The sequence below is a fragment of the Meles meles genome, chromosome 1, assembly GCF_922984935.1.
Source record: "Meles meles chromosome 1, mMelMel3.1 paternal haplotype, whole genome shotgun sequence".
In the NCBI taxonomy this organism is placed as follows: domain Eukaryota; kingdom Metazoa; phylum Chordata; class Mammalia; order Carnivora; family Mustelidae; genus Meles; species Meles meles.
This window is the reverse complement of record NC_060066.1, coordinates 39,761,637-40,915,069: the sequence shown is the minus strand read 5'-3', so window position 1 is coordinate 40,915,069 and position 1,153,433 is coordinate 39,761,637. Positions and strand designations below refer to the sequence as shown.

The 1,153,433-nt window shown below is 41.9% G+C and overlaps 7 protein-coding genes and 1 pseudogene across 9 annotated transcripts; 3 read left to right on the top strand and 5 right to left on the bottom strand.

Moving 5' to 3' along the window:
* Positions 1-2,716: 2,716 nt before the first annotated feature.
* Positions 2,717-19,636, bottom strand: GDF6 (growth differentiation factor 6). Its single transcript, XM_046022084.1, has 2 exons — positions 19,094-19,636; positions 2,717-4,113 (listed from the first exon to the last, which is right to left on the bottom strand). Exons 1-2 carry the CDS (start codon positions 19,515-19,517, stop codon positions 3,149-3,151), a joined length of 1,389 nt encoding a protein of 462 aa, XP_045878040.1. The 5' UTR covers positions 19,518-19,636; the 3' UTR covers positions 2,717-3,148.
* A 64,049-nt stretch (positions 19,637-83,685) lies between these two features.
* Positions 83,686-88,343, bottom strand: LOC123940753 (cytochrome b-c1 complex subunit 7). The gene is made up of 4 exons (XM_046003694.1): positions 88,234-88,343; positions 85,976-86,047; positions 84,552-84,718; positions 83,686-83,900 (listed from the first exon to the last, which is right to left on the bottom strand). Exons 1-4 carry the CDS (start codon positions 88,250-88,252, stop codon positions 83,823-83,825), a joined length of 336 nt encoding a protein of 111 aa, XP_045859650.1. The 5' UTR covers positions 88,253-88,343; the 3' UTR covers positions 83,686-83,822.
* Positions 88,344-91,778: 3,435 nt separating this feature from the next.
* On the bottom strand, positions 91,779-115,458 carry MTERF3 (mitochondrial transcription termination factor 3). Of its 2 annotated transcripts, XM_046011725.1 has the most exons (8): positions 115,312-115,457; positions 112,240-112,588; positions 110,802-110,954; positions 101,836-102,025; positions 96,815-96,962; positions 96,362-96,433; positions 95,051-95,212; positions 91,779-92,067 (listed from the first exon to the last, which is right to left on the bottom strand). In XM_046011725.1, the coding sequence occupies exons 2-8, from the start codon at positions 112,571-112,573 to the stop codon at positions 91,873-91,875; spliced, it is 1,254 nt and encodes a 417-aa protein (XP_045867681.1). In that variant the 5' UTR covers positions 112,574-112,588; positions 115,312-115,457; the 3' UTR covers positions 91,779-91,872. The 2 variants fall into 2 exon arrangements, with proteins under 2 accessions (XP_045867681.1, XP_045867689.1); XM_046011733.1 differs by lacking the exon at positions 95,051-95,212 and having other exon boundaries at positions 115,312-115,458.
* A 256-nt stretch (positions 115,459-115,714) lies between these two features.
* On the top strand, positions 115,715-178,778 carry PTDSS1 (phosphatidylserine synthase 1). Its single transcript, XM_046011713.1, has 13 exons — positions 115,715-116,040; positions 127,614-127,705; positions 140,716-140,760; positions 143,386-143,510; positions 147,272-147,430; positions 151,080-151,231; positions 154,551-154,692; positions 156,601-156,713; positions 159,733-159,798; positions 167,014-167,113; positions 174,814-174,882; positions 175,630-175,699; positions 177,719-178,778. Exons 1-13 carry the CDS (start codon positions 115,862-115,864, stop codon positions 177,826-177,828), a joined length of 1,422 nt encoding a protein of 473 aa, XP_045867669.1. The 5' UTR covers positions 115,715-115,861; the 3' UTR covers positions 177,829-178,778.
* A 132,807-nt stretch (positions 178,779-311,585) lies between these two features.
* SDC2 (syndecan 2) lies at positions 311,586-415,641 on the top strand. Its single transcript, XM_046021159.1, has 5 exons — positions 311,586-312,156; positions 400,831-400,942; positions 406,982-407,115; positions 411,999-412,134; positions 413,043-415,641. The coding sequence occupies exons 1-5, from the start codon at positions 312,097-312,099 to the stop codon at positions 413,204-413,206; spliced, it is 606 nt and encodes a 201-aa protein (XP_045877115.1). The 5' UTR covers positions 311,586-312,096; the 3' UTR covers positions 413,207-415,641.
* A 36,437-nt stretch (positions 415,642-452,078) lies between these two features.
* CPQ (carboxypeptidase Q) lies at positions 452,079-954,489 on the top strand. 2 transcript variants are annotated; one of them, XM_046027451.1, is made up of 10 exons: positions 452,079-452,231; positions 469,175-469,291; positions 565,214-565,680; positions 617,942-618,149; positions 681,949-682,156; positions 765,339-765,450; positions 820,282-820,373; positions 861,108-861,309; positions 919,169-919,230; positions 954,011-954,164. In XM_046027451.1, the coding sequence occupies exons 3-10, from the start codon at positions 565,248-565,250 to the stop codon at positions 954,020-954,022; spliced, it is 1,329 nt and encodes a 442-aa protein (XP_045883407.1). In that variant the 5' UTR covers positions 452,079-452,231; positions 469,175-469,291; positions 565,214-565,247; the 3' UTR covers positions 954,023-954,164. The 2 variants fall into 2 exon arrangements, with proteins under 2 accessions (XP_045883407.1, XP_045883399.1); XM_046027443.1 differs by lacking the exon at positions 919,169-919,230 and having other exon boundaries at positions 452,080-452,231; positions 954,011-954,489.
* Positions 569,333-571,328, bottom strand: LOC123955426 (annotated as a pseudogene).
* Positions 954,490-1,056,508: 102,019 nt separating the features above from the next.
* On the bottom strand, positions 1,056,509-1,060,931 carry TSPYL5 (TSPY like 5). The gene is made up of 2 exons (XM_045997283.1): positions 1,058,681-1,060,931; positions 1,056,509-1,057,445 (listed from the first exon to the last, which is right to left on the bottom strand). The coding sequence occupies exon 1, from the start codon at positions 1,060,868-1,060,870 to the stop codon at positions 1,059,623-1,059,625; it is 1,248 nt and encodes a 415-aa protein (XP_045853239.1). The 5' UTR covers positions 1,060,871-1,060,931; the 3' UTR covers positions 1,056,509-1,057,445; positions 1,058,681-1,059,622.
* Positions 1,060,932-1,153,433: the final 92,502 nt, after the last annotated feature.

Below are 1,153,433 nucleotides of genomic sequence, written 5' to 3'. Positions count from 1 at the left end.
GAACTCACAAAACCACTCCCAGGCAGTTCCAGAAAACTGCAGAGACTCTACAGAGCTCCAGCAATGACCTAAAACTCTGGGTTTCCCGAGGCGAGCCTAAGGGAAGAACCCACTGAGCTTTGCAATCCGTACCTGTATTTCAGCCTCCCAGCTGTCATATATCCCAAAATCGTTAAGTGACACCGGTGGCCCCTATAACAGCTCACCCACCCCACCCCAACCTACCCCAACCCACCCCGTGATTGTGACTAACTGCGAATTCCCCATGCTGACATTTCAGCACCAGGTGGAGAGCAGGTAGATGATGTTGGGGCAAAACTGTGCAGTGGTTAACACCGCAAAAGGTCCAGAGTCTGAAAGAGATGGTTTAGAAGCTAAGCACCATACCCTGGCTGGCGGACCACCAACAGGTTACTTAAACTCTCCGTGCCTCAGTTTCTGCCTCCGCGAAGTGGACCTAAAAATAACACCTACTGCTTGGAGTTTCTGACGGGTTTGCATGAAATAATGCATGTACATCATTGGACCTGACATACAAGGAGGGCTCAGACTGTACAGCAAGTATAAGCCTAATTTACAGCAAGAACAGAGAAAGAGTGGATATCTTCTGCTTGCCCTATGCCATTCATGTGAACGGGAGTTCCTGGCAGCTTGGTAGGCTTAAGTGATTTACAGCTTTTTTTCAACATTAAAGAAACCAGGAAAATAATCCAATTCTTACTTGGGGTCTTGAGATGGTGGAATGAGTTACAGGCTTATCAGCACTGCTCTCGAATAGTTGGCAAGGATTTGGCTTTAATCTGGTGAGTGAAAATTTCATGAAGACTCATGCAAGAGTTATGAAGAAAAAGTGCAATGCTCTCAGGGATGGACATTTAAATCATGAGTGCCTTTCAGACATTCAGTCCCATACTGGACCAAAATACCATGGACAGTAGTTCCTCGAGAAAGGGATTCTTCTAAATAAATCCATATAAACCAGGCTGCGTGATTAAGGGGGAAAATGAGTTTAATAATACAGTATTAGATGGAGTATCATCCAGGAAAAGTGTACTGTAAAAAATGCTTTGAATATAAAATCGACCTCTGATAACTTTAGTGTTGTAATACTTGTATTATAGTGAGGTAGACAGTTTAAAAAAACTCTCCATTAGACAGACTTAAAATTTTGTAATAATATTTAAGAAAATGATAACATTATGAAAGAATGAAATATCTGATTAATGCTTAACTTTGTACAACTCGAATATAAACTTTAAAAATATTAGAAATTATAACATTTGAGTGCATATAACGTTTGTACATTAGGATGAATTGCATGCTATCCACTTTCTCTTTGCACTTTCAGTCACCTTAAATAAACAAATATATACAGCCTTAACAGAACAACAGTGCATCCAAAGCAAATGTGCATTTTAAATTATTTCTCCTGGCCAAGTCTTTTTTTTTTTTTACTTAGCATTTTATATTAGCCTTTATTATCATTCTCACCCATTCTTGGACAGTTTGTAGTTCTCTGAACCAAACAAGCAACAGGTTTAGATTGAGAGAGCAAAACCACTTGGGAAAAACAAAAATTTTCTTTAATGGTTGGTACAAGTTCCCTTGTGTACACCATTTCATGGTCAAAGATGAGAAGGAAACAAACTCTGCAAAGGGCCTACCTAGGGACAATGTTTGAAAATAATACTGGCGCAGGGGGTGGGGGGAGTTCATGGGTTTGACAATCTGGGAATGGGTATTTAATTGCATTGTGCTCTCTCCTGCTTCCTTCTAGAAGATGAATTCCACCCCTGCCTCCCTCCTCACTGTCCCTTCCCCATCTCCCACCCCGAGCTCAATGTAACACTTTGCTCTTTTCACAGTTTCTCATTACTAAGTTTTAAAAACATTGCCTAACTGGTAATTACAATCTGAAACAATTCTTTTGGGGGGAGCCCTGGGCTATTGCTGGTTGGTAATCTTTCAGGAATGTTAGAGAGAGGGGAGGGAACATAGATGTGAAAGAAATCTCTGGGCACAGGGACCAGAGTCCCCTTTCATCCTTCTCTTGCCTGCTTCTGGACTGGCCCCATCTCCCCATCCTTCCAAGGGGGCCATCACCTCCCTCCGGACTTCATCCTCTGCTTCTGGGCTCATTTCCCTTTCTCTGCACCTCTTATCTCAGTTATATAGCTTCCCATCCCTACTTGCTTTTTGTTTAACTGGAAAATCGCCTTCCCCTTAAAAGGGGATGTCTGAATTTTGGCAAACTCTGCTCAGAGAAATCAATTAGAAACAGACACCACAGAAGGGGTTTTCCTGGGTTACCTCCATCCTGGTTCATACACCTCAGTGTCAGGCCCCCTCAGAGGCAGGCCTTGTGGTTTCTCATTATCCTTCCGGGGGTTCCATTTGGACTCATTCTTGTCATTCCATCCATACCAGTTCCCCTTTCCCCTACCAGAAAAAGCAACAGTAAAGGCAGTGACCTGAGCCCCCTCCAGTGAGATGCCGGTTGCCAGCTTTCTGTACTGGGAGAGGCCAGGGCCCAGGCCATACAGGAGCAAGTTCTTGTAAAGGCAGGGCTCTTCCTGGCTTTCCTATTCCTGGTGCTAGTTCCTCTCTTTGAACACTCTCTGCTTGGGAGGTCACAAGGCACAGGCTATGACGTGGCCAGAAAAAAGAAAAAAAAAAAAAAAACCCACCTTCTTTACATGGGTAGAAAACAATCAAACCAAGACGCGGCCAAAGGTGATTCTTCCTCCCACACTGTTTCTCCTCTTAGCTATAAATTTTTCAATCCATGGAGCTGTTGAGAAACAGGTATGCGTCTCCCCACCCCCCACCTCCTATCAAAACCTGTGAGGCACACAAGGAAATCCAAAGCCACAATAATAAAGGGGGAAAAAAAAAAAAAAAAAAAAACTAAATAAATCCTCCTTGGCTTGTTTTTCCTGGGTGGCCAGGCAAGGTGTGAAAATCAGTATCTCCCTCTGGGCTGGCAGGTGGAAGGTTCCGGGAAGGCTGAGCTCCCTCCTCTCCCACCCGGCTGCCACGTCCAGGCTGCTCCCCCACTCCCGGCCCCCTCCGAGGCCAGCTCCTCCTCCACCTCGCTGCAGTCAGGTCTCCCCTGCGGTCAGGGGCCAAGGCGGCGGGGAAGGCGCCGCTACCTGCAGCCACAGGACTCCACCACCATGTCCTCGTACTGCTTGTAGACCACGTTATTGCCCGCGTCGATGTACAGGATGCTGATGGGAGTCAATTTGGTGGGCACACAGCAGCTGGGCGGGGTGGAGCCGGGATCCATGGAGTTCATCAACGTCTGGATGATGGCGTGGTTGGTGGGCTCCAGGTGCGAACGCAGCGGGAAGTCGCACACGCCTTCGCAGTGGTAGGCCTCGTACTCCAGGGGCGCGATAATCCAGTCGTCCCAGCCCAGCTCCTTGAAGTTGACGTGCAGGGGCTTCTTGCTGCAGCGCAGCCTCGACTTCTTGCCGTGCCGCTTACCGTGGCGGCTGGCGAAGGCCGTGCGCCGCCGCCGGCGGCCGGGCGAGGGCAGCCAAGGCCCGGCGTCCGGGGCGCCCGACGGCGGCGGCCACGACCCCTCGGCGCCAGCGGCGCCGGGGCCCGCGACCTCGGCCGAGCCCAGCTGTTCGCGCATCTCGGCGAACAGGTTCTTGCGCTGGGATCTGGTGAACACGACGAGCAGGGCGCGCTCCTGGGGGGGCCGCACCCTCCGGCCGAAGCCCAGACTCCGCAGGTCCGGGAGCGGCGGCTGCTGGGGCGCCGGCGCGCGTGCCTCGCCCTCCCCGGCTCCCGGCTCGCCCCACGCGACCCGCAGTTCCAAGCACAGCTGCTTCCAGGGCTGCTGGCGCAGGCCCTGCCACACGTCGAAGACTTCCCAGCCGGCCCGGGGCGCCCCCTGCGGGTCCAGGGTCCGCGCGTCCAGCAGCAGGGGCGACAAGCAGGGGAAGAGCTGCACGTGGAGCGGCCCTGCCGGTGGCCCCCAGGGCGCTGCGGGCGCCTGGCGAAAGAGCCGCAGCTCCGCGCCCACCAGCTCTTCTTTGTCTGAGAGCGTGGACACATCAAACAAATACTTCTGTCTCCGGAGAGGAGTGTGCGAGAGATCGTCTGCGAGATAAAAAATAATTACAGTCAGTTTCACTTAAGGGGGAGATCAGCCCGGTGCTCTGCGGCCGCCCCCGGGAGGAAAAGGGCGGGAGCGGGGCCGGCCGGCTGGGAGTCTAGCTCGGCCAGCCGGGGACCTGACCACACCGGCTCCCCGCCCGGCCGGTGTGCAGCTAGGAGAGGGGGAGCACGAGGACAGGGCCCTCCCCACCTCCACCCCGCCCTCCCCGTCAGCCCGGGACTCCGAGGGCGGAAGTCGGTGGCTGGTGGCTGCGGGAGAGGCGGCCGTGCCGGCAGCCTCCCGGGTTTTCCCCCAGGAGCCTGCGTAACCACTAATGTGCCCCTTGTGGTCGTGGGCCTGGGCCGCGCTTCCCCCGGCCCTCGTTCCGGCTGGCTGGCTCGCTCGTTCTCATCATTCACGTCTCAGTTCAAATGTCACCTTCTCCCAGAGGCCATCGTCGACCACCCTGATCTAAAGTAGCCTCCTCCGTCACTATCACAGGACCCGGGTTTATTATCTCACGGGCACTTAGCACTATCTACGATGACCTCGTTTATATTTGTCTCCTTAGTGGTCTGTCTTTCCCAGCAACACCCTGCCCCACTGCCCCATAGGAGCTAGGACCCTGCCCGGTCCTGTCCATCCTACCGCAGCCTGTACAGCTGTGCCTGACCTCGAGTACATGCTGGTCAGTAAGCTGGAAACTTCCAGAGTGGTTATTCTCACTCTGGGTGTCCCTTGTAATCATCCAGAGACTTGAAAAATGACCAGTGCCAGGGCTTGCTCTAACCAACGGAAACAAGGTCCCTGGACAGAGCCTGGGTACTGGGTTTTTGCTAGTGTTTTGTTTGTTCATTTGGGGTTTTGTTTTTGTTTTTAAGCTCCAAGATGACTGAAGATGCAGCCCTAATTTAGACTGGGGGAACGTTTCTGCCCACTAGACACTTTTGCTGAAGTATTTAGGCCCAGCACAAAGCTGGCAGAATGAGGGTCTTCTGTGGGATTGCTTGCTTCCCTGCTTTTTCAAATTCATCATTTTAATGACAAACAAAAGAGCAACAAAGCTTTCAGAAGTGGGGGGGGAGGGGTGGCAAATGAATAAACACACACACACCCCAAGCATCTATCCATTGAGAAGATCCTGCAATCAATGAGAAATACATCAGTTAGCAGAAAACCTCAAACACACACACAGTGACATTCTCCCGTCCACCCACCCACCCAACTTGAAATCTTGCTTTGGAACTCATCTTGAAGATTAAATTTTGGGTTACAAATAAGAAAAAGAAATTTAGGGAACATAATGGGGGGGGTGCAGGGAATAGTAGGCTTTTAAAACCCAAGACGAATTCTTTGGGACCAAGGCAAAACTTGACTTCTTTTTTGACGCATTTGTGCATGAAGCCAACCCCACTTCAATGTGCAAGGCGGAAAGCTAACCAGATTTTCCTGGGCTGCCTTCTCATAAAATATTTACAACCCAGCAAATACAAAAATCCCCAAAGCCCCCAGCTTTCCCCAGAAGCTAGTAAAGTTTGGTTCGATTTCAATAGTAAAAGTGTCACTGGGTCCTGGGTCCGAGACTCACTGCCTGTCCAGATGCAGCCCCAGGGCACTGGACCTGGAGCCTCAGCCACACCCAGTCCCCACTCTGGGCTGACTGCCGCGCTGGCTACCTCCCTCGAAGGCACATGTCCCAACCTGAGATCGAGCTATGGGAAGGGTTAGAGAGGTGAAGAGGGAAAAGCTGCTGGAGGCGGTTGATTTATGGAAGCCAAGACCTTCAAACCGACCAGGGTCACATTAAAATCAGTGGGAACTCAGCACACTTTCTTCTCCTCCTTTAAAGAAACCTTCGTCTGACAACCTTCAGCCACCACCCAGCTCTCTGGACCTATTGCCTTAGGCTTCATTTTCTTGCCTCTCATATTTCTCGCTCCCCAAACTAAGGATGTAATGAGAGGGACTGAAGGCATTTGCTGCACCAGCTAAGTACTGGGAGGGCTGACAGTTTTCACCCTTACTTTATCCACAAGCACAGACCAGTTCTGTAAGGTAGTTCCCATTTTGCAGGTGGGAAAACGGAGGTTTGAAGAAATGAAGCTAATTACCGAAGGCTGGCCGCTAGTAAGTGAAAAAAGTTGAGACCCAAACTTAAGTCTATTTAATTCCAGAGTTGGAGCATTTAGCCCCTAAGCCCCACTGCCCCATTGCCTCTCCAATAGAATGCAGGCACTAGAGTTTAAAAGCAACCGGCAATGGCTGGGGGTTGAGGGATGGGGGATACAGTCCAAACTGTATTTGTAGAGCTTGCTGGGAATCAAACATGGATGCCATAAGGAAATCATTTCCATCTCTGCTTACATAACTCTTGAGACAGTTTGTCACGAGCTGGAGAGCGTAAGAAGGAGTAATGGGTCATCTATTTATTTCTCCCTCATGAAACATGGAGCAATCCGCCTTCTTTGGTTTTTACTCTTTAAAAAAAAAAAAATGTGTGAACTAGTAATGGTTAGTCTCTACAGCTGAGTCACATTTCTCAGGTCCCCAAGAATGGTCAAAACAGAGGAAAGCCTCTGTAGAAAGAGGGCTCTACTGATTCTGCAGCCTTGGGATTTCTGATGATCTTTTTAGCAAGACCAGCCAGCCCGTAATTTCCAAGGCTCAAGCAAAGGATGCAAATAGGAACTTCAGGCAGTAACCTGCCCCCTTCTCTTTCCATACCAGCTCCAACCCACCACTTAGCAGCACCCACATGACTGTGGACAACCTCGACCCAGGTCCAGGCTTCCCAGGCATGTATCAGTGGTGTAGATACACTCTTAGGAGGACGGACCCAATGAAGCAGCTGTCCAGGCCCTGGAAGGGGACTATTTGGGCAAGGGCTCTATGGTTTGGGCACAACTGTAGAGTAGTAGCTCTCAAAGCCACTAAACCTAAAGGTCCCTAAATCTGCAAGATCAACATGACATCATCATACAGCATCACACTTGTTAGAAACAGAAATTCTCTCAGGACCCAGGGGTTTGTAGGAGCCCAGAATTTGCATTTGTCTTAGTTCCCGGGTAATGCTGATTCGCTGGTTTGGGATCCCACTTTAAGAACCACTAATCTGAGGGGTGCCTGGGTGGCTCAGTGGGTTAAGCCGCTGCCTTCTGCTCAGGTCATGATCTCAGGGTCCTGGGATCGGGTCCCGCATCGGGCTCTCTGCTCAGCAGCAAGCCTGCTTCCCTCTCTCTCTGCCTGCCTCTCTGTCTACTTGTGATCTCTCTCTGTCAAATAAGTAAATAAAAAAAATCTTTAAAAAAAAAAAAAAAAGAACCACTAATCTGAGATGAGCTTGTCCCCTTGGCTAGGGCACCATTGGAGCTGGGGCAAAACAGTGTCCTCCAAAACACAGGACCCAAGGCGGTACTCACCAGAACCAAGTCACTATTTCTCCCAGCTCCTTTTTGCACCCCGCCCCACAGCCACCCCACTTTTTTTTTTTTTTTTTTTACTCTTTCGGCCACGTGTACTCTCACTGGGTCTCTGCAAACTCTAATCCCTTAACAGAGGGTCCAAGAAAGTGGCTACTCTGCGTGGCTCTCCTACAGACCACATTCCCCACCTGTCTGAACCTGCTCTGGAGCCATGCATCACAGAAATAGCCCAGAGGAGGCATCCGACCTGGGGAGTGCAAACACCACCATCTCCTGTGACCCTGAAGACACTCTGCCTACTGACCTGGCATCAAAAAGCCTGGCTCTGCCGCCAAGGCCACCTGTAGGTAGGAAACCAGCCCTTCACATTCCCTTCCACAGGTCTCCTCTCCTATTAAGTCCGGTATAAATGAGGTCTGATAGCATCAGATGATCCTCTCTCCCATCACCCTCCCTAGAAACATGCACCTTTCATTGGGTCTGTGGCATTTTATTTACATCTTGGAAGTGAATCCTAAGCTTTAGGCCTTTATATTGAAATCAGTCAGTAATAAATTGTGGGAGATTTTTTTATTTTGGTCTTAATTTGCATGAACCTGGTTTGTTACCACTTGGCTCAAACCCAGTTACCTCAGGGCTTGTTGAATAGTAAAGGGAGGTACAGACCTTTCAAGTTACAATGGCTGGATTTGCCCTTATCAATTTTCCCAGGTAGGTGGATGCAAGAAGGAGTGGGGAGGAGAGAAGAAGGAAGAAGCTAACCATCTGCATATTTGAAGAAAAGTCTTCATAAATAGGTCAGCCTTTTTTGAAGTAAGAGCAAGTTGGCAAAAGGCTGAGGTGAGGACACCTCAAATATGCACATCTGGTATGGAATTTGATAAACAATTTTAAAAAAAGAAGCCAATGAGGACAGGAGAAAAAGAACGAGTCACTTGAGGGACTGTAACACCCATTTAAATGAGAAAACTGACCTAGGAAGGTAAAGTCATCAGCGCAGGTTAAAGCTACAGTGCTTGACTGGACGAAGCCAAGAAACAAACCCAGACAGGAAAGGAAAAGGATGCTCATGGCACCAAAGACCAGACACCAGAGAACCTGAGTCCCAGGAGGACAGCCTCAGCGAGGGACATTCAGCGGCTGGAAATGTGCCTGGGGGGGGGGGGGGGGGGCCAGGGCTATCCCTGCTGGGGCCACCCCTCCAGGATTTTCAAAAACCCTCAACTTCATTTGGTTTAAGGCGAGAAGGTCCTGCACTGCCTTTTTCCCAAGACATCTCTGAGATATGCCGGCAGTTTGAGGTCCCTCTTGAGAATCCTTGCGGGATTTTCTGTCACTCATCGCCCCTAGGGAGCCGCCGCGGCTCCAGATCTCTCAGAGAGCTCCTCCGTGCGCGTCAGGCTCCCGTCCTTTGAATTCTTGGTGACCCTGGACGGCCACTGGCCAAGCGTCTGGCAGGCCTGCGCCCGCACCCGCCCGCCACCTCTCCACGCGTCTCGCCCCACGTCCTCAGAAGACACAGATCCTGTGACAAGGCAGTGGCTCAGAGAGCCGAGATGAGAGTGGGCTTTCCCACGCCCACTTCCATAGGTGGAGGGAGGGCAGGGGCGGGATCTGCACCCGTCTTTCCAAAGAGAACTCCAGACGTCTTCGCAGTTAAGCCTTTCCCCCCAGCCCCCGTCATTTTTGAGCCAACAGCAGCACGGAAGCTTCTGGGACGCGTCTTTGCGGTAGGCACGTGCTCCGGGCGGGCTTTGATGGGCTCTGTCCCCAATCCTCACCGCGGGGTGTGAGGCCCGTACTAGCGTTGCACTCCTTTATAGATGAGGAAACACTGGGGTCCTGCGAGGTACCTTCACTTGCCCAATGTCTTGCAGCTACTGAAGAGCAGGATCTGAAGGTCTTTAGTTCCTGTGCCCTCCGACCCGCGGCCACACCCTCTTCCTCGGCTCTGATTGGGCGATGGTGCAAAGAGGGAGGCAGGACACGCGACACACATACGTCACCAATGCCATCAACTTCTGGCCAACTGGATTCCCGCAGGATCTTCTCTTTTTCTTCCTTTACTAGAAGGAAGAAGATTTCCACGCAGGGATTTCATAGCTAAATTTGGAGTCGCTTGTTCCCTAGGTCACCCAGCTTCAGCACTGCCTTGAGGTGGGAAAGTCTACAGGTTGGAAATAAAGTCGGATGTACAGGATGAGAAAAATGAGTCATCAGCCCTCTCCCCTGCAGTGCGAAAACCTAAGAGCAATCTGTGCTCCAACGATTACCCCCTCCTGGGCCACAGAAATAACCTGAGCACCCCCCCCCCCTGTATTTTTTCCCCCTGTATTCTTGTGCTGAGTCCTGCCTCTGTCGAGATGTGGTGCCAGCCGCTGAGCTTGCTAAGCATCCTCACTGAGGGGCAGATTCAGGAGGCAGTCCACCCAACTCAGCCTCTACACGATGCTCTGGCTTGACCATCCAGAATAAAAATCATAATAGCAAACACTGGTGTAGCGATTACCATCCACTGTGCATAAGCTGAATTCTGATAACTCATTTAAGCCTCGAAACTATGGAAAAGAAAAGGATATCACTACTACGCTCATGTTACAGGCCAGAAAGCTTAAAATACAGATTGCTGAATAGTAATTTACCCAAGATACTAAGAGGTAGACATGACAGTCCTGCTCTAGTATCTGTGCCGCACCCTGGACACCCTGGCCTTGAACTGTGTTTGGTACAAACCCTGAGAAGGTTCCTACTCTTTCAGGCCACCCATGCTTGGGGGAAAGGCATCGATCACTTCCTAAACAACAGAACTGAAGGGATGTTAACAGTCGGACTTTTGAAAGAGAACTTACAGGGAAACAATTCTTTCATTTACAAAATGAAGATAACAAATGAGCAGCAAATGAGAGAAAGAGTGGAAAAGACATTTATCTGAAGACGTGTGCAAATATTTGTTACTACTGACAACGTGGAATTAGCACAGGAATCTAGAGTCTAAGAGACATAGATTTGAATCCTGACCTGTGACTTATTGGCTGGGACCTTGGATACTCAAGGTCACATAATCTCTTCCAGCCTCCTTTGTAGAATGGGAGAGCCATCCCTCACTTTGCTGAGTCATTGGAAAGGTCAGAGTCAAGGCACCCAGGGCCGGTTGGACATGACACACAGAAGCACCCAATGAATGCAGTCACTATCAGCATAACTACCTACATCCAGGTAGGCAGAAGACGCACCTGTACTCCTCTTGGCCTGCTTTGAGGAGAGGCAACCCACTTATTTCTGCAGGATTTCCAGAAGTGAATGAAGGAAAGGTGCCGGGCCAAGGGGTAAAGAGAGAAACGAGGACCTCCAGTTCCTATTCATCTGAGGGTCAGTGAAGGGCAAGGCCCATAGGGGTTGTGGCCTCACCACCATCAAACTGATCCTTCTCCGTGCCTTATGTCATTACGTCACCCACTACTGAGGTCTCTCTCACAACTTCCAGGTGAACAAGCAAGCTCCAGCCAGAACCTTATTAAGGACAGGTCCCTCCCTGCAGTTGCCCTCCTCTGTGGGCTCAGGGCCAGCGCTTAGCCCAGAATGTCACCCTCATCCCCACCCCAGATTGGCTCTGTGGACAGATCATGCCTCCCTACCTCCTGCCCCAAAAGGGCTCCACAATGAGAGGTGAGGACTGGGGCAAGGAGACTAACCCCCAGGCCTCTCAGGGTTGCATCCCTGAGATGGTCAGGCACATTTGGCAGGGAGATGGGCTATAGGAATGAATGGCCCCTTAGGCTGAGCACAGGGCTCCATGCAGAGCAAGTCACCTGAGAAGACCCAATCAATCCATAGGTGTTTATGTGTGTCTCCTCACCACACACTCACCCACCCAACTTCTCTCTGGATCTGTTGGCTTCCCCAGTGTTTTCTCCAATAGCATGCCCTGGATTTCTCGGCTTCCTTCCTCCTTTCAAAAACCAGAGAGCCCCAAGGCGGTCCTCCACGGAACCTGGAGAGGCTTTTCTAGTTTCTCTCCCAAGCCTGGCAGACCGCACTGCCCTCCTTGCAAAGAGCCTGGGCCTTGTGAACCCCACATGATTAAGCAGGTTTGGTGGCCCGCCTGGATCCCACACAGAAGTCCCAGTGTTAATGCACCAAGCTCTGGCCCAGCCAGAGGCAAATGAGTGAGGGTGGCAGGGGAAGGAAGGAAAACCCCAGATGCCACCTGAGCGAAAGGCGAACTTCCCACGGCCTTGGAGCCTCAGCACAGCCTTCCACGGCAGTAAGGACCAGTTCTGGCAGGAGCTGAAGGCCAACCCTCTCTCCTGAACACTGTGCACTCCCAGAACAACTCCCAAGGTGCTTCAAGGAGATTCTTTCGTTTCCCTAAGATGAAATGGATTCATTTGAAAGTGGTGACCAAGAACTTAGTGCAAACACTCGTGGCCGCGCGTTCTTGGGTGTTCAAGAACCAGGGATTGGAGGCCAAGATCAAGAACTCTTAGTGGGAGTCTCTTTTCACTGAAGTCTTACCTTTGGGTATCCAGAATCTTAATTTGACACCACTGCAAGTGAAACCCAAATGGAATGGTACCATGGCCAAATGCTGCACCCGTCTCTCCCCACCTTTCCGCAGGGGGCCCATGTCCTCTGAAGGTCACTGCCTTTCCCTGGGAGCTGTGCGTGCAGGGCCCGGATGGGGTGACGTGCCAGTGCCGCTCTTGCTGCACTGCTCACCAGTAGGGTCACTGGGAGTCCACTGGAGCCGCACAGGCCCAGGGTTGGAGGGGAGCAGGACGCCTCGAAGCAGCCTTCAGGGTTGGAACAGGATCGGGCTTCTGACTAGAGAGAGTTTCTAGATCAAAAGTAGAAGAAAATGCTCCCATTTTATTTGATTTCTCCTCCCCGACCAGTTCTCAGGTCGCAGGTGCGGAGAGGGGATTCAAACTGGAGTGATGTGTGGACAGGAAAGGACTTCAGTGCCCAGGGGTCCTGCGCCAGAGAAACTTCAATGGTGAGTTCTTTCAAGTGTTGGGCCGGGCGCGGCTTCTGAAGAAGGGATAGAGGAAACTCCGCGCCGCTGCGCTCACCTTGGGCTGACTTCCGAATTAACGTCGCAGCAAAATGAGATTCGCGGTGGCAGCTGTGGACCGTCATCTAACATCATTCAGTTTCCCTCCCACGGGGCGTGGGACCAAGACTCGGCTGGGAAGTGGGATGAGGGCCTGGAAGACCGATTTGCAAAGCCGGCGCACGGATTTTCTTTGGTTCCTAGGTTCTTTCGGGAGGGCAGGGGGGCATGTGAACCGCCGGGATCCCAAACCCCTCCGCGCTGCTCCTGCCCCCACTTTCTGCTGGGCTCGGTAAGCTAAAGCCGCTTCAGACTGGGCCAGAAGCCCGCCGTTCTCCTCTCCAGCACGCCCACCACCGCGTCCCTAAGCCGAACTCCGCCCCCAGGCACCCGGGCCACTGGCGGTGCGGCGCGCGCATCTTCTGGAAAGCGGGCCAGCGCGGCCAGCCGCCCTTGGCCAGTCCCTCCCAGCGCTTGCAGCGGCTCACGCCACGCGCACCCACCCCTCCGCCCCCAGCAGCGCTAATGGACTGTCCTGGAAGGCGGAGAACAGCAACCCTGGAACCCATTAGGCCGAGGAGGACCTATTTAATTCCTGTAAACAGAAGACACCACTTAACCGACATTGAGCTTAAAAATAAACAGCCAGGGCTTTAAGAGGGGCGGGGGGGAGAGGGGGAAGGGGCAGGCAGGGAGGCTGTTGGTGCCAAGCAACGAAAGGACGCGGAGGATCCACATTCCCGCTGACCGCACCTCGCGGCCTCGGCTGGGATACGGTCCCCGGGTCCAGAGAGCATCGTTTGTCCAGGGTTAGTCCATACCCGACGATTTATTGAACTAAAGCCCCTCACTTTACTTAAAAGCCCCCAGGGATCATTGTTGGTGTGCTCTGCGCCGTTTACTGCACGCAGCAGTCCTGCCAGGAGACAGTTTTCGTTCTGTCCTGTCTCTATCATATCATCTGTCTCCCACGTCTGCGTCCCCTTCTTTTCACCTCCCCCACACGCCGCCCCAGGAAAACAGCACCCATTTCAAGGAGGTGTGCGGCGGAACCCGGAGAACTCCAACTGGGCAAAAAACCGGTAGCGTTCGGATCTCCTCCTGTGCAATGCCCGCGTTCCCCGCGGGTTCCGGCGGCGCACAAACTCGCAGGTCGTGGGGGCGGGGGAGGTTTCATGTCTTCATTCAGTTTGCGGAAGAAGGGATTCTCAAGGCCTGTCGTGGGCTGTGACTTAGGTGACTTTTTTTTTTTTTTTTTTTAATGTGGAGAAAAGACAAGGATGTTTGAGCTCGTTTTTCGATCCCCTCCCCCACCAGCAACTCTACAGCGCAAACTCCCAGAGCCCAAGTGTCTCCCGCGCTGGGGAAAACGTTCAGAGTCCTTTTCAAATTAGCCTCCCCTGCAGAGGAAGCTCGCCCTGAATTCCCGCCCCGCTTGCACTCTCGCTGCAGAACGCACTCGGTGTTCTTAGCTCACTTGCTAAGGTGGCCCTGGTACGAGTCTTGTAAGGCAACCCTTAAGGCCTTAGGGATGGGGTTGACAGTAACTGATATTGAACAAGACAATGGCTAAGGTGTTTCTGGTTTGTGGCCTTTAAAATGTTTTAGTCATTCCAACCCGAATAGAAGAACAAACTTCTTCCTTAAGGCTTCCTTCCCTCGCCCCAGGCCTTTTTCCAGGACCTTCTAGTCTACCCGCCCGATGGAAGATCATGAACCCGGACAGCACTGCAAACCCCACGCCGGCGCGGTCTCACACGCACACTTGAATGCTCAGCAATCCTTTTCCAAGGCTGTTCCCTCTTTCCGGGGAAATAAAGCCTAGATTGGAACCTTCTGCCGGCTTCCTCACTTGGCCGTCTGGTCTGCATTAGTGTTTTTATAAGGGACTCAAACAAATCGAATACAAGGTCACCAAATAATTAACAGTTGTGAATTCCCTCCGTCCCCATTAAAATACTTCCCTGCTTATATTTCATTTTCCGTTTGCCAACGACAACAGGGTCGGGGCAAAGCACTGCTGCATAGATTACGCCACTCTGCGGCCCAGGTCCACCCAGAAACTCGCTCTTTTGCATAAACATGCTATCCCAAACGAACTTCAATCGCGAGGGGACTCTGAGCTCTTAGAATATCCTTCCCACAGCAGGGCTAGCCCAACTGTCCTGCCCTGCTCCCAGATAATCAGGACCCAGAAGGTAAACCAAGAAGCCAACAATCAGCCATGGCAAACTTTCCAGTCATTCATTTCTAGGGTGTCAAGTTCCTCAAGGATGTTCCGATCTCGTTTTTGGTTTTTATCTCTTCCCTACTGTCTCCTTTCTGAGAAGGCTATTCTAACAACAACAGGAAACAAGAAAAAAAAAATAGGAGTCTTATTATTTCCAAATCATCTGAAAACTGAACTCAAAGCAGTATTCTTAGACTCATTTTGGTTTCTTCCAAAACCAAGGGGGAGGTTCCCCATCCCCCGCCTTGTTGGAATTATGTAGTATTTCTCACTCCATAAAGAGAAAGTCAGAGGTTTGTTTCTCTGAAGGGACTTTCTCGCCCCTTCTATCTCTCAGCCATGTTGAATTCACCGAAGTTCCAATTGTCTGCCTTTCCCAGGCCCCAGGGTTGGGGACCTAGGGTTCCAGTACTAGTGGCCTTTTGATGTGCTAACTGTAATTTCTCTATATCCAGCCTGATCTATTCTGATCTTATAACTGCACCAACACATACCTGCACATACTTTCCATCTCTATGGATTCAAAATCATTTGAAAAGCACAATATGGAGGAATATTTAAAGATCGGGGATAGCATGTGCCTTCACAGAGAGCACAAAGAGAAAGCAAAGCACAACATGGATTCTGACCCTCAAATCCAAAGTTCCGCTCCAACTCCAAACTGGGTCTTAAGAAAATATAGAAGAATATTAGACCGGGTGGGAAATCTGCCCTCCCCCTCCTTTTTTAAACTTCTGCTTCCTCGCCCTCTACCCTACCCATGTAGTGCCACAGTTAAGCATGCAAGATCTAGAACTGGATATGTGCTTTGCCCCTCTGTGTGATTTTCAGCAACTTGCTTATTAACCTCTTCGTCTTCCTTAATTCACCTGGAAAACAGTGCTTTCCCCGGGGGTGGTTGTTAGAATTAAATGAAATAATTCAGGTAACAGATTTTAGCACAGTGCTTGGTATGCAGTAAATGCTCAATATATGTTGGTTAGTATTACCCCTGGAGGTTTGAAGAGCAAATCGAAAGGAGGGACATTTGAAAACTAAAACTTGCAGTAAAGTCTCCTCAATGGCAGTGTGTTGGCGGGGGCGGGGCGGGGTGGGGAGGTGTCGGGCGGGGAGAAGGTGGCAAGGGTGAGGTTATAGAGGACGTGCTGCCTTTATAGACCCAAAGCGCTCTTCATTCACTTCCGACTGATTTTTAGCCCTGCTCGCCCACTCTTAATCGCAAGCCTGAGGGGCAACTTTTGAGGTTCCGGGATTCCCGGGGGAGGAAGGCTTTTTACAAATACTGTACGTGAGTACAGGAGTTCGTACCTCCTGAACCGGCTTCAGGATTCCTTCCATTTTCTTTGCTCCTCCCCCTTGAGGGTCCCCTGCTCCGCCAAGCCAAGCCTGCCGCACTCGACGGCGATTTAAACATCCCCGAGGCAAGGCGCCAAGTTAGTGCGGCTGGCCCAGCTCGCGGCTGACCCAGCTCTCGGCTGGCCTCTGCTCTTTCCTCCTTGCCCCGCCATCCGCAGGGTGGGGGAGGGGATGTAGGCGGGTTTGGCGCGGTTCAGAGTCCCCACGTGAGAGGGGCGGAAGTCCTCGCCAGGAGCCCGGGATGCGCGGCTGGCGGGTCCCTTCCATCACGGGAGACTAGACACCGTTTGATGTGTTATGACATGAACCCTCAATTAGATCGCTGAGTTGAAACACTCCAATCAGGGGCCCGATGCTAAGCAAGCCCCGGAAGGTCCAGCCCGAGGTCACCGCCGGTGACACATCAAATCAAAATCAGTGAGAGGGAAAGTGAGGCTTTCCCTTTATCAAGCTGGCGCTGTAGCCCGCAACACGACCCCCTCCTCTGCGCGCTCCCTCCTGCCCTGGGCTCCGCACTCCTTCACCCCCGAAACGGCGTGAGGCGAGCCGCACAGCCTTCCCAGTCAACTAACTGCCCTTCTTCGCGTTTTCTGGGAACCTGAGAGCGTGGAGGAGACCGTGCCTTCGAAGCTGCGGTCCAAGTGGTCACTCCGCGTCTCCTCCGGCTGGGGACCGCGTTCCAGAGTTGAAGTCGACGTCTGGTTCTTGGTCGGGCTAGCCTGGAAACCTTGGCTCGGGAACAGAGGCCCCCTGGGCCTGGGCTCGCAGCCAGTCCCTTTCCCCACCTCCGGCGCCGGGGATGCCCAGCGCGGTGCCCATGGAGAGGCTGCAGGGCCGACAAGGGTGAAGCGAGCCCGCGTCTGCTCAGGACCTGAACCCCCCAGAGACCTCCCTCTCCTGCCTGCACGCCTCAGGCTTCCGTAGACACCTCCGAACAGCCTGCAGGGTCTCTTGGTCCCGTGCCAAACTCGCTGGGCGAAGCTTACGAGTTAGGGGGTGCCTGCTTGGGGGGAGGGGCGGAGATTCTTGCCACTTCCTTTGGGGGAAAAGAAAACGCGCCCAACGGCCCACCAGCCTGGGCCTCCGGCATTTCTTCCCCTGGGAAAAGGCCTCTTGAGCAGTTTTCTCTGAGCTTCCTTAGTCCCTCCACTAGGGATGTGTAGGGTAGTCTTTGACTAGACTTTGACTATAAGGGGGACGGTAAACAGGATTTGGAGGGAGGGAGACAACCGAGGCAGGGCAGAGACTGTGCTTGGGGGGTGGGAAGGATGGGCGAGCTGCGCTGGCTGCATGGTGGTTGGGGGTGCAGCTGCAGCGCTACGAAGAAGCCACGAGTATCTGCAGAGGTGACTTTAGGAGTCCTAAAATCACCATAAAATAGCAGGCGTTAATTTGCCGCACGGACCTTTCAGCAGCTCATGAACCTCGCTGACCTCGGCTGCAGAGGCGAACCCAGCGTGGGCTGGAACCCTGGCTGGCAAGGAAGGTGGCTACAAGGGTGGAGGCTGGGGTCTGAAGCCCGGGAAGAGCCCGGAGTTTAGGGGCAGTTAGCGTCCTCCCAAGAGCTCCGAGGACGAGAGTGTACTCAAGGCAGGCTGGGAGGGACCAGCCCTGTCCTTCTGAACCCTGGAGCTCGCGGGTTTCCGAGAGACCCCACTTTCACCGACCTGGAAACGGGAGGCGGGGAACTGGTCAAAGCCGAGAGAAACTAAGTCTGGGCAGGATGGCGGATAGCTGCCTTATTATTATTATTATTATTATTATTAATCTCCTCCTTCCTTTCTTCACGTCCCCGTCCTCCCCTTTCCCGTTTCTTTCCCTTTTCTCCCTTCCTTTCCTGTCTCCTTCCACGTTATTGTCTCCCCTTTTTAGGAACGGAGTTCCTCGCGCCTGTACATCCCTCCTCAGTTTCAGGGACCAAGGGGAGCGCGAGGGTCTCTCGGAGGCATTCACCACGTGAACCAAGGCGGGTGGCAAGGAGCGAGCGCAGGAGTTTCCGCGGGCACCGAGGCTCGCACCCACGCGCACCAGGGAGAGGGGCCTGTGGGAGAAGCTCAGAGAGAGGGGCGATGCCTGGCTGGGAAAGGTGGATGAGCACATCCATGCACCCATATGGATTAAGTACCAACAAATCCTTAAACTTAGTTGCCCTGCCCCTGTCCCTGCCCAGCCCTGCCAGTGCTGCCGCTGCCTTAACAGAAATTACTCGGTTGCCTCCTCAGAGCGGCGGTGAGCGCGCTGCAGGAGCAAAAAGCGCCGGAGGGGCGCGGGACTCCGGCCCGGCTGACGATCCCACAACCAGCGCAGGGAGGAGCTGGGAACCAGTGCAGCGGCTGGGTCAGGGCATAGCCAGTTCGCGGACTCCTTCCTCAAACCGCCGGACTTCCAACTGCCGGCTTCCCCTCTTCTCCCACCCCCTCCCCCCGCCCCGAGCGGATGGGAACTCCGGGCTTTCAAAGGGTCACTCGCCCGGCGCGGTCCTGCCCCGGTCCGCCACTGTAACTCGGGCCTTGTACCGCGCACCGCACACAACCAGAGACCCCCGTGGCAAGTGTGCGGTCAGTCCCCGCCGCGGCCCCTCTCCAGACCCAGTCATTTGCCTGCCACCTCCCGTCCTCCACGCTTCCTCCACCAGCCACCAGACGAGCGGCCACCGCGCTGCTTTCTGCAAAAGACAAGAGAAAGAAGGAAGAGAGAAAGGAAGGAAGGAAGCGAGGAAGGGAGGATTGCAAACTGGAATAAAATGTGCAGCCGCATTCAGAAACTTACTGGGCTGGAGAAAAACAATTTAAGAAAAGAAAGGGTGAGGTGTCCAGAGCGGGATTGGAATTCTCAAATGTAGCCTCCTGCCAGAGCAGGAGCAGCGCCGCGGCTGCGGAGCTCCAGGGAGAGAGGAGTGGGGCATCTTCTTTGCCACTTACCTAGTCCCCTGTCTACAAAGCTAGTGATCGTATTAGCCGACTTGGAAGACTGGAAAAAGCTGGCGTTGATGCCCAGCTTCTCGGCGATGGAGTAAGTCCTGTAGATTGACAGCATGTACTCGTGGGGCACCACGCGCTGGCCCTTGCCGGGAGGCTCCTGAGCTTGGGGCTCCTGCGGCGGCCGCCGCCGGGGTTCATCCTGTGGCCGCGGTAGTGGCTCTTGGCGCTCCAGGGGCGCCCGGACCGTGGTACTGTCTCGTGGCGCCCGCGGCATCTTCCCTTCCTTGCGGCTTCTCATTCCCTTGGAGGAGCCCAGCTCCGCGGATGACGAGGAGGATGAGATGGAAGCCTGCTGGAAACCCGGCAAATCCCACAGGAAACTGATGAGGAAGACGGCCGACAGCAGGACTCTAGTAGTATCCATGGCGAGCGAGTGGCAGCGTCTCCCAGAGAAGCGGCAGCACAGGGCGCGAGGGGCGCGGAGCGGCTGGACAGCGGCCGGGGCCCGGCTCCTCGCGCGGACTCCGAGTGCAAGGAGCCGGGTCCCAGCCACACAAACTCCGGCCCTGCCACGCCCCCTCCCGCCCCTAGCCGGGAGGGGAGGGAAGGGGGGAGGGGAGGGGAGGGGAGAGGCGAGGAGAGGAGGGGAGCGGAGGGTGGGCGGAGAGGCGGGTGGTGCGGCCAGGAGGTGTAGGGGAGAGGGGCCGCGGTGTGTCGGTGTGGCTGGGAGACGCAGCGCCCCCGCGGGACGCGCGCGGGGTTGCCGGGCGGCGTGAGCACAGCGGGCCCGGAGCGCCGGGCGGGGGAAGGCGGGCGCGGCCGCGGGGCGGCGAGGAGGCCAGGAGCATCCACAGCGCCGGAGTCCCCCTAGCACTGTCCGAAGCTCGATCCCCCCCGAGACGCCGCGCGGGCCCTAGGTCCTCGCCGGTCGCCTCCCCTGTGCCGGGAGCGTGCGGCCCCGGGAGGAGGGAAGCGGCGGCGGTGTCCCCCCCCAGAGACGGCTCCCGGCGGGCGCCTCTGCAGCCGACTGCGCTCTGGCTCCGGGTGGTGGTGGTACCTTCTTTCCTCGGCCCCAGCCTCCAGGCCGGCCGTTCGCTGCCTTCAGGGGCCAGCCCGGGGCCCCCGAAGCCTCGCGGCGTCCCAGGCGCAGGGCCCAGCCCAGAACAGCCCCGTTCTCTCGGTGGGGTACCGGTCTCCACAAAGACAGGGCGTCTGTTCCCGACCCTCGAGGTCAGGCAAAGGCCACGAGTCTTTGGTATCTGGATGGATGCTAAAAGCTGCCGCACTCTACTGCAGGCCCCAGCCTCTCTTCTCGCGCAGTCCCCAGCCTCTTCTGACTCTGGCTTTAGCCGCTTTTCTCCTCGGTCGGCTCCCGGGGTCCCCTTTCCTCTCGCGGCCTGGTCCCCGCCTCCACGGCATCCCCATTTTCCCTCTCTTCTTTCCCTCCCGCCTTCAGTACTTTCTCCTTCCCAAGGTTCCTTCTGCATTCCAATCCTTCTTCCCCAGCCTGCTTTTCTTCTCGCACTGCCCTCCCATCTCTGCCTTCCCACCCTCTCCCTCCGCGGCCTCCCCCTCCTCTTTCGGTGGACCCCTCCCTTTGCAGCTCTTCCCCAATCTGTTTCTCTTCAGCCCAGCCTCGCCCCATCACGAGTTTCCTTTATCTGTCCCCAGATTCCCCGTGCGTGTCTTCCCCGCCCACTGCCTCGCTCATTCCTGGGCCTGAGCGCTGGAAGTCAAGGCGGGAGGGCTGCTTCTCTCCCACAGTGCTCTGTGCCCTGGAATGCTATGGACGTGGAGTCTCCTTGTTTATTGGGTGTCCAGCCACCTACCACAAAATGCTCTCCTTTCCTCTCCCTATAGCTCTGTGAAGTTGGCCTTACTGTTTTCACTTTCGCAGATTTAAAAAATGAGACAGACAGGGGATAGATGACTTTTCCAAGGACACTCAGCCAAGAGGATATTCAGCCAGGACAGAGCCCAGGGCTCTGCCCCGGAATAGAGGGTTCCCATTCCAGCATAGAAGAATCTATCACCCACCCAGTATCCCTCATTCTTGCCTTTTTTTTCTTTATGGTTTTATTTGATCTCAGATGATTTCCTCCCACACTGCTTTTCATGTGTGTGTGTGTTCCCAGTCTTCTACCCCCTCCCTCTTACTTTTGCTTTTCTCTGCCCTTTCCCTGTCCCTGCAGGGTCCACTCACCTGACTGCAAGGGAAGGAAGTCCCTGTCCCTGCTCTCTTCATGCCTTAACTTCCTTAATGTCTAGGCTATGCCTTCCGTCTTGGACACTAGGCCTCCACCAGGTCATGGCAAACGCCTAAGAGAACTTGTGTATTGGCAGGGTTGTAAGCCCTTTTCATACATTATTTCACTTAATCTTCAAAACAGTCTTAGAAGTGTTGTACTATCCCTATTTTACAGGTAGGGAAACAGAGGCCCAAGGTCACACTGCTCCAGAGTGTGTGCTGGCTGCTCTCTTCCTCCTTTCCTCCACGGATGCCCCTGTGGACCTATCCCAATCCCATGTATACCCCCTAGGTTTGATTTCATGATTGGCAGGTTCTGATCTTACACTCAAAGGTGCTCTTTTTTTTTCTGTGCTTTAAAATTGTTTATTATCTACTAAATTAACAACATAAAAGGAGATGGAACTGAAACGGGACAAAATTATTTTTCAGATTCTTACTACTCCAACAAGTCACCAAATCAAAATGTTTTGATCTTTATGGGTTTGCTTCCATTCCTTCTTTATTTGTCAAGCACATCACTTCCCTATCCTTGCTATCCAGGGATAGATACCATTCTGGGTCCTGCCCTTGTCACTTAATATGATGCCCAAAACATATCTGCTGGCCCTTCTTTTCTCTTTCTTCTTCTTCTTCTTTTTTTTTTTTTTTTTTTTGTTGTTGTTTTTGTTGTTGTTGTTTGGTTTTGTGTTACTGCCAAGTCCATTGTCCTTAACATCTCTCCACTGTGCCCTGTGCCCCTCTCTCTGAGTCTTCACCATCCCCTCTGGCCCAGCAGGCCATCTCTGCCTAACCACAGGCTCAGAACTCCTTGCTCACTAGCACAAGCAACATTTCCCCTTCGGTCTACCTGTCACCCCTGAGATGCACGTGGCCCAGCCTTCTGGCTCCGTTCATCTGCTTCCCCAATGTCATCCAGGAGAGCCTTCCTCCTTGTGGTCTCTCTCCATCCCTTCCCTCAGGGAAATGAACACTTGTGGTTTGTGTTATCAGTGTTTTAATTTCTATCAGGATGGAGTCTGGTTAATGATGATTCATGGTTTCAGAGCGTCTGTCCAATAAGAATGTTTCCTGCCTGCAGCTGCAGCCCAGCGTGTCCTCTCTTCATTTCGCTCGCAGCAATCATTATCAGCTACAAGTTATCGGTAAACAGGAAACAAAGTAATGAGCCCATTTGCTGTGGCTGGGGATCTCTGCACACTAGACAGAGCCATGTGCTAGCGTAAATGACACTGGGACAGGGACCACAAAGGATGTGGTCTGTCTTGGGGTCCAGGATGCCCCCAGGGCAGATACTCCTCCCTTTCATGGCTATCAGCCTCTGGTCTCTGCAAGGAAAGTGCGCTGCCCTTTGCCAGACGGGGCTGAGGCACTCGCTTTGCAGGTGAGCAAACAAACTTCAGCGGCTGGGCCCAAGGCCCAAATTCTGGTCAGTAGTCCAGTCGGGCCGGGCGGCAAGGCTTTCTGACTTAAATATTTCCAATATTGTGACAATGAGCCATAGCAATGTGTAAAGCCTCATCTCTTCCTCCCTCACGGAAATGTTTCAAATAGGAATTCACCGCAATGTTAATGAGGCCTTGCCATGCACTTTGCTCTGTGTGTGTGTGCGTATATGTGTGTGTGCGGGCGTGCACGCATGCCTGTGTTACAAATAAAGACACAGAGAAAAAACTATAAGTGAACATATGCTTTCAGATCTTCTCACACTTTGAGAATTTGAACTAGGATATAGAATTTAAGCTTTCAGTCCAGTCTTTGATTCTCTCATAAGTTCTTGAGTAGTTTTATCTACGAAGAACGTTTGAAAAAGGCTGAGAGGTTCTTGAGCTGAACTGAGGCCTGGCGTAGGCACCAGGACGGCTTCCCCTAGGCATTCTGTCCTCTGTTGGATCTTTCCCCCACATAGAAGGCAATAGGAACTGCTGAGCAGTATGGTATGTCCTGCCCCCCTGTGGACAACCAGGGAGTTAGCGGTGGAGAACCAAACCCCAAACCAGTTCTGGACTCAATGTTTACAGGAGCTTGCCAAGATGAGCAAGGCAGAGTGACATCCATTAGCGTGATTTTAAGAAAACAGAGAGTCTCTAGGAGATGTGTGGAGCAGTCAACCACAAAACAACTGTACATGAAAGACAAGCCTGCCCGAAATATTGGAGCCAAAGCAAAGAGCATTGCCTTGTTCTATCTGAAATCCATGCTCCTACTATCTTCAAGTTATTATTTCATAGTTACCCAGGGACAAAGATTCTCTTAAAGAAATAAAGGAGTTTATCTCTTTTATTATGTCATGTTTCATTCAAGTACCCCTCTAAAGGCAGCTTTTATAAAAGTGAATGAAGAGATCTGACTTTTTGTGTGTGCCCTACCTGTAGAGGAGGTGACCGTTCTTTAAAGGTTCTGGAAATACAGTCTAGCGAAATATTCGCACAAATGAAATGACTGCTTTTGTTTGAGGTACCATCTTTAGAAAGTCTTACTTAAAATACAAATGCTCTTTACTAGGATCCCCAGTCATGGTTTATGACCTCCATTACACTGTTCTGAATAAATTGATAATGTGGTGATCTGATAAGACAAGCGAATTGTCACCTATTGGACCAAGAAGAATGAGACTTAACACTGGTAGATGTTGATTAAGAGAAAGCAAATCACAGAAAGGACCCAAGCAGTAGGTTTAAAACTCTGAGGAGACCAATCAGCCAACCAGGCAGTGCTTACGATGCCCATCCTTACTCCAACCTGAGCAGCCCTGCTCTTATGGTTTTGACATTTTCCTAAAAATTCATCTGCAGACAAGGTCCCTCTAAAAGGAAAAAAGAAGCCATTGGCTTCTTGTATTGGGCCATGTTCCTCAAAGAGAGTGAAAAACCCAGCAGCAGGAAGAAAAGTTCAGGCCTCTGCCTCAGAAAAGCAGAGGAAGAGACAAAACGAAAACAAAGGAAACACTAAACAACAGCAAGAACAAAAAGCATCTCTGAGGGAAGGACGCCCAGAAGTTACCACTTCTCCTTCACAGCTCAGACTGGGAGAGCAGCTCTGTGATTCTTCCTGCTTTCCTCCATTTGTATGCAGACTGATAATTCCATTTCCTCTGTTTCTTTGCTTGTTGGTTTTGGCACTCCCATCCTTTCACAGAAGGACACACAGACAAATCAAATGAAATGGAATGAAGGGTAGTGCCTGATGATCTAATACTCACAAGCTCTCTGGGCCTCGGTGTCCCCACTCCATCAGCTCCCTCCGACTTGGTCGGTCCCATCCTGCCACCGCTGTGACAGTACTGAGACTGGCCGGGAATGTTGAGTTTCAGTTCTGAATATTGCAAGAAGCACAAAGACCCACTGGGGCATCCAATCAACCCAATCACTGCCCTCCTTTGTTGGTGGCACCACAGGGCATGTAGATGTCCAACTATGTTATAGTTTGCCAATACCAGTAGTTCTCCAGGGGACTCCCTGGACCAGCAGCATCAACATTACCCGGAAGCTCATTAGAAATGCAAATTCCTAGGCCTTTAGCCAGATCTACTGAATCAGAAACTCTGGGGCTGGGGTCCAGCCACCAACGTGTCCTCACGTCCTCAAGCCCTCAGGGAATTCTGATGCATGCTGGGCTTTGAGAACCTTTGGTCTGCACCCTGAGATAGGGGCAATCTACCTACCAAGAACTTTAAGAAATGCCTTGATTTTTAAGAGAAAGCTGTAAAGGAAATGCATAGTATGCAATTTTATTTTTAAATTAGTGATTCTTATTCCTAATGAGCAAATAATTTTCATTCCCCATGCAAACCAGGTGTATTTAATTGCCTACAGGCAAATGTGCCTCATCTGGTCAGATCTCTTTCGAAGTAGGGCTGGGCCTGTTTGGACCTGGAGGGGAGACAAAAAGCATCAGAATAAAAAGGGTGTGAAAGAAGGAGGAGGGGGTTGGAGCTATTGGTTCGGATCTCAGCTCTGTCTCAACCTCTAGCTACATGAAACCAAAATCTTCTAACTCAAATTTTGTCCCCTCAGATGGAGGTAAACACCCGTTTTTTAATGCAGGTCACACATACAACAGCATATGTATTTTTTATTACAGATATTTAGTAACTATAGTGGTCATTAATCATTGACAATTTGGATTTTTTAAGTATCAAAGAATTCTCTACCAATTTTAGTAGTTCTCAATCTTTATACATTTGCTCTGAAATTACATCTTAAAACTTCAGTCTAACTAGCTTTCCTACCCTCTTAAGAATTTCTTTTTGTTAAGTAACTCTTCTCCAAAGGCTAAATTTGTTTGACATAGTGAGCTTTTACTGTATCTCACTGTGAATTTGTGGCAACACTTTTCTTCTGTAATGATTCGACATGTTTTAACTTTGTCCAAATATTCTAGATTAAAAACACATTGCAGTTTGCTAATAGGTATGGGGATACTTAAATTGAGCAGACAAAGTGCCTTCTCAAATAAGCGTAGAGGGTGGTTATAAGAGTAGAGATGATTAAATTCTAGGACTGATTTGACCCTTGCCAAATCTTGCATAGAAAATTACAATTACGTAGGAAATTGTCTTTCCTGTTTAGGATCAGATTTGGTTTTAAAAATTACTACCAACTTTGTAAACATTAAAATAGAAGCAATAAAGATGTGAAATTTCACACAGGGGATCTACAATATTTGGATAATTATAAGCATATGGCTACTTTACATGAGATCTCTGTTAAAAGTGTATTTACTAGGGCTCTGGGAAAACAAAGGTTCTCAAATTCAGGGTTTATTTACATGCACTGAGAATGTCACATTTACTATCAATTTATCATAATCTATTTTTGCTTCAGTTCTCTAAATAGCATTAACTAAATGATTGCAGTATCTATTGTTTATTGCTCTCTTGTCAATTTGTTGATACACCAGGTTTAACTTGTAAAAGAAATTGCAAAGAACAGCTAACTATTCCATCAAAAGTGGTGGATGATTTCTCAAACATTTGAGAAACAATTTCATATATTTTATGTTAAAATTTAGGGCATGAACCTACACTGACTAGTTTCAACATATTCTAGTCAAATAGATGCAACTATTTACTTTCATGGACTTCTTAAAAATAATTCTCCAACGTCTCTGTTTCTAGGAATCAGTAAAAATAAAGACAAATAAAGAATTAATTCAGTGAACACTTTAAATCTGAGAAATGGTTGAAATTTCATTTTGAAATTGATAAATATGAGATTTAAGGTTTGAACAGGCAGTGTAAGACCTATCTTTCCTCAAAAAGCCTTCTCTCCATGATCTTGCTTCTAGATGCTGAGATGATGAAACGTCACAGCTACAAAAGAGAAAGAGAGAGAGAGAGAGATGTCACATTTATAATGAATTGGTCTTTAAAAAAAAAAAAGAGCACAGAGACAGAATGTAGAATAGTGGTTGCCAAAGGCTTGGGCAGGGTGAGGGCTGGGGTGGGAATAGGGAGTTAGTGTTTAATGCATACAAAGTTTCAATTTGGGAAGATGAGAACGTTCTGGAGTTGGACGGTAGTGATGATTGTGCGACATCTTGAATATCCTTAATGCCACTGAACTGTACACTTAAAAATGGCTAAAATGGCCAATTTTCTTGTTGTGTATATTTTACCACTGCAAAAAAAGTACAAAGATTTAATAAAAGAATTCAAGAAATGCCCATTTGTAAAATAATAATTTTAAAGACAGATACTTCTAGACAACTTTAGCTTTTTTTTTTTAAGATTTTATTTATTTATTTGCCAGAGAGAGAGAGAGAGTGAGTGAGCACAGGCAGGCAGAGAGGCAGCAGAGGCAGAGGGAGAAGCAGGCTCCCCGCTGAGCAAGGAGCCTGATGTGGACTTCATCCCAGGATGCTGGGATCATGACCTGAGCCAAAGGCAGCTGCTTAATCAACTGAGCCACCCAGGTGTCCCTAGCTTTTTTTTTTTTTTTTTAAGATCTTATTTATTTAACAGAGAGAGAAAAAGACAGTGAGAGCGGGAACACAGCAGGGGCAGTGGGAGAGAGAGAGAAGCAGGCTTCTCCCTGAGCAAGGAGCCCAATGTGGGGTTGGATTCGGGCTCGATCTCAGGACCCTGGGATCATGACCTGAGCTGAAGGCAGTCGCTTAACCAACTGAGCCACCCAGGTGCCCGGACAATTAGTTTTTTAGCCCCTTTGTACCATCTCTGTTAATAAGCATAACTGAGGGTTAACTTATACCTAACCACACGAATGTCAAATGGAAAACTCATATTAGTCCTTTGCGAATTAGAATCTATCTCTTCACCGCTCCAATGATAGCACGTGACTCATCCTCAGTTCTTCTTATTTTTTTTCCTCGTATAAGATCCCTTCAGTTCACCTTCAGTCATTCCCGCTCTCCTGGTTCCTTGAGACTGAGATCTCAGCGGCCTTCAGAGTTTATTCAGGGACTGGCTCTCATTGTCCCCAGACTTGGTCCCTTATCCTCTCTTTCCGGCCCCTCCCCCTCCCCCCACCTCATCCCACCTCTCTTCCTAGTCCTCTCCTTTAACCAGCTACAATTTGGGACTGAAGCACATTTAAAAACTTTGCTTTCATGTTGATCCTAATGCAAGCACCAAGTGAATTGAACCTTATATTTTCCTCCTTAAAAAACCCCAAACCCTACTACTTGAAACTACTCTACTTTTCTTTTTTTATTTAAATGTGTCCCTTCATAGATTTATTTTCCCACAGTGGCCCTGATAGAGGAGTATTTAAAAAAAAAACTATCTCCCCATAAGGATTTTATTATTTGATATTTGTTTAAATATAGCATCAAATAAATACTGATTCCTTCCCTGTGGGGGGGGCATTTTTACGATTGTGTGGAGCCCACATTATGATTCCCTTGCTGCGTTATTTCTGAAGGTTTAAAGGGCTTCATGGATTGTTTGACCCTCTCTTAGAAGTTAGTTCATATTTTAGCAATATTAGGCCGTACCCAGTGTGCCAAGAATATCACTGCAGGAGTGTGACACGATTGTACCTGGAAGGATCATTTTAATGTTAAAGGTCCTTTCAAGAGGCATGTCAGCTTCTCCTGGTGTTCGAGGCCTGTGACATTTCAGCCTTAACTTTGTCTTCCATCACTCCCGAGCGCATGCCTGGCAGCAGTGTTGATGTGTGCCCTGGATTCTTCTGGACCTTCTGGCTTCGTCCCTAACCTCTTAGCTGTAACAGGCAGGTTTGATGGTGCCGCCCCACCCCCCCCACAGCTCCTGATGTGTCCTGGGAGGGGAAAGCGGGGGGGGGGGGGGCACCTGCTATATGTAGGTGTGAAGGACAAAGGAAAAACCCTCCTTGGGTGATTTTATCAAGTTGCAGGCCTTCCATGTTCCCTGACCACACACAAACCTCTTGCTAGAGTAAGAAGCACTGGTTGGGGGTTGTCTTAGAGAAGCTGTGATTCTCTACAGCCATATAGCACAGAACTTTTCCTGAGAAGCCCCAGGGAGAATCGCGCAGCAAGACTCACTTTTGAGGTACTCAGAACCACCATGACAGGGAGACTCCTAGGAACTCAGATTTGAGAAAGATCTGGGAGATCACCCAGCATCTCTGGCCCTGGAGAGGTGGCATAGAAGAATGTCCGGGCTGCCCAGGCCCAGATCCTGGCTCTAGCATTGGAGGTCTACGGCCTTGGCATAGCATGTAACTTTCCAGGTCTTGACTTTGGGCTACAATGTGGAGTCAATGTAGCATCAAACTCACAGGTTTACAGGGACAATTAAGTGAATGAATTCATGTAAAATACTTAGAATAATGCCTGGTACATAGAAATACCTTAACTGTTAGTAGTAGTATTATTTTATAGACAAGAGAAAGGAGGGTGAGTTGGATCCTGTAAAGGGCTCTCACAGTTGGTAGCACAGCTGGGACAAGACCTGGGTTGAGAAACCTTGTCCTCCTGACCCCAGGTAACCAGGTGAGAGAAGGGCGGATGTCCCTTCATGAAGTTCATAGTGATTTTTTTTAAGGATGGTTAAATAGATCAGAAAGAGGACTGATCAGAGAGTGGAGATTCCTACTAATGCCTTCTTCTAATCATTTTCCAAGCATGCCATATTAAAAACAAATGAACAGTTTTACTATTGTGACCTATTAAGAAATGCTCTGGATTGCAGTATATTATTGTGGGTAGTGACATCAGAGCAATAAATAATGACCAGCAGTTTTTTAACTGAAAGAATGGAATGGAATGGAATGGAATGGAATGGAATAGAATAGAATAGAATAGAATAGAATAGAGGCATCTGGGTGGGTCAGTGGGTTCAGCATCTACCTTCAGCTCAAGTCATGATCCCAGGGTTCTGCGATCAAGAGCTCCACATTGGGCTCCCTGCTCAGTGGGGCGTCTCCTTCTCCCCCTGCCACTGCTTATGCTCTCTCTCCCTCTCACTCCAGCTCTCTCAAATAAACAAATAAAATCTTAGGGAAAAAACAATAGAATAGAATAGAATAGAATATCAGAATTCTGTACAAAAAAATCTCTTGGAAAACTTATTTGATGGGTGTGTACATATGTATGTGTTTGTACGTTGTGGGTTGCCCCCATAAACATACTAAGGGATGCCGCTAAGGTTTTTTAAAAAAATCCTCTTCTGTAGAAAGTTTCTCTCACACTGTTTAAGCTAGTCTATAAGAAATGTCTAGCTAGAAAATAAGAAACCAGTGAGGAATAGCAACCTCCTTAATTCTTTTGGAATAAATGGCTCCATCAGCAAAGGCCCTTTCTGTTCACCCCGCAACTGCGTGGCCACCTCCCGCAGTGACGTCAGTCCCTCCCGGCGGAAGAACCGGCAGAAAGCTGGAGCAAAGGAAGAATGGCTGCAGGACAGGCTGCACTGGCTACATAATTGATGGCTGAAGAAATATGAAATATCAGCTCAGATGGAAGAGAGATGAAAAGCTGAAGTCGGTGGTTCCGATGGCAGAGCTCACGCAAGGAAACCCGTCAAACAAGCGGATGCTCCCTGAAAAGTTGTCTGCAAAATGTGCAAAGTGACAAAGTGTTTACAGAATCCCTAGTACCACCAGCTCGGTTTATCTTTAACAAATCACTCCGATTAGTCTATAATTACCACAGTCCTGTGGTTTTCTTTCTTACATGGCTGGAGATTTAAAAAAAAAAAAACAACAAAAAACCCTGAAATGGACCACTTAATTTAAGCTGCCATTCTCCCCCACAAAGAGCACTTCATGGCCACTGTTCAGTGTGATTTTTCCATTTGAGAACTCTCTTTCATGAAACTCAAATACATAGAAAGCAAACTCAACTCGATTATTCCTCTCCCTCTCCCTCACTCCCGTCAGATCAGTTTTTGAAATTTATTAGTTTAGAAAAACTCAGTCCATGCCATTTATTCTCATGGGACACCAACGTGCTTCAGAAGCAAGTAGTTGAATATTTATAAGGAAATGAATTTAAAAGCCCATAGGAAACCCTAGCAGAGAGTCTGAGAGACTGTGGGGATGTGACTCACAGACCAGCCATCTGGGTGCTGGTTCACCTTGCAGCAGTATGAAGGCGTCCTTTCTTTTCTTTCTTTCTTTCTTTTTTTTTTTTAAGATCTTATTTTTTTGAGAATGAGAAGAGAGCGAGCACAATCTAGGGGAGCAGCAGAAGGAGAGGGAGAAGCAGACTCCTTGCTGAGCAGGGAGCCTGATGTGGGGCTCGATCCCAGGACCGTGGGATCATGACCGGAGCTGAAGGCAGACACTTAACCCACCGAGCCACCCAGGTGCCCCAGGCATCCTTTCTTTAGTAATTAACCTTAAAATATCTAGAACCTGCATCTTACATAGGAAAACCAGCACCATTCCTGTTCCTGACATTTCTGGGGGTCTTGGAGGAGTATTTTTCCTCCAGCTTCCTCTTGTTCCAATACCCTATTTATGCTGAGGTCTCAGTTTTCTGGTGTCCTGTGACTATCTCTTGCCATCTTGAGTTGAATAGTGTCCTGTGACCTCTGCTTCCCCATCGCACACAAGGATACTACATCTGGCAGCTGGTAATAAAGGTGCAGAGATGGCCCACAAGACGACCTATAAGGCATCAGATGTCTTTGTTCTTAAAGAGTCCTCTTTGGGGCTTACCTCAGAGACCTTCCTGTTGGCCCTCTCTCCTCGTCATCCCCCTGACTTCCTGCTACTTTCCTCACACACCTTCCCCCTTGCCCCACAGACTGTCTTGGGAATCTCAGGATCCCACTTTATTATATAAATCAAATCACCTCCTGTTTCTTCCCTTCCCGGTGCTTGAAAGACCTGAGGCCCATTACAATGCCTTGCAAACAAAGTCACCCGTGATGGTCAGCCTCCATCTGTTACACAGAGAAGCCTGCAGGCATGTGGATGCTGAAGCTTATGCTTTCTTTGAATCAGGCTACATTCCTGGGTGAGGCATCCTTACCCTGACCTGAAACATGCTGCCCAAACTTTAAAGGCAGAAATGATATAGATATCATATTGCAAAAATTGGCTTCTAATCGCATATTTCCTCTCCCTGCTACTATGCAAGAGGAGGAATAAATTTCATCTATTAAATTTTCTTGACTCAGAAACTGATTTTTTAGAAAGATGTATCTATTTATTTATTTACTTATTGGAGAAAATGAGACAAAGATAGCAACAGAGATATCGAGGGAGAGCACGAGTGGGGAGGAGAGGGGGAAGCAGACTCCCCGCTGAGCAGAGACTCCAATGAGGGGCTCCATCCCAGGACCCGAGATCATGACCTGAGCTGAAGGCAGACGCTTCACCCACTGAGCCACCCAGGTGCACCAGAAACCGGGTTTTAAAACACGTGATACTTAGAGTTTGTACAAACCGAACAGGCTGAAGGAGTTTGCTGAGCAAGGGAAGATGTGCTCAGATTTACAGGCCTCTTCTGAGCCACATTTTGTTGTTAATCCTATTGGTGATACATACAATCAGAGCGTGCCAGCTCCTGCAGGTGGGAAGAGCCCCCCAGAAGTTTCTCCTCGCGGTGAGCCTCATCCTACACGAGAGCCTTGGCTGCTTACGGTCCAGCTTTCAGACCCCAATTTCTCCAGGCTATGGGGACCTTGTACTGGAAGGCTTTGCATGAGCCTACAGTTCATCGCGGCCTCACGGTGCCTGTTCTGTCCCTGGACGCCTCGTGATGAACCCATGGGGAATGAACGGGTGCACGGCTAGGTACGGAACTATCGGGAACTATCGAAGGAGAAACCATCTTTAACCCTCCTTACGTTTGCTTCTTAGGTTCCTGGGACACTGTTAAATCCCATTATCCATTGGACAGCAATGATCTTCTACATGTATTTATCTCCCACAAGACAACAAACAGCCCCAGGGCAAAGGGCCACACTGAATTTATCTCCCTGTGGGGCACCTGTGGGACCCGGTGGCAAATAGCCTCCAGCGAGCCAAATGATGAACGAATACACAGAGTCTGAATTACGATTTTTGTCTTTTCTCTTAAGTTTTTTATTTTAGGTCCAGTTACTGAACGTACAGTGTGACATTAGTTTCAAGTGTCCAGTAGGGTGATTCAGCCCTTCCGTACATCACTCGGTGCTCATCGGGACAGGTGCATTTCTTACAATTCACACATTTTTGAAAATGCATTTTTATCATTTTCAAAACCATGACCACTACCAGTGTTCCCAAGTGAATGCCCTGCTCATTATAAATGAGACTCATTTATAAGTTTCGTCTATTTACACACAGCAAAAAAAAGCCATGGACCAAAAGCTTTGATCACCCCCTCCCCCCAAATCTTGAGTTTTCATTCGCTTATCAAGCCCTTTCTCCATAAGCCTACTCTGGCTCAGGCCAGATTCAAAAAAGGTGACAGACTGCCCATGGAAGACCCAGATGGCTGTATATTGTCCCCATATGATGGCTGCTTGCCAGTGAAAGCTCTGAGGAAAATACTGGACAAGGGGAGGCTTGATGGGAGCTGTGGCTCTACCGATGAGAAAGGAAGATCTACCACTTGGTTTTAAGATGAATGAGTGCAGAACCTGGAAATCTCACTGAAATTAGTTAAAATATTTCTTCTTAAAAAAAAATATTTCTTCTTATGCTGTCCACCTGCAGGTGTGCAGTGACATACGCCGTGCTCTATGTCAATTATATGGTAATAAAACCGGGGGGGGGGGGCGGGGGAAAGCCTTCTTCATCCTTCAGAGAACGTCCCATGCTTCTCATGCCCAGAATCACTATTACTTGCCCCTGTGCTGGGAATTATCATTCCCTCGGAAAACATTTAAACTGTAATTTACACCACAGTTACTCATCTTGAGGCTAGGCAGAAAGGAATGGAGGAGGTTCGGTCCTACTTTATTGTGGGTAACCTATTACTGGCTCTAAAATGGATCTAGAGTCGCCTGGGTGGCTCAGTTGGTGAAGGGTCTGCCTTCGCCTCAGGTCATGATCTCCAGGTCCTGGGAGCCAGGCCCGCGTCTGTCTCCCTGCTCAGCGAGGGAGTCCGCTTCCTCGTCTCCCTCTGCCCCCTCCTCCCGGCCTGGGCTCTCTCTCTTGCTCACTCTCGCAAATAAATAAAATCTTAAAAAACTGAGATGGAATCAAGTGGATCTAAAATACTGGGTGTTACTTTATCACCACACACCTGTCAGGTTCTTACTCGGGTCAGCGCAGCGACAGGAATCCAGAAACCGGGCTAATGGCGCCCTCTGGTGTTCAGACAGCATCGTGAGCCTTTTGCATCCCGGGAGCTCCAGGGAGGGGGCAAGGGCACGTTACCCCCCCCCCACCCCCCCCAGCAGAGCAACCCTCTTTGATCATTCTGTTCTGGCCTGGAGTGGGGAGGGCTCGCCCCACTGCTGACCTGGAAACCCGGCCCGGTAGCCGTGGGAATCTGCTGGCTGTGAGGAGTCTGGTCAAACCAGCCTCCCCTTGTGTTTAAAAACAGAGACTGTCCCCCTCTTCTTCCCACTGGGTAGGACAGGGCCGGCTGTCCCACACTCAGTGTGTCCCCGATACGTAGATGGAGCAGGAGGCGAAGAGAACGTGTGAGGGGGCGCCACTCTGTTGGGTAGAAGACGGCTGAACGTGGGAACACTGGGACCGGGGTGGGGTGGGGAGAGAAGAACGCACCACGGAGGTGCCACCACCGTGTTCCGGGCTCCGTGGGCTTGAACAGCCTGACTTCCTCCCACCCGGAGGGGATCCTCCTACCCTCAGATGGATGGAAGATACTTGTGCTTTCACCTCAGAGAGGCCCAGCTACCAACCAAGGTAGCCCAGGGGCTCGGCCCAGAGAGTGACTGTTAACAGGGAGAACCCCCACCCCAGTGAGCACAGAGGGACAAGGACATCTCCATGGCAACCACCAGGGTTCTCCCCAGAGAATGGATGCCACCCCCTCAGTTTTTCTGAGAATATGACTCCTGGGCTCTGGTGGTCCCAGAAATGAGAAAGGAGTCATGATCAGGAACTGACACTGAACTTCTCACAGACATTGGAGAATGGGGCCCCTGAGCAGGTTTTCATTTACAAAAGCAAGGAGGTGAAAGTCTTCTTTCGCCTGCTGGCCTGGATCAATTCACATCTGCTTTATGTATTTATTGATATCCTCCTATCCCACTTCATTCCACAAAGGTTTTGAAGTATATGAGAAAAAAAAATCATCCAAACAAAAACAAACTCTAGTGAATATTTATTTTGTGTGTGTGGGAGGGGTGGGGGGTGGAGGGTAGCTATCTAAGATCTGAACCCCTCTACCGTGTTTGAGGAATCCCCTACTGTTGGAGTCTGGCAGGGAGGTAGGACCATGCCTCATACAGAGACTCACTTAGCCCTGATCCCCACAGCCAAGGGATCTTGTTCAAGCAGGGGTTCCCACTCAGGACTCTGCATCCACAGTGGCGGAGACCCACGTCTGGGGGCTCTGGCAGCAGTGTCCTCCCCGAGTTGTCCCTTTCTTATGTTTAGGCTGTAGTTTTGACAGCTCAGCCTCATTGATACCTGCCTCTTTCTAAGCCAAATTTTTTCTCTTCTCAGAGATTAAACATAGCGAAGATGAATATAAAGCAAGAAGAAAAGACTGAGGAAAAAGAGAAAGGCAAATATGCAGACCCTGCTATAAAAGAGTTGAAAATTTGGTCCTGAGCTTCCTGGCAGCCGAAGTGAAAAGGGAAACCTGTCCTGCTACTCCACTCTTAAAGACAAAACACACACTAGTTCCCCAAAGGGTTGAAATTTGAAAGGGATTTCTCACACTGGGGTTTCTCATAGTGACTCCTAGGGCTGTAATGTATTATCGCTCTTGTATTATTCAAACAGCTGATGATTCTTAAGGTAGTTTCTCAAAGCATTCTTCAGTGGAAGCCCAGGGCAGAGCATAAACATTTAACCCAGTTTAAACCACTCTTTGGAGTGGGGCAAGTTTAGAGTTTTCCTGGGGGCGTAGCATCTGGAATATTTAGGAAAATGACAGAACAGCATGCCTCTAGAGGTAATTTTCATCCGAGATGGGTTTTTAGAAAGCGTACGTAGTTTGAAGTTATTGTCCACGATAAAAACCTAGAGAATTTTGATTGTCAGAAATAAAACCAGAGAACGGTAAAACTGACGCCTTTTCCTGGGAAAATCAAGATAACAGGAATAACATCAGAGTTTTAGGTTCTGGATATACAGGTGCTTATAATAAATGATTTACCAATCTGGTGCACCCAGCATGTGGCCCACGCCAGTGAGTGTGCATTTGTGGGACTTAACACGCTAGTCTGGGGAGGCAGCGGCTAGCCCAGGAAGCAAACAAATGTAAATAATAAAGTGAAGTCTGGATATGGTTGTCAGGGGTGGCTATTTTTGATCAGGTGGTGAGAAAAAAAACCTTTTGAGAAGATAACTTGCTTTGAGGCCGAAAAGCTAAAAAGAAAGTAGTCACAAAAGGTTGGGGGAGGGCCTTCCTGGGAGCAGATGCCCCGGGAACGAGCTTCTCACACCTAAGAAACAGAAAGAAGGCTGTTACTTGATGAATCCCTAAAACCACTCTTGTTCCTCTAGGTGGCCTTACTGTTCAGCATAGAAGAGGATCATGGATATCCTGAGTCTCCCAGCTTCCTATGTGTCTGGTTTCTTCTCTGCCCTTTTGCAAAATGTCCGCCTTCTCTCTTGAGATTCTAGCCCTGCGGCTCCTCTCTCCAAACCCAGGTCAGGTGGCAGGACTTGGGGGGAGTGGGGTGCTCCAGGAGACTGAGGACGCAATCCCACTCAACTGCAAAGCAGTTGAGATGAATGGGATGAAAGGTGGTTCTGGGTGGATAGCCAGGGAAATCTGACCTGGCCTTTTTAGAAAAAGAATCTTTAGGGCAGGAGGAGATCACGTAGCATATCCTTCTGCCTCCCAACAGAAGGGCGCTCCACTGGGATCAGGGCTGATGCGATGCAAGGAGTGGGGGCTTCCTATCTCTTCAGAGAGAAAGATGGTACAGGTGAGCATCTACGCACGCAGAAAGCGATGAACAAAGAAACGTGTCCAAAGTAAACTAGAAATACAACAAAGCAAGGCTCATGTGCACGGGAGGAAATGTCCTTTCCATCCACACCCTTACTTTGCCCCCTGCTTTTTCCCTGGGCTCAGGGCATCCATTAGAATACAAATAGTCACAGCCAACTTCACTGAGGGTTTGTTATGTTCCAGATGTTGCCCTAAATCCTTTAATGTTCATGATACATTTTGAAGTAGGTGCGATTATTATCATTTTGCATCTTTTAGCCAACAAAAGTCTTATTCAGCACCAGGTGCCAGAAACCATTCTAGTGCTTTCCACAGAGTGACTCATTTAATCCTCAAAGCCTTCTTATGTGGCAAGCATTCTCAGTAACCCCATTTCGTGGATGTGAAAACTGAGGCTGAAGTTGAGTAACTTGCCCTAGGCACAGGGCTCGTAATTAAGAGCAGCAGATTTAAGCCTAGGCCACCTCCCATGCCAATGTCATTCTCAGTCTGCTTGTAGCCATTCTGAGGAGTCTCCCATTCGAGAAACTGCATGGGGGGTGGTAGGGTCAGGCTGACTGGGGAGGATTCTCATCTGCCATTCCTGTGGCCTGCGGCAGTCACCACACACAGGCACAGGCAGGGCCTTGCCACAACCCTCCCATCTCCTCCCAGGGCAGGACAGCAAGAGGTCTCCCCCAGGGTCTCCCTTCCTCTGTCTCCCTTCCTCAGCCCAACCTTCCCGAAGCTTCCGGAGACCTTTTTCTGCTCTAACCTTCCAACCTTGTCACCTCCATGACTGACTCCCCTGATGCTCTGGGGGTAACCCACACCCCTCGGAGCACCCCCAGGGCTTGTCAAGGTCTGGCGTCACTTGTCTCCGCTGGCCGGTTCCCCACGCTCCCCTACACATCCCAGGTCCCCAACTGCTGCCATGTCCTTAAGACCCGATCCCAGACACCCCATTCCCTTTCTGTACTTTTGCCTTCCCTTCATCGATGCCTAGAATGCTGTCCCAGCCTCTCCTCTCTTTCTGGAAACCCTCTATCGTTTATTCAAGAATAAAAGATGAAGGCTGGCATTTCCTGTGTTCCGGGCACCATTCTGACCATATCGCCTGTATTATCTTACTTCTCACCTACGGGGGACGTACTGTCATCATCCCCGCTTGTCAAATGAAGTTCCAGTGCTCCAGGGCTCGTGAGGAGCAGAGCCTTGGTTCAGGCTATAGCTCTGCGACTCCAAAGCTCGTGGCTCCCAACGGCCAGACTGCACTGTCCCCACCGTCAGACTCTCCGGACGTCCCATAGCTTTGTTGCAGAGCAGGGCTCACCTCTGGGAGGCTTCCCGGCAGAGTTACACATTTCCTGCACTCCTCGCCTGGGCACCCTTTTGTGTGTACCTCTAGAAGAGCCTTGTGGCCGCCATTTGTCTCCCTCAGTAAATGCTCTTCTCGCAACCCTAAGCTTAGCTCCTCCTGCACTGGCACCGAGTGGGGGTTCTGTAAATGCTGGCCTTGCTGACTTCTCGAAGGCCTGGGAAGCTCAGGGGGATTGCCTCAATCCCACACTGCCAGTGCCCAAGTGTGAGCCCAGAATCACGTCGCCGATTCTCCGTAGTGTGTTTTTTCCACTTCCCTGGACCAGCGGCTCTCCCCTCCTGGACCTCTGTATAGACCCGCATGTGGGGGGAAGACGGTTCCTATCTCAGGGGCAGAGGGTAGTGTGCCCACAAGAATTTGTGAGATTCTAAAAAATCTTCTTTTCTTACAAAAGTATCTTCAATCGTTTGTGGTTGTCCTAATGACAGACACCTAAAATTCTATTTTAAAATGTCTTTCTCCCGGGGCTGCTGGGTGGCTCAGTGGGTTAAAGCCTCTGCCTTCAGCTCAGGTCATGGTCTCAGGGTCCTGGGATTGAGCCCTGCATCAGGCTCTCTGCTCAGCGGGGAGCCTGCTTCCTCCTCTCTCTGCCTGCCTCTCTGCCTACTTGTGATCTCCTTCTCTCTGTCAAATAAATAAATAAAATCTTTAAAAAAATTTCTTTCCCTGTAATATACTTCTACAAAATGCAAATGCCTTAAGGGGAAGAGGAACATGCTAAGCATTTCTAAGTTAGTTACACTGTGACGTAAACGAGTTTATCCACCCTTTCCCAACAGGAAACCTGGCTGACTACTTGTATTTAACGGGCTAGAGGAGGGAGCAGAGGGTCCTGAACAAGGGCACAGAGTGGACGGGGCAGCCTCTGGTCATGGGTCCTGACTGGAGTAAGGGCAAGAGTGGTTCATAAGAAGAAGGTACAACTGGGAAGGAAGAGAGGCGGGAAGTTGTAACTTAAACTCCAGAATGATCAAAAGTCCATTGGCCAGACCCCAAGAGATCGAAGGACTAATAAAATCACCAGCTTCAGGGCGCCTGGGTGGCTCAGTGGGTTAAGCCGCTGCCTTCGGCTCAGGTCATGATCTCAGGGTCCTGGGATCGAGTCCCGCATCGGGCTCTCTGCTCTGCAGCGAGCCTGCTTCCCTCTCTCTCTCTCTCTGCCTGCCTCTCTGTCTACTTGTGATCTCTCTCTGCCAAATAAATAGATAAAATCTTTAAAAAAAAAAAATCACCAGCTTCAGCTACCTGATGTGTCCAGGGTTTCAATGGGCAAATAATTTGTAACAGATACGCGGGCAATGATAATTGTCCACTTTCCTCTGGCCCCTGCTTCCCTTACAAACGAAGGCATGTTGACCCATTATATTAGAACTGCTCCAAGGCCCTTCCTGTTCTCCAGCTCCTCTGACCCCCTGATCCCTGCCTTTCTGGTATCAAATACCCTTTTTGGACTCCACACCTTGACTCTTGCTCTGGAACCTCGGACTTGTTCTGCTGCCCCAGCTTCAGCTCCCCACTCCTCAAGGACACAAGGCTGAGTCTCTTTTCCCCAGCTGGACACATCACTTTGAGACATCTGCTCAACCTTGTGAGGTCTGGTCAAGCCAGGCTGGCCCTACCCAGCCCATGCTGTGCACCTCCCAGTAGAAAGGAGATCATGTTTTGATAAATAATGGCCATAAATCCTGAGGTAGACTCCACCAGCACTCTCAGACAGAAGGCCATCATTAGCTAGACATGCAATGTGGGCCCCCTGGTGGCTCAGAACAACCTCAAGACTCTCTCAAGATCATGGTCATCTGGGGTGCCTGGGTGGCACAGTTGGTTAAGCGTCTGTCTTCAGGTCAGGTCATGATCTCAGGGTCCTGGGATTAAACCCATGTCAGGCTCCCTGCTCAGTAGGGGGTCTGCTTCTCCCTCTCCAGAGGCCCCTTTCCCCACTCATGTCCGTGCCCACTTGCACTCTCTCTCTCTCCCCCTCTAAAATAAATAAACGAAATTGCCCTAAAAAAAAAAAAAAGAGCATGATCATCCTCCTATACAATATTCAAATGTGTTGAATATAATTACATACAGGAGAATCTGACATTGATTGTAATGATTCCACTTACAAATACAGACACGCATGCATGCACACACACACATTTTGAGATCTCGTGGCTATTCTAGGATAACATGCTTCTACGCATACACGGACCCACATGTAGCACACTTTTTGCTTATGGGTTAACCTCCGACAGTTGGGTGCACGGAGAGGCCCCCACAGAGAGCACAAGTTTGGTGGCTCCCAAGTGAAGAGGTAGCCAGCTGCTTGTTTCCTTTCTAGATGCCCGGTAAGGGGAACTGAGCTCACATCCTCACAGTCTTGTTAACAGCAGGTAATTTGGGGGCCAGGTCTGCTGGCCTTCCTCTCTGGGGGCACCAGAGCCTGATCCTGGCTTGACCATTGCTACTGAAGTGCAAGCCACAAAAGGTTCCCCTGCACCAATGGTTCTTCACCCTGGTTATACACGAAAATTCCCAGGAAGGGTTATTAAAAATCCCATCACCCGGGCTGCACTCCAAACCATTTAAACCAGAATCTTTGGGAGTGAAATGCAGGTCTTTTCTAAACCACCCAGATGATTCCAGTATGTGACCTAGGAAGAGAACCACTACTCTAAAGAAAGCTGTGGTTCAAGTGACCACCGTCATTGCTAACATCATCATCATCATCATCATCTCCACCCTTGTTGAACTTCTTGCCCAATCTTTTCCCAAAGCTACATATTTTGACATAATAGAAAAAATCATTTGGCTGGAAATAAGGCAACTAGGGATTTTTAAGATTCCATAGCAAACTAGCTGGGTGATCTTAATACCACAATCACTAATGTTACCGATGGTGATGATGATAATGTTGACGACGTAACGGCTTCTATTTATTGCATGCCTGCTGTGTACCAGAAACTGTGCTAAGAGCTTAACACCCTTTATTTCACTTAATCATTGCAACCACCCAGTAAAACATTAGTTCACAGATGAAGAGACTGAGGTTCAGGGAGGTAAAGTCGGTTGTCCAAGATCAGAGAATAAGTAGCAGGAAAAAGATTTAAACTCAGGCTGTCAGACCTAGAAGCCCATCTTCGTAGCTCCTCTTCAATCCCACCTCTCTCAATAACTTACCCTGATGGTGGAACCAGTGCTGGAGAGAATACGAGATTCCTTTCCCTGCTGCCCAACTTCAAAGCTCACCCTTGGAAGTTGTATTGCCCTTGTCATCACCGCAAAAGTTATGTCAGGTTAGTATCCTTTCCTGACCTACTTGCTTTCCAGAAAGAAAACTGGAGGACCACGAAAAAATTTTTCAAGGCTACAGGGATTTAAACAATCTAATCCAGTGAAAAGGGTCTCTGCGTTGAACTGCAAGTCAAGACACAAGCAAGTGAGTCCTCTATTCAAATGTTCAGGGATTTCCATTTGTAAGAAGAAAAACACAATTCATAGGTAAGATTTAAGACCAGAAACTACAGGTTTGCAGGCTGGTAAATTTTTCTCGCACTATATTCCATATGGCAATCGCAAATGGAGTCTCTGATTTCCTCCATTTCTTTAGGGACTATAAAAAAGACTATGCATTTGCAAAATCAATATATGTTTCCTTTTCTGCCATTTCTTATGATAGACAAACACAATCCCCGTCCCATAATAGAAATTACATTGTGCTTTCAGATCACCCCCAGCAATATGTACATTGCAATGTCTAAATTCATCAGGCAGTTTAATTTCAAGGTTCTCTAGTGCCCTGGGCCAGAATCTCATGGGAATGCACGTTCAGAGGGTTCCTGCGAAGCATCGAGGACATCTACGGCAATGTCTGAAATTGATTAGAGCAATATATTCCAGGAGAAACGTTCTGCATAACCTTCCTGGAGGAGACTGTCATCACACGGGGATGAGACCTGTGAGCCCACAGTAACTCACACCTGACAGCCGGACCTGGTAGGCGGGAATGGGCGAGGGGCCCACCGTCATCCCAGTGGTGTGTGACCAAGTGATAAAACCATGTGAAGAAAGCGCTTTCAAAGGCTGTATGCATAAGGAAATTGCAGGAGGCTCATTCTGAGCAGGGAAGAGGGAGAGAAGAGGTAGGAGGGACTCTCTCTGGAGATTTACCCCCTCAGCGTCCTGGACCATATCGGTCGTTGGTAATGTGAAAAAAAGTGAAACAGAATGAGAGAGGGGAGGAGGAGAGGTAGGAAAACACACGGGAGAGAAATGTCTGTTACCTTTGGGTGCTTCACTACCCCTCACAGGTAGAAAGGTCGCCTAAAGCAGTGAATGAGACACGTTCAGACTGTGCTCCATCTAAGCCACGGCTCTGACTTGGGCTCTGGTTTATCCATGTGTTCAATTACACATTCAACAAAAACCGAGTCCTTGTTTTGGAGATAAAGTAGTAAACAAGAGCACGTTTACAATCTAATGAGGGAGAGGCACAGTAAACCGAGTAACCAAATAAACATATAATGTCGGGGCAGGAGGATAGGTATTACACATTAAAACAAAGGAAGAAGAGGGTTCAGAGTGTGGGGACGAACCTGGCGTGCACTCTGACGACATGAACTCTGAGCAGAGCCCGAACCAAAGGAGCGAAGGAGCCGGGTTCTTGCAGCCGGAGGGAACCGCGAGAGCAACAGCCTTGAGACGAGTAAGTGCTTGGCTTGTTGAGGAACATAAGAAATGTGGAAGCGAATCAGGGCCGTCAGGAACTCACGGGACCAGGTCACGAAAGCTGTGTCACCTGGATCTGAGAGCCAAGCTCTGCCTACAACTTCATACTCCCCCCATTGGTACCATGTGGTTCTGCTGACCACAGCGTAGACGTGGACCCAGTGTCACAACAACGTGACTAACTTGGGGCCATCCTTTATGACTGGCCTGTCCTGTGCACAATCAGAACGTGGTATTTCAACAACGCAGATACACCATTTATTTTCTGTATGTATATATTATACACAGTACACACATACTATAGCGTATATAGCATATAATGCCATGCGTACATTAAAAAAGTACAAACCTTTTTTTTATGGAATGCAAGCTTTAAGGGACTAAACAAATTGTTGAATTTTAAAGTGAAATTAAAAATTAAAGAGCTATTAATATTTGACATACCTACACTTGCTCAATAGCTTTTAATGTCATTTACTTAAGTAAACTGTAATGTATAAAATCACATATGTGAATCGGTGACTTATATAAATATATAAAAATAATAGCAATGTAATCAAATTTTTTAAAAAATTCCTCAATTATTCAAGATTCAGAAAAATTATTTTCCAGCAAAAGAAACAACTGGAAATTAAATTAATTTCTTTTTTTAAGACTTTGTTTATTTATTTATTTATTTTAGGGAGAGGGAAAGTGAGAGCAGGGTGAGGAGCAGAGGGGAGAGACTCTTAAGCAGACTCCGTGAGCTGAGCGCGGAGCTGGTTATGGAGCTCGACCCCATGATCCTGAGATCATAACCTTAGCAAAATCAAAGGTCAGACACTTAAATGACTGAGCCGCCCAGGCACCCCAGGAAATTCAATTAATTTCTTAAATTATTTCTAGTGAACTTAACTTTTCATTTTTTTTTCAAAGAAGTGTTTTTCTAAATACTCCAAAGTAAACATTGTAATGTTAACTTTTTTTTTAAGATTTTATTTATTTGACAGACAGAGATCACAAGTAGGCAGAGAGGCAGGCAGAGAGAGAGGAGGAAGTAGGCTCCCCACCAAGCAGAGAGCCCGATGTGGGGCTCGATCCTAGGACCCCGGGATCATGACCTGAGCCAAAGGCAGAGGCTTTAACCCACTGAGCCACCCAGGGGCCCCTTAACTTTTCATTTTAATTCAATCTGAGAAGGTAAGATTCGCTTTAACTAGGAGATGGATATTCATTTGATATTGTGGGCATTTTTTTTTCCAGCACTGGACACAATTATTGGTGGAATAGCTCTTGTAGAGTTTAACAGTAAACATACTTTTATTCTAGCAGTTATTTGTTAATTAACTAGTTTTACTTAATTCTCAAGGACGGAGGTTCTGAGGAGCAAATATAAACAGCTCACAGAGCAGCTAATGTTAGCCTCCTCTCCAGAGAGGACTCCAGGATTGCACAACCAATTGAGAGAAATACCTCTGATCACACTTATTACTGTAGTTTTGTAGCATTACAAATGTCAGTGGTGAGACTTAATGTCAGTGGTGAAATTATGGATAATGGTTAAATTTAGGGGAGGACGTGGGAGTAGGTGGCTAATAGGGCTGCAGGAAAGGGTCACCGGAAATGATGAGGTCAAGGGATTGAGTTCAGAGTGCTGGGGGAATTATCTGTGTGGCTGCTGAAGTCTCCACGTGTGGTGACGGGAGTGACAACTCACCAGCTTCAGAGCTGCTCTGAGCCATCTTCTGCCTTCGTGTTTGTGATCCCTAAGATGTGGAATTCTCATTTCTGGAGATGAACAGAGAGAGTTTCCACTCCTTGTAACTGTAAAGCCACAATCAGAGTTTACCAGAAGTTCTCCTATTTTCTATTTCAAAAATCAAGTTTCTATCTTATTTCCACTGAACTAGAATGAAAGACCCTGGGAGCTAGCAAGAGAGATGAGATGACTTTGGGTCCTGGGGCAGGTAAGACGAGGGAAGACCTCAAATACTTCGGTTGGTTTATTTTTGATAATAGACTGGCCAGGTTCCTCTAAAAGGGCCCTGGACTCTGCTGTTGCAGGATACATGAAACCTCCTTCTTTGCACCCTCTATCCATGGTGGGTGTTGGCCCTGCTCTCCACATGAGGCCAGCCTCCCTGTGCTTTGTAAATTCTACTTTTAAACTTTGATCCATGTCCCAGATTGCTAAACATCATCTTTTGCAGAGAAATGACAAAAAAATTTCCAATCAGATCATGCATTTTACTGGACTTTCTTGACTCTGGGACATGACTTATGGTGATTTAAAACTCAGTTGAATCACCTAGAAAGATTCATTTTTGACAGAGAGAAGAGAGAAAGAAAGAAGGAAAGAAAGAAAACGAGAGAGGGAGAGAGGAAGGATGGAAGGAGGAAGGGGTGGAAGGAAGGAAGGTAGGAAGGAGGGAAGGAAAAGGAGAGGAAAGAAAAGAAAACAGGGAGAGGAAGGAAGGAAGGGAGAAGGAACAAATGAAAAAATATACACAATGATACCACTGGACAGATCCTGCTTTATTAAAACTCATTGGCCCATCATTGAAAGTGATTGAAATTCTCAACATATCCCGAGTTTGGGCTGCCTTTAATAGACTCTAACTCGCAGGGAGACACAGCTCTAGCTGTCCTTCTAAAATAAAGAAAAATCATTCTCAGAAATGAGTCCCTAAAGTATATTTAATATGTGGCAGATGTGCCCCACAGTCTAGACTCTCATCAGAATGCTGGTTTTTTCCTTGTTTCTCTGCAGGAAAACGAGGTAACGCCAATGGATTTATCAGGTGTCTTATCACTAATGTCCTCTAGATACACAAGTGTCCCTGGGGATTGGCCCAGATAACTTACAAACAGCTGCTGCCTGACCGTGAGAACGCACGGAACAGATGAACGAGGATAGCACATCACAAGAAAGAAAAAATCCTAAGGGAATCCCGCACCCCATCGCAATCATCAAAAGGCACTTAGCATGTGGAATGTTCACCTCCCCAGTGACTACACCAGCCTTTGGGAGACCTATGAGAACCCGAGGTCCCTGTGAATTTGTCTGCCTTTTCCTCACCAAGGAGCTATAAGGGGATTCTGGACACAAGTCAGAAGACTTGCTTATGGATTTCTACTCCTCAGCTTAGCCATGCTCCGACCTATAACTCTGTGAGCTACTGCACCGCCAGCACCAGCCCAGCGCGAATCTGGACGTGAGGAGGTTTTGTTTGTTATTTCCAGACTGTGTGCTTAATACCACACCGTGTGTGTCTGCATGTGCGTGTGTTTAAGTTCTTTTAAGTCCAGAGACTTTCTATGAAGAAAGGAAGGAAGGCAAGAAAACTAACCTCATTTCCTGAGTGAGGAACTGAGACATGAAACTAGAAATTTCTATCTATAATTATCAGAAGCAACCTAGCACTTGGCAGAGAGTTCTTAAAGATGCAAACTGTGTCTTATTCATCTTTGAATTAGTGCTCTGAGGATTCCGAAACAGTATATGACTTGAATACAGATGGCACGTTTGAGAAATGTTCGTTAGAATGAAATGTGTTCTACCTGCAACACTCTGGGCACGTCTATAATCTTATGAGATCCTGGAAACTGGTCTGTTAAATAGATGTCATTGTCCCCATGTCCCAGATAGAAAAACGAACTTGGAGAGCGTCAATAACTTGTCAAGGTCACACAGAGCTCATAATACAGTGTATAAAAACAGGTCGTGGCTCCCCATGGCCTTGAGACCTCTTTTTCCATTGCAAATTAGTGGCCTCCCCACCACCCTGCTTCCTGCAAACCTTGATGACTGTGCTGAAACGTGTTTCCTCCTCAGTCATTGCCACCAGAGCATGAGTCACATGAGGCCAGGGACCCCTCTTCCACCAGACCTTTAGAAGAAAACACTCCGCACTTGGGCTGGTGTCTTATTTTTTTATCCTGAGTGTCTGGCTCAAGGCATGGCCCATTGTAGGTAATAATGAAAGGAAGAAAAACTGAGAAAATCAGTAAGCAAAGGGACAGTCCGTCTAAACTACACAGAAAACAAGCCCTTGCTATGAGCCGTGTTCAGGAACTTCATGTCCATTGTTTAATGACTCTGTGAGTCTTAACATGTAAATGATTTCTCGGTGATTCATTCCTCCATTCCTCCCACAGTGTATCGTTATGTAGCCAGGACTGGAAGGAAATAGACTCTCTTTTGGGCCCTTGTTCACTTCTCAACCCCATCTCCCCCACTGGCCGCCACCTACTTTGGCATTTCAGATACCCCAAAGGACCTGTAGCCCTCCACCCCACCCTCCAACCCCATAACATCATTATCCTACCTCCTGCCTCTTTACCTTTGCTCACAGTTGCCCTGGATTCCTTCTCCCCACTCCCCATTCTGCCTACCCACCCCTACTCCCAGTTGTATCTTAGGACTCAATTTCGATGCCACCTTTTTTGTGGGGGAGGCCTTCTGGGATTTCCTGCCAGGCTGAGATAGACCTTTATTTGGAGTTTCTGTGTATCTCTGAGCACCACGTTTCCACTTCCCACGGGCTGGGTTTCTCAAGGACAAAAACTGTGTCGTTCATCTTTGTGTCGCCATTTCCATGGGAGCTTAAAAAAGGGGGAAAAAGAGGGAGAGATGTTTTCCATAGATGGAAAAAGAGGTTGGGACAGCAAAACGTAAGGAAAGAGGGTAGCAGTTCCCAAAATTGGGGGACAGCTTAATGAAAGGCTAAGTTGGCTAGAACATTTTAAAATACCAGGGAAAAGGATATAATTACAATAGGACCAACAGAGGGGAAAAGCAGGAGAGGACAGAATGAACTTCTTGGTATTCACTGCCCACAGCAAGGGGACAGGCAACAGCAGAAGCAACCCGATTCTCTAGGTATATAGACATTTGTGTTCTCACTACTTAAGTGATGCTTACAGTATGTGCTGGACTTTTCTAAGCTTATATGCCTGGGCCAACTTTGCATAGTGTGCATATTCTGGAGAAATGAATATTTATGCTGAGTTAGTTGGACAAATACACAACTCATTGTAGATTCTTTCCACAAAAGCTATCAAACAGAAAGAAGAGTCGAACCCATGGTATAATGGGATTTGCTGAATGTTCATCCCAGGGCTGTGCCAGTGCAGGACTGGTAGGAAAGTAATTCTGGGTCTATTAGGTGGTTAAAAACCAGTTGCATAAAATCATTTACCAAGTATCATTTTCATAGGGCCCCAATTCACTCTCACCAAGTAATTCTAGAGTTAGGAACCTTTCCAAAGAATTCTTGCAGAGCTATACTGGGATAAAATCTGGCCCATTGTGAATATAAAATGGCAATTTTGATTTAAACAGTTGTAGCTCCTTGGGTCTCTTCTGGCTGACTCTAGTATTGTTCCTTGTCTATATACTTTGGACACATTTTCACTTTCTTCTAAAAAGAGTTTTACTGCTTCATCATCTTCCTCCTGACCCCCCCTCCCTTCTAGCGAGCTCTGTGTCGGGACAACGGAATAATTTGTACTTGGTGGCGGTCTGTGGATGAATTTCATAGGAAAGTTATCACTAGTGACCTTCCATACATGCATGTCCCTGAATCTGGCACCTGACGGGGCCACTTAACCTTGCTATGCCATCATTTTTCCAGCTGTAAAACTCAGCTGATGAGTCCTAATGCCTCCAGTTTCTCGGCAGCCAAGTGTTGCATAGCGTTCCTATGGTTTCTTTGCCAGCCTGAGTCATGACTTCCAATTTAAAAAGCTGACTTCCCTTATTATCCCCCCATGTCACTACTCTGGCAAAGAGGGGCCAGTAAAATGGATGTGACCTGGAAAAGCTTTAGTGGTTTTTTTGCAAGGTATTTCTAGTTTATGGCCATACAACGGAATTGACTGTGCATGGGCCCAAGAATCTCATCATCAGACTTAGCCCCCAGGATGGCTTCGATCTTCATCCAATAGATTATGATTTAATGTTGGATTTGAGGGAAGCACAGATTGGTTGATGCACTAGAAGGAGTTATTTGATATATAGTATGACCCAGGCATGGTGAAGGATGGGGAGGGGGTGGGTTTGTTGGTTGGTTGGTTGGTTTTTTACCCCCAGTGGTGGGAATGCGCTAACTGAAGAGTAAAAAGTCATATGCTTAGGGGTTATGGAAAGCAGTTTCCATGAGAACAGGGGTTGACAGAGGTGTTTATCAGTTCCTGACAGTGTCTGAGTAAGGGTTTTATCCTGGTTCCATTCTGCCCATACTACCTGGGTATGGCCATGACTTTACACTTTTCTCTACCAACCCGGTGACTGGAGTAAAGGAACACATCCACCTCCGTAGGAGTGAGTGATACCTTTGGTAGGGCGCAACCATCAGCTCTGAATTTGAGCCCTTCCCTAAAATCTGTCCTAAAACCTATCCCTTAAAGTTACCAGTTTTGCTTCCCTTTGCAACCCAATGTCTTGAAAGAGACCCATCTTTGCTGCCTTATTTTTTTTTAATCCCACGTTCTCCCCTCTCCAGTTAATCTTCAGTGCCACTGAAGATACAATTGTATGACAGCTTGAAGAGCTTTTCTGGCTCCCAGACTCATTTCTACCCTCTCATGAGATGTACTGCAATGAGAAAAATAGCTAACTCTTATTGGAAACCCAATAGGTGCCAGGCATTGTGCTAAAAGTTTAAGAACTCATTTTGTTATCACAGCAGTGTGAAACTGATGCAAGCATTAGCCCAGTTTACAGATGAGCAAAATAAAGCCCAGAGAGGGTTGGTGACCAGCCCAAAGTCAGCTGCTCAGGGTGGAAGAGACTATTGGACCCAGATCCACCTGATTCACCTGGAGCCATCGATGCCTGCTGCTTCTCGTGACTTTCCCAGAGGCCCATTAAGTAAGCCCTTCCTCCTCCCCATCTCCCATCTTCACAGGATGGCCCAGGGCAAGAGGACAAGTGGTCATCCCCTGAAACAATGTCCTTTTCCTTATATTTCCTTATAATTCTTGGGCCTGCCCACCAGCCTCCCAAGTGGAGGCCAGAATCACGAGTTAACGCAAGGGTGGTCTAGAAGAGGAAGCCCTGGGTTTCTGGAAGACACCAGCAGCCGCTCTCCTGCGACAAGACATGACCTATGTATATTGTGTCATGTTGGCAAAGACCTTCTTCAGACAGAGGAGAAGAAGTGTATCTTTGAATTAATTTCAGCAAATTCCCATATTTTTTACCCCACCTTGTCTTCTCTCCGTCTTCAACATCACTATGAGATCCAATCACGTTCCTGTTTCAAGAACCTTCTGGACTCTCGTAAGTCTGCCATCTGCTGTGATCCCATGCCCTACACATACAGCACACCACTGACCTCTCTTTCAGCAGGGCTCTAACGTGCCATGTGCAGACTTCCAGGTCAAGTGTTTGCTTGTTTATGTTTTTTTGATTTGAGTATAGTTGACAGACACCTGTCTGTCATTCGTTTCAGGTGTGCAACATAGTGATTCAACAAGTGTATATCTTATGCCCACTGCAAGTGTCACTACCATCTGTCCCCATCAAGTCAAGCATTTTGTTTCATCATCTCAGTAGATTGCAAATCCCTTAAGGACAAATACCTTGTCTTGTTGTCTTTATCGCTGGCATTCAGCAGATGCTGAGCATGTGTTGAGTGGCTCAGCTCCATTTCTGGCTCTCTGAGAAGTGTTCCCTCACACCGACCCAAGGCAATCTCTCATTCCTGAGCAGAATTAGCAGAGCCTTCTGTGTCCCCAAGGCACTATATTTGCACCCCCAACAAACCACTTGTGTTACAGAGTCACATGTCTATCTGTTCCCTGCCACCTGACCCCTGGTGATCTCTCCAACTTCACCCCCTTGCCCCTTGTTTTTCCTCCTCCTTCCAGACTGATCTTCTGCCCACTTCTCTGCTAAGGGCATTCCCACATCAGAGCTTTGTACTTTCTGGGAACTCACTCCCTCGCTTCTTCCAGGTCTCTTTTCAAGGGTCACCTTCTCAGAGAGGCTGTCCCCAAACACACTACCAAAATATCCACCCTACCGTCATTGTCTAGGCCACTCTTCTCAGGACACTGATGCCAACCTGGCTGATATCATCTACTTCTTCACGTGCGTGATTACAGTCACCTACAGTAAAATGTAAGCTCCCCAAAGACAGGGACTTTGTCTCTTCCCTCTTAGGACAGAGCCTGGCACATAATAACCCCTTAATGACTATCTGCTGAATACATACATTCCCTAAGGGACTGTGAGACATCCCTCCCCTCCCCACCCCCCATCCCCCACCCCCCACCCCCGCCCAGGAGCCAGGATTGTGTCATTCTTCAACCTCTAGCATCTGGTAATGGTGGGCCCAACAAAACATGAGCTTGTTACCTGATTTATAATACAAACAAGAGGTGTGTGCAGAAAAGCAACTACACAGTGTCTATCCAGGGACAGGTGTCTGCTGCGGGCTCAGGTGTATGTTTCATTCCATCCTCACAACTTTATGAGGTGGTTGCTACCGTCCCCACATAGGAGGGGAGGAGACTTGGCGTCAGAGAGCTGAGGTGACTTGTCCCAAGTCATGGATAGTGTAGGGCAGACTGGGATTCAAATCCACTTCTCCCACCAATGCCTGTTTCTCTATTCCACCTTGTTGACTCTCCTGATTCCCTACCTACACTTAAACAAGTAGATATTTGATTCGGATACAGTCCTGTAATCAATGAAGTAAATCAAGATAGAAAGTTTAGAAAAAAATTTTTCTAAGTAATCTAGTTTCCTTTCTGTGGTTTCTAAATTTCTTTTCCCCCTAGGTCAGTGATATTTTCAGCTTCCCTTTCCAGAGGAGGGAGAATGGGCCTGGATACAATAATGAACATGGCAGTCACTGAAACCCATTCCAAATACAAAGTGCTGTGTAAAGCATACCAGTTAGAAGGCTAATCATCATCACTTTCAAATGAGCCACATCTCTCTCAGAAAAATTAAATAACTCATTCTTGCAGCTCTTCCAATTTAACCTAAAGAAATGCATAAATTTTTCATTAAAAAAAATTCCAAGGGATTTGTAAATACACTCCACTCCCCGCGTCTCAAGAAAACACTCCCTTTTCTTATAGGTGAGCTGGCTGGGGGTCTGCCCTTCATCAGTGGGAGGGAGAACGCAGCACCAGGCAGAGGTCTTGTTCAAACTGTGTTCAGGGAGGACTGTCTGGAGACTGGGGGTGGGGGGATAGTATTTTGCAAGAGAACTGAAGCTTGGACTGATTTTATGAAATTACTGATTTTTAAATATTTTGCATTTTCCTAAGTCTGGAGGCAGTAGCTTTGCCAGATGACGCCATTATCCCGGTGTTGCGCTCCATGCACTCAGAGTCGATTAAGGACACATCAAAAGCAACCATTATGAGTTTAGACATCTAGAGGCAATCAAGGCTTTGCAGTGCGGGGGTCCTGTCCATTAAAACACAACAATACCAAATGGAACAAACACTTGCTCGCATTTGAACAGCGAACATGTCTTGGCTTTAACTACGTCCAGTGTGCTGTTGACGCCACGATTTACACAGCCAGCACAACCCCTCTCAGGGACTCTGTGCCACACAGTCCCCTGCTGGTCAGTGTCCACGTCTGCAGGTCTCATAGGCATCCCAGAGGTAACACTGAGTCCCAAACCAAGCCCTTCACTGGCCCTTCGCCTCACCCACCAAAACCAGGTCCTACTGCCAAGTGCCCATCAGAGCAGCAGCATCTCAACTCTTCGATCCTGTTGGCTTTACCTTTGAAATGTATCCAGAACCCGAGCCTTCTCACCACCTTCACTCTGCCTTCCTGGTCCTAGCCCCCATCTTTGCTCACTTGAATTCTAACAGAGGTCTCCTAACAGGGCCCCGACCTCTGCCCCCTTCGGCCCCGCACCCCAACACAGTCCCCAAGGCAATTTTTTAAAACAGAGTCAGATCATGCTGTTCCACCCCTCAGATACCTCCAGTGGTCCTGCTGACACTCAAAAGATATCTCAAGTTCCTTAATATCAGCTCTCAGGCCTGTATTACCTTCCTAAGCCTTCTGTAACAAATTATCACAATCTTAGTGGCTGAAAACAATAGAAATGTATTCTTTTGCAATTCTGGAGGTCAGATGTCTGAAATGAGGGTGTTGGCGGGGCCCCTCACCCTTTGGAAGCTCTGGGAGAGAAGGCATCCCTGGCCTCTTCCAGCTTCCGGTGCGGGCACTCTGGCTTATCGTGCATCTCTCTGTACCTCCCTGCTCCGTCTGCCCATCACCCTCCTCACTGTGTGTCTACCTTAGAAGGATACATGGGACTGCATTTAGGAACCATCTGGATCATCCTCGATAAGCTCCACCTCTCATGATCCTTAATCGTATTTTTTACCGTATGAAGTACTATTCACCATTTGCCATATAAGGGAACCTTCACAAATGCCAGGGATTAGGGCGTAGACATATATTTTAGGGGCTACCATTCCATCACTACAGGGCCCTCCACGATCTGCCCCTGTCACCTCTCTTGCCTTACCTCCTGCTCCTTTTACCTCTGTTCTGTTCATACTCACTGGCTTCCTTGCTGTGCCTTATGTAAACCAAGCTCATTCCTGCCACAGGGCCTTTGCATTTGCTGTTTCCTCTGTTAGAGTGCTGGCTCCTTCACTTCCTTCGGGTCTTAACTCAAAAGCTACCCACTCAGTGAGATTTTCCCTGGTCACCTTATTTGAAATTTCAGTACCTCCTAGCATTTCATTTATCCCTTCCATGTTTTACTTTTCTCCTTAGCCCTTATATTATAGACTTAACCATTTCATCTAACTTTCTGTAGATTTTACATAATTGTTTATTATCTGCCTTCCTCCACCAGAATAAAAGCCACCAGAGGGCAGGGGTTTTTGTCTAATTCACGGATATGTCCCCAGCACCTAGAACAATGCCTGGCACATAGTCTTTCAGTAAGTACTCATTGAAGGAATAAAGGCATCGAGCGCTTATCTCCTTGCTAGACACCGTGCTAAGGGTCTTATATGCATTGCCTCGCAATGATACAGGTGTAAACCATTATTCCTATTTGCAGAGGGGAAAACTGAGGCTTCCAGGTTTACTAAATCCATCAAGATCCCACAGCCGGAAAGAAGCCCAGCCAGGACTCAAGCCGACACCAGTGGGCCCCAAAGTCTGTACACGCAGTGATTACAAATACCCATTGCATTGGTTAGCTAGAGCTACTGTAACAAAGCACCACTGACCAGGGGGCTTGCACAGTAGAAATTTGTGTTCCCATAATTCTGAAGGCTACGAGTTGTCAGCAGAGGTGGCTTTTCCCGGGCCTCTCTCCTTGTCTTGTGGATGACTGTGTCCTTGCTCATCTTCCCATGGTCTTCCTGCTCTGCAGGCCTGTGCCAACCTTTCCTATAAAGACACCAGTCATATTGAACTAGGGCCCACTCACATGGCCTCATTTTTTTTTTCATTATTAAATTAATAAATATTTATTGGATCATTATTTCAACTCAAGCACCTGCTACTGCTTTAGAAGCAGATGGGTATAACGGTTAAGAGCATGGACTCTGAAGCCAAATTCCCAGGGTTCAAGACTCAGATACCCCACTTATTAGCTCTGTAACTATGGGCAGCTTATTTAACCTCTCCGTCCCTCAGTTTCTCCATTCGTCAAAGGAGCATAACAATGTCTTCTTCATGGTTGTTGCGAATATTAGGAGTTAACATCTGATGTATTTAGAACTGGTAATAATGCCTGCTGTTAGTTAGTATTACTACTGTGTCCCTAGACTTGAACAAGGCTTTGGAGACACAATGATGAATAAACTTGTTAAAGTTCTTGCTTAAGAGTCCAATGAGAGTAAAAATAATTATACTAATGATTGCATACAGTAATTACAAGTTTAGATAGGCATATGTTGGAGAGGATTGCAAGAAAGGAATGTGAGGGCATAATCACAAAAACACCTGCCCTAAACTTGAGTATTGGGTCTGTGTTCTACATAATCCCAAAGTATATACTGAGGTTGCATGAATGGAGAAAGATAGAGAGAGTGGTACATGGCCTCATTTTACCTTAATTACCTCTTCAAAGAGCCTGTCTCCAAATACCGCGGTGTTCGGAGTTACTTGTGGGTGATTCTGCCCATAACAGTGCTTCATCAGACACCTGGCAACAGAAAGAAAGGGATATCCCTATTAAATCTTTGGTTCATAGTTCCTATTCCTATCTTTAGTGGTTCCTTCTTTTCAGCCCACAAATACCTATAAATCTAGCCAATTAAAAAAAAAAAAAAGAAAACTCCTAAGTTTCCATCTCCTTCAGTTCCAGTACACTCTTTCCCTTTACGGCCAAATTCAACAGAACCTCTGCGGGTCTCATTCCATCCCTTGAAATCATTGTTCTCCAACATCTGCTGGCATCACTCTTCCAAAAGTCACAAAGCCAAAGCCTGTGCCTTCTTCACCATCTTCATCGTCTCTCTGCTCACCACTGCACGCCAACCACCATCCCTTTGGATCTCGCTCCACACCACACGTTTATCTCTGACAACTGTGACGCTCTCTACTTGACAAAAGGGAAAAGGAGATCAGTGGGTAATTTCTGCAGCTGATGTAAGAACAGAGATGTCTGTTTAGGGTCTCGGTATGTAGGATTGCCAAGTAAAAGGCAGGTTACCGTGTACCAGTTGGGATGTGCGCATATTAAAACATTCCCCATTGTTTATCTGAAATTCAGATTTAATTGAGAGTCTTCTATTTGCTAAATCTAGCAACCCTGTTGGTGTTCAGTTTTGGTGAATGGGTTCTCCTCGCTCTGAACTTTCAGTAAAGTCTGCTATTTCCGGTCAGGGTTGGTTTGGGAAGTAAGGGAACTAAGGTAGCATTCTAAAGAAGCAAAAGTTTGAGGAAGGGAGAACACTCACAGGAGACTGTAAATTCAGAGAGCAGGAGAGAGGTGAGCCCAGACATGTCCAGAGTCCTGGAAAGGTATACTAGATATCCACCTTACGTGAAAAAAAAAAACCTCAAACCAATTTTTCAACACTAAAGGAAACAACCATTCATATTGTCTATAATGTCACTTAGAATACTTCAGCACTGTGCACCTGGATGGCTCAGTCTGTTAAGTGTCTGCCTGTGGCTTGAGTCATGATCCCGGGGTCTGGGATCGAGGACCATGTACGGCTCCCTGCTCAGCGGGGAGCCTGTTTTTGTCTCTCCTCCCTGCTCATGCTCTCTCTCACTATCTCTGTCTCTGTCTCTGTCTCTCTCCTCTCAAATAAATAAATAAAATACTTTAAAAAAGAGAACACCTCAGCCTAAATAGAGTGGTACATGTGTCGTCCACACCCTCGGCATACCCTATCAGAAATAGAGTTAACATTTTGGAAGACACTATTAGGCATCCCTGCTCTAGAAACAGCTACTTCAAGAGTTTCAGTGCCACAATCGGTTCTGTCAACTAGCACTAAGAATGTTATAAAAATATCTTACAATTGAAGGTAGTGGTGCCAAAGGTATGGGGATTGGCTGGAAACGCTGTGTAGGTACTTTGCATGAACGGGATATTGGATCTGGTGAACCCGGCTACTTCCTGCCTTTGGAGAGGTCTATTTTAATCACCTCCTATTCACCTTATTGGTGAAGGAAACATTCCTGTCTTGGGGTTCTGGAGATGATCGAACACGTCTGTTCAGCATGGACAGGTAAATTGGACAGCCCTTGATATGTCATGTACACCCACAGCTTGAGGAAAGATGACCCAGAATGTCCCAGAGGGGCTGTCCTCAGGAACAGAGTACACAACCAGGGACTATGGGAGGCGGTCTTTGTAGTACCAAGAGGGGGAAGTGGCCCTTGGCTCTTTTGGCAAGATGTGATCAGCTTGTTTGAATAATTCCGTGCACCGGCGGGAACAGAAGACTGCTACTAGGGATAAGCAGGAACTCTGTCTGGTTCTTGTAATAAGGTTTGTTTGGCCAGACGACCTTATCTGCAGGAGCAGAGTGGGGAGCGAAATTTGTAGCTAGGCCATCTGTGGCCTTCCTGATGTTACAATATGTCAAGGGAGCTTAAAATATCAGGCCTTGATTCTAGACCACATAGCGCTTGGTTTCAGGTTCCACTTGGTCCTGTGTGTCCCTACTTCAGAGAGGATTCATGCCATCAGCCTAGGACAAAATCTCATCCTACCACTATTGTCACATATGTGCAGAATAGAACTTCAGATACAGAGAACAAACTGATGTTTGCCAGAGTGGAGGAGAGTAAGAACGGACAACATGGGTGAAGATGAGTGGGAGATACCAGCTTCTAGTTACGGAAGGAATAAGTCATGGGAGTAAAAGATACAGCATAAGGAATATAGTCAATTACATTGTAATGCGTTGTATGGTGACAGTTGGTAGCTCCAATTACTATGTTGTATACCTGAAATTGAGCTAACATTGTATGTCAACTAGACTTCAATAAAGAAAACCATATTTTTGGGGGCGCCTGGGTGGCTCAGTGGGTTAAAGTCTCTGCCTTCGGCTCAGGTCATGGTCCCAGAGTCCTGGGATCGAGCCCGGCATCGGGTTCTCTGCTCAGCAGGGAGCCTGCTTCCCTTCCTCTCTCTCTCTCTGCCTGCCTCTCTGCCTACTTGTGATCTCTATCTGTCAAATTAAAAAAAAAAACATATTTTTTTTAAAAAGAGAGAACATTGAATGCAAAGTGTTGCTGGACATCTAGGACCTCACCAAACCTAAAAGAAAAGGTTGGTGAACGCCCTTTGCTGCACCTGCTGATCAATGTGTGTGGCATAATTCCTGTAAGACTTGCTTTTTCCATTGCAACATACCTCCTGATGGAGATTTTGAGGGGGAGACCATATACTTCTCATGTCTGTCTAATCCTCAGGCTTCTGCTCAAACCAGTCTGGCAATTGTGACAAACCAACAGAGACCTAGTGGTCTGAAAGGCTGCGGGGATGCCCAGGGAAACACAGGCCACCCCCTGAACCTGCGTTCAGTGCCTTCTCTTCTCATTTGTACTCTCCACTGTGCCTGCTTCCAGAGCTTTCAATTACAGTCTCTGCAGATATTCCCAGGACAGTTAGACCCCGGTCTTCGCCGGAGCACTGGATTTACTTTCCCACAGTACACTGGACATCTCCATATGCTGCCATTAACTCATCAGGTCAAGCACTTATCAGTTATCCGTAGTAAGTGTTACCCATACAAAACACGTGACAGGTCCTGCTGTCTTCCTGGGGTTTATGGTTGGGTGGGAGATGTCATACAGGCCCATAAGCTCAACACACCCAAGATATTGTTACTTTCTTCTATCCCTTCCTTGACTCCTTCTTTTTCAGCTAAAGACATCACCATCCCACCCCCTGTTAAAATTCACAGCTCCTAAGTCATGCCTGTTTTCTCTCCCCCTCCCTCATCCCACGATTCCCTGTTACCTTTCTGCCTGTGACCTGATTCCCTGCCCACCCGCTAGGCAAGCGCATAGCAATATAATGGCCAGAAAGTTTGGTCAGGCCGAACCAAGTTTTATTGGGCCCCGAAGCCTCCACCTGCACACTTATTATGTTAATATTTTACGAAGTTATCACTCTTAAGGTCCCCCTTACCATAGACAGTTGCCTACAAAGAGTAGTGTTTTGTACATGGGTAGCACCTGCCTTATATCCTTACTTAAATCCTTATTTTTAAATCAAGGTTCTCATTACTTTTAAGGTAACATTTCTGAGACTCCAAAAAGTCTGAAAACTCCATTGTCTGAGCGACCCTAACCCACTAGCAGCCGCGGCCTGGTTTTTTAAGGCCAGATCCAAGGCAGGGAGAGAAACATCTTCACAGCTCGCAAAGATGCTGATGATGCTTTTCAGAAAAGGACCCCGAGGATTCCAGTTTTAAACAGACTCTAATAACAAAGCACTTCCAGCCAAAAGAGAAAGCTGAGCTCCTGACCCAAAGATGCCAGCAACACCACCTTCCCCCCTCGGTGGGGCCGCTGACGCATCTTCTATCCCGTTTGTGGGAGAGCCAATCAGTTCTCTTTGAATGAAATCTTTCTTCGGCTGTTGAAACAGTCCTGGGGGAAGGGAGGGAGAGGACAAGAGGAGCATTTCAGAAACAATCGGGGACCCAAACGCCAAGTTTCTGTTCTTGTTACTGTTCGGCTTTTGGCCCCGTCGAGACGGTCTCAATTCCATGTTTTTCGCTAAGCTGGTTTGTTTGGCAAAATCACTGATAAATACAGAACTCTGAGGTCAGTCTCACCTTACTCAGAAGGCTCGAGCTGGGAAGCTGAGCTTTCTGTGGTCGGGGGAACTTTGGAAGACGTGGATCTGCCGTTGACAACGGGAGGCCAAGATATGGGCCAGATAGTTTTTTCTTTACAAGTGTATGAATCTGGGACGTTTCCCTCTTAAAAACCCAGCAGACAAGCAGCCCTTTGTTGATAGTTCAGAACTAGTTGCTGGGTGGGGGGTGGGGGCGGGGAGAAGGCAAGGGTGGCTATTCGGATCCGGTGAGCACATGGCATTCGCAGATAGGCCCAAATCTGTTCTTCAGGGGTTCCAAAGCACCACAACCGACCCGTGCCTCTTCCCCTGTTTTCTTATCCTCAGCTACTCAGGGATAGTCATACCCCTACCAGGGCCAGACATTCAGGGTAAATGGGAGGGAGAGCAGGGCCTGGGCATGGACAGGCGAGCTGGTCCACTTGGAGGAGGTGATGCTGACTTTCCTGGGACCCTGCTCTGCTTCCCCAGGAATTTCCCTCAAGTTATGTGTCCCTAGGGGGCAGCTTTTCTCCAGGTTTGTTAAAGAAGCCCTGGGAAAGGGCAGCAAACTTAAAGAAGTTTAGGGGCACCTGGGTGGCTCAGTGGGTTAAGCCTCTGCCTTCGGCTGGGGTCATGATACTGGGGTCCTGGGATTGAGCCCCTCATTGGGCTCTCTGCTCAGCAGGGAGCCTGCTTCCCCCTCTCTCTCTGCCTGCCTCTCTGCCTACTTGTGATCTCTCTCTCTGTCAAATAAATAAATAAGAACTTTAAAAAAAATCCCTTTTTTTTTTAAAGATTTTTATTTATTTATTTGACAGAGAGAGATCACAAGTAGACAGAGAGGCAGGCAGAGAGAGCGAGAGAGGGAAGCAGGCTCCCTGCTGAGCAGAGAGCCCAATGCGGGACTCGATCCCAGGACCCTGAGATCATGACCTGAGCCGAAGGCAGCGGCTTAACCCACTGAGCCACCCAAGCGCCCAAAAAATCCCTTTTTATAAATTCCTGCCACATCAGCACCTCTCACTTAAAAACAAAGGAGTTTAAGCAGGAAGAAATAATCTGCTTTAGTGCTGGAAGTACGAAGACCAAGGCGAATGTTTCGACGTGTTCACAGCCTGTGAAATCATAATGGGCAGCAGGTAGTAAGTGCTTACTAAGTGCGAGGGGACGGGCTTCGTGCTGACCCCCTTCACCAAGCAATCTTGTGATCATCATCCCACTGTTTAGAGATGAGGGAATGGGGGCTCAGAGAGGCTAAGTCACTGGTCTAAGGTCACACAGCTGGGATTTGAACCCAGGCAGTCTGACTTCAGATCCGTAGCTTTTAACCACCCCCACATGAACCTGGCCTCTCCCCTAATTAAGTATGTGACCAACGGCCCAAGTGGCCAAGTGGCCTGGACAACACTTCTCTCCTGCATTTATTTCTATAGGGAAAGGGCAGCAAACGAGGGTTGCTTGGAAGGGCAGAGAGAACCACACAGGGACAGAGCAGCAGCATCGCGATTCCGTGCACTAGGCTCTACCAAGAAGGCAGGTCTCACAGCGCGGAGCCAAGCACGGCATCCCTGTGGGCCAGCACGCCAGCGGACCAGGCAGGGAGAACTGAGAGGGGCCTCACCACCTCCTTGGTGTGGGTGGGTGTACACCCTGATGGGAGAGAAGGCAGAGCCCGCAAACTGCCCCCTACTCTGGGGGAGACTGAAAAGCCAACTCTGGACATGTTATATATATCTACATATATATGTATTTTTATATTATATTCTATTATTATAGTAAGTATAGAATAGTATATTATGTATTAGTCATTCAGCGATCCACCAAAAGTACGTAGCTTGGATTCAGTTTGTGGACTAGAAAATAAACACCTCGGTGATCATAATACAACCAAAAGATCTCTTAGTTGATGCCTTGGACAGTTTGTGCCGCTGTAACAGAATATGGCAACCCAGACTCTGTGGCTTAGTCAACAACTGACTCCTCACAGTTCTAAGGAAGGGGACGTCCAAGATCAAGGAGGGGGCAGGATGGCGTCTGATGAGGGAACACTTCCTGGTTGATGGACAGTTGCTTTCTTGTACACTCACATGGTGGAGAGCAGAGAAAGAGGAGGCAAGCTCTCTCGGGTCTGTTCTTTTTCTTTTCTTTTCTTTACTTTTTTTAAGATTTTATTTATTTATTTGACACAGAGAGATCACAAGTAAGCAGAGAGGCAGGCAGAGAGAGAGGAGGATGCAGGCTCCCTGCTGAGCAGAGAGCTGGATATGGGGCTCAATCCCAGGACCCTGGGATCATGAACTGAGCTGAAGGCAGAGGCTTTAACCCACTGAGCCACCCAGGCGCCCCCTCGGGTCTATTCTTACCCCCAAAGGCTCCACCTTCATTACTGAATCACCTTCCAAAACTCTATCTCCAAATGCCATCACACTAGGGTTTCAACACACGAATTCGGGGGACACGTTCGGTCCACAGTGAATGCCATTCTATAAGACTTGGCAAACACCATAAAAAATCAGACGCTCATGCACACAGAAACTGTGCAGGCCTGGACCAAGCTCAGCGATTTAATTGCCCCATTGTTCCCAAATGGCTTATTTAATGTCACTGTGTCACGAGGGCAGAAAGCTTATCTGTTTTGTTCATCCCGTACACCCAACGTTCATTGCCTGGAACCCAGCTAGAATTGTTGAATTCAGTTACTGAGATTTTCCCATTCCTCCATGTCATCATTGTCTGTCTATACTTTTACACCTTCTTCCCGAAGCTTCAGTTTCTTAAGATTCTGATGAGGCTCATCTGTTGACTCACAGCAGAGATGGCCACACTTTGTAGTTATGGTCCGTGTTTTCATAACTAAAAGAAAGTAAAGATTCTAGGGTAAAGGAAATAGCGGGTCAAGATTAATTCGAAGATCTTCCAAACTATCAGAGAGAAACCTAAACACACTGGCTGTCTATTGTCACTGAACTCGTGTACCACCCCTACGCTTAAAGAACAGATCTGTTTGTCCAGTGACAGATTCTCTTCAGACATTTGAACAGCTGCTGTCATCAGTCCCTATCCTCTAAGATCCCTTATCTTAAATTTCTGAACCAAAGTCCATGGACCCTTCTCTCCCAGGAATGACGGAGTTATGGAATTGAGGTTATAAATTCAGTCAAGCCCCAAGACCAAGTTCCAAGTTGGAGTGTTAGGGTCTAATGTTGATATTTTGCTTTATTAAGTCAAAGTCATAATTCGAAACAGTTGTTCATCAGCAAATCAGTTTTCTTACTTTTTCCTGATCTTTAGATAACATTGCAACAGTTAAAAGATTATAATATGGGTCAGTGAGCTAAGCTTTGTTTTTAGCTTTCAATCCTCAAGTTAGTTATCTTACAACATCTTATACCAAAATTTCAATATGGATTGGAAAGAAAAGCAATTTGGTGAGAAAAAAGAAAAATGAACGATGGCCCCAAAATGTCTATTCCTTCTTTTGGCTCACCCATTTGTGCTGTAAATATTTGAGTAAGGTAAAGACATGAGCCACTCTCTTTAACCCCAAGGACAATTTCCAGCACATGGATCAGCGTGTTCTTTGCCTTCTCACTCGGTTTCCAGTAAGAAGTTCATCCCTGGGGGGGAGAAAAAAAAAAAGACATCATACTCTATTGTTTTTAAACAAAGTTTTGCTCACTGAGTTAAGTAAGTAAGTCTTGCAATTTTCCAGTTAAGGACATTAGGATTTGAGGGGCGCCTGGGTGGCTCAGTGGGTTAAAACCTCTGCCTTTGGCTCAGGTCATGATCCCAGGGTCCTGGGATTGAGCCCCACATCGGGCTCTCTGCTCAGCAGGGAGCCTGCTTCCCCCTCTCTCTCTGCCTGCCTCTCTATCTACTTGTGATCTCTCTCTGTCAAATAAATAAATAAATAAATCTTAAAAATAAATAAATAAAATCTTAAAAAAAAAAAAGGACATTAGGACTTGACCCTTGTTCTGTGGGCAATTTAGGACTTATTCTTTCTGCTGTCTGCAAACTGCAGTCCAACTTCAAAGGATGGGCTGGCAGCTGGGTATTTAACACAATTGAAATGGCAGCAAAGCAGCTGTGGCTTGCTATACCAGAGGGCTCTGCCAGCAAATTCAATCCACAACCCTTTATAGATGATAACAGAGACATGAGACGTATCAAAGGGGACGGCATTTCCAAGGAATAAGTTAGAATAGTGCTTTCTGGTAAGATACAAGCTATGAAGAAGAGAGAGGGGGACAAGTGAAGGAGGCTGGAGAAGCAGCAAACATCTTAGCAAGAAATTGAGAGAAAGAGAAGGCGTCCGTACCCATGAAGGCTGGAGTTTGTTTTTCCGTATGAGAAATGCATACATGTTTGGAATTGGAGATCCTTAACCAGGAACTTGATAGGTGTTTTTTTATTTCTTCTGCACACCGAATCAGGATCTCTGGGGGGAGTATATTATGGAAAAGGTCCCCAGGTGGTTCTAACATACACCCTGGCAGAGAAAATGTGTGTTGCGTGATATTTTTCTATTTTCTCATATCACAGCTTAATTTTTCAATGCCATTACTTTTTTAAAAATGCTCAGATGATAAAAACAATTCACTGAAAATCTGAAAAAAGTACACCTAAAAAGGCTAAAACCATCTCACAACCGATTAGCCAGACGTACCTTTCTTAGTCCAGGGAGTCTAAATAGAGAAGCCCTGGCTGGATCTCAAGGAGGGGCACAGCCTAAACCTCCGAAAACTTACAGAGAATTCCTGTTGCCTTTCCCCCCCTTTATAATATTAACATCATCTGCTTTCGTTTGAATCTGCTTTTGTTTCCTAGTTAACAAGACATATCTTTAATATCGCCATATTCTTTTTTTTTTATTTGTTTATTTACAGCATAACAGTGTTCATTGTTTTGGCATCACACCCAGTGCTCCATGTAGTACGTGCCCTCCCTATTACTCACCACCTGGTTCCTCAACCACCCAACCCCCGCCCCTTCAAAACCCTCTGGTTGTTTTTCAGAGTCCATAGTCTCTCATGGTTCATCTCCCCTTCCAGTTTCCCTCAACTCCCTCTCCTCTCCATCTCTCCATGTCCTCCATGTTATTTGTTATGCTCCACAAATAAGTGAGACCATATGATACTTGACTCTCTCTGCTTGACTTATTTCGCTCAGCATAATTTCTTCCAGTCCCGTCCACGTTGCTACAAAAGTTGGGTATTCATCCTTTCTGATGGAGGCATAATACTCCATTGTGTATATGGACCACATCTTCCTTATCCATTCATCCGTCGAAGGGCATCTTGGTTCTTTCCACAGTTTGGCGACCGTAGCCATTGCTGCAATAAACATTGGGATACAGATGGCCCTTCTTTTCACTACATCTGTATCTTTGGGATAAATACCCAGCAGTGCCATTGCAGGGTCATAGGGAAGCTCTATTCTTAATTTCTTCAGGAATCTCCACACTGTTCTCCAAAGTGGCTGCACTAACTTGCATTCCCACCAACAGTGTAAGAGGGTTCCCCTTTCTCCACATCCTCTCCAACACACGTTGTTTCCTGTCTTGCTAATTTTGGCCATTCTAACTGGTGTCAGGTGGTATCTCAATGTGGTTTTAATTTGAATCTCCCTGATGGCTAGTGATGATGAACATTTTTTCATGTGTCTGATAGCCATTTGTATGTCTTCGTTGGAGAAGTGTCTGTTCATATCTTCTGCCCATTTTTTGATATGATTATCTGTTTTGTGTGTGTTGAGTTTGAGAAGTTCTTTATAGATCCTGGATATCAACCTTTTGTCTGTACTGTCATTTGCAAATATCTTCTCCCATTCCGTGGGTTGCCTCTTTGTTTTGTTGACTGTTTCCTTTGCTGTGCAGAAGCTTTTGATCTTGATGAAGTCCCAAAAGTTCATTTTTGCTTTTGTTTCCTTGGCCTTTGGAGACATATCTTGAAAGAAGTTGCTGTGGCTGATATCGAAGAGGTTACTGCCTATGTTCTCCTCTAGGATTCTGCTAGATTCCTGTCTCACATTGAGGTCTTTTATCCATTTCGAGTTTATCTTTGTGTACGGTGTAAGAGAATGGTCGAGTTTCATTCTTCTACATATCGCTGTCCAGTTTCCCAGCACCATTTATTGAAGAGACTGTCTTTTTTCCATTGAATATTTTTTCCTGTTTTGTCGAAGATTATTTCACCATAGAGTTGAGGGTCCATATCTGGGCTCTCCACTCCGTTCCACTGGTCTATGTGTCTGTTTTTATGCCAGTACCACGCTGTTTTGGTGATCACAGCTTTGTAGTAAAGCTTGAAATGAGGTAACGTGATGCCGCCAGTTTTGTTTTTGTTTTTCAACACTTCCTTAGCAATTCAGGGTCTCTTCTTTTTTTTTTTAATATTTATTTTTATTTGTTTATTTACAGCATAACAGTGTTCATTGTTTTGGCATCACACCCAGTGCTCCATGCAGTACGTGCCCTCCCTATTACCCACCACCTGGTTCCTCAACCTCCCACCCCCCCCACCCCCCTGCCGCCCCTTCATAACCCTCTGGTTGTTTTTCAGAGTCCATAGTCTCTCATGGTTCATCTCCCCTTCCAGTTTCCCTCAACTCCCTCTCCTCTCCATCTCCCCATGTCCTCCATGTTATTTGTTATGCTCCACAAATAAGTGAGACCATATGATACTTGACTCTCTCTGCTTGACTTATTTCGCTCAGCATAATTTCTTCCAGTCCCGTCCACGTTGCTACAAAAGTTGGGTATTCATCCTTTCTGATGGAGGCATAATACTCCATTGTGTATATGGACCACATCTTCCTTATCCATTCATCCGTCGAAGGGCATCTTGGTTCTTTCCACAGTTTGGCGACCGTAGCCATTGCTGCAATAAACATTGGGATACAGATGGCCCTTCTTTTCACTACATCTGTATCTTTGGGATAAATACCCAGCAGTGCCATTGCAGGGTCATAGGGAAGCTCTATTCTTAATTTCTTCAGGAATCTCCACACTGTTCTCCAAAGTGGCTGCACTAACTTGCATTCCCACCAACAGTGTAAGAGGGTTCCCCTTTCTCCACATCCTCTCCAACACACGTTGTTTCCTGTCTTGCTAATTTTGGCCATTCTAACTGGTGTCAGGTGGTATCTCAATGTGGTTTTAATTTGAATCTCCCTGATGGCTAGTGATGATGAACATTTTTTCATGTGTCTGATAGCCATTTGTATGTCTTCGTTGGAGAAGTGTCTGTTCATATCTTCTGCCCATTTTTTGATATGATTATCTGTTTTGTGTGTGTTGAGTTTGAGAAGTTCTTTATAGATCCTGGATATCAACCTTTTGTCTGTACTGTCATTTGCAAATATCTTCTCCCATTCCGTGGGTTGCCTCTTTGTTTTGTTGACTGTTTCCTTTGCTGTGCAGAAGCTTTTGATCTTGATGAAGTCCCAAAAGTTCATTTTTGTTTTTGTTTCCTTGGCCTTTGGAGACATATCTTGAAAGAAGTTGCTGTGGCTGATATCGAAGAGGTTACTGCCTATGTTCTCCTCTAGGATTCTGCTAGATTCCTGTCTCACATTGAGGTCTTTTATCCATTTCGAGTTTATCTTTGTGTACGGTGTAAGAGAATGGTCGAGTTTCATTCTTCTACATATCGCTGTCCAGTTTCCCAGCACCATTTATTGAAGAGACTGTCTTTTTTCCATTGAATATTTTTTCCTGTTTTGTCGAAGATTATTTCACCATAGAGTTGAGGGTCCATATCTGGGCTCTCCACTCCGTTCCACTGGTCTATGTGTCTGTTTTTATGCCAGTACCACGCTGTTTTGGTGATCACAGCTTTGTAGTAAAGCTTGAAATGAGGTAACGTGATGCCGCCAGTTTTGTTTTTGTTTTTCAACACTTCCTTAGCAATTCAGGGTCTCTTCTTTTTTTTTTTTAATATTTATTTTTATTTGTTTATTTACAGCATCACAGTGTTCATTGTTTTGGCATCACACCCAGTGCTCCATGCAGTACGTGCCCTCCCTATTACCCACCACCTGGTTCCTCAACCTCCCACCCCCCCCACCCCCCTGCCGCCCCTTCATAACCCTCTGGTTGTTTTTCAGAGTCCATAGTCTCTCATGGTTCATCTCCCCTTCCAGTTTCCCTCAACTCCCTCTCCTCTCCATCTCCCCATGTCCTCCATGTTATTTGTTATGCTCCACAAATAAGTGAGACCATATGATACTTGACTCTCTCTGCTTGACTTATTTCGCTCAGCATAATTTCTTCCAGTCCCGTCCACGTTGCTACAAAAGTTGGGTATTCATCCTTTCTGATGGAGGCATAATACTCCATTGTGTATATGGACCACATCTTCCTTATCCATTCATCCGTCGAAGGGCATCTTGGTTCTTTCCACAGTTTGGCGACCGTAGCCATTGCTGCAATAAACATTGGGATACAGATGGCCCTTCTTTTCACTACATCTGTATCTTTGGGATAAATACCCAGCAGTGCCATTGCAGGGTCATAGGGAAGCTCTATTCTTAATTTCTTCAGGAATCTCCACACTGTTCTCCAAAGTGGCTGCACTAACTTGCATTCCCACCAACAGTGTAAGAGGGTTCCCCTTTCTCCACATCCTCTCCAACACACGTTGTTTCCTGTCTTGCTAATTTTGGCCATTCTAACTGGTGTCAGGTGGTATCTCAATGTGGTTTTAATTTGAATCTCCCTGATGGCTAGTGATGATGAACATTTTTTCATGTGTCTGATAGCCATTTGTATGTCTTCGTTGGAGAAGTGTCTGTTCATATCTTCTGCCCATTTTTTGATATGATTATCTGTTTTGTGTGTGTTGAGTTTGAGAAGTTCTTTATAGATCCTGGATATCAACCTTTTGTCTGTACTGTCATTTGCAAATATCTTCTCCCATTCCGTGGGTTGCCTCTTTGTTTTGTTGACTGTTTCCTTTGCTGTGCAGAAGCTTTTGATCTTGATGAAGTCCCAAAAGTTCATTTTTGCTTTTGTTTCCTTGGCCTTTGGAGACATATCTTGAAAGAAGTTGCTGTGGCTGATATCGAAGAGGTTACTGCCTATGTTCTCCTCTAGGATTCTGCTAGATTCCTGTCTCACATTGAGGTCTTTTATCCATTTCGAGTTTATCTTTGTGCACGGTGTAAGAGAATGGTCGAGTTTCATTCTTCTACATATCGCTGTCCAGTTTTCCCAGCACCATTTATTGAAGAGACTGTCTTTTTTCCATTGAATATTTTTTCCTGTTTTGTCGAAGATTATTTCACCATAAAGTTGAGGGTCCATATCTGGGCTCTCCACTCCGTTCCACTGGTCTATGTGTCTGTTTTTATGCCAGTACCACGCTGTCTTGGTGATCACAGCTTTGTAGTAAAGCTTGAAATCGGGTAACGTGATGCCGCCAGTTTTGTTTTTGTTTTTCAACATTTCCTTGGCAATTCGGGGTCTCTTCTGGCTCCATACAAATTTTAGGATTATTTGCTCCAGCTCTTTGAAAAATATCGGTGGAATTTTGATCGGAATGGCATTAAAAGTATAGATTGCTCTAGGCAGTATAGACATTTTAACAATGTTTATTCTTCCAATCCAAGAGCATGGAACAGTCTTCCATCTTTTTGTGTCTTCTTCAATTTCTTTCATGAGTGTTCTGTAATTCCTCGAGTACAGGTCCTTTACCTCTTTGGTTTATTCCCAGGTATCTTATGGTTCTTGGTGCTATAGTAAATGGAATCGATTCTCTAATTTCCCTTTCTGTATTTTCATTGTTAGTGTATAAGAAAGCCACTGATTTCTGTACATTGACTTGGTATCCTGCCACGTTACTGAATTGCTGTATGAGTTCTAGTAGTTTGGGGGTGGAGTCTTTGGGGTTTTCCATATAAAGAATCATGTCATCTGCGAAGAGAGAGAGTTTGACTTCTTCCTTGCCAATTTGGATACCTTTTCTTTCTCTTTGTTGTCTGATTGCCGTTGCTAGAACTTCTAATACTATGTTGAACAAGAGTGGTGAGAGTGGGCATCCTTGTCGTGTTCCTGATCTCAACGGGAAGGCTGCAAGCTTTCTCCCATTGAGGATGATATTTGCTGTGGGTCTTTCATAGATAGATTTTATGAAGTTCAGGAATGTTCCCTCTATCCCTATACTTTGAAGCATTTTCATCAGGAACGGATGCTGGATTTTGTCAAATGCTTTTTCTGCATCAATTGAGAGGACCATGTGGTTCTTCTCTCTTCTCTTATTGATTTGTTCTATCACATTGATTGATTTGCGAATGTTGAACCAACCTTGCAACCCAGGGATGAATCCTACCTGGTCATGGTGGATAATCTTTTGAATGTGCTGCTGGATCCTGTTTGCTAGGATCTTGTTGAGAATCTTTGCATCCATATTCATCAGTGATATTGGTCTGAAATTCTCCTTTTTGGTAGGGTCTTTGCCTGGTTTGGGGATCAGGGTAATGCTGGCTTCATAAAAAGAGTCTGGAAGTTTTCCATCTGCTTCAATTTTTTTGGAACAGCTTCAGGAGAATTGGTGTTATTTCTTCTTTGAAAGTTTGGTAGAATTCCCCAGGGAATCCATCAGGTCCTGGGCTCTTGTTTTTTGGGAGGTTTTTGATCACTGCTTCAATCTCGTTACTAGATATCGGTCTATTCAGGTTGTCAATTTCTTCCTGGTTCAATTTTGGGAGTTTGTAGTTTTCCAGGAATGCATCCATTTCATCTAGGTTGCTTAGCTTATTGACATATAACTTTTGGTAATAATTTCTGATGATTGTTTCTATTTCCTTGGTGTTAGTTGTGATCTCTCCCTTTTCATTCATAATTTTATTAATTTGGGCTTTCTCTCTTTTCTTTTGGATTAGTGTGGCCAATGGTTTATCGATCTTATTGATTCTTTCAAAAAACCAACTTCTAGTTTCATTGATATGTTCTACTGTATCTCTCGTTTCTACCTCATTGATCTCTAATATCGCCATATTCTTAAGTACCTCTCGCGAATATCACTTTTTAAGAGTGAGTATATTCCTAACTGCCACCACCCCCCATTAACAGCAAAATTACCCACTTGTGTCATAATAAACAATGCTGGGACAAACCACCACATACATAAATCTCTGCATTTTTGTTTGCTTTCTTCTTTCCCATTCTGACATGCAGAATTACTGGACCGGATGATACGTCGTTTTAAAGGCTCTTGGCATTTATTGCCTTTTTTTTTAAAGATTTTATTTATTTATTTATTTATTCATGAGAGATAGAGAGAGAGAGAGAAAGAGAGAGAGAAAGAGAGGAGGAGGCAGAGGGAGAAGCAGACTCCCCACTGAGCAGGGAGCCCGATGCAGGGCTTGATCCCAGGACCCTGAGATCATGACCCGAGCTGAAGACAGAGGCTTAACCGACTGAGCCACCCAGGCCTCCCCTATTCATTGCTTTTGAGAGAGATCTTGCCAATCTGCACACCCACCAGGGCCGTATTAAAGTGAGGGACTCCCGTGTTTTGTCTGTGGCTTTTAGAACAGACTCTGGGTCTCTGATTTCTTTGCAGATACCTTTTATTCATATTAGAATTGCCAGCCTGATACAGGGCCCAAGTGTCCTGAAACGAGCCACCCGAAGGAGGAGAGACGAGTTCTCGTGAGTTACTCTAACAGTCTTCTTCAGGCCGCTGGCCCCAGCAGCTCCGTCCAGGGCGATGCCCGTGGTGACTGTTCCTTCCTGGGACATAGATGTATTTGTGTGTCCACATCAGAGCTACCAGCATCTGGACGTGCTCCTGGCAAGGCATGGGAGGGAAGCCTCCAGTATGAGTCCTGCAGGGAGGCAATTGCTCGCCTCTTGTTACTGGACCTTACGGAGCAGGACACCTTCTCCCAGCAGTCAGCATGGGGTACCTGAGCCAGAGCCCCCACCTGGATGTTCCAGCTCACAAGTCTGTCTCGTGGGAACAACACAGGTGCAGAGAGAGCTGGGAAATGATGCGGGCCGGTAGTGGGAGCCGGTAGCGGGAGCCAGCAGCTACTGAGGCCAGGACAGGGCTTTAGTCCGTCAGTCCTGGGACAGGAACTTGGCAGGGCCTGAGCTTGTCCATCCCTTTCTGGGGGCCTCTCTTTTGCCTTCCGTGGTAGGTGGAATAACAGTCTCCCATCCCCAAAGAGGTCCTCGCTTTAATCCTTGGCACCTGTGAGTCTGTGACCTTACATGGCAAGAGGGACTTTGCAGATGGGACTTAGTGAAGAATCTTGAGATGGGGAGATAATCCTGGATCATCCGGGTGGACCCAACGTACTCACAAGGGTTCTTAGAAGAGGGAAGCCGGGAGGTCGAAGAGAACAGTAAGCCCTGTGCTAATAGCACCAGAAATCAGAGAGCTGTGGCCACAAGCCAGGTGATGCTGGCAGCCTCTAGAAGCTGGAGGAGCAGAGGAACAGATTCTCCCCCAGAGCCTCCAGAAGGAACCAGCACTGAAGACCCTTGGTTTTAGCTCCTTAAGACTTACTGTGGGTTTCTGACCTCCAGAATGGTCAGATAATAAATTTGCGTGGTTTTATGCTAAGTCTATGGTGACTTGTTACAGCAGCAATGCAAAATTAAAACAACTTCCACTGATTCCATGATAGTGTCCCAGTACAGATGCCTGCTTAATGTAGTCACAGTCCATTCCATTTGCTTATCACCAAATGAACATCACCCACCTCCAGCTCTCACCAAGAGTTGCTTGGTTCCTGTCCTCCATGCTCCCTCCCCATCCCCTGCAAAGAAACCCTGTGGATCCCAGGTTGTGGCTGCAGGTTCCCGGGACTAGCTCCTCTCCAGGCCACAGACCCAGGGAGGACAAGGATTCGGTGCAGCTCATCTTTGGAAGCCAGCTCACCTAGCACAATGCTAGAGTAAATATTAGTTAAATTACACATTAAAACTGACTTGTGCACACACAGACACAGAAGGTGGACGTGCCTTAAGAAAGAAAAAACTTTTGGATAGATGGAGAAACATTCACATTAGGCACCTTTTCTTTAGACAATGGGAATTATTTTTTTTTAAAGTACACTTACCTCCCTAAAAGGAAAATTCTGTCCTGATTTACGACAGGATTTTTAAAAGCTGACTTTTACGTGAACGTAAAATATTAAACATACGGTATGTTCACGAAATCGCTTGGATAGAACTGGAAGTGAGCAAATGTAATCAATTTATGATATTATTAAAACCCAAGGGGAAGTGCAGTGTCCATTTCAGTAACGCTGGGTGTGTCCATTTCCTCACACTTCAGTGTCATTGTAGGACACTCGCAAAATGCTGATGGTCTGCTAAACCCGGCTTTATCCTGGCTGGTGTGGAACACGCCTTTCAGACCCTGGGGCTTAAGAGATCTGTCTCTCTTGCATGATGGGGAGTTTTAAAGGATTTTCTCCCCTCCCCGCCAACCATGTCCCCTGTCTAAATTTTTTAAGCCTCTGGACTCTCTCCTACAAAAATGCGAAAGCACAAATGCAGAGGGATAGTCGCTGCTGCTCTCTGTTGTCATAGCATATTCTGCTGGAAGCAGCCCAAATGTCAATCAATGAGCAAGTGGCTGAATAAATTATTAGACACCCATAAGCTGGAGAGCTCTGCTTTCCTGAAAAAGGATGAGGTAGTTTTATACATACTGCTTAATTTCAAATCAGAGTTCACTGCTCTGCTTAAAACCCTCCAGGGCTTATGGTTGTGTTTACATAAAATTCAAACTCCTTCCCCTGGTCTAAAATGTCCTCCACTGGGTGATTGTGCCTGCCTCTCTGACTTCAGGTTTGCCTTCTCCCATCCTCTGTTCAGGGTCAGCAGGATGGCCTTCCCCATCAGCTCAGGGTCAGCAGGATGGCTTTCTCCATCAGCTTCTCCTCAGGGGCTCCCAGCCAGCTACTACCACAGGTCCTTTGCACTTGCTGTTTTCTCTGCCAGAAGTGTTCTTCCCCAAACTAGTGTTTCTCTGCCGTAGTTGTATATTAAACCCATCTGCATTACAGGCTGCATCCTAATCCAGTCAATTCAGAATCACAGGGGTAGTTCCCAGGCATCAGGTTGTTTTGGTTTGGGTTGCTTGTTTGTTTCTAGAGTTCCCTGGGGATTCTCTGCACAGCTCAAATTGAGAACCAGGGCAGCTTCCCATGGGGGTTCTTCTCCAACAGGACGTAGTTCAAATGTCACCTCCTCAGAGAGAGTATGGTTACGCTACTTTTAAAACTAAAGATTTCACTTGACAGGGAGGCTTTTTAAAAAGAAAAGCATAAGCAAAGAATGAAATAGAATTGAATTTGTAAATGTTGAGGTGGTAAACACAAGATGGCAGATATTGAAAAGACAGCATGCCATTTCAAGGCCTACAGAATTTAAATTTCAGTTTGCTCACTTGCCACGATCTTGGATCTGTTACCTAAGATCTCTGAGCACTTATGAAAATGTGCCCAGCTTGAAGTTTTCTTTTAAGGAATAAAAACACTGCTGTTAGCACATAGTGGACCCGAGGTAAATAGTATTAGCTAATTTTAAATAACAAATGATTGGCTGAAACAGTAAGTGCTTCAGAAATCAAAGAAAATAGACAGGTCGGGTGCCTTGGGATCAGTGAGGACTTCTCTGAGTAGGTAGAATTTCATTTTTGTCTGAAAATAAAGCTAGAACGTGGGCAGACGGAGACAATGGGGAGGGTTTCGAGTGGTATCCCAGGAGATGGAACACGAGAGACAAAGACTAGAGGCAGAATTTTAAAGTATGTTTGGGGAAGAGGGAGTTAAACAAGAAGAAAGAGCTTGCCCAGAAAGACAGCGCGGCAGTATGTCAGGTTGGGTGAACCTTCTGTTTTCTGTCACACAGCATCTTTTTAGCACTGGCATTTCCCTGAATTAAATTGTGTGGAAGAGTAAGTCTCTGATTGGAAGCAGATCCATCAGGCTTAGAGGCAGAGAGGTGGGAGTGGTAGGAGACAGGGTTTGGAAGGTCATTCCCTTCGACAGGAACTTGTGTGGTCTCTTGGAGGCTGACTCCGGGCCATGAGTTGGCCAACTTCAAAGAAGCAAGCTTGTAAAGTTTTCCAGTGATGGACCACAAACCAATTCCAAGGGGCAGCACTTGGTACTCTCATGGGGAAACCCAACAACTCTTGAGGGGAGCCCAACTCTGTATGAGTCAGGGTCCTTGGTTGCCAGTCAGATTCCCACAACCAAAGAACATCCAGTGAAGAAATCACTAACAAAGGGCAGGCAGGATTAAAGGAAACCAACAAAGGATGGGTGTGGAGAGGGAGAGAGCTGCAGGAACCCTGAGAGGGACTGCCAACCCATAGCCCAGCAGAAGGTGGACTGGGGAAGTACATCCTAGTCCGTCTTCTTGTCTGCCTTCTCCTACAGGTGACTTTCCATTGGCCAACCTCAAGCCAGAAGCCAGAGGTCAAGATGCCTATTGATGTAGTCCATGCCGGTCAGCCTCCCAGGTGCAAAGCAGGGTGGAGAAGTACAGAGAATAGATCTGGAATATCCAGCACAGCGAAAAATCCTACAGAATTATACGCTCATAGATGGGGCTGATTATCACCTGCCTCCCCCCTAAAGCATTCCCTTTAGTGGATCGCCTCTATGCCTCCCTCTCTACCTCCCACCTCCATACCCTGCACGTATAATTGATCATCCAGTCTTACCAACCGGACCTCCTAGTATCTCTCAAAAACATACTCGGCTCATACCATATACCTAAATTCCTTGGAGATTAAAGATTTATGGTTTTATTTCTTCCAGCTAAAAATACTGGATGAAAACCTCACTGGATATTTATATAACTTTGGAGTAAAGGGAGGACTTCTCAAAGCATGACCTCAAAGGCAAAACCACAGAGGAGAAGACTGATAGATTGTGCTACATAAAAATTGGAAACTTCCATTCAACAAAAACCACCATGAACAAAGTTGAAAAGGCATCAAAAATTACCAAAACAAAACTCAGACAATGAAATAAGATAATATTATCTCAGCAAATTTAAGTAAAAGGAGTACTGTCTAAATACATAAAGGTCTCATACAAATAGATAAGAAATGACCCAAATTTGGGGGGGGGGGTTACTAAGAAGAAAAAACAAAACAAAACAAAAACCCTGTAAAGATTAAAAAAAAATAGAGGCATAGGAAAAGGACACGAACAAGATTGACTAAGGAGAGGAAAATAACTTGGGGCACCTGGGTGGCTCAGTGGGTTAAGCCTCTGCCTTCCGCTCAGGTCGTGATCCCGAGATCCTGGGATTGAGCCCCACATTGGGCTCTCTGCTCAGCGGGGAGCCTGCTTCCCCCTCTCTCTGCCTGCCTCTCTGCCTGCCTCTCTGCCTACTTGTGATCTCTCTGTCAAATAAATAAAAAATGAAATCTTTTTTTTTAAAAAGGAGGAAAAACAACTTAATAACAGCTTATGGAAAAATGTTTAACTACTTAATCCAAGAAATGCAAATTTAAACAAGAAACTATCCAACCAAGTTCACAAAGATTGTTCTTTTTTTTTTTTAAGATTTTATTTATTTATTTGACACAGAGAGAGAGAGATATCACAAGTAAGCAGAGAGGCAGGCAGAGAGAGGGGGAAGCAGGCTCCCCGCTGAGCAGAGAGCCTGATTCGAGGCTCCATCCCAGGACCCGGGGATCATGACCTGAGCAGAAGGCAGAGGTTTTAACCCACTGAGCCACTCAGGTGCCCCCACAAAGACTGTTCTGAAGGGGAGCACACAGTGCAGGCAGGGGTGTTAATGGATTGCTTAGAGGCATATAAGCCATTACAAAGTTTTGAAAAGCAAATTGGCAGTTTGGCATTGAAAAACTTTAAAATTCATCCCCCTTGACCCAACGTGAAAATTCCAGGAATTCTGGGAGAATTCTGGGAAAGATTTTCAGAATCTTTTCAAAGACTTTTCCTGCTCACAAAGTCCAAGAAGGACAATATTGAAGTGCCCTTCCGAGTTTCATCTCGCACATCTCCCAGCTGACATCTGCCACTCCATTAAAGCAAGACTTTCTTCTTCTCAAGAGGTACGCCTTGCACTCTGATGCTTCTGAGTGCGTCCTTTTCGGTTCCCTCCGCTTACAAAGTCCTCCACCACCTTCTCGGCTTGGCTGATTTCACTTACTCTTCTGGAATCAGCTAAGTTGTCAGAGGGTCTTCCCTGAATATCCTCCAGGCTGAGTGAGTTTGCCTTTTCCATGTTTCCATAATACCCGGCATATACATTTTTTTACAGATAATTTACATATTCACAAATCTATTTACATATCTGTCTCCACCCTCTTGGGTTCTCTCTTTGTATCCCCATACTGAAGGTTTTCAGCTGGGGGCAGTTCTGTCTCCCATGGGACATTGGGCAAGGTGTGGGGACATTTTCGGTAGCCACAACTGGGGGGAAACCAGGGATGCTACTAAACATCCTACAATGTACAGGAAAGCCCCCATAATGAAGAATTATCCAGCCCAAAATGTCAGTAGTGCTGATATTGAGGAAACCCTGTCCTATCCCTAGCTCCCACCTAGTATAAAGCACAAGCATACACCAAAAAAAAATGTTTAACTATGTAATGAACAATAGTTAAATGACCTTCTCAAGCTCAATTCCTTCTTCCATACAATAGATGTAATAATATCCATCTCAGAGGGTTGAAGGGAGGATAAAGAGGCAACGTATGAACAATGCCTAGGACAAAGCTGGTGCTCCATCAGTGGTAGTTTATCCTAACAATAAAGTTCATAGATTAAATCACAGACCCAGATTGTGTTGGTGCTGAAATGAGTCTTAAAGACTTTGCAGCTAAGCCCCCTCATCTCATAGCTGAGAAACCCCAATCTATAAAGGCTAATAATGGCTTGCCTAAATTGTTGGCTTCAGATCTAAGTTTCCAGTTTAGTAGCAAACCACATTTTAAATGCATGCATAAGAAAGGAATTATAAACTGACTCTTTTGTAAACCAAACAATTATCTTTGGGGGGGGGGGTTGGCTTGTAAATATAGTTTTCATATATATGTATAAAACTTTCTTTAAGATAGTTAGAATACTAACAGAGCCATGACTCAACTGAATACTGTTACAGAAGTTTCACAGGGATTTATTTTGAAATTACATTTTTGGCATTTATGCAAAAATAGGCAAGTGTATTAAAATACAAAGTAAAACAAATAATACATACTTTTGACTGTAGGAGAGATATAGTCAGAATCCAGAATAACAATTTAAATAGTTTGTCATAATACATAAACCCCTCAAATATTAACAGACTTTCTGGAATCTATGCTAAAAATTAACTGCCTTGTAATGATTCCATTCTTCTTCCCTGCTCAATTGCTAGTACATACAATGACATTTCTTAGCAAAATATAATTCAGAGGCGCCGTCCAATCTGAGACCTCAGATTCTAACATGTTATGATTTTTAATATGAACACCAGTATAACCAGAATTTAAACAAATTATGGCAAATAAATTAAAACATTTATACTTTAACATCTATAGACTTTATTAGGTGTTCCTTATACAGTCATCTGGTATGTTTAAAGAGTGAGCAATCATATAAAAGGAAATATGGTCATAACTGATTGAAGTAATAAAATCCTGAAACTAAATAACATCTCATAATTCATTGCACAGCATATATTAGATTTCATTACATCAGTATATAGCTTAGTTGTAAATTCTCCTGATGGCCATAAACCTCTAAGGTGCTGTCATCCTGAAAAATGACGGGGAGGGAGTTGGTGGGGCACAGAATGGATAAATCTTCAATCCACTGGTGTGGTATACCTTGAAGTTGTAAAGTTGTAGTGCATCGCCACCTAGTGGCAGCATTTAGTACCTTATTCTAACAAGGGACCCTTGTATTTTCTAACATAACGTAGTTCAGTTCACCCTTCAACCCTGTTCATCGCTGATACGATGATTCCTAAAATTCCTGTCACCCATGCAGAGTAAACTCAACTCCCTCCATCCTCCAGGTTGTCCCGGGTTTGCTTCGTACAGTTTTTATGTTCGCCTAACTTTGAAATTCCAAGTATTTTGGTTATTTTCAAAGCCACACACAGGATGTCTGTAGTACCAAACCCCAACATGTTTGTGAATACAGGAGGATTATTATGGCTGTAGGAACTTTGGGCTTTGGCCCAGTTTTTATTCTTATCAATGAGTCTTTTAAAAAGTCAGAATTAGTAAAGAATTCATGCCTTAAAAGGGAGTCCTTAAAGTAAACATACAATCTTTATCAAAATCTACACTTGGAATTTTATTAAGATGCTAGAGTTTTGAAACAGGCAATGGTGCTGCTGGTGAAGCGTCCTTCACTAACATGTTGGCCGCATTCGTAGAGCATCACATAAACACTGAGGCTGTGAGAACTCCATTTGGGAACTTTATCAACATTGCTGCGCAGTTTGGGAATACCAGGATCAGAATATGGGGACCTAAGACCCCACCATACCTTACTCTGTTTCCTACACCTGGACACCATGAAGGCTGAGTGATCCATGACAACAGTGAGCATAAGCCAAGTGTTGGACGGAATTGCAAAGAAATGAAAAACAAAGTAGGCCACTTGAGAGTAAGCAAATCTATCTTTCTTCAAGGTCTAGGAAGCCATATACTCAAAACCTAAATCAACCTCAAACTTTGAACAATAAAATCTATCAAACATTTTACACAGTACAAAGTAAACTAGCAGGATGTGAAATATTAAAAGTTTAAAAAACACTGCCAATCCAAGAAGCAAAACAAGGAGACAGGAAAGTCTTGGCTAGGCTGCTTCCTAATTAAGCTATCATACAAGTCTGATTCCACCTGTCCTCATCTTGGGTAATGGGTAGTTCATTCAAGGCCAGACATCCCATGGAGGCAGATGGGCCAGAAATGAGAGTGTCACATAGGAGGTAGAAGACAGGAGCCCAGGACCTGGGCCTCCACTAGGCCACTACCAGACTTAATGGCCCTCAGCATTTCCCCAGAATATTTATTCTCCCTTCTATTCACGTAAAGGAGCACAGAAGCTGACTCTTCTAGTGTTTACCATGTGCCAGGAATTATTCTAGGTGTTTGGCATGTAATGAAGTCAGGCAATTTTCACAATAACCCTATAAAGTGGGTCCTATCATGACCCCCACTTTAGAGCTGAGAAAACCAAGGTATGGAGCAGTTAGATCAGAGTCCTATAGTCACAGAGTAACTGGATTCATATCTGGGCATCTCTGAATCTTACTATTCCATGAGCCTGTATTTCAGATTTTCCCATGCTGATTTTTCAAATTTTTCAAAATTTTCATAGTACGCTTTTGGTAACGAAATGACCCTCTTTTCAAATGAAAGGATTTCATTGGCCAATTAACAAAATTCTCACCTCTTCAACTATTCTTTCAGTGGGCCAAATACGGTTCCTATTTTCTGTCTTATTCCGTATAACAAGCAGAATAATACTGATAATTATAATTAAGCGTAAAAACATTGATACAGTGTGCTATGGTTCTCAAAGAACTTTTGAATACTTTTTCCATTTAGAAGAATAAGGTCATCAAGTGATGTGGAAAATCCTTACAGTTTGGCTAGAAAGAGCTCTCACAAAGTCACAGACCAGACTACCATCATGCCTCACTTTCTGCTTGGAGCAGGTGGATGACCCAGCTCGTCCCGTTACACCTTAACCTTGGTCAGCTGATTGCCTCATCTTTCAGTGGAGCCCTTAGGCTTGCTTTAAATGTCAACAGCATTTACAAGCATAGTTCCCAAGTTTAGTGCCCCAGCCTCCCTCCACCCCATCCTTCTTCCCACATACCTTTGTAGGAGTCCAGTTGGAGGTGCTTCAGCTCTCGTCTCCTTATAAAGATGCGCACTGGATGCTTAGTTGAATGACTATTGGACTCCTGCAAAAGTAATCTGGAAGTTAAAGGATCCTCTGGAGAAGCCTAGTCAAGGAAATTCTCTGAGGATATAAATGCTTTTTTTTCGGGGCACGTGCACCCGAATGTTTATAGCAGCAATGTCCACAATAGCCAAACTATGGAAAGAACCTAGATGTCCATCAAAAGATGAATGGATAAAGAAGATGTGGTATATATACACAATGGAATACTATGCAGCCATCAAAAGAAATGAAATCTTGCCATTTGCGATGACGTGGATGGAACTAGAGGGTATCAAGCTTAGCGAAATAAGTCAATCAGAGAAAGACAATTATCATATGATCTTCCTGATATGAGGAACTTGAGAGGCAATATGGGGGGCTTGGGGGGCAAGGAAGGAATAAATGAAACAAGATGGGATCGGGAGGGAGACAAACCATAAGTGACTCTTAATCTCACAAAACAAACTGAGGGTCGCTGGGGGGAGGGAGGTCGGGAGAGGGGGGTGAGGTTATGGACATTGGGGAAGGTATGTGCTTTGGTGAGTGCTGTGAAGTGTGTAAAGCTGGCAATTCACAGACCTTACCCTGGGGCTAATAATACATTATATGTTAATAAAAAATAAAAAAAATTAAAAATGGGGGTTCTGGACAGTCCATTTCCCAACCTTCTTCTGCCAAGCAGGTCTATGTTGAAACCTCCTCCCAGTGTGACCTGATCTTTTTCTTTTTTTTTTTTTTTAAGATTTTATTTATTTATTTGACACAGAGAGATCACAAGTAGACAGAGAGGCAGGCAGAGAGAGAGAGAGGGAAGCAGGCTCCCTGCTGAGCAGAGAGCCCAATGCGGGACTCGATCCCAGGACCCTGAGATCATGACCTGAGCCGAAGGCAGCGGCTTAACCCACTGAGCCACCCAGGTGCCCTGATCTTTTTCTTAAGAACCTCCAGGGAGCCTTGATCTTCCCTGGATGGTTTTCAGTCCTCACCATAGTAGTGAATTCACTGGTAACGAGGGAAACACCAGGGCACAGCCTCCTCACTGTCTGGTCTTCTTTATTTAGCCCGCACACATTTTAGAAAAATTGTTCATTCTTTTTTTTTTTTTTTTAATATTTTTTATTTATTTTGTCAGAGAGAAATCACAACTAGGCAGAGAGGCAGGCAGAGAGAGAGGAGGAAGCAGGCTCCCCGCAGAGCAGAGAGCCCGATGCGGGGCCCGATCCCAGGACTCCGGGATCATGACCTGAGCCGAAGGCAGAGGCTTTAACCCACTGAGCCAAAATTGTTCATTCTTATTGCTGGTTACCATTTCACCCATAAGAGCTCCTGGGGCAGGGGGCTCGGGCAAGGCAAGAGATCCTACGACCTACAGCTTTTGTGCCAAGAACACAAATATCTGCTATTGCCTTTTCTACTGTAAAAGAGATTGCTACTCAATTATGAAAAATTAACTGTCAGAGAAAGAAAGAATACTAAACCACCCTTACTCACAAAAGAGAACCTCCACTATCACTTACTGTTTCCCATCTTTCCTTAACAAACAGTTGGGGATTTTATTTCACCTGGTTACATCTGTCTTCATATCGCAAGAAGTTTCTGAGTTTTAAAACTATCTTCATGAATACACTTTTCCCACTCAGTACAGCTTACTTAAGCATGTCCTATTATTGAAAACTTACATTTGTTTGGTTTTTCACTCTGATAAGCAGCACCGCAGCACAGTTTTGGAGTCACACACTATTTCCTTGGATGCACGACTTTGGGCAAGGTGCTTGACCTCTGTAAAGTAAGCCTTAGTTTGCTTATTTGCAAAGGTATAATAATCCTACCTCATCACATTATTGTGAGACCAATGATTGTAAAGGACACAGTGCCTCATGTAAAACAATCATAATCAGTCAATATAATGATGACTGCTATTGGAATTATTTAGATTTTGTAATTCTTGATTCATATTGCCAAGATGCTATCCAAAGGGTCATAGGCTTATAACACCCATCCGCCACGTATGAGATTCAAATTTACTTGAAAAAGCATGAGAGGAAAGAAACTGAATCACTGAAACACTGGGTGGTTCTTGGTTGTCTGAGAATTTATCTTAGTTGCCTCATTATCCCTATATAAGGAAGCATCTTGACACAAAATATTTAATAATCAATTCACTAATGATATATAGTCCCTCACTAAACCATTCCCCAACACTAGCATCTACTGCCATCGTCATGTTTCCCTGTAACTTGTGATTCTGTCCCCAAAACATAAGTCAAGCGGACTGCAAAATCAAATCACAAATCTTATAAAATATTAAGTATGTTAAAGGAGAACTTTTATCATGACCAAGACCATTATCAAATGCCATTATCCAGGTAACTCGGACCAGACTAAAGAAAACTGGCAAGAATGATTAGGCATTTCAGAAAGTAACTCTGGGGGCACCTGGGTGGCTCAGTGGGTTAAAGCCTCTGCCTTTCGCTCAGGTCATGATCCCAGGGTCCTGGGATCGAGCCCCGCATCGGGCTCTCTGCTTGGCAGGGAGCCTGCTTCCTCCTCTCTCTCTCTCTCTCTGCCTGCCTCTCTCCCTACTTGTGATCTCTGTCAAATAAATAAATAAAATCTTTAAAAAAAAAAAAAAAAGAAAATAACTCTGTGAAAGAGAAGGCTCTTTGAGAATTTAATGAGGTTTTCTAATATTTTAGATATTTAAGCAAAAAATTTAAGACACTCATGTTCATGTTGTAGAAGTCAAACATAAATGACTATCAAACATCGTAACCCATTTTGTGAAAAAATATATACTTTGATCCTGCTTTAGGAATTTTAAATAGAACCCCAAACTTGCTTGTTACACTGTTGTTCTGTTCTCTGAGGGAAGATCCCACTCAGAGCCCTCTCTGCACACAGCAGAGACTCGTAGAACCCCACACAGGCTGCAGGTCCTACACAGCTCCTTCCACTGGAGCATTTTAGAATTCAGGGGTAGGAATGACATTATTGAATGGTTCTAATTTGTATTTAAAATTATAACCTTAACACTTTTACTTTGTATTTTTGTCCATTTTTTTACTGTCTAGTTTTTGTTTGCTAATACACCTATTAACACAAGATCACATATATGTATCCTACATAGAGCGATACTGCAACCATATACATAAGTTTTTTAAAAAGTATAGGATGTAACATCAGTAATATTCAGAGGCCAGTGGTTGGAGAGGGCTATTTACCAATCCTGCCCAAGGAGGGGGTAAATCCTCTCTTTTCATCGGGTAACTTGTGACGTCTGAGAGGCAATCAGTTAGAGTGCTATTTGTTTCACATACAGCAAAGTCACCAGCACTAGTTTCTTGCTCTACTCCATCCCAGCCAAGTGAGGCCCCGAGGGGGCTTCTACATACATATCTTGGTAATCTACAAAGGCAATATAAAGGTGATTACTCTACTTGAAAGAATGTTATATTCTTCAGTAAAATAAGATGTTGTCTAACCAGTGAGGAAAGTTGACTAAAGGGGCCTCTCTGGGCTCCAGGAAGCAGTAAAATCCTAACTAAAAAATATCTTAGAAGTCCAGAAAGAATCGTTAACAGGTAAGTAAATTCAGTAGTTATTCAGAGTAAGATTTAGAATGCAAACACTCCAATAGTAATCATAATAGATATTTATTTAAAGCAATAAGTACATTTGCAGCTCAGATAGTTCTAAATTGTACATTTCAGGTTTATTCAACTTCTTAAAAATACTTGAGGGCAGCTGCAACCACAGTTTCCAACTCCATTATTACTTCTTTGCCCATTCTTCTCTCTCTTTCCTTTCCCGAATAACTTCTTTCAGATATGGTTCAAGGTAGAATTTATCCTAAAGAACGAATAAAAGAAAAATATTATATATAGCCATCATATACTGATATATCCCAAACACTTCACAGGTCTTCAACAAAAGTCATTCATCAAAATTAATTTTATTTCCAACTTAAGAAAATGTATTTTCAAGCAGTCTAAGAACTGCTTTTCTAAAATGTAAAAACCCACAAAGATACTGTAAAAGTTGCTTTGATAGGTTGAAAGGGGAAAGTCTGCCAAAGAAGAAGTGAGGTTAGAAGCTTCTGCCTAGCTTCAGTATAGTTCAAGGGGTGGGGGTTATTTCAGAGTCCTTCCTGGGAGCCAGAGGGTTACCCCAAGAGCTGATCAGATACCACTATTTTTTCATCAAGCAGGAAACAGAGTGTAGAAGGAGAATGACCCAGAAGACAGTGGATCTGGACTGTAGCCCTGGATCTCTACATTAGAGACTTGCTTACTGATTTTAGAACAGTCACATCACTCTAAGTCACAAAGTATTTATCTCTAAAACGGAGTTAACATTTGCTCTATTAACCTCACTGGACTGCCATGAGAGTATTTATTTGACACAACTTTAAGAACTCTAAAGAATGGTACCAATGAATGTTTGTTTCTAATGCTCAATGCTTAGTGGCCAACGCTGTCCCATACATAAAAGCTGAGCTACCTCCTCGTATTTTGTCCATTGCTCTTTAGGCAAGATCTGATGCCTCATGGTCAGGTCCAGTGCCCTCTTAATGCGAAACATCCTGTCATTATAAAGGTTCTCAGGAAGCCTTCTTATGGCTTCTTTCACGTCATCATTCTCATGTATTGTATCATCTCGCATTAACCCTGTGACAGAAAACAAGAGTCAAACTGAATACACATCTCAAATATCAGATATTTTAAAAAATGAGTGAAACAGGTTTATGACATAACTTAAGACTCAGGTGAACCATGTATGCATTTCATACATAATAATGGGTTATTTCTTTTTTAATTTAAAAATCAATTAACATATAGTGTATTATTAGCTTCAGAAGTACAATTTAGTGATTTATGAGTTGTATATAACCTTCGGTGCTCGTTCCATCAAGTTCGCTCCTTAACATCCATCACCTGCTTACCCCACCCCCCCCACCTTCCCTCCAGGCACCCTCAGTTTTGTTTACTAGCATCTCCTATGGTTTGTCTCCCTCTCCAATTTTCTTATTTTATTTTTTTCTTTCCTTCATAATGGGTTATTTCTTAAATGGTACTCTAGAAACAATGAGTCTTTAAAACCCACCGTCACAAAATTCAAATTTTATCTAAAACAATTTTAAAAATATCTAAAATAACTACTTTGTTTTTAAACACACATCAGTAAATCACATCTCTATTTTCTTATACTTTGAATCTGAGATCAAGGTATTAAGGAACCTTAAGATAACAGTGTACTAAAGAACCAGTAACATTTAATGATGCTTCTGTCAAGCTCCAATTAAAAAAAGCTGAAATTCTAAGTGTTCAGATACCTGATGATTTAGGGGCGCCAGGGTGGCTCAGTGGGTTAAGGCCTCTGCCTTCGGCTCAAGTCATGATCCCAGGGTCCTGGGATCGAGCCGTGCATTGGGCTCTCTGCTCTGCTCGGCAGGAAGCCTGCTTCCCTTCCTCTCTCACTGCCTACCTGTGATCTCTGTCAAATAAATAAATAAAAATCTTTTAAAAAAAGGTATCTGATGATTTGGACATTTGGCAATTTTAACACCTGTGAAATCTCTTACTTTCAAAGTTCATATAACTTAAATTTTCAAATGCCAAATGGAGGAGTCAGGAGAGGGAGCATATAATAAGGATAATGTACTGCTACCATACTTTAAGAACATAACTTATATGCACCTCAAACATCCAAGATGACTGATTCTATTACTCTCTTCTCAAAGTAATAAAAAGGAAATGACTGAATAATAAAATGTTACCTAATTTTAAAATATTCTAATATACACAGGTACAATTAGTTAAGCTGTTTTTGGGAATCCTAACGACTCTTGCAAAAGCACTACTCTCAGAAAAAGCAAAAAAAAAAAAAAAAAGAAAGAAAGAAAGAAAGAAAAAACAGATACTCACCCAGTTTATTGAACCCTGCAGCATTGTAGTACCATTTTCGAATACCCTCCAGCCACTTGCTTGATGCTGCAACTAATATTGTCACACTGTTAGTTTCTCTGATACAATTATTACTTATTATACTATATGAACACCTGGAGAGATAAGCAACCAGTACTCTTAGAGTTACCTTGTTAGAGAATGCAAACATAGGAAGGAAATTTCCTTTTCAAACTGTATATTCTGTACAACTTAGATAAAAACTGCTTATTTTATCTATGAGCAAAAGTGATTACAGGTTCAAAAAAATTGGACAGGAGGTCATGGAAAAAAAGGGTAAACTCAAACACATGATGAACAAAAGATCTATAGCCTCTTCACATCAAGTACCCTATCTTTTATGTACCCCCTGCTACCATCAGAACTAAAGGGGTAGGGTGTGGGAATGAACTCTTTCATCTTCTGTAGTTTCAGAAATAAACTCCAGGAAATACGTGTAAACTTTTCTTATTAAGGGAACTGGACTTATATGTAAAGAAGGTAAGACTTCAGAACAGGCTGGAAGGTCTCAATGACCTTCTCTCTCCAAAATCTTAATTCTACATTACCTTTAATTCACTTGGCTACCCTCTTTAAAAATGTATGTATTTCTGGGAGGATTTTGACACTACAAGTCAATCATTTAATATTAATATGGATTAGCAGAAGCAGCCCATTTTCCCCCTCCCAAGTAGCTAACTTTTTAACAAGGAAATGGATATCTGAAAATGGATGAGGAGAAATAGCTAACTTAAAAGCTCTTTGGGGCGCAGGACTGAAACTGATGGGATAATTCAGTAGGGGCTAAGGGCAACATGAAAGTGCCTGATGTTCATAAGACAGATGTGGTTAAGAAGGGGAGATAGAGCAAATTTGAATTTTCTTTTTAAAATTTTGGCTGGGGCTAGCCTCTCACCAAGAGCAAACTCTTTTATTCCAACCCCTCCTCATCCCTTCTCCTCAGCATATCACAGATTACACAACTTTGGCAAAGCTCCTTGAAAATGAAGCACCATGTAAAAGATTGCTTCTAGAAAAACAAGTACCAAAGAGTCAACAATCTACAACCCTTATTTGTAGAAAACAAATGATCTCTCTATATATTTGTCATTGATGGTGATGATTAATATTTATTTAACACTTGTGTGCTAGAGGCTATCTTATCTGCTTTATCCACATTAGCTTGGTTTATTTACAACACTCCTGTCCTACCAGAAAAATAACGTTTAGGAACTTATCTCATCCAAGATCAGAGCCTTCCAGTGATAGGGCTGAGACCAGGTCTATTTAGTTGTCAAACACAGGACAGAGCACAGTGCCTTCTATATTTTTCAAGTTAACGAAACAATGAATTCTTAAATGTCCTCCCACCCCCAATGTCATTTAGAGTAATGTTCAATGTCATTTAGAGTAATGGATTTTTCCAGCAATCCGCTCTTTACTAATAGCTTCATCATTGCTGAGAGCGAGGAGAAAGAGACCAAAAGCATTTAAAGGTTACTCCAATTTATACCTCCAGAGGGCAGAGACCTGCAAAAAAGGTGCGGGGGAGGGAAAATCCTTGGTGTTCACCCTGTTTTAAATATTCCGGTAATCTGTATATTCTATATACAAACGTATGTTTGTTTTAATGCCTACAGCAAATACAAACTTCTCCAAATCTGCAGACGGAGCTGACGTTCCAGATAAGCCTAAATTAATCTGAAGCTTCGCAGGAACCCTGACTCAGCTGTCCCGAATACCGTTTGAGAAGCGCGAGGGGTGAAAGGAAATTTGCAGACCTATTTCCTCCAGTCATTTCCCCTCGGCTACCAGACCAGCGTTAAGAGGCAAACCATTATCGCCGTCGTCACACTGGCAGGAGAAGTGATCGTACATTACAGGGTTTGACTCACAGTAAGCACTCGGTTTTAGTTGAAAGTCATGCACTAATTATCTCTTTGTGCCCCTGAACACTTCAAGGCCGAGGTAAGGCGTACCGCGTACGGGCAGTTGGAATGGCAGGGCTATCGGAGCTACCGCGGGCACCTTCACCGACGGTAGATCCACCTTCAACCCTTCAGGTGAGCCCGGCCTGGGGACAGTAAGAGGGTCGGGGGGAAGGCGCCCTTTAGGCTGGAGCGGAGCCTCCACCTTCCCTGACGTCGCACACACTTAGGACAGAGGAAGCGGAGCAAATTGCTGCAAGAAGAAAAGGCTGAGTATGGCAATGCCTGTCTGAGAGGTCACCCGTAACTTACCGGCAGGCCTGCTCGCCATTTTGACCCGAGACTGCAGCGTTGCCTGCTGGGTAAGTCCTGGAGGACGCTCTAGGCCCAATGCGCAGGCGCCTCACGTCGCGTCGCCTGGCGAGGAAGGACGCCCGCGCAGGCGCAGTTTCTGGCAGCGGAGTTGGGGCACCTGCGGCTGCCGTTTTTTCCGCTTGGGTCATGCCAGTGCAGTCGGGTTGGCATCTTGCGCCACCTGTTCTATGAAACGTTTCATGTGACCTGATGGGAAGAACATTAGGCAAGGAATAAGGGGCTTCAGACTGGGTTCTGTGTTGGATGGGCTGTGAGAATTTAGGGAGTATTTATTGCGCCCTTTGTGCCAAGCAACGCGCTAAACCTTTTACTTTGTATTCTCATTTTAATGTTCTCATTTAGTTCTAAATCCAGGAGGTAAATACTGGGATTATCCCCATTGTAGAGAGGAAACAGGGGCTCAGAAATGTTGAATAAATTGTCAAAGGCTACACAGCTACGAAGAATCCAGATTTATCTTCCAGTATCAGAGGATCTGGGTAAAACTTTGGGACTCCTTAATTCTAGAGCCATATACCACACTACTAATCCAGGAGACACTAATCCTCTCTGACCTTACATTTTCCAGCTTGGCTACACCAAACTATTTTAGTGGAAGTTTAGATCAAAACAAAAACAAAAAAGTTTTTTTAATACTAAATCTAAGATTCATAGCAGAATTTGTGATTTTAAGATGAAAGTATACTCTTAAGGTCTCAGCCCCAACATGTTAAATCTCTAGGGACAGAAACGATTATAGTGTGACTGACTCATTCAGTTCCTAGTGACCTACCACCATTACTGTCATGGTCAGCTTGAATTGCCATAACAAAACACCACAGACTGGATAGTTTGAAAAACAAAATGTATTTCTCACTGTTCTGGAAGCTGGAATCCCTAGATCAGGTGCAAGAATGAGCACTTTCAGGTGATAGCTTTTCCTGTGCATTTTAGAGGGCTGCCTTCTCACTGTGTCTTCACATGGCAAAGACACAGCAGGCTCTTTTGTATCTTACAAGAACAGTATTCGTATTATGAGGGCCCTATCTCTAAATGCCATCACATTGGGGGTTAGGGTTTCAACAGGACTTCTGCAGAGACACAATGCAATCCATAACAAGTACCTACAGGTATCTACTTTTGTTTTCTTCGGGCTTAAGCAGAGAACTGGGACCATATAGAACTCCATCTCATGGTAAATTCAGAAGGTTAGATTCAGTGGTCTTAGTCACATTCAGTTCTAAACTTTTGTTGCCTTCCCCTTTTTTCTTCTTTGTGCCACCAGATTCTCACATTACCCAGTGCTGTGTGCAGCACGAAAAACTGATGAATGTCTGCTCCCAGACTACACTAGCCAAAGTGAAGTCTGAAAGATGTGAAGTGTGATACGTTTAAACACTGGCACATTGCTTTCCAAGAAGTACTCAGTAAACTCTTATTTCCTCATTACCCTTAAGTTTCAGCTTGCAGGTTACACAGTGAAGGTGGTAAGAGAGGGAAGACCTTGTCAAGAGATCAGATGCCCAATACTGTTCCAAACTCCAACTCCTAGTGGTATTGAGCCTATGGCTCCTGGATGTTTGCTGGCAGTCTTTAAGTTTGGTTCAAAATTCTGTTTTATTTCCCTCTGGGCACATGGGTAGGACTGCATTTCTCTGCTGCCCTAAGGCAGGCATGGTCATGTGATGCTTTGGTAAAGAAAAATGTGATTAGTTTTTAAGAGCAATTCACATTCCTTTCCCTTTCATAGACTGGCTACACTTAAGACACAGTAGAGGCTCTATCAACCTCTATCACTAAAGATGATATGGAGCCGAGCTTTTTTGGTCTCAAGTAAGACATGTATGAGATTAAAAATTTTAAACAAAAAATTCTGTGGTTTTAAACCATTTACGGTTTGGGGCGCCTGGGTGGCTCAGTCGCTGAAGCATCTGCCATGGGCTCAGGTCATGATTTGAGAGTCCTGGGGTGGAGTCCCGCACCAGGCTTGCTGGCCAGTGGGGAATCTGCTTCTCCTTATCTCTCTGCCCCTCCCCGCCAGCGTTAGTGCTAGCTCTCTCTCTAAATAAATACAATCTTTAGAAAACCACTTAAGAACTGTTCGTTATAGCCTATTCTGGCTGATATAAGTGGTTTGTTAATAAAGGCAAAATGAGGTTTGGAGCCATAAAAAGACCAGTTGGGATGGTTCCATGCTTTTTTAGCTGAATCTTGTTTCCTGTGTATTGATCTCATCCATTAGAGAACTCCATGAAGGCCCATACCTATGCCACACTCACCACTGCATTTTAGGAACTCAAATGTCTGTTGGGCAAATAAATAAAATACCTTACAGAAGACCCTGATCAATTACAGATTCAGTTTATGAGCCTTCCCAACCTACAGCACCACAGAACCCCAGTGTACAACAAACTACCTCCGGTTAGTGTTTTAAAACACTTTTTTATCCCAGTTCTGAATTCAGCTGGATAGCTCTGCTGCATGTTTTATCTGCTGAGGCTGAAATGTCTAAGATAGCTTCTTCCCCCACCTGTCTGGTGCTCCGTTGGGATGGCTGGAATAGCTGAGGTCTGGCCAGGCACCTCTTTCTCTCCACCTCATTTCTCCGAGGGTCACCTGACCTCTTTACGTAGTGGCTCAGGGTTCTGACAGCAAATGTTTCAAGAGGACAAGTCCCAATGTGCAAGAACGTATCTAGCCTCTACTTGATAACGTTTCAGGGACCAGATCCCATTGGCCCAGAGTCAGTGTGGAAGGGGACAAGGAGTACAAACACTGGGGTGGTTCATTGGAAGCCACCACTGTTAACTACCCACCCAAGCTTGTGATCCCAAGGCAGATAGCTGAAGTCACAAGGCCTTGTTTCACAAGTAAGGATCTGACGCAGAGGTTAAATTATTGGCCCAGGATTACCTGTCTAAATGGCCCAGGATTACAAGTCTATATCAGTTCATGCTGTATATCTTTGCATACTGGCAATAAGTCAGAGGTTTGTTATGACCTTTTGCTATATCTCATTGCCCTTTATTTGTCTTCACACTACTGCCCACCCCCCTATCCCCCCAATCCCTTTTCTTTTCCTGATTCTCAGTAGCCAACTGTGAGCAACTCTGAGTAAATCTCAGTAAGATACAGTGCAGATCATCCAAAATGGAATGCATTTTGTAGCATGATCTACATGGACAGTAACTATTAGGTAAATAATAATACAGCATGCTCCAGAAACTCATAAGCTTTCAAAGCAAATAAAGAGGTCTTGTGATGAAACCACTTTAGAAGGCCTGCAACTATAGAGGGAAACCTCTGTCCTCATCCTCACCAGCAGGATAGTGTGCCCACCCATAGGAAAGTGACTCCTTCTCTCACTTGCTGTGGTTTGTTTTGTCCTCCTTGAGAAGGAAGGAAATGGTCAAGCTGAAGAAAAATTAAGTCACTAGGAACTTGTAAGAAAGATCTGCCACAAGTGTACCCGAATTCACAATATTAAGAAATTGTTTCCAGGATCAGTGGAGGCCTGAGGCATTTATTTAAAAATATGTATCATTCATTCATATATACATTCATCTTACATTATTATATATTGACATTCATCAAAAACTAAAGAGTTTTTAAGAATTTTTCAAAGTCTTGTACTGAGGCTTTGGCAATCTCTTCACAAAATATCTCATCAGGTACAGACACTAACTTGTCCAAAGAGATGTAGTTAGGTTTTACTGGATCATATTGTGCTCTTCCTAAATAGGTAAGAAACAAATGCCTTTCTTTGACCTTAAACAACCTTGTATTAAATACCTAAAAAAGAAAAAAAAATTTTTTTAACAAAAACATTGTGCACTCAAAGATGAACTATTAAAATGTTTATTTGGCTAAAAATTTTAGTTAGGCTAACAATTATAAAGCACTGACCACATGCTCTGTAACTATGATAAAGCTTCTGCTAAGAAATTATGATTAGGGGCGCCTGGATGGCTCAGTGGGTTAAGCCTCTGCCTTTCGCTCAGGTCATGATCCCAGCGTCCTGGGATCGAGCCCCACATCGGGCTCTCTGCTTGGCGGGGAGCCTGCTTCCTCCTCTCTCTCTCTCTCTATGCCTGCCTCTCTCCCTACTTGTGATCTCTATCTGTCAAATAAATAAATAAAATCTTTAAAAAAAAAAAAAAGAAATTATGATTAAAAAGAACAGAACAATTATAAAGTAATTAAGGGATATACTGTAGGCAAAGAACATTGGCTAATCCAGATGGAGGAGATGTTAAGACAGCAAATCTCAGGCCCTGCCCCCAAAATACTTAATCGGAAATTTTGAATGGGGCCCACAGGTTCTCCAGGTGATTCTAATGACTGCCTTTGAGAACCAAAGTTAGAAATCAAGGTCTATTGGTACCAAAAAGTTTGCAAGATTTCACAATCTGTGAAGCTTCCTTATTTTGGTAAAATTAGCACCTGCTCCCTCTGACATTCATTTCAGAATGAAATAAACCAGGGCAGGCCCCTAGGGGAGCAACTAGGGAAAGCATGTCCTACCCGTCTTGGGGTTAAAACTCCTAAGGGCAGCATGAGTGGCAGCAACTTTAAAAAGGCCAACCAGAATTGTTATTTGCAAGAGAAAATTCATTTCACACCACTAAGTTTTTGAAGCACCAGCCAAAAATTTAAAGTCTATCAGTTGCCCCACAGTCCTGTCAGTTAATGTATTTTTCCATTAGTTGTTGTTTTTTGTTTGTTTGTTTTAATAATATTAGCCAGACCCCTTCAAGTCTGAGAATCCCAATAAGGAAGTCACAGTTCTATTACTGGGCTTCCCAGAAGCTAGGGTTTGGGGTGCCTAAGAGTGTGTTTTTTAAAGAAATGATTTTGATCCATCTGGTCAAGTTTGTAGTTTCCTCTATTTAGAAAGTTTCTGTCCATCTTTGAGACCCCACTCATTCTAATGCCCACTCCAATGTCGGTTCTTAGAGTGGCAGCATATCCTCGTTAAGAGCAGGATTTTTAAACTCAACTGACAAGAGTTCTAATCTTGGCTTTGCCTCTTGTTACCTGGGTAACCTTTGGACAATCCTTTTATGTTTTCTTCACTTGTAAAATCAGGATAATAAATCCCATCTCATATGGTGGTTGTGAGGATTAAATGAATTAATACAAGTAAAGCAGTAAAGGCAGAGCTAGTACACAGTGATCACTTAGTAGCTTCCATTATTCCTATGATTTTTCCTACCTCTTCTAATTAAATTAATAAGCTCTATAAGGTTAAGACTTACCTAAGTCTAGGTTAAGGTAGACTTAGACTTAACTAAGTCTATCTGGTTAAGACTCTAACATTATGTAAATCAATTACATTTTAGAAACTTGTCTCCCACACTAGATTACAAATCCCACAAGAATACAGACCATGTCTGATTGATTTTTGTATCCCCAAATCAGATTATTTTATCATGCTCTGTCACTGAATTAGCCCAGGGGAAAACTAATTGTTACTGCTTTTTAGTTGAAGACCACTTACTTTACCATTGTTCCAAAAAGCCACATCTGTACCACTGCACTTTTAGTAATGAATACATATACATTTAATGAAACAGAAAAACTCTCTATTAAGGGCCTATTCATAGTGAAGTATGATAGGTAAATAAACATTGCTATTATGAAGGAACTGTACCAAATTCAATCTAGTTCTGAGTTATATTAAAGTCGTATTTCTTTTGCCTATCTGTATATCAAGAACACATGTAGCAAACAGAGTAGGGCGATCACACTAATGAAATTCAATCTTTCATTTATCCAGTATATGAATATGAATATGGAATGTCTATTCACATGGCAAACAGGAAAGAAAGGATGACTTTGATGAAATTCAATCATTCATTTGTTCAGCAAATATCTACTAAATGTCCCAGTATAGTTCTAAGCACTGGAAATCCAGCAGTGTATAAATCAGACAGGATCTCTGCTTTCAAAGAATTAACATATTGTGAACAAGCGGATAATGTCACTTGCTAAAGAACAGCAAAGTCTGATGAGCTTGGAAAATATAAATGCGGCCTGGCACAATGGCAAACGAACTGTTTCATGCCTTTGTAGGAGATCATTACAATATGGCTCATTAACTCATGGTTTTATTTATTTATTTTAAAAGATTTATTTATTCATTTGAGAGACAGTGAGAGGACTATGATGGCGGGGGGGAACAGAAGGAGAGAATCCCAAGCAAACTCCCTGCTGATTGCAGAGCCCAGTGGGGCTCACTCTCAGGACCCATGAGATGATGACTTGAGCCAAAAACCAAGAGTCAAAAGGACACTTTAACCAACTGAGCCACCCAGGCAGCCCTAACTAATGGATATAGATAGACTGTGAATAAAAAGTACAAATAGAATTGAAAGGATCTTTAAGGGAAGTGATGTATTTCAAATTTAAACGGAGAAAAACACAATTGGGAATATGTTACATTCCAATAGGCAGGATGAGCAGTAGGTAACAACTATCGGGCAACAGACTTGTCACTTGTGTCTCCGACGGAGATGTACACATGTGCCCTAGAAGTTGTGAACTTTTCACAAGTGATCCCTCAACTTCGTCTGCTAGATGTGTTCTCGATTTAAAAGACGAGCAAAAGAAATACAACCTTACTACAACTGTCAGCCTCAGAACCAGACTATCTTTGGTCCAGTTCCTTCCCAAATAGCAAGTCATCTTCTCAGTGGAACAGCACGATTCCCACAGAGAGCAGATCTGGATGAAGGGCAATGAGAGCTCCCAGAGAGAGCCGTGCACCTGTTACCTGTGGGAACCTGACAATGAGGTGGTGGGGAATGCTCATCACATTGTGCACATAGTCAAAAGTCTCGGTCAGTTTCCTTTTATTTGCAGTCAACATCTTTGGGACTTTGGTGATCATATGTTGGATTTCATTACGTTTAAAACCTAGTTCAAGATGATAAACCTACAAGAAAGTAGAGTTATTTGAATCACGAATGGAAACAGTTATTTTGGTACTATGCCAGAGAACACACTGATTCTTTCAAAATTGGAATGAGGACTTTAAAATTTGGAGAGAGCTATGCCAGTGCCCTTAAGGGTCCCAATGGGCACCCCATTGCTTCTGGGGTAACCTAAATTTCAAGCCCCTCTCCTGAGATGAACTCTCATAGCATGGTGATCATCATGAAGATCACCAAAAGGAGCTATCATAACGATGAAACAGAATGATGGTGGACATGGAAGGCCTGGTAGGGCTATCTGTATGGGCCCTACACCACACACCAGCCGTGAAGACTGTCAGCGTGTTTTTTGAGCCTCTGCTCCCAAGAACACTCACATACATGTTATCTGGAAACACATGTCAAAATTCCAGACAGAGATGGCAAAACTAAACACCCAAATGTGTAGTTAGGTCCTCTGCTCCCCTACCAATCCACTGCTCTCACCACTCCACATGCTGTGCCCCCGCTGGATGATAAGACCCACAAGAGCACAGGGCAGGGCCAGATGCTCAACAAAAACTTCTTCAACAACTGGACATGAAATACTTCAAGCACCTCAGAAAAACAGACCTTCTATCATAATTTCAAATACCACTATAGCTTTGTATACTAACTAGTCAGCTGCCTTTGGCTTTATACTATTCTCTTGGAGGAAGGACAGTAAAAAGTGTCTGGTACATCCTGTGAGGGAACTAGAGTGGGCAGTGGGCACAGTTCTATGGAGAGCAATGTGCTGGCCACTAGTCTCTTTGCAGGTCTTCTGGATCCAGCCTCTAAATCTCCTCTCCCACCGAGGTGACATAAAGCTGGGATCTCACACTGGGTAACAGACGTGGTTCCCAGACATCGCCCAGATATCTAATGCATTACTCCAGGATTACTGGTATTGGTGTCTACAAGGTGATTTCTGCACCTAACACCTGCTCAACACGTGAACATACTAACTAAAATAAACTGCTTGCTTGATATTTATTTATTTCCTAGGTCCATCTTTCCAGAAATAATTTCTTTCACAATCTAGTGTTCTTTAAGAAGATAGTAGCAAGAATCTATCCTCTTAAGCACTTAAAGAAAGAAGCTGATTTCTGAAAATCTTAAAGCTGACCTACCTTCATGTTTTCTTTCACGGGCTCCAGACTTCCAGTTAGTAGCCTTGGGAGACGAACTACCAGGTCTCTAGTCTACAGTTATTTAAAAAAAAACCTATTATTACTATACATGCACATTCAACTAGTTTGGGAAAACAAGCCATTATTAGGAACACAAATCTAAAACTCAAAATATGAGCAATTCAGAAAGATGCTAGGAACCCTGAAAATACATAAACTTAAAACTGTTTGAGGAAAAAACAAATACTGAAAACAAAACTTAAGGCACCAATTTGATGGAATATTATAAAAATGATACAGTTATATATTTAACCTAGTAGGATAATTCATTCTTATACAAAAATACCAGGCATTTATAGAATTCATATGGGCCAGGGATCTGTGAGAAACATGAGATTTAAATTACTAAATGGAGCACACATGGAAAAATATAAATTCTCCTGTTTTCTTTACCTTCTTCACGCTAAGTTCAAGTTCTTTCTGAAAAAATCCCAATCTGTTATCCAATCTTTCCACTGAAAAACTCAGCAAAAACGGCGCATTTCTGACCATCTGTGCAATATGTGCCTTACTGAAATTTTTTGACTGCAGATAAGCCACTCTAGAGAAACAAACAAAAAGTACATGTACATATGATTAACATTTACTAAAGTCATGCTACTTTCCAAAGTAACAAACCAAAAAAAAGGGTAAGTAAAAACATTGTATAGTAATGGCCCAAATATGGTTAAAGCAAAACAAGCACCCAACCAACTCTAGAATGGTTCCCATTTCTACTTAGAAACCAAATAATTCTGAAATCTACTAACAGGTTCTCTTTTCAATTAATCTGACTTATTTTATTACTTGGTAGAAAAAAACCAATAGCTTCTGTTTAAGAATTTTTTGCTTAGAACCAAAAAATCCACAAATTAGAAAATAAGAGATTCCAAACTCTTTTTATAAACATCCTCAAGTGTGGCTGAAATGGAGAGGGGAATTTTTTAGTTTAGCAAATGTACTGAGTATGTATATTCGTCAATAATTTTTACTATGATTTTCAGTATGCCTTTTGTTAACAACTGAGAAATTTCCTGCTAAGTTTCTGGGAACCAAAATAAGGTAGTAAAATAGAAAGTTTGACTATGAAATAAAATTATTGGTTTTTAAAACCTTATAAACATAGTAAAAGGCAGTTTTATTAAATGCCTAAAATACACAAGGACATTATCTTGTTTAATTCTAACCAGAAAAACAAAAACAAAAACAATAACCTGTAAATCAGGTAAATTTTCTACATTATATATGAAAAAAATACAGATTCAGAGAAGTTAAATAACTCCTCTTAAACCACCAGCTAATTAACGACCAAGCTGAGATGTGAACTCAGGCATGCCTACACTGAAGGCCTATGATATTTCTATACCATGTACCACCAGAGCTTATATTTTATAAGTGACTACTACTCCTTTAAGGGACTCCCTTAGAGGACATGAGAGAAAAGACCAATAAATTTAACTATATAAAAATTTAAAATGCAAGGCAACCCCCTCCAACCACTGACAAAGTCAAAACAAGTATTGAGTATTTACAATATGTCACAGAGAAATAACTAATTTTGTTAAAATATATAAGAATGCTTACAAAAGAAAGAGAAAGACTTTAATTTTAAAATGGCAAAGGATAAAGGTGATTTCTAGAAAAGGCGATGTAGATAGAAATTCAGCATTGGAAAAGACCCTCCAAATGTTATTTCTAAAACAACACTGAGGCATTATGTTTTTCTTTGTTTGTTCCATTGGTTTTTGAGACATTGTTTTTAATCTATAAAGTGAACTGAAACCATAAATTCTGATGACTCTGTATTAGTAAGGGCAATAGAGAAACTGGCACTTCTGTAGATGCTGGTGGGAGCCTAAACTGGAAAACAACCTGATAAAGGACAACTTATTGGTATCTATTAAGATTGTAAATGCGCATACCCTTTCACCTAGCAATTCCACTCCTAGAAATATGTCCTACAGATACATAGCAGTATGTGAGATATATATGATAAATATATGTATATCATTCACATACATACACACACACACAAACACACACGGAGAGTCACTGCAGCCTCATTATGATAGTAGTGACTGGAAACACCTCAGCATGTTTGTCATGAGGGACTGGACAATCCACAGTATGGACTATACAAGCATTAAAAAGAAGAAGAAGTCCTAGTACAAAACTATCTCTCACATACAGATAAGGAAAGAAAGTGAAGAGCAGAATAGTATGTAAAATGCTACCAAGTTGTATGTACGTGTGTTCATGTGTATTTGTACACACATATATACACATGCTTGCATATGATAGGGCATTCTTAGGTCAAACAAAAAACCTGATCATAGTTGCTGCCTCCACAGATGGTCTCAGAAAGTTGATGAGGGGCAGGAATAAGTAGGTGGGAAAGAGTATTACTTTTTCTCCCCCAACCCTTTTTTTGGGTCACAGCAAAAATCAATATTTGACTAAAACTTTGTCAAAACTGTTGCTACCTTCTGATACTTTTTTTTTTTAAGATTTTATGTTTTTGACCAAGAAAATGAGACAGCAAGAGAGGGAACAAGCAGGGGGAGTGGGAGAGGGAGAGGCAGGCTTTTCCACGGAGCAGGGAGCCTGATGTGGGGCTTCATTCCAGGACCCTGGTATCATGACCTGAGCCGTAGGCAGATACTTAATGACTGAGCCACCCAGGTGCCCCTGTCATAATTTTTCTAATAAAAAATAAAGATATAAGGCCCAGTCAAAAAAATTTTAAATAATTAAATGCAGATTATTCTTTTGAATATCCTTACAAAGAACCACATAACTTTTTTATACATTTGAAATTTTCTTCATTCAAAGGAAAACAAGTATATGAAATCAATGCTATTACAGAAATCCTAGAAAATAAGACTACTGTACATACCAGAAGAAAAGCTAAATTCAATTAAGTAAAGATTATAATACTCTTGCCTCTTACAGTAGAAGCTTATTTTTTGCTGTATGTGGATAAACCTATTAAAAAATTGCAAGCAATTAAAATAATGTTCCAGAGTTTGAGTCGGCCAAGCTTAGGAACCATTAGACTATGCTGTCTATGAGGGAATATCCTTTCATTGTTAGGAGCCTAAGTGTGATTTTTTTTTTTAATTTGTTTATTTACAGCATAACAGTGTTCATTGTTTTGGCATCACACCCAGTGCTCCATGCAGTACGTGCCCTCCCTATTACCCACCACCTGGTTCCTCAACCTCCCACCCCCCACCCCCCCGCCCCTTCAAAACCCTCTGGTTGTTTTTCAGAGTCCATAGTCTCTCATGGTTCATCTCCCCTTCCAGTTTCCCTCAACTCCCTCTCTTCTCCATCTCCCCATGTCCTCCATGTTATTTGTTATGCTCCACAAATAAGTGAGACCATATGATACTTGACTCTCTCTGCTTGACTTATTTTGCTCAGCATAATCTCTTCCAGTCCCGTCCATGTTGCTACAAAAGTTGGGTATTCATCCTTTCTGATGGAGGCATAATACTCCATTGTGTATATGGACCACATCTTCCTTATCCATTCATCCGTTGAAGGGCATCTTGGTTCTTTCCACAGTTTGGCGACTGTAGCCATTGCTGCAATAAACATTGGGGTACAGATGGCCCTTCTTTTCACTACATCTGTATCTTTGGGGTAAATACCCAGCAGTGCAATTGCAGGGTCATAGGGAAGCTCTAAGTGTGATCTTGAGCAAGTAACTTCATCTTCCCTTCAACTTAGGTTTCCTTTACAGAATTAAGAGTAGGGAGACAGCGTGATGCAGTATCCCGAACTCTACAGTTAGACTAACTGAGCCTGAATCCCAGCTCCGTCGTGTACACCATCCACGTCATCTTGGGCAAATTATTACGCCTTTCTGTGCCTCCCCTGGAAAATGGGGATATTAATAATAGTAGTGAAGTAGTTAATGGTACTGAAATAGTGCCATATGGTGACAGATGGTACCTACACTTGTGGTGAGCGTAGCATAACAGATAGCCTTGCACAGACTTGTTCAATCACTCCTTTGTACACCTGGAACTAATGTAGCATTGCATGTCAACTATACTTCAATTAAAAAAAAATATTAGCAGAGTCAGCAGTCTCTGCAATGGCTCCCAATAATCCCCCACCTCCTGGTACGCACACTTCCTTTGAATAAATCTTGAACAATAGGGCAAACTGGCTTTTGAATGGAAAGGGATCAGTGTTCCAGACAGAAGAAGCAGAGCTGGATATGACAGACTGATTTCCCTGGAATCATTCGTTCTCTCCCCTGTAGAAGTCTGTCTATATTATACCAAAAGGTAAGTCCCATAAAGAGAGAGGGTGTGCGTATCTGTCTTTTGTGGTTCCAGTCTAGCTCAGTGCCTTGCATATACAGGAGTTCAAATTGTTCAACACAAGGAATCAGTTTCTCGTTTAGTTTTTTTTCACTAATTCAGACAAGGCATTGGGTTCTGATGTTGTTCGAGGAACTGTAAAGTTCTCTGAAATTCAGTAAGGCTCATCATCAGTGTAAGAATAATCTGGGGGTGAAGACTAGAGGCAGACCAGTTAGGAAACTGTTAAAGCCATCTTCTTGTGAAATGGGGACACAAGGTGATCATCACAGTGAAGATTAAGAGAAATGTGTTGACTGATGTGAGAAATAAAAAGAAAAATGATAGGTGATTTATTAGCTGTGGATACTAAAAGAAGAGAAGCTAAAGTTACTACCAACATCTCTGATTTGGTCAACAAGGTGAACCGTGCTCCCATTCAGTCAGTCTGGGAATAGAGGTGAGAAGTAGGGAGGATGATAAATTCAAAAGGTGAACTTAGGGACAGGGGCTCTGTCTTGTTCTCTTTGGTGTTCCCAATGCCTAGCAGGATTCTTATGTCACAGATCAATACTATCTCATCTCACTGTATTGATTCTCACAGATTAATAAATTCTTTGAATGCTGAATGAAGTACAAAGATGTTTATCAAAGTGCTTTTTAAAGAAGAAAAAAAAGGAACAACCAAAATGGCCAACTTACGGAAATGATTAAGCAAATTATAGAGTAATGAGCCAAGAGGATGTCAGATGTCTACCATCAAAAATTGCCCAGAAATTAAAACAAACCACAAAAGTTCAGGTTTTCATAACTCTAAGTGCACTCTCAGTAATCTAGCCATTTGTTAATGGATAAAAATTTTTTTTATTCGAGTTTCTGAAGAGAACCCTTTAAGTATTGACTCAGCAGTAAGTTGAACACATACAGTGAGAAGTCGAATAAAAGAACTGTTTTAGATACTTAATCTTGATCAAACAAAGTCCATGACAACAACAACAACAAACTTTCATATTCATTATCAGCAGATTCTTATGCAGCTAAGACTTAAAAATAACTTACACATACGTTTCCTTCATAACCACTTCTTGGGTTATGTGGAAATCACTGTAAAAGTCTTACCTGGTCTTAAGATTTTCAAGGTCTTCAGAGAAAATAGCATAGTTTTTAGTCAGGTATCTTCCCAGCTGGTTATCCTCTATACCCAAATCCTTAAGAAACATGAGTATTTGCTTAATGTCTTTTTCAAAATCCAGTCTCAGAAGGAGGTTGGCTGCATCGGGATGTTTTTCTATCTTCGAGAGATCCACTCCTATAATAAATTACAAATAGTGCTTGAAGATAACTGTTTAGCTAGCTTATTAAACTTCATACATAAAAATATAAGGAATTACTGGTGAAGATCACAACCTGTCCAAAAAGAGAACTGAGATAGGCCAACAGAAACTTCTAAACATATTTAAACTAAACTAGTTGCAGAAATAAAATTAAAATGAAAACGTAGTACTTCTGTCAAAGTCACATATAGAGGAAAACAATTCATTTGGGGCTAAATTTCTGCCCAAAACAAATTCACCAAGTCATACTAACCTAGCTAGGATCATCATTTTTATCTATGGTTTCTTGAATATTGTTTGAAGGATGCTTATGAGATCCAAGGGATCTCCACAGTAATTGCTTAACTGGTAATTCTACAGTGTAAAAAACCTCTTTAAATATATTGTTACTTTCTTTGACGTTTGTCATTTCCTTAGTTATAAGCATTATTTTCAAAATGTGTTTATGATCTCCTCCGTGTGGGGAAATAAAAATAACCCTATGTCTCACTCATTGTAATCTCCAGGTTTTCAGCGTGGAGACAGGTACCTTGAAGGACCTCAAGAAATGTGTGTGTGAGAACAGGTGAGCCTATACAGCCCTCAGATAGACAATAAAGCAGAAACTTTGACCTTCAGATAGTCTTATAATCTTAGGAAGTCTAAGTAAGTGAGACAAGGCACAGGAGAAAGAAAGAGGGAGAAAGCAAGTTGTTGAAGTATTCTCTGGTTATGGATATAATTAGATGGCGATGTTAATTAGGCAGGGAATCTGTAATTCAAAATTCTCATTAAAACTGAGCATTTTTTTAAAAAAAATATTTTATTTATTTGAGAGAGAGAGAATGAGAAAGTGAGCATGAGAAGGGAGAGGTCAGAGGGAGAAGCAGACTCCCTGCTGAGCAGGAAGCCTGATGCGGGACTCGATCCCTAGACTCCAAGATCATGACCTGAGCCGAAGGCAGTTGCTCAACCAACTGAGCCACCCAGGTGCCCCAAAACTGAGTGTTTTATTCTCTCACTTCCCCCCTTTCATCTGATTAAAAAAATAACCATGAATAGGAATGGCGTATTCTTTACCTTACAGTAAACATTTGAAGATAATCTAAAACCTAAAGGTTAGATTTAATTTTATATTCCTAAAAATATTTCTTCAGGTGAAAAATAACTCTCAAACTGATTTCCAGATGCAGCTTTTAAGTCTTAAGTATAAAAGCAATTAAATAAAAAAGTCTTTCTTTAATGGTATACCCAATGAGAAAAGTAAATTATAATTTCTTACATTATTATATCCATCTATTATTACCAAAACATAATTCTAAACCCAAATTTCTTTTTTTTTTTTTTTTAAGATTTTATTTACTTATTGGCAGACAGAGATCACAAGTAGGCAGAGAGGCAGGCAGAGAGAGAGGAGGAAACGGGCTCCCTGCTAAGCACACAGTCTGACATGGGGCTCTATCCCAGGGCGCTGGGATCATGACCTGAGCCGAAGGCAGAGGCTTTAACCCATTGACCCATCCAGGCGCCTCATAAACCCAAATTTCTTCATATTAAACAGGCACCGATTTAAGATGATTACGACTATAAAACCAGATTACACAAAGACACAGAATGAAGACCAGAAACAGATCCAGGATCAACTAAATGAATAAAATAAAAAATTAGCATATAATAGTAAAGGCATTTCAAATTAATGGTAAACAGATACACATTCATTACAATGTAAGAGGACCACTAGCTATACATTTGAAAAATAATTATTTCAATTACTACACTTATCATGGTGAGCATGATGTAATGTACAGAACTATTGAATCACTATGTTGTATACCTGAAACTATATAATATGTGTCAATTTTACTTAAATAAGAAAAATTCCTTCTATATCTGAAACAAAATTTCAGAAAGGTTAAGCCTCTAAATGTGTACTAACTCCAAAACTACTAGAAGAAAACTATGTGTCAATTATTAAGCTTGACTGCATACATATGTAAAAACCATGTATGGCTTTCTGTAATAAGAATATTTGCACAGAAAAAGGTGGGGAAAGCTATTCAACAAACTGGTGATAGGGTTACCTCTGGAAGGTGGAAAGGTGGAAATGGGAATGTAGAGAAGGTGAGCGTTCCTTCTCTTATAGTCCTTGATGGATAGATACATAAATCAGACAGAAACTAGTTCCCAATCTCTGTGATAAATGTGGGAAGGGGTGCTTTAAAAATAACACACAGGGGTCGGTGCGGTCAACATGGCGGAGAAGTAGCAGGCTGAGACTACATCAGGTAGCAGGAGATCAGCTCGATAGCTTATCTAAACATTGCAAACACCTACAAATCCAACGGGAGAACGAAGAGAAGAAGAACAGCAATTCTAGAAACAGAAAATCAACCACTTTCTGAAAGGTAGGACTGGCAGAGAAGTGAATCTAAAACGACCGGAAGATAGACCGCGGGGGGAGGGGCCGGCTCCCGGCAAGCGGCAGAGCAACGAGCACAAAATCAGGACTTTTAAAAGTCTGTTCCACTGAGGGACATTGCTCCAGAGGCTGAACCGGGGTGAAGCCCATGTGGGGTCAGCGTGGCCCCAGGTCCCGCAGGGTCACAGAAGGATCGGGGGTGTCGGAGTGTCGCAGAGCTCGCAGGTGTTAGAACGGAGAAGCCGGCTACAGAGACAGAGCCGAGGACTGAACGCTCAGCTCGGGGTTACCTTGAACTGGTCTCGGGCTGGGTGAGCTCGGAGCCGGGCGGGGGATACGGGAGTGATTGGGTGCTGTCCTCTGGGGGCGCACTGAGGAGTGGGGCCCCGGGCTCTCGGCTCCTCTGGGCGGGAGACTGGGAGGCCGCCATTTTCATTCCCATCCTCCGGAACTCTACGGAAAGCGTTCAGGGAACAGAAGCTCCCAAAAGCGAACCCGAGCGGATTACTTAGTCCAGCCCCGGTAAGCGCGGTGCAATTTTGCTTCGGGCAAAGACACTTGAGAGTCACTACAACAGGCCCCTCCCCCAGAAGATCAACAAAATACCCAGCCAGGACGAAGTTCATCTATCAAGGAAAGCAGGTTCAATACCTAAGACAGCAGTGGAATTCCAGAGGAGGAGAAAGCAAAGCACGGAACTCATGGCTTTCTCCCCATGATTCTTTAGTCCTGCGGTTAATTCAATTTTTTTTTCTTTCTTTTTTCTTCTTCTGCTAAATTTTTTAAAACTTTTACCCTTTTCTTTTTTAACGTTTTTTGACTAGTTTATCTAAAATATATATTTTTTTCTTTCTTTTTTATATTTTTTCTTTGTTTTATTTTTTAAAATTTTTTTCTTTTTTTTTCTGAACCTCTTTTTATCCCCTTTCTCCCCCCCTCCCCTCCACAATTTGGGGTCTCTTCTGATTTGGTTACAGCGCATTTTTCTGGGGTCTTTGCCACCCTTTTAGTATTTTATTTGATCCTTCATATCCTCTTATCTGGACAAAATGACAAAGCGGAAAAAATCACCACAAACAAAAGAACAAGAGGCAGTACCGAAGGCTAGGGACCTAATCAACACAGACATTGGTAATATGTCAGATCAAGAGTTCAGAATGACGATTCTGAACGTTCTAGCCGGGCTCGAAAAAGGCATGGAAGATATTAGAGAAACCCTCTCTGGAGATATAAAAGCCCTTTCTGGAGAAATTAAAGAACTAAAATCTAACCAAGTTGAAATCAAAAAAGCTATTAATGAGGTGCAATCAAAAATGGAGGCTCTCACTGCTAGGATAAATAAGGCAGAAGAAAGAATTAGTGATCTAAAAGACCAAATGACAGAGAATAAAGAAGCCGAGCAAAAGAAGGACAAACAGCTACTGGACCACAAGGGGAGAATTCGAGAGATAAGTGACACCATAAGACGAAACAATATTAGAATAATTGGGATTCCAGAAGAAGAAGAAAGAGAGAGGGGAGCAGAAGGTCTATTGGAGAGAATTATTGGAGAGAATTTCCCCAATATGGCAAAGGAAACAAGCATCAAAATCCAGGAGGTGCAGAGAACCCCCCTCAAAGTCAACAAGAATAGGTCCACACCCCGTCACCTTATAGTAAAATTTACAAGTCTTAGTGACAAAGAGAAAATCCTGAAAGCAGCCCGGGAAAAGAAGTCTGTAACATACAATGGTAAAAATATTAGATTGGCAGCAGACTTATCCACAGAGACCTGGCAGGCCAGAAAGAGCTGGCATGATATATTCAGAGCACTAAACGAGAAAAACATGCAGCCAAGAATACTCTATCCAGCTAGGCTATCATTGAAAATAGAAGGAGAGATAAAAAGCTTCCAGGACAAACAAAAACTGAAAGAATTTGCAAGCACCAAACCAGCTCTACAGGAAATATTGAAAGGGGTCCTCTAAGCAAAGAGAGAGCCTAAAAGTAGTAGATCAGAAAGGAACAGAGACAATATACAGTAACAGTCACCTTACAATATACAGTAACAGTCACCTTACCTTTAATGGCACTAAATTCATATCTCTCAATAGTTACCCTGAATGTTAACGGGCTAAATGCCCCAATCAAAAGCCACAGGGTATCAGAATGGGTAAAAAAACAAAACCCATCAGTATGTTGCCTACAAGAAACTCATTTTAGACACGAAGACACCTCCATATTTAAAGTGAGGGGGTGGAAAACAATTTACCATGCTAATGGGCATCAGAAGACAGCTGGGGTGGCAATCCTTATATCAGATCAATTAGATTTTAAGGCAAAGACTATAATAAGAGATGAGGAAGGACACTACATCATACTCAAAGGGTCTGTATAACAAGAAGATCTAACAATTTTAAATATCTATGCCCCTAACGTGGGAGCAGCCAACTTTATCAACCAATTAATAACAAAATCAAAGAAACACATCAATAATAATACAATAATAGTAGGGGACTTTAACACTCCCCTCACTGAAATGGACAGATCATCCAAGAAAAAGATCAACAAGGAAATAAAGGCCTTAAATGACACACTGGACCAGATGGACATCACAGATATATTCAGAACATTTCATCCAAAGCAACAGAATACACATTCTTCTCTAGTGCACATGGAACCTTCTCCAGAATAGATCACATCCTGGATCACAAATCAGGTCTCAACCGGTATCAAAAGATTAGGATCATTCCCTGCATATTTTCAGACCACAATGCTCTGAAGCTAGAACTCAATCACAAGAGGAAAGCTGGAAAGAACCCAAATACATGGAGACTAAACAGCATCCTTCTAAAGAATGAATGGGTCAACCAGGAAGTTAAAGAAGAATTGAAAAAATTCATGGAAACAAATGATAATGAAAACACAACAGTTCAAAATCTGTGGGACACAGCAAAGGCAGTCCTGAGAGGAAAATATATAGCGGTACAAGCCTTTCTCAAGAAACAAGAAAGGTCTCAAGTACACAAAAGAAATGAAATCTTGCAATTTGCGACGACGTGGATGGAACTAGAGGGTATCATGCTTAGTGAAATAAGTCAATCGGAGAAAGACAACTATCATATGATCTCCCTGAAATGAGGACGTGGAGATGCAACATGGGAGGTTAGGGGGATAGGAGAAGAATAAATGAAACAAGATGGGATTGGGAGGGAGAGAAACCATAAATGACTCTTAATCTCACAAAACAAGCTGGGAGTTGCTGGGGGGAGGTGGGGTTGGGAGAGGGGGAGGGGGTTATGGACATTGGGGAGGGTATGTGCTATCGTGAGTGCTGTGAAGTGTGTAAACCTGGTGATTCACAGACCTGTATCCCTGGGGATAAAAATACATCATATGTTTATAAAAAAAAAAAAAGAAAGGATGAATACCCAACTTTTATAGCAACATGGATGGGCCTGGAAGTGATTATGCTGAGTGAAATAAGTCAAGCAGAGAGAGTCAAGTATCATATGGTTTCACTTATTTGTGGCGCATAACAAATGACATGGAGGACATTGGGAGATGGAGAGGAGAAGGAAGTTGAGGGAAATTGGAAGGGGAGGCAAACCATAAGAGACTATGGACTCTGAAAAACAAACTGAGGGTTTTGAAGGGGCGGGGGTGGGAGGTTGGGGGAACCAGGTGGTGGGTAATAGGGAGGGCACGTATTGCATGGAGCACTGGGTGTTGTGCAAAAACAATGAATACTGTTACGCTGAAAAAAAATAAATAAATAAATTTAAAAAAGAAAAAAAAAATAACACACAGGGTCCGGACTTGGAATTTCACTTCCTGTTAAGCTGACATGTGCTGCAGTGCCCTGCTCGGCATGAGCCGTCACACCCCAACTGCGCTCAAACAGAAATCCTGAAAAGCTACCTTTTTAACAGCTATCGGAGAGCAGAATCTCATCAGGAGAGCGCACCGCTGCCAGCACAAATCACTTGGGCTTACTCAAGATTTCTTTAACTTGAAAAAAGAGTCCCCGAATTCCCAGTACGGACCAGGCACTTCTGTTAGGCTCTGGGGATATAAAAAATGAGTAATCCATGCCTCTAACTTCTGGGTGAACGCCGTCTGAGTTGCTTTCATCCGTTAAGTAACTACGATGATTACCACTGTATTCAGTTATGGTTACACATATTTCCGTCAAGGTCTGGCAGGCAGCAGATTGTGCCCTAGAAAGTGCGAACCAAAAGAACTTTAATGAAGGGACTTTACACAGTGGTGTGACAGCGTGAACAAGGGCTCCCCTAGTGATAAACAGACAAGGAGCAAAAAGTATTACCGGGGCCCAGAGGGAACCGCAAGCTATTAAGAAAGGGGTGCTCAGTAGGAGCCGTTGTCATGGAGTGAGGCAGTTACAGGGCCCAGTGCAGGGAGGGAATGGGAAAAAAATAAACTCCCACCTGCCTTCCCTCTCCTCCCGCAAGTGCCTCCCACTGTCTGAAGCTGCCCAGGAGCCAGCTGGCAAAGGAGCTCTAGTGCATGGAGGCTGGCCTCCTGGGAGAGAGAACAGGCAGAGAAAGGCGGAAAATAGATCAGAGAAGCAGACAGGCACCGGGACATGTGAATCCTCAAAAACACTATCTGACAAGGCAATCAGGCTCCTCCACGGTCCTGTCATTTAAGTTACTTCCAAGATGTGCTGCTGACTTATCAACATACAAAGAAGGAATGGCTCAAACATATATTCCAGAACTCTTAAGTATGCTGTAACTTATTTAAAGGCAGGGGCCATGTCTTCTGTTTATCTTGTATTTGCCATGGCACCTATTGCAAGGCTGGCAAAGCTGTTCCAGAAGGAAGGTGACTGGCTCTCTCCTCTTTGTAGCAGATATCATCTTTCTCTCCACTCTGAAGCCACAGAACACTTACTTGGATGTCTTATGTAGCACTTTTCACTTTCCCTTTCATCCCTGCCAACCAGCTATTCTTAATGTGTATTTAGATGCTTCTGAAGACTTGAAACTTCTTGAGAACAAAGGCCATTCCCTGCACATTTGGGTAACTTGCACAGGAATAGGGAAGTAGACAACTGTAATGTTATTAGCACTAGAATGGAACTAAGCTGTGGTGATTATGAGGGTCTAGAGGAGGGTCACCGAAGACATTTTAGAAGTTACTTGAACAAGTTTTCCAGTGGTCAGAGCTGGCCAAACCGAAGGAGGGAGGGGGCAAGCAGTAGAGCTGAAAAGGTAAGCAGGGGCCAGACTAGACAGAGCTCTTACATCCCAGGAAGGCTTTGAAGGATTTGCAGCAGGGCACTGACATTGTCAGATTGGCATTTTAGAAAGAGAACTGGTATTTGGAGATCATCAAGGCAAAACTGCTGATAAAACGACTATCAAGTTAGGACACTCCTAACCTTCCAGTGAAAAATGAGAGCCTAAAGTACAGCCGTGAGTGGAGAATGAGAGAAGCAGATGAATTTGAGAATCCCTCACCTACCCCTTTCCTCTCAATCCCCTGGGAGAAAGGAGGTTTATCATCTGGGAAAATGAAGTCAGAGATGTGCCAGACCTAGGGATGAGAGAAGCAGATGGCTGCAACGAGGTGTTGGACTAAACAGGACAGGACTAAGTAAAAAGTCTGCAGTGAGATCCCTTGGCTGTCTTCAACTATCCAGACCCAAGTGCATGCTCCTAGCCAACAAGCTAAAATAGTTATGGAGCAGGCCTAGATAGAAACCATCCACATTAGGGGGACGGTGGGCTCCAGGAGGAAGGGTGGCGGGTGGTAGCGAAAAGGAAGGAATTCCTCATCTGGCAGGGTTTGTTGCAGGAAACACTGTCCTGACAGGCTACTGGAAGATGTGGGAAAATTTGGCTCTAGAAATAAAGAAAACTAACCAAAGGAAAAACAAGAACTAACAACTGTGGAAAAATGAAAAGTTGTACAGGAAGGAAAACAATCCCAGAGAGCAACAAGCAATATTTACAGTCCTAATATCATCACTGCTGAGGATTTGTCTAAAAATTTTTTACTTCGCTATACTGGGCAAACTGAATAGGGGGAAAGTATGTGTGTACATACACAAGACCAAGCAATGTCTAAAACTGATGAACCAAGTTAACAGCACTATAAACAGTTACATAAACAGAGATGAACTGCAAACAGAAAGAGCTGTAAAAGTTAAGTAGATACCTCTGGGGAATAGCATGAAGGTCAGGAAGGATAAAGCAGAGAGGTTTTTCACTAGAAGCCTTTTCACACTATTTGACTTCTGTTCATCTTGATTAAAGTTTAGAAATGCTGATTTGAACAAAGCAAGGCAAAAAAGCGAATGAAGGGATACCCTCAAGAAGTCCTTGTAGGTTATTGAGACTTACCTAGCAGCACTAATTTCTGCAGAGTCTCAGAATGATCCACGTAGTCTCGGAGTGTGTACGTGTCTGGGGGCAGTGCCGGGTCTGCAATAATCTGAACGGCCTCCTCCTCGGAAACCGGCTGCAACGGAGACACTGGGGGCAGGTCGTCCAGCGCTTCCAGGCAGGCCATGTAGAAAGACAGTCAGTCAGCTCTCCAGTCTGTATGCCCAATGCTAAACCTCTTCCCTAGTTTGCTTCTTTTTAAGGCCTGGGATCACTGCAGAACTAAGTATCTGAGAAGTTCAAATATTTTCTGCCTCTGGAGAGGTAAGGCTAAGACTGTTTAGAGAAACTGCTCCTCCAAGATAACCTACCTGTTGGTACATTTCTATTCGTAAGGAGGAGGTCCTACACTAAATTCCTTTCCTTTATTTCACTTTTAATCAACAGGTAAGAACTCTAAAAAGATCAACTGACCTTCAAATACATTTTGAGATAGATTCTACCCCGGCCTGTTAAACTGGCCCAAAGTACAACATATTCTACCAGCCTGATTTGTTTGTATTATTAGAGTCATTATATCCTGAAATGTCTTTTGATGCAATCCCCTCTCCTCCAAGTTATTCTCAAGTATGCTTTAAGAGGACTTCTATAATTCTATTTCTACCACCTGTAGTCCTTTGCTATGGACATGACCCTCTCTAGCAGGGCCTTGATTCTGAGATTTTGTTTTGTTTAAACCAAACGTGGTATGGGAGACACTGGTAACTGTAACCTACCTTGAGCTAAAGAATCAAGACTATGATTTTTTTTTGTTCTACTTTTTGCTTCTAATTATTACCCTTTCTTATTTCTTAGAGCCAGTCTTTCCTCTCTGCCTTCCTTGACCCTGCTATCTTTTATATTCTACTTAACCTAATATTATCTCATTGTGGTCAAATATTCCTTGAATGGCAATAATCCTAGAATAGGAAGCATAGGAGAGAGAGGACTGACTAAAAAGTGACAAAGATTTTTGGGGTGCTCTATTTGTGTTCTTTCGGGTTTGTAAGCTGTGGAGGCTGTTACACTGCTAGATGTGTTTGTCAAAATTCGTAAGCTGTGCACTCAAAACTGATGAATTTTACTTGGATAAAATTATATCTTAATCAGGAGTATCATATTAGGATAAATTATACCCTAGTAAACCTAATTACCACCTGAAAAACTTTTTTATAAAGAATTTAAATAAAGTATTTAGAAAGCAACTGCTACATATATATCTAGAACACAGTATTTTATATAGTAATCTACAAACCTTTTTTTCTCAGTCAGATAAGTAAATGAATAGAACAGACATTGTTCTTTGTCTTACGTGGTACAAAGTTAGACCTGAAATGGGCTAACAGACTATCAACCATTGATCTGCTCAAACTACCAAAGTGGGGCAAGAGGGACTCTTCTAGATGCCCAGAATTACCTTCTAGAGACAGCTCAGAATCAAAACTGGGTATCTTTTCTGTCTTCTGTGTCTGTTCATTCATGGAAGGAAGCAGAGTACCTTGGGCAGAACCAATCTCTTGCCTACTTGAGTTGGTAGACTGGGAACTATTCCATAGGGAGGAAGTCCTGTAAGTCTTGAATCCCCACTGGAGAAAGTAATTGTCAGAGGACATCTGTGGCTGAGCAGAAAAGTCATGCAACAATGTTTTTCCTGGTCTCAGAAGATGTTTTCGAAGTTGTGTAGCTGTAATGAAGCTACTCAATTTAACTGAGTTGAACCATCTGGGTATCTGTTGGGCTGACAAAGCCATTTTTCTTAAAGTAGCCTACAAAGGAAATATATAACCATCAAAAAAGAGAAACTTATTTGACTTAAATGTTTAGAGACAGTATTCAAACAACAAAATAATAAACTGGAAAATCTTTTTTTCTGATTCAAAGATGTTTAATAGACTTAGATGACTGGAGAAGTCCCATGTTACTTAACCACAGGAAAAGCCAAAAACAAGGCAATCCTTGTTACAAACCAAAAGATGGGAACTTTTGAACTGGAAAAATAAAGATTCTTTACAATGAGAAAAAAAGCAAAACTAATGGTATAAGAAAACCATTTAAAACAAAAATCTGTTAATATTTAAATTACAACTGAACCCAATCATCTCTGTTAGTTTAGTATTTAAAGGAAATAAGGTGATGCAATTAAGTGTTCTTGAAGTTTGGTTTGTAGGACATTTAAGAAGCAAACTGTTGATCAAGACACTGAATTATGCAAATGAATTTTACGTTTATGCATTACTCACAAAATAACAAACAAGAAGAAATCTACTTTGTCCTAAGTGAAATATCACTGTCCTAAATATTATTATCACTGTTAATCTGGAAGATTGTTTCTTGGTAATCCTCAGGGCTGAACACTGCTGATTATTTCAGATAAAGCAGTTCCTCAAAAGGGAATTGAACAGGGGCACCTGGGTGGCTCAGTGGTTTAAGCCTCTGCCTTTGGCTCAGGTCATGATCTCAGGGTCCTGGGTTCGAGCCCCGCATCAGGCTCTCTGCTCAGTGGGGAGCCTGTTTCTCCCTCTCTCTCTGCCTGCTTCTCTGCCTACTTGTGACCTCTCTCTCTGTCAAATAAATAAATAAATAAATTTTTTAAAAAAGGGAACTGAACAAAACCAATTCTGTCAAATTCTATTTTTTGGCTGTAGAAAAAAAGAAAAAGAAAAAGCCTTCAAAAACTAAAGGTCAAAATTAGCACAGAAATACATAAGCAACCAGTAAAGAATACATGAATACTTTGACCAAAAATGCAGTTGTTTTTAAAAGGATTTTTATAAGGAAAGGCTGTTAATACTTTAAGCTTCAAGACTGTGAAGAAACTATATTTACACAGCTTAATTACAAGATTAGATTTGATGCATATAATTTTATGTTAAATAAGATAATCCATAAAACACAGAGCATGGAATCCAGCATATGGAAAATCCTCCACAAATGTTAGCCATTAGTAGTAATATTGCTTAGACATCCATATATAAATGAATTCTGCTGAATTAGTTGTAACATACAACTTTTTTATTTGTTTTTCTACAGATTTGAATTCAGCTTGTTTTATGCTCAGAATTAGACCAGATATCGAAGGTCTAACCTCCTCCTAGAGATTTGTAGTTTAGGGAAGCCTCCTGAAAGAGTTTATGAAAGTGAAAATCTCATCGTCATTCTGAAATGATTTCAGAAAGGAAATAGGTATGCACAACAGCCTTGTGGGATAGGTGCTTTTTGTTAAATTCTGGCAGGAAATGACCTGCCAAATCAGTCAGGTTTTCCCTCAAACCTGTAACATTCATTCTCTACACAAAGTCATAAGAGAGCAAACTGGAAGCTAGAAGACCTCAGTTGTAGTAGTTGACAAGACTATTTCTTGTGGTGGCGGGCAAACTGGCCCATGATGGGGGTTCAATAACTATTCTTTACATAATAATTTTTTGAAGAGGTTATGTATACAATAATACGACTCTTAAGGTCCCTATCAGCTTTAAAATATTTTGACTTCAAGTTTGTCTAGACATTGCATCCTACTTCAAAGCAAACTTCTGAAATCCCATTCACTGTGAAGCCTTTCCACACTCAAGTTAATACTCTTCCTATCATATAGTGGAAATTAACTTTTGAATTCTGCCGTATTCATTAAAAGACCTTTCTGCATTCAACTTATGTTTATCCTGTTTGTATTTACAAGGGCAGTATCCTCCCTACATCATCATTTCATTGCTGTATATACCTCTTAACAATTGATGAATTGTTCGTTCACGGGAGCAGGGCTGGGTCCTACCTTCGGACCCACCCTCCCAGGGGGCTATTTCCCAGTAGCCCAGGGATTTGCACTGCTCCAAAGTCTGTTGGATGGAAATAAATCAGTTGCAACTATGATTAAATCATTTGTCTACTCAGTATTCCAAAGCGGGTAAGGCATTTGCAGACGTGCACAAAAGCCCTGCGCAGTGGTCACAGTAAATCTAACACGGTTCCATCAGGAAGATTAAAGAAAAAAGTCCTAAAGGACCTGTCAAGTCCATTAAAATATCATATACTAGGTTCTTGCTCTAGTCCTTCGTTAGGTGTAGGAACTCTCACTTAAGTCCTGTTTTTCCAGAGTTCAAGATTTCTACCTCTGTAAGGCTGGTTAAGTGAAGTCAAGAGATGGGGGAGGGGTGGATGTGAAGATGGCTCCGTAATCAGGGGCCCCTCCAGAATGCCACACGCCCCTCCGAGGCCATTTTAACTAGTCCCCACAGCGAACTTCCGCAGGAAGCCGGCTGACACTCTAGGCTTCCTTCCGCGTCCTTCGCAAAAAGCGCTAACAAACAAGCATGGTTGCGTTTTCGTCTCCTCGGCCAGGGGAAAAAAAACAAAACTAAACTAATGTCTCCCGACTGGGCCGCGGAGACCCAAGGGCCATGAGGTCCTGGTGGCGGCCTGGACGCGGGTGGGTCCGGACCCGACCCCCCCCCCCCGGGAGTGCGCCCCGCGTGCTCCCGCGGCTCCGCTTTACCTGTGGCGAGGCCCACGCTCTCGGTTTGTTTGTGGGTGGCTGCCAAGCTGGCCCGGCACGGCGGACAGTCCTGCAACGTCTCACGCGAGTCGGTCGGCCGGCCCAGCTGGCCGCGCAGCCCCGCTCCCTCGCCCACGTGGACTGCGGCCGGAGTGGGCGAGACCATCTGCGAGGCTGCGCGGGGGGAGAGCGGGCGGCGTGCGGAGGGGAGGGAGCCGGCTAGGGGGGTCACAGCTTCCCTTCGGCCGCACGCTGCTTCCCTTAGACCTCGTCCACCGGGAATGTGAAGACACCGCGAGTCCGCAGAGATGCGGCTCCCGGAAGACCGGCGGCGGCAAGGCCGGCGGCGTCCCCCCTCCGCTCGAGGCCGCGTTGGCGGCGCCGCGACCCCGCCCTCTCGCGCCGGTCCTTCCCTCGGCTTCCAGCCTGTGCTCCGCGCCAGACCCGGCCCCGCCGTCCGGCCGCTCGCCCGCAGCGGCTTGCCACCTCTGGGGTCCCAGCCTCCACGGGCCGGGACCTCCGCCGCCGCCGCAGGACGGGGAGGCGGGCCATGGCGTCCTGCGTGGGGAGTCGGACCCTGAGCAAAGATGATGTGAACTACAAGATGCATTTCCGGATGATCAACGAGCAGCAAGTGGAGGACATCACCATCGACTTCTTCTACCGGCCGCACACCATCACCCTGCTCAGCTTCACCATCGTCAGCCTCATGTACTTCGCCTTCACCCGGTGAGACGGGCCGGGCCGCGTGGAGGGAGCGCCTTGGGCGAAGGGAAGGGGCTGGCGGGAGGCGGTGGTGAGGAGCGTGGGCCGGTGGAGCTCTGGATGAGGAATCGGGCTGGCTGTTCCACGCACACACTCGCAGACCCACCGCCCATCAGCTCCTCCACCGGCGCGGTGTCTCACAGCACACCTGGCTTCCTACCCTAGAGCTCTTCGGGACTGGCATTCGCCCCTACCCTCCAACCCCCACCCTCAACCCCCACCCTGTGCTACCTCCTCCCATACAGCGATTCGGGCCACACCAGGAGCACTCGAGGGTCACCTAGCGCGATGCCCACCTCTCCTGTCGTACTGAGCATCGCTCCCCAAACACATCACGACGCGGCCCCCTCCTCTCCAGCCCTCGTCCCTACCGAGCACACCGTATGAATCATCTCCTATGCACCACTTTCAGCACAGACTGCTACACGCTGAAAGCACCCCGGTCCACAGCGTTTTCACGCACCCTACACAGGCCCAGGCCACAACCAGCACCCTTCTTGTGGATCTCCTTTAGTATTCACTACCGGCCATGCCCAGAATGCACATGTGAGTTGCACTACACAGTCTCTCCCATGCAGCCCCTCCGGTATGCGTGGCACACAAACCATCTAGCATAACACTTCCCCCAGCCTCAAACAGGACCACAACCCAAATGATGTAGATAGATGTCAAAGCTGATCCTTCCCCTTCCAGCACAGCTACCTAACACATCTTGTGCACACTGCTGCACAATGAGATACTGTCAAGCAATTGTAGCAGTGCCTGGTGCATAGTATATGCTGTGGAAGTGATAAATAAAATACATAAACCTCAGCATAGCACAACTCTCTTTTTTTCCTGAACACACACACACACTCACACTCACTCAAAGCTCTTCTGATATATACTTGTGCACAGAAGCTGTCCAGCCCAACTCTTGATACCTGCATCATATAACTAGTCACTGAACATGTGGCCCCTCACCCCCTCACCCCCAACCCAGGGAAATATTCCAGCCCCGGTTCAGAATGACGGGCACACTATGGGTCCTACTTACAAGGATTCTTTTTTTTTTTTTTTTTTTTTTTATCTGAATAAACTTCTTTAAAGGAAAGGCATGCCTACCACACTCTTCTGGCTTAAAAGATTAACCCAGAGAGGTGTAGTTTTGGAGCCAGACTGTTGGCTTCAAATGGCTGTGTGCCCATGGTTGAGTTCCTTCCCCTTTCTCTGAGCCTCAGGATCCGCCCTTGTAAAATGGAGATAAAATATGTACTTACCTCATAACGGGTTTATGAGTAATAAATGAGTATGTGTGAATGCACTTAGCAGAGTACCTCATTCACAGTGCACAATTAATGTCAGTTACTTCTCTCCGTGTTTTTATCCAGCAATCAATCTCGTTCCAGGTCAGCAGAAAATGTGTAGAAGTATACTGAGTGGTCCCAAGCATTGGAACTTCTGGAATTTCATGGGTGGGGATTAAGGATGCTAGATGTGTTATGACACATGGGACAGCATTGTACAACAGAGAATGAACTGTCCCCTGTATAAATACTTGTGTGTGCACATTTCTTGCAAGAGATACACATAAGTACACGTGCCCACGTACACACACTGAAGTGACAGGGGTGCCTCCATTGGGAATCACTGCCATCTTTCAGATTTTTGTAAAACTAAGTATCTTCCCACAACACACTTGTTTCTTACCTCCACAATCTGTTTGACTCTTGGGTCTCATTTTGTGTTTATCTGTGTGCATAAACCTATCTTAAACTGTAAGGCACATGTAACAATTACTCGTAATGATTAAGGGATACAGCTACTATGATTGTGAAGTCTTCAGCTAATTCTATGCAGTGGGACTAGACCAGACCTTTCCATAGAATCTAACCAAGAACATATTTCTAGCCTGGGAGGAAAAGCATTCTTGTCTCTCTCTAATTATGGTTACTCTCAAAAACTTCATTTTTCATGTCATCTGATTTTACCACCTAATAGCAATGTGGCCACTTCATTTTGCTAAGCCTCAGTTTCCTTATTTATATGTAAAATGGAAATATTTATTAATACCCCATTGGATTATCTGTCAGGATTCAGTTCATTTTTTTTTAGATAATCTGTGTTTAGATCAGTTCATGCCAAATATTGAGTGCTCAGTAAACATTAGCCGTAACTATTACATCGTTTCATTGTATGCTAATGTATTCTAAATTATATTTGTGAAGGAGTGAGGATGAAGTGTGCTCTGTTATTGAGAAAAAGGATGAAGGCATTGAAATAGTAGACATTGCTTTGCTTGGGTAACATATATGTCTGTTTAGTATTAATTTCGGTTTAACTTCATCTCCCGTGTGGGTTGACAATGATGGAATTAGTGCAGGGAGTTTCTTTGGAAATAAGAAAAGTAATTATGGTATTTTATTCTAAATAATGAGAAAAAGAATGAGCCGTTTGTTTCAGTCTTTTATCTTTCATATTATCTAGACCCTCTAAGAATAGATCTCTCTTCCTCTTTTCTAATACAGAAATTCATTCTTTTGTAATTTCCCTTTTACAGCATGTTCTGCCAAAGCTGTCAATAAATTCTGCAGAGAATATGAATTTTAACAGCTTGTCAGAAGTAATAGAAAAGGCATAATCTGAACCTCAGTCTATGGCCTTTTCTAAAAATAATAATCATTTTATTTCTTCCAATAATCTCATAAAGAGAAACCATATGTCGAAGAACTCATAAATAACAAGTTTCACCTTTTATAAAATCATAAGCCCCATTAATGCAGATGGTATTTACTACCTCTTACTCATTTTGTAATGATTTGTGACCCTTTAAAGTGGGGCATTACAGTGATCGTTCTATCTTTCTCTGGAGATGGAAAGTATGACTTCTTAAATGAAAATTATTCATTCTGTGATCTTTTGTAATGATTGTCTCCAGCACTTTTTACTTATTTTATAACAGGATTTTAGTTGGATAACTATTCAGTACAGTTCCTTCAGGGAAAGCGGGAAAAAATGTGTTTTTCAAAGACACGTGATGTAAGAGAACAGGAAATTGAATACTTTTGGGGTGCCGATGACCAGGAGGTGAGCCACGGTAGCTGGGTCCTATCCTATGCTTCAGAGACACAGTGAGAATTTAGGATCGTGCAGGAATTGGTACCACACATGGAAGTTTGAGACGGGTTTGGATTTGTCAAGGAGTTCTTTTGTTAAATAGCAACTAGGCCAACTCACTTTTAAATCATAGTGTTTAAATCTCTTGTCTCTTTCACTATCATTAAAAGTAAACCCAGGGGCGCCTGGGTGGCTCAGTGGGTTAAGCCTCTGCCTTAGGCTCAGGTCAGGGTCTTGGGGTCCTGGGATCGATCCCCGCATTGGGTTCTCTGCTCAGCTGGGAGCCTGCTTCTTTGCTTACTTGTGATCTCTCTCTGTCAAATAAATAAATAAAATCTTAAAAAAACAAAACAAAACAGATAAAGCCAGATGCCATCAAGTCATTCTCCCCAAGCTCATTTTGCCACATTTGAGAAGTTTTCTTATACGATAAATTCTCTGGCATAGGTCTTGGAAGTTCGTTCAGCCAAAGTGGGGCACGGAGAACGTTTGTCTCAAGTTCAGAGTAGAATTACTGAGGTGCTTCGTGTTTATTCTGCTTGCAGAGATTGGCAAACTTGGACATAGTGCATGGCCCTCCTGGCAAAAGCTCGAACATCAGATCTGAAATCACCCAGATCTGCTAAGTCCCCTTCACAGCAGCCCACCCTCTCCTTAAGAGGCACTTGGCAGTAAGACTGTGGAATCTGTCTCTCTCATCCAGTTGTCACTTAACCCTGAAGAGACTGCCTCCCTGCAGTTTGCTGTCCCCAAGTCCTTCTCAGTCTATCGGTGCTGGCTCTTTCCTTGATGGAGATTCAGGAGACAGGAGGGCAGGGACGTGGACAGACTTTTGGTTGATTTGTTCTTATTTACTTGTTAAGAGTGGTTTTTATTTCATTTCCCTGAGTGGACTTGGAGCTCCCGTTCTTCCTCAGGTCCCCAAGCCTTACTTAGTTCTGCCTTCTTTGTCACCCCCCCCTCATGGAGACCTCCCAGCTTTCCCTTTCTTACCCCTTTGGCCCATATAAATCCCATTAGAAAATGTCTGCTGATACTGCTGATTCAGTTGTCTTGGTTCTGTTTCCTTTATGTACATCATGTTCTTTCTCTCCCATTAACAGAAGACCTGGATGTCCTTGTTCCCTGACACCAGCTCTGTTAAGTGATGGCCCACAGTGGCTGTGTGCTGGGGTTCAACCAGCCCTGGGGGGGGGAACAGAGCACACTGTCAGGAGGTGCCCTCTGATGAGGTCCAGTTACCAGAGATACCACGTTTCTCTTTCCTACTTCCTATTTGAATCATATTTCTCCTTGGATTTCAGTAAGCATCTTCTATATCCTTTCTTATATTTATATCTGCTGTCTTAGCTCCGTAATATGATTATAAGCTTATTGGAGGGGAAAATGTATCCTCTATTTCTTTGGGGTCTTCTTAGGAAATAGGTTCCTGGGTGACCTCAGATGTTTATTTGGTTTAAATGCTGCCTTACCTCAGAGGGATTGCATGCTACCAATTGTTACCTGGTGTTTAGCATTTTAGCTAAAATTCTGTTTCCGAGGATCATTCAATGAGTCTTATGATAATAATCCCCGTAGGCTCAGATTTTTGTAGGGAAGTTAGCAGTTTTTTTAGTCTCCTTGAATCCAGAAACCGGGCCTTATCTGGTCAGCCACGACTGCCTCCCAAGCCCTTGACCCTGGCATCCTGTTTAATTCAGTTCATCTATTCGAAAGTCCAGGTATGTGTTCACGTGGAACAGACCTGGTCTATCCTCACCAGGTCTCACTGGGCCTTCTCAGCTCTCAGAGCTGTTCTCCTCTCCCCAGGCCCAGGCCTTGGCTCAGCAATCCCCTTATCCTTTGGGGCAGTATGCTCCCAAACCTTTACTCTACCTCCCTTCCGTCCGTCTTCCACACTGCTGCCCTCATGACCTTCTAAGACAAAGTTATGACCCCATCTTTCCCTGCATACAGTCTGTCACTGCATCCACATCACCTGTAGGGGATGCTGGCTGGACTCTGAGGTCTTTCATTGCGGGGATTCTGCTTCTCTAGCCTTACCCTCCACCCCGACACCTGCACACAGGGCACACAACAGGCCCAGTTGGCTCACCAACCCCACACCCAGTGCCAGGCTGGTGGCTCTCTGCTCCTGGAGAACACCTCCTGGAGTCTTCTCTCTAACCACGAGCCCATGGCATCCTCCACAGTCACCTGGATGATGAGCTCCTTCCCAGACCATTCTCCGTTGTTTGAAGAAGACATGTTTATATACTTCCAAATATCTTTTATTCTTCTATGCCTCTTACTGGCATTATAATATTTGTTACTATATTGATTTCTTGAGGCCAAACACCTTAATCATCCCAAGATACACACCCAGTAAATGCTAAATGCATCAGATGCCAGAAATCATGTATCCAATAAAAACTTTAAAAAACCACTCTTCTCCTTTAGTTGACAGACCTAAGTTACAGTTCTCGACAATGACTGTAACTTACTGTAAAATGAAATGAATGTAGTGTTTAAAGAGAATACCAAAGCTTGTCAACACCGATCCACTTTGTAACCTGGGACTAGGTTTTCCATCGGGACAGAGGATCCTTATCAGGGACCTTATCAACGTGACCCTACCTGTGTGTCTCAATTTCAAGGACTCCTGTTAAAGGGACGGGAAGGAGAAGATTAGAGGAGGGAGGACAACCCATTGGCACCTTAGGTAAAAGGTTCCTGTCTGCCTGGCCCTGGGGAGGAAGGCTTGTGGAGGGGGCATGTGGGTATGTGAGCAAGTGCATGGAGTTTGCGTCAGTTTCCTGCAGTTGGCCTCCTCCACTGCCTATAGTCACACACTCAACTGACACAGAATCGGGGTCCAGAATTTTTTCCGGGTGCAAAGTTTTTTTTAGTTCAGGACTTTCCTTCCACTTTCCTGCTTTTAGGACATTCTCTGTTCTCTGGACAGTTAGTTCTTTATACTGGTTGGAACAGCATTTGACAGAAGGAGTTGAACTGTTAGACTATTTGACTAGCCATCCCCACTGGGACCAGAAAGCCACTGTCGGTGCCCTCCGTGGGCTCGGGCTGTGGTTCACCCTCACATGACCTCTGAGTCGCCACTCAGCCGTAGCATCTCGATCATTCCAGCACCCACCGTGTTGAGAAAGCCTGCTGTGTGCCAAGGATGGTGCTGGGTGCCAGAGGTAGCTCAGAGGAATGAGATGGGACCTGTGCCCTCTGGAGCTTAAATTACAATTTTATTGTCTGCCCATTCAGTATTTTCACTGTATGTAGTCACGGCTACCCCCACACACTTCCTGAGCACCTCCTGAATTTGGCAGAGAGGGAAAAGGACTTCGCCTGTCCCCCCCCACCCCACCCCCGGCTCGTCTGTCTGTAGCATTTTGTTAAATGTAGCAGTCTTGACCTAGAGCCGTGTTCCAGAAGCCTTGGCTCCTCCTTCCACTCAGCCTCTTATTTGTGTGTAACTGTGGGCCAGAGAAAGCCAAGAGCTTTATCTCCCTCATGCTTCATGGCAAGATAATCCTCCTCCACAGAACTGTGGGGCAGTTAAAATAAAATGCTGGCTGCGGAAGTTACTTGGCAAGTTCAGAGCACCAGAAGAGGAGACATTTGTGGCCATGGCTGCAGTAGACCTTGGGAGGAAGTCAGGGCTGTGGTCAAGGTTGTCAGAGCTGGGCGAGCTGGCGAGGTGGGGTGCGGGCAGGAGCGTTGGGCCATGCATTTCATTCTCTCCGTGCACCCAGCTCTTGTGAGGGACCTGTCTAGCTGTGGTGGGAACACCCTTGCCACTCTCAAGCCGTGTGCGGGGCTGGGTGCTGATAGTGCTCATGTTCCTTCTTTTGCTCACCTGCTCGCCCTCCCATCTTTGATCATAGAAGTCTGATCTTGACTGTGTATTTTCCATTTATCTAACAACACAGCTGCCTGTCTTTGATAGGCTTCCCCCACCCTCCAATTAGATAAAAAACTCCCAACTTTCAGACCCCACTGCTGCTTTTTTTCAGGTTTAGTCAGCCTTTTTTTTCCCCTACTGAAACTAAGCCATCCATTTGATCCTTTCTAATAAAAATCGGTCAAAATTTTTACAAAATTGCAGTTTCCTTGGTTTTATGTCTTTTTTTATAGCTGACCTGAAGTTTTTATACATATAATGTTGAGGTATATTTTCAAGCATTTTTGACTAGTGAGTGAATCTTAAATAGAGACTGGTTTGCTATTGCTCTTGGTTTAGGTCAAGTGTTAATTAACTGTTTTGAAAAGAGTTATGTATCACATTGCTTGAAAGCCAAGATATACCTAAGGGTATGGGGAGAAAAAGTATGGGGAGAGAAGTCTCGCACCCGATCACGCCACCCCACCCCTAGAGGAAACCAGTGTTGCTGCTTCTTGGGTAGATTTCCAGAAAGACAGTGTGCATACACATGCCTACTTTTTTGAGCAGAATATTTGCTTCCTATACGCACTGTTCTACAACTTGCTTTATCTCACCATGTCTCTTATTCTGTAGCAGTCAACTTAAAAATATCTTCTTCGTTCTTTTTCTGGTTGCCTAGTATTCTATTATGAATAAATAAACTGTAATTTATTTCATCAGTTCCCATCAGTGGACATTGATTTAGCTTGTTTCCGTCTTTTTTCTAATACATATAATGGCCCAGTGCACAACTTTGTACCCATGCGATTTTACATAAATGAGGGTATATTTGTGGCATAAGTTCCCATTCGTGGAATTGCTGAGTCACAGGGTATGCGCATTCATAAAGTTAATATTTTACCAAATTGCCCTACATTAAGGTGGTTTCAATTTATACTACCCCTGGCAATGTGAGAGACTACCTGTTTGCATTTTTCTTCATATCCTCTCCAGTTCAGTCATTCAATTTTTACCTTTGTCATAGGCACATTAAAAAAATGATCTCCCTGTGTTTTAATTTGTCTGTCTCTTACCACGGATGAGAGTGAGCATCTTTTCACTTGCCTGAGAGCCACCGGGTTTCCTGCCCTGAACTGTCTATTCATATCCTTCGACCATTTTTCTGTTTTTTTCTTTTCTGTTTGTTGTTCTTTCTATTAATTGATTTTGCGATGAATGCTTTATGTATTTGGGAAGTTAATTAACTCTTTCCCTTGATCTAAGTTCCAAGTTTATCACTTGTCCTTTACTGATTTCTTTGTTGTGCAGATTAACCAGCTTTTTTTCCTTAGTGATTTCTGGGTTATGTCATACTGTAGGAAGGTCCCTTCTCTGGAATTCGTGTGTTTTGGTTTTGGTTCTTTTTTTTTTTTTTTTTTTAAGATTTTAGTTATTTATATGACAGAGAGAGAGATCACAAGTAGGCAGAGAGAGAGAGAGGAGGAAGCAAGCTCCCTGCTGAGCAGAGAGCCCGATGGGGGGCTGATCCCAGGACCCGGGGATCATGACCTGAGCCAAAGGCAGAGGCTTAACCCACTGAGCTACTTAGGTGCCCCATGGTTTTGGTTCTTTAGCTCATTCATTGTTTCTTCCAGAACTTTTCTGGGTCTTTGTTTTAGGGTTTTTGTGTTTTAGGTTTGGGTGGTTGTTGTTGTTGTTGTTGTTGTTGTTGTTACTGGTTTTTTTTTTTACTTTTATTCTTCGAATCATCCAGAATATATTTTAATATAAAGTATGAGTTACAGAATCAACCTTCTTTTCCCAGGCAACAGTTAATTTATTTCAGCCTTGCTTTTATTTTTTTTGTAACGTACAGGTGTGTGCCCTCTCAAACTCCCTTACACCATCCCTGTACATCTAACATGAGTCAGATAGATTTAGGAGGACATTTTTTTAGGAGACAGCTTGGCATAGGGAAAGCTCATCATCTTCAGAGCCTAAGAGACCTAGTTTCAAATGGGAACTCTGCAACTTCTTAGGTATGTAGGCTTGGGCAAATTAAAATTACGTAACCTTTCTGAGCCTTTGTTACCTCATTTGTAAAATATGGTTGATAGTACCCCATTTCACAGATGGGTTGTGACAGTTAGAGATGATGTTTAGAAACTGCCTGTCCTGTGCCTGGTGCACAGTAAATACTTGATAATGGGGAGCTGTTATTATTGTCATTACTGCTACCAGTATGGGTAGTGTGATGTTGGCTTGAATGAGGACATTGTGTCCCTCCAGTCCCTGTGTGTAGCCATTCTTCAATAAAAGTGCATCCTGGGGGCGCCTGGGTGGCTTAATGGGTTAAAGCCTCTGCCTTCAGCTCGGGTCATGATCTTGGTGTCCTGGGATGGAGCCCTGCATCAGGCTCTCTGCTCAGCGGGGAGCCTGCTTCCCTCCTCTCTCTCTCTCTGCCTGCCTCTCTGCCTAGTTGTGATCTCTGTCTGTCAAATAAATAAACCTTAAAAAAAAAAAAGTACATCCTGGAAATTGGATATAGGGCTTCCCTGCCTAAGCCAAAAGCCATGGCACGTGCCCTAGTAAATGACTGGGCCAGCATTTTTAGGGCCGTGTTCATAACTTCTGGGCAGATATTAAATTGTTGGGGTGTACATTAAAATACAATTGCACTTTGCTGCAAGAGGAAGTCCGTCTGATTGTGTAGTTTGGTTTTATAGGCAGATCTATGAAGTTAACAGTGAAGCATTGTTTCCTCACCATTAGTGTTGGTGCTCGTGGGCCAGATGATGATTTAAAGAATGGGATCTATATGCTTTCTTACCTCGGAACCTTGCGTTCAGTCCTTTTATAAATTTGGAAATTACTTAATTGGGTGCAGTTACCTGAACAGAAGTTGTTATCTAAGTTAACTTGTCGTTTGAAGCCCAATACCCAAGGACCTAATCTTTAACTGAGTAATTGATTACTGTGTCATTCCACACCTCTTCATGTATGCCGATGCTGGAGATTTTTTAATATGTTAGCTTGATTTTCCTGTAAGGTTTTTTTTTTTTTAACCTCTTTCTTTTCCTTCACTAATATTTAATCTTATTTAATATCTGTCTTTGGAAAGACCTTTCGCTGCAGTCCTTGCACAGATGAAAACTCTAACTTCCAAAAATCAGTTTTTAAATTATTGCTACTAGTCTCATTATGTCTGAATATCTCCTTCCGTTCTGTTCTCCTGTTTTCTGTCTTCTCATCCTGCACCTTTTTAAGCTGAAACGCTGGACTTCTCTCTCTCAAGCGTCTTAATAATTATCAATAATTCAGAAAATCTTACTGTCTGAGACTTCTGTTTCCCCTCTTTTGCTTGCTTCTCTTGAGTCTCAAGGATGTTACTAGACTTTCCTCTTTTTTTTTTTTTTTTATTTAAACTCTCAGAACCTAATTTTTCTCTGCCATCAATGTTCAGAAAATTTCTGTTTGGGAAATTTTACATGGGTTTATACAATAGATTTTCTTCCTAATCAGTAATCAGTCCACAAATATCCATTGAGGGCTTATTGTGTGCCAGCCTTTGAGGATACCATGAGTGAATAATGCCCTGCCTTCAGGACTTTATTTTCTATATTTGCTTTATTTTGTTTTCGTGGGAGAGGGGGGCAGAAGGTGGGGTAGAGAATGAGTCCTAAGCAAGCCCATGCCCAACACGGAGCCCAACGTGGGGCTTGATCTCATAACCCTGAGATCATGACCTGGTCTGAAATCAAGAGTTGGGTACTTAACCGACTGAGCCACAGGAGTGTACCTTCTGTACTGAAGACAGACAACATATCAACGAACAGATGAGATCGTTTCAGTTATTAGGGTTATAAAGGAGATAAATAGAGCAATAGATTAGAAGTGACCAGGCACAGAGGGAGCAAACTCATCCCCTTTCTTTAGAGTTCTTTTGCTTCTGGTCTGACTGTAAATCTTGTATTCTGTTTTCTCATGTTTTGGTTTTTTTTTTTTTAATACTGTTTTCCTGTGCTTTCTTATTACCCAACATTTCACCCTTTTCATTCATCCCTTAGATGACCAACTTCCCGTTTTTAAGAATTGATAATCTCATTGCATTGTGCTTTTCTTCCTTATAGTCTTATGCTTTCTTTCTGACTTCTAAAAATTTCTTTGCCATGGTGTACATGATAAAGGTTATCTTTAGTCATTCTTGAAATCAAAAGACATTTCTCCAAAATAAACCTTACTTTTTGACACCTTGGGTATGTATATATATATATGTGTGTGTATATTATATAATATGTAGATATTTATGTATTTTTTTTAAAAGAAGAGTGATTCTCAAATGTTTGTCTCAGTGGAATGTGTGTCAGTATGTAAGGATGCCAGCTGCATTTCTCGTAAGACTGGATTTTACTATAAGATTGTTATTTTAGGAAAGGACAGTGAGGAGTAAGTAGCCTGTGTAAAGACTTTGCTTGCAAAATAAAGTTAACAATCTTTGGTTTTTAGAACATGGAACTCTTATGCCTTCTGGATTGACTATTTAGGTCTGAAAATGAATACTCAGTGTTTTCTTTTCTGTTTTCAGGGATGACTCTGTCCCAGAGGACAACATCTGGAGGGGCATCCTCTCTGTCATTTTCTTCTTCCTTATCATCAGTGTGTTAGCTTTTCCCAATGGTAAGTGATGTCACGCTTTACCACGTTTCTTCTGTGCATTGTGCCCTTTTGGTGTTTTTTGAGAGGCATGCCATCTAGAAGATGAAACCAGAAGATGGGAATAAAAACCTAATCTGTGGTGGTTAGGCTCTGCCTAACCCGGCTCTGCCACTGGCTAGCTCTGTGGCCCTGGGAAGACCCCCAGCTTCTTCCCGAGTGCTTGAGTCTCTCTCTCCTGTAAATGGAGATTGTCAGGTAGGTGCTCTTGAAAGGGTTAACTAAGTTCCTACAGGTTAAATTCTCTGAGTAGTGACTGACAGATTGTAAGCTCTCCGTAAATGTCAGCTGTTCTTACTGTTGCAATCTTTACTGTATCAGCTGAGTCATAAAATACTCAATTATTATTTAGTCCTTTTTGCTAAGGACAGGGTCTGTGCTATAATGAATATTACTTAAATAATGCATTGTCCCAGGAGATCTTTAATCATGGTAAACTTTGCTGATCATGCATTTAGGATATGAATTTTCGTCATCAGGTATAAAAAAAGACAATTATTGGGGCACCTGGGTGGCTCAGTGGGTTAAGCCTCTGCCTTCGGCTCGGGTCATGGTCCCAGGGTCCTGGGATCAAGCCCCACATCGGGCTCTCTGCTCAGCGGGAAGCCTGCTTCCTCCTCTCTCTCTCTCTGCCTGCCTCTCCAACTACTTGAGATCTCTATCAAATAAATAAAATAAAATAAAGACAATTATTACTGTGAATTTTATCCCCCATCATGATTATAGTGTGAGGAAAAATCTTTTGTTTTTTGTGTATTTTGGGGTTTTTGTTTGTTTGTTTGCTTGTTTTTTATTTTTATTTATTTGACAGACAGAGGTTACAAGTAGGCAGAGAGGCAGGCAGAGAGAGAAGGAGGGGAAGCAGGCTCCCAGCTAAGCAGAGAGCCCGATGCGGGGCTCGATCCCAGGACCCTGGGATCATGACCTGAGCTGAAGGCAGAGGCTTTAACCCACTGAGCCACCCAGGTGCCCCTGTTTGCTTGTTTTTTAAAGGGGGATACTTGTGTGGCTTAGTCAGTTAAGGATCTGCCTTCAGTTCAGGTCAAGATCCCAGGGTCATGGTTTCGAGCCCCAAGTCAGGTTCTTTGCTCAACAGGGGGCCTGCTTTCTCCTCTCTGCTAGTCCTCCTGCTTCTGCTCGCTCTCTCTTGCTCTCTCTCTCTCACTCTCTCTGTCAAATAAAATAAAATCTTTTTTAAAAAAGCTACCTTATTTAAGATTCATTCCTTTCCTCCGGATTGTCCCTTACTTTGTCTTTTCTTAATCCTCTTCAGTAACTCCCTAGAATATTCTGTACCTATTCCCTGTAACCATTTTTAAATGCTTCTTTATATATATATATATATATATCATGTGTCTTTTGCTCTTAAGATATTTTGAAATTGTTCAGTCTTACCTACGCATTATGCTCCATGGGTCCTCCTCACGTGTAAACCTCACACTTAAGGGTGTGTTTCTTCTCTGTCCTCCCATTTATTCAGTAGAATGTAATGTGTAATATAAGAAGCCCATTGTGAATGTTACTCATTGCTACTTGGAAATCTACCGCGGTGACAAAGTTCTAATACCAATTCCAAGTTATGTGTGTTGTGGGGAGCAGGTAGCAGCAGGGATGGGGTGTTCCCCCCATCAATAAGCAATTTTTAGATACCAGCTGGCAGCCCTCTAGTTCAACTCAGTTCTGACACCGTCTACCCAGAATTAGCATCAGATCCCACAGGTTAAGGGTTCTCAGAGGCCACTGCAGATGCCATTTGCAAGTCCGAGGTTTTCACCTGCGTTTCTGACCTAATGGTTATAAATCAGAGGTTCCCATGACCCCTCCTTGGGCTCGACTGATTTGCTAACATGGCTCACTGGATGCAGGAAATGTGTTCACTCACTAGCTAACGGTACCAGTTTATTACAAATGGTACTCATCAACAGATGAGAGATGAGTATAGGATAAGGTATGTGGGAAGGGTCTAGGAGCTTCCATGCACTCTCCACAGTGTGTCACTCTTCTGGTGTCAGAAAAGTGTTCAGCAACCCAGGAACTCTCCCAAACTCCCTCCTTTTGGGTTTTTTTGGAAGCCCCATTTACATAGGCATGATTGATCCATCATCGGCCATTGGGAACTCAACCTCCAGCCTCTCACCCTTCCCTGGAGGTCTTAGGGATGGGATTGAAAGTTCCAACTCTGTAATCATGTGTTTGGCTCCACTGGCAACCAGCCCCATCCTTAGGCACTTTGCTAAGGTCTCATTAACATAGCAAAAAATATTCATTATTCTCATCAGTTGAAATTGCAAGGGCTTTAGGAGCTCTGTGCCAGAAAAGGGCACAAAGACCAAATCTATAGTTCCTATTGTAAATCACAGTATCACACATGGCACCGCCTTCAGTATTTCCAAGATGATGGCAATGGCATTCTCTTCTGTATTTTTGCTTAATCTAATGCAGTGCTATGTGCTTTTTGCTGGGAGCATAGCAGTCCAGCCAGTAAAAAGCATGACTGAATCCTTACGAGAATGAATTGTTTTAGATAACCAAGTTCTTTGACGGCTGAGTTTAACTCTCCAACCACTCAAGCTTCTAGATTAAATGTTTAGTGGAAACCTTTCAAGATATGAAAACCTGCTCTCAGTCAGTGCAAGCTGCTGTTGCAGAATACAGGTACCGGGGGGTTTAAACAGCACAAGATTCATCCTGTGGCAGAATTCCTCTCCAGCTGGGAACCTATGAAACCAAACATGTGTTTACAAAGTCCGGTAGCGGGGCAGGCACAGGATATACACTCCCATTACAAAAGGGAGAAATGGGAAAGAAGGGAGGGTGACAAGTCCCAAGCAAGTTCAAAAAAGTTCAAAACCAGGAAGGCAAACTCAGTCAAACTTTAAGGGTCAAGAATAACCAATCCTGGGAGCACCTGACTGGCTCAGTCGGTAGAGCATGTGACTTGATCTCCATGTCGTGAGTTCCAGCCCCATGTGGGAGATAGTGTCAACTAAAAAAAAAAAGAAGAAGAAGAATCAGAGCTCTTTGGCTCAATGCTCTGCCTTCCAGATCCACTGGGGTAATAATAGTCTGCTTCCATAGCTCTGCCCAGCTAGGATTTGGCCAGCCTGCATGGCTCTGCTGGGTGTTGTCTTGCATTTTGAAACTCAGATGGACATATCTCCCCCCTTTACATCGCCCCAGTGGCCCATGCACTCTGAGGCCTATGGTGGAAATGACAGCCCAGATAATCTCCCAGTCACATTTAAGGTCCTTCATCCTGTGTCTTAAAGAACAGCAAATGTTCATAGCCAAGTAGCTCTGTGGTCCTTTAGGGTCCAAGAAATCCAACAGAAGTCCTCACTATAGTGGTTAGGATGATCACATCATGAATTTTGTCAGGGGACACAAACATCCAGTCTGTCACACCTGCATACCTTACGCAGATCTGACATAGTTTGGTCTTTCCGTGATGATTGAGAGTTCTGGAAATGCACAATTATGATGTAAGTATGAGTATGATGACTCGATGTCCGTGGTATGGCTAGGTCATGGAATGAAGGGGTACTGACTCTACTACAGAATTTTCTAGGAAAAGTTCCTGATGGCAAAGAGCTTTTTTGGCTAATTGCCAACTTCCTTTTCCCTTTGTCTTCCAACACACAGAACCTCAGAATTTGGAATTTTTGGTTAAGAGGAGAGCTTGGTTATTACGCAGCCCATCCATTCTTTCAACGGTCCTGCATTGTAGGACAGCTAAGTGGCCGCTTGCTGCATAAAACATTCTATTTTTTTTTTTTAAAGATTTTATTTATTTATTTGACACAGAGAGAGAGCACAAGTAGGCAGAGAGGCAGGCAGAGAGAGAGGAAGAAGCAGGCTCCCTGTGGAGCAGAGAGCCCGATGTGGGGCTCGATCCCAGAACCCTGAGATCATGACCCGAGCCGAAGGCAGCGGCTTAATCCACTGAGCCACCCAGGTGCCCCTGCATAAAACATTCTATACACACGAACCACCTACGACTCTGTAGGTGGTCCCCTAAGCTCGGGAACCTGGCCTTTTCCTCTAAACATGGCATAAAAATACAGCCCAAAGCAAAGGGATGCTGAGCCTGGAAGGAGGGTGAGCAGGTGACCATTAAAGTGGTGGTGACAGGACACCTGGGTGGCTCAGTCATTGAGCATTTGCCTTCAGCTCAGGTCGTCATCCTAGAGTCCCAGGATCGAGTCTCACATCGGGCTCCCAGCTCTGCGGGGAGTCTGCTTCTCCCTCTCACCTTCTCCCCCTCATGCTTTCTCTCATTCTTTCTCTCTCAAATAAATAAAATCTTTAAGAAAAAAAAAAGGGGTGGAGACAACCACTCCTCCTTTAGCCATCCTGCTGTTCCTATCCTGTGAGAGCCTGTGGTTACTCTGATGTCCTCAGGCAGTGGCATGACCATTACTGCTCTGTGTCCTTTATTCTTCCTTCTTATCTAGTCCCTACCTATCCTATTAGCTTTTTTTTTTTTTTTCAACATCAGTCAAGGCATGCTAGGCGCTCAGGGAACTGGTCAGTCCAGAGGGCTCGGGTCTGTTCTGCAAGCCTTCAGCTTTTCTTGGCTGCGTGTTCACTATTGCTGAATTCTTATAGGTAGCTTCTCCACAGTGCTGAAGATTTCTTTCTGCCTTTGTTTTTTTTGGGGTTTGTTTTTTTTTTTTTCTCTCTTCTTAAACTTGCCTTTTCTTTTTCCAGTGCCATTTTTGAAGTCTCAAAGATGAGTCACTCAGTAGCCATGATTCTGTGTTTTTCTAGCCATCCGTTCCATGAGGCTTTCCAAGAGAGGGCTTGGGGGTTCATTAGCAGATGGTTTTCTGTGAACACCCAGGGTGCCAAAGGTCGGGAGAGGAAGTCTATTGGATGTAACATTTTGCATGCTTTCCGCTGGTTTTTTCTTCTGTTCCCTAATGAAGTCCTCCAGTCTTCAAAGTCCACTTAACCCACTCAGTCTATCACTGTGGGACTGCGCTCTTGTTTGCCTTCTGGGAAGATAAAAATTAAGTTTGTTTTATGCTCTTCTTATCCTGGCTTGTGACTTCGTGACACATACAAAGTGGGGCGGATCCATAGGCCCGTGTGGTTCATTCAGCCTGCTCACTTTACAGCTGCGAAAGCTGAGACGCTCGGCCCTCACTGAGCCCTGAGAGGTCACCTGGCCACTCGATGTCAGCCTGGTGAGACGGCCTCTTCTCCTTTAGTCTGTCTTGTTCTGGTTAATTCTCTTACTAGGCCCACTGTGATGTGTTTTTATCTCTGTCATCCTATATGTTTTTGTTTCCTTTTTCTTCTGTTCCTTTCTATCAGTGTCTGGCTTTTCTTTTTTCCCAGGAATATAATCTCAGGGTCTTAGTTGGTCTGTACTGAGTGGGTGATTGTGTCCAGGATCCTCCATTGCCCACGTGTCACCTGTGACCAGAGGAGCTAGCAAATCACCCGGAGCCTGCCTTCTCTCTCTCAATCTCTCTCTCTCTCTCTCTTTATAAGATTTTTAAAATTTATTTGTCAGAGAGAGAGAGAGAGAGAGCGCACAGCATGGGGAGCGGAAGTCAGAGGGAGGAACAAACTCCCTGCTGAGCAGAGAGGCCAATTCGGGACTCGATCCCAGGACCCTGGGATCATGACCTGAGCTGAAGGCAGACGCTTAACCAACTGAGGCACCCAGGTGTGCCTCCTTCTCTCTCTTTTATCTCGTCTCTTCCCACCACATCCTTCCCCTGCCATCTCGTGTGTGCTTGCACGCATACCACTCCCCTGTAGGCAGAACATGCTAGAAAGAAGGTTTTTCAGTAGATACAGAAAAGGACAATAGCAGTTCAGTATTCTATGTAGGAAAAGATTAGACTGTTAGGACTGCACCTAGTGAGAGGGTTTCTCTTGAAGCTGTGTATGCATAACAAACACACTGTGTCTGCCTTGTTTTCTCAAGATTCCTTTGTCCACTCTTTACATAAGATCAGTAAAACTAAGTTTTCCACAGTGAAAAATGTTCTTATTGAATACTTTAAATATTATTGTTAGTATTTATTATATATTATATTAATAATAATTATTAATATTATTAATGTTACTATTATTGAATATTATTATTGAATATTTTAAAGTTAGGGGTGGCTTTAGAAGGTGCCAGTATGGATTATGGGGGAGCTGGCCAGGCCCTTGGGAAAGGGTGCTCCCAGGCTATGTGGTGGTCCTCTCCCAGAGCCAGCACTCAGACTTCAGGCCTTCCCAGGAGGCCCTGATGCTGGGGGGCTGCTTCTCTGAGCAGAGTGTACATACCTCTTCTTGTTCCAGTCTTGTCAGCTTACTTTCTCTTCTCCCCCACCCTTGGTATAGTCTCAGATTAAGTAATGAAAATGGACGGGAGAAACAGAGCCCAACATTAGCCTTCTCCTTGAAAGGCAGTTTTGGGGGAGTGCCTGCAGTGGATGGCATGCCCAGAATGGCTCTGTTCTGGCAACTTCGAATGCGTTTCTCCTTGACCTAGCAAAGGCTACCCTGCATGTTTGAGTGCACGCCTAGATTCAATTGTGTCCGTATGTCCTGTCTGTGTGAGCTCATCTATGCTGGGTGGTAGACTGAGTCTTCTCCTTCAGAAAGCTGGCGGGGGATGGGGGGGAACATGATGCTTTTTGTAGAGTCTAAATAACCAAGGAAGCCCTTAACTTTCTCCATAGGGTTTTATAACGGGATGCTTTTGGCCACAAGTAAGAGGAAACCCATTTCAAAATGGCTTGCAGCATCAAGGGAATGTTTGCTTTCCCAAATGTCAGGAAGTTCTGAGACCCAGTGGCTCCAAGGTTGGCTAATTGAGGCGCTTGGTGACATGCGAAGACCCAAGCTCCTTACCTTGTTCTGCTGCACCATCCTCAGCCCGTGGGTGCTGTGCTCAGCTTCCCTGAGGACCCCGGGAGAGCCGCTGCAGTGTGCATAGACAGCCTCCAGTGGCATCCAGCGAGGGAGAGGGCGCTTCTTCTGTCTGTCTCTTTAAGGGAGAAGAAACCCTTTCTAGAAACCCTCCAGCACACTTGTCCTCAATTCTCTTTGACTAGAATTGGGCCCTGTGCCTCTCCTCCATCCAGACCTGAGACAGGAACCAGGCCCTAAGGAGGAGGCATGTGATAGATCTGCCCTGACCAGAAGGAGGAAAGGGAAAAGGATGGCTTCCATGGGCTTAGAGTTTTACCACTGTGTTATCTGGGAGAGGAGTGGACTCTCAAACAGAATTTCATTCCCAGGGTGAGCGACTGGGGTAGGCGCTAGAATTGCTTCCTTCCGGCCTGTGAGCAGACGTGGAGGGAGAGACCCTGGGGCGAGGCCCGGGACAGAGGACCTGATAATCTACACCGTGCTGCTGCTTTCCTCTTCTCTCTCATTCTCTATCGCTTATCTTACTTTTTTTTTTTTTTTTTAAGATTTTATTTATTTGACAGAGAGAGAAATAGACCACACGCAGGGGGAGAGGCAGGCAGAGGGAGAGGGAGAAGCAGGCTCTCACTGAGCAGGGAACCCGATACAGGGCTCAATCCCAGCACTGTGGGATCATGACCTGAGCCGAAGGCAGATGCTTAACTGACTGAGCCACCCAGGTATCCCTCCCTTAAGATTTTTTAAAATGCTTCTTCCATTTCATTATAGCAACTGGCACTCAGGCAGAAGTGTAATTTTTAACTATACCACTGCATCATTAGGGTATAGTTACAATTGTATCACTCTATCACTGCAGTGAAATTTTAGAAACCTGTTTGGCTGTGAGATTTCTGTTCAACAGGTGACCTTCAGGTGTACTTGTCCAACCTCTGGGGGCTTCCTTGAACCGTTCCTTCCCCTTGCACCCTGCCCTCCCCACACCGCCCAAACCATTTCTGTACCCCCAGCACGTGGCTCACGGGAGCCTCTCAGTAACTATATGTGCGATAAAGACCGCCTGGAAGAAAATTCACAGAATCAGCCCTCCCTTTTCCATTCCTTGTCTGCAAGAGGAACACCATTCAGCACTTCTTTAAGGTATTTTGAGGAGAGTGAAATACTAGTATGTCTTGATTTTCCTGATATCATCCTTTGGTTTGTCCTTTGGCCTCATTTGACTCCTCTGATCTAAGATAGTGTTAGTCACATCTCCGGGAGGTTTGAAGGTGATCCAGAAGATTGCTGTTCCCCAAATTTGAAACAAAATGCCTGTCCTTCCCCCATCCTGTTTCCCACTCCACTACTTTTTCTTAAAAAAAAAAAAAAAAATCTTTCTTAGGTTTGAAATTTGCTTAAAGATCATTTTACCCACCTTTTCTAGGTTTTTCCTAGAGGAATTTAAACTTGCAAATAGTAATAATCATTGTTAATCACACCTCATCAAAGCTAAAAAAACAGTGACAATCAAGGGAAGAAGCAGACGAAAAGGGCACAGACCCGTAGTTTTTGGAAGTTCTGTCCCTTGAACTTAGTTGTTCATGGGAATCATGACAGGGTGCCGGCGAGTCAAGCTGTGATCTTATTTGCTTTTTAATTTTTTTTTATTCTTATTTTTTGTGTGTGATCTTATATTCTGATTTCTGAGGCAGTTTTTGAAGTGCTAGCTCTTGTCATGGCAAAGCCATTTGATTTCTGTTTCCTTTGAAATCAAACTCACTCTTAATATCTGATTGAAAGTTAACGTGTCCTAGATGGAGGGACTGATAAAGTAAACCGAGCCGTGTTTAAGCATGGTCCGGGAAGAAAACCCAGCCGGGAACAAACCAGCACTGGTTCTGCACGGCCACCTGGAGAAGCCCTTCCCTGTGCCTCCCATGGGATCAAGAAGAGCCATGCTTGCAGGCTGCTATTATCAAGTACGAAATAAAGCCTGGAGAAGCTGCAGACCCTGAGACAGAGTGCCCCTGACTTCTGGACCTGAACATGGGGCAGAGGAGGACAAGGCGCCCTGCCCTGGCCTGCCTGCTGAGAAAGTAGTCTGCTGGGAAGTGGGATCTGTTAATGTGAATGTTCGGGAAAGGCTGGACAGTGGGAACATGCCCAGGCAGATGAGTGCTGCGAGAAGCACAGCTCCAAAGGTGACCTGACCAGGGCAGTCAAGTGTGGGTGATCTGGCGAGCATCAGTGTCAGGGTTTATGACAGAGAAAAACACACCGGCCACCTCCCTCCATTTGTTCTAAAAGAGTTTATTTATTTATTTGACAGACAGAGATCACAAGTAGGCAGAGAGGCAGGCAGAGAGGGAAAGGGGGAAGCAGGCTCCCCGCTGAGCAGAGCGCCAAATGCGGGGCTCGATCCCAGGACCCTGGGACTATGACCCTAGCCAAAGGCAGAAGCTTTAACCCACTGAGCCACCCAGGCACCCGCCTCCATTTGTTTTAAAAAGCAAAATGATACAAGTAATATTTTTAGCCGTATTCCCTTCTTTGATGGTAAAGTTGGTAATCTTAGTGAGTAATGCTGCTAGAATGTACTCCTTGAAATACTGCACCAAAACATTTAGAGTGCCTTTTCAGGAAGAAGCAGGCAGAATGCGATGACGGAAATAAAGCCTGGAATGGTTTTGCAGGTAGCTGCTGAAAGTCTCACCTTACATTTCTGGGCCTTATCTACACCTTTTTTAACAAAAGGCACCAAGGCTTCCCACCTACCTGGTTCAGGGTAGAGCAGCTTGGTCTCTGAAACATACTATGTCAGATTGCTGAAGCCTTTCTTAGATCCATCCAGTACATTTCAATTTGCAAAGCTAAAGGACATTTTAATTTTTTTTTTAAGATTTTATTTATTTGAGAGGAAGAGAGAAAGAGCACAAGTAAGGGGAGGGATAGAAGGAGAGGGAGAAGCAGGCTCCTCGCTGAGTAGGGAGCCTGAGGTGGGGCTCGATCCCAAGACCCTAAGAGCATGACCTGAACTGAAACCCAAGATCAGATACTTAACTGACTGAGCCACTGAGGTGCCCCAAAGGACATTTTAAAAAACTGTATTCATTGAACACTACATCAGAAACTAATGAGGTACTGTATGTTGGCTAACTGAACATTAAAAGAAAAAAAAAAAAAACGGTATTTTTTCAGAACCATTGTGATGTGATGTTATGAAGTGTAAGTGGGAAATGTGGGGAAAAGAGGAGAAGATTCAATAGGGAAAAGTCAAGATAAGACTTAGAACCAACAACAGACTGCACTGTAGTAAGAGGAAAATTCTCCTCCTGAGTCTGGAACCACACGCATCTGTCGCAGGCATCACAGACGGATGGAGGGAAATACCCTGAAGCTGAAGCAGCCCCACGGCAGGCCAGGGAAGAGCCACAAGGCCCCATCAACACCAGATTCCTCGGCTACCCTATGCTCTTCTTTACTGGACACGCTGCACAGGGTTGGAAGAGAGGTCTGAGTTCTGTTTTCTGAAGGCCGCTCTTCAAGTCATCGTGGCCGAAGATGACCTTGGAGGCCCTTCTATTAGTTGATATGAGGGACCTTACATCAGTTCCCTGTCCTGCCTCTTGTCTTTCCTGACCTTGCTTACCAGTTCCACGTGGCAGCACCTCTAAACACCACTCACTAGCTTGCTTCTCTCCCCTTGTTCTCCTGACCTTGAGACAGTCCTGGTTAAGTCTTCGAGGTCTCCGCACCCACTGCCCCCACTCTGTCCTCCTGAGCTGGCCCAGGCATGACTGAATGGATCAGAAAGCACGAAGTCTTCTTAGACCAGAGGTGGGGGCCTGTGGGCCATGTGACCTTGCAAAGTACCTGTGCCTCAGTGTCCTGAGCAGTAAAAGAGATGCAGTGATACCCTCTCACCACCAATCTCTCACGACAACGGGGAGACATTGGCGGTGGGGGGGGGTGTCTGCCCCCCATCTGCCTCGTGCTAAGTACCCAACAAAGTAGCAAAGTACTATTATAATAGTGATTCCTCTTGAGAAGACCCCAACTTATGTGATTCTGAGTGTTGATTGGGCGTGGAATTGTGTTGCAAGCCAAAGAATCATACCGTTTTCGAGTTTCACCTCGTGAGAGGAAGCCTGGAGAAAGCTGGAGCCCCATGTTCTGTCTAAGAGGTGAATGCAGGGGTTTGGACGACGTGACACTTACATGCCGGGCAGCTACTGTAACACAGAAGCCATTCGTGGTGAGCACTGGGAAGAGGAAATTAAAAGACCATTGTAGCCATCCGTTTTCCAGTGACTTGAAGAGTTAGCTGTGTTGTTACCTGGAAGGGGACCCTGGTTTCTGTGCTTCACTGTGCCTTTCTGAGAAAAAAGCAGCCGGTTAAAGAGAAAACACGGATTCCTTGCTCTGTGAGCCTGCACTACCAGAACGTAGAAGTGGAACAGATTGGGAGATGCTTTATTTAAATCCCTCAATCTGAGCCCTCACTCCTTGCCATTCTACAACTCAGACACCATATAAATTCGGACAAAGCGGAGGCCCGCACGAACCACACTCACCTTCTGAACTGCCCCGTCTAGGCTCAAGAACTGACTAGATTTGGATGGCAGGGGATACTTGTAAGTGATTTCCCTAAAATGAACCTGATCCATCAAAAGAAAGCAGTTAAAATATGTTTCAAAGTCATGAGGTAGGTGATTGAGGATGCGTCTAGAATAAAAATTACAATGGAATGTTTCCTGCAGACAGGATTCCAGGTTGCCAGCCCCAGAAGCTGATTGCTGATTCAAAAGACTTGCAGGGTGTTGGCTGGAGGACTGGGAAGTGGGCGGGGTGGGGGGGTTGGTTAGGAGGCTGGGTCCCAGGCTAAGCTTCTAGGAACTGGCAGGTCACCCAGAACTGGTCTGTTGAGGGAACCCCAGTGAGCACTGGCTGTAGTCTGTCCCACGGTCCCCTCTGCAGGGAACTGCCCCGATCACCAGTGCCACCTCCCTGCTACCGTCCATGCTGGTCCAGGCAGAGGGAGAGAGGGAAGTGGAGGAGAGCTCTGCATTCTTAGGTCTGTGTTGGCAGTTTCTGAGATCAAGTCTGGCACAGGCCGAGCCCCGGTTGGGAAGGGGGCTGGGCAGCCAGCTCCGGCATCTCCCCAGGAGACATGGGATCCTGGATGTTGGAGATCCTCCAGGAGTGTGTAGGTAGCCTGTTGTCCCACAGGGGTGGGCGGCCCCAAATAGGTCAAGTGCCCGCGAGAGCAGTTGTCAGTATTCGGGAACTTAACTCTTCCCTTGATGGTGTGTCAGTTTAGTAGATGGAGGCCTGGCTTGCTTGCTTCCTTCTCCTTTGTTTTGTTTTGTTTGTTTTTAAAGAAATACAGGAGGAGAGAAAGTATTGATGGGTCACTTGTAGTCAGAGTGAGTTTTGTCCTGTGAAGCCTGTGTTTTCATGGTGTGGAAGCTGCATCTGGGCATCTGGGCATCTGGTCGGGGTTGCCATGTCAGAGGTATTTTGTTACCACGGTTCATGATCAAAAGCCACTACGCTAGCACGTTCCAGTGCTCAAAGGATTTATTTTCAGTTTCCTACCCCACCTCACGAGTTTGCAAAGCAGTGTTTCTCCTGTTTAATTTCCAGAGCGCCTACACCGCTGTCTCTCTCTCTCTCTCTCTCTCTCTCTCTCTCTCTCACACACACACACACACACACACACACACACACACACACACAGAGTGGCTGGGCTGGGAGATTTCACTTGTTAAACTTGTTAAACTTGGGTGTGTTTTAAGAACTCTTCACAGGCTGGCCTAGTAACCTGCTCACTGTTGTAACATCGTTTCCCTGGGAAACAAGGGTCTGAATCCTAAAGGTAAAGCTTGGAAAACAAAGGTCTGTTGTGGAGACTGGTGCCTTTTACAGTTGTGGTGACAGTTGCTACAATTTGAATAAAACATTTCAACCTAGACTTGATCTGAAAATATTTATGTGGAAAAAAATTTTGACAGTAGAGAACCTTTTTTTTTTTTAATCTCTGTAGAGATCAGCAATTTGCTTTTAGTTTTACTTTGAAACCAGTTTTTTTCTAACTGTACATTTTCTCTCTGCAGGCCCATTTACTCGACCTCATCCAGCCTTATGGAGAATGGTTTTTGGTGAGTTACCCATTAGTAGATTTAGAAATAGATTCTACTTAAAATCCCCTTTCTGTACATCATTATAGCAGTTTTACAGTAAAACTTAATAGCCTTTTACTTTTCGGTGTTCCTAATACAAATTTTTATGAAAATTCTTTGATGCAAAACAAACATACAGGTGATAACTTCAGATTCTCATGCCTGTGAGCTGTTCCAACTCCACTCACCCGCTGCCTATGCTGTTGTCTCTTAACGTGCACAGGGTCTGACATGAGGGCACGTGGCTTGTCCTTCTTGATGTATCTTGATGTTGCTCTTCACGGGGCCTGTGAGCATGTTTGCCTTGGCAACATCCAGAACTGACTGAAAACCCAGCAGTCTCCTGAATCATGGATGGGAAAGATCCTGGAAAGGGTGAAGCCTTTAGACAGAGAGCCCTGATTTGAAACAAGGGTTAGCGATAAGCATATCCATGAATATTGGATGTCTTGTCTTTAGGTGATTTTGAGTCCACAAATAGTCAAATCCCCTGCATGGACTTAAAACGCATCTTTCAAGTGTTGGCTCTTGGCTTTGTCTTGCCTAAGTAAGACATTAAGTCAATTATTTTAGGTTCAGAAAATACAATGTTACCAAAAGGACCCTAAAAATGGATATTTTGCTCAAGCTCACCTGTTCTTTTTTCAACTTTCAGAGATCATAGGTGAGTCCCTTTGAATGAACTGACTTCCTTCAGCAGGTGTTCACTGAGCACCCGTGTGTGGAGGGCTGTACCCCGAGGCTGCAGGGGAGGGCCAGACAGATAGGAGGCTCCCCCTGGGAGGGAGGACAGCTATCACAAACAATTAAACAAATCAATAATCAAAAATATCCCATGCTGTCGAGTGTTCAGAAGTTAAGTAAAACCATACGGGGTGATGTTGATCGAGTGACTGCTTTCACGTGCACAGGCAAGGAAGGATGCTTCCCGGAAATGTGCGTGCAAAGTAGGGTCTTGCAAAGATTGGGGTCACTGGAAGCCAAGCAAAGGGAAAGGCTACTAAAGTGGTCCCTAGCCAGAAAGAGCGTGGTGTGTTGCAGGCCCATGTGTGGAGCAGAGCAGGCCCTACGGGAGTAGTAAGAAAGAGGACAGAGTCAGAAGGGCCAGAGCCCCATGGGGCTTGCGGGCCAATAAAGATCACAGACAGGAAGGGCAGTGGGAAGTCCTGGGAGGATTTTTGGCAGAAAAGTGGCATGATTCGTTTCCATTTTTTTTTTTTAAGATTTTATTTATTTATTTGTTTGTTTATTTGACAGACAGAGATCACAAGTAGGCAGAGAAAGAGGGAGAAGCAGGCTCCCCGCTGAGCAGAGAGAGCCTGATGTAAGGCTCGATCCCAGGACCCTGGGACCATGACCTGAGCCAAGGCAGAGGCTTAATTAACCCTCTGAGCCACCCAGGTGCCCCTCGTTTCCATTTTTAAATAGGTTGTCCTGGTTGCATCATACTTACATCTCATGGACTTAATGTTGCTGCTTGAAATTATGAGTTATTTTCAGCTGGTTGGCTACATTTAAGTTTTTCCTATTTCAAATGATCCATTATTGGTCATTAGCAGCTGATTTCTTACTTGAAATCTCTTGGGGGTCACGGAGCCCTTTGAGGATCTGATGAGAGCTAACTCTTTCTCAGCGCACATGCACGTGCACACACACATTTGTGCATATTACGTCTGGAGCTTCACAGACTTTGAAGCTCAACCATGAAATCCAGAAGCCCTGCTCCACACAGATGGTTTCTTTCTGTCTTAAAATAATTATTTTGAAGGGATTATAATAAAAAGTTGTAGTGGGAGACATGTGAGATGAAAATGCATAAAAAACGTGAGGAGGTCCTTACACTAACAAAACATGTGGCCCTAGGGTGCACAACCAGGTCCACCCTGCTGTGCACAAGTCCCCTGAGCTCCCCAAGGACTGGGAGGGGCCCTTTTGGATAGGCTGGCGCTGTTGGTATTCCAAAGGATTTCATTCCAAACATGGACGTTGTCGCCTCTGGAACAGCTCATAGATTAGCACTGAGCCAAGTTCCCACAGAGTGCTGTGATCCAAGGTCATTTGTACCAAGTGTCTAGGTGACCTGCACCAGTGTTTTAATTCTAGCAGGTTCGAGAGAAAGAGTAGTGGTAGAGTCACCACCGGTGGTTGGTTTCCAAACCTTTCCAAAAGGCTTTTGCTTTTAAAAACAGACGGTTGTTTTTGTTTTGTTTTGTTTTGTTTTGTTTTGTTTTCAGACGATTGACTTTATTTTTAAACGGCATGGGGTGATTATTAGGATGCCAATTATGATGTGATGCAGTGGAAACATAATGCCCACAGGGCTGACATGGGATCTGAGACGTGGATGTGTGGCCCTGGGCCACCTCTGAGCCCTTCACACCTGTCTCTGCTGAATGTTGCCAGTTCTTCGAGACTCCATTCGAGCCTCGTTTTCTCAGACAGTATTACCGGCCCTCTCAGTGTGAGTTAGGACTCTGTATCAGACTCCCTCATCAGAGGAAGAGACAGACATTGCAATATCCATGTCTGACTTGAGTCTAACGTGTGTTGTGCGTCAGACCCCCAGATCTCTCCTAAATGTGAGAATGTTTCTGTTTCCCTCAGGACTCAGTGTGCTCTACTTCCTGTTCCTGGTGTTCCTCCTCTTCCTGAACTTCGATCAGGTTAAATCCCTGATGTACTGGCTGGATCCAAATCTTCGATATGCCACAAGGGAAGCTGACGTCATGGTATGGACTTGTCAGTGGTCTCTCAGAGAAATCGGTAGATTCGTGGGTATAAGAGACAGTCAGCTTCACTAACGTGAAGTTCTAAATTGTTACTTCCGAGTATTTTCCATGTAGATAACAGAAAAGCCAGGTCTCTGGGAAGGTGAGGTGTGTGGTTTCCATGAATGATAGAGTCTGGGGAAATGATAGCCCCTCTTGGAGCAAAGGGGGATAGTGGGAAGAGGGCGATCGGTTGTCAGCAGCCTTGGGTGTGAATTCTGCCTCTGTCATTTGTTAGCTGTATGACCTTGGGCAATGTACTTGTTAGCTAGCCTCTTCCTTTCTTTGTAAAGTGAAATAATAGTACTTATTTGGGGAGTTTTATTGTAAGCGAAAAGAGTAACCTTTTCTCCAAGGCCTAGATTGGTGCCTTGCACACAGCAGGTTCTCAGTGATGGGGGTGGCTGCCCTCTAACATTGTGACCCTCAACACTTCTGCTCCCCACTCTGGCCTCGAAGTCATGATCCTTCACTATAAAGGGGCCAAGGTGAATGACCCAGGCCACTTCGTTCATTATTTTTTTTAACCCACAAAAATCATTTTATTCTTGGGTTAAAACTACTCTGTACTTCAGTTTTTAGGGAAGAGACTATTTTATACTCTAATGCTGTTTCTTTCCTTTTTAATTTTGTTTTTCTTAAATAATACCTGACATGTGGTACAGACTGAAGGAAAAACCTAGTAATGCTCAGAAAAGGAGAACAAGCATCTGGGCCACAGGCAGGACCTTCCATAAGAAACAGTAGAAAGGGGTGCCTGGGTGGCTCAGTTGGTTAAGCTTCTGCCTTCGGCTCAGGTCATGATCCCAGGGTCCTGGGGTCGAGCCACACGTTGCGCTCCCTGCTCGGTGGGGAGTCTGCTTCTCCCTCTCTCTCTCTCTCTGCCTCTCCCCCTGCTCATGTTCTGGCTTTCTCTTTCTCTCTCTCAAAATAAATGAATAAAATCTTAAAAAAAAAAAAGAAAAGAAACAATACAGAGGGACCTAATAAAAGGTCCAAGGAGTGGTTGTTCTACTGGATTTGAGATTGGTCAGCTCCTTCTTCATTGGTGTTTCAACACTTTAACTTTTATAAAGGACCTGCTACAGGCAGAAATAAGAATGCCAAAGATTATTCAGAAGTCTCAGATAGAAAAGTCTGGAGGTTTCCTACTTTAGGGAACAGAGTGGCGTGGGGTGACTTGGAGCGTCTACTGCTGCTGAAGCAGTGACAGTGAGACAGTGAGAGGCGCGGTGAGGGTGGTGGCAGTTACCGACCGTGGGCGACTGTTCTTTCAGGCACTTCCATATATTCTGTGTAAGCCTCACACGTGCGTGCCAGGCATTAATATCCCCCATTTTGTCAAGGAGGAAATGGGAATTAAAAATGAATGAATATCTCATTCAAAGCACAAAGCTGGTGAGATCCCTCTGACTTCAGGACCTCTCCTTTTTCTCTGGACGATGCCTGAAGTATACAGTTATAATAATGACGGTGTTTTGACACTCACAGAAGCCTTATGAAACAGAGATCGGGAGAAAGGTAGTCTAGGTGTGATATTTTCCCCCACTATTTTCTTGGGTTTTTGAGCAACAGGGATTATATCACCAAGCAACCCGACCTGCAAAATGAATAGGACTTGGTATTTGGTTAAGTGATGGGCAAGGAAGAGAGAGGATGGGACTGCCAGGATCAGCCCTGTGACCGCATGGGAGGTGGGCACAGTTTGTCTTTACCGGCCGTTCACTCGTGTGCGCACACCTTCCCCGCCTTGCCCCTCTGGCTCCGGGATGCCCACATTTAATGCCCTTTTCCCCCTGCTGTCCAGAGTTGTGCCCACATCTGGCTCCCTAGCAGCTTTTAACTGCAGTGCCCCACATTCCTCCCATGACCAGGACCTCGAGGTCTTCCTGGTGTGACCATTGGCAAATGGCAGATATGTGCCTTAATGATTATAATGCTGAGTTGTAGTTGGCTCTTTGTGACTTTCAAAGGGCCTTTGCATGTGTTGAAACCCGAAATATTCTCACGGAGAGTTAGAAGGGCCTCCAAGGTCAACTTTAGTCCACGATGACCTGAAGAGCAGCCTTCGGAAAAACAGAACGCAGCCTCTCTCCTGACCCTGTGCAGCGTGTCCAGTGTAAAGAAGAGGATAGGGTGGCCGAGGAATCTGGAGTGGCCGAGGAATCTGGAGTTCATGGGCCTTGCGGCTCTTCCCTGACCTGCCATAGGGCTGCTTCAGCCTCGGGGTCTGTGATGCCTGTGACAGGTGCATCTGGTTCCAGACTCGAGAGAATTTTCCTCATACTACAGTGCAGTTTGTTGTTGGTTCTAAGTCTTGTCTTGACTTCTCCCTGCTGGATCCTTTCCTCTTTTCTCCACTTTCCCCACTTACACGTTGTAATATCTTATCATAACGTTTCTGGAAAAAAATGCAGTTTTTAAAAAACGTCCTTTCAGCTTTACAGACTGAAACATACTGGATGGATCTGAGAAAGGCTTCAGAAACCTGATGGTGGCAGGTTTTGGTAGAGAGAGAGGAATACCAAATTCCTCTTCTGCTCCCTTAGGAGACATCATTTCTAGAATTTAAAAATATTAATACTTTACAAGAATACTTTCAACTGCCTGATAATAGGTGGCTGTCTTCCAAATCTTACTCCATCCTGTCAGATTAGTTTTGGGAAGAAAGAATGTCAAATGTAGAGGGCCCTAGAAATGTTATATAGTCATATGATATAATTACTTTCATAATAAATACCAAAATATAAGGATGTTGATCTAAAATTTCTTTAAAATGTCATATTAAAAACAAAAAGATACTAGAAACAAAACCAAAAGTCTTAAAAGCATTGTCATTTTTATTATTTATTTATTTATTTTTAAAAGGTTTTATTTGTTTGAGAGAGAGAGAGATCACAAGCAGGGGAGCAGGGGGAGCGGCAGGCAGAGGGAGAAGCAGGCTCCCCACTGAGCAGAGAGCCAGATGAGCAGGGAGCTCAGTCCCAGGACTCTGGGATCATGACCTGAGCTGAAAGCAGACGCTCAAACAACTGAGACACCCAGGTGCCCAGCTTTGTCATTTTTAAATATTTAAATTGTGTAGCATGTGATAACATTTGGAGATGGGAGGTTTATTCTGTTTCCTTCTAATTTCTGAAATTGGATCCTTCAGCTTTTCCTCTTTTCTGACCTAAATATTTAAGGCTTTAGGTTTTCCTCTGAGTTCTACTTAGCTTCATCGCACCATTCTGATACATAGTATTTTCATTGCCATTTAATACTGAATATATTTTACATTTCTATTCTGATTCCTTCTCTACACAGTATTTAGATGTGTCTTTAAATTTATAAACCTATTGGGATTCTACTTAATTCTTTATTAATTGGGATTCTATTTATGTTCTCATCACTGGCTTTAAGATAGCTGCCCTACAGTCAGGTGACATGGGCTGTGTGCTTCCACTTCTTTAAGACAGGCTAATAAGCCTTTGTGGAATTATTTTGCTTCCCATTTTAATCAAACTTCTGCAATTCAGAGCAAAGCAATTCTGATTCATAAAGTTTAATATTTGTCTATTTTTCCTAAAGGGTGTTCCACTATTAAAGCTTTCGGGGGTTGGGGAGCAGGACTGGTATTAGTTGTCAAGGTCATATTGGTTCTTTTCATTTATTGTCAGGATCCTGGAAGGAGGTTGATTGTGAGAGTATCCATTCATTATTTCCGTTTTTATTTTGAACAGGAGTATGCTGTCAACTGCCACGTTATCACCTGGGAGAGGATTATCAGCCATTTTGATATATTTGCATTTGGACATTTCTGGGGCTGGGCGATGAAGGCCTTGTTGATCCGTAGTTATGGTCTCTGCTGGACAATCAGTATTACCTGGGAGCTAACGGAGGTAAGAAGGGGCTGTGATCAGATGGTTTACCTGTAGGAGGAAGACGGTTTGTCCATTAACAGGCAGTTCTTCGATTCTCTGCCTCTTGGTACAAACTGTGTTTAAACAATCCCCTAGGAATACTTTATACCTTTGGTGGGGGGCAGGGCACAAATTCCTCCTTAACTTAAAATGTGTCTCTTGCCTCACAAATCTTAAAGAGAAACAAATGAAATGAAGCAAAAAGAATGAAGTAAAACCCCCAGTGAGACAAATACAAGGTAATGAGGAGATCTACTTAGAAATAAATAGGTAGGTTACCCGCCAGCTGGTTTCCAGTTTGAGATAAATAGAATTTCGGTGTTTGGGAATTACAGGAGCCTCCAGGATATTTTGTAGCTGAAAAATGGGTTCCTAATATAGCTCTGATATCTCAGTAGTCAGCTTTGTCTCATTTAATGAATGAGAGAGTCTTTTTTTTTTTTTTTTTTAAGATTTTATTTAGTCATTTGACAGAGAGAACATAGACGGGGGGAGCAGCAGACAGAGGATGGAGAAGCAGACTTCCTGCTGAGCAGGGAGCCCGATGGGGGGCTGGATCCCAGGACCCTGGGACCATAACCTGAGCCAAAGGCAGATGCTTAACTGACTGAGCCGCCCAGGTGCTCCTGAAAGAGACATAGTCTTAAAAAACTATTAGGAAAATGAAATCTAGGGGAGCACTCCTGGCGAGTAAAATTTGGCCATGTGTACAGTATCTTTCTTGATACCAACTGTTGTCTTGACCCTAACTTAGGGAAGCCTGCCAGTCACATCAGGCTTCTGTTAATGTGCTTCTTATAGCCCCAGAGGCTAGACATCTGAGTTCTTGGTATTGGCAGGATTGGTGTCCTTTGAGGGCTGTGAAGGAGAATCTCGTGCAGGCCTCTCAGCTTCTAATGGCTTGCTGGCCATCTTCGGCATTTCTTGGCTTGTACACGCTTTACCATGATCTCTGCCTTCACCTCCAAGTGGGGCTTTCCCTGTGTGCATTCATGTGGCGTTCTTTTTGCAAGGACACCAGTCACCCTGGATTAGAAGCCAGGGTGACCTCATCTTTACTAATGACATCTGCAGCAACTCTCTCTCCAAATTGAATTCATGTCATGAAGAACGAGGTTAGGGGCTCAACGTATGGGTTTTGAGGGGACACAGTTCAACCCACAGTAGCACCCAGCCCTCTACATGCATTATCCTAAATCATCACCATGAGCTGAAAAGGCGGTGTCTATACCTGGTAGACAGACAAAGGAACCAGAGCCTTGCTTCATGAGTTGAGCCAGGAGCGGACTCCAGCTGTGCTTGATTCCAGGTGTGCAGCCCACGTTCCTGCTCTCCCACCACATTCCCCTTGGAATTCCAGGCATTTCCTAACCTCACCACTGTGGGACCCTGGGCCAGGCCCTGGGCCGTTCTTGACCTGACTCCTTCTCCTCCCTCACACTACAGATGGCCCCATGCCTTTCTTCCCTGCTCCTCAGCGTCCTCTCCGCTCTCGTAAGCAGAGCTGCTCTGTCCAAGTCTTTCACGCCACTGCTCGACGTGTCTCTAACCTCCTGTCTTCTCCCGGATGAACCACTCACCTCCTCCCTTCATTGCCTCCTCCCAAAGCGATATTTTTCACCCCTCGATCTGGTTATGTTCTTTTCCGACTGAAAACCCTTTAGTGGTTGTCCAAAATCCAAACTTCTGGACCAGCCTGTAAGGCCCGATATTAACCTGTCGCGGCCCACCTACCCCGGCTGCTGGAGACCCTCCCCACGCTTCTGTCTGTGCGGCAGCCATCTTCACTTTCTTCGTGTCAAAGATTCCATGTCTTTTCCTACCCCAGAGCACACCTGCAGGTTCTTCCCTCCTTTCCCAGCTCCCTGTGCTGGCCGTGTTCCACGTTTGTACACCCAGAAACGGAGCGCCTGGCCCTTCTCCTTTGAAACGCTCATCGTATTTTAGATGCTTATAGGGTCTCTTTGCTGCCAGGTATTAGGCTTCAAAAGGGCAGGGCCCGTGTCTGCATAGTCCCAGATACCATGTCTCACAAGTGGTGGTTGCTTCCCAGATTCCTAGTGAGTGAATGAATGAATCGCGCCCTCTCCAGCTCCTCCACTCAGGTCTGGACAGACGAGAGGACCAGAGCCCAGCACCTTGCTTCATTAGTTGAGCCCGGATTGGGTTCCAAATGTGCTCCGCCCTGGATGGGCAGCCCTCGTTCCTTCTGTTTTCCCATGTCCCTCTCCCTGAGCTCCAGCCTTTCCTCTGGACGGCCACCTCACCCCCAGGATCTGGCACTTTCTAGGAAAGCTCTTGAGGATGAAGCCTGTCCTCCACATCCTGGTCCCCTGCATAGTCTCATGTCAGCAAATATGTGTCATCGACTTCTGTTGACGTGACTCTTTTCCCTGTCGAAAGGGACAGTGAGTGCTGCCTCTCATGGCTGGGAACCTGGGATCACACATCAGGGGCTCTGCCTGGCTCGCCTCAGGGAGGGACACAGTCCACTGCATTTGCACACAGCAGCTGCGCTCTCGTCTCCTCACCGGCCGGTACACTAAGCAGGCAGACTCCTCAGATACTTGCACTGTTTACAGTCTCTGAAATGCTTCCATGAACAGTTTTACTTCATAGTATTGGTCATATTCCCTCAGAGGTTTGTAATTATGGGGTTGCCTCTTTCCAGAAGTGCCCAGGTGCTGTCTTTGTCATTTCAGACCTTCTTAAAATGGGCCTTCACAGCAGGGTGGGCTGCCCTGGACACGGCTGACCCACTCTTTGTTTTGGACAAAACTATTTCCATAGGTGATTTCTCCCCCCTCCTCCCCCATTCTGGTGTTCCCCCTTTCTGGAATGTCCTTGGTCTTCATCTCCTCTTGAAACCAGTCATTCCTGTCCTTAACGTTCCCAGTCCAGTACGTCATGCTCCGGGTGCCATCCGTCAGGAGGAATCTCCCTTTTGTCCCCACCATGCTCCCATTTATGTCGCCACGGAAACATTTGCTACAGCCTACCTTATTTTGTGGTTCTGGATAAGTGTCCGACTCCTGCCCTTGAGAGCAAGAATCTTGACTTCACTTTGCCTCCCCACTTGCACATCAGAAGCACTTAATAAGGTCATGATTATGAATCGGTTACCAAAATGCTTCCCATTAAGCTTTCAGTTTCCTAAAAGATGTCATCAAAACCTAAACTTTCTACTTTTGCAGTTCCCTTGCTGTTTTACCTAAATATTTACGGGATATTTCTAAAATGTGCAGCTTAAACTCTCAAGCTGCTAATTTTGAGGATTATGCCAGCGCTCTGTTGGCAGGTACGAAGACTTTTCTCCTTCTCCCTTCCTAGATCCTTGTCTCGTCCTTAGTCAAAGTCATTCATCAGTAGTATTTTTTTCTGGAGCAGTTACGTTTCTTTAAAGCCCTATGTTAAAAAAAAAAACAAAAACTGTTTGGTTCTTGATATTCATAGAGCGTCCACAGCATAAAACACAAACCTGATCATGGGCCTTGTTTTTATTTATTCTGTTCATACACTAGGAAGACCTGACACGTCAACAACCCTCCCTGACAGAATATGTTATTCATAGGAAATCTGTCGTTCTGCAGTTTTGTTTTTTAAAACCGTGGCCTCTTGTGTCTCTCAGCTGTTCTTCATGCACCTGCTGCCCAATTTCGCCGAGTGCTGGTGGGATCAGGTCATCCTGGACATCCTGCTCTGCAACGGCGGCGGCATCTGGCTGGGCATGGTCGTCTGCCGCTTCCTAGAGATGAGGACCTACCACTGGGCCAGCTTCAAGTGAGTGGCCTTCTTTCTGCACGGGAGTCACAGGGTTTCACAGTGTGTCCTTCACCACGTGAGAAGCACGCAACTTCAGTGTGGTCTTGGATGATAAGAAATTAATGACACGTTAGTAATTGAAACTCACGAGTGATTATAGACCTCATTTCAGGCATTCATCCAGAAAATGCTGAATCATTTATGATTTTCTCACATCCATTTTATTTTTATGCTTATGCCTCAGCCTGCATTCACCCTGCCGTCGCTGGATCAATTAGTCCCCCATTCCCTGGTTACCCATTCCGAGTGATCTTTTCGAGAATATCAGATCCATCCTGTCTTTCCTCTGTGATGTCTTCTCGTGGTCTTTAGGACAAAATGCACCGCGGGGGCTGGGCAGGTCCACTCCTTTTCTCCACACCCTCTGGGGCACCCGAGGTTCTGAGCCGAAGCATGTGTGCCCCTGGACTTGGGTTTGGCCCTTATCCCCATGTGCCAGGGTCACGGGTCCCCTCCTTGCCTGCCTCAACTCCCTCCATACCTCTCCAGGTGGTTGTCTCTGACTCTCTGATTCACGTCGTAGATCCCTCCTCTGTGCCTGGCCTACCTCCGTCATTGTTCATCCTACGCCCCTGAACTCACTCCTCAGTTTGACAGTCACAGGAACTGTGCCGCTGACAAGGACGGCAAGAACCGCAGTAGTGATCATGAAAGGGGTTGTTTTTATTGTGTTTACACCTTCATTTATTTATCAAACAAAACATGAGTATTTTCCCACATCATTAGTCTCCTAAACCATGATTTTAAGGGCTTCTTCATATCCCAACCTATGAATAAATCATGAGGTATTTAACCCGTTCCCTTCTGTGGTCATTTAGTTCTTTCAAAGTTTTCGGTTTTATGGAGAAAGTTAGAGCAGACATTTTTGAACATGCATCTGTGTGTAAATTTCTGATTTTTTTCCTGTAAATAAATTTATTTACACCCTTTTATATTCTCACCCGTGTTCACTAATGTATGTATGTGTCCATTTCAGTGTTCCTTTGAATTTCACCTTTAATCCTTTCCGAATGTTATCACACATAGAAATGTGTGATACTGAATTTCTTGGGTACTGACTTGATAACACACTCTTTAATATAGTTAAGACCATGTGGAACAGAGCAAAAACCATAGCTGTGCCAGGTGTTGGTGGAAGCAAGCTTTCTAAGCAGTAGCTCATTTGAGCCTGACCTCAATCCTAGGGATTGACTTTTCTCTTCCTTCTAGGGATGGCAACAGTGAGAACTAGGTTTAGTATTTTGCCCAAGGACACACAGGTCCTCAGCCACTGAGTCCAAATTTAGGGCGGGCTCTTACTGCCATAACACTTCCCCCTTTTCATATATTTATGCTTCCGATTCAACGTGAGAGTCATTTTGTCGGTTGACCAAAACACAAGCCCAGCTCATAAGCGGAAATCCCACTAGTGTATTTTTTATGTTACATCAAATATGTAAATGAATATAAAGTTGAATTAGCCTGTTTACAGTCCCGACTTACAGCGATGGTTTGACTTCATGATTTTTTGGCTTTGCAATAGTGTGAAAGTGATACGCATTCAGTAGAAATCATACTTTGAGTTTTGAATTTGGATCTTTTCCCAGGCTAGGGATGCATGTAGGACCCTGTCCTGCGATGCCAGGCAGTGGCCTTACAACTCCCAGTCAGCCACGTGATCATGAGTGTAAACAACCAGTATAGTCACAGCCCCTCTGCCCCCAGACAGCCCTGGTTTTTCTCTTTTTTTTTTAATTTTATTTTATTTATTTATTTGACAGAGAGAGAGGTCACAAGTAGACAGAGAGGCAGGCAGAGAGAGGGAGAAACAGGCTTCCCACTGAGCAGAGAGCCCGATGTGGGGCTCGATCCCAGGACCCTGAGATCATGACCTGAGCCGAAGGCAGAGGCTTAAACCACTGAGCCACCCAGGCGCCCCCAGCCCTGGTTTTTCACTTTCAGTGCAGTATTCCGTAAGTTACATGAGATACTCAGTTATCAAAGAAGCTTTGTGTTCGAAGATTTTGCCCAACCCCCATAGACAACTATAGGTGCTCAGAGCAAGTTTAAGGTGGGCTGAACTAAACTACGATGTTTGATGAGGTGTACTAAATGCATTGTCATCGTATGATATTTGCAATTTATGTCAGGACTATCAGGACGGGACCCCGTCATAAATTGAGGAAGATCTGTGTTAAATATTCCAATACTTAATCCCACTGTGTCACTCTCTTTATTCCCAGATTCCTCTTCCTCTTTCCATATAGTTGGCTATTTTTTTTTAAATACAGTTCCTTCATAGTTTTTGCTTATTTTTGGATAATCTCTAATTTTTTTGTTGTTGTTGCTCTTGTGCCTCAAATCTTTTGCTGTGAGATTTTCTTTTTCTTTCTTTCTTTTTTTTTTTTTTTTAAGATTTTATTTATTTATTTGTCAGAGAGAGAGGGGGCACAAGCAGGGGGAGCAGCAGGCAGAGGGAGAGGCAGGCTCCCCACTGAGCAGGGAGCCCCGATGCAGGGCTTAGTCCCAGGACCCTGAGGTCACGACCTGAGCTGAAGGCAGATGCTTAACCAACTGAGCCACTCAGGTGTCCCGAGATCTTCTCAATACATGCTTGTTGATGGGTTAGATGAATGAATGAAGGAACAAACCCTCCCCTTTTCCCCCGTAAGAATAAAAGGCCTGACCTGTTCTGTCATGGGAGTATGACATTTTTAACTGAGTGATTTCTAGGACATTTTTAACTGAGTGATTTCTAGGATTAAAACTAAGGAAGGTTAAAAATCACTGTGTTTCATCCCCAAGTGTTCACTTATCTTAGGAACACATAGGATGAAGAAACAGTGTGGGTGACCTCAAAGTCTGGAGCATGTTCTCTCTTTGACTAAAATGCCCTGACTTGGGAGATGCACAGCGGGTGGGATCATATCCTGGCCAGCGCCCTCATCCTCCCTGGTTTGGTTCCAGGTGGTTGTCGTTGATGTCTCAGGCTCTTTTGTCACCCATTCACAAGGGAAGGCCTCTCCTGGCTCTGCAGTGACCTGACCTCTGCCCTGTGCCTGTCATCACTGAAATGCCCCATCGAGCTTACAGCTCTCCACACTTCCTATGGGTAGAGAGATCCTTGTGGGAAAGACGGTTCGACTAGAAAGGATTCTTTTTGTTCTGAGCATGTGTATAAAATCGTCAGTGCAGATTTTGTTTGGGGTTGTTTTTTTTTTTTCTTGTCTTTTGTTTTTTTCTTCTTCCCCTTCTTTATCTCTCCAGATTTTCACTGGGGCCATTCTCTTCCTTACAGAGACATCCACACCACCACCGGGAAAATTAAAAGAGCTGTGCTCCAGTTCACTCCTGCTAGCTGGACCTACGTTCGATGGTTTGACCCCAAGTCGTCTTTTCAGAGAGTGGCTGGAATATACCTTTTCATGATCATCTGGCAGGTATTTTTCCGGATGCCCAGAATTCGGCGGGGGTGGGGAGGGAAGGGGGTAGTGGGAACGAAAGCAAAATAAGAACCGCCCAGAAATTTAGAGTTAATGCTAGTTGACACTGCTTAGCAGCTGGCTGGTTTGGAAGATAGAAGATTCTGCAGCTGACATATAAAATAATTAAACAGAACGGTGTTATCACATCTAAGGTCTTACTTCCTGGGGAAGACATTTTCAAGTATCTTTCTTTGAATTGCAAATTAGGAATAGCTTAAAATTCCCGAAAGAAGCTTTTGGTCAGCATCTGTCACCCAGGGAGTTAGGCATTGGATAGCTTTTCAGGGCAATCATTTTTGGGGACCAGAGGAACAAATGCAAAGGCTTTTTCTTATGTTCTAGGTTTAATGTTTGACTTTTAGTCGTGCCTCAGCTGTTACCACTCTTGGTGATTTGTAGAGAGCTGAATAAAGAAGTCCTCCCCGCGTGTGGGGCGCTGCCGCCCTTTGGGGACCTGGGTCCTCCAGGAGGGTGCCGTCGGTGGAGGGAAGGTCTCCTTCCATGCAGCCCACTACGTGACTGAAGTGATTCAGACAGCCGAGGGTCTTGGAAAAGGATGACCAAACATCTCTGTCTTCTAGAGATAGCCTCTTGTGTTGATCCTCCCGTCCCCAGGTTAATTATTTTACAACTTCGGGAGACTAGCTTTTGCCTGAAGAGTCTTTTAGAAGACTCTGTATTTTGAACACATGCAAGGAATACGCCCCGCATAAGGAAAAATAAGTGTGTGTCACCTTTAAGACCATGGTCCTGGTCCACACATGGAGAATACTGTTTATCTCAGTAAATGGACTTTCTCGAGAAACAGAAGTGTATATGAATGTTTAAAATTGTCACCATAGTTTGGGGAATCCGTATGTATAAAAATGGGAGTTTAAGTGGATGGGAATTAAGTTTTACTTCATGAGAGTAATATCTAAGACGGTATAGTTTTCCTTTAACCCAAGAACTGAGGAGGAGCTTTGATTTGCCTGGGAGAGATAGCAAGCTGTTCTAGAAGGGCCGCACTCCACGGAGCCCAGGTCTCCTGTGAGCGTGAGCACTGAGCTGTGGCCATCTTTTCACGTGTGGTGTTAACTAGTGGACCGTTTTTTAAATTTTATACCCTTGAGATCAGCGCTATGGGAAAGGACACAACGTCTTACGTCACTGAAATGAACCTGGTGATCCGTGGGTTTTCCAAGCGGTGACCTTCCCTGATCTCCACTCCTTGCTTAGTCTGGATGGGAAATGCAGGAGGCAGGCTCAGCAGGGAACACATCCCTGTGCTGCCTCATGTGATGAGCTGCCCTGGGACGCTAACCTCAGGGAAGAGGACCACGGCCTATAGATGAAACTTTGAACCAGTTCCTCACACCCACCTTTAAGAGCTGCCTGCTAGGTGCATTCCCAGTCATTTCTCATTCTCAAGTTGCTTTGGGCGATTAAATAGCTCACTTTCCTGCAGTCCTACATCTCAGACCTGGCCTGGTTTCTGTAAGACTGCGTAAGTGTTCCATGGCAAATACTTGTCTTCATGATTACCGCTGTTCTCAGAGCATCTCTCTCCCGACTCTTCCAGCACATCACTCGCATGACCCAGGTGACAGCCACGTCCCAGGAAACTTGATAGCCGATACCACCATGTACCCCTTTCCCGACCCCAGCACCTCTCCCGTAAACCCCGGTTGGTTGGTGTCAGTATTGTACTGGCTATTACTTAGTTTAAAAATAGCAACTATTCCACTAGTGACTTGGAAGACCCCCTGTATTTTCTGAAAATGCTTTGAACATACTATTTTTTTTAGAACATCCGTCATGAGGAATATATTATTATGGCTAAGCATACAGTATCAGGTTGACTAATGCTTCCTTCTCTTTCAGCTAACTGAGTTGAATACCTTCTTCTTGAAACATATCTTTGTGTTCCAAGCCAGTCATCCATTAAGTTGGTGTAGAATTCTCTTTATTGGTGGCATCACAGCTCCCACAGTGAGGTAATTCTATACAAGCGTGACTGTCATTTGAGCACGTTAGCCTGCTGTGTATTCTCCTGTTCAGCATAAGGAAAGTCATGTAAATGAGCAGATCTTCCATGAAAATATTAAAGGAATATACATTTGGATCTGAAGAAAATGTTTTGCTCTCAGACCTCAGTCACATGAAGTGAGAACACCACACACGCCCCATTATCTTTAAACATTTTTAGCGTCCTCCACTGCTGTTTCTTTTCTACCCCCCTTGAAGATCTTTTAAATTAAAAAAACAAAAAACAAAAAACTTTTTTCTAAAAGGAGGTGATCAAAAAAATACAAAAATTTTCATGGTTGATCAGAAGTCATAAATGACGTTACTTTAGAATGATACTTTACTCGCTCTTTTAGAGCAATTAATTTCCTTCTAGCAGTGTCCTTTCTGTCATCCTCCAGGACAACTCAGATAAGCTTGGATGTTCATGCTGTTCCCCTGATTCAGGTAGGGCCCCAGAGGTGAGGCGTTCTTTGGAAACTGCCCCTCGTATAGACTGATCCCCGTGAATATCAGACACACCTAGTTTCCTGTTTCATTCTGCCTACTTAGAGCTATTGGTATTTGGGTTTTACAGTTAACGTTGGAGCACTGGCATTGAGTAGTAAGGACACCAAAGAGATCTGCGCAGTCGATTCAAATATAAACTAAGCAGTTACAAGTGTTAGTTTTCCAGAAGCTGTGGGATAACTTAATTCACTATTTTCAGTATGCATACAAACCACACAAGCAGAGGGCCTCACTTGCCAAGAAGAGTGGGTGTTCTCCTCGGTCCAACAAACCTCCTTACTCTGTCCAGCACCTCTTCTGTTCCTCGTTAACTAGTACAAAAAGGAAGCAGATGTGCATAGATATAGATATATATTATATATAATCATTATAAACAATTATTTAAATTTTATTTTTTATTTTATATATCTTTATATATTTAGTTTATATATATTTAATATGAAAATATTTTATTTTTAAATACTTAAAAAATAATTATATATACTATATATCTATATAGATATTTATATATCTACATCTATCTATGTATAGTTCCCCCCAAATCCTGGATTGAGCAAACCAAGTAAGATACAACTGAGTCCTGCAGAATTAAGGGTCCAGAATTCCACCTCGGGCATTCATTGTGAACCACATGAGAAACCAGCAGTTGGCAGGCAGGCAACGTTCTGACGTGTCACAGACCAGTGGCCCATTGAAGTACTTTTCTTGTAAATACGCTATTTTCCCTTGATGGCTTGGAACCTCCATCTCTCACTTAAAATTTAATTTCATTTGAGGCTTACAATGATCTTCAAGAAAGATTCGCAGCAGCTCCTTCGTAAAATTAGGAATAATCGACGAAGCCAGTAAGTGGGGAAAAGAAATCTCTTATAAAAGAGAATCACAACCATATCTGATGGATCCTGAAATTTCAGTATCGTTAAACATCTCAAAACAAACACCAGACACTAAATGTCCAGTATTTTGAGGTTCTTTTTCTTGAGAGCATAACATTTTTGCCAAACCGTATGGATTTCTACATGATTCTTTTGTTGATGTTGTTTAAAAGTCAGCCACTTTTCCTATGCTTTTTACGAACCAGAGGCATTTCCTATGCAAGACGACGCTGTGACAAGCTGCTTGGAAAGGTGGAGGTGTTCCTAGTGGGTCTTAACACAGCCGCTCCAAGTAGCGAGTGCCAGGCCCCTAAAAGGAGAGGAAGCTTATAGGCTTCCGGATAAATCCTACATACAGACCACATTTCCTGTTTTCGTCCCTTTTGATTCAACTCTCTTGCTTTGAGAAGATGTTTGACTGAACATTCTTTGAATCTGGTAGTAGAAAGCACAGTCAAGGGGGCTGGATACCATTGGAGGGTAGAGTCACTAAACCGGTAAAGCATATCAGGTCATGAAGATGTAATGAGCCAGACCTGTATTCTTTATGACTAGAACTCTTCACTCAGGCCTCTGGGGTGAGGAGATGATAATTTGTGGATGACCTCCAGGTGTCCACGAATCCTCTGAGGCTTAATGCAAAATTGTGTGTGTGTGTGTGTGTGTGTGTGTTTATGTGCCTTTATCATAGGTTTCATTAAATCCTCAAAGGAGTCTGTGACCCCGAAAAGACAACGAGCTCCTGCTTCAGACGCTGCTTCTACAGGGATAGATTGAGTTTTGGGGGTAGTTATGAGGGTCTAAGCGTGTGCTGTCCTCAACAGCCACCCCTGGAAATGTCATTTGTCTGTGTTAAAATGTGCTCTCTGAGGAAAATACACATCTTATTTTGTAGACTTAGTGCAAAAACAATATAAAATACTTCATTATAGCCATTTTCCATATATTGGATTAAATAAAATAGCATCTGTTACTAGAACAAATGTTATCTATTCCTTTTTCTTTAACATGGCCGCTGGAAGATTTTAAATTACACTTGTGGCTTGTATTATATATCTAGTGGACAGTCCTGGCCTAAGCTTTTCAACTCCATATCATTGCCTCTTTTTTTCTGATCTCATCAGTAGCATTCAAAGTCATTGATATTCAGGGAACAGTGAGCCACAGCTGGGGTCCCATTCTAGTTCCTGAGAGCCAAAAACGTGTGTGTGTCCGGCCTGGGTTACAATCAGCAACCTTTGTCCTGGAGAGTGCCAGAGGAGACAATTACTGACAGTGTACGTGACCCTCTGGAATGACTTCCATGCAGAGAGACTCGAAGCGCCCATTCTGTCCCCAAATCAAAACCGCCTTTGATAATAATTGGCCCTTTACACCAGGCTCTCTCCTCCTTCCAAACCTAGCCCGAACTCTTAACCGTTTACCAGGAATGTTTCAGCAGGCACTGGCTTCCTGTTCCCTTGACTAGAGGTAGACCAGGCAGCTGGAGTATGTAGAACAAGGCAGAATATCTTTTATATTTACTGTGTCAAAGTGATTTAATTCTATACTGACCTCTTGGTCTTCCAGAAGCTCTCAATGAATGCCACCTTTGTTCTTTCAGGCAATACTATGCTTACCTCACTGACACACAGTGCAAACGCGTAGGAACACAGTGCTGGGTGTTTGGGTGAGTAATCTCTGGACATTTCAAAACATCTTGAGCCTTTAAGTTTCCTTGGTTATTTCTTGACCCTGAATTAAGTGTCTCTCGGTACAATTTTCCTGTGGAGGCTTAACTGTTGTTTTTATAGGCCTTTTCATTTTTTAACATTTCTCCTTTCTGATTTAAGTTTAGAATATTGTAGTTGAAAATATTATAGAAAATAATCATGGAAAAGATGATAGACAAACTGCTTTTTAAGAAAAATAGGAAATCAAAAGATATTTTCTGCATAGAACTTGGGAGACAGCATTCTTAACTATCGGGAACAAACTGAGGGTTTCTAGAGGGGAGGGGGCTGGGGGGCTGGGGTAGCTGGGTGATGGGCATTAAGGAGGCACTTGTTTTAATGAGCACTGGTATTATATGCAGCTGATGAGTCAATAAATTCTGTACCTGAAACTAATCCCACACCTTATGTTAATTAACTTGAATTTAAATAAAATCTTGAAAGAAAGAAAAAATGATTTGAAAGAGACCATAGGCTATCTAGTTTAGCCCCGCAGTGTCAAATGCGAGATCATCTTCAGTGTCTCAGGTAACGGTTCTTTCACGTAGATATCAACGACAGTTTATCCTTCCAGTTAGTAGCTGAGGTTCCGAAGACCCCCAGCAAACCTGTGTGTGCAGTTCCATCCCGAGGCAGCTGAGATCCAAGACCTAGTCTGGGTTCTAAACTGAGTGTGATGGCATAAAAAAAATCAATGAATACCCATAGTAGGGAAGAAATTACTACTTTCAACAGATTTTTAAACAGAGTTAACTTTCTTTTTCCCAGTTAAAAAGACAATACGTAGGTATAGATAAAAAAGTGGCAAAAGAAGAAGCTAAAGATGATCTAGAAAAGTCACCCGGCCAGAGAGAATTGTGGTTAACATTTCTGTCACTCCTTCTAAACATTTTTCTGTGTCTGTGTGTGTGTGCGCGCACACGCACTCGCACATGCCAGTGTCCAGCTGTCCTTTCAGACTCAAGTTAGCTGTAGGCAGGCTTTTCCTCCCTCCTAGAGCACAAAGGCTCGTTGTTCTTATATCTCGTACATTCTGTGGTATAAACTGATTTTCCTACCCTAAGAGTAGCTTACCGGGTGATTACATGGATTAGCTTTCCACCGTTGAGTGACGTGACAGGAGAGAGAACTACCATCCACCAAGCAGAGGCCACGTGAGGGCACATTTGTTGAGTTGTTTAAAAGAGGGACTGCCTGCCCCTCCCTGGCCTGCCCCAAGAGGACAAGAAGCATTGGTTTTGCATCTCCTTGTCCGCAGAGCTCCTCCACTGCTTCCGGGAACCTTCCATCCACATGCGGTTTTCTCTTTGTATTTGCAAGTCCTTGCCAGAGTCTTCACTCTGCTGCCAGAGGACGTATTTTCCACACAACCATCCCTGTTTACCTGTTGAGGGAAAGGGGATGCTGCTCTGAGAGAGAGGTAGTGTTACAGCAAAGTTGGTTTCTCATCAGGCAACCAAAAGATACAATCCCGGTGGTGGGAGAAAAGGCAAAATCAGCAGGGCCCGAGCTACAGAAAACAGTGCTACAGAAAGTCACATCTTGTTGAAGGGGACCAAATAAAATGATGCAAAATGCAAAGGAGCGCTCATGGGGCTTATTTACTATGCTTCTTGAAAATGGAGAGCTTCCAGAAGAGTGGTGTCAGGAGTCGGGAATCTTGAGAACTAGTGGGCCATGCTGAAAATACCACAGGGCTCTCCAACAATCACACACAGCCGTCTGCCTGGGCGTGTGGACGCTGGCAAGAGCCACCTCCCTTCAACTGGCGAAGGAGAAACAGCAGGGCCCACGCCTTGTCTCTTCGCTCTGCAGCTTTGCCCCTTGGAGGTGGTCATCCCTCCTCCTCCTGTCTCCTGCTGCCCTCATCTTGTGTTTTTCCATCCCCCATCACAACAGCAAATGTTGGGCCCCCTGAGTGGCTCCCTCCATTAAGCATCTGACTCTTGATTTCGGTTCAGGTCATGATCTCAGGGTTGTGAGCTCGAGCCCTGCACCTGGCTCAGCACCGAGCATGGAGCCACCTTGAGGACTGTCTCTCTCCCCCCTCTGCCCCTCCTCTCGCTCGCTCACACTCTGTCCCTCTCACAAAAACAAAAACAAAATGAGTGTTTAAATGTCTCATTTCTTTTAATAACTAGGAGCTGCTTTATAGCTTCCTTTTCACTAATTTTAGAGTCATCTCAGGCTTTAGCACAGGGCGAAGAGGTGGGGGAACAAAGTAGGAGCACCCCGTATTATAGTGACAGTGGAATTTGGCTCTGGTGGAGGTGGGCAGAGGAGGGGAAGAGGCAAACGGGACCACCTGAGGTGTCATTCCCACCATTCCACAATATTTTCTCCTGAAGAGAGCACTTTTTTCTTCTGTAAATGGTATACCCAGAAAAAGTTTGTCTTGTTGCTCGCTGATGTACCTAAATACAGACTTACAATGTGGTCTTCCACAGTTATGCCACAGACCTGAGCTTGTAAGCCTTTTATACTCAAATACACCGTGCCCAGCAGAGAGATAGGACTCCATCCAGCTCCGGAGGAGCTCCACCACAGGGAAAGCAGTAGTGCGAAAAAGCCGGCCCCTTCTCTCTTCAGAAAGTCCTGTTGTGCCATCTCCAGCTCTGTGGGGGCATTAGGGCCAGACCAATATGAACAGATTCCCCTTGGGATGCACTTTATACCATCTTTATCTTCATCTTTCTCCCCACTCAGCCCTCATCATAACTGAGTTTCCAAACAACAGAAAAGTAGCCTGATGTGTAAAGAAAAGATGTCTGATCACGTGGCCCTGAAGGAAGGTGTCCAACAAGCTTTTGGCTGTTGCAGGAGTGAGCCATCACTTTTCCTTCTGGAGAAAGTTCCAGGGTGGGGCCTTGGAGGGTTGGGTAAGAGTCTACAGAGCCCTGGGGGCCCCAGGACTGCATTCGTCTCAGTGTCAGAACTGCCCTTTGCTCTTTGTCACCCAAACGCTACTGGTGCCCCTTTGACAGTCAGCTGCCATCTCCGGTGCTCTGCTGAACTGTTCTGGCCAAGGCCGGTCCCAGATCAGCAGGTCCTTCCTCCATCTGCAGCTCTCCTGTCTTCTCCCCAGCACCTGCCATCTTGAAACTGCAGCGACTGGCCTGGTTTTCCTCCTACTTTTTTGTTCCTTCTCAGTTTCCTCTGCCGGCTGCCCATTCCACGTCACTCCACAGCTTCTTAAAATTGTGCTTGTTTATTTGTTTGGCAGAGAGACAGCAAGGGAGGGAGCACAAGCAGGGAAAGTGGGAGAGGGAGAAGCAGGTTTCTCGCAGAGCAGGGAACGTGATGCGGGCTCAATTCCAGGACTCTGGGATCATGACCTGAGCCGAAGAAGGCAGGTACTTAACCTACTGAGCCGCTCAGGCACCCCATCTTCCAGCCTCTTTTGGGTGTGTGCCCCCCCCCACCACCACCCACCTCCCCTGGAAAGATGGACAACAGCTGTGAGGCACAGGGCCCTTCCAGGAGGAGGGTGTGTGAGGGGAAAAAAGCAGACCTCTGCGGGAGGTCTCATCCCATTCTGACCTCTCCCAGCCCTGGGTCCCCACCCCTGCTGCCAACCTTCGTTCACAGCCTCCCGCATCCCTCACCTTCTTCCCCGTCCACCCACCTCCATTCACACTGTTAGGGTAGCTTCATAGCCAATTTCCCTTTCCCACTGTCTCTCCCTTCATCCCATCCTCCTTTATCCCGCCACTCCCTGCGTCCTTCCTCAAAAACACCTCCACTGACAGCCCAAAACCTCTGGCAGTAGGGACAAAAGTTTTTTTAGCAGCTGAATCCTGTTCCCCAAATGATATCTTGCCCCAAATCCTAACAGAGAGCAAAAACAGGTGAGCAGAACTATCGTGGGTATGCCACCCAGAACCCTTTGCCCCTCTTCCCACCCTTCCCACACTGACCTTGGAGTTCTTGGGAAGTCAGAAAGTTCCATGGAATACAGTGGAACATTGTGTTTCTATCTGGTAAAGCCTAGCGCAGCTATCACTTCTTCTAAGAAGGTGTCTTTTCTCACCCGAAGCAGAACCCGAACCCAGTTCCTGGGCACCTGAGTGGTTGTGTGGTAGATGTGTCCTGTGTGTACGTGTCTCCTTTCCACTGCGAGAGGGTCCCACCGTGAGCCACCGCAGCAGTGGATTCTCGTGCTGCCAGGGGGCAGGATGTGCGGTATATTCCATTTGCACCCAGGCCATGGCATTCTCAGAATCCTGAAGTGGGTTTTGTTGGCTAGCTGAAAACTTCTCTGCTTCTCCTGGTTGGCTCGTACGCCCAGTGCTTTTGTGTCTGAAGTTTCTGTAGTGTACCTGCGTCTGTTCTCGTCCCACTCACCGAGGAGCTCTTTACCCCAGACTCTACGTTACTGGCATCTTTACCATGTCTGGAAAGAACAGGTTCCACAGGGCAGGGGAGCTGAGAAGGTCCCAGTCAGCAGAACAGCCTCGTCCCCAGGCAGGAGCAGCTCCTGCAGCCCAGGTGTTTGGCTGCTTTCTAAGCTGGCTGATTAAAGATAAGGATGGGTGGAGGCATCAAAGGGAGCAGCCGCACCTAATCCCATCAAACCACAGTTTGGCCAAGGAGTTCATTCTGACGAAGATCAGAGAGATGGAATTTTGTGCCCCACCTGACCTCCTTGGGAGGAGGTTGTGCAATCTCAGCTGAGAGCTCAGCAACAGCGGCTCCCTGTGTGCCCAGGCCTTTGGACTCAGCTCTAAAGGAGCCACCACTTGGGTCTTCTACGAAGTAGTTAGCCTTCCAGAAGGACTCCTTCAGGATTCCCTCAGAGGGTCAGGGATAATGGGTGGGGGGCAATGACTGGTGGTAAAAGGGTCCATGTGATTATTGGGTCTAATGCATGCCATTTCCCACCACCCCTCACACCGCCACAGCGACTCCCCTGTCCCCAAATTGGAAGCCCCTCTGATCCTGCCCGCAGAATGATCATACTCAAATGGAATTGAGTCATTTTCGCTTTGCCTTTCATTTAAAACCCTTCCTCAGACTCAAAGCCAAGCCCTAGCGTGGTCCTCAAGACCCATGTTGCCCTGTGCCTCATCTCTGCCCCCTTCCCCTCACTTCCTGCCACGCCATTTTAGTCTGTGGTCACGCACTCACTGCAGGGACCACTGCTTAGCTAAGGTTCTTCAGCATGAAAGACCAACAAATCCCAACCCTGAAGTCATTGACTGAAACGCTCTGCTGTCTTTAACTTCGCATCATGATGAAGACCCATTCTGAGTGGGTCCTGTCAGCATTTTCTTAAAGTAAAGGAACAAATTATTCTGTGGAACTTCTGTTTCAGTTTCGTGTGTGTGTGTATGTACGTGCATACGGGGTTGCAAAGGAAAATGTGTTTCTTGCTGTGGGTCTTGGGTCATAAAAGCTTGAGAATCACAGCCCTAGTTATTGTGTTTTTGAAAGGTGACTCGATGGAGCTGAATACCCAGAATTCTCACAGTAAACTCGGGGTGTTCAGTCGGGCCTAAGGGCAGATGAGCACACTGACTATCTGGGCTAAGCACTTGCTCTCCTGATTCTTCAAGAAGCCCCAGCCAAAGGTTAAGTGTTCTTTCCAAGTCTCCCCCACCTGCTGCCCGGCACCTGCCTGCACTGTGCTGCCATCTAGCGTCACCTCACAGTCCAGACTTGAGCATCCTGGTGACACTCAGCCCTGCACTGGATCCCAGCTAGAATGTACTTCGCTGGGGGTGGCGTGGGGCGGAGATGGTCTTTAGAGACGCAGGCCAACCACTCCTAAACATGTTTGGTTGGGGCTAGGGGAGAAGAGCCCCAAACTCTATAACGATACATTAAGATTTTCTGCTCTGGCAGATTTGAGGCATTCCGTTGTTCAGAGCTATCTGTACATTTGCCCATGGCAGTGATCCGTGTGTCTGCCCATGGGTAGGGACACTGAGGATCTCCTGAGCCCCTTCTTGCCTTTTGAGAGAATATCTGGGTGACTGCACCCAGTCCCTGAATGACCGGATTCCACCTGGAGTGAGAGGGACGCCTAAAGTGGAGTCGTCCGAAATCAGCATTCTTGGGTCGTGTCTGGGCTCACACAGCCAGCTCCTCCGTTCTTACCTTCAAGCTCTGAACCTTAGTAAAGTTCTGATCTTTATATTCATAAGTGAATATGCAGAATGGAAGAGTGGCTTACCCCCACCCCCGCCTTTGCTCTTTTAACTAAGGAGTAAAACGAAATTGTTTTCTTTAAACTTTATGTATTTGGAGGATAAAGGATTATTTATATGGTCAGCAAGAACGGGGAATATTGGATCCGGAAATGGTTGGAAGTCTGGGAGGGGAATAGGATTGCTGTCTTCAAGTTACGGAAAGACAGCTCGGAAGGCTCGAACTTGCCCCGTATGACTAGAGGACATAGTTAGGATCCATGGGCAAAAGGGGGCAGATACCCGCCTGAGACAAGGCAAACTAGGCAACGGCTGAAGAGACTGAGTGGCAGAACAAGTGGGGTCCAACAGAGGCGGTGACAGTTCGCCCTGAGGTGATAGGCTGAGTTGGAGGCTTCCAGCTATTAAGATCCAGGAGCTGAGGTTTTGGTCTGGGAGAAAGGAAAATGTGAAAAATACTTCATTACATCTGGGGAGGTGTGGAGAGACGAATAGGCAGAGCACAGGGTTTTTAGGGCAGCCTGGCTCACCTGGAGGGTCCCGTAATGGTCCATGCACATCACTACACATTAGTTCAAACCCACAGAACGTACTATGCCAAGAGCGAACGCTTACGTGAATTGTGGTCTTCGGGTGATGGTGACATGTCCCTGTAGCCTCATCAGTTGTGACAAATGGACCCTTCCGGGGAGGGGTGGTGACCCTCGGGGGTGGGTAGATGGCAGATCTCTGTACTTTGCCCTCAGTTTTACTATGAACCTAAAGCTCCTCTAAAAAAATTAAGTCTTAAGAAAAATAACAATAAATAAACTTTGTATGCCATCTAAATATGTATGTTATTTCTGAAGAAATTGCTATGGAATAGAATGAGTATCGTTTGTGGGGAGCTGCTACGCACGTAGAATGATGGAATAATGTGTATTTCTGGTAATGCATATGCCCAGCCCTGCACTGTTGATATGCATATGTATAATGCATACAATAAGAAGAATTAATATTTTATCACTCATTCTGTCTGACTAGGGTCATCGGTTTCCTGGAAGCTATCGTGTGCATAAAATTTGGGCAAGATCTCTTCTCTAAGACCCAAATACTCTATGTTGTGCTCTGGCTTCTTTGTGTGGTAAGTCATTACTTTTTTACCCAAAAGTGACAGCAACGCTCCCCATGGTGTCTCTTTAAAAAAACAAAACAACAATGATGAAAACCTTTATACACCAAGTTCTTTTAGAAATATGCAGACAGGACCTTCTACTTGTAATAACCGGCCACCTGTCTAAAGGTCAAGTTAAACACATGAGACCACCCAGCATCCAAAACGGGTCACCTGGGCAGGTGCTAGTCAAATGGCTTTTGCAGGTGCACCGTACGTGCATTTATTCTGCTTTTGGAAGTTCAGCTTCATGAAGGGACAAGGACAGTTACCATGCCCTGTAGCATATGTATGGCTGTACAAGGGTTTATGTACAAGATAGTGGACTCTGGTTTGTAGGTCATGTGAGATGTTCTTGAAGGTAATCAGACCATGCAGTTTCTGCCTCACAGCCGGACTCTGAAGGGCCAAGCCCTGTGGGTTGAGCTTCCTCTCTGAAGGGAAAAGCCCTTGGGGGCCTCTAGCTCCACTGTCCTGGGACTTTGTCCTCTTCTTTAAAATGAAGTAAGATCTTTCCCCCTGAGCCTCTGTCTCATTTCTTGAATTCCACATATGAATGAAATCATAATTGTCTTTTTCTGATAAGGGAAGGGAGGGAAAAAGAAAATAAGACAAAACCAGAGAGGGAGACAAAGCATAGGAAACAATGGAAACAGAGTGTTGCTGGAGGGGAGGGGCGTGAAGGGATGGGGTTACTGGGGGATGGGCATTAAGGGGGGCACGTGATGTCATGAGCACTGGGTGTTATATGCAACTGACGAATCTCTGAACTTTACTTCTGAAACTAATAATACACTCTGTTAATTAATTGAATTTAAATTTAAACAGAAGTGAAAAAGTGAAGTAAGATCTTAACCTACCGTTCTGTGTCTACACTTCTTAATTTGTTTTATTATTTTGAGCAAAGTCTTATTTTACATTTAAGCTTAAGATTCTTCACTTTTCACTTACTTTGTCCAGAAAATGAACTCAGGCTTTCATTATAATCATAGAAAATTTCAAACATATGTGGAAGTAGGCAACCCGTCAGGCACCCATCCACTGTCCAGTTTTAACAGTGGTCACCTTATGGATTTCTTGTTTCCTTATATTCCCTACCCACCATCCCCACGCTGAATTATTTTGAAGCAGATCCACCTTTAATCGTACAGGATGCATCCCTAAAAGTAGGTCAGAATGTTTTTTTCTTTAATGCAACCACCATACCATTGTCACATCTGAAAAAGAATAATTTCATAATACTATCAAATATCTAATCAATGTTCAGACTTCTAATATTTTGTAAAATTTGGTATTTTTAGCAGTTTATTTGATAATCAACATCCGCTTGTTAGAATTGGCTGGCATGCCTTTTAAAGTCTCTTAATGTACGTTTTCCCTCTGTCTCTAGCTATCTTTTACAGTTTGTCGAAGGACCTAGCTTTGTTGTCCTGTAGATTGGCCCAGAGTCGGGATTTCACTGATTTTATAATGTACTCTGATTTAACACATGGCTTTGTCCTCTCTTGTTTTGTTGCTTTTTTTTTTCCCTTGCAAATTAGTAGTTGAATCTAGAGGCTTAATCAGATTTGGGTCTTTTTTTTTTTTTTTGGCATGACTAAACTTTGTATTTTTAAGGTTTTTTTTATTGACTTTCATTTCACAGCGTCTATTTTTAGGGTCACTTGTTAGAAATTTGTGCTGTACCAGAGCACCTTGAGCCTGTGCTGTCCTGTCTTATCTTGAACAATGAAAGGGAATGATGCTCTCCTTCGTACCTGTACTCCAGAATTCATGTTCAAATGTATTTTTCCATCCCAGTGAGACTAGATGTAAGAATCGGGAGAGCGTATCAGAGGAGCCTGGAGATTTTAACCATGTGCTTCTCACATGTCTCTCTGGCACGTGCCTCAGGTGCGTGAATTGTAGAATGACCGAGTGCAGTACGGCGGGCAGAGATGGGTGCTGCCCCCCACCTGGTGGCAGACCCCTGGGGACTACCGGGAGCTTGAGGCAGGAGGAGGACTCCCAGGACAGGGGCAGCACCCTTCTCACAGCACCCATGTACAGCCCCACCCTGGAGCACCAGTGGCCAGCAAGGCCTTCCCAAGGCCGTGTCTAGGAAGCCCTCTCTAGTCGCCTGCCCTGCAGGGGCTCCTCCAGCCTCTCTTTAAGTTTTAGACTTTTCTCTTTTTTACTTATTTGACACTTAGCCTGTGCTCCCTTACGTCGGTCACTTTTGGTTTGCCTTGGTGCCTGTGTGATTGTCACTTTAACGAGGACATGATGAACAACTTACTGTCCACGCATTGGTCTGTCCTTCACCTAGCATGGTCCTTGTAAGTCTGTCATTTGCTCACGTCTACTGAGTGTTCCTCAAAGCGGTCTCTGACACTACCCATAGACAGCTGGCGGATAAGATTGTATTAATGCTCGCTGGGTGCCATTCACTTCTCATGAATGGCACGTTTGAGGATTTCTTGGAGGGGAGGCACTTCATTAGCCCTCTTTTGTAGATGAAATAAAGACCCAGCAAGGTTCAAGAGCTGGCTCAAGGTCACACAGATGGTAAGGGGCAGAGCTAGGGCCAACATCCAGATGGTCTGGCAAGAGAGTTCCTGTCCCCCCTGCAAAGGCTCCCCTTTCCAAGGATCCCCAGGTCCAGATGGGAATGAGCTGTGCAAACGAACCATGTTCGTATGTGACAAACAGTACGAAGGGTGTGTGCCTAGAGCTGAGGGAGCACTGCAGGGAGAGCACCACACGAGCTGGGGAGCTGCCGAAGTCTCCCAGGACATACCATTCGAGCAGGGTTTTGAAGGGTTGCAGTGGATGCCCTCCCGGCCCTCAGGTGCCCCAGCTAAAAACCTCAGGGCTGCTTCCTCTCCTCTGCCCCTCTTGAAACCACCAAGACACCAGGTTCTGTCCACACAGCTCCCCCATCCCCGCTGTCCCTGCAGCTGTCTGGACATGCACTTCCTCCGCATTCTGCCCCTCGGCCCCATTCTCTACGCTGCCGCCCCACCAGCTTCCGGGGCTCAGACCTGACTCTCTTGCCCTCCTCAGAACCATTCCCTGTCATCGGGGGCTGGAGAAGGCCCAGTAATACAACATTTTTCAATTCAGAATAGTTCAAAGATAGGGTGAGAGAAGGCTGTGGAGATCAGCCTAGCATCTCTCTTACTGAGGATACACATTTTTCAGTATCAGCTTTCAAAGCACAGCGACAAGGGGCTTCTGAAGAGTGAAGCCCAGAATGAGACACACTCTCAGGCCCCAGGAAGCAGGTCCCCTAGCGCGGTGTGGGCGCCTAGCACCCATCGAAGGACAGGAAATGTCCAGCCTCCTTATCTCGGATTCAGCCGTCAGTGAAGAGACAACTCTTCTCCAGTGACAGGTGTCAGGGGTGGAGAGAGGCAGGAGGATTATACCAGCAAAGCTCCTCTGTATAGAAAGAAGGAAGAAGAATCCCAGTCTCAAGACCTACCAGGTGCAATGGGAACTCTTCCGTGTGTGTTTGGACGGTCGTCGTCGGGAGCCCTCATCATTCCCACCCTCTTGGACTTGATTCTCAGGCTACCCCAGACGACTCTTAGTCACCTCGAGTCACCCTTCCAGACTTCTCTTATCTTCACCCGGGGTGCTTTCTTGTCCTCATCTGAATGCTTTCCCCTGCTTTTTCTACCCAGCGACTAATGCCAAGATCAAACTTCAGTTCTGCCCTCCATGAAATGCACCCCTGCCAGCGGGCTGGTCAACTCCCCTTGGGGAACTGGTCACACCTGGCACATACTTCTTTGAGTTCGAAATTCAGTGTCACATAATTTTGGGTGCTTTACATCGTCTCCTCAACATTGTACCTCTTGCTTACAAAGACTGTTTTTGTTGTCCTGTTGTCCTCACTAACTCTGGTACCTGCAGCCTCTGGTGCATTGCACTGGGCAAATGCACGGAGAATGAAGGAGTGGGTTCGAGAGAGAGAGAGACCAGGAGAAACATCCAGACAGGCTGAGAAAGGGGCATGTGCAAAGACGTGCGTCTGCGCCTGTGCCCAGCATCTCAGGAAGACAGCTCCCCCGTGGGGGAGCAAGAGTGAGGAGAGTAAGGTGGGGGAAGGGGACAAGGGACTTCTGCCTCAGAAGGAGGCTTGTTTGTGTGTAGTTGGAGATCCAAGGACAGTCATTCAGTAGGAAGACACTGGTTCTCAGAGAAAGGCTGCATGGGGTGGGAGAGTCTGGAGGGAGGAGAGGTGCTGTCTGAGAGTACTGAGGGTCCCACGCAAGAAATGGCAGAGGGTTGGATTTGAGAGCTGTTGAAGAGTTAAGCTCCACAGGTCGCCACACTCCTTGTGATAGCATGAGAGCGACTCTAGGGTTTCTGGTTTGTGCCCCTGGGTGGCTTTGGGGGTTAGTCACAGATTGGGGGCTATCAGAGAAGCCCATTGAGGGAAAGATGAATTTGATGAGGGCTTTGGGGTTTGAGGGACCCTTAGAACTTACAGGCAAAAATGTCCTGTATCACTGGAAATTCCAGTCTGTCCAGTAGCACGGGAAGACTTCGTCAGCGCTGGAGGTGCAGGAGGTGAGGGCCACTGGTGCACAGGGCGAGGCTGGAACCACTGGATTAGGTCAGGGGAACAGAGCAGGGGCAGGAAAACTGGCCGAGGATGGGATTCTTTGGAGCAGCAGCAGCCGCATTTAGGAGGCCGGGCTGAGAAACAGCCCCAGGAGATCAGGCCTTTGAAGAGGAAGAAGACTGCCCTGATGAGTGTTAGCAGTGTTAGTGCCACAGGCGGACCTGGCCTGAACAGAGACCACTGGCTGTGTTGGTTAGGGGTCCCCACGGCCCATATTCAGGGCCTTTATTAACCATCAAGATGGATCTGAAACTCAGGAAGGAGGCGAGCCTTACTCAGTAAGAATGAAGTGTGGCCAGGCCTCCTTACTACTCAGAGAAACAAAGACCCTGATTATTACCCCTGCTTGGTGGGAGAACAGATCCAGACTTTGAGATGAAGGCAGACGCAGAGTTCACGTATGCTGCTCCTAGGCAGTTGTCTGATCAGTCGTGTCAGTTTGCCTGCTCACTACTCTAACCGGAAGCCAAGCCAGGTCTGACTCTGCCCTGATTGCCACCACACCCCCCCACCCCCCCCCCCCCCCCCCCCCCGGCTGTGTGCTGCTTTGGCCCTCATCCCACATGTTTTTGTCTTTTTTTCCTTGCCCTTTCTTTAAACAAAATCTGTACAGTTGCTATTTTAAATCCAGGCCTTGGCATTTTAAGTGGATACACACCTAGATTTTCACAGGTGTGATTGCAAACCTATAAATTACAAGCTTTGTCTCCTGAGACAAGTGTGAAGTGAGCCTCTAAGTACCCAGGCGAAGTGATATATTTGGCCACCACAGCAGGCCCTTTGTGTGGCGATTGTGACGATAAGCACCTGTCGCTCATCACCTGCGGGTGTTTGCCTGCCAGCAAATTGCTAAGCCCCAGCTGCCCCTCCTTGCCCGCCCACCAGCCCCGCCCCCCTACCAGGGACAAGGCTGGGGAAGGCGGAGCACCACATTCCTGCCCTCTAGTGGGCAGAATTTGCAATGACCGCCATCCCCGTGCTCACTGCCCTATAGGCTAGTGGAGGGAGGACAGCTATCTGGCCAAACTCCTGGTCTGGGGAGGTGGAACCTGCCCACCCCCCCCACTCCCCCCTCCCATCTCCAAACCTAGGACAGTCTGTTTTGCTCTTTGTAAAGGAGCAAACACATCCTTAAGCTTGACACTATGCAAATCCTCTAGGCTTCCGCACTCTTTCCATGCCCCCCAAATGGTACACTTAATGGTGGAGTATATTAGAAATCTTGAGCAAGGCCTAGAATATGCTAAAGCTTAGGAGTTATTTTCATTTTATCATCTTAATATATTCATTCATTGTCTAACTTTTTGATGGGGGAGGACATGAGCTTCCTTTTCTTTAAACCCCTCACCTGCGGACGTATGCCTTCTTGCATATGGCTTTAAAATAAAATGAACAGTGGGTCTTCCATTTCATGTTGTCTCCACCACACCAGTATTCCCACTTCACGGACATAGATGCAGGCCCTCCAGAGCCCTGGGACTCCTGTCTTTTTTGCACTTAAGGTGATGTTGTGTACCCAATAGATGCTCCATAAATGTGGTTGACTGACGGGATCTGGGCCAGAGCCAGACTGCTCACTGCGGTGATGAGAACTGATGAGAGCTCAAAGCCCCCGCCTTCCTAGAGGCTCAGCTCTGATCTGGAGTCCAGGCCGTGCAGTGGGATGCTGCTGGTCCTGGCTGTTCCCTTGATGCTCCAGGGGTGGATAAATGGATGGATGGGTGGATGGATGGATAGAGATGTGAGGATGTATAGACATAAAATCAATATAGGATCTAGGAATACCAAGAGACCTGTGTCCAGGCCCCAGTTCTCCACATATTAGCTGTGTGCCTTTGAAAAGGCCATTCGCCTCTCTGAACCTTCATTCCTCTTCTGTGAAATGAGAGGAGTGGAAATGAGTGCTATCTGAGGCAGCCCTTTGGTATCTAAAGTTACGATTCTCAGAAAGAATTAAACTTACTCAAGGAAGAGAATGTCCTACTCTGATTTTACAGCTGTTCTTATGGTTGGTTCAAGGTGACAGTCCCCAACAGGAAATGCAGGGGAAGAGACAGGGGTGAGATAATGAGGGTGCTCTGGTGTCAGTGAGTACCTAAGGCAAGGCATTCTGAAGAAACAGAACTGGGAGGGACAGTCATTTTGTTTTGGTGATTCACTTACAGTGGGAAGGTCAGGCCTTGCTGGAGGGCCTGGCGGGCACTCATCTGTCCTCACTCTCCCCGTCTCCTTCGGGTGCTCCCAACAAGACAACCAGAAAAGTTCTCCCTGGTTTTTAGTGGTTTGGCATATTTGAAGACGTTGGATTTCCATAGGTGCTATTCTTTGCTTAAATTAGAGTATAATTTAGGGTGTGGTGCAAGGTGGGTGGGGAATTGTCTGGGGAAGTAGAGGTTATCCCTGCCTCTGGGTACGGAAAGACCGAAGACCGCTCCCTTCCCATTTCACTCAGGGGGGCGCTTGCTCCTAAAGCGCTCTTGTTTTCTCCGTGTTTTCTATGGACTTACAGAAGAAAAACAAAAACATCCAGAACTGGGGGTGAGGCGGGGCCATGGAGACAAAAAAGGAGCTGAGAAAGCGGTGCAGAGCCACGGGCAGAGTGTCCCGCTGTGCCGGCCCCCAACTCAGACACTGCGGACTCCATGCCCTCCAGAGCCACTGTGATCCCAGACCGAGTGAAAGTCCTCTCTCATTTACAACTCCTCTTCCCCACAGAAGCCGACCAGCTGAGTCCTCGTAACTTCCCAGTGCTGGTGGCAGAGGAAGGGTCATGAGAACCAGACAAAGTATATAAAAGTATATAAAATCCTATATGCCCTCTCAAGGAGCACCTGCAAAGCGTGCAGAGAATGCTTCCCATCTTACCCGCCATCGAGAAATGATCTTGTATTCTGATTATCGGCATCATAAGTAGTCACTAGGATCTCTAGGAGAGACGGCAAAGCCACATCAAGCCATCTTGTATGTGTTACAAGTCGAAACCCTGAAATCCCGGGAAATGGGATTTATTTTGGTGCCACACTGTGTGTGAAATGTGCTTGTTTTTCTCTTCTAGGCTTTTACCACCTTCCTGTGTCTCTATGGCATGGTTTGGTACGCTGAGCACTATGGTCACCGAGAAAAGGTATGCAAAGGCCCCTCTTTAAAATGATCATGTCCTGCTTGGAGCTTTTGTGGGGGCAGGGGCGGCGTTCATCTGAGAACATGGCATGGCCATCATGGGGAACACGCGCCTTCTGTCCTGGCCACTGCAGAAACGTAACGGGTTCAGGATTCGTCCCCTATCAGTGGCTGCCCATGCTTGCGAGTGTTCTGCTCAGTTGGTCACTATTTCTATCCTCCTTTTGCAAGGGGTTTAAAATCCCATTAATGGGTCTGTTTAAAAATAAAATTACACAGAGAGCCCTGGACTGGTGTTTGGAAGACTGGGGTTTTCTTCCCAGCTCTTGGACGTCGTATGTGTCTCTCTGTGATCCAGCCTGGGGCTTCCCCTCCTCAAATGCCTGCCCTGCCTACCTCATAGAAGACACAGGGATTACAGTTAGCGGCCTGAAAACGCTGTGCTACGCTGATAATCTACTTCAAAGTGTCATATCTTCTTCAGTAAAATACGACTTTCATCCTTGACTTATACCCTAAGTCTGAGGAACTGACAGTACTTTCCAGAAGATTGACGCTGTAGCCCCTGGGAGACAGTCGTGGTTTCATAGCGAAGGAAAAGAAGCGTGAGGAGGTTCTGCTGCTTGCTGGGGATACAAGGGTGGAGCAGCCTGGCTTGCCGGCCCGCCCCCATTGCTCCCCCTCATCCGCTCACCCCCCCTACCCTGGGGAGTACTTGAAGCTCCATCACTAAGTCCACTTCTCTCCCTAGACGTACTCAGAGTGTGAAGATGGCACCTACAGTCCAGACATCTCCTGGTCTCATGGGAAAGGCTCAAAAGGTATCTCTCTCTTACTCATTGTTTAAAAATTGCATTGGGTTCTCTTCCTCCCCGAGGCCCCGTAAGGAGATTTGAAAGCAGTATTTATCCTCTGCATGTTGATAAATGTATGCCCCAAAGTCTCTCAGACCTGCCCATCACACGTCATCCATTACCTGTTCATGAAACCTGCAGGGTACCGGCGGGGTCTGCCCAAGAGACTGGCCTCCTGAGAAGAGGCGCCGTGTAGTTCTGCCTCTTCTGAGACGGGAAGATGTCATGGGGCCTGTCCCCGTCTCAGGCAGCCTGATGGGAATGTTCTTCCTCCTGGCTTTGGTCATGAGTGGAAAGGGTTAGGAAGAATTACGAACCAGGAGGTGAGGTCTCTCAGAAGAGGTGGATTGATTAAAGTGTATTTGTTCAAGAGGCACATGAGTATGAGAGAGATTTCAGGAGTGGAGACAGGGGTCTTCCACTGGCCTCTGTAGGGAGCCTTTGGGAAAGACTTGGGGCCACCTGGCTGTTTTAAAGAATGAGGTTTGTGGAAAGATGCCACTGGACAGTCATCTCTTGTCAGTTCTCAGCCGATTGGACGTCTTGGCCAAAGGGAGAGAACTATGCGTGCTGGAGATGATGGATTTGAGCTCACAGAACTGCTCAGAGGAACCATGGTCTCACAGAGAGGAAAGCACTGCCACTGGCATTGCTTTCCTGAGGTTTTTTGGGGCCAAGCTTTTCAGTTTTTTCCAGGAAAGAGGCGAGCATGCCCTCTGCTGAGTGGCCGGGCGCCCTTTCTGCAAGTCCTGAATCTGTGTCGATGGGTACCCTGTTCTGGAATGCTAATAGTAGTGGGCCAAGGGGCTCCCTCGGGCTCCCTCATTCAGAACCATCTCCTTACAGATCAATTCTTGGCACTTGGAAGCCCTTCTCTGTTGAAAAGAAGACTGCAGGAAGGCAGCTGTGGTAGAGATACGTTTCAGTGAAAGGTAGACAGAATAGTTCAAAAAAAAGAACTTGAGCGTGGTGAAAGAATCCCTTGGAAAAGCCAAACGACCCTTGCCATGGAGACCAAAATCTGGAAACTTGTTATGTTTTTAATGGCTGTGGTGGTGGAGGGCCTGGATCTGAGCCCTGGAGCAGAGAACTGTCTGCCTTGACTGCTGGGCTGGAGGGCGGCCATGTGCTCAGCCTTAGGACAGAGGCAGCCTGATGCCCGGCAGTTCTGCTTCTCTCCCAAGCCTCGCTCACACCCCACTCCCTGGGAGGATCACCCCCAGCCTGCTCCCCCGCTTCCACCCTCCACCTGGCTGACCCCTGCTGGCTGCTCAGGCATCCGGCTGATGTAGAAGTTTCTCTCTGAGGTCCCAGACAAACAGTAAACGTGCCAGAGATGGTGCTGACCCTACATCCCGAGAGCATCTCAAAGGTGTGTGGCATCTTCAGCGGGAGGCTCCAGAGGGATCCTGAGTGGCAGGGGCCCGGTTTTTAAAGCTGTTCAGTGGCTCAGACGATAGAGGGCATAAGAGCCTTAATTTTGTAGCAGCAGGAATCCTTTCGCCCGGGGGGGGGGGGGGGGGGGGGGGGGGGGGGGGGGGGGGAGGCAATGTAGAAACTCTAGTGCATCTACCGGTCAGGGCAAGGAACTCTGGGCGATGCCTCCCTTGGTTGTGAAAGTAGACTCGACACCCGTGTGGTGTCATTGTTCTTCCTTGTGCTTTGAGTTCATTTGTCTTCTCCCTTTGTCGTGAGTGCAATCCACCTTATACAGCGAGAATGTAAAAGTTCTTCAGGGACCCCCCCCCACCCCGCCCCAATCTCCTTGCACAGGCAGGCGGGTACCAGCCTGGTGCTGGGCTTCTGGGCCTTACCGTCCTGTGTTCACCAGGCCACTAGATGGAGTGCAAGTATCAGCAGAAGAGCCCGCACTTCGGGCAGGCCCCAGACGGCCAATGGCCAGAGCAGGGAAGACCGCATGTCTGAGGCGTGAGCCCCCAGCCCCCCACAGCCACAGTGACGGCGTGTTCTCTTTCCATTGGCCAGGTTCTGAAGACAGCCCACCCAAGCATCCAGGCAACAACGAGAGCCACTCTTCCAGAAGAAGGAATCGGCATTCCAAGTCAAAAGTCACCAACGGAGTGGGAAAGAAATGAAAAGAGCCCGGCTCATCGCAGATGTCCCAGAGAGTGCCTAGAACTGAGAGGGAAAGCGGGATGGTGTGGACCTCCCTGTGCGGAGGGCAAACACGCAGTGCGATCGGGACAAGGAGAGGGGGCTCGGGGGTCATTATTTGAGAGCGTGAGTCTTGTTTCCCATAGACCCGGCCACCCTGGGCAGCTCATTGCCCAGGATCCTTTGCCAATTCGGGGTCTCTTCCAACTTCAGCACTTGGCATGCAGTTACTGGGAGGCGTGCGGAGTGTTGGCGGGTGGGGGCCCCCTCCCCGCCACCCAGGGCAGCGCTGCGTTGGTGTGTCCTGTGGTCGCGGGGCCAGAGACGGGCGTTCGCGGCACGTGCGTACTGGTGACCGGTCTTTATTTTTACGAATCTGCCTCTCCCTTTGAACCGATGGGTCCAGGTTCAGGCCCCCATTCTGCCTTCTATTTTATCGCCATTAGTATTTGGTTTTAAGTTAGAAGCCACTGCTGAAGTTGAGTTGAGGAGGGCGCTTCCCTCCCCAGAGGAGGCCGTCTGTGTCGCTCTCTTGCAAACGCGTCCCCTCTTGAGGACCTTACACCAGGTGTGGTGGGAGGAAACCGGTCTGAGCAAAGGGTCGCTGCTCACAGAGGCTCCGGGGCTTCAGGTCAGAACCCGACCCGTTTGTTCCCAACGTCGTCTGTCCCGACTGGCCACAGTGCACAGAAGCGGGGCTGCTCCCGGGCCACGCACACCGGGCTTCTCTCCCAGCCAGGTGCCTTCTACATTGTATTGGTTTCCCCCCGTGCCGTGTGGCTGACATTGTCTTTTAGTCCCATGTGAGGTGCTGGTGAGTATTACCTTCCATCCGTGCCATGCTCTAGAACATTTACTTACCCTGATAGTTCACCACCTCTGATGGATTCCTGTTTTAAATAAAATAATTCACGTGAAAGTCCATCAAAGATGAGTCTCTGTAAAATGCTCGTTTCTTCGCATCGTGTTGGTATTTTTCACCATTTGTAAGCAATCACTGTATTCTTCAGGTGACTTTAGGGAGATAGGAGTGTGGACGTGCTTTCTGCAGTGACAAGAGAAGAGAGGAAAGATGGTATTTTAGAGGGTGTACAGACCCACGTTCTGTTTCCGCAGATCCCCGGATGCGCTATAGGAGACCAACGGGATCGTCATTGTGTGTGCACGTGGTGATTGTTACCCCCACCGAGCTAGTTTTTTTTTTTTTGCCTCTAACAAGGGGCTGGTACTCAGCTGATTGGCTTAGAGATCTAAATATTTGCCAGAAGAAATCCTCCTGTTCCTTCATTTCACAGAGCAGAGTTTTCAATGTCTTTTCCCCCTTGAAGGAAATCTTTCGCCCTAGAAGTGTCATGTTTTCCTTTTCTGCAAAGGAATTCTGGGGCAGGGGTGAGGCGGTGAGATGAATCATGCAAACCAGGGTCACATCCTGTGCTCTGGGCTGCCGGCAACCACTTGGTTGAGAGTGTCATCCAGGCTTGGCTGCAGCGGCCGGGCGCCTTGCTGGTGGAGGGCCACACCGGGACTGGGGGAGTCGGCTGTGATGGGCACCCCCGCCCTGCTCCATGTTCACATGGGGTCCACGCAGCAGCTCTGTCCTTCTCAGAAAGGGCTGAGACAACTGAGGTGCTCCTTGCAAAAACCGCCTACACTTTGAGAGCCCATCAAAGAGGCATTTTTAAAACACAGGTAGAGTGTACATGTTCTTTGAAGTAGGGAAGTTTGTTTCATTTCCCCATGTGTTTTGCTTTTCTGAGCACCAAGTGCCCAAGTATATCACAGTATCATAGACACAGTCTGCCTCAACTCTCCTTCCTGTGCACCTGGCCCACGTCGCGGAGTGTTTCCAAGTTCATTTTCTGGGAGAACTGGGCCTGGCCTTTGAACGCTCCTAACTCATAGCTCAGTCAGACGGTTGCAGCGTGTTCCTTTCTCCAAGGCCGGCTTAGAAGGAGGCACATATTAGCACGTGGCGGCTGACTGTCCTGTGGGACATCGAAAAGCATAGAGCACATGAGACCATTTTTCTTCTGTGCCTTTGTCTGAACTTCCAGCAAAGTCCTCAGATACTGTCTGTGCCTGCTCTTTGAGTTTAAACTTTCTTTTTTTTTTCCCCCTTTCAGTAAAAGCTCTGGACACGGTGGTACAAAACCAGTGCTTTCCGTAGCTGGCCAGAACCTCTGCTGCCTTTCCTCCTAGAAACCATACTGCTGGCTTTGGCCCACTTTTCCACTCATTTCTATGGAAATGGACCTCTCATTGGGTAGAAACAGATCTGAGGCATCATTTAATATCAGAAACGATTCATTTGCAAATCACCCTCTTAAAAGACACTGTTGTTTTGGACATAATGCACAAAGAATGTTTCCTGTCTTTTTCTCCATAAGTAGCACCGTATGGGGTATTCGATACCTTTCCTTTTTTGTCATTCTTGGTCTTCCATGGCCCTTCCCTGCTTTCCTTGTGTCTACTTTCACCGTTTGAAAAAGACTTGGCACAACCGCTCCCACAGCGACGCTAGAACATTTTATTGACCTGCTAAGCATTGTGATGATAAAAGACATCCCATAAATGCAGCCTTATTTTCACTAGAACTTCTTCTGTAGTGAGCTCATGAGTACAGTACTCACCCAAGAGAAAGAAAATAAAATTCCTTACCAAACAAATCAGGTTCTGCCCTAGAGGTCTTCCCTCTGAAGCTGCGTCTCTGAGCGATAGCTCTGATTGTTCAGGATCTCCCTTTGGACATGAACACTGGATTGTTTCATTTCTTTCTAGGAGTCCACTTGGCCAGGCCCTTACAGGAGGTGGGGGGACGCTAAATGCAGGAATAGAACCACCTGTTCACCACTGGACACTGGACTGAAGTGAGCACGTTAAACACAGGGGATCGGACTTGTGTGCTCTTTGAATCATGCTCAGCTCCTGCTGCAGAATTCCCAGGCCCACCACGGTGTTCACTAGCTGGGCTTCATTTGTAGTGTTCTTATTGTCAGAGAAAGCAGGAATCCCACAGGTAGGCCGTTGTCATCCTCCGTATATTCCCTACTTACATGATTAAAATCAAGACGCAAGGAGAGCCAAGACTTCTGTCTGTCAGGGAGTGTTTCATCAAAAATGCATGTCTTTCCTTCATATGTAGGTGTGCATTTGTAAGAGTCATGTTTGAGAGTTGGTGCTTCGCAAGGATCGGCATTGGCCATGGCTAAGACCGATGGGCTGCACTGTCTCGTTGCTAGCCCATAATAATTCAGTTTTTACAACATTTCCTTGATCCCATTTTATTCTAAACGTGATGCTAAGACTATCACAGGTGAAAGTCACAAAAAAATTTGAATTGGAGCTTTGGCATTATTTTTGGTGCAATACTTAGGCTTTTTTTACTTCCCTATCTTCTGTGAATTCAGAGGAATCATTTATGAATGTCAACTAAAGATGGAGAAAAATAGTTGCATGCGATTTGGTGGCAGGGGGATTGTTAGAATGCTGAATTGTAAAAATCTTCCTTGTCTCCTCTGTTGACCAAAGGCCGCCTTTAACCCATTTCAGAAATTCATCTGTGACTTTGTCTATCTTGACATTCCCTTGCTTGCAGCTTTGTTGGGTAGATTTTGGAGCTGCCTATTGTATAAGAAAATATTTGTTGTTAAAGTCTCACACAGTTCCAAATAGCTCCAAGGCCTCCCAGGGCTATGCTTAGTTTTCATTATACATCATGATACTGTGGTTGGAAATTGGACTCTATGTATAGCGCACCTGGCTGGGGCAGCGGGGGGGGAGTAACGGGGGGATAGCCAAGTTCCCTGCCTGTAGTGTTGGCAAAAGGGACTCCAAAGTCCCCAGCATTCTTGTCCTCCTGGAGCAAGGAGAAGAGCATTGGCAAATCCATCCCCTTCTCATAAATCTAGTGAGGACAGGAACATCATTCAAGAAAATAGAATTTGCCCAAGAGTTTTGCTTTCACATCTGATGCAGTCATGTGTGAAACTCTTGTGCCCCAGGTATTAATTATTTTTTTTCTTTGTTATCGGAAGGCTCTGAAAACATGTTCAAAGGGCCTGTAAGTTGTGGGCACCAATAATGTCCCACAGTTTCTGGAAGGTTTTCTTAGATCTGCATGACCCCCGGGCCTCAGGTGCCGGTGTTTCTATGTAGGCCAAGTCCCTGTTCTGGATGCTCAGGAAAGGCGACTCATGATTCTATCAACCACTGGAAATAAGGTTTGTTTGCTTTTTTTTTTTTTTTTTTTTGCCCCCTCCCCCCAGTTTGCTTTTAAAAGTAGACAAATTGGAGACTCAAGAACCAAAATACTGTATTTTCATATCTGAAGTATACAAAGAATAGCCTTAATGATGGTGTCAAATCGCAGGCAGGTTTATATAATAATCCGTACTGGAAAATCTGGACTGTAAACCTCAACTCTTCCCACTCACTTGATGAAGGGCTCCTTTGGCTCATTCTCGTCAATCGGACTGCATACATCAAGGTCAGGTGTTGGGAATTTTATGGCTGCAACCCAGGAAAGGCTTAAGAAAGATCTCCAGCTTTCAAAATGTTTAGAATCCTCTACCTTCTTTTGGAGTGGACAAAATCCAGACCAGGAGCAAGTGGATGGATTTAATGGGCCACTGCTAGGTTATCTTCCAGGCAGGCTTTTAGAGGACAGGGAACCATGGAAAGACCTCTAGGTGGGACTCTTAGGACCCCTCACTCCCCTGAATCTTCCTAGGGCAGCAGTCGCACTCAGCTGGCTTTGCTCGTGAGCCAGACCCCAGGATGGTGTTTTCAATTCCAGGAGGAAAGGGCCTCCTCGAAACCGCCCCTCACCCACCCCATGGGTCCAGGTATATTTATGTATGTGTGTTCTTCTTGAATCCAGTGAGTTTGGTGGTGTTATCAACATTTTCTGGGGTTATGGTGCTTAGGAAGGGTATTTGGCCCCAGAGCACACAGCCATTAGAGGCTGTCAGATCAGCCCAGAGCCTAATGCTCCTTTTTCCACTCCAGGCTCTTTGACTCGATTGCTGTGCACAGGTCTTAGGCCCCATTGCCAGACCAGAGCCTCCACAGACCTGCCCCCACCTTGCTTCCAGCCAGCACCCATGGCAGATGCATGGACAGTGAGAAGCTTGCTCAAATGGGGGAGCCCAGGCCCTTGTCTGCCCTCCCCCAGAAGGCGACAGTGTGACTCCTCTCAGGTACTCACTGTGTGAGGGATGGCCAAACCTCCAAGCCACTCTCCACATGTTGGCTCCCCATGTGATTTTCGCTGGTTGCGTGCTGGGTGGAAGAAATAACCAGTGCTGTGTGAGGAGATGGACTCTGACCTCATCTGCACTTTGTGTGGCCTCAGATGAGTCAAGATGTGATTCCTTAAAGCAGGTCCCATCTCTGGGTTCTCTTCCTCATGTTTTGACGCATTCTGCAAACTGTCAGAAGGCAGTTCCTCAGCCCTAGCCGCTCCCTCTACCCTCAGGAATCTGATTTATGATCTGGTGAGGCCATAAACCTCTGCTCTTCACTTCTGAAAAACAGCAAAGTATGGGAAAGAATGTAAATTATAAATACTGAATTCCTATGGTCGGCAATAATGGAATGGCCTGGGTTTTGTGTGTTTTTTTGTTGTTGTTGTGGTTGTTAATATGGTATGCATATGGCTTTGATTTCTAAGGGTCTGGGTTCCCCTGCCCCACCACCACCATATTTCTAGGGGGAATAGAGAGCCGTGAAATACCCCGCTGAGATATGAATGAGAGAGAGCAGTTTTCTGATGACTCACTGGCCAGAATACTTTGGAAGCCACTCTTCACAGAGGGACGGGATGGTAGGTGACTGTCACATACCCATCCTTTCCCTGCTGACCCGCTGTCACACAACCCCACACCAAACCCTCGTGTTCTCACTTAGCAAGCCCGTGTCTCCCCAGTTGTAACTCTCTAGAAAAAGGTTTTCCTGTAAGATTTTTGAAACTCTCCACCTGTGCCTGTTAACAGTCAAGGTTCTGTGCTCTCGCTGGGAACAGACTTCTTACTGCTGCCACTAGCAGTAAGGACAGCTACAGAGTCATGGTGAAGACCAAAGGGTGGCATGGGTTTGAATTTTCATTCAAAATAAAAATTTCAGGGGCACCTGGGTGGCTCAATGGGTTAAAGCCTCTGCCTTCGGCTCAGGTCATGATCCCAGGGTCCTGGGATCGAGCCCCGCATCGGGCTCTTTGCTCAGCGGGGAGTCTGCTTCCCTCTCTCTCTGCCTGCCTCTCTGCCTACTTGTGATCTCTGTCTGTCAAATAAATAAATAAAATCTTTAAAACAAACAAACAAAACAAAATAAAAATTTCATTCAAAAATAGGTCAGCTCCGGCTTCGATTTCACAAGCTGGGCCCCCACAGCTCCCCGCTCTGCTGAGGCGGAAAGAAACCTCTCGGTGACCGTGTGAATTCCCCTTACCCATCTCAGACCACAGATGACAGCGCCTGAGATTGCTGTGCTGCCCTTCAGCACTTTTCCCCTTAAACCTGACCTCATCCCAGCTCACAAGGCTGGGTAAAAGCAGAGTCTCAGAGTTCCCAAGCTACAGTTATCACAGCCTAAGTCTGCCAGGGTATCTATTAAAGTCCTGGTCAGCAAGGAAGCTGACAGCAGAGCAGTGTGTGTGAGCGTATGGCACTTAAACTCACAATCGTGTCCACCCACAGAAACATCCTCTCGCAAGTACCTATTTACCCCCACACTCGCCCTTCACGTCTTCTTTGGACCTCATTGGATTCACAGAACGCCAAGCTCAGCTCGAGGGTGGGACCAGCCAGACCACACATAGGACATGGACGAGAGGGCTAAGGTTCTCGAAAACACCCAAGTGGAAGTGTACATTTTGGCCCCTTGGATCACCTCCACTGTGGGTCTCAACCTTGTGTCTCTGCCGGAAGTTTCCGTTTATGGACATCTAAGTAATTTCAACAAAAACTGAAGATAAGCCCAGCAGTAGTGGCCAAAGAAAATGTCTAGGTCAGTGGGGTGGTTAGTTTAACGTGTCACCCCTGACTGAAGGCCCAGACGGCTGGTAAAATGTTATTTCTGGGTGTGTCAGTGAGAGTGTCTGGGGAAGAGATTAGCATTTGAATCTGCAGGCTAAGCAAAGCAGATGGCCCTTGGCTAACGTGGGTGGGCATCCTCCAATCCATTGATGGCCTCAATAGAACAAAAAGGTGAAGGAAGGGCGAATTTGCTCTCTCTGCCTGAGCTGAGACATCCATCTTCTCGGACATTATTGCTCCTAGTCCTCAGGCTTTTCAAACTCAGACCACGACCTCCCCACAACACCGTCCCCCCACACACGCACAGCTCTCAGGCCATTAGACTCAGACTGGATTATGCCATGCACCAGCTTTCATGGTTCTCTAGCTTGCAGACCGTGGATTGTGGGACTTCTTGGCCTCCATACTCACATAAGCCAATTCCTAGCAAGTCTCATGTAGATTGTTACAGATAGGGATAGAGATACCCTGTTGGTTCTAACACAGCCAGTCTTGTGTTTGGATTGATGTCTGAAAGTTAAACTTGCAAAAGGAAATGAGAAAATCAAAATGGAGCCCGGTTCACCAGGCAGGCACCTGCTTCCTTCAGGATGAGTCCTCCTCTGGGGCCTCAGGATCCATCACTGCAGGGGACCAGCTAATCCATCCAGGAGATGCCCCTAAGAACGACCACAAAAGGGAAGAATTAAGCTTTACCCCCCCCACCCCCAGCTCCTCGTGCCCTTTGGCCTCTCAGCAGTTCTGTCACCTGCCCAGAACAGCTTGATGCCAGGTTACAAAAGCAGAACGACACAGTTCTCCTGCCACAGATCCCCTATCTCCCAGGGTTCTGGTTCTTTCCCTGTAAGGAGCTGACTGGATGTGCTTCCTCACATCTGACAGTTTACAGAGGAGTTCCTGCTCCCATGTAAGCCACTTCCTTCCTGACGAGACCTGCAGCCCCTCTGGTTCTCAGATGGTGACAGCAGTGTTCGTGGGGGTTCTTTCTGGAGCCACAGAGGCCAGGTTGCCAGGGGCTATGGCTGCCGGGCGTCTAGGGAAGATGTTCTTTCCATATCTTGCCAGGCCTGGTTACTGCTTTAGTGAGAAAAGAGCCCCCCAAAGAAAGGCCCTTCCTTTGGTGGTTCTCCCCCAAGTGAAATAATTCTTTCATCCTGCTAACTTTATCCTGCTGTGACCGGTTTAGTGTGGGGAATTATTTTGGCTTTTGAATGTAAATGTTCTTCCCTCTCGCATCTGCTTACCACAAGCTTTCCAAACAGGCAGTGACAGACCATTGAGTAAAATGTTTTATCCCCTGGATAAAGCACTTATGTGTTTCCTCAAGAAAGCCACATGCAACATCCGCCCCTTCCGAGCAAGTATCTGTGCGAATCTGACTTCTCTCTGGGGTGAACTGAGCCAAAAATAAATCACTCCCTTGGCTGCAGGGAGAGGCCGACCTGCCATTCTGGAAGACTCCAATCCCATAATCAGCCTACCGATCCCTCCTGCTGACTGAAGCCAGAAGACTGGGCGGTATTAAAAGATGGCTAAGGAAATGACAGAGAATAGCACATTTTCACCTTTCCAATCCAAAGAGAGTTGCTCCCAGATGCTGTTTCTGCAGTCCAACTCTGCCTCACAAACGGTTCAAGAAGAAGGTTGTGGATGGCAAAGAGCCCGTGTGACCCAACCTTCATGTTGTCACACACACACACACACACACACACACAGATGGAGGAAACCAGGAGACATTCGGAGAAAGGGGCTCGGGGTCAGTCTGCGATTAAATCCCTGCGGTTCACAGGTCAAGACACTAAGGTGCCCCGCTCACCCATTAGGATGGATACTATCCAAAACAACAAACAAAAGAGCGGGTGTCAGCAAGGATGTGGAGAAATTGGAGCCCTTGTGTGATGTTGGGAAACGTGAAACCATGTGACTTCTGTGGAAAACAGTATGGTGGTTCTTCAGAAAGTTAAAAATAGAGCTACCAGATGATCCAGCAATTCCGCTGGGTTAGTCTGGGTATATGCCCAAAAGAACTGAAAGCAGACTCTTGGAGATTGGTACCTCCGTGTTCACAGCAGCACTAGTCACAATAGCTGAAGCGTGGAAGGAACCCAAGTGTATAGATGCACGGATAAAGAAAATGGTACAGACGTACAATGGAATATTGTTCAGCCTTAAAAAGGAAGAGAATGCTTACTATGTGGCCACATGGAAGAATCTTGAGGACATTTTGCTGAGTGAACTAAACCACTCAGAGAAGCACAAATATTGTAAGATTCCACTGCCAGGAAGCACTGTGGTCAAAATCACTAAGACAGAAAGCATAAGGGTGGTGGCTGGAGGCCGAGGGGAAGATGGAAATGGAGAGTTGCTATTTAATAGGTAGAGAGTTTCCGTTTTATAAAGTAAAACGTGTCCTGGAGAAGGATGGTGATATAACAGTGGCACAACATTTTGGATATATTTAAAAGCCACTGTACACTTAAAATGATAAATTTTATGTTATGTATGTTTCACCACAATGACAAAGAAATTGGAAAAAAGGAGGGAGGGAGGCAGGAACGAAAAGAAGGAAGGAAGGAAGAAAGGAAGGGAGGGAAAGGAAAGGAAAGGAGAAAGAAAGAAAAGACACAGAGGCCCAGAGTGGTCAAGTAACTTGGCCAGAGTTGCAGAGCTGGCTGCAGAGCTAGGGTTTGGGGGGCCTCTGACTCCATGCTCCTGTGCTCTTGCCCTCATCCACCACATCCTCCTCCAAGTTACTAAAGTGAGCCAGCTCCACCCTCAGAAGCCTTCCATCACTAATGAGTTCAGAATTTTAAAAGGCGCATACAAGAACAGAAAGCACATAGACAGCCAGAGATGCTTGTGAAAGAAAGACAGAACCCATGGAAAAGTTGCATATCCAAAGTGAACAAAGCCTGGGCTGCTATTTGGAAAGGGCTAGGACAACTTTTTAAAAGGTGGTAGGGCGAGTTTTTGCAAGTCATGTATAGGACCAGAAAGGAAAACAAAAGATTGATGTCCACCATTTGAAAAAAAGAGTTCAGTCTGACATTGTATTATGTCTTATTTCCCTGCTGCAGATCCTTCTGTGATTTCTCTTTGCTCTTTACTATGGCTCCTGAGGAATTTCTGGCCCTCCTGTGTACCGTGTCCCCCTCACCTCTGCCCTCCAGCATTCTGGCCTGTTTTTATCACTTGCAAATCCACCAGGGTCTTTCCCATCACATCCTGCCTCCCACTATTGCCCTAGTAAACTCACCCTCCTTTTGTTCTCAACTGACAACACTGCTTTGTAGGAAGACCTTCATCAACACCCAGACTAGCTGACCGCTCCCGCAGCACTGTCCACCTCCTCTTATAACTCTTACTTCCTGTGCAACATCTGTCTTCCCTGCAGATTATTGACTCCAAGACTGTTTTCCACTCTCCGATACCCAACACCTGACACAGTAGGTATATTTGTTGAATGAATTAGTTCTTGAATGAAAGGATGATAGAGGAAGCAAGGCAAGTCGATACATGCATAACACCGAAATACAGGAAGGGAGAGATGAGGTTGGTCAGGAAGGACCTAAATGATGTGAGAGCTCCTCCAGCAAGTTCCAGAAGGAAATGGCTATGAGTTAGCAAAAAGGAGGCAGAAGGTCCATGGGAAGCAGTGGAAGAAACAAGCAAGTCTGATGCAGAGTCAGTGAGGACTCGACCTTGAACACGATGGGGTTATTTTCAAGATTTCCTTTATATGTTTCCCAACAATAGTACGATATACAAACTGGTAAAAGGCAGGACATGCCTTGGTAGAAGGGAATCAGAGCCCAAGATAGCACCCACCTCTGCTAGAAATGTCAACTCCAGGTAAATATCATGTCAATGTGAGGCTGAATTTTAGAGCTGTTGTGGGTCAATGCTGAGAAACAAAATATCATTAGGAGAGAGAAGGATAGAGGTAGATTTTGAAAACTACAGATCAACACGCTTGGCATTAATCCACAGTAAATTTCCAGGACAAGTTATTAAAGATGGTCTGTGACCATCCTTATAGAAGAAAGCATTATCACTGACCATTAACACAGGTTCACTATAAACAAAGCATATAAGGCAAATGTGTCCCTTTTCACAGGATTACCAGACTGGGTATAAGTCAGAGTACAAATCCCATCTGAGCTAAAAAATAATTTTAGGTGATTAAAAAAATGACCCACCCCAACTTTGAGAAACCCAGTATGCTAATATACCTCCTCCTAGTCACAGTGTATATTAGTACATTAAAGGTCCTGAGAAATCCTGCACCCAAGAAACCTATTTAAAATATTGTACTGAGAAATGTTCCACAGAACACACTTGGAGAAAGGATGGTTTGGGCAAATTTCAGCAAGGTGTTTTACAAAGTCTTTTATTGTGTAAACTGTGAAGGAAGTGAAGAAATATAGGGTTAAAAATAGCTCACTGGACTCACAATTGGGTAGACAACTGTACAAAGAACCTTAGTCAATTAGTAGCCACTCTTTGGAAGTCTCTAATAGAATGTCTTGAGGCTTTGCCCTTGGTCTTGGTATGGTCAGCATTCTTACAGTGACTTGTATCACAACATTGAAGACTAGACCTACTTTTAAAATTTCCCATAACCTAAAGTGAGATAGGCAGCTAATAGGCTACATAACATATTGAAATACTGTCTCAAAACAAACCACGAGAGGAATCCAATAGAATGCCATCAAAATTTGTTAGAATCAGTAGTATAAGTAAAGCATAGATGAACTCTGACTTGAAACTAGCTAATAGGAAAAAGACATGGGGTTGTAGCTCTACGAAGCAAACATGTGATAGGGCTACCATGCTTCTGAAGTCAGTGAAGCCATCCTGGCAGGTAAGATGGCTTGCCAGGCAAGCAAGGCAGGCAAGATGGTCTGGCCCCTCTGGGAATGGTATTCCAGCCTTATATTGCATTTTGAGAGGGACACTGACAAGTTGGAGCATGGTTCGAGAGTGACCACCATCAGGAAAGGTTGAAGAGCATGTGCTCTAAGGAGAAAAGTCTGAAGAAAGCAGGGACATTAGGTGGTCTGTTGAAGAGATGATAAAGAGCATGTTGATAACTGACTTCGGGAGGCAATGTAGTAGAGTAGCAAAGAGGTGAGTTTGGGCTCAAATCTCTGCTCTAGTACTTGTAGGCTGTGTGTTCTTGGACAAGTTTCTTAACATCTCTGACCTTCTAAGCTCTTAAGTAAGAAATCATCATCCCTATTTAGTGGGGATATTGTCATGTCCTGGAGCAGAGTAGGTGATCAATGTGTACTTCTCTTTCCTTTCTCCATGTAAAGAAGGGCAATCATGACAGTCAGAAAGGTGATTTATTTAATGTAGATCAGAGAGTTGGAGAGTGGGACCAAAAGGAGAATTTCCTTAAGGAAGGTACATTTGGCTGATGGAAAAATAGGAACTTTGTACTAATCAAAACCTAGGAAACAAAGGAAGTGGCTTAGTTGCCTTTAAATTGACAGTGGATTTACCACCGATTCTGTAGCAGAGATCTCTGCTTTGGGTAAGAAGTGAGATTTGGATGACCCCAGATCTCTTCCAATTCTGAGATTCTGTGATTCAATGACTCATGAATCAAAGATTCGAACAGTCAGCTAGACAGTTTATTGTTCTCTTCCATATGTGGTCAACTCATACATGTTCAACTCCTATTCATATCTATTGAGAGATACTTAGGGAGACTTACTTTAAATTGTTCTTCAGCCATGTCCTATGTATGGATGCTTTCTCTCCAGTTTTGGGGCTCTGTTACAGCCTAGTTCAGGGATTTGTTCTCAATGAGCACTTAATGTTCATTTATTCAAATCTTGGTTCCACATCTTGGCCATATGACCTTGGGCAGGTTGCTTTTTGGGCCTTCGTTTCCCCATCTGTAAGGTAGAGGTAGAACTTACATTTTATGAGATAAAATAAATAGGATATTTTAAGTCCTTAGAAAAATAGTAGTTGTTGTCAATGAAATTAAATCTACTTAGTACTTATATAGGAGTTTTCTGATTACACAATAAGAGTCTTAAGGGTGATTTTTTTTCTTCCTGTACCATCTTTCCTGTACCAAATATTTCTCCCTACAGAGTGTTCTTGGTTATTATGCCCCAAAGCCTACTTAAGTCTATTACTCTAGTTCCTGCAGCATTCACAATGGGGACAAAGAGGAATGAACTGGAAATGAGCAAAAGTGGATACACTGAAGTGGAGACAATTTAGCTTTGGCCAGAAAATCTCTGACAAGGCCAGAGCTGGTCTGAAACATCCTCTGAAAGAAACGCCTGGCATGCAGTCAGTCCATGCTGGAGACTAAGCTAGCCTCTAGCTCTGGCCCTGCCTTTTGTTGGTGTGCTCTACAGAATAGGGAGCGCTCATCAGCATGTGGTGGGGGCCTGTGAGCATCTCCAGACAGAGCCTGCACCTTGGTTATTGCCTAGCCCAGCATGGGCCATGGCCTAGACCTAGAGATATTTAACCAGGAAGGGACAGAGAGAGGAAAGGAGGGAGAACGGGAAGGAGAATGAGTAGAAATGCTTTTTTTTCCCCCAAAGATTTTATTTATTTATTTGACAGAGAGAGATACAGTGAGAATAGGAACACAAGCAGGGATAATTGGGAGAAGGAAAGCAGGCTTCCTGCCAAGCAGGGAGCCCGATGCGGGACTCCATCCCAGGATCATGGGGTCGTGACCTGAGCTGAAGGCAGACGCTTAACAACGGAGCCACCCAAGCGTCCAGAAATGCTTTTTTAAAGAAAAATTTTTAATTGCAATAGAAAGAAACAAAAACATAAAATTTACCATCTCAGCCATTTTTAAGTGTATAATTGTGTAGCGTTAAGTATATTCACATCGTTGAACAACAGATCTCCAAAATTTTTTTCCTCTTGTAAAACTAAAACTCTCACAACTCCCTATTTACCCCTCACTCCAGCTCCTGGCAACCACCACCCTACTTTTTGTTTCTAAGAATTTAACTATTTTAAATACCTCCTTTCAGTGAGTCATACAGTATTTGTCTTTTTGTGACTGGCTTATTTTAATTGGCATAATGTCCTCAAAGTTCATACACATTGTAGCGTGTGACAGGACTTTCTTCCTTTATTTCCACTGGAAAGAGAGAGAGAGAGAGATCAGTCGATCACATTTTGTTTATCCATTCATCCATTGATGGTCACTTGGGTTGCTTACATTTCTTGGCTATTGTGAATAATGTTGCCATGAACAAGGCTGTGCAAATAGACATGATTTTAAAGGAATACGGAAGTGAAGGTTTGGAAAGTTAGGAGGGGAAATTTAGGGAAATAAATGCATAGAGACAAGGAAACTCAAAAAGCAACTCATGCCCAATAATGGCAATGTTGAAAGAATACTTGTGAGCAGTTGGCAAAAAAAAAAAAAAAAAAAAAAAGTCATTAGTCAAGGACCATTAGAATTGGAAGAAACAGAACCCACTTACATTAGCTCAAGGAAAGAGAAGTGCTTATCATAAGAACACAGGAGCATCTCATGGTACCTAAGGTGGGAACCCAGGAAGGACTAGATCCAGAAATTAGAGTAAAAAACCAAATTCCTCTCTTCATCTCACAGAACACGCATTTGTTCTTTCAACTGCAGACATTACTGTTCTAGAATTTGAGGATTCAATTGTAAATAAAACCAACTTTACACTGGGGAAGATGAGTAATACGTAACTATGTAAACAAGAAATTCCAAATTCTGTAAATTACGTGAAGAAAAAAGCAAATGCTGTGAGAAAGAATAGCAGGGAGGTGAGGGTGGTAGAGGGACCTGACTTTATCTTAGCTGATCATTGACTGCTGCTCTGAGGAGGCAACACTAAAGCTACAACTGGAAAGACAAGGAGGTGACAGCCACATGACAGGCAGAATAGATGTTGTGTTGATGAAGTGAGAGAAAGCCAGGAGCCAGGAGCAAGGTGAGCGAGGGATAGTGTAGCGGAATCTGAGAGGGAAAGGATTGTAATGGTGGGCACCAGATCACACAGAGCCTTGTTGACTATCGAATGAATTTCTTTTCTAGTTTCGTAGAAATTCACTGACAAGTTATAAGCTGGGAAGCAACAATATCTGATTTATGTTTCTAGATCCTTCTGGAAGTCAGATGGAGAGTGGATTTGAGAGGGGGGAAGTGGAAGAAGGAGGCAGGAATGGGAATCTCATAGACAGTGGCTTAGGCCCAGACTAGGGATGTAGAGAGAAGGGTCCAGGGTCAAGACATACTTGGGGTACATGAATGTTCATAGCAGCATTATTCATAATAGCCAAAAAGTAAAAACAGCCCAAATGCTCATCAACAGATGAATGGATAAACAAATAGTGGTATATCCATACAGTGGAATATTATTCACCTATAAAAAGGAAGTACTGACACATGGTACAGTGTGGATAAACCTTAAAAAAACTGTGCTAATTGAAAGAAGCCAGTCATAGGGGCACCTGGGTGGCTCAGTGGGTTAAGCCTCTGCCTTCAGCTCAGGTCATGATCTCAGGGTCCTGGGATCGAGCCCCGCATTGGGCTCTCTGCTCAGTAGGGAGCCTGCTTTTCCCCCTTTCTCTGCCTGCCTCTCTGCCTACTTGTGATCTTTCTCTCTCTCTGTCAAATAAATAAAATCTTTTTTTTTTTTAAAGAAACCAATCATAAAAACCACATTTTATTTGATCCCATCCTTATAGAAGTGCAGAAGAGGGATATCTATAGAGGTAAAAGGTAGATTAGTGGTTGCCTAGGACAAAGGGCTGGGGTGATGGGAGAGGAGGTGACAACTAAAGGGTAGGGGGTTCCTTTTTGAGGTAATGAAAATCTAAAATTGGCTGAGATGATGCTTGGAAATAACGATGAATATACTAAAACCACTGGATGATATACTTCCAATGGGACAATTGTGTGGTATGTGAATTATTTCTCTGTAAAACTGTAGAAAAGAGACTCACACCTGGGAGGCAGAACTGACAGGATGAGCTCCTGGCTTGGAAGAGGAGTGTGCAGCCTGTCATCTCTCTTCTCTCACTCTGCTTCTGTTTTGTTCCCCTTCCTCTCTGTGGCTGGGCTTTCTCTGTGCACAAGGAGAAAAGTGGTATCTGAGGGCTTACTCTACATTGCATCCAGCCTCCATGCTCGTACAATAGAAATCCCTGTAATAACGCAGCTTTAAGTACCCCTGGTTGAAGACCTGTTGCCCCAGCCAGGCCACCCCTTAGTAGGGCTGTGTGGTATGAGCAGTGCCCATCCGCAGAGACAGTAGGAGTCTATTTTCAGAGTTTTCGAAGAGAACCAACATATAATGAGCACCTTCCATGAGCCATACAGTGTCAACTCCTCTCACAGCCCTAATCCCATATAATCCCTTTTGGACACTATATGAAAGCATGTGCTGACTAAAAGAAACTTTCTCAGTTGGGTTCCACTTGTGGGGTGTGCATAATGTCCCATCAAGTCCACAACTGGTAAAATCTTCTACCTGAGGGTGGGAGGAGGCCTCCTTGAAATGGGATTACCAGCCACAGAGTCTGGTTCCCAGAGGGTAGTGTTTTCAGTTCACCAAAACACATGGCTTGGGGTTCCTTCTGGTTAGTTCTATTGGCCAGCAGAAACAGAGATGTTTCTGAAAAATGCTTCAGGACCAGCCTGATGGGAAGAGAATCTGTTACAAAAACTATTTGGATCTTAAATATTAGCGATCTATAAATTCCCCCATTTAAAAATCTTCCTGATCTGACATTACTCATTGGAAAGAATGACGACAAATGCCCAAGGCTGAAGGAGCAGAGCGAGACCTGAGGAAAATCCATATTCTTTAGCTTAATCCGTGTTTGTGGAGTAGGCAGAACCCAAATCCAAACCATATTTTCCAAAAAGATTTTCCCTCTTAATTCTTAAATCCATGTGTGTTATAGGAGAAATCTAATCCATATGTTTCTGACTCATTTACACTTAACTCATCAAAGCATTTCCTCTGAAGAGCTATTTGATGTCCAAGGAGACTTGAGAGACTTTTTTTCTTTTTAACAAGCCTTTGTTCTTAGAATAAAGAAGCTGCTGAAGTTGTTATATGCAAAGAATAAATGAACTTGAACCCCAGAAAGGTTAAACTCTGTTTCAAGGAGGTTCTCTATCGGGAAGAAACGACTTTAGGAATGAGCTCTTTTCCTTTTAAAATTTTTTTAGGAGGGGCCTTCAAATGGGTGCTTGGATTTTCATGCCCAAACAATTTGCTCTTCAGCTGTTGTTGGTAGGCACCATTAGATAGATGAAGTCCATCTTAGTCTTCAACTTTTTTGTTAGAAGAAACCACAGCTAATTTTGATCTGTCTGATCACTTGAAGCAAAATCTGCCCAAAGCAAGATGAATCCTTCTGAGAGTCCCAAGATGTGTGTTGTAAAGAACAAAGCTCCGTGATGAAAGAGGTGCCATGGATCCTGAGGGCTGAGAGGTTCATCCTTTCACTGAGAAACAAAGTAATCCAAGTGAGAAGTTTATCAGGCATGGACTTGATGGGTATTCCAGGACTTCCAAGAAGGGAAAGATGGTCAAGGACACACAGAGCAGGAAAACCTGGGGGCTGAGAAATAACACCCTGAGTATTGATGTGGCCATAGCCAGGTGAAGATGCAAGCACCCTGGGCCGGCGTCAATCGGACACTCCTTCAAACTGATGTATGAAAAATATTTGCTTGATGTTTATTGGAAGCAAAACTGAGGAGTCTGTAAAGCATACAGGGCCAAAGGTGGCAGGACTCACGGTCTCTATCGCCTTTGCAGTTCCACTCTACCCAAGCCTGTCCACCCAACCCAGCAAACCCAAGCCACGGGGTCTGCTACTGGCCTGTTGGGGACCATCAATTGTGACTTTTTAATGACCCTTCGGAATCTCACAGCCCACTGAAATTGCTCCCCTTGTGTTCTAGTAAGTACAGAATTCTTCACCTTGTACCATTTCTGATGATGCTTTGGCAACCCTTCTGGACTGTTCTTGGACAACTCTCTGCTTGCGATGGTATGAGATATAGGCAAATATTTACCTCAGTGCATAGAGAAAATGAATAAGATTGAATAAGAGAAAATAAGGTCTAGGGAACCAGCATTGTTTATTTTCTCGCATGTTCCAGGCTTGTGCTTGATGTCATACAAGCACGTTCTTCTTCATTCTATATAACAGCACTGCAAGACAGGAGTTGTGATCCCATTTAGTAGATGAGGAAGGAGATATATAGAGATTAATATGCTTGCCCATAGGCAACTAATAAGGAGAAATGCTTGGATACAAACCCAATATAGGGTCAGGATAGATTTGCAGTGGGGGAGGAGGGTGGTTGAATGAAAACCAGAGTCAGGAAGAGCAATGAGGAGCCACTGAGAAGCCTGAGGATAAAAGGAAGGGTTAGTGAGCTAGAAACAGGGCATATTCGTAGTAGGGACCACCACATTTGAGGGTTGGGATGGGTTTGGAGGGAGAGGAAAAGAAGCTTCTGGTCCTGAGAAAACACTGGTGACATTGAAACCTGGATGTCAAGGGAGGGCATGGGTTTGAAGGGAAAGATGCCGAGACTGTTGTGTTTGAGGTTCTGGAAGAACTGCAGTCTAGGCTTCTGATCTGTGCTGGAGAACAGTCAGGGCTGGACTGGAGGATTAGCCTCAGGTTGACATACTGAAGGACACAGATGGGATGCCAGGCAAGGTAACAGAGCAGCCCGCTGAACACAATTTTTGGGACCACCACACTGTTTTCTCATGATACAGTATCTCTGCTTCTCAGTGGGGACTCTGCTACCTCTGATGCAGAACACTGGAAAATGGAGGGGGTGTTTTTGGTTCTTGCAGTGGTTGGAGGATGGCGCTGGTCTTCAGTAGATATACAAGGTATATAGGATACAAGATGTCCTACAATGCATGGGACAATTTTGCACAGTGAAAAATCACTCTGGGGTCCTCTTCATTTCTAAATGTCCCATTGGACATTCATTTAGGTGAAAACTCTTTATAAGTCTCTCAGCCTGGACTCTTAAGTTTCCATATATACATATATATTGTGCTCCATTTGAATTTGTGCTCAGTTTCAAAAGAATGTAACCATGTAAATAAAAACTCATACTTTGATTTATTGGAACTTGACCAAGTTGTTGCATTTCAGAAAATCACATCTCTGATGGTAATATCCTTCCTAGGCTTAGAGTTACTACTCTGTATTAATACCTATTCCACTAATGATGGATATGCATATGGATTCAAGCATGATTATTTTGTCTTCAAGTACTCAATCTAATCATAAGTTGAAATACATTTTTCCTATGGATTCCTTTCTTTTTATTGATCCTTCACGTTATAGTTAGGCCATTATGTTGGCTTTTTTAAAGTTAGGCATTTGGTGAGTTATGTATTATTTTCATTTCAGGAGAGTGAAGGGGTTGTTACAAGTTGATGGTTTTATAAGGGAGGGTTGAGACTAATGGAGTTGAGAACTACTGGTTCTAGACTAGTACCATCCTATAGAAATATAATGCAAGCCACAAACAAAAATTTTAAGTTTTCTAGTAGCCACCTTAAAAAAATTAAGAGGATGGATTATTACTATGAGCCTTAAATAGGAAAGGAATCCTGTCACATGCTGTAGCATGGGTAAAACTTGAAGATACTGTGCTAAGTGAAATAACCCAGTCACAAAAAGACAAATACTGCATGATTCCACTTACATGAAGTATCTAAAGTAGTCAAATTCTTAGAAACAAAAAATAGAATGGGGGTTGCCAAGGGTTCAGGGGGGAGGAGGAAAAGGGGAATTATTTAATGAGTATAAAGTTGCATATTTTATGTAAGATGGAAAACTTCTCGAGATCTGTCTCACACAAAATGAATATACTTAACACTACTGAACTGTATACTTAAAAATGGTTAAAATGAGGAATTTGTGTTATGTGTTTTTTACTAAGTATTTTTTTAAAGGAGCAGGTGAAATTAACTTTAATACTATATATTTACTTAACTGGACATATCCAAAGTGCTATCACGATAACATATAATCAATATAGCAACTCTTGATGACATACTATATATTATTTTTCTTGTACAAAGTCATTGAAATCTGTGTATTTTATACCTATAGCTCCTGTCAGCCCAGACTGGACACATTTCTAGTGCTCAATACCCACATATGGTTAGTGGTTACTGTAGTAGACGGCCAAGTTCTAGAGAATAGAATCGTAACAATTGAACCCTTGTCGAGTAGGCTTTTAAGTGCCAACCACTGCTGTGACTCCTTCACATAGAATGACTCATTTAATCCTCATAACAGCCCTATGAGGTTGGCACAGTTATTGTTCCTGTCACACATGAAGAAATTGAAGCCCAGAAAACTTCAGTGGCTTGTCTGAGATCACACACCACTATGTCCCCAAGTGGAAAGCTGAACCCGGGTGTTCTGGCCCCAGAACCTTCCAGTAACCACTGTACACTGGGTGCCTTTGTAGGATTTTTCCCTAGGATTCCCTCACTGGCCCACTGGGGGTTCTGCACAGCCCTGACAGGCAGGAGGGTAGTAGGGACATGGCTGAGCCCCCAGGGAGCTGGTTCAGCTCATCTTTCCCTGCCCTTCCTGGGGAGCATGGCAGAGGCATGGGCTAGCCCTTCTGAGAAGCAGAAAGAAATCCTGTGCTTGCTTCACAGCCCCCAGCAACGTCCTCCGTTCTTCTCTGTATTTCTATTAATAGAGGTAGTGGTCTGGGCAAATCAAAATGAAACACAGAAGGGACAGAAAGTCTGTCCCAACTCATGCATCTAATAAGGACTTGCTACCAGGACCTTGCTGGCGAGTTGTCTGCATTCCAATAACTTTCTCCTGGCTTCTCCTTAATAAAGACAGATTTCTCATTTCCTGGGATGCCATCAAGATAACGCTGACAAGTTCCCCATTAATTATTAAATTATGCACTGTCACAAAATGATTGCACTTGCTTCCTATCTAAACACCACCCCTTACTGATGAAAAATCTCATTTAAACTAGTATGCTTTTAACTTGCTTCATTTCAACACCTCCGTGGAGGCTACTAGTGAGAGGACTTCTTGCTCAGCTGGTCCCTCGGTCCTTCTTTGTGTTCTGTTCCAAGACCAGTCTTGCTGAGCAGGAAAGGGGAGGACTCTCCATTTGAATAGGAGTCTTGGCTGGAGACTTCCTGAGCGGCGTGTATACTTACACGTGTGACTTTGAGTCTGAGCCCCCACAAAAGTGAAACACCACTTGCTGCTTCCAGAACCACAAAAATCGCCAAAGAGTGTGGCCACAGGAATAAAACAGCCTCCCAGTTTCAACTGGGCAGCTTCATAAGTCAGGTAATTATACCCAGATTCCCTTTACAGGGGCCTCCTAATTATTATTTAATAAAAAGATGATTCCAGGCTGTGACCCACAAGGCTGGCAGCATCATAACCACGGAGCGGGAGAAGGGCTTTCTCCCAGACGTTGTCCTCCTCTGGCAGGGAGACAAGGTGCTTTGAAAGGACCCCTCATTGTTGCTTTTGGATAATATCATTTGCCAAGCAACTCATCTTCCTGGCACTGTCTTCTCTGGGGTGTCAGATGGGTCACTTCACTGGAGTGCTGTGAATCAGGTCAGTCTGTTCCTCTGATTAACCCTGATCTCATTTTGTTGGCAGCAGGCAGTACCCTGAGGCCCTGCTGCCTTCTGAGGGCTGCCCACTCATGCCAAAGGTACTGGGAACAGGAAGGGCTGACTGAGCTCACGCCATGAACCAGGTCCGTTCTAAGAGCTCTTGAAACCTGTCTCCTTAAATTTTCACATAGGTATTATTTTACTTCCCACCCTGATTCACAGATCCAGAAACAGGCTCATTGGGGTTTTGCCCATTGCCCAAGACTACGCAACTAATGTAATTGGGAGAGCTGGGATTTGAACCTACATCTCTCTGGATCCATAGTCTAAGGGCTGAACTCCTATGCCATACTGTTAGCGGTGAGCTAGCCAGAAAGGGAATTATCTGGGCCATGTTTTTGTGGCCAGAACTTAGCTAGACTAAGGACACCCATTTTCATCAATATGGGTGGTACATCATGCTCTTGGCTTCTGATCAGGGGCATATACGATAATCATAGTTTTCCTTGCCCAAAGCAGCCATATTCATCAGACCAGAGATGGGCCCACTAGCCCAGCCAGAACAATAAGAGGTCTTCCCCAGGAATTTTCAAATTGAAATTGAAAAAAAAGAAAAGCCTTTCTTATACCAGTAGTGCAACTAGGTAGGCAAAAGCTCTAACTGGCCATGGATCATGGTCCAGGCTTGTGGAGAAGGGCAAGAAGATAATGCTTGATAATACACAGAGTAATGGGAAAAATTCCAATGGCATCTGAGCCCCTGATTCAAATTTCTGGGGGCACACCCTTATATTTCCTATAATTCAGCTATGTAAGCAAATAAATTTCTCCTTTTCACCCAAAATAGTCCTACTTGAGTTTCTATTACTTGTGATTAAACCACACTAAAACACCTTGCACTGGAATTTAGTCTACTAAGGACAATGCAGAGCTTCTAAAGAGCTTTAACATGCACTGGAGAGAGACAGGAGTGGAGGGGGACACTTTAAGCAGGAAGACCAGCAAGGAGCCTCTTGCTGTGTAAGCTGCATCAGTGGTCCCTCAAAGAGAGGATGAGGGCTAGAACCAAGGCAAAATTGGGGATGGAGTCAACTTGGGAGGACTTTTCTGATTTGGCAATTGATTAAAATTAGGGAGGTGGTATAGGTGATGCCCAGGATGATTCTCAAGAAGATGGTGATGCCATTAGCCCAACAGAAAAGCCCAGAAGGCAGAGCAGACTCAGAAGAGGTGAGTGGAGAAGCGGTAGGTAATAAGCTTGGCCATAGGTAGCTGACTGGTGTTCAGCTGTGTGCGACCGCTTTAAGCTGTCACAGTATCTTTTGGCACCATGACAAAGGTGTGATCTGGTCATCACCTGCTGGCAACAGCCTCAGTCCTGACTCATTCACCCTAACCTGTGCCTCATGCCTCTTCCCATCCTGCTTTCAGCTCTCCCAGTCACCAAGTGGCCTTATTTTGTCCTTGCATCACCCTGTGGATTTGTCAGAACTGGTATTGCCTTCCTGGTAGAACTTAGGCTCCTTTCCATGGAATTCTGTCCTTCCTGCTGCTCAGCTGAATTGAGCCACATTGGATAACTCCCTCCCTGGAGCGGTGGGGACGGATGGCTAGCACTGTTAAAAACAAACAAAGGAATCATGCTGTGGAAATCTGACTCCAGCCAATTTGGCTACTTATAATTGTTAGGTTCTTCATGCTGGGTTTCTTTAGCCAACCATAGTTTAAAAATGATAAGGATTATAGATCTCCTCTACTAAGACTGCCCAACTAAAGGGTAAGGGTAGGTTGCATTGAAAGCAAGACCCAAACCAAATTCTGTTATACACACATTTATTAATAAACAGGCCTTATAATCACAATCTTTTTTTCTAAGTTTATAAAATCTCTGTTCTGTGACATGCATTTTGCATGATGAGATAATATTCTAGGGGCAGAATTCTAGTCAAAATCAGGCAGTAGCCTCATCTGTTAGTTGCAGCACACAGATAAGGTGGAGTCTGTGGCTGGGCAGGCCATTATGAAGGGTGTAGGTTGTTGAACTTGAAAAATTCTTACACTGTGTTCATATAAGCATGGAAGTGTATTGTATTTCGGGCTATCCACATATCTTTTGCACCAGTTATTTCACCAACAAAAAATAATTTCTAAACCCATTACACAATGAGCAGACCCTCTAGGGCTGGTGGAAGATAAAGATTGCTGAAGTTCTATTCATAAATAAGCCCATGCATATATAAAGTCAACTAATACTTGACAAGGAAGCTAAGAAGACTCAACGGGGAAAGGATAGTCTCTTCAATAAGTGGTTTTGGGGAAAACTAATAACCATACACAGAAGAATAAAACTGTACCCCTATCTTATACTACTCACAAAAATTAATTCAAAGTAGGTTAGAGACTTGAATGTAAGATATAAAACTGTAGAACTACTAGAAGAAAATAAAGTGGAAAAGCTCCTTGACACTGTTTGTGGCAAAGATTTTTGGGGTATGACACCAAAAGCACAAACAACAAAAGCAAAAATAAACATGTGGGACTATATCAAACTAAAAAGCTTTTGCACAGCAAAAGAAATAATCAGCAAAATTAAAAGGCAACCTACCAAACGGAAGAAAATATTTGCAAATCATCTATCTGATAAGGTCTAAGGTATCCAAAATAAATAAGTAACTCAAACGATTCAGTTAGGAAGAAAATCCAATTTTCCAAAATTAAAAATGGGCAAAGGACTTGAAGAAACATTTTTCCAAAGAAGACATACAACTGGCCAACAGGTATGCAAAAAGATGCTCAATATCGTCGTTAATCATCAGAGAAATGCAAATCAAAGCACACACTTGTTAGAATGGCTAACATCAAAAAGACAAAAGATAGCAAGGGTTGGTGGGGAAGTAAAGAAAAGCAAACCCAGGGGCACCTGGGTGGCTCAGTGGATTAAGCCACTGCCTTCCGCTCAGGTCATGATCTCAGGGTCCTGGGATCGAGCCCTGCGTCGGGCTCTCTGCTCCGCAGGGAGCCTGCTTCCTCCTCTCTCTCTGCCTGCCTCTCTGCCTAGTTGTGATTTCTCTCTGTTAAATAAATAAAATATTTAAAAAAAAAAAAAAAAGCAAACCCATATATGCTGTTGGTGGGAATGCAAATTTAACAGCCACTATGGAAAGCAATATGGAGGTTCCTCAAAAAGATAAAAATAGAACTATGATATGATCCAGCAATCTCCCTTCTGGGTGCATATCTGAGGAAAATGAAATCACTATCTGGAAGAGAAATTTGTATGCCCATGTTCACTGCAGCATTATTCACAACAGCCAAGACATGGAAATAACCTAAGTTGACTAGATAGAGAAAATGAATATTTATGAATAGATAAAGAAAATGTGGTATATATGTACAATGGAATTTATTATTCAGCCATAAAATAGAAGGAAATCGTGTCTTTGTGACAAACAGATGGACCATGAGGGCATCATGCTAAGTGAACTAAGTCACTCATAGAACTCACAGAAATAGAGACTAGAATGGTGGCTGCCAGAGGCTGTGCAAGGGGAAAATGGAAGTTGTTGGTCAAAGGGTTTAAACTCCCAGACATAAGAAAAATAAATTCTGGGGATCTAATGTACAGCAAGGTGACTATAATTAATAATACTATATTATATATGTGAAAGTTGTTGATAGAGTAGACTTTAAGTTTTATCATCACAAAAAAAATGGTAATTATGTGAAGGGATGAGTTTACTGTGGTAACTGACTTTACTGTGGTAATCATTTTGCAATGTATATGTTTATCAAATCATCATATTGCACATCTTAAACTTGAATATAAATTAGTAATATCTCAATAAAGCTGGGGGTGGAGGGGAAAATTGCTGACACTCTTGTAGAAGCTACCCTAGAATGTAGATTTCCAGTTAGAGTCTATCAGAGCTTACAAAATATTCTGAAATGTGTATCACTGATTAGGGTACTTCAGATATTAACAAAGTACTCCTAGGATGTAGGTTAAAACTAACACATACACTCTTAATCTATAAATAAAATAAATGACATATAAAATACATATACAAATATATGTGCTTGCCTCAGAACCTTTGCATAAGCTGTTCTCTGCACACAATGTCTTCATCCCTTACTCGCGCATTTGCCTGAATGACTTCTATTCTATCTTCAGGACCTGAAATAGCTGTCACTTCATTCAGGAAGCCTTCCCTGATCCGCTACCATCCCCATCAAGGCCAAGTTGAGTGACTATCCCTTGTCTTGTATATCTTTGTAGCATCTTGTGCTAACTTCTTGTCGTTGAAAGTCAATCAACCAGTCTGTCCCTTCCCCTTCTCCGTAATACCAGCATATTGCCTGGCCATTAGTAGATACCCGGTTTGTTTGTAAAACTGAATTTAACTCAAAGGAGAAACTGATTTTTTTTCCTTCCTCCCTGCTTCCCTTCCATGTATTGGAAAAGGAATCACCAATGATTATTTGTTGACCAAATGTAGATTGCCAGTGATAAAGGGGCTGAATGGGACACTACACTGGATAGTTCACAAGCTTGAGAATAATTTCAAAGTGACTAAACATAGAAACGTTTTTAATTTGCTTTCACTTTATACGCTCCAAATATTCACTGATTTGCTCTCAGGTGCGCTCTGGAGCAGGAGTAGTGGTGAGTATCTTCTGTGCTGGCTGATCATTGGTATTTCTCCTGAGGAGAAGAAAGTGACCAGAGGCCTTATTCCTTTGATTCTTCCCTCTGGGTCATGCAATTCCTCATGGAATGAAGGTCAGTGAGGTCAGCCAGAGAGCCCATTGGGAGGCTGCTGACCTCATTTTGTCCACCACAGTCCAAATACACGGACTTGGACTTGACATTTGCCAAAGTACAGCTAAACAAATGGTGGTAAAGTGAAACTCATACATTCAGACCCACATCAAAGTAGCTAAGTAGGGTTTGAATATTAGAATATAGACTTGGCAGAAATATGGAGACACTGGTCATTTATTTGGAGGTACTCTTCCTTTTACAGTTCTGAATCTGTCATTTTAAATAAGACCAGGCCTGTATCTCATTGACCATTTCCTCTCATTTAAATAAATAGTGAAGAAGGAGGAAGGATGATGTGGACTTTATGCATTCAAAATATGTAGTTTATATTTGGGGATTATGTGGAAGATATGATGAGTGGATGATTGCTGTCCCCTGAGGTTCCAGGAAAGGAACTGGAGGCTGAGAAGGGCATAACACCTGTTTCTCTTCTGCACCTCTGCCCACAACCCCAACATTACCCCAGACCCTCAATGCTCTTAGCCCTACCAAATACCATAATGCCATAAAATCACTCCAGGATCAGCACTGTGGGCATGGAAAACAATGCAGGAGAATTCTACAATGCAGAGCTGAAAGCCATAGTTCTAGGAAAAAGACTCTAGCCAGCCACTAAGGATCCCCAGGCCTGCCTTCCGGTGGAGCTGGGCAGGTGTGGCTGGCCTGGGGCTTGTGGTAAGCAAAGAATCCTCTGAAGAGCTCTCAGATAAAGGTTCTCTGAACAAAAGGTCATTCTGTGAATGAAATCTGGTGTGTTTGTGTGCTTTGCTCTGTTAAGTAGCAAAAAATGGTCAGAGATGATTTACAATAGCCCCAGAGCCTTCATCCAAAATTCAGAATTTTTCCGGTTTTAGAAAGGAAACCTGGGAGTGGATGATAGACCTGTAATAAAATTCTCCTGAGGGGCTACTGCCCAGAGTAGCTCTCTGAGGAAGAGAAACTCGGATTTCCACTCCCTCACTTAGGAAACCACAAAGCAGCTCACAGGTTCAGGCTGGGAATCCTGACACCCTTCAGGTGAATCTGCACCAACCCACTCGCACCTGTGTTTTCTTCCCAGCGATTGGGAGACTGTGTGTGTTTTCTCATTCCTTCTCTCTTTCTGCGTTGTGCTTAAGGCCATGTTGTCTCCATCCCTCTTGTGGATACCCACCACGGTGAACTAAGACAGAATCACGGTTAAGGGCTAAGACTTGGGGTCAGAAGGAACACGGTTGAAATCCTAGCCCTGGCACTATTTGGCTGTTAGTTGGAGACTAAGTAGCTGCTTAACCTCTTTGAACCCCAGCTCATTCAGTGATAAGCGCTCTCGTAGGGTTGTCCTAGGAGTTAAATTGAGGTTATCACTGAAACTTAACAGAATGCTTGCGCTGTACCAAGTACACGTTAAGAGTTCTCCGGGAAGGGCTATTCTATCAAACAGAGGAAACTCAGGCTTATTTTATGAGGAAACAGACTCAGGAAAGCTAAGTCACCGGAGCCATCTTGCAATCAGTGGAGAAGCTGGCATTTAGTAAGTCATCTCACCCGTGGGACTCTTAACTCCTCTGCTAGGCTGTCTCGGTAGACGGTCAGGGAAATGTTTTTGCATGGTTTCTGACGGAACGAGCTCTCAGTGTAAGTATCTGTGATGTCATTGTGACGATGACGATAAGGGAGAACCAAACTTTAAAACAGGTGGAAACTGGAAGAGGACTATTGAGTGATGTGGTTGTCGGTGATGACCCGTGTGCTGCTCCTGACTTGGGCAGCCCAGAGTTAAACCCCACAGCTCTATCAATATCCTTTGAAGTAAAGTGTCAAGGAACAACCGGCTCAGAGATCTTCGAATGTTACCAGTGCATTCTCCACACCCTCTAATGCAGCAGTACAGTAGCACTCGGGTTTTAGGTCAGGTTCCTTGGGAAACAGACTCACAGATGGAGAGTTATGCTCAAAAATTTATTGGTAATCTTGAGATTATCATCTGTGGGACATAAAGGAAGTAGGAGTGGCAGAGGGGAGAACTGCAATGTTATGCAACTTAACGAGAGCCTCGGTTTTTCTATGCCACAGGGAATGCTGAGGCTGCTAGTCTGCAGTGGGCAGAATTCCAGGATAGCCTAAGATTCCTACCCTCAGGTACACACCTGTATAACTCCTTTACCTTCAGTGTAGGCAGAACATGGAAGTATGATGGGATATCACACCCATGATTAGATTGCTAATAGGTTGACTTGGAGTGAATCAAAAGAGAGATGTCCTGGGTGGGCCTGGCCTAATCAGATGAACCCCTAAATGAGCCTGTGTTTTTCCAGAAAATGAGATTCATTTAAACATAACTGAGAATAAGTGGCTGTTATAGATCTGCCTTCCCTGGACTGTATCTGAGTCATCCATCCCCATATTGCAGATCAGCACTCAGGGACTGCCACAGGATAGATGCTCACTATGTTTGTTGGATGAATAAATTTTGCTTGAGGATCATGGATGGCAAAAGCAAAAACAGACCCAGAAAACTAGTTCTGACTAAGGAATGGGGTCTACAAAGTGTAACTTACTCATCTCCGGCTTGTATTCCTCTCCAGGGTCTCCCTGCCCAGTTCCCAACACACCTCCACATCTTTTTTCCTTCCCACCTGGCATACTCCAGCAGAGCTAGACTTCTCAAGACAGACCCACGGTGTAAGAGAGAGACAGGAGATCCACCCCCTGGTGCTCGAAATCCACTCTCTAAGTTTTCCAGACTCTGACACGAAGGGCTGCATCTTTCCTGGTTAACAGATTCTGGGCTATCCTCTGTTTAGGGGCTTGCACTTAATCTAGATGGGAAGGGAAAATTGAGAATTAGCAAGAAGGAGTAAGTAATCAATTAATAGCGACTGGCTTGGGTCTGGTGAGCAGGAAGGAAAGCATTTATGAAGTGTATTTGCCTCTGGCCTCAGCAAGACAACCTGTCTTTATATAACAAAAAGTCTAAGATCCACACTCGGGGGATTTATGTCATAAGAACCATTTAAGGACTGAAGGTTTCCCTTGGTCGTCTTCACACATGGTCCTCCACTACCAAGACTTGAGGAATGGGAAATGTTAATAATTTGTATCCATGGGGTGCCTGGGTGGCTCAGTGAGTTAAAGCTTCTGCCTTCAGCTTAGGTCGTGATCCCAGGGTCCTGAGATCAAGCCCCGCATCAGGCTCTCTGCAGGGAGCCTGCTTCCTCCTCTCTCTCTGCCTGCCTCTCTGCCTAGTTGTGATTTCTCTCTGTCAAATAAATAAATAAAATATTTTAAAAAATTATTTGTATCCATTTCCGGTGATTTCTTTTCTTCTGAGATATAACAGAAGCTAAGCTGAAGGAAGCAACTGCAACAGGAAGGTATTTTCTCAATGACTCAATTTGTTCTTTTTTTTTTTTTTTTTTTTTTTTAATTTTAGAGTTTTATTGTGAGCCTGTCCTGGGATACTGTGCTGTCTGTTAAGCCTCATGCCCAAGCACTGGTAATGGGGACAAATAAACCAGGAACAGTCCAGATTGTTCCTCCCCACCTCTTGCCCCACCTGAGTCTGAAAAGTGCCCCAGAGGGAGTTTGGCCCAGCGGGGACACCCTCGATACTGGAGCTCTTGATGAGAAACCAAGAAGGCTCTTCAGAGCACCCACGAGGGTCATGGATGATGTAGCTGGGGAAGGGCCCAAGTGGATTTAGGTTGGTTCTGGGGATGTTTAGCAAAAAATCTAGACGATAATCCGATCCACTTTGCCTCACCAGTCCCTGAAAGGGAGCTGCAGATCTGGAGAGAAAATAACAAAATACCTGGAAAGCTAAAACGAAAGTTGGGGGATAACAATGTGGAGGGAGGCAAAGGAGTCATTGCCAGAGTGATATGGGAAAGGCACAAGGGCTGAGTACTCCCAGCGAAGTACAATATTGTCTCTGCCTGCTCAAATCACCCCAGGAATTCCCAGGCCTTTTCCAGAACTCTGAGACCGAACGGTGCATGTGACATTTCTAAACCTGTGATTTGTTTAAAAAGTGTTAGAAGCAGGAACAGATAGAGATGGGTTCTGACTTTCAAAAATGGAAAAGAGGGTGTCTCTCTGGCTCAGGACTGTGACCAGTAAACGGAAACAAAGCAAGCATCCGTGCGTTACCTCGCTCAGAATGTCTCAGCTCATCTTCCCACACTTCCAGCTGTTTCCCAGACTCGGAGCATCTAATCTCTCACTTGCTCAATGGGCAGCACATCACTTGAAGGTGAGGAGCACATCCTGTTTGATGGGCCGAAACTGGATATCTAGGAAGTGTTTGTTTTCCCACTGTTTAAAAAATTGTTTCACTAGAAGATAAACAAATGTAAGCCTCCACGGATGATTTAAGAAACGCGCTGACAGTGATTTGGGAAGAGGAGAACCCATTCTGCATCCTCTGTCACCCTCCTGATGCCTGAGACAGAAAAATACCATTTTCCACTCTCACCCTTGAACTTCTCATTCAATAAGTAGTGACAATAGCAGCAAAGAATATTCACGATGACCATGTAATTTATGACCCAAGCTGCAGCCCTCCTGAGAGTGAAAGGGGATGCTCATAATCATCACTCCTGGACAATAAGCTTCCACAGATGGTCACCCTCTATCAATGGAAAGAGGATTGATTCTCTAGTTGGGCCCAGATCTCAATCCTAGTTGCTCACACACTTAGTCACCACATGAAGGCAGGCACGTCATTTCACCTCCAAAGCTCCACTTTGTTCACGTTATATTAATACTGATCTTACAAGATGTTTATGGGGATTCAATGAAATAGCATATGTGAAGTCATCTAGCCAAGCACCAAGGTGGCGTTCCACATATTTCCACATCCTTTGCCTTACAGCCATAGGCCAGGCTTGGCGAATTTTGTTCATTTGTTCACGCATCTGTGAGTGAATTGGGTAAGCATTACTGAGTGGAAGAGGTCCTCAGTAGAAGCCGTACATCTGCACAGAGGATGCTTTAGAAAGTTATGAGGGTGTATTTGCTTGTCATAATGATTTTGGGAGGGTGCTACTGGCACCTAGTGGGAAGAGGTCAGGGATGTTGGACATTTGCAATAGACAGAGGAGTGTCCACCACGAAGAATGGTCCTTCATCTTTCATGGCCTCCTAGTGTCCCACTGGACTTTGACGTGGGTTAAAAAAAAATAATAACTCTTCATAATGATCTGAGCCTAGAGGCCATTTTTGTTTTACACGTAAAAGGAAAGCTTTTTTTTTTTTTTTTTTTTTTTGCAGAATTCTCATATGCACTGGATTTTCCAGGAATGTGTCAGCTGTATAAATTAAGAGAAACTCGCCCTTTGTTTGGACATCTATCAAGAGCTGCTCATCATTTCGTGAACTCTCATAACTAGTAGCAATACTACTGTTGGATTGTAATGGGAAAATGGGAAGGACACGTTAGTCACTAAGACGACATACCTGTCTCAAACTGCATTCCAGGCCTTCACAGTCACATGATTCACCATATGGAAAGACACATCTCACTTTCATGTTAGTGAGGCCATCCCTAAGGATTTGCATCATGAAAATCATATTATTTTCTTAACTTTTATTTTTCCTTTATTTCTCTATAATAACAGAGTATTGTATTCGTGGCAGAAACAGCTAGATGCCCACCAAAAGCTATGTTCTCCTTTCTCTTCTGGGCCCCCAGCTAGACTTGGTTTCCCAGCCACCCTTGCATATAGTATGGTCACGGCTGAGTTCCAGCCAATGACATGTGAGAAAAGCATGACCTGCCACTTCCGGGTCTGGCCCATGAAAACCTCCCACACACCACACTCCCTGTACCTTTCTCTTCCCCTCACATTACTTACCTGTCAGTCCCACGATAGGAGCTAGAAACAATTTCTATCACTGTAAGCCTTTAAATATAGGGCCCCTTTGTTTTAGCAATTAGTATACCGTAACTAATACAACATGGTCTTCTTTTTCTAATACTTATACTGAACCTTATTTTAAGATAGTAAAGAGGACATTTAAAATATTAGCTACAAAAGAGGCGTTAGGTCAGATAGGGTTGAGAGCTACTGGCCCAGACTGTGCAAGTTTTTGTAAGGACTATGAAGAAGAATGGTGCATTGTTGGTACTTCGTTAAGTGTATAATAAGAGTGTGTACAACTACACAGCCACACAAACGCATGAGTGAATCATTAATTTGAGGCAGTGTGTAACAAGAAACAATTGAGTTGTATAGATTGAGTGGCCTCCAAACTTTTATTCATCATTTTGCAATCCCATTAGTTAAAAACTTTCTTGAACAAGCACACCTGATATATGTATATTTCATAGAATTCAAGACACTATCAATTGTGTATGACATCATTATTTTATGTCTCATGAAGAAAGAAAAATATTGCTACCAACTCTATTGGGACATAAGGCTTTCTTCAGGCTTCTGCTGTAAAAAACTCTCAATATGAGAGACATCAAAACGTGAAGCAATGTACGTCTTAAAACTGATGAGAATTGGTCATGTCCTTTTAAATGAATATATTAGGTCTATTTAAAAACACACAAAGATGGAAGTTCTAAGAGGTTGAAATTTTATAAGCAAAATGTCTACTACTTTCTTGTTACACCTCAAAGGATCACCATATACTCCTACTTTGAAGACCACCAGCATAGACAAGTCCTCTGGGATCAGAAGAGCAAGGGTTACTATTAGCTGTGCCTGTAAAGCTCTGGGAAAGTGGAATAGCATTCCAGGTGAAAAGTGTTTCCAGAGTACAGAAACAGGAATGTCTGAACTGTGTTGGTGGACAGTGGACAAAACACGGGTTTAGAGGGGTGCCTGGGTGGCTCAGTGGCTTAAGCCTCTGCCTTCAGCTCAGGTCAAGATCTCAGGATGCTGGGATCAAACCCCGCATTGGGCCCTCTGCTCAGCGGGGAGCCTGCTTCCCCTCTCTCTCTCTGCCTGCCTCTCTGCCTACTTGTGATCTCTCTCCTCTGTCAAATAAATAAATAAAATGAATCTAAAAAAAAAAACAAACAAACACGGGTCTACAAGTGATCAAGATTCTGAGCCTCAGTGTTAGAGTCAATGACAGAAGTAGGGTAGCCAGGAGAGGAAGCCAGTCTTCAGGGAAAAGATAAAAAACATGAACAGAGGCCATTCTGAAGAGCTAACCTTGAACAGGGCAAGCAAATGATAGCTGGGCTCTGGATTTTCATCATCCTGGGGAAAGAACAACACAAGATCTGGGTAGGTGCCACTCAAGGCTGATGTCTGTAAGCCAGATGTAGTGTGGTTTGAAGAGAACAGGTCGGGTATTTCCTGGCATACAATATCTCCCTTACTGACTGTCACGGTGCCTGAAATTTCTCCTTTGAAATTAATCCCGGTTGGTTAAGGGACTAAAGACTCCAATTAAAATGCAGTTACCCCAACAGAAGCAAGGTCTTTGTTTCTTGTGAGTTAATACTTCAAAGAGGACGGGTTACTGAAAGGAAAACACTGTAGAAATATAGTGGGGAAGCTGGAGGTAAAAGAAAGTAAGAACCTGAAGAGGAGAAAAGGTTGTACCAACAGGAGATGTGGGAGAGCATAAAATCTACGGAAATGACTTCTGTGTTCATAATCTGCATATGAAGTCTTGGATTCTTCACTGAATTTCATATGAACATTTATGTATTATGTAATTACGTATATTAATCACCTTGTGAGTCACCTTAACATACATACATATATAGTGTAATTTACATATAATCCACATTATATAATATATGTATATATTTCTGAGTATGTATATAATACATTATCTGAGTTTTCTTGTGATTTTTCTCGTGTGAGAAAACATACACATAATATATGAGATATATGATTATGTATAATCAGATATGTATAATAAGTATATTGCATTGTATGTGTATATTGTATAATATATATTATGTATAACTAGGTATAATTATCATATATAATTAGTTTATTAAAAGAGTAACATAATTATATGTATCATATGTGTGTGTGTTTTCTCACAAGGTGGTTTCCAGCAAAAGAAAAATTGTTAAAAAACTCAGAAATGGGGCGCCTGGGTGGCTCAGCGGGTTAAAGCCTCTGCCTTCAGCTCAGGTCATGTTCTCAGGGTCCTGGGATCAAGCCCCGCATTGGGCTCTCTGCTTAGCGGGGAGCCTGCTTCCTCCTCTCTCTCTTTCTGTCTGCCTCTCTGCCTACTTGTGGTCTCTATCTATCAAATAAATAAATCTTAAAAAAAAAAACTCAGAAATAACCATTTTTAGCATTTTCTAAAGTCAGAAACAAGAGTAAAAATCATAAGGGAAAAGATCAGTAGATTTGAATGGACTATTTCAAAATTCTATAAAAAAAAGAAAGCAACACCAAATTTAAGATTAAAAGGGAAACTGCAGGAAACATTTGCGGCAAATACAACAAAGAACTTCTCTCTTTGCTGTAGAAAGACCTCAAGCGACCCAGTGAGAAAAATGCAAAGAATCCTCACCATACACACGGAAGAACGTACAGACAGGTCATGAAAGAGAAACCACCACCAGTCAACGACTATAAGGTCCGTGAGGAAGGGAACATGTCTGTGCATTTACCACTGTAGCCCTTTTGCCTGGGTCAATGCTGCTTGCCTATTAAGTACATATTTGTTGAATATTTGATTAAGTGAATGAATGAATGAATGAATGAATGAATACAAAAAGTCAACCAAATTAAATATTTTTGCCTATTGCTGTCAGAAAGATTTTTTATAAAGGAGTAACATCCAATGAGTATAGCACTATGTAGTGTAAAAGACTATGTACTATGTAGTGTGCTATGTAGTGAAAAAGACTTTCTCCTGTGAATTGATGGTCATGTAAACTGGTGTGACTCTTCAGAGAAACAGTTTGTTGATAATATTAACCTTGATGTAAGAGAGAATTTCAGGGCTCCCCTCCTTCCATTGTGTGGGAAGAAGATACCTCCAAGACCTCAGCTCCCTTGGAGTCAGACAAGGCCATGTAATTAGTTATGGCCAGTGGGTAGTGGGCAGGGTGTGCTATGGGTCACTTCTGCACTGAAGCATTGGAGAACCTTCCTCTGAGAATGTGAGTCAGAAAGGAGGCCTTGGCTGAGATGGTGAAGCCAAATACTGAACAGTCTGGACTGCTGAATCCCTATGGAGAAGACAACAACTTCAGAGATCATTTTATACCCCTAAGAAGACCTTATCAGGTCACTGAAATACTAGAGCCTTTTGTTACCAAGCACACCTAGGCTGTTCTGATTAATATACTTATGTCACTTTTTAAATGAACCTCTTTTGAGCTAAACACTTACTATAAGACAGACCCAGGCAATCCTTTTACGGGGAAGAAAATAATCCTAAAAATGGAAAAAGATATTTATACATGAAGATGCTCACTTAATGTTATTTTAAAACCAGCATTCCCATAATAGCATTGTTAGTTGCTGAGGAAAAACACATCACATGCACTTAGTAGATATTTATAAAGAAGATACAATCGCATGGGAAAATATTTGTGACCATCATCCTCATATGCTTCCTATACATATGAAAGGAAAACCACCAAAAATGGTAAAGACTTGTTCTGTGGGGTAGTGAAAATATCATTTTTCCTTCTTATTTTTCTCTACAGTTTGAAGTTTTCTAAATATTTAAAAATAAGTTAGCACCAATTTTCATAATAAATGTTTCCCAATTATTCAGTTTTTAGATTTATAACAAATACATCATTTTATTATCTCATTGATAAGATTTTTCTTAATCTTAATCCCAAGGTACACCAAAATCCGGATGGTGAATGATCTTTGTACTTTTTGCTAATTTTTTTTGTTTGCATACATGCAGAAAACGCAAATTTTAAAGAAAAAATTTCTATCCATACATCTCTTTTAAAGGCATTGCAGATGGCGTATTATTTTAAAATAGAGAAAATCTGACCTTGATCAAGACCCTCCTCCCCTCTGGAACCTATTGTCCTTGTCTGAACAATGGGAGGCTGGCCTGATGCCCTCTAAAACCACTGCCAGCTCTAACAGTCTGTGATTCTATGTACAAATGGCATAAGAAGTCAGTAATTTCATAGATCAAAGATGTCACTCAACGAGGTTTTGGGAAACACTCATCTCCTTAGTATTTATAAACAGATATCTATGGAAACTACTTATATTTTTACTCAAGAAAGATAATCATTTATGAATTTCTCTTCATGCAGTCTTCCCAAAGATAAGACTATGCCCAGGCTAAGCTTCTAACAATGTATACTAGAAAATAGTTTTATACTACTTTATATTTTGGTGGAATATACCACTTTTGGTAGAATCAAATAGAAATCATCCTGCCAACTTGAGGTACCATCGGAGTCCCAGAAACTGGATGGTTTCACCTGCAAATACACCATAGGAATCCTGAAAGTCACAGTACTGAAAGAAACAATTTCAGAAAAGTTGAGGAAAATACACTGGGCTGGTGAGCAGAAGAGAAAAGCTAATTATATGCAAGCAGCATCATTTTTCATCCAACCTGGGTCATTTTTATCCATATTCTAGAATGACCAGCTTGTTCACTAATTAGCTGTGCCTCTCTGGCACAGAGAGCTTTGGCATGTAGAAAATGAGGGACCTTAATCAGATGACATCTAAGGTCCCTTGCAGCTTTAATAATACGACAATTGAGCTAGCATTTAGTTTTGCTATCATTTGATGTCCTTCACTGATTAAAAAGAAAAAGAAAAAATCTAAACCCAGGTTATATGCAAAGAGGCTCATCTATGTTTGATATTTTCTGATAAGTAGAACTGGTGTCTTCCAGGTGATGGTTCTTTACTCCTCTCTGGCTGCATTGTTCAGGGCCCTGGATGCCAATGACAAAAGCTACACCTGACTTAGGTTAACTTGAAAGGTGTGCCTTGGCTCATGTGATGACATCATTGAAAGGACATGGGTCAGATGACCAAAGGACAATGGATTCAGGAATTCACTTCCCTACAGTTGAGGATCAGGAAGAAAACTAGCTCTCTTCTTCAAGTTCAAAAACTCACATGTAAAGATGTTGATTGCACAGCTCCGGTCATATGTCCAATGTCTGAACAAATTGCTAGCCCGGAGACAAGAGGGATGATGATTTGCCAGCCTGGTCACTTGCCCCGTCTTTTTCATCAGGAAGGGTAGAGTCTATTGTTAGAAGCAGTTGAAGGGAACGGTGCTGAGCAGGGAAAGAGAATAGTTGCCATATTAAGCTTGTATTCCTATGCAGGAAATTAAAAACTTATTGGCTTAAAACAGCACCCAGCTATTAGTTCATAGTACTCTGGGTCAGAAGGCTATCCAGGCGTGGCTGTGGTCTTGCTCAGGTGTTAGCAAGGTTTTGTTCTCCTTGGAAGCTCAAGGTCATCTTCCAAAGTCATGTGGTTGTGGCAATAATCAGTCTCATGTGGTTGTAGGACCGAGTTTCCCCTTTCCTTGATGACTGCTCTCAGCTCCTAAAGGCCACTTGCATTCCTTGCCACATGGCCCCCTCCATATTCAGAACCGGACAGTGTCAAATCTGGCTCTCTCTCCGCATCTTCTTCACCAGGAAGAACCCTGTGCCTTTTAAGGACTCGCATGATTAGATCAACCCTCTGCCCCAGGATAATCTCCCTATCTTAAAGTTGATTGATTTGACACCTTAATTACATCTGCAAAATCCCTTTGCAAGATTACCTAGCTTAGTGTTTGACTGAATAACTGGGAGAAGACATACACTGGGGATGAGGGCGATGTGATTACTGGGGCCATCTCAGAATTCTGCCCACCACAGCTGCTACAGGAGCTTGGAAGTTTAAGTCAATCTTGAGTAAATATATATCAAAAGGTCAGTCATCCCTAGAGGAAGTTTATTTAAATCTTGAGCAACTAACTCATTTATCAGACTGCTTGCTTGACTCATGTAATTAAAATCAAAATAATTTGGGGTGCCTGGGTGGCTCAGTGGTTTAGGCCACTGCCTTCGGCTCAGGTCATGATCTCAGGGTCCTGGGATCGAGTCCCGCATCGGGCTCTCTGCTCGGCAGGGAGCCTGCTTCCCTCTCACTCTCTCTGCTTGCCTCTCTGCCTACTTGTGATCTCTCTCTGTCAAATAAATAAATAAAATCTTAAAAAAAATCAAAATAATTTGATTGCATCGATTTTTTAATTATTAATCAAATTATCCTAATTTTAGGAAAATAGAATGTAAGCTAAAAACAGAGCTTACTTAGTGAGTAGCATGTCCTAACCACTTCTGGCATGCTCCTCTCCTGGAGCATGAACTGTATGATCCCATAGACCTGATACGCCCAATCTGGTGTCTCTGTTATACACCCTCATGGAACTCCATTCTTCTCACTCATGACCGTTGCAACACTCTTAATTGCTTAGTCAATATCATTCCTGCTAGACTCTATACAGATGACACAAAATCTGTGTTTCCTGTTTAATGTAGTGTCCCCATGACCTAGCATAGTGTGCATCACATACAATAGATATTTATAGAAAGAGGCCAGGTGCCGTCCCATGCCTTAGTCATTTATGTACTTCTGGGCTTAGGACAGTGCCCAGGGTGTTCAATCAAAGTGAAGGGGAGGGAAAGAGGGAGAAAGAGAGGGAAAGGACACAGTACTGGGCCTTTAAAAGAAAACAGCTAATTTGTGTCATTCTTATTGACCTTTAAACTATATCAACAATTTCTTAGCATTTCACTTCCCCTCCCCAACACTTAGGACAAAAAAATTGCGTAAGGTGATTTCAATTATGTTTGACACTCTCCAAGCCAATGAGGTACAACGTATGGAGGGTCCCATAGCAAAGGTTGGCACTGGGTGCCCCAGAGGATGTTTATGTGGCAGGGCTTCAGACTAAAACACCGGGGCTATTCTCTCAGTCTCTTTTGTCCTGAGCACAGTCACTTGCCTACTTCAGGACTATACAGATGAAGAACACCCAGAGTCAGTGACCCCTGTTGCAAAGCAGAAACACTCATCCCCCCAGCGACAGTAGACAGGCCAGAAGGCAAGCTGGACTCCAAGAACATGGTGCTGATTATATCGAAGGTCTCCTACCATGTCTGGGAGACCAACCTCACTTGTACGTTAAGCACCCTACTAGCTCTGGGGATCCAGGTTTGAAGAGGGTCTCAAGACTTCAGACATCTCAGAAAAAGTACTTTCTGGGTCCAGGAAAAATGTACCAGCAGCCCATCTTCACTGAAGGGAATTTGGAAAATCCCATCCAGGGTCATTGTTAATGACATTGTGTTGGTTTTCCACAAGCCCCTGCCTCAACCTCGGCCCCCATAACCCTGGCCTCCCCCACGACTCCACCCCCTTTTAGCCTTTCAGTCTGAAAGTCTGCCAGAGATCACAAACACATCCTACCTCTTCTCTTTGAAGCACCAGATGCTGCAGGAGGAAGCTATACATAGACCCAGGAACAAGTGAATGGAAAAGAGACCATTGGCAAAGATGTGTTTTTCAAATCTAATCCCACCTCAGTGCTGCCCGGTCTGGTCCATCTCCCTTCCTCCCTCACTTATTATGAAGAACTGAACGTTTGTATCCCCTGTGAACTCCTGTTGAAACCCTAACTTCCGATGTGATGGTATTTGGATGTGAGACCTTTGGGAGGCAATTAGGTTTAGATGAGATCAGTAGAGTAGGATCCTCAAGATGGGATTGGTGCCCCTTGAAGAAGCAGAAGAGCAAGGTCTCCATCTCTCTTCTCACACGTGTACAGGGAAAAGCAGTCTCTCACCAGGAACTGAATGAGCTGGCACCTTGATCTTGGACTTTCCAGGCCTATAAGCAATGAAAGTCTATATTTAAGATACCTGGTCTATAGTATTTTGTCCCAGCAGCCTGAGCTAAGATACTTATATTACTGCAAGTATTATCATTGTTATTATTAGTTATTTGTATCGTGCCAGGTTCCCTGGCTTATCCTTCAGTTTTGCAAGATTACCTCTTATTCACCTTTGCCCCCGGTGGTGCCTACCCACAGGTACCTGAGGATCTAAATGTTTATTAACAGTTACACCTTAAATTCTGTTTCCAAGGAAAGTTTGGACTAATGGGAGCCAGTGAGAGTTTTTGAATCAGGAGCAGTGTTAGCTGTGTATCCTCAAGCAAACAACTTGTCCTTTGGCACCTCAGGTAAGAGGAATTAATTGCAGGGCGGCAAAAAGATGTGACAGCTCTCTGAACTAACCACATAATTCACTGCATAAATGTAAGCCAGCCAGAGGGGCGCGTGCTCGGGGCCCCCCACACACTCCCTGCAAGGCGAGAGCATCTGCTCAAAGTCCACTCTACGCAGGGCTCCTCTTTGTCTGTTTATTTAAGCTGGACTAACCTTGTGACCAAGTAATTCTGTCTGCCCCTGTGCTGTTGCTGCCTAGCCCGAGAAAGTGCCCACACGTGGAGGGGATTTGAAATCCTTTGTTGTGGGGGAAATCTCCTATCATGCTACTTTGCTTCTAGGCAATATGTGGGCATGCCTTTCTTTTTCCTTTATTCATTTGTTTGACAGATAGAGAGAGCACATAAGCTGGCAGAGTGGCAGGCAGAGGAGAGGGAGAAGCACACTCACCGCTGAGCAGAGACTCACCACTGAGCAGAGAGCCGGACTCGGGGCTCGATCCCAGAACCCTGGGATCATGCCCAGAACCAAAGGCCAGTGCTTAACCGACTGAGCCACCCAGGTGCCCCATAGGCATGCCTTTCTAAATAGTTAAAATTCACTTTGCTATCCAACAACTACTGAAGGGGATGAAACCTCCAGCTTAAGTTTGATACATAAATTCTAGCAGCAAATAGGGCTCTTTAAACACACACACACACACACACACACACACACACACACGTTACTGCTGTTGCCATTCCACCCTTAGCATTACTTAGTTTGTAAAGCCCATAGCACACTGAACACTTCCTACAAAAATGTCCTAGCCAGGGAGTTAGCTCTGTGATAAGGATTTCCATATATGGGAGTGTGACTAAGCGCTGAGAGAAAATGTGGCAGAGTCTGTTGGCTACAAATCTTGGATAATTCCCTGAGAAGGGGGAAAAAAAAAGAAGAAGGCTCACAAAACCTGTGGCGCACAGGAAATGCCTGGCTCCCATAGGGCTGAGCACATTTGTGTGGGAAAGCGCACAGTCTCGCAGACACCAGCTCCTGGTGGAGATGGGAATGGACCCTGGCCCATTCAGACACCTAGGAGCTTCTTCAGAGACTCTTGAAAGAGACCTTGGCACTTGAGGCCAGGACCTTTGGAATAGCCTTTCTCACAGGCTTAGCTCTGTGTTCCTTGTAAACTGCCAAATCCTTCAACCTCTAAATTTTTGTTGGAAAGTCATAAATTTCTCTCCAGGCTTCCTGGTTTTCACAGACAAGCACAGCGTGTTTCCTTTGCGAACAACTGGAAGAAAGCAACTTTACTGCCAAACAAAAAAGAAATTTTTTTCTTACTTTTATTAGCTTTTAATTTTACATAAAGATATGCCCTGTCTGCCAGATGGAGGGAAGTCCGCGAGAATTAAAGCAGCTTAATCCTCAGAGTCGTACTGGTTTTGTAGTCTAAAAATATCTCTACAGGCTAACGTGTTGGGCTGAATTAAAATATGAACGAGGAGAGAATATAATATCTCTCATTTAGCTTCCAAAATTCAGCTGCACTGGCACACGCATGGGGCTATCCACCTGCCAGTCTGCTGGCCCTGGACCCCGTCTCTATCCTGCTGTCACTGGCGCATACCCAAACGGGGTCACAGGGTATGTGGAAGGATCCAGACTATGGACCCAGCCCAGCCCCTTACATAGGGCTGTGTTTGGGGGCAAGTCACTTCACTTCACTGAGCCTCACGGTTCTCACCTGAGAAGAGAGGAAAACAAGAAATCTCTCCCCAGAGATGGGCCAGGACTCAATGAGATGGCAAATGTGAAGCATTTATCACAGCGCTGGTCCCTCTCTAGCTGCCACTAAATAAAAGCCTGATGATCTTAGGATCGTCTGTCTCTGCCTAGGTACCTCTCTGGAGGAAAAATGGGTATTTCTTTTTATTTTTCTTTTTTTAATTTTACAAATAGGTATTTCTGATATAAACTAAATCTGTGTGGTCATTACACTGCAAATATTAAAGCCAAAATGAGTTTCTTCAGAATAACGAAAGACATCCAACCTGAAGAACTTTGAAACCATTCACAGGGTTTCAGTAACTGACTCACTCACACTCTCTCTCTCTCTCTCTATATATATATACGTACATAGTCGTATATATATATATTTAAGATTTTATTTACTTGTTTAGAGAGAGAGAGAGAGAGAGCACAGAGGCAGGGGCAGAGGAAGGAAGAGAGACTCCCAAGCAGATTGTGGGATGAGAGTAGAGCCCATGCATGGCTCGGTCCCAGGTCTCTGAGATCATGACCTGAGCCGAAATCAAGAGTCAGACCCTTAACCGACTGAGCCACCAGGCACCCCCTGACTACATATATTTTTAATGTATTGGTCTATATCCTCGAACCAGTCCTTTCCAGCAAGTGTCAGTTTGAGTGGCAGGATCTGCCCCTCCCCTTCCCCCATGCCAGGCATGTGGCTGGAAGCATCTCATGGCCCAGAGACAGCTACTATCAATCTTCTTCATATCTGCTTTCTCTTTCCTGCTCATGTTAATTCACATGTCTTCCCTTTTCTTCAGAGTTCTCCACGCCCCCCACTTCCTTTTACCATTCTCTCTCCCTCGTTGTACTACAGACATTAAGTGTTCAGATTGATGTTGCTACTGCTGTGTTTCTTCTTTATAGCGACTGCTTGGGTCCCAATCCTCTGTTCTGAAGTCTTGTAATCTCTCTGTGCCTCCATTTCCCCATCTGTAAGATGACTTGGAGCCAGAAAGTACCTGCTTCCTGACAGCATTAGGAAGGGACATCCATCTGTGGCATGTTCCAAGGTCACGCAACCCAGTAGAAAGAGCTAGAGCTTTAGACCTCAGGTTCTGTCTTTGAGTCTCCACTCAGCCGTCCTCTAACCGTCTGGCAGGTGGACACGAACGTGTTACTGTATGTCTCTGGGCCTGGTATTTCATTTGCAACACAGAGTAGCAGACTACTGTTGCTTATCCCACAGCCTTTTCCCATTTTTCTTTACCCTTCAAACCCTCCCAGATTTTGTTTGGAGCTGATATGTGTCCAGATAAATTTTTCATCGTCTTGCTCTCCCATTTGGTAAGTTCTGGACTGTGAGCTGTTAAGGAGGGATCAGTGAGTGTGTCTAAATTAGAAGGTTGTTTCTTAAAAGGACAGCCTGGGCCGGCATGAACTGCTCCCCTTGCCTTATTGACTTTTCTCCTCTTCCCCCCAGAATGTGGACATGATGCTGAAAGGGACAGCAGGCCTTCCTGTGTTTGTGAGGGGACACGTGAGGACAAAGGCTTCTCCTCTAAGGATGGCTGGTCTCTGATGGCCTCACAGGGTTCCCAGCAAGCCCTGGGCTGCCCACCCCAGACGTGCAAAATAAATCACAAGGCAAATAGATCCTTATCTCTTTAGGTTTCCTCCTCCAGTTTGTCTGTTATTTGTAGCCAAACTCTTTCCAAACAAATACACATAGGAAATAAAATGATACTTGCTTCCTAGGTTCCTTGTGACAGTAAAAAGAAGTTAGGTTTATGGAGGACAGAGCTCGATGCCCAGCGCTGAGCTGACTTCCCTTACATGTGTATCCCATCCCTCTCCCTTTCTGTCTTCCCATTACGAATTTGCCCGTTACCAGTAAAGATCAGGGGTGGTATGGCCATCGCGGACGTTTCACTTTTAATGTGTCCCTGAGTGTGGGTTGCCCAACCAAAGGTGATCTCGCGGTCATATGTGATTTCCCAAAGCAAATACGTTTCTCCTCTGCATCAGAGCAGAATCCCAGGAGAAAGGGAGCTAACAGCCAGCCAGCCCCTCCACTAGCCCAGTCCATTTCAAGCTTTATGATGAATTGAAAGCCCCACGTTTCAGGACTGACATCCCTATCTAGAGAAGGGTCTGAAAACCACCATCCTGTTGGCTCCCTTTAGATGTTTAGTTTAGAAAAAGCAAAGGTTTAAGGGGAGCATGGCAGCTTTCTTCAAATATCACTTGGGCCTCTGGGGAGCCCTGGCCAACTGTTAGCTGTGTGGACATGGAAATAGCAACTTCTAAAAACCTTTCCAGCTTTAGCTGAGATGTACTGCGGGTCATGGGCTTTGAAAGGATGACCATGATATGTTCTCGTAAATATTCAGTTAATTGATTAATTAATTTAAAACTTCGGTATTTGGCCCTTATACTTTTGGGGGGAAAATGCAGCCTGAGTCTCCAGTACCCAACTTATTAGTGAGAACATGCCTTTGTGTGAAATGGGGTCACCTGGCTTTAGGGTCATCCGAAATCCAGCTTCGGCTCTCTCTCCCTGATGAGTCCCTTTCTGGGAATCTCTGGGGAAGTTCACCTCCAAGGGCCAAGGCCCACAGCCTGCCCCAGCCCATTTTCCAAGGCAGTCAGTGGCTGGACAACTGGAATTGCTAAGGCCAGAAGGACTGGTTTAAGCAAAAATCATTTTTCTGAGCTTCTTGTTTTATTTCAACCAAATTAGCATCACACATGTCTGGCATCTCCTCCAAGATGTCTATTCAGTCTCCCTGAAGCATATGAAATGGAGCCCGAGCTCTCAGAAATGCTATGTTGACTGTGCTTAAAGTTATTAAATCTCGATCGTATGGAAAAGAAAATGTCGTAATGCTACCAGTGGAGAAGAGAAAGCACGCACAGCATCTACTAATGTGAGGACAGCGTGTTGGGAAATGAAGCCAAAGGGAATTTTTCATTACTTGTATCTGGGTTTTATGTTATGGAAAAGTATCTGGCTACTAGGGTTGGTTTTATGTACACCTCATCTATAACTACCTAAGCACCCCCATTGGGCTAAAATTTAATCAAATCTCTTGGTTTCTAGTTAGTAGGTTTGTGGCAAGCATCAGTGATAAACCGCCCCTGCCCCCCCGCCACACACACACACACAAAACAACCCACCTGAAGTATTCCCACCTTGGACATAATAAATGTTCTCTTCTCAAATTCAAATTGAAAAGAAGGAATTCCCTGATGGAGACAGGTGGAAATGCGTTCTCTCACTTTTTATTTTTCGACTTACTTAGACAACACATTCACTTTATCAAAGGCTCTTGGTATTAAGTTTGAAGTTTCAAAAGTGTCAGAACTCATTTTTTGAGGTGATATTGGAAAACAGCATCACATCATTTGAATGAACTTTTTTCCATGATCCACAAAAATCAGCAGAAACTCTTCCCGCCATCCTTCACTCCTCCACCTTGCCCCAAATTTACCTTTTTATTCAAACCTGTCAAATTTCAAGTAAAATCTCTCCCAAATTACGAGGCCTTTTTAAAAGTGAAATGAACCCATGCGACTTTGGCAGTGAGGGAAAGGTTCACTTGGGTACTTTTCACTACGACTTCTTTGAATCATCTAAAATGCCCTGGATTTTTTTATACATTTTGTTTTCTTCAAGTCCTGTAAGAGTAGGTAGCATGTATTCTTTTGGGAAGGCGGAGGAGGTCATGTTAAAGGAACTGGTTCCTCCAACGCACATCTGGGGCCCTCTGCCAGCCCAGCAGAGCATAGCCTGAACTGCAGGCAACTATGGGGAAATTGGGGTTAAGGACAAACCAGGTCTACTGTATTTAGAGCTTGTCACATGACACCTGGAGTCTTGAGTTGGGCTCCATGGGCCACATTTTAACCCAGCAACTGTCAATCCAGGCAACCTCCAGAAAGGCTGAAGGGCAGAATGCACACCAGCTGAGGAGTACTTAAAGGGGCTGGTGGTGTCCGGCATGGAGAGAAGCCCATGTGAGAACTGGAGAGCCATCCAGGATGCTTGAAGCTCTGTCATGGGAGAGAGAGCGAGCAACATGGTGAGGTTTAGTGTCCAACAGCTCTGATCAGAGTGGAAGGGAGATACAGGGAAGTCAATCTCAGATCAAAATGAAGAAACACCTTCTGACATGGAGAATTGCCCCAAATGAGTGGACTGCCTCATGAGAAGGTAATCACAGAGACAGCTGGTGTCTGTCAATCTATTTAAAGTTTGCAATACACTTCTGTAGGTATCACCTCAGTGAGAGGTATTATTCTGGTTTTACTGCGGAGAAAACAGAGATTCCGAGAAATCAAATGACTTTTCCAAAATCCTGTGTATAATCGTCCTAGAGTCTTGGAGGAGATGAAGGATGTCTTCCAAACAGAGAAGGTGAGCAGAAGATTTGAGATTGAAAGAAGACATGCCAGCCTCCTGGCTCAGCGCTCACAGCCCACATCCCACTTCCTGTTCCTTTTACTGGGATCTTCCACATTGTGGCTGGGAGACTCAACTCTCTTCTCCCACCCTCTTCCACAGCAGTAACACATGGTAGCTGCAACTTACACCAGCCAACCTGGAATCTCAGCTCTGCCACTGAACCAACTGTATAGGCTTGAGTGGGTTTCTTAACCTCTCCGACCCTCAGCTTCATGGGGCCCCCACCAGTGATGACAGTATCCTCGTGCTGCCAGGGTTCAGTGAGATGACTCCGGTGCATCTCAACACCGAATTAACTCCAGTGGGTTTCCAGCTTGATTTTATCTGGCCACAGCAGACTTTTTCCTTGCACCAAACAGGCTCTTTTCACCTCAGGGCCTAGAAATGTTCTGTCACCCACTCAGGAAGTCAGGTTGCCCCACTCCACCCTACATGCTCTCACAACCCCATTTATATCCTTTCATGACACTGTGCCCATTCACAATTATATATTTGTGTGATTATTCACTACATTCTGTCCCTGTAAAGTATAAAGGTCTTGAAGGGTTTGCTCACTGCTGTTTCGCAACATTCCGTATGGGGCCTGCCTTTTAGAAGGTGTTCAAAGAACATGTGTTGAATGGAGAAATGGCTTCATAGGGGACACTTTCAGAATAGACTTTTGTGATACTTAAGGTGGAGAGGACTAGATTTACTCCAAGGTTCCTTCCTTCTCTGGGATGAGTCCACGTTTCTTTGCATATACCCACTTCCTTCTCCAAACATTGCAGCACTTAGATGAGCCCACAGGAGTCTTTCAATGAATCCTTAAGGTCTTACAAACAAATGACTCAGAGAAGTAGAAAACTAAACTTGAACTAAATACCATATAAATTCTCATCTTGACATTATTTCTGAGCCCTCACAGAAAGATAGATGATTATTCACAGTCTGATTTGGGACAGATTAATTAACATCTGTGCCTTCATTATAAAAATTATTAGAGCTAGCAGAGTTCAGCTAGATTGCAGGATATAAGTCCAACCCACATAAAATCGCATTTCTTTGAGATATAACTTTAAAAAGATGTTATTTATGATAGCAATGTGAAATATAAAGTATCTATGAATAAATATAACAAAAGTTATATAAAAATTTGTCATAGAGCTTTATAGAAGAACATTAAAGAAGACCTAAATAATCAGAGAAATAGACCATATTCATGGATAAGAATACTTAATTTTCTTCAAATTAACCTTTGAATTCAATACAACTCAATCAAACTTCTGAGAGAAATTTTTATGGGTTTTGACAAGCTGGTTCTAGAATTTATGAAAAAGCAGTGAGCTAAGAATAACCAAGGCAATTTTGAAAAAGAATTAGATGGTGGAGTCATGGAGGAAAGAAGGTGCTTTTAATTATCTATAGCAAATAAGACAATGTGGTTTGGCACTGGGAGAGAAAAACAGACCAATAGAAAAGAATAAAGAGCTCAGAAATAGATCATTGCATATACAGAAATAATATTTGACAGAATTTAAATTGAAGATCAGAGAGGAAAAGATGGTCTAACCAATAAAATAATGCTGGAACTACTGGTTATCTGTGTGGAAAAAAAAAAACCCCAAATGGGAAATAGATCTCCACTTCTCCCAATTCTCTAAATTTAATTTCAGATGGATCAAGATATAAAAGTGAAGAGCAAATCTTTAAAACTTTTAGAAGGACATATAGGAGAATATTTTTATGAAGGATTTAGAAAACATGCACAAAGTTCAACCCAGAAAAGAAAAACCTGATAAATTTGAGTGCATCAAAATCACAAACATTATTAATGGGCACAGAGTTTCAGTTGGGAAAAATTCAAAAGCTCTGGAGGTCATGATGGTGATGACCCACAACAATGCCCCAGAACAGTCCTCTTCAACATGGTAAAAATAGTAAATTTTATGTTCTGTATATTTTAGCATGACTACACAAAATTCTCAAACATTATGAAAAAATTAAAAGACAAGTTAGAAACTGAAAAAAGGTATTTTCAAAACAGTCCACAATATATAGGAAGCCATACATATATTTACAGAAAGACAAATGAGGGAGTTAAAGAACAAGCAAGGTCAACGGACAGGCAATTCACAAAAGAGAAGATCCAAATGGTCAATAAGCATGTGAGAATATGCTCCTGTTTACCAGTCATTAGGGAAGTATAACTTCATGCTTCAGTAAGATACCAGTATCCAACCATCCTATCAGCAAAAATTAAAACACCGGACAAAATTGTATGTTGGCCAGAATATGAAAAATGCAAGTCCTTCCACTATCAGGAATTCCAACTGATATCAACCATGTTTGAGGTCACTCTGGCTCACGAAACTCAAGATGGCCCCCACCTTGTCACTCAGAGATTCTATTCCTTGTAGACACCCCCAGAGAAACCCTTGCCCCTCTGCCCAGCACAGATCAATGACTGGAAGAGCAAACAAAGAAAAACGTAATAACCTAACTACTGATCAATAGAAACATGAATAAATAAGTAGTATGGTCATCCAATGGGATACGCTATAGCAGTAAAAGAAGATAAATAAATGAACTGGAATTTCATGTGTTAGCATGTTAGGTCTTTTTTTTGAAGCTTAGTAATAAAAACAAGTCTCAGAAGGCTATACAATCCATAATTCCATTTGGATAATGTTTTTAAAATTATTTTAATTAACATATAATGTATTCTTTGCCCCAGGGGTACAGGTCTGTGAATTATCATATGATCTCTCTGATACAATGTTTTTAAATAAATGAAAGCACAAAATGTGTCATACAGGGATTCTTACAGGTGTAACAAAAATTTAAAGACATTGATGGACTAGACTAGTAAACACTAAAGCCAGCACAGGGCTGCCTCCACAATGGAATGAAGTCAATATCTTCTGAATATGGTACATAGAGGTGGCTTCAGCCATCTCAGAATATCTAATTATTAAAGATGGATAGTTGGTGAACTGCTATTCATGATAATCTCTCTGCCTTTTTACATATCTGAACTATTTCATAATTTTAAAAATTTATTATATATTTTTAAAAGATTTTTATTTATTTATTTGGAAGAGAGAGTGAGAGAAGGAACACAAGCAGGGGGAGCAGAAGAGGGAGAAGCAGGGAGCCTGCCAAGCAGGGAGCCTGAGGCAGGGCTTGATCCCAGGACCCTGGGATCATGACCTGAGCCGAAGGCAGATGCTTAACGACTGAGCCACCCAGGCGCCCCCAAAATTTACTCTATTTTGCAGCAAATGCTCTACCACTGAGCTATACCCCCAAATTTACTCTATTTTGGATGGTCGATCCAATTTAAAACAACAATAGCAGCCACACAGGACTTCATGTGACTCTTGAGTATGTCCCCCGCTCGTGTTCAATTGTGTTTCCTCTCCCCTTTCTGGGCGTAGAGGGGCCGGTGAATTCTGAGCATCTTTGCTGTGCCTCCAGGTCCCCCATCTCCCCTGGGCATATTCTCAGTGGACCCTAATGAGTACTTAGGCCAAAAAGTTTGAAAGGTGTCTTGCCTTCAGCTCTGGACTCCAGGAACAAGACACTTTACACTTCTACAGGTTGCTGGCAGGAGAAGGGGCTGAAAAGAGCAGATGGGGTGAACAGATCTGAAGTTCACTCAAAAGCAGGCCTTCTTGTGGATTAGCTTTCACTGTTCTGGCCAGGAGGAACACAGGGCTTTTAGTCTTCACATCAGCTATGCAAATAAAAGCAATTTACCCGAAGGCCCCCAGGCAAAAGCTGCATCACCTTCTATCTCCCCTCCACACCACACAATGCACCTGTCTTTCAGCAGCTGCCAAAGAGGGGGATGTCATCATAAATCAGCGGGGTGTTTTGTCTCTGACCATAAGCTTGGTAATAAGATGTCAACACAAGGTCTGCTTCTGAAATCTCCTTTCCCATCAGCCCTCTGCTCCTTCCAAGGAAGAACATAGAGATCACAGACATCAGACAAAATGAAACCGGGCCTAAGATGAGGGTAGGACAGGTCTGGAACCACCAAACTAGCTCCAGAGGATTGCTGCTAGTATGGAAATTTCTTGAACTTCTGTCAGCTTGAACCCCAGACCAAGCCAACATCTCTTGTGCATAAACCTCAGACCCTGCTCTCTGGTCTCCTTACCACCCTGCTCTCTGGTCTCCTTACCAACCTAACTTTAATGCCTAAAATAGAGCAAATCTACTACATTTTGGCAAAACACTTTATAATTAACCAAGCCCACAGCTTGGGAAAGATGCTCTTACCTTGGCTGGTTTATCCTCCCGTGGTAAGACTGCTGGGGCCCTCTGTAAGGGGTGAGCTGCCATCCCACGGTGTGGTGTGGGATCCACATCCTCCGCCCGCCTTCAGCCCTGAAGATACTGTGGCCAATAAAAAAAAAAAAATATATATATATATATACACACACACATATATATATATGTATATATGTGTGTGTGTGTATATATATATATATATGTGTGTGTGTGTGTGTGTATGTATATATATATATATATATATATATATATATATATATCTCAGTGAAAGTCACCAAAAGTTTGTGTAACATGAGCTTTCTGCTCCCTGTCCTGCCTCGGGGCAGCCCCAACTCCAAGGTGAGGATGTGGGGAAGGGTATGAAGGTCAAAGTGAAAAAGGAGGGGGTACATGGGTGGGGGAGAGAACAGTGGCTTTCCTGAGCTGTATGTAGGAGGCAGGGAGGGCCGCCAAGACTCAGTAGACAGGACCGGGCTGGGACGCCTGCCACAGCCACTCACACGCGATAGGCTTGTAATCTGCGGGACCCCAACGCAAGCACGCAGGCGCGCACGCACGCACGCACTCGCACACACGCACGCACGCATGCGCGCTCCTGGTGGGTAGGAACGCGGGCTCTGGCACCACTCTGCCTGGATTAGGATCCTAACTCTACCACTTCCTAACATGATGACCTCAGCCAAGTCATCAAGCCCACTGAGTGCCTCGGTTTCCTCCTTCTCCAAAAAGCACATTAATAGAAATGACGGTACCTGTTTCGCGCTCATAGCCTGGAGGATGAAATGAATACCATGAGTTACCTATTCACTGCTGGCATAGAATTAAGCCCCACCTCTGTTCCATCCATCCAGCTGCCGGGTGTCCCATTCTGAATCCTCTCCCCACTTGGTCTGCCTCAACCCAGCGCCAGTAAAACTTTCCCAACAGCTTGGCCGAAAGCCTAGAAGGGTGGGGCGGCCAGGGACTCAACCACCCCACCCACCCCACCATCACTCCAGGCTTGAGAAACAGTTGCCACCGGGCCAGAGGGGGAATATTCAAAAGCCCCCTTCTTCAGTCACCAGTTTTTCAGAATATTCTCAAGATCTCTGAGTAGGAGCAGATGCGTGACAGCTCTAGACTGCTCGTTGCTGGTTAACCTGCTCCCTCTTGTTCCATTAGTCTACACTTGGGGGAGGCTGGTTAGAATCCGTCCTGTACTCTTTTGCTGTTATTAGGATTGGAGATATGGCAGAGTCGCACACTCTTAATATCTCTGCCCCACAGCCCTGATGGGGGCCCTTGTCCCATTTCCCCAGAAATAGTGCTAGTGTTTGATTAACATGTGCCTGGTCCTGCGCTAAACAGTGAACATCTGTGTTATCTCTTTAATCCTCCCAAGAATCCCATGAGAGGGTAACTCACTAATACTATCCCTCTCTTACAAGTGAGGTTAAATATGGCTTAGGGAATTGAAGCGACACGGCAAGGTCGGAGCCCCTCCTCATAAGCTTCCCCTGTAGCCTGGGACCTGGCTAGAATCTGCTGTCCTTTAAGCGCTCTGCTGGCCTCTCCTGCAGGGGTGAAGGAAGAGAGGTGAGGGAAAATGTGACCCTTCTTCTGTTTGTCTTGGCTTCCTGAAAGCACATAAAATGCTTAGCACAAGGCTGAGGATATAGCAAGCTGTTAATAAACGTTAGCTCTCATTATTCTTCATTATTTATTGAATTCACTATACTAGGGCCTGGGAGTGAGCCAAGAATATAGGACACAATTCCTCCTGTCCTCTGAGCACTGACGTCCTCGTGTGAAGACACTTGTCCTGGAGTCCACTGCAAATGCATCCAATAACTGCGACACCAGAGCAGCAGGAGGAGAGCTACTCCTGAGCAGAGGTCATTCCAGACGTGTCCTGGAGGCAGAGGAAGGCTGGGGAAGATTTCAGAGAGAATGGAGATTGTACGACAGCATGGAAGGGAAGCAGGCATTGCCCATGGGGGCCTCTGTTCTCAGAATCTCAGCAAGACGAGGGGCGGAGTGGGGGAAGAGGAAGTCTCCCTGAAGGGAGTCCCTGTGGTGCTCAGCGCTGTCCCCGCGTGCACACGCCTGGCCTTGCAGGGGAGGCAGCGAATGGCCGTGCCAGCGGGCAGGGCTTTCCGGGCCACCAGGCCCAGTTTACAAATATGGCTTTTATTGCTGCATTTCATCATGCAGATGCACATAGTTTATTTAACCCTTCGGTCTTATTAGTCTTTTAGGTTGTTTCTCAATTTTCCGCTATTGTCAATGCAGCAAGGTAGAGCTGTCGTAGACGTGGTCTTGATGTCAAAAAGGCCGTTCTCACGGCTTACGGGCAGTGTCGCCCCCGTCTGGTTAGTTCCTCTCTTCAAGCCTCTGTTCTTATCTATAAAATTAGATTGATAATGTAGCCTAGCTCCTTCAGTGGTGACGAGGGTCCAGGGAACCCGTTTGGAAGTTAAAAAATATTATTCAGCTATATACAACTGCTTATTATGTGCTGATTAAGTGTCGGGCTCTAGCCTAAGTGCATTGTATTTTAACACCTATGAGCCTTGTGACTGCCTTATGAAGGAGATTTTGTTACTAATTGTCTCAAGTTCAAAGTGAGACCTGCAGGAACGTCTCAGAGGTCACTAGCCAGAATGAGGCTGGTGTTGAATGTGGGTAATAGGTCCCAGAGCCCACATTCTTCACCACCCCTCTGCTTTCCTGCTCAGTAAGTGCTCCCGGTTGCTGCATTATTATTATTTTCTACTGTTGGGGTTGGGACAGGGTCTTTTGGAGGCTGGGGGAGGCTCTAAGTCACTTTCTGTCTTTCAAGCTTCTGGTAGAAAGCAGGAAATGCCAAGAGGGTTTTTTAAAAAATGTAGTGTATTTTAAATGTTTTAATATTTGATTTAATATTTAAATGTTTTAAATATTTTAAATAAAGTCACACTAATAGATGTTTGTTTTATTTTATTTTTTGAAGATTTTTTAATGTATTCATTTGACACAGAGAGGGAGAGAGAGAGAGACATCACAAGTAGGCAGAGGGGCAGGGAGAGGGAGAAGCAGGCTCCCCACTGAGCAAGGAACCTGATGTGGGGCTTGATCCCAGGAGCCTGGGATCATGACCTGAGCCAAATGCAGACACTTAACCCACTGAGCCACCCAGTCGCCCCAGTAATTTAAAATACAAAAACGCAAAGCCCTCAGAACAATAGACACAGGAGATCAGCCCCCCCCTCAAGTTTCCCTCAGAGGCTGCTTGGTAGCTCCTGCCTCCCCCACACCCGCACCAGGACAGGACCTCCAGAAGCAGCTCTGGAGTCTCAGGCTGGAATGAGAGCGGTGGTTTGGAGAAAAGAGCATGAACGTGGCTTGTGGGGTCTTGGGACGCAAAGCAAATTCTGAACATTCACTGTGTAAATATTAGCATTTTAAGATCCTGGAGATAATGTCATCCATTTATTTGGAAATATACACTCCTGTAGCTTACTATTATTTTAGATTCCAGGCAGAACTTTGAAATTTTTTGAGCAGGTGCCATCCTATTTGAACCTGGGTATGAATGCTGAAATCATTACCACCTCTCCCCTCCCTCCCTCTTACCAAGTGAAAATATAGACTAGAATTCAGCAAGTATTTATTAGACAAATCCTCATGCAAAGTGCTGTGCTTGAGAACAGACGTCACCAACAGCCATTTGCTGCGTCAACAGCACAAGCTTGCTGCTTCCTGTACATTATTTATTCAAACCTCTTTACAACCCCGTGACATGGATGTATTGTTATCATCACCATTATCCCGAGGAGAACATTGAGGCTTGAAGTGCGGGTCTCTTCTGTTCCAGGTCTGTTGGTCCAGTGTTCAGACTCTGCTCTCACTGAAAGGCGCAAGTTGAAGTGACAGGTCAGATTGTCTCTTTATAATGCAGTTTTGTCATCTGTGAGACATGAAAATTGGACAAGATTATGTCGAAGGCTCCTTTAAAATTCTAATTTCCTCTCCCTCAGAAAGGGAGACATTTCATATAAACTGGAACTCTGTCTTTCAAATTGTATTTTCCTGGGGATTTTTACTTTTCTGCTTTTTTTTTCTTTTTTGAGGTCTATAACCTACATAGAGGAAAATGTATACATTTTGATGAATGAACTGAATGAACACCCACATGTAGCTAGCACCTAGAACAGAATCATAGGCTTCTAGTTTAATTTCAGAGATAAAGGGCTATTAACTGACTCATTCTTTAACTAATACCCATGAAACACTTACACCATGCTAAAAAAAGGATGCAGGTTCAAGAAAATGAGAAGGCACATCATAGACTGGGAGAAAATATTTGCCAAAGACATATCTGATAAAGGACCTGTATCCAAAATATACAAAGAACTCTTAAAACTCAACAATGAGAAAACAAACAACCTGATTAAAAGATAGGCCAGAGACCATTACAGACATCTCACCCAAGAATATATAGAGATGGCAAATGATCAGCGGTTGTCAAGGGTTAGGGGAGAGTTAGGGATGAATCTCTGGGACACAGAGGTTTTTTTTAGGGCAGTGAAACTACTCCAGATGATACTGTCATGGTGGGTGCCTGTCATTATATGTCTATCAAAAACTGTAGAATATATGTCACTCAAAGTGAACCCGAATATAAAGCAAGGGCTTTTGGGTAATACCATGTGCCAAGGTAGACTCATGGATTTTAACAAATGGACCCCTCTGGTGGGGGGTGTGAGTAAAGAGGGAGGATTGGGGCAGGGTCGATGTGAAATTCTGCACTTTCTGCTCATTTTGTCACGGACCTAAAACCGTTCTAAAACATAAAGTTTGTATTTTAAAATGATGCCTTGTGGAAACTGACATTAGGAGACCCTAGTTCTAGCTGTGCCGCTCTTAGACCTGGGACAATTTCTCTATCCTGTCTGGAAAATGCAAAAACGAGACCTGAGACGATGCCATACCCGTTTTAGCTCCAGATCCTGTGTACTAACAATTATATTCAGGAAGTCAGATCATTCCACAGAGCATTTTGCCTTTGCTGAACTGAATCCTCTTTGCGTTTGATTTTCTCCTGTGACTCTGTCAGGGAAAATTCATCTTTTTATAACCATATTTAAAACCTTTCTACAACTGTTCGTAGCACACAGAGTGTGGACTCCAAACAAAATTGTGAAGAAAGCAAACATGGCTATGTTCCCTTTTTTCTTTCTCTTCTCTTAGTACCACTTCTGTCTTTAGGAAACCCCACACCCCACGACTCTCCCTTTGCCTTCATAGGCACCTGCTGTCAGGAGAGAGCGCTGTCATTCTCCAGGACCTGCTTGCTTCCCCCAGTCCCAGAGGAATCCATATGGCTCCAGCTCCGAGAAACTCGAACTGGCTCTGAGACCTCATTGGAGGTACAGGCATCTGTTCCTCCTAACTGAACTCTAAGCTTCTTAAAAAACAACACCCACATCGTGCTCTGAGCACGGGCTCAGTTTACAATGTTGAATAAAGTCACTTCACACTTAACCATCCACTAATGGTAAAGCCTACTTCGTCAGCTTGCTAGGAAGGACATGCCATCCTTATTCACGGATTCTGTGTTTTGAATTTTCCTACCCACTGGAATTTATTTGCAACCTCACCAACACTTTCGAGTACCTTTGTAGATATGTACAGCATGACATAGAAGTTGAATCACTGAAACCCATCTCCCCAGCTGAGGTCAAGCAAACCAACCCCGTGTCTATTTGTTTCAGCTATGTTTCAGCTTGTTTCAGTATTGTAAGTAGTGTCTTTTTTGTGTGTGTGGTGTATGCAGCATCATGGGTTTTGTAGGGTGGTTTTTTTTTTTTTGCATTTTTGTACTTTTTGGTGATTTCATTTTATTATTATTTTAAAAAAGATTTTATTTTTTTTATTTGACAGACAGAGATCACAAGTAGGCAGAGAGGTAGGTGGGTGGTGAGGGGGAAGCAGTCTCCCTGCTGAGCAGAGAACTGGATGTGGGGCTCTATCGCAGGGCCCTGGGATCATGACCTGAGCCGAAGTTAGAGGCTTTGCTTTAACCCACTGAGCCACCCAGGTGCCCCTTTTATGGTGATTTTGAAAGGATCTTCAAGTATAGTGCTGAAGGGCTGTCTAGTGCTCTTCAGCGCAATAAGGCTGTGACGCACCTTATGGAGAAAACACGTGTGTTAGATAAGCTTCATTCAGGCACGAGTCATAGTGCTGTTGGCTGACTTCAGTATTAACAAATCAACAATATGTATTCAGTAAAGTGTCCTTAAATAGAATGCACATAGAACAAGGTTGTGTACTGATCAGTTGATGAAAATGTTGTGACCAGAGGCTTGCAGGAACCTAACCCTGCATTTCCCCTAGGAGCCAGGGTTCATTATTTGCTAATTCAGTGTTCGTGCTGATTTTATAGCATATAAATACTATGAATAATGAGAATCAATTGCACATCATTTTTACAAGGAGGAAAGGCCTAAGTATCTTACAGAAATCCCCTGACCATCACAAACTAGGGGGTTTACTTGGTGGACAAAGAAGATAGAGGGAGTGGCCAGTCCCAGGGTCTCTGGGCCCATGTTCCTGCCCTGAGTACACACAGTTTAAAACACTCTGCTCAAATGTCCCTAAAACCTTTTCCAGAAAAGTAAAAAGAGCAACAAGGGGTCTTCCTGCCTTCTAGCCAATGATTTTACTGTGGGAAATCTAAACTTCGTAGTAAAGTAAAAGCCAGTTGTTTTCAACACTTTATCAGACGTGTCAGTAATACGTAATTGGTTTTTCAAACAACGTATTCTGAGAAAAACAAAATAATTCTTACCTAACCCTCAGCTCTGCAATACTCGAAATTCAGATTCTTTATTAAAGACCAAAATACAAATTAAGTATTAAAATATAAATTGTACTGAAGCACCAAGGAACTCTTTGCAAGATTGATATTGAACAAAACAACATTTTACTGCGCAGTAAATGCAAAGAAAAAGGCACCAAAATTTGCTACTTGTAATCGGAATCTTGGGTTCATTAATTTTGCATGCTTTTCCCCCCAAAATGACATAAAAGATGAAGGCAATAACCTTAAAAAACAAGCAGCAAAAATAAAAATTATAAACAGCTGTTGTAATATTTGAACCAAATAGTTAAGATAAGTGGTGTATTAGTTTCCATGGCGACTGTAACAAATCACCACAACTTGGTGACTTAAAACAACAGAAATGTATTTGCTCACAGCTCTGGAGGCCAGGAGTCTCACATCAGTCTCCCTGGGCTGAAATCAAGGTGTCAGCTGGGCTGTGCTCTCTGCAGAGACTCCAAAGGAGAAACTATTCTTTGTCACCTCCAACTCCTGATGGCTGATGGCACTCCTTGGCTTGTCACCTCATCACTCTGTGGTCACATGGCTTTCTCTTCCATGTGTGCCAAATCTCCCTCCTCTGCTTATCATGGTACACATGATGCCATTTATGATCCCGAGGATACTCCAGGACAACCTCCCTATCGCAAGTTCCTTAACTTAATCACATCTACGAAGTCTTTTTTGCCATGTGAGGTGACATTTTCAGGTTCCAGGGATGAGGATGTGGATATCGTTGAGTGGAGGGGGAGTGGCAGACATTCTTCTGCCTACCGCAATTGGTGAGCTAGTCTTAACTCTAGCCATGCACCAGTGACCTATCATAATGAAAAACTCAGAGAGCTGCCTGCAAGAACATCTGCTTCTGTTTCTGGGCCTTCATACTTCATGGTCGGTTATGATTCTTGGATAACGATGAAGATGGTGACAAGAGATAACATTTCCTGAGCATCTGTCCTATGCCTGTCTCTGTTCTAAGTTCCCAGAGTACATTGCCTCACAAAATCCTCAAAACTACTGTATCAGGTAAGGCCATCCTATTTCTTTATTTTACAGCGTGGAAGTGGAGGATACTAAATCCATGTTAAGAGAGAGGCAGGGGGCGCCTGGGTGGCTCAGTGGGTTAAAGCCTCTGTCTTCAGCTCAGGTCATGGTCCTGGAGTCCTGGGATCAAGCCCCGCATCAGGCTGTCTGCTAGGCGGCGAGCCTGCTTCCTCCTCTCTCTCTGCCTGCCTCTCTGCCTACTTGTAAACTCTGTCAAATAAATAAATAAAGTCTTTTTAAAACATAAAAATTTAAAATAAATAAATAAATAAATAAAAATAAAAATTACATTAAAAAGAGAGAAGCAGAGCCAGAATCCAAAACTGCAGGTGTCCATTCCCTATGACCCTGGCTCTGGTCCATGGGGGGTACCCCCTGGCTCCCCGGAACAGAAACGTCTCACAGGCAGGAGCGTGTGCCCTGGGTGCAAGCATATGAAGGAGCCACTCCTCTGAACTGGTATGTGGACTCCAGCTTCAAGGGTTCCATATTCCCATAAAAGAAGAGACTGTGCTATGAGACTAAAACTCTTTTTCAGGTGCTAATGATGACATAGCCGTTCGGGAGATCGTTTTAGGTCTACATGAGCACTCAGGCAACCCTCCCCTTTCTGGAGGTGAATGAAGCCCATCTAACACACTAACTCCCTTCAATTTGGGATCCTAGGAGTTTCTGTGAATAGTTATTGATGAGCTTCAGTGCTGAGCCCCCGGGGATGACTGATGTTCACAGAATCGAGGGCTACAGAAGCTGCAGTTTCTTTTATATTTTGTTCTAACAGGGTAGGGGCAGGAGGGACTCAGTAAATGCCTATAATTGAGATGCCCAGTGATATAAGACAGACTTACTGCTCAAATGGAGTAAATGGCCCATAAAATTATTTTTCTTCTCAGCCAAATGGTCTACCCACTGTTCCGGAACCCACTATCTCCAGACCTGCACTCACACTGATCTCCCTCTCGCCATCCATCACCACATATTGAGCACCTAATATATGCAATGCACTGGGCTTGGTGCTGCCCAGACCAAGGCAATTAGGCAGGATCTCTTCCAATGGCAGAGCCTAGAGTTAAGTAACAGAAGAAGTCAAGTAGCCAGTTTGTCCTGACCCTCTTTCAGAGGGTCATTCATTTATTGATTCATTCAACAGATACTTATTGGGCATCTACTCTGTGCCAGGCACTAAGGAAGGAAAAAACAAAAAATAAAAAGTCATCTAGACCAGGGGCGCCTGAGTGGCTCAGTGGGTTAAGCCTCTGCCTTCAGTTCAGGTTATGGTCTCAGGGTCCTGGGATTGAGCCCCATATCGGGTTCTCTGCTCAGCAGGGAGCCTGCTTCCTCCTCTCTCTCTGCCTGCCTCTCTGCCTACTTGTGATCTCTATCTGTTAAATAAATAAAATCTTTAAAAAAAAAAAGTCATCTAGACCAGACTGAGAGAGAGAGAAGGTAGCTAATGCTTCTAGGAGGAGTTATAGACTTTGCTTAATTTGAAATATGTGTAGGAATTATTTTTATCTAGACCCGTTAGAACAAGGTTTCCAGGCAGGAGAGTCGCTCTAGGAGAACCAGGTGAGGAGTGGTGATAGATAAGGGTGGGGAGTTCGGGCCAGAGCTCGGAGCAGCTTGAAGGCCACGTAAACAATTCCAGACTTTATCCCAAGAAGGAAAGGGAGCTCTTGAAAAGTTTTTATCTTTTAAATAAAGAGAAAGTTTATTTTCATCACAAGGAGAACACAAAGTCTATACAATAGACACCATCAGAAGTAAAAAGAGTGCGATACACATCTTCTATGGCAAATTCACAGTACGAAGTTACTGCCTATTAAATAAGTATATGATGTGTCTAAAAAGAAGGAAAACAATAACTATTAAAAATATCGATGTCTGTTATATCGATGTCGATTTCCTGGGTTGTGATAGGCCAAGATGTTACAACCAGGGGAAGCTGGGTGAAGAGCAGGATAATGATAACTTTCCGCTGTTTGGGACTCCTTAATGACCTCCAAACAAAGGTTTTGTTTTTTTTTTTAAACAAATGTACATTAAAAAATGAAGCCAAAGAGATCTTCAAGGGGGAGAAATATTGTGATGGATATAATAAATAATGATACAGTAACACAATACTGTGGAACCCACTGGTAACTTCTGAAAACCAAAAAAACCCCCAACTTCTCCTGAGGCACTTCGGATGTGGCTGAAGGCTCATGGGTGCATCTCTAACCTGCATGTCACTGCAGAAAGTCACACATGCTCAGGGCAATCATAGAGGAAGGGACAAAGGAATAGCTCAGAGGACAATGAAATTCTTTTTTTTTTTAAAGATTTTATTTATTTATTTGACAGAGAGAAATCACAAGTAGGCAGAGAGGCAGGCAGAGAGAGAGAGGAGGAAGCAGGCTGTCCACAGAGCAGAGAGCCCGATGTGGGGACTCGATCCCAGAACCCTGGGATCATGACCTGAGCCAAGGCAGAGGCTTTAGCCCACTGAGCCACCCAGGCGCCCCCGACAATGAAATTCTATTAAAGGGCAAGACTGCGCTATTGGGAGAAGAGGGGGCGGCTGGATTATGGTGCAAAGGTAGGTCTAGGTGTGCCCAACTCCCAGCTTACTCACAAACTCATGTTCTCCCACTGGCTTGCAAGGGATCTTGTGCCAGCCAGTGCTTCCTCCCTGCGGGAACAGCCAGCGCTTCTCTTAGCAATGTTCTGGGGACACTGACAAACACACCATATAAACTGCATACCAAAATAAACACAAAGAGTGAGTAGGATGTGCTTAGGTCCTAATATTCAATTTGTAAGACGAGAGTATGCAATCACAAACAAATTAGACTTTACAGTGTCCTGAAACGTTTTTAACTATGGGACTGACAAAATCAAATGTGTCCCTCCCAAGATCATTCTGGGAGTAGTATAGACAATTTCTTGAAGGGGGTGAAGAGAGAATGGAGGAAAAATAAGGACTTCCACTAACATGGCAATGGCAATGGACAGGAGGTGGCTTCCAGAATTACGAAGGAAGCAAAAACTACCATTTTAATGGTAAGAAATCCCCCAAGAGAGCTTGACCTTTGAATCTGGTCGGTTCAAATTTGGCTGCAAAAACAGAAAACTCAAAATAACAGTGGTTTAAATAGGATAGACGTTTATTGTTCTATAAAAAGAAGTCCAGTTCAGGTATGGTATGACAGCTCCAGAGCGACTCAGGCTCCTTCTGTCCTTCTGATCTACTTTGCTAGGGCATAGCTCCCATTCTTAGAGCTACCTCATGGTCCGAGATGGCTGTCGGAGGTCATCTATCACATCCACATTACCGGTAACAGAACAGCAGAAAGGAGAAAGAAAGGAAGAAGGAGGAGTCAGAAACTTTAAAAAATTCTTCTCAGAACAGCCACACAACATTGTTGTTTTTTTCTAGTTTGGTCAAAGTACATGCCTACCATTGGTAACAAGGAAGAAAGGAAAATAATACATTGTAGCCAAGTACCTTGCTATCTTTACCCCAATATCTAGGATGGTTATCTGCAGGATAATTAGCCATCTCTGTCACAGCCATCAGTCAATCTCTGCAGCACAGAGAAGGTGAGAATGTTCCAGTCTTCCAGAATATGTGTCAAGGAGCACAGTGGGCACTTCAATGTGGCCCCCAGGGCTCCTTCAATGAAGGACTTGCTTCAGCTGAAGTGAGTGTGGTTGGCAGAGAGCCTTCCTCTGTCAGCACGTCCAGAAGAGCCTCTTCATCTAAGGAACCCAGACAATCTGTAGCCGATGACTCTTAGTGCAGGAATATAAAGGCACCTACATCTTGATCCGGCTGATGACAACTCAGAAGGACTAGCTCCAGCTTTCCCCATGGAGTTGGCCAAGTCTATGGTTGAATCACACTGTAGCCTCAATTTTCCCTCTGTCCACTCTGGTTTCCTTCTCTTCCACGATGTGGTGTTGTGATTATTTGTCTGCCAAACTCCATCTCAGAGGCTGCTTTCTGGGCAACCAAACCTGTGGCAAGGACAGAGGGTATATCTATCCTGAGCCAGGTGTCAGAAGCTGTGGGAGGCCAACCATTCCTATCTACTGAAAATAGAATGGGTTGAAAACTTGGAGAAATGCCACTGTATGCACATTTCCTTTATTCTGTCTCCTGCTTGCTTCTCGTGGCTGTCAGTACGCATGCCTGTAGCATCCTCTACTTCCCTTCCAACGTATCACTATCCACTTAGGTTTGGGTCACCAGTTTCTCCAACTGGCTGCAACTGTGTGTAAAGAAGAGAAAATGCTAGATGAAAGCTGGGTCTTCCCAGATACAAAACTCAAGAGTGTTCTCGTGGTGGAGCCCCACCATTACCAGCGATTTCTAGAGCACCTTTGGTTTCTTTCTTGGCTCTTGGCTAGGTTCCAGATAGGTGGGATGTGAATTTAAATGCAATTAAGTTGGGGGGCGGGGGAGAACGACTCTAACTTTGTGGCATGTGTTTTTCTAACTCAGAAGCCAATTTTCTTTGTTCTTTTTGGCACTTGTAGAATTTGGCTTCAAAGCAGCCTCTCTTCATAGACGACCCTTCCTCCGGCATTCCATTTGCAGGTTTTTGAGCCTCTGTCCACATAAATGCTCACAGAGGATGGACAGAGATCACCCGGGCTCCTTGTTGTGTGTGAGGGGAGCTCATGACACATGGAGAGAAATGTCGAAGAGATGCTGGAACTTCATCACCCAGTTCTCGGGCTGGTGGTCTTTCCCCTCACCATGGGACTGCCTCCTAACCAGTGTAGGCAGTGATCGGCACACAGGAGATAGAGCCAAAAACTTAGTCATTAGAAATGTGTTTTGTTTTTTGTTTTTTTTTCATTTCCATGACGCAGAGCAATCATTATTCATATAGTACCTATGACTATACCCAGTTCTGGAAAAAAAGAGAAACTGATGTCAAGAAAAGGGAGCTTTGCCATCCATTTCTTTGGGGAGTTTAAATTCTAGGTTAGTAAGCCACAGATGCTAGCGACGCAAGGCTGCCTGCTACGTGACTTTTGAGGCTTCCCTATTCACAGATCTTTCTGGCTTTTCCCATTTGTCTCTGTCAACAGTTGACACTGTGGTCTTTTTTCATCTGGATTTTTAGAAATTGGATTTGTGATAGCGCCTTCCCTCACAAAAGCCCTTTTCAGGGCAGGATATTTGAGCAGTCCACAGTAAGTTTTTCTCAGTTTATGTTAGAGAAAAGCATAAGGAAAAGACCATCTTCATTTGAAAAACATTCACTGAACTCACACAAATGTGTAAATATATTTATACAAAGACTTTAAGTCATCTTTGACTCTTCCAAAGCCTGCCCCCTGGAGTATGATAAACACTAAATGTTTGTTGAATGAATAAATGAAGGAGTGAATGAGTGAAGTGAGGAAGTGAATGACCGAACTATCGAGCAAATAAGTGAATGTGAGCTCAAGAAACTTACTGGTGGGAGGATGCAGGAATACACAAATGGAATGATACAGAAAAGATTGAATGCTGTCAGGAAGTGGGAGGGAACAATCACATCGGGTGAGGTCAGGTGTACCCAATCCTGGCTGCATGGTACAGTCTCCACAAGGTCTCGAAAGTTCTCAGAGCCCAGCCTGTTAAATCGGAGTCTTTGGGAATGGATCCAAATATTGGTAATTGTTAAAGCTCCTCAGGAGATTCTGAATTCATTCAGTTGAGACCCACTGGGACAGGGAGATCAGGAAGGGATTCATCAAGAAAGTGTTTTTTGTAACCACCCTTTCAAGGATGGATAGTGTTTTGACTTGCAGAAATGAGCAGGAATTGGGGAAGATGTCCTGACTTCTTTCCATTCCAGTCACAACTCCAGCTGGTCTATCTTACCTAATCTAGACAGATGTTAGTAACTGGCAGTTAAGTGGCTTTCTCCCCTCTGGGCCATATGAGAGCCCGGCCACTAGTGTCTGAGGGACTGAGTATCCTGGGAGAGCTAGCCCCAAGGGACTGTCCACCCTACGGGAATGTCTGTATCCACTGTCTATCCCAATTCAAAGGCTGGAAGGGGAGTTTGAAGCCATTCCAACTTTGAAGTTGGGAGTTCATGAGAAGATGTTAAACATGAAAGCTTCCTTCCTGTGGTGACTTCATAGGGATCTGACAAACTACATTTCCACGGCCAGCGCCTGGAATAGAGACCACAGGACCTTTTAGCGCTCTTGGAGATGATACTACAGAAGGTTCTCAGGAGCTATACCTGAGCTCCAATGAACAAAGAAAAATTATATGTCAGAGAAGCACAACAGCTAGAGAGAGAGAGAGAGGAATAACAAAGCAATCAGAACTTGAAAAATAAAGACGTAAAAAATTAGCACGACTGGAGGAGGTAGTCTATAACCTACACAAAATAATAATAATAATAATAATAGAAGCTAATGAGATTTAAGAAAAGCCTTCAAAAGACAGTCTGGAATTAAAACAAATGAATATGATTTTCAAATCGTAACAAATTGAATTAGGTGAAGATAGGATAGTCAGTGTTGAGACTCCAGCCAGGGCATGGACGATCAGAGGGAAGAAACAAAACCACAGAGCTGACACAAAGAGATAGCCACCATAAGGGAAAACAGAAATGTCAGAAGAAGAAAGAGAAACAGCTGGAAAATGAGCCATAATTAAACAATAAAGCAAGAAGACTTCCTACAGATAAAGAAAGATCAGTAACTGTCTTGCAAGTATTAACAAATTCTACACCCAAGCATATTTTGGTCAGCTTCTGAATTCCAGAGGCAAAGCAATGAATCTTTCCAGTTCACAGGTAAAAAGAACAAGGAAAGAGAATCAGATTGGCATTCAACTCTGCATATTGGAAGCTAGTGCCTAACATCTCTTCGGAGAACAAAGGACAGCAAGCTGAAATTCTTATTTTAAAGAATTCAAGAGTTCAACAAAATGGATAACCCCCTCTCAAGTCTGATTAAAGGAAAGAGAGAACAAAAAAGAAACAAGATAGGGAATGAAAAAGAGCCATCATCACAGATACAAAGAGATAAGAAAATAATTATAATAATTGATTATATGCTAATTCTATGACAATAAATTTGAAGATCTAGAGGAAATTACCAAAATCAATCCAAGAAGTGAAAACCTGAATAACTAATTAGAGAGAGAGAAGAAAGCTATTAAAGTTCTACCATTAAAAAGGACATCACGACAGATGGTTCTACAGCTCAGTTTTCTAATCTTCAAAGAACAGATAATTTCAATGTTAATTAACTTATTATAGGCCATGGAAAAAAATGAAAGCTTCCTGATTTATGTTATGAAACAGGCATAAGTTTAAGACTAAAATCTGATCAAGATAATATAAAAAAGCAAACAATGGGCTAATCTTACAGCTATAGATGCAAAAATTCTAAATAAAATATTAACAAATAAAATCTAGCTTTGTGGTAAAAGGATAATACGCTGTAATAATATATTGTAACAAAGCAGAATTTAGTATAGGATTACAAAGCACCGCATCAGGAAATCTGTCAACATAAATATTTCCATTAAATTAAAGGTGAAAAAGCTTATCATCCTATCAATAGTTCCTGAAAAGGCATTTGATAAAATTCAGCAGCATCTCTACTAAAGCTTTAAGGAAAATAAGAACAAAACAATAGTTGTTAGATATAATAAAGTCTCTGTCAAAAATCAATAGCTAGTATCATTCTAATCAGCAAAATACCAAAATCATTTCAATTAAAATAAAAAACCATGGGGCGCCGGCGGCGTGGTTCTGTCAATTAAGCATCTGACTTTGGGTCAGGTCATGATCCTGGGTTCCTGGGATCAAGTCCTGCCTTGGGGTCCTTGTTCAGCAGGGAGCCTGCTCCCTTGCTCCCTCTGCCTGCCATTCCCCCTACTTGGATTCTCCTCTCTGTCAAATAAATAAATAAAATCTAAAACAAAATCAGGAACCAGATAAGAATGTTATTGCCATTTTTAATTCAACATTTTTCTTAGAGGTTTAGAAACTCAGACAAATGTCATAGGGTAAGAAAATGAAGTGATTATATAAATATTTGAAAAAGAAGGTATTGGAGTATTTCTTTTCATTAACGGTTCTCTCTCTCTCTCTTTTTTTTTTTTTTCAATTTTAAACCTGCTATTAACATTACTGTTTAACATTGCCTTGGATGTTTTTAAGAAATACAGTAAGAACATAAAATTAAGTAACTGACATAAATATTTAACAATATTGGGGTGCCTGGGTGGCTTAAGTCTGTTACGTTTCCCTTCGGTTCAGGTCATGATCCCAGGGTCCTTGATTGAGCCTTGCACCTGTCACCTTGCTTGGCAGGGAATCTGCCTCTCCCTCTGCTACTCTCTCCCTCCTCACCCACTCTGTCGAATAAATAAAGAAAATCTTAAAAAAATATATTTGACAATGTTTTCTTCCACCAGTGACCTGACTGCATTATTAGAAAGCCTAGGAAGCAGTAGTTTAAAAAAAAAACAACTCAAATTAATGAAGAATTTGACAAGATAGCAAGACTTAAATAAATGAATACAAAATGAGTCACTTCTCTATACTATAGCATGTTCACCAAAAAACAGATAAGAGGAAAAATTTCAATTAATTTTAGTGGTAAAGTCTTTAAAATATTGAAGGACGAATATAAAAGAAATGTATAGAACTAGGTGAAAAAATTATATTAAAAAAGAAACAAAACCTGAATAAATTTCTAACACTATACAGTTTGTTCAGAAGAGTTAATATCATAAAAAATTATTTTCCCCCAAATATAAATATAATGCAATCCCAGTTATAATCCTAGGTTTTTTGATGTAAGCAAATTTTATTTTGAAGTATAGCATACATACAGAAAAGTGCTCAAATCATTAATGTGCCTGTGTAACTAACATCTCGGTAAAGAAAGACAACATATCCAGTCCCTCAGAACTCCACTATTCTGCCTCCTCCTGGTCCATATCTCCTGCCAAGCGGATCTCCCAACTTGACTTCTAATACCATAGACTTACTTTGCTTCCAACAGATTTAGTTAAAGAAGATGTGGTATATATATATACAATGGAATACTATGCAGCCATCAAAAGAAAAGGAACCTTGCCATTTGCGACAAGGTGGATGGAACTAGAGGGTATTACACTGAGTGAAATAAGTCAATCAGAGAAAGACAATTTATATGCTCTCCCTGATATGAGGAAGTTGAGAGGCAATGGTGGGGGGGGTAGGAAAGGAATAAATGAAACAAGATGGGATCGGGAGGGAGACAAACCATAAAAGACTCTTTATCTCACAAAACAAACTGAGGGTTGCCAGGGGGATGGGGGTAGGGAGAGGGTGGTTGGGTTATGGACATTGGGGAAGGTGTGTGCTATGATGAGTGTTGTGAAGTGTAAACCTGGCGATTCACAGACCTGTGAATAATACAAAAAAAAAATTATATGTTAATTAAAAAAAAAAAAGAATAACAGTTAAGGAGGCCTACCCTTATCAGACATGAAAAAAAACCTCTGTCATCAAATCACTGGGTATTAGTACAGGAAGAGAACAACCAGGAGAGGAACAGGATAGGGGATTGAAAAAAAAAATTCATCCCAGTATAGGCGAGCATTTAATACATAACAAAGTTGATAGTTTAAGTCAGCCGTGAAATAACAGTTTAAATGACATTAGCTCAACTTACCATTCTCTAATACAACAAATAACATCTCATCTTACGTCATATGCCAAAACAATTCTAGACACGGTAAGGACTTTTCACATGTATATAAAATAAAAGGATAAATAACTTAGAAGAAAATCTAAGGAAAGACATGGATCAGAGTTTTGCTTATCAAGACAGGAAACCCTTAACCTCTGAAAAAAGACATATTTGACCTATTGAGGTTAAAAATGCTTTGCAAAATACGATAGCCAGATGATAGGTTTGGGTGGGGGAGAAGATAAACAGATAACAGAGAAATGATAAATAACAATAAGATAAAAAGAGTTTACTTCGTTGGGGCGCCTGGGTGGCTCAGTGGGTTAAGGCCTCTGCCTTCGGCTCAGGTCATGATCTCAGGGTCCTGGGATCGAGCCCCACATTGGGCTCTCTGCTCAGTGGGGAGCCTGCTTCCTCCTCTCTCTCTGCCTGCCTCTCTGCCTACTTGTGATCTCTGTCAAATAAATAAATAAAATCTTAAAAAAAAAAAAAGAGTTTACTTCGCTTGTGTCTCTTGGAGAACAGTAAGGCTCCAATTCACAGCCCATGTCATCACATCTTAAACTCCCCTTCCTCGCGGTTTCACTTTGGAGAGATGAGGATGTTTAGGAAAGAGAGAGAGATGGTGGTTGCTCAACACTGTGAATGTAACTAAATGTCGCTGAATCATTCACTTTAAATAGTCAGTTTCATGTAATGTGAATTTCACCTCCATTAAGCATTCAGAAAAAAAAAATACCCTTTGTCTCCCAGCCTGAAACTTTTCTATCTCACTCTCAACTGTACCAGAGATCTTCCTCCCAGCGCAGCCCACATGCCCCTCCCATGCGTTCCCTTCTCTCTTCTTTCCCATGGTTCTGGTCCCCTGTCTTTGTAGACCGTCTCCCTGTCCCAGATCTCAGACTCCCGGACACGGGCTGGCAAAACATGGAGTCCTCCATGAGGGTGAGGAAAGAGGGACGCTCAGGAGGAAAAGACACATTTTCCCTTAAATGGTGGTGAGGACCAGCGAGGGAAGGCTGGAATTACTCACGAGTAAGTTCTGTCCCACTTCATATTATTCATCTGTGAGTCTAAGGTAATTTGGGGACGGGCTGCCTTCAGCAGTCTGTCTTCCCCCCACACCCTGAGCCGCTGCCCCCATCTGTCACTACAGCTGCTCTCAGCACCCCCAAAGTCAAGGTCCCGAGACTGGGAGGCCCCCGTGTATGACTTTGGATGGGTACAGGGTACCTCCAGCCCTTTCTGCGGGGCGGGGTGGGGGGGCGGTTGGTGGAGAGCTCACACTTGGCAGCACACAGGCTTACAGAACAGGTGGTTTTGTTTATTTTTTGCCATTTGAGATACAAAATTTCACCCTTTACTAAGAGAGCCTCAGAGCGCAAGCACAACAAGTACAGGCACAGTGAGGTGGCATTTAATTAAAACACAGACATATAAGTCGTAGACCTCATGAGGGAGCAGCAAATTGCCACAAAATGACATTCAAGCGGACACTGCCATTTGGCTGCTCAGCAACTGAGAGGACAAGGAGGCAGAAGTGTCCCCAGCTCAGCCCCTCACCCTGCTCTCCCACCACAGGGCAGGAAGGCAGGGCCAGGGCTGGTCCAAGGGTCTGGGCCCACCAAGGTTCCAGAATGTACAACTCCACCATTGCCTCTCTTCCTGCTGCCTTAAAGGTTATTTGTGAAGGTCAGCTGTGTTTTAGGGAATCACTCTCCTAGTACAGTATTACTAGTATCAGAGAAAACTCCTGAAAGCCATCATGGCACAGTAGAAAGCTCTTTCTACTAAAGAAAGAATTTCTGCTCCTTTTCATTGTTGTTGTTTAGTCAAATTGACTTAACTTCTGAGCCTGGCTCTCTCATCTACCAACCGTGCTGAATGTGCACAAATCACATAAGCTCTTCAGGCTTCTGTTTGTTCATCTCTGGGACAAGGTTCTTGGTTAGAATGATATGACTGGTTCATTGGGAGTCCTAATTCACTGGGGGCATAAATATGAAATGGCTGTATTTTTCCTTTAAAAGGCTCCCAAACTGTACTATGTCAACCCCACCCCCCCTTTTCTGACTGAGGAGCAGCTACTTTGACAGATCAGCCCAAATCCCTAATGTTTCAGTCACCTTTTTATTATTAAACAGTAACTTTCAGTCATTAAGATTCTGTCTCGTTCATTTTAAAATTTCAATCTGTCCATTTCAAATAGTTTTCTTCTTAGCATTGTCAGGCAAAATATGTAATGCCCAGTAAGTTATAATTTTATTTTTAAAAAATATTTTATTTATTTGAGAGAGAGAGCACAAGCAGGGAGAGAGGTGGAGGGAGAGGGTGAAGCAGACTTCTTGCTGAGCAGGGAGCCAGACGTGGGGCCTGATCCCAGGACCCTAGGATCATGACTTGAGCCAAAGACAAACATTCAACTGACTGAGCCACCCAGGCACCCCAAGCAGATTATAGTTTTAGACAAATAAATTTTTTTGTATAAAGATGTCTCATATAATACTTCTATTTTTCTTTGATAAATCTGACAACTCTACACTTTCCCTCAAGCACAGGTTATACTTCGAAATATATAAAATTTAAATTTATAATATAAAATATGAAATAGGTAATAATACAGATAATGTAATATATTATACTATAATAATATATAAAATATAAAAATATAAAATTTCAATGCCTATATGGAATATAGTCAATTATATTGTAATAGCATTGTATGGTGAGAGATGGGAGCTACATTTGTGGTGAGCAGAGCATAACATAGAGGAAGTTGAATCACGATGTTGTACACCTGAAATTCATGGAACGTTGTGCAACTATATTCAAATAAAATATTTTTAATGAAGGAAAATGAATGGGATGCCTGGGTGGCTCAGGCAGTTGAGTGACCCCATTCTTGGTTTTGGCTCAGGTCATGATCTCTGGGTCCTAAGGCTGAGCCCCTAGTTGGGTTCCATACTGGGGAAGGAGCCTGCTTGAGATTATCTCTCTTCCTCTCCCTCTACCCCTCCCCACTGTCCACACTCTAAATAAATAAATAAATAAATATTTTTTAAAAGTTATTAAAAAAAGAAAAAGAAAAAATGATCTTGCAAAAGAAGATAAGTATAGGACAGGTATTACTATACCCAAAGGGAGAAACTGGAAGAAATAAGTAATATACTGCTCCCAAGCAAGTTTTAAATTCAGCGGGGTGAATTCCATTCAAAGTCAAAGCCTGGAGATAAAAAGTAAAATATCAATACCTCTGTTCCCCTCCAGACCAGATCAGTCAAATCAGAATATCTTATATCTGATCAAGAATTTTATTTTAAATTCCACAAGTGCCTCTAAGGTGCAGCCAGGGTTGAAATTATTGCTAGATTAAGGGTGGTGGGCCTCCTCTTGCCCTACCTACACGTCTTCCTTCCCAGCACGCAGTGCTTTGGGTGTTGCAGGAGGAGAAAGGGGAGGCAGTTCCCGTGTTACCGGACTGCCTGGCATAAGCAGGCTTGGTCCTTTGGCGGGCCCTGGGAGGGTCTTTCTTCTGCCTGGTCTCTGGTGTGGAAATTGTAGGGGCCTGCTTGGCTAGAAGGAGCCCTTTTGTTGTGGGCTTGGATTGACCCTGCCCCTCCTGGAGGAACTTGCTTGCAGGCCCCGGATGCAGGGGCGGGCCAGCCAGATAGAGACCTCCAATCAGTGGGGCGCACATATACTTGCTATGGTGGATTGAAATTCAATTGGCCACTCGTATTGCTGACCGAGCATGACTGTGCAGTTTTCCCTGTGTGTTGCAGTCTCATTGGCCACCTGTGTGTGGGCCGGGCTCAACCACCTCTATAAAGGTTAGTCTGTGAGGCAGGGGAGTAGTAGTGTAGGAGTAATAGCATGGGGAGCAGCATCGTCATTGGGAGCAGCATCGTCATTGGGAGCAGCATCGTCATTGGGAGCAGCATCGTCATTGGGAGCAGCATCGTCATTGGGAGCAGCATCGTCATTGGGAGCAGCATCGTCATTGGGAGCAGCATCGTCATTGGGAGCAGCATCGTCATTGGGAGCAGCATCGTCATTGGGAGCGGCCTCGCTGGTGGGCGAGCAGCGCTGCTGGAGCGTCATCATCGGGAAGCGCCCTCCTTCGGGGAGCAGCGCTGCCAGGAATGTTGTCATAGGGTAGGGGAGCCATGGGATAACGGCCGTCGTCGGGTAGTGGCCGTCATTGGGTAGCAGGAATCGTTGAGTAAGGAAAGTAGTTGGGGTCGGTGTCCTGGTCGTCATGCCTGTAAGAGACAGCCCGACTGGTTGGTTTGATTTTCCATGCGTGGCGCGAAATAAAGCTTTGCTTGACTTTCGCTTTGTGTCGGTCTCGTTCCTTTGATCATGGACCCTAACAGAAATCAGATTTGAGTCTGCCCTCTCCAAATCAGCCTTCTGCTGCAAGTAAGTCCCCAACAGCCTCTTCCCATTGAGTCTCTTCCCCCAAACGGGGAACCTCCCAAGTGAATGGATACAGGCAAGATAACTAAAACCCCACTGTCTCGTGCAGCTCAGCAAACCTGCAGGGTCTCAGCTGACCTCAAATGCCGGAGTTCTCTGCACTTTGAGAAGTGGGGTACTTAGCACCCGTTGCCACCACGTTATGCTCATGATAACTAATATTTGTTGAGATTTTCCGTGTGCTAGGTGCTGCGCTCAGCTATTTCAAATGTCACCTCCTCTAATCCCTGAAAACAGGGCAGGGAGTTAGGAATCACACCCGCACTTTTCAGACAAGTAAATTTTGGGTAAAGAAGTTCAAGTAATTTGCTGAAGGTCATACAGCTAATAAGAATCAGAGCTCAAATTTGACTCCAAAGACGTTGCTTTTGCCAGTTATTTATAACACTTACCCCCACCGGGATATCATTTATGAACGGAACTTATCTCGCTGCCTAGTACACAGCAGGCACTTGGCAAATGTTCTCTTCCTAGATAACCCTCAAACTGGAACTCTCTCAAGTCCCATTTTATAATGTTCCATCCAAGTTACTAAAAAACAATTTAAAGCTTTGTTTCATCACCCCCATTTATTAATCTATTAATTAATTTGCTTTTAAAACATATCATATGGCCCAGGATCTGTCCTACTACTCAGATCAAGGATAATAATGTAGTATTTAGTTGGCTGCTGCAACAAGTTACCACAAACTCGGCCAGTTTGGTTTTTTGTTTTTGAACTTATTATTTAGATTCCAACTAGTTAACATGTAGTGTTATATTAGTTTCAGGTGTTCAGGATAATGATTCAACACTTCTGTACACAGCTGGTGCTTGTCACAAGCGTCCTCCTTAATCCCTATCACCTGTTTCACTCATTCCCCACCCACCTCCCCTCTGGTCACCATCAGTGTGTTCGCTATAGTTAAGAGTCTGTTTCTTGGTTTGCCTCTCACTCTCTCTTTCTCTTTCTCTTTTTTCCCCTTTGCTTGTTTGATTTGTTTCTTAAATTCCACACATGAGTGAAATCATATGGCATTTGTCTTTCTCTGACTGACTTATTTCACTTAGCATTATGCTCCCTAGTTCTAACCATGTTGCAAATGGCAAGATTTCATTCTTTTTTATGGCTGAGTAATATTCCTGTGTGTGTGTGTGTGTGTGTGTGTGTGTGTCCTCTCTATCCATTCATAAGTCAAAATCAGTCACTTTAGACAACAGAGATGTATTCTCTCACAGGACTGAGCCTGGAGGTCTGGTATCAAGATGTCAGGAAGGCTGTAATCCTTCCGAAGATTCTAGGGTGATATCTTTTCTTGTCCCTTCACACCGCCAGGGTGAGTAACGCACGGTTTCTGAGGGATTTGAAACCAGGAGGAGTAACATAAATAAGATGTTAGAAATACCAGTCTGGAGTGATGTTGGGGACACAAGAAGGGAAGCTAACAGGTAGCTTAGAACTTCTAAGATTTCACAGATTACTATTAATAGTAACATAACAATAATAGTATTATTGAAATTTGTCAACTTTATTGTTTTTGCCAAATAAGGATTAAAGGGAAAAAAGATTAAGATTTTGTTTTTAATGAAACACATTTTCAAACCAAAAAAGTATGAAGGACAATCAGATTAGAGGTGAGTTCTTTTTTTTTTTCTTTAATAGCTTTTTTTATTATGGTAAAGTATACATAGTAACATGTATATAGTAAAATACACATACCATAACATTTATAATTTAACCATTTCTGTGTGTACAGTTTTATGGCACTAAGTACATTCACACATTGTGCAACATTTATCACCATCCCTCTCCAGAACTTTTTTATCTTCCCCAACTGAAACTCCGTCACCCTCAAACGCTTTATCCAGCCCCCTGCTCCTGACTGCCGCCATTCCTCTCTGTCTCTATGAGTTTCACTGCTCTAAGTGCCTCATAGAAATGGAACCATATAACTTTTGTCCCTTTGGGTCTGGCATATTTCACTTAGCGCCATGTTTTAAAGGTCTATCCATGTTGTAGATTGTGTTAGGATTTCCTTCCGTTTTAAGGCTGAATGATGTCGTATGTTTTGTTTATCCATTCATCTGTAGATGGACAGTGAGTTCGTTTCCATCTTTTGGCTATTGTGAATAATGCTATTGTGAACACAGATGTACAAGTATCTACTTGAGTCCCTGCTCTCACTTCTTTGGGGTATATCCTCAGAAGTAGACTTGCTAGGTCATGTAGAAACTCAGTGTTTAATTTTCTGAGGAACCATCATCCTGTTTTCCACACTGGCTATGCTATTTTACATTCCTTCCAGGGATGCACAGGGTCTCAATTTCTCCATATCCTGACCAGCACTTGTTCTTCTTCTTCTTCTTTTTTTTTTTTTTTTTAAGTAATTGCCGTCAGAAGAGTGTGAAATGGTATCTCATTGTGGCTTTAATTTGTATCTTTCTAATGCGTCGTTATGCTGAACATCTTTTAATGTGTTTATTGGCCATTTGAACATCTTCAGAGAAATGACTGTTCAAGTTCTTTATCCATTTTAAAAAAGGATTTTATTTATTTATTTGAGAGAGAGAGTGCGCATGAGTGAAGGGGAGAAGCAGAGGGAGAGGGATAAGTGGACTCTGCACTGAGTTCAGGGCCCATGATGTGGGGCCCCATCTCAAAACCATGAGATCGTGACCTGAGCTGAAAACAAGAGTCAGACGTTTAACCCACTGAGCTACCCAGGCAGCCCTCTTTGTCCATTTTTTAATTGAGTTGTTTGTTTTGTTGTTGTTGAGTTACAGGACTTTTATATATATATATATATATATATATTCTGGATATTAATTTTTTATCAGAGAAATGACCTACAAGTATTTTCTTGTTCCATGGATTGCCTTTCACTCTGTTGGTAGCATCCTTTGATACACAGAAGTTTCTCATTTTGATGAAGTCCAATTTGTATCTATTTTTTTCCTTTGTTGCCTGTGCCTTTGGCATCATACTGAAAAAAAAATCTTTGTCAAATCTAATGTTGTGAAGATTTTCCTATTTTTTTAAAGATTTTTTATTTATTTGACAGAAAGGGATCACAAGTAGGCAGAGGGAGAGAGAATGGGGAAGCAGGCTCCCCACTGGGCAGAGAGCCCGATGCAGGGCTTGATCCCAGGACCCCGAGATCATGACCTGAGCCGAAGGCAGTGGCTTAACCCACTGAGCCACCCAGGCGCCCCATATGTTTTCTTCTAAGAGTTTTATAGTTTTATAGTTAGGTCCTCGATCCATTTTGAATTAATTTTGGTATATGGTGTAAGGTAAAGGTCCAACCTCATTCTTTTTTTTTTTTTTTAATTTATTTATTTGACAGACAGAGATCACAAGTAGGCAGAGAGGCAGGCAGAGAGAGGGGGAAGCAGGCTCCCTGCTGAGCAGAGAGCCCGATGTGCGGCTGGATCCCAGAACACTGGGATCATGACTGAACCGAAGGCAGCGCCTTAATCCACTGAGCCACCCAGGTCCCCCCAACCTCATTCTTTAACATGAAGATATTCAGTTTTGAATTCTCCATTATACATTAATTTTGACTTGGAGAAAAAATGACTGTATCGTCCTTAATTTTATTTTTGTCCCTTCAGACTGGTACAAATTTCACCAGAATCTATGGAATGACACTTGGAAAATCCAGTCTAGGAGAGAGACAACGATGGCCTGAACTAGACCTTTAGAGTGGCGTTGGGTAGGAGAGGTAGGGCTCAATGTGAGAACTTTCTCTGACGCAGAATCCACAGCATGTCCAGGCTGATGGGATATGGGATGTAGTAAAATGTAGGCTGCAGTTTATTTGAGTAATGGGGCAAATCATATGGCCTTTAATAGTTGAACTTAGAGAAAATAAATCTTAAAAGCTGAAAGGTATATTAGAATTCCTCTTGAAGAGCAAAGAAATTTCTGTTTAGGAAACATCTCCAGTCATTCATGGGGAGGTGGGGGTGGAGAGAATAAACATAGGCTTTGATATGAAGAAGACAGGGCAAGGAAAGGCTGAACTCATTTGCAAAGAAAATGAGAGTGTTTTAGTTTAACAGGACAGGCACAGAGGGAGACAAGAGGGACCCAGGAAGGTGAGGGAGAATAAAGAAATGCAAGGGAGTTGGGGCCAGAGGAAGGAGTTGAGTATGATGGTGGAAGTTGGTGACTAAGGGAAAAGAGAGCCAGGTTGGAGGGGCTGCACAGAGACTTTGAAGAACAGGTTAACATCTCATGTTGTTTCTTGTTCCGCGTGGTCTGTAACCATTCCCATTATCCTCAACTTCTAGTAGCCATCTGCACAAACTCTGCCTGTAGTGCTGGTTCCTTGGGAAGTAAGTCAAAGAAAAGGGGACTAGGTACATTTACAGATCCAAGGTAGAGAAAAGGTGAATGCGGTGCAAAACCACAGGTCTTTTCTTCCCCAACTATTAAATGAAATCTTGCACTTTGCAAGCCTGATCCAATCCCCACCATAATGGGAATGTGTAGCACTGATGAGATTACATTTGCTCCCTCCTCATCTCTGAAATAATCACTGAGGCAAAGAGATGACATTATGCTGACTGATGACCCAGCCTACCCCTGGGGTTAAGGTCAAGGCCAATGCTTCTGCCACACTAGCTGGGGAGTTGGAGTACATCTCTTTGCTCTTGGCATTTGCTTCCCCTACCAACCTGCCGAATAGTTGTTGGTTTACTCCAGTTGGTTCATGGATGTGAGCTCCCAGTTTCTGACTCCAGCCCCATGGTTTTGGTGCCTCCTAAGACAGCTCTCTCCTCCTGCCTACAGCACTCAGCTGCCTCCTGAATCTCCCGTCACACGGTCTGCAATGTGGAGCAGTATCAGGGAGCCAGGACCCATTATAAACATTCTGTAAAAAATGCATCCCGGTGGCTTATGGCACATTTCTTAATGTAGCAAAAAAATCAGTCTGAATCGTTTTCAAATTCTGTTCTTAAAAATCTCTCTTACCTTATGCAAGGCTGAACAACTCTTCAGGATGATGACGTGAGTTTTCCTTGAAGGAGCTCATGTGTAATGCTTCGAACATCTGTCTTGTGTTTGTGCGAACAAACCCTACTCTTCAGGTTCTTTTCTTCATTTTACATGTCTGTTTTACAGATCAAGACATGTCTAGATGCTGGAAGAGGCTCTCATTAGTTCTTGCTTTTCCTTTGTGATTAATAAGCTCCTGGCGTGTGGGACAATTCTTGAAAGCCCAGCATCTGAGCCCTGCTCCTGACCATCTATGAAACTCGGGAAACACAGCAGAAGAGAGAAGAGACAACAGTAGCCCCCACAAGCACTCCAAAAGAAGAAGAAGCAGAAGAAGAAGAAGGAGAAGGAGAAGAGAAGGAGAAGGAGAAGGAGAAGAAGAAGAAAAGAAGAAGAAGAAGAGGAAGAAGAAGAAGAAGAAGAAGAAAAGAAGAAGAAGAGGAAGAAGAGGAAGAAGAAGAAAAGGAAGAAGAAGAAGAAGAAGAAGAAGAAGAAGAAGGAGAAGGAGAAGGAGAAGGAGAAGGAGAAGAAGAAGAAGAAGAAGAAGAAGAAGAAGAAGAAGAAGAAGAAGAAGAAGAAGAAGAAGAAGAAAGAAAAGAAAAGAGCAAGAGACCAGGATGATAGTGAAGATTGGAAGTTATTTGTCAAAATGCTCAGCAAACAAAAGGAAATCATTCAGTGAGACATGTGCCTGGGCCACCAGCCTTTGAGGACAGGAAGGCTTCTGCAACACACAAAAGCCTTTGTTTCATCTGTGCATGTATGAACATCCTCAAACTTTCCCTTCCCCGATGAGGAGATCATCTCACACATTCCATGTTGTGACCTGCTTTTCTCACTTAAAAATAGGTAAAGATGTTGCTTCATATCAATACATACGTAGTTCGTATCACTTTTAATGACTAAATGGTTTTCAGTCATATGGATTTAAATTCTCTAATTCCCTCTGGGTTGGAAATTTGTCTTTTTGCATTTTTTAATCATTATAAACAATATTACAGTAAAGTCTTTGCTGGTAAAACTCAGGATACAGCCATGATGATTATTTTAGGATAAATTCCTGCAAGTAGAATGGCTAGAACAGAGGGCATGTATGTTTTTAAAGTTGAATGGTACTGCAAATTCCCTTTATAAAGGTTGTCCCAATTATACTCCTGGGTCCTGCCAGCAGTGCACATGCATCCCCATTTTCTTACATTCTTAATAAAGTGTGCCTCACAAGATGTTAACTTAGGAGAACACTCGCCCCACTAATTAGGCAGGTTTGAAGAGAAGCGCACATCAACACTTTATTATCGAATTTCTTCCCCATCAGCTCTCCACACCCCCTTGGCGCTCTCTCCTTGCTTTCTCCTTGGCCTTATTTGGGTACCCGTCTCTCTCTTGCATGAGGCTTAGCTCATGTGAGGGTGAGGAACGTGTCTGATTCGATTTATCGTCTAGAACCCCAAGGGCCTAGCCCAGAGTTTTGTTTGTGATTGAATTGTTCAATATTGGTTCAAGTAAATGAATAGAATTCAAATGTATAATTTAGATCCAAAGTAACTCAAGAGATAGAAAGTTACACAGTGTAGGGGGATAAAAAAAACCAGTAGCATTCTGTAAATTATGAAAAGAATGAAAAGGGTAGTTTTATTTCGAAGTCCAAATGTTGCTTAGCAAGAATCCTTCCCCTTGGGCTTCTAAGAAAATCCTTGCCAACGTTGCCCATGGTCCACATACTCATTCAGTTCTTAATTCACTTCTTCAGACCCTCATGAGCAGCATACTGAGCTTATCAGTAACACAGAACTCATCACTGCAAGAGTGGGTTTTACATAGGAGCTGGGGAGTGGAAACCTGCCTATTGATGTAACCACAGTTATCAACTGTTCAAGATGGGCTCATGGGCTACAGAAATAAATTATACCTAGTCTGTGACCTGTAATAGTTTATAATCCCATGGAGAAGAGAGACTGTAGACAACTTACTTCCCCACTGTGGAATTAGTGCTGTCTGTGTACCAGCATGGTGCCCGCAGAAGGCACCATGGTGTGTGTGTGTGTAGAGGGGCGGGGAAAGCATCAGCTTCAGAATCAGGCAGCCCTGCATCTGAATTTATGATTGTCTGCTTTCTAGCTCTGTGACCCAGGGCAAGCTGCTTCAAGCTTCTGTTTTCTTATGCCAGGCTTCCTGTGCATGTTGAATGAAATAATGTGTGTGAAGGGTCCTTGAAACCCGTAGATGGTAAATAATTGCTGTTAGCAGGAAGGTCAGGAAAGGATTCACAGAAGAGGAGGTGCCGAGACTGAACCAGGAAAGCAGATGGGACATTATTGTGCACAAGTCATGGAGAAAGGCATTCGGTCGAAGGAGACAGCATGTGCGAAGTGGGGGTGTGGAAACCACTGATCTGTTTGGAGAGTTATCATAGTTTCATGGTATTGTATCATAAAATAAAAAACAAGAAAGGGCAAGAAACGAGCAGCAAGATGTAGGCAAAAGACAGATTGGGGCAGAGGGGCGGCTTTGTACGTCATAGTGATAATGCGGATGTTTCCTTCTACCACTACTGTGTTGTCCCATACAGTAGCCACTAGCCACATGGGGCTATTTAAGTTTAAAGGAGCTATAATCAAATAAAATTTAAAATTCAGTTCCTCAGCCACACAAGCCACATTTCAATAACCACATTTCATTAGCCAGTCTCAATAGTCACATGAGACTAGTGGCTACCATATTGGACGGTCCAGGTAGAGAACATTTCCATCATTGTCAAAAGGTTGATTGGAGAGCACTTCTCTAGAATCTTGCTGTTCAAAGTGGCCAGCCAGCTAGAAGCACTGGCCTCCTGTGGAGCTTGTTAGAAATGCAGAGTCTCAGGCTCCACCCCAGACCTAGTGACTCAGAATCTTCACTTTAACAAGTTCTACACTCTCCTTCCCCACCCCACCTTCAGGGATTCACATGTACATGGAAGTTTGAGGCACACTTCTCTCTGGAATGGGGAGCCACTGAACAGTTTAAGCAGAAGCAGTCTGGTCAAACTCTCATCTTCCTCTTTATTCCTTCAACTTTTTTTTCTAAGTAGATTCCACGCCCAGCAGGGAGTGCAACATGGATCTTGAACTCACGACCCTGAAATCATGAGTTCAAGCCCCAAGCTGAGACCAAGAGTCAAACTCTTAACTGATGGAGCTACCCAAGCACGTCTTTCTTTATACTTTCTATTCAATATCTCCCCATTCTGCCCCCCAACCCCAACAACCACCAAACTACTCTCTGTCTCTGTGAGTAGAATAGAATTTTCTCTCTGTGCCTGTCTTACTTCACTTATGAGCATAATGTCCTCTGGGCTCATCCGTGTTGTTGCAAACGACAGGACTCCCTTCTTTTTTTAAAGGCTAAATAATATATACATCACATTTTCTTTATCTGTTCATCCATTGAGGGACACTTGGGTTGTTTTCATATAGTGGCTATTATGAATAATGCTGCAGTAAACATGGGAGTGCAGGTACCTCTTGGAAATACTGACTTTGTTTCCTTTGGATAAATACCCAGAAGTGGGATTGCTGGATCACAGGGTAGTTCTTTTTTTCATTTTTCAAGGAACCTCCCTACTATTTTCCATAATGGTTATATCAATTTACATTTCCTCCCACAGTGCACAAAGGTTCTCTTTTCTCCACATCCTTGCCAAGATTTACCTTTTGATAACAGCAACTCTAACAGGTGTGAGGTGATATCTCATTGTGGTTTTGATTTGCATTTCCCTGATGATCTGTGATGCTGACCATTTTTCATGTACTTCCGTATCTATTGGCCCTTCATATGTCTTCTTTTGAGAAATGTCTGTTTGGGTCCTTTCCCCATTTTTTTAAATGGGCTGTTTGTTTTTTATTGAGTTGAGGTCCTTACATATTTTTTAAGTGAGACCCTTATCAGATTTGCAGGCATTTTCTCTCATTCCATAGGTTGTTACTTCACTCTGTTGATGGTTTCCTTTGCTATGCAGACGCTTTTTAGTTTAACACAATCCCACTTGTCTATTTTTGGGTTTGTTCCCTGTGCTTTTGGGGTCATATCCAAAAAAATCATTGCTTAGCCCAAGATCAAGATTTTTCCATGTTTTTCTTCTAAGAGTTTTACATTTTCAGGTCTTATATTTAAGTCTTTGGTCCACTTGGACTTGACTTTGTGTATGGAGTGAGGTAAGGGTCCAGTTCCATTCTTCTGCATGTAGATATCATTTCCCCAGGATCATTTATTAAAGAAACTGTCCTTTTCACTTTGTGTGTTCTTGGCATCCTTGTTGAAGATCATTTGACCATTTATACAAGGTTTTGTTTCTGGGTTCTCTCTTCTGTTCCATTGGTCTCTATCTGTAGTTTTTATGCCAGTAACCACATTGTTTTGATTACTTTTTTTCCGTAATATAGTTTGCAATCGGGAAGTGTGATGTCTCCAGCTTTGTCCTTCTTTCACAACACTGCTTTGGCTATGTAGGGTCTTCTTTGATTCACTACGAATTTTAGGATTTTCTTTTCTATTTCTGTGACGAATGTTACAGAATTTAATAGGGATTGCATTAAATGTTTAGATCCCTTAAGTAGTATGGACATTTTAATAATAGTAATTCTTCCAATTCATGAACACAGGATATCTTTCCATTTATTTGTGTCTTCTTCAAATCCCTTCATCATGCTTTCAAAACATGCATTTTATTTTTTTATTTCTAATTATTTTTATTAGTTTCAAGCTTAGAATTTAGTGATTCATCAGTTGCATATAACACCCAGCACTCATTACATCAAGTGTCCTCCTTAATGCCCATCACCGGGTTACTCCATCCCCCCACCCACCTGTCATCCAGCAACCTTCACTTTGTTTCCTAGAGTTCATCATCCCTTATGGTTTGCCTCCCTGTCAATTTTCATGTTATTTTATTTTTCCTTCCCCTCCCCTATGTTTATCTGTTTTGTTTCTTAAATTGCACATATGAGTGAAATCATATGGTATTTGTCTTTCTCTGACTGACTTATTTCACTTAGCATAATTCCATCCACGTCATTGCACATAGCAAGAGTTCATTCTTGTTGATGGCTGAGTAATATTCCATAGTGTGTGTGTGTGTGTGTGTTACATCTTCTTTATCCATTCATCTGTTGATGGACATCTGAGCTCTTTCCATAGTTTGGTTATTGTGGACATTGCTGCTATAAACATTGGGGTGCAGGTGCCCCTTTGAATCACATTTATCCTTTGGATAAATACCTAGTAGTGCCATTGCTGGGTCATAGGGTAAGCTCTACTGTTAACTCTTTAAGGACCCTCCATACTGTTTTCCAGAGTACCTGTTCCAGTTTGCATTCCTATCAACAGTGCAAGAGGGTTCCCCCTTCTCTGCATCCTGGCCAACATCTGTCGTTTCCTGAGTTGTTCATTTTAGCCATTCTGACGAATGGGAGGTGGCATCCCATTGTGGTCAAAACCTGCATCTTAGAAGTTTATTCTAGTAGAAGGATAAATAAAAGGAGAGCAAGACCAGAGGAAGAGCATCCAGTTAGGAGACACTAGCAATTGGGCTGCTGTTGCCACTTTTGAGCAAATTAGAATAAGCCATGTCCTCTTTGTTGAAACAACTGAAACAGACTTGCTGAGCAGAGCGCAAGCTGGCTTTACGCCTTGCTTTGGCCCAGCACCCTCTGCTGTGACTACCATGCCTGAGAACACAAGGAACCATGGTGGCACCTGTCCAGGTGCACGATGGGGAAAGCCTGAACTACACAGCTTGAGGATGTCAATGAGCAGTAACAGGCACGGCTGTATGGGGCGTTGTTTTGTAAAGTGCCAAGTGCTGTGGGAAGAAAGGGCTACAGCAGTCCTGAGAAAGTAAGGCTCTATCCTGCAAGAACCAACAAGGAGGGCTGGCCTTTTCACAGTGTGCTACTGGGCAGCCCTGTTCCATAGCATCCCCATTCCATTTCACCTCAGGAAAATGATTACACTAATTGCCTTAAACCAGGGCTGTATTTCATGTGTATAATGTCCATAATTTGGTTTGAATATAATTGCAGTAAATTATAATAATCACAGGAAAACTTCATTAAACTAATATAGGTTTATTCAAAAGAGTGGGATTTTAAGCAATCAGTAGTCCCTAGTTGAAATGGTACCTTCATGTTTTATAATAAAAGATATTGAATACTTCAAAACTCTGTTAATTCAAAGTCCCCCCTTTTTTTCCCCAAAATCATGGGACTTTCAGAGAATGTTCACCCATTTGGAGTATAGTCACCTTTTAAACCATGAGACATGATAAAAAAAGATTAAAAACAAAACAAAACAAAAAACCAAAATCACGAAGAAGCAACTGTAAATGGAAAGAGTATTTAAAACTCAGTTCTTACTATTCCAAATTCTTCTGGATTCCTCAGACAGACAAATTTTGATTTATGCACTTCTAATGGCCTTAGATATTGAGTTGGGGCAGAGAAAATGTCTACCAAGTGCTACACACACACACATACACAGGCACACAAACACACACATATACGCACACACAAATGCTCACCCTCCCATATTGGCCAGAGCTCCGGCAGGAATCTGATGGCATACTCATTCATGGTAATTGAGGATTGCTTAATAAAAGGGTCATGTATTCCTGAAACTCTCTGAGGGTAGCTACAAGAGAAGGCTGACCAGAAGGGCGTTTGGCCTTTGGTAGAAGGATACAACCAATTGACAATGACCTGCCAGGAAGGGAGTTACATATGGACAGAGAGAAGTATATCCCAACCTCACACTCTGTCTTCCCTCTCTCCTTCCTCTGGCACCTTCCACTTGCCAAACCCAGTATAGGCTGCCAAATGGTAAAGAAATCCATCACTGCAGTTCCTTCAGAGGAAGCTCCCAAAACACAAAGCAAGGTGGAGAAAGGTGAACAGTGAATGGACAGTATCCAGTACTCATTCACAGACACATGCATTAGACGCAAACATAGCTTACATCTCCATAACATCCTACAGATAGCAAGTACTTTCATATAGTTCTTAATTTTTTAAAGATTTTTTTTTAATTTTTTGAGAGAAAGAGACAGAGAGAGAGAGAGGAAGAACACAAGCCAGGGGAAGGAGCAGAGACAGAAGCAGACTCCCCACTGAGCAGAGAGACGGATGTGGGGCTCAATCCCGGGACTCCAGGATCATGACCTGAGCTGAAGGCAGATGCTTCACAGACTGAGCCACCCAGGCACCTTCAAATATTTCTTTAAATATGCACCTGACTCATGGCAGGTGACTCCATATATATTTACTGAATAAATCAATGAAATACATTTTTTGCAACAGAACTAATTTTTTCTTATTTACAATAATTAGGCTTTATACATAAATTTTATTATGGAAAATGCACATAACATATAGTTTATCATTTTAGCCATTTCAAAGTGTATAATTCAGTGGCATTAAGCATTTCATGATGTTGTACAATCACCATTATCATCTAGTCCCAGAACTCTTCCATTACCTCAAATGGATACCCCATAACACAAATTTATTTTTTAAATGACAGAATTGTTTCGCATGCAAGCATTTGTGAAAAGCTAATGGTATATGCAATCTACTAAATAGTGTGACAATTCTCCCAGCAGTCAAGGATAAAAAGCCCAAAACTTCAAAATGATCTTGTCCATAGAAGCATATTGAATGCACAGAGTATTTACATAGTTACATAGAATTAACATACACACAGCAGTTACTTCAAATACAGAACCTGGATATGTGAGGAAGTAACTTCCTGTTGATTACCCCGATTGATCAAATTGGTCAGAAAGTCGATCCATTTTTCACTTCAGTTTGGCTATAGAGACACTGATGCCTTGATGGCGCAACCTTCTTTCCTCTCCAGTGATTTTCAGGTCCTGGACTTTGCTGATGAGCCCAAAAGAAATTCCCGAAGAGTTCGGAGCACACATAATTTCAGTCTTGGGTGGCCTGTTGATGGCAGATGGGATGGCTTGTCCTGGTTCTGCTATTTATTAGCTGTACGGATGCAGGCTGCTGGTGATCTGGCCTCCCTTATCTACTAAAATATATATATATTAATATATAGCCCTGGACTTTGATCCCTAACATCCCTTGTTACTCTAGGCTCTGCCTAAAAACCTCCAAAGCTTTCACTGGAAAACAGCCCCAGTCTAAGCACATCAAATATCTAAATATACAGTATTCACCCTTCTGATGAAACAGTCAGGATGGAATTTGACCCTGTCAGCAAATCATGGATCCTGAAAACCTCCAAAGCTTTCACTGGAAAACAGCCTCAGTCTAAGCACATCAAATATCTAAACATACAGTATTCACCCTTCTGGTGAAACAGTCAGGATGGAATTTGACCCTTTCAGCAAATCATGGATATGAAAACCAACGTTCTGTGCACCGAGAGCCAGGTGGGGACAGGTGTAGCACGTAGAGAAACGAGTAAGCCAAATTCATTGACTAAGAGAGGTCTGAATGGATATTTTAATGATACAGAGAAGCTAGCTCTGACCTTTTATCAGAAGCACAGTTTTCCCAGTGGACCTGGCCAGACTAGTACTGATCCATCCCCACCTGGTCTCCTTGGTAACCCAGGGCCTAGATCTGTGAGTGTTTGCAGGATACCTGGCCAGCTTTAAAGTGCAGACCACCCCTCTCCCGAGATGAAGCCCATAGCCTTGGCCTTTGAAGACCACAAGCTAATTAAGGAATTGGCAGCCACAGGTGGGAGATGTCTGGCGCCCAGTACTGCTGGTGAGTCCAGTTAGCAGAGGGGTGGAGGATGTGGGCTCTGCAACCAGACTGGTTGGGGCTAAATACCGACATGTCTCTCACCACATGGTGGAAACTTGCCCAAGTTTTCATTTGCCTTTCTGGGCCTCAGTTTCCTCATTTGTAAAATGAGTCTAATAAAAGTAACTTCTTCCTGTAGTTGTTGAAAGGATTAAAGACAATTTAAATACTAAAAGTGCCTAGGGACACATACATTAAGAGCTCAACTCAAGTCGGCCAGCAATAGTAATAATGCAATGATTATATAACATCAATTAAGAAAAAGAGATTTTCAAGATGATTGTATGCAGCATTGGTTTGGGGAGACTCATAGCAAAGATGGCAGGACTTCAAAACTGCAGCTGGAAAACCCTTTGCCATGTTTTCCTAACAACTATGCAAGCTCAGACAAGCAGGGGCAGATTTGAACAGTAGCGACAAACTGAGCAGGTCAACATCAATGGCTTTGGCATCAGGGAGATCTGAGCTGGGATCCTAGCTCTGTAGACTACTACCTGTGTGCACTTGAGTAGCTCAATCTAAGCTTTACTTTCCTTAAATTATAGTGGGGAGAGTAGCAGAACCACCCTATCGGGTTGTGCTAACGATTAAGGGAAATGTGTGAAGAGTGCTCAGCACACTTCCTGGAACGAAGCAGGTGGTCAGCAAACATTATGAAGTGCAATTGTACCCCCTTAGGCCCCAATTTCCTTCCATATCCCTCAGTTTATATCCTGATTCATTCATTTCATCTGGCAAACATTTGCCAGCAAACATTTGCCAGCACTGGCTTTGTGTCTATTACTAAATGGACACAGGAATTCGAAAAGATTTACAAGATGAAGTTCAATGTTGCCAGTCTAGTCTGGAGGTGATTTGTAGACCCATCCTGGAGGCCTCCTGGCCCAGGTGTGAGACTACAGAGAGGGGGGCATTGGGGACAGGATTGGGGTGAGCAGGGAGGCTGTTCAGGGCTAAAAGGGAATCTGGAAGGCAGCCCTATTGGCTGAGGAGGGGCAGAGGGGTCTAGCAGAGAGGAGCACAGGCTCTAGTCTCAGATGGCGGATGCTCTCAGTCCCAGATCTGCCTCCATGAGCTCATGGGACCTTGCCCTATTTACTCCATCCCTCTATGCCTAGCTTCCTTAGCTGGGAAATGGTGAAATAATAATACTCACAGAATTAAATGAGTTAAAAACCCATGAAGCCCTGAAGAGCACCCAACTTGTAGTAAAATTTACTGTTAGACCATGGGAAGAGAGAGAGTTTTGTTTTGTTTTGTTTTTGACAGATAAGATATCAAGACCTTTGCTTTTTGGCTTGTTTGGTTTGCTTTTTAACTAGATACGTTCAGGTAAGGCTGCCACTGGGCCCTTCAAAGTCTAGAAAAATGGATCCTCTTAGTCTATCCTCAGGAAGAACCCAGTCTTACTCACAGCTTATCAAAAACACATGTGGTTGCCAAAGACTGGTGTGAATATTTATTCACCTTTCCTCTGGGCCAGTTTTCAGCAAGGGCTGCCTCAGTACTACATGGCCACACAGAAGCCCCTTCTCCTCACCCACCTACCCACCCACTGTCTCCACGCTCATCTCCTGGGGTCCCAGCCCTATCCTTTCCTTGCCCCTGGAGCGGCGCTAGCGAAGTCCATCTCTCAGGGCTCCCACCGTTCCTTGCTGGGGCCCTGTTTGCCTGTGCTGATGTGACACCCACCACATAAGGCAGCCTCTTTCCATTTAAAACCAATCACCTCCCATAGAATAGTCTGTATTTTATCCTAAGAAACTTCCTCCCCATTAAGGGAGAGCAGGGAGGGACAATGGAGGTGGACACAGTGTAGAACATATAGAAAATATATTAAGGAATCTCCTACTCCATTTCTCACTCTCAAGTTTGTCATGAAGATCATTCCATAGCTTTCTTTATAAGGTCACCCAATGCCAAGCTTAAGCCCCGAAAGTAGAATTGAGGCGGGTTAAGGAGGATTCGCATTGCTGAAGAGTACCTGGATAGAAGTGTCACCCTCTGCCCCCATGGGATTCTGATTCCAGCAGCACCAAAAGTCCCATCATCCCAGCGACTCAGTGAGCAGCTCGGCACAGTGTGTCGCTGCGACGCTCGTTGCTGGATGCATTTGGCTTCGCCGGCCATATGGCCGTGCAGAAGAGCTCCTTTGTGGTTTGATGGTCTGGAAACAAGTAAGGCTCTCTTCATATTCTGTGCTGCTGGCTCATTTCTGTGGGAAGAGCTGATGCTGCTAGGGCTTACCTTGCCCTTGACACTCCCGAAGGAGCATTAGGAAGAGATCCTTTTCATTTCTCAGGCATAAATATCTCCACTTGTAAGGCAGATGCGTAAGGAGCAGTAGTTCAGAAGCACTTAACAATCAGCAAGTAGCATTTCTTGAACAACAAATATAAACTTACTCAGTGGCTCAGTCTAGTGGGGGCAAGAGAGGAAGAGAATGTCAATCACTGGGAAAATGGAAAAAGACAGAGTGGAGGGGTACCTGGGAGGCCAGAGGAGATAAAAGAACCAAAAAAAAACAGTTTCTAAAAGCAAGCTGAGTTGTAAAAGAGAAGCATAACTTACAGAGCACGTACTAAAGCCGGGTCCTCTCCTGGATAGCCTACTTATGTTTTTTCCAAGTAATTCTCTTACCAAAGTCACAAAGCTAATACTTATTGGAGCTGGGATTTGAATCTAGGTCAGCTTGAACCCCAAACTATCCCACTCCATCCCACCGCTGAGGAAGCAGGCAGGCCTGGGCGGCTGGCTGAAGTCTGGGATCCCACGCCAAGGAAATCACCTTCCCAAGGTGTGGAAATCCACCACAGACTTGACGTCCGACAGAAGGGCAAGTGTGGAAATCCCTTCCCACGTCTGAGGCAGGCCCACGGCATGGTTTGTTGCGGAACCCTGAAGTGGCCTTAAAATCCTTCTCACTCCAGCACTCCCGGACCGGCATGAATCACTGTGAAACCTATTTGCCACATAGAAGAAAAGAACAGATCTGGAAGAGCCACAGGGGTTTCTAAAAGGATCTCTCAGAGCCGGAGTTTCAGGAAGCATGATTTGAATTTTCTCAATTCCTCAGTCAGAGAACCTAGGGGAGGAAGTAATGAACCTGAAAATCTTACCACTGAAAAGCTGAAGCTAATGCTTCCCTGGGGGATAGGACCTGAGTTCCGGTCAGGGTGGCGTGGGGCGGAGGGTATGGTCTTGTGCTGGTATCTCACTGTTCATTGCTGGTAAACACTTGCTGACCACTCCAAATTCAAACTCCAGAATGATAACTGAAAACTGAGTAAGAAGCACCCCAAATTGTGCCTTGGCATTGAGAACTGAACAGCCGAACAGGTTCATACCAGCTGCTTGCTTTTTTTCCCTTTAATTAAAGCTCTCTGTAGTTAAGGAAAATGGTAGAGCCTGCCCAACTTGGGCTGGAGCATTAACGTGAGGCTGAACTAACCTGGAGCATCACTGCGACCCAGCCAGAACTTTGATTAAAAACCTGCAGCGACGGGGCGCCTGGGTGGCTCAGTGGATTGAGCCACTGCCTTCGGCTCAGGTCATGATCTCAGGGTCTTGGGATCGAGCCCCGCATCGGGCTCTCTGCTCCACGGGGAGCCTGCTTCCTCCTCTCTCTCTTCCTGCCTCTCTGCCTACTTGTGATCTCTCTCTGTCAAATAAATAAATAAAATCTTTAAAAAAAAAAAAAAAAACCTGCAGCGTTTCCTGCCTCAACGGTTTTTGAGCACTTGGCCAATGTCTGGCGCCCAGTTGGGATTAATCTCCACATCCTATTAAGAGGAACAACTATTTCTCAGGTAGTTGGGTTCTTTACATGGCTGCAATATCTTTGTAATATCTTTCCAGGGGCGCCTGTGAGCTTAAATATATGACATTCAAAAAATAATATGTAAATGAATTTCCGTCCATTTCATCGAGGGAGTTGTTTTCTCCATTTGTAATCTTTTTTTCCCATGATTTTATTCTTCTTGCAGGAAACAGAAGTAGAGGTGCATTCAGGCCATGTGTGTAATTTGGGGATCAGCTTTCTGTAATGAAACTGGAAGCAAATCCCAGATAAGAGCTCCAACTGTTTCAGAAGAACATTGCAGAGCCCAGTGGTCTTGACCAAGTTGTCACACACAGAGCTGAACTATCGATGAGAGCCATACAACATCTGTTGCCCAGGTAACCATCAATCCAGGAAGCCAGCTCTGAGTCATAAGTGGCGTGGGGAGGTCTGCTAGCATAGAGGGCAGTGCAAACTCTTCTGATCCTTTCCCCACCTACAATTATGGCCTAAGGCTGCCATACAAGGTACATAGAAACCTCCTGTCAGACCCCTAAAGACCGAAAAGACCTCTCTTTTCCTAGCCTTGTTCAAAGATTCTTGGACCTCCATCAGTCTTATCACAAAACCTCCCCAGACTCTTATCAGTGCTTAGCACATCAGCAGTGCTAAGCAAACACTGCTCAAAATGCCAGCCTGCTGAGTGGGGCTACATTGTTCACCCACTGGCAACTGGCCCCCAGTCCGCATTTTGAGTTGCACTGAACTAAAGCACCTACTTCTCAGGACCTCTGTGGCAGCCCACCAGGGCTCACACACTTACCATCACTTTCACCTGGGACCGTGGTGTGGGAGAACCAACCGTACGGGTCTCCTTTTCTGTGTTCCATAACATCCAAAATGCTGCACGCAAATTCAGAGAGAAAAATGAATAAATATGCCTTTGCCAAGTAACTAGGTCTGGCTTTCTAAAAACATTCCTAGGTATATTCCCCAAAGAATTGAGAATAAGTCTTCAAACAAAAACCTGTACACAAATGTTCATGGAAGCACCGTTTCCCGTAGCTGAAAGATAAAAACAACCCAAATGTCCATCAATGAAGGAAGGGGTTAACAAAGCATGGCATAGCCATACACTGGGATGTTATTCCATACTATGACACGGATGAACTTTGAAGGCATTATACTAAATGAAAAGCCAGACATAAAAGGACACATATTGCACGATTCCATGTATCTGAACTATCCAGAAAGGTCAGTATATAGAGACAGAAAGCAGATTAGTGGTTGCCCAGGCTGGGGGAAGGAGAGGGGGTGAGGAGTGCTGCTTACTGAGAACAGGGTTTCCTTTGGGGTGATGAAATGTTCTGGAATGACATAGAGGTGACAGATGCCTAACATTGTGAATGTGCTTAATGCCACCGAATTGCACACTTTAACAATGGTCAATTCTACATTATGTGAATTTTACTCAATTAGAAAAAGAAGGCTAGTATAAGAAAATGTATAAAAAAGAAAAGCAGGAAAGGGTATCACTTGTAGTCGCACCACCCCAAATATTTTTTTTTAAGATTTTATTTATTTATTTGACGGACAGAGATCACAAGTAGGCAGAGAGGCAGGCAGAGAGAGAGGAGGAAGCAGACTCCCCACTGAGCAGAGAGCCCGATGTGGGGCTCGATCCCAGGACCCTGAGATCATGACCTGAGACAAAGGCAGAGGCTTAACCCACTGAGCCACCCAGGCGCCCCCACCCCAAATATTTTGTTCCAGCTTATATTCCATAGTAATAATTCATATCTCATATATAATTTCTATTTTATTTTCAAATTCATGTTATTTCCAAAGTATATTACTGATAGTCTACGTGTCTCGTGAGCTTAAACTACTGGGTAAATTTCCTTAATACGTATTTCTAAGTTCCTTCATGATGTTATACCAATTGATACTGACACCTATAATATATGAAACGACCTACTTCCATGCATCCTAGCTAGCACTGACTAGCATTGATTAGTCTCCCAAAAAAGAGACTAATACACGGTTGTCTAACACTTTTTCATTTGATGAATAGTAAGATTGTCACCTTACAACTTTTTTCTGTCTTGAAATAATAAACACATGTTTAGTAGACACTTCCATATGCTTTGTCTTCATCAGAGTAAGGAGTAGCTAGTCATTGTTTGGGAGTGGGTGGGTAGAAAATCCAATGGTAATTCTTTCAAAGACTAGACTAGACTGGATACAGTTGTCCCTGAAGGAGGAACTAGAGAACTAGAGAATTGCTGAGACCCAGTTACCAGGAATGCAATACGGAGCAGAGAGAGAATATTTGAAATAAAAGAACATAAGAGATAAAATCGTTAAATTCTGACAAAAATCAAATAGGTTGTGTTGGTGAAGGAGTTGACCTCGCACATCAGTGGGAGCTGGTTAAGTACCCTCTAAGGCTCCTGTCTTCCTAGTTGATGCTGGAATAGGCACTAGTCTAGCCCCCACGGCTAGACTAGACTAGACTAGACTAGACCCAGAGAGGGTCACAGAAATAACAGACCAGCCCTGGTATCTATCCTAAGATGCAGGCTCTTTGAGCTCATGCTTGGATAAGCATCGAGCTCATTCCATCATTGTACATCAAGGTGTGGAGAGAGGTAGAGTGAAAGCAGGAGATGGGGCTGTGGAGGCCACTCAGTCTTTCTTCTCCAGGAACTAATAGAGATTGAATTTTAAATCTAAAACTTATAAATAATAGCACTGTGCATTTTAAAAAAATTAATCTGTACTATTCTTGCATTGAGATGTTACTCACACGGAAATGTGGCAGAAATCCATCAACGTCGGGGTGCCTGGGTGGCTCAGCTGGTTAAGCATCAGACTCTGATTTCTGCTCAGGTTATGATCTCAGGATTGTAAGGTTGAGCCCCACATCAGCCTCTGTGCTGGGCGTGGAGCCTGCTTAAGATTTTCGCTCTCCCTCTGCCCTTCCCTCTCACACACATGTGAACACATGCGTGCATGCTCTCTCTTTAAAAAAAAAAAAAAAAAGGCCACCAATGTCACACTAAAAAAGCAGAAACTTGGGGCGCCTGGGTGGCTCAGTGGATTAAAGCCTCTGCCTTCAGCTCAGGTCATGATTCCAGGGTCCTGGGATCGAGCCCCGCATCGGGCTCTCTGCTCAGTGGGGAGCCTGCTTCCTCCTCTCTCTCTGCCTGCCTCTCTGCCTAGTTGTGATTTCTCTCTGTCAAATAAATAAAATATTTAAAAAAAAAAAAAGCAGAAACTTGGCTTGTTAATGAGTTACTGGGGACAAGACATAGGACCACCGTATCACTGACTGGCTTGAAGCCCTCATCCACAGCCTTTCTGCTTCTCAACTTTGTCTCCCTGCTAAGCATCCTTTTTTTTAGGAATGCAAAGAATTGCTGAAAACAACAACAACAACAATGACACAGAGAAACCTTAGGATAACAACGAACATTGTCCAAGATTAATCTTGCCTCTGTTTTCTAGTAAATCCAGGTGAGACAAATTAACAAAGAAGATCAAGGGCAGTAGCCTGATGAGATGCAGGCCACCCCCCCATCTTTCCAATTTTAGACTAAAAATAACAGTCAAAAGGGGTTCAGCTTCAGTGCGCAGACAGAGAAACTGTGAATGAACTGTGACGAAATTTGCTGAACTAATGAATGCATGACAGATGGGCTTCACTTCTGGTGAGAAGAAACTGTGTCCTCAGTGGTGATTTTTCAGTCCTCCAATGTCTAATCATAATGCAAGGCAGTGGTTTTCATACTCAACCATTCAGAGCCTAAAGTCCTAGAGGCCAATCCTGCCCTTCAACCAGGGCAACTCTGTTCATATCTGTTTATATATTCGAGTTTTATTAAGAGGTTGCTTGAAAACAGTCTTAATTTTAAAGCTCGCTGGTAAAAGAAAGAACTAAGATACACATTCTACAATCAATTGGTTTGAGTCCTGATTTTAACTTCTACGAGTTCTGTTATCTTAGGTTAGCTACTTATTATTTTGCTTCTCAGACTCTGTGCCTGAAAAATTAGAATAATATATGGTTCTTCACCAAGGGCTACGGGGATCAATAATGTGTGAAAAGACATTTTGTAAACGGTGTCACCATATAAATGGTAAGAATTATCATCCAGTCTCTGATGGCAGGATTGTCAGGTGAGAAATGAAGCTAGTTTCACTGCTGCCACAACAGATGGTAAAGCAGGACAGTAAATGACTGAGTTAACCTTAGCACAGTTTTTCCATTGGGAAGGCTAATATTTCAGAAACTAGTCAATGAAACAGTAATGAGAGAAAATATTGAAAATAAAACGAACAGAAACTCAGGGATCTGTGGGACCATACCCAAAGGTCTGATATTTTTGTCATCAGAGTCTTAGAAAGGAAGGAGAATTATGTATACATTTTTAAAAATTGCTTTTTATCTTTTTTTAAATTTAAATTCAATTAGCCAACACATAGTACATCGAAAGATATATACATTTGAAATATATACACATTTGAAGACATAGTGGCTGAAAATTTCCCAAATTTGATTAAAAATATAAATTTAGAGATTCAAGAAGCCCCAAACAGGAGAAAACTCCAGGAAATACATGCTCACACTTAACACAGTCAAGCTGCAGAACACTGAAAATAGGAAAGAAAATATTGAAAGAAGCTTTTGAAGAAAGATTCTATTGAAAGAATCACAGAAAGATGATTCTTTACTTGTAGAGGAACAATTTGAATGACTATATGTTTTTCTCCAGAAACTGTAGAGACCTGGAGGAAGCCATACAACACATTTAAGGTGCTTAAAGAAAAGAACTGTCGACTTAGAATTCTGTATATGGTGAAAATACCCTTCAGGAATGAATGCAAAATAGACATGCAAATTAATAAAAGAAAACTTCATTTAAAATGGAGGCCAGCAGGGGGAGCTGTCATGCCTTACCCCTCTGTGTCAATTGCAGACCCCAGAAGGAGGAGACTGCTTTGTATTCTCAACAGGAAGAAGCCTATACTATAACTATTCCAGCAGGAGAAATTAAGATCTTCTCCTTGCCTGGCAACAGTCCAGCCAATGAGAGAGAGTCACAGTGCAGCTAATGAAAAGCCACCATACTTCAAAATCCTTGCTGACTCCAATGGACTTTTTGTTTACAAGAGCAGAGCCCCTCCCAAGTCCTCCTTTCCTCTATAAAAGAGCCCTCCTTTCCTTTGTTCTCTGAACTTACCTATATTTTTGCTGCAGATTGCATGTCCCAAATTGCGTTTGATGTCTATAGGAAACTCACTTTAAATATAATGTTATATTCCAATGAAAATTCCACCAGCATTTTTCAAAGAGCTGGAACAAACAATCCTAAAATTTGTATGGAACCAGAAGAGACCCTGCATTGCTAAGGAAATGTTGAAAATGGAAAACAAAACTGGGGGCATCACGTTGCCTGATTTCAAGCTTAACTACAAAGCTGTGATCACCAAAACAGCATGGTACTAGCACAAAATCAGACACAAAATCAGACACTGATTTTGGAACAGAGTAGAGAGCCCAGATAGGGACCCTCAACTCTATGGTCAACTAATCTTCGACAAAGCAGGAAAAATATACAGTGGCGGGGGGGACAGTCTCCTCAATAAATGGTGCTGGGAAAATTGGATAGCTATGTATAGAAGAATGAAACTCGACCATTCTCTTACACCATACACAAAGATAAACTGGAAATGGATAAAAGATCTCAACATGTGGCAGGAATCTATCAAAATCCTAGAGGAGAACATAGGCAGTAAACTCTTCAATATCAGCCATAGCAACCTCTTTCAAGACATGTCTCCAAAGGCAAAGGAAACAAAAGCAAAAACGAACTTTTGGGACTTCATCAAGATCAAAAGCTTCTGCACAGCAAAGGAAACAGTCAGAAAAACAAAGAGGCAACCCACAGAATGGGAGAAGATATTTGCAAATGACACTACAGACAAAGTACTGATAGCCAAGATCTATAAAGAACTCCTCAAACTCAACACACACAAAATAGATAATCATATCAAAAAATGGGCAAAAGACATGAACAGACACTTCTCCAAAGAAGGCACACAAATGGCTAACAGACACATGAAAAAAATGTTCATCATCATTAGCAATCAGGGAGATTCAAATCAAAACCACCTTGAGGTTCACCTTACACTAGTTAGAATGGCCAAAATTAACAAAACAGTAAACAGCATGTGTTGGAGAGGATGTGGAGAAAGGGAAACCCTCTTACACTGTTGGTGAGAATGCAAGTTGGTGCAGCCACTTTGGAAAACAGTGTGGAGATTCCTCAAAAAATTAAAAATAGAGTTACCCTATGACCCTGAAATTGCACTACTGGGTATTTACCCCAAAGATACAGATGTAGTGAAAAGAAGGACCACCAGTACCCCAATGTTCATAGCAGCAATGGCCACAGTCGCCAAACTGTGGAAAGAACCAAGATGCCCTTCAATGGACAAATGGATAAGGAAGATGTGGTCCATATATACTATGGAGTATTATGCCTCCATCAGAAAGGATAAATACCCAACATTTATGTCAACATGGACAGGACTGGAAGAGATTATGCTGAGTGAAATAAGTCAAGCAGAGAAAGTCAATTATCATATGGTTTCACTTACTTGTGGAACATAAGAAATAACATGGAGGACATTGGGAGATGAAGAGGAGAAGTGAGTTGGGGAAAATTGAAGGGAGAGACAAACCATGAGAGGCTGTGAACACTGAGAAAGAAACTGAGGGTTTTGGAGGGGAGGGGGATGGGGGCTGGGTGAGCCTGGTGGTGAAAATGAGATCGACTAGAAAATACATATAAAATATTATGTTAACAAGTAAAAACAAAAATCATATTATCAAAATGATATAAAACATATGTATTCATAATGATTAGAAGGAAAAAATAAATATTAAAATTTTGTTATAGAAAAAAATAAATATAATGTTATAGGTTAAAAGTAAAAGAATGAGAAAGATATAGGGCAAACACTAATGGAAAGGAGCTAGAATGGCTACTTTAATATCAGATGAAGTAAATTTCAGAGGAATGAAAGTTATCAGGGATAAAGATGGACATTACATGGCGATGAAGGGGTCAATTCACCAAGAAGATATAACAAGTTTCAATGTGTACACAACTCATGAAAATTTCAAAATATATGAAGCAAAACTGATAGTATAGAAGGGAGAAATGGGAAAAATGCATAAGTATAGCTGGAGACTTTAACATTCTTTTCTCAGTAATTGACAGAACAAGGAAACAGAGGAGCCATAAGGATATAGTAGAATTAACCACCACCATGAACCAACTACATCGAGTTGACATTTAGACATTCCACCCAACCACAGAAGCATGAAATAGTTTTCATGTGTGCACTGAACATTCAACAAAACAGATCATATTCTGCATTCTAACGCAAACTTTAACAAACTTAGAAGAATTTAAATCATACATTGTGAGTTCTCTGACCATACTGAAACTAGATGAGAGATCAATAAGAGAAATACAACTAAAAATACCCAGTACTTGGACATTACAGGATACACTTTGAAATAATCCATGGATCAAAGAGCAAGTTTCAGTAGGAATTTTGAAATATTTTGAACTGGATAAAAATGAAATGACAACGTTTCAAAATTTGTGGGACGAAGCTAAATAAGTACTAGGTAAGTGGTGATTCACAATCTTGATTCACATTTGAACCCCCTGGAAAACTTTTTAAAAATACTGATTGCCGGCCACCCCCCACCCCAGACCAATGACATCAGACTCTCCAAGAGCGAAGCCCCAGCAAGAGCATTTTTACAAAGCAGCCCCAGTTATTTTAATGCACACCCACAGTTGAGAACTGCTCTCCTCAGTGCTGCAAAAGTGACAGAAAATCCTCTGGAACACAGATGGGACAATTAAGACTGCCTGGGCCCTGAGGGGTGGCTTCACAGAGGGGCTGCTTGGTAGAGAATGAGCAAGAATTTTCAGTTTGGAAAGGCACAAGAGGAAAGGTATTCATGCATGGGAACGTTATGGCCCAAGCCACAGAGATATGAAAAGGTATTCAGGGAATAAAGATCAATGGGTAAGGGATATCTGTTGTGCTACCTTATACACATACACACTCACAAATGCTTGGATAGATACATACACATATTCCTAATTCAAATATAACCTTATCTCCTACTGTTAGGGTGAAACTTGCAAATGAGCTAATAAACTTAACTAAAATGCTCCATCAAGAAAGGACAGAAAATATTTGGAGATGGGTTTGTATTGGGGAGAAGAAAGTTTGGGAGTAAAAACTGTTGAAAAATGTTGCTTAAATCTCATTTTATAAAATCTGATTTATAAGATTTATAGGGATTTAAATACTGTACAAAACTGTGGCAAGCTGAAGCTGTCACTAGATCAATATAGCCCACTAGAATACGACATTTTGAATTCAGCCTGGACCAGTTTGGGTTTTTTTTTTTCCCCTCAGCCATTTGTCCTCTCCAAGCTTTCCAGTTCGATTTCTTGCCGTTCTCCCATCTCCTCACACCACCTTGTACTTAATTCTTTAATAGCAGAACACTGCACAGTTTCGCTTCCCGGCTTCTTGCTTCTGCCTTTGCCCACATCATACTTTTGGCCAAGACGATCCCATGCTTTGCTCCCACCTGACTCTGATTCCTACTCATTCTTCATGCCTTGGCTCAGATATCTCCTCCAAAAGAAAGCCTTCCCAGAAGGAGAATGATTGGCTTGGTCAATGAAGATCCTTTGATTCCTGTTTGTAAATTCAGGACACTTTGTATTTTTCTGCATTGTCTTTGGGTGTGTATTAAAGTTTTAAAATTTTATTCCTTCTTAATTCTGGAGCACAGGTCTGAATAAGATTGAAAAGGTTGATGTCATTTCTGAGACTCTGGGAAGCGGCTGAAATCTCCTATAAGCATTATTTCATAGGAAGCCAATCTGAAAGATTGTAGCAAATGGGTGTTTGTTTTTCTTGAGTATTCCAGGAAACACTGAGGCGGACTTTGGAAAACAAAGCTCCAAAGGGTGGCAGGTGCTGTTATTCCAGGGGAGAAATGCAACATAATAAGGGTGGTAACACTAGAATCAAATGTATATTCTTCTCTGTGTCCAGAGGTTGCTGGAAGGATGCCAGGGTGTTGCAAGGACAAATCTGAGATTCTTTTTTTTTTTTTAAGATTTTATTTATTTATTTGACAGAGAGAGAGATCACAAGTAGGCAGAGAGGCAGGCAGAGAGAGAGGAGGAAGCAGGCTCCCTGCAGAGCAGAGAGCCCGATGTGGGGCTCGATCCCAGGACCCTGAGATCATGACCTGAGCCGAAGGCAGCGGCTTAATCCACTGAGCCACCCAGGCACCCTCAAATCTGAGATTCTTAAGAAATACAGAATTGGATCCCAAGAGGTCCTTTCTGGGAAGGCGAGTGTTGTCAGCCATAAAGCTTTTAACGAGAAGTGAAAACCCCATGTAACCATTGATTTTCTCTCTCCTTGGAGTTCCCTGTGGCTGGGGACAGAGTGACAGAGAGAGAGAGCCCAAAAGTCTCAGCAGAATTAAGGAAATTAACCAGGCAGTGCGACAACCACAGTTGATGTGAATTTCTTATGATGAGGCATTTTAACTGTTGTTTGGGACAAGAGTTGTTGAACCGAGCACTGCCCTCCTTAAATGAAGTCAGTGTGTAGGTACAAGCAGGAGGCTGTGCTTGATAAGATGCTGTGTGAAGGGCACAAGAATGGCTCAGTCAGTTAAGCGTCTGCCTTCAGTTTAGGTCATGATCCCAGGATCCTGGGATATGGCCCCATGGCGGGCTTTGTGCTCAGCGAGGGGAGGGGAGTCTGCTTCTCCTCCTGCCCTTCTCCCCATTCATGCGCATCTGAGCTCACTCTCTCAAATAAATAAGCAAAATCTTTTAAAAAAAAATGTGTCAAAAGTGCAGTAAGCTATAGAATACTGTATGTAATGGCATTCTACCACCATTTTTTCTTTAAAGATTATTTATTTATTTGACAGACAGAGATCACAAGTAGGCAGAGAAGCAGGCAGAGAGAGAGGAGGAAGCAGGCTCCCTGCAGAGCAGAGAACCTGATGTGGGGCTCGAACCCAGGGTCCTGGGATCATGACCCAAGCTGAAGGCAGAGGCTTTAACCCACTGAGCCACCCAGGCGGCCCTCTACCTCCATTTAAAAATAGGATTAGATGCTGTTTATAAAACAAGTGAGGAATGTCATCAGCATTTCAACAGTGGTTGTTCATGGGTAATTGTTTTTGCTTGCTTGCCTTTTCTGGTATGTTCTAAATTTTCTGTACTGAGCAGAAAAGTAGCAAATTTCACTAAATAATAGCAAATAAAATAACTAAATGAAAACACGAGGCTGCATGTTGCAGGGAGAAGGCATTGGCTAGATGTGGGTGTTAGGCCAGTGAAGCCATGAACTTGAAGAATGAAAACCTAGGCAAGGGCATTTCTTATTCTGCCAATTTGACAAATCAAAAAGATAACTCAGTGTTGTTAATTTTTATTGCTACCAGTGTTGTTGGACATTTCTCTTTTGGAGAAAACACGGAGAAATCACTTCAGGGATCTGCCATTTGGTCTGCTGTCATCAAAGGGGACACTCATGGTATTCTCCGTGCACACAGAAATCACATTTTTACCTTGATGAACTTTCTTTCTTTAAAACTGGATGGACTTCCACCAAATGCGTGAATAATGTTTGTGGAGTTCTACATTTCCCTAGAGAGCCACTGGCCTTACCTGGAGCTTGAAACTCAGCATGGGCCTGTGGATGGCTGGTGGGGTGTGTGAGCTTGGGAGAAAAGATGGCCATCCAAAGGGAAGAAGATAGATGACTGTCTCCATTTGCCACCTACAGCTGGTATCCTTGCTATCCCCATTTCTGTCTTCATGGAGAGCAGTGGCTTGTCCACGAGGGCCAACCATCTGCCCTCCAGAGGCAGCTGAGAGACAGGAGTACCCAGTTCTCAGAAGCAGGGTCAGCCACCAAGAAAGAGCCAGGGCTTAGTTAGGAAATGACAAGCACAAAGGAACTGAATGAAGCCCCCCCCCCCCCCCGTTACTTGTGCCACACCCACTTTCTGGGTCCCACGAAGAGAGCTGTCCCACAAAGCCAGAAAAATCCTTCAGTACTTTGAAGTCACGCTGATGTGTCACCCTGGGGATCCCCCCAGAAGTCCTTACCACATCTCAAGCCAGAACTTGCTGACTCTCATGCCAGTGGGGAAGAGTTATTGTCGGTATCTGGTTTGCTCTTCCTACATCAATGAGCCATTGAGAAAATGCTCCAGTTTCAGGATCATCATCATCATCATGAGCTGCAGCATCACTGTCTTCATTACTAAGTTCGAGGAAATAGACTGAGCAAGCTTCACGGCGTTCTATAGCTATCCTTTGCTGAACCAATTTTCTAAACAAAATCTCCCCTAACTATAGGATTGGATGACATTTTAGAACACAGCACAGTGGGGCACCTGGGTGGTGGCTCAGTTGGTTAAGCCTCTGCCTTCGGCTGAGGTCATGATCTCAGGATCCTGGGATTGAGCCCCACATTGGGCTCCCTGCTTAGCCCAGAGTCTGCTTCTCCCTCTCTCTGTTCATGCTCTTTGTCTCTTTCAAATAAATAAAATCTTAAAAAAAAAAAATCCACACCCATCAAGAAGGCATTGGCATGAGCTTCATGGGAGGTCTCACAAGGTGTGGAAGGGAAAACTAGGAATACTTAAAACAGCAAGGTAGCAGTCAATGGCAACTATTACTTACAAAACTAGCCCTCAGTGATATCAATATTTATAACACCAATGACTAATTTTTAAATTAATTTTATTTTTTAAATTATCATGCCTTTTTTTTTTTGGTGTACAGTGTATATAGGGATTCATGTAATCACCACAATAATCAGGATACAGAACAACTCTATTGACCCTAGAAAACTCTCTCATGCTCCCCCTTTGTAGGTGTGCCCTCCCCCACCCTATCCCCTGGAAACTGATCAGTTCCATAGCACTATCTATAGTTTTGTGTCTTAGATACTGTCCTATAAACGGAATCATAAAGTACATAATCTTTTTTTTTTAAGATTTTTATTTATTCATTTGATAGAGATCACAAGTAGGCAGAGAGGCAGGCAGAGAGAGAGGGGGCAGGGAGCCTGCTGAGCAGAGAGCCCGAAGAGGGGCTTAATCCCAGGACCCTGAGATCATGACCTGAGCTGAAGGCAGAAGCTTAACCCACTGAGCCACTCAGGCGCCCTAGTACATAATCTTTTGAGACTGACTTCTTTTGCTCAGCATAATGCCTTTGAGATGCATCCAAGTTGTTGCATGTACTCATAGTTTGCTCCTTTACAGTGCTGAGTAGTGTTCTAGTCTATGCTTGTACCACAGTTTAATTGTCTTTGTTGGAGGACGTTAGAGTTGTTTTCAGTGTTTAGCAATTAAGAATAGTGCTATCAATATTTGCGTACAGATTTTGGTATAAATAGAAGTTTTCATCACCTTGTATTTATACAAATAATACTCAGGAATGGGATTGTTGGGTCATATGGCAAGTCTGTATTTAACTTTATAGGAAAGTTCCAGAGTGGCTGTACTATTTTGCATTCCCATTAGCTATGTATGAGAGCTCCGGTTGCTCCACATTCTTACCAGCACTCAGTATTGTCAATATTTTTTATATTAACCACTCTACTAAGTGTGTAATGATATCTTATTGTGACCTCCATTTGAATTTCCCTGATGGTCAGTGATATTGAATATCTTTTCTTATGCTTATTTGATATCATTATTTCCTCTTAGGTGAGCTATCTCTCTTTTGTATGTGATTTAACTGGTTTGTTTTCTTACTGTTAATTTTGCCGGCTTTTAAATATTCTGGTTAGAAGTCATTTGTGGAATATTTGTTAACATTTTTTCCCGCTCTGTAGCTTGTCCCTTCATTCTCACAACAGTATATTTCACAGAGAAAATGTTTCTAATTCTCATGAAGTCTAACTTATGATTGTGTTTTTTTATGAATCATGCTTTTGTGCCATGTCTAAGAACTAACCTCAAGTTACAAATACTTTCTCCTGTGTTTTCCTCTAAAAGTTTCATAGTTTGAGTTTTTACATAAAGACCTATGATCTATTTTGAGTTCAGTTAGGTATCAGGTGTGAAGTCAGATCAAGGTTCATTTTTTGCCTGTGAGTGTCCAATTGTCCCAACATCATTTGTTAAAAAGACCATCCTTTCTCCAATGAACTGCTTTACACCTTTGTCAAAAATCAGTTGGCTTTTGTATTTGTGTGGGTCTATTTCTGGGCTCTGTATTCTGTTTTATATTGATCTATGTGTCTATATCCCTTCACCAGTACCTCCACTGTCTTGGTAACTGTAGCTTTATATAAGTCTTAAAATCAAGTAGTGTGGTTTCTGCAACTTTATTCTTTTTTCTCAAAATTTCAATAACCGGTTTTCAGTGAGCTTTTGCTATGAATCCAATACATCAAGCACCTTACGTGAATCATCTCATTTAACTTTCACAACAAACCTGTGAGGATGTGTGGCAGTTCACGTTGCTAAGAAGCAGATGTTAAGGTGGATTTAGAAGTTCAGTGAAGGGGAAGGGAAGCAGGAGTGACAGGGAAAGCCTTCAGATCCTGATCTGGTCTCACACCTGTGCGATGAGGGGAGAAAGAAGGAGGGGGAGAAGGAAGGAGGATATAGCAGACTGTGGCACAGCTCTGGGAAAGTCTCAGCCAGGCTTATGGGGGGGAAGGAAGGAGGATACAAAACTTTCCCATTAGAGGAGTCCTTTTTCGGGTTCTTGCACCAATGGTACATGGTCTTTCACTGGGAACAGCCTGGGGGCAATTCTAGCCTTGGTGTGAATACTGCAGAGGAATTAAAGTCCAGAATGATCTGATCCTAACTCTAATTATTTCTCTAAATGCAAACTTCATTTTGTGGTTAAATTTAATTATAATATTATAAATGTGTAAAATAATTTGAACCCTTCCTTGCTCCAAAAAAAAAAAATCTAACAGTAAATAGAATTAGAAATTTTATAGAAATTTTCCACTTAGGCAAGATCTGAATATGAATAAAGCTTAATATAAGTGCTTTTTTGATGACATTTCGATCCATTTCCCTGGACACAGAGAAGAAGCTGGACTCAGAGTCTTTTTCTTGCCCTGACTCCTTATTAATTGATGTTTCTTTCCTTAATACTGTTGCTTCTTCCTCTTTGTCCTTTCTTAGTCCTCTGTATAAATTTCTTCAGAGATCAAAGTCACCATCCACTCACATCCTCCCGTCTGGTTAACAGAGGCCAGCTGTCTTCTGCTCTAAGAAAACACCACATTTAGAATCTCCCAAATCAATGCTCCCATTTAACATTAAAGTGCTAAAAATGATGTGGCCTCTATGCAATGTCTATTATTGACTGTCAAAACCATCACTGCACTTTGATATTCTACGTGCATCCCCTTGAACATTTTAGAGCATTTCAGTTTGTATAAGATATTTTTGGTGTGTTTTAGACAAGCATACTGACCAGCAGCTGGCAAGTCAAAACTCTCTTTCTGCTGATTTTTTTCCTGATCTCTCTATTCTTTAAGAAAAGAACCCATTATGAATGTAAAATTTCTTTTCTGTAACAGCAATGGTAATGTCAACTTAAGTATACATAATTCTCTTTATGTTGGAATGTGCTTCCTTTTGGTCCTGAAATGGATCTGTGAGGGCCAGTGTTATCATCCCCATTTTACAGATGAGGGAAGTGGGGCCTAGAAAGTTATTGTGACATCCGTATCTATGACAGAACTGTGAGGAAAATCCAAGTTCTAGGACTCAAATCATGGGCTCACTTCTCTATACATGAAAGCCTGTACGTAGCATCATAATAAGTAAACACAGAAGATATACAAACCTTGCACAAAGTAAATAGTTGACAGAAGGTTTTGAGTGTTTGTGAACATGGAACATGCTAGGCATATACATGTTTACATAGGAAACCAACCACCCACGCTAATGAGGGATCCACGTGGAGAAGGTTCACAAAGAGTTGAATGAATGAATAAATGAATGAATGCATGCCTGTGTGAGAGCTTGCCCCAGATCGGGGCAAAGCAGCCACCGCCAGCATAGGAAGTCAGAGGTAACCACAGCGTTCCATCTGTTCCAGAACATTTCTTCCTATGACATGATGTCACATTTTCTTCCCACTTGCCCTGAAAGCCTTTGCAGGCAGCCTCTGCTAAGAGGCAGGCAGACAGGGAAGGTAGCCTGCTTTCCCCAGCCCCAGACAAGATGCAATTAGATGATCTGGGGAGAAATGTCAATGATGGCTCAGCTTTTCCAGTGAGCACATCTATGCCCACTCCATTCATCCCAAAACATATCGATTTCCTTCTGTCCTCCTCCCTGCCATCACCCCCCACTCCATCACTGAACTCACCTCATTGTATGTTTGTCTCCTTCATCACCGAGTGAGCAACATGACTTCAGGAGCACACTCATCCATTTTTATGTTCTAAAGCATCCACCACAGTTCCCGGTAGAGTTGGCATTCATTGGGCAAGCGTCCACATGAAGGACTAAGAACCCACATGTTCAGTTTTAGGGTTGAGTTTTCTAGTATTCGGATGAGGAGAAGCAGAATGAAGAAGACGACGACACCAGCACTCACTGTACCCCAGGTTCTGCTACATCTTTTACCCACACAATTTTACTAAAGCCTCACATGAGCCTATGGGGTCGGAATTTCTACTAGTCACATGTCCTAGGAAGCTGAGGCTTATTGGGGTAAAATAATCTGCCGAATACTGCCCAATGAGTATCCAGAAGAAATACATCTGTTGGACTCCAGGCAACATAGTCTTAACTTCCAGAGTGTCCAAGCACTCTGGAAAGCAGATACATGGTCCAGGCCACGGTCTTTCAAAGGAGACAGGAAAGATTCCTTGAAAAATCTAGGGACCAGGTCACCTTAGCTATGGGGAAAAAGATATTTCATAGAAGACAGGGTCCCATCTTTAAGGAGGTTACAGTTACAATGAGACAGGACCCATATCCATAGTACTGAGCATGACCCAGACACATGATAGTGCCCCGCTAGATAGCCACTTACTTATCTAAATAGCCATAACTCCAACCAGTGGGTGAGTGTACTCTCCATGCCCCACACGGTGCTAAGTGTTTTACATCATTTTATTAACAGTCCTTCCAATGATCTTTTAAGAGTACATATCATTACATTTCTTCAATTACCTCAATTGGTAATTGAAGAAATTCTAACCAGAAGAAAGCAAGTAATTTGTGAGCTAAGAACAAATGGTGACTGGGGCTCTTTCAAGCCAGGTCACAGGGCTTCAGAACCCAGAACACAAACCCCATTCTCTATGTACTCTGAACCTGGGGTTGTCAAGATCTGGCATTTATGCCGTGAGTGGAGAGTGTTTCCAAAACGTACTAAAAGGAGACATCTTCACGGAAAATGAAAATCCCTAGCAAAGACTTGTCGATCTGGTGCCAACGAGCTCTTCCAGATTAATTATAATTCAGTTAGGATCTAGGAGCATGGGACACAGGACAGATAAATACTTTATGTTCTGCCCAAACATGGTAGGTGCGTATGAGGGCCGCGTAAGACGTCCTGTGTAGATGGGTGATGGGAAGTAAGGGGTTGGGAGTACTATGACCCAAGGACGCTGGAAATCTGCAGAATGGGTACGAGAATGCTGGAGATCAAGCCCACGATTTCACCAGGGACTGGCCCTGCTTAAGAAAGTGAAGAATTATGCGGTGCCTCGGCGACTCAGTCGGTTAACCGTCTGCCTTCAGCTCAGGTCATGGTCCCAGGGTCCTGGGATTGAACCTCGCACTGGGCTCCCTTCTCAGCTCAGAGCCCACTTCTCCCTCTCCCTCTGCTGCTCCCCCTGCTTGTGCTCTCTCACTCACTCTCTCTCAAATAAATAATAAATAAAAAATAAATTTTAAAACGGAAGTAAAGAATTATGTCTTGGAGACTTATTCTTGGAGGTTATTCTGGTTATCTTGTTACAGCAGTATAATAGCAAAATAGCTAACACTTTGGAGGACTGGATGCAAGTGTCAGGCTGCATTCTCAGTAAGTCCTCTTCAGGCCTCACAACTGGGTATGAGGTGGTTGGCTCGCAACAAAATGCACTGAGTAAATAAGTATCATCTATATTAATCTGTGGCATGCTTTTATTTTCGATAACAAGCCTGGGTGGCTCAGTGGGTTAAGCCTCCGCCTTTGCCTCAGGTCATGGTCTCAGGGTCCTGGGATAGAGACCCACATTGGGCTCTCTGCTCAGCAGGGAGCTTGCTTCCCCCACTCTCTCTGCCTACCTCTCTGCCTATTTGTGGTCTCTCTCTCTTTCTGTCAAATAAATAAATAAAATCTTAAAAAATAAAAAACATTATGTTTTGAGCTCTTTCTAGATAAGGATATTAGAATCTGCTGCATTTTTTAAATGGTCATACATATTTGTAGTATTGATGTACCCCTATGTATAGAACCAGTCTCCTATTTTGGGATATTTAGGACATTCCTATTGTCTTTCTACAAACAATAATCCAGTAAATATTTTTGTTCACAGACCCTGGGTACATCTGCCAATGTTACCAGAGGATGGGTATCAAAAGTGGAGTGTTGTCGTTTTAAAAAAATGAAACTAAAAATCCAAACTTTATTAATTGTTGGAGTTGACAAAACAACTCTAACTTCTGACCTAAATGGGCTTTGGGAACATTCTTTTTCTGTTTTTAATGTAAAGCTGAAAAACATCTTTTCTGAAGATAGGAGGTATAAATTATAGGCCTTCTATTTTAGATAATAGACCAAAAAGTTATGTATAATCATAACACAGCTATAAAATTCCGTTCTGTTCTTCAGCATGAGGCAAATAAAAATTTTCAGAGTAATGAATATAATTTGGGGTGTTTTGATGTCAAATTCAGGCTTTACATCTTCTAGTAATGCCTTTTATTACTTACATTTTCAACTGGTTTTTTGGGGGGTAGATTTGTTTTTAATACACAGAATACCAAAATATGGGGAGAAATGTACTTGTGAATCCTCGAGTGCTTTTATTCTTACTTTATTTTGCAACTGTATGTATTTTGCTTCAACTGTTTTGCAAGTATTTGAATGTGTCATTTCAGAATTAGAATGAGGTTGGTTGGGAGGGGTCAGTAGGAGGTGGGGAAATAAAGAGTTGAACTAAAACGTTAGCTCTGGGGCACACCTCCTGGAGACAAGACTCCTAGACTCTGAGAGAATTACAGATGAGCACCTCAAATGTTCATCAACAGGTGAATGTATAAACAAAATGTGGTCTCTACATACAACAGAATATTATTCAACTGTAAAGGGGAAGGGCATTCCAACACATGTTACAATGTGGATGAACACGAAGGATGTTAATGTTAAGTGAAATAAGCCATCACAAAAGGATAAATTCTGTATGATACCACTTGTATGAGGTATCTAGGGTAGGACAGTTGATAGAATCAGAATAGAGAACGGTGGTTGCCAGGGACTGAGGGGAAGAGGAAGTGGAGAGTTTTTGTTTAATAGATACAGAATTTGTTTTGCAAGATGAAAAAGTTCTGGAAATCTGTTTCACAACAATGTGGGTATACTCAACACTACTGAAGTGTACACATAAACTTGGCTAAGATGGTAAATATTATGTGTATTTCACCACAGTTTCAAAAAACTACAAATGATCTAACCCAAATAAGAAGGAATCTGCTAGACTTTGCCTAACCTTGATTTTGAGGAATCTGCCTTCTAGTGCTTACATTTAAAAATGCAATTTCACACTGAGTTGTTTTAGTTGGGTAGCCTAGACTGAACAAGTTTACTTCAAAATGTAAAACAGCTCATATATGATAGAAGTTCTTTACTTTCTCATGGAACAGTCCATGGCAGCTGGTAAATACATATTTGTTAAATGAATGAATAATTAAATGTGGGTTATAAAATACATATAGAAGCTATAGTACCAGATAGGAATCTCCGTTTACAAACTCCAATGTGAAAGAAATGTGATTTTATTCTTCCATAATTAGAATTAAGATATATTTTGGACCTCCCTTCTACTGGGTTAGGTGGCCAAAACTAAACCTGAGATACCTCCTTGTCATCCTTTTGTAGACAGAATAATGGTTCTCCAAAGATGATCAGATCCTAATCCTTAGAACCTACTACCTTACATGACAAAGGGACTTTGCAGAGGTTATTAGATTAAGAATCTTAAAATGAGGAGATTATCCTAGATTATCTGGGTGGCTCCATATAATTACTAAGGTCCTTAGAAGTGAAAGAGGGAGGCTGGAGAGTCCAAGGAAGAGAGAGATTTGCAGATGCTGCATTGATGATGGCTCTGAAGAAGGAAGTAGGGACCATGAATCAAGGAATGTGGGAGGTTTCTAGAAGCTGGAAAAGGCAAAGAAATAGATTATTCCCTAGACCTTCCAGAAGGAACCATGCCAAGCTAACACCTTGAGTTTAGCCCAAAGAAATGCATTTAGACTTCTGACATCCAAAACCATAAAGTCATAAATTTGTGTTGTTTTAAACCACAAAGTTTGTGGTAACTTGTTACAGCAGCAATAAGAAACCAATACATACCCCATTGTCACTTTGCTGACAGTGGTATCTAAATTCTGGATTAGGGAGACAATAGTGACACAGAGACTCAGAGTAGAGACCACCTGGATTTGCAACCCAGCTGTCACTTGCTTACTTTGTAACCTCAGTGAAGTTATGTCACCTGTCTATGAATGGCTGCCTCCTCATCTATAAATTTGTGTCCTCATCTGTAAATAAGGAATAAGAGCAATACCTACCTAATTGGGTTATTGTGAGCAATAAATATGTTCATATAAGTAAAGAGCTTGGAACAGAGCCTGGTATGCAATAAACACTATTTTTGTGGTTACTCTTATTATGTATCCTCTGGCCCTAGGCGTTGATTAGTCCATGCTGGTCTCCGCCAAGTAAGCCCTCACTGTTGACCATAGGCTGTCCCCGCTCTGCTTCTATTTGTTAATTCTGCTCCAGAATGCTCCCCACATCTGGAAGCATGATGCTGATTCCCATGCCGATCTGAAATGGAAGATGTGGGTGCCTCACCCAGATCCCTTGGAATCCTTTTTTTTGTTGTTGGTTGGTGTGTTTGTTCCCTCAGCTTTTGCTGGTGCTTTGGCTGAAGGCTCATCCCTGCAACCTTGCCCAGAGAATTGCCTTTGGGCAATGGAAACCACTTTACCCAGGGTTAAGATGCCCTCATTTGAGGTTGGGGACCCTGGGGAAGGGTATAAAAGTCTTCCTTGACAGACTCTGCAGAATCAAGGGAGACAGCCAACTCGAGCTCTGGACCATAATTTATGTATTATATATTTGTAAAAATAATTTATGCATAAATTATGGTCCAGAGCTTGAGAGTATCTGGTGGAAGCCACATTCTTGATCTTTCCGATTCCTTCCCTCACCACACGACCAATGCCTCCTGAGAGAATGCCCTCAATATATCACATGCACGCAAAGCTCTGTGGTGGACTCCATTTCCAGGGAACTTAACCTAACATGTGGTCTAAGGCCTTAAGCACTCAGTAGGGGTTGTTTACAGCACATGATAGGTGACCCAAGAGATGGTAAAAAGAGCTGCAGGATTGTAGGGGGAGCACAGTTTTGCACTGGAGGAGGAGGGAAGGTCTCACGGAATGAGCCAACACTGGGTCTGGACACACCGAATCCACAGAATATCCTCTCACATTAGACTTTGTTCTATGGGCCACCTTCAGATGTCGTTGTGTCCTGTGCATACAAAAGGTGTATTGCTATTTCCATTTTTTTTTTCAAAAGCAGTAACACTTCTACCCCTTAAGGCCTCTTTATATTATAGATGTTAAAAGTAATGCTTAAGAGCTCAAACTTTTTCTTGTACCTAGAAACCAAATAAAACTTGTCTAAGACAAGTAAAATTATGTTTATAGTTTTTCCTGAATAGATTAAAAAAAAAAAGAAAAAAGACCAAATAAGTCATTAAATTTTGAGACATCTCAGCAATTCATACTATTATCTTTTTGTTTTATTTCCCCTTTAGGTGATATACTGCTTAATATGTAAACATTTATTGCCATAGTGTCTCAGTACTTTATGATTTTACTTCATTACATTTTCTGTAGTTTACATGTTTATGTTCCTTCCTGACTTTCCCCACTATCCAAGACAACTCCTGCCCCCATTTAAACTCTTCTCTCCTACACCATCCATACAAACGCTTCTTGAATATATACCTTTAAAAAAATGAAAAGAACTATGGCCATTGGCAAGCTATTCTGGGAGTTGTAAGAAGATCCTCTGGATTCACTGAAAAAGGCACTCACTCTATGTTCCATGAGAGATGAAGACAACGCAGGTATTCCCTGGCTTTTTGAAAGTTCTTTTTACATCACTGCACTTTTAGGAAAGACCTACTTTAGAACCTCTTTTCACTAACTGAAGGAAATCCAAAGAAGATTTTTGCTTTGATGAAAAAAGGTGAAAAGCTGGGGCACCTGGGAGGCTCCGTCAGTTGAACGTCTGCCCTCCACTCAGGTCATGATCCCACGAGCCCTGGTGTCTGGCTCCTTGCTCAGTGGACAGCCTGCTTCTCCCTTTCTCTCTGCCCCTCCCTCCTCCACTCATGTTCTCTATTGCTTCCTCTCTTGAATAAAATTTTAAAAAAGAAAAAAGGTGAAAAGCGAAAGTAGCATTCAGCTGTTGTTTTGCAGGGAGCCCTTCTAGAGCAGTGTTCCTCCCTAGTGGTGAGAGCGGCCCCACCAAGCTCCTTCCCCAGGAACCATACATATTTGTTAAATGAATGAATAATTAAATGTGGGTTATAAAATACATATAGAAGCTATAGTACCAGATAAAAAACTGAGACAGGAATCTCAGTTTACAAACGCAGCATCTCAGCATCAAGCTGTCTTAGCCCTGACCCGTGTCTGTGAGCATCTGTACTTTCTCTTGATTTCTTCCATGCATCCACTAGCAAGATGTGTCCTAAAGTATCAGAAGAGCCTATGAGAGGTTATTTTTTGGGTCTGGGAATGCTAAAGAAGTGTTCCATATAAATTGATGGTCATTGTTTCTCCACTTTATGCCCATTTTGGCAGATGAAATTCCATTTCAAAGGAATGCTCTAGTTTTGGATAGCAGGGGAAACCTGTAAATCTAAAGGACAGTGTCTTCCCAGGACATGAAAGTGTTCAGTGAAAGGAGCATCCAGCAATGACCAATCATTTCTCACTGAATAGGACAAGAAAAATAGTAATTAGTGCCTCTCCATCACCCATCTGCTTTTGTTTTTCCTTCTTTCTTATCCACTGCCTTCTTAGCTTTTCTGGAGAGTCACCAGAAACCAAACAAACCAAACTTAACTGTGGGAACTCCCTCTAAGTTTACTCAGTGAGGACACAGGCCCCTCTAGTGCAACAGGGTGACTGGCTTGCGCAGGTTGATTGCCCATAGCTGCTAAGAGGCTGCACCCCTGGACCACAGGTGCTTGTGCAAGAGAAGGTGGGTCTGGGAAGGGCACAAGAGAAGGCTCTCCTTACTTGCCCCTCTCTGTCTACTTCTCCCTTAAAAACACTGGCATAGGGCGCCTGGGTGGCTCAGTGGGTTAAGCCGCTGCCTTCGGCTCAGGTCATGATCTCAGGGTCCTGGGATCGAGTCCCGCATCGGGCTCTCTGCTCGACAGGGAGCCTGCTTCCCTCTCTCTCTCTCTCTCTCTCTGCCTGCCTTTCTATCTACTAGAAAAAACAAAAACAAAACAAAAAAAAACACTGGCATACATGTTTTGATGCTTTCACATTGAAAGTCTCCAATGTAATCCTTTGATTTTTGCTTGTTTAGGGTTTAAGTTGAAACTTGAAAGGAAAGAACAGGAAAGATACTTTTACTCCTTCCTCTCATTTCTCGCTTAAAAATATACAGTAATATATGCTTTGGGACTTTTGTATGGCCTTTTCTATAATTTTCTGCTTTACCCTTTTTAGTTCTAAACCGAGAATGGATATAGACCAGAATCCAGATGCCTTACAAATTACTTCAAGGGGAAATGAGGAATTGTGCTGGTAAATACAGCATGTAGTAGTTAATCATACCGAACTATTTTTATTTCCAACAAAAGCCTTGTAAAATGTGCTGGTCATGTCCATTTAATATAGTAACGAAAACAGATGAAAAATGGAGTGATTTGTTCAAAACTCATCACATTCATGGCAGAGGCAAAGCAAGAAAGCAGTAAGTCTTTGATCTGAACCCAGAGAGCCTGTATAGCTTCCAGTTTAATGGGGGAAAAAGTTGTGAGTACACGTCTTTGAACATTAAATGAATACAAATATAACTTCCAGTGCATTTACTAATTCTCAGAGAATGCAGCCTCCAGTTCTAAAGTTGATTTCAACATTTGGATGGTTTTAGCACAGTCTCAAGTAAACCTTCATCTAGATTGTTACAAGCAACGTTACTATACAAGAGGTTGTTCTCACTAAAAAGAAATTAAATGCTTATAGATCTTTTCTCCGACCCCACTCCTTATGCACATTGGTGTTTCCTATTGTCCATTAAGGGAAGAAAGTCATCTTCAACTACTTCCACCTAATACTCCTGTGAGCCTTCATGACTCACTTCTTAGATACTTACTTTGGGAGCATGAAAGCTGTGCAGGAGAACTGTAACTCCAACCCTGTCCTTAAAGAGCAAGTATCCTTTAGCCTATGACAAAGGATCCATGGTGAGAATGTTAAAGGCAAGCAAATTGAGAGGTATCGAGCAGAAAATTTCATCAGAGAAGAGCATCAGAATATAGTAGGAAAAAAAAAAAAGAATATAGTAGGAATCAGTGAAACCGGTTATAATCTTTCTCAGAAATACCAAGTTTGGTTAGGTTTCCTGGCTCATTTTTATCCTAATTCTTTACAAATATGAAGACAATTATCACTTTTATTACTAGATAAAATATCTATCCAAGATGTGATCTTGCATTTGGATTACAGGTAGGGAGTTTTTGGTGGGCTATTCTTAGCTTGTAATTAGCTAAAACAGAACTACAGCCTATTTAATTGTTTTTGTCCCTTGTTTCCCTGTTATCTAAAGAAGTTCAAAAAAACCTGAGAATTAAATTTATAATTTGTAATTCATTCTTTGGTTGTCACTGCTGTTGTTATTATTTAAAACAATCACAATTCCTAACTTCATATATATATTTATTCCCTCCCCTAGGCTCATTAGGGACAAAAATAGATTGGGTTAAACTTAAATTAAATTGAATTAAATTAATGTAATAATTTTTCAGCAGAGAAAGAGAACCACCAATATTCTCTATGCTCTTAATGACCCCTGACATTACCACATCAGGGCTATGACATGGTCCAAAAGATAGGCAAATATTTTACAGGCTGATAAAACATTTCACAGACTCAGGTTCAAAACCTTGGTCTGGGGCGCCTGGGTGGTTCAGTGGGTTAAAGCCTCTGCCTTCAGCTCAGGTCATGATCTCAGGGTGCTGGGATCGAGCCCCGCATCAGGCTCTCCGCTCAGCGGAGAGCCTGTTTCCCCCTCTCTCTCTGCCTGCCTCTCTGCCTACTTGTGATCTCTGTCAAATAAACAAATAAAATATTAAAAAAAAAAAAACAACCTTGGTCTGCAACACTAATTTAAACTAATTTGAGTTTATGATCTTTGAGGAGACTTGCGATCCACGTGCAAATTATTATTACAATAAATTATTTCCTAGTAGGGGTGGATATAAAGGAAATAAGCATGAGTCCATGACCAGGTAGAGGGAAACTTTCTAACGAAAACAGTCGAGGGTTGGAATGAGAAATATTTTCCCAGAGATATCTTAAAATGAGTTGGATATTTATTTGTCCTGAGTGGTTTTGTTGGAACATCTCTAGACGCTGAGTGATGGGTTATATAACTCTGAAGGATTTTCCCTTTTCTGCGATCAGATGATAAATCTCAAAGCAGTATATTAGAGCTGTGTTCTCAAATGTGGGGTGAGGCCTTCTCCCCATTGACTCCAGTGAGAAAAAAATATATTTTCATAGTTTGTCTTCGTAAGTTTCTCTGTCACTACTCCTGCCTGAAAACAGTGAAGACAGGTACAGTTATCAATAAAGGGGGGAAAAAAAGAAATTGGATCCCTACCTCATACCAACACAAAAATCGATTTTATGTGGATTTAAGATTTATATGTCAAATGCAGAACTTTTAAAGCTTTTCGTGCTCTGTAGGCGAATATCTTTCTGACTATGGATCTTTTAAGCAATACTTAAAATTTTTTAATTTTAAATTACTATTATCACTTTTAAATTTTTTTGTATTTTTTAAATTTAAATTCAATTAGCCAACATGTAGTACATCATTAGTTTCAGATGTAGTGTTCAGTAATTCATCAGCTGCATATAATACCCAGTGCTCATCCCCTGCTTAATGCGAATTTCAATTACATTAAAATGAGGAACTTTTACTCATCAAAAGACACTTTCAAAATTAAAAAGATAGGACACATGAGGAAGAGAGGGTATTTGTAACACACAAAATAGAGAATATTATTACTAGAGCATATAAAGAACTCTTTGAAGTTGATAAGAAAGAGACAAATGGGGTGCCTGGGTAGCTCAGTGGGTTAAGCTTCTGCCTTTGGCTCAGGTCATGATCTCAGGGTCCTGGGATCGAGTCCCACATTGGGCTCTCTGCTCAGCGGGGAGCCTGCTTCCCCCTCTCTCTCTGCCTGCCTCTCTGCCTACTTGTGATCTCTCTCTCTGTCAAATAAATAAATAAAAACTTTATTAAAAAAGAAAATAATAACTCAATAAAATAATAAGCAAAAGAAATGAAGAGGCATTTCATGGAAGAGGTAACATACATAACCAAAAACATTTGAAGAGATAGAGCTCTTCAATTTATAAATCAAATTTGATTTATATTTAAATTTGATAAATCAAATTAAAAAGCTCAAGCTTTTTAGTAAGAAGGGAAATGCAAATCAAGACTAGGAAGTACCATTTTATACCCATTTAATCAACAAAAATTAAGAAATAAGACAATACCAAATATTGGAAAAGATGTGAGTCAATAGAATCACTTGTACATTTCAGGAAGGATTATAAATTGCTACTTTGGGAAAATAATTTGGCATTATCTTGTAAAGTCATATCTCATGACCTGGCAATTCTATTCCCAAGCATATACTGTGTACCAGCCAAATATTTTTATTTTTAAGAGTATCAATCCCCCCCAACCCCCCCCGAAACCAAACAACACAGATGTTTACATCAGCAAAGTAGATAAATTATTCTGTGGTATATTTATCCAATAGAATGAGTGAACTATACCCACAATATGGATGAATTTTAGTAATATAACACTGAGAAATCGCATGTCCAAGATATACAGTAAGCAAACTAAACAACATATAGTTTATGTGTATATAGAAGTTATACAGACAAAAGTGAAGATACTGAATGTTTCTGGAGTTGAGGTTGGTAGCACACTGGTCAGTTTAATTTGGGGGACAGGCGTTCTTAGATTGGATGGCAGAGTCAGAGGTTTTCGTTAAATAACTAAACAAAAACAAATTAAGACATAAATGAAAGAATGAAAAGAAAAGATTGCTACTCCCAGACCAAGGATGATAGTGTGTGTGAACCAAGGAGTATGATTAACCAGATATTGTATATATGAGGTCTCCCTAAGCCCTGAAAAGAGAATAAATAAACATAGAACTAGTGATTTCATCATTGGTTTCATTTGTGCTTTTATAGTATTTCAAAGATACAAAATACCTTACACGTTTCAACCCATAGATTCACCAGGATTTTTACCTAATTCTCCCCGACTTTGTCACTTCTTAGTGTTTCATTTTTGACTTCCAGCTGGAGAAATGTGCAAAAGAGAAAACACTTAAATGTTTTTCTCAAAAATCAGTAGTGAACCTAGAAAAATGACTTCCTAGGCTTTTATCTCTATATCCAGCAAAACACCAGTTCAGACTTCACCCTAATTAGCACCAACAACATGCACAGTTCTTTGAGTTTTTCATTTTTGCCTGTGGGGTTACTTTTTTTCTTAATCTTGCTAGGGGGTTAATACTTCCATTAATCTTTGCAAAGAACTGACTCTTTGCTTTGTTAGTTTTCTCTACTGTTTGTCTATTTTCTATATTATTAATCTTGACTTCACTATTTCTTTCTACCTATTTGAGTTTATTTTGCTTACCTTTTATACCTTTTTTTAAAAAAAGACTGTATTGGGGCACCTGGGTGGCTCAGTGGGTTAAGCCTCTGCGTTCGGCTCAGGTCATGGTCTCAGGGTCCTGGGATCGAGCCCTGCATCGGGCTCTCTGCTCAGCGGGGAGCCTGCTTCCCCCTCTCTCTCTGCCTGCCTCTCTGCCTACTTGTGACTCTGTCTGTCAAATAAATAAATAAAATCTTTAAAAAAAATAAAAAATAAATAAAAAAGACTGTATTTATTTGAGAGAGTGTGTGAGCATGAGCAAGGGGAGGGGCAGAAGGAGAAGCAGAAGGAGAAGCTGAAGGAGAAGCAGACTCGCGCACTTGGCATGGAGTCCGGTGAAGGGCTCCATGCCAGGACCCTGGGATTGTGACCTAAGCTGAAAGCAGACACTTAACCAATTGAGCCACCCAGGTGCCCCCCTTTTATACCTTTTTAAGTTGGAAATTTAGGGAGTTGGTTTTAAGCCTTTGCTTCTAATGCAATCATTTAAAGCCAGACATTTCTCTCTAAATACTGATTTAGTTATATTTCACAAAACTAAAACATTATTTTCATTTTAATTCAATTAAAAATCTTTATGAAATACCTTGTGATTTCTTCTTTGATCCACTGGTTATTTAAAAGCATGTTATTTAATTTTCAAATGTCTAGCCTTTTCTAAGTATCTTTTCTAAGATACTTATTCTAAGTATCTTATCTTATTTCTAAGTATCTAAGATACTTAGAACTTATTTGTTATTAGTTTTTAGTTCATTTCTGCTATAGACAGGAAACATATTCTGTAAGATTCAAATCTAAAATTTACAGAAACTTATTTTATGGCCTAGTTTATACATCCCTTGGTGAAGTATGATATACCTTGGCAATGTCCCGTGTGCACTTAAAAATAATGCATAGTCTGCGGTTGGTGGGTATAGTCCTCTGCCAATGCCCATAAGGTTAAGATTACTGGGTAGTTTTGTTTATATCCTCTATATCCTTATTGATTTTTAAATCTGTCGTATCAATTACTGAGAAAAGAGTATTAAAATATCCAGGTATGATTATCTCCCATACGTTCTGTCAGTTTTTGCTTTGTGTCTTTTGAAGCTCTGTTACTAGTTCACCTATACTTATGTATTCCTGAGGAAGTGACACTTTAACATTAGGAAATGTCTTTTTCAGTCTTTTGTAACAATGTCTGAAGTCCACTCAGTCTGATAGTTTCTTAGGTTTACTGTTTTCCAGGTGTATTTATTCTATTTCTTTATTTACAAACTATTTGAGTTTTTTTAAAATTAATTAATTTATTTTTTCAGCGTAACAGTATTCATTGTTTTTGCACAACACCCAGTGCTCCATGCAGTACGTGCCCTCCCTATTACCCACCACCTGGTTCCCCAACCTCCCACCCCTGCCCCTTCAAAACCCTCAGGTTGTTTTTCAGAGTCCATGGTCTCTTATGGTTCGCCTCCCCTTCCAATTTCCCTCAACTTCCTTCTCCTCTCCATCTCCCAATGTCCTCCATGTCATTTGTTATGCTCCACAAATAAGTGAAACCATATGATACTTGACTCTCTCTGCTTGACTCATTTCACTCAGCATAATCACTTCCAGTCCCGTCCATGTTGCTACAAAAGCTGGGTATTCATCCTTTCTTTCTTTCTTTTTTTTTTTTAAATAAACATATAATGTATTTTTATCCCCAGGGGGGCCTACTTGAGTTTTTATATATAAAAGTGCATTTCTTAAAAAGTACCTATAGTCCAGTCTTACTTTTTAAAATCCAGACTGATTTCTGCTTTTAATTGGTGTATGTAGTCCATTTGAATTTAATGTCAGTATTGCTATAATTGAGTTTAAGTCTATGATCTTGCCAATTTTATTTTATTTGCCACATATATGAAATAGGATGAGTAACCATCCCAGGAAACACATCAGTCCCAGGCATACCAGAAGACTTGGCCACCCTCAGAGCACAATATGCATCCTTACCTTATCAATTTCCTAATTCAAATTAATTTTGTACTTCTTCATATAAAATGTTAGAACCATAAGTATAATTCCACTTACTACCATGCCTCCATTCTTTTTGCTATTGCTGTCTTGGATTTCACTTACATATATATTACAAATTCCAAACTAAAAATATAATTACTTTTGTTATAAACAATCAAGTGTCTTTTAAAGAAATTAAGAGAAGAAAATTTTTAAAAATATTTACCATTTCTGGTGTTCTTCATTCCTGCCTATGGATTTAGTTTCCATTTGGTATCATTTCTCTTCAACCTGTAGAATGTCTTTTAGTATTTCTTATAGTGCATGTCTGCTGGCAGTGAATTCTCTCAGCCTTTGCTTGTCTGAAAATGTCTACTTCATTCTCATTTTTCAAAGGCAGTTTTACTAGATATTGAATTCTCTGTTGACAGTTGTCTTTTGTCCCCTCTAGCACATAATCTCCCACTGTTTTCCAGCCACCAAAGTTGCAGAAAAGAAGTCACCTGACATTCCTATAATTAGTTCTCTGTGTCTAATGTGTCTTTTATTTTTGACTTTTTAAAGATTTTCTCTTTATCTTTGTTTTCCTTCAACTTGGCCGTAAAACCACCGTGTGGTTTTTCTTTACATTCATCCCACATACTATCTGTTGAGTTTCTTGTATCTAAATTGGGGAAATTTCAACCAATATTTTCAAAGATTATTTTCTACACCCCTTGCTTCTCTCTCTCTATTTCTCTTTCTCTCTCCCTCCCCATCGCTTCCTCTTCCAACCAGTCTCTTCTCCTTCTCTTTTAGGGCACTAATAACTGTATGTTAGATCACTTGATATTGTCCCACAAGTTACTGAGGCTCTGGTCATTTTGATTTTTTTCCCCTGATGTTTTACTTTTCAATTCTAAGATATTCATGACTCTTTCTTATTATTTCAATTTATGTGCAAATATTCCTTATTTGTTTGTTCTTTATGTACATGTTTCTATTCCAGTCCTTGAAATATGTGTAATTGCTATTTTAAAGTCCTTATTGGCTAAATCTAAATGTTTTTTTTTAAATTTTATTTATTAATTTTGACAGACAGAGAGAGATCACAAGTAGGCAGAGAGGCAGGCAGAGAGAGTGAGAGGGAAGCAGGCTCCCTTCAGTGCAGAGAGCCCGACGTGGGACTCGATCCCAGGACCCTGAGATCATGACCTGAGCCGAAGGCAGCGGCTTAAACCACTGAGCCACCCAGGCAAGTCCTTATTGGCTAAATCTAACATCTTGGTCACCTCAAAGTCTATTTTTACTGACTACTTTTTTTTTTTTCTTAATTGTTGGTCACATTTTCCTATTTCTTTGCATGTCTAGTAATTATAGATGGCATTCTGGATATTATGGGTGATATGTCATAGGGAGGTTGGATTATTGTGCTTTCCTTCAAAGGGTGCTGAATTGGGGCACTTGGGTGGCTCAGTCCTTTGAGTGTCCAACTCTTGATCTCAGCTTCAGTCTTGATCTCTGAGTCATGAGTTTGGCCTTGCGTTGGGCTTCACGCTAGAGTCCACTTGAAAGAAAGAAAGGGAAGGAAGAAGGAAGGAGAGGAGGGAGGAAAGAAAGAGAAATAAAGAAAAAAACAGTAACAAAGGGTGCCGAACTTTGTTCTGGCAGGCAGTTACAATACTGCTAGATCTTTGTTTTCCTGTCAGGCTTGATTTTATGCTCCGTTAGAGTGATTCTATTTTGATTTTATCCTTAGTCCTAGGGAATGGCTAGAATTTACTCTGAAGATGTGATCTTTTTCTGATTTTAACTGAATGCAATGACATCTCTACTCTGGCTGGATCAGGACACCAACATCTACCAGCACTGTAGGATGTCTAGTATCTTTATTCTGCTTTTAGCCTCACAGTAGCTGTCTTCTATTAGGCTTCTAGCCCTCTCCAAGGATCCACACAGACTTCAGAGGTCACCCTCTGTCTAGCTAAAACCTTTCCGGTACCCTGCTCACACATTTCAGCATTCTACAGTCCCATCTCTCATCTCATCTCCTCAACAAAGCAAGACTGCTCTTTGGGCTTTCCCTCCCTGAGTCATGGTTCAGAAATCCCCCTCCCCCAAAAAACACACACAAAAAGTTAGGGTAGCCATGAGGGTCCCTTTGTTTGCTTCCTTTCTCCCAAGAATCACAATCCTGCACCACCTGTTGTGCAATACTTTAAAACAGCTAGTTACCTCATATATTTTGTCCAATTTTATAGTTGTTTATGATAGGTGGGCAAACTCAGTAACAATTACTCTAGTCTGGCCAGAAGAAGAAGTGACATTACTTGATTTTTATAAGCTTTCATTTTGTTTTAATAAAAACTTTGAATTTTTTATGGTGCTGCAAAGCAAATTGAATTATGACTAACATTCACAGTTCGGAGATCCAATTTCTCATGTTTTTGCAAGGCTGTCACATCCACAACGGCTACAAGTTTTTTCCCCCCTCACATGTCAGAACATTTCTCTGGGATATTTGTGCACCCCTCCACCACCCCACTCCCAGTGCTTCCCTTCTCATGTCCACTTAAGCAGCCTATCCCCAAGGTTTCCTTATCATCCACGTCTTCTAAAATATTCATCTCAAAACTCGAATCCCCCAAATCCTTATTAAGGGTTCTTAAAAGTCCAGTGTCCAGTCATCACTTGTGTGTTATGAAAATGCTTCTTGAATCTGTTTATATTTTCATTCTAAGCCATATTTGGGAAAAAGAGCTCCAGAATGTAATTCTTTTTACTTTTATGCATGTTTAGAATTTTTTTATAATAAAATATAGAAAAAAACAAAAAGAAGTTTCTAAGAGTTCATGATTAGTTCTCTCTTATTTGTCCTAAAACTATTTCCTCCAAGAGCTAAGTCATGCCCTTTGGATCCAAATCCAGAATTTCATGTACAAGTCTGAACTCTCTCCAAGATTACTTTCATGACTATATAAACATCAGTCACTGTCCTGCTATCCTTTATCTTGTCTGAACACTACTATTTCATTTAGCCTCTTCTCATTGGATAGCTCCTAAATCCATGGTCATTGTTTTTCTATAGAGTCTTCAAATCTCCTTTATCCCTCTTCCTGAAGCATAGTAAGTCCATCTGCTCCTGATATTCCAGGAGAGCCCCCATGATGGATATGTACAAGAAGGAAATAAGCATCATACAACAAGGAGGTTCTGAGTTTACCTTGAGGTCCTCTTTGACCTGAGACACACACTAGTGACAGAAAAAACATCCAAATTATGTTCTTTGATGACAACATGAGTCATTGGCACTTGATTATAAAAAGATAGATTAAAAACCTACATCTACGGAAACTAAAAACACATTAAAAACAAAACTGTAAACTCCCTCAGTGAAATATTTATGAATTTTGCTTAAATCTTTAAAAAGCTTGCAGGTAATTAATGCCTCAAATTTATGGAAGAGATTCCAGAAGACTTTTAAAACTTCCAGACACATTGGGCTGGGAATCCTGGCTCTAAAACTCACCAGTTGGATAAATAGGGGCAAATGATGGAAACTCCTAGACACAATTTCTAGTCTGTGACACAGACGTTCATTAGTTTGTATAACGTTTACCCTGAAAAGTTCACCTTGCAAATAACTCTTGCTCTTTAAACCTTTTCTGTACTCACTTAAATGGGCTTCAAAGCAAGATCTGTTGGTCCGATGCCACAGCTCCGTCCAGCCATTCTGCCATAATTTCAGTAGTTTATCTCCCGTTAGAAAAACATGAAAAATAGCTTAGGAGAGGCTGTGAAAGTGCCAGACCTTAACACACACTTCCATTTGTACCCTAATTCCCCATGGAGAATCCAAAAGAACAATGGGCCACAAAATGTCTGTAAGGCAGAAGACACTGTCTGCTCTATGTCCATTGCTAACTTTTTCTGATCCTTTCTGCAAAGGCCAAGGAAGACTATATCTTCCCTGCCCTTAAGGCTGAGAACCAGGGAAGAGAGGGACTTCCTCCAGGTGGCCTGGCAGGGAGGCAAGAGAAATGACAGCATGCCTGCCTATCTGTGCAGACGCATGAGCAAAACCCCTTTGCCTTCCCCCAACCGGTGGATCTCCATCACAAGGACACTCTGATCAGCGACATAGGAGAATAAACCAGCCAACAATGCAATATAATGCCCCATTGAAGCAGTAGGCATCCAGCAGCCTGAGAGAGGAAAAACTATTAGGTCATATACCTAAGGAAATAACACTGCTAGAGGAAACCCATGGAAACATTAGTTTTAAAAAATTACACTTAAAGAACACAGTTGCATTTGCAAATAAATAATATTAGTTGATAATAAAACATAAGATTTCCCAATAAAAAGTTCAGAAGGTAAGTTAAAGGAGAAATGCTCACTGCTGTTAAGACCTGAATTAGTGGTCTGGAAATTCATGTACATGAGCAAGCAAAAACGTGAGAAGAGTGCAAATGATGTCAGAAGAGATAAGAGATTTGGAGAATATATTTAGGACACTTAACAAGCAAGTAACAAGAGTAACAGGTAAATAATAGGAGTTCCAGAAAGAAAAAAAGTGAGGAACATTAAATAATAAAGCTAACAAAAGAAAACAAAAAACCTGCAATTAAAGAAACAAAGTAGGAAACTTTGACTTGAGCAGAAAGACCAGAGTCTGAAAACTGAAAGGTACATTGATAAGAAATCACAAGGTTTTAGTTATATCCTGGTAAAACCCCTCAATTCTAAGGATAACTTGAAAATCTTAAAAGCTCTTAAACTGAAAGAACAAATTACCTAAGGGGAAAATGCATAGCCTCGAGTGCTTTTATTATTTATTAAAAAAAAAAAAAAGATAAAAGAACCTAGAATCCATTTAGAAACTGAAAGAGATAAATTTTTAAGAACAACAACAAAAAAAAGGAATAAGAAAATGAACGTACAGAGCACAAAAAGAGTAAGGATAAGTAAATGTAAAAGTTGACCTAAAGAAGATGAGTAACAGGGGCACCTGAGTAGCTCAGTGGTTAAGTGTCTGTTTTTGGCTCAGGCCCCACATAGGGTTCTGTGCTCAGTGGGAAGTCTGCTTCTTCCTCTCCTGCTCCCCCTGCTTGTAGTCACTCTCTCACTGTCTTTCTCTATCTGTCAAATTAAAAAAGAAGAAGAAGAAGAAGAAGAAGAAGAAGAATAGCGAAAGAGATAAATCTCCAGAGCCAGATGAGAAAGAACTGTCAGAGACAAGGTAAGGAATGAGAGAAGAATGCAGGAGAAATTTTAAGAGTCATAAGAGAAGGCATAGCTCTCTAGAAGCAAATATATAGCAACAAATTTTAAAACCTCAAGGATAATAATGACATTCTGGTGAGATACAAATGACGAATTGACTCAAGAAGACATAGTAAGCTTAAATAGACCTAATTATGGCAGAAGAAATGGTGGTAAAAGAGCTACTACATAAACAGGTACCAAGGTTAAGTGTGTTTCCAGAATGGTACTATCCAATCTCTACAGAATGGATTCTTTTAATGCTGTTCCAACTAGTCCAGGCCAGAAAGGAAACACAGAAAGCTACCAATTCATTTTATGTCATCAGCCCAACTTTAATGCCATTGCCTGATCAAGTAAAAAATGGGGTGAAAAAATTATAGAGCTTTCAAATAAGATGCACAAAATTCTAAGCAAAATACAAGCAAATATTATCAACTTCTTAAGAACAGGTGCTCTTAGACCAAGCAAGTGTTACTAAAGGAACATGGAAGTGACTCACTATTAGAAAACCACCCTCGGGGAACATCAACATCAACGTCAGCCAACTAGGGGATAAAATGCATAGAATCATCTTAATAAATCTTAGAAAGGCTTTGGCCCAACAACCATTTCTAATAAAAATGCATAATAAGTAACAAAACTTTTTGATCTACTGAAGATTACCCCCAAACCAACCACAGCCATCATTCTAAATGATAAAACACAGGGCCCTAAGTTGTTTTCATTAAAATCAGAAGCTAGAGCAGAATACCTTGTTATCACCATTACTGTTTATAGCCCTTCTGTTGTTAAATAAGTGGCATAGGCCTTGGAGAAGGTACTAAACCAAAACTTTTGCTGATGATATCATTGTACACCTAGAAAGCCAAGAGACTCCAGGAAAAAAAATGAACAAGCTTAATTAAAGAATTTTTAAGATGGTAGCATACAGAGTAAATATTGAAAGATAAAACAGTTTTCCTCTAGCCAAAAGTTCCTAAATGAAAACAGGGGAAATCCTACTTATAATAGTGACAAAGTATATATAAATGATGGGAATGTATATAAAAAGAAATAAGAAACTATAAAACCTTATTAACTAATAGTTAAAGATCTGAACAAAGTTGAAGACAACACTTTCTGGCTTGAGAGGTCTTAATATCATGAAAAATGTGAATTGTTCCAAAACCAAAATATAAGCCTAGTTGAAAAATTTTTTACATATTTTATTTATTTATTTGAGAGAGAGAGTGAGCAAGCAAGAGAGAGAGAGCAACAGAGAGAGAAAGCACTAGCAGGGGGAGAAGCAGACTCCCCACTGAGCAGGGAGCCTGATGCAAGGCCATATCCCAGGAAATTGGACTCATGACCTGATCCAAAGGCAGATGCTTAACCAACTGAGCCACCCAGGTGCCCTTAGCCTAGCTGAATTTCAACTGGAATTCTAAAATGATTTATTTTGTCTAAAATATCCTAAAATTAACATGGATAAGCAGGTACCCCAAAATACCCAAGAAAAACCTGGAAAAGAGAAGAAAAAGCAAACAGTGTGTGGTAAGGAAGAATGGGGATATTGGAAACACCAGAAGGTCCTACATCGTCAAGGTAGTCAAATGAATATGGCATGATATGAGAATAGACACCCAGATCAATAGATAGAATAGAGATTTGGAAGTACATGGCTCCATGTATAAGAATACATGTAAGATGGATTAATACTATAGTTGTAGATGGATATATTAAGAGCAATCATACAAGAGCTCTTACAAGAAAAGAGGCATGTTGTCTTGTAGAAAAACGAGAGGATGTGAACAGACAGTTCACAGAAGACCAACTCCAAATATAACGGACACATGAAAAGATGCGCGAAAGCACTAGAAGGCAGGAAAACGCCCATAGCACGAGTAATGAGCTGTCACTTCATAGTCATCAAACTGGCCCAAAAGAAAACTAACACTGATTGCTGGCTAAGGCGTGGAAAAAAGAAAAAGATACTCTCAAACCTCACTGGTGGGAGTGTGAGAACTTTTTGTGTTGTTGTAAAACTGTCAAACAACATCTCATGAAATTAAACACATTTATACTCTCCAACTCTGCAAACCTACACTTGGGAATCTAGCCCACAGAAAGAAAAATCACCCATTCATTAAGGAAATACATAAAAGGTATTTCCTGTAAGACTGTTTGTAGGAAACAACTGGAAGCAGAAAGAATGTCTTTTACAGGGAAACAGCTGGAGGGAGTACGAAATACCCACACCAAAGGGAAATACGTGGCCATTAAAAAAATGAATAGAAGTTCCGTCAAGGGACTCTGAGGAATTTCTACAAGACGAAGAAAGTGTTTAACGGTAAAACACGTAAGAAGGAAACAAACGAAAACCCCTCCTGTGTGGGTCGTGGGTGTGTGTGCGTCCATTTGGGTTACACGAGAAAGAAGGGAAAGGGGATGCTTCATTCACAAAGGTCACGTGTGCCTGTGCGGCGTAGGGGCGGGGAAAGCAAGAACGACTTCCGGTGCTGCAGCACTGGGATGAATTCTGCAGAGAACTTCCTGTCCTTTGTCCTGGCATTACTATTAGCTATAAGAAGAGCAAAGGTAGGTATTTGGAGTTCTGACTCCATGATAGACAGTTTTGTTTTTTTTTTTTTTTCCATTCCAGAAGCATTTTTTTTTTAATTTCCATCTGAATTCAAAGGAATGGTTTCTTGTTTTCAACAATCCAATTCTCTTCGCTTTTATTTCAGAATTTGCCATGTTGAAATTTTATACTAGGTTTTTCTTTGGGTTTAAACTTGGAAGGGTGCACACGGTTTTTTAAAGAGAGAATGATGGGTGCTTTCGTTTCCTATGTCCTCCGAATGCTATTCAGTTTTGTTGTTGTTGTTGTTCATACTTTTAGCTACAACAGAACATGTTTCTACCAGAAAGTTTGAACAATACTCAAATATCCTATCCTAGATTATAATTAATAGGTGAGAACTGATTGTCTTAAAGGTCTGTTGTTCAGTGTCGGGAGACTCCGGGAAGGCGACCCGGAGGGGGTGTGTGACTCACAGTAGGCAACCAAATATTTGCTAGTGAGGACACTTCTAAACTGACACTGAAGGGGCAAGTGGGACTCAGCCAGGCAGAGAGCGGGGTGAACAGGTCATTCCAGGCAGAGGAAATACTACTCAGGACAACTGGGATTTGTAACAAGTGGCATTTATTGAGATAACTGGCATTGATACTGAGTTCACTAAAGTAACTCACTAAACAGTTTGCCTATGTTAGTTCAAAAAACTCCACACATTCACCCTGTTATGTCCAATCTACAGGCGAGGAAACTGAAGCTTAGATTCAGTGCCCTGCTCAGGGGTGAAGGCCTCTTAGAATACAGTGAGAGGTGGAACTGGGACTCAAGCCTGGATCTGTCTGTCAGCAAAGCCTGCGCTGTTATCCAGGGCAGTGTGGGGAATAGCAAGTGTAAGAGGATACATTATGTCTCCTTCATGTGTTGGATTACTTCACAGCTCGTCCAGGCATGACTGTCTTACCTGTTCACATTTCACTACCTGAAAGAATTTAATAACATTTTCACACCTGGACATTGTGCACTTTGCTTTCTAGATATTTTAGAAAAATGTTCAATGAAATAATTTCCTGCATTAACCTGTCATGATTCCAGCATCAATACTATACTAGTCAGAGAAATATCAATGTATTCTATTCTGCTTTTAGAGGTTTTAAGATACCTAGCTCTCCTGAACAAAGAAAGCATTTCCCCTAAGATAATTCAATAGTTAAACCATCTTCTTCTTTACATGTTTTTTTTCTCACAAATCTAAATAATTTTTAAAAATAATTTTTATAGTAGTTTGTCTTCATTAAGACTGTTCTCTACCTACATATACCTTATCCAGCACTAAATGGTGAGGATTTCATTTTACTCGGAGTGAAGATAGTCAAAACTCTGATTCATTTTCATCTCTGTCTTTGAGATCATTTGTTGACCAGGAATAGAAACCCTCTTATACCACCTAAAGAAGAAAAGAATTACCTTAAGGACAGTAAAATTTCTCACAGATCCTAATGGAACAGATTTTATCTGGGTCTCAAAAGAGCTAGAAAAGAAACAGAAAAAAAAAGTCAGGAATCTACAGTATTCTGGAATCATGTGTCCTCTATTTCTATTTCTTTCTGTTTACCTGCTTTATTTTTTCCCCTGTACGCCAGTCGTTTCTGTTTCATCACACGACGACCCCTTGGCAGTTCTGGATGACTCCCAGGTCAATGTACAGTTGAGCTCAGCTCTGAGCTCCTTAGCTGAAATGACCTGAAGGGTGGATCTAATTGGCCAGTGGCCACTAACAAATTGCCTCTCCCCACACCCAGCCCTCATCTACATAACTGTGATCAAGAGGGTGTGGGACCATTTAGTATACAGTATGTAGGGCTGTCCTTCAGGGCCCTGGAGAGAATAAATGTCTGAGAACTGTGAGCGGGATTAGAGCCAGCTGCCATCAAGGTCATAACCTACAGATAACAGTAACAAGAGCAGTACTATTTTACATAAAATCATCCAGGATTATATTTTCCCGTTCAAATGGATATATACAAATGCAATGCAAGTGACCTGAAGATACCTTTGTGGAACCTTGCTAAGTTCATATATCCAAGTATGACTCTTAGGTAAATGTTCGATGCCCCTAAATGAAATAGTCGATCCATAATGTTTTCTTTAAAATTTCCATTTCTGACTTTAGGATGAAATTTGAGATGGGCCTGAGTCACAGCCTTGCGATTGGAGGACGACTCTTAATTTAAAAGTTAGCCAGCTTCTCTGGCAAAGGATTGGTGGAGGTGAATGAAGAGAACAGTGGAAACACTGAGGCTAAGAATAGATTATTTTGGATGGCCTGTAGATTTTTGTCATGGCCTCAGCTCACTTGCCATTATTAGCATGGATAATTGAGAGTTGGCCGGCAGGATTTCCTCTTATTCTCAGGTTCTATCATCTTTCAAGTGAATTTAGTCAGGGCTGATTCTACTAAACAGATTTCTAGCTTGAGCCCCTGGTAACAGTCCAGGGAATGGCAAGTGGAGAACAACCAAAAACAACAAAGTGGCATCTTTGTCCCTTTGCAGTTTCCTACTGTGACAGCTCACCTTGGGCCACAGCACCTGCTTGTCCATGGTAATAATGTGATATCACTAGGTACCCTAATGACAGGGTCCAGTGCATCAGCTTGGATGAAAAATATGTCTCTAGTACCTTTTATTTCTATTTTCTCATGTGTTCTGTTCCTTCTAATTCACCCCCCCCCCTTTTATTTACAAGTCTGCATCTCTGTCTCTATATTCTGTTTGTCTTCTGTATTTTCCTCCTGGGTTCCTGAGGTAGGTTGTTTATTCCTTCAGCAATCAGTGAGCTATTTGAGGCGTGATTGATTTTGCTTGTTTACTTGCTGTGCCCCTTAAAGCACAGCCCTCAAACGGAGGATCTGAAAACAGACATTAAGGAGGAACCTTTGGCTTTAATCACTTACTACCTTTCATGTATTAGGTATATGCCTCAAAGTTCCACGGAATTTTATTCAGTTAAAAAAAGTTGCAGTTAGCGAAAGACACACACAGGCTGCTGCAGACTGAATGTTTGTGCCCCTGTATCTCCCTCCCCATCCACCCCCCCTTCATAGGTTGAAATCCTCATCTCCAAGATGATGGTATTCGGTGGTGGGGCCTTTGGGACAGAATTAGGTCATCAGAGTGCAGCCCTCATGGATCGCACTAGTGCTCTTATCCAAGAGGCTCCAGAGAACTCCCTTACCATGTGAGGACCGGGCAAAAAGAGAGTCATCTATGAAGCAGGAAGCCTGCCCTCACAGAATTTACCAGCACCTTGATCTTGGACTTCTCAGCGTCTGGAACTATGAGAAATAAATTTTTGTTTATAATCCATTCTATGATATTTTTCTTATAGTAGCCCAAACAGACTAAGACACAGACCTTTGTCATTTCCAAGTTGAGGCACATTCCTCGGATGTGGAACACCATGGAACATCCCTTGGCCCCTACCACCACCCCCACTCAGCATAGGCCACTTTTTGTACCCAGCTCTTGCGTGGGTACTTTTATTCTTAGTGTCTTTTATATCTCCTGGTTATCCTTCTGGTCGTACCTGTTATGCATTTGAACACAAGCTCTGAATATTTCTTTGTTTTCAAATACCTGATATTGTGTGACTTTCACAACAGTAGCATCCCCTTACTACATATACTCTCAATGCTGCATTATCATTTATAAAACACAAGTCACTGGGAGTCTTGAAAACACCAAGAGCTTGGGGGACATCTTCAGGTGCAATGACGTATATGTTCCTTGAACAGGTGCATGCACTTACTTAATTTTATTGCTGTTTCCCCAGACTGAAGCAGGGAGCAGCCACCATGCTTCTGTTTAAGTAGATGCCTCGATAAACAACAATAACTTAGAAAGGCAGCAAATGAGTGCATTTCCCCCCTCACTGGAGTTCTGATTTATTTGATGTTTGTAATTGTTAGGGAGAAGGAAGGTGCAGCCTTTCCCAAAGCCTGAGAAGCAGACTAGATCTCTATTGAAGGTAGAGGCAACATTTTACTTTACTCTTTGCATTTCTCTCACATTACTCATTTTCCTTTGGAAACTCCTTTTAGAAGACCCTCTCTCCCCAATCTCATGAAATTCTTCAAGGTGCAGAGAACCTATCTTAAAAATATGGCTTAAAAATATGTTGATCCTTCCAAAAACGAAGATAGACCCACATCGACCCACTGTTGCCAGCTCAGTTTCTGTAGAATTAGAAGGGTTTGATGATACAACTTCCAGTCCCTCCCTCCCTTCCTCCCTTCCTTTTTTTCCTCCTTTGCCCACTTTTCTATTTCTCCACATTACCTCTTGGACTGTCAATGCTTTAGATTTGCCCCGGGAGAGCTTAGTAGACAGCACCCAACACCAAAAAGCTGGATATCTCTGACTTTAACCTGTAACTTTCCAGGTCCCTAAATTTCTTTCTTTGAGATTTATTGCAGTGAAAACTTACTAAGACACTGTAATTCTCAGAGTATGACTGTATTTTAGTCTAAATTCAAAAATTACAATGGCCTAGTATCTATATATTTACATCTGTGCATCTTAGAGCTTTACAACTTGTATGCAGTACAGACTGAGTTTTAGATCAAAATTAATTTAATAAACATTTATTGTGTGTCCTCATGTACCAGGAATGAGAATACAGTGGTGAAAAAGAAAGGTGGTCTCCTGGAGTAGGCATTCTAGGAGCAGAATAGTTCCATGAATCATTTCCTCCATAAATCAGAGAGAAGAAAATAGTGTTAGAAACTGGAAGGGAATAGGTATTTGCCATGTTCTGTAGCATACATACCATAGACAGGGAACTGGAAAAAAAGTTTCCATCATAAAATATTTCTGATCAATTACTTCTATTCAGGAAACACATGCTCCTTATTTTCTTCAAACTAGAAATTACTTTCTCTTTTCTTTGAAGTTCTCTTATATCTGTTATTATTCAGGGTCTCAATTTCTCATCAAACCACCCTATTTGTAGTTTCCGAAATTTAACACCCTTATGCAGAAATGGAGCCTAGAAAATGATTTAGGGGCTTAAACTGTGTGTGAGGTAGAAATGGTATTTAAGTCCTTACTGAAATTACGAGCTTTGAAAGTGTTGCATTTTGGGTTTTTAGGGGTCTTCCTTCACTCTTATTTATTTATTTATTTATTTTGAAAGGGGTTTCAGGGAGGGTGGAAAATACTCTCACTGCACGTTTATTGTATTTATTGTCTTCTCTTTTAAAACACAATTTTCATGAAGTTGCGATTTATGACCAGTGCACAATGCGTGAAGGCATCTGTAAAGTTTGTGTGTGTTTTTCCAACTCTCAAAGCAGTTTCTTTCTACTGGTCTCATTCTCACGGGCAGAAAAGCTAAATTATGTGTGTCTCGTTGTTTCACCGATCTCTCACCAGAAAAGTGAGAACGGAGAGGCAAAATCGAGAAGAAAAGAGCGTGAAGGAGAGAGGAAAAGGGGAGAGGGAGGGAGAAAAATGAAGGAGCTTCGGAGCGCTGGAACTCTGACTGCGGACGAGCTGATCCTGAGCGGCCACAGAGCGGAGCCACCGGCGCCCACTGGTCCCCGAAGCTGCCAATCGGGGCGTAATCCTGTAGGAATTTCTCCCGGGTTTAGCTGGGAGTCACACTGCCGCCTCCTCTCCCCCAGACGCCCGGAGGAGCTGGGAGCAGCAGGCAAGGGAGGGAGGGAGCGGGAGGAGAAGAGGAGGTCGGGGGGAGGACCGGGGGAGGAGGATCGGGGGAAGGAGGCCGTGGCGGAGAGGAGGAGGGGCCGAGGCGCTGAGCCACTAGCCCGGCTCGGACGCGCTTCCCTCCAGATACTCCGGGAGCTCCAGCCGCGCGAGCCGCGCGCCCTCACCGCTCTGCCCCCAAACTTCAGCTGCAGCTACATTCCAAGCCATCTGATTTATTCCTCAAAACCAGCAACGAAACCGCGACACTGGGAAGGAGTCCGCGGAGGAGTAAAACAGCCGCAGAGCAAGAAGAGCTCGAGAGAGCAGCCTCCCCGGAGCACCAACTCGGCTTCGGGAGTGCAGAAACCAACAAGTGAGAAGGCGCCGCATTCCCGGGGCGCAGCCGCGGGCGGCGGGAGCAGGCGCAGGAGGAGCCAGCGAGCGCCCCCGAGCCGGGAGCCCTAGTGCCGGAGCCCCAGCCGCGGTCGTTGCGGCTGCTCTGGCTCGGATCTCTTCGCACCGGCTGCGCCGGGCGCTAGGCAGTAGGCTTCGTTTCCTCCTCCTTGCCAGCGGCGGCTGGGAGCAGCCGGTCTCCGGGGAATATGCGGCGCGCTTGGATCCTGCTCACCTTGGGCTTGGTGGCCTGCGTGTCGGCGGAGTCGGTGAGTGGACTCAGAGAGGGGGGAAGTGCGAGCCGTTTCGGGTGCTCGTACCCGAGGGGAGTCTGCAGCGCCCGCGGTGGAATCGGGGGGCGCCGCCTGGGGGATCCCCCCTCCCCCCCGACTTGACGTTGGGCCGCCGGGAATCGACTGGGACAAATGCGCTCGCTCCTCCACCCCTTTCCCCCTTGCCTTCCGTTCCCGCAGAAATGTGCCGCTCGCCTGAGTTGCCGCGAGGTCCCCGGGGATGAGGGCGCGAGAATCGCAGTTCGGTCCAACAGCAGAGGTCCCTGAAGTCACTCCCGACTTCTTTGCCTTCGCGGGGGTCTTGCAGCGTGGCCCGAGAAGGACCTAGGGAAAAGGGTGGCCAGAGCGCCCGGAGGAGGGCCAGCGAGGGAACCCGCCCCCTCCGCGCGCTCGGCGAGACCCCGGGACACCCTGGAAACTTTGGGGTCCCCCCCCGCCCCCGGCTAGCTAGCTTTCCGAGTCAGTTGACTAATCGGAGTGAGGAGATGGGGTCCCGATTTAAGAAATCTGAGAGTGACCGGAGAGGAAAGTTTGCAAAAGTTCTTTTGTTTGATGTTTTCGGTGGCTGGGGCGAGGTAGCAGACACTTCGTGGAAAGGCTGACTCCCCCCTGAGGCCCAGTGCGGGGTCCCGTGGGGGAGGGGGTGCACCGAACGCGCCGGAAAATGCTGGGACCCCGGCCGCTGCAACCCAGTCCTGCGGCGACCCCCTGCTCCCTGAGCCGCGGAGGGCAGCCCCGCGGGCCCTCGGGGGCAGGAGGACATGTTCACACGGGTTGCGTTGGAGTGGAGCGTGCAGGGCGAGGCGGGGTGCGGGTGACGCCAAGCTCGGCCGCGGGGCGCCTGCCTTCGGGGACCGAAGCTTCCAGCCTGCCACGCTTGCCCTCGCGGGCCCTGGCAGAGGTGCTTCCGAGGCCCGGAGGAGTCTTTTCTCCCGCGGGGCCGGGCTGCGGGCACCCAGCCTCCCTTCCCGGGATCTTGGGTTCTCCTCCTTTGGGTTGCGTTTGTGGGGCCAGAGCTGCTTTCCCTGCGTCACCCAATGAGCGCCCTCTGAAGGGAGCTGCCTCCTGAGCTTCTAGTCCGTGGCGGCCCCTACCTGGGCGCCCCGAGCTTTGCCCTGCTAGGTGGAAGCCCAGCATCCCCAATTCTGTCTGCAGCCTTGGCGCCTTCTGGGGCTTCGGTTAGGGAGCGCAGCTGTCTGGCCTTTCTAGTTGCCACATCTTCTCCCTTTGTCACCTCCTGACTTGCCCAGGGGTGGTTTTGTGAGTTCTTCCCCCTCGCCCTTGGAGTGTTACCCCCCCCCCCCCCAATTTTTGGAGTTGAAGCAGTTTAGGAGCGGAAAACCTCTTTGGCACTGAGCATTAGATCAGTGTGGGAGCTTGTCTGTGTGCTAGCAGGTCCCCCAAACGGTCCTTGAGGTTGAAAAGCGGGTAGAATTGGATACTGTACAGCATAGATGAATCTTTGGGTGCTTGGGCTGTAAAACAGAAGTCCGAACCTTATCGGTAGTTCTCTCTGGCAAATGATCGGTTCATCCGTTGGGACTGGTAATCTCCCAGCCAGTTACGAACTTTGGCTCATTGTACACAGAAAGGGAGAGATTCTCTGTTTATTTCAGAAAAACACGAGTGCTCATCTTGTTGCAAAACAGGGCAAAGGGAGAACTCTCGCTAAAGGTTTTCAAGAGAAGACTGTCGGAAAGGCTGTACAGGGTTAAGGAAGTCCTTTTTTCACGGAGCCCTGTTCAGGATTTGCTAGGAAGTGTTACTGTTTGGGAATTTTCCAGAAAGAATGTTTCTATCTTCTGGCTCTCCGGATTTTTGCATAAATCTGACAATGCTCTTTAAGGAAGCTTTTTGCCTGAACTGTCTCCCCCCACCCCCCCAACCTTTCCCCTGAGCTCTATCTTTGCGGTTCTAACATTTCTCATTTCTGACCAGGATTAGATGCTTTCCCAAAGACTTCCTTCACTGTGGTAGATACTCTCTTCAGTGATTGGGGTATCATCCTAAAGGGTGATCAGTTCTTTTTTAAAAAGTCATTTCGGACACTCTAACTGGGAATCTGTTAGGCTGTTTTAAAGCCCAGGGTGGCCACTAGTCCATTTTAACTACTTTTAGTCTCTGTTCGATGCCAAGCACCCTCAATGTATGTGAAGTTGAAAGACTTCATTTTTCGACATCAGTTGTTAACAGCACATTATTTCCAGGACCTCTTATTTTAATGTGAAAACGACAACTGTCTCCTGGGAGCTAGAAGTGGTGGTTGTCTGAGCCCAAAGTCTGTGTTTAGAAGGAGGAAAGGAAAAATGTCTGCAATTAGTGAATTTTTGAGTTTTCTACTAAGCACAAGGGAAGGTGGGGGAGGGTGGCACAGAGATTCTTGGAAACGAAGGTTCAAAGCTGTCTGTGAAGAGAAGCTGGTAGCCCTTTCTTTCTGGATGCAGGAGAAGTAGGGATTGCCTGTGGTCACCATTCAGACTCCGCCCCCCCCCCCAAGGCTTTCACTGCAGGAACACCATGTGAGGAGAAGGACTGACTGAGTGTGGCAGTAGTGATATGCTGCTGTTTTTCTATCCATTTTTTTTTAAAACGTGACTGTTTACCTTTAGAAATAATATATTGCACGCTGCTCTGAACACATAATTTGAACTGGAAATATGTTTAACAAAAGGAAGTGTTTTGGAACTAATGGAATTTTATACACATATTTCAGTGTGTGTAAATTAAAAGAAACTGTCAAGGCATTTGGACTCATGGGTTACCTCTCAGTGCATTATGAAAGGCAGACTTTGGAAAGTTTGCATTAGAAAGAAAAATCAGGGGCGCCTGGGTGGCTCAGTCAGTTAAGCAGTTGGGTTAAGCAGTTAAGCGTCTGCCTTTGGCTCAGGTCATGATCCTGGAGTTGCAGTATGGAGCCCCCAGGGCTGGCTTCCTGCTCAGCTGGGAGTCTGCTTCTCCTCCCCTCTGCCCCTACCCCTGCTCCTTTTCTTTCTCTCTAAAATACATACATAAACTCTTTTTTTAAAAAAGAAAGAAAAATAAAATTGGAACCATATAACCTTTTTCAGTTCTGTAAAAAAAATACATTTTGGCTTTGCTGGTAATGAAACAAATTACTTTTGCAGTAGGTAGACATCATTTAAGAAAGAAAGATCTTGTAAGGTTAGCTTTGCAAAAGTTGGTTGTCCTAAAAGGAATGAGAGTATGCCCACAGATTCCTCCTTCTGGGACCTGGTAGATCTAGTTTTGGAGGACTGTAAGATGCTTACTCAATGGTGCTTTGAATAATCATTAGTTTGGAAAGGATTTCAAAAGATCACCAAGTTTTTTCCTGGGCAGGACTAATTCTCAGCTCTCCAGAAGCGCCCAGAGACCTGACCGGTCAGCCACAGGTGGCCTGGAGTCTCCTCAGGGTGGCAAAGCCCCGAGGCTGAGCCAGCCACACAGAACACAGACAACTCTGTCATTAAGGTTTATAGGGAGTCTGGTCAGGCCACTATGTTATTGGCATGTCAGCTGGCACTGATCCAATAGACGGTGTGAGGAGTGTCACTGGAGTTTAGATTCTCACAACACTGTCCCTTTTCCATTGTGAAAGATCAGACTAAATCCTCTCACCCATCATTTCCTTCTCATCCTGAAAGAAGACCTGTCGTTTTTGGCACCGTCAGTGGTACCTTCCAGTATCTCAGAATCACCGGATTCTTTCATGGAGCAGAAGCCAAAATAAAGTTTTAGAGAAAAACAGAAATCGAAAACAAAAACAAGAAGTGTTGAAGAGCCTTTGCTGAAATAAGTGACTCTGATTTACCTTTTTTAGTCAGGTGGACCAGTACCATCATCTTAATTCTAGTTGTTTGGATCTGAATCTTGAAGGCATCCTTGACTCCTTCCACTTCGTTGACTTCCACATCCAGTGGATTGCTAACTCCACCTGTGTGTGGTTCATTCCGCAAGTACACATTGGCGCCTACTAAGTGCGGGGGAGAAAGCATTGAGCAGACTCGGCTACCTCCCGTGGGTTCTTGCAGCTCACATTCTGGTGATCCAGGTAGCTTTCCCCTTCAGTGTTGTCTTTCTTGGGACCTGGGCCTTTACATGGGCAGCCTTGAACCTATTCCGCTCGTGTAGATGCTCACCTGCTGTTTGATTTATCCTGTACCATTCCGATGGTTTTGCCATGGTCCATAAACCTCCCGTGTTTCTTGTTACATGGCGTGGAGTCTAAAAATTCACATTTATAAGATGCTCATAATATTGCTCCTTCCTCCTTATCCCCCCCTTGATCGCTCTCCGTCATGTCTCTTGCTGCTGGCCCGCTGGTCTCACTGTCATGAACACTCATGGGACCTAGCCTCGTCTTCAGTGTTTCTCCATTAACATTCTGTTGATCCAGACCCAAGCTCCAGATGGACTTTTGTGTTTGAGCCCTTGTTTTTTATCTTTCTGTAAATGGTACAGCAGACGAATGATGAGAATCATTGGAAGTCTGTGAAAATACAGATCTCAGGGCTTCATCTCGGACCAGCATAGCCAGTGCCCTGGAACGGGGTGGGGTGATCTGTATTTTTACGAAACATCTCAGATGGCTGTAATGAATCAACCACATTTGGGAGCCATTGGTGTGGGTCACATACTTTACCCCTTCTTCCTGTGCTGTTTTGTGCTGGTTGGTGGGCTCCCAGCAGTATGAAGCTGTGTGACCTTGGGGGCCCCATAGAGGGCAGAGGGCTTTGGCATGGGAGGCGGACAAGCTGGGTTCACACGCTGGTACTTTGCCGCTTAATGTGGTAGCACTTGGACGAGAAACTAAAACTCCACGTTACTTGAAAAAATACGTATGTATATGTGTATAATTTGGACCTGAATGCCTTCATAACATGATTATTGTGAGCATGTAATGAGGGAGCATAGGAATGGTGCTTGAGGCACAGAAGGTACTAAGTGGTTTTCCTCTTCTTTTCTTGGCCTCTCTTTTCTGGTCTATGAAATCAAAGAGCAGTGGAAAATGCCCTTAAGCCCTCTGACGTTCTAAGACGGCAATTTTCTCTTCTGTTGCGATTGGTGCCACGTGAGGGGAGGGCCCTTTTTGCTACACCTTTGACGCCTGTGCAGTGCTGAGCTTGGTAAACACCTGTTGAAGGTCCGTATTTAGGGACGGGTGCCAGTGGCTGGGGCAGTCTGGGTCCGTAGGACCTGCTGAAGCTCATCTTTGCACTGACCTCTGCAAGCAGTGTGCTCTGGGGCCCACGGACTCCACCCACCTGGGAGAGTACTTGGGCTGGTAGGCCAGTTTTGACTCGCTTTTGACCTCTGTTTCGACAACACTGCTGTGTTGGTGGGAAGAATAAACATGACATTTAAGTCAGGTCCTGCCATCATTGCTTACCTCCATGCTCCCTCCTGTGGGCTTCCACTGAGATCCCAGCACAGCTCGAGGAGAGATACTGCTGTATTGGGTGCTGGAGCGCCACAGGTCATCTAGAAGGAGGTGGCAGGGGTGGTGAGGGAATGTTGGGGAATTGGGGGGGTTGCAGAGAGAGAGAGTCTTCTTACTTTTTCAGGGGAGAAATGAGTGAAATTTCTCCTTTTAGCCATTTGAGCTTTGGCTCCTACTATTAAAAATCTCACAGCATTTGACAAATCTGTTTCTGGGGCCATGTTAGTTTTAGCAACAAGGCTAAAGAGGTGACTGGCTCTGATAGGAAAGAACACTGTCGAAATAGAATTGTGCTTGGGTATCTCAAAGAATTGGTAGGACTAGAAGGGGAGAAACCGTGAAGTCTTTGGAGATTTCCCATTTGAATTTCATATTAGCAGAGCGAGGCCAACTGGTATGTGAGAGCCTGCTCATGGTCTTGGACTCCAAGCTATGGAAAATGTTAAAGACAAGATATGTTTTCATATTTTTTTCCTCTACTGCTGAATCTGTTTTGTCAAAAATGTTACAAAGATACAGTAAATGTGCCCTTTACAAAGCAGTCAGATGTTTATTTTCTTTTATGATGACACAGGCATATTAAATACAAACAGTCCTGATATTTAAGGGGTATGTGCAGTTAATGGAGATTGGTCTCATGATAAGGACGACACGTGGAATGAGATATCCAATTATTAAGGGCAAATTGTTTTTTCAAGGTCTTACCACGAACAAGTAAAAGTTAAATATGTAGTTTCATATGATCTTTTATTAAATATAAAGGCAGTAAAAGTGAATACACAATATTTAGGGCACAAGTGAAGTTTTACACACATGTAGTTAATTATCTTAATCTTTCTGGGATGGCAGGTTCCCCATTTATAAAATCACGGGGTGAACTAGAAGAATTTTCTGTCTTTAATGTTTCATTTAATATTTCATTTTCTATATGCTTCAGGGTAAGATTGGAGAAATGTTAAGATTAACCCAATCAATAAGTAATTATTAAGCTCCCGCCAAATACTTACTATATTATGTACTGAACCAGGGAATTCATGCACATTACTGAGAGGTAAGTCATTTCTGCTGGCCAATGGTGATCTGTTCACTGGAATTGAGTATTCATCATGTACTGAGATTACATACGTTGCTCTGAATGTCCATGATCCAATGTCTAGTGTTTTCTCATATATTTGCAGATATAAGCTGGTGTAGCATCAAGACCAGCGGATGTGATAGAATTCACTTTCACTCTAGGCAAAGACAACAGGACTTGTTGATGTACTCTGAAGGGCTTTTTAAGGCTTAAGTCAAGGAGGGACCTCAGGCTCCTCATTTGTTTTCTGGCCTAGACATCCATTTGCAGAGAGGGGCCTTTCGCTGGTGCCTTCCCTCTGGCTCATGTCTCTTAAGCACTGGAGCCCAGTGTAAGTGCTGTGGACACCACAGGCAAGAGTCTGAATGAGTAGGCACTATGGTAAACTGGCTCAGAGTCTGGTCAGTGGAGGGGGGTTGAATCTCCTTTACTGTGTCACCTTGGGCAGGTCTCTTAATCCCTCTCTGCTCAGTTTTCTTCTCCGTAAAATGGAATATTCTAAAGGTTTTCAGGGTGATGTGAGACAGAATTGGTAGAAGCTTTTCGCACAGTGGTATATTCATGCTTTATGTCATGTGTCAGTTCCTATTATTCTGATCCATGGTTTTTTGCCTTCTTAAAGAGTGGGGCTCCATAGGGCTTATCTGATGAACTCCAACCCAGAGAGTGGCCCAGGATCTGCAGGACGGAGCCTGCCCTTTCCCAGCTGGTTTTCTATCCTGATTTGGGGAGGCCTAGCTCTATGTTGAGATAGTGGGGATATGTTTGTGTTCAGCTTGTCTTGAAATGTGGGTGATGCGAGAGGATATGTCTTTGGTTATTGCTGAAAGAGGTTCCTTACTGCGACCAGCCGGATCTGTGAGGGTTAAGATATGAAAAGCCCATTTTTTCCCCAGTAATTTTACCTCTTCAAATCTATCCAAAGGAAATTACCATAGCCGGATAAATGTGTTTATTGAATATTTACTTATAATAGTTTAAAAAAACGGAAAGAACTTGAATATACAATAAAAGAAAATTGGTTAAAGATTCTAAATTATACATTAAACAGCATATAACCATTAAAAATGTACTTGAAGAATGTTTATAATTTGGAAGCGTTATAATAGACAAAAAGTCTGATATGAAACTATATAGTGAAACTAAGGTTATATTAAAAATTTATATGTATAGGGACACCTGGGTGCCTCAGTTGATTGGGTGGCTGCCTTGGGCTCAGGCCATGATCTCGGCGTCCTGGGATCGAGTTCCACATCGGGCTCCTTGCTCGGCGGGGAGCCTGCTTCTCCCTCTGCCTCTGCCTGCCACTCTGTCTGCCTGTGCTCTGTCTCTCGTGTGCTCTCTCTCTGACAAATAAATAAGTAAAATCTTTTTTTTTTTTTTTAAAGATTTTATTTATTTATTTGACAGAGAGAGATCACAAGTAGGCAGAGAGGCAGGCAGAGAGAGAGAGAGGGAAGCAGGCTCCCTGCCGAGCAGAGAGCCCGATGCGGGACTCGATCCCAGGACCCTGAGATCATGACCTGAGCCGAAGGCAGCGGCTTAAACCACTGAGCCACCCAGGCGCCCAATAAGTAAAATCTTAAAAAAAAAATTTATGTATGTATACATAGAACTGCATGTGATAAAATTGTCTAGAACTATGTATACTCTTACACACAGACACAAGTAAAACTGAGTAACTGAGTAAGATTGGTGAATAGTACTGGTGTCAATATCCTTGTCGAGATATTTACTATCATTTTCTAAAATGTTACCATTGGGGGAAACTGAGTAAAGTGTAGAAGAGATCTCTTTGTATTATTCCTTACAGGTGCATGCGAATCTACAATTATATCAACAAAAAATTCAATTTAAAAAAATGGTACTGGATCTAGAGGGGTTTACACGTATGTTCTGCTGATCCTTGAAGGAACAATTATTGTAACAGAGCTTAGAGCATGATAGAATCTATTCTCTTTAATTTTATGAGGTTAACAGTACTCTGTGTCAAAAATCAGACAAAGAGGGTGTAGGAAACAAACCATAGGCCAGCTTCATTTATGATGCCAAAATTTTAAATTTAATATTCTCAAACTGAAAACAGCAGCTCATTAAAAGAATAACGGTGAATTCAAGAAGAGTTTATCCAAGGCATGCTTCAGCATCAGAAAAGCAGTGCAGATAAGTTTAAGGGAGATAATACGATCTTCTCAATAGATGCAGAAAATATATAATAAAAGATTATAAAAATGTTAATACAGGGGTCTCTAATTTCTGATTAACTCAATTTACTATGTAAGGGTTAGTACATCTGTGCTGATGGCTCAATTCACTTGACATGTTTAGGAACCAAAAGATCACTGTTTACTGAGTTGTTAGGCAACGGTCTCTAGTTGCCTGGGTGACAGGTGTGTGAGAGTGCAGGAAAGTAGGGGTCATAACATATATAGATTGTAATCCATAGGAACGTGTCGTTCTAGCATTGCCAGGACTCAGTGTTGTGCTCTCCCAAATTAAGATGACACAGGAGATGATCTTGAGGGTTTTGAAATCAGGTATATTGGGGTTTGGTTTTCATTATTAACCACCTGAAATCCATATGACCTTGGGGAAGTTTATTATCATTTCTGAGCTTGTGTTTTCGGTGTAACGCTGGGGGAATTATAATATTTTGCCTCTTTGGTTATTTTGAAGATTAGCTTCAATAACGACTGAAAACTTCTAACACAAAAACCTGACCCATAGTAGGTGTTTTAAACACATTTGATTCTCTTTCCTTTTAGCTTTCAATTTTGTGATTCTGGAATATATTATACATGCCTAAATATGTATGCATATTTTTTTTGTTTCTTATTTGTATTCTCACCCTTGACACCAAGGGACATATATTTTCACAAATTTATGACCAGTTTATTTTTTTACCAGGCAGGGTATGATGCTAAATTACACTTTTTCTTTCTGCCATCATCTGCTTCCTGAATTACATTCAGCTAAAACCAAAAATAGACTTGTACATGAGTTGGAAATTCAGTTAAGACTTGAAAATTTACCGTAGGACTTGGGATTATAATTGTAAAATCCTTAAAGAAGGTCAGCATTGCAATCTTATGTTGTAAACTTATCTGTTAGGTTTGCTGATGAATTAAAATCTTAACCTTACTTCTGTCCCACTTATGAACTCCTTTGGTTAAGAGTGGTGAATATTTTTATTTCGTTATTCAAGTATCCTCCTGCTTTTTTTAAGGTTTGCAGTAGGCCAGGGCACTTTTATGAAAGACGGACATTAGTACTTGTTCTCACTAACCGAAAGAAATCTGAAGAGAATTTTTGCTTTTATGAAGAAAAGGCAAGAAGTCAAAAGAGTGCTCAGTGTTTGTTTTGCAGTGAGCTGTAATGGGGGCAGCAGGCACCTGAAAAGAGCAGCGCCACCAAGCACTTTCCCCAGGAACCACACTCAGCATCTCAGCATCAAGCCACGATAGCTTTGACCTGTCTGTGAGCATCTGTGCTTTCTCTTGATTTCTTTCTTGATTTCTGTATCCATTAGCAAGATGTGTCCTAAGGTATCAGAAAAGCCTAACAGAGGGTATTTTTGGGGGTCTGAAAAGGCTCAAAAGTTTGTCTGTATAAATTACTGATAATGGCTTCTATGCGCTCTGCCATTTCGGTTTTTGAAAGGTTTCATGGGAACCCTCTCCTTTCGGATAGCAGGGGGAACCTGCATTAGATTTGATTCGATTTTGTCATTGTGCGGATTGGTTATTGAATGAGGCTTTATGTTTGGTAAGCCGGTCAGGTAAGACTTAACTCATGCAATGGCACATCCACCAAGGACAGAGCTCTTGGCTGGTCTTACAAGTTAAAAAAAGAAATTATGACATGATGCCTGCCTTCAAGCAGCTATCACCTACCTCTTGATTATTTAGGGTAGTTGAAGATGGGTTGGGCCCTTAAGTTATACATGCATTATATGTAAAATATGCGTCAGTTTGTTTTTATCTGAATCTAGTTAGACATACAACTAGAACTGCCAAAGACCTACATAGCTGCAGTTGAGAAGGATAAGAAGAACCCCTTGTAGAAGAAAAGTCACTGCTTTCCCAGCAGAACAAAGACAAACCTTTGAGGTAGCATGGTGTGTTGGAGAAAAAGCAGAATTCTGTTGATGACCTGAAGACACTTGACTTACAGATTTTTTTCTTTCCCCCACCTGTGCTCCAAGGAAAGACTTCTGAGTATTAAAACACAAGAAAGACACAAAGAGTGAGACATTGTTTAGAACTTCAAGAATTTATTGATGTTTACATCCGAGGAGAAAGAAACCTTACATTTCATCCAGTCTCATTCTCCATACTCTATAAACTTTGGGCTCTGAAAGGCGAGAACTGGACCTTATGTGTCTGGCTAAGATAATAGTCTTAGCTGATGAATGAAAGAGGTAGAAAAGTGTTGGGATGATTTTCCTTGTATTCTTTTGGGTTCTGCTTTTTCATTATGTAACAATGGATTTTAGAGCTGGAATTCACTTTTAGGGGGAAAACGCATCTAGAGAGGTTAAGTGATTTGTCCAGAATCACATAATTAATGAGAGAGTTACAACGTTGGGCTTAGGCCATCAGTGATTTGTTAGTAATTTTTTCTTACCATAAAACGTTCCCTTTCTGGGTCCTTCTTCCTCATTCCTCGCATTAATGATTAGCACCCAATACGCTTAATCCTGGCCTGTGCTTGATGTGTGAATGAAATAGCAAATGGAACATACATTTTATGTTATACGCTCTGCATCAGTGTGGTTAATGTGTTCTGTGCAAGGTGAGTAATTTAAAATGATGTTTAGATAATTTCTCAATTTGCGGCAAAAATTGTGCTCCGGCAGACTCTGTTATTATCTGCGGCCCTTTTGGCTAATTAGGGGAAGGGAGCAGAAAGCCCTGGGATTTGGAGAGACTAGGGGCTGAAGTCCAGTTGATTTGCAAATCCTAGGAAGATTGTGGAGACTTGCAAACAGAAAAGGAGATGAAAGGTTCTTATCTTACTGGAGATAAGAATCAAAACTGGAAGTAAAGTCCTCACGAATTAATACCACATTTTATGGGGTAAAAATACCTCATTTTATGAGGGAAGAAGAGCATTCCTTAGAGGTTTGTACTAAAAATAAACACGTCCCTGCATATCAGGAAAAGAGGGGTGGCGGCATGTCTAGTCCAGGTAAAATGGTTCCTTTTGCTGGTTTTGTGTGCGATGTGGGGTTGTCTTTCCTCCCAACATTTTCTCTTGAATACTTCTTTGGTAAATCTGAGCATAATAACGCAAATATATTTGCATCATAGTTTTTCAGAAGATAAGTCTGTGGGGTGATATTTTTAAGAAAGGAATTTTATTAAAGGACACTGACATTGAAAATTACTACGCAGATGTCCTACTGTGTACTTAGAACTGTGATGGGTACTTTCCATTCTTGTCTGTAATTGTCTCTCAACTGCCTAGCCAGATCACTGGCCACGACTGCATTTTAGGTGACCTAGCAGAAGTTAGATCCTTGGGTTTGTTTGTTTGCTTGTTTGTTTTAAGCTTTGAATAGCCCTGACCTGATACTATCATCTTTCAAGAGAGCAGTGAAAGTGTTTACATGTATAATGTGTTTAATGTATAAAGTGTTGAAATGTATAACGGGTGCAGGTCCCAACAGTGAAGTGTCAGAACCCTTCCTTTGCATTGGTTGGCCAGATATTCTAGGTCACCCATGTTCTGATTCCTTCACCAGCGTGGAGCCTGTTGCTTTGATGGCTTCTCACCACAAACTTATGTCTGGTAATGGGGGAACCAACTAGTGGAATTCATGGGGTCTCTTTACATTCCCAGCTCTGGACGTTTAGACACAGTGTCCAGCTGTGTAGGACCTTGGGCAGGTGTCTTAGTGTCTCTTGGCCTCAGTTTTCTCATCTGTAAGAAGGAGATTAGTCACAGTAGCCACCTCATGGTGATGCTGTGAGGATTAATGAGTTCCTGCATGTCTAGCGCTTAGAAGCATGCTGGGTGTAGAGTCAGCAGTGGTCTCCTGTTGATGCTGATTGAAATGGACGGCTGATGAGATGTGCTGATCAAGGAAGAAAGGATCCATTTTGGAGGTTTTGAACCCGAGACTGAGGAAAATGACCAGACGAGAAAAGACAGGCAATGGGAAAGAAAAGGGGAGGCTGAATTTTTGCCTCTTTCTTTCTTTCCTTGCTGTGGCTGTTGTGTGTTGGTGAAGAGAAGGTGTTTTAGCCTCTCTAGGGCTTAGTTCTGGAGAATGAGAGACATGTTCTAGATCACTGACTCTGACCCCTTCCTGCATATTAAATTCATCTGGGGAACTTCGAAAAGCTGTGGGCACCTGAGCCCCACCCAGACCAGTTAAATCAGACTCTATCCCGGTGGTGGTGGTGGTGGGGGGCAGCCCGCTATAAAAGCTCCCCAGGTGACTCTAGCTTCCAGAAGGTTTGAGAACCAGTGCTCTGGGTGCTTTCTGGTGTTCTCCAGCTTCAAGGGAAGTCTAGCAGGTAAGATTTTTGTCTCGTAAAGCCCCGTGTTCCCTACTGCTTGTGCCCAAACCTGGTGGAATGCAGTGACTTCCCCGGGACTGCCCTGCCCCCCACCTCAGTCCAGAGCTGGGTGGAAGAGGGCATGCTTGCTCCCAGCATCTTCCTTTTCCACCCTTCTCCTCTTTTTCTGTTGGCTCATACTTTCCTGATAATTACGTTGGTGGGTTACGATACATGGCTCTTTACACAAAAGATTATATATGTTTAAACGAAGCCTATCTGAGGAGGTCTTAGAAAAAAATGGAAACATTTCCCTTTCCTTTCAAAAACTTTCCTTAGTGGAACAAAGGATGCTTGTCCCCTTGGCCTGGTTGCAGAAAAGCACGTTTGGTCAGCTTATTAGATTTGCCTGAGTTCATGCTTTGAACAGAGAGATTGTGTTTTACTGATTGGGAATGTGTCCTAGAACTTGTCTGAAGTTACTGATCGTGTATAAACCCTACACACGTGTCTTAATGATGGTCCTTTTCTTCAGTTTATCCTTTATTACTGCACCTCAGCTACTTGGACCTTGTTCAAGTCGAATTAAATCCATGGAACTCTGTGTTTCCGGGGTTGAAGTAGGGAAGAGAGAGTGCTCTAGGCTATCCTGTGAATAAGACGTCTGAGTTGTCTTTGGTTCTTGCCTCCGAAAAGCAGCAGCCCCATTATCTAATCTGTTCATAGTTTACTTTGTTCAGATATCTAATTTGGGAGCATGTTTGACCTCACTCAGTTCTGAAACACAATTTTCCATCCCTCGAATAAAAGAGGCTATCTTTAATTGACTTGGGAGAAGAAGAAAAAACCTTGTTTAAGAATTCTGGAGTTTTCAAAGCTTCTAAAAATTGCTCTGCAGGATAACATTGAAGTGCTGACCCTTTAGAAACTGCGGCTGAACATGTATCTGTCCCACAATGGAGTTGGAAGGATTATTCTGAGCCCGCTGTTACAATGAACCGTTTGCTATGATTCATAACGCTTTTAAATCCAACGAGTCTGTAATATCCTAGAATAAAATTCAACATCGCTGTTTGTTTTTGTTTTGTTTTTTTTTTTAATTTGACAACAACAGGGTTAAACGTTAGAAATTAAGGGAGTGGAAATGCGAATCCTGCCCTCCCCCTCTTAGCGTGTCCCTCTGACCATACATGGATGTTCCAGAGCGTTGATTATAATACAGTTTGCGCACAGAAGTGTCTGTTCTCCGTGGAAATGACATCTGTTAGTTGTTAACCCCTAGCATTAGGTCAGGTCTCTCTGTAAGACTGGACCGGCAGTTCTGCATCACCTAGGATCTTGTTAGAGATGCAGCAGTTCTGAGCCTGACCCTAGACCAACGGAATCTGAAATGTGGGGGTAGGGCCCAGCAGTTGGCTTTAGAAAGCCCTCCAGGTGACTGTATTGTGTTCTAGATTCTGAGATGGTGAGAGGGGTTCTCGTCCCTGCTGTCGCAGATGCAATTGAATGGGAGCCCCGGTTATGGGGCCCAGGTAGCAGTGGGGTTTTGTTTTGTTTTGTTTTCAAGTTGCCTTGGTGATTCTGATGCTTGCAGGTCATTGCTTTGGGCCTCGATTCTCAAAATGCGGACAAGGGACCTGAATGAGCCTGGGAGCTGGTTAGAAATGCCTACTTTCAACCCTACCTGAGACTCCTGAACTGTGATCTACATTTTAGCAAGACTCCCAGTGACTCATAAACACATTAAAGTTGGTGAAGCAATAGAGAAATAGTGAGTTTCCTTTATAGAAGTCAGTTCTAGAATGCCCTTAATTTAAAAGTTTTGTGAGGAGGCCCCATAGCTGCTTTGTGTGACTTCTGCCTGGGGTTGACTCAGGGAAGCTGGCATTGATGGGGAGGAAAGGGTTGGCACGGTAGCTCCTGCTAGAAAGACCCGGGACGGGCAGGTGTGACAAGGCCCCGTAAGGCATCATCAAGTGAGTGATCCCAGTGAAGATAGTCCCAGGTGCTAGTAGCAAAAATCCCAACTCCGACTGGCATAAGAAACAAAAACGAAGGTTATGGGGAAAGTCCAGGAATATGAATAAAGGAGAAGCTAAACAAATTTTATCTTTACTTAATTGGTAAGTGCTTTTTTAAAAAATATTTTCCATGAAGTGGTTTGGATCTTTTAACTGCTAAAGATTGTATAAATAAATAGAAGCCTTTAGCACATCAAACAGTGATGAGTGTTACACAAATGATGAATTGCTCTGTTTACTCTCTCGTTCTCAAGGTTTTGGTTTCTTTAGTGTGTGTGTGTGTGTGTGTGTGTGTGTGTGTTTAATCTTACTCATTACACAGAAGATTTGAGATTTCCAAGACTGCATACCTTTCCCACAACCTTTAGAAGAAATTGTATAAATGGTCGAATTATACTCCTGCAACCAGAGCTTTCTAGTGCATACTATGTAATGTTTTTTTTAAAGTTTTACACAGTCTTAAATGATAGAAAAATAATACATGATATTCAAAATAACCTCCCATTTCCAGGCTTCTCAACTGAATGCTTATTGTCCTTTTAATAAAAATGTGGATTGCAGGCACATTTGATGTAAATGAATTAAAATTTCATTTGCCCAGAACTTTGTGTATGACGTTAATAAGATTTACCCAAAACACTATTGTTGGCTTAATAAATATTAAGAGCGCATTTGCGAGCTGCCTCCTGGTGTTCGCTGTTTCTCTCCTTGGGCATTAACTACTCTTGTGAGTCTTTACCAGGCTGCCTTTGTTGTTTTGTGCCCTGAGGTATAAATAGAGGCAGAGAACCCAGAAGATTCAAACAAATTCCATACCATAAACTGTTTGCAGATGTGTTTAGTATTCATTCAAGAGAGCCTTTAGTCTCTTTAACATAAAATTACTTTCTTCTAGCATCCTACATGTGCAAGAGGTTCGGTTTTTATTTGACTGGAAGTTTAAAAAACAATAATAAAAAGATTTTCTGGGAAGTACATCTGTGAAGCCCCGGGAAGATACAGTTTTGTTCTTTCGGACAATCAGGAATGAAAGGGATGGAAGTATCTAAGGGGACAGATTTTGACCGAATAAAAGGAAGACCTTTCTAGAAGGCGGTCACAGAAATGAATAGACCACGTCAGAAGTAGTGAGGCCCCACGCTTAGAGGTAAGCAAGCAGATGTTTGGCCATTTACTTGGCATCTTCAAAACATCCACTACCTGGGAGATTAGCAGACATTTACAGCTTCCTGCTAACCTCAGATTCTGTCATTCTTACTGTATTTTTGAAGTTGAATGCTGAGCAACAGAAATTATATTCGGTTTCCTCTCCTGAGAACCTGGTCCGACTGCAACTAGACATCGTTAATGGCCCTTGAGTATGGCATCCTCGGATGAACTTTCTGTTAAACTGATGGCAAAACCTCTATTTGCCAAATTCAAGGGACCGTGTAATGACTGAGGTTTGTTGTTGTAGTAAACTTCAGACTCTGATAGGTACTTAATCAGGTAGGATAGCCAGCTTGACTGGTATGAGCCAGAAAGGTTTGGGGGGGGGGGCGGGGGGGGGAGCTAAAGTCACAGTGCATGGCCTTGAGGGGGAAGGAAGAGCCTCTAGGGGTGGAGAGGGGTGGGAGCTCTAAGGTAGTGGGAAGAGTATCAGGGGAAGGGGGCCACAGTCAGGGGATTGGGAGATACCTTTGGGAGGTACTTTTAGCCTCCCAAGCATTCCCCTTCTGCCATTTTGCCATATGCTCTCCTTCGACTGGTCAAGGGCAGTCATGTTGTGCCATGATCACCTGAGACCCATGGGCCCCAGCACAAAGCTTTCCTTATGAGGCTTATACAACCCTGGTGAAAAATACCACTGAAACAAACGACGGGCACAAGCACCCGAGGTTAGAACTGTTCCTCTACTTCTTTACCCAAACAGCCCTTACTTTGCATTTCCTTTTTTATTCTGTGTGACCCAAGAGAAGGCTGGACAGGCAGCCAGAAGACGTGGGTTCTTGGAGCTAGCCTTCCTGTGCCAGAAGCCAGCTGTGACCTCTGGCAAATCATCCTGCCTCTTTTGCCTCAGTTTCCCCATTTGTAAAACTCCTTGAACTTTGTAGCCAAGCATACTACAGTTCTACACCGTGCCCCCCCCCCCCTTTTTTTTTAAGGAAATCATTTTCTTCTTTCTACCTACTGCCTTGGAATAAAGACTTAAAAATTCCAGCCTGGGTTTTTACATGGTGCTCTGGTTTCTTCTCTCCTCCTCTGCCAGCCAAGCAAATCAGTTAGTTGTCCTCTAGAATGCAGTCCTCTTTCCTGACTGACTGTTTCCTCTCAGAGATGCCACTCCAACTAGCTGCTGTAGCTCGGATTTCTTCCTCCCAGAGAGGAGGCTGGAAGCTGCTTTTGAATATGGGAAATATGGGAGTAGGTGTAGGAGGGGAAAATTCCCCCAGTAGGGGAAAATGTTGTCCACCTGTCAGGGACAGGAAACAACTGGGGTGTGAATGGCGGCTCTCCTTGTTCAGTGGATAATTCCCAGCAGATTTTCACACCCTCCCTCCTCCGCCCCCACGTTTTGGGCTCTGACTCTCAACACTTTGGATATGCGCTCTTACTGTCCTGGAATCTAGTAGTTCTCTTACAAACTGGGCAAATGAGTGTGCTCCAAAAAGCTCATGAGGCTGCAGATAGCCCAACTCTTGTATTCCGGGGACCCTGAGGCCTTGATGGACCTCCTCTTCCAAAGGCTAACATTTCACCCAGCGTGAACTAGTCACAAACTTTAAAATTTGAAAATCTCCCAAATGCCTCTAAAACTGACAGCCAGAGTTAGCATAGAGCAGGTGAAAAATGCTGTCCACCTGTGATCGTGGCACACCCACCAGTTTCCAGCTTCTGAGCCCCGGGGCTGCTTGAAGACCCCGGGGCTGTGGGGGGTAAGGAGCCTTTCCAGGCTGACAGGATTTGAATTTTCTGGGTGCTGGTGATAGTGGGAGGGGGCCGGATTTGTTAAAAATGCATATTCTGGGTTCCCACCTGAGTCCTTATATTTTAATGTGGTCAAAACTACTGGAATTACAGAATAACTGCTTTGGCAAGCTTGGGCTAAGTTTCTGTGGACCCTGCTTCTATGCTAACCTTTTTGGTGTCTTTAGTTCAAGCTCTGAGGTCCTCTACAAAATGCAAGACTTGACCCTGAGCTCAGGATCAAAACATACCTAGCAGTAGTAGGTTTATAATAAGTTAATAGCCTAGAGCAATAGTATTTTCCAGTAGGGAAACTCTTCATTTAAAGAAGTCGTTTTTCTGGCCATGCAGTAGGATAATGGTCAGACAGTATTTTTTTTTTTTTTATGCTACTTGCAGTAATATACACATGTATGACCATGACATTGAACAGCTTTCTTGATAGTGAACTCTCATGCTACAAATGTCACCCACTTAAAGTGTATATAGTTTAGTGGTTTTTAGTATTCTCCCAGAGGCTTCTGTCCCCCAAGTCTAACTTGATAGCATTTTCATCATCCCCCAAAGAAACCCTGTATTCATTAGCGTCACTTCTCCTTCTAGTCCCCAGCAGGTCCTAGGCAACTGCTGATCTCCCTTCTGTCTCTCTAGGTTTGCTTATGCTTGTCCTTTTCGTATAAGTGGGATCCTCCTATAGGATAGTAGTCTTTACGACTGACTCTTTTCACTTAGCGTCGTATTTTCAGGGTTCATCCAGGTCAGCATGTGTCCATACTGCATTGCTCATCATTGCTAAACAACCTCTCATTTTCTGGATATATCAGATTGTGTTCATCTGTTTGTCAGGTGATGGGCATTTTGGTTGTTTTAGCTTTTCGGCTATGACGAGTCATGCTGCCTTGATCATTCATGTACAAGTTTTTGAGCAGACCCATGTTTTCATTTCTTGTGGTATGTATCTAGGAGTGGAGTTGCTGGGTCCTATGGTAATTCTATGCTTAACATCTGGAAGCTCTGCCAAACTGTTTTCCAACGTGTCTATCATTTTTCTGCATCCTTGCCAACACTTGCTACTTTCTGACCTTTTGATTGTAGTCATTCTTAGTGGGCGCAAAGCAGTATCTCATTATGGTTTTGCATTTACCTAATGACTGATGATGTTGAGTCTCTTTTTGTGTTCCTGTGACCCATGTGTTTCTTCTTTGGAGAAATGTCTTAAGTCTTTTTTTTTTTTTTTTTTTTTAGATTTCATTTATTTATTTGACAGAGAGTTAGAGAGTATTAGTAGGCAAAGCAGCAGGGAGAGGGAGAAGGAGGCTCCCTGCGGAGTGGGTAGCCCGATGCAGGGCTCGATCCCAGGACCCCAGGATCATGACCTGAGCCGAAGGCAAGTGTTCAACCGACTGAGCCACCCAGGCGCCCATTAGTCCTTTATTTTAAAATTGGTTTATCTTCTTACTGAGTTTTAAGAGTTCTTTCTATACTCTTAATAGAAGCCCTTTATCAGATAATTCATAAATATTTTCTCCCATTCCATGGGTTGTATTTTTTCATTCTCTTGACAGTCTTTTGAAGCACAAAAGTTTTTAACTTTTATGAAATTCTGGTTTTTTTTCTTTTGTTGCTTTAGTGTCTTATGTAAGAAACCATTGCCTAACTGAAGATTGCAAAGGATTATCTCTGGGTGTTCTTCCAAGAGTTACATGGTTTTTAGCTGTTACATTTAGGGTTATAATTCATTTTGAATTAATTTTTGCATATGCTGTGGGGTAGGTATACTTTTTTTTTTTTTTTTTTTGGCATGGAGTCTTTAGTTGTCACAACACATTTCATTAAAAACACTGCTCTTTCCCCCTCAGTATTGTCTTGGCACCCTTGTTGAACATCAGTTGACCGTGAATGTAAGGATTTATTTCTGGATTCTCAATTTTATTCCACTTATATGATCTAAATGCAGTACTTTGTACACATACTTGGGTACATAAATGTGTGTGCATATATGTACACAAACATACCTAGAAGGGCATTTTCAACTTGGTTGCGTTGCGTGATCACATTGTGATCCTTTGGCTTTAATTTCGGTGGTTAGGAAACGGGACAAATTAAAAAGTAGGAATTTCAGACATGAATGACATCGGGAGATTTGGCCATGAGGTCTCTCAAGCTTCCATTGAGTTGAGGAGGTTGGTCTGCTCTTCATATTCCTTCCCCCTCCCTTCCCCTAAAGTGAAATACATTGGGGGATGTTTTGGAGTGGAGCGTATTTTAGATTTCTGGTCTTGGCTTAGCCCCACTGGTACAGACTTAGTTAAGTGACCTTCATGAGCTCTGCCTGCTCTTTACCCTGCATATAGATTCTTGGGCCTGAACTGTCATTGGCTATAAAATAAAGGAGCTTGACTAGATTCTAATGCTTCCTCCCAGTCAGCTGGAAATTCTGTGATCTGTGTGCATGACCATCCCTTAAAAAGTGGCACATTTTATCATTGTCATCTGTACAGAAAACCAAAAGAATAGAGACCTATTAATTTTGCGCCTATTTTCCTGCTGATGTCTGGTGAGAAGGGGCTGGGAAGCAAACAAATGGTGGAGATGAACTGACCAATTTTCTGTTACTTAGTTTAATGGTATAAAAAGCCTAGTCATGTGCTCTTAATGTTTCTTGGTTTTTTTAATACTTGTAAAGACCAAATACATGACAGAGAGAAAGGAAAACCCAAGATTTTGCTGTGACGCTGTGTGCTTCTGCCTTGTGGATATAGTTGGAGAGACTGCCTTACCTTGAGATCAGTTAACTACAGATCCAGAGCCGAAACTTCTTTCAGAAATGTCTTAATATTATTCTTGGGTTCCTGGGAATTTAGAAATACAGGCTTTTAATTATTCACAGCTGGTGCATGAATAGGGCAGTAATAATAATTAGGAATAATACGGTTCACCTCTTAAGCTGTTAGTTTTAATCCACTAATTTTTTTTTTTCATCTGAAGGCTGGCAGAGTCCTCAAGTGGAACATTTGGAGGAGGTCCATCCCAGTTTTCGGTTAGGAAGTGTGCGAATCTGCCTTGTCTTGCTGATTTGTTACAAGGGTTTTGATGGTTTGATTTTAATGCCTTCCACCTAAAAGCTCATGCATACTGAGCCAACCCACACTCAGCAGAGCTCATCTGGACATCCTCATGCAGAGCTGTTGGGCAGAAACGAGGAGTTCCATCAGCCTGCTTCAAAGTGCCTGGGGAACTTGCAGCTTCCAGTGTGGTCCTCTGCAGTTGGACCATACCTGCTGGAGGAGCTAAGGAGTATTGGCAGTGGAGAGTTTGCCCTAGAGGCTCTTAAGCATGGAGGCTGAACCAGGTGTGGCACTCACAACTTCCTTGGGATAAGAAGAATCCTTTCTGTTCTCCAGGTAGTAGTCTTAAAAATCATAAAGCTGATAGAGGATATTTACAACCCCCTGCTTTCTTGTAAAAGCCTCGGATTCCAAAGTATTAATACAGTTTATTGGTGGAAATTACTTTCCATGGTTTCTTAATGTTTCATCATAGAGAAACATTCAGAAATGTTTCACGATGATCAGTATTTATTAGAGAATAAGTGTAAAAAATGGGGATGGGTGACTTGGATTCAGGTTGTATTCTGAGAAACTTTAAAACAACAAAATAGATACCTTATGAGAACATGTAATTACACCAAATTATTAACTTGGATAACTTGGGGAGAGGGAAAAAATCTCAAATTTGTATTTCATAGGTCAAATTTTAAATCTCCATTAACTTTGTATTTTTAGAAGTAGTATAACCTTAGGTATCTGAATGCATTGGTAGCTTTCATAATTTATGCTGGCCACTAATTTGGCTGTGAGTAAATAGTTATTATCTGGAACTAAGTGATTGCCCTAACACATCCTCTTCCCCTTTCTCACCGGACTTTTGCCAGGTATGGTTGTTGATAGGATTCTGCCAAGAAGACTTTGCAGTGACAACCTTTTTACTTTTAAAAGTACACGTTGTAAAAAGCTTTCTTGAATCTACAAATGGAACCTATTTTATGAGGTTAAACTGTTGAGTCACGTTATATTTCCAGGAAAAGTAGAATTCCATCAAAATGTTTTGAGGGAGAGAGAGAGAGAGCCCATAAGTATGAGTGGGGTGGGGAGAGGGAGAGATTGACTCTTCTTTTTTTTTTTTAAGATTTTATTTATTTATTTGACAGAGATAGATGACAAGTAGGCAGAGAGGAAGGCAGAGAGAGGGGGATGCAGGCTACCTGCTGAGCGAGAGCCCAATGCGGGGCTCGATCCCAGGACCCTGAGATCCTGACCTGAAGTGAAATCAAGAGTCAGACACTTAATCCACTGAGTCACACAGGCACCCCCCCCCACCCCCCAGAATTATTCTTACTTTACGGCCATGGAACTTAAGTGGACAGAGGCTGTGACTTCATGGAAACACTGAGTATTAGAAATTGTTGGTGAGAGATCTGTAAACTCAGCAACATCCAAATGAGTGCTTTTTGCTGCTTTCCTCCCTTGTACTGTTACATGAAATCTTGTTTGTCCAAGTGAACAGAGAAGAAGTCCTAATTCCACTAACAGGGAGTCCTGTATCCCTGTCCCTCAAAGAGCCTTTTTTTCCATCCCAGACTGTTTATATATGATCAGCATGTGGACACCGTGCATGCTTATGTCTTAAGTATTTGCTTCTGGAGAGCCAGCTTGTAAAAGCAAAACAGAAAAATCCATTGGCATTTTGAGAGTTGAATCCACAGAAGATGTTGTTTGCAATGTGCCGAAAACATAAGGCCCCAACAGCCGGAACAGGCCTGGTGCCAGGCAATTTCACTGGGAGAGAAAGAGGAGGTCTGAAGCAGGCCTTTTAGGATTATCTCCAACTCAGCAGCTGCTGTCTGAGTTTGATTATGCTCTTCCTGCTGTGGGAGACCTGCATTAACCCTTGAGCCCTTGGGGAATGTCAGGGCTGTCTTTTCAACAAAAGACTCTTCCCTTGGACACCCAAGGGCAAAAGCCAAAATGGTCTGGAGGTGAAAAGAAGGTGGAGCTTCTGAAGACTGAATTTGAGAGAACCATCTAGGAAGGAGACCGCAGAATTTCGGTCCTGCGAGTAGTGCCCGTCAGGACCCTTGAGTTTCACCACTGAGGAAGCAGAGGCTTCGGAAAACTTGAGTGACTTGCCGGAAGGAAACCAGTCAGAACTAAAAATCAGGACCCCTCCTTCTCAGGTTAGAGCTGTTTTAGGTAGTACCACATTCCTGATGACCTAGTTCTCACGTCAGTACAAATCCTCTTCTTTTGAAAATTGAGACGAAAGAGAAGAAACTTTTCTTTTTTTTTTTTTTTTTAAAGATTTTATTTATTCACTTGACAGGTATCACAAGCAGGCAGGGGGAGGAGGAAGCAGGCTCCCTGCTGAGCAGAGAGCCCAATGGGGACTCCATCCCAGGACCCTGGGATCATGACCTGAGCCGAAGGCAGAGGCTATAACCCACTGAGCCACCCATTCGCTCCTGAGAAGAAACTTTTACAAAGCATTTTGGAATTATGTATTAACCACCTTTTATAGACTGTCCTGGCATATTCAGATTTTCCTTTCCAGTAGTTGTGTTTTATCAGTGTGTAATCCTAACAGAGCAGTAGATACGTTATTCCAGTAAATTCTGTGCATGATTCTCCAGGGCGGAACAAGCATATGGGAGAGGCGTTGGGAGGGAAAACTTGAATCTGGGAAGAAGGCTTTGAAAACTGGGAAGGATGTTGGTGTAATGAACCTTTTGTTCAACTATGGCGGGGTCTGGAGCCGGGCAGCACAGCCTCTGAGAATTTATGGCCTCCAGTCTGGAGAAGGTAGGTGGGCTTACATTATCTGTGTTGAGGAACATGTGTGGGGTCTTTGAGCCTAAGGTTGTCCAGGTAACAGAAGGCTTTGTCCAGGAAGATGGCAATCTAGCATTCTTTGAGAATAATATGTTGCTGTTTACTCCACATCTGTGTTGGAAATTGAGAATTTTCCCTGCTTTGTGGTTGTAATAGGATCCCCAGTTTTCTTCCTTTGAAAGGTTGGGAAACTAATTTCTCGTAGGAAAGACTGCATTAAATCCAAGGATATCACTAAAATGGGGGAGTTCTCTTTTCTTGCCATGTGAGCGGAGTTGTTTGATATAATGGTCCTATTTAACATTGTTGACCTAAAAGGTATTGATAAAACAAGAGAGAAAAATCAGGATGATCTTATTCACCAAAATTCCAAGTCAGTCTGGAATCTCTTTTACTTTTTAATAGTGGCCCCCCGCCCCCAATAGTGGTTTTTTTTTTTAATATTTTATTTATTTATTTGACAGAGAGAGAGGTCACAAGTAGGCAGAGAGGCAGGCAGAGAGAGAGGGAGAAACAGGCTCCCCACTGAGCAGAGAGCCTGATGCGGGGCTTGATCCCAGGACCCTGAGATCATGACCTGAGCCGAAGGCAGAGGCTTAAACCACTGAGCCACCCAGGCGCCCCAATAGTGGGGTTTTTAATTACTTTATTCTTTTAAAAAAAAAAAGTATTCGTTTTTAAAAGTGTGAGCCCAGTATCCTTCTGGGTCCCACATTCTTTCTGCAAAGCTCAAAAGCAAATGTTACATTTAGGATACTCCGTTGAGATATGGTGAATGTCTTTCTTTGCATTTCTTCTAAGATTCTGGTGACATTGCAACTGTAAATAAAGGGGGGAAAGGAGGTCTGGAGCACACAGTAGGATGAGATCTCCAATAGGCAGTTGTAAGTTTTCTTTCAGAAATGTGCTTGGGGTTATGTTTATTTGGTGGCCTAATTAGGGAACACCTATGTCTGCTTATTGGTTGAGCTTTTTGAAGTACCTGTTGCTTGCAAGTGCATTTTTCAGGTGGTTACCTGTTTGTGTGTGTGTGTGTGTGTGTGTGTGTCTGTGTCTGTGTCTGTGTCTGTGTCTGTGTCTGTGTGTATCCCGCCCTCCTCTAGCTAGGGAAAAGCTAGGACCAAAGGAAAAGCTACCTTTGTTTTTCTTGTTCTTCATCAACGATACCCTTTGGGATGCTTTTGAAAGAGAAGGTATCAAAAGGTGGTGAATCCCTTCCTCCTTTTTTCCCTGCATTGGTAGCCATTGAGAAACACTCACTTAATGTTGTACTATGCTCTCATTGAGAAAACACTCACTTAATGTTGTACTACGCTGTAATGATGGGAAAGGAGGTCACTAAAATGGTAAGTTGTTGGGGCGCCTGGGTGGCTCAATGGGTTAGGCCTCTGCCTTCAGCCCAGGTCATGATCTCAGGGTCCTGGGATCGAGTTCGCATCCGGCTCTCTGCTTGGCAGGGAGCCTGCTTCTTCCTCCTCTCTCTCTCTGCCTGCCTCTCTGCCTACTTCTGATCTCTCTCTGTCAAATAAATTAAAAGTTAGAAAAAAATTATAAAAAAAGAAATTAAAAAAACGATAAGAAGTTGTTGCAATTCATATGAGCTAATACGAAACTTTTTGGAGAATTGCTTGGACTACTATGGTTGGGAAAATAGCTTAAGGATCTATGATCTATATTTGAGACGGGGATTAAGCTATGCGGTTGGACACTTAGCAAAATGAGCGGTTTCAGGATGTAAGGTGTAAGATTAAGTCCTGTATATGTACTGCTTCCAAAGCCTCGCCTTGACCTGAAGGAACCTTCCTCAGGTGGTAGCTCTTTCTAGGAAGAGGATAGATAGGTCGGTTTCTGGATTAGTTTTACACAAACGAAGTGGATTTCCCTCCTGCTGCTCTTGCCTGGGGTTGGAATTTTTCCTTTTCACTGCTTGTCACTTGGCATTTGAATGGAAATATGTCCTTCCTTTGAGAGCCAGAAGATTCTGTGTAATTCATCAGGAAAAATTTCTCCGTGGAGTTATTAATTCAGCTGCCCCGTAGTGTATGGCTCACAGGACAGTGATAAACCGCTGAATTTGAAATCTCTTCTAAAAATCTTTTTCCCTTCAAAAAAAAAAAAAAAAAGCATACAATGGATTTCTGAGCCGCTAAAAATCCCGCATTGTATAGTGAGCCCGGCCATTCTCTGTAATCTCTCTTTAGAAGATTTGGGGATGTTTTGCTGTGGGAGTTCAGCCACCTTCACGGGAAGTTTAGGCTTTTGAAGTGGAGAAGTCGTCCAGGATTTTTTAACGGGAGATCCTTTCGATGCTCTTGAAGAAGAAAGATGAATGTCTGGTGAATATACATGAATCTCACTTATTTGCAAATGTTCCTTGTTAATGTGGGCTCTGAGTTAAGCTGGCCCGGGTGGGCTGGGCCTCTAACGGGAGGAGCACTAGGTGCTTTGAGAGAAGAGTCTTTCATTCTTGGCATTCTGGGAGAGATTTACGTCTGTAAGCCGGATAAAAATATGTGGAAAGGTGATTAGTTTAATTGGCCCACTGTTATAATTATTCGGTAGGAGGCGTCGGTGGGATGGCTGTTGGAGTCCAGAAGGCCTGCTAGGAAGGGGAGGAAACTCCTTGAGACCAGCAGCAACGTTATAAAACGTGGGTTTGAGCGTGCACTCGACGAACAAATGACCTTGGCACTTTAGAAGGATGGAGGAATTTCTGTTTGGGACAAGAATCCACCTCTGAAAAGAGATGGGCTCCCCCCCCAAGGATCTTTGTGGGGGATTCTCATGATTTCCCTTAACGTGAAAGAGTAACAGCATTCAGTGGGTGTACACTCACTCGGCGTGCTTCTGGCTGCACTCGTGGGGACCGGCACTCAGGGTGGCCTCGACGGTGGCGGTGTCTTAGCTTCTTTCCGAAAAAGCCCCAGTGCAGGGTCATGTTATAAAGTGGAGTATTTTTCTTGGACATCAAAGGGTGGGGGGAATGTTCTGCAGACAGTGAGCTAAGAGGCAGGGAGCAGGCATTTCAGGGCTTGTGTTGGGAAACTATGCGTGGAATGTCCTAGTTCATGGACCAGGGACCCTGAAGTGAATCCAGGTGCCTGCACGGTGCTGTTTTCCTGGAGCAGAGTGCCTGCGGGCAGAAATTGCAGCCAGATGAACCCCAACGAAAATTGATGGCTTTATTGGACATTCTTTTCAAGAAATCTAACTTTCTAATGTGCACATATATCACTCTGGGGATGTCATTCTAAATGGCTGACCTTTTGTTTGGGGGGAGCTGCTGTTCACTGTCTGCAACTCCACTCAGCTCGGCCTTGATTCTGGCCCACATCTGCTGAGCATGTGACATACATACGTACATATATATAAAATATATGTATTATATGTATGTGTATACATATACATATATGTATATACATATACATGTATGTATATGTAATTTCTTTCCACTTTGAAGCACACTCACAACTGGCTAAAAAGACTTAATGAAAACCAGTCAGAACTCCTGTCAGTTAGATATTCCAGTTTAAGCTGTTAGCTCCTTTGGTTTCAGATGTCAAAGTTACGGCTCCCTTAAACGTGGTGGTGGAAGGCAGCATCAGGAAGTCTGCTGGGCGGGGAACTGGGTCTCTTTGTCTTGCTTCCCAGCTTCCTCGGGTTAATGATTGCAGGGTGGCTGGGAATAATGAACCACGCTGCAAAGCTTGTTATCAGCATGCTTGAGTGATACTTAAAAATCTTTCCTCTTCCATCTTCTCCCATCCAGTAGAAGTCTGGGCACCGCTGTGGTCACACTTAATAAAGAGTAGACACTTCGTTGGGCTGTTTAATGGGACCTAATGTAGTGTCCTTTCTGCCCTGCAGTGGGTGGTTCTTATTTTTGTGTGGTTCGCTGCTCAGTCTTGCAATGATGTGATGTTTGAGAACTTTCTGATAATTATTGTCTTTCATGGAACCAGATTTCGAGTGAGATCAAGACTTTGACCATTATTTAACAGGTCACCTGGATTTCCATATGGACTTTAGGGGACTTGTCTAAGTCCATGCCTTATTGGTAAACTGGATTCCCAGATTATTATTATTATTTTTATTTTTATTTTTTTTTAATTTGAGGGTTACTCACATGCCTCCTGGATCTGCTGGGGGAGCTGTGGGCCTGGCAAACTGGCCTAAAGGGGAGAGGCTGGCATCCTCTGAGAAGGTGGTAGCTCCAGACAGTAGTCTTTTCCTGAAGTTTGGGTCACTACAGTTCCTAATACTTGGCTCGGTCTTTAGATGTCAGAGTCCTTGTCTTCATTTTTGGTAACTGCTGCGCTGTCTGGCACTGATCCAACCACAGTTTATTTCAGCAGCTAGTATGATGCCTGGCCGTAGTAGGTGCTCAGTAAATACTGGTTGAGTGAATGTAACCCCCAGAGGTAGAGACATGTGGGGGAAGGGACCATGCCTTGGGACAGGTTTATGAGCTTCGTCATTTCTGCTCCTGGAGTGCACAGCAAGAGAGGCAAGACTGCAATGGCATAACCCACTAGAGTCCTTTGCTGTCGTCCTTGTCACTACCTGTCTAGAACAGGGACCACAGAGGACTCCTGACTGCTTTAACACTAATCTAGCTGGTTGTCTTTATCCTTCTAAAACAGAAATCTGAGCAGGGCACTGTCCTACTTCAAGGCCCTTCAGTGGCTTCCCGCGCTTCTAGTACAGTCCATGCTGTGGGCTAGTGGAGCACACAGGACCCTCTGGGATCTGGCCCTGCATGCCCCCATCAAATCCTAGAGCCTCTGTGTGCCCTGCATGGTGCTGGGGACAGCTCTGCTGGCTCTCCAAGTGGGGGCTCGAATCCAGGTGGAACTAGAGTTCTGGGGTTTCAAAACCAGGGGGTTTCATGTACACATGGGTGTACATTATAATTTGGAAGAAGAATGAGGTTAAGATTGGTGCTAGAGATTAAAACATATTACAAAGCTATGATAATAAAAGCTGATGTGAGTGTAAAAAAATACGCGGTCAGACAAAATAGCGCCTCTCAAATCTCCAGTGTATAGAATAATAATTAGGTGATAAGTCATGGGAAGAAGGTACAGATTATCTGGTGAAGGAGGTTGTAAAATTGAATACCTGGGGAGGGGAAAGGCCTATATAGATCCTTGCCTCAGGTCACATACCAAAATATGTGTCAGGTGAATTGGAGTTAAATCTGTATGTTTAAAACGGTAAACTAAAAAAAAAATTGAAAGATATTTGATCTCCTGAAGGAGGTTATCTTTTTAAGCCTGGAAGCAAGAAGCGATCAGTGATTGCTCAACTTGAGTCCATAAAATTGTTCCTTTTATGGAAGAGTTACAAATGACTAATAATAATTACTAGGATCAGAACAATGCAAACAAGGATTCCTTTTTTTCATCGTACTAGGAAAGACTTAGAAAATGCAAATATGGTATATCTTGATACTCTCTCTAGAAAGAAATGTCATTTAAAATTTTAAAGTATTTAAAATGCTTTGGATTAAAAATGAAAAAGGTTTGAATTTTACATGTACGAGGAAATACTACTACTTAGAAACTAATATTTCTAATTTTAGTTTTTCATAACTTTGCTTTTTAATCTAGTTTTGTTGTTGTTTTAAACAACCTTCTGGCCTTTGGGTTGTGCAAAAGCTGAGCTGTATGTAATTTACCACTCCTCATTATACACTTCTCCATATACAGTGTGGCAAAGAGATAAACGATTGGGGGAAACAGGACTTATGAAGGAGATTTATGACCCTTAATATCCTAGACCATATGATGTACCCTGCGTAAGAGACAAGTCACATTAGACTCCAGTTTCTGAAATGCTGATATTATATCGTACATTGTGACTTTGAACAATATGACTTTGAACAAGGTAAGAACAAGACTCTCTCTCTTTGGGTCTTGATGTCCTCATCTGTAAAACGAGAGAGTTGAGTTACATCCTTGTACAGCTGGGCCAAGACTTGGGTGCTCCTTGGCCCTCCAGGGAGCTGGACCAGAGGGTGGGGTGGAGGTCTGTGGCCTCCAGCCAAGAGTAGCCATTTGTTTACCCAGGGAGTTGTGCAAATAGTACCACACGTCACACTTAATGCATGAAAGCTGCATGCAGTGAGTTGCTTTAAATTCAAGAGGTGAAAACTGGGTGAAAGAGGTAATTTCAGGTATAAGGGGCCATTCAACCTTCCCCTTAGTATTCAATGGCCATGTTAAAGAATGAACAGAAGAAAAAAACATCAAAATTTTGTCAGTAACTACCTCTTGTAATCTTTTTTTTTTTTTTTTAAGATTTTATTTATTTGACAGAGAGAAATCACAAGAGAGGCAGGCAGAGAGAGAGGAGGAAACAGGCTCTCTGCTGAGCAGAGAGCCCAATGCGGGGCTCGATCCCAGGACCCCGGGATCATGACCTGAGCCAAAGGCAAAGGCTTTAAACCACTGAGCCACCCAGGTGCCCCTACCTCTTGTAATCTTATGTGTAAGTTTTATTTTCTTATAATATTCTGTATCTTTCAGGTTTCCTTGGTTATGAGTGGGTTAAGCTTCAGGTAAGACTAGTTACTGGTAACCTCACTTGGAGCCATATCCCAAAACTTCATGAGTGGCCACTGTGACAGGCAATGTTGAGATTATGACAAAAATAAAACGCTAACCCTGGACTTGTTTCTCATTGTGGCAATACCCTGGAGCATTTTCATCCCATGGTCTCTTGCTCAGGGCTGCTTTTCAAGGCTGCTTTCAGGTGAGCAGTGACCTTGGAGCAGTAAGCCTGTGTGTAGAATGAGGCAGAAGCCTTTTCTTTACTCAGACTTTTGGCTTGTCCCCAAGGTCCCTTTGCTCCCCACTCTTCTCCCCAAATGTTTTCCTTTCTCTTTTTCCCTTCCCAGTGATCCTGGAATCAGGGAACAGTTCTTCTTTCTTTGTTCTTCTTGATCCCCGGTGTGTGTATATAGTTAGATGTCCCTTGTGTCCTCTTAGCTAAGCGACAGATATTGTTTTTCACTTGTCCCCGATATGCCAGCCCATCTGCTGGCTTCGCCCTTTCTGTTTTTCCTCTCCCAGGTCCCTCCTGCTTATTTACATCTTTCTGGTAGTAAGTTGCCTAGAACTTTCCAAATGGATGGTGGTGGGGTGGGGCAAGGAATGAGGGCTCCCCCCCCCCCGCCCTTTGTTGGTTTTGCTTTACTTTGAGGATGAACACATACACGTTAAGGGTGGTTAAACCCTATTTTTTTCCTGGCTTTTCAAACAGGTACTTTTCATTGACTCTGAACATTTCTTAAGTCTCTGGAAACAGTTTTGTCTAATTGATGGAGGTAGTGGACACCTGGGGAATTAGAAGCACCATTATAATTCTTTAACAAAATAGTAGAGTGATTTTTCTTTTAAAGATTTACTTATTTGACAGAGAGAGCACGCAAGCGGGGGGAACGGCAGGCAGAAGGGAGAGGAAGAAGCAGGCTCGCTGCTGAGCAGGGAGAGCAATGCGGGTCTTGATCCCAGGATCCCAGGATCCCAGGATCGTGACCTGAGCCCAAGGCAGATACTTAACCAACCGAACCCCCCAAGTGTCCCCAAAATATTAGAAAGATTAACAGTGAGGCTACCATGGCTTATAATAATTATTTATAAAAGGTAGAATATATTCTAACATTGTATTAAAACCATGCTAAATACGGCTTTTTTATAATACCTTAGGAACTTACAGTGTGCCTTGACCTACTGAATATAGATAATAAACTGAGATTTTAAGTAATAGAAATTTTCAATCGGTAGGATGCTAGTAAACAACACTGTAATCATATATTTAATCTTTATAGTAATGTTGATTTCTTAGAGTGATGCTAGGGCAGTTTGAGCCATTGTAACAAATTTGTTGAGTGCCTCCTAATTATAAAGCACTGTGCTTTGCCGTGTAGATGATGGAATCACATCGTTGGCTCTGGTAGTAGCTCAGACTGACAATTACAGACTTAGAAAATGCCCAGGTTCGCATGAACCTTGAGGCCATCTACTCCCATGGCTCCCGGCCGTTTTCCCATCATGGTGCATCTCGAGAAGGTTTGCACAGCTCACTGGAAAAACACATGGCCTCTCTTGGCTAATGGTGGTGGATTTGGGGCCTCCTTCCCTTGTGGGCTCTGTCCAGCTGCCCTGAGGGCCAAAGGGCATTAGAATCTTGGTGTGGTTGGGAAACTAATCTCACCCTCCCAGTTTATAAGGAAGACCCAGAGAGGTAAAGTAGCTTGTTCAAGGTTACACAATGAACCAGTGATGTTATAGTAGATACAATTTGAGCATTTCAGAAACTGGAATGTGCTAGGACTTTCTTTTACATAGGATGCCTCTTAATGGTATTCTTCCAGGACAGGAAGAACCATAAAAACATTTTATAGGGCATGTTTTCCCAGAAGGTTTACCTGTTTGCCATGTTTTATACAGAGAAGTATATGATTAAGAATAGTAAATTACATATTTCTTTTGCACAACCAAAAGAATAAAAGGTTGTTTTTAAAGAACAACAGAATTAAGGTCATGAAACTAAAAACAGCCTAGTATATGTAAAAACAACCAGATACTTCATTTACACAAATCAAGAACGTACTCAAGGTATCAAAACCTGTACGCTTGGGACTTGCTTTGCTTTTAAAACTGAAGAGATGAAAGCAAGTTGGAAAAGGAGACTAAAGTTTTAAATATCATAATGAACTACCACCATCTACATCTTTTTCTTTACTAGCCGTCAACTGTTTAAACTCCATAAGAACACAAGAAACTGTTGTCTGGCATGGTATTATAATTCAGTTCTGGTAAGTTCTCTGTCTGGCCCATGATGTGATTCCCCAGTTCACGTAAAATGGTAGCCTGGTTCAGCCTTACCTACATTCACGTGTTTGCCAGCCAAGATGTGAACTGGAACATGGCATCGTGTCTTGAGTGCCTTGACTGAACTATGAGCTCTACCAGTTAAGTATTGAGGCAGTTTTATGAAACCTAGAAGGGGCTTTTTAATGCAGCTTAGAGGCATGATGTTGAACGAAAACACAAACAGGAATGATTTGTGTTTGTCAACCAGGAACACTTCTAGAAAGGTCTGTGGAGAGTACTGATGATACGGATTTTGCCCCTCGAGGAATTTAATTTATGGGTGGGAAACTTGAAAATGGAAGGGCTTATTCCATCTTTTTCTTTTTTGTTTCTTCTTTTAATTTCCCTCTTTGAGATGCAGAACTGGGTCTGCCACAGCATGGGTGGAAATCCTCAGACGAAGGATAGTTATGGATGCTCCCAGGTACAGGTTGCGGTAATGGCTCAGCGCTATTTCTTGAGTACCTGCTGGACATGGGTCATCACCCTATTTGAGCACCTTGGGTATGCCGGCCAGGGCTTTGGGTGATGTGCGTACGGCAGCGGTCCATGGATAGTCCCGACTTCTTGGAGCTCGTGCTCTGTCATTGTGGGTACTTTGAGAAATACGAAGATGTACCAGGTCTGGACGGAGTCCTGGCCTCTGGAGCTTGCTTTAGGATTGATTACTTATGAACTTCCCCACTGTGGCATTTAGAGAAAATCTGCTCTTGGCCAGGATACTGGAAACCTGGCTGCACGTTGTGTTTCTGAAAAGCGCTTAAGAGCTCAGGTCCCTTGCTGGGGAATTTTCTACCAGAATCTTCAGTAGCCAGTCCAGGCTGAAAAATGGCAGGCTATAATAAAAGAGTTAGTTAGTCCGTCAGTCAATCAATCTATGATGCTTTATGAAATAATGAAGGTACCTTCCATCTTATGTCAGAATGCCCCCAAATATTGGTATGTTATTAGTACTTTTGTGGGGTTCCATTGTTTAAAAAAAAAGTAGAGCTTGATTAATTCTAATGACCTTTTGATGAATTTCAGGGGGTTGAAAGATTGTACTGTGACAGATTTTTCCTCCTTATCAAAGTGGTACAGAATAAGACAGCAAGTCGTCTGGCAGTTCTAATCTTTTTTTTTTTTTTAAGAGGAAAAAGTAAACCTGATTTTAAACCCCTTGGAATTTGAAATCTTGTCTGTGTTCTAGAAGCTTCATGGGTTGCTTGGGATCCCCAGCCTAAAGTTCATAGGATGTCAGTGTCTAGGTATCTCAGAGCTGTCACAAAGTTCTCAGAAAATTCTGAAAGCAGTATACTTAAGGAACAAATGCATACAGTGGATTACGGTTGAGGGCTAGCAGGGTTCTTTGTTGAGAGAAATAGCAAATCAGGCAGTTATAGGCTGTTATGTCAATAAAACTGCATTAGGAATCAGTGACTTCAGGTTCAGGGAAGCTAAAAAAAATTACTAAAAGATTTTTCTTTGGGATATTTTGGTTATTTATTTATTTTTTATTTTCAGTGCTTTTTAAATGAACCCAGTGCTTTTTAGTGGGGCTATAACCTACAGCCATGAATTTTAAGGATAACTTAGGGGGGGAAAAGTCCATCTCTCATTCCTTGATGAGGGCTAATGCACTTACAAATACCTGTCAGCTTTGTCATTAAACTCTCTTTATTTCAAGTGACCCCCAGACTTAAGGCCTAATTGGTTACTGAACATTTAGTCTTGAGGCATGGCCATAACACAAACTCTTATTTCCTGTTGGCTGTGTTAAATGTAAAGCTTGTGTTTTATATTGGGCTCCCTTTCCTGGAAGTTTGTTTTATGATATAAAAATATATATGAAAAATACAAATGTACTTTTTTGGGTAAATATTTATTAATTTGAAATATTAAGCATTTCAAGCCAACGATACTAAAGATAGTTTTAAAAAAAAAACTTCCTGTATATAAATTTTACTTTTGGGGAATTTTTTTCTGTTTAGGCTGAATTGACTGAAGTTGGTTAGAGTCCAATGTTAAATCTCTCTAAAGCAAATATGGGCAGTTTTCCATTGCTTCAAGGATCTTTAAATTTTGTCACATAATAGGGTTATCTGCCTCAAATTCTGTTGTACAAGAAAAATATAGAAATGTAGCTAAGTTTCTTAATTGCTGAAAGTTGGAGGGACAGTTGCCATGGCAATTTCTTCAGCCACCATGCTCTTGATATTTCAGAAGGATCTTCTTTGCTGAGCTGTGAATGAAATATTAGGAGTTCAATCAAGTCTTCAGAATGCAAAGAGCAGTTGCAGAAGAAATTAATTTGCCCTCAGTACAGTTCAGACAGCTGGGTCTTACTGTCCCTAGCTGAGTCAGCCTTTGCCAGTCCACTGACCAAAGCGTTGACTTTGGACATGGTCTTTCGTGGATGTTTGCCATCCGTTTTGGTTATCCCCGCGTGGCTTTCACGAGAAGCAGTTGCAAGTTGAGCTGTCTTTGGAATTTGCCGTCCAAACATCATTAGGATGTTCTCTTTTAATCTTCTATGTGTTTGTGTCTCAAAAAAGTACACAAAATATGAATTTTGGTTCAAAGACCATTTTCTGGTTTTCCTTTTAAATACGAGGACAAAGCAGGATCTGGCATTATCTAGTAATAACCAGTACCGACCATGTCTGTGTCTACATGAGCTGTTGGAGTTCCTGCAGAAATGACATTAAAGGAAGATCTTTTATCTTACATGTTTTCAAAGATGAAACACATCTAAGCATGAATGAGAGGATATGAAAGTATTTTCTTCAAACATTTTGGGGTACTTACTTTTGCTTGCCGATCTCCACTAGATTTTTTGCTTTCTAGGGTTGCACATATAGTAAAGTACATAAATATTTGTGGATTCATGCTATGTTGATGCTTTCTGATTCAATTTGTATTTTAAAAATTACTGAATTATGTTAAGGAAGAGAAACCACAATCTTGCATTATTACTCATTGTCCGATAAATATCACTCTATAAATCAGTGTGTATTAAGTAGAATAGATATTTACCCAGCATTATACTACAAGGATCAAAAGGACATGTGGGGAATGATCCCTGCTCCCTTTAGTTGCCTGGTCTGATTTCCTGGTCAGTTATTAGTGACTAAGAAGCAATATGACATGAATTAGATTTTCACTACAATGCATTCTACTTACATTTTTTTTCATTCGGTTTTCTTGTTAGATAACATTTCTGGAATTTTTAGTCCTGTGGTTCACTGTCGAAGTTTTCCATCTTTCTAAGGTGTCCTTTCTGGATCAAGGTATAATTTAACCCTTTCCTGCCCTTAGGACATCATATGATAGAAATTAACAGAAGTAGTTCTAACCAGTTAACTTGTTGGGGAACTGGGCCCATTTTGACAGAAAGAGTTGATAGAAGACACCCTTTCAAAACATATATTATATTTAGCTTTATTGAGGTCATTAGATCAAGCCCCTAAGAAGTTCTAGGGAGTAGGAAGAAAGAGTGTAGTGTTTATTATGAAAATTATGTGTGATGATGCATTTCTGATGTCGGTTCAGAATCTCAAGATGGCGAGAGGAAGGAAACTAGAAATCCCCACAGGTACACCAGTAATGTCTTCAAGACGATCAGAATTGTACACAGTGGTTTTGGTGGGGCCTCTTGTACCCATCTTCCCATCTTGGGAGGTCATCTTATGATGGTAGTTGCTGCCCAGAGGCCTCTTCCCCCTTCTTTTTTAAACTTCTGTGGCTTTGGAAGTCAGGATTTGAAAAGATTTAGCAATGTTTGTTCATTCTATACTGATTTTTCTCTTTCTAGAAAAAGAGGCTATTCTCCTAACCTTCATGAAAAAAGGTTTTACTCATGCATTGGAACTGGAGTGTTAAAAGATAAGCTGGTAAAAGCAAGGTAGGTAGTTCAGTGGAAAAATCTCAGTTCACCAAGTGAGTTATTAAGTCACGCTTTCTCTTTGAGTAGTAGAAAGAAGAGAGCCTTGAGAAGTGTTTTCTTACCTTAATTTTTTTTTTTTTAAGATTTTATTTATTTGAAAGAGAGAGAGCACTTGAGAGGGAGGAGGAACAGAGGGAGAGGGACAGGCAGACTCTGTAATGAACATGGAGCCCAACGTGGAACTCAACCTCATGACCCCGAGATCATGACCTGAGCCAGAAAATCAGGAGTTGGATCCTTAACCTACTGAACCACCCAGGCACCCCTGATCTTTTTTTTGCCAATTTATGTTTTCTTTTTAAGATTTTATTTATTTGACAGAGAGAGAGATCACAAGTAGGCAGAGAGGCAGACAGAGAGAGAGAGGGAAGCAGGCTCCCCGCTGAGCAGAGAGCCCGATGTGGGGCTCTATCCCAGGATGCTGAGATCATGACCTGAGCTGAAGGTAGAGGCTTTAACCCACTAAGCCACCCAGGCGACCCCCCAATTTGTGTTTTTCTTAAGAAATCTTAAATATTCCAACCCAGAAGACTTGAAATTCTCTCAGATTTGGAGACTGTTCACGTCTCCAGGGTATGTTTATTTCATTGGTTCAAAAGATATTAGGGAAAGACAATATGTAGTATATCCATACAATGGAATATTACAGGAAATTCTGACCAATGCTACAACATTGGGTGAAGCTTGAGGATATCGTGCTGAGTGAAATAGGCCAGTTGGAAAAAGACAAGTACTGCACAGTCCTACTTGTGGAAGGGTGGTTGCAAGGGGCGGAGGGGGAAGGAATGGGAAGTTGTTTAATGGGCGCAGATTTTCCGTTTTACTGGAGAGAGGTGGTGTTGATGGTTGTAGAACATCGTGAATGTGTGTAACAACACTACCGAACTGTGCCTGTAAAAATGGCTAAGCTGGCCAATGTTATGTGTATTTTACTACAATTATGAAGAGTTATTTATTTGGCACCTAATTTGAGGGGGTGCTGATTATACTCCAGGGACTGACATGAAAGCCCCCAGGCTTGACGGGGGGCTTATAGGTCCATGAAAGGTGAGGTTTGTGCAAAGCTGCTGAGATGGGGGAATCCAAGGTCATGTCATGGTTAAGAATGGCTTGGTCTGAAACTCAGGTGACCCAGAATCAAGCCATGAAAGAGGACCTGAAATGGTTCTCTGTAATTCCTCTCTCTGCCTAGCTTCCCTTCCCATCACGGAGTGCGCCTCCAGCCAGGGCTTTGGGTCATTGAATCAGCTTCTGCTTTAACTGCCTTGCGTTCTGCTCTCCTCTCAAATCCAGCTCTGCTATTCCTCATCATCCTGTACTTTTAAATCCCCTATTTGATGTCTGTGTATCTCCTGTTTACAGCCCCCATCGGTTTCCTTCGGGGACTATAAATTCAGAGAGGACGTGGGCTGTGCACTTTGACCTTCGCAACACCCAGCCCAGGAAACCATACTTAATGAATGTTTTGGATAAGGATGAGCCCCAGAAGTTGGAAGCCGATGTTGCTAATGCCTGTTTAATTGAAGGTTATTAATGCCTCTTTAGCACTGAAGGGTAGTTCTGTTTCCAGCAGAGAATACACGAGCCCTCCAGCTTTTTCCAGTGGTCCCAAAGAATTCACAGTCGGGTTACACACTGACCTGGACTCCCCGTCCCAGACAGGAGTGATGGGGTGTTGGGGCAGCTTCTGTTTCTTGTGTAGGGTTCAGGGATGGGAACTCAGGGCTGGGATAGGTCTGGGGTAGCGTTGTATACTCATTCAGCCTATTAGATAGGAGATTTTCCTTCTGTTCCTCAGTGAATAGGCTTTTCCTTCTCCCCACAATAATAGTGGTAAGTAGGGTCACCATATGTCCTAGTTTTTTATACCTTTTTTTTTTTTTAAGATTTTATTTATTTATTTGACAAGGAGAGACACAGCGAGAAAGGGAACACACACGCAGGGGAAGTGGGAGAGGGAGAAGCAGGCCTCCCGCGGAGCAGGGAGCCCGATGCAGGGCTGGATCCCAGAACTCCGGGATCATGACCCGAGCTGAAGGTAGACACTTAAGGACTGAACCACCCAGGCATCCCTATACCTGTTTTAATTATGAATACCTCCCCCACCCTGAAAAAAGTGCTCGGGTTTGGTTGATACATTCTGTTGCTACTGTGGTTATAAGAAGGAATAGGTAGAGAATTCTTTTTTAGGGGAAGGTGGGGGAGAAAGAAGAGAAACTTCGGCTGCTAGAGACTCAGGGAGTGAGGGGTTTAAGAAACAGGGTAGGAGAGCCTGGGTGGCATCTGATTCTTGGTTTTGGCTCAGGTCATGAGGTCGAGCCCTGAGCCCGGCTCTGCGCTCAGGGTGGAGTCAGCTTGAGATTTTCGCTCTCCCTGTCTCCTTCCTGTTCTTGTGCATTCTCTCTCTCTCTCTCTCTCAAATAAACAGATAAATCTTAAAAAAAAAAAGGGGGGGGTAGTATAGTCTGGCATGTCAGATATTCTTTGGATGGGAAAAATTATTTGGCTTTTAACCTATACCCATGCTAATGAAATATGTTAGAATTTGAAAGTCTTGAGGACTGCATGGGATCAAAGGAGGATTTATTATAATGAGTCATCCTATAGAATCCTTCAGTGCAGGTTAACAGGTTAATGTGTTTACTTAGAGCTACAAGTACTTCTATGGCTAATGGCAGGAGAGTTCACTGCCATGTACAGATGTGAGTATTAAAATTCTGTTTCATATGTGTATGTATTTAACTTCGATAATTTTACAGTGGATGTTCAGTATTGATTGACCTTAGCTATTAAGAAAAGCCAAGCTGTTAATGAGGGAAATAGGTGGGGCTATATTAATATCTTCATATTTGTTAAGGAGCCATCATATAAACTGAACAAGATAAGGGTTTGGGGTTTTTTTTTCCCCCTAAAGATTTATTTTACAGAACACAAGTGTACATGAGACGGGGTGGGAGGGGGGTGGACAGAGGGAGAGAGAGAATTTTTTTTTTTTTTTTAAAGATTTTATTTATTTGACAGAGATCACAAGTAGGCAGAGAGGCAGGCAGAGAGAGAGGAGGAAGCGGAAGCAGGCTCTCCACAGAGAAGAGAGCCCAATGCGGGCTTCCATCCCAGGACCCTGGGATCATGACCTGAGCCGAAGGCAGAGGCTTTAACCCACTGAGCCACCCAGGTGCCCCGGAGAGAGAGAATCTTAAACAGGCTCTGTGCTGAGCCCCACACAGGGCCCGATCTCAGGACCCTAGCATTATGGCCTGAGCGGAAACCTGGAGTCAGCTGCTTGACCATCTGACTGAGCCACCCAGGCATCCCCCAAATAAGTGTTTTGTTTTTTTTTTTCTTTAAACAGATATGATTTAGGAACCTTTTATGTTGCAAATTTCTGTTTAAATAGATTGGAGCAGATTTTCCATTAGATATAGCCCTTAAAGTAAATGGGAAGTCTAGCTGTGAGATGCACTCAGCACTGTCCCTCCAGCCGCCCAGCTATCCTAGCACCATCCTGTTGATTTCCTGGCTCTGCTCTAGCATCTTGGGCCTCTGCTGCAGCCTGAGCCTAGCATTCCCCTTGCTGTGGACTGGCATTGTACCGAATTTTATCTGATCATGACCACCGTGTGTACTTAAAATTAAAAAAAAAAAATTTTCAGCAGTTACCCAGCAATATTACCGTACATTTTCAAAGAGCTTTCTAATTTTACAAAGGACCTTCACACCCATTTTTTTGGATCAGCAAAAAGTCTCACTGGATGGAGGAATTGACATTTGTGTTTTGCATGTGAAGAAGCGGAAGTGTGTGAGTGACTTTCTGAAGGCGTTCTAGCTGGCAGGGTGAACTTGGACTTCCGCCCACATCTTCTGACTTCATCCATTGCCCTAACCATGATGTTCCTTCTTACTACTTCTTGCCCCATTGGTTTCAGAAAAGCTTGGTTTTCTTTCTAGTTTCCTTTCCATTTAGGCTTAGCTCGAGGTAATCCCACACTGTTCCTTGTCAGGAAAGAAATAACCTTTGGGCTAATTGGATGTGGTCGACCCATCAGCAAAATCACTTTACTAATGCCAAATTATCCCCATCATCCTTTGGGCTTGCCCAGGAGAGGCCATGGGGCCTCAGCTCGAGTATCTTCTTGACCATCCTCTCTCAGTGGCCATCCCATTCCCTCCTGAGCACAGGGATTTCTTTTTTTCAATCTATGTTCCTTTTTTTAAAAGATTTTATTTATTTGACAGACAGAGATCACAAGTAGGCAGAGAGGCAGGCAGAGAGAGAGGAGGAAGCAGGCTTCGCACTGAGCAGGAAGCCTGATGCAGGGCTCCATCCCAAGACCCTGGGATCATGATCTGAGCTGAGGGCAGAGGCTTTAACCCACTGAGCCACCCAGGCACCCCTCATCTATGTTCTTTAGCTCTTGCCCTTCCTGCTCGACATCTGTCCTGTCACTTCTAACCTCCACTTAACAGACTTACCCTCGTCCCCCAGGAGCCAAGCGAAATGCTGCCACCTGAATGCTGTTTTCTCTCTTCTGGTAATCACTCCCCAAAGCTGTGGTTCCTTGACTTCCTCTTGTGACACTTGGCACACAGCTGTTTTGCACTATAGCTGTTCGTCTTTATTATAGTCCTCCCTCAAGATTGTGCTGGGCTTCTCGAGGGCAGTGACCATTTCTCCCTCATCTTGGTGTCTGGGCAGCACGGAGCACGATGCCATACCCCTGGGAGACTTCGCACTGAGGTTTCTTTGAATGAGTAGTTTTAGAGATGGTTATGCCCTCGGAGAAGATTTGAGGACTGCAGAAATTTAAAACACAGGGCTATTATGTGGAACCTTATTATTGGTATAATTATCACTTAGTTTGTACATAATTTTAAAAAGTAATTGGGTGTTTTTTGTGTAGTAGGTTATCACGTACAGTTTTCAGTCTGCCCTCGTTTTTATGGGCCTATTATTTCATGAAATTGCATAGGTGTTTTTCAGAATACCACTGTGAAGGGGGCGAGGAGATTGCAGCTGAGGTCTCTTTCCGAAGCCCAAGGCCGAATATCCTGTCGGGCTAAGCCATGCAAGGCTGTCCCCACCTGACCAGCTGTTCTCTTAGAGCGGGCGTTCATTGCATTAGCTGAGAGGACAAGTTTGAAGACTTTAACTCCTCTCTGCCTGGCCTAGGATTCAGAAATGCATCCGTGGATTTTCAGAAAACTCAGTGGACAATCTTTGGATGGTTTGGGGAGTTCCTTCTGTTTTATGTATCCTTTTTCTTTTTTTTTTTTAAGATTTTATTTATTTGATACAGAGCGAGCAAGCCCAACTGGGGAGTGGGAGAGGGAGAAGCAGACTCCCCACCGAGGGGAGGGCCCAAAGTGGGGCTCGATCCCAGGATCCTGGGATCATGACCGTAGCCGGAGGCAGATGCTTAACCCACTGAGCCACCCCGGGCGCCCCATGAATGCTTTGTTTTTTTAATATTTACGTATTTGCATTTCATTCCATGTTCTTCTAATGCAGTAGAACTTGCATTCGTCTAATAATTGGCATACTTAAGAACTAGGTAATTCAGATCTGACGTCAGAGAAGAATTCACCTTGAGAGATCCCAGAACAGATCAGTATTAGGAGAGGAGGGACTTGGAGATAGACCTTTTAAAATGCGTAAGATTTAAGTAGGTAGAGAGGTGGGTGTTTCCACGAAGAGATAAGAAATAGAACAAAGTCTCAGGTGAGAATGAGCTTGTCCTGTTAGGAGGTGGGCAAAGAGGGTCCTTTTTTTTTTTTTTTTTTTTTTTATGATTCTCTTTATTTATTTGAGAGAGAGAGGGCAAGCCAGCATTGGGGAGGGAGAAGCAGACTCCCCACTAAGGAGGACGCCCGATGCAGGTCTCCACCCCAGGACCCTGGGAGCATGACCTGAGGGGAAGGCAGATGCTTAACCAGCTGAGTTACCCAGGCATCCTGTCAAGGACGATCCTAAACCAGGCTTCCATGGAAGACTACTTGAGAACAGTGGTTCTCAACGTGTCCAGTGAGCTTCTTAAATGTTCACAGTCCTGTGTTCCATCCCAGCCTGAAATTGTCAGTTTGGGCTATTCTGAGGGGTAGGACATGGCCTGGGCATCTACATTTTAGGCAAGCATCTAACTGACCTTGAATACCCCAAGGGATGGAGCCTCTGCTTTGCACCCAATAAGAGGATAAGCTGAGAGGGTGGTGGGGACTACATTTTGACAATCCTCCCATTTTCGGATGAAGTTTTTGGATTTATGGTGGAGAGACTAGTGCTCGAGCTGCAAGGTCAGTTCCAAGGTTGCTGGACTCCAGTGCTTCTGGTGAGGTGACGCATACGTGGGGAGTGGGAGAAGGGAGGACTAGGAATGAAAGGGTAGAACTTTTCCTCACAGGAAGGTATAGACTGCTGAAAAAGACTTAAGACATTGCAGAGAGATTTTCCATTTACATAATCCTTTGAAATGATTTAGAATTAGCTTTTTCCCTTCCTTTTTTTTTCCTTTTTTTTAGTGTTAGCCTTTTCACTCTACCCCTCGAAGTGGTTCCTTATAGTCCTCCAGACTAGCCCAAGGTCAAAGATTGGTTGTAGTCTTGGGGTTTGACTTGGAATCCATGAGCCCCAGGTGGCACTGAGGATTTTGTGAGTCAATCCCCATAAACCGTAGGGTTTTGTGTGGACGTACGTTTTCTGGGGAGAGTGTCCATAGTCTTGATCACATCTCAAAGGAGCCGTTACTGAGGTTTTGGGTAAGATAATTTAATAGTTGGCTGATTGGTTGGCTTGCTTTCTCTCTCCTGTCTCTTTTTTTAAAAAAATCTGAAATCAGTTCCTGGTAGTGGAAAGAAATTAGCCAGAAGAACAAAGAAGGCTCTAGTCCATTGGATGGAGGGGTAGTGGAGCCCTAGACCGACTTCCAGAAGCCCTTCCATTGGTTTCTGTGTGGGTGGGCATGCCATCATTAATAATAAATCAGAGGAAAAAGGGAACAGGGAGCTTTTTGTAGAATGTGTCATGAATTTTTCCTGTTCCTCATGGAGCAATTTCAGTGGTCTCTGCTGAAGTACAAAAGAAAGGCTATTTTAACAGCAAGGAGGTGAATTACTAGTTATTACTATCAAGTTTGGAGCTGAGGAAAAAAGCTAGTGTGTGAAACAGAGCTATGTGTGAATGGGTTTCTCAAATGTTTCATTAAAGATTCATCAGAGTGGTTAGCCCTCTAACCATCCTAGAGTCTCCTCTTCCTTCTGATTCCTTTGTGGAATTAAGAAATGCTGTTGGGAAGAGGGGATAAACAGGCCCTTTGTTTGAATTCTCATATATTGATTAATAGGCCCAGCAAAGCATCCTGCTGTGAATTCCCTCTGCTGACAGGAGCCATCACAATGAGCAACTGCCTTTTTCTGAATGGGCACTTTCCACACAGCCTGTAGGCTGCTGTATTGGGTGTGACCTTTTTTTTTTTTTTTTAAAGCCATAGTGCCAGGATGCAAACGGGCCAATCCTAAATGGTCTTTTGCTTTGCAAAACCTTTTTGTGTTAGATGGAGGGGAAGAATGTAGGCCATTTTCCATTTGTTATTGTGTAGAGGTTTGAGTTGACGATGTTTGGGTGGTGGTGCAAAGGTCTCCCAGCATCTCGTGCTTTGGTTAGACATGTGAAAATCTGGTTCACTAGCTTACTCTGTAAAAGACTTCTACAGCCCCACTTAAAGTGTGAGTCATCATCAGTAAATATGGATCTAGAAGGCCTAATTATGACTCAAGCTTGCCCATAAACTTGGGGACCACCTCCCCACCAACGCTCTCCACTGGGCTATTAATGGAAGAAGCCACTGGCAACTAACTGTTAGGTGTCAGCCCAGACAACAGGGTCTGGGTTCATTTGCCTCATCACAGTATCCCATCCTGAGGCGAGCCTGGGCTCTTCATTAAGAGTTGTAGATGGTGGGGTGCCTGGGTGGCTCAGTGGCTTAAGTCTCTGCCTTTGGCTCAGGTCATGATCTCAGGATCCTGGGATCAAGCCCCGCATCCGGCTCTCTGCTCCATAGGGAGCCTGCTTCCCCCACTCTCGTTGCCTGCTGCTCTGCCTACTTGGGCTCTCTCTCTCTGTCAAATAAATAAATAAAATCTTAAAAAAAAAAAAAGAGTCGTAGATGGTAATACACTGGAGAGTACCTGGGTAGAGTCTGGCTTTTGCCTTCTGATTCAGGGTATCAGCGTGAACTGTCATGCCAAAGTGTGGGGTCTGGGTTTAAACGAGGCTTTCTTAATTATCTTAGTGGACCTGGTGTGGGTCTTGGTTTGACTTTCTATGCAAACGTTTAATGCAGCTTTTATGGACGTTTATTATGAACAACGATAATAAAGGTAGTTGAGGTATATAGTATTTGGGTTTCCCCAAACATGAAGGGTCAAGGGGGAAGAAAGTTCCAGGAGTCCCAGGTGCTTTCTGTTGCAGATTTGTGACAGGATTCATCCCTGCTGAGGAATTCTTCTCGCCTTCAGGCAGTGTTCAGGCTGGAGCCCAGCGAGGTGCTGCCCTCCACCTGTTTTTTGTTTTGTTTTGTTTTGTTTTTAATTTATTTATTTGACAGAGAGAGAGATCACAAGTAGGCAGAGAGGCAGGCAGAGAGAGAGGAGGAAGCAGGCTCCCTGCGGAGCAGAGAGCCCGATGCGGGGGCTCGATCCCAGGACCCTGAGATCATGACCTGAGCCGAAGGCAGTGGCTTAATCCACTGAGCCACCCAGGCGCCCCCCTCCACCTGTTTTTTTTTTTTTTTTTTTTTTTTTTTAAAGATTTTATTTATTTGACAGAGAGAGATCACAAGTAGGCAAAGAGGCAGGCAGAGAGAGCGAGAGGGAAGCAGGCTCCCCGCAGAGCAGAGAGCCGGATGCGGGACCCGATCCAGGACCCCGAGATCATGACCTGAGCCGAAGGCAGCGGCCTAAACCACTGAGCCACCCAGGCGCCCCCCTCCACCTGTTTTTAACCTCTGTTTTAGCCTCTCCCTTTACAGCTTCCTTTGTGTCTTCTTGACGTGGCAGGAGTATTCCTGAATATTGCGCTGCTGGCAGTACATATGAGCAGAATTGGAAGAATATAATTCCCGGTTTGAGCCTTCTGTTTAAACGGCCAGGTTTAACATCAAGACTCTGCTTTGCCGGGAACACACAACAAGGGGTTTGCAGCTTTGAGAGCCTCAACTTTCACTGGCTTGATGTCAGTTTTGGTTGGTAAGTGTAGGACAATAGCGATAAGGGAGCTCTGACCCCAACTCTGCAGGGAGACAGAACTTCGTAGAAAACAGCGCGCACAAGAAGCCGGTGTCCTCTTTAAGGAGTTTTCGCAGCATGTTATGTTTGTGTAAAATTTTCTCTTATCAGCATTCTGGTAAATAGAAATCAGATGTGCCTGTGTACCTGTTATCTCATGTGTGACGAATTCTATCTGTCAGAAACATTTCTTGGGCAGAGTATAGGAATTGAAAAACTGAGTGTTTAACAGAACACCCTTATATTGAAATGGAGATACTTATTTTCTTAAGAAAACTTTAGGAAACTGCATTATTTAAAAACAATTTGGGGAATTCCAAACTTTTCCTCTGTTTTCCTCCTTTGCATCACCCACCCCTCTCCCCTACCCCAATGAGCAGACTTGACTTGGGCAGTGGAGGGTGGGGGGCACACACAAAACCTTTTTTCCCTTAGGTTTTTACCTATGTTTCCTACTCTTGAATTACAAGCCCCCAATATGCTCCTGTGGCTTTGAGGCTGTCTTGCAGGATGTGGGAGAGGGCGATGTGAATCACAAAAATTGTACCTGTCGGTAACTCTGAAAATGAGACCAAAGTCTTTCTGAGAACTGTCCAGGAGTGGCTGGTCAGCTGTTGAGAAAGGGGAAAAGTTCCTTCCTAGTAACAGTAGCACCGAGGAGCAGTAATGCAGCTTAATACAACTTAATAGAACCAATTATAGGTATGTAATATAGCCAATTATAGATATAAAACTAGTCTAGTTGGTAGATAGAACCTGTTGTCCTTTACCTAGTAGGTCATTGAAGCCAATAATTTGGGGGAATGTTTACTATTGGCCCTTTGTTTCTCCTTGTTTAGAGGATCCTTTTGGGTTGAGCTTTGTGCCTCGCATCAAAGGAAATACGGCTTTGGAAGTCTTTGTATCAGCTTCTCTTCTGAGGGCTGGAACAATAACTCCTATGTTTGCACACCCTGAAACGTCTTTGTGTAGGGATTCAAGAATATTATTGAACTTGATTTCTTTTTTAAAAATTTTTTATTTATTTTTTAAAATATATTTTTAAGGATTTTTATTTATTTGACAGAGAGAGAGCTCACAAGTAGGCATAGAGGCAGGCAGAGAGAAAGAGGGGCCAAGCAGCCCGATGTGGGGCTTGATCCCAGGACCCCGAGATCATGACCTGAGCCAAAGGCAGAGGCTTAACCCACTGAGCCACCCAGATGTCCCTGAACTTGATTTCTTAAAATTTAATGAGTGTTGTTTAAAATCTATTTCTTTACGTGGAACCAGAGCCTAGAAATTGTTATGTGGTGACATGTACACTCTTCCTTTAGCCAAGGATAGTCAGCTAAACTATAGTTAGAATAACCTTTCTAATTCAGCAGTTTTGAAATCCAGCTCCCTTTTTGAGACTGTTTTCTCTTTAAGGGTTGAAATTTTACACTTGGGGCTTTTGGGTCTCCCCAGTAGCACATAGTACTTCTAGATACAGGCAGCATAGTCTAGGGCCCTCTTGGGAACCCAAAAGATTTGTCAAAGACTGCATATTTCCGAGTATGTATGCTGTAAAATGTAAAAATTAAAATCAAAATGGAAGACTGGATGGTTATCTCAGTCTGACTCTGGGATTTTGGATGGAATATAGTTCTAACTGAAGCTCTTGATGGTAGATGCGGACAGTCCTTCCCAGAGAGAAATTCCACTGAAAATGGAATTTTTCTGGGAATGGCTGGCCATTCATCGTTAGTGGTACAACAGTTGTGTCAAAGGTGCTTGTGAGAAAGGAGTTTTGATACTTCGCTCCGTTATGTATGTAACACACGTCTACCAACTTGGGCTGTAACACCCAGACCCCAGGACCCTGGGGAAAGAAGTTAGTAAGACAACCTGAAACAAGCCCCCTGATGTCCCTTTTCTAAGCGTGTTTTATTAGAAAATAAAACCTGTTCTACTGACATATGCTACAATGATTCCTATTCAAATTGGCCAGTCGTGAGTCTGGTAGGTCCTGTTCTGTGATGAGTTCTCGTCAGCCCCTGGAGCCCCCAGGAGCCTATGGTGTAGGGCTCCCTCCTGGCGTAACAAGACTCCAGTTGCTTCCCATCGGTGGGTGCCCTCATCCTTTTTTCTAGTCCTAATTTTTTCAGCTCCTGGTTCCTACCCACAGTCTCCATGATCCTCTGTCCAACAAGGTCCCCAGGTGTACGCAGCGCAGGTGTCACTGTTGAAGAAGACTTGGGACTTCCCTCCTGCTCAGCCAGCAGTGAGCTTGCTCACCTGAGTTCTGCCAGTGAGCTGGGCTCCTGGAATAGTAGGTAACTCTCCCTTGGGGACCTTCCACTTGGTTCGAGCCCCTTCTCCTGGGGAGGGTTTCTTTGGCCATATCTAGCCTACACAGGTGATGTAGGTGCAAAGATGCCTGTCATCCTCTTGCCCTGGGGGGGGGGGGCGTACCTCCTTCCCCAAACCCCAAGAAATTCACACCTCCTCCACTAAATGGGATTTAGAAAAAAACCTGTCCGTGGTTATAATTTTCCTAAGCAAACCCATCTCTTCCTAGGACAGTATAAAACACTTCAAAACAGACCTCTTCCTCAGTAAGTAATCTTTAATAACTAACCTGATGTATTGCTTCCTTTGTGCCAGGCTGCTGTTCGAAGCGGTCTGTGTGTGTTAAGTCAGGGAGTCCTCCCAGCCGTCTTATGAGGCCGGGATACTATTATTAGCCCCGGTTTATGGATGAGTTAACCAGAGAGACAGAGAGTGGTTAAGTATCTTGCCCAGGGTCATTGGGGGCTGGTGGAAGCAGGGATTAACCCATCTAGCTCCAAAGTCTAGTCCTTAACCCACTGTATGCTCCTCACCAGGTGCAGGCTGGTTTCAGGGTCCAGTGTGGTTAGTTTCAGGGTGCTTAATTTTGGATTCTGGTGGGCTCTTCCAGTGATTGAGCTTGATCATTACTGAGAGCAGGCAGGTCATTTTCTGAATCTGCAGAGGAGACCTTCCAGGAAAGAGGTGATTTGCACCGTGTGATTGGCAGGCTCCTGGGGTCTGGGACTTTCTCTCCTTGCCCTCTGACTCCCAACATGGTGAACTTGGGTGCCAAGGCCCAAGTTTTTGTGCCCATTTCCTTTTTCTTGGAATAGATATCTCTGATATCTTCATCTTCCTTCAAATCTTTCTCCTCTCTTCCTCTTTCCTTTTTCTTGAACAAGATCAGCCTGTGTTCATTCTTGGGGTGGAGGGTCTGTGCCCCATGAGTCAGGACTTGATTGGCTGGGGGAGATGCCAGCTCTTGCTGCCTCTCTGGAGGGACTGAATGTCTCCTGATTTGGGGAAAGTAACAAATTACACACTGTATTTTTCAGTAGCTGGGACACATTTGTGTATATTTTTGGCCAGCTTCTGGATGGAGGCTACTCTTCTCCCACTAGGCTTGGCCAAAGACCCAGCTTTACCCAGACCTGTTCCAGTTAATGTTTCAGGCTCTAGGTGAAATGAGGAATGAAATATAGATTTACTATCTAATATATGACTCTAACTTTTTTTTTACTCTGAGTTCCATCTTGGGACTATATTCTATCCAGAAGCCCTAAGGAACTTCTTTCCCTCTTTTGTTTTGATATATTAAAGTTCTTGAATTATATCCCATGTTATTGATCTTGGCAAATGTGGGTTCAGAATTGAGAGAGAAGTAAAGGACGCTGTGTTGTTATCGTGCATTTGTTTGAATTCTAAACAGTGTCTCAAAGAAAATTCTGTCAAGCCAGTCTTTTGACCTAAAATCAGTTTGCACTTTGCCTTTTTAAAATTGATTCATTCAGTCCGTTTGGTGTTTGCCATATCTAAATTTATTCTGATTCAGTATCCTCATAAAGTCCTCAGTTTTACTTGGATAGAATTTACTTGGATAGATAGTGGATAGTAGTTCCACTGACATGGTCTTCCTCTGTATTCAAGACCAAAAAGGACAAAGGAGTTTTAAGGCTTTTTGTCACTAAATTCTAATGGGATTAAAAATAGTGTTACACTTTTTGGAACCCTCTCAATTTTGTGTGTTGTTTTCATTGTTCCTTAGAAGGGACACTTCACAGTTGCCTAGTGTATTTAGTGACCTTTTCATGGAGCGTCATCCCCTCTCCCTGCCATGTTCAAGGACCCACAATGATGAAATTCCTGTGGAGTCTGGAAGCATCTTGCCTTTGTTAGGGAGTAATGCTTCTCCAGTCATTAAGCTTGTAAGAATTTTCTGGTATTGAATGAAAAAGAATTGTAGGTATTTCAGGAATTCCTGATTAGCTATTTTTATAATCAGACTGATGAAAAGAAAGCAGTTTTCGTGTTGGGGTTGTGTGTAATACAAGTTTCAGATTTTAACATGATGCAAACATCTGATGGTCTTATTTTACAAAACTCTCTTTTAGGTTGAAGGGGAATTTGCCAAAAGACATAAAATTAGTTTCATTTGAATATTTGGAAGAAAAATGTGTTTTGTGAGGAAGTACTCAAGCCTTATAAACCAGTATTCAGAAAATACTGCAGGCATTCAAATTTGGTATAACTAAGCTATAAATATACTTAATCTACAGGTTGTATATAAGAATACATTTTTTAAAGACTGTATACTGTTTTATTATTTTGATTTTTAAAAAAAAAAATCTTGTAGATACCTGTAACAGTTGTAGCTATAAATGATCTAGAAGGTATACATTTTAAGATACAAACAGCCTAAACAGTTTTTCTGCGGAGTTGTTTTTGTTTTGTTTGTTTTGTTTGTCTGCTGAGTCATTACTCTTGCTAAGTTTGATTGTTATAGTAACTTCCTTTTCTGAAGAGATAAGGGTAATAGGAAGTTGTAGAGATAAGCTACACTTAGACCAACATCAGTTTTAAAGCACCTTCCTCTTTTTATTTTCTCCTTGGTTTTTTTTTTTTTTTTTTTTTTTTTTTGGGCAGCAAGAGCCATACACACCAATAACAGAGTCGATAATACAGTCATTTATCCATCATAAAGAATCACAAATGCTATTCTTTTCTTTATGCTTTACTGCTCTATTTCAGAATATTGCCTTCAGACTCTTCAGAGTCCCTTGTACCTTCAACTTATTTGTGTTTAATTTTATACAAAGATTCATCATCTGTCTGGTTTGACTCCAAGCTCTCTATATAATAAGGTGTAATTGATTGATGACATACAATTCTAGTTTTATACCGGGGATGTTATTTTCTGAGGAGCTTTACATGGTGTTTTTTGAAGATACCAGAGTCTGTGTATTGAAATACAATATGTAAGTATCCGAGCAGCCTGTCATCCACCTGTTAAAGGGTCAAAATGAGGGATATAATCCAAACTTTAATAAAGTCTTGAGTTTTGTGACTATTATTCCCTTCAGGGAAGCACACATATGAGGGTATTACTCTTAAAAGCGATAATCATCTTTAGGTAGATATTTCCCAATTAAAAGGAAAAGGTAGATTTTGTGCAGATCATGGTTTATGTTCCAGCGTTTAGTTAACAATCTTTATGATCTTACGATGCTGTTAATTTTCTGAAGGCTTCACAAAGCAGTTTCACATACTTTTACCTGTTCATTCCTCACAAGGGTGTTCAGAGATGGCTGTTAGTATTTTCAGCTGGTGCTTTGAGTGGGACAGAGGCCAGGTTCAAGGTTGAATGCCACTCAGATTGTTTTTGAACTGGAACTTGGGACTTGGGTTCACTTGTCTGACTTGAGATCCAGTCCACTTTGCACGGCACCGTACAAAGCTCTGTGGTTTTGATTTTCCTCTTTTTTACGTTAAGATAAAGACACCTTGTCAACAAGGCACCTCAGGTCTGGCCTCTGCCTTCCCATCCTGTGTTCCCTGCCCTCCCGGCCTTCAGAAGCTTGGCAGCTTTTCAGCCTCTCCTCTCAGAGGCTATTGCCTAAGTGGGTCTGTCTGCATGGAACTTTCTTCTCCCCCTTCACACATCCTTTTCCCCTCCCCCCTCCCCTCGTTAAGGCTGGTTGTCCTTCAGGCCTCTGCATACACTTCTTTGACCAACCCTTCCATCCCGCACCCCCACTCTACATCATCATAGCTCCGTTCATCTCTCTTGGAAGCATGCACTTCTGTGGGTTACTTTTGTGGCGCCTGGTGGTCTCCCTGACTAGAGCAAGCTTGAGAAGGATGGGCACTTTGTCAAGTTTTGCACCCTGTATTGTAAATGGGAAAATAAATCCCCTTTGTGAGATCTTTAAAGATTCCTTCCAACATGACTGCAGCAATTACACTCAGAGACGCATACGAAATTAAAGAGCTGTTACGCTCCTGGATCCTGGCAGAGGGAGGTCAGGTGTGCCACGTGGGGGGTGGGGGAGGCATGTGGGAAGGAGTGCCCAGCATGCATACTCACCCAAGGGGCTGGGGAGCTGGGAGAGGGAGAGGTCTCCTGGGCACCTGCCTTCACTGGGGTCAGGATGGAGTATACAAGTGAAAGGCTTGAGAGGATTTCATTGGTGCCTTTGAATGTCACTAGATCGCAGGGTAGTACAAGAAGAAGAAGTTGTGGCAGGGAGCAGCCTTGCAGCCTTATCACACTCTCCACTGGCTGCCAGAGCCAAGATGTCGACAGCCCATTTGTGGGGTTGCCGAAGCATGAGGAAAACAGACGTTCTCAAAATTTACAATATGCACCCATTATATTGTCAACCCTGCCTAAGAGTTCTTATGTGTCTGGATGAATGGATGGATGGTTGGAAGGAGGGATGGATGAATGATACAGACTTTATCTCCTTTCTTAAGCCATTGGAATAATGGGGAGCCTGTGAGATTCCCTTAACATCCATTAAGAGTAGCTGGTAGAACACTCAGTCATATTGCCCCAAATTAGGACTGCTGTGTTTTGTTTATTCCTAACTCCAATCAGTTACCCAATATTTATCGAGTGGGGGACAGGGCACAGAGTGCTGGGACTCTTCCTTCTCCATCTCAGCATTGCTTCATGTTTACAGAGCAATGAGAATGGCTCAATTAGTTACTGGAAGTTTCTAGGTAAAAGCACACAGATAACAAATATTAGTATTTACCTAGGGGAGCTGCATAAACATTTAAGCACAAATGTATGTCATTGATGGGATTTAATAAAGTAGGCTAAATTTAAAATTTTTATCTTTAGCTTATATACGTTACTGTCTTGGAAGTTTAAAAAAAAAAAATGAGGCTACTTCTCAGTTATTCCTAACAAAACTTTTCGGATTTAATAGCATTTTCTGCACCAGTCACCTTCCTTTGTTCCTCTTTCAAACTCTTTATTGACCCTACAAGTTGAGGCATCCATACAAATCCACGTACTTCTTTGCTGCAAAGAAGGCTTGAGATCGTATAAATTTTCTCTTGGTCTAAGAATATAGATTTCCAGCTTGAGCTATAATAAATTGTCAAACTTAGTGAAAGCTAGACCTTTCAACTTCCTCTTGGGCTTGATTGTTAAAATAGTTTGTTTGGAGAGAATTCTTAGAATATCACACACACATATTCAGATGTGATCAAGTGACACGTGTGGAAGTCAAACTTGAACTTAAAGCTTATGATGTGGGTTATTTTTGTGATGTTATTTCTGATTTCTCACCATTATGCGCGCCACTTCGGGGCTGATAATTTGAGAAGTTAACTATATATAAACCAGCTTTAGTAAGACATTTTATTATGTTTAGAATAAAAACGATCCTTCCTGTTTGGTTATGCAATGCCCCCTCCCCCCGCACACACACTTTTAACCAATTTTGGGATTATTTTGGTGTCAGTTTTGCCACGTGTCCGATCAGTTGATGTCTTCATGTAAGAATGGTGCCATTTCTTGCTGAATGGGAATTTTCTCTGTTCGATACATGCCCCAAACCCAAGGACGCGATAGCTGTGTTGTGTACTAGGAAGGTCCTAGAATGCCAGGCTGGAATTTTTTTTTTTTTTTTAAGAAGATACATAAATATAGGAGGAACACAAGTATATTAAACTGATCCTGAGGATAGATGTCGGGGCATGTCTAAACCTTGTCTACATTAAGTGTACTTTGTAAATAAAAGCCATAATTGGTATGCATGAGTAGTTAGAGCAGTTCTAATTGCACGAAACCCGTCTGAGAGAAGGATCCATTCTGTTCTTGGCGGTTGAAGAGATTCTAAGTGTAGGGTAGAGCTGTGTGTCATTTAGCAATGGTTTGCTAGGGTTTAGACAGGCTGCTTTTCTGGTGGGTGGAGATAGGGTTGAGAGGAAAATAACTAGATAGGCCCTGGTGCTTGGGAAGGGAGAAAGGGATCTGTGATTCCAGCTCAAGATTTGGGTGAGTAGGAACAGGTTTTGAACAAAAGAGATGGCTGGTGGTGGTCTGGTGTGGCCTGTTGTGTGTTGCCTGTTTGGGCACTTGTGTTGGTTGTGGTCTTCACTGACATCCTTGACGTGGAAGGGTTCTTGTCAAAGTACACATGACAGAACATTTTTGAAATTCATCTCCTGAGATTGGCTTAGGGTTTGTTCACGAAGTTCCTGACACACAGTGGGTGCTTTGAAACATTTAGTGAATGAATGACCGAATGTAATTTTTAAATGGGATAAGTCCATATAACTCACATATCCGTTTTTGAAGCTTTTTCCTAAGTCAGATGAAACTTGTGTGATAAACTAAGGTGATTAAGAGTTTTCCACTAATAATACATGGCCTTTAAAGTCCCATATAAAGATAATGTCCAGATTATTTAATAAATTGCTAGTGGAGGAAGTGGTTTATTTTTTAGACTGTTTTTGCACGCCTTATCAAACTGCAGAATAAATCTACTAATGGTAATTTAATAGCAAAAGTTATCCAGTCTGTGCTCAGTAAAGGACTGGGTGCTGCTGTGTGGGATCTCCCCAGGGAATAATGGTGGGAACAAGGTTTCAGTATTCGGCACAAGGGCCAGTAGGGATGAGGTGGGATGTGATGACAGGAGAGCAGAGTCAAGGCCTGAGTGGCCAAGGAGGAGGTGAAATTTGAGGGGGGGCTTAAGAGATCTAGGCCTCTTGACAGCTGGAGGAGAGGAAAGGAAGGACTCCTAGAGAATCTCCGTGAACTTGAAGATGGAGTGGAGTTTGGTCAGTGAGGAAGGGTGACCAACTCGTGGAGTTGTTGGTAAGAGGTAGGAAGTGAGGTGGGGTATGGGGCCAGACAGAAGGTTGTGGATTTAGTAAGTGAGAAGAGACCCCTGAAGATCTCTGGAGAGAGAAATGGAAGAATGAACCCATAGTTTAAAGATAAGCTTGATATGCGGTGTTCCTGAGAGCTTTCGTAAATTGCTCTCTGTAGCTGGACACCACGTCACGTATTGTCTGTGGTTGGTTTTGCCCTTACCTTTAAAGCCTAAAGAGAAGCAACGGTAATGATTTGGTGCTCAAAGCTTCATGTGTATTATGTTTTTGTCTCCATTTTCATCCGCTCTGAGTTAGAGTGCAAATAAGTAGTGCAGTCATCCCCGTTTTATAGGAAGGGAGATTGATGAAACTCGAGAGTTCTTCAGCTGAAGTCTAACCGAGTTGGCATTAATCCAGGAATACTGAGCCAACTTTTCTCTTCCAGTTACTACCAAACTTTCTCATGTGGAATGAATCTGATATTTGGGGGAAACAAAACACCTGGACCTCTCTGAAGCCCATATAGCTTCATATAGGACCAAATGTGAGTTTTTGAGTTGGTATTCATCCTGATCTTAAAGATGACTAAACATCATTCACTCCTCCCTTAATTTTCAGTTGGTTTAACAGCTTCCTCGAGATAGAATTCACATTATCATACAACTTAGCCATTCAAATAGTATACAACGCCATGGTTTTCATATATTCAGAGCTGTGCAGCCATCCCCACAACCTAATTTTAGAATTTTTCCATCAACGTTCTCCCCAACCCCCCTCCACACCCGTATCTATTGCAGTTTTCACATCTTTTCCCCCACCTCCACCCCACCCCTCCAGCTCTGGGCAACCACTAATACGATTTTGGTTTCTCCAGTCCAGTGGATTTTTTTTTAAACTAGTATTATACCAAATGTTACTGTGGATTTTGGCATCGGACAACCTAAGTTCAAATCCTGATTTACTAGTACTTACTGTGACCTTGAGAAATTTCTTAACTTTGTAAAGTCTGCTTCTATATTTTTAAAGATTTATATATTTTTAGAGAACGCACACAAAGGAGTCCGTCTGGGGGTGAGGGGCAGAGGCAGATGGAGAGGAAGAGAGGGAATCCTCAACCAGACCCCTGGCTGAATGTGGAGCCCAACCTGGGCCTCCCATCCCATGACCCCGAGATCATGACCTGAGCTGAAGGCCGAGGCTTTAACCCACTGAGCCACCCAGGCGCCCCATATGTAGAAGTATTTTGTTAAGCACTATATGAGTTAGTTGCTCCAGTTAATGAATTGTTCCACTGAATTATTAAAGAGTCTCCAATATTGTGGCACATGGGTGGTTCAGTCATTAAGCATCTGCCTTTAGCTCAGATCATGGTTCCAGGGTCCTGGGATCCAGCCCCGCATCAGGCTTCCTGCTGAGCAGGAAGCCTGCTTCTCCTTCTCCCACTCCCCCTGCTTGTGTTCTGTCTCTCGCTGTTTCTCTCTGTCAAATAAAATCTTTTAAAAGAGTCTCAAATATTAACCCTTTACAATAGTTGGTGGAACATGATAGAAGGCATAACAGATGTTTGGATATGACAGGACAGATGTTATGTTTTTAAAACTATGGATTTTTTGTTCACGTGACTTTCAGGTCTGCAGATCGAAGTGTTTGTGTTTCCCTGTGTAACCTAAGTATGGTAGTACTTAGACTATTTTTGGATCATAAGCCCCTTTGAGAATCTGATGAAAGCTATGCACTTACACTTGATTTTATTTTTAAAAAATCAGGAGGTTCATGGATCCTTTAAAACCATCCATACACTCCCTGCATACCAGGGTAAGAGCCCTGGGTCTTTTGAAAGAGGTAAAATAGCTCTTCAAAGCTGGAATGAGCAGTCCGACACATTGGCAGGAAAACACGGCCGTCATCCAGAAGTGGATCTGTTTACCCTCCAGTTTGCACTAGCCATGTAAAAGTGTGCCCAGCATGCGTTTGGCCAAGTAAGGTAGATCTTCCTGTAGGTACAGAAATCCACACACATCTCACATAGAGAAGAAATGAAGAGCAGTATCCTTGAACGAGCTAGGGAGGGGAAGAACAAGCAACGGGGGCCTCTTTCATGTTGTAAGCAGTGCCCCTCGGGCCTGTCCATTTTAGAACTGTTGTACACACTAGCATCAGATTCCCAAAGGACCAGTGGGAAGTGGGGATTCACAGCAGCCTTGCTGTGCGAGGGAGTGGGATGGCATCGAGTGCGGTTACTCTCCAGAGAGCTCTTACTCCCAGGCCACTTGATACCCCTGTTGTTTATTTCATCGCAGTTCAGTGGCCCAACCGGGCAGCATCCCCCAACAGATTTAACAAAGACGTTCTTGTCCCGTCTGCAAAGCAGATTTCTTCGTTACCAAATCTGGTTTCCTCCTTACTTTCCTTAATTTGAAACGCGTTATTGTGGGCATCTGTTATTGTTATACTTGGGTACCCGTGGTAAAAGGATCCAGCTAAGTAAGAATAGCTCTCAGAGGCTTGGGACAAGGAGAAAGGATGGGGGAGAAGCCAAAGAGGAGTCAGCTCAGAGTGGGCAGGGGGTCTCTGTCAAACAAGAAGGAAGACCACATGCTACACAACCTTCAGATAACAGTCCTGTATGAGGTATGACTTTTGCAAGTATTTCCTTCCAGCATGTGGCTTGGTTGCTTGTTTTGCTGGCAGTGCCTTTGGCAGAGCAGAAGTTTTTAATTTTGCTGAAGTCCAGCTTATCAATGATTTCTTCTGTGTATTGTGTTTTTGGTGTTTATCTAAAAAGTCATTGTTCTAGACCATGTGCATTCACTCATCTGGAATCTAAAAAAACAAACAAAAAGCAGAATCAGACCTATAAATACCGAGAACCATCAGTTGGTGGTTGCTAGAAGGAAGGGGGGCGGTGGTTGGTGGAGGGATGAGCACAATAACTGAAGGGGAGGGGTCGATACAGGCTCCCCGGTATGGAAGAACTAAGTCACAGGAAGAAGGGGCGCCACGCAGGGAATATGGTCCCTTGGTCCGTGGTGTTGTAATGGCATCGTATGGTGACAGGTGGGAGCTATGCCTGTGCCGAGCACAGCATAATGTTACAGATTTGTCAGATCTCTGGGTTTTACCACTGACACGAACGTACTATTGTTTGTCTACTGTGCTCAAATAAAAAAATGAAAACTAAAATGTCATTGTCATACCCAAGGTTACTTAGGGTCTCACCTGTGTTCTCTTGGAGTTTTATAGTTTTGTGTTTTACAGTTAGGTCTGTGATTCATTTTGAGTTAGTTTTTGTAAAGAGTATAAGGTCTATCTGGACTTCCTTTTGCGGGGGGGGGGGGGGGGAGCATGTGCCTGTCCAGCTGTTCCGGCACCATTTGTCAAAACGACTACTCTTTCTCCATTATATTGCCTTGACCCCTTTGACAGAGATCAGTTGACTGTATTTCTGTAGGTCTGCTCCTGGGCCTTAGCCTTGCAGGCATGTAACTGGACAGAGCCGGTGTCTCCACCAGAGCTGCTCCCTTGCTCGTCCTTGGCAGGGTTTCTGAAGGTGATGGGCAGCCTGCGGAGTCAGGATGCTGGGGGGAAGCATGCAGCGCGTTCCCTGTGGATCTCGGTCGCTCTGGGAGTTTGAGGAAGGGCCTCCTTGTCATCAGTGTGCAGGTGAGAGGCTCTGCATTACTGGAATTAGAGTGAGTCCAGTCCTCCTTACCGCCTCTTCTGCGGGCTCCATATCCCGAACCCACTCTAACTGATGGGCACAATTTTGCTCTCATTATCTTAATTACTGGAACCAGGGATTCCACTGAAAAGCATGTGATTGGTAAGCCTCACCTTCAATTCTTCTTCCTTAGAGAAACCTCAAATAAAATTAGGGGTGTTTTCAAGCAGAGCTTTGTGCTTAAATTACCCCATTCCTCTCACCATAGCTGCAGGCTAACCTAAATTCCCTCTTTCCCATTGAGGAACTTGGATGGGTCTCCTGTGGAGGCCAAGGTTAATTGAGTGACGCCTTAGTGACTGTGGGAGAGGGGACACACACGTTCACGGTCGGGTTTCATTCCTTTCTTTCTTTCTCTAGATTCCACCTGGCCCAGGCCTCCCCCTGGTGATATCACTCAACTTTGGCTTCAGTTGATTGTTTTTACATACTGCCACCCCTCATTTGTTTTTCTGGCTTTGCGTTCTTTCCTCTTGCACCATTCCAAATACCTGATTGACATCTTCTCTTGGACACTCTGTGAGTATCTCAAATACCAAAAGCAAAACCCATCTCTTCTCTGAAACTTCTCTTTTCCTTTGCTGTTTCTGTCACAGATGCCTCTGTTGCCAAGTGTTACGGGTATTTCCCCTTCTTGAAACCTTATAAGTCTCTCCCTTGTTCATAGTCGATTGCCTTGCTCTGGATTCGCCTTCTAGACAGTCTTCTATCTGGCCTTCCGAAGCCACCCACCTAGGATCTCCCTTCTCGACCCCCAAGTTTTCAAAAGCTCAAAATTTCCAGTCAGAGTTTGGGCTTCCCGGGCTGACACCCAGTCCTCCAGGCTTTCACCTGACCTTCGTCTTTTCTAGTACACCCCCTCGTGCTCTGGGCTTCCTAATTCTGCTGAGTGTTTTCTCAGGCCGTATATTTCCTGTAAATATCTTCTACATTTCCACTTTTTATCTTTGCTCTCCGATTTCTAAGCTAGTGGTCCTTCAGACCCACGTGGAAGGCTCGTGTCTGCGCAGGTCAGAGTTTGATTTGGCAGGTGTGGGGTGGGGTCTGAGAATTTACGGTCCTGGCAGGTGTCTGGGCGATGCTGATTCTGGTGCTCCAGGAACCCTACCTTCCTTCTTGAGAACCGCTCTTCTAAGCAATCTGCAAAGCTGAATGTAGCAGCTGGACAGTCCATATTTAATACATTTAGGCTAGGAGATTAATTCAGAAGGGGGCCATCAGTTATTTGGATCTGTGCATTGGAGTTTATGTATGAAAGTGCTAATAACTTTGTGTCTTGAACCTTAAAAATATATGTATGTATAATATACTTTAAGCTCTTAATCTATGCCAGGTGACAGGCCCTTTCCCTGTAAAAAGCACTGTTAAATTGAGGGTTATATTTCTGTTTTCCCTGTCCATACTGGATGAGGATGCTTGCCATATTTATCCATGAGCCACCGATGGCCACACTCTGTCATTACAGACCAATGGGCTGGACAGCCATTCAACTGCCAGTTACCAAACCACAGGCCTGGGTTCCAAGAGTGGTTTAGCCAACCTGTGCCAGCATCTCCGTTGTTCCTTTTGTGTCCAGCCTAGGCATAGTCTTGTAGCTTGTTGTAGCTTGATGACTTGGTAATTACAACCTTTTTGAAACACTCTGGTGTCCCTGGTTGTCCTGGAGAGAAGGTTTTACATTTGAGTTTATTATTAAATGTAGGGATCCTCTCCCTGTCTCATTCAAAATGGAAATATAGGTCCCTGGACCTCCAGTGGGGGTTAGGGAGGAGGAGGGCTTGGGAGGTGCTGTGGCCACAGGTCTGTGGCTTCTGCTCAGGCCTATAGGCCATTAGGGGCCTTTTAGTGCTTTTTAACTTTGCAAGGGCATGTTCAAGCACGAATGTGATTTGAGTAGGGCATTTGGGACTCCTCAGAAAGTAATCAGTACCTCGTAGAAGAAGAGTTTTCACTTCTGTTCTCATTATAGTTGCATTCTGCCGGCCTGGACTGCAGCCCCTTACGCACAGGGCCCTCCACGTTGGTTATATGGGGCCTGGCCTCACAGGGAGGCAAGGGACCTGTAAGTCATCGGGGCTGCTTGTGAGGGACTCTGAAGGGAGAGCCTGAAGCATGCTCTCTGACTGGTGATGTACCCTAAGCCGTTTCCCTTACACACCCAGACTTTTGATATCTAACTGAAATAAAAACTTCCCACGGAAATACTTTGAGATTCTACTTTTTCTTTTCTTTTCCTTATTTTTTTTTTTTTCCTTTTTTCTGTGGTTCATCTTTCAAGTTTTATTATCGGTAGTAGTTAAGTTCCAAAATTAGCCCTGCTGGGGCTTTGGGAAAAGTGCCTCGCCCCTTGCTTTTGGAGTTGAATTTTGTGGTCCTTTGGAACACTGACTTAATTGTATGGTGGTGTGTCTTAATTCATTCTCTGTACATTCTTCTCTCTGCTTCATAAGCTTTGGTAAGGGAGAAGTAGGATATTTTTTTTTCCCCAGATGTATTTATTTGTTCTTTTCAAATTGTACGTTGAGGAAGGGAATTTTTAGGAAAATTTTAATACATTAAGCATATGCATTAAAAGTATTAGATATATCAAGTATTTTAGTTATAAGTAATGAAATGCCATATGAGTGAATTACAGGAACGAATAGCATACACGAATACACTAAGTTCTTATTTCTGAAGTTTTAGAAATGAGATGTCCATTTAGTGTTAGTCTGGTTCAGTGAGTCTGTATTTGCCATTTGTGAATTACCAGTTTTTAAAAAATGTCTCCATTTTTTTTCTAGAGTTGAAAGTTTTATTAGAGATGTTAATAGTCCAATTTCTTACTTTATAGGTGAGCTCAAAGAGGTTCCGATAAATTATATCGACCACCAAAACCGCCTTGGATCTGACTTAATCTTTGGTTTAGAGATGATCTCAGGTCTTAGGGGACCATCAAATCTTCATTGTTTTTCTGTGTTGGAGAAATGAATTTACATTGTCTTAGTTTAATACGTTTTGGATAGATATACATATATGTATAAACATAACACGTAAGTCTTAAGTATCTGCATAAGCCGTCTTGTCTATGAGGGCAGGGACAAGGTGGGGAGTGCAGTGGGGAAGGTAGAGAGTTGAACATCTGTGAAACTGACATCAGTCTCTTCTGTGACTGGGGTGTTGAGTGGTGATTTGTGGCTGGCTGTGTCTCCGTTTTCCCTTACACCAGTCATACCTACATCACACAGAGATTGGGAAAGACTGCATTTCCCTCAACAAGCCCTAGAAATGTCTGATTGGAAAGGCCACATAGCCAACTGCCATGAAGAAATGGTCGACCTTGGGAATATAATGGTGCCTCCCCTGTGGGTGGGAGTTGAAGGGCCCAGGGATGGATAATTGAGGAACTGATAATCTGGAAGTTCTGCAACCAGTTGACATGCTTGAGGTATTACCCTAAGATTCCTGTTGTTAGTGGAAAGTACAGTGGGCCTGCCACCCACAAGACCTGGACTCGAGTCTTCTTTCCTGCCCCTGATGCCACTCCTTAGCTGTGTAATCGTGAGTAGGATCCTCAACTCACATCCTTTTTCCTGTTGATGATTCCTGCTGCCTGTTCTACCTTACCTGGGTGCAGTGAGCATCAGCTTTCACTAGAGGATGTGAAAGTGTGTCATAGACATAAAGCAGCAAAAGGAAATGTCTCATGTTTTATCATGATTATTATCATGGATATATTATTTTGACCATGATATTGGCCAACTTTATTGTGGGTGTCTTGGATACTTCTCTTAAATATGGAATTTTAACTTAAAAACGCATTTCGTAGAAGAACATTAGAGTTGACATTGGTAAATGAACTTAAACACTTACACTCTTCATAGTCTTTGAATATTACTTGATTAAGAGAATTTAATTTGTCCTAATGCTGTGGAGTTATGAAACCGTTAATGGTATTTAGCTCTGGAAGCAGAGGCTATAGCTAATTCACTAGAATGATAAGGAGTACTGTGAAGGGTTTTCAAGCGTTCTACTCACAACATTTCTGGGAAAATAATGAAATGGAAATCCATAACTGCTCTAATTGGGCATATTTTAGATGTCTAAAGAGGCTCTTATAATAACTATTGTACTCACTAGTTTTATGTGAAATACAACTAACAAGCATATATAGCATACCAAAAAGTATTTTTGCTGGCTGTTCTTAGTTTCCCTGAGATTGGTGGTCTTTTTTTTTTCTTTGTCATTCTGACCTTGCAGTATGAGAACATGCGCATTATTTTCATACTTTAATCCCATTGTAAGCATTTATATTTTGGGAGAGGGGTGTGTGTGTGTGTATGTGTGTGTGTGTGTGTGTATACACACGTGCTTAAGTATGTCTTTTTTTCTGAAGTTTACACAGGTGAAAATGTTTTAGTAAGATCTCATGACTATAACACTTCATATCGAATGTCCTCCAAGTCTGACTTCCAAGAATTCTGGTAGCAAAATCATAGGGAAGAATTCTTGTTTCTCAGTTGCAGTTTGAAGAGAAAATGCAATCTCATGAAAGTCTTGTGTTTTGGCATGTTCTGTCATCTTGAATCTAAGAGTATTCATGAGGATAATTTAGTTGTCTTAGAAATTTTTTTCCTAACCCTATTTTTACCATAAAGCCTCATTACCCAAATGCATTCTGATGAGTGGAGTGGGAATAAGCTCTGTTGAGCATCTACTGTGTGCCAGCTGTTAGACATTTTATGTGTGGTAGTCATTGTAATCACCAGAATGGTGGTATACTGTTCCCTCTTTAGAAGGAGAAACTCGTACTCAGTATTGTGGTTGTTCGAACCTAAATCTGCCGCCATATTGAAAAGTCCGTATTTTCCCCACCACTTCCTTGCAGAGGCATAATTACTGACTCTTATCTAACCCATAGGAGGAGAGCTTATTCTACCCACAAAGGCAAATTGCCTCCGTTTGCTTTGCTTTGTCTTTCGGAGTTACCGAGGTTGGAGCCAGGTAACCCTTCTGTGCGCAGGGAAACATATGGGTTTTTCCTCCCTTCCTCAGAAGTTCTTAATTACTCTTGGCACATCTTGTGGTGAAAGAATATACCTTGTGGGGGCGGAAAATGAAATGGTCACTGTAACGAATAAACTTGTTGGCCAGCCCAAAGAGTTGGTTTTAAAACGAGAGGTGGAGCAGGTCAAATGAATCTGTTTTTCATCATGTTCCTCCAAAACCTAACCAGAACCTGTTGGAGATACTAGACCATTGGCCAGTTTCTCAAGTGGTTGGATTCGTGCCTGGGGAAGGGGCCCAAGCTCTGCCTGTATTGGCTAGACAGGCCTGGTGGCTGGAGGGGGTAGATGACCTCTGTGGGTCAGAAAGGTTTAGTGACTTGCCTAAGGGGAAACCTGGAGGTGGGACTCCTACATGGAGTTCCTGGTTCTTAGGTGGGAAGTACATACCACAGAGACTGAGTTAGAGCCGTCTTTTCATGTCTGTAAGTTTATAGAAAGTGAGCTGGTCAGGGACGATCATGAGAGAAAGCAGAGGAAAAGTGAATTTATTAAGTGGGAACATTGAACATTTTCTGTGCTTTAGTAAAGAAACAGGTGACACCGTGAACTCTTCCTCTGTTTGGAGTAGACAGACCTAAGTCAGAGTGTAATATAAGTAAGGTGTAGGACGAGAAGTGAAAAGTCATGTGATCAGGGAAGAGTGAGAAATTTCATATGGCTGGTGCTTAGTGAACGGTAGAATGTTCTTTCGTGTCCACTCCCCCTTATAGTCTCAGCCTTGCTATTCTTTCTTCCACAAACCCTCCACCCCAAGACTGGGTAAAGTTCCCTGAGCATACAATATACCACCCTAAGCAGACCATCTACCCCTCCGAGATTATGACTGGCTTTCCTTGTCTCCTATGTGACTATATTCCCATGAGTGAAAGAGCCATGTTAACATTATACCCAGCATGTAGTAGATGCTTAAATGTTTTTAAAATGAAACAAAGCTATAAAGGGTGGAGTCTAGGGGCGCCTGGATGGCTCAGGTAGGTATCCGGCTGATCTCGGCTCAGGTCTCAATCTCTCAGTTGTGAGTTCAAGCCCCGTGTCCACACTGGGTGTGGACCCTACTTTTAAAAAATAAATAAATGAAAAGGGTGGAATCGAGCTGTGGAGGGCCCTATAATTATAATGGATATTGATTGACTGCTTACTTTGACCAGGCACTGTAAAAAGTGCTTGGCAGGTATTAACTAAAAAAAAAAAAAAGTTTTTTTTTTTTTTTTTTAAACAAACTGGAAAAGTAGGTGCTGTTATTCCATTTTATAGACAGAGAACTCGAGGCATGAAAAGCTGAATGTCTTCTCGAAGGTCACTCAGCTTTTTGAAGGATGGAGCCTGGCCTAGCCCTCCCCATTTGGATCTGGAGTCTGGAGCCCCGCTCTTCCTCACTTCGTGCTCTGCCTCCTGCTTGCCCTGCAGGGGAATTTAGATGGGCTCTGGGAGGCACCCGCCCTGTTAGTGCTGTAAGCAGGACGGTGGGTGAGCACCTGTGCCCTGTGGGAAAGTAATCTTTGTTCTGCTCAAAGAAGAGCGATGTCTGGAACAGGACTGTCACTCCTAAAATGACAAGGATGAGCCCCTTTAGCGTGATTTATTGACCTAAACCATGCCCAGAGCATTTAGTCTGCACCAGATGCTGTTCAAAGTACTTTACAAATATTAACTGGTCTGATGGCTGATCTCCGAGATAAGCACGATCACCATCACTTACATTTTGTAGATAAGGAACCTGAAGTTCAGAGACATCCCTGTGCCAGCAAGGTCCAGGCTTCTACACACTTGCTCACGCAGCCTCTCTGTCATCTTGTAAAAGGGAACGGTTACGAAGCAGTCCCTGGTGGTGTTTTCGTTCCTGGTGGTACAGGATCTCAGGGATGTTTTGGAGACCGATCTTTCCATTTCCAGAAGAATCTGCTCTAAAGACCTTTGTCTAGATATATTTATGTGATTATATTTTATTTAATCTCTGCTTCATTTGGAGGAAAGAAAACCACAGACAGGCCTTTCCCTTGAAGAACTTCTGTTCTGCTGAGGGGACACAGAAAAACACATGGGCATATAAAGAAAAAAAAATCCATCTAGAGAAAAAAAATAAAGTCCCATGATAGACTTGTGCTACCCACTGTGGTAGTCACTAGCCACACGTGTCCAGGGAATCCTGGAAATCTGGCCGGTCCAAATTGAAACTACTGTAAGTGTAAGAAAGACGCTGGAATTCAGAGACTTGGGATGAAAAGAAAACTATAATTCTCTGCATTTTTTCATGTATTACATGTTAAAATAAACTTTTATATATTGGATTAAATAAAACGTAAGAATGCTAAGTGAAGTTAGCTAGACATGGAGAGACACTAATAGGAGGAATCGTCCAATTCCTAGAGACAAAGGAGAATGGTGGTTATCAGGGGCTGGTTAGGTGGGGTGGAGGGAGGTGGGGGGAGTGGAGAGTTACTTTTTGGGTAAAGTTTCAGTTTGGGGAGATGAAAAAGGTCCCAGAGATGGATGGTAGTTACGGTTATTCAAGGATACAGAGGTACTTATTGCTATTGAACTGTGCCTGTTAAAAGGGTAAAATTAACATTATGTTTTATCCACAATTCTTAAATTCATTTTCTTGTTTTTTTTTTAATAACTTAAAATCTGACTACTAGAAAACTTAAAATTACGTATGTGGCTTGTGTTATGTTTTCATTAGACCGTGCTGGGATAGAGTGATGGGTAAGAGGGTCAGGAAAGGCTTTTTCGGGGATCTCTCCGAAAAGACAAATGAGTCCTCTGAAATGAGAAGGAATGGATCCAGCCCAGAGAAGCTCGAGGGAAGAGTGCGAGGTAGATGAAGGCCGTGCGGTGGGAACAAGTTTGCGTGTTTGAGGAGATGGGGTGAGATAAGGATGGAAAATGGGGAGGGCCAGATAATGCAGAGTCTACAGACCATGGTGAGGGGTTCAGATCAACTTGAGAACAGAAACAAAGCAGTAAAAGTCTACATAGACTCAACCATATGGAATTGCTGATGTTTCTGACCTACAAAATGGCCGTTTCCTCTGAACCTGATATCCTGTTCCTAGTTTGGGGATTTGATCTGTTCCCCAGTGATATGCCTGGTCTGCCAGCCTAGAACACACCTCATTGTTTTCTAGTAATTCGTGCATTGCTGGGCGCCTCGAGGACGGCACCCTGCCCGTTGGCTTGATATCACAATGCCTGGCAACATGCATTGAAATGGAAGAAAACCTTGTAGACCACAAACTAAAACTGTCAAAAATCATGAAAAAATTTTATAGTACCTTGAACATTTCCTACGTCATAAACCTTCCTCTTCGTCGGCATGGTGGTATTTGGATCCCAGAGGGAGAGAGAACAGTGTTGTTAGTACCTTTGGGACTTGGCTCTGTTGAGTCATGGGGGCCTTTAGGATTGCACAGGTAGACTTTGCCTTCTGGAAAGGTCTTGCCTCAGGACAAGCAAATTGAAGGGCTGGCCTTCTCAGCAGGGGAGGGTTGTTAGGAAGGTAAGTTGGGGGGTGTCCTTGTACTAAAGGCCACCGGTGCTGGCTCAGGTCGTCTTGTGACTGTGATCTGTTTCCTGGGGCCACCTTGGAGGCCTCATTGTGGGTTATTACTGCCCTTTGCAGAGCAGGGGGCCTGGGACAATGAGAGGTGACCCCATTGGAGGTGCTGCTGAATGAATCTTTTCCTTAATGGTCTTTGACTCCAGAGCCCCTGGTGGAAAATATTTCTTCATAGTAAAGGAGAAGGTGGTGAATGCCTCAAATCTTTCATGGAAACATTTTCTGGGCTTTGAAACCTCTCTGGCCACCTGCTGGGAAGTGAGTGCAGCCAGTGATAATGATTTATCACCTTGTGCTCTGTTCTTTGGTGGAGGCATTCTGTGCTGTGTTGGAACTCCTCAGTGAAATGGTTCTAGTGGCTCTGGGCATCTCAGGGGGGGCATGAGGTGCAGCGGCCGTGACTGTGGCTTCCTCAGGCTGTTCGGGGTTTAAAAATTGACTGAATACTTTTGTGCTCCCGTGGGATGACTAGACATTGTTTCCTGAGAGCCTAGGTGCTATGTAGGCTGATTTCCTAAAAACATGTATATTCCTAAAAACGGGTGTGTTCCATCCCCTTAGAGTGTACTGATTGGGTGTTCGAGCCCCAAACCAGAAATCTGTCTATTGCACATGGTGTGATCCATTTCTGTGGAGTTGCTTGTCGGGTTATCTGTGTTTACTGTCAAAAGGTCAGTCTAGGGGCGCCTGGGTGGCTCAGTGGATTAAGCCGCTGCCTTCGGCTCAGGTCAGGATCTCGGGGTCCTGGGATCGAGCCCCGCATCGGGCTCTCTGCTCCGCGGGGAGCCTGCTTCCTCCTCTCTCTCTCTGCCTGCCTCTCTGCCTACTTGTGATCTCTCTCTCTCTGTGAAATAATAAATAAATAAAATCTTAAAAAAAAAAAAAAAAAAAAAGGTCAGTCTAAGTGTTACCTACATTAATTCAGCACTTCCTAATCTCCTGAAGAACTCCTTATTCCGACAGGTTTGTGTGGAGGCGGGGTGAGGTGAAGGCTGAATGACAAATCTCTTGTTCATTCTTTTCTGACAAATCTCTTGTTCATTCATTTCTCGGCCCTGATCAGCTTCATTTGTGTGTGTTTGGTTGTGTTCGTGTCAAGGGTTGCCAGGTGGTGGTGACCAGTGGCTCATCTGTGAGGCGACTAACAAAGCTGTGTGACCTTCCTGCAAGTGCCTTGAGTTCGGGGGACCGTGGCTTTTTTCACATGGCTCCTGATGTGCCTCAGAGTGCGAGTACATCTACACAAATATAAACATTTGTGTTGGGTTTTTACTTGACAGCAGATACTGACTCTCAGAACATCTCCTTAGTCTTCTTGTGAAGACGGGCACTGTTGGCTGATTTTCTCCTTTGACTCCCGGGGAAACTCGCCTTCAGAGTTTAGTCCACATGGATTCTCCTCACGACACCTCCCAACTCCTACCATGTTGCCTGACTTTCTGGTATGGGGCCCAAAGGGTTACAAGAACCCCGTCATTCAGCAGCAGTAGAGATAACCATCATCTCCTCATAGCCTTTCCAGTTTCTTTAGGAACTCCTTCTGGCCCATCCTACTTGCTCATTCTCTAAACTTCTCATGTCTTAAGCACACCTTAACCTCTGACCCTGGTGCTGCTGCTTCCTACCTTCCTGAGTCCGTGAAGGACTTTAACCACTCGCTCAGGGGGCCCAAATCAGATCCCTGGGCGTCATTCTTAGACTAACCCTGTGGGTGATGGCGGGAAAGCATGTCATCACCAAGGCTCAGGTAGCTGGAGAGTGGGCGTAATATTTTGTACTGCCTTGTTGGGTGTCGAGAATATTTCAGGGTCTTGTCCCCATGCAAATACTGTAAGAGGACAGCAGCTTTTGTTGTCCTAAAAAGCCTTACATCCTCTCACTCACCCCTTACTCTGCCAGCTTGGAGGCCCACTTTAGTCCTGTTGACGTCATCCTCTCCTTCGCAGTCCCTCGGCCTTAGACTCTTACGTAATGATGGGCATAATCGGCTTCATCACCCTGACTGCAATCTAGGCCCTCAGTGCATCATCTACACTATACCCGGGTGGAGCTTTCTAGAAACACAAATTTGAACTTCTCCTCAAAGTCTCTCACTTGCTTTTATGGAATAAATATAAATTCCCTCGTTTGTCCGCCAGAGCCCTTCAGGATCTGACCCTTTTCACAGCCTCATCTCACACTGTCCTGTCTGTGTCCGGACCTCCACTGTGCAGGACCAGGACTCCTCTGAATTCCCCGTCCTGTCTTAGACCTCTCAATGCCAGTGTCTCCTGTGCCTGTTCCTCCTGTTCTCCTCCTTTCTCCTGCGCCTCCCCCCTTCTGCCAGGCTAGATCAGCTCACCTGCAGCTCTGTGGTCTTAGCACCTGGTACATCACGTGGTACGTGGCAGGTGTTCGGTGACTGAATGAGTTTTCAACCCTGGCCTTGAGCAGATACAGAGTGGCCAGCGTCTTTAGCCCCGGGGGCCTCTCAAGTCTCTAGCTCTTCTGGATGGTTGGCAGGCCTGGACACAGGCCGGATCTTGGGGTGAAGATCCTGGGTAGGTGGCTGAGCTGCCAGGAGCTGTGGAATCGTCACCTGGGAACTTGGGGTGAAGAGAAATGAGATCACTGTCACCACAGTTCCTCTGCTTTATTAGCAGCGGCTGTCCCCTCAGGAATTTATCTAGAGCTACCATTCGGCTCTTCAGAATTTTAAACCATATTAGCCTCTAAAGGCCCCCATGCAAAAGCAGCCGAACTCCCTGCCCCCACCCCCCCGGCCCCAAGCTGCAGCCAACTAAGAGGGGTTATCTGTGGTTACCGGGTGCAAAATCTCCATTAGCTGAAAAGTAGCAAAGCCCGATCTACTGTCCACACAGGCTGTAGCATCTTATCCCTTTGCGATAGGAGCCACACCTGTCTGTAGTCACCGGACAGCTTTCTGTGGAAGGTTTTGAGGCACTAGTCTGGTCTCAGCTCTTGTTCTGTGAGAAAGACATTTAACACCTGCCACCTTTATGCTTTACTTCTTTGGGAAACTCAAGAACCATGGGAAAATTACCGCAATACACGTATGTTCTAAACAACTAGAAATCCAAGCCTTTCTCCGTCTTGAAAACTGTGGGGATTTGCTCTGCTCCCCTCAGAAGCAGTGCCTGCCAAGTGCTTCCTGGGTGAGTGTCGAGGTGTCTCACGTCAGCACTCAGGTTGGTAGGTGTTCCTGAAAAAGAGCTGCATGATCCACCGGCTTTGTGTCTTGTAAATGTGTGTAAGTGCAAACCTGTCTTCTAGAAAATGCTGTGACCACGGAAAAGGGATCTAGGAGACTGTTTTAGTCAATTTTTTGCTGAAGTATAACACAGAAAAGTACACAGATCATGAGTGTGCAGCCTGAATTCTCAAGTTGCCCTTTTATTTATTTTTTAAGATTTTATTTATTTATTTTACGGGCATAGATCACAAGTAGGCAGAGAGGCAGGCAGAGAAAGGAGGAAGCAAGCTCCGTGCTGAGCAGAGAGCCCGACGTGGGGCTCGATCCCAGGACCCTGGGATCGTGACCTGAGCCGAAGTCAGAGGCTATAACCCACTGAGCCACCCAGGCGCCCCATCAAGTTGCCCTTTTAATAATGTATATCTATAATATGTTAATCATTTAGGTTTTGGTGCTACCACCAATTTCTTGTTTGAGGGGCTGGTGAGGGGTGGGCATAGGAGGGAAAGAAGATCAGAATGCTGTTCTCTTGACACAGCTGTTTGATAAGCATCCTGTTACTCATCTGCTCAGGGAGGCAAATTTTTGTTTGTATCTGAGCCTACTCACAGCTGTAATTTTTACTTCTAATTAGAGGTTGAATTCCATTAAAACCTTGCATGTAAAGGTGGCCTGCTCCCATGCCTGTGTGTCGGATATTTATTCATCCAGTGACAGATCACCTCAGAGTCTAGCTATGCATGCTGTTCTGGAAAGTTCCTTATCTTGACTGGTTTTGCTTTCTCCCCTGACATCTTCAAAGGTGGAAACCCTTTCTTTTGGGGGCTGTAGTTTGTCTTTCACGTTCATAGCTGCATTTTCTTCTACAAGATTGTCTGATCACCTCTCTCCCCTCCCATACCATCTTTTGTGGGTCCGGGTAGCTTAAAGCTTAAGGCTGGCTTGATTATTTCAGTGAAGCTCAGCTCCCTCCTCTCTCCAGTATGAAAACTTTGCTGTCTTGCCCCATTAGTGAGGAACTGTTTGCCTTATGACCTGCCTTGGTGTCTCCTGGAAGTTTTTTTGTTTGTTTTTTGTTTTGTTTTTTAAACTGGCGTTTCCTCTCTTCCCAACTTTTTCATTATGAAAATTCTCAAATATGCATAAAACCTGAAAGACTAGGACCGTCTCTTCACCTAAATTTAATAATTTGGTATTATTTTACTGTATTTGCTAGATTCTCTTACATAGATTCTTCTGAGCTGTGCTGTGGAAGGGAAGTTTTGGTCCTGAGGATACTTTAGCCCTAAATACTTAAGCACCCAGCCCCTCTAAGGATGATCTCCTAAGGTAATGTTCTGGGTTATTTTCTAGTATCCAGTTTGGATTCAGGTTTCCCCCATTGTCTTAAGAGAGAATGTCTATTTTAGTTCTCTCTTTTACACCAGAATGCACTAGAGTTTTTGATCTCCTGCCATTTATTAATACATCGGAGAATCTCCCGATGATGGTGACGACAAAGTGGGGGAGGAGGACATGAATGGTGCAGCTCATTACTTGATCTGTGTTAAGTACACACAAGCCATTTTCCCAGGAGAGGACTGCACTTGGCTGCTGTTAGCAGTTTCCTTCCTTGCTTGATGGAGCAGTGTAGGCAAGAATGAATGGGTGGGAATGAATTCATAACACCCTCACCATGGTGAATGGGCCATGTAGAACATCTAGAAATCTGGAACTGTATCATTTGTTTGGTGAAGCTAATTGAGTCTGATGCCATGGGGGTGAGGCAGCCAGGTACACACATTGTCGGCAACTAGGAACCATCTCTTCTGGACTCGTTTGCCAAAAACCTGTTGTCACTGTAGCAGGAGGCTTAGCTCAGGGCAGACTGTCTGGGCAGGCCTCAGGAGTTCTCCAGGGATTTGGAGTTCGTGATCATTAATAGACTCTCTTGTCTGGTGGGGATGGGGAGGACTCTTGAAAATTTATAGAATACATTTTACAGACCCCACCAGCCTCCCCTTTTACCTTATTATTGTTACATTTGTTTACACTGCGATTACTGAGCCAGAGTCGATAGGCTCTTATTAGCTGTCTTCCACAGCTCACAGGTTCATTCTTTTTGTTGTACAGTTCTGTGGGTTTTGACAAATGGGTAATCATTTGTCATGTATCTACCATTCCAGTTCCATACAGGATAGTTCCACTGCCCTAAAAATCCCCTGCGTTTCACCTGTTCACCCTCCCTCCTTGTCCCCTGAGCTCTTGGCAACTGTGATCATTTTCCTGTTTCCATCGTTTTGCCTTTTCTATAACGTCAGATAGTGGAATCTATAGTATGTCAGCCTTTCAGTCTGGCTTCTTTCACTTAATAAAATATGCATTTAAGTTTCCTCCATGTCTTTTGGTGGCTTCCTGGCTCACCTCGTTGTATTGGTAAATACTGTTTCATTGTTTGGCTGCACAATATTTTATCCATCCCCAAGCCTTGGTGTCTTATTTTTAAACAGACGATAAAACATTTCAGTGCATAGTAGGTGTTTGATAAATGGTCATTAAAGGACCTACTTAGATGGAATTCTTAATTTTTCTGACAGGTGTGTGGTGCCCAGGGAGCGTTGGGATGGAAAAGGTAATTATGTTGTTAGGCACCGGTTCCTGCTAATGTGCAGTGATTATTTAAGGAGAGCACTTGTCCCCGGGTGGCTTAGCCTGGCAGCGGTCGACGGCTTCCAGCAGCAGTTTAAAAATTCTCGCCAGATCCACACTCTCCAGTATGGTAGCCACATGTGGCTATTAGGATTTAAATGAATTAAAAGTAAATAGAATAAAAAACTCAGTGCCTCTGTTGCACGTGCCCTACTTCACCTGCTTGACAGCCCTGTGTGGCTGGTGGCTGCCATTTTGGACAAGACACACCTAGAACATTTCTGCTCCCTGTAGTAAATTTCCCCAGACAGCTCTGATCTAGAGCATCCAGCTAGAAGGATGGGATTGGCTTTGGCTGACCAGGCTGATCCTATTCTGGTTTCTATTTAATGCTTGTGTTTTGTGCTGCAACAGTTTTACAATGGAAGAGAGGAAAGCCAGAGGCTTGTTTGCTGGAGGAAAGTTGTTTTAAAGGACGTACTGGGGCTACAGAGGCAGCCCAGGCCAATGAAGCGGTGAGATCCTCCTTGTGTGGCGGCCCCAGGAGGTGGGGCTTGACAAAGATTCTGGCCCTTGATCAGCTACTGTTAAGGAGTTTTACAGAACCCTCAGCTCTTGCTTATTTAGTTTGGTGAAAAAGCCGGGGCCTTCTCTAATTTGAAGGGTTGGGGTGGGTGTGGAGAGGGAGTTAAACTTCTCAACTAACACATTTGCCAATCGTCTAGCCATCCCTTTAGTAAACTTCTGTGGTCTTTGGATGCTGGGAACAGGAAACCCGAATGAGGATCAGATCCTTACCACAGAAATCATAGCTCACTCCCTTGAAATTGAAATTATACTTACTTGGGAGCAAAGCAAAGGGCAGCTGAGTTTTCTTGTTTTTCTGCTGTTTTGCCAACTCTCAGATTTGACCAGATCTCCTTTCATGCACGTGGGAAATGCCACGCTGACAAAGTGGCAGGGGCTGTCTTTCTACTTAGGTTCCGGTTCTGTGTTCCTTTTATGTAAGGCATTTTAATAAAGTCTTAAGGTGTTTTTTTTCCCCCCTTCTAAACAGGAGTACAGATAACAGACATTACATTAAACCGTGATTTTCCTTAACGTCTAATCTGGAAATGGGCTGTTGAGGCTGGCGAGGATTTTTCATATAATTTTTTAGATGAAAATGCCAAATTGCGCCATCTGCACATTACAGTCTTAAACATGGGCTTTTTCCCTTTGGAAATGTTTGTGTTTCTGAGAAGCCTAATGCAGAGAGGCAGATTTGACAGAATAATGTATCTGCCATAATTCCTGGGAAACGACTTAAAATATTCTGGTATTTGGAAGTTCAGTCAGGATGTGACCACTTGGACTCATGACGATCTATAAACACAGGCTTAGAATGGATAGTTTTCTCCAAGAAAGGCACAGGGGAAAATAGCATATATTGTCTTGCAAATGAAGAATTGGAGAAGCCAGATCTCAAATGAAGACCGATTTCCCTTTATTCTTTGAGTGTTACCTGCTTAACAACTCTTAGTTCCTGAGGTTAAATCAGTGTTTAATAATTATCAAATTTGTTCTGGTGACTTTCCTTTCCAAAAACAAACATGTTTTCCCTAGAATGAAGGGCAGGGTCACAGATGGATTTCTTATATCGGCTATGGTTTTTATTGAATTAAAAAATAAATGTATCATAATTTAGATGGTGTTTCATGTTCGCGAAGTCTGGAGAAATTGATTATGGTTTCTTAGCATGGGATTGTTTTCTTAAAAGCCGTGAAAGGGGAAGGAATCAATATTAGGGCTTTCCAAGTGGCAGCTTTCTACGGAGCCCCCCACCTTCCCCTCCCCGGCACGATTGATTACAGCTGCTTTTGTAAGAGATTTAAAAAGAACAATCTGTATTAAAAACATCATCTTTGGTACGAGCTTGAACAGTTCCAAATGGGTTTCCATGGGGGCTGCGCTGCAATGCGGCCGCTTGAAGAGATTGTGGCCGTCCCCGGCGGGCCAGGGCAGCGAGGCAGGGGAAGGCTGTTAGGTGAGGAGTCGGCGGCTTGCATGCCAAAGAGGTTGCCCAGCAGCTGTGATCATTCAGCCCCGCATTCTTCAGCCTCCAAAGCAGGAGGGGCAAGAAGTGTGAGTAATTTTTCTACAAGCAGTGTGCAAGGTTAAACAGCAGGAAGAGAGTCGGAGGTCTTTTATTCGAGAGCATTGGCCAAAGGCAGGTATGTCCAGCTGACATGAGGGATCCTAGAGCTGAGAGCTCCCTAGCTGTTTGTCTGCGGCCCGGGGACAATTCTTCAGTGGGCATCTTACATACGTGTGCCGTGAATGAGTTGTTCTCAGGCTGCTCGCGGATCTCGGATTTATCCCAATTAAATAATAAACACTCTGTGGGCAGATGGGCTGGTCTGGGGATAGGATGCCTGGAATGGTGAAATCTACTGGACATTGGCCCCACGTTGGAAGGCGTGAGTTGGAACCCAAGTGAGAAACCATTACCGCGGCCCAGGCTCCCAGGGTTGCACATTGTCAATAAGACTCTGAGCTCCCCAGGAAATGAAGACAGACCGTAGCTCAGGGGGCTTGCATCCTAGAAGGGGTGGGAGGGGCTTTTAATGGAGACTTTGTCGTTGGTTATTTTACGGAGGCATTTGCAGGAATGCAGTGGTCCGTAACTTTGGGCAGAATTGAAGATCCTGGGGAATGTGGGAATTTTTAGAAAATAGTGTTAGGTTTAGCATCATCAAGTTTTATTTAGCACTCTTGAGTGCTAAATCACGGCAGGGGCCTTTGGTATGGCTTGCTTCGGAATGGATGGAATCAGCTGGCAAGCTGCTTTTATTACTGGATTCACTTGGAGAAAAAAAAAATTCCCTGAGATGGCCTGATATATTTTGACTCATAACGATTTGCTTTTCTTTTCCCATATTTTTAGAAGACTAAGTGCTATGTCTCTTATGAAATGGTGCTTATGAATGTGTGTTCCAACTGGGACTTTTAATTATCGCTAGTGAATTACTGTGAATCAGCCTTATGTGGGGGCAAAAAAGTAATGAAATGCTCTCTTTAAATAGATATTCCAGAGCACTCCTTAAATATTTTTTAATTGAGCCGGTAATTGAACCATCTTGCCGGCTCCCTCCTGCCTCTCATCCTCTACACCCTCGTATCATAACAGTATACAGTTCCCTCAGCAAGGTGTCCGAATGTCTCCACATCTAGATTCTGATAGACAGACATCTGATTCAGAAAGACAGAAGGCAATGCCAGGATGGGTTAGGTTACTACCTTTTGGAATTTGGAAGCTTTGGCCACGTGGCCGCTTACAACGCCAGTGACAAATGCATAAATGTTATCTTCACATAAATTAGTCAAATATAGCACTTTGGCCCTCCAGCAGGAGCACTTTTTTTTTTTTTTTAAGATTTTATTTATTTATTTGACAAAGAGAGATCACAAGTAGGCGGAGGGGCAGGCAGAGAGAGAGAGGGGAAGGAAGCAGGCTCCCTGCTGAACAGAGAGCCTGACATGGGGCTTGATCCCAGGACTCTGGGATCATGCCCTGAGCGGAAGGCAGAGGTTTTAGCCCACTGAGCCACCCAGGCGCCCCCAGGAGCACTTTCTAAAATGCATTTGCTTAAAGACGGCACAGGTCATGGGACACAGATAAACACCCTTTCTGTGAAGCATGTGGTTCTGTCCGGAAACTCGTGCTCCTGTCTCGAGTGTTGTGATGCAGCCTGGGGATGCTCCAGCTTTGGGAAATTTCATGCAGGGTCTGTGATGGATTTCGTAATAGATTTTAATGGTATCTTCAAATCTCGTCCTGGTTTCTCTATCAAGGAAACCATTTCTTTAAAAGCTGCTTAGCCCTCATTGTTTTGTTTTGTTTTGTTCCCACTTGGTTAAAAAGTTTAACCCCACTTGGTTAAAAAGTTTGCTCAAGAACAGTTCCTTTATATAACAAAAAGAAATACGGGGCCTGGGGCTATGAGTCTTGGGCAGAATCAGGGTGTTTTTTTCCAGCAGAGATCAGGAATGTGAATAATCACTTGGGCATACCTGGCACTAGGTCCTAAAGGCCCACTGTTCACACTGTTCAGAATGACTTGGCTTTTTTTCCCTCCCCAATCAGTGGTCTTATCACCTTCATATTTATCCCCTTCCTTCTTGCTTTGTTACTTTCATTTGGGTAAGTGCCAACACACTTTCAATCTTCCAGGATAAGGAATGACCCGCAAATGTCATCTTTGTTGAAAAAGCCCTCTTATATCAGATAGTCACTGGGTCAAGCCAAAGGCTTTCTGGAATCGGTAGGAGACGCAGAATGAGAGGCTCTCCTTTCAAAGAGATAAGTGTGTAGCAGAAGAGACTCTGAAAACCAGGAGCAGTGCTGAACATCTGGGGGCTCCCATGGCATGTCAGCCCTGTAGGCCTGTCGGGGCACGGTGTTCCAAGTTCAGGTTTTGCCCTTCAGAGGCAGAGCCTAAGCTGGAAGGGGAAACTTGTTCACTGAGAATCCAGGCAACCTGACTTGGACAGGGAGCAGCTTCCTTGCTTTAAATAACCCAGGAGCCAAGAGTAGCTAGTAAGATGGGTAATGAAACCCAGGAAATTTTAGAACCTGGAATCTTGTGATTTGAATACCCATTCTGCTAGACTGTTTTCTCTTGTGATCTCAGATGAAGTGAATCCAAGTGGCCCAAGCACTGGGGGGTCATTCTGTGGCACTCTGCTGAAGTGTGAGGTTATTTTGTTTCTAATGCTTGTCACTTACACACCTATATAATTGCATGTTGCCTCTTTAGATTCTCTCTCTCTGTCTCTCTGTAGGCACTTGTCCATGTTTGAAGCATGAGCTGTTGAACTTCTGAAAACTTACTTGTTTATACTGTTGATGTTAGAAGTTGGTCCCATGTGACTGTGTGACTCATTGGCTTTGTGCTTGCTATGCATTTAGCCCCATATATATGTGTACAAATGCAGTGATAGTATCAGTTAGGAAAGAAATCGCTCATAAGACACCATCCTTACCAGTGCACTCTCGTGTGTGTGTGTGTGTGTGTGTGTGTGTGTGTGTGTGTGTTTGTGTCTCACGACCCTGAGATCAAGACCTGAGCTGGGATCAAGAGTCAGACACTTAACCGACTGAGCCAGGCGTCTCAGAACTCTCTTCACTTTCCATCCCCCTATCTGCCTTTGGCCAAATGGTGTGAGATTTTAATAGAGTTGTCGTATTAGGAGAAAGTAAAACAATATATACTTTTTAAATTTAATGTGTTGTCTAAACACTTTTCTTTGTTGCTCCGTGGTTTATGATTTTTAATGTCTCCGTTGAGAAAGGTAACACATCCCATATAATTTACTGAGCACCCCCCGCCCCTGCCCATAGTTGGCATTTAGGTTGTTTCGGTGAGTTTGTTTCAGTGTGGTAGTAAAACCCTAACTCTTCCTCTGTTAGAATTTTTCCTTAGGATAATTCCTGAGAGTAAAACTATCTGATCAGATGGTATAAAAGATTTTGTATCTTCTTAAAACACCTTAGCAGTGTGCTTCCCTAAGGGCCTGAGCCAATTTCTGTTAGTTGCCATCTTTTAAATAGTCAAAGTGTCTCTTTACAGGCCAGTAGTAAAGTGTCCCATATTCCTGTTAACATTCAAGCTCAGTGCTAGACCTCCGAGTACAGTCTCCCCTAGAAATTGCATCCATCAGCCGCTGCTGGCCTCAGCCCGCAGGTCCCTTCTCTGGCACCCCTTGGAGCCTGGCAGGGTGTGGCCTGCCCTTTGGAAGTAAGGTCTTTCCCATTTGCCAGTCCCATAGGCTTCCCACGGCATTCTGTCGGCCCCCGTGTAGGGTGGAGAATATACATGTTTGTGTCATGGGGCCTGAAGTTGTCACAGTTGAAAACCCTTAGAGTGAATTATTAAATCTAAACCAGAGCCTGTTGGCTTCTTGTGCTTGACTTGGACTCTGTTCCATTATGGTAGTTTTTACAAAACACTTCTGAATAAGAAATAAATTCCAAATCTTCCCCTCCCACCCCCCACTCCTGCCAAACTCCACCAGGAAACAGAATCTCGTTATTTCAGTTAGACTCTATTAATACTGACCCTCTCCAGCACTTGGGACGTTTCAGGTTAGGCTCACACGGCTTCTATTTTTACTCTAGTCTAAACTGTGGTCATATGGATAACAAAATAAATACTGGAATATTCTAGTTTGGGAGGGGGAGAGGCAGCAATGCTTATAATAACATGGCTACAAACCTCTTGCCTTCCTCTGTTTGATACTCCAAAAAAGGAAAAAAGCACAACTTGGAGCACATCTGTAAGTAATGAACATTTTCCTTTTGTGTGTCATGCATATTCAACATTATCCCACTCAGAAGTCCCAGGCATTGCTTTAATGTACGTTGCTTCGCACAGTTGCCAACAAATATAATTCAGGACATAGGTTCTTCCCTTCTCTCTCCGGATTAGGAATCTGAACCTTTTACCACAAAAGAAGTGAGAACTGTTAGTGTGTGAATTAAAATAAAAACTTGAAAAAAAAAAATCAGTGTGTCCTGCTTCCCTCTGCCTTCCCCCCACCTTGATTTCCAAGTTGCTTAAGAGGAAGACTGGTTTTTGTTTAGCATTAGCAATAAACCAGTTTCAGGAAGAGTATTTCTTAAAAGACATATTGATTGAATTTTGTAATTTGAATGTTTCAAAATTCAAAAGCTAGGAAATCAACCCGCAGTGAACCACTTTTAGGTTTTTTTTGTTCTTTTGCTTTTTTTTTTTTTTTAAACAAAGAGGAACATTTCTGCCATTAAGTACAACTAACTCAGTGTTGCTTTTTAAATGTTCTTCAGCCATTTAAATGTTCTCCAAAGACTAACACTGTCTCTGGCTCATTGGAGGCATCCTTAATGAGTTGGCACTTTCTTCTAAGGTCAACACTTATCTTTATGGCTTCTCCTCCCAGTAGAAGGCAGAATTGCAGGTTGTCTTTTTTTTTTTTTTAAGATTTTATTTATTTATTAGAGAGATGGAGAGAGAGCACAAGCAGGCAGAGGGAGAGAGAGAAGCAGGCTCCCCGATAAGCAGGGAGCCCGAGGCGAGGCTCGATCCCAGGACCCCGGGATCATGACCCGAGCTGAAGGCAGCCACTTAACCGACAGAGCCACCCAGGCACCCCATTGCAGGTTATCTTTTTATTTATTTATTTATTTATTTTAAAAGATTTTATTTATTTATTTGACAGAGAGAAATCATAAGAGAGGCAGGCAGAGAGAGAAAAAGGGAAGCAGGCTCTCTGCTGAGCAGAGAGCCCGAAGTGGGACTTGATCCTAGGATCCTGAGATCATGACCTGAGCTGAAGGCAGCGGCTTAACCCACTGAGCCACCCAGGCGCCCCAGGTTGTCTTTTTAAAGAGACCAGATAAGAGAACACTGATCTGGTTTTCCCAAATGTGAGGTAACCAGGTAACTTCATTGGACAGGATGGTTCTTTCCTTTCCCCAAATGGCTTTAAGCTTGGGTTCACCCTTTCAGGGAAATGTGACCTCTTCCACTCTTTGTTGAACCTTTATCCTCTGCTGGCTCTTGGAGCACAGTGCTAGGTCTGATAGAGGATGCAGGAAAACATCAGCCCCATACTGATTCTTGGACCTCTTCAAGGAATGTGGATTCTGAGTGGTGAGATAAGATTCCCCCTCTGTATCCAACAGGAAAACCCCACCTGAGTGGTAATTATAAGAGTGGTTCAGACTTGAAGAACTGTAGGAATTCCCTCATTTGCCGTGCCTCAGTTTGTTGCAAAAGGTTCACGGAACAAGTTGGATTTCTCTATAGAGTCGCCTGTGATTTTACATTAAAAAATTTTTTTTGAGATTTTTTTTTTATTTACTTACTTGACAGGCAGAGATCACAAGTAGGCAGAGGCAGGCAGAGATAGAGGAAGGGAAGCAGGCTCCTTGCTGAGCAGAGAGCCTGATGCAGGGCTCTGTCCCAGGTCCCTGGGATTACGATCTGACTGGAGGCAGAGGCATTAAACCACAGAGCCACGCAGGCACCCCCCAATTTTTTTTTTTTTTTTTTTGCCATTTTTATGGACTGCCCTGACTAGTCCTCCTCCCTCACGCTTCATACCTACATGCGATTCTTCCTTCATGAAACCGAATGGTTTTTTTTTTCCGAATTTGAATTTATTTTTCCCAATATGTGCAAATAGATAATTTAGAGGCATACCTTGTTTCATTTTGCTTTTTGCAGGTACTGTGTTTTGGTTCTTGTTTTTTTTTTTTTTTTTTTTTTAACAAAGTGAAGGTTTGCAGCAACCCCGCATCAAGCAAGTTTGTCAGTGCCGTTTTTTCCAACAGCGTTTGCTCACTTTGTGTTCCTGTCATTTTGGTAATTCTTGGAGTCTTTCATACTTTTCATTATTATACTTGTTACAGTGATCAGTGATTACAACTCACTGAAAGCTTGCATGATGATTTGCATTTTTTAGCAATATTTTATAATTAAGTGTGACGTAGATTGGTTTTTTGGATATAATGCTATTGCCGCTGAAACCAAACCTGCCGTATTTCTGAGGCATGCCTGTAAATCCATTCCCCACTTTATGGAAGGTACCCTAAAGTATTTCTTAAAAGGCTTTAGGGGTACCTGGGTGGCTCACTTAAGCGTCTGATTCTTGATTTCAGATCAGGTTATGATTTCAGGGTTCTGAGAAATAGCCACGCATTGCCCTACTCAGCGGGGAGTCTGATTCTCTCCCTCTCTCTTTGCCCCTCTCCCGACTTGTGCACGCAAGCAGGTGCCCACTCTCTCAAATCTTTAAAAAAGAAAAAGTAAAACACTTTAGCTTTCTTAAGTAAAGAATTTATAAATTTTCTTTCATGTGTGACCTCACCTTTGACCTTGACTTTTGTATGCATTTTATACAGGATGTTAGAGTAAGCCTGGGGTTGTGATAAGGTACCAGGTAGTTAGTTGGCTGTAAACAAACCCTTAAAATACGTGCTTGTAAATACAACAGTATTTGCTTATAAGCTTACATAACCAGCAAAGGTCACCTACTCAAGGACAACAGTATCTTTTCCCAACAATAAACATAGGGCTCTTTTCTTCTGTTACCTCTTTGGTTTGGATGGATACTTGGTAGAGAGGGAGGTATTACTGAAATGAGTGGCAGTTGATGCTCATGACTTACCGGACATGAGGCAGAGAAGGAACTTTTAAGCTAGAACTCTAACTTTTTTTTTAAAAAATATTTTATTTATTTATTTGACAGACAGAGATCACAAGTAGGCAGAGAGGCAGGCAGAGAGAGAGGAGGAAGCAGGCTCCCTGCTGAGCAGAGAGCCCGATATGGGGCTCGATCCCAGGACCCTGGGATCATGACCTGAGCCACCCAGGCGCCCTAGAACTCTAACTCTTAACGTAGAATTTTGTTCCTATCTAAGATGCCAAGAATGCTAATTCTGAAGGATGTTAAATAGGTATCCTGGAGGGAGAATTTCCATGGCCAGAGTTTGTAAGTACTGGATCCAGCAGGTCAGTGTGACTCTATTGCAGTTCTTCTCGGGACCTTTATGATGATTAGGTGTGAATCACAGGAAGAGCAGGCAGGAAAGTAGTCACAGCGTGGCCAGCACTCTCAATGAGCGAACATTTTGAAGTTCAGACTTCGATAGGAATTCTGCTCCCCACTTCTGATCTGTATGTTTTTTGGGCAAGCCTCAGTTCCTTGGTCTGCATTGGAGATTGCTGAGATGACTAAATGTGCCAGTGCTTATAAAACACTTAGCACAAAATGCCTGGCACATAATAAACACTTAACAGTTAGCTACAGCTAATCCTTTAGAACCCCAGGCTGAATGGCTCTGATAGCTTCATGTTCTGGGGAATTACATTGTAACAGAAAGAGCCCAGAATTAAGTGTCCAGAGTCTTGGGCTCAAGTTTGAGCACCAACTCTGACAGGATGATTTTAAACTATTTTGCTGTTTCTTCACTTTTGAAATAAACAGGTGATCTTGATGGCTATAATGTCCACTCAAGCTTTAAGATTAATGTTCCTTTGGGCTTTACCTAAGCCAGAATTATCAAGTTCATCTGAAGGACACATGTGTCATCTCTGAATGACTATATGGGTGCAAATTATTTGTAGTGTATGTTAGCTAGTAACAAGATAGTTTACTAAGTCATCTCTGGAAAGATAAGCTAAAATTATAGCCAGTTTGGCTGACTGTTTGTAATCAACATAAAAATTAATAAACATTTGAGTCTAAATCAGGACTAGATGTGCCTTTATCCTAAAACTAAGAGCATTGTGTAGGTGTTTGTCTTCTGTGATGTGGTCCAGAATGTAATATTGGGCCACATGAATATTTTATTTTTATATCCAAAGGCTGATTTTCTGAAGGTCAGTTGCAGGGATGTCTGGTGTCCATAAATAGTTAGATTTTCTACTTTCTGACTTTGTTATTAACCTAAGTTGGAAGCGTAGAGTGAATTTAACACCTGCTGCTTTGAGCTTTAATTATCTCGACCACTGTTTATCGCTTGCACTAGTTTAAGGCAGTCACAGGACATTCATCTAGTAGATAAGGCAGTGTATCTTTCAAGGAAGACCTCAGATTCCTAAATAACTGATTTCCAAGACTGGTGCATGGGTCATGTATGCTGTTATATTGAATTAACATTCCTCTCTTCATTCGTATTACAGATACCGTACGAGTTCGAGCGAAATCATTCTCTTAAAATACTGGTTTTCATCATCCTCAAGTATGTAAAGCCTAGGTTATCGTTGGCTTTCCTCAATTTCCCATCCTGAAAGGAGTTTATTTCCATGCAGAGGTCTTACATAAAGGAAATCAGTGTGACCAGGTCTCTTCTTGAGTTTGTCGTAGAGGCCGGGGTTTGGGTAGAGGAAGTGGCAGCAGCTGACACCAGAAGTGCCGGTGAGACCCTTACGTGAAAGCACTTCTTTCAAAGCTGAGGACTTTTAATTCCATCCTGTAGGTGACAGAGAACCAACAGTAGGTTTTTAGCTGAGGTGATATGGTGGCATTTAAGAAGCATGGTCCCCCTGCAGAGAATGGATTCAAACATAAAGACTTAGCCAGTGCCTTGGGAATTCATGGTCCAGGCCCAGCATGGTGTGGTTGCTGCAGTTTGGGGGCTGGAGAAGGAGGGGAGCAGGCAGGGTAGAAGCAGGTATGTATCTTGCCTGCCTTGAGGCATTGTGGGATACCAGACTGAGACAGTGGTGTGATCTCTAGGAAGAACTGCTGCCTCCTGGGAGGCAATTTAGTGCTTTCCAGGTCCTGTGGCTGAAGGTGGCATGAAGCGTCAGCGTCTTATCTTGGTTTGCAGGAGATTTTTCCTCCTCGCTATACCTAGTAGCTTTCCACAACTTCCCTCTGCTCTCCTGGTTTCACATCTTGCATCAGCCAAGGGGGAAAAGGTCTGAAAAACCAGCTCTGTTTTTCTTCCAGCTCGTACTCAGCCCTGTTAGCTAACAGTATTGGCACAGCCTCACAGAAAGGGTCGGTCCCAAATTAAACAACATCGTTATGAAATCCTCTAGTTGGCCTGCTGCTCTGGGCTGCCGGGCTGCGCCTGTTTGAATGTTCTCCCCATTCCCTCAGTCTAGTGGCTCTGTCTCATTGAGCAAGAGGGTGCTCCGAGTGTGTCCTGGGGTTTTCTGCTTAGCGAGGCAGGCCACACTTGGCTAGGTGTAAAAGCAGGAGTCTTGAGTCCCCCCTTTCCATACGAGAGCTGCGTATCTTGCCCCAGGGGAGCGTTTGTGCGTTACCCATTTCTCTCTCCAGGCATGGCGAGTGCAGAAATTCAGCCGGAGTGTGGAACCCCCACCAAAGGCATTTGTCATATTTGGAAAGGTCTTTTTTTTTTATTTAAAGGAAAGAAAGTGGAGGTATTCTTGGAGCATTGTCTGCTACAGGGTGAAAAGGGCCCAGCTTGTTACGATATTAGACTCTGTGGAAGGATTTTGGTAATTGCTCCTCTGTGCTGGGTGCCCCTGACGTCAGAGCAGGAGATAACTGTGGGTTTGACGTCACAATTATTTGCATGACGCTGGAGGGTGGAGGAGCCAGGTACCTCCAGTCGCCCTCGAACCCGTGAAACGTCCTGTCCGCTCCGCAACCATGCTGAAGTCCTGTAGACCCCGAGTGGCTGAAGGCAAGCCAGCGTTTCCCGACACACCCGCGCTTCCTCCAGGAGTCCTGTAGCTGCTCAGGCCGGGCGGCTTCGTCAGAGGGTTGTCCTACGGAAGTCCGTTGCTTGTCAGGCTTACCCAGTGTGGTTGGACTTTGCGGTGGCCAGAATTCCCTGGGAGATGTGTTTGGCCCCTCTGTCTGTCTGTTGTGACAGATGTATCAGAACCGACAACGGACTCACCGAATGAAAAGAAACTCAGTTTACCCATAGGGATTAAATATCTTCGTGTTACCACGCCACCTCCAACGTCTTAGACAGAGCCAAGAGGAAAATGAAATCAATGTTAAGAAAAGACAAATAGGGGCGCCTGGGTGGCTCAGTGGGTTAAGCCGCTGCCTTCGGCTCAGGTCATGATCTCAGGGTCCTGGGATCGAGTCCCGCATTGGGCTCTCCGCTCAGCAGGGAGCCTGCTTCCCTCTCTCTCTCTCTCTCTGCCTGCCTCTCTGTCTACTTGTGATCTCTCTCTCTGTCAAATAAATAAATAAATAATCTTAAAAAAAAAAAAAAGACAAGACAAATAGGTTTCTCGTATGTTAAAAGATACTTTGACTTACGTCTTAGCCTCTAGGTTAAAGATGATGAGATGCAGGGGCACCTAGGTGGCTCAGTGGGTGAAAGCCTCTGCCTTCAGCTCAGGTCATGATCCCAGGGTCCTGGGATCGAGCCCCGCATTGGGCTCTCTGCTCTGCAGGGAGCCTGCTTCCTCCTCTCTGCCTGGTTGTGATTTCTCTCTGTCAAATAAATGAAATATTTTTTTAAAAATGCTTTAAGATGATGCGATGCAATGCGTAGGGAAGGTTTGGGACAGATAATCTCCCAGGCTTAGAATGGAGAGATCTCAACTGTAGGGATCCTGGAGGTCCCCTGCCATGTGTCGACTCTGAAACCCGAGTCAAAGGCCTGTTTGTTTTAGGCAATCTCAATCAGTTGACAAATATTTATTGAGTACCCATGCACTTTGAGAGAGGCAGGGAGCATGCTAGGTCACTGAAGACCGGCCTTCAGCAAGTTGTACCCAGCTGAGGGGCAAGAGAAAATACACATGAAACAATGAATAATAACAGTAGGTGTTTAGGGCTCAAACTGTTCATGTGCTATAAAGTCCAAAATCGCAGTGTACAACTACAGGACCTCCAGGGACTGGGGACGTCAGAGCCTATTTCCTAGGCAGGATTTGAGAGCAAGAATGAGACGGTCCCCCAGATGACTGTCATGGGACAGAGTGGAACATAAGCAGGACTGGTACTGCATTCCAGCGCGAGCCCCAACAGCCCAAACAGCATTTACTGAGCACCTACTATATATACACACTAGGTACTGTGATTGCGGGGAGTGGAGGTGGGTTAGAGGGGAGGTACAGTCCTCGCCCTCAGAGTGGCGGGGAGTCGGCGAGGGGTCGGTTAAGGTTACTGTTGAGCTGCGGAACCATCCTGATGTGGTTCATGGGCTTTGGGAATTACTGCCTGGAAGGGTGACGATAGCCTTGGAAACCAGTGTGATGCAGGATGGCCTCTGATCACAGAGGTCAGCTCTGACCATTCTAGCAGAAAACTGCCACCAGGCTCTTGGCTCAGGGTGGTCCCTCAATGCCTGCCAGCCAGCCCACTGGAGAACCAGCCCTGAGGGTCTCCGTGCTCAGTGTGCTGGTGTGGTAAGCTCACACAAAGGAAGCTTCCGTGCTTTTCTGCCGGTTGGCACCGAGGCCCTGTGGAGAACACGGGCTCAGGTTTACACGGCTTCACTTGTCTAAGCAGCTGCTGAAACCCGAGAGAATAAAGGAGTGCTGTTGGGGAGAGCTGGACCCGTCTGTCCTCCTAGGAAGGTTCCAGTCACGGCGACTGCTGGAACAGAGAGTTTTATTTTAAGAGGAAATCTAATGAGAACCAATGTAGTAAGGGAGACTTTTTATAATTCCTCTTAGGAGCAAACAGTCAGTTTAATATTTAAAAATAGGGCAATAATGAGTGTTGCCTGTTTTTGAACACAAATGTTTAGAATCTGACTGTCTGCTTTGTTTCTGGGTTTTCCTGAGATACTGGTGGGGAAAATACCAATTTACTAAAACCAGTTTTAAAAAAAAATGAGGGGCGCCTGGGTGGCTCAGTGGTTTAAGCCTCTGCCTTCAGCTCAGGTCATGATCCCAGGGTCCTGGGATTGAGCCCTGCATCAGCCTCTCTGCTTGGCAGGGAGCCTGCTTCCCCTTCTCTCTCTGCCTGCCTCTCTGCCTACTTGTGATCTCTCTCTGTCAAATAAATAAATAAAATCACTTAAAAAAAAAAAGGATACGTCTACTCTGCCTTCCATTCATGTGAGTTACTCTTGTGGCCAAGATGAGGTTGAATTTTAATACAGAAACGCTTACTGAAGAGCTTAGAAGCTATGAAGCTGGCCTACTTTGAGAATGATCCCTCTCCATATGAAGTGTGTGATTTGCTGGTTCCAAGTGCCAGTAATATAAAAAGAATGCGCTCATGTGGCTTTATCTGCGTTTGTCATTAAGGCTCTGCTAAGCCAGTGAACCCTAGACATGGACTCGGGGAGGGCTTTGGCTTTTGTCAGAGGAGCCCCCTGGGGACTGTTGCCTGCAGGATGCCCTCCCCGCCTGGCGTCTGCATGGTCCGGGCTGCCGGGACACCTGGGGAGCTCTTGGCCACAGTGACAAAGCCCTGAGCGTGGCCAGGCCTGCAGACGTTTGGTGGGCCTTGATGGCTCCCTGGGTGATTTGGCCTGAGTGTGGGTAATACCGTTGTATTCATCCCCAAGAAAGTCTTAAATAATCTGGGTGTTTGGTAGTTCTCCAGCAAGGGAGCCCCACAGTGACTTTGTGATAGAGAGAATGCCTGAGCTGGCTTATAACGAGCACTGGGACCACTGAAACTCAGACAGGTTTAGTGGAATATAACGAAATAAGCCCCTGATAGGTGCTTAGGTCTCTGAGCTGTTTCCTTCTCCTGGATTAGGCTATGAAAGCTTCCCTTGGGGGCGAGAGGTTTGCCTGTGGTCAGCCGGTGACTTGGTCTGCGTTATCAGGATGTCCTCAGGAAGCAGAGGGGCCGGAAATGTGGGTTCAGAGGGCTGGAGGAGAGGGGGGGTGGTCACTGTGGCATAAACCTGAACGGTAAGCTTAAATGAGCGTGTTTCTGGATCTCTCACCATCTTGAATCCCTTCTCATTCTTTTCTCAGAGAGTAGAGCTGACCTCTGATAAAGACATGTACCTCGACAACAGTTCCATCGAAGATGCTTCGGGAGTGTATCCTATTGATGATGACGACTATGCTTCTGCGTCAGGCTCGGGTAAGTCCGGCTCCTGCGGAGAGCGCCTCCATTCTTCATGCTGGCGTGTGTGCGTGCTCATGCACACACATGCACGCACACACACGCACATGCACAGGCACACGCACTCCTGGGGCTTATTTCAAGGAGACAGGCAGGATGCACAGTGGGTAAGGACTCACCTTGGGAGCCAGAATGCCTGGATGCGTAGTCTAGTATTCTAGCTGTCTGCCACTGAAGCTGTGAGGTCTCGGGACTGTGTTGGACTTGGCTGAGTCTCCGTTTCTGCCTTCATACAATGGAAAGTAGTGATAGTCTCTGTCACCTAGGTTGTTGCGAGGCTCAAAGGGGTTAACACCTCTTGAGCTCTTAAGAGTTTGGTGCTTGGCAGGTAGTCCTTGTTCTGTTAACATTAGTTTTAATTTTATTACAAAGGCTTTCAGAGCGATAAAAGTGGAAAGCCACCCTTAAAGAAATCCCTCAGACATGAGTTTCTTGAAGCCACCAACCCAGTGTTCCAGAGTATGCGTGGAACCAAAAAGAGTTGTGCCAGCTTACTCAAGAGGAGGAGGGAGAATGTATCAGCCCAGCACAAGAGGATACAGTGATATCCTCGGTCCCCTAGTATATCTGGAACCTATGAACTCAGTAATGCTGGATGACAAAACACTGCAAAGTGTAGTGGCTAAAAACAACAGCCGTTCGTTAGCTCATTATTCTGCAGGATGGCAATCTAGGCTGGGCTGACTGGACCCTCTTGCATGTTCATGGTCATCTGCAGGCTGGGTTTTCAGCTTTACTGATGTTGGTTGTGCTCTGTCCCAGCTCTGGGGCAGACTTGGCTTTGGTCTACACAGTCTCTTCCTCCTCCTCTAGCGGGCCAGCCATTTGTTGAAGGGAGGATGCAGAAATCATAAGAGAGCACACGGAAGTGTGCAAAGCCTCTTGCACACTAGGCTTAGAATTGGCACAGCAACCCTACCACATTTTATTAGTCAAGAGCAAGTCACAGGCAGCCCAGACTCCAAGTCTTTTTTAAGATTTTATTTATCCATTTGACGGAAGAGAGAGACAGGGAGAGGGAACACAAGCAGCGGGAGTGGGAGAGGGAAGGCAGGTTTCCTGCTAAGCAGGGAGCCCGATGCAGGGCTTAATCACAGGACCCTGGGATCATGACCTGAGCTGAAGGCAGATGCTTAATGACTGAGGCGGCCCAGGTGCCCCCCAGACTCTTAAGTCTTGATGAAAGGATGTACAAACTCACGTTACAGAGGATAGGGACACAAGGTGAGGGGAGTAAAGGATTCTGGCATTTCTGCAATCTACCACATGTGAAATATGTCACCTGTACCAGCATTGCCCGCTCTGCAACCCCCTCCCCAAAGAGGTGGAAGGGAAGAAAATCTTGTGCATATATTCAGCGAATAATCAAGTCAGAAATTTGAGGTCAGGAGTATGCTAGGAAAGTCTTCTCCAGGACCTTTCTTGCTTGGTTTTCACTGTAGATTCAACAGATGGTAAAAGTTATGCTGAACGTAGATGTCCGAAATCAGACTGGCCGGGGCTTCAGGCTGACCCAGAGCAGACTAAAATCAATTGTTGAGGTCTACCTATATAGGAGTGAGTGTTTTAAGTTGGAAACCAGCAAGTCTGAGAAAGACGAGAGAGGTACTGGCTGACCTAATAACAGTGATCTTACGGTGCAGTTTGAATGTAAAAATAGCCCTAGATATTCTTGGAGAAGTGATATATACCACACATGCAGAATGAGTGTGGAAGGTTGTTCTCCATAGCCCACAACGCTATTAATATCTTTCACGCTTGGAGCCTCTTTTTTTTCCCTTTAGCACTTCAAAAGTGCTTTGTAACTATCTTCAAAATGTCCCAAGAGATAATAAATATGGACCCCTTTTTTTTCCCCCATTTCGTAGATCTTAGAATCCAAGAGTTGTTAGATCTGTAGATGTTGTCCAAGTCCTTTTCCTGACTTCTGTCAGGGTTGTCCTGAAGTTTAATAGAAAGAAAGCAGGTGCATTGTCCCGCTTCTCTGCCACCCGTGCAGGTGAAAGGAGTTTGGAGTGGGTCATTTGAAATCAAGAATACACTAATCAGATAGAGCTAAGTCTTCACTGAGATCCACATTGCTTTTGCCTTGGCTCCAGCTCTGGGCAGAGCATTGCAGCAAAGAAGTGCATCATTCTAGACTTTGGAGACCCCCTGGCACTGCTTAAAGGTATACTGATTCACAGCTTAAAGGTAGTAGTTCTACTTGTAACTCGAATTTGTAAAGCCTGTACTGTGTCTGTTGCTATACTTCCAACATCTCTGTAAGGACATATTGTTACCCTCTTCAGTCTTCACGTGGGAAAGCCCAAGAAACAGAGAGACTGAGTAACTTGCCTCAGATCACACTATTGGAGAGTAATGGAGCTGGGCTAAGGGCTGGGGAGTCAGACTCGAGAGTTCCTTTTTCCTCCTTTGTTGACCTGCCTCGTATGTCATAATAAGTTATTCTAGAATTAAGGCACCCTGTCTAGCTGATGCCCAGTCCCAGCTGGAAACTGGGATTCCTCGGGGTTTTGGCTAGTGTGCCCTCTGTCTTCACTCCTATCTTAGCTATCTAATGGGAAAGCAGATGGATCAGAGGAAAATGGCCAGAGGCCTAGAGGGTACTTCCCAGGTGAGGAGATGGGCCATGATATTGGTGGATTCAAGAATGAGCATCAATGAATATGAACACTCCAGCCACTCATTGTATGCCAGGCTTCCCATCTTCTTGGGACATAGGGATGAGAAGGACTTTGGTCCCTGTCTTCAAGAACAGAGAGACTGAGACAAGAGACTGAGAGAAATGCAGAAATGAGAAAAAATAATTGTACCACCATGTCCTGAGTGACATAATATGGAGAGTGCTGTACAACAAAAAATTGAATCAAACATAGAGTTCTGGTTAAAAATGGTAGATGGAACACACATACTTTCCAATGCCCAACTAAGCTGCCCATAAAGGAATTGGTCCTAAACTCACAAGGACACATAAAACAAGAGAGGAGGCCAAAGCCATGATGTGTTGAAGGCTGGAAAGCAGATGGTCTTGTAATGGAGAGAGAGGGGATGATGTTGATTCTGGGCAAGATGGCGTCAGCAGCAGTTTCCCAGGTGGAAACGGGCTCCGGGATGGGATGTCTCAGGCCAGGGGAACAAGGAGAGCTTGCAAGTCAGGGATGATGGAGATACGATCCTGGGGGCTCCCAGGTCTCTGGTTTGGGCAGGGGGGCCATCTATTTGAATAAAGATGATAAATACAGTAGAAAAACTAGCCAAGGCAGATCGCTCCTCTGTCTCTGATGGAAGAAGGCTAGCTTGAGGGAACTGTCGACCTTACAAAAATCTCTTCTCTCTCACAACAGAGCCTCGTACATTGGTGATTCGTATTTGTAACTGTTATGAACAAAGGGCGTCTTGAAAGCCCTTAATGGAAATTTTTCATTTGGCATTGGCAAAAATCTTTTGTAAGGAAATGATTCATTACAGGAACAAATCAAGTGTATTATGTGTAAGACTTTGATAGAAAATCAGGTGGGCCGATAGAAGAGAGTGGTATGTTTCTGGAGCCGTCATTGTTAATGATGTATTTACATACTACTGTTCTAGGTGTACTGTGCTTTCTGGTATCTGTCACATGCAGACGTCTAAGAGTGAGTTATCCCCATTTTACACCTGAGGACACTAAGACTCCCAACATTCCTCACCCAAGGTCATACAGCTAAATATGTCGGAACCAGTACTGGACTTGTTTTTAATGCCAAATCCCGTGTTTATTTCAAGTATACCCTACCATTTCTTCTCTGTCTGAGGATGAATGTATGTGCTCAAGTTAAAGGAGATAGTTGATAGAATATTTTTAAAATGTGACGTTAAACAGAAATAAAAGCAACACAGTCACCACTCTTGCCCTGTTTCTAGCACATTACCTGTTCTGCACTGCTTATTTCGTTGCCTGATTCTGTGTGAGGAATTTGGAGGTATTCTTTACTCGTTCCTGTCTGAGGAAGCGGGTTAGTTTGGGGTACAGAGTTTTGAGTTTATCTGAGTTGTTACACGTTTGACAAATGATCACTTAAAAAGAATGTTGTATTTGAATGTGAGAAATTCTCAGATGCTATTCTGGTGGTCAAAAGGCCAAAAGAAAAATAGTGCCCAGGTGGCAGTTGGTGGTTAGTCACTCGTTGAACAAATGCTGGATTGGAGCCTGTATGTGCTGGGGAGTCTGTCAGGCACTCAGAGAGCAAACCAGAGTCTCTAGAGAGGCCAGAGCCTTAGGGACCTTCCAGTCTAGTTGTGGGTGGGGTATGATGACTTCAATCAGTAGCCTAGAAATAAACACATGATTACACATCTATGGTAAATGCACTTTGGCTAAGAAAAGTAGTACTAAAAAGCCATTTAACAGAGGACTCTGTAATATGGAAGGGAGAATGAAATGGGGAATGACTATTGTGCTGAAGTCTAGAGGTGAATGAGGAGTTGGTTGGGTGAGGGCTTCCAACAAGCCATCAGGGAACAGACGAGAGGGGGAAGTGATGCTCACGGAAGCTAAAAGTCAAACATAGGGTTCGGGTTAAAAATGGTAGATGGAACACACATACTTTCCAATGCCCAATCAGGTCCAACCAGGGCTGGACCATGCAGGGCTGGGCTGAGGCATTTTCTTTTCATCTCAGGAGCAGTGGGGTGCCGTTGTACTGGTTTTAAACAGAAGGGTGATGGGGTCACAGCTGGTCTGTGGGCAGTGGACTGAGAGGGGGCTCTTGGGAAGAAGGCAGGTCTGGTGGCTTGTGGACCGATGACAGTGAGTGGATCAGGCTGGTGGTTCTGGAACTGTGGAAAGGTGGTGGAATGAAGACCTATTAAAGTAAAATCTGAACTGAGGTGATCAGGTCAAGGTGGGGGTAAGGAAGAAGTCGGGGTTGTGATTTATAAGACTAGAGGGTTCTGTCCACTGCCAGGTAACACAGGACAACAACCAGGTTTGTGGGAGGACAGGGTGGGGGGTGGGGGGTGGGGAGAGGAGATTGTGAGCTCTGTTTTGAACATTGAGAGGTGGACAGTACCGTTGAGTCCTTTGAGTGAGAATGGTCAAGCAGGCCAGTGGCATATGTAGGTCTCCATTCCAGAGGAGTATTAATTAACTAATGATACAAACTTCGGTTTCCTTTGTATTTAGATAGTAATTGAAGCCATGAGTGTGAGTGATGGAGAAAAGGGTAGAGTAAGAAACAGAGTAAGGGCAGAACCTTATCAGAACCTCTGATATCTTGCATCCAGGTCAAAAGAGAATGAGACTGCAAAGGATATTAGAAGAGTAGCCCAAGACGTATAGGGGAAAACTGTGACTTCAAAGTTCTAGAAGCCCAAAGAACATATAAAGATGATGATCATTGACCAGTGTCCAGTGGTGCGAGGGGGGTTCCATTAGAGGAGGGTCACTCTGGAAAACGGCTTTGACTATGGCAGCACAAAGGGCATTGGTGACCTCATTGACAAATGTCACCAATAGCATGATGACATGGGAACTCTGACTAGAGGGAGGCCAGCAGAGTGGATTGCTGGTGAGGAAAGGAGCTCGTGAGGATCCACCATGCCACTGGAAAAGTCTGACTATAAAAAAGGGGAGAGAGAGTGCAGCTGTTCCCCTCAGAGAATAAAGGGTCTGCTACGGGAGAGTCAGCCTTTCTTATTGTTATGTCATGTTTGAAAATGGAAAATGTTTCAGCATAGGAAAGGAAGAAATCTTGTGGGCAGGAGAGATTTGAACATGGAAGTAAAAGAGCTCCTTGAGAGCATTGGGGATAGTATTACAGAAAAATACCAGGCTGCCCGCAGATCACTCTGAAATCACCTTGTCGCAATGGTAGCTGCGGGAAGGTTAGTGTGGGATTCTTGGGGAGTGAGTGGTTTGGAAGCACCTGATCCTGTCCGCGTCCACCCCGCACAACACGCTCAGCTCATGGGATTCCTGTGCTCAGCTCACCTTTACCTGTTTTTTTTTTTCCCCAGGAGCTGATGAGGATGTAGAGAGCCCAGAGCTGACAACATCCCGACCACTTCCAAAGATAGGGTTCACTAGTGCTGTTCCGAAAGTGGAAACCACGACACTGAAGGTACAGAACAAGATACCTGCTCAGACAAAGGTGTGTTTGTTTTGCATTGCGTTAGCAGGATCTTGTAAATGGTTTTTAAAATTGCCCAGAATGTTCCTTTTGAGATGCCCCATTTAAAATGATGTGAGGACGCATGGTCTTTTCATTATATTGCTGTGAATGGCTCTTCCTTACTCTCCATGATCGTTTTGCCATTTACCCACCTATTACTTTGTTGTTGTTGTTGTTAGAAACATACAATATGTAGCCTTTTGAGACTGGCTTCTTTCTCTGAGCGATACTCATTTAAGGTTTCTCCGTGTCTCTTCCTAGCTCCAGAGGTCCTTCTACCCACTACTTTTATCATCCAGGCCTAGCTTATATGCGGGTATCTTTTATAGGGTCCTCCTTCTAGGAGGATCTCACAGCCCAGTTAAGAAGCAAAATATTTTCTGTTTATTTGGGCTTCAGCCAAGAAAATTTGTTTTCATTTCATAAAGAATTTATTCTGAGTTAACTCAGAATAAATTGTGAACTTTTACGTATGCTAAAACAGGTTACGGAATAAGGACATTCCAGGTATCTGTCTCGTTATTTCTGAACGTCTCCCTTAGGCCTATCATCAGTGGCCTACGGAGTTTTCCCTCTTTCAGTGATAATGATGCCTGTGGTTACATCCCAGTATATTCATTTTGAGAGCTGAGTTATTAAGAAATAAGCTCTTTGGGTTTAGAACACAGCAAAATTACTAGCTAGTGAAAACTATGAGACAGGTGATTTTGGCTGTATAATCGTGATATTGTAATTAGTTGACCAGTCACTACCCTAGCTCACTAGGGTGAGCTATTGAAGTTGGAAAATGCAAGTGAAAGTCTGAAGAAGGAGTGCCTGGGTGGTTCAGTGGGTTAGGTGTCTGGCTCTTGATTTCAGCTGGTGATGTCAGGGTCCTAGGATCAAGCCCCGCGGCAGGCTCTGTGCTCATCATGTTGTCTGCTTATCTCTCTCCCCCTGTCCCTCCCCCTGCTCCGTGTGCTCTCCCCATGCATGCTCTCTCAGATAAATAAAATCTTTTTTAAAAAAATACCTGAGGAAGGCCTAAGCTTTAAATCCTGCATCTGGTCAAATTTCTTAGCTCTCTGAGCCATTCCTCATGGGTCCTTGAGAAGATTAATTGTGGGTGCATAGAGCATGTCACCTGAGACCCAATAAGCTGTAGGGACCAAAGCAGTTCACCAAATGAGTACCTGTAACTGCAGTAGTAGACTTTGTCGATGGTCCCAGGGTAGCAGGCTGGTTACGAAAGTCCAAAAACACAAGTGTCCCCTTTGAGAGCTCACTCATCCGTTAGTTGGAAGTGAGACGCTGCCAGGCTTTTGTAGGAGACAGGACATGGAAGGCCGTCTCCTGTCGGTAGCGACGTGTCTTCTCTGGAGGAAGAGGTGCCCCCCCGAAAAGGTAGGAACACATGGGGGGCATCGGACACTTTCATCTTCCTCCCTTTGTCAGAGTGCATTGGTTTTCCCTCCCAGCCCCAGTGCGCTCCCAGGGCCTGTGAACAGGAGAGTGAGGGACAGAACTGCATACGTTTCCACAGAAGGGAAGGAGCCATGTTCCGTCCTCTGCAGCCTGGAGTATGCTCTGCAGGGTTGGATGGGCCAGTTCCTGTTGGTGACAGACGAACTTCCGGGCCCGGTCATAGGGGAAAAGGAGAAGGTCTCTGAACCCTGAGGCAGATGTACCTCGCATGTTCTGGCTCCACTCATGGTAGCTGCTCCATAAACGTGTGAAGTTGAATGAATGAAAGAAGGATGGGAGAAGGGGAGAAATGAGAAGTAATGGGTGTTATTGATGGTTGGATGGAGAGAGGGTCCTCAAAAGTGTGTGGCAGTTATCCAGTGTGGCCATTGAAGGACGCATTTGGCATTAGCACAGTTTTATTTGACCACTTAATGACTGAATGTCTTGAAGTCGGTGATGGTCAGGACCCAGTAGCTTGAGGCAGGAAACTCCATTTTGGCTTTCAGGGGTCAAGAGTTGTATCCTAAGCAAAACCTAATACGACAGTAGCATTCTGGTCAGTTGACAGGAATGGATTGAAAATGGATTTAAATTTTTAAAAATTGTCTTTAAGGAAGTAATTGCGTGAGATCTAGATAAAGACGATAGATGTTTGGCAGATGAGCTCAGAAATTAAGAATCCCCAAACATTTTAACACATATTTATCTGCCTAGTATCATTTGTATTCAACGGAGTCATCATTCATCTCTTCATGAGAGGTTTATTAAATGCTGCTCATTATGGGTCAAACATTATTCTAGGTACTGATAATGATAATATTGATAGTGAATATCATTAAGTGATTTCATTTTCTGTCTTAAGGTTACATGGCAGTGCAACTAAATTAAACGTCGCCTCTAGGATGCCATGAACGCAGACTGCTTTCGAGTGGGTCTGACAGTGGCATCAGTGTCACTGTCACAGACACTCTGTCTACTTTGTTGTAAATTTACGTGACCGAAATAAAAAGAACACAGTTGTTTTTTGAAGCAGAGCCTTGCTTGCAGTCGTTTACTCCCGCTACATTCCACAGCATCAAAAGCACCAGACGTGGATGTGACAGATCTTTAATTGATTTCATTTAATTTTATTTTTTGTAACTTCATCTTGCACATACATACAAGAGCGAAGGTATTTCGGATTAGCTCTGTACTGTAGAAATAATTCTTCTTGGGCAAACCCCTGCTTCTGTACAATAGTGTTTCAGTGTAAAGAATGAATGTTGCATCCAGAGCACCTGGAAGCTTGTACACGGATGGACTGTCCCTATTAGTGCATGGTGACCCCAGCTCTGTGGAGACTGCCTGTCCCCACACCCACAGACCTCTGAAATGCAGATCAGAAGCAAAGTCAGAGGGAATTGTGTCAAGTCTCACAAATGATTGTAGAGACTCAGAAAATCTGAGGGGAATGCATGGGATTCATCATAGTAATGGGACACAAAGGATGTGGCTAAGTTAAACTCAGTCTCTCATATCACAGTAGCTGCTATGTCCGTCTTATTCACCACTGGAACTCGCTTACCCTTTTCCCTAGTGACAAGCCTGAGTAGCCACCTGGTTGAGTTTTTGCTTCCCTTTCCTAACCGCTGGGAGCAGTGCTACTGAGCATGGAAAAGGATGTTACGTGAGAACCTAGAGAATCCATTCACTCAGCTCTTGAGCTGTGTGTCCTCCCACTGTGCCAGTTAGTAACAAGTTTTCCATGGGAAGAATGAAGAAAATGCAGGCAAAATGCTGCCAGTGAGCTTCTCTTTTCTGCTGTACTTTGGTTCACGAAGACCTGGGAAGACCTTTCATATTTTCTTGTCTCAGTAATGTACATCGTAGTGAGTGGGTGCATGCTGGGTGCGTGTTACGCAGCAGTGAAATAATTCTCTGCGGCCTGTGCTTTCTCTAAGTCATGCCAGGTTGAGGTTTAAGGCAGTATAGGGTTTCCTGCAGCTTGGGGAAGCATTGACAGACTTCTTTATCCCACTTGATGATATGTATGCCATCTTCATTGGAAGCCTAGTGCTCTGCTCATAGAGGCAGGGACCCATGACCTAATGTACTCCAGAGTTCAGACAGAGCCACCTAGCCTACCTGGTCTAGTTAGTGATCCTTCCTGGGAATACTTTCAGGCCCTTCAGGAAGGTGAGGTCTTTTTATGTTTTTAACCCTCTAGGCTTGAGTAGCACGCTACCATTTTGGATGAACCCTGGCCTCCAGAAAGCAATCACTTGGCCACAGCATAGAGTCCTAATGAAAATGGACTTAGGTGTTTGTAGAAAGACTAGTAGAGCTGATAAGGGTTATTGTCTACACTAATAGCCAATGGAGTTGACAGTGTTTCCCTCAATAGTGTTGGTCAACAAGAACTTCAGCCTGATAGTTAAAGGTTGCTGTAAGAGGATGGGTGTGATGTAATAAACACCTGAACAAGGCTGTGAAAACAGGAATCCAAGGAAGGCACTTAATTTGAGAGACTGGTGGAAGGCAAGTTGATTAGGACTATGACATGGCAAAACATACAATTTGAAATGTGCTCAAATAACTTTGGGGGCCCAAAAGAATAGCTGGTACGATTAATGGAAATAGAAAAGAAGGTTGATATTATTCAGTGATAACAGCCAGGGGTTAGTGTCCTGCACACTGCTGGGTGTTTGGGGTTAATGCTGACTGGAGATGAGCTTCTGAGAGTTGCCATCTTGGATTTGTGCTTTAGAATTGTGGAAAAACCAAGAACCTCACAGTGCCCTTCGTTAAATGGAGGTAGACACCAAGGTGCAGGAAAGTGGTATGACTTGGTCAGGATCACGTGGGAGTTGCTTCTAGAGCCCAGACCCCTGAAGTTCTAGTTCAGTGAACTGAACTTACACTGAAGTTGTAAAAGTAAGTACGTGGAGGGGAGCATTGCCGAGTAAGTCTGGAGGGCTACTGCACAGAGTCGATAGCAGGAAGAGCCCTTGGAGAACACCTGGAGGGAAGTCCTGAAAGGAAGCCATTGTGTATCACAGTGCCCGGTGTAGCAACGAGATGAAGGAATAAGGAGAATTGGGACCATGTTCTTGGGTTGGCACAGCCAGAGAGAGCTGGAACCTGAAGTCAGAGGAGTGGTAAGAAAACAGATCTTACGAAATGTCAACTAAAACAACATAACCTTGCCATTTGGATTATCTTGAACTCACTAAGCGGCCATCTTGCCTCTACCTGTGATGGTGTTTTGCAGAACCATGGAGAGCATAGCTCTACGCCAGGACTCACCCGTTGGTATAAACATCATAATTATTTCCCAAATTCATTGTTGGAAAAAAAATAAACCTTGGAAATGTACTTCTGTTTTCTCTTCTTTCTAGCACATTAAAAATGATCTTTATAATCTTTTCCCATATCAGTCACCTGAAGAAATTGATAAGGAAAAAGTTCATCTCTCTGACTCAGAAAGGAAAATGGACCCCGCTGAAGATGATACAAATGTGTATACTGAGAAGCACTCAGACAATCTGTTTAAACGAACAGAAGTCCTGGCAGGTGAGTAGCCCCATAGGGGCCTGGTGGGAGGGTCCTTAAATAGGCCTATTTGGCTAAGTGATATTCAGAGGTGTAGGCCAAGCTTGCCAAATGTCACCTTCCTGCGGAGAGCAGTCTGAGGGCCTGTCTCATTCCAGAGTGAGAGACAAGAGTTAGGCAAATGTTCTTTTTTATTTCTCTCTGCTTCCTCATCGTACCACTTGGTGTAAGAAGAGGAAAGTTTGGACCTGAAGTGGTCCAGAACAACTGGGTGTGGAGGAGATGGTGGAGTGTGAAGCTCAATCCGTCCAGTTCCAGGTTCTCCTGATACCAAAATAAACTTGAGAAGAAAAAGTCTTTTGGGGAGGGGCGCAGTCGAGGCCAGTAACACCCAAGGCATTAAGGATGCTGTCTCTAACTGTAACTTAGCTGATGAAAGCAGTCTCCATTTGATTTTAAAGGAGAAGATTTGTGTGATTTAAGAACACGTAGTCCTTGAAAGATAGTCCCAAAGCCAGGACTAGAAAGGACATTTGCTTGCTTTTTTTTGCATTTACCCTTACAAAAAATGTAAGTCATTTATATCGTGTTTTGTGTCTTCACTGAAAAAGCAACTAAAAGATTAGATATGAAATGTGAGAAAACTGAAGAATTTTAAAGTATGGAATTAGTTAAGGCCCCAGTCAGATTTTTCTTACTGAGGCTTTTGGCTGATATGATTAATTCTAATCAAAGAAAGTATTGTCCCTTCTTGGGAATGTCAGATTTGGGTAATTTACCTGGTTGCCTCATCAAATCCAGTTTTTCAGCGTTTGGGGGTTTTTCAAATGGAGCCTTTTAAAAAGTGTAAATAGATTGGGCTTGACGAAGTTAATTTCTGCAACCCTTGAATCTCTCCTGAAAGTAATCTTCCTTTCTGCACGTTTCAGCGGTCATTGCTGGCGGAGTTATCGGCTTTCTCTTTGCGATTTTCCTTATCCTGCTGTTGGTGTATCGCATGAGAAAGAAGGATGAAGGAAGTTATGACCTTGGAGAGCGCAAACCATCCAGTGCTGCTTATCAGAAGGCACCGACTAAGGAGTTTTACGCCTGAAACTCCCACTTAGTGTCTCTATTTATGAGATCACTGAACTTTTAAAAATAAAGCTTTTGCATAGAATAATGAAGATCTTTGTTTTTTGTTTTTTGTTTTTTGTTTTCCATTAAAGAGCCATTCTGGCACTTTAATGATAAAATCCCATTGTATTTAAAACTTTTCATGTATTTCTTTAGAACGACATAAAATTAAAACTTAACATCTGCAGTGTTCTGTGAATAGCAGTGGCAAAATATTATGTTATGAAAACCCTCTATGTTCATGGAATCAGTTGAAACTTTTATGGGCAGATACAAAATGATTGTTTTTATCCTCTGGTTCGAAGATGAAAGCTGTTTAATTTGTGTCCGCATGTCTCTGATGGACCTTACCAAGTTGGTCTTAACTTTGTTAATTTATCTGTTGTTCCCCTCTCTCCTCTTCCCCTCTTGTCCCCTTGAACACAAAACAAAACTCTATGCCTTTTGTAGCTGTTACGGTGCAATTTGTCTTTGGATAATTCAGATAATGGTAATTTAGTGTATATGTGATTTTCAAATATGTAAACTTTAACTTCCACTTTGTATAAATTTTTAAGTGTCAGACTATCCATTTTACACTTGCTTTGTTTTTCATTACCTGTAGCTTCAGGCAGATTTGCAACAGCAAATTAATGTGTAAAATCGGACGATTACCACAAAACTGTTCAGTCATAGCTATGTAATCATATCTTCTTTTGGGAGGATTTGATGTGAGTTAACTGACAAGCCTCAGCAAACCCAAAGATGCTAACAGTATTTTGAGAAGTTGCTGCAGATTCCTTTGGCCACTGTATTTGTTAATTTCTTGCAATTTGAAGGTACGAGTAGGGGTTTAAGGAGAAATCAGTTTTTGTTCTTAAAAATGCATTTAAGTTGTACACGTCTTTTTAAGCCTTTGAAGTGCCTATGATTCTATGTAACTCGTTGCAGATTGGTGTTAATGAGTATATATAACAGTTTAAAAAAAAGTGGGTATTTTATAAGCACAGACAATTCTAATGGTAACTTTTGTAGTCTTATGAATAGACATCAGTTGTCATTTGGGAACATAAAAACTACTGAATAAATCATGTGGCCTAATATATAAATGTCACTGTTATAAATTTTGTACATTTTCGATCCAATGTACATCTCCCCTTTGCAAATGACCATCTGCTCTCGAGGATGATGGGGGTTTGATTTCTGAGCGTTCCGTAGTGTCCGTAAATCAAAACCAAAGAGCTCATCGATGAGACTGTTTATTACCAGACTTCCTTCTGAATTGGCCGAGAAAATCTGAATGTAGCCTCCTGCTTCTGTTTGGGTGTCGATATTGGAAGACCGCCAGGGAGGGAATTGTGAAGTTGGCAAGCTTTGTAGGCTAGCTGATGGCAGCATTGAGAGGGATGCCTGCTTTTGCAAATAACTCTTGAGAGGATAAATTCTAAAGAACTGAAGGGGACTTTCCTGATGTCAGTATCTAAGGTTTTGTCCTGTAGACCGATGAAGACTGATGTACCTTGGAAACTGTGCTCCAGATCTCTCCTGAAGCTTCACTAAAGAACCAGTACATGGAAATGCCATAGTTCACACCGTAGGGAAGGAAAGCGGGGCAGGGTGACTCTGTGCATTAAAAAGAGGGCCTCGCTGCTGAGGATTGAAATTGCTGGAAAGCGGGGGTGCCTAAGGAGGAGATGGAAGTCTGAGGGTACCCTGCCTGGGTATTTCCTTCTAACAACATTTCCTTTTCTGTTTTCACCATAAATTTTGTTTTAATATGTGAGCCGCCAAAGTAGGAAGAAGACTGCAAAAACAGCAACCCTTTCGATAATATAATGTACTTTTAATAAAGTATGAATACTTCATTTAGAGAACGTTCCCTGGAATTGCCACATAACTCATTAAAAAAAAATTTAAGCAGCATTCGGGACAGTGTTTACTTAAATTCTTAATGGCCTTAATTCTCAAATTCCTGTCCCATCACTTACAGAGTCAATCCACTTTGGGGTGGTTAAAAGAAAGTTCTAGCACCTTCTAAAGTTGCACAATATCCCTCGATTACAGAGGTAAAGAATGTAGTGGGTATACCTCTAACTGTGCAAAGCATAGTGAAATTCAGTTCATAGAATAACAACTGCTTGCAATAGAATGCCAAGAAAAGAAAGTTTCTGGCAAATATTTTGTCACTGCTGTAAAGCAAAATATTTGTTAAAGTGCCAAAATAAAGTCTGTCATGCTGAAAGTAAAAAAAAAAAAAAAAAAAAAAAATCATTGTATAGACTGACATCCAGTTTTTTTCAACTGTATGTTTTCTAAGTTTTTTTTTTTTTCTTTTTAAGATGCAGTAAATCGTGCTATATGAAGTGTTAGTAACGATTACCGAGTTCAGGAAAATTTTGGCAAAATATAAACATTAAAGCCAACATGAAAATTTCCTGTTTCCTTAGCCACATGTAAATGATTTCCTTTGTGCGAATATGGCTTTGTGTTTGGAAGACGTGCAGTATTCCAGCTGCCCCGTTCTCAGTGGATGGGGAAGGTGGGATGAGCTCATGGTGTGTTTCAGCTACAGTTTCAGCTACAGGTGCCTAGCACCTGAACTTCAGGATTGGGACCTGGTTAATAAAACTGAACTTAAGTTGGACAAGACAGCATAATTGCCATATTATTCACATTCAAAGTTGATAGTTTCGGATTGGATATTTAGTGAAATGGTATTTTGGTAATCCTTTCTGCAAAGGAGGCAAAAACCCCTTGCTTTTTGAGGGTATAGTGTATTTGTACAGGGTCTAAAAGACTAAGCTTAATAAGTAGAACATAGTTACCTTACTCTGGTTTCCCAAAGGAACTTGAATGTCCTGCAAAGGGTGCTGGGTCCTATAAAAACAGGGGCAATAACAACTTTCATGGTTTTTAGGAGATTGCTTCTTTGGTGACTTAGACATTTTGAAAACCTATGGAAAATTTTAAGTGAGGAGCAAAAATAGAAAAACTAAAAATATTGCAGGGTGAATTTTATGATCACAATCATCTTTACAACTTTATTATAATTATGTAATCGATGGTAGGAAAAAATTTTAATATGTTTGGTTTTAAAAGGCTATGACTTAAAGCAACATAACTTCTAACTTGAATTTCTGAAGTTCTAAACCTCTGGCAAACATCAGTGAGACCCGAAGAAGCTTTCAGTTAAAATTAACCAAGCCAGATGATAAATGTAGTCTGAATTGAGTAACCACAAAGGTGTTTTCAGTGCTGATATTTTATTACAATAGTGAAAGTTGAGATTTGGCTGTTTTGGGAGGGTCTGCTTTAGCAGACATGGGAAACTTTTTTTAAAAAAAGGTTTTACGTTTTAAAAAATTTATTAGAGTAAGTGAGAGAGCGCACAAGCCAGGGAGAGAGGCAGATGGAGCGGGGAGCCTAGAGGCAGGAACTCAATCCCAGGACCTTGTAGGTCATGACCTGAGCCAAAGGCAGACACTTAACTGACTGAGCCACCCGGGTACCCTGGCATGGGAAGCTTCAAAAAGAATTAAAAACCCTGCCATTTAATGGTAAAAATATCAAAATGAATTTCGTCCCACTCTTCTGATTTTGGGCAACTTCACTCTTACACTTATTCTAAGATTTCACTCCTTTTTGTTTATCTCTTGCATATGATTTCTGGCAAGGCATTTTCTGACCAAGGAATCATGGTGGCTTCAGGAGCAACTTGGTTTTCTGTGAGTTAGCTGGAAGGGTATATATGACCCAAGAAATAATTCTAACCCACAAATGGAGTGAAGCTATAGGCTTTGGTCTTTCCGGTGTATAAGCACAATAGTCATTCATTCTTGTTGCCTTGGCTAAGTAGCATTCAAGCAACAAATGGATGTATGTGCAAGGCGTTGGAGGTTTAATCAGCAGATACTTGCCTACTGAATATGCTCTGCGTACTCTTCTGAGGCCGGGGGTATAGTGATGAGATAGAGCTCCTGCTCTCATGGGGTTTGGAGAGGGGTGCATAGAGGAAACAAAACTAGCAAGGAGGACTTGCCAGTTGGTAGTAATTTCCATGATGGACATCATGCAGGCTGATGTAAGGGACTGAAGGACTCTATGGGCCCAGCTAGGCTAGGTGTGCTGCGGTAATGACCTCAAAATCTCAGCAACTTGCAATAGCAAGGATTTACTTGGATCTTAGTCATGCCATGTGTCCAGCAGTTGGCAATTGGCAGAGTTCTGCTGTGAATTGATATCCTCAGCCCCAGTGTCCGGTCATTGGAGTACCTGTTACTTGGAATACTGCCAGTCGCTGTGGGAGAAAGAAAAGCATGGTAACCAAACAGTGGCTCTTAAGCCTTCTACCCAGTAGTGACCTATGTTACTTCCCACCCACACTTCATTTGCCAGAGCAAGTCCTGTGGCCACACCTAACTTCCAGTGTGCAAAGAGGTACGATTCTACTTGTGCCTGTAGGGAGAGAGATGGTGTATTTGTGAACAGCTAGAATTACTACAGCCTGGTCAGGAAAGGTATCTGAGAGGGTAAGTCCTGAATGATGTAGAGCCAGTGTGCTAAAATCAAGATAAGTATTCCAGTGGGAAGCCCTAAACAGGCTTGGCCCCTTGGAAGAACTGTGACAAGGCAGGTGTTTGACCTTGGTAGTAGACCATGGTAGAAAAGGTAGGATAAGAATAGCTGAGAAGCGTTAATAGCCTCCTTACTGGTCTTCCGTCCTCTACTTTTGTTCATTTACATTTTATTCCCACAGTGAAGCGAGGCTGATCTGTTTATGATATCCATTATTTCATATTCTCTTCAATGGCTCCTATAGCACTTTGAACGAAGTCCTGCCTCCTTACACCTGCCCTCAAGATCTTCAGGATCTGACCCCTGGACAAGGCATTATAGGGAGACACAGCAGTGGGGGTAGTGTAGCCACTTAGGGATCATTATTGTTACCTAGAGGAGAAACGATGGTGGCTTGGCCTAAGGTGGTAATGGTGGAAACAGAAGACTGGAGAGGAATTGTTTGGGGAGGTGGAATCCACAGGGCTTGCTGAAAGGTTAGAAGGAGTAGGGAATAAGGAAAGAAAGGAATCAAAGACGAAATCGTATTTTTGGCTAAGCTGAGTGAGTCCCATTCTGAGAGGAGGAATATCAGGGCATTGGCTAGTAAGAGTTCCTTTTGAGACTCACAAGTGCAGATAACAACTGAATGTAAGAATCACAGAAGAGGTCTGAGCTGGAGATATTAACAGGAATACTGTCCCATCACTTGACTGTTGGCACTCTCATTTCCTTCTTTTCCCTGCTCTGCTCTGTAAGGAAGTGGGAAAGGGATGCCCCATGCAAACGATGCTTCCCAAGTTTCCTTGCCAACTGGCTTCTAGGAAAGTTTGGCCAGTGGAAGGTTATTGGCAGAAGACTAGAGGTCAGGTGGAAGAGAAAAGCCAGAGTACTTTCCCCTCCTCTCCCAACTTTGGGCAGCATCTCCAGCATTCACGTATCTGCCCAATGGCTTGAATTCCCACTAAACCATCTCTCCTTCAAGTTCCAGTTCCCACTGTTCCTTAACTCTCATGAGCCCCACTTTCCCCCTCTGTCTCCCCAGCCTTAGGGAGGGTAGTGGCTTTGTGCTATTACTGTTCTTTAGGTTATCTTGCCTTCCCCAGTTTGCCCTTGTAGCTTTTCCAACATCTTCATACCTAATTCCCTGGACTGAATTCCCTCTATTACATTATCAAGCATGGCTCTAGTATCCTTCCTGGACCCTGATCAATGACACAGGAGTGAACACAAGGTAGATAGTATTAAAAGTCATGGGTCCAGATGAGATCAGCTGGAGAGGTAAGTAGGTAAAGAAAGAGGATGGCCCCAGGTCTGCCTTCTAGCACAGTCTTTTTAGAGGAACTACTACCAGTTTCACTTTTCAGTACTGGTCACAGAATTGGGTTTTCATTTTCTCAGATACCTAGCAGGGAATACCATCTTTCACTACAAGGGGCGGGGAGGAATCCCCATAGTGCACCATAACTCATTTTCTATCAAATGAATAAGCATATTAAAGCATCTACTTCTACCAGGTCTCTTTAATAACAACACAGTAGAAACTTTTTAAAACTGAAAAAAGTAATTGGGCAGAGGAGTAAGTATTATTAGAATATTTGGGAAATATCTCTATTATCTGTGTTTGCAATAGGAAAATGTCAGCAAACAAAATGATAATCCTCCTGCTTGTAGCCTTGTCCTGGGGTCATTGAAAGCAGGATTTTTGCCTCCTTAATTACTTTCTGCTTAGGTAAATGCCAGAGTAAGCCTGCATTTCCTCTGTCTAGACCAATTGCAAGGAAAAGCAGGAAAGAGGATATAAAATGTCAGTGGACTTGACTCCGTGGCTGACCCAGAATTTGGGGATCATGAAATCCCCTCCTCTGATATCATGTATCTCAGTCGTGTCCTTTTCTAGTGTCTGTTACTTCCTTTTTTCCGCGTGTACAATAAAAACTTCCCATGCACTGGCTTGTGGGAATTGAGTGATGCACTTAGCACGTTACCTGGCATCTGGTAGAACCTCCATACAGATTATTTATACACTCCTCCCCAAGTGATTCCTGGGCACTCACTATGTACCAGGCACATTCAAGGTCTTCGGAATACAGGAACCAACAGAACAAAGTCCCAGCTCTCAAGGAACTTAAGTTCTAATGGGGAGAGACAGACAATTAATAGGTAATATGTTAACAAAAAGACGTGAGCAAAGGCTTGAAGGTGGTGAGGGAACTGAGCCATGGTAGCTGGGGAGGGAGATCTGAGGTGCTGGGGAGCATTCCTGGCAGAAGGAACAAGCGCCAAGACCTTGTGTGGCAGAGGGAGTAAATGAGCTAGAGAGTAGAGTGGTGGGTGGTCAGTGAAAGATCCATGGCCAGACGGTGGATGTGTGATCTTGCAGCTGTTGTGATGACCTTAGCTATTACAGGATTTTGAACTAAGGGTGATATTTTCTGGCCTATGCTTACAATTCCTTCTCAAACCTTAGTAGGCATCAGAATCACCAGGATCTCTTGTTAAACACAGATTTCTGGCGGTGCCTCGTTGGCTCAGTCAGTTGAGTGGCCGACTCTTGATCTGGGCTCAGGTCATGATCTCCATGTCCTGGGATCAAGCCCTGAGTTGAGCTCCATGCTCAGAGGGGAGTCTGCATGAGGATTCTCTCCCTCTTTCCCTGCTCCTCCCCCTGACTCACAGGCTCTCTTTTTCACTCTCTCTCTAAAATAAATAAATCAATCTTAAAAAAAAAAAAAAAAAAAGAGAGAGAGAGAGAGGAGGAAAAAAAGAACAGATTTCTGGGCTCCACCTCCAGCATTTCTGATTCTGTAGGTGGGTAGAACCCGAGAACTTGCATTTCCACAACTTTCCCAGGTGTAGCAGCTGCTGTTAGTCCAGGAACCCACTTGGAGAACGACTGCTTCAAAGGGATTGCCTTGATTATTGTGTTGAGGATAGACTGGTTATGGATGGTGGATGTGGACAAACATACGAGCAGGAGGACTCGTGAGGCTATTGCAGTACTCAAGGAGAGACCATCATCGTGGATGGAAGTGGCGAGAAGTGTTGGGAGTAATATAGCCAGCAGGAATTGCCCACAAACACTCTTCTCCCAGATGACCCCAAGCTCCAGACTCTTCCTGTAGGACACTGAAAACCACTGTCATTACCCAGTCCCCAGTGAACCTCACTTCTTTCGTAGCAGGCATTCTCTGCCTTTACTGCCTGTGATTCTTGGTCTTGCTACTTAGAAGAACGAAGAGGTAGACCAGACGAAGAGTGGTGGGCAGCAAAGCAAAGGTTATTGAGCATAAGTACAAAGCTCCTGGAGAGGGAGGGGGCCTGAGAGGGTTGCCATTGGAGTTTCTAAGTTTAGGGGGTTTTATGAGCTCTTTTGTAGAACTATCTTAAGTGATCAGGTGTGCTGAATCATGCCAGTCAAGGCTTTGGTCACGTATCTGTCTACCTATTAGGTTAACATCTATGTGCTGAGGGCCTTTTTTGCTGACATCTGGGGGCTGATGTCTTAACTGCCCCTTGCCCGTGATGGTGACACATGCTTTGTGCTTCATTGCCTTATTTTAGGACATTTTGCAGAAGTCATTTCTGCAAAGACTGCAAAGCAGAATGCTAGTGAGGTCCTGTCTAAGCAGCAAAACGGGATGTTGGTGCTGTTCGATCTTACCTGTCCTGACTCCATATTTTCTTGTTGGGGACCCTGGCCCTGACTCCCTGACTATCCCACTAACTCCCAACACTTTCTCTTCACTCCTGTGGAACCTTCAACATATGCCTTGTTCCAGCTTGCTTCGACTTTCAGTTCTAAGTTTGTTGAGGACCTAGATCAGGTTTGATTCATTTTGCCACTCCCCTGCTGCCCTTGGACCTAACCCAGTCCCTGGATGATGGACCCAAGCACACACAGACAGAGCTCTCTGACTAGCCTTTTACTCAATTTCTTTCCGAAATCTAGTAAGATTCCATATGTCAGGGACTTCCAACCAAACTAAACCAAACCAAACCAAACAATGTGTATCATGCCAAAAGCCTAAGTAAGCAGGCATTCACAGAATTTGTTAAAACCCTGGCCTTGAACTTTCACTTGCTTAAAACAAAGAAAGTGCTCTGATGGGTTAATGGTATTCTTGCAGATACATTTTATCATTTGGAGACAAATATTTAGCATGTATACAGGCCATTGATTAGTGTTTTCTTTCTTTCTTCTTTCAACATTTCCGTTATTGCTCCCCATAATCACCACGCTGGATCCATGCTGTCCCGAGATCAAAAACTACCCTTTTTATGACCCTCTCTCCCATTTATGTGAAGGAGGCTGGGCTGTAAACATGGTATGAGAAAAATTCTTATATGCCATCTTGATTGCTAACATCTGTTCAAATTTCCATTCATAAATTTAAAATTCAGGCTTCTGCAGCCATCTGTTTTCTTGCACTGATCTGAAAAGAAGAAAAGCCCAAGGCAGATGTGCAGGAGGGAACAGAGCTCCTGCCTGGCTTGGCCAACTTCTGAGTTTTTGCTTGGCTTCCTTTTTTCTCACTAGCAGAGTAGGCAGAACTTTCCTGACTGCAGGGTGACTTTAGTCCCTGTGCTACAGTTTCCTGTCCTCCTGGGAGAAGGGATTAGGAAGTGACCAGAGTCTTCTTTTCTTTTTTTTTTTTAAATTCCGCACCCCTCTTTTTAGTTCATTGAGTCCTGTGGACACTGCCTTCTGGACAATTTGGGAAAAAAAGCTTCATTGCTCATTGTATCATCATCTCCCAGTGCCCTCCCTGTCTCTCTTTGTTCTCCTCCTCTCTCCCTCTCTCTCTCTCTCTCTCACACACACACACACATGCTACGAGTGAAGTGCCCATTTTATGAACGAGAAGATGGGAGCAGAAATCTTTGTGAGGACTTGCTTCAAGTTGCCTGGCGATCTTGGCAGACACTGGAGAACTGGAACCCACCACTTGCCCGGATCGGGGCAGTTTTCTAGCGTGCTGGACCTCTGGGCCTCTCGCTGGGAATTTCTCCACGGATGACTTTGGCGTGGTTATTGGATATGATTTGGCAGCTGCAGGGCCCAGATGCCAAGCTAGGCAATGGCCCTTTTTTTTTTTCCTCTTGGCAGTGTCATCCATGTCTAAGAGACTGGGCTGCTTCTAAAGCTGCCTGGCTGGATTCCATCGGCACTCTTGCAAGCAACTGTGAAGGGCCTTTGAAAGCTGACATGACATTTTGTGGGTCTGCTGGACTGCAGTCTTCTCCCAAATGTGACTGAGCTTGGGATTCACTTTCAGCTTTAGGTAATTATTTTTTCCTCATTTATCTTGAGAAATAGGTCTTCGGCAAACCACATGCAAAATCGACTTCGCATTCCAGTGTCCCTTTCTGGAAACGTCTGCAGCAGGAGCGAGGATCCGCCCATTCCAAACCTTAGTGGAGAGTGCGCTCAAGTTTGGTGGTTTGTGGGATCATCCTGCTGGGTCATATGTACGTGTTTGCATTCTACTCTGACATTGCTTTTATATATAACTGGTGACAGATGTTCTGACCTCACTGTGTGACCCAGAATGAGTCATTTAACCATTCTGGCAACTTCTTGAAGTGCCACGGGACTATACAGTGTCCAGACCTTGCCTCCCTTATGCTTGCTGGTGTGGCTCACTGGGGTGACGCTTGCGACGTGAGGAAGGACTTGGGCTGACACAGGAATACTCAGCCTCCAAGTTACCCATCATTCTACTGTCGTCCCCATTAGAGTAGCTCCATCCTCGCCACTGATTTCACCAGGTCTTCCTACACTGTCACAGAAGCCCCGGGCACCTCGGCCTCATTGTCTGCTCTCAGAATCCCTGCCCGAACCCCTTCCCCCATCTTCTGGACTCCTCAGGACTCAAGACTGAGAAGCGTCCAGAGACCAGGTTGCAGGCCTTAGTTTACAGCATTGTGTGGGGGTTTAAAAGGATCTGAAGCAGGGATGGCAAATGGCCAGCTTTGGGGCCTCTCTTCCTATTTCTCCATTCACAGCAGATACCATTAATTGATCCCAGTATGCTCTCCTGCTAAGTCCAAGCCCAGAATTCTTGTCCAGACAGCACTCCCTGTAGCCACAGGTAATTGATCAAAACTGGGTCAGAAGATGAAATCTATTCACCATCCTCTACCCAGAGGGACACTGATCTTGAAGCCATAGTTGTTCTGAGTCAGCCATGGTGTGTGTTAAGTAAGTTTGGTCTATTTAAATAGGTTGGCTTAGGAACCAAACCTAATTTGTAATATTATTTGGGTGGAAGATGCATTAAAACTTGAAACAGTAGCTTACAAGTGAACTTCTGGAAACCAGTTGATCTATAAATAGGAGCCCTCTCCTGTACATGGCTATTTGCTTGTGAGAGCGGCAACATAGGTTGAGACTGAGAGTTTGGATTGCCTAGTTCTAAATCTGTCCCTGCCACTTACTGGCTGTGTGACTTTACAAAAGTTAATTAGCCTCTCTGTGGCTCACTTCCTTCACCTATAAAATGAGGAAGGTGATAGGAGTACCCTCCTCATAGGATTATTACGATGATTAAAAATGTATTATTTGTAAAGCACTTAGAATAGTGCCTAGCATATAGAAGATACAATATAAGAGTTCTTAAAACAAATACAGCAGTCCCCCTTTATTCATGGTTTCACTTCTCATGGTCAACCCTGGTCTGGAAGCGGGTGATCCTCCCCTGCTGTATCATTGGAAGGTTAACGGTACCCTAACGTGAGGTCATGATGCCTCTGTCACTCACCTCACTTCATCTCATCACTAGGCACTGTTATCATCTCACATGGTCAAAAGAAGGGTGAATACACTACAGGAAGATATTTTGAGAGAGATCACATCGACATAATGTTTATTACAGTCTACTGTAATTCTTCGATTTTAAAGATTCCTTATTGTTGCTCATTGCTTACTGTGCCTAATTTATAGTATATGTGCTGCCGAAGCGAGCACCTTACTGTGCCTAATTTATAAACTAAACCTTACCTCAGGTATGTATAGATAGGAAAAAAACACAATATATAAGATTTGGTACCATCTGTGGTTTCAGCATCCATGGTGGGGGGTGTTGGAAGATAGTTCCCGTACATAAGGGGGACTGCTGTACCAAGTTCCAGTAGGAACTGGGAGGCTATATCTTTATGAAGCAAAAAACAGAGATGGTCACAAATTTCGTATTTGTATAAGTGAGGTGTGTTGATATCTATTAATAATCTATTCAACATTTTACAAATATATTAACTCATGTAATACTCCCCAATAATCTTCTGAGGTAGCATATCAGTGCCCATTTTATAGGTGAGACAGCTGAGGCATTAAAATTATATTGCATTAAAATGAGGCATTAATTATATGGCATTAAAATGGATGGATATAGCCATGCACACCCATTTGGCTCCTCTCAGACACCTAGAGCAAGGTTAGGGACCCTAGGCTCCTGCTTCAAGGACTTTGTCCAAATGTTTTCTGTAACATTAACATGTCCCAGCTGATATATGAGTTATTCAAGGTTGTGAACACCAACTCCATTGACTCTTTCTCCAATTCTGCTATTTAAATTTTACTTTAAAAAATTATCTTGGGGCACCTGTGTGGCTCAGATGGTTAAACATCTGCCTTCGGCTCAGGTCATGGTCTCTAGGTCCTGGGATCAAGCCCCACATTGAGCTCCCTGCTCAATGGGGAGTCCACTTCTCCTTCTCCTTCTGCCTCTTCCCTGCTTGTGTGCTCTCTCTGTCTTTCTCTCTCTCAAATGAATAAATAAAATCTTAAAAAAAAAGGGGGATCTTTCACTACAGAATCAGGGCATGTACATTATCATATATTGGGAAATAAAGACCAGTGAAAATCACAAAATAAAAAAATATTCCCACCCTTCCGTGAGTACTAGTGTTAAGTACTCATCCTTCCAGAACTTTATTTGTATTTCTTTATTTATTGTATTTCTCTCTTTTCCCATAAAATGAGATCACGTGATACATACTACTGTTCTATTTTATTGCCTGCTTCCCCCCCCTTTTCTGATTGATGATCCATTTCAACACATTTCATCTTATCTAATAAACCATATTTACAAATTGCCCGACTGTCTCCAAAATGCGCTTTATCACTGTTTATCCAAACTTGAATCTCGTCCAGGACCATGTTTGCACCTGCCTCTTATGTCCCATAAGCTTCTTTTAATCTATCCCTTTTTTCATGACACAAATTTGTTAAAGAGACTGAGCTAGTTGTCTTGCATTCTTGAACTTTATTTGTTGTTTTTTTTTTAAATTTGGAAAAGATCCCAAATTTGCAGAAAATTTGCAGTACAAATAATTTGATTTTCTTTTCCAAAGTAGGTGAGAGTAAGCTGCTGACATGATTGATACCCCATCCCATCTGCTATTGTTATTTGCTATTTACTCATACCAGTATGGACTCATAGATCCTGTTTAACCAGCTACGATCTTTATCTCCATGCTTATATTATTCCCTATTTGGCTAGTGGGAGTCCCTTTAAGCTGGCTTCAGTATCCTTTGGATGTGACATGTCTCTACATTTTTTGATTGCTTTTGTAGTTTTTGGTACCAAAAGTAGTATCAGGCTTATCTGGCAGCCATTGATCTAAGAATACCTATGTCTGTTAGTGGAGAATAGTGTTTAGAAACCAAAATCTATGCACTCGGTATGCTTATTGCTGTTGGAGTGTCACTGCTCCCAGATCCTCTCCATGTATAGAGCTGGGGAATGTGCAGATGCGTGGGTGTACACTTTTACATTAAAAAAAAAAAACACACTAGGGGCGCCTGGGTGGCTCAGTGGATTAAGCCGCTGCCTTCGGCTCAGGTCATGATCTCAGGGTCCTGGAATCGAGCCCCGCGTCGGACTCTCTGCTCCGCAGGGAGCCTGCCTCCTCCTCTCTCTCTGCCTGCCTCTCTGCCTACTTGTGATCTCTCTCTCTGTCAAATAAATAAAATAAAATCTTAAAAAAAAAAACTAGCTATCTACCTATCTGTCTACAGTATCTGTTTATCTATCATCTTGAAACCCTTGTGTTCACATCATCATTTCCAATTTTAATCCAACGCCAGAGTTCTAGTTTTCTCCTTTTCATATTTGTAATTTCCTTCTCCAACAATGAGACACCTAGCTCTTAATACATGTATTTACTGAACCAATCCACCCCTACATAACCAGCCTCCTTCCTTCTAGCTTCCTTATACCACTTGGGCTCCAACACCTCACACTGAGCTGACCTACCACATGGATGCCCCATTCACTCAACTGAAGCCCTTCCACCTCACACCACCCCACCCTGTGTTGTGGGCATCCTCCTCACCCCATTGGTGCCCCAACAGATCATGTCAGTGCCCTCCTGCCCACCCCCATGCCTTTGTCATCCTTCCAGTCCTCTCACACTCTGAGCCACCCTGCCATATGGATGCCTTCCTCACTCTGCTCAGACTTCATTGTTTACACTGGGTTAAATCCCTGTGGAGAAGGGACACCTTCCTCACCTTGCTTTGGCTACCAACATGTCACCCACCCACATGGAGACACACCTTACCCTGCTCAGTGTCAACTCTTCACCCCAGGCAGCCCATCTACAAAAATGTTCTTTTCACTCTTCTTGGTCAGGCTACATTGTGCAAGGTTTAGTCCTGGTGTGGATACCTTACTGCTTCCACTCAGGCTCTAGCATGCTGCTCTGGGCCACCACAGCTTATTATTTCCCTAATCCCCAACATACACACTTTGTTTTCTCAGCTCCACCTAATAGTTTTGCACAAATTATTCAAGAAGAAGAGAGGAAGGGAAAGAAGCAGAGGAAGAGGGACCATCCTTGACTCTGGAGGGAAAGAATGCTTCCACTTTACCACTAGCTTCCTCCCTCACCAGTGACTGAGACCCCAGATCTATTCCTTAGATACTAGATAAATCCTAAGTGTTTAGTGGTAATTCACAGATACCATGGGTTTCTTTTTTGTGGGTATTTTGTCAAGAGAAAGAGCCAGAAAGAGATTCCTATTTTCCCTAAATTTCCCAAAGGATTTGATGAGGAGAGATGCCAGTTTACTATTAACTCGTAGGGGGATGTCATGGTTTGCAAGAGATACTACAACAAAGGGCTCACACTGAGTGTCTTAAACAACAATTTATTTTCTTACAGCTCTAGAGGCTAGGAGTTCAAGATCAAGGTGTCCCCGGGTCAAGTTTCACTTGAGACCTCTTTCTTTGGCTTGTAGGAAGCTGTCTTCTCTCTGTGTCTTCATATCTTCTTCTCTCTGTTTTTCTGTGTCCTACTTTCTTCTTCCAATAAGAATACTAGTCATACTGGATTGGGGCCCACCCTAATGACCTCATTTTAACTTAATTACCTCTTTAAATATCTTTATCTCCAAATATAGTCACATTCTGAGGCAATGGGGGTTAAGACTTCAACATATGAATTTTTGAGGGGACAAAATTGAGCCCATTACAGAGACATATTCCCATAAGGCTAAGTCTTACATTCTTTGTGTGGTCAGAGTGTTTTATGCAATGTAGACTTTTAGGGCTTCCTTATTTGAAGGACTAACTTCTTTACAAAAGCTTATTCTTATCATTTCCCATCAAAATTCCCTATTACCAAATATGAGGAAAATGTATGAATATTTTAGTGGGGGTGGAGAGGAGGTTTTGGTCTTTGGGTTTCCTGAATAGCAAATTAAAGCCAAGGGTACCAATATCAAAAGAAAGTGAACATATACTAAGGGGACCTGGAAGGTTCACTGCAGGATCTACTGAAGGAAACAAAATGATTCAGAGGCTCTGCTCTGGGAGAGATGTCTGGCCCAGGGTTCCTGGGTTAAATGTAGAGGTTGGAAACACTGGCCTATGGAATAAAAAGGGTGCAGTCCAGGATTTGGGGAGGAACTACTTTCAAGATGAGACTGAAATGGAAGATCAGGCTCCACTGTACCATGGAGTACTGGTACCAAGTAGTATTGATCCAAACAGATCGAGGTATTGGACACAGGATAAGAACAGACATAAGGAACCAGAATAAGAGGGTTTCGAGTAGAAGGTATAAAATGGAACATGGAGCAATTTTCTGAAATACTGGAACATAACTGTAGGAGCTGTTTATAGGTCCTCAGCAGTACTGTCATCCTAGAACTATAGGAACTGTTAGGGTAACCGAACCAAGTCAGGTACTTTGTAAATTAGAACTTTCTTGGAAGCAAATGACAGACATTCTAACTCAAATAAGCTTAAATAAAATATCGGAATGTATTGGTGCATGTAGCTGAAAGGGGCAAGCTAGCCTCAGGCACAGCTGGATCTTGGGGTTCAAATTTATCACTATTTCCCTCCTGGTGTGTGCTCAACTCTGCCTCCCTCTTTCATTTAGCTACATTTTTTTTTTTTTTTAAACCACATATGACCTTTCTAGGGCTAGGAGAAGCTAGGAAAAATGTTTTGAATAGGACAACTTCCTTTTTTTTTTTTTTTTTTTTAACTCTACCAATATGACTCATTATTTAATTTTTTCAAGCTCCTGCCCAATCTTTCTTTTTATTATTATTATGTTCAGTTAGCCAGCATATTGTATATCACAAGTTTTTGATGTAGTGTTCAAATGATTCATTAGTTGCATGTAACACCCAGTGCTCAAAGCAACAGTGCCCTCCTTAATACCTATCACAGTACCCCATCCCCCAAGTTCCCTCCTTTCTGTAACCCTCAGCTTGTTTCCGAGAGTCCAGAGTCTCTCATGGTTTGTCTCCCTCTCTGATTTCTTCCCATTCATTTCTCCTTCCCTTCACCTTTGCTCAATTCCTTATTTTCCATGTATGAGAGAAACTGTATGATAACTGTCTTTCTCTGCCTGACTTACTTCACTTAGCATAATCCCCTCCAGTTCCATCATGTCGATGCAAATGGTGGGTATTCATCCCTTCTGATGGCTGAGTAATATTCCATTGTATATACGTACCACATCTTCTTTATCCATTCCTCTGTTGAAGGGCATCTTGGTTCCTTCCACAGTTTGGCTATTGTGGACATGGCTGCTATGAACATTGGAGTGCATGTGTCTCTTCTTTTTACTACATCTGTATCTTTGGGGTAAATACCTGGTAGTGCAATCACTAGGTCATAGGGTAGCTCTATTTTTAACACCTTTAGGAACCTCCATACTGTTTTCCAGAGTGGCTGCACCAGCTTCATTCCATCAACAGTGTAAAAACGTTCCCCTTTCTCTACAATCTTGCCAACTCTCATTTCCTGTCTTGTTAATTTTGATCATTCTAACTGGTGTAAGGTGGTATCTCATTGTGGTTTTGATTTGTATTTCTCTGATGGCTAGTGATGTTGAACATTTTTTCATGTGTCTGTTAGCCATTTGTATGGCTTTTTTTGAGAAGTGTCTGTTCATGTCTTCTGCCCATTTCTTGACTGGATTGTTTTTGGTTGTTGATAAATTTTTTGGATGTTGATAAGGTCTTTATAGATCTTGAATACTAGCCCTTTATCCAAAATGTCATTTGCAAATATCTTCTCTCATCTGCTGATTGCCTCTCAGTTTTGTTGACTATTTCCTTTGCTATGCAAAATTTTTTTATCTTGATGAAGTCTCAAAGTTTTTTTTTTGTTTTTGTTTCCCTTTGCTTTGGAGACAAAAATTGAGAGAAGTTGCTGTTGCAAAGGTCAAAGAGGTTGTTGCCAGTGTTCTCCTTTAGGATTTTGATGAATTCCTGTCTCACATTGAGGTCTTCCATCCATTTTGAGTTTATCTTTGTGTATGGTGTAAGAGAATGGTCTAGTTTCATTCTTCTGCATGTGGTTGTCCAGTTTTCCCAGCACCATTTATTGAAGAGATTGTCTTTTTTTCCATTGGATGTTCTTTCCCACTTTGTGAAGATTTGTTAACTATAGAGTTGAGGGTCCACTTGTGAGGTCTCTATTCTGTTCCACTGAACACTGTACACTGTTCCAGTGAACAGGGCAACTTCCACTTTCCTTCATCTCTCCAGAAGAATCTTCCCTCTCTCTTCCATTGTCTCTACTAAATTTTAAGGATGACTCTAGAACACTTTGAGTCATATATCCATTCATAAATCAATCACATGGACAGGAAGATGGCATACTCTGAGTGGTTATTTTGGTTCTGGGAGGGGCTTAGCAAAACTGTATCAGAATCATGTGGAAAATATCCCTAGAAGGGCAGCAAAGTGCTATCACCAGAAAAAGGGAGAATGGATGCAAAACCACGCATCCATTACAGACACCTATACCAAAACCAGGGACTGGGCACATTTTACATGCCCCAGACAGCTGCTATCCTGATATATTCTGATCATCCCTAACCCTAACCCTAACCCTAGAAGGCAGGTCTGAGGACTTTTTTTTTTTTTTTTTTTTAAAGTAGGCTGCCTGCCCAAGGCAGAGCCCAAAGTAGGGCTTGAACTCAAGATCTTGAACTGAGATCATGACGGGAGCTGAGATCAAGAGTTGGATACTTAACCAACTAAGCCACACAGGGACCCCTGGGCTCAGGATTCTATAAGACATCCTAGAATTTCTTGCTGTGGCACTGGCTTTCTTCTGAGGCAAACCCTGATAAACCAGTGTCCTGTTAAACCAATGTCCACTCTGGCCCATTTTGCCTGTCATTTTAGTGTTCCCCTAAGAGATCAGTAAGCAATTAGCTCGGCCATAGCACATGTAGTAGGCAAAGTACATCCAAGGTCAGTCAAACAAAGAAATGAATCTTCAGGTCTCTGGTGAGATGTTTCTTATTATAGAGGCTTAGTGACTGTTTCTGCTTGTAGTAGAAAATGTTATAATCTATTCCAAAATATGGAGGAAATGTTGGCTTCTCTGTGCATTTCCTCCCTTTCTTCTGTCCTTCCTTCCATCCTTTTATCCATCTCTCTATCTTCTATCGTCTATGACACTTATACAGTATCCATTATGTCCAGACACCATTCCAATGTGCTTTTTATAAATATCAGCTCCTTTGTTCCACATAATCGTCATATCCTAACGGTATGCTTTGTGTCCCAGTTGAGGAGAAGTTTTCTACATCAGGCTTATGAAAGTCCACAAGTTGATCCCGAAGATTTGGAAAGTCAAAGTAATCAAAAATTAAAACTAACAAAGAGAAACTTAACTCAGAACAAATCAAGATCACCCTCATCCCTCACGTATTCATTGACATATTTAGTGTCTGGGTCTTTTAAAATTACACCTTAAGTATCTGGATTACCTTATTGTGATATAAGTAAATGGAATTCAGTCAAAATCATTAAGAGTCTTCTGTGTACTAGATACTATAATAAAAAATATACTTACTTATTTGTCCTTAGTGAATGAGACACAGTTCCTGCTCTCATGAAACTTACTGTCTAGAGAATAATAGTCAAATGTGGCCAAGGTTGATAATTATCTCCCTGTTTATTCCATCCTCCTTCCTATTAGTAATAGAATCCCCAACAGTTTTAGCTGAGCATATGGCTGCCAAGTTGGAAACTGATTTCCCCAGCACCTTTGTGATTAGATTTGGCCATGAAATTATATTTTGGCCCATCAGGTGTGGGTAGAAGTAATGTATGCAACTCCCAGGTGACATTGTTTAAAGAATCTCCTTTTTCACTTCTTTTGTTCCCCTTCCTATAGACTGGAATGTGCAGATATGGTGCTTCAACCACAGGATAAGCACCATACTTTAGTAGCCTATCTCAACTGGGTTCCTGTAAGGGAATTAAGCCTTACAGAACATAACTTAAGTAACTCTTATCTCCATTATTCCAAGGATAGTACAAAGCTATACTGTTCTGGATACATAGGGGGAAAGTTTTAACACAATGGATGCTTTAAAGGGTGAAAACTTAATTCTTTTGTGAAAACTCCATTGGGAAAGGCTGCTTGAGGATGCTGGAGCAAAAAAATGAGAAGGAACCTGGATTCTTGGAAGTCCGTAGGGACCACAGCCTCCAACCCATTCTAGACTGCCTGCCCATCTCTGGACTATATGAAAGAGAAATTAATGTCAGTATTATTGGAACCACTATATTTTATGGTGTCTTTTATACAGCAGCTTAGCTTTTTGCCTGTCTAGTTTATACCAACAGGAGAAAGAGCATCATTGTGGGACTCAAGAGGCTTGGATTCAAAGAGCTGTGTGATGTTGGGCTATTTTGTCTCAATCTGAGAAGATAAATAAGAGCACTTTGGATATTGTCTTTGGCACAATCCTTCAGCCAAGGGAGGCCATCTGGACAGGGCAGCAGCTGCAGACTCAGGGAGAACAACTCTAAAGCAATGCCAGGAGGTGCTTTTTCCATTTGTGTCCTCCTGCCCAGCTTGGTCCTTGACCCTTCTGGGGTAAATACCCTTCTTATTCATGAACCAAAAATTCACACTGCCAAAGAATGAAGTGGATATGTAAAAGAACCGTCAGACCAAACACATATTAGCGAATGGCTGGCCTTTGTTTTGGGAGATACATCTTTCCTCAAAGAAGAATAGCTAGAGTTGCCAGCAGAGGGGTGGTTAATATCTTGGGGCATGCATTCTGGGTTCTGCTGGACTTTTGTTTCTCTCCAGTATGGTGACTTTGCAGCACCAAAGTCCAACGGCTTACCTCCCTCTACATGGTTTTTACTAATAATCATGGCATACTGGCTGTAACTACCAGAGAGGTCCTAATTAGTACTGAAGCTTGAAATGCACACCCATGGACATTATTGCATGTGATACTTAGAATCAGTTAAAAGGTGAGAGAGTTATCAGTCTAGATTTTGTAGACGAGAAAACTGACGTCTGAAGAATTTTAAAGAACTCATGGAAAGCCTGTCTCTCTATATATAATTATACTTTTTTTTCCCCATTTTATTTATTTTTTCAGCGTAACAGTATTCATTCTTTTTGCACAACACCCAGTGCTCCATGCAAAACGTGCCCTCCCCATTACCCACCACCTGTTCCCCCAACCTCCCACCCCTGACCCTTCAAAACCCTCAGGTTGCCCCAACCTCCCACCCCTGACCCTTCAAAACCCTATACAGCTCCTCTCTGTATTGAGTAAAAATGGCCTCTATGGTAGATTGAAGTATTAACCCCACTTTCTCATCTCTCCCTTCAAAAGTGAGTTCATAGTTCCTCTCATTAGAAGCAAAAAGTACTTCCTGGTCTCTTGACTTTGGACTCAGCTCTCTGATCTGCTTTGGCCAGTAGAATGGGGGTAGATAATGTGCCTGTTCTGAGCCTCAGTCTTAAAAGACATCACAGTTTCTGCCTGCACTCTGAGGTTTCTGCCATTGGCATGGGAAGGAGATGCCCTGGATAGTCAACTATATCAAGGAGGATGAGAAGAAGCCCCACTCAGTAGTGCTTCCCCTTGAACCTGAGGCTCAGAATGAGCACAAGTGGAGAAAATCTGAGCCCACCCTATAGCAAGGCACTGAGCTCAGTTAAGTTTGCAGACTGAAGCTGAGCAGCCAGCCAACCTCAGCCTAGGATAGGCCTGGCCAACCTGCAGACATGTGAGCAAGAATAAATGAATATAGTTTTATGACACTGAGATGGCTTGTCACAGACTGAGATGATCTTTAGAACACTTCTTCAACTACTATGGAAACATGACAGGTACCATTATTTTGCTTATATAATTCCTTAATGGCTCCCTGTAGCTTTTATGATGGAAGTCCACACTCTAACTGACCTCTAAACAGTCTTGGATCTGATCCTTACCTGATGGTCCCCAGCGTCTCCTCCTCTATATACCCATTACATCGGGTCTCCACATGGGTCATGCTCTTTGACACCTCTACACCTTTGTGTACTCGTTCCCTCTTCCTAGAATGTCTGGTTTCCTTTTCTGCCCAATTAATTCAAGTCATTCTCTAGTATCCATTTCCTGGCAGTTTGTTGTATGCCTAGCATTGTGCCACAATTTCTACTTTGTGATGACTGTACGCACCTTCTTCTGACATTTAATCACTGCTGCCTGTCACTGATACCTTGGGTCTCTATCACCCTTCTTAGGAGCTCAATTCTCTAACAACTCTTCCTGCCTGGCCCACAGACAGTAGCCACTGCTAAGCTTCTCCTGAAAGAGTGCCCCTCTCATCAGCGCATCCTTAGTGCTGGGGTAAATGGTTGGTTGGTGGGCTTTCTTGCCTTTGGCAATTTATCTCGTATATCTGTCTGGTAATCTCTAGCATCTATTTGGTAATCTCTCTGGACTTTTAAGCCATTCCTCCGCCATCTGCCTTGGCAGCTATGGCATTTGTATTTCCTTTAGTGTGGAGCATCATTTTCCCCCAGATTCCTAAAAAGCTAACTTAGCTGCATGTTAGTATCATCTCCTGAGGTCATTGCCAGGTTTTAAATCCCGTGTCAATGGAAAGTGCTACCACATCAAACTCTCCCTTATTCATCTCTATGTTCCATTCTTCCTGATCCTGCATCTTTAGGGACAGTCTGATATTTTCTGAACTCCTGCTGGTACATATTAGCCAGATCCTGCATTGGCTTTGGGTTGTAATCCTTTATTCCCATACAAAGTCCAGCCCAGGGCATCTAGAGCCCTGATCTTTGCATAGCAGACCTGCCTCAGTTGAGAATTTTACTGGCTTTGAAGCTTTCCTGTAATGATTAAGGAGGGCCATCAGGCTTTTCTGCTCTCCTGTGTGGGAGATGAAAGCCTCTTTATATGATATCACAGTAGTGGGCTGGCTTCCACACTTAGCTTTTGATTATAAATTAATCACTCTTGACCACTGTCTATTGCCTGAGCACAACCACTCAATTCTAGTGTTCTTACAATTTCTTCCATATTTCTCTAATGCATCACACCCTCTTTTTGTGCTAAAAAAAATATGGCAGTACTCAATGAATAAGACCACCTGCAAGGAAGGAAATTCTGGAAGAGGGGTAATAGCTGCGGGCTGGTTGTCAGCCAGCAGTCCTCCCAGAAGTTAGGGAAGTGAAGGCACAGAGGCATGGAGCCCTGTGGTAGGGTAGAGGATGACAAACAGTTTAGAACTGGAGTTGGAGCTGGAACCACATAGTTATCAGTAGTGCATGTCTTCTGAGAGTTTGTTTAGTTGTTATTCTACCGTAACATCCAATCTTTGTGAAGTCAGATAAGGTAGCTAGATTCCTTGCTCACAATGAGGAAAAGGCAGGTGTTCTCCTTTTGTGCTTCTCAATTACCCCACCCCTTGTAACAGGAATAGGATAGAGAAGTATAGAAGGGGCCCTGGCAAAATGCTTACAGCTGAGGCTTTATTCCAATACTTGGGGGAATCTGTCAGCGCCAGTCATTGATGCTTCCCCATACAGCCATGTTCAAGGGTTCCTGTACCAGTCAGCCCTTTGGGGAGACAATGGCAATGACTAGTGATTGCCCCTTCGTCACCTCTTTCCTAAGGGGTAGAGGACACAGACGGCAGCTCTAACTTCCATTTCTAGGATTATCACCATCCACTTTCCAGCAGAGACTCGACTTTATTAAAGGATTTACTCTCACTTATCAGTCTGTTTGAGAAGGTAATTTTTTTCAATGTAAAAGTAATACAAGTTATTTCTAGAAAAAAAAGGAAATTTCATATACAGAAAAAGAAGAAATAAACACATTCAATCTCATCACACAAAGACAACCACTGTTGCATTTTGGTACATTTTAGTCCATGTTTTTCATAATTATATTTTACATGGTTATAATCACATAAAGCATTTTTTTCCTGCTTTAGGCTTTAATATTACAAAAGAAACATTTTTTCCATTGTAATACTTGTGAACATAATATTAAGAGGAATATTAACACAGCAATGAATGTATTGCCTACCTAATCATATCCTTGTTTAGGGGAAGATATAGGATTTATATGACATATATTTATATAATTGAAATGCTATAAATATGGCCTCTATTAAGGCTTTTAATTTGAAATTATATGCTGATATTTTCCATGTCATAAAAAATTATTTCGAAGTAAATTGCTGCATATTTCCCTAAGTAGATGTCCTGAAACTTACGAGCCATTTGGTATTATTAGTCATATGATTACTATAGTAAATTAACTGGCTGTGTTTTTGGTGATTAGAACAGACATCTAGAAGTACATTATTTAAGTAAAAGAGTGTGACAAAGACTTCTAGCTTTTCAACAGACCCATTGTCTCTTTTTCCTGGGCACATAACTAGACTACATTTCCCAGTGTCCTTGCAGTGAAATGTGCCCACATAGCTGAGTTCTATCCAGAGGGATGTGAGTTACTTCCAGGCATCCCCATAAAACATTACAGGCACACTTCTCTGTACTCTTTCTACTGCTGCAGAATGACCCCTGGACATCTTCATTGAAGCTGGCCAAGGATCCATTATTTCCAGATTCCTGAATGACTGTATAATTATGTAGAGTCCTTCCCAGTGTCCCTCCATCTCTCTCTTTCTCTTACACACACACACACACACACACACACCCAGGAGAACTGAAATAGTTCAGTCACATCACATGAACAAGAAATATAGTTCTATTTTGTTTGAGGAATTATACTACATTTTTGGGTCAATGTTTCAGCAGCTAGTGTTAATAAACAAATATACATTTTAAAATATCTTTGTACGTTGGGTTATTTTTGGCACTTATTTTTAAACCGCTATCTAGAAATGTACTGCGAATGCATATACTCTTCTGCAATGTATGCAAAAGCCCACATCAGTGTCAGCAGTAAAAATATATTTGGCACCTTGCATGAAAAGATTTATCATCACCCCAAAGATACAGATGTAGTGAAAAGAAGGGCCATCTGTACTCCAGTGTTCATAGCAGCAATGGCCATGGTCACCAAACTGTGGAAAGAATCAAGATGCCCTTCCACGGACGATTGGATAAGGAAGATGTGGTCCATATACACGACGGAGTATTGTGCCTCCATCAGAAAGGATGAATACCCAAGTTTTGTAGCAACATGGACGGGACTGGAAGAGATTATCCTGAGTGAAATAAGTCAAGCAGAGAGAGTCAATTATCATATGGTTTTACTTATTTGTGGAGCATAACAAAGAACATGGAGGACATGGGGAGATGGAGAGGAGAAGGGAGTTGAGGGAAATGGGAAGGGGAGGTGAACCATGAGAGACTAAGGACTCTGAAAAACAACCTGAGGGTTTTGAAGGGGCGGGGGGGGGTGGGAGGTTGGGGGAACCAGGTGGTGGGTAATAGGGAGGGCACGTATTGCATGGAGCACTGGGTGTGGTGCAAAAACAATGAATACTGTTACGCTGAAAAGAAATAAAAACAAAAAAAAAGAAAAAAAAGATTTATCATCATTAACTTTGCCTTTTTTGATTACTAGTGAAGTTGAATTTTTTTTGTTTATTAGTCATTTGTATTTCATGTTTGTTTCAAATATGGAACTGTATACTTTTTAAAAAAGCACTCAAATGTGTCTTTCTTCTCTGATGCCTTTTATTGTTCTAATATACATGTTTAATTGTAATAATTGTGATAATTTGAAATTCATACTCTACTGGCCTGAAGAGTCAAATTTACATTTTTTTGGCTAATATTTTAGAGGATCCCAAATGATAACTGTATTTTAAAGGTACAGTAAGTAATATTTCACAACCCATAAGACCAAGGGAAAAAACAACTGGATTTGGTCCTGTAATTCTGGGAAAATTAATTGTTAATCAGATAATTGCAGAACAGCACATTCAAAACAAATACCAGGCAGTTCATTTGAAACTCTGGTGTTGGAAAACAGGACCACCACCTGGTATGTTGTATATTTATTTAGTATTGGGGAGGGTAATTTGGCTGCAATTCCCTGTCATTAGGAACAGTATTATAATGGAGTTTAGCTCAACTCATACATTGGCTTTGACTTACATGACATGTTACCATCTTGGGTTTCTTACATGAGCTGAATGCTTTCTTCCAAATGCTGTTCTCTGCTAGAAATGGGGGAATGGGCGGTGACCAGGATTCCAGAAGTATAACCCATTCCCCTCTACTTATTTTTACCTATCTCTTCTTACATGGCTCTGCCAGTTACCTTTACCTCACCCTCATGGCTGTCTTGGTCAGCTCAGTCTCAGCTATTATTAGGACAAACAATACAAACATTTATTGAGTCTTACTCTGTGTCAGGTACTATTGTAGGTGATGGAAATATAGTAGTTGTAAAGGAGTAAAAGAAAACTCCCTGTCCTTGAGGAACTTTCAGACAGTATATGGTAACATAATAAATAACTAGTGTTACATACTATGTTAGAAAACAGGGGCATCTGAGTGGCTCAGTGGATTAAGCCACTGCCTTCGGCTCGGGTCATGATCTCAGGGTCCTGGGATCGAGCCCCGCATTGGGTTCTCTGCTCCGCAGGGAGCCTGCTTCCTCCTCTCTCTCTGCCTGCCTCTCTGCCTACTTGTGATCTCTCTCTCTGTCAAATAAATAAATAAAATCTTAAAAAAAAAAAAAAGAAAACAGTAAGTGCTATGAAAAAAAAAAGTAGAGCAGGGTAAGGGTAATTGGACTCTCTAGGGTGGGAAGGGGGGCTGGCTGCAGTATTAAACGGGTGGTCAGTGTTGGCCTCCTGGAGAAGATGAGTTCTGAGCAAAAACTTGAAGAAAGTGAAAGAGGAGAGTTGGTCAAGTAATGTCTAGGGAAGAGGAGCAGCCAGTGAAAAGTCCTAAAAGCAGGGGTGCTTGGGGAGTAGCAAGAGAGAAAGCAGGGGGGCTGGAGCCGAGTAAGCATGGAGAAGGGAGGCTGGGGTGGAGGCTACACCATGCAGTATCTTGCAGGCCATTAGAAGCACTTTGGCTCTTACTCTGGGCACAATGGGAAGCCACTGGAGGGTTTTGAGCAGATGAATGACATTACCTGACTTACAGTATAAAAAGTTCTGTTCCCATTATCTATTGCTGTGTAACAAACTGCCCCAAATCTTACTGACTTAAAACAATGTGTTATTATTTCTCATGGTTCTGTGAATTGACTGGGCACAGTTAGGCAACTCTTCCTTGTCTCCAGTCAGATGGCAGGTGTTTGGGTCCTCAGCTCAGGCATTAACTAGGACCCCCTCATAAAGGTTGGGCTTCTCAAACATGGATGTTGGGATGTTGGGGGAGCACTGCAAAGGCAAGCATCCCCAGAGGCCCAAGTGAAAGCTGTGAGGATTCTCAGAAACTAGCCATGGAAGTCCCAGAAGGTTACATCTGCCTCATTCTAGTGTTCAAGCACGTCTCAGAGGTCAGTCCAGATTAGTAAGAGGTGTTTTAGACTCTTCTAGCTGGGGGATGGTAATGTCACTTGCAAAAGAGTACGTGGGATGGGAGGTATTCTTCTGGCCAGCATGGGAAAATATAAAATGCCTCCTCTAGCTGTTATGATGAGAAGAGATTGGGTGGTGGGGGGCAGGATGGGAAGGGGCAGGTGCCAAATGCAGACTAAGATGGTTATTGCAATAATCTAAGTAAGAGATGATGGTGTTGTGATATGATAACAGTAGAGATAATATAAAGTCATCAGATTCTAGATTTATTCTGAATGTAGAGCCATCATTATTTACTGATACCTTGGATGTGGGTGTGAGAGAAAGGAGTCAAGATGTTACCAAACTTTGTTCTGGGCAACCAGAAGGATGGAGTTGCCAGCAGATATGAAGAACATCTCAGGTAAAGCAAATTTGGACATGATTAAGTTTGAAATGTCTGTTAGATAGCCAAAGGAAGAATTTAAGTTAGCAGTTGGCCATACAAGCTGAGAGCAAGGATGGAGAATACTTTAACACATTTAAAATCACTATGAGTGCTCTATGAATGCCTTCTAAACTCTAAAAATCTGATAGATTTTTATTTTTCTCATTTTAAAATGCTACGAATAGCACTAATTACAATAGCCACAAACTACACACCTTCCAGATGCCTACCAACGGTAGAATGGACAAATATATTGTGGAATATATAATGGAATATACAGAGCAATGAGAATGAACGAGTCATAGTTATGTACAATAATATGAGTGAGTCTCAAATATTTAAAAATTTTTAGATATTAAATTGTAGTAAAAGCATGGAACATAAAATTTATTAAGTGTACATTTTTAAGTACTATTCAGTAGTGTTACATGTATTCACATTGTTATGCAACAGATCTCCAGATCGTTTTCATCATGCAAAACTGAAAAACTATACATTTAAACACAACTCCCTATTTCCCCTTCAGCTAGCCCCAGGAAGTCACCATTTCTCCTTTTCTGCTTCTGTGACTGGTTTAGATACTTCATATAAGTGGACTCATACAGTATTTGTTTTTGATGACTTACTTATTTCGCTTAGCACAAGGTCCTCAAGGTTCATCCATGTTGTAACTTGTGACAGGATTTTCCTTCCCTTTAAGGGTAGCCCTTTCATGTATACACCACATTCTGTTTATTTATTCTTCCACTGATGGGACACTTGGGTTGCTTCCACCTCTTGGATCTTGTGAATAATGCCTCTATGAACATGGGTGTGCAAATAATCTTCTCAGGCTTCTACTTTCAATTCTTTTGGATGTATACCCAGGAGTGGGGTATCTGGCTCCTAGGTATTCTATTTTTACTTTTTTGAGGAACCATCATACTGTTTTCTCTAGTGGCTGCAGCATTTTTCATTCTTACCAGCAGTACACAAAAGTTCCAATTTTTCCATTCCCTTGCCAACATTTCTTATTCCCTGTTTTTTTAAATAGTAGCCATCTTAATGGGTGTGAGGTGGTATCTCATTGTGATTTTGATCTCTATTTCTCTAATAATTAGTGATGTGACCATCTTTTCATATGCTTATTGGCTGTTTGTTTATTATCTCTGGAGAAATGTCCAAGTCTTTTGCCCATTTTTAATCCATTGTTTTCTGTTGTTGTGATTTTTATATATTCTGAATATTGGCCCCTTACCAGATATATGATTTGCAAATATTTTCTCTGATTCTGCTGGGGGAAATTTTTACTCTGTTGATTATGTCCTTTGCTATACGGAAGTATTTAATTTTGATGAAGTCAAATTTATCTATTTTTGCTTTTGTTCTGTGTGCTTTCAGTGTCAGATCCAAGAAATCATTGCCAAACCTAATGCCATGAAATTTTTCCCCTATATTTTCTTCTACGAGTTTTATAGCTACAGATCTTATACTTCAGTTTTTAATTCATTTGAGTTGATTTTTGTATATGATATAGGCTTAGGGTTTATTCTTTTCATGTGTATCCTTTCCCATCACCTTTTGTTAAAGCCACTGTCCTTCCTCACTGAGTGGTCTTGGCACCCTTGTCAAAGATCATTTGGCCATTTACGTGAGGGCTTGCTTACTATTGAGCTCTCTATTATATGTTATTGGTCTATACATCTATCCTTATGCCATCAAACATATTTTTAAATGAAAGAAGCCAGGCACAAAATAACAGGAGCTATACGATTCCATTTATATAAAATTAAAAATGATTAAATCTAAACTATAGTGTTAGAAGTCAGTGTAAGGATATCCTTATGGGGGTGGGTGGCTGGAAGGGGATATGAGAAGGGCTTTTGATGGTATTGGTAATGTTGTTTCTTGATCTGTGTGCTGATTATACAGGTGTATTCACAAATAAAATTCACTGAGCTATGCACAGGTATTTAGCATTCATTTACTTTCAGAATTTTTATAACTATAATCATTTTTTTTTTTAAAGTAAGCTCTTCCCAGGGCACCTGCGTGGCTCGGTCATCAGGCTCATGATCCCGGGGTCCTGGGATCGAGGCCCTCATTGAGCCCCACATTGGGCTCCAACCCTAACTCGGACCCTAACCAGCTCCATGGGAGGCCTGTTCTTCCTCTCCCACTCCCCCTGCTTGTGTTCCCTTTCTCATTGTGTCTCTCTCTATTAAATAAATAAAATCTTAAAAAAAAAAAAAGTAAGCTCTTCCCCAAATGTGGGGCTCAATCTCATAACCCTCCAAATCAAGAGTTGCATGCTCTATTGACTGAGCCAGCCAGCTGGCCCTATACTATTTAACATAGTCTTAAAACTGTTACATGCAAATAGTGAAATATGATAAAAATCCATTGATTCTGTATTGATTTTAATTACTATGACATGTGTGTGTGTTTTTTCCTATTGGATTCCAACTTAGTAGACAAGAGTTTCAGTATTAAGTTTCAGCCATTCGCATTCAGGTAGGCTTCTTTAGTCACATACCTGGCAGAGTAGTTAGGAATGAGCCATGAAAGAGAATAAGCAATGCTTCATGTTGCATTCTTTGAAGGATCAGGGTGTTAAAAACAGAAAACAACTGAGTAAATTTGAAGACCTAATGGGGTTTATTAAGTGATTCATGAATCAGGCAGAATTTCCAATTCCCCCGCCCTCCTGTAGAGTGTTGTCTACAAAATGGACAGTTTTTTACAGGAAAGAGGGCGGGGTAAGCAAGGTATTAGCCAAAGAAAGGATTGTTTCAAGCAAGGTCACCTTTCCTTAAGGGGAAGGCAGGGAGTCTTATCATGCAGAATAATTCATCTTCCTTTTGAGTAGTGAGATAAAGAGCACTGGTGTGACAAATCACCTTATTGGTGCTCACCAGAAAATGCCTGACTGACTGCTCAAGACTACATTTCTAGGGGAGGGAGCACCTGCAGTTAGGTTAGGTATTAAGGCGGGGTTTGGTGACTGAGCCTAGCATAAAGAGACTCCATCTGGGCCCGTGCTTTTCTTGTGAACACAGGGAATGTTGACTTTTGCTAGTTGAGGAACAGCATCTGACTATAATACTCTCCTTTACTGTAATATTCTGGTAATGTCTATTCTGACAAAAGAAACGTTTTTCTATATTGCCAAGCTAATCAGGATAAATGGCAAAATAAAGACCCATCAGTTATTCCTGCAAGCCCATGTCAAAGGCAAAAGAGAGTGTAGACTTCAACTGTTACCTATATTAGAGCATCCGAACCTGTGTGGCTTGGCATCCTGCATGCCAGGAATGAATTGTAAGTGTGTGGAGGCCCAGATTCTACTCAACCCTCAGGGTGGTCAAGCCAGACATGGGGAAACTGAAACTACTTGAGGGGGCCCCCCTCCAGCAAGGATATGCCTCAATCCTTCAACCCAGTTTGTCTTAAAGATAACATTTTCTTTGTGTGCAGTGATATGCAAAGGGTCGGAAAGTCAGTAATGAGAAAACATGGTAAGAAGGGACCCTAGCACAGTGAACATTTCCATTTATAAACAGAGAATTACTCTTCAATCCTGGTAGTAACTCAGGTTACTGAGATAGGCAAGGGATCTCTAAGGAAGTAAGGGATAGTGGTTTGCTTAACAGTAAGGTAGAGTGGTTTCAAGGGAAGGCTCTAGAGTCAAACTACTTGATTTTGAGTGATGGCTCTACCACTAACCAGATGTTTTGTAAAGTACTTGAAAAACAAAAAGACACTGATCTGTGCCTCAGTCTATGCATCTATGATTTATAGAAATGTACCTCATAGAATCATGTGAGAATTAAACTGCATTGGCTCAGTGTTTATTATATAGTAAGTATCAAGAAGTATTAGCTATTATCAACACTGAGTACCACTGAGTAACATTTATTGAGTACCAAGATTGAGTGTCAGGTTTGCTATGAACTTTTACAAAATTTCACAAAAATTTTACAGTTTTTACAAGGTATATTCCATTAAACCTGCAATGTAAGTTTTATTATTTCCCATTTTATAGATAAGGAAACTAATGCTTAGATTAAATAACTAGCCCATGACTACACAGCTAATAAATGGCAGAGGTAGACTTTAACTTCTAGGTCATGTAAACCTATGATCTTCAAATGTTTTTGCTAATATACTCCCTGGCACAATTTAAAAAACAAAACATGTCTATGATTTTCATTGTAAGGTTAATAGTTGCAAAGAATAAAGTTTCCAGCATGTTGTAAATATTGATGTCTCAAAAACAAAACTGTTATATCACACTTCTGTCTTTGTTTTTTAGAGCAGGGGGCACGGAGAGGGAGAAAGCTTAAGCCTTGGTAGGGGGAGGAGCAGGAGGAGACCGACAGAGAGAATCTTAAGCAGGTTCCACGCTCAGCTCAGAGCCCTACACTGTGCTCAATCTCACGACCCTGACATCATGACTTGAGTCGAAATTAAGAGTTGGATGCTCAACGAAGTGAGCCACCCAGCCACCCTTATATCACTCCTCTAAATGTATCCCATGAATTTTAAGTTCTACAATGGCTGGATATTAACCATCACTCTTAAAAAATTCTTGAAAAACTTTTAAAAGGTCAAAATTTTGCATTGTTCCTTTCCTTCCATGAAGTTGTTTTTCCATCCTAATGACCCTCATCCAGAATTGTATCCCCCTATATTTTAGCTTCAAAATATTTTGTGGATTGCTCTAGCATACTTTTTATCCACAATAATAAAAAAAAAAAACACATGTAAATTTAATCTTAAAAAAGTTCCTGTGTTACAGAGCTAGAACTAATAATCCTAAAATTTGTATGGAACTCCAAAAGACCCCGAATACCCAAAGCAACTTCGTAAAACAAACCTGGAGGTTCACAGCCTTGACTTCAGGTTATGTTACAAAGCTTTAGTGATCAAACAGTATGGTACTGGCACAAAAATAGACATATAGATCAATGGAACAGAATAGAGAACCCAGAAATGAATTCACAAGCATATGATCAATTAATCTTTGATAAAGTAGCAAAGAATATCCAACGGGAAATAGACCATCTCTGCAACAAATGGTGCTGGAAAACTGGACAGCAACGTGCAAAAGAATGAAACTGGATCACTTTCTTACACCATCTACAAATATAAATTCAAAATGGATTAAAGACCTAAATGTGAGACATGAAACCATTAAAATCCTAGAGAAGAACACAGGCAGTAACCTCTCTGACATTGGCCTTAGCAATTTCTTTCTAGATATGCCTCCTGAGGCAAGAGAAACAAAAGCAAAAATAAACTATTGGGACTACATCAAAATAAAAATCTTCTGCCCAGCAAAGGAAATAATCAACAGAACTAAAGGCAACTTACAGAATGGGAGAAGATATTTGCAAATAATATATCAGATAAAGGGTTAGTATCTAAAATGGTTAGAGAACTTTTAAAACTCAACACCTTAAGAAACAAATAATCCAATTATAAAATGGACAGAAGACATGAACAGACATTTTTCCAAAGAAAACATACAGATGCAAACGATACATGAAAAGATCCTCAACGTCACTCATCATCAGGGAAATACAAATCAAAATGACCATGAAGTATCACCTCACACCTGTTAGAATGAGTAAAATCAACAATGTAGGAAACAATAGGTGTTGGGGAGGATATGGAAAAAGGGGAACCCTCCCACACTATTGGTGGGAATGCAAACTGGTGCAGCCACTCTGGAAAACGGTAAGGCGTTTACTAAAAAAGTTGAAAATAGAACTCCCCCTGATCCAGCAACTGTACTGCTATTTACCCAAATAATAAAAAAATACTAATTCAAAGGGATATATATACCCCAATGTTAATAGCAGCATTATCAACAATAGTTAAACTATGCAAACAGCCCAAGTGTCCATCGACTGACGCGTGGATAAAGAAGATGCGGCATACACACACACACATTTACACACACATACACACACACAGTGGACTATTATTCGGCCAAAAAAAGAGAAATCTTGTCATTTGCAATGATGTGAATGGAGCTAGAGAGTAGTATGCTAAGTGAAATAATTCAGTCAGAGAAAGACAAACACAGTATGATTTCACTCACATGTAGAATTTAAGAAACAAAACAAATGAGCAAAGGGGAAAAAAGGTCGGGAGAGAGAGGCAAATTAAGAAATAGACTCTTAACTATAGAGAGCAAACTGATGGTGACCAAAGGGGAGGAGGGTGGGGGGGATGGGTAAAATAGGTGATGGGAATTAAGGAGTGCGCTGGTGATGAGTACTGGCTGTGCCATGGAACACCACAGAAGTGTTGAATCACTAAATTGTAATTTAAATTGCAATATTTGTGTTACACTGTACATTATTACACTCTACATTATTATGCTGTATGCTAATTTACTGGATGTTATTATGCTATTTACTGTATGTTATTACACTGTATGTTAACTAACTGGAATTTAAATAAAAACTTAAAAAATTCCTGTCTTATAATTGAATTATTTTAATTTCTGATAGTACATCATTTACTAAAATATAAATATGTTACACATTTAATCAATAGTTATTGAACGTAAATGTAAGCTATTGGAAATGAACTTGCAGGGGACACATGGGAGTCACAGGTGTTTGTGCAACTTTGTTTAAAGGAATTATCAAAATGTCCCTTAGCTGGGCTTCTGGGACATCTTTTCCCTCAGGGCAATGCATTTTCGAGAGGCATGGGGTATTGGTTTGGAAAGCAGGAGAAAGGCAATTATAAAAGACACCTTTCAGGCAAATCAATGTCTGGAAGAGACAATATGATGTTTGAGGTTCTGATCTTGAAACTGGTGACTTAGAACTCTCCATGCCTGTCTGCCTCTTGGAAAGTCCGAATGCTAAGATAACCACACGCTCCTGTTCTGGTGTAATTACTGAAAACACCTCCTGTCACTCTCTAACTACCTCAGTTTGGATGATATTATTGGTCACCCCATCTAGTACCCGTTCAGCTTTCCCAAGGGAACACGTATTCACATGTGAAGACTGTTCATAAATGAGGGGATGCCTGACTTATTTCTTTCTTTCCTGCTAAATTTTAAAAAAATATTTGTTGCATACCTATTTTGTGCCATACACTGTAAGTTACCGTGACATCCATTTTCTCATTTTATCATCAGAATTGCCAGGCAAGGTGTTTTTATTGTATTCTTTTTTCCTTTCTTTCTTTCTTTTTTTTTTTTTTTGCAGAGAAGAAAGCTGAAAACCCAGAGTGTTTAAATGACTGGTCACAGCTAAAACATGGGTAAATCAGAATCCAAGCCCAGTCTCCCTGTCTTTAAAATCTATGATCAAGACCCACTCCTGGGTCTCCAGCACAGGGCACACTGGCTTCTGTTGTCAGATTCCCTTCCCTGGTGCGTGGGGTCCCACCTCCTGAAACTAGGGTGGCAGTTTTAGTCTTTTCACGACCAGACTGCGCTGTTGCCCATATTTCCTAGCAAAACACCCTCTCTCCAGCCCTCTTTCATAGCTATCCACACTTTCTCTTCATCTCTGTCTTAATTCTGTTCATCAGCATCTCTTTTCTGTGGCTATACTACACCCAAACCATTTGGGAGCTGCCCCCAGAGCGCTCTCTCCAGAATGCTAACTTCACCATGGCCCTGACCTGCTTACGCCAGTGTGGTGCTTCCCAGAAGGAAAAAGTCTGAACCTTACCAAGATTCATAGCACTCTTTTCCAACGTACAGGGCAGCCGCACTGAACTCTCCTTTCCTTCTCCAACCCCCATAGGTCTTGTCAATTGTTTGTGCCACACATATGTCTAGCTCCTAATCCTGTCTTCTACTCATGTGTCAAATCCCAGCTTCCATCCCTGAGCAGCTTTCCTGAGCTCTGTGGGCCTGTCGCTGCCCCACTACTTTGGTGCCCATCCAGTGATGGTGCTGGAGCCAAGGGGTACAACCCCTCAAAGTCAAGTGCTCACGTGACTTCCTATTTCCAGCGTCCAGCGTCGTGTGATATGCACTTGACCATGGAGGGAGTATTTATGCAATAGAAGCTGGCAAATGATACAAATCAGATCTTTTTTATTTATTTTTTTAATTGGTTGGTAAACATTTAGCAGCACAGTACTGTGATCCTCCTAAGTTTTCATGACACTCTGACTACTATTTATTTCTTCATTTATTCAGTGAATATTTACCCACTGCTTCCTCCGTGTCAGACACCACTGTAGTAGCTGAGGATATAAAGGTGGGGCAGTCGGATAGTTCTTGCATCATGGGGCTTATGGTGTTGAAAGGGGGGAGACAGACCTTAGTCAAATAGTCACATATAAAATATAAATAATTATGTCAAAAACAAAAAATGCTTTACTGTGTCAGAGGATATTTGACCTAGTCTAAGAAGATTTTTCCTGAGTTAAAATCAGAAGGATAACTTTGGGCTGAAGAAGGAACAAGGTGAGGGAACAGCATTCCAGGCCGAAGAAACAACATGTGCTGGATCAGAAAGAGTACAAGGGGCACCTGGGTGGCTCAGTGGGTTGGGCCGCTGCCTTCGGCTCAGATCATGATCTCAGGGTCCTGGGATCGAGTCCCGCATCGGGCTCTCTGCTCAGCGGGGAGCCTGCTTCCCTTCCTCTCTTTGCCTGCCTCTCTGCCTACTTGTGATCTCTCTCTCTCTCTGTCAAATAAATAAATAAAATCTTTAAAAAAAAAAAAAAGAAAGAGTACGAACCTCAGGAGCAAGGGAGAGTGGACAAGCGTGGCTAGAAGCAAGCTAGGAAGCCTGGCAGGAGAGGCAGGTGCAGAGCTAAGGCCACACTGAGTTTTGAAGACTCAGATGTTTCCCTTTTATCCTAAGAGGAGGGCAAGTAAACTGAAGTGTTTTCAGCAGGAAGACCACCTGGTGTAGTGGAAAATCAGTACAACATGATGGTTGAGAAATCAAGTCCAGAGCCAGGTTGCCTGGCTTAGAATGCTTCCTAGTATCTTACTAGTAATTTCTCTCTGCCTCAGTTTCCTCCTGGGTTAAATGGGCATTAAATAATACCTACCCTGTAGGGCTGTTTACGAGATTGTAAAGCTCTGAGAACAGTACTTGGCATATCATAAGTGCTATGAAATGCTTGTTTAATTAAATAAATAAAAACATATTTGATAAGATAGCTGAATGTCCTGAGTACCTATGGCCTACCAGGGATACTGACATAAATAATTATAACACAAGATATGCTAATATGAAGATAAGGAGGAGCTTATTTTCCAGTGGTTATTATGAGTAGAACTGAGGACATAAAGGGTGTTCCAGGTGGAGAAAGCAACCCTAAGAGCCATGGAGATACACAAATGTCACTGTAGTCAGAAGCTTAAAGCCTAGTGTAGGAAACAGATATGAAAGAAAACCAACGTGATAAAATATATAGTAGAAGTACAAGTAAGGAGTGATTAACTTTAACTCCAAAGCAAATGGGAGGTTTCCCGGAGGAGGGTCCAGCATTGTGGCTGACTGCCTGGGCTCTGGAATCAGTCTGGCTCAGTTTAGAATGCTGACTCTGCACCTTACTAGTTGTGTGATTTGACTTCTCTAATCCTCAATGTCCTGCTTGGTAAAGTGGGAATAATAATAATAATAATAATAATAATAATAATAATAATAATTCTAGCTTATAGGGTTGATAAAAATCATAGTTAATGCATGAAAAGTCTTAGTTAGCATATAGCACTCAATAAATATTAAGCTATTATTACTATAACATTACGAGATGAACTTTGAATGAGAAGGACTTTGATCAGCACTAAAGGAATAACATGAGAAAAGGCCCAGGAGTTGAAAAGCATCTGACACAGTTAAAGAAAAGCAAGTCAGTTAAAGTGTGATCATCACTTCCAGTCGGTGAACTATTCCACAATGAGATAAACATATTGAGAGTAAACATTCAGAAGTTAGAAGAAAACAAAAACAAATTGATGGAGGAATTTTATACTTGTATACTTGTTGTATACTCATAATGAAAACTGGGGCTTGCAGTTTTTGTGCCTTGTTTCTACTTTTTCTAGCAAGATTTTAAAGATTGATTGAGAGAGAGGGAGAGAATGTAAGCAAGCTGGGGGTGGGGAATGGTAGAGCAAGAGGGAGAGAATCCTCAAGCAGACTCCCTGCTGAGTGGGGAGCCCACGTTGGGGGGCAGATTCTCATGACCCCTGAGATCATGACCAGAGCCAGAATCAAGAGTCCACTCACTTAACCCACTGAGCCACCCAGGCGACCCTGTAGCAAGTTTTTAATGTATCTAACAAAAATAACAGTCTATGACTGAATGGAAGTAATAAAACTTGTCCTTTGCCCCAGATAGTTTGAGAAAAAAGTAATTCAGTGAGTCTGGATATAGCACCAAGAGATGAACCTGCAAGAGGGCCAGGATCACATTGGGGAACTTCTCGGAAACTTGAATGTCTCAAAGTTCATACTTTATTCCGTGGGCAACAGGGTTAACAAAAGTTTACAGAGATTATTAACTGAGGGTTATGCGTCTATAGGTAAATGGACATTGCACGTTTTATATTTTCTCCCCCAGGGAGTATGTGGTTTTCCTCTTTTTTTAATTAAAAGATTCTTTTTTTTCTGGTTAAGAGGAGAGACCTGAATTGCTCTGTGTTTCACAAAGATAACTTTGTATTTGATTAAGAGTGTGGTTAAACAAAGAAATTCAAATTTGTCAAAACATAAAATGTTGAAAATACTTGAGCACACACTCTGTGACCAGGAATGCATAGGACTTGTTGAGATAAGCTACACCAGGTGATCTGATGAGTGCCTTTTGGTCTGGGGCACTCTCCTACAAATAATGCATAAACTGATAGAATGGACTCTTCTGTGTTTCCCAGCTTGGGTCATGTCCTCCATGACCATGACCACCACCTCTCTAGCAATCCTGCACTGGGCCAAACGGGAAAATAACGTCTTTTTTTTTTTTTTTTTTTTAAAGATTTGATTAATTTATTTGCCAGAGAATAGAGGAGAAAGAGAGAGGGAGAGAGAGAACACAAGCAAAGGGAGTGGCAGGTGGAGGGAGAAGCAAGCTCCCTGCTGAGCAAGAAGCCCTGTGCAGGAGCTCCATCCCAGGACCCTGGGATCATGACCTGAGCCAAAGGCAGGTGCTTCACCACTGAGCCACCCAGGCCTCCGGAGAATAAATAACGGTTTAATAACCAGCGTCTGGCCTCAAAGCATGGGGTTTCCAGACTTCCGTTTGCCAGGCTCAGAGACAGGCCCTAACCTGTGAGGTTCTCCTTTCAGCCTCACTGCCCTGTCCTTCCCCTGTCTGCACAGCTACTCTTTCAAGCACAGGCCACCTCTGCCAAGTGCTTCCCCTTAACTGAGGCTACCCACTTTGAGAAACACTCTGCTGAGTCTCCCGCATCCCGCATGCCTCCGTAAACAAGCAAGGGCCAGGGGCCAAGGACCCAGCCAGTAACCCAATTTTCTGACGGGCGCCAGAACTCAGAAGGTAAGCCCTCCAGTCACCTGAGCCCCAGAGGCCCCCTAGCGAGCCCCCGTGACCCGCCCCCCTCGCAGTCCCCTGTAGCTCCGGCCCCCTTACCCCCCAGCCCCTACGGCCCGCCCCGCCTGGCCTGGGCGCCGAGGCGCTGTGGGGGCAGGGCCGCAGTCACCAGACGGCGCTGAGGGCTCCCTACGGGCGCGTCAGGAGTGTGGCCACCGCCACTTGAAAGCGGGGCCGCGAGTCTGGCCGGGAATACCGGGGTACCGCCGCCGCCACCCCCGAGGGGCCCCACAGGTGCGTTCGCCGCAGCCCCCACCCGTGCCCGCTCGTGGCGGGGTCGAGGCCTGGGCTCTTCCCGCGCGCGGGCTGAGCGGCTGCGGGCCGCAGGGATGGCTTTTTAAGTCGCTCCTGCGTGGGAGCGACTGGCGGGGGGGGGGGGGCGCGGGGGCTGGGATGCCACGGGAGACGGGCGGGCCCTGCGGCTTCCGTGACGAGGGAGGACCCGGCCCAGAAACGGGAAGCCGAGCGCAGGCGTCGGGAGCGGGGAGGACGCGACGGAACGGCCGGGAGGGCGACCTTGGCTGGGCCCGAGCGGCTCGCCCCTCTCCTCGGCCCTATGCATCGGGGCCCAGCCCCAGGCCGCGCGGCTCCCTCCCCCCACCTGGGGGCTCCCGGTTCCCCTAGGCCTCCGGGCCGCTTTATCCGAGCTCCTCTGAAGTATTTCTCCGCCTTTACCTTGTGCTTTCGCTTTTGGGGTGCACGCCTAAGCTCCGCTCAGACTCCCGGGTTCCAGGAAGGCAGAGACTGTCTGGTTGGGAAGGGACTCCCTAAGACTGAAGGGATGCGCCCGTGCCCAGGATAGAATTTCCTTGAGCAAGTGAATGAGTGCCCATGAAGGAAGGCAAATGCCTTGGGATTTCCCAAAAGTTGTGCTAGTGTTGCACTCATGTACAACGAGCCATTCACTTGCAAGGAGCTTTATTTTTTGCTGTTTTTAAAGAAAATAAGCACCAGAAGCGCCCCCTCATATTTCCAGTTTGGGTAGATTTTTGTAAATGTGTTGATTGAAATATGCCTAGGCTTTTTCTTGCTTGTGTTTTGTTTTCTGCAGCAGACTTTTGAAGAATCATTGTCACTATAATAGTATTTACTGTATTCCTGAAAGATAAGGGTAAAATCTAAAGGTAGAAATACATGACTCGGCTTTTAGTAACTTGTTTGTCAAATCAGACATTTCTCTTGAATTCAAGTTTGGGAAGAATCTTGTTTATTTTCCTGAGATAGGTACTAGCTGATTTGTGAGTGACTGAAGCAAGTTCAATGTAGCCCAGAGAGGAAAACGACTTTTATCCATGCAGATGCTTTGGAAGTAACATAGGCTGAGACCACTTTAATACTATTGGTCACCGCATCAGCTCTGCAGGTTCCCAGACTTGAGTTCCAGAAAAGCCAGATGACTTTGGACTTGGCATTTGATCTTTTTAGGTCTCAGTTTCTTAATCTCCCAAGATGAGGGAGGGTTGGCGGAATGCCTTCCTAAATTAGATTTCTAGGATTCTCTTTCATCAGCGGTTAAAGGTGAGATATATTCCATGACTTGATGGAATTCAACTCACTTCAGCCTATCTGTTTGGGATTCTGTAGAATCTTGGCCCTACTTTCTTCTCTGCAAATTACAGCTCATTCCTTATTCTTCTCCACATCTGCTGAAAAAGAATCTGGGAGCTCAAGAAGAGAATAATAGACTCCGGGCTGGTAGGGAGAACGAGAGGCAAGATTTTCCTTCGCATTGCCAGAGACTCCTGGGTCTGGGTCTAGCTTGTTTCCAATGCAGCCCAGCCTGACAGTGCCATATATCTCCAGCGTATCTGGGGAATTGTATCACTATTAATTTGCATACATTTGAAATTAGTTATTATAGATCACAACATTTTGGAGCTGGAAGGGCCTTAGAGATTTTTTTTAATGGCACTTAAAAAGTCATTTTACAAACATATTAAAATATTTTTTGCATGCTACATTTAATAAACACAACGTCCCAAAAGTGTTAAGTAAAATAAAATTAGTGTTACCTACTTCATTTATTTCAAGTCTGTTGGGAGAAGTGGGTCCAAAAGTGGTACTTGGTGAAAAAGACCAACTTTCTTGAACTCTTTTCCCAAAGAGCCATTTATGAGGTCCTGTATTGTTCAGGCATGACTGTAACAAAAGTTGATATTTATGGGGCACTGACCCTGCAGCAAGCACTGTTATATTTAATCTTTTTACTTATATTGCCCCATTTAATCCTTACTACAAAACGAAGAGCTAGGTACTATTGCCATCCCCATTCAACCTTCCTAAATACAAACTGCTTGGAAAATGGGAAAGTCAAGTAACTCAAATTATAGACAGTTGGAGGCACGGGTTTCTGCCAGAAGCATAGGCAATCTCTGCTAGGAGAGTCTGTGTGATGTTAGAGAATGAGGTCTCTGTGTATGTTTGGGATATGTATACATAAGTCTGGGGCATTATGGGTAAATGAATTTGGGATGGGAGCTTAGGGGTGGAATGATTAAGACTGAATTTAGAGAATCGGTTGTTATATCATTTTGAAAATTACTGAATTCCGTTGGGACTCTGGTAGACTCTGATACTTTGACCTAAATGCACATGCATCCTAGTTTTAAACATGTTCAGATTTAACCAATTTAGGGAGTATAAAATGGGTGACATCAAGAGCTAGCATCAGCTTAAGAGCTTTCAACTGTGAGTACAGAGATTATTATTTCCTGGGCTAGCTTTGTGTCCTTGTTAAGGCTTTGCCTCCCAGCCTCCTTTATAAGAACAACTCCTATTACAGAAAAAGTACAATGACTATATCCCTGTAATCTAGGGACAAGAACATAGCACCCTTATGAGTAATTGACGAGAGCAAAGGAGGAAAAGAAAGGCCTGTAAAATAAGTGGGAAATTGTTTTGTTTCGTCTTTGTCAGTCAAGTTTAGCTTCATGGAAGGCAGAGACCTATCATGGCTGCTTGAAAAACTGAGAGAAGATGCCAGTTTGATTTAGCTCAGGAGGCTGAAACTTTCTGCCCGGAAGGCTGGTGTGATAGAATAGACCTTCCCATTGCTCACAATATTATGAAAAAAACATTAAAGCAACAATTTTTATTACTTGCCCTGGAGCTACAGCTTTAAAATGTGCTTTCTTCTCCCCTTACCCTCCCTAAACCACTTAGCTTTTAAAAACAAACAACCCATTCATGTGTTTGATTCAGTCAGCTTATTAGTCCTTTCTCTTTATTCCTGGGCCCTGTTTCTTTAATGCAGCCAAGAAGTAGGACCCAATTGCTTCTAGGTGTCCGGAATATTTCTTTAGTTATTATTATTATTATTTTTTAGCACATGTTAATTTCAGTGGCCATTTATTGAGTGTGTACTATGTGCCAGATTAAGATGAATGACATACTGAGTTTAATTGGCAAAGTGACAATTCCACAAATAATTACATCACAGGGTGATATTATAGTGGGGGCATTCATTCTCCTAGTAAAGACATATGGTTAGAGCTGGGGAAGGCTTCAGAGGGCAGGTGAATTTTGAACTTGATTTTGAAGGCTGAGGGCCAAGAGGAGGGGAAAGGACATTCATTCCAAGGAGAGAGAACATTGTTGGTAAAGACTAGGAGGCAGCGAGTATGAGCGTGGCCCTCCCAGAAAGAGAGATGGGAGTTCTGTGTGGCCGCAGTAGAGAGGTCTTGTGAGAGTGGGGCCATGTTATCTTGACTTTTTCACAGCATGGATCATCTGTTTCAGAGTTTTTTCCAAGCAGAAATTTTATCAGAGGAGTTTTATGATTGGATTTTCTTTAGAGACTAGCTCTGGCAATAATGCTTTGGAGGACCTGGAGATGGAAAAGCCAGGAGCCCAGAAGACCATGAGGATGCCATTGTTATGAAATAGGGCAAGAGTCTAAACTAACACAGGTTTGAAGGATATTCAGGTAGTAAAGAAGGTGGGATTTAATGACCGGCTGGATATGGGAAATAAGGGCGAAAGTAACGCGGAGGTTTGGGATTTGCTTGGCTGGGAGAGTGGGGATGTCACTGAAGAGACTAATAAATATGAGATGAGAAAGACCGTGAGTGGAGGCAGCTGTGGAACAGCCAGGGGAGACTCCTGGCAAACAGCCTTGACTGTGGCTGTACTGCCACATCGTACAGTCGAAACCTGCCAAATGTCATCATGGGTCCTCAGTCTGAAAAGAAAAATCAGTTCGACGAATCTCTTAAAAAGAAGGATAAACAGGGGCGCCTGGGTGGCTCAGTGGGTTAAGCCGCTGCCTTCGGCTCAGGTCATGATCTCAGGGTCCTGGGATCGAGCCCCGCATCGGGCTCTCTGCTCAGCAGGAAGCCTGCTTCCTCCTCTCTCTCTCTCTGCCTGCCTCTCTGCCTACTTGTGATCTCTCTCTGTGTGTCAAATAAATAAAATCTTAAAAAAAAAAAAAAAGGATAAACAAAAACAAAAATGCACTGAACTTGGCTAATGACCCCTGCATCATATTCCATGTGTTTGTTGGAACTCCAATTCTTATGTAAGTTCCAGGGAAGGAAAAGAAGCTGGACACTCAGAGTGTAAGGGATTACTATGAGCCATCAGAAGAAACCCAAATAGAGCGACTAGACAGGAATGGCTCAGAGGAACAAAGATAAGCAAACGGCAGGAGTGTAGCCGGGATTACAGATCACTGTTCACACAGGTGTAGGGAGACTTGAAATACAGAGAAGAAATTTGAGCTGGCTCTTCCAAATAACGGTACTTCTTTAATGGTAAGAATATCACACGCTTTGGTTTCTTATCTTACTGAGCTTGTCAGGAAGAGACAAATAGGAGATTGTTCAGAGGTGCTGGGCAAAGGGTTTGATCTCACTTTGCAGAGAAAGTGTTGGGAGGCTTTGGACTAAGGGAAGAATAAAAGAGGTAGAGTCAGATAAAATGAGAAGGGTAGTGATTAGGAGGAACTCTCTGAACATTTAATGAGTTCTTTGACAAATAGTTGTGACCAAAGAAAAAGGTAGATTGATACAACATTCTCTTAGTGTTGTGGCATTAGACTTGCTTGGAAAAAAGAATATATTTGCATGGAACCTGATATTTAAGAAGAATTTTTACATTTTATTGTTATATGAACCCTCAGAAGTCGGTGCAGCCAGGCACAATTGCCTTTCTTTTAGAAACTACAAATCTGGGTATTAAGCAGAATGTAGTTTGCCCCGGCTCCCCTGGCTGGCAAGAGTGCCGAGCCTTCTGAATTCCACTCAGCTGCTCTGTGTATTGTATCAGAGCCTTGCTTTGCCTTGAAACTCTGACCTTTTGTAGTGTGTCCCCCCCACACCCCACTATGTTACATCATGTAAAAGTAAAGCAGATGATATTTGAAGGCCAAAAAGCCAAGATTTCTCAGGAGGGAGGCAGTGATAGGAAGCATCTTTAACACCAATTCTGCTGTATACTGTGGGGATAGTTGTGAATGGTTGTATAGAGAGACTATCTGTGGAAATCTAATGATACTTTCACTGCAGTAGGAGAATCTACAGTATGTCTTATGATTAAATCTTCCATGAGGCAAATAACCCCTTTATAAAGTGAACAATTAAGCACTACTTAATATATTGTCTAGAGAAATCCAGACTTTGAAATATGGGGTTTGCTTAAAGCAAGACACATCGATCAGCAGGATGCTATATCTACGTTGATTGTATTATATGTTGAAGACTTTCTAACTTGAGTATCATGTGTGGAAGAAATGGGGATCTGGAACTAGATCCCTTAATCACTAGAGGCCTTGCACATAATGATTTGCAGTTGAATCCTTTACTGCTTACAAAGCATGGACAAGTAGGACATTGGGTAGGGCAAAGCTCAACTGCCCAGCACTGGCATTGCCGTGGTCTGATGGGGGGATGCACAAGAGGCAGTCATAATTGTAAATGGAAACAGAGTGGGCCCAGTTAGGGAAACCAGAGACTCTTATGGGCCTTGAATTCTACATCATTATTAAGATGAAATCAGGTATAATTCCAAGGAAAGAGTATTATACTAGATCCAGGTTGTTTTATGTTGATGAAATATAAAAGCTGTAAGGAAGACAGAATAGTTGTGACTTTTTATGGGCCAGCATTTAGAGATACTTATTGTCAAAATATGTAAAGGAAATGGTCAGAAGTGTGAGAGGATGACCATTTTGTAGGAATATCTTAAGGTCGGGATGCCTGGGAGACTTAGATGGTTAAGGTTAAACGTGTGCCTTCAGCTCAGGTTGTGATCCCAGGGTCCTGAGATTGAGTTCCGCCTGCTTCTCTCTCTGCCTGCTGCTCTCCCTGCTTATGCGCTCTTTCTCTGACAAATAAATAAATAAAATCTTCAAAAAAAAAGGAATGCCTTAAGATCTGTTGTTAGACGGTAAATGAAGTAGACACATAAGACAAATGGTAAGATTTGAATAATGTAACTAATTAAGTTGAAGAATATAATTCATAAGGATGAACAGGGATATAAGAAGTTCCAATAATATGACTCACTTAATAAGATAATATAATTATTTATATGTGAATATTTATTTGTGTGATGTATATATATACACATTATATCTCTTATTTTTATTATATATGGATATACATATATTCTCTTATTTGTGGAAAATTCATTTCTTCCTTGGAACATTTATGAAAGGTTGTTGGAAAAAAGTCAAATGGAGATTGCAGTGAATTCTAGAGCCTTGCTGGCCTAGTGCCTCAGTCCTCTGGTTTAGCCCATGTTTTCAGTTAGCTTGGGAATAGGTTGAAATGACAAAAAGAAAATATCCTCTCTCTTTCATGATGCTGTCAAGGCACTCACATACTCATCTTCCACCTTTATATATATTCATCCTTTTCGTGCCCAGAACATCATTTTGAGATTCTGTTACCATGATCAAAATATATTGGGTCTGTGTTATCTATGACTAATCTGAAGATGCATTTGTTACATTTGATTAAGTACTGTTAATCATTAATGCCATGTGTATTATATTGAAAAGTTTACCATCTCAAACATCTGGCTGTTCTTTTATAGGGTTTTTCTTTTCATTAGCTTTTCTGGGCTAAAGTTTACAGAAAACCAGGGACTGTTGGAGTCACCAACCCCAGTTAAGTTCTTTGAGATGCAGAGGGCAAATCCTGGAAGTCTGCACTATTCTGACATTACATTACCTGCTCAGTCTAAATTTTATGGTACCACTTAAACAAATCACTCAGTAGCACCCATGTTCTCTGGAGTTTAATGGTTAAGCATATGGGTCAGTTTCCTGTGTTCAAATTACAGCTCTGCCACCAACACCTATATGACCTTGGACCAATTACGTAGGGTCTCTATGCCTCATTGTCTTCATTTGTAACATGAAGATAATAATTATAACTGCTTGTGTCCATGTCCTATTCCCTGGAAACTGTGAATGTGATAGATAATGTGTCAAAGGAGAAATAAGGTTGCAGATGGAATTAAGATCACTAATTATCTGACCTGACAGTAGGAAGATCATCCTGAAATGTCTGGGTGGGCCCAATTACCAGTGGAAGAAGGGGCAGAAGCAGAGTCAGAGAGTTAGGGAGATGGGACTGTGGAAAACTGGCTAGGGAGATGCAATGTTGTCTGCTTTGAAGATGGCTGAAGGAGGCCATGAGAAAAGGAATGTGGTGGCCACATGAAGCTGGGGAAGGACAAACGTTCCCTGCTAGAGCCACCAAAAGGAATGCAGCCCTCCCACCACTTTGATTTGTACCTGGTGGGTCCCATGTTGGACTTCTGACCTACAGAACTGTAGCTTAAAAATTTATGATGTTGAGGCGGAGTCAAGATGGCGGAGAAGTAGCAGGCTGAGACTACATCAGGTAGCAGGAGATCAGCTCGATAGCTTATCTAAACATTGCAAACACCTACAAATCCAACGGGAGTTTGAAGAGAAGAAGAACAGCAATTCTAGAAACAGAAAATCAACCACTTTCTGAAAGGTAGGACTGGCGGAGAAGTGAATCTAAAACGACAGGAAGATAGACCACGGGGGAGGGGCCGGCTCCTGGCAAGCGGCGGAGCAACGGAGAACAAAATCAGGACTTTTAAGTCTGTTCCACTGAGGGACATTGAACCAGAGGCTAAACCGGGGTGAAGCCCATGCAGGGTCAGCATGGCCCCAGGTCCCGCAGGGTCACAGAAGGATCAGGGGTGTCGGAGTGTCGCAGAGCTCACAGGTATTAGAACAGAGAAGCCGGCTACAGAGACAGAGCCGAGGACTGAACTCTCAGCTCGGGGTTACCTTGAACTGGTCGCGGGCTGGGTGAGCTCGGAGCGTGGCTGGAGGCTGGGGATACGGGAGTGATTGGGTGCTGTCCTCTGGGGCACACTGAGGAGTGGGGCCCCGGGCTCTCGGCTCCTTCGGGCCGAAGACTAGGAGGCTGCCATTTTCATTCCCGTCCTCCGGAACTCTACGGAAAGCGTTCAGGGAACAGAAGCTCCCAAAAGCGAACCCAAGCGGATTACTTAGTCCGGCCCCGGTAAGGGTGGTGCAATTCCGCTTCGGGCAAAGACACTTGAGAGTCACTACAACAGGCCCCTCCCCCCGAAGATCAACAAAATATCCAGCCAGGACGAAGTTCATCTATCAAGGAAAGCAGGTTCAATTCCTAAGACAGCAGCGGAATTCCAGAGGAGGAGAAAGCAAAGCACGGAATCATGGCTTTCTCCCCATGATTCTTTAGTCTTGCGGTTAATTCAATTTTTTTTCTTTCTTTTTTCATCTTCTGCTAAATTTTTTAAAACTTTTACCCTTTTCTTTTTTAATGTTTTTTGACTAGTTTATCTAAATATATATATTTTTTCTTTGTTTTATTTTTTTGAATTTTTTTCTTTTTTTTTTTCTGAACCTCTTTTTATCCCCTTTCTCCCCCACCACAATTTGGGGTCTCTTCTGATTTAGTTACAGCGCATTTTTCTGGGGTCTTTGCCACCCTTTTAGTATTTTATTTGATCCTTCATATCCTCTTATCTGGACAAAATGAAAAAAAATGAAAAAAATCACCACAAACAAAAGAACAAGAGGCAGTACCAAAGGCTAGGGACCTAATCAACACAGACATTGATAATATGTCAGATCAAGAGTTCAGAATGACGATTCTGAACGTTCTAGCCAGGCTCGAAAAAGGCATGGAAGATATTAGAGAAACCCTCTCTGGAGATATTAAAGCCCTTTCTGGAGAAATTAAAGAACTGAAATCTAACCAAGTTGAAATCAAAAAAGCTATTAATGAGGTGCAATCAAAAATGGAGGCTCTCACTGCTAGGATCAATGAGGCAGAAGAAAGAATTAGTGATTTAGAAGACCAAATGACAGAGAATAAAGAAGCTGAGCAAAAGAGGGACAAACAGCTACTGGACCACGAGGGGAGAATTCGAGAGATAAGGGACACCATAAAACGAAACAACATTAGAATAATTGGGATTCCAGAAGAAGAAGAAAGAGAGAGGGGAGCAGAAGGTCTATTGGAGAGAATTATTGGAGAGAATTTCCCTAATATGGCAAAGGGAACAAGCATCAAAATCCAGGAGATGCAGAGAACCCCCCTCAAAGTCAACAAGAATAGGTCCACACCCCGTCACCTCATAGTAAAATTTACAAGTCTTAGTGACAAAGAGAAAATCCTGAAAGCAGCCCGGGAAAAGAAGTCTGTAACATACAATGGTAAAAATATTAGATTGGCAGCAGACTTATCCACAGAGACCTGGCAGGCCAGAAAAAGCTGGCCTGATATATTCAGAGCACTAAATAAGAAAAACATGCAGCCAAGAATACTCTATCCAGCTAGGCTATCATTGAAAATAGAAGGGGAGATAAAAAGCTTCCAGGACAAACAAAAACTGAAAGAATTTGCAAATACCAAACCAGCTCTACAGGAAATATTGAAAGGGGCCCTCTAAGCAAAGAGAGAGCCTAAAAGTTGTAGATCAGAAAGATACAGAGACAATATACAGTAACAGTCACCTTACAGGCTAATAATGGCACTAAATTCATATCTCTCAATAGTTACCCTGAATGTTAATGGGCTAAATGCCCCAATCAAAAGACACAGGGTGTCAGAATGGATTAAAAAACAAAACCCATCAGTATGTTGCCTACAAGAAACTCATTTTAGATGCGAAGACACCTCCAGATTTAAAGTGAGGGGTGGAAAACAATTTACCATGCTAATGGGCATCAGAAAAAAGCTGGGGTGGCAATCCTTATATCAGATCAATTAGATTTTAAGCCAAAGACTCTAATAAAAGATGAGGAAGGACACTATATCCTACTCAAAGGGTCTGTCCAACAAGAAGATCTAACAATTTTAAATATCTATGCCCCTAACGTGGGAGCAGCCAACTTTATCAACCAATTAATAACAAAATCAAAGAAACACATCAATAATAATACAATAATAGTAGGGGACTTTAACACTCCCCTCACTGAAATGGACAGATCATCCAAGAAAAAGGTCAACAAGGAAATAAAGGCCTTAAATGACACACTGGACCAGATGGACATCACAGATATATTCAGAACATTTCATCCCAAAGCAACAGAATACACATTCTTCTCTAGTGCACATGGAACAGTCTCCAGAATAGATCACATCCTGGGTCACAAATCAGGTCTCAACCGGTATCAAAAGATTAGGATCATTCCCTGCATATTTTCAGACCACAACGCTCTGAAGCTAGAACTCAATCACAAGAGAAAAGCTGGAAAGAACCCAAATACATGGAGACTAAACAGCATCCTTCTAAAGAATGAATGGGTCAACCAGGAAATTAAAGAAGAATTGAAAAAATTCATGGAAACAAATGATAATGAAAACACAATGGTTCAAAATCTGTGGGACACAGCAAAGGCAGTCCTGAGAGGAAAATATATAGTGGTACAAGCCTTTCTCAAGAAACAAGAAAGGTCTCAAGTACACAACCTAACCCTACACCTAAAGGAGCTGGAGAAAGAACAAGAAAGAAACCCTAAACCCAGCAGGAGAAGAGAAATCATAAAGATCAGAGCAGAAATCAATGAAATAGAAACCAAAAAAACAATAGAACAAATCAATGAAACTAGGAGCTGGTTCTTTGAAAGAATCAATAAGATTGATAAACCCCTGGCCAGACTCATCAAAAAGAAAAGAGAAAGGACCCAAATAAATAAAATCATGAATGAAAGAGGAGAGATCACAACTAACATCAAAGAAATACAGACAATTATAAGAACATACTATGAGCAACTCTACACCAACAAATGTGACAATCTGGAAGAAATGGATGCATTCCTAGAGACATATAAACTACCACAGCTGAACCAGGAAGAAATAGAAAACCTGAACAGGCCCATAACCAGTAAGGAGATTGAAACAGTCATCAAAAATCTCCAAACAAAGAAAAGCCGAGGGCCAGATGGCTTCCCAGGGGAATTCTACCAAACATTTAAAGAAGAACTAATTCCTCTTCTCCTGAAACTGTTCCAAAAAATAGAAATGGAAGGAAAACTTCCAAACTCATTTTATGAGGCCAGCATCACCTTGATCCCAAAACCAGACAGGGATCCCACCAAAAAAGAGGACTACAGACCAATATCCTTGATGAACACAGATGCAAAAAATCTCACCAAAATACTAGCCAATAGGATTCAACAGTACATTAAAAGGATTATTCACCACAACCCAGTGGGATTTATTCCAGGGCTGCAAGGTTGGTTCAACATCCGCAAATCAATCAATGTGATAGAACACATTAATAAAAGAAAGAACAAGAACCATATGATACTCTCGATAGATGCTGAAAAAGCATTTGACAAAGTACAGCATCCCTTCCTGATCTAAACTCTTCAAAGTGTAGGGATAGAGGGCACATACCTCAATATTATCAAAGCCATCTATGAAAAACCCACAGCAAATATCATTCTCAATGGAGAAAAACTGAAAGCTTTTCCTCTAAGGTCAGGAACACGGCAGGGATGTCCATTATCACCACTGCTATTCAACATAGTACTAGAAATCCTAGCCTCAGCAATCAGACAGCAAAAAGAAATTAAAGGCATCCAAATCAGCAAAGAAGAAGTCAAACTATCACTCTTTGCAGATGATATGATACTATATGTGGAAAACCCAAAAGACTCCACTCCAAAACTGCTAGAACTTGTACAGGAATTCAGTAAAGTGTCAGGATATAAAATCAGTGCACAGAAATCAGTTGCATTTCTGTACACCAACAACAAGACAGAAGAAAGAGAAATTAAGGAGTCAATCCCATTTACAATTGCACCCAAAACTATAAGATACCTAGGAATAAACCTAACCAAAGAGGCTAAGAATTTATACACAGAAAACTATAAAGTACTCATGAAAGAAATTGAGGAAGACACCAAAAAATGGAAAAATGTTCCATGCTCCTGGATTGGAAGAATAAATATTGTGAAAATGTCTATGCTACCTAAAGCAATCTACACATTTAATGCAATCCCTATCAAAATACCATCCATTTTTTTCAAAGAAATGGAACAAATAATCCTAAAATTTATATGGAACCAGAAAAGACCTCGAATAGCCAAAGGAATATTGAAAAAGAAAGGCAAAGTTGGTGGCATCACAATTCCGGACTTCAAGCTCTATTACAAAGCTGTCATCATCAAGACAGCATGGTACTGGCACAAAAACAGACACATAGATCAATGGAACAGAATAGAGAGCCCAGAAATAGAACCTCAACTCTATGGTCAACTCATCTTTGACAAAGCGGGAAAGAATGTCCAATGGAAAAAGACAGCCTCTTCAATAAATGGTGCTGGGAAAATTGGACAGCCACATGCAGAAAAATGAAATTGGACCACTTCCTTACACCACACACGAAAATAGGCTCAAAATGGATGAAGGACCTCAATGTGAGAAAGGAATCCATCAAAATCCTTGGGGAGAACGCAAGCAGCAACCTCTTCGACCTCAGCCGCAGCAACATCTGCCTAAGAACATCGGCAAAGGCAAGGGAAGCAAGGGCAAAAATGAACTATTGGGATTTCATCAAGATCAAAAGCTTTTGCACAGCAAAGGAAACAGTTAACAAAACCAAAAGACAACTGACAGAATGGGAGAAGATATTTGCAAACGACATATCAGATAAAGGGCTAGTATCCAAAATCTGTAAGGAACTTAGCAAACTCAACACCCAAAGAACAAACAATCCAATCAAGAAATGGGCAGAGGACATGAACAGACATTTCTGCAAAGAAGACATCCAGATGGCCAATAGACACATGAAAAAGTGCTCCACATCACTCGGCATCAGAGAAATACAAATCAAAACCACAATGAGATATCACCTCACACCAGTCAGAATGGCTAAAATTAACAAGTCAGGAAATGACAGATGCTGGCGAGGATGCGGAGAAAGGGGAACCCTCCTCCACTGTTGGTGGGAATGCAAGCTGGTGCAACCACTCTGGAAAACAGCATGGAGGTTCCTCAAAATGTTGAAAATAGAACTACCCTATGACCCAGCAATTGCACTACTGGGTATTTATGCTAAAGATACAAACGCAGTGATCCGAAGGAGCACGTGTACCCGAATGTTTATAGCAGCAATGTCTACAATAGCCAAACTATGGAAAGAACCTAGATGTCCATCAACAGATGAATGGATCAAGAAGATGTGGTATATATACACAATGAAATACTATGCAACCATCAAAAGAAATGAAATCTTGCCATTTGCGACGACGTGGGTGGAACTAGAGGGTATCATGCTTAGTGAAATAAGTCAATCGGAGAAGGACAATTATCATATGATCTCCCTGATATGAGGACGTGGAGATGCAACATGGGGGGTTAGAGGGATAGGAGAAGAATAAATGAAACAAGATGGGATTGGGAGGGAGACAAACCATAAATGACTCTTAATCTCACAAAACAAACTGGGGGTTGCTGGGGGGAGGTGGGGTTGGGAGAGGGGGAGGGGGTTATGGATATTGGGGTGGGTATGTGCTATCGTGAGTGCTGTGAAGTATGTAAACCTGGCGATTCACAGACCTGTACCCCTGGGGATAAAAATACATTATATGTTTATAAAAAAAAAAAATTTAGAAGGGGAAGCGAACCATAAGAGACTATGGACTCTGAAAAACAACCTGAGGGTTTTGAAGGGGCTGGGGTGGGAGGTTGGGGGAACCAGATGGTGGGTTATAGGGAGGGCACATATTGCATGGAGCACTGGGTGTTGTGCAAAAACAATGAATACTGTTACGCTGAAAAAAATAAATTTATATAAAAAAATTTATGATGTTTAGGCCACCAGATTTGTGGCAATTTGTTACAGCAGCCCTAGAAAAATAATGCATTTTCCTACAGGCTTGTGGTAGGCTTAAGAAATGTAAACATTTAGGATAGGCCTGCCACATGGTAAGTGCTCAGTCAATATCAGCCACTGTTGTTATTTGTTTTATTAGTTATTAGTTGGTAGTTTAGTTTCCCTTCTGTCTTTGCTCCTTTGTCATACTCGTTTTATGATTATCCAAAAATGTTGGAATCCCCTGTGTCCTCAACCTGACCAGCACTGTGGCCTGACGTGTTTCTCGCTGTCACGGTAGTCCAGACTCAGTGTCCAGCAGTCTGTCCAAATGACCACATTGGTATCCTTACCAGTTTATGGCTCCAGTGGCTTCTGCTCTAGGTGAGTACATCAGATCTAGCCTTTACCTGTTTCTTCAGCATTTTACAGTGGTGGTTCACTCTGCATCTCTAGTTCCCTGCTAGGTCCCAGGAAAGTTGTTGGTTTTCAGTTTGTTCAGTTTCATTTGTTGTTGTGTAAGGACTGGAGTGACAACTTTCAAGCTCTTAAGTTTTGGGGCTGAAATCCGAAGCGAGGGCAATGCTGTCCTTAACCTGTGGCTTTAAGGAGCTCCTTTGTACTCAAGAGATCTTCATCTCCACACTTGAATTCTCTCTGATTTCTCTTCTCTGGTTTTTAACTCATCAGTAGCATCCCCAAATATGCTCTCTCTGTGTTTCGTCCTGTGGTTAATGGGACCTCCATCAGTGGGATTGTAGGTAATGCGATGTGTCTGAAATACAGGGTACAGAACAGCCTCAAAAGGGAGTTAACCCTTTTCCTCATCCTCCAAAATTAATAAGCCAGCAAAAACTGGCTACCAGTTATAGCTCCTAAATTTTTCTGTCTCCTCCTCTTACCATCCTTTCTGTCATTGCCCTAGTCATGCCCCATATTGTCTCTTGCCTTTCCCAGGCAGAATCTTTTAAATCTCTTTATCCTCCACGCTGCCTCAAGAGTTGGATCATAGGCTGAATCATATTACCTCCCTTTTCAAAAGGCCTCAGGTTAGAGAAATTGCCTATGGAATAAAGTCTAAACACCTAGTATGGCATTTAAGATTCTTAAAAATCTGGCATAAACTATATTTCTGGGTGCATTCATGGTGCATTCACTTCCTGTGTGAGGTTGCTAGGATTGTCATCACAAAATACACAGACTGGGGGACTTAGACAGCAGAAGGTTACTTTCTTGTGGTTCTGGAGGCTGGAGGTCTGGGATTAAGGTGCCGGTGGGTTTGGTTTCTTCCCAGGCCCCTCTCCTTGACTTGCAGATGGTTTCTTCTTGCTGTTTCCTCACAAAAGCTTTTTTCTGTTCAACATATCCCTGGTCTATCTGTGTGTCTGAATTTTCTCTTCTTATAAGGACTCCAGTCAGATTGTATCAGGGCCCACCTTTATGCCCCAATTTTAACTTAATGATCTCTTTAAAGGCCCTGCCTCCAAATATAGTTATTTTCTGGGGGTACTGAATTAGAACAGGACTTCAATGTATGCATTTTGGTGATGGAGGTGGGGAGGGCACAGTTCAGCCTGTAACACCTCCCGTATTTCTCCATGTATTCTGTATATATATATGTATCCAGTCTCATCATGAATGCACATCATGACCTGGGAAGAGTTTAAAAAATACTCATTCCTAGGTACCCCCTGACTGTAGGCCCTGAGTAAGTGTGAAAAGAGACTGGAAATATATTTGTTGTGTGCATGTGTGTGTACTTAAATTTCTTCCTAGTGCTTTATAACACCCCAGCTTCCCTAGACTTTTTACCGTTTCTGGGGAATATATTATAAATGTTCAGACCTTTGCTCATGGTTGTTCTTTAACGAGAAACACTCTTCCCATTATACAGCAATGAAAATGAATCTATCCTCTAAGGTTGAGCTGAAATACCATCTTCTCTGTTATTTCTTCCTTATTCTCTCCTGTGATAATCCTGCTGTACTTTATCATTACTTTATTGTAAATACATGAGAATTTATTTCCTTATGTATGACAGTCATTTGCCGTCCTCTTTCACTAGCTTCCTGAGGCCAAGGATGACATATTCCTTCTTTCTGTGTATCAGAAATATTTGCAGTTGCTGTAGGCATAGTAGGCAATTAATCAATGCTTGTAGTATGAATAAGTGAATGAACTCATTAATAAATGATCACAATTTTTATGGCTTTTATACAGTGAAGACCATTGCATAAGAAATGAACTTATCAAATGCAAAATAAGTGGCAGGATTTTAATTTTTGACTAATTCTCGAAATAATTGCATCACCTAAGACCTGATTTCTGGGCAGGGATCTAGAGTCTGGCATTTTCTTTTTGTTAGTTTTTCAACAATGACTAAAACTTCAACACTATACTTTCTAGAGCTGGAGTAATCACTTCACAAATCACTTCTCCAAAGCCTTTCTTAAACCAGAGCAGGCAGTTGCAGAGATTGGCAGGAGAAGGACCGACCAGGATGGAAGGGGGAAGAAGGACTCTGCTTTGGAAACAGAGATAAGTCTGTGGATGTGGAAATTTACAAGGCTCAGGGAGCCCTGAGACATCTTTAGAAGGCGAGCCCAGCAGAAGAATGGGAGGCTGTGTGCTGGCTTGGCATTGGAGCCTGTCTGGCACAAACGACACTGTAAACAACTCTTCAAACATTTACATCTGCATACATGACATTAGATTTTCAAAATGTCCAATTAAACACTTGTCAGTGGAAGAAATGTTTGTTTCTGCAGCTGACCTGGTGTCAGCTTGGCCTTTCTGATGGGGAAGCTCTTGAGCGGATAATGTTGCAAGCTCTTCCTTTCTGGACCTGATCTTGTCCCTCTTGTTTTGGACAGAATTCTTCTTGAACGCCATGGGACCTGTGCCAAACCGTGGACCAGGGGATTAGGTTAAGAAACTGAAGAAAAATATTGAGGCCGTGAGTGCTTCTCAAACCCAGGAAAACCTTCTCGGTACTTTCATTTCTTTTGCGTAATTCTAAACGCTTTGTGCTTGGAAATTTATAAAAGTGATGGCAGCTGAGAGAAAGAGAAAGGGCAATGCTGCTATGTAGTGTTTTGTTTTTTAAATATCATTCTCCTAAGGGCTGGATTAATTTTTTTTCAACACTTCAACAAGTGTATTTTGAAGGATTGTGGTAGTGGTATTGTATGCGTCTGTGTGTACACAATACAGATGGATGTTCTGTCCTTGTTGACAGAACAGAGACGCTCAGCTATAAGTTGCTGTGATTGGCCTGGCAGTGAAGGTTTTGCACCTATTATACAGAAACACAGGGCGAGAGAGGCAGGAAATAAGGGAGAAGAATTAAATTTAGAACACTTGTTAGAAAAGTTCGAGTTGTATACGGAGATAGAGAGCTCGGTGACCTTAAGCAAATTCCCAATACTGGCCTCAGTTTCTTAATCTGTAAAACAGGGGACATGCTACCCAAAACATCAAAGGTTATTGTCAAGATTAAATAAAATGATTGCTGTGAACTGCTTAACAGTGGCCCTGCCACATTGTAAATGCTCAACAAACATTAGGTAATAATGAAATATTAACTCTTTAGACAGAGGAAGTTTAAGCACTTCTGTGTGGTGAAGAGAAAGAACCAAAGAGTGGGAGAAAAATTAAATCATTAGTATAGTATGAATAGAGAATTTGGCTTTGCAAAGGAGGGTGTGCAGTTCTTTCACTGGAGCATGAGCTGAGAAGGGCTGTATAAAAGGATAGAAAAGTTTTGAGGTGAGGATGAAGAAAGCCTAGCCTCATCTCATGGTTGTAATATTGCATCCGGAGTTATGTGGAAGAGGAGATCTTTCACTGAGCATGTGGGGAATAAGGGTGGAATTTGGGGCTTAAGGAGAGTGGAAAAACTCTGTAGCAGCTGCAGTGGGGGAATTTGATAGGGGTCAGCTGAAGATAAATATGAGAGGTGCCAAGCAATGCCGAAGACCCGGCTGGGATCAGACAACCTTAGATTATAATGGAGACATATGGTATGATTAGGTAAATGTTGATGGTGGTATTATGGAGCAAGTAAGCACGGAGAAAATTCAAACTTAGTTTTGAGAAATAAGGTGGGTGAGGAAGAAAGGCAAAGGCAATCTAGGGTGCTATCGAAAGCATTTTTGGAATCACCACCAAGTAAGGTTGTGAGCCAAGATTCATCTTTAGGTGAGTTGAGGGTAGAATTATAGTCAGACTGGAGATGAGGAGGTGTCTTTTTTGTTTGGGCTGCTGTAATGAAGTGTCATAGCCTGGGTGGTTTATAAACAATAGAAATTTATTTCTCACAGTTCTGGAGACTAGAAGTCTGAGATCAGGGTGCAAGCATGGCTGGGATCTGATGAAGGACCTCTTCTGGGTTGCAGACTTCCAACCTCTCATTGTATCTTCAATATAACAAAAGAACTCTAGTATCACTTTTACAAGGGCACTAATCCCATTCATGAAGGCTCTAGCCTTATGACCTAATGACCTTGCAAATGCCCCACCTCCTAGTACCATCATGTTAGGGTTAGGATTTCAACATTTGAATTTCCTGGGGGCCACATTCAGCCTGTTGCAGAAGACTCTTCACGTAGCCAGCCAAAACCAAAATCTAGCTGCTACTCTGTGTTGCACATGTGCTGAATGATGGAGACACAAGGATGAAGGAAATACAATTTACGTTAAAAGCTCAAAAGCATTTATTGAGCTTCTACTACATACTGGACAGAAAATCCATTTAACATTGATCTTTCCCTTGAAAAACTTTTAAGACTAGTGACATAATTTGGTTAATTTTGACTTAGGCTGTGGTAAACTGTGAAGTAGGTAAGCATAGGGTGCAGGGATATCATTGAAGAGGACATTCAGCACCATCTGTGAGAAGAGAAGTCAAGTCAGCATCCTGGAAATGATTGTACCTGAGCTGACTCAAGATGGTTGTAGGAGAGTGGGGTGAAGAAAGGTAGAAAAGGAGAGGAAAAAGCAGAGTGAGGGGATTATTTTGGCCAGGGCAGATAAGAAAAGATTTCAAAGAGAAGGTGATAATTCAGATGTATTACATATAACATTATTGCTAAGTGAGAGAAATAAAGAAGATCAGAATTAAAGTGGTGAAAATGTTATTGGTAGGGACAAAAGGAAGAGATGTAAGAAGATAGAATAATGATATTAGTGGCTGACTGAATAAATAGATGCTTTAGTACTCTTGAGCCTGAATGGTAGGGACAATTATGGTTTCATTCACAGAAAGAGGGAAATCCTCTTTCTAACTTAGAGACTTTGGGGAAGTTGATAAGTTTGGTGATGTTGAATCAGAACATTTGGTTGTAAGTGAAAGCAATCTATCTATAACTTCTATAGATTATAAAAAAGAAACTTCAGGAATATAGCTGACTTTAGACATGGCTAGATCCAAGACACAAGTGATATAATATGGGCCCATATCTATCCCAAATTGTCTTTCAGCTTAGCTTGTCCTGTCCTGCTTGATTTCATTCTGCAGATAGGTTTTTTGTGTATACAGTAGGCAAAATGGGTGCCTAAAGCTCCAGATTCACATCCTGGCAATCTCAGTGGAAACATTTTTTCCCCACACATGAGCACTTTATTTTACCTTTTCTCAAGTATAATTTAAAAAACACAAGTTACTGCAAATGTTCAATCTTCAGTGTAGTCTGGTTGAGGGACAGAAATACTATAATTGACTTCCAATAATTTGAAGTTATGAATACATGTATTTTCTAAATTTATTTTATTTTCATCCATCTGGGAAAATACTAAGTTCCTCAGATTTTTATCCCTTCATATATTTATACCATTTTAATCAGCACCCCATTCATCAGATTTTTCTGTTATTTTGTACTATCAGAAGACTCAAGAAAATCCTGTTTTTAAAATTGTATTTGCTTTGTCTTCATTTACTTTCGTATTTACTGTAATTAGTGTAGTTAATACAAATAATTCAACCAGCATTTATTCCCGCATTATACCAAACACTGAAATATGGAGGAAATCAGAATACATAGAAACATAAAACAAAGCTCCTTTCAAGGCAATCATGATATACTGTCAGAGACAGAAATGCAGACATAAAATTAAAATAAACTACAGTGGCCCTCAGGAAGAAAATGAGCAGAAGGCTCTGAGAGCCGAGAAAGCAGAGACCCTTGCTCTTGCTTTCTTGGAGGGAGGCCTCAAGGGCTCCATGCAGAATTTTGGGGGAGAAAGAAGGGGAGTCAAGCTGCCTACCAAGTTTGGAGCATTTGTATTCCCTGTTTCAGAACTAGGGAACCTTCAAGGAAAGATCTTGGGGAGAAGAGATTATGTTAGTTAGGCTTTGAAATCATCCGTAGATGGAGATACCTAGCAGGCATTTAAGAATGTAGTTCTGGTTCTAGAAGACAAAAGCAGGGTTTAGGACTAGGTGCAAAGAGACACTGTATATGATTAAGTCGGGTAAGAAAAGCAACTGGGAAGTAGAATAATAACCAAAAAAATCTATTCTGGTAGATTTTAGAGGCATCTAATGTAAGCGTAATAGGAACATTTAAAAAAACAAATCCCAGTGATAGACACACATTTACCTCACATCCTTTAGCAAGGAGAGGTTCTTTTTTAAAAATATAGTTAAATTAATTTGTTGACTTTCATTTATTTAAAGTAAACAAACAAACAAGCAAACAAACAAAACCCAAAGAGTTCACACATTTCTCTCCCCCCCCTTTTCCACCCTTGCCTCTTGCAACCAACAGTCTGTTATCTGTATCTTTAATCTTGGTTTGATTGATTGATTGATTCTAAATAGAAGAGAGATCATATAGTATTTGTCTTTCTCTGTCTGACTTATTTCACTTGGCACAATGCCCTTGAGGTTTATTCATGCTGTTGCAAATGGCAAGATTTCATTCGTTTTTATGGCTGAATAATATTCTCTTCTGTATATGGACACCTTGATTTCTTTATCCATTCATCTCTCCATAGGCATTTAGGTTGTTTCCATATCTTGGCTATTGTAAACAAAGCTGCAGTGAACATGAGAGTGCATGTATCTTTTTGAGTTAGTTTTTTTTTTTTTTTTGATAAATACTCAGAAGAGGAATTGCTCAATCATATGGTAGTTCTCTTTTTAATTTTTCGAAGAACCTCTGTTTTCCATAGTGTTTGCACCAATTTGCTTTCTCATCAACAGTGCACCAGGGTTCCCTTGTCTCCATGTCCTCGCTAAGATTAATTATTTTTGTCTTTTTGATAGTAGCTATTCTAACAGGTATTAAGGCATATCTCATTGTGATTTTGAATTATATTTCTCTAATGATTAATGATGTAGAATACCTTTTTCTGTACCTCTTGGTCATCTGTATGTCTTCTTTAGAAAATGTCTACTGGGGTGCTTGGGTGGCACAGTGGGTTAAAGCCTCTGCCTTCGCCTCAGGTCATGATCCCAGGGTCCTGGGATCTGAGCCCCCAATCAGGCTCTCCGCTCAGCAGAGAGCCTGCTTCCTCCTCTCTCTCTGCCTGCCTCTCTGCCTACTTGAGATCTCTGTCTGTCAAATAAATAAATAAAATCTTAAAAAAAAAAAAAAAGAAAAGTGTCTACTTAGATCTTCTGCTCATTTTAAAATTAATTAAATTAATTTTTAATTGTTTTTTGGTATTGCATTATATGTGTTCTTTATGTATTTTGGATATTAGTCCTTTATTACATATATGGTTTGCAAATATTTTCTCCCATTTAGTAGGTTGCTTTTTCATTTTGTTGCTGGTGTCCTTTGCTGTGCAGAAACTTTTTAGTTTGATATATTCCTACTTGTTTATTTTTGTTTTGTTACTTTTCCTTTTGGTGTCAGATTCAAAAAAAATCATCGTCAAGACCTATGTCTAGGAGCTTATTGCCTGTTTTCTTCTAGGACTTCTATGGTTTCAGGTCTTCAAGTTCTTAAATTCATTTTGACTTAATTTTTGTGTGTGGTGTAGGATAGTGGGCCCAGTTTCATTCTTTTGCATATGGCTGTGCAGTTTTCCCAGCACAATTTATTGAAGAGACTATCCTTTCCCCGTGATATATTCTTGGCTTCTTTGTTGTAAATTAATTGACATTATATGTGTGATTTTATTTCTGGGCTTCTCATCTGTTTCTTCGATTTGTGTGTCTGTTTTCTTGCTAGTAACATACTATTTTAATTACTATTGGTTTGTAATTTAGTTTGAAATCAGGGAGTGCAATGCTTCTAGTTTTTTCTTCTTTTTTAAGATTGCTTTGGCTCTTTGGGGTCTTTTGTTTTTCCATGTATATTTTAGGATTGTTTGTTCTCTTTCTGTGAAAAATGCCATTGGAATTTTGAGAAGGATTGTATTGAATCTGTATATTGCTTTGGGTAGTATGGATATTTTAACAATATTAATTCTTGCAACCCATGGGCATGAAATATATTTCCACTTGTTTGTGTCTTTTTCAATTTCTTTCATGAATGTCTTGTAGTTTTCAATAGATAGGTCTTTTACCTTTGGCTAAATTGATTCCTAGATATTTTATTTTATTTTTGATGTAGTTGTAAATGGGATTGTTTTCTTAATTTCCCTTTCTGATATTTTGTTATTAGTGTATACAAATACAACAGGGTTTTGTGTATTGATTTTGTATCCTGCAACTTCACTGAATTCATTTATTCTAACAGGTTTTTGATAGAATCTTTAGAGTTTTCTATATATATTATCATGTCATCTGCCAATAGAGACAGTTTGACTTCCTCCTTTTCAGTTTGGATGCCTTTTATTTCTTTTTTTTAGGCTCTGGCTAGGACTTCCAGTACTGTGTTGAAACAACTTTTATTTGCAACATCCTTATATATATTTTTTTAATTTATTTATTTTTATTTGTTTATTTACAGCATAACAGTGTTCATTGTTTTGGCATCACACCCAGTGCTCCATGCAGTACGTGCCCTCCCTATTACCCACCACCTGGTTCCTCAACCTCCCACCCCCCCCACCCCCCCCGCCGCCCCTTCATAGACCTCTGATTGTTTTTCAGAGTCCATAGTCTCTCATGGTTCATCTCCCCTTCCAGTTTCCCTCAACTCCCTCTCCTCTCCATCTCCCCATGTCCTCCATGTTATTTGTTATGCTCCACAAATAAGTGAGACCATATGATACTTGACTCTCTCTGCTTGACTTATTTCGCTCAGCATAATTTCTTCCAGTCCCGTCCATGTTGCTACAAAAGTTGGGTATTCATCCTTTCTGATGGAGGCATAATACTCCATTGTGTATATGGACCACATCTTCCTTATCCATTCATCTGTTGAAGGGCATCTTGGTTCTTTCCACAGTTTGGCGACCGTAGCCATTGCTGCAATAAACATTGGGGTACAAATGGCCCTTCTTTTCACTATATCTGTATCTTTGGGGTAAATACCCAGCAGTGCAATTGCAGGGTCATAGGGAAGCTCTATTTTTAATTTCTTCAGGAATCTCCACACTGTTCTCCAAAGTGGCTGCACTAACTTGCATTCCCACCAACAGTGTAAGAGGGTTCCCCTTTCTCCACACCCTCTCCAACACACGTTGTTTCCTGTCTTGCTAATTTTGGCCATTCTAACTGGTGTCAGGTGGTATCTCAATGTTGTTTTAATTTGAATCTCCCTGAGCAACATCCTTATATTTTAAAATTTATTTTATTATTATTCAGATGTGAGGAGCCATCAGATCAGGAAATGATTGCCATTGGAAAGCTATTTTCTTATAGTTCTCAAGAGGAGGGGCATACCATGCCATGTGGTGCCACCTAAGGAAGCACCAGGGTCAGGTAGGAGGCAGAGAAGTGACAGGAAAGCATGTGCATAAGACTCTATTGTAGTTTTGGTGAGAAAGAATGGGTGAGACAAAGTAAACAGGCTTAGGATTGGTTTGAATAATTTTAGTGGGCTCTCAGGTATATGGACCATCTCAAGTTGTCTGGTCCCTGGCCCTGGGTTGATTACAGCAGGGAAATATTGGCTGAGCAAGTTTGGAGGTTGTAAATGTGATTTGGAGGATGGTTGGAGGGTATTGGTTTAGGTTGGTTGGTTTACATATGAAAGGAGTGTTCACAGGGAAGTCTGTGAATCAGCTAACCTTGGAAGGGGCAGTTGTAGTGAGGCTGAAGATGTGAGAGCATCAGGAATATAGAAAATAGGAAAATGTAGTTAATATACCATATATCATTGTTGGTGAAGATTCTGATTGGCCTTACTTGGACCAATCTGTCTCAGGAGTTTGGATGTAGAGTGATTGACAGTCAGCCTAGACCAGAGTGTGGGGGTCAGGGTGGATGAGCTTAAAGAAAAGAAAAGAGAAAATGGGGATGTATGCCAAGAAGTAAAAAACCATAGCTACCACAGTCTACCATGATATGACTGTAGCCATTTTGGTTGAGGTAACCAATTCAAATGTGGCTCTGGGCTTCTAGATTCCAGACAGGTTAGTTTTGTTTAACAGCTTTCAGTGAACAACATGCACTGCTCCTTGGCTTGATGTCCTTTTTGTTTTTTTTGTTTTTGTTTTTGTTTTAAGATATTATTTATTTATTTGAGAGAGAGAGAGCAAGTGAGAGGGCACATTAGTAGGGGTAAGGGGAGGGGCAGTGGATGAGGGAGAAGCAGGCTCCCTACTGAGCAGGGAGCCCCACATAGGGCTTCATCCCAGGACCCCAAGATCATGACCTAAGCCAAAGGCAGATGCTTAACTGACTGAGCCACCCAGGCACCGATTCATGTCTTTATTCTCCCTGCTTTTCTACAAACCTGTAAAGTTCTTGAAATTCAGTGTCTAAATATGAACTCATCATTCATGTTTTCTGATCCCCTTGACTAGGTACCAGTATTTTCCTCAATGCCTGAAACAGAAACCTTAGCTTTTTCTTTGACTCCCCACCTTCCCCTTCTGTCAAATCATCTATCTTCTTCTGAAATCTCTCCTAGATTTACTCCTTTCTTCCCCATGTTCGCCACTGCCTTTCTAGTTAGGATTTTTATCACCTTTCTAGTCTCTTCTTTTACATCTGTCTTTTAAAATATTGGCAGATTTATCTCACTGGGAAAAGATCACCCCCACCCCAATATAAACCCCCCAATTATTTGAACATTACACAGAGAGAATGGTGTGTACGTGGCACAAGGGTGAATGTCTAAAGATCTAAATTCAAGTCACTCCATGTTTCACTCTTCATTTCATCAAAGATGTTTGGTGGCTTAAATGAGGAAATGCATGTTTGAAGAATCTTTGTAAACTGTAATATAGTTGAGATGATGGTGATTTCTTTATTTCTTCTTCTATGCAGTGTGAATTTTGAGTCATTTTCAAATTCTGATTTTCAGCTTTATCCCCTTTAATGGAATTCCTCTCTGTCTGAATTCATTTCTATCTTTCTATTTTTTTTTTACTGTTTACAGACCTGAAATGCCCTTCTTTTTGCTTTCCTCTCAGTCAACTAAAACTTAATTATCTTTAAAAGCCTGACAGAAGTTCTGCCTCTCTTATGAAGTCCTTTTTATTTATTTATTTATTAATATTTTATTTATTTGACAGAGAGAAATCACAACTAGGCAGAGAGGCAGGCAGAGAGAGAGGAGGAAGCAGGCTCCCTACTAGGCAGAGAGCCCGATGCGGGGCTCAATCCCAGGACTCTGGGATCATGACCTGAGCCAAAGGCAGAGGCTTTAACCCACTGAGCCACCCAGGCGCCCCATGAAGTCCTTTTTAATGATACAGATCATCCATATCCTTTTTTTTTTCTTATACTTCATTTTCACTGATTTATTTACTCTTTGATTTTTGCTTATCTTTCAGTCTCTATAGTATACTTTATACTTCTGAGGGCAGGGATCTTGACTTTCACTTCTTCTGTACCATGTGTAGTTCTGGTTGTGTCATTTTTTTTTTTTTTTTAAATTTATTTATTTGACAGAGAGAGATCATGAGTAAGCAGAGAGGCAGGCAGAGAGAGAGGAGGAAGCAGGCTCCCCGCTGAGCAGAGAGCCCGATGTGGGGCTCAATCCCAGGACCCTGAGATCATGACCTGAGCTGAAGGCAGAGGCTTAACCCACTGTGCCACCCAGGTGCCCCTGGTTGTGTCGTTTTTTAAATAAATAGTTGCTAATTAATTAAATGTTGGTTGGGAAAAAGTACTAATCTGCAATAATTGCACCTTGGATATACTTTGTGAGCTTCTTTTTTCCTCTTGGGAAGAAATAATTGTGGATTGATTAGACTGACAGATGCAGAAACAATTTAGCCCAATTTAACAAACCCTTCTTGAGTTTCAGAGCATATGGGCAAGTGCTGAATAAATGTTCATTTGTTCACTTATTCAGTGAACAGATATTTATTGGATCTCCACTATTTTCCCCACACTGTGTGAGTTATTGTAATACATGTGTGCTCTTAGACATTCAGACATTGAGAATACAAACATGAATCTGCCATGGTCTTCATCTTCAGTTTGCTTTACTTATATGACCAATGGTGGTACCATTGGATTATTATAGGCTTTACAGAAAAGTAAATGCCATGCTGTGGATACACAAAGAAAGAAGTAATTAATTTTGACTTGGATAGTTTTAGAAAGGATTCACAGAGGAGGTAATATTCAGGGAAAAAATGAAGCATGCAGAGAAGTAGTATTGACACTCATGTTTGCTTTGTGAAAATTTTGTACTTTACACAGTGTGTTTTTAAAAAAATTGATATGCTGGGAAGTTTTCCACTTCTGGAAAGATGGAGTAGATGTACTTTTTCCTATTTATCCCCCTAAGTATAACTAAAAACAATTGAGAACTCTTGGGGAAAAATATATATAAAAAACATAAGAAGACTCTGAGAGGTGGGAAAAAGAAGGCAGACTGGCTAGGGACCATAGGACCTGAGTTCTTTGTTTTTTTTTTTTTTTTTTTTCATCATATACCCCAGACTTGGAGCTGAAAAAGCTGGCAATTTGAAAATGCCAATGAATATAGAAAAAAAAGAAAAAAAAAAACCCTAACAAAAGCCTGCTCGCTGTAGCCAATGGACCAGGAAGGGGATAGTCTGTCAAGACAGAAAACTTAGAAGGTAACCATTCTACTCTAGCCAGATACTACAGAAAAAAAAAAACCAAAAAAAACAAAAAAACAAAAAAACCTGTGCCTCCACTATAACCCATGCCAACAGGAACTGAGTGGGTAGCTTAGACTTTTGTCCTCACAAGGCTGTTGCAGGGTATCCCGAACCCTTGCCACGGTGGTGTCAGGGAAGATTAAGTAGGGAGCCAGGACTTTTCATATATCCAGTACCCATCAGTAAACCTCCCCACCCCCACCTTTGCAGTAAGTAGAAACCAGGTGGGGAGTTTGGACTTATGGCCCAGTTGAAAATAATGCACCCTCCCTCTTCCCTGATGGCATGGTCTTAGAAGAGATCTAGGGAAAGTCAGGACTGTCACCATTGCCAGCAGTAATGAGGTCATCCTACTGCATTGTCAGTGAAGACCATGTGGGGTGTCTGGAACTCCCACCCTCACTCAGAGTTTATAAGGAGATCCTCTCTTTGAATGTCAGTGGAAGCCAAGTGGGGAGCCCAGACTGCCACCTCCAATGGCAATGTTGAGGCAGCAGCACCCCTACCTGCTTTTACCACTGTGGTGTTGGAGAAAACCAGCTAAAATAGAAGGTTTAAATAATAATCCAGAATCTTAAAACATAATGTAAAAATGCCTATGTTTCAAATGAAAATCATAACAAAAGAAAATCAACAGTAAGATGATAGAAGTTTTAGAATTTAGAATTATCTGACAAAAAAATTTAAAACAGCCAAATAAAAACGCTTTCATGAGCAATTACAAACCGCTTGTAACAAATGAAAACATAGAAAGTCTCAGAAAAGAAATAGGAAATCTCAGCAAAGAAACAAAATATAAAAAAGAATCAAATGGAAATTCTACATCTGAAAAATAATACTATAAACAAAATGAGAATCTCAGTGAATGGGCTAAACAGTAAAATGGAAGGGACAGAAGGAAAAGCAGTAAACTAAATGATAGAGCAATCTGACCAAAAGAGAAAAAATAGATGGCAAAAAATTGAGCAGAACTACAGGGAGCTATGGTACTGTAAGAAAAGATATAACATTCATATCATTGGAGTCTCAGAAAGAAAAGAGAAAGAAATTAAGGTTGAAAATAACCCTCAAAGAAATAATGGCGGAAAAGTTCTCAACTTTGATAAAGACATAAACCTTGAGATTCAGGAAGCCGAGGGAACTCCCAGTAGGAGAGGAGAAACCCAAGGAGATTTCTGCCAATACACCGCATAATCAAATTTCTGAAAACTAAGGCAAAAATATTGAAAGCGGCCAGAGGAAAATGACACCTTACCTATAGGGGAAAAATAATTAGAATGAGAGTGGATTTCTCATCAAAAGCCATGGAGACTGGAAAATGGTAGCACAGTGTTTTTCCGGTGCTAAAAGAAAATAACTGTGAACTTAGAATCATATACCCCGTGAACATATCCTTGGGACAAGGGGAAATCAAGACATTCTCAGGTAAAAGAAAACAACCTTAAGCAGATCTGCCCTAAAAGAATGGCTAAAAGAATTTCTCTCAGCAGAAAGGAAATGATAGAAGGAGGAACCTTGGAATATAAGGAAAGAAAGAACCTGGTAAGCAAATAAACTGTTAAATTTGCTTTCCTTTTTTTCCTGAGTTTTCTGAATTGTGTTTGATGGTTGAGGTGAAAATTATAATACTTTTTAAATGTGATTCTAGATATGTGTGGATAAAATATTTAAGAAAATTACACTATAAACATGGAAGGGTAAAGGGATGTATGTAATAGGAGGTAAGTTTTCTATACTTAAAGTGGTAAAATGATGACACCAGTAGACTAAGGTGTTTTATATATGTAATGTGATACATAGAGCAGCAACTAAAAAGAGTTATGCAAAGGGATATACTCAAAAACACTACAGATAAATCAAAATGGCATTCTGAAAAAATGTTCAAGTAACCCACAGGCAAGTAGGAAAAAACAAATGAACACAAACAAGCAGCCCTAGAGAAACAAATAACAGAGAGGAAAAATAGAAAACCAGAAGACTTAAGATCTAATATATCAATAATTACATTAAGTAAATACTATAAAAACACCAATTAAAAAAACATATTGGCAGAGTGGATTAAGAACGTACCCAACTATATGCTGTTTGTAAGAAACTCATTTCAAATATATTAACATAGCAACTTGAAAATAAAAAGATGGGAAAACATACACAGTTGATTCTCCTTATTTGTGGTAGCTAATTAAATCACTGTGAACACTGCATTAGCAAACTCTGAACTGCTCCTAGGGCAAATGCAGAGTTATGCTCCTGTGAGCCTCTGCTCACATTTTTGTCAACTGGTCAATACATATTCTTGTTTCATATGCGTTTCTGTTTAAAGATAATTTATTGGGCGTGTGTTGTTGATTCATTAACTTTGAATTCAGTGCCAACAGCACTGTGAGTCCTGTCTGATTCTAGCACACATTTCTCTGTAAGTCACCACCAGCCTTCTTGCTCTTAGGAACCGGAAACGGTCCTTCAGTGCTATGCTCAAGGCTGGCCATGTTAAGCAGTGAAATAACCAACAAAGAGCAAAATATGGGGGAAAATGTGGTGCTAAGTAGATTGTGAAAAGCATATTTGTTTTTAGCTTAAGAATTGAAACAAGAAGGCAGAGTGATTGCCTTGTTTGATTTTAGCTGGGAATATGTGTGTCAGGCAACTCAAACTTTTTGCTGCTCTGTACATGTCCTTGAATGACATTAAAAATATTGCTAGTATTGATTTTTGGGATATAAATACATTTTAGTGAGTGAGTAATTTAGCAAATATGGAATCAATATATAATGAGAACTGGCTAGATCATTACAAAGATTAACCCAAAAAGGCAGAAAAAGCTATATTAATACCAGGTAAAGTAAACTTCAGGGCAAAGAAAATTATCAGAGACAGAGAGAAATGTTGTATGATAAAAGAATTAATCCACTAAGAAGATAGAGCAATGCTAAATGCGTAGGTACCAACAAAACAGCTGTAAAACCTGTGAAGCAAAAATTGGTAGAAATGAAAGGAGAAACAGACAAATTCAAAGGATACTTCTGTATTCTCTCAGCAATTAATAGAACTAGGCAGAAAATCAGCAAGTGTATCGTAAAACTTAGCAGCACCACCAACCACAATGATCTCATGGACATTTATAGAACACATTACTCCGTAACAGCAGAAAAATGTTCTTTTTAAGTGCCCATGGCGGGGGGAGGAGGGAAGTGCCCATGGAGGATTATACCAAGACCATATCTTAGGCCACAAGACAAACCTCAAAGTGTTTAAAATAGTTGAACTCCTACAGAACGTTTTTTTCTTTTTTTACCATAATGCCATCAAAATGAAAATGAACAGCAGAAAAATAACAGGTAGATCTACAAATACTTGGAAACCAAACAACACACTTTTAAATAATGTGTGGGTCGAAGAAGTCTCAAATAAAAAAAGGTATCAAAGAGTATAAAAATGAAAATATGTCAAAATTCATGGGACACAGCTAAGGCAGTGCTAAGAGGAAGATTTGTAGTGCTAAATGAATACATTAAGAAAGAGGCAAAGTTTCATATTAATATAAGCTCCCACATCAAGAACCTAGGAAAATAGAATAAAAGTAAACCCAAAGCAAGGAGAAAGAAGGACATAGGAGCAGAAATCAATGAAACTGAAAGCCGTAAAACAATAGAGAAAATTAAGGAAACAAAAAGTTGACTCTTTGAAAAGGTTAATAAAATTGACAATTCTCTAGCAAGTTGGACAGAGGAAAAAAAGACATAAATAGCTGTATCAGGAATGAAGCAGGAAATCACCAATTGCAGACACCAAGAGGATAATAAGGGACTACTACAAGCAATTCTATATACATAAATTTGACAGTGTAGTTGGAACAGACCAATTCCTCGAGAAACACAACTACTACAACTTACTCACCCTGAAATAAATAATTTGAATAGCCCTATAATGATTAAGGATATTGAATTTATAATTTAAAAACTGCCGAGAAAGAAATCTCTAGCTCCAGATGGTTTCACTAGAGAATTCTACCAAATAGTTAAAGAATTGACACCAATTCTATATAATCTAATCCAAAAAACAGAAAGGGGGAATGTTTCTCAATTCGCTTTGTGAAGCTAGTATTACTGTGATGCCATATGGCAAAAACAGTACAAAAAATAGAGCTATAGACCAGTGTCCCTCATGAATATAGGTACAAAAATTCTTTTTTTTTTAAAGATTTTATGTATTTATTTGACAGACAGAGATTACAAGTAGGCAGAGAGGCAGGCAGAGAGAGAGGAAGGGAAGCAGGCTCCCTGCTGAGCAGAGAGCCCGATGCAGGGCTTGATCCCAGGACTCTGGGATCATGACCTGAGCCGAAGGCAGAGGCTTTAACCCACTGAGCCACCCAGGTGCCCCTAGATACAAACATTCTTAACAAAATGTTAGCAAATATAATTGAGCAAAATAGAAAAAGAGCTATACATGATCACCAAGGGGGGTTTATTCCAGGAAAGCAAATCTGATTCAGTATTTGAAAATCAATGTAATCTACCATATTAATAGACTAAAGAAGAAACATCACATGATTCTATAAACTGATGCAAAAAAGCATTTGAGAAAATTCAGTACCCATTCATGATTAAAATTCTCAGTAAGATAGGAATAGAAGGGAGTTTCTTCAATTTGATTTAAAAAAAGAAAAACCAGCCACAGAAACCTATAGCTAACATTTTACTGAAATGAATTGATGCTGAAAAACTGAATGCTTTTTCCCAGAGATCAGAATAAAAGTGTGAAGAATCCCAGTCTATTTGATCTCAAGCCTTATTATAGAGTAATTGAGACTGTAGTGTTGGTAGAGGGATAGACACATAGATCAGCTGAGCAGAGCAGATCTTAGAAGCAGATCTATGTAAATGTGTCCAAATGATTTTCCAGAAATGTGCCAAAGCAGTGCCATGAAGGAAAGCTAGCCTTTTCAACATGTGGTGCTGGAGCATTTGGACACCATCAGCAAAAGATGAACCTTGACTTAAGTCTCACATGTTACGAAAATTAACTCAAAATGGATCATGGACTTAAATGTGAAATGTAAAACTATGAAACTTTTAGGAAAAGGCAAAAGAAAGTCATTAGGATCTAGGTCTAGGTGAGGAGTTCTTAGACTTGACACCGGGAGCACAACCCTTGAAAAGAAAAAAGTGATAAGTTGATTAAATAAAAATTTAAACCTTTGGCTCTGTGGAAGACCCTGTCAAGGGAATAAGAAGACAAGGTAGAGAATGAGAGAAAATGTTGCGAATCACCTATCTGACAAAGGACTAGTATCTAGAATATATAAACTCAAAAAAGTTAACAGTTAGAAAGCAAGCAGTCTAGTTTGAACTTGGACAAAGGAAGAAGCATGTTACTGGATAAGACATACAGAAGAGAAATAAGCACCTGGAAAGTCATGCATCATTTTCCATTAGGGAAATGCAAACTAAAACCAATGGGATAGCACCATACACCGATCACAATGAGTAAAATAAATAATAACACTAAATGCTGGCAAGGATGTAGAGAAGCTGGATCACTCATACATTGTTGGTGAGAATGTAATTTCCAGCCACTCCAGAAAAGGGTTTGATAATTTTTTTAAAAGATTTTATCTATTCATTTGACAGACAGAAATCACAAGTAGGCAGAGAAGCAGGCAGAGAGAGGAGGAAGCAGGCTCCCTGCTGAGCAAAGAGCCTGATGTGGGGCTCAATCCCAAGACCCTGGGATCATGACCTGAGCTGAAGACAGAGGCTTAACCTACTGAGACACCCAGGTGCCCCGGGTTTGATAATTTCTTTAAAAAAAACTAAACATGGGGGCTCCTGGATGGCTCAGGCAGTTAAGTGTGTGCCTTCTGCTCGGGTCATGGTCCCAAGGTCCTGGGGTGGAGCCTCTCAGCAGTCTCCCTGTTCAGTGGGGAGCTTGCTTCTCCCTCTGCCTGCCACTCCCCCTGCTTTTGCTCTCTTTCTTTGTCAAATAAATAAATAAGCTCTTAAAAAAACCCAAAAACTAAACATGTAAATATCAGGCAATCTAGCAGTTGTATTCCTGGGTATATATCCCAGAGAAATGAAGATTTGTGTTCATACAAACGCCTGTACACTAATGTTCATAGCACTTGTGGGTGTAATAGCCCCAAACTGGAAACAGCCCAGCTATCTTTTAATTGAGGAATGGCTGAACAAATTGTGATACGTCCTTGCAATGGGATACTACTCAGCAATAAAAAGGAACAGACCATTAATATAGGCAATGACTTGGATGAAAAAGCCAAGCCTGAAGTTATATACTGTATTATTTTTTATATAGCATTCTTAAAATGACAAATGATAGCAATGGGAGAGATAGTAGTGGATGCTAGGATTAAAGGAAAAAGTGGTAGTGGGGGGCCGTGGATATAGCCGTAACAGCAAAATGAGGATTGCTTGTGCTGATGGAAATGTTCTGTATCTCAACTCTTTTGGTGACAGTATTCTGGTTCTGACATTGTACCATAGTCTTGTAAGATGTCACATTGGGGGAAAATGGGTAAAGGGTACTGGGATCTCTCTGCACCTTTCTTATAATTGCTTGTGAATCTAAAATTATCTCCAAATAAAAAGTCTAATTAAAAAAACAGTATACCTTAGTTTCCTTTCCTCTTGTAGATAATCTTAAATCTTTATGTCAATCAATGACAGCCTGGTCTATGAATACTTAATCTGAATTTCTGCATTACATTCAGCATTGTGGTGACTAGAACTGTTAGGAATGTAGAATATTATATTATTAGGAATAGAGAAGCATAAGATTTACAGTACATACAAACTAAAGTGTGTGTGTGAAAAGCACGCGCAAGTATATTTTAGGGAGTGGACATGACTCTATTTATTTTTTTTAAAGATTTTATTTATTTATTTGACAGACAGAGATCACAAGTAGGCAGAGAGGCAGGCAGAGAGACAGGAGGAAGCAGGCTCCCTGCTGAGCAGAGAGCCCGGTTCGGGCTCGATCCCAGGATGCTGGGATCATGACCTGAGCCTAAGGCAGAGGCTTTAACCCACTGAGCCACTCAGGTGCCCTGGACAATAAATAAATAAATAAATAAATAAAATCTTTTAAAAAAAATGTTTCTAACATTCCACAATAAGTTGTAAGAGCTATAGCGTAAATGTGGTACTTGTAATCCTGTTCAACTCTTAACTTGCCAAGAAGAATGTCTTTTCTCAGATAGGTAACTTCAGTGCAGTACTAACCATTGTACTGTCAAAACAAAAGAAAAACACATGGCTTAGCTAAGGTTTGGCAGCTGCAATAAGGAACCTATCAATTTGAGGTTGGTTGTAATGGATTACATTTAAAAGAACATTCTTCCAAGTAATTCTAGTGCTTGGGATGAATGAAGAATCATATAAAGAATCTGCAACTCATCTCCAAAAGTTGAGAAAAAAAAGAAAATTCTTGCCAACTTTTCCTTGGCTCATGTTTATGGAATATATAAATATTTGACATTTTTAATTCTTTCCTAATTATCAGCTAATTTGCCTGTAGAATTTCTTTGAAGAATTATTTTCACAACTAAATTTTAACTAGAGTGACAATTCACTAATACAGTTTTCAGGGATGGGAAAGAAAAATAGATCCTATCAGATCTCATGGTTTAAAGGAATTCTTAGAGATTTAGGTGAAATAGATGAAGATTTCTGTTTTTATAGACACAGATAATTGTCTTTCTATGCAGTATCCAACATCAGCTTACTATGTAATAAAAACGAAACCATAGACGCAAAAAGAGGCAAAAATAAAGCTTCATGGGCATCTCAGACCATTTGTGAAAGCTGCTGTATTTTAGATCACAAAGCAGGTATTTTGCAAATACTAGGACTGCACCATTGCATCCCTCCTAGACTATCCAGTGTCCTCTGGGCTCCCGTGGTACTTAGCCAGGTTCTATGCAGCATCTCTGACACCTGCCACATGCTTGTCAGTGTTCTGGGTCCAAGGGATACAGCCGTGAACAAAACAAATGAAAACTCCTGCCCTCAGGGAGTTTCCATTCAAAGACTGGAAATATGGACAATAAGCAAATGGATAGGTTAACTTTATAGGATGTTTGGAAGTGACATGTTCTATGCAGACAGATAAAGCAAGGAAGGAGACAAGGACTGCTAGAATTGGGGGAGTCCTCGCCAGTTTGAATAGGGCTGTCAAGGAAAGATTCAGTGAGAAATGCATTTTGAGCAAAGCTTTTGAAGGCACTGTGTTCCCTCTGGGGAAGAGTGTACAAGCAGAGGGAACAGTTAGTACAGAGGTTCTGAGGTGGGAACATTGTAGAGGCCGGAGTGACTGGAGCAGAGGGAGGGAGAAGTAGATCTGAAGTCTGAATGTAGTAAGGACCTTGTGGGCCACTCGAAGGACTTAGGCTCTTACTCTGAGCAAGATGGGGAGCAGTGCGAGGGCTATCAGTAGGGGAACAACAGAATGTGACCAGACAGCTTCGGTATGAGCACAACTGTGCCTTGCTACTTAGGAAGCTCAAATACCATATTGAACCAATTCCAATAAAATGCTAAGTCAGGGTTGCTGCTGGGGGAAAGGGTGGTTAGAGAGAAAAAACCTACAACACCTTGACAAGAACCTTTCTCTTACCTTTTTTTTTTAAGGTTTTATTTATTTATTTGACACAGAGAGAGAGATCACAAGTAAGCATAGAGGCAGGCAGAGAGAGAGAGGAAGAAGCAAGCTCCCCGATGAGCAGAGAGCCCGATGCGGGGCTCTATCCCAGGATGCTGAGATCATGACCTGAGCCAAAGGCAGAGGCTTAACCCACTGAGCCACCCAGGCGCCTCACCTTTCTATTACTTTTAAGACAGTGGAGGTAGAGACACAGGAGATCTAGTCCTATAATAAAAACAGTCTTATTTCTAAAGTAATTGTTGGATAAAAACAATGAAACCTATCACAGGGCATCTGTTTTAGTAGCTAATGCAACATGTCAACCATTAGCATGATATCTTAAAATTTTGAGTATCGCAGAATAAGCAAAGATGCCATCACAGCTTGGATTCCTCCTGCTGGGAAAACCACCTGAAAACAGAAAAGGTTCTGAAGAGGAAAGGAGTCTGAGAAGGAAACAGGACTAAAATACATGTATTTTCTGCGTTTTTGGTCCTTTCCTTGATGACGTACTTTAAACACTTGTGGGTTTATTGAGATTTTAACAAACACACTTCTTTACATCTTATTGAAGTCAGATCTGCTGAGCTGAATAGTGTAGTTCTGTAGTCTGTCATGTGTAAGACTTCCTGACCTGAGTACACTTTTATATCACTCTGAATTGGTGTTACTAAGGGTATAAATTTCCTTAAGGAATGCTTGTGTAGACTTTAAAATAATGAATAAAATAACGCACCTGGCTAAGAATTATTGCATTAGATTCACATTTCTCTAGATAAAGGTCTGTCAGCACATTCATTACAGACACATATTTTCAGGTTGAAACTTGGCATAGCAGTTGTCAAGAAGAAAGAGATTCAAGCAAAATGGGAACAAAATCTTTCTTTTGTTTGAAGGAGATATTCCCTTCATACCCTGATACAACTGTACCCCACAAAACTTTGGGAATCTTGGTTTTTGTTTTGCTTTTAGTAAAATAAGAAGTGCCTTTGAAAAATAGTTTATCTCTGGATGTAAAGGTAGGGGAAAAAAAAAACAACCTTTTGATGTTTGGCAACCGATTGCTTAAAAACAGAAATGATTGAAAGGGCTTTTTATAAAAAGAGCCAGTGTTGTCTATTTTTTTTTCCTCCTAGAGATCGTAATCACACTGAAAATTGAAACACTGATACCTTTAAAGGTGGAATTTATCCTGCCTGCCCTTGAACAAAACAAGAATACCCACAAAGGGGACACCTTCTTCAGAAGAATAAACACTAAGGGTATATTTGTTGAGAATTTGAGAAGATGCTTGAGTCAGAGAAAAGAAAGTATATCAAAAAGCCTTTACAGTCTTTATAATTTTGAGGTCATATGTGCCAATGAGATACCATTCAAAAAGGGTGTATAGTAAAATCTAAGTTTCCCTCTTCCTCCTTGAGCCAAACCACTGGATTACTCTTCACCAAGTCCCTCCTATTCTCAGAGGCATCTCCTGTTCTCAGTGTCTTATGCATTCTTAAAGAAAGAGCATATTCTTGTTTTGTTGTAGTTAAAAGGTAGCTTACTGTACGGTTTGTTCTGCACCTTATTTTATTCTTCTGACATTTCCTCTTGGAGGCTGTTAATATTTGTTCATAGCACTTCATTTTTAATAGTTTCATGTTCTATCTTACGGATGTACCATTAGTCTATTCTAAGAGGGCAGTTAGGCTTTTTCAAACTTTTGCTATTGCAAACTATAACAATGAAAATCTTTGTAGGTAGATCATTCTGTCTGGGTGTATCTGTAGGAGAATTTCTAGAAGAGGGATTTTTGTCTTAAAAAGTCCATGTACAGGTGCCTGGGTGGCTCAGTCAGTTAAGCATCTGATTTCAGCTCCGGTCATGATCTTAGGGTCCTGGGATGGAGCCCCACATCGGGCTCCTTCCTCATGGGGGGGAGGCAGCTTGTCCTTCTGCCCCTCTCCCCACTCATGTTCTCTTTCTCTCTCTCTCTCAAATAAACAAATAAATAAATAAAATATATATTTTTTAAAGTTCATACATATATGTAGACTGCTCTACGTAGAAATGTGCACCACTCCCAGGCTCACCTAACACCCCATCCCCTCCCTTCCAAAACCCTCAGTTTTATTTCTCAGAGAGAGAGAATTTTAAGCAGGTTCTGCACTCAGCATGGAGCCCCACTTGGGGCTCGATCTCAGGATTCTGAGATCACGACCTGAGCTGAAATCAGGAGTCCAACATTTAACTGACTCAGCCACCCAGGCACCATGGCTGCTATTTTCAATGTAATCTACTAATCCTTTATATCTGCTCTCAATGTTGCTTGTATTTATATATAGTAGCAGTGCCATTATATTATGTTTATATTCACCTACTTTAATGTATTCTTTTACTGATTACGTTTTTCAGTTGATTCTCTTGTGTTGTCTAGGTAAATAATCATATTGTCTGAAAATAATGGTAATTTTACCAGATCCTTTTCAATTTTACACCTAATTATTTTTATTGTCTAATATTGCCAGGACCTCCAAAAAATTAATGGTAGTTATAGTGGACATCTTTATCTTAATAGTATTTTTATTGGGCATAATATGAGACTTTTGAGATGCAATGAGAGTATTTTATGCTAAAAGAGAATCCACTTATTCTTAGTATAGTATACAATAAAAATTTTTGTCACAAAGGATGATGAATTTTATCAAAAGCTTTTTCATAATCTATGGAGATAGTCATCTAATTTTCTTGGTTGTACTTTTCTCTGTGCTATCTTTACTGGGGTTTATATCTTCACAAAGATAATTTTGAGACTTTCCTTCTTTTTTCTATGCTCTGAAACACATCAAATGTCATTGGAGTTATCTGTTTTTTAAGAGTTTGGCAAGATTACCCTTGGGAAAACGACTCTGCTGTACTGTTTTGGTGGGAATAAATGTTTGACAATTTCTCCTCCTTTTCTTATGGACATTGGCCTGTTATATTTTCAGTTTCATCTGGGATGAGATTTCTTAGAAAATAATCCATTTCATCATAGTTCTCAAGTTTTCTAACAATGAATGAGCAAAGAGGTGTTTCAGGATTCTTTTAATTTTTTCTGTTTCTGTGATTCCCCCCTCCCCCCCATTTTCTTTCTTTCCTCCTTGAGAAATTAAGCAAGTTAAAGTGTTTCTTTTCTATTCCCCCCTCTCCCTCCATTCAAGAAACAGCTTTTAGGTTTATTTACTAGTTCTTGTATATTCTGGTTTTCTAATTAATTAATTACAAATTTATTTCTATTTCTCCTTTTTTATTTTTTAATTTAATTTTTAAATTCAAGTATAATTAACATTCAGTGTCATATTAGTTTCAGGTGTACAGTACAGTGATTCAGCAGTGCTTTATACATTTCTCAGTGCTCATCAAGATAAGTGTACTGTTAATCCCCTTTTATCTATTTTAACCCCACCCTCACCTCTAACAACTACCAGTTTGTTCTCTGTATTTAAGTGTTTGTTTTTTGTCCCTTTTTTCTTTTTTTGTTCATTTGTTTTTTTTCTTAAATTCCACATGCAACCGAATCATATGGTATTGATATTTGTGTGGTATATGTCTTTGTCTTAAATTTTTCACTGATGGTAAGTGATATTAAGGAAATTTTCGTGTGTCTGTTCGCCATCTGTATGTCTTTGAAAAAGTGTTTATTCTGCCAATTTTTAATTGGATTTTTTTTTAATGTTGAGTTGTGTAAGTTCTTTATATATTTTGGATATTAACTCCTTATCAGATGTATCATTTGCAAATATCTTCTCCCATTTAGTAGGTTACCTTTTTGTTGACGGTTTCCTTTGCTATGCAAAAGCTTTTTATTTTGATCTAATTCCCATAGTTTAATTTTGCTTTTGTTTCCCTTGTCAGAGGAGATATACCTAGAAAAATGTTTCTATGGCCAATGTCAAAGAATTTACTGCCTGTGCTTTCCTCTAGGAATTTTGTGGTTACAGGTCTCATATTTAGTTGTTTAATCCATTTTGAGTTTATTTTTGTATATGGTATAAGAAAGTAGCCGTTTCATTCTTTTACATGTGGTTGCCAGTTTTTTCCTGCACCATTATTAATTTTTTCTTTTTGTTATCCCTTTCTTTTTAACTTCTTGAGTTGAGTGCTTAAATCATATTTTTCATTCTTACTTTTTTTTTTTTTTAAAGATTTTATTTATTTGAGAGAGAGTGAGAGAGAGAGCATGAGAGCTGGTTGAGGGGCAGAGGGAGAAGCAGACCCCCCACTGAGTAGGGAGCCCCCTGAGCAGGGAGCCTGACAGGGGGCTGGATCCTTGGACACTAGGATCATGATCTGAGCCAAAGGCTGCCACTTAACCCACTGAGCCACCCAGGTGCTCCTCTTCCTTGTTTTTATATATTTTTAGCCATATCACTTAATAGCATAATTTTCTTGCTTTTCTATATAGTTAAAAAAATCAGTATATTACTTCTCTTTATCGTTATCTTATAGATAGCCTACATTTTCAGTTTTGATTTCTTTCCTCTTTGATGCAAAAGTGAACAGAACTTTAAAAATATCCTGGTGGTAGAGTTCTTTTGTTTTCTAGTTTTGTTATTATTTGTTTTATTGCATTATGATCACAGATGTCTATATTGCTTCTCCATTTTTGGAGCTTGTTTTCTTTGTTTCCAAATAATCAATTTTACGAATTTACCAGTGGATCTTAGAAAGAAGGTATATTCTCTATTTTCAGAGTGTATTGCTTAGAAATACCTTATTTTTATATTTTGTATATTCTGAGGTATTTTTTTGTCTACTTGTTCTGTCATCTGTTGGAAGAAAAGAATTAAAGTTTCCTATTGCTGAGATTTTATTCTCTAGTTTAAAACTTGTATTTTTAAAGCTTTTTTTAAAAATGGAGAATGATGCTGTATAATTAGGTATTTAGATATTCATAACAATCATCATTTTGGCTTGTATCCTTTAAGATTATAAGCTGTCTTTTTTCATTTAATGCATTTTGCTCTCCAATCAAACTCATCTGAAGTTAACATCATGAACCCTGATTTTGTGTGTGTGTTTTCTTCTTTCTTTTCTTTGGTATTTTCTGCTATATCCTTTGCCCTTCCTTTTATCTTTCAGCCTCCCTGAGTAACTGAATCTAAGATATTCCTCTTATATGCAGCAGGTAGTTGGATTTTGCTTTGAGATTCAGTCTAAGAGCCTTTTCTTTTAATAGGTTTGTTTAGGCCATGTGTACTTATGGCAATATATGGTTGTTTGTAGGTTTGTCATCATGACTTTGTTGTTAAATTCACAACATGAACTATATTTCTGCTTGGTGGGGTGTTTGTGTATTTTCCAATAATTCAGAAGATTTATATTTTTGTTTTAGCATTTATCTTTATAACTCTATCTTTACATAGAACTATGTAGTGCGGGGTGGGGGGGACTTGGAAAGTTCCACTTCTTCCTACAACCCCCCAAATTGATAATATTGTATTCCTCCTTATATCTCTTTACATTTTAAATATACATTTAAATATGTATTTTACATATTTACATTTATATCTTTACATTAAATATGTAATGCTAATACTTGATTTTTCAGTTTTAAGGTGTATCTTTTGACCTCAAGTATATTTTCATCAGTCAGTGACTGCAAACCCACCCAATGGTTGCTTAACCAATGAAGACATATGCTATCTCAGTATTAAGAAATCCAGAAGTAGGATAGTTCTGTTATCTCAACAATGTCAATCAGAGCCCAGGTTCCTTCATCTCATTATGTCTCTTTCACTTTGTTGTCTTCAGCAGGTAGGCTTTCTTTCTTTCTTTTTTTAAATTTAAATTCAACTAATTAACATGTAGTGTATAATTAGTTTCAGATGTAGAGTTCAGTGACTCATCAGTCTTATATAATACCCAGTGCTCATTAGGTCCTGTGCCCTCCTTAATGTCCATCACCCTGTTACCCCATCCCCCCACACCCTTCATCTAGCAAGGCTTTCATTCAGAATAGATAGTTTCCCAGAAAAACAAAAGTTAAAGGAATTCATGACCAGGAGCAAAACTAGCCACATCCCCAACACACATGACGCCATTGGCCTGTGGGTCCCAAATCCACAGTCCAGCCGCCCTCCTGCTCCAGTCAGCAGGCATGGCCTTGCCACCTGCTCAATGCCAAGTCAACACGACTTCACCTCAGATTGCCAAGGACTCAAATTGACATTCTTCTCAAATTCCAGCCCCTGTGCTCAAGTTTGTGCATGAAAATGGACATAATTATAACAGCTGAATGAAGCAACCCAAATAGTGACACTAATTCTGTGGACTATATAATGGATAAAAGGAGTGTGCTAGGCTGAGAACATTTCCAACAAGCACATCAATGAATTCTGGTTCCTAAAAGAAACAAACCTGGGAGAAATAAAACAAGTCGAAATCAGAGAGAGAGAGACAAACCATAAGAAACTCTTAATCAGAGGAAAAAAACTGAAGGTTGCTGGAGGGGAGTGGGGGCAGATAGACTTTTATCTTCATGGTTGTCTCTTCTTGGTTGCAGTTATAGGCATGAACTTGCTATAGTTTTGTGGCAAGGGATAGATAAGTGCTATTTTGTCTTATATTTCTTTTTTTTTTTCTGAGAAAATTGTAAAGCTTTTTGATAGAATTTAAGCCAAATAATCAATATAACAAAACACATGTGTGGCTTTGGCTTTTCTTCTTTTTAACTTATAACTGTCCATCACCTGCTTTGAAATTTTAGCAGGTGCAAGATTAGGTGGAGTCTTCCCTTTCACATCAAGGTCGTTTCCACACTCACCCAGTGTCTTCCAGACCTGTTTCCTGGCTTTTGCTTTCTAGTTCAGGAACTTGGACCACAGGTACTCCTCCTTCTCTCTCTTGTACAGGCTCATTGATTCTCAGTTGGTGGTTCCTCTTGTGATGTTTTTTTCATCCGGTTGGGGAGCAACCACAGGTTCGTCCAGCTTAGAAGACTCTTTTCCATCTCCCCTTCCTCAGGATCTTGATCTTCCTCACACACTCATATTTTGCAACTTAAACTCCTGGGAATATGATCAAGTCTCAGACAGTAAGCTGCAACCTGCTCATCTAGGCACCCAGAATCCATTCTGGGTATTTGCAAGGAAGCAAATACCCTCTCATGTGTGGAGTTGAATCACATGTTCATGCTTAAACCATTTATTTTATGGGAAATAGATTTACCAAGACGGACTTAGACTGATTGGGGATCATTCCCTGGACTTGGGGAAAGCTTCCTAGCTTTACCACCAAAGAAGCAGTGAAGGAGTTGTATAAGTCTCCATTGGTATCTGCTGCCTCTGCCTCTATATGATGAGGAAGTAAGCGGTAGTGTACTACTACCCGTTTTCCTAACCCTTTGCTCTCTTAACTTTTGTAAATTATACATTGCTATATATTAGGGCTTATAACATATCCAGTTCTTTTTTTTAAGAGGTATTCATTTATTAATTATTTTAATTTCTGTATAGTTAACATACATTGTTATATTAGTTTCAGATGTACAATGTAGTGATTCAACAATTCTATATATTACTCGGTGCTCATCAAGATTAAATGTACTCTTAATCCCCTTTACCTATTTTACCCATCCCCCCACCCACCTTCCTCTGGGAACCATCTGTTCTTTACAGTTCAGAGTCTGTTTTCTAGTTTGTGTGTGTATATGTGTGTTTATGTATGTGTGTATATATATATGTATATATATAATGTGTATATATCTATATCTATATGAATAAATTTGTCTCTTTTTTCCTTTTGTTCATTTGTTTTCTTAAATTCTACGTATGTGTGAAATCATATGGTATTTGTCTTTCTTTCACAGACTTATTTTGCTTAACATTATATTCTCTAGATCCATCTATGTAATTGCAAATGGCAAGATTTCATTCTTTTTTATGACTGAATAATATATGAATATTTTTCAGTCACGTGTTGTGATACATAGATAGATAGATATGTGTATGTGAAAGATGTTCAACATCGCTCATTGTCAGGGAAATGGAAATCAAAACTACAATGAGATACTGTCTCACACCTGTTAGAATGGTTAAAATAAAAAATACAAGAAACAAGAAGTGTTGGCAAAGATGTGCAGAAACTGTTGGTGGGAATGCAAACTGGTGTAGCCACCGTGGAAGACAGTAGAGAAGTTCCTCAAAAAATTAAAAATAGGGGGCGCCTGGGTGGCTCAGTGGTTTAAGCCGCTGCCTTCGGCTCAGGTCATGATCTGAGAGTCCTGGGATGGAGTCCCGCATCGGGCTCTCAGCTTGGCAGGGAGCCTGCTTCCCTCTCACACTCTCTGCCTGCCTCTCTGCCTACTTGTGATCTCTCTCTGTCAAATAAATAAATAAAATCTTTAAAAAAAATTAAAAATAGAACTACCCCATGATCCAGTAATCACACTACTGGCTATTTACCCTAAGAATATGAAAACACTAATTTGAAAGAATATATGCACTCCTATGTTTATTGTAGCATTATTGACAATAGCCAAATTATGGAAGCAATCCAAGTGTCCACTGATAGATGGATGGATAAAGAAGATGCATTATATATAACGTATTCAGTCTATCCTATAACCATAATCTCTATATTTGTTTTGGTGTAGGATTTACTATACTGTGAATTCAGTACTACTATTAATTATTTTAGCCAGAGTCTTCTCATTCATTTCTTGATTGGCTGAAGCTCATATACTAGCAGTTTCTTCCATGGATGGTAAAGGGGAGGAAGAGGATCAAGTTCTTTGGGTTGGTTCTTGCGTGCTCAAAAAATGTTTGTTCAGCTGTCATTATACTTGAACAAAGGTTTTATTGGATATAAAATACTTGGTCTCAATGTATTTCTTTGAGAATTTTTCCCTAGACAGGGGGAAATTATGGATTTTATCCTATTTCATTGTTTTGGTTATGCTGTTTGGAGATACTAGTTATACATATATTTGATTTCTAACATTCATGTGTATCATTTTGCTATAATTATTTGAAACATTTTATTTTTGCTGTAATCACTTTTAACTCAGTCATTTACATTTTATTCTGACTACTTTTGTCATTTGTGTCCTTCATGATTCTACTTTGTTTTCAGCAATATTTAGTCTTTCTGGGCTGTCTCTGATAAGATCTTCATTCTTTTCTATTTATGGACACTGCTGATCTGTAAGTCATCTCTTTCTATTGCTTCACTTTTTATTTGAGCTCTTGTATATTTACATAGATTTTTTGTTTCGTAGAGGCATATGCTTATTTTTTATTTCATGGCATTGTTTGGCAACAATTTTTATCTGTTCTCTGGCATTATTTTTTGCATGCCCCTCCTTTTTTTCCTGTGAATTTTATTCTCTTTTTGTGGCTTGTATATAATTTCCCCCCCCTTTTTAAGGGTTGCCGTAAATGAGACATGGTCTTTCTGGAACAGCTATTTGTGCAGGGTTTATAGGAGACAAGAATCAATGCTGTCTGTGTTCTGGACTTAAAGAGCAGGTTTCTTTATGACATGGGGTTTATGTGTGTGATTTTTTAGCTTTTACTCTCCTTCTCACTCCTCTGCCTTCAGCTTTCTGAAAATATGGCATGCGCATGTGATTTGTTATTCGTTTCCAGCTACCTGCTTTCTTTTGTGCCAGAGTTTGTCCAAGAAATCTCCTGCTGTCAGCTCATGCACCTGGAAGCATTATTCCAAAAAAGGGTTAGTTTTTCCTATCAGGGTGTGATAGTTTGGTGAATGGTCCTCTGCTGGTTTTGTCTCCGATCTGTAGCCGCAGGTGTTCTCCTTTGATATCTTCCTGCAGCCCTCTTTGAGCTATTTGAGCTGTTACACAAAGTTTACATGTCTAATGCAGGGGAAATGATGTGTGCCCTGCTCTTTCAGATGCGGCACTTGTTGACTTGTTCAGACTCTTATGGTCTCTCCTGATAATAATAAGAGTTAGGAAAGCCTGGCCTAGAGTCTTCTCTCCACCTGTGTTTCTACAGCCATATTATGGCATCCTGTTCTCATGACATAAAGGTATAACTGTATCTGTGGTCTTTTATGAAACACAAAATAAACTGTCCTGTTAACAACTGACACCCTAAATCCAGGAAGTAACCAGATTTGCTTAGGAATATATATTTTTCCAAGGCAAGATCCATGTAGAAAGCATCTTTATGTATCTAAAATGCTTAGCACAGTGTCCATTTTATATATAACAACCTCTAGGGGACTGTTTTCCTAGTGGAAGACTAGATACACAGAAGCAGCTTGTATTAGTTTCTTCCAGCTACTGTAATAATTTTTCAACTTATAATAACAAATTTATTCCTTCACAGTTCTGGAGGCAGAAGTTTGAAATTAAGGAATCGGCAGGGTTTTGCTCTGTTTGGAGACCCTAGGGAAGAATCATCCTGTCTATAGCAACTTCTTGTGGCTCTAGGTGTTCTTGGCTTGTGGCTGCGTGGCTAAGTCTTAGTCACTGTATTTGTCTTCACATGGCCTTCTCCTTTGCATTCTGTGTCTTCTCTTCTGTCTCTTATAAGGACACTTGTCATTAAATTTAGTGCCACCACATAATCCAATTTGACCTCATCTGAAGATCCTTAATTACATCTGCAAAGGCCCTTTCCTCAAAGAAGTTCCTACTCATAGGTTCTGGGGGTTAGGATGCATGCATAACTTTTTATGGACCACTATTCAAACTTAACTTCACTGGTGTTTCTTTCTGTGTCACCTCTCTTCATTTGTTCAACAGGTATTTACAAGCACTACCTTTGTGAATAGCACGGTTCTAGGGGTGTCAGAGTAGTGACTGGTATTACTACTAGTATTATTAGTATTTCTCTAGATGTTTAAAATTTAATTGAGGACTCAAGACCTGTATTTGAAGAATAATATAATTTAAACAAAAAACAAGGTAGAGTCATCTTGGTAACTAGTATGAGAATTCCTTTGCTGGGAAAAATGACTTTCTTGAGATGATGCTTTGATAAGTTTGTGTAGGAGTTAAACTTCAAGGCCTGGCTGGTCCTCAGGTTTCTGATAGAAAGATGGATCTTATAGGCAGGAAGGTCAAGAAGGCATTGATGGTGGCATGAGAAGTGGTTTTTAGGGAGAGGCAAGCCAAATGGGGATTTATCATGTGAAATGCTGTGTTCTTTGTAACATAACCCTTCCTCATTACAAATATCAGTGAAACCATAGAAATCACAATGAAAATTTGTTGAGTAGATTTCCTTTGGAAGCCAGTGAAAGAATTGGGTTTTATTAAGACCCACAATTATGTATGATTAAATGTGAGTGATACTATTGATGAGTGCTACAGTTTTGGAGAAGGGCAAGATTTCTGTGGCTGGAGTTGTCCCTGGGACGTGGATCTGGAGCTGAATCTTAAAGGTTGGGTGCAATGTGATTGAGAAGGAGGGCATTCTGGTGGTGAGAATGACACTGGTGAGGGCAGGGATGTACCTAGGGCAAGTTTCAAACACCAGGCGAATGGTCTGGTCTGGCTGGACTGTTGCATGCTTGTAAGTCAATAATAGGACTTTCCTAAATAGAGCTGTAGTCCTCAGCAAGGAGTGAGAATTCCATAGCCTGTGAATTTTTAGCATACTCCACAGTTAGGATCACCATTCATTTTGTAGTGAGATTTGGCCTTAACAACATTTAAAAAAAAAAAAAAGAAATGGACTGAGGGGATAAAGGAGACAGAGAAGAGCTGGTTAAGAATACAGAGAACAAGCCACCAGAGGTGGGAGACCTAGGACTGATTGGTGTCGTTGGGGCTAAAGTAGGAGCAAATTTTCAGAAGCATGGTTTGACCTATAAAACCACTGACTCAGAGAGGTGAAGAAGGCATTTTAGCAACTTGGAGTTGCTATATTTTGCTAACAGTTTCAGGCCCAGGGGTGTGTGATTGGCTGGAGAGCATTGCACATCATAGCACAGAGAATTAAGGAGCAGGAGTGTGGTGAGGAGATGGAGCCTACTGAAACGCATAGTAGTGAATGGAAGGAAGGCAGTGAATGGAAAGCCATGTAGGCGATCCAGAGAAGTAACTCTTCTTGCAGCAGAGAAGTTCTATACCCACCATTTGAGAGAGTGGGAGGAAGCAGTATAGGCACGTCGATGCAAGGGCAAGGAGTGCCAAGGTGGACAGGGACTGGGCCAACGGCACAAGTCAGGCTGAGTTTACTTGGCAGAGAAGGGACATTCGCCTTCTGAATAGCTCTTTCAGCAGGTGGTTCTGAGTGAGAATACCAGAGAAGGGGAGAGCGCAGCCTTAACCTCTGGAAACCAGCCAAGTGTGGAGTCAAGGTCTTCTGAGCTCTGATGTGTAGGAGAGGTTTAATCTTTTGAGAGATATGAATTCTGGCAGAGAATAGAGACTGAGGGGATATTGAGGGAAAATATGGGTTGAATTTATTTGATTGTTAAAATTTCGATGCAAGAATCATTCAGTTAAAACAAAACAACAAAACATTTGCAGAGGAGTGAGCAAAGGAGAGGCACTGTGACAGTGATAACACGCAAACATCTAGGGGCCTGGTAGTGAACAGATTCCCCCCTCACTTGGAAAATGAGCAGTGGGCACCATTGCATGCGTCCCGCCATGGTGACAGCCCCAGGAGAGTAGTGGCTTTCCCTTAAGGCAGGTATTAACAAAGAGGCATCAAGCACCCCCTATTTTAAAATGAGCTGCAAATAACTTGGGTCAGACACTCCTTCAGAGCTCAGTAAGAGTCATCGGTAATTCTCACTAACTACACTGACTCCAGCCTTCCCCATCCCTCCTCAACTGATAAAAGAAGATCTGGGGTAGGGAGGAGAAGGAAGACATTGTTACAGTTGTGAATTGCTGACCATCTGGCCAAATGTTACAGTGTTTCTGCCCCTTCCCAGTGGGGGCTTCTGGCCTGCTTCAAAGTCCTATGAAAGGTGGACTCTTGGACAAGAGCCTGGGGGTGTCACAGGAGATGGCCTTGCACTCCTGGCCAGATATTGGCTGAGGTGAAGTGTTGGGGGCCATGTTTGTTGTTATCATTGGCTCGGTATGGAGCTAAGTGTGGTGAAAGAAGGGGGGAGACAGGGGTTGTATGTGTCAGGGTGCATGGGAATGTGAATTGGTGCCTGTTCTTGACTTGGCTCTGATAGTCTGCCAAAGCTGACAGAGAAGGGACCCCAGGATGAGGTGTCTAGAAAGACAGAGGAAATGCCCCCACCCCACATGAAAGGCCTGGAAAAGGATTTTCATGGTTCCTATGCTCCATAAGAAAAGTTAAAAATTGCAAAATGGGAAGCCTGAGTTTTGGGTCTGATCAGGTGACATCTGGTAGGGGATGTCTCATTTAGCGAGATGGCTGAGGGCATGGGCCACTGACAGGGACAGCATGGAAACACAGCTGCCCCCTCTCTGAGGGCATTCTCAGTTATGGACAGAGAGGGAGTGAAGCACAACATTCCTGCAGGTAAACTGCATCCACTTTCTGTGTTCGTGAAGACCACCGGCTGCAGAGAGAACCAGATCCAGCCAGAGAGGGAGCAGGCAGGCCACCGGCATGCTATGTCAACCCTGCCACCTCTCAGCTCTCAGCCTCCCAACACACTGGAGGATTTTGGCCTGGAATATGGAGGACGGAGAAGACAGCCTGGACACTGAGCACATCTTCTTTCTCCCTGAAGGTTGGGGAGAAGAGCAAGAGCAGACCCGGTTTCCTGCTCCCTTGCAGCCCAACCCGAAGCTGGCCTGGCCCTGAGGACATGGAAGGAGAAGAGTTTTAAAGTAGATGCAGAACTGGAATTTACAAAAAATGGGTTTGAGTCTTTTAAATACTAGAATGGCACTCTTCTTCTTCTTCTTCTTCTTCTTCTTCTTCTTTTAAAGATTTTATTTGTTTATTTGACAGACAGAGATCACAAGGAGGCAGAGAGGCAGGCAGAGAGAGTGGGGGAGGCAGGGTCCCCACTGAGCAGGGAGCCCGACGCGGGGCTTGATCCCAGGACCCTGGGATCATGACCTGAGCTGAAGGCAGAGGCTTTAACCCACTGAGCCACCCAGGTGCCCCTAGAACGGCACTCTTCTAATAACTGAAAGTGATTAGAAAGCTGTAGACTCTGTCCACATGTTATTAAGGGATAGTCAAATATGATTCATTGTGGCAGGAGGGACCGGGAAAAATACATCCATTTCAAGTTTGTATCCCATTGACTGCAGACTGGACAATACCTGGTTATATGTAACATAGCAGGAAGAATATAGATACTAAAGTCAGACTGCCTTGGGTTTGGGTCCTTGCTCAGTCACTGAGTTTCCACATGATTTTTGGCAAATAATTTTTCACTTTTTCCTTAACTGTGAAATGGGGATATGGGTTGAAACAGCAACCTCTCAGGGATTTGGGGAGGATTAAATGAAATAAATTTTCAGAAGTGTCTGCTTTGTGTGTGATGCCTACAGCATAGATTCTTGAAAGGGGGAGTGACTTTCATTATAACTGGTGACAGAGCTGATAAATTAAGAACTAATGGACAGTGCAGCTATCAGATATAGTTTGCAGTAGTTAGATGTGTTGAATCGGATAAGTATTTGTATCTAAATCCCAAATAAGTATCTAAATCCCAAACTATCTCTCTTGATGAAGGCAATATATTTTCAAAGCATTTTTCTGCTTAACTTGGAAGTTTAAAAGTATCTAACTGGAAGTTAATACTATGAAAACCATGAAAAAGGGCCTCTTGTCCCAATCAGAATGATGAGGAAGCTCCAAAGACGAGATCTGAGGCAGGGATTCTGCCAGCTTCAGAATGAACCACACACATTTCACTGAGAAGATGCCCTGAAAAACATACTCTTGGCCTTCTGAGAGCGTTCCTTGGCAACCTTGGCAGGAGGGGATTTTCATGTTGCCAGCTAAAGCCCTGGCACTCAGGGCTAGTTTGGGTGTTAACTGCTCCCGGCCCCTTCTCCAACCCCAACCCAAGGAGATTTTGTTTGTGCAGTGGCTATTGTATCTCTTCCCTTCTACTCCTTGGCTCTGACCCAAACTTCCTCTCCACTGTCTCCAGCTGGGACATGCACATGGGAGGTTTGCTTTGAGAAGGTCCAGCTTTGGCATTGTCAGTTTCTTAGCTGGCTCCTCATCTCTCTCTTCACCGAAGTCATGCTGGCAAGATGGCGACTATCTAGTCCCTTGCTTGCATGGAAAGGCACAGTTGTTGCAGAGCTTTGGGGTTAACATGAAGGCTCCTTCTACCTGATGATGGTTGGTTTGTCCTGGGCAGCAGCCTTTGGGTGTCCAGCAGGGAGAGATGTTCATTCCAGAAGCTGTTGGGTCTGTACTTGAAGGAAGTGTCATCTTAATCCTGGAATGAAAGCTTCTTGCCTCTAGGTCAGCAAACTCTGTGAGGGAGGGGCACCTTCCAACATCCTGTGTGGGCCTCCATGGAGTCTGAGGCCAGCAAGAAGGATTCAGTGACAACAAAGAAAAGGTTTGGGGAAGGAGAGGGGGAAGAAGAAGGAAAAAGATGAATAATAGCTGTGGATATTGAACACCCATTCCATACTCATCACATACTGTGCTGAAGGTTAAGACGATCTCCCAGTACTTTATGCTTATTTATTTTGATAGCTAACACTTTATAATGTTTACTATGTGTCAGGTTCTGCACCAAATACCTTATTCTTTTTAACTCTTAATCTTCACTGTAAACCCACAACATAGGTAATATTATCTTCATTTCAGGGAAGGGGAAACTGAGACATGGAGCCATAAAGTAATTTTCGTAAGATCACACAGCTAGTAAATGGTGGAACCAGGTTTCAATCCCAGGGATTATATTTTCTTTTTCTCTTTTCTTCTTTCTCTCTTCACTCATACGGCAAACAAGTATCTTTTTACCTGATTTATTTACTGACATATTTTTGTGCCCTTTGGGGTGATTAGTGTTTAAAATGATGTTGAAATGTAGTGCTCAAGAGCTGTCCAGTGTTCCTAAGTGCAAGAAGGCCATGATGTGCCTGATACAGAAAATACATGTGTTAGATGAACTTTGGGCATGAATTATAGTGCTGTTGGCCGTGAGTTTGATGTTCATGAACAGAGATATATTGAATATGGTGTCTTTAAAGAAACACATAAAGCAAGGCTATATATTGACAGGTTGACAAAAATGTGATCAGAGGTTCACAGGAACCTCACCTTTTATTTCCCCAAAAGCCATGGTTTAATTTTCTCTAATTCATTGTTAGTGGTGACTTTAGAGAATGTAACTGCCATGAATAATAAGACACAGCTGTCTGTCTTTTTTCTAGCAAAGATGATAATAAGTATCTCCTGCCACCTAAGTTTGGCAAGATGTATAGTTATCTTTCCAAGCAGTGTGGTCATTTTGCTAAGCACTGTCACCACACAGATTTTCTTTCTTCAGTTCATAAAATCCCATACAGAGTATCTTACATGGTTCCTGGCAAGCAATTGGCACTCGGTAAATGCTGATTGAATGAATGAGTGAAGAAATGAATGAGCTAATGCATACTTCCAACCTACAAGATAGCCTTGTCTAATATTCTTTTTTTTTTAAGATTTTATTTATTTATCTGATAGAGAGAGAGATCACAAGTAGGCAGAGAGGCAGGCAGAGAGAGAGGCAGAGAGAGAGGGGGAAGCAGGCTCCCTGCGGAGCACAGAGCCCGATGCCGTGCTCGATCCCAGGACACTGAGATCATGACCCGAGCTGAAGGCAGCGGCTTAATCCACTGAGCCACCCAGGCACTCCAACCTTGTCTAATATTCTAAATCTTAAATGCTTGAATGGACCTGGGAATCAATAGTTTCTTTTTTCTTTTTTAAGTAAACCATAAAACTCTGGTAGCAAGCAGCTTTTCTCAAGCTGCCTTCTGGTTGATTATCTACTATTTATGGAGCACTGGCTGCCACATCACCTGTTTTATTGTCTTCATATTATCCACTATCTGAAATTATCTTGCCTTTTTGTCTAATTACTTATCTATCTCTCCTCATGTCAAGTATGTAGCCTCAAGAGAGTAGAGACCTTGTTTGTTTTTCCTGTTGCTGAATCTCCATCACCTATGATGTTTGGTCCAATAATGTGTGCTTAGTAAATGTTTGTTCTTATTTAATTATAATTATCATAATGCTATGAACTGTATTCTTAGAGATTTTGACTTAGTATGGGGAATCAGGATGTGTCTTTAATACTGATTGAGTCAAACTGTGAAGGAGTAGGACTTAAGTAAAGCTGGTAAGGAGGATGTATTCCAGGCCGAGAGATCAGGATAAAACATAGCCTGTTGCACTGTGTAAGATGAAGTCAGCGTATCTGGAGTTCAAGAGTCAGAGAGTACATGCAATGAACTGACAGAGGTGGGAGGGGACAGGGTATTCAGGGATCAGGAGGCTGTACGGGGATGTGGAGTTTTATCCTAAGAGCAGTGGGAAGCAACTAAGGAAACGTAAACAAGTATCAATCTTGCTGCTCTGCTGCCAGGAGTGGGGCGACTGAGCACGGGAATGATGTCATCATGGCATCATCATTCATCATCATGTCATCATTCGTGGTCTTGAAGATCAGGTGTTCAGTTTTGGAAACGTTGAATTCAGAGTATCTAATACCTTCAAGATTCACTTGAGGATGTCAAATAGACAGTGGGGATATACTTGTTTGGGGGGTCTGAGATGAATATACACATTTGGGTGTCAGTATTTGAAACAAGGGCACTGAAATGGTCTAAGGAGAGAGTATAGAGTTAAGAAAAATAGAGGGTTCAGTCTGAGCCTTGAGGAACTTCACCTTTTAAAGACTTGATAAAGAAGGAGGAATAGGGGAGAATGTTAATTAAAAGCAGAGTAGGCTAAATTATTTATGCTTGTTTCTGTGGCCTCTCTAAACAGTTTTGTTGGTGGTTGCCCAAAGATAATTTTATTCATCTTGAGCATATCTTTCTGTTAAGACTCAATTTAAGCTTGTTTTAATCATAAATTTTCTTGTCTATTTCTTTTATTGTCTGGGAGAAGAGACTTTGTCTTTTAAAATCATGCTTGAAACCCTGGCACCTAGAATACTGACTGCTTTGTGGGAATAGATATGTCTGTGTTTGAGTGGGAGAAGAGATCCTGTCTAGGAAAGATGAGCGGGAACAGAAAGCAGGGTTCTCCTCACATAGCTTCTCTGTGTGTGAGACCATAGACTCTTTAGCTTAAGCATTTTGGCAATACCAGTGAAATGGTGACTTCAGGTACCAGCAAGCAGTTGGGAAGTTTTCTGAGGGGCAGAGGAATCTCAGTTCTTTATTTGGGGTGTCTTTGAGTGGATTTGCTCCTGCTCTGACACTATGGCTGCCAGAAGTTGTTCCCAGAAGCTGCAACAGCAGAGACTTTGGTGTCTACCTCACCAGTTTGGAGCTTGGCCTGCTTAGGTCTACTAGTAAGCTCTTCCCTCTTTTCCCTCTCTCTCTTGACTGCCTACTCTCCCTTCCCCTAACTTTGTCTCAATCCCTCTTTTTCCCTTTGCCCAGAGAACTCCAGGGGCATGTTTCATAATTGCAGACGTGATTTTACTAGGATTTAATAATATTTCTATATTATTTGCAACTCTCCTCTCCCATTTTCCATTCTGAAGTTCATTATTGCTTCTCATATTATTTTTACTTTTGGTAAGGAGGTCTCTGTTTTCTCTTTGGTAATGGATCTAATGATAATGTGACCAGTGTGGGAAGATCAGTGGGCTTTCCTCTCCTCCAGCCACTACTCATTCCTGCGTTTGGGAACTGGTTCTTTTTCCCTGGGGTTAAAACAAACAGCTATCATATTGAAGCCTAGCTGTCACTGGTGATCCAGTCCTTGTTGCCTGGATTCTGCTTTAATTCATTATCTTTGCTGTCGGAATTTTCTTTTCTTGAGATATATTGTTTGTTCTTGACCTGCGGAACTTTATGCCTACTTGACCTGTGGAATTTTTCTTAAGTCCCTGCTTTTGAACCAATGACTCTGTTCTTTTAAGCCAGGTATGTGTTTTTCAGACTGTCTGTTATCTTTAGTGTTGCCTGTTACATTTCTCATCTCCAAGTGACTTGGATGACTGGACATTGTGTTAGCTTTAGGGAAAGCATGTGGCTAGAGAAGAGTAGGGCTTAGCTCTTAAGGGTTGGGGTGAGTGAATGGAGGGTATCAGGGTGGAAAGCCTAGGCGAAATGAGGGTAAGTTGGAGAGAGGCTTTCAACAAAATAAATTTCACTGATTTCAAGTCAAGGTGAATATGAAGTTCTGTCTACATGAATGAAGACCAATTTTTAAAACATTTGAAGGCATACATTTAAAATGACAGCTTAATGTTAAAGTGGGAAGTTATGATTCATAAGCAGTAGTATAATTTTGAATAACATGACCTTATTCATCGACCCTAACTGCTTTACATCTTCAGGTTTCATCATATTAGTACTATGAATAAAACCCAGAAAAGCTATAGAGCAGGAAATGACTTTGACTTTTTTCTATTCAATAGTCATTACTTATATCCTTTTACACTTTTGTAAATTTTAAATTTCAGTAATGATCTTGCTATTCAATTTTCCTATTTCTTACAAGCATAACCTTCTGGAATAGCCATAAATGTAGGAGAAAACTGAAGTAAAAAGGCTTTGAGCTCAATGAAAATACTTTCTATAAAGCCCAGGGCTTGACTCAGTAAAGCTGGAATGGGATTTCTTTTCTTAGAGTGGGCTCAGAACTGATTTGATTTAGTTATATCTATGGTATTTTATTTATTTCCTCCTGGAAATATATTATTTTTACTTTTGATATAGGGTATGAGAAGAAGCTTATAGTTCTAAAAATAAAATTTTAAGCCTTAAAGCATAATCGAAGAGAGATGTTGAAGAGATCATTGCTGGCCATAGAAATTTTTGCAATAGTAGAAGTGTTTGTCTGCACTGTCCAGTACAGTGGGCACTAGCATAAGTGGCTATTGAGCCCTAGAAATGTGGCTATTGTGACTGAGGAGCTGAATTTCAATTTTTATTTCATTTTAATTAAATAATCACATGTGGATACTATTAGCACAATTCTGGATAATTGTATTTGCTTTCTGTTTTGGGTATAAAAACCATAATGTTAGGGACTTAGACAACACAATTTTATTATCTTATCATTCTGTAGGCTAGAAGTCCGGTGCAGGTCTCATTGGGTTAAAGTTAAGGTGCTAGCGGAGCTGTTTTCTGGAAACCTTGGAGGAGAATCTATTTACTTGACCTTTTTAACTTTTAGCAGTTGCTCACATTCCTTGATTTTTGGCCCCCTTTTTCCATTTTCATCTAATGTTATACCTCTTTGTCCCATCCTTCCACAGTCACATTTCCCTCTGACTGTCCTCTCTTACCTCTCTCTTCCATTTTTAAGGACCCTTATGATTATATTGGGCTCACCTGGACAATCCAGGATAATCTCCCTAATTAAAAGTCAGTTGGTTAGTAATCTTAATTCCCCTTTGCCATGTAACCTGACATTTTCATAGGTTCAGGGATTAAAAGTTGGACACCTTTATGGGAGACATTATTCTACCTACTATACCATCTTCTAAATATGGAGCCATTTAGTGGAAGGGTGGGCTAAACCCTAGGCATCTTTTTCACATTATTTGCTGAGCCTGTATCCGTTTCATGGATCACAGTGCAGGGGTTTCATAATGATTCAAAAACAATAGAAATTTAACTTTGAAAGGAAACTTACATGCTACATGGTCCAAATTTCTATCCTATACATTATTATGTTCTTCTATAGAATCTATAATTCACTTGTTTTATGCCCCAGTAGTTTCCTATGAAGGGTACTCCCCAGTCAGCAACAAAATCAGTTGCATTGTTTTATAGCTCTAGTTGTTCTATCATCCTACCATCTAACTCTTTATCATTTCCACACAGTTGCCCTCAGGTTTTGACTTTTGGAGCAATGTAAACCCGCTTTTCTTATGGTGTTTTTTATCTATCTCAGAAGTGGCACATGCCACTGAGAAAAAATTTTGGTAGTCCTATTAACTTTATTGTCCATATTCATTCAGCACTATTGAATATGCTGAATGTAAAACTCCCAAAATACTTCTCAGTCTGTCCACTTTTTTATTTTAGTTAGTGTACTTTTTAGTTACCGAATATAAATCTGGTTCTTTTTTTAATAGTTTCCATTTTTCTGTTATGATTCTCATTTGTTTAAATGAAGACAATGTTTTCCTTTAATTCTCTGAATGTATCTTCTCTCAATTTCTTGAAAATAGTTATAATAACTATTTAAAAGTCTTTGTCTGGAAAACCCAACACCTAAGCTAATCTTGGGATTGGTTTCTATTGATTACTTTTTCTTAACTATGGATCCCATTTTCGTTTTTCTTTGCAGATCTAGCAATTTTTGATTGTATGCTAGATATTGTAGATGATATATTTTAGACACTGTGATCTATTGTCTTTCTCTAAAATTATTTTCTTCTGAAGAGTAATTTTTTTTTTTTTTTTAGAAGGCAGTTGATCACCCTGAGGTTGGATAAGTTTGGCTTATCCTTTGCTGAAATGATTCTGTAGAATGCCCTATATGTTGCCAAAACCCCTCTAACTTAGTGAGACTTAAATTACAAATTCTGTTTCCTATGAAGATCTTGTCAAGGCTTAGTTTTAGGTGCTTCTGCAGCAGGTGCAGAGTAGTTTGTACTCTAGGGCAGTATTTCTCAATCCTTTTTTCCCATAATTATCATCTCAGGAGACTTTTTAGACATCCCACCCCCCCAGTCATTAACTCCCACCCTTCAATTTTCCTGTGAAGTTACAGTACCACAGAGGGAACTGTATATCTATTTGTGTACTGTGTAGTTTCTAATATTTTTTTTATTTTTTATTTTTTATTTTAATTTTTTTGCTTTCTCCTCCCTCTCCCTTGCCTGAAACTAATTTTTGCCCTTTTGATAATATCATTCCTATTGAGAAAGACTGTTCTAGAGGTAGTCCCCATTCCTAAGGTGAAGCCTTTCTAGTGTTTTTGTTGGATGCCCAGGGGATTAAATGAGGTGTTAATGAGATTTCCCCCACCCCCTGGCTGTACCAGACTGCAAATATTCTCCACCAATGCCCAAGCCCTATTATTTCTGCTCTTTTTTCAACCCTTTAGCAGCTACTATCTGGGAAACTTTAGGTAGTTTCACTCTGTCTGTATGCAGCCCAGTACTCAGCCAAGGACTTGCAGGGGATACCCACATGGACTTTCACAGCTCCTCATTGTATGGCATCCTCCTATCTGGTATCCTGCCTTGAAGATTCCAACTCTTCAAACTCGGGACTCTGCCTCTCAGATGAGCGAGCTTGTGCTCTGCATGAATTCTAGTGCACTTCACTGTACTTGGGAAATTGTCCCTAGCCAAAAAGCTGGGCAATTGGTGTCACATTGTGAGTTTTTCTTCTCTCAGAGATTTCTGTCTTATACTGTGTCTTTCCCCAATGCCTGAAAATTATTGTCAATTTTTGCCCAGTTTTATAATTCTATGGTCATTTATGGTGGGAGTACCAACATAAATGTACCACTAACTCCATTCTCTGAGTTGTTTTAGAAGCAGAAGTCCTCCCTCAACTTTTTTCAGTCTCCATCCATACCGAGTACGGGTGATAATCAGCCTATTAGGATTATAACTACAATCTTTTAATGGCTTGCCTTACTTTTGAGCCTCCACACAACCTCCAGAGTGAACTTACTAAAACACCAATCTCTTTTTGTCATTTCATTGTTTGAAATCCTTTGTAGGCCTTCTGTTACTTACAGGATAAAGTTCAAGCTCTTTTTTTTTGTTTGTTTGTTCTCAGAAAACTTATAGTTTATTTATCCTTTTAGTTTCTTTTTTTTTTTTAAATTTCTTTTCAGCGTAGCAGTATTCATTGTTTTTGCACCACACCCAGTGCTCCATGCAATACATGCCCTCCCTATTACCCACCACCTGGTTCCCCAACCTCTCACCCCCCCGCCCCTTCAAAACCCTCAGGTTGTTTTTCAGAGTCCATAGTCTCTCATGGTTCATCTCCCCTTCCAATTTCCCTCAACCCCCTTCTCCTCTCCATCTCCCCATGTCCTCCATGTTATTTGTTATGCTCCACAAATAAGTGAAACCATATGATACTTGACTCTCTCTGCTTGACTTGTTTCACTCAGCATAATCTCTTCCAGTCCCGTCCATGTTGCTACAAAAGTTGGGTATTCATCCTTTCTGATGGAAGCATAATACTCCGTCGTGTATATGGACCACATCTTCCTTATCCATTCATCCGTTGACGGGAATCTTGGTTCTTTCCACAGTTTGGTGACCATGGCCATAGCTGCTATAAACAAGAGAAAAACCACCACTACTTCATAAATACAACTTTTATTTTTAACTCGTTACCACTATTCTGGTTCATTTTTTTTAAACATATAGATAATTTTTTAACCTATTTACCATCACAGTGAGATGTCCAGTACATCAAATTCCTTAATAACCTTCTAACCTGAACTTTTTGATACATACACCCGTGTTTTTCTTTTCCTTTTCTATTTTTAAAAATTTTTTAAAATTTTAGTTTAGTTTATTCTTTTTTAATTTTTATTTTCTAATATACATATAGAGTTAAACTTCAAGGTAATCCCCTTTCCCCAATCAATGCTACCTCTATAGGTAAACCAATTTTTAATCCCCCTTTATCTTAGGAAAGTTGAGTCCTTTAACAAAGACATCAAGATACATCCAGAAAGAATCAAAATAACCTTCCTCGCCCACACTGAGAATTTAAAGTTCAAGCTCTTTAAAGTGACTCACAGGTCTCCTTTTATGATTTGTGTCCTATCTCTCTCTTTAGCTATGGCTTGTTTCACTCTGTCTTGAATAGTTGTGCATGTCATACAGATGTGCAGTGGTGTTACTTGCCTCCTTGCCTTTGCACATTTATTTCCCTATATCTGGAATGCCCACTCTCTGACTCCCATCTCACTTGGAGAACTCTTACTCTTCCTTTAGGTTGCAGCACAAACTTAACTTTTTTTTGGAAGGCCCATACCAGGATGGAGGCTCTTGCTTTATGCTCCATATAAAACCTTAGTGTATTTAACAGTTCTCTGATTTCTTTTCGTGCTCCCACAGGAAATTAGCTCAGTAAAGGCAGAGATTTGTTTTGCCACGTGCTTTATCCACAGTGCTTTGTCTTAATTCCTAGTGCATACATAGGTATTCAATTAATATTTACTGAATTAATGAATAAATAGGAGATCATGTTTATTCCCTTTTTTATATGACTGCTCATATCTTCAGATATGCAGGATAGCTATTGTTGTTCCTTAGTCTTTATCTCTCTAGGCTACATTTCCAGAGATGAAAAAGGAAAGATTTAAATGTCTGTAGTAGGGTTTGACAAAACTACAGCTAGAGCTGGCTTGCTGTTTTTGTAAATAAAGTTTTATTGATACATAGCCATACCCATTTTTTACATATTTTCTGTGGCTATTTTTTTTAAATAAAAAAATTCAGAGCCGGGCACCTGGGTGGCTCAGTGGGTTAAGCCTCTGCCTTAGGCTCAGGTCATGATCTCAGGGTCCTGGGATCGAGTCCTGCATCGGGCTCTCTGCTCGGCAGGGAGCCTGCTTCCTCCTCTCTCTCTCTCTCTCTCTGCCTGCCTCTCTGCCTATTTGTGATCTCTCTCTGTCAAATAAATCAATAAAATCCTTAAAAAAAATTCAGAGCCACTTTCTTTTACAATTTGGATCCATTGGTTTTAAAAATTGATTTCATTTTAAATATTCAGTTGACATTATTTTCCAAGAATATGTCAATCATGCAAATTAAATGAAATATAGCAATGTTTTAAATGGCCTGAATGATCTCCCTGAGACAAAGAGACCCTTTTATGAACCGTACATGTGGATTGAAAACTTAATCCTATTCATGGATTTTTCTTATTTAGAGTGGTGGTTTTTAAGCTCCCTTCCCTTTATTTTGTTTCAAGCAATGGAATGCTTCCAACAAATGAAATCGTAGAAGGAAGACCAGTTTATAAAACACATAAAGGTTGCTGCTGTGGTTGAAAAGGGCTAGCTTTGGAAACCTTTTCCTCAGTCCCTCTTTCATTATCCCATCTCTATATGGGCACCTTTGTAGTGTCCTCAAGGAGGGAGAACCATTGAGTAAGGCATCTATAGGACAGAATTTTGAATTAGTCTGATTAGCAGTTCCTGTTCCTGACATAAGGTATAAAAGCTCTCTCAGTGTCACTTCAGATCTAGTTTCACTGCTGTGTTTTTTGGCGCTGCCATGTTGATTTTCTTGACAGTTCTTTTACATCTCAGTTAGCTTGCTGGCTTCAGGATGCCCAGCTTGCAGCTAAATGTTATGGAAAGGTAACTTTTGAGGCTCATTGGTTTCCAGACTCCTGGTCTTTCCCCATATTTGGAGAAGTGGGATTATGGTGATCTGGTGATGGGGGTAGCCTCTTCTCATGGGGCATATCCAGATTTTCATGTGAAATCTCCTGACCTTTTAGTGTCACCAATTTATTTGGTATTTGGAAAAACACTGTGCAGGCTGAACAAAATATATTTGACCTGGATGTGGCGTACAGATCACTCTTTTGTGAACTTTGGCTTGTCTGCCTTTTGCTTTGGCTATTGTCTGGTTCCAGCCCTCTTTTGGATATTCCTGCCAAGGCAACACCCACTCCTTGGGGGAACACTTCATTGAAAGGGCTGTTGGGTTGACCTTGACTTCCAAGTGATCTGATATTGAGAACAGGCAGGACAGTGTTTGATTACTTAGCCTTTGCATCACTGCTTGCCTTAAGTGCTTCTGCCAAGTGTTGGTGCTTGGGAGGCCTGATTTGTTTTCATAATTTTGTAGAAAAGAAATGTTAGCTAGAAGGGTATTTTTTTTAACCATTGAAAAAGTAAGTGTGACAAGAGGTCAGCATTTTATTATTCACTGACTCTAAAACCTGTTTCTTTGCACTTTAGGAAAGTTTCTCTGGTTGATCTTGCGCTAATACCAATCAGGTGGCCCCAATTTAATTCAAAGCTGGATTCCTTTGCCCTCCCTTATTCTAATAAACTTGTGGTCTAAAGAGCAGTTTTATTTTTAATTTAAAAAAAAAAAGAAGGTCTTAAACCTTCTACCATCTTAGAAATTTTCAGTAGCTTTTGATTTGTAAATTTTAGGCATTTTGAGCATTTTGGGCATGGCCTTTTTGAAATAGAAAGCCTTTGCTTTCCATGGGATTTTTGGTCACATTCTGAGGGTGGATATGGTCAGTATCGAGTTGGGAAACCAAGAAAAACACTTCATAAATCACTGTTTTTCTCTGTTCTTGAGTCAGTATCAGACACACTATTTTCAGAGCCAGCCCTCCTGCTGTGCCAGGTCTTTGAGATTGAGCTAGTGGACTTCATTAGAGCAAGGTGCTAATGAGCACAGGATTATGTGTTTGATCCCCATATAGGTCTGTTAGCTTAGCTCAAGGGGGGACTTCTGGTGCAGCAAATCTGGGAAATAAATGTAGGATTGGATTAGAGAGTGAGCCAATCTCTCATCACCAGGGAAAAAGGAAAGTGAAGCACGTGTCCTGCTGGATGTGGTGATTCAGCATCTATATTACCTATGTGTAGGGAGAACTTCTGCATCACATTAAATAGCCCAACATGCAGGGCATGCAAGTTTTAAATAACCAACAGAAACTAATGGCTTCCAAGAAGTCTGGGAAGTGAAGGGGAATCTTATAGGTAATGGAGATGGGGCACCAAGTTAGAACTCTGTGACTATCCTTTTTAGGTGTGAAGCATGCACATGCCTGCAAAGACAATTTTCTCTTGTTATGCAGGATGAATAAAAGGGGAGAGATAATGTTGTGTCGGCCTGGGTTGCCCACACTTGTCCTTTGGCTTTCTTACACATCCCGTATATTTGCACACCCAGCTTTCACATTTCTTGAATGATTTCCTAGGGAATTCTTTATTATAGGAAGGGCAATTCTAGATGTACCTATTTTCCAAAGATGATAACTTTTTTAAAAATTTATTTGACAGACAGAGATCACAAGTAGGCAGAGAGGCAGGCGGGGCGGGGGGCAGTGGGGAGCAGGCTCCCTGGAGCAGAGTCCGACGCAGGACTTGATCCCAGGACCGAAGGCAGAGGCTTTAACCCACTGAGCCACCTAGGCGCCCTGAAAGATGGTAATTTTTAAAAATTATTTTTTTGTTTTGAAAAATTTCAAAGTAATGAGAATCTAATGATGAATATCAACATACACATCATCTGGATTTAATAATTATCAACGTTTTGCCATACTTGCTACATCATTTTTTTTTTTTTTTGCTGATGTTAAGGTAGTTCTCTTAATATGTGAATGTTTTTTGCATTACCATATACTACTACCACTCCTGTTAAAGTGAGCTGTAATTCCTTAATATCATCTGCTATTTAGTCCATATTCAAATTTTCTTGTTGTCTCCAAAATGTCTTTTGCTGCTTGTTTGTTCAATTTATGATCTAATCAAAGTCAACACATTTCATATGGTTATGTTTCTTAACTTTTTAGCCTAGAACAATCCTTCCTCACCCCTGCTCATGTGTGCATGTGTGTGCGTGTGCGTGTGTGTGTTTGTGTGTGTGTGTGTGTGAACATGTCACATTGACTTGTTGAAGAGATAAGCCGGTGGGCCTGTACTATGATTCATCTTCTGGATTTGTCTGATTTGCAATGATAAGTTTTTACGTTTGCGTTGATGTTGAAAATGCTTTGGGTCTGGGGATTGGCAACAGTCAGGAGACCCCATATACAGAGAGCCTTTGAAAATGAGGAAGATAAACACAAAGGCGGTAGGAGTGTCCAATATTCCTACATCTTGCTCCCTGCTGGAGCTGACAGATACAGGGTTATGTGAACACACCAGGCCATAGTCTTTTTGGAAAGAATTTAGGCAATTTTTTTCCTCTTTGCTAGGCCAGAGCAAGCTTGAGGATATAGTGATCCTATTGGGTATGTATTCTGAATAGTGTATCCTGAATAAAACAAGTTAAATCCAAGGGACAGGAAAATGAAAGGAAACAAAAGCAATGAGAAGGTCATAGAAAATTCCCAGTGGCCCGACAGCTTGAGATTGTTCTTTCTTGAAGTCTGCTTGTCTCTCTTGGGGGTGGAGAAAACCCAATTTTGAAAGACAATTGCAGAGTACCAAGTGTCTTGGGAGAAGCTGATGACAGACATTAGGAGATTAGACTTGGGAAGAGGCAAGCTGCTAAAGAAGGCAGCTCAGGACAGAGGAGCAAACAGTGAGAGGATTCAGCTCATCTCTTTTCCCCTTTCCCTGAAAGGACCAGTGTTTATCAGTGGGCCCATAAAATCTTTTCTGATCTCAAAGGTGTTTTGGAAGACTAACGTAATCCTCAGCATTCTTAACCTGGAGCAGGGGTTCTGAGACTTGGATGCATATTAGTTTGACCTGGGAAGCTTTAAAAACTACTGATGCTTGTGTCCTACCCCCAGAAATTCTAATGTAATTTGTCAGAAATGCGGCCATGGCCACTAGATTTTTAGATTCCCCAGGTGATTCAGTGTGTATCTGCATTTGAGATCCACTGACCTAGAGAAATGAACTGTATATACATTGACCTCTTAAAAAAAAAATTCTGTCCCCTCCTCTAACAAACCTATGGAATCCCAATGCACAAGAAAGGTAAAAGTGGAGGGTCTTTTGTTAAGGTAGTCCTGAAACCTTACTCATTGGGTACCATCTGGCATCTCCATTACCCATTTTTTCCCCCAAATCTCTCATTTCCTCCCTATAGCGGCATCTTCATATAGCTGAATTCCAAGAGGAGTACATTAAAAAAAAAAACAAAAAAACAGCCTATCTGGAGTTTACTGGATTTTAACCATCTAGACCTGCATTTGAACACTGGCTCTGTCAGTTAACTGACTGCGTGACTTTGGACAAGTGTACCTAAACTCCCTGACCCTTGGTTCCTTTATCTCTTCATTCAAGAGAATACCTATCTCTCAAGTTGTAGTGAGCAAAGTTGGTTGTAAGTTAGTGTATTCTTAATAGAGATTAGCTGCTTGGATAGTTCAGGCTGTCCACGAGGCCACTGTAAGCTTTCAGATCTGTTTTGAGAAGGGATTGATGGTTTGGTTTAATCTGCAATCTTTAGTTACCTTTAGACAGCACCTTATTGTAGGATGAACACAGACTCCCTCTACCCATGATGAATCTAAAGTTCTTGATTGATTTGTAGCATCATAAGAAGAGATGGGGTTAGGGAGCAGTTGTTCACTGCTGAGTGATGAGAAGCCAGGAACTTCCATGAAATGCCTCAGGAAATGTTCTGTAACTCAGATATACTGTGATAATTGATGGAGAGGCAGTAGGCAAAGCCCATTTTCATGTGAATGACTATATGAAAGTGATATGAGGGTTCATAGTAATGGTGGTGATAGTACTTAGGCTGGGGGGTGTGTTGAGGAGAAGGAGGTCTCTGCAGATCAGAGACATAGGTTCATGAGTGAGGATTTTTTTGGATTTAAGGTTTTTTTTTAAAGAACAATGGAATTTTCATTAGGCATGAAAAAACATAAACATACTCTCCCATTTTGGTATATTCTGATATGATCAAAGTAAACTTCCAGGTAATACAGAAAACTCACTTTTTCCCTTGCAAATATTTTACAGTGTTGCTAAGAAGTTAAATTGACTGATAGGAATTTAACTTCCTTCTCTCCTCCTTCCCACTCAGACATTAGTAAGCAGTGAAGTGGCTAGAGGTTCTCAGAGAGATGACAAGAGAAGTCAGAGGCTTGGGGAATTACAGAGTTAGATGATCTGTAATTGAATAATTTTTTAAAATAAAGATTCTATTTATTTATTTAACAGAGGGGGAGACAGCAGGAGAGGGAATACAAGCAGGGGGAGTGGGAGAGTGAGAAGCCGGCTTCCCACTGAGCAGGGAGCCTGATACGGGGCTCCATCTCAGGACCCTGGGATCATGACCTGAGCTGAAGGCAAACACTTAATGATGAGCCACCCAGGTGCCCCTGTAATTGAATAATTTTTAATATGATACACAAATTAAAGGTGTCTAAAATCTGTTAAAGGAAACATGCACACCCCTGACCTCTACAAAAAAGAAGAATGCTTTTTAGTTTCCTCAGTATTCACAATGAAGAGCCTTCCAGAGAAGCTTTCTTTTCCTTCTGGCATCTTGATAAATGGAAGGATGGCACCCAGGTTTAGGCTTTTGGGCCAGTAGGATGTTTGGTGGCCTAAATGTGGTTTATCTTAGTCTGTTAAAATTTTTTTTGAATTATTTTATTCATATATTATTATCTGAAACATGTGGGTTTAATTTCCATCTAAAAGACAGATGAAAATTTTAAAAATTTCCATGAACTAAAAAGTAAAGACTGGTTATTTGGGACAGTCAAATCTCTTTTTGTAATTTGGAAGTGAGACCAAGGCAAATTCTGGCAAACTTGTGATGCTGTCTTGATGGCCCTCTTTCTTATACTAGCTTCCTGCTATCTGGCACACCTCTGCTCATATCCAGCTGCTGAGCAGGACCGCCATGTGGTTCTGCTGTGACAGTTCCCCTGTCTACACTGTCCCTTTGAGAATGACCCCTGCAAGATTATGTCCTTTCGCGTTTCCCCCTCTGAAGAAAATTTATATTAAAAAAGAAAAGATGCCTCAATTTTAGTGAGTGTCTAAGAATTTGATTAAAATATCTCAGATCAAGGTATATGAGAGAGATTAATCACTGAGAAGATTCATTGTTTTATCCCAGTAGGAGTATGTACATTTCAGAAGGAGTCCCTTGTAAACCCCAGCCGATGCATAGGTTAACAAAGGCATTTTCAGGATTTCAGGTATAGATTTGATGGATGGGGTGGAGTGGTCTACAGAGACTTTTCTATAGACCCTCTTCAAATCTCAGTGCAGGCCTTCTCTTTCAAACCTGTTTTGAAGACAGGACCTAATTAAGTTTTACCTTAACATCTCTAAATCCCCTTTAAGCCTCCCCATTTGCCAGGACATTTTTAAAAGTCCCTTTCATTCCTACCAAAGACAAGAACACATTGGTGACATCTCAGTTCCTGTCTACTTGTGACTGTTCTCAGTATTGGTGAAGAAGTGAAATTCATGGAGTGTAGGGATTTCAGTTCCTCACTTTGCATTCAATGAACAAGTGACTAAATTTATTGTGGCCCTGACTTTTCAGTTTCAGGCACATCTTTATTTCCCGTTCGCGAGTTTTAACGGTGAACTCTTTCAATCCTTCATTACTTAGTGAATACATGCTTTAGTTATTTCTTATGATAGTCCTGTCCAGTGGAACAGTAACGTGGATTCCATACCTAATTTTAAGTTTTCTAATAGCCACATTAAAAATAGAAAAAGAAACAGGTGAAATAAATCTTCAGTAACGTATTTTATTTAATTCAATGTTTAAAATATTATTTGAGCGTGTAATCAATGTAAATAAGGGCATACCTCCTAATTCCCTTTTTCCTATACTTAGTCTCTGAAATCTGGCCCGCATTTTACAATTATAGCACATATCAGTTTGGAGTGGCCACATTCGACACGTTCAGTAGTTCATTGTGACTACTGACTACCATAGTCATAGGCTCAGCAAATTTCTGAGTAAGAAGAGTAGAGAATTGTGAGATTAGGCTTAGTTTTACTTAGACTGTCTTCTTTGTGAAAAATGTTGAAATCTAAATGATTTTCTCCCCGAATCCCCTTGTCCTTTAGTGTTCTTCACTTCAGTAATTGTCCCTGACAGGCCTGCCATCTGTGGTTTTAGACATGGCACACGGTACACCTCTTCAGAGTTCCAATTACAATGCCTATGGCCACATGTGCTGCTGTTTCAAGAACACTAGCTAGTTGTCCACACCAGGCCGGGAGTTACTTAGGATACTGCCTCTCCTTCAGCCTCACCCCACATCTTCTCCAGTCCTGTCATTCACTCAGTTCTGTTGGTTCTGCCTCCAAAGGACATCTTTGATCAGACCACGTCTTTTGGTCTCTACCGCTATCTCTTCAGAGAGGTGGCGGTTCCCTGGATTGCTGCAGTAGCGTCCAGCCCACTCCGCATGCCCACTCTGGAGGTTCCCTGGTCTGTTTGCCCTTTTGCAGCCTGTGTGGTGAAGGGCACATGTGAGCAGGCCACTCTCACCTTTGGCCTTTGGAACAGTCCAGAATCCTGTGGTGGCCTCCAAGGCCCTGGGTGATCTGGCTCCTGTCTGTCCAGCATTGCTTCCCTCTTTACTGTGCTATGCTTCTCGCTCTTCCTGTATCAGGATTTTCATACACCTCTTATTTTTATCTGCAGTACTTGTTTGCCCTCTCTCTTTGCCTGGCTAACTTCTTTTTGCCATTTTGGTTAAATATGACTTCTTCAGGAACACCTTCTTTAACTTCTGTGACTCTTGGGTCCCCGTTCTGTGTTCTCATACCGCTATGTTTCCTTCATCACACTTACCGCAATTTGTCTATATGATTATTTGTGTAGTCTTAATATATTATCTGTCTTGACCAAAGTTAAGCTTCCTAAGAAAAGAGAACTACATCTCCCTTGTTCCTTACCTTTGTACGTGTGGTACTAACTCAGCACCTGGCATATAGTATGCCTCCCTTCAGTTCCAGCTGAATCTATACATGTGTGTGCTCAGCTTGTTGTTTCTAGCAGCTTCGTAGCTCTCTCAGGCTTCTCAACACTTCTCACAGAGCCTCGTACCCGTATGTCTAAGTGTTCCAGGTTCTGTGTCATTGTGAAGGTTTTAGAATGTATCTTTTAATAGGCTGTTTCTTTGGCAGACTACTGATAAGCCTGGGAAAGTTCCACAGGCACTGAGATTATGATCACAGTATCCTCAAATTCACTTTGTAAAGTAAGCATATTCTTACCACTGACCTCCCTTGCCCCTCCTGCAGCTCATGGGGTTATAGAAGCGCGAGGTCACAGGTGTGCACATTGTCAACTTTATGTAATTCTGAACTGTGTTTTCCAGTGTGGTTCTACTTCTTCATACTGTTCCCTGTGATGTAGATATTCTTCTTTTGTGTCATGTTCTCTCCCGTACTTACCATCAGGCCTTTTGTTTTTGTCTGTATTATGTATGGTGTGAATGGTATCTTGTGATTTAAATTGGAATTCCCTGATTACTAATGAAGGGAAACCTCTTTTCATTTTTTTATTCACCATTCCTCTTTCCCCTTCTGTTAAGTGGATTTGCCATTTTTCCATTAGGTTGCTCATCTTTTCTCATTGGTTCTCTGAGATTTTTATATATTGTAGGCTCTAATCTCCTTTGGTAGTATTTGTATTGCTAATATATTCTCCCAGTTTGTGATTTTTTTTAGTCATTCATCCTTTTTATGGATCAAAATTTTAATTTTAATATGGTAAATTAATCGATCTTTTCCTTTATGGGTTCTTCTTTTAAAACCTCATTTAAATACATTCTTCACTGTTTCAAACTTATGAATCTGTCTCTAGCTGCATTCCACAAAGTTTGATCAGTAGTATTTTTCTTATCTTTCAGCTTTTTAAAATTTTCATTCTTTTATAACTTGTGGGTAATTTAGAGGTATGTTTTTGAATTTCAAACATAAAATTTCCTCTTATGATTTTCTTTTTTTTTGCTACTGATTCTTAATTTAGCTATTTGTTGTTAGATAATATAGTATATGAGGTACCTAATCAAAACCTGTTGAGATCTATTTTATGGCCTGGAATGAAGTTAATTTTCATAAACTATGAAAATTATGCTTGAAAAGAATATATAACCTCAAGTTGTTGGCTGTGTTGTTTCAAGTTTTTTGTATTCATATTTTTACATTCAGATTTTTGTTGTTCCTTGGCATGTCAGTGAACGGAAAGAGATATGTTAAATTCTTCTATTATTAAGTGGATTTTCCATTTTTCTGTAGTTCAGACATAAGTTTGCTATATATACCTTTGAATCCATGTAATCAACTGCATATACATGTAAAATTGTTATGTATTTCTGGTGAATTGGGCCTTTTATGTAGTGATTCTCTTCATATCTAGTAATTCATTTGCCTTTAAATCTATTCTGTCTGATATTGATAGAACTTTACCAGTTTTTTGATTAGTGTTTTCTTGATATATCTTTTTCATAAACTTTACATTACATTTTTGTGTGTTAAGCTTTAGATGTGCCCCTTGCAAATAACTTAAAGTCATATTTTGTTTTTTATTTTTATTTGATTAATACTTTTTAAAAGATTTATTTATTTGAGAGAGAAAGAGAGAGACTGGGTGCACATGAAGGGGGGGGCAGAGGGAGTGGGAGGGAGAGAATCCTCAAATATACTACCCGCTGAGCTGATGGTTGATCCCAGGACCCTGAGATCATGACTTGTATCGAAATCAAGAGTCAGATGCTTCACTGACCAAGCCATCCAGGTGATCCTTTATTTTTTAATCCAGTCTGACAATATCTGTCTTTTAACCAGATATTTAAATCTGTTTACATTGATTGTGATTAATGTTATATTGGATACGTTTCTTCCATCTTGTAATGGTTTGGGCTGTGAAGTGTTGATCTGGATTTATCATATCCCTTGGTTGAAAGATGTCCCAATTATTGAATCCCCCAATCACCAACCACAGCCCATTTATGTTGAACTGTCCACATGGCCCCAACAACATAGTGGCTTGGCATTCAATGGTACCATAAAATGATGCAGAAACTGGAGATGGTTAGCAGGGTAAAGAACAGTGTCTAGAAGAAAAAGCTCATCATCAGCATATATTTAAAGGACTGTTGTAGGCATATAAAAGGGAGATTAAAACATTAGCAGCAAACAACAGAGCTAGGACTAGGGAATGGAAGAATACTTTATTCATTGAACATTGTTATGTGCCAGGTAAATTGCTAAATGCTTTTCACAAACCACTGAGGTAGGAGGGCTGTTATCTTCATTTTGTAGGTGAGGAAACAGAGGCTCAGAGAGCTTGAAGAAGACACTCGAGGTCAAATAACGAGTAAATGGCAGAATGGGGAATTGGATACAATTCTGTCTGATTCAAAAACTCTTGCTTTGTTCGCTGAATTACATGACAGGGAGGTTCATTGTTAAATACCAAATAAAGGAAGAATTCTCTTTTAATTAAAATTCATAAAAAATGTAATGAATTATCATTTAGGGTAAGGAATATCCCATCTTTGGACATTGTCAATCAGAGATGAGTAGGCATATAGCAAGACTACCGTAGTGGGAATTTTACTTTGGGTGGAAAGTTGTACTTCAGAACAGATACTTCGATTATATGACCATTAAGGTCTTTTTCAGTTACCATCACCTTATTGAAACTGTGCCAAAGCTTAACAAGTACATGCCTTTCAAAACTCTTCCTACTTTTTGAAAGTAGCTGCAATGTGAGCTTGTCTTTTCTTCACTAACCTCCTTAACTCACTGCAGTGTTATATGATGTGTACAGGTGGGGACTTAATAAAATGCTGTTTGATGGTGACTTGATGAAAGTTGACTCGGCCCATTTAGATAGGAGAAAAACAAGTCATGTGTATTTTATAGAGTGAATACATGACTGCAGCATAAGGTTCATTAATTTGAAATGCTGGAACCAAGAAATGCAAAAGCTGAGAGACTTCACTATTAATATACCTTCTCATACTAAAAATCTTAACAACAAAATCATACCTATTTTAAATAATTTTTAAAAAATGAATTATTATTTTGTAGATAGCTTTTAGTAAGTAGCCAGCTTACACTGGGGAGTTAAGGTATTTCCTCTTTCTCTTGCTTTGTTGGTACAGGCCAAGAACCTATAAAAATAAAAAAAAATTAATTATTGTCAGTAGTCTTATTAGGTTGCCCCCTGTTCACTCTGCTTTAGTCCACCTAATTTTCTTCATCTTCACTTCCACTCCATCAGTAACTGCTTCCTCTTCCTGTAAAGCCCAGCCCCAAACATATTTTTCCAGATGCTTCTATTGACCTGTGCCTCTCTCCCTGTACCTGTACCTCTCTAAGTATTCAAGTGGCTGCTGAAGTACATGAGAAAGGACTTTACATATTCTTTACTTTTGAGTAGTCCTAGTAAACCTTTTAAAAGCAATTTCACAACGGTCTTCTAGAATACCTCTCTGAGGTGGGTTGATTAGATCTCAGTATAGCCTTTTGATACACGAGGAAACTGAAGCATAAAGAGGTTGTGTATTGCTACGTAGTCAGTGGCAGAGTTTTAGCATCTTTCAGCTCTACAGCTCTAACAGCCAAATGTTGTGTTCCAAAGTATTTCCCGTGAGTTTCTGATTTTTGGAGTTTAAGTTATATGACATGGCTGATCCCCTTCGTTTGGTGTCTTTGCAATTGGCTGAGTTCATTATTTAAATGGGCCAACCAAGGCTACTCAAAGCCTACTGCATGTGAACACACTTTGAGAAGGGACCCCTAAGGAGGTGAATGTGCTATCACCTGCATGGAGACCAGAAAAACACCCAAGAAAAATTCTGTCTTTCAGAATTTACCACTTTGTTGCTATAGATTGGTTGTTTTGGTTTCATCTAGTTGGACCACATTGACTTTGGATTGTTTTGGGCAGTCTTGTGTAATGTAAAGATTACTTAGAATTGGGTGCCTGGGGTTCTCATTCTGGGGCTTCTTGAGATTAGATTCATCGCTTATTTCCTGGCCTCAGCTTTCTCATCTGACAGTTGAGGGGCTTGCACCAGATGAATGATTCTTTGAATATGGTCTTTAGAGGATCACATGTATCAAAATCACTAGGGCTGGTTGTTTAAAGTCTAAATTCCTGAACTTCACCCAGGCCTCCAGAAGTGGAACCTGTGGGATTGGCACTCACTTATTTGCCTTTCAGTAAGTTGACCAAGTATGGACCCTAAAGCTTGAGCACCTCTGGATGAGTTAATCTCTCAGGTTACCTCTACTTCTGATGTCCTATGACTCTCTGAGTAAGAAAGACAAAGAAAGATAGCAATTATGGATTTAATTTTGGTAGAAATTTCTTTACTCTTCTTTTGTGTGTGTGTGTGTAAATAATTTTTGACATACCAAAAGCTGTATATATTTAATATATACAATATGATGAGTTTGGCGATAAGTATATGCCGTCAGAACATTACCATAATCAGTGCTATAACATATCCATCACCTCCAAAAGTTTCCTCCTGATTGCTTGCTCTTTTTTCTTTCTTCTTCCCCTTCTCCCCCTGTATCTTTCCTTCCTTTTCCTTTCTTCCTTCCTTCCTCCATCCATTCCTTCCTTCCTTCCTTTCTTCCTTCTTTTGTGGTAAGAACACTTACCATCAGATCTATCCTCTTAACAAATTTTTAACTTATACAATACAGTACTGTTAACTATAGTCATTATGTGGTACAGTAGATCTCTAGGACTTATTCATCATGCCTAACTGTAAGTTTGACCCTTTGACCAATGCTTTCTCATTTCCTCCTCCCCCTAACCCCTAGCAACCACCATTCTTCTCTGCTTCTGTGAGTTTTTTTGATTCCTTATATAAGTGGGATTATATAGTATTTGTTCTTCTGTGTCTGGCTCATTTCACTTAATACAGTGTCCTCCATGTTCATCCATGTTGTTTGACACTGAATAATATTACATTATATGTAAATACTACAGTTTCCTTATCCATTTATCTTTCTATGGACATTTAGGTTGTTTCCATGTCTTGGCTATTATGAATAATGCTACAGTGAACATCGGAATACTGATTTCAGTTCCTTTGGATAATATACGCAGAAATGGGATTGCTGTATCATATGATAATTGTATTTTAATTTTTTGAGTAAATTTCATGCTATTTTCCATAATGTCTTCACCAATTTACATTCTCTCAAATAGTACACATCCTTGCCAACATTTGGTATCTTTGTCTTTTTGATAATAGCCATTCTAACAGGTGTGAGATAATATCTCATTTTGGTTTCGATTTGCATTTCCCTCATGACTAGTGATGTTGAGCACCTTTTCATGTACCTGTTGGCCATAGCCAATTACTCTTCTTCAATGTCTAGTATTAAAATTTGCTAGAAATCAACTAATTAGCTTGTGATGACGGTATACTATTTTCATTATTTATCCCTGGTTCTCCCAGCTCATCTGTTTTGATCCTGTTTCTTTCCAACCTAGCTATAGTACCTTCAATCTCTTTTCTTAAGTCCATCTTTTATGCTGTCATCAGTTTTTTTTTTTAATTTAGTGAATAACAAACACTAAGTCCCTCACACAATTGGTATGTTACTTCTTTGTATTACAAAACATTGAATTTCTCAATGTGCCTTATCAGATCTTTTCACATATTGGATCATAACTTGTCTTTGGAGTTTTAGCTTTACACCTTCATCCATGGAGGAATCCTTTGGTTCTCAAACTAGTGTAGGTAACTGATTGCCTAGAGTCATCTTGCTTTTTTTTTTAATATGAAAATTTTATTTGAATGAAAATTATATTTTACTCTGTTGCATCCAGGGACAAAGATATACACAGAAAATATGCTAAAACATTAAACTATAAACATTTATTCATAAAGAAAACAAGAATGGATTTAGTTTGGCTCCTTGAGTTTTTGATTTAAATATTTTTGCATTTTTACTGTTTGCTACTTCTTGCTATTAGGAAACTGAAAACAATTATGAAAGAAATATTTGTTCAAGAATAACTCAAAATTAAGTCTTGTCTGTATTTCTTTTGAAAAAAGATTTTTTGCAGCAGATTGTAACAGCTTGCTCTGCTCTGATTTAAACAGTAAAATCCCTTGATTCAGTGTTCTCTGTGAACGGTGCTGAATAGCAGGGCCTCTGTCCTTGTGGTCCTCTCTTTCTGGAATGCCGTTCTGAAGCTTCTCATTTTGAAAAACTCTTACTCATTGTTGAAGATCCAGTGGATTTGTTAAGTTCTCTGTGAGGCCTTCTCTGACCCCTACAGATAAAACCAACTACTCTGCCCTCTATATTATCCATGTTACTTGGGATATTTGTCTGAGCTTTTTTTATAATTCATATTGAACTGATGATGATGAGGAGGAAGAGGAGGAGGAAGAAAAAGAGGAGGAGGAGGAGGATGGGGATGTTTCTGTGTTATTCACTAGGTTATATCTCATCCAGCCTTATATTTAAATGCCTCTGTGGGGTCTGATGCAGAGTTGATGTTCAATAACTGGTGCTCAGTGAAAGCCTTATTTTGAATTAGGTATTTATTTGTTCCTCAAGAAACTTATCTTCTTACTTTATTTTGTAGTACCTAGAATACACGTTCTTATATGTACCCATTTGGAAATCAGAGTGGCTAAGTGATGTGGCTTCTCTCCTTGTTCAGGGAAGTAGTTCAACTGTATCAAAGAGTTGTCAAGAAAAATTCATATATTGAGAGTGATGTGATGATGGCTATTTGAAAACCTTGGAACTACCTTTTTTAGTTTAATAGACTTGTGTCTCAAACCTGGATTCGGACCAGTGCTTTGATATCTCAACAGCTTGGATCAGAACTCAGGAATTTGTAATCTTTCATTCCGATCTGAAAGTGGCTTAAATGAACTGTCAATAAACAGAGAAGGCCTATGACTGGATGTAAGAAGGAAGAGCTGGCCTACAGCTTGGCAGGGGTACTCTTCTGCCAGCGTGCAACCCTGGACTGTGAAAGAGGCTTACTTTGTCTCTGGTAAAGAATTGAGCAGTAAGGACATAGTAGTCAAGAAAGTATTTTCAACCTGGGGTTGGCCTGGGTGTGAGGACACAGGAGGGTGGCCCGTTAGTGAGGATAGAAGTGTGAATTGGTACCGCTTTTCAAAAGTGCAGCTTTGCAATGTGTATTAAAAATCTTAAAGGTTATGCTGGCCTTTCTTACTAATTCCACTTCTAAGAATTTTTCTTAATGATATAATCTGATGAATGTACCAAGATGTTTATAAAAGGATCTTTTTTGGGATCTGATCTAAAGGCCACAAAACAGAGAACTCATCAAACAGGTTGATTCATCTATACAAGGGAATATTACATAGGCATTCAAATTATATAGAGATGTATTTATGGAAAAGGAAGAGGTACATAATGTATCGTCAGTTTTTTAAAAAGCTGTCTATGAGACCACAGGTTGATTATGATTACTTTTTAGAACATAGATGTATTTATGTATATTGGCACCAAACTGCTCGGAATTATACAGTGAGAGATTTCTTTTCTCTTCTTCTTCTTTTTTTTAAGATTAAAAAAATTTATTTACGATAGAGCAAGAGAGAGAGAGAGAGAGAGAGAGAGAGAGAGATCATGAGTGGGGGCAGAGAAGGAGAGGGAGAACCAGGCTTTCCACTGAGCAGGGAGCCCAGTGTGGGGCTCGATGCCATGACCCTGGGATCATGATCTGAGCAGAAGGCAGACAAGGGACTGAGCCACTCAGGCACCACAGAGATTTGTTTATCTTGATGTTACCCATTTTCTCCAGGAAACATGAAATACTTGAGTTATATAGGGATAGTAATTGTTTTTTTCAGAATTATTACCTATAGCAAGGATAATTCCTTCAGACATAATATCCTTATTCCTTCCAGGATAATTCCTTTCCAGATTGAATGAATAGTGCTTGGACTGGAGTAAATGTATTGTGTATTTCAGGATCTCAAATGACTGAGTGAGTAGGCAAACAGCTTTACTCCCAACTTGGTGGTAGTAGCTAATATTAGGGAGACACTTGTGAATTTTATTCATTGATTTTCCACTAGAACTGTTACCATGTGATAGCTGCTTTTTGATTCCTGGGATCTTTTCTTCTTCCCTGGTTTTCAGACACTGGCATATAAGGTTATATCCCTTCCTTGGTTGATCGTGCTCCTTCCTTTGAGTGTTGATGGTATATTTTTGGCTGGTCATTTATTTTTGTTGTTGTTGTTCATTTCATTAAAGGTTTTGAGAGTAAGGTTTCAAGGTCCCCTATCATTCCATCATTTTATCCTGTGAGCCCTTCCAGTGTTGTTAGGCTTAGAAAATTCTTCCTCTTTAAAATCTGGCAAATATTTACCCATTCTGCCTCAAAAACATATTTTTCATTTAGCTCTAAAATTTATTTTAAATCTATTTTTGTGTGGTATGAAGTAAGATCATAAGTTGTTCCTCCCCCCACCCCAAATACTTAACAGTTTTTGCACAAACCATTCATGGAGTAATCCATTTTTTCCATATTGGCTTGTGATATGTACTTTGTCAAATATTAAGTTAAATAGATACAAAGCTATATTTCATGTCTGTTTGTTTTGTTGTGTGGAAATACTGACTCTTAACACCAGCATTATACTGTTTTGATTATTAAAGGATTAAAATACAGTTTGATATCTAATTTGGGTATATTTCCACTGGTTTTACTTTTTTTTAAAATACCTGTCTTCACATACAGTGATTGCCATATCTAATGCTTGGCATTATGTTAAAAATATAAATTTCTGGGAAATAATTGACATTTTCTCTCACTTTTTCCACCCTTCTAAGGACGTATTTTATCTTTCCATTTGTTTAGGTTTTCTTCTCTGTTTCATCTCTCAGTGTTTTGCTTAAGTAATTTATGGTTTAGTTATTGTTATTATTAAGTTTAAGTTATAGCTATTGTGAATGGATCTTCCCCTCATATTTTCTAACTAATTATTTCTGGTATATAGAAAACTGAATCTTGGATATATGTTTTATAATTAGTGAATTTGTTAAGCATTATTTTAGTTGTAATAGTTTTTTGATTCTTTTATATCATCTTGTGCAAATAATAAATAGTTTCTGTCCTTTTTTCAAATATTTATATATCTTGTTCCTTTACCTTTAGTTGTGATCCTGGACATCCTTACCTTCCTCCTGATTTTAATGAGAGCAGCTTTAGTAATTTGCTGCTAAGAGGTATTGGCAGTTGGTCTAAGATTTGGGAATATACTTTGCTTACTAGTTTACTATGAGAGAAAAATCAGAAAAATGTGTTGAATTTTATCAAGTGATCTTCTGTCCTTTTTTGATAATTGTGTGCTCTTCTTATTTGACCTAGTGATGTGATGTGTTTTATTAATATATTTTCTAATATTAAGTAATCCTTGCATTCCTGTCGTAATCCCTACTTGATTGTGCTGGCTTATTATTTTAATATACTTCGACTTAATTTGACTGGTTCCTTATTTAGCATTTTCACATTGTATCCGTAAATGAATCTTTTCTGGAGTACCATTTCTTTTTTCTTTTTTTTTCTAAGAAGGAATATGATAAGGAAAAATATAGTTCCATAGTCAGATGCATTTGAAAAAGGCAGATTAAAACATTTAAACACATTTCTTCGCTTCTGGCTTCTCAGACTTTATATGATAATACATGCTGTAAATCTTTGAGAGTGTTTTCTGACTCATCCACAATTGACCACTCTTCCTCAGAAAGTGATGGTAATTTCCACAGAAAACTCTTTGGAATATACTAGTCATTGTCATATTTTGGCATCAAATTTATGTTAACCTCATAAAGTGAATTGGGGTAGCTTTTCATAATTTTATAAGCTCTGGAATAGATTATTCAATGGGGATTTTTTGAATTTATTTTTTATTTTTATTTTTTTAAGATTTTATTTATGTACTTGGCAGAGGGAGAGAGATATCAGAAGTAGGCAGAGAGAGAGGGGGAAGCAGGCTCCCTGCTGAGCAGAGAGCCCATTTGCAGGGCTCTATCCCAGGACCCTGAGATCATGACCTAAGCTGAAGGTTAAGGAAGCTTAACCCACTGAGCCACCCAAGCACCCTCAATGGGGATGTTAATCAGCTTCTTAAAAACTTGAAAGGCCTTGTCCATAGCATTATCTAGGCCTGGAACCAGTTTAGCAAATTATCCCTTGGTAATATTTGCAATGTCATCAATGGATATTCAGCTTTCCTATTCCATTGAGTCAATCTTATTAGTTAGTATTTCTAGAAATTACTCACTTTATTTAGATTTCTAATTTGTTTAAATATAATTGCAGGTAGAATTCTCTTTAGTTATTAAACATGTTGGCTTATCTGTTGGTAAAAAAAAATGAAATGAGACCATCAATGCCAAATGCTTCACACATAGTGCTTGGCACTTAGTCAGTGATGAACTCCTTTATTTCCTACCTCTTTTCTAATTTTGTTTCTTTCTCTTTTATTTTGATTGGTCAGAACTTTGTCAGTTTAAAAACTCTTCTCCCAAATTACCACCCATTCCACTTGTTTGCTTATTTATCAACTTACCTACTTATCATTTATTGTTTTAAAATTTATTAGTTTTCTGCTTAGATTTTCATTTTATTCTTCCTGCTTTGCTTGCCATTGTTTTTTCTTTCTTTTCTAGCTTCATGAATTGATTGGTTCATTTAAAACAAAATTCATGGCTAATAATGAAAATATTTAAGTTTATCGTCTGATTTAAAAATGCTTCTGTATTTTGCAGTCCTTCATGCATGTGATGCAACATTCAAAGGATACAAAAGGACTCACAGAGCAACACAACTCTCCTTCCTTCCCCTGTTCCAGTCTACCAGGGCCATACTGGGAGGCAGCCCCAGTTCCCAGGTTCCTGGCTTTCCTTCCAGAACAACTCTAAGTGGATTTGGCTTTTGATTATACCTATGTCAAGAATGCTTACAGTTTTACTTAGATATTATTTTCATTAGGTTTAAATAGTCTCTACTTTTAATTTAAATTTCTTATTTGATATGGTAACAGAATGGCTTTAAAACTCTTTTTCATAGGATTTGAAATTATTTTGTTATTAATTTCTACTTTTATTGCATTGTGATTAGAGAATGTAGTATATAATTTATACTGTTTAGAAGTCCTAGGACTTATCCTGTGGCCAGTTACCTGGTCAATTTTTATAAATATTTCATAGATATTTAAAAATGTACCCTCTCTAAAGGCACAAAGTATATAACTATTATTTTTTTTAAGATTTTATTATTTATTTATTTGACACCGAGAGAGAGAGCGCAAGAGAGAGAGCACAAGCAGGGGGAGAGGATGGGGGAGAAGCAGGCTTCCCGCTGAGCAGGGAGCCCAATGTGGGGCTCCATCCCAGGACCCTAGGATCATCACCTGAGCTGAAAGCAGACGTTTAACCGACTGAGCCACCCAGGCGCCCCTATAGCTATTAATTAAAAATAATTTGTATTTCTTGGGGCTTACTTGATCTTTTATTGTAGAAAATGATAAATTAGTTCCCCTCTCAAGTTGAGCTTTTGTAATTTTTATTTATGTTATTGATAATTTTTATTTTGTATTTTATTCCATAACATTTATAAATTTGATGATTCTCATATGTCTTCTGGGTTATAACTTTTAGCTCCTTAAAATATCCTAAAAGTAACATCTATACCCGGAAGTAAGAATTGAAAAAGGTTAGAAGGACATCATATGAAGAGTAAAATATTTTTCAGACTCCCTGCCTATAATATCACCCTTCGTTGGTAATTACTTTTGAATATTTTTTACTATTTTTATTTCTTCTGGTGGTTATATTCATAACTCTAAATAATAGTTTATATCTTTAATTCTTAATTTATTAACTGTTGATGTTATCTATGCTTCTTCAACATGAAAAATTAAATATACACTTATCTCTCCATAAGTCCCTCCTAATTTTTTTCCATATCCTTTATAATTTTATTTTATTTTATTTTTTAAGATTTTATCTATTTATTTAACAGAGAGAGAGATCACAAGTATGCAGAGAGGCAGGCAGAGAGAGAGGAGGAAGCAGGCTCCCTGCGGAGCAGAGAGCCCGACGCGGGGCTCGATCCCAGGACCCCGAGATCATGACTTGAGCTGAAGGCAGCGGCTTAATCCACTGAGCCACCCAGGCGCCCCTATCCTTTATAATTTTAGAGTACTTAAATTCCTACTTCTTGATTCATCAACTTAGAACACTTTTTGGCTCTTTGGTATTCAAGATGGGGAAATGAATTTCTTAGTCAACATTCTTTGCATGTCTCTTCCTCAACTATCCAACTTCTCTTAGCTCTGTTATCACTCTTATGTGGGCAAGGTTTAGAGGATTCTCTTCTCTAGTTATGATAAATCCTCCATATTTTGTTTGCAGGTTGATGCTCTAAGTTAAAAGCTGTTAGACAGTATTTTAATATAGTAGTGATGTAAATATTCACTGCATATTTGGTAGGAATATTGCACATACAGAGAAGGTAATGCAATTCAACACCTATGCCCCTGGAAGGGGAATGATCCAAAGATCAAGGCTAAATGGAGTCTCTCTCCTTTTTTTTTTTTTTTTTTAAAGATTTTTATTTATTTATTTGACAGAGAGAGAGAAAGAGAGAGATCACAAGTAGGCAGAGAGGCAGGCAGAGAGAGAGGGGGAAGCAGGCTCCCTCCTGAGCAGAGAGCCCAATGTGGGACTCGATCCCAGGACCCTGGAATCATGACCTGAGCCGAAGGCAGAGGCTTTAACCCACTGAGCCACCCAGGCGCCCCAGTCTCTCTCCTTTAATATCCGATTTATTACTCAGACTCAGGCCAGGATTTAACTTGTTTCATATTTTGGGCTGTTCTTGGAAAATTTTTTTTTTCTTGGAGTTTCTAATTATCTTATTTTGACAAAGAAACACATGCCTTTCCATCATATTACTAATATCTTACAACTGTTAGTCATACTATTTGTTGAATGCTTTAGTATGTTTTGAACTATTTATTTCTTGGTATGTCTAGAGCTGTCATCCAGGGATTTTTCTTCATGCCACATCTGGATTAGTTCCATTCTTTCTCACATCCTGTATATTCCTCCTTTTTTTATTTACTATGCCCCCATCCCCCATATATCAAAGTGATTTTTTTTTCTAGAAAATGCACATTGATTTGAACTTTCTGGGTCCTTGCTTTTCTGAAAATGATAAATTTTGACCTTATGCTTGACTAGTATTTTACTATGTGTAGAATTCTAGACTTAAAATAATTTCCTCTTAGCAATTTGAAGGCATTGCTCCTTTGTCTTTTAGTATGTACCATTTCTGGTAAAAAGTCTGATGCCAAGCTTATTTTCTTCACTTTCTAGGTAACTTGAAGTATTCCTTCTGAAAGATTCTGAGATTTTCTTATTAATTTCAGTACTCCAAGTTTTGCCAAGTGTGTCTAGGAATACTTTTTTATGTTTATCCTGGTGAACATTACTAGACTCTTTTAACCTAAAGACTGATTATCCCTTCAGGTTTGAAAATTTTTATTCTGTTATTTCTTCAATTATTTTCTGCTTTTATCTTCTCTTGTAAGAGCTCTATATGAGTGATCAGATGGCTTCCTGAACTGGAAGTCTGCATTGTAAATTTTTTCAATATTAAGTGATCATTTTTCTATTTAATAATTTTTACCTTGGGGCGCCTAGGTGGCTCAGTGGGTTAAAGCTTCTGCCTTCGGCTCTGGTATGATCTCAGGGTCCTGGGATCGAGCCCTGTGTCGGGCTGTCAATCCGGCAGGGAGCCTACTTCCCCCCTCTCTCTGCCTGCCTCTCTGCCTACTTGTGATCTCTGTCTGATAAATAAATAAAATCTTTAAAAAAATAGTAATAATTTTTACCTTGAATTCTGTCATGTTTTACATCTGCAGTGCCATCTTCTCTGTCTTTTTTATACTTTTTTCCTGGGATAACTTGATTTAGTCACGACTTTATACCTTTTTTCTTTCAGACTTGTCATTTGCAAACAGGATTGAGTTGGATTTAATGCTGACTACCAGCCCCTTATTATTGTGATTTTCCTTGTCCTCAGTTCTTAATTTTGATTAGACCTGAAGTCAGAGAGTCTTTAAGTAATACTCTTAGGAAGTATGGATATGTCCTAATCTTTGCTGAACACATTCACACCTGAAAATAATGTTCTCTTGCTTTGGGACATGCAGAGTAACTTGACTGAGTGTCAGATTCTTTGGACACAGATTTTTTTGTTTTCCCCTAAAATCTCTTTACAAATAGATATCTGTTGGTTTCCGATGTGAAGTATGGGGAAAGTCTGGAATCAGCCTTTTGCTCCATTCCTCCCTTTCTGCTCCATATTTCCCTTTGTAGCAGTTGTTTTGTGGCCTGAATCTGTGTGTTCGTGTGTGTGTGTGTGATCACATTGAAATTCAGAAATTTATCTAGGTATGTTTCTTCAAGTAATTTGCACTCAACCCGGAACATAGTCTCTTCATTTTGTCTCCTGACATTGAGGAGTTTTATTTGATTATTGTTTTTTAATCCTATTTTTCCTTCTAGCATTTCTATACTAGGTTGGCTATGTATTCTATATTGATCCTACTTACCATCTTCCCTCCCATAGCTTTTGTTTCTCTGTATTCTAGGAGAATTTTTCAACCTTGTTCTCTGTATCTCTGCTGTCAGTATGGTCTATAGGACCGGCAGTTCCAGGATTACCAGGAACTTGTTAGAGATGCAGAATATGGCACATTCCAGAACAGCTGAATCAGATTTCTATTTCATCAAGATCCTTAAATGATCCATGTGTACTTGAAAGTTTGAGCAGCGGCACTCTATCGCAAATAGTTCTCTCCAGCGTCATCCTGTTCTTCATTGTTGTTAATGTGTTTTTTAAAATCCATCTCGATTGCATTTTGGATTTCCTTATGTTTTCATATTTTAGCCAATTCTTTTGCCAGCTTGTTTTCTAATTATTGTGCTCTTGTCTTGTTTCACAGAGATAGTGACCTTTTACATATTTATGAAGACAGTAAGATATGGTTTAATTTTTCACCTGTTGTAGAAAACTGTTTTTAGAACTTTCTCTTTGAGGTTTCAGAATGTTACCTATTTTCTTTTGCTAGAGTTGTTTTTTTTTTTAATTCTTTTTTTTTTTTTTTTTTTTTTCATAAACCCACTGTTAGCTCTTTTTCTACCCTTTCACTCTTGAGAGCGGTCTTGTGAGATCTAGTCAGGCTTTGTCTTTGTTAACCAAGAGAATAGGTGAATGATTTTTCACTCTACTTACTATTCGCATGTTCTACTCAGATTCAACCTAAAAATTTAATTTGTTGTTTCCCTTATTTCTTATTTTTATGTCTAACAGACACTTATCTATCATAGATTGAGCACATTAGGATTATAGCTAATATCCTTTTAATAAGCCCTTTCTATTTTTAAAACTCTAAGGTTACATACAATATGCAGTTACTTAAATAGCACAAAATACTAAATATTCTTTCACATGCCCTCTAGAATATAAGCTCTCTCTATCTTTACTCATAATTATAAAGCTTTTTATAAAAAAAAACCTCTGCTTTCACCTTTATTCATTATCTTGCTGAATTGGGAGAGTGGAGGTCTCTTAGCCAAAGTAGGGTAGGCAGGGCTGATAGGACAGGGCAGCTGGTTTAGGTAGGACTCCATGACTGCAGGAGACATCCCATATAAGTGGATGCTGTTCACCATATTTCTGCAACCTCTTGGGTTCTGAAATTTGTTCCGAAATTTGGTGTAGACTCTAGGGGTTATTAAGATCTCTTCCTACATTTTTTGGACCATCCTTTCTGTCTGGTTGTGAGGATGAAACACATGAAGTATGGTCTAAGAATGTACTTCCTAACCTGTTCCTACTGATCCTGTAGTAAATGGAAATTTTACACTCACAGTGAATGGCTCTTCTTTCTCACCTTTGGCTTTCTGTACTTTGCCAGTCTTGTTTGTGTGTGTTGTGTGTTTGTGTGTGTGTGTGTGTGTGGTTTTTATCATGAGAAGTGAGGAAAAGTTCTGTCATGTACATCTAGCCTGCTACCATGTTAGGAAGTTAAACCATTAGCTTGTCCCTGAATTTGATGAGGGAGGCATCTCGGGTGGCTTTTTGGTTTTCTATGTAGTTATTGTTGTTATTATTATTATTATTTTGCTTTTCATATTGTGTTTATTTTTGTGTTTTTAATTTATCCTCAGGGGCTGAATTCTCTCTCACTTAACTCATTTTTTAGTCCTTTTCCAATTTTTTTACCCCAGAGGTCCGTTACGACACAAGTCTCCTTATTGCTTCTACATCCTGGCTTACCACTTGCCCACTTGCACTGATGATGATCTCAGATGCTGTATCACCAATTGGACTGTGAGCCACTTCCTTGAAGGTTGGGAGATCAGTCTTACCTCACTGTATTCCCCATATAGTAGATGTTCAGTGCATATGTACCAACAAGCTGGTCCGCTTTGTGAAGGCGATAGGAATGAGCTCCTACTCCTCTATTCTTCCACCAAAGCTACACCCTGGAAAAGAACAAGGTTTGAGTAGTATTTTCTAAGGAGAATTTGGAACCCAAACACTTACTATGGTGACCTCATCCACTTGCTTCCTAGTCTCTTACTGGGAGAAATAATGTGCTACCCAGTCACGTCTCCTGGGACCACCCCAGTAAGTATGCTGTTCTAAAACTCTGCTGGATGGGTTCCTTCACTTTCCTCCATCTCTGCCCTACCTTTAATCTGCCTTCAGGGGGCTCAACTTATTCTCTTGTTTCCTTTCTTCCCTTTTGCCCAAACCTCCAGTGAAAGACGAAGAGATTTTAGTATTAGGAAAATGGGCTGTTGAATTCCAAAGTCAGAAATAGACCGCATAAATATGTATGAAGCATTAAAACCCTTCTTTGAAGTGTGATTTCCTGACTAATGGATGCTTCTGGGTTGATTTTTTTTTTTTTTTCCTCACTCAGTTAAGCCCTGTTCAGATCAACTTGTTTTTTTGGGTGAACTTAAGAACCTTATGATTAACGTCCATTAGCATTTCTACAACAATTTGTATTGTAATAATAACAACTTCTAAAATTTCTATGCTGTCTTTCACAGAGGGCTTTTATGCCCATTATTTTATTTGATATTCCCAACAGTGCTGTGAAGGATGGTGGGGGTTTATTTCCATTCCATTTTATGGATGAGGAGACTGAGGTGCAGAACATTCAAGTGACTTGTCCAAAGTCACGTGGTGCCTAAGGACAGCATGCTGACTAGAGGCCATGTCTTCAGCTAGTAAGACAGGGGCATGCTGCTTATTGCTGTCAGTAACAGGAAGTGATCACTGACATTGAGTATTTGCAGCATGCCAGCTACTCTGTTAGACATGTTAAATACATTTTGTCATTTAATGTTCTTCCTAATCCTGCAAAGTAGGCCACTACCTATTATCTCCCCGTGACACACGAAGAAACTGCAATATAAAGAGGTTAGGTAACCTGGTCAAGGTCACAACTCACGTTTGAGCCCAAGTTCCCTTGATTTCATAATCCAGGCTCCTAGCTGCTTGTCTCCCTTGTCGCTTTATTGGACCGAGGCGATGCACTTGGTGGAGCTAGCATAGCTTTTAAAAGCCTGTTCCATTTCTTACGATTTCCTGAGTTGTGATTACAACCTCCACTCTTCCCTGTGATTCTTACAGGTCTGGGCCTTACTCTCATGGGCAGGAGTGGGAGCTGCATGGAGAAGGGCAGAGCAAGTGAAGGGAACGGACATCTGAGCAACTATTCGGGGCCCAGTGGCTGTTAGAAATCTGTTTCGCAAGAACTCTTTTCATCTGCTATTATCCTTCCCATTAATGGAGGAGGAAACACAGATTCAGAGAGGTGAAGACATTTGTACAGACTCGTAAGTGGAAGAGTCAGCATTTTTACTCATGTCTGTCATGATGATATTCTAAGAGCGAATGAGAAGGAGAAGTATTTCTCAGGGGCCTAAGTAGGACTTTAACCAACAGAGATGAATTTAGCCCCTGCTGGTTACAAAAGGCATAATAGTCGCTATTCTGGAGCCCTATAAAGTACTCTATGAAGTAGCTCATAAGAGAATCCAAAGAGAAGAAAACCTGCGGGTTTTAGGCGATGTCACTAGGTTTATATCACGCCAGCAGGCCTTTGACTGAAGTACATAGGAACTGTGACTTAACCAGCAAAACACACTGGTAAACATCATAATGACACACACATTTAGGAAAATGATGTTTTTAATTTTAAATGCTGTGCAGCCTTGCCTTATATAGTCAGTGCTGGGAAGTTGTGGTATACCAGGAAATGATTTACATTTTAGCCTTAGGGCAAAAAAATGGAACTTGTAATTATGTCTGAGAGAGGCAAAATCTTCTAACAAGAAAAACTAAAGCTATAAAAGTCTCAGTTAGGATATGTGTCAATTAAACTGTTGTGGGGCTGAGCATTCTGCCTGAAACGTCACAGGGAGTAAGCAGCTGTTAGTGACTTTTGGGTAAAAACATGCCTTCTAAATCTTCAATTCCCTGTTGCTGAAGTGCAGAAGTTGTGGGTGACAAGCATTTTCCCATTCTTTCTAAGGCCTTCCTGGTCTGAGGTGGTTTTGTGCAGGGAAGACGGACTTGATTGGGTTTTCAGCTCAGGGGAAGAAAGCCGCCTGTCTGCCCCTGATAGGCACAAACCAGCCTGAAGTCTGTGATGCCCCTCAGAGGTAGATAACCCCCCAGGGGAACTAAGTGCCTCATAGGTGTGACTCACCACCTCCAGGAGCCTGGGTGGTTTGCACCTTCTCCCCAGCATCTTTCATTTCCCTCCCCTGCAGTCCTGGACTGGCTTCTCCAGTGGGGGACCCCTTCCTTCTATAGGGTCTATGAGGTAAGCAGGGGAGTGAATGCCCTACCCTAGGGAATGGAGTAGAAGTTTACAAGGAAGAGATTGGAGATTTTTCTGGTTTTCTTTCCCTTTCTCTCTCTTAAGAGAGGTAGACCATAGCAGTAGCTCAGAGAATTGGCTCTGTAGTCACTGATGTGGGTACAAATCGTGACTCTGCCCCTCATTTACAACGTGACCTTGACCTTGTCATTTATCTTCTCTAAGCCTCTTTTCCATCTATCACAGAGTTGTTGTGAGGATTAAATGAGATAATATGATATTAAGTCCTGAGGACTTGATAAAGACTAGGTATTATTATAACTATTACCTCCAGTAACAGCTCCTAACCTTGGGCCTAGCCAAGGCTCTGGCTCTTTACTATTTGTGTGACATTAATATATTCATAACCAATTTGATATTCCACCCCTCTTCTGAATGCTGCAAAGTCAACTGGCTTACTTAGGCCTTTAAACAAATGGAATTTATCAGCTCGCTGCAGACCCCTATGTGCCACTTGCTCCTGATGGCAGGGAAGGTATGTGTGTCTCTGGGAGAAGGGCCTTGCCAAAGTTATTTGCTCTATAGTGAGGTTATCACACTATCACATGCTGGCGTGGCTTTATAGGAAGAATATCCTGGATATTTATTACACGTTATTTTGAGCTGGAGTTTATTTTTCTATGGAAATAAGAATTTCATGTTTTAGAATTGACTGTCATTTTGTACAAGTGGTTTATAGCCACAGAAAGTCCAAGTCTTATCTTCCATGTTTGGTTCCCACGGAATGTGTGTATGCTTCCCTGAACATGGGAACCCCAAAGAGTGTGGTATTGGGTGGGTCAGAACTGGGTTCAGATTCCAGCTGTGCTATGTACCAACTATAAGAGCCTTTATTTCCTCATGTGTGAATGTAAATAATACCCACCTAATGGAATTAAAAGAAAAAAAAAATACCAGAAAGTATCTCTCACATTATGTAATGCCTACATAGCCTCTCAACAAAAGTCAGTGGTTATTTTGGGCGACTACAAACATCCTGTGAATAAAATCCAGTGGTTTCTACTTTTTATTCTCTGTGACCCTGTGTTTGACAGAGACATCTTAGAAGCCACAGACAAAGGTGATGAGGGGACTAAGGAAACAGTACCCAGGATCCCTGCCCCCTTCAAAAGGAGCTCTGCTTATATTTGTTCTTTTTATAGGTGCTGTGCATAAGGTTTTTTTAAAAGGAAAAAATACTTAAAAAGTGATTGCAGTCCAAGTTATCAAATTTTCCTTTATGGATCATTCTTAAAGTATGATATCAACTTATCAAATTGTATATTTGACATATATATGATATATATATTAATTGTACCTCAATAAAGCTACTAAAATGTTTTTAAAAAGCACTTGGACTAATGGCATGAAGAATTAAAGAATAAGGTGAAAAAATACAAGAATGTTAGCCCTCAGCCTTTGAATTTCCACTACCGCAACCGTATCGGAGGAACCATTTTTCTTGTACACTTTAGGACAAGCCCAATGCAGGCAGTCAGTAGACTGAGGAGAGATTTCTTACAGTGTTGGTAGCCCTGAAGGATGGCATGGAATCACATAAATGCCAAGGCAAACTGAGAAAGGCCCAGATTTTTCTGTAGAGTTCAGTACCTTACATGCATGTCCAGCTTGGTTTTGGTTTGCTAGAGGCTATTTTTTTCAGGTCCACAATTTGCTATCCCCATCGGGCATGGGAATTCAGTAAAACTAGCTTTTGCACATGCCTTTATTGACGGCCATACCTAGACGTGTTTGGAACAAGAGAGAAAAATAACTGGAAGCAGATCTACGGCAGCAAATCTGGACTTAGTTGTTTGGTTGGCTTCTTTTTGCTGGTTTTCTGGGTTGATTAGACTTTGCTAACTGATGGGGCTTCAGGGGTAACAGCCGAGGCAGAGCCACTCTACTCTGCGCTTGGACTTAGTACAGACATTCCTGGTGGTCAAGTCATGTATTTTCTACTTTGGAAACAGGCATTGGAACAGGATTGCTGGAACAATTGCATGGGTTCTATGGTGCAGAAACCGTAATGACTTCCAAAAACATGGGCTAAGGTAATTGGGCTCTCTTTTTGTTCCCATCTCCAAAAAAAAAAGAAGCCACCAAAGTTCAGAGCATCTTAAACATTTTGAAGTTGTGACATTGAGTGTGAATAATTGGTGTCTGTGGGACTCTGAGAGTGAAAGCAAGGCTTACCCGGGTTTCTCATTACTTTACAGAAAAGAACCTGGAAAAAACCCAACATTCGTTTTCAACCAGGGAATAGCAAGTAGAGTCACTTGCATGTAAACACCCTATTTTACAAGTCCATGACTGCGTTCCACAAAGCAGAATTAGTACCATTGAGACCATAGAGCCTGAGCTTGGAAGCAGGAGGTGTGTAGTCTTCATAACTACTTTTTCTCATTTCACTAAGCTCTTGGTGAAATTAAAATTCCCAGTGGTATTATTCAGAGACAGCATGGAATGGTGGGTTCTCCCCTCCAGCCCAGCACTCCTGGAGCACAGAGAGGACCGGGCCTTGTATTTAGCTCGGAGGCATCCTGAAGACATGGCCTCTGCCTTCCGTGACCCTCATTTGGAGATGGAGACTGAAAAATAAACAGGCAATTTTTTTTTAATTTATTTTTTTTTAATTTCTTTTCAGCGTTAACAGTATTCATTGTTTTTTTTTTTTAAAGATTTTGTTTATTTATTTGACAGAGAGAGATCACAAGTAGACAGAGAGGCAGGCAGAGAGAGAGAGAGGGAAGCAGGCTCCCTGCTGAGCAGAGAGCCTGATGCGGGACTCGATCCCAGGACCCTGAGATCATGACCTGAGCTGAAAGCAGCGGCTTAACCCACTGAGCCACCCAGGTGCCCCCAGTATTCATTGTTTTTTGCACCACACCCAGTGCTCCATGCAATACGTGCCCTCCCTATTACCCACCACCTGGTTCCCCCAACCTCCCACCCCCGCCCCTTCAAAACCCTCAGGTTGTTTTTCAGAGTCCATAGTCTCTTATGGTTCACCTCCTCTTCCACATTCCCTCCACTCCCTTCTCCTCTCCATCTCCCCATGTCCTCCATGTTATTTGTTATGCTCCACAAATAAGTGAAACCATATGATAATTGACTCTCTCTGCTTGACTTGCTTCACTCAGCATAATCTCTTCCAGTCCCATCCATGTTGCTACAAAAGTTGGGTATTCATCCTTTCTGATGGAGGCATAATGCTCCATCGTGTATATGGACACATCTTCCTTATCCATTCGTCCGTTGACAGGCATCTTTGTTCTTTCTACAGTTTGGCGACCGTGGCCATTGCTGCTATAAACGTTGGGGTACAAATGGCCCTTCTTTTCACTACATCTGTATCTTTGGGGTAAATGCTCAGTAGTGCAATTGCAGGGTCATAGGGAAACTCTATTTTTTTTAATATGTTATTTATTTGACAGAGAGAAATCACAACTAGGCAGAGAGGCAGGCAGAGAGAGAGGAGGAAGCAGGCTTCCTGCGGAGCAGAGAGCCTGATGCGGGGCTCGATCCCAGGACTCTGGGATTATGATGTGAGCCGAAGGCAGAGGCTTTAACCCACTGAGCCACCCAGGCGCCCCGGGAAGCTCTATTTTTAATTTCTTGAGGAATCTCCACACTATAAACAGGCAATTCTAATGTAGAGTGTTAGGTACTGTGGGGAAAGCACCTAGAATACAGGAATCTAAATGGCCCCCCAACCCAAACCGCAAGGGTCAGGTGAAGCTCTTTAAAGGGTGCCTCAGCGTTTGCTCCTCAGAGAAGTGAAGGAAAGGCTTCTGCCTTTTACTACCTGATTGGCCATGAGCAAATCACATTCTCTCCGTTTTGGAAATAATAATATCACTCAATGGTCGCTTATGAGGATTGAGTCACAGATGATATGTATATGAAAACGTGGCCCAGTCACTTGCTAGGGCAGAGGTTGATACTGGTTTTCTTCCTCTTTCCTGCCCTCCTCCCTCCCTCAAGTGAGGAACGTCACTTCCAGAGAAGGCCGCACAGAGGAACCTCCTGGAAGGTTTTCAGCTGTTATCTCCAACCCTTGATGTTTATTGTCCTGCTTCCAGTGCATTAGGGTCTTTTCCCTCTGATGCTGGTCCTGTGTTTCATGTCTTGCTTGCGAGCAAGTGGTGGAGGAAAGTAGATGGGGAACACTCACGTCATGGGGTGGGGGTGGGGAGTTGCTCTGTGGGACAGAATAGCAATATGGCCCTGCAAGTGAGGGAGGGGCAGGCAGCAGCCCCCGTCTGAGAGAAGATTGCCTTAGTCCTCAAGTGGAGAGAAGAGAGGAAAGTCATCTTCAAGTAGAAGTCAAGTTTGCTCTGTATCTATGTGTCTTGTAAGTAGTATGATATTCCCACTCTTGGCCAGTCCTAACCGCTGTAAAAGCGCATGGTGCACCTGCTTTTGGGGGCCTGGGTACTGGGCAGCAGGCACTCCCAATGTAGGGAAACAGTGCAGAGAACTTCCCACCAAGGTGGCTCGTTCCGCTTTCCCCCACCTGCCCGCACTTCCTTTTTGTTCATTTTTCTGCACGCTCTTTCCTTCTGAAGACGACTTTGCTTTTTCCAAACCCAAATCACCTTCTTATGTTGCAAATCCACCTCACCTTCAGACTTTTTTTTCTGCACAGCTGTCACAACAAACTCATCTGCTACTAAATGTATAGATGTTGTGGTGCAGGCTGTGAGTTGCCGACTCATTACCCAGGGGCTTTCCAATAGAATCTGATGTTATCCAAAACTTCTCATCTGTTTCAAAGGATACAATTTCCTGCATTCTCTGGAGGGAAATCAAACGCACTACATTGAGGAAACAGGCCGATCCTTCACAGATTTAGTAGACCTCTAGGCAATTATGGGGTGATTATTCCAAACTGAGTGTTTCCTCCCCTCATTTCCCATAACAATGACTTGGGTGACCTGACTCTGGGCTTTTCATCTTTTGAGAGAGATTGGGAAATAAGTCACAAAAATTGAGATAAGCTGTGGTTCCTTTGATTTCTCTCTGTCCTCCTCAGAAGCCTTTTCTGTCTCTCCCCAGAGGGAGTTCTCTTCTCTGTTTCTTCTGCAGTCTCTATCTGGGACCCAAGAATCTTTTTAAGTCTGTCTCCATAATCCTTTAAATCATACACCTCATCTCCTGATGAATGTGATTCTCTTTTTAAAAATGGCTTTTTGGATTTTAGAAATTGCCCATTAAGGAAAAGCACTCTTAACTGGTTCCTGGGCCTCTGTAGAGCTCTTTTCTCCTTCCTTCTCACTTCTGACCTGGGATGTATTTTACACCATGGCCTTTGTTCCACACTCCATGCTCAGCTCGCTAAGTGTCTTCCCTAATTCCTTCTTTATTTTGTTTAGATTACCGTTTTAATTTCCTGCTGTCAAACATCTGCTGTCTCACCTTGCTTTCTCCACTTCCTAGAAGATTTGCTTTATGAATGCTCTTTCCCCCCAGGATAATGTTGCTGGCTGGGCAAGGATGTAGTGCTACAATGGTTTTATTTTACATTGACTGATTAAGCACTTTGAATAATTGTTTTAGCTCCATTACTGTGAATCTATTTGACTTAAGTCTTTTCTTTTGCCACCTGTGATGAATGTCTGACCATTGGGATAGAGGGGAATCAGAGCATTAATTTCCCCTTGACACCGTCGAGAAATGCTCTTTTTCCTGTGCAGGAGCCCCAAAGCAACAGATGCTGTGTGCTCCCATGTGGAAGGAGGGAGCTTAGCTTGCACTGTTGTGCAGTGTGTGTGTGTGTGTGTGTGCGCGCGCTCAGCCAGTGTTTGCTAATGGCGCTCTGTGGCAGCCATCTCATAGCAGAGAGCAAATGTTAGGATTTGGGGAAAAGTGTACCAGCATATCAGATTTTAAAACTGAATGGTGAATCTCTGTTGAGTTAACAGTGTCTAGCTAGATAGTATTTCCTTTTTAAGCTCATGAAACTTAACAGCTGTTTAGTAAAGCAGTATTTTCATATATGTCTGTTTGACAGGTTTAATAGCGAATTTGGCAGTAAGTGACTTGCTGAACAGGCCTCCCTGGCTTGGGCTGTAACAGGAACTGCGTTTGCAGCAAGATTCATTGAGGGTCTTTCTGCTTTGGTGTTTATGGGATGGGGGAGCTGGCTAAAGTGAGGGAAACTGAAAGGCATGTTCTAAAGGAAATTACTAGTATCTCTATCAGAGTGTTCCTTGGAACTTGTTATTAACCAGTTCAGGGGAAGATGCATGGGGGAACCATGCTGTTTAGCAATAAAAACACATTAGTACAGTCAGCTTACTGTAACCCTATATTGGTGAATGGTAATTAAATCTATATATCTCTAGCTTTATAGTTTTCTGCAGCTGACTCTCTGGAAGATTTCTGCACTTTGTCTGATTCAAGGAAGGCCATATTCTCTCTCCTGCCTATGGAAGAGACTGCAATGCCTTTTAATAGCTTTTTAATATCACCAGATCGAAGACAAATGCTCCGCTGGTTTTATTGGCAGAAATAAAACACTTCCTATTAGTCTTATGTTGGGGGTCCAAGTCCTAGAAAGCTAGAACTTTACAAGGCTACAATCCCATTTCCTTTCATCCCTTTTTTCAGTTCTCCTGGATTGTAGCACCTCAGAATTGCTAATATCTAGGGTTAGCCACTTTGTATTCGGCTCCAAGAGGTATAAACTGCATTTTTCATGATCTGTTTTTTATTGATCGTATGTGCTTTGTATGGCGGCTGACTGCAGGCATGTATGCGTATGGCAGAGTCCAGATCATAGACCCCTGTTCTCAAAGGCATCCACCCTCATGGTCAGCATGGCATTTTCCCCTTAAAAAGGGACCAAGAGCAGTCTCATAGCCTCTTTGAATTTCAGTGCAGATTTTGCAAGCCAAGGATCGAAGTTTGTCCTAGTGTTCATGGTTGATTTCATTTGTTGGAATTTTAATCATATTGTTTCACTTAAGCAGCTGTAAGGGAACTTTATATGTATTTCATCAGTTACGTTTGGCTATATGAACTAATATGCCTGTGAAGAACAGTAGGAATTTAGGCTGCATTGTTTTATACACTCAAAAAACTTGGAAGGAATAAAGAAATCCAGAAAAAGTATTAGTAGAATGAGCCCAATTAATTTTTTTAGAAGACAAACTCAAAAACTGTGTACTGGTAAACAGTAAAATGTCAAGGACGCAAAATGAGTCAGCAAACTGGTTTGTTGCTGATGGCATGAGGAGGGATTAGAGGGAGATAACCTGACATCTGTAGAGTCAGGCCACAAGTGATTCAGTATGGCGGGTGGGAGGAGCAGGGTCTCTTGGTGGGCCTCTCCCAGCAGGTGGTTCAACCCCACAGTTCCTAGGATTCCTTCTGGGAAGCACTGCCTGTCAGTTTACCACTTACCCTCTTCTCATCACCTCACTAACCTGCTGTCGCTGTACTAACTTCCAGAACCAGGGGGGAAAAAAGGGAGTATCATGTACTGGCTTCTTTGCCTGGCTGTGAGGATTTGTCTGTCTTCCTTCAGTCCTCCTCCCTTTTCTCGACGATGCCCATACCTTATTCAGGATGATGTGTTCAATGGCAGAGATGTTGGGAATGAAGGCTCTTTATCTTGGCTCTTAGACAAATAATGGCAAAGCTGTTAGAAACAGGTGAATCCTAGTCTAAGATGATAGGAGAGGTGGGCCCAGGACACTCCTCTCCCTGTTTTGGAGTCGGACCAGTTCTGATTCACTCTTGTATGGTTTTTTCCAGAAATACAAATAAGTGTTATGATTTTTTTAAAATGCTTAAAAAGGAGTCAGTAGGTAGGTCTTTTCTTTAACTTCTTATTTTGAAATAATTATAGACATGTAGATTGTCACAAAAATGATACAGAGAGATCCTGTTGTGTCCTTCCACCAGCTTTCCCATAGTGGGAACATCTGTGACCACAGTATATCAAAACCAGGAAATTGCCTTTGGGAGAATCCATAGACTTTGTTCACATTTCACCAGTTTTTATCAGGGACTTCCAAAAGATTTCAAACTCTGTGGGATTTTTTTTTTTCTTTTTATTAGTGAGTAGAATTGAAGGTGCAGTGGGAGCAAAGGTTGTTCTCTGGTCTCTCCCTTTTTTACTGTCTTGCCCTCCTGTCCCCCATCATGTGAAAAATAGGTACTAGAAAACTAAGGTGAACAAATAAACAGTATGAATGCTTACTCTAAAAAGCAGTAAGTTAGGTGCCCATGTGGACACAAATGCTTGTAAGAAATGGTCTTATAGCTGGGAATTATCTGCTTATACAGAAAGGTTCAGCTCAAGAGGGTACATATTACTAAGCACTTTTCTTTGAATTTTAAAGAGAGAAGAGCTACTCTTCAGCCTGGAATGTACATTTACTCTACCTTCCCAACCCATACACCTGCTAGCTCTTAGAGTTTTCCCAAACTAATTCAGATGTCTCCTCCTACATTTCCTGCCTATGTTTATTGAGTACTAAATGTCAGATCAGTGCTAGATCCTAGGGATTCAAAGATGGCTTCTACACAGTTCCTGCCCACATTGAGTCCCCATTTTAGTGGGAGAGATATGCATTTTGAATATAAATATTTTGAAGAAAGATAACCACTGTAGGAAAGAGAGGAGGCTAGAAACAGGGAAATGAGTTAGGAGATTGTTGTGGTGGTTCAGGTTAAGATAATATGGCCAGAAACCAAGCTGGTGAGGAAGATTTAGAGGGAAAAGATGGGTTTGAGGGCTCTTTAGGACTTAAATTTGATAGCAGTTAATGATTAGGTGGCTGAAGGGTTTAAAAGAGGGCGAGATGACCCAAATGGTGCAGATGATGGGTGGTAGAAATGCCATGCATCAAGAGTGGGCACTCAGGGAAAGGAACTGACTTGGGGGAAAAGTCATGAGAAGGGTTTAGATGTGTTGAGTTAGAGGTGTCTATGGGGATCCAAACTAAGAGAGCTTATTAACCCGTAGCTGAGCTCATGCCATGCTTGGTAAATGAAGCTTTGGAGTGAATGACCTTCCCATTTAGAATGTGTAGTAGGAGAAGAGAGTCAAGGAGACAGCCCTAGGAAATAATAAACTTTAAAGAAGAGATGGAGAAAAGAGACCCCACAGAGAAATGTTGGGAAAGAGAGCACAGATACAGGAAGAAAGGTATTTGGAAAAGCAGAGGCTGTCTGTAGAGTTAAATGTTTCAGATGTCACTTATGATAGGAAATGAAATGTTTTCATTGGATTTAGGGACAAGGGCATCCATAATGACTTTTGTGAGCTCAGTTTCAGTCGGCTAGTAAGAGGAGACAAACTGGTAGACTGAGTACTAGTTTTTATATATGACTCAATTAAGTGTTTGGTATAAGGTGATTTAGTCAAGTGCTAACATGGAATGCAAAGAAAATTGTGACTCATATTAAAAATTTAAGAAAATCCATAATAGACTTTTAGAGCTGATATTCAACCCTTTGTTTTACACGTAGAGACTTCCAATAAATTGTTCAAATTCATGCATCTAGAGAGGGACAGCCATGACCAAGTCCTAGGTCTCTTGACTCCCTTTATGAAAGCAACTCATGAATATGCTACAGTTTAAAGGAGCAAATTCATGTCTGATGCAGGAAAAGTAATCACGAAAGTGATGAATCAAAGCCATATCCTTCTGTTGTGAAATATAACTACTTGTTTGATGAATTTATTCATTTATTCTATAAATATTTATTGACAGGTATTTTGCTATTTGCTTAGTATACAAAATAAATAAAACATATTCCTTGCAGAAAACATGCCTGGTGAATTTTAAAACTGTAAAATATTATTGCTATTAAGTGATATATAGTCCAGCGGGGTGCCAGACACAGAAACACGGAGCATACAATGTGTTGTTGAAAAGGCAGAGATTAATCCTTCTGGGAGCTGGAGATTGAGGAGCTGGACCTTGCATTATGATTGCAACTTCTCCAAATGGAGAAAGAGTGAAAAGGCACTTTAGCAGAGGGATAGCATGAACAAAACCAGAGAGGTATAAAGAGTGTTCTGTGATATCAAGAACTGGTACACAGCCTGTTGGGGCTTCGATGCCAGGGTGGGAGAACAGCAGGAAATGATCTTGAAGACCGCCATACCCATAACACTGAACAGTGGGGAAACAGATGTTACAAGCTAAGGAGTCATTCGATTTGGGTTTAAGATAATTCTGGTGGCAATGAGGAAGATGGGGTGGAAAGGGACCTGACTCTAAGGCAGGGATATATGTGAGGAAGTGTTTCAAATGAAGGATAATGAGGTTCGGTGCTAGGGAAGTGATGATAAGGTGGAGAAGAGGGAAATTAGTCAAGAAAGAACTTGAAAGTGGAATTACAGGCAAAACTTGCCAACTGTTCACCTGTTCTCCCTTAGAGAGAGAGGCACGAGTCCAATAACACACTGCAGTTTCTAACTTACTGAGTAGGGCAGGCATCAAAGGAAGAGCAGTCTTGGAAGGGAAGATTCTGAGTTTGACATTGGATATTGAGAATCTAGGTGCACTTGGGAAATCTATGGAGGCTGTAGGCTGGATCCTGGACCTTCCTTATGGTATCAGTATTACAATTGTGTGTAATTATGGACCCCCAAGAAGGGCCTGAAGTTGTATAGCAGTTGGAAATGTATTTATAGGCACAATGAACAGAAAATCCAGCCAACAGTAGCTAAAACCAATGGAATGTATTTTCCTCCACTCACGACGAGTTGGGGATGCTGGTATTGGTTCGGCTGCTCAGTGATGCCAGGACCGGCTCTCTTGGACTTGTCCTCAAGGTTACAAATTTGCAGGCACAGCTCTAGAACTGTGGCCACTTTCTTGTCAGTGGCTTCTGTTTGGATCTCTTTGAGTAGAACTGGGTCCCAGGGTCTCACTGGCTGGAAGGTTGGCTCTAAGAGTGAGGAAGAGAGTTGCCCAGTTCACTTAAGCCACTAGTTCACCATCCTGTTAGATGCAGTTCCTCCTTTTTAAAAAATACTAATTTATGGTACGTGCTTTATTATTCTGAAGAAGCATCACAGATAACCTGCTTATGCATATTTTTGATTAAATCAGTATGCTACCCTAGCTATAGTATAGAGGAGGAATGAAAGGAATGTAATTTACAATAAAGTCCTTCACAATGTATATTTGCAGGCATGATTCCAGTAAACATAATGAAGTAGTCGGACGCTTATGTGGTGAGCGTGAGAGCAACAAATGTAGATGGCCTGGGGTGTGGTGGTGGCGTTTCCTAGACCAGAAGCAGTATAGTCATGGGTGTTTAGCTGAGATAATGAACAGCTCACAGTAAGGTTCTAAACAAAATACAGCATAGGAAGCTTCCTGAGCCTCTTGAAAAAGTCAACTTGCATCAAAACTGTACACAAACTATTTTGTATGTACAATGCAGTTAGGTTTAAGGCTCGTGTAATGGGTTTTTCATGTTTAGAAAATCTATGTGGAATGTTAGAGAGTTCTTAGTATACAGGATTGTATCCCACATCGCAGTATGTCTACCATCCCTGGCCCCTGCCAAATAATTACTAATAGGACCTACACACTCTCATGACAATCAGAAATCCTCCCTCCCCCACCACATATTCAAAAAGAACTCCTAGGAGTAGCACCATCCACATTGAGAGCAACTGGCTTAGATGAATGAGGCCGGGCACTTTGCATTTCAAACAAAATTGAAGTTTGGTTAGCAAGAAAAAGGGAATGGCTGTAGAATAGGTAATTAATAGTGCCTGCCAATAGTAGGAACTGAGTCTTGCTCATTTTTTCAGTCTTCTCCAAATTCTTGCACAGCTCCTAGCATGTTATATGTTCTCAGTGAGCTTTCTTGAATGATTGAAAGAATTGGAATATAAGCTATGGAAAATGGAAGCCCAGCACGTGTGAATATTGAATTTCATAAAGGAAAGGATGATCTTCCTTAAGATGGTCAAAGGGCTAATCATTATAAATCTAGGCATGTTAGCAGGAGTCAGAAAGTGAGCTTTGATGTGCCACTGCCTGTGCCAGGATTTAGAATTTTTGGTCTTTCTGTCTGCGACATGCTCTGGGATGAAGACTAAGAGTTAAATTTATATCAGTGAACCCTGTTCAGCAATGGAAGGTTTAGGGGAAATATTTAAGTTTTCATGTAGGTAGTATATTCAATCTTTAGAAGAAAAAAGTGACACAATTAAAAATCAGTGAAAGCCTCAGTCCCTAAATCCTACTCCTTCTGTCTTTTCAGTGCGTTCTCTTTTCATTGTGTCCCTTTCCACTTCACTTAATCTATTCATCCTGGCATTTCTATCATAGCCTGAGACATTTTTAAACAATAATATTCTAGGAAAAATATTTAGAAATAGAAGCAAAGGATTTTGTTTTGTTTCCTCAAAATATAAACCTATTATTAGAGAGAAAATAATTCACAGTAGGAGAAAAGTTGGTTTTGCTTCAGTTTGCTTCCAGATTTAAGTAGAAAAGAATGAAAATGACATTATAAAGAATTTTATCTCTTTTTATGAAAAAGATAATCTGTAACTATGGATCATGGAGACAATATATGAAAAGCAAGTCTTTCTCAAATAGTACTTCCAATTTCCTTTGAATATATAACTTCTGCTGAATTCAAAGGCATGATACAGCATGGGTTTAAAAATAGTTATTTAAGATTTTGAAGGGCATAATATTTAATATTTTTATAGTTTGAATTCAAGTAAAGGAACAATGGCTTCAACCTTTGTATAAAAAAATAAAGACTTTGTTTAGAAAATGTGCAGTTTAAGTTTAGACATTTCAAATGTCCTGTAATTGTTCAAGAGTGCACAGGATTTTTTTTTTTTTTTTTTTTGGTCAGGTTACGAGTATTTAGGAATTTTAAATGGAAGAAAATCTTGAGCGTTTTTATAAGTGAATTGCTTGACTAATACACCTTTTGTAAGCAAGGGTTACTTTTCCCTATGTGAAAATTCCAAGGAATAACTAGATAGTAGTAAGTAGTGGCTTGTTTGAGGATTTTGAGGAACCTTGCCCTGATGTAGAATCTGGATGAATTCTCTGTGCTGAGGAGACAGGAGGTAGTGATAATGACAAAGAAAAGAGCCACGATGTCTATCGACAGATGAATGGATAAAGATGTGGTGTATACATAAACACACACACACACACACACACGCACAGAGACACAGGAATATTAGTCAGCCATCAGAAAGGATGAATACTTACCATTTACATCGATGTGGATGGAACTTGAGGTGAATGCTGAGTGAAATAAGTCGACACAGAAAGACAGTTTTCATATGGTTTCACTCGTATGTGGAATAAACAGGACAGAGGACCATAGAGGAAGGGAGGGAAAACAGATTGGGAAGTTATCAGAGAGGGAGAAAAATCATGGGATACTCTTAACTATAGGAAATAAATTGAGGGTTGCTGAAGGGTAGGTGTATGGGGGGATGGGGTAATTGGGTGGTGGACATTAAGGAGGCCCTGTGGTGTGATGAAGACTGGGTGTTGTACTCAACTGATGAATTGTTGAATGCTACATCTGAAACTAGTGATGTCCTATAAGTTGGCTAATTGAATTTAAATTAAAAAAAAAAGAAGAAGCTTGCCTTCCTTTTTTCTCCTCCCTCCATGCCCTCCCTTCCTCCTTCTTCCCTTCCTTGCTTCCTTCCCTTTCCTGGTTGCTTGAGGGGTGGGAAACATTCTTTGTGTCCCCATTACAGCACTGTAGGGCATTTTGCTCCATATATGTTGGAGCTTTACCAATAGATCTTCTCAGTCAGACTCCATTACTGCTGTATCTTCCACTACCCCCCGCCCCAGCTACTTGTCCTTTTCTCCAGAGCCCATGTTTTGTAAAGCCTCTGTGTCTTTGCTTGGGTTGTTCCTGTGCTGGGTTACTTTTTCTTCCATGCCACCCCCACCTTCTTCACATGCCCTTCAGTACCCTTTAAACCTCAGCTCAAGCTTTGGCTTCTTCACCCCCTCCTCCCCTCTGTTCTCCCAGAACCTTGTAACTGCCCTAGTTACAGAGATTTTTACATTCCGTCTTCCTATTTATACTTGGTAGCTCCAAGAGGGTGTGGGTATTCTCTCACACAACTGTGTCTTCAGTGCTTAGTAGGGGATCAATAAATTTTTGTTAAATGAATGGTGAGATGAAGTTACGATTACGACCAAAACAAAACACTGTTTATGGTTAATAAAGAGGAAATGTTTGGAATGAGTAGTACTACTTGTCGTTGTTGATCACCATAGAATTCTTTTCTCCATTTGCAGACTACTAAAAAAAAGTACTACTATAACTTGTTTAGTTTTATTTCACTGAAATGATGGTATAGGGATATTTGTATTTCTGAGCCAGGGCAGACTAAAGTCTTTCAGATCAGCAGATCCTCCTAGTGATCCCGTAGGGAACTTTCCTTGGGTTGGTGTGGAGCCAGTGCTCTGTGGTAGATTAAAATGACTTCCAGTGATTGCATCATTCATGATTTTATCAAATTCTTTCTTTTGTTGGGGAACTATTCACATGTTTATCATTCATTGTGAAAAATTGCACATTTTGATTTTCCTAGAATTAGCTGTGAGATACTAGGACTATTCCCTAGTACTAATATGGAAAGATATGGTACGTAAATCTGTGTGTGTGTCATCAAAACCCTTCTTGATTTCATACACCAAACTATTTCTACTTTGGCCTATGTCTTTTCATGCTGAGGAGGGCTGGTGTTTTTTGAGTCTTTCATGCAGATAAATTGGTGCCTTTGGTCATTCTTCTCATTTGAATTGACTCCAAGTCCAGAATGAATTTTTTGGTGTATGGTGACCCTAAATGTGTAAATTAGGAGAATATTTCCTCAAACTGTCCTTGATTATATTGGCCTTTATTTGGCTTTACTCTGTTTCTGCATTTTACTATTTTAATTTTTATTATAGATCTCTATTTCTTGCTAGGAATGTATAATTATATATTGGGTTGCATTATTTTTTAAATTACATGTTATAAATTGCCTATTATTTACAGTGTTTTTCATAAGTGGAATATTTTCTTCCATTTTTGTTACATCTCCAACTATTTACCACTGTTAGTAATAATTATTATTTTCTACTATTTATTAATGAAAACATATCTTAGATGGGCTAATGTGCCTCCTTAAAAACAATAATAATAAAAGATTCTTGCAGTGTGTCATTGGAGAGATATGTAATTATGCATTTTAGCCAAGAACTGCATCAGTAATTTTCAGATTATGTTCTAGGGAAAACCAGGTTTAGAATCAACTAATATTTGTTTAGTGTTTACTCATGTCAAGTGTTTCAGGTGATTTCTCACATAGTTCTCTACCTTTGATCTTACTAAACTTTCTAAAGTACTAATACTACATTCAGAGGAAAACTGATCTATTGAAAGATAAAAAAATCTATCTTTTAAGTTAAACTACTTTTATTTTTTTTTCCATTTTATTTATTTTTTCAGCGTAACAGTATTCATTCTTTTTGCACAACACCCAGTGCTCCATGCAAAACGTGCCCTCCCCATTACCCACCACCTGTTCCCCCAACCTCCCACCCCTGACCCTTCAAAACCCTCAGGTTGCCCCAACCTCCCACCCCTGACCCTTCAAAACCCTCAGGTTGTTTTTCAGAGTCCATAGTCTCTTATGGTTCGCCTCCCCTCCCCAATGTCCATAGCCCGCTCCCCCTCTCCCAATCCCACCTCCCCCCAGCAACCCCCAGTTTGTTTTGTGAGATTAAGAGTCATTTATGGTTTATCTCCCTCCCAATCCCATCTTGTTTCATTTATTCTTCTCCTATCCCCCTAGCCCCCCATGTTGCTTCTCCATGTCCTCATATCAGGGAGATCATATGATAGTTGTCTTTCTCTGATTGACTTATTTCACTAAGCATGATACGCTCTAGTTCCATCCACGTCGTCGCAAATGGCAAGATTTCATTTCTTTTGATGGCTACATAGTATTCCATTGTGTATATATACCACATCTTCTTTATCCATTCATCTGTTGATGGACATCTAGGTTCTTTCCATAGTCTGGCTATTGTAGACATTGCTGCTATAAACATTCGGGTACACGTGCCCCTTCGGATCACTATGTTTGTATCTTTAGGGTAAATACCCAGTAGTGCAATTGCTGGGTCATAGGGTAGTTCTATTTTCAACATTTTGAGGAACCTCCATGCTGTTTTCCAGAGTGGTTGCACCAGCTTGCATTCCCACCAACAGTGGAGGAGGGTTCCCCTTTCTCCACATCCTCTCCAGCATCTGTCATTTCCTGACTTGTTAATTTTAGCCATCCTGACTGGTGTGAGGTGATATCTCATTGTGGTTTTGATTTGTATTTCCCTGATGCCGAGTGACGTGGAGCACTTTTTCATGTGTCTGTTGGCCATCTGGATGTCTTCTTTGCAGAAATGTCTGTTCATGTCCTCTGCCCATTTCTTGATTGGATTGTTTGTTCTTTGGGTGTTGAGTTTGCTAAGTTCCTTATAGATTTTGGATACTAGCCCTTTATCTGATATGTCGTTTGCAAATATCTTCTCCCATTCTGTCAGTTGTCTTTTGGTTTTGTTAACTATTTCCTTTGCTGTGCAAAAGCTTTTGATCTTGATGAAATCCCAATAGTTCATTTTTGCCCTTGCTTCCCTTGCCTTTGCCGTTGTTCCTAGGAAGATGTTGTTATGGCTGAGGTCGAAGAGGTTGCTGCCTGCATTCTCCTCAAGGATTTGGATGGATTCCTTTCTCACATTGAGGTCCTTCATCCATTTGGAGTCTATTTTCGTGTGTGGTCTAAGGAAGTGGTCCAATTTCATTTTTCTGCATGTGGCTCTCCAATTTTCCCAGAACCATTTATTGAAGAGGCTGTCTTTTTTCCATTGGACATTCTTTCCTGCTTTGTCGAAGATGAGTTGACCATAGAGTTGAGGGTCGATTTCTGGGCTCTCTATTCTGTTCCACTGATCTATGTGTCTGTTTTTGTGCCAGTACCATGCTGTCTTGATGATGACAGCTTTGTAATAGAGCTTGAAGTCCGGAATTGTGATGCCACCAACTTTGGCTTTGTTCTTCAATATTCCTTTGGCTATTTGAGGTCTTTTCTGGTTCCATATAAATTTTAGGATTATTTGTTCCATTTCTTTGAAAAAAATGGATGGTATTTTGATAGGGATTGCATTAAATGTGTAGATTGCTTTAGGTAGCATAGACATTTTCACAATATTTATTCTTCCAATCCAGGAGCATGGAACATTTTTCCATTTCTTTGTGTCTGCCTCAATTTCTTTCATGAGTACTTTATAATTTTCTGTGTATAGATTCTTAGTCTCTTTGGTTAGGTTTATTCCTAGGTATCTTATAGTTTTGGGTACAATTGTAAATGGGATTGACTCCTTAATTTCTCTTTCTTCAGTCTTGTTGTTGGTGTACAGAAATGCAACTGATTTCTGTGCATTGATTTTATATCCTGACACTTTACTGAATTCCTGTACAAGTTCTAGCAGTTTTGGAGTGGAGTCTTTTGGGTTTTCCACATATAGTATCATATCATCTGCGAAGAGTGATAGTTTGACTTCTTCTTTACCAATTTGGATGCCTTTAATTTCTTTTTGTTGTCTGATTGCTGAGGCTAGGACTTCTAATACTATGTTGAATAGCAGTGGTGATAATGGACATCCCTGCCGTGTTCCTGACCTTAACGGAAAAGCTTTCAGTTTTTCTCCATTGAGAATGATATTTGCAGTGGGTTTTTCATAGATGGCTTTGATAATATTGAGGTATGTGCCCTCTATCCCTACACTTTGAAGAGTTTTGATCAGGAAGGGATGCTGTACTTTGTCAAATGCTTTTTCAGCATCTATTGAGAGTATCATATGGTTCTTGTTCTTTCTTTTATTAATGTGTTCTATCACATTGATTGATTTGCGGATGTTGAACCAACCCTGCAGCCCTGGAATAAATCCCACTTGATCGTGGTGAATAATCCTTTTAATGTACTGTTGAATCCTATTGGCTAGTATTTTGGCGAGAATTTTTGCGTCTGTGTTCATCAAGGATATTGGTCTGTAGTTCTCTTTTTTGGTGGGATCCTTGTCTGGTTTTGGGATCAAGGTGATGCTGGCCTCATAAAATGAGTTTGGAAGTTTTCCTTCCATTTCTATTTTTTGGAACAGTTTCAGGAGAATAGGAATTAGGTCTTCTTTAAATGTTTGGTAGAATTCCCCTGGGAAGCCGTCTGGCCCTGGGCTTTTGTTTGTTTGGAGAGTTTTGATGACTGTTTCAATCTCCTTACTGGTTATGGGCCTGTTCAGGTTTTCTATTTCTTCCTGGTTCAGTTGTGGTAGTTTATATGTCTCTAGGAATGCATGCATTTCTTCCAGATTGTCACATTTGTTGGCGTAGAGTTGCTCATAGTATGTTCTTATAATTGTCTGTATTTCTTTGATGTTAGTTGTGATCTCTCCTCTTTCATTCATGATTTTATTTATTTGGGTCCTTTCTCTTTTCTTTTTGATGAGTCTGGCCAGGGGTTTATCAATCTTATTGATTCTTTCAAAGAACCAGCTCTTAGTTTCATTGATTTTTTCTATTGTTTTTTTGGTTTCTATTTCATTGATTTCTGCTCTGATCTTTATGATTTCTCTTCTCCTGCTGGGTTTAGGGTTTCTTTCTTGTTCTTTCTCCAGCTCCTTTACGCGTAGGGTTAGGTTGTGTACTTGAGACCTTTCTTGTTTCTTGAGAAAGGCTTGTACCGCTACATATTTTCCTCTCAGGACTGCCTTTGCTGTGTCCCACAGATTTTGAACCATTGTGTTTTCATTATCATTTGTTTCCATGAATTTTTTCAATTCTTCTTTAATTTCCTGGTTGACCCATTCATTCTTTAGAAGGATGCTGTTTAGTCTCCATGTATTTGGGTTCTTTCCAGCTTTCCTCTTGTGATTGAGTTCTAGCTTCAGAGCATTGTGGTCTGAAAATATGCAGGGAATAATCCTAATCTTTTGATACCAGTTGAGACCTGATTTGTGACCCAGGATGTGATCTATTCCGGAGAAGGTTCCATGTGCACTAGAGAAGAATGTGTATTCTGTTGCTTTGGGATGAAATGTTCTGAATATATCTGTGATGTCCATCTGGTCCAGTGTGTCATTTAAGGCCTTTATTTCCTTGTTGACCTTTTTCTTGGATGATCTGTCCATTTCAGTGAGGGGAGTGTTAAAGTCCCCTACTATTATTGTATTATTATTGATGTGTTTCTTTGATTTTGTTATTAATTGGTTGATATAGTTGGCTGCTCCCACGTTAGGGGCATAGATATTTAAAATGGTTAGATCTTCTTGTTGGACAGACCCTTTGAGTAGGATATAGTGTCCTTCCTCATCTCTTATTATAGTCTTTGGCTTAAAATCTAATTGATCTGATATAAGGATTGCCACCCCAGCTTTCTTCTGATGCCCATTAGCATGGTAAATTGTTTTCCACCCCCTCACTTTAAATCTGGAGGTGTCTTCGCGTCTAAAATGAGTTCCTTGTAGGCAACATACTGATGGGTTTTGTTTTTTTATCTATTCTGATACCCTGTGTCTTTTGATTGGGGCATTTAGCCCATTAACATTCAGGGTAACTATTGAGAGATATGAATTTAGTGCCATTATTAGCCTGTAAGGTGACTGTTACTGTATATTGTCTCTGTACCTTTCTGATCTACTACTTTTAGGCTCTCTCTTTGCTTAGAGGACCCCTTTCAATATTTCCTGTAGAGCTGGTTTGGTGTTTGCAAATTCTTTCAGTTTTTGTTTGTCCTGGAAGCTTTTGATCTCTCCTTCTATTTTCAATGATAGCCTAGCTGGATAGAGTATTCTTGGCTGCATGTTTTTCTCGTTGAGTGCTCTGAATATATCATGCCAGCTCTTTCTTGCCTGCCAGGTCTCTGTGGATAAGTCTGCCGCCAATCTAATATTTTTACCATTGTATGTTACAGACTTCTTTTCTCGGGCTGCTTTCAGGATTTTCTCTTTGTCACTAAGACTTATAAATTTTACTATTAGGTGACGGGGTGTGGACCTATTCTTGTTGACTTTGAGGGGGGTTCTCTGCATCTCCTGGATTTTAATGCTTGTTCCCTTTGCCATATTAGGGAAATTCTCTCCAATGATTCTCTCCAATAGACCTTCTGCTCCCCTCTCTGTTTCTTCTTCTTCTGGAATCCCAATTATTCTAATGTTGTTTTGTCTTATGGTGTCACTTATCTCTTGAATTCTCCCCTCATGGTCCAGTAGCTGTTTGTCCCTCTTTTGCTCGGCTTCCTTATTCTCTGTCATTTGGTCTTCTATATCACTAATTCTTTCTTCTGCCTCATTGATCCTAGCAGTGAGAGCCTCCATTTTTGATTGCACCTCATTAATAGCTTTTTTGATTTCAACTTGGTTAGATTTTAGTTCTTTAATTTCTCCAGAAAGGGCTTTAATATCTCCAGAGAGGGTTTCTCTAATATCTTCCATGCCTTTTTCGAGCCCGGCTAGAATGTTCAGAATCGTCATTCTGAACTCTTGATCTGACATATTACCAATGTCTGTGTTGATTAGGTCCCTAGCCTTCGGTACTGTCTCTTGTTCTTTTGTTTGTGGTGATTTTTTCCGCCTTGTCATTTTGTCCAGATAAGAGGATATGAAGGAGCAAATAAACTACTAAAAGGGTGGCAAAGACCCCGGAAAAATGCGCTGTAACCAAATCAGAAGAGACCCCAAATTGTGGGGGGGAGAAAGGGGATAAAAACAGGTTCTGAAAAAAAAAGAAAAAAAAGAAAAAAATTTAAAAAATAAAACAAATAAAAAAATATAAAAAAGAAAGAAAAAATATATATATTTAGATGAACTAGTCAAAAAACGTTAAAAAAGAAAAGGGTAAAAGTTTTAAAAAATTTAGCAGAAGAAGAAAAAAGAAAAAAGAAAAAAAAATTGAAAAAAAGAAAAAAAAATTGAAAAAAGAAAAAAAAATTGAAGTAGCCGCAAGACTAAAGAATCATGGGGAGAAAGCCCTGAGTTCCGTGCTTTGCTTTCTCCTCCTCTGGAATTGCTCTGCTGTCTTAGGAATTGAATCTGCTTTCTCCTTGATAGATGAACTTCGTCCTGGCTGGATATTTTGTTGATCTTCTGGGGGAGGGGCCTGTTGTAGTGACTCTCAAGTGTCTTTGCCCAAGGCGGGATTGCACCGCCCTTACCAGCAGCCGGACTAAGTAATCGGCTCGGGTTCGCTTTTGTGAGCTTCTGTTCCCTGAACGCTTTCCGTAGAGTTCCGGAGGACGGGAATGAAAATGGCGGCCTCCCAGTATCCGGCCCGGAGGAGCCGAGAGCCTGGGGCCCCACTCCTCAGTGCGCCCCCAGAGGACAGCACCCAATCACTCCCGTATCCCCAGCCTCTAGCCACGCTCCGAGCTCACCCAGCCCGCGACCAGTTCAAGGTAACCCCGAGCTGAGAGTTCAGTCCTCGGCTCTGTCCCTGCAGCCGGCTTCTCCGTTCTAATACCTGCGAGCTCTCCGACACTCCGACACCCCCGATCCTTCTGTGACCCTGCGGGGCCTGGGGCCACGCTGGCCCCGCGTGGGCTTTACCCTGGTTTAGCCTCTGGAGCAATGTCCCTCAGTGGAACAGACTTTTAAAAGTCCTGATTTTGTGCTCCATTCCTCCGCCGCTTGCCGGGAGCCGGCCCCTCCCCCCGCGGTCTATCTTCCCATCGTTTTAGATTCACTTCTCCGCCAGTCCTACCTTTCAGAAAGTGGTTGATTTTCTGTTTCTAGAGTTGCTGTTCTTCTTCTCTTCGCTCTCCCGTTGGATTTGTAGGTGTTTGCAATGTTTAGATAATCTATCGAGCTGATCTCCTGCTACCTGATGTAGTCTCAGGCTGCTACTTCTCCGCCATCTTGACTCCTCCTTAAGTTAAACTACTTTTAAAAATAAGTATTTATTGCATTTGTGGGATTGAAGATAAACTGTAGTTAAGTTATTAAGAACAACGCTCACAGATACTGGCTTATGTTTTAAAGTAATTATATCATTTTTTAGTGTCAAAATTAAATTAACTGACCATGCTAACAGGCATTAAGAATTATTATGAAAATGGCATGTTTTCTATTGATTCAACTGACATATATGCAAAAAGATCTAAAAGTGTTAGATGCAGGCCTTGTCTTCTAAACATATCTTCTAACCAGAATGTAGCCTAGGGATGATGTCCCATTGGTCCCTCTGAAAGCAGTCCTTTCTTCTCTACCTATGGGGCCATTAATCAAGTCTGTCTTGAGATGTCATGTCTTTTCTATATAGCTTTTCATGATTTCTTTTGTTCTTTTCTGTGTTCTGGTGCTGCTCTATATATGAGACTGTTTGAGTACATATTTTTTGCTATAGTTATTTGCTTCCCAGACTGCATTTGGGTGTCCCTCATTGAATTTCTGTTATTTGTAAATGCATGCAGTTTCCTATAAGAGAACAATTTGTGATCCTTGGGGAAGTCTGCACTAGTTGGTCCAGTTACCTGTTTGATTGTACTTGCTGGTTTATCTGCTACCTAGGAATCACAGCACGGGTCCAGTTTCTGCAAAAGGAGTATGGACTGGGGATCCCTAAGCTCTCCTGTACCACAATATTGCCATTATATGATTCTAATCCATCACTAGAAATGTATTATGAAGTAGTTAACATTTAAGGGATGCTTAAAGAATTTTTAATGAGAAGTAGATACTTGTGGTTAGTGTTAATTACTTGATGTGTTATTAACTTTTTCTTCTTTTTTTTTGCACCAACACCACATTGAAAGAATGTACTTTGAAGAATAAATTGCAATCTGGTGAAATATTTTCATGGTTTAATAAAATTTAGCTTTTAAAAACAAGCATCAGTAATGGTGACTATAGAAACCAAGAACCTTGCATATAAATAGTTATAATAAGAAGAACAACATCAGTATATAGTTTTCATAATTTTTCAGAATATTTTAAATATGATAGCAAATTCTTATTCCTTCAGTTTCTTTGTAAAGGAGGCAAGACAAGCACTCTAAGATCTACAGGGATTAAGGGCTCATTCATTCCTTAAATGAAAATGTACTGAGAGTTTACGCATGGGTAGAATGATTGAAGATACAATGATGACTGCTTGACTTCAAGAATAGGAGAGACAAATTCATAAACAAATATATTAGTTAATAATATTGTTAATTATGGTAGAAGCATAGAAAATGGTGCACATAACTCTGGAGAGGTGTTTGGTGAGACTCCATAGAAGAGGTGATTTTTAAAGGATTTTCATTAAAGAGTGAGTGGAGATTTGCCAGAAGAAGAGGAATAGGGTGAGGAGAAGGGTCTTGTAGGAAAAGGGAAGGAAAATATGTAGAAATTCAGAGTTATGAAAGAGCCTGGGTATTGGAAGGACAGTGTCCAGTTCAATGTAGCTAGAGCATTACTGTCCGATATAAATATAAATATGTAAGTTTAAAATGTCAAATTTCATATTAAAATACAAAAACAGGAGAGTAATAATATAATTTAACCTAATACAGCTAAAATATTTGTTTTTTTCATACATAAGTATGTGGTATTCAGTTTTAAAGATTAAATCAGGTCTATACTTTACACTTAGAAAACATCTCAATTTGGGCTAGTCACGGTATCTAGAAGCTTCCCTAAGATGTGTGTAATGTTTAAGAGAAAACGAGGAAGAGGAGAAGGGAGAAAGAGAGAATGAGAAAAAGAATGGAAACATTTGTAGGGGGCCTGGGTGGCTCAGTTGGTTAAGCATCTGGCTCTTGATTTCAGATCAGGTCATGATCTCAGGGTCCTGAAGTCAGTCCTTATGCTGGGCTCTGTGCTGAGTGTGGAGCCTGCTTAAGATTGTCTTTCTCCTTCTCCTGGCCTGTGTGCTTTCTCTCCCTTCTCCCTCTCAAAACAAAACAAAACAAAACTTTAAAAAGAGAATGAAAACATGTGTTTGCTCTAGAGGGAGAAATGGAAAGATGAAGTTGTAGTTGTTGAAGCCATATTTTGAAAGGCCTTGTATACTGGCTGAATTTGGAATTTATCCCATAATATAGTAGCTTATGACTGTGATTCTCAAATTATCTTGGTAAAAGGCCAGTTTTTAAAATTTCAGATTTGTTGCAGACTGATACTTTTGCAAAATAGAAAAGCAGTGAATTAGAAAAATGAAATAAAAGAGACATACAAGGAAAATCACCATTTTTTAATCATTAGATTTGACAAGTGTACAATTGTTTAGTCAGTTGTTTATAAAGATGTCTAAATTAATGCTATCTAATAGAACTTTTTGTGATGATGGAAATGTTATGTCTGTGTTTCCCAATATGGTAGCCACTAGCCACATGTGGCTATTAAGCATTCAAAATGGGGATAGCTAAAATAACCATTTTATTTGGTTTTATTCAATTTAAATTGAAATAACTACATGAGGCTATTGGCTGCTTTGTTGCACAGCACTGGATGTGTTTACTCTTAATTCTGTATCTATTATAAAGTATTGAAAACCAGCTGTGGACTGGCCTTGGTCCTCAGACCATACTTTAAGTAGCATTATTTAGAGCATGGACTCCAGAGTGAGAAATCCTTTGTGTGTCTGTGGCAAGTCACTTAATCACTTGCTACTCCACGATCCTCATTTATAAAACAAAAGTTCGTATTAAGGAGAGGAGAAGTGAGTTGGGGGAAATCAGAGGGGGTGATAAGCCATGAGAGACTGTGAACACTGAGAAACAAACTGAGGGTTTTGAGGGGAGGAGGGTGAGGGTTTGGATGAGCCTGGTGGTGGATATTAAGGAGGGCATGTATTGCATGGAGCACTGGGTGTGGTGCATAAACAATGAATCTTGGAAACTGAAAAAAAGTATTAAGAAAAAAAAACTATCTCATAGAGTTGTTGTGAGGATTAAATGTGTAGCAGGTGGAATTAGGGAAGGCACCAAGAAAAGATGACACTTGCTGGGGCCACGCTGGATGAGTTCAGTAGGCAGAGAAGAAAGATCCTGTCAGGTACAGGGAACTCTAAAACCCATTTGGATCATATTCTGTTAAGAGGGAGGGACAGCAAACAGTATGGTTTTAACCCTATCACTGCCACCACACTGCTAACATTCTTTCTCTTTCCTAGTTGTCTTATTTTAATGTTTTAGCATATTTTAGACTGGATCGCTAGGTAACATGTGAGTCTGTGGTTTTAATAAATACTGCCTATTCAGCCAATCATTGCCTCCTTATGCTTCTTCATTCCTGGGAGTTATGGTGCCTGGATTTGATAGCGGAGGTTGGGCAGTGGCAGAGAAGGTTTGAAAAGCAGTGCCTCAGGTATGGCATATGGCTGTGAGATTCTTTCCCCCAAACCACATTTCTTTCTTATATAGATTATTTTAGGAAGAAAACCACCTGGAAGAATCAATGAAGTTCCTTCTTTTCACATTTGTTGGTGTTGTTCACCTTTTCTCCCTGAACTCTGGGAAAGCAATCTATAAGAATGACATCTTTCGGAGGACTTTTCAAGAAATAAAAGAAGAAATAGCTCACTATAAAGATGTTGCTAAAGCAATCATCAACCTTGCTGTTTATGGTAAAGCCCAGAACAGATCCTATGAGCGACTGGCACTTCTGGTTGATACTGTTGGACCCCGACCAAGCGGCTCCAAGAGCTTGGAAAAAGCCATCCAGATCATGTACCAGAACCTGCAGGAGGATGGGCTGGAGAATGTCCACTTGGAGCCGGTCAAAATACCCCACTGGGAAAGGGGAGAAGAATCTGCTGTGATGCTGGAGCCAAGGGTTCACAAGATGGCTATTTTGGGTCTTGGCAGCAGCATTGGGACTCCCCCAGAAGGTATCCTTTGTCTTTTCAAGTCAATTTGCTGTGTACATTATAAAACTAGTGTCATGGGATATAGCTGATTATAGTATGCATGATTCATATTATAATTTGGGTGATAAGAAGGACGACAGAATCGTTTCTCATTCTGTTGGCTAAATGAGTTCTCTTATACTCCTTTTCCTTCCTACTTCCTTTCCTCCCTTTTTTTTTTCTTTCCTCCCTTTCTTTCTTCTGTTTCTTTTTGAAAGGAAGTTTATTGTGTAGGGCCACTTTTTAAATGAAGATCTGCAACTATGATCCACGATATTTACCAGCCCTATCACTAAGTAACTTATAGCTAGTATGACATTAGTTTCATTCTATAGAGCATTGAGATAACTGTGTAGAAGACAGAAAAACTATAATTTCCTCTAAGCAGCTTCAGTGTACAGAAGTTTTTAGAATTGATGAAATGGGTAAAGATCTTTATACACGGAATTGATTTGAGTTGATTGTTGTTACAGAAGCAGAGGCCTCAAATGCAAGGAATTATCCAGGGTGAATTTCTACCTTTACTTATCAGCACCCTAGTTCAGCTTCATCAGACAATATAAATGACTAGATCAGGAATATACAACTAGTCACTAGTGAGCTGCCAATCAGTCTTGAACTATTCATGGACTGTTTTCCTACGGGCTGTTCATGTATTCATGGACTATTTTCCTATGGCAGAGGAACTATTTTATAGAAGCTAGTTGACATTCTCATAAAAGTTTATAGAAAGTTTTTTTTTTTTTAAGATTTTATTTATTTATTTGACAGACAGAAGTCACAAGTAGACAGAGAGGCAGACAGAGAGAGAGGAGGAATCAGGCTTCCCGCTGAGCAGAGAGCGCGATGCGGGGCTCGATCCCAGGACCCTGAGATCATGACTTGAGCTGAAGGCAGAGGCTTTAACCCACTGAGCCACCCAGGCGCCCCAAAAGTTTTTAGAAAGTTTTGACCTTCTCTAATGCCAAAAGAAAGACCCAATATAGAAGTAGATGGTCAGTTTTTTAAAAAACATCTTTTTTGAGGTATAATTCACATAATATTCACGCATTTAAAATCTATAATTTGATGGTTTTTAGTATATTCACAGAATTGTGCTACTACAGCTACCGTCTAATTGTAGAACATTTTCATCACCCTGAAAAGAAACTCCATACTCATTAGCAGTTACTTTGCATCCCTCCCCTACCTCCCTCCTAAGCCCAAGGCAACCACTAATTTTCTTTTTATCTTTATGAATTGCCTATTATAAATATTTCACATGAACAGAATAATATACTATGTGTTCTTTTGTGACTGGCTTTTTCCATGTAGTGCAGTGTTTTCTAGGTTTATCCATGTTGCAGCATTAATCAGTACTTAACTCTTCTTTATTGTTGAATGATATTCCATTTTATAAATATTTTATAAATATACCACATTTTATCCATTTAGTCAGTTGATAGACACTTGTTTTTTCTTATCTTTTGGATATTATGAATAACGCTGCTAAAAACCTTCATGCATAAGTTTTTGTAGGATATATGCTTTTATTTCTCTTGGATATATACCTACCTATGAGTGGAATTGGTGGGTCATATGTAACTCTATGATTAACTTTTTGAGGAACTGCCATACTCTTCTCCAAAGTGACTATGCCAATTTATGTTTCCATGAATGCATTCCAGTTTTTACACATACTTCTCAATGCTTGTTATTGTCTGTCCTTTTGGTTATGGCTACCCTAATGGGTATGAAGGGTTATCTCACTGTGGTTATGATTTCCATTTCCTTAATGATTAATGATGTTGATCATCTTTCCATGTTCTTATGGGCCATTGTGTATCTCCTTAGGAGAAATATTTAAGTCCTTTGCCCAATTCTTAATTATGCTGTTATTATTGAGTTGTAAAAAGTCTTCATATATTCTGGATACAGGTCCCTTATTAGATGTGTGATTTATTAATATAATGGTAATTGATGGTAATATTGCTACAGAAAAGTTTTTACTTTTGAGGGGCACCTGGGTGGCTCAGTGGGTTAAAGCCTCTGCCTTCGGCTCAGGTCATGATCTCAGGATCCTGGGATCGAGCCCCGCATCGGGCTTTCTGCTCAGCAGAGAGCCTGCTTCCTCCTCTCTCTCTCTGCCTGCCTCTCTGTCAAGTAAATAAATAAAATCTTTAAAAAAAAAAAAGTTTTTACTTTTGATTTAGCCCAACTTATCTAAAATTTTGTTGTTATTGCTGGTGCTTTTTGTGTTATAGCTAAGAAACCTTTGCCTAAACAAAGGTCACAAAGATTTATTCCTCTATTTTCTTCTACAAGTTTTATAATTTTAGCTCTTACAGTTATAGCTGTGAATTAATTTTTATATGTGGTCAGGTAGTAGTCCAATCTTCATCCCTTTGCAGGTGGTCATTCAGTTGTCTCAGTGTCATCTATTGAAAAGACAATCCTTTCTTCATTGCATTGGGTGTATTACATTAATTGATTTTCAGACGTTAAACCAACTTTGCATTCCTGGGTTAAATTCCACTTGGTTATAACGTGTAATCTTTTTTATAATATTACTGAATTCATTTTGCCAATATTATGTTGAGGAGTTTTACATCTATACTCATAAGGGATATTGGTCTGTAGTTTTATTTTGTGTGTGTGTGTGATGTCTTCATCTGGTTTGGTATCAGGGTTAATTCTATACTCCAATAATTGGTTGGAAAGTACTACCTGGTCTTCTATTCTTTGGAAGAATTTGTGAGGGATTGGTATTAATTCTTTAAGTTTTTGGTGGAATTCAAAAGCCATCTGGTCCTGGGATTTTCTTTGTGGGAAGATTGTTAATTATTAATTTGATATCTTTCATTGTTATAAATCTATTCATATTTTCTATTCTCAAGTCAATTTTAGTAGTTTGTGTCCTTCTAAGAATTTATTTATTTTGCCTAAATTGTATAGTTTGTTGGCATATGGCATTTACAGTATTTCCTCATAAGTATTTTTATTTTTGTGAGGATAAGGATCCAAATTACTCTTTTTGGTGTCACTTGCTTTCAGCCTGAAGAATTCCCTTCAGTTTTTTGTTTTTTTTTTTTCCCCCAAAGCAAGTCTGTTAACAGAAAATTCTCCAATCTTTCATCCATTCTTATTTATTTATTTAATTTTCATTTTACAAGCGTAGTTCTACTGGATGTAAGATTTTTGGTTAACAGTTTTTTACTTTCAGCACTTTGAATTTGTCATCCATTATCCTTTTGTCTTTGCTATTTCTGATGAGAAGTCATTTGTTAATATTATTGGGATTCCTTGTATGTGAGTCTTTTTTTTTTTTTTTTTTTTTGCATTTCAATGACTTTATTGAAAGGTATATCCCTTAGTACCAAAACATAATAGTAGTTGGTTAGGCTACCTCTGCCAACTCAAAATGAACACTTACGTAGTCAATTATTGAACTATATCAGCCTTTTGGGAAAATTGAAGTTATCCACAAAACACGGTTCACAAAAGTATAAGATATATTGTGGTTCTTTGGTTTATTTTCTAGTGCACGTTTACCCACAACACGATGTCAAAACTGGATACAGCCATTATGGATGGACTCAGGCTACTTGCTGCACTAAGTAACTGTCTACAACACTTTTAATGCCATACGTCTCCTTACAGTCACTGACTTAATAGAACATCTTGAATACTACCTTAGCAACTTCATAATTATGAAGATGCCTGCTTACTTTATTTTAAAGACTTTCTTTTGGCACAGGAGGGGCAATTAGTGAAAGTATATTCTCTTCCTTTAAAAATTCTAAATTAGAAGCAATAGCAGTTTTTATAAAAACAGCCCTTAGTAAAAGCTTCTGGAGTGTTAAATCAGCAAATTTTTGGAGTGAAGTTATTTTGAATTACTAACACAAAAACAAATTTTCTTGATGGGATTAAATGGAGGCAGTAGATATTATGTAATTATGATGGATACAAACATTACCTGTTTTTTAGAAAAAATATTAAAGATAACTTAGTATGCCAAAATGACTAGGCCTGTAGTTTTACTTTTATAAAATGCCATCAAATTTAAGTGTAATTCCCACTTATCAATAAAGTCCAATCTCTGGATTATCTATTACTTGCACTACAGGTACCAAGAAACCATTTTCACTGCCTTGAATAGTGACCCTTGTTATGCCTTAAAAGTGCATTTGTGAAATGCTGGTTTTGATGTCTACCTCCTAATTTAGAATTTAATTAAGTTATCACTTTTAATACCATCTAAATACAATATACTGACCCAATATAGAAGGTTGGGTCAATGTTAGAAATGAAGATTCACAGTTCACCTTCCCAGGCTTTTTATTAACATTTCACATTTATGCTCTTAGCTTTGAATTGTATGCCTCACAGATGAATTCAAATTTATTTTAATTCCCCTATAGCTTAATAATTAGGTAGTTTTGCCAAATCTGAGAACATCAATGCTAATCTAGTTGTGATGTTCTGAGGCTTCACAGCTTAAATCCATTAAAACATTATGGAATCCATAGGACTGTGGAGAAAAGCTTCAGAGAAGAGCTTTTTGTTGCTGTAACAATCCAGTTAAGGGACCATTTCGGGAATCTGTAGTAACTATGCTTCAATTGCCGTGCAGTACGTCCAGAAACAATCCATTTCAACTTCTGAACATTTGGTTTGGAACACTTGTTAGATGAATATTCAGTTAAACACTTGGATACAAGTTCTTGCCAGAAGGTCAAATCTCTGCCATTTATCTTGGAATGTGTCTGAAGACATTCTATTCCTTCTGTTAACTCTACACACTTCTGTGCTTGAATCTCCAGTGCAATGATAGACAATGCCAACACAGAAGGCTTTACTTTAGAAAATATGATCCTGCAGTGGCATGCCTTAAGTTGAGCTTCTAGTCTTTCAAAATTAAGGCTATTCTTCCTTTCAATTGGTAAGTTCTCTTGAATGAGTGAATAGTAGAGTTGTAGAAACTGAAAGGCAGTAGTAGCTTTGACTTTCCAACACACCTTCTCCAATACAATCTTTTCCATTCTCATCAAATCTGAAACTGTGAACCTATACTGGCTTATTCGGATCAAGTCAGTTGCCAATGGGACATTCCTTTCCTCTTCTATTGATTTAACAGCCAAATAGAAGCAGCTCAGCCCAACACACCCAAGGTGCTTGGGCTATACCTTCATTTTGGACAGGAATCTGTCCAGTAAATTCACAGCTAGAGAAAATGTCTCCGTGTCGAAGCCAAAGAACTAAGTTAGACTGAGAAGATCTTTTACTTCAAAGTCCCTTAGCCTTGCAGTCATTCTGAGGCCATTATCGTGTGCAGATTCAATTAGTCTCAAGCCGCAGACCTTTGGCTGACATCTCGACTCCTGTTCCAACAGGGCATTCAGCTGGTGTAACAGTTTCTGAGAGTCAGTTGTTGTCAGTACCTCTATCATCTTGACCGCAATTACGGCTCTTCAGCGGTAACCACCCTCCCCGGGCCTGCTCTCACCTCACCCCACGATATCAGATCCGATAGGCCCACGAGGTGAGGGGTCTCGAGGGTAAGAGGGGAGAGGTCCGGGGAGGGGGAGCCGTCCTGGGTGGAGGTCTCCACAGCGCCGCCCAGACGACACTGCCCACCACAGAGTCAGCTCCGAGGCGAAGGCCATTTTGCTTTTACTGATTTTATTTGTGGTTTTCATCATTTTGATTATGATGTATCTAGGTGTCAATTTCCTTGCTTTTTCTTACTTGGAGGTTGTTGAGCTTCATGGATGTCAGTGTTTTTTTATCAGTTTGGGAAGTTTTTAGCTATTATTTCTATGAAGATTTTTCTACCCATTTTTGCTCTTCTGGTCCTTCCACTGTGAGTATGTGAGTACAGTTAATGGCGTCCCATATTATTCTGAGGTTCTGCTCATTTTTCTTCCCCCCTTTATCCCTCTATATTCTTTAGGTTATGTAACCTGTGTCAATCTAGTATCAAGTTCACTGATTAATTCTTTTGCTAGTTTAAATATAGTGTTGAACCCTTTACTGAATTTTTCTTTTCAGTTATTATAATTTTCAGCTCCAGAATTTTTCCTGTAATTTTTATCTCTTTATTGATATTCTTTTTTATTATATTATGTAGTGTTCCAAGATTCATTGTTTATGTATAGCACCCAGTGCTATTGATATTCTGTATTTGCTAAGACATTGTCATCATTCTTTTCTTTAATTCTTTAAGTAACTTTCCCTTAGTCCCTTGAACATATTTATAAAAGCTGCTTTGAAGTTTTTTTTTTTGTGAGAACGAATTTAAGAAGTTGTATTTATGAAATATACAGGTTTTAGGGCAATACAGGAAGCTTAGTAGCTTAATATATTGTTTTCCCCTGATGCTGGGGTTTTACAGTTTCATGGGAACCCTGTGGTGGTTTTCCTCTTTTTTTTCTTTTTCACTTTTTTAAATTTCTTTTCAGCCTAACAGTATTCATTGTTTTTGCACCACACCCAGTGCTCCATGCAATACATGCCCTCCCTATTACCCACCACCTGGTTCCCCAACCTCCCACCCCCCGCCCCTTCAAAACCCTCAGGTTGTTTTTCAGAGTCCATAGTCTGAAGTTTTTTTCTCATATGTCCTACAACTGGGCCGCCTCAAAGGCAATTTCTAGGGCCTGCTTTTTATCCTATGTATCAGTCACACATTACTATTTCTTTTTTTTTTTTTAAAGATTTTATTTATTTATTTGACAGAGAGAGATCACAAGTAGGCGGAGAGGCAGGCAGAGAGAGAGGGGGAAGCAGGCTCCCCGCTGAGCAGAGAGCCCCATTCGGGACTCGATCCCAAGACCCCGGGATCATGACCTGAGCCGAAGGCAGAGGCCTTAACCCACTGAGCCACCCAGGCGCCCTCACACATTACTATTTCTTTTCATGTCTCATCACTTTTTTTGTTGTTGTTAAAAACTGAGCATTTAAAATAATATATTCTAGCAACTCTCAATACTGATTCTCCCTTTCTCTCTCTTGCCCACTGAAGGTTGGTATTGTTTTTGTTGTTTGCCCTTTATTTGTTTAATGATTTGGTTGTACTAACTCTGTGAAGTCTGTTTCCCTCACAGTGTACAGATTCTGATATCCCTGTTTAGAGTGCTTTTTTTTCCCTCCTTTTTAAACTTTTAGTCTGGCTCATGAGGAGTCAGCCCTGGATTCCCATAAACCAATTATTGGTCAAAGGTTGTGCACAGATCTCATTAGTTAGTTATATTTTCCCCCGTTACTGTTGGATATACACGTGACTTGGGGGCTGTTATTAAAACTTAAGGAGTTTATGTTTTTGCTTCAGTTTCAGCTACAGCCTAGTAGCTTGGAAGTTCTCTCTGCCATCAACCTTGAGAGGATACAGACTTAGGCGTGCACATACTCTTTCAAGTTGCTAGGATCCAGGTGATTTTATTATTTCTTGCTTAACAATATTTTCCTCTGTATCAGGAGAGCCTATTTTTCAGATTGCATTTGGTCAGAGTGTGTGTAAGCCTTTTATGCCAGTGAAACCTCTACCTTTTGTTGATGGGTCAGTCTGTAGCTTGGAAAGGTTTTCAGTCTGCCCCATGTCCTGTTTTGATTATTCCTGAATAGGAACATAGGCATAGCTTTTCCAATCACCAGGGTTTACTGTCATCCCAAGAGGGCTTTTCTTGGTTGTTTCATTTCTTGTTTCTTTCTGTTAAATTTTGGATTGCTTGGTACTTAGCAGTATCATGAAGCTTCTGGCACTCTTTTAATTGTTTTCTACCAAGCTCTCCATTGTTTTCAACAACATCCTTACGCATGGAATTCTCTATGTTCTGCTCCAAATACAGTCACTATCCTGGGTAAGAACTGCAAAGCTCTTCTTTTTCTTTGCTTGCCTCTTTGCTAGGAGAACCTCACTGCTTCCCATGAACTAGGCACAGTGATAATGGACTTTTTCTCCCAGAGTGATATCCTTAACAGGTGCTAGAAGGGGAGGATGGTAGCTCCTGGTCTTCTCTGCTTGCCTCTCCCAACGTGGGACCTCGGCCTATGAGTAGGTTGAGACAGAGATGATCAGGATCCAGGTATTATTGGTGCCTATACTTAGGGTAGGATTTTTACCATCTGTTGGGTAGAGGAATAGGCCTCAGCCCTTTTGGAGTGGAGTGTCCATAATAGTGTTTTTGTAACATAGAGCTGGCAATGGGAGAAGGAAGCATGTCATGGCCCAAATGCTGTAGACTCTCATTATTCTCAGATTTAGTAGTTTTTCTTGAGTGAATGATTCTCCATTTGCTTTAGACCCTTAAGACCATTTTGAGAGACTTTAAGTGATTTTTTAAAAAATAGTTTTTCTCAGTTAAATGTTTTATAGAGGACAGACCTGCCAAGTTTCTCTCTCCACCATTCTGGAATTACCACCAGGATAGTCTGTTTTGCTTTCTCGGAGGTCACATGAGTAGGTGATCTCTGAGGTATTAGGGGAGCCCCTCGGCTTGAGTTCCTTAGTGTTGACCAGGAGTTTTGTTTAGTTGCCTCTGCTATGCAGTAATCTGTGTTAGGCACCAGATTATGTATAACTTCTTTTTCCTTTTTAAGTATTTCCAACTATCTTGAAAGGCTTAGCTTTTTCTTTTTTTTTTCTCTACAGATGAGAAACCCAGACTCCAAGAGATAAGGTGGTTTGCCTACAGTCATACAACTAGTGAGAGACCACCTATCAAACTCCAGAGTCTATGCTTGTAGTTATTAGACTATATTGCCTACATACAGATATTTTAACGTTATTTTCATTTATATAAGGTTTCTCTTTTTAGCCATTTGACTGAAACAAATCTGTCTCAAAAGCTGCTGATACCCATACCGTGACAGCAGACTATATTGGTGTCTGCACCTTATTTTTGGACATGTTTTCTCATTCCTGTTTCTTTCTTATCCTCATTTCTCATTCTGTGGCTGGGCCTGATCTTCCTTGGCTATCTGCCTGGTATTGACAACTAAGCCAAATTACTGATTGCTCCTGGGGTCTTCAAAACCCAGGGGAAGTGAATTTTCCTTACTAGAATCTATTGTAGTGTTCCAAGACTCACTTTCACCCCACTCCTTATTCCATGGGGCTCAAAGTAGATAAACAGTTGTCTGGCAACTGGGCTATTTTCAGCTCTGAGGACACTGGAGAGTTAGGCTGAACCAGGTATGGAAAAATTCCCACAGGAGACAGTGTGAAGTCAACACAAAGGGACCTCCAGATGCAGGTAATGTGGTGCAGAGCTCGTCTCTTAGGAAACCCATATTGTGCCCTTGGTTTAGCTGCCTACTAGTTGTGTGACCTAGGTCCAGTCTTTTAATGTGTATGGACCCTAATTTTGTCACATGTATAATGAGAGATGTTTAACATTTTAACCTGTAAGGTCTCTTCCAGATTGAAAAGGTTGTGATTTTTATGAGAATCCACAAAGGATCTGTGAAGCTAAAGTTCATGAGGGCAGGGCTTCTCTCGGGCATATGCTGTGGAGCAGATTCCTTATACAACCAGAGGTGAATTATTTAACAATCTGATTCCAGAGTTGAATATTACAGTGTGTGTTAGTTTATTTGTGTGTGTGGGTTAGAGCTCTGTGAGTTATCTATGGAGAATTGGAAGAAGACAGATGTAAGTTGGCCAAGTAAGATGAAGATACTGAGCAAAACTTAGAGGTAAGACAGGACAAAAGTATAATTTCAAATCAATCCCAACATAACATAGCAGACAAGATTTAAATGGACTGAGTGAAAGAATGAGAACCAGCAGCCAAATCCAAGAAAGGCTGATATATGGGCAAGAACAGGAACTTGGGCAAAGTATTGTTAACCCTTCCTCTGTAGACATAACTCAGTAGGTCTCATTATATAGTCCCTGAACCCCAAACAGCAGATTATTGAGTACTTATTAGTCCTCTGTGGAGACTGGCATCTCTGTAGAGGTACTGGGCTTTCCCCAAATTTTATATGTCGTAAATTGTATTGGGAGCTCCTGGGAGCTCCTGAAAAACTGGACTGAATCTTAATCCATCTTTCTATTCTCAGCACCTAGCACCATACTCAGTGCGTATTAGTTATTCATTCAGTGTTTAAGGAACAGTGAATTGTTTTAGGTAGGTCTTTCCTTAGAATATTAGTCGCCTGTAATAATAAAAAAAAATAGTGGTTCCTTCTACTTATTGATGATGTTGTTGACCCATCGTAATTTGCTTTGATTTTTCTGATTATAAAATCAATACTAGCTTATTATAAAAAACACGTACATAAATATAAAAGTAATAAAAATCATTGTGATCTTTTCTCCTAGAATCATTGCTAACATTGTCATTTTTCACTCTCATTTTTCCATATCATATATATTTTTATTTATTTTTTAAAGATTTATTTATTTATGTTAGAGAGAGTGCTTGTGTGCACATGTGAGCAGGGGAAGGGTAGAGGGAGAGGAAGAGAATCTTAAGCAGACTCCCTGCTGAGCACGGAACTGATTCAGGCTCAATCTCATGACCCTGAGATCATGACCTGATCCAAAACCAAGAGTCAGGTGCTTAACTGACTGAGCCTCCCAGGCACTCCATATTTTTGTTTTATAAATTTGAGATGAAATATATATATATTTGTGTCCTTTTATGCCATATATCCTGGACATTTACCACATACTGATAAATATCCTTTGAAATAAATTTTAATGATTACAAAATACAAATACACAATAAATAACATAACCAAAACCCTCTTATTGGAATCCTGGTTACTTCTTTTTCTTTTTTTCCTACTGTTTCAAATAACATAGCTATACAAATCCTTTAATACAGAAGTAAAGAACAGATTTTTATTTAAAAAAAATTTTTTTAAAAGATCTCACTTATCTATTTGACAGAGAGAGAGAGCGAGAGTAGAAGCACAAGCAGGGGAAGTGGGAGAGGGAAAAACAGGCTTACCACAGAGCTGAAAGCCCAGTGTGGAACTTAATCCCAGGACCCTGGGATCATGACCTGAGCTGAAAGCAGATGCTTAATGACTGAGCTACCCAAGCACCGCAAGAATAGATTTTGAAAGAAGAGATTTTTATGTGTTTGATGAATACCAGAAAGAGGAATGATTGGGATAGTCTAGGGAGTCTTAAGAGGGTGGCAAAAAATAATTTTGAAACTGCTCCTATAGATATAAAAATGGAAATAAAATTCCTTGAAACCATTTTTCTGTACAAATATTTTTATGTAAAAATGTTAACATAATAGAATTTATATAACATTACAATATAAATTTATAATACAATGTAAATAGCATATTTAATTATTCAAAATTTTATATAAATACTGAAATTTTTAGGCTCTTGATATATTTGTTATGTTATTTTCCAGAAAATTATACACATCTACTGCCCTGTCAGCAGCATATCTCAATACCCTTAGAATCCCTGTGCCTTCATATTCATTAGGTATTTTTTTCTAATCTTTGCCATTTTGATTGCATAAAATGATACTTCTTTTTTTTAATTTATTTTCAGCGTAACAGTATTCATTGTTTTTGCACCACACCCAGTGCTCCATGCAATACGTGCCCTCCCTAATATCCACCACCTGATTCCCCAACCTCCCACCCCCCACCCCTTCAAAACCCTCAGGTTGTTTTTCAGAGTCCATAGTCTCTCATGGTTCATCTCCCCTTCCACTTTCTCTCCACTCCCTTCTTCTCTCCATCTCCCCATGTCCTCCATGTTCTTTGTTATGCTCCACAAATAAGTGAAACCATATGATACTTGATTCTCTCTGCTTGGCTCATTTCACTCAGCATAATCTCCTCCAGTCCCATCCATGTTGCTACAAAAGTTGGGTATTCATCCTTTCTGATGGAGGCATAATACTCCATCGTGTATATGGAACACATCTTCCTTATCCATTCGTCCGTTGAAGGGTATCTTGGTTCTTTCCACAGTTTGGCTACCGTGGCCATTGCTGCTATAAACATTGGGGTAGAGATGGCTCTTCTTTTCACTACGTCTGTATCTTTGGGGTAAATACCCAGCAGTGCAACTGCAGGGTCATAGGGAAGCTCTATTTTTAATTTCTTGAGAAATCTCCACACTGTTCTCCAAAGTGGCTGCACCAACTGGCATTCCCACCAACAGTGTAAGAGGGTTCCCCTTTCTCCACATCCTCTCCAACACACGTTGTTTCCTGTCTTGCTAATTTTGGCCATTCTGACTGGTGTAAGGTGATATCTCAATGTGGTTTTAATTTGACTCTCCCTGATGGCTAGTGATGATGAACATTTTTTCATGTGTCTGATAGCCATTTGTAGGTCTTCATTGGAGAAGTGTCTGTCATATCTTCTCCCCACTTTTTGATATGATTATCTGTTTTGTGCGGGTTGAGTTTGAGGAGTTCTTTATAGATCCTGGATATCAATCTTTTGTCTGTACTGTCATTTGCAAATATCTTCTCCCATTCCGTGGGTTGCCTTTTTGTTTTGTTGACTGTTTCCTTTGCTGTGCAGAAGCTTTTGATTTTGATGAAGTTCCAAAAGTTCATTTTTGCTTTTGTTTCCTTTGCCTTTGGAGACATCTTGAAAGAAGTTGCTGTGGCTGATATCGAAGAGGTTACTGCCTATGTTCTCCTCTAGGATTCTGATGGATTCCTATCTCACGTTGAGGTCTTTATCCATTTCGAGTTTATCTTTGTGTACGGTGTAAGAGAATGTAGAAGAGAAGTCTTCTACATATCGCTGTCCAGTTTTCCCAGCACCATTTATTGAAGAGACTGTCTTTTTTCCACTGTATATTTTTTGTATATGTTTTGTCGCAGATTATTTGACCATAGAGTTGAGGGTCCATATATGGGCTCTCTACTCTGTTCCACTGGTCTATGTGTCTGTTTTTATGCCAGTACCATGCTGTCTTGGTGATCACAGCTTTGTAGTAAAGCTTGAAATCAGGTAACGTGATGCCGCCAGTTTTGTTTTTGTTTTTCAACATTTCCTTAGCAATTTGGGGTATCTTCTGATTCGATACAAATTTTAGGATTATTTGCTCCAGCTCTTTGAAAAATACCGGTGGAATTTTGATCGGAATGGCATTAAAAGTATAGATTGCTCTAGGCAGTATAGACATTTTAACAATGTTTATTCTTCCAATCCAAGAGCATGGAACAGTCTTCCATCTTTTTGTGTCTTCTTCAGTTTCTTTCATGAGTGTTCTGTAGTTCCTCGAGTACAGGTCCTTTACCTCTTTGGTTAGGTTTATTCCCAGGTATCTTATGGTTCTTGGTGCTATAGTAAATGGAATCGATTCTCTAATTTCCCTTTCTGTATTTTCATTGTTAGTGTATAAGAAAGCCACTGATTTTTGTACATTGACTTGGTATCCTGCCACATTACTGAATTGCTGTATGAGTTCTAGTAGTTTGGGGGTGGAGTCTTTTGGGTTTTCCATATAAAGAATCATGTCATCTGTGAAGAAAGAGTTTGACTTCTTCATTGCCAATTTGGATACCTTTTATTTCTCTTTGTTGTCTGATTGCCGTTGCTAGGACTTCTAATACTATGTTGAACAAGAGTGGTGAGAGTGGGCATCCTTGTCGTGTTCCTGATCTCAACGGGAAGGCTGCAAGCTTTTTCCCATTGAGGATGATATTTGCTGTGGGTCTTTCATAGATAGATTTTATGAAGTTCAGGAATGTTCCCTCTATCCCTATACTTTGAAGCATTTTCATCAGGAACGGATGCTGGATTTTGTCAAATGCTTTTTCTGCATCAATTGAGAGGACCATGTGGTTCTTTTCTCTCTCTTATTGATTTGTTCTATCACATTGGTTGATTTGCGAATGTTGAACCATCCTTGTAACCCAGGGATGAATCCCACCTGGTCATGGTGGATAATCTTTTTAATGTGCTGCTGGATCCTGTTTGCTAGGATCTTTTTTTTTTTTTTAAAGATTTTATTTATTTATTTGACAGAGAGAGATCACAAGTAGGCAGAGAGGCAGGCAGAGAGAGAGAGAGGAGGAAGCCGGCTCCCTGCTGAGCAGAGAGCCTGATGTGGGGCTCGATCCTAGGACCCTGGGATCATGACCCTAGCCAAAGACAGAGGCTTTAACTCACTGAGCCACCCAGGCGCCCCTGTTTTCTAGGATCTTGTTGAGAATCTTAGCATCCATATTCATCAGTGATATTGGTCTAAAATTCTCCTTTTTGGTAGGGTCTTTGCCTGGTTTGGCCATCAGGGTAATGCTGGCTTCATAAAGAGAGTCCGGAAGTTTTCTTTCTGCTTCAATTTTGTGAAACAGTTTCAGGAGAATTGGTGTTATTTCTTCTTAGAAAGTTTGGTAGAATTCCCCAGGGAATTCGTCAGGTCCTGGGCTCTTGTTTTTTGGGAGGTTTTTGATCACTGCTTCAATCTCGTTACTAGATATCAGTCTATTCAGGTTGTCAATTTCTTCCTGGTTCAATTTTGGGAGTTTATAGTTTTCCAGGAATGCATCCATTTCATCTAGGTTGCTTAGCTTATTGGCATATAACTGTTGGTAATAATTTCTGATGATTGTTTCTATTTCTTGGTGTTAGTTGTGATCTCTCCCTTTTCTTTCATAATTTTATTAATTTGGACTTTCTCTCTTTTCTTTTGGATTAGTGTGGCCAATGGTTTATCGATCTTATTGATTCTTTCAAAAAACCAGCTTCTAGTTTCATTGATACTTTCTACTGTATCTCTGGTGTCTACCTCATTGATCTCTGCTCTAATCTTGATTATTTCCCTTCCTGCATGTGGAGTTTGTTTAATTTGTTGTTGATTCTCCAGTTCTTTAAGGTGTAGAGAGAGCTGGTGTATTCTGGATTTTCCCTTTTTTTTTTAGGGAGGCTTGGATGGCTATGTATTTCCCCCTTAGAACCGCCTTTGCTGTATCCCATAGGTTTTGGACCGAAGTGTCTTCCTTCTCATTGGTTTCCATGAATTGTTTAAGTTCTTCTTTGATCTCCTGGTTGATCCAAGCATTCTTAAGCAAGGTGGTCTTTAGCTTCCAGGTGTTTGAGTTCCTTCCGAACTTTTCCTTGTGATTGAGCTCCAGTTTCAAAGTATTGTGATCGGAGAATATGCAGGGAATAATGTCAGTCTTTTGGTATCGGTTGAGTCCTGCTTTGTGACTGAGTATGTGGTCTATTCTGGAGAAGGCACCACTCCAAGGTGCACTTGAGAAGAATGAGTATTCTGTTGTTAAAATGATATTTCACTATCATTTTATTTTGTATTTCTCTGCTTATTCACAAAACTAATATTTTCATCTATTTATTGGTTACTTAATATTTTTCTTCTTTACATTATCTGTGACTATCCCTTGCCTACTTTTCTATTGGTACTTTAAGGATATTCTGATTGATGTATATGAACTCGTTGCATACCAAAGATTTAAATTCTTTGTGGTCACCTGTTTCAAAGTGATTTTTAAAGCTGTTGTAATGATTCATATTGATTCATTATCTCCTTTTTCATTTCTTCTTAAGAACTTATTTATTTCTCATTTTTGAAGAAGGTTGGCTGTCCCTGGAGTATAGTTAAAAGATTGTGAAACAGTAAAATAGACTCATTTATGCTCCCTCTGCCCTATCAAAGTGCTCTAAGAAACTGAGCTTTTTAGCTCAGTTTACGCAGACTTTAGAACATCAGCCTCGTGGTTTACATACTGGTGGATGACCTGCTCTTGAAATGGCACTAAAAACTTAAGAATCCAGCCAACCTGGACTTAGATTTTGGGCTGAGTGTGCTGATTGGTACTTCTGCTATGGGGTCATGTCAAAGTTGTGTACCTCATGACTTTTCTTCATGGAGATGATTTAGGAGTGGGAGGAAGAAAGATAGAGATAACACTAGGCTGGGCTTAATGTGGGCTTAATTGACTAGCAGTTAATGTTTAGTTGTAGAACTATTCTAACTGGGTTTAAATTTAAATTATATATGGGTGTGTTATAGGGTTTTAAACTGTTTTCAGAATTATTGGGAAAGCTCATAATGCAGACTTGCTCATAATTTGAGCTTTTCAGGAATTAATTTGAGAACCACTCTGTAGAACCAGGCTAGCAGGACTGCTATTGCTTTTCCGAGATTAAGCAATGGCTTTTATCAGAAAGTTGCAGTAGGAAATCCAGACATTATTTGATTCCTTTTTAAAAATTTTTTTAAAATATTAAATTTTTAAAAATATTTTATTTATTTATTTGTCGGGAGAGAGAGACCACAAGCAGGGGGAGTGGCAGCTAGAGGGAGAAGCAGGCTTCCCATGGAGCAAGGAGCCCAACGCAGGACTCTGTCCCAGAACTCTGAGCCAAAGGCAGACACTTAACCCTTGACTGAGCCACCCAGGCATTCCTCAACTTCCTTTAAATGTGCTTTTCTGTATATAATGACTACAAACCTAAAAACTAAATTTCTCCCTACAGCTAGGGTTCTAGAAGTAATTTAAGTGTCACCAATTGTATGTACTTGAACAAGATCTGGAAGGCAGAATTAGGTGAAGGCTTCTTTCTACTGCTTCTATAATTTCAGAGGCAAGCACGGTTGTGGTAATGTCTGGATTTCCTACTGCAACTTTCTGATAAAAGCCATTGCTTTCATGTTTTTTGTTCTCTGCCTGGAATGCCTATATTTAAGGATTCAGCTCAAATGCCTCTTCTATGGAGACTTTTTCTATGCTTGCTCATTCCCAAACAAATATTGACCTCTTCCTATCTTCTGCTTTTCCTGTTCCCTATATATGCTTATATCATAAGCATTTCTCTACTAGAGAATAAGCCTCTTAGAGTCAGAGATCCCAGTTTCATTGGTTCTCATTTGGGGGCAATTTTGCTCCCCAGGGGAAATTTGGCCATGTCTGGACACATTTTTGATAGTTGTGACTGAGACAGGGTACCACTTACCGTCAGTGGGTAGAGCCCAGGACTACTGCTAAACATCCCATAATGTACAGAACAGGCCTCTTTCTCCCCCCTTAACAAATAGTTATCCATTCCAAAGTGCCAGCACTGTTGAAGTTGAGAAACCTTGCCCTTCTCCTTAGCATGATGTCTCATGCACAGAAAAGCTTCAAGAACTATTAGTTTAATGAATTAAGTCTTTCCATTTATCTTGCTCCAACATTTAGTTGGTCTTAAGTGTCACACATGACTCTTTTTTTCCATCCTTACTGTAGTGTCAGAGTTCAGGACCTAACATCTCATGACTAGTGTTATAATCATCTCCTAATTGATCCTCCTGACCCCAGGCTCGTTTTGATCAATTTCAATAGCGCTGCTTTAATTGTCTTTGTAAAATATGGATCTCATTATGCCACTTCCTTGCTTAAAATCTTTTCATTGTTCAGGGTATATTTCAAATTCTTAGAACCTTTTAAAAAGTGACTCCAGGCTGTGTTTTTAGGCTTATGTCTACTCCCTCCCTAGCCACAAACCTTGCTTCAGCCACGTGGGCCTAACTGCTCTTGCCTTGACATGTTCCTATCAATTTGCCTTAAAATCTGCTTCCTGGACCTCTGACTAACCTAACCTTACTCTAACACTAATCCTAACTCAACCCAACCCCACCCAATCCAACCTAACCCTTCTCTGCTTGGAGGATTCCTATTCATTTTTGAAGATTCATTTAAAATGGATCTTTCTTTAAGTCTTTCTTGAATCCAAACCTAGTAAACTTAATTATTCTTCAATCTGTATTCTCTTAGCACTTTACCTATAGTATGCAATGATCACAATTTATTGAAGTCAATTCTGCTGAGAAACTGTGACCTCCTCCATGGTAAAAGCTGCATCTTTACTTGGTATCTCCTTTAGCACTAAGGTGCTAGCACTGAGGTGCCTGTTTTGTAATAGATGTATATTAAATACCCATTGATCTGGTGAATAGATTGTGAGAAACATCCCACATTTAAAAATGATATTAAAAACTTATTCATACTCAAAATGAGTTTCCTTTAGTCCTATGTGATTTCCTTATGTCCTTTATGTCCTGTCCTATCCAAATAGCTATACATTTTGATGTCCACCTAAAGCAAAGGTGCATAGCAAAGAGAAGGGTAAATGAACATCAATCAGATCATGATTAGGTTGTTTGCCACAGTCTATTTTTTCTGAAAATTTAAGCAGCATGGACTGGAAAGTTTAGAAAGGTATAGTTAAAGCATATTCCAAACTCTTTTTGTATTCCTCTCATAGGAACTTAAAATAGACTTCCTGCATACTCTTAGCACATCTACCAAAGGAAGACATTCCATAGCCAATAATTTTGATCCATTTCTTAGTGAAGTGCTAGCTAATTTTTGCACAAGGCCCCATCATCAGATAATTAGTTATTTGTGCCTGTCCTCTTCTCCTCCTTTGGTCTCATTGGGGAAATATCACTTCTAGTATTTTTTTTCCCTCCAGAGCTTAATCTTTGCCTGATATCTAATCATAGTGTGAGCAAAAGTATTCTAGACAGCCTGTATCCACAAATGATTCTTGAAATTTGCAGGTGTGGAATCAGCTGAAGGATCCAATTCCAAAGTGTCAGAGGTTACAGATTTTCTCTCTGCATCAAGACAGGAGTAGGAATGGGGAGGAAGGGGCAAAAGGACTTAGATTTATTGAATGCCCTTTATACACTAGTCATTGTGCAGATTCTTTTACTTACATTGTCTTTTGGGCTAGTTATTGTTTACATGTTACAGATGACAGGCTCTGGGAAGTTTAGCACTTTGTTTAAGGTGACGTGGTAATATGAGACAGAGCCTTGCCCCAAGTCATGTCTTCCCAAGAGACTTTCCTCTTCACCTTGTCTAATGGTGGATATTTCTGCCCACATCTCCCATGTACTTCTATTTACCTCTTGGCTATTACCTTAAGAAGGGGACTTATCATCTATCTCCTTTGTGCCTTCCCACTCTCACACAAATACAATTCAGGAATCACAGACCATAAAACAAAAACATTACTGAATTTGATTGCATCAGAATTAAGAATTTCTACATTGAAGGATACCACAATGAAGGCTGTTAGATGACAAAATGGGAGAAGATCTTAACACTGTGTAAAACTGTTATGAGATTAATATGTACAATATGAACTATAGGAACTCAACAATAAAAAGGCAGTTACCCTAGTAGAAAAATGGGCAAAGGTTCTAAATAAACAATTTAAAGAAGAGGAATTCTAAAAGCTAACGTGTGTAGAGAGAACTCAACTCATTAGTAATCAGAACAATGCAAATTTTTAAAATAATGAAATAATTTTACAACAGAGATGTAAAATTTGTTGGTGGGGTTGTGAGGGCATGGGAATTCTCATGCACTGATTGGTGGGCATGGAGCATGGTGCCACCATTTTTTGAGAACATACTGGTCGTATTTAGCCAATTTAAATATATTTTTGCACTCAGTGACCCAGTAATTCACTTCCTTGGTCTGTTTCCCGAAGAAATTGTCAGTGAGTTACAGAAGGCTAATTATGATAGCCTTGTTTGTGAGGGTAGGGTCCATCTGGAGGTCCCTTGCTAGGAGAGTAGCCATATAAGATGGCTATAAGTAGCCATCTTATATGGCTACTCTCCATCCATATCTATCTATCTATCTATCTATCTATCTATCTATCTATCTATCTATCTATGGATGGCTCCCAGGGAATGTTTTATAGAAATCAGAATCAACAGACTAATGTATGAATAGCAGCATGGATGGATCTTACATACAGAAAGCTGAGTAAAAACAATAAAAAATAGAATGAAATACACAGTACCTTTGCATACATATAAATACAATTTTGCATGCACGAGAATAATATTTTACATCATATAAGACATACAAACAAAAAACATCTTAGAATTGTTGTCCATGTAGGACATGGGGCAGAGTTGGGAATGAGGAATGGGGTTAAAAGAAAATAAATAAGTTCTGGGGGCCTGGGCAGCTCAATGAGTTAAAGCCTCTGCCTTCGGCTCAGGTCATGATCCCAGAGTCCTGGAATCGAGCCCTGCATCAGGCTCTCTGCCTGCTTCCTCCTCTCTCTCTGCCTGCCTCTCTGCCCACTTGTGATCTCTGTCTGTCAAATAAATAAATAAAATCTTTAAAAAAAAAAAGAAAAGAGGGGTGGCTCTTTTCTTGGGTGGCTCAGTGGATTAAGCCGCTGCTTTCAGCTCAGGTCATGATCTCAGGGTCCTGGGATCGAGCCCCGCATCAGGCTCTCTGCTCCGCGGGGAGCCTGCTTCCTCCTCTCTCTCTGCCTGCCTCTCTGCCTACTTGTGATCTCTCTGTGTCAAATAAATAAATAAAATCTTTAAAAAAAAAAAAAAAGAAAAGAAATAAATTTTGAAAACAAGTATATAAAAGAGATTTGCCTTGAGTAAGCCGATAAGGATGGTATACTCTGAATTAAGGAGTGTAATTAACACATCACTCTGCATTTGATATTAAAAACAAAAATTCACTTGCCGCTTGAGGCATAAAGTTAAAGTAGGTATTTGGGTAAGTTGTCATTTTTTCCAAGAGAAGAGAAAGCTGCTTCTCTTTTACTTTTTAAACATTATCTGGTTCCTTCTTCCCCCATAATCTTACGACGTTACTCAGAGTTATGCTTATACAATGTGAAATCTTGACTTTTTACTTAGTGTTTTTAGTTTTCTTGTAATATTTATTTTTGTCGTTGTTGTCTTCTTAGTTTCAAAGCTTCTGGAAGCAGGGCTGATGTCTCTTTTTATTTTTTTGTAGAGCTTTTAGTACCGTTGGACCTTTAGATCACATTAATGATGTTCCCAACATTCAGTGTTACGAAAAATTTTCCAGGAAGAGGTTTTCTTCTGAGATTCTGAAAATATGGATGATATGCTCTGTAGACTTTCCTGCTGAAATAAAGTGCGTTGATAGGACCCAGGTATCCTTTCTTCCTTTCTAATAGACATCCTATCCAGCTCACATTTCATCCTTTCCTTTTTAATTTTTAAGCAAATCTCTCTGATTCCTTTTCCTAGCAGAAAATATCAGTGGTTAATAACTGTAGATTTTTGATAACTGATGTTGTGGGTGAATTTAAGAAATGTGTTCAGTAATCAGGTTATAATTAGCATTGAATGGAATCATGTGGAACTAGGAAACTGAGTTCTTCATAGTTGGGATTCTCTATATCTCTCCTTTTACTTTCCCTTTGTGTCTCTGCTATTTACTCTGCCTGTCTCTATCTCTTTCTCTGTGCTTCTTTCCACTAACCATCTCTGCCTTTCTTTCTGTTTCCTTTTTTTTTTTTTAAAGATTTTTATTTATTTATTTGACAGAGATCACAAGTAGGCAGAGAGGCAGGCAGAGAGAGAGAGAGGAGGAAGCAGGCTCCCCACTGAGCAGAGAGCCTGAGGTGGGGCTCGATCCCAGGACCCTGGGATCATGACCTGAGCCGAAAGCAGAGGCTTTAACCCACTGAGCCACCCAGATGACCCTCTGTTTCCTTCTTTATCTCACTCTCTTCTCCCTGTCTCTTTCTTTGGTTTGGACTCTCTCTCTCTCTTTTTTAAGATTTTATTTATTTATTTGACAGACAGAGATCACAAGTAGGCAGAGAGGGAGGCAGAGAGAGAGGGAGAAGCAGGCTCCTCGCTGAGCAGAGAGCCTGATGTGGCCTTGATCCCAGGACCTTGAGATCATGACATGAGCTGAAGTCAGAGGCTTAACCCACTGAGCCATCCAGGCGCCCTTCTTTTTTTGGTCTCTTTTTGTTTTCTGCTTCCTAGTTTCTGGTTCATAGCCTCACCAGCAGGGTAGTCCAGAGCTGATGTATTTGCAGCTGGATCACATTATTGCTTAATTGGAGCTTCTATCTTTTTATTAGTCTGTAAAAGTCCTCTTTGACTGTCCCATTGTATTCTTAAGAATTACATTACCTGAAGCAAACTGGTGAATATATGTTTTGTACTCAGAGCAGTAAAGAAACATTTTGTGATGAATTTCACAATGAAAATGGTTTCCTAAGAATCAGTGCCATTTTGATGGCTACTGGGAAAATGCATCAATGATACCAATTGACAGAAGGTACTTTTATTTCTCCAGGGGAGCTCAAAGGCCAAAGCCTTATGGGACTCCTTACATTCTTGATTTCCTTTGTATTGAAAAATTGCATGGGAAATTTCCAGAAAGTTTCAGAGCTTTATATCATTAAATTGAAACATTTTTCTGAGGAAAAATTAAGAAAATTTGTCTTCCTTAGAAATAGATGGCTTAGAGGTTTTGGATCAACTACTGGTAAATAATGCATTAAGGCTCATGGCCTGATTGACAAAGTGGGTGATCAGTAAACCACTGGGACCAGATGACATCCACCCAGTATTTTTGAAGGAAATTAAGGATGAAATTGTCAAAATTGGTTAAATTGTATTTAACCCTTTTTAGTTGCTGTTGGGCTTAAGAATTATCAGATTTTCCTTGAGACCACATTCTATAGGAATTCTCCCAAGACCTTCGAAAATACATTTTGTTGGTTATCATTACTTATTGCATATACTTCACAAGGTAATGTATAGGGCATTTCTGAAGGGTTCATATAGATGACATGTTGGAGGGAAGATGATGTCTGAATAGTAGTGAAAGCCTAGGATAGTGCCAGATTGGGTTTATTGCCAGTGGGAACTACTGCACACTTATAAATAGGGAATTTTGGGGTAGACATTTTTCGGACCACATTCTTTTGGTTCTGTGATAAATGGGTGGGAAAGAAGAAAGACTAGAGAGAATTCAGATTTGGGAGACTAATAGTTTGGAGGAGTAATGACCTCAGAAATGGAGAACCAAATATTATATCATGGAGATCAATTAATACCTTTTGGATATGAGAGATGAGGAATGGGAAGAATCAAAGATTACAAGGCTGTCAAGTCTGGGTCTTGGAAAAACCATAGGGATGTCACAGAGAGAAGGTTGGGGATGGAAGTTGGCTGAAGGCAGTAGATAATAGGGTTAGTTTGAATATACTGATCTTTTAAGGTTGATTCCATAGAAAACAGTCATGTTCTCTTATGCAACACACCCAGAAGCCACAAAGTGGTAACAGTGGACCAGAGAGATCACTGGTTGCACCCACATAACATTTCTTATTTTCTTCAGTTAAATTCTATAAAGTATTGGATCCTCTGTTGGTCCTGCCACAACAGTGATTCCTGTTTACTTCTCTATCAACTCATTGTACCATGAACCTGATTCAGACATAGGATGCCTTTAATCTCTGTCTCTTCAGCCCCTAAGGCAGCCCTGACCACTTAACTGGTGCTTGGTAATTGGTTACTGGATTGGCATCCACTATATGCCTAGCACAGGATTAGGGGTGATGATACACAGATGAATCAAATCCGGACTGGTGTAAGTAAGATGGGAACAAGGAGGAGAGGGTTAGTTCTCTCTGGGGGTTGAACAAGCCTTCATAGGGACAGGACACTAAAAGATGAAGGATTCCCTGAGGCTAAGAAGGCAGAAAGGGGATACTCAGGAAAGAAGACAAGCAAAGATATGAGGTTGTGCAAGTATAAGACATAATTGCCCAGTGACTGGAGGAGCAGGTTCATGGTGAGAGGATGGAAGAGGATGGTGATAGGCCTGGAAAGGTACAAAGGTAGATTGTAAAAACCTTGCTAAGGCCATCTTGCATTTTCTTACATTTCTTAGGATAAACATTATTTCTAGGGTGAGGAAAGTAGGGTAGAGGGATTAGATGGTAACCTCATTTGGCATCTCTTAGTGGAAGTGTAGAGAATTAGGAGTGAAGAGTTTTGAATTTTAATCTTTGCTACTAATTACTATGACAGGTCAAAGTTATCAAAATTCTCTGGGGTCAGTTTCTGGGGTATATTATCTGGGGTTATAATTATATTAGCATAATTTGTATTTGATAGGATTTCTGAGGTTCTTTTGAGTAAGATATCTAGTTTTTTGGTTTTTAAAAATCAAATGAACCAGAAAAACCGTTCATATTCTTTCGGTCATATGGGATCAATGAAGTAATTGCCAATCTCAACTTTGCAGGCAACTGTTAGCCTCATTGCCTACTAATATTCCTCTCCTCCTTTACGCTGCCATTTCACAAACTCTGTCAGCCTTACTATGATCCAAATGACTTTAAAGCTAATGCAGCTTTTAGTGACAGAACTAGTTTGCAAAATGTGTTTTTGTTTTTATCAAACTCAGACTACCATATTGTGCTGCGCCTGAAACTTACCTTTAAAGTGCATTTTCTCTACTTAATTTGGGGGAAATTACCACAAAATGTTCAGTGCTTTGTTTTGTGAGAAGGCTTTTGGTTCTCTCTCTCAGTTCTTGGAATAAGACATTTGCCCTCAGACTGCATTTATGCATTATTCTTATCTTGAAGAGCATTTATTAAGCACTCATCTGTGGGAGCTATGGATAATATACGTGTTCTGAATAAAAACCAAATAGCTAATAATATGCAAACAGGAAGTATAAGTTTCATACAGTATCTTAAAATAATATTTTCCTGATTAGGAAAGTAATATACTACTTTTCAAATGTAGAAATTTGAAAAATAAAGAAAAGTACAAGTAGAAATTAAAATGAAATTCATATGAAGTTCAGTTGCCCCAAAGCAAGAACTATGAACATTTTGGCCTATATGCATATGCTATTTCTTTCTATGCATTTGAATATTTATATACATGTACAATGTATTGAGAACATTCCTCCTTTTTTTTTAAATCTTTGTTTGTTTGTTTAAATATTTATCTATTTTAGACATTGAGAGAGAGATAGAGCGTGAGCAGAGAGGGGGCAGAGGGAGAGAGGGAAAGAAAGAGAGAGAGAGAGAAAGAAAGAATCCACAAGCAGACTTCTCACTGAGTGCGGAGCCGGACACTCGCTCAGTCCCAGGATCCTGACAGAGATCATGACCTGAGAGGAAACCAAGAGTCAGCTGCTTAACTGACTGAGCCACCAGGCACCCTTCTCCTCTTTTAAATGAGAATATAGTGCAGTTGTTCAGAACCTGGCTTTGAGGGTGAATCCGGATTTAATCCATAGTTGGCGTTGTGACCTTTATCAAATTACTGAACATTTGAAAGGCCCTGTTTTGTTTTCTGTAAGAATGAGGATTGTAATAATGTTTACCTTATAGGGTTAGAATCAGTGCAAAATGAGGTAATACATTTAAAGTATTCACTGCCCAGCCCATAGCATTTTATTGTATGAGTCCTTCATTATTGGATATTTTCCGATTATTTCTAGGTTTGGCTTTTTTTTTTTTTTTCTGTATGTAATGTTTGCTGAGCTACATGATAACAGTTGGTATCATCACATTTGTTACCATTCAGTTATTTATCTCTGTGTCTCGTTCAATTACAAAAAGAATTGCTGAGACAGACTCTCACTTGTTGTGAGATTGTCCCATGTGGAAGTCTTTCCATTGATTCCTGAAACTTGGGACGTCTCTCAGCTGTTTCCCTCATACCCTCATATAGATTTGGTTCCACCAAATGACCTCACTTGTTTGCCGTGGGAATTTTTTCTGTACTGATGCCACTCTCTCATTTGCCCTCCTCAAGAGGACGTGGTTGGAATGAAACCTGGCTGCATGGGGCTGGTAACAGAACTGTACATGACCTTCTGGGTGGGTCTAGAAGATGGCTGGATCTTAGTCACCTCAGGCAATGGGGTCAACCATGGGATTTTATGCAAGTGACCACCAGAGCCCTTTTAAGCAGGGCACTGATGTCTGGGGATGGAACCAAGCGGGGATTTAGGGTGCGGAGTCACATATCACGAGCACGGGGTAGGATGGATGCGGGGGCGAGGCCAGCACTGCTTTAAATGAATTTGCTGCTCTTTTAGTTGGAGATACTGGCTTAGCAGTGTATCTTTTTGTGCCTTGGTGATGGCTTAGAGCCTTATACTCCTTCCTTCATCCCTACTTATATATTTATTGAAAATATAATCAACCTGAGAGAATATTTAAATTTTACAAAACTTTCAAAGTTTGACTTTAGCAAAATGCTATGGAGCAGCAGAAAGTCTAAGTGCTGCAGGAGAATGAGTGGCTACCGCAGACCCTGTAAAGAACTCCTGTGCAAGGGAGCGTATCCCGATTCTAGGTACACACCTTCCAGAAACGCTCACCTGGTGCTTAAGGAGACATGTACGTGTATGCTTATTGCAGTGTTGTTTATATTAATAAGAAATTATTATTATGGGAGAATGTGTAAATAAATTGGAGCAGGTTTGTACAATGGAATACTAGAAAGCAGTTAAAATGGATGAACCAAAGTTCCATAAATCAGCCTGAATTACTTCAATAAACAACACTGAATTTAAAAAAGTGACTTGAGGAAATATGCTTATCATACAATTTATATGAAGCTAAAGAACATGCAAATAATGCTAGGTTTACACATTTGTATGTATTGAAGATACAAGCACATGCATAATTTGAACACCACAGTAAGTGTTGTCTCTGGAGAAAAAAGAGAATGGGATGGGGAAGATAAAACATCACACATTTGTAATCTATGGATATTTCTTTAAAGAAAATAAGAACTGAGGCAAAGATGATGAAATATTAAGATGTAAGGAGATTGAAGTATGTTTATATTATCTCTATGTTTATGTAATTACCATATTCACGATTTATGAAAATGGGGAAAAGCAGGGAGAGAAAGTTAATATATGACCACAATAAAGAGAAATTCTTGCAAGGCAAGGGAAGGAAAGTTATTGTACCCCTGGTCCCTGGTCCCTGTTTCTTTTGCCACAGAAAGTCACTCTGAACAGTTGCCCATGGATCCTTCCCATGGTGGTCTATGGTAGAGACCTTCCTTTTCTACCTGCACAGTTAATGCTCTTTGCTCTTTTCACCAAACTCTGTGTATCTTGGTGATTATTCATCCAATGACTTCTGGTAATTTTGTCTCAAGGAGCTTTTCCTTCTTGAAGATAAGCACAACCATAGTTTCTTCAATGCTCAGTTTTAGAATCACTGGTCCAGGATACATTGGATGAGTTTTAGATACTAAGTTGTAAGGACAGATTGTGTTCAGACCCAGATCAACCTTGAAAATAAAGTATGTTTGTGTTCAGATTTGAAAAGTTCTTTTCCCATTTCAGGTTGTCACACAGCTGAATATATTAAGCTTGGGACCAGGCACGATGTCAGGGTGAACATATGTGAGCGATTCGCATCCTCAAAAGAAAAATGCACTTTTCATGGCCTTGGGCAAAGCGGGAATTCTGTAAACTTTTTGGTGCTGTTGCTACTTTTACAAGTCACTCAGTGGAGACCATGACTGTATCTTGGGGTTGCTGCTAGATCCAGATAGTGCTAATTTTGTCCTCATTTGTATTCTATTCAGTTATATCAAACTAAATGTTTGTTAGGGACTTTTAGGACGGTTGTAAGAGTGTGGCAATATAGCTATGAAAATGGGCAAAAAGCTCCTTTAAAATTACCTGAATCTTTCTTTGAGCTAAAGAAAGAAAAATAAAATCCACAAAATAGTGGGGCTCCGAGGTTGAGCTGTAGCCGCCAGGTGTCTGGGCTGGCTCTGAAGTTGTGGGATCACAATGAGCCTGGATGCAAAGAGCATGGAAAGTCCCCGATCCTTGTCATCACAGAGTTTGGCTTATAGCCCTCTCCCCTCAAAGATGGAGCCTTCTGGCCTTTCTGATACTGTTTTCTATTCTTGTCCCTCCTTAGGGAGAGAAATCCAATGTATTTTTGCTAGTATTTTCTAGAGTTGAATTTGGAAACATTTCAAGACAAGCTCCTCATGCAAGGTCTGTGGGAAGAAAGGAATCCTCTTTATCAATCTAATTATAGTTGAAATATCCCCTACACCCACCTGTTTTCTCTGTTGTGACACTCACAAGATGTAGAAAGGATAGTAGTTTAGAAGTGCTAGGTGGGAGTCCTTTGTCCTTATGCTTTCCTAGGGTCTCATGATGGTCAGGATCCTTCACTTCTTTGAGCCTCAGTTTCTTCATCTTTAAATGGGGCCCATAGTACCTACCTGGGAAGTGGTATTTGAAATGTCTGACAGCCAGTTGAGCTTGGCTGTCAGCCAGTCAGACCATTCATATCTGGAAAGGTTCTCCCTGATGCTTAACCTACTGAATATAACCAGAACTATCTCACAGAGTTCTAGAAGGGTAAAATTAGATTGTGCATGTGGACCTGCTCTGAAACTGCAAGGGAGTACACACATCTGTGTTAACGGTGCCGAATTCATGAACTGGGCAGGACAGTTGAGAAGTGCTTTGGGCTGTGTGACCAAAAGAATCTTTAATGAGAATGAACAATTACTGCCCCACAGTTTCAATTTATTTAGAAATCAGTTTCCTATCAAGCTAAATATATGCTTATTATAAAACTCACAATGCCACTCCTAGATATTTACCCAAGAGAAATGAAAACATATGCCCACACAAAGGTTCATATGTGAGTATTCCCTGTAGTTTTACTTGTAATAGCTAAAAACTAGCAGCAGCCCACATGCCCATTGCTCAGGGCACAGATGAGCAGTGTGGTGTGTACATACTCTGGAGTACTAGTTAGCAATGAACAAGGGAATGGAGGATGGATGGACAGCACAACATGGACGACTCTCCAAAGCATTCTGCTGACTGAAAGAAGACAGATGCAAAACACTGCATACCATGTGAGTTCATTTATATGAAATTCTATAAAAGACCAAAGTTTAGTGACAGAAAGAAGATCACTGGTGGCCAAGGATCAGGGATGAGCTGAAGGGATTGACTGCAAGAGGCATGAGGGAACGTTCTGAAGAAATGGAAATTTTCTATAGCTTGATTGTGGTGGTGGTGACCTGACTATATTTGTCAAAACTCATGGAATTATATATTGAAAACTAATTAATTTTATTGTAAGTAAATTATACTTCAATAAAAAGCTGATTAAAATGTTGAAGGAGTAAAAATAGTTTGCTTGTGAAAAAGGAGAAAATGTAGTTTTGAAGAGTCAAGAAGAACATTCTATTACAAATTAAGATAAATCTCCTTTATAGTTTATATATTTCAGTTTTAGCTTTCGCGTAATACATTTTTCAGCCTCATCTCTTGCAGTAAACCTTAGTCTCTGACAATATCAAACTTGCCAAGAAGTCGTCCATACATATCCTGTTGTTTCTTTCTTTTTTGTGCTGAATACTTGTCTAGAATAGCTTCCTTTACAGCCCTCCCTGGGACTCCCACTTCCCCTCTCCCTCACCTCCCTTGAAGATTCAGTTTGGAATTCAGACTTACCTTGATTTTTCCTCACTCCTGCATGTTAGGACAGCTTTATCATTGGATTTACCAGATTACACTATAATTAGCTCTTTATGCGTTTGTCTTCCAGAAAAAAAATGGTAATCTTTTAGAGATACATCACGATACCTTACACAGATGCCCTTTTTACGATGCCCACCACGTTGCTGATGGTCAGTGAGTGTTTGAGAATGAATGAATGGGAGTGCCTCATGAATTGTGGTGAGGCAGAGTGAGGTTCTATAAAGAATGGAAAAGAAGGGAATCTAGTAGAATCCCAATCTCTCAGTGGTTGGAGTGACTTTGGTCAAGTTGTTTAATGTGTTAGCCTTAGTTTTCTCTGACAGAAAGTGAGGGAAATAGCCCCATGCACTGGATAGGATAGCTGTGAGACATGAATAAAAGGATGTATGCGAAAGTACCCTACGGAGTACAGTTTGCACGCATACATCTTGGAAGACTGTCATTTCTCAGCTCGGGGATATAGTAATGCAAACCAAACCAAATAGGTAAAGTTTGTTCACCTTCAGCTGTTTACATGGAGCCTCAGTGTTACATTGACATGTTTACCTGACTCCTTGCAGCATCTAGTTAGAGCTTCCTCTTTGAGAGACAGCTATAGACTTGTCAAATCCATTCTGTCTTGTAGTATTTTGCATGGAAGCACTTGCCAACCAGTCTGTAAAAGTTTTGAAGGCATGGCTCCTGTCTTATTTATCTTTGGATCCTCTAAGTTCTTCATAGAAAGCATTGCACCCAGAAATGTTTAAATGACAAACCAAGTACAGCTTAACACAGAAGTATAGAGAAATATTACCCAGTTTTTGTTTGTTTGTTTTGTTTTGTTTTTAAAGAAGACTACATTTCAGGGCGCCTGGGTGGCTCAGTCAGTTAAGCATCTGCCTTAGGCTCAGGTCATGATCCCAGGGTTCTCGGGTCCTGCTACTCCCTCTCCCTCTGCTTGAGCTCTCTCTTTCTCTGTCAAATAAATAAATAAATCTTTATTAAAAAAAAAAAAGAAAAGGCCACATTTCAAAATAAAATTGTAATTGCTTCTCATTTTTAGAGTCTGCTCAAATAATTTACCACAGAAACTTTCCAGCTTTAAACTAGTACAATGTTCTGGATCTTTGGGGCGTCTTCTGATGACTTTGGAACTTTGTAAGACTAAAGAATTTCACTGTATCTAAGATCCATTTTCCACAAGTCCTAAAATAGTATTTCACAGATATTTTCATTTTAAAAAATAATATTTTACCTTGATTATAGGGAGAAGGGAACTATGTCTTATTTTTTAGGAACAGAATAAGCCTTAGGCTCTTGATTCACTCTAATTGGCTAGATTGGTCATTATTTTTAATTTTTACTAACCTTACTGATATTGCTTAAAACAAAATGGGATAAAATCTAATTAGTTGTATAAATTTTGAGGTACATTAATAGCTCATCAAAATAATATTATTGATAATATGACTCCAGAGACAGGATAAAAAAAATACATGAAATTGACAAGAAAATGTTAGAGATACTGAAATATTTTACTGATATGTTATATATGTAAATATTTAAATTTATGAGATGGAATTACAATAGAAAGCAAAAAGTCTATATTATAGTCATTATTAATAACTGTTTCTACTTCAAGGTGATTTAAACCTATGTTCTAACCTTGGTAAGCAATTTAAAATCATTTGCTGCCTTGTTGATTTAACCTTTCAAATATGTCAAGGGCCACTAACTTCTTGCAGCATTTATAGATATTTATCCAAATGTGTTTTTGGTTAGGATGTGAAAATATTTGGGGAATAAATCCAATACTTGTGCTTATTTACTTTACATAAATCGCATTTTCCCATGAGTGACGGTGTAAGTGGGAGTAAGTGGAAAGAAAGAGGAACTTGAATATAAAGCAAATGTTTGTTTATGGGCTTTATTTAGAAATCCACATTAGTGACTCTGATAGTTGGGATATTAACCCAATAACTCCTTTTCTTTGTTGATTTTTATTTTTATTTACCATTATATATTCTTATGAGACAATTCTCTTTGGAGTACCCAAAGAGAGATATTACATTTTTACAAATGGATCTTTCCAATATTGTGCTATAACAGTATTTGCATTTAGGAACACTGCTGTATTTCAGTATAGCTTTTTTTTTAACATAGGTATTTTCTGTTTACGTTCTACCCCCACCCTTCCAAAAGAAAAAAAGCATCATAACGTCTCAGTTTTATATTCTTTCAAGATAGTTTGGCATCCTTACTGGATTATATGCCATAACAAAAATGTTCCCACCCATTCATCTTTAATTACATTTAAATTTACATTAAAATGTAAAAGGATTAAAAGTACTTTAAAGAATGGTGTGTCCATTCACTAAACAGCATGTATTAATTTATAACTGTTTATTAAAATAAATGTGGTTAGTCTGTGTCTCTTGCCTCATGCATAATAAAGAACTTCTCTTTTTGAAAGTAATTGCTGTAAAATATTGCTTGAGGGATTAAAATGCTAGTGTGATTGGGAGGTAGTATCTTTGCTTTTGGGCAGACTGTTTTGAACATCTCAGGTTCAAACATGAAACTGGGTAAGGGTAGTTGAGATCAGGGAATGACAGAGTGGTTAGAAGGGGTCCTTAGATAATGAGTCCTTGAGAACAGAAATGAGGTCTTCTCTATCTTTTCTAAAATCCTAAGGGCCTGGTGCAGTACCATTCACGTGGGAGGAAAGGACAGTGTTGCTACCGGAACAGCCAAGAGACAAACAAATCCGAGCTTGATCTTATACAAAAATGCTGAGTTTCTCTCAAGATTTTCTTCTCAAGCTGGGCTGGTATCTGCTACTTACTATCTTTGTAGAAAAGAAACAACATACTCTTCTTGAAGAAAGCTAGAATGTTTGTCATTAAGCCTGACAGTGATTTGGGCCCTCATTCAAATAGAGGGAAAGACTTCTACCTGTGGGGTTAGGTCAGAAGGCTGTGGTTATAACACAAATTGTGATTTTGTTTTGTTCTTCTCCTGTTCATAAACCTCCACTGTTCCCCCCTTTCCCACAGTGACAATAGGGAAAAGTCCAAAAAATTCAGTGTAGGTGGCAGGTGGGGGCCTTCTGGAATTTTAAGCTAAACATAACTTTTACCATCATCCAGTTTGAACGTCTGTGTGGCTCAGCCATTCTTCTATTTGGTCAAGAGATTTTCTAGGCATTTCTGATGGGAAAGGAGAGAAAAAACTAACACTGGAAGTGGGTGGGGCCTGGGAACTGCTGACAGAGATTAGCATCCAGATGGCTAAATTCAGGGGACACGGAGAGCAGTGGTGCTGCCCACACTAATACTCTTTCCAGGTGCCTTTCCAAGGTAAGGGAACAGTGCTTGTCTACATACTCTGTTCAGACAATGTGTCGTTTCTTGATTCCAGTCTGTCATTTTACTTATATATCAGGACATATTCTGGGAGCTGATGTTTTAGATTCTGGAAGAAGGAATCAATCCCAGAAGACAAGTAACAATTAGGTGAGAAACTCAGGACACCAAACTGAGTCTGGTGTTTGGGGCTGGACTTCAGTACTTGAGGAAATTACCAAGAAAAACAGGGCGGTGGAGGGTGGGGGGATATGTGGTCAGACTGGCTTCAGCAGGTGAGGGATGAGGTGGGCGTAGTTAAGAAGATGGCAGCCCACCTTGGTACCTAGGACTTTCATCACCCCTGTCCCCAGACAGCAGATAAATGCATCATACCATTCCAGTTATTCTCTGGCATTCGGCAAGGGCCCTGGGTAGGGCAGAGCCTGCATGTGAGTGACTTTTAATTTGACAGTTGGATGGGGTAGGTTCTTTCAGGGATTGACATCCACCTGCTCTGGATCCCATTGGCATTATAATAGGCCTTATTCTGATATTTGGGTAGCCATATATTGCATGTGATGGTTTCATCACTTCCAATTAATTTATGTTACTTCAACCTAAGAAACATCTTACATTTATTTTTTTATTTTCTTTAGGTCTTACCCAAGGTATGAAGCACTTCTTGAATGAACAATACATTTTTGGTATTCTGTCTACCACCTAAATTATGGATGAGGCCAAACAATAAACCTGGTTTCATTTAAGTTAGATTAAAGTTTTTGGTTTCCTTAAGTTCTATTCCTCCTACCCACCCCCACCCGCCCAGCAGTAGAATACAAAACTACAGGGACTTGTATGGCTTATACTATGGATTATAAGTGCTGTGAAGGCCCATAAGTGCCTTATTATTCTGATTATTTTGGAAACAATGCATTTTTCACTAGAAAGACTAGAAGCTGGAAAGCCAAAGATTTTTGGTGCAAAACTGTCAAGGAACTTCTGGATGGATGTATGCTCCAAGGGAGCTTTCATTTTAAGTTAAGAAATTCAGGCTACTTGGAGGGAAGTGGTCAGTTCGCTTTGTAAAATTAGTTATCAGGGCAATGTAAGGGTTAATGAACAAAATATATTAATCTAATCCAGATATGTGCATTTATATAGATTGCCTCAACATATAAATTATCTCAATACATGATTTTTAAGTCTTTATCATTCTTTCATTTATTGAATAGTCTTATTGAACACTGCTTTAGGCCAGCTGGGTGCACATACCATTGGGATAGAAATGGGTAATGCATAGTTACTGTTTTCGGGGGCTTACAACCCTCACAGGCATCATATGATTCACTGCAGGGAATAGAAAGATGAGTCTTGAAGCAACTGTTGCATGGATTTTAAAAAAGTATATTCATACAATAGAATATTATTTGGCATTAAAAAGGAATGAAATATTGATGTGTGTTAAAATATGGATGGACCTCAAAAACATTAGGGTAAGAGGAAAGAGCCAATCAAAAAGGACTGCATTTTGTATAATTCCATTTACATAAGATGTCCAGAATAGGCAAATCCATAGAATTAGAAAGTAGATTACTAGGTTAGTGGTGGTGGTGGGACATGTGGATGGAGTGTGTCTGTCTGTTAATGCTATTATGGTGTCTGTCTTAGAGGTGATGGAATGTTCTAAAATTTATTGTGGTGATGGTTACATACCTTTGTGAATATGCTAAAAACTACCGAATGGTACACTTTAAGTGGGTGAATTGTATGGTAAGTGAATTTAATCTCAATAAAGCTAGTAACAACTAAGGAGTGGGGGAGAGAGAGAATGAGTGAGTGATGGAAAGAGTGGATAGATCTTTCATATAATTTGCCCATGAGGGGAAGTAGAGAAATGGGAAGGTGGTAAAGGAATATGTTTTATTTTTATATTGATTATCTAATTTACACAATAGTTTCAAGTACACGTTCTCACTTCATCCTCACAACATTGCTGTGAATTTATTATATAGATAAAGAGACTGAAGCTTGGAGAGCTTAAGTGACTTGCTAAAGAATGTACAGCTTAATAAGAAGCAGAATGGGTAATTAATTAAACTCACTTTTTTTTTAAAAAAGATTTTTTTAATTTATTATTTATTTGACAGAGAGAGACACAGTGAGAGAGGGAACAGAAGCAGGGGGCAGTGGGAGAGGGAGAAGCAGGCTCCCGCTGAGCAGGCAGCCCGATGTGGGGCTCGATCCCAGCACCCTGGGATCATGATCCGAGCCGAAGGCAGACACTTAATGACTGAGCCACCCAGGTGCCCCTTAAACTCACTTTTTTAGGAAAGCAGAGCATAAGTTGAAGGATTGACTCAGAAAAGAGGCACAATGCCTACTGAGATGGGAGAGTAGGAACAAAGACAAGATGAAGATATGGATACTGAGAATTCTCTGATTCCAGAAACTCTTCTTGTCCAAATAACATTTTTTTTTTAAAGATTTTATTTATTTATTTGACAGACAGAGATCACAAGTAGGCAGAGAGGCAGGCAGAGAGAGAGGGGGACCAAATAACATTTTTAGCACAGTTTACTTTTATGCTTTCTGGGCTAATGTACTGATATATTAACTTATTTTTTTGCTAATATATTTGTAGGCTAGTTAAGTATTTACATATTAAATTCCTGGAGGACAGGGAAATGTCTGTATCTTTCAGATCCTTTCCAGTACATGTGGGGCCTTGATTACCCATTTATTTGCCTGTGTTGAGTAACTGTATTCTGAAGACGGTCAGAGCTCATTGGCTACCACCAGTGGAAGTATGGTGTTCATGGATTCAGTCATGTGTTCTTCTTAGTCTTAGTTTTGTATGAGGCTGTCAGTTGTGTCGTCCATATGGATTGCCCTGCTTTGAACTGACAACATTGACTACACATTCACTCCAAGTTTTTAAGAGAATCTATCCTTAACTCTTTGTTTTTTAATTCTCATCAGATAATTCCCCCCACCATTGTACCCCTCTTTCTGTCTATACATCAAATCATTCAGAAAAATCTATTGATTGTGTTTCTAAAATATATTGCAAATTCATTGCCTTCTTTTTTTCTTCTATGAATTAGGCCAGACCACCATCATCTCTGTCCAGGTCTATCTTTTCAACTGGTCTCCCTCTTCAAGTCTCTCCCTTCTCTACTCTGTGAATGCAAGACCTGTGTTCTTTATATGAATATTCTATCATATGCCTCTTGCCAGGTCCTTCTACCTAGAAAAATTATCACCGCAAAGAGCTATCTTTTAATATACGTGTAAAAATCTCATTCAAAAGTGTTTGAGGGACAACTGTTTGCCACACGCATTCTTCCACTGACCACAGAACAAAGTCTAACTTTACCATAATCCACAAGGCCCTGAATGATATGGTCCTTCCTTTTCCCCAGACTTTATCTCATGTTTTGTTTTGCCTTTTCTCACTATACTGCAAATGATCTTCCTTCAGTTCCTCTGGAAAATTTTCCTGCCTTAGGGATTCTGGAAGGAGGACTCTTGTCGTCAGTCTTCTTAGTGGATAACCCCTTAACATAATCCTTCAGTTCTCAGTTTAAATATCCCCAAATCCAAAGGAGGTTCTGTCCCCCTCATGATTTAGTTAGCTAGGAATGATAGAAATCTCAAAATAACAGCAATAGCATAAGCAAGATAGATGTTTCTTTCTCTGTCATATACAATTCTAGGTAATTGTGCTTCATGGATTAGGAACCCAGACTCCAGTCCTGACGTTCCTTTTCAGCTCTAACTCATAAAAAGATGACCTCTTCCATCTGCATTTGAGTGATCAGGAAGGAGTCATGGGGAAGATAAAGACATGCCTCCCCTAATAAGTAACGTGGTCATACCTAGCTACAGAGAAGTTGAAAAACGAGGTCTCTTTTTTTGTGGTTTGTTTTTAGGTAGTCTTGTTCCATCAGTATTAAATGGTTCTGTTACTGAAAGAGAGAGGGAAAGAGGTTATGGGGAAAAGGAACAATGTCCCTATATGTTATACTTGTGGTAGAAATGGACTGTTGTCTATTGGTATATCATATGGCATTTTCTTTATAATGACCCACAAAAAAACTTTTTGTTAGTAAGTTTGTGTTTTTCCTGAGCAACTGGTTTGTATTTCTGTTTTGTGTCTTATAATGTTTCACTCTTTGCTTTGTTTGCCAGGCATTTTACAGCTAAATTTGTACTCCTCTCTAGTGACTGCACAAACCTTATGACATGTATTTTCTTCTATAATATTAACCATGGTATTATTTTACTACACCTGCATTCTCTTCACTCATTTGTTTTTATTTTTCAATATATTTTTATAGGTCTCCTCAAATTCTTTTGGTAATAAAGTTGGAAACAAATAAAAAGCAGTTCTAAATAAATACCCTGTATTTAATGAGGATTATGAAGGTATATCATAGAGTTGTTGAGAGAATCAAGAGTTAATGGAAATAAAACATTTAGAACAGTGTCTGGTATACTATAAGAGCTACATAATTGTCTGCTCAGTATTCTTATTATAATTAAATCCTTTCTGAACTGACCACCAAGTAAGCCTGCTTGAAGAGACAGTCTTAAGAACACACTCAAAGTAGGTTAAATGATGAAGGAAATAATAAAGTTATGTGTTTAAGGGCCACTCATCAACAATTACTCTGTGCCTACCGACTATAATCTGTGTAACAGCTAGCAAATGCATTGTGCTGTGTAAGATAATATGCTAAAAAGTTGGTCTCTGAGACATAAACACAAATATATGGATGACTAACTGGATTAAATTACTAGAAGGACTATTGCTCTCTCTCTACCTTTCTCCAAGATAGGGATAGAAAGTTTCCATCAGATAGATCTGGGTTTGAATCTTAGAACTGTGACTAACCAAACTCTGTAGTAGGTTAAATCTTAGTTTTCACCTCAGTAAATAGGAACAACAATACCTACTGCATAGGAGCGTAAGGATTACATGAAATAATGCATGTAAATAGCTCTGCATGTTGCCTGCTCAGAACATGCATATAACAGTTATTCCCTTATCATCAGTTTCATGCAAATCTTTTGAACTAAAGAATTATTACCTTTCACTTCTTGGATTTATACTGAGTATAGGCAAACCTGATTTTTTTAAAAAAATATTTTATTTATTTGACAGAGAGAAATCAGAGACGCAGGCAGAGAGAGAGGAGGAAGCAGGCTCCCTGCAGAGCAGAGAGCTCGATGTGGGGCTCGATCCCAGGACCCTGGGACCATGACCTGAGCCGAAGGCAGAGGCTTTAACCCACTGAGACACCCAGGCGCCCCAAACCTGATTTAAAAAAAAAAAAATTTTGAAAACCCTGCCTTACAATCTGATAAGTCTACAAATGTTTAAATTTTTTACTTTTCCATCATGAAGTTGTATGAAATAGTGGCTTCTCAGATATGGTTCAAGGCTAATCAGTGATCCACATGGGTTCTTAGAAACCATGCAAACTGTGGGATCCTGTTGCCTTAATGTTTCTATTAACATATGTTTCTGATTAAGTTTCTGGTATGGATTAATAAACTATTAATGGTGTTAAATGGATGCCTGTTTTTCATTAATTGGTAGCTCTTCAGAAACTCATCAAAAATTTCCCATTCATTTTGTTCAGATGGTTGGGGATGAATGGCCTGAGAGGCTCTTTACTTTGCCAAAGTGGATCATGAAAAATATGGTCATTTTAATTCAACACAGCAAAGATATATTGAATTCAGAATATGGGAAATGCATTGTACTACATATTGTGACACTGTCAAGAGATATCCTCTGTGGTGGCTGTCTGTTGTTTGCTACCGAGCATCCATTTTCCCTCTGTTTGGAAGTAGGTGGCTTTCACCCACTCCTCCAGCCATGTGGTTTAGGTGGGATTGGCCCCTTACCCAAGTCTAGATGTGGGCCTTGCTTGGCTTAAGGTAGCTGGCATATCCCATCTCCAAGACCATAGTTTTGGATTCAGAGTTGGCATAACACGTGGTTTTAAACAGACTTGTTTCCTGGGGCTTCTGGTTAAAATGAAGCTTGCTTTTTTTTTTCCCATGGGAAGCTCTGGAAGAGACACTCCCTCTTTCTGTGGGCAGTATAATAAGGATCTGAGGTCTGGGAGAACCTAGAGCTGTGAAGGGGCAAAGCACCACACAGATTCTTAAGATGAAAGGGAGCAATACCAGTAGCCAGGAACTATCTGAGGCCAGCCCTTCTGCTGGTCATGTAAGCCAACACATTTTGATTGTTTGTTGTTGTTTTTTTTTAAGTAGGCTCTACACCTATCATGGAGCCCAACACAGGGCTTGAACTCATGACCCTGAGGTCAAGATCTGAGCTAAGGTCAAGAGTCAGACTCTTAAGCCAACTGAGTCACCCTGGTGCCCCACCAATACATTTCCTTAAGCCAAGGAGATTTGTTTAAGTCAATTGGGGTTTTCTGTCACTTGCAAGTATGAGAATCCACATGTTCTTTGGTCTCAGAAGTTAAAAAAAGATTCATGATAGCTGAAACCCAGGTATTAACAATTGTTCTATAATATTGATTCATATGTGTAAGAAAACTTGATACAGGGACTAAAATTATTATGGAAACAAAATTAACCAATGGCAAGTATTTATTGAAATGCCTTGAGAGAAGGGATTATATCTGTTGGGTGTTCTAGGACCATTCTTGGCACATAATTAAACTCTCAATATATGTTGATTGAATGTGTGAGGTTAATACTATGCTAGATTCTGTGTTTCCCACATGAAGGAGACCCTCCCTTTGCCATTCGGGCATTCCTGATTACAGGTTTTATTGGCCATAGACTTTCTTTTGAATGTATTTTTATATATTTTTAATTAATAAAATTTATTTATCTATTTTTTTTTTTTTTACTTTTTAGAGATCCTAGAATTAAAATTTGTTTTTTAGGGCAGCTTAGGTTCACAGCAAAACTAAAAGGGAAATATACAAAATTCTCAGATACTTACTCCCCCTGCACATGGATAATTTTTTTCCATTATCAACATCCCATTCATAGTGCACATTTGTTATAATTAATGAAGCTACATTGACACATTATCACTCAAACCCATAATTTACATTGGGGTTCACTCTTGGTGTTGTACATTCTGTGGGTTTTGGCAAATGTTTAATGATATGTATCTACCATTATAGCATTGTAGAGAATAGTTTCATTGCCCTAAAAATCTACTGTGCTCTACCCATTCATTTCTCCCTCTCCCTAGCTCCTAGCAGGCACTAATCTTTTTACTGTTTCCATCATTTTGCCTTTCCCAGAATGTCATATCGTTGGAATCATAGAGTCTTTTTAGATTGGTTTCTTTCACTGAGTAATATGCATTTTAGTTTCCTCCATGTCTTTTCATGGCTTGATAGCTAATTTCTTTTAAATATTGAATAATATTCCACCATTTTAAAGTACCTTTATTTATCCACTTATCTGGTAAAGGAAATCTAGGTTGATTCCAAGTTTTGGCAGGTATGAATAGAGCTGCTATAAATATCTGTGTGCAGTTTTTGGACATAAGTTTTCAAATTCTGTGGGTAAATAACCAATGGGTGCAATTACTGGATTGTATGGTGAGAGTATATTTAATTTTGTAAGAAAGTTCCAAACTGCCTTCCAAAGTGGCTATACCATTTTGCATCCCCACCAGCAATGAATGAGAATTCCTTATGCTCCTTACACTTGCCAACATTTGGTGTTGTCCATGTTTCGGATTTTTGGCATTCTAATAGGTGTGTAATGGTATCTCATTGTTTTAATTTGCAATTCCCTAACGATGTATGATGCTGAACAAATTAAATGTGGTTAATGCCCTTGTACTTAAATCTCTCCTACTTATACTGCATGGTGATGGCTTTGAATTGTAATTGTAGTGGGATTGACATTGATAGTTGGATTTGTGTCCTTCCAGCCAGTGGACCTTAATAAATAGCATTCAGGAAATTTCTGTGTAAGTCCTATAGTGCTGTTATTTCCATCATGTCTCTAGAATCTTCTCATGGCAAATTGCTGTGTCAAACGGAATTATGAAAGTGAGTCAGGTTTCTTCTTTTTAGGACAAAAATTCTGTTTTGTTGCAGTATTTTTTTCTCCAAGTTTAACTTCTCTAAGAACAGCATAAGAAGTTAACATTTCAAAACATAGCTAAATGAAAAAGCCCATTTTGGAATGCCAAGCTGTCATAGAGTTATTTTATCTCTCTGATATAACACTATAATAACGTTATTTTGTGCTTGATACAAACATAAGCTCACCAGTTTCTATCATTTTTGCCCTTGGTTTTTGGAGATGGAATTTAGAGGGAAAACACATTTAGATAGGAAATATCGAAATCTATTGAAAGTGTATAGAATTATTTAATAGTACAACAGGGCTGCTTGTTTCTTTTAGAATTGACATCAGGTGGGTAAGCTAACCGAAGCTGCCAAGACTGTATTTTAATGATCTCTAGGGTTTATCTCTTATTTAAAATTCGTTGTCATTTAATCTGCATGTGTTAAGTCACTGACACTTGCTAAATTCTTTTTCAGATTTGTTGGTTGTCTACTGTTTGGTGTTGATCATTTGATCACTTTGTTGTGTGATAGGAAGAAGAAAGTAGTTATCTAATTTTCACTGAACAGTCTTCCCTAAGGTATTAGATATATTCATTCTATATTTTATCTGTCATCAGCTACAGATTGTGAAATGCTCTGAAAGAAACTTTAAATTCAGGGCTCCTACTTTTGTCAGCTCTCACTCAGTATTACAGTGGTAACAAACAACCCCCAAATTTCTGTGGCCTGACCTCCTAAGATTTCTTTCTTTTCTTTTCTTTTTCTTTTTTTTTTTAAAGATGTATTTATTTATTTTAGAGGAGGGAGGAAGGGCAGAAGGAGAGGGAGAGAAAATCTCAAATAGACTCCACACCAACCATGGAGCCTGATGTGGGGCTTGATCCCAGGACCATGAGATCATAACCTGAGCTGAAATCAAGAGTCAGACACTTAACTGACTGAGCAACCCAGGTGCCCCTCCTAAGATTTATTTCTTGTGCCCTTTGCATATAAATATATAAAGTTGGTAGCCCCTTTGCTTCTGCCTCAAGTATCTTTTTCATTCCAGGATCCAGGCTGAAGGAGTTCCCATCTGGGACATGTCATTCTTGTGGCTAGAAGAAAAGCTCTCTTAAAAGACAATCTAAGCTTGCAGTGGCTCTTTTAAGTTCCTGCTCAGATGGGGCCATATACCTTTCCCATTTACATCCCATTGGCCAGAGCAAATCTCAAGGCCAAACATAGCATTGGTGTCTTCCAAGAGAGACACTGCATTTTACAAGACAATTGATTGGCATGTGTCATTCTCTTACAGAAAAGGGGAGGGGAGATAATACAATATAGCATTAGTATAATTTTAGATAAGGCCAGTGGTATTTTTTTCTATCACGCCCTCTTCCTCTGATGCTTCTCTGAAAAGTCCTTTCAGTGCTCCTCTCACACATCCCTCCATCACCCCTGTGTTTTTTTGTTTGTTTGTTTTGTTTTGTTTGCCAGGTAGACCCAGGAAACCTCCCCAGCTTCTCTGCCGAGCCTTTTGTGGCATCTTTATGAGATAGTGCCTGCATGATTTCTTTAGTTAAAACTGACAAGAAATTGTATAGCCTCTGGAGCTGTCTGTTGTGATAAAGAATAGTTCTGCTCTAAGCTGGGTAGGCTCCATGTTTGCTGATTATATCCATTATTTTTGTTTTATTCCTGGTGATTACTTTGAAGTTTTAAATAAATCAGATAATTATTGCTTATATCTATTTGATATATATTGAGGACCCTTACAAACCTTACTCTTTTTTTTAATATAATTTTTTAATAAACATATAATGTATTATTAGCCCCAGGGGTACAGGTCTGTGAATCACCAGGTTTACACACTTCACAGCACTCACCGTAGCACATACCCTCCCCAATGTCCATAAGCCAACCACCTTCTCCCTACCCCCCGCCTCCCGGCCACCCTCAGTTTGTTTTGTGACATTAAGAGTCTCTTAGGGACAAACCTTACTCTTATTGTCTTATGTTTCTTTATAGCACACATAGCAGTTCTTACCTCTGTCATCTCATCTGAATCAAAAATCCTGATGGTGCCACTGTTACTTTGATTCCCATTTTACAGGCCGGAGAAAAGTTAAGCAACTTATTATAGTGAACTCTATAGCTGTATTCAAGGCAGGTTACATAACAATGGATGCTCTTTGTTACTGATAAAGAAATACCCTGTTTTAAGCATACCTGGAAGAATGGACAACGTAGGACAGCAAATATTTTGTAAAAAAGTTTTAGATGAAGATCCTTGTTTTGCATATAGGATTCATCTTAAAATTAAGCAGCAAGGTCTTTGTTTTGAGTGATCTGATAACTAAATTTCAGTTTACGTACAACTTTCCCCCAGGAAAGCAATCGTTATATAGATTAGGCAATATGGTTGTGGAGTGCAACACTCAGTGAAGCAGATTTCCCCGTTGCAGTAAATGGCATCCCCTCCATACTCCCACTCAGAGTGGTCTCTCCAGTCTTCTTTCTCTCCACCTCCTTGCCCTCCTCCAACCACTACTGCTCTCAACCAGAATGTGGCGGTTGCCCCCTAAATAGCCCTCCATACCTTTTTCTTGCCGCCTCCAAGCCTTCCAGCAGACTAAGACTAGTGGTATTTCCAAAATGTAACTCTGAATTTGCCTGACTTCTCTGTCCCCACCCAGATTCCTTACTACAGCTACGGGGGCTCCCGTGTGATGTTACCCTGCCACTGCCTGCCTCCTCTCATGGAGTTCTCTCCCTCACTCTGCATCTTTAATCTCCTTCTCTCTTTTTCTCCCGGCTTCCTACTCTTCCCTTCTCAGATCCCACCTCCTCAGCAGAGCCAGCCATGACCCCTAGACTACAATAACTAGTCCTGTTTCAGTCGACTGCAGCCATAAACTCACCTCCATACCCCCACCATCACGAAGACCTCTAGATTTTCCATTTTAGATATCGCTGGAAGCTGACTGATGTACATTGGACCTTCCGGCTGCTCATTTTCACAGATGCCTAAGATCATGTTTGTTGTGGAAGTCCCCACTCACTCACATGGGTCTACAAGGAAATACTCATTGGTTGAGGAGAAAGCAGCCAAACTCAAACAGGCCTCAAAGCAACCATATTTAAGACAACCAGAGCAACTGTGTTTCAAACATAATATGCCTCATGTTTTAGACTATAACTGGCTCCCTGTGATAACTTTGAGAATTAATCAAAGTGCCCCCAAGTATGACTGCCTTTTGTGCAGTGGCCTGACCAGTGGAAGCAGTTTGGAATCTAAGTGATCGGATCGCTAAGGATTGGTCTGTGCTCCACACTTGTTGCCATTGTGTGTTGTGGCGTTGCGTCCCCAGACTTCTTGAGTGTGCTACAAGACAGGTTGAACTAAACACAGAGGTCCTGTGGTGGGCACCTCTCCATAATACAACAAAGTGCATAAGTTCTGTGTTTCTGAGGTCAGGTGTCAGCATGGCAGGGCGGCTTGCGGTACGCTGCTTCATCAGCCAGACAGCTGCCTCTCGAGAGATGCTGGTAATGCGCTGTGCCCACGGATTTTGACAAAGTCAGGTCTGGGCTTGCTCTCCAGATAACAGCCCAGGTTTAATTTGAGCCAGATCTCAGGAGACAGTTTGGAGGGTGGGTCACTCACACACCTATGGCTGTCCTTTGGGTGCACTTTGCCTCTTGCTCTTTTTTCGCTCAACTAATAGCTGAGTTTAATATTTTTTCCCTGAAAATTGTTTCAGGGAGGCTGTTTTCCTTGCCTTCTTGGAACTCGTAGAATGAGAATAGGGGTCCAAAAATATCTTGGTTGAGAATTAGAAGATTTTAGAATGTCTCCTTGTCTGTTTGGGGGCCTGGCAGTAGGCCTCCTCTTCACTGTAAATGAATAGATGTTTCGTCTATTTTTGTCTTCCCTTCTTTGTTCTTTTCCTAGGAATGGCCTTTTCTTTATTTTCAGGCTATTGAAGTCTTCTAAGGCTCATTCAAAGTTTCATCTTATAGGAACCTTCCTAGATTTCTCCCAGTCAGAATTATTTCGTGAAATTTTACTTTGTACGTTCATTTAGACTTGTGACATCCTGTGTTCTTTTTAAAGTTTTTGTTTACCTACTTTTCTTCACCAGATATTCCAGTTTTTTAAAAGATTTTATTTAAATTCAATTTAATTAACATATACTGTATTATTAGTTTCAGGGGTACAGTTTAGTGATCCATCAGTTTCATGTAACACCTGGTGCTCATTACACCACGTGCCCTCCTTAATGCCCATCACCCAGTTACCCCCATCCCCCCACCTACCTCCCCTCCAGCGGCCGTCAGTTTCTTCCTTACAGATCAGGGTCTCTTATGGTTTGCCTCCCTCTCTGTTTTTATCTTATTTCATTTTCCTTCCCCTTCCATATGTTCATCTGTTTTTTTTTCCTTAAATTCTACATAGAAATTATATGGTACTTGTCTTTCTCTGACTTATTTTGTTTACCATAATATACTCTAGTTCCTTCTGCATTGTTGCAAATAGCAGGAGTTAATTCTTTTTGATGGCTGGGTAATATTCCATTGTGCATGCATATGTATGTATGTATATATAATATATAAAACTATGTGTATATGTGGTATACATACCACATCTTCTTTATCCATTCATCCATCCATGGACATCTGGGCTCTTTCCATAGTTTGGCTATTGTGGACATTGCTGCTATAAACATTGGGATGCATGTACCCCTTCAAATCACTACTTTGATATCTTTTGGATAAATACCTAGTAGTGCAATTGCTAGATTGTAGGGTAGTTCTATTTTTGAAGTTTTGAGGAGTCTCCATACAGTTTTTCAGAGTGGCTGCACCAGTTTGCATTCCTACTAACAGTGTAAGAGGGTTCCCCTTTTTCCACATCAATACCTGCTGTTTCCTGAGTTGTTAATTTTAGCCATTCTGACTTGTGTCAGATGGTACCTCATTGTCATTTTGATTTGCATTTCTCTGATGATTTTTTCATGTGTCTGTTAGCCATTTATGTTTTCTTTGGAGAAATGTCTGTTCATGCCTTTTGCCCATTTCTTGACTGGATTTTTTAGTTTTCGGGTGTTGAGTTTTTTAAGTTCTTCATAATTTTGGATACTATCCCTTTATCTGATAAGATATTTGCAGATATCTTCTCCCATTCCATAGGTTGCCTTTTAGTTTCGTTGGTTGTTTCCCTTGGTGTGCAGAAACTTTTTGTCTTGATGAAGACCCAATAGTTCATTTTTGCTTTTTTCCCCCTTGTCTCTGGAGATGAGTCTAGTAGGGCATTGCTGTGGCTGAGGTCAAAAAGGTTGCTACTTGTGTTTTCCTCTAGGATTTTTTATGGATGCCTGTGTCATACTTATGTCTTTCATCCATTTTGGATTTATTTTTGTGTATGGCGTAAGAAAGTGCTCTAGTTTCATTCTTCTGCATGTGGCTTTCCAATTTTCCCAACACCATTTGTTGAAGAGACTGTCTTTTTTCCATTGGGTAATTCTTTCCCACTTTGTCAAAGATGAGTTGACTGTAGAGTTTAGGGTCCATTTCTGGGTTCCCTATTCTGTTCCATTGATATATGTATCTGTTTTTGTGCCAGTACCGTACTGTCTTGATGATTACAGCTTTGTAATACAGCTTGAAGTCTGGATTTGCGATGCCTCCAGCTTTGGTTTTCTTTTTCAACATTCCTTTGGCTCTTTTGGGGTCTTTTCTGGTTCCATACAAATTTTAGGATTGTTTGTTCCAGCTCTGTGAAAAATGCTGGTGTTAGTTTGATAGTTTGGGATTGCATTGCGTGTGTAGACTGCTTTGGGATACATAGGCAATTTTATAATATTTGTTCTTGAACAAATCAAGATGAACATGGAATGTTTTTCCATTTCTTTGTGTCTTCCTCAATTTCTTTCAAAGTGTTCTATAGTTTTCTGAGTGCAAATCTTCTACCTCTGTGATTAGGTTTATTTCTAGGTATCTTATGGTTTTTGGTGCCCAGATTTTCCAATTTTTGAGAATAGGACTGAAACTTAGTCAAATTTATGCTGCCCCCAATGTCTAGTATGAAGCTCCACCCAGTAGGAGGGCTGTTATTTGCTGAATGAATTTGAATTCTTTCATAAGAAGGACATGAAGAATTATAATATTCTCCATAAGCAAATGGACACTCAAAAAGGACTGCTCTGATGTTCTTTTATCTGTCTTTCCATGAATTTGCAATTTCCTTACCACTTCAGGGCAAAACACTGAGTTTCCAAGAATAACTGTTTTCCTTCTCCATAACAGAGTTCAGGAAAAACCAGTCGTCCACTGGACCTAGTTATCTTGTGCAGTGTACTCAGTATAAGATTATGTGATAAGAGTAAGAAGCTAGGCTTCCTTTTGGGTGGGGTTGGAGTATTTCCTGTTTGGAGGCTAAATCTTCTGAAATCAGAATTAATTTTCTAAAACATACCACATTGTATTGAGCCCCAGAGACATGTTTTTTTCTGTTTGTAATCTTTTCCTTTCCTTTTTTTTTTTTTTAAAGATTTTTTTATTTATTCATTTGACAGAGAGATCACAAGTAGGCAGAGAGGCAGGCAGAGAGAGAGGAAGGGAAGCAGGCTCCCTGCGGAGCAGAGAGCCCGATGCGGGGCTCGATCCCAGGACCCTGAGACCATGACCTGAGCTGAAGGCAGCGGCTTAATCCACTGAGCCACCCAGGCGCCCCTCCTTTCCTTTTAATAATAGAAGACATTATAAAAATTCTCACTTCGCTTTCTTCCTATTCTTAACTTTTCTTGTGGGGAATCCAGTTAGAAAATACTAAGTGTGGAGTCTCTTTATCAAATTCTTCATAGAAAAAATGATCTGAGCCAACACCACAGCAGCCAGCATCTGTTGTCTCTGCAAGGAGACTGCAGTGGTAATTATGCACGGGGTAAGTTGCTTAAAAAATAAATTGATCAATTTAAAAAACTAAGTGTGGAGAATAAAAAGGCACCTGAGGACTTTTTACAGTTTTTGTGGTACTATCAGCTGTAGCCAAGAGAGCTGCTTTATAATGTGAGTATTCTTAGCTTCAGCCCCACATTTTCTTCAGAATTAGCTATCATAATCCTTTTCATTACTCTAAAAGAGTCTGATGACTCTTTTCCCAGAGTGAGGTCTCTCTCCCAACTCCCCTGTTAATAGTTTGGGACCTAATGTGACAGTAGTACTTGGATACTGGGTAGACTAAGAACATAAAATAACTTAAGAAGACTTTTATATACCTATTGATTCTTCCTCTTTATTCCCCTTAAAATGAAAATACTGAGCCTTTCGAGTTTATATTTGTGAAAGAAGATAGCAGCACAATTAGTAGGAGGACCATGATCCTTGGATTCAAATCTCAGCTTCAACACCTAGTAGTTGTATAAATGGACTTCTCTGCTTATCAGTATCCTCCTAATAACTACTTTGCAATTTCTCTGGCCATTCATATAAACAATAGATATTCAAGTATAGATATTATTGCTATTATCATCCATTATCCTGACCTACAGAAATACACAAGTTCCTTGGAAAGTATACATTTTTGGAGAGTGATCAGGGATGGGTATTATTATACTTTAATTTTTTCTTTTTTGGTTTCTTTTGCTTCATTCCGTATATGCATGTGTGCATGTATTTATGATTATGAATATATGTGTGTGTGTGAGAATTTCTCATAATGTGTGTCAGGCACCATTTCAAGCATTTTGATAATATTAATGAATAACGCAGATAGAAGATTCTACCTGCTCATGGAGCTTACATGATTGTAGTAGGTATAGCTGGAAGCTGATAAATTCTGTGGAAAAGTGAAGCAAGGGAAGAGGGAGAGGGATTTGGGAGCGGGTTACACTTCTAGATAGGGAGGTCAGGGTAGGCCTTTAGTGTCAATATAACACTGGATTTGTGTTCTTAGGGATTTTCATGTACTATCTTTGAGAATGGAGAATGGGGAGAAGGGAGATGAGAGCACAGAAAAGAAGAGGAGCCTGTTGATTTGTAGGAGAACTTGAGTATTTCCTTTGTGTAACATGTGTCCAACACAAGCTAGTATAGATGAGCGAAGCCTTTCAGGTGGCCTCATTTTATTTTATTCAGTTTGAGCAAAAATCTACTTTAAATGCTTTTTCTACATACCCTGAAAGATGGATACTGAACACAGTCCACTTGGTCTGTGACTGCTGCCGGAGGTCATCACCATGACTCTCGCATCTGTTGCTGAACTGTCACGAAGCAAGGTCCTCAGGGCCAACAGAGTTGCTTTTGGCTCTTTGCCTCCGTAATGGCTGAGTCTGTAATGGTTGTGAGTTCTACATCGTAGCTACTACACACATATGGCTATTCAAATTAAAATAAGTGACATTAAAAATTCAGTTTCTTAGTCACATTAATCACATTTTAAGTGCTCGAGAGCCATATGACTAATGGCTACTGCATTAACACAGAGAGAGAACATTTCCAGCACTGCAGAAAGTTTTGTCAGCATTTGTTATTTTACATGTTCCTATCTCTGACATTGTTTTTTTCTGGTACTATCAGCTTCCAACCGTATCTCTTCCTTTTGATTTGTTGTTTCTCATGGTTTATAGGTTTAAATACTGGATTTAGAATTTTGTGTGAAGTAAGGGTGGAGAGTCTCTCAGAGAGAGCAGAGGAGTCTTCTTATATTCAAGTCCTTGAGTTTTCATACTTAGAATTTATATTCCTATTCTGACTGCCCCAAGGCCTTTTTCGCTTGGTTATTATTATGCAGCTGTGCTCTGGATGGTAAGAGAATCAGACTGCTGAGTTATTATGAGAGAAGTGCTATCAAACTTTAAAGGTAAAATTGTACTTTTATGGAAATGCTTTAGACCCAGTCAGTGGTACCCTACTTGGAGCAATGCTATTCAAGGAGTGTTTATTGACTGACTGCGTATGCATACGCCAAGCACTGTGTTAGGCCCAGGGGATGCTAGCAAAAATGAACATAGCTCCAGTCCCTGAGATCACAGTTTACATGGTGGAGAGAGTCATAAAATAGGCCGAGTTTCAATTGCCCAGTGCCCAGGTAGGCCCAGGATGCTCTGAGAGCCCAGAGGAGGATGGTTCAAAAGCCAGGCTTCCCTGGGGGTGGTAGGGAGGGAAATGAAACAGGAGATTAGAGGCCAGGGGATGCCTCCTAAAGAAGGATTCTTAAATGGCATCCTGAAGGATAAATGGGTGTTAGTTACATGATGGAGTTGGGAGAATGAGATCAACAAGACGTGATGTACGGTAGTGTGAACAAAGATGCTGAGAAGTGAACTGACATGGTGAGAACGGGAACTTTTAAGTGTATTTTTGATGGAATTTGTAAGAAAAGGAAGATTGTCTTTGTAGAGAGAGACAGGCTTTGAATGGTGTGTTGAAGTGATGGTTTTCAGCAGAGCTGGAGAGGGGCAGGACAGGGGTAGTGACCTAGGCTGATCTGACTTTAGTTCAGATTAGTTCAGGCAGCTCTGTGGAGGTGAGGTTTGGGGGAGCTGGGGTGGAGGCTGGGACACCAGTGGTGTTGGGTGGGTGGAAGAGAGAGAGCCATAGCAGGCTCTCAGTCCAAAGGTAATGAGGGCCTGGTGTGAGAGAGTGAAACAGAGGACCTGGGTTCGATTAATGTTTACAGCCTAAAATTATGAGTATTTGAGGATTAATTAGATGTGGGGACTGAAGGAGAGAGGAGTCAGAGATAACTCTAAGCTTTCAGGACACCAGTTAATTGAAATTTTCTTCTATGTTTACAGCCTAGGTTTTGACCTACAGCTTCTACTAGTGATTTGCATTGGTAACGGTGGTGTCTAGGATGGGTTTTGGCTGTCCAGGACACCATCACACTGTCATTTGTTAAAAGAACTTAAAGCACAGACCATAGTGAAGTACCACCCTCCTATGACTTTAATTCTGCAGCAACCTATGAAAGTTTATAGAAATTCGGCTTTATTTCTAGTGGCTCCTATCCAGATGCCAAAATTACCCCACTGCTGGGACAGCCCTTGGGTGGACCATTGAATCTGTTACTCATTATGAACAACTGAAAACCATCAACAAAATTCTTGTATTATGCCAACAGTAATACTAGTCAAGTATTAAGGTAGGTTTTGGAAAGTTATGAATCTCAAAATCTGTCTAGGTGAACTCTTATTTGTATGTTTATACATAGTTATTTATCATGTAGAAAAGCTAGTGGCTTCCTTTTTATAATTATGCATTACTTTTTTTTAGATTATAAATTAAATTCTGAGTTCTGACTGTTGGTGGAGACATGCTTATAGATCTGCAGTCACTTAAAAGTAAAAGTACAAATTGAGTCCAGATAGGGGAACCAGAAGTAGGAGTAGAGCCAGCCCAAAGGGTCCATTACAATGGGGCTATATTGAAAGCAAGAATTCTCACATACCTGCAGTGTATTTTAAAAGGATTTTCCAAGTAACAGTTAATATTTTAATGCCATCTGCTAACCTTCCAGGAAAACCTAGTTCTCTCTTTTGCAAGATTAAGGAAGCATGCCAAATACATGTTGATATTTCTGTTTTTACCGATGTATTTCATGACTGCATGACTAAAGCCACAAAACAGTAGGCAGCAACTACTTTCTTTTCATAGTTTTATTTAGTCACTGCACTTGGCCTTTGATGCTGACTGTCTTCTCCTTGTCATTCAAACTGCTCCATCAAATTACATCTTCAATAGTCTGGCAGTTTTGAATGACTTCTTGGAGGCTGTGAAACGCTGCTCCCTAATCGGGAAGATCTGGGCGAGTCTTGTAGGAGGAAAGATGGCGCATCTCTTCCAAGTGAGACAACAGGATTATAGGACAATTGCATAACATCTTCAGAAGTTTTATCTGGAGAATAGCGTTGCGTTTGGTGATGAACAAGTACCGTAAGTTGAGAAGCATGAGAAGTTTTCATATTCTTTAAGAATATGGGATAAAGGAGGAAAGAAAGCCAGCTGACTTTTTGTAGTTCCTGGTAGAGGTTACATTAACTATTTGTCAAAAGTTGGATTTTTGAAGATTCTTGGCTTCTAAGAACATTTGTCATATACTGCCATTCTTTGTATGCTGTCCGTGAAGACTGTTTAACAACATATCAAAATAGCTTTATAAAAAGATAGGTATGTGTTTCATTAATCCCAGTGGGAGCTTTGTAAAGTGCATTTTCTTTATAAGTAATTAGTGTCATTCTGTGAAACTCATGACTTCTTAGGGTGGGAAAGAAGGGATAAAAAACTATCTTTTCAAGCAATTTGTGATTTAGTACCAGCTGGTCAAGTGAGTTGAAAAACCTTCTGAGTCATATGTCCTATTATTTTGAATGCCTTTTCTCTCCCTTGGGAAACTGACTAACCTCTGCAGCCTCTCTCCCATGGCAAATCACTCTAAAACTTTGATCTCCTCAAACCAGTTTGTCAGAAGTAGCAGACAAAACATGTGTGACTTTTCTGTGCCAATTCAACCTGGCCGGCTAGAAACCATAAGTTAAGTCTGTATGACTTTTATTTCTAGGCATTACGGCAGAAGTTCTGGTGGTGACCTCTTTCGAGGAACTGCAGAGAAGGGCCCCAGAAGCAAGAGGCAAGATTGTGGTTTATAATCAACCTTACGTCAACTACTCGAAGACAGTGCAGTACCGGGTCCAGGGGGCAGTGGAGGCTGCTAAAGTGGGGGCTCTGGCGTCCCTGATTCGCTCAGTGGCTTCCTTCTCCATCTACAGGTTGGTCATAGTGTTCAATTGAAATTCTTTAAAAAACCAGGATTGTCCATGAAAGAGGAGCCCTTATGAAATAAAAACAAACCATTCAAATGAAAATACTGATTGTTTATGGAATTTCCCCCCATTCCATATTCGGTCATTTGTTTGTAACATCTTCTTTGGCCTTTTTAGGATTCCAAGCATTATTTGTACATTCTTTTAGAAAGCTTTCCACATCCTTGATGACCCCATAACATTCCTTATGTAACCAGTATGTTATGTATTTTCATTGGAGGGAGAACTGAATTCACGTCTGTGTTTCATCAAAGACTCCTCATGACTTCAGAGGAAGCCAGGCCTTTTCCCATTGTTGCTAGAGAAGTGAAATAAAAATAAAGTGGGTAACATGATGGGAGTTGTCTGTGATATAGTGGAAAGAGAGGAGGAAGCAGAGGATCTTGGATATAGACCTGGTTCTGCTCCCAAACAAGCATGTAGCCTTGGGAATGTTCTTAAACTCCTTGGGTCTCGGCATTCTCTTCTGTGAATCAGCGATGATGAAGAATTTAAATTTACAGTGTCACTTTGAGAATAAATGAGAGGAACTTATGAAAGATACTTGGTTTTCTGCAAAGGTCTACATATAATGTTTTGTGGTATTCAAGGGCAACATAAGTTTTGTCTTTTTCTTTGTAGTTGTGGTTGAGGTAACTGCAAAGTGCTTTATTGACCCTCAGTCTTAGGATAAAATTTAGCATTGCAGTAGGTAAAAGTTCTAAGACTTGACCTATAGACATTTGGCCTAGTTTAATAGCTATATACGGTAATGTCACACATTAAGGGTGAAGTATTTGATGGATATAAACATGGATAAAAGAAGTACCCGCTTCTGGTCACAGTCTGTTCTCCTAAAGATAGAAAAAGAAAACAAGGCATGCAGACACAATTGCAAATGGGGTTTATTTGGGTTTCAAGATCAGATTAGTATCTATTATAAAGGAGAGTTTATTTATTCTACACAATTTTTGTTTGGAGCTGGAAACACAGCTGCTTGACCTTAATTAGCACCCTGAACCCTTGAAAATAATATAACTGAGGAAACATCAGCAAATAGGAAACCAAGTCAGAAGGGAGTTGTCCAAAAGCACAAAGAAAAAAGGAAAGGGACATTTTTCTTTTATGGGGATAAGATATCTTCCAGGGAGGAAGGTGGGACATGTTAAAACCATTTTAAAAAGTTTTATAAGAGAGGAACTAGTTCCACTGATGTCATAGTGCTAAAATAACATTCTTTGTAGAGTCTAAATGTTTGGGGACTAATGAAATAATCATTGGACCATATTCTTTTGAATGGTTAATCTTCCCGGGAGGGAACTCCTAAACTGACTAGTTTCCTTCCCAGAATACCTCAATCACCGCTTAGAGTAACACACTCCTCAGCAATCTGTGGCCATTCACTATGATTTCACTGGTTGTGAGATCTAAATTATGGAGTTAGTCTGTTGCTTTGTGAAATTGGGTAATCGCCAAAAATATTTATTTAAGGACTACTACTCATAAGACTAATAAACTCCCAAATGACTTAGTGAACTGCCAGGGTTAATTGACATTTTTTTTTCTGTTATAATGAAGATATCTGGGAACCAAGGCTATAACCTAAGAGCCCCAGAAAAATTTTGCCCAGCATAGGATGTAGATATCTATTGTTAGCCTCTAACATTTGGGGTCAGCAACTTATAGTTGTATATTAAAAAGACATCTTTCTTTTTCTTCATATTTCTAGATCTAGACTGAGTATAGTTTTTCCTTGATTTTATAGCTAACCATATTTCACTGGACTCTTGACTTTTATAACTTCGTATTTTTGACATTTATAAATGCATAATAGCATTGCCCTTTACCCAGTACTTTAGAATCATTCACATATGTCATCTTACTTGTTCTGATGACATAGTGAACTAAGCAGAAGGGGCATTATTATTCCCATTTTACAGAAAGAGAAATAAAAGTTCAGACAATGCAGCATAATACCATGTTTAAATCCTACATCCTGAAAAATAAAACCAAAATGAAACAAATTCTGCCTCTTTGTCTACTTGTAGCTAATTGTTCCACAAAGCTAATTTTCCTTAAAGAGTATTTTATGTTCCTGTCTCCATTTCTTCATCCGTCATTCACTCTACAGACCATTTAAATTTTTTTTTTAAATTTAATTTTATTTTTTTCAGTGTTCCAAAATTCATTGTTTATGCACCACACCCAGTGCTCCATGGAATACTCTACAGACCGTTTTAGTCTGGCTTTGCCAGTATTGAAATGGAACCTGTTAAGGTCACAAATAGCAGCCCAACTTGTCAAATATAATGGACCTTTTCCAGGCCATCATCTTACTTCCCCTCTCTGGAGCATTTGTCACTGCCTCTTCTCTTTGGCTTCTGTCACTTCTTTCTTATATTCTCTTTCTTGCTCTCACCCCTTCCCATTCTCCCACTTTCCCTCTTCCTTTTCCGTTCACCTGGCTTCTCACTCTGAACATTCTACTCAAGCAGTCCTGTCATGCTTGTGACTTCAGCCACCATCTCCACTGTGACACCTTCCAAACCCACCTCTTTCCCATACTGCTGCCTGAGCCCTAGGCCCTTATATCCCAATATGTCCTGCTACATCTTTCAGATGTCCCACAGCTATCTACACTGCACTTTTCTTCAAAACAGAACTCATCGTTTTACCTCTTTATCCTGCATTTCCTACCTCAGGGAAGAGAGTATCATCTATTCTGCCTCCTAAGTTAGAAGGTTCTTGAGTACTTCTTCCCTCTTCACATAATCCATCGTTTCTGGTAATTACTTTGTCTCCTGGGCTCTGCTCTTAGTCGTTTCAACAAATACGTATTGAGTAGCTCCAGTTCCCAATGTTTTTGGGATCTATTGTTAGAAGCTAACAATAGATGTCCACTGCACACTCTAGTAGTCAGGAGTCACTAACACTTTCCCGATGTGCCAAGTTTCCTCAAGGCTTCATGACTTTGCATATGCTTTCCCCTTGCAGCCTTGTCATCTTCCTCACTGTCTCATACCTCTCTTCAGGATTCGTCTTAAGTGTTTCATCTTCTGAGGAGCCCTCCTGATACCTAGCTCCAACTCAGGCGAGCACATCTTTCTTCTCACACTGTACCCTGCATACTCTGTATCATAATGTTTTGGAGTAGTTGTGGTTCCTGGTGTGGTAGGGGACACTGACTCTTGTAACGACTTCAAGTCTCAGTCCCTTAACACAACAGCAGTTGGTTGACTGCTCACATAATTGTTCCAAGAAGGTGTTCAGCAGGTGGCCTTCTGCTCTTTCCCATCTTGTGACACCATAACCTCTAAGATCTCAGAGTCCTCTTTCGCATCCAGCTGGCAAGTAAGAAGATAGAGAAAGTCAATAATCAAATGGGAGGTTTTCCATGGCCAGGTCTGAACACGGTGTACTTTATTTACTTCTACTCAAATTTCACTGCCCAGGGGCGCCTGGGTGGCTCAGTGGGTTAAAGCCTCTGCCTTCGGCTCAGGTCATGATCCCAGGGTCCTGGGATCGAGCCCCACATCAGGCTCTCTGCTCCGTGGGGAGCCTGCTTCCTCCTCTCTCTCTGCCTGCCTCTCTGCCTAGTTGTGATTTCTCTCTGTCAAATAAATAAAATTTAAAAAAAAAAATGCACTGCCCAGAATGAAGTTATGTGGAGGCTGGAAATTTGGTCTGTCCTTATGCCCTCAGAGGAAGTAAACTGTCCAGTCCATCCTAATCACCTCACTCTACTCTAAGTTCCAGACAAACATGAAAAAGAATATGTGTGTGTGTGTGTGTGTGTGTATAAAATGTATATAATATATATTTAATGGTGTAATTAATATATTTAATATATACTACATATGAAATATATTTGATATATGCTATATTATAAAATACTAAATACTAGTACATTATTAAATACTAAATATATTTAATATATACTACATATTTTATATATATATATTTAATACCTCTCTATCTCCATCGTCTAGTATGTTTGTTATGTAATAGTCACTCAGGAACTATTCTGTTGAAGGAATGAACTTGTTTGAAATTGTGTGGTCAGTGGTAGCAAGGCTTTTTTTTGTTGTTTTTTTTTTAAGACTTTACCTATTTATTTGAAAGATAGAGAAATCACAAGTAGGCAGAGAGGCAGGCGGGGCGGGGGAGGGGAGGGAAGCAGGCTCCCCGCTGAGCAGAAAGTCTGATGTGGGTCTCAATCCCAGGACCCTGAGATCATGACCTGAGTTTAAGGCGGGGGCTTAACCCACTGAGCCACCCAGGCACCCTGGGGGCAAGGCTTTTAATGACAAACAAGGTGATCAGATTCTAGATGCTCTCTGTCCAAACTGTGTCGCCTTTGTATAGTAAGTTTAAAACACTGTGATTTTTAGAGCACTTTGGTTTATATTTAAGGAAAATATCCAGGTGCCCTAAATTGCCAGAGTATATCTCTTTTCTGCCCCCAACATTTGTGAACAATGATGTCTTGAATTGCTGATTGAATCAAACCGCTCCAAACTTCTCTCTGACAGACATTTTACCCATAGTTCTATGGGAGTGGTGGTGATACAGGATTCCGTTTAGGAGTAGCATAGAGATCAGCAATAGTAGGGAACAGAAGAGAAATTGTAATTAGTTTCTGCTCGGCTTCAAAATCAGAGAATCCCCTAAAGGGCAGAAAATGTTTGACTTGACACTTGCCTGTGCAGTTAACCATATATGTCAGCCATTTGGGAAGTATAATAGTCACATGGTTACATGGAGAATGATTTAAGAAACATCTGTAAAACATCCATTACTTGTTGCCTTCAATATCTCTAGGCCCATTGCTATCTTTTCTCTCTATTGCCATTATTAGTATTCTTGTGCTCAAATTTACTTCAAAGAGAAGATTTTTTTTTCTTTATTAATGCTTTTATAGTGACTTTTGTTCACTGTTAAGTATCAACTGGGACTCTCATTAGATCCTTTTTAGTTTTTCTGTATGTAAAATACCTTTTGCCTTTGTCATAGGAGGATATTTTAAGGATAAATGTTTTAATATAATTATTTTAAGTTCTGCAGAGGAACCATTTGTCTTACATTATTTCTCAAATTAATTAATTTTTTAGTAAATATTTATGAGAGCTAACCAGTGTTCAGAAGTTGCCAAGCTGTAGGGTTATTAAAATGAGTTAGACATGTTTTTTATTCCTCAGAAATATTCTGTCTGGCTAGAAGAGAGGAGGGTAAGCTTAAAATATAAAACTAATGTAATCTCTTTTTTTATTTAGTGCCAAATAAGTGATGGGGGAAAGGAATGAAGGAAAGAAATGAACATTTATTTAGCATCTACTATGTACTATGCATCTCTGATGGGTTGAATAGTTTCAATTAATTCTTTATGCAATCCAATGGAGGCAGATAATTGGTATCTCTTTTACTGAAAGACAAACAGGTTCAGAATTTTTAAATAATCAAGTTACACAGCTAATGAAAGAACGAGGATTCATAATTAGAGTCTCTGGTTCTAAATTCTATGCACTTTAGATTGCACCAAGCAACCTATGCTTTGGAATCTAAAAGGGATAGCAGAAATCTGCTTAGGGCTGGCTTCATAGTGGATTTTGAGTATACTCAATGAAGAAGTTGAACTTGAACAATAGAAGAGGGGTGTAAAGATGATCAAGGTGAGAATACATGAGCCAACAGGTTTCATTGGAGATCAGGGAAATGTAATTTTGGGGTGAATGCGACGAGATCAGGTTATGAAGAATCCAGAGTACCAGACTGGGGAGTTTTGAGTTTTATGTGGAGGAAATGGGGAATCATTGAATGTGGTAGAGTTGGGGGGTGATGTTTTAGAGTAATGTTTCTCAAAAGGTGGTCTCTGGAACACCATTGGCACCCTCACCTGGGAGCTTGTTGCTATGCAAATTATCAGGTCTCTCCTGAGACCCATTAAATTAAAAAAGCCTGGGGTGGGGCTTGTGGTTTAACCAGCCCTCCAGGTGATTCTGACGTATGTTAAAATTTGGGAACTAATGTTTCAGAAAAATCAGTCTGGTGACTAGGTAGCCTGCTGTGAGAAGGAAAGACAGGAGAGTGTCCTACTAATGCAGATGTGAAATAATGCGGGCATACATGTTGGCAGTGGGAATGGGAAGTGAGAGACAGCAAAGAGGGATAGTGTGGAAAAGTGATCAGAACTTGGTTGTGTTTGAAGGGGGCAGGAGGAAGCATCAAAGTTTACTGTAAGGCAAGGATCAAAAACCATGGGATGAGTCTGTGTTCAGTTCAGCCCAATGTTTAAAAATCATGAGAGTTGGGGCGCCTGGGTGGCTCAGTAGGTTAAAGCCTCTGCCTTTGGCTTGGGTCATGATCCTGGAGTTCTGGAATCAAGCCCCGCATCGGGCTCTCTGCTCAGCGGGGAGCCTGCTTCCCCCTCTCTCTCTGCCTGCCTCTCTGCCTACTTGTGATCTCTCTCTGTCAAATAAATAAATAAACTCTAAAAAAAAAAATGTTAAAAAAAATCATGAGAGTTACATAGAAATAGGAATTTGTGGTTTTTAAAGAAAACCCAGATCTGGCAACATCTAGTATGTTCCATAAGGCAGGCCAGGAGATTGGATAAGCCACCAAGTCCATTTAGTTGGTGGGATGTACCCTTTCCAGTCTGTGGAAGTTTCTTGGTTTCCCTCCACCCAGCTTGGTGACCAGAGAATGCTAAGAAGTGTCCGGGTCAGGAGGGGGAGCTGACTGCAGGCAACATGAGCAGCTTGGTTTTTAGATATTTTGAGTTTCAGGCAGCTGTGAGAAGTTCCATTAACCTGGTTTTTATATTTTTAAGTGAAAAAAAAAAAGAGGTAACAGGTAAGCATGTCCATTTCTCTGTTATCTACCTTTTGGATCACCGAAGGCGATTTAAAATTCTAGGCTGGCTGCCTTGCAGCGCAGCGGGCCTTGGGACCCCTGCCTCCTGCCTTCTCAACATGTGAGCTCAAGAATGCAAAGTAATTTTTATATTAGCCCAAGTAAAATACTATTCAGAAGGTAACTCCACTGAGGCCAAATTGTCTGTTGTGCTCCCATTGCCAAATACACATTTTTTTTCCTAGTTATTTTCTCCATTGCCCCAGGTAATTGAACACAGACTAAGTTTTAATCAGCTAAGGAAGCACAAGGCTCTCCCTCCACTTCACTATGAAAATTGCCTCACCTCGCTCGGTAAGGATGCGTGGAGGTGGCGGTGATTGTTGATAGAACTTGCTTTGTACATTTCTCCTGCTTTATGTTTTATATCACTTGTTAATAGAGGATAGTGAAGAGGAGGAGGAAGAGCATCTATCCAGTTTGAGGATGACTAAGATCTGATTAAACATTCAGCTGGAGAGAGACGAGTGAATCCAGGTGATGTTTATGGAGCGTCAGAGAGGGCGAATGTTCTACCATCTGGTGAGAGAGCCGTGAAAAGGTCTATAAATCAATCCCTATAATGATACTTAATTAATACAGAGTCGATAAATGACATAATTGAAGCACTGGTTGGGCTACATCATAGAGTTAAATAGCTTCAAAGAGGGCTCTGATTAAAGCTATTACAATTTATAAAACATTCTTCATCTTAAGAAAGCATCTTGATGAGATTTAACAGGAACATTTTTGTAATCAGAGGACCAGCTTAAAACATTCAGAGCAGAGGTGAAATGTCTTAAGAGGTCTGTTTTGGATGATTTTTGAAAACCAGTTATTCCCAGAGAGTAAAAAAAAAAGCTTGCCCCACCCCCCCACCTCCTGTTGCTTTTTTAATGGGAGAAAATTAATGCCGCTACTTCACACTTAGACCATCTTGGATTTTTGATGTCCTGGTGGTTTGGTTCTTTGGTGTGACCTTAGCATAATTAGCTATGAAGCTTGATTTAAATTGTTTTGAAATATTGTTGCAATTTGGGGGGCATATGTGCCTGCTGGGGAATTAAAAAATAAGGAAGATACTACCATGACTAAAAACCCAGCAACTGGGTCAGCCATTAGTAGGTTCTTTTCCTGCCTTATGTTGTTTTTGCTTAATTCACTCTGAGGCTCATAACAGATGCACAGTAATCAAGCAGAATGCCAGTTCTCATCATTTATGCAGGTGGAGGGCCACTGTGCTCCCGCGGGGGGAAACCAGAGAAGACCCACACTGAATGCAGCATTTTTTTTTTCTTCTCATCATCCCTTTCTTTCCCCTCTCTCTGATTTTGAAAGGCAGATTCTTTTTAGAAGGCCTTTGTTAGAAATTCCAAAATGTTCTTTAATCACCGAAATCTTATTGCTTCAGGTTAGGGTGTCAGCCGTACTCCCTCAAAGTGGATAGAGTCGGGCCATGACTCCGGAGCCTCATCCCCCGCTTCTGGAGTCTTTGTTAGCCATTTGCCAGATGTGTGACCTTGGCAGACTGTGTAAACTCCATGCCTCAGTTTCACCTGTAAGGTCGGGGAGATAACGGTACCTTCTTCCTGGTGTTTTGCTGGGTTTTAAATGTTGGTATTGCCTAACACAGTTTTACGTACATGTAAAGTGCTACTGTTGTATAGTCTTGTCCAATAATGACTGGATATACTTATTGATGGAAAGAGGAAGGAGGGGAGGAAAGTGTGGAGCGGCAGAGGGAGGGAAGGAGGAAGAAAAGGAAAGGAAGAGAGGAGGAGGAGAAGAGAAAAAAGTAATTTATTTGGTATCACTCTTCTCATTGCAGCCCTCTGCGACCCTAGCGCCGTGTTGTCATCTCCATCTCCACCTGCTTAGTTTGTCCAGACTCTGGGGGACGTGTTTGCCAGTCTGTTTCTCTGTCTGGCCCGGCAGTTCTCCTGGGGACATGCTGTGTGTCTTCTTCATCTCCGTGTCCCCAGAGCCATGCTCAAGGCCTGGCACACAGTAGTGCTGCGGTGAATGAAAAAAGAGACAGGGGCAGCCTATCCAGTTTGCTAACCTGTGAATTCAAGGTGTCACCATTTCACATTCATAGAAGTTGAATAATACTGTAGATGAGGTGACTAACCTTTTGAATTGCTACTTATCAAAAATAGAATCTCCGGAATCTGGGAGCAGACTATATAGTTATGTAAATGTTGGTAAAGTATTGCAAACTGCATATTACTACTGTGCTTTGTGAGGCTGCTGTAATTAATGGTCTGTTTGCATTCCTAGTACTGACTGTCATTTTTCATCTGCTTATAACCTTGATACAAAAATGTGTTCTTGGCTGGTGTTTTGCATTCATAATTTTAAAATGTATATAAATGTTCACCTTCTATTTTCCAGCTTTCTGATTATTGAAAGCACAAGCTTAAGAATCACATCACTGTGGCATGTTTTTCTGAATCTCGGGTGGTAAAAAGAAATTAATGCATTTTGAATTCAGGTTTCAGGATTATGACAATGTTGTTTGCTTTTGCAGTTCCCTTTGAAAAAATGTCTAGTGTAGGATATGAACCAGAAGATTCCTGAGTAGCCTCTATAGTCAGTCTTTCACTGTTGCCAGTGCCTTTGTTCCCGCTCTCTCATGAAAGCTAAAGGCGACTCTTAAACTCTTCTTGCGTCCACATGACCTGTTGGCTTCTTTAGCCTTCTAGAGAAAGCGCCAACCAGAAGGTACTACAGGGAAACCTTGGAGGCTAACAAATCTGACAGTATATACCGTGGGGTTTGCAATCAGACAGACCTGGATTCAGATGCAGGTTTGCCCACGGAGAGGCTGTGTGGCCGACCTCTTGCACACTGCTTGACCACTGTGAGCCTGCTTCCTCATCTGTGATGTGGAGAGAATACTGTTTACCTCTAGAGCTGGTGACGGAATGAAATGAGATCAAGCACTAGACATGGGACCTCATACCTGGGAAGCACTCGGTGAATGATAATTGACATTTTGATCATGGTCACTGTTGTTGTCATTGTCATCATTAGGTCGTGATTGGACAGAGCAGGTAGCTTGATAGGAACTAACTTATCTTAGAAAACAGAACTCCCGAACTCTTCACAGTGTGGGCTCCAGAGACCTTGGTTCTGATTATCTCCTGATTTCAGGAACTACTCTTGTCTCCTTCAGTCTTGGGCTTAAAACTCTGCTCTTTGTCTTTTCTCCCCACTCTGGCCTCACACTGAATGCTTGAAATTCTTCTTGCATGTAAGTGTTAAAGCTGTGGTGACTCAGACCAGTGATCGGTGTGGCCTGCTGATGGAGAAGCAGCGATTTTCTATTTTAAATGCTATCCAAGCTATTTTCCACCTCAGGGCCTTTGCACTCATTGATCCCCTCTGTCTGGAATTCTGTAGCTTTTTCTATGGCTGTCTTCCTTTCAATTTTTAGTTCTCTACTGAAAGGATTTTTGTTTTTTGTTTTTTTTTCCCCCTGAAAGGCCTTTCCTGACCATCCCAAGTAGAGTAGTATTTTCCCTTAAATTCTCTTACCTAGTACCTCTTCTGTCTGCTCAGAATCCTAATAACATTTGGTAACTTCTATCTGTCTACCTATTACTTGTTTAGGATGTTTCTCCCCATGAGAATATAAATTCCACAAGGACTGGACTACATCCATCTCCTACACCATTATATTCTCAGTACGTAGGAGATTGTCTGGCACACAACAAGTACTCACGAGATATATGTGAAAGAATAACAATTTTAAAAAATCATCTAAGATCAAAAGAATAGAGAACCAACCAGAAATAAATAAATACTGAATCATGTCTGTTTTCTGAAGCCACATTCTAAAGTATCATAGATTTTTTTCCCCAACTTTTTTTTTTTGGAAAAATATCAATCTATGGTAAAAATTGAAAGAATATTAAATGACTCATAAACTCTTTATAAGTGATTGCCTAACTTTTTCCAGAGAGGTGGTACCGTTTTACATTCCCACTAGCCCTGTGTGAAAGTTCAGGCTTCTCCACATTCTCACCAAAATTTAGTGTTGTCAGTCTGTTTGATTTTAGCTATTCTGGTGGGTGTGTGCTGGTACCTCATTGAAATGTTGATTTTCATTTCCCTTATGACTAATGATGTGGAGCAGTCTTTCACGTGCCTATTGGTCATTTCTGAATCCTCCTCTGTGAAAAGTCTGCTCCTATCTTTTGCCCCTCTTGTGACTGAATTATTTCTATTTTTTATTTTTTTGAGATTTTATTTATTTATTAAAGAGAGAGAGAAGGCGCATGTATGAGCTATGGGGAAGGAAGAGGGAGAAGGAGAGGCCGACTCCCCATTGAGTAGGGAACCCCAATGTGGGGCTCAATCCCAGGACCCTGAGATCATGACCTGAGCTGAAGGCAGATGCTTAACCAACTGAGCCACCCAGTCATCCCAACTGGATTATTGTTAAATTATTGAGTAGTGGGAGTTTTTCATTTATTCTAGATACAAGTGCATTGTCAGGTATATGTTTTGCTAGTACTTTCTCCCAGTTGATGTCTTGCCTTTTCCTAGTTTTTGTTGTTGTTTTATTTTTTGGCTTAGCACTGTCTTTTGACGAATAAACATTTTAAAATTGATGAATTTGAATTCATCAGTTGCTTTCTGTGTTCACTCATAAGCCCTTTATCAACACTCATTATTTAATGTTTTGCCACATTTAGTCTCTTTCTCCTTTTCTGAATCCTATGTAAGTGAGTTAGGTATAGCCATGAGGACACCTCACCCAGAAACTCATAACCATGTTTTTCAGGAAAACAAGAACCTTCTCTAACATAATGCAGTATTTTCACTGTCATCATCATACCTATGAAATTTACATTGTTACATAATGCAAAGTTTATCCATATGCAGATTGCCCCAGTTGTTCCTCGTTCCAGTAATGTCTTTGCTCCCCGCCATCCCAATTTCAAAATCCAATCAAGGACATCCTGAACATTTAGTTGTCCTGTAACTGTAGTCTCCTTTAGCTTGAACTGTTACCTAGCCTTTTTAATACTTGATGACACTGACATTTTTGAAGAATACAGGAAGCTGTTTTGCACAATGTCTCTCAGTTTGGGATTGTTATTTCCTCATTATTAGATTCAGATTAAATATTTTTGGCAAGAATTCTGTATGGATAATGTTGCTTCCCTGCTGTTGCATCACATAAGGGTGCAAATAATGTCCGTTTTCCTTATTAGTGAGCTGGAGTGTGATCACTTGTTTAAGGCAGTATCTCTGGATTTTTTCATTGGAAAAGTACTTTTCACATTTGTAGGGGAAATACCTTGTAATTATGGTGAGATGCTTTGAGATTTCAGGAATCTTAAGTCCCCCAATAAAATTTCACCCAATGAAAATTCAGTATATGTTAAGGATCCTTGTCTGAATCAGTCGTTACCTTGCTGGTGGGAGATGTTTTTCTAATTCAGTGATTCTGCTCACATTTATTAACTGGCCTACTTTTGTAAAGAGGAACTTTAACCTTTTTCCTCTTCTTACTGTTTTTGAGTATCACCCCATGGATTTTTAAAATTGTATTATTAAAATTCATTACAGTCATTATTCTTTTTGACAAAGCATCCAAAATTTCAAAGTGCTTAATACATGTGAAAGTTAGTATTTTACAATAAGCTCAAATATTTTAAGCACTGGAAGGAATTCACCTTTTATATCCAGGGGAACCCAAGCTATCTCAGATAAGTCAACTAATTAGCAGGGTGTAATCAATACCATTTCCTCTGAACTTTCTCATTAGCAGCACGCGCTTTGGAGTAATAACTCCTGAGTTATTTTTAGAGTTTACCATTACCAGTGTATACCATATGCAAATGAAGATCTTTCACCCCATATATAACTGCTGTTAATTGTTAAAATAAATGAGCAAAAATCTTAAATCTAACAATTACTTCTGATTTTCTCTAGTTTTTTTTTTTTTTTTCCTTTTTTGCTTTGCTGAGCTAATGTTGAAGAGTGTGTTTTCAAAGAGCCCTTTCCAGGAGAAATAAGTGTCTCAGTGTGGATTTGCAGAGGCCTGTAAAGATGATTCTTTGGGAGGAGGTTACCTAATGGTGGAGAACAGAAAACTGCAAGTTATCTACCCACTCCACCTCATCCGTGTTACCAGTGGTTGTGAAAGGGTAACCAGCCTTGGCTAGCAGCAGGTCAATGGTGATCGTTTAAAAGCTGAATGCCTGTTGCCACCCTGGTTGCTACTCCATAAATTAGATATTTCACATCTAGGAGAAGAATTTAATTTTTAGCATCTTCCAATTTTATTCATTCAATAAGTATTTATTAAGTGTCTTACATATTTTGGGCCAGGGGAGGACCCAAGTTTTGCAGGACTAGGCTCTTACGTAATTTGGGGGCCTCTTTAAGAATACAGAGGGGCAAATAAAAATTTTGATATAAAATCAACATTTACTTAGAATAACAAAAATTGTAACAAATTACAAATTAAAGAAAGCTGCCAAATAATACAAACATTACAAAATTCAGAAAAATGTCATAATGTTTTTATTAAATAACTCCCTGTCAAGCTTCTGTATTTTTTCTATGTTTTTTTGCTTGCCTACACTTTGATAGCTTTTTATATGATGATGCTTTTGTGTTACATTTTCCAGAGAGAAAATAAAAAGAGGATTCAGTCTTTCCTCCAGCACAGTGGATAGAAATGTAGTTTTTATTATTGATAGTTTGGGAAAGATTATTTCAGGTTTACAGCTTTTTATTGGTAATACCATATACATTTTTAGGATTGTGTCAGATTTTGGAAAGCTGCTGTTAAGTTTTTTCCATGTATGAGTAGTAAGATTTCAGGACATTATACTTTCTTGTATTTCTTGTCGACAATGAGTTAACGACATTTGAACGAGTTTGGTGTCTATTTCCTCTTTAGTGGCACCTTATAACTTTCTGTTATCTTTTATGTTTGTCAGTATTTTGTGTCAAATCAATAAGAAATTTCAGTCTTTTTTCAGGGTGATTTACTTTTCACTATTCGTATTCCTAAATAATCTAAGAGGCTGTTCATCGTGAAAAAGTACATTGCTCTCTCTCAGTAAATCGTGATTTTTGTATGTCTTGTCTGGTGTTGACAGACTTGCTTAGGACAGATATGTTATATACGCTAACGTGAGCCCCGAATTGTTGACACATATAGATCAGGCGACTTCATACATAAGTGTACTCACTGTTTGTGGTACAACTCCAGGTTTGCCCCCCACAAACACAGAAATGCTGTTAAATTCCATTGTACGTGACTTCCTCAAAAAGGAAAGATAAAATATAAAATTAGAAGTTGTGACTATAATATATGCTGAATTATTAACTCTGTTCTTGACAGGAAAGAACTTCCTTTTTAAGTAAGCATGGATGAGAAGCTCCTGGGTGGCTCAGGGCCTGAAGCATCTGCCTTCAGCTCAAATCCTGGGTTCCAGGATGGACCACCCCATCAGGCTCCCTGCTCAGTGGGGAGTCTGTCCCTCTCCCCGTGTTCCTCCCCCATCCCCTTTTGGGCTTCTCCCCCCTCTCTCTCTCAAATAAATAAAATACAATCTTAGAAAAGTAAGCATAGATGAGAATTGAATCATTCATTTGTAGTTTTACAGTTTGATAACTGGAAGAGTTTCCCTAGGGACTAGCATCTGGGTCTCTACCACTGCCTCCCTACTTTCATTGCCAGCTGTTGCAGGATAGTTCTCAGCACAAGATGGCCTATGACACCAGTAGTCCCTGGAGCCATTTCAGGATGGAAATGACAACTGTGAATTGCATAAATACAGCCCCATTAACCCAAACTAATACAACCCCCAAATCAACTTCCTTTTGGCTGCATGCTCAGAATGCCTGTATCCATCCCGGTTTTGTCCGGTGTGATGGGAAGTATGACAGAAAGGAAGTCTGAGTGGATTACAAGAGTTGACACCTGTCAAGTGCATAGACCAGTGCTGGGCTCCTGGTAAGGTGTAGTTAACACCATCCTCGCTGACCTTGTCCTCACCACTCTACACATTTTGGTGGACTTTTCAGTTTTTAGTGGTATGGCACTTGGAATTCTTACAAGCATCTTCTTCCCATTTCTGCTTCCTTTTCCTTTTAGAATCTAGATTTCAAAAATGTTACAGCTGGACGAGCCCTTAGAGAACATCTGCTCCACCCCTTCATTGTACAGATGAGGAATTTGGGGCTGAGGTCACTCAGCTAGTTAATGGCAGAACAAAGACACATGTCTTTTAGCTCCTGCTACCACGTTTCCTTTCTCTCAAGTCCCCTAGGCAGATCTCTGTCAGACTACACCCAGCCTCCTGGGATTAAGAGTACATTGATTTAGGGCATTGATTTAATCTTTGTGGGGTTCCTCCTCCCACACACTCCAATTGAGGTTTTTAAGAGTTAGCCTATTCAGTGTGCTTCTGGAATGCCACATAGTGTTGCTCGTTCCGATAGGACTTTTAGCAAACTGTACCATGAACGTTCTCACACGAAATGGAAACACACCTTATGAAGAGGTAAACTTTCCACAGGCTTTGTGTTTTCCTTTCCTCGGTGGGGAAAGAGCCTATGTGTCAGCTGCCTGGCCTTCCCTGGTGCTTAGTTTTTAATCTCCAGGGAGGCGAGGCCGACAAAATGTCATCCCTGCTCCTGCTAAGGAAGGAAGCTGTGAAATAGATCTTCGCTGCTTACATGCCTCATGTTGCTTAGCACCAGCTGTATCCATAACACCACAGCGTATTTCAAATACTGCTCCACTGGAATATTTTTTGAAAGGAATTCTGATGCTCATGAATGCCCCAACTAGGTGTTGTGATATTATGCTGATTTTTAAATCTTAATTGGAATAACTTCCCTGAGAAAATTGAAGTGTATGGACATATGCTTATGTACTGCCCATTACTGATGTGGATTTTCTGCTATAAATTCTAGGAGTTCCTTGACTCAGAGAGAGGAACAGAAAAGAGCTGACATATATTCAGCCACTTTTAAGTATTCGTGCTTGTATTTGTCATCTCAGTAGAACCTTAGCAAGAGTCTTGGGAACAAGGGAGCTTTAGACACATTTGATATTTGAGTAACTTGATCAAGATTATATCATAGGACATTTTGGAAAAGGTTTTTTTGCTTCTCTGTTGCCCAGTTTAAGAACTAATAGTCTTGATATCATTGAACTAGTAATAAAGAAAAAAATACATAGGTAAGGGTTTTGTAAGATCATATTACTAAGGGTTGCAAAAGAAACCAAACGTGTTCCAACTGAGACCAGGTTGAGAAAATAAAAGGTAGAAAACATCAAACAAATGTCCTAACACCTATAGTAATTGATATCAAAGAGGGTTGTGCAGTCTTGGGCCTTCCACTTGGGAAGGTGGAATTTGAAAGACATCTTATTATGTTTCTGTAAGGCTCATTTGTTTCCTACCCTTCCATCTTGTCTCTTTCCTCCTCTTTATTCAGTCTCTTCTTGTGGCAAATAACAGTTTCTAAATTTGAGTCCCTATTACCTTACAACTTAAAAGACAAAGGCACAGGCAGTATCTATCCCTGCGACCATTTGTGACAGCTTCCCTTCCAGAGGTTTGCCCTGTGACAGCTTCAAGCCATTATTCTCACTTCCTTTGCCCATTTTGGCAGTTCCCCAAGACCTAGGGAGGAGGAAACAGATCTGCAGATATGCAGACCTCAAAATCAAGACCAAGTTAATGAAATCACTCCTCCACTTGCCCTTGCCTGTTACTGAATCCTGCTCCAGCTGGGATGGAAGAGGAGCTTTGGTCATGCTGTCAAAAGCAGATCAGATTTCTCTACTGCTGGTTCTTCCTTTCTTAAAACAAAACAAAGCACCACACAGAACAAACAGGACCGCCCCCCCCGCCCCCCGCCCAAACGACACAAGGTGAGAGTGAAGGTAGTTTGTACTATTTTCATATTTCATGTGTTCAATCATATTTTTCTCAGCAAATACAACGGGGAGTGGTCCTTTTTCCTTCTTTTCCCACCTTCTGGCATGAGATTGATAGGTGAAGATAAAAATACACTGGCCCTCCAAGAAAGAGCTGCTCCTGCTCTGCACATAGCCCATCTCCTTGCCCTCTTCCTTGCTCCTGCTCACCTCTCCCTCTCTGTGTCTGTCTCTTCTCTCCTTCGATTCATGGCTTGGAGAAATCGTTCACTCTTCTTTTGACAGGTGTCAGATAGACAGTATGAGCTCATTTAGGCTGAACTGTCTAGGGAAACTGAATTTGTTTGGAAGAACAGCAATTTGGATGACAAGTGCCAGGGCACACCAGATGGCATGACTGGGGAAGCTCTTATCAGGCTCCCAGCTCACGTTCCAGGTGGCCTGTCTCTTTGTCTCCCTCTCATTCCTATTCTTTCTTGTTCATGGTTGACCCAAACAGAAACCTTGAAATACAAATGAAGTTCTTCTTCTAAGTTCCCAAGAAACAGAAATAATAGTGACTCAGCGGGAGATGTCTACATCCCCCCAAAAAGGATAGCCAGGGCTTGCTTATCACTTACGTTTATTATCACTGATGCTTCCCAGACCTGTATGGGAAGAAGCCTCAAATTTGAGCCCCACTAGTTATTTAATAAACAGGTCTGTTACCTAAGCTGCAAAAAATTTGACATTTTAGACAGTCCCCAACTGTGACTACAGTTTGGCAATTCTTGCCAAGATATGAAGAGAGGAGTCCTTAAACCTTTGGCCCTTTTACCACACAGTTTGTTATCTTGGGTTCCTACTTGCCTGAAAGGGAACCTGTGGTCATAAATGTCATGGGAAGGCATTTAGTGAATGTGAGTTTTTTTGGGTCCGTGTAAAACATTCTGAAATTCAAGGCCAGGGCACTGTGGCAGGCTCTAATCTATGAATCATTATATTCTTAACATACCCTGAGAACAGGAAGAGAGAGATCAACCTTTATAGACACAGGCGGAATTTCTCCTCTGAACACTGGTAATTCATGTGACATTTGCTGTTTGCTTATGTTTGCAGGGAAATTCTTTCCCTCAACCTTGCACTGTACTGTTACTGGTCATTTCACAGACCTTCTGAAAGGTTAATACAAGGTGATGTTTTAGGTACATAAACAAAGCAGATGTTTTTAGTGCTGGGCATAAGGTTTGTTTTGTTTTGTTTGTTTTGTTTTGGTTTGGTTTCGGTCAATATTTGGTTCACATCAGAAACTTTATTTTTCCAGCCGGTAAGCTTTGGCTCTGAACTTACATGTTTTGGGAGGTTTGATGTTGTTGATAATCCAGTGATGAAGCTTAGTTACAGAAAAGGCTTATTGTAAGTGAAAAAAATATTGAATACTGTAGACAACACATACTTTTATTTTTTATTATTTAAAGAATATTTACTTTAATTTTGTACTGTTTATTTATTTAATTCTATACTAAATGATACAAGGGCTTGGTATTAGGAATCCCATGGTTTTGGCAAAACTGATTGTTGACAATGCCATACCAATCCAAAGCTTGAAGGTTTATCAACAACTTGAGGTAGAAATCAGAGAAAAAGCCTCTGAGCTGCTCCCTATAGCTGTCACAAGCCCTTTGTGGTAAGAAAGTACATGGTACTTCTGCTCTTCTCACCCAGGACTTTTGGAACTTTAGTGTATTATTATTGTTATTATTAAAGACTTATTTTTAAAAAATCTTTTTAAAGAGTAGTTGTACATTTAAAACAAGATTGAAAGGAGGTACAGAGATTTCCTAGGTACCCACTGCTTCCATACATGCATAGCCTCCCCTATCATCAATATCCCTTCCCCGAATGGTAAAATTTTTCACCAGAGTTGACCTTGGAGTTCATTCTTGTTGGTGTGTGTCCTGTGGGTTTGGACAAATGTATAATGACATGTGTCCACCATTACAGTGTCATTCTGAGTATCTCCACTGCCCTGAAAATCCTCTGTGCTCCGCTTACTCATCTTTCTCTGCTCCTAGCCCTGGCAACTACTTTTCTTTTTATTACTTCCCTATTTCGTCTTTTCTAGAATGTCAAAAACCTTGGAAGCTACAGTGTGTAGGCTTTTCAGATTGTCCCCTTTCATCTAGTAATATACATTTAAGGCTCCTCCATGTCTTTTCATAGCTTGACAGCTCATTTCTTTTTAGCACTGAATAATACTCCATTCTCTGGATACCACAGTTTTTCCATTCACCTGCTGAAACACATCTTGACCATTTCCAAGTTTTGGCAATTATGAATAAAGCTGCTATAAACATCCATGTGCAGGTTTTTATGTGGACGTAAGTTTTCAACTCCTTTGGGTAAATACTGAGGAGTATGATTACAGGATTGTACATATTTGTTTTTGTAAGAAACTGCCAGACTGCTTTTTGAAGTGGCTGTACCAGTTTGCATTCCCACCAACAATGAATGATAGTTTCTGTTGCTTTACAGCCTGGCCAGCTTGTGGTATTGTCAGTGTTTTAGATTTTGGCCATTCTAAGATACATATAGAAAGGTATCTTATTGTTTCAGTTGGCATTTCCTAGATGACATATGATATGTAGCATCTTTTTATCTTTTCATATTTATTTGCTATCTTTGTGTATTCTTTGGTGAGGCATCTGTTGAGGTTTTTGGCTTATTTTAATTTTAAAAAAATTTTCCCCTTCTTTTTGAGAAAGGAGGAGGTGAGAGGGGAGAGCGTTGACTTTATTTATTGGTTTATTTTTTAATTTTTAAGTGGGCTCCATGTCTAGCATGGAGTCCAATGCAGGGCTGAACTCACCATCCTGAGATTAAGACCTGAGCTGAGATCAAGAGTTGGACGCTTAACAGGCTGAGCCACCCAGGTGCCCCTTTGGCTTATCTTTAAATCAAGTTATTTTCTTATTGTTGAGTTTTAAGAGTTCTTTGTATATTTAGGATAAACAACCTTCATCAGAGATGCCTTTTTTTCCAGTCTGTGTCTAGTCTTCTAATTTTTTAAATATTTTCTTTGGAAGAGCAGAGTTTTTGATTTTAATGAAGCCAAGGTTATTCAGTCCTTTTATAGTGTGTGTCTTTGGTATTGTATCTAAAAAGGCATCAGTACCCAAGGTCATTTAGACTTTCTCCTATGTTATTTTCTAGGAATTTTATGTCTGTGAGCATAAACATTTAGTTCTGTGATCCATTTTGAGTTAATCTTTGTGAATGGTGCGAGGTTTGTGTCTAGATTAATTTTTTTTTTTTTTGCATGTGTATGTCCAGTTGTTACAGCATCTTTTGTGGAAGAGACTGTGCTCCATTGAATTGCCTTTTCTCCTTTGTCAAAGATCAGATGAATATGTTTATGTGAGTCTATTTCTGGGTTATGTTCCATTTGTCTATTTTTCTATTCTTTCACCAATACCATACTGTTTTGATTACTATAGTTTTATAGTATGTCTTAAGGTTGGGTAGTGTCAGTCCTTAAATTTTGCTCTTCTTCAATATTGTTTTGGCTATTCTTAGCACATTATTTTGAACAAATTTAGATTTCTGATTTTTTTTTAAAGATTTATTTATTTATTTGAGAGGGAGAGAGCAAGTACAAGCTGAGGGGAGGGGCAGAGAGAGGGAATTTCAAATGGACTCTCCACAGTCCCCCCAATAGGGACTTGATCTCATGACCCTGAGATCATTACCTGAGCTGAACTTAAGAGTCAGATGCTCAACTGACTGAGCCACCCAGGTATCCCTAGATATCTGATTTTTAAGGACATACAGATTAGCAGACATAGGAATGCTGGAGGACATTCTGACATTGAGGGAAAGAACAGAAAGACTAAGTATAGCCACAAAGCTAGATTGCTATACCTACAGTGGTGGAAATTCTTAAGTATAATATTGAGTCACCCAGAAAACTTGTATCCATTTTTTAAAAAAAAGAAACAAGGTGGGGAAATTGAAGACCCAGTCAAGTGTTTCATGTGTGTGTGTGTGTATATTTATATTTATATTTATATTTATCAGCCTCCATAATTCCATGAGCCAGTTCCTTGTAATAAGAAAGTAAATATATAAAATTTAAATATATAAAATTTACTTTCTTATTACAAGGAACTGGCTCATGGAATTATGGAGGCTGATAAGTCCCAAGATTGGCAAGCTAGAGACCTAGGAGTCCAAAAACCTGAGAGCCAGGAAGGCTAATGATAGGGTTCCAATCCAAAAGCTGGCATGCTCGAGAATTTGGGAGGAGTCAATGTTTCAGTCTGAAGGTATTCAGATAGGAGATCTCATTCTGGGATTAGAGTCTTTTTGTTCTATTTAGGTCTTCATCTGATTGGATGAGACTCATTCATATTATTCTCATCCAGAAACACCCTCACAGAAATACCCAGAATGATGTTTGACCAAATATCTGGCCGTCCCATGGCCCAGCCAGTTTGGCACATTAAATTAACCATTTCCAGTCAGTCCTTCCAGTCAGTCAAACTGATATCTTTCTGTCTCTGGACAGCAGGTGGCTGTTGAGAAGGGCCAGGAAGAGGAGGCTGATGGTATTATCATAGGGCCAAGGACCCAGGGCAAAGACAATAAACCCAGCCCTGATAGAGAATGCTTAGTTCTGGGAAATAGGTAGATTTGTTTCTAAGTTATGTGAAGAATTCATTAATTTTTTTTTTCATTCCAGTCTTAACTTGTGTACTACTTCCTCAGGGGGAATGTCCCTAGACACTGTCTAAAACAGTCCTTTCAGCATGAACAGACATTTCTCCAAAGAACACGTACAAATGGCCAACAGACACATGAGAAAATGCTCAACATCACTGAGCATCAGGGAAATACAAATCAAAACTATAATGGGATACCACCTCACACCAGTCAGGATTGCTAAAACTAATAAGTCAGGAAACAACAAATGTGGGCAAGATGGGGAGATAGGGGAACCGTCTTACACTGCTGGTGGGAATGCAATCTAGTACAGCCATTCTGGAAGGCACTATGGAGGTTCCTCAAAAAGTTAAAAATAGAGCTACCTTATTACCCTGCAGTTGTACTACTAGGTATTTACCCAAAGGATACAAACACAGTGATCCAAAGGGACACGTGCACCCCAGTGTTTATAGCAGCAATGTCCACAATAGCCAAACTGTGGAAAGAGCACAGATGTCCACTGATGGATGAATGGATAAAGAAGATGTATTGTATATATACAATGGAATACTACTCAGCAATCAAAAAAAAAAAGAAAAAAGAAAAAAAGAAACATTTGCAACAACATGGATGGAACCAGAGGGTATTATGCTAAGCAAAGTAAGTTAATCACAGAAAGACAATTATCATATGATTTCACTCATATGTGGAATTTAAGAAATGAAACAAAGGACCATGGGAAGAGAGGGAAAAATAAAATAGATGAAACCAGAGAGGGTGACAAACCATTAGAGGCTCTTAACTATAGGAAATGGACTGAGGGTTGCTGGAGGGGAGGTGGAAGAGGGAATGGGGTAACTGGGTGATGGGCGTTAAGGAGGGCATGTGATATAATGAGCACTGGGTGTTATATCAGATGGATGAAACACTGAACTGTACCTCTGAAACTAATAATACAGTATATGTTAACCAAGTTAAATTTAAATTCAACCAAGTTGAATTTAAATCAAATAAAATTTAAAAAGGTAAAATAAAATAATCTTTTCAGCTGCTGTCATTTATTCATTCAGAAAAATTTATTGAGGGCCTGCCCCATTAAGGTCACTGGGGATCCAACAATGACTGTGAATAACAGACAAAGTCCCTGTTTTCCTGCATCTTACACACTAATGGGAATAGAGAGACACTGAAAGAACAAATAATGTAATTTCTGATAGTGATAAATGCTATAAGAAATAAAATAGGGTAATGTGGTAGAGTGTTGACTTGGGCATAGTAGTGTTTGTACTAACTGTACTGGTCAGAGAAGAACTTTCTAGAATATCACATTCTGCTTGGATTTGAATGATGAGAAGGACCTATCCATTTAGGGACCTGGGGGAAGAGCCTCTTGGGCAGAGGTAATGACTAGTACAATAGCTTAACAGGGGGAACCTGTTCCAGGCACTGACAGAAGCTGATGTGACTGCATCAGACATTCTCAAGAAAGGTCAGATATCTAGGTCTTGGTTTGGAGCTTGCATTTACCCTAATGGAAATGGCTTTTAAGCAGGAGAGTGATACAGTCTGATTCATGTGTTAGGAAATCACTGTTCTCTGGCTGGGACATAGATTATGGGGAGCAGGAATGGAAGTAAGATGACCAAACATTTAAAAGGGTGTTGCAAATGTCTAAATGAGAGATTGAGAGCTGACTGTGGTTGCAGCAATGGAGATGGTGGACAGTGGTCATATTTGGCTGTTCTACAGGCAAAAACTTCAGGTCTTGCTAATGGATTGGATGTGGAAACAGAGGGAAATAAAAGATTCAATGGGTGATCGCTACATTTTATTTTGTTAATGGCACTTACTTTTATTGGAAATTATCTTATTTTATTGTGTACTTGGTTGCTTTTGCTTTCCGTCTCCTCCCAGTGAGAGAAGGAACCTTACTTACCTTATCAGATACTGAGGAACTGCCCTTTCTTCAGTATCTAGAATAGTGGGTGCATTGAATGAATGCATATATAAATACTGACTGAGTTTGTATGGACCGGGCCTGTCCTAAGGTTGAGATACGGAGGAGAACAAGACAAAGACACCTCTACAGACATGTGGGTTGCATACTGATGGAGGAGATAGACAATAAACATGTTAATTAAGTTGTTTCAGGTTTTGCTAGGTTCTGTGTTGAAAAAGGATCAATAGGGTGGTTAAAGAGACATTTTTTCTCTAGTTTTTCTGTTGTTCTGTATTTGTTCACTAGATTGTAACTTCTGTGAAAGCAAGGACTAGTTTTTATATAAATTTTTTGTGTAGTTCTGAGCAGAGAGTATGAACCCAGAAGCCATGGGATGGTCATGCCCAGAAGGCATGCTTGGTTCCTGGCGGACCTTAGGTCTCTGTTTTGTTATCTGTGCTATCTGACCAGCTAGAGAAGTCAGCCAAGCCCCTTCTATTTCATGGAGGTCAGAAACACCTAAACCCATGGGCCTGTGCCTGGACAGGCCTATAATTGAACTGCTCCCCTGGCTTTGGTTGTTAATAAGCATGGGAAGCCCACCTATGATTTGCCAAGCCACACACAGCCTTGCCGCAAATTTAGCAGCAGATCATGCCTCCAGGCCACTAGGGAAGAATTAAATCTGTACCGGAATAAACTTAGGCCAATAAACAGGCAGTGCCAGAAAGCAGTGCCCAAAGGGATCTGAGGAGCATCTGCATGTTTATTAAAAAACAAAACAGAAAACCCCCACTTCTCCCTCCTCTACTTAAGGAACATATTTAGACCTTCTCTTATGAAGTCATTTCTTCCACTGCATTTGCTTTGAACAGAAGATTTTCAGAAGAGCTTTGTTTGCCCTTAAGCAGTCTTTTCCTCAGATAAAGATGTACAGTTAGGGGAAATTTTTATCTGAGTTGTTGGTCAGCTATCAAAATGGAAAATGAAAAAACTTTCCGAACTGGAGTAAGCATGGAATGCTTTGGCAGCCCGACAACTGCAAAGTTGTCCTTTTACAAACTACTGTACACGTTTTAGCCAGAACAGACTTTTTGGTTGTTAGGTAGTCAATAAATATTTATTACATGCTTCTTGTGTAGTGTTTCTCTACTGGGAACTGTTCCTCAAGGTTCGCCATCTTGTTACTTTTCTTGTCCCTGTGTTCCCCATAACTCAAGATTGCTGACCCACTTGGCACCTTTAGGAGGAAAGGGAAAGCAAGGCTGACCAGAAAGCAGACTAGGAAGAGATAAGTCATGACCATTTTTATGCTGAGAAAAACAACTTAGCATAATGCTAAGGAGATAGTCGATAACTCAGTTCATAATTCAAAACTGATTGTTTTTAATAGTGATGCCTGGTAAGTTGAATGTCTGACTTTTGCTTGCTGATAAGCACCATATGCAGAAGTCTCTCTATTTTGACTTAGATCCTAAACAAGTGTAGAGCACTGACCATGAGAGGGCATGGCTAGGAGTGAGGCAGGATATGGAGATCTGTCTGACACAGTGTCTGTCTTCCTGGGCCTTAATGTTGAGTGCACAAAAGATGTGTCCATGAAGCCTGTATCTCAGGGAAGACTATATTAAGGTTAATCAGAGAAATAAGAAGTCCTGTGAGAACACAGGAGAGGTGGATATTTACTTCAAATACCTAGCTTGGCTAGGTATCCTTCTGCACACTTTATCCCAGCTCCCAGTTCTGAGTGTTTCTCTTGGATTATTAGTTTTCTCTGGCTTGTGGCAGGCCTCATCAAGCCTGGTATGTGCGTCTGTGTTTGCTTTTATCAGATAATCTTCCACCTACTTTGGGTTTACCCTTTGTTTCCAATTCCTTGCTTAACTTCAGAGTTCTTTGCACAGCAGGACCAAATATTTGGAATGTTACTCCTTTGTTTCCCACCCAAGTGAAGAGCACTGATGCAATATTGTATTAGCAAAATGGATCTGACTAAAATCACCACTGCTGGGTAGTTAAGAGGAAGAGATCTCCCACTCCCCATACTCCTACCACCTCTTTCCTTCTATCCTATCAAGGCAAATAGGTTGCTGGCCCTCTAATTTCCCAGCTGTTGTAAGCAAGTGCCTCCTTTCTTGTGATGCAGAAAGCTATGCATTTCTCTATACTTCCAAAGTGACCGAAACATTTAAGTAGTTTTGAGAATTAATTACTTTTTAAAAATAGGAAGATTCGAACAATACATGTAAATATTTTCCTTGACTCTCCCTGCCAGCACCATTGTATCCAAGTCAGTGTTCTTAGATGGAATCACTGATAGGATTTTGATGTGTGTTCTTCCAGACTTCTTTTCCATACATGGACATGTATGTATACAAATGTCATGCAAATGTGTAGTTTTGTGTTTTTTCTATCAATTCAGTTTAGAAATCTTTTTACATTAGTACATACTACTTCGTCACTTTTTCATTTTTTTTCTCTTGATAGCCGTTTGTTTTTCTAAATCTCTTTGCCTTATAGTTTTTGCTTGAATGCCAGACATTGTTTTGAAAAGCTATAGAAGCTTCATAGGTTTATCTTTCCTCTGCTACACAGCCTAAGTTGAGGGGCTGAGTACATAAATCCAGCTGTATGCTGTGCTGCATAAGAATAGGTTACAATTTCATTAAGGCTCAATCTACTTCTGGCTGCCTGGGTGGGTCAGTCATTAAGTTTCTGCCTTCGGCTCAAGTCAGGATCCCAGGGTCCTGGGATCAAGCTCTGCATTGGGCTCCCTGCTCTGTGGAAAGCCTGCTTCTCCCTCTGCCACTCACCCTGCTCGTGTTCCCTCTCTTGCTGTATCTCTGTCAAATAAATAAATAAAATCTTAAAAAAAAAAAAAGAATCTACTTCTGGTTTATCCCTATTTCTGGAGCATGGCCCTTCAGGGCTTACAGTCGAAAACCTGGTAGATCTTTGAATTCATAACACTGAGAGAATGTAGAATTTCTGGTCTGCTTTTGAGAAATTTTGGCTTAGCTTTTCAGTTTTCTGCCATGCAGCTTCAGAACTTGACAGATAACTTGCCAGGGAGACCAACTCTGTGGTCTGGTCCCCGCAGATTTCCAGTGTTGTTACTGAAGTTCAGATGGCTGCCAGAGGATCTGCTGGTTTATCAGCCCCAGCAGTTGTCCTGTGCCCAGGCCTATTCTGATTCTGTCTTCCCGATCCTCTAGAGCAAACCAGCTCCTGAGTGGCAAGTGTCCCCTGTGGGTAGCTCATATACTTAGGTCACCTCTGAAATCTTTTTGGAATTTTACTTTTTTTAGTCCTCTTTGCTTCAGTAACTCAAATGTTTTTAAATATATGATTTTTGTAGTTTATTTAATTTTTCTTCTTGTTTTAGCCAGAAGTAAAACTCTCTCGTTCTGTTTTTAACTTCTGCAGATTATTTCATTACACGGCATATTATCTTCTATGGTTTGTCATTTCCCTGTTTATAGACATACTGATTATTTTAATTTTTCACTTTTAATTACAATCTTGCAATTACAATTCGGGTAGATGGGTGAATAATACCTGGAATTTCTGGATTGAAACATAAGGATTTGTAATTTTTATAGAGATTGCCGAATTTCCTCCAAAATGGTTTAAATTTGAATCTCAGAGTTGAGGCTTCCTTTCAACTTGGACCAATGCTTTTGAGGTCTTTGTTTGATATAATAGCTTGGGCCTAGTACCAAATATTTTCCTAGGAACATGTGAAGGCCTATCAACTCTTTCAGGGACACTGGGCACACTGACGGCTTACCTGCTATGTTGTCCTTGCCACTCTGACCTCATTGCTCTCCTGAGTATATATTCAGTACTTACTTTTACAATGGGTTAGATGATCATGAAGTGGATTATAAGAGTTCAGCAAATTCTCTAAGATTCCAGGGGAGTGACTTAGGCACTGAGGAGACATTCAGTAGAAAGAAACAAATCACCAAGAATAGCATATTTTCAATACAGGCTATTTCCCAGTTGAAAAGTTTAGTTATTCTTGCATTGAGAGAATACTGGCCACTGCCTCAAAGCTGTGGGGCTTGCTTTTTATTCATATGACTGATTTTTCCCATTCACATGCTATAGCATCAGTCCTTTGGATTGTATCATCAGTGTATTTGAATACATTTTCAGATCCCCTCAAACTTTTTGGCCCAGTAGCAGTTCATTTTCTTGGCAGGGCATGGGGAGTAGGAAGGTAGCCTTTTCTAGGCACTTATTAGTATCAAGCAGTGGGAAAGATTAGAGCTGGTGAACTTGGGGTGTGCAAATGTGTTCAGCCAATAGGAGCTCCTCCAATGCATAGGGCAGATCTGCTGGGATAGTTGTCTTGGGTCTCCTTTCACTCCAGGATAGAATTAACCTCTTGGCTGAATAGGTAGGAGGTAGAAGTCTTAGGCCTCTGGACACTTAACCTAAAATTCTAAAGGAAAAATTCCTTATTCCTTTTTTCTTTTGCAAACACAGCTTTAGGCAGCATTTGTATACTCTCTATTGTACTGAAACAAAAAGCTATAGTGCTTATTTTCAAAACTAGTAAATGGATTATCAATTTGAGTTTTCTCAAAATAAATACTTGTTTATTTTGAATTAAGAAAATTGAATTTGGATTTAATGATATCAGTTTAATTCTTTGAAATATAGTGGAGGAGAGATCAGCAATAAAGCAGCCTCTGTTCTGGACTCATTCATTTATTCACTCTTCATTAAGCAGTTATCAAGACCCTACTAGGAGTTAGACCCTGGGCTTTGCATTGGTGATAGAAAAGGAATAAGACTGTGATATTTCTGTTGGTACTGTATCATAAAAATTGTCTAGATTGATTTCTAAGCCAGCACGAACCTTTTAGAATTTAGAAAGTAGCAACCAAACAAAAATACTCCAGGTAGGAGCAAAATCGTACAGCCAGTTATGTGAGAAAGTACTCTGCTTTTTACCAGTAACTTTGAATCTTATGACCAACACTAAGCAGAAAATTGGGAAGAACAGTGAAAGGGGCAAGAAGTTAATGGGATGGGGACAGAGCTGAGAGGACAAAATTTGAACAGAAGGAGGAAAAGCAACAAGGAATTAGGAAGGTTGCTTAGGTCACTAAGCTTACAAGATCTTCTATTTCCTAATCAGTACATTGTGACCCTGAAGATGTAAGGACATGACGAATATATCACTGGGTGTGATAAATTCTTTATATTCTCACTTCCCTTTGCTAATTCTGGCATCAGAGTTGTTGCAGAGAACATGCTCAGCAGGGAATGGAGGTATATCTTAAACAGGTGTGCCTATTAAGCGAACTTGTTATGTTTAAATTCAGATTTATTCACTTAACAAAAATTACATGATTACCCAGAATGCCTGGCACCATTGCTCCCCACACTGGGGATGCACCTGACAAACACACTGGTCTAGGACTCTGAGAGTGAGAAGCTTTGAGGACAGGCAAGCTTGTATATACCCAATAACAATATGAAACAGGATATGATTAAGACTTTAAAGAAAATGCAGACAAAATATGGTGTCTGTTCAGGGAGAAAGTACTTCTGGTTGTTGGGGAATTGAGTAGAGGGAGGGAGGGCAAACAAATCAGAGAAGTTTTCATGAAGGGGATAGTAGTTTAACTGATCATGGGAAATGATTTGAATGTCAACAACTGATGGATCTCAACAAAGATGAAGGATGTGGACACTATTGGTGAGGGAACAGCAGTATGAAAGCCATAAAGAAAGAGAACTTGTCTCATGACTATTGATGTTTAATGGGAAGAGGGGGGAGATGGAGCATACAGAGGAACATGGGTCACAGTATGTTTTCCAGTTCCTTCTACTTATGTATGTGGACTGTGCCCATGCTACCTAACCTTTCTGAATCTCAGATTCCCCATCTTTAAAAAACGAGGATAATAATACTGACTTTGTTTTGTGTGTTTTTTATTTATTTATTTATTTATTTTTGGTGAAGGTTGGTTATAATCTATATAAACTCTGGCTGTAAATAAATGGTAGCAAATATTTATTGTAAATAAGCTGTCTCAATTTTGGGTAATGGTATTAGATAAAATGGAAAGAGTAGTCTATGAAAAAGACAACTTTTGGATGGTCTTAGGATCTAGTTTAAATATAGACTTTATATATGGGCATGGTGTGATTAAGGTTTAGAATTTGAAATTTTATACTGATCGCAGTGCTGATGCCAGATTCATTGTAGAAATAATGTGCAGAAGATTAGAACAATTAGATATGGAGAATGGTGTCAGATACTGCTAGTCACACCTGAGTTTCTGTTCTCTCCCCCTTCACAGTAATAAAAACCCTGATTTTTAGCTGTAAACTTGGCCATCTAAAATAAAGACTATATTTCTCAGCTTTCCTTGTGGCTAGGTATAGTTAAGAGATTATGTTCTGACCAGAAATATCATACGGCATGCCTAAAAGTTGTCTGGCACACAACCTTTCCTGCCATCACTTTTTAAAAAAATAATTTAGATAATCTGCCATTTTGGTCTTGGTCTAGTTATAGTGGCTCATTTGGAACATTGGAGGGATGAACTAAAAGCAGCCTGAGTCTCACACCTCATGGAACAGATTGCCATTCCAGCCCTAGACAGAATTCCAACTGACCCCTCCATGAGAGAGTATTAAATTTATCTTGAAGCCACTGAGACTTTGAGATTCTGTCATTTGCAGTAGAATCCAATCCTAGGCAACTCAGAGCCAGAGGGAAAAAATGAATGGGAGCTTAGGTTCTAGGATTTTAGGCCAATAGCAGTATTAGGAATATAAAGGAAACATGTTTGGAGCAGGAGAATGATGCTTTTGGCTTGGAGTATAATCCAGGTGGAGATGTCATATGATTAGCAACCAGTGTTAGGAGCCCAGAAGAGAGGTCAGAGTGGGAGATTATAGAAATGGAGTGGGTAATAGGCCTCTAAGAAGCTCTGATAATTGAATGTATGTGAGGGGATGAAATTCCCAAGGGAGAAGTGTGCAGAACAAGTATAAAACTGAGTGCAAAAAACTGAAGACCGACCCTCTGGGAGGTCTCTGTAAGGGGCCAAAGAAAGAAGGGTTGAGACTGAATTGGAGAAGCTTACTTCTTTTGGACCTGGCAGGAAATGTGCAAGAAGAAAAGGAATTTCCAGGTTTCTCATAGTTAAGATTATATTGATTATATGTGTTTGTTAATGGATAAAATGCTATTTTTGTTGAATGCATCAGGGAGGACTTTGATTCTAGCCCATAGGGTTGTTTTCTGCTTTTAATGCTTGGTTATAGCTTTGGTTAAGTTCTTCTTAGGTGAGCAGGTACATACCAAGGTGTCCCAGTGAGAGAACTGCCAAAGAATTCCATGGAAGATGAATGGTCTTGGTTGGAAAGTCACTTAATGGTTTTAATGTTGTGAGCAGATGATCATGCTGCTTAAGCAACAGACCATGAAGACGGAGAACTCATGAATTCTTTTGGTATTGGCATCAAATAAAAGTAGCAAGAAATTGGATTTGACATGTTATAATAGCATGCATAATTCATCTTTGGACTTGGTGATAACAGGTCATCCTGTAACTGGCCCTAACTAGTAATACTGAGTATAACATTTCCCTGGATATATACCAGAAATTTATGGGAATAGCTGTGAGAAGGAATAATGAGAAACGTGAGGGAAAGGAAAGTTTGTGCCAAGAGGAAGGTTGGAAGGAGAGGCACTGTTCCTCTCCCACTTCCTAAAGCACTTGTTCTAGAGGTTGAGGCCTGGAGTGCGTCGCCCCCAGTTGTCTAGTGTGTCTACTTGCACCAGTTCCCACTCTCCAGGTTCAGCAAATCTGCCAACCATAGCGGGTTCCTTGATTCCCTGAAGGGTCTTTGAGACTTCATGCATGGCCCAACCCAAAACTTTTCTTCCCCATCCAGCAGGAGAAGAGGAAGCTACAGACCATGAAACTTGTTGTCTGTACTCCTTAGGAGTCTAAAGGGGTAGGTCTGCGCTTGTACAGGTTACAGTATCTTGGACGGGACATTGATCTGAGCAGCAGTATGCAAAACAGTTGTATGTTCCATGTTTTCAAAGGTGAAACAATGCAGAGTGCAGGACCTTAAGAAACCCCAAAGAGTAACAAACCACAATTACAAAATATCACATTTGCTGTCCTATCTTCCAAACCTAGAGAAATGCCTAAAATATTTGCTGAATGAATTTTTGGTAATCTTATTTCAGGAATATTTAAACCTTCATCTTAAATCTAACCTGTGCTCTGTATTTTTAAACATGAGGAAATGAACACTAGTAGCTGCTTGGAGGAATGGGATGGGAGATGAGGCATAGCATGGGGAGAGGAGTGAGAGCTAGTACAGCTTCCCCATAAAGTATTCATTGTAGGTACTGGCCAAATCCTGGTTCACATCTCAGTTCCTTTATTTGCTAGTTGTATGATATTGGGCACATTTCTTTTTTTTTTTTTTTAGATTTATTTATTTGACAGAGAGAAATCACAAGAGAGGCAGGCAGAGAGAGAGGAAGGGAAGCAGGCTCTCCGCTGAGCAGAGAGCCCGATGCGGGACTCGATCCCAGGACTCCGAGATCATGACCCGAGCTGAAGGCAGCGGCTCAACCCACTGAGCCACCCAGGTGCCCGGGCACATTTCTTAAATTTAAGCCAGAGTATCTTCATTTTTAAAATCTGAGTAATAATACCTACCTTTAATGATTTTGTAAAAAGTAAATTAAGTTTATGAGAACCTTCTTAGTAAATTATAAGTGATAATTCAAAATTTGGATGTTACTATTGGTACTAATAGCAATAGTAATAAAATAATAACAATTGAAACACTTCCAGAGAGTGGGGTCTGTGGAGGAAGGCATGAGTGGAATGCTTATGTGGAGTATATGGGCTTTGAGCCCCTGGATGTATAGGAAGGCAGGTGGCTCCAAAAAGTAGAGAACTAATGATGGCTGCTATTTTAAATTATGGTGTGATAGGCATTTTGTATAAGCTGTTTTGAAGACTCACCAATACTCTGAGCTAGATACTGTCTCCATTTTACAGAGAAATCTGAGGCTGAACCTGGTTATGAAAGCTACTGTAGGTCATCCTGTTAGTGTCAAAGATGGACTTGACCCCTGGTCTCTCTGGTTCATATAGTGACCTTGCCTTTCCAGGATTCAACATAGAATCAACAGTTCATTGAATGACAGCTGAGCTCTATCCACTTTTAATACTTCAAAAGCCTAGTCAGTGAGACTGAGAGCCTATGTGGACTGGAGAGGCAGGTGTTAAGAGTAGACCACCATGGTGATGGCTCTGTCTTGGGGGAGCAGAGGAGGAGGCTCTGCTTAGCTTTGAGTTAATTTTTTTTTTTTTTTTTTTTTTTTTTTTTTTTTAATTGAGTTAGTTTTGAGCAGCACTTCGGTGATGTGCTGAAATACCCGGTGTCTCTTTCCTTGACAAGTGCATGTGAAAGGAGCCCAGCGGGACCCTTTCTGGTGTTTGTGGTCAATATGCTACCCTGGAGAGTGGAGAGTGGCCATTTATTGAATTCCTATTCCACTCAACTTCAGTTCATTTGACTTTGGAGGGGTTGCAACATGCTCTTGCCTCTTAATCTGGGCCTTCTCTAGAATTGCCTTGTGACTGATTCTTTGTCAGACTTGGTTAGAAATTCAGATGATATCTATTTTAAATAGATCCGTGGAGTTTGAGAACAGTTAGAGCACAGATGAGGAGAGGTTAAATTTTTCCTGAACTCAAGTTGTCTGTTATTAAACTCATCATCTCCTAGTAATGGACATAATCATGGAAATAATAATATGTATCTTAGTCATCCATCCATCAAACATTTGTTACAAGCTTACTGTATATTAGTATGCATACTAAGCACTAGACATATAAAGACAAATACATCAACAATGCCTGTCCTGAAGAGTGGAATGGAGAGCCTGAGGGTGATACTACGTTTGTCTGGGAAATACATGCCCAGCAAGTTGTTATGGAAGTGTGATTTTTTTTTCTTTAGGGGACAGGAATTGCATTTATTTTATTCATAGATAGAGCCTATTTCCACAGAATCTGGCTTAGCTAAGTACCCAAGACATTTTATGAGTTGACTTAATATTTCAAATACTATATTAATACAGTATATTATTAATGTTTCCATTTACATGACCAAGTGGCCAGAATGAGTTTGTTCAACCCATGAGTTCTTTTTGCTCCTTTTAGTGAGCTGGAAATTTTGGTTGCCAAAGTCAACCTGGTAGCCAAATGTTTAAATTTTGGTAATTAATGATTGCACTTAGTCACAGGTTTGATGAATGTTTTATTTTTAATAAAAGCAGAAGGTTCATGACAAACTCAGCAAATCTGTTGGCAGTTTTAAGACATTACACCAGGTTGCTTAGGAAAATTTCCCAGCAAATGAGACCTATTGGATTATATAATATTCTTGTAAGGCAACTACAATTACCTGAAAAGGGAACAAACTATAGAAATTTGATGTATTTTTTTTTTTTTTTTTGTAAATCAGAGGAGTAGTAGATTTTCATTTCTCACAAAAGTTAAATCATAGGGGCACCTCGGTGGCTCAGTGGGTTAAAGCCTCTGCCTTCGGCTCAGGTCATGATCCCAGAGTCCTGGGATTGAGCCCCGCATCGGGCTCTCTGCTCCGTGGAGAGCCTGCTTCCTCCTCTTTCTCTGTCTGCCTCTCTGCCTACTTGTGATCTCTGCCTGTCAAATAAGAAATAAAATCTCTAAAAAAAAAAGTTAAATCATAGTTCTAAATGTGGAAATAATAGTTTCCACTTGATTACTAATTTTTTTAAGAGTTGACTTACCTATTTTTGGATGATTTTAGCTACCCCTTCCTTTTTTTTTTTTTCCTTTTTACCCTTTTTTTTTCCCTTTTATTTATTTTTTTCAGCATAACAGTATTCATTGTTTTTGCACAATACCCAGTGCTCCATGCAAAACGTGCCCTCCCTATTACCCACCACCTGTTCCCCGAACCTCCCACCCCTGACCCTTCAAAACCCTCAGGTTGTTTTTCAGAGTCCATAGTCTCTTATGGTTCGCCTCCCCTCCCCAATGTCCATAGCCCCCTCCCCCTCTCCCAATCCCACCTCCCCCCAGCAACCCCCAGTTTGTTTTGTGAGATTAAGAGTCATTTATGGTTTGTCTCCCTCCCAATCCCATCTTGTTTCATTTATTCTTCTCCTATCCCCCTAGCCCCCCATGTTGCTTCTCCATGTCCTCATATCAGGGAGATCATATGATAGTTGTCTTTCTCCGATTGACTTATTTCACTAAGCATGATACGCTCTAGTTCCATCCACGTCGTCGCAAATGGCAAGATTTCATTTCTTTTGATGGCTGCATAGTATTCCATTGTGTATATATACCACATCTTCTTTATCCATTCATCTGTTGATGGACATCTAGGTTCTTTCCATAGTACCCCTTCCTTTTAAAATTCAAACTCTAAATTTAAGGCTGAACCTCAACATAGCATTTATGAAAATGGGTTAAATCACATGGCATGTTCCAGTGCAATCTGAAACCACACCAAGTACCAGAGGTCTTATGTTTGAAAATTATTTTAATCAGTGATGGATTTGGAATTATTGCCAGGTGATTCTTGAATCTTTAGGCCTAGGCCTTATGAATACATTATCCAGATGTTTATAAAATGCCATTCTACTTATGTCCTGTTTATACTTTGACTTTGTGGTAAAGAAATATATTTGCGTATTTCAAAGTGCCAGATGAAAGTATTTTACATCAACTAAGTATTACTCTCGAGCTGTTCAACAGCCCTTCACCCTCACTCCTTCTGCCTTACATGGACTTATTTCCTATCATCACCTATTTTCTCCATGACATACGACAAGAATTCAGCCTGTTTTGTTGAATTTCGTGTGAATACTAAGTCCTTGGTAATGCTTCTTATATACTTCTGCTAGCTTTTCTACTTTCCGCCAAATGAATTCTCTCTTGGAAATATAAGTTTCATTTCTCAATTTTTAAAACCAAATTATTAATTGAAACTATTCAAAATGACTGGAGGAATATCCACTAATTCCTCAAAACTCAGCAGCAGAATCTAATCCTTTGAAAAACCTGTCTGCTTAACTTATCACTATTACTCAGTTTAAGATGACTTAGAAAGGTATATTGGGAGAAGGAAATAGAAAAAAAGAAAAGAAAAAAGCAATATTAAAGCTGACATTTTATATTCCGCTTAGGAGGGTAAACACACACACACACACACACCCTTCTTTTACTTTTTCATCTACTTTTGAGTCAGTTTTTGCTGCATAAATTTACATATATACTATTGGGGTTGGAGTATATGCACAGTTTTGAAACATGTTTTAACCATTTTCCATGTCATTAAATATCCTTCAAAATATGGTTAATGGCTGTAGAGGTATTTGTGATGACTTTACCATCTTTTATTTGGTCTTTCCTAATTTTTTATGGTGGCGAGTCTCAGTCCCATGGTGATTCACATCCACCCTTTATCTTCACAGAGACCCTCTTGGTTCACTATGTATTCATTACCACCTGTCACCAGTTAGTTCTGGCTGTTCATTTTCTACACATAAAAGAGCACTGCACTTTCTGGCCCCACTGGGTTTTGGTGAAACACACGACTTTTTCTAGCCAATGAGATGTGAGCAGAACATTTAATTACTGATGAGAGAAATCCTCCAGAGTGCTTTTCCCTCTGCCACAGTAACCAGCAGTGTTCCAAAGACGGCTTCTCTATTAGTCTGGATCCCAGAGTGAGGGTGAGGCCAAGGTGAGCACCCAGAAGAACTGGGATGGATAGGTAATGTGAGCAGAAAATAAAACTGTGTCTTGGGAGTTCTGGTCAAAGATGGCAAAATAGGAGGCTTCTAAAGTCATCTCCTTCCACATACACACCAAACCAATAGCTATGCACCTGAGTGGCTCAGTTGGTTGAGCGGCTGCCTTTGGCTCAGGTCATGGTCCTAGCATCCAGGGATCGAGTCCCGCATTGGGCTCCTTGCTCAGCATGGAGCCTGCTTCGCCCTCTGCCTCTGCCTGCCACTCTGTCTGCCTGTGCTCTCTCTCTGACTAATAAATAAAATCTTTAAAAAAAAAAAAAAAAAGAAAAGAAATTCCAAAACCAGCCTAGTGAATCCTACTATCAGACAAGAAAACACCCTCCCTGAAATGGGTAGGAAAGACTAAGGCATATTCTCCCTATAAACCTTAACTCTGGTAGGGTGATGCACAGTTGGGAGGGACTCTGCAACTCCCAGCTTTTTCCCGAGGAGCAAAGTGTTTGGACCTAACATCGAGTGCCCCCAGCTTTTAAGAGTTCCACCTGAGAGACAGGATCCCTTTAATACCTAGCACTGAAAGCCAACATGATGTATGTACAGGAGACCTATAGCAAAGAAACAGTTCTTACCGGGCTTGTGAGGACTCACTGTAGCTAATCACCTCAGCCTCAGCACTGACGGAGTAGACAGAAATGCTCATTTCTCAGTATGTCCCTGAAAGAGGCCTATTTGCATCCTTTAAAAACTCCTGCCCGAGGTTTCGGGCTTCTAAAATATAGCAGATGTCTAGGGGCTGAATGCAATACTCCCCTCCTTGTGAGGCTGTAGACACCATCTTTGAGTTCTCCCTCTGGCCTGCTCCACGTTGCTGTTGTCTCCCTGGAAGCTGCATGTGTACATACATCTGGCACCCTGGCTTTTCCAGCTGCCACCCGGAGGATACAGCCTTGGATGACCTGGCTCTGGTGGCCAGCAGGACCTGCTTTTTTTTTTAATTAAAAAAATTTAATTCCTGTAAACATACAGTATTATGTTAGTTTCAGGTGTACAGGATAGTGATTCAACAGTCCCCTATATTACTCAGTGCCCATCATTATTAGAATAACTTTAATTCCCTTCACCTATTTCACCTATCTATCTGCCTCCTTTTTGGTAACCATCTGTTAGTTCTGTATAATTAAGAGTCTGTTTGTTGGTGTGTCTTTTTTTCTTTTTTCATTTGTTTAAATTTCAGATGAGTGAAATCATATGGTATCTGTCTTTCTCTGATGACTTACTTCACTTAGCATTGTACTCTCTAGCTCTATCCATGTTTTTGCAAGTGGAAAGATTTTATCCTTTTTCATGCTGAGTAATAGTTCATTGTATAGATATAACACATCTTTATCCATTCATCTATTAATGGACACTTGGACTGCTTCCGTAGTTTGGCTATTGTAAATAATGCTGCAGTAAACATAAAGATGCATATATTTTTTCAAATTGTGTTTTAGTATTTGGGGGGTAAATATCCAATAGTGGAAACACTAGATCATATGGTCACTCTATTTTTAATTTCTTGAGGAAACCCTTATTATTTTCTACCTTGGCTGCCCCAGTTTGCATCACCAGCAGTGCAGGAGGGTTCCTTTTTCTCCACATCCTTACCAGTACTTGTTGGTTCTTGTGTTGATTTCAGTCATTTTGACAGGTATGAGGTGAAATCTCATTGTGGTTTTGATTTGCCTTTCCGTGATGATGAGTGATGTTGATCTTCTTTTTATGTATCTGTTGGCCATCTGGATGCCTTCTTTGGAGAAATGTCTGTTCAGGTATTCTGCCCTTTTTAAATTGAATTATTTGTCTTTTGGGTGTTGAGTTGTATAAGTTCTTTATATATTTTGAATATTATTGAATATTCATAATGCCATTCATTATGTCATATGTCATACTGTCATTCATATGTCATAGTGTCATTCATACATCATTCACGACATATTGAATAATATGTCATTTAAAAATATTTTCTCTCATTCAGTCAATTGTCTTTTAGTTTTGTTGATTGTTTCCTTTGCAGTGCAGAAGCTTTTTATTTTGATGTGATCCCAATCATTTATTTTTGCTTTATTTCCCTTACCTCAGTAGACATATCTAGAAAAATGTTGCTATGGCTGATGTCAGAGAAATTACTGCCTGTGCTCGTTGCTAGGATTTTTATTGTTTCAGGTTTCACATTTAGGCCTTAATTCACTTTGAGATTATTTTTGTGTATGGTCTGAGAAAGTAGTCCAGTTTCATTCTTTTGCATATAACTGTCCAATTTCCCCAACACTATTTGTTGAAGAGACTTTTTTCCATTGAATGTTCTTTCCTGCCTTGTTGACGATTAATTGGCCATGTAGCTGAGGATCCATTTCTGTATTCTTTATTCTATTTCACTGATCTATGTGTCTGTTTTTGTGCCAATACTATACTATTTTGATTTCTACAGCTTTGTAATATAACTTGAAATCTAGAATTGTGATGCTTCCAACTTTGTTCTTCTTTTTCAAGATTACTTTGGCTATTTGGTCTTTTGTGGTTCCATAGAAATTTTAGGATTATTTGTTATAGTTCTGTGAAAAATGCTATTGATATTTGATAGGGATTACATTAAATTTTTAGATTGCTTTGGGTAGTATGCACTTTTTAACAATATTTGTTCTTTCAACCATAAGCATAGACTATTTTTCCATTTGTTTGTGTTTTCTTTAATTTCTTTCATCAGTGTTTTATCATTTTCAGAGTACAGGTCTTTTACCTCCTTATTTAAGTTTATTCCTAGGTATCTTCCTGTTTCTGTACAATTATAAATAGGATTGTTTTCTTAATTTCTCTTTCTGCTGCTCTATTTTTAATGTATAGAAACGCAACAAATTTCTGTGTATCAATTTTATATCCTGGCACCTTACTGAAATCATTGATCAGTTCTTTTGGTGGAATCTTTAGAGTTTTCTATAAATAGTATCATGTAGTCTGCAAATAGTGCAAGTTTTATTTCTTTTTTACCCATCTGGTTCCTTTTTATATCTTTTTATTGTGTAATTGCTGTGGTTAGAACTTCCAGTATGGTGCTGAATAAAAATGGTGAGAATGAACATTCTTTTCTTATCCCTGACCTTATGTGGAAAGCTCTCAGTTTTTCAACGTTGAGTATGATGTTAGTTTTGGCAAATGCTTTTTCTGCATCTGTTGAAATAATCATATGGTTTTAGTCTTTTCTCTTGTTAATGTGATGTGTGACATTGGATTGATTTACAAACTTTGAACACTTGCACCTTTTCATCCCTGGAATAATTCTCACTTAATCATGATGAATGATTTTTTTCATGTATTTTTGGTTTCAGTTTATAAACATTTTACTGAGGATTTTTCACCTATGTTCATCAGAGGTATTGGCCTGTAGTTCTCTTTTTTGGTAGTGTTTTTATCCAGTTTTGGTATCAGAATACTGCTGGCCTCATAGAAAAAATTTGGAAGCTTTTCTTACTCTTCTGTTTTTGGAATAGTTTGAGAAGAATAAGTATTAACTCTTCTTTAAATGTTGGGTAGAATTCACCTCTGAAGTCATCTGGTCCTGACCTTCTGTTTGGTGGGAGTCTTTGATTACTGATTCAATTTCATGGCTGGTAAATGATCTGTTCAAATTTTCTATTTCTTATCGATTCAGTTTTGGGAGGTTACATGTTTCCAGGAATTTATCCTTTTCTTCTAGGTTGTCCAATCTGTTGGCATATAATTTTTCATAATATTTTCTCATAATAATTTCTCATAATTGTATTTCTGTGGTGTTGGTTGTTATTTCTCCTCTTTAATTTCTGATTTTGTCTATTTGAGTCCTCTCTCTTTCTATTTTTTTCTTTCTGATGAGTCTGGCTAAAGGTTTATCAATTTTGTTGATCTTTCCAAAGAACCAGCTCCTGTTTTCTTGATCTGTTCTGTTGTTTTTTAAGCTTGTATTCTTGTGGGGCCTGCTTTTTCCAGTCCCATAGAACTTTGGCAAACAAAGAAACAGTTCTTAACCAGTGATTTCCCCAGGGCTAAATACATAGGTAGCAGATATGGAAATTCATCTACTGGTCTTTCCCAGAAGGAAGTCTGTTCGCGTATTTGAAAAGCTACTGCCTGAGGGTCTGAACTTCAATCAGCCTGCATCTAGATGTTGACAGAGATCCTCTCTTTGGACCACTGACAAGTCTTAGCACATCTCAACTGTTGAGAGTCACAATGAACAGAGATGAGAGCTTGGACCTTCACAAAGTTTTGAGAGACAACCAATAGCTCAGGCTGAACTTAATGATAAAGTTCATCTCCTACATGAGAACACCACCTCAAGACTGGGAGGGTTGGCTGTTTCATCTAATATGTAGAAACCTACAAAGAAAGTTAAGGAAAATGAAGAAATAGAAGAATATGTTCCAAACAAAAGAACGAGGTAAAACTCTAGAAACAGACCATAATGAAATGTTGATGTGATTTACCTGATAAAGAATTGAAAACAATGGTCATGAAGCTGCTTACTGAGATCAGGAGGACAATGTATGAAGAAAGTGAGAATTTCAACACAGAGATAGAAAATATAAGAAAATACCAAACAGAAATCACAGATCTGAAGGATAGATAGAATACCTGCACTGAAAACTTTAAATAGAGAGGTTTAATAGACTATGTCAAGCAGAAGAAAGGATCAAGGAACTTGATGATATGGTAGTGAAGTTCATCCAATCAGAGCAGCAGAAAGAAAAGTGAATGAAAAAGCACTTATGGAACACTATCAAGAGGACCAATATTCACATTATAGAGTTCCTAGAAGCAGAAAAAAGAGAGAAAGATGCGGAAAGCTTATTCAAATAAATAAAGGCTGTGAATGTCCCTAACATGAGGAAGGAAACATATAGTTGGATTCAGGAAACCCAGAGAGTTTCTACAGAGCTCTGTAGAAGAGGAATCCAAAGAGACCCATACTGGGACACATTATAAATAAAATTTGAAAAGTTAAAGACAAGAAAAAAAACTTGTTATATACAAGGGAACTCCAATAAGATTATCAGTAGATTTTTCAGCAGAATCTTTGCAGACCATAAGGGAGTAGCATGATATATTCAAAATGTAGAAAGAAAAAAAAAATCAACCAGAATACTGTATTTGGCAAGGTTGTCCTTCAGAACTGAAGGAGAGATAGTTTTCCAGACAAGGAATTTGTCACTACTAGGTTGTCTTTAGAAGAAATATTAAACAGAATTCTTTAAGCTGAAATGAAAGGAAGCTAATCAGTTATAGGAAGATTTATAAAAGTATAAATCCAACTGGTAAAGGTAAATATCTAGTTGAGTTCAGAATACTATAATGTAAAGGTTGGTGGGAAAATCACTTTTAAATCTAGTAAGAAGATTAAAAGTCAAAAGTAAAAATGCCTTGAATTTCAATAATTGGTTAATGGATATATAAGGCAAAAAGATATGAGTGGTGACACTGAAAACATAATGGGGTGGGGAGAGTAAAAATGTAGAGCTTTAGAATGTATTTGAAGTTAAACTGTTATTAGCTCAAAGTGACTTATAAATAAATATAAGATGTTTTATGTAAGCTTCATGAGTAATCAGAAACCAAAAACCTATTGTAGATACATAAAAATAAGGGATTATAAGCATTCCACTACTGAAAATCATTAAATCCCAAAGGAAGAGAGCAAAAGAAGGACAGAACAAAGGAATACAAATCAGCTCGAAAACACTTCACAAAATGGCAATAGTAGGTTTATACCTATGAATGATTACCTTAAGTGTACTTGGACTAAATTCTCATTCAAAAGACATGAATGTATTAAAAAAGACCAGCAAGATCCAACTATATACTGCCTATAGGAGACTCACTTTTGCTTTAAGGAAACACACAGAGAGAAAGAGATGGAAAAACATAGTCCATGTAAAATGGGAACTAAAAGAAAGCAGAAGTAACAATACCATTATCAGACAAAATAAACCTTAAGTCAAAAAGTATAGAAAGCATGAGAAAAAAGGGGTCATTATATCATGCTAAAGTGGTCAATCCAATAAGAGGATGTAACATTTGGAAATATTTATGCATACAACATAGAAGCACCTAATTATATAAAGCAAACATTAACAGACCTGAAAAGAGAAATAGACAGCAATAAGTAATAGTAGGGGATTCAGTGCCCCCTTCCACCCATCTTTCATAAAATCAATAAGAAGCATTGGGTTTAATACATGTTAGACCAGATGGATTTAACAGATATTTATAGAAAAATCTATGCAAGGAGAAGAATATACATTATTCTCAAGAGTACACAGAGCATTCTCTGGGACAAATCGTATGTTAGTCCCAAAACAAGTCTTAATAAAGTTAAGAAGATTGAAGTCATATCAAATATCTTTTCCAACCAGAGTGGTATGAAAACAAAAATCAATTAAAGACAAAAACTGAAAAATACACAAATACGTTGAGATTAAACAATATGTAACTCAATAACCAATGGGTCAAAGAAGAAATTAAGAGAGAAATAAAAAAATTATCTTGAGACAAGTGAAAATAGAAATACAAGATACTAAAAATTGTAAGATGCAGCAAAAACAGTTGTCAGAGGGAAGATCATAGCAATAAATGCCACATTAAGGAATGAAGGATCTCAAATAAACAACCTATGTTTACACTTGAAGGAACTAGAAAAAGAAAAACAAACTACAGATCTTCCTTGACTTATGATGGGGGTCACATCCTGTTAAACCCAGCATAAGTTGAAAATATTTTAAGTCAAATTTCATTTAATACACCAGACCTACTGAATACCATGATTTAGCCTCATGTACCTTAAATGTCCTCAGAACACTTAGAATAGACTACAGTTGAATGAAATAATCTAATACAAAGCTTATTTTATAATAATGTGATGAATATCTCATGTAATTTATTGAATATTGTCATGGAAGTGAAAAACAAAGTTGTTGTATGAGTACAGATTGGTTAAAAGTGTATGGGCTGTTTATCCTCATGAATGTGTGACTGACTGGAATCTGTAGCTTTCTGCTGCTGCCCAGCATCACGTATCACTAGCCTTTGAAAAGATCAGAATTCAGAATTTGAGGTACATTTTCTACTAAACGCCTATTGCTTTCACACCATTGTAAAGTTGAAAAATCATGAGTCAAACACTCATAAGTTGGGAACCATTTGTAGACCCCAAATGAGTAGAAATAAATTAAGATCAGAACAGAAATAAATTAGAGACTAAAAAGAGAATAGAAAAGATGGATGAAATTATGAGCTGTGCTTTTGAAAAGATAGAAAGACAAATCTTTAGGTAGACATAAAAAGGAAAAAAGAGGACTCAAAATTAGAAATGAAATAAGGACATTACAACTGCTACCACACAGAAATACAAAGGATTATAAGAGACTGCTAAGAACGATTATATGCCAACAAGGTGGACAACCTAGAAGAAATGGATAAGCTCCTAAAAAACATAACCTAGAGAGACTGAATAAAGAAGAAATAGAAAATCAGAGCAAACCACGTCAGACTGAATTGAGTCAGATTGAATCAGTACTCAAAAACTTCCAACAAAGAAAAGGCCAGGATCAGATGGCTTCAGTGGTGAATTCTGCCAGATATTTAAAGAAGTAATACCAATCCTGCTCAAACTCTTCCAAAAATAGAAAAGACGAAACACTTCCAGACTCATTTTATGAGGCCAGTTCTCCTGATAAAAAAGCTAGACATGCACCTTATAAGAGAAGGAAATTTTAGGCTAATATTTCTAAACATAGGTGTAAAAACCTCAACAAAATATTAGAGAACTGAATTAAAAAATACATTAAAATGATTATACACCATAATAAAATGGAATTTATTCCAGAGATTCAAGGATGGTTCAAAATCTGCAAATCAATCAATATGAAACACCACATTAACAAAATAAAGTACAACAATCATATGATCATTTCAATAGGTACTGAAAAAACATTTGACAAAATTCAACATTCATTTATGATAAAATCTTTGAACAAAGTGAGTATGGAGGGAACAAATATATCAGAATAATAAGGGCCAAATATGATGCCTCCACAGCTAGCATTATATAAAATGGTTAAAGCTTAAAGCTTTTTCTCTAAGATCAGAAATAAGACAACAGTGCCCACCATTGCCACCTTTATTCAACATAGTATTAGAAATCCTAGCAAAATAAGTCAAGCAGAGAGAGTCAGTTATCATATGGTCTCACTTATTTGTGGAGCATAACAAAGAACATGGAGGACATGGGGAGATGGAGAGGAGAGGGAGTTGAGGGAAACTGGAAGGGGAGATGAACCATGAGAGACTATGGACTCTGAAAAACAACCTGAAGATCTTGAAGGGGTGGGGGTTGGGAGGTTGGGGGAACAAGGTGGTGGGTATTAGGGAGGGCACATATTGCATGGAGCACTGGGTGTGGTGCAAAAACACTGTTACACTGAAAAGAAATTAAAAAAAAAATTAAAAAAAAAAAAGAAAAGAAATCCTAGCCAGAGCAATTAGGCAGGAAAAAGAAATAAAAGACATCCAAATCAGGAAGGAAGAAATAAAACTGCCTCTATTTGCAGATGATATGATGATATTATATATAGAAAACCTTAAAGATTCCACCAAAAAACTATTAGAACTAATAAATGAATTCAGTAAAGTTGCAGGATGCAAAATTAAAATATAAAAATCAGTTGAATTTCTATACAATAATAATGAAGTATAAGAAAAAGAAATTAATAAAATAATTCAATATTCAATTGCATCAAATAATGCAATATGCAATTGCATCAAAAAGAATTAAATACCTTTGGAATAAATTTACCAAAAGGGGGAAAGATATGTACACTGAAATCTGTAAGACACTGATGAAAGAAATTGAAGAAGATACATTATCAATGGAAAAATAATTCTATACTCTTGGATTAGAAGAACTGATATTATTAAAATTAAATGCCCATACTTTTCAAAAACTCAAAATTCTAATGGTACTTTTCAGAGAAATAAAAAAAAAAATCCTTAAATTTAAATTTTTGTGTTATGAAACCACTAAAGACCCTGATGAGCAAAAGAATCCTGAGAAAGGAGAACAAAGCTGGAGGCATTACTCTGCCTGAATTCAAGCTATTTTACAAAGCTGTAGTAATCAAAATAATATGGTATTGACATAAAAAGCAGACACATAAATCAATGGAACAGAATAGACAGCATAGAAATAAACCCATGCATATATAGTTAATGAATTTATGACAGTGAAGCCAATAATGTACAATGGGGAACAGGTCGTCTCTTCAATAAATGGTGTTAGGAAAACTGGACAGTCACATGCAAAAGAATGAAACTGGACCCCTGTCTTACATCATTCACAAAAATCAACTGAAAATGGATTAAAGACTTGATCATAAGACCTGAATCCATAAAATTCTTAGTAGAAAACATATATGGTAAGCTCCTTGACATTAGTCATGGCAATAATTTTTTTGGATATTATGTCAAAACAACAAAAGCAAAAATGAACAAGGAGGACTACATCAGACTAAAAGTCTTCTGCACAATAAAGGAAACATTCAGTAAAATGAAAAGGCAACTGATTGGGAGAAAATATTTGTAAATCACATACCATCTAGTAAGGGTTATTATCAAAATATATAGAGAATTTGAATACACAATAGTAAAAAAAATAGTGCCATTAGAAATGGGCAGAGGAACTAGAATAGACATTTATCTACAGAAAACATGTATATGGTTAACAGGTACATGAAATGGTGCTTGACCCACTAATCTTCAGGGAAATGCAAATTAAAACTGCAGTGAGCTATCACCTCATACCTGTTAGAATGGCTGTTATCAAATGGAGAAGAGATAATGAGTGTTGGTGAGGATGTGGAGAAACTGAACACTTATTTACTCTTGGTGGACATGTAAATTAGTACAGTCTCAAAAATTAAAAAAAAAAAGAATTAGCATATGATCTAGCCATCTGACTTAGAGATATATATCCAAAGGAAATGAAAATAAGATATCAAAGAAATATCTGCACTCTCATGTTCATTACAGCAGTATTCACAATAGCCAAGATAGGAAAACCTATGTGTCTAGCAACAGATGAATGAATGTAGGTGTTTAGATAGATACACACACACACACACACACACACACACACACACCACATACACGCACACTGGAATGTAATAACATGGATGGAACTTGAGGGAGAGAAAAAAAAATACTACATGGTATCACTTATATATTGAGTTTAAAAAAAAGAAAAATCTAAGTGATTGCCCTATCCTGGGTGGGTGGGCATCCCAGGGGAATAACCAAGAGGCTGGTAAAAGCCTTCAAACTTTCAGCTATAAGATGAATATGGTCTGAGGATCTAATGTAAAACATAGTAACTGTAATGAATAACACTGTGCTGTATAATTAATATTTGTGAAGAGAGTAGAACTTAAATGTTCTTACCAAAACCAACCAAAACAAAAACAAAAAATGATAAATACGTGAGGTGATGGATATGTTAATTAGGTAAATGAGAAAAATACTTCCACAATGTATTATCAAATCACCTCAATGTACACTTTAAATATTTAAACATTTAAATACAGTTTTGTCAATTCTACTTCAAAGAAGCTGAAATTTAAAAATCTATTGTTTGAGGAATCAAATTATAGGGACTGTTTGTTATCATAGTACCATTTCACCTATCTTGACTGATACACTGATCCTATTTATTTAGATTGGGAATCTGGCTTAGACCTGTTATAAAGTAGACCATGTTCACCTTCATTTTCATGAATTATGTGCCAGCCCCTCAAATTCTCAAAATTATGTACAGCCCTTAAAGATTCTCAAACAATTGGGAATATTTCCCCCTACACATCTATTTTCTTTTCTTTTCTTTTAAAGATTTTATTTATTAGATCACAAGTAGGCAGAGAGGCAGGCAGAGAGAGAGAAGGAAGCAGGCTCCCCACTGAGCAGAGAGCCCGATGCGGGGCTCGATCCCAGGACCCTAAGATCATGACCAGAGCTGAAGGCAGAGGCTTAACCCACTGAGCCACCCAGGTGCTCCCACATCTATTTTCAAAGTGCTTCTGTAGCTGACTTTAGGCATATTTGATAACTCCTATCATATACATATACAGGCATTTATACCTTTATTCCCGCAATATTTATGATTAGCTTTGTCCATATATTTTTGTTGCTCTGGCAAATATCAATAGCAGCTGTAAGAAAAAGATTTTTTTAAGTCCAGATTTTGTAGTTGTATGGAAATGAGAAAGATCAAAAGAAAAAGATGCTGTCATTTCTCCTAAAATTTTTTTCTACAATCCTATATTTCCTTCTTTTCCTTGTGCATAAAACTTCATATTGCTTGTCATAGTTTACAAAGACCTTCTCATTTTCTCCATATTATGTCAAAAATTTAATCCTGTTTTATAGACTTCATAATTAACATTTTAATGGCTACAAAATACTCCATTGAAATTGAATAACATAATTTATACTACAGTTTCCTTATTGAACTTTTAGGTTGCTTCCATTTTTTAAAAGAAATACTGTTGGAATAAATAATTTTAAACAAATGTGCAAGACTATCCATCTAATCAACATTATTGTGTAAATACCTTTTAAATCTAAACACATATTTTAACACAGGTGCCACTGATATAAACATTTCTGATACTCCTTTTTTGAGATTGTCTTCAGATCTAGTTGATCAATTACACATTTAAGAATTCCGTTATTTTATAACGTATCTTGGTTTTGGACTCCAGATCATTCGTTCTTTTGTTCATATTTTGGCTGTTTCCAAAAATCAATTCTAATTTTAAAATATCCAATTTTGCCTCCATTTTGACCATCTGGAAGGCTACCAAAATGTTCTGAAGCTAATTTTAGAGAAAAAAGTGCCAAAAATGTTTAGAGCAATGGTCAGTTACTGCAATAACTGTGCATCTTTGCACAGTGACAGCTTTGGAGAGCTAACACTCCTTTTGTTATGTGAATTTGGGTTGGTTTGTTACTATGTTCATTAAGTCCATAACTCTGTAGTCACACTTCTCATGAAACGAATATTGTCTCAAATAATGTCCCTTCCTTGAGAGCAGGGATGATTCTTTCATAGAACCTGTATTAGTGCCCTACATGTAGTGCTTACCTTACCTGTGTATGTTTGTGATCAATTCTCTAGAAAAATATTCTGTCGAGAATACACTTTTTCCATCAGCAAGCACCTATTTTTGAATAAACTCTTCTGGTGAAGGCTCGAACTCTCCAACACTCGGGACCAACAATATTGGCATCACCTGGGAATTTGTTAGAAATGCACATTTTTTGGCCCCACTCTGCACTTCCTGAATCAGAAATTCTGGATGTTGGGCCCAATAATCTGTGTTTTATCAAAACCTCCATGTGATTGTGACCCCATAATACATGATCAATAAATAGTAAAGTTTGGAGAAAACTGGTAATAGAGTTCAAAGAGATAATATTATGATGAGTGAAAATTAGCATTGGAGGCCACAGGTTAAAAAACTCTTGTGTTTTCTGAGCACATATTCTGTGTTAAAAACTGTGCCGTAGCATTGGGTAGGCAAAAAGCAACAAAGAGAATGTAGAACTGGTAGTCTAGAATAGATCAAAGATGCATAATGGGCATAAAATATATAAATAGTTACAGTGCCCTGTGATGAATATGAAGTATAGAAGTATATGTAAAATATGGGTGGGGATGATCATAACTACCTTGAAAAGTCACAAATTATCTGTCAGGCACAGTGCAAGTGCTTTCCATCACAATATATCATTTTTCTCGGTCTGCCCATCAGAAGGAATATAAAAGATTAAGAGGTGCTGTGTGGCTTGAATAGGTTCCCTTGAACCTGGGAAGAAGAGCTTGGTCTCAGAGTTTGCTCTTCCTTGCCCAGAGCACTGGAGCTATTCATGAACTCTGAGTTTGTCAGTTCCTTTCAGGAATGGGTCTATGGACACCCATCTCAGAATGGATATGAAGATTAAATAAGGTAATCAATGAAATTGCTTAGCTCAGTATATGTCTTAAGTATTCAATAGATAGTATTATTTTGCTTGCTGTTAACCATCATCATCATCATCAAAATCATCATCATCGTTCCTAGAGTGGTGAGTGGCAATATAATATAGATTCTATATGCATTAAGAGGGTGAACTCCAGCCATACTGCCAGGGTTCAGTTCCAGCTTTGTCAGCTTCTAGCTGTGAGACTATGGCTTAGCCTCTCTTAACTTCAATTTCCCCAGCTGTAAAGTGGGGACAAGTAGAGTGCTTACTTCACAGGGTTATAGTGACTGGTAAATGAACTAATGTATGTAAAACACTCAGAACGTATGATAGTTGTCTTTCTCCGATTGACTTATTTCACTAAGCATGATACGCTCTAGTTCCATCCACGTCGTCGCAAATGGCAAGATTTCATTTCTTTTGATGGCTGCATAGTATTCCATTGTGTATATATACCACATCTTCTTTATCCATTCATCTGTTGATGGACATCTAGGTTCTTTCCATAGTCTGGCTATTGTAGACATTGCTGCTATAAACATTCGGGTACACGTGCCCCTTCGGATCACTATGTTTGTATCTTTAGGGTAAATACCCAGTAGTGCAATTGCTGGGTCATAGGGTAGTTCTATTTTCAACATTTTGAGGAACCTCCATGCTGTTTTCCAGAGTGGTTGCACCAGCTTGCATTCCCACCAACAGTGGAGGAGGGTTCCCCTTTCTCTACATCCTCTCCAGCATCTGTCATTTCCTGACTTGTTAATTTTAGCCATTCTGACTGGTGTGAGGTGATATCTCATTGTGGTTTTGATTTGTATTTCCCTGATGCCGAAAGACAACTATCATATGATCTCCCTGATATGAGGACATGGAGAAGCAACATGGGGGGCTAGGGGGATAGGAGAAGAATAAATGAAACAAGATGGGATTGGGAGGGAGACAAACCATAAATGACGCTTAATCTCACAAAACAAACTGGGGGTTGCTGGGGGGAGGTGGGATTGGGAGAGGGAGAGCGGGCTATGGACATTGGGGAGGGGAGGCGAACCATAAGAGACTATGGACTCTGAAAAACAACCTGAGGGTTTTGAAGGGTCAGGGGTGGGAGGTTGGGGCAACCTGAGGGTTTTGAAGGGTCAGGGGTGGGAGGTTGGGGGAACAGGTGGTGGGTAATGGGGAGGGCACGTTTTGCATGGAGCACTGGGTGTTGTGCAAAAAGAATGAATACTGTTACGCTGAAAAAATAAATAAAATGGGAAAAAAAAAAAAAACATTGAGCAAGTAGTGAATACAAAAAAAAACCACTCAGAACGCCACCAGCCCTGTAGCAACTGCTCGGTAAGTGCTAGCTATTATTATCATTCATGTTTGGGGGATGTTCCATGGCCTGCTCTGTCAGAGAGTTTAACTTTTCTTTATGGTATGTTGGGAGTTTTGAAGGGTTTATGCTTTAGGGGCCCATGGGATAATGATATCATGTCCTTAAATCTGTAAGGTTTAAGGCTCTACTATTTAAGTAAAGGCCTTTTTGTGGTGCCTAAAAATAAGGAGGAAAAAAATAATACCAAAATAAAGCTTAAAAAAGGCCAAGGAAGAAAAATTTTAAAGCAAAGGGCAGGGCATCCATTTTTTATTTTATGGAAATGTCTTATTTGAGCAAGTTTACTGATAATGATGTGCAGATGCTGTTAGTAGACATTATTTCTCCCCCTTGAAGTAACTGAGTGCTGATTTCCTATCTGTGCCAGGAGTCTTTTCAGAGTTGATTCTGTGCCCCTCTATATCATTGTGGGAAAGAGATTTCATATACCGCTTTCCTAAAGATTAGAAGAAAACACGTACCTATTGCTTCAGAAGATGTCCACAAATGTGAATAAACAGTTAAAACACTACCAGATGCACAGGAAGAGCCCTTGAACACAAATTCGATTGACAGCAAGAAAATATTAGCTTTGTAATTCTGCCTAGATGGCACACTGGTGGACCCACACTGCAGAAGGATTCAGCTGCAAGTATTTCACATAATTGATGGTGGAAGAAAGGAAAATTTCAACAGATATTTTTCTGTTAATTTGCCACAGGTGCTCAAATGCCTATGACCTAGTATTTCAAGGATTCAAACTGCCATTGTGAGAGCTTCAGGCTTTGCTTCCAGGTTATTTTATAGACTGTGGCATAGATTTTTAAGAATTTAATTCTGCTTATTGGTAATGTTGCAGTTCACATGATTACAGCCTAACAGGATGAGTGTAGTTTCTCAAAGAATCAAGTGGATATTAACTTAATTTATATCACTCCAGATTCATGTTCAATTTTTATCATGTGCATTTCATATTTGGTTCTTTTAGTTTAACATTATTTCATCTACATGTTTCCATGTATTGCTTTTGGCCATTTACTTGCCTTGCCAGTCTCATTTTCCTGCCAGTTCTGCTGGATTGTTTCTAGATTTTCACATTTATATACAGAGATGCAGGAAACATCTTAATATAAATTTTTTTTCTCATTTTAAAATATTGCCAAAGAGTTTATCCTTCAAAGCAGAATAAGAAAACAAAGTAAGAAATTTTACAATTCTGGCTACATATTGGGAGATCACACTCTAGAAATACTAAATTAATTAAATAATACCATCAGCATGGAATGTATGTATACTTTCCCTTATAATTTACACAATACTGGGTTTTATTTTGTGTATGTAATGGCTTTTTAAAATAAAAATGACATAAAATTTACCATCTTACCCATTTTAAGTGTACAGGTTAGTGGTATTAAATACATTCATAATGTGAAACATCAGAACTATCCATCTCCATAACTCTTTCATCTTATAAATCTGAAATTCTATACCCATTGAACAGTTTCCACTTTTCCATTCACCACAAGCCCCTGAAAACCATTCTACTTTCTGCCTTCATGATTTTGATTACCCTAAGTGGAATCATATGGTATTTGTTTTTTGTGACTGCCTTATTTCAGTTAGCATAATACCCTCAAAGTTTATTCCTGTTGCAGTGTATTTCAGAATTTTCTTCCTTTTTAAAGCTCAATAATATTCCATTGTATGTATGTACCTCATTGTGTTTATCCAGTAATCCACTGATGAATACTAGGGTAGCCAGTATTTGATTTCAGCTATTGTGAATAATGGTGCTATGAACATGGGTTTATATCCTTGAGACTCTGCTTTTAACTGTTTTGGGTTTATGCCCAGAAGTGGAATTGCCAGATCATATGATAATTCTATTTTTAATTTTTTAAGGAACCACCATACTGTTTTCCAAAGAGTCTGTCTATTTTGTATTCCTCATTATAGTGCACAAAAGTTCTTATTTTTATGCCTTCTTACAAACATCTCTTATTTGCTGTTTTTTGATTTTAGACATCCTAGTAGACATCCTAGACATACCTACTAGGTGTAAGGTGGTGTCTCATTAGTTTTGATTTGCATTTCCCTAATGATTAGTGATGTCGAGCATCTTTTTTTGGGCTTATTGGCCAGTTGCATATTTTCTTTGTTGAAATGCCTAGTCAAATCTTTGCTCACTTTTAAATTGGGTTGTCTGGTTTTTGTTGTTAAGCTTTTGGAGTTTTCAAATTATTTTGAATATTAATCCCTTATCAGAGATATGATTGTGAGCATTTTCCCTCATTCTGTGTATTGATTTTTTACCTATTGATATTGCCTTTTAGTGCACAACATTTTGCAATATTCATGAAGTCTAATTTGTCTATTTTTCTTTTGTTGCCTTTGCCTTTGGTGTCATTTCCAAGAAGTTCTTAGAATCTAATGTCAATGAAACTTTTGCCCTACATTTTTCTTCTAAGAGTCTTATTGTTTCAGATCTTTCATTTAAACCTTTGATCCATTTTGAGTTGATTTTTATGTGTGATATTAAATAAAGGTCCAACTTCATTCTTTTGCATGTGGATATCCAGTTTTCCCAGCACCATTTGTTGAAAGTTCTGCCCTTTCCCCCATTGAAGGTCTTTGCACCTGTCAAAAATCCCATATAGTCAAGGGTTTATTCTGTGCTATTTTATTATGTCGGTTTTTGTGTATGCAAGTATAACACTGTTTTGGTTGTGGTAGCTTTGTAGTGAGTTTTGAAACCTGGAAATATGACTCCTCCAGCTTTGTTCTTTTTCAAGAACTAGTAAGCTTCTCTTGAGGTGTTTTTTTTTTTTCTATTTCCACAAAACATGTCATTGGAATTTTTTGATAAGGATTGCATTGAATCTGTAGACTGCTTTGGGGAGTGTTGACATCTTAACAATGTAAGTCTTCTAAGCCATGGACATTGAATGTGTTTCCATTTATTTATATTTTCTTTAAGTGCTTTCAGCAGTGTTTTATAGTTTTTATTGCACAAGTTTTTCACCTCCTTGGTTAAGTTCATTCCTAAGTATATTAGTCTTTTCAATGCTATTGTAAATGGAATTATTATTGTAGTTTGTTTTCAGATTGTTCATTGTTCATGTATAGAAATGCATCTGATATTTGTGTGTAGGCTTTGTATCCTGTTACTTTGGTGAATTGATTTATTAGTTCTGGCAGGATTTTTTTTTGTGCAGTCTTTAGTCTTTTTACACATAAGATCACATTGCTTGTGAACAAATACAATTTTATTTTGTCCTTTCTAATTTAGATATCTTTTATTTCCTTTGCTTGCATGACTGCTCTGGCAAGAACTTTCAGTACTATATTGAATAGAAGTTGCAAAAGTTAGCATCCTTGCTGTGTTCCTGATTTTAGAGAAAAGTTTTTTGCCATGAAGTATGTTTGCTGGGGGTTCTTTATATATGGCTTTAATTATACTGAGATAATTTCTTTCTATTTTTAGTTTTTTGAATGTTTTTATCATGAAAGGGTCTTGAAATTTGTCATATGTCTTTTCTTCATTACTTAAGATGATCATATTTTTCCCCTTAATTCTGTTACTGTGGTCAATTATATTGATTGATTTTTGTACATTGAACCATCCTTGCATTCCAGGAATAAATTCCACTTAGTCATGGTGTATAATCCTTTTAATATGCTGCCATTTGATAGTATTTTGTTGAGCATTTTTACATGAGTGTTTCTAAGGGTTATTGATCTATAGTTTATTTCCTCATAGTGTTCGTGCCTGGCTTTGGAGTTAGGGTAATACTGGCTTATAGAGTGAATTATAAAGTAATCCCTCCTTTTTACTTTTTAAAAAAAGATTTAGAAGGGTTGATGTTAGTTCTTCTTTAAATGTTAGGTCCATATACACAATGGATTATTACTCAGCCCTCAGAAAGGATGAATACCCAACTTTTACACAAACATGGATGGGACTGGAGGAGGTTATGCTAAGTGAAACAAGTCAAACACAGAAAGTCAATTATCATATGGTTTCACTTATTTGTGGAACATAAGGAATAGCATGGAGGACATTAGGAGAAGGAAGGGAAAAATGAAGGGGGAGAAAACGGAGTGGGAGATGAACCATGAGAGACTATGGACTCCAGGAGACAAACTGAGGGTTTTAGAAGGGTGGGGGTTAGGGAGGATGGGTATTAAGGAGGGCACAGATTTCATGGAATACTGGGTGTTACACACAAACAATGAATCATGGAACACTACATCAGAAACTAATGATGTACTGTATGGTGACTAACAGAACACAATAAAAATAAATAAATAAATAAATAAATGTTAGGTAGAATTTGCCCTTGAAGTCATCATGGCCAGGGCTTTTCCTTGTCAAGAGATTTTTTTTGATTACTAATTCAATTTCCTTACTAGTTACAGATGTATTCATGTTTTCTCTTTATTCATGGCTTAGAGTTGGTAGGTTTTATGTTCCTAGAAATTTGTCCATTTCATTTAGGTTATCCAGTTTGTTAGTATATAATTGTTTATATACTCTTTTATAATCCTTTTTTATTTCTGTGGAATTGGTAGTAATGTCCCCAGTTTTATTGCTGATTGTAGTAATGTGACTATTCTCTCTATATTTCTTAGTCCAACTAGCTAAATGTTTGTCAATTTTGTTGATCTTTTTAAAGAAACAACTTCTGGTTTTATTGATTTATTTGGTTTTATTTTCTGTTCTTTTTTCTATTCTCTGTTTCATTTATCTCTGCTCTAATTTTTTTTTAATCTTTGTTTAATCTTTATTTCCTTTCTTTCACTAGCTTTGAGTTTAGTTTGTTCTTCTTTTTCTGTATCTAGTTCCTTAAGTCATAAATTTTGGGGGTTGATTTGAGATCTTTTCTGTTTTTTAATGTAAAACTTTTCCTCTTAACAGTGCTTTTGCTGCATCTATGTCTTCATATGCTGTGGTTTTGTTTTCATTCATAGCTAAATATTTTATAATTTCCCTTGTGACTTCATCTTTGATCCATTGGCTGGTTGAGAGTATGCTGTTCAGTTTCCACAAATTTGTGAATTTTTACTCTCCTTCTGTTATGTTTCTAATGTTATTCTGTTCTGGCCAGGGAAGATGCTTGACATAATACATACCTTTTCAAGTCTGTTGAGACTCAGTTTGTGACCTAACATGATCTATCCTGGAAAACATTCCATGTGTGCTTTGGACTTGTATGCCACATTCATGCATCTAGGTCCCTGAGATGTACACACATTCCTGCCACTCAGCCCCCACCTAGTTCTCATCCATAACACCCAGAGGCCCAGGCTAAGAAAACAAAAAGTGGGGCCTATTCGGAGAAGCCAGAAGCCTCCACCCTTTCCAGACTCCTCTCCTTGAGAGTGTGCCATTGTTGGATAGAGTGGTCTCTTAGATCTAGTGGGTTTATTGTGTTGTTTAAGTCCTCTTTTCCTTACTTATCTTTTGTCTGCTTGTTCTGTGAAAGGGAGGTATACACAAAATGACTTCTAAAGGCTGAAGGAGACCAAAAAAAAAAAAAAAAAAAAAAAACCCTGAAGAAAAAGATCGAGAAGTCCAGCTTGATGAGAAATGGTTTATCAAGGGGACTCATGGACAGAAGTGTTTTGGGTGGATACAAGGCGAGTAGATCTCTGAAAGTCCACCTCCTTTAGGACCTACTTTTGTAGGCCTAGACACTGGGAGTAAATGCTGAGGGACCATCCAAGAGAATGTTTATGAACAGGTCTATGTCACAGGTTATTCTATTCACTAGTAAGAGTTGAGTATTGAAATCTCAAACTACTATTCTGGAGCTGTCTAATTCTACCTTCATTTCTGTCAGTTTTTTGCTTCATATATATTGATAGTCTACCACTAGGTGCATATATGTTCATAATTGTTAATATCTTCTTACTGTATTGACACTTTCATTAATATAAATGTTCTTCTTTGTCTCTTATAACCCTTTTTGATTTTAAAGTCTGTTTTGCCTGATATAAATATAGCCATCCTTATTCTCTTTTGGTTAATATTTGCATGGAATATATTTTTTCATCCTTTTATTTTCAAAATATTTGTGTCCTGAGCTCTTCAGCAATTCTCTTGTAGATAGCATGGAGTTAGATAATTTTAAGAATACATTCTGCGAATCTCTACCTTTTGATTAGAGATTTTAATTTATTTACATGTGAAGTAATTATGGGTAAGTAGGGACTTATTCCTTTCATTCTGCTATTTGCTTTCTTTATGATTTCTAGCTTATTTTGATCCCTCATTTTCTGCATTACTGCCTTCTTTTGTGTTTAGATGATTTTTTGTAGTGGAATGTTTATATTTCTTTTTCATTTCCTTTTGTTTGTATTCTGGAGAATATAGGACTCATATATACATAAAATTATAGGACTATAATTTGAATTTATACCAGCTTAACTTCAATAACATATAAAAACTGATCCTTTTTAGCTCTACCCCCATACTTTTTGGTACTGATATCACCAAGTTACATCTTAATACATTATGTGTCCCCAAATAAACTAATAATTATTTTAAATGCATTAGTCTCTTAAATCATTTAGAAAACATGAAAGCAGTACTATAAACCGTTGTTACAATAAAAATAACTCTTTTTTAAAATATTTTATTTATTTGACAGAGAGAAATCACAACTAGGCAGAGAGGCAGGCAAAGAGAGAGGAGGAAGCAGGCTCCCCGCGGAGCAGAGAGCCCGATGCGGGGCTCGATCCCAGGACCCTGAGATCATGACCTGAGCCGAAGGCAGAGGCTTTAACCCACTGAGCCACCCAGGCACCCCACAATAAAAATAGCTCTTATAATTGCCTATTTATTTATCAAGGTCTTTATATCTTTATATGGCTTCAGGTTACTGTCTAGTGTCTTTTCATTTCACCCTATAAGACTCCCTTGAGCACTTCTTACAGGGCAGGTTTACTTCACTATCTTCCCAGAATCCTTTATAATGGCTTCTTTCAGTAATTTTAATTTATTTATTTGATTTTATTTGACTTATTTATTTATTTGATATGATGCTGTGTATTTGTGAAAAGAAAGAATTAAGATTAATATTTATAATTTTTAAATATGTAAAACACCATTTTTTTTCCTGATTATTATTATTTTTTTATTTGTTTATTTACAGCATAACAGTGTTCATTGTTTTGGCATCACACCCAGTGCTCCATGCAGTACGTGCCCTCCCTATCACCCACCACTTGGTTCCTCAACCTCCCACCCCCCTGCCCCTTCAAAACCCTCTCATTGTTTTTCAGAGTCCATAGTCTCTCATGGTTCATCTCCCCTTCCAGTTTCCCTCAACTCCCTCTCCTCTCCATCTCTCCATGTCCTCCATGTTATTTGTTATGCTCCACAAATAAGTGAGACCATATGATACTTGACTCTCTCTGCTTGACTTATTTCACTCAGCATAATCTCTTCCAGTCCCGTCCATGTTGCTACAAAAGTTGGGTATTCATCCTTTCTGATGGAGGCATAATACTCCATTGAAAACACCATTTTTTGATCACATATTTTGATCATTGCAAATGTTTGGAATTTATTTGCCACAAATAAAAAGAAATTTGACTCATTGTGGCTGTTTTAGTCATGATTCTTTATAAAAAGAATATATATGCATATATATGTCTATTGGTTCTCTTTTTATATATATATATATATATATATATATATATATATATATATATATGAAGAGATTTATTATTACTTGACTCATGTGATTATGGAGGCTAAGAAGTCCCAAGATCTATGGCTGGCAAGCTGGTGAATCAGAAGAGCTGATAATCGGGGCGCCTGGGTGGCTCAGTGGGTTGGAGCCTCTGCCTTCGGCTCGGGTCATGATCTCAGGGCCCTGGGATCAAGACCTGCGTTGGGCTCTCTGCTCAGTGGGGAGCTGCTTCCCTTCCTCTCTCTCTGCCTGCCTCTCTCCCTGCTTGTGATCTGTCTGTCAGATAACAAAAATATTTAAAAAAAAGAAGAACTGATAATCACGAAGTTGTACAACACCCATCACTAATTTTAGAACATTGTCATTATCTCCCAAAGAAATCCCATACTTACTAGCATTCACTACTCATTTTCCTTGCCCTCAACCAGCTCTAAGCAACATAAAACTTACTTTCTACTTCTACAGATTTACCTATTCTAAACATTTCATATAAGTGGAGTTTTATAATATGTGGTCTTTTTTTAAAAAATTCTTTCACTTAACATAATATTTTCAAGGTTCATCCACACTGCAGCCTGTGTAAGAACATAATGTTTTATTGTTAAGTAATATTCCATTGTATGGACATAGATTTTATTTATCCGTTCATGACCTGATAGACATAAGGGTTGTTTTTATGTTTGACTATTATGAATAATGCTGTTATGAACATTTGTGTGCAAGCTTTTATGAATATATCCTCATTTCTCTTGAATATATACCTAGTAGTACGTTACACTTTTTAAGGAACTGTCAGACTGTTTTTAAAGTGACTACACCATTTTACCTTCTATCAGCAATGTATAGGGTTTCAAATTTTTCCACATCCTTGCCAATACTTGTTTTTTTTTTTTTTTTTTTTTTAAAGATTTATTTATTTGACAGATAGAGATTACAAGTAGGCAGAGAGGCAGGCAGAGAGAGAGGAGGAAGCAGGCTCCCAGCTAAGCAGAGAGCCCGATGCGGGGCTCGATCCCAGCACCCCGGGATCATGACCTGAGCTGAAGGCAGAGGCTTTAACCCGCTGAGCCACCCAGGCGCCCCGCCAATACTTGTTTTTAATCTCTTTTTGATCATAGCCATCCTGGTAGGTATGAATGACATTTCATTGTGGTTTGGATTTGCATTTTCCTGATGTCTGATGGTATTTAGCATTCTGTTACATGCTCAACATCTGTATATTCTATTTGAAGAAAGTCTATTCACATTCTTTACCCATTTTTTAATTAGGTAGCTATTTTATTATTAAGTTCTCAAGAGGTCTGTATATATTTTAGATATAAGTGCCTTATAAGGTACACAGTTTATGGACATTTTCTCCCATTCTGTGTGTTGTCTTATCACTTTTTAATGGTGTCTTTTGAATTACAAGGGTTTACAATTTCGATGGTTCAATTTATCTATTTTTTCTTTTGTTGCTTATGATTTTGGTGTTGTATCTAAGACACGATTTCATTACCCAAGGTCATAAAGTTTCATAGTTTTAGTTCTTACACTTAGATCTGATTAATTTTAAAGATTTTATTTTATTTTTATCTTTATTTTTATTTTTAGAGAGAGAGCAGAGTGAGAGGGCAGAAAAAAAGAGGGAGAAAGAGAATCTTAAGCAGTCTCTACACCCAGCACAGAGCCTGACTCAGGGCTGGATCTCAGGACGTTGAGATTGTGACCTGAGCCGAAAACAAGAGTCAGACACAACCAACTTAGCCACCCAGGTGCCCCCTGTGATTAATTTTTTAATTGATTTTAATATATGTTGTGATATATGGGTACAGCTTTTTTTTCTGTTACATGTGGATACTTGATTGGCCCCAGCACCATATCTTTGAAAATATTTATCTATATCCATTGAATTATTTTGGCACTCTTATTGCAATGAGCTGACCATTCTTTTGAAGGTTTATTTTTGGACTTTAAATTCTATTCTATTGACTTATGTCTATCCTTATACCAGTGCCACACTCTCTTGTTATCATAGCTTTTTTTTTTCTTTATCATGAAGGAATGTTAGATTTCTCAGTATCTATTGAGTTGATCATATGGCTTTTGTCCTTTTGTATTATATGATATATTGCATTGGTTGATTCTTGGATTTTAAACCAACTTTGCATTTCTGGGATAAATCCCCCTTGGTCATGGTATATAATCCTTTTATTTGTTGCTGGTATCAGTTTGCTTATATTTTGTTGAGGATTTTTTTTTGCATTTATATTCATAAAAGATGTTAGTGCATAGTTTTCTTTTCTTATGATATCTTTGTCTGGTTTTGATATCAGTAATCGTGACCTTGTAGAGTAAGTTGGGAAGTGTTCCCTTCTCTTAAAGTTTTTGGAAGAGTTTGTAAAGAGTTGGTATTAATTTTTAAGTACAACTGTTTGGATTTTTTTTACAGCTTGCTTTATAGTTTGCCCTTTGCTTTTGTTCATTGCAGGTGGGGTTATAAATGGGAGCAGGAAGGTGGTGTTTAAGGCTGATCATCCCTTGTAGAATAATTGGCAGTGAAAGGACAGGACTCCAGATAAAAATGCTCTTCCAACTTCTAAACCGTGCTGGATTGCCCTACTGGAGGACATTCTTAATGGCAGAAACAAATTACAAAGTCTTGTATATCTTCTATATCTTGAATTCTGAACCATAGTTGGAAGATGCCTTTCAGTGCTGTTTTCCTTATTGGAGCCATGGATACAAGTCCAACTTACTATCCCAACTTTAAGAAAATTACTTGTAACTTATTGCTACAAATTTATATTTAAAAAACCATTTAAACAAAACAAACGAGTGAGAGGAAAGAAATGGAAGTGTGATTGGCAAACCAAGAAACAGACTTTTAATGTAGAGAACAAATTGATGGTTACCAAAGGGGAGGTGGGTGGAGGGATGGGTTAAATACGTAATAGGAATTAAGGAATGCACTTGTGATGAGCATCAGGTGTTGTACAGAAGTGTTGAATTACTATACTGCACCCCTGAAACCAATATTACGCTGTATGTTAACTAACTGGAATTTAAATTAAAACTTTTAAAAAAGAGAGAGCCTGTTTACCTGAACTCCTCTTGAGTAGGAGAGTCTGAGAACAAGGAGAGCATTTGTTGAATCCCAAACATCATGTAAGTTAATCTGAACAAAAAATATTTAGATTGTCTTCCTATATGTTTCAGAGTACTTTTGGTCATTAATCATTCTACCAACTCAATGGAAATTGCACTGAAGAAATAATAACTAATATTTACTAAATAATTATAATGTGCCAAATACCATTTTAAATTCTTTCTATATACTATCTTTTATCCTCACAACAATATTATGAAGTCATATTAATATTATTCTCCACTTAATAGATGTGGAAACTCAGAAGCAGAGAGGTCATGTGGGTTGCTTCATGTCATGGTAGAGCCAGTATTTGACCTTGATTATGGGACCCAATAGCCCACCATGAACCAGAAGTTAGAGTGGATTAGGCATATTCCAGAGCAGGGGTTCAGATTCAGGGTTTCTGTATCATAATTTTTGAGTTTATAAGTCATTTGTTCCTCTCTTGATGAAGACTAACATTTAAGATCTTCATAGAGGGCGTGCTAAGATGGTCCCAAGGATTTTTTTTTTTAATATTTTATTAATTTGACAGAGAGAAATCACAACTAGGCAGAGAGGCAGGCAGAGAGAGAGGAGGAAGCAGGCTCCAAGCTGAGCGGAGACCCCGATGCGGGGCTTGATCCCGGGACCCTGGGATCACGACCTGGGACGAAGGCAGAGGCTTTAACCCACTGAGCCACCCAGGTGCCCCGTGAGTTAAATATTATTATCACTTTTATTTATAGATGAAACCATGAAGCAAGTATATATACTTTGCCCAAAGTCAGTTAGCAATAAGTTCCATAGCCCAGATTTGAACCTAGATGGTTTTGCTCCTCAGTCTCTGTTCTTAACCATTTTGCTATGCAATTTCTCTAAGTAAGTAAATAGTCACCAGACACATTGTCACAACAGTGCAGTCACAACAAGAAAGCAGTGATAAAACTGGATCATTCATGTTTATGCATGTGGAGGTTGGAGTCCCTTCTACAGGAGAGAAATGTGCTGTGGCTGAGAGGAGGAGAAAGGGTTTCCTACAAATATGAGGCAACCTGAAACAAACATGGAAGTAGGAAAAGAAAAATTACTTTTAAGAGGCAGGCTGTTAGCTTGTGCCTTCACAGAAGATGGAAATAGGCCTGATAGGGCATGGTGCACACTGGGAAGCCTGTGCCGGCTTGGTTCCAAGGGAGTAGTGGTTTGGGAAGGTTTGGAGTCCTACCTCAGGATCGAAAATGGGCAGGCTGAAAGAACAACTTTTGGAAATGAGTTTGATAAACTCAATTAGCATGTATAGAGGTTGGATCAACAATAGATTAACAGAAACTTTAATGATAAGTGTTTTTAGTAATCTAAGAAGCATATGGAAATTACCAGGAAAAACTTGACTGTTGGGGTAATATTTTTGTTTTAGTGCCAGAATTCTCCTGGTTTTCATTTTCTTGTAGCAGTAAAATCAGAGACTGGGATTTATTCAGCACTATTCTTCATGGAAGCACAAACATTTCTCATAGTTCTACAGTTTTCCTGCAAAACATTCTACCAACAATGCTGGACTGCATGTTTGGATCTCTGTGGTTGAGAGGGAAGAGAGTATCCCCAGAGCTTGTCCATGACCATGTCCATGATGTATGCGGGCAGTTTTCTTTCAGAGGTATGGGTCTTCTGGCCTGTAGCCTTGATGAACTTCAGAGCTTTCTTTGTCTTCTCGAACACATGTGTTCACTCACCTCTTGGTCCTGAAGGCCTTGTTAATGTTCTTTTCAGTTTGAGGCAATTCACAACTTTAAAGGATCATCAAAGTATCAAAATAAATTTCATGTAATGTTTTTAATGAGATGATCATTAAGTTGAAGTTTCTAAGTTATTTTTAACAAAAAGATAAATTCACATCAAAAGCAAATAAACCAATGTTGCCCACCCATCCTAGTTCTCATATGCAAACAAAGATCAGTGAAAGTCAAATGCCAAATACAGACACTTAAAAAATACTTTTGGTCCATTTCTACTTTAAAAAAAAAAGACTTTATTTATTTATTTGACAGAGAGTGAGAGATCACAAGTAGGCAGAGAGACAGGCAGAGAGAGAGGGGGAAGCAGACTCCCCTTTGAGCAGAGAGCCTGATGCAGGGCTCCATCCCAGGACCCTGAGACCATGACCTGAGTTAAAGTCAGAGGCTTAACCTGCTGAGCCACCCAGGCGCCCCAGTCCATTTCTACTTTTAAGGTAACCTGATGCCTTCTTTCCTCAAGTCCTCACACAGGTATTCAGGAATACCAGGATGGTGTGCCAAAAATCCCGACAGCTTGTATCACAGTGGAAGATGCAGAGATGATATCCAGGATGGCTTCTCGTGGGAACAGAATTGTTATTCAGCTGAAGATGGGGGCAAAGAACTACCCAGATGCTGATTCCTTCAACACTGTAGCAGAGATCATTGGCAGCAAGTACCCAGAGCAGGTGAGTGAAGGAGGTACATGGGCTGTCTGGGAACAGAAATTCATCAAAGGCAGGGTCTTTATTCCCCCCCCCCCCACCACCAAAAGTTTTACAATGAATTGAAGAATGAAATAGGATCCATGGTGTGGAAATTCAACATGTGTGTGTGTGTGTGTGTGTGTGTGTGTGTGTGTGTGTGATATTTATTCCATTTGGAGCCAGGTTGGCACTTGAGATCATACCAATAGCTATACTTATTGTGCTTATTGTGTGGATTGTGTTATTTGAGTCTTTCAAAACTCAGTGAAGTAGAATTTATTTTTATCATTTCAAAGGTGACATAGAAGGAAACTTAGGTGCATGAGGTCCACACAACTAGTAAGTGACTGAGAAGGAACTCAAAACCAGCACTTTATAAATGTTAAGTCAAGTTTTAGACTACAGTAATTTCCTATTTTTTTTTCCTTAGCAAAGTTTGAAAATCAAATAGTACTAGAGGTAGATTCAGATTCTATGCTAGCTGAGGGTTAAATAAGTTTAGCAAGTTACTTATTCTCTGAGTCTTAGAGAACTTGTCCCTAAAGAAGGGATGGTCTATGTAATGTAGCAGGATTATTGCGAGGTCTCAATGAGCCCCAGTCTATCACATAGCCTAGCACAGTGTTTGGTAGAGTGCAGACACTCATTGAATGGAAGTTTACTTCACATGACATCGAGTGTACAAAAAAACCCAGTCCTAATAAGATGTCTGGTGCGAATTTCCTCTTTTAGTAGTTATTGAAATGCTGAAAAATAGCACTTAAAGATCAAGTTACTCTAGAATTACAGACTTGTATTTTGCTTAAAAGGGTAAATGGGATGAAAGAAAAAGTGAATAGTGGTGAGAAACAAACCTTCTGTACATGTCTTGACTCAGGACCTCTCCTAGACATAATGGCTCTGTTGCAGTGAGGATTTATATTATTTTCAGGTCCTTTTTTTCCTTCCCAAAGTACATCCAGGATGTGGGCTTGCATCAGCCTTAGGCTTGTAGCTACAGGGATCATGGAAAAGCAAGATCTCAGTAGGACCCTTGGGAGTCAAATAGCTATAGACAAACTCTAGTTTTCAATGTAGAGAAAAGAAACAAACAAGGCCCTTGCCCTTTAGGAACCTGATAACAGCAGAAGAGCCCAGAGTCTATGTTCCAGTTTCCAAGGAGTCAGACTCCTTAAAGTATAATCCTTACCAGCTATGTTCCCCGGTTAGTAGTTCCAGGATAAAGTGTTGCCATTTTTTAAGGCTGCTAGTCCAGGACAGGGGGGTTTAGGATTATCTGTGATCAGTTGTCTGGGTGAGCAGGCTGCTCTGGCCCCTAGGCCGGTGGCAAGATGAGAATGAGTTATTGGGAGCCTTAGTCTGAAATAGCCAGGAGTGTCAAGGTCTGAGCTAAAGCATTAAAGCAGGGGAGTTCTTGGGGCTGTAGCAGCCTGAAGGCTGAAGTCATGCTGGCTCACACGGCTTCCTAAGAGCCACTGACATCTCCTGGTTGGGAAGGCTTGGGCCTACTCCTCAGCTCGGGCTGATTGAAAAAAAAAATCAGCTTTACAGAAATATAATTACATAAATTTATCAAATTTAAGTGTATAATTCAATGAGCTTTGAAAAATGTACACAGCAATGTAACCATTACAGCGCTCATAATAGAGAATGTTTTCATTACTCCAAACATTGCCTCGTGTGCCTTTCCTGTTCGTCTCCTACTCCACTCCCCTGCCCCCTGGTAGCTACTGATCCACTTTCTAGATCTAGAGTTTTTTCTTCTCTAGAATTTCATAACAGTGGAGCCATAGAACGTGTAGTCTTTCAAGTCTAGCTTCTTTCACTCGCATATAGTGCTTTTGAGATTAATCCATGTTCTTTTATCAACTGTCTATCCTTCTATATTGCTGCTGAGTGGTATTCATCACACAGATATACCACAATTTGTTTATCCATTCAGCAGTTGGACATCTGGTTGGTTTCTAGTTTTTGACTGTTACCAGTAGAACTTCTGTGAATATTTTTGTGCAAGTCTTTCTGTGGACCTACATCTTCCTTTCTTGTTGGGTAAATGCCTAAGAGTAGAGTTGCTGGGTCAGCCTGAATATTTAGCATGCTGATCTCCATTAGGATGCTTCAGTCCCTGTATTCTGTGGGGATAGCATCTTCTCTAGGTGGGTGGATTCCAGAGAGTTCCCAAGACTCAGGATTAAACTTTTACCTCTACCATAGCATTGCATCGCTTTCCAGAAGTGGGTTATAGGTATGGTGTTACCAAGATATACAAGGTAGAAAATTAACAGAAGTTCTCCCATGAAGAAGTCACAGTATTACTTCCACAGAAGAAATGTAGATGAGTGCAGTGAAGTCTATGTGACTATTTTTGGGGCAGGAATCTGCCTCAGAGTCTATGTGAAACCACAGGGGATGTCCAGACTCTGAAGGGAGGCAGCAAGCATGTGTTCTTCTCTCTAGGCATTAGGTGAGTTAAGGAACCTGAATAAGGATAGTCCATCCCTGATCAATGCTACCCCTTCCATGAAGCTTCCTTGGGTAACTTTCACCTCATCTCAGCACTATATGCTCTTATGTCATCTCCCTCCCGAGCTTGCTAAGGCCCCGAGCAGGCAGTCTGTTTACTTTTTTTCTGGCTTTTCACTAATGCTTATCCCAGGACTTGGCATGTAGTAGCTTTCAACACATATTTTGTTTTAGTAAGATGAAGAGAGGAAGTAAAGGAGAAAGTGGCTGGAGAATTTTCTTAATCTCAATTCCTTTTAAATCTAGAAGTTCTCCTGCCCATGTAGAATAGTGATTGTCCATTGACATATTGGACATGACCCCTAAATGCAGCTATTGTCCAAAGCTGAACACCTCAACTCCTTCGACCCTAATCACTCACCTTAGTTTCTGCCTCTGTGAAAGGAGCCGTGTTTACCTGCCAGCATGGTGAGTTAGTTTTCATTTTCTCCTCTTTATCACTGACCTGTAGGCTGGCACCCATCCTATTAAGTGTCCTAATTCAGGCCCTTGCTATTCCCCCCTGATTTTACTTCTAATCTCTCCCCTATTTTTGCCATAAAGCTCAGAGCTGTTTTAAAACGTTGATCTCTGCCTGGTGTTTTCTGCTGACAGACCCCACTTCCTGTTCCCTTAAAATAAAGGTTATGATATAGATAAATACCGGGGTGAGTAATCAGAGGTGAGCAGGAGACAGAGGAAAAGAGACATGGAGGGAGGGAGGCAGGTATAGGTAAGAGGAAATTACGTAGCAGAAAACGAATGCTCAGAAGTGAGCAGAAAATGAGAATGAAGGAGGGGAAGGACATGTCTGCTGGAGATTCAGATGCCTATTAAGGACCATTCTTTCTTTGGCTGGTAAGGGAGTCTAGCTCTCCTCAACTCTGGCAAACTTTCTGAAAATCGCTCAGCTTTGTTTTTTATTGTACGTACGGTAGTCCTGCCTTATCTGAGGTTTTGCCTTCCACGGGTTCAGTTATGTGTGGTCAGTCGCAGTCCGGAAGCTGATGCTCCCTCTTCTGAAGTAAGGTCAGCTCAGTAGTAAGTGAAGGCTACATCCCATGCCTACACCATTCCCCTCAGTGTGGCTCATCACGTAGGCATTTTATCCTCACACCTCATTGTAAGAAGAGTGAGGCCAGTACAGTAAGGTATTTTGAGAGAGACACCACATTCACATGACATTTATTACAGCATGCTGGTATAATTGTCCTGTTCTATTATGTTATTGTTGTTAAGCTCTATGCCAAATTTAGAAGTTAAACTTTATCATAGGTGTGTGTACAGGAAAAAATATAGTATATATAAGGTGCAATGTTATCCGTAGTTTCAGGCATCTACTGGATGAGTCAGAGTACTCTTGGAATGTGTCCCCTGTGGATAAGGAGGGGACTACTGTAATGGCCACAGTGACATAAACATTGAGTTGTTTCGGGTGGCTAACTTATCTCTGACACATCCTCTCTACCTTGCTCTCCGTATCGTACTGAAGAAGAGTATTCAATAATGCTGAGCAAGTTACTTGCAATGGAAATCAGCTCTAAAAAGAAAGAGGCTTTATTGCACTTTCTTATCATTCTGCTTGCGGATCGAACATCCTGGGTGACTAGAGGGTAGGCTCACATTCACACAGTGGCTGACAGACGTCCTTCAGGACTAGCACCCAGCACAACCCCTTCTATCTCATTATTCACACACAGCACTTTAGGGAAAGAAAAGCAGTTAGCACATAGAGAATCCCTCTGCTTTGGCTGAAGAACCATGGACAAGGTGTGGTGATTTTCAGCTCTAGAAAAGTGTATACGTGATTGATGAGGCATTGACACATTTTGAAACCCTGTTGCATAATTCAGCCATAAGCTTTAAGTTCTGAATTAGCAATAGGCTTTTAAAAATGCCAATAATACCAATACTTTATTGAGTTTCAATATGTGAAAATGGCCGAGGAGGCGTATTATGTACATTAATTCTACTCTCTTCCCAAAGAACCCACAGTGACATGTTTTGGGTCCTCCAAGCCAGAATCATGCCAGTGTCAGGGGGACCCTGTCCTGACAGTAGCCCGAATAACCCTTTCCTGGGATGCTGCCAGGGTCCCTCACTCCAACAAACAGGCAAACACACAAGGAGGGTTGTGCTCAAACTGACCTGACAAAAGGGCCGATGACCTGAAACTAGGGAGTTAGTGCCCCTATAGGACAGACTCTCTCCTGAGAACAGATTCTCCAGTGTTGACTCTTGGGGCTGGCCCATTTCTTCTGCTCCTCATTGATTTACTAGGCCTTTTTATATTCCAGAAGTCTTCTGAGGGAATTGTGTGAAAAAGAAAATTGTTACACATTTTTTTTTGGTTGGTAATATCCAAGCCCATTTTGATAAAGCCTTGATGAGTGAAAATTTTTTGATACATGCATTTTTCCTATAACTGTTATTTTCATGAATTTAAAGAACAATTTCAGTTTCATATACGCTATTATTTCAGATATAATGCAGTACTGTGCAGGCCAATGGGAAACATTGACATGAAAGTTATAATTTGTTAACTAGATAGCTCACTTTTTCTTTGTGTGTATGGGTGGGGGGTAGGGTTTCTTAATGTCTACACTATTAACATTTTGGGCCAAATAATTCTTGGTTGTAAGGGTCTGCTCTGTGCACTGTAGAATATTTAGCAGCACCCTTGGCCTCTTCCCCACACCCTGTAACCATGACTGTCAAAAAGAAACGCAAAAAACTCCCGACATTACCCAATGGCTGGGACAGAAGTCACCCCAGATTGAGAATCTCTGGTGTGGAATAATAGAAGGAACACAGCGCGGGTGTTGGCAACGCCTTGGTTCTGATTTTATTTCTGCCACAAATAAGCTGAATGACCTTGGCCCACTCAATCCTTCAACTGTAGAATGAGGGACTTTGGGAAAACTTGAAGATCATTTCCAGCCTTGAAATTCCATTGTTTAAAAAAAAAATACTTGGGGATTATCATCAGACTGCTGGTACACCCACTGTATGCTTAGATAGTAACAAGACATAGTGGGAGCCCTTTGATTATTTGATTACAGAGTAGCAGTGTCTGTAAATGTTTTGTTTGTTTGTTTTTTAACATTCTGTGTTCAGATACAGTTAGGAACTCTTCTATTGCAAAAGCAAAATAAACTCCTTTTTTTGGTGGCATTTCTTAAGGCTTTATTGTGCTAGTGTACTCTGGGAATTTTTAAAAAGTTTAAATATTTGTAATATTCCCCAAACTTTTGGAGAAAAAAATTGGATAGAGGTATAAGATACCCTGGATAGCTTATGTTTTGGTGTTTTTTTTTTAAAGATTCATTTTTAAAAACCATTCATTAATACAAACCAGACTTACTGAGTACATGTCAGGTGTGAGTTACAGCACTAGGGTTAGTTCAAGTAGACAGCAGAGCACTGTAGTTAGAAACATAGCGAGTAGAATTCAGACCCTACCTCTTACATTTTCTTGGTAGGTCATTTCGCCTCTCTGACCCTCAATATATATTGACCTTTACTGGAGAGGGGAGAGCTTATGCAAAAGCAAGGAGTTGAGAAATAGGAGGGGCACATCAGAGGGACAGAGTGCAGCCTTGGCATGCCATATGCAAAGCTGGAGCTTTGTCCTGTTGGCAGTAGGAAGTGTCTGAAGGGTTTTGGCAGGAGTTTTGCCTTTTATTTTATTTTATTTATTTTTTGAGCTTTGCATTTTAGTACACTTTGGCCACTGTATACATTTAGAGGGGGCAAAGACTGAAATTCAGCTAGGAGATAGTAGGATGTGAACTGGGACAGTTAACATAATGTTGGGAAAGAGGATGATTCAGGAATTATTTAGGAAATAAAATTGGTAGAAGTTGTTAAAGTTTGAATACAGGGGAGAAAAAGAAGGAAAAGTACAGTTTGGGTGGAATTCATTCATTAATTCTAAAAGAATTTATTGAGCTCTTACTATATGCTGGCTGTATCACATTACCCTCATAGCACTTGGGGCAGAAGAGACAAGTAACCAGACAACAGCTATGGCAGGTGGTAAGTGTCATAATATGGCAGCTACATGGTATAATAGGGACTCATCTCAGGGCAAACATCCTGGTCAGGGAAGCCAAGGGAGCCCTTCTGGAGAGATCCAGTTGGTTCCTCAACACTTATAGTTAACCACGAGGAGTTAACCAAACTAAGGGGGTGGGATTGGGATGGGGAATGTTCCAAGTGGAGGGAGTTGTATGTATGAAAGCCCAAAGAATAGTGTTATTCTTTCTTTAAAGGAATGCGATGTGATCTCTAAGTTCTAAATCCATCTGATAATGAACCCTGTATTCTTGGAGTAACACTGTAAAATAACCTACAGAAGAATGCATGGCTTCTTCCACGTATATATGTTTTTAAAAATAAATTATTGAAAAACTCAGGAATTCTTTTGGAAACAGCTTTAATGTGATGCTGTCAAGTCGCTGTCGAAGGAATAAACAAAACCTGATTGACCTGGTGCACAGAATCATGCCATACACAACTGACTAGTTAGAGGCATTAGAGCAAATACAGTTTCGCCTTGCATCTGAATATGTAGTCTGATGATTCGTAAAACCTCCTTAATGGGTACAGCAAGTTATTTTGCCTGGGTGGGAGCCTTTTTACTAACTTAAGCAGCTGTTTAAACTTTCATAAACAAAGTAATTATTAAATCTTTCATGAACATATTGGTTGGAACATTTGTTCACATCTTAACCTTGAGTTGGAAAGTTTTGAGGGGTGGGGTTAAAGAGTTTGAAGCTGGCAGATTTCATTCTTTTTTTTTTCTTTCTTATTATAAACATTTTATGGCTTAGAACCAGCCAACCTAAATCATGGAAGGAAAAATACATGTGTGGCAAGCATGAGGCATTTCATTGTTTATTTTTAAAATTTCTGAAATGTGCTCATAGCTCTGCATGCCTCTGGGCTCATAAAGACAGCAAATGGAAATAGCTCCAGCCAGACAGGCTGTTTTAGATAGATAACCACCCAGGTAGAGAAGGCCGTCTTTGGACAGTGCTCTTTCCTGGAGTCAGTAAGTCATCCTAGTGGCCAAAATGGGACTTGCAAGGAAGAGGATGCCATCTTTCACAGTTTTGAGCACCTTTCTTTTATTAATGATGGAGTCTTTTTAATAACAATCATAAGATGAATAATAATCCACATTTGTGGTGTGTTTATCATGTCATGGGCAGTTTTCTAGATGTTTCTCGTGCGTTTTCTCCTTTAATTTTCACTGTGACCTTGTCAAGTAAGTCATGTTGTTATACCCACGTTACAGAGGAAGAAACCGAGGCTTAGATCACAAAGTTCACAAAGCTTTGTGGAAGAGCTAGGAGTAAACATAAGTTTATTCCGTCCTGGAACCCATACTCTGACAATTCATTATCCTGGACCTCTTAGTCTTTTTCTATTCTAGTTTGTGAGATACTGCTATCTAAAGAGCTTTCTGTTTTACCCTAAATGGAAGGAACACCAGCACAACTGTCAACACTATCAACAGCAGCGAGAAATGCTTGTTGAATACCTATTCTGTGTAGAACTCTGTGTTACAAGCTCAGGAAATAGTCTGAGACAAAGAGAAGAGAGTGTACAGAGCCCCTTGCGTTGTGGTGAAGTGGAGCAGGCAGTGAACTCCACAGCTTGGATCCTGCGGTACTGATGCAGGGCCTGGGGCGCTCCATCCTGGCTGGCCCAGGGCAGACCTACCCTGCATTACTTTACAGTTGGTGGTGTACTCTCCCCTGTATTATCTCATTTAATCCTGACAATAGGGCTGATGATTACAGTTTCACTTTAAAGAGGAAGAAGCGGAGATTCAAGTAAATTACCCAAGTCAGATCCACATCTAACAAGTGTTAAGATTCAAAGTTTTTCCTCTGTAACTTGCTGTAGTCACTGCATAGAGCCCAGCGACTTAGAACATAGAACAATTGCTTTAAGGATGCTCTAAAACACAACCTGAAAAATTAAATTTTTTGGATAAATAATTACCATATAATGCAGTAAAAGCAGTCTCAATGGTTTTAAAATTGACCACAAATTCTTTTATCTCCTTTTAAAAGATAGAACCAGATTACCTTCCCCCATGTGTAGGCTGTACTTAATGATTTGCTTCTACTGAATAGAATGTGGCAGAAGTGATGGGGGTGATGTCTGGGATTAGAACATCAAAAGCATGTGGCTTCTTCCTTGCTCTTTCTCATGGATCACTCATTCTGGGAGAAGCCAGCTACCATGTTGTGAGGATACTCAAGAGGTCCTGTGGAGAGGTCCATGTGGTGAGAAATGGGGGGCCTTCTCTTATCCACCAGCACAAATCAACCAGTAAGTAGATCCAACAGCTCCAGTCGAGCCTTCAGATGACTACAGCCCTGGCCAGCATCTTTTTTTTTTTTTTTTTCACTTTTTTAAAAAATTTCTTTTCAGCGTAACAGTATTCATTGTTTTTGTACCACACCCAGTGCTCCATGCAATACGTGTCCTCCCTAATACCCACCACCTCCCCAACCTCCCACCCCCACCCCTTCAAAACCCTCAGGATGTTTTTCAGAGTCCATAGTCTCTCATGGTTCATCTCCCCTTCCAGTTTCCCTCAACTCCCTTCTCCTCTCCATCTCCCCATGTCCTCCATGTTCTTTGTTATGCTCCACAAATAAGTGAAACCATATGATAATTGACTCTCTCTGCTTGACTTATTTCACTCAGCATAATCTCTTCCAGTCCCGTCCATGTTGCTACAAAAGTTGGGTATTCATCCTTTCTGATGGAGGCATAATACTCCATTGTGTATATGGACCACATCTTCCTTATCCATTCGTCCATTGAAGGGCATCTTGGTTCTTTCCACAGTTTGGCCACCATGGCCATTGCTGCTATAAACATTGGGGTACAGATGGCTCTTTTTTTCACTACATCTGTGTCTTTGGGGTAAATGCCCAGTAATGCAATTGCAGGATCATAGGGAAGCTCTATTTTTAATTTCTTGAGGAATCTCCACACTGTTCTCCAAAGTGGTTGCACCAACTTGCATTCCCACCAAAAGTGTAAGAGGGTTCCCCTTTCTTCACATCCTCTCCAACACACGCTGTTTCCTGTCTTGCTAATTTTCCTGGCCAGCATCTTGACCACTCCTCATAAGAGACCCTGAGCCAGAACCACCCAGTTTCTCTGCTCTGAAATTCTTAGCCCACAAAAACTATGTGAGGTAATAAATATTTATTATTTTAAGCCACTAGGTTTTGGAATGAAATAATACAGTAATCAAAGAGCACAAGATACACAGAAAGGAATACTATGTCTGTCAGGAAGGCCAGCTACTGAAAGCTGAGAGAGATGAGCAGGAATTTAATGGATGGACAAGGAATTTATTGGGAGGTGTTCTGGGCAAAGAGAAAAGTGTATGCAAAAAATGTGCCACAGAAAGGTCTATTTTAGAAACTGCAAAGGAAGGACAAGACAGACTCACAACATAAAAATCACAGCATTTGGGGTAGACAGTTCTCACTAAATTATATGACATTGTAGCAACTATCGTTCCTAAGAGTGATGAGTCTGCAAGGAATTAAGATGCATGGGGTGATTTAGGAAGAAAGGAAAACAATCAAAACATTGAAATATTTACTTCAAAATTAAAACAAAAAAATGTACTGTTTAAATCCTTCATGAAAGGGGAGTCCAGGTTATCCGAAATAGCTACCTCCCTATGTTGTTACTGCACTAAACTGTCTGGGTCTGTGTTTTGAAAACTTTAAGCTTAAAAGTAGGGCCAAGAAATAGCTAATGAAGAACACCTGGATTTTCCCCAGGATTTTCACTCTACCAGTTCTGCTATAAAAATCAGGTAGAAATTAATGTTTTATAACCAATTATGTGTTTTGCTTGGCATCCTGCTAACCAACTGAATTTTTAAAAAAGAGAATTGCCCAAATTGACTTGTTATCCTATGCCATATCTCATTCATGGACTATTTATTGAGTGCTACCCATGTGTTACCTACTGTGACAGGCCCATAAACCGAACCTTTATATTAAGGTTGCAGGAATCTCTTTGCGTCCCAGTTCCAACTCCACTGTTTTCTAGAGTTAGTAGCAGCTCCTGGTAGAAAGACTGTGTTTATTGTTTAAGTTAGATTTCATATAAAATTATTATCTCCTTATTTAAAAAACAGAGAAAAATAAAAAACTCAGGCAATTGCTGTTAACATCTTACTGCATTTCCTTTCCTATGTATTCTTCTATGAATTTTTTTTATATAGCTATATTTTATAGTGTCAGATCTTATTTTTATTTAACATCAGGCAAAATATCCCTTGGGATAGAAACTTTAGTATCTGTAAGTTATTCTGACAAATAGGTATTCTGTAATTTACTTAACCCGTTATTAGAAGTTTTGATTATACATGAATCTTTCAGCAAAAATGATGTTACATCTAAATAAATATGTGGCTAAGGAATTTTGAAGTCTTTTGGACTGTTTATCGGTTTTGCTAAAACAGAGTAATTTTAAATAATAATCAATGGGAAGCTTAGGAAGAGGTTGACATGGTTTCTTTCCATGCCAAAGAACTTCCCTTGGAACATTCTAAGAACACTGTGTGGCCATGTGCTGAATGTGCCGTCATAGTTATGCTGTTAGTTAAATTAAACATAAATGACTGGATGAAGAACATTATTATTCTGTGCACATTCTTGACTCTCAATTTAAGGTTAAGCTAACTTAATTTAATGTCATGTGAATTTTTAGCAGCAATTATGGCCAGTTAATGCATGTTCTTCCTTGGTCATGCCTCATCTCTTTGTAAAATTACAATATTTCATTCCAAATTTGTTCTGACCAGAACTTTCTCCCATTTTCCCTCAGTGTTTATATCAGAGGCCCTTTGAGTTTATCCTGTAAACCACCACTTGTGTATTTTTATAATAAGCCTCTAAGAAGTAGGCCTGGGTATGAGTGTATAGGACTCAATGCAGATCAAAGAACTGGACCTCGTCCCTTCTTTATCCATCAGGGGCTGTTGTGTGGATGAGAGATACCATCTTTTTAAAAAAATTTTATTTCTTATTTTTTTTATAAACATATAATGTATTTTTATCCCCAGGGGTACAGGTCTGTGAATCACCAGGTTTACACACTTCACAGCACTCACCATAGCACATACCCTCCCCAATGTCCATAACCCCCCTCCCCCACTCCCAACCCCCCCTCCCCCCAGCAACCCTCAGTTTGTTTTGTGAGATTAAGAGTCACTTATGGTTTGTCTCCCTCCCAATCCCATCTTGTTTCATTTATTCTTCTCCTATCCCCCTAACCCCCCATGTTGCAGAGAGATACCATCTTAACATCTCTGTTCCAGTCTTTCTCCTCTCCTCTCTGGTGTACCACCACCCAACCAATATTCCTCAAGGATGTCTCAGTGCAGAAGTATGCCTCTGTCAAGTTCTATTTAAAAGAGGCAGTGGCTCCCCACTTACTGTCAAAAAAAAAAAAAAAAAAAAAAAAGCCTGGCATCTACAAGGTGTTATACTGGTCATGCCTTTCCTTTCAGATAATCTATGTCCTCCAAGCCTGGAAGATTCTCTGTTCCATATGTTTTGTGTCATGTCTCGGTTTCTTTGCCTTCTTCATACTGATTCCCTTTTCTGTATCTACCCGTTGAAGTCTGGCCTACTCTTTCTTTATTCATTTATTCACTTTAATTGAATGATTCCATAACATTCATTCATTTAAGAGAAATTTACTGAGCTGTAGTTGCATGTCAGACACTGTTCATGGGCAAGTTCAAATGCCACCTCCCCTAAGAAACCTTTCCTAATCACATCAGCCATATGCAAGTCTTCTCTCTTTACAATTTCCAGGGTCTTGTTTATACTAATGTCTTGTCACTAATCTATATCTAATTGCTATGTATACAGTAGGCACTCAAAAATGTTTTTTTGCATTAAAGAAAAATGAATAGATGAGTGAATTAATTATTAAAAGAAATTCTTTGCCTTCTCTACCAGTGGAAGCTAATGACTAAAATAAAATGATGAAACTGGTCTAGAAATTTAATATTATTGTGGGTTTCCAGTCTGTGAAACACCCTCTGTGTGGTTTCCAACAGAGAAGGGAACTAATGCTTTTTTCCTCAGCATTCTACCACATTCTATACTATTTAGATATTAAAGGCAGTATTATACTTTGTCATTGCTTTTTATTATAAGGCAGTGTTTTAAGGATATTACTGAAAAGGAAGATTCCACTTCCAGAGTGCTAGTAGCCTCTTTTAGCATTCAAAAATCATGTATATTAACCGGAATAGTGAGAAAAGCAGCAGATTAAGTAATTTTGAAAAACCATTTATTTTGAGCAGTAAAAACTAGGAGCCTTGATTAGTTCCCAATAGAAGTGAGCCATCAAAACAATAGTCATAACTTGTGCTTGTGTTTACCACCTCTCAGGGATGTTACTGCCCAGTTTGTCATTTAATTCCCCCAAACAACTCTATGTGAATCAGGTACTTTTATTTTCCACATTATACAGATGAGGAACTGAAAATTTAGAGTTAGGCAAATTGGTCATGCCCAGCAGACAATGAGGGTGGTTGGTGGGCAGAGTAAGCCCATGAGTTCAAGATCTGCACTTGTTTAACCTCTGTGCTCTTCTTTTTCTACTCATGAGGTTGGAAATGTGTGGGCTGTGACAGTGACTATACATTGAAGATCCTCTCAGTTACCTTGAATGACTTCTCTTTACTTAATTGTTCTGTACTAGCTCTATGGATGGTGAATAAGACTGATTTTTGCTTTGTTTTGTTTTGAAAAAACCATTAGAAACCATTGGAACCCCAGCAAGGGGGAACCTCAAAAAAGCCACCATTTTGAGGCTGTGCACCATTCTGAAGCAGAGTAGGTTTGACTCTCCTTCTGGAGATGATTGATCATTCTTTAAAACCTGGAGTTACTTTGAATTCTTTTTTTATATTTAGGGCTGAGAAGCAAGGGAAAGGTAAGGGACCTCTAATGAAGGTATCAAAACTTGAGAAAAATGTTTTGGTCTGCCCAGGAGTCCTTCCTTTGAGAAGGACATTTGTGCTTGTGGTGGACTGCCAACTCCCACTACTAAGAACTGGAATCTTGAGCAGGAACACACAGGGACAGAGCAGGTTGGGGATGACTCATTCATGTTGTTGCTCTGTACAGTTCAGGGTCTCTGAGCCTCAGGTTTACCTTCTGAAAAATGGGGTTTGTATGCCTCACAGAGCTGAGGATTCAGTGAGATGTTGTCCGTGAAAGCTTTGGCACAGAATAGTTATCCAATAAATATTTACTGTGCTTCCGAGATTCTGGGAACAGTTCTTTTTTCCCAGAAAGAAGGAAAGGAAAAAGTAGACTCTTTCTACTGGAGATGCATAAGGTGCAGAATTATTGATGGTACTTGAGAAGAACTCCCAACTGTTCAAATGATGAATTAGGAAAAGATAATCAGGGTGACTGTGAGCTGTGGAATGATGCACTGCTACTTTAGCATAACACTGTTGTCCAGTGTTGTGCAGTGTCATGATACTTCATTCTTTAAAAAAGATTAATGGTATGAAGGAAATTCAAGCCTCTTGGGGGTGAGGGTTTGGAGGGGGTGTGGAAGAAAGAAGAAGGATGTTAGTCTATAAAAGGATAGCCATCCAGTCATCCAGTGGCCAAATCCCTTTTTTAATGAATAGAGGTATGGCATTGCTCCAGCATATTAATAAATGCTCCCCTGTGGGTGGTGAGAACTTCAAAGGTGAAACAGTGCATATTGGATTTGATAATAAGAATATAGAGAATTATAAATGAGTTGTCCAGGAGGCATCTGTGTTAAGGAAACTTAGGATCAGGACTTTGTGTATTCTAGTCAATGAAAAGTTGTGGGCAGAATGAGGGTGCTGTGATGGAAAAAGAAAGGATCCCGCTGGCTGGTGGAACATTGATGTGAAGTTATGGGGGAGTTTCGATTAAGCATGTATCTTTGATCTTCAATATGCCGTCTAGAGAGAGTATTAGAAGCTGTAGGTGCAGCTACATACCTACTTAAAATTGACTTTTTGTTATGTTATTTCTTGTTTGATTGACCACTAATTTAGCAGCAGTTGTATAAAAGGTAGGTTGGAATTTGGAATGCATTTCTACATGGACATGAAACTGAAAATCCCTGTTTATCTTATAGCATTAGGTATACTAGAATAAGGTCTGAGAATAAGAGAAAGTTGGTGTGAGGGGTATAGGGTGATGGAGGAAAAGACTAGAGACTTTGGGCCAACACTTGACAAACAAAACAAAACAAAACAAAAACTTAATAATAGATAATGTTGTCTTTGATTATGGCCCCTCTTTTTTGTCCTTTTCCAATTCCTGATACTTTTTCATCCTAATAGAACCCTCTTGTTTCAAAACAACCTGATGAGGTTGGTATTATCCCAATGATATAATTAAGAAAGTTGACGCTCAGAGAGACTTATGTAACTTGTTCATGTCCATATAGTAAGTAAACAGGAAAAGTCAATTTCATAATCAAATATGCCTGGCTCTAAAATTCATGAATTCTGACATCTTTGTCTTGTGATGTCTGAGTTAATAGTGCCACCATTAACAAAGTAAAGGAATATACAAAGAATATGGGTCGGAATGGACTATAGGCAAAGGAAAGTTGAATTGAGTTTTAGATATGTTGATTTGAGCTGCCTTGGAATAGCTGTGTCCTGTTATCAGGTCACAAGAGAAATTCTGGTTTGTTGCCCGGAGGTGGATATGGGTACTGCTGGAGTGTTTCATTTGCTGCTGAATAGTGGAGAGGATATAGGTGGCTACATAGACAGATAGCTAGATAGGTAGGTAAGAAGGTAGGTATGTATATATGTATGTAGATAGATAGATAGATAGAAAAGTTTGTTAGTGAGGTGGGTGTTTGGAAGTTGGGATATTTCTGTAGTCACTAGTCAGTATTCTTGTTGCTTAGCAACTTTATTTCCTCATGAAGCTATAGCAAATAGAACTTTCATATTTATTTTTTTGTGTGTGCCTAAGGGCTGATAGTGCTGCCTATGAATGATGCATAAGTGACAATTTTGTGTTACAAGCATTACTCTGACTCTTGGAATCATTGAATCTCAAGGTTGGAATGGAACTTAATATTCTCTCTTGGATTTGCTCTGTATTCAGTCTTTGCTTTACACCTGCATGAAGTCCTTACTGACAAATCCCAGTCCTTTAGGTAGTTCTCCTTCTATGAAAGATCTTACTTTTGAGGTGAAATCTTCCTAACTGTAAGTACATATACCACAGTTGTTCCTAGATTCGACCATAATAAACAAATGAGCTCTACATGAGAACTCATTGCATGTAGAGCTCATTTGGAAACAACCTTTACGTATCTCCTAATTTTCTTCTTACTGAGCTGAGTTTCTCCTCCCATCTCTTCAGTGGTCCTTTGTGGGGAAGGACTCATTGGCCCAGGTTCTGAAATGTATTCAGTAGATGGCCTCCGTTGTCATCTCCTTCAGGGATTGTTTCACTGGCAGAAAGCTGTCCCTACAAGGTCATACCCTGTCCTGATGTGGTCCACATCCAATGACTGATTCATAGGGGGTATAAAAGCCCAGTTATTTCAGTCCAGTATGGGGCACCTGACAGACCATTTTCGTTCAGAGCTGCCAGTGGGGTCAGCTGAGGCCATTGTTGGGCTGCATCACAACCCAACTTCTCCTTCTGTTCCTTCTTGCATTCTTCCCCTCCCTTTCTTAGGTGTTCATCCCAAGGGCATGCCAACCTCTGGTACAGTCTGTTTCCTGAGAATCCAATCTGTAATGTGTGGCTGCAGGTCTTCTCATGAGCTCTTCAGGAGAAGGGATCATCTCCTATATGACCATAATACATTTGGCTTTAAAGAATATTTTAAGTTAATTTTCATTATTATGAATCCAGTGTGGAAAGTTAATATAGTGGAGAAATTTTTCAGTGGCAGTTTCTTAGTTTAGGTTCCCCTTCAAAAGCAGAGCCTGAGATAGGAATTACATACGAGTAGTTTATTTTTGAGAAATTATCCCAAGGGACAGAAGTGGAAGACTAGAAATAGCAGAGGGTTCCTCTGAATCCAAGGGTTCATTATGGAGCTACTTACCACTGTAAGCAGCTGGGATGCATTCCCATTGTGACCCTCTGAGAAGCCAGGTAGAGGCATCTGCCAGATATTGGAAGAGGAGAGAATTTGGCCATCAGTTCCTGATTCCCGTTGGTCAAGCCTTGCCTTATGAGGTGTTAACTCCTTTGCATCTTTAGGTTTGTGCATGCCTCAGAACAGCTGACTGAGTACCTGCCACTTTCCCAGGAAGCAGGCACAGAAAGCCCAGGGCAGAAAGTGAGACATGCCAGGTATAGCTGAGGCAAAACGCTATCAGGTTACACCTGTTCACAACTGGTTGCTGCAGCAATTGTGGGCCTAAAAAGTTGGACGGAGAAGATACAAGCCAGGGCAAGAAAGGACCAATACAGGGTAACAGCTACAAGTAATAACATTGTGCTTCTGGAACTTTGTTTGTATACGGGTTTTATGAAGGACAGAATGCACTGGACTGTATTTTCTCCTAACAAGTCCATAGAACTGTTGCTAGGCTTCTCTTCTATAATCATAAGAGGTAGAAAGACTTTCGGATGCATTGAAAGTAGTGAAATGGTACACTCACTCGTGAATAAAATACTTCTTGTGGCTAGCTAGACTAATCAATGGTAAAATACCACAAAGAGAAATTGCAGAAACCACTATAAAAGGTCTTCACATTCCTTGTGCTTTTCTACCAATAGCAGACATTTATTGCCAAGTATTTTGACAATGCTTTGTCTAGGAGTCCCTTTAAGCATCTTTGATTTAGTTGCTCTGTGTCCACGGCATTTCAAACGTCACGGAGATTTGACTCCGGTGGTGTTAAGCCGTGCAGCAGTCTATTGTTAAATTGGGGTAAGAAGTAAGGGAATTGAAAAGTAACTTGTAATCGAGATGGAAGATCATCTTCCATTGATTGGACTCAGGTGCTGATTTAGTGTCATATCCTGTATAGGGACTACTGTTCCTTGGGCATGGATTAGCCACGAGTGACTCAGCTCTGAAGTGGTGAGGCCCAGTGATCTCTATCCTTTCATAGCCAGTTTTTCCTTGGCAGCTTCCTAATGGGCCCCAGTCTTTGGGGGTGCCAAGTGGCAGAGCTACAGGCTTTCTTCAAGAGATTTGAGAGATGTAGTCAGACAGCCAGTTACCATTTTTATTTACTTTGGGAGAGCTTTGAGTCCCGAGACCTGCATAAGATGGCCCTGGTAGTATTTGGACTGTCTAACAAGACATGTCAAAAATTTCATAGTTGTCATCTTAGGAATGGCAGAAATCGAAACGAGCAGACCAGGATGAAGGTGAGAAAGGAAGGGGCTTGTGAGAGCCACACAAGACCAGATATCCAAGGAGGAAGGTCAGTTAAGGCAATGAAGGATAGACAGGGTTGAGTTCTTGAAATTCGTCTCAGGAGCAGGCAGCTGGTTAGGAGGCTGAGTGGGAAGAAAGAGGTGGGGCCCAAAGCCAGAGAGCCTAGGAAGTCAGATGTCAGGTTGTGGCCCAGATTCCTAGTAATAGCAAATATTTATTTTGTGTCACTAATTATTATGTGTCAGGTGCTGTTCTAGTCATTTTGTGTGCATAAGTAATCTCGGTCTTACACTAAGTTTTTGAGGTAGGTGCTATTATTATCAAACCTTTTTAACGCAGGAGCTAACTGAGGCACAAAGGGGTCAGATAACTTGTCCAATTGTCCCGTGGCTCTTACGTGGTTGAGCCTGGCTTCAGACTGGGCAGTATTTCCCAAAGTTCATGTTCTTCTGAATGTTGCTTAGTGTTTCTATTCCTGCTTTTGAGAAGAAGCTTCTTACATATGCTTGGAGATGGAAGGCCTAGGTTGGTTCCGAATATGTTGGGGGAGGGAAGGAGATGGGAGTATCTGACATACATTTTATAAGCTGCCTCAGATCCATCTGGGCCACCTGCCTCTTGGTTTCACTGTCCACACAACCTCCTGGTAGTCTGCCTGAGGAGAACTGGGCCCTGTCACTGCTGCTTGGCCAGCCAGTCCTCTGCTTGGAGTTTCTGGCTCTTCCTGCCATTTCAAGAGTTGGATGACACAGCCAACCACAGGGCCTGGGATGAGGCCCCATGAGCACGGAAGAAGCTGGATAGTACATTCTAGAAGTGCAGGAAAATTAACTCCCCATGGGGTGAAATTTGACAGAAGAAAGCGAGGGACAGGCTGGAAGTGGCCAGATAAGTGTCTTTATTTTTTCTCCGTCTCACAAATGACTCCAAGGCACATGTTTTCCTTCTGGCACATCCAGAAACGTCCTTTGTGTCAAATAGATTCACCTGCCTTGAGGACCTGTTGTGTCTCTCTGTGGTTTATCTCAGAGCGATAGGCAGCATGGTCAGTCCTCACTTGGCATTGCCCGACCCTCTTCCTAATCTCCCTTTCCTCCTTTTTAACCCTTGCCTCTCTGGATTTACTCCACCTCCCTCACCAGAAAATCTTTAAAGCCAAGCTGAGAAAGTGGGCCTCGACTAAAAAGTGAGAACAAATGGAGAAGCAGGCAGTGTCTCAGCAATACTTCTTTGTTGAATGACAAAAGGACATCGATTCTTTGAAAAACGCATTTAGAATAAAGTGGAAGTTGATATTATGACTAATGGGGAAGTTGCAGTGCTTAATAAGAAGTTAATTTTACCACAACGTGAGCACTTATAAAGGAGGAGGGAATTTTAGGAGTGAAGAACCTTGTGGGAGTAATCTCCTGGTTAGGCTGATTGGAGATAGCATTTGCTTTAGAGCTGTCAGACCTTCCCCTCCTCCTCTCTGTGTTACCTGTAGCGGGGAGAGCCACCATTTTCTAGGAGCTTAGGTATAAGCCCTACGCTGCCCTAATGGTCAGTATGCTCTCATTTAATCCCTTGAGGTAGGAAAAAGATTCAGTGACGTGACTGCTGAACAGCTAATGGGTGCCAGTGCCAGAGTTCACACCCAGGCCTGCCAAACTCCAAGGCCTACGCTCAGGGCTGGTGCCTGCTGCCTTCTGGAAAGTTCTTTATCAAAGGAAGTTATTTGGAGCAGGGAAACACCATATGTAGAGGAAATATGGCAAGAGAGCATCTTAGTCCCTTTGTCCTCATTTAGTCCAAAAGCAGCTTGTGGTGTGGCCAGCTGCTGGGGTCCGCAGCATCCGTGCCCACCTTCCCGCTTCTGGGTAGTAGATCGTGGGTACTTGGAAGCCAAGAACACCTCCCACTCTGAAGTAGTAAATGGGCACTTTGGCTCCTTGATCTCACCCTCATGTATTAGAGCAGCGTGGATAAGTCCTCTGCGTCCGCCTGGCAGAGCCCTGCCCCGAGCCCACCACAGCCAGCAGACTTCTTCCTCAGGACCTTTCTTGGTAGGTGTCCTTAGAGGAGCCAAGTTGTCTTTACAATGATTCCTTTCATCTAAAGCTCTCACCTCCCACCTCTCCCTCCTTGGGGCCTCCCCAGGGTTTTGTGTTCAGGCGTAAGTAGGACTTTATTTGCCAGGGAAGGAAGCCATGGTACAAGAGAACCACATAAAGGAGAATACAAATTGCATTTCCTATTTGACTTTGAGGTGTCTCATACCACTTCTCATTACCCTCCTAGTAATGTTTTTGTGGTTGTCTTTGTTTCATTTTCCTTTGATTTTGTTATTTGTTAAGTGCTGGAGATAAAAGGCCCTTGTTGAAAGTCATGAGTCCTGGGTCGTGACTGCAGCTGTGGCTTACCAGCGGAGGGTGACCTTGATCTGCCACCCAGTTCTCTGGGGACTCAATTCATTCGTCTGCAAAATGGAAGAGGGGGTGAGATTATTTATTCCCAAACCATGCTGATCCTGAGACTCACCACAGATGCTATTTCAAGAGGGCCCCATCTCAGACCTACTCATCACAGTTCAGGTGAAGGGAAGACAAGGGAGCATAGTGAAGGAGCAGAAGGTCCCTGATGCATAGTTCAGGACCCACTTCATGTAGTCCTGCTGGTAGCACCGCTCCCGTAGTGCCATTGGCCCTGTATGGACTTGTGGGCATTGTTCACGTGAAACAGAATATGGTTGGGGCCTCTGGGAGTTGTGCAACACAGCCCCACTGTGGAAGCTGACTTCTGCAGAGGGTCATTTCCAAGCATGGCACTCCTCGGTGTTAGGACAGTTGAATGCAGTGACCTGCTGAGTGGGCATCAGCCCAGAAGCCTGTGTTAAAGGGTGGGAACACAGTAGCTATGACACCATAGTAGAAACTAGAAGGAGTTTAAGGACAGCTAGGGAACATTGACTCACAGGAAGCTGGCTACCGGATTATCCATGTTACTGGTACCTATCTGAGAAGAAGGATAGGTCTATGAAGAAGTAGGGCATCACAGGTGGTTTGGTCCAAATGGTGGGCCTTGGGTCAGAGCTCCCCAGACAGGGTTCAGTTGAAGAGAAGCAGGGCTTTCTCCCAGCCAAGCCAAGCTTATAGTTGCCAACTAATATCTCCAGTTGGGGGGTTATTTGCCTTTGTTTTCACTTTAGGTATTGTGATGTTCTCTTTGAAAAAATAATCCAAATCAAAGAAAAGAAAAAAATTGTTCATATTTAATAAGTAGAAAAGTCACAGTAGCTGCCAGAAGCCAGGCTGTATTGATAAAAGACTAGAAAAAGAATTGGGGGCACTGGGACAGATAACAGGTTAAAATTCTGGGGGAAGGTGGTTAGGATGGAGTCATGATAAGTGAGTATTTTTTTTCTTAAGCTAGTAAGATGCTGCTGAGCAGGCCTGAATGAAGTATGTTCATTGCCGAGGACAGCACTTCGCTTATTTTGCATTGAAATCAGTTGAATCACATGTCAAAAGTGCAGATTCCTGCCAAGCCCCAGCTATTTTGGAGTCACTTGGTATGAAGGGGTCACCTGGGCTACTCATTTCACATGAGCATTCAGGATCCACACTTTGAGAATCCTGTCCTAGATGTTGAGAGGAAGGATGGGGAGCTCTGTCCCAGAATTACATTAGCTCCTCTGAGCGTTAGATTCCCTTCATGTAATATGAATAGTGTTACTTTCCCCTACCAAAACTGCAATCCTCAGAAACAAATTTTCAAAATACAGTGGCTACCCATCACCCGTGTTGTGCTGAGCACTGGGTGTTATACGCAGCTAATGAATCGTTGAACACCACATCAAAAACTAATGATGTGCTGTATGCTGGCTAACCGAACATAATAAAAAAAAAAAAGAATTTAATGGTAAAGAAGAGCTAAAAAAAATAAATATACTAGATAAAAGAGATGGTGCTAATTACTTACCATAGAAATCTACATGAGTTAAAACCCATTTCTGGGGCTTCTGTAATCTCACCTCCCACGCCTACTGCTTAGTACAGGGATATGCGTATAGAAGGTGCTATGCATTTGTATAGTGTAGTACAGTATATACTGTTGCATTTGCTTAGGAGCCCTTGAAAGGTTTCTAGGATATCAAAATAGAGAACTGCTATTAGTTATGTCTCTGTGCCTATGAGAAAACAAGATCTTCCAGAATAATGTAGAAGGAGAATTTGCCAAGACAGATCGATGGAGCCCAGGAGATAAGGAAAACAAATACTGACCAATAAATTATATTCATAATTTATTTTATGTTTATAATATATTTTGTTTCTATTTGGGAAATGTGTTAAAATCTAGCTGCTGTAACAAAAAGATCAAGGATGAAGTGGCTTAAACAAGGATCAACTTATTTATTGCTCATGTAGCAGGCATTAATGGTACATTTCTCCGGAATAGCTCAGCCGCCCATCATTCAGGGTACAGTTTCCTTCCATCTTGTTGCTCTGTTATCACCTAGGACACTGTCATCATTGCATTGCAGAAGCTGGCTTGTCACCCAAGAAAGCGAATGTGAAACATCTCAAGGCTCAGATCTGGATGTGGCCCATATCACTTCCATTCACAAGGCGTTGGTGAGCCTGAAAACTGTTGCCATGCCTAAGTGAAGGGGGCGCTGGGAAATGTAGCTGAGCTGCATAGCCATAAACCCAACTCCGCCTCTGTTACTAATGCTGTAGGTGAGAGGGAGAACAGAGCTGGGGACTACCTAGCAGTCTCTTCCACCGGAAAGGTGTATGGAACTCTAAAAGTGGAGCCAATCACTACCTTTCAGGGTTGCACTAATTAGCCAGAGCTGTGGCCTGTGCTGGGAAGTATTCTCTTTCCTTTGACGTGTTGTTCCCAGTCCATCTCAAATGTCATTCCTAGTATCCACCTAAGCCTCTAAGTTATTCTAGGCAATGTGGATGTTGGCTTCCCATTTCTCAGTTGTGGGCTTCTCCTCCAATAGCCTGTATAAGGTCATGAGAAAAGACTTATTGAGTCCCGTCCTAACAGTTAATAAATGTGCCCTTGGTTGAGATATGTTGGCAAAAATATCTCGTGATTCTCCCAGCGTGAATTGTCTTCCATTTGCCGTTCCGACAGTTGTGATAAAATGAATCTCAAGTGTGACTATTGTCACGTCATCAGAGGTTCTGAACATTAAGAATGTTTTCTTAAGGATCATCCAGGCAGAAAATGAGTTCACAGATTTTCAGCATTTTTACTGATAATTCTGGGGGCTCTACTTGTCCCTGTTCTTTCTTTATTCTGTACTACCTATTTAATCTCTCCCTCCTTCCCTTTCTTCTCTGTCTCTTTGGTGGGTGGGGAAAAGGCAGGGAAAGAATGTTCTACCATGACAATGTATTTCTGAATTCCTCAGGCTTGTTATTTTGTGATATATAGCACTATTTGAAACAGGGTCTTATAATTAGCTGCCTTGGGATGTTTTCTAAAGGTGACATCACTTGGCTGCAACACATCTTGCAAGATGAGTGACTTAGGCTGGAAGTTGGCAGGTGACAGACACTTTTAAGGAGGATGCAAGCAGATTGGTAGAAGTGAGAGCTGTGCCTGGATGGGTACATTCGTTTAGAGTGATCTCCCTGCCTTGTGAACTGGAGCCTTATGAGACTATGATGTGACTCCAGTGCAATGAAGGTCCTTCACAGAATCGGAAGGCAAGGCTGTGAGGACTGAGATTGTTCAGGAAGCTCAGATGACTAAAGGCAGAAGCATTCATGTGTATAAGTGGGGAACGGGAGATAGATTACTTTTCTGACAACTAGTTGACATTGTCATTAAAGTTTGTCTTACTGGAAGAATTAGGCAGCCATTTCTCTTTTCAGTTTCTCTCTCTCTCTCTCTCTCTCTCTCTCTCTCTCTCTCTCACACACACACACACACGCACACACACACCACATATGCATGTATATTTGGGGGCAGGGATGTTTGGTTTTATTTTGTAACACAATTTAATGGCCTCTTCTATTCTCCAGGAGATCTAGGCTGCCGGCCATGTTCCCACAGTATTATGGAATTGTTCTGGAATTCTTCCCTCGACCCTCAGCCTGTCCCATCACCCAAGTGATTTTAGTGATTCTCTAGGGCCTCACCAACATAGTTGGTGAATGTTGCATCTTGGATTTTATGTTTTGCCACTTGTGATAGCAATGCATAATAAAACCAAGATGTGACCTGTTTTGTGTCCAAGAATGCATGTGTCCAGGATTCTGCCTGTGATGTGCAGTGTGCCTTCAGTGAGGGGACAGCTGTGGTGTGAATGGATCTGCGAGGTAAAAAAGGGCTTTAATTTCTCTTCCTCTTTTCCCATGGTTATAAAACTTTGTTATGGTAAGCTAACCCTCTGATATCATATACAACTGCTGGCATTCTAGATTGTTTTAATGGCCACTCCTTATTGCTTAATCCTAAACATTACCATCTGTTTCTTTCTTAATTATAAATGCAGCAGGAATTCACAATGACATCAGCAACGGTGGAAATAAAATGGAGTTAGAGGCCTTGTACTTGACACCAGCCAGGCTTCCTCTAATGCTTTTCTTCTGTTACAGGCGTTGGCTGATCAGAGAGAAGAATTCCTTAGCAGTTTTCTCTCTCTGCGTCTCAATGTACTTACTTTGAGCGTATCATGCTATAAGCTGAACATTTATTTAAGTGAGAGCATTTTAGTGAGACTGAGCTGTGTCCTTGGAGCTGGGGATGTGTGGGCAGATTGTTCTCACAGTATCAGAGGCCAGCGGTGTGATTGTCCTGCTGTTATTGGCATGTGTTTTTGTGAGAAGAGAGATGAATGGTAATAGCCTGATGACATGAGTCATGTCCATCCCCCAGAGAGGAGCTGGGAGTGGACATCTAAGGGGCTGTGATCAGCCCACTAGTAGCCAGTCTGCCTGTCCCTGAATAACGAGGGCGCATTTGTGGAGGAAGGTCATGTAGAAATTGAAGGAATATGTAAGTCTGCCTTACTTAGGCTTGTATTTTTCATTAAGTGGGAAAACTTAATCAATTTTAGACTCCTAGCATTTTAGAATTAAAAGAAATCCTTAGGAATTGTCTAGATCAAAGCCATGGTCTCTCTTCTTCCTTTGTCTGGTACTTGACCAGATTGAGCATGAGCTCTGGAGTCAGCAGAACAGGGTTCGAATCATGAGCCACCTGTGTGTGCTTTGCATGCTTTTCCCTGAATTCTCAGAGCCTTGGTTCCTGGGTGACCGTGGATGTTTCATAACACTTCTTGTGGAGCCTACTGTTTGGATTAAATGAGAGAGAACATGTAAATCCTCGTCCGTGTGTGGCCCCTGGTTTTCTTCCCTTCCTGCCATTCACGTTTAGGACAGTTGAAGAAGTGTTGGTCAGAGAGGTCAGATGCCTCACCCAGTGTTGTACATCTAGTTATGGTGGACCTGGAACTGGAAGTAATATCTTCCAAGACCAGTGTTTTCCAAGATTTTTTCTCAGTAGGTCATGTCTAGACCTGTTGTCTTTATCCATGTTACCCATGGACCTTTTGTAAAATAGTAACCCTAATAATTATAACTTGTATAATGCTATTTAATTTATAAAATACTCTTTAAAATGTATATTCCCATTGAATGTGTGGTTGCTGAAATCATTATTAAAATCACATCATTACTCCTCTTTTATAGTTGGGGAAACCTACAAGTGTCTTGTTGAGGTCACACTGAAGATTGAGTGAGGACCACAACCCAGTTCGTGAGACCCCAGTGTGTGGGCTTCACTGTGTTGTAAGTGCACACTTACTGTTACGCCAGCACATAGAGCAGAGGACAGAGACATGAAGCAAAGAGCCATCACAGTTGTTGTGCCCAGTTTAGTAGATGCAGGTAGGACACTTCAGGACAAGGATGCTCCCAGAAGAGCAGAATGGTTTTCTTGAATTATATTAATGTTTTAGCCATCCGTGTGCTTTCTGGCTACCAGAAGGATCCCCTGGGTGAAGAAAAGAGGTAGAGCAAGGGACGGTGGGTTTCTAACAAGAGGAGCTGCAGAACCAAACCAAAAGAAAACAAAATGTGCAACAATCAGGAAAGGCCCTTGCTCCAACATGCAGATAAGTGGTTTGCTGCTTCAAAAATGCAGCTCATAAATGAGAAGACCATGTGAGTTGTTTGTTCCTGCCAAGTCTAGGTTCAGGCCTGTAAGGGTCAAGCTGGTGCCTGTTCTCACGCGGGCCTCGAAGGGCTCAGCAAGAGAAGAGTCAGTGGGCCTTGTGCCGGGCCTTGCGTCCCAGGGCCCTGTCCAGACAAGATGTCCCCTTTGCGCTTTCCCAGCCTCTAGGCCTTGTGTTTTGTCTGTCCCTCGCTCTGTGGTCAGTGATCCTCGGAGATAAGGACAGCGCAGTGAGTGTCACTTCCATCCGGTCTCCCTTGGGTAATGCCGTGCTCCTCCTGTCCCGCGTCACTGAGCCACTAGGCCCCTGTATAATGAGCAGGCTCACCGAAAAGCAGTCCTTTCTGGCAATAAAGCTAAATCTTTTAATCTCAGAAGCCCTCATATTGACCATGTGCAGAAAACCATGCAAATTTTAAAAATGTAAATATTGACGTTCTGAGGTTTTCCTATGTAACCCAATTTAGTTTGACTTTCCCATTATTTCTGCTGTTTCTGGGGGCATTTTACTAAATCCAGGTTTATAAAGCAGCACAGGGGCAGTGTTATTCAGAAGGTAATAACATGGTCTGTGGAGTCCGCCAGACCTGAGGTTGAGTCCTGGATCTGCAGCTTCACCCTGTCCCCTCACATCAGAGCTCTGAACCTCGCTGTCCCCATCTGTACAATGACAGCGATGGCACCCACCCACCGCCAGTGCTGGGAGGACCAAACGAGCGGCCGCCTGTGAAGTTCTGTTAATTCAAAAACAGCATTTTCCCTGATCTCACTCCCAGAACCAGATGAGTGATTCATTTGTGATGTTTTTTCCTCATTAGGAAGCTTTAGCTAGACAAAGGTCCTTCCGGATTCTTTTAACAGGTGAGACACATTCATTTTATTGAAAGAAATAAAAAATATTATTTTTAACACTTTGTACCTTGCTATTAGAAGTCAAGTCTTATAACATCAGTAAGTTTTCACTTCAGGTTACTTTCATTTCTTATCCTTTCACTGTGAGCAAGGCAGCAAGAAAGGCATCCTTTCTGTTATCTTGCATACGAATGTGAAAATACCTTCTATGTGCCAAGTACATCTCTGTGAGTGTATTGTTTGTTTTAATCCAGCCTTTTTTTTATGTCAGAAAAATCTTCAAGTTCCAGTGTAACAATAAGGACTAGAAATGCTTATGAAAAAGTACATTAAGAGATAAGGCTATTCTTGAAGACCCGGGGCCATATCAACAAGTTATTATATTTTTGTATTTCTATTAAACCCAGGCATGTGCCAGCCAAATTCATGACTTTACATAGGGTGCTTTTTTTTGTTTTGTTTTGTTTTGTTTTTGCTTTTTGCTTTATAGAATTCATGCTAAAATAAAGGACTGTGAATTCCTTTGCCAACTCTTTGAAGGAAACAGTAGAATCTGACCTACCTCAAAGGAGTATTAAGAGAAACAACCGAGGGGCGCCTGGGTGGCTCAGTGGATTAAGCCGCTGCCTTCGGCTCAGGTCATGATCTCAGGGTCCTGGGATGGAGCCCCGCATCAGGCTCTCTGCTCCGCGGGGAGCCTGCTTCCTCCTCTCTCTCTGCCTGCCTCTCTGCCTACTTGTGATCTCTCTCTCTGTCAAATAAATAAATAAAATCTTAAAAAAAAAAAAAAAAGAGAAACAACCAAGTTATATTGCTGCAGGCTTAGGATCTTTATTAAATAGTCTGGAAGGTCAAATCTGCCTTAGCTGCACAGAGTGATTCCATATGCTTTCCTCTGAAACTTCTTTGTATCTGTAAGTGGGGCTGTTCTGAGCCCAGTGTGAGAAGCAGCAGTGGACGAGAAGCCCTGTGATGAGGAGAACGCACAAGACATGCCACACACAGACAACTCATCGCAATCAGGATGCCCTCAACCCTGGCAAGGCTCAGACTGGCTGCTCTCTCCCGTGCTTTCTCCTTGCTGCCCTGCTCCGACCACACACAGGGCCTGAGCTTGTGCGCACCCGTATGCACACAGCCTTCTTCTCTTAGAAATGCAAAGTGTAGGCAATGGTGTTCTAGAAGAAAAGGTACCATGATCCTCTGCTTTGAAGAAAACTCTGTATTCAACCCTTTGATTCTGCTAAATATGCAGAAGCATGAAGCCAGGAAATCAGGCAACCACATGTAGCTCCAGATGCATCATACATATGGGCCATTGTCCACACTGCTGGGGAGGCTGGCAGCATTTTAAAAAATGGTCATAATATGGTCCCTTGCTTGTTGCTCTGGCTTCCGAGGTCTTGCTGATCCAACCACATCATCCTTATGCTGTTTCCAGGAAAGCAAATCTCTGTTTGCTCTTAGGCTGTGAACTCCCTGAGCTTCCCTAGCACAAAGTCGAGGAGAAATTAATCCAAATGACAGTGACCGTCATTTGCCATACCCCTGCTCTTGCAAGGAGAAGGGGCAAGTGTGAGGTGTCACAAGAGGAAGTTAACTGGATCGGACCCTCTCAATTTAGTGTCTGGGACCCCCACTCAAGCTTTTAAGCGGTAGGGGATGATACTTTCCAATTTCCTTTGTAGCCACGACTCTGGGTTTGATTCAGGGTGGAGCATAAATTGTTCGTATTTTCTAAATGTCCTACTTCCCATCTCTCATCATCCAAAACTTCAAAAAACAACTTAAGGGAAGTTGTTTTGTTTATGTAGCTATTTATAAATTGTTATTCAGTTTGAAGTCTTGCTGGTTGCTGAAAACTCTACCAAAACAAATGGTTTTGACGGGCATTTACTTCTCAGCCGTTACTTTGCTGTTTACACACCCACATGATTACCTTGAACAGCATTGCAAAGAAATTGCAAGATAATGCTGCCTCAACACACGCTAGGTTTACAAAGTGATTATAAGTGGTTTTTAAAGAAAATAATTCCCATTCCTTTCATTATGTTCAAGCTTCTCTACATAATTGTGCCCCACGCGCATTGGGAGACTGGTGGGTAAGTTGGGGCACACAGCCAAAGCAATTTAGCTGTTTTTCAATAGACAGATTATATTAGTGCTGCTTATACTTTTGCTTTTAAATTAATTTGACCAACATTTATTGAGTACCTTCAACATGTTGTAAGGAAGCTTTACCTCTCTTTGGGTTTGAGTTTTTTACTTGTTTTGATTAGTTTTGTGAAAGGAGGACTTTATAGTTATGAAAAGGCAGTGGTAGTTACTACAACCTAGATATGAAAAAAAAATCGATTCATTCCTTGAATGCCTCTGTCCTGGAGCCACTTACAGTAATGGCAGCAAGACTGTGAAAAGGCAAGAACAGAGCCCCGAGCAGAGCTCCAGGGATCCGTGTGCAGCGGTTACAGCAGGTATGGGCGGTAGGAAATTAATAGATAGAAGCACTGCGAGGGGGGCTGGCATTTTATCTATCCTGTGAACAGGTTTAGGAAATATAATTGGCTTGTGCTCAGAAAACTGAAATACGATTTTTGTGATAGTAATTTTCCCTGCAGCTTTGGCATTTTCCTTTCCATTAAACTTCTTAGTTTTTACGGAGGGTAATACAGCTTTGTCATTTTGGGATGATTTATTTTAAAATTATAGTAAGGGATTTTTGGTCAGAATTCTACCAGGCTAATTTCAAACTGAGTTTGCTGACTCCAACTAGCCATAAATGGTCCCCACCTCCAGCATATAGAACAGGAAGTGGCATGCTTGTGTGCCAGGAGTAAGGCAATTGCTCAGATGGAATAACACTTGGCAGTTTGGGGAAATTTGTTGATGGAAGCCTAAATCGTAGGTTAGAGACTGACTTGTGGGATGCATTTCTGCCAATTATGGTCCATTGTGCAGTCAAAAATGGGAAAAATTACTTATTGCAGCTGGTTCTTTGGCACTGAAATCACTGATGGAATAATCAGAGGGAAATCTTATAAGTTATCAGAAAAGATGGATTGTGATACAGGATGCTGGTTTTGTGGCTTATCTGCCTTGCCTGTCTCACAGGACATGGAGGAAAGGGAGCTGGGGAACAGTTGGGTGGTCCTTAGCACTGACTCACTTAGTGATAACTGAGACCTGCAAATGACTTTTCCCTTCTGCCACTGCAGGGGCCTGTGATTTTTAACAGTTGGGGCCTTAAGAGTACCCTTGTCATGATGAGCACCAGGTGATGTATGAATTGTTTTAATCATTGTGTTGTATACCTGAAACTAGTATAACACTGTGTGCTAACTAACTGGAATTAAAATAAAAATGTAGGGACGCCTGGATGGCTCAGTTGGTTCAGCTTTTGCCTTTGGCTCAGGTCATGATCCCAGGGCCCTGGGATGGAGTCCGCATCCGGCTCCCTGCTCAGCGGGAGAGTCTGCTTCTCCCTCTGCCTGCCACTCTGCCTACTTGTGATCCTTTCTCTCTCTCTCTCTCTCTCTCAGTCAAATAAATAAATAAAAATAAAATCTTTAAAAAAAAAAACAAAACCAAACAATGTAAAAAAAAAGAGTTGGGGCCTTAGAAAGGTTCTTTTTCAGTATGTCTCTTGTGTCTAAGGCCCTTGGCATAATTGGAGAGGAGGAGACAAGCTCTCTGAGTGTCTGCAACTGCCTAGTCTAGGAGCCTGCACACTGTATACCTAGAAGTCTGCAGCTGGAATGCTGAACCCCAGAATAACTATAGCCAGTTATTACAAGCATGCCTATGACTGGATGTACTTTTTTCTTTTTCATTCATGGATTTGTACATACCCTAACAAAAAAAATCACTTTAAAAATAAGATTTGCAATAGAGGAAATAAGAAAACACACTACTCACCCACGTAGACCAAATGGGCTCCTCTCCTCACTGATGACTTCTAAGTCATTTGAGTCTTTCTGTACTTGTCTCATTTAATGCTCCTTTCCCAGAAGACCTCACCATCATTCACCTCTATGTCCTCTATCACCGTGCTCCCAGTATTGAGGACAGATCTTCAAGATGCCTTTCTTGAGGATCCCATGTCTCTTCTTTCTAATTTCCTGCTTCCATCCTCTGTGCTTGGGTGAAAATGTCCTGTTCCCCTCAGCCTTTTCTTTGGATTGTAAGTTCCCTGAAGGGACAGCTGCAGTAGACAGCTGATATTTTAGCTTACTCAGCATCTGCTTCCCCTCCTTCTGGAAATAGTACACTACTTACTTGGGAGAACGTACTCTCTCCTACTTTGCGTGCAGGCTAGGTAACAACCCAGTTAAGATGTTCCCATTCCGGCACATGGGTGGCTCAGTCAGTTAGGCGACTGCCTTTGGCTCGGGTCCTGGGATCAAGTCCCATATTGGGCTCCCCCTGCTCTGTGGGGAAACTGCTTCTCTCTCTCCTTCTGCCTGCTACTCCCCATCTTGTGCTCTCTCTCTGTGTGTGTGTCAAATAAATAAATAAAATCATTTAAAAAAAAAAAAAAAAAACATGTTCCCATTCCTCTGTGCCTGGAGGTGGTCACAGTATGCAAATGAGGCCACACAGAGCCTTGTGATACAGGCGGCCAGTTTCCTGGGTTATCTGCTTTACCTGCTGTTCTGAGAATTTGAGCTTTAAGTAGAATTCCTCCACAATGGAAAAGTTCTAGAGCTGATTCCTCTCAAGGGAGTTCTCTGAAGAAAAGGCAATAAATCCCTGGTGCCTGCTTCCCATCCTTTATAAAGACTGGCCAGGTAGCTTTACCTTCATTCTGTGAGCTGCCCCATATCTTCCCAATAAATCTCTTTATTTTGTTCCGGTTGGCCAAAGTTGATTGTTGTTCACTGACAAAATATCCTGATTACAGACTTGATCTTCTAACGCCCATGTATAGGTCACAATGGCGTGCAACAGGTTGAAAACATTGCGAGGCTTGTTGCCTACAGTTTCAAAAGTTCTAGAATTCAAAGTGATCATGGAGATGAACTAAACCGAATAATATTTTCCCTTATATCACTTCAATTCTGCGAAGAGTTTTAGAAACTTGAGTTTAAAATGGTGAGTTAGAGTAGAAATAATGGAAATTTGCCATCTTCTCAAAGTGAACTTTTATTGAAGAACAGTTTTGAATTTATAGACTTACTGTGGAAACAGTGCAGAGTTCCCATATAACTCACACCCAGTTACTATTAACATCTCACCTTACTATGGTACATTGGTCATAATTGATGAACCAATACTGATGTTGATCCATATTTTATTCATGTTCTTCAGTTTTTCTCTAGTGTCCTTTTCTTGTATCAGAGTTTTACCCAAGAATCCACACTACATTTAGAAGTCTCATCCTTAGACTCTCCATGGTATGAGGGATTCTCAGACTTCCCTTGTTTTTGATGGCCTTTATAGTTTTGAGAATTATCAATCAGATATTTTATAGAATGTCCCTCAGTTGGAGTTTGTCTGACATTTTTCTAATGATCAGACTGAGTGATGTATTCTTGGGAGGAAAACCACAGAGGTAAAGCACACTTCCTATCACATCACATCACATCAAGGGTAGATGCTCTCAAATTGACTTATTGCTGTTGATATTGACCTTGGAAATATGGCTGAGGTTGTATTTGCCAGTTTCCTGCACTGTAATCTGTTTCCCCTTTCCATACTGTACTCTCTGGAAGGAAGTCAGTGTGTGCAGCCCGCACTTGAAAAGACTTGATGAGTTACGCTCCACCTCCTTAAGGGTAGAGTATCTCGTTAGTTACTCGTCATTCTTCTGCACAGGAGATTTGACTATTTCCCCTTGTCTGTCTACTTACCTTTTCAACCTTTCATTTAATTAGTATGGATGCATGGATATTTATCTGTATTTTAGATTATAATCCAATACTACTTTACTTTGCTGCTCAAATTGTTCTACTTTGGCCATTGGGAGCTCTTTAACTTGGCTCCCCTGTTGCTTTGACATATTCCCATTCTTGTGATGTTTTTTGTTTTTGTTTTTATTTAAGCACTTTCTTGCTTTCTGGCCATGCAAGGTGCTCTAGGTTTATCATGCTTATTTTCTGCCCTTGTTCTAGAATCAGCCATCTCTCCAAGGAGCCCTAGTTCTTTCACTGGAGAATGGCATTAAAAACCAAGATCGGGCATTAGGTATGCTTGTTATTCCTGAGTGTCATTGCTGCAGATCCTCTCAGCCAGCAGAGCAAGGAGATAGGGTATACTAACCCATTTGTGTATACATACCTGGAAATAATTCTATGGCTAACCGTCTTGTCTATATTAAGTTAAACATGAATTCATACTGTCTCCAGCTCTAATGCCTTACCACACTGTCACCTTGTCCTCTTCCTTACCTATAACCTTCCTCTCCAGCAGTGAGAAAGCTGGCTCCCACCAGCCTCTCCACAAGTTCAGTTCCCATCTGCGGGGATTGTTCTGGCGTTGGGAACTCACACTCCTGTGGGAAACAGCTTCATCACCTGGAGCCCGGTGCTTGTAGTGCAGTTCATTTTACCTTTAGCGTTACGGATTCCACTCATTTCTGGAGTTACTTGAATGAGCACCTTACCCCCCTCCTTCTGCAGTGGGGTTGTTTTACACCATGATATTTTTTAAAGTATGCTTTTATTTACTCAAAGGAGAAATACATAGCTGAAGATGTCGAATAGTGCTGAAGGGCTTCTAATAAAAATAGCAGTCCCCTCCTTCTACTCCCACTCCATCCTGACCCACTTCCCAAGAGCAGCACTTCCAACTCCTAGCTGTTTATGCCCATACGTCTGAGCAATGTGCCTTATAGCTGTCTCTAAAGCTGTCGATTTTCAACATGATGCATTGATCTCCTATTATTATAGAAGAGGATTAGCTTTATTTCACCTCCTTCCCCTTACCCATTTCTTCACATTCATAGTTATTTTACATTTTATTTTCGTCCCTCCCTCCCTCCTTCCTCCTTCCTTCCTTCTCCACACCCAGCATGGAGTCCAACATGGGGCCTGACTCTCGGCTCTGAATCAAGACCTGAGCTGAGATAGGAGTCAGATGCTTAACCAACTGAGCCATCCAGGCACCTCCGCCATTTTTTAATTAAGTCACTATTCAGTGTTTATTTTCCTTTTTTTTAATTTTTGAAAGCTCTGGAATTAATAATTACTTCGTTCTATGTACTGATCGCTCTTACCCAGCCCATATTTTTTTCTCATGTGATCAAACTTGTAAGATGACTTTCAGTCCTTCTTACTCCTCATCCTCACCTCCCAGGACCCTCTGTTTTCTGGGTTACTTCATTGGGCATAAGCATAAAAAGCCAGGAATGAGGCTGCTTGTATGTGGGAGCTGGATGGAGAAGGAGACAGGGGCTCTTGTTTTATATGCAGGCTTTCACTTCATCTCCCTGTTCTCAGATTCGTGCATTCCTCTTCCTTCCACTGCATCTAGTCACTGAGTTCCAAGCCTTTCTGAGTCCCCTTCTGTGATACTTACATACCTGTTCTCTGGCCTTGGGAGAATGTGGGTTGCAGGTGCTTGTGTGTGGGCATGAGGGAAATAAGGATCTGGGGGGATACATGCTTTTTATAAATGCTTTCAAGCAAACTTCCTGCTTTTGACCCTATGTCTCACCCCTGCTTCATAGGTAGCCAGCACCTCTCATTCCTGTACCTTCCTTAAGTTCTCTGCAGTGATGTGGCTCATTTCTCTTAGGTCCCTTGATTTGCTCTGCCAAGTCGGCAACAATTCCCGTATTTGCTTTGTACCTTCACTTCATGTGATCCGGTGTTTCAGACGTCTTTAAATTTCCCAAAGATGGGCTTGGTATTTGTGTTTCTGAGACTGTAGTTGTTTGGGTGGGGGTGATTTTGAAAAGAAAAGGGAGCCCCAACTTAAACAAGAAGTCTCATGCCTGGGCTGCATTTCCTATGACCCACACTGGACTTAGCTCATGTTACCTCTTTGGAGAAGGAGCAGCTGAGTCCTTTAAGCAAAGAGAGTTACTTTGGTTTTGGCTTCCATAGAATTCTGACTCTACCTCTGTCATGCACATGCCACATTGTACTGTAATTGTAATACCTCTGTCCATTTTCCCCACTAGACTGTGAGCCCATCTAGGGCAAGAACCACATCTGTCTAATATGGGTGTACCCTGAGCCTTACACTGCGCTGATTGTGTGACATTTACTTAATACATGCTTATTAAATCTAAGAATAAGTGAATAGGACTATGTTTGCCACAGTCACTCTGAACAGACCCTAAAACCTCTGGAATACATTGTCATTTCTCAGACACCAGTCTTACAAGTTAAGGGATAATGTTGGACTGAACTAGAATCTCACATTTTCAAGTTTTCACCCTGTTTTATGTCCCGGAACGGTGTTGCCTCATGGTGTTCTAGGGTGACCTGGAAAGGAATTGTAGGAAATTGAGGATACTATAATTTGGGAGATTGACAAAAGAACTGGATTTTGCTAATTAGATAGAGACATCTTTCATACTTTAATATCTTTTTGTGCAGATTTGCTGTGATTTGGGGTATAGCCTAACCTTTACAACTAATTAATTTAGCGGTGAAATTAACTTGGAAGTTTAGTTAGGGTTAAGATAAGAAAGCCACTGGGGTAACAATTAAGAATGTGGGCTCTGGAGTTAGAGCTGAACTTGAATCTTAGCTCCTTTGCTAACCAGTCGGGTAGGTCATTAATTTTTCAGAGCCTCAGTTTTTCTATACTACATTTGGGATAATAACAATACACATATTATTGGGTGGTATGAGGATAAGATAAAATAATGTATATAAACCACTTAGCATAATGTCTGGAATGTGATAAGCTTTCAACAAATGTTACTCTTTTTGACAGTTAAAGTAATGCCATGCAAGTGTTTTATGGTTATCTAAAATAACTTGAAAAAGTATAGTGAAAAAAATTTGGGGGTGAGGATTGGGATTGGGCAAAGAAGATTTAGCAACTTAGGGAAGCAAGGGTACTTTCTTCACTAAGCCCTATTAAATTGAAAGATTGTGTTCTAGCAGCCAAGGAAAAGAGCAGCTATACGAATCATTTCTTATGATCTCAAGTCCATTAGCTACTCCATTTAGCTGTTAATGTTGTGAGGCCATCGGTGTAAATAAATGTGTTATTTGGTAATGGACTTGTTTTCTTAACAATTATAATATATTGTTCTCTCCAAAGGCTATAATTTAACTCTGCCATTCTACTAATTAGTCAGCAGATCAGCCTTCAAAAGGGGATGTCTCATCCCCTTCCCACATTTTTATATTAAAACTTAATATTTAGTTGGTGTTATGGGCAGAATCTGTTTCCCCCAAATTCATACATTGAAGTCCTAACCCCCAGTACCTCAGAAGGTGACTGTGTTCGGAAATAGGGTCTTTAAAGATGTGATTAAGTGAAAATGAGGCCCTTAGGGTGAGCCCTATTCTAGTATGACTGGTGTCACTCAAAAAAGTAATTGGGGCACACAGAGAGACACCAGGGGTGCGTGTGTGCAGAGAAACAGCCACACAAAGAGAGAAGAAGGCTACCTGCCAGCCAAGCAGATGGGCTTTAGGAAAAACCAGACTTGCAGTCTCCGCAACTGTGAGAAAATACATTTCTGTCGTTTAAGCCCCCGAGTCTGTGGTGTTTTATTAGGGTGGTCCTATCAAACTGTACAGTTGGCCCTGAGGAGGAAAATTCACTCGGAATTTCGGATCTAATTTTGTTCCTTGTAGTTTATAAAGCACTTTATGCACACTTCATTTGAATCTCATACACTCCTTTAAAGTACATATTACTAACTTCATTTTACAGATGCTGCAACTGAGGGCTCAGAGAGTCCGTCCACACCCATAGCTACTCAGGGCACAGGAGGGATTTGAAGCCTGGCTACTTGATTTAAATCTCCTTCTCTTTTCACTTTACCGGTCTGTCACTGTTACCACAAGGGTAGAGAACGCACCTGTTCCTCCTCGTGTAGTTTATATACCTGACTTTTTGTAAGATGGTTTTGACAGGTTACCACTGACAGGTTAACACAGGCAACTATGGCTTTCTGCCTAATGCCGGAATGAAGAAAACAGCGAACTTGCCAAATCCAAAGAGAGAGTATGTTTGTTTATTACTCAGCTTCCAGAAGCTAACGTGTTTCAATTCTCAGTCATTGTTCCGCTGAAAGTGAAGAATGGAACATTGATATCCCTGTTGTTGTGGTTGCAGTGTGTGTGTGTGTTTTTTTTTTTTTTTAAAGATTTATTTATTTGACAGATAGAGATTACAAGTAGGCAGAGAGGCAGGCAGAGAGAGAGAGAGGAGGAAGCAGGCTCCCAGCCAAGCAGAGAGCCCGATGCGGGGCTCGATCCCAGGACCCTGGGATCATGACCTGGGCTGAAGGCAGAGGCTTTAACCCGCTGAGTCACCCAGGCGCCCCTGTGTGTTTTTTGTTTTAGCTTTCAAGCTACTCCATGTGGTTAGATCAATGTTTAGTTTGTTCATTCATTCTGCAAGTATATATTGAGTACATGTTATGAGCCCAAGTTTAGACATCGGTTTTTGAGGTAAGAATTAGTGTGTTCAGCGGGGAAAGATGTGGCTGAACAGAAAGCTGTTGGCTCTTGAGCCAGCGAGAACTTTCCTTTCCATGAGGTTACACTGTAATTTCTTTGTTATGTTGAACATACACCTTTCCCCATTCTCAACTTAAGCTTTCAGGGTTCTCCTTCGTCCTTAGAAAAATGTCTGTAGAAATTTGCAAAAGCTGCCCTCAAAATAATGTAATAAATAATCTGATATTACTGGCCTTCTATAATCTTAGTTTATGGTCATATTCATTCAGTTATTTAACTGCTTGCTTATATGTGGAAGTATCATAAACAGACAGGAAGGGGACATTGAAGTAAAGCTTTGATTTGGGATTTCTTCCCTGTTACTTTTAGACTACAGTTTAAAGATGTTTGTGTAGATTATATTTTTCTCACCCAAAATTTTACTTCAAGAAATGAAGAATGCTCCTATTCTTCCCTTTAAGAGAAGGAATGACTTAAAAATTAATCTTCTTAAGTTAATTTTTTTAAATTTCAGAGACCTTCACTATTCTTGTGTGCCAACACAGAATGTGTAACTTTAATTCTCTGGCCATCTAATTAGAAAGATGTTTCCTAAGTATGATCAGCATTGGAATTGGTCCAGAGCCCATATTTATAAAACAGTAACTATGACAACCCATCCTTCCCAAAAGGTTCAACCCCTAATACTTTCCCAACTGTCTTACAAGATGACATAAGTAGAGGGTTTGGGGGGGGGGGGGGACTTTGGATGATAATCAAAATGCTTTTTGCAAACAGAGCCTTTAAAGCTGTTTGTTCAGCAGCATGTGATTCGGACAGTGGGAGTTCATCAGACAGCAAGGATTAACCCCCTAATTTGTTTCTCTTTTTCCTTTGGAAGGGGATAGACCACTGTGAATTCCATGTACTCAGCCTGAGCTGCCAAACGGGATTGGAAACTATTTGACTCACTAGTCGCTGAAACATGAGGCAGGGATAATTCATTGTTTTCCTGTTCTTGGTGACCCTATGTAATAGGGTTTTGTTTTATTTAAAAAGAAGTAAAATATATATTACAACTTTCAACAATGTCTCTCTGAACCTGAAAGTTTTTTTAAATATTTCATCCTTTTCTGATTAAGTAGAGTGATACTACTTGTCTGTAACTAACAATTTTAACCAGACTCCTTGTAGTTACCTCTATTCCAATGTAGGAAGTCCTCTTAAGTGAATACTTAACAGATGCTGGAAGAGCCAATTTCTTGAGATGAGTGCATATGTGGTTGGTTCTGGTTAGACCACTATGGTATAGAGAGGACTTGCGGTGTCCCAGGCAGAGTCTGAATGGTCCTCTGGCACTTGACTGGGTAGTGTTTCCCATAAGATTCACTGAAACTCAAAACTGAGCTAGTGCAGGATTGTGCAACTGAGACCCCTCCTTAACATTGGTCCCTCCCCTAAGTCCATTTCTACATGTCTCGATGAGAATGAATTCCCTGTAGGGATAGGGGATAGCCTCTGTCAGGACTGCTCCTCTTTCTTTGGGCCAAAAGTAAGTAGAAGGAGTAAGCTACCTACTAGGAGTTGTTCAGCCCTATCTGCAGGAACCATTGCCCCTGAATATGGAAGCCATCTTAGATAGCCAGGACTCAGCTGTGGGGATTAGGACCTGGCAGTCAAGATCATATCAGACTTCTTAGTGGCACGGGGCACAATTAACCAGTTTGACTTTCTGATGCTCTTTCTTTCCTTGGCTTCTATACTATCCTCGCTTGATTTTTTTTTTTTTAAATGTCATCTCTCTGGAAATCAAAGTTCTAACCTGGGGATTAAAAGTAATGCATTGAGCTGAAATTGTTAACATTATGATGCAAAGAAGTATAAAGAAGCCATATAAAATATGAACTTGAGTCATCAGTGGTATTGCAGTTAAACATATCATCTGGGTATTCAGAGAGAGTATATTTTTAATGTGTTTGTCTTCCATGGAATACCTTCTTTTTTCATCCCTACACTGGTGTAGCTCTTCCATCAGAATCACTGAACTAGATCCTAGAACCTAGCCAATGGGAATAATTCAGTCATCCTTTATCTTCTGTTTCTCTCTCTTTCTTCCAATATTATTTTTCCCAATGGCCAATGTTTATCTTATTATTTTATCCGTTCTTCCCAGTAATATACTCTTTGTTTATCCATCCATCCACTCACCCATCATCCCATCCGTCTGTCTGTCCGTCCATCTGTCCATCCGTCCATCCATCATCTATTGAGCAGCTACTGCATGCATGCAAGGTGTATTCTCAAAGCATCATTATTTCCCTGACCAAAGTCAGAAGATAATGAAAAATTAGATGCTTTGTTCTTAGTTTGATTCTTCAAAAGCAGACCCTGTAATGGAGAATTTGATGTAGATAGTCTATTTGGTAGGTGGTTCCAGGAAGCCAAAGTGAGATAAACAGGGAAAACAAAAGGAAAAAAAATCCCAAAAGGATGCATTTAAGACATGGGTAATTGCTATAGGCAACTGGCCTCAGTCCTGCTAGGATTTTTTTGAGAAACTCTGTAGAACATTTTAGAATTCTCCCACTGAAAGATGGTGAAGCTGAGATGTTTATCTACTGACTGTTGTCTTCCTTGCTTGAAGTTACCCTGGGAGCATTAAATCCATGGCACTTTCCAGATTGCTTCATAGTAGGCTTCCAGTGCTAGGGAAAGCCTTTGGGCAGAAAAGCAGAGGACAGGGGCACAAACAGTTTCTGTTCACCAAGACTACAGGGGAACCCCAAGGCGGGCTTGCAGGCTTTGGGGTGGGGTGGCCAAAGCAGCTGCCTCAACCTCTTTGGCCATCCCAACTGCTTGAAATGGAAATACATGCGAGTTTTCCATTTTCCAGTTAAGTTTACCAGAGTGAGCATTTACTCTATTTCATGTGCAGAAACACAGCACTATGTTTAGAATTGGACTTACTCATTTCCTGAATATATATAGCTTCCCTTTTCTCTGCAACCTCCTTTCAGCAGATTTATACAGACAAGAAAAATATTGCAACCAAAAGCACCACTGCAAATTTCCCTATACTGACATTAATCATGCCCATTTGATTTATCATCTGTCATTTGAAAAAAATATTTTCCAACTCTTGTGCAATGATTTTTTTTTTTATTTTACGAAGAATGATTACATCCATGTAGCATAACTCTTCTAATGGCTAATGCAGTTTGTTTTATCACCCATTCACTCCCTAATTATGTGTGTTAGGAAGCTGACACTCTTCATGGAAAGTTGGGAGAGAAATACTCAATTTCAGAGAAGAGGAGATGGATATAAAACCAGACTAGATACAATGATTGATAATTGAGTGCTTGGTTTGCTGGGCTTAATTTACCAGGTACTGTTGAACTAATGAAAAGACAAAGAAACTCTGTGGCTGTAATACTTTCTCAGGTGTCCAACTTCGAATGTCACCTACTTTGGGTCCATTGAAAAGACTTTCATTAACCCTTTATCATTGACTTGACCTATTTTGTGTTTTGTTTTGTATTAATTTTAATTTAACTTGGCTACCCACCCTTTTGTGTAATCCTGTACTACACATCCCCTACTACTGAGCTGAGGATGAAAGTAATTGCGAGTGACTAATATATGGGAAATATTTATTAAAATGCATGAAAGAAATCCACTTGGAATTTATACCTAAGAACAAGAGCCCATGAACAGTACCAAAAATTAGTAAATTGATCTTCTTTTTTGCATTCATTTATGGGCACTCCATAACATGTGTTTATCAAACATAAACCAGGTTGTGCCAGGAGTGTCTCTACCTTTCTCTCCATTTATTCAAATCCTACCCAAACTTTAAGGCACAGGCATAATTTCTTCTTCTTTAATGAAGCTTCTCCTATTTCTTCCAGATCAGTGCATCTTGGGGAACAGGATGCAGTTGGGGAGCTGTCAAAAGACTCTTTGCCCAAGCTACACCCCAGATCATTTAAATTAGCACTTTTGGGGGTGAGACTCAATTCCCTTTATTTTTTTTTTTTAAAGTTTAATTTGGGGAGAGAGAGAGCACAAATGGGAAGAGAAGCAGAGAGAGAGAGGGACACAGACTCTGCTGACCGTGGAGCCCAATATGGGGCTCGATTTCTTAATCCTGAGATCATGACCTGAGACAAAATTAAGAGTCAGACTGAGCCACCCAGGCACCCCTCAAGTCTCTCTCTCTCTTTTTTTTAAAGAACTTTTTTAAAATTTTATTTATTCATTTGACAGACAGAGATCACAAGTGGGCGGGGGGGGGTGGGGAGCAGGCTCCCCGCTGAGCAGAGAGCCCAATGTGGGGCTCGATCCCTAGACCATGGGATCATGACCCGAGCCGAAGGCAGAGGCTTAACCCACTGAACCACCCAGGCGCCCCAAGTCTCTTTATTTTTTAAAAGCTCAAATGGTTACAGTGTACAGTGGAGGCAGAGAACTACCACCCTGCCTGGATGTCATTGCTCCCTTCTCTGAAGACCCAGAAAATCTTGTTGTACCTCTTAAAGAATGTTGTAATTGGGCTTGTATTGTGCTTCAAGTTCCTCTGAGGATCATACCAGCCCAACCACCCTCCCTATTCCTAGATACCTCTGACAACATTCTGGTTGTCCAGCTTGAATACCCCCAGTGACCATGAACTCATTCTCCAATGCAGATCCTTCTTTGGGCAGTTCAAACCGTTCAGGTTTAAGTCTGTCTCTTTCTAGCGTCAACCTATTCTTCCTGTTTCTGTCACTACAAGAGAAAAAGCCTTGCCCCCAAATTTTGGAATGTTTGAATAAATCATTCATTCGGTAAACATTTAAGGAATGTCTACTGTGTATTGAGCCCTGGGGCTACCTTATCAGAAATAAAAGTACAGGTTCCTAGGAGGATCTGAAAGTCAATCCTCATTTCTATACAGAAGTTGTTTGTTATTTTTTTTAACCTGCCATATTTCTTACATGAAAGATTTTCTAGTCTGGAATAGTAGAAGACCAAATGGGCTTAAGCTGCAGGAGAATTTTTGTAGCAGAGTTACGACTAGAAAACTTTGGGAAGGGCTTTGTGAATAAGGTTGTGCAATCTTTCCTTCGGGCTTAATATGTGACATATTTTCATGTGACTTCATTTATATACTGTCTTGAGGGCAAAGGGCAGTGTCTTAGGTTACTTCTCACGGTTTCTTCTGAGTCATTCTCCATCTCCAAAAGAGGCAGAGCTGGGGAAGGGAAGATGAATGATTGATTGAGATACCTGTTGGACTTCCTGATAACTTTTGGGGCGGGGATGATAAACAAGGTTGCCCCCCCCCCCCATTGTTTCCCACAGTGCAGTAACCAGCTGCGATCTTCCAGGAGAATCTTAGTCTAGCAGAGCTGGGTCATGTCAGTTCCCTAAAACCAAAGGATTTGGTGGGAAACAAAGCACACGCAGGGCAGTTCTGGGTTACACTGGCCTTCTATAGAGTTCCAAGACCTTTTCAAGGAGAGGGAAGCCACAGAGCTTCAGGGCCTCCATTTGCATTTTTATGCTCTGAGGGGTTGCTTTCACACACTTCCTGACTCCCTGAGAATGATGCCCCCTGGAAATCTGCGAGGGGGTGGTCTTGGCCGGGGGCACAGTGGGCATGAGCTCCTTGTGAAAGAGCTGGTGCTGAGGAAATACAGAAAGCTCACTGCTCTCCCAGCAGAGGGACAGTTAAGGGGGTCTAAGCATTCTTTGTGGGAAGCTAGGCCATGGCTCCACTTAACTCAACCTAGAAGCACATCAGAGAGGCACTTTATATTCCAGAAGCCAAGGGAGCTGAGACAGTTCCACCATCCTCTCTTATCTGCTCAGACCCCAGGTCCTCCTTTCCTACAAATAAACCCAGCCCTGAGATGGTCCGAATTCCTTCTAATCTCTGTTTATCAGCACAGTGACATTTGCACTCAGTGGTTAATTCTGCTTTATTTCTCCATCCTGCCATGCTTTATCCCACGGTATACATTATGCCACAAGGTAGTTGTGCCCTCCCCAGCTGCATCCACCTTAAAATAGACACAGTCACTAAAAATCTTCAGGGCAAGACCAGCAGATCTTGTGCAGCTCAAGTTCATGATGGTGTTTTACAACCGACCAATCACTCAGTTCATTTTAGGTTTACCATGCCCCCCTCTTACTCTCAGGAAGCATTCTCTAATATCATAAGACAGGGAGTATGGGAAAAGTGCTCCTTCAGTTCCAAACCCCAGGGCATTTATGCACTAATAACCTTCCTGCTTTGTGCTTTTCACAAGAATGTAAACCAAAGCAATTAAATTAAATGGAGTTAATGTTGGCATGGTAGCATAAATCAGTTGTCAGGAAATTCAATATAACGGGGTTCACGTTCCTTTCTTGTGAGCTGTCTAATGTCTGCCTAGTATGAATTAAGAATAAGCTAACACTTGGGCCGTGGTATGAGAGAGGATTGCAAGAGAAGGAGTTGCTGACCTTGGATTTAGCAGCAGAGGCAGCCTTGTGATTTGTGGGTGATGCCTGTCTATCGGATGTTTGTGCTTTTGCCGGCCGCAGCCTTTTTAATCGGGTTCTCCTGCCCATGGCAGGCAAACACGGGTAAGCAGTTTACCTCCACGCTCGACGGTTCCAGAACAGAAAGCAAACAGCTTTGTGTTTAGACTGTACCCACCCGGCTGTGCTCTGAAGAGCAGCCAGATTCTCCACATCACTGACTCTCCCCCTTTGAAAAGCAGAGGTCTCTTCAGCTTTGTTCAGGGACTGAAAGCTGCTTGCAAGATGGGCTTCCAAAGTTCAGATCCTGATGTAGGGAAATCATACACCAGGTCTGAGGTCCGCGAATCAGAAGAAACAATTTGCTTGGATTTGGATCTGATTTTAATTTGAGGAGTCCAGGACCTGAAGGCTTTTTGCTGAGTCTGAAACAAAGCCTGAACTCCTCAACCCAGGTCGCTTTTAAGGAATTATAAATTATTTAAAACCTGTATTTTTATTATAATTTATTCTCAGTGAAAAGATGCTCTCTCCTTCCAACCTTATTTTTGCACCTGACTTCCTAATGAACTGTTAACAAGCATTTATATTAATAACTTGTGAAAGCTTTTGAATGATGGAAGATCATTCTGATTTAAATGAGTGATAGTTTAAAATCCCAGGTGCTTGGTTCCTTCCTTCCTCCTTCCCTCTCTCTCTTCCTTTCTTTTTTCTCTCTTTCCTTCCTCTCTCTCTTTCCTTTCTCTCTTTTCTTTCCTTCCTACCTTCTGTTTTCTTCCTTCCTTCCTTCCTTCCTTTCGTTCTCTCTTCCTTCCTTCCTTTCTTTTTTTTTCTTTTAAGATTTTATTTATTTATTTGAGAGAGAGACAGTGAGAGAGAGCATGAGAGGGGAGAAGGTCAGAGGGAGAAGCAGACTCTCCATGGAGCTGGGAACCTGATGTGGGACTCTATCCCAGGACTCTGGGATCGTGACCTGAATGGAAGGCAGTTGCTTAACCAACTGAGCCACCCAGGCACCCCCTTTCCCCTTTCCTTCCTTCCTTCCTTCCTTCCTTCCTTCCTCTCTCTCTTTTTCTTTCTTTCTCTCTTTCTTTCTTTGTTCCAGCATAGGACACCAAAACTTCCTGGAGAGATTCTTACAAGGGGAAAAGAAATGGAATGTGTAACAATCGTTTCATCAGCATGAGGAAAGCCTTGCTAAAGTCTTGGTGAGCAGATGAGACCCATTGTATTGGTTCAAAGGAATGTTTTGCTCTGTATTGGTTAGGAGGAATGTGGGAAGATAAGATGTTTAGTCATGTTATAGTGTAAAGAAGTTATCCTTGTCACTCTTTTGATCTGCTTTAGGAGATTAAACAGAATTGCTCATCTTTCTAAGCTTTCTCGTATTCTTCCTCAAATAAACTCAAGTTTCTCAGTTTCGATTCTAGAGAGCACAGCCCCCTCTCCTTACTCCTCTGGTTTAATCTAAAAAATCCAGTAGGATATTCCTATAGTTTTCTTCAGCTTAGTTCAGAGCATGGCCTTTTGCCAATTCTGTCTCTCTGAAACACACTTAATTTTCCCCCTAAGTGTTCTTACACAGTAAAGCTTCAGTTGAAAATGTACTTTCACTATATTCTCCTATTTTCAGGAGTGTGTATGTAAGCACACACATGAGTTATGCTCAAATACAATTACTTGTGCTTGCTTCAAACTGAAAAAAGCAGGTAAAGAATTCAGTATTCAGTGGATCTATGTCCCAGAAGTAAGTTTCTTTACAAATTGCTTTACTTTGAAAACAGGCTTTTCTGTGTGTGTGTGTGTGTGTGTGTGTGTGTGTGTGTGTGTGTGTGTGTCTATGTTTTTGTTTGGGGGACTATGTTCAATCAGGTACTATATCAAGAAACATCCCCAGCTGGAACAGTCCGAAACCAAGAGGGGAGAAGCTTATCCGCCTGAACCTCCCTGTTAGGAGATCAGGAAGGAGATACAGGTTTCCTGACATGTATTCAGAAACTATAGGTGTTTCTATCACAGTAGAAATGAACAGGGAAAATACAGTGTCATCTCCTCTCCTTAAAATCCCTCAGCTTCACATGAGCCCAGGATCAAGGAATCAAACACATAGAAAGTTTACAGAGTCAAGAAAGACACATGTTTCTTTTAGCCCAGTGAATGGCTAGCAACTAGAACTCCTTACATCTTCAATAAGTGAGGAATTAAAAGAGTATTGTTATGTTTCTTTTTCTCTAGAATGATTTTTTGGGGAAGTACTGAAATGTTAATCCTATTCATCTGTGCAGAGTCTCTTTGGAGTAAAGAATTGATCTTTCCTACCAGCTCCTCTATAGAATGAAGTCCATAGAATTGCTGTTTCAGAAGTTTAATCTTTGGTTATTCCTAAATAAATCAAAGTTTCACAAACACTATTACCAAAAAGTTCTATCTCTGGTAACAAGGATGATTTTCTTTGGAGATTTTTAGTTTTATACCATCTGTTTAGCCGAAGGCATAATGTGCACACCCCCATTTCCCAGTGTTTGGATGGAAAGCCTTCATTGGGCTCCTGGTCCTCCAAGAGATGAGTTTTCAGGTCTGCAGAATGAAGAGGACAGTGCCAGCTCCCTTCACGGGAGCACCAACAGATGTGTCATTTCACTGCCTGGCAAAGGGTAGGAATGGAGATAGTTGTAGCTGGCTGGATCCAAGATAAGGAAAGAATTCTGATGAGCTATTGGAATGTTGGACAGATTTGTATCACCTTGGACCTGGGTCTGTCAGCACTGCTGGGAGGAGGGAGATGTTTGTCCCACAGAGAGGTATTCATGGGGCAAAGAAGGACATCAGTGTGCTAAGTCTTAACAACCTTCCTTTGCATCAGCTCCCTTGGCAGGTGGTCCCCTTGCAGGTGGCAGAGGGACGAGAGGAAACCCAGGAATGTTCTCCCCTTCTTCTGTCAGCAGCTGTGTGCATACCAAAGGCCATGTTGACCTTTCATCAGACACACGTGTAGGCCTCTGACCTCTTTTCCCCTATTCCCCACAAAGGATGTTGTAAAGCAAAGATCACGTTACTGGGTAAGAGGACCTGACTTGCACTTAAGGGTATTGCAGGGATCAAGGCCATTCACTAAAGTTCAGCAATGCCGGTCTGGCCTTTTTTGCCTTATAGCCATGCTAGGTTCCAACAGGAAATGGGTAAAATGGTTTCATTTCTCTCTTTTTTCTTCTTTAACTTTTCAGTTGCACCGCAAAGGACAAGTATGTTTCCTTCTTATCCAAAGAAGTTTTGGCAGAAATGAAGTTTCAGTCTTACATTCTTATGGTAGCCCTGGACATATTGCCATACTGTTGGTACAACCCCACTGCTTGTTTGTTTGTTTTTACTATAGCCCTAGTCTGTCTTTTGCTCTTGTTCTATTTACCACCTTGGAGTGCCAGATCTCCTGAGCCCTGTACAGCCCCTGTGAACACCTAAGCTGGGTGACGCTTGGCCTTTGGAGTAGGAACAGACATAGGAAGAATGCACAGGGGCTGTCATAGGCTTAGCTCGCTCTGGTACGCCCTCCACTTCTTTGCCTGGAATCCCTACTTGAAACGCCCACAGCTATCCCTTAGCTTGGTATCGTTGAGCTCTAGGACTAACAAGACAGTAGTCTGTCTATAGATAGTAGACTATCTCGAACTTTTAGGACTGCTGCTTTCTCCACATACCCTATTTCTCTCATCTCCAAAAAGAGTTCTGAAGGAAAAATTGCTCGGAAGAGAAGGTACCTCATTTGACAGGGTTGAGAGAAGAGGGCCAGATTGCATCTTGGGATGCTGAAAGATTTGAGTAGAACATGGTCTAGTGAACCAAGATCCCCCTGGTGTGAGTTTATTCCTCTTACCCTGAATGGTATTTATGGATCTTTGTGGACTCTTTCCCTCTAGCCAATCAGTAACTTCCCCAGGGGGAAACTCAAAATCTTTTCTTCTGGATTTCCTATGTAGCAATCCCTAACACAGAGCCCCTAAACTCAGTGTTTGTTTCTTTTCTGAAAAATTATTTTTAATAAAAAAATTTCAAATGTACTAGAAAACCACAAAAAATCAGAAAAAGACAAGCATGTATATCTTCACTCTGCAGATTGAACAGATATTAACAATTAGCTATATTTGCTTCAGATTCCTCCTTAATAAAGTAAAGAAGAAAAGAACAAGGGAGGAAGGAAGGCAGGCAGGTAAACAAAATAATATAGATATAGTTAAAGTTCTGCCCGTATCTTCCTTGTATCTTCCCTATAGAATTCACTTCTTGAAGTCCATATATATCACTGGTAAGCCTCTTTTGATTGTTTTTATTACACAGGCCATAACCAAATTAGATTATTGGTTTTTAGTGTTAAATTTTTAAACAAGTAGTATCATAAGAAGTATATCCTTTTGCAACTGGATTGATTTAATTCAACATTATTATTATACTTTTAAAGACTTATCCATTTGGGATATCTAGCTTTAGCTCATCCGTTTTAACTGTATAAACTAATCAGTTTACTAAATGTCATTGTTGCTCTAAATACCACTTAATAATGCAAAACTGATTATGTTCTTTCCCTGCTCTTCACAACTTGGCTCCAACCTGCCTTTCTAGTCGTCACGAATTACTTCAAGGTCCTGCTTTTCAAAAAAACCCATTAGTTTATCTGATAAAGTAGTTGTACTTTGACCCTAGTGAGTATAAATGGCCTTACAAGCAGCCTCTTTCGGGTTAAAGAGTTCCTTCGAGACACCAGGTTTTCGTTCAGTTACCCTTCTAGCATCTAGGAGAGTACTTGATTCTTAATAGATAAAAAATAATACTTGTTGCACAAATGTCTGCTCACATCAGAGTAGATGTTTGTGGAATAAGGGTTAAATGCTGCGATTCTGAATGCATGTAAGAGGGCATTGAGGCCTTTCTGAAAATATTTTCACTGTTCTCCAGCAACCACTGGTTTCTTCCCTACTGGTTTATTCCACAAAAATTGCCACAACAGATTAAAGAGATTATTTCGTCAACTCTCAGATTGTAGACTCCTGCACGGCTCAGTGTGGCCCACTGGATGTTTGCAAAGAGCGACCAAAAGCTCTTGCCACAGAGAACTGTTGATCTGAAAGGTCTGGGAGATGTTATGTTCTTTTGCCATCTGTCTCTTGAAAGTAGCTCAGTTTTGCTTTGACTTGGCCTCAGTAAGGTCACAGGTACCAACTTTGGTGAGAAATGCCAAGTGTGTAGCCCCAGTCAAAGGAGATGATATTTTCCTTTGCTGTTATTGGCATCCCCAGGCCAGTTTGTTCTTCTGCTTCTAAGTGGCTGCACCCTCTGGAAGGTATGATTGAGGGGGCCAGGGTGAAATGGAAAGTGGTTCTGTAAGGTCAGCAAAAGCTTCTTGTGGACTTTTGTCAACTGTATTCATGCAACAATTATTTACAGAATAAGCAATTGACAAAACATTGTTCCTGCCTTTAAGTTGCTTCTGATTCAGTGGAGGAGACAGAAGGCTGGGGTTTTCAAGCCATTAGCTAAATGTGAAAACAGGCAGAGAAATTTTATACCACCCTGTGGTATAAAAGCACATAGGAGGGGCTCCAACCTTCTCTGAGGTGTGGTGGTCAGCAAAGGCTTCCTGGGGGAAGTCAGTATTTCGGATTAAAACTGACATCGTAAGGTTGGGAGAATTTTAGGTAGTATCTTTCTACTGACCACTCTTTGCTACACAATAGCAATGATAGCAATGTGGTGTTGGTGGTGATGATGATGATGATAGAGAAGGACAAGACTGGCTTCATAGCCAGATACTCTAGTTTCCAATCCTTGCTCTTCTCGTTCTTAGCTGTGGCCAGGAGATGGACAAGTGACTCTGAGCAGATCATTTGGCCTCACTGTGCCTCATCTGTAAAGTGTACCTCCAGAGTGGTTGTGATGGTTATGGAAAATGTTCATCAGGAACCCACACAGTGCATAGCACATAGGAGGGATTCAGTAAGAAATTGGTCAGAAGTGGAGGGGGAGGGAACTATTGAAATGAACATTCAGTAAAAAAGCAACAGGAGCATGAAGAGAAGGTAGCATAGGTGTCATTAGTGGATATGGAGGGAAGAACTCTGAATACGAGGCCAGAGACCCAAGTTCTCAGCCAACTTCTGTGGAACTGAGTGCCCTGGGGGCTGGGCTCTCTGGCATCCTCTGGGCACCTCCCATCATTGCAGAGAGTTTTTTGTGTAATTAAGTGAGAGGAATCATAATAAGTGTCTAGGATTAAGGACAACAGAGAGATTTCTGTGTGATGCAGTGACATGGGAAGCCTGTGAAGAAGGGCCTCGACTGGGTGCTGAAGGTCAGGTAGGCTTTAGGCCAGAAGAGCCAAGTGAAGAGGGCATTCCAGATGGGGCACAGTGGAGCAAAAAGGCCAAGTCACACATCAGTTGTGTCAGCAGCTTCCTTCATCTCCTCACCTCTGGGGCAGCCTTCCTTCTAGAAGAGAATGGATAATACAAAGGTTTTGACCTTGACTCAGAAGTTTGTTTCTTTGATAGTCAGGGCTGATGCTGGTAAAATTGTTAAGTCATTGAAGTTCATCTGCATTATCATTCATTTTCCTGTCAGCAGCCCACCTTTGTTTGCCAGTGCCTTCCTGTCAGCTCAGCTAAACAAGCCCCCCACTCGAATGTGCCGTTTATAGCAGCCTTTTTCTGGCTCTTCTCCACACTCCCAAAATCTATATATAGATTAAGTATCTGTAATTATAATAGGTCAAAGCTTAAAGAGAGCTTAGAGTTCATTATTAGAACTCCCCCTTATTTTTTATGAAGGGACATGTCCAAGGGTAAGCATTTAGGGACAGAGTCAGATCTCTGTGATCCCCAATTATGTTCTTTTTCTTCCACTATGTGGCCGGCATGTTCCTCTACCTTGCATTCAGATTAGAGCATTCATACCTATGTATTAACCAGGAACCCTTGGAGCTTTAGTTTTCAGAAATGTAGTGAAACTGGTTTAATAAGAGGGAAATGTCTTCTCTTATGTAACTGAAGAGTTTTGGTAGGGCTGAATTCAGGTTTTTAGAAGATGTCAGGTGTTTGCATCTCCATCACAAAACTCTACTTTTCTCAGTATGATTCATTCTCAGGCAAATGGCCTACAAGTAATGTCCAAAAGGCCTTTATAGCACTCCGGACTTATATCCTGCCATCTTAGCATTCCAAGAGAAATAGAGAAATTTTTTCTGGCAAAAGTTCTAAATAGGACTTTGATTAGTTTGACTGGAGTCATTTGTCTACTTTCATTGTGGTAGGGCATTTTAGATGTGTGATTATCCAGGACTAGGTAGGATAACCACCCCCAGAACCATGAATCATGGTCAGTCTCACCCAAAACTTGGACTGAGAGTGAGAAAGAGGTGGTTCGCAAGAGGAAACCAGGTTTCTGTTTGCAAAAGAAGAGGACATGAATATCAGGCTTTGTATGTGTGCGTGTACCACACATGACCATCCACACATGACCACACATCATCCTCACACAACCAACCACACACTGATAAGAGTTTAAGGCATTATCTCCATGACAGCATTTTCCTCTTGTAAAGGACTGTCAGAGTTTTAACACATATTACATGGGAATTTTGTATATCATGGAAAGGCCAGTGGTGGGAGAAGGTGGTGATTTTGGACTTTAGGATTTTTCAGGCTCTCCCAAGTCGTAGCACAGAGTAATTGTCTACCCTGTCCACTTATAAATCTTATTCTGATGGTCGTCCAGGAAATCAGCCTGGGATGAAAAGATCTCCATTGTTTAACCACGTGTGGATAATTGAAAGTTGATGCTATTTAACTATCTTCCCAACTGTGCATCCCAGTTTCTTCTCCCTCTTTTCTTTTCATGTACTGTTTACCTCACTCATGAGCACAACACCCTACGTGTAGGAGCCCAAGTCAAGTCGTGAATATCAGGATGGGAAATTGTAACTTTGTGTGGTGGCTGTATTCTTTCTCTTCTTTCCATGGGCTTGTTTGTGTAGTTGTCATGGGCTTGGAGAAAACTCAGGGCTTGTTACAGTGAAGTGCTACTTTCTCTCACCCTCATAGAGTGAGGCCATGCAGTGCAGTGGTTACATATTAGAAGGAGGTAGGAGCAATGGTGGGGAGTCAGAAGGTAGCATCATTCCGTGTTGTGGGACTAAAAGAATTTTTCTGGACTGAATTGAATGGAATTTTTGCCTAAAGTCTTTTAGAAATCATTTTCAAGTCTGTTTTAATTTCTAACGTTCTCTTATATGATTTCTGACTCATTTGCTTAATGGTTTCATTTGTGTTTAAAAAAGGAACACCAACCCTTCTTTATTTACTTTCCCTGATGCTTTTCAAATACCGCAGAATTCTGTAAAGCCATCAGAGAGACCAAGGGGGCCAATGTTAAACATTCATTTTCTTTACTGTGGCAAAGAATTCTTGAGATAATTCTGTGCAGAGGAACCAGTGCAAGTCTCTGATAGTTGTACCTAATGCATATGATAGTAATACCTAATGTTAACTCACTCACAAAATCTCTTGCCTGACAACAATTAGTAGAAATATAATAAACAATCTAAATGCACCAAAGATCAAGGAGAGACCTTTAAAAAATACTTCAAAGCATTTAGAAACATCAGAAATTTGAAAAACAAAACATGCCCACATATAAGCATAGGGACGGGGAAGAAAATATAGTCTGATTTTTTCTGTCACATTACATTGCTAGCCCCTAGCACAGCAACTGGAGGAGAGGAGTTTCTTAGTAAGTATGTAATAAACCAATGTCTTCATTTTTACCTGGGTTCTTGAGTTATACATGGCTTAGAAGACATACAAATGGCCAACAGACACATGAAAAACTGTTCATCATCATTAGCCATCAGGGAAATTCAAATCAAAACCACACTGAGATACCACCTTATACCAGTTAGATTGGCAAAAATCGACAAAGCAAGAAGCAACAAATGTTGAAGAGGTTGTGGAGAAGGGGGAACCCTCTTACACTGTTGGAGATGCAAGGTGATATAGCCATTTTGGAAAACAGTGTGGAGATTCCTCAAAAAGTTAAAAATAGAGCTACCCTATGACCCAGTAATTGTACTACTGGAGACTTACCCCAGAGATAGAGCTATAGTGAAAAGAAGGGCCACATGCACCCCAATGTTCATAGTAGCAATGTCCACAATAGCCAAGCTGTGGAAAGAGCTGAGATGCCTTTCAGCAGATGAGTGGATAAAGAAAATGTGGTCCATATATACAGTGGAATATTACTCAGCCATCAGAAAGGATGAATACCCAACTTTTGCATCAACATGGATGGAACTAGAGGAGATTATGCTAAGTGAAATAAGTCAAGCAGAGAAAGTTGATTATCATATGGTTTCACTTGTTTGTGGAACATAAGGAATAGCATGGAGGGCATTAAGAGAAGGAAAGGAAAAACAAAGGTGGGGAAATCAGAGGGAGAGACGAATCATGAGAGACTGTTGACTCTGGGAAACCAGCTGAGGGTTTTAGAGGGGCAGGGAGCGGGGGGATGGATTAGCCTGGTGATAGGTAGTAAGAAGGGCATGTATTGCATGGAGCACTGGGTGTTATATGCAAACAATGAAACTACATCAGAAACTAGTGTTGTACTGTATGGTGACTAACATAACATGATGAAAAACAAAGTCATTACATCAAACAAAACAGGGTGATCTATTTTGTATTGTCATATTTATGGGTCTAGTAGCATGTGGTTTCTTTTTTCCCTCTCTCCCTCCATTCCTCCTCCTTTCCTTGGCTCCCTCATCCCCTTTCTTCCTTCTTCCTTCCAGTATTTAATGAACCCCCTACTCTGCGTCAGTATCCCTTATGATACAGAAGTGAGAAAACTCCTGTCCTCAAAGAGCTTACAGTTTAAATGAGAGACACATACAAATAAAGGGGCAATTTCAATACAGAATTAACAATATTATGATAGAGAAAGTACATGGCATCTATGGGCCATTTAAGAAGGAGAAAACTTGAAAACTTAACCCAAACTCAAGGAATCATAAAAGGCTTCTCAAACAAAGTGACATGTTTTAAAGGACAATTTAAGTTAGCCGGACCTGTTTTTATGGCTGAGTGGAGCAGATGTGGGGAATCTGGGACTAGATTTAATTTACCTATTGGGGTGAGATAGGTGTTGTTGACCACCCCTGCACCCCAGTTTCAGATGCTCAGATAGAGTCCAGTTCAGCAGTGAAAGGGTTTGACAATGCAGATCATAGTCCAGAGAAGCATCTAGGCCCTGGATACCAGAAAGGGAGATGGTAGTACTGGAAGTCTGTCAGACCTTAGGAGACACACCTGTATGAGCACAGTCAGGTACAGTTCTCACGCTCAGACCCCATGGCATAGCTCAGCCCCCAGAGGACCAGGGGCCTCCACCATGAGTACACTGTACAGGTCAGAAACCAGGCTGACAGACCAGCTGTTGCCCACATCTGTATCACGGGGGACCACCACTCCCTATATCTCTGGGAACCCTCTGTGGAGCTACTGTAGTAGGTACTTACTTTTTTCCTGTTATTACTTAACTTCTAGATGCTAACCTGGCTTCTAAAAAATCCTTTAAACTTAAAATTCACGGAATTGCAGTGTCAGCCTTCCTTATCAGCACATACTGTGTGCCTGGCACTGTGCTGCGCATTGGGGATTCAGTCCTTTCAGCTTCTCAGCTTTATGTTTTAAAAAATTATTTTGGGGGATACTCTTAAAACTTGTTTTGCCCAAAGAATACATGAATACTTGCCTCTTAGAAATAAGTTATACAATACAGAACTATAAAGGCCAAAACATGAGTGTTTCCTTCTGGCTTCTTTCACTAGTGTTCTAGTGTTAACTAAGATTAATTAATTAATTAAGATTGGTAACCTTTCTTGTGTATATTTGTTGTACTTCTATGCTTGTATATCCACATATAATTTCATCAGTTGGGGTCCTGGCAGAAAATAGATGGTACATTTAAATGAGGATAATTTAAGTTGAATTTAGTAAAGGGACCATTTATAAAGTGTAGGGAGGATGGAGGGAAGCCATGAGAGATCATGTATATTACCCTGAGACCTGAGAGGGCACAGAGAGGGAGTGGAAACCTGGACACAGAAAAGATCTTGTAGAAAGGACTCTCTGATGGCACTGAGACCTTTGGTTGAAGGCTGCAGCCAGTCCTCAGGGACCAGGAGACGTAGCTGGGAATAAGCACACTGACCTCCCTCTTCTTCCTCTTTCTACTTTCCTGCTGAAGCTCCCCATTGGCTGACCCCATCAGGAAGCTGGGGGCATGTGAACTTATTGATACAGTCCATCTAGGTCAGCCTCCTTGGACAGAGAGCAGGGTGGAGGCTGGATGGAGGGGCAAGCAGGAGGTATCCAGTACAAAGAAATACTTCCCTTCTAGTTTTATGAGCTTTGAATTTCTTTGCTAACTTGTTACAGAAATGGAATTACACTATGGCATTTTTCTGTGTATTGCTTTTTTATTAACCTAAACAATTTGTCTTGGGATCTCTTCCTGTCAGTCCATATGGATCTAATGATTTTAATAGCCATGCAGTGTTTTATCATATGATATATCAGATTTTTTTTAAAAACTTTGTGATTTAAAGAGAATATGTACCACCTCTGTAAATTGTGAAGTGTAATAATGAAACTAGCATCTGTAAATTCACCTCTCAACTTAAGAGCACTTAGTCCCATGACCACCACCTTGGGCTCCTTTCCCAAGCGGTGTCTTTGTGTCCCCTTACCCTGAAAATACTAGTCTGAATTTTTTGTGTTAATCCCTTGATGTTTTTAAAAATACTTTCCCCATGTGGGTATCTGTAAGCAATATAGCATATCATTTTGCTCTTTAAAAAGCTTTATTGAACTATTTTAATTGTATATAGTCTTTTATGATTAGCTTTTTTTAAAACATAGGATCCATTTTGCTGCATGCAGCTGTGCTTCGTTTATTTCACATTTTATAATACTCCATTGTGTGACTGTGCCACAGCTCACCTCCCCATCTGACTGTTGATGGACTTTGGGGTTGATTCCAGTTTTTGCTGTTTTAAGCAGTGCTGCTTAAGAACATTTTTTTGTCTGTGTCTCCTGGTGCATACATGCACGAGTAGCTCTAGGGCATTTCTGGGTCATGGGGTTTACACATTTTCGACTTTGCTAGGTAATGCTGAACTGTTTTCAATGGGATTGTGCCAATATACAGTCCCCCCAGAAGTACGTAAGTGTTCTGGTTGTTCCCTGTCCTCCCCCAGTGCTTGGTATTTTCAGATGTCTTCATTTTTACCACTAATATTCCTTTCAGGGATGCCATGTGAAAGCTTAATCAAAGTCTGTCTTTCCATAATAAATATTGTTAACCTGGCTGTCTTAAAAATGAATTCTTCCTTTCTCTGTAAAAATTGTTTTCCTCCTTCCACCCTGTTTGATTTGTCTTGTTGTTCCCTGATCATGACACAATCTAAATTTGTTTAAAGGTAGTTGATGCATTGAAAACAAATATGCTAAATGGATCTTGAAATTCTTTCTAACTCTAAAATGAATGTGAGTCTGATAGGGCTCCACATGGAGACTGAGGTTCATCAGCTGAAGGTCAGAGCTGGTCCCATATGGAGGAGGTCACTCACAGAGAGGAAAGAGCTAACCAGCAATTCTCCGTGGACCCTTTGTGGCTTATTTATACCAAACTTCTGACACCATAACTTTTACAACAAACTGGATTGCATGCTCTTTGAAAGGAGTTATGTCTCCCTTTATCTCTCTCTCCCTTTCTTTCCTTCTTTTATGTATTCATTCACTGGCAAGCCAAAAATCTAGTGGAGAATCCAAAGGACTACTAGCATGTAGCTTGCAAATGGGTTGGTGAGGAATGGACAGGTGGCTCTGGAATGCCGAGGAGAAAATAACCTCAGTCCATAGGGTGTGTAGGCTTTACCAGGTATTTACTGAATGAACCAATGAATGAGTGAGTGAATAAAACTAAAGAGTTTTCAGTTCTTCACTCACTGTAGTCTAGGAAGATCTACGTGGAGTTGAATTCCCATCAGCTAGTCCTCTTCTTGTTTCTAGAGTTAGTCTTCTTTGGTAATTTAATACTCAGAGCACCTTATAAAATTTCTTGATTGATTTCTTCAGGAGATAGAAAGCATTCTATCAATTCATTTTACTTTAAAAAAGTACCTTCTGCATTCTTTCAAGCACTCCATCTTCTTTAATCTAATCTTGGGAACTGGCATTCGCTCCTTATACTGTGCCAGCATGCTTTCTCCTCTTCCATACAAGTAGGAGCTTGTAATCACCCAGTGTTTCTCTGACCTAGAAAAGCCGAGAAATTCACATTAATGAAAACACAGGGACTTACAAAATTGCTCTCAGCCCTCTCCCATAGAAGCATGTCTGGCGCTAGGTAATGAGCTGGGTGGAATGTGGATAATGGATGGTGTGCGGAGCTGCTGTTGCAGATAGGGTTATGTAACTTTGAGATCCGGAAGCACATTCACTGGGGTAGGGGAGAACTGCTTTTAACAAGCTGCTGGGATTGGCTGAACTTGTGCTGGCCTTGCACTCTTACTATTATAACCTTGATGTCTTTCTCATTTGTAAACTTTATTTGCATTCCAGAGCTCAGCTGAATTTGCCTGGGTCCCTAGTTTCTTTAATCTTTTGTCCTGGTTGGCTTGCATGTAAATCAGCTTCAGACTTCAGCTGCCCATATATTGCCCCAGTTCACACTCTGTAAAGAGTTCTTTCTTTGTAGGCTTCTATCCAGAGCATGGTGGTGTATCTGAACAGTGGACAATATGGTTGCTATTAGTAGTAATGAGTTCTTACTGAGCATCGGTATGCGGTCGAGTAGATGGAGCGACTGAGATGGCTCAAGGCTGAGGGTTTCCAGGCCATCATGCTGTGGGACTCTGGAGAATTTGCCAAGTCACTCCAGGGCCCCTATTTTACTCCTGCCAGAGGTGATGTTTTTCTCTTCCTACTAGGGACGTCACAAGCATAACCGAGAACCAGGATTCTCAAACTACTGCAGGGGAAGTTTGTCTAATCTGCTGCGCCCCTCACGGGTGGGGTAAGCACAGTTGCATATCTTTGCACATACATGGTGCATCCTGTGCTCATGCCCGTGGATCAAACGTAATCGTTTTTGTTGTTTTTAAGCATAGCGATGCAAGGAAACTGAAATGCTAAAGATAGAGAACAAGGCAGATAACACTGAAAGGGGAAGATGCTTAGCCATTCAAGCTACTACCATTCACTGCTACTATTGAATTTCTTTAGTGGTGATATATGTGCTAGAATACTTTATTATCCTTATCCTTTCTCTTTTATCTTTTCTCTTGAGAAGGTAAGTTACTTTGCAATATCTAAATAAGTGAGAGGTATAAATACTGATTCATAATTTAGAGAAACAAGGTGGCTACCCTTGTTAACAGAACCTGAGTTAGCATTGTCCTTCCAAGGCTGCCAAACTTGATCTCACAAGTAAACCACAAAATGCAGTGAGTTGGTACATTTTCTATATTCCATTCTCCTCTTTCATCAGTATAAGGCAGGGGCTGCATTGTTTTTTGCAAACATTCCTGTCTAGCCTAGTCCTCTATGGCTGTTTTGTAAATGGAAATGTGATTGTCTTGCTAGGCGCCGATGTTAAGGAAGGAATCCTACAAAGGCAGTATTCTTGGAGCCAAGTTCTCAGAGTGGCCAGCTCTACCAGCTGCCTCCTTTGGTCCTGGTATGATTTGTAGAGTTGAGTTCTTCGATTGAGGCTGGGGTAGGGTACCGGGATGAAGCAAATGAAAAGGACCCTTGGGATATCAGACCGTAAGCCAGGGATCATCCATCCAACCCATAGTTCCTCTAACGGACGCAAAGGATCCACAACCAACAGCACAGATGTTCTGCTCAGTGCCATAATCTGAGTCAGATTTCCTGGACTGCTTCTTGAAATTCGGCATGCACAGGAGACATCTAGGTGCTGAATAAAAATGAAGGTTGCTGGGACCCGTGCTTAGTGCTTAGGTTCAGATCCAGTAGGTCTGGAGTGGGACCCAGTATTCTGTACTTGGAGAGGTGGCACTCACAGATGATTCCGACACTGCTGGTCTAAGGACCACACTCAGAGAAACACTCTTTTGGGCTTTGCCTCTGCTTCAAGAAGTAATTTTCAGTATGACTTTTGTAAGGTCATCACTTGGAACCAGGCATTGCTGTGTTGTACTTTGATCTAAACCAGTTGAACTTTATCTGAGAGGACTTTAGATACATTACTTTATGGAGATCTGACCTTCTGGAAGCCTCCCATCAGACTCATGTCATGTCTAGTGGTTTGAATAATGAAAAGCTAGAGTCCGCTGCTGGCCTTCCAGACCTACCAGATTCTGTTCCTTCAGAAAACCCTTTAGTTGTCCAGTGTAAAATAAGAGATATTCTGGGGCTGGAATTTTAGGTAAGAAAGGTGACTGACATGGCATTAAATTATCAGGAACTTGAAAGCTTCCTCTATATCATGGTTGAACCTATTTTCATTAATCTATATAAGTCACTGAAATAGTAAAAGTAATACAAATACTTTATGATTGACTACCATGGGCCAGGTCTTGCCCTACTTGATGTACATAGATTCAGCTAATCCTCAGAAAAACCAAGATTTAAGTATTATTATTATCTTCCTTTTATAGATAAGAAGCCAAGGCATAGGAAAAGTAAATAACATGCACAACTAGAAAACAGCAGTCTTGCCCTCTTGGTCTGTATAAGTTAAAATGAAATCATTGAGGAAATGAAGAATCTGAAGAAAGTTTTTTCAAAAGAGAAAGGAAATAAAATACATGAAGGGCGTTATAGGGACGCAATATGACTATTTGTGAGAAGGGTAACTTTTTTTTTTTAAGTTTTTCAGAAATTTATCAAGGCACAGTAGCTGTAGCCTTTAATGCATATTGGGGTTAATTCCAGGACTTTCATTGTCACTCAGGACCTGACAGTGTAATTGTTATTTATGTCACTAAACCTTTTAGGCTGGAAGATTTTATACATTCGCAACTGTTAAAGATCTTATTGCAGAAATTACTGTCATGATTATGGAAGTCCTCATTTAACCCACATTGATCATAATATGTTTCTGCCGTGGTCATGAAGTTTTCTCTGATTCCAATAGCTTTATATAAAGCATATTTAAAGGATGGCTTTAGTTTCTCTGGAGTTACTCAGCCCTTAGAGTTAGTCCTGGTGAAATCCCTTTCTGGGACTTTCTTTAGTGTTTCAGAAAGAAAAGATAGAAAGATAATTGGCATTGCTAAGTACTGAATTCTAGAGTCCTGTCTGTGATCAAAATGTCCCTTGGCCCAAACAGCCAAGAGTACAAACGTGGTCTCATTAACGTTTACACCCAGTTTTGCATCCTATGACGCTATACTTAGTTCTCAGACTTCCCAGTGGAATCTGCCATGTTCTCAGGCCCAACTTTGTTCTTGACCATCTGTTTCTGCTTCTTTGCTAGTAATCCACAAATAATAAACATTTAAATACATAGCCAGGGATAGTAAGGAACAGAATGCTATGCTTTACCATTTCTTTCTGAGGAATGGTTTTGTTAAGAAAGGACTTGTCCACAATTCATTCTAGAGGTGTGGAGTTTTTCATATGTCAGCCAACTGTAACCTTTTGAAGGTTTAATGAGATCAGCAAATATAATCCAACATACAAGAGTGGATATGAATCAAGTCTATTATTGTTGAACAAATGGCATTAATTTCCAGTGCACATGTGGACCTGAGTTTTAAAATATTTGTTTCAAAAATGTCAAGCTACTCATTGTTTTAGAATATTTGAGCAGCTTGCCAGTGTACTCTTTTTAAACAGTTGTACTTCTGAAAGATTACAGTGTTCACATATTTACCCTCCAACTTTAAAAATTCTTCCAGTGGCATGGGTAGTGGGGAAATACCTCAAATTCCTCTTTTTGAAGGCTTGCATGACCTACAGGGTATCACTTTCAGTGGTAGCCTTGGGCTAAGGGACTCACTTTCCACACCAGTGCTGGTTATTCTGTCCTTGGGTGGAGAAGTCCTCTTCAGTGCCCCGCAGAGGTCATAGAATTAGATTGGTCAAAGCAGTGGAGAAGCTAGTGTTTCCTCCCACTACCCTCAGCTCCAGAGCTCCAGGGAGAATGAATGCTTGTGCCGAGTACTCTGATGTCCCAGGGATTAGGTGATGAGCTCTTTCCTCCTGGAGGTCACAGTTGCAGTTCAGGGGTACATGTGGGCAGAGAACCCAGAAGTCTCCTAAGTGGGTATGGGGAGATCCGTGAGGATGTTGAGGAAAAATATAAAACTTAGATTATCTCATTTTAAATTTCTGTTGTTGCGGATATTTCATAATGCATGTACGTAGTCTGTCAGTGTTGCGAAGCAATTTTTTTTTTTTAAAGATTTTATTTATTTATTTGACAGAGTTCACAAGTAGACAGAGAGGCAGGCAGAGAGAGAGAGAGGGAAGCAGGCTCCCCGCTGAGCAGAGAGCCCGATGCGGGACTCGATCCCAGGACCCTGAGATCATGACCCGAGCCGAAGGCAGAATTATTTTGTACACACATAGATCTGCTTCAGGACTATCTGTTCCATTCCACTGATCGTGGCTGATATCTGTAAGAAAGATTGACAACTATATTTAAAAAATATAATCTATCTAATCAGGAAATCGATTTAATCAGAGCACTCCATTCCATAAATGATTTGATTGAGCATGGGTTTTTCCCTCAAGATGAAAGAGTACCCAGCAGCATGGTTATTTTTTGTACTTATATCCAATTTAGCACCTATTTTAAGATTTGGAATTGAAGAAACTTACAATGTATTTCTGTAAGATAATCTGTGGTAATGGTACTATATTCCACCATATTCCATTTCTTACTAAAACATAAAACACAACCCTGCTTATTAACTTGTTTACTTGTCGCCATTTTGTCCTGTTGCCATGTGTGAATTCTTCTTAACTGATTTCTGCATGCTTCTAAACTGTCCTCTTCTTTCTTTTTTTTAAGATTTTTATTTATTTCTTTGACAGAGGGAGAGAGATCATAAGTAAGCAGAGAGGCAGGCAGTGAGAGAGGGGGAAGCAGTCTCCCCACTGAGCAGAGAGCCTGACGTGGGGCTTGATCCTAGGACCCTGAGATCACGACCTGAGCCGAAGGCAGAGGCTTAACCCACTGAGCCACCCAGGCACCCCTAAACTGTCCTCTTCTTAGGGGAGGGTCTCCAAATTGTTAGTTTGCTTTCAGATTCTCTGGAATTTGCTCTCAGCTCATCATTGTGTGATACTGTGAATTCTGGTCAGGCCAGGTGATGTCCAGGTGGCTTGTGTTGGGCAGTGGCTGCTCCCTTCACTCACTACGCGGAGCCTGGGAGCGTGCTGACCAGCCTGTTCCTACCAGTGCCCCACACTGCTCCCCTCAGGGCTGCTGCCCCTGACGTTAGTTTTCCAATTGACTGTGAAAAGATTTATCTGTGCTTATACCCTCTGGATATCCAACTCTCAGCCTCTTCCATTTGATCCTATCATCAGTGTTCATCTCTTCCCCACTTTTTCCTGGTACATAGATCCTTTTTTTTTTTTTTAAATAATATAAATATTATAAATATTAAATAAATTTATAAATATATAAAATATTTATATTTTATATAAATATAAATTATAAATAAATAAAAAAATAATTTGCTTTTTTTAAAAAAAAAAAGGTCCTTACCTTCTGCTTCCCTGCCACAGAACTTCTCTGGCAATTATATATTTGCATTACTTTTGTTTCCAAAACAAAATTATTTGGTGATTGTCTATGATTAGAAAAGTAATTCTAGAAAATCACATTTCAGTTTGCTACATTAAATCTTTCCTGGGACTTATAGATATACTATGTTGCATTTCACTACTTGAAAGGAAATGATTATCACCATTTCCAGATGGATTGATTTATGAGCATTTGGTAATTTCTTTGGTTTCCCTACATCAGCCTGCCATCATAATTCCTAAATTCAAATTAAACCAATATTTCTGGTCCCTGCTGTATTTCCTAAATGCAGCTTCCTGATTTTCTATTCTGCTTTTTTGTTTTCCTAAGATTTTATTTATTTATTTGCAGTGGAGAGAGTGAGAAGGAGCGCAAGCAGCAGTATCACAGGTTGTTGTGAAGAAAGACGAGCACTCAAACTCATTCTGACCCCTGGATCTTTGTAGCAGCTCTTCCCTTTGGCCAGAGTTTTCTTTCCCACATCTTCACCTGGCCAGCTCTTGCCATTCAGGTTTCAACACAAACTTTCTTTTCTTAGAGAAGGGTTTTCCTGGCCACTGAGCCCCTTATCACTCTCTGACACACCATTTGATTTTATTTTTTCACAGTATGTGTCACTGTCTGGAGTCACGTTTGTTTACTTGGTCGTTACCTGTCCTCCAGTTAGAATGTAAGTTCAGAAGAACAGAGGCTTTGTCTGTCAACTTTCTGGCTCTAATCCAAACACATTCATAGTGTGGCATCTGTCACATAGTGGTTTGATAAATGCTTGTTGAAGGGATGGATAAAACATTTTGGAAACACTGTATAAAATAATGTCAAACAGCTTTCTCTAGAACAATATATGCTGGTATAGCGTTTACCAAATATAGTTGTCTAGGATGAATAGATAGATAGATAGATACATACATACATACACACACACATAGATGGATAGATAGTTGGGGGAACATAGAATGGGTATGGCATAGTGATTTACTTTAAGTGTACAGGGACATATGGATGGTAGGTACATAATTTGCTTTTCAGCTGAATAGTAATGTTCCCTGTACTTTTAAGACTGCATTATAGAGTGGGCTTAAAGAAGAATGAAGATGAACTCCAGAGGTTACAGGAAACCTCTTTCTTCTGTAGGAGTTTAGAAAAAATCACCCCAAGATGTACCACCAGGACATATAGGTTATTTTGAGCTGAAAACAATCAAAGCCCAAAAGATTCAGGGAGACACTCCCCCCAAATGCCTAAAAGAATTTAGAGGACTTGCTCCAGGAAAGGAGCTATCACTATAGATAACTATATTATAATATGAACTGGGGATCATAGACAGGGAGCAACTTACCAGTCTGTTCCTTAAAATTCCTCTTTATGTCCCATTTTTTCTGAGAGGCCCAGTAGACGTTTGTTTACAAAACATTTACTTTTTATATCTTCCTGTGAACTGCTTTCCTTCCTTTTGAAGTCCCAGACCTCTAGCTCTTTCTCCTTAGTTTAGGATGACATTTATGCCTCATTTTGCCTGACTATCTTTGGAATCTTTCATGTTTATGTGGATTTCCCAAACATATGTAATATAATTAAATTTGATTTTTTTCCTCTTAATCCATCTCAGACAATATAATTCTTTTTTTTTTTTAGTGTATTATTATTTTTTTATTTGTTTATTTACAGCATAACAGTGTTCATTGTTTTGGCATCACACCCAGTGCTCCATGCAGTACGTGCCCTCCCTATTACCCACCACTTGGTTCCTCAACCTCCCACCCCCCCGCCCCTTCAAAACCCTCTGGTTGTTTTTCAGGGTCCATAGTCTCTCATGGTTCATCTCCCCTTCCAGTTTCCCTCAACTCCCTCTCCTCTCCATCTCCCCATGTCCTCCATGTTATTTGTTATGCTCCACAAATAAGTGAGACCATATGATACTTGACTCTCTCTGCTTGACTTATTTCGCTCAGCATAATTTCTTCCAGTCCCGTCCATGTTGCTACAAAAGTTGGGTATTCATCCTTTCTGATGGAGGCATAATACTTCATCGTGTATATGGACCACATCTTCCTTATCCATTCATCCGTTGAAGGGCATCTTGGTTCTTTCCACAGTTTGGCGACCGTAGCCATTGCTGCAATAAACATTGGGATACACATGGCCCTTCTTTTCACTACATCTATATCTTTGGGGTAAATACCCAGCAGTGCAATTGCAGGGTCATAGGGAAGCTCTATTCTTAATTTCTTCAGGAATCTCCACACTGTTCTCCAAAGTGGCTGCACTAACTTGCATTCCCACCAACAGTGTAAGAGGGTTCCCCTTTCTCCACATCCTCTCCAACACACGTTGTTTCCTGTCTTGCTAATTTTGGCCATTCTAACTGGTGTCAGGTGGTATCTCAATGTGGTTTTAATTTGAATCTCCCTGATGGCTAGTGATGATGAACATTTTTTCATGCAGACAATATAATTCTTAAGCCAGCCAGAAGAACCTTGAAGAGTAGAGTAAATTTTTCCTCTTTAATACTCCCTTCTCTGTGTGTCCCTAACTCTTGCCTTCCAGTGCAACTCACCCCTCTTTGAATTGGTTTTGGAGCCAAACCAGATCAAAGGTGAGCTACACTCATCTGATTATCTATGTTAGTTTGACTTAGGAGCTGATTTTGGTATAATTATTTGTAACCACGGAAACAGAGCTCATTTCTTTTGACATACATTGCATGAGCCATAACAACACTATTCAGAAAGAATTCCTGAGGATACTTTCCTAAGGAGAAGCCTGTGGGCAGAGTAGGCACTTTATGCTTCAGGGCTCCTTTCAGATACAGAAAGGAAAATGGAAGACAGTCCTATATTTCTGTTTCATTGCTTTTGTTTTGGGTTTTTAGATTGTTGAATATTTCACTGATAATGCAATCGTGTGTGTATATATAAAATAAAAATAAATAAACTGGTACTAGTGTATAGTGCCATTAATCTTTACAGATATGGGTGGTGAAGCAGGAGTAAATGAATCCTTCTGCTCATTTTCTGCTCAACATTATTGTTTACTTTTTAGGCAACAAGCTGGAGTTGATCATTCCACCTGCCATGTCTACATGGACAAATTCACAGAACCCTCCATATGTATAACCAGGGTTGTTGTGGATTTTAGTTTTTCAAAGAGAATCACTAACTTCTACTTCACATTTTGGACCAAACATGGGCTATTGTTTGTTTTTATGTTTGCTTTTTCAAGAACGAAAAATTCACCTTATACATTATATAGATTGACTAAAATCATAAGCCCATTGTTTACTATTATTGTCTGTTTTCTAATTTCATCTGTTGGAAGTGGAAGAAGTTTTGTACCATGTTTAATAATTTGTTTAATCATTTTGCAGTACATTCATAAATAAGATTGGTCTATAATTTACGTTATTGTGCTTGTCTTGTTTTGGTCTTAAGATAATACTTTGAGTTGGCTTAGTTTGGAGATTTTTCTGTTCCTTCATTCTATTCCTTTCATTTGCCTGTAAAACCTCTTGAGTCTGGTGGATTAGTTGTATGTGTGTGTGAGGAGGGAGAGTTCTTTCTGATTCTTGATTGAATTTCTTAGTGTTTATTGAGATTTTCAGGTTTTCTTATTTCTTCTTGAGTTAATTTTGATAATTTTTTTGCTAGAAAATTAGTCCTTTGATCACCCCTAAGCATAATTTTAAAAATTGTTATATAGTTCTTCCATGAAAATAATTTGATCTAGAATGGAATTTTTATTCCAGTTCTTGATTTTGTTGCCATTTTTAGCATTGTACTTTTTCCTATGTTTTGGAATTTGGGTTTGCTGACTCATTTTGAGTAGAATGATTTAAAATTCAATTTGTATTATTGTTAGCACTGTGTTCTTCCCTTTGGGCTCACTGTTCTCTCTCTGGAGGTTTTGTGATTGCTTTCACCAGGCCTGCAACGCTGCCAGTCCAGAACCAGGTTTTATTATGTTGTATCAGCCACCCTTGCCAATGGTGATAATGAGGATCACATATTCTGTTGCAAAGCCAGCAGATGGCTTGATTCAGTGCCTGGTTCTGATTCATGTCTTTGTCCGTATCTCCTCCAAAGGCTCAAAGTTTTTATAAAGCTGTATCTTGTGGCATGTATTTTTGTTTGTTTTCAGCTTCCTCTCAGAAGCCCAACCCCCTTGCTTGCTTTCATACAGTTAACCTGGTGAGGGTCCCCCTATCCCCAGCAAAGTGATTTTAGAGTCTCTCTGCCTATAGGAACAGAATGTCCAGCAGTCAGTGCCCGGCTCCTAGATCTGAAACTCTGCAGATCCCCTGACTTTAGACCCACTTACTTCCTTGTGATTCTAATCCACCTCTAGTCTAAAGAGATGTTTATCTGGTGTTTAGAGCCAAACTGTAGACTTTTGGTTTTCACTTTTTTTTTTCTTTCAACTCATCTCTAATTGCCATGTGTTTGAACAGAGGAGGCTCATGAAGTTGTGAATTTGCTATACCCTATTTGCCAGAAGTCTCAGAATTAACTTTTAAGCTTTACTTTACTTCTGGTCCTAATTTTTTGTCCATAGCTCTGTATAGGCCTGACTTTTGAAGCATGCATTAAAAATTAATCTTTTTTAAATGTACTCGTTGTTTATTCTCATCATTGAGAGAAAGGGAGTTATACAGTTTTTGAAAGTAAACTTCTTTAATGGGTTTATGTGATTAGAATTGTAAAGGTCAAAGTAATTAATTAGAAATTTGTTCTAATTGTGCATTGATCACAGAAACGAATATTGTTTTCTTTAAGGGACTGAAATAGCTTGGTTCTGAATCATTTTATTACTAAAGAGAAACAAATCAAAGTTGATTTGTTTATTCTCTACTATATTTCAAGTCTCGTGAGAAATGCATGTGAAGGAAATAAAAAGTTCTCTGCCTTAGAAGAGAGTGTGGTATTTCTCAGCTGAGGGGTAAGGATGGAAGGCATACTCCTTCTCTCCACCTAGTAAAAGTGCATCAGTCTGGTATGGGGGACTTTTTATTTTCTGACTGCATGTTTCTCCACTTCTCAGCCCACTACCAGCAGGGGAGTGTGTTTTTGCCCCCACAACTGCTTGAGAATTACTAACATATAGAGCCACTTTTTATAAGAATGATACCATAAAAATTGGGCTTGCCGATGACAGTAAAAAAGTGCTAATATGGATTGGGAAACTAGATTGAATAGTCACTGGGGTTTAGTCCTTTTCTTGCAGTTGTTGTCATATCAACAATATTGGCAGTTGTTCGTGTCCATTTTTAGACACATGGAAATGGAAGCCCAGAGAACCAAAGCAGCTTGCTGAAAGGTCCTCATAAGGTAGACTTCAAACTCTGGCCTGTATGCCTCTAAAGCCATGATTTTGACTACTCTTGCAAGAAGAGGTGCAAAGACCAGATTAAAACATACCCTACCTAATTAAAGTTTTCTGCAGGAACATACAGAGCTTAAAATTCATCAACTGTTGGGCGCCTGGGTGGCTCAGCTGGTTGAGCGACTGCCTTCGGCTCAGGTCATGATCCCGGACTTCCAGGATCGAGTCCGGCATCGGGCTCCCAGCTCCTTAGGGAGTCTGCTTCTCCCTCTGATCTTCTCTCTCATGCTCTCTCTCACTCATTCTTTCTCAAATAAATAAAATCTTTAAAAAAAATTCATCAACTGTTAAGGCTATAGAGTTGAAAGAGATGAAACAGTGCTTTTTGACAGGCCATTTAGTTTTTTCTTTGACGTGTAAACAATGGTATACTTATGTGTGTCTACAACAACATAAAATTGATATCTGCCCTTTATCATCCACTGCGTATTCTTGGTGATTTTCGTAACTTCTCCACAGAGATTATGCTCAATTGTGATGTCAGGATACACTTTTTTTTTTCCCTCCTGGCTCAAGTTTCTCATTTTTATATGAAATATGCCAGATTTTCAGGTGTTTTCTGAGACTCTATTCTGGATTCTCTCTATATATTCCAGGCTGTTCTAAGGAGAGAACCTTTGTGTGACCAGTCTTGCCAGCTCTAGAAAAGCAGTTGACAGTGGAATTATTTATTAGATTAGCCGTTGCCTGGACTAAATTCACTAAGGTGCATGGAAGCTCTAGTTCAAACACCTGAATTCATTTTCACCCGGCACTACCTGGTTACCTAGTAACTGCAGAGTTACTTAGGACTGTGTGATTGTGATTGCTTGAGCTATACCTCTTTTATTCCCTTTGCAACCTATTATTGAAATGAAAATGTAACTTAGCTGTTTCATGATGTATGAATGTTTTCAAATAGGAACAGTTCATGCTGTTTTAAATTAGACTTACCAAACAACACTTTTAGAGTATTTGTCATATATCTAAATATCATGTGCTTGTGATTGATGCTCCCTTTAATTCAAGCTAGCAGCACATAGTACCCTAAAGCTGTGTCTGCTAAAGCAATATGGGTGAAATCTACTATACTCTCCAACTCCCCAGGTGAGTCTTTCCTAGAGAGAACTGTTTGCAGTGTTTGAAGTTATCTTACAGTAATTATGGTGCAACCAGTACTGTAACCACTGCCATATAAGGAGTCCATTGTGCCTAGTGACTGTGACAGTGATGAAGTTACTATGTCATCTCATTTCATTTTCACAACACAGTTTAAGGTTGGGTTTGTGTTGTTATTCCCACTTACAAATAAAGAAACAAGGCTGAGAGAGTTTAAATAACTTGCCCATGTCAAGCTGATAGGGATAAATTGTTGAAAAAACCCTTTAGACTATGTGTGTAGGCAAAAAGTAGCAGATTAATTTTTAGCATTGTCAATAAAAGCTAATGCGTTAGAGAAAAGCAATCAAAAGTAGTCTCTGCATTGTTTTTTATGAAGCAGGCAGAGGGATGGGATGGAAATAGCCCTTAGCTCTGTGTGGGAAGCCCAAGGTTCTGTTTTCAGGCCCTGCCACTTGGACACACATCAGTTCTCTGTGTAAAGGCAGAGTGTTGGCCATAATTTCCTAAGGTCATTCCAGCATAGGAGCCTGAGAAGGAATCCAGGGTCACTGGAGGTTTCTTAAGTTATGTAATTCTATGCAACTAAAGAAAATAAGCAAATTCTGGGAAATATCAGGAAGGCTGTTATAGTTTCTATATGGAACACAAAAAGTTATGTTATCTATATATACATTGTAAGTTTGATTGTTACAGCTCCAAAATCTAATTGGAGAAAGTTCAAAAGGAACATCAAAATGGTATGATGAGACTATTATAATATAATATATTATATATTATATTACATATAATATATATATAGTATAGCAATCTTCACTCTACAAAGAAAAAAAGTGTTAGAAATGTCAACAAAGGCATGATTTTTATGTATTATATTAGGACAGATAAAGGGAAGTACCATATGGGGATGGTGAAGTTATTGAATTTTCCACCCATGGATATAAAAAATTAAAAAAAAATCTTTGAGAATATTTATGCATATGAAGAAATGACAGTCCACCATGGATTTCCAAAGGAAACTATAGGTTGTGGAGTCCTCCCCTAAAGGTTGATATTGACAGTGATTGTAATTATTATGCCTCCCACAGTATGCCCCTAGGTTCCAATAGAAGTTGATGCAGCATGGCTCCAATTCAAGAAGGCAAATTTTAAGTCATAAAAAGTTCTTTTTGGTATATCATAGTTTCTTAAGAATAAATATTACTAGTAACATAACTATAATATATAGTAATAGAAATAAAATATAATTTTATTCCAAGTTCAGTTGAAGAAAAACCATGATAATAGAAATTTATAGTAGAAAAAATATTGGTATGAAAGAAATCATTAACAGCTCTCACTGAATAATGGCCAAGATAAGCCCACTTTTCCTTTAGAATCATGGAATCTTAGAGCTGACAGTGCCTTTGGACGTTATCTGGCTCAGTGCCCACTCCCACGTGAGGTCAGGTATCCATTCTTTACCTGACAGATGTTCCTTCCACTTCTGCTTGAACACCACTTGAGAGCTTACTCCTCTGCAGACTCCTGTTCCCTTGTTGAATGGCTCAGATTTATTCTTCTACTGAGCTGAAATCTGTCTGCATGTGCCCTCCACTTGCTGGCCTGGTTATACCTTCTGAGCAAGTTCACTTCTCCTATAGACAAAGCATCTAGCCCTTTGAAGCCTTCTTTTCCCCCAGGGTAACATATGCAATTGCTCTTCAAACAATGCTATTTCCAGACACTATAAAATCCTGACAGCTCTTCTCCAACTGCAGTCTGTTTTCTGGAAGGTCTCCATAGGTATCTAGCTGACCAAAATAAAGGGAGGAATATGTAATTGATTAAAGAAGGAGTATTACTTTACATAATAAGAATCCATATTTCTATCAACAGATTCTAAACTTTTATTAATACTTTCCATAGCTGAGACATACTGTCCACTCAATATGCTTAGGCCCACCTGACTTTTCTGATTGTCCCCACATGAACTACCATCAACCCACCACCTCAAAGTACAGGGTACACCTTCATATTTATCCCTGATGAATTATCTTCTTGGGTATAAGCTGTTATTTCTACTTCAGGATGACATTTTAGGATCTTGATTATTTGGTCGAACATATTGATGATTCATCCTATATTTTTATCATTTTAAAATTCGTAAGTATATCTCCAAGATATTGAAGAAAATATTGTATGAGATTGTACCACGGCTGACTTAAGTTAAACAAGTGCTAACACTTATGACAAATATAACTTCATGAGAACTGTACTTTGTATTTCTTTTAATCTTGCTCTAATTTTATAGTCTATTAAAATATACTGTTTGCGCTGATAAAATACAAATTAAATTAATAAACATCTGTTTTTATTAGTATTTTTGTTTCTTTAGAAAATGCACAATTGAGGGGAGTTTCCCTCCCTTTTTCCCTTCCTTTCTTTCTTTTCCCAAGGTATATGATTAATTATTCAAAACACATGGCTGCAACCAGCATGTAATTGATGAGAATATAAACTCGTGACAAGCCAAAATATTTAGGAGAATATAGATATAATCTCGTAGGTGTTGACATTGAAAAATCTAAGTCTGCAGGGTGACAATAATGTCACTACATCCATTGAGCATTCTTTTATCATGATGTTCTTTCATTTCAATTAATTGCATTTTGGAGAGAAGAACGCTATGCTATTCATTATCCTTTGTGGTCTCTGTTATATTTTGAAAATTACCCTGTATTCTCATTGTTTTTTTTAAATAGTCATTCCTCATGGGCTCTGAGTTCCTAGGGTCAATTTTTATCCCTTTCTGTCCAATAGGTCTGCCATGACCAGAAATTATGACATTGAGGCTGCTTCTATTCTTTATACTTGAAGTTCACTTTTAAGAGAGCAGAAGAGAAGTCTTCTGTGTTGTGCAAAGCATAACCATGTTTCAAGTTAGTTTGGACTTAGAAAAAAATCACTTTTGGATTATTTGTTTTGATTTGTAATGTACAGATATTAGGAGGTTAATCAGCTTTTTAGCCTTTAATGGCTTTTGAGTCCTGTGAAACTAAAATTATTACTTCCTTTCTTCATGTACATATGTTATTTGACTGTGAATATTGAAGTAAGTTTCAATTTATTATATTTTAAGTGGAAAGGAAGAATTTTTCATTTTGGGTAAATATACACAACATACACTTTTCTCTGTCTCTCCTAACATTTATATTAGGTATAATACTAGTTAAAAAAACTATTCTATTCATATCATCTGCCCATTTTTTGATATGATAGTTTTTTAAAATGATTTAAAATGATTTAAAATTTTAAAAATGATAGTTTTTTAAAAAAATTTTTTAAAATGCACATCAGCACAAGGTGGAATGATTTCTCTTAATTTTGTCATGTGAGCCTCAGCAACTGGACACAAGCCCAGGTTCATGTCTTGACTTGGATTTACTTTCTCTTTTCTTTCCCTGCCTTGCCAAAGCTTCTTTGCAGTCATTTTGCCTTCTAATCTGTCTTCTACCTCATTTCCTCTTTTTTGTGCTAGTTATAATTTTGCTTCTTTTTCTCCCTCCCACACAACCTCCCTCCCTCCTTCCTTTCCTAATCATTCATAAAGTAACTAAAAATACCCTATCCTCAAACAAAAGTTCTTTCTACTAAGGAAGAACTTCACAGAAGTAAATCTGTTTACTAATCCTTGCTAATTTGTCTTTCTCTTTATGGGAACTGGTGGTAGAGGAGGAATTTATTGTATAGCCTCAGTGTGCTTTTCAATGTGACAGTATTCATTTGGTTAGGAACCCCTGGTCAGTTAGTCAGTTTCTTTTCATGGTTCATCAAATAGATCCAGAGCTGGAGCCACAGAATATTGTGTAGACAGAAACTTTCAGCTGATCTTGCAGATTGACTTCTGTAGACAACGTTCAGAAGATCACATAAGGTTAAAGAATTGAGAAACTTTCCACAATCAATAGACAAACATCAAAAACAGCACTCTAAGTTGCATAGGCTTCCAAGATTTTATAAAACATTAGGGGACAAAAAGAATCCTTTAGTTTGTAAACCTAAATGGCAAAAAAAAAATCAAGTCAGAAAGTTTCTTTTTCCCTCCCTTCCGCACTCCCTCCCCTCCCTTTTCTTTTCCTTTCTTTTCCTTTTTCCTTTTCCCCCTTTCCTTTCTTTTCCTTTCCTTTCCTTTCCTTTCCTTTCCTTTCTTCCCTTCCCTTTACTTCACTTCGTCGGCAACACCTTGGTCCCGTTTTCTGTAATGATGATACCTCTATTAGCTTGTCTCAACTGAAAAATGAAAATTTGGTACCAAAGTACCAATAGGGTATTTTTAGTTACTTTATGATAGATGCAGGTATAGGTCATTGCTTCTATTTTTTACTTTTTAGTCTTATGCATCATGTCTAACAAAAGCCTAGAACATAGTGGTGAGTGAATGGCTGTCAGAATAGAGAAGTTATAGCTGTGCCTTGTACCATAGTTGGATTTGACCATGGGAAAGGTGATCACTCTTGAAATAGAAATTGCCTAATCTCTGCCTCCCTTTCCTCCCTTGAGGAAGCTCAAGTACAGTGTTGCCATTCAACTTTTCTGCTGTTCCCATGCTGTCAAGTGAGACAACTTATTCTGTGGTTGCTTAGGATTCAGGAACACCATTCTTTCACTTAAAAGATGATCTCCATTTGCAGCCTTCATGACTTCTGGATGAAACCCACTTACCTTCACTTAATCAGAATGATTTCCTTCCATAGACTCTCTTCTGTGTCTGATCCACAAGTCAATCTTGAATCAGTTTCAGCCATTTCTTCCAAGTACCCTGCAATCACATTTATAAATCTACCCAAGCCTTGGTTGAGTCACAAATAAATTAGGTCCTTCTTGTCCTGTTTTCAGATATCAGCAATGTGCTTGGACTATTCAACTAGGAACAGGCATAATCTTTCTTTTATGAAGCCAATCTGAGTGCCTTGCACATGTAAGAAGGGACACTCAAGGAATAGAAAGAGCTTCTTTCAGGAGTAGCTGTGGTGGTGAGAGAGCATTGGACAGGTGGTTCATTTTCTTGTGAAACAAATCTGTATCCTGTAAGCAATCAACACCCACAGTTTCACTAAATAAAGCTTGAATATAAATTAATTCAAAAGGAGCTCAGATGTTTGCTGTTTTGCCTCTGAACACACCCTGTGTGTCAGGAGCCTAGCTTTATTCACAGACCACCTAGTCTGTTCATTAGGGAGGACAATATTCGTTCAAACATAGTCCCTTTTGTCTGTGTTGGGCAATAGCACAATACATTCAGCAACTGTCCTCTGAAAGCCAAGGCTTTGTCTCTGGCAGGGATTATGAAAACATAGATTTCTTGAGAAGTGCCTGCCCACCTGTGTTCAGATTCTAAATTGTAGGAAGACCTTGGCAGAGATCTAGGAGATGGCTCAGGGAAAAATCTTTTGAGGTTATGGAGACTTTTCAAAGGCCAGTTTCTCCCTTTAAAGTGGTTAGAATAGAAGTAGAATTCTTGAGAACTGACATGGAATATTGGACTAGGTGGAATCTTGAAAGATTTTTATCTCTTTGTAGTAAGCTTTCCATGTAAGACCTAAGAATGTATCCTGTCTTAGAAATCCTCCCAGGAATGAAGTTTTCCATAACCTTTTCCCTGTTAGCCATTTTTTTTTTTAACTTCTACAAAAGTCTTCCATCAGAAAATTCTTGCTCTTGTCTACGACCGTCACGGTCACTGCTGCAACTCAGAACTGGTTCCTTTGCTGTACCTTTTGCTGCTCATACCTTCCACAGATGGGCCCGTCATGGCTGAAGCCCGTTATTAGATCACTTCTTGGCTTCTTCTCTAAAGACAAATAATGACAGGGTTTTTCCTCCTTTTTTCTTTTTTTCTTTTTGTAGGTCATATTTTCAACTATCTAATGATTTTTGTTTTCGAAAATTGGATTGGGGATTTCCTGTGTCTGGCAATGCACCAGGCCATGAACTTTGCAACCCTGGTACTCCTCCCACTATGTCTTAAAATACAACAAATAAAATGAGACCAAGAGAATGAATGAGCTACAACAAAGCAAAACATCACAAAATAAAAAAAATAAAAAACAAACACTGAGTAGTTGTCTTTTTGGTTTGGGTTTTTGATTGGTTTTTAAGCATGCTTCATAGTTAAGTGAGCATCCTGTTTATTAAGGGTCAATCAATAAGAACTAAAGTCAGGTTTAGATATACACCTATACAACTCCCAATTTAAAATGCAGAATGTTAAAAACTAAGCATGCCAAGAAGATAAGTGTGAGCCAGTAGTGGCCCTTTTTAGCCTATCTGGTATATATATAATTTCCATTTACTATGGGCATTTGGAGACCATTAAGCCATTATCACAATTTTCAATACAAGTATTTTCGATTTTTACATTTATCTTTGATCTCTAGTTGGTTTTAAGGGGGATCCTATCTTTTTTAGGTTTTAGAATCAAGATTATGATTGAAAATAAATACAGGGGCGCCTGGGTGGCTCAGTGGTTTAAGCTGCTGCCTTCAGCTCAGGTCATGATCTCAGGGTCCTGGGATCAAGTCCCGCATCGGGCTCTCTGCTTGGCAGGGAGCCTGCTTCCTCCTCTCTCTCTCTCTCTGCCTGCCTCTCTCCCTACTTGTGATCTCTATCTGTCAAATAAATAAATAAAATCTTTAAAAAAAAAAAAAGAAAAAATAAATACATTTTCCATATTTTTTCTTTGCTTTGCAACAGCTGAATTAGAGTGAGATATATGTGACCTGTAATGTTTGTTTGAACTCACTTACGAAACCATCTGAGCTCCCTGCCTTCAAAGGTACATCTCTGATAACTCTTGCTTTTCTTCAATATACCGCACTTGCAAAAGACTTTATTTAACATGTGTGTACAGCATAAAGAATGACAATGAAAGGATTACACATGTTCTCACCACTCAGTTTCAGAGAAAGAACACTTGACAGTGTCTTAGAAGCCCATTTGAGTCATCAATGTATGTGCGTCTCTGATCATCTCCTCCACTTTACCCCAATCCCCATCTGATATAAAAACTATCCTGATTTTGGTTTACCATTACTTTGCTTTTCTTCATGATTTTACTATATTTGTATACATTGCTAAAGATTATATTCTTTAGTTCAGCCAAATTTTGAAGTTTATATAATGGAATCATACTCTTCTTTTTTGTGGTTTCCTCTTTTGGTTTTACTTTTTGTTTTGAGATTCATTTATTTTGATAGATGCAGGTATAGGTCATTGTCACTACTTTATAATATTTCATTGTATGGCTGTGCTACAATTTATTTATCCATTCTACTGTTGATGGACATTTGGATTGGTTCTGGTTTGAGGCTTTGTGCTAGCTTTTGGCCCACATCTCCAAGAACTCAAGTGCCAGAATTCCTCTAATATATGCACCTAATGGGAAGTTGCTGGGCTGTGTGATGCACATATGCTCATCTTTTAAAAGGATATGCCTAATAGTTTTCCTAAAGGGTTTTAACAATTTTCTACTCCTACCTGTAGTGAATGAGAATTTCCTTTTGCTAAGCATCGTTGCCAGGAATTCATATTGCCAGATTTAGATTTTTTTACATTTATAGAGGTGCAGAGTGGGATTTTATTGAGGATTTAATTTCCATTTCCCTGACAAAGGTGATCATCTTTTCAAATGCTTGGTGTCCATTCATAATTTCTTTTCTGTGAAATGCCTATTTATGTCTTTTTTTTCCATTTGCCTGTTGAGTTACTCATCTTTTCTGGTTGAATAGTAGGAATTCTTTATATATTTATAATATAAACCACCTTTTGGTATATGCATAATAAATATCCTCCCCCAACTTGTAGCACCTCCTCTCATTCTGTGATTTCTCCCGAGGGGCACAAAGTCTTCATTTTTTGTAGTTGGCTTTATGCATCTTTTCTTCATGCTTGCATTTTTAATATTTTGTTTAAAATCTCCTCCCCCTCCCTTAAAAACATGAAGATTTTCTTTTCTTACATGAGTTCTAATTTTTTACTTCATTTAAGTATTTAATTCATACATACATAATTATATTTTTCATTTCCATTTGACTTTTTAAAGATTTTATTTATTTATTTGAAAGAGATCACAAGTAGGCAGAGAGACAGGCAGAAGGAGAGGAAGGGAGGCAGGCTCCCTACTGAGCAGAGAGCCTGATGCAGGGCTCAATCCCAGGACCCTGGGATCATGACCTGAGCCGAAGGCAGAGGCTTTACCCCACTGAGTCACCCAGACACCCCTTCATTTGACTTTTTAAATATAGTTTCCACCTCTCTGATGAAATTCCCCATCTTCTCCACTAGATTTTTCACATAATAATCATAATTTCAAGACCTTATCTGATATTTTAAATATCCGGGCTATATTTGGATATGCAGTACTATATTGAATACTGTATTTCCTGACAATAGATCATTTTATTTCTTGTTTATTTAATGCACCATAATTTTGACTGGATGCTGGATATCATATGTAAGAAAACAGTAGAGCCTGAGGTGAGCAGTATGTGAGTCCAAAAGTGATTATGCCTTTTCTTCTGTCAAGCCATTAGTATGAGTGTGGTTGAGTCCATCTTTCATAGCTGAGCTAGGTTTGGATTTTATTGTTTCTGTTCCTACCGTTGGTGCTCACCTACTTCACATTTGTCTGGCATGGGTTGCTGGTGTGCTGTTTTTAGTCTCTGTAGGGGTTGGGCTGCTGGATGAGTTTTCCCGGTGTCTCGTTTTATCAACTTTCAGCCAACTCCATGTGTCTGCACCCCAGCCGGTGTTTCTCTCTGGGCTCTTGCCCTTCCCTAAGCTCTAAGCTGTCACTGAGGTGCTTGTTACTACTCACTGCAGGCCCCTTGTGGAGACAGGGTAGTTTCTTGGTTCTCCTGCCCCTCTGTGTGCCTGAGGTCAAGAGTAGAGCTTTCTCAACATTTCTGCTCTCCCATAGTCCCTGTACCAGACTCTGCCATATGGCCCCCTCACCCTGTGGCCACAGAACTCTGCTTTACATCAGTGCATGATTGTGGGTATGAGTAGGTTTCCTGACTGCCCCCGGAGACATACATGTTTTTCCTAGTGTCAGTACAGAGTGGGAGTGCAGTTTTCTACCCTCTGCCCTTTAGCCACTGCCCTTTGCCTGGGACTGCCCTGGAGGACCGGTTTCTCCTCCTCCCCGGGGGGGGGGGGGGGGGGGGAAATGACTTCTGTTTTCTATGAGAGAAGGGTCCCAGAGGCAGTTTATGTGTTTTCCCCCTGATGGAGACCAATGGAAAAGATCTAGAAAAGTGCGTACCTGGTGCCTTACAGGGGCAGTTCTCAGGGATCCTAAACTCTCACATTAGCCCACATTCACCTTTTCAGAATTTGTTAACATTTTCCTTGTCGTCTTCTTTCCCGTTTTTGTCTGTCACCTCCATCTGTTGTCACTGTCACTCTTCCTCCTGTCGCTGTAAAAGGCCAAGCAATTCATGTGTCTCATCTCTCCTTGGATGAGCTTGTTATCCTCTGGAATTCAGCTCCTCTGGCTGAATCACAATCAGATCTCTGATGGGCCTTAAAAAGTGATGATTTTGTAGATTATCTAGATTTCTCTCACTGTTAGAGTGGGTAGAGAATTCTCCTGCGGCGGTCCAGTTGAAGAGGAAGCAGATGATCTTTCCTCTCCCTGTCACCACCACTCTCTGTTCTCTTCCTTTGTCCTGTTTTTTTTTTCTTTATAGCACTTAAAACTGCCATTATATTGTATTTATTTATTGTCCATCTCCCTTACCAGAATGATAATACCATTAAGATAGAATACTTAGTTATTGTTTTCATTTTTGCATTTCTGACTTGTAATAGAAACTCAACACAAATTGTTGAATAAATGCTTGCAGTGAATGCCAAAGATGTGACATTTTCTCCAATATCTTGCATTAGCTTGTTTTCATAAGAATGTGGTTGTTCTGAGGCTGTTCTCTCTCCCTTGTTCTGCTGTATTTTTCATATGTCCCATTTTGATTATGTTCTTACTCATCTTTGAATCGGGCAAATCTATTTGCACTCAGTGTCTCTGTGTGCATCAGTAACAAAGAAGTAAGGGGCTTGTCCTTGAGGCTGCTCTCTGTCTACCCTTGATTTGGTTTATCTCTGCTCTCAGACCCACAGCTGGCCTGGAGGGGCTTGTGAGCCACTGCCAGTTGAATTGTTCATCGTAGCAGGTGTCCAGTGGCTGCATTTCTGCCTTACTGTGCTAGGTTCTCCCCCTCCTGCCCTCGCTCCCACCCCAAGGCCTGAGTCTTTGGTAGTCAGGACTTATGAGTGCCTCACAAATAACAACCTTCATTTCAGATCATCACAGTTCCCCCTTTTCCTTCCTGTTTTTGTGTGGCTGCTATTTGCTGCTGCTATGGTTTTAATAATTTTTACTCTTGACCGCATTTGGAAGACATGGTGGTGAAAAGGGAGGTGGAGGGTGGGGAATTGGTCAGTGCTCTGCCTGCCTCAGGAAGCAGTGCCCAGGCGGGTAAGGTTCTAGGCCATGTCACTGTGCTAAGGGCCCCATGTCAGGTAACAGGCAGGAAAGGCTATTCTTTTTCACAAAACTGGAGCTTTCTGTGTTTCCAGGTAGTCCATTTTTATTTCATTTTCCTAAGTCAGATCCAAATGTATTCTAGGCAGTGTTCATCTCTGCCTGACTCTGACATAAGGCATGGAGAGTTTGTATGCTTTACTGATTTGTCCTTTGTGAGGCTGCAGTAAGGAAGGAGACCTTGGACACTATTATTTTCTAAGGGTAGTAGAGCTCTTACAATTAGGAAAACTCAGGTTCATTAAAAGTGCTCCCATATTGTCTCAAAATCATAACTGCTCTCCTATGGTGGCCCCCAATATATTTTCTGATTAAATATTAAAACAAGCTCTCATGATCTAAGTGGTTTGTAACCATTCTCCTCTAGCACTATGCCAAAAGCCTTATCTTATGGGATATCATTTAGTTTCCCATCATCCAAAACCATTTTCCCCATCTTTTAATTATTTATTTAACTAATAATTCTGGGTTGGACAATGGAACATTTTAGGAAACATAAAGATGTGTGATTATAAAATAACCTCAATTATTTTGAGGGATAAAATAGTAACTGCCTTGATTTAGTTACTCTTATGTGTTAACCTGGAAAAAGTTCATTAAAACAGATTTTGATACTTTTAATCCACTGTAACTCTAGCTTCATTGGGAAATGGCTCTGAGGATGGTGAGAACATTGACTAATTGGTTTGTTCATCCCACATGGGATTACACCAGTTTCTGAATCAGAATTTCCTGCTATTGCAACATGGTTTCTTCTTCCTTCTTTTTTTATTCTTTCCTTAGAAACAATCCATTTGGGTTCATTACATGGCCATTTGTTAGTCTTGTTAGTTACAAGGCGTTGTACTTATTTGTGACTATAGTGAAGTCATGTAGGCCAGGGCTGTGTGTGTGTGTGTGTGTGTGTGTGTGTGTGTGTGTGTGTGTGTGTGTTTGTACAGATTCAATGGGAGATCCTGCAGCTGCTCAGGGAAACAGGCAGCACCAAGGGTCACTCTGATATTTCAGAACCCAAATCCTGCTTTCCCAAAGTCATGGGGCATTTTTATTTCATTCATCAAGGTCAGTTCAACTTTGGTTTGCTTACTACATGTTGTACATAGACTTCAATCTGCTTAACTTTTGAAAGCTTTTTATTGATGTGTAATATTCTCAGAGAAAGTACACAGATCCTGAGTGTGTAACAAGGTAAGCTTTCTTACAAACTGAGCACACCTGTGTAACTGGTACCCAGATCAAAAAACAGAACGTGACCGCACCTCAGAAGCTCTCCTTATTAGCCCCTTCATGTCACTGACTCTTCTCACCTTTCACTCATTCTCCTGTTTTGATTGTTTTTATATTTTATATCCATGAAATTATACATGATATGTTATTTTTGTGTCTGGTTTCTTTCATTTTTCATTATGTTTATGAGATTTATTTCCATTGATGATATATTGTGTTTGTTCATTCTTACTGCTGTGTAGTGTTCTACTGATCAATATAACACAATTTATTCATTCTGCTGTTTTAACAAGCATTTAAATAGTTTCCTTTTGGGAAGGGGATGGGGGCATTCTGAAAATTCTAGTACATCTCTTTTGGTGAGAGTATATATACACATACATTCCTATTGGAAATATACAGGAGTGGAGCTGTTGGGGCATCGGGCATGTGTTGTTCAGATTAGTAGATAAACCAGTTTTCCGGAGTGGTTGTAAGCATTTACACTCACAGCAGCAATGTTTGAGAGTTCCAGTCACTCCATCTCTTCACCAATATTTAACATTTTCTGCATTTTAAATTTTAGTCCCTTTGCTGGGTATATATTGAATGTGCTTTAATTTTTATTTACTTGGTAATAGTGAACCTGAGTACCCTTTCATATGATTATTAGTATTTGTATGTCTTTTTTTGTGTGTTGTCTGTTCAAGTCTTTTGCCCATGTTTTTATCATTTGGCTCTCTCTTAATTCTGTTTGATAGGAATTCTTTTCTTTTTTTTTTTTTTTTTTAAAGATTTTATTTATTTATTTGACAGAGAGAAATCACAAGAGAGGCAGGCAGAGAGAGAGGAAGGGAAGCAGGCTCTCTGTTGAGCAGAGAGCCCGATGCGGGACTCGATCCCAGGCCCCTGAGATCATGACCTGAGCTGAAAGCAGCAGCTTAACCCACTGAGCCACCCAGGCGCCCGATAGGAATTCTTTATATAACTGGATATAGTTCCTTTTTTGTGTGTTTGTATTGTAATTATCTTGGTTGCCTTTTCACTCATGTATTGGGGTCTTTTGATAACAGACATTCCTCATTTTTTTAAAGTTGGATTTATTATTTTTTCTTTTATGTTTTGTGCTTTTGGGGTTCAGTATAAGAACTCTTTGCCTACTCCAAGTTGACAAAACTTTTCTATGCTTTCCTCTAACATCTTTATTTAGATTTGTAACTAATCTAATTTGATATTACATATTAAATGAAATACAGGTCAAGATACAGTTTTAGCATATGGATATCCCATTAACTGAGCATCATTTTACTTGCTTCAATTAAAATGTTTTCATAAAGTTTAGTTTCATTGAAATGTGTTTTATTTTTTCCTGGAAAGAATTACTAATGATTCTTGAAAAATATTTAAACCTATGGTGATTTAAAATTTATAATACAATCTGTAGACTTACTTAACACTATTGTAAATGGAACTTTTTTTAAAAAGCTCTTTGTTTAGACTCTAGTTAGTAACTCCAGTATAGTTATTCAACAGCAAAGTGATTTATAATACACAAAGCACAATCATTTGTTTAAAAAATTAATTATCGTTCTCACTTTTTCATTTGAATTCAATCCAGTACATGTTTACTATATGTTTGCTAGAATTGGGGCAGCTGAGAATGTGGTTGAAATTTTGAGCTCCCATTTTATGTCATTTATGTTTTAAGCCATGTAATAAAATTGTCAAACATTAGTCAGTGATAAAACATTTTACTTTAGTATTCAAAGTTATATTAATAAAGAGAAGTACAAGGTGAGAATTTTTATTACTATTAGGGTGACCTTCCACCCCTTCTGTAATGCCTTCTACCAGGTTTTCCACTGGTAATGACACAGATCTTTTAAGATGTAAAAATAGAAAAGAAAATATAAAAGTTTTAGATCTGTATTTGGAATGACTGTGAATGCTTCCTCTTTGATGTCATTTCTGCTTAGTTTTATTTTTTCTCTTTTTATTATTCCAGGTTGTACTGGTCAGTGGACATCTGGACAGCTGGGACGTTGGGCAGGGCGCCATGGATGATGGCGGCGGAGCCTTTATATCATGGGAAGCACTCTCGCTTATTAAAGATCTTGGTAAATATTTAGAAAGTCGTTAACCAATGTGTAAGGATTTCAGTAGTGACATGTTTAACTCAACACACAAAATACTGAACAGATAAGTTACTGTGATATGTTCAAAGAGTCTGTATGTTTTTGTCAGTTGATTCTCAGGAAGGAATGAACTTGTCCCCTTAAAAAAAGAAATTTTTACTCAAGTGTACGCCAGACATCCAAAGTATCAAATGTGATCAGCCGCTAGGGAAAATGAACAAGCAAATAAAACTGTAGCAAATGTAACCCCATCAGCTAGAGACTATGTAAGGAAACCATGACCAAGTGCAAAGAAAAGTCAGCAGCTCCCCCTGCCTCCTTTTCCTTGTTCATCTTAAAGACATTATCTGGCTGTTAAGATAGCTTTACTGCAGCTGTCTTTCCATGGCAGAAGTCAGAGAGAGCAACACCGGACTGAAGGCTTGATCCCCTTACCCACAATAAGGAACCCAGGCTGAAGATTGGAACTTCCAGGTGAACCTAGACATGAGAAAGATGGACGGGCATAAAAAGGAAAAGCTAATAGTGAAAGTGGTTTTTGATGACCCTCTTTGAAAACAAAAACCATACATTTCCTCTTTGTGTGCTGATCAAAACGGCAGATTTTGAGTGGGGTTAGAAATAATGAAACAATCTGAAGTCAGAGTCCCATGTCTGAGTCCGAGCAGTCTGGCTGTGAAATGCCTCATGAACAGAAGGTTTTATGTTGTAACTATGCTTCAGATACAGTAAAGATAAGAACATCCTCTTTGGTGAAGGCTTTCCATTGCTTAGTTAAATGCGTATGTGTTTAAATTCACGCGTATCTTCTCGTTTTTTTTTTTTTTTTTGCAAGTCTGTTTTCCTTTTTTTTTTTTTTTTTTTTTTTTCCCTTTTTATTTATTTATTTTTTTTTCAGCGTAACAGTATTCATTCTTTTTGCACAACACCCAGTGCTCCATGCAAAACGTGCCCTCCCCATCACCCACCACCTGTTCCCCCAACCTCCCACCCCTGACCCTTCAAAACCCTCAGGTTGTTTTTCAGAGTCCATAGTCTCTTATGGTTCGCCTCCCCTCCCCAATGTCCATAGCCCGCACCCCCTCTCCCAATCCCACCTCCCCCCAGCAACCCCCAGTTTGTTTTGTGAGATTAAGAGTCATTTATGGTTTGTCTCCCTCCCAATCCCATCTTGTTTCATTTATTCTTCTCCTATCCCCCTACCCCCCCATGTTGCTTCTCCATGTCCTCATATCAGGGAGATCATATGATAGTTGTCTTTCTCCGATTGACTTATTTCACTAAGCATGATACGCTCTAGTTCCATCCACGTCGTCGCAAATGGCAAGATTTCATTTCTTTTGATGGCTGCATAGTATTCCATTGTGTATATATACCACATCTTCTTGATCCATTCATCTGTTGATGGACATCTAGGTTCTTTCCATAGTCTGGCTATTGTAGACATTGCTGCTATAAACATTCGGGTACACGTGCCCCTTCGGATCACTATGTTTGTATCTTTAGGGTAAATACCCAGTAGTGCAATTGCTGGGTCATAGGGTAGTTCTATTTTCAACATTTTGAGGAACCTCCATGCTGTTTTCCAGAGTGGTTGCACCAGCTTGCATTCCCACCAACAGTGGAGGAGGGTTCCCCTTTCTCCACATCCTCTCCAGCATCTGTCATTTCCTGACTTGTTAATTTTAGCCATTCTGACTGGTGTGAGGTGATATCTCATTGTGGTTTTGATTTGTATTTCCCTGATGCCGAGTGACGTGGAGCACTTTTTCATGTGTCTGTTGGCCATCTGGATGTCTTCTTTGCAGAAATGTCTGTTCATGTCCTCTGCCCATTTCTTGATTGGATTGTTTGTTCTTTGGGTGTTGAGTTTGCTAAGTTCCTTATAGATTTTGGATACTAGCCCTTTATCTGATATGTCGTTTGCAAATATCTTCTCCCATTCTGTCAGCTGTCTTTTGGTTTTGTTAACTGTTTCCTTTGCTGTGCAAAAGCTTTTGATCTTGATGAAATCCCAATAGTTCATTTTCGCCCTTGCTTCCCTTGCCTTTGCCGTTGTTCCTAGGAAGATGTTGCTGCGGCTGAGGTCGAAGAGGTTGCTGCCTGCGTTCTCCTCAAGGATTTTGATGGATTCCTTTCTCACATTGAGGTCCTTCATCCATTTGGAGTCTATTTTCGTGTGTGGTGTAAGGAAGTAGTCCAATTTCATTTTTCTGCATGTGGCTGTCCAATTTTCCCAGCACCATTTATTGAAGAGGCTGTCTTTTTTCCATTGGACATTCTTTCCTGCTTTGTCGAAGATTAGTTGACCATAGAGTTGAGGGTCGATTTCTGGGCTCTCTATTCTGTTCCACTGGTCTATGTGTCTGTTTTTGTGCCAGTACCATGCTGTCTTGATGATGACAGCTTTGTAATAGAGCTTGAAGTCCGGAATTGTGATGCCACCAACTTTGGCTTTGTTCTTCAATATTCCTTTGGCTATTCGAGGTCTTTTCTGGTTCCATATAAATTTTAGGATTATTTGTTCCATTTCTTTGAAAAAAATGGATGGTATTTTGATAGGGATTGCATTAAATGTGTAGATTGCTTTAGGTAGCATAGACATTTTCACAATATTTATTCTTCCAATCCAGGAGCATGGAACATTTTTCCATTTTTTTGTGTCTTCCTCAATTTCTTTCATGAGTACTTTATAATTTTCTGTGTATAGATTCTTAGTCTCTTTGGTTAGGTTTATTCCTAGGTATCTTATAGTTTTGGGTACAATTGTGAATGGGATTGACTCCTTAATTTCTCTTTCTTCAGTCTTGTTGTTGGTGTACAGAAATGCAACTGATTTCTGTGCATTGATTTTATATCCTGACACTTTACTGAATTCCTGTACAAGTTCTAGCAGTTTTGGAGTGGAATCTTTTGGGTTTTCCACATATAGTATCATATCATCTGCGAAGAGTGATAGTTTGACTTCTTCTTTACCAATTTGGATGCCTTTAATTTCTTTTTGTTGTCTGATTGCTGAGGCTAGGACTTCTAATACTATGTGGATTATTCACCACGATCAAGTGGGATTTATTCCAGGGCTGCAGGGTTGGTTCAACATCCGCAAATCAATCAATGTGATAGAACACATTAATAAAAGAAAGAACAAGAACCATATGATACTCTCAATAGATGCTGAAAAAGCATTTGACAAAGTACAGCATCCCTTCCTGATCAAAACTCTTCAAAGTGTAGGGATAGAGGGCACATACCTCAATATTATCAAAGCCATCTATGAAAAACCCACCGCAAATATCATTCTCAATGGAGAAAAACTGAAAGCTTTTCCATTAAGGTCAGGAACACGGCAGGGATGTCCATTATCTTCTCGTTTTTAATGAACCCTTCTAATCCTATAAATAAGCCCATTAAATGATTGGTCATGTTAACAGTAGATTCCCGACACGGTCTTGCTTGGGGCAAACCTTTGGTGTACCATTTTGATTTATGTTTTAGTTGTGTTTTAAAATTGGTGAGATAGAAAGGTGGTTGTGCTTTTTTTTTTTTCCTTTTAAATAGGCTGGTGTCTCTTAACCTTGGAACTACTGACATTTGGGGCTACATAGTTCTGTATTGTGGGGTCTGTCTCATGTAGGATGTTCAGCAGCATCGTGGCCTCTATATGCTGGATGCCAGTACGCACTATCCCCCTCAAGCTATAATAACCAAAAATGTCTCCAGACATTGCCAAATGTCCCTTGGCAGATCAGGGCTGGTGGTGGAAGAATGCATAAAATTGGTCCACTGAAATGATCTAATAAAAATCACTAAAAGACCTGATATAGAGCCATTTGGGGGGAAAAGAAAACAAGCTCATTGGAAACCTTACATTGAAAGTACTCGAACTTTTGACATCACTTCCATACTGAGCACCCACTGTGTGAAGGCAGTTTGTAAAAGCTGGACATACAGAAAGGTTTAAAGCAGGTCTTCTCTTCTTAAGACCCTTTAATAGTGTTGGAACCTACACAGGTACCTGTTCATATGGGTGCCAGTATGCATCTAATGTTAAGGTCTGCTTTTAGAATTGGGTGAGGTTTGAGAGAGGTGAATTGTCCAGCAATTAAAACCCTTTTAAAACATACATTCTTCAAAGATCAGTGAGACCTTATATGTGAGTCCTCTCTTCCTTCCCTTAAAAATACTCCCTTGGTAATCTGTTCATTCCAGAATGAAGTGGGTTCCAGACATGAGACAGATATCAAACATTTTCTTCCTTATAGGGCCCAGATACGCATTTAGGAAGTTAATTTTATTGTGATGCGTTCAGCCAACTTGATTAGAAACAGTGGTAGAGCAACAAGAGAACCAGACCCATCTGATTTGGAGTTTGTGTCCCTCTGTGCCTCAAACTCCTTTTTTGGCATCGGGCTGGAACTTGAACTCTCTGGTCTTCATTTTCTTCATCTCTTTCAACTGTAAACTTCCAGAGTATTTTATCTGCTCTAGATGGGAATAAAAGCTGTATCTTCTCTAGGCTTTGAATCTTCTTTTTTTGGTACTCAGCATGAGACCCTAAATCATTGTTAATTGAGTTGGATTCAATTGCATAGGTAAATGTAACACCATGCAAAGGTGAAGTGCATATCTTTTTCTAGCACTGACTTCTGTTGCTTTTGATAGCTAGTAGCTAGTCTCCTTCAATTTAGGACTTAGCTCTCCTATAGATTTCTGAAAACCGATGTAAACATATAAATAAAACTTTGAAATAAAGAGTAGTACTTCCTTTGTTTCAAAGATTTTATTTACTTGAGAGAGAGAGAGAACAACTGGGGGAAGGGACAGAGAGAGAGAGGAAGGAAGAGAATGAGAGAATCTCAAGCAGACTCCCTGTTGAGCACAGAGCTCCATCTCAACATCCTGAGACAATGGACCTGAGCTGAAACCAAGAGGATGCTTAACAGACTGAGCCACGCAGGTGCCCCAAAGAGTAATATGTCTTTTGAGATGGTGTTAAGAGGCAGCATGGCATAGTGTTAAAAAATGTATAGGACTCTGAAGCCAGATTGCCTGAGTTCATATCCCAGCCCTGCTTCTTACTAATTAAGCATGTGCCCTTTGCTTTCTGTGCCTCAGTTTTCTCATCTTTTAAATTGGGATAATAATAGTTTCTATCTCATAGAATTGCTTTGAAAATTAAATAGTCTGTTCGTATAATGTACTTAGAACAGTGCCTGACCCAACCCAAGTACTCAATAAATGTTAACTTTTATTATATAGTAAGCCTGACTCTCACAGTACCATATTTTTTATGTAAGGGAGAATGGTAATTTTTTTATCCCCACCCCATTAGTAATTACATTGCTTCTTCACTTAATATGTTAGTTACACTGATGTAACTCTAGGTCCAGCTGCTATGGTAAATGTTTTCTCTTTACTATTTAAGCTACTATCTCTTATATGATAGAAATCCAGTGATCCCTTCACTTTTTCAACTTTGATACTAAATTTTGAGGCATCTGAATTTCTCCTTGTCACGTCCTGCCTCCACTTCTGACTTAGATCAAATGCCCAGTCTCCACTTTGTACCTCACTTCCTGTGTTTGTACCCATTGAGTCTTACTCTTTCTTTAATTCTAAAGTCAAAATTAGATTGTGGATTTCTATGTGTAGATTGCCTATGTGTTTTAATGCGAAGAGCTAGGTCCAACACGTGACATACGAGTTCTATTTGAAAATTACTGATACGCTTGAACAAGAAATGGGACTTTGGGAAATGGGTTCATAATTATATCACTTAATTGTATTAAGCCCAAACTGTTTAAGTGGTGAAATATGAAAGCTCCATTGCAATCTTTTTTCCAAGAAAAGTAACTCCTTTTGGCTGATGTTCCTTGGATAACATGTCATGCAGCGTGCATGTCCAAGTCCCTTAGTGAGACTCATGAATTTGAAGTGCTGGTTGGTCTAGAGAGGATTTCTGATATTTAGGAATATAGTTCTAAGATTCACCCTTCTTCTCTCTTCTCCTTTGTTCTTTTCTTTTTTACTATTCTAATGGATTCACTCTTTTGCCCAGACCATCAGCTAAAACTATATCCAATTAATCTAACAGAAGAGATATTTGTGCTTTGCAAATATTATCAGTCATTCCTGAGTAACTGTCAACAGAAGGCTATTTGCTGTGACGTGCTATTGAAACTTCTTTGTGTTTGTGATTTACTGGACTCAAAACTGTTTATTTGAAATGTCATTTCCAGGAATGTTCTGGTGTCATTGAACAAAGCCTATGGTCAAAGATGCTATGCTTCAAAATGTTCATTTGGCACTTGAAAAATAAACTACCATCCATCCCCAAATTTTTCCAACTTTACCATTTTCTGTGAAGCTAGAATTTTGAGTTTTGGAGCCTACACAAAGGAAGAAAATCAGGATTAATAGCACGTCTTAGTTATTGAAGTATAGAATATATGTGAAATATCTTGCTGGAGAAATTTAAACCTGAGTGTCTTAATTGTGATTATTATAGGCCTCAAAATTGTATGTGTTAAAAAAATATATGATTTATATATCCCTTTACTCATTCATTCAGCAAATTTTTATCGTGCGCTGGATTGCATGTCAGTGTTCCAGGTGCCTTGTACCAAAGAGGAATAGACATGGTCACCAAAATCCTTGAAGTGGGGGAGACATTGAATTCAAAAATTACCATTCTTTAGTTGAAATACGTTCTTTAGTTGAAATATGTACAAATGACTTTGGGCACCTAGTGAAGGGAGGGATGAGGATGGTGTGGCTGGATCAGGGCATCTTCACAAAGGCAATATTGAAGCTTTCTTTTCTAAGGATAAATACAAATTCCTGAAGCAAATGGGGCACAATAAAGAATTCCTAGCAGAGTGTGGGGCCTCTGGTCCTTCACATCATTAAAAACAAGGAGATAATTTTTGACAATAACAATCGGGATTGGAGGGGAAGTGAGGATTTATAAAACTATAGGAAATATACACTTTTTATTTAATTTTATATAACATTACTTTTTTTATAATAAGAAAGTATTATTTAAGTAATCAAGAAGAAAAAAAAAAAAACCCTCAAAAGCCAAAGGAATGATTCTTGGCATGGCCATTATCATGAACATTGTGTCAACAGGAACAACAGGGCAGAAGCGGGAAGTAGGAAGAGTTATGCAGGAGTCATCAAGCCCTCCAGGCCCAGAATTCCACGAGGGTACACAGCCACATGCATGCCAAGGCTTTGGTGCAGTTAGAGCTTCAGGCACCCACCTCGAATGCAGTGGATTCTCTCTTAGAGGGAGACATCCATCCAGGAAGAGGATTTCCTTCTCCTCAGTAAAGCCTCCCTTGAAAAAGTCCTAGAAGTCCAATCCAGAATAATGGAGCAAGGAAAATGAACAACTTCTGATAAAATGGACACCTAAGAAGTAGAGCTAGAGACAGCTAGAGCCCTGAAACCGGCTTGGCACTTGCCCAGACTAGAAAAAGCAATCCCACTTGGAAAGGTCCTCCCCACCACCTCGGGCTTAGCCATACCACTGAGTGTAACAGTTCTAAAAGCTAATGTTTACAGAATATTACTATATCGTGGACATTGTGCTAAGCACTCCACTATGCACATACTCTGTTTCCTTCTTGACAACTCAAGCTCTGAAGATACTTCTTCTATTTTACAGAAGAGAAAACTGAAGCAGAGAAAAGCTAAGTACCCTGCCCAAGATCACACAGATATCATATTAAAAAAGTTAAATGCAGGCAGCCTGACCCCTTCCTTGTATGTATTTTGTAATACTCTTTTACTGGAACAGAGCACCCAGTCTGTTTCCAGGAAGCTTATCCTCAAGATGATGAGATATTATATAGGGAAAAAAAAAGTATCTGATAATCAAATAATTTTAGGAAACTCCCTCTTGGTAATTTCTTGATTCATCAAAAAACATTTGTTGGGAGAGTGTACACATTAGTGGGTAGAGTATGCTTTGGATATTACTGGGGGCATTACTGGTGTGGGCAGAGCTGAAGAAGAACCCAAAATACACACGTATACTTTATAGAACAGAGTGCAAAGAGCCTTGGATTTGTTTTCATTCTAGATTTTCTAGGGTATATTTGGGATCTTGTGGTTGCCAGAATATGGACAAGATGGAACCGTTCAGTGCTTCATTAGTTGGCATGGTAGAGATTATTCTTACATTTCTTCTTGAAGTGCATTTGTACCCATGCAAACTCTGCCCAACAACTAACTTCTTATGCATGCTATCTGAGGCTGTTTTATTGAAATGAAAGTAGTATTATCAGAAATGTTTGACATATGCTAAGGACTCTTTACCAGGTTTGTCGATGGCCCCAAAGGAATCAGAATTTGGTGGCATTTTTCTTTTCTAGAAGAATTTTTATCCTAAAATATGCCACAAAATCTCCCTACTCTCACTTTGGATACTCTTTCTCCACAATTATTTTGTGAACACAGGAAGGGAGATTGATAGCCCTGGGAAAGGTATCCTCTTAAAATTACTGGTCCTCAATACCTTTGGGGAATAATATATCTCCTGTGGAACTAAGAAATTAACTTGTTTTAAGTCTTGAAAAATGTATTTTCTCCCAACATTAAATTTCATTTTTATTAATTTGAATTTTAATGTGTAGTTGGTAGTTTGCTTTTATTTTTCTGAATAAATTTTAGTCTTGACTTTTTATAATTGTATTTAATGAGACAAACACCTGGAACAGTAGAAGAATTGGACTCTAAGAATATGCTTACTCTTCTTTCTTTCTTTTTTGATTTCTTTCTTTCTTTTTTTCCTTTCTTTTACTTCTAAAAGTAGCTTTACTGGCATTTGTGGCCTCTTCTCATGGTTTTTTGAGGATGATCTTCTCATTTTTTTTATTCAGATATGTTATTTACTCTAGGGGCTTGTCTGGCTTTACCGGAAGACCTATAGCAGATACATATTTTTTTGTTGGGAATTGCTGAGTTTTCCTGAGGTTTAATCACATTTATAAGTTTCAATAAAGTACTGGCGTCTTTACACCTCATCAGCTGACATAGACATTTTCACTGACATGTGTAAAAAGACAAACTGTGTGTAGACTGATCTTCTAAATATGTCCATGAGATGCAGTAAAATGAATCCCTTAGAAGTTCTTCTGCCTTTTAGTTTGGTTGTGGTGTGGGAGCTTCTGTACTCATTTCAGAACCCGAGGCTGGCATGAGTATTGCTGTTACTGTTTAATCGGTTAGTTAGAATACACCATTTCTGTGTAGAAATAGACAAGACCCAGGCCCAGTGGCATGCAGACTGTGAGCAATTCCTTCCTGTCTGACAAAGAGCCTAGAGGGATGGCAGATGAATGCCGAGAGAGGTGAGTCTCAGGGTCCCCTTTCCCCACAGTACGCTCAGCTTCCTCCCCCACATCTGCTTTGATTTGGCCTGCATGCTCTTAGAAAGCTAAGAAATGTGGTGTTGTTAGAGGAATCGGAAGCTTTGGTATTATTTATCCTGGAGAGGAAGGAGTATGGAAAGACTTAATAATGGTATGCTTAGCGCCCCAGTAGATTTCTTCCCACCCACGAATGGGATCCGTAGAAGTCCAGGGCAGGACTGTCTGGAAAGACGTAGGCTGCCTCATAAAAACAGTATCATCACAGTGTTGCACACATTAGCTCAAAAGGAGATCTCCTATTTCAGTAATAAATAAATATGGAACATCTATTTCATGTCAGCCAAATAAAATGGAAAGAATCCAAGTCCTTCCATCAAAGAACTCATAGTCAGGCAGCAAGAACATCATATGGACAGAGACATTTGAGCTAAGCCTTGAATGGGTAGGAGGCAAAAGAAGAAAGGACACATTTAGAGCTCATGAAAGTGCATAGTTTGAGGAGTAGAGGATGTTTCTCTAAGTCTAGAGAAACAGGTGAGTGAGGACCAACTGGAAATGAGTCCAATAAGAGGGGAGGGTCAGCTTGTCAAGTACACTAGATACAAAGCTGAAGTTTGGAGTTGATGCTATAGGCAAAGAGAGCCATTGAAAACTTTAAGTATGGGATTGACATGATTGGACTTCTTTCTAAAATAAAAATAGGAGGTAGATGTCATCCTTTAACTTGTAAAGAAGTATGATGAACAGAATGAAGACACAGGAAAATGGCCTGGGGAAATCCCAGCTATACAGAGTCTGGAAAACCACAGCTTTGGAGTTACTAAGCAAATTCTGTTTGCTGTGGGGCTGACCAGCCAGCTTCTACCTTGCTATGCTAAATATACCAAAGAGGAAGTGATGGGGTTTCCACACATGTTGTAATATTCTTCGCCTACACACTTCTCTGCATCATGCTAATGATACATTTTGCAAAAACTGTGGCTTACCCAGCTTAGAATGAACTCTGTTCCAGTAAACTTGCCTAAAAAGAGAGGTCCACAAAGAAACAAGAAAATATACTATAAACATCTGATTGGACCTTTATGGTTAAATGGATTTTTAAAATGGTCATGGGAGACAAGTATTAATTTAATTCATTCTTAGACCCCTCCAACCCTGTGAACATTCTCAAAATCAAGCTCTAGGAATGGAAAGTTTCTACCAGGCATGTGGTAGCAATGACAGGCTAAATAAAGTATTGAACGAGGTTGACTATTACTAGATGACTTACTTGTAATCCTGCTGATGCTCTCCTCATATTTGATCATCATTATTGATGAGCTGATGTTAAGCCGTGGCCCGGACACCAGCATCTCCAGACTACACCTTGTGACTCAGGTCCCAAGGACTTTTCAACTTTACATCTCCTTCCTCACTCCTTAAATAACTCAAAATCTGCAGATAAATGAGAGACAGGCTGTGTAGCAAAATAAGCATATATTCCATGTTAACAGTATTTTAGATTCAAGTCTTTCTGTGCTACTTAGTAGCTGTATTATGTTGGACAAATTATTTAGTCTTTTAGATCTGTTTCCTCTTCCTTACAATGGGAACAGTGTAATCTTCAATAGTTGATAGGATAATTTGATATAATTTAGACAGTTCCTGGCCCCCACTAGGTTATTGATAATAACAACTAGTACTGTTAAACACTAGTGGCCAAAACAAGGGTGGGTATTGCAGTAGAGGATATAATCTCAGGACTGAGTCTGTCTCTGACTACATTCTGTTGCATAGTTTAGCTTGGTCGGGATGTCCCCCAGCAGAGTAGTGCTCATAAGAAAAGAACAGCAGATTCCAATGAGCTGAACTGAAACCATCATCCCGGTATAGCCACCATCCCTGAGCATATAGAAGGCTGATCTCTTCTCACTGCCACAGAGGTCTCCTAGTAGATGCTTCATAAATATGATGCAGAATTAAAATAATACAGAACATGGGAAAGGAGAGTTCTTTATCTTTTCCTGTCCACTTTGTTCTCACTGCTGACGTCCTTAACCTAGTAACACTGTATATGCAAAGATTTATAATAAACCTGAAGAAAAAGGTAGTAAAAACATGAAATAGCTATTGACAGCAACATAATCCACTATAAAGTAAATTGTTTGAAATACAGAAAAAAAAATCAAGGTGAGGAAAATAAAGAATCAAATCTAGTGTTTACTGCTTACAATTTACCCTGGTGGCTGAGGTCTCAAGAAATCTATTTTTTAATGTGGTCAAAACCCTACAATTTCTAGGCATTCTCAGAAAATCCTCATGCATAGAAAATAGAGGACGATGACCACGGATGCTTGTATGATTGTTTTTCCTCTGAATGGCATCTTCTAGAAGGAATATATTTAAAATATAGTTGAAACTATTCTGAGTTATTGCTGTGATTAATGTGTGTGTGAAAATATAATTAGGAAGTGTTTCAAAGGCTATCTTTCTGTTCTCATCACCATATATCCATTAGCCATCCCAAATTCACTTGTTTCAGGCAGCACGTTAGAACAAAGAAATATTTCATCAAGTGCTTCATGCTGCAATTACTCCTTTTCTGAAAGAGGAAAGTGTGAATTCATCTTTCATAGTTGAATAATTTTTGACAAAATCATTTGAATGTCATTTTGGCCACAAATGAAGAGTTAGAGGAATTTTTAATTGATTATCTTTCTGGAACTTTACCATATGTTGTTGCAAAACACACACACACATACACACACGCACAGAAAAACAAAAACAGTGGTTCAATTTATGAAGCAGGGATCTTTGATAAAAATGCAAAACATATGACAAAAGAAACCTGTGCCCTATATTTTCATGTACTATAATGAACAGACATTAATTGAATGATAGATCAACAAACATTAATTGAACACTTGGGAGAAGGGAGGAGAGAACCAGTATTTATGGAATGTCTCCTATCTGTCAATTATATTACGTGACCTTTTTAAATCCTCAAAACAGCCCTCTGAGGTATATCTTATTATCTCTGGGAGATAATAATAATAATATCTTATTATAGATAAGATAATAATATCTTATTTCCTTATTAGCAAAATAAATGACAATATGTTTGCAGGGCTGTTATGCGAGTCAAACACAATGTAAACAAACACATATCTATCAGAATGGCAACAAGGAAAAATCCAGGACATCTAATGTTGAAGAAAACTGTAGTGGTAGGATTACTACTGATGATGATCACCTCACTGACTTGGAATTCAAGTGGAATAACACTCTGGGGGACAAGCGACTAGGGATATCGAGAGACAAGGCATTTGCATTATGAGTCTTTTTTAGCTCTTCAAACCATTACAGCTTTCTTTAAGTTTCCCAAAATATGAAGTTATTATTGAATTATTGAGTTCCAATTTTTTTACATAGTGATTGTGAAACATGGTTTACCAGGTCTTTGGAATTCATTGAGACAGACTTTTGGTTAATATTGCATTGTCAATTTTTTTAAAATGTATTGAAATGAATATATTAGAGATATATATTAGAAAAATGTATTGACAAGAATATATTGAAAATGGCTTGAAAAGAATATGTTAGCCTCCTTTCCCCAGGAATAGGGTTCTACACATGTTCATTAGAGCAGTCTTATTAATTGTGTTCTTCAAAATTAATATATATTTACTAGCTTTTAATTGGCTTGATGTTTTTGAGAGAAGTGTATTAAAATCTTCCACCAGGATTTCTCCTTGAATTTACATCAGCTTGGCTTACAATAGGTTAAGGTGTTTTGCTTTATATAGTTGAGCCTTGGAACCTTTATCCTTAATAATGTTTTTTCCACTCAAGTTTATTTTATCTTATATTAATATCATGGAACCAACTTTCTTTTGGTTACTCTTTCTTTTTCTATTCCTTTATTTTGGACTTATCTAGGTGATGGTGTTTTGGTTGATTCAAACTTTTTTTCTATTAAGGTTGCTATTTTTGCTTCTTTTTTCCTCAATTTTTCCTAAATTTTTGCTTTTCATTAGATTTACTTGTTTTCTTTCATTCTTTCCCTATCTTTCCCTCCGCTATTTGGAAACTTGCACACTTTCTATTCTTTTAGTGGTTGCTATTAAAATTTCACACATATGTTTGTCTGAATTAAATAATATAGCAATGATAAATTGCTCCAATACATCCTCTTCAATTGTGTATTTTATTGTTAACTAGTGTTTTAGTTATACCCAGGTTTGTGACTACTGGGTTGTTATATTTTGGCTTTGCTACTTACTGGCTATGTTACCTCTCAAGTTGTGTAAATGTGCCATGCCTTGGTTTTCCCATATACATAATAAATATTATAATGATATCTATCTATATGTTTATTGTGGTAATTAAATGAGCTAGTTCTGTTCTGGGCACATAATTACTGCTTAGTGAATTTTAGCTGTTATGTCTTCTTAGACTCTTCATAGTTGTGACAGTTTCCCAGACTTTCCTTGTTTTTGCTAACCTTGCCGGTTTTGAGGAACACTGTGGTCAGTAGATGCCCCTTGGTTGCAATTTGTTGAATGTTTTTCTGAGGGTCAGACTGAGGTTATGGGTTTTGTGGAAGAAGATCACAGAGGTAAAGTGCTATTCTCATCACATCATATCAAGGGTGTATACTCTCAACATGGCTTATCCCTAATGGTGTTTATCTTGGTCAGCTGGCTGAGGAGTGTTTATCATGTTTCTCCACTGTAACTCTTTCCTCTCCTTTCCATTCTGTTCTCTTCAGAAGGAAGTAAAGATAGTGACATTATACATTTGCATATTTTTATATATAAAAGACCATGATAAATTAATTTTAATTACTTTATACAGCCAATATTTACTTGTATTTAGCCACATATTTATATAATATTTTTGTATTGTGGTAAAATGTACATCACATAAGCTCACCATCATAACCATTTTTAGGAATATAGCTCAGCAACATGAAGGACATTCACCCTGCTGTGTGCTACCATCACCACCATCCAGCTCCAGAACATTTTCATCTTGCAAAACTCAAACTCAGAACCCATTGAACACTACCTCCCATTTCCCTCTCCCCTTAGTTCCTGAAAACCACCATTCTACTTTTGTCTCTTCCATTGACCGTTAAGTCAAACTGCATATGGCTGAAGTCATATGTCATTACATAAAATCTGGGTGTGTACTTTTTTTTACCATGGTCTTCTCTTCCTTCACTGAGTCCTTTTTTTTTTTTTTTTACAGAGATAGTGAAGTATGCAAGTGCCTTCACAGAAAACCTATACTTGCTTTGTCTTACTCCCTCTGGGTTTCTGAGATCTTAGACTAGTTTTTCAGTTCCTTTCTCAGCCTGGGGTTTTCAAAATCTCATGGGTTACTGTAGCTTCAGCTTTTACTTTCTGCTCTCTCTTAAATTCCCTTATTGTTTTTGAAATCTGGGGATTTCTGTGTCTTCTTCTTTCTTTTTATTCTTTTTTCTTGTTTCCCTCCCTCCTCCTTTCCTTTCTTTCCTCTCGTTCTCCCTTCTTCCTTTCCTTTCTCTTTTTTGAGTTGTGCTCTGCATTAAACAATAGTTTTTAAAATTCACTGTGTGACCTATAAGAAAGTTGTTAAAAGAATAAATCCTAAGAGTTCCCATCACAAGGAGAAATTTTTTTCCTTTATTCTTCTTTCTTTTCTTTTTATCGCATCTATATGAGAAGATGGATGTTAGCTAAGCCTAACCTCGTCATTTCACAATAAATGTGAATCAGACCATCATACTGTGTACCTTAAACTTATACAGTGATATAAGTCAACTATTTTTCAATAAAGCTGGAAAAAAATCATACAGTTAAGTAAATTTACATGATGGGGAAAATGCATACTTTCTAAGCATTTCTATAAGTTTTATGAGAAAAAGTTCCCTTCTGCATCAACTTGAGCAACCAGTCCTACTTCTTTTCTAAAGAAGCAAAACACCTTTCATTCAGCTTTATGCTTGACATCTGGAGAAGACAAGACTGGAAAATCAAGGCACAGTCCTGTCTGGGAGGTCCCCACTGTCAGGGAATAATGGGGAAGGAGATAAGAAGAACCCAGAAAAGCATGATTGGTCAAGGCCAGCAGCCCCCAATCATTATACCATCAAGCTTCTGTATTTTTATCTTATGTGCTCTGCAATATTTTGGAGAAAAAATTATTAACTAATGATTTATTTTCTAATTTTGTCAATCACAAATTTTTATAACATAATTTTATAGGAGATGATCAGTGTTACGGTATCAACTTAATCTTCTTTCAACCAAGAGCAAAGAAATTAAATTTGCCAATTTAGTTTGCTGAGGGAACCATTTCACTTATAAAGGTACATTTTTTAAATGTTTTTTATACTATTTGAAATTGGCTCCTTGAGTCTCTTGCATGATCTTAGGTTTGGAAACACTGACAGAAAGGTACAGATTAGAGCCCTAGAGAAGAGAAGTCATTCCTCCCTACCTCCTTTCCCTTTCAAGGTATCGCTTTGGCTGGCTGGTCGAGAAATGACTCTGTAGCCACTGCTAGTTCCCTTCCCAGCACACATCACACCTTCTGCACAGGTTGGCAATGCAGTTCCTAAGTGGTCTGGGTACAGGTATTTATTAGTTTTCCAAAGATTTTTTTCAGACTAGCAGAGAGATTATCACCCAGAATCATCTCATTACCACTTTTGACAAATGACCCCAATTTTCATATCAGATTAGAAAATCCTGGGCCATCAAAGAAAATGTGGTTCTGCCCAGCTTTCGTAAACGCCACTTATATAATCAGCCCTCACGTAAATATTTTCACTATGGGTTTTTATTTATTTTTTCTTTCAGGAGAGGGCCTTGGAAAAATTTCTGCTGATTTTTCTTGACAGTTATTAGGCAGGTCTCCTCCATCCCCCATTCTCTCAACCCCCAACACCTGGCACTGAAAAAGAAACAAATCCCTAACACCAAAGCTAAGTTCCTCATGACACTCTATCTGGGCTTGTTCTGAAGCCAGCCTGTCATTGAAGGACAGTGGGCAGAGTACTGGTCACTGAAAGAGCCTGGGGTGACAGTGGGAGGATGAAAAAGAAGTTGTCAGGAGAAGCACCATCTCTGTTCCTCTATGAAGCTGGAGAGAGCATGTTTTTAGAATGGCCTTTGCTAGAGGGATAAACAATGCAATTCTGTTATCTAGCTTGTAATTCACACTTACAGCCTTACACTCACCTGACTTACCCCCACGTACTATTCTTTTTTTTTTTATAATGAATAAAGGTCATTCTATGAGGGATGGATATATTAACAAGGACACTTAGAGTTACTACATTTAAATCTGGGGGATATAAATAGGGAGAATGGAATGGGGAATGATGTTAGTCAGCATTAGTCAGTGGCCTGGAAGGAGTGGAGGTAGGTTGAGTGGGCACAGATAGGAGTCCTATGGGAAATGGGCATGTGCAGGTCATTCACATCCTTCCATGGGGGCAACACCTGCTCTGTCTATCCAGGGATTTTTTTGTGCTGTAGCTATTTGCAGATACCTACCTACGCCTTACTCTTTCACCTCTCCTATGTTACATGTACTCTTTTTTCCCATTGTCAGATTTGGGCTTCCTTAGCATGACTTTTAATCTTTGCATGTCCAGCAACCAACACAAGATGATATGGATAGTGTTTGTCAGGCTTAGCAGAACTGACCCCGAGCAAGTGAGAGGGCCATGGGATGCTTCACGGGGGGGGGGATCTGTTCACAGAGGCCCTTGATCTCTTACAGAAACCTACCATGGGTAAGGAAGCGTAGCTACTGGCTATGACTAAAGAGAATGGAAAGAAAGAAAGAAGATAGAAAGACACAACCAAGCAAAAGTGGGCCCTGTCTCAGGGAAGTACAAGCAGGAGAAGTGACATTTGGGGTGCATGTCATAAAGCTGAGTGGTCCACGTCTCCATCTGTTTGATCTGGTTACTGTCTTTAGACTGTTTCTGGATTTTATCCTTTTGTTAATCATTTAGCCCGTATTTAATCACTTACTCATTTTTCTTTTGTCCTTCCTTGCTCCATCTTGAATATTGCATCAGTGCTAACTCAGAGAACTTCCTCTACCTAGGCAGTCTCCCAGGTGAGCTGCTTTCAGTTCTTTGTGATAGACACATGCTGAAAGTGACAGTTATTTCCTCTTTTGGAAGAAGGCATATTTTATTTAGTAATTTTTTTTTTCAAGTGGAGAGATTAGTTGTGGTCACAGTGGCAAATTTTTCATAATTCTCCAATTGCTATAAAAAGTAACTTAATGGCATGAAGTGAATTCCCAGGATGGGGAGTTGTCCTGTCATTGTGAATTGCTGTGATCATCTTTGAAGTGATATTTTGTTCCACACTGTCTGTCAGCAACTATGTAGGGTTTGTTTTAGATTCAAAAATGTACGAAATGAGTTGATCTACATCCAAGAGATTCAAACATTTTTTTGTTGTTTCTTTTGGATCTGATTGCTATGCACTAGTTCAGTTGTGAGGTAGTTCTGTTATGTTTAGCTGTACTGCGGTTTTGTGTTCAGATGCAGTTTAAATACTCTGCCCCCTGCCTTTACTTACTAGAAGCTGGCTAGAGAAAACAAATCATCTTTTATCTTTTCTCATTGCATTACATTTTAAAATAAATCTTATTCCTACTACTCTACACAAGTCTTATGTCTTAAAATTTTGATGTACGTGTTACTTCAGACGGATCAGCATTTTCCCTTGTCTACTACATACACAACCAGAGTTTTGTTTTCTTTTCAAATCTTCCAGACTGGGAAAAAAATGTGCTGTTTCTAAGCAGATGATTTAATTTCAGTAAATGCCTTTTTATTTCTCTCTCCCTGTGATTTATTGCTTGAAACCGTGAGAAACATTCAAGTGCGGATGCTGTTTTCCAGCTTTGACGAAACCTTGGTTGTTGACTTCACAAACGTAGGAAGATAAATCTTGTATGATACAATGGTGGAAGTCATACTACTAGCAGTTAAAACCTTGTAAGACATGATCAGGAAAAGGAAACTTTGGTCATCCTGCCTCTCGTTAAGAACAGCTGGCCAATTTAAAAAGCAGACACTTGCTAAGGGGGAGGAGATAAAAATGATCAAACAGAAGTGCCTCCTCCTTCAGTTAAAGTATGAACTGAGGATGCTGCATAGTAGTAATAAAATCAAAATCTTAAAAGCTTTTCTTGATGAGTGTGTGTACATAGTCTTAGGTTTATTTGGTCTTTAAAAATGGATTTTCCTATGTGTTCTCCTTACATCTGGATAAAAAGAAATACATCTGGATAAAAATAGTTTTTTGTAAAAATACCTGTTTTATATAAACGTTTAAGATGTTATGTTTGTTGTGGCTGCACTGAGACTCAGACAAGATTATCTGCTGTGTGAATTACGCGTGTGACAGATAGGCTCCCACCATACCTTCGGCACAATGACCCCAATCATCTGCCAGGAAGCAGAGGTAATGCCTGTCATTCTGAGCACCGCCCATTGGAGGCAGGCCCTCTGCAGTGGCCAGTTCTGAGAACCTTGTCTGTGAGGAAGCATCTTCAAGAGGAAAGGATTCTAAGGAAAGAAATGTGCATGACCTGTTATAGAGGATGTGACTGTTGAAGCTTGTCTTCCTATCAAAAGCATGTGCAGCAGAAAAGAAATGAATACTAAGCTGGACTTTTTCAAACCCCACCAACCTTGGACGGTGAGTCCTGAGGTGAAAATAATTGTGAGCCTCCAGCACCTAATGTTAAACCACCCAGACTTCCTCCATCAGGCTTAAGGAATTCCAGAGGATCTCATCTGTGCTTTAAAAAAAAAAAAAAAAAGAATTTTTTTTTTTGTTTGTTCTTTGTGGCATTCGTTCTGTTTCTTCCTGGACCTTTAGCCACAAATGGAGATGTATGCCTTCTCCCTAGGAGCTTTGAAGATCAAGGGATCTCAGTTGCTACAGCTGGAAGGAGATCATAAAGCTCATCTAGTGGAACGATCTGCTTATTCACGTGAATAAAGTAAGACCAGAGAGAATGTGGCCTGTGCAAGGACAGAGACCACAGTGTGTACCAGAACCCATGTTTTCTGACTCGGGGCCCAGGACACACACCAGCTGAATCTCATTTCTCTTTAAGACACATCTACTTCACCAGGTGGTCTTACCCTGTGTCCTCCACAAACCCTCCTAACTCACCTCTGTGCCCTTGCTGATGTTATGTGCCCTGCTCAGCATGCCCTTCTCTTCCTGCTCCTCTACTCAAACCCATCACATCCCACAATGTCCAGCCCATTTCCAAAGTGAAGCCTCTGTAGTTCTTCCAGACGAAATTGACCTCTCCTCTGTCAGGATTCCTTCAGGTCTATGTTTATTCTCTTGTCATGTTTGGTCTCAGTTTCATAGCCAATGTCTCCCAATGTCCCAGGTTGTTGTCTTCTGCACTGTGGTTCTCCTGGTGCCTACTGGCAGGTGCAGAACATAGTGACTCCCAGCTAGTCCACGGGCATGTTGAACAGTCTTCTGCCAGGCATGTAGAAGTAAAAGAGAGGCCCAGGCACACAGAACTCAAATGCATAGATGTTCACATCTTCCTCAGAAGTACAAATACATGAACTGTATTTATTGCTTGATTGTCTGAATTACAGGGAGAAGCTTAAAGCAATTACAAACTGTTATGATGATTCTTATTATCTTTGGATGATATGTTCTGGCTCTGTAGACGGGGGCAGTTTTTAGTTTGGGTTTCCATTCTCTGCTCTCTATGACTGAGAAGAAGCTGAGGCAAATGTCCTACAGTGAATCTACAGAGACCAACAACTGACCCTTGGTCATAAGTATAGAACTTTAAAAGTTCATGGTATTTCTTTGTAGATTCTTCCCTAGCCTTAGTTCCTGGCACACAAAGTGGATGGGTTTGACCTTTACTCAGGTTTGTTCTGTGTCCCTTGATGTGTGTGTGCCAGCACTCATCAACAGCAAGGTGACCTTCTCTGCTTATCATCACCGGCTGCTTTTCTTCTGCAGTTTTCTTCTTTGGTCTTTGACGTATGAGCATTTTTAGTGGGAAAGATAAGCTTCTAATTGCACTGTACTGAACGTGGCTTCTGCCTAGGGATGAGCACGTGTCTGAGGAGGATTTAGATTGTCTAGGTGAGCTCTTATTTTAAAGCCCCTTCTAAGGTAGACTCTGAGAAAAGAGGACCTTTGGCATTAGACAAGTCTGGTTTTCAAAACTTAATGTGGCTGGTAGTCTATCAGGGAAGGAAAATGTAAAGCAACCATTACATGTGTGAAAAATGCCCAGATATATGGCAGGGATTATTATTCTAATTTGGCAGGTGAAATAACTGATGCTGAGAAAGGGAAGAAACTTTGCTCTAAGTCTTTGAGACAATAAGTGACAGGCCTCCTTATTATACAGTGAGGATAACAGCAATTCCTTCTTCAAGGATGTTGTGATAAATCAGTAAAGAAATATGTGAAATTATTGAGCACAGAATCTGGCCCAGAGTAAGTATTCATAAAGGTGAATTTCCACTTACTTTCTTTTTCTTCTTCCTCTTTTCCATAAATTAATCTGAATGAAAAGTGGCTAAATTAGACTTCAGTCCTGTAAAGGCTCACCGGAAGTTCTTCCTCTCAATTCATACTCACAGTTCAGATTGCTTGCTGTACTCACATTTCCTGCTAGCACAAATTGGAGGGAGTAACATGACCTTCATTTGTTGACAGAGGCATGAATAGGCAGAACACAGTGATGAATGTCTCAATTCAGGCAGGAGTTGAATGTTGCCTGTGGAATAAGCTAGCTCTGCCACCTGCATTGACTATACATCATCCCTGGAAATTAACCCATCTTCACCATAGTCACTGAGATGGAAACAAGTGCTTCTCCATTGAACATTACCTTCAAATGGAAAGGGTGACAGTTTAGTACATACAGTCCATCCATATCTCTAATCATATGAATATAAATGTTTTAAGATAATGTGTTGCATGAGTAGGTTTGTGTATGTATTATTTTTTTCTGAAATAAGAGCTGAAAAGAAGCTAATCATTTTATATGAAAATATGATGATTAACAAATTCAGGAGTCAATGTTCTGTTTCACATCCACTCTTGCACACTTTAGTACAACCCTGTGCATCATCAGGCATGTTGGTGTAAGAAAATGATGATGTGTACCCAGGTCTTTATAGGTCCAATGATTGGCAGTCCCTCTGTCTTTATAAATTTCAAAAGGATTATCACTCACTAACAGATATAGGTCATTTTAATTCAAAGGAATGATAGATATGCATACATAGGTTACATATCAACAATTTTTTTTCTCTTAGTTTAAGACATTAATCCTTAGTCTTTGCTATTGAGTCTGTTAATTTAAATAATACCCCGTCAGTTTCTAGATGAACTAAACAGTAAGCATATGTGTAAAATTTTATATAATATTCTTTATGCATACACAGTAAAACCAATACTTATACATTTAGATGTGGAAACAAATGATTTGTGCCTCTTCATAAAGTTAATGTATTTAGGTTCTACAGTTATGTATTCTTTCATAGTGTATCAATAAGAACAGAACTTAGATTTTTCAAACAGGAAGGGATTTAATTTAGGGAATTAGAGCCTATAGCAAAAAGAGTTAATGCTTTGGAAGGCATGAGATAGAGATCAGGTATGTAGCTATTAGTAATCAGAAAATCATGAAGCACAGGAACTACAGAAATTGCCACCAATGATTTCAGCTGCCCACAGCACTAAACTGAGTATTTTATAGGATGATACTTGGAAACTGTTGGCAATACTTCACATTTGCATTCTATGAAAACACATGTGACTACCTACCTCAAAGGAATAATGATAGTTTCTATTTATTTTTTGTCTTTGAAATCTTACATGAATGATGCTCATTGTTTTCATCTAGCACCACAACCCTGCTGGCAGAGATTCCAGAAAATGTAGTTCCCAAGCTTCCAGTTCCTATACTGCCAGGGAGAGTATGGTTCCAATTTTAGTATATGTGCTGCTGAAGCGAGCACATCCCAGGGAGAGTATGGAAGGAGAAAATGGAATTAAGTTGCCAAAAACCCCTCTAGCATACATAAGTAGTCTGCTTATTAGGTGATGTTTTGTCTCAGTTTGTCTGGAGCAGTCCCAATTCCTGTTGACCCAGAATAATTATTGATAGTGCCTTGTTTCAATCTCAGAAGTTTCCTGGTTTGGATACTAAAGTATATGGCCATCTACCTATTTTTAAATAGTGAAAATACTTTGTTTCCTCAGTGGACACTTCCTAAGGAAATACTAAGTGCTAATCATCATGCTAAGCACTGGGAACATTGAGGAACAAAGACACACATGATCCTCTTCAGGGAACTTAGAGTCTGGTTTAGTGAATGACAAGGGCCTAAACATGGTAATAACTATAAGGATGAAATAAAGGAGACATATTTGAAAAAGACTGAGGAATTGTGAAAATTAAATGAGATAAGAATTGATAAAGCTTATGAGTACCTAACATATAGCATGCACTCAATAAATATTTTTTATGATCCCAATAGTAAAAAAGAATGAGGAGGAGAAGAGGAAAAAGAAGAAAAAAGAGGGTTAACAGGGGAGGAGGAGGAGATTTTTTTGTAATGGCTGAATATGAGGGCAGTATCTAAGAAAACTCTCAGATTTCTGATGTGGCTGCCTTGAAGGATGGTGGTGTAAAATAATAAATGCAAGGGAAGACAATTTATGTGAGAGAAATATACATACAGCCTGAATATATTACTAAAAGAGTAAGTACAGGAAAAGCCAATTCAAGTGGAAGAAAATAATGCATTCTCTTTGGTTATGTTGAGTTTGAGGGACCACTGAGGTATCCCAATAACAATGTCTAATAGACATCTGAATATCTAAGTCTGGGAGTCAAATAGAGTTCTAAGCCAAATTCTAGATTTTTAAGTCCTTAGGATCCAGATGGTGGTTAGGACAGTGGTTAGGATGGTGGAAAATGTGACTGATCAAGTAGAGTATCTGGAGTGAGATAATAAAGTGTCATTGCCATGTATCTGAAGTAGGCCAGTACTTAAAAGGCAGAAAAAAAAAAAGAACCCCTTAAAAAAGGCAAGAAGGAATAGCTGGAGAAGTAGTAAAGATTCAGCAAGGGATGTGAAAGGAGAATAGGGTGGGATATTACCATGTAAAAATGCCAAACACAAATTAAGAAGTTAAGAACAGAAATGTGTTTCACAGATTCAGCAAGTGGGGACTCTGGGTGATTTTAATGAGAAGAGATTAAGTAAAGCAGGGAAATTAGAAGATATTCACAGAGTTGAGGTGAGAAAGAGAAGAGAGTATGGAGTTAATGAAGCATGAATCTTTTCTTCAGGTCACCTGACTCTGAAGATAACAAAAGGGCCAGCTGATGGCTGAAAGTTCTTTAAAAGCAGAGTTGAGAAAAAGAGAGATAAACAACTACTGGATCACAAGGGGAGAATTCGAGAGATAACCGATACCATAAGATGGAACAATATTAGAATAATTGGGATCCCAGAAGAAGAGAGGGGGCAGAAGGTATATTGGAGCAAATTATAGCAGAGAAGTTCCCTAATCTGGGGAAACAGACATCAAAATCCAGGAAGCACAGAGAACCCCCCTCAAAATCAATAGGTCAACACCCCAACATCTAAGTGAGACTTACAAATCTCAGAGACAAGGAGAAAATCCTGAAAGCAGCTCGGGACAAGGGGTCTGTAACCTACAAGGGTAGAAACATGCCTGTCAGCAGACCTATCCATAGAGACCTGGCAGGCCAGAAAGGACTAGCACGATATATTCAAGGTAGTAAAAGAAAAATATGCAACCAAGAATACTTTATCCAGTTAGGATATCATTCAAAATAAGAGTGATAAAATACTTCCAGGAAAAACAGGGCCAAAAAGATTTTGTGATCACCAAAGCAGCCCTACAAGAAATATCTAAAGGGGTCCTCTAAGCAAAGAGAGAACCCAAAAGGAACATAGACCAGAAAGGAAGAGAGACAATATATAGTAACAGTCACCTTACAGGCAACACAATGGCACTAAATTCATATCTTTCAATAGTTACCCTGAATATAAATGGGCTAAATGGCCCAATCAAAAGACACAGGATATCAGATTGGATAAAAAAGCAAAACTCATCGATATGCTGTCTGCAAGAGACTCCTTTTAGACCTGAAGATACCTCCATATTTAAAGTGAGTGGGTGGAAAACTATTTATTATGCTAATGGACATCAAAAGAAAGTGGGGGTGGCAATCCTTATATCAGACAAGTTAGATTTTAAACTAAAGACTGTAATAAGAGATGAGGAAGGATATTATATTAGAATTAAAGGGTTTATCCAACAAGATCTAACAGTTGTAAATATTTATACCCCTAAATGGGAGCAGCCAATTATATACGCAAATTAATAACAAAATAAAAGAAACACATCAATAGTAATACAATAATAGTAAAGGACTTTAATACCCCCCACACTGTAGTGGACTGATCACCTAAGCAGAAGATCAAAAAGGAAATAAGGGCTTTGAATGACACACTAGGCCAGATGGACCTCACAGATATATTCAGAACATTCCATCCCAAAGCAACAGAATACACATTCTCCTCGAGTTCATATGTAACATTCTCTAGAGTAGATCACAGCCTGCATCACAAATCAGGTCTCAACCAGTACCAAAAGATTGGGATCATTCCCTGCATATTTTCAGACCACAATGCTTTGAAACTAGAACTCAATCACAAGAGGAAAGTTGAACTCAAATACATAGAGGCTAAAGAGCACCCTGATAAAGAATGAATGGGTCAACAAGAAACTGAAGAAGTAAAAAGTCTATGAAAACAAATGAGGATTAAAACACAACTGTTTATATATACACAATGGAATACTATGCAGCCATCAAAAGAAATGAAATCTTGCCATTTGCGATGACGTGGATGGAACTAGAGCGTATCATGCTTAGTGAAATAAGTCAATCGGAGAAAGACAACTATCATATGATCTCCCTGATATGAGGACATGGAGAAGCAACATGGGGGGGTAGGAGATAGGAGAAGAATAAATGAAACAAGATGGGATTGGGAGGGAGACAAACCATAAATCACTCTTAATCTCACAAAACAAACTGGGGGTTTCTGCGGGGAGGTGGGATTGGGGGAGGGGGAGCGGGCTATGGACATTGGGGAGGGGAAGCGAACCATAAGAGACTATGGACTCTGAAAAACAACCTGAGGGTTTTGAAGGGTCAGGGGTGGGAGGTTGGGGCAACCTGAGGGTTTTGAAGGGTCAGGGGTGGGAGGTTGGGGGAACAGGTGGTGGGTAATGGAGAGGGCACGTTTTGCATGGAGTACTGGGTGTTGTGCAAAATGAATGAATACTGTTACGCTGAAAAAATAAATAAAATGAGAAAAAAAAAAAAAACACAACTGTTTGAAGTCTTTGGGAACAGCAAAGGAGGTCCTAAGAGGGAAGTATATAGCTCTACAAGCCTTTCTCAAGAAACAAGAAAGGTCTCAAATACACAACCTAACCTTACACCTAAAGGAGCTGGAGAGAGCACAGCAAAGAAAGTCTAAACCCAGCAGGAGAAGAGAAATCATAAAGATCAGAGTAGAAATCAATGAAATAGAAACCAAAAGAAAAGTAGAACAGATCAACGAAACTAGGAGATAGTTCTTTGAAAGAATTAGTAAGATTGGTAAACCACTGGCCAAACTTATCAAAAAGAAGAGAAAGGACCCAAATAAATAAAATCATGAATGAAAGAGGAGAGATCACAACCAACGCTAAAGAAATACAAATAATTATAAGAACATATCATGAGGAACTATATGCAAACAAATTAGACAGTCTGGAAGACATGGATGCATTCCTTGAGATGTATACCAAAACTGAACCAAGAAGAAATAGAAAGCCTGAACAGACCCATAACCAGCAAGGAAATTGAAGCAGTAAGCAAAAATCTCCCAAGAAATAAGAGTCCAGGGCCAGATGGATTCCCAGGAGAATTCTACCAAACATTTAAAGAAAAATTAATACCTGGCAAACCATAAGAGACTATGGACTCTGAAAAACAACCTGAGGGTTTTGAAGGGGAGGGGGTGGGAGGTTGGGGGAAACAGGTGGTGGGTAATAGGGAGGGCACATATTGCATGGAGCACTGGGTGTTGTGCAAAAACAATGAATATTGTTATGCTGAAAATAAATAAATAAATAAATTAATTAATACCTATCCTTCTGAAGCTATTTCAAAAAATCAAAATGGAAGGAAAACTTCCAAACTTTTTTTTATAAGGCTAGCATTACCTTGATCACAAAACCAGGCAAAGACCCCATCAAAAAGGGGAATTATAGACCAGTATCCCTGATGAACATGGATGCAGAAATTCTCACCAAAATATTAGCAATAGAATCCAACAGTGCATTAAAAGGATTATTCACCACAACCAAGTGGAATTTATTCCTGGGCTGCAAGGTTGGTTCAACATCTGCAAATCAATCAATGTGATACACTACATAAATAAAAGAAAGGACAGGAACCATATGATCCTGTCAATAGATGCAGAAAAAAAAACATTTGACAAAGTACAGAATTCTTTCTTGATTAAAACTCTTCACAGTGTAGGGATAGAAGGTACATACCTCAATATCATAAAAGCCATCTATGAAAAACCCACAGCAAATATCATTTTCAATGGGAGAGAGTGAGAGCTTTTTCCCTAAGGTTAGGAACACGGCAGGGATGTCCACTATCACCCCTATTGTTCAAATAGTATTAGAAGTCCTAGCCTCAACAATCAGACAACCAAAAGAAATAAAAGACACTAGAAATGGAAAAGAAGAAGTCAGACTCTCACTCTTTGCAGATGACATGATACTTCATATAGAAAGCCCAAAAGACCCCACCTAAAACTGCTAGAACTCATACAAGAATTCAGTACAGTGTAAGGTTATAAAATCAGTGCACAGAAATTAGTTGCACATCTGTACACCAACAATGAGACAGAAGGAAGAGAAATTAAGGAGTTGATCCTGTTTATAATTGCACCCAAAGCCATAAGATACCTAGGAATAAATCTAACCAAAGAGGCAAAGGATCTGTACTCAGAAAACTATAGAATACTCATAAGAGAAAATGAGAAAGACACAAAGAAAGTGAAGAATATTCCATCCTCATGGGTTGGAAGAACAAATATTGTTAAAATGTCTATGCTACTAGATCAATCTACGCCTTCAGTACAATCCCTATCAAAATACCATCGACGTTTTTTCACAGAACTGGAACAAAAAACCCTAAAATTTGTATAGAACCCAAAAAGAGACTGAATAGCCAAAGGATTGTTGAAAAAGAAATCCAAAGCTGGTAACATCACAATTCTGGATTTCAAACTCCACTACAAAGTTGTAATCATTAAGACAGTATGGTACTGGCACAAACACAAACACATAGATCAATGGAACAGCATAGAGAACCCAGAAATGGACCCTCAACTCTGTGGTCAACTAACCTTTGACAAAGCAGGAAAGAATATCCAGTGGAAAAAAGACAGTCTCTTCAACAAGTGGTGTTGGGAAGGTGTTCCCTTCTGCATGGGAAAAGCCACATGCAGAAGAATGAAACTGGACCACTTTCTCACTCCATACACAAAGACAAATTCAAAATGGATGAAAGACCTAAATGTGAAGCAGAAATTCATCAAAATCCTAGAAAAGAACACAAGCTGGAACCTCTTTGACCTCGGCTGCAGCAACTTCTTGCTAGACACGTCTCCAAAGACAAGGGAAACAAAAGCAAAAATGAACTGTTGGGATTTCATCAAGATCAAAAACTTTTGCACAGCAAAGGAAACAGTCAAAAAACCAAAAGACAACTGACAGATGGGAAAAGATATTTGTAAATGCCATATCAGATAAAGGGCTTATCTATAAAGAACTTATCAAACTCCACACCCAAAGAACAAATAACCCAATCAAGAAATGGGTAGAAGGCATGGACATATATTTCTGTAAAGAAGATATCCAAATGGCCAACAGACACATGAAAAATGCTCATCATCACTCGGAATCAGGGAAATACAAATCAAAACTACAATGAGAGATCAGGGAAATACAAATCAAAACCAGTCAGAATGGCTAAAATTAACAAGTCGGGAAATGACAGATGCTGACAAGGATGCAGAGAAAGGGGAACCCTGGCTGGTGCAGCCAGTGCAGTCACTCTGGAAAACAGTATGGAGTTTCCTCAAAAAGTTGAAAATAGAGCTACCATATGACCCAGTAATTCACTACTGTGTATTTACCCCAAAGTTACAAATGTAGTGATCTAAAGGGGCACTTGCCCCCCAGTGTTTATAGCTGCAATGTCCACAATAGCCAAACTATGGACATAGCCCAGATGTCCATTGACAGATGAATGGATAAAGATGTGGTATACACACACACACACACACACACACACACAGGAATGTTATGTAACCATCAAAAATGAAATTTTGCCGTTTGCAACGACATGGATAGAACTAGAGGGTATTATGCTAAGTGAAATAAGTCCATCCGAGAAAGACAATTATCATATGATCTCACTGATATGCAGAATTTAAGAACCAATGCAGAGGATCATAGGGAAAGAGAGAGAAAATGAAACAAGATGAAACCAGAGAGGGAGACAAACCATAAGAGACTCTTAATCTTTGGAAACAAACTGAGGGTTGCTGGAGGGGAGGGGGAATGGGGTGGCTAGATAATGGACATTGGGGAGGGTATGTGTTGTGGTGAGCACTGGGTGTTGTGTAAGACTGATGTACCCCTGAAACAAATAATGTATTATATGTTAATTTAATAGGTAAACAAATAAAAATAAATAATAAATAAATATATGCAGAGCCTGTAGGATCATTTGGTCCCAGAGTTACACAAGGGATTTGCAGACCAGAGAAGTTTTAGATTACATGACCTTCAAAGTCCTTTCCATCTCAAAGTATTTATTATTCCATGATTCTCTACTTGATAAGTTCCCAGGTTCAGCTTTTATTTGCACAGGGTGATACCTGTAGACAAGGCATAAAATCTATCTTATCCTAACAAATTTAAGTTAGAATTTAATTTGATCTTCTGAGTCTTTAGGGAAATATATCTTAGAGTTCAAAACATATATCTATACTGTCTGTATGGCGTTCTTAATTTCTTGGTATTGCATGCATTCCGTTCCTTTACAATTCTTTCATTGTTTCCTCCTTTCAACCAGTTGCTTATGCTTATATGCAGTTTATCTTTTGGACCATTTTTTCCATGCCTGTGTTTCCAGCTTTTCCCAAAGAATAATTATTAAATCATTAGGTCATAACATTGGATGAGGTTTACTGAATGGCAATTTTTTGAAAATTTTCCCCCAGAGTGTTGGTTGGTTTATTGACTAGAGCAAAGCAGGTGGTTTGCTACTAATGAAATAAGGTAGGCTAAGCATCTGGAAATGTTCTAGCAGGAGGAGCCAATGGCCTTGTTTTCTAAAGGTCCCAGGTCTCCTATCACTCACCTCCAGTCTTGCTAGGGCATAGGAGAATCAGGATTGATGATCGCTTCATAATTCTGGGCTGCAGCCTTTTACCTGAGATCTTCTGTGTGGAAAGTCTCTTCAAATGTTTCTTAGCCTCAAGGGAAAAATTTCTCTCAGAGATACCTCACTTTTGATCAAAAGCAGCACAAATCCCCTTTTCATTTTTCTCTACCAATTAAGGTCCTCTTTGCTGGGCAGAATAAACTCATAAACATGTTTCCACTGGTTTATTAGAAAATTCACTTTAGCTAGAAGAGTCAAAGTTGCTCATATGGGCAGGCCCTAGGGAGCTAGGAAAAGGTTATTTTCCTCCAAAGAGTTCAAAACCTATAATTTAATTTTCCTCTGGTTTTGACCACACTCAGATTTTTGCTGACCTAATAGTATAGCATAGCCTATCTATTTCAATTAGAGATTGGTCTCTGTTCCCATTTAATTAGAAATTTCTAAATTGTTGCTATCATTTTGTTTTGTGCATATGTGTAAAACCTTTTCATAATTATGATTTTAAAATATTCCATTTCTTTAATCCAAATAACATTATTTCAAAGATGTCTCTTTCACATAAGAGATTTTTTTAGAGAAAAAAACCTTTCTTGATGAATGTATATATTGACCATAAGACTGTTCTAATTTCAGAAACATTGGCTGCAAAATATGCTCTTAGAATTGAGATATGATATTAATGATCATTTCACTTGACTTCTTCCATTTGTGGGGTTCATTATTACTTAATATTCTTCTATCTATCCTTCATTCATCCATCCAAACCACAGTCAATGAGAAGAGTATTAAATCTTAAACTCTTGCTAGGCACAGGACAAGGAAAACTACCTGGAAACAGTTAGCATTTTCAATTTATAAAACAAGCTATTTATCATATGTCCTAATCCAGCTTATTTCTTTAAAGACTTTGGTATTTTTCTCTTAGTATTTTAAAATTCAACTTGAGAAAAATGTAAATTATATGGTGGCTTTCTCATCTAATCTGCACCACCTCCATTCTTCTGTTTATACTCTCCCTTCAATCTAAACACTCTCTAATACTTTGCAGCAACTGAGTTATATCTACTGTAGCCTGCCATGCTATAGCAAGTCATCATAGGGTGGCATGATAACGGTGGCAAAGATTTGAAAATAAGAAACTAGTCTGTTTAAAATCTTCAAAAAATAAAAGAATGACTAGCATCCATTAAAAAAAAGAACAGGTGTTTATGAAATAACAAAATGATCATGAAATCAGAATGTATAGATACAAAAGAAAAAACCAATTAAAACTATCTAAATGTATAGTCATTTGGATTCTTTTAAAATTTCAACAGAGAGAATTAATAGTCAAAAAGAATGCCATCAAAGAGAGACTTTAAGAATTGGAATCTGTAAATTAGGAAATTGTAGAAAAGAAAAAAAGAATCGAAAATATTGATGATTTTGAAATAAAAAGCTTTGTTATACATCACTAAGTAATTCCAGTAGGAGCGAGCAGAGAGATAGTTGCTGAGTATTTCTAGAATTAAGGCAAGGCATGAGTATTCATATTCAAAAAAGTTCAAAGGATGCCAAGCAAGATGACCTTTTACAAACTTCATCCTATGTTTACATTAAGGTGAAGCTAAAGAATATCAAGAACAAAACGTTTGCATTTTGGAATGAGGAGATAGGAAATAACACTGATGCTTCCCTTAATTACAAGGTTTTATTCTATATTACATTATAAGAAAACTTTCTTCTTTATTGGTTTAGTTGTTTGCCTGCTGTCACTTCCCATGTAGTCATTGTGCTGCGCTCCAGCTCAGGTTAGTTTGCTACTATCTTTTTGCTGTTTACTAGACAACACCAATACTGTATTTGTTAAGAAACTTTGTAAATAACAAATAAGAATTATCTATGAGACAGAGGATTGAATTCAAAACAGCATATACTACTGCTATAATAACAATAGCTTACCTTTATAGGATGTTTTCTATCTACCAAAAGCTCATAAGGTTTTTTTCATTTAATCTTCATAATATCCTTGTGAGGCTCATACAATTATATCATCCCCATTTTCCAGTTGAGGACCCTGAGAAGTAGTTAGAGAGGCTGAAGTCATTTGCTCAAGGTCATGCAGGTTTAACTAGTGTGGTCAGTGGTGCATCCTAGATTTAAATCAAATTTAATTTAATTTAATTTAAATCAAAATAGTCAGTCAAATTCAGAGCCCAGGTTCTTAATGACTATTCTGTGATACCTTCTTTTATCTAAAAGAGAAGCTTTTAAGAAAGCTACTGGGACTTCCAGCAGTCTTTTTCAGCAGACTTTCTCCTGTGAGATTGTGTCCTAGGACACTGACATTGATGGAATTCTGATCCTCCTTACACAGTGATTCATTGTTTTAAACAAGTTGCACTTTTTTCAGATCGCATGTGGCCAGCGTCATCCAGGCTAAGTAATCATAAGTACTCTCTCAGCCAGTCTAGTTACCCCCTATGATATGTTTCTGGGGAACCCAAAACTCTTCAGGCTCCTGAGGCATAGAACTTATTTGCCATTTATAGAGCTCGAAGAATTTGCTATTGCCAAAACTTGAAGGTCTTCCCAAGCTGCCCAGTAGATTCTAACAGAGGGGCATTTTCCTTTCTACTCTCATGTCTTTCCCGTGAAAGCAGATGCTGGTTCTACTTTTGAACTTTGTATGGTTGGGTTGAGAAGACAGGTTGAGCTTCTGATGGATAGTCAGACTTTCTTGGTCTTTAGACAAGCCCTTCGGACAATGGACTAGCTTCCTTGATTGTAGCTACCCAATGGCAATTCTCCACAGAGGTTTTCCTACATTAGGAGAGGATGGTGGAGGTCACACGGAAGGACAGAATAAGGAAACATATCCACCAAAGAAGCAGTTTGTTTCCAAATTTCCACTGAGAAGTTAGGGGGAAAGGTAGTCTTCTGCTAACTCTGTCTGAATTAAGGTTTTAGATATGGCAGAATTCTTCAGAAACTGAAAGCCAGTAATTCAGCCAAAGAATAAGGAGGATAGCAAGCTTAGTAATTATTGATGAGGTCACAGAGTTGACTAGTCTTACAGCCTATGGGTCTGACTTAGATCCTCTGCTCTGCAGGTTAAAAAGTCTGTGATTGGGGATACCTCAATGAAGTCATCTTATTTTAGATACTGCATTGATAAAATTAATGTAGTCATAAACATTGATTTCTTGGGAAGATTGGGAAAATTAATGTTGAAACTTTTTAAACACCTCAAAGCATAGTTTACTTGTTATTAACCTGAAGTTTTTGTTTTAGAATAATACAATTGGTCTGCAATTCTTCGACTTTACTTCCCATGACTGTACACACTCTATATACATATACACACCTATATATTTCCCTTGAAGCCTGAGAATCCTGGCCCCTTCAGCTGTAACCAGCTTTGCAGCACTTTGATCTATTGCTAGATTCCCACTGTGGCGTTACCTCTGTTCCATTTTCCAGGTAGCCTGCTGCTACCCAGCTCAGCCTGCAGTCACTGTACATTTTGCCAAGTGTATCTGATGTCTAAAGGGTTGGGTAAAGGCCGAGATAAGCCTGGGTTCATACTGACAACCTGTACTTGGAAGGGGCCTTTAAAATTGTGTTGTTCCTTACAATGCCAGACCAAGTGGAGAGAAAAGAATTCTCATGGTTCTTGGGGACATTTATGGAGCATCTACCTTTAACCTCATCCGTCTGCTAGATAATATTATTTTCTTGATAACTGTGATCACTATGACCTATGATATGTGCACCTGTCTTTATTACTCAGACTTAAGAAGGATTTTGGTATATGTTGAAAAGCAGTAGACTATGGACTCTGGGAAACAAACTGAGGGTTTTAGAAGGGAGCAGTGTGGGAGGATGGGTGAGCCTGCTGATGAGTATTAAGGAAGGCATAGATTGCATGGAACACTGGGTGTTATATGCAAACAATGAATTATGAAACACTACATCAAAAACTAATGATGTACTGTAGGGTGACTAACACAACACTACTAAAAAAAAAAAAAGAAAAACAGTAAAATTGAATATAGAATACTAGAGATGGAATTACATTTTGGAATTAACCACACTGACATCTTTTCCTTAATCCTCTTAATTCACATTTATCATATGAAATCCAAGGCCATTATTTGATATGTTAGTAATAAAGTCTGGGGATTAAAAAGGACAGATAGTCAAGTCACAGGATTCAATTCAAAATATGGGAAAGAATTCCAATGAAATTACAATCAATAATATCCTTAATACATAAGACAGTCAAACCAATAAGAAAAAATCTCTAGGAAGTAATAAATAAATTGGCAAGGGCTCAAAATATGTAATTCACAATCAAGTTGAAAATGTTAAATTCCAGTACTAATCACATACATGTAATTCCAAACAATGAGATAACATCTTTTGCCTTCTACATTAGTGATTTTAAAACAGAATACTTCCTGGTAAGAACACAACAAACAGGTATTTTCGTGTACTGTTTTTTTTTTCGTGTACTGTTTATGGAAATATAACTTAATACCAACTATTTGGATAGCAATTTGGCAATATATATCAAGAGCCTTGAAATTACCTGTTGACTAATTCTATTTCTCATGACCTATCCTCAGAAAAATTGAAATATCTAAAAAAGTTTTATGTTTGAAAACAGTCATTACAATGTTGTTTGTAATGTTAAATATTGGAAATAAATGAAAAAGTATAACCACTGAAGGACAGTTAAATCATGCTTTGTCCCAATGGACTATTTTGCAGCCCAATATAAATACAATTTTAGGGAGACTATGAAATAACAGATAAATATTTAGGTTGGATGTAAAATGAAAAATATATGTGAAATGGGTCATATCTCTATATCGATCTAGATATATAGATAGACACATACAAATCTACACATACATGCATATGTATAATGGAACAACTTAAAGAAATTTGAAAGCATGTCAAAAAAGAATTGGAGGAAAATACCAAAATGTTAACAAAGATTATCTCTTGTTAATTCGGTTATGCCTTCTTTTCTGTGTATTTTCTAAAATTTCCATGATTAATATGATTGCTTCTAAGAGAAAAAGGAAATTTATTTTTTGAAAAATACAATCAAAGTAATTTCCTATGGGATTGGAGAAAAGGTCGCCACAAATGTGGCCTGAATGGAAGGTTTGTGATTTTTTTCTCTAGCAACTGAGTATTTATGATCATTTCATTGGGACTGATATAGAATCCGTTTTGAATAGCCAGCAAAGACAGCTTCTCCTAAGCTAACATTTAAGAGTGTGAAGAAGATGGCAAGAAGACTTTTCTTGTAGCTTGAATCCGAAACCATGCTAAGGAGCTTGATGGGTTTTGACATGTTAATAACATATAAATGTTACTAGTTACAAATGAACCTTGTCTCTCCATTGAGGAGGTTATACGTTTAATGGAGTGACATCCAAACATGTGAATGTGAGTATACAGAGTTGTGCTTTTTGTTGTTTTTCTTGTTGTTGCTCTGGACATAAAATCTCAATTTGTAGTCCTTCAGGGCTAATCTCCCCATCCCAGAGGTATATATTCCCCATATATGCACACATTGTGGCACTGAGCAATGGGAAACTTAAAATGAAAAGATTATTGCCTATGTCATATGCTCCATGAAATGTGCTCACAATAATCACCAATATCCCAGGGAGCCTCTGCAGTATAGAATCCTGAATACTTCCCCCAAAATTGCATGGCAAGGGAAGCAAAGTCTAGAGAAGCCCGGCAATGCCTAACAGAGGCCTTGGGTTTCAGGCAGCTGAGGCTGTCAACCAGTCTGAAGTCCTTGTACCTGTGTTATTTTGAGAGGTTATTTGCAGTTGTCAAAAGAGGGCTCCCAGAATTTCCATAAAAGCGAGGAAACAGTTTTGAAGCCAAGAAGACATACACTTTGCTTAAGGGATGGAGGAGAGATTGAATAGGAGCAACAACATCTAAGGATCACATTGCTTTTTTTGACTCTCTTCCCATATATATGTCCTGCTGTTCCTTAGATTTTCCCAAACCTGACCCCAGAAAGGTGTCAGGTGCTCAAATCCAGCAGACACTATCACAGGAGTCTCTTACTCCAACTACACCTGTTACAGTCAGTAAATAGGACAACAGGGAATTGCTCTTGCTCAGAACAGAGAAGCACAAGGAAAATAAAACTTACCAGAGCACATTTGTCGCCCTCTAAATATTTATCCTATTTGAAAAATCTCAGCTCTGATTTCTTAGTCCAAATTGTAGTTCAGCCAAATGTAGCTGATTCTTCCTTATGGGAGCTGTTATTATTTTGTCTCTCCCTTTGTTTGAACCCCTGGAAACAAATGAGAAAAAGTTAATACAAGCAAAATAACTTATTAAAATGTAAATACAGTGGTTGGATCCCTGATGTGTTGTACCAACAGCCTTGCTGGCAGCCCAGAATGGACCCCGGTGCACAGGGAACGGACTTCTCTGGGCACAGAGTGGCTGGGCCTGGAAATTGACAGGCTCTCAAGGGAACCCTTTGTTCCCTAACTTCTATGGCAGGTGGCTGGCTCATTTTCCTGCACAGAAGAGTTGAAACTTGTCTTTCAACTAAAGAGAGTACATGGGGGCAGAGATGCTTTTTTTAGTTTGGCAACCTAAGTATATTAGAAAAACAAACTGCTATAAAATAGCAGGAAAGCATGAAAAAAGCTTTATGAAGAAACATAAAAGAATACCAGAGGAAAGCATATTCAGGCTCAGTCCTGAAATTGCATACTCCTGCCCTCAACCCTGCCTCCTCCCATCCCTCTCCTGCAAAAGTTTTGTTTGTTTGAAGAGTTTTTGGTTGCCTTCTTTTTTTTTCCTGTCAAACTCCAAACAGGCCCCGGGTATACCAATGCCTTTACCAGCTGGTTCTGGAATGAGAGGGGCATCTATTAAGAGAAAATCCACCTCCCATTTCATTTGGAGTTTTACAGTTTTCTATGCACTTTAATTTTTAGCCTCCAACTGTTTTAACAGAAGCCATGTGGTGTTTTTCCAGCCAGATCTTTGAGTGCTCATGTCTTCTCAGGATGCCTTTGGCAGCTGATGAAAGCAGGCCCACCCTGTAGAAATGCCACAGGTACTGCCTAGAATAAGATGACACACGCAAATGCCACTGAGAACTTGCTTGCCTCCTGACTCATATTTTATTTTCCATAGACTGTTTTCAGAACTGACAGAGCCTGTAGCCTGGTAATGGAAGATAATGATTAGCTTAGCAAAATGGGAGTAATCATGGGGCTGTTTGACACTCTCCTTAGAAAAACGCTTTGTTCATGAAAAAGCCCAAAGCAAATAACTATTTCTAAAATAACAAATGTGTGTAAATTTTCAAAGTGGATTGTGATTTCTCCCCAAAAAACACAGGCAGCCAGAACCCAGTTATGCTTTACAGTCTAAGGTGATCTAATTCTTGAAATAAACCTTATTCTGGGCCATGGCATGCATTTTCTAGATGGGAGGGAAAATTGTTATGGCTTATAGTAAAGAACAGACTGTTTTTCTTTCTTAAGGGGATGAAGCAACAGTTTTAATACTATAAAGAAGTGGGCTGTGAAACACTGGGATAAGTCCTGTTTATTTAATATTTAATGCCCATGGTCTGTTAGGCACAAGGAGACTCACTCTGGTGCTGTTATTTAACCCTGGAACAGTAAAATAGTCTGGCTAAGATTAGAGCAGGCAGTTGACTCAAAGTCCTCCAGCTTCAGGGCTCAAAAATGAATAAATCAACATTGTTGCCATACAGAGGGCTTGAACATACGTGTGGTTAGTGTGGTTGGACAGTGAACCAACCTCCCTCTTTAGGTCCTTGTAAAGCCCAAGCCTGAGGAAATGACCTGGCATCTCTATTTCTTAAAAACCTCTTTAATGCCTGTTATCATTTGGAAAATTTAAAGACAAAATTATTTGCTCAGAACAATTTGATGCTTTATGCTACTGATCCCCCAAGTATACTGAAATAGACTTGGGCAACGTGGTGGTGAGTCAAACCCAGGAGAGTCAGGAAACTGGGATCAATAGCCCAGTAGACTCTGTAATATCATGTTGATTTACACTTAGACATTTTAGCCTGCCTATTTCTACAAATACGTACAAATGTACCTTTGACTTGTGGCCAGGGTGAACCCAGTGCTGAGACAGTTGGTTTTCCCTTAGGCAAAGTTCCTCACTTTTCAGTTTGATGATTGGCCAAGAGAGGACTTTTCTTATCTGTGTCCTGTGAGCGTGTGTCTGAAGAGGCCATCTGTTGTGATTTCCATCAGTTGCCTGTGCCTGCTTCTCACAGGAATAATCCCCAAGGGAATCAGTCCCTGCCCACAGGGCTCCCTGTAGGAACCCATGTGCAGGAGTATGTGCTTAAAGTGTGGGCCTCAGGATCAAAAGAGTTCAAGTCCTGCTTCTGTCATCACTAGACGCAGTAGTCCCCTCCTTGTCTGCCATTTCACTTTTCCCTGGTTTTAGTTACCCACCACCACCACGGTCCCAAAGCTGATAACCCTCCTGATTATTGTCAGAAGGTCAGCAGCAGCCCAGTGCTACTGTGGTCACAGTGTCTGTGTTGTTCCCCTCACTTCATCTCGCCACATAGGCATTTTATCATTGCCCATCATCACAAGAAGGGGGAGTACAATACAGGAAGATCTTTTGAGAGACCACATTCACATGACTTTGATTACTGCAGATTGTTATCGTTATTGTATTTTATTATTATGTATTATTGTTAATCTCTTACTGTGCCTAATTTATAAATTAGACTTTATCAGAGGCATGTATATATAGGAAATAAATATATATATATAGGGTTCAGTGCTACCTGTGGTTTCAAGCAAGCCCTGGGGGTCTTGGACCCTATCCCATGCAGAGAAGGGGGGATGACTATATGAGACCATGAGCAAGTTGCTTCACCTCCCTCAACCTCAGTTTTCTAATCTGTGAAATAGGAAAAATAATAATGCCTACATCATTGTGTTCTAGTGAAGGTCAAATGAGAAGAATGTAAAGGAACTAATGCATGTAACATGTTTGTTTAGCATATTGCTTTAGCATACAATAGGCATTCAAATAAGTGCTAGCTTCCCATTTCCTTTACCTCATTAACAAACATCTCTAGCCTCTAGTTAGTGTTCTCCTGTCCATATCAGGATCAGCACAACCCCAGGGAAGTCTGTCTAGTTTGTATTTCTCTCATGATTGCTCCTTCCCATGGTGACCCGTCTGGCTCTGTGGCCACGCACTTGTCATTTCTGTGTCCCTTGGCTTTGGAGACCATCTGGTCCTATGCACAGTGCCTGCTTACCTTACAGGGTGGACCCCTCCCGGTACCTCTGTACTGGCAGCCTCTTCACAGCCAACCCCTGGGCCCCAGCAGATCAGCCCCTGGGCTCCTGCCCTCTATCCACACAAGCCCTCTGCTAGTGTCTCGTGCCCACAGTGCAATGCCGCAGAGCGCAGGGCCAGATGGACACCTTCCTCTCTGGATTCTTCGATTCTATGTTGGATAGGTTCCAGCATTCTTTCTACTTGGTCTCCCCCATGTTGCATCTGATTTTTCCTTATTGTAGAGGGTGAATGCAGGGCCTCAGGACAAGTAGGGTTGGCTGACAGCTTCCCCGACCAGGGGGGTGTTGGCAAGAAGCTCGGGAAGAGACAGAGTACAGTGTCCACATCTTTTCTTGAGTTTGTGACAGTGCTGTTTATGGTCACCTGTTTTTATTTAAGGAGTTACTTATCTATGGGGGAAAAGATGCTCTTTATTATTATTATTATATAAATATATATCCTGAAAAGATGCTCTTTATTCTGTATAAAAGAAAGAAACACAAGTTACCATCTGGGTTTCATCATTTGAAATGGTCCTTAACAATGTTTATATCATATCTGTATCATTGATAGCCTAGTCGTTTTTAATGACTGGGTCTTTTTAATTCTCTGGGTCTTTTTAATTCTCCATTAATTTTACTTCCTTCCTCCCTCCCTTTCTTCTTTTCTTTCTTTCCTTCTTTCTTTCACTCATCCATTGGTCAAGCTAGGTGAGAGAGTCAACCCTGCTAAATTCTAGCCGAAGGGGATGAGTTTTATCAAGTGCTGCCTGTGAGAGTGAAGATGCACGCTCCAGGCCTGCGGCTCACAGTGGGGTTTGTAGAATTTCTGATTTCTACAAGGAACAGGCTGGTGGGGGTTGATTTTCTGTGCTGGGCTTTTTGTCTGTCTTCACACACTGTTTCTTTTTGTGGCTAAGATTGCCTTGGAAACTTGAAGGAGGGGTTAGAAGGAGGGGTCCGAGTGGACAACAACCCTGTCCTCTGTAATGACCCCTCATGACTTAACATTGAGGCCAACTTAGTGAAACACTCATTAAAAAGCAACTCAGTTACTTCTGCCTTGTTTATTGAAGTGGTCCTGCCATTAGTTTTTGTCTTTTTTTTTTTTTTTGGTCTAATTATTTTTGTCTTTCATATATCTGAGAATATTCTCAATGTATGGGGGCCTGAAGCAGGGTGGTCTAGCTGAAAAGGCACGGACACTGGAGTAAAAGAATCTGGATTCATACTCAGCCTCTAGCACCTACTAGCTCCGTGACATTGTGCAAGTCACTTACCTCCTTTTAGTCTACCATTTCCTTATCTGTAACTTGGGGATCATACCTCCAGGCTTCATTATACTCCAGGTATCATAAGATTGTTGTGAAAATTAAGTGAGATAATGTCTGGAAAGAGCTTAGCACAGGGTCTGGCATAGTGGTAAGTACCCAATAAATCCTGCTCCCTTCTCTCCCTCAGGTTCACCACCCCACCAGGTGGCCAGCTGTCTCCAATATGGCATCAGTGGAACTGTAAATACCTTCGCTGTTTTGTAATCGCTCTCCACTAATCTGCGCCTTGATCACCCTTCTGCCCTCCGTCCAGATCTGTTCCTAAACTCAATTACGACTCTCCCTCTGGTCTAATCTCCCTCTGCAGAGAACAGTGAAAACTGGACGTTTAAAAAAACATTTTTTTTTTTTTTCCGCAGGAGGACTTAAAACCCCCACAACGTCCTTGGGAGTTGTGTTTTCCAAAAGGACTTATTGTTGACACAAAAATTAATGTATTTACATTCAGAGCTGCTTTTCCACAATTATCTTGTTAATCATATTTTCCTGATTCTTGAGAAGCCCTGTGATTTTTGTATGCAGGAAATGCATTTTGTTGATTTGTCTAAGTGGATGCTAGGCATATACATTTTTAGATTCAATTTGATTATTTCTGGAGCTCAGGTTCCCAAAATGCAAGTAAATCTTCCAACAGCCTATATAGAAAATATGTTATTTTCCTTCTCTGTTTCCTATTTATTTCAAGTTAGTGATGATTTTCAGACCCAGCAGTTCAAGACTTTTGTCATTCCTGTTGCTATAAATCTAAAATCCCAGTGTTGTTCAGCTTTTGAATGTCTTAGGATCTAATTGATTATCTCCATCAACCTAGAAAATGTCCTTCTTTGCATTGGTCCCGGTTCTTACCCCCACTGACCACATTGTCTCCAGGCCATATTCTTGCCATTTTGTGTCTTTGATATTGGACAGCTTTAGATGGAATTTGAAGGTGCTAATATACCTTTGAGTAAAAAGAAGAGAGATGATAGCTTGGTTAGATTATATTCCCTAATGTGAGAGTTTCAACTAAAAGAAGATGGAAGAGGGGCGCCTGGGTGGCTCAGTGGGTTAAGCCTCTGCCTTCGGCTCAGGTCATGATCTCAGGGTCCTGGGATCGAGCCCCATATCTGGCTCTCTGCTTAGCGGGGAGCCTGCTTCCCCCCCTCCCCATGCCTGCCTCTCTGCCTACTTGTGATCTCTGTCAAATAAATAACTAAAATCTTTAAAAAAAAAAAAAAAAGAAGAAGATGGAAGAAAGTACATCTTCCCATGGAGCTTATTTCTTGGGAAGGCAAAAGCCTGAAGTGGTTGAAAGCATGGATTGGGCATGGACTTGGGCAATAAGAATCCCAGCTCTCCCATTTACTAGTTGTGTAGTATTGGGCAAATGACTTAATTTCAGGTCTAGAAATTAAATCCCCTTATTTGTAAAAGGGAAAGGCAATATTACTTACTTTGCAGAATTAAATGGAGTAATGTTTCTAAAATTGTATGAAATATTATCTGGAAACATCTTAGCACAGTGTCCTCTAGAGTACCAAGTGGCCAACTTGTGCTGAGTGTTGGCCATCTTTAAAGTCACGTGGGCAGTGCTACAAATGCTGTACCACTATGTGATTGCTCTCATCAACTTCTTGCCTATATTACCCTACCTCCCAGTTCTATTGTTGAACCCAGTTCAAGTCTCTCTCTCTCTCTCTCTCTCTCTCTCTTTGGAGTAACTTCATTCTCCATCCAGCGAAATAATAACTTCGTTTTTAAAAGATGAGCTTTTTAGATCGAGTGCCTACAATAATGATGATTAATAGTAATGGTAATAAGAATATGTGGGAGTTTCTTACTCTCCTTGTCTTCTAGACTGTAAGTTCCATGAGTCCAAAGATCATAACTGGGCTCTTCAGTCCTAAATCCCTCAGTTCCTGGATGAGGGAGAGTTGTTGAATGGATGAGTCTGATATTTTGAGTAGCTTTGATTATGCCATTTAATCCTTTTGATTTCTGCACAGTTAGTCCAAGTGAGTATTTGTGGATTTGTATGTTCACTTCTCCTATTACAGAATTTTGGTTTTTTCTTTTATAGAATTGAATTCTTAAATGTATGCTTGTATTTTGAAAGATGGACAGCACTGGCATGTTTTAATAAGTGTTCAATGTGGAAATTAAATATAAATAAGTTAGAGTATCACAGGAAATAATGTTCTTGAAGTGTTAGTGTCTACATAGCACGGAAAAAAAATCTAGTAGTTTGAATTTAAGGTTTAAGGACAGGGGTCTTGGGAAAAGTTCTGAGAATGGAGGCATCACATTCCTTCCCACATTAAAACACATAACTGTGTGGATTTGGTTTCAGTTCAGAATTGGAGTGTTCTCAGACACCGAACACACCCCTATAATCTCAGCCCTAGAAAGGCAGCAGATAAACCTGTGGAGTCTTTCTAAGATGACTGTCCACTGAGATCTGCAGTAAATTTTGATAAGCTCCGGGGCACCTGGGTGGCTCAGTGGGTTGGGCCTCTGCCTTCGGCTCAGGTCATGGTCTCGGGGGCCTGGGATCGAGTCCCACATGGGGCTCTCTGCTCAGTGGGGAGCCTGCTTCCCCTTCTCTCTCTCTCTGCCTCTCTACTTGTGATTTCTGTCAAATAGATAAACAAAATCTTTAAAAAATTTCTTTTGATAAGCTCCTATAAATACTTTTAACAGACAGTGTAAAATTTCTTTCTTACTCTAATGACTTTTATGCATAAGATGTGACCCAGTGACCTGGAAAAGCAAAAGCTCCCTAAGGTCAAATAATCCATTACCTTGGTAGTGTAAGGTTCATAAATTTTGAAGCATTGAAATTTCATGCAAGCACCCCTGAGTTTGCTCTGAGTTTTCTTTTATCTGGAGAATACAAATGTGTCTCACACTTTCCATAACTGGGGAATGAAAATGTTTGAGATAAACAGCATGTCTCTTGGAAGGCCAAACACTTCTCTTGAGAAAATGCCAGTCCCATGTCCCTGTGGATGGGTTCAGTATATGCAGAGGCATCAGTTATAATATTCTAGCTCTAACAGAGATTCCAAGATTCCCAGCTCCTTCCACATCCCCCACTTGCCCAAGCCCAGCCTTATTTCCAAGTCTTTACTTTCCCTTAGGCAAATGTAACTGGTAACTGATTTAATGTTTAAAATATTCTCTGTCCAAAAGTTCTTTTTATAGTTCTAATCCGTATCTGTCTTGTTACAGCTTACAACAATTTCCATTAGGTGTGCTAATCCATTCATCAACAGTTATGTATAGAGCCCTTTGATTTACCAGGAGCTATGTGTGGAAACCCAAAGCGGGAAGTACATTAATTGTGATGAATTGTCAAATGGGTGGAACAGAAAATAAAAGTTTTGAAGTTCAGAGGAAGAGGGAGAGAGTGGAACAGGAAGAATTGGAATTGGTTCTTAAAAGATGGTTGGGATATAGGTAAGTCAAGAGAAAAAGGAAGGTAGGATAAAGGGAATGAGGAAAAATACAGAGATGAGAAGAAAATGAAGAGACCAATATACCTGGAACTGAGGCTTTGGAAAGGGGAGTGGTTGGAGGCAAGTTTGGGCAGATTAGAACTAGTCTGTATAAAGCCTCAAATGCCATACTAATTAGTGCCAATGGACTCTATACTATAGACCACTGACCTCCAAAGCCAGGCACTCCATAAGATCATCATTTGGGTACAGGAAAGTATTCTTTATCCAAAAAAAAAAAAAAAAAGATATATTTTACTAATATATGAAGTGTATTGACAGTACTGTGCATGTGTTATTTACACATAAATAGACATATGTGTTGATGCATGCTCAAATTGTGTTGCTGATAGTTACGCATGTTCAAAACAAGTTCAGAGGCAGACAAGTGCTATAGATGGTATGGAGTGGGTAAAGATTTTCATGCAGCCAGTGACATGTGCAGAGCAGTATTGTAGAAAGGTGAACCCGGGGGCAGTTTCACAGAGAGAACGAGAGGAGACAGTTGGCGATTGCGGTGATTCAAAGGGCTTAAAGTACTGCAGCCACAGTGCAGTGGGAATGGGCAGGAGGAGGCATCTTGATGGTCTTGTTCTTTCCGGGGTGAGATTTTCCTTTAGCAGGAACATTGGCTGATCCCTTGGGAGTCAAGAATGGAGCAGGGCTCCAGAAGATGAGGGTTTTGTTATTGTTCAAAACTGATTTCAAAAAAGGTATGGATATTCTCAAATGCGTTATGGCCTGAAAACCTATACTTAAATGAAACCAAGAATAAAAATTACAGTTAATTATTGATCAAAAACAAGTTTAGGTAAGCTCATAACTAATTTAACTCATAACTATACACAAATAACACCTTGAAAAATGAAGATAAAATCCTTCCCCCGTAACCCTAACACTTGAAAGAGTTCCCAGGAGCAGCTTAATGAGGGCCCCTGCTTTATGCTCCATGGCTGCTGTTTGCCGTTGAAAGTGGATCCCAGAATTTCCTCATCTCAGCTACATGTTGGAGCTGTATTACTTTCTGATAATCCCTGATTCAAGTATAAACACATTCGTTCATCTCACACAGTACCATCTTCACAAGAAATAAAATTTAAAGAACCACACTGGGAATGTGAATTTGTTAAGAGAAGGCTTGGTGCTTGCACTTGATTTACCATCGTTTTCTTAGATATTGTACTATGTGTTTAACTCTTCCCCACTGGATGTTTTTGCAGGGTAGAACTCTTAACAGAGATGTGATTCAGAGTTCAAATCTATCATTAGCCAGGCTTCTCAATTTCTCCTTACAGATAAAAACACTCTAAATAATGATAGGGAAAAAGAAATAGTATGTTTAAAGATGCCAACGACATCAGACTTATGATCTCTACGTGATACTCACATAATCTTGGAAATTTACTGATGAAAAAGCCCTACTATCAGACAATTTAAATAAGAAAAACAAATTCACATATTTAAACTCTAGTCAGGCTTCAGAAATAAACTTAACATTTGTCTCAATCAAGTTATAAAATACACACACAGATAGAGTGTGTGTGTGTGATCATGTGGCTGAAAATGAGTAGAATGTAGTGTTGAAAATAGATATAACATATTGACGCATATCAAAACAAAAGGAGATAGGAATAAAATTCCACAGTAAGTAAAAATGAATATTCTTACATACTGCCGGTGGGAATATAAAATGATAACATGTCTTTAGGACATTAGTGACATGTTTCAAGAGCCTTAAAAACATTACTATTTAGACTCAGTATTTCTTCCTTTAAGAACTTGTCCTGAGGTTATAAACCTTAAATGGTCCAATAATAGGAGAATAGCTGAAACAATTAAGAATTGCTCTCTTGAAGATTATTAATTATAGTAGATAAAGGCCATATATGTCATGATTTTGAGTGGAAAAAGTCATATGTATGTATGTATGCACATATTTGCATACAAAATTTATAAGAAAGTATAGCAATAGGCTTAGAGGTTGTTTTTGTTTCCAATTTTTTATTGCTTTCCTTAGTTTTCAGCTTTGGGTTTTTTGGTTTTTTTTGGTTTTTTTTTTGAGATTTTATTTATTTGTTTGAGAAGGAGAAAGAGAGGGGCACCTGTGTGGCTCTGTGAGTTAAAGCCTCTGCCTTCAGCTCAGGTCATGATCCCAGAGTCCTGGGACTGAGCCCTGCATCAGGCTCTCTGCTCAGCAGGGAGCCTGCTTCCTCCCCCCGCCCCATCCCTGCCTGCCTCCCTGCCTACTTGTAATCTCTGTCTGTCAAATAAGTAAATAAAATCTTAAAAAAAAAAAAAGGGGGGAGAGGAGAAAGAGAGAGAGAGCATGCTTGTGGGGAGAGGCAGAGGGAGAGGGACAAGCAGACTGCCTGGTGAGCAGGGAGCCCAACATGGGGCTCAATCCCAGGACCCTGAGATCATGACCTGAGCTGAACTCAGACGCTTAACCAAGTTGCCACAGTTTTCAGTTTTAAAAAGAATATATATTGTTTTTACAATCAGAAAAACTATCTAAGTAAAAAGTTAGGGAGAACTGTTGGGAGTTCAAAATACAAAGAACTATAATACAGTTAGCTGGAAGAAAGATTTCTGTTGACCATAATGTATTTATGTAAATGACTTGATCACCAAAACTGTTGTACTATATTTTGACTAGATCCATGCTGGAAAAGTAAGTAAATATAATGGCAGCTGAAGCAAATGTTGAAGTTGAAGTACATCTAATTCTCTAGGCTACTGGGGTGGTTTCACCTGTGTTATTTGGGCTTTGGTTTCACAAAAAAGAGTGTGTCTTACCAACTTCCTGAAATCAGGAGGCACTAATATGGTCTAGATTAAATGAAAAGGCAGTAGCTTTTATTTATACTTACATAAATGTATGTACGCTTTCATTTATTCATCCAGTCAGTCAGTTAGTAAACATTTATTCAGCACTTGTTAAATGTCAGGTCCTAGACTAGGATGAGGAAAAAGAGAAATGAGTAAGTCTCAGGAAATTAATGGTCTGTGGGGAGATCAACATTAAGTGGGGCTGAAAATGAAAAAAGCTTATATATGAAGTTCTAAAGGAACATTGAGAAAGGAGTAGCCAACTTTGCCCTTGAGTTAGGTGAGCTTCCCCAGAGAAAATAATATTAGAGATGGGCTTTGATGAGTGAATAGGAATGCCAAATGGAAAAAGTGAGGTGGCATTCCAGCTAGGAAGAGAAGGATATGCAAAGGACCAAAAATCTGAGATAGCATGTTATGTTTTCAGGGATGGATAGGAAACGTGATGTGACTGAAGCTTAGGATGAGAGACAGAAGTGGGGGGTGAGAGTGGGGAACTGGGTTAGGGGCAGAAATAGCCTCACACACTGGTAGTCACAGTGTTTCTGCTTCAGCAATGATTAATTGTGATTTTCCTGGCTAATAGAATCCTAATCATTGTAATGAGGTAGGACTCTTCCCTTTGAATTATGGAAATTACAACTGTTATATGACCTGTTCCACAAACACAGGTTATAAATATGATCACATGTCTTTAATCTCTTTACAGTTAATCATTCAAGCCTCCATAGTCCTTATTAGCAAGAAGTCTATTATCTCCCCCTTGAGGTCCCTCCCATTGCTTCCAGATTGCTCATGCATCCTGGGACTTCACTCAGGCCAAATAGAATAGGTCAGTCGTCCCCCCACCCCTGCCCCCGAAACCTGTATCTCACGATCCATCTGTGACTGCTCTTCCATCTGGCCACTGCCTGGTCCTGTTTGTCCCCTGAGTCCTAGTGGTGCTAATCTGGGGCAACAAGATCACAACTCTCTTTGTTTACATTTCCATCCTCAGCTAGTAGTCCCTAAATCATAACCTCTGTGCCAGGGTAGCTGGATCTGGAGGAGCTTCCAAAGTTGGCCGCATGCTAAGCTGAAGTTAGCCCTTCCCCTAGAACATTGGGTGACTGTGCTGAGCCCCGGTAATAGCCCAAACTCCTCCCTGCATCATGGTTACTTTATTTTAGTTGTTTCCAGTACTTTCTCTGTCCCAGGACCTTAGTCATTGTTGCCCTGACCCAACAGGTGTCTCACCCCCAGTCCCAGTCCAAGGAGGTGAGAACACTAGGGCTTTCCTCCTAGAAGGCCCTAGGCTCCTTTTACACACTGATTTGCTTCCTGCCCAGTGTCCAGGTGGTTCCTCCTGATGACTCAGAGGTAGCAGCTTACAAGATGGAGTATAAAAATCTATTTATTTGGGGGGTATTGAGTTTGGTAAATTCTTTATAGATTTTGGATACTAGTCCTTTGTCTGATAAGACATTTGCAGATATCTTCTCACATTCCATAGGTTACCTTTGAGTTCTGTTGACTGTTTCCTTTGCTGTGCAAAAGCTTTTTATCTTGATGAGGTCCCAACAGTTCATTTTTGCTTTTGTTTCCCTTGCCTTTGGAGACGTGTCTAGCAAGAAGTTGCTCCAGCTGAGGTCAAAGAAGTTCCTGCTTGTGTTCTCCCCTAGGATTTTGATGGATCCCTGTCTCGCATTTAGGTCTTTCATCCATTTTGAGTTTGTCTTTGTGTAGAATATAAGAAAATGGTCCAATTTCATTCTTCTACATGTGGCTGTCCAATTTTCCGAACACCACTTGTTGAAGAGACTGTCTTTTTTCCATTAGATATTCTTCCATGCTTTGTCAAAGATTAGTTGACTATATATAGACTTGAGGGTCTATTTCTGGGTTCTCTATTCTGTTCCACTGATCTATGTATCTGTTTGTTTGTTTGTTTGTTTTTGTTTTTGTTTTTGTTTTGCCAGTACCATACTGTCTTGATGATTACAGCTTTGTAATAGAGCTTGAAGTCCGGAATTGTGCTGCCACCAGCTTTGGTTTTCTTTTTAAACATTCCTTTGGCTCTTGAGGGTGTTTTCTGGTTCCATACAAATTTTAGGATTGTTTGTTCCAGTTCTGTGAAAAATGCTGTTGGTGTTTTGATAGGGATTGCACTGAATGTGTAGATTGCTTTGGGTAGCATAGACATTTTAACAATACTTGTTCTTCCAATTCATGAGCATGGAATATTTTCACTTTCTTTGTGTCTTCCTCAATATCTTTCAAAGTGTTCTGTAGTTTTCAGAGTACAAAACTTACCTCTTTGGTTAGGTTTATTCCTAGATGTCTTATGGTTTTTGGTGCATTTGTAAATGGGTGGAGGGATGGGGTAATTGGGTGATGGGCATTAAGGAGGGCATTTGAATAATGAGCACTGGGTATTGTATGCAATTGATGAACCACTAAATTGTACCTCTGAATCTAATAATACAGTATATGCCAATTGCATTGAAGTAAAATTTTTTTTGAAAACCCAATTCATTGCCCTGTCCCAGTGCCCCCCAAAAGTGCCTAATTGCTTTATATGTACATAACTAAGATACCAAGCGATACTTCTAAGAACAAAAGATCTTCAAAGTGAATTTCTGTTCTTGCCTTAGTATCAAAAGAAATAGTTATAGTTTATTGCACTAAAATAATTAATCTGTGTCCAACTGTGCCTCCTATTTTAAAAAGCACAATAGTAATGTGCTTATATACCATATGACAAATTATGTAACTTGTCCAAGGTAGAAGTAGGTCTTGACCCCCAAAATCCGTGTGGTCAATAACTATACTTACTGCCTCTTCTCATTCAATCTAGATGATAATATCTCATTGTTTATTCTATACCTCAGATATTACATTAATCAGGTTTATTGCAGGAATAGAAATCTCTAAGTGTAGGCTCTCTTCTGAACTATTGAAAAATGAGAGCTGGGCAACAAGTATATTTGTGAACTAGTGCATTTATATGGAAAATGAGTATACAATATTTACCATAAGAGAAAGTTGTGTTTTCTCTGCAAAGTTAGGTCACAGAAGGGAGAGCAGTACTCACACATAATTCCAGAGGGATTGAAACTGAACAGTAAATGAGCATTTGGGTCAGTACACATTGTTAACAAATAGCATTCGTTAGAATTCATGATTTGGGAAAGCTATCTACAAGGCTGGATTAATGTGAGTTTATTTTGTTTTGCCCCCTCGGTGCAAGTGTAGGACAATCAACTGACCTTTTCAGTTTATCAGTTTAATGAAAGTCACCTCTCAGCCTTCTCATCTTTAAGTTTGATAATAATGAAAAGTAAAGTCCAACCAGATTGTTTTGACCTTTTCTGTTTTCCCATTAGCATTATTACTTTCCTCAATAAAATGAAAGCAAAATGCATGTATATCATATTTCATAAACAAGACAGAATTCTGACACATTATCAGCAGTTTGTGTTTTTTAAAGAGGAAAACCATATACTGTAGAAGGTGTGCTGCTCCATCTGGAGTTCTTAATAGAAATTCCAGGAGGGTGAAAGATCTCTGAAAAGTTTCTATACGCCCAAAGGGGAACTAATTGCCTGGCTTCCAACAAAACCTCAAGGAGACCCGACTCCTGGATAGCTGAGCCCAGAGTCTTCCCACTCACCTCCATTTCTAAGACTTTCTTTCACATGCTTGCTGGGAGCCAGTGCTGTGTAGCTGGAGTGAGAGCCAGGGCTGTGAGTCAGGAGCACTACGGAGCTGGTCATTTACCCCAGTTCGCCTACAAAATGAAATCCCTACATTGGGCTTCCTATCACTGAGTTGTGTTGCGATCGGTGATTTTGCTTTATTGTGGTTGTTGCTATTTTAAATACTTAGAATTCCTTCTTTCTTTTAAATCTAGTTTGGATTTGAGATAAACAATAAATTATACCATTTAAGATGATAAATATAGATATTCTTACATCAGCTTGATTCAGTTTTCAGATTTATCCAGCCCTTTGACTTTATTCAGAAACTAACAATTATGGGTGGCCTTCAGTTTTAAAAAGTGAGGAACCTGTTCCAATTTACTTGGATTGGGATATGCTCTTTGTTGGGATAAGGAAGCATTCTATACTGAAAGAGGTGGTATGCATTTTTCTACAAAGTTAGATGAAATCTGTACTTTTCCCTTGGCTGTGTACACACTCTGAATAAACAAAGATATTCTCTGGTTCGTAAGGATGAGGAATGAGGACGATGCCTCTTTCCTGGCTCTCCCACAAGATCTCCCTGGTGATTACTGGCATAGACTGAGAAGTTGTGTGGGATGATATAGAAAGAAGCTAACTAACAATTCTTGAAAACCTACTATGTGCCAGGGACTGTGCTTAATATATATTTGCCTCGTCTCATTTAATTTTCTTAACAATCCCATAAGGCTGGGCACCTGGTGGCTCCATGGGTTAAGCATCTGCCTTTGGTTCAGGTCATGATCCTGGGGTCCTAGGATTGAGCCCTGCATCCTGCTCTCTGCTCAGCGAGAAGCCTACCTTCTCCTTTTCCCTTTCTCTTTCCCTCAGCCCTTCACTCACCCCCATGCTCACTCACTCTCCTTCTCAAATAAATAATAAAATAGTCTTAAAAAAAAAATCCCACAAGGCAATGACCATTTTCTTTATTGTAGAGATAAAGAAATTGAGGCCCAGGGAGATGCGGTTACTAGCCCCAAGTCACAGAGCCAGAAGGGCAGAGCAGAGACTCAAATAACAGTTCCATAAATTCATGGCCAGCCTCTTTCTGTGCCCCACACTGCCTGTCTGCAGACTTGGGTGGCTGAGGGGATCCAAGCTCCACACTAGAATGAGGGTCTGGTCTTTGAATGAATTCCCGTGCATTCGTCTTAGGCTTAGAGACTACCAGAATGTCTGAGTAGAGATGTCGGAGACCAGCCAAGCGTTTGCTTAACCACTGTTTTCCTAACCTCTTTTGTTGGCCCTTCACCTTGAACGTGGAGCAGGCTCTGGTGTTCCATGCTGACGGGGACTGAGCTTCTTTCTCAAGGCTTTGAAGGAGGCTTCATTTCTCTTTTTAAAGACAGCTATGCTGTTGTTCGGAGGCCTTAGCATTCCTCATTTCAAGCTGATTACTTCTTTATTATCTTAATATAGCATTATTGGCCATCTGGCTGATATAAAATGTGAAGGAGACTCATCCTGGACAATAATGATTTGCAGGTGGAGTCCCAAATCTATAGGGATATTCAGGGCGTTTGCTTTTAAAAACTGATTTTTTTCCCCCTAACCTGTGCTAACTAACTGTATCTATGTCCTTATTGAGAGAATTCCATCATTTTAATAATTTGGCATTGTTTTCCTGGTAAGTGCAGAGATAAGGTAAAAAGGAAGTGTATGTTTTTCCTTTTTATGGATTAAAAAAGTTCAGAATTTTCATTTGCAGTACTTTATCCTTTCTTATTTTGTCTGTGTTGCAAGCAAAATGTCGTTTGATTTAAATTGGCATTAAGTACATTTCTTTTTGATAAACCAAAGGTTGTGATTTTTTTAGATCTATTGAGTAGACTTCTTCCCACAACAAGTTTGTGCTGTGCGTGTGAGCAGCTAGTTTGACTCTGGAGCAGGTCGTGGGTACTTCAGGATTCTTTGTCAGGAGGCACTGAAATGCCTATGAAGGAACTTCCTGTCTGAGTGTTTAAATGTCAGTCACATGCCAAGCACAGAATTGTCTTTACATTATCACATCTCATTTAATCCTCACAATGATACTATGAAATAGTTATGCAATAGGTATATAATATTCTCTCCGCTTTTCAGATAAGGAGGCTGAATTTCAGGTAGATCAGTTTCCCAGTGGTTACACAGCTAGTGCCTAATGATTGCAGGACTCACCAGCTCTGTCTGCCTTTTTTTTTTTTTTTAAGATTTTATTTATTTGAGAGAAAGAGAAAGCACAAGTGGGGGTGGGGGGATGAGGCAGAGGGAGAGGGAGAAACCGACTCCCTGCTCATCAGGAAGCCTGACATGGAGGCTCAATCCCAGGACCCAGGGATCTTGACCTGAGCCAAAGGCAGACACTTAATGACTGAGCCACCCAGGCTCCCCTGTCTGCCTTTTTAAACTGTAACAGCTTGCCTGGGAGTGAGCCAGCTGAAGAGATTTAGATGAGGCTGGGAAAGTGATAGAAGGCTTTGAATTTTATCCCAAGTGACATTCAAAGCTTTGGATTCATTTATTCATTCAATACCTATTTATTGGGCTCCTAATATGTGCCAAACAGGCTGGACACTAGGGGTATCACTAGGGGACCAAGAAGCATAAACCCTGCCTTCTAGAAGCTTATAATCTGTCTATGGGAGGTTTTGAATGGAGAAATGAGGCAATCCGGTTTCACTCTTACAGGGGTCCTCTGGCTGCAGGGGTGAGAGACTGGTACAGAGAGAGCAGTTATGGGATGACAGCAACCCAGGGAGAAGACAGTGGTACCACAGTGCTAGCAGAGGTGAGAAGCTGGGTTCTAGGTGGACTTAGGAGAAAGCATCAGTGGGATTTTCTGAAAAATTCAATATAGAAATTTCTTGCCCAGGCTTTAATGGGAATGTAGGTCAGCCCACAACCTAAAGCTGTGCTCTTTTAATGGTGGTAAAATGCTCACATACAAAGTGGCTTCACAACAATACTCAGTTTAATGGGAAATGTAGCTCCTGTTCAGTTCCCTAGCTCTGGGCTTATGAAAGGAGAACCCTTGTCAGTGCCGGGAGAAGGCAGGTTGGAGCTCCATTCCCCAGGAGCCTTCCCATCTGCACTACAGTTGACCAACCTGTTCCCTCGAAGGCCACATGCCCAGGGGGCCGTCCTCATGTGCTTACACATGAGATTTGTAGTGGGTCCCTCTCAGAGCCACGTGGAGTTCTTCCCTGTGGCTCCCTGTCCTGAGGCAGGAGGTTGGAGTCTCTTAATAAGATTCAAGCTTCTTGTTTTTCTGTCATTGTTATTTCTCTGAAACAACAACCTAAGGTCCAAATCTGAACAGGTTTTAATTCTTAGGCACAAAATGGGACTTCCAGCATATTGTGTTCCCATTTTCTTAAGTTTGAGAAATAGACTTCCTTTCATTTAACTTCTACTGAGCAGACATAGTCACTCAAAAATGGTTCTAGACGTGCCAGATCTGCCAACAACTTTAATAACTTCCAAGATACAAATTTGTATTTCCCAAGTCAATGAAATTGGCACCAAGCTGTTTGTGAAATAAGAAGGTAAGTAAAATGTCAGCTTCGTTCCATCTGTTTTCATTGACCTTAAGTGAATAACCTTGTATTTCCAAATAGTAGAGGAAAAGGACCATGGTTAGCCATTACATTGCCTCTGCTTCACAGCCATGACTTCACCAAGGATAGCATGGGCAGCTAGCTATCCTTGTGGATTGAGACTAAGAAGCAATCTCCTACACAGCTTACCTGGAAGTAGAGCCAGATGATCGGTTTCTGTTTATCATTGCAAGACCCCCTGATCTGCCTGAACTCCTGCTAACGGCATCTTCTATATGCAATCTAGCATTCCACCGACCTTGGCCATCCGCTGGGTCCTGCTGGGCAGGTTGTCAGTTCAGGATGTGATTAGAGGCTCTCACTTCTTGGCCTGCAGGCAGCATTTGCACAACCCCTTTCTCCATTAACCTGCCCTGGAGATCAGCCCTGAGGGCGCTGCTTTGCTGTGTCAGCCACACTCTGCTTCCGACAGCAGCCGCATCAGCAAGAGATGAATATGGGTGCCTCTGATGTCCTTGTGCCTCCAGAATGCAGATGAGGGGCCTTGTCATTTTTTTAAAAATTTAAAATCCACTGAATGATCACTTCTTTTAATTATTTTTTTCCCAGGGCTGCGACCGAAGAGGACTCTGCGTTTGGTGCTCTGGACTGCCGAGGAACAAGGTGGAATCGGGGGCTTCCAGTATTACCAGTTACACAAGGTAAGAAAGTAGCCATGGGTTGCTGGGCAATTTGCATGTACAGTGCTAGTGTGAATAAACCCACAGATTCCCTGCTTTCCCCTGTTGTCCTGAAGACTCTCGACAATACTTTTGGGTCGGCTGGCCCCATTCAACACCCCTTGCAGAAGCCTTCTTCATAGGGGCCCACAGCAGAGACTGCGCTGCTGAGCTGAGGGTGTGGAGCTGGGGGCTTCTGTGTTTCTACATCGGTCTGTGAGCTGAGAAAATTCCCAGCTGTCATGCTGCCATTTTCTTATGTTCTGCTTTACTCCTATATGCCAGAAAAATAGTGCTAGGTAAGCATTCCCTCTCCCCACATGGCCCTCGCCCATACTTTAATACCCGAAATTGACCTGGAAGCACTGGTATTTGAGAACCAAGTCCTGGGGCCTCGAGTCATTGGGAGCCCTGATAATGGCGGTGGAATGGCAGCAGCGCAGACGGGGCCATGTGGAGGATGGCTTCGTTTGACACTGACTTTAGGAAGACCACAGTGAAGCTTGAGGCAAAGAGGTGATGGTGGAAGATCACGATTAGAAATCCAAGGCCGCATTTAAGACCGGGGAGATTAATGCCAATACCCCACTTTGAGAGAGGACAAAGTGTACAAGTTCAGAGATACTCTGGAGCAAATCAAATATTAGTTCAAGAGGAGTTCCCAAGTCAGTGGGTACCCTGCTGAGCAGTGATGCGTGGGCGGAGTAGAAGGGTCTGGTTTGCTGCTGCTGGAGTGTTTGTCCTGCGGGTCAGGTTAGAAGGAACAGATCTGCAAGCTTCCATTATCAAAATCAGGGAGAGGTTTGTTTTTTTTTGAATTGTGTTGATAGCCTTTTGGATCATTTACAGAGTCAGTCTGTTACCCTGTTTTAATTAGAGCTTAAGAGTCAGGAGCTCAGGGGCATGAATTTGACCACAGAATATAGTTATACTCTGTACAAAGGAAAACCGTGCTTTATGCTCAACTCTTCTACCTCTTCAGTTCTTTTGGCCTCAAGTGATCCTGGGGAATAAGACTATTCCAGCTCAGTGTCCTGTGGTCGGTGGGTCAGTAGCATCAGCTTCTATATGTTGTGGTAGGCTAGAACATCAGAGGAGAGCTCATCTAGATTCAGCAACCTTCATTTAATATTTCTGACCACCTACTATGCTTCATAGTATAGGCTTCAACATAGGCTTCAACAATAGGCCTAGTGTTGGTAAACAATTCACCCTGACCTTACCGAGGCTCCGAGCTAGAGAAGGACACCAACTGATGAACTTCAATTATGCTACAATGTGTGAAGTGTTCTGATAACATATTGACGGCAGAGATGGGAAGCTCGCCTAATCTGGCCTGGGAGAGCAGGTAGGGTAGGCTACAAGGAAGAAATGACCTTGAAGCAGAGACTTGAGGAATGACTAGCAGTAAGGTAAGGAAGAGGAGTTGGCAGGGAATTGGGTAGTGGGAACAGTATGTGCAAAGGCTGGAGGTAAGGCTGAGAGCACAGCACCCTGAGGAAACTAAAGGGGTTCAGAGTGGCTGATACACAGAATGCAAGCTGCAGAGCGTAGAAGGTAAACAAGAGCCTGAAAAAAAAAAGAATATATACATCATGTTTAGAAGTTCGTGCTTCATCTTGAGGCAACAGGAGTAACTAAGTTATTTTTAAGGAGGAGCTTTTAGATTCTATACATCTTGGACTCTATATAAAACAGAATACCTGAGAACTATTTTGAAGCACATTTATGCTCAATTATATACTCCACTCTGAGGGTAAAAAAATGGATTTAAGCTGCAGTGGATCTGGCTTGAACTTTCCTCAACCACTGAAATTCCTTAGATCTGAAAAAAGGTTTATTCCTCTGTAAGGTTTTGAGTTTTGCAGAAGCCTACTAAAATGCATGGATGAGAACAGAAATGACTGGATTCTAAGCTTTTAGGGGGTTGGCAGAGAAATATATACATATACATTTTTTCTAGAGGATGTGCAGTCACATTAACAGAACTGGTTTATCTTGACGATATGCCTGTTTCCTCTATAAAGAATATGTATATTGGTGGCTGGTCTGCTTTGCATTTTCAGGAATGGAAAGAAATTCCAGAAAGGGAACCATAGGCTTTTTACCTTTATTTTTTTTTTTTTTAAGATTTTATTTATTTGACAGACAGAAATCACAAGTAGGCAGAGAGGCAGGCACAGAGAGAGGGGAGGCAGGCTCCCTGCCGAGCAGAGAGCCCGATGCGGGGCTCGATCCCAGGACCCTGGGATCATGACCTGAGCCGAAGGCAGAGGCTTTAACCCACTGAGCCACCCAGGCGCCCCAGGCTTTTTACCTTTAGATAGCTCTTTATCTCACATTCAAAAAAACATTCTGCATGTTTTATATGATAGAGTCAAATTCAAAGGACTTATTCTGTATTCTGATGATTAACATACTAAATGAAGCATTGTCAAGAGTGTCATCATTTCTGGAGCAGCTGAATTTAAGTAAATATAATAAGCAAGGGTCAACCCAAGGAGGACAAATATGATTGTCTTTAAAATTCTCTATAGCATTTTTAAAAATTTTTATTTATTACTTATTTTTTTAAAAACATATAATGTATTTTTTCCCCAGGGGTACAGGTCTGTGAATCGCCAGGTTTACACACTTGACAGCACTCACCATAGCACATACCGTCCCCAATGTCCATAACCACCCTCCCCCTCTCCCAACTCCCTCTCCCCCAAGCAAGCCTCGGTTTGTTTTGTGAGATTAAGAGTCACTTATGGTTTGTCTCCCTCCCAATCCCATCTTGTTTCATTTATTCTTCTCCTACCCCCCTAACCCCCATGTTGCATCTCCACGTCCTCATATCAGGGAGATCATATGATAGTTGTCTTTCTCCGATTGACTTATTTCACTAAGCATGATACCCTCTAGTTCCATCCACGTCGTCACAAATGGCAAGATTTCATTTCTTTTGATGGCTGCATAGTATTCCATTGTGTATATATACCACATCTTCTTTATCCATTCATCTGTTGATGGACATCTAGGTTCTTTCCATAGTTTGGCTATTGTAGACATTGCTGCTATAAACATTCGGGTACACGTGCCCCTTCGGATCACTACATTTGTATCTTTAGGGTAAATACCCAGTAGTGCAATTGCTGGGTCATAGGGTAGTTCTATTTTCAACATCTTGAGGAACCTCCATGCTGTTTTCCAGAGTGGTTGCACCAGCTTGCATTCCCACCAACAGTGTAGGAGGGTTACCCTTTCTCCACATCCTCACCAGCATCTGTCATTTCCTGACTTGTTAATTTTAGCCATTCTGACTAGTGAGGTGGTATCTCATTGTGGTTTTGATTTGTATTTCCCTGATGCCGAGTGATGTGGAGCACTTTTTCATGTGTCTGTTGGCCATCTGGATGTCTTCTTTGCAGAAATGTCTGTTCATGTCCTCGGCCCATTTCTTGATTGGATTGTTTGTTCTTTGAGTGTTGAGTTTGCAAAGCTCCTTATAGATTTTGGACACTGGCCCTTTATCTGATATGTCGTTTGCAAATATCTTCTCCCATCCTGTCAGTTGTCTTTTGGTTTTGTTAACTGTTTCCTTTGCTGTGCAAAAGCTTTTGATCTTGATGAAATCCCAATAGTTCATTTTTGCCCTTGCTTCCCTTGCCTTTGCTGATGTTCTTAGGAAGGTGTTGCTGCGGCTGAGGTCGAAGAGGTTGCTGCCTGTGTTCTCCTCAAGGATTTTGATGGATTCCTTTCTCCCATTGAGGTCCTTCATCCATTTTGAGTCTATTTTCGTGTGTGGTGTAAGGAAGTGGTCCAATTTCATTTTTCTGCATATGGCTGTCCAATTTTCCCAGCTGTCTTTTTTCCATTGGACATTCTTTCCTGCTCTGTCAAAGATTAGTTGACCATAGAGTTGAGGGTCTGTTTCTGGGCTCTCTATTCTGTTCCATTGATCTATGAGTCTATTTTTGTGCCAGTACCATATTGTCTTGATGATGACAGCTTTGTAATAGAGATTGAAGTCCAGAATTGTGATGCCACCCACTTTGGCTTTCTTTTTCAATATTCCTTTGGCTATTCGAGGTCTTTTCTGGTTCCATATAAATTTTAGGATTATTTGTTCCATTTCTTTGAAAAAAATGGATGGTATTTTGATAGGGATTGCATTAAATGTGTAGATTGCTTTAGGTAGCATAGACATTTTCACAATATTTATTCTTCCAATCCAGGAGCAGGGAACATTTTTCCATTTCTTTGTGTCTTCCTTAGTTTCTTTCATGAGTACTTTATAGTTTTCTGCATATAGATTCTTAGCCTCTTTGGTTAGGTTTATTCCTAGGTATCTTATAGTTTTGGGTGCAATTGTAAATGGGATTGACTCCTTAATTTCTCTTTCTTCTGTCTTGGTTGTTGGTGTACAGAAATGCAACTGATTTCTGTGCATTGATTTTATATCCTGACACTTTACTAAATTCCTGTACAAGTTCTAGCAGTTTTGGAGTGGAGTCTTTTGGGTTTTCCATATATAGTATCATATCGTCTGTGAAGAGTGATAGTTTGACTTCTTCTTTGCCAATTTGGATGCCTTTAATTTCCTTTTGTTGTCTGATTGCTGAGGCTAGGACTTCTAGTACTATGTTGAATAGCAGTGGTGATAATGGACATCCCTGCTGTGTTCCTGACCTTAACGGAAAAGCTTTCAGTGTTTCTCCATTGAGAATGATATTTGTGGTGGGTTTTTCATAGATGGCTTTGATAATATTGAGGTATGTGCCCTCTATCCCTACACTTTGAAGAGTTTTGATCAGGAAGGGATGCTGTACTTTGTCAAATGCTTTTTCAGCATCTATTGAGAGTATCATATGGTTCTTGTTCTTTCTTTTATTAATGTGTTCTATCACATTGATTGATTTGCGGATGTTGAACCAACCTTGCAGCCCTGGAATAAATCCCACCTGGTCAGGGTGAATAATCCTTTTAATGTACTGTTGAATCCTATTGGCTAGTATTTTGGTGAGAATTTTTGCATCTGTGTTCATCAGGGATATTGGTCTGTAGTTCTCTTTTTTGGTGGGATCCTTGTCTGGTTTTGGGATCAAGGTGATGCTGGCCTCATAAAATGAGTTTGGAAGTTTTCCTTCCATTTCTATTTTTTGGAACAGTTTCAGGAGAATAGGAATTAGTTCTTCTTTAAATGTTTGGTAGAATTCCCCTGGGAAGCCGTCTGGCCCTGGGCTTTTGTTTGTTTGGAGAGTTTTGATGACTGTTTCAATCTCCTTACTGGTTATGGGCCTGTTCAGGTTTTCTATTTCTTCCTGGTTCAGTTGTGGTAGTTTATATGTCTCTAGAAATGCATCCATTTCTTCCAGATCGTCGAATTTGTTGGCGTAGTGTTGCTCATGGTATGTTCTTATAATTGTCTGTATTTCTTTGGTGTTAGTTGTGATCTCTCCTCTTTCATTCACGATTTTATTTATTTGGGTCCTTTCTCTTTTCTTTTTGATAAGTCTGGCCAGGGGTTTATCAATCTTATTGGTTCTTTCAAAGAAACTGCTCCTAGTTTCGTTGATTTGTTCTATTGTTTTCTTAGTTTCTCTTTCATTGATTTCTGCTCTGATCTTTATTTTTTCTCTTCTCCTGCTGGGTTTAGGGTTTCTTTCTTGTTCTTTCTCCAGCTCCTTTAGGTGTAGGGTTAGGTTGTGTACTTGAGACCTTTCTTGTTTCTTGAGAAAGGCTTGTACCGATATATATTTTCCTCTCAGGACTGCCTTTGCTGTGTCCCACAGATTTTGAACTGTTGTGTTTTCATTATCATTTGTTTCCATGAATTTTTTCAATTCTTCTTTAATTTCCTGGTTGACCCATTCATTCTTTAGAAGGATGCTGTTTAGTCTCCATGTATTTGTGTTCTTTCCAAATTTATTCTTGTGATTGAGTTCTAGCTTCAGAGCATTGTGGTTGAAATTATGCAGGGAATGATCCCAATCTTTTGATACCAGTTGAGACCTGATTTGTGACCCAGGATGTGATCTATTCTGGAGAAGTTCCATGTGCACTAGAGAAGAATGTGTATTCTGTTGTTTTGGGATGAAATGTTCTGAATATATCTGTGATGTCCATCTGGTCCAGTGTGTCATTTAAGGCCTTTATTTCCTTGTTGACCTTTTGCTTGGATGATCTGGCCATTTCAGTGAGGGGTGTGTTAAAGTTCCCTACTATTATTGTATTATTGTTGATGTGTTTCTTTGATTTTGTTATTAATTGGTTGATATAGTTGGCTGCTCCCACGTTAGGGGTATAGATATTTAAAATTGTTAGATCTTCTTGTTGGACAGACCCTTTGAGTAGGATATAGTGTCCTTCCTCATCTCTTATTATAGTCTTTGGCTTAAAATCTAATTGATCTGATATAAGGATTGCCACCCCAGCTTTCTTCTGATGCCCATTAGCATGATAAATTGTTTTCCACCCCCTCACTTTAAATCTGGAGGTGTCTTCGTGTCTAAAATGAGTTTCTTGTAGGCAACATATTGATGGGTTTTGTTTTTTTATCCATTCTGCTACCCTGTGTCTTTTGATTGGGGCATTTAGCTCATTAACATTCAGGGTAACTATTGAGAGGTATGAATTTAGTGCCATTGTATTTCCTGTAAGGTGACTATTACTGTATATTGTCTCTGTTCCTTTATGATCTACTACTTTTAGGCTCTCTCTTTGCTTAGAGGACCCCTTTCAATATTTCCTGTAGAGCTGGTTTGGTGTTTGCAAATTCTTTCAGTTTTTGTTTGTCCTGGAAGCTTTTTATCTCTCCTTCTATTTTCAATGATAGCCTAGCTGGATAGAGTATTCTTGGCTGCATGTTTTTCTCATTTAGTGCTCTGAATATATCATTCCAGCTCTTTCTGGCCTGCCAGGTCTCTGTGGATAAGTCTGCTGCCAATCTAATATTTTTACCATTGTATGTTACAGACTTCTTTTCCCGGGCTGCTTTCTGGATTTGCTCTTTGTCACTAAGACTTGTAATTTTACTATTAGGTGACGGGGTGTGGACCTATTCTTGTTGATTTTGTTGGGGGTTCTCTGCACCTCTTGGATTTTGATGCTTGTTCCCTTTGCCATATTAGGGAAATTCTCTCCAATAATTCTCTCCAATAGACCTTCTGCTCCCCTCTCTCTTTCTTCTTCTTCTGGAATCCCAATTATTCTAATGTTGTTTTATCTTATGGTGTCACTTATCTCTCGAATTCTCCCCTCGTAGTCCAGTAGCTGTTTGTCCCTCTTTTGCTCAGCTTCTTTATTCTCTGTCATTTGGTCTTCTGCATCACTAATTCTTTCTTCTGCCTCATTTATCCTAGCAGTGAGAGCCTCCATTTTTGATTGCACCTCATTAATAGCTTTTTTGATTTCAACTTGGTTAGACTTTAGTTCTTTTACTTCTCCAGAAAGGGTTTTTATATCTCCAGAGAGGGTTTCTCTAATATCTTCCATGCCTTTTTCGAACCCAGCTAGAACCTTCAGAATCATCATTCTGAACTCTAGATCTGACATATTACCAATGTCTGTATTGATTAGGTCCCTAGCCTTCGGTACTGCCTCTTGTTCTTTTTTTCGTGGTGAATTTTTCCGCCTTGTCATTTTGTCCAGATAAGAGTATATGAAGGAGCAAGTAAAATACTAAAAGGGTGGCAAAGACCCCAGAAAAATGCGCTTTAACCAAATCAGAAGAGACTCCAAATCGTGGGGGGGGGGGGGTGGAGAAAGGGGATAAAAAGAGGTTCAGGAAAAAAAAGAAAAAATTTAAAAAAGAAAACAAATAAAGAAAAAATATAAAAAAGAAAGAAAAAATATATATATTAGATAAACTAGTTAAGAAATGTTAAAAAAGAAAAGGGTAAAAGTTTAAAAAAAGTTAGCAGAAGATGAAAGAAAATTGAAAAAAAAAATTAAATTAACCACAAGACTAAAGAATCATGGGGAGAAAGTCATGAGTTCTGTGCTTTGCTTTCTCCTCCTCTGGAATTCTGCTGCTCTCCTTGGTATTGAACCTGCTTTCCTTGGTAGGTGAACTTCTTCCTGGCTGGATTTTTTGTTAACCTTCTGGGGGAGGGGCCTGTTGTAGTGACTCTCAAGTGTCTTTGCCTTAGGCGGAATTGCACCGCCCTTACCGGAGGCCGGACTAAGTAATCCGCTCGGGTTCGCTTTCAGGAGCTTTTGTTCCCTGAACGCTTTCCGTAGAGTTCCGGTGGATGGGAATGAAAATGGCAGCCTCCCAGTCTCTGACCCGGAGGAGAAGAGAGCCCAGGGCCCCACTCCTCAGTGTGCCCCCAGAGAACAGTGCCCAATCACTCCAGTATCCCCAACCTCTGGCCGCGCTTCGAGCTCACCCAGCCTGCAACCGGTTCAAGGTAACCCTGAGCTGAGAGCTCACTCCTCAGCTCTGTCTCTGTAGCCAGCTTCCCTGTTCTAATACCTGCGAGCTCTGCCACACTCCGACACCCCTGATCCTTCTGTGACCCTGCGGACCTGGGGTCACGCTGACCCCGTGTGGGCTTCACCCCGGTTTAGCCTCTGGAGCAATGTCCCTCAGTGGAACAGACTTTTAAAAGTCCTGATTTTGTGCTCTGTTGCTCCGCCGCTTGCGGGGAGCCGGCCCCGCGGTCTATCTTCCCGTCGTTTTGGATTCACTTCTCCACCAATCCTACCTTTCAGAAAGTGGTTGATTTTCTGTTTCTAGAATTGCTGTTCTTCTTCTCTTCGATCTCCTGTTGGATTTGTAAGTGTTTGCAATGTTTAGATAAGCTATCTAGCTGATCTCCTGCTACCTGATGTAGTCTCAGTGGGCTACTTCTCCGCCATCTTGACTCCTCTCTCTATAGCATTTTTAATGCCAAAAAAAAATAGTCAGACAATGCCCAGTTCACTCCAGCCACAACAAAGAAACCCTCCAATCTAACTAAGGTTGTGATAGCTGCTAAAATGAACAAGCCCTACAATTCCGGTTGCTCAATATGATAGACAGTTATTTCTTGCTTCTTTACCATCCGGTCCCCAGGAGGGCTTGCTCCACATAGTCATTCAGGGGCCCGGACTGATAGACGATTCAGCACAATGGCTCTCAATGTTGCCTTGAGCATCAATATCCAGCTGGCAGTCAGAGGGAGAGTGGAAAGGTTTTATGAGACAGTTCTGGAAATGGATGTGGAAAGGCAAAGAGAAAGTTTATGTTTGCTTAACCGAAGTCTGAAAGGATTTTTATCATCTACTAACCATGGTTACCTCTAAGAGAAAACTAGGACTAGGTGCATACAGTATGTTATATAACTGTATTGTTTTAATTCTCATGAAGGAAAAACAATGAAAGGAAACAATTAAGTGAAAGGACAGGGACATCAGGAAACATTTACTTGATGGAAGTTTCTATTTCATGTTAAAGAGAATGCTATATCTTATAAACCACAAATGGCAGAAAGGGAATATATCCTTCCACATTCTGCAAGTATACTTACCAAAACACTTAAATTACAAGCACAGAATGGTACCACTTCTGAACTTGCCAAGACCTTCTTCTCCCTTCAGATAAGAAACTAAATACACCACTGGCTATCAGGAGAACTGGGTCTGCTCTTTGTTGTGCCACTAAGTAAATATGAGATATCAACAATGAGGTCCTTTGGCCTCTCAGACACTGAATCTCCTCAACTCAACTTATTAAAGTTTATCTTCACCTCCCAACCCTCACGATGTAGAGAGAACCTCATATAATAATTATGCTTTGGTCTATTGAGAACAAAGTTGTAGTATTATTTACAATTAAAATGTACAATTAAGCATGCCAGTCTAAGATCTAGTATTGTCATCTATGAGGGAAAAAAAGGCAATATTATCTTCAGCAGTGCTACTGTGGATCAGTAAACTATTATTAAAAATTTACTCTACGGGGTGCCTGGGTGGTTCAGTGGGTTAAAGCCTCTGCCTTCGGCTCAGGTCATGATCCCAGGTTCCTGGGATTGAGCCCTGCAACAGACTCTCTGCTCCTCAGGGAGCCTGCTTCCTCCTCTGCCTCTATGCCTGCTTCTCTGCCTACTTGTTATCTCTGTCTGTCAAGTAAATAAATAAAATCTTTAAAAAAAATTTACTCTACAACAGACGCTCAGCCTAAAAGAAGTTCAGTCATCATCTCTGTCACAACTGTCCCTCATTTTCTATTGTTTCTATTAACAACCGCATCATCCTCCCTACCACTAGGTATCACAGTATCCCTACCATCTTTCCTTCCTTCCTCTTCCTTGTGACCTACATCTAGTAAACAGTAAAGCTCCATTGATTCTACACTCTGTCACTTTTGGAGAACCCTTCATTTCTATGTCCCCTGTCTTTTCTCTAGTTCAGGCTTTGCATTATACCTCCCATATGAAGTCAGTCTTCTGGAAGCCCAGCTCAAGTCAAATAAACCCTCTACCTCCAAACCTTCAGTTGTTTCCCAGTGCTAATAGAATCTAGCCCAAACTGCTCAGCTTCTTGGTGCTTGTGGTTCTCCATGCCCTGGTTTCACACCATTCTCCTCCATTGTCCTCTACTCTGACAAAAAAATGAGCAGTTCCTTACACATCCCACACTAGCTTTTCTTCATATCATTAATCATACCATTCCTCTGCCTTGAATTCTCCTCTTTCCATCTCTTGGATGTTCTGCAAAGATAAACTGAATTACCCATTTTCCCATAGAACGTTCTCTACCTCTAACCCCTATTTCTATCCTTGAAATAAATATAACACCTTATCTAGACATTTCTAAGAATGTGAAATGCTTTAATCTATAGGAAAGAAAGGAGAAAGGGAGGAAAGAAAAGGAGTGAGAGAGCAAAAATGGAGGAAAGGAAGGATAAAATAAAAGAAGTTACAGTCTTTGGCCATAAGGGCCTTACATTCTGCTTAAATACTAACTTTAAACTCACACATAAGAAATTTAGTATAACAGGGGCCCCTGGGTGGCTCAGTTGGTTAAGCATCTGCCTTCAGCTCAGGTCATGATCCCGGGGTCCTGGGATCAAGCCCTGCATCAGGCTCTCTGCTCAGTGGGGAGCCTGCTTCTCCCTCTTCCTCTGCTACTCTCCCTGCTTATGCTCTCTCTCTCCTTCTGTCACATAAATAAGTAAAATCTTAAAAAAAAAAAGAAATTTAGTATAATGAACAGTATGTGATGGGGTTCTAAATTATTTACTAAAATTATCTTACTTTTACAAAAAACTGTCATTGTCGGTGCAGAGTGCTATGAAGGCTTAGCATAGCAGATGTAAAGGAGTTAAGTAAGAAAAGGGAGAAATGGCCAGGACATGTTGGTCATGTGGAAGGCTCAGGACCTGATCCTTGAGGAACACGAGAGTGTGGGTGAGTAATCAGGAAGGGAGAAGAGGGATGTCTACTCTCCTTCATATTGATGATGACTGAGACCTGGCTCAGGTATAGGTGCTATCAAAGATGAATGGAACTTTCATTTGGCGAGGACTATTCTGGTGATTGTAAAAATAAAAGATTTGAACTTTTAAAGTCATTTCCCTAGCATTTTTATGGTACAGTTATGGTTATTAGGATCTATATCAGTAAGGGACCAATAATCTGTGGCCCGTAGGCCAAATCCAGCCTGCCACCTGTTTATGTACAGACCTCAGGCTAAGAATGTTTTTCACAACGTTAGCTGGCTTTGCAACAGAGACTGAATGTGCCTGCAAAACCTAAAATACTGAACATCTGACGCTTTACCAAAAACGTCTGCTGACCCTTAATTTATATGGTAAAAATCATAAAATATTTTCATGTTGTTATTTCCATGTAACAATTCCTTTATAGCTTTTTATGACCTAAATGATAATCCTATTAATTTTTCTTAGAGTCAGTTAAGTATCCTTTGGGAAGATATTACAGTACTATTAATGTACATGTACTATCCTTTGTTCTATACATTCTTATTAGGTATTTCTTTAATAGTTAAGTTGGCTATACTTATATAGCATCACTTTTATGGATTAAAAACAGGATGCAGAAAATTATTATTCCTTCTTTTTGTTACTCTGAATGTATTCCTTTTTCCTCTCCATATGATCTTTTCAACAATGAAAACTCTATAAAGGCTATTTTAGTGGACACATGTAATTAAACTTTTGTGGGAATAACATTAAAATTAATATTAGCTACCCTTTTCTTAGTAAATACATCTTCATTTGCAACTTACTTTTATTAATATATTCTTAGAAAAATATAAAATTAAAATGATTTAAAATTATAGGATGAGGGGCGCCTGGGTAGCTCAGTGCATTAAGCCTCTGCCTTCGGCTCAGGTCATGATCTCAGGGTCCTGGAATTGAGCCCTGCATCGGGCTCTCTGCTCAGCGGGGAGCCTGCTACCTCCTCTCTACCTGCCTCTCTGCCTACTTGTGATCTCCCTCTCTCTGTCAATAAATAAATAAATAAATAAAGTTATAGTATGAAACTTACTGCCAAACTATTTTTTCAAAAATTTATTCAGATTAATAGTTATTTTTATGTAATAGTTATGCTTTTTAATGAAATATTAGTCAAATTATTATAATAACTGCTAGCCTTACTAAATTGTAAAATATGTCAGGCTATTTGTGGTTTATATATCCATTTTGAAACTCATATGCATATCTATTATAATAATTCTGAAACACTCTTTTCAAGAAAACAAACTTTGGCTCCAAAAGGTTTATAAGAGTTTTGGAGACAGTAACTAGGTAAAATAACCAGGAAATGGATTTTTTACTGTATTTTGGAGTCATCTAGAATAGAAATAATCCGGAGGGTTTGTCCTGCATGCCCATAACAAACTGAAAGTTTTGGAGGGGAAGAGACTGGGGGATCGGGTTGCCAGTTAATGGGTATTAAGGAGGGCACATGTAATGATGAGCACTGGATGTTATATGCAACTAATAAATCATTGAAGACTACATCAAAAACTAATGATGTTCTGTATGGTGGCTAACTGAACATAATATAAAAAAATGCTACTTCACATATTCGATAAGTTATAAAATGTTGTCTTCCTGATCTAAAGTTCTTTCGACTTTGTTTACATTGGCACAAGGACTTGAGAATTATTTATGTGTATATTGCTTGTGCCTTATGTAATTGATTTTTGGAAGTAACACCTTTCCCATGCTAACAGTGTTTTACTGACGTATAATTAGCATCCGGTAAGAAAAATGCACAGATCTTAAGTATATAGTCCAATATATTTGGCAAATGTGTCCCCCTTTGTAACCATCACACAGGTCATGATATAGAATATTTTGGTTACCCTGGAAACTTCCCTTTCAGATCAACCTCTGACTCCACCTAAGGTAACAATTAACACTGACTTTTATCACCACAGATTGGTTATGCCTGTTCTTGAATTTCATATAAATGAACTCATACAGTCCATACTTTTGAGTCTGGCCTCTCGCATAAAACAGTACGGCATTGTAGTTTATCCATGTGGATGCATTCATAGTAGTTGGTCCCTTTCTAGCACAGAGAGTTTTCTGTGGTATCCCTAGACCACAACATCTTTATCCATTTTCCTGTTGATGGCCATTTGGGTTGTTTCTAGTTTTAGGTATCATAAATAAGGCTCCTGTGAACACTTCTCTGCAAATTTTTTGGTGGACATATACATTTCTTTTCTTTTCTAGAAGTAGAATTGCTGTGTCATATGACAGGTGTATGTCTAGCTTGGCTAGATACTGCCAAAGAGGTGGGAAGCTCTCCCCTTTTGCATTCCCACCAGCAACCTATGAAAGTCCTAGTTGTCCCCCCTCCAGTACATTATATTGTTAGACTTTTTATTTCTGACCATGCCTGTGGGAGTAATATTTTTGTTTTTCAAGGTACAGTTCTGAAGAGTCCTAAGGAAAGTCCTGCCTCCACTTCTAATGGTCAGCATTCTCTCACTCTCTCCTTTCTTGTCTTTGAGAGGGTCACCTTCATTCTGTGTTCTGCCTTATGATTTAAAGACGACACAAGGCCTTTTTATCCTGCATGAGGTTTGTGGAGTTGTTAATGGTTGGAGTGACCTTATTTCATTTCAGAGAAACCCCTGGGAAGAGCAGGCCATAGAAATACCTTCCAGTTCATAACTAAAGCTGACTCCCAGGAGCACAGATTTCACCTGGAGACAAGGGGCTGTTGGAACTCAGTGGAGACAAAAGGGGGCCTGAGGCAAGAATGATCCCTAAAAAAGTTGAGGGAGGGAGATTTCTCTTATGCCCCAAACATAGGTTATTCTAGAAAAAGGGAAGAAGGATGGTATCGGATGCCTTTGTGTTATTCTTTATTGATGAAATTATTATTTGTTAAAAATATGAACTTCTTTATTGGTTGAATTCCACTTGCATTCACTAAGAAGGAAATGTCACCACCTATAGGAGGATATCATTGTGCTCTAGTGATTTTTAAGAGTTCACTCATAAGAGTGGAATATAACTTAGAAATTAGAAAATATTATAGATAATTTTATTTCATTTTCAAATCAGCGAATAAAGTGAGTGTTGTCCAGATGCCATTCGCCTAATCTGCTTTTCATGGGAACCATGTTACTCTCTTCTCTACTCTTGGAAGGAGAGCATAATGTCATTTCTCATGTCCCAAAATGTACAAAGGAGGAAAAAACATCCTAGAAGAGTTTCAACTAGATTGCTGACATTTTTAATCTTTCCCATTTAAAACAAAAATATCTGTCATAATTATAATGAGTAAGGTAATCTAGCTTTGGAAAAGCCTCATTACACAAGGTAATCAAATAAAATAGATTGATATGTTCTATTCTGGCATAAAAAATATTTTAACCTTTTCTTGATTTATTGCACAAACTACTGGCAATTGAATTATAGGGATTATGAACACTGCTGTGTTCTGGTAATCATTAATTAGGGCAATATTTTAAATAGGCTTTATTAAATGAGGGATGAGGTGTATGATCATTCTAAATGCATCCATTTCCCCTAACTCTCGCCAACTCTAGAGCAGAAGAAATTGAAATGAATGTGTACGTTTTGTCAGAATTTCCTGTGTTGCCATACTGATGAACAAAATGTCCTCTTATGTAAAAATATAGAAGTCCTGGCCTCTTTTAATAGTGGAGTTCTTGCCAGCTTCCCAACCCTAATAGGTTCATGTTTCATTCTAAAATAAAGGGACATGGTAGAAATGCTTGTGGGACTTCTTGTGTTATCTGCGCAAATGGTTTTACATAGACATTTTTATTTCACCAGCCCTATTGCCTCTCTGTCAAGTGATAGTTAGGGTGCCACTGCCCAAGTGGGAACAGTTCTGTGCTCATCTGCAGCCTGGTTATAAAAATAATAGACCTGATATACCCATTCAGCATAACCGTGTCTGGACCATGTCTCCAGTGTGGCCCTTCTTCTATCGTTAATGCCCTGTGCGGTATGGACGTGCTGATAGGAGGTTATAGTCTCACTCGGTCCTGCAGGGTTTTTATGCATCCTGTGTTTTTCTTTCATTGCCTCAATGTTTGCATTTGTTGGTCAAGCACATCACAAAATTGGTTTAAATTTCATTTATCTCAGTGTCTTGTTGGTCTAGAGACCCTTGTAGTTCCAACATTCACATAATTTCTATAGCACAGCTGGGAGCTCTTTGAGGTCTTCTTAGAATTTATGAATTAATTTTTTTTAGTAAAGGGAAAGAGCTGTCTTTTGTATTTGTTTGCGTTCTCCTCCGTAGAATTCCATTATGGCTGTGGGGCTTCAGAATTCTCTGTATGTGTGGCATTTACATAGAGTTGCATGTCAGCCTGGGCAGAAGTATCAGCATACTCCCTTTGATCTTAGGGAATCGCCTTATGTCACCTTGTGAATGAACATGAGTAGGCTTCGACTCTCCTCTTTCCTTGATCTCTTTAGAAAGGATCCTTCTTGGCTGGTTTTTATTATTATTTTTTCCATATAGGAGAAAAGGAATATTTAAAGTAAAAAGACAGGCTGTGACAACTAGAATAGTATCTTTCCATAGTCATTGAATGGCAGGACTTGGCCTACAGTCACAGGGCAATATTTATCCCATAACGCTTTATGCTGTCAGATCACAGTGAAATTTGTCTGGAGTGCTGGTTGGAGCTCCATGCATGTAAGTAATGGTATCCTTATCCTGACTGCTTGGCTATCATCAGTAACCCATATAATGCGACTACACTTTTAAGGCTGGTTCTGGGAACATTGTGCCTGAACACTGAGATCTCTTGTGACATCATGGCAGGCATCTTATCTCACTTATTCTGCATTCCTGAAAGCATGAAGAAGGACTCCAGTTTGTATCTAGCCTCTTTTACCAGCTTACTGGAGGTTACCAGCTAGGCACAAATAGTTTCTGCCTCAGTGCCTTCCTATTGCCAGATGGGTCGTGATCTGACCCAGAAGGACCTGTAGCATATTTGGTGCATGAGCTTTCTAAGGAAATCAGGGTGGCACACCAGGACACACAAATCTGAACTGAAGTGTCATGCCTGAGGCTCACAAGTGACCTACATGGGTCAGAGCCTTTGGAACCAAATTGTCCCATCATGTGTGCTTGGGACTTACTAAGTTACAGAGTCAGCAAACCACTTTTGAGTCACCAGCACTATTTTAACTTGCCCAGGACTGTCTTCTTCCCTTCGTCTTCTAAACCAGGTTTGGCAAGCTTTTCCTTAAAGATCCAAATAGTAAAGATTTTAAGTTTTCAGGCATGTGGCTTCTCCACTCAACTATGACCTTGTAGTGCAAAAGCTGTCATAGATGATAGTAGGCAAATGAGCATGGCAAGATTTCAATAAAACTCATATTTAAAAAACAACCACCATAAGCAGCTGGTCAGATTTGGCATGCTGGTTACATTTGCTGACTCCTGTTTTAAACCCTTATGGGGGAGAAGTTTAGGAAACTTCCTTCTGAAGCCTTTTCTACCAATTTCACAACCTTATCATTTGGTGGAAGCGGTCTGTAGCATGTAGTGGAATTCTCACATTGAGGGTGTCTTGTGGCTTACGTTGAGTTGTGTCTTAGTGGGCCTTAATAGACCTGTTAGTAAGCTTAGCCCTCAAGAGGGGACAGTTGTTTCCAATTCGGTGTTTTGCTGACAGAACACACCATCACCAGGTCAGTCTGTTGCCTCAGTGGTACCCAGCCCAGGAGCCACACTGTAGGTTGGTTACCTGGTTGGAGGAAGGGGTTAGCGTACTCTCCCAAAATTTCTTAAAGCAACAATAGAACCCTTAATTAAGATAACTAAATGCAATAATATTCAAAAGTATATTTTAAAGGGCATATTTTTTAAAGCCTGTACACACAGAAGGGTCTTTTCAAGAAATGAACCCTCCAATACATCTTAACAACTCTCTTCCTAATCCCTGACAGTTGTCATTTACAATTTATAACCACATCTTAGTTTTATCTGTAGATTTGCCTACAGTGCTTCATTTTTTAAATCTGAATTATTGTCTGGGAGAGAGGCTTTTCCCAGGAGACCCCCAGCACATCATATCTTGTGATAATCAGTAGCCCCTCTGGACGTTTGTGCCCTACTTCTGGCTGCTTTGGGTTTTTTGTCCTTTTGCTAGAGTCATAAATATATAACTGTCAGAGAACAGCCTGTCAAAGACGGCGTGAGGAATGAATGGGCAGAACAAACTGGCAGGGCTGCCAGTAAGCTCAATGCCACAAAGCAGCTACTGGGTGGTGAGCTCCTTCTGCTCTCTGAAAAATAGCGTCTAGAAGCCACAGTCGGTGGGACTAAAACCATGTTACTTTCAGGGCTGAAGATCAAACAGGGAACTGAGAGGCAGAATCACAGGACACCACTGTGACTACAACCTGAAGACTTTCTGTAGTCCTGTCTTTCTCTGTGGAACTCATTCTAACGGGCCATCCTCTAAGTATTAACCCAAGTCCCCTGGTGTCTCAAATGTGCCACTTGTCCCCTCATAGAGTTGATCTTGGCATAATTGTTTTTCCTAACCCAGAGATTAGGGCTTTTATTCTTTATTTTCTTTCAGAAGACCTCACTCGTGCATACTCTTATCAAGTGCTTGTCCTGCATCTGTGATTATTCATTCTAGAAGCTGAGGTTACCCCTAGCAACTAGCGGTTTGTCTAAACTGCTTTGGTCTCAGAGTTCTCAGAATCAATTTCTAAAGGGCTTTTATGCCCCACATGGCAAAACATATATAAACAACAATTCACATTTTAAAAGCTTAACAAGACCTTTCAACAAAGGTTTAAAATGGTTTCATAGCATGAGCTATTTTGAGATTAGACAGAATTTCCATTACTAGTTAAAACAGGAGTATAATTGGCTTTTATAGATTTCTGTAGTTTCATTTAATAAAACTCGCCCAGTGAGATGCACCACCCCATGAAATCACAGGCAATGCTATAGTAAATACTTGTAGATGTGTTTTGGGAAACTCTCCCAGCATTAACTGAGGGCTGGGAGAATGTAAGGCATGCATCCTTTCCCCCTCACTGGCATAACTCCATGGTTTTTTTTTTTCCCTCTCCAAAGCTCTGGAAAATACTTTATTTTACCCTGCAGAGCCAAATGGGAAACAATCAAGCTGTTTTGTCATTTGAATTAGGAAAGGTCAAAAGGAAGAGAATGTAATAGTAAATAGAGGGAAAAGTTCTTTGTGAAAACTGTCCTTTTTTTTTTTTCCATGTAAGGGAAAGTAATTTGTTCCTTTTAATAGATCTGGAAATCCAGTACTAGAGATCTTTTTGGGTAGACTTACAGAGAGAAAAGAAACCATCAAGAATTTCAAAAGATCCTGTTTCCCAAACAAATATGTAGCAAGTTTGTACTATTTACAAGATGTCATTGTAATCTCTTGCATCGGTGTGATCATTTATAAATACGAGTACTCTTTCATAGACTTTAATAACAGTAATGACTCTGGTAGTTGCCAGGCAATGTACTGTTTTCCTTATTTTATATATGAAAATGAAGAGGCCCTGGGAGGTAAAGAATGTCCCCAATGTCGCACAACACGGCCACGAGATACAGAACCTGAACTTGAACCTAGCTTTTCTATCTCAAGACCAGCCGTAATGATTCTATGACGATGTACTTCTCTGCCGTCCATCTTAAATATAGGATTTACATAGATATGAGTGTATATATCTCCACTTGTTATAGTCTGAAGTAGTTACACACCAATAAAATCAGGCATGGTGGTTATAGTTAACACATGAGTGGAAGAATGGAGAAGTCACTTCAAAATGCTTAGTTCAAAACACATTCTACAACATTTTCAGAGAACCACATTCTATAACATTTTGGAGTATAAGGCTAGATGATATTATATAATCATGCAGACATCAGCTGTCACCAGTAATTCTCAATGTTTTATATGGGCACTTGCTCTAGAGAGTATAAAAATAAATATATTTATTTGTTCCTGAAGTTGACTCTCTCAATCTTGCTACAGTGATTAAAAAAAAAACAAAAAACAGACAAACCACTTTTTAATGTTTGCTGTAATATTCTCTTAGCTTGAGGGCATTTTCTAAGTAAAGTTTTAGCTGGACAATAGATAAAATCAAAAACATCTAAAAATAACTTTTAATGATATGAAACGCCTTCTCATGCTAATAAATGTTAAGATCATTCCACTATTTAAAAGATTGTCTTCAGATCAGAGGCACCCCAGGATACCTCCTCAGGACATCTCCCAGTTCCTCTAATCTTAAAAGAAAAGAAGAAATAAGAGCAAAATTCTAATCCTTGAGAGATGGAAATAGTGTATGTATTTATCTGTTTGTATATTCTCTGCATGTGTAGAGCTTAGACCCACCTAGGAAAATATATTAGGACCCTCCACATACCAAGTTCAGCTTTCTATTTCCACGTAACTATGCCTGATAAGCCAAGGACAGAGATACCCTTGGATGGATCCCTGCTTTTGCTATTTTTTCAAGATTTCAAAGAATAGAGATTTCATGAGGGTCAATATTCTTTAACATTATCAGACAATAAGGACATTCCAGGCCATGTCCACTTAGCAGGGTCTTAATGTAAGGATGAGACTTAGGATACTGGAGGAGCAATTATGAAAGAAAGTAGCCATGAGGTCTCCAAAAGGTGGCGTCCCTTAATTTTATCTGCCTTAATGGCTTCACTGTGAGTGCACTGAAGAGAGCTAAGTGAGTTGGGGCAGGAGATGAATTGTGAATTGCAAAAGAGGCATTTAACATTATCTGTAAAACTCAACTCAAAGAACAAATGATTCAACCCTTGTTCTGGTTTTTGTTTGTTTGGTTGTTTTTTAAGAAAGTAGACTCTAGTTTAGTCTTTCCTTCGTTAGGAGATAGAATAACTTAGCATGTCTTTTCTTCACAATTGAGAGCTCAGTTCGTCAGTACCTTAATTGGCAAACTGTTTAGTGACTGTGTTGGAAAATTGTACCTGCCAAAATGGATTGGTGTTTGCTCTTCTTCAATGAAAGGTGATCAAGAGCTGCCCCTTGTGGGTAGTTCAGCCTGCCAAGGTCTAATACAACAGAAATGGAAAGGAAAGTGGAAATGAAAGGCATATTCAAGAGAGTAACAAAGAGTTGGAGCCTAAGGCACTAAGCCTATTGGCTTCTAGAAGAGCTTGGCAGAAAAGCTTTGACCACCCGTGTGATTTTTATCTCTTTGTCTTTTCGGCAATTACCTTAATAGGGCATACTGTAGTGATGGCTTCATTACAAGCCTCTATTTAAACAGCCTCTTCTGAATTACCAAGTGAAGAATGGAACAAATAAAGATGGAAAAAATAGTCACTGTACACAACGCTTCTACCTTCAGTTCTCTGGAACTGTAGCTAATGCCTAATTATACTGACACTCCTGTTGTACAAAAAAAATTGAGAATGCAGATACAATTTCCCAGCTAATTATTTCATTATATGGAAGTGACATGTGTGAAGTAATAAATTAACACTGCCTTCCTAAGAGCCAGCAGTTGTGGACTTTCATGCCGAAAGTTTCAAGTAGAATGAAGTATTTCTCTTGTGACTACTCTGATTAAGTGAAAAATGCTTTCTGTATCTATGGGTATAATACCACCTTCTTTCAGCAGATAGTGACCACTGACATAGGGTGGTGAGATGTATGTGAGTCAATTATTGCTTACAGGGAAACCCCCAGGGGATGTCAAGGGGATGGCTACCAGCGGCTACAATAGTCTAGACCATACCTCTTCTCTTAAACATGGCTCAAGCAGTAGATGCATGAATTGTGGTGAAAGAAACTTCATTTTACTTTAAAAAAAAACAAAACACAACCTTTTCAGCTAGAAAAACAGAATGCCAAGTATTATATTTTCAAATTTAAACCAGAAAATAATGGTGGAGCTTGAGGGAGGGGAGAGGGAACTGAAGTGTGACTCTGTGAGACTGGTTGCAAGAGATTGAGTCTCTACTTTTTTGATCTAAGGATTATCAATTGTAAGGAGTGCAATTAGGATTTATAAAGCTTTAAAGGAAAAATAAAACTATATTAAATGTACAGTTTTCTTAAAACAATGGTAGCATACAGTAACTCACACTTTTGCAATTACAATCAATGGCTGTCCAAATCTAAAGATCTTACTGGATTAAATACCTTTTGGTCATCAGCCGTGAGGTGTCAGAGTCGGGGTGAGAGGCCACTTTGTGTAACTTGTGCTCCTTGTGTTGACAAGGGGCTCAAGGTGCACCTTTATGGTTGACCATCTGATTATGAGGCATATCAAATACAGGCTTTTCTCTGTATTTCCAGTCTGGTTACCTTTTTTTCCATTTTATTTTAATTTAATATTTTTATTTTTATTTTTTTTTAAGATTTTATTTATTTGACAGAGAGACAGTGAGAGAGGGAACACAAGCGGTGGGAGTGGGAGAGGGAGAAGCAGGCTTCTGGCAGAGCAGAGAGCCCGATGAGGGGCTTGATCCCAGGAACCTGGGATCATGACCTGAACCAAAGGCAGACGCTTAACAACTGAGCCACCCAGGTGCCCCTAATTTAATATTTTTAAAAGCCGTACAACTTCTCCTGAAAGTCTAAGAAAGCCTTCATTTTTTTAGTTTTTAAAATTTAAATTCCAGTTAGTTGATATATAGTGTATTATTAGTTTCAGGGTTAGAGTTTAGTGAGTTATCGGTTACATATAACACCCAGTGCTCGTTACATCATGTGCCCTCCTTAATGTCCATCACCCACTTACCCCTTCCCCCAACCCACTTCACCTCCAACAACCTTCAGTTAGCACCCGGTGGTTAAGAGTCTCTTGTGATTTGCCTCCCTCCCTGTTTTTATCTTATTTTATTTTTCCTTCCCTTCCCCTATGTTCATCTGTTTTGTTTCTTAAATTCCACATGTGAGTGAAATCATAAGGTGTTTTGTCTTTCTTTGACTGATTTTGCTCAGCATAATACCCTCTAATTCCATCCACGTTGCTGCAAATGGCAAGAGTTCACTCTTTTTGATGCCTGAGTAGTATTCCAGTGTATATACATATATCATATCTTTTTTATTTTATTTTATTTTATTTTATTTATTTGACAGAGAGAGATCACAACTAGGCAGAGAGGCAGACAGAGAGAGAGGAGGAAGCAGGCTCCCTGCAGAGCAGAGAGCCCGATGTGGGGCTCGATCCCAGGACCCCGGGATCATGACCTGAGCCGAAGGCAGAGGCTTAACCTGCTGAGCCACCCAGGCGCCCCATATCATATCTTCTTATTCATTCATCTGTTGATGGACATCTGGGCTCTTTCCATAGTTTGGCTCTTGTGGACATTGGTGCTATTAATTTTGGAGTTCAGGTGCCCCTTCGAATCACTATGTTTGTAACCTTTGAATAAATACCTTGTAGTGCAATTACTGGGTTATAGGGTAGTTCTATTTTTAACTTTTTGAGGAAACTCCATACTGTTTTCCAGAGTGGCTGCACCAGTTTGCATTCCTACCACCAGTGTAAGAGGGTTCCCCTTTCTCCACATCCTCGCCAACACCTGTTGTTTCCTGAGTTGTTAATTTTAGCCATTCTGACTAGTGTGGGGTGGTATCTCATTGTAAGTTTGATTTCTGTTTCCCTGATGATGAGTGTTGTTGAGCATTTTTTTCATAGATCTGTTCGCCGTTTGTATGTCTTCAGAGAAATGTCTCTTCATATCTTCGGATATCCATTTCCTGACTAGATTTTTTGAGTTTGGGGTATTGAGTTCAATAAATTCTTTATAGATTTTGAATAACTAGCCTTTTATCTAATATGTCACTTGTAAATATCTTCTCCCATTCGGTAAGTTGCCTTTGAGTTCTGTTCACTGTTTACTTTGCTGTGCAAAAGCTTTTAATCTTGATGAAGTCCCAACAGTTCATTTTTGCTTTTGTTTCCTTGCCTTTGGAGACATGTCTAGCAAGAAGGTGTTGCAGCCAAGGTCAAAGAGGTTCCTGCTTGTGTTCTCTAGAATTTTGATGAATTCCTGTCTCACATTTAGGTCTTTCATTCCATTTTGAATTTGTCTTTGTGTAGAGTGTGAGAAAATGGTCCAGTTTCATTCTTTTGCACATGGCTGTCCAATTTTCCCAGCACCATTTGTTGAAGAGACTTTTTTCCATTGGATATTCTTTCCTGCTTTGTAGAAGATTAGTTGACTATAGAGTTGAGGGTCCATTTTTAGGTTCTCTATGCTGTTCCATTGATATATATGTCTGTGTTTGTGCTAGTACCATACTGTCTTGATGATGACAGCTTTGTAATAGAGCTTGAAGTCCAGAATTGTGATGCCACCAGCTTTGGATTTCTTTTTGAACATTCATTTGGCTCTTGAGGGTCTTTTCTGGTTCCATACAAATTTTAGGATTGTTTTTTCCAGCTCTGTGAAAAATGCTGTTGGTATTTTGATAGCGCTTGCACTGAATGTGTAGATTGCTTTGGGTAGCATAGACATTTTAACAATATTTGTTCTTCCAATTCATGAGCTTGGAATGTTTTTCACTTTCTTTGTGTCTTCCTCAATATCCTTCATAAGTGTCCTATAGTTTTCAGAGTACAGATCCTTTACCCTTTCGGTTAGGTTTATTCCTAGCTATCTTATGTGTTTCGGTGCAATTGTATAAATGGGATCAATTCCTTGATATCTCTTTCTGCTGTTTCATTGTTGGTGTATAGAAATGCAACAGACTTCTGTGCATTGATTTTATGTCCTGCGACTTTGCTGAATTCTTTCATCATTTCAAGCAATTTTTTGGTACTAATAAGCTTTAATAAATTGTTGAATACCTCCTTGGAGGCCTCCAGATGCATGTTTGGTTATACCAGTCTTTGCTAACCCTTAGATTCTAGGATCTAATCTGAAGATTTGGTGATTTCTGCTGCCCTTGTTTTGCCTCGTGTGGAAATCAATCTTTGGCATATCAAAACTTTATGAAGAATTTTAATCAATAATCAGGGACCCAAATTTAAAATTTAGTGATCTGTGTTGATACTAATACAAATAACTTAGCAAGGTGTAAAATGAATTATCAGACGCCCTTTCTGTGTGATGAAGCTTGCACATGGACAAGCATTAACAACAAATTTTTGGCACAATTAGTTTCTTTGACTGGTATTTGGGAAGTATCTTATGGAATGTATCAACAGCAAGATGCCTTCTAATTTCCAAAATGTTAAAATAGGAGAAAAATGTGATTCTTACAAGCAAGGAAATTGGTGTTTATCTATTGAATTTTATAGTAGCAAAATAGTTGACACAAAAACATCAGAAAAGTAGTATTTAAATAGTATACTGGTTTCTGATTTACTTGACATAGTCCAATTTCCACCCATTGCCCTCCCATAATTATCGATCTTTCATCTCAAAGCCATCCTGACTTGGTGATAATTTATACAGCTATTCCACTTATAATTCACTCTTGTTGGTGACAATAACAATGAAAGGTCTCAATTGAATAGTTTGATATATAGTATGCCCTAGAATATGTGTGGTAAACTCATATAATCTTCAGAAAAGCCCTATTAGATAGGCCTTTCCTTTGTTGAAGAGGATATGAAACTCACTGAGATTAAATGGCCTGCCAGGAGCATATAGCTATGTGACAGAACCAGAACTCCAATCCAGATGTCCAGGGCAAACAAAGTTTCATGAGCTTAATAATAAAATACTAACAACAACAACAATAGGAATCGAAATCATTATTGTCATTACCTTAATAATAAAGCTACTACTTATCCAGCAGAGATTTGTGACAATTGTTCGTTCTGGGGAGCACTTTGGCAGTCTGCCACTATGGACATCTTCTCAAATATTTTTTGATGCATAGTTTACAAGGATATGAATTTTATTAAAATAGTTATAAAAAATAAAAAAGTAAATATATAATCATGTTTTTTAAAAAATGTGTAAAATAAGATCTTACAGTATTATCTAATTATTACTGTAATTTCAAAGTAGTGATGAACATAAAGATTTTTTGAGATTTCTACAACAAGTCTAATATGATACGAAAATATCTGTGATTTCTATTGGTGACAAGGTGACAGGTTCTGCTAACTACTGTGGTTTGTTACTTACATTCATAATTACAGAAAATTCTAAATTTCATTTGGAAGTTAATGAAAACAAAGATGCATTTTTTCCCAATTTAAGTCACAAACCACCGTGAAATTTGTGAACCCCTAAAGGATACCAGATTAAGAACTCTCACTTTAGAACAAACCTGCAAAATAACTATTATTATCCCCACTTTACAAATGAGTACTCTGAAGCCCAGAGTAATTACATAACTTGCATAAGATCTTTCACCTAATGACAAGAAATGTGTCAAATAGCATTTTAGTGTCTCTGCATCACCTTCTCCAACTCCCCAGTGGCAATCACCGTACAAGTGGGAATCGTACTATTCATCCCACTTTGAGACTGCACTCCCGGAGGATTGCTACCCTAATCACCTGTATCTCCTTCAAACACCAGTGATACCCTGATGAAGATTGCAGATATCCAAAGAGAAATTTGGGGTGAAGGCTGTGCACCTGACTGCTTTCATTCGACTTTTCTTGAGCATTTCTCATGTTCAGTCTCTCCTCAGTGGTCCTTGAGTAGCTTCCCAGAATAATTATTTCCGACGTATTTGGTGCTATTTTCTACCATAGCTACTTTCCTCTTCTACCTTTAGGTGATTACTGGGGCTGCTTATTACTATTCTCAGCTGAGGAAAATGTTTTTCTTTACCTCGCTTAGCTCAGAATGGGTACCTACATGGATATTTTTCTGTGATCGCTCTAATTCCTTAGCCTCCTTTTATCTAAACTATACCTATTAAATTACCTTAACTCTTCTCAAAGCTAAATTGCCTCATCTGTTTATTATTTTTCCTTCATTTTGTCTGAATACTTTAAAACTTACAAAGTATGCAAAGCAATTGTTAAAGCTCTAAGTAGTCCCAGGATGCATTTATTAGTTTCTATAATTGAGTCTTACTGATTACACTGTGTGTTATTATCCTTATGTTGTACTAAAGCATACCAAACCTTAAGGTTTCTTTTAAAAATTATTTAATATTTGGAAAAATTCTATTTAAACACCCACTTGGCAATTCAGTTGTTATTGCACATCCTTTTCTTCTATGAATGATGGCCTTTTTATTTTATCAAGTCTCAAATGTTGAGGGTTCATCTTTGACGATAAAGTAATGACGACATAAGGTCTGCTAAGGAGGGCAGCTTTTGTTGGATGATCTCATCATTCCATGACTGAAGGAAACTGAGAAGTTTCACTTGTATTTAGTTAATGCCCTTTTCTGTTGCTGTCACTCTATGTAGTCTTCCTAGAAGTATTTTTTAGCATTTATAATGAATGTTATAAAGCATTTGTATATTTTTAAGAGCCGTATAAAATATTCACTAAAGATTCAACTTACAACTTTAGTTGTTGAACTTATGCTGCTTTCTTGTGAAGATTAAAAAAACCAAACCAGAATCTGAAAAACTGCTGTCGCCTTATCACCAGCACTCGCTGCCACATCCTCATCTCCACCAGCACTACGGTCCTCCTGAATAGCTTCTAGTTATGTGCTTGCGGTGTGTACAGATACATACATACACACACGTATGTGTTTAAACACATAAATACAGATATTTATTCATTCGCTTAGCACATGTTGACTGAGAGCTGTCTAAGCTTCATGCACTGCTTTAAACTCTGTCCTTGTCTTGCTTCCAATCCAAGTACCAAGACTGATAACAAACTGGATAAAGAAGTATAGGGGTATGTTAGGTGAAGGGAACAGCTAAAGAGAAAAATAAGATAAGGAACAGAGATAAGGAGTGTGGGGAGGGAGTGGTTTGAGTTGCAGGAGGGCAGGGATGACTCCATCAAAGTGGTTGTGTTTGAGTAAAGATCTGAAGACAATGAAGAAGTGAGCTATGTGGGTATCTGAAAGAGAACATTCTAAATGGTGAGTGGTTGTTGCAAAGGTGCTGTTGGGGGCATGGGTGTGGCATTCAAGGAACAGCAAGCAGCCTGTGTGCTTGAAGAGGTGCAGAGAAGGAAAAGTAGAAGGACAGGAGGCCATCTATATCAGTATAAAGGAGTCAGATCATGTCAGGCCTCAAGAGTGATTTTTCTCTGAGTGAGCGATAACAGTGGACTAGACCAGATGTATTTTAAGGAAAGAGCCAACAGGATCTGACAGTGGATTGTATTTAGAGTGTGAGAGAAAGAGGAGCCAAGTGAGACCCCTCCCCTCAGTTTGATGCCTGAACTACTTAAATGGGAGGAGTTGGGTAAAGAGGGGGCAAGGTAGAGATCAGGAGTTCAGTTTGGGAAATGTTAAGTTTGAGAGGTCAATACACAACTTGGTAAGAGTCTGAAGTTCAAGAGAGAGGTCTAAAGATGGGCATGGTCATAGAATTTTCTTCACATAAATGCTCAGGGATTATAGTGTCCTCAGAGGCCCTCTCTCTTCATCTTGGAGATCCTCTGGTCCCCAGGATCAGCATTCTCCACAGGCCTCCTCCATCATGAGCCTCATTGAGTGTCATTATCTCTGAGTTGTTCTCTTCCTACTGCTGATGTCTCTGTCTCTCCTCTCCTTCCTTGCTGGCCACTGTAGCCACCAGATCCTATAAGCCATTGGCTATACCACCATTCCATTGAACAAATCGATTGATTTTGTTGGATAGGGATGTTTTTTGTGACTAACTTGTTCAACCTTCTTTGGGCTCAGTTCAGTATTCTTGAGACTTCTTCAATCATAAAACCAAATAACTAATAGCTCTTTTCCCCAGATTCTTCCTGGCCAAGATTATTTCTTCCATTCTTCTGGTGAAGAATTGTGGGAATTCAACTGAGCAACTGGGCATTTCAGCAAATGCCAAGGTGCTTTTTGAGAATGGTTTTGGCTTGGATCATAGTTACAACCCTTAACCCACTTTAGCAGTGGTGGGATGATTTAATACGAGGGCAGTATTACAAATCAGACTCCTTATTTTTTTTAATTTTTTAATTTTTTTATAAACATATAATGTATTTTTAGCACCAGGGGTACAGGTCTGTGAATTGCCAGGTTTACACACTTCGCAGCATTCACCATAGCACATACCCTTCCCAATGTCCATAACCCCACCACCCTCTCCCCCTGCCGCCCAGCAACGCTCAGTTTCCTTAATTTTTTAAATAATAAAATTCCAACTTTCCAACTTATCCAGATTATATATAAACATATGAGCCTTCTTTGAAACATTAACATAGAATATTCATTCATTCAACAAATATTTGTTGAGTACCTGTTATGTGTTCTTGGTGCTGTTTCAGGCACCCTGTCATTAGGGAACGTACATGCTTGTACTAAAAAAGTATGTATTATTTATCTGAACTTCAGATTGAACCAGTATTCTGTATTTTATCTGGTCACTGAGGCTGTAGTCGTCCTCAGAGAGCAGCTTGACTGGGCAGGATGGGTGCACTTACATGTATGAGAGTTGGGGCTCTCATCTAGGCTGCTTTCTCCATATGCTACCTCAGCCCCAAGGAGACTTGCCTATCCTTCTTTACAAATCAGTCCCAGGGCAGCAAAAGGACAAGGTAGCAACTATAAGGTCAAGGTAGCCCATGCTCAAGTCACAAAGAGTCGTTTGCCAGAGTCTGTTGGCCAAAGAAAAGATCAGGCCCAATTCAGATTCAGAGGGTGAGGAAAGAGATTGTGCTTCTTGATGAAAGGAGTGTCAAATTCACACTGAAAGGGGGCATATGTACAGGAAAGGGAAGGATTTATAACCGTTAGTCTACTGCAAGTGGTAAATGCCAAAGAAAAATCCTTGTATCAGGAACCAGATGTTATTCCAGAAAGGGACAGACAATGAAGATAAATACTTATTGTTGATATGAAAAGGAAAATAAGGCAGAACAAGGGGTTGGGACTTGTTGTCAGGGATGTGTGGGAGGTCTTCTTTTATCTAAGGTGGTCAGGAAGACTTCCTAAGAAGAGGACATTGCAGCAGAGCCCTGAGAGGAGTGAGAGGATGGGGTGGGCAGGTAGCAGTGAGGAAGTAGCAAATGCAAACAGCTTCGGGAGCCCAGCATCACTGAGGCACAGAGGGTGGCTGGAGCACTGAAAGCGGAGTGAGAGTTGGGAGGAGGTACTGTCAGAGAAGGTATGCAAGGTCAGGCTGTCTCTCCATCTCAGGCCTTGCTGGCAAATACAAGGATTTTGCCTTGTAGCCTCAATGAAGTGGAAGCCACATGGAGGGCTTGAGGAGTAACGGCATCAGATTTACATTTTTTAAAATTCAAGTGTAATTAACATCCATGTTAATTTCAGGTGTACAGCCTAACGATTCAACAGTTCTATACCTTACACAGTACTCATCATAGTAAGTGTACTCTTAATCCCCATCACCTATTTCACCCATTTCCCCCCAGCCACCTCCTCTCAGGCAGTGACCCAGCTTGTTCTCTGTCATTAAGAGCCTGTTTTTTTTTTCCTGCTTGTCTTTTTGTTTATTTGTTTATTTTGTTTCTTAGATTCCACATATGAGTGAAATCCTATATATTTGTCTTTCTCTGACTGACTTATTTCACTTAGCATAATACCCTCTAGATCCATCCGTGGCTTCTGTGTAAAGAATACACTGAAGGATGGCAAGGGTTGGACCAGGTAGGCAGGAGGCTACTGCAATACTCCTGGCAAAGAATGAATAAAATTAGATACTAGGTCTATTTTTGAAAATAGAGCCAAGAGGATTTGCTGACAGATTGCATTTGGGATGTAAAATCAAGAGAGGGGTCAAGAATTTGGGGTTGTCAAAATTTTTAGACTCAACAACTAGAAGGATAGATTTGCTCTTTACTGAGTTGAACCCTCCTCATAAAAGGCAGGCAAGAAGATCAAAGGCAAAAGAGGATAATGTGGTCACAGAAGCCCGGAGTGAAAAGGCAATGTGATGAGGAGCCATGAGCCAAAGAATAAGGAAAGCTTCTAGAAGCTGGAAAAGGCAAGGGAACAGATTCTCCCTTAGAGCCTCCAGAAGGAACCAGTTCTGCCAACACCTTGATTTTAACCCTGTAGGACTCATTTCAGATTTGTGACCTCCAGAACTGTAAGAGAATAAATGTGTTGTATTAAGCCCCTGAATTTGTGGTAATTTGTTACAGCAGCAATAGGAAACTAATACATGATTAGACATTTAAGTGGAGATGCTAAGCGGCTGTTGGATATGAGTCTGGAGTTCAGGAGAGAGGCATGGAAATATGAACTGGAACTCATCACTATACAGATTTATTTAAAACCATGAGGCTGATGAGAACACCAGCAGAGTGAGTATATGCAGAGAAATGAAGAAGCCTTCAAACTGTTTTTTTGACAACCCCAATGTCTAGAGATCAGGAAGATGAGAAAACCAGCCAAAGAAAATGAGGAGTATCCAGTGAGGCATGAGGAAAGCCAAGCATTTGAGGTCCCAAAAGCCAAGGGAAGAAAGCATTTATAGGATAAGCAAGTGTCAAATTCAGCTCCATCAAATATTTGCAATTTAATGCTAACTAGTGATCTTAACCTTGAGTATTTTGCTAACTCCTACAAAAATTCTAGGAAGGACAATTGATATTTGAGAGTGGGATACTGTGTAGAATGTGTTTATATTTATTCTTTTCTTTTTTTTTTTTTAAAGATTATTTATTTATTTATTTGGCAGAGAGAGATCACAAGTCGGCAGAGAGGCAGGCAGAGAGAGAGGGAAACAGGCTCCCCGCTGAGCAGAGAGCCCGATGCGGGACTCGATCCCAGGACCCTGAGATCATGACCCGAGCCGAAGGCAGCGGCCCAACCCAAAGAATTTTTTATTTATTCATTTGAGGCAGAGAGATACAGAGAGAGAGCAAGAGCAGTGGAGAGAGGCAGAGTGAGAGGGAGAGGCAGACTCCCTGCTGAGCCGGGAGGCCAACATGAGGCTGGATCCCTGGACCTGGAGATCATGACCTAAGCCAAAGGCCCATGCTTAACCATCTGAGCCACCCAGGCGTCCCTATATTTATTATTTCAGAGATTGCCTAAGCTTTGCTTCTGTCTTAGAAAGCTACATATCAGGACAACATTATTCGGATACTTTGAACAGTATCATTCACTCATTTATTAATTTGACAAGTATTATTAGATGCCTCTTGTCTTGGTGCAGGAGGTGCACTGATGAACTAACAAGATCCCTATTCTAATGGGAGAACTTTGAATTGAGGGGCTTTACTGAGGCCAAACATCACTTCCTCTACCAGTCTCTTCCCGGTTTTTTCCCGTAGCCACCCTCCTTTCTTTGTACATGTCTCTTTTATAAAGCTCAACACATTTAATATAACTGCCAGTGATTGCCTCTGCTGGGAAACTCTGCCCTCTCATAAGGAAGCAAGCCTACCTTTGTCATCTTTTATTTTATTTTATTTTAAGATTTTATTTATTTATTTGACAGAGAGAGAGATCACAAGTAGGCAGAGAGGCAGGCAGAGAAAGAGGGGGTAGCAGGCTCCCTGCTGAGCAGAGAGCCTGATGCGGGACTCGATCCCAGGAACATGGGATCGTGACCTGAGCAGAAGGCAATGGCTTAACCAACTGAGCCACCCAGGCACCCCTTTGTCATCTTTAGATACAAACTCCTTCATAGGTAGTTTGGCAGTATGGTCTCTTATTAAATCCTAGGAAACATTTGCAAGAGAAAGGGTGATCTTGCATTATTGATTAATAATCATACCAAGACAAAGGATATAAACTGGGACTCCCCAGGGCAAACGGGTGTATGGTCACCCTATGCCCTGTTACTGTCTCAATAACTATTGAATAAATACAGTTTGCTCCTGAAGAAATACCTTTACTGAAATATGGCTACATATTTTGCTTTTTGCTTTAACTGAGGATCAATATGTAGGAAATCATGTTAGGAAAAGTATTTCTGCCTCTTTTGTAAAACTGTCGTTGGAGACTCTATCAGTTTTTCAGTGTTCCTCATATAAAGAGCCACATAATAATTCCTCTTAGAATTGTATGCTGGAGAAATAGTTGCTTTTTTCAAGGAGCTGCTTTCTTCTCCTAGATAATGAGAGCTCTGTGATACATCAGTCTTCCCCGTTACCCTGCCAGCAGGAACTAGAGCTAAAAATTATATCCTCAAATTGCTGATAGGGTATCATGTCAGAGTTCCCAGTTGTGACTTTCTTTTTCCTGAGACATTTTGGAGCACCCACTATGTGCTGAGCTTTCTTATTTAAGCTGGCAATATGGCAGAGATCCACACTGATGTGATATTTGCCTTCATGTCATTCTCTTGGTTCTAGAGAGTTTGAATGCTTTCAAAATATGGTATTAGGATATTTTCTTTTAGGAAATCTTTAACTCTTTCTGGAGAAGGTAGGTATTAAAAACAAACTGGGGGTGCCTGGGTGGCTCAGTCTCAGACTCTTGATTTCCCCTCAGGTCATGATCTCTGGGTCCTGGAATCCAGCCCCACATCGGACTCCACCCTCAGCGGGAAATCTGAGATTCTCGCTTTCCCTTTCTCTCTGCCCCTCCCCTTGCTTGTGATCTCTCTCTCTCTCTCTAAAATAAATAAATAAATCTAAAAAAAAAATCTAATAAAGTGCAATAGCCCAGCACATTAGATAGGGGGGTAATGTGCTAGGAATGGAAGGCGAGGGGAGAGTCATGAAGTCACTTGAATAGACCAACTGCTGTGAAGCTCATATTTGCCTATTATTGTTTTTTTTTTTTTGTGAGGTTTGAGACCCACTATTATGCTTTTGAGAAAGAAAAAAAGGCAAACTTATGAAAATAAAATGACTTCTAAAACTGTATTTAGCATCTTTACTATTAGCAAAGACTGCTTGATCAAATAAAGCATATAAGAATATTGTCATAATCCAAAAATACTCTAAGTGCCTGTCTACACGCTGTAGAGAAAGTGGAGCTATTGATTGTGTTTTAATATGATACGCCCTAGATTGAATGAATATTTGTGTTCTAGAATATAGTCTATTTTTGCAGGACAAGAAAATAAATACTGTATTTTTTAAACAAATAACTTGGCCACTTATAAGAAGATGAACTCAGCTGTTAGTCCTAGAGAAAGTCTTAAAGAAGCCGCTCTAGTCTTCCCAGCCAGGAGAAGGGGATTGGAAGTCCACTGGAAAGCGCTGTCTTGGTTAGTAAACACCACCATCAAAACCTAGAAACAGGTCTTTATGTTTATTTAGCATTAACAGTGTTGAAGAAGAAAGGTCAACTGAAGGAAGGCTTCCTAATTTAGGCAATCTTAAGGTCTTCCTTTTGAACCTGAAGGAGAATGAGAGTGTAGTGGGTACAAGAGGAGAAACTGACAGGGTGATGCCATAAGAAGGAAGGGTTGAGAAGGACAGAGAATGAAAAAGGCAGAAGAGGCTGCTTCTGCAGAGCTGTCCGTGTTGGACATTTCTCTTCTATGACTCCATATTGAAATGTGTATAGAACAGCTGGCATGAAACAATTGACCAATGTATTATATTAAAATAATTGTGATGTCTGGGTGGCTCAGTTGCGTAAGTGGCTTGCTTCAGCTCAGGTCATGATCCCAGAGTCCTGGGATTGAGCCTCGCATCAGGCTCCCTGCTCAGTGAGCAGTCTGCTTCTCCCTCTGCCCACCATTCCCCTTGCTTGTGTGTTCTCTCTCACTGTCTCTCTCTGACAAATGAATAGGTAAAATCTTTTTAAAAATAAAAAAAAAGGTAAACAAATCAAAATTTCTTTGTGGAGATCTCAAGTCCCACTGATTCTGAGTGTTGATTATGTTGCTCCAACATGCAGGAATAAAATTAAAAACTGAGATTGACATTAACTTGCCACGGAAGCTTTTTTTTCCATTTTATTTATTTTTTCAGCATAACAGTATTCATTCTTTTTGCACAACACCCAGTGCTCCATGCAAAACGTGCCCTCCCCATTACCCACCACCTGTTCACCCAACCTCCCACCCCTGACCCTTCAAAACCCTCAGGTTGCCCCAACCTCCCACCCCTGACCCTTCAAAACCCTCAGGTTGTTTTTCAGAGTCCATAGTCTCTTATGGTTCGCCTCCCCTCCCCAATGTCCATAGCCCGCTCCCCTTCTCCCAATCCCACCTCCCCCCCAGCAACCCCCAGTTTGTTTTGTGAGATTAAGAGTCATTTATGGTTTGTCTCCCTCCCAATCCCATCTTGTTTCATTTATTCTTCTCCTATCCCCCTACCCCCCCATGTTGCTTCTCCATGTCCTCATATCAGGGAGATCATATGATAGTTGTCTTTCTCCGATTGACTTATTTCACTAAGCATGATACGCTCTAGTTCCATCCACGTCGTCGCAAATGGCAAGATTTCATTTCTTTTGATGGCTGCATAGTATTCCATTGTGTATATATACCACATCTTCTTTATCCATTCATCTGTTGATGGACATCTAGGTTCTTTCCATAGTCTGGCTATTGTAGACATTGCTGCTATAAACATTCAGGTACACGTGCCCCTTCGGATGACTATGTTTGTATCTTTAGGGTAAATACCCAGTAGTGCAATTGCTGGGTCATAGGGTAGTTCTATTTTCAACATTTTGAGGAACCTCCATGCTGTTTTCCAGAGTGGTTGCACCAGCTTGCATTCCCACCAACAGTGGAGGAGGGTTCCCCTTTCTCCGCATCCTCTCCAGCATCTGTCATTTCCTGACTTGTTAATTTTAGCCATCCTGACTGGTGTGAGGTGATATCTCATTGTGGTTTTGATTTGTATTTCCCTGATCCCACGGAAGCTTTTTTTAAGTATATCTACTGAATACTCTCGATAATGCATTCTTTTTATTCCTAAAGGAAATGTGAATATAGCAGTCATATTTCCTCAGTAACATAAATAAAATTCATATATCTTTTAGCCTATGTTTATGCCATATTTTCAGCCTTCCCACTCACTGTTGTTACCATAGTGACATTTATGGAGGGATCATGTGTCTTCAGTTGGTTTAAAGGCTATCTGTGGACTTTAACCAGCTCAAGAGGAGACTTACTGAGATCTAGAGTGCTTCAGATGACGTTGTAAAAATTGGATTGCCTGAAAACAGAGGTTTAGCTCACAACAGAACCCTTCTGTGCATACCCAGAGAATGATAGGGCGTGAGAGGGATCTTCAGAAGCCATTTATTCTGTTCCCGTCTCCAGGCAGAACAGTGGCTAAACCACAATAGGTGTCTGCCACTTTAGAGGTGATGTAACTTACCCAAGACTGCTCATTCCCCCAAGCTGCAGCCAATGTCGCTGTCAAATAAAAATAACTTATGGCCTTCCACCTTGTCATCATCCGTTTCCTGGTTCTCCCTCGGGTACTCAAGAATGTTCAAAACTGAATACCAGAGACCATCGGAAATAAAAAGCTGAACCTCAGGGTAGATCTGACCAGAAAGTCAAACCTATTCTTGACTCTGCATAGCAGGGAGAGATTGCTTTAGCTATTATCCAACCCTGACAGCTCTTGGGGTGGAAGTTCTGTGAAGAAACCCCCTCCCCGCCTCCACCCCATGAACTGGGAACTCCAAGGACATTGGCACCCCTGGGAAAGGTGATTGCAACAACTCAGCATGCAGTACCATAAGATGGTGTGCTTCTGAGAACTTTTTTGAGCCCTCCACCTGACCCAACAGCGTTACCACCATCATCTGTAAAATATTAACTTTATGGGGCAGGAAAGTGGTACTGGCCTCTGTCAGGATAGAGTTTACTTCTTTGAGGATTGAACTGAGGAGGCTACATGATGAATTTGAATAGTTAGGAGTGTCCTTTTTTTCTTCGTCTGCTTTTGAGATTGCAGTGTCACTTGAGGTAAAAACCGAAGACATGTCACCAAGGTTAAGAGAAATTAAAAGCTTTCAACAAAGAAGAAACCAAATCTGAGGAGAGAGTAGACGTTGTTGAATTTGAGTCTATATTTCTGAAGAATCACCTGGAATTTTACAAAATCCAAGAACACAAACATCATCTTTGTGTTTATATTAAGGAGTTAGTGTTTTAAAGCATGCAATTTGTATTTTAAACATTTTTCTTCTTTTTAATCTTGCATCGCGCCCAAAGAATACTAATAGTTACCAAACTGTTCTTTGGCAGAGTAACCCGACTCTCTCAGAACAGAAAAAAGAAAAGAAGTGTAATAGGATGTGATTGTAGCACAAGGCAAAGTTGAGTCCTCAACCCTGAGCAGATATGACCTAATCCAATGATGCTGACCCCGGTTCCCTGGGAGCATTTCTCTTCATTACATTATATACATTACACAGCAACGAATGACAGTTTCCATGGCTCCTAATAAAGAGATTTTTCTCTTTATTATGAGAGCAAAGTGGGGCTTACAGAGACCATCTGACTTATCTTTGAGCTTCTCAGCCTCCGCATCTGTATGCCGTGGCTTCTCTCATCTGGTGCTGGTTATCTCAGGAATGAAGTATTCAGTCCCTAGAAGCAGGTTTCTTCCTACACTGCGAAAACAGGAGGACAAATGCCATGTTATGTGTGCTAAAGATGGATGAGCATCACTGCCTACAATCAGCTTTTCAAATCTACACTGAGTGCGTCCCTAGCAACTCCCAGCATAGCAAGGAACACGGATGTTTGTAAGGACACATCCCTGAGAGGCAGCAGTTCTAACAGCCTACTGATCTGCCTTCCTCATTCCGGTTTCTTTGTGCAGAGGCATTTGTTTTCCCAAGTCCTTCACCATGTGCTAACAATTAGACAATGACTCCATAAATGAGTGTCACCAATGGTGGGTGGTGTGTTTTCTTAGTCCTTTATTGAAAACATATGGAGATGTTTATATATAAATAGAAAACAATAGAATGCTGCCATCATTTAAGCAGCAGCTGATAAAATTCTACATGAATAGAAATTAAACATGTCTCTACCTACGCCAGAATTCTGGTTTACTGACATCGGCACATCCTGTCTAATTCAGCTTGAAAGGATGTTTTATTACTTTGGGTTTTTTTATTCCTAGTTGGAAGGAAATTGTGGGGCAAGAGTTGTTTGGTTTTTGCTTTTGTTTTGTTTACTCCTCCCTTTGCCTAATCAGATTACTTAATTAGCAGGGATGATAAATTCTGCCCAAGTAGACCTTGTATCATGTTCATGGAAAATAATTTTAAATGCCAGTTTAAATTTTAACTGGAATTTAAAATTTAAATTTTAACTACAGTCCCTGTATTTTTAAATTAAAAGTAGAGGACTATGGCCTGACGGTTGGGAGAAAACTTCAGCAGGCAGGGTAGTGGAGGGGTGGAGAGCTCCAGCTTTCAGAAGCAGACCTTTTCATTTGCATTCTGGCTACTCCTCTTACTAACTGGGTAACTTCGGGAATGTTATGTAATGTTACTAAACCTCCACTGCTTCATCTGTGAAAGAAGAAATATAATCACACTTGTCTCATAGCACGACTGTGAGCATTACAAGGGAAAAGCTGGAAAGCCTTTCACAAAATGTCTGGCACATAGGCAGCACCGCAGAAATGCCTCCTATCATCACTGTAAGCAGCTTACTGGATGGGTTATGTGGAGGCCATCCTTAGACATTTGAGAGGTCCAGATGCTTCACAAGAACCAGTAAGGACAACCTTATTAAGGACTAATTTTGCACCAGGCTTTACAATGAACTCCTTCTTACAACTCCATGAGCTGCTGCCATTATCATACCCATTTCATAGAAGAAGAGACTGAGAGGTTACATAGACCACATGAAGACACACAGCCAATGACTGATTATTCTTACGATCAAACCCAGTCTGAATAATTCCAAAGTCCATACTCTTTATCTCTCTGCTAGACTGGCTGCCACACATACCTTTAAAAGCTTATTTATATACATTATCCTCTATGTTCCTAGCAACATCCTGAGACATTGTACAGAAGCCTTCACAAACTATGGAGCCCCCTGTCTCTAGGACATCTGCTCATTTGCAGTTGAAGATGGCCAAGAAGTCCTTAATGCACATTTTGTGAGGGGCCCTGACAAGTTCAACTCATGCAGCCACTTTCACTTTGGCCCATAAAGGTCTTTCCTTCGAAGGTGCTCAAAGCTCCATGTGCCCAGGCTCATTATTCTCATTGGAAGAGAGCATTTGTCCCACTCTACAAGATGGAGAAACCAGAGGCCAAGATGGCATGACTTGGGGACAGAAGGAGAAAGCCAGTCACCACCCTCCTTGGTAACCCAACAGAGAACAGAATAGACTGGGTCCAGGGCTGTGTCCACCTCACCAGACGGCTCCATATGTTGGGTCTGACAGCCAACCTGCTACCTAGCCCCACTTCAACCTAAATAGTGCAAGATGAAGAGTGCTTTGTCTAATATTCTTGTTGGAAAGATGGGATCTGCCTGCAGTAGGGGAACCCTCACTAATATTAGATCATCCAATTTTGTTTTCATTTGCAGATTATTGTGATGTTTCTATTCTCCTTTTCACACGAGATCGAGTTTGGGGTGGAGAGTAACAGGGCATATAAAGGGAGAAGGTTAGGACTGCCAAACGACATGTCAACTTCCTGACTTAGTGCCTGTGTGCTAGTTACACAAATGAGTCCTGAATGTGAGACATCAATGCAAATATTTTGCATATTATTAACTCGAATGATGCTGCTGTTTGGAGGTAGCCACAGCTGAAAGCGGACATGACACTTTTTATTATAAATGCCTCAGGTCTTCCTCTGAAAAGTACCATGAAGACAGAAACCCCTTGGAAATGTGGGTGAAAGCATGAGAAGACTTCTGCTTTGTTAACTTTCTCAGTCATTGACAATGACAGCAGCAACGTGATGGTGTCCCAGGGCCCCCCCGTCAGTCCTATAGATGCTGGCAACATCCTCCTTTAGAATCCAGCGCTGTTCTTGTCCTTGAAACAACAGTATACTTCCATGGCAAGTTAGGAAATCAGTGTAAAAAGGAATCTATTCTAGGGGGAAAAAATGCAACCCTCAAATTGTTACATAAGTGAAAAACCATTTGAATTCCTAATAAGACTTCCTTATCACTCCTTCCCATGCTGGTGATGGCAGGGTGGAGTCCTGGGAAGCAGAGGATTCCAGACCCAGGCTCTACCATTTGCCAGCTGTGTGACTTTAAGCAAATCACTTGACCTCTTTAATCCTCAGTTCCTTTTTTATAAAACAGCAATAACCATAAAGCCACTTTGTCTACATTATGGGTTCGAGAAGCAGATAAATGGAGATTGCAAGTATGAAACCTCTCTGGAAGCTCTGTGCAAATATTATTGATTTTTACTAGTTGAGTAGTAAGGAATGACTAGTAGTGCCGTCCAGTGATAGTGTGGGAATAACTCAACCTGGTGTTTGGTAGTGAATCAGTCTTGGAGAAGTGAATGGCTCCTGGGAAGCAGATAGTTAGGCCTAAACTTGTGAGTCTAGGGCTCTTTGGCAGTTTAGTTGTACAACCTGGCTGACAGAATCTCCTATTCTAAGCTCTTACAGCAACATTATAGGCTACGTGAAATCACTGCGTGCTTTCTTAGCAGACATGATTTGGGAAGCGTTCACAAACTAGTGGCCTGACAGAGTTGCCAGGGTTTCCAGGGCTATATACACCAGCAAGAGCAGTGTTTCGCGTGTTGTCCTACTGCCTTCCTCCCAGGAGACTCAACAGATGGAATAACAACATCAGAAACCCAAGACAACCTGTCTGTTTGATGCCTAGAAGCTTTGGCAGAAGTCATGATTAAAATCAGATCAAATACCTATTTAGAGGAAAGAGGTATAGAGAAATAGGTCCTTGGGGTACACTTTCTTTTGTCTGAGCTTGACTAACACTATCTGGGGATACCTACCATGTAGGAGGAATTATATCCCAGTACACACTAGGCATTTGAGAAAATTGATTGAAAGACTGTGATTGCTAGTAGAAAATAATTGAGTGACTCCAATATGAGGCTTTATATTTCCTTTCATTATATTTTTTAAGTTCTTCCAAGTCAACTTGAGTTTGGCAAATCCCAGAATGAGTAATTGTGCATCTCAGAACGCTTAGATAATATGCAGACCAGACCCTAGGTCAGGCAGAGCGGCATGTGTTTTGGCAAGAACTGCCTAGAAGATAAAGCATTTGATTATTGTTGTTTGATAGTTCCCAAGGAGAAGGCAACGAAGAAACAGATAATGGACCAAAAACTTTTCTCTCTTGTTTAGGCAAATATTTCCAACTACAGCCTGGTGATGGAGTCTGATGAGGGAACCTTCTTACCCTCTGGGCTGCAATTCACTGGCAGTGAGAAGGCCAGGGCCATCATGGAGGAGGTCATGAGGCTGCTGCAGCCTGTCAATGTCACACAGGTCTTTAGGACTGGAGAAGGGACAGACATCAACTTCTGGATCCAAGCTGGAGTGCCTGGTAAGACCAAAAAATGAAGTCAGATAAAGATGCTACTCAAATTTGTCACAGCAATACCAATAGGCCGGTTAATATGTGGAAACTCTAAACTTTGTCTACAAATTATACTCTGATGATTTCCAGACTTGGAATAATAATATTCATTTGTGTTTGCTTTCCCATTTGTCTTCTTTTTCTAAATAATAAGTTTCTCACTCCCAGAAATTCTGCTTTAATGATTCTGGGATAGGGCCTACAAATCTGTTTTTGTTTTTGGTTATTTTTTTAACAGGTATCTGAATGGTAATCTCATGACCAAAATTTGAGAAATGGAGTACTGTTTATTATTATTACTTATTATTACTACTGATATGCTTCTAGTTTTGTTTCTGTGCTAGGAAATCTTCTCTGACCCAAATAATTTCCTACCCAAGTACCATAGTATCTGAAATTTTACCAGTAGAGCTTTATTCTTTGAGGTGCTTCCTACTAATCATTTTTTTCTTAATGAAGTCTCTTAGAAGAGATTGGGCTAAACTAATTTTCCCTGACCAGTGATTTATTAGGTTGATATTTTTAAGACAAATTCTAGGGAGGGGTGAACTTACGGAATAGGAGTAGGCCTTAGGAGGTCCCAGGACTACAAAGTAGAATAATCTTAGAGGGGATAAACTTACACTACTTCACAAATTTGTCTAGACTGGCCATGGGAAAGGGTTGTTGATGATATTGAGCATCTATGACCAGAACCTGTTCCCTCATTATATCCATAATCCAAAAGCATTGTTAAAGGATCTTTAACAGATTTTTAAAATTTAAACTTTAAATTTTAAAATTTGCAGATTTTTCTATACTTGTATTATGCCAATAGGAAGTCTACCTTTTCAGTAGTTTTAATATTACTGTTTCCAGAACCATTTCTGTGGCTACAAAACATTTCACAGATTAAAAACAAAACAAACAAAAAAACAAAACAAAACAAATCTCTCTCTAGATCCACCCTACTTCATTTCCCCCAGCCTACAAAGTAGGTTTCACCAATAGCATACTGTGTGGATATAAGACTTTTTAAAAAGCTTATTCTTGAGATAGTGTCGATTTTTTAAAGCATATTTTAGGTTTTAAGTTTTATAATAATCTTTCATAACCAAAAATAGAAGGAGCTCTCCTTTATTCTAACACAAGGACCTAAATTCTCTTCAATGGTATGTGTGTATTTTAACCATATTTTGAAATATCGTAAAACAGCATTTGCATTTAGGGTGCTGTGTATCATATGGACAGATCTGAGATTCCCTACATGTCTGTCATTTTTACTCATGATCAAGGTGTAAGGGAAGGGAATTTGCCCTTTTAAATTGTATGGAATAATTGGCTTGAATTCTAGATTTTTTCCTACGCCATAATTTTTTTCAATAGGAGTTTCTTAAAAATTGAGAAAATCTGAGTTAGTTTGCAGGGTAGTAGCTATGAGGAAAAGACTGACAGACTGTGGGTGAACTGGAGTGGAGAAGGGGGATGCAGAGGAGGAGCTGAAACAAAAAACACAGGTAGAACGAAGAAACTGGTACTCACTGCTCCCAGGGATTGTGTGCTTTTGTTGCATTGTATAGTTGAGAATTTGTTCTAGCTTTTCTTCCTCCCATGTAGATATTCATAAGAATGGTTCTGTTTGGAATTAGCAAGTTGATGTGATTTTCTTCACAAAAGTAAAGAGGCCTTTTCCCTCTTGCCAAGGTGAGGTCAGATCTGATCACCAACTAATTAGACGGGAGTGGGGAATATGAGCCCCATTATGGTTTCTTGATAAATAATACAATTTACAATTTACTGAGTTCCTGTTACTGATCAGGCACTCCGTGTGGCTTTTGCAGACACTCTTTTTTATCCATTCAGCCATCCTAAGAGGAAGGTACAATTATCCCTGTTTTGCTATTGAAGAATCGGATTCAGAGGGACTAAATAACTTAGTCAAAGCTATCCTGCTCTTAAAGGGCAGAAGTTACCCTGAGAGCAGGCCACTTTATTTTCAAGGCTGGTGGCCCTTTTCCCACAATGTGCAACAACACAGGGGAGTCTGGAATGCTGAGATGCTCTTCCAAATCTATGGCAGTGTCTGAAATGTTTGTCTTACTCAGCTCTTGCTTATGCAAAGGATTTCAGTACATTCTTGCTCCAGAAAAATTTACCCCTGGGGAAAGGAGTTTGTTATTGTAAATAACTACTTATTTCTTCTCACATTCTTTATTCCACTCCCCTCTGTACCTCCATAGATCAGGAACGTTTGTAAAAAGTCAGTGGTTCATTTAGACTGCAGCTAATATTTCTTGGAATTCTTTTTAATTTCTTTTAGAATACTATAAGATGAAACCAAATTATTGCTGTCTTCCCCTATTACCATTGAGCTATCTTTTGATATTTCAAATGTGAACCATTTCTGGAAGAAAAAATTGAACTGCTTATGTTGTGTCTCTTGTAACCTATTGAAAATTTCAGGAACTTTAGAAAAAGTAAAGAACCATAGTTAAACAGGAAAAGAAAATAAAAATTTACCACATGTGTACCCTGTGTTCCTGAAAACTGGCACGTTGTAGTAGCTTAAACCTAAATATGGAATTAGAAATACTAATTAGGTTACGATTTACATGACTGCTCACCTAACTTTTCAAAAATGAAGAGAAATAATGTTCCCCTAAAAAGAATGTTCTCCCCAAAAATAATGTTCCCAAAAAGAGAAATAATGTTCCCAGACTTTTCTTCTTTCTCTTCTTCTTTCCTATCCTCCAATGATTCAATAAATGTTTATTGAGTCCCTATTGTGCCCTAGGCCTATCAAATTTCTGGGGCCTGCTGGCTGGTCCCGGTTTTTTGCCTGTTCTGTGTGTAGTCTAATGAAATACTAATTAAGAACACAGAATCAAAATTCAATATGATTTTCATTAATTATAAAAACCAAGTAGATTGATTGATGAAAGTTCATCTTTGGAAAGGAGAGATGCTGTCATTCATCAGTCTAGGTGATGTCCATAACAGACATGATAAATATCAATATAAGTATAAGGCTTTGGGGTGATGCTTTTTTTTTTTTAAGAATTTATTTATGTATTTGACAGAGAGAGATCACAAGTAGGCAGAGAGGCAGACAGAGAGAGAGGGGGAAGCAAGCTCCCTGCTGAGCAGAGAGCACGATACGTGGCTCAATCCCAGGCTGAGCTGAAGACAGAGGCTTAACCCTCTGAGCCACCCAGGTGCCCCTGGGGGTGATGCTTTTTAAAAGAAAAGTATCTTAGATATATTTTCCATATAAACTCCCTGTTTAGATATTTTTATACTCTGGCATCTCCGGTGGCCACTTTCTCCCGTACTTCTTCCTATTCTTCCCCTCCAAATCCTAGACACTCTTAAGACTCACTCTGTATTCATTGTGTCCATGAATCCTTCCTTAATAACCCATGACACCCTATTGCTTTTCTAAATTCCAAAACACTTCTGTGTCCCACAATCTGGCATTTGAATTACACACTAATATTGTTCTTGGATTACTAGGAGTATCCAGTGATCGATTCTTTGAGGTTAAGGTCAATGGTTTCTATATAGCTTCCTCTATGGTTCTTAGTTTAATTTTGAGAAACATTTAAATTCTTATAAATCTGACATGAGAGGAAAAATCAAAAACACAAACACAGAAATAAATATTTTTTCAACAAGCTTTGGGACCCTCGTGTTAGGATTGTGGACAAAATAGAGGATGCTGAGAAAAGAGATATAAAGGTAGAAAAAATATTGGAAGAATAATATAAATTAGGGAGGCTAGAATAGCCAGGATTATTTCCATTAAAGGAATAAAGACTGAGAGAAGATGCTGAATAATATCTGCTAGTAATTTAATGTTTCTCCTACATAAAATGGTAAACAGTTGTTTTCTGACTCTTTCAAAGACAACATGAGCATGACTGGAGTAGTCTAAGAGGAATTTAGGTTAGTCTGTATTTGAAAACTCCAGATAGCAGAAAGGCTTTACATGTCAAATGTTAGCCTAATGCTCTAATTATGAACTTCAGGTGAGAGTGAGAAGAGTCTATTTCACCCTGAATATGTCAGTAAGGAGATATAATCCATGTTTTCCAGATGTCCTCACATGCATCCTTCTTGAACATCTTCTTTCTTTAGAAACTCTTCTATAAAATATACATTAATGAGAAAAATTATATTCTCTCTTAATGTGACCTGAGAGAGTGAGCCCACCCCGATTCTATATCTACCACTAAGTTTCCTTGTCTGCTTCAGAATCTGAGAGTCAACCTTTTCCTAATATTGTTGACATGTGGTAGACAGTGTGCTGGAAAGAATTAGAGTGTGTTTTCTGGCTTTTGACTTCTAACTGCATGTGCTATCTTAGGCAAATGATGTAATTTTTCTCAGCCCACACTCATTTCTTTTTTTTTTTTTAATTGAAGTATAGTTGACACATGTTGTGTTGGTTTTAGGTGCAAAGTTGGTAATTTAACAAGTCTATAATGTTATGTTCTGCTCACCACAGTGTAGCTACCTCCATAATGGATCTGTCACCATACAATTCTATTATAATACCATTGACTATATTCACTATGCTGTGCATTTCATCTCCACGACTTACTTATTTCATAACTGCGAGCCTGCACCTCCCATTCCCCGTCACCCATTTTGCTCATTCTTCCAGCCCCCTTCCCTCTGGCAGCCACCAGTTTGTTCTCTATATTTATGGGTCTTTTTCTGCTTTGTTTCTTCATTTGTTTTGTTTTTTAGGTTGCACATACAAGTGAAACCATGTAGTATTTGTCTTTCTGTCTCACTTATTTCACTTAACATAATACCTGCTAGGTCCATCCATGTTGTTGCAAATGACAAGTCCTTATTCTTTCTATGGCTGAGTGGAATTCCTGTGTGTGTGTGTGTGTGTGTGTATGTGTGTGTGTGTGTGTACCATGTCTTCTATATTCATTCATCTACTGATGGGCACTTAGGCCACTTCCATATCTTGGCTATTATAAATAATATTACACTAAACATAGGGATACATATGTCTTTTTGAATTTGTTTTCATTTTCTTTGGGTGAATACCCAGTAGCAGAGTTATTAGATCACATGGTATTTCTCTTTTTAGTTTTTTGAGGAAGCTCCATACCATTTTCCACAGTAGCTGTACCAGTTTACATTCTTACCAACAGTGCACAAGGATTCCTTTTTCCACATCCTTGTCAACATTTGTTATTTCTTGTCTTTTTGATTCTAGCCATTCTGATAGGTGTGGGGTGATATCTCATTGTATTTTTGATTTGCATTTCCCTGCTGATGAGTGATGTTGAGAATCTTTTTATGTGTCTGTTGTTCATCTGTATGTCTGTACTCATTTATTATTAAGCATTTTTACTAATTATCTGCTCTGTGGCACTGGAGAATCAGTAGTAAAGAAGAAAGACAAGATCTGTACTCTCACAAACTATACATTCTACTGAGTGAGACTTGGTTTTCTTACATGCAAAACAGATATGGTAACCACCAAGCCTCAATATGTATTCCTTCTCCTCCTCTGTCCCCTGTCTTACTGACTGGCACCAGCATCCAGAAACCACACAATGATCCAGAGCACACATCAACATGGTCTCTAAGTTCCCTTTACTCCTAATTTCATTTATTTCCTAAACTTGTTCACTTCCCTCCACCACACAAACCTCGTCTCATCAGTATTCACTGATTTTCCTGTGGCAGTTTCCTACTACCATCCCGACCTGCATTCTTGGTCCCCTTCCATCTAACTGACTCACTGCTTCCAAAATGAACTTTCTAAATTGAAAATCAGTCTATCAGTTGGGTTGCTTTTGCCTGCAAAATGAAACAGAAGACCCAACTTAGAACGGCAGTAAGGAGATTTTGAAATTCACTTAAAAAGAGCTCCGGAATGCTCCGGAATACATAACAGAATGCTTGATTTAGTCATCTACCACATCAAGGACCTTGGTCCTTTCCATCTTTCCACTTTGCCATCCTCAGCATGTTGACTTCTGTCTTCAGGCTTGTCCCCTCCTGGTCCCAAGATAGCTGCAGTTGTTCAAAGCAACAGATTCTCACACATTGTGCAATAGTGGAAGAGAGAATGCCCTTGATGGATCTGTCTTTTTAATCACAAGGCAATCTTTCCCAGAAGCTGCAAAGCAGATTGTTCTGTAGTCTCATTAGCCGAAATTGTAAAACACGTCTGTGGCTGAATCAGGCAGTGGCAATGGAGCGGACTGACCAACATTGGTTTATACTGATCAAAATTTTACTTTCTGGGCCTAGGGGGGACCCAGTCACCACTGAAAATGTAGCCTCCTGATATATGAGAAAAACTGGGATTCCTTAGAAAGAAGGCGAGGATTTCTACTGTGAGCAACTAAGAACAGCTACAATATCTGATCATCTCTGCTTCTTGCTTAAAGTTCTTCCGTGTCTCCCCATTGTCTTCAGAGGATCATGTCTTTTCCCAGCATGGCATTCAGGGCCTTTTTCGTTCTACCCTCGGGCTGATATGCAGCCTCCTCTCTCATGGCTCCCCACTCCTTTCTGTTCATCTCTTAGAACAAGTCTCATTCGCTGAAGCTCTTGGTGCACTCTGAGCTCTCACACTTCCTTGCCATTGGACCTCAGTATTATCTTCTTCAACAGTGAATTCCTACCCATGTGTGATTCAGTAACTTGTTCTCCTCCTCTCACAAGCCTTCTTTGACCCCTACTGATCCAGTAAGTGTACCTTGGGTTTGCTTCCGTAACACCCTCTCCTTGTGGCACTAGCTTTTTCCTGTGGTTATGGTGAATTCCTCCGAATTCCCAGACCTGGGAGGTGCCTGGCCCTCAACAAACTGCCCATGAATCAAATGCTGACTAGGTAAGATAATGTGAAAGAGGTTGATAAACTCTAATGCCATAACTACAAGTCGGGATTGCTTTAGTAAGAACTTTGCTTTGGGTACCTGGGTGGCTCAGTGGGCTAAATGTCTGCCTTTAGCTCAGGTCATGATCCCAGGGTCCTGGGATCAAGTCCTGCATCAGGCTGCTTGCTCAGTGTGGAGTCCGCTTCTCCTTCTCCCTCTGCTCATGCTCTCCCTCTCTCTTTCTCTCTCTCAAAATAAATAAATAAAATCTTAAAAAAAAAAAGGAAAGAAAAGAACTTTGCTTCATTGAGCTGTCCTCTTTCCTCACATACTGAATTGTTTTTGAAATCACATTTTAATTTCTTTCATCTTTTTATGATAGTTCAGACTCCACATTGAAGTACCAAATATGCAGATTACTCAGAATTTCACATATTTTCCATCTTGCTTATTTCTGCCTAATACCTCATATGACAGAACTAAATTAAAACTTTCCATTTCTACATTTCCAAAGGCCTTTCTTCTAACATGTTCCAAGGAAGAAGAAGATCAGGACACAAGTAGGAATGGTAACGTAAAGTAAATGGGAGTTTCTGGACCCAGGACTCATATGGTTCCCAATCACCAGATGGAATAGTGCAGCACAGCAGTTCCATGTCCCCTGCTGTCCTTAATTTAAAAATACCTCCTTTATGGTGACAATGCTCTGTGCCAGTAATGTTTGGAGGCATGGTGCGTGGTGAGCAGACCTCACCCCACTGGGTACATGAAAAGGACACTCTCTGGTTTGTGACTGTAGCCTTCACTTAAGTAAGTGGGCAGTTTCCTCCCATCAGCATGCCATGGCTTGAGTGCGAAGTAGAAACCAGGTGCTCTATACACCGAGGATAGAGATGAAAAGAGCTTAGTAGGTCTCTTGCTCTTGTAGAATTTACATTGTAGTGGGTGGGGGAGGGGAAGAGGAAAGTGGGAAGAAACAGGCTGTAACATGGAAATCAAGAATGAAGAAAAATATTAGAAAGTGAGAAGGGTAATATAAGGAATTATAGAAAGTGGCTGCCTCTTATCTCTAACTCAAGTGAGTCAGAGCTCTTATTTAGGGGCACCTGGGTGGTTCAGTCGGTTAAGCATCTGTCTTCCACTCAGGTCGTGATCCCAGGGTTCTGGGATAGAGCCTCATGTCAGCTCTCTGCTGAGCGGGGAGCCTGCCTCTGCTGTTTCCCCTGTTTGTGCTCTCTCAGATAAATAAATAAAATCTTTTTTTAGAGAGCTCTTATTTAATATTCCTTGACTGCTACGTGCTAGATAGGTATGTATGTATCTATATATACGGTCCACATCAATAGCACACTGCTGGAAACTGCTCATCACAACAACTCATAAACTTACTCTGTTCTTCCCCTTGCAGTACACCTCCTTTAGCTCCATGAAGCCATTGAATATCTGACCACTGCCGATATGGCTCGTGCCCTCTAGAATCACTGACTACAGCCTAGGGGGAGAAGAAAGCATTATTTATACCCTTGGGCAGTGAGCCATGCACTGCTTTATGAAGTCTATTCTATTGGTGCCTTGATTTGTTACTTAAAGCATGCATTTTTACTTTAAAGTTAATATTCTTTGTATTTTATCTCCTTAACTGGATTGAGGACAAAGAGAGTATTTTATTCATGGCTTATATACCCATAATACTCATTATTACCTGCCACATGATAGATCTACAGTAAATATTTGCTGACTAGATGTATTGATTTGAAGAGAACACAAGAAAAGTTAAGTCATATAAAAAGGAGTTTTGGGAATAGCATGAGGATAAATAGTACATGCAGAGTAACACAGGAGCTCCTAAGATGGAAGACAGGAAAGGCCTGGAAGAGGTGAGCTTAAGCTGAATTTTGAAGACTGTCTAGTATCAGAATGGGCAGAAGGGGTAGAGAAGGGCAGTTCTGGTGACAGAAATAGTATGAACAAAGGCAGGTGTCCCAACTGGGAAGGATTAGGAGAATAACTTCACTGAGCAGAGGGTTCATCTTGGAGAGCAGTGGGTGGTAAGAACAGTTGAGTTATCTCTGGGCCAGATGAAGAAGAGGCCTACATTTCAGGTAAAAAACTTGTAGCCGATGCGAAGTCATTAGACATCTTCAGCAGAAGAGGGAGTTGATGAGAACAGTGTTTTAGATGAGAGTCCATAAAGTTCATTCCAGCAGACACCCCATCGACACTTGAGCGGCAGGCTCAGTGAGAGGACCAGGAGTAAGAAAGCAGCTTGAGGAACAGGAATAATGCAGGGTTAGAAACAATTGCTTTAGAAAATCAGAGGAGAACACTAAATTATTGCTCCATTTTCTGTGTTATAGTGACCTAAAATGACTTAAATTTCTCTGTCAGCTATTTCTCATGCCCTCTAATGATGTAGTCTAGAAAAGTTTCACTTCTATAGCTGTCCCTCTCATGGTCTCAGGCTTAGTTCTTTTAGGTTCCCCATCCCATGAGTTTGACTCTCCATCAGTTTCACTTAATACTTTACAGATACTCTGATTGACTCCTTTGGTAACACTTCATTCAACAGGTAGCTATATTATATATAAATTATAGAGGGTACAAAAATAAGATGAAGCCCCTTTTCTCTTCATGCTCACCCTTAGGACTAACTGTGAATTGGTTTACTTAATAATCATGAAAACATGGAGGAAGACCTCATCATGAGAAACTGAATAAAGCTATAATGAAATTTTCAGAGGAAAAAAAAAACTCTAAAATTATATGAAAGCCAGTAGAGTAGAAGGAACTAGGACTTCAAAATATGTTTCATTGTTCTTAGCTACATAAACTTTGTCTATCTCTAGTTTAAGTGTTAGAGACTATAAAATTCAGAATGGCCTGGCATATTAGATGATTTTAAAGCATGATTTTAAACATTTATTACAGAAAATTCAAGCACATTTAAAAGTAGAGAGAATAATCTAATGAATTCCCATGTATTCATCACTTTAGGAATTCTTCATTCATGGATGGTAATATTTCATCCACAGTCCAATCACTGTCTATACCTAGATTATTTTGAAGCAAATGCTCAACCTTGTATTATTTCATTTGTAAATATTTTACTTTCTATCTCTAAAAGGTAAGGACTCGTGTGTGTGTGTGTGTGTGTGTGTGTGTGTGTGTGTGTGTGTGATGGCAATACTATTGTTCCTCCTAAAATATTTTACAATAATTTCTTTATATCATTGTCAATACAGGGCCAGTTTTCAGATGTTTCCAGTTGTCTCCAAACTGGTCCCCGCCCTCACAGTTTTCTTGTTTAAATCAGGATTCCAATAAGGTTTAAACAGTGCAATCACTTGATGTGGTTGGTGTCTCTTAAGTCTCTTTTAATCCATAGGTTTTACCTTCATCTTTCTTCTTCCTTGCTGCTTATTTGTTACAGAAACCAAGGAATTTGCCCTTTGGGATTCCCTGTAGTCTGGATTTAGCTAATTCCATTCCCGTGGAATCATTTAACATGTTTTCATTCTGCCTTATATTTCCTGTGAATTGGTAGTTAAATCTAGAGCCTTGATCTAATTCATGTTTGATTTTTCTTTATGGGGAGGGAGGAATACTTCTTAGGTGCTGTTTTTTATTTCTATTAGCAATAGTGTCTACTTGTTTCTTTTTTTAAGATGTTAATGTTATTGAAGGTTATTGTCTAAATCCATTATTTCACTGGGATTGCAAAATGTTAATTTTGATCATTAATTGAAACAATTCTATAAAAATGAACTTTCACTTATTGACAGTCTGCTCACCCTGAGGTACTTTTGTATAAGAAAGGCAGGATAAATGTTAATTCTTTGCCTTTACATACCTATTTTAAAACTTATTAGTTGGTTCCCTAGTGTCCTCCATTTGTGCTATTGCTATTTACTAGTGGATTTTAAAATATATATGTGCTTCATTCTATTGCATTAATTATTCTTATTTTATGCTCACATTATCCGATCCCTGGCCAGTGAGAGCCTTTTTAAGCTGGTTCCTGAGTCTTTTCAACATGACTGTGGTAGTCGTTGATGTGTTCTAGCTTTGTGATGTGACAGAATGTTCCATGCCATTTTTTATATTTCCTTCCCCAGATCTGGAATCAGCTTTTTCTCCAAAAAGCCCGATTTCTTCTACTGTGCCATGATATGTAGAGGCCACAGTCTGAACATTAAGTGTGCTTATTGCTAGTGGGTTGGTCATTGATTCTAGGTATTTGCAGTGGATAGAACTAGGAAATATGTATATTTTTTCTCTAAGAAAAAGTATATGATGAATCATATTATATTTCCAATTCAAGTTCAGGACTGCAGAGTTGTACCTTACCTCCCTGATATTATATCCATGTCTCCTTTTCCCTTGCCAAAATTCCTTGTTCTTAGTGCAACAGCATAACCACTCATTTGCTTTATCTTGCAACACACACACAGTAGTTTCAGAATTACAATACCACACAACCAGCAACAGCCTAACTATTGAAAGAAGTTTGTTTATTCTGGGACTGTTTGTCTTTAGTATGTATATTCTGCTGGAGATGTACAAATTTCTGTTAACCTGCAATACAAATTACTCTTGATGTGATATCATTTCCATGTCTCACATTTTTTTCTTAAAATCCCAAACTGCTTATTTCCAAAATGTTTACATGCCTATTTATAATTTTTCTTTATGAATCAGGAACGAGCTTACAGATAGGAATGATTACAAGACTTACTAAAATAATTACCTTGAGTGTCATCATTGAATCCTCAGGATATACTCTTGCCTATTCTTTTTTCTTAGACCAGACTCAGATAATTTCACAATTTCATTCATTCATTGATTCCTTCATTCTTTCCTTCCTTCATTCATTCATTTAAGAGATACCTAATAAGTACTGTATGACATTCAGGCAAGAGGAATCAAGATGGAATTTAACATGTATTGACTGTCTCCCATGTCTCAAGTGTTATTCTAGCTGCTTTATATACATTTTCTCACATAATTTTATGAGAATCTTTTGAAGTATACAGCACTATTCTGTAACTGATTTTCAGATAAGACAATTGGGGTTCAGTGGATTTCCTTTGTCCACAGTGACTAAGCTGTCAAGTAGAAAAACAGAATTAACATATTGGTCCATTTTATTCCAATGTCATATATAAGGTACATTCCCTGTCCTTAAGGAGTTGGTGTAGAGTTTAGACACAGGAAGAACAAAGTACAATAGAAGTTTAGGCAAGGGCACCTGGGTGGCTCAGTGGGTTAAGCCGCTGCCTTCAGCTCAGGTCATGATCTCGGGGTCCTGGGATCGAGTCCCACATCAGGCTCTCTGCTCAGCAGGGAGCCTGCTTCCCTCTCTCTCTCTCTCTCTCTCTCTGCCTGCCTCTCTGTCTACTTGTGGTCTCTTTCTGTCAAATAAATAAATAAATAAATAAATAAATAAATAAGTAAGTAAACAAAAAAAGTTCAGGCAAAAGAGACATTAAACTGTGTGGGGCATCACAAAAGAGGTGACAATTTGCCTGAATCTCAAGAAAGAATAGAATGTTGTTGAAGAGAGAGGGAATGCATTCTTTGTGAAAAGATGGAGAAAAACAAAATTTCATAGGTTAAAAGGTGCACTGGGTTTTCGAAATGATGAACAGTCTCGCTTGACTAAAATTTAGCATAATATAGGGAAATAGAGCTAAAACGGAAAAGGTGCCTGGGACTGTAGTTGGGACCTGAATGCCATTATGAGGATATAGGACAGCCAGAAGTGAGACATGATGGGGCTCAATCCCAGCCACTGGGCAAGTTCCATCTAACCCACATCCTCCTCCTTTGAGAGACTCAAGGCAAAACCTAGCTTCATAAATCACACATCTAATGGGTTGGTCTTCATGTCTTCTAGCAATTTCCCGCTAAAGTTGAAATTGTTTTAGATGTTTTGCTACTTGAAGTTTTACCAAATTAAGCCGTCCAGTTGGAGAGCCCTAGAGTAGTAGTCGCATGAAGCATTGCACCGTGATTGGCACTGGTTGCACTGGAATTCTCGATATCAACAATGAAGTATTACTGTAGATGGATATACTTGGAGTAAAATAAGTCTTAGAATATTCTGATGTTTCATCAATTTCTTGTAAGAGCTCTGCTAAAAATGTCTATCAATTTGATTAATAAGTATAGGATTATGGAAACAAAAGGAAAAATATCACAATTCAAGAGATTTGGGTAAAATTGAAGTCAGATTTGAATAAGGACCTTTTACTCTAGAAATGAATTACATCTCAATTGTATACAATAGACTCCTTATTTCAGGTAACTTTGTTGGCTTAAGATCCTTCCTTTGCAAAGCATTAAAGTTAAAAAAAAAAAAAAACCAACCACTTAACCTAATTTCCTCATACATTCCCCTCATGGGGATTTCTAACAATGAATTAGTCTCCCTATTATCCTGTCTTTATAGAAAGTGTGAGATTGCATAATTCATGGCAACTAAAGTTTCTTTTGTAATATGACATTTGCTATCTTAATTGTCCTTCCAGTTCATAAGGCATAAATCAAATGTAGTTGAGCTCTGTAAAATCTATTAGTTATGGATATTTTGAGATCTGAGTGAGCTATTCCCTATTTAGGACTAGTTATGATGTATGTCCTCAGTGTTCCTTCCTTCCTTCCTTTCTTCCTTCCTCCTTCCCTCACTCTCCTCCTTCCTGCCTTCCTGTCACCTTCCTTCCTGTCCTTTCCTTTTCCTCCCTTCCTCTCTTCCTTTCTCTCTTCTTCCCTTCCTTCCTTCCCCCTCCCTCCCTCCCTTCCTTCTTCTTTCTTTCTTTCTTTCTTTCTTTCTTTCTTTCTTTCTTTCTTTCTTTCTTCTTTCTTTCCTTCTTCTTCTTTCTCTTTCTTTCTTTCTTTCTTTTTATTATAGTAGCTGAAATATTCTCATGGAAGGTAAGAGAACAGAATATTATGTAAAGAAAGGACATGGCTTTCATCAATACCCAAAACTCTCTGGTTATGGAAACTTTAAACCTACATGGAAATGTTTACTGGACACAAATTTACAAAATCCACATTTTTGAAGAGGTAGTCCATTAATTGTTGTTGATGTCATATTTAAGAATGAGTCCATTAATTGTTGTTGATGTCATATTTAAGAATGAGGATATTTATAGATACCACTTTAATATTTTTAGTCAGCATTGTACTACAAAGTGCAGCATATAAATTAATCTGTTGCCCAGAGGGGTCATTGATTCCACACTTACTATTCCTGACAAAAGATTTTCTCTGACATATCCTGATAATTATAGTCATGTGGCATATTAGCTTTAATTGCCCCCACCATAAGCTTTAATTTTTCATTTTGTGCTAGTGTAGATTCAGTCAAAGCCAATATAAATCCAAGATATGTGTTTAGGTTAGAGTTGTGGTTCACACCCTTGACTGAACTTTTAAATCACCAGGGAGCTTTTAAAATCCTATCAACCTGGGGCCCCACTCCCAAAGATTCAGATTCAATTGGTCTGGCTGCAGGAACACATCAGTTGCACAAATCCACGGAACACCATTTATTGAGAACATAATTCATCCCCAGGGGCCCCCAACCTTCCAGAGCACAAGTCCGTTGTATTCTGTGTGAATGTGCCTGCTGCACTTGTGCAAACTTGGAAACCTAAAGAGAGGGCATGAGCACACCTGTTTTTAGAAGCTCCTGAGGTGATTCCAAAATGCAGCCAGAATTGAGAACCATTTTTAAGATATAAAATAGCATGAGGCATTAACAACTTGTATGTAGGAGCCCACATAGAAATGGATTCAAATCTTGCTCTACCACTGCCTCGCTGGATAACCTAAGGAAAGTCACGTAACCTCTTAGAGCCTCAATTTCTTCATAAATAAAATAACAATAATAGTACCTGCCCCATGAGGTTATACTAAAGAAAAAAATAAAGACGGTCTAAGTGAACTGCTTGGTACAATATTCATGCTCAAGAAGCCACTATTATTATTTCAGTTATTAAAGCAAAATGTCTATATTAGTCTAGACTTCTTCAGTACTAACTCACAGAAATCCAACGTAGATAACCTGAAGCAAAAACAGGGACCTTAAGCAAGCCACAGGAAGGATAGGATTGGACTTGGTCTGAGGGATTCCAGCATTGGAATGCCAATAGGACACTTATTCTGTCTCTCTGGTGCTGATTCTGATTTCTTTCATGGTGCTTTCATGCTCTTAAGCCAGTTGGCCTGTAACCTATGACCATAGGCAAGTCATGTCTTAAACCTTTACAGCCTCTTATGCAGGGAAGAGTAAATCATTATATTCAACTCAGCTGGGAAGACCACGGTGACCCAGCCTGGCTATAAGACCACATCCATCCCTGTGGTCAAGATATACAGTTCTTGGGGCGCCTGGGTGGCTCAGTGGTTTAAGTCTCTGCCTTCGGCTCAGGTCATGATCTCAGGGTCCTGGGATCGAGCCCCGCATCGGGCTCTCTGCTCAGTGAGGAGCCTGCTTCTCTCTCTCTCTGCCTGTCTCTCTGCCTACTTGTGACCTCTCTCTCTGTCAAATAAATAAAATATTAAAAAAAAAGATGTACAGTCCTTAAAATGGAAAGAAGGGCAAAGTGCAGATGAACAGAGTAACCACCTTCATTTTCACTACTGAGACTTGATTCAAAGTATATAAAATGTACAAAACTTCTGCTATCCTAGGATCTGTCAGCAGATAAGGAAGAACAGCAATAAGGTCCCAGAAGCAGTGAAGAAACTCTCTGAGTTTAAAACCCCCAGTCTCTCTGCCCTTCATGACCTATATACATGATAATCACCACTAAGATGCTTTTCTGACAATACATTCCTTAGCCTCTCTGTTCTAGTCTACTTGAGATCTTCAGGTTGGCAGGCAGGTGAGGAGTTGGGTAAGCTGATGTCACACTCTCAGCAGTCTGCATTATCTAATACCTGAGGTGTTCTCTCCTCCCACTCCTAGCCCACAGTCTGTCCTTACCTACATGAGTGGGAAAACTTAGCAGTTTGTTATAGGAGCACACTCCACAGCTACTTTACTGTATATGTTATCCAAGAACAAGGCAGTGAGGAAGAATAATCACAAAGGCCCAGAGACACCCTTTAACATTTGGATTGTTCAAGCCACTTAACTTAACCCTTGTGGTGGAAAAGCTACAAGCATTGTGATAGAGGAACAAGATTCATCACTTTATAGCAAGTATTGCTTTTGATTTAACTTCTCAGAGCTTCACTTTCCTGATGGGTAAAGTAAGGGCAATAATATTTCAGAGGACTATTGTAAGAGTTGAATGCACTTAATAAGTGATGAGGTCTTTGAAAGTCAATTACACTCTACACATTGGATGTTCAATAAGGAGTTTCAGGGTTTGGGGGATAGTTTCATATTCATAAAGTTAACTGAAGAGATCTTGCTAAGAGCATGCTCTCCTATATTTAGAGCCAGTAGAGAAGATGACTGGTCATATACTTGAATATCCTAGGAAACATTGCAAAAGATGCACAAGTATTACTGGTACTCACTGACCTTTGGCTCTTAGCACACTGACTTTGTGCTTACATAGATGAGTGACGGAGCTGCTGGCATTCACTCTAAATCACCCTGCTACTTTACTGGTCAAGGGCATTATTTAGGAAAGGACCTGACTCACTTCACCAGAACATAGTACAACACTTCAGATAAGGAAGTAAAGTAGAAAAAAGTCAAATATTAATAGCATTACTAGCTCTTCTATGTCAGTTGACGCTTCTGGAGATTTTGAGGCCTGTTTACAGTTCCTATTCAACCCAGGTAAATTGGTAATGGGTTGATAAGAGTTGATGGGAGGATTGTTTGAGTGAACATGTAAAAGCCAACTGGCTCATGGCCAAGGACACAGACGGCACTCTGACTCTTATGGGCAGCATCGAGTTCCAGATTATGTACTCTGGACTGGATAGGTATACTCTATCTCATCCCAGACAGTGATATTAAAATAGTATGCATCAAAAGTGTATTTATAGTATGCAACTTCTCTGGCCTAAAAATTTAGGAATTACCTTTCTAAGCCTTTTCTAGTGTCATTATTCCATAACCAAAAGTCCAAATATTTCCAAAAGTTAAAGATTCCTTTCAATGTGAAACAGGAATGTATTGAACAAAGGAGCAGTCTACTCATGAACCTTTACCTTTTAGGAGCACAGAATTGCCTATATCAAATAAACATGAACACAGGTCAACTATATACTTTAAATTGTTCAAAAGATTGGTACTTCAACATCACTAAAATATAGGGAGCAAATTGATGAGAGTATCTTGGAAGTGAAGGAATACATTTTCTTAATTTTTTTAAACATCTGGTCTTTGTATCAATTTTATTCTTTTCTTTTCTTTTTTCTTTCTTTTTTTTTTTTTTTTCTAATATAGCCACACAAATGCCTGATTTATATAGCTTTAAGTATCCCATGGCAACATGATCTTGGGCTTTTCTCTTCCAGTTCCTTCCTAGCCCTCCCCTACTTTTTTCTTGAGAGAATCAGGAAAAGGTTTTCTGTTTAACTGTTAAATCTATTTATGAAAATTTGAACTGAACAGTTTAGCACAATTAAGCAGAATGCCTCATTCATCAAACCTTCATTTTTTCTGAGACTCCCATCCTATCAGTCACCAAAAAACTTGTGTTAAGTGGGAACTGTTCCCAGTCTACTGGCATGCCACATCTGTTGACAATTACAGAGGTACATACAATGCCCTTCATATCATGGCATGTGCTTCCCTGTGCCTCGGGTCACAGGCCCTCGGGGCCATTTTTCCAGTGTGTCCGGGAACTAATAAGTTTGATTTTGCTTGAGAACATGTTTATGCACCTTGAAAAGGAACGAGTCATTCTCTTTTACTTTTCCTTGTCATGGCATGCCTACGTGCGTGCATGTGTGTGCACGCACACATGCACATGCGCACGAGCACATGAGCAGTGAGGAAGAACCATACCAAGGAATAGTCACAAAGACTTTCTTCACCATACCCACCAACCTTCCTTGTAAATTGCTGCTTTATTTTTTATTCACTCTTTTGTTAATAGCATGTGTTTTGGCTTCTCTTGGATTTTGTCTTTTTTTTTTTTTAATTTTTATTTGTTTATTTTCAGCATAACAGTGTTCATTGTTTTTGCACCACACCCAGTGCTCCATGCAGTACGTGCCCTCCCTATTACCCACCACCTGGTTCCTCAACCTCCCACCCCCCGGCTCCTTCAAAACCCTCTGGTTGTTTTTCAGGGTCCATAGTCTCTCATGGTTCATCTCCCCTTCCAGTTTCCCTCAACTCCCTCTCCTCTCCATCTCCCCATGTCCTCCATGTTCTTTGTTATGCCCCACAAATAAGTGAGACCATATGATACTTGACTCTCTCTGCTTGACTTATTTCGCTCAGCATAATCTCTTCTAGTCCCGCCCATGTTGTTACAAAAGTTGGGTATTCATCCTTTCTGATGGAGGCATAGTACTCCATTGTATATATGTACCACATCTTCCTTATCCATTCGTCCGTTGAAGGGCATCTTGGTTCTTTCCACAGTTTGGCGACCGTGGCCATTGATGCAATAAACATTGGGGTACAGATGGCCCTTCTTTTCACTACATCTGTATCTTTGGGGTAAATACCCGGCAGTGCAATTGCAGGGTCATAGGGAAGCTCTATTCTTAATTTCTTGAGGAATCTCCACACTGTTCTCCAAAGTGGCTGCACTAACTTGCATTCCCACCAACAGTGTAAGAGGGTTCCCCTTTCTCCACATCCTCTCCAACACACGTTGTTTCCTGTCTTGCTAATTTTGGCCATTCTAACTGGTGTCAGGTGGTATCTCAATGTTGTTGTTGTTTTTTTTTTATATTTTATTTATTTGACAGAGAGAAATCACAACTAGGCAGAGAGGCAGGCAGAGAGAGAGGAGGAAGCAGGCTCCCTGCGGAGCAGAGAGCCCGATGCAGGGCTCAATCCCAGGACCCTGAGATCATGACCTGAGCCGAAGGCAGAGGCTTTAACCCACTGAGCCACCCAGGAGCCCCTCTCAATGTTGTTTTAATTTGAATCTCCCTGATGGCTAGTGATGATGAACATTTTTTCATGTGTCTGATAGCCATTTGTATGTCTTCGTTGGAGAAGAGTCTGTTCATATCTTCTGCCCATTTTTTGATATGATTATCTGTTTTGTGTGTGTTGAGTTTGAGAAGTTCTTTATAGATCCTGGATGTCAACCTTTTGTCTGTACTGTCATTTGCAAATATCTTCTCCCATTCCATGGGTTGCCTTTTTGTTTTGTTGACTGTTTCCTTTGCTGTGCAGAAGCTTTTGATCTTGATGAAGTCCCAAAAGTTCATTTTTGCTTTTGTTTCCTTGGCCTTTGGAGACATATCTTGAAAAAAGTTGCTATGGCTGATATTGAAGAGGTTACTGCCTATGTTCTCCTCTCGGATTCTGATGGATTCCTGTCTCACGTTGAGGTCCTTTATCCATTTCGAGTTTATCTTTGTGTACGGTGTAAGAGAATGGTCGAGTTTCATTCTTCTACATATCGCTGTCCAGTTTTCCCAGCACCATTTATTGAAGAGACTGTCTTTTTTCCATTGTATATTTTTTCCCTGTTTTGTCGAAGATTATTTGACCATAGAGTTGAAGAGAGAAGAACCACATGGTCCTCTCAATTGATGCAGAAAAAGCATTTGACAAAATCCAGCATCCGTTCCTGATGAAAACGCTTCAAAGTATAGGGATAGAGGGAACATTCCTGAACTTCATAAAATCTATCTATGAAAGACCCACAGCAAATATCATCCTCAATGGGAAAAAGCTTGCAGCCTTCCCATTGAGATCAGGAACACGACAAGGATGCCCACTCTCACCACTCTTGTTCAACATAGTATTAGAAGTCCTAGCAACAGCAATCAGACAACAAAGAGAAATAAAAGGTATCCAAATTGGCAAGGAAGAAGTCAAACTCTCTCTCTTTGCAGATGACATGATTCTTTATATGGAAAACCCCAAAGACTCCACCCCCAAACTACTAGAACTCATACAGCAATTCAGTAAGTGGCAGGATACAAAGTCAATGTACAGAAATCAGTGGCTTTCTTATACACTAACAATGAAAATACAGAAAGGGAAATTAGAGAATCGATTCCATTTACTATAGCACCAAGAACCATAAGATACCTGGGAATAAACCTAACCAAAGAGGTAAAAGACCTGTACTCGAGGAACTACAGAACACTCATGAAAGAAACTGAAGAAGACACAAAAAGATGGAAGACTGTTCCATGCTCTTGGATTGGAAGAATAAACATTGTTAAAATGTCTATACTGCCTAGAGCAATCTATACTTTTAATGCCATTCCGATCAAAATTCCACCAGTATTTTTCAAAGAGCTGGAGCAAATAATCCTAAAATTTGTATGGAATCAGAAGAGACCCCGAATTGCTAAGGAAATGTTGAAAAACAAAAACAAAACTGGCAGCATCACGTTACCCGATTTCAAGCTTTACTACAAAGCTGTGATCACCAAGACAGCGTGGTACTGGCATAAAAACAGACACATAGACCAATGGAACAGAGTGGAGAGCCCAGATATGGACCCTCAACTCTATGGTCAAATAATCTTCGACAAAACAGGAAAAAATATACAATGGATTTTGTCCTTTTTTAAATACTGCTTAATTCTGGGTTTATTTCCTCCTGTTCTTAGTTAAGATTTTGATCAGACTTTTTTCAATATATCTATTTAATCAATCTATGAAGGATAAGTCCCTGGGACCCTCTCCGAAGTTATGCCCTCTTTCTTTTGGATCTCTTCCTGACCTATAAGCATTTTTCATTGTATAATACATATTATTCAGGAAGTATCTAGAACCTGAAAAAGTGGAACTGAATCTCTAAGCCACCCACCCAGATATTTTATCCTTCTAATCTTAACACCTGGAATAGTTGCCACTATCTAAAATGTTGACCTTTTTACCTGTTTTTACTTAAATATTTAATATTGAGTATGTGCAACCATAGTAACATTAGGTTCTGTGTATTGTTTTTGTTTTTGCTTTTTCATTTAAAAGAGAGGTCCTGCTTGCTTTTGGACATGAATTTTGTCCAAGTTTAATTAATATTTATTAAACTTTTATTAATTTTGTTAACTTTTTATATTGTTATGAATAATTAAATGTATTCTAGTAGAAAAGCTACCTGAAGGGAGTTATTTAATGGATGAAAGAAGAATTAGTAGAGAAAGAAGTTGAGAACGAGGTTGAAGCCAGTGGTAGTTTCATCCATGGTGGTTAATGGCGTTTCTTAATCTTCAAATATCAAGTGTGTTGTAATGCTTAATTATCCTTAATATCTAAATAAATTATCACCATATTGAAGAAAAGAGGAAGTGACCTACAAATTCTTTTGTGTTTATTGAAGAGGAGCAGTTTGAGGAGCTTGGAGAATTCTACAGGAGAGAGGGGTTGTTAGATCCTAGGCTCCCACTTAAACTTCAAATGAAGAAAACAGGATGCATGAGTGTGTCTCTTCTCCAGCATTAAAATTTGCACTGGTTTGCTATTAAACTCAAGGGTTGAAGGAAGCAATTTTAATTGCTTGGCACTTAAAAAACCTGCTCTCCTGTTCAATGGGTTAGAAATATTTTGAAAATTTGATTGCACTTAGAGCCATGAAATTTACCTGTAATAAATTTTTGCTGTATGCCTACAAAAATCTATCTTCTAGAAATAAACATGCAAATGCAGCTATAGGATGCTTAGAAAAGAAAGGGAAGATAATATTTATTGAAGACCTATGTGATGCCAAATGCTTGACATTCATTATTTTATCCTCTCTACTTAATATCTGTGTGAGTAGATATTGCTATTTCTGTTTTACAGGGAGGAAACTGAGGCTAAAACCAGCTAAAACACTTACCTAACTGGTATGAGGTACAGTGCAGATCTGAACCAGCAGTTTGACTGCAAGTCTATTTTCCTTCTCTGCTCTCTTTACATCCCTGGGATTATGTTGAAAACAGTGAGGAGTGGCAGCTTCTTAGCTGATGTAGGCTTTGCAATCAGTGTAGCCTGATTCACCAAAGACACACCCAGCTTCCACTTGGGGCCTGACTGATCTGGATTTGTGTCTAAATTATCGCATATATCAAATAATGCTGGACCCTCTCTCCCAGTTTCTGCTGTATAGCCCGCTTAAAATGTCAAAATTCCCACCGTTCCAGAAGAATACTAAGAATGTTGTCTGATGTTAATCAAGTATATGCTGTGCCGTCTTGTATTAATTAAATTTGTGGTACCTAAATCAAGGATCCTTCAGATGGGCTTTTGAAGCATGATCTATCTCTGGCATGAGAAGAGCCTATTTTGAGATTTTCCTACACAAAAGTCGGGAGCCACCACCAGGTATGGTTCGGAGCCTTTGCAACTGATGCCCAAACATAAGAGGAATCTAGCTTCAATGGAAGTTTTTAATAAACCTCATTATTTGACAATTAGTCAAATGTCTAGAATATGACATTCCTTCATTATTTACTTTTCCACTTATGGCTATGCTTTAAGGTTCTTTTGATGTTGCTGGCCCCCCAGGTAGTGGTAAATGACCAAGAGTGCTAATAGCCTGGTTTCCACAGGCGCCTGCTAACAATTGCCTCATGAATATTCAACAGGGGCATTCTGTGTGAAGGGCTGGGGAATTAGGTGACCTGCCAAGTCTTTCCACATCTAATATCTATGATAATGCCTGCAAATTACATGGGACAGAAGGAACGGGTGTTGCACTGTGAAAAAGCGGAAGGGAAATCAAGACAGCCTGTGGCTCCTGGCCGCTGCCTGGCTGAGAACACCTTTGCCAGGTGCTAGTCCCTGAGGTCTCTGCCTTTCACCTCTGCCCTGCAGCTGAGGTCTGGAGTTCACCCCTGCCTAACCACAGTCCTTCCGAGTAAGTCCTCACCGCCCCAAAGAGTAACACAGGCTTTTCTCTTTGTTTTAATCTTTTGTTGTAATGGTAATTAGCATTACCTCTTGAATAGTAAATTAAAAAATCCAAAACAGAATTTTAAATTTAAAAAGCTTTTCCACTAGGAATCCAGTTGCATTAATTTTGTGGACGGAAGGTAAACTGAATTAGCCAAGTGCGTGCATTCATTGCCTTATTCTAATCCTCAACATCACAAATGCAAAAGGCTGTCATTAAATTTGAGAACTGACAAGAACTGGGATTTCTCGGTATGAGTGTTGAAAGATTAATTTGAAAAGATCTCACTAAAAAACACAAAAGGTTATTGCTAACGTGGGATATTTTATATTCATAGTCTGTACCTAGTTTTAAAAGTGCCTGTTTGCAGTACCTGGTTTAGAAAGAAGTGATACGTTTAGAGCACTCGATCAAATTTTAAATTGAAATACCTATAGTTATTATACACAAGCATAGTTTATAAGATCAGATTGGAAATTTCTTCTGTCATCAAAGGATATTTGACTTCCAGTTATTAAATATTTCACATCCAAACAGAAGCTAAAAACAAGGAAAAAAGAGAAAATGAGCTTTCCCCCCACCCTTTTCTTCATAATATGATTTCAGAAGAGAAAGTATTTACTTCTTTGACAATATTTCATACTCTGTATTTGCCCTGAAAATGTTAGTGGAAAAAAAAAAAAGAAATGGTAGTAACGAAAGCAGTGGTAATAAATTTCATGCAACCATAGTTAATTTTCACCAAACTAGTTGCCAAGCTGGTCGTGGGATAAAAATGTACATATTTCAACTTTGATCAGTGGAATTTTAATTTTATAAATAGCTAAATACCTTGATTTGCACATCTGTAGCACATTTTAAACATCTGTATCCAAGATGACCATTTGGGGAAAGGAAGCAAAAGGGTTCATTAGCTTCACTTAATACCTGTTGTTTGGTTCTGTGCGCAGCATTCAAGTCCCAAATGAGACTTGTGTTAAGAGAAATTATATATAATTTGCTTACCTTGTTAGAGAGTGAATAGCCTCGAATGGCTTTTTAAAAACCAGAATGCGAATTTACAGAGTTTTCTAATGTTATACAATTGTTGAAGAACTGAAATACCAGTCCTGATAGTGAAAATGAGAATAATTGAGATTAAGCTCTTAACTCTGTTACCACAGGACCCTTCACTCCTTTGTGTGGCATTTTTTAGTTTGCCAGAGATTTTTGCATTCAGAACCTAAGACCTGGTTTTAAAAATGCTATATTAGGGTAATAGACTGTAGCATAATTTTCATCAAACTTGATTAATTTTAGCCAAAGATAGTTTGAAAGAACAGCTTGGTTAGAACTATCACATATATAGGAAGAAAAGGAGTATATTGCATGTACCTTAGCTATAAAATATGAATTCCAAGCTATGCTTCAAATAACCTTTATAGGTAACTCTTTTATTTTAAAAGATCATAGTTTATAATGTTACCACTCCCGAGATATGGAGGCTGCCATTGCTACTAAGAAAATTGCACTGCTTCGATCTACCCTTGCTACATGTTTGCTTCTTTCCTATTAAAACACAGCCCTAGAAGCAATTTTAATGATCCGGGATATAGTCCTTAGTCTCCCCTTCCATCAAGACCAGACCTAAAGCCATAGCTTCTAAGATCAGAAGAGTCTCCTAGATCCTTTTCATCTGCTGTTAGTATATGGGCCCCCTCTCTGCACCCCATGAGCATAAGAACAGCAGTTTTGTTACAAGAAGATCTGAAAAAAACATCAAATCCCTTTCTGCTGGAGATGTATTTATTTTGTAGTCATTAAAAGCTAAGAGGGCTCCTTCTCAAATTTTTGCTTGATGATTCTTGAATGAAACATTTGCCACTTTTTCTTCTCAGCACTACCCCTTATGTGTATTGAACTTAACTTAGGAGAAGGGTCGGGGATGTTGATCCTTTCTTTGAGTAACCTTTTGCAAATACTTACTTACCCTGGACCAGTAGTATTCCAAGAATATAATTAAGGATCTCTTGTAATCCTTGTTGAAAGTACAGATTCCTGAGTCTCCTACTCAAAAATACTAATGTAGTAAATCTGGGGTGGGACCCAGAATCCTCATTTTTTTTTTAAGTTTCCTTGATGATTAAGATGTAGGGAATCCAGGAACCATCCTTTGAGGAACAGGATGCATTCTAAGTCCTTGCTCATGTGTTCAAACAGTAATTACTTGCTGTGGTTACCTAAGAATTACGTGATCCAGGCAGTGTTTTCCCAGATATAGTAACGTTACCGGGTTCAGAACCAAAGGGATAACAACCAAGCTACTTGGGATGAATAGCAATTTGATAATGCTGACAGTGTTCTGGAGTGGGAAGACCTGGCTGAATTCCAGGGCCCTGTTGATGAAGATTTGCAGTGGTGAGAGACTTATTACCATGACTCAGTTTTCTAGTGTATGAGTAGAGATAATCATCTTTGCCTTCTACCCACGTAATACCAAGACTCTGACAAATATTGAGGCACAGCTTATAAAAATAAACTAATTTGTGCATGGTACTATAGTTATATAAGTAACAGATTTCCAAAAACCAAATACCCATAGAAAACCCAACGTTTTCCTTATGTTTTATAATAATTTCCCTCAGTTTTAAATGATGGTTTGTAAAACCACCTCCTCAGAGATTTTCCCCTTAACTTTCTACTTTACCTTCATCCTGTCCCAATTTATTTCTATAAAGATATTAAGATGCCATATTATATGTCACATTTCTAAGCCACCCTCTAACTGGTACCCTTGGAAATCTTACATTTCCCACACTCAGAACCGAGAAGGTCAACCATATTTGGCTTGCTGAAAATAACAAACAGTTGCTGAGCTGGACTGGAATATTGTATGGGATAAAAAGTCGGGTTTAACCACAAAAGCCATCCCAGTCATGAGTCAGTGTGTGGGTGCCTCCTTATAAGACTCCATGCAAGATAGAGGCCCTGAGTGGGGGAAAGCTCTCAAAAGGTTCTTTGGAATTAGAATTTTTGAAAGGACACATCCTTGTCCACCCTCACCAGAGAAACCTTTCCCATTGCCTTACCTACCTCATGCTTTCCAAACAGTACGTGTACTTCACATCAGAGCAGAGTACCCCAGGAGTCCCTGTAACCTCTGTTTTGTCAAAGATCAGAAAGATGCGTGTGATTAAACAAGACAGGTTTATTACTTGTTGGAGTGGGGGAGGACACGTACCATGAGAAACCATGAGGCATCTTAGTCAAAAATTTTAGAAAGAACTTGGAGGATTTGGGTGTGTAGGGCATGGTTTGTGGAGGGTCCAATGAATCAGGGATTTGCTCTAGATCGGCTGTTCTCTGGAGAGGGTACAACTCTATGACTGGACATCTTAATCTTATCTGCAGGGAGGACAGACCGGGTAGAGTATGATTATTAAACATCTCAGGCTCGCTTTGTAGGTGCTGTTGTTGTTGTTGTCAGATTAATCTTCCACTTTGCCATTGTTTGTTTAGGATTTGTTCATCTGATCTCAAATTGTATGTCCATAGCATTGAGGAACTTGGGCATTAGAGACATGCAGGGACTTAGGAACCATAAGAAGAATGAAGAGAGACTCCCCTCCATGAAGCAGCAGGTCAGGAGGGGAATTATAAGGAAGATCAGGAGGAATGAAATGGTTGCCAGAGTATTCAAGTGAGGGATGGATGGATGGATGAATGGATGCAAAATATCAGGCCCGTCTGAACTTACTACCATCCCAGATAAGCTACAATTATCCTGAATACCTCTGGAACCAATAACCAACAAAACACAGGATTCCTACCATTTTATTATTTATTCACTTCTATATGTATTGCACATACATTGACACAGATTACTGAAATTATGAAGAAAAGCAGCTAATGTTCCAAAAGGTTTTCTTCATTTATAACCAAAGGGAAAATAGGTAGGATGAAAACTCGGTAGAAAACTGTGTGCAGGGGCACCTGGGTGGCTCAGTGGTTAAGCCTCTGCCTTCAGCTCAGGTCATGATCTCCGGGTCCTGGGATCGAGCCCCACATCAGGCTCTCTGCTTAGCAGGGAGTCTGCTTCCACCCACCCCTCTGCCTGCTTCTCTGCTTACTTGTGATCTCTCTATCAAAGAAATAAAATCTTAAAAAAAAAAAAAGAAAAGAAAACTGTGTGCAACATTTAGTTTTAACATCCATTACCTTTTAAATCTGTCAGAAATCTCTTGTCAGCTATGGTTATATTCTTCACAATCATAAGGTTAGCCTATGAAATGTTCATTTCCCCGTAATCATAATGTGGAATCAGGATATGAGGGGAGGAGGGCATTCCTTTTCCAACTTCTTCAGAATGATAGAGGGATTCTTCCTCAAGAGGTGTGGGAAGGAACCCAGTTGAGCCACATGAGTGGCATAGATAATTCTAGAGATTGAACTCACTCTTAATGCTTATTACCCTGGGCAGAGAGCACAGTGACCTCTCTTCCTTTCTGTATTCTTTGTAAGGACTAACCTTCCTGAGATGTTAAGCCACCAATCAGAATATGAAATATTCAAGGGAAACCATTTGCTCACTATTTCTTTGCTTCTACTTTGCTTTCTACTTCAAATCTAAAGGCTTGTCAAACCAGCCCCTCCTTCTCCTGTTGGAGGTTTGTAAAAGCCTCCTTGCTCCTTTAAAAAGAAAAAAAAAATTCTTCTTTTTTTTCCCCCCAGAATGAGCATTCTGAGAACAAAACTCTTCTCTGATAACTCTTATAAAACACTTTTGTGCTTGGCTCTCCAAGGATTAAGAATTGGACACATAATTCTCCATTCATTTCTCAAGTGTCAAGAGAGAATTGAGTTTAAAGGCTCCAATTCCCTTGCAGGTTACACTGTCTATCTAGATGAATTAGTATTCAGCACGGCTTTGGGAAAAAATCTCAAATGATTTGCAGTTTTGCAAATTATTCAGACTCATAATGAAATCTCAGACTGAGGAAATCACTAAACAGTTCATGATCATGAGTTTTTTCCTCTGATGTCCGGACATCTTGGATCAATTCATTCATCTCCCTTCTTTGCGTTATCTGTACTGGGCAGCTGAGGCTGTTTGAGAAGGTCACATATACCAATAACTTGGTGCAAATTCATGGCCTCCAATTTTAGCTGGGTCCTTGATGAGGCCTCCTGCTATATGTCCTCAGTCAGTTCCTCTCCCAGACTATCACCACTGACCTCATTCTCCCACATTCCATATCCTTCCTTGCTCAGGAGAGGGCAGTCCATTATCCAGCCATTCCTACTCTCCCTTTTGGATAAAAAAAGAATATATGGGGCACCTGGGTGGCTCAGTGGGTAAAGCCTCTGCCTTCAGCTCAGGTCATGATCCCAGGGTCCTGGGATTGAGCCCCACATCAGGCTCTCTGCTCAGCAGGGAGCCTGCTTCCTCCTCTCTCTCTGCCTGCCTGCCTCTCTGCCTACTTGTGATCTCTATCTTTCAAATAAATAAATGAAATCTTAAAAAAAAAAAAAAAGAACCAAATCTCAAAAAAAAAAAAAAAAAGAATATATGTCTGTCTTCTCCAGGGCTATTCTGGGTCCAATAACTTGTATACTCCCAAGCCCCTTACACTGGCAATTACTTCTCTTCCATAGCTTCAGCTTTCTCTCCTCATTACCATTTGTCCCTCAGAATATAAAATATTCTCGTCTTTTCCATTTTTTTAAAAAAATGTAAGCACCTTCACATGACTCCATATCTCTCCAGCTCTATTTCTTTGCAGGCAAGCATGTCTCCTCCTACTTACTCCTTTTTGCACTGCAGTCTCAATTCCACCTCTACTATGACTTATCTAGATGAATTAATAGTCTGCACAGCTTTGGAGAAGTCCACAAAGACTATGTAACCTTCCAAGGACTCATTTGGATTTGGCCAAATCAAATGGGTCTATTCTAGTCCTTCTCTTACTTGATTTTTCTGAAGCATTGGCATAGTTGAGTGCCATCCACATCTTGAAGCTCTTTATTTCCTTAGCTTTGGTGCACTTTTCTTCACAATTTTTCACCTCCCTTGTGCTGGTCTCTTAAATATTAGTATGTGCGAGGGTGTCATCCTTGGACTTTTATCTTCTTATTCAGTTCAGTGTTCCTAAAAGATAGAAATTCCCAAATCTGTATCTCCAGGTGTTAAAATCCACGTAGTCAATATTACCACGTGGATGTCCAGTAGGTACTTAAACTCAATATGCCCAAGAGCTGAACTTTTATCCCACTCTTACGCCAGTCCATCTCTAGGAATAGCAAATTATTGTCCTAGTCACTCCAGCCTGAAACCTTTGCATTGACTTAGACCTTTCTTTCTCATCCGCCCTTTCTACTCAATTGATCCCCCAAGATATGCTAATTCTACCTTCAAAGTATAACCTTTTCTCTATTGTTTTAATTAAGGCACTAAAAATTTCTCATTAGTACATTGGTTCTAGTTATCATCTTAAAATGTGGCTTTCCAGTGCATTCTAGGCAAACTCTTGAGCATGGCATATAAGGTCCTTCAAGACCTGACACCTGCCAAACTCTACAGCCTGCTCTCTGACCAGATTTCCGTATGGACCTTCATTCCAGCCATGACACTCCTAGAAGTTCCTTCAAAACAACAAATTATTTCACAGTTCCTCCTTTTATATGCTGTTTCTGCTGCTTCTAACATTATTCCTTTCTAGCTAATTTCTACTTAGCTAATTTCTACTTAGCTTCTAAGGCTCAGCTCATATAATAACATCTTAACATGCTCACCCAGGAAATGTTAGCAATCATTATGGCTGTTTGGTACTCATTCTGTGTATTCTCATAATACGCCTATAACAGTATTAATCATAATGTGTGTGTGTATATATAGATATACATATGTTGTAATATATAGCGTATATACTACTACATATATATAGTAATTGGCCTCTTGTTTTCCTTACCACCTAATTCTGAACGTCAACCATTTTTTTTATTCGTTTATTTGTTTATTTACAGCATAACAGTGTTCATTGTTTTGACATCACACCCAGTGCTCCATGCAGTACGTGCCCTCCCTATTACCCACCACCTGGTTCCTCAACTTCCCACACCCCCCCCCCCCCGCCCCTTCAAAACCCTCTGGTTGTTTTTCAGAGTCCATAGTCTCTCATGGTTCATCTCCCCTTCCAGTTTCCCTCAACTCCCTCTCCTCTCCATCTCCCCATGTCCTCCATGTTATTTGTTATGCTCCACAAATAAGTGAGACCATATGATACTTGACTCTCTCTGCTTGACTTATTTCGCTCAGCATAATCTCTTCCAGTCCCGTCCATGTTGTTACAAAAGTTAGGTATTCGTCCTTTCTGATGGAGGCATAATACTTCATTGTGTATATGTACCACATCTTCCTTATCCATTCATCCGTTGAAGGGCATCTTGGTTCTTTCCACAGTTTGGCGACCGTGGCCATTGATGCAATAAACATTGGGGTACAGATGGCCCTTCTTTTCACTACATCTGTATCTTTGGGGTAAATACCCAGCAGTGCAATTGCAGGGTCATAGGGAAGCTCTATTCTTAATTTCTTCAGGAGTCTCCACACTGTTCTCCAAAGTGGCTGCACTAACTTGCATTCCCACCAACAGTGTAAGAGGGTTCCCCTTTCTCCACATCCTCTCCAACACACGTTGTTTCCTGTCTTGCTAATTTTGGCCATTCTAACTGGTGTCAGGTGGTATCTCAATGTTGTTTTAATTTGAATCTCCCTGATGGCTAGTGATGATGAACATTTTTTCATGTGTCTGATAGCCATTTGTATGTCTTCATTGGAGAAGTGTCTGTTCATATCTTCTGCCCATTTTTCGATATGATTATCTGTTTTGTGTGTGTTGAGTTTGAGAAGTTCTTTATAGATCCTGGATATCAACCTTTTGTCTGTACTGTCATTTGCAAATATCTTCTCCCATTCCGTGGGTTGCCTTTTTGTTTTGTTGACTGTTTCCTTTGCTGTGCAGAAACTTTTGATCTTGATGAAGTCCCAAAAGTTCATTTTTGCTTTTGTTTCCTTGGCCTTTGGAGACATATCTTGAAAGAAGTTGCTGTGGCTGATATCGAAGAGGTTACTGCCTATGTTCTCCTCTAGAATTCTGATAGATTCCTGTCTCACATTGAGGTCTTTTATCCATTTCGAGTTTATCTTTGTGTACGGTGTAAGAGAATGGTCGAGTTTCATTCTTCTACATATCGCTGTCCAGTTTTCCCAGCACCATTTATTGAAGAGACTGTCTTTTTTCCATTGAATATTTTTCCTGTTTTGTCGAAGATTATTTGACCATAGAGTTGAGGGTCCATATCTGGGCTCTCCACTCTATTCCACTGGTCCATGTGTCTGTTTTTATGCCAGTACCACGCTGTCTTGGTGATCACAGCTTTGTAGTAAAGCTTGAAATCGGGTAACGTGATGCCGCCAGTTTTGTTTTTGTTTTTCAACATTTCCTTAGCAATTCGGGGTCTCTTCTGATTCCATACAAATTTTAGGATTATTTGCTCCAGCTCTTTGAAAAATACTGGTGGAATTTTGATTAGAATGGCATTAAAAGTATAGATTGCTCTAGGCAGTATAGACATTTTAACAATGTTTATTCTTCCAATCCAAGAACATGGAAAGGTCTTCCATCTTTTTGTGTCTTCTTCAATTTCTTTCATGAGTGTTCTGTAGTTCCTCGAGTACAGGTCCTTTACCTCTTTGGTTAGGTTTATTCCCAGGTATCTTATGGTTCTTGGTGCTATGGTAAATGGAATCGATTCTCTAATTTCCCTTTCTGTATTTTCATTGTTAGTGTATAAGAAAGCCACTGATTTCTGTACATTTACTTTGTATCCTGCCACTTACTGAATTGCTGTATGAGTTCTAGTAGTTTGGGGATGGAGTCTTTGGGGTTTTCCATATAAAGAATCATGTCATCTGCAAAGAGAGAGAGTTTGACTTCTTCCTTGCCAGTTTGGATACCTTTTATTTCTCTTTGTTGTCTGATTGCCGTTGCTAGAACTTCTAATACTATGTTGAACAAGAGTGGTGAGAGTGGGCATCCTTTTCGTGTTCCTGATCTCAACGGGAAGGCTGCAAGCTTTTTCCCATTGAGGATGATATTTGCTGTGGGTCTTTCATAGATAGATTTTATGAAGTTCAGGAATGTTCCCTCTATCCCTACACTTTGAAGCGTTTTCATCAGGAACGGATGCTGGATTTTGTCAAATGCTTTTTCTGCATCAATTGAGAGGACCATGTGGTTCTTCTCTCTTCTCTTATTGATTTGTTCTATCACATTGATTGATTTGCGAATGTTGAACCAACCTTGCAACCCAGGGATGAATCCCACCTGGTCATGGTGGATAATCTTTTTAATGTGCTGCTGGATCCTGTTTGCTAGGATCTTGTTGAGAATCTTTGCATCCATATTCATCAGTGATATTGGTCTGAAATTCTCGTTTTGGTAGGGTCTTTGCCTGATTTGGGGATCAGGGTAATGCTGGCTTCATAAAAAGAGTCTGGAAGTTTTCCTTCTGCTTCAATTTTTTGTAACAGCTTCAGGAGAATTGGTGTTATTTCTTCTTTGAAAGTTTGGTAGAATTCCCCAGAGAATCCGTCAGGTCCTGGGCTCTTGTTTTTTGGGAGGTTTTTGATCACTGCTTCAATCTCATTACTAGATATCGGTCTATTCAGGTTGTCAATTTCTTCCTGGTTCAATTTTGGGAGTTTGTAGTTTTCCAGGAATGCATCCATTTCATCTAGGTTGCTTAGCTTATTGGCATATAACTGTTGGTAATAATTTCTGATGATTGTTTCTATTTCCTTGGTGTTAGTTGTGATCTCTCCCTTTTCATTCATAATTTTATTAATTTGGACTTTCTCTCTTTTCTTTTGGATTAGTCTGGCCAATGGTTTATCGATCTTATTGATTCTTTCAAAAAACCAGCTTCTAGTTTCATTGATACGTTCTACTCTATCTCTTGTTTCTACCTCATTGATTTCTGCTCTAATCTTGATTATTTCCCTTCTTGCATGTGGAGTTGGTTTGATTTGTTGTTGATTCTCCAGTTCTTTAAGGTGTAGAGACAGCTGGTGTATTCTGGATTTTTCCATTTTTTTGAGGGAGGCTTGGATGGCTATGTATTTCCCCCTTAGAACCGCCTTTGCTGTATCCCATAGGTTTTGGACCGAGGTGTCTTCATTCTCATTGGTTTCCATGAATTGTTTAAGTTCATCTTTGATCTCCTGGTTGATCCAAGCATTCTTAAGCAAGGTGGTCTTTAGCTTCCAGGTGTTTGAGTTCCTTCTGAACTTTTCCTTGTGATTGAGTTCCAGTTTCAAAGCATTGTGATCTGAGAATATGCAAGGAATAATGTCAGTCTTTTGGTATCGGTTGAGTCCTGCTTTGTGACCCAGTATGTGGTCTATTCTGGAGAAGGTTCCATGTGCACTTGAGAAGAATGAGTATTCTGTTGTTTTAGGGTGGAATGTTCTGTATACGTCGATGAGGTCCATCTGGTCCAAAGTTTCATTCAATGCTCTTATTTCTTTATTAATTTTCTGCTTCAATGATCTGTCTATTTCTGAGAGAGGCATATTAAGATCTCCTACTATTATTGTATTCATATCAATATGACTCTTTATCTTGATTAATAGTTTTCTTATGTAATTGGGTGCTCCCATATTGGGGGCATAGATATTCACAATTGTTAGATCGTCTTGGTGGATAGTCTCTTTAAGAATTATGTAGTGTCCTTCTGTATCTCTGACTACAGTCTTTAGTTTAAAATCTAATTTATCTGATATGAGAATCGCTACTCCGGCCTTCTTTTGAGGCCCATTGGCATGAAAGATGCTTCTCCATCCCTTCACTTTCAGTCTGGGTGTATCCTTAGGTTCAAAATGGGTCTCTTGTAGACAACATATGGATGGGTCCTGTCGTTTTATCCAATCTGCAACCCTGTGTCGTTTTATGGGCGCATTTAGGCCATTCACATTGAGAGTGATTATTGAGAGATAGGTTTTTATTGACATCGTGTTGCCTTTGAAGTCTTTCTGTCTGTAGGTTGTTTCTATATTTCTGTTCAATGATATTCTTAGGATTTTTTCTCTTTTATAGGACCCCCCTTAATATTTCCTGCAGTGTCGGCTTGGTGGTTGCATAGTCTTTTAAGCCTTGCCGGTCTTGGAAACTCTTTATCTCTCCATCCATTTTAAATGTCAGTCTTGCTGGATAGAATATTCTTGGTTGCATGTTCTTCTCATTTAGTACTCTGAATATATTTTGCCAGCCCTTCCTGGCTTGCCAGATCTCTGTGGAAAGGTCTGACGTTATTCTAATGGGCTTTCCTCTGTACGTAAGGAGCTTTTTTTGTCCTAGCTGCTTTTAAGAGGATCTCTCTTGAAACATAATTCCTCATTCTAACTATAAGGTGTCGTGAGGACTTTCGAGAATTTAAAATCTTGGGAGGAAATCTCTCTGCCTCTAGTACATGAACGTTGTTTCCATTCGTGAGATTGGGAAAATTTTCATAGACAACTTCTTCCACTATATCTTCTAGACTTCTTTCTTTTTCCTCCCCTTCAGGGATTCCAATAATTCTGACGTTGGAACGTTTCATGGCATCGTTTATTTCCCTGATTCTGTTTTCGTGGCTTCTCAGCTGTTTGTTCCAGGCTTCCTCCTGATCCTTTCTCTCTATCTGTTTGTCCTCCAGATCACTAATTCTATCTTCTGTCTCAGTTACCCTAGCTTTTAGAGAATTTAGATTGGATTGGAACTCATTGAGAGCATTTTGAGCATCATCCCTGGTGGCTTTCAGTTCTGCCCTAATCAATTCTGTTTGGTCATCCATGGCTTTCTCCAACCTAGCTATTGCCTGGATAATTGTTAGTCTGAATTCCTTTTCTGACATATTGTCTATGTCGATAGCCATTAGCTCTGTTGCAGAAGGCCCATCCTCTGTATTTTTCTTCTGTTGGGTATTCCTCCTCCTAGTCATTTTGGAAAGAGATGACTGAACAGATGCAGCTGGACTTATCGATTGTGGTGCAGTCAATGTGCACCCTGGAACGCTTCTGTGCAATCAGGATTCCCCACCCAAATGAGAGAAAAAAGAAAAGAAAAAGAAATAGAGAAGAAGAAAGAAAAAAAAGGGGAAAGAAAAAAGGAAAAAAAAAGAGAGAGAGAGAGAGAGAGAGATAGGAAAAAAGGGAAGATAAAAGAGAAGGCTCAGCCCAAATGGGCCACAAGGTAAGATTATGAAGTATACAAACAAAAACAGCCAAACAAAAAGACTGATAAAAGTATATGACAAGAGAAAAAAAAAATATATATATAAGCAAAAAAAAAAAAAAAAAAAGGGAAGAACCTCATCAGAAAGAACCCCAAGTATAAGATTTATATATTATCAGGACAAACACAAATTCACAGAAACACTGACAGAAGGAAAAATTGGGAGAGTGGTTATAAATTCTCAGTGTGGGTGAGGAAGGTTATTTTGATTCTTCCTGAAGGTATCTTGATGTTTTTGTTAAGGGACTCAACTTTCCTAAGTTACAGGGGGATTAGAAACTGGTTTGCCTATAGGGGTAGCATTGATTGGGGAAAGGGGATTACCTTGAAGTTTAACTCTATGTGTATAGTAGAAAATAAAAATTAAAAAAGAATAAACTAGACTAAACTAAGTTAAAATTAAAAAAGAATTAAAAAATTAGAAAAGCAAAAGAAAAACACGGGTGTATGTATCAAAAAGTTCAGGTTAGAAGGTTATTAAAGAATTTGATGTACCGGACATCTCAGTGTGGTGGTAAATAGGTTAAAAAATTATCTGTATGTATAAAAAAAAAGAACCAGAATATTGGTAAAGAGTTAAAAATAAAGTTGTATTTATGAAGTAGTGGTGGTTGTTCTCTTGTAGTCTTTTTTTTTTTTTTCTTCCTTCCTGGTTGGTTTTCTGGGGGAGGGGCCTGCCACGTGGGTTTTCAGACAATGATGTTCCCTGAGTTAGGTCCTCCTGCTCCCCTCAAGGGGGTGAGCTCTAAGGAAACTATTTTTTTCAGCCTTTTGTTCTCTGGGGGTTTTTATGTTCTTTCATCTGCTTTCTCTCGCCTTGACAGCTTTTGATGGTTTTTGGAGGTTTAGAGGAGAGCAAACTGCACCCCGACCTCCCTCTCAGAGAGAAGCCCCAGAATGTTTTGGAAAAGCTGCTGGCTGAGTCGGTTCTGAGTCACTGTCCCTGGGAATGCAGGAGCTCCTCGTTGTACCCAAAACCAGGGCAACGGTGGCTGTCTAGGCAGCTCCAGACCGTCAGAGAGGTTCTGAGCAGAGATCGCACACTGAGATTTTCCTGCTGTCCCGGGCTGGGAATGTCTGGTTTTTCCGGATGCCAGAGCTCCAGGCTAGCGCCTATGAGCATGTATCCCAAGGGAGGGTGTGGGACGCACGTGTTTCAGGATTGCCGTCTGGCCAGGCTCCCAGCCCCTCAAGGGAGCCAGACCCCACTCGTTCTCGGGTGCGCTGGCGTTCAGGTGCACTGGCGGCTCAGGGACGGAGACCTGATTTCTCCGCCGCACTCTCTCTGGCTCAGCGCCAGGGGAGGCTGTCCTGGGTCGGGGGACGTAGGTCCCTGACCCTAACCGCCCAGGTTCCCACTATTACCCCCCGCGATCCTTTGCTCTTTGTTTTTTGAGTGCTTTCAACCAGACTCCAAGTTAATGCTGGTCCCCAGACGCAGAGCACTCTTATGTTGGGGTATTACTTTCCAATCGGTCACCTCTGGTGGCTCCCTCCCCCTTTTGTTTATCTTCCGATATCAGTCCGACGCTCCCAGTCTGCTTTACCTGCCACTGGCATCTTCTGCTCCTGTAGAGATCCAGACGTGTATAATTCTGATCTCAGACTGATTTCATGGGTGGTCGGAGTTTTTTGGTAGGTAATCAGCTCACTTTAGGGTACAGGTTGAAATGGTGCCTCCTCCTACTTCCCCGCCATCTTGACTCCCCCCTGAACGTCAACCATTTTGCTTTTAGTTTATTTCACTCACATTACCTGCCTGGACCCTAAAAGCATTTGGGTTTGCTATCACTGTTTAAAATACCAAATACCATCAGCCGTTTTCTAGTGAAATTTTGGTGGGGTTAATAGTGATGATGATTACATTTATTGAATTCTTACCATATGGTAGCCACTTTATAAATGTTCTATATGTATAATCTTATTAATCCCATGTAATGGGTGAGGAAATTAATAATGAGAGAGATAAGTACCTTAGTCAAGCCACATAGCTTATGAATGGTAGAGCCAGGATTTGAACACATGGAGTAGTAGTCCAGAGTACAAAAAGACAGGGGAAATATTTTCCATGTCCTGATATAGCAACATTATTCCATCATTACTCTATTAGAGAGACAGCCTGGAAAGTTAATTCAAAATATTTATTAAATATCCATAATTGACCCTTGAAAACACAGCTTTGAACTTCGTGGGTTCATTTACACATGGATCTTTTTCTATAAATACAGTATATGTGCGTGTGTGTGTAAATGTATTTTCCTTGTGTTTTTCTTAATAGCATTTTCTTTTTTCTAGCTTACCTTATTGTAGAAATAGAGTACGTAATACGTATAACCTACAAAGTATGTAAATTGACCATTTCTGTTATTGACTGCCAGTCAACAGTAGGGTATTAGTAGTAAAATTTTTGAGGAGTCAAAAGCTATATGTAGATTTTTCAATTGCAAGAGGGTTTGGCAACCCCCATCTCTCATTGTTTAAGGGTCATCTGGACTTTGTGTTTGAATTAGGTCTTCGAATAAAATGTAGCCCTTCCTTCAAGTTTGCCACCTAAAAAGGGAAATAAGATATGAACACACCTTAATAACTAGGCAAACATTATAAATGATAAAACTTACAAGTGCTACAGAAATTGAAAAGAGAATTAAGTTTAAACCTGGTTGAGGAAAACTCAGGAAAGGCTTTTTAGAGGAGGTGGCATTTAATATTTGCCCAAGAAGTTGAGTGTTCATGGGTAAAGATGACCAAGGGATGAAGAATGGATGGGATTTAAGGATAATGGTAGGGAATCAAACCATGACCTCTTATTACCTTGCTTTATGGCAAAGGAATAAAACGAAAACAATGAGCTTTGGCAGAGCGTTTTTCCCTGCAGGGAGGAGCATAAAGGAATGTAATCCCTCATGGCTCAGAATCCCGTGGTTGTTCATGCAGGCATCTATGGAGTCAAGGAAGTATGCCTCCAAAAACTCTAAAGTGAAATATGCTTTCCTCCTAGAACCTAGGCCATTCCCATAGTAGTTGGTACCTTCTATCTGTACCCACTTTCTTAGGCAATGGGTTGAGTTCCTTGTTTTGTTTTGTTTTATTTTAATGTAGCTTAACATCCCAGAAGAGAATTGAGCTATCCTGAGGCCTCATGTTTGGACACTGTGGTTCTAGTCTTGAGAAAGTTGTCAGGACCCTTTTCCCAAACCATAGCGTTGAGATGCTCCTGCGCAGAAAACAGCCCGGTGAGCTTAGGTCTTCTACTAAGTGATTTCTCAAGAGACTTCAAGTACTTTTACGCAGTGAGTCTGTTCTCTTTTTCTTTTTTTAGTAGAGAACTATTTTTTGGATGCATTTTCTTAGGGAAAATAGTTAATCATGATAAGAAACCTGAAATTGGTAGTGACCAACTCCATCCAACATGACTACTTGGTGAATATGTAAACTTCATTTGCTGTTCTTTTAATTTATGAGTACACAAAGAATCATTTTGAAATGTTTTGCTTGCTATTTATCTGACATCTTGCATGTGAAAAATGCTTAGTAAATTGCATTTGATTTAGTATATACATATGCAAATGTGTGCCCCCAAGTTCTAGTAATCCTCCTTTTCTAGTCCCACTCTCAGGGTTCAATGTCCTTATAACTAATACAGAATCCAATGTCCTCTGTATTAACTGGGGTATATAATGTTGGCAGCTATAACAAACAATCCCATCTCAATGACTTAACAAAGAAACATTAGTTCTCACTCATGTCACAGTCCATTGTGGATCAGTGTTTAGGAGGGGATGTTGTGTACCACAGTTATTCAGGGAAACAGACTTCTTTCATCTACTGTCCTTGCTGTGCCTGCCATAAGGCCTTAGACCCTCAAAGTCTTCCACTGAAATCTCCACATGTGGTCAACCAAACAATGAGAGAGAGAGAGACATAGAGAGAAGATAAACCTGGAAGATTAAACTTGGAAGCCACGCCTTGAAGTAGCACGTGTGACTTCTGCCCAAATGCCATTGTCCAGGACTAGTTGCATAGCCCTATCTAGGTGCAAGGGAACAAGGAGATGTAGCCTTCTTATGTGTCCAGGAGAAAAATGATTTGTTGAACATGTAGCATTGTCTCTATCACAGCTTTAATCCTCTTCATCATTCCAGTTATTATATTTTTAAAGTTTCCCTACTCTCCTCTTTCAGATATCAATGGGGTCTCATAATAGATTGGTAGAGAGAGAGCTGGGAATACACAAATAATACAGTCTTTCTAACTTCACACTACCAACTTTTTTTTTTTAATTTTTGCAGCTGCTTTCCATCCAGTTCAGCTATAAACATTAATTGGACTTCTACCATGAGGCAATCACTGTCCTAGGTCCCACGGAGTCAGTCACAGACCAAACAGTCTCTACTCTCAAGATACATAGTGTAGTGGGAGCCAGTTCTACCATATCATGCCCTAGTATCAACTCCAAAAGGCCTTCTCCAGTGCATTTCTCCCTCTCAGACTGCTACTAGTTTCTTGAGAAAGAAGGCATATTCCCCTCTCCACACCAGCTCTAGACATTAGTTCTCCGCTGAAAATTTTCCCTATTCCTCCAGGGATACTGTGTTTTCAGACACTTTTGAGAAAAATCCCTAGAATTAATTGTGAGAGATAAATCTAAGTAGCATTACCCAGTGCCATACCATGTTTATTATTAAGATTCTCTTTAGATTTTGTTCTAGGGTATGACACAAAATCACTATGTTCCCTGGCACAAGGGAGCTCTTGTACCATGTGAGCAGTTCTGTCTGTCCTCTGAAGAAAGTTTGATCTTAGGTTGCTAGAAGAGTTGGCAGGAATCCCAAGTTTCCCTTCCCCTGCCCTCAAATAGGGAAAGAGTGTATTTATGTAAACTGGGTATTAGAAATAGCCATGGGTATGTCATGATTCCTCAAGGGAGACATGCAAACTAAACTCTATAGTACATGAGGTTGTGTGTGTGTGTGTGTGTGTGTGTGTGTGTGTGTGTGTGTTTACAAAATTCGGAGAGAAATTTTATGCAGGAGACTGCTTTAGGCTTATTAAATGTAAGTTTAATTTAACACAGAAACCAAGTATTTTTAAATCAAGATTTTAAAACACCCAAGATGCCAAATTTCCCAAGATGAATTCTCTGGAAGAAGTCCTAAAACTTACTCTCTGATCACTTCCTATCAAACTTGGAAGGAAAAGGTGTTATGTTTTGGTGAGCTCAACTCCACCCTTACTCATTTTGGTTATAGTAAAAAGACTTAAAATATGTTTATCTGAGCAAGTGCTTTTCCTAGTTCTAAATTCTCACCACCCCTGAAATGTAACAAAAGCAGCTCTAGTTATCTTCAAGGAAAGGATCAAAGGAAGGAAAAACATATTAATGAGCACACTAATTCAAAACCTCTTAAAATGTTGTTCCCAAGTGTGGTGGGTCTTTTGGGCATATCCCTGAGAACTGGATATTTTGGATCTGGCTTTAGCACACACAGGAAAACAATCCCCAGGCATTTCCTCCTTACAATTGCTGTACAAGTTCCCTCTTAGAGAATTCCAAAAGTACCTTACTCTATGGTAATGTAGACTTCCCAGAGTTATAAAATTAGGGGTGAATGGAGTGAGTTGGTAACTCAAGTAAGTTTACCTGTCTAGTGCCCTGCCATTAGCTACCTATATATACGATGATGGCACCACTTTATTAATTTCATGATAAGCTATACAGCATTGAAATTACATATTCCTTCATAGACAGTGAAAACACAAGTGTAGTTACCATTGCAAAGAATCTTAAAAGTCTAGATATGAATATGAAAATCAGGAACCCCAGCTGTAACATAAACTCCACAAGAGGAAGCCTTACGCAATATGGAATCTCTAGTACCTAAGTACTACTTGGCATATTGTAGATCCTCAAGAATTATTTGTTGAATGAATGGACATCAAACAGCATAGAGGAATATATATCAATAAGTATTAAATACGTAAGATTGGACGGCGTTCAGCAAGAATAGCAAAGATGTATGAAGATGGCACAGTTGAACAGAGCCATGAGGAGTTACAGACTTCAAATAGGTGGAGGCGAGGGGGAGGCAGTCTAGGCTAGGAAAAAGGAAGAGAGGAGTAGTAGAGAAGGGAATTATCATGGTGCAGTAGGGAATTGGGCTTAACCTGAGCTAGAGAATCACATGGTGATATAACAGAAACCAGGCAGATCAGGCATGGGAGTATGGACTTAGTCACATTATTTGAATTTGTGTCCTAGCTCTGCCATTTATTCAGTAAGCTCATTTAATATCTATAATTTGGAAATAATACTACAAGGCATATATTAAATAAAAATCAAGTAGATATGATAGGTAAAAAAAGTAGCACACAAGCTATTTAAAAGATATTATTGTTGTTGTTATTTTTGATGAAAACAATATTCTGGATAGCCTTTTGATTCTGGTGGTTTTCTTGGAGTGCGAAATGGTTCACAGAATGGCCCTACCCTGTGTGCCTGTGAAGAATAGGTAAAAGGTGAAACCTAGTGATTGCTTATTGAGTAATTTCAAAACAAGTGAGAAGATTCTTTTAAGATTCCCAAGTACGTGTTAGAAGTGATTTTGAAGTTAAATTTGTAATTGATTTAAATTATTATGAATTGTATGCATTCATTTCACAGAATTATTGTGTAGGAAGTAAAGGTCCATTCGTACACTGAGTCGACGAAGAAACTTGATTAGAGCAATACCCAAACACACTTGTGTTGTTACGGAATGTTAGAGCTTTATCGTTGTTAATGGTTCTTGGTGTGTGTAATATTCCTTATCTTCAGAGAACTTGACAGACATTGATTTGAACTTCTTTTCAGATACATTCTTAAATTAAAGTCATTGTTTTTGAGTATGCTTGGAAGCGAAAAGTAAGATTTGCTGGTTGTCAGTTAAAGAAACTATTGAAGAAGCAGAAGTGAAAACTGCACATTCATAGAATACAGTTTTAGAGATGGTGGCATGGTCTTAAAACAAATCTGGGCGCTGTGCTCTGCCCACAGTTTAACTGGACGAAGGCTTCAGCAAATGGGCAGCACTCCCACAGCTCCCCTCTTCTGAGTCCGAAGCTGACATTGCTAATCAATCACACATTCCTTCCAGCTGAGTCTGATTTGGCCATTAATTCTCTTTGCCATATAGGGCTCTAGAAGCCAGTACCAGAAGGTCAAGAGTTGGCACAGGCAAAATCAAATCTACTTACTATCCCGGAGTAAAGAACGGCTTTACCAAATTACAAACAAAGAAACCCCCTTATCGCTGCTAATGGCTTGCAAGTGTATAAATATGTATAAGTGATTAAAGGCTTACATGAAAGTAATGTCTCAGCCTCCCTTTGCCACATAGTGCTTTCTTCACTGACTTGGCCCTTCATTGTTTCATTATTTATTCATTTCACTGGTGATTCTCTCTCTCTCTCTCTCCCTCTGCTTACTGATAGCTCATCTCATATTAGATATTAAAGAAAAGGTATGTAAAACCTACTTCCTGCTTTCCTATCTCGCTGTGTGAACCAGTCGAATCCTGCCCCCCTTTTAGAACCAGTGTGATCACTTGAGCTTTTTGTTTGTTTTAAAATTTCAAGAGCACTCAACGTGAAAAAAAGTAAAAAGGATGTGTTTTTTTTTTTCGGTTTTCAAAGCCACTCCTGATTTCAAGCGAGCTGCTGGAGGAATTTCTTGTTGCCTCAATTCTGATAGAACCTAGAAGCTAAGAAGACCTCAGAAACAAAAATGACTAATTCCTAAATTGTCCCGGTCCAACCAGCAGTACTGTTTTGAGTCCAGCTGCCCTTTCTCAGAAACGTGGAGGGGAACAGAGAAGTGGCTCTCTGAGGGGGGAAGCAGGTGGGGACAGGGTTCAGCAACAGCGCTGTGTAAGGGGCTGTTTCTGCTCGGCACATAGCTGAAGGCCAGCTGCTCCGCAGAACTGGTGATAAGTCCTTTCACTTGCCTCTTGTACTCACAGTCTCAAGGACTCAGATTTGGGTGGGGTTTTTTTCTTTTTTTTTTTTCAGTGTAACAGTATTCATTGTTTTTGCACAACACCCAGTGCTCCATGCAAAACGTGCCCTCCCTATTACCCACCACCTGTTCCCCCAACCTCCCACCCCTGACCCTTCAAAACCCTCAGGTTCTTTTTCAGAGTCCATAGTCTCTTATGGTTCGCCTCCCCTCCCCATTGTCCATAGCCCCCTCCCCCTCTCCCAATCCCACCTCCCCCCAGCAAACCCCAGTTTGTTTTGTGAGATTAAGAGTCATTTATGGTTTGTCTCCCTCCCAATCCCATCTTGTTTCATTTATTCTTCTCCTATCCCCCTAACCCCCCATGTTGCTTCTCCATGTCCTCATATCAGGGAGATCATATGATAGTTGTCTTTCTCCGATTGACTTATTTCACTAAGCATGATACGCTCTAGTTCCATCCACGTTGTCGCAAATGGCAAGATTTCATTTCTTTTGATGGCTGCATAGTATTCCATTGTGTATATATACCACATCTTCTTTATCCATTCATCTGTTGATGGACATCTAGGTTCTTTCCATAGTTTGGCTATTGTAGACATTGCTGCTATAAACATTCGGGTACACGTGCCCCTTCGGATCACTACGTTTGTATCTTTAGGGTAAATACTCAGTAGTGCAATTGCTGGGTCATAGGGTAGTTCTATTTTCAACATTTTGAGGAACCTCCATGCTGTTTTCCAGAGTGGTTGCACCAGCTTGCATTCCCACCAACAGTGGAGGAGGGTTCCCCTTTCTCCGCATCCTCGCCAGCATCTGTCATTTCCTGACTTTTTAATTTTAGCCATTCTGACTGGTGTGAGGTGATATCTCATTGTGGTTTTGATTTGTATTTCCCTGATGCCGAGTGATGTGGAGCACTTTTTCATGTGTCTGTTGGCCATCTGGATGTCTTCTTTGCAGAAATGTCTGTTCATGTCCTCTGCCCATTTCTTGATTGGATTGTTTGTTCTTTGGGTGTTGAGTTTGCTAAGTTCCTTATAGATTTTGGATACTAGCCCTTTATCTGATATGTCGTTTGCAAATATCTTCTCCCATTCTGTCAGTTGTCTTTTGGTTTTGTTAACTGTTTCCTTTGCTGTGCAAAAGCTTTTGATCTTGATGAAGTCCCAATAATTCATTTTTGCCCTTGCTTCCCTTGCCTTTGCCGTTGTTCCTAGGAAGATGTTGCTACGGCTGAGGTCGAAGAGGTTGCTGCCTGCATTCTCCTCAAGGATTTGGATGGATTCCTTTCTCACATTGAGGTCCTTCATCCATTTGGAGTCTATTTTCGTGTGTGGTGTAAGGAAGTGGTCCAATTTCATTTTTCTGCATGTGGCTGTCCAATTTTCCCAGCACCATTTATTGAAGAGGCTGTCTTTTTTCCATTGGACATTCTTTCCTGCTTTGTCGAAGATGAGTTGACCATAGAGTTGAGGGTCGATTTCTGGGCTCTCTATTCTGTTCCACTGATCTATGTGTCTGTTTTTGTGCCAGTACCATGTTGTCTTGAAGTTGACAGCTTTGTAATAGAGCTTGAAGTCCGGAATTGTGATGCCACCAACTTTGGCTTTCTTTTTCAATATTCCTTTGGCTATTCGAGGTCTTTTCTGGTTCCATATAAATTTGAGGATTATTTGTTCCATTTCTTTGAAAAAAATGGATGGTATTTTGATAGGAATTGCATTAAATGTGTAGATTGCTTTAGTTAGCATGGACATTTTCACAATATTTATTCTTCCAATCCAGGAGCATGGAACATTTTTCCATTTCTTTGTGTCTTCCTCAATTTCTTTCATGAGTACTTTATAATTTTCTGTGTATAGATTCTTAGCCTCTTTGGTTAGATTTATTCCTAGGTATCTTATAGTTTTGGGTACAATTGTAAATGGGATTGACTCCTTAATTTCTCTTTCTTCTGTCTTGTTGTTGGTGTACAGAAATGCAACTGATTTCTGTGCATTGATTTTATATCCTGACACTTTACTGAATTCCTGGACAAGTTCTAGCAGTTTTGGAGTGGAGTCTTTTGGGTTTTCCACATATAGTATCATATCATCTGCGAAGAGTGATAGTTTGACTTCTTCTTTACTGATTTGGATGCCTTTAATTTCTTTTTGTTGGCTGATTGCTGAGGCTAGGACTTCTAGTACTATGTTGAATAGCAGTGGTGATAATGGACATCCCTGCCGTGTTCCTGACCTTAGCGGAAAAGCTTTCAGTTTTTCTCCATTGAGAATGATATTTGCGGTGGGTTTTTCATAGATGGCTTTGATAATATTGAGGTATGGGCCCTCTATCCCTACACTTTGAAGAGTTTTGATCAGGAAGGGATGCTGTACTTTGTCAAATGCTTTTTCAGCATCTATTGAGAGTATCATATGGTTCTTGTTCTTTCTTTTATTAATGTGTTGTATCACATTGATTGATTTGCGGATGTTGAACCAACCCTGCAGCCCTGGAATAAATCCCACTTGATCGTGGTGAATAATCCTTTTAATGTACTGTTGAATCCTATTGGCTAGTATTTTGGCGAGAATTTTTGCGTCTGTGTTCATCAAGGATATTGGTCTGTAGTTCTCTTTTTTGGTGGGATCCTTGTCTGGTTTTGGGATCAAGGTGATGCTGGCCTCATTCCTTCCATTTCTATTTTTTTGGAACAGTTTCAGGAGAATAGGAATTAGTTCTTCTTTAAATGTTTGGTAGAATTCCCCTGGGAAGCCGTCTGGCCCTGGGCTTTTGTTTCTTTGGAGAGTTTTGATGACTGTTTCAATCTCCTTACTGGTTATGGGCCTGTTCAGGTTTTCTATTTCTTCCTGGTTCAGTGGTGGTAGTTTATATGTCTCTAGAAATGCATCCATTTCTTCCAGATTGTCAAATTTGTTGGCGTAGAGTTGCTCATAGTATGTTCTTATAATTGTCTGTATTTCTTTGGTGTTAGTTGTGATCTCTCCTCTTTCATTCATGATTTTATTGATTTGGGTCCTTTCTCTTTTCTTTTTGATGAGTCTGGCCAGGGGTTTATCAATCTTATTGATTCTTTCAAAGAACCAGCTCCTAGTTTCATTGATTTTTTCTATTGTTTTTTTGGTTTCTATTTCATTGATTTCTGCTCTGATCTTTATGATTTCTCTTCTCCTGCTGGGTTTAGGGTTTCTTTCATGTTCTTTCTCCAGCTCCTTTACGTGTAGGGTTAGGTTGTGTACTTGAGACCTTTCTTGTTTCTTGAGAAAGGCTTGTACCACTATATATTTTCCTCTCAGGACTGCCTTTGCTGTGTCCCACAGATTTTGAACTGTTGTGTTTTCATTATCATTTGTTTCCATGAATTTTTTCAATTCTTCTTTAATTTCCTGGTTGACCCATTCATTCTTTAGAAGGATGCTGTTTAGTCTCCATGTATTTGGGTTCTTTCCAGCTTTCCTCTTGTGATTGAGTTCTAGCTTCAGAGCATTGTGGTCTGAAAATATGCAGGGAATGATCCCAATCTTTTGATACCAGTTGAGACCTGATTTGTGACCCAGGATGTGATCTATTCTGGAGAAGGTTCCATGTGCACTAGAGAAGAATGTGTATTCTGTTGCTTTGGGATGAAATGTTCTGAATATATCTGTGATGTCCATCTGGTCCAGTGTGTCATTTAAGGCCTTTATTTCCTTGTTGATCTTTTGCTTGGATGATCTGTCCATTTCAGTGAGGGGAGTGTTCAAGTCCCCTACTATTATTGTATTATTATTGATGTGTTTCTTTGATTTTGTTATTAATTGGTTGATATAGTTGGCTGCTCCCTCGTTAGGGGCATAGATATTTAAAATTGTTAGATCTTCTTGTTGGACAGACCCTTTGCGTAGGATATAGTGTCCTTCCTCATCTCTTATTATAGTCTTTGGCTTAAAATCTAATTGATCTGATATAAGGATTGCCACCCCAGCTTTCTTCTGATGCCCATTAGCATGGTAAATTGTTTTCCAACCCCTCACTTTAAATCTGGAGGTGTCTTCGCGTCTAAAATGAGTTTCTTGTAGGCAACATACTGATGGGTTTTGTTTTTTTATCCATTCTGATACCCTGTGTCTTTTGATTGGGGCATTTAGCCCATTAACATTCAGGGTAACTATTGAGAGATATGAATTTAGTGCCATTATTAGCCTGTAAGGTGACTGCTACTGTATATTGTCTCTGTACCTTTCTGATCTACTACTTTTGGGCTCTCTCTTTGCTTAGAGGACCCCTTTCAATATTTCCTGTAGAGCTGGTTTGGTGTTTGCAAATTCTTTCAGTTTTTGTTTGTCCTGGAAGCTTTTGATCTCTCCTTCTATTTTCAGTGATAGCCTAGTTGGATAGAGTATTCTTGGCTGCATGTTTTTCGTTTAGTGCTCTGAATATATCATGCCAGCTCTTCCTGGCCTGCCAGGTCTCTGTGGATAAGTCTGCTGCCAATCTAATATTTTTACCATTGTATGTTACAGACTTCTTTTCTCGGGCTGCTTTCAGGATTTTCTCTTTGTCACTAAGACTTGTAAATTTTACTATTAGGTGACGGGGTGTGGACCTATTCTTGTTGACTTTGAGGGGGGTTCTCTGCATCTCCTGGATTTTGATGCTTGTTCCCTTTGCCATATTAGGGAAATTCTCTCCAATAATTCTCTCCAATAGACCTTCTGCTCCCCTCTCTCTTTCTTCTTCTTCTGGAATCCCAATTATTCTAATGTTGTTTCATCTTATGGTGTCACTTATCTCTCGAATTCTCCCCTCATGGTCCAGTAGCTGTTTGTCCCTCTTTTGTTCGGCTTCTTTATTCTCTGTCATTTGGTCTTCTATATCACTAATTCTTTCTTCTGCCTCATTGATCCTAGCAGTGAGAGCCTCCATATTTGATTGCACCTCATTAATAGCTTTTTTGATTTCAACTTGGTTAGATTTTAGTTCTTTAATTTCTCCAGAAAGGGCTTTAATATCTCCAGAGAGGGTTTCTCTAATATCTTCCATGCCTTTTTCGAGCCCGGCTAGAATGTTCAGAATCGTCATTCTGAACTCTTGATCTGACATATTACCAATGTCTGTGTTGATTAGGTCCCTAGCCTTCGGTACTGTCTCTTGTTCTTTTGTTTGTGGTGATTTTTTCCGCCTTGTCATTTTGTCCAGATAAGAGGATATGAAGGAGCAAATAAAATACTAAAAGGGTGGCAAAGACCCCAGAAAAATGCGCTGTAACCAAATCAGAAGAGACCCCAAATTGTGGGGGGGAGAAAGGGGATAAAAAGAGGTTCAGAAAAAAAAAAGAAAAAAAATTTAAAAAATAAAACAAATAAAGAAAAAATATATATATTTAGATAAACTAATCAAAAAACGTTAAAAAAGAAAAGGGTAAACGTTTTTAAAAAAATTTAGCAGAAGAAGAAAAAAGAAAAAAAAATTGAAAAAAGAAAAAAAAATTGAAGTAGCCGCAAGACTAAAGAATCATGGGGAGAAAGCCATGAGTTCCGTGCTTTGCTTTCTCCTCCTCTGGAATTGCGCTGCTGTCTTAGGAATTGAACCTACTTTTCCTTGATAGATGAACTTCGTCCTGGCTGGATATTTTGTTGATCTTCTGGGGGAGGGGCCTGTTGTAGTGACTCTCAAGTGTCTTTGCCCGAGGCAGGATTGCACCGCCCTTACCAGCAGCCGGACTAAGTAATAGGCTCGGGTTCGCTTTTGGGAGCTTCTGTTCCCTGAACGCTTTCCGTAGAGTTCCGGAGGACGGGAATGAAAATGGCGGCCTCCTAGTCTCCAACCCGGAGGAGCCGAGAGCCTGGGGCCCCACTCCTCAGTGTGCCCCCAGAGGACAGCACCCAATCACTCCCGTATCCCCAGCCTCTAGCCGTGCTCCGAGCTCACCCAGCCCGCGACCAGTTCAAGGTAACCCCGAGCTGAGAGTTCAGTCCTCGGCTCTGTCTCTGCAGCCGGCTTCTCTGTTCTAATACCTGCGAGCTCTGCGACACTCCGACACCCCCGATCCTTCTGTGACCCTGCGGGACCTGGGGCCACGCTGACCCCGCGTGGGCTTCACCCTTGTTTAGCCTCTGGAGCAATGTCCCTCAGTGGAACAGACTTTTAAAAGTCCTGATTTTGTGCTCCGTTGCTCCGCCGCTTGCCGGGAGCCGGCCCCTCCCCCCGCGGTCTATCTTCCGGTCGTTTTAGATTCACTTCTCTGCCAGTCCTACCTTTCAGAAAGTGGTTGATTTTCTGTTTCTAGAGTTGCTGTTCTTCTTCTCTTCGATCTCCCGTTGGGTTTGTAGGTGTTTGCAATGTTTAGATAAGCTATCGAGCTGATCTCCTGCTACCTGATGTAGTTTCAGCCTGCTACTTCTCCGCCATCTTGACTCCTCCAGATTTGGGTGTTTTTATTAGGAACATGACTTGGGGATCAGAAGGACCCAAGTTCAGGTATTAGCTGTGCCATTTGAAGCAAGTTCTGAACCTCCCTAAATCTCAGCTTCCTCATCTGCAACGTGAGGAGATTACAGATAGTTCCTCAAAAGGGCTTCTGGGGAGAATGAAGCTAGATGGTCCAAAAAGTGCCCAGCACTGTGCTTACATATTGTGAGGGCTGCATGAAGATTATCTATTGCTATAGTATTATTATCCCCAGCACTGCTTAGCTGGCGGGTGAGTTTCCTATTGCCCCTGCAACAAGCTGCCGCAAAATTAGTAGCTTAACACAACACAGATGTGTTCTTCTACAGTGGTGTAAATTCCAAGTCAGAAATCAGTTTCAATGCGCTAAAGTTAAGGTGTTAGCAGGGTTGGTTCCTTCTGGAGGACCTGAGAGGGAAAAACCCATTTCCTTACATTTTTTTGGCTTCTATTACCTTCTGACCCCCTTCTTCCACCTACAAAGTGTATCAGTCTAATCCTTGCTTTCCTATGACATCGCCTTCTTCCCTGGCTCCTTCTATGCTCTTCTTAGAAGGACTCTCATGATTACATTGGATCCCAGGTAATCCAGTATAATCTCCCCTTCTCGAGATTCTGAACTCAATCACATCTGCAGAGTTCCCTTTGCTGTATAAATTAACATTCCCAGGATCTGGGGAATAGAATAGGGACATCTATGAGGGCTGTTGTTCAGCCTGCCACACCGACTAATCAGATTACTGAACGTCATTGAGCTAATTTGTTCTGTATCGTTGTGAGGCAGTGGTGAGTGTAAACTCTAAGGACACGAGGGCTTGAGATACTAACCAAACAAACCATTTAGAAAACCCAGGAATGTTTTCTGTAACATCCATCCCCTCCTCTTACTTCTGTCTTGTCTCTACTTCTGAAGAAAGGAAGATGCAATTCAAATATGTAGAGTAGGAGAGCAACGTGTTCCTCAAACACAGATGGTCCTGGGTTTACTGTCTAATTCTGAAACCTGGTAGCTGGCTGTGTCACCTTATTTTATTCCCCAGAAAACATTCACTGAGACAAGGATTTGAGGCAGGTAGTTTATTTGAAAGGTGATTCCAGGAAGCACTGATGAGGAAATGAGTGAGGAAATGAGTCAGAGACTTTGAAGGAAGCAGTGTGTTACTGAGCCAGTTACTCTTGTGAACCTGTGGGTGAACGCTGGGATCTGGGAGACAGTAGAACATGCCTCGAAGGTAGCCAGCCTGGAGGAGGAAGCTTTCATCATTAGTCAAGGGCTGATGCCAGGGCCATTATCTCTAGGACTTCTAGCCCTCTCCCCGTCCTGGGAGAATGATTGTCATAGGATGCAGAGGACTAGTGAGGAATACTGAGTGTGATGGGGCCATAAATGGGGCACTACCCACATCCACTGGCATGACCTCTCTGAACTTCAGTCTCTACTCCAAAAACGGAGGATAACACTATTCATTTTGCAGGGATTTTGTGAAAATTAGCAACCCTGTGTTAAATAAAGCAGCTAGTAGTAGGTATGGCACGTGATAATGGCGCAATCACTGGTAATTCTCAAAGAATGACAGTATCAAAGGTTTCCTGTTAGTTTCTGCCTATGGAGTGCATGTGTACTTGGGATGATCCCTCAGTGATTTCTGAGCCCCCGTTTTTTTATCCCTAAAATCAGAGAGGAGGGTAGATATTAGAGTTTACCATCCACTGTGCATCCCCAGGATCAGGAATCTGATTCTGGCTTGTTTTCCCTGTCCTTTGATGCTGGAATTTCCCTCTGGCCTCTGTGGTTGTGATTGTCAACTGACCTGGACTGATTTGGTCATGGGTGACCCTGAGGTGGTTTTTTTTTTTTTTTTTGGTAGGTCATGGTAGCCTCTGAAGAGTGTTGAGCTAAGTTTGCTACTTAGCTGATAACTTCACTACTAGATTGTAATGAACAGAAATCTCAGGCAAATACTGCCACGTATAAAACATCTACTCGGTAAATGTTCATTAGCAAGTAAACACACACACACACACACACACACACACAGAATTCATATGGCCAGTTCTATAAGCTTGAGTATGTTCTAGCTCTCTACTTTCAGGTGTTCTGACCCCCATTTACACAAAATAGTCCCTGAAGGCCATCATGAAGAGTCCATGTAGGATCTGGTGACCCTTGTGGCTGGTGTCATCAGGGATCCAGGATCTTCCAGCGCTGCTGGCTGGGCAAAGGACTATTTAGGGATTTAGCCAAAACCTTCGTCCCTAAGGCTAAAGGATACAGGCCTAGCTGGATTCTTATGCCTTTATGAAGCAAGCATGGGAGTGTCCCTAAAATATTTCTGCCAATCCACATATAAATATAACAAATACTTTTGATTTCACTAATGAGAGCCCATTTCTAACATTCACCAAACTACATAGCAAACTACAATTTCATCAATTAAAAAAAAAAACCCATTAGTTACTTGCAGTTATGTTAATTGGCAAAGCATTGCTTATGGATTGAGATGCAGAAAACACAGACCTGTCTGTGGTAGCTCACTGGAAAGACCACGCCTGTGTTGTGCTTTCTTAATTAGAAAGAAGGCAGTCCCTGGTTATAGCTTACCCTAAGTAATGGCCCCATATGAGCGCGTGCTGCGCATGCTGACCTGTACTTTTGTTGTAGTAAAATGTAAGTAACATAAAACTTACCCCTTTAACCATTTTTAAGTGTACTGTTCTGTGGAATTTACATTGTTACCCATCACCACCATCCATCTCCAGAACGTTTTCATCTTTCCAGACCAAAACTCTGAACTGTGTCCCCATAAAACAATAACAACAGTAACTCCCATTTCTCCACAACCATCATTCCACTTTCTGTGTCTGTGAATTTATGACTCCAGCTCCTTCCTGTAAGTGGAATCAGGCAATATTTTTCTTTTTGCGTCTGCCTTATTTCACTTGGCAAAATGTCTTCAAGTTTCACTTACCTTATAGTATGTGTCAGAATTTCATTTCTTTTTAAGGCTGAATAGTACTCCATTGTATGTATATACCACACTTTATCTGTTTATCCCTCAATGGACATTAGAATTGGTTTCACCTTTTGGCTACTGTGAATAATGCTGCTGTGACCATTGGAGGACAAATCTATTCTGAAGTATTTTATGATTTTTATTATTATTTTCATTTATTTATTTGAGAGAGAAAGAGAACACACAGAGGAAAAGGGAGAAGCAGACTCCTTGCTGAACAGGGAGCCCAATATGGGACTCGAACCCAGGACATTGGGATCATGACCTGAGCTGGAAGCAGACACTTAACCCACTGAACCACCCAGGCACCCCTACCCTGAAGTATTTTGAAAGACATTATAGACATAAAATCTGCTACTCTTATTAGGAACCTAAGGAACTAAGCAGATAATACAAGCCAAATATTGGCTAATCTTTAGTTTTATTGCAGTTTAGTAAAGCCCTTGTAATTTCTTCACTACCTTAGTACAACCGAAAACATTGGTTTTAGAGATCTTCAAAATAAGATTTTGGAAGAAAACAGTTTGAAACTCCTGATTTGGTATCATAAGACTGATTTTATATTTTGTTTCCAAAATAGCTTTTAAAATTATCATTCACTCTATGGCTATTTAATTTCCTATATCATACTTTCATTCTACCAAAACCACATAAATTTCCATAGTTATTTGGTAATTTTGTTTGGTACCCAGGATGCAGTTACATAAACCCTTATATTCTGTGACCACAACCATTTCATCTTTGAATGATAAAATGTTCCCTCATCTTCCTCACCATTGGGACAGTGCAATACTTTATAGGTTTATGTTAGCTGTCCTCTGCAAGACCGTGAATGTGGAGAGCATCTCTCCCGAATTCTGATGATAACCACAAATGAACCAAGTTGGTTATATATCGACAGAGACTAGAGGTTTGGATTCAGTGCAGGAGAGACTGTTTTTCCCCCAGTTTATGTGCATGGGTATATGCATTTGTAAAATCAGGAAAACCACGGATTAGGCATTTTGCTTCTTTATAGAATGTGCCTGCCAGGAAGCACCTGTCCAGACTTCTGGATCTTTCCTTAATATGCTGGGAAAGATGTGGGTTTCCTTAGCGATGAATTCCTGGGTTCTGCCCCTAATTCTTCCAATAATAGACTGCAAGGCCTTGGAAAAGTTGATCTTGAATTTGATCATTAATTCATTCACAATTTTCCCAAGTACCTATGTGTCAGACACTCTGCCAGGTGTTTAGGAGATCTTGTTGAATGAGACAGAGTTCCCTGTTCTCATGGCACTCAGATTCCAGAACTGTTCTTGATATGGCAGCCACTAGCCACATGTGGTTATTTAAATTAAAATATAAACTAAAATTAAAAATTCAGCTCTGTAGTTGCACTAGCCACATTTGAAGTGCTCAGTAATCACATGTGGCTGGTGGCTACTGTATTAGATGGTGTGAATATAGAACATTTCCATCACGGAGGAAAGCTATTGGATGATGATATGGGAAGGACAAATAATAAATAAGCAAACTACAGAATGTTAGAAGGTGGTAAGTGCTATGGAAAAGAGAAAGGTTGAGAAGAGTAAGGGGAATTAGGAGTGCCAGAGGTGGATGGAGATAGGTTGTGGTATTAAACAGGGTGATCAGGGTAAATATTCCTGAGAAGACAAGATTTAAACAGACTTGAAGGAAGTGAGGATATTAGTTAAACATGTAACTGGGAGAGGAACATTCTAGCAGATTTCTAGAGCAACATGTCAAGTCAGGAACATGCTTGGCATGTTCTAGGTACTCCAAGGAAAGCAGTGTGGCTGGAGCTGCGTTAGCAAAGGAGATCCAGATAACATGGACTAGAGAATATAGGGCTTTGAATACTAGCTATGACTTTGATTTTGACTGTTAGTGAAATAGGGAAACCATTGCAGGGTTTTGAGCAGAACGACTGTCATATTTGAATGGTATCACACTGGTGTCTATATTGAAAATAGGCCAAAAGAGACCTATGAGAAGGCTATTGAAGTAGTCCAGGCAAGAGGTGATAGGAGCTTGGACCAGGGTATACTAGCAATGGAAATAGTGAGCAATGGTCATATTTGGGATATGTTTTGAATGTAGAGCCCATATGATTTCTTGATAGGTTGCCAAGAGTAAAAGATGACTCCAAAAGACTCCAGGTTTTTTGGTTAAAGCAACTGGGAGTTGGAGTTGACATAAACTGGGAGTTGGAAGGCGTGATTAGAACAGGTTTGGGAAAGGAGGAGTTCATTTGGGGAATGAAATACCTATTAGACATCCAAGTGGAAATGTCAAGTCGACAGTATGAATGTAAGGAAGAAGTGTAGGCTGGAGAAATAGATTCAGGAATCATCAACAACATAGCCATGCACTGGATGGATCATAAGGGAGTGAGTATAGAAAAGAGAAGTTCAAGGACTGAGCCCTGGCAATTCTAGCATTAAGAGTTTGGAGATAAGATAAAAAGAGGAAGCAGCTAAGAGGCAAGAAAGAAGACACTAAAGGAGTAAACTAGAGAGAATGGAACCCTTGAAGACAAGGGAAGAAAGTACATTGAGGAGAAGGGGTTGATCCATGGGCCACATGCTGCTGGAACATCAAGTAAAATGAGGATTGAGAGCCAATCAGTGGATTTAACAACATGAGTTATTACTGACCTTGACAAGAGCAGTTTTAATAGATGGTGAAATGCAAATGTATGATGCAATAGATGGTGGCGATACAAGTGTGTTTAAGAAAGAACAGGAGAAAAAAAAAAAAAAAGAACAGGAGGAGAGAAATTGCAGCTATCGACTACAGACCATTCTTTAGTGGAATTCCACAAGGCACAGTATTATTTAAAGTAATCCTTTTCATATCTTCTGCCCATTTTTTGATATGATTATCTGCTTTGTGTGTGTGAGTTTGAGAAGTTCTTTATAGATCCTGGATACTAACCTTTTTTCTGTACTGTCATTTGCAAATATCTTCTCCCATTCCATGGATTGCCTCTTTGTTTTGTTGACTGTTTCCAAATATGAACAGACACTTCTCCAATGAAGACATACAAATGGCTATCAGACACATGAAAAAATGTTCATCATCACTAGCCATCAGGGAGATTCAAATTAAAACCACATTGAAATACCACCTTACACCAGTTAGAATGGCCAAAATTAGCAAGACAGGAAACAACGTGTGTGGATGAGGATGTGGAGAAAGGGGAACCCTCTTACACTGTTGGTGGGAATGCAAGTTGGTGCAGCCACTTTGGAGAACAGTGTGGGGATTACTTTAGAAATTAAAAATAGGGGCACCTGGGTGGCTCAGTGGGATAAGGCACTGCCTTCAGCTCAGGTCATGATCTCAGGGTCCTGGGATCGAGCCCCGCATCAGGCTCTCTGCTCAGCAGGGAGCCTGCTTCTCCCTGCCTCTCTGCCTATTTGTGATCTCTCTCTCTCTCTCTCTCTCTCTCTCTGTGTCAAATAAATAAATAAAATCTTTTAAAAAAGTTTAAAAAAAAAAAGAAATTAAAAATAGAGCTTCCCTATGACCTTGCAATTGCACTGCTGCATATTTACCCCAAAGATACAGATGTAGTGAAAAGAAGAGCCATCTGTACCCCAATGTTTATAGCAGCAATGGCCACAGTCGCCAAACTGTGGAAAGAACCAAGATGCCCTTCAATGGACGAATGGATAAGGAAGATGTGGTCCGTATATACTATGGAGTATTATGCCTCCATCAGAAAGGATGAATACCCAAGTTTTGTAGCAACATGGACGGCACTGGAAGAGATTATGCTGAGTGAAATAAGTCAAGCAGAGAGAGTCAATTATCATATGGTTTCACTTATTTGTGGAGCATAACAAATAACATGGAGGACCTAGGGAGAGGAGAAGGGAGTTGAGGGAAATTGGAAGGGGAGGTGAACCATGAGACTATGGACCCTGAAAAACAACCTGAGGGTTTTGAAGGGGCGGGGGGTGGGAGGTTGGGGGAGCCAGGTGGTGGATATTAAGGAGGGCATGTATTGCATGGAGCACTGAGTGTGGTGCAAAAACAATGAATTCTGTTACGCTGAAAAGAAATTTAAAAAATTAAATACAAAAAATAAAAAAATAATAATAAAAATAAAGTAATCCTTTTTAGGTTATTAGGGTAGTGGTGTAACCCTAATATTTATGACATCCAGGAAAAAACAAATGAAGGCCTACATTCAATAATTTTTATATCTAAAATTTATATATTAAGCTAAAAATATGTTTCTTCCAAATATATTATAAATATGCTTTCCTAAGAACCTGGAAAATCAAGTTCAGATATAGAATTCTTGGGCTTTGGAGTTTATGCCAGAACTTGGTGGCACAGGGAGAGGACCTGTGGACCACCCTTCCCTTCCAAACCCCAGCTCAGTCCCATACTATGAGGGGCTTTGTGTGCTGGTGTGGGGACACCTCAGCCTTCATGTCTAAACTCTGGCCACACACCCACAAATGGCCATTCCTTGAATATAAGTTGAGGTTAGGAGTGTGTAAGTGAGCAGCATGGTCTACCCTAGGGATGATAGACCCAGTGCAACGGACTGTGTAAGGGTCTAAGGGCCATGTGGACAGAGTATGGTCTGCAATGCAGAGACCATCAGCTCTGGGTAAGCACTTCTTATTACAACAGATTCCTCACCCCACAGGGAGATGTGTGGCTGCAGAAGGACTAGAATGTGGCCTTTAAAGGCATGAGCAAGGGCAGGGATCCTCACATGGGCTCTCTGAGCTTGTGGAAATGGAGCAGAGAATAAGATTTATGGGATAGAGAAATAACATGTTAATTTGCTTGTGAGAACAATCCAGTAGAGAGGGAGGAAATAGATGATGTGGAAGAAAAAAGCATGACTAAAGTGAGTCTCTAAATAGGCAAAAGGGAAGAGGATCTAGTGCACAAAAAACAGGCTTTGGGATAAGCTTGACTAGTTCTTCAGTGGTCATAGTCAGGAGGGCGCAGTGTGTGGATGCTGATGCTGATGAAGAAGTAGATGTGGTGGGAGGGTATGGCAGTTCTCATCACATTAGTCAACGCTCATTTCTAGAAGACCCCTGACTAGGAATGCCTTGCCAGAGTGCTAGTTCAGGTCGAAGTTGGCTTGTTGTTGTTGTCATTGCTAATTTAATTTCTATTTAAAGACTCACTAGTGATTCACTGTTTTTTTAGTACATTAATTATTTATATTCCACATTGTATACCTCTTCACTTGCAGAATTTTGTCATGAGGAAATTGAGGCCCAGACAGGCAGTATTTTGTCAAGACACACACAATCAGTAAGTGGTAGAAACAGTTCTGCTGCCATTTCCTTCTGACTCATACACAGAAAAGCTCACAAGGACCTTTTGAATATACTTTTTGATGTAGGAGTCTGGGAGTCCCTAAAGAATTTTGATTTTTAAAAGCTTGAAAAAATTATTACAATTAAAAAAAAATCAATGAAAGAATTGGAAAGATGAATAAGAGCAACAACAAAGAACCTCCTTTCTTCTCATAAATTTTATTTTTTAAGTACCAAAATGTGCATGCAGCTTCTTTTCTGATCAGCTTCTGATTTCCTCTCTTCATTATTTCTTCCTCAGTGATTCTGCCCTTTGGCCTACAAACAAGCTATGAACACCCCCACCCACCCAAAAAAATGTTCCTTAGGCTTTTTAATCCCTTTAAGTTATTATTCTTCTTGCCTTCTCTTTCTTGGTGAATCTTGCGGGATGTGCAATCAGTGCTTTCTGCTCCTACTACCCCACTCACATCCTACATACTATTACCGACACGGTATCTTTCAGATACTGAAACCTATGACATTTAGTGCACTTCGTCTGAAGGGCATTTTCTGAAGAGTCAGGTGATTTCAGCAATTACTTTTGTGCACCCAAATCCTACCCCAACTGAAAGGAAGGCTGTGGAGAGGGGCACTGCTGTATGGTTCCTCATTTGTAAAATGAAGATAAAAACCACTTCTGTGTTACTCATAGAGACTTGATTAAGATCAACTTGAAAACATACCCTCAAACATCTTTAATTTCATAGAATAAAAGAGTTAAATACAGCAATTAACATAGTATTTAAAATAGTACTTTGTAACCAAAGCTTAGGTCACCTTCCAGTTCACCTAGGAAGAGAGAAACTTGTCAGTGGTGACACTCCACCATATTTTCTCAAGGACTTAAGCCTTTTCCTCAGTCCCTCCCTCCACATCTTCTGCTATCATCCTAGTGAATACAACTGTCAATGTTGAATGTCATCACATTGAACCCATCCATCAGCATACCTTGGAATGCATTGTCATTCAAAACTGCACTCCTTCAAACATCTTGAGCCATTGAAGGACCTTTACTGATAGAACACGACCTTATAGTTACCAGGGTTCTCATGCCTCCTGAATCTGCTCCTCTGCTTCCTGACTTCCAGACCATTGACCTTTTTGTAATCACCATTGGCCCTGCCCTATCTCATCCCCACCTTTAGCCATGACCCATTTCAAGTATGTTCTCAGTAGCCACTATATGCTTTCCTTCTTGCCAGTCTCCAGCTGGACAAATTACCTTCAATACCAATCCATGCTATATAACTCTCAGAACTTTTACATTCATCTCAGGAAAATCCCCTTTCAAATTCTCTATAGTGCTCTATTCTGAACCTTCTTCATGCTTCCCAAGCTCTTCTTCCCTACGTCTGTCATTTTCTTTTTCTTTCTTTCTCTTTCTTTCTTTCAAGATTTTATTTATTTGAGACACACACAGAGAGAGAAAATGAGCATGAGCTGGGGAAGGGGCAGAGGGAGAGGGAGAAGCAGACTCCTCACTGAGGTGGGAGCCCAACTTGGAGCTCAATCTGAGGACCCTGAGATCATGACATGAGCTGAAGGCAGACACTTAACCGAGTGAGCCACCTAGGCCCTCTTCTCTCATCTTCAATGATGATCTCTCCTCCCACCATATTGGGACATTAGAGGACAACCATCATGAGCTCTCATGATTTTCCTCTCCCTGCCCTTCACAATTTTGCTCAACCCTCCACCTTCCCTCATGACAGAGCAGTCCCAGTTTCCCTCATCTTTCTAAGTGTGAACTATCCATGTCTACCAGAACCTTACTCTATAAATGATCTCCTCTCTTCAGTATTTCTTCCTCAGTGATTCTGCCCTTTGGCCTACAAACAAGCTATGAACAAATTAAAAAAAATATATATTCCCTAGGCTTTTTAATCCCTTTAAGTTAGTATTCTTCTTGCCTTCTCTTGGTGAATCTTATGGGATGTGTCGTCAGTGCTTTCCGCTCCTACTACCCCACTCACCTTCACCACTCAGCCTACGTTTCATGCCGACACAGCCCTTCCTGAGACTGACAATGTGCTTTCCCACCTCCTAACCTTTTATGTTTGTTCCATCTCCCTGGATGGCCTTTCCCCCAGGCATTCTTTGACGGTCACTCCCTATGAAGCCTACTCAAGGCAGCATTTCCATGAAGCCGTGCTGTCCTTTACCCAACTCCTGTGTTTTTTTCATGGTTTTACTGAGATATAATTGGCATACATCAGACTGCACCCAGTTTGATAAGTTTTGATAATCATGTACACCTGGGTAACCACCACCCAAATCAAGATATAACATTTCCATAACCCCAGTTTCCTCATTCTCCTTTCCAGTCAACCCCCAACCTCACCCCCATCTCCAGATGACATTCCAGAGACATTCACTATTCTGATTTCTATCACCAGAGGTTAGTTTTTGCCCATGCTTGAACTTTATGTAAATGGTATAAAACACAAGGTATTGTGTCACATTTCTTTAGCACTATGTCCCGTCTTTGAGATTCATCTCCATGTTGTTGCCCTTATCAGTTCTTTTTTTTTTTTTTTTTGGATTGCTGAGTATTTTCCATTATGTGAATACACCACAGTCTGTCCATTTCCCTGTCAAATACGCATTTAGCTTTTTTTTCAGGGTTTGTTTTTTGGTTTTGGAGGTTTGTTGTTTTTTTTTTTGTATTTATGCATAAAGCTACTGTGTACTTTTGTTTAAGGATTTTATTTATTTGTTTGAGACAGGGAGACAGAGAGAGAGAGAGCATGAGCAGGGAGAGAGCAGAGCTAGAGGGAGAAGCAGGCTTGCCTCTGAGCCAGAAGCTCTATGGAGGGCTTGATCCAGGATGCTGAGATCATGACCTGAGCTGATGGCACTTAACCATCTGAGCCACTGAGGCACTCCTACTGTGTACTTTCTTTTTTTAATTTTTTTAAAAAGATTTTTTATTTATTTATTTGACAGAGAGAGATCACAAGTAGATAGAGAGGCAGGCAGAGAGAGAGAGGGAAGCAGGCCCCTGCTGAGCAGAGAGCCCGATGCGGGACTCGATCCCAGGACCCTGAGATCATGACCTGAGCCGAAGGCAGCGGCTTAACCCACTGAGCCACCCAGGCGCCCCCCTACTCTGTACTTTCTTATACAAGTCTTTTTGTGGATTTTTTTCCCTTGGGAAAATATCTAGGAGTGGAACTTCTGGGTCATAAGGTAAAGATGTGTTTAACTTTGTAAGAAATTGCCAGTGTTTTCCCAAGTGGTTTTACCATTTTTCACTCTCTATATCCCCAGCAGCAGAGAATTCCAGTAGCTTACATCCATCTCTTACTTTTGTGCCCTCTTCATGCTTCTCTTTGGCATGTTGACCTGCATTCTTGGAGAATCTTACTTCCCCCCTCCATGTAAGCTTCTTAAGGACTGTATTTGTGCTTCTGTCATCTTTGCACACCCATAGTCTAGCCTTCCTTAGAGCTGGCTCTCTCTAAATCCATACAAAACAATAAATGAGAACCCAGTGAAGGAGCCAGGGCTCTGGGAATTCTGTACAGACAGCCAAGTGACCCAATGAAATCAATATGATCTGACTCTCCTAGGGTCTATTATAATATTACAACTGAATGCAGGGCTCCTGTGGCCATTTGTTACAGTCTCCAGGAGAGGATTTTTATCAGATTCATAGTGGCAAGTGATACAAATTATTGGATTTCTTTTCCAACATAAAAAAATAGCTATTTGCAGCCTTTTGAAGCTGGGTAAATGAGCCCATTGATCTTACCTGTGGAACACTGCAGGGTATTTTTGTCCTGTCTTAACTTCCAATATTCTATGACCGCCTCTCCAGCCACACTGGTCTAATCATTATTCCCTGGGCATACCCCTGTTCATATCCTCCTCCACACCTTTCCCCCACAGTATGGGGAGAATTCTTACTTTGGAGTGTCTTCTTTCCTTTATTCCTTCCTGGAAGCTACATCTTGAAGCTGGGCATAAATGCCAGTATCTCTATGAAGCTTTTCCAGCTGCTTCACCCTTCAGTAACTATTCTCACCTATGAATTATTATAACCTTCCCAAATAAGGTAGTGACCCCCATCCTAGTTTCCAGGGCTTCTGGATTATTAAGGGTATCCCAGGGCAGAAGAGAGTTCCCTAGATGGCAGGTGTACCCCCAGATGTCTGTGGTCCTGTTCCAGAGGGCCAGCTGCTCTGCACAACCTCTTTTTTGACATCCCTTGCTCAAAATGAGCCACTCTACTTCTAGCCAGCACTATCTGCCTCCTGCTATCATCTTGAAGCAATAAATTGCTTCAGACCGTGTTTCATTACTCACCAGTCAGTTGAGAGCTTGAGTTGCATTCAAGAGCACATGTTAAAGCATTCAGTCCTCTGGGCGTAGGGAAAGTACAAGTAATATGGCTCTCCCTCATGCCATCGGTATAGACTACTCATTTCCCACAGGAGACAAAGAAACGGTCAGCTTAAATTTGGCAAATATCTTGAAAAAGACAAAAAGTGGGGGGTGGGTTAACAACCCTCTAGGGGTTTTTTTGCTCTATTCTCTCTTGATCTCTATCAAAACAAATGAGCACCTTGTCTATTCCATCATATACTCTGGGCAGTTATCCAATGTGTCTTCCTGAAAGACAGCCTGGAAAGCAGAATCTTCTCTTTCAATTCCCATTGTCTTCATTGGACTCCAGAAAAATTCTTCATCTGTAATACTGGAAAATGGGGGCTAGGCTACCTAGGACTGTTGCCTTCCCATGCATCCTTATTTTGCCCTTATGGTCATCCCTTCACCTGGTTATGTTACTCCACTTTTTCCTCACTTCCTAGACCCTACAAGAGAGTCATTCAAAAATACTTAATACCTTAAAAAAATTTTTTTTGCACTAGACATTATGGTAGGAGTTAGAAGTCCACGAATAGTCAAGATAGAACCAGTGTCTACTTCCAAAGCCTGTGTTTGTTAGAAGATGTAGGTACACAAAGAGACAACTACCAAACAGTGCTCTTACTGCCATCTTATTAGAAAGTACAGGGAACTGTAAGGAGCACCAAGTCCAGGCTCCGAGGGTCTGGGAAGGTTTCAAAGAGGAAGTGATATTTGAGCTAGTAAGAGTTACCCAAAAGTCAGCTGACAGACATGAGGGTGGGATGGTTCCCATAAAGGACATATGTGGGAACACCCAGAAACCAAGAACATGGCACAATAAGGAATTGAAAGAGGTTGGTGTGTTTGGAAAGCAGGAGGCAAGAGAGTGGTGAAAGAAGAAGCTGAAAAGATAATTAGAGGTATTATCATAACACACTTTTCATGTAAGTTCTGATAAGGAGTAGGGATCTTTCCTAGCAAAGGAGAGCATAACTAAAAGAGTAGGAAGATCTCCTTATGTTTGGAAAGGTCACTCTGGCAGTGCCTTTGATAGCACGGATTACAGGGGCAAAGCCAAAACAGGCAAGAAGACAAGGGGTGCTGATGGCCTCAGCAAGAAGAGTGGCAGGATGGGTGCAGAAAGTGGGTGGACCGGTGATTTTTGTAGCCTGGTGATGTGATATGAGAGGCGAAGGAGAAGAAAAGGTCAAGGATAAGGACAAGTTTCAGGCTTAGAGAATGGTGATGCATTTACAGAAGCAGAGAACAGGGGGTTTCAGGTTGGAGGGCAGGGGCAGAATGCCCTTTAGATAGTTTGCTTTGTGTCTGGGTCTCAGGAGAAGACAGGGGATCCCCCTGACAGGAGCCAGGGGAAGAGTCTTTCAAGAAGGACAGATGGTTAACCATGTCCAATGTCCCAGAAAACCACTCTTATACCCACTGGATTAAACAACCAGAAGGCTGAGGTTGGCAAGTGCAATTTCAGGGGAATACTGGGGATGAAGTAGATTGAGAAGTGAGTGGGAAATGAGGAAATACAGATGGCAAGATAGGGAACTCTCCCAAGAGGTTTGGCTATAAAGGGAGGAGATAGAAAGAACATTAGCTAGAGAGAAGTATGGGGTAAAAGAATACCACTGTTGTTGTTTTACAGTGGGAGAAACATAAACAGGACTTTAATGTGTTTTTAGAGGGAGGTAGGAAGATGAATGAATGAAATAGTAGGATAAAAGCAAATAACCTATGGGAGAATATAGGCAGTATGTCTTCTTAATAACAAGAAAATTCAGCCAATTCCATGGGGGTAGAAGTAGCATAGTGGGTAGGTCCCTGTTGTCCATTCCCAGCTGAGGGTGGCCTTGGGCAAGTCATCTAATCTCTCTACCTGAAGTGGTAAAACAGTACTTAAAACAGTGCCCAGTACACAGTAGGCAAGTACCCAATAAATACGAGCAACAGTCATCTGCTGACTCCCAGAGTTCCAGGAAAAGAATTTATCTAGTGGCTTCTCACCAAGGCTGCTAAAGATACTACAAAACATGTCCTTGTGCCATTGTTTTCTATGTTGTTGAAAATCAGCCCTGTCCTCAAGAGCTGGGACCATTCTTTGTTCAGGAGTACTTAATGTCTGTGTTGCTTGGTTCCAGTAGGGGCAGCAGAAGCATCCATCATGAGGGCAGTACATTCACAGTTGAGAAATCTCTTGTGGGTTCCTACCCTGTTTCTTTCCAAAGCCTTTCTTCTGGTTTTCAAGTGAGATTTCCCGGTTCAGGAGGGAGCCAAATGCTGGGTATTTCATAACATTCCCAACCCTAGGCACCAGATTTATGTAATTGCGGTGGTGGAGATTTGAATTGTCTTTTGAAGAGGCCGCACACTGTTTGTCTGTCAAATAGTCTGCATGTTGGTGGAGCTGAAATTATAGGAACTGAAGAATATGTGAGTATGTTCCAAAGTAGCTAGCACATGGTTGGTGATCCACAAGTGTTGGTTTCCTTTCTGGAAGGTACCGAGACTGTGTTCTCATAAAGCAGAATGACCTAGGGAAGCCATAGGGAATTTGCCCTCAAATTTTGGCTCTGCTGTTGAGCAGCTGTATGAACCTGGGTTTCTTACATCTCTTCTTAAGCCCTTTGTCCTCCTCTGTGAACAAAGCCCGATAATACCCACTGCATCAGTATGTTTTAGGGATTAAGTGAGACAGCATATATGGAAATAATTGACACACAGTAGGTATTCTGTGTTTTTTTCTTCTCCCTTCTGTGTCCCTGTTTTGATGACTAGGTAACCGTGTTTACTCTCCTAAATCTGATATATTTCTTCATATCAAGTCAACTTATCAAGTATTTAGCACACGTCCCCTTGATGCATTAAACTCACTGTGTGGAAGTCACACCGTTACCTAGACTCTCCACCGTCTTGTTGGACACCAGCAGATCTTTGTGTGGCTGTAATAAAGATCTTATTGCCAGTTGCCAGTATTGAAATGATGTACTCCTTTACTCTTCATTGACGTGTATGCAGACATTTTCTTTTCCCTGGTTGAACATTTTGCAGTCTCCTTTAAAAACAATGCCCTCATCTTGTTTCCTCTCTCTGACCTGCCTCTTCTCCTCCTTCCCAGCCTCCTAAACCCCATAATGTTTTCCTGCATTGTTTGTGTAATGGGCACTTTAATAAGTGTAGCATTTCCATATTGAAATGCACAGAGCACAAGACTGAAATTCGATTTCTTTCTGGACAGTTTCCATCCTCCCTCCTCATTTACAGCTTTCTCCCTTCTTTTCCATTCTACAACAGAACTGAAATTTGCTGAGCCAGAAAGGGGAGGAAGGAGGTATGAAAAGAGAAGCAATTTGCCTTCTCATTGTTTCAGGAAGAGCTTATTATCAACCTGCTCACTGAAAGAGACCAAGTGCTTTAAAGATACTCTAAGTACCTCTTCTTTTCCCACAAAAGCCCAGGGCCCTGGGTGTACAGTGCATGACAGAATCTAATTACTGAGATAATTATTGTTACCTGCACTGCCCAACTGTTGTGTTTTGTAAAAAAGCTATATTAGCAGGTGTGAGTCTGATCCTCCTAAAAACCTAGGGAAGGTCTATCAACCTTTTTTCTTCCATTTTATTTTATTTTATTTTATTTCTTTTTAGTGTTCCAGCATTCATTGTTTATGTACCACACCCAGTGCTCCATGCAACACGTGCCCTCCATAATACCCACCACCAGGCCCACCCAAACTACCACCCTTCTCCCCTCCAAAACCCTCAGTTTGTTTCTCAGTGTCACAGTCTCTCATGATTTGTCTCCCTCTCCAATTTCCCAGTGTCCTCCGTGTTATTCCTTATGCTTCACAAGTAAGTGAAACTATATATTAATTGACTTTCTCTGCTTGACTTATTTCACTCAGCATAATCTCCTCCCAGTCCCATCCATATTGATAAAAAAGTTGGGTATTCATCCTTTCTGATGGAGGCATAATACTCCATTGTATATGAAGCCCATAGCTTCTTTATCCATTTGTCTGTTGAAGGGCATCTTGGCTCTTTCCACAGTTTGGTGACTGTGGCCATTGCTGCTATAAACATTGGGGTACAGATGGCCCTTCTTTTCACTACATCTGTATCTTTAGGGTGAATACCCAGTAGTGCAATTGCAGGGTCATAGGGTAGCTCTATTTTTAATTTCTTAAGGAATCTCCACACTGTTCTCCAAAGTGGCTGCACCAACTTGCATTCCCATGAACAGTGTAAGAGGGTTCCCCCTTCTCCACATCATCTCCAACACACGTTGTTTCCTGTCTTGTTAATTTTGGCCATTCTGACTGGTATAAGGTGAAATCTCAATGTAGTTTTGATTTGAATCTCCCTAGTGGCTAATGATTATGAGCATTTTTTCATGTGTCTGTTAGCCATTTATATGTCTTCTTTGGAGAACTGTGTGTTCATGTCTTCTGCCCATTTTTTGATGTGATTATCTGTTTTGGGTGTGTTGAGTTTGAGGAGTTCTCAACCTGAAGCAATTTTGTTTTAGCTAGAGGGCAGGTGTTACTCAGATTTTATGCTGGCAGAATGTTTGGGTATCTAGAGAATATTTCAGAGTATTTCAGTCAATATGTAGATATCAGTTTCCCTGTAGGACTATCCTCAGCTGACTTAGCTACTTAATGTTTCTGAAACTGGAGCTCTTAGAAACTTCACAAAGCTCTGTACCATTTTTGAATTTGTCCTCTTTAAACAGTTTTATCAGATCTTGAGAATAAATCTGGAAGCATGTGCTCCCTGATTTCAAACTACATTACCAAGCTATAGTAATAAAACAGTATGATCTGGCATAAAAACAGACACATAGGTCAGTGGCACAGAATAGAGAACCCAAAGATAAATCCATGTATGTATGGTCAATTAATTTATGACAAAAGAGGTAAGAACATACAGCAGGTAAAAGATGGTCTCCAATAAATAGTGTTGATAAAACTGCACATCCCCATGCAAAAGAATGAAATTAGACCACTATCTTATACCATCACAAAAATTAATTCAAAATAGATTAAAGACTTGAATGTAAAACCTGGAATCATGAAACTCCTAGATGAAAACATAGACAGTGAGCTATTTACTACTGGTTTTAGTGATACATTTTTGGATCTGACTCCAAAAACAAAGGCAACAAAAGCAAAAATAAACAGGTGGGACTACATCAAATTAAAAAGCTTCTGGGTGCCTGGGTGGCTCAGTTGGTTAAGCGACTATCTTGGGCTCAGGTCCTGATCCCAGAGTCTAGGGATCAAGTCCCGCTTTGGGCTCCCTGCTTGGTAGGGAGTCTGCTTTTCCCTCTGACCTTCCCCCTCTCATGATCTCTCTCTCTCACTCTCTCTCAAATAAATAAATAAATAAATAAATAAATAAATAAAATCTTAAAAAAAAGAAAAAAACCTTCTGTATAGCAAAGGAAACCATTAACAAAATGAAAAGACACCCTCGGGGCGCCTGGGTGGCTCAGTGGGTTAAAGCCTCTGCCTTCGGCTCAGGTCATGATTCCAGGGTCCTAGAATCGAGTCCCGCATCAGGCTCTCTGCTCAGCAGGGAGCCTGCTTCCCCCTCTCTCTCTGCCTGCTTGTGATCTGTCTGTCAAATAAATAAATAAAATATTTTTATGAAAAGACACCCTCAAATGGGAGAAAATATTTGCAAATCATACATCCATTAAGGGGTTAATATGGGTTTATATAATTTTATATGAGGAAGTCTTAAAACTCAGTATCAAAAAGCCCCAAACAATCTGACTTAAAAAGTGGGAAGAGGATCTGAATAGACTGTTTTCCAAGAAGAGGTACAGTGCCTGGATGCCTCAGTCAGTTAAGTGTCTGACTTCGACTCAGGTCATGATCTAAGGGTCCTGGGATTGAGTCCCACATCAGACTCCCTGCTCAGCGGGGAGCCTACTGCTCCCTCTCCTTCTGCCTCTCCCCCCTACTTGTGCTTGCACTCTCTCTCTCTCAAATGAATAAAACTTTTTTTTTTTTTTTTAAAAGCCCCAAAACAAAACAAAGACAATGTACAGATAGGTGGCCAGTAGGCATATGAAAATATTCTCTACATCACCAATCATCAGGGAAATGCAAATCAAAACCATGAGATATCACCCCACCACCTGTCAGAATGGCTATTATCAGAAAGACAAGAAACAATAAGTGTTGGTGAAGATATGGAAAAAAGGGAGGATGCTCATACACTGTTGTTGGGAATGTATGTTGGTGCAGTCATTACAGAAAACAGCATGGAGTCTCCTCAAAAATTTAAAAGTAGAACCACCATGTAATTTAACAATTCCACTTCTAGATATTTATCCAACGAAGATGAAAACAATAATTTGAAAAAATAAGCATACCCCTATGTTCATTGCAGCAGTATTTGCAACAGCCAAGATATGAAAACAACCTGTCCATTGACAGATGAATAGATAAAGATGTGAGATACATATGGAAATATAGATAGGTAGATAGATATAAATATATAAATATATATATGTATATATATAGTAGAGAGAGAGATAATGAATACTACTCAGCCATGAAAAAGTAGAATCTTACCATTTGTGACAACATGGATGAACCTTGAAGGAATTATGCTAAGCAAAATAAGTCAGAGAAAGACAAATACCTTGTGATTTCACTTATATGTAGAATTTAAAAAACAAAACAAACAACCAAAACAAGGCAAGAAAACCAGACTCATAGATACAGAGAACAGAATGGTGGTTGCCAGAGGGAAGGAGTTTTGGGAAGTGAGTAAAGTGGGTGAAGGGGATCAAGAGGTACAAACTTCCAGGTATAAAATAAATAAGTCATGGGGATGTAAAATAAAGCATTATAACTATAATCAATAATACTGTAGAGCATACTTGAAAGTTGCCAAGAGAGCAAATCCTAAAAGTTAACTTTGTATGGTGACAGATGGTAAACAGACTTATTTCAGTGATCATTTTGCAATGTGTATAAATATCAAATCATTATGTTGTAAACCTGAAACCAATGTAATGTTATATGTCAATCATACCTTAATAAAAAAAATTTTTTTTTTAAATGGTTGACCAGTACCTGCTTCAGCAGCCTTCATTTAGCATTCAGTGAAGACAAATTGATTTTTCTCTGGGCACAGATAGGCTGTATATATGTGGTGAGGACAGTGTGTGCTATGCTGACTATAGGTATGTGTTCATACACCTCACCACCTGCTTCGTATTCATTCTGGCACAGAGCTATAGACTGGCTTTCTGTTCCTCATGCCAGCCAGCTCTAATTAATTTATGTCTTTACCTCTCTGCCATAACACACTAAGGAAATGGAGTTTCCACTTTAAAACTCAAGTTTATTAAAAATGAAACAACATGGTGATAATTGGTTTTTAAAATGCTTAGAGAAATTCTAAGTGGAAAGCAGGGAACAAGTTGCAAAAGAGGAAGAGAAATGAGGTAATAAAGACAAGGACAGTTAAGAGGAGAATAAAATAACAAAGAAAAGTAGGTGAGGTTGACAGGAGACAAATTGGAAAGGGAGAAAGGGTCAAGGAAGAAGCAGAAGGAAAGAAGAGAGACAGGAAAAGCAATGATATGTACTTGACTAATGGTTTCAACCAAGGAAATAGAAAAAGTGAAGGCCAGAGTAAGAATTAGGGAGAAAAAGATTCAGAGACATCCATGCCTCAAGACTTGCAGATTATTGGTGGCCTGGGGGAGGTTGGAGAGGGGTAGACCTCTCACTAAGGGAGTTAGGTGTTTGAATTCCTTTGGACAATCTGCCAGGGAAACTGTCCCCTGAATATGCTAATTCAGACTCAAAAATAAGAGTTGCCAAGACATTACTGAGCTTGGCTGGCCTGTAATGGCAGCAGAATTCACTGAGGCATATTTAACCTGAACTTTCTAACCAAGGTCTTAAATAAACAGTCACCAGATGTAACTGAAAATTAGAATAAGGCTTTCAGTCGTGAGTGTTCCTGTAGGAAAAGTCTGAAAACCCTTCATGTTGCTTTTTCCAAAGTTTTTAGTCATATGTGGTTTTTAACCCTGGCTGGTATGTTATCAACTGGTTCATTGCTGGATTCTGAATCCTGCTAGTATTTACTTTTTAACATTCTGCAGGGCAGGGAGACTGGCTCGCACCTGTGATGGACGTAAACCCCCATGGCAGGAATGTTCCTGCTATCAGTAACAAAGAAACTTTTGAGGGACTTGGATTCTAATGGGACCACCAGAAACTCCTTCCCCCAAAGCTAGGAAATCCAGAGCGGGTCTTCTCAGCCAGCCCAAATTTGCAAAACTAGAGTTGTCAGAGGAAGGTAGAACTGGCAGGAGGCCTAAGAAATCTTGGGAAGGTGTCATTTGGCTTCTGGTCCAGATCCAGAGTCTGGAAACTTGGCACTACCTCCCAGGCTTGCTGTGGATCCCGTGCTGGCAACTGGATGCTTTGTTGAGTCTAGGAATTGATGATCACCAGTAGCTTGTGGATAGTTTTCGGTGTTGAATAGATGCCTTCTGTTACAGTTGGAGCTAAATGCCCTCCTTGCTTACATGTTTCTTCGGTTAAGTGATAGGTTATGTGATTTTCACTAGTGAATAGCAATAATAATCCAGACTGATTTATATTTGTCAATAGGCTGTTTTTTCATATACATGCTGCTCTATCTTAATATAGTTAGGTTTGGGTCTCTACAAAATCATGAGGCCCTACCAGGCTAGGTAAAATCATGAGGCTTCCTACCAGGAAGCAAGTGCTTCCTTGCTAGATGAAGCTCATTACCTCCAGGTATGCAGAATTCTCATCAGTGGTCAGTTCATTCAAACATACTATTCAGCAGTCAGGGTGATCAGTGTATCCTGGTTTGCCTGGGACATTTCTGGTTTTAGCACTGGAGGTTCTACATTCCAGGAAGCCTGTAGTCCCAGGCAACCCAGAATGGTTGGTCACCTTTTCATCTACTATGTGTTGATATAGCTAGCAGAGACCCTAGAAATCATGGTGACCCCTACCCACCCATTTTAAAGTGCTAGTTAAAACCAGGGAGTCCTCTTTATCAGGTTATTTTCCTTCTCTTTCATGTATTTCCTAGATTGGAGTAGATAATTAAGTACCATGATTGAAGATGTAACCATCAGACTGTGTTAAAGAATAAAATTAAACAAAAAATACTGCAATGTGCCAATAAGACTTTCATAATCCAAGTTGGGATTTAAAAATTAGTCAAAAACACAAAGTGAATCAAAAATTATTATTCAGGACCTGTATATTGTTTGGTACATCAAAGAGATTATTTATAGAATAGTAGCATTTCACAGAGTTTAAAGAATAAAATACAATGGACATACCATCATTCTATCTAGTTCTACCTTTCCCCCCTGGATAATGTTCACAATAACATAAAGGAAAATGTTCATGATAACGTAAAGAAAATGTTCACGATAATGTTCAAAATAATGTAAATGTTCATAACTGATGACTAGTCTGAAGGCCAACAGGTGGTGTGTCTACTCCTGGCATAGCTACTAAGAGACCACCGGCCCCAGATAAGTCATTCAATTCCCCAGATCCTAGAACAGTCTTATCCGAAAATGCAAGTGTTGGCAAGAATTTCCCATGGGACATCTAGCAGAGGAGAACTATTAGAAGTCAGGAGACTCACGCTATAATCTTTGTGTTCCATTTACAACCACATGGCCTTGGGTAAGTGAGTTAGCCTCCCAGTTTCCTCATACATAAAAGGGAAAGTCATTTACAGCCTACAGAGCATGGTTCTTGTGAAGATCATGATAATGTAGGAAACATGCTCAAATGTCGAATTCTACTGTCCTACACAGTGGCCCCTAAAGCTTAAGACAGCATTTAACATGGGTCATTATTTAGTATAAGTTGGTAAACTGTGGCCTGTGGGCCAAATGTGGCCCACTACCTATTTTTGTAAAACACACACACACACACATAGAGTCATCATAACCAGTCATGCTCATTCATTTACATTTACACCCTGTCAATGATTGCTTTCATGCTGTGACAGCAAACTTGACTAGTTACGTTGCAACAGAGACCGTATGACCTGCCAAATCTATATGTAGTCTCTAGCCCCTTATAAAACTACTTTTCTGCTGATCTAACAGAAAGGTTGCAGGTTGATGCTCCAACATCCAAGGCTTCTCTTAGGTTCTGTGTCACTATATGATCTCAAGCAAATGATTTACTCTCTCTGGTTCTCTGTCTCTCATATTTCTAAAAACAGGGGAGTACAAATCCAACCCCTTCTTTCCTCACAGAAATGATGTTAAGGTAGATAAGAACACAAAAGGACTGATCTTTTCTAAAAGAAAGATTATTTAAATTCAAAGTAGTATTCATAAGGTGGATGCTGTTAGATGATTTGGAAGTGATGACTGATGTGTGGTTATTCTTTGATATTAGATCTCTTGTGTACATCAGTGGGGGATTACTTAGATCAGTGAGAGCATACAGACCCCTGTGCCAGGGTACTACATCAAACTAAAATAATGCACCAGAATTGAATTTAAATCACAGTATCCAGTCAGGAGTGTGAGTTTTAATTGCTTCTTTATCCCTTTATCCTCTGAAAGACTATCATTAAACATTTACAAGATGTGAACTTCAGATGATGCCAACATCTCTGCTGAGGTCACCTGACAGCTGGCCATTTTAATCCTGGACCGAGAGAGAAGGGCCTTCAGGCACATAAGGAAGGACTGTTCCCCAGATAGAAGAACAGTGGTGGTGGTAGCACATGGGTTGGTTTGCAGAGCAAATACCAGAGATATTTGTTTATGTTAAAACTTTAATTTGTATTTGATTCTTGGACGCATGACTGATATCCAGGCTGGTTAAGCACACACACAAGTGATTTTCACATCTTTGCCTAGCAAGTGTAAATACTGGGACCTCGTCTTCCCTAAGAACTCCATCAAAGCTCCAGGGAGAATCTCCCTAAAGGAGCAACTCTTAAAGCAGCTGTCTAAGGAGACCATGTCCGATCTTTGAAAGTGACACTGGCCCAGGTGCAGCCCGTTTATAGACCCTACATACGAAACTCCAGATTTATGGCATAGATAAATTAGTAGGCAATCATTTGCTCTATAAAAAGAGTCTTCACTTTACAAGCTGGTTCACTGCCATGTTCTTTTACTGCTCTATTGCCACTAGTGCAGTTCCAGTGAAATCCAATTGTCAGAAATGCAGTACACAAATGCCTTTTCATTGCTGATCTGAATGGAAAGATGAAGAGCAGGATGCACTTAGAATGCCCTTGTATCCTAAAATGTAGCTTTTGTCCATGTCTTCTGTTCTCAGCCAAGGAGCTTCACATTACTACCTCAAAATTGGCTGGGAAGAATGGGGTGCATGATTCTTTCTTATAACAATGAAACAATATTATGTGATTTTGTTGACTACCTCACTCTGATTATCTGCATGAAATTTCAAAAAAATGAAGGATCCGTCATACAGGAATAGGCTAACTGGCCTTTGGGTGATGAGTCATAGGAATATTACTAACAGCTACCCTACTGAGCACTATCATACTCAAGCAGCACTCTGCTTCACTAGCTCATTGAAGCTTACGCAAACCTAAAAGATAGTTGTCATCATTATTATTCCTATATTATAGATGGGAAAATCAAGACACAGGTAAAATATCCTTTCTCATACTATAAGCCAATACATGCCGAGTCAGAATTTAAACTCAGTGAGATTGGCTCTATAATTTGTGCTATTAGCCACTCTGTTTTATTGATGAGTAAAGCAACTTTCAGATGCTGAGATGTAGGAGAAGGAACACTACATGATATATTTCCTACTTTAAGAAGCTAGTTTGTCAATTAAAAAGACGCTAATAAGAATATCTGCTTCAGCCCATAAGAGAGAAACTGGTATTAGATTTGTCCTTTGCTTTAAAAACAAACAAACGAACAAACAAGGGGGGGCTTGGGTAACTCAGTCAATTAAGTGTCTGCTTCGGCTCAGATCATGACCCCACAATCTTGGGATCAAAACCCCACATCAGACTCCTTGCTCAGCAAGGAGCCTACTTTTCCCTCTGCCTGTTGCTTCCCCTGCTTGTGTTCTCTCTCTCTCTGACAAATAAGTAAAATCGTTAAAACAAACACAGTAGAAAACTGTGCAAAATACATCAGAGAGCTAATTTCATACATTGGACAATAGGACAGAATGCCAGAGAAGAGGTAGCTAAACAAAAAAAAAGATCCACAAATCTTCATAAGGTTCTCTTTGAGTCTTTGGTTGCATACTGAGCTGAGCATGTATAGGGTTAAAATTCTACAAGATGCAGCAAAGAACTGCTATCAGATTGTTGGAGGCTGAACAATTCCCAGAGCCCATGGGGCTGGGAGAATGTTTAATTCCGATCAGCCAAAGTGGAACAAACTTGTTGGGTATGTGGTGCATTTGACAGAATGGAGAAGTTCTCTCCCAGCCCTGACTTCTGTGAAAAGAAAGCTTTCAGGGAGACAAGGCATTTCTCCACAAACAGAAGTGATCCTAAAAGCTAAGAGGGACAGTAGCCATTTTGACAATCCATTGACTATAGGCAGAGTGGGTTTTGCCCTAAATAAGCAGAATGGATTTAGATGTCTGTTACCAACATTGAAACGTTGAATTAGAAGAAAGGGAAGGATATAATTGTGGAGATGTACAAGTCAGACATTCTATTATGGAATCTTATAGAAGGAATTTCAACAAACACAGGTTCATGTGAGAAGTTCCCTGGAAAGGGAAGATGGGTGATTATGTGGGCATGGATTATCAGGGGATGGCAGATTCATAGGATTGCCCTTTCCAACCACTCTGTGAGGCCAAGACTCTCTATCCTGTGTTCTTCATCTTTAAGATGAAGGGATGAATTCAGCACAAGGCAAAAAAAAAGTCTACTGATCCTCTCACCAGACTCTTTTGCTTCTAATCATCATCATAACCTTTAAGCCGAACTTTATTCATCTGTAAAATGAGGATAATAATAATTAGAGAATCATTATGATGATTTGATAAGATAATGAATGTCAAATGTTTAGTTAAGGCCATGGAATATAGAAAGTACTTAGTAAATCCTGGCTATGATTATGGTCACGATTTTGTTACCTTTTTCATCGTTAAATGATATGTCATTATACACAACGAATATCCTGGAGACAATAATTAGGAGTGCTATTTCCCAGTCTCTGTACCATGCCCATAGTGAAAGACATGCTCATAAACAGTCTTTACTGCATTAAAATCAATGACTTGGGGAGAATAAGGTTTTTTCCTTTTTGAATTTCATCTGTGGCATCCCAAGTAGTTTTGGATGTAATCTTAGTCAATTCCCTTTCTACAGATATACTCTACTAGATGGAAAGTTCTGTGAAATTCCGTGAGAGCAGACAAGTTTAAGTTATGCCCACCATTGTTTGCCCAGGGCTTAGCAAGGTACTTGGTACTTAGAAGGAGTTCAGTAGATAACAGATGAACGAACATGATATGCTTTTCAAAAGCCGCATATCCAAGCCATGTTTGGCAGAATCCCTAGGGCCTGTCTTGCTGTGCAGCAATGAGTTCGACATTGGAAATGTCACCGTGATCATCCTAAAAGTCATTTAACTTATTTATAATAACAGAACAATTGTTTCTATTCTGTATGAAATTACCTTTTTTATTTTATTTATTTGACAGAGTGAGAGGGAGAGAGAGAGCACAAGCAGGGGTAACATCAGGCAGAGGGAGGGGAGAAGCAGACTTCCTGCTGAGCAAGGAGCCTGATGTGGGACTCGATCCCAGAACCCTAGGATCATGACCTGAGCCAAAGGCAGATGCTTAATCGACTAAGCCACCCAGGCACCCTATTCTGTATGAAATTAAACAAGAAATAATTCATGCTTCATGTTACATATCCTTCATAATGAGGTCTTCTTACCAGTTTAATTAGTAAAGGACAGTATATTTTCACCTTTGTCGAGAATTCTAAAGTCTTTAAGAAAAATGACTTAGGAGATGAAACAGTAGGACTCCTGGTATTATTTATAAATTTTGTGCTGGAAACTATTTCAGGGTTTATAGCAGCAAATCTCAAGCACTATTTACCTTACCCAGTAATTCAGGAGTTTCAGCATAAATGATGGAACAGCTAATGACATGTTATCCCACAAAGTAGCATTAGCTTCCTTTGTCATCCTTGGCCTTTTTTTTTTTTTCTTAAAGAACATACAGAAATGTGTAAATTGCAATTTATCTCACCACAGAAGCATTTAATCAAATGTACTATAATTATGTTTTGGGTGGCTATTGAGAATAAATCACTATTTCTTCATTATAAGAATTTCCTTAAAATTATATTAATGAGGATCAACCATAAACGCATTGGAAATTTAGTTACATTTAAATGTTAAATTTGGGGACGCCTGAGTGGCTCAGTGGGTTAAAGCCTCTGCCTTCGGCTCAGGGTCCTAAGATCCAGCCCCACATTGGGCTCTCTGCTCAGAGGGGAGCCTGCTCCCCCCCCCCCCCCCCGCTTGCCTCTCTGCCTCCTTGTGATCTCTCTCTCTGTCAAATAAATAAAAAAATAAAAACAATCTTTTAAATAAATAAATGTTAAATTTGCACCGTAGCCTTGTAGATTCCCTATAAGTAGATTGCCATGGGCCAGGATCTTTTCACAAGTGTTAGCATCTAATGGATAATTCTGGAACTGATGTTTTTCTTTAAGTGAAATGTGTTTGCATTAAATACATATTCATTTCCAGGCTCTTTCTTAAACATTTACTTCTTTTGTTTTGGAATTCACAAAGCTTTTCGTGTTTAGCTTATTTTTTCCTTCACTGAATAATAATTTTTAGAAAGTTATATTTTAGAAGGTTTTATGTAAAAAGAAAGTTTCATCCTTCTAGCAGATAATCTGCTAAAGGGGCTACATTTAACTGCCAAATGGGAACCTCTCAGGTGACCAAGAAAGAAAAGGCTTATTTGCATAAATAAAATAAAAGTCAATAAATAAAAAGCTTATTTTCATAAATAAAATGAAAGCTCAATAGCTGAGCCAATTATTTACCAAAATATTCACCATCTAATTGGTGAATTCAACATCTGATTTTGCTCCATTTTCAAGGATGATGGCTTGAGGCAAGAATTATTCACCATGTGTCTATTATTGTTTTTTTCCTTGGAAGCTGAGGTGGAGGAAAGTTTACTAATATTTTGCAGCATTAGCCAAGTAGTTTGTCATCTTTTTGTTGAACCACCTGCCTTGTACAAAATCATGGACACACTTATTTTGGATAAATTTATGCTGTCTGACACATAAATGAATATGGAGAAGAGAAAGAAATCAAGAGACTCACTCCCAGATCAGTTTTCTTCATTGGCTTAAGCTACCTCTAAATTGATTCACATAACACCTTCTTCCTGGTTTCTGGATATGATACATGTTATTCACTAGTACTTAAATTTTATTATATTTTTAAGATAGCCTCTTTTCAGCTGGGATTGTTTTCAGTAGTAAAACATTATTTTATATATGGTTTCCTATTTTCCATGGTGTATCTTCTTGTGACCTTGACACTATGGTATCTAGAAGTGAAAACAAGCCCATCTCGGTGCAGGCTCATGGCCTTCCAACCCATAATTCTGCTTCTGACAATGCCCCCCAGAGGAATTTTGTGGAGATCTTGGCTGTCCAGTTTGACATGACCTAAAATTATTAAGTGTACCCTCTCAACTAGCCTTATTTCTTTGAAACCAAGTATGGCTTCATCCGTGGTAAATTTATACTTGCTACCTTAAAAGGTACAATTTTAGCCTGTCCTACTTATTGGGGGGATAATGGAGATCCACAGTGTAACTGGAAAGGCATTTACAGGCTTTCAAGACTGATTCCAATTCCAAATAATGATACCAACCCTCAGGTGGACTTCCTTGCAGAGAAATACCTGTTGCTTCTTTCCTTTGTATGATCGCCAGTTAGTTCTGTATGCACAGCAAACATTCGATTCCACAGCAAGCCAACCTTTTTGGTTGTAGCATAGTTTAATCAAAGGTTCTTTGAATAGGTAGAAAACTCCTTTCTCTTTTCTTGCAACTTTTTTTTTAAACTTTTTAATCATCGTAAAGAAGCCAAGGCTTCCTCTTACAAAAGCCATGATTTCTTTTTCCTTATAAACTATGTGTTAAAGTGCTTGGGTTTTATAATTCCATTAGCCTGGCCATGTGGAAGTGAGACTTAACTGGCCAGAGGCTCATAGAGTCTCCCTTTGTGACCTCTTTCAGGAACGGACATCTTCCTGTCAACCAGTTGGCCTTCAATACCATAATCATTAAATAGTGGGTGGCAAAATTGGGACTCCCGCTCTCCCATGTCACCCAGGCATTTCTGCAATACTCCTGCCAACCAGTCTTGCAGAATTATTAATATTCGGTATGGGAAAGAAGTCTAGAACAGCATGTCTATTTAATACTTCCAATTTGTCTCATTTCCTTTGTCTCTGCTGGCCATCAGAATGGGAGGTAGCAAGCAGAGACAAAGGTTTGTATCTTAACAGAATCTTAAATTCTGCTTTTTTTGTTGTTGTTGTTTATTTACAGCATAACAGTGTTCATTGTTTTGGCATCACACCCAGTGCTCCATGCAGTACGTGCCCTCCCTATTACCCACCACCTGGTTCCTCAACCTCCCACCCCCCCCAACCCCCCTGCCGCCCCTTCATAACCCTCTGGTTGTTTTTCAGAGTCCATAGTCTCTCATGGTTCATCTCCCCTTCCAGTTTCCCTCAACTCCCTCTCCTCTCCATCTTCCCATGTCCTCCATGTTATTTGTTATGCTCCACAAATAAGTGAGACCATATGATACTTGACTCTCTCTGCTTGACTTATTTCGCTCAGCATAATTTCTTCCAGTCCCGTCCATGTTGCTACAAAAGTTGGGTATTCGTCCTTTCTGATGGAGGCATAATACTCCATCGTGTATATGGACCACATCTTCCTTATCCATTCATCCATTGAAGGGCATCTTGGTTCTTTCCACAGTTTGGCGACCGTAGCCATTGCTGCAATAAACATTGGGGTACAAATGGCCCTTCTTTTCACTACATCTGTATCTTTGGGGTAAATACCCAGCAGTGCAATTGCAGGGTCATAGGGAAGCTCTATTTTTAATTTCTTCAGGAATCTCCACACTGTTCTCCAAAGTGGCTGCACTAACTTGCATTCCCACCAACAATGTAAGAGGGTTCCCCCTTCTCCACATCCTCTCCAACACACGTTGTTTCCTGTCTTGCTAATTTTGGCCATTCTAACTGGTGTCAGGTGGTATCTCAATGTTGTTTTAATTTGAATCTCCCTGATGGCTAGTGATGATGAACATTTTTTCATGTGTCTGATAGCCATTTGTATGTCTTCATTGGAGAAGTGTCTGTTCATATCTTCTGCCCATTTTTTGATATGATTATCTGTTTTGTGTGTGTTGAGTTTGAGAAGTTCTTTATAGATCCTGGATATCAACCTTTTGTCTGTACTGTCATTTGCAAATATCTTCTCCAAGACAGCGTGGTACTGGCATAAAAACAGACACATAGACCAGTGGAACAAAGTGGAGAGCCCAGATATGGACCCTCAACTCTATGGTCAAATAATCTTCGACAAAACAGGAAAAATATTCAATGGAAAAAAGACAGTCTCTTCAATAAATGGTGCTGGGAAAACTGGACAGCGATATGTAGAAGAATGAAACTCGACCATTCTCTTACACCGTACACAAAGATAAACTCAAAATGGATAAAAGACCTCAACGTGAGACAGGAATCTATCAGAATCCTAGAGGAGAACATAGGCAGTAACCTCTTCGATATCAGCCACGGCAACTTCTTTCAAGATATGTCTCCAAAGGCCAAGGAAACAAAAGCAAAAATGAACTTTTGGGACTTCATCAAGATCAAAAGCTTCTGCACAGCAAAGGAAATAGTCAACAAAACAAAGAGGCAACCCACGGAATGGGAGAAGATATTTGCAAATTAACACCTGCTTTTTATTGCACAGTAGCTTCGTAGCTTTTTTGCATCTGTAGCCAGAAATCAAAATCTGTTCATTTGAGTAGAATTATTGGAAAACCCAGGATAATTTTAAGGTTTTCATTGTAAATACTGCACTAGAAACAATCTTTAGAGTCTTTTTAACTCCAGGACCCACATACATTGAATGTTCTGATAGTACACTCTGTCAGAAACCATTTTTTTTGCTGATGTTTTCTTATTGAGCATCATTCCCCAAGTGTGGAGAGAAACTGCAGAAAAGCATTTATGAGGAATCTCATTGGCTCAGATAGGTGGGACTTTTAGTGACAAGAGGCTATGGAAGTGGATAATAAGTTCTATATGGACAAAGGGAGAATAATAAATTGGGACCAATATATAACAAGGAGTAACATTCAAAATCACCCCTCCCAAAGAAGTATCGATGTTATTTTGTGTTACAAAAACGGACAGAAGGACAGAGTGGTATGGGTGTTTCTCTCCATCTATCTATGAAGCTCTAAATACATACCACATACACATAAATCATAAACTCAAAGATAAGGACCTTATCATATACGAATGTGATTGTTCACCTAAGGTTTGTAGGTAGAAGGTACTAAATTACAATTTTCTAAAAGATAAAATTATGACTCTCGTGGAAGTTGGAAGGCTGTTCAAGAGAGAAATTGGGTTGGGAGAGGTTAAGGACAAGCCCAATATTCTGCACACAGAAACACATATACAGATATATATCAGTGCTTGGTCAGTGCTTTTGTTTGTTAGGGTGCTCATGGATAAAATTATAGATGGTGACTGTGAGAAACTTAACTTATAAGAAGTGTGAATGTGATTTTTCTTTTATGGTTTATAGATGTATGGTATTAAGTTATAATTTTCTAAAAGGTAAAATCATGATGTTTATGCAAACAGAAAATGAACGCATGTCAAAGAATTTTATTCAATTAATTAATAAGGAAGCCAGTAAGATATTAATACCAATTTATAGAGCATTTGAGAAATGAGGCAATTTAATAAAGAAATATTAAGTTAAGATTACTAGATTAGATTAAAAAAACTGGTTAATGTCTTAGAGGCCAATAAATTGTAACCTTTGGGATTATCTGTTTTTTGGGACAGAAATCATTTTCATCTCTACTAGACAAAAATCTATGAGTTAAAATATAAATTCACAAAGTCTGCGTCCTTTAATCAATAGTAAGCAGTGAGTCAAACTAAGTACATTCTCCTAGAAAATCTTCAGGTGGACTTTGCTCCTGAATGACATTGAAAAGATGTGCTGCCCACCTTTTTGCCCTGTTTTCAAGTTGTGGTTGATTTCTCTAACAGTGATGGAAGGTACAAGAACATATTGTGTAATCCATAAGAGAGCATTTGGATCTCAGCTTGTATATGACATATCACATGTTTTTAGAAATAAGAACCTACTTGGCAAGAGCTGAGAATAGTATCCCTGGAAAGCAGGCTTTACTTACCAAAAGTTGCTGTAGAGAGAGGATTAAAACCAATCAATATTCTTCTCTACTTTTGTCCAATTTGATGTTTAATAAATTCTTTTATTTATCCATTTAGTGAGTCAGCAAATATTTATTGAGGTTCTATTACATGCTAGGCTTTGGGAACTGGGGCGAAAAGACAAAGTTCTTGCCCTTATGGAGCTTATATCCCAATGGGAAAGACAGACAGCAAATAATAAAACCATTACAAGAATAATATACTTTTAGGAACACCTGGATGGCTCAGTCGGTTAAGCATCTGCCTTCGCTCAGGTCATGATCTCAGGGTCCTGGGATCGAGTCTCACGTCGGGCTCCACGCTCTGCAGGGACCCTGCTTCTTCCTCTGCCTGCCTCTCCCCCTGTTTCTGCTGTCTCTCATGCTCTCTCTCTGGCAAATAAATAAATTAAAACTTTAAAAATATATATGTACTTTTAGACAGTGAAAAGTGGGATAACGAGAGATCAGAGTGGAGGAGTTCTAGATAGAACCATCCAGAAACTCTCAAGAGGACTGGCAGGCCCTTGAGAATGTGGCCCAGACAGAGCAGAGGACTTGGTGACAGATGGGCTCTGCTGTTCATCTTCTGATAGGTGGTCCCAGGCTGTCCACTGTATGAACATAATTCAAGTCTTTACTCTTTCATGGTCCAGGACACCTCCTATTTGATTTCTGTCTTCATGTCATGAGGCAGAAATAGGTATGGGGGCCAGACCAGTGAATGGGATAAATTATGCAAATTGTTTCCCACTAGGGAGAAAGTAGTTATAGATTCCTAGGATAGGGCAGTGAGAGAAGGTAGAGAACACTGGTTAAGGGTACAGTTTTTAGATCAGAGACACCTGGATTTGAATCCTATCTCTACCACTTATTATTGAATGACTTTAGACAAGTTTCTTAAATCTATTTTCCATCTGTTAATGACACGTGATGACCATCCCTTCATGGGCTCACTGGGAGAACTACATGGAATAATCTCCATAAAGCCCTAAGCACACAGGAAGCACTCAACAAACGGTGTCCCTGTTACTCCTCCTGTGTGTGAGTCTGTAGTACCAGCTTCATGCAGCAGGGATTAATTAGTCTTGCTGCTGCTCTGTAGTCTTCAACTTTATGGAAAGATGAATCATTATCACAGAGTTCAGGTACACGTGAACTGGAGCTCACCAGGTCTAGAGGTGTTGACTTAAACTATGTAGTCCAGGTTATCCCAGCAGCCAATCCAAGCTTTACAAACAGAAGGTACAGGCTTATGCCTGAACCTTTTTAGCACAGACTCAGCAATTCTTAGATAAATTAAGAGTTTAGAAACTAAAATTATAATACTTTTTAGGGAGTTTTGATTGGAGATTTTTTTCCCTTCCCTTTCTTGTCTTGTCCTTTCTTTTCATTTACTGGGTTTTTTGTTTTTGTTTTTGTTTTCCTTTTTCTCTTGGAAGTTGCTTTCTTTTCTAGAGAGCTATGGGTTAGGAAGCTATTAATTAACTGCTTCTTACTCCAATTTTCAATGAGATTTAATACCATAGGGATAAAGCTGCCCTTTTTGAAAAGAAAGATTAAATGTCTGCGAAGTCCATGAATTGATTTTCTAATTGTTTTGGCAGTAATGTTTTTCATTGATAATGTTGCTAAAAGAAATAATAATTTTAATTAAAGTTTAAATGTCTTTTTAGATTTTATAGATACTAGGGGGACCATTTTCTTGCAGGGAATAAGTTAAGACCATAACATTCTTCTCTAACCCCACAATTATGATCAGGGGAATGTCTGTAATACATTCCATTGCAATTAAATTGCATACCCCAGACTGTTCAAGATCTGTTTGTAAAGGAGAAATGGATTTTCCACAGCTGATTGCCTGTTAGTGCATCTTTCATGCAACATTGCAGCAGCCAGTGTATGTGCTGAAATAACAGACTTGAATTTAAACTTTCAAAGCTTTCAAATGTCTTTCAAAAACTTCTCATTGCATGAATTGCCTAATTTGTGTACATGAAAATCCACTGATTACAAATGAATGAGAGTCAACCTATGAAAAGAGGAGGCTATGAGAATCTTTGTATATTTGCCATCCCCTCCCACCACCGATCTTTTCGGGAATTAGCAGGTATTCAATCTTGTTCCAATATCCTGCACGACCACAGTCATTACTGAGATCTCTCTGTGAAGATTGGAATCTGCTGTGAACAGTATGGGGCAGGTTGGCTATTTCTTACAATATTCATTGGACCATCTTCACCCAGTCACACAGCTGGAAAATATTTTCTGAGATGAAGGTTTATAGAAAAAGATTCAGAGAGGAGAGAAAGGGATGGGAAGGGGAGAAGGAAAAATAATCCAAACCAGGTTGAGGTGGGCTCATATAGAATAGACATCATGGTCCAGCTATTTCATCTTTAAGAACACTTGTCAGAACTTTAACTTACTAAATTTGAACTTTAAGTCCCTCCAAGTTGCATTTAATTGATCAAGCTGCTGTGTATATTTCAGGTCATCCCTATGGATCTCTAACATCTGTAATAAAGTATTAATTGAATGCCTACTAAATTTGACCAGAACCTTGAAAGTCAGATCTTAGGAGCCCCATTTCATGAGTGAGAAAACTAAGGCTAAAAAGGCCTTATATGATTCACCCAAAGTAACCCAGTTATTAAGCAGAAGAGTTTGAATTTGAACTTAGGCCTATCTGACTCTAACACCTGTGTTCTCAGCTGTATCTCCCTGTGTAGATCTACCTTCTTGGCTGACATACTCAAGGAGGTATGTCTTCACATCCTTAAATTTCAAATGTCCCTTAGAAATAATTTCCTAATAGTGAACTACCCTAATAATGCTGTAGTTTATTTCCAGGGGGTGAATGTTGGCCTTCAGAGCAGACTTCTTCCTATTAGCTTTCTATTTCTAAAAAGCATTTGATGATTCCCTGTTCAGAGCTCATATACCTGTCAAAAGAGACTGCAATTTATCCCCAGGGATAGTTAACTTTCCCTCCACCCAAGAGAACATGTCAGGTGCTCTCAGAAATTGAAATGCAGGCTCTCTCTCAGTGCTGGTCTTTTAGATTAGTAGCTGTCACTGATAAAATGTCTCCTTGGAATTGCGGAGACAAAGCTACAAGGCAGCCAACAGGCCTACCTCCTATCGCCTGTGGTTATCAGCATTCTCATTGGTAATATCAGATTTTCTGGAGTTGTTTTAGTTATGTAAAATGTTCATGGGAACTTCGATGATCTCTGAGGAAATGCCTTCTGTAATGCTCCAGTTGTGAGGGGAGGCAGCCAAATTCCCACCCATCTGGCAGGCAAGTTCTTTCAGTCTGAGACTGAACGGGAATTTCAGAGGCCTGGAGAGGGCACACACAAGTCTATCTTGCTTCTATTTTTTCAGTATGGAATTTGGAGCCTTTCCCATAACCCATCATGCAGTATCTTTAAGAAGCGCTGGATTGCAGGAAGGAAAACAACCCCAAGTGAGCCATACTCTGTCTACTGGAGTGAAATGTCCTTTCCTGTTTCTTCGTGTACATGATTCTAATTCATCTTCCATCTACCCTCGGTGACTTTCATTCTTTGAACTTCACTCTTGACTTTGTCCTTAACTTGTACATGAATTTGTATTCCACCTGATGCTCTCTGGGATCCAGAGAGCATATGCTCCTCACAGGCTCAGCTGGTTCTAAAATGTCACAGTTTCTGTTAAAATGCTTCTTGCTCCTACCAAAGTAAGCAAACAGATTTGTCTCTCCTGGGTGTGCTGTGAGATCATGACATAAGGAATCTTCTGGTTTTAAAATGGACCTCTGGCCTTTTCACTGGGAATTTTGATTATCTTCATCCATATGCTTTCTAGAGAATTTCAGAAACTAGGATATTCTCATGTGGCCCTGGTCTTTGTCACCTGCCCGCAGATGATACCTCTTTTCTAGCCTTCTCTTCACCACCATGGTGTTTACACAACTCAACCTCTGCATTCCTCTGGAGATGTCCCTAAGATGGAACTCTAGTCTCCCTGCCTTCCTGCCCATTGGTTCCCAAAGTCTCCCCATTCCATCTATTTTCAGCCTAATACATTCCATCTATTTTCAGCCTAATATTCAGGACTTTCCACAGTTGGTTACCAATAATTTATCTGCCAATAATTAACCTAAGTTACCCACACAAACACATCACCCAAACTGGAATGCTCACATATTCTTTCACTTGGAATATCTTCACCCCATCTCTTTTCTGTTGATATCTTAAGTACTTACGTTAAAATTCTCTTTTACCACTCTGTATCAATCCTGACCTGTCTCTGTGTGGCCCTGGAGGCTGTTATGGACTGCATATTAACAAATCCCTCCTTCCCTCTGGCTTATGATTGGATTTGGCCATGGGGAGGCCCCATAAGATACAGGAGGCACCAGCAGGAAACTGATTGATTCTCTGACTTCTACAAATAGCCATGGCTGCCCTGGTGACCCTCTCCTGCAGCCAGAGCTGCTCTCTTTGCCTTCCAAGCCTAGGAGTGGTAATGTCTCTTTCTTGCCAGCCTTGGGATGCTTCAGCATCTCTTCTGAGCTTTATTTAACCCCACCCACAACCACTCTTTGTAAATAGTCCTTTCATCAAATTCTCCACATTACTTTTTTGGAGGATCCCTCTGTTTCCTACAAGGACTCTGACTGGTACAGCACATTCAAGGCCCAGTTCACTCATAAAATTCACCAATTTCATTCATTAGCTCAACAAACACATATTCGTCTTTTATTTGGCACTATGTTATATGCATTGGTGACAGAGCAGAGAACAAAACAGAGGCATTACCTTCAGAGAGTTTACAGTACAGTGGGGAAATCAGATGTCAAACATAAAATTATAACAAAAGGTGGTGAAGATTATCAGAGAAGTATGGAGTGCACACAGCAAGAGGACCTAGTCTAGGGGCCAAAGAAGGTCATTCAGATACATGAGGCATCTGCTATTTCTTTGTCCTTTCCTCATGGCACTCAGTACATTCTGTGTTATTATTGCTTGTGGACACTCTGTCAAAAGCTTTCTTTTGAAAGACAGAGCACCTGTGTCTTTTTCATCTTTACGCCTGCCTCAGTACTTAGACCACTGCCCAGAGTATTGTAGGAACTCAAGTACAATTGCCCAACTGAACTGGATCGAACCTTCTGAATATTTGTGGACCTCAACTCCAGCCCATCCACTGATGGTTTTACATTATCAGGCTGGATGATGGTGAGATCCCACTTTTTCAGAGCCACGGGCTCACAGAAAACATGTTTTACCAGTTTAGAAAGAAAAATCATTGAATTGGAAGGACTTCGCTCTACACGGGTGAAGGGTTTGATAGGCATTGTCAGCTTAATACACCCTGTTTTGGATATTTCCTGGCAGGCACTGGAGTCATTAGTTGTCAGAGGTGACCACTGAATTTTTCTTTTATACTTTTTTTTTTTTTTTTGCTTCACTGGCTTATGTTTGTTTAATAGCACTATAGCTGGACTCAGTGTGAAATATGAATGGGGATAAATCCAAATTCTACTTCAGAACAAGAAGTTTGAGGACATAGATAGAGGTAAACCTTGGCACGAAGTTTTAAAAACTAGGGCTGGGATAGAGAAAATCCAGACAGCATCCTAAGGCCACGAAGGTCATAGGAACAAGGACAGGGTCCAATCCACAGGGCAGGAAGTAGAGGACTATGAGAACTCTACTAACATGGTAGACCAGAAGTTTATAGACACATTCCTCCCCCAAAAGACTATTTTGGATAAAACTATAACTGTCTTTCTATAATACATGGCTTAATGAGGCAAAGTAAGGGAAATCCTCAGAGATGAAAAATGATAAAGCAAGAACTTATAGAGGTAAGAAAACTCTGGAGCCTGGCATTTGTGTGAGGGTATCTGCCAATCTGTTTCCTGGGATCATGGTTTTGAATGAGCAGTGAGTGCATCTGGAGACAAAAGAGCCCTAGTGTCCTTATATAAGATATTGATTAACTTTGGCTAAATATGTGAGCTAAGATTTCTAGGATCTCCACTGATGGAATTGAAGTAAAGTGTGTAACCTCCAAACTAGTAGATTGGAGAGAAAAAAGGAATGGTGGGGGGAAAATCAACACAGAGGAAGGCAAAAAAGGAGAGGGAGAAAAAAAAAATCTAGAAAACACAATTAACAAATAGAAAGCAAAAACTAGGATGCATAAATGAATTCAACGTAATAGTAATCACAATCTTCATAAAGAAATGATACTGTCCAGTTAAAATTCAGACTGTTCGACTAGATTTTTAAAATTCAGCTTTAAAGTCTTCATAAGAGAAGCCTCTAAAAACATAAGGAGCAAGGAAGAGTGCAAGTAAAATAATGGGAGAAGACATACTAGGGTAAAGGAAGAAGGTATGGCTGTATTAAGTATTAGGAAAAACTAACTTCAAGAAAAAAAAAGCATTACTAAAAATGAAGAGGATAACTACACATTAATAAAGATGTTCAATTTACCAGGAAGCTGTAATTCTAAATTTGTGTGCTCCTAATAGTGTAAGTTTGAACTATATAAAAAAGAAATTGCTGGAACTGCAAGGAAAAAAAAAATCCAAAATCACAGGGGGACATTTTCACATATCCCTCTCAAAACTGATAGCTCAAATAGAAAATAAATCCGTTAGGTGTTAAGAGATTTGAAGAAACAAGCGTGATCTCACGCATATACACAACACACAGGAATCACATTCTTTTCCAAACGTGGAACATTTGTAAAAATGGATCACACAATAGGCCACAGAGAAAATCTCAATGGATTGAAAAGAATCTGTATCACATAACCTGCATTCTCTATCAGTTCAATTAGAAATCAGTAATGAAAAAATAAGGGAACCCCCATGCATTTTAAAAATTAGAAAACACATTCTAACTTATGTGTCAAAGAAAAAAATCAAACCAGGAATTGGTGAATATTTAGAACTCAGCGATCTTGACACTACTCCTCAGACTTGGTGGGATACAGATAGCTGAAGTAGCAGTAGGAGGAAGATTGTAGCCTTGTTGCTTCTGCTGGAGACAGAACACTGCAAAGCAATAAACTGAACATTCACCTCAAGATGTTAGAAAAAGAAAAGCAAAAGCAAATAAAGCAAAAAGGAAATAAAGCAAATTTTAAAAAAGCAAAAGCAAATAAGAAAGAAAGAGGGAAACAATAAATACGAGTAGACAGCAATGGAAGGAAAACCACTCTATAGTGAGTGTTCAAAAAAGTTGTCTTTATTTTTTCTTTTCTTTTTCTTTTTTAAAAGATTTTATTTATTTATTTCACACAGAGACACAGCTAGAGAGGGAACACAAACAGGGGAGTGGGAGAGGGAGAATCAGGCTTCCCGCAGAGCAGGGAGCCTGATGCAGGGCTCTATCCCAAAACCCTGGGAAGGCAGATGCTTAACGACTGAGTCACCCAGGCGCCCCGCCCCTGCCTTTTTTTCCAAGACTATTAAGACTGACAAACTGCTGACAAGACTGATGAACAAAAAAGAGAGGACACTAATAACTAAAATGGAGAATGAAAAAAAGTTCATTCCTATACATGCAGACATAAACAGATAAAAACAGGATATTACTGATAATTTCATGCTGATTATTTTGATTTTGATTATTTTGAATATTTGGGCAAAACTCACACATTCCTAAAAAATATAATTTCCAAAGTTAATTCAGGAAGAAATACAAAATCCCAGTAGCCCAATAACCAGGATAGAAATCGAATCATTAGTTAAAATATTTACCATAAGCAAATTATCAGACTTAGATGGGTCCTTTTGGGTTTGTTTGTTTTTTTAAGATTTTATTTATTTATTTGATAGAGACACAGCAAGAGAGGGAACACAAGCAGAGGGAGTGGGAGAGAGAGAATCAGGCTTCCCGCTGGGCAGGGAGACTGATGCAGGGCTCCATCCCAGGACCCTGGGATCATGACCTGAGCTGAAGGCAGACCCTTAATGACTGCACCACCCAGACACCCAGATGCCGGGACTTAGATGGTTTTGTAAAGAGTTCTACAAACAAAACAAAACAACAACAAAAAAAACAACAACCAGGAAATGAATCATTCTAATCTTACACAAACTGCTCCAGAGTGTACAAAAGAAGGAACACCTGCCTTTTAATGAATCAGATATATCCTTGATGCTAAAAAAGGATAGCCACAAACAGAAAATGCCTTTTTTTTAAATGTATAATTTACAATTAGCGACAAAAAGTATAAGCCTTGGAGAAAAGATAACTAACAAAAGGTATGCAAGCTGCATCACAAAACTTTAAAGATGCTACAGAAGACTTCAATAAATAGAAACATTTTCATGGATATACACCATTTTCATGGATAAGAACATAATATCCTAATATAAAGATGTGAGTTCTCCTGAAATTGACATGTGGATTAACACAATTTCCATCAAATTCCAAGAATATTTTTTATACAATTTAAAAATGATTCCAAACTTCATCTGAAAGATCAGTTAAGAATAGGAAGACATTCCTGAAGGGGAAGGAAGAGAAGATGACAGAATTTGCTCTGCCAGATTATAAGACATAGAAAGCAATAGTAATTAAGCTACTAGTAGTAATTAAGATACTTCTTATTCTTAATATCTGAAATATTTTAAGAATTCCTACAAATCAATAAGAAAAGATAAATCTATTGAAAATGAGCAAAAATAATTTCACAAAAGAGAAAACATAAATGACAAAAAATACATATATGAAAACATGTTCAATCTCATTAATAATTTTAACAATTAAAGTTAAAGCCATAATGAGATGATATTTCATACCCACCAGATTAGCAAATATTAGCCTGACAAGAGCAAGTGCTAGAGAGGATTTAAGACAAGAGGAGGACTCAGATACCGACAGTGGAAGCGCACATTGAAAAGGGCAACGTTTTGCAATTACAAGATAAAATTGAGCACACACCTGCTCTATAGCCCAGGAATTCCATTCCTTTATTTAGATGCTAAAGAATGCTGCTAGCAACATATAATAATAGAAAACTGGAAGCAACCTGAATGTCCATCATCAGGTGAAAATGGATAAATAAATACAATGAAATAATATACAGCAATAGAAAATGAAAATACTACAGTTAAACGTACTGAGTGGGAAAAAAGCAAGTCACAGAAATATATCTGGTGTGTATGTTTCAAAGGCAGACGGTGTTAAGCAATTATTTACTTATGTATTTATTTACTTATTTATTTATAATACCATATAAACATACATTGAGACTATTTTTTAAAAAGTCAAGGAGTGATTAACACACAAGCAGAATGGAAAAATGGGTACCTCTGGAGGGAGGAAGGGATCGGCAAGGGGTGGAGGAACTCTAAAATGGGCTTCAGAGGTACTGGTAATATCTTCCTTGCATTGGATTGTGGACATATGCATACTTTTTTATATTGTCACCCATCATGATACGCACTTGCGTTCTCTGCAACCTTATGTGTGTGTAGTTCGCAATAAGACAGTACGTCAATAAGTTAATAAGGCCAGAGGATAAATATTGGAATCCACAAACTGGGCCCAGGAGGTTCTGAAGGTTGACTCAGGGATGGCAGAGACTCCCCAGGGCTGTGGTCCATGGTGGAAGCTAGAGAAAAGCTTCGCTAGAGAAAGAGGAAAGCTCGTAAGTGGGACAGAGGTACCTGCTGATGCCCTTGGAGGTTGTTGGGAAATTTTATGGAAAGTATCTTATCCTTCCCTCCATGATTTGAGAAGAAACCTTGAGCAAAAGAGTATGGGCTTTCTTTTGTATCCAGGAAGGTACATAATTTGCACTCTGGCAGATACAAAAGCAAATGTTATCTTTTTTTTTTTTTTAAGATTTTATTTATCTATTTGACAGAGAGAGATCACAAATAGGCAGAGAGGCAGGCAGAGAGAGGGTTGGGGAGGGAAGCAGGCTCCCTGCTGAGCAGAGAGCCCGATTTGGGGCCAGAGAGCCCGATTCGGGGCTCCATCCCAGGACCCTGGGATTATGACCTGAGCTGAAGGCAGAGGCTTTAACCCATTGAGCCACCCAGGCAGCACACAAATGTTATCTTTTTATAAATAAGTAGGATATTTGTATCAGTTACTTAAACAAATATAGGTTTATTTTCTTTCATGTGGCCAATAGTCCAGAAGTAGGCATTGAAGAGCCTGTACAGTGGCCTAGCGATGTTTTCTAAATCCAGGCTCCTTCTGTCTTTACACTTGGCCCTTTTTAGTGTGGGGGCTTTTAGCCCCATGCATTTCCAAACTTTTTATCTACTTTTTTTTTTCATCTACTTTTAACACAGCACAAGGGCATTTTCCTGATGCTTGTTGGGAAAGTAAAGGCTTTCCTAAAACTCTCCTAAATCCTGCCACTCATATCCTTGTAGTAAGTATGGTGTCCACTTGGCCATTTCTTGCTGCCAGACAGCCTGGGAGAGTAACGATTTTGCCACGGTGGCCTGCACAGTAGGACCAGGAAGAGTGAAGTGGGGAAGAGTAGTTTCTGAGCAGTTCTTCCATATCTCTGTCAAAATACTTCGCTAAGGATCCTTCCTCTTCCTGAGATCAAGAGTCTCTTATGGTTTGTCTCCATAAGAGATTCTAAATCTCAGGAAACAAACGAGGGTTGCTGGAGGGAAGGAGGGTGGAACGGATGGGATGGCTGAGGGATGGGTACTGGGGAGGGTATGTGCTATGGTGAGCACTGTGAATTGTGTAAGACTGATGGATCCCAGACCTGTACCTCTGAAGCAAATAATACATTATATGTTAATTTTTTAAAAAATTCTTCCTCTTTTCTCACCAGGAGCCAGTCTAGTTGATGACCTCTACAAATATTTCTCCTTCCATCACTCCCATGGAGATACCATGACTGTCATGGATCCAAGGCAGATGAATGTTGCTGCTGCTGTTTGGGCTGTTGTCTCTTACGTCATCGCAGACATGGAGGAAATGCTGCCCAGGTCTTAGCAAGAACAAGGAAGCAAGCACTTTTGTCCTTTCTGGCCAGGAATTCTAGGAATGCAGCTCCAGGAAGTCCCTCTTCAACTAACAGTTTGATCTCACTTGATCCATTTTCAGAGCATAATACTTTCTCATACTTTGTTACCATCTTTCTCAATCCTTTCCAAATTCTCTGTTTCTAAAGGAAGAAATGATCCCCACCCCCAGATAGAGTCAAAATATGGTAGGGATCACAGTGGGGACCTTTCTTTATACCACCTGTAAAAATTATTGTTTCTACTTTGAAAGTAAATACTCAATAAATATTTGGAAGATCTCTGATTCATTCACGTGTGTGTTCATAAACATTGAATCAAATACAGTGACACCAATTTTTATGTTATTTTTTGAAGGAGTCGAGGAATGCAAAATTGTAGTATGGTCTTAATTGAATGTGTAGAGGCATTTGGCTTTCTAATTTGTACATTTTCATCTCACTAGAATTTTTTAAATGAAATGTGAGTTTTTTAACTAACAGGAAAAAAAGATGTCACCATTTGGAGATAAAAATCAAGTATATATAATCTAGTTGCCTTACTAAACGTAAGTACTAAGGCCTATCACCAGGTAAGTGATAATAATATTTTATATTTATGTTTTACATATTTCATACAGTATTTCTATGAAGTTGGGGCTTATTCCCATTTTTCTGTTAATGCAGTTGAGACCCAGTGAGGCTAAATAATACTTACAGAGCCCATTAGAGCAAAAACATTGATCCTTGCCCACTCTGGGAACAATACCTACTGTTCTTCCCACACAATGTCCAGTATTCAGTTAAAAAAAATTTTTTTTAACTGCAAGAAAAAAGTGCATAGTCAAGAGTTAAAGCAAATAAGAGAGCCAGACTGAGAGATAACCCAGAGGCTGGAACTATCAGAGGGGACTCTAACATAACTGTGACTGATACATTAAAGATCCAGGACTATGTGCATAAACAGAAGGAGAATTTCAACATAGAGATGAAAACTATGAAAGAGTCAAATGTCAATGCCAAAATAAAAGATATAATATCAGAGATGAAGCATTTCCTTGTTGAGTGCTTTAGCAGACTGAACAAGGCTGAGAAAAGAATAGATGAACTCAAAAATAGGTCAATAAAAATTGCCCAAACTAAAGCACAAAAGGAAGAATTAGTGAAGGAAAACAAACGAACAAGGATCAGAATGGAGCTTTCAAAGGAAGTGGAGATGCAACATGGGGGGTTTGGGGAGTAGGAAAAGAATAAATGAAATAAGATGGGATCCGGAGGGAAACAAACCTTAAGAGACTCTTAATGTCACAAAACAAACTGAGGGTGGTGGGGGGAGGGGAGGAATGGAGAGGGTGGTTGGGCTATGGACATTGGGGAGGGTATGTGCTATGGTGAGTGCTGGGAAGTGTGTAAACCTGGCAATTCACAGACCTACACCCCTGGGGCTAATACATTTTATGTTTATAAAAAATTTAAAAAAAAAAAGAATGGAGCTTTCAAGAGTTGTGATTTAATGTGTATGTGGTCTAACATACATGTAATTAGGTATCAAGGGGTCTAACATACATATAATTAAACATCCAGAAAGAGCAGACAAAGTATCAGTTTTATTAATGGTAATTATTAAAAGGATTGGCAGGCACAGTAGGTCTTTCATTTCTGGCAAGGCAGCAAACTGGTACTTTGACCCTTAAACTGAAAACCAGAAATTCTGGATACCATCTGAGGAACACTTTCTTAAATAAATGAGTTCACTGGTTAAAAGGCAAAGAATATTAGACAAAAAACTAAGTGAAGGAAAGAACCAAGAGCGAGACACAGAACACTAAACCAGCTTTCTCTTTGAGAAAATTCGCAGCGGGTGACAAACTTCACTTCCATTTTCGCTGCCTTTCAGGGCTCAGAGGATTCTAGACAAATCCCAAAGCCTGCCATATTAGGGGTACTAGAGAACCCCCAATAAAATTGAGACCTCAAAGGATTATACATCAATACTGTGGTGAACCAAAAATAAATTTGAAGACTGCAAGGAAAATTACCATTATTGAATAAGTGGTAAGTGAGTGTCTGAAGAAATTCCCATAGATAAAGCTATAATAAATATGAACTCACAGTCAAAAGAAAAAAAAAATTTTAACAGAGAGAACCATGGCATTCTGAGCAAACGTAAAAAAATAAATAAAGCAAACTTAAAAAAATAAATAAAAACCATAATTGACCTGCAATGTCCTCTGATATTAGAATTTTTAGATTGAGAATTTTCTAAACTCTATTACATTCAAGGAATTAAAAGAAGAGATTGAATGGAGTAAGAGAGCACAGGGCTATAAAAAGTGAACCATCATATTGTAAAAACAAAAAACAGAACCTCAAGAAATACAGACAACTGTAAATGAAATTTAAAAATTAGCCATTTTAACTGTAGATGAGAGAATTCATGAACTGAAAGAATAATGAAACTAATGAGAATTTAGCACAAAATGAAAAAGATATGGAAAATATGAATGAAAGGTTAAGAACTATGAAGGATAGAGTTAGTCATCTAATATATATTTAATCAGGGCTGCAAAATAGAAAAAAGTAGGATGAAGAATTATAATAAATGAGAAAAAATAATATAGAACACAAGAATAAGAAGAAATAATAAAAGAAAATCTTCCAGAAATAATAAAATAGATCAGTTCACATAGTCGAGAAGCCCAGTGAATCCCAAACAGCAGAAATGAGAAGAAATCTACACGAAGACATGTTGTAGAGAAACTATCGACCACAAAAGAGAAGATCTTTGAACCAAGAGAGAAGAGATGGATTCTATTTAAAAGGAGCAACAATTAATAACAGATAACTTCTTAGTAATAGCAACAATGCAAAGTCAGAAGACATTCGAAAGATACTTTCAATGTACTAAGAGACAACAATTATCAACTCCAAAATTCTATGCTCAGCAAAAGTACCATCCAAGAATGAGAACAAAATAAGGATATTTTCAGGTAAACAAAAACAGAGTTTACCACCAGCAGATCTTCACTAAAGAAAAGGTGAAAATGTGTACACCTGGCAAAACTCTAGTCCTAGAGTGAAGATGAGAAATGAAGAATCTGGCTCCACACGAAAAATCTATGTGTGATCTTTCAGGGCTAACTACAGGCAATTACAAGGGCTTTGCCTGGCAGGCCTCACAGAGGAAAGCTATCGTCCTCACACAAGACTTTGTATATAGCTTATCATTTTCTGAAGGGAGCTGTAGTCAAGGACTTGACCTCTGGGCCAGCCATGCTTATAAACATATCTGCATTCTAAGCCCAGCATCTCCATTCAGAGGCCTCCTTTTGGGAATCCTGACTAGGATACTTTTTTCTACTCTGACTCAGTTCTTTCCACTTTTGGCCCTAACCCCTCCCTCTCTCCTTCCTGGCCCCACCCCAAGTCCATAAAATGGTGGGTGTCTTTTTTTCAGAACTCTTTGGTGGGAAGATTTCCCCCCATCTATTCTGATTCACCTGACTCTTGCCTGGCGCCATTCTGTAGGAGAAAATGAAACTGGTGCCCATCTTTGCATCTTGTTTACACTGTCTCAGTGAATAATAAAGGCATTATTTTTAATATCATTTTGGCTAATTGTCCTAATTGATCACCTCAGTCTTGCAGCTCAATAGAAATCAAGAGCAGAGAGAGTGGCAAACATTTTAAACAAACATGAACTAAATAAAATAATGCAATAATCTAGAATTTGAAAAGAAAGAAGACGCTTGGCTAGAAAAACATAAATAAAAAGGAAAGTTACAGGAATTAGTGTTCTAAGGTCCTTGTATTGCTCTAGCAGATAATATTAGGTTTTGCTAAGTTAAGTATAAAACTTAAGTCTTCTAGGGTAACCACAAAAGAATAGAGGAAGAATGTAAAACAACCTCCCAAAAAATGGAGTAAGAAAAAAAAAAGGCTCAATAAATTTGTTATCATATTCAGTGACCACAATGGGCTAATCAACTAAAAAAAATAAGTTTGGAAAGTAAGTGATTTAATGAAATGAAGAAATGACAATTAAGTGACCATGAGTCAGAGAAGAAATCAAAATTGAAATTAAAACATTTCTACAACTGGGGCGCCTGTGTGGCTCAGTGGGTTAAGCCGCTGCCTTCGGCTCAGGTCATGATCTCAGGGTGCTGGGATCGAGTTCCGCATTGGGCTCTCTGCTCGGCGGTGAGCCTGCTTCCCTCTCTCTCTGCCTGCCTCTCTGTCTACTTGTGGTCTCTCTCTCTCAAATAAATAAATTTTAAAAATCTTAAAAAAAAAAACCAAAACATTTCTACAACTGAATAATAGCATAATAGACACACGCTCCCAAACCACCTCCACAACAGAACTTGCAGAATTCAGATTTAGGGGAGGGGTAAGGTGACCCTCTGCAGATCTCTAGCATTCTCACTCTGTGAGGCTCTCTCTTCTCTAAGACTGTATCTTGCGAACTCTAGCTACCTTGGCCTTCCAGAAACATTCAGATCCCTCTCCTCAACTCAGTGGGCTGGCCTCCGCTTGGGTTTCCCTTCTCTGTACTGTAACTGGAACTCCTAAAGTGGTAATCTAGGGCCAGCATGGAGCTCACCCCATTTGTTTCCTGTCTCTTGGGCACCATATTTCTTCATGTCCACTGTCTTGTTTCATATGCTTTATTTGGATTTTTAATTGGTTAATACCCAAAGACAAGTCTGGTTCTCATTACTTCCGCTTGGTCAGAAGTGCATATCAGGTCAGTAATTTCTCTCCAATGTATACAATCGTATTTATTTTATGTTTTGTACATTTTTAAAATATATTTTTTAAGATTTTATTTATTTATTTGACAAACAGAGATCACAAGTAGGCAGAGAGGCAGGCAGAGAGAGAGGAAGGGAAGCAGGCTCCCTGCCAAGCAGAGAGCCCAATGCAGGGCTTGATCCCAGGACCCTGGGATCATGACCTAAGCCGAAAGCAGAGGCTTTAACCCACTGAGCCACCCAGGTGCCCCCGTTTTGTACATTTGGATTCAGTCTTTTCTCGTGACTTGATTCCAGTTTGGGAATGTGGATTCTCAGGGATTTCATGAACTGCCCAAAGACTGAGATTAAAAATAAATGGCATCTGTGAATTATCAGAGCCCATTACCTATATCCTAGAAATGCCTCTTAGGAAGTGGATCTTATTACATCTCTTTGCCTTTCCCCAGAGAGTTGTTTATTTCCCTAGGGACTAAAAAAAGAAAAATTACATAGGGCCAAATGGTGTAAGAAATGGCCCTACCATTTCCTAACTGGTCCTTACTGCTGCCTTATTGGAGGAGTATAGAGGGGCTGGTTTGGCAGACCATAAATATGTGCAGGCAGGGGAGTGTGTTGGTGAGTGTGGTTATCAGTAGCATCAGTAATATAGGGGAAATACACGAGAGTTGGAAAAATAAAAGGGTGGAAGAAGGAATCTGAGAAAAAACTCATGACAACCTGAACATCGTAATTGCTTAGGTCTACCAGATAGTCAGGGAGCCTGGCACATACTATTGAGTAACTATAGCTATATGGGATTTTTTAGTAGAATTATCTTACTTTCCATAAATTGTTGTAAAAGGAACCGTTCATCTGCTAAGAAATGGTGTATCATTTGAGTGGTGCCCTGTTGCCTGCACATGCAGCAGCTTTCCAATTTGACTTCAGGGTCAAGTTGCTTTTCTGATTCATTTGGCTGAGTAGACTTAAGTGCAAATTGAGAAGAGAAACCCATTTAAATATTGTGTAATGTGAAAGGGGTGAATTCTGCAACAGAAAAAGGAGGGGATTCAGGGAAAGGAGGTCAATTGCTGATTTTGCCCTTGACATCATTAAAATGTGGCTTCAAGGGTTCTGATGCGTCTGCGAATGATTTGGAGTTTAGGTTCCCCGGAGTGTTCCACCTTCCTCACAATAATTACACTAATGACGCCAAAAGTGTTTTGAAAATCCTCATGCTTCTCCGCTGCATACATTTCACCACCACGTAGTCCTATTTGCTCAGTATGCTCCCTTCATAATAATTGAAGATGCTTCCCATTTACCTTGAGTAAATATCAAACAGATCTTGATATCTATATCTGTCTCATGAAATATACATTCTCTCTAACTGTGCCCAAATGATTAATTTACTGCTATGTGATGATTAGCATAAAAATCTCATCACGACACGAGATAGAAATGTTATCACTAATTGCCGTTTGAAGTGAAGAATGTTTTTTGCATAGAAATAAATGATGCATGCTTACTTCTCAATTCTCTGTTAAACCAGAAAACCCAAGACTGTTTTTGGAGCGGAAAAAAATTACCTTTGAAGTTTTTTTTTGTTTTGTTTCCTTTTCTCTCCCTTAGATGGTCCACAGTTCAGCAAAGAACTGGAACAATATTGTTATGGAGTTTGTACACAAAATGAGATAGGTGAAGTCAGTTCTCATCAAAGCAGGTCTTCCCATCAATCAGTCACTCAGGCAAAGACCTTTTCCCTGGACATTAAGGCCTCCCTGTGGCCCTGAAACTTGACAAATAAACACTCAGATATCTGCAGCGTATCCTGAGCATGTTCAAGTTCTTGAGAGAACCTGATGTTCTTAATACCATCGCTGGTCATTCTGGGTTTGCTCAGCCAGCCACACAACTATCTCATAGGTTGCCGGGTGCCTCAGAAAGCCGTGTTCTATATTCCAGATTTAAAGAACATTATCTGTCCCTCAGATCTTGATGATTTAGTCACACCCTCATCCAAACGGTTCTCTTAATTCTAAGTACCAGCCAGTCTATCCCAGAAACTGTAATGGAACATGAATTTTCCCCAAGATCTGCCTCACCATCCAAATCATCATCACCATTATCACTGATACCCCCCCACCCTGGACCAACTATACTGCTAAGAATTTTACGTGTATTTACTAATTTAATCTTCACTCAATGCAATGACATAGGTCCTATTTTAATCCCCATTTTAGAGATGAGAAAACCTGGATATACAACTCATAACTCTTCCCAGATCATAGAACTAAAAAAATATGGAAAATTCAAACCCGAATATCCCTCTCAAACAAATTCTCTGGATAGCATCCCTTCTAGCCTTGACTGTGTAGATAGATTGAGTCTAACTGGTGCATTTTCATTTCAAGGAATAGCAAGGAGGGCTTCAACAGTGCCATGCTTTGACCCAAGAAAGAGGGGCCTTGTGCTTTTAGAGGACCCCACAGATCACAAACACACACCAACAACAAATTTGTTGAGGGATATATGGGTGCTTCAGTCACCAGGGATTTGGTGCTTGGCTAACACAGCATGGCTCGTGACTCTAAGCTTTCTCTTCTAGGCTCCAAGGAAGCACTGCTCCCCAGGTCTCGCCTTTGCAGGAAGACTGTACCTGAATATTGTGAGCATAGGCACTGCCTAAGAGCACGAAGACTTGAGGAGCAGAAATACTCAAGAAAGAAAGATAAATTCATTAACCTGTCAAATGCTTCTCAGAGAGCATGAATGCAGTAGAGTCTGGCACTAACGAGCTATTGTTTCCCACAAGCGTTGAGCAATTTTTCTTGATTCTTGCCGTGTCCCAATTTGTGGTCCTGAAGGCACTCAGGGCATTCACAACAGTTGTACCTGGTGACATATCAGCCATATTAAATAACGCATATATAATTAAATATATGCTGTTGACCTAGGCGCAAAACTTTTGAAATCTAATATCCATAACTTAAACTGACAGCAAGATGGACTGGCATTAGGACTGCAAATTGTTTTATTTTGTAAAATTAAAAATATTTAACAAACACTTTAAAATTTAAATTGAAAGTGTTCACTTTATTTTTATTTAAAATCTTGATATTCATTAATTATAATTTGTATTTCCTTTTAATCCAAGAAGTCATTGTTTACTATTTTTAATAGTGGTAAAACACATAAAATTTACCATCTTAACCATTTTTAAAGATTTTTTTTTATTAGACAGAGATTACAAGTAGGCAGAGAGACAGGCAGAGAGAGAGAAGAAGGGAAGCAGACTCTCCACTGAGCAGAGAGCCCGATGCGGGGCTCGATCCCAGGATGCTGGGATCATGACCTGAGCTGAAGGCAGAGGCTTTAACCCACTGAGCCACCCAGGTGCCCTTAACCATTTTTAAATGTACAGTTCAGTGACATTAAGTACATCAACCTTTTTTGTGCGACCATCATCACCATCTGTCTCCAGAATTCTTTTCATCTTACAAAACTGAAACCCTGTACTAATTAAACAATAATATCCTCTTACCCCAGGACCGCCAGCCTCTGGCAACCACCCTTCAACTTTCTCTGGCTACTCCAGGTACCTTCTATAAGTGAACTCATATGATATTTTTCTGTGCCTGGAATTTCACTTAGTGTAACATCCTCAAGGGTCATCCATGTTGCAGGTTGTGTCAGAATTTCTTTCTTTTTTAAGGCTGAATAATATTACCTTGTATATTTATACCGATGTGTTTTTCCATCAATGTTGATAGACACTTGGGTTTTTTACACTTTGGGGCCATCATGAATAATACTGCTACGAACATAAGTATATCAATAGCTCTTCCAGATTCTGCTTAAACCCAGAAGTGGAATTACCGGATCACATGGTAATTCTATTTTTAATTTTAGGAGGAACCACCATCCTGTTTTCCACAGTGGCTGTGCCATTGTACATTCCCAGCAACAGCGTATTTTGGGTTTGTTTCTCTGTTTTATTTTTGGTTTGGTTTTGTAGCCATCCTAATGGGTGTGAAAAGGTATCTTATTGTGGTTTTGAATTGCATCTCCTTAATGATTAGTGATGCTGGGCATGTTTTTATGTGCTTATTGGTCATTTGTATATATCTTTGGAGAAATATCTGCTTAAGTTTTTTGCCCATTTATTAATCACATTGTTTAGGTTTTTGTTGTTGTTGTTATTGAGTTGTAAGTGTTCTTTATATTCTGTATATAACCCCCTTATCGGGGGTGTGATCTGCAAATATTTTCCCTCATTCCATGGATTACCTTTTCATTCGGATGATTGTATCCTTTGATGCAGAGAATCTTTAAATTTTGATGATGTCCAATTTATTTTTTTCTTTTGTTGCCTGTTCCTTTGGTGTCTTACCCAAGAAACCATTGCCAAATTTCTTGTCATAAAGCATTTCCCCTATTTTTTTCAAAGAGTTTTATAGTTTTAACTTCCACATTTAGGCCTTGGATTCATTTTGAGTCAATTTTATATTTGGTGTAGTTTAAGGGTCCAACTTTATTCTTTTGAGTATTAATACTCAGTTTTTCCAACAACATTTGTTGAAAAGACTATCTTTCCTCCATTGAATCGTCGGGGCACCCTTGTCCAAAATCATTCGACCATCTATAAGGTAGGGTTTGTTTCCAGATTCTCTTTCCTATTCCAGTGATCTATATGTTTGTCTTTATGCCAGTACAACACTATTTTGATTTACTGTAACTTTTTAAGTTTTGAAATCAGTAAGTGTAAGACCACTAACTTAGTTCTTTTTCAAAACTGTTTTGACACTTTGGGGTCCCTTGAGATTGCATATGAATTTTAGGGTGGATTTTTAATCTCTATTAAGAGAACATTTAAAGTTTTCATAGGAATTGCACTGAATCTGTAGATCACTTTGGATAGCACTGATATCTTAACAGCATTAAGTTTTCTATTCCACAAGTAAGGGAGGTTGTCTTAGCTCAGGCTGCTCTAACAAAATACCATGGACTGGTAGCTTAAATAACAGATTGATTTCTCACAGTTCTGGATGCTGGAAAGTCCAAGATCATGCTGGCAGATTCAGTTCTTTGTGAAGACCCTCTTCCTGGCTTGTATATAGTCACCTTCATAATGTGCACTCACATGGTTTTTCCTTGACGTGGGCTCATTGGAGATCTCATGTCTCTTCCTCTTTTTAATCCCATCATATACATTACAAGTCTGATTATGCACTCCCCTGCCCATCAGTAGTTTCTCCTTGCACCTAAGATAGAGTTCACTATACAAAGTCCTGCACGACCTAACCCTGTCTTCCTTTCTAGTGTCAGTTTATATACTATGCTTCCTGTCTTCACTCTGGCCACATTGACTTTTTTCCCAATTCTAACATATCATTTCCTGCCCCAAGACCTCTGCACATGTGGTTTCTTCCCAGGATATTCTCCCCTTACCCCCCCTTCCTTTTTTTTTTTGTCTAGTCAACTCCTGCCTATTCCCTTGGCTCATCTCTAAGGTCTCTTCCTCTGGGATGCCTCCTTTGAAACTTTGGACTAAATAGATCTCAATAATAACGAAAATTATAATTATTTTTATGGTCATGTATAAAGACTAACCCTTATTTTTAGCTATCCAGGAGGCAGAGAGGTAAACACTTCACAAGTATTAACTCATTTCTTTCTCCCCAAAGCACCCCCCTCCATTTTTACAAATAAAGTAGCCAAACTTAGACAAGTCACTGCCCACAGTCACATTACTAATAAAAGGTGGAGCCAAGATTTTAATCAAGGCTGTCTAACCCCAGAGCTTCTGTATTTAGCCTCAATACTCACACTGGTTTTCTCTGTTAAGGATTCTCATTCCTGATTTGTTCACTCATTTCACCTGTTTATCAAGTTTCTATGGTGTTGGAGACACTGTGAGGCACTGGGGTATAAAGGTGAACAGCAAGACAGATAAGGTCCCTATAATACTCAAGAAATTTTATTCTAGTGGAGGAGTAAGAACATAAAAAGTAGAAGTAAATAAATAAAAAAGAAGATCATGTTTATGGACCTGAACAGGTTCTGTGATGAGGAACAAGTAGGGAAAGCCTGCTATTGACAGGATGGGCTCCGATGGTCTAAGGAGGGGATATTTGAACTGAGTCCTGAAGCATAATGGGGCAGAACTAGCTAATTGTCCTTTAAAATCCATTTTAGCTTTTCTATGGTAACAGACCCTCTAAATTTTGGCTGGGTTATAGTCCCCACCCTACTTTATAATTAGGTAATTAGGTGTAGCCACGTGACTAAATTCTGAAGAAACTGCCAGGAAGTCTCCTTAAAGGGAGGTAAAGGGGATGGGCATGTTCTTCTCCTCCCATCCTCTTTCCTACTGAAAGGCTGAAGCATCAGCAGCAGACTTGGACCATGAAGTGAACTTGAGAATGAAAGTCACACACAGCAGAGAAACAAGCAGGAAAGAGTATGGGTCCCTGATGATGGGGAGTACCATATCAGCCCTAGACTGACTCCCTCTGATGAACTTTATTGAAGGAGCACTTACTGCAGAAGATCACTGGACGCCTTTGTGAATCTGAAGATTTAATACCACTGCTCATGAAGTGTAGACTACAAGCTTCATGCACCAGCTGTCAGCCACAGTAGTGACCGAATAACATCCTCAGGAAGTCGTCATAGGCCCTTTGGTTGACTCTGACTCCCAATCCCAGGAAATGGCTGGTTTTCTTTTCTCTCTGGCAGGCCTTTGGAAGATGTTAGGAAGGCATTTGGTGTGTCGGAAGGGCCACTCACTTGATCAGATGGCACCTGCCAAACTGACGCAGATAAAAAGTGCCACAGTGCAGAGCTCTGAGAAATGCCTCCATGACATATTGGCAATTTCACAAACACATTCAAAAGCTCAGATAACACTTATGATGTCCTTGATCTTTGCACTTCCAAATGGTGGCTGAACAAACAGAAATCAGTCTTCTTTGAAACCTTCAAAGCAGTGAAATTGCCTAAATCAGTTTGTTGACTATTCTCTGACTTCCAAAGGTCAGGGAAAGTTTTCTGTTTGTTTGTCCGCCCCCAGAATGACTTCCACATTCTCTGCTAGGTATGTTTGTTCTAAAAAAAAATTAAGTTAATCATTTATTTGTTTTATATGCTAGTTCGAATTTCCAATAAAGTCTTGGCCAACTTTTCTGAGGACTGAAAATGGTTCTTTTGAAATAGTTGCATAAACATTGTGCTAGGAAATGGTAAATAGAACTTACGAGAATGGGGGTGCCTGCCTGGCTCAGTCAGTGGACTGTGCAACTCTTGATCTTGGGGTTGTGAGTTCAAGCCCCATTTTGCATGTAGAGATTACCTAAAAATAAAACCTTAAAAAAAAAAAGAACTTGGAGGTAAATGAGTAAGGGCAAGAACTCCTTCTTTTATCAACACATTTAAAGCTCATGAAGTCAGAAATGTGTTATTACACCAGAAGATTCCATGTAAAATCCAGTGTGCTGAGTTTGCTGTGTTAGCATTTGTGGAAACTGGTGCTTACTCATGACAGCAAGAGGGATATATGATTTTGTACTTGTTTTTCAACAATTTCTAATCCAGTAAGGAGCACTTGAGGGTGACTTTCCCTGTGAGGAAGACACCATGGATGGTAACATATGTGGAAATGAGCAAAGGGGGTGAGAGGTGGAGTCTTCACTGTCATTACAACCCTCTCAATCAGGATTCTGTATGTAAGTCACAGAAATACATTTAAATTAACTGCAAAAATCTAAGAGAGAGAGAGAATGGAAAAATACTGAAGTATCCTGTGGACTCAAAATGGGTATAGCGAGGCTTTGGAAACCCACCCAGAGACGGGTTCCTGCATAGAAGTGCTTCCCAACCCCTTTCACCTCACAGATATTATATAAAATGATGATATTTCTATGGCCCATGGGGATAAAATAACGAGGCTGCTTCCCAAGATTGGAAGTGATTTACTCCTTGGCCTACTGCCACCCAGACAGGGCCTTTTTTTCATCTCCCAGTTCCCAAGTTCTGAGAAAACAATCATGGCCAATATTTATTGAGCTCCTGTTGTATGGCAGACACTTCTCTAAGTACTATCCATGTGTCTTATTCACTCATTAAATCTTTGCCCAATCCGATATTAGGTATGATATTTTCCTATTTCACAGATGAGAAAACCCAGATATTTAGAGGCTAAGCCACATGCTCAAGGTCACATGGCTCATACAGGCAGGATTTAAGGCTACTTTGGCTCTTAATCAAATTTACCTTTCACCCGCAGCTATGAGTGCCTCCATTAGGCACTAAAGCCTTCTAAAAAGGAAGTGAACTGATTGGCCGGGCTGGCATCAGGTGCCCATCCCTGGACCAACCAATAGTGAGAAGGGGGTGGGAGAAAGCAACTTGGTGCTCATGCTACACCCTGTGGAAGGAGGAAGTGGTAAATCCTGGCAAAGGAGTGCTTGATAGACACTAATAAGAACCATCTTCCTCCTTAACCCCCTCCTTCTCCTCACCCCCCTCTTCTCTCAGGGACCCAAGGTTGACTTACTTATTCTCATCCTTTCACAGTACACTACGATGATGAAGCTTCTCTTGCTTTATTTATTTTATCTTATCCTTTTCTCCACTGGAATTCCATCTTAATCCCCAAAGGCAACCATTCTACTTTGTTAGGAATAATTCTATTTATACATGTTCTTATGTATGTGTAGCATTGTTTCCTGTGTGTGCATTTTCAATTTACATATGACATGGTGTTACAGGTCCCATTCTGTGTCTTCCTTCTGCCACTCAGTCTTAGGCTCATAAAATATATCCATGTTGCCATGTTGCAAGCCCATCCCTCCTGACCACAATATACACTTTTTTTTTAAAGATTTTATTTATTTTTTGACAGAGAGAGAGAGAGAGATCACAAGCAGGCAGAGAGGCAAACAGAGAGGGGGAAGCAGGCTCCTTGTTGAGAAGAGACCCCAATGCGGGGCTCAATCCCAGGACGCTGGGATCATGACCTGAGCCAAAGGCAGAGGCTTTAACCCACTGAGCCATTAGGCACCCCCACAATATATACTCTTAAGATGTGCCTGTACCACACTTAATTTATTCCTCCAACGTGTGTCTTGTCTAGTCATGGACTAGCAAGTTTTATAGATCATCCATCCAACTTGGGAGCCCCTCATCTGGAAAGACTCCTCCCTGACCACGGGAGTGTTTCTCCTCTCTGCTGGTACATTCCTCCGTGCTTGCCTCCATGAGGATAAAGTTCACAGTTTAAAGTATAGGATTGGGGCCAGGCTGCCTGGGCTCAGAATAACATCTCTTCCACTTAAGGCTAAGTCATAGCCTCCCGGGGCCTCCATTTCCTCTTAGGCAAAATATTAACCACAGCTACCCATGGGATCATTGTGAAGATTAAATGAGAATAATCTATGAAATGGAGTGCTAAGAACAGTGCCTAGTACAAATGAAGTGATATTTGTACTTATTATAATAATATTGTCGCATGTATTGGAATGGTCTGTTTACTTGTCTGTCTCTACCACCAGATTACGAAATCCATGAGTCCAGGGACATTGGCTTTTCCATCTCTGTGTCTCAGAGCCCCACACATTGCAAGAACTCTGTGCATGCTCATTGGATGATACTCTCTATTACTCACCCTGTAATTTGACATGGCTGCAGGATTGGTATCTAGAAATTAACTGGGTTGAGGAGAGGCTTAGATAGAATAGTCTGGAGAGGTGGTTTTAGAAGGAAGAACTCTATTGGCACTATAATGCTCTGCAATAGAAAATATAGCATCAGATGCTGCTTACAGTCAGGAAGGTCAGCAGGTCACCTAAGACTGGCTCCCAGAGGACATTTTACATAGTCAGCCATGTGAACTTGGCTACAACATGGCCAGGAGCCAGTTCATGGCCACATACCAACACTTTCTGGCTTCATGTGTGTTCATCTCATAGCCATCATCTGTAAAATAGGACGAATACAACCTAACTTACAGGGTTGTCCTGAGGATTGTGTGAGGGAACAATTATCAAGTGCAGTGTCTGGCATGGTCTCAACCAGTAATAAATGTTAGCTTTCCTTAGTATGATTACCACCCAACAGCTCACTCTTACAAATAGAGTCAGAAGATGCCACACTCATTGTCTTTCTTGTTTCAGGATCTTGGGCTTTTTGTTTGTTAATTTGTGTATTTATTTTTTGTTTTATTTCTTTATTTGGTTTTCCAGTAGGGATTAATTGTTAGCAGGTTGTCTGTTAGAGGGTTCTAGTTTTTGTAGCCTCAGTAAATGGACCCCTCAACTCACAGGTGGGCAGTATAGATTCTCAATCTTTGAAGGCTTCCTAAGGACAATATCATTCTCAGGTTAGAAGCCTGGGTGGCTCAGTCAGTTAAGTGTCTTCATTTTGGCTCAGGTCATGATCTCAGGGCCATGAGATTGAGCCCCATGTCAGGCTATGCACTGGGCATGGAGCCTGCTTAAGATTCTCTCTCTTCCTCTGCCCCTCCCCCCATCTCTCACAGTCTCTAAAAAAAGAAAGGAAGGAAGGAAGGAAGGAAGGAAGAAAGGGAAAAAAAAGTTCTCTGAATTCTAGCTAGCAGCAACCCATAGTCAGTCCCAGGAATACCAAGGCAGACCATTTATAATCACAGAACACGCCTAAATGGGAATGAATCTGATCTTGTTTAAAAAAAAAAGTGAAGGGGAAGAGCAAGAATATCAAACCCAGGCCTAGTGGGACTATCCTCAGAGTGATAAAGGCCTTTCCTACTAGCTTTCGAAGCAACTTTTAGGTGGCTGCTGTGCGTAGAAAGACTCCTTTTAAAAATGCTTTGGTTTCATAAGTGGAAAGAAACCCTTAGGGTGAATTACTGGCTGCCCCACATTAGAGGCTTCGCTGTAAGAACCATTAGCTGTAAAAGGAGAGGTTAATTATGAGAACTGCAAGGCCTGAGCTGAGGGAGTACAGTGACTTGCAGTGATGGGGCTAATCTGGAGGCCACGTTTGGTGGCAACGCCCTCTCCTGGACAAAAGCTGAATGGGGTGTGCATGGGCAGGTTTGTGTTGAGGTCATTACCAAGGTTTATTGCCCGTGGGATCCTTAACTTGGAGAAATTTCTCATTCTGTAAAATTAGGATCTTTGTGAAACTTCAAAAAGACTTTGCCAGGATTAGTAAGTATCCATCAGGATTAGTGAACTGGGGTAGACATTTTATCAGATCTTACTCCCTATTCCATTCCATTCTAGAGGATTCTGTACTCCACTGTGCCTTAAAACATGCCCATATAGAGAAGCGTTGGTTTCCAAGAAACTGCATGAGATTTTTTTCTTTTAGAAATCCTGGAGAATAAAATGTTGTGTTTTGTCAAGAAATTCCGATTTCCCAGTCTGTCCCCTGCCAACATTCTGAGGGCAAATAGGGAATCCAGGATGGGCAGATGAGCCAGGAGCTCATCATCAAAAGGGATATTTTGGCAAAATATACATGTGGTTCAGATTTCACTCTCATTAACTGAGCACCTACTATATACCAGACACTGGGAGCCCTTGCCTCCCCATCCCACAGCGCTCATAACTCCCTAGCACAGGTGTATGGTCATGAGTTCTGCAAATGAACACACCAAGAATTGGGCTCACGGACCCATAAAGGACCACACAAGGAGAGAAGAGCCAGCATCAGTATTCAAGTCCTTTGACCGAGAGTGGTCATTTTCCACTCTTTGGCCCTGCCTCCACAAGATAACTCAGTTACTAGTCTGTAAGCATTGCCACGAGCATTCAAAGTATATAGCTTAAGGGAAGGAATATTAAATGTCTACTCCTGAGTGTGACACCCTCTGATCTCACCCACTCTTTAGATACTTCTGGACCCCCTTTTTTGCTGGCCTTCCCAACTCTGGGGTACGTAAGTAAGCAAGGGAACTTTGTGACCAATATCCAGGTAATCTGAAGGGGTTGTGGGTGCTGATGTTCATTTTCCTTATAAATTTTCCATATATATATATAGAGAGAGAGGTAACTTCTTACCATAACACTTCCCTGTAGAATGATCTCTTAAGAACATCTACTTCCCCATGCTAGCACTAGGTACAACTTTACAATCTTGAACTTCTGCTCTTCGTGGCCATCTTTCAGTTAAGGCAATTGTGAGACATCCTTCTGAACAATGATCTTGTTATAGGTTAATATAAATTAAGGCCTTTCTACCTTCATTCACTCTGGCTTCTTATCAACATTCAACCTAATCATTTTCAGTCAAATATTTTACATTTGGCAACATTTATAAGGTTTGAACTTGAGTTCAGTCAAGATGCAAGTGAAAGGTTCTGCCACTGTTCTGGAAATGAGCAGCATGCAGTGGCCAGGCGTAGGGTTCTGGAGACCTTGAGTGGGATTCTCGGCTCCACCATCACTTCTGGTTTTGATATTGAGGAAATTTCTTCACTCGTCTGTGTCTTATGTTCTCCTCTTTAAAAATGAGATTAAAATGTCCACTACCTCATAGGGCTCCTGTGAAGCATTACTTTATATGAAATGTTTAGAAAAATGCCTGAACTAAAATTAACAAGTCAGGAAATGATAGATGTTGGTGAGGATGTGGAGAAAGGGGACTCCTCCTACATTATTGGTGGGAATGCAAGCTGGCACAGCCATCCTGGAAAACAGTGTGGAGGTTCCTCAGAAAGTTGAAAATAGAACTACCCTATGACCCAGCAATTGCCCAACTGGGTGTTTATCCCAAAGATTCAAATGTAGTGATCCGAAGGGGGACATGCACCCCAATGTTTATAGCAGCAATGTCCACAATAGTCAAACTATGGAAAGAGCCTAGATCTCCATCAACAGATGAATGGATTAAGAAGATGTGTACGTATGTGTATCTATATATACACATACATAGACATATATAGTGTGTGTATGTCTGTATACATACATACATATACACACAGTGGAATAGTATGCAGCTATCAAAAATTGAAATCTTGCCATTTGCAATGACATGGATCGAACAAAATGATATCATGCTAAATGAAATAAGTCAATCAGAGAAAGACAATAATCATGTGATCTCACTGATATGAGGAATTTGAGAAACAAGGCAGAGGATCATAGGGGAAGGGAGGGAAAAATGAAACAAGATGAAACCAGAGAGGGAAGCAAACCATAAGAGACTCTTAATCTTAGGAAACAAACTGAGGGTTGCTGGAGGGCAGGGGGAGGGGGATGGGATGGTTGGGGGACAGACATTGGGGAGGGTATGTGCTATGGTGAGTGCTCTGAATTGTGTAAGACCAATGAGTCACAGATCTGTACCCCTGATGCAAGTAATACATTATACGTTAATTAAGAGAGAGAGAGAGAGAAAGAAAAGTGCCTGGAACATAGATGTGATTTCTATTATTATCACATATCATTATTCCACAAGAACAATGAATAGAAGTGAAAAACTTCAGGAGGCGGCCAGCCACTGTGAGATCAAGAATCGGGATGTATGTGTGCTGTGCCTCAGCACAATGACCTTCAGGAACTGAATTCTTGGAGGACTAAAGCATTCAGTGATAGATTTGCGAGTCTCCTCCTCAAACTCGCCTATCAGGCTGTGTCCCTGTGATGCGCATGCTTTTGAGAATACTCAATTCTAGTAAACGATTATGCTTATATTTTGCAAACCTAGGCAAACTATCTAAAGACGTATAAGTATAAATAAGAAGCTAGTAAGCAAAAAGTGTGATTGTCAAAGGTAGAACTCATGGGATGTGTGAAGTGTAAGTATAAGCTAAGTAGTTAGGAAGGAAAATGTGAGCATGTTAGTCACATGCAGAGAAGGATAAAAGAACCAAGAAATACCTCATATTTATGAAAAATCTGAGTACAAAATATTCATAATGTACTAAATATATATAAGACTAAATATCAAGAGGCATTAAATATATGTGACTATTTAATATTCATCATCTCCTAATTTAGCAACCAATTGGTTATATACTTCAGGTCCAGAAAACTCAAATAGAACTCATAGCTGCTTGATTGGCCAATCAGCGGGCAATAGCAGAGGCCAGGTACACTTGTTCCTACATGGGTCTAGTAATACAAATATGCAACATTGGCCCAGGGCACCTTCCATCTGAGGGCCCCTGTGTCAGGAATCCCCAAGACAGCTTCAGTGATTTGCTAAGATTCACAGGACTCAGAAAAACAGTTAAGTTCACGATTTATTACAGTAAAAGGATACAGATTAAAATCAGCAAAAGAAAAAGGTGCATATCACAGAGTCCAGGAGGGACTAGATACAAGCTCTTAGTTGTTCTCTCCCAGTGGAATTGTATGGATGACACTTAATTCTCCCAGCAATGACATGTGACACTACTCACAAAGTATGCCAAGCAGGAAGTTCAAACAAGCTTTACTGTCCAGATTTTTTATTGGACCTTAACAACTCAGACCCAGCTCCCTAGGGCTCCAACTGATAACACATGGCCCAAGGCCTCTACCATAAATCACATTGTTAGCATAAAGTATCTGGCAGGGCCCAAGACCCCAGGTAAACAAAGATACTCTTATCAGACAGACTATTCCAAGGGCTCAAAGACGATCTCCCAAGAGCTAGTCAAGAACCAGTCCTTTTTTGGGAATGTACAGAGTTTGAACACCCCAAGCCCACTGAGTTAATCCTTTACTGCACAGTCCTCTTGCTCACACCTCAACTCTAGTCCTAGTAACCACATTATTAGCAGGGAGAGCTGAAGTGGCAGAGAGAGATAGGACCTATGAACACTGCCTACCCCAGGATTCAGGCAAGGTGGTCGTTCCACCTCAGTTGCACCCTAACTGACCTCATCTTTCTCCTCTTGCATACTGCTGTATGTTTTAAACATATTTTATAAACCTTATGACTTAAGTATTTTCATTTGTTCTGTGAGTCTTTCTGGAATAGCTTGTCCAGGAATGTATTTAGAGGCAACAATTTCATGTACTTGGAGACAATTTCCCATATGGCATGTCCTCCCTTCATCATTTTTTGGGGTGGGGGGGAAGGTGATGGGTCACTCAGTTCTACAGATATACTCAGGAGCAAACAATACCAGTACTTACAGCAACCATGGTGTTATGGATTAGGAAGAATAATGCAATCTATACAAGTAGGATAGAGAGGAGGAGGAAGGTAACAAAGCAGATTCATGAGGGTACTGGTATGGCTGTTAGCTTGTTGATTGTGTCTCGCCACTGTTGACCACAATTTTCCCCAAGTTCATATTTATTGAATGCTCACTATAGATCAGGCACCATGCTAAACACTCTAGATGAATTAGCTTATCTTCACAATAGCCTATGAGCTAGTAGTCTTTATACCTTCACCATTTTCTCTTTTTTAAATAAATTTTTATTATGTTATGTTAGTCACCATACAGTACATCAGTAGTTTCTAATGTAGTGTTCCGTGATTCATTGTTTGCATGTAACCCAAGTGCTCCATGCAATCCATGACCTCCTTAATACCCATCACCGAGCTCACCCATTCCCCCACCGCCCCCCCTAAAACCCTTGGTTTGATTCCTGGAGTCCACAGTCTCTCATGGTTTTTCTCCCCCTCTGATCCCCCCCCTTCATTTTTCCCTTTCTGCTCCATGCTATTCCTTATGTTCCACAAGTAAGTGAAACCGTATGATAATTGTCTTTCTCTGTTTGACTTATTTCACTTAGCATAATCCCCTCCAGTTCCATCCATGTTGATGCAGATGTTGGGTATTCATCCCTTCTGATCATTAGCCATCATGAAAATTCAAATCAAGGCCACATTGAGATACCACCTTACACCAGTTAGAATGGCAAAAATTGACAAGACAACAATAAATGTTGGAGAGGATGTGGAGAAAGGAGAACCCTCTTACACTGTTGGTCAGAATGCAAGTTGGTACAGACACTCTGGAAAACAGTGAGGAGGTTCTTTCAAAAAGTTGAAAATAGAGCTACCCTATGACCCAGCAATTGCACTACTGGGTATTTGCCCCAAAGATACGGATGTAGTGAAAAGAAGGGCCATATGTACTCCAATGTTCATAGCAGCGATGTCCACAATAGCCAAACTGTGGAAAGATCCAGATGCCCTTCAACAGATGAATGGATAAAGATGTGGTCCATATACACAATGGAATACTACCTTCACCATTTTCCAGATGAATAAATCGAGGCACAGAGGAACTTGGGTGAGATCATGTGCTTTGTCAATAGTGGAGCCAGAACTCAAATGCAAGTGAGAAAGTTCACACCCTCAACCACTCTACTGGGCTGCTTGGGTTCTAAAATTGGTTTGTATTGGTCTCAGGCCTGGCATAGAACATATAGAACTCTTTCCTTTGCAAGTGACAGAAACTCAACTCAAAATGACGTAAATGAAATGGATATGTAGTCACTCACAAGACTGAAAAATTCAGGGACTAGACCCAAAACAGTTGGATCCAGGGACTCTATCAGGCTGTCAGGACATGGCTGCACACTCACATCTTGATTTCCGTTTGTCCTCTGCTGGCCCCACTCTTCCCTCACAGCTACCGCGAACTCCACACTGACCTCCCTATAGTTGAGCAGCCTGAGCCGTATGAGAAGTTGTCTTCCCCAAGACTTCCAGCTACACACTGAGGAGTCAGACTGACTCTGATCTGACCACCTGATCTAATCGTTGAGGCAGGGCAGTGGCCAGGTGTGGGTGATGTATGCATTCTTGCTACTGGCTGCTGGGGTCAGTTTCACTTGAACCCCATGCATTGAAAATGAATGAAGGCATTTTCCCAAAGGAAAATGGGTTTGTTGCCAGAAGAGGAGAGAACAGGTCTGAGCAAGCCAAAACAATGTTCTCACAGGTTTCAGTAAATGCATGAATATAGGATGGATGTGCGGATGGATGAGTGGATGGATGGACGTATGGAAAAATGCAGAGTCCAAGGCAAGAGCCTCTAGGAGAAGCTTACAAGAAACATACTTTCTTATAGATCTGAACAGTGAAAGTAGTCAAGGTTAGCAATTCCTTTCATTCTCTTCCACAAAAGAGACACCAAGAGATTTGAGGGAAGTGGATGGAGGAAGACTATTGAAAAATAGGTACATGAAACAAAGAATGAGAACATGGGAGGAATTTCTACAATGGAGGCAATTACAGTTTTAATAGGACATCTGCCTCAAACAGTGTGGGTTTCTGCTTGGTGCTTTTGTTTGTATATCTCATTTTCTTGGTGCAAGAAGACTGCAATTGTCCTGGACAATCACAGCCCAGTGCACAAAGTCGCACATTCCATATGGAGAGACCGGTCACCTCAACTGGCAACAGCCAGCAGGATCCTTAGAAAATATGAGCTCACTCCACGGGACCTCTCAGATTCTCTTTAACTTCTGAAGTCAAGCCATTCCTTTAGGCTGCTCCCTAGTTTCAGACCCATTTGTGTCCCCTTAAAGCTGCCATTTCGAGAGTTGATTTTCAGAACGGGATTTGGCAGAGCAAATGGAGCCCCAGCTGGGAGAATGCATCTAGCTCTGGAGAAGGTGATGAGAGAGGACAGGACAACAGAGTCCAGCAGCAGGTTCAGGGAGAGAAAAAGACAAAAGCACGCACACACTTACATACATAAGCACCTTGAACTGCTTTTTGGCACAGCTGGTGTTCAGAGAGCCCTCAGCATACTGCAGCCCAAAATCCTTTTTCTATTTTTCACTGTGTGCTCCATTTCAGGGAAAATGTAATCTGCTGGGGTGCCTGGGTGGCTCAGTCAATTAAACATCTGCATTTTGCTCAGGTCATGATCCCAGAGCCTGGGATCGGGCTGCATGCTCAGTGGGAAGCCAGCTTCTCCCTCTCCTGCTCTCTGTGCTTGTGTTCTCTCTTTCTGTAAAATAAACAAACAAACAAACAAACAAAAACTTAAGGAAAGAAGGAAGGGAGAGAGGGAGGGAGGGAAAGGTAGAGGGAGGGAGGGAGGGAGGAAAAGAGAAAGGAAAGGAAAGGACAGGACAGGACAGGACAGGACAGGACAGGACAGGACAGGACAGGAAAGGAAAGGAAAGGAAAGGAAAGGAAAGGAAAAAGAAAATGTAATCAGCATTTTTCTGATTCACCTGCACTGAAATTTGGCCCTCTAACTTCTATGGCTGCTCTTACGTGACAAGTCTAACATTCTATGGGTAAGGAGATGTTTGTGCTTTTTGTGTTTACCCCAGGGTTTTATGGGGAGCTTTTTACCTGGAGGAGATTGAAGTTTCTTTTTGAACCCTGAAGTTTCTAAGTGTCTAGGGCACATGGGCTTCCAGGCTAAAGAGCTCAAGTTCAAGGTGTATTCTGAGTTGTGATGTTTCATCCTTTCAACTCTGATAGGGGACTGAGGTTGCTTGACCTGTAGGACCCAACATCCTGACCCTTCCTTCTGGCACCGGGCCTTGCAATACCCATCTCACACCAGTTAGGGCTGAGCTGAATCTGAGGAAGGATGTGAAGTCACTTCTACAAACTGGGTTAAATGAGTTACAAAGCAGGAGCGTTGGTTCTCTAACTGCCAGGCGGAGGAACAGAACCCTATGGGAGTCACACTGTCACCTCCGGAAGATCTGGAGGACATGCAGACTCAGCCCACCCTCCTCATTTCATCCAGGAGGAACCTCAGCCCAGCGAGGTTGTGGAGGAGGGAAACTATGACTCCCAGGACTATATGGTGACTCTGGTGAGTTTGTCCTCTAGGAGGAAGAGGAGAGGACATGGGGACAAGTGTATCTGAAAGACAACTTCTATCTCCGGCCCTCTGGTGGCTGGGTTATTTACACAGAAAATTCTGGAACTGCCTTTCCCCCAACACTATTGGCTGGTGAGGTATTCTGCACAATTTTCTGCTTCATCGTATTTTATTACCAGGCTATATCTACTTGTTCCAGTTTTGAACAGATATAATTAATGGCAAGGGTTTCCAGCCTACAAAATTAATACAGAAATGGCTGAAATGGTGTCTTGATGAGAGAAAGAAGAAACATCTCCCCACGATTTGCCCTGCAAGCAGTCTGGTGCCCCCATAACTAAACCTTTTCACATGTAGCTCTGGGAGGTGACTTGATATGTGATCTTAATTGGGCGTCTTTTGGAAAGGATGTCACGTCTGAACTTGGCTTCAGGAAATTCTAGCCCCATTCTTCTTAGTCTATAAGGTCAAACAACATTTTTTAAAGTGAATGCCTGATTATATTTCTTCCCCCCCACACAATTCCCACCCACCTTGTCACTTGGATTCAGTTCTCAAAGTCCAGGCATTAATACTGACAATTCATCTGACTATTTAAAACAAATGTTTAAAAAGGAGATAATTTCTCACATACTGAAACAGATAACCTGCTTTCCCAGACTTGATGAATTTCAACGCATAACTTAGTCTTAAGAAATAATGAAGTCAGTAGCTCAGACGTGTGACGAAGTCAGAGGGTAGGCAGAGCAGACCAGTTAAGGACTAGCACCTTGCTAAGAATTTTGGATTGGAGGCAGGAAATGACATGTGATTTGAATACATTCTCATCTTTTTAAAATTACTATTATTTTTTAAATTAGGATTCAAATTCTACTCAATGTGCTCTTTTAAAAGAGAGGAACTTGCCAGACCCCAAAGAACCAGATATCATCAGTTACAGAGAGAAATCAGGAGCTGCCATCGGGTTTCCAGCCATTCTCTACAAATGCAGCTGTCCACACTCTACGAAGTGTCTTACCACAAAGAGGAGAATTTACGAAGAAATCAAACTCATCATTCCTTCATTCATAAAAGACTAAATGATAGCAACTTTTTCTTCATTATATAACTTGATAGACTTTAAGACTTGCATTCTTGGGTGAATGAATCTCAGCCACCTGGCTTCTGCCTATAACTTGCAATGCTTTCTCATTGAAAGGTCCTAGGTGACTGTGCTTTTGCTGGCCTTTGCTGGCCTCACTTTCCTCTTCTATACAATAAGCCTAGACAGGACGAGCTCTGTGGCATTTCCACTCTGTCTTCTTATAGGGCTAAGCCTTCACTTTAATCAATGTTTCCATTTAAGTGATGATCTGTGAATGATCCAGAAGGAAGGTTCTAAATGAGTGGTTCTAACCCCCTTCTGCTTTGTTATCCAGAAGTGGTATCACAACAGTTGCTTCCTCTCCATCTAAAATGTAATATATGCATTAAGGATTCACCTACTTGCCTATTCCCTGTGTTGGGTACCATATGCTGCCTTCCTTTTGTTTCATTATAATTGTCTTACCTGGAGTTCCTGGGTGGCTCAGTCAGTTAGGCATCTGCCTTCGGCTCAGGTCATGATCCCAGGGTCCTGGGCTTACACCCTTCCCGGGGCTCCCTGCTCAGCAGGGAGTCTGATTCTCCCTCTACAGCTCCCCCTGCTTGTGCTTTCTTGTGTGTGTATTCTCTCTCTGTCAAATAAATAAATAAAATCTTTAAAAATAAATAAATTAAAACAAATAATTGTCTTCCCCTTCCCACACCCTAGTGGTAATCATTCCTTTGCTTGATAAACTTCATTAAGCCCTTCCACAAACACGGAATAGCAAGACCCTGGTTTCTGACCTTCGGAGAGGGAGAAGATAAGGCCCAAAGGCTGGAAGGCAAGATAGAGAAATCAGAGGAAAAGGAGGTCACACAGGATAAAGATGTTTCCCCAAGAAGCAAATAGGAAGAGCAAGAAAGGGAGTAGGAGCTGCTCTCAGGAATAGCCTCAGGGTGGCTTTCCATGACAAGGAGATGGAAGTGGTATCTGGCATTGCTCTCCCACAGCTTTGGTTTCTTACCTCTGGGAAAACTGGCAAAACAGCTTGTAAAACCAGATTTCAAAGCATCTCTTGCTCTTTGCCTCCAAGGAATAAGCCTCTAGGCCTCCATACACAGAAACATTTTTGGCAAGAGTTTACCTTCTGGGGAAAGGAGAGGAAATGAGTTAGAATAGGCTGTTCTGAAGGGAAGAGAGGAGGGACAGTGAATGGAATGATAATCACCACAGTCAATGAATACTGGACCCTAAACACATAGACCTTCATCTAGACACAAAATGATTCATTCCCACAGAGCCTGAATCTTTTTTTTAAAGATTTTTTATTGATTTATGTGTCAGAGAAAGAAAGAGAGAACACAGGCAGTGGGCACAGGCAGAGAGAGAAGCATGCTCCTCACTTAGCTAGGAGCCCCGTGTGGGACTTGATCCCAGGATCCTGGGATCATGACCTGAGCCGAAGGCAGAGGCTTAACCCACTGAGCCACCCAGGTGCCTGGAGACTGAATTTTTACAGATATTTAAGCTAGGAAGAGAGGAACCAAACAAATCATCATTTTTATATTTGTGGAAAACATCTGAATCTTGGCTTGGATGGTGATGGGACTTTCCCGGGTAAGAAATGTTGCCCTGAACAATTATATTCCCCCTTCTTGCTTTTCAAGCAAGCAGTTTTCCTGTCTGTCCTGAAGCTATTGTCATTGATGTGTGTCATTGTCTACTCTGTTCCCATCTGCAAACTTCCCTGACCTAAGAAAGGGCGAGTTACAGCTGAACACTGCTCCCTGGGTCTCTGGAGCAGGTTCTTCATACTGTGTTTATACTATCTGAAAAAATGTGGAACACAGACCACTGGCATCAGACTCACTAGAGAGCTTGCTGAATAGAGACCAGAGTCCTGGTTACTACCTGGAACCTCCCACTTTGAATCTGTCTAAAAATATCTTTTTATTTGTGTATTTGCTTGGGGTTTTTGGGTTCTTTTTGTTTGGGTTTGTTTTGTTTTTTGGTTCACTGCTATATCTTCAGCTCCCAGAAAAGTCCTAGAAACATAATAGATGGTCAATAAATATGTGTTGATAAATTAATGAAACTGTGTGTTGCATGCCTTTGGCAATAAGTGGCTGGTTTAGGAAACATGACCAACATGACTCAAGCCATTCACTGCTAGACTAAATTCAAGTTCTAGGGCTTTTGTTGAGAATGAGAAGTTCTTTTATTGATGGGAGTAGGGTGATTTTTGGTTGAGAATAAAGCTAAGAAAGAGGAAAGTGGAAACAAGAGATTGAGTGAGGAAAACTGAGTCCTGATAATACCAGCCCTCTCTGTCCAGCTGCAGTCTTGTCCATGACCAGAGACAATAAAGACAATAGAGACAATGTGGGTCTCTCATGTGATCCCTCATGTGATCCTCTCAAGAACCCATAAATCAGTGGTGGATGTATAATCCTCTTCCAGTTTATAGATGGGAAACTGGTCCTCAGAAGGATTAAGATGGCCCTAGAGACAGATGACCAACACCGCAGCAGGATCCAACCAAGATTCTAACCCAGGCATTCTGATGATCACAAAGCCTTTGCTGTTCCATGTTATCTTCATGCCTCCTTTTTATGAAAAAATAATAGGCCCAAAGTTCAGGGAGTTTTCCCTAATTGATCCGTGAACTCTAGCCATGAAGGACAATTCAGATTCTGTAGGTCTTGTCAGAATGCCGCCGTGCCCCAGGGTTGGGTTTTGTACAGGAAGCCCATCTCCAGGAGGGTGGTGCTCAGGCCCAGTGTGCTTGCTGGTGCTTTAAGATGCCTGATGATGGGCAGTCAGTTGAGTTCATGTCAACAACATCTTCCCAGCCAATTCCTGGTACACCTGGTGTGGATCAGGACCACAGGATTGGGATGGAGACCATGCTGTCACTGTGGAGTTCAGCAGAGAAATTTTGGGACTTGTACCCAGACATCACTAGAGGCACAAGAGATGATTTTGCCTCAAGACAGCATTCCCCTTCACAAACACTTAATGCTCACTCTTCAGAAGCTGGTGATGACTTCAGCCTAGACACACACACATACGCACACATGCACACACACACAGGGACACTAATAATTTATTTATTAGGTTTTTAAAAACCGTGCCCTTTAGGAAATGACTATGGATGCAAGCCCAAGAATAAGGTATCAATAAAAAGCAAATATAAATATAATACTAATTAAAACTGTAGTAGGATATAAAGATTAACCTAGAACACGACCTTGTTGAGAATAATCAGTTTAAAGATACAAGTCAGAATACAAAGGTTGACCAAAAAAGGTTGTACTTAGGGTTTTGAGAATTTTATAGAGTCCTTCATGGATTTGAAACTTGCCATTGGAATGAGAGCCATATTCATACACTATACCTTGAAAGTTATTAATACTAGTCATATAACAATGATGATGATGGTATGTATGTTAACTGAAATAAGCAATGAATAATGCCTTCTAGTTAGGATAGGACTCACTCTCTGCATGTCATCTTACTTGAATAGATAGACCGTTCTGACAAAAACATGGAGACCACGTGCCCACCACACGGAGAGCAGAGGCAGCCCCATATGTTATCAGCTGATGTTCTGAATCTCAAGCTCTCAGAATGAGAAGAAATCATTGAGTCCAACCAATCATTGCACGGGTGATAAAAACAAACCAACATCTATTGAGCTAGACCCAGGGCTGCACCCTTCATGTTCATGGCTCACGGAATCCACACAACCCTTACCCCCGGTTTACTGATGACGGAACTGAGACTTAGCCAGACTACGCCACTTACTAGATACAAGTTATTCAACTAGCAAGTGAGAGAGCCCTATTCTGCAGCTCCAAGGTGACACTCTATGGTTCAGGGTCCACAGGTGGTACAATCCTCAGCAACCCTTCATTTTTACTAACAGAGAGAGCCAAGGTGATGACAGATTTTTATTTTTATTTTTATTTTATTTTTTGCCTTGGAAGCAGAGGGTCCTAAGAAGACAAATGGGAGGCAAAAGATCTTGTTAATTAGCTCTTTGACCTTTTGAAAATCAGACTCCTATGCCTCATTTTCGCTCTGCGTAAAACAAGACACTTAGGCTAAATGCTCTCTAAAGAATCATCCAGCTCTAACATTCGACAATACCATGAAATACATCATGTCTGGTGATAGGCAAGTGTGGCAGGAAGGGAAATTTTGTTATTAACAAAAAGAAGAAAGAGAGGAATGACCTTAGGTATCTCAGCACTTGAGAGAAGCAGCAGAATTCCTCCCAGGGAAGCTTAGAAATGTAATTATGGAGCCTTTTGGTTTTTAACATATTTCTTACACGAGAGTCTTATCAGTCTTCCGGGGCCCATAACTTAGTGATCACAGCCCTTCAGGGTCCTTCTCAACACATGCCCCAGGTGGCCACCAATAAGTGATCAAAGTGGACAGGCAAGGTAAAATGCATTTTATATCCCTTCCTCAGAAGAATACCTGCATCTGAAAAAAAAATATATATATATATTTAATATATATAATTTATATACCTTAGAGATAAATACCTTATATATTTATGTATATGAGGTATTTAAATATATCTACCATACACATATTCAAATATATATCTACCTCACGGCCATCTCAAGGAGATTCTGTAGTGGTCCAGTGGCGGGCAGATAGAAGCTGCTTGGACACGTGCAAGGCCTGCTAAACACAGGCATGGGACAAGGTTAAAACGCATATGAAGTAACCAAGCTGTGGTCATCGGTCAGATCTGACAGTCACATTCATAAACTCTCAGTGTTAGAGCTTCACACGTCTGGGGCTAGACATCAGTCTGGTTACCTTCAGCCAGGAGAGAGGAAGAGCCTCCTGTTGGGGAGAGACTCGGGCAGACCGTGGGGACTCCTCTCTTCGAGAGTAATGGCCGCTTTCCGATGCGGACTCCCACCGGGCTCACGGGCAATACAGACCTATTCTCCTGCAGACGAAAGCACCCTCTCAATCCATTTCCCTTTTTTGTCCTTTGGGAGTGGAGATGAGCTGTGGGATCACAGCTTTGAGCTGTGAATAATGGCTGAAGGGAGGAACGGATGAGGAGAGAGTGGAGGGGCAGGCTGTCGGCGGCCCCATTGGGCCTGCTCCAGTAACCACCAAATGTCTCCTCAGAGACGCCTCCGGGAAGCGGGGAGCACCCCCGCATTCCTCTTGGACTGCCCTTTGCCTCCCTATCCTTACAGCCTTTACTCTGTGAAAAGTTGAATGATAGGGCCACGGCTGAGTGAAAACTGCCTCACCCCCTGCTTTCTTCTCAAAAACCAGGCTCTCCCACGAGTCTTCTTGATTTTCTGTGAACGTTCTCGATGAAAACAGCCCGGGCTATCTCTTGAGATCCCAGTTGCGGGTCAGCAAACACATGAGCCCAGGTAGCCACTGAATGCCAGGCAGGAGGGGACAAGAGAGGACAGGGGGAGGGTGTGGCCCTTGGTTGGTGCAACTAGATGGCTCACACAGATCATTCGGACTGATGAATGGAATAGTTCTTATGTACCAAATGCTGTGAGGGAAGGCGGTGGGGTATGGAAGCACGAAATGGGAGCCCAACCTGATCTGGGTAGTAAGTAGTGAAAGATCACACGTCCCCACTAATACGTCCAGATCCACAGAACTGTGTAACCATAGCTACGCCCTCCGTGTTGCCCCTCTTCCCATCAACTTCAGGCAGCTGTCTACAAAAGCATCCTCAGTCTAGCTTCTAGAACAGCAGTGGCAGCCCTTGGTGGTCAAGGCAGTTTCCACAGCAGCGAGGGCCACAGGTCACTGTGGCAGCTGCCTCTCTGGTCCAGAGAACTCTCTGGATGTGCCATTTTCCTTCACGCCCACAGCCTGAGGAGTGGTAGCAGCTCCTGCAGCTGCTAGTCCTTGGCTTCCCTTACTCTGTCCTTGCTCTGGGCTTCACATCCCTGCTATGGGCCCATTTTTCTGATTGGACACCGATGGACATGGGGTTCAAAGATGTCCAAGACACAGCTCCTCCTTCAAGGTTGGCTGAGCCTAGCCCTTGCCCTTCAAGAGCAAGAACACTCAGATCTTTCGTCTTCTCGCTGCTCTGGGAGTGAGGGGTCCAGGAAGAGAAAACCCCTCACTAGCCCCAACTACACGTGTCCAACAAGAAGCTAACTCAGGGCTAGAGACTGAGATTTTCTCAGGGTAGATATAAGGTACCCAAAATCTGTGTGAAATGGTAGAAGTAACTTAAAAAAAAAAATCAAACACAGGGACGCCTGGGTGACTTAGTCAGTTAAGCATCTGCTTTCAGCTCAGGTCATGATTCCCAGAGTCCTGGGATCGAGCCCTGCATTGGGCTACTTGCTCAGTGGGGAGCCTGCTTCTCCTTCTCGCTCTGCTCCTCCTCCGATCCGTGCTCCCTCTCTCTTTCTCAAATAAATAAATAAGATCTTACATTTTTTTTAAAAAAAGCCAAACACAAATAGGAAAAGCATGTGCTGATGGAAACTTATTTGCTAGGGAACAGAGAAGTGGGGAAAGAAAGAGAGAGTCAAAAGGATAAGGGTGAGCAGTAAACAAGGAAGAGAAAGAATCTGAATTAAGGTCACCTTGGCTTGTTGCTTAGACTGCGTGTGACCAAGGAGGAACTGTAAGCTGCCTATCTGGTCACAGAATTGGGGGGCCACTGCACAGCCAATCCAGCCTAATGCCAGGCTCCTATCTGCAATATATCCATGACATGGTGATGAAAGCTTGCTTTTGAGTCAAACCACCCACTAGCTGCATGATTTGAGTGAGTTGTTCTATTTCCCTAAGCCTCCATTTCCTCTTCTGTTGGAAGACTGGGAGCTGGGGGAGGGATTGATGTTTAATTTTTCTGTGTCAGTGTGGCCAGGCCACAGTACCCAGATATTTGGCCAAAACATCTGGATGTTGCTATAAAGGTATTATTTAGAGGGGAGTACTATTTAAATTAGTAGACTTTGAGTACTGGCAGACTTTGAGTACAGCTGTAACCCTTGATAATGCGGATGGGCCTCATCCAATCAGTTGAAGACCTTAAGGGGAAAAGACTGACTTCCTCCAAGGAAGGAGGAATTCTGTTAGCAAACTGCTTTCAGCCTTAAGCTGCAACACCAAGGATTCCCTGGGTCTCCAGCCTGCTGGCCTGCCTGATGTATCTGGGATTTACCAAGCCTCTACAGTCATGGGAGCCAATTTCTTATATAAATCCTTCTCCCTCTCCCTCCTTCTCTTCCTCTATCTCTCTCTTCCCCTCTCGCCCTCTTTCCCTCTCTATACACACACATGTATGCACACAGACACACATCCTAATGGCTCTGCTTCTCTGGAGAACCCTGAGTATAACAGGGACTCAGAATTTCTACTTTACAAGGATAACGTGACGTTCTCAGGAGAGTAACCGATGCACTGTAAGTGTTCAGCATCACCTATAAGAGAGCCTTGGTTTCCCCAAGGAACAGGATGTGATGTCAGCAGCCTCCTCACAGCCCAGAGGCAGATGGAAGTGTTTCTGTCCCTGTACGATCCACAGTGGATTTGGGAGACCGAGGTACAAATCCCAGCTCTACCCCAAGGCAGTCACCTCACTGCACACTGAGGAGCTGGGGAAGCTGGAGCTCGACCCCAGACCCGGATTCACAGCACACACCCCGTATTCTTTTACTGAGTCACCCCACCCTGGAGAGCAGCCTGGCTGTTTGAAAGATGAAAGTAAGCATCTGCTTAGTCGCCCCAAGTTCTCTGGAAGCAAGTTTGCAACCCCAGGGATGCCAGCTTCTGGAAACAAACATCCACCTGCCTTTTTCTTGCCCTGCCTCACCTAAACTCTGAAGAAGCTACTGGGTATTACCCAACTCAATCCATAGCTTGTCTGTAACCAGATCAGCTTACAATCAGAAAGGTTATAGACTCATAAACTAATTTCCTGGGACTGCTGTGACAAATTACCATGAACTTGGTTTAAGTCAACACAAATCTATTCTCACAGTTCTGGAGGTCGGAAGTCCAGAATCAAAGTGTCAGTAGGGCCATACTCCCTCCAGAGGTCCATTTCCTTTCTTGCCCAGCTTCTGGTGGCTCCCAGCATTCCACGGCCAGTGGCCGCCCCACTCCATCTGGGCTCCACTCATATCCCCTTCTTCTCTGAGCATGTGAGATCCTCCTCTGCCTGGCTCTTCTAAGGACACCTGGAGGCCATTTAGGGCCTGGATAAGCCAGGATAATCTCCTCATCTCCAGATCCTTCATTGATATCTATAAAGTCCCTTTTTCCAAATCAAGTAACATGAAATCAGGTTCCAGGAACTGATTCTAGGAATTAGGACCTGATATGTGTGGAGACCACTCTCTGGTCCCCACAGCTCAGTTTCCCTGATACCCTGAGTTCAGACGAGCTCACATCCTCCCCCGGGTAACAGCAAAAACCAAAGCCCCACTGATGGGAAGAGAGCTTGTCCTATGGACACCTGAGAGAGCCCACTCCAAGACCCAGTGGGTGAATGGGGCATGTTTGCCAGGTGGAGACACTGTAGGCCTGCACGAGACTGACTCCTTGAACACCTTCCACAAGCTGAGCTTGTATGGAAAGAGCCTTGGCTGGGCTCATTCTTTAGGGGGAGTGGGTGGAGAGAGGAAGAAATAGCCGAGACGGCCCCAGCAGAAGTTTATACTGGCCTAGGAATTCATCTGGGAAAAAACAGTCTCACTACCAGACCACTTGAAAGGAAGACTTAGAGGATCTTTTTTATCCTCATCTGTGGAGTTTTCCATGCCAATGAAAGCAGCCTTGAGTTTTCTGACACGGCAAACCTGCTCTCCCATGTCCAGCCCCTCTGTCAAGGAGAAGATCACCCATCTTCCTATCATTCAGCTTGATACTCAGCATGAGAACATGGAGTCCTTGGATTCTGGAGCCTGACAGACAACATCCAGTCTTCTTTTCTCATGGGAATGGGCAGCAGGCGAGAAAATGTCAGACTTCTCTCCTGCTCTGGTCCTCTCACAGACACCTCTGCTCAATCATGGACTTGCTTCCTTCTCTATTGCTGTCCTTCTTCTCTATGGCTTTAGTCTCTCTCTCTTCTCCATTGCTGTCCTTCTTCTCTATGGCTTTAGTCTCTCTCTCTTCTCCCACCCACCCCTTCTGGCAGCATGTGCACCCATAAAACCCTAACTCTCAGAGCTTCCCTTCCAACATGGCTCGGGGGAGGGTGAATGCTGCAGATGCCCCCAGCAGCCCGGCCACTTCCATTCGGCATTCACCCCATAATCGTTAACCCAACTCCAATGCCAGAGAACTCTGAGACACTTGGCCCAAGGGCTCTGTCTGGCTCCCGAGGCCCTTCAGAGCCCTCCAGGGGTTAGCAGTCACCCGTTATGTGGGTAAAGGCCCTTGACTGGCTATTGGCCCCTCTGCAACCTGCTCCTCAGGTGGGATAAGGCCGAGGCCCATGTTCTCCCCTGCCCCCCAGTGATGGTGGAGGGATTACGCTCTGTGTGTCCACAGTGCTGCTTGCTCAACGATGAACCTTTCCATGCCTGCCTTCCCATCACTCTCATTTCCCCACACTCCACGCCATTATTGTTTCCTGTAATTACTTCCCCCAAACACTATTCAAACTCAAATACTTGCCTCAGAGTCGGCTTCTGGGACAAACCCACGTCAGGATATTCTCCTGTCATGAACTGGGGACAGCCTGTGTTCCCCACACACCCATGGGCACCATGCCTTGGAGGAGTGAAATTTCCTCTCTGTTATTACAGGTTCACACCCTGAAATCTGGTCCCTTTGGGCATAGTGTGAAAAAACGGATGTGGCCTGCATTTCCTTACTCTCATCAGACAGTTCCCTCCTGCTTGCTTGTTATTTCATTTTCACACCCTAGTTTAGCTTCTCCCACAACAAACATGTATATACTTCCTTTCAGAAGCTATTCCAAGGCTGACTTATGGTAGACCTCAAGTTTTTCTTGCTATTTGGCTTGTTTCTTGTTTTTTACTCTCTCTCCTTAGAAAAGACTAGTCAATGGCTTCTAGGGCAATTATGCTTGTTTCTCATTTTTTATCCATTTGTCTTTCTCCCTCTCCCCACTCTTTCCCTCTCTTTCCCTCCCTTCCTCCTTCTCTCCTCCGCCCTTTTTCTTTTTCTTCTTGGAAGAGACCGGTTAATGGCCTCTAGAACAATTCAAGTTGATCACTTGACCTCCTCGCTCTACACTCATGTCAAATAGAGCCAGATGGCTCTCCCAGGGAACCTTTGTCATCACTTGCCACTGCTACAACTCTGTCGAATCAGAAACCGGGCTTCCTGAATCAGCCCTTTCCAAAGCTGTCATTATTTGCTTGGTCTCTGAATTCCTTCCATTTAATTGACATCATTTTAATGCGGACAGCCTTTTGGACTAGATCCAGGGAGGCCCGGCCTCATTGACTTGTGTGCCGTCACTTCCATCAGCGACAAGACCCCTGTGTCAGCTTTGCCCCACAGTGATCTATGACCTCAGTGATTCTTGTTCCCCTGCCGGGTGTCTCTCCCCGTGTGTGGCCATTGACTCCCGGTAAATAGTAATTCTTGCTCATGTGATTAAAAAAACAACACCAAATATAAATAGCTATTTCAGTCACTGGGCATTTAATACAGCTTCCTCAGTGTTACCCCAGCAGAACACAAATTCCCAGGAAAAGCCCTTGACCTGGCTTCTAAAAAGTGAGGTCAATGCTTAACACAGCCCTTGCCTTTGCCGGTCTTCTGTTCTGCCATGAGCTTATGAGGTTGGTGGGTGAAGGAAGCCATGAAAGGCAGTGGGAAATGCCTGGGCTTAAAATCACACAATATTTATGTCTTGGTCCTAGTTTTTCTCTGCCGCATGACACTGTGGAACTGAAGTAGGTATTCTGAACCTCCATTTCCACAACCATAAAGTAGGAATGATAAAATCTACCTTGCAGCATGGAGTAAAGATTAAAAGAGGCAATGCCTACCTTATTTATGGGTCACTCAAGAAGAGTATTGAAACCTTCACTATGAGGGTGGATTTGATTATCTCTTCTTGAAGTTTTGATAATATACATAGAGAACTTAACATGGGGCAGGGATGGAGTCAACATTCCGTAACCACACCTGCTTAATAGGAAGGAAGCTAAAGCAGGCCAGGAAACACCCAGATTTTATCTTAAACAAAATGTCATTTTAAACTAGGGATCTACAGGCCTGGTCTAGCTTGATACCTATTTTTGTATGGCCTGTCTTTTTACATTTAAAATGTCACTTGGATAAGAATATTTCTGACACATTAAAATTACATGAAATTCAAATTTCAATGTTCACAAGTAAAGTTTTATTAGAACCCAGCCATGCTCATTCATTCACGTGTTTGTCTATGACTGCCTTCATGCTAAAAAGAGTCACTCTGGGAGATCATATGGGCCACAAAGTCTAAAATGTTTTCTATTTGGTCCTTTACAGAAAAACTTTTCTAATCCCTGGTCCAGACCAATATTTTATTTAAGCTGTATTAACTCTGAAAGAATGTCTTCAAGTTACCTCAGTTGATGGGAGTCTGTTAGCTAGGGCGATCATAAAGGAAGATCCCCACCCTCTGTTCCACATTCCGTGGCCAACACCACTGTTGACTTAAGGAGGGCAACATGACAAGTTACCAAGTAAGAGAAGAAATCTTGAGACCTAAATTAGAGCAGAAAACGTGTCTCCGACATTCCAGACCTTTCAAAAGCCTGGTCCATCTCCATTTCTTTACCTCCCCACTGTTTATCGAGTGCTATCCACCAGCTGTCACTTAAATACATTTGTCTCTTTGAAACTTCTTGACAGCCCTATGAAGTCACAGCATAATAACCTCCATTTTACGGGTGAATAATTGAAGCAGAAAGAGGCAAACAACATGGTCACACAGGGTCACACAGCCAAGAAGCGTAAAAGGAAGGCTCTAAATTGGGTTTTTGTCTGGCTCTAAGTGCCCTTGGTCCTATCTAATACACTCTGCTACCTCACCTATGAATTTCATTCTATGAAATGGGAGGTAAAATCACATCTATTTTAAAGTAAAGTCTGAGCTCTCATCCGTTTTTCACTTAGCCAAGTGTTTGGAGTGGGATGCAGTGCCGCTGTTATGGGATCCTCAGTAGAGTTGGGTAATCACACCTAACAGGGTAAAGGGCTTGAATGGACCTTTATTTCCCACCTACCAGTGTGCGCTGTATCTCCCAAGATGTCCGGTGACTAACTTCTCACACACTTGGGATTTGGAAACGTAATAGTGAATGTCCAAATTGGACAGTGATGTGACTTTTTCCCTAGAGATGTTACCACCCAGTGACAAGCATCTCTGAGACTGAATTGTCAGATAGGAACTTCTGGTTGGGTGATAAAACTGATTACAGACCCATCACACTGTCTAGGAAGCAGTGACGACCTGACTGTCCATGGGGTCACCCCCGGGCCACCCACCTGAGAACCTGGGAAGCTTGCCTATCCTGGGCGGGCCTCTGGGATGGGTGGGTCCAGAGGAGGGGGCGGAGGGATCTTTCCAACGTTTGCGCAAGGAATCCAAAATCAAACACTGGGCTTTATAAAGAAAATGGTTGTTTCCGGATAGCAACTTAAAGCAAGATTCTGGGTCCTTAGAACGTTCCAAAAAGAATTCTGTTTAGGAAACTGAAAATCATTTTTAATACAAACACTCCAAAAATACATTTGAAAATGTTGTGTAAAAAAATAAGCAGCATATTTTAACATTATAAAACTCTTCAAGCATTAAAAAAATGTATAGAACTAGATGTTAGTAAAGGGATAATTTCTTTTTTAAAAGAAGTAGCATAAACTATATTTCAAACACAAATATCAAAAAAAGACCTCCCCAAGCAAACAAAAAAAAAACCCTCCAAAACAAATAATTAACTAAAATGAATAGTTAGAGGTTGCTAGTCTATAGCTAATGGCCGATGTGCGGTTCTATCACAGACCAGGTTGTGGATAAACAGTTTCCTTTAGTGAGGTTTTCTGGGCGCTTTCAGAGAAACAGACCAGGCTGACAGAGAGTAAAGGGACTCAAAGGAGGAAGGAGCCAGGGGGTCCGGAGTCTGGGAAATCTAAAGAAAAACAGGAGTGTGCAAATGGCAGGTGCATCCAAAAGACAAAACACAGCCCCCACTCCTATAAATGGTTTATGGGCAGAGTGTGTCTCTCATTTCCTTGTTCCACAGTCACACTCACTCCCTTCCCTCCCCAACATCACCCTGTTATAGGCCTTTCCAAATTCTATCTGGACTTGGGTCACTCCAACCATCTCTGTGTGACTTGACCTTAAAATCCTCTCTCTTTTAATTAATTAACTAATTAATTAATTTTTTAAAAACATGGTGACCACATTGGCAACACCCACTTCCCATTATCTGCTATGCATTGGCATCATGCTGTCCTAGCATAGCTCCAAGTATTTTGGCCATAGCTGTGCCATGATGTGGGTACACTTTGGCCCTTCTGGGTCAAATTTGCATTGGGAAAGAAGTCAATGGTGGGGGGAGAAGTTGTGAGTCCAAGTCATTTTCCTGGATATATCTGGCAGATCTGGATGCAGAAGAAGGCTGGGCAGCCAGGACGTGGAGAGGAGTGGGGAGCCAAAATGACACATTCCCCACACAATGAGATTATAAAGCTCAAGATGGTTAAATATGCTGTCCCGGAAGGCAATCCTCCAATGCCAGGAATGAGTATGTAGCCATTTTCAATAACTCAGCGAAATTCACCACCCATTCTTGAGAATTGATATGTTCCAGAGCCGTGCTCTGCAGAAGGTATGCAAAGATAAGGAAGAGTGCCACATTACATTTGCAGGTGCTCAGCAGATGTCTGTTGAATGGATGGATGGACGGATGGATGAATGAATGAAAAAATGAATGAAGTCTCTGCTCTCAAGATTTTACCCCTCCAGTAGAGACACAAGCACGGAAAATGAAGTGCTACAACAACAAAGGTAAAAACTGAGAACCATACTGAAACAAAAAAGTGGCTAATAACTTCTACTGGGGTGGGTCAAGGAGTGTTGGGCTGGAATTTGAAAAAAATGAGTAGAAGTTTTCCAGCTGTAACCCAAGCAGAGAAAATAATAGGTGCAAAATCATAGAGGTGTAAGACAGCATGATATCCTTGGGGAACTGTAGTTGTTCCATATGGCTGGAGAGGTGAGGATGGTAACTGGTATTTGGGGACTGTCAAGAGTGAGAATTCAGGGATTAGGTCATTGAAGGCATTCTGTGTTATCCCAAGTAGTATGAACTACCAAAATGAGCAGTGGAATTGAGGCAGAATATGGTTTGAGTAGGCACACGCCCAAACACCCCTGTCATTTCAGACCAAAAGAACCTCTCATGACTAAGTTGCCGATACCCTCTGGGGGCTAAAAGCGGGTGCACTCCCCTGACCTCTGGCTCCCCTTAGCCACCAGAAGGTCTGTGTGCAGTGGTGGTTGATGCTTGGCGATGCCACACTGTTTCTTCATGCTGGCTCCACATTTCCTCTCATATTCAGTCCTGCCTCAAGACGCAGGCCAAACGGAAATAAGCTGTCGCAGTTGGCCCCTTTCCCAGGGAAATTATATTTAGCCCCCAAAAGCAGCAGGCTTCAAAATGGTGTGGTCATCTAAGCTAAAAATGGCCATCCGGAAGGAAGTTGATGTAAAAGTGATCCAGAGATGAGGAAAGGGCCATTCTGAGTGAAGGGTTATTGGGGTCCTATTCGCAAGTCCTCATGGGCTGGGCCAAATTAAAACAGATGGGCCCATGACATTGTACCATCCGAAACAACTATAAAAGGGGCTTTTCTGTAGAGCCCCAGGCCCAGAGCCAAGGCTAGCCAGGGCAACTGTTGCCAGGCTCCAAAATTGAGCTTCAGAACACAGATAGCATTTACTGTGTCATAATATCAAAGGCCTTTCAGAGCAAATGACACGAGCAGGCATTATACAATAGGAGTAGTAAAAATGGCAAGCATGTGTTTTTTAAAGTTCAACTGTGGTGAGGAAATGAAATATAAAATGATACCATTTCTCAAAAAAATGTTTTTAAAATAATTATAGACAATGTCAGAGAAGGTTTGGGAAATAGGTATGCTCACACAAAGCTAGAAGGAAACATAAATTGGTTTGCCAATTCGGAGTTTTGTCTTGGAAAGAGCACTTTGACCATGGGAGGCAGAATGAATTGGAAAGAGCAAACACAAGGCAAGGAGACCACTGGGGGACAGGATGACAGGCAGAGGGGAGGGTGGCCTGGATGTAGTGTCAACAGGACGGAGAAAGTAAATTAAGGAAGTCGTCAGAATTCACAACTCTTGGGAACTGACTGCATTGAACAATGGGTAGACAAGGCCATTCCCTAATGTAAGAGTCACCACCACCATCCCTAAGCTTCACAGATCACTGAACCTGGGTAAGGCATTGTTCTGCGCACATTACCAGTCAAAAAACAGTTAATCCCTGCAACAGCTCCCTCACTTGGATTGCAGCATAATCATAATGAAGATCTCCACAGAACGTCACAGAGATGTCTGAGCTCAGCATCCTGTTCCCCAGAGCCCTTTCTTACCCTTTCATATTCTACATTATAAACCACCTTTCATCACCTCCCCTTGCTAAGTTTCTCTTCTTTGATCGTTAACTGACCTGACCCTGCCAAGAAACATTTGTCCATGGCTTTGCATGCGATTCTGGCAATTCTCCAACAACATGTTGATCAACTTCACAAAACCATGTGCCTTTTCCAAGATTTGGGGCTTCTCTTTGTAGCAAACTTGCCATGTAGTTGCGATGAGTAGAGAGCACAGCCACCAAGTGACGATCTCTTCGGAAGGCACAGCTTTCCTGTCCTGTATCTGCAAACAAAGAAAGGGTTGCCCTAGTACTACCCTATCCCCCACCCCGCCAATAGTTGAACCTAACTCAACAGAGTCTCCACGAGAGAATAAGATCACAGAACTTTATTAGCAAGTGCCTGAAACATCGTCGATAAATGGGCTTTTACACAGGAGGAAAGACCGAAATGTCCTAACACGAAAGTCGTGGATACAACCAACCACATTGCCCTGAGCTGTAGCACCTCCCACCCCGCTAGGTTTTCACTGTGCCAGGTATGGTGCTGCGTGTGGGGAGAACACGCCAGTGGACGGCAGATCGGAGAAAGGTATGAGGAAGCATTCTCCAAAAATCATAACTGGAGGCAAGAATGCAATGACAGAGGGGCATGACAGGATCTGAATAGGACAGGAGCTTTGCCACTTCAATTTTCAAGAGTGGTGTTGTGGAATCTGAACAGGCTCGGAGCTCGGGAGTCCAGAGCTCCATGGGGATTCGCTTCATAACCTGAGACCAAAAGCGTTCAGCCGAGTCGGGCTGTAATTGAGTGCCACTAGGACTGCTGCCAGCAGATCGTCAGACAAGAGCCCCAAGAGCTTCTCTCCGAGCTGGAAAGGCACAAGCAAAACTCCCAGGGCCTTGGTCCCGCTGGAGATGGACCTGCCTCTGCAGGGGGTTTGTAAAGGGCTGGGATGACAGGCAGGGTTGTTCTGGGGCATGGGGAAGCCACTGCCAAGGGAACCGATGCCAGAGCCCACACAAGTGGGTGAGCGCTGCCCACGGCTGCTGATGTAGCCCTTCTGCCTGCCAGCCCCCTTCCCACCGCTGCAGCTGGGAAAGGTTAGAGGAACTTGCTGACACACCCATTCCAGGGCCCTGCCATCCAGGGCTGCTTCTCAGCACAAGTCAGCCTTTGGGCACAGTGGGAGGGTCACCTCTTGGCTACCGAATGGTGGGTAACCATCAGCTCTCTTCAAAGCAGCAGCCAAGTCCATGTTCGCTTGGGGAAGATTGCAGCATGTGACTCATGGCTCAGAGAGGTTACATAACTAGCATAAAGCAGCCCCCCAAGTAAGTAGCAGAGCGGGGATTCCAAAGCAGGTTGACAGCCACGAGGGCAGACTGGGCCCCTTTCTGCTCTATCGGCTGTCCCTTTAAGGAATGGGCCAGGAGTTCTCGATGGGGATATTGTTGGGACTCCTTAATGGTACTTCCCATCTGTTAGCATCCTGACCACATTCTAACTGTTAGCATCCTCCGACTCAAAGCACCCCACACACTTCCAATACCCCCCATGCAGCCGTCTCGAAAACTACCTGCTGAAGACCCAGAGAGCCAGCATGCTCAGCGTGGGAGCCCAGCTCTGAGCATCCCCTCCTGCCATGCAGCCCACACATCTATGCAGCTAGGACGGGCCTCCAGGTGGTGGTGGGAACCTGGGACCAGAACAGGCTCAGCTGTCCTGAGCCAAGTCAGGAGAATTCTCACTTATTATAGGCCTCTTCGTGTTTATCCTGAAACCTAGCAAAGGACTAAATATTAAAATGGTACGTTTTATGTTATGTGTATTTTACTGCAATCTTTTAAATGCCTAAAAAACTCAAATCCATTTACTCAGAAAGCAAATTTTATATCACTACTGTAAATAGAAAACCATTAACCATAAAAACGACCTTCATAAAAAGAAATATTTATTAAACTCCACCTTTAGAAAAAAACATAGGAACTGCAAATAATGAGTTGTAGTAGTTTCAAAGCGTGGTCAGGGTGGTCTGGGAGAGGAGGCTTTCTACGGCAGGACTGAAAGAACCCAGGCCTAAGGGGCGTATGAGCCCCCAGATCCTTCCCCACATGGAACAGTTCTTGGAACTCTGAGGAACTCTGGTTCCATCTGGGGCTGCAGGGCAGCAGGCCTCTGAGCTGTGACCACCAAAATGGCTCCGGGCCTGCCCACATGGGCCTGCAGGAAGCTGGGCCCTAAGCTCAGCACAGAAGGTGGTGAGACGCGGTGGTTCATGCAGCACCAGGAGCCTGAGGCCGACTGCTTGAGTTCTTACCTGCTTGGCCATTGACTAGATCTTTCACCTGACTCATTATTTGGCCTCTCGGAGCTTCAGCTTCCTTACCTGTGGATGGAGTACAGCATATATGAGCTTAGAGCAATGTCCAGCACCTAGTAAGGACCCAGGATGCTGTTCAAAGGCTCCAGAAAACAAAATGGCATGAGTTCAGCTGTTGGGTGACACTGGGAAATGGCATGCTATGGTACTGGGGTACTGGGCCGTCAGTCCACTCCCCTAGCACGCAAGAAAAGACCTAGTAACCACCCCACAGAGCACATGAAACAGTTAAGTGAGCCAGGACCCACACTTCGATTCCAGTGACAGGCTTCAACCCTACAGGGGAGGAGGGAAATCAGCAGATAACTGAACCAGCAGCCCAGCCCATTTGTGGGTGACATGCCTTCTGGTCTTCATTCCTCAACAACAGACCTTCAGCACCAAGACTCAGTCCAGGGCCATGACCGGTGGGCTGAAGCTTAACCATCTTGATCAGGTCAGATCAGGTCGGCTCCAGAAGTGGACTTGACCCAGACCGTTGGGGAACGTGAGGCTTCTATGGCACTGAGCTGACCCTCTTGTGGAAGCATGTCTTCCAAATTCAGATCCATGGGCCCTTGAACTTGGAAGCATCCTGTTGTCTATGGGTACCATCAACAGGAATGGAGGTGAGGAAAAGGACCCCATGAACCCGGAAGTGCCCTGTTTTGTCCCTGTGGACCCGGGGGAAATGGAGAGATGGGTGCAATGATCCCTAACAAGCAAACTCCTGATGAGCGATGCGAGAGATCAAACATTGGGACCCCTGTCTGCTGTGTCACAGAGCCACAGGCATGCTCTAGGTTCCTTCTGAGACCATGAGGTCCTCCCAGGGAACCTCCTGGCTCTCCGGGCAGTCTGGCAGGTACCCCATCCCCAGCACCTCTGTGACTGTGCAAATGCCATAGACAAAGCAAGAGCCCAAATCGGCAAATCATATGTTCACAGAGCACCCCTGCCCAGGCTCTCAGCTCTCTGCCCGTGGTCCTCCAACATCATGATGCTTCATGCTGAGTTCACCAGCTGAACCGGCCCGGCCCCTGGAGGCAATGCCCCGGGGAAGAGCAGGCAGAAACGGATTTGTTTTACAGCTACCGCCTCAAATGCAACCTTCCTCCCTTTCCCAAAGCAGGCACGGCTGTCGACTTCTATGTGAACTTCATGGGAATGCATTCAGCAGATCACCTGCTGACATGTTTATCTTGTTAGCTGTCAGGATGAGTAAGGAGGCACGTCGAACGCCATCATTCAGTCTGAACCAAGGAACGCTCCTACTCAAGAAATCTGACAAAATAAATACATTTCCTAACCAGATCTGGCAGATTTGTATTAATCCTTTGTTCGGAACTTGTCCTAATTGACCTTAAATAGATCTCTGATGACCCAGTAAGGCAGACCCCTTAAAGCCGTGGGTGCGGGCTCATCCCTGAGGAGAGCTGTGACGCCACGGCTACCCAGCCCACCTCCCTAGGTTTTAGTTGTCTTCCAGCATCTCATTACCCTGAGGGAGCCACCGAAAACCATAGGTTCAGGCCTTGCCTCCAACGTGAGCTAAAAGCCGAGGGGCAGGGGAGGTAATTGCCACATTCTTAACAGTCCCATCCGCCTTGGTGGGCAGCCGGAGGCAAGCCCCGAAGTGAGTTCAAACGCGGAAGAGATGATTAGAGCGTGGATTCTGGGGATACAAAGACTTCACGGCATTGAAGGACTTCAGAGCAGAGAAATGAATAAAACCGTCCGACTCACTCTTGAGCTTCCCTGTTGGATCAGCTCTGCTCTGGCCTCAGGTAGCAGATCGGTTGCTGACACACACCACACGCTGGCTGGCGGTCCCCAAAGGAGAGGACAAAGCTGCCCCTTCCTTACCCTAAAGGGACAGCCTTCCCGGGTGCAGTCCCTCCAAGTGGGATCAGGGCCTGGGACTCTGCTTGTTAAAGCCCCGAGGAAGGGGGCCTGATGTTCCCCCATGCCAGCCCCAAGCCCGGAGGCTCTGGAGTCAGGATCAGAAAGGGCAAAACAGACACTGAAAGCACAATTTTATTTTCTCCAAAGGCTCTATTTTATCTTTAAATTTGTAAAATATTTACATGGTGTGCTTGTTCTGTTAAGATCATCAAAATTCAAAACTTCTCCCCAACTCTCCGAGAAAAACTGATTTTCCAAGGGAAAAAAAAATGTGCCCGGTTCCTCCTGTGGCCTTATCTCCTAATAACAGGTAGAGTTTCTGGAGCATTTAATAAGTAGTGAGGAACGTCCTGGAGCTTTATCTGCCCTAATTCCTTTAAACCCCACACCTGTACCACGAGGGAGCTGTCTTTATCCCCGTTCTGCAGATGAGGAGGCTGAGGTTGAAGGGATTACATGAAATCTCACCCAGGGGAACGAGGCAGAACCGGGGTCTGTGTCTAGTTGTTTGCCCTCCAAAGTTGCCGCCCTTGACCATTATGATTTCCGGCCTTCCAGCACAGAAAGCACGACCCCACCCTCAAAGCTGTTTGCTTCCTGAGCGAGATGGAGCTTTCAGTGACACTCCCCCCCAACAATGACAACAGCAATAACAATGTCCTGTGTGTGCAAGGCCGGCCAGTGAGAGTGCTGGGGAGCTGAGAATGCAGCTGTCCTTCCTCCAAGTCAGACCCAGCACAGCTAGTCCCCAAAGAGAATTTCTGAGAGGCTCAGGGAGAGGAGTGAGAACCACATGAGGGCCACGGCCGCCACGCCCCAGACTTCCTTCCCATGGAGCGTGGTCAGAGAGCACTGTCAGGGGAGTCTGCCACGGAGAGGCGCACGCAGAATTGCAGCAGGGAGCGCAACACCTGTCTGGAGAGGCTGTCCCGTAGGGGTGCTGGGACCTGGGAACGTGCGTGTGCCTTCAGAGGGGACACCTCGTAGGAAGTTTCAGTGCGGGGCTTCACCAAACATTTTGCCCCCAGTGAGACCTCCTTGCAGGTTCCCTCTGAAGAAATGATGTCTGGGGACATACCCCTGGCCCGTCTCACAGTGCTATCTGGAGTGTGCAGGTCAGCGGACAACACAACAGATGGAAGTTCCCCAAGGTAGAGTTCGGTAAGCGTGGACTCTGTGTAGCCTGCAGAGTTGCCCTTCGTGCATCCTTTTCTTCATGGGCTCCTTACCCAGCACCCACGAGGTGCCCCGCAAGACACATAGCACTAAATAATAGGAGCTAGGACTTACTGAGCACCTACTATGTGCCAGAGGCTGTCTGTGCTAATCCACCATCATGTACTAATGTGTTTAAGATTTACGGAACTCTGGGGCACCTGGGTGGCTCAGTTGGTTAAGCATCTGTCTTCAGCTCAGGTCTTAATCTCAGGGTCCTGGGATCAAGCCCTGTGTTGGGCTCCCAGTTCATCAGGGAGCCTGCTTCTCCCTCTCCCTCCCCCTCCACTTGTGCTGTTTCTTTGGAAAAAAAAAAAAAAAGAGAGAGAGAGAGAGAGAGAGAGATTTACAGAATCTTTGGGATAGGTCCAGCTTTCATCCCATTTCACAGATGAAGGTACTAAGGCTTAGCCATATTCAGTTACTTGCCGAACCTTATACATCTGGGCACTTCAGACGAAGCTCATCAGGATTTGATTGAGAGTTGCTGAATCACTCCAGAGCCCCCACCTAAAGGCACGTAGGTTCCATCCCAGCATGGCCATTGTGCTGCCGTGGCTGGCTCAGAGCTGCTGTGAGAATTAAAGGCACAAGGCACATGAGGCATGTGCACCCACTGTGGTCATCAGCCACAAATCGGAGGGTCTCCATGCTCTGCGTGGTGAGGTCAGGGCTGGCGGCCTCTTGGTCTGTCGGTGGCTTCAGTGACAAGCATTCAGGCAAGACTCCAGAGAGGTGACCTTTAGTAGGGTTTGGAAGAAGCTGTTCAAGTTGGCCGGACAGTGTGTGTGGGTGGGGGAGCGAGGCGGACGCAGGGAACGATGTTCTGGGCAGTGGGAACAACAGGAATGGAGGCAGAAGCAGTTATGTGTGGCTGGAGGCTGGAGCGGGGGTATGGGGAGGATGAAAAGGTGGGCAGGGGCTGGACCTGGTGACCACAGATGTCCTGCTCCCAAATTCTTCTTGGTCCTGGAGCAACAGACAGTACAATGGGAGGGTACAGATGCTAGAGCACAGAAGGTGAATTAGGGAGGGAGCACCAGGGGGTGGCGGGAAGCCGGGGAGGAAACGGTTAGTGCCCTGCAGTGAGAAAGTCGCTCCCTCATTCGCTCATTCATTCATTCATTCAGTCGGTCAGACAGTCAATCAGCAGACATTTACAGCAGTGCTCAGAGCATGACCCAGGGACCCCAGGAATAACCCAGGACCCTTTCAGGAGTACGCAAGTTGTCAGAACTATCGTCGTCATACTAAGACGTGATGCGTCTCTCTCACACTCATTCTGTCACAAATATCCTGTGAGGTTTCCAGAGGCTTGACACCCAAGGGAAACATTATTGATCGAAGGCCTGAGCAGATGCGGGAACCCCTGGGCCTTTCATTAAGTCAGATGGAAAGAGATTTGCAAAATGGTAAGACATGGCCATCCTCCTCGTTCAATTTTTTTGTTTGGGAAAATACAGTCATTCTTTCATAATAATAATTTATCTATGTTAACATGCAGGGGGTTAATTATTTTTTAAATGAACTAATATATTGCTTAAAGGAAGTATTTAAAAATGTCATACTTTGGGATGCCTGGGTGGCTCAGTGGGTTAAAGCCTCTGCCTTCGGCTCGGGTCATGATCCCAGGGTCCTGGGATTGAGCCCCGCATCAGGCTCTCTGCTCGGCAGGGAGCCTGCTTCCCTCTCTTTCTGCCTGCCTCTCTGCCTACTTGTGATCTCTCTCTCTGCATCAAATAAATAAATAAAATCTTTAAAAATGTCATACTTTAATTTTCAAGATGGTAAGTATTGATAAGCTATAGCCCATATTAAACAATGTTTAAGAGGGTAAAAGTGTCCTGAAAATAAAAAGGTTGAGAACTACTGGCCAGGGCACTGGGCACAGAGCAACGGAGAGAACCCCTGCGCCCCTGCCCTCAGGAGGAAGGCTGCCTTCCCGTCAGGGGATGGGGGGTGGGAACAAGCGCACCGATAGCCAGTGGTTTCAGGAAGCCATGCCTTGCGTGGAGCACGGAAAGGGGTGACGGATGCCGGGGGCAGGGGGGTGCCCCCGCGATCCTGTGTGGACTCTGAGCCTCCTGTCCTCCTGGCTCTCACTCCAGGCATCCCCCGAGGGTGTCTCACTGCAGGCCACGTGACCCTCCTACCCACCCCCACCCCACCCTGTACACCCAGACCCGGACTGGGGAATGGGGTCTTTCAGGCTCCACTTGGCCTCCAGTTCTCCCGCTGTCCTGCTCTGGCACTGATGCTTTGCTAAAGCTTCCCAGAACCGGGGTGGGATCATTTCCCTGGAACACTCAACACCATTCATCTCACAGGTGCATCTTTCTCACTCACCTCAAACACCTCCCCCATCTCCTCCCTCACAGCTTCTGGGTCCACTGAGAGTGTGGAAACAGTCCAAGAAGCAATAGCACATTCTGACCTCCCTACAAGTCCCCCACTGCCCGGGCCACCAGTCGCTGGGCCTCCCCTCCCCGCACCTGCCAGCCTTCCTGTGGCCGCCACCCCACCCCGAGGGCGCCCCCTCTCACCCACTCAAGGCCATGTGCCCTAGCAGCTGTCCTCCCTCTCTCCTGCGTTGCTCACGTTTTACTCTTTACTGGAACTTTCCCGCCAGCACACCAATATAATTTCTCCCATAGAAAACTCCCTTTACCTCACATCTCTCCGTGCAGCCCCATGGCTCTGCTCCCTCTTTTATAGAAAAATTCTTCAAAGCTTCCTGCTATCTTCAATATACTCCTGTATGTCTTCATACATTCCTGACGGCACTTCGTCCTCACTTCTCTCACACCATCCCACGGAAACGGTTTCCAGATGACACCTGAGTCTCAAAGCCAGGCCCTGTTCAGTCCTGGCCCGGCCTGACCCTTTCTAGAGCATGCCCCCCCCCACCCCCCACCTCCACCATGCTCCCTCTGTCACACTGTCTTTACCTGACTTCCAGAACACCACACTCCCTGGGCTTTCCTTCCCTGGTGAGCTACTCATTCCCCATCTCATTTGCTTTTTCCTCATCCTCTCCCTGAATTCTGTCAGCTCCGTGAGCTCTCACGAGCTCCGCCCTGTATGCGTGAGCTCTTTCCTCCCATGGGACCCCAGATTCCATCCCGTTCTACCCACACCTTCATCACGCAGCGGCTACATGCCAGACTCTGAAATATTGGGGACACAACAGCTCGCCTGTCTCCTTTATCCGGCGGAGCCTGGGAAACCATTTCCAACAGAAGAAGAGTGCTTCTCTTCCAGAGATAACTGCTGGGGAATAATTTCTTCTTCTGGGATTGAGAGAATGTCCCTCTGAAGCTCGAAGCACAATGCTTTGCTGAATTCCAGCAACATAGGACTTGCACTACCTTTTCAGTTTGGATTTTGCCTCATGAAGCTGGGCTTCTGCTGGTTCTTTTTTATTATCCCCACAGAACTGGCTCACATGAACACTTTCTTCCATGTAACCCAGATCTCTTAAAAACCGACTCCAATACACATAAGGAGCTGGACATAAGGAACACAAGAGAAGCACAAAGAGCCAGTGGAGGACTGTGTATTCTGTTGTCGCTGGTCACCATGGAATCCAGGCTGCAGAGGGCTCCCTGGAACCAGACGCAACCCCACTGTCCACACCCTGCATCCTTGGTCAAGCTCACATTAAAGGTGTCAGACCATTCTCACACCTGGCCTCACAAACTCAAGTGTATCACAACCCGCATCTCAAAGGCGGTATTCCAGATCCTGGGTTTATCACCACCTTTCTTCAGCATCCCAACTATTTTAGCTAAACCTACCCTCCAAGTCTCCCCTTCACTCCTGGAATATGAAATAGGGATTCCACTCAGTTTATTAACTTCACTCGTTCATTACTTGCTCCTTCCTCGCCAGTGAGCCCCGCACAGTCCGTACAGAGAAGCAGACAGACAGACAGACAGATGCTTAGGGCAACAGTCGCAATGCTGTCTGTAGCAGAACACCCACCTCATGCCCGCAGTTTTGTCCAAGTCCTTCTCTCTGTTTGAAAGCCTAAGAGCTAAGATCTGCAAAACGTTTGCTCAGATGCCAGAACGATGCACAATTTAGTTTTCCTCAGAACTGAAGGCTATGGCTACTCAGCCTCCTTCGGCCTTGGTTTCCTCGGAGCTGGGACTGGTTCTTCTCCTGTTAGCCCTCTGGGGCTGACTGACTGGATCTGGAACTTCCAGGATTTGGGGGCAGGGGCAGGGGTGGGTCAGGGCCGCTTCCTCACCTCACTCCCTCTGATATGTCCTCCAGGTACTCACCTTCCAGCCTTGAGAGGAGGAAGGGGGCAGGGCACCTCCTTACCCGAATGCCTATGGTGAGTTGTCGTAGGTCAACGGTGGGAACTCCAATCCAGCCACACTCCAGACTTGGCCAGGATGGCAGCGCCACATGAACCCGGCTGACAAGCCTCTTCTCTCACACAACACCTTCAGGGGTATCGCCTGGTCACTGTCACTGCTTTCCTCTTTGCCCCGTTCTGGGGCGGCCTCCATCAACCCACAGTCCTCATCTCATTTATCCTCCACAGGCCCAACTGTGGAGCTTTTGGCAGTGATGACTGTCTCCTCTTCATCTGACTGTGCCTTCTGACGGCCCAATGCTCTAATGAGTTGGACTTGAGCCCAAGCTCGGTTGAGCGTGGACCAGATGAGGAAGGGCTGGAATGTTCCACAATGGAGCAAAGTGCTTACGCTAGAGGCAAGGCGAAGCCCCAAAGAATTTTGGACAAGGATATGGCATGATTGGATTTGTATTTTATGACAGTCCTCCTCAGAGCCCAGAACAGAATGGATGGTAGAGCTTAAGACTTGCAACAGGAGACCGGTCAGGCGCTGAATGTCGCATTTCCAGTTTGCGCATTGTTTGTGATCATGGCCAGTTGTGATCTGTCTTTTTTGGCTTGTGAAAGGGTCGTTCAACAAGCCTTGAGCAGGTTGATCGTGTCTAAGGCTGTGGTGGGTTGAGTTGTGTCACCAAAAAAGATACGTTGAGGTTCTAATGGCCAGTTCCTGTGAACGTGACCTTCTTTGGAAATAGGGTCTTTGCAGATGTAAGCCAGGTAAGGTCATCAGGATTAGGGTGGGCCCTAAATTTAATGAGTGTGGTCCTGCTAAGGACAGGGAGATTTGAAGACCCATGGCTACACACACAGAGAGCAAGGTCACTTGATGTGATCGGGGTGACACATCTACCAACCAAGGACTTCCAGGGATTGTCTGCAGTCCCCAATGCTGGGAAAGGCAAGGAAGGATTCTACCCAGAGGCTCGAGGGCTACATGGCCTGTGGCACCTCGATTTCCAGAACGGTGAGACAAAAAAGTGCTGTTGTCTTAAGCCACCAAGCTTGTGGTGATTGGTTAATGGCAATCCTAGGAAATGAATGCAAGGGCCAGATAATCACAGAGAATGAGAGTCAGCTCTGCTTATCCGATGAGGAAGCTGGGACCCAGAGTAGTGACCTGGCTTCCCAGAGTCTGCAGAGAGCCCACAGCGAGCCCCCTAGTTAAGGAAGGAGAGCTAGCCCCGGGCAGGAACAGCCACGGCTCCCCCCACCCCCACCCCCGCTGTGGGTTCTGACCCCTCTGTGGCCTGCTTTTGACTTTGGATCCTCTGCTTCTGTCCACACATGTAGTTTGGACTGTCAAAAAGAACCATAGACCGGGTGGCTTACACACTAGAAGTTTATCTTCTCAAAATTCTGGAAGCTGGAAAGGCCAAGATCAAGGTTCTAGCAGAACTCATTTGGTTGGTGAGGTCCTTCTTCCTGGTTTGCTGGTGGCTGTCATCTCCCAGTGTCCTCCCCATCTGGCCTTTCCTCAACATTGTGTGGACAGAGCCATCCCTCTTTTCCTCTTTTCATGAGGTGACAGTCCTTATCAAATTAGGGCCCCGCCCTCATTTAACCTTAATTTCCTCTGTGTAGGTTCTATCTCTAAAAACAGTCACACTGGGGCTATAGGGCTTCCAGATATGAATTTGGGGGCGGGGGTCTTAGTCTGGGCCGCTATGACAAAGTGCCACAGTCTGGGCAGCTTATAAGCAACAGACATTTATTTTCTCACAGTTCCTGAGGCTGGAAGTCTGAGACCAGGGGGTGAACAGGGTGGAGTTCTGCTGAGGGCCCTCTCCCGGGTTGTGTCCTCACACCACAGAGAGCAGAGAGAAGCCAGGACTTCCTACAAGGGCATTAATCTCATTCCAGAGGGCTCCCTCCTCATGACCCCATATGGCCCTACTCACTTCCCCAACCGCCCACCGCCTAATCCCATCACATTGAGAGGCAGGATTTCAACATATGAATCTGGGGGAAGGACACGAACATTCGGTCCATAACAGGGGACACAAGTCCATCTGCAACAATACCGAAGGCAGGTTCATGTCATTCTTCACGTGTCCCCTTCCTACCAGACTACAAGCTCCTCGAGGAAAGAAAACCACATATTTTTACAAATTTGTCCCTCTTAAATGCAACACCGTGCCTGATCCATGGTGAGAGCTCAAAGAATAGTCAACAACTTATCAACTGAGTCATTTCTTTACAAGCTGCTTACATGTCCCAAAGCTAAGAGGAGGCCAGAGAGGCCCCGGGGTTGGCACACATGGGAGGTTCCCTCGACCAAAGCGTACGTGCAGACAGATCATGCAGAGTTGCCGGCAATGAGTGAGTATTCCATGAACAGAAACCATTTTGTGGTCAGAGGTGTTTGGGGAGGGCTGGGTTACCCAAAGTTAAACCTTTTCCTTTGTGTCAAGATCTTGAGGGGTCCTAATACGTGACTCTCTAAGACCAGGGTTGGCAGGAATCTCTCCACTACCCCCCACAACCCCGCAACACCTGACTTGTCCCAAGCGTCCCTCATTTTCTGTTGAAGAATATTTTGGATTCTTCTATTTTATTTGGGTTTCCATTTTGTTTTTCAGCAAAGTATGAGCCCAGGGCATCATCTTGTGAGCTCTAAGTCTTGCCGGCTTGGCTTGGAGATGCTGACATGGCCCTAAATGTCACCCCATGTATATTAAAATGCTGGCTTCTCCGTGCTCCACGGTGCCTCTGGGATCCCTTACCAGAGCCCTTTGCGGGAGAAAACAGGCACAGGAAATAGATTACCACGCTGTTGCACGGCAGTCACCTAGGAGACCAGCTGTGCCTCTAGATTCTGAGAGCGGCCCCAAATAAATGAGGCTCGTGTGTGTCCTAGCCAAGCAGCGGGGCTGCTCACTTAGCGCGGTGGGCTGCTGAGAACGCAGACACTGAGAGCCCACCCCTCTGCCCCTCCCACGTTGGAAAAGAGGAAACAGGAGCCCAGGGAGATGATGAGGCTTACCCAACATCACAGAGCCGATGCTTTTCTCATTAAAACCTGAGTCTCCACCTTGGTGGGTAATAGGGAGGGCACGTACTGCATGGAGCACTGGGTGTGATGCCAAAACAATGAACACTGTTATGCTGTAAGTAAACAAATAAAAATAAATAAATAAATAAAATAATAATAAAAAAAAAAAAACCCTGAGTCTCAGCGGGGGTAAAATTCTAACTCAAGCACCCGTCTTTATGAGGTGTGGGTGTTTTTTCTAATTGCTTCAGAATTGAATGTAGGCAACCCTGGGGTCCTGGCCTGGGGGAGGGGCAGAGGGGCAGGGGCGGGACACGGGAACCGCAAGGGATCACGGGGAGAGGCAAAGCGCGCGTGCTGTCTCTCCTTAGGTTCTCAGCCAACTCACGCAGGCCTTCTGCTTGCTCCTGGAGATTTGTCTGAATAGCTGGGATTGGCGGGGGAATCAGGAGAGACTCTCCACAGGTTTCCTAGGGGCCTCTGGCCCGGGTCTGCTAAGCTCCCGCAGAAAGGAATGTTCACCGCCAGCAGCCACTCAGAAGCAGGAACACGCGAACATCTCTCCCCTCCCTTCCCGGAATCGAACCTGCAACAAAGAGCCCAGGCTTGGGCTCAGACAGGAGGCCCTTCAGGTCGGTGCACTCCTTGGGGAGGTTTGCATCAAACAGAGGCTCTGCCCTGGTAATGCAAAGAGGAGAAAACCCTCACCTGGTCCCCTGCCTGGACTGGCTCACAGAACCAGGGGAGAGATAGAAAAAGTGTAGTGAACCTTGTCCTCCTCCACTCTCTGCTCAGCACCCTGATTCAGTTCTGGTTTTGGTTTAACAAGATGGGAAATCCATGTGCCTGCCTCCCTGAATAAGAAAAACCAGAAGCCTTCCCCAGAGCCTCCCACAGTGGCCCCATGTCACTGGGGCCAGGAAGGTCTAAGCTCATAAATAGATGCTTTCCCCTATTTCCGAGTCTTGAGTGAGTGGCCCAGAGAGCCATGAGACAGTCAGTCTCTCCAGCCTGGAGTTGGCATCCTGAGGACACGGTGACTCCCAGGGCATCCCTGTCGAGCCCTGCAGGGCCACCTGGCCTCCTGTCTGTTTCCTAGACTATTCAAATCATCCTGTGAATTCTCCATGTGCCTAATCTACCTCGTGATAGAAGTCCTCTCCTCAGCTAATCAGAGTCACTTTCTGTCACTTGCCATCGAGGAACCCTACAGGATACAAATTGGTGCACAGGTTACCATCAGTGGGGTGGTAAACACGGGCGGTATCGCCAAATGCCCCTGAGAGAGGGGAAATGTGTCCTGGGGAGAGGTGGGGACAGGAGGGGTAGAGATCTGGGGAATTGTCCAGGTGCCCCGCCCTGTTGCTCCATGTGACAACCACAGACAGGGCTCCTCTCTGACCTTCCTTCCCAGAACTGAGATCCAACCCCAGCCGACAGTCACACAAAAGCTGCTCCCAACCCTTCCTTCCACCTCTGAATGGGGGCCCTGGGATAAAGGGGTAGGGTCATGGAGGCAGAGAAGCCAAGTCAAGGTAGCCTTTCATCCTTATAAACCCAGACCTTCTTCCACTGAACAGGTCTTGGGACCATGGCAGCCTCGGGTTCTAGTCCCTTCCGCCCCTCCCCCCACCCAATCTTGCTGAAAAACTCCCCTCTTCATGTGTACCATTCTTCATTTCCCGCAAGGCCATATTGGCCCACATCTAAAGTTTATGCCTTCATGGGACTATGCTTGTAATGCTCTGGATTAGTAATTTCCATAGAGATTTAAGCAAAATAACAAATCCAAGTGAATTAATTCTGACAAAACTCGAGCCAAAAAAAGCAAAGAGGGCCAGTTGCATTCTATCTTCCTTAAACCCCAAACTCACGACTTATCTGGGGTGCCCCAGAGTCAGGGACAAGGGCAAGATAAGCCTGAACCATCCCCCCCTCCCCCCGCAACACGCACGCACGCCTGCCTCCTTCTTAACGAGGGCATTGGAAATTCAGTCTGGGAACGATTTGTTCAAGGTTTGAGCAGGTTGGCTCCTAGACAAGGAAGGATCTTGGGGGGAAAACAGTATAATGTAATTGTAACAAAAATCTCTTTTCAATAGGAGATTTGCAGAACATTAAACATTACCCACAGACAGCCTCAGATGGAGTTCCCAGTGGAAGAGAACTGAGGGGCTTTTGAATCTTCGTTTCCTCCCTGCTATACTTGAAACATCTCCTTCCTCTTGGGATGTTGGGCTCGAGGTTTGGCAATGAGGTGGCATTTCCTTAAAATGGGAAGAAAATACTTATTTTTGTGGCTACGGCTCAGGTAACTCATGTTCCCAGAGGAAACAAAAGTCTTTGAAAGGAATGTTTGCCTCATTCGGTCTAAATAGCGTTGATTTGTTTATGTCTTAACCTCCGTTTGGTGATTAATGAACAAAAATATATCTTCTGAGACGCAGAGCATGCTGGATCCTTTTCAGTGGGCCACACTCGGGTAAGTAAAGATGAGGGGAAGAGAGGGCCTCTGTGACTCTGATGAAATACAGCCTTCTTAATTCATCTGAAGTTTGGGTGAGCTGGGCTGTTCCCACAGAAAATGTCAACCTTCCATTGGTATTTTTCTTTCTGTTTCTGCTTGGTAATCATGACTTGGAAATTTTAGATTATGTCTTAGTGTTTAAAAAAGTAAATAACTATATAATTTTATTGGGACATTGCATAACATGATAGAATGGGAGATTAGTGAGGTTCCTGGAATTGACTGGAGAAGCCGCTCCAGGAGTTACTGGCTGTTGGATCTTGGGAAAGCCACTTTTTTTTCCTTCTAACCTTCAGTTACCTCAGGTATGGAATGGAGGATAATGCCCACCGTGCCCCTAGAATCAATTTGAAAATACTATGAGAATTGCAAAGCCTGTCACCGTAAAAATGAGAAGGAAAAGGAAGCCAAGATCTAGTGTGCAAATTTATTCTGGTAGGGCTGTCTACACCCGAGTGCTGTCTACACCTCCAGTCTTGCTATCTCCCACCCCAGCTCATCCCCAGTGGCAGCCCAAATGACATAAGTCATATCATTCCCAGCTTCAAAACATTTTCCCACTGCAGTCAGAATACTACTCCAATTCATCTCAGTGGCCTGTGAGGCCTGCTTTGATCTGGCTCCCCTTCCTTCTCCAGGCACAGGGCCCACCACACCGTCCTCGCTCTCTGCTTTAGTCGCACTCATCTTCCTTCAGTCCTTTGAGCCCATGTGGCTTCTTTATGTCTCATGGCCTTTGCACATGTCAGTCCTCCTTTCTTCACCAGGCAAATGCTTTTTGTCCTCTTCAGTTGATGTAATATTCCCTCCCTCTCAGGCTGACTGCCCTACTGACCAGACACCTCAGGGGGCGCCATTCACAAAGACTACAGTTTGCACAGCCGCACATGGTGACCCTGTCCTCCTCTTGGCCACCGCTCCCATTATTCCCTTGACTTGCATTGCCCTCCTCCTTCCCAGCAATGTGCACATTTCTAATCACTTGTTAAATGTCCATCTTCTCCACTAGACCGTCGGGGTAGGGACCATGACTTTCCTGTTCACCTCAGAATCCTCAGCACCTGGAACAGTGTCTCTGCACACAGAAGGTACTCAGTAAGTACACATGGACCCAGTGTCTATGAAGTAGAGATGAGTACATGTCATGCTGTCTCAATCCAACAATACTGAGTAAGTCTGAGCATAGAGGTTTGACCAGTGTCTCAGCAGCTGCCCATTATCCTCCTCCATCCCAGTGCCCGCACTGACCTGGAAGATAAGAAGTTCGAATAGGACACCAGCCAGGTTCAGAGGACCCCAGAGGAAGAAGGACGACGGGGCTGCTGGGACTTGAGCTCTGCCTTCTGTTTCTAAGAGACATCCCTGCCCAGGAGAAGTATTAACTTGCTCTCTGGAAATGGATTATTCCAAGGGAAAGTATGTGAGAGCAGAGCCCAAAGTCCTAAAGATCTGAATTTTAATTCTGCCCTATCACGGGCTAACTGGTAATTACTGGCATGTGATGATAACATGTGCTATCCTTTATCCTTTATCCTTGATAGGACATTTTTAGATTAAGCAAAGCATTTTATAAGCTCTAGACAACGGCTCCAGAAATGTGATGGCGTATTATTATTTACGGTTGAGCGTAACCCTCCCTGTGAAGGCAGCCAGCATGGCTTCCCACTCACCGGCTCTTCCCGCGCAGCAGCTTTAGTCCTACCTTGGTGGCTAACCAATCACAAAAGAATTAGGAGCAGAAGGTAATGCCCACATTGTGCTCTACATGATATTAAAATAAATAACACTAGCTTACTTGGCACTATTGTTTGGTGACCCTCATTCATTTCTTGCCACTTTGAGCAAATATTTATCCAGTGCCTTCTCTGCACCAGGACTGTACCATGTGATGGAAAGGCTGTGTCTCCTGCCTTTGAAGACCTCAGCAGCTCGTACAAGGGAAGAGGGGACACAGGGACCCAGCATGCAAATGGAGGGGAAGTCTATTCTAATGATTCATGGCAGCAAGGCAGGAGGCTGATGACCTCCACCTGAGCAAGGAGATGATTCTCAGAGAGGCCTTCTCGTCAGGCCACCATGGGTTTGACAGGTTGCAGAAGGTGGAGGAGGCCGTGGACTGTAAGCCTCAGCTGAAAGCATTGTTGTTACCATCCCGATGGGTTAGAGTTGGGGCTGGATCTTGTTGACCTACTGACGTTCCATGCAGCTTTGGAGGGGCTGGATGTTTCAGGAAATATTTTAATAAGATATCTGGAGAAAAGATGAGAGTGAAGGAAATAAACGAGATCGCTAAATGGGCCTCATTAGAAATACAGAGAAACCGGGTGCCTGGGTGGCTCAGTGGATTAAGCCGCTGCCTTCGGCTCAGGTCATGATCTCAGGGTCCTGGGATCGAGCCCCGCGTCAGGCTCTCTGCTCCACAGGGAGCCTGCTTCCTCCTCTCTCTGCCTGCCTCTCTGCCTACTTGTGATCTCTCTCGGTCAAATAAATAAAATAAAATCTTTAAAAAAAGAAAAAAAATACAGAGAAACCTGAGTAGGGAGGGAAAAGATAGGAGGGAAGACAGGAGCAGAAGAGGTGAGGACCGACCAATATGGAGGTGGCCAAAAAACTTGAGAAGTAGGATTGTAAGACATTGTGCTGTGAGTCGTTTCTGCAGCTCCAACGTAATTCCCTTCATCTTCCCGAACCTTCAGTAAAGTCCCATACCCTCAAGACCACCTCTGTGAGAGGTTTGATTGAGAAGTTAAGAGAGGTGACTGAGTTGCCCATCCAGGTTGAACAACCCAAGTGGTGTGTTAAGACAATGCCTGAACCGACTAATTTGGGGGAAGCAGGAGCTCATGACCTAAGGTGACCATAAGGCCGTAAGTTGCCCAGAAACTCCTGGGGCTTGAGAAAGTAATCAGATGGTCCAGCAATTGTAGATAGAGGGTTTGAACAATCCCTTAGGGGCTAAGAGACCCCAGCTAACATCCAGGTTTTACACTTTTATCATCTCCTTCAATTGAGCAACAAAGAGATATAATTATCCTCATCTTCCAGAGGAAAAAGCCCAGGGAAGGTAAGTTATGTCCCAAAGTCTGAAACCTAATAAGAATCAAATCCAGAATTTGAACCCAAGTCTTCAGCTGCAGTTCTCTTTAACAGTTTGTTTTGAAATTATTACAGATACGTAGGAAGTGGCAAAAAATAGTACAGGGAAGCAATTTATCCAGTTTCCCCAACTTTAGCCGCAATTTAATGTTCTTCCTGCTGAAGCCAGGGAGAAAAAGCTGAACTGCAGAGACCGGCGTTGAGGGCTAAAGCAGGACTTTGAGGCTTAGAGATCATCAGGCACTGCGTCTCTTGATGGGAACCAGAAAGCAAGCATAAAAAGAGTTGGGCCCAAGGAAGCGCAAATCTCTCTCAAATAAATAAATAAAATCTTTAATAATAAAATAATAACAACAACAAACAACCCTGGGGCAGTGGTCTGCAACCTGGCAGCTCATTCCAGTCACCTGGTGGGCTTTTTAAAAAATACCAGGGCTGCCCCTACCTCCCCCCCAGCCACGCCCTCCCCAAGGTCTCGGGGGGGGGGGGGGGGGGGGGGGGCCTTAAGCATCGGTCTTTCTCCAAGCCCCTAAATTGCTGCCAGGTTTGTAATAAGCAACCGGTGTCTAGAACAGCAGCAAAACTGGGCCCTAGGTATCAGCAAAGCTCAGAAGTGAGCACCCCCCTCTCATCAGCCCCACCCCCGCACTGCTCCTGTCAAGCTACCCTCCTTCAGTGGATCCCTTCACAGAGGCCTGAACTACCTGTAAGCAGAGCCGGCAAATGGAGAGGTTCCTGGAGTAACGTGGTGGGGGACATTTCTCTGTTGTGTTTCCCCGCAAAGCTTTGTGGTCCTGCCGCCCAGAGCTGAGCTTCCCTTTCTGAAACAATAAATCAGCTCTGGGCACATCAAAGGAGATTAGCATTCCTCTGGCACTGGCTTTGTTTTCCATACTTCTAAAGGAAGCAGGTCCACTTATCTCCAGAACGCTCTCCCAGAAAGCTCAGTTGCCTGCTGTGTGAGGTCACCCACCGGCCCACAATTTGCATCTCTCACACCTTGTCCGGAAGTGGGGAGGAATGGGCTTGCTTTGTTTTCCAGCACTGGGGAAACAGATTTCTTCTTAAGCTTCACACAATAAATTGTATTAAATCCTTTCAGCAGCGTTTCCATGGCTATGTGAAAGCAAAATCATACAGTAATTGTTTTCAATAATACAGCAAGGCGAGCTGGAGAGTACATCTTAATTTTTCTCATCTGTGCAGTGTTTCGGGGTGTATGGAAATGTTCCCGAGACAGGGGAAAGGTTCCATATTCCCTGGGAGTTGCTTGGAGAGTGTAGTGCAAGGTCAAATACAGACTGAAATAAACAAACCTCTCAAATCCCTCAGCCCTCTGCTTTGGCCATTTGAGCCCTAGGGCTGTTTTGCTTATTTTAAGTGGGAATTTGGATGGCATTTATCTTTTCGTTGCTTGGTCACCCAAACCCAACCTCCCACTGTGTAAAGCCTGGTTCCTGCTTCCCAAGCCTTGATAGGGAGAGAGTTGGAGGTATACCCTAGACAAATGTGATCAGATCTTCAAATTCTCTATCAGTTTTATGCCATGGAACCAGGGTACTCTACAGAGAGGGGCTTCCCAGTCGTGTTAGCACAAGTATAACAAAATGTCATGGATAAGAGTCAAAGTCTTCAAAATCAACCACCTTAGGGTCCCAAGCCCCATCACCTGGACGGTTACCAGTTTCCTCAAGGCTGAGATTCCATTTACTCATCTGTAAAATGAGGGTGATGATATTTACACATCAGAGATTCTGAGTCCCAATTAATGCCTGTAGAGTGCTTGTCCTAACAGCTGACAAAGCCTTAGGGCTCAATAAATGGTATTCATTTATTTTATCACCATTATCATGTTTATTTTTTAGCTGTAAAAGAATTCCTCCATATCAAAGCATCATACGATGACTCTAAGGGCTATTGTCTGCCAGAAGGAATTCCGCAAACACTACCAAGCCCCTTCCAGAAGCCAGAGAGCTTGCTAGGGGCTGGAAAATGGGGTAAGAGGGTCCGGTTCCTGTCCTCCAGGAGCTCTCAGACCAAAACTAGGACCCTCACCAACTGGTTCTGATGACCATTACACCCAGATCGTACTTGGCCATGGCTGCTGGCCCACATTGTGTTACTACTCCAGGGAAAAATCAGTTCCTGACTCAAGCTAGAAAATGAGTTGGGTAAGGAAGGAGAGAGCTCTGTCACATCACTGACAGAGATGTCATCTTGAGTCCTTATTCCACGTGGGCATTCAACTTCCAAATAGGGATGCAGGTCAAGTCTCTCAGCCAAGACCCAAAGAGTGTCTAGGGCAGACGTCTCCCCAGGTCTTAGACTTTGACCATAGCTGAAGTTGAAGAGCAACTCAATGGGTGGGAACTAGGGGAACTGGAAGAAGGAGAAGGTGGGGTTGGGGGCATAACTTCACCAACTATCAGATCCTCCTGTAGATAAGCCAAAGCTGGAAGGAAAGGACATTGGCTCTGATCACAGTCTGCCATTTTGAACTCCGTGGAAATTTATTTTAGCTTCTTTTTTTAATGTTTTAGATCATGAACAATTAAAAAACTAATAGAATGCAAGAAGAGAAAGTTTCGCCCACACAGAAGTCATCTTTGGAGCCACATCGAAGACATAGCTGAGATGCTTTGTTTTATATCCGTGCCCATGAGAGATGCTCCCTCTTCTGGAGGCCCCATGGGAGGCTTGGAATAGACTCACCAGATTCCAGGAGCTGAGCCTCAGAGGCAGCCAGTCAATGGCCTTTAGGAGGCCAGTGGGGACATGTCCCTGATGCCTCTGGTCTGTTTAGGGCCTCTGTCTGCAGCTTGCATTTTTTCAGCTCTCAATCTGTCCTTTGTTCCAGAAAACAGCTCATGCCCCACTCGTTGCTCCTTCTAGAACTTTGTCACAAGGTAGAGCAGATTTGATGCTGGATTCGGGCCCTTCCTCTGCACTCCCACCTCCCCTCTACTTTGGGACTCTCCCTCTGGTCATACTTCCTGTTTCTGGTCTGTCTCCCCCACTGGTTTATGAGCCCCTAGGGAAGGGACCATTTCTTATGCCTCATGGGTCTCCAGAACATAGCAGAGAGTCTGGTCCATAGAACTATGCAATAAATATTTGTTGAATGAGCAAATGCCTATATGAATAAACGAATGGCAAAACTCTGCTTGAACAAACCGTATGAGGATCCAGTGAACATCAGTGTGATATGCCTTTAGATCCTTCTGTCTCTGAGACAGGCCCCCTTGCCTGCCTTGGACTGAGAGTCCAGGATTATAGAACAATCCCTCAGATTTCTTTAAAATTTTTCTGGCAAGTTGAGAGGATCTATGAGGCATTGTCTTAAAACTTTCTAATGCTTAACAAGTATCATACAGCCATACCTTTGAGATGATCACCACCCTCACACCATGTCTTAACCTTTCCCAACTAGAGAGGCTGGGGATGAGAAACAACTTTATCCTTAAACTCAGCAAGTCCGCTTCTTCGTCTTGCATCTAAGTTCACTTGAAATGAAACCATCTGGGGCTCATCTCTTTCTACCCACACCTTCTCATACCAGCTTAAAAGAAACCAGTAGGCACTTTCAATATCCTGCCTGGCTGTCTCCTCAGCCAAATCTGCCATTTCATAGGTATATTCCCGTTTTTCACATTACCGCAAGCAACAGTGTATCAAATTATCCATCATTACGAAACAAGGAATGCCTTTTTCCAGCCTCCAATCTCAATTTCCTGCTTGGTCCCAAAGCCAATATCTTATGATTTCAGTTTTTATCATGGCAGCATGCCTCTTCCAGTTACCAAATTCTGCTCTAATTATCTATGGCTGCAGAGTCAGTCACCCAAAGCTTAGTGGCTTTAAACCACAATTTATTATATCTCGTGGCTTTATGGGTTGACTGAGCTCAGCTGGGTGGTTCTCAATTGGAGTTTCTCATGCAACTGCCGCGTCATATGTCAGCTAGGGCTGCAACCGTCTGCTGGCTTGGCTGCGAGGCTGTTTGAGATGGTTTGCCACATAGCTGGCAGCTGATTCTGGCTGTGGGCTGGGAGCTTGATTAGAGCACCTACCTATAACCCGGGTTTCACACAGCATGGAACGTGCTTCCAAGAGGGAGCATTCTAAGAGTGAGCGTTCCAAGCGCCTGAGGCAGAAACTACAACTCCTTATGACTTCAGAAACCCCAGAACATCATTTTCACTCTATTTTATTAGTTAAGCAAGACCCTATGGCAGCTCAGATTTAGAGAGAGAGAGAGACTGGCTCTCATCTCTTAAAAGGAAGAGAGGCAAAGGAGTTGTGGCCATATTTAATTTGCCACAAAGTAATCACTAAGATCTGTGTCCTCTCATGAAAAGTAATGGCCTGGGAAGATTATGGGATGCTCTGCATACCTGTAACTTGTTCTTTTAAATGTTGTTGTTGATCTGCTCCCGAGGCCATCTTGTTGTCCCTTGCCTCACAAAAATATATACACATCCTAGGCATATATGGACCCAACTTACCATTCTTCTGAGCTTGCTATCTGCAAAACATCAGTTAACTCTGACCCACGAATGCCAAAATGGAAACAGAGACCCTGTCAGTTATCTAGGGGGAACCCAGATCAGGGATATTGTTTCTCCACGAATAATTAGGGTGAGCTGCTGAAGCAAAGAGGAAAATACACAGATCAAACATGTCGATAACTCACATTTAATCACCACTGTTAAATAGCAGGCTGAGGTGTAAGTCCGTGTCCAATTATGCACCTTACGGACCATCGGTTTTGATGGTTTAATGGCCATTGGCCCCGTCTTGCTATCTTCATCCTTTAGAATGGCAGTTTCAGGTGGGTGAAAGCAAGGGATCCTTTCCCATTTCTGCTTCCTCTGCCCCTGGGTAGAAGTTCAACAGGAGGGATGACACTGCTGGAGAGCGAGAGAAGGGGAATAAAATGCCGCAAGCGCCTCTGCAATTCTGAAAGTAGGTTGGGGGACAAAGAATATATCCTGTGCTGCTCCCACAGCCATTTGGCAGTATCCTTTCCCACGGCGCAGGGGCGCTGCAGTGTGATGAGAGAGAGGGCACAGGCTCCGGAGTCTGATGGCACGGATACCGTCCCCACTCCTGACAGCTGAATGCGCCTCAATGGACAACTTATTCGCCCTCCCTGTGCCTCATTTCCTCAGGTCTCAATAATCACCTTACTTCTCGTTGTAGCAGGCAATTCCTTGATCATTCCCTCCTTCTGGAAACACCCACAGAATAAATGAGGCATCAACAAAGCCATCCTGAAATGAGGTCATCAGGTGCATCTGAGGAGGTGGCATTTAAGCCAAGAACCAGTAGATTTACAATAGTCATGCCAGGTGTCTTCATTTCCAGTGGCTACGAGAGCAAATTACCACAGACTCGGTGGTTTGAGGCATCAGAAATGTATTCTACCACAGCTCTGGAAGCCAAAAGTCCAAAATCAAGGGGGGGTAGGACCATACTTCCTCTGTGGGCTCTAAGGGAGAATCCAACCATTGTGTCTCCCAGCTTCTGTTGGCCCCAGAGTTCTTTGGCTGGTGGCTGCATCACTTCCCTTCTTACCTCTGTGGTCACATCGCCTCCAGCTATTGTTCTCTGTGTCTCTGTCCCCTAAGGATATAAGTGATTGCATTTCAGGCCCACCTGGATAGTGCAGGATACGTTTCTCCTGTCAGGATTCTTCACTTAATCACATATTTGGCCATAGAAAGTATCATCCACAGGTTCCAGGGACTAGTATGAGGACATACCTTTTGGGGGCCACTATTGAACCCACTATGGTGTGGCCAAAGAATAAAAAGAAAGTCGGACTTGGTAGGGCCTCTTCAGGTTGGTAGGGGATTTAGTCTAGCCACAGGAAGCCACCAGCAGGACCAGGTAGAGTTTGCCCTGAGATAGGTTCTACAATCACTCTTACTTCTCTGTGAAGAAAGAATTTACGGGAAGGGTGAGGAGAGGGACAGCGGGAGCCGATTCAGAGGCTAGTGCCAATCGGAAACCGGAAGGAGGGAGCGAATCGGCCATTCTCAACATCCCTAGGTTACAGGCACGTAATTCTCCGTCAAAGCCCATAACACAATATTGCAGTCTTTTGACAAGGCAAATTCTAATTCTAAATGCTGCAGAACAGAACCCGGTCCTATCTCCACTTTATTTTACCTTAAACCCAGATAATTTACTTCCATTGTTCACTGAAATGAACTCGTGCTCTCTCGTCCACAGAGTCCAGAGGCTTCCTCCATTATACTGATGACATGGCTTTGTGATCAGGAGTTCAAAGTGGCCTTGAGAGGAAGCTGAAACTGATTAATGACAGTCAGACAGAACAACCTCCTGTCTGCTATCATGAAATGAAACACTTGCAGTGGAGGGCAGGCAGGTAAGCCACAGACGGATAGCCATCCCCCACCCCCCCGCCACTGTCCCTACCCCCCAGGCTGCTCCTCTGTCCTTTGCAGCTACCTCAGTTGGTGGGTCCAGGAACTCATAGATGTGCTCAGAAATGGACCTTCTGGGGAGATGAGACCAAGTTTTTTTTTGTGACTAAAAGGGGCAGTGCTTTGTGAGTTTTCAGGCCAAAATGGTCTCCCTCATGCATTGGGCACAGAGCTCTCAGGTCTGAACCAGGTACACATGCTTAGACAAGCCTCTAAGTTCTATTTCAGAAACTACTTTGGCTCTTCTAGAATTTACCCTCGCGACTGCTCTCTGACCTTGCCTCACAGGGAAGGGGAGAGAGAACCAACATTTGCTGGAGGCCCACTCTGTGAAACGCACTTTCATACACACCCCTGTGGCCAATGGCCGACTGTCCTCTGTTCTCATTCCACCCTGCCCTGCCCACCTTATTAATGAGACTCTTGATCTTTAACCGGGCCAGAGTGCCAGATAAAACATAGGACTCTCTGTTAAATGAAAAATGTCTTATTAAAGGTATTTCTCAAATTTTGCCTAAGACATACTTATGCTAAAAAATTATTCATTATTAAGGCATCTGAGTCAATCAGTCAGTTAAGCATCTGATTCATGATTTGAGCTCAGGTCATGATTTCAGGATCCTGAGATCCGAGCCCTGTAACTGGGCTTTGCACTGGGCATGGAACCTGCTTAATACTCTCCCTCTCCCTCGCCCCTCCCCACCCACTGCTCACACACACACCAACACTCGCTCTCTCTCTCTCTAAAAAAGAAAAACAAAATATTCATTATTTATCCAAAACTCAAATTTAACTGGGTGCCCTATATATTTTTTTGTTAAATCTGGAACTGGGTTGCCCTAAATAAAGATGGCATTTTTCAGTTTCCCTTGAAGTTAGGTAAGGCAATGTGATAAAATTCTGGCCAAAGGTATATAAATGAAAAAAAAAAAAATTTAAAGGAAGTGGTGTGCTCTACTCTCTTTCTTCTTCTTACCTGCAGGCTGGAAAAAAAAGTGATGCTGGAGCTCCAGCAGCCACTTTGGACTATGAGGTTATCTGAGGAATGGGAGCCACTCATGTAGAGCAGCAAGCTACAAGGATCTTGGTCCTTGGTCTAGAACCCAAGCAAGAAATAAACTTCTATTTTATTTAAGCCACTGTTATTTGGATTTTTTTTTTTTTTTTTTTTTTTTTTTTTTGCTACTTGTAGCTGAAACTTATACACTATGTCATCTAATCTATGTCACTCAGTCTTCAAAGTAAATCATATTATCCACATTTTGGAAAATAGAATCCCGAGGCTGGAGAAAATTTAAGTAGCTTAGCTAAGGTGGTCACAGTAATTTTGAGCCAAGTTTTGAAACCCCAGTCTATTTGCACTGTATCATTTTCTATGTACCACAGTGCTTCTCTGAGTGAGAATTTCTCTCAAATTCCCAAGAGTTTGGAACATAATGTCTAATTTGCTTCCATACATCTGGTATCTAAAGCATTTAGCTCTTCCCTCATCACAGGCACAGAATATGGCATTTGTTAGTGTTATGCAATGTGGACCTCCATCTTTATGTCTAAGACTTGAGAGAATGGCATCGAAGGACACATTATTTATTTATTTCCTTTAGGGTCTCTAAACAAATTTATTTGGCCTATATTTTAACAGTTCCCTGCAAAAAATGTCTTAATTGAGTAATGGTTCAATACGAAGCCCTCTGCTTTTATAGAGCATCAGCATTAAAGGATCTATTTGAAGAATGTTTCTGTGTCTTTTGAAACATATTGTGTTGCTTGGGGTTCCTTGTAAAACACAATTTTCATGCAATAAATTTCACATAGAACTTAACGTTAGGGGGAAAAAAAAAAAACTTAAATCTATTTGGGTCCAAGTCCGTTTCCTCTCCTCCCCTTCCCTTTATCTTACCTTACCTTTCCTCCTACCCTCCCTCCCTCCCTTCCTCCCTTCTTTCCTTTCTTTCTTTTTACCAAACATTGAGAGAATAAGAAAGTTTCCTGGACTCTTTGAGCTAAAACTCAGGTTCGTTCGCAGTCTTTCAATCATCTAGATACTAAAATATTTATTTGTTTTTTCTTTCTTTCTTTTTAATCTTTTTTGTTTTATTCCTCCAATATTTTTCTTCCTCATCTCTAATTATCCACTTAGGATATATTTTTATTACTGTAGATCACTTCAAACCTGCCTTCATTTACTTAACAAATGTTTGTTCATTGTCTCACTTGCACAAAGCCCAGAAAGAGATGAGTTATTGGTATAAATTCCTAACTGAGCCTTAGCTTGTAAGTCATGAGCACTATTTTCTTTTGAAAGGTACTCGCAAATCTCTACCAAATAATCTATTCCAGAATGTAGGTGATGAAACCCAGTATTTCCCCAAATTTACATTTTTTCCATTTTGAATACCAAGATATTAGCGCCCCCCCCCACTCCAATCATCTGACAGAAGACAAGCAGCTGCCACAAATCTCAGGCACCATTAATGGTACCAGCCCTGGGGAGAACTGTGACGAGATCAACATGTTCACAGCAGTCATTCTTCTCCCTTCTTATTCTGTGAGTGTGTGGTGCCGGGGGTGGGGGGTTGCTGGCAGCCTGATTGGGGGTGTTCCTGGGTTTCCAATCACTGAGTACTTTGGGGCCTCTTCTCACACTCTTCCAGCTACCAACATCCTTGTCGAAGGACGTCACGTGCATGTATATCTCTGTGTAAAAGTCATCCTTTTCCTTCCCTGGGAACAATGGAGGGGCAAATTAGGGAATGAAAGGAATTGTGTACACTAGTGAATAGGGCCCCTCAAAAATGTGAAAGGAAGAGAGGAGGTAAGAAGTCAAGGCCGTCATGGCGTCTGAAATTGGCCCATGGAGTCGGGCATGCTCCAAGCTTACCTTGCCCCGCGTGAGGAAGAACCAGCAGGTCCGGGTCTCCATGGTGATGCAGGCTGGCTTGTCAAATATTACTGAGCTTTCAGAGAGTGGAAAAAAACACCACCAAGCAGACAGCTTGAGTTTTTTCTTTAGGCTGGGATGTGGGAGTGGAATTTTGATTTTTGACTCCCATCCCCAGAGTCGGTTGACCCCATCATCTAGGAGAGCCTGCATTTTCTGCCAACTTAACCTGAAAGGACAGCCCCACAACAGTCCCTCTTCCTGACATGGGGCCCTCGGCGTGGGCCTCACAGAGAAGCACTGGAGCTCTCCCTGAGTTCGGTACCTCCCTCCGCACATCGCCTCTGCCTATACTTCGTGGTGGATGACACATCTTGATTCTGTTCCCTGCCAGCCTCGATGGGTGGCTCACCTGCGGGGACACGTCATGGTTTATAAAGCACTTTCACATACTCTGTGAGGTAGGTAGCTTTATATGCTCGGCTTGGCTGTTGAGGAAACAAACAGGAAAATTTAGTGACTGGCTTAAGGTAAACAAAACAGCATAGTCAGGCCTGAGAGGCCATCACTTTAACTCCTGGGCAAGAGTTATTCTCAGGCCTCTTTTGTTAATGGTGTTTGCTAGGAGCCAAGCAAGATGGCCTCGGGAGCCTGAGCTCGGGCCTCACCCTTCCCCAGTGCTCTGCTCAGGTTCTCACGTCCTCAGCAGTGTCTGGGGACTCCATTCCCAGGCCGTTGAGTCTGTTAGCGTCAGAGACAGCATCTGGTTCTAATTCCAACTGCCCCATGCCTCCTGGGATACGTGAACAGTAACAGAGTGGAAGGCCTTGGGGCTAGGCCCTCTGTGCTGTCTCCCCAGCATGCTAACAGCTCTCTGGTCCTTACTGCACCCTGTATAGAAAAAGAAAAAGAAAGAGAGAAGGAAGGAAGGAAGGAACGAACAAACATGGGTGGGGATGGAGGGAAGAAAGAAAGATAAAGGGAAGATGGGAGGGAGAAAGGAGGAAGAAAAAAAGAAAGAGAGAGAAAGGAAGGAAAGGAGAAAGAAAGAAAGAGAGAAAGAAAGGGAGAGGGAAAGAGAAAGAAATAGAGAAAGAGAGGAAGGAAGGAAGAAGAAAGGTCTTTTTCCTTACGAAGTCATCTCTGCTGTACCACTGCCATATTCAGTGTATCAATGAGCAGATTTGGGATGCAGTGGGACATTTTAGTGGGAAAGATTTAAGGGCCTGGAATAACCTCTGTCTCACCAAGTCCACTTCAGAAAATCAAACAAGCCAGGATATGATCCTCTTTTCTGTTTCTGTCTTAACGGTTTTGGGACTGTCGTCAGTGGAAACAGCATACTTTGCAATAAAAATATTCCTGGCTGGCCAAGTGGCACATCTGGTCGGTCACGATGAGGGAGAGAAGGGACTCTTTCATCCCCCAGCAGCCTAGGAGAGGGATCTGGGCGGGTCTGCCCCTGGGAATGTTTGCGAAGTGTCATCCGAGGAGCCCTAGGAGAGCTGGGATGATGGATTTCATCAGTGAGATCAGAAAAACTCGTCCAGAATAAAGTTTGGATGGCTTTATGAAATCATGGAACAGAAGAGCTCCTAAGTGAGGATAATTAATCTATCCATCTACTGCTCTGCAGGACAACATTGAAATTACACCGGAAAATTCACTTTTTTGTTTTCATCTGCACAATAGGAAGCTCTGAAAACCTCCCTGGATGATCATTTTAAATACCTCACAGACATCATGAGAAGAAAAGTTTTCCTTCTTTCTAACCCAAATCCCTCTTGATGAAATTCAAATCCACTCCCTCTTGTTTAGGAAGCAATGGAGGGTTTCACGTCTTGACCCATTTGCACCAACACATGAAATAAACTTACCCCGTTTCTTAGAAGACCTTGGTAGAACGCTTTGTTGCAAGTTCCAAATACCCAACTAAGTAACTAAAACAATAAAGATCCTTTGAGTGGGGATGCAAGGTCTAGGAATGGAGGAGTCCCGGACACAACTGAGTAGGACGTGAGAAGCAAGAACAAAGCACTGGAAGATTGAAGGGCATGGAGCTGAGGACCTGTGACCTGCACAAATAGAAAGTGCAGAGGTAAGTTGAGGTTTGGAACCTTAATAATGCCAGTAAGGATGTGGGTTCTTTTATCTTTTCTACTCAGAGTCATCTGAAAGCTATTTCCCTCAGGGTGGCAAAATAGCTACTGTGGCTCCAGCCCTTACATCTTTATAACATGCCATCCCTTCCAAGCAACAATCCTGACATCTCCCTTGATGAGGCCAGTGTGGGTCATGTGCCCATACTCGAACCAGGAAGTGGAGTGTACTGATTGGTCCCTCAACTTGGGGTGGGGTTCCCAGAAGCATCTGGGTTTTGTGGGGAAGAAGAAAACACAATGAAACACAATGAAAATGTCGGTGCTGAAGGCGGGTGATTAGATGCCCTGAAAGTTAAAATGCATGATATGACTTTCTGCACCTAAGAACTATCCTCAGACCTATGGTCTGTCCACTTAGAGACAGAGATTTATAACCCCCACAGATCAGTGATGTTGGGGATGGCCTGGGCATGTGTTAAAGTTGCAGCTCCAGGGGCACCTTGGTGGCTCAGTGGGTTAAGGCCTCTGCCTTCGGCTCAGATCATGATCCCAGGGTCCTGGGATTGAGCCCCACATGGGGCTCTCTGCTCAGCAGGGAGCCTGCCTCCCCCTCTCTCTGTGCCTGCCTCTCTGCCTACTTGTGATTTCTGTCTGTCAAATAAATAAATAAAATCTTTAAAAAAAAAAGATGCAGCTCCTCTCATTCCTCCCCGGAGCTTCCAGTCAGTGGGTCAGGGATGGGGCCCAGGGGTTTGTAACTCAGTGTGTTTCCCAGGTGATGCTTGTGAGACCACCTCACCCCCACAACCCACCCCAGGACACGCTCTCCTTGGTCCTACAAGAAGGGGAGTACATGGGGGCTGCAAAGATCCTCAAGCTGAGGGGAGCACGCTCAAATGGTATGCGTTCTGGATATAGAGACTTCTGGAAGGTGCTTCTGGACCTGGCCATTGTGAATACTGGTCAAAAGTCTGTGGGTGATAAAGAAAATAGTCGCAGGCCCTTGTTGGGCATGAGGTCTGCGAAGGGTGCCGAGCTAAGCGCTTTCTGTGTGATGCGCCCTGTGAGTGACACATCTCCTTCTGCAGATTTTCTGGGAAAACCAGAGAACACCATCCTTCTAAAACATTCTTATGAAGAAGTAAGGAAACTTTATAATATGTCAAAATCCCCGCATAATGTTTTGTTTGGTATCTATATAATATCCAGAAGTCACTATTTTGTCAAAGTTTCTTCAGTTGAAGTCACCTTAAGCAGTTCCAATGTACTGGAAGGATCCCTGAGGTGTCCAGAGCCTCCACACCTCTCCGAGGCCAACAGCAGGAGCTGGAGGGTGGTCAGGGTCCCAGTGGGACTCCCTGGGTTTGTGCTCCTCTCCAAATGTGCCCAGCTATTCTCCCAACCCCACACGCGCTCTCCCTTCCTCACCCAGGAAGACGCGGCCACCTCCATGGCTCCCAGTTACATCACACCTCTGGCCAGTCACCTGCACCCAAAAGCGATTTTTGCATCACAGCTGCAAATTCTAAAAGGGAGACTCTGGTCAGCTAAGCAAAGGCAAGGCGCAGTCTCGCGTCCAGTTAGCTGTGACAGGGAAGAAGAGGGCTCTGTGGTACCAACACGGGGCCAGAGCCAGTTTCTACTGGGAGAAGGAACTTCGTTCTCAGGGAGGAAAAAAAAAAAAAAGCCATTGGAGGTTGAGAAGATGCCCCCCAAAAGGTCATTGACGCAACTACTGTAAATCCCATAGCTCTTAAGTGAATTTTTATTGTCTTCATCCCCGAGCCATCTGGAAACATTTAAAAAAAAAAATTGTGGTGCCTATGTACAGAGCTGGACACACTCATAGCTGTCCCAACCGACTGCACTAACCCCTCCGTCCTCCCAGGTCCAAGACCAGCACATGGGAGCCAGTGCGCTAGAGGAAGAGAGAGAAACTAGTTGCTTCTTGGGAGTCCTTGATCTCTCCAGTGGCGTCCTTGCAAAGAAATGGGAGGAGGTATGGTTCCCTGTTAGAGGCAATTAGAGAAAGAGACTGGCTTCTTCCCCTTTGGCACCTCCCCGGGACCCCTGGTCCCTCTCTGGCAGGGCCTCAGAACCCACCGGCCACCGAGCCTGCACGGCTCGTGGTACCATTTCAGCATTTCAGCCTTTGCAGGCAGCGGACGGCCCACTTCCTGGCAGCTCCAAGCTGCAGGAGACTCATAAAATGAGCCCTGATGAATGGATGGCTCCGCAGTCATATTGAACTCTTGGATTTATTCTTGTTGATAATTTGAGTGGAGGAGACCACAGGGACTCTTAGTGGTATATGGAGGAGATAAAATTCTGATGAATGAAGCTTTACCTCATTGCTTAAGGATTAATGCATAATTAAGAGGGCTGTTGACCCTAATTGAAATGATGTTGCCAAGGTGAGCCAAATGGTAGTTCTGGACCAGAGAGATAGAGTTTCCTGCCCACAGCAACTCTTCTGCAAGCAGAAGAGCTCACTCTGGTTTGGGCGAAGTTTCGAAATGTACTTCACTCATGATGGCTTTGTAACCTGGATATGGAACTAGATCTGAGGAATGGTGCCGATCAGATTCTGCCTTCCATTGGCCTCCTGGCTAAGCAGACGGGACCAAGAGAGATTCAGGAGGTCCATGCATTCCAGGCCTCCATGCAGGGTCTCTCCGCTGAGCACCTAGATGAAGAAATTCCAGAAACTCCCAGAAAAAGGTAGCATGAAAAAAATACAGACCTGGACGCCAGCCCCAGCTCTGCTTCTCAAGCCCCCGTGGGACCTTGGGCAAGTCACTTAACCTTTCTGGCCCTCAGAAAGGTCATCCAGAAAATTATATTCCTCACCTGGCTGCTCTGAAGGTCACACGAAATGTTAAAATGCTTCATAAATGTTGAAATCCTTTACAGGTACATAGGGAGGGCCCTGTTACTGGAAGAGTCATATGCAAGTGCCTGAAATCAAAGCAAAAGGTTTTAGAGCATAAAAACATTCACTACTGAAGTATACTACGTATGATATCAGGCGTCGGTCCAGACCTCCTTACAATTCGTTAAAACTCCTTTCCACCAAAAGCGAAAGACTGCCCCTTCCTAATGGTCTGGCCTCTGCAATATCTGGCCATATTTGCAAACCCAGTGGGAATGGATGGTAAAATGAAATTGCAGATCATGCAAAAAAATGAGGGATTTCATGAGGTCAGTGGAAGTGATGTTGAAGAGTTCTAAATTCAGTCAACTAAGTCACTGACCCAGGAGCAAGGCAGAGGTAGCCAATAACCAAATTAAGAGAGAAAACAAAGTTAGTGTTGCTTCGAAGAACACAATTTGAAGAGGAAAAATTTTCAAGTGGCACTTGGAGGACGTGATACAACCCTCAAGTATTTTTTTAAAATTACTCTTTTTTTTGGATTGTGCTACAAAGATTAAGTGGAAAAAATTTAATGTTAACAACCAGGCAATTTTGTTGGAAAATTTTCACGTGCAAGAAGTTTATTTCCTTTATTCTTTAAGAAGTAGCTGGTAGCCGGTATTGTTGAAGTTCAACTTATTTTTATAAAAAGCTTTTAAAGAAAGTTTATTTCTAGGCAAAATCACAAACCAGGATGTGTGGCGTGTGTGGTTTGTTTGGCCTTCTTCCCTTCTGCCCCCTCACCTTTATCTTTATTCTCAGATAAGTAGGACTTTTTATAACTGTTGAGTTATTACGGCTAATTTAAATATTTTCCCCATCTCCCTCAATGGAAATGGTGTTGTCAGTGTTTTTAAGCCAAAGGGAGGGAAAGGAATGACTTTCGAAGCTCTTTGGAAACGGGAAGGCCCAGGGTGTTGCTCTTTCAGGGTTGAAGCCAAAATGGCTTGGAAACAATACAGTGAGAAGTGAGCCCAATTTTCTGGGCAGAATGGATGCTGGCGAGCCAAGCTGCGGGCCCGGAGACAGGATGTGGCAGGGACTGGCTGAGCGGTGAGAGCGCCACGGCCTTCGTGCCCCTCCCGCAGCCGGCCTGCACTTGGCTACTCCGGCTGGCGGGGCAGATGCCCACCATGTCCTCTCCAGCAGCTCCACCTCTCCCTCCCCAAACTGAAGAGGACCAAACCTCAGCCAGAAGAGTCAGGGTTGCGGGGGTGGGTGCTGGGTGTCTCAGTCGGTTAAGAGGTTACGTGTCTGCCTTCGGCTCAGGTCATGATCCCGAGGTCCGAGGTCGGGCTCTGTGTTGGGCTCCCTGTTCATCAGGGAGCCTGCTTCTCCTTCTCCCTCTGCCCCTCCCCCTGCTTGTGTTTTCTCTCTCTCTCTGTCAAATAAATAAAATCTTTTTTTTTTTTTTTTTTTTAATTCACTAGTCAGAGAGATAGTAGAGAAGCAGGGGGAGTGGCAGGCAGAGGGAGAAGGAGAAGCCAACTTCCCCTGAGCAGGGAGCCTGACATGGGACTCAATGCCAGGACTCTCGGATCATGACCTGAGCCGAATGCAGACACTTAACCCACTGAGCTACCCTGCCACCCAGGCATCCCATAAATAAAATCTTTTTTAAAAGGTTTTTTTGTTTGTTTCGTTTTGTTTTTTAAAGAGTCAGGGTTTCAGGACACCCTGGTTGACCCTTCACTGAGAATTTAACTTAGCGGTTCTCATCAGTATCCCTTGGAAATGAGCCCCTACTTTACCAGCAAATTGGCTGAGGAATTCAACTTGCCAGAATCCTTGGTACTTACCCCTGCAGGTTCTGGGCCACCATTTGAGGATATGCAGCTGGAAGGGAAGATCTCAGAGTGCTGCCAGGAAGACCTGGGTTCAGATCACAATTCTAAAACCTTCCTAGTTGTGTGACCTCGGGCAAATTACTTGATCCGCCTAAACTTCGATTTTCCCTTCTGCAAAATGAGAAAGTTTCCTAATAGGTCTACCTCATGGGGTTTGGGGTGTATCTGAGGTCAGACTCCCCAGAAGGAGAAACAGAGAGGAGGACTCGGGGACAAGTGATTTATTTAGTTGAAGAAGCAGGCAGGGACTGGGAAGTGTCAAAGTAAGAGATGGTTTCCCAGCCTGATCTTCCCGGGCACGTGGGAGGATGTTTGTACATCGGTTTGTCCTGCTCACAAGCAAACTGGGCTTTTGTGCACCTGCATTTGTTGCTAAGGGACTAAGGGTTTTGCTCAGAGGCTGAGGGCCACGAAGGGAGGTAAACTCCGGGCACTCTGCACTGTGGGCATCCAGGCAACCTTTGCCGAGAGTCACAGGTGTAAACCATTGGCAGTGGCATTATGGCAGAAGACCCAGGGATCTAGGCGGAGGGCACATGGCATCTGCCATCGCAGGGGTTCAATGAGATGATGCGGGTACAGCACCGAGCACAATAACCGTTGCTGTTGCCACCATAGTTCCAGTGATAAAACTTTGATTGCCACCCTCTTGGGCATTCTGCCGGGGGATGTGTCCTCTGGGCCCACGTCGAGGAGCTGGTGGTGAAGCCTCCAGACAGGTAAATAATACATGTAACTCACAGGAAAGAGAAAGGGCACTAACATTTATCAAACGCCTGCTGTTCAAATGTCAGGCACTGGGCTGAGTGCTTTACGTGAACTGCTCATCGACTTCTTACAACACCCCCATCAGGTAGGATTTGTATCTTCATTTTTATGGTTAAGGAAACAGATCCAGGAAATCAAAATGAATTACTCACTGTCACGCGGCTAAAAGGCGATGGAGCCAGGAGCGAAATGTGGTTACGTCTAGGGAATAAAGCAATATGCTTTTCACCCAAGCTACAGAAGCTGCCCCTAAAAGTGGAATATGAAGGAGCCTACTGTTGCCTGCCCCGTATATTCTAAGCAGCAATGTGCCCAGCTAAAACAATACATAGCTCAGTTTCCCTTGCAACTAAGGCTGGCCAATAAAAGTAAATGAAGTCACTGTGTGCGGTTCCTTTAAGTAAAATGGATCCTATCGGGAAACATTCTTTTTTCCCTTCTCCCTTCATTCTCCTTCTCAGAACACAGATGTAATGGCTGGTGCTCCAGAAGCCATCTTGGGCTATGGAAGCTGGAGGCCTATAGATGAACTCTGAACCTAGGTATCTGGTTTCATTTTATGCTAGAGAAAATAAACCTCTATGTGACTGAAGTCACTTTTATTTCTGTTGTTGGTTTCTAGCAGTTGGCCCTAATCCTAACAGATTGCGATTATAAAATAGCAATGAGTTCTTTTAAGAAAGACTCTACTATCTTGAATCAAGTAAACCACCCACTTGCCCCAGGCCCTCTTTCCTGGATAAATGTTGATACAGTTTTGTGTCACGTTTTTGGACATACTATGAAACTGAGCCCGTTATGCCTCAACACACATGTGGCTTTCTTAAGCACAACAGGTAATGTCAGATAAACTGCAAGCAGCCTGAGGTTTCAGAATTTCCAGGGCGGGTATGATCTCTTACCTGTTGAAACTGGGGAAACTGGGCACATTCTAGGAGATAAGCCCTGAAGAGGGTTCTCAGAAAGCCTGGAACCATGCCCACTGCCGTCTGAATTTCTGTACTTCCCCACACATCCCTTTTTTTTTTGTTCTTTCATAGAAGCAGCAACTGGCTTCTCCCTGGGGAAGCAACGGTGTTTGGCCCTATATCTCCCAGCCTCCTACACTTCCCACTTTTTGACACCTTTTTTCTCTGATTGCAGTCCCAGGAAATGGTGTGTGCCTGACGACCTGACAATGGCTTTAATCTATATTCTGCCATTTGCGGAAAGAGTTGACCAGAAGCTTCTGTCAATAGTGGAAGCTCCTTGGTCCAGAGCCCAGCGGAAGGCTTACCTAATCAGGGATGGTTTGTCAAAGTAAATTTCATGTGCAACTGATTCCAGCACCTTGGGATGGGCTGTTGGAATAAATAATCACCATACACATATTGTTAGCTATGCCTCGTTAGAGATGGATTTTTGGAAATGGCATCCTGAAGGCTGCTTATCTGTCAATGCTCCTTTTAAGCGTGGTAAGTGGTCCAGATTGGCTTTTCTAAAAAATGAGACTGTTGCCATGGCCAGGTGCAATTCATCATGGTTACTGGTGTCACGGGAGCCAAAAGGAGGGCCCGAGTTCACCTTCGGAACTTGCAGCTTCAAGTGCTGGAGGAAATCTGGGAAGGTGTTTCTCTGCAAAGTGAAAGCTTGATCAGAACTCTTCCAAAGGAGGATGTTCATGTCATCGTGACGACATGCCAGCTTTGAGTCATTGTGACTTCCCACACCTCCTCTATGTGTCTCTTGCCTCCCCTGCTCTTCAAGCTGTGTTTGACTAACTCTTTGGGGCCCATCTCAATACAACAAAGATATACTGGCTGGAAAACAGCTCTGTCCCCATGATGGACCGAAGAAGGTAGAGAGTTCCTCTTTTTTTTTTTTTTTTTTAAGATTTTATTTATCTATTTGACAGAGAGAGAGATCACAAGTAGGCAGAAAGGCAGGCAGAGAGAGAGAGGAGGAAGCAGGCTCCCCACTGAGCAGAGAGCCTGATGCGGGGCTCGATCCCAGTACCCCGAGATCATGACCTGAGCCGAAGGCAGCGGCTTAATCCACTGAGCCACCCAGGCGCATTGTCTCCAGGCAGGACTGTGACAGGGGCACTCCCTCAGGGCACCTTTTTTTTTTTTTTTTTTTTTTGCTCCCTGACCCCATGCCATGAAGGCAAGGACTGACCACTGCACCGGGCACAATACAGCCCTGGTACATAGTAGATGTTCCAGACACAAATCAAGTTGAATTGGGATGGGCACACCCTCTGTTTGGGCTTCTTTTTGTAAGGACCCATTTAGCCAGAGCGACTCCATCTTAGTTAAAAGCCATTTTGTTGTTTGTGCAGTAAAACTGAAACTGACCCTGCCTCCCCCCTCCCCCCCGGAGAAACTTACTTAGAAGCAAGTCTGGGGGGCACCTGGGTGGCTCAGTGGGTTAAGCCGCTGCCTTCGGCTCAGGTCATGATCCCGGGGTGCTGGGATCGAGTCCCACATCGGGCTCTCTGCTCAGTGGGGAGCCTGCTTCCCTCTCTCTCTCTCTCTCTCTGCCTGCCTCTCTATCTACTTGTGATCTCTCTCTCTGTCAAATAAATAAATAAAATCTTAAAAAAAAAAAATAAATAAAAAAAAAAAAAGAAGCAAGTCTGGGAAACCAGTAAAATATGGTCAGCTAGTTCCTAATAACAGAGCCCAGAATACAAGGACGAGTCAAGCCAGGTGGAGACATCCAATCAGGAAGAAACACACAAACTTTTTCCCTAATCACCAAAGAATGTAAGCCCCGCCGTTTGGGTGCCAACTTTGAGCACCAATTCTGACCAGAATAATAGATTAGGTCAAACAGCTACTATAGGGTAAATTGTAATTCAGTTGGCCACCTGCGTGTGACCTAACGTGACTACAATCTCATTGGCCACCTATGTGTGTCCAGACTTTTTCTCTATAAAAGGTAGTCTGTAAGATGGGGAGGGTCGCCCTCTTCGGAGGCAGCCCTGACCAGTCAGTCAGTCGATTCTTGAGCCTGTAAGTTGGGGGTGGTCGCTCTCTTCAGAGACAGCCCTGGCCGTCAGTCTGACTTCTAATGCTTAACATAGAATAGAGCTTTGCATAACTTTCACCTTGTCTCAGTCTCATTCCCCTGGCCAATCAGTCTAACTTCTAATACTTACCATAAAATAAAGCTTTAAATAACTTTCACTTTGTCTCAGTCTCGTTTCGTTTAATAATGGACCTAACATTTTAACTGTGAGTAGTTTCTGTACCATGAGAATTACTAGCCAGGCCCTCTCACACACCCCAACCCAACCCAGCCTCACTGCTTCAGAAGACCCCAGCATTCCAGCTAACTTCAGCGCAAGGCTGTGGGGGGGAATGGAAGCTGCTGCCAATATTGGTACTAAGGCAGGACTAATACCTCCCTGAGAGCCTAGCAAGTTAAAACCTCACAGCTGTCCTGTCAGGGGATGCTGAGGAACATCCCGATTCTGTTATTAGTGAGAAAACAAAGACACAGAGAGGTTACTTGATTCAGATCTTAGAAAATATCCAAATATAGAGATTCTCATGAACTGTGAAAATCTAGATTTATCATTCAGGCAAGTTAAACACTAACTGAAAAAAAGAAAGAAATGTTAACTTACTTTACAAAAGGACTCCTTTGTATTGCCTTAAACCTGCCAGGTGTCTTTGTGTTCGTAAAATGTAGCTGTTAACCAAAAAAATTGTGAGATACAACTTTCAGCATGATGTTTGGTCCACAAAACAAGGACTGTGTGTCCACTGGAGCTTGGCCTTAGTCGCTCTGTATCCACGAGGTTAGTGTAGAGCTCGTGGCCACATTTCCACAAAGGAGTCCGGGGGTCACTGGAGTGTGTCATCAAATGGTCTTCACCCAGTTTCACTGAGTGAAAAAAGGACACAAATCCTGAGTCCTTTTGGGAATGGCCCTGCCTTCAAGGGGCCCAAATTAGCCATAGCTGTGATGCTAAACTTAATAACTATTGGCTATTTTGTTCACCCTTCCAGGGGCTTGTTTTCCCAGGGAGGAAAAAAATCTAAGGGGTAAGATAAGGCAATTTTATGTTCTTGTCAGACCTGATATTCTAGGATTCTAAATCAGGAGGAACAGAGGCAGAGGGGTGGGAAAGGTTAGAATGGACAGGAACGGTTACCGGGTGAAAATCAAGAGGATGAAGACCTTTTATTCAAATTTCCACCAGTGCCCTATGAGTGGTTGCAGCACTGCTCATAAGAACACGCTGGCCAAATGCATCCCATCCAGGCTTGCCTTGAATTTGGGAAGGGTGGTGTTTGGGAAGGGTCCATTGCTTAACATCCCCCAGGGAAGTGTTTCCGTTGCCCGTTTGGTTTCTAAAGCACCAAAAGGAGAGGTTCCTCTTTCAAGGGAATCCGCATCGAGGCTGGGAATCGGGAGAGCTTTCAAGTTCTCTCCAAAAGAGAAGTTGCCCTTGTTAATAGTTTTCTCTGCAGAGACCACCCTGCTGGCATTCAGCGAGATGAACAGGGACAGTGTGTGGTGCTCAAGGAGCCAGGATCCACGGCAACAGCCCTTGACTTACGCTCTCTCCTCTTAAAAAACAAAGGCCTGAAGTTTATGGTTGTGTTCATGAATGAGAGGTTTGCTGGAAAGAAAGATTCTAGGATGTAAGTAATGGCCGGTGACAATAGGGTCTTCAGGGATTCCTAACAAATCAGTGCTCCCTGCATTTCAATCTGTCTGCTCATCTGTCTGTTCTCTAGGAACAGAGAGAGAGAGAGAGAGAGAGAGAGCTGAGTCATCCCCAAGGCTCCATGCCTCAGTCCTCCCAGGAAGGAATTAGATGTGCTGGTTTGTTCAGGGTTTAGCCTGGGGGCTTTCCTCTTTGCAGAGAGTATCTTTTTCTGTTTCCTTGTGAGGACTAAGCATCCATTGTATCTTGATTAGGAGCCCTAACGAATGGAATGCAGGGCAATCAATCTCTACAGTTCTAACCTGTGCTCCATGTCTCTGGGAGTCTGACGGATGTGGTGCGGCTGCCATATTGCACAGCTCCAAAGGGCTCCATTCCCATGATGATCCCAAGCTGCGGTTTGGGATTATTTTTAACCCCATTTGGCACCTAGTACATCATTGAACCACAATCTACATTCTTGTTTTTGTTTTTAAGGATTTTTATTTATTTATTTATTTATTTGACAGAGAGATCACAAGTAGGCAGAGAGGCAGGCTCCCTGCTGAGCAGAAAACCTGATGCAGGGCTCGATCCCAGGACTTTGGGATCATGACCCGAGCTGAAGGCAGGAAGGCTTAACCCACTGAGCCACCCAGGCACCCCCACAATCTACATTCTTAAACTTAAACCTAGATCTATTTGTTCTCTGTCTACTCGGTCATTTTTTCTGCTTAAATTCTGAGATTATTGTATAAGGTCCTTGTTTCCTTGTTTCTTGTTACCAGCCTCGAGAAAAATCAAGCTCTGGGACTAATTAACAAGGTCACTGGCTCCAGACCGCACTCAGTTTTGTGAACAGGCTAACAACCTTTACCTCACCTTCAAGTCATGCCTCCACTCCCCTGATGTCATATGAAGACCTAGACTCCCCCTATCATGTAAGATACATTAAAACATACCTACAGCTTTCATGGAGAGATAGATAAAGAAAGAGGAGAAAGTGACTCACATATATAATTTTTATATATATTGTTATTTATGTTATATATTAATTTTGCTGTAACTTTTTCAAAGGATGTTTAATTTTCATAAATTTGAGTGTATAAAAATTATTTTTATGATCCAAACTTCGTATTTATTATAAGAGAACTATACATAATCCATTATTAGATGACCTAATGTTACATTTTACCTACATTTCTTCATTTATTCTTTTAGCTTTGAAATATTCTGGCTATATTTATAGCTGATAAATATTTTTACGAAACCTGAAAAGCTTGTAGGCCTAGATGTAAGGACTCTAGGATAAACAGCCCTGCACTGCTTCCCCACATCCCCAGGCTACCCCAGCCAGCCCAAATCTCTTTCTGGCGAATCCCAAGTAACTTCTGCTCCCATATGGTGCCTTGTAGGTGGATATTGTTGCTGGGTTCACACTTCTGCTGTTCCAAATTCCATGGTTATCTGAGATGACCCCACCCCAGAGAGTTGCTGATCTTTCTTCTCTTTCAAGGTTTGAGGACTCTCTCCTATGGATAATTCATACTACCTTCCCTAAACATTGGGCCACGGAATTACTCCTTGAGTAATTGCTTCACAATTCACAATTGCTTCACAAGAGAAATGGCTTCTCTCTGTGCCCCTCCCCTCCCTGCCCAGAACCCATGTCTCAAGAGGGACACCAGAGCTTGAACTTCCCCTGCCTGGGGTGAATTCCTGACTCCCCGGGAAGTCTTTACCACCTCACCTTGTGTTGTAAGTAACCCCAGTATCTGGTGGCCTCACTAAAGACCGATGCACTTATTTTCCGAAGGGCTTAGAAATCTGTTTTGGCATCCCACAATGACCTACATTTGTACCTTAACATCGTTTTATTTTAATATTTTCTTTAAAAATAGCTTTATTGAGGGGCACCTTAACAGCATTTTACACTTTTCAAAGAATCATTAAGAAAGATAAAAAATGTTTTAACATCTTGTGCCAACTATACTCAAAAATAAAAGATGTTTTGACTCAGGAAGAGGTTCTGTACTGAGAATATTTTGACTCCTAAGAGTATGACCATTTAAACCACAATTAGTTCATCATGGATACATTTTTGTACTGAAACTACTTTCTTGAACAAACTCCATTAAGTCAACTTAATTCCTTAATCAATTTTTTTAAATAGCCCAGTTAAAGCCTTTACAATTTTTTTCCACCTTTATTGGTATTGAATTTTACAGAAGTTATTTTTCATTGGGATTGCTTCTTTCCCATGCAAATTTTACAATAAAGCTTTGGCCATTGATCAGGGTGATTTGTTTATATCAAATATTAGAATTGTAACTTCCGCCCTTGAACATTTATGTTGCAGACCTTATTTCTACAAAGTTTGGTTGTTCCCAAACCAGGCTTCACAGACTGGAATTTCACATTGTAACAGATTTTAAACACTATCAACTTTAATTTCTGTTGATCATTTCTCCCAGTGATATTCATTAGGAATTGTATAGAAAATGGAGAGTGGTATTTCTTTTCTTTTCTTTTCTTTTTTCCCTTCAAGGTTATTTACTTATTTATTTGCTAGAGAGAAAGCATAAGCAGGGGGAACAGCAGGCAAAGGAAGAAACAGTAGCTCCCCACTGGGCCAGGAGCCAGATGTGGGACTGGATCCCAGGACCCCGATCGTGACCTGAGTGGAAGGCAGACCCTTTGCTGACCGAGCCACCCAGGCGCCCCTCTTTCACAGCAAAGCCACAGACTGCTGCGGGCTCCTGCCCTTCCAGCCACTGGAGCAGGCCTCTTATCTGGGGCTGGCTTGGGTGCAATGAGTAGATAAAGCATGAGCTCTGGAATCAAATCGTTTGGGTTAAATTGGACAAGTTATTTAATCTCTCAGTTTCCCCACAGGTAAAATGGGGTCGACAGTAATACCGAAAGGGAGGGTTCCTTGCGAAAATCAGAGCACAATGCACGCACAGTGCTTCATGCGGTCCATGGCACGGAATCCGTGTAGGAATTGACAGCTCTTATACCCCAGTTACCTGAAAAACTCTCCGTTTTCTGTTACCTTCCCCAAACCTAATGGCTTAAAATAACAGTCATTTACGGCTGAATAACAGTAACTCTGGCTGAATTATATTCTGTTGTATGTATATACCAGATTCTCTTTATCCGTTCACTGGCTGATACACATTTTGGGCTATTTTCACCTTTGGGCTACTGCGAACAGTGCCGCTGTGAACATTGGCGTATCTTACAACTGTTTGTGGGAATGAAATGAAGTCCCGATACCTGCCACCGCACGGGTGAATACGTTATGCTAAATGAAAGAAGCCAGTCAGGAAAGGTCTGTCTCCATAGAGACAGAAAGCAGATTGGTGGTTGCCAGGAGCTAGAGGGAGGTGGGGAAGGGGCACGGACGGCTTGATGGGGACAGGGTTTGCTTTGGGGATGATGCTTTTGGGGCTTTGGAACTAGAAAGGGGGTGGGGGGTGATTGCACAACACTGAATATACGGGATGCCACTGAATTGCACTCTTTAAAATGGTTAATTTTATGTTATGTGAATTTAATGTCAATCAAAAATTATAATAACAGCAATTTATTATTTCTCCTGATCCTGTGGGACAGCTGGGAGGCTCTATAGGATTCTTCAGGGCTCCATTTGGCGGGAGGGCTGCGTGGGAGGGCAGGACCTCTCCTTACCGCCCCCCCACTCCCCATTCTCCTCACCCACCCCCTCCAACCCTCCCTAGCCCCTTCCGTTTTCATCCTCGAAGAGCGCAGGCAGTCCAAACCTCAGGAACTCCCAGTGCTCAAGCACTTACTAAACCTCTTGGCTGTGTTATATTTGCTGACGTCCCACTGGCCAAAACAAGTCACATGGCCAAACCCAGAGCCAATATGCGAGAGGACCAGCAAGCACGTGACCACCAGGAGGCGTGACTCCCTGGGAGTCATCCCTGTGGCGGTCTTCCTGGTCATCATTCTCATCCTCTACCCCACGTCGGACTCTGACCTGAAATGCCTCTTAGATCCTGACACCAAGTGGAAAACTGGGGCCTTTTTATGCATGGCTTGAGAATGGGGCAATGTAAGACTTCGGTATATTCAGAGATCGTCAAATGGAGTGAAACTCAGCTTTCTTTAGCATTTCTTTTTCCTGACTTCTCCATATTTAATGTCACTGGTCTTAATCAGAAGCCATCGTGCTGAACCCAGACTGCCATTTAATGTGGAGCAGCAGAGACGATAAAAGGATGGGCTTCACAGTGCTCAACTGGGAGGGTTCTGGATTTCCCACGCCTGACATTCCCAGGGAGTTCATCCTATCAGAAAGGGCTGGTGTCTGCTTTACCCAGGCCCTTTTCCGAGGGAGGCTCCCGCCAGGGAGAGCTCGCGCCTGCATCCAGGGGTGCCCGGCAGGGGGCGTGCCTAGAGCCCACCGAGACAGCTGCTGTCCATTTACAGAGGCTGCGCCCGCCCACGATCCAGCTTCGGCCCTGCGGAACTCGTACTGTTTTTAGCCCCATTTCGCAGATGAAGAATGCGGTGGAGCAGGGGGTGCGCTGCCCAGACGCCACTTTGGGGAAGGACTTCCAGCTCCTTCCCAGCGTGCCTTGCTACAGAGAGTTGCTTCATCCAAGGGCATGCCCTTTACTTTCTGGGCAGCCCACGTACAACAGCTGAAAATGGCGGGGACACAAAGGCCCAGGCCTTCCGACCCAGGACTGGACAGCTCTGATCGGCAGCATAGGCTCCAGAACTTCGCAGGGGGGTTGCTGATCACCCTCTCCGCTGTCCAGTTCTATTCCTTCCCCCTTCCAGGTCACACACGTTTTGGTCCACAATAAACATCCCAGACCCCAAGTTCCATCTCTGTGTCTGCTTCCAGAAGTCCCACCTACTGCAAAGAACCTGAGGCTTCTCAACACCCAACATCCAGAGTCTGAGACGCAGACTGCTGCTGCCAAAGCCTGGGCTCCTTTCACCAAATCCTCCTGCCTTGTAATCCCTAGCCCTCTGGCCAGGAGGCCCATGTCACTGCAGAGAGTGTGGTTCACTCTCAGTGTGGTAAATGGTTTAGACACAGCAGGAAAGCTGCCGGGGGATACTTTCGTATCCTCCAGACGCATGACCTCTCACTGACAGGGTTCGTAGGCTGTAATTCTGGTCGCTGTGAGAATGATAGGCCGGAAGACCATTTCCCAGGCAGGTTTGGATAGAAGCACGGAGAAAGTGAGCCTATGGGAGTAGCCCCTTGAATGTGGGGGCTGGGAGAGGTCCAGACCGACCCCACAGTGTGCAGTGGCAAGGTCGAGAGGGCCAGAGACGGTGGAGAGGGGAGCGCTCAAGACCGACCTCACACTCTGTAAGTGGAGGGCTGTCTGCTTCCTGATAAACTTGTGGAGGCCGGGCAGTGGGCAGAGTGTGGGCGCATTCAGGACACCACCCAGAATGCTTGGAGGTCTTGTTTCAGTGTCTTTGTCCTCAGGGCACAGTGTTCCCAGGCTCCCCCCCCAGTGGTCCCCTACCCCTGCGGGCCACCCGTGATGGGGCAGGGCCGGGCTCTGAGCCGGCAAATCTACTCCCTGGGAGGGGACGGGGCTTAGCTGCGAGAAACACAACCCAGAGCAGTGGTGGCTTCAACAGCGTTCTTTCGCCCATAAAAATGCCGAGCAAACAAGTCCCGGACCACTAGTAAGGTGACTCTGCAGGCTCCTGGGGAGCCCAGGCTCCTTCCAGCTCACAGCTCCATCATCCCTGGGACATAGGCCATAGCCACATGACAGGTGGCAGGACAGAGGAAGGGGTAAGGACAAGGGGAGTAAAGAGGGGACACCAACTGACTTTAAGGAAGGTTCCTGGATCCCAAGGAACAGAATTGCCTCGAACAATCACATCTATCTGCAAGGGATGCTGGGAAGTGGTGCCTTTCTTCTGGGGTCACACTCCCCAGCTAACAGTTACAAGGAGCAATTTTGGCAAACAAGGGAACTAGATATTGGCTAACATCAGCAGGTCCCAACCCGTCAGGGTTTCAGTTCTACCCTTGTCACTTCCCAGTAAGCGAATCTGGGCAAGTCACTCTGTCTTTCTATGTAAGTGGGTGGTAGAGTCTGTCCTGACAGAGTTCCCTTGAGTGTCCATGAGACTTAGAAATCCCTGTGAAAATAAAGCAGGATATGTGGACCCCGATGCTTGTTCTTTGTTCCACCAATGTGTGAGTATCTTTTCTTAGACTCTCAGATACACTCATTCAACTTTTTCCAACGGGTACAGATAATAGTAACTGTGTCTCTTTACTTAGAACTCATGAAAATGCTATGAAATAGGCCGTCTTTCAGGGTAGACTGGTGATTTGCTGTTCCACTGCTTTCAAAGACATTTAGATCTGCTGAACAATCTTAAAAGTGTGGGTTTGTGGGGGCACTCGGGTGGCTCAGTCAGTTAAGCTTCCACTCAGATCGTGATCTCAGGGTCCTGGGATCAAGCCCTGCATTAGGCCCCAAGCTCGGCGGGGAGTGACTGTCCCTCTCCCTCCTCCTCTGCCCCTCCCCCCCAATAAATAAAATCTTTTTTAAAAAGTTTGGGTTTGTGGGGCACCTGGGTTGCTCAGTTGGTTAAGCCTCTGCCTTCGGCTCAGGTCATGATCTCAGAGTCCTGGGATCCTTGGATCAAGCCCCGCATCAGGCTCCCTGCTCAGCGGGGAGTCTGCTTCCCCTCTGTCTGCCTCTCTGCCTACTTGTGATCTCTCTCTCTCTCTGTCAAATAAATAAATAAAATCTTAAAAAAAAAAAAACACAAAAGTTTGGGTTTGCAATAGGGGGAGCAGGGAGTGGAGCAGACAAATCTGCAAGCAGAGGGAGAAGACTCTGGAACGCTGAGCAATCTTGGAGGACAAGAGTGAAGAGATATGAGGAGAAGGAACTAGAAAAAAGACAAGAAGCTGCTTGTTCAGTGTCCCAGATCGCCTGTAAGTTATACCAGACTTACAAAGTGCTCGCTCAGTGTGGATTTTATAGCGCTGAAGGCCCCCTGAGTTCTGAGTGTGGGCTGTGGTGCCAATTGGAAGCTGAGGCCGAGTCCACAGAACATAAGCCCACTTCTGGAGAAGGACTGGGGTTTTCATAAACCATGGCTTATGGTCTGAGTCTAAGGCATCAATTTCAAATTGACATTGTGTGTGATGAGGTGAGGTGGGGCATGAGGGGTCCTGAGCCTTTAGCTACAGGAAGCATGATTATCACTGTACTAAAAATCAAGAAATTGGCCTCAGAGAACTCAAGCTGCTGTCGCAGAGCCAGTAAGTCTTGGCACCAAGATTCAAATCCACTTCTGTCTTGTTGCAAGGCCAGTGCTCCCAGGCAGTACTACAACCACCCTTGTCCCTTTCCCCATTCCCCACAAGCACCCTGCCGGGGCCCACCGATGCTCTGCCATTCTCACATCCAAGCATGGCTTTCTCTCCAGACCCCAGCACGATCCAGCAGCTGCCAGCCTGTAGACCACCACCACTGGGTTAAAAGGCATGGGGTGCAGCAGACAGGTCCCAGGGCGCCTCCTGTGGCTTCACCCTTCATTGCAGCCTCCGGTGGGCTTCCTCCCTTTCCTGCCCACAGCTGCACCCTCTTCCGTGCAGGCAGAAAGAACCGCCCCCCACCCCCAGCCCTCCCGGCCATCCCTCCCAAAGAGAGGCAGGAGGAAAGCAGCAGCACCTTCCTTCAAAGGCAAAGGGAGCTGATGGCAGATGCCCAGGACTGATGTGCAAGGAGAGCCCCAGAGCAGTGGGCCTGAGAGCAAGGGCTCTGTGGGATGGAGGGCCTCACTAGCAGGAGACAGGGAGGGCTAGGGGCCACCCCGGCTGCATCCTCATCTTCAAATAAACAATGTTGCAGCTCAGGGCCAGGCTGTGGAGCAGAGCTGCCAACAGCTTCATCAGAAAGCCCTCGTTTTGGGGGATGAAAATGTAGCTTTCAGTTTATTCTGGGTTGAGATTTTTCAGTGTCCTCTTGGGAGCCTGTTTTAAATTTTCATTGATTTAGATTTTGCAGGGATGAAGAAGTCCCCCTCCACACCTTCCCCCCAACATAAACCCTTCCAAAAATAACCAAAACAAAACCACCAGTTGTTTAAAATGGTTTTACTTTTTGTTTTGGACTTTTTTTCCTTCTGTGCTATAGAATCAGAATAAAGCTCAAGAGAACAAATAGTTTCTTTAGGTTGGGCTGGATCCTGAGGTGCTCCAGGATTTAGAAGTGTGTGTAGGGGCAGGGATGGAGGGTGGGGGATGACCTCATAGTGGTCCTCCTGCAGGGCAGGAAAACAGGACCCAAACCCTGCCTGAGCCCAGGAGCAGGCTGAACATCCCCCAGAGGGCTAAAGGGACTTCCGGGGGTCATTCTGTAATTCGGTTCTCCAGTCCACGCCTAGCAACCACCTCCCCAGCATGAGGAAGAAGAGATTTCTCTGCTGAAGGCCTCAGTCCTGAGGTCTGGGCTTTCCCCTCTGGCCCTGCATCGTCCCTGTCACATCATCACCTACCCTCCCACACCTGTCCTCACACAGCTGGCTCCAGTACAGCGCGAAGCTAGAGCACAGATGAAGGAAACAGAGGTATTCGAAGGTCTGAGAGATTCTGTGCAGTCTCCTGGGTCTCCCGCCTTGGGACAGGAAAGGCTCCCCTCCTGGGTGGTCTCTGCTTCCTCTACCCCAAACCCTCATCCTCAGAGCAAAGCTTCCCTGCTTCCTGCTTCTCACTCTGGCCCAAGGCTAAGAAGCATCTCCCCCACATTCCGCCTGATTGCTAAAGGAGCAAGTGTTTTCCCTGCTTGGCTCCCAGGCCCAGCAACTTGGACTCCAGGGGGAAATTATCTAGATGCTCACCTACCACAACCTAATTAGCTCCTGCCCCTTCTATGTCCTGCCTCCTTTTCTCTTAGTCTCCTATTTTGAGCAATTCATCTAAAATTGTCTTAGGTCTCTCATGGGCCTCCTTACCACAGCCCAGCCTAGAAGGAAGGACACAGAACCCACTACCATCACCAAAGAGAGATCATCTCTTTCTCCGACCGATGTCCTTGTAATAAGTTTCTGTGCAGCATGTCACAGGAACAATCTTCCCCATGTTGTCATAAGTTCCTTCCAATTCTGTCGGGCTCTTTGTCCTAAGGTAAATCCTGCCATCTCCCCGAGCCTCAGGGACTTCATCTGTGTGGCCGTCGTACATGCATCCGTTAACAGACACCGTCCAGTGTTGGAAGACACTCACCCGCCTGTGTGTCCCTCTGCCACCCACACTCGCAAGGGGTGACTCGTGTGACTCATCCACAGAGGAACACACTGCTGTGTAGAGAAGAGGGAGTTACAGAAATGTAAGCCCTGGAATGGTAACCAAGAGGAGGAATGAGGGCAGGCGCCTGGCCCAGGAAAGGAGGAGTAAAAACACCCAAACCTCTCTGAGGTACATGGAAAGTCACGTGGCTCCCAGGAAATCCCAGAATCCCATCCCTGGATTCTCTGAGGGACTAGCCAGTATCATGTGGCTCCCAGCAGCCCCAGGTGAAAGGCCCCACACCTCTGCCCCCGAAGGAGCCCTCTTTATATGTCAGTAGTAGCTGCTGGCCCTGCTCTTCCCAGCCTCATGTGCCCACGTCAGCAATCACTGTCTGGATTATCTGCAGCCAAGAGACACACCAGAGAACACAGAAGAAAAATACCAAAACCTTGAGAGAATAATAATAACAACAACAACAATGGCAACAACAACAACAAGGCTTACTTCTTGAGAGCTGAAAGCAAAGTGGGTTATAGGTCACATTCAAGCTGTGACTAAATTTCTATAGTGTAAAGACTGTCAAACTGTGAAGACAGGCAAGATAAGAAGTTGTTGGCAAATGATCTTCATAATAAGTTTTTTTTATTCCTGTCCTTCCCACTTTCTTATTAATGAGGATGACCAGGGAATGAACTGCCATTCTGTGGACATCTATTGACTTTGCCTGCTCAGCATCCATCCCCCTTTCCCTGGTACTGGTACCACATCTGGGAAAAAAAAATCATCCCTTCTCTATTGTTAGTCCTTAGAGCTTGGGTGGGACTGATTCCATTCCGGGCTCTAGGGCTGGGCAGTAACCCAGTTCTTAGCAAGTGGTTCAAGTGTACATAATAACCAATGAACCAAAAGAGGCAATCGCAGGACTTTTTTTTTTTTTTTTTTTTTTTTTTTTTTTGAGGCAGAGGAGGGGAGAACTAGAAGGGAAAAAATACCTTTTTCTTCATAAGGTTGCTGAAAGGATAATATTTGTGGGTCTAGAGCATCAAACAGCCAGCTTGCCAGTAGGAGGGGAAAACCTGCCTGAGAATGAGGTTAATACAGAGGAAAGAAAAGTTGAAAGCTGAAAAAAGAGATGGTTTGAGTCCCTGGATCAAGCCCTATCTGAAGCCCAAATTGCCTGTGGACTTTTCAGTTGTACATACTAAAACAATTTTTTAAATTCTCTTGATTTGAGTATTGTTTTCTGACTTCCATCTAACTCTTTTTTTTTTAAAGATTTTATTTATTTGACAGATAGAGATCACAAGCAGGCAGAGGGGCAGGCAGAGAGAGAGAGGAGGAAGCAGGCTCCCCGCTGAGCAGAGAGCCCGATGCGGGGATGGGGGGCTCAATCCCAGGACCCTGGGATCATGACCGGAGCTGAAGGCAGAGAGGCTTTAACCCACTGAGCCACCCAGGTGCCCCTCTATCTAATTCTTTAAGAGAGAACTTTTATCTCTATTTTACAGATTAAAAAACAAAAACAAATGAAGCTTAGAGAAGCTAATTACCTACCAAAGAGGCACATACTAACTAGTAACTATCAGAGTTTGGATATGAACCCGGACATGCCTGATTCCAAGTCTTAACTACTATACTCTACAACCTCCCATTATGTATCTTTCCCCCAACTCTCTAGGCCTCCAACCTTTGGTAAACACTTAGCGATTAACCAATCTGGAACATTTGATGTCATCACCAAGTACCCAAAGCCAGTGACTCCAGTCAGCCTTGCTTAGACCACAGCCCATACCTACTGCTCTTTCTTGGGTCCACTGAAGTTCCAGTTTTGGTTTTGAAGACGTCCACTGTAGCCCGGAAGGCAGCCATAAGATAAGCATGTTCTACAATCTGAGTCTTACCCTTTTCCTTTAGCCAAGAAAGCCACAACACTTTCCCCAATTGCTCACTGGCCCAGAAGCTACTGGAGTACTCAGAGAACGATGCATAGATGAGAATGTTTGGCAGAAACATCTCTCTTTAGACTGGCGTGGATCACCATGGCTTTAGCTCAACTAGGGCAGAGGAACATTTAAGATGCACAACAGGGTGGAGTGAGGTAGCAAAGCACATAGAGCCTGTTCTTACTGGAAGAGTCCCTGAAAGGGGAGCCTGCAAAATGACACACTGGGCATGATTCTAGTCCCCAGTCAAGAAGAGGCTGGAACAATTAAGGTACTCTTCTCCAAGAGGATCATATAACAGAAGCCCAAAAATAAAAAGGGTGGGAGGTTGGGGGGCGGCTCCCAAATGGTGATCTTAGCAAAGTGCCTGTGGGGAAAGTCGCCCAGCTGGAACTCTAGAGGAATGAGGGTCCACATTCTGAGCCACCGTTTGGGGATTTGGAGTTTCAACTGATAGCTACTCCCAACCAATTTATTATAGAATCGGCACACAATTATCAGCAAAGTATGTGTTTGTGTCTAATCTGTTCAAAGGATTACTCTAGGAACTGAGGCCAGATTGAGAAGATTGCCTTTAATCAGAGGCCAGATTAAAGTTTTGGCTGTTGTGGCATTTTGCTAAGCATTATTCAAATGCCTCTAATGTAACAGTTGAAATGAATGTTCATGCTTAATTTGAATACTGCTTAGTTCCACAGGGAACCCTCCACAAAAGGAAAAAAAATAATAAAATGTCAGCCTTACACAGTGAAGCTACCAGAACTCGTACATAAGTTTATGACTGGTACACATCTCTTGCTGAAGCACCAAATATTTTTTCTGCGTGGCCAGCAATATCGTATTCAACACCTAAAAATAATTTCCTCAGCCCAGAATATCCTCAAATCATTGAAAAATTTAGGCATTTTCTTTGGAAGGAAACAACAAAAACCAGCAGAGGATACAAAAATAAATCCCACTGGCTGAAAAGAGCTTACAATGCTTCCATCCAGTTATGAGTATAACAAAGAAACTCACAAAACACTTTTGAGAAGAATCTGCTGAATTGCCCTCTGACCCAGAGACCAATTGATCCTATGCTGGCTTTTGTGAAGCTTTTGTTTCATGCTTTTATTTAATTGTTTGTTGTTATTTCACTCCTCCCCCAGTTAGATTATGAAGTACGCACAAGCCTATAGCCTATCCTTCTTTCAACCCACCACGGTGTCTAACCCGGAGATCAGAAAGGGAACAAAACAGGCCTGCTGTTCTAAACCTGTGAATACTTAGTGCATGTCTTCAGTTCTCCCAGGTATTTTGTCCTGGCTATGGCAGTCATGGAGCCTGAGGAGCCCTTGGCCTTACTACCATGTGGCAAGTGCCTACCCCACAGCCAAGTTCCCTTCGTCCTTGCAGGCAAAGTGGCCAACCCTGAGGAACTAGTCCTGGTTATGATATGATATGATATGATATAACTAGTCCTGAGTGAATCATGGCAGTAATGTCCCCCTTTGCCAGGAACAGATCTAAGTGGGGATACACACACACACACACACACACACACACACACACACACACACACGACTCATGTCTGGCCAATGAGACGTAAAGGAAAGTGCACTAGAGACTTCCGGAAATATTTTCTTCCCTGGTAAAAAGAGAGTGTTGTACTGGAGAAGCTCCTCTTTCCCGGTTTTGCTGCTTCCCTATTTTGGACACTGTTTCTGAGAATTTGATGTCTGGAACAGAAGCAGCTGGAACTGAGACCATGAGACAAGTTTGAGGACAAAAAGTCCTTGCTGAGTGTATGCCAAGATGCTAGAAGAGAAGGAATGGAAAGACAGAAAGAGTTTGGGGACTTGATAAAATAACTGAACAGCTAAACTAACCATGGGACCCCTTGCTTCCAAATTCTTTATTACGGCAACAGTAACTGCCCCTACACTGTAGGTCTCCATTAGGCAGGGTTTTTGTTACTTGCAGCTCAAAGCAACCATGTCTGCCTTCTTCTTCTGGGAGGGAGAATTATGGTCAAATGGAAAGGACACAAGTTCTGGAGCCAAAGAATTCTGGCTGAGAAAACCTGAACAAGCTTCTTAACTTTCAGAGTGTCAGTACTATTAATGGTAAAATGTAGATAAAAATGGACAATTCATAAGCTCATTACTGTAAAAAGAAAAAACAAAAGATGGTGAAAATGTTCCATGTGTCACAGTTTGGCATGTAGGAGGTGCTCAGTAAGTGTTAGCTGCCTTGCTTTCTCTCCCTCCCCACGGTCCCTGTGTGGAGCAGAAGGGTCAGTGAGCTTTTCGGGAATTGGGAAACACCCCTGCGGAATGTCAAGAAAGAATGACTTGTCACCATCTTTCCTAGCTGGAGACGAGAGCAGAGATAGAGACAGCTGTCTGTGTGGGAGGCTGAAGCTCAAAGAACAGCTTATGACCTGCAGGCCTGTGTTGCCTCTACGCAAACAAATCCCCTCGGTTAGTAGTTGCAATGGCCTTTTGTTGAGCCTGGTGCCTCCTGTGACTCAGCCTCCCTGCCTCACCATCTGCTCAGGGCCTTAATAGAGGCCTACTCCTTCTGAGCTGCTTCAAGCCGAGAGAGTCTGTTTCCCACAAGCTACCCACAGCTCGGAGTCTTTAAAATGCTGACTCCTCTGCTGAGAGGGCAGTGATCAGAGCAAGCACATGAGCCCTGGCAGCCTCTGGGCACTGTGGGCCTGTGGACAAGCAGCATGCAGACTACCGCTCTGTGGGCTTATTCCAAAGCTGTCTTGTTGGCCACTCTTACACACTCCCTGGGCACACACGCAGATGTGGCCTCCGCCATACACACACACACACACATACACACACACACACACACACACACACACACACTTCCACTCCCTGGACAGTGATAACTACTCCCTGAAGAGCTTTAAGTCTATCTTGAGTCACACACCCTCCTCCCTCTCTTCTGAAGACAGGAGACAATGTTAGTCCAACTCACCAACTCAAATTCCAAGTCCCAGCCTGAGAGGTGGGAGAGAACAGTGGCCAAGGCACTCCCCTCCCAGCCCCAGGAATTACAATTGACATAACATTAAACAAGTTATCTAAACTCTCTTGGGCTCTTTCATCTCATCTGGAAAATGAGTATAATAATAGAATTGTTGTGGTGATGTGTTTAAATGTGATATGTGCTCTACAAAATGGATTCTCCAAGTCTCAATGCACAGTTAGGAAGAGACAGCTTCTGCCATGGGACAACTCTAAGATATGGCCCATCCAATCTGCCATCTTAATAGGCTATGGCTCATAAGACCAACACTTCCACCAGATCAAAGTATTTGTCCATGTGTACATACCTGGGATTCAAGAATGAACAAAGATCCTTAAGCGTTTATAGTAGAGAAGAAGAAACAATCTCAAAGACACAACCATAGTCACAAATTGTGACAAATCCCATGAAGGATGAGGGAACTGTGAGAATGAAGAGAGTTAACAGTAGGGGTGGGAATTTTATCAAGGAGTCAGAGAAGACCTCTTGCTGAGAATGACGGGAAATTGTGTAGGAACACAGTATTCTTCACATCAATGCTAGCTGCATGAATAAATGCTCCATAAGCCAACAGTGGCACTGATGGAAAGACGGGTCCTCAGGACAGAACTGAAGAGCTCTCTCCATGACACAGCAAGGCCCTACAACCTCACTTCCTGAGGAAGAGTCTGCTCTGTGATCACGATCTCCAGAATGTTACGAGGTTTCAAAGGCCTTGTCTTGTACCTTTCTCCCCCTAAGTGTTCTGAATTTTCTCATAAAGCGTCTGGTGCCACAACACCAGGCAAAGCAGCAGTGGACTTTGATGACCACGTTTTCGCAACAGTCCAGGACTTGAGGCTATCTCCTATTGAAGCTCAAGCTAATGTTCTGCTAGATCCTTTATTGGGTTCCACTTGGCAGTTTAACTTGTCCAGATTGCTTTTCAGTGTTATCACTCTTTTAGTGATTGTCTTTGTTCTAACCTAATCTTTTGAAGTCCTTTAAATTCATGGGACCAGGGCGCCTGGGTGGCTCAGTGGGTTAAAGCCTCTGCCTTCCGCTCAGGTCACGATCTCAGGGTCCTGGAATCGAGCCCCGCAACAGGCTCTCTGCTCAGCATGGAGCCTGCCTCATCCTCTCTCTCTGCCTGCCTCTCTGCCTATTTGTGGTCTCTGTCTGTCAAATAAATAATAAATAAAATCTTAAAAAAAAAATTCATGGGACCTCTTAGGAGAGCCCACACTATGTATATATATCCATATATAAAGAGTAAGAAAGGGGTGCCTGGGTGGCTCAGTGGGTTAGGCCTCTGTCTTCAACTCAGGTCATGATCTCAGCGTCCAGAGATTGAGCCCCACATCGGGCTTCCTGCTCAGCGGAGAACCTGCTTATCCTGCTCCTGCTGTCTGTGCACTCTCTCTCTCTGTCGAAAAAATTTTTTTATATCTTCAAAAAAAAAAAAAAGTGAGAAAAAGTCACTGGCAGAATCAGATCAGCTTCGCCTTTTCTTGCTTTTGATGAGCATGATGTGTGGGACATCACTAAAGCCCGCCACATGTGGTACATTTCCAACATTATTCTTTTGCTTCCCTGCTCACTTCCATTTTCCTGGTTTCCTTGATTTCCAATATGCTGCCAGAATAATTCGGTACCACTATGTTTTTTGCCTGAGGCTTTATACTGGTGATAGTCCGCCCCCACCACCACCCTTTAACACATTTGTTTTCGGTTCATGCATCCCTTCACCTGAAATTATTCCCAACCTCTGTTTCTGGGCACTTCCAACCTCTCTGTAGCTTGCCATTGATGCCTTAAGGGATCTTGAGGGACCATTCATTTGCTCACTCATTCAACTGGTTAATGAGCACCTACTACATATAAACCCCTGAACTGTAAGAATACAAAAATGACGACATACTACTTGTCATTATTACTCTTTTGCCTCAAGGATCTCACAGTCTCTGATAAACAGACAATAGCAAGTCACTACATTAAAGATCGTAAATTGAAGTGTGGACAAAATATTGTGGACATAAAGAAGAGGGAAGGAATAACTCAAATTAAAAGCTACAACCCAGGGTGCCTGGGTGGCTCAGTGGTTTAAGCTACTGCCTTCGGCTCAGGTCATGATCTCAGGATCCTGGGATCGAGTCCCGCATCGGGCTCTCTGCTCGGCAGGGAGCCTGCTTCCCTCTCACTCTCTCTGCCTGCCTCTCTGCCTACTTGTGATCTCTGTCAAATAAATAAATAAAAATCTTTAATTAAAAAAAAAAAGCTACAACCCACAAGAATATCTGAGCCATATTTGAGAAGGGCTACAAGGGCTTTCCTCCTACACAAACAGCTTGTGCAAACAATTCAGGGTGTCAGAGCACAGTGGGCATCCAAAGACCCCGAAATGATTGACACTGATTCACTCTGGCTGCCTCCCCAGCACAGGGAGGCAATGGGAGAAAATCACAAGGACAAAGGAGTCTGGTAAAAGTTAGTGGCAAAATGCAGGTCAGTTGAGTATCCAAAAGAAAAAATGGCTGTCGTTGATCATAAAACATTAAATAAATAAAACCCCAGAAGTCCACAGTGAAAGTAAAGAGAAAAGAAAAACATGCCCTTATTTGAAACCATTAGAGACAACTTTACACCAACTTCTGATTCTGAAAATAGATGATAAAAGGAATAAACAAAGCATTTACACTGCCTTTCAGAAGGAAGTAGAGTTCATTGCTAGATGATGAGAGTAAATGTAAAGGAAATGCCAAGATTAGAAAGTCACTATTTCCTAACCCATAGTGAAATAACGGGTTTGGGCAAATGTCATCAATGGCTGCTAAAACCTTGGGATGAAAGTTTAAGGGAACAGTAGCCTTACAGTAATTTCAGAGATTTCCTGCTAAATTGGGAGAGAGAAATATGGTGATCACCATCTTAACCAAGAGAGCAAACAAACAGCACGACAGTGGGACCAGCTGTCACTTCGCCTTCCGAAGTGATGCACTGTGAAGTACCTGCGTCATCTATGTACTCTCGCCAAAGGCATTCCATCTGCATCCTCGGCTTACGAGAAGTACAGGAGACAGAGGAAAAAGTTAACTGACACCAGGAAGATACAATCAGAAAAATCTGGAATTGGGGATATCCTGTAAGACAACTGACCCAACTTCTTCAGAAAGTTGATGTTATGAGGGGGACAAAAGTGAGGAGATTTTGTTTGAAAAAGATTGAAGAGATCACTGGATGAATGCCTGAACATTATTCAATCTTGATTTTAAATCTCATACTGTAAGATAATCGTGGGAACAGTGGAGAAATCTAAATTTGGACTGGATACTAGATGGCATTTAGGAACTGTGTTCTGCAGTGTGATAACAGTCTTAGGTTTACACAGGAGGAAATCCTTTTTTATGAGATGGATGCTGAGTATTTAGGGGTGAAGGGTCACGCAACATATTTTCAAATTGTTCACCAAAACATACATATATATATATATAGAGAGAGAGAGACAAAAAATATGGCACAAGGTTAAAAATCATTGAACTTAAAAAGTATACAGGTAATCATTGTGGTTTGTCAACTTTTATGTATATTGAAATTCTTCATAATAAAAAAGTTTGAAGTAGAAAATATTCTTTTTGGGGGGCGCCTGGGTGGCTCAGTGGGTTAAAGCCTCTGCCTTTCGCTCAGGTCATGATCCCAGGGTCCTGGGATTGAGCCCCGCATTGGGCTCTCTGCTTGGCAGGAAGCCTGCTTCCTCCTCTCTCTCTCTGTGCCTGCCTCTCTCCCTACTTGTGATCTCTATCTGTCAAATAAATAAACAAAATCTTTAAAAAAAAAAAAAAAAGAAAAGAAAAGAAAATATTCTTCTTGGGATTTTGGACCTTACTCCTGAAGGTTTTGAGCAGGTGACTGACATAATCAAATTTACATTTTAGAAAGATTACTGACTTACTGCATTTGTCCCGGCAGCATTTATAGACGACAGACACCAGATGTTGAGTGAACCCTGAATGAGGCGCGATGGGAGACAGGAAAACCAGAAAGGCATTGCATGGCGGGAGGAGCACTTACCGTGTACTGGAGGAGATGAGACATGAACACCAAGCACTGGTAGAGCCTTCTTGTCAGAAGAGGTGCCCAGGGGAGCTGGGGTAGGGGCAGCGTGCATACGTGGTGCTTCCAACTATTATGTGATGTGCATGTCAGCGGCATAGCCACACAGCTCCAGAAAGGATGAACCTACAGGTGACTAACATCTCCCATCCGTTCCAACCACTGGAGCTCTCCTTATTCCTTGATGGCAGCACTATGCTTCGCTGAAATAGAGTGTGAGAGTGTGACCCATTTCTGGCCCAAGGAACGTAACTCATGTCTCCTGAGATCCAGCAGGGACTACTGGCAAAGATTTTCATCCCTGAAAAGGACAGAGACATGTGAGAAGATCTCCCTCTCCTCCTTCCTGCCCGCCTTTAAGTGAGACTGGGGAATCATGAGGAGAAAGCCAAGAGAAGAGGAAGTGCCAGAGTGGACCAGAGCCCTCATATCATGGAGCCATTGAAGCAAGCCTCTAACTTCCCATCACCAGACTTCTTGTTACAGGAGAAAAATTATCTCCTTTTTTCCAAATCATTCATCTTCAGGTATTGAAACTTTAAGCTGAGCCTAACTTTAGAACAAAGCAGTTGAAGGAAGCTTCAGCCGCTGTTCTGGGTCACCCAACCTTAGCCAGCCCTGCGGCTATCTGAGCTCTGCTGGCAGGTTCTCATTTGGAGAGTCAAGAAGGTTCACACCCACATGCCAACTGCAACTGGCTGTGACTGACCAGAATGCTGTGCTGAGGGTTCTGATGCACTATGCGAAGGCTTAATTACAGGTTCTATGGTAAGAAGTGCCTAGATTCATAGTACCAGGTATCTATCTGCTTGGGCCTCCTGTTCACCATTCCAAGATGGATGAAGTCTGGATTTGGCAGACCTGAGTTTGGGTTTGGCTCTACTGCTTACTACTACTGTGGTTTTGGTCAAGTCATTTAACCTCTTTGAGCCATCTTATCAGATAGTTGTTACAATTAAGATAATGTAAGAGACTGTGCTTTGTGAACCGTCAAGTGTCACACAGATGGGGGCTATTTGGTCGTATTTCTCAAGGCTCAGCTGAGAACCAGGTTGACAGGGAGGCAAGGAGAGAAGGAATTCAAGGTTGGAGCCTTATAGAGTATGTAACTGAACACGTGACCAGAGAATGCGGATCTGGGGTCCACAAGCACGAAGTCAGAGTTTCCGGTGAAAATGAATCAGCAGAAGTGAGTTGGGACCCTGAATGGTGAAATATGGCTGCAGAAGATTCCAAAAGCAGAAATGAAGATGCTAAGGACAGAGAGAGATAAAAACCATAGACTTAATAGCCTGGATTCTCTCTCTTTCTTTTTGTTTTTTTTTTGTTTGTTTTTATTTTTGCTTTTTTTGCTGCCCCAACCCCTGAGGGATATGAACCACCCATCAGTAACAGTGGTTCACCAAGGCCCAGATCTCTAGGGGAAAGAGGGCAGGAGGAGTTTCCACAATTTTCAAAGGGACAAATGAGGGCAAAGTTTCCTCCCTAGGTGAGGCCACCCCAGATCAGTGTGCCTCCCTGCTTTGTTGCAAACTGGTGTAGACCAGAGGCAGGAAGCCCAAAGTGTAAGGAGAGACAGTCCGAAGCTGATAAAAACTTGCCATAAGCTATGAGTAGTAAGGCTAGTTTTGTCTCCTCCCTCACCCATGGCATAATCAAACTCCTCATACTCCCCCAAAAGCCCACCCAGTAACAAGTTTAGAAACCAGAAGAAGGCCTTTTGTAATAAAACTCAAAGTTGAGGAAAAGGTGAGGGATTCAGTCTAACAAGAATTACTGCAAAAAGCCCTCACTTTCTGGGTTATTAAAAACCTAACTGCCCTGTGAATTCTTAGAAGTCAGATAGCAAGAAGAGGCTTCCTTTACTCCCATATGGACCTAGCACACTCAGCAGCCCTATGCAGGAAAAGGGAAAAAAGAGATTGACTGACAATCCCAGGCAAAATCTGAGAGATTGAAACCTAGAAGGGGGGCAGAATTCAAAGTTCTATTTGTTCATAGCTATGTTTCTCATGTCTACAACCGAGAATGGCACATACAAGAGGCAATGAATGAATGAGCCCATGGGGAGGTAGTGAACCCCAGATCAGAGATGATCTCCAAAGAACCATAGAGAGGGGCTTGAAGGAGGGCCAGGGGAGTGAAGGCTTCACACCTCTGAAGATGCTAGTGTGTGAGCTGAATTGGGCAGAGAGTTCCTTCCAATGCATAACCCCAGAGGCCTCTGTTCCCAAGATGCTTGAGCATCAGATAGAGGCTGCTCTCCATACCCTTATCACTAATGGGTGTTAAAAAAAATTTTTTTTAGTTGAAAGCATTCAAAATTGGGAGATTCTGCATAAAAATCCTGATTCCTCCCAGTGCCCTTTGAAGATGCAGCTGCACTAGGCCTGCACCCCCAGGTAAACAATCTAGCTCTGCAGAACAGCCACACACCATCTCCACCTCCGCCCACCGCTCTCAGGCTCACACTGAGGGAAGGCCGCGTATAGACAGAGAGAAGAGGACCACCTACAAGCCGGGAGACAGGCCTTCAGAGGAAATTAACCCTGCTCACAACTTGATCCAACACTTCTAGCCTCCAAAACGGAGCAAGTCAATTTCTGTTATTTAAACCACCCCATTGGGGTTCCTTCGGGGTGGCAGCCCTAACAAACGAATACATACATATACCCTCATGAAACAAATCTGGCCTGCTTTTTTGCAAATTTAATTACCAGACTAGCCCTGAGGCATTTGACTATAAACTGTGTTTTAAACTCATACATTCGTTTAATATTTGAACACCTACTATGCTCTGAACACTGCACATTTATTGAATCATGCCCTTTATCACATAAACCAATTTTTTGGGAGGGCATTTAACAACACACTTCTAATTTTTTCCAACTGTTTTCTGCTGGGCAGTTTTTCGTGGCCTTTTGTTGTCTGTGACTGCTTCCCCTGATGAATAGAATTAACCTTATAGATGCGCTATGAACAGCATCAGAGACCCTAGTTCTCAACACTGGCTAGACAACAGAATCACGTGGGATGTTTCTAAAACACCTACACCTGGACCAACCCCTTCCCACACTCTGATTTAGTTGGCATTTGTGCAGAACTCCGGCTGTATATTTAAGTTTCCTGTTCTAAAATGTTCTAAATGTTCTAAAATGCAACCATGGCTGAGCACTGTTACTCTCATCTGAATGGGACTTGAACGTCACTTGCTCTGCTACTCGAAGTACAGTTCGCAAACCACCAGCACTGGCATCACCTGAAATTTTGTTAGAAATGCAGACTCTCAGGTTCCACCCTGGACTACTGAATCAGAATTCATAGTTTCGGGGCGCCTGGGTGGCTCAGTGGATTAAGCTGCTGCCTTCGGCTCAGGTCATGATCTCGGGGTCCTGGGATCGAGCCCCGCATCGGGGTCTCTGCTCCGCAGGGAGCCTGCTTCCTCCTCTCTCTCTCTGCCTGCCTCTCTGCCTACTTGTGATCTCTCTCTCTGTCAAATAAATAAATAAAATCTTTAAAAAAAAAAAAGAATTCATAGTTTCACAGGATTTCTCACACAATTCAAAATTCAAAATTTGAGTAACACTGGATTTCCACTAAAATCACCTGGAAAACTCATTAAAAACAAGAACGACCTGGCTTCCTCCCAGAACGAACCACAGAGTCTCTGCTAAGGGCATGAGAATCACTGTTCTGTAGCTAGTCACACCAGGGCCTGAGACCTAGGAATCACTCTTCGAGGCCAATGTATACATACATCCCCTCAACTACGCAGCCTCAGCTCCACCTTCCAATTCTTTTTTTAAAATAAAAAATATAACAGAGATACAGGCTTTTATTTTTCCATAATGCATGCAAGCTTACAACTATTTATACTGTTTGGGAACAAAGGAATAATTGCATTATTACCAGGGTGTCAAATTACCAAGACAACCAGTAACTGATTGCTTTTGGGAGGTTATTTTCACAGAACACAGAAACATTTTCCAAATTATACTTCCAAAACCAGTTATATTATGAAACCAGGACAAGCTGATGATATTTCTAACAGTCACACACGCCTCCATCTTTCATAGGCAAAAAAGACTGATATTCTGGTGAAGGGTCTCAGGTAAGCACCTTATTCTATCAGTCTTTGAAAGATTTACAACAGAACAGTCTTTCTCTCTCTCTCTCTCTCTCTCCTTTCGTGGATTCAGGGGAACGGAAGCATCTTTTCATCTCTTTTTGAGACTTCCTATTTATCCTGAAGACTTTCACTTCTAAGGCCCATTTCTGGAACTTCATTAGTTAATATTCAGAGCAAAAAGCAGACCTGATGTGATCATGATAGTGCCCCCCACCACTATCACCACCAAAAGAGAGTCCTGATCTCCCAAAGTAGTCAAGGTTGAATTGGCACAGTGTCGGATTTTCCATCAACAATTCAGGTGGGGAGAGGAAGATACCAGGTTGATCATAATTGATGTAGCCAGGTGACGGGTACACAGGGTCCAGGTACCATCCTCTCCATTTCTGTGCTTGTCTGAAAATGTCCATAATAAAGAGCAAAAAGTTTAAAAAAAAAAAAAAAAAAGAAAGAAAGAAAAAAGCAGACCTATACAGCTACATTGTCCCATTAGGCAAAAATGGGGGGAGTGGTAAGATTTTACTTATGGCAAAATAAGCAGCATATAGCATCAATCTTCCACATACGCAAGGCCACACCTGGAACAAAAGAGAAAGCATCCAAAGTAACATTATTCTGCTTTGGATTTGTTTCTGTGATTTACAAAATCCACTAATGATGAGCTAATGACTGGACAAAACCATGGGCAAACCCTCACCTAGGCAGTGTATTGGCCCATGACCCCTTAATTCTCCCCTCCTCACTCTGGGGAATGTCCCTCCCTGTCCTTGCCCTCACTGAGAGACAGGTATACTTTCCCTGAGGCTTCCCAAGCCATTTCTACCTGCATCTCCAGGCCCTTCCACACCAGGCTCATTCCTGCCCTATATTTTTTGCTCCAAGTCCCCCACCTGGCAATCCCTCTCTATGAATTTGAGTCAAGGCCTCCCCAGCCCTTGCAGAACGCAGAACAAGGTCTCCCATAAGGAAAAGGAGATTGGAGGAGGGAATGTGTAGTTTCAGTCCTACCCCTCCACCCTTCGGGATGCAAAGGAGAAAGAGGGCCCAGCTCAGCTTTTATACTCACTGGAAATGAGACCTGGAGATCCAGAATGGATTCTGCCCACCCTGTCCCCATGCCCCAAGATGGAAGCCTATCCTAAGGGTATTTAAAGGTAGAAGTAAAGAGAGCAAAGGACTGCTGAGAGTAGAAAGCTGGGGAATGAGGGCCAGATGGGCAGAGGCTACCACAGAGGAGGAAACAGTATGCGCTAACTGGGTCTTAAGGGGTATCAAAAAAAAAAAAGTTGTAACAGGGGTAAACACTAGTCCACAACACTGCTGCCTTAGGGCTTATAATTCTAACACATGTGCAGCCATGAAAAGAATTTTCAACATGAGAATTATATGGTGAACCCAGGAGTCAGAGCCAAGGTCTGACCACAGACCAACTTGGCCTACTGGCTTCCTCTACCCTGTCTTCTCAGTGCATGAGTGTACACAGCAAGTCCCACCTGTCTCTCTAGCTGTATGCAGAAAACCCTGGTTTCTCAGTTGTTTTCTCTTTCTGAGCTGTGGTAATATTGCAACAAAAAAGGAAGGGAGAAGTGGAGGAAAAAAGGACAGGAAAGGAAGGGAGGAAAGAAGGAAGAGAGGGAGTGAAGGAAGGGCAAGTAAGGTATAGAGGTGTAAAATGAAGTAGACACAGGCCCACAGGTAAGAAATACCTCTCCCCCAGCAACCCTGCTATAGCACTCTGGTCCTGTGCTAGGAAGGGATAAGTGGAATTGACAAAGGTACCTAGGTTGCATGTGGGTCCAGTCCCCACCCTCACCTGGAGCCATGGAACGATGACAGTGAGCACATGTCCACACAGCCGCCCATCAGTCTGGCAGGCAGCAGGGTTCCTGGAAGCCGGGGAGGGTAGGTGTGTGTCTCATGCACTGGCAGGGGGCCTGGGTCCACAGGCAGTTCTTGAGGTCCTCGCTGACCCGGAGGTCAACTGGGGCCAACAGCAATGTAGACAAGTCTCAGTGGCCTGACCGTGACGGGTCACAGTATAGACCTTGATGAATGTTCAACAGGAGAAGGGCCCAGAGGCAGGAAGAGACACATGATGGTATAGAACACGTGGCGTAGTGCTTCTCACCCTTAACCTCAACCATGCCTAGCAGTCAAGTGCTATTCTGCATATCCAGCAGGGCAGCAGAGGCCCCTGGCCAAAGTCAGAGATCCAGCAGGTGATGGCAACTAGGCTGGTGACCCCAGGGCTTTGGAACAATTAGTTTTGGCTGATGGCCAATACCATGTGCGCTAGCTTCATTCTGCAGTGGCAACAGAAAAAATTGCCCTAAATGGCACGCAGGGCCAGCATGAACACAAAGCTCAGCAAGTCATTGGCTCTGAAGTAGCAGAGCTTGAAGATGCACTGGTCCTCTTGGAGGATGACTCATGAGTGCCCATGTTAAAGACAGCTAGAAAGGCCAGAGCCAAGATCATGGTCCAGGCAATGTAGACAAAGGCAGCACACACTTGAATCATGTGCACTGAACATATAAACAGTAGGGGTGAGATCATTTAACATGTAACACTAATGTGAAAAAGCAAGAAGGCCACGAGGAGGCAAAAGAACATGATCATAGATACCATATTCTTGTAACTGAAGTCCAAAGGGAATAGAGTACAGAGGCCAATATGAAAAGAAGGCAGACAGCCAAACACGTGTGGTTAGCTAGGCACAGGTCCAATAGGAGGTAGTAGGGAGGCCAGTGCGGGGTCAGTTGGACTTGTTTGTCCCAGGCTCTGGGGTCTCCACTGGCTGCCTTGCTGGACCTTGCCTGCCTTCCTTTCCTTTCTCCACACGGGCCCCTTCACTCATAAGGTAGTACTGCAGGGGATTGGGCCACAGTTCTTCGTTGATTATCTCCACAATCTTGTCAGACTCAATGGAGCTGTGGTTTGAAAACCACCCAAAGAAGCTACGGCTGTTGTCGGGGTTCCCCTGGCTTAAGGACTGGAGATCATGCCCTGGGAGCCACTGGATTGGAGTAGAACGAGACACCACCTGACCCGAAGGCCCACACCCATATTCCTTGATGAGCACCTTATTTTGGAAATAGGGGTTGCGCCCAAAGTAGAACTTGATTTTGTAGCCCAGTCTGGCAAGGCCAAGCTCTTCCACTTCCAGGCTGTTCAGGTAGCTGAGAACCTCTTTATCTTGGTTGTTCAGAAAGGATGATAGCTGGGGGTGGTTCTGAAAAGCTTGCCCCCAGAAGCCCGGGATATTCTGGATGAGGAGGTTCCTGCGCTCTAAGTGGTGCAGTCGCAACTGCCCAAACTTCCGCGAGAGCCGAAGGTAGGCCCTGTCTGCCTGGGCGTTCATGGTCTCCAGCTTCAGCTGGACGGTCTCCAGCGTATCCATGCTGCCATCTGTCGCCAGGGGCCCTGACCCTGCATCCTTCTCCACCTTCTTTTCCTCTACCACAGGGACGGAGACATTCTCGCCTGTGGCCCCCTTCTTCAGCTTCCCACCGGCTATGGCCTGAGGCCCCCTCCCCGCCGTGCTACAGGTTTCTGGGGCCTTCTTCCCGGCAGGGCCACGCCGATTTCCAACGCGGGGGCCATTTTTCGGCCTTCCCACGGTTCCCACGGTTCCCACGAAGACAGTGTCTGTTGCTAGGCGCTCCGAGAGGGATGTGGCCTTCCCCGGGCCGGACCTAGTCGCGGCCTGCCCGCGATCTCCCGCAGCTCGGGCCCGGAGCGCGAGGCCACAATCCAGGGGGAGCCGGCAGGCAGCGTCCTCCCCGGGCTGAGGGGACGGCGCGGGCGCAGCGGTTTCCAGGCCACCCCAACCCGCGCCAGCCTGCACCTGTGCCGCCTGGGTTTCCTCCCCGAGCCTCTGGCACTGTGGCGGGTCCGGGTCGCGGGGGGCGTCGGCAGGAGCAGCGCGGACTCGGGCCTTGCCGCGGCCTTTGCCCCGGCTTTTGGCGCGGGAAGACTTTCTACCCCGACTTCGGCCGCTCATGGTGGTAGCGGAAGCGTCTTCAAAGCCACGCTCCGACCCCGCCGCCCCTGGCGCCAGCGCGCGGTCCCCAGCGAGCGGGCCTCTCCATGGCAACCGTCGACGTCACGGCTGTACGACTGTACCGTCGCGCGAGGACGGGCTGCGCGCGGCGATTGGCTCCGCGGCCGCAGCTGCGCAGGAGCCGACCCTCCCAGACACCCCCTCCTCCATCGCACCCTGCCTCGCTTTGTCTGTTAGAGGCGGGTGTGCTTTCCTTTCGTTGCTTCCGGTGGGTCGTAGCGTGCCCGCTGGGTCTCGTAGAGCACTTCTGATCACTCTCACACAAGACAATATGACGACAGCCATCACGTCCATCCCCATCTCCCTCCCCATCATCTCCTTTCTAAACTAAACATCTTCCGTTTCTTGATTATCTCTAGTGACATTTGCCAAGAGGAAACTGCCATTGGCCCCTCTGTTTTCTCTTTGAAAGCCTTTGCTGAGGGGTTTGCCACGGTGCCTGAGCTCCAGAGAATGTAAAGGTGGGTACCGTCGGGCCAGGCCACAAAGCGATTTGATAGGTGGTGGGATGTTACTAGTGATTATAAAAATAATAACCAGTATTTTGTGAGCAGCAGTATGAACCAGGTACCTGACTCCATGCTGTGTATGCATCCTCTCGATAAATGAGGGAAGTGGTGGTGGTGTTCCCACTTTCCGGATGAGAGAACTGTGGCTCCAGGACCCCAAGGAGTATTCCTGATATTACACAGTAAGGGACAGAGCACAGTTCAAACCCAGGCCTATCTGGCTCTTGACTTTGCTTTATATTCACAAGTAGCTAGTCCTCCCAGGCCTGCTCCGCAGAAGGCCAGCCTTGCAGGGTATTCTCTCTTCTACCTAGGAGCATAACCCACATCCTCTAAGCTGCCTCAAGCCTAGTTTACAGAGCTGGTCTTTCACTCAAGGTATATAGGACCAGGAGTGAAGGCCACAAGTCAGAACTGTAATTGGAGTAAGAAAGATAGGAATGTGGTCAGAGCCTCCATAGTGGCAGAGAGGAGGCCCTAGAAACTTCTTAGATCCTGCATGGAAACAGCCAGACAACCTATCTCTTGTTCCTGGAGGGAGTTCTAGACCGTGCTCTTACTAGCCAAGTGATAGGACCTTGAAATGGTGAGACCAGTGGTAAGACCATGACCAAGAGGAAAGTGAACAAAAACATTTTAAGGTTTTCCTTTCAGACTCACGAGGAACAAGAAAGCCCTTGTACCCAGCTAATGGAGAGGTAAGTTCCAGAGACCCTGGGAACTCAACACCTCTTTACTCTTACTTGTCAGTGTGTGGCTATAGACCAGCAGCCTGGCATGACCTGGAACCTTGTTAAAAATGGCGAATTTCAGGCCCTGCTGCAGAACTACCAAACCAGAATTTGAATTTTAGCAAGATCTCAGTTTATTTGTATCTACATTAAAGTTGAAGTATAAGACACTGGGGAGAAGAGAAATTATTTTGATACACGCGGGCTGTGCTTTAAGTCTGCCCAATCAAGTGACCACTGACTTTCTCAAAACTTCTATAGTCCTACGAGGCTCTCTATGATCTAGCAAGTTCCCTCCTGCCACTTACCTCTCTGACCTCATCACCTAGTCTCTCCCATCCTCTTCCAACTATACTGGTCTCTTAGCTATTCTTCAGACTCACTAGGCAAGCTCCTGCTTCAGGGCCTTTGCACTGGCTCTTCCTTCTGCCTTAAACACTCTAGCCCCACTTGGGGTTGGTCATCTTGGCTGACTCCCTTCACACTTTGCTTAAGTGTAACCCTCACAGTGACCATCCTATTTAAAATTGCCACCCATCCCATCCCTCTTACCCTGCGCTATTTTTTCGTTATCCCTTAGCACTTACTGCGTTCCAACACACTATCCCAATTCTTAATTCTGTGTATTGTTTAGCTGTATCTCCTCTCCAGAATGTCAACTCCATGAGAGTAGGTATCTTTTGTTCATATGGGCCAACCAGCCTCTGATACTAATGAAAAGCACTCCTCCTTAATTGTTGAATGAAAGAACCAACAACGTAGCGTTTTTAAAAATGGGTTTGGGGGCGCCTGGGTGGCTCAGTGGGTTAAAGCCTCTGCCTTCAGCTCAGGTCATGATCCCAGGGTCCTGGGATCGAGCCCCACATCGGGCTCTCTGCTCCGCAGGGAGCCCGCTTCCTCCTCTCTCTCTGCCTGCCTCTCTGCCTAGTGTGATTTCTCTCTGTCAAATAAATAAAATAAAAAAATAAAATAAAATAAAAATGGGTTTGTAAATTGATTGTCTGGAATTCAGAATACCTGTTTTCCCCACAGAAGCAATTTTATATGAAGGTTATATACTCAGATCAACATATGAAAACTTGTTAAACTCATAACTTAGAGAATTATCTTTTGAAATGAGCACCAGTCAGGGACAGGATGTAGGGGAAAATCTAGAGTGATAAATTTAAAAAATTAAGTTAGGAGATGGTATGCCTTGTTGGCTCAGTTGGTAGAGCATATGACTTTTGATCTCAGGCCCCACATTGGGCTTGGGACCTACTTAAAATTAAAAATAAATAAATGCATTCCTCCTTATAAAAAATTAAATTAGGGGAATTAATATTTGATTGAAAGGGGATTAATCCAAAGATTACCTTAAATTTTTGTTGAAAGCCCTTTCATAACCACTTCTTCCCAAGGCCTTCCATGAACATCCCAGACCACAGGAAGCAGTTCTGTCTTTAATCTCACAGAGATTGTCTGTAAATCTCAGAAAAAAAAGAAAAAACCCTTAAAAATCCACCGAAGCAGTCACTGTTCCTCTGCAAACAGAAATTGGTGGGCTAGCCCGCTTCTCAGAGCACTCTCAGCTTAACCAGCCTCTGTTGTCAAGAGCCTTAATCCAGCATCAGCAGCTGCGTCATGGACTGCTCACCAGCCCCACCCTTAAACCCCTGCCTCACTGACGTAGGCGGGGCCACTGCAAACGGTGTATATTATACAATGTGCCTTGAGCCTGTTTTCATCATGTCAGAGAGAGAAGCATCAGGTGAAGGGAAACAAATGTGAGACTAAGACTAACATTTTCTATAAAGATATTCCTCTGGTCCAGGTCACCAGCCCTTATGGCTTCTATATTTAAGAGTTTGGTCCATGCAGCTGAACTGAACAGTTGATTTTCTTCTCAGGTATGAATATTTAACTGTATATAAGAACATAGCTTGAGTTCCCCACTAGATAGTAAGCCATATAAGGGTGAGGACTGTCTCTTTTATCCCCCAAAGCAGCTAGCACGGGCCTTGCATATACCAGTAATATTACTGAATGTTCACATCTATTTTGTACTTTATACAGTGCCATGTTCTAATTTACTTAATCCCCACAACCACTTCATGGGGCAGATGCAGTTATGGCTGCCGTTTTAGAGATGAGGTTATTGCTATACGAAAAGGTTCAGTACCTTGCCCAAGGTCACACAACTAATTAATGATTTTAGCTGGACAATCAAAGTCCAGCACCCACACTCTTAACCACTAGTCCGTGATGTAAAATGATCATTCGAAAGATTGAAATATCAAACTCTTTCTAGTGGGTAAAAATACCTTTCAATGTTGAAAAATTATGTGTATATATAAAGTTTTAGGTACGCATGCATATACATACACATTCTTACAGATGGAAACATAATACATACATATGTCAGTTAGTCAAGATTCCTTTTTCAATGGAGTGTATACCGGTGTGCTGATACTCACATAAAGGAGTTTCATTTCAACTGTCCATGTTGGGAATAAAACATCTCCATTTGCACTGCATTTGTCATGAGCATTCTGTGAATATTTTGAAAGAAATACAAGTTTACTATCATGAACTCAGAAATCTGGGAATTTTGGCCTCTTCCCAATTAGGGACTTAAATCCATGATAAGATAAGCATTGATTCCTTTGAATGTGATAATTATGTCATCAGTTGCAGTGTTTATGAAAAATTCATAAAAATGTTTTTCAAAATGTTAAAGTAACTAGTGTTCACCTCTGTTCTCTAAAAATTGTACTTTCTGCGTTCTTTTTAAGGTTTGTTTTCCTTAAATCATAGACATTAACAAACTGGGAAAAAGACATTCCAGAGATCCAACCTATTCCCCACCAAGAGACTAACATTCCCCACAGCTTCTCTGGTAGAACTTTAAGATCCCAGACTTGACATTTTTAGCCACAGGGTTTTGTCTTTCCCCAAGGAGATAGTATGAGGCTCTTAAATGACAGTAACTCTTGCTTACTGTATGGAATTTTGCCAGCTAACCCTCCCAGGTTATGGAGGATCATGAAAAAGAAGAGGGTGACATAAGGAATATTTTCAAAGCCAAAAGGGAGAGAAAAATCTGCCTCTTATGGTAAATTTCAAAAACCATTTAAAGTTAATGTCTTTAGACATGTGCCTATATTCTTTCCAATTCCTCCCCAAAGAGGAAAATTTTTTACTAGACCACCTAAGTCATTCAGTTCATATCATATAAGTAGCTATAAAATATTTTAAACTATTGACAGATGTATTCTTACTTCTTGGCATTTCTTTTTTACCCTACAACATTTCCACCATTAAAATTAGATCTTTAGGCTAAGGCTTTTATCCTAGAGAGAGAAAAGTACCAAAGAACCTAGCAAGAGCTGAATTCAGCAAGTCAAATTCTTCACTTTGAATTTCAAAATAGTCTCTTGAGAGGGGAAGATACAATGGTATTAAAAAAGAGGGAAAATATTAGCTCTTCAAAGGCAAATCCTGGAGCACTAAGTGCATAGAGTTTATAACATAAAACATAAGGAGGAAAAACATATGATGATGCATAAGCCATTTCTCCACCACACAAGCAATAAGAATGTTTCCTGAGCTGGGTTTAAGGATCTTGGAGAATATTTAGAGAGTATATAGCCAGTGCAGGATCTCTCAAGGAGTCACACAATTACCCCTCCAGTTGGTAGAGACCATCCTCCTGGAAAAGACAGACATCTGAGAGTGGGGAGGACTAGCTCCCAAATTGAAAACTGAAACCCAGACAAGAAATCCTTTGAGGGCTTCTTTCATCACAGGGCAGCCAAGAGAGTAGAAAAGTAGTACAGAGTGTTAACTTTAAAAATAAAACCATCAGTTATTTTACAAGGAAAAAAAAAGGATTTATTCAGGAATAACAAAGAATTGTAAATCAGAACATGCAAGCTATAGCAAAACTATAGGCAAGTTCAAAGAACAAAGGAAAGGAAGGTTCTTTCATATAGGAAAGGGGGAATTGGGAAGGGCTGTTACAAACAAAAGTCCATTGGAGTAAACTGAGAGTTTGAAGTATGGGGGCTTTTCACTGGCTGAGTTGTAGCTGTTTCTCATTGGCTGGTAGTTGCTGGGCAAGAAGAAAACCTTCTTCCTCCTGCTGGGGTGATAAAGCAGCTAAAGTAGTATGGACCAGTAAGATATGATTCTTACTGTTATGGTTGCAATTGTCAACAAGTGGTAGGGCATAAGAGCTCCCCTTCTGGCCCCTGACTTTATTATATACAAGGTTTCCCTGTCCCCCCCACCCTTTTTTTAAAGCCTTTTTTCATTTATTCTGTCATTATGTTTATGTACAATGTAAGCTTATGGTATAGAGTCCCAGGTATATTTAGTCCCTCCCTGTCCCCCCTTTTTAAAAAAATATTTATTTATTCAAGAGAGAGAGAGCAAGAGCATGGGAGGGGCAGAGGGAGAGAGAAAAGCATGCTCCCCGCTGAGCAGTGAACCCCATGTGGAGCTCAGCCCCAGGACCTCAGGGTCATGGCCTGAGCTGAAGGCAGAGGCTTAACCCTGAGCCACCCAAGTGCCCCACAGGTTTCTTTTTATTTTCCTAAGGTTAAGTGTTGCCAAAGGCATTTCTGAAATGGCCTGTCCTATCCTCCAGCCACCCTACTCTCAATCTCTCACAGCCCCAGGAGAGAGTGCAAGAGCAGCCACACATTTCCCCATGTTTAGTAGACAGAGGCGTGGAGGTTAGTTATGAGCATTTGGGGAATTTGAATGGGCTTGTATTGTTGGCTAAGAAAGTGCAAAGGATTTGGTGACTAGAGACCATAAGGGGCACACTTCCTCAGCGGACGCAATGGGAGTAGAGGCAGATTTCAAAGAACAGGCAGGTCCAGCTAAGCCTCAGCATAAAGATGATATTCACACCAGACCCTCCTCCATCAATGACAGGATGGAGAAGTCTTAGCCCTGGAAAGATGAGAAAAGCAACAGGGAACATCCTGCATGATTAAGTATTTACCTGGAAACAGGAATTTTAAATGTTAAGTTACCAAGTCACTTGAATTGCCATGTTAAGTTATCTGAACTTTAAGTTGCTGGAACCATGAATAGTCATACTCACTTCAGTAGTATTAACTAGTCCAGACCCAGGATCTAATGGGTTTTGTCAGGCAACTCCAAAGCTGAGAAACTTAAGAGATAGTATTTTAAAACTCCTTAGAAAATAAGTGGCATTGATAGTTTTAGAAAATAACAGAAGGTATGAAAAGAAGGGCTCGTAAGACATGGTTGTAATTATGTAAATTATGAAATCCATGAAACTCCAATCACCAAATATGAGCATTTTCACTACAATTTAAGGAGGGCACCTAAAGCGAAATTAAATGCTCTCCAAGAAAGTCTCTCATTAATTGGCTATGGGTTGAATTTAGAACTGCGAGTGCACCCCATTTATTGCAGTCTTTACTTTTAATATGTGAGGTAGTAATTTATCACACTCTTGAACTTTTCCCTAGTTAGGTTACATAGGCAAGCCTTTGTCTCCAACCAGAAAAGAAGCTCCATGAGTTGCAAATGCCAAACTTGCCTTATATGCCTTGTATGTGAGCTGCACAGTTCTTTCTCCTGGAATCACCCCGCAGCCATTCCTGTACCAAACCACCCTCAATTTCCAAACCCAAACAAGCTGTCCTCAGTCAACACCGGCCCATGCTGTCCAGTGCAGAGAACAGCAGGATGCAAGGTCTCTCTCTTTTTGTGCACTCTGGAATGTTTTGTTCATACCACACCCATAATTTTTAAAATCTTCATTATCCCCTCTCCTATATAGACATACAGACTCACTCTTAATATCCTTACTCCTCCTTTTCCAACAACATTAATAGTATAGAAATGTTCTAGAAAAGGAAGTGAGGTTGGTAGATTTTCACTTTGGAGATAAACTGGGAGGAAAACATCCCAACAGGACTTGGATATGAATCTTGGTATATCCCAGAAAAAGTCATCGACAAAAGGTAACGTGAAAAACAGAAATTGGAATTCCCTCCACTTCATACAAACTAAGATCCTGCATGGTTTACACTAGGTTCTGAGATTGAAGAAGGCCAGGATCTTTACGGAGGATGACCAGAGCCTGCCTGGAGGTAGGGTCCTGGGGTGGGGGTAGGACAGAGAATCCTCTCATATCACCCAGCACATCTCAGACACCAGTAACTATAGTGAGAGAAACCAGTTAGAAGACCCACCCTCCCTATTTTATCAAATAAGTCATAAATCTTGATGAAACTAAGAATCTACATCAAAGACGTGGGGAAAATGAACAAAGATAGAATCAAATTAAATTTTAAATTAATGGGCAAGCATTGTGTGGTTAAAATGTTCAATTATATGTTGCAATCAACTAGTACCCATAAGCATGGGGTTTCATTGTTCCATTTCCTTTTACCTGAGCTATTTTAACCAAAGATACCCTTTGCCTTCTGGAATGCCCACTTTGGTTATTCATTCTGTATTTGTGTAATATCTGATGGCAATAAGACATTTTAAAAAGCACTTAAAAATTAATAGTCAAGAAAAAGACCAAAGGAAAATTAAAGTCTAGGAAATTAAGGAAAAAAAAACTGAATGAAGTATCCAAATGTGTCCCTTCCCACTATGTCCCCTGTACTTGATGGAAGCTGGCCATGGATTTGATTGTGGCCTTTAACCCACCAGTGCAAAGAGAGAAATCAGATGTGGTATAACCTTTATGATGTTTGCAATGTTTAAACACACACACACAAAACAGCAGCAAAACAAAAAAAATCAGGTTCTCGGAGAAAACACGTGTATTCCCAATACTGAATCCAGAAACCCAATATTAGAAGTGAAAGCCCCAGGACCATGCTGATGCTGAGTCCAGCACCACGGACATGTCCTGTAGCACCAGTCACGTAGACTGGCAAGCAGAACAGAGAGCCACTTGGTAAAAGCAGTTCTGCAGTCATTCTGGTCCAAAGCGATAATGACTTCATTCAAGGAAATAGAGTTTGTAAAATTCAGAGGAGAAAGTGGACATATCTCCAGAAGTTAGCCCCTGCACATGGGGCCTTCTCCAGCTGACATTGTGCTTGGAGCCTGTCTCCAGCTACCAAGTGGGCACAAAGCCTTCCCAAGAGCCATGCCCTCCCCTTCCCTTTCATCACTGATGTCTCCAACTCCATCACTTTCCTTCCTTTGCTCCCACAACACATCGGTGTGTTTAAAGAAACCATTCCAGTTGCTTTTAAAAACTATTTTCCCCACTTCGCGTCCTCTCCCATTCACACACAAAGCTGAGTCGTTGGGGATGTAAGCTGTGTTTGCTTCTCAGAGTGACTTTGTACCTCATTTTCCCCATAATGTGAGAGGTGGTTATTCAGGTATCAGGGTTCAGGTGTAGGACCAGGAAGGGGGTGTAAGAGAATGAAGCAGGCCCGTAGGGAACTAAAGAGTGAATTATACCCTTCACAGCCTAGCAGTTGCCACTTAACTCCAGCACTGTAGCCATGGAGAAATCTGCAATTTTTGTGTGTGTGTGTGTGAAATTTCTTAAAGATCCTGTGAGAACCAAACAAAATAATTCTGCTTATAGACTCCACTTTTGAACCCATACTCTATATCCTTATTTCTTTAAACTAAGTTTTTAAATGAAATCATGAATGAATATCTGGAAATTATTTGTATTCCTCCAAAGAAGAGAGATTTTCATAGCTGTCACTCAAGACAAATCTTTGAAAATAAAGATGGTCACATGATCCCAGGTCAGACTCTACCCTGAGTCATTAAGGCAAACCAGGAGTTGATGGCAATTAGGGCATAGCTGCTACTCAAGACGGACACAAGTGAGGGCTTAGATTCTTGTCCAGCAAGATTTTTTTTTTTTTGCATGTTGAGCTTCCAAGGGAATGATCATTATTTTTAATTGGCTTTATTTTTTCATGCATAGAACCCCATGCTCCTTCTGATTTCTTTTTTTTTAATATTTTATTTATTTATTTGACAGAAAGAGAGGTCACAAGTAGGCAGAGAGGCAGGCAGAGAGAGAGAGGGAGAAACAGGCTCCCCACTGAGCAGAGAGCCTGATGCGGGGCTCAATCCCAGGACCCTGAGATCATGACCTGAGCCGAAGGCAGAGGCTTAAACCACTGAGCCACCCAGGCGCCCCATCCCTCTGATTTCTTAACACATGTAATTTAGACTCCCAAAATATTTTCATCTTCCTACAACATGAAGGCTTTGCAAGTCCGTCTCAGAGACACATCCATGCTGCTCACTTCCCCTGGCAGCTGCATCTACAAATCTTCACTGGGCAACTAACACACTTCTGACATAAATGGTAGACTTGAGTGACTAACTATGCCCCTCTGGATCCTTTTTTTCCCTCCCCTTCTTCATCGCCACACAATTGATCAGGTGGGCCATATGGCCTCTCTGATTCACACATTAAGACAATTAGGACACCAGCCAGTTCATTGCTCAAGCTGGCATTTTCATAACTAAAACAAGAAAACCTATCACTTTGTCTTCCCCAGGAAAAGCCAACTCCATCTGGTTGTGGGTATGATTCGATACTGATTCATATACTATCTAGCTTAAAATGGGTATAACCTTATGTAGACAAAAATAGTGAAGGAAAGTCCATTATGTGGCAGGAAGTTTTCCACTGCAGAATCCAGGCTGAAATGTAATAGCAAAAATCTAACATGAGGAGAATGAGTGGACTCTACGAATTACATTCTACACATACTCCAAGAGGGAGATGCTGATCACTGGAGGGCAACCAGACCACCCTCTCTAGGACCAGATATCAGAGAGAAGAGGAGTTTGGAGATGGGAGGTAGGGTGGCTCACAGCTATGACTTCTAAAGTGATAGGGGGACACATAGAAGTACAAGGCCAGATATCAAGAAAGCTTAAAGGCTTATTTTCTGGCACTGGGATTTATAAAGAGTAATTCTCTCATACTGCAACCCTATTTTAATAGTAGAAAACAACTAAAGCTAGTTAGCATGTTGTGGTTGAGGAGATTTCTGGAAAATTGTCTGCTCCCAGCCTGGACTCTGTGAATGGAGAGCCAATGAGAAGAAAGAAAAAAAAAGTAGCAGACTGAGCACAGAAATACTGTTTTATTTAGAACAGGAATAGAATATTTACCATGTTGTGGCTAGACCTATGAACTGTAGTTGGAGGGATCAGGAAATTTACACTTCCCACGTGACTCATTCTCCCACCACAGGCAGGAGTGGTGAATGAGCCAAGAACCCCTGAAGCAGAGATCGTCCTGCAAGTGATAGCACACTGAGCACGCTTCTTGCAGAATGTTTGCAAGCATGAGGGAGACCCCTGACCTGCCTGCGCAGCCTACCCACTGTAGAGGGGTGAGCTGAAATTTTTGAAAAGTGCCCGTGGGAAAAGGATGACAAATATTCTTCCTGTCTCTTGTCTGCCATCACTAAAACTAATAAAAAGGGAAACAGAGGGGAGGTTCCTAAAAAATGAAAAATATCCCTGCCCTATGATCTAGTAATCACACTATTGGGTATTTACCCCCAAGATACAAAAACACTAATTCAAATGGATACATGCACCCCTATGTTTATTGCAGCATTATTTACAATAGCCAAACTATGAAAGCAACCCAAGTATCCATGGATGGATGAATGATGAGAAAGATGTGGTATATAGACAATGGAATATTATTCAGCCATTAAAAAAGAGTGGATTCTTACCATTTGCAACAACGTGGGTGGAGCTAAGAGTGTTTCACTATGCAAAATAAGTCAGAGAAAGACAAATACTATATGGTTTTACTTATATGTGGAATTTAAGAAACAAATGAACAAAGGGAAAAAAAGAGACAAACCAAGAAACAGACTCTTCACTGCAGAGAACACACAGATGGTTCCCAGAGGGGAGGTGGGCGGGGGGATGGGCAAAATAGGTGATGGGGATTAAGGAGGACACTTATCCTGATGATCACTGAGTAATGTAGAGAATTGTTGAATCACTACACTGTACACCTGAAACTAATACAACACTGTATGTTAACTATACTGGAAATTAAGGAAAAAATTAGGAAGTAAGACAAAATTATCTAAAAGCAAATAACAATCAATTCTCCCTGTTTATGATCAAACAAGATTTCAGCAACCAATGATGTTAAAAAAAAATTACTACCATATGCCTCATGTATTACTCTAGTAAATGAATTCTTTCATCATCAAGAGAGTTTATATGACATTCTCTTGATGATGAAAGAATTCATCCGCTAAAAGAGAATTCTGGAAAAAGTCATGTTAAGAATCATACTGGCATAATTCGGGTTTATCTAAGGATCTGGCCTTCTGGCCTTAATTTTATCCTTTAGTAGTGGCTGGAAAAGATTACAAACCACCCCCCAAAACTACACACAGTGAACAAAGTATAACATGTCATTTTAAAATTATAATAGAAAATTCCTTTTATGGTTTGAAACTATGTATGTGGGATTCTTAGAGTGAGATCCTGTGAGATGGGGGAGGGTATTGGCAAGAAAGGATGGCCACAGTCAGGGGCCTGATTTATGAATCAGCAAGCATTGGGATCTAAAAAAATCCTACCCAAATCTTTACGATTTTGGACTCAGGAAAATGAGTATCTGTTAACAAGAAGCAGCAATGCTAAAACAACAGAAAAGGGAATTGGGCCTGAATTCATTTCTTATTGATGCTGTAACAAATTACCACACATTTAGTGGCCTACCAAAACATAAATTTATTATTTTACAGTTCTGTGGGTCAAAAGCCCAAATGGTCACAGTGGACTAAAATCCAGGTCTGTGTTCCTAATGGAGGCTGTGGAGAAGAATCCATCCTAATGGCTTCTCCATCTTCTGGAAGCTGTCTGCATTCCTTGGCTCTTCCAGCCAGAAATTGGATCCCTCTTAACTCCTCCTCCCATTTCCTTCTCTCACTGACTCCTCAGCCTCCCTCTTTTACTTATAAAGCCTCTTGTGATTGTATCAGTCCTACCTGGATTATTTGCAATAAATTTCCACCTCTAAAATCCTTCACTTGGGGCACCTGGGTGGCTCGGTGGGTTAAAGCCTCTGCCTTCGGCTTGGGTCATGATCTCAGAGTCTTGGGATTGAGACCTGCATCGAGCTCTCTGCTCAGCAGGGAGCCTGCTTCCTCCTCTCTCTCTCTCTGCCTGCCTCTCTACCAACTTGTAATCTCTGTCAAATAAATAAATAAAATCTTAAAAAAAATTTTTTTTTCTTTTTTTTTTATTTTTATTTGTTTATTTACAGCATAACAGTGTTCATTGTTTTGGCATCATACCCAGTGCTCCATGCAGTACGTGCCCTCCTCATTACCCACCACCTGGTTCCTCAACCTCCCACCCCCCCCACCCCCCTGCCGCCCCTTCATAACCCTCTGGTTGTTTTTCAGAGTCCATAGTCTCTCATGGTTCATCTCCCCTTCCAGTTTCCCTCAACTCCCTCTCCTCTCCATCTCCCCATGTCCTCCATGTTATTTGTTATGCTCCACAAATAAGTGAGACCATATGATACTTGACTCTCTCTGCTTGACTTATTTCGCTCAGCATAATTTCTTCCAGTCCCGTCCATGTTGCTACAAAAGTTGGGTATTCGTCCTTTCTGATGGAGGCATAATACTCCATCATGTATATGGACCACATCTTCCTTATCCATTCATCCGTTGAAGGGCATCTTGGTTCTTTCCACAGTTTGGCGACCGTAGCCATTGCTGCAATAAACATTGGGGTACAAATGGCCCTTCTTTTCACTACATCTGTATCTTTGGGGTAAATACCCTGCAGTGCAATTGCAGGGTCATAGGGAAGCTCTATTTTTAATTTCTTAAGGAATCTCCACACTGTTCTCCAAAGTGGCTGCACTAACTTGCATTCCCACCAACAGTGGAAGAGGGTTCCCCTTTCTCCACATCCTCTCCAACACACGTTGTTTCCTGTCTTGCTAATTTTGGCCATTCTAACTGGTGTCAGGTGGTATCTCAATGTTGTTTTAATTTGAATCTCCCTGATGGCTAGTGATGATGAACATTTTTTCATGTGTCTGATAGCCATTTGTATGTCTTCATTGGAGAAGTGTCTGTTCATATCTTCTGCCCATTTTTTGATATGATTATCTGTTTTGTGTGTGTTGAGTTTGAGAAGTTCTTTATAGATCCTGGATATCAACCTTTTGTCTGTACTGTCATTTGCAAATATCTTCTCCCATTCCGTGGGTTGCCTCTTTGTTTTGTTGACTGTTTCCTTTGCTGTGCAGAAGCTTTTGATCTTGATGAAGTCCCAAAGGTTCATTTTTGCTTTTGTTTCCTTGGCCTTTGGAGACATATCTTGAAAGAAGTTGCTGTGGCTGATATCGAAGAGGTTACTGCCTATGTTCTCCTCTAGGATTCTGATAGATTCCTGTCTCACGTTGAGGTCTTTTATCCATTTCGAGTTTATCTTTGTGTACGGTGTAAGAGAATGGTCGAGTTTCATTCTTCTACATATCGCTGTCCAGTTTTCCCAGCACCATTTATTGAAGAGACTGTCTTTTTTCCATTGAATATTTTTTCCTGTTTTGTCGAAGATTATTTGACCATAGAGTAAAAATCCTTCACTTAATTACATTTACCAATTCCCTTTTGCTGTACAACATATTGACATATGGTAACATATTGACAGTTTCTGGGAATTGAGATTTGGACATCTTTGGGGACCTTTATCCTTCCTACATAGAGCCATAAATACTGAGTATTATTTTTTAAAATTAAATGTTAAAAGAAGATTTATGACCAATTGTCCTACTTCATAATTGTTCATCTCTTTCCTATACACCCATATTTTTATTCCTGTGCCCTAATATGTTTTATCATAATCATAGATAACATGGATCAAGTGTTTTTTTAAGTATGTGGTACTGTGATAAGCAATTTACTTGTATTTTTGTTTTTAATCCTTTCAACAGTGGGTAAGTGCCATTATTGTCCCCATTTCATGAATGAGAAAATGGGGGCTTTGAGAGGTTTAGTGATTTGTCTTGGGTTATACAGCTGAAATGCAGATCCAGGTCTCTCTGGCCCCTAACCCATGAGAAACAATTCAGCTAGAATGAGGCTTACAACAACAAAGGTCTATTTCTTGTTCATACTCTGTATCTACTACATGTCTGTCTTGGGTCTGTTGCCTCTTCACATCCCTGTCATTCTGAGACCCAGGCTGAAGAAGCAGCCCCTGTGTGAGATACTGGACTTTTCATATATTGCCCTTTCTTAGAAGAGAGAAAAGTGAGATGATAGAACTTCACATGGACTTTGTGTGTTATCTTGTAGGTGGCATGCATCACATCTCCTCACATTTCATTGGTCAAAGCAAATCAGTGACTAAGCTCAACATCTCTGTAGCCAGGAGATCTCCGTCTATCACTAAGTAGGTCAGCAAATATTTGGAAAGAATCATACAATGTATAAGAGCTTCAAATATGGTGCTCTACCATTCACTGAGGATGAGAGGAAAAGTAATTATTTGTCCACAGAGCCAAGATGACCTGAGACCTCCCTTAGTGACACAGCTCTCATCTCTAGGCCAGCTGGACTCTTGGGTCTACCTATAAGAAGTCACTGTATAGAGGGATGTTTTCTGATACTGAAATGATCCTTCATCCATGTGCCTAGAGTATCTCACACAGCACACTGAAGAGAAAATTTTGTCACCTGGGGAGAGCTGTATGGTGCTAGAAGCTATGAATTCCCCTCAGGGGGAATTTCTCCCAACCAGTAAGACGCTAGATGGATGTAGACCTCTCTCAAAGCAGCAGATGAGAAAGAGTGGGGAGTCTCCAAAAGTCCTCTCTAGTCCAAAAACTTCCTGGGATTCTAACCCAGATGAAAAATACTCTTCTTTGAGTTTTTAGGACTCAAGAATTGGGAGTGATGATTACATTTTATGCAGTGGTCCTCAAACTGTGCTTTAAGGAGTCCTTAAGTTTCAATAAAGTTGTCTCAGAAATGGCTAGACAGAGGGACACACATCACACTCACCCTTTTCTTCATTCCTGCTAGGGCTAGGAGCAGAAAGGGGTCCTTCAGTAATGAGACTCAAGGTGGAAGAAGAGAGAGAAGAGCTCCCTTTGATACAATACACAGAAAATCTGCTAAGAGAGGCTCTATTCAGTAGTCCAGAAGATCCATATGCCAAGGGTTTGCTTCTCCTGTGGTTGTAAATGGTTCTGTCCCATGCCTACTCTTCGGAGAGGATGGAGCTGAACGACTGGCCATCCAGCAGGAAGCTGAGGAGAAGGGAGTAATAGAAGGGTGGGGTGGGGGGGTGGGGTGGAGGAAGTTATACTGGGTCAGGGAAGGAACAAGTAAGACAGAGTGTCAATGGAGGGGCTTATTCTCTGTGCCACTGAGAAGGGTAGCCATGTGGCTAAGCTACGTGACTCTCAAGGTGAAGGTGAGGATGCTTGAGTGGTGGAGAGGCACACCTCTGACCCCCCTCCCCACCGGGTCTCTGGACCCTGTGGGACCCAGTGTGTCCTGGACAAGCTGCCAGTTACGCTGTTTCCCAGAATTCGGTTATTGCCACCTCCTTGCACCATAGTATTAAGCACACATACATAAAAGACTTCCACTTAAGATTTAGTTTGAATTTAAAAAAAAAGCTTGAAACCTCACAATTTAACCCAATCTTTTAATGTTGTGGAAGAGGGAATAGGATCCCAGGTGAAAAGGCTTGCCTAGGGTCATGAAAAGAAGCAGGAGAGAGTTGAAACCAGAACCAGGACCCTGACTTCCAGTCCAGTGCCCTGTCCCCCGGGCGCTACGCCCCAGACCCGACAGCCCTATAATCCCCAATTCAGGGCTGTCATCTCTGATGCTCACAGCCCCATCACTTAGGGGTGACAGCCATTTGCTTTCACTGGGCCACCCTGCTTCCAGTTCACTTATGGAGGAGAACGGCTTCTTTGGATTTTGCAGCAATACCATCGTGCTTTGAAATGAATCAAACCCTCATCTTCCAGTGTGACTAGACTCATCTAAAAGCCACAGCATGGGAGAGTGTGAACTTCTGGCTTCACCTGGATTGCCATCCCTGCTCACACCCCTTGCTTCAGCCTCACCTCCAACTCCTTTGGGTCCCTCAGGACGGTACAGCCCACCATCTAGCTGGCAGTCGATTTTTTTTTTTTTTTTTGCAAGTTTGCCACGTTGCCGTGACAAGACTGCATTGAGGCCCAGATGCTTCAGCATAAATAAATAGCACATCTGGGACCTGGAAGGAGTCCAGCTGCACATTACAGAAAAATCTGGGGTGGAAACAGAGCCAAGTGATCCACAGCTGGAAACTGTTGAGTAAGAAGCGAGGTGGAGAAGACGTTGAAGGATAGAGGGAAAATGAAATGGGAAGGGAGAAAAAGAAAGATTAAGCCAGGGATTTCCGTTGTCCGAGAGGCTCTGAGTTATCATTGCTGAGAAACAGCCATGGATTATGCAACTGTTGAACTAAGAGTATCCTTGCAAAAATGAGTTTATAATAATTGACCTCAAAGCAGAGAGGCTGAGCAGGGCTGGGAAGCTTGACTGCTGGATGTCTGGCTGCCTCGGAGGTGTCAGGTCACCTTCTAGCTGTCTGAGTCTATAAATGGCTTCGTGGTGAGCGGGGTGAAGGAGTTCAGTCCCGCACTGGTGAGAACCCCAGGGCTCCCTGCCCAGGATCACCCTGCGTTTGGGAAGCTTTGTGAGTTCCCAGGCCCCTGGGCAGCCTCAGCTGAACCTGCCTGTTTCAAACATGCAGCATATTAAAGGGGAGGCTAGGGAGGAGGTGGAAGATATACAGTGACATCATTCTCTCCCAGCCCAGAGGCCCAGGATGATGATTCATCAGGATGAATCAGCAGTGGCTGCCCAGAGAGCACCGCTAACACCCACAGCCCCGGGGCCAGAGACTAAAAGCTACAATGACATCACTGAGCAGAGGAGAGGAAGTTTAAGTAAAGGGGGAAATCAGGACAAAAAAAAAAAAAAAAAGAGCGAGGAAAAACAAATCTGTTCTTCTCCCTCTTAATGGAAATCAAATGCATGGATTAACTTCTTAATGGATGGCTTGGTTTAATCTCCTGGATTAAAAATACCCCCAAATTAAGCCATCATTAAGAGATGCCAGAATGCAGGCTTTCTAAGCAAAGAAGAGTATCACAGGGCAAAGCTTTTCTCAATCCTTCTAGCCCCTCCCACCTCATCCTTGTCTTGTGGCAGGTGATAGAAGGTGAATCCCCTTGCCCTGGAGAGAATCAAAGGCTCCTTCCAAGCCACTTGGGGCCTTGTCATTTTTAAAGTAAAGCAGATGACTAAACTCTTGACATTCGGTTTGGTCAAGACACCAAGTTCTCTGCATTCACAGGGATCTGAAAGGATAAATGACTTTTATTGGGTCTTAGGGAAAATTTTTAATTGGCAATAATTGCACTTTGAAGAACTCTTAAAATGATGAAATCATACGCAAGAGCTAATCTTGGATGCTAATTTTGAGTTTGTGTGTTCCCAGCACTCTAGTGGAGGAGGGACCCATTTGACCTTCATAATGTCATTTATAGTGATTCTGAAATCTTTTGATAACAAGGACTTAGGGAATATGGTCAGAAATAGGTATGACTTGGTTATGGATCTATGCATCATTTTAAACGTTTTGTTCACTTATTCAAGAAATATTTATTGAGTACTTTCTAAGAACCACACATTCTGCCAGAAGCTGGGGAGAAGTTGTGGAATGAGACACAACCCCTGTCCTCAGGGAGCTGATAGTCTTAACAGCCAGAATTTCTGCAACCACTGTGACAAGGGAGACTTAGCTGTTAATCCTGTTCTAAATTAATTTCTTGGAGTACCAATAAATTCTAGGGTAAGAGAAAAGAAGGCTGCACAGCCCTGAAAATGTCCCATACCTCCAAATAAAGAGAGTTGTATTTAGGAAATGCTTAACTTTGTGGCGTTTCAAGAAGTGGCATAAAGCGAGGAGAGCCAGAATTCTTTCTTGTAGCTTAAAATCTCTTAAAGGAAGACTCCAAACCAACATGGTATTTTGGAGAAGAAGGGGGGTTGGGGAGGTTAAATTAAATAGAAGGCGTGTTTCCTCAAAGCATCTCATAATTCAAAATTATGAGTTCCATCCTGAGCATGGATAGAGAGTTTGGGGGATGATGGGTGTGAGGGCTGTTTACCAGCTAGAGTGGCAACCGCCGTGGACAGTATCAGAAAGCCCATTGACAATGTGTCCTACCGCTGGTTTGAAATGATAGGATTCTTGGCTCAGACTTTGGTTTAGTGTGGGGTCCTCCAGGTCCTTCACCCTGCTCCCCACAGGGAGTCCATCTACATATACAACCTTGACTTCTGGCTTCCAGCCGGGTTCTCCCAATGGGCAGCACCTGCAAAAAATCAGGGAGGGAGAAGTTAGGGTATCAATTCCCAGGGATCTCACTCTGCTGGTCACCACTGGTCAGCTGTGTCCCTCTCCTGAAGGCCCAAGTTCCCATCTGGTACCTCTTCCCATTTAGCTGTCCTCCCAAGGGTTCAGGAACCACTCACTCCCCTTGTCCCTAGAGGTCTGAAGCAGGGATTGTACCCCTCCTGGCAGTTTCCCTACCCCCTGGCCACACCTCTGTGAACAGTCCTTTCACCCAGTTTAGGTGTACCATCAATCTTCTGCCGGAAACATGACAAAATAAGGGGAATTTATATTATCCCAAATGTTGAAGCTAAAGGGAGTCTTTATTATTATTTTCATATGAACAATTTCAAATTTGCCTGGTTCAAATTTGTGTGAAAAAGTAATAAATTTCCAAAGATCCACAGGCCTGTCTGCTTCAGAAACAGGGTGGAAAATCAAAGTTTACAGCAACCTGCCTTAGATTTCCCTCTACAGCTTAAAACATTATCCTTGATGACTTTGGGGACCTTCCTTTTCTGCTTGACTTTTAGCTTAAATAGTAGATGTTGGGTTGTTCAATAACAATTCCTTCTGCCTTAGCTTCATTAACTCCTTGGCAAAAGGACAAACAGGATTAACGGGCAATGCATTAGGGCAATCATCTCTCTGCCTTTCCAGTCATTGGAATTCCATTCCTGGGCAACGATAATCTCTGAGATATTCAGAAACAGGCATGTGACATCACTTCGTCTTCCACTACAACAATGCCCAGGGTTTGATTTTTATTTGGCTTGATTTAAGAATTTCAGCCCGTCTTGTTGGGTCACTCATTCAGTAGAAGACAGTTTGACTTCCACTGCAGCTCAGCAAAGTCAAAGCAGACAGCTTGGCCGGGGGGCAAATGGGTGACTGTCACCAAGAGCCATGCACACCTGCTGATTTACGGATATGACCCATCATTTCAGCATTTGTCACCCCATCTGGAACTCCCTATTCATCTACTCACTCTTACCCTTTTCCACTTCATCACTTGCAAGGAAACACATTCTGGAAACATCAAGGGAAAGAGAAGCCAACAATTTCCTGAGACTCACGTCCAAGGAATATGGATTTAAATGAAAAGGTAGGGATGGACGATGGACAGTGACCCAACTTTTAACGGACAAATGATGAGAGCACTGCCTTTAGAATCAGATCTGGATTTCAGTCCTAGTTCCACCTCCCACTGCTTGTATAACACAGATTGGTTACTTAACCTCTCCAATTCTTACTTTGCTTCTCTGTAAACTGTGGATGTTATTAATACCTACCTCAGTGGCTATGGCAGAAATTAAATGAAATAATGGTAGTAGAGCTCTTAGCCTCCAGTTTGTCCTGAGTTTGTTAATTATAAATTCTGGCCCTCACATTGCAGTTCAGGGTTGCTAACATCGATGACTTCCCAAAGGGTGGTGGATTTCAGAAATGCACGTATCAAGAGGAGTAGAAGCCCGTGTTTCATCAGAATGTTCCATCTTGAACTCTGATACCAAACAGAAGCTCTTTTTAACTAGATTTTAAAATTATCGTTTAAATAAAGCAAAAAAAAAAAAAGAATGTTCCATCTTCCTGGGTTTAGATAAAGAAAACAAATAAAACAATCCCCCCACCACACACACACCAAAATGTTCAGTGACATTATCAACCCAAAAGTTAAGAAGACAATTTAAAGGCCTAATCTTGAAATAGTATATCTGGAAGCAGGTTTTCTCAGAAACTCAAGGAAGAATGGATTGGTTGTCAAAATATGCTTCTGTCCCATTATCTAAATAGGAGCAGAAAGTGAATGAAAGACAAATGAAAGCAGATGGGCTGCATAAGCAGGAGGAAAAGTAATGTTTCCTTGGGAAAACAATTGGGGTTTTAGAGATATGGTAGATGGATATAAAGGGAATAGAAAGACATACCCAGATCTAGTTGCTCCCAAAGAGAAGATTAGAAACGAGAGCCAGCAGGAATGACCCCTCCCCTCCCCACATCTGCTAAGGGACCTCAAGTTTAGGAAAGCCATCCTCTTCCAGCTCTAGGAAGAGAGTCCCTAATAAGAGCAACTGAAGAAACCACAGGCAGGACACTGTGGCCGATCTGCCAGTTCATTACAGAAATTTTGGACAGATCTGAGAGGGGAAGATCCATCCAAAATATTTAAAAGAGTTCCTGGTTGGATTTCTAGGTGGAACCATTATTGTAAGTGAAGACACAGATAATACCTGTGATGGGAAAGAACGTGCCCAAGAAATCCATGGGAAGACCTGGTGAAGAGGAGGCTTTTTAGAAAGAAGCAAAACAGGAAAAAAAAATGAGAGAAAGTGCAGCCTTGGGTTATTGTTCTAATGGAACTACACCTCTGAGGTTGGATTATTCCACCCATGGGAGTAAAGATGGAAAACATCTTCTTGAACAGCACGTGCTGGAAAGATCCAGAAATCTCTGACTTCTTGCTCTCAGCATGAGGAAATGCCATGACCAAATCTAAATATGAGGTATAGTCGAAAAAACAATCCTAAAATTTTTAAGTCTTAATTGATTTCCTGGGAGAGAAATACACCTTGAATTAGATGTAGCGCCTGGGGTTGCCACTGCTGTAACTTTCTAAATTTGACAAGAAAGAGGACCATTTCCATAGCTAGTCTCTAATGAATCAAATGGCATTTCTGTGTGGATTTCACTCCCACCCAGCCATCCCAAGTATGGCAAACTAGTGCCATATGTAACCACTTTAAGGAAGATGCCTCCAAACTGAGTTTTGGTTCATGGGTGGTGAATCATGGAAAAATGCCCCGTTTGGGCTGGATGGCATGCTGGTCAAAGTGACTGAAAGTTTCTCTGTCTGCCCTGTTTCCCACAGTCACAGTCTCTTCTGGGATCTCCATGACATCAAATAAAAGTGTGGTGGAGGAATCCTCCTCCTCTAGCCACGGATGCCCGTGCTGAAAGATGGTAATTTCAGTATGTTCCTCTAGAAGATGGTCATTTCTCTAGAAGAAAGTAGTGATAATGTTGGTGTTCTAAAAACTCTCCAGATTTATTTTTTTAAAAGACTTTTTTATTTGTTTATTTGACAGACAGAGATCATAAGTAGGCAGAGGGTCAGGCAGAGAGGGGGAAGCAGTTTCCCTGCCGAGCAGAGAGCTGGATGTGGGACTCCATACCAGGACCCTGAGATCATGACCTGAGCCGAAGGCAGCGGCTTAACCCACTGAGCCACCCAGGCACCCGACTTCTCAGTTTATTAAACTAAGAGACTTCGGGATGGATGAATTCACTTCAGAGGCACCAAAGGAACCAAAGAGAGCACTTGAAGGAACGGTACCTACATGCATCCCTGAAAATCCTTCCAACCCAGCCTGAGCCAAGCATGCCTGAGCAGTGCAGCTCCTGCCATCATACTGGAAAGGGCCCAGCAGACTTATAAAGTACATTATGTCTCAGTGCCTTTCTGCTTTCCAGCTCTCCTCCCCAGTCCTTGTTCCTAGCCACTTTCTTCCCGCCCCTGGCTCCTTGTGGCTCCCACTGCAGAGCCCCTCCCTTTTGCCTTCCCTCTCTCTTTTCCTCCCTCTATGCCAGCTGGCCTTCTAGATCTGTGCTGCCCAATATGGTAGCCACATGTGGCTATTGGACACTGGAAATGCAGCTCCTCTGAACTGAGACTTGCTATCAGATTAAAATACACACTGGATTTTGAAGACTTAGGGTGCAAAAAATGTAAAAGATCACATTAACAATTCTTATTTTAATTACTTATTTAAATGAGACTTTTTAATATATTGGGTTAAAAATATGAAAGTTGATTTTACCTGCTTCTTTTACCTTTTTCAATGTGACTCCTAGAAATTTTTTGATTACACATGTGGCTGACATTATGTTTCTAATACAAATCTGGTGCCCAAGGTCCCAAGCATCTCACTTCACCCTCTCTTGCTCCAGGTCCACCAAAGCAACCTAACTTTCCTTCTTCTGAGTAAGCATAGATTTCAGTGTTCGTAGTTGGAGAATTATTTTATAAGTGAACAATCCTATTATGATGCTAATGGTTGACAGTGCTTAGTTTTGGCTTTCCACGTAATACTGATTAAACTCCTACCATCTGGATAGAGTGTATGTAAGCCAAGGGGGCATTCTTGGAAGCATAAGATAACTCTGCCGTCCAGCAGCTAACAACCGAGTGGGGTATCACCATTCAATCAGAATAATCTGAAATGTTGACATATCTTTCCCTAAAGACAGGAATCACATAGGATTTCTAGGTACAATGGCAGAATAATGGAATGGAAACTATTTATATTATGATTATAGAGGAAGTTTCATGGAGTCTTTCAATTCCCAGCACATATGTTCATGTATTTCTGGCCTACCATATTGTCAAGCATTTGAAGATTTCTTTTTCCTCTCTGACAAGAAATACAGCATATACGTTTCTCTGGTGTAGGTAGCTTTGCAAAGAAAGGTAAATGACGAGCCAAGTTAGAAAATTGAAAACAAAATGTCGAAATACCTTTTAGGTTTTTTTCTTCTGTTTAAAGGAGTCTGGGGGCTCTACCTTGACTTGTCCGTCCTGCAACCTCTTCTCTGTTTCTGCCCACAGGAAAAACAGAGCCAAACCAATCAAAGAGCCTCACTCAGAGAGAAGATACATCGAGGAAATGGCTCTTCCTTCTACTTCCTCCTCTCATTGAGGAAGCTAGTCATGATGGTCGAAGAAGCCAAGGATAAATTCGTTTATAAATTTTACATGTTTTGTACACATGGCCACAAATTAGGGATGGTATTTAACTCCAATTTTCTTTCTTTTGCATTTGATTATTTTCAAAGAAGAATGTTTTCCTTGAAGCATTTTGTATTTGTGGCCCAGACATTGTCTGCTTGCTGCTGTGTACGGGGTTGTCTTTTGGATAGAAATGTCCCTAATAGATCACACTTAGGGACTTAAAATGTCTTTGTTTATCCCAAAATGTTTATTTCCTTTATCTTTCTATAGACACTGTCTTTTCCTACCCTTTTTATCTCAAAGAAAACAAGTTTTATCATTTGAAAGTATCTTATACCATAAAACCAGGTCAATATTAAAAGAAGGGTGTAATCATATAATTAGTCTCAGACAAGAGATGCAGGATTTAGAGTGGAGAAAAATGAGATCTTCACAACCACCGTAATCAATTGCAAAGAATGAAGAAAGCAGAGCCCAGGCTTCAGTGTAGAGATCTTACATTTTGGGAACTATGCACTGGGACTGGGCTCCCTCCGTCCACGAGCAGAAAGGATGCTACTCTGTCTACCTTCAGTTAAGCTGGAGTCCCAGGTTGTGATGAGAATAAATCTTTGATTTATTTTTTAAGTCATGACAGACAACACCAGCCCTGAGCCACACCGCTCCCTGCACTTTCTCATGTCTCCTTGTTTTCATGGTCACACTCTTCTCTCTGCCCAACACACTTCTTCTCATACCACCACTACCCTTCCCCTTTTCTCTCCACATCCATGCCTGCCAACCCACATACCCTCATCTTACTCAAGCAGTGGCCCCTCTGATGAGACTTCCCTGACCAGCCTTCCAACCACCCACACCCTGGCCCCATGAGGAGGGAAGTGTTCCACTGTGCTCCCTCCTATTGTTCCTTGTGCAGACTCCACGGTGGCACTGCTCACTGGCTTGCTCATTATTTGCCTGTACATCTGCCTCCTCCCTGGGTGGAAAACCCTTGAGATAAGAAACTGAATCTTGTTTAACATCGTATCAATAGGGCCTAGCACAGTACCTGGAACTAGCAATACTCAGCCAATTTTTTTTAAAAGATTTTATTTATTTATTTGACTGAGAGAGAGATCATAAGCAGGCAGAGAGGTAGGCAGAGAGAGAGGGAAGCCTGCTCCTTGCTGAGCAGAGAGCCCGATGCAGGGCTCGATCCCAGGATCCTGAGATCATGACCTGAGCCAAAAGCAGAAGCTTAACCCATCGAGCCAGCCACGGGCCCCTCAGCCAATTTTTTTTTGAATGAACAAATTCTCTTATGGGCTCAGGATGATGATAGGTCCCAAGGATGACTAGACAAAATCCCTTCCTTATGGAGTCCAGAATATCGAGAAGGTGTACACTCCTAGCTTCACGATGGAGTGGGTGACGGTTAAGTTCTAGATTAGGAGGGGGAACACTGCAGGATTTCAGAGCAGAGAACCCATCTAGAGTAACAGCCAGAGCACAGTGTGAATGTCCATTCATTCATTACATAGTTATTGTGGGATGATGTTGATTTAGGAGGTGAGGTGCGATACATCAGAGAATAAAATGGATAAAACTTGGTGCACCTGGTGGCTCAGTTGGTTAAGCATCTGATTATTGAGCTCAGCTCAGATCTTGATCTTAGGGTTGTGAGTTCAAGCCCTGTGTTGGGCTCTACACTGAATGTGGAGCCTACTTTAAAAAAAAAATGGACAAAATTCTTAGTTCTCATGAAACTTACTTTTATTGGGAGGAGACAGACCAACAAGTTCAAACAACCACCAAGAAGGTATATGCGAGCCCCATAAAGGGAGCAGAGACACTGAATTTTATTAATTCACTTCTTTATGCTTCTTGTATAGTATGAGCTGGCTGGTCCATTCAGGAAACAAAAAAACAAAAAAAAAATTTTGAAAAGAAAGCAAAAAGAAAAAAACAACAACAACAAAAAAGGAAGCAAATGCCTCTGTGAGGCATGCATTTGTAGTTATCCTTGCATGAATCCCAAAGAGCTACCTCCCACTCCACCTCTCCTTTCCTGCCCCAGTGAGTTGCCCAGGTGACCGGCCTGCCCAAGGTCAGTCCACAGGCAGTCATGGGGTTTGGGCTGCACAGTGGTCACTGGTCTTCATTTTTAGAGCCCAGGCTCTGTAGTGTTGCTGAATCAAGTGAGAAGTTGAATGTCGTGTGATGCCTGTGGCAGGCCCTCTGGCTTCTCACTTCTTTCGACATATTTTTGAAATCCTAGTGATCACCGCTGAGCACACCAAGGGAGATAAATAAATAAACCACTCACTCATTCAGCAAATATTTAATGAGCACCTACTGGAGTCCAGGCAATAATAAGTCTGCCTCTGGAGATCCGATGGTGAGCAAAACAGATGAGCTTGTGGTGTAGTAGGAGGGACAGACATACAAAAGAAAATCCAATAGTAAATTCATCACACAAATGAGCTCCTTGGACCTTGGGAAGCTCCAACAAGAAAAACTAGAATAAGAGGGGTCTCCCTTACTTCCTTCTCTCCTCGAAGGTACACACCCCTTTTCACATCTTTATTGCTTCATCTCCCTTCACAGAAGACCTGCTGCTCCCCCCACTTCCCATAATGAAGCTCAGTCCTTTGTGTCTCCATCTTAGCTTCTTTCTCTCTGGGGACCAGGAAGACCTTCCTCTAACCTGCTTCTCCAATCCATAAGCCTTCCTCCTACTCAGCTCAGTGCTGAGTCCTTGCTAACAGTGCGTCTCTAATTTTGATGCATAGTAGAATCACCTGGGGGAATTTGGATGGCCCTCATGGCTAGACACTCCACAGACCAATTAAATCACACTCCCTGGGACTAAGACCCAGCAAATTCCAATGTGCAGCCAAATTTGGGCCCATGATTGATACATCTGTCTCTGTTTCCTTACCTTCCATTCCTTCCCCTACCACAGCACAAGCCCATCTCTACCCCCACCGTTCCCCTGGGTATGGGTTCCTTTCTGTAAAACCCCCTAGATTTTTCTGTGTCCATCTTACTTGGCATTTCTCTGGAATTTGACACTCTTGCCCTTTCTCTTTTCTTGAAATAATCTTCCCTTTGCTTCCATTCCCATCTTTTCCTATTTCTCTGGTTGATGGCTCTTTGCCTCCTTTGTCCCACATTTTTGCTTCTAAAGTGTTGGTGTATTCGGAGAAACATCTCATCTCAGTCTGCATACCGTGCACCCACTTAGAAGGTTTCAACAGCATCTCTCTGCTAAGGCCCCTCAGATCTCTCCAGGCGAGACCTCTCCCCAGAGCACTTGCTTTAGTCCTACATATACAACCGTGCGCTAGAAATCCCCACCTCTCTGTCCTTCAGAATTCTCAAATGTATATGTTTAAGTTGAATATATTATCACCTCCAACCCATCACACACATACCAACTACTTCCCCAGCCTCAGAACCACCTTATTAATTTCCTGTCTCGGTGGCAAAAATGTCTACCTGCCTTGACACCCACCAAAAACTCAAGAATTGGCCTTTCCACCTCCCTGTGTCTCCCCGCCCCCCCACATTCAATCAGGCTTCAAGTCCTGTGGAGCCTGCCTTCTTAACATCTCCCAACCCTCCCCTCGCCACCCCTTACCCCCCACCCCCGCTCTTCATCCCCTTTACTACCACGCTTTCCATTTCTCATCAGGATTATCCTACGTGCTCTCTGTTTCATCCCAAGTCCCCTGATGTGTCCCCCCATGGCCACCAGAGTTATCTCTATCAAACGCAAATCTAAGAGGCATCTTCAGTGCCCCTGGGTTATTTTAGGATACACTCAAGGTTTTTCTCATGGCACACAAGGTCCTATATTTCTCTCCAGCCCCACTTCTTGCCAGAGCCATACTGAAATTCTTGTGGTTCCCTCAATGTGCTACTGTCTGTCTGGCTCAGTCCCTTTTGTGCCTGCCTCACCCACTTCTTTGTCTGGTTAAGCCTTATACACTCTTTAAAGACTCAGCTCAGAACTTCCTTCAGGAAGACTCTTGTACCAGTTTTTTTCAACTAACAAAATATCAAACTAGAGATTTAATGCAGTATAATACAGAGACTTCTTATCCCCCTAGCAAGAAGCGCACAGCAGGCAGTTCCAGAACTAGTTAATTTCGCAGCCTGATGATGTCTGAGCTGTAGGCTGCCTTCTCTTTGTCTCAGCGTTCCCCATATGGTCTCAAACTGCATGCTTTGACTCCAGACATCAGATCCACACAAAACCACATCAAAAGGCAGAAAGAAATGACAGCTTCCCCTGCGACATCTTCTTTCTCAGAGAAGAAAATCTTTCCCAGCAGACTTTCCCACTGGTCCCATTAAGTAGGTCTAGATTACTGGTTTACCCCAGAGCAATCTCTGGCAAAGGAAGAAGTATGGCTATGGCATACCTGTGACTAGGGGGAAAACCCCTCTTCTCTGAATGTGTTCTGCCTCATATAAAACAAAAGGTTCCATTGGAGAGGAGGAATGGGGGAATTTGTGTGTGGGTGGGCTATCAGTGGTTTTAACCATGCTTTCTTTCCTAGTGTCCCCCGCTCACCACTCCCTCACCAGTGAATGAGGTGCCTTTCAAGTACTCTGTCATTGTGTTTTTCAAGCTATCTTGTACTGCGAGCTTGAAAAGCACAATGATAGAGTACTTGAAAGTCTCCTTACTCTGGCCTCCATACAGTTTCTTGATCTCTGAGGCCTCGTGCGTAGTCTCAACAGAAACTATCATTTGACTGATGGAATGATTGAGTTAATTAGTGAAATGTTCAGGACACTTTCCACATAGTCTAGAACTGTGGTTGCATTAATGCTAATAATTTGACCCATCGATATAATGATAGTTACCCATCTAAAGAGAGTCATATATGACCACACAGTTTGTGCTATTTGTTCCAGTCCATTTCTTTTTTTTTTTATTGCTCTTGTGACAGTCCTATGGTTCTCCTCTGCAGCAGCAACCAAATGACCACTTTCTTCATTAAACAGAGTCAATGTCGCTGGTTCCCCAAAGGACCACGCTGGTGTTGAGCCCTTTTATTTTTTCCTGTTGCTCCGTTAGTGTCTGCCAAGCCAGCATAGATCAACACGATATATCCATGTCCTATCTTTGGAGTGGAGCTTCAAAGGCGGGGTTTCCTTTTCTGGGTCAAGTTGACCTGTAACTCCCGTCTTCTTCATACTAACCCTCAGTCTGCAGAACTCTCTGCGAAGTGGTCAACAACTTCTCATCCAGTGCCTTTGCAAATATTTGTTGAGGGAATTATTGGATGAATCATTTCACTGACTAGCATGCAATCTTCAAAAACAGCCATAGCAGACAAGAGCTCTTTTTAAAAAGGTATCTGCCTCAGCTCAAACATCTTTAAAAATAACCAAATTAGCAGCTTTTATCAATGTTGACATTCTGTTCTCAAACTAATTACCTGCTTATGTAACTGACCTTATTCAAGGCTGTTGACACCTCCTTAAGTTATCTTTGGAAATCGAAATCAAACCCAAATACAATTATGATTTTGCCAGGTTCAAAAACTGCCATTTTGATACAGACAGGATTCCCTTTTGAATTTAGAAATCTAATTCAAACCCTTAAGTTGAAAAAGAAGGGATGTAAATCAAATCAATAAGAGAATAATGAATAAAAACAGCCATTGGTTAACTTAGGCGTGGAAATAAAAAAGAAGTGTCAGCTAAAGCACGCATTGCTATTTTTCTAATATAGAATGAACATTAGCTGGAATGAAAATTTTGTTTTTGACATTTACATGGACAATGGCTCCTTAGCAAAAAGAACTGTAGAGCACTGTCATGTCAATATCCCCTGTGACAATAAGCATTACCCCTGTGACAGAAATCATGGCCAGTATCCTAGTGGATCTCCTCAGAGCAATCAAAACATCAGAGAGGATGTTCTATTAGATGTCATGGTCCATGAAAGCAAAGTCATGGCATCACACCCCAGACTGCCAGGCAGGACTGCATCCTGTCCCAGGTCCCCTAAGCAGGATTTGTCAGAGGATCAATGAGACCGAGATGGTTAACTTAGTTATTAGACATAGTAATTCCTGCTAGAATAGAAAGAGTATCCACCCTCATGAGAACATGCTCAGGCACGACTTCAAAACTTCAGCTGTCAGAAATGGGGCCCATTTGGCCCAAGATATAAATCAACCCATGAAACAAAGGAATAGAACTCCTAGCAAACATTGCCCTGTCACAGCAAACCAAAGGCCCATCCTAGCTCACTGGGTCATAAATTCCCGGAAAGCATAAACAGCTAAGTAGTGACAATATTATTTATAAACAACACTCAAGTTTGGGCTGACTCTGAAATGCATATTCACAAAATCAAGCAAAGGTGAGCTTTAGAATTTATTTAACCCAAACTCCTCATTTTACTAAAGAAGAGATCAAGTTTTAAAGAGGGGAATGGTCTTGCTTAATCTTGTATGACTCTCTCTTTTTCTCTGGGACCCCCAGACCCTTAACTCCAACCGATGGCTCTTCCCACTTTATGCCATAAAGCCCCTACCACAACACCCTGCCTGCTGTTGGCTTTCAGTAAAACTTGATGAACAAATCGTGTCAATCATGATTATGTATTAACAAGGCCAGTTTCAGATTACAAAGGGTTTAACACCTATAATGTGGGGGAAGGCCTTCTGTAAGAAAAAGAATACAAAATAAGGAATATAAAATTTGGCACAAAACGAATATTTCTTTAGACTAATAGAAGAAAGTAAACACATCTCAAATAATAACAAAGATGACTAACACCACCAGTATCACAAAGTCCATAAATAACATATTCTTATTAAACAATTGCCTGGCACATCTCTATAATACATTCTTCCCACACAGTTTTGGGCTCCATATGCTCTGATTAACTCTTCATACAGTTACAATTGTATAATCTTTTCTTTTTTTTTTTAAGATTTTATTCATTTATTTGACAGAGAGAGAACACAAGCAGGCAGAGAGGAAGGCAGAGAGAGAGAGGAGGAAGCAGGCTCCCTGCCAAGCAGAGAGCCCGATGCGGGACTCGATCCCAGGACCCTGAGATCATGACCTGAGCCGAAGGCAGAAGCTTAACCCACTGAGCCACCCAGGCGCCCTGTATAATCTTTTCTAAAGAAAAAACAAAATTCAGTCTTTCCTTTAGTAAAAAAGTTTTTCTTGTAATTTCACGTTATTTATTAATGGTTTAGAAAAGTTACTTTCCGCTTCATAAGTTGTTGTATTGAGCTCCCTAATTGGTACAATACATTACTCTTATGCTACACAATGATCCAAAGATGAATATGGGTAGGACTTTTGTTCATGGAAAAGTCTTGTCTTTTCAAGACAAGAGTCTTGTCTTTCATCTCATCAGACTGTGGATCGGATGCAGGTTCATCCGCGCCAAGCATCAGACTTCATCAGAACAAGATATATTAGAGTCACAAAAACATGACCTGTTGCGCATGCAGAAAACATACAACTTCACATTCAGAAGGGGCTCAGCCCTACAAACACATAGATCAGTGGAACAGAATAGAGAGCCCAGAAATCGACCCTCAACTCTATGGTCAACTCATCTTCGACAAAGCAGGAAAGAATGTCCAATGGAAAAAAGACAGCCTCTTCAATAAATGGTGCTGGGAAAATTGGACAGCCACATGCAGAAAAATGAAATTGGACCACTTCCTTACACCACACACGAAAATAGACTCCAAATGGATGAAGGACCTCAATGTGAGAAAGGAATCCATCCAAATCCTTGAGGAGAATGCAGGCAGCAACCTCTTCGACCTCAGCTGCAGCAACATCTTCCTAGGAACAACGGCAAAGGCAAGGGAAGCAAGGGCAAAAATGAACTATTGGGATTTCATCAAGATCAAAAGCTTTTGCACAGCAAAGGAAACAGTTAACAAAACCAAAAGACAACTGACAGAATGGGAGAAGATATTTGCAAACGACATATCAGATAAAGGGCTAGTATCCAAAATCTATAAGGAACTTAGCAAACTCAACACCCAAAGAACAAACAATCCAATCAAGAAATGGGCAGAGGACATGAACAGACATTTCTGCAAAGAAGACATCCAGATGGCCAACAGACACATGAAAAAGTGCTCCACCTCACTCGGCATCAGGGAAATACAAATCAAAACCACAATGAGATATCACCTCACACCAGTCAGAATGGCTAAAATTAAAAAGTCAGGAAATGACAGATGCTGGAGAGGATGTGGAGAAAGGGGAACCCTCCTCCACTGTTGGTGGGAATGCAAGCTGGTGCAGCCACTCTGGAAAACAGCATGGAGGTTCCTCAAAATGTTGAAAATAGAACTACCCTATGACCCAGCAATTGCACTACTGGGTATTTACCCTAAAGATACAAACGCAGTGATCCGAAGGGGCACGTGTACCCGAATGTTTATAGCAGCAATGTCTACAATAGCCAAACTATGGAAAGAACCTAGATGTCCATCAACAGATGAATGGATAAAGAAGATGTGGTATATATACACAATGGAATACTATGCAGCCATCAAAAGAAATGAAATGCCATTTGCGACGACGTGGATGGAACTAGAGCGTATCATGCTTAGTGAAATAAGTCAATCGGAGAAAGACAACTATCATATGATCTCCCTGATATGAGGACATGGAGAAGCAACATGGGGGGTTAGGGGGATAGGAGAAGAATAAATGAAACAAGATGGGATTGGGAGGGAGACAAACCATAAATGACTCTTAATCTCACAAAACAAACTGGGGGTTGCTGGGGGGAGGTGGGATTGGGAGAGGGGGAGCGGGCTATGGACATTGGGGAGGGTAAGTGCTATCGTGAGTGCTGTGAAGTGTGTAAACCTGGAGATTCACAGACCTGTACCCCTGGGGATAAAAATACATTATATGTTTATTAAAAAAAAAAAAATTGGAAGGGGAGGCGAACCATAAGAGACTATGGACTCTGAAAAACAACCTGAGGGTTTTGAAGGGTCAGTGGTGGGAGGTTGGGGGAACAGGTGGTGGGTAATGGGGAGGACACGTTTTGCATGGAGCACTGGGTGTTGTGCAAAAAGAATGAATACTGTTACGCTGAAAAAATAAAATGGGAAAAAAAAAAGAAGGGGCTCAGCCCTATAGCCCTATCTCTAGGAGAGGTCTGTGTCCGAAAACACAAGAATTCAGACTAAATTCTCTTTTGTGGGACTTTCCCTCATAATACAAAAGAATGGAAGGCGTGTTTATCTAGGTGCAGGCTAATTACTCAAGTACATCGCTGACAGAAGAGAACTTCGTTCTGACGAAGATGAGCACGGAATTTCTCCGATTACGGTTTTATACGTCTGGTGATTTAAAGAATGCTTCACAGACTCGCATCTGGATTCGCTGGGAACCTGTGTCTTTTCACTTCCCCCTAATTTCAGAGTGGGTGCGGAAGGACACAGGCACAACAGGACACAGCCTCTGGACTTGCACCCTTTGTGACTTTGCTGAGTTGGCACCAGCGAGGGAGAGGAGAACTGCGGAAAGTCCTTTACGGTGGGAGAGCTAATGCTAACTTACCTCTCCATTCAGGGGACTGGAAACCACGTCAATCTATCCCATTAACCAAGCTCATGTATCTCCTAGGTAATTTATATCCTCTTAGCAGGATCCCAAAAAGTTCCCAGCCATGGCAAAGTCGCCTGACTCAAGAGCAGAGGAAAAAGACAGTGCTCTTCATTTACTGTGGCTACAATACCATGCAAAAAATTTTACAAAAACTTACAGTCATGTGAATGCAAAGCTGGCGACCCTCCCATGCCCTTGAAATGAGCCTCATAAGTGAGGGGCCCTTGAAGATTTATGAGTTTTGTGGTCCTTGTGCCTCTGCATGGTGACCTTTGTACCATCGTGTGCAGAGACAGGGAGACAATCAGCAGTCATCTTTCAAAGGATGGGACCCATCATCTGGTCTGATGGAAAGTGTACTTGATTTGCTGGGCTCCCCTAAGAGTATCACACACTAAGTGTCTTAAAAGAACAGAAATTCATTGTCTCACAGTTCTGAGGCTAGAAATCTGAAATCAGGGTGTCAGCAGGACCGTGTTCTCCCCAGTAGCTTTAGGAAGAGTTCCTTCTTCGCCTCTTCCAGCATCTGCTGGCTCCCGGGAGTCCCCCATGTGCTTAGCCTGCCAATGCATCGCCGCCATCTCTGCCCCCAGTGCTGAACGGTCCTATGTGCATCCGTCTCTGTGTCTTTGCTCCTCTGAAAGGACACCAGTCATCTGGGATTAGGGGCCCATCTTAACTCATTACTCCTGAGACAATCTTCTTTCCAAATAAAATTATATTCTGAAGTCCTGGCAGTCAGGACTTCAGTATCTCTTCTTTGGGTAACACAATCAAACCATAAGAGAGAGGAAGTGATACTGTCCTCACTATGCATTAACTTGCACGGTGTGATTCTAAGCCACCGAAATGTACTCGGCAGCAATCAGCAGCACTGCGCATGTGCTGGGGGGATCCGGAGAAGGAGGACAAGGCAGGACTCTTCCAGAGCTCCCAGCCCCGGGAGAGAGAAGAGGGAGCTAATAAAACGCAGGGCGGCCCTTGCTTTACAGGGACCCATGCACACGCTCAGATGGGCTTCCTAATGTTAGGTCCATTATTAAACGAAACGAGACTGAGACAAAGCGAAAGTTATTTAAAGCTTTATTTTATGACAAGTATTACAAGTCAGACTGATCGGCCAGGGGAAGGAGGCTGAGACAAGGTGACAGTTATGCAAAGCTCTGTTCTATGCTAAGCAGTCGAAGTCAGACTGACCGGCCAGGGCCGTCTCCGAAGAGAGCGACCACCCCCAGCTTACAGGCTCAAGAATTGATTGACTGACTAGTTAGGGCCGCCTCCAAAGAGAGCGACCCCTCCCCATCTTACAGACTACCTTTTATAGAGTAAAAGTCTGGCCACACATAGGTGGCCAGTAAGATTGTAGTCATGTTAGGTCACACGCAGGAGGCCAATTGAATTACAATTTACCCTACAGTAGCTGTTTGACCTAACCTATTACTCTGGTCAGAATTGGCGCTCAAGTTTGGCGCCCAAAAGGCAGAGTTTACATTCTTCGGTGGTTAGGGAGACAGTATGTGTACTTTTACTGATTGGATGTCTCCACCTGGCCCGACTCATCCTTGTATTCTGGCTCTGTTATCAGGAACTGGCTGACCTGGCCTTGTATTCTGGGCTCTGTTATTAGGAACTAGCCAACCATATTTTACTAGTTTCCCAGACTTGCTTCTAAGTAAGTTTCTCGGGGGGTGAGGGGGTGGCAGCAGGGTCAGTTTCAGTTTTACTGCACAAACAACAAAATGGCTTTTAACCAAGATAGAGTGGCTCTGGCTAAATAGGTCCTTAACACCTAAAGACACAGCTTGCAAGTGCCAATGCGGCCTGTTTGAACAGAGTCTTCAAGGATGTCTAGATGGTCACCAAATGGACAAGAGAAGGGAAGAAATTCCAGGCAGGAGGCACCGTGCATCACCAGACCTGGGTTCGTGGGAAGCAAGGCTTTCAGGGAGAGTTCTGTGTAATTTTGAGTGGTTGGAAGCAAAGCCGTATCTGACAGAATGGCAGATTAGACCAGGGAGGTAGGGGGATCCAGGTCCTGCAGGCCTTATACACCACGATAAGGAGTCTGGTCTTTAGGTATAGAGGGGGACAGGCCGGGCACGAGGAGGAGAATAGCTCGACTGGGTTTGCATTTCAGGAGGACTGCTTTGGCGACAGTGCAGCGGGTGGGCTAGACAGAGAAGGAAAGCAGAATGCTCTCACTGAGACCCTCCTGGAGCTACACGGGTTCGAGTCTTCTTCACTCAACTCAGCAGCCCTCCTGGATCCAAGTGCAAGCTGCGGGAACTGGAGCCCGGGAGGGAGGAGCGGCCACCGCTCGTGGGCCACGGGCCAGGAAGGCAAGCTCAGGGGACGCCCGCCGTGACCACCGCCCCAGGAAGAGGCCATGCGAGCCTGATCTAAGGCAGGAAGCAGCCCCGTGAGGCAGAGAGGACAGACCCCCAACGGCCTTCAAACCAGATGCCCGTGTCGGTGTGGGGTGTGAGAGACGGGAGGAGTCCAGTGCCTCTCTGGGTCTTATTTGCACGTTTGTCACCGCCGGGTCATCGTCCCTGCAGCCTCAGGTCCAGCAGTCTCCTGCGGAGTCGCAAACACACGGGACCACCTGAGCATCACCTTGGAGAAGGAGAGGTTTGTTATCTCCATTTGGCCTCTCTTTGTGGAGTCCTCATACCATAATAAACAGCAACCAGATCATTCCAGAGCTCTGCCAGGGAAAGAGGACGTTCCAAGGAGGGAGGATGAGGGCAGGAAGGAGTCTAGTGCCTTGGAAATACGTCCGCTTGCGTGTGTGTCCACGTGTGCACGTGTGAACCAGAGTTAAAAGAATAAAGACTCGTTTTGGGGGGTTTTGTTTTTGTTTGTGTGAGCCAAAATGAAATCACTTTTCTTTTTTCTTTTTCAAGACTCGTTTTTTCTTGTGTTTTTGTTTCTCTTTTCTTTTTCTTTCCTTACCTTTCTTTTCTTCTCTTTCTCTTTCTTTTCTCAGGTCCATTCCTTTCTGGGACATTCTCTAAAAGATCTTGTGTGAAGGGATGGGAGTGTCTTCCCAGAAACTAGTCTGAGTGTGAAAGGTCAGAGTCCCCAGACCCAGTAAGGCAGAAAGGACATGGGGGGTGGGGGCTGGGTCCCTGGACCCCACCTCTGGAATTGCCTAACATTTATACCTTATTAATCACCTAGTCCCACCTATATATAGCAAAAGCAAATCAACCCTATTATAAGGTTTGTTATGTCGTGATGATATATTATCTTCTTCTTTGTTGCTCATAGATTCATCTACTCACACGTGCTAAGAATGGGGAGACCTTGTTTTCTGTCCTATTCCTTCATCTGTAAGTCATTCTTCATTTAACAAATGTGTATTAAGAAATGTGCTCTGCTAAGATTATGAAGATAAAATAACTAGATATAAAATGTGAATTTAGCAGAAAAGGCATCGAACTTCTAAACCCTCTATAAATGTGTTATTATGTGTTAATGTGTTTTCTCTTTTATACAGAAGATGGGATTCTTAGCCTCCCATCGGTGATAGATGTACCTGGAGCAGCTTTCTGGGCATGGCCTGGGTGATCTAAGCCCTTCACCCCAAACCACAGGCCCCTTGTGGCCCTAGATACACGCGTGCTCGTGTTCTGAAACTCCATTCACTCATGGAGACCTGAGTGGTTCCGGTGACTTTCAGTTTTTTCAGATTTTCAGTTTTTTTCAGTGTTCAGGTTGTTTCTTTTTTATTCTCTAAAAAGTAGTTAGTATATGTGCTGCCGAAGCGAGCACTCTAAAAAGTAGTTAAGGCACCTTTCCTTTAACTGAAATAGTCAGCTGGTTATGTATGCTAAAACCATTGGTTTTCCAGCTGTAGTGCCTGCATTTAACACTGAAAATAGCCCCTTAATGGCCACAAAGCCAAGCTCTATTAGGAGAAGCCTGCCCAGTGGGGTGCAGCCGAAGCTGGACAGAGGGACTGTGGGTGCAGGCCCCATGTAGCAGGCAGACCCCCTCATGTGGAGGACTGAGCCCAGACTATGGGGGATGCAGCACACTGACGCATGACCAAAATGCAGGGAAAAGAAGGCTGGGAGCAGAGAACACTCGGAAACAGACAAGAGGTATGGCAGACAGAAGCCAAACTAAGCTGCGGGGGCAGAAGCCAGGTCTTCAGAGGATGGCAAAGGAACAGCTCACACGGGGAGACAGAAGAGAGGAGTGATAAGGAGTGTGGACTATGGAGGCCTGGAGACGTGGGTTCTAATCCTGAACTGGCCACTAAGTAGCCATGGAGGAAACTGCTGGCTGATTCCGCCCGAATTCTCTTCTTCCACACCATCGCAGTTATGTGTCGCAGGACAGTATTCCTGCTAATGCACCCTGAGCCTGAGCGGAAGGGGAGCCCAGCTGGTAGATTAACATTCCCCACCCCCAACCCCGCCCCCTTTCTGCCGTGCCTTTGAACTGACCTCGGTATGGAGAGGTAAAAGTCTAAGAGGCCAGCGCTTGGCCTCTGGATCCCTGCTAGGAGGAAAGTTCTGGCCAGTCAGAAACACCTGCTTTGGTTTTCCAGTGCACAATACAAGCATCTCTGTCATGTTAGAACCCTGACATTTGGCGGTTTATCCGTTACTTAGACAAGTTATATAACGTCTCTAAAATTGACCCTAAAAATGAGAGGAATATTAACCAAATGATTTCCTAACAATCCCTTATTTCCTACCAGTATTTCCTACCAGTCCCTCACAGCCTGGAATGTTCCATCCTGGATGACTTCCTGTGCCCTTCGTTTACTTCACGCAGACTCTGCTCACGTACTGCTGCTTGAGAGGGAGTGTCACGGCCATAATATCTGAAATATTGTTCCTTTTCATGTCAGCCACCATTGTTTTTCTTCTAAATTTACCTCCCACCTCAAGTTTATTGAGCCGTAATTGAAATAGTGTAAACGGCACATATTCACACTGTGGATTTAATCATTTTGACATAAGTAGATATGCTTGTCCTGCTTTAATCTTCTTCTTGGCATTTATTACTGTTTCATTTATTTGTTTAGAAACTGTCTCCGCCACTAGGATAAAAGTTCCATTATAAATGTAAGTACTGCATCTTTGGGGCTTAGAATAGCATCTGATTTATAGGAGGCGCTCAGTTAATATTTGTTGGATGGATGGGTGGGTGGATGGGTAGATGGATGGATGGGTGGGTGGATGGGTATAGAGGTGGGTGGGTGGATGCAGGAAAGCCAGTTATAAGAAAAGGAATGCAAAGTCAAGGACAGACTAAGCAGCATGGACGACTCCATATGGAGCCAGTCCTAGGCTGGCTATCTTTCAGGTCTTCTATATCCAGTTGGTCCAAAGGTAGAGAAGCCAAATACATTCCTGCCTGCATACCAGTCCTAGGCCATTGGAGATAGCTGTTAGAAGCCCTGAGTTGAAAAGGATTCTAAGGCTGCGGCTTTCTGGGTTTAGCAGAAAAGAAGGTGGTGATCCATTGGTGATGTCTATCTTGGGAAAGAAGTAAGTAGTGGCAGGCATATCTGCAGTCCTCTTCCTAGAAACCACTTGAGGCTACACATGCTGGTGGGGGTTAAATCATCTCAAAGGTGGATGGAAGCAAGGCACAGAGGCTGGGGAAAGACAGGACTTGACAGTAACATTGTGAAATACCATTGACCACCTACGCTGGCTGTGACGACGCCAGGGCTGACAGTCCTGTGATTAAATACACTGCAACGATTACTCTGGATGGGCGTTGGGCTCCTGGCTTCTTTCCCATTGAATGGGCAGTAAGAACACGCTGATAAATTCTACACAGGAAAGGGACACAAGAACACAAGAGGACTTTCACACCCACCTTAACCAGACTGGTGTTTGCCCGTGACAGTGGTCACGTTTCCCTAAGTTAGTACTTGTGCTAGCCCCTTTTCCATTTGCAGTATGATTTCTTTTCAGTGTATGGCTTGAAGGAAAGCAGTGGAAGCCTGATGCAGCCCCATCTGACAGTAATTAAAGATAAAGACGAAGCCTTCAACTTTTGAATCTTGCTATGGGTAATTCAGCCTTGTTATGGCAAGATGTAAACCTCAGGGGTATGTTATTACCATGAACGTGCCCTTTGCAAAATTATTCCTTATTTTTCCAAGATTCAGCAATTCTTTCTCTATTAGAAAGAAGAGAGTCGCTTTCCTCCAGCCAAATATAAAGCCTGGATGCTGCCTAAAGATCTTGGGATTTGCACAGTCGGGAGCCTGAAACAACACAGTTTAAACGAGGTGTTTAACTTCTTGAGGCTTTCCCCCAAAGGTCATCGAGTCTCTCTGCTGTCCAGGTCTCTTCCTGGAAAAACATCAAGAGACTTGCTGGGACTTCCCGCCAGTTTTCAGCATTATTTGCAAACTTGTAACCTATGCGGTGGCCTTACCTGTGTATTCTGTAGCCCCAGCCATTGCCAGGATGACACCAGGCCCAAGCCGGTGCATGTGTGTCTGTGTCTTCATATCCACATCCACATCCATTTTTAGGGTTTCTAACTCTCTTCAATACATCTTTATTCTATTTCCCATAAAGGTTTTGTATACTGACGTGGGGAGATGTTATTACTAGTTACTTCTAACTTTTGAATGATCTGAGATAGATTTTTTTCATTTCATTTTTTTGAATGTATTTCTGGGAGATATAAATTCAATTGTTTTCTTCTTCTTCTTGGTTTTTTTAGCTGTTTATCCAGCCACTTGGCTAAACTTTTTTATTGAGTCTAATAACTATCTGTAGTTTCCTTTGGATTCTCTGTGGAGACGATTTTAAATTCTGTTATGACTTTTAGGATCCTTCCATTCTGATCTTATTTCTTCCCCTTACTGAACTAGTCAGGACACTACTACAACATGAAATTGAAGTAAGATGGTTAGCCCTCTTAGTTTTATTCTTGATACTAAAGGGAATATTTTCAATTCTTCTCTATTACTTATGATGTTGGTTATTTGGAGTGCTTTTGTAGATTTCCTGAAGTTAATGAAGTTATTTTCTTTTGAGAATTCTTCCTGGTTGCTAGGAGTTTCTAGCTGAACACATATTGAGTTTTAGCAATCCATTTTTCTGTAACTAATGAGATAATTGTATATTTCTCCCTTTTAATTTATTAATGTAGTGAATCATAGTAATTAACTTTCTAATGTTAAACTAACTTTACATTTTGGGGATAATTCCAACTTAAACAGATGATATATTATTAAATTTCATATGTTGCTGAATTCAGTTTGCTAATATTTTTGTGTAGAATGTACCTATGTTCATAAATGACATCGGATTAATTTGCATTTCTTGTACCATACTTGCCAAGTTTGGTATTAAGATTAGGCTGCACTCATATGTTCTGGAATAATTTTTATAAAACTGACATTGTTTGTTCCTTGAATGTTTGAGATCACTTAGTAAAACTGCCTGGAGCTGGATTATTTTTTGTAGGGATATTTCTTGTTAGTGATTGAATATTTTTATTGATTATAGAACTATTCATATTTTCCATTTCCTCTTGAATCAGTTTTGGTGTTCTATATTTTTCTAGAATTTCTTAATTTTATTTAATTTTTTTCAATATGTTGGCATTAAGTTGTTCAAAAGACCATATTTTCTTTTTAACATATGTAGTCATGCTTTTTACATTTTTACATTACACGATTTTTACATTTACATTAGAAAGTCAATTACCATTATTAAGTTGTGCCTCCTCTCTCATTAATTTTGCAGAATGTGTCTATTTTATTAGCCTTTTAAGAAAAAACTTTGGCTTTGTGGATCTTCTTTATTATGTGTTCGTTTTCTGCCTTGTTGTCTTCTACTTTCTTTATTTCACTGCTCTTTTCTAACTTCTTAAGAATACATAGTTCATTAATGTTCTACCATAATTCTTATCTGACTGTCCTCCAGACAATAAAGGCATAAGAATTAGAAATAAAGGTATTCTGACAATATGATCATATACGTAGAAAATATAAAAGAATGTACCTATAAATTATTAAAATGACTAAGCGGATGTAGCCACAGTGCTAGTTAAATATGCCAAGATCAGTCTAAGAACTGTATTTCCAAATACTGGCAATAAATGATTAGAAAATGTATTCTTTTTAAAAAGATAACTCTTGAACTAGTATCAAAATCATCCAATGTCTATAAATTTAACAAAATATGCACACAGCATTACTGACAAAAAAATTTTTTTAAGATTTTATTTATTCATTTATTTGACAGAGAAAGAGATCACAGGTAGGCAGAGAGGCAGGCAGAGAGAGAAAGAGGGGAAAGCAGGTTCCCCGCTGAGCAGAGAGCCTGATGCGGGGTTCGATCCCAGGACCCTGAGATCATGACCTGAGCCAAAGGCAGAGGCTCAACCCACTGAGCCACCCAGGTGCCCCCTGACAAAAATTTTTAAAGGTAAACGATTATTACCCACCGGTCTGGGACACCTGCTTTATGCCTATACTGTTGTGGGTAGAAAATAAACTTGTCTTGTACTAAGGCAATGAAATTCAGAGATTTTTTTGTTACAGTAGCTAGTGTTACTCTAAGTATTTTGGCTGAAAATGAATGCCAATATGACATAATTTTCTCGATGATCAATTAACCAAGTGTTAAATGATGTTTTATTAGGTTCCATTTCAAAGAGTTTCATAAAAATCATCCTCCCTTTCTGCAGCCTTCACTCTGTCCTTTTCAGAAGCTGAAGGTCTTCTATTTGCTGGGTCTCAGGGATAGTTTGAATCAAATGGTCCTAAGAACACTCTCAGGTCTGAGGCAGGAAATCCTGGAAAGAACACCTCTTTCATCACCTCTCTGTCCTGAATCTCTAAAACGGCCTTCTTGAGGGCAGAGTATCATGGATAAATCTGCCACCCTGGCCCATGGGTGCTTCTTAGAATATCTGCCCTACCCTCAGCTCCTGGTGATGGGCAGCTGACCCACCTTCCCCTCCCCCAGCTGGGTGGGCATGGTACCCAAATCTAGTTGATTTATTGGTTTATAAAGGACAAATCAGATTCTAGGGCTGGGAGATCAACCAGATCCGTGTTTCGCTAAACTCATGCCGGTAAGTAAACAGGGAAACCAATCTGTAATGAAACCAGAGAATAGTGCTCCTATCTGTAGAAAATCAGAAACCAGAGAGCATTTGGAGTGAGAGAATGTGAGGAGTGTTCCCCTCCCTTGGAGTCCTGGCTATCTTTCCTATAGCTGAGTTCCATGGGACCCGTCCAGGCTTCTAATGAGTTCCTCCTTACTGATGCTAATTTGGATGGGCTTCTGTTGTTTGTAATAAGTAGCCCCCGAATGGAGACAGAGTGTTATGACAGGATTCAGCCAGGAGTCTGAAGAAGACATGAGTCCTGTCTTCTCTCAGTTATCCTTCTGTCAAAGTATAATTCCCCAAATATTAAAAACCTGATTTTCATATAGATAAGTAAGAACATGTCAAAGTTTTATTTAGTTCGTTAATGAGGGAACCAGGAGAATGACAGTGCTGGATCAGAAGAGAATATGAGAAAATAGGACTTCCTTTTTTTTTGTTAATGCTTTTTCCTTTTCTTTCTTCTTCTTCTTTTTTTTAAAGATTTCATTTATTTATTCAAGAGAGAGAGCAAAAGCAGGAGGGGAGCAGCAGGCAGAGGGAGAATCAGTCTCCCCACCGAACAGAAAGTCCATCATAGGACTTGATCCTAGGACCCCAGGATCATGACCTGAGCCAAAGACAGTCATTTAACGAACTGAGCCATCCAGAAAACAGGACTTCTGTAGTCAGTGGAGGAAGCAAGGATAGCTGAAGGAAGATGGTAAAGTCAGATACAAAACTGGTTTATATCCAAGAAGGCAGAAAAACCATAATATTTAGGGTTGTCCTTTCTACCTGGATAGAAAATAAAATCACCACCGTCTTACCAGTGTTGTACAAGGTCTGAGCCCAAATCCATGGCACAAGCTATGTAGTGTTCCCACAAAGAGTGAGAGAACCCTTAGGCAAGCTTCTCTGGATCAGTGCTTCTCAGATTATATAAAAATTTTATACAGATTTCTGGGTCCTGCCCTTAGAAATTCTGATTCAATAGATCTTGGGCTTGGCCTGAGAATTTGCATATTAGCAAGTTCCCAAGTGACATTGCTAGTCAGCAAACCACATTTTAATTAGCACAACTTTAGATGACATTAAAAGGTCACAAAATAACCCTTTTGCTTACTGCTGAGGTTTGAATAATTTTTCTCAAGCCTCCACTGAGAGTCCCCAAGAGAGAGTGAGACCTCTGGATCAAGAAAAGCAAAGTAAGGCAAATATCACTTTGCTCTTACCTGAAGATTTTAGTTCAAAACTGAATGAAGGGCTTTGATGAACACAGCTGGGTCACAGTGAGGAGTCTTTTTTTTTTTTTTTTTTTTCCTCTCTCTGTGCCAGGTAGGTCTCAGTAGCATCAAACCAACAAAACAGGCCCTTGGCCATTTCTCCCCAAGCTCCTATCTGAATCTTTTTTTATTTTATTATAATGCAAGAAAAAGCCTATTCAAGCCACACCAGCCAGTGACAGAGAAAAAGGAAGTAAAGAAAGAGGGGGAAAGCAAATCTCTTCCAAAATTAGGAACTGCCTTCCCAGGGGACCTCAGTTTGGTGTCACAGTAAGAAGACAACTTCCAAATGCAAGAGGAGAGAAGGAGACACTCAGGCCTTCTTCCAAGGCAACAGACCTGACCTTACTAGAACTGTCCTTTCTTACTATTCTGGCTCCAGGAGATAAGGTTGCTACATGAATTGCAGGACACTTGAGTAAACTTGAATTTCAAATAAACGATCATTTTTTGTAAGTATGTCTCAGATATTTCCTGAGACATATTTACACTACAAAAAAATATTCCTTTTTTAAAAATCTGATTTAAGTGGGTATCCTGTATTTTTATTGGGTATTATAATAATACCAACTTTATGGCTATTGTAAGGATTAAGTGAGATAATCAAGTATTTAAAACATAGAAAACATTTGATACCTATTAGTTCCTGACTGCTTCCCAGTTGTACAGAAGCTAAGTCTTGGAGAGAGAAAGTAATCTGCCAATACTGGACAGCAGGGGTTATGGCTGAATTGTGCCCCCCACATCCCGACAATTTATAGATAGAAGCCCTAACTCCCAGTACCTCAGAATGTGACTGTTTTGGAGATAGCACCTTTAAAGAGATCATTAAGTTAAAATGAGGCTGTGAGGATGGGTCCTAATGTGATCTGACGGCTGTCTTTATAAGAGGAAATTTGGACACAAAAAGAGGCCAAAACTGTAAGCAAATTAATTTTCATCATTTGAGCCACTCAGTGTGTAGTGTTTTATGTGATACAAACTAACAAAGCACGGAAGAGGCCAAGGTGGGGTTCAAACCCAGGTGGTTGGACACCAAAGGTTAGGAGCAAAAGGCTTATGATTGCCCTCTATTTCTTGTTTCTCTTTCTTACTTCTCTCTGAGCTTTATGACTAAGAGAGTGTGTGTACGTGGTAGATTGGAAAAGAGAGAAAGAGAAAATTGGAGGGAATGCCCATGTTCTCATCCAGTCACTCACTTTTTTATAAGATCAGCTGCTGTAACAGGTAACAACAACAGACTCGTTTTTTTCCCCAACCTTACTGATATAAATACGCCTAAAGGCTGTGCATGAAACATTTCCAGTTAGAGTTGTAAACAAATATCTCACCAGAATGTTGAATGCTTGAATTACAAACCTGAGTAAACACTGAGACTGGAAAATGGCAAAGTATTTACCTCTACCAGAGGGACATGTAGTCTCCAAGAGAAGAGTCATTTGGCTGCTGGCTGACCGGTTACTTGTCCAAAGTTGCTTTTAGGGCTTGAATTTTGTCCCCCTTCCCAAAGCATTTAGAAAACCTGACCCCTAGTACCTGAGAATGTGGCCTGGTTTGGAAATAGAGTCATCATAAATATAACTAGTTAAATTGAGATGAGGTCACATGGGTGTAAGGCTGATCATGAACCCAGTACAATTCGTATCTTCATACAAAAAAGACACACACACACAGGATGAAGGCCATGTGACAACAGAAAAAGATAGGGAAGGGCTGTGGCTTCAAGGCAAGAGACACTGAGGATCGACACGCCAATGCCAAGAGCCAGGAGAGGCAAGGAAGGATTTTACCCAGAGTCTCGGAGGAAGCATGGCCCTCCTGACTCCTGGGTGTAGACTTCTAGGCTCCAGAACTATGCGACAATAAATTCTTTTTTAAGCCACCAAGTTTGTGGGCCTTTATTACAACAACCCTAGAAAATGAGGACAGTACCCCTTTACTTTCCTGGGCTTCTCTGAATCAAAATATCTTCAGTGGTTTTGTAGAATTTTACAAGCAGTTCTGTCGCAGTTATCTGCTGCTGCATAACAAACAAAAACTTAGTAGTGTAAAACAGCAATTTAGGATTTTATCTCAAGATTCTACTGAAAAGACAGAGAAGGACAGCTCCTTTCTGCCTCACACTGTCTCAGTCTCAACTGGGGGGACTTGAATGGCCGGGGCAGGCATGTGTGAGAGAGAACCTTGTCCTCCTCTCCTCCCCACTCATGGACTCTCTCCATGTTGCCAGCCTGGACTTGCTCCCAGCATGGTGATTTTGGGCTCATTGAAACACTCTTATACTGCTCAGGATTCCAAGAGAGAGTATTCTAAGAGAACAAGGAGAACTGTCAGTTCCCAGAAAAGCTAAAACCAGAACTGACACAACACCATCTTCAAGTGGTCCAGCAGTCACAAGTCACCCTCAAATTCAAGAGGAGGAGAAACAGACCTCCCCTCAAAGAGAAGAACTGTCTGAGAATTTGTGACCATCTTGAATCTACATGCATTTTCTGTTTTATGTCATTCTAAAGCACATAGGGACACAAACACAATTTCTTCTTATGACAGTGGAGTGTAACCCACTGTGTCTGACTTCAAAAACCCCTGGAGAACGTCTGATGTGAGCAGGTGTTGGATCTGAGGGGTGCACAGTTCTTTCTGGTGGAAACCCGTCTTCCATTGCTTGGAACTTCATGCAGCGCCAGAAAGAATCAAAACAATCTAGAAAATCAAAATGCAAACACAGAAAGGAAACAAGAAGCTTTTCTTGCAAACTTGTAAATTATATGATATGAGCAAGCTCCAGAAACACTGTACAGAATCTGAAGTGGGAAGGATGGGAGGGACTGTCATGCACTTCTTGTTTGCAGGAGCCTCGTGTCGCCGCACCCAAGGGGTAAAAAACCTTCCAAAACAGGATCTGTCATTTGATCTTCACTCTGTGCCTTCTTTGTGAATAGAGAGGAAACAAATCAGAGAGGGGAAGAAGGAGACCCTACCTAATCCAGCCTCTTGCCCTCAGACTATACGGTTAGGTACACTTGGGTTTGAATCCGGCTCAGCCCCTTCCTCACTGTGTCACTTTGGCAGGTCACTTCCCATCTCTAAGCTCTGTCACTTTACCTCAAGATGGGGATCCTGCTACTGGCCCAGTGGGGTTGCTCTGAGTAATAGATTAGATCATGCTGGAAAATGCATGTAAAAAATAATACACGTTTGTCGTGATGCTCGTTGTTCTCATCTTTGTCATCGTCACCCCTAGGGTCTCGTGACGAAAGATGAAACTCTATAAAGGACTAACCGTGGGAGTAGATCACTCTGGGGGTTGGACTTACAGGTGCTTTTTCCTTTTTAACTCCATCTAAAATGAACAGGTATTTATTTTTCTCATCAGACAATAGAGAGGTTATCTCTCAAAGCTTATGTCCTTTTGGGGTTCCCTTTATGTCACACTGGTGGACACTTTCCTTCTGTTTCCCACCTCTCCCTGCCCAGAGATGGAATGGCTGTACAGGTTGCAAACATCCATTGCAGTGGGTCCTAGACAGCCCCTGGAAGTCTGGCAGCTGCAGAGACTAAAATATGCCCCGCATATCTGGAATCATTCCAAATTTGGCCACAGCCTCTCTGGACACCAGACAGAAATGTGGGCTCCAGACCTCCTTGGTGACTATCCAATGTAGAGCAAAAAATACTTGGGTCCAACAGAGCTGGCACTAGGGTGGGAGAAGCAAGATGCAAAATATGGAGGGGTGTCGACCGTGCACTTTACCAATGGCCTTGAGAGTGAGGGCCTCCTCACTTTTGCACTCTGGGGACCTCACTCACACCATGATCCCAATATCACCATGCCCAGGAAGCCAGGAGCCCAAGCAGCCCCCAGCCACCCTCCCCAGTGACTGGAAGAGACAAAAAGCCTATCAGACAGTTCCTTGGGATGTGGCAGTGTGCTCCCTAGACACCCATCGGGAAAGTTACGGTCCAGAAACCTGGGGTGGTAGGCACCGGAGGAAGCAAGTCAGCCTCAGGCTCCAAACAGTGGAGACAGTGTTGTCATCTCTTGTCCAGCTCCTGGAGTTAAGGTGCCCTCTGGCACGGTCAGCATGTCCCCCAGAGAAAAGCACAGTGCATGCCCGTAGGGTTCTGCAGGGGAACTCCCAGTGCAAACCAAACAGGTCTTTCTGCCCGGAGCTGAGCTCATCACAGTTACAGTCTTCATGAAGACCCAGTCAGTGCTGAACTTCCCTTCCTGTTTATCTGCATGAACCCTCCATCTCCCAACTGCATGGAGATCTGTTGATAGTATTATTTCCACCAGAGCATCACAGACGGAGCCCTGTCCCGGTTGCCGGTTGCCACTCTCTTCTGCCCGACAGGACAGCAGCTCCCCTGAGGAACCAGTCCCTCTGGCTTCCTCTATGGTCTTTTTGGTTGACAGAGGTCAGTATCATTTTTAGTGTTGAAAGCGGCAGATGATTAATTTCTGCTAATGATTTTCCTTTCAGGAACCCCAACCACAATTTCAGCATTAAATGATTCATGTTTCACTTGTTTGCGGAAGGAATCCCCTGCCCATTTATCTCTGTGGCTCACTGAGACCTCTCTTTGTCCTTCCTCGTTTCCCTCTCTTCTTTTCTGCCCCTTCATATCGCTGAGCCTTCTTTTCTGGCCCCCAGCACTGTCCATGTCTCTGCACTACGTGCCACCCCCAGTTCCTGGAGCCAAAAAAGACTGATAATAATAAAAAAGAAAGTCTAATTCCATCCTTGGCATGCTTTGTGGATCCCGGTCAATAACTAGCAATTTAACAGGTGTCGTTTTTACTAAAGATCACCTTCACCAATTCTGCTTCCCCCAGCTGGGTTCCCTGAATGGTTCTCACTAAGTACGTGCCTCTTGTCCTATCTGATCAGCTTATTTACCCCACTTAGAGCAATGAATGACACTTGGGTCTCCATAAAACAGACCCAGGTGTGTCTCGAAGCTTCTGGTGGCATGGCCAAACTGTGAAGGTTTCCCCCACCGTTTCCACTGGGGTCAGCACTAGAAGATAGAGACCTTTGCTGGAGTTCACTGATGTTTGTCTCGCTAACCATGAAACAACCCAGCATGGTCCTGCTTCCTCCTCCTTGGGCAGTTGCCATGTTTTTGGAGCCATCATTATATTATGGTCTGAAAAACCCTCTCTTTCTCCCATGCTCAGGCCCCCAGAAGCACGTAGCTGAGCTAACGAAAGGGTAGGGAATCTCCATTAACAAAAGTTACAGAAGAGAGTTAGCACCTGGAACCTGTACACTTTATTCCAACTCCCGGGCCAGCCTGAGTCAAAGTCCCTTTTTCCGATTGTTTGTGTCTGTCCATCAGGTGAAAGGAAACCCGACAAGTAACGGAGATCGTGAGCATATAGTCAGAGCCTCCACGGATTACTTTCTACCCATAGCACGAGAAAGGGGGGTTGGTGACATGGATGTTAAAAGCGTGTTCAAAACTGGCCTCCGGGGGGCGCCTGGGTGGCTCAGTGGGTTAAGCCGCTGCCTTCGGCTCGGGTCATGATCTCAGGGTCCTGAGATCGAGTCCCGCATCGGGCTCTCTGCTCGGCAGGGAGCCTGCTTCCTCCTCTCTCTCTGCCTGCCTCTCTGCCTGCTTGTGATCTCTCTCTGTCAAATAAATAAATATTTTAAAAAAAAAACAAAAAAAACTGGCCTCCGGGCAAAGACTATCACTGTTACTGTGGGCTGGTCGTCCATTGGTAATGTACGGGTGGCCGTGTGTTTGCTTTCATTAACTCCACATCAAGATGAGCGGTTTCTAAATTACTGTCTCCTGGTAAACAACCTTGTGTCCACAGGGGAAAAAAATTAAAGAGGATTTGTGTGAAAGAATGTGTGACTGTTCCTGGGCAGGAAAGTACAGACAGACCATGCTTATACGACCCCGAATAAATGATTCAAAGGGACCAAACCTTTTGGGAACAATGACTTACTAGAACCCACTGATGTCAGACACTGCCTGAAGCAGCTGAAGGAAGTGGGATTTTCACCCCATAACTGTTTGATTTTGGCCCATGAAAAACATGACCCATTTGCCTGTCTATGCCCTTTTCTTTAAGGTCTGCTTGTTTGGCCCACTCGAGCTGATTCAACATTTATTAGTCTGTTGCTTGTTCCAAAGACATTCGTTGAGTACCTCTGCCATTTCCAGTATGGCGCCGGGCCCAGCAGAAATGCAGAATGAAGGAGCTAGTCTGTCCTCACAGAGATGACAGAGCAACCAGGGAGATAGGCAAGTGGACAAATAACTAAAAAGCCGGAAGGAAGGTTACCGCTGTTATTAAAGAAATAGAAGAAAGAATGGAGAAAGCAACTGACTCTGACTCCATGGTGTTTCCTTTGACCTAAGTCATGTGAAAGTTAGTTGCCAACAGGGGCATGTGATTTTCCAAGAGGGAGTTATAGTATGCCATTTCCCTAACTTGTGTCCATGTCTCGTGGTGCCTTCATTTATGGCAAACTGGTGAACCTCTCTCTGAACTTCAGTTGTAAAATGCTGTGGGAGGACATCTCTTAGAAGAAGTTGTGTTTGAGACAGGAGGTGGGGTGTGATGGGAAGGGGCCTGGAAGTTACTTGCTCAAGGAAACAGACTTAGGCTTCTTGGCTACTTTGAGGTTTCTCTGAAGCAGAAGGAGTTGTCTGGTTAGGGCGTGAAAACAAACGAGGGACACTTCTCAAAGGCCTTTGTTTTCCTTAGCTGGTAAGAGCGCTTTCCCCCGTGCAGATGGACACAAAACAAATGTCTGGAGCCAAAATTTATCAACAACACATTGGAAGGGCTGAACTACCTTGTCCCTGCCATTAAAGGATACATCTGGAAAAGACACACTTCCCCATTTGCAAATCCAAATATGCCCATCGCAAAGGTGAGTGAAAATAGTTGAAAGGAAAAACAAGACATTCTATTTATTTGAAAAAAAAGAGTACACGTTCCAGATAATACAAAAGTAAAACTTTGGGACACCCAGGAGCCTCAATCAGTTAAGCTGCTGCCTTCGGCTCAGGTCATGATCCCAGGGTTCTGGGATTGAGTTCTGCATGGGGCTCCTTGCTCAGCGGGGAGCCTGCTTCGCCTGTCACTCCCCCTGCTTGTGCTCTCTCTCTCTGACAAATAAATAAATAAAATATTTAAAAAAAAAAAGATAAAACTTTATCAGCATACTGCTCTTTATATTAAATTAGTCCATGAGTTTTGTCCAAAAATCAAACCTGAGTTGTGTCAAAATGGGACTGATTGAGTAACAGCCACGTGAAAAGCATTTCTGAGTGCTGATATTGGGATCATGTTTACCGTTCACAAAATGCTTTTATATTGGTGGCTTCGCTTAATCCTTACAAGGACCCTATTAGGAGGTGAGGACAGCTGTGACTCCATTTGACGCAGGAGGAACCTGAGGCTCGAATCACTCAGTGATGCAGTAATGCGTCGCCCGTGTGCAGCAAACACAGTGGGGCTAGGGTGGTGGGGGGGTGGTTCTGCTAATGAGCTTCAGATTTGGCCCTGACACTCCAGCTCCAATGTCCTTCCCACTCCCCCATGCTCTCTCCTGGGCCAAAGTGCCAGCTGCTTGAAGTCCCAGATATCCCAAAGGGGCAAGCCATCTCTCAGCCTCCTCATTAATTCAATTATTTCTTTACTCATTTAACAAACCTTCACTGAGTGTTACCAGGCATGAGGAACAGAGTGGGGACACGACACACATACCCTCATCCTCATCCAGTGCAAAGTCAACCGGAGAAGACACGCAACTCTACCGACATTAGCGACAGACTGTGGTTTGTTATAATGGGGCAGCCCAGGGAGGCACGAGTCTAACTCAGTGCACTGTTATGTATCCCATTCAACTGTCCCTGGGGTTTGCTGCCTTTTAGATACTATTAACAACTATTTGCTAAATGCCTACTATGTGTCAGGCACTGTGTTTGGCTTAGACCCATTCTCTCAGTGAATTCTTGCTATCACTTCTGCATGCAGGGGTTCAGATCCCATTTCATGGAGGAGGACACTAGAGCTCAGAGCGATAGAGTAGCTTGATATTTGTTATGTATTATCTCGTAAAAAAAATCCCCTCAACACTTAGTGGCTTCCGGCAACCTTGATTATCTCAGTTTCTGTGAGTCAGAAATCACCGCCTGGCTTAGTTTGGTCCTCTGGCTTAGGGTCTCTCATGGGACTGCAGCTGAGATATTAGCAGGAACCACAGTCATGTCAAGGCTCCAGTGGGGAAGATTCTGCTTTCAAGCTCATTCACATGGGAGCTGGAGGACTCAGTTCCTCATGGGCTGTGGGGCTAAGGGCCCCAGTTCCACACCCATTGGCTAGAGGTTGCCTCAGTCCCATGAGCCTCTTCATGGCAGCTTGCTTCATCAGAGTCAGAGAGAGAGCGAGAAAAACAGAAATCACAGCCTTTTAGAGCTTCATCTCCAAAGGGACATCCCATGAACTTTGCAAATTCTTCTCAGTTGAGTCAAGTTGCACAAGGGTGTAAATATCAGGAGGTGGGGATCCCCAGAAGCTATTTGGGGAGCAGCCTCCCCTACTTCCAAACAGCTGATTTGTAGTATATCCAGGACACAAATCCCTCTCTGTTGGACTCATAAAATCCATGCTCAACACAGCACGTGGCACAGCCTCCCAGGTTTCCAACACGTCCATAGTTAATCATATTACCGGGTTCAAAGCATTAGTACACATGTGGTTTATTACACTCAAGATATGGATAGGAAGATATTTTAATTCTTATTTCATAAAGAAGAAAAAGAAAATTGAAATTCATTGACTGTAAACAACTCATGGATTTGTATGTCACTTTAGCTTTTAGTGTTGGTGTTTAATGATATTTTAGTGTTGGAGCTTAATGATTTTCCCCAGCTCACCCTAAATGGAGCCTGGATGTAGGTTTTTGGCCTCCAAATCCCAAGAAGCCCAATGCCACCATTGTCTGATTTGCTGTTTCCTATTTCTATGAAGCCCTCACAGGCAGGTCTTGACTCCCATTCTTCCATGTGAGGCAGCGTCCAAAGGCCTTCCAGCCTCTGAAATCCCATCTGCAGGGTCCTTAGGCTCCCCAATGCCACCATGATGGTGAGATTGGAAGGGAGGTGAGAAGAGGAGCTCCGACAACTTTGGGATGTCCCCCACCACCACATGCTGGATGCACATCTCACCATCCTGCCCATGGGTCATAAGGTGGCTTTGAATAGAGAAGTGGAAAATGTCCACCCAGTACTCGGAGGGAAACTCAATCTTCCTTTCCATTCCTTTGCATACAGCTTTGGTTCTTCCTCTTCGGTTCCCAGTCACATCTGTTCACTAAGAACACCCAACTATCTTTCAGATCTGCCCTCTGTTGCCTAGTCAACATGTTAGCCTTCTCCCTCAGTGATTTCCCTGTCTTTAGTCTCCACCCCGAAATCCATTCTCCATGGCATCCAAGGTGAGCTTTCTAAACTCAGATCTGATCTTAAAACTCTCCTGCTTCAAACTGTCAATGAATATCCGTTGCTTTCCACATAAAGTGATAACCCTTATCCTAGAAGGCAAGGCCATGCTGAGTAGGTCCTCGCCTGTCTTTGCCAGCCTGAGTGTCAGTGGTCTTCTGCACGCTTTCTGCTCCAGCCACACTGACTCAGTATGGTGGGGGGTTCTGGGGTGTCATGCACTCTCTTATTTTCTGACTATTCCTGCCTGCCCACCCCTTACCTGGTCAAGACTTCCCACTCAACCTTCCTATGCCCATTCTTCATGAAAGCCTTCCCTGAATATTTCCAAGTGTGGACTGGGTATCCTCCTTTGTCATCCCATAGAATGCCTTGTGCCTGTCACATGTGTTGTTACTGTGTGATCAGTGCCAGTGAACAGGGCCTGGATTTGCCTTGTTTTCTGGATCCACTGAGGCTGGCATAGCATTGGGACCCTAAAAGTGACTAAAAACAAAAACTTCCTTGAATGAGTGAGTGAACGAATCCAATCCCTGCCCCCATGTTCCCGGCCTTAAAGTCTTCCAGTGGCTTATTCATCAACCCACTGGTCATCGACCTTCCTTTGGTCCTATTGCCTCCTGGGAGATTGTCCAGGGCTTGGTGGGCTTCTCATGACTTGGGGCAACCTATTCATTCACTTATTCAATTGAGAAATATCTGTGCCAGGCATGTACCAGATGCTGGATCAGAATCAAAAATGAGGAGGGAGACAAACCATAAATGACTCTTAATCTCATAAATAAACGGGGTTGCTGGGGGGAGGTGGGATTGGGAGAGGGGGAGCGGGCTATGGACATTGGGGAGGGGAGGCGAACCATAAGAGACTATGGACTCTGAAAAACAACCTGAGGGTTTTGAAGGGTCAGGGGTGGGAGGTTGGGGCAACCTGAGGGTTTTGAAGGGTCAGGGGTGGGAGGATGGGGGAACAGGTGGTGGGTAATGGGGAGGGCACGTTTTGCATGGAGCACTGGGTGTTGTGCAAAAAGAATGAATACTGTTACACTGAAAAAATAAATAAAATGAGAAAAAAAATGAGTTAAGCACATAAAAGTGCAGACTAAAATGAGTTCTTGGTCTGGTGTCTAGAGCTTCTGCTATTTCAGAGAGTTCCTTGGGCAAATAATTGGCCCATGTTTATAAAGCACCTCAATAAAGACGCCATCTTGGTATTTCTATCCTTCCTCAAATACATCTGGACTTCAGTCACTGTAACGTGACTAGCCTATTCTAGAACATTATAATCATCTACTGTTCCATTTCATTTTCTTGTCTTAAGTTGCAGGGTAAATGTGGTCAGTAGGCAGCATCCCCCCCCCCCAAAATTAATGACAGCATACACAAAAGTCACAACATTATTGTTTGGAATTGTTTTTGAGATGGAATAATTTTTGGAGTTGCTGTTAAAAAGTAATGTAAGCCAATAATATACTCAGTAATATACTTTAACATTTTATGACCCTTTCGCCATTCCCCCCTAGTTAAAACATAAAAAATAAAAATCTTTCTCAGAGGCTTCAGGGTATGTGAGCTTCTACAGGATTTTAAGCCATCATCATTGGAATTTGTTCACTTAATTCTCCAGATGGCTTCAACCCCTAGGAGCAGAGGAAATGCCCCAGCAGGAGGAGACTAACTTTGTTCTCCTCCAGTAGATAAACTAATTTATTCATGTATTTACTTATTCTCTCACTAGTTTTAATACTAACAGTAACAACAATTATATAACACTGATTTAGTACTTAATATATGCCAGGCATTATATTAAATGCTTTCTATTGACTGCCCACAACAGCCTTAAAAAAAAAAATTGGTACTCTTGTTACCCCATTTCACAGATGAGGATGCTGAGATCAAACAAAGTCAGGCAAGTTATCAGTGATCACACATGTCCTGAGTGGCCGGTTGGGAATTTGACCTCAGGTCATTCTATCATCAGAACTCACATTTTTGTTAACCCCTGCACACACCTCAATTCCCTTCAATTCTGAAATATCTGAGGTGACTTAGGAAAACACATTCAGTACGTACAATAAAACATCAGCGAAGTAAAGACATAAAGTGGAAATTTAAGGTGAAGTTGGAATTAGTACACAAAATGGACACCCACAGAGCCCTGTGTACTTTAGAGAAGAAAGCAGCAAATGTATCTCGATGTTTCTCAGTCCAAGAGAGAAATGTGTTCATTTACATGCTTTACAGTGTTCATAAAATGAAAAGCAAACTAGGTGCTGGGGGGGGGGGGAACCCCTCTATCCCGGTACTGAGAGTTACAGAAAAGGCCTCACTTGAGGCTCTTAAAAAGGGCCGTGTGATGTAATGATAGACAGACTGTCACCCTCCACAGCGTCCCTGCTGCAAATCTGGCCACAGTTCTGTGAGGCCGTGTCCTGGATGCATTTATGACACATTTCAGCCCAGCGAAATGGCTGCACATCAAAGCTCTGGTGAAAAGGGCCAAATCCAGATTTTACAGCTTTCCGATGGCTCAGAGGACTCCCAGGAGGCAGGGTTCCATAAACACATTTTCTAACATGACAGATGCCACCATTCCATGGCACCAGCCAAAGTAGACCTATGTCCTTCCACTGGGTGTTTGTGTATAGACACACTTCTCTGAAGAACAAGAAGAACTTCAGGGATGGGAACCTGGTAGGTGTGCCCCACCCCCACCTCAACACAGAACCAGACTCCGGAGAACCCTCTGAGCAGGGCTCAGATTCCCTCAGAAAATGACTGGTTGCATCCAGCCGACGTGGGTGATGGAGCCCCTAAAACCTTCCTCCATAGGGCATGGCCATGATCATTTCAGCCTGTAAAAAAATTAATCAGCTTTTACCAAACTCCAGGCATAGTTGTTTAAAAAACATCAATAAATACACCAATTATAGTAGATCTAAAGCATTTAACTTTAAGCAATGTCACTTCCCGGCAAACCCTCTTACATAAACTGTAACTAAATACATTGACTTGCAGTAGAGGGTTGTCAGGACAAGTTAGCCAGATGTAGGAAGATATTTAATATAGGTTCAGCAGGTCTCACCTGTAACATCTTGAATAATTATTTCCCCACCTGTTCTGAAGGAAGCTCCCAGAATCCAAGCCCAGGATGCGAGGGTCGTAGACCCAATTGGGGCACCTGATGGGACATCATTCTTGGATCCAGCCAAGGGTCTACTGTGTTGGACTGTGCTGCTGTGTTTTATAGTATTGTGGGGTCTTGCACCCACTCAGGAAAATGTTTTACATATATATAAATATTTTACATATCTATAATAAATCGTATTATATTTATCATATTATGTGTATCATTGTACTAGATTATCTGTATCAATTCCTATAGATTATATATATATCAATTACAATACTAATGTTTTACAAAAGCAATGCAAAACTTTCCTTAAAATAGACATTGGGAGGGAGAAGAAGTGAATACAGACAGAAGTTCTCTGGAAGTTCTACTGTTTTCTTTGCATGCCCCATTATACCATCTTTGGAGACCAACATCCTCCTCTTTGGTGGCCACCATCATACAGTAAAGAACTAGTTAGGTCAACTCTGGACAATTTCTTGGCACCTCAGGTAAGTCCACTGGTCCAGCCCAGCCCATCTCCCTAGCCTCCTCCCTGCTAAGGTTCTTCCCCGCAAAACCTAACTCTTCTCCACACTGGCATGCACCCCACCAGCAGCCACCAAATGGAAGAGACAAGGAACAGATTCTCCCAGAGAGCCTCTGGAGGAAACACAGCCATGTATATACCTTGATTTCAGCCCAGGGATCCCGATTGCAGACTCCTGGCCTCCAGGACTGTGAGAGAATATATTTCTGTTGTTTTAAGCTACCCAATTTGTGGTGATTTTTTATAGCAGCCCCAGGAAAGGAAGATACCCATTTTGGTCTTAGAGTTTTGTGGGCAGGAGACAGGAGCTAGCTATAGAAATAAAGTTAGAGAGCATGGGCTCAGCACCCAGTTGCTCTCCAGTCTTAAGTGTGCCTGAGACCTTGGCTGCCACTTTCCAGGAAAATCAGCATCTCCTCACCACTAGAAACCCATAGGAAACTCACACTTCTTAGAGAGTTCCATTCTCCCAGATGGAAAATGAGTTTTTGGTTGTTTTTATTTTTGTTTTTTTTAGGGAGAGGAGTAGGGAGGGGCAGAGGGAAAGAGAATCTTCAGGCTCCAGCACAGAGCCTGACATGGGACTTGATCTCCCCACCCTAAGATCATGACCTGAGCCAAAATCAAGAATTCGATGCTTAACTGACTGAGCCACCCAGCTGCCCCAGAAGATGAGTATTTCTAAGATGACCACATCCCCATCACTTACCCAGGTCCAACAAAAATAATTCTTTGTGAGCCTTCTCATCTAGCTGACCCCATCATGACCTCTTGCTTGTTAATATCATTAAATGTAAGTTCTTATGGATACCATCCTCATCTTCATTCTCATCCCCATGCCTCCTGGGATTTAGCTTCCAGGGCCCAAATTCCTCTCTTTTGGTCTTTCTTCTGTCTCTCTGCAATCGGCAGAATTCTAAAGATGTCCCCTTCAAAATTCCTAAGTCCCCATCATTCAATCAAACACTAATTAAGTACTGCTGTGAAGAGACTGCAGATAGAATTCAGGTAGGTGATCAGCTGACTTTAAGATAGGTAGTGTAGCCTGGATTACCCAGGTGGAACCAATGCAATCACTTCTGCCCCTAAAAACAGAAGAATCAGAGAGCTAGGGCAAAGGGGAAGGTCAGAGGGATTCCCGAGGGTGTAGGCCCCTGCATTGCTGGCTTGAAGGATTCCACAAACCCAGGAATATGAGTAACCTCTAGAATCTGAGATGGACTCCCAGCCATCAAGCAATCTTCCAACAACGTAAATGAGCCTGGAAATAGATTCTCCCCTAGAGCTTCCAGCAAAGGAACTGGAGCTCGGACTTGTGATACTCAAAGCAAAGCCATGCTGAGCCCAGACTCCTGACCCACAGAAACCGTGAGATAATAAATGGGTGGCTTTTAAAGATGATAAATTTGTGACAATTTGTACAGCACTGATAGAAAACTAATACATTCTCGAACTCCTCCTTCTCTGCCCCTTTGTGGCTATCTCTTAAACATTGATTCCCATTCTCATTCTCCCTGCGTAATATTATTGTCCCAAGGCTTCAATGTCTATCCATATTCTACTAAATCATTAAACCATAACTCATCATCAGATATCTTTGCAGGGTTCCAAACCCATAGATCCAGCTATCTGCTAGATATCTCTATTCTTATGTCTCAGAGACATCTGAAAGAAACATGTCCACATACAAGCTTATTTTATGCCTATATACCTGCTTCTCTTTCTGAGAACCCTACAAGGAATGGTGTCAAGATCATCCAGCTACCAAAGTCTAAACCTTATCCTCATCCTCAGCTCCTCCTTCTTTTTCAATGCTAAATCCAAGCCCCCAGTCTTATCTATTCCACCTGCTCATTTCCCCTAATCCATCTCCTTGTCTCCCTTTCTCAGTATAAGTCCTCATTGTCTCTCATGCACAGGGCTGCAAGAGTCCCTCTCCTGCCTCCTCATCTGTGGTGGTCTGTACTGCCTAGCCCCTTCTCCTGGCTGCACTCAAAAGATCACTCCTGAGATTAAAAACTCTTATCTGTGAGCAGAATATAATAAAATGGATAGGACTGGTGACCGGGTTGTCATTCTGAAGGATGGGGTCAAGGAAATCATAAGTAGGGTAAAAGATACCAAAGATACAGATGTAGTGAAAAGAAGGGCCATTTGTACCCCAATGTTTATTGCAGCAATGGCTACGGTCGCCAACCTGTGGAAAGAACCAAGATGCCCTTCAACGGATGAATGGATAAGGAAGATGTGGTCCATATACACAATGGAGTATTATGCCTCCATCAGAAAGGACGAATACCCAACTTTTGTAGCAACATGGACAGGACTGGAAGAAATTATGCTGAGCGAAATAAGTCAAGCAGAGAGAGTCAAGTATCATATGGTCTCACTTATTTGTGGAGCATAACAAATAACATGGAGGACATGGGGAGATGGAGAGGAGAGGGAGTTGAGGGAAACTGGAAGGGGAGATGAACTATAAGAGACTATGGACTCTGAAAAACAACCAGAGGGTTATGAAGGGGCGGCAGGAGGAGGGGGGTGAGAGGTTGAGGAACCAGGTGGTGGGTAATAGGGAGGGCACGTACTGCATGGAGCACTGGGTGTGATGCCAAAACAATGAACACTGTTATGCTGTAAATAAGCAAATAAAAAAAAATAATAAAAAAAATAAATAAAAAAATAAAAAAAAAATAAGTAGGGTAAAAGATAAAGAAGTAAAAAAAAAAAAAAAAAAAAAAAGGCAAGGGAAAAAAAAACCAGAGACAGGAAGGACCAGTTCATGGGGTCCAATATCACTTATGACTTTTGAGCAGGAGGGAATGTCCATTAACATATGTATGGATAAAGAAAATGTGGTCTATACCTACAATGAAATGCTATTCAGCCATGAGAAGAAAGAAATCTTATCACTTGCTACAACTTAGGATGAACCTAAAGGATATTATGCTAAAAATAAGTACTGCAGACCCTCCCCTTGCTTGTGTTTTCTCTGTCTTTGCCTCAAATACATAAATAAAATCTTTTTTAAAAGGAAAAGAAAAAGACCCACACCCAAGCACATCCTAATAAAATTTCTTATTGGTAACATTGGATGCCTAAAGACAAAGGAGAAATATATTGAAATTTTAATGGAAAATCATTTTAAATTTACAGTTGTATACTCAGCACACTAACTTAATGTGAGAAGGCAAAATGAAGATATTTTTCAGGTATACATACATAGAGATTTCCCCTTTTCTCAATGAATTGTCTGTGATATAAACTGAGCCATTATTTTGATTGGCCTCCCATAACTCTAGAAAGTCAAGTTGCTTCTGACTGATCTGATCCAAGCAGAGCAAAATAGTTCATTCTGCCACAACTGATAAGCAAAGAAACCAGGAGAACTTGCAGTTACATATAAATAAATTGGCACACATTGTACAGTTGACCAAATTTCAAAATGTTGCTATCTCTGGGATAAATTATACTTTGATTCTTTGAATCACGAGATACATTTCAGAACACCAAGAGACAGGCTGGCCGAAGGCTTTATTCACTATCATATGTAATGCTTAGATGATATTTAAATCCTGTCCACATTGATTTCAGCCTTTGCTCAAACAAGGAAATACTAGTTTTGCAAACAGCACCAGAACCCAGATCTGGGATTGCTTGCACAGTGCACAAGGGTGGAGAATGTTAGGAAGATCCTAATGCCAAGCCCTGTAGGGAGTTTCCAGGTTATAGTTCCAGCAAGCCGATTATGGAGCTATAGTGAAATTTACTCAAAACCACCACCCATGGGGAAATCCATGATGCACTCTGGCCATGGCTAAATCCCTTACAACCTTCTTCTGATATAACCTAACAAAAGATCTGCAGAACAAAAGAGCAAGCCATCAGGAGTCCCAAACAAACGGCTTCAAGCTGGTCCTTGCAAATATTTTTTTCTCCCTTTCAAAAGATATTGCAAGATAGGGCAGAAAGCCTGCCGTTCTATACTGCTAAAAACCAAGGGTCACATTTAGCATCCTCTGTCTAGTCCAGGATTTGTTTTATTATTGGCTGTAGGCACAGTTACACCAAAGGCTACCTAAGCTACCTTAGTGACAACCGTAGGAGCTTTCCTGAAAGTGTCAACTCATGCTGATGTTCCAATTTAACTCTCACTGTCTTGTTTTTTCTTGTGACAATTTCAAAGTCTTTTGATTTTATGTAAGGATTTCCTGATTGTTTTTTTCCAAGATGCCAGTGTTTCTCATCTCTTCCATATAAAATATTCATACCAGTTTTAACACCTTCTTACTATATAGTATCATCAGGTGCTTAAATAAGAATATTCTTCAAAACTTAAAAAAAAATCTTAATTTTCCACAAAACAACAAATTCACTAACACAGAAATAAAACCTGCTAGAAATTTGCAATCGGAGAAAAACGTCTCTGAGATAGGGAGAATAATAGTCCCCTAGATTAGTCACTTCTTAATCCTCAGGATCTGTAAATATGTTACTTTATGTGGCTGAAAGGACTTTGCAAATGTGATTAAGTGAATAATCCTGAGATGGGGAGATTATTCTGGAATATCCAGGGAGGCCCAGTGATGTGATCACAAGCATCCTTATAAGAGGAAAGCAGGCAAATCCTGCTAGAAGGAGAGGCAATCTGATGACAAAGCAGATTGGAACCTATGTGCTTTGAAGAGGACGGATGAGCCATAAACCAAGGAAAACAGGCAGCCACCAGAAGGTGAAAAAGGCAACAAACAAACAAACAAACAAAACCACCACCAACAACAATGAGATTCTCCCCTCAGAGCCCCTGGAAGGAACCAACACCTTGACCTCAGCCCAGTGAAACTGATTCCATACTCCTGACCTCCAGAACTGTGGGGAGAAAAAAAAAAAATGTGTTGTTTTAAGTCACTAAATTTGTGGTAATCCATTACAGCATCAATAGAAAACTAAAGCCACCTCTCTCTCTCTCTCTCTCTCTCTCTCTTCTCCCTCTTTCTCTCTCTCTCCCTGGTACACACACGCATAGATTTACTTGGAAATTTAAATGTATTCAAAATAAGTAGCTAAAAGAGTAATTACAAACTAGAAAGGAATGCGTATACTATATATTGGAGGCCAAGAGATTTGGCCACGGAAGTAGTAAAAGGAAAGATGGATAACCTCATGGGTATTCGTTAGGAAAAAAAAAATTAAAAGTCAATGTAGTGTTCAATTCTAGAATCTCAATTAAAAAAAAAACAAACAAAACAGAAGAATAAACCCAAAGAAAGAGAAATAACTAATAACCAAAAGGCAAATGCAAAATGTTGGTTCTTTAGAAAGATCAATAAAATAAACTTTGGCAAGTGTTAAGGAAAAAAGACAAAAGACAATGTTAGAAATTCAAAAGAGACTAGATCAACAGACATAGAAAAGATTATTTTAAAATGAGAGATATTCCATACAACTTTATACCAAAAATTTTAAACTTTACACAAATTCCATGTTTCTCTATTAATATCTATGACTCAAGAAGAGATAGGAAAAACTTTGTGGACGCATAACCAGTTAATACTGTTTTTAAATTTTCAAAGTTTTATCCTGAAAACAATGCTAGGCTCAGATGAAGTTGTTTTTTTTTTTAAAGACTTTATTTATCTGTCAGAGAAAGAGAGAGCGAGCGAGCAGGGGGAGGGACAGGCAGAGGGAGAAGCAGGCTCCCTGCTGAACAGAGAGCCCAATGTGGGGCTCAATCCAAGGACTCTGGGATCATGACCCTACCGGAAGGCAGATGCTTAACTGACTGAGCCACCCAGGTACCCTGGCTCAGATGAGTTCAATGTCAAGTTGCACACAAATCAATCCTTTTCCAGAATTAATTAATTAGAAAATTTCATTAAAAGGGGATTCCATTCACTATAGCAGCATATAAAATATTTAGGGGGAAAGTAACAGGAAACACTCAGAAAAAAATATGGAGAAAGCTTTGGAAAAAAAAGAAAAGAAATAAAAAGATACATATATTGAAGGATTTGTCAAAGACCAGACTACTAGAAATCCCATCCAGGTGCAACCTGGCCACCCAGGAACCAGAGGCAGCACCAGGAAGCAGCAACCAGGGAGACACCTGGTTTCTGGAACAGCCTGCAAAAAGGATGTCACCAGAGAGCACAATGAAACCTCAGGGAGGTTGCAAAGCCGCCAGGAGCCCAGGAGCAGAGCCCGAGTGACCTACTTTTCTTTTTTTCTTTATTAAACAGAAACAAATGGTTCTGTGTCCATTTAGTACAGGGCTTCCCACTTATCCCCAAGGTGTCGGTCGGTCTGGCAGGCCCCTGCTCTCTGGGCAGAACTCCTGGGCAGGTCCTGAAGCAGCAGGACAAATCTGAGGCCCAGTCGGGTTTGGGGGTTCAGCACTCACTCCCCCAGAGCCACATCAGAGCAAAGGGGAGGGCCGAGGGAAGTTCTCCCTGGCGGTATCCAGCCACACACCATCTGACCACACTGGGACACTCTGGAACCAGACAGACACGAATAACCTGGTCTGATTCTCTCTGATTTTTCTTTAGTTTCATTGTTGTTAAGTCGGGACAAAATGAGTCTCACTTATCTCCACCATCTCTAGAATGTGCGTGCCAGGAGCCTCCGCTCTGTGTCTTCAAAGCCTCTCCAGAAGAAGCATCTTTGATCCCTATAAAGGACTTTAATTACACAGAGATCTGAATCATTTGATTAATTTTCAATATGCATAAAAGCTATTAACTTCCATCAAGCAAAAATACTTTCCAGGAGCCCGAATAGCCCCTCGCTTTGTAATTTACCACCCATCATTTTATGACCACTATCTTTGGAGACCCCGACTCCAAGCTTTAAGGCAGGACCTTTTAAAAATAAATGCCTTTTTCACATTTCTTTGGCTGCCATACCAAGATCCAACCTCCCCAATTCCCCACAGCCGGCCCTCTAGCCCGCCCTCTGTGGAGCACCGAGCCACATGAGCTGGGAGGTGGTCAGACCACAGCTGGGGAATGTTGGCTCCAGACGCCTGACCTTGGCAGCTAGGGACGCTGTGTGCTATTCAGGAGGCCTGTGTTATAAGAGCCTCAGTGTTGGAGGAGAAGATGCCAGGAGGGGCCTGAACAAAAGGTCGCTTATGAGAGCGGGACCGGGTGGTTGCTGCTCTTACTGTTAGCTTGTTCCTCTGGCCATCAGATCCTCAGACCCCCACTGGGGCGGAAAGAAGGGGATAACCTTCTCTTCCCTCTGGAGGATGACTTTGGTTATACCCCAGACACCTTGCCTCTTCTAGACTCCTGCTTTTCCTACCCAAAACCACTGAGAACTGCCACAACTGGGCAAAGAGAGCAGCTTATGTTTACTGAGCACCTACTACGTGCATGCCCGACAGTGTTTGCTCACAGAATCCTCACCACAACCCCAGGAAGGAGGTCCCACAGTATTCACATGTTATAGATGAGGAAACCAAGTCTTAGAGTGTTCCCTTAGCCTGGGCTACATTGCATCAACAGGAAGCAGAGGCTGGAGCCCAGGGCTGCTGACTCCAGTCCTATCGTGTGGAGCCGCCACTCTATACTTCTGAGTTCATTGGATCCATGCACATCCCTACTCTCTGGAGAGGTGAAGGGAAAACTAATGCTACCCTCCCAATGGTATTGAGATCTCTTATATTCTGGCCAAGGCATGAATCTGGGAGAGACCTGGAGAAGACAGAGTACTGAGCCAGAGACTAAGATTAGCAGCAGAGGCCTAGAATCAGGGTAGAATCTAACAAGATGGGAATTCCCAAGGACAGAGCCCTATGGAGGAGTATGAAACACTACCTGGGAGAATCCAGGTGGCCAGAAGAATATCAAAACACTGGTACTTGGAACAATACAAATAATTACGGTACTATTAGCTAACTTGTTTGGAATATGAACTGATACCAGCACTGTGCTAAGTGCTTTCCTGGTGCGAAGCACGTCCCACACCAGGCCACCCGCGGAGTAGTGCTGCCTCCTTTCCAGAAGGCCATGGTTTAAAGCAAAGACGATCAAGCCAGGAGCTCATTCAGAGAGAAGTAGTCAGGATGGCAAAGGAACCCGAATCACATCCCATGAGGGAGTTTAAGGAGTTGGCCATAGTTCCCTGAAGGAGATATTTCTTCAAATTCTTCAAAGACCAGAAGGGCTTGTTAGCGGGAAGGCAACTGGATTTATTTCTAATGGCCTCAGGGGCTGGATTTAACACCAGAAGGTGAAAGTTACAGAGAGACAGTCTCCAGCTTGGCAGTCTGTCAGCTCTGGTGAACTTGGGGTGGGGGGGGGATTGCCTTTCATTGGAGGGGCTCTCACAGGCTGGACCAGCATGTGGTGAAGTGTGGTCCTGGAGGCCCGGAGCACCAGAAGGGCAGCTGAATGAGGTCCAGCAGCATGCCGTACACACACTGGTCCCTCGTCTTCAAGGATGGTCTGCCCCTGCCTCTCTACTCTCAGAGGTGGCACTCACACTATTGTTCCAGAACCTACCTCAGAGGGCTGTGCAGGACACTCTCTCTGTCACAGGCCAAACGGTGTTTAATTCCAGGCATTGGAACCTGTTGAATTCAGTGGGTGGAGGTGGGGTTCCCCACTGGCTTTACCCTCCAGCCCAGGTGCTGGGTCTTTGGCTTACATGCCACTGTGGTTCCTCCAGGGCTAAGCCCACCTTCTGTTTTAAGGACATTAGCACATCTAGGGCACTGGATAACAGGGAGGGATTGTAGGGGACAGTTCTGATGGGGACTGGGCAATTCCAGTAATACAGGATGCCAGATGAGCCAGGGGCAGCACAGGCTGCTGTGAAAGAAAGTCCCCAGAAATATACTCTTTCTCTATTTCAGAGCCCTTTCTCAGCCCCTCCTGCCCCTACCCTTGCCCCAGATGATCAGAATAGGGCGAAATGCCTAATGCAAGAGAAGACATCAGATGTCCCATCCTGGGACTCTGAGCTTCGAAAAGGACAGTAGAGAGCAGCATCCAAGTGGCCAATCCTGTATCCCATAAGCCTGAGAGCCTTCGGAAGGCCATGTTCTACCAAGTGGCCAGAGGCGACAAGCAATCAGGCTCCATGAACAAAGGAAGACACACAACAAAAAGAATCTTCCAGGTCTGTGGGCCAAGAGCTATCTGAGGCAGCTGAGTACAGACAGACATCTGGGTATCTAATTACAAAATATTCTTGACTGTCACCACCAGAAGAATCCTGATGACAAGAGCAACTGGCTAGGCAGGTCCCTTCACATAGAGGGTCCATGACAGAGAGCCTGTCCTGGCACAGACCTTCCAGCTTGGTTCCTGAACAATAGCACATATACTGAGATAAGATCCCAAAATATTCATTTTGGGGCTTTTTCTTTCTTCCCTCACTTGCAGACCTGGAAAGGAACAGAGGACCTGAGTGGAAGAGAACTTCAAGTCTGTACCATAACAAAGATTAGAGAAGCCACATCCCCTAATGCAGCATAGACGTCTAATGGCCCTTGAACTACAAAGACACAGAAAAGAAAACAATTAATACCTGACTTTTTATTTCCAAATCAGAATCAAAAGAGTTGATGTTAAAATAAAGAAAAGAAAAGAAAGTAATGAATGGGGAGGGAGCAACCTCCCCTCCCCAGGAGACCACCAGGATGAATGTGAATGTTACCAGGGCTGGGATAGGGGACTGGCATGGTAGGGTCAAGACCCTGAGGGGTTCTGTGGCCAGAGACAAGTGGACTAGACCTGGCATGGGATACAGGAATTGCTCTCAATTCTCAGAGAGGGACGTCTGTGTTCAGAGGCATCAGAGCCCATAATGAGCCAATAGAGTGCCTGTAAATCATCCCAACCCTTCCGGGAAATAGCTCCCAGGCAGAGGCCATGTCCAGCCATCACTGTGTGGCCAGGGGCCTCCTGAAGGAACCAGAAGGTGGGCTTAGCCCTGGAGGAACCACAGTGGTATGTAAGCCAAAGCCCCAGCACCTGGGGGGCAAAGTCAGGGGGGAGCCCCACCCCCACCCACTGAATTCAACAGGTTCCAATGCCTGGAATTAAAGACCATTGGGGTGCATCTCCAGGAGATCACAAATGAGGGACCTTGAAGGGTGAGACCACTGAGGAAAAGAATGCCATAAAGTCACCTGCTCATTTCTGTGTTTATGAGTAGTGTACAAACATCAACCACCTTTCTCAGTTCGCTGTGTAGGAATGAGTCTGAGTGAAAGGAAAGGAGGAAAGGAGGAAGGGAAGAAGGTTTATTTAAAGCCTACACAGCAGTAGAGGCTGTGCTGGGCCTGCACCCCTGACCCCGACCCCGCAGAGTTGGCTTCCCCACGTCACATCAGCTCATGTCCCCAGGTTCTGTGTTCTGACCACCTCCTAGACTACAGCCCTCATCATCTCACCATCCCATGCGGCTCTCCACCACTTCCCTCCACCTGCTCTTCCCCTCCTTCAGAACCTGCTGGCTGCCCTTAACAGACCAGTCCCTTCAGAATGCCTTCAGCCATGACCCCTCTCCAAAGGATATTATTGCCCTATTTGTCATCTCAAATTGGGCTACTCGTCTCCCCTTGCCCCAGGACACTGAGACCAGGAGGCAGCATCAGGAGCTCTACATGCCTTTGGATATCTTTGGTTCCATTTCCCACACGCCAGAAAACTATCTCCTGAAGCTCCCAGCACTCCCTGCCCTTTCCTGTCACTATGGCCTGTCACTTCCCATGACCCTCCCAGTCACTTACTTGGACCTCTGGCAACCATCTACTCTCCATTCACAGCCTGCCCACCTTTCTCTCCATGGTCTCAGCCGCCTGTGGTGACCCATCTCAGACCTGCACCTCACATTTCTGAATTACATCAACATCAACAGCCTCCACCTCTGCTCCGTTTCCACATATCCACTCCATGAGCACATCTGACCCACCCACAGCTGCCTCTGCACTCGCATCTTCATCTCCCTCATGCTGCTCATGGAAGAGGGTTGACTGACATCGTCTGGTTTGACCCAGGCCCCTTGATGAAATGGTACGACCCCAGATACTGGACATACATGTGCAGGCTCTGAACACAGTCAAATGACAGGGGACAGACTCCCAGGGTAGGTCTGATGGGGAATTACAGCGTTTCAAACTCAATAACATCAGGAAGAACCATTCACCCAGAGAGGACCCCTTCAGCTAGAGCTTTGCAGCACCTTGAGAAACTCCTTCAATTCCTACAGTTTGCCTGAACATGACTCCCCTTGATAATTAAAAAAAAAAAAAAAGATAAATAAATAAAAGGAAAGAAAAGAAGAAAAAAAATTAACTTTCCATGACTGCATCTCATACTCCAACCACTGTTGTAATATTTTATGAGTATGGTATATAGCAACCAATTTAACCCCCATCATAATCCTTTGAACGTAATACTATTATTATCCCCATTTTACAAATAAGAAAATGGAGCCACAAAAAGGTTAAGTAATCTGCATACAGCTGGTAAGTGGCAGAACCAAGATTCAGACGTAGCACCCAAGCCCCAAAGCTTGTACACTTGACCACTTCATTTCACAGTTGCTATGGTCAAGCAAATGGCATCTGGGGCTACCTTAAGCTAAGATCAGCTCAAACGTCCATCCAAACCCTAGGGGAATTCCAATGCCTTCCCCAAGCTCCCCAGACTTCACAAAGGGTTGAAGATCTCATGGTCCCCTCTGGCACTAATTGCACTGCTTTACTAAACTTGCCCTAATTCCCATTCTTGACTCCCTGTCTCATGAGACTCATTTCTCTCCATCTGACAATGAACCAAAAACAAACTCAGGCTTTCATTAACTCTGTTTTCAAATGGCAGGTCCCGCCCACTGGAGGATCATCAGGTCAACGTGGTAGGTCACAACTTGCACTTTTTTTTAATTAACTAGAAAATGCCAGAGTTCGTAGGAGGAATCCTAGCCATGCAGATGCCGCCACAAATACTGTGCTCAATGGCTCCCGCCATTTGCAAGATTTCCTGGTGGACGTATGATGAATGCACACGGTGCCAAAGAATGGGTCATTTGCTGTTTGCTCGTTGATGTCTCATTCTACTTCTCAGCTTATGATGGTCCATTTGACCATTACCATAATGGGAGGGTTAATTTGGTGCCCTTTTATTTTAGATTATGATCATTTGTATTTCCCCTGTCAGCAAAACTGTAGCCATTCAACCAAGTGTTGGTTTGTTGAGACATTAGTTAAATTACTCCATAATATTGCTGCCTCAGCAGCCATTTTGTGTGTCCAAGTGGCCTGCAGAGCCTAAACAGACACCAGCCCCTCTAACGAGTGCAGGTCCTAGGCAACAGTCCACAGAGTCATGAGGAAATGTAAGTTCTCATTTGACCCTCCTGGCAGCTGTTTGGAGGAACAGTCTCCTGCCTCCCAGGGCCTTCTCCTTGTGTGTACCTTAGAGAAAACCCTCGCAGAGCCTATCAAAACCTTGCTCTTTTTCATTTGACTTGACCAATCCAGCCTTAGCCCAGAAACCCTAAAGCATTCCACCCACGAACCCTAATCGAGGCACATGTCCGAGGTCCTGCCATTCTCCCTGCCTACACACTGCCTTGACCTCCCAGTGTGGTCCCTCCAGGTGTACCACGTACCTCCTCCAGGACTTGTGAGCCATAAACTTCTCTATTTCAATTCCCTTGCGGTCTTTTGTTAAACTAAACTGTGGCTCACCATTGGACACCCCGGAGCTCTGCCTAGTAAGATTTCATTTAACAAAGTCACAACTGGTTACAAATTTGGGAGGTCTTTTTCAGAAAGAATGCTATCAGATAATTTTTTTTTAGTTTCTCAACAATGATTGCCTTTTTGCTGAAATAGAATTAATTGTCCTTAAAATGGATAAAGATAAAAGAATGAGGAGAGAGAAAAAATCCAGAGGCATGTGTGCAAGTTCAACTCCTGAATTTGGAAGTTAAAAACCAAAAATATTGAGCAAAATGCTGACTCTAATCAATAAACTGGGGCTTAATTTGAACCTCATTCTAAAAAGTAAAGAGCAACTGTGAGATTTTACAATGAAGATTATTTAAAAATGTGGGTTTTATCTAATATACAGAATTCTTTGAAAATGAGAGAACCCAGTGTATTGTTTTGTAATGTCATGTTTTCAATAAGTTCATCAAGTCTTTTCAAGTAAGGGGGGGAAAGGACATAAATTATTGACACAATTTCCAGTTTGAGAGGTAGTTCAATGTATTGGTTATAAACTAAATTCCAGAGTTAGTTGCCTCGTTTTGAATTCCAGCTCCTCCTCTTACCAGTTATGATACTCAGGTCAAGTCAGTCTGTCTGTGTCCTCATTCCCTTATCTGTAAAATAAAAATAATAATAGTGATTGGTCCATGGTGGTATTCTAAAGATGATACATGTAAGGCCTATAGAAAAGAGCCCACACACAGGAGTACTATGTAACAATGTTTACTTTTCATATTCTTAGTCATTCTGCAACAGTTAATAAGAAAAATATATATAATATATATAAAACAATGGTTTTATATATATAAATAAATATATAAATTTATAAATATGTTTTATGAATAAATGTATATTTAATATAGAGATATATAGATAATGGCATGTTGATTGGCAAAGGAGAAAATGAAATTTGCAGCTCCTAAAAATATTATTCTTTCAGCACATGTGGATATGGTATATGTAATTTTTAATAATCAATCAGCAAATAGAATGACATCTCTTCCTCTTAATGAAAACACAGTATCATTGTGCAGAACACAGCAAGTAGGAGAGATTCCGAGCCCCAGTGAGAAGTGCTGATATTGGAAGAGAAGCAATCTGTTTCGTGTATGTCAGGTATGTGTGCTAAGATAATTTATGGAGAATTTGTTATATAGGTTTCAATTGAATATCACATAACAATAAAATATGGCCACAAAATTAGAAATAGACATTACTGATCAATGTGAATTATAGTAAAGCATTATCAAGAGATTGAAAGGCACAGGTCAGTAGATACAGCTAGAAAACACAGTGCAGTTACTAGAAAATGTTTGGAAGCTACTAATAATAGTGCTGTTTGAAATCTGGTTTATATGTCTTGGGGCTTGGGCATCTCAAAGATATTGTACCAAATCTTGTGGACAAGTTGAAAAATGCAGGCTAAGAAAGGAATTTCACTGAATAACTGACTTTTTAGAATGTTTTATTCAGAGATTAGCGCTAATTATATCCACTTACTGAGTCATCCAGAGCATATTAGTTGTTAGAAAGGAAAGTGTTAAGCAGGGTATATGAACTCCAGAATGAGATTTATAGCATTCTGATTAAGAAGGAGTGTCATTTGCAAACCATAAGGTTTTTTTAATTTTTTTTTATTAACATATAATGTATTATTAGCCCCAGGGGTACAGGTCTGTGAATCACTCGGCTTACACACTTCACAGCACTCACCATAGCACATACCTTCCCCAAACTATAAGAGATTCTTTTTTTTTTTTTAAAGATTTTATTTATTTATTTGACAGAGAGAGATACAAGTAGGCAGAGAGGCAGGCAGAGAGAGAGAGAGAGGGAAGCAGGCTCTTTGCCAAGCAGAGAGCCCGATGCGGGACTCGATCCCAGGACCCTGAGATCATGACCTGAGCCGAAGGCAGCGGCTTAACCCACTGAGCCACCCAGGCGCCCTAAGAGATTCTTAATCTCACAAAATAAACTGAGGGTTGCTTGGGGGGTGGGGGAGTAAGGACGGGGTGGCTGGGTTATGGACATTGGGGAGGGTATGTGCTATGGTGAGTGCTGTGAAGTGTGTAAGCCTGATGATTCACAGACCTGTACCCCTGGGGCAAATAATACATTATATGTTAAAAAAAAAAAAGTATAATTTGGCAACTTTTTCAAAGATGATATTTGTTTAAAAAAATGGCATATTTCAGGGGGTGGGAGGTTGGGGGAGCCAGGTGGTGGGCATTATAGAGGGCACATATGGCACGGAGCACTGGGTGTGGTGCATAAACAATGAATTCTGTTACGCTAAAAAGAAATTAATAAAAAAAGAAAATATTACTAATAATACCTTAAAAACGGCATATTTCGCTGATATTTTCAATATTCTTAACAAGTTACATTTGAAACCATAGAAGAAAATCAACAAGACACCCCACATACCCTGGGGTTTCAAAAGGTCTTATTTGCCCTAGAGGCAAGACATAAGCATTTGCCCTATCCAGTAAATATTCCCACTATTGTTACAACATATCAAGGAGAACACTACTCATGAAAACAGCCCAATGAAATGGATTTAGAGATACTGTTACAACTCCCTTCTGCCTCAAACTTTTCATTTTTAACTTCCTAAAAGGGAAATTGGAACATTAAAGAAAAATACTTGGATTACAAATCCATTTTCTTTTCCAAACCCTGATTCAGTAATTGAGTTTAACTTGGTGTTGTCCAGAGAATAAATTATTACAGCTTACTCATTCACACTGAAGAATGATTAGAAAACTCAGTGTTTATGTTCATCATTTTGGATTCAAATTGAGTAAGAATTTCTTGAGTTAAGATTCCTAATATTATCACTCCCAGTAACCCATGTGGGTAAAACTAAATTTTCAACCTTGACCCCATCAGAAACAGAACTCTTGGGATCCACAGTCCACCAGATATGCTTGGAGTTTGTCCACGTGTGTCCGGGGATGAGTTTATGATCCTGGGCAAGCACGCACAGCTATCTCATCATATCATCTGTATTTGAAATTATAACTTTTTATTATTAAAAATTGTTTCGTTGCATTCAAGAATTCATAATACCATATTTTATATTTAACTGTATGTTTTTACTTTATCACACAAAATAAGGATAAGTCTTGCTTCATGGAATAGCATATGTCAGTGTGTGTGTGTGTGTGTGTGTGTGTGTGTGTGTGTGTGTAGTAGTAGTAGTAGTAGTAGTAGTAGTAGTAGTAGTAGTAGTAGCGGATTGAATGAAAATGCCTACCAGAAAGATTACTTTAACAAGAAAGATTACTTTTAACAAGAATGTTGCCAACATCAAAACAGGCGGGGGAGGGGAGGGGAGGGTCAGCATGGGGAAGGGTTCCATGGCCACTATGTGTAGCCATCAGCTTGAAATTGCAATTTATTCATCCTTGTTCTTAAGTCATTCTAGACACACTGGTCTCCTATGATGTGCTGGCTCCTCTCTTCCCTTCGCTATCCCTCCTCCTCATCATTCCCTCAACCCACCTCCCCAAGTGCACCCAGAAAAGCCACACACATTTCATTCCAGTAAACTCCATCTCCAGCTCTCCTCAGCTCCCCTAACCCCCTACCAACTTCAAAACCACTCAGGTTCTCAGTTAAGTAAACACAGGCCCACTTTCCTCTAGCAGGTCTCTGCTCCTTTACATTCTCAGGCCCCAAACCCGTCAGTCTGTCCCACCTTCCTTCATCCCTGGGATTCAGAAATGATCCTCAGACAAATCTCCTTGAGGCCACTTTTTCTTATCCTCAGGTCTACTTGGCTCATCTTTTTCCTCACAGTCTTGTTTCTCTCTCTCCTTTCCCAACAGGCCTTGCTACAATGTCTTTTCATAATCATCAGTCTCTTATAAATGAATCTGCCTACAGCCAGAACCACTGTGAGAAGTCTTCCTTCTTCCACCAAGAGCTGAAACTCTCTCCCTCAGGAGCTGTTCCCTCCTTGACTCCCCCTAAAAAAGGCTCTACAAGACACACTTATGGGACACTTTCCTCTCATTGGAGGCCAAGTGCTTTACATAAATTATCCTCACAACAGCCCAGCAAGGTAGATTGGATTAGTTCCAGGGTTTTACAGGAGAAACCAATGAGATTTATGGAGACAAAGTAACTTTCCATCCATACAGCTTTCCCTGCCAGCCCTGGATTGAAAACGATCACCGCCCTCGCCCACCCCATGCTCCTTCCCTACACCACCCTTCTGCTGTGTTGAACATTGTGCCTTCCACCAAGACCACACCCAAGGGAAATTGGAGCAAAGCCGAAAACAGAAAGAAATCTATTCTTCTCAGAACTCTTGAGTTCCAGGAATATAAGGATTTTGTTTATTCCCCATTGTATCCTCACAAACTTGAATCCTGAATGTAGTACCTATGGAGGACTCAGAAATGATTGTGCAATAAATGGATACATGAAATTCACATCCCTATCTCTACCAGTTAATTTCTTAGCAATAAAAGCAACAGTAAGAGTCTTTGTAGACAGCTCACACGTACATCCATTACCTGATTCCAGACTTGCGACATCCTCAGGAGTTTAGTGTTGTTATCTTTCCCATTTAATGAGCACCCCTCATTAAAGGGGTGCCCCTCTGAGGCAGCTCAGGCTGTTGTAACAGAATACTATAGACCTGATGGCTTAAACAATGGGCATTTATTTTTCACAATCTGGAATCCAGGAAACCCAAGGTCAGGGTGCCAGCAAATTCAGTTCCTGGTGAAGACTCTCTTCCTGGCTTGGAGACTGTCTTCTTCTTGCTGTGTCTTCACATGATGGAGAGAGATTGGAAGAAAGCTATTCGGAGGCCCTATTCTTCTGACCTCATCTAAACCTGATGATTCCCCCAAACACCAACAAATACCATCACACTGGAAGTTGGGGCTTCAACATGTGAATTTGGGGGCAACATAAACATTCAGTCCAGAGTACCCACTGTGGAATACTAGGATATAAACTAGTGACGTGAAGAAGTACAGCCATGCTACCCATTAATTCATTCATTCACTTATTCCTTATTTAACAAATATTCATTTACTGAGCACCTGTTCCATGTCAGACCCTGTTCTAGACTCCAGGAATTCAACAGTGAATAAGACAAGGTCCCTGCCCTCGCGGATTTCAAAGAGTAGTGGAGAAGGCAAAAAAAAAACGGGTAAGAAAATATATTTATAATACAATACAAAAGAGAGATAAGTGCCATTAAAAATAGTAAAGTGGGGGAGAAATAGGGATGGGGATTAAAGAGTACACTTATCAGAAGGATCCAGCAAGTGCAACTGGCAAGGGATGGACCGCAATGCGGGAGGGAACCCAGGACGGGGCAGCATTGCTAAGTCAAGTGAGGGGTGCCTCAAGAAGGAAGAAGCCACAGTCCAATGAGGCCCAGGAGTTGCGATGAAGAGTGTGAAGTTTCCACGGATTCGTCAGTGTAGACACACAGGAGTGTGGTGGTGTGATGAGGAACCAAACCTGGTGGGAGCCAATTAAAGAGAGAACACTTGAAGAGGAGGAGATAGCAAACAGACAGCTCTTCGAAGGAGTTTTGCTCTAGAGGGGAGAACAAGAGGAAGCAGCCTGAGTGGGACCCGGCGTTGGGATACAAGGTGCTGCAGTAGGTTTCAAAGCTCCATGGAAGGCCAGGTGAGGCAAAGGGACCAGGCAATGGCAGGACCAGTGTTCTGGAGCAGGGGTGAATGGGGAGGTCCAGTGCACAGGCGAGAGCCAGCCTTAGGCAGCAGTGAGGACTCTTGCTCTGGTTACAGAGGGAGGGAGAGCCCACAGCACAGAGGCTGCTGGAATGAGAGTTCTGGGGGGTGAGCCCACAGCAATTCTCTTTCCCTGGCTTTCATTTTCCTCGGTGAAGTCAGCAAGGCCCTGAGTCGGGGGAGGAGAGCCCTGGTGGTCTGAGGGACAGAGAGGAGAGCAGTGAGGGACCTCTCTGGAAGGATGGGGAGGGAATTGATGAGGTAAACGAAGCTGCCAGGCAGGGCAGGGAGTCTGCTCAGGTCCATGGTCATGAGTTTAAAACACAGCTCGTCAGCAGGCCCTGTGGTCTTTGCAAGTGGCATTTGGCTGCTTGGTCCAGGCTCAGGATAATCTGAGTGGGATTGAAGCAGGCTTGCGAGTTGCCAGCAAGCGCAGAGAAGAGAGAGACAAAGGAAGGAACTGCGTGGCCTGCGAGAAACGGTGCGCAAGACGGTCCGTGATATCTCCGCTGAGTGAGAAGGGAAGAGACGACAGAGCAAAGGCAGAAGATGGGTCGGAGGTCTAAGAGAGGCCAAAGGATTCCTGGAGTTGGGCTACTGGGGAAAATGGGCTAGAATAGAAGGCGATGGTGGTCGTGCTTCCTGAGGCCTGTGGTGAGGGAATGGCTAAGGCAAAGTCAAGGATGTGGCCGTGGGGCCAGGAAGCCGAGGGGGGACACCGGGCCAGACCCTGGCAAGCAAGAGGCTAGGTGTTGGGTGAGTCACCTACTGAAAGTAATGAAAAAGCCATGGCGGAGAGGCAGGAATCCAGAAGCTAAAATTGCCAATGAATGAAGGGACGGGAGCAGCAAGGTAGTGGGCACAAAAGGAGAGCAGGAAAATGTAGGGCCCCCGGGAGTGTCTCAAATGAGCTGGATACTTGAGGGAGCGGGAAGAGCAGCAGTCTGGAAGCCGCAGTGAGAAGCAAGGGGGGAACCTCGCCAGCCTCCACACCCAGGGCACGAGAAGGTAGGAGAGGAAAAAGATAGAAGGTCCTGACAGAGCTAAAGGGGATTTCACCTGCGACTCCAGGAAGAAGAAAATGTCCCCAAAAATCATTTAAGGCTCTAGGGATTTTACTGATGACAGACTGTGAGTCCAGAAGGCATAGTGGAAGGACTTGGGGGATTGCGGGGGCTCTAAGCTCAAGTCAGACAAGGAGCTGTAGAGGAGAGCAGAGGGAGAGGGAGGCAGAATGCTCGAGAACGCTGAGCTTCTCGTGGCTTCTGAGGTAAACAGGTCAGGCTGTGGGGAAGTCATGAAGGGATGCAGTCCTAACAGACGATTATCTGTAATTGTTGTCTCTTTAAGAACTGGCCTCCGAGTGCCGAGCTGGGGAGCACTGAGGGAAAGGAAGCAAAGATCTCTCCAGAAGCATAGGTTGAAGCCAAAGCGTTTTGCTTCTGACCTGAATTATTCAGGAGATTTCCTTATTCTCAATTTCTCTTTGTTGACAGGGTCCTGACTCCCTGGCCTAATTAAGCCAGTGTGAACATTCTCCTTCTCAGACCAACCTTCAAACTTGAGCTCATCTCTGCAGTGAAATGCACACTCTCCAGTCCCCCTAGAATAAACAGGCTGTGGAAATAAACATACTGGGGACAGCTCTGGTAGCATTCTGCCTAACCTTGCCCAACACTAAGGGCTTTCCACAGCCTGAGCAGTAAATAAAATACCTGAGATTTATTTTCAGTGAAAACACTCAGACGCCCCTCTGCAGGTAGAGAAACACATGGGAAAGAAAACATGAAATTGGGAAATACAACAGGAGCTGGAAGCCATCACATTAATCATCTTTTTTTTCCTCCCCCTGAAGAATCACAGAAAAAAATCGGACCTCCCAGATCATGTGTTTTCACTTCTCTCTGCCTTCACCAAGCTATTCTGCTCCCTGAAGTGTGTTTCTTTGTCTTTGCTGCCTGAAAATTCCTCTTCAGTCTTCGAGACCCAATTCAAATGCCACCTCCTCCTAAAAGCCCTCCTAGGGTCAGCCTCTCACTCCTCGATCCAGTCACTTCCTCTTTCATGTTTCTGCATGTGACTTTGTGGATTGATATAAATGGCCCTCTTGTTCTCCAACTCATCCTGCACTTGTCCAGCTCCTTCCTCTGGCTCATCCTGACCTAACCCTTCAGTCCTCCCCACGCCTTCCCGCCTTTCCCTAGGGCTCATGTCTTCTTATCCTTCAGGTTTCTGCTTATAAGTCACTCCTTCATAGAGTACATAGTTAGAGTACATCCTCCCCGTTATTCCTTCTTAGTTCACTGTGTTTCCTCTGAGCTCCAGTCACAACTGGCCGTCCCCACATGTTGTCCCCTCCCCACGAGCTCACAGCTGAGCTTTAGTTTGTCCCCTAACCACCCTTCCCAGCTCCTGCAGACACTTCCCCTGGCTCACCAGTGAGCTCAGGGTTAGACACCAGCTAGATATTGAAAGAAGTATTGTCAATCTATCTTCTGTCACCCAAACTGCATTTGTTTTAACCTGAAATTGCATTTTAACTTTTCCTTTTTCAGCCTGATCAACTAAAAAAAAAAAAAAAAAAATCAGGTCATCTGTCACTCACTGTTCAAAGCAAGCCTTGTGTTTTGAGCATGTTTCTAGCCTACTGCAGAGGTTGGCAGGACGGGTCAGAGAAAGCCACAGCTGCCCCTTTCAACCAGAGCCGAGGGTAGGGAGAAGGAGCTCTTTCTGACTCTCTCTCGCATCAGAACCCAGGGGTAGAGGTCCATCTAAGATTAAGAATTGCCCATTCTGCTCTCTGTGGAGCAGCCAGAAGGAACTTCTCAAAATGCCCCTCTGGTCAGGTCCTTTCCTTGCTTGTGAACCCCTTCAAAGACGTTTACTGCCCATGAGATGAAAGCCACACCTTTTAATGAACTCTGCATGGTTTGAACTCTGATCATCTCTACATTTGCAGCCCATATCTCTCGGCGTCTTTGAAGGCCCCATAAATAGCAATCCTCTTTCCCAACCATGTTCTGGACAATAAAGAGATAGGACAAAGGAGTAAGCAGACGGAGACCATAACAGCACCTGTGTTCATGTTGAAAGCAGCTTGCAAGATGTGACCAGAATCCGTGTGCTGCTCTGCATCCATCCTCTAAGTCCCCAAGGCACTGAGCCTGCCTGCCACAGACCCCACACCGCCAGGTTGCCTCCCTTCAGGTCCTCACACACACCTCCCTTCCACCACACGCCCTTTGAACATAGTGTTCTTCTGCTAGAAGGTTCTTCATGGCCCTTGTAGTGCAGTTAACTCCTGCCAACCCTCAACTCTCAGCTGGAGCATGATGTCCTCGGGAAAGTCTTTCCTGCCTTCCCACCCCCAACCCCAAGCTCATGCCTCTCTCCTTCATGGGATAGTTGACATCCTACAGGGTGTGTGTCATTGAGCTCATTGGCAAGACTATTAATGTAACTACCTTCCTTCCACAGGAGACTAGAAAAGCAACTCTTCAGTTTTCTCTATGGCAGTACAGGCAAGGGGTCTGCAAACACGTGCAGAACTGACCTGTCAGTCACACCTGCCACAACCACCTCAATTATCAGTCTGTCTTATTAGTCACTGTGCGTGTGTCATTCTCCCTCACAAACAAGGCAAAGGCAGAAATGCCATGGCGCTCACACATCTCTGATGTTCCACGTACACAGTAAGTAGGAGTTCAATACATAAATGTTTTACAGAATTAAATGTCTCATTCCACAGCTCCTGTGTCAGGACTGACCTCTAGGAAAGACACCATCTGTCTTTCAGATGGGCCCCTTACCTTGTCCCACAGCCCCACTGCTGACAGGAATTGCCAATCGCGTGCAGGCCTCGGGGCTCAGCTGTCTTCAGAACCGCCCCGTCCGCAGAAGTGCCAGAGCAGAAAATAAGGAAGGATGGGATACATTACAAGAGGGCCTTAAAATTTTCAGTACGACCCACTGTTATGTAGCCTTGCTAGTAGAAAGAAAATAGATTTTGAGTAAAGAGACCACATATCTCTAGGCCACAAGACCATCATCTGTAGAATAATAACCATCCAGCCACGGGTCCTTAAGAGACAGTTTCTTAAAACTGGAAGGGACACTAATCCCTCCTCTTGAGAGATTAGAAAATGGATCATTGGAAGGAAGAGTGATTTACAGCAGTTTTTCCAGCTAGAATGACGTGGAATTGTGTGAACGAACAGTCATACAAACACAGGAGACAGGATGACAAAGCACGTGATCACGAATACCACCACATTCTGCTATGGCGTGGCTGCGGCTGGTGTCACAACCTCCAGGCTGAGGCATCACGGGCATCCTCACTGACTCTCGTCAAGGATGTCATTCGCTTGTACCCAAGAGTCAGATAACATGGAGCCACATGTGAACCGAAAGGGATTTCTCATTGTGACGTACATCCATGACAGCAGACAGGCCAGCAGCACTGAGGTCAGAGGCGGGCTGTAGAGCATCATGGGGACTTTAATCAGTCCTGGCAGAAGTTGGGGGTCTTCACAGCTGCGCCACTCATGCCCGTCTCGGGTCCCGGCCTGTGGTGCCCGATCCCAGCATGGCAGGAATCGAGAGGGTTATTACCCATTGAGAGAACACAGAAGTCTCAAAGCTCCCCTGAGTTCGGCAATGCTTCTCAGTAAAATCATGTTTTACTCAATACAATGAATTATTCATGTATTTTCAGAACAGTAATTTTAAAATATGATGACTTATCAGCCATTTAGTCTAACAGTCAACACTTGCTGCTCATAGGTTGAGAACGACTATTCTTAAAGTGAGCAGATAAAATGATCGATGTGCCATTATTCGTGTGTTTCTCTAAAGACTTATGATGAAAACAATATGGTATGGTGAAGAGAAGTGGATGGGAATTATGAGGCCTGTAAACATCCTCTACCTACATCTATATGGCATGGGGTCAGTCACGTTATCCCTCCAGGCTCTTGTGTCCTTTCTCTACAGAAAAGTGATTCTCAACATGAGAGGCACATGGGACTCACCTCCAGCCAGATGTTCTGAATCCATCTGTCTGGGTGTGTCATAGATATTGGGAGGTTTTTTAATCCCTTAACTGATTGCAAGATGCAGTGATGTTGAGAATCACTGTTGCAAAAGGAAAGGATTGGACTGGATAAAGCCCAACAAATATTGACCATCTTCAGCCACTGCCCTCCTCCTGCACACCCACCGCAGACATCACTGTTGACAGGGCGCTCCTTCTGCTGAGTCCAGATGTCTCGGTCTCTCAGCACAACATCCCACACAACCATCCCCAAGAGTCCAGAGTTGGCACAAGGGATGCGACCTTTCTGCCCTTCAGTATCAGATATGTCTTAGGTCCCATCTCTAAATTTCTATGATTCAGAGACTCCCTCTAGTATCGGAGGTGGAAAATGAGCATGAATTCACAGGTTAACTACATGACCCAGAGCTGGTTCCTATTTCCTGCCCGAGGCCCACACTGACTGCAGTGATAATACTGCTGAATTAACTCACATTGGGTTAAGCAGCCTGTGTGTATGCAGACACCTGGACGATAAGTTGTGTGCTGCTTTCTGGGATTGAGGGCTCAGATATTCACTGTGATTGTCTTAATAAGCCAAATCCATCGTGAGCCTCTAAGAGGTGATGATACAGAAACTAGCTATTTGAGTGGCAGAACATCTAATCTCAAGACAATAGAAAAAAATAATTACGTAGCTACATCAAAGCATATTGAAAGATACCTAATGTAATAGAACTTTCTAAGCTTGAAATATCATTTCTTAAGGTTTTCTTTTTGCTTTGTTTATTTTACTTCTGGAGAGGAGGGGTATGGACTGTAAATGATCTCATAGCTAGACACATGAATAAAGAAAAGGTTTTAGCTTCTGTTTCAGCATGATACTTTGTCTTTCGGTATTCCCATGGTATCACATATGAAGAAGGTATGCCCATAATGACAAATTATAAAAAACAGTATAATTGCATATATGCAAATTGATTAATAAGTGGTATTTTCTGAAGCCATTTCTAAGCAATACCCCATAACTCCCCATAACGTAGAACTATGGCTTTACATCCTTAATTGAGTGATGAGAAACAGTTGGCTTCCTTATTTTAAAAGACTACAGCCCTTCTATGGCAGAAGTTTCAAAAGCAGAGATTCAGAAAGTCCAAGTTTCAGAGACACCTCAGGTGGTAACTTCAGACCCAGTCTTTTCCAGGTTTGATTTATTTTAAGGCAATGAAAACAGAACCAGTCAATAGCCTCTCCCTAGGGTACACTGAGAAAGTGTCGAAATCACTCAGATACGCTTAAGACAGTGGTTCTCAACTTTGGCTTCACTTAAGAATAACCTGAGAAGCTTTACAAAATATCGATGCTTAGGTCCCGCACTAGAGATTCAGATGTAATTGGTCTTGAGGGCAGCCTGGGCATCAGGAGTTTTAAAGTCCCCACCCCGTGAGTGGCTCTAGGTGCACCCAACATCAAGCACTCAGGAAATCATCCTTACAAGGAAGGGGCAGGAGTGGAGGCGGGTAAGAGGAACCCGCAGGAGAGCAGGGGGGTGGGGAGTGGGGAGGCGGGCTGGCAATACCAACGAGGACATGTTCTTTATCCCCTATCCTGGGCGATCCATGCCCCTCTCTGGCCGAACTCAGAGTTAGGAACCAGGAGGTAGGGAACTCTGGGAGAAAGAATGATAAACAAACCCAGGAACAATGTGCTAGAAGTTACAAAAGCCTACACAGCAGGTCAGAGAGGCAATACATTTCCACTCTTCCCTGGGATGTTCTGGCAAGAAGCTAAGGTACTGGGTTAGAGCCTTTGGGGACTGAGCCCCAGAGAAAGCAATATTTGGATCCAGCAGGGTCCTTCAAAAGAGAGAGAGAGAGAGAAATCTACTCTTCCAACTTGCTCCCTCTGCTCACTAGGGTCCCCAAGCAGGAGAGAGAACGAATTCCCATAGTGAGAACAGGCAGCGGTGCTGAAAGCATTTAAGGCAAAAATCTGGAAAGCAGTGACGTGCATGTTTGTTTATATTTTGCCCCTGGAACAGGGAGACCTTTGAATGTCTCCTCTGCTCAAAGCGTCTGTTTTCCACATGTACCAACAGTGTGTAAAGGGAAAAGGAAAAAAGAAAATGGGATTTTAAGAAGGACGGGCCATAGAGCCCTGTTGGTCAAACAACCTCTTTGCCCGGTGCCAGACATTTACCTTTCATGTAGTCACGACAGCTTGGAATGAAAAACACTGACCTATAAAGATCACTTCATGGTTAGCAGTCCCATAGGCAACCTCACTGGAATAATTTTACCATCATCTGGGAACTGTGTTTTCCAGTCCAGCACTGAGTTAATTTAAAATAAATGACCAGTTCAATGTATTCGTGCCATATAAGATGGGGAGTAATTTCAAGGGAAAGGTAGGTACTTAACCGAGCAGTGAAACATACACTGAGCTGACTCCTGTTTTATACAAAATTCTGGGTTTTAGACAAACGTATCATTAAGCTGCAAATATTTGTTGGGAGCTGTGTTTTGGCTCTATAAACAATCCTAGCTTGTGAAGGCCTTCGAGAGTTTTCTTGATTTGAAAATGCATCTAATGATCTGTAAAGGGCAAAAGAAAAAGGCCAAAATCTACTACAAATAATAATTCCCATGTTCAACATGGGAAAATAACGACGTATTGGTAATCATTAGGCTTTGTGTTTATCTGGGCTCTTTCCCTAAGGAGGCTGCATGATTCTACAGCAACATACAGAATCACTTTTGAATAAACAATCACTCCCTAAGTTAGCTTTTTTTTTAATTTATTTTTTTATTTTCAGCATAATAGTACTCATTTTTTTGCACCACACCCAGTGCTCCATGCAATACGTACCCTCTCTATTACCCTCCACCTGGTTCCCCAACCTCCCACCCCCTGCCCCTTCAAAACCCACAGGTTGCTTTTCAGTGTCCATAGTCTCTCATGGTTCATCTCCCCTTCCAATTTCCCACAACTCCCTAAGTTAGCTCTTAAACAAACATGGGGCAGGAGGGGAGATTTCTCTGCCACTCATACATCTCCCCCTCCTGACTCTTCGCTCACTCTTCTCTTTTCCTATTTTTCCAACACCTCCTGTTAGGTCCCCGTTTCAGCCAAATATGGCAAAGATGACATTTCTTTATTAGCTTTCTCTAAACTGAGTCTTTCTTTTGTGTAACAAATGTGTAGTGGCTCTCATTACTGTCAGAGAAAACTCCAGAATGATCTCTGATTGAGTTCAGACACTCACTTCGAAACTGCCAACAATCCAAAGATGCCATTGTTGGGTCTGATTCTGAACCCTGGAGCATCCTGAGAGCAATGAGATCCCCCAAAGCATCGAGTTTCCCCACTAACCCTAAAAGGCCACATCTCTTAGGCAATCTAGTTCAGCCAAATACAAATCAATATAATAGGACTTTGCATTATCTTCCCTAGTTTGATTGGTCACCAACTTTTGTCATTGCTTTCTCTGTGACATTGGCAAAAATCTGTCCTGGCTTCCAAATGCAGCTCTACCTCCAGTCAGGAAGGTAGGTAGACCTGTACCAACCTGGACATGTGGGAGACCTGAGAAATCAATAATTTGATGATCTTTCCAACCAATATTCTTCAAGTATTTGTTGGACATTTATTTAATGGAAGTAAAGAGAAACTCATTTTCCATTAATAAAAATTGTATATACTTTTCTATGTTCAAAAATAGAGAGATGTGGGGGGAGGAGTCAAGATGGCAGAGAAGTAGCAGCTGAAATGACATCAGGTAGCAGGAAATCAGCTAGATAGCTTATCAGACCATTCCAAACACCTACAAATCCAATAGGAGATCGAAGAGAAGGAGAGCAGCAATTCCAGAAACAGAAAATCGACAACTTTCTGAAAGATAGGACCGGGTGGAGAAGTGAATCCAAAGCGACGGGAAGATAGACCACGGGGGGAGGGGCCAGCTCCTGGCAAGCTGCAGAGCAACAGAGCACAAAATTAGAACTTTTAAAAGTTTGCTCCACTGAGGGACATTGCTCCAGAGGCTAAGCCGAAGTGAAGCCCACACAGGGACAGCGTGGCCTCAGGTCTCATGGGGTCACAGAAGGATTGGGGCCCTGAGCTCTAGGCTCCTCCAAGCCCAAGATTAGAAGGCTGCCATTTTCATTCCGGTCCTCCAGAACTCTAAGGAAAGCATTCAGGGAACAAAAGCTCCCAAAGGTGAACCGGAGCAGGTTACTTAGCCTGGCCCCTGGTAAGGGCGGTGCAATTCTGCCTCCCGCAAAGACACTTGAGAATCATTACAACAGGCCCCTCCCCCAGAAGATCAACAAGAACATCCAGTCAAGACCAAGTTCACTTACCAAGGAGAACAGCAGAATTCCAGAGGAGGAGAAAGCAAAGCATGGAATTCATGGCTTTCTCCCCATGATTCTTTAGTCTTGCAAAATTAATTAATATTTTTTTAATTTTATTTTTTTTCTTCTGCTAAATTTTTTTTAACTCTTACCCATTCCTCTTTTTACATTTTTAACTAGTTTATCTTAACAATACCTTTCATTAAAAAAAATCTTTTTTGAACCTTCATTATTATAGTCACACTTTATCCTTCATTGTATCTAAATTTATTTTTTGTAAACACATAGGGTTTTTTCTTCTAAACAAATTTGGGGTACAACTTCTTCTAATAAATCAAAATATACCCTAAATCTAGCACAGGGCTTTGTTCTAGTCTCCAGCCTGAGCAAATTCTCTCCACTTTCTTTTTCTTTATTCTCCCAACCAACATGTCTTATCAACACCTTTTTTAGAAATTAAAAAAAAAATTCATCTTTATACTCATATTCCATCCTTTCATTGTGTTTACCCTTATATATGTTTTCATTCTTTAAAATTTGGGGAAGTAATTTCTTCTAAGAGACCAAAACACTCCCAAAATTAAGTGGGTGACACTGTTCTATTCACCAGTCTAATATATATATTTTTTTCTCTTTTATATTTTTTCTTTTTTTTTAAATTTTTTTTTCTAAACTTCTTTTTACCCCATTTCTTCCCCCCACGATTTGGGGTCTCTTCTGATTTGGTTAAAGCACATTTTCCTGGGGTCGTTGCCACCCTTTTAGTATTTTATTTGCTCCTTCATATATTCTTATCCGGATAAAAAGATAAGGCAGGAAAAACTCACCACAAAAAAAAGAACAAGAGGCAGTACCGAAGACTGGGGATGTAATCAATATGGACATTGGTAATATGTCAGATCTAGAGTTCAGAATGATGATTCTCAAGGTGCTAGCCAGACTTGAAAAAGGCATGAACGATACTAGAGAAACCCTGTCTGGAGAAATAAAAGCCCTTTCTGGAGAAATAGAAGAACTAAAGTCTAACCAAGTTGAAATCAAAAAAGCTTTTAATGAGGTGCAATCAAAAATGGAGGCTCTTACTGCTAGGATAAATGAGGCAGAAGAGAGAATTAGTGATATAGAAGACCAAATGACAGAGAATAAAGAAGCTGAGCAAAAGAGGGACAAACAACTACTGGACCATGAGGGGAGAATTCGATAGAGAAGTGATACCATAAGACAAAACAACATTAGAATAATTGGGATTCCAGAAGAAGAAGAAAGAGAGAGGGGAGCAGAAGGTATATTGGAGAGAATTATTGGAGAGAATTTCCCTAATATGGCAAAGGGAACAAGCATCAAAATCCAGGAGGTGCAGAGAACCCCCCTCAAAATCAATAAGAATAGGTCCACACCCCATTCCCTAATAATAAAATTTTACAAGTTTTAGCAACAAAGAGAAAATCCTGAAAGCAGCCCGGAACAAGAAGACTGTAACATACAATGGTAAAAATATTAGATTGGCAGCGGACTTATCCACAGAGACCTGGCAGGCCAGAAAGAACTGGCATGATATATTCAGAGCACTAAACGAGAAAAACATGCAGCCAAGAATACTATATCCAGTAGGCTATCATTGAAAATAGGAGAGATAAAAAAAAAAAAAAAAAAAACAACAACCTTCCAAGACAAACAAAAACTAAAAGAATTTGTAAACACCAAACTAGCTCTACAGAAAATATTGAAAGGGGTCGTCTAAGCAAAAAGAGAGCCTAAAAGTAGTAGACCAGAAAGGAACAGAGACAATATACAGTAATAGTCACCTTACAGGCAATATGATGGCACTAAATTCATATCTCTCAATAGTTACCCTGAATATAAATGGGCTAAATGTCCCAATCAAAAGACACAGAGTATCAGAATGGATAAAAAAAGCAAAACCCATCAATATGCTGTCTACAAGAAACTCATTTTAGACCCAAAGACACATCCGGAGTTAAAGTGGGGGGGGGGGGGGGAATTTACCATGCTAATAGACATCAAAAGAAAGCTGAGGTGGCAATCCTTATATCAGATCAATTAGATTTTAAGCCAAAGACTATAATAAGATATGAGGAAGGACACTATATCATACTCAAAGTGTCTGTCCAACAAGAAGATCTAACAATTTTAAATATGTATGCCCCTAACGTGGGAGCAGCCAACTTTATAAACCAATAAATAAAAAAATTAAAGAAACACATCAACAATAATACAATAATAGTAGGGGACTTTAACACGCCCCTCACTGAAATGGACAGATCATCCAAGCAAAAGATCAACAAGGAAATAAAGGCCTTAAATGACACACTGGACTAGATGGACATCACAGATACAGAACATTCCATCCCAAAGCAACAGAATACACATTCTTCTCTAGTGCACATGGAATATTCTCCAGAATAGATCACATCCTGGGCCATAAATCAGGTCTCAACTGGTATCAAAAGATTGGGATCATTCCCTGCATAGTTTCAGACCACAATGCTCTGAAGCTAGAACTCAATCACAAGAGGAAAGCTGGAAAGAACCCAAATACATGGAGACTAAACAGCATCTTTCTAAGAATGAATGGGTCAACCAGGAAATTAAAGAAGAATTGAAAAAATTCATGGAAACAAATGATAATGAAAACACAACAGTTCAAAATCTGTGGGACACAGAAAAGGCAGTCCTGAGAGGAAAATATATAGCGATACAAGCCTTTCTCAAGAAACAAGAAAGGTCTCCAATACACAACCTAACCCTACACCTAAAGGAGCTGGAGAAAGAACAACAAAGGAAGCCTAAACCCAGCAGGAGAAGAGAAATCATAAAGATCAGAGCAGAAATCAATGAAAGAGAAACCAAAAAAACAATAGAACAAATCAATGAAACTAGGAGCTGGTTCTTTGAAAGAATTAATAAGATTGATAAACCCCTGGCCAGACTTATCAAAAAGAAAAGAGAAAGGACCCAAATAAATAAAATCATGAATAAAAGAGGAGAGATCACAACCAACACCAAATAAATACAAACAATTATAAGAACATATTATGAGCAACTCTATGCCAGCAAATTCGACAATCTGGAAGAAATGGATGCATTCCTAGAGACATATAAACTACCACCACTGAATCAGGAAGAAACAGAAAACCTGAACAGACCTATAACCAGCAAGGAGATTGAAACAGGCATCAAAAATCTCCAAACAAACAAGAGCCCAGGGCCAGACGGCTTCCCAGGGGAATTCTGCCAAACATTTAAAGAAGAATTAATTCCTATTCTCCTGAAACTGTTCCAAAAAATAGAAATGGAAGGAAAACTTCCAAACTCATTTTATGAGGCAAGCATCACCTTGATCCCAAAACCAGACAAGGATCCCATCAAAAAAGAGAATTACAGACCAATATCCTTGATGAACACAGGTGCGAAAATTCTCACCAAAATACTAGCCAACAGGATCCAACAGTACATTAAAAGGATTGTTCACCCCGACCAAGTGGGATTTATTCCAGGGCTGCAAGGTTGGTTCAACATCTGCAAATTAATCAATGTGATACAGTGCATTAATAAAAGAAAGAACAAGAACCATGTGATATTCTCAATAGATGCTGAAAAAGCATTTGACAAAGTACAGCATCCCTTCCTGATCAAAACTCTTCAAAGTGTAGGGATAGAGGGCACATACCTCAATATCATCAAAGCCATCTATGAAAAACCCACTGCAAATATCATTCTCAATGGAGAGAAACTGAGAGCTTTTCTGCTAAGGTCAGGAACACCACAGGGATGTCCACTATCACCACTGCTATTCAACATAGTACTGGAAGTCCTAGCCTCAGCAATCAGACAACAAAAAAGAAATTAAAGGCATCTAAATTGGCAAAGAAGTTAAAATATCACTCTTTGATACTATGATACTATATGTGGAAAACACAAAAGATTCCACTCCAAATCTGCTAGAACTTGTACAGGAATTCAGTTAAGTATCAGGATATAAAATCAATGCACAGAAATATGTGGCATTTCTCTACACCAACAAGACAGAAGAAAGAGAAATTAAGGAGTCAATCCCATTTACAATTGCACCCAAAACAATAAGATAACCAAAGAGGCAAAGAATCTATACTCAGAAAACTATAAAGAACTCATGAAAGAAATTGAGGAAGACAGAAAGAAATGGAAAAATGTCCTATGCCCCTGGATTGGAAGAACAAATATTGTGAAAATGTCTAGGCTACCTAAAGCAATCTACACATTTAATGCAATCCCTCTCAAAATCCCACCCATTTTTTTCAAAGAAATGGAACAAATAATCCTAAAATTTATATGGAACCAGAAAAGACCTTGAATAGCCAGAGGAATATTGAAAAAGAAAGCCACAGTTGGTGGCATCACAATTCCAGACTTCAAGCTCTATTACAAAGCTGTCAACATCAAGACAGTATGGTACTGGAACAAAAACACACACATAGATCAATGGAATAGAATAGAGAGCCCAGAAATAGACCCTCAACTCTATAGTCAACTAATCTTTGACAAAGCAAGAAAGAATGTCCAATGGAAAAAAGTCAGCCTATTCAACAAATGGTGTTGGGAAAATTGGACAGCCACATGCAGAAAAATGAAAGTGGACCATTTCCTTATACCACACACGAAAATAGACTCAAACTGGATGAAGGACCTCAATGTGAGAAAGGAATCCATCAAAATCCTTGAGGAGAATACAGGCAGCAACCTCTTCGACCTCAGCCACAGCAACTTCTTCCTAGGAACATTGCCAAAGACAAGAGAAGCAAGGGCAAAAATGAACTATTGGGACTTCATCAAGTCAAAAGCTTTTGCACAGCAAAGAAAACAGTTAACAAAACCAAAAGACAACTGACAGAATGGGAGAAGATATTTGCAAATGACATATCAGATAAAGGACTAGTATCCAAAATCTATAAAGAGCTTATCAAACTCAACACCCAAAGAACAAATAATCCAATCAAGAAATGGACAGAGGACATGAACAGACATTTCTGCAAAGAAGACATCCAGATGGCCAACAGACACATGAAAAGTGCTCCACATCACTCGGCATCAGGGAAATACAAATAAAAACCACAATGAGATACCACCTCACACCAGTCAGAATGGCTAAAATTAACAAGTCAGGAAATCACAGATGCTGGCGAGGATGCAGAGAAAGGAGAACCCTCCTACACTGTTGGTGGGAAAAATGTCCCAAGCATGGAGGTTCCTCAAAAAAGTTGAAAATAGAGCTACCCTATGACCCAGCAATCGCACTACTGGGTATTTACCCTAAAGATACAAACGTAGTGATCTGAAGGGGCACGTGCACCCGAATGTTTATAGCAGAAATGTCCACAATAACCAAACGATGGATAGAACCTAGATGTCCATCCACAGATGAATGGATAAAGAAGATGTGGTACAGGGGTGCCTGGGTGTCTCAGTGGGTTAAAGCCTCTGCCTTCGGCCCAGGTCATGATCCCAGAGTCCTGGGATCGAGCCCCACATCAGGCTCTCTGCTCAGCGGGGAGCCTGCTTCCTCCTCTCTCTCTGTCTGCCTCTCTGCCTATTGTGATCTCTGTCTGTCAAATAAATAAAAAATAAAAACCTCAACACACACAAAACAGATAATCATATCAAAAAATGGGCAGAAGATATGAACAGACACTTCTCCAACGAAGACATACAAATGGCTATCAGACACATGAAAAAATGTTCATCATCACTAGCCATCAGGGAGATTCAAATTAAAACAACATTGAGATACCACCTGACACCAGTTAGAATGGCCAAAATTAGCAAGACAGGAAACAACGTGTGTTGGAGAGGATGTGGAGAAAGGGGAACCCTCTTACACTGTTGGTGGGAATGCAAGTTAGTGCAGCCACTTTGGAGAACAGTGTGGAGATTCCTGAAGAAATTAAGAATAGAGCTTCCCTATGACCCTGCAATTGCACTGCTGGGTATTTACCCCAAAGATACAGATGTAGTGAAAAGAAGGACCATCTGTACCCCAATGTTTATTGCAGTAATGGCTACGGTCGCCAACCTGTGGAAAGAACCAAGATGCCCTTCAAAGGATGAATGGATAAGGAAGATGTGGTACATATACACAATGGAGTATTATGCCTCCATCAGAAAGGATGAATACCCAACTTTTGTAGCAACGTGGATGGGACTGGAAGAAATTATGCTGAGCGAAATAAGTCAAGCAGAGAGAGTCAAGTATCATATGGTCTCACTTATTTGTGGAGCATAACAAATAACATGGAGGACATGGGGAGATGGAGAGGAGAGGCAGTTGAGGGAAACTGGAAGGGGAGATGAACCATGAGAGACTATGGACTCTGAAAAACAACCAGAGGGTTTTGAAGGGGCGGGGGGGGGGGGAGGGGGAGGGGAGGTTGAGAAACCAGGTGGTGGGTAATAGGGAGGGCACGTACTGCATGGAGCACTGGGTGTGATGCCAAAACAATGAACACTGTTATGCTGTAAATAAACAAATTTAAAAAAAAAAGATGTGGTACATATATACAATGGAATATTATGCAGCCATCAAAAGAAAGGAAATCTTGCCATTTGTAACAACATGGATAGAACTAGAGGGTATTATGCTTAGCTAAATAAGTCAATCGAAGAAAGACAACTCTCATATGATCTTCCTGATATGAGGAAGTAGAGATGCAATGTGGGGGGTTTAGGGAGTAGGAAAATAATAAACGAAACAAGATGGGATTGGGAGGGAGACAAATCATAAGAGACTCTTAATGTCACAAAACAGACTGAGGGGGGCCGGGGTGGTAGGGCTATGGACATTGGGGAAGGTATGTGCTATGGTGAGTGCTGTGAAGTGTGTAAACCTGGTGATTCACAGACCTGTACCCCTGGGGCTAATAATTCATTATATGTTTATAAAAAAAAATTTTTAATTATTCAAAAAATATAGAGATGAGGCACTATGATCGTCAGAACCAGAAAACTCCTCGGAAGCAAACTGAACTATGCAAAGGTGTAGGCAATAAAGAGATCACTCTGAAATAAATTACTTATTCTCAATAAAAAGTACCATATCATGTGTTACTGAGCTTGAAAATACCCAGTCCCTACAAATGGCAACTTTCCACCACTGTCAACGATAGCTAGCCTCAAGGCTGACTGTGTAGACACAACTGACAGGTGCACGTTGCAAAGATACTCACGGCTGATGGTGAGGCCTGGGTCTTTAGTTTCTACTCTAGAGCTTGCCTCTTTTAGTGGGAGCAGAATCAGTTCATTTTGGCCAGTTATGGAAGGCATCATGTGGAAACCAAACTGACCCTTCCCCGTGTTTCCAGAATATTCTCCTTTACAGACTCACACCCTGGTAGCTTCCCGGACAACACCTGCTAAATCCAGCCCTGCCCCCAGTCCAAGTTCCATTCATCTGACACAAGGACTATTACTTATTACTTATTTCTCTTTCTTCCCTTCCACTAGTGAATGAAAACCTCCACTCTCCCTTCAGATAAATTCTAATCAATCTGGAATTCCATCATTCCATCTGAAATCCAAAATGGGTTTGCTTGCGCTTCCGACAGGGCATGAGGACGGAGGTGATGAGAAAAACCAAGCTGTCCCACCTAAGTGGCCTTTCTACAGGTGTGCAGCCCAGGGTCCCAGAGCTGCAGGAAATGCTAAGTGGCCACTACAGAAAGCCAGCTGCTGGCTTGACTGCGCCCCCTCCGGGGCAGAGGGGGAGGTCTTCCCCCCTGCAAGGAAGCAGGGGCAGCTAAAACCCTTCAATCCAACCTGAAAAGAGAGAGAATGAAGCTGAAAAGAGAATCATTTCGTCCATCCTGTGTGCACCTTGGGAGAAGGAGAAATGAGCTCTTCTCTTTCAAAGGGAGGAAACGCACGGAGGGCCTCTCTGTGATGAGCCTGCTTTGAAATAGGTCACTTGCCTCAGAAACATAGGCAGAGATGCCGCATGAATCCCCAAGAGCCAGCATGCTGGCCAGAACAACGAGAAGAGAATGGAAACCAGCTCCTCCTGCCTCTGACTGATCACCCGTGGGCGGCCGGCCTGAGCCTTCTTGGGTGTGTGTCCTCATTTGTAACA

Bases quoted from the DNA above. Each gene is read 5' to 3' on its own strand.
- MTERF3 (XM_046011725.1), bottom strand. From the start codon at position 112,573: ATGGCTTTGTCAGCCCAACAGATACCCAGATGGTTCAACTCAGTTAAA. The intron at 102,026-110,801 runs GTAAGTCTCAAT...AATTTATTATAG, and splicing joins GCAGAAATTAGTGCTGCTAG to GAGTGGATCTCTCGAAGATA. The intron at 96,434-96,814 runs GTAAAGAAAACA...AAATAACTGTAG, and splicing joins TTGAACTTAGCGTGAAGAAG to ACTAGAGACCTGGTAGTTCG.
- TSPYL5 (XM_045997283.1), bottom strand. From the start codon at position 1,060,870: ATGAGCGGCCGAAGTCGGGGTAGAAAGTCTTCCCGCGCCAAAAGCCGG.
- SDC2 (XM_046021159.1), top strand. From the start codon at position 312,097: ATGCGGCGCGCTTGGATCCTGCTCACCTTGGGCTTGGTGGCCTGCGTG. The intron at 312,157-400,830 runs GTGAGTGGACTC...TTCTTTTCTCAG, and splicing joins CCTGCGTGTCGGCGGAGTCG to AGAGTAGAGCTGACCTCTGA. The intron at 407,116-411,998 runs GTGTGTTTGTTT...TTCCCATATCAG, and splicing joins AGATACCTGCTCAGACAAAG to TCACCTGAAGAAATTGATAA.
- LOC123940753 (XM_046003694.1), bottom strand. The intron at 84,719-85,975 runs GTGAGTATCTGT...TTTCTGTCACAG, and splicing joins TGCAGGGTTCAATAAACTGG to GGTTAATGCGAGATGATACA. The intron at 83,901-84,551 runs GTAGCTCAGCTT...TTCGTTCTTTAG, and splicing joins AATGGACAAAATACGAGGAG to GATAAATTCTACCTTGAACC.
- PTDSS1 (XM_046011713.1), top strand. From the start codon at position 115,862: ATGGCGTCCTGCGTGGGGAGTCGGACCCTGAGCAAAGATGATGTGAAC. The intron at 154,693-156,600 runs GTATTTTTCCGG...CTTCTCTTTCAG, and splicing joins TTTTCATGATCATCTGGCAG to CTAACTGAGTTGAATACCTT. The intron at 159,799-167,013 runs GTGAGTAATCTC...CTGTCTGACTAG, and splicing joins ACACAGTGCTGGGTGTTTGG to GGTCATCGGTTTCCTGGAAG.
- GDF6 (XM_046022084.1), bottom strand. From the start codon at position 19,517: ATGGATACTACTAGAGTCCTGCTGTCGGCCGTCTTCCTCATCAGTTTC. The intron at 4,114-19,093 runs GTAAGTGGCAAA...TTTATCTCGCAG, and splicing joins CTTTGTAGACAGGGGACTAG to ACGATCTCTCGCACACTCCT.
- CPQ (XM_046027443.1), top strand. From the start codon at position 565,248: ATGAAGTTCCTTCTTTTCACATTTGTTGGTGTTGTTCACCTTTTCTCC. The intron at 565,681-617,941 runs GTATCCTTTGTC...TTTTATTTCTAG, and splicing joins CATTGGGACTCCCCCAGAAG to GCATTACGGCAGAAGTTCTG. The intron at 682,157-765,338 runs GTGAGTGAAGGA...TTATTATTCCAG, and splicing joins GCAGCAAGTACCCAGAGCAG to GTTGTACTGGTCAGTGGACA.